This window comes from Rhipicephalus microplus, chromosome 3 (assembly GCF_043290135.1).
Source record: "Rhipicephalus microplus isolate Deutch F79 chromosome 3, USDA_Rmic, whole genome shotgun sequence".
Classification (NCBI taxonomy): Eukaryota; Metazoa; Arthropoda; class Arachnida; order Ixodida; family Ixodidae; genus Rhipicephalus; species Rhipicephalus microplus.
In genome coordinates this window covers 173104218-174125046 of record NC_134702.1, presented here as the reverse complement: position 1 = coordinate 174125046, position 1020829 = coordinate 173104218, and the positions used below count along the sequence as shown (strand labels likewise).

The window sequence follows — 1020829 nt, the reverse complement described above, 5'->3', positions numbered from 1 at the left end:
GGCACTGTGGAATTACAATAGGTATGATGTTGTGAGAGGAATATGGAAAGGGGTCATGGTTCCTGGGCTGACGTTCGGCAATGCGGTCTTGTGCATGAGATCAGAAGTTCAAGCAAGATTAGAAATTAAGCAACGTGGAATAGGTAGGCTTGCTTTGGGAGCTCACGGGAATACACCAAATCAGGGAGTACAAGGTGATATGGGATGGACATCATTTGAGGGCAGGGAAGCTAGCAGCAAGATAAAATTTGAGAAGCGATTGAGAGAAATGGGGGAAGAGCGTTGGGCTAGGAAGGTTTTCAGCTACTTGTACATGAAGAATGTCGATAGAAGATGGAGGAAGCGAACCAGGAAGTCGACTGGTTAATACTTAGAAAACAGCAGGTGGCCAAACCAAAAAGAACTATCGGTTAAGAAGAAAGTGAAGGAAACGGAGACTGACATGTGGAGAATTGGCATGATTAAGAAGTCCGCACTAGAGATCTATCGAACTTTCAAGCAGGAAATTGCCAAGGAAAGGATCTATGATAATACTCGGTGTAGTTCTCTGAGGCCAGGACGGGAGTGCTACGAACCAAGACATATCGGGCCAAATACGAAGGGGTAGACACAGTATGCAGTGCGTGTGGAGAGGAAGAAGAAACTGCCGAACACTTGATAATGTTCTGTAAAGGGCTTCACCCTATAGTTCAGGATGATGGCGCAGAGTTTTTCAAAGCGCTGGGGTTTAGGGACCGGGAGGACAAAATAACCTTTAAGCGGGTAGACTTAACTAGAAGGAGGTTATCTGATTGGTGGCTAAAGTCAAGGCACGAGTGAAAATGAACTCTTCACTGCAAAGTACGAATCCTCAAACTCACGTTTTAAGGGGAAAAAATATATTTTTTTTGGTTCATTATGTATTACGGCTTGGTGGCGCTAGCCACCGCCCGATCTAAAGGGTACAGCCATATCCATCCATCCATCCAACGTCGCTCGTTCGGCGGCTCGCTGCAGCGAAGCTGCCATGTCAATTTAGAAGTGTGGCAGCTTGGGCTAGTTGGTATGGCATGACGATGGTTATAGCGCGAGAACAAAACGACGACACACAGACAAGAAGGACACGAAAGACGTGAGCGCTCGTGTCTTTCGTGTCCTTCTTGTCTGTGTGTCGTCGTTTTGTTCTCGCGCTATAAGCATCGTCATGCCATGTCAAGGCTGATTTGTGGCTGATATGGTTTTGTTTGTACCGTAAATTTTATGTGCCTCCACTATATTGCAGGGCGTAAGTGCATCATATATAAATGAACTTTGCGGCAGATATTATCAAAACATTATCACCGTATGGTGTGACCATACCCATAGCATCATAAGTGAAGCTTTACATCAATCGCAAACATCGCGGCCAGCTAAGCTTGCCACTGCTAGCGATCGTTACTTGGTGCTAGGAAATGTAACCAATTAACATTTTGGGATTGCCATTTCGCGAGGTTATAAGCAAGCTCAAGAAGCACAAAATGCTACTGCAACATTGATATCAATTTTTTTAATGTCGTTATACTTAACATTTTGCATGAGATAGTTTTTAAGGACTTAATTATTCTTGCGTATTCACAGTGGAAATATTTTTGATTAACAACTGCACAAAAAATCGGACAGCGTTTTACTTTTCTTACAAATTTTATTTGAAGTTGGGGGCATCATAGTAGGGAACAAAGCTAGCACACTACAGTGTGATGCACATCACATCGTTCTTCGAAGCTTGAGGTGCTTTGATCTTTCTCTTGTAAAACTCTGTTTTTTTAGAGATTTCGTGAAGAGGTGAAGCCGTGTGAGAACATAAAACTTGATTATGTTGCTCGTCACATCTTGCTTGTGTGAGTCACACCCTACGGATGGTACGGTCTGCATTGAATTAAGAAGTTCAACTATAGTGTCCCTTTGGTGCCTATTATAACTGAACCACAATGTAAATGTGTCCTCCAGTGCCTCCACAAAGGAAAATTGCTCAGGTGACGGGTACAAGAGCCCTCCAACATCACAGAATGCTGTGAATGACGCAAGGTCCTTATCTGCGTTCTCAAGGGATGAGAGCAGCTGCTCAAAACAGCCCCGACATTTCGTTGCAATAACTTTCATCCGCACCATATAGCCAGCCAAATAGCACACCAGTCTTGCGTCACTGACGTGCACAGGATACACATCGTCAGAAAGGACAGTCGATGTCTGTAGTACACTTGAAGCTTCGTCCATATTTCCAGTACTCAGTAAATTGTCGACATGGTTGGCCACTTCATCAGTTCCAACTAATGACGTAAGTGTGCGACCTGCACAGTTGCCCGTGTCTGGGGCTTTTACCAAATTGTAAAAGATAAGGGTATTCATGGCAGTAAGGAACTGGGTCGATGTGGGATGATCGTTGCATCCGGATAACTGACGAATTATCTCAAATAGCTTTTCGATTGGATCTTGGCTGAGGCGTGAAGTCAACAAATATTTGTACTGCACTTCCTCTGACAGGTATGTTAAAAGTTCCAAAGTGCCTTGCAGAGTTACTCTTAGACCATCTGCAGTGCTAGCAGACAAAAAGCCTGCCTTCGTATGTCCGGTGCAGGCTTCCCAATGGTCTAAGTATGCTAGAACACCCTGCAGTACTCTTTTCTGTTCAGTATTTTTTCTCAGTGCCATTGAAGGCACTCTGGATGTCATCACAACAATGAGCTTTTCCATGAAGCGAACAAATTGTTCTGTCACTTCTCTATATGAACATGACTTTGAGATTGCTCCTTTGTATAAGAAAAGCCCGCGTGTAACCTCAAGGCTGAAGAGATGAAATGCATAATTAACTTTCATTTTTTCGAAGTTGTTGGGGTTCAAGTGCACTTCTGTAATCTTCGGCATAGCTTTCAACGTTGTAGCACACTTGTCCAAGTCGTGAGCTATCCTGATTGGCCTAACACCAAGGTGCCCATCCGGTGTTTTATAGCCATTTTTGATGAAGCCGTTCCTGATTCACTTTACTAAATGCTGAAAGTCAGACAGAAAGAAAAGCCGCCTCGTGACGTCAGTTGGATGAGGTGCTGAAGGCTTGATAGCTGATGCTGAACCAGATATGCCAAATCGATGCCACATTTCACCGTTCCAAGATGCTCTATCCGATGTCACATAGTCTGCCCTGAGGCCAGCATTATCTGCCAGGATAACTGCTTCTAAAATGAATTTGTAAAGCAGTGGGGATTTCACATTGTCTCTAGATGCAAATACACCCAAGATTTGGTGCCATAAACCTGACAAAGGTTGAAACATTATCACAAGGCCATGATCACATGGAACACTTTTGTCAGCCTCGGGAGTGAAAGAACCAAGGTCTACAAATCCATCAACTTTTCCACTTCCCCGCTGAACACCAAAGTTTTCTGCAAGTTTCATTTCGTCAATGATCAGTCCACCATGACGTTCAAAGTCTCCCATATTAGCAGTCTTCATAGAAATGCTTGAGAGGGCACATTTATTAAAACCAAAGCACGTGTCGTACTTCTTCATGAATGCTCTGAGGCATGTACGACTGGGTAGCACAAGAATTTTCTCCCTACGCACATGCTCATAAAGTCGTGGGCTCTTCATGTGCATGATGACACACTCCAACATCCACTCCGGGTTGTAGCGCATGCCATTTCGGGACTTGCGCCTTGCAGCTTCAAAACACTGCATTATAGCGTTTTTCTGTTTGGATGGGAGCTTGTCTATTTTGCTCAAGAGTGCGCTTTCTTCAATTTCTTCATTCTCTAGTTTTAGCTGTGCAATGGTCTGGTCGAAAGTCTTCACCTTGTTTCCAAGGCGGCGTACTGTTTGAGCTTTAGCTTTAAGCTTTGTTGCATGGGTCAGTTTGCCTGCTGTTTACTTTTTCCGGTATCTCTGATTGACAAGGGGCTTTCTCAAGTACTTGCAACTCATGCAACGTCTTTCATCTTGACGTGAGATACCTTTACACTTGTGATGGTAGAGCTTCCCATTCCGGACCTTCAAGTTCTTACCAGATGATGCAAAAGTAAACTCGCACAACAAGCTTCCCCCTGAACACAGTGGCATGGCATCAACAGTCTCCAGAAGAGAAGCTGGTTCATGTGGCCCATTCATCGAAATCTTCACACCACGCACAAATACTTCATGTGTTATGGCACTTCCACTAGCACAAAATTCAACAAGTTTCTCTGCGTGTTGAAGGCTTATGCCTGAGCTAGGCGTGCACAAGCTGTAGGTGACATTTAGCGGTTCCTCACTGAATGCGTGCCTTCCCCACCGATTTGAAGGAAGTGGAACGGGCCTGTAGTCGTAAACGGGTGCAGCTGGAAGGTCGGGTGGCTCCGGTTCATCCTGCGGCTCCTCTTGCGGCTCCCGGTCGTCGTCTTTTCTGAGGAATAACAAGCGGCGGGTGTGATCTCTCCTTGGGGTTTCTTTTTTGCGCCACACGTTTCGAGAGGTAGAGAGGAGCATTTGGAAAGATCGTTGGGACGGCATGCGGCAATAGTACAGGTCTAGCTCTGTCCAAACGCACTACCTCACCGTTAATAACGTGCTCGAAGTGGCGCGAGATGAACTGCTGATGGAAGTGGAGCTCGCAAACGGCAGCGTTCTTTTCCAAAGGCTTGTCTGCTCTTGGTATATTACGCTGCCACTGCTGGAACAAATGGTCGTCTTTCGGGACTCCAAACAATGAAAGCTTCTGCTTGCACGATTTGTACCCAGTTGAGCATCTGGGCACAAAACAGTGGCTCTGACGTCTGCTCATGGCACACACTCCGCAAAAGACATAACGTAGACACGAGAAGGATGTCCGAACAGCAAATGGAGCACGAAAGAACAGCTTAAACAGGCAAAAGAATCACGTTGGACCGGTGAGTTGCAGCGTTGAACAACGTGCGCAACTTGAGAGCCTGACGTGTATACGATATCGCGCGTCACCTAGCAGAAACATTGCAAAGCGGCGTCACTACCTCCCATTGCAGCCGCTTGGCGGTGATCACACTTCTAGTATTCTAGCCACTGTAGCGGTGTTATGGTATGGTGGCTAGAAGGGGCAGTGTGACAGGCAGGGGCCAGACGGTGCACATACGTTCAATGAAACATAGCGGCACGTCTAGGTGGCGCTGCGCACGTCGAGAGCGCGTGCAGCGGTGTTGGTAGAGCGTGGCTGAGGGTCAAGTATGTATATGTGACGTATGAAGCGATGATTGGTAGAAGCCGAGAAGGAAGAAGTGACAGTGGAATAAACATGCGGTATGAGCCAAGCCACGTCTCCCACTCATCGTAGCGTCACACAAGTCGACAGGATGGAGACCTGCCTGCCCCTTCATCAGTCGCTCAGCATCGACGCAGTTCTACGCAAGACACCCTGACCACACATGGACAACCGTGCAAGCGCCTAGCATTACGCATCGACCAGCATCATGTCAGAAGCATCTACTGACCTTCCCATCCCCAAGTACACCGGAGCAGCGGACGATGGACCCGTAAAAGACTGGTTCGACCTGTTCGAGCTCCACGCTACCGCTGCATCATGGTCAGAACGGGAGATGGTCATCAACTTTACTGACTACATCTCAGGTGAGGCATTCAAATTTTACCTCACCCATATCTTTGAGAACGATGAATCTTGGAAAAAGACCAAAGAAGAAATGATCATTCGTTTCAAAGAATACGATGAAGACATGTTCATACCACATCAGCGGAAGGCTTTTCAACTGACCCATCACAGTTACGCGAAGTCTTCCCGCAGTAAGCCTATTTTCCAAACGAGACCTCAGAGAAAATACACCACAATAGTACCTTCATATGACTCTTCCGAATTCGAACTCATATGACTCTTACGCATTCGAACTCCGACTGGTAACTTGCACGTCGCAACAGACAAGGTAAAGCCTCCGTATACCGAAAGGAATTTAGACCATTTCGTCAAAAGACTAAACCTAAAGCCGGCTTTCCCAATAACAATGAAATCGGTATTTTCAACGTGTTCACTGCACCACAACACTTCACATTTTACTGAACCACCCAAATTCCTTGATGCTTCGTGTCACACACAAGGCCCAGACGGTTTCGAGCGTGCGACGGAATTCACGCGTGACGAGCTATTGAATCCTCACAATACCAGCCCCTACCCTGACGTTCCGGACCAGGGTCGTTCGACAGGCATTGTCAGCCTAACTACGCTACAAAAAGAAAAACATACGCCATCAGAACCACCTGAAGCCATGTCTGTTGTGCTCTCATCGTCAAGTGACAACACACATGTGAGTCAAAGCACTGCAGGAATTTCGAATCCACCAACGCCGGCGCGTTGTCAACTGACAGAAGCATTTACAATCAAGGGTGACTCACAACCATCTTGGGAGCGTTCTCATCAGCCTGTCACGCTGCTTTCATCGCAGAACGAGCCTAGCAGTACAGTGTCGACTACCGACAATCTACTGATCACATCAACATCTAAAGAAAAGCAGACTCATGTTCCTGAAAGAGGCCCATCTGACGAACTTTCACAAGAAGACGAGCAATTTCAACAAAGGCAACTCCACGAACTCCAAGAACTGCAACGGCTACTCGAACAAGAACAACGATCAAGTGAAACCTCCTCACGAGTACACTTGTGGCTGAAAGATCATCAGATACAATATCAATTAAAGAAGCAAAGACGAAGTCGATGCCTAAGCCATCTTCGCAGAAAGCAACGTCTACAAAGTTTTCTGCACCAGTTCTCAACGCCGTGTCTACGATTCAACAAACTGAGAGAAGACCACAGAAAGCTACGAAAGAGACGTGCAGCTACCACGTGCACAATGAAGGAACAAAGGCATCATACCATCAGCTTCGGTTCTCGCACATGCAGGCTGGAAGCACTCGTTCTGTCTCAGCAACGACACAGAAAGCAGCGTCTACGACGGAGAACTTCGTGCCTACGACATCCGACTCTCAAATGCTACAAGTACTTCGACCCTTGTTCATTCATGACGAGAATCGCTGTGTCATCAGTAATTTCTACGTTCAAGGCGTGCTTCAGTGTGCCAGAACGCAACAGTCAACCTCGCCCACCAGAGTTGTCATAAAATTCATCGGACTGCTTAATCAGCCTTGAAGATTTCGTGAGATTGTGGAACTCCGTCTGCACGTGAAACTGTGAATTTGGGCATTGTTTTGTTCATTCACTTCTTTAATTTGTTATAGTTTGTAACCAGTGCCATCTTCCGGGGGGAGGGGGAATCGTGTGACGTATGAAGCGATGATTGGTAGAAGCCGAGAAGGAAGAAGTGACAGTGGAATAAACATGGGGTATGAGCCAGGCCACGTCTCCCACTCATCGTACCGTCACATATATATATGTTTCTTGTCATATTTGTTCCTTTAGCGGCATGCATTTGTTGCAGGCTAAACTTCCCACGTATGCTGCAAATGAGCAATTTTATTGAGTTGCCAGTCTGCACGAGATATGCGATACATACGGCGCGAATGGGTAGTTGGCAGTCGCCCGTGTTATGTAAATTTGTGTTAGACGTTCGTCCCGGATACGACGTGCTTCTCAAAATATTTTATTCTTGTTGCTCCCTAGTTACGTCCCGCACTCAATAAAAAAAACAAGCTTCGGTTCGCGCGGAAATCACACTAACTGCGCAGCTGCAACTTGAATGTTTTGAAGAGGGGCATTGCATTTCCTTAACATTTACAACTTGTGCGTGTCACAAGGCTACCACTGGTCAGTCTACTACCACTAAGTATATTGAACAAGTGTTTCCGGAAATGTAAAAAGTTTGTACGGTGCATCCAGCTGGTTCTTCAGAAACATTTTATTTTTGACATGCTCATGCATCAGTTCCAACACAGTGCGAAAAAATGCACTAAAACAAATCAATCAGCACAGCAGGGAATTCTAAGTGAGAGTACCTACAAAATTTGCTGGCACCTTCGCAACTTGAGGTGTTTCTGTTTTTGCCGCTGGACAGATCGGTCTTTATTAAGCGACTTAGTATAAAAGTGCAGGCGCGTGAGCACAAAAAACTGCACAATTTTTGCAGTTACTTCTTTGCCATGATTGGCACAGCTAACTTGATGAAGCTTAATGGTATCAGAAACGACATGAAATCATGAATACTGAATGCCTGCAGCTTCTCAGTCGAGAAAAAAAGTAAATGCTTCTTCTAATGTTGCCACGAGGATGGCCAAGTCACCCCAGGATGTACGAACCCCTTCAATCAAAATGTTTGGTGAATTCATTGTCTGCACTTTCTTCTACATCCTGTTTTTCATGGCTATCTTTGGTGCACATGTGCCACAAAAAGTTTTGGTCCTGAACTTTCTAGCTACATAACCAGACAGGTAGTAAACCAAACGGCTGTCACTTTTCTCTACCACATAGCTGCTGTGGTCGCTTCTAAAAGCAGACTGAATGGCATCGCTAGCACCATCTATATCTCCAGCCTCGAGCATGTCCTCAATAATCTCTCTTAGTCCGAAAACGGCACTGTTACTTGCACCTGCTGAAGACGTCGTGTTCAGTAGAGCGTTCACAACCTGTGCCTGGGAGTTTTCAGACTTTAGTGGTCGCGCGAGATTGTAGAAACCGAGACAATTTACAGTTATAAGAAACTGCCCCAGCCTTGGGTTTTCATTTGTACCTGAATACTGTCTTATTATACCGAAAAAGTTTTCCAACTTGTCTTGACTTAATCTTGATGTCAGCAAGTATTCAAACGCCACTGACGACGGTAAATACTGCAGAAGTGAGAGTGTACTCCGTATTGTAACTCTCATACCCTCAGCAGTACCTTTGCTCATGAAGCCACCTCCACATTTTTTGGAAGCTTCTTCCCATGCGTCTAAGAAGTCAAGAAAAGCTTCAAGCTCAGCAACGTCTTGTGATGACGGTCTAAGTCCTCGCTTTGGACACCTTGACGTCATGATCGATATTAGCCGACTGAAGCGGCTCACATGTTGTTCAGTCGCGGACACTGAGCTGGAGAACCCTAGTAGATCCGATCTGTACAGAAACATACCTTTCAGAACTTCCTCACTGAAAAGCGTGAAAGCTAAATTTACTTTCATCTTTTCGTAGGAGTTTGGTCGGATATGTGCTTTTGTTACATGGGGCATCACTTTAAGTGTTAAAGAGCTGTTGTCTTTGGCCCATGCTACCTCTATATCTTAAATTCGTGCACGCCCATCCGGAGTCGTGAACCCAGTGCTGACAAACGTGTTGCGGATGCGCTTCACTAGATGAGGAAAATCGGAACAGAAGGGCAGCTCTCTTGAAGAGTCTACAGGATGTGACACATTGCACGTGATGTCACCCGAGTGTGCTGAAAAAAAAGTACGTATGTATGAGATTGTTGAAATTCCTAAGCACAAGGACCAGCAAATGTTATTTCAATACAGTTAGCCCTGCAATACTGCTGACTTCAGTGCTCCAAATTACAGGTTCAACAAAGTAACGTATCACCGATTCCAAATGACTTCCACATGCTGCGATTCCAAGTAGCCCCGTCACAGGACACGAAGTCCACGAAGAGACCGGCTTTTTCTGCCAAAAGAATCGCCTCAAGAAGCAGCTTGGAAAGCATGTCTGCCTTGATATTTTCTTTTGAGGAAAGCACACCTAGTATCTGTGTCCAGTCCCCTGCAGAACAAACAAATAAAAGCAGAGCCAACAAGCGTGAATAAATACGATACATTGAACCCCTTAGGGGCGCATGTGAAAAATTCAAAAATTTAAACTTCTGCACAATTTCTAGAAAAAAACAATAATTTTTTGAGAAGTTGAGGCAGAATACAATAAAAAGGTGATAATCAGATAATATTTGAGCTTTATGTTGCGAAAAATAACAATAAGGAATTCTCATTTTCCAGAATATGCCACACTTTTGCTCACTAACTTGAAAACAAAAATGACAAGCCGTACAGTTGCTCTGTTTGACGTGGTTGTACAGAAAAGTACGCACTTCACAGATGCACTTGTTTTAATCTCTTCATATCTTTTAGTTAGTGCGAAGACATGTTTTGTACTACGGTTTCCAACTTGGTTAAACTGGTGCTTCATACGTCATATTGAATGCGCAGGAAAAATACTACACCGAACTACCCACCCTGAAAGGGTTGAAAAAGCATCACCATTGCATGGTCTGCTGGCGTGGATCTTTGCTCATCTGCTGTGAAGCTGCCCAGGTCCACAAATCCTTCAACAAACCCTAAAAAAAATGACAAAAACCTGTAGTTAACACGATAACAGACTTATTTGGCATATGCGCTGTTACTGAAAATAGGGAGTGTGATTTTGGCATCAAATAATTATTTTCATATTTAAACCGTGTAGGGTGTAGAGAAACGTAGGCACTACATACCTGCTTAGTTGACACCAAACTGCTCAGACAGCTTCAATTCATCGAAAATGATGTCACCATGTCGGCTGCAGACATCCATGTTTTCAGTCTTCGCACTAAGTGCCTTAACCACAGTGTCATTAAATCCGAAGCCACTCTTGAAATTGCGCACATAACGCTGTAGACAAGTTCGGCTTGGCAGGACAAGAAATTTCTGCTTCCGAAGGTGCTCACAGAGCTTCGGACTCCTCATGCGAAGCATCACACACTCTAGGATCCAATTCTTCTCATACAGCATGCCACATGTCGATTTTCTTTTAGCTGCACTGAGGCATGCCATAATTGCCATCTGTTGTTTCTGAGGCAACTTTTAATTGCGTTCATTCAGTGCCTCATCTCCAATTAGCTCATTGGCAAACTTCATCATGTCGAGTTCCCTCTGCACGTTCAGCAGCTTTCGTTGAGCAGCTACCAGACGGCGGCGAGTGTTGGCGTGCCTTGTTGACGCCGGCGAGTGTTGGGTGGGTGGGTGGGTGGACGGACGGACGGACGGATAAAAATTTTCCTGTAGTTGCTCATCTTGCCTCCTTCCCACTTTCACTGCTCTTCCAAAACTTAGCTTGATACGTTTGTGATCACTACCCAGACTTCTGCAGCCACCTTCATCTATGTGCCTTCATCTATTCCCCTGAGCTTATCATAGATCCTATGTCACATCAGTGCGTAGTCTATTGTGGACTGCAGCCTTCCTACCTCCCATGTTATTTGCCCCTCACACTTCTCGGTACTGTTGCAAATGATCAAATAAAGCCTTTCACACATATCCGTGATCATTTTGCCTGTCGGGTCGGTATACCCATCTATATCTTCTATGTGCGCATTCATATCTCCTAGTATAATTATCTCGCACTCTCCTCCTAACTCCTGAATGTCATTTGATATACACTGTACTATTGCCTGGTTTTCCTTTCTGGCCTTTGCTCCTGTCCACAAGTACACGAAACCAAGGAGTGTCATTTGCCCCACCACTCTCCCTTTCAGCCATAAATGTTCTTTGCACTCCTGTTTGACTCTTTGCCAGTCTCTACTTTTATGAATGAATCCCCCAATACCACCCCCCTTTCTGCTGCCTTCTGTTCTATTACAATATTCCCATGCGTAGTCTGCATTGTTAGGAGGTTGTTCCATGTCCCTGAGATGTGTTTCTACAAAACCGTATACCATCGGCCCCTCTTCCCTTAGCTATTCTTCTATCTCTCCCCACTTCAGCCTGTTCCTACCACCCTGCGTGTTAATATACCCTATGTCTGAATTGGCTTGGCGCTCGTGGCACCAAGCCAATTTCTGCCCCGGACTCTACCTATCTTAGATACTGGTGCCACTTTGGAATCGTATCTGTCCGTACCACCTGTAAAAAGTCTCCCTGGTTGTTTTCCTTGTTACAAGCTATCCTGCACACGGAAGGGCCCGCTTGCCCCCCAAGAAAGCTACGGCGCGTCCTGCAAGTCGCCAACCCACCTCATGACCTAGCCGCCCATCGAAGTGAATTCTGTCTCGTTGAAAACCACTGCACCTATGCACCTCTCTGTTTATTTCCACCACCTCAAAGCCTTTTTCTCGGCTCATCCGCCATATATCTTGGTTTGCGTTGACAACTGCTCTTTGCATGTTGCTATCACGCACCGGAACCTTCGGTATCGTGCATATCACTACCAGTACCTGAGGAGAAATGGAGCGCATGTTATCGACGCCTTTCGCCAGTGTAGTTGCTAGTCCTGCTGTATCTTCATTTAAGACATTGTTTAAACCACCTGAAATCATCACGAGGTTTCGTCTATCAGCTGTAGTTTTGAGTTTTGCGCTCGCTTGCCTCATGACTGCTTCCAGCTTGCGTCCTGGAAACGCCACTACTGCAACCCTCTTGGCACCTCTTTCCCTCTCTTTGATGGCTCCTGTGCATCGATTTAAATTCGAGTCCCCGGCGATTATCACAAGATGTGGCTTTTCAGCTGGAGCGTCCTGCACCCGGGGGTTACTTGCAGCTGTGACGCCGGCTGCTTTGTCCCCTCCCAGCCCCACCACTACTTCGCTTAAGCTGGGCCCTGCGACAATTGAACCGGCTGAACCTGTTTTTTCCGAACTTGCTTGATCTTTCTTCACCGCAGTTCTGGTTGCCGGTTCCCTACTGTTCTCTCCGTAGGCTGCTCCTCTGTTCCCTTTGGCTAGTGCTTCCTCGGCGGTCTTCAGCCTTTCTCCCATAGCCCTCGTTTTCTCTTGCTCTATCGCCAACGCAATCACGAGTTTGGTGATTCTCATTAGCAGGTCACTCTGGGCAACCATCATTTTCTCTATTTTTTCTCGACCTCACATTGCTTACACTTCGCGTCAGCCTCTTCTCCTTCCGCTTCTACACTTGGGTCCACTTGCAAATCCACCCCACATACTGAACACTTTACAGTCTTTTTAACATTGTCTTTCCGACACCAATTGTCCTTATGACCTGTCTCACTCGATAATTACAAAACTCGAGCCCTGCCCTACGAAAAAGAGAAAGTCTAAGCTCTCCTACAAAATTTGCGTGTTCAATGCACGTGCACCTCCCCCGCGATGTAGCAAAAAACAACAAAAAAACAAAAATCAAACACACACACACACGCACAAACTAATAAATACCTGGTGACTCACCCCCAAAAAATCCGTACAATAAAATAAGTGCTACAGGGATTTTAACTGCTGCCTTATAATTATAAAGACAAGCTCAAAACATGCAAAACAACTTATCCGCACAGTCGATTGGGAGCGCTAAAAAAACACGTCCATCCACCGTGACCATGGGCAACGCCTCCTAGATTTCTTGTGCCTGCCGGATTATCGGCAGTCACTTGGAAAGCGGCTGTTGTCGGAACTACGGTGGTGGCGCCACTCAAGTAGGGGTGCCTTCAAATAGGTTTTTACGTTTCTGGAGTTTATATGCAACAAAAATAGCATAAAAAGTTTTAAAAAGGCGTAAACAAAATGTTAATTAATCATACGTAAGTGACGCCATCATTCAGCTAGCAACTTTTTTAATACAAGCCATCCTCTGAAATTAGTAACGAACGCTAAAATTGCTCATCTCAAAGGCCAAGTACAAAATTCTTACTCCTACGTAGGCAGCGCCGCTATAGATGACCGGTGTTTTGCTCTCACCCGGCAGGCACGGGAAATTTAGGAGGCGTTGCCATGGGAGTACCATGACCGTGAGCACCATGGGTAGGGACAGTAGGGTAGCTAGAATGGGGAGGTGTGATGAGCGGGGCGGTTTTCGCTTGTCGGAGAGGGTCACTCGGCGCGCAGATGCCGCAAGGGACGCTGATGACAGTGGCGCGGGTAGGGAGCGGCGCACTTCCCTGTGTTTGCTGCAGGTGCGCTGGGATTTTCTTCGCAAGCAGTCGCTACATTGCAAGTATGCCATCAATCAGTGTTTGCGCTAGGTCCCTCTGAAATGCTCGAGGATGTCAACGGTAAAAAAGAAGACCCAGCGTTGGTGCTTTGTGCCTGGGTGCAACACTGGATATTATAAATCGTCAGCAGAGAAGGTTTCCCTTTTTCGGGCTCCCACGTGCAAGGAGATGTTCGAAAAATAGACGCGTGCCGTTCCAAAAGCAGACAAGTCACTTGACGAGAACTGCGCGCCGTGTGCGAGAAGCACTTCGACCCAAGATATGTCATCATCATCATCATCATCATCAGCCTGACTACGTCCACTGCAGGACAAAGGCCTCTCCCATATTCCGCCAGTTAACCCGGTCCTGTGCTTGCTGCTTCCAATTTATACCCGCAAACTTCTTAATCTCATCTGCCCACCTAACCTTCTGTCTCCCCCTAACCCGCTTCCCTTCTCTGGGAATCCAGTCAGTTACCCTTAATGACCAGCGGTTATCCTGTCTACGCGCTACATGCCCTGCCCATGTCCATTTCTTCTTCTTGATTTCAGCTATGATATCCTTAACCCCCGTTTGTTCCCTAATCCACTCTGCTCTCTTCTTGTCTCTTAAGGTTACACCTACCATTTTTCTTTCCATTGCTCGCTGTGTCGTCCCAAGATATGTGTAAAACATTGAATGCTTAGTGTTCGCATTCTTGAACATAGGACCAATTTTGATTACTTGCGTCCCTCGTGTTGCATGCTGCATTGCAACATAACCAATTTGTTGTCTTTTTTTGATAGGTTCATTGTGTGGACGTTCAAACATGAGATAAACGGGGAACACGTATGCGTGCCACGCGCTCTACCGATCTTAACAAATGACGCCGTGCCGACGATTTTTCCGAATTTGCCCGAATACTTGACGAAAGCCCTGCCCAAGGAGAGAAAGAGACGGAAAAGCATGACTGAAAGTACTGTTCCAGATAAACGAATGAACGTGAACCACGACACTGCAGAAGCAAATGACGTGATCATTTCAGAACAGAGCATCATGTTGCGGGGATATCATCACTGCGGGGTTATCGCTACAATAAAGAATGGCTGCTTGAGTGTATCATCCTCAGAATGAAAAGTGCACGACTGTATGAACATCTCAGAGCCCACAAAATCTTTTACTGCCAAGTCGTGCTTGCCTCCAAAAATAAATCAAGGTATGTGACTGTATATGGTGTGCAATAGAGATTGTTCCTAATGTTATTTTGTTCACAGGGATTCACTGCTGCTTATGGGTTTAATACTAAACTCCTCAGCTGTCTGAAGGCCAAAGTTAAAGACCTAGACGAAATGAAGATACATGGTGGCATAATAGTGGACGAGATAAAGCTCTCCGTGCATCTGGACATGAAGTCGTCCACCTATATTGAAGATTTCGTAGACCTTTGCAAGTTCACCGATGCCGCTGAAAGACAGAAAAAGGCTGACCATGTGCTGGTCATAATGTTTCAGCCATTTGTGGGGAAAGGGACCCAGATCATTGGTAATAATTTCTAGTACTGCCGAAGCACATTTGTCAAAACATCTTGTAATGTTGTGTTTCTCTTCAGGTGTATTTTCGTCCAGCGGGAACGTGAAAGCCAGGCTACTAACAAAAATTTTAATATAGGCAACAATTCTATGCGAGCAAGTCGGCCTCTACTTGGATTACATTTGCTGTGACGGTGCACCCTGGAACAGATCCATGTGGAACATCCTTAGAATACGCGCCACCCTAAATGGCATTCAGTGCAGAGTCGTTCATCCGTGCGACAAACACAGATTTTTGTACTTTATTTCGAATTTCCCTCACCTGATGAAATGTGTGAGAAACACAATGTTAAAGCACGGCTTCAACACCCACAACGGACGGGTAGGCTTGCTCTGATAATTCTGTGGAATTTTTATACGTGATACGTACTGCTCACCGCTAATGTTATTGCTTAACAGTTCCTGATGCAACGTGCAAATTTTGCAGGCTCGCTGGGAGCATGTGTCAACCATGTGGAAGCTTGACAACAGTGCCATCACCTTGAAAGTGACACCAAAGCTGACTCGATCGCATATCTTCCCAAATGGATTTCAGAAAATGCAAATGGACTTGACATTTCATGTTTTCAGTCCGCAAGTTACTCGATGTATGGATTTCTACAGAGATCAAATCGAGGCTCGATACGCAAATGTTGGGCCAACAAGACTCTTCATTGGTCTCATGGCGGAATCGATCTAGGTTATGACGACCAGGTTCCCAGCAGAAGCTTTACGGTATGAGTGAAATACTTGCCCTGTCAATAATTTGGCCAGGCATCAATTTTTCTACGCTTCGTGCACTTTGTTTCAGACTTCACAGCCGAAAGAAAGCTGTGCTAGACCACACACTCAAGTTCCTTGATTTGTGGGAAGCTCATGCAAAAGGGCTTGGCTTTCTAAGCAAAAGTACCGCGGTGGGATTGCGTGGGACCTTGTAAAATACGAAGCACCTCCTGAAGTACCTGACTGAGGAAGTTCATTTCAAATACATTATGACTGCTCGCCTAAGCCAAGACTGCCTTGAGCGCTGTTTTGGAAGTGTGTGGCAGGCAGGCGGTGGCAATGATCACCCCATCCCTGCACAGTTTGTTGTCATCATGAGGCATATTAATATCAATTTTCACACGTAATGTTGCCTGTCGTATTAACATGTTACATATCTCGCTACATTTTTTTATGAATACTGCAATCCCTACTAGGGATTTTCGCAGAGTGGGTTACATGAATTACATGAATGCTCAATATCCAGACAAACAAAATTTCAAAACAGGAAGATAAAAACACACAGAAACAAAAGTACGCACAAAGCAACCTAAATATGCAAAAATTCGAATGTTTATGGGGACAGAGCTTAATTGGCGTGCTATATTAAACACTGTTATCGAGTCTAGAAGAAAACAATGTTAAGGATGGCTGTAAAACTTCGGCGTTGGTTAGTTTGTTCCAGTCGTTTATAGTTCGTGGAAAGAATGAATATTTAAAGCAGTTGTTACGGGTTGCATATGGTGTTATTGTGCGCTCATGCCTTTGTCGAGTTGCATATCCAGACGAAAATGAAAGAATTTCAGAAATGTCTATCTTGTAATGTCCCTTTATTAGTTGATATAGAAATTTTAGTCTAGATACGCGGTTTCTTTCTGTTAGTGTTGGTAGATTAGCTCGAGCTGAAAGTTCCGTGATTGAAGTGCGCCCGAGGCTGTTATAAATAAAACTAATGGCCTTTTTTGTACTCTTTCTAGCTTGTTGATATTAGTTCTGGTAAAAGGGTGCCATATAATGGAAGCATAATACAAAGTCGGTATAACTATTGTTTTATAAGCCAGAAGGCGGACGGAGGGGGTTGAGAGTTTCAATGCCCTTCTGAGGAAAACAGCTTACGCATCGCAGTGTTAGTTACTGTATTAATGTGTTTCGTCCAATTCCGGTCATCTGTGATCCAAATGCCAAGATACTTGTAATGTGGGACTTGGAAAAGTTTGGTATGGGTAGTAGAGTACTCGTATTCTAAAGGGTTCTTTTTATTAGTTATTTGCATAAATACTGTTTTTTCGAAGTTAATAGCCATTTGCCATTCATCACACCAGGAGGACACTTTTTGTAGAGCATCAATTAACACGTGTTGGTCTGCGGGACAGCATATTCCGTTATGAAGTACACAGTCATCAGCGTAGAGTTTGATTTTAACTGGGATGCCATCAACAATATCATTAATAAACAGGAGAAAAAGAAGTGGTCCTACCACTGAGCCCTGAGGAACGCCAGAGTCAACAAGCTGTCTATGTGAGCAGGAATCAGCAAAAACAACAAATTGTTCGCGTTTTTTTTTTTAGATATGCAGAAATCCAGTTAACTACTTGGGAATTATTGATTATTCTACCTATCCTATATATCAGTTTAGTGTGGGATACTTGATCAAAGGCTTTCGAAAAGTCCATAAAAATAACGTCAGTCTGTGTTCTACTATTTATTGATTTGGCAAAGTCATGTATTGTTTCAACTAACTGAGTGTTTGTCGAATAACCTTTCCTAAAACCATGCTGGAATTTGGTAAGAACGTTATAGTTGTCTAGAAATTCGCAGACGTGATTGTAAATTATATGTTCCAGAATCTTGCATACCGTACATGTTAATGAAATGGGACGATAATTTTTAACGGAGTTCTTATTTCCGGTCTCGTGAACTGGTTTAATTCTAGCGGTTCCCCAGTCTCTTGGTATTTCTCCACTTTTGTAAAGACTTGCAAAAAATGACATGAAGGTATTTTGACACCCACTCAGCGTACCTTTTCAAGAAGCTATTAGGAATATTATCAGGCCGTGGTGATTTTTTGGCATCAAGCCTTAGCAGAAGATTAAATATACCACTTTCAGAAACAATGACATCAGACATCAGTGGTAGGGATGCATGAAACACAGGGGACATACCATTATCTTGGGTGAACACCGATTTAAAATGGTTGTTAAAGGCATGGTAAATTTTTGCGCTATCGTGAGTTAGGCAGCCATCAACTTCAAATGTATCACATTCAGCGGAGTGTGGAGAAATCGAACGCCATAATTTCTCGGGAGACGTGGTGATAAAGCTTAGTAATGATTCACCGTAATAGCGCATTTTATCAGCAGCTACTTGGTCTTTAATTTGTAAAGAAAGTTTCGATATTTCTTGCATTATAAATGATGTTCTGTTGTTTGTTAACCTTTTCTTTAAGCGCTTCAGTCGCCTTTTAGATTGCAATGTCTCCCTCGAAATCCATGGGTTCTTACCCTTACATTTTTTGTGATCTTGGGTACAAAACAATCGATACATTCATTCACAATCTGTTTAAATCTGTCCCAAAGGTGGTGTACATCACAAGTGCTATTGCAGAAATCATCAAAATTAAAGGAAAGCAGGTCACTTATTGACACATCATCAGCAAGAGAGAAATTCGGAAATGACAAAATTGTACGATTATTGTTTATATAAGTATTGGCTAGGGTAAACAACACTGCCTTGTGGTCTGAAATTCCCGGAACTACTTCGCAGTAACTATTGGCACTAATGGATTCACTTACTAGAAAGAGATCTAGTACTGATTTGCAATTTTCTTGGATTCTAGTGAAGTCTGTTACAATTTGAAATAGGTCAAAAGTGAAAGCAATGCTTAGCATTGCTTCTCCCAAGTGATCATTGTGATTATTGAGCGAGAAATTCGGCCAGTCTATATTCGGCAAGTTGAAATGTCCAGCCAGAATAACTTTGTCACCAGGCTTTATATTCGAATGTAGATACTCTTTTAACGATTCCAACATGTCAATAGACGAGTTAGGGGGTCTATACATGACTGCTATTACATATTTAACCTTACCGTGGTACGCTTTGCAGAATATGCACTCAACGTCAGTCAAGTCAGACATTCTCACTATACGCAAACGTTTTTTAAAAAGAATGCAAACACCTCCTCCTTTGCTGCTTCGGTCTTTTCGAATTATAGTATATCCGGCAGGAACAAATTCGCTGTCGTATATTGATTCATGTGGCCAAGTCTCAGTGAGAACTGCGATGTCGGCATCGTGTACTAGTAATATACTTTCGAGTTCGGTAGCTTTATTGATTACACTTCTGCAGTTGATGTTTAATATTTTTAATGGCTGATTTTTAGTACTATGTTGTCATGTTGTTTTCTTATTCAGCCTAAACCGTGTCGCCTTTTCCTCGTTCCAACCAAAAAGCACACCGTCTACGCTTAACTTGTCAAAGAGTAATTTGACCTTAGCGCCTTGTTCGTTTTCTTGAGCTGCACTCCTCCATAACTGCTTCCGGATTTCCCGAATTCTTTCCGAAAAATCATCAGAGAGTGGAAAATTGGTGTTCTTAAGTTCAGGAGAAGCTTTTAGTACCTCCATTTTCTCACGGTAGTCGACAAACTTTTCGATAACAGGTCGAGGTTTCTCAGACGTTTTTCGTCCAAGCCTGTGACACCTCTCAATACCATTCACGGTTATACCCAATATTTCACGGAAAATGTTATTTTTGACTGTCGCCTCCAGTTCCTCGTACGTCTCTTTGTTAGGCTCCTTTAAACCATAAATGATGAGGTTGTTCCGACATCCCCTATTTTCCAAATCATCAACCTTAAGCATCAGCTGTGAAATCTGTTCATCAAACTTAGACACTGAGGTTTCCAGAACCTTCACTTGATTAGTAACAGCATTTAGGTCAGTCAACTGTTTTTCAAATCTATCCAGACGTTCCGTTAAGGTTGAGAGCTTATCTTCGATTTTGTTTTGCGCCGCGAGTACGGCTTCAACTGTTGCAGTCATTTTACTCTGTCCCTCTACCTGTTCTAACAGTATATCTCTATCTGTTTTCGAAGGCCCTGGATTAGCCTCTATGTCGCCGCAAGACAATAAGTCATTACGGAGACTAAGAACGCAGCGAAAAATGCACTTAACACAAAGTGGGCATGGCAGCAGAGTCAAAAAACGGTCATGACTTCGGTAACATTTCGTATACTGATAATAACTAACCTGCAGCACGAAGCAAAAAGGGGTTGCTGAGCGTGGTGCCGGTCTGGCTGCTGCCATGCCCACTGGCGATGCCCGGTGTTCGTCCCTACTTTATAGTGCTTTGGTTCGTCACGTGATGGCATATCACCGACGTGGTCATCCATGTCGGCGCAAGCGCAGCTCTGCAGTGCAGCGATGAGTCAGCGATGATGCAGAGTGTAAATTCCTCGCTATCGGTAGACAAGGTCCCGTCAGGCACGCCGATGCCGTTCACACATGCCACCCCAGGATGGATAGCGGATAACATCAGCCGCGCCGTAAAAAGGACCTGCAGCACGAAGCAAAAGGGGTTGCTGAGCATGGTGCCGGTTTCGCTGCTGCCATGCCCATTTGACTGCTGTTGTGGGTAAGTTATGCATTGTTTATTTATAGATGCCTAAGCTTCTGTAGCCTGGTGAAGAGTCCCAAGGGCGGCAACGTGGCTAAAGGAGTGGTGGAGTCTCCCTTGTCCGTAGAAGAAATGATGCATGAAACGGAAGATGGCGAAGAAGACAACGAAAGACTTCCATCTGATGCTGTAGAAGTGTCGATAGATCATGCATCGTAGACTGCTGAGCAAAGTGACTCCCGCCTTGTATATTATGTCGCAGACTACGTTGCGAGAAAGCGTATACTTAGCAATAATTGTGATGAGTGCAAGAACGCCTGTCTTGTCTCGAGAAAAAATGTGCCAGGAAATCTCCCAGCCCAGGCAAGCAAGCTGTGGGATCTCGGCGGACTTTTGTATCTGTCGAATTCCCTTTATACCTTCATCCTGAACCTTGAGGACAAAATCGCTCTTTTCTTGAGCTCAGCACGTCTTCACGCCAAGTCGGCCATAGAGATGCTGAAGGGGATTGGCAAGACACAACAAATTGGCTGCCCAAAGCATGGTTCCTCTTGACCAAAAGTTTGGTGCGATTTTATTGCCTCACTCGTGTACACTTTTTTTTTTGAAAGGCATGAACCAAAAAGAAGACGAAAAGAAAGGCCAGAGAGTTAAGCCATGTGTACTCTAGTGGCAGAGCATGAATACCTTGGCATGCATGAACATAAAGTCATGTTTTTGTTAAAAAAGTCTCTCCTCTATTTCTGCTGCTGGGGACAATTCTCGAGTCACAGGCTTCGCGGCATACGTAAGCTTTAGCGCTCTTATAGCGTCACTTGTCTAAGTTAATGAGCAATTGTAGGCTGCTAAAACTTCTACGTTCGGGAACCGATAATTGAATGCCAAGTGAGAATTTAAGCTGCGACTCGCACGAGAATATGCGTTCGTGTGCGAGCAGCAAAACGAGGCTCTTGTACCGACTTTTCTGCTCGTGGATGAAGGAACTTAACAGGCTCTAAGTAATATGAAGCCTTCCAGTAATCGCAACGTTTCGTAACACCCCTGCAGTTCTGCCGTGAGTAACCGCAATATTACGAAATCCACAAAAGTTGGTGTCGGGTCTCGCTCGTATGCCTTCTTGACAATTGTTTTCAGAGGCGACAAAATATAGAGATACTTAAGCCACGGAAGACATTACGTGGCTTAAGCTCCATGTATTGTCGTACATTGGCTCAATAAAAAAGGTTTTCACCGAAAATAGGCGACCGCCATATAGCGTGTGAGCAGGCACGTAGCCAGAAATTTTTTTCGGGGGGGGGGGGGGCACTTGCTGAAAACTAGGGGGGAAGGGGCCCCTAGCCCCTTCAGTGCAGCGCTCCTAGCGGCATAGGCGCGCTTTGGGGATCGGTTTCAGTGGCCGCTTTTCACACCTCCTCATTCTAGCCACCATGGCAGGATGGATGGATATGGCTGTACCCTTTAGATCGGGCGGTGGCTAGCGCCACCAAGCCGTAATACCTAATGAACCAAAAACTATATTTTTTTTTCCTTAAAAAGTGAGTTTGAGGATTCGTACTTTGCAGTGAAGAGTTTAATTTTCCTTCCTGCCTTAACTTTAGCCACCAATCAGATAACCTCCTTCTGGTTAAGTCTACCCGCTTAAAGTTTATTTTGCCCTCACGGTCCCTAAACCCCAGTGCTTTGAAAAACTCTGCGCCATCATCCTGAACTATAGAGTGAAGCCCTTTACAGAACATTATCAAGTGTTCAGCAGTTTCTTCTTCCTCTCCACACGCACTGCATACTGTGTCTACCTCTTCGTATTTGGCCCGATATGTCTTAGTTCGCTGTACTCCCGTCCTGGCCTCAAACAGTAGAGAACTACCCCGAGTATTATCATAGATCCTTTCCTTGGCAATTTCCTGCTTAAAAGTTTGATAGCTCTCTAATGCGGACTTCTTAATCATGCCCATTCTCCACATGTCAGTCTCCGTTTCCTTCACTTTCTTCTTAACCGATAGTTCATTTTGGTTTGGCCACCTGCTGTTTTCTAAGTATTTACCAGTCAACTTCCTGGTTCGCTTCCTCCATTTTGTATCGACATTCTTCATGTACAAGTAGCTGAAAACCTTCCTAGCTTAACGCTCTTCCCCCATTTCTCTCAATCGCTTCTCAAATTTTATCTTGCTGCTAGCTTCCCTGCTTTCAAATGATGTCCATCCCATATCACCTTGTACTCCCTGATTTGGTGTATTCCCGTGAGCTCCTAAAGCAAGCCTACCTATTCCACGTTGCTTAATTTCTAATATTGCTTGAACTTCTGATCTCATGCACAAGACCGCATTGCCGAACGTCAGCCCAGGAACCATGACCCCTTTCCATATTCTTCTCACAACATCATACCTATTGTAATTCCACAGTGCCCTATTTTTCATGACTGCTGCATTCCTGTTACCTTTAGTCGTCACGTATATTTCGTGTTCCCTCAGATACTCGGTCCCATTGCTTATCCATACGCCCAGATATTTGTATTTATCTGTTATCTCTAGCGTGACCTCCTGTATTCTAAGCTCACTACCTTCGTTGTCATTGAAAATCATGACTGCTGATTTTTCCTTACTGAATCTAAAATCTAACCTATCTCCCTCATTACCGCAGATGTCCATCAATCTCTGCAAATCTTCTTTGTTGTTGGCCATTAGCACTATATCATCTGCGTACAGTAATGCTGGTAGTGCCTGATCAATAAGTTTTCCTTGTTTGACTAAGGAGAGGTTGAAGCCCAGTGCACTTCCCTCTAATTTTGCCTCTAATCCTTGTAGGTACATCAGGAATAATAAGGGTGACAGGGGGCACCCCTGCCTAAGCCCCCGTTTTATCTCTGCAGGCTTGGATACCTGTTTTTCCCACTTTATAACTACCTTGTTACCTTTATAGATACCCTTTAAAAGATTAGTGACTACATGTTCCACGCCTAGTGTGTCCAGTATTCCCCACAATTCCACTTCAACCACGCTATCGTACGCTCCCTTGATATCCAAAAATGCTAGCCACAGGGGCCTGTGTTCCTTTTCTGCTATTTCGATGCACTGCGTCAGTGAGAACAGATTGTCTTCCAACCTCCTGTGTTTCTGAAACCCATTCTGCAGTTCCCCCAGCACCCCCTCATCCTCTATCCACGCCTGCAGTCTTTCCTTTATAATCTGCATCGCCAGCCTGTAGACCACTGATGTCACTGTTATAGGACGGTAGTTGTTTATGTCAGCTTTGTCCACCTTTCCTTTATAGATCATGCTCATCCTGCTAAGTTTCCATCCATCGGGAACTTCACCATCGATTATTATTGTGCTCACTGCCTCTCTCAAAGCCTGCTTAGACTTCGGACCTAATGTCTTTATCAGCCTAATTGGAATGCCATCTTGGCCGGTTGATGTACTACTAGGAACCCTTTTCTCAGCCCTTTCCCACTCTTGTTGTGAAAATGGAGCCATTGCACCACTTGATTCGTCCTTGTCTATTGTGGTGTATAAAGTACTTCTTTGTTGAAATTTTTCTGTCACCCTTGTTCTTATATATTCAATAGCTTCGTCCCCTTCTAGCCTAGCACCTTGGGCTGTAGTTATAAAACTCTGCTCTAGGCTCGTCTCATTCCTTAGGGAGTTTAGATGGTTACGAAATTTCGCAGCTGCCTTTCTATCTTTTTTATGTACTTCTGCCAGCCACTGAGCTCCCTTCCTTCTAATCTTTTCATTGATCAGAAGGGATGCATCCCTTCTACAGCTTAGAAAGGTTGCCCATTTTCTTTCAACATCATCTGTCGGTTCACCTCGCTGCTTAGCATGTCTGTGTTCCCTAGAGGCTTTCTGACGTTTTGCTATGGCTCTCTTAACTTCCTCATCCCACCAACTTTTGGGTTTGTGTCTTCTTTTCCGGGTGACTTGTCACGCGTCTTAGCAAGCTCTAGCTCAAAGAGTCTAATTAGATTCGTGTATGTCCACACTGTCTTATTATCCTCCGTGATTACTTTCTCAATTTGTTTAGTGGCTATTTCAATTTGCCTTTATGGATAAAAATTTTCCTGTAGTTGCTCATCTTGTCTCCTTCCCACTTTCACTGCTCTTCCAAAACTTAGCTTGATACGTTTGTGATCGCTACCCAGACTTCTGGAGCCACCTTAATCTATGTGCATTCCCCTGAGCTTATCATACATCCTATGTGACATCAGTGCATAATCTATCATCGACTGAAGCCTTCCTACCTCCCATGTTATTTGCCCTTCACACTCCGTGATTACTTTCTCAATTTGTTTAGTGGCTATTTCAATTTGCCTTTCTGGATAAAAATTTTTCCTGTAGTTGCTCATCTTGTCTCCTTCCCACTTTCACTGCTCTTCCAAAACTTAGCTTGATACGTTTGTGATCGCTACCCAGACTTCTGGAGCCACCTTAATCTATGTGCATTCCCCTGAGCTTATCATACATCCTATGTGACATCAGTGCATAATCTATCGTCGACTGAAGCCTTCCTACCTCCCATGTTATTTGCCCTTCACACTTCTCGGTACTGTTGCAAATGATCAAATCAAGCCTTTCACACATATCCATGATCATTTTACCTGTCGGGTTGGTATACCCATCTATATCTTCTATGTGCGCATTCATGTCTCCTAGTATAATTATCTCGCACTCTCTTCCTAACTCCTGAATGTCCTTTGATATACACTCTACCATTGCCTGGTTTTCCTCTCTGGCCTTTGCTCCCGTCCACAAGTACACGAAACCAAGGAGTGTAATTTGACCTGCCACTTTCCCTTTTAGCCATAAATGTTCCTTGCACTCCTGCTTGACCCTTTGCCAGTCTGTACTTTTATGAATTAATGCCCCAATACCACCCCCCTTTCTGCTGCCTTCTGTTCTATTACAATATTCCCACGCGTAGTCCGGATTGTTCGGAGGTTGTTCCATGTCCCTGAGATGTGTTTCTACAAAACCGTATACCATCGGCCTCTCTTCCCTTAGCTGTTCTTCTATCTCTTCCCACTTCAGCCTGTTTCTACCACCCTGCATGTTAATATACCCTATGTCTGAATTGGCTCGGCGCTCGTGGCTACGTCTATTTATGCCCCGGACTCTACCTATCTTAGATATTGGTGCCACTTTGGAATCGTATCTGTCCATACCACCTGTCGAAGAGTCTCCCTGGTTGTTTTCCTCGTTACTAGCTATCCTGCACACCGAAGGGCTCGCTTGCCCCCCAAAAAGCTACTGCGCGCCCTGCAAGTCGCCAACCCACCTCATGACCTAGCCGCCCATCGAAGTGAATTCTGTCTCGTTGAAAGCCCCCCCACCTATGGGGATTGGCCGCTAGGGGTCTTGGAGTGCAGCAGCACTTCGCTTCGGCTCCGTACCGTGACAGCGAAAATTGCCAATCGCTGGTATCTTGAGTGCTCTCGACAACACGAACGCCTTCATACAGGTGAGCGCTCTCCACTAACCCCTCTTGAGGTTTTGTCGAGCCCCAGGAGGGCCACCAGGCCCAAAAACCAGGCCCCGTCGCGCCACCGCCGTGCTAGGCCTTGCGACGCGTCGCGCCGCAGCCTCCTAACCTTAGGCCAGCATGGAGGTTCGAGTACAAGGCACGGACATGGACTCAAGCCAGTATGACCCTCGGAACTGGACCCAAGTCCTCAGAGCCCAGGCAAACCTCCGGGAAACACGAAACGCGACCCACGGTACGAACGCCGATCCTTCTGTGCGAGAGACGCCTAGCCAGTCACGCGAGACTCCGCAGACTGCCACAACTCCCGGGCTACAGAGCTCTTCGACGCAGCTGCGCGTTCTCCATATAACCGCCCAAAAGATCAAGCAACTACCACCCCTTCCACTCGACGGATTTAAAGTGGTGTTCCGCTCCCAGGGAGGCCTTGACCTTACGACGCTCCAGCCACGCTACCTCCTCACCGCTCTCATGCAGGCCGCTGCGCTGACCGACCCATCTACGCTGACCCTCCGGATTCACCCTGTCAATAACACTTGCACAGTGTCTGCGGTGAATGAAAAGGACGCGCTCAAGCTTGTGCAGCTACAGCACATCACCTACGACAAGCATGAGTATGCCATGACGGCATACACTTGCTGCGCTCGACGGACCCGGCCAAGCAGAAAATCGCCACTGACCGGGCCGCCCACGTCATGGAACTGCATGAACTCATGAACGCATAGCGCAGTGCGGTCGTGCGGGGACCCTGGGACGTAAGTGCCCAAATCCCTTGGTCTAATAAAGTTTTACCTCCTCCTCCTCGCACCCCCCGATGGCTCAGACAGGGGTGTTATTACAAACGCCTACTGGAAGGAATCACCACAAGAACTACTCGCGGACTTGATCTCCCGCAACCCACACGAAACTATACTAGACGCTCGACGAATGGGACTCACGTGATCGATTCTCATTACCTTTGGACAAGCCACCGTCCCACGAAAGATTGTTTATGGTGGAGGACTGCATCTGTGCACGCCCTATACACCAAGGGTCGAGACGTGCAGTAACTGCCGGACCATAGGCCACCGCACGGATGTATGCATACAACCTAGGACGCACAGGTGACCAGATGTGGCCAATTACACCCGAAGGAGGCAAATCCAACGTGTACTCCAGTCTGCATCATCTGCGAAGGCCCACATCTGTCGGGGACCTGGGAGTGTAAGCACTGGCACCTACCTAAAGTAACCAGGCCCAAGTCACCACGTGAACCACGATCACAGGAAGGAGTAGACTACTCACTACGCGGTGCAAGCACCAAACGCTCTGAGCCACATGCCGGCCAACGAAAAGGGCAGTCGAAGAGTTCCGACCAACCTACATGGGCGGACAAGCTGAAGACGCCCAATGGGACCAGACCACCGGCAACCAACACTCCGCCTGCCCCGGACCCCCGTGACCAGGAGCTCCGGGCCCTGCGTGTGGAGGTAAGCCGTCTCACGACCCTTTTAACACAAAGCCCTACTCCACCCTCACCTCCTTCGCAACAGCCGTCCCCAGAACAAGTCACCCCACCCACTGCGCAGTCACCCAACAGCCCCGCCACACACTCCTCACCCCCCCCCCCTTTAAAAAGAAACGCAGTTCAGACTCAGTCGATGATTATCAGGCTGACCTAAGAAACTTGGAAGCCGAATTTGACGCCAAATTGGTAGCGTTGGAGGCGCGCATCAAAGCTAAATTTTCAACGATAGTCGAGCAGCTGTCTACTCGTTTTGAGCAACAGATGGATGCACTATTCACACGCCTAACCCAAACTGTAGAAACTAGGTTTACGCAATTTGAGACCCGCCTTCAGAGGCTCGAAACTACCAGCTCATCACATTAGGGGTCTTCTACCTACATCTCACACACACCTGCTCCTTCTATTTCACTTCCACTACAGCAACAAAAACCAATCCTAGCTCCGCCCACGCTCCAATATGGCGGGTCGTGATACTTCTACCCACCTATCACTAATCCAATGGAACTGCCGCGGCTTTCGGGGCAAGCGCGCACCGCTGCAGCTCTTAATACCTGCCCTCCCTGCCATACCCAAACTTCTTTTGTTACAGGACACGCAACACCAAGCCAAACTTCCAAGTTACCATGCAGTACACTCAGACCCCACTGACACTCCCGAGTGTCCACACTTATTCATCGCACCCTTACCTACCAAGAACACACAATCACCTCCTCCACTCCGTGCGTCCTCATAGAACTCATCCCCACGAAACTTAACACACCTCCGATTTTTATAGCCAATATCTACCACACCCCACGCCATGGCCACTCTCGATGCGTTATTGCAGAGAATTCACCGCATCGCGGGCCGAAACCCCCTACTCATAGGCGGCGATTTTAACTCTCAGCATACAGACTGGGGTTACCGGTACACCACAGCACGGGGTCGCAGGCTTTGGACTACCATTCAAGACTTGCGCCTCACTACACAAAACAACTTTCTCACACCAACCCGAATCGGCAATAGCGTAACAATGGACACTAGTCCAGACCTCACACTCAGCCGTTCTCTCAAAAATATCTCATGGTCTCGTACACAACACACACTTGGAAGCGACCTTTATATTATCGCCATACAAATACCTCACACACCACACAGACCTCGACTCCTCACCCACAATCTGATTCACTGGGACGCTATCCGATCCGCTCGTCGGGAACTCCCCAATACCCCGATACAAGACATTGATCATTGGGTCTCATTTCTCCTAGATGATATAACCGCACACACACACAAAAGATTACCACACAACCCAACACCCCTACATTGGACACTCGCTTAGCCCACCTCTGGGAGGCGCACCACAGCATACTTGAGAGATGGAAACGACAGAAACATAACCGAACGTTAAGACGCCGACTGGCTATGCTACAGACACAAATAACTGCGCACGCCGAGGAGTTGTGTCGTTCCAACTGGGGTCAGGTGTGCAACAGCATAGCTGGCAACCTCTCTACCAAGTACGCATGGCACCTCCTACGGCACCTTATCGACCCTACACACTCACGCACAACGTCACAACACCACATTACACGCCTACTTCACAACTCCACGCTTCCCCCTGACACCCTTCTGGACCAACTACGCACAACACACACGGCACCCGGCACCTCCTCCCCTCTCCCGCCCTACACGGGAGCCCCGAATGAAGCCCTGGACAACGACATATCAGAGCAAGAGGTCCGTATGGCCCTCCAGAACATCCGAACAAGCTCTGCACCGGGGAAAGACGGGATAACTAACTCCATGCTCCGTAATCTGGATGATCAATCGATTGCACAGATTACAGATTACTTTAATAAATGCTGGAAGGAAGGCACCTTGCCGCAATCCTGGCGCCATGCCAAGATTGCATTCATCCCTAAACCTAACAAACCCCTTACCATATCAAACCTCCGCCCCATTTCACTCACATCGTGTCTCGGGAAGCTTCTCGAGCACGTTGCTTTAAACAGACTGACTCAACACTTGCACGACCACAACCTATACCCGCACAGCATGGTGGGCTTCCGCCCGTGTCTCTCCGCCCAAGATGCCATGCTTCAACCGATGCACGGCATTCTTGATCCTCTCATCCCCGCTCATACTAAAGCCGTCTTGGCCCTGGACTTAACCAAGGCCTTTGATCGAGTAGAACACCGAGTGATCATGGCGGCTCTCTCCCCCCTCAATGTGGGCGTTCGTATGTACGCCTACATACAAGCCTTCCTATCAGGACGCACGGCCGAGGTTCATATGGGCCCCCATGCGTCCCCTCCATATACCCTCAGTGGTGTAGGCACTCCGCAAGGTTCGGTCCTTTCCCCTTTTCTCTTCAATGCCACACTCATTCCCTTAGCCCGCGCTCTTCACAATATCCCTCACCTTCACCACACCCTCTATGCAGACGACATCACACTGTGGACCACCCACGGTAGTGATGGCGACATAGAGGAAACCTTACAAACCGCCGCAAACATTACACAACAACACGCACAAAGCATTGGTCTCTCCTGTTCCCCGAAAAATCTGAGCTGCTTCTCATACGCCCTTCACCACGTATTCTTCCCACTGCCCCCATCACCGTTACTCTGGACGGGCGCCCTATCCCAGAGGTCGACACAATCCGAATCTTGGACCTTCACATCCAAAATAACGGCCGTAACACTTTCACTATCCGGAAACTCAAGCGGGTGACGGATGCGCTCTCGCACCTCGTCCGCAGAGTTTCTGGAAAACACTATGACATGAAGGAACACGATTTGTGTCGTCTCATTCATGCCTTCATACTGAGCCGCTTCCTTTATACAATCCCGTATCTCCGACTTCGGCAAGAAGAAATAGCCACCCTGGATGCCATGCTTCGCAAAGCCTACAAGGTGGCCTTACACCTCCCCCCCTAACACACAGACCACTAAACTTCTTCAGCTTGGGCTCCATAACACCACACACGAACTCACTGAGGCCCACAGACGAGCGCAATACACTCGTTTAGCTCAGACTTTCACCGGACGCTACATACTTAACACCCTCAATATTCACATACCAGCAGCCGACCCCACACTTCTACCAATCCCCCGACCTATACACACACAGATAATAGTTAACCCTCTCCCAAGAAACACCCACGTTACCTACCATTCGGCCCGCCGCAAGGCCCGTGCAAAAGCTCTCCACAAATACTACGGTTCTGAAGAGGACGCCGTATGGGTGGATGCAGCTTGCACGGGCGACGACGCGGCAGTTGCAGTCGTTGATCGCACACTCCAACCCATTGCAACTCTCCACCTTCCTCCTGCATCCACCCCGGAATCCTCGGAAGAAGCGGCGATCGCGCTTGCCCTCGCACACACTGATGCCCGGTACGTCCTTTCCGACTCGAAAACCGCGATCCTAAATTTCGCACGAGGACGAGTCCACGAGAGCGCTTTCAGAATTCTCAGCTCGCCCACCAAAAACCCGGCCCGCCATGTGGAGCTGATCTGGGTGCCTGCGCACTCTGGAAATCCCGGCAACGAAGCCGCCAATGACCACGCCCGAGGTCTCATCAACCGGGCGGCGGCGGAATCGGAGTCGGGCTCTTCCAGGGAGCGCATGCATTCGTTCAACGAGATGACCCAGTCATATCGCGCCGAACGCCAGCTATACCCACCACCCCACCAATCCCTCAAAAATTTTCACCAAATATTATGGCGTCGCCTTCAGACCCGCACCCTTCCCTCCCCCTATTTTCTTTCCCGCATTTACCCGGGAGCGTACGCCCCGTCCTGTGCTCAATGCACTCACCCCCACGCTACCCTTACCCACATTCTCATGGAATGCCCGGCGGACCCTCCCCCGCGGGGCCCGGAGCCACTGACCACATGGGAGGAATGGGAGACCTTGCTGCGCTCGACGGACCCGGCCAAGCAGAAAATCGCCACTGACCGGGCCGCCCACGTCATGGAACTGCATGAACTCATGAACGCATAGCGCAGTGGGGTCGTGCGGGGACCCTGGGACGTAAGTGCCCAAATCCCTTGGTCTAATAAAGTTTTACCTCCTCCCCCCACCTATGCACCTCTCTGTTTATTTCCACCACCTCAAAGCCTTTCTCTCGACTCATCCGCCATATCTCTTGGTTTGCGTTGACCACCGCTTTTTGCAGGTTGCTATCACGCACCGGTACCTCCGGTATCGTGCATATCACTACCTGTACCTTCGCGTCAGCCCTTCGTACCCTACACTTCGCGTCAGCCTCTTCTCCATCCGCTTCTACGCTTGGGTCCACTTTCAAACCCACTCCACATCCTGAACACTTTACAGACTCTTTAACCATGCCTTTCTGACACCAATTGTCCCTATACTCGATAATTACTAAACTCGAGCCCTGCACTATGAAAAAAAAAAAGAACGTCTAAGCTCTACTACAAAAATTTGCGTGTTCAATGTACGCGCACCTCCCCCAAGGGGTGACAAAAGAAAAAAAAACAACAAAAAATTTCAAACACACACACCCGCACTAACTAACAAATACCTGGTGACTGGCCCCCGAAAAAGCCGTACCATAAAATAAGTGCTACGAAGATTTCAACCGTTTCCTTATAATTATAAAGACAAGCTCAAAACATGCAAAAACACTTATCTGCGCAGTCAATCCGGAGCGCTCAAAAAACACGTCCATCCACCTTGACAGCCCCAACTAGCTCCCACCCTACCATGGGACACCCTACCATGGGATAACAGCGCCGCCGCTACTGTCACCCACCGGAGAATCAGCCGAGATGCGGCTAAGCCTTCTCGTTCACTCCACTGCCTCCTTTCTAGTACGCTGTACCTCCATGCTACAGTGTATCCACGCTGCAAACTGATGCAGGAGAGGCCCTGACGTCACTCGTTGTGAAGCCGGAGGTCGGCCATATTGACTAGGTAAATTCTCGTTTGTTTACGTCCGAATGTAAAGCAGAAGGCACGACTCTCTCTCCGACTCGGAAAGCACGTGAGCTGCGCAGCGCGTGTGTCGTGATGATCTGAAACTAATGGAACGGGGCTCATCACTCTGAGCCTGCAGGACACCTTCAGCGAAATCACTTCGTCCGAGTAATAATAGGGAGTAACAGCTCGCCGACAACAAAGCAACTACGAGAGAACGCGCGCTAGATGCACTGACAACGGCAAGTGCTTTCACGTCATTAATTCAGCAACTGTACTGACAACACGATCGGTCGTGCGCCTTCTACGGTTGCATTCCGCCACGCGGCCGACGCAGCGTCCTGCCACTGTGTCCGTGTTCCGATTGAAACTCACCGGCGTCAGCATTCTGCGACCGTGGTGACTTTGAGCACGGAGCTAGTGACAGTTGAACGCGGTTGCTGTTACGTCGAGATTACATGCAATGCTGGTGGAGAGTGCACCAAGCGGAACAGAAAAGGTGTTTTAATACGCACATGCATGTTGTTACTGTACACACACAACACGAAACTACGTATGTGCACATGGTCCTCATGGCGTCTTGCGGTGCTCAACAGCGTCGTCCGTTGTCACAAGCAGGAGCACTGCTCAACCGTCACTGACCTGCAAGGCGTTCGTCGTCATTCAGCTTCGTCATGGCGCCCAACGCAATTTCGCTGAACACTAACTGCTTCATCCGCCGCACGACACATAAATATGCACTTGTTCTACGCACTGTTGAACCCCGTGACGGACAAAGGGATTTGTAAACGTTGCTAAGAGTAATGTAACTGCCAGTAGAACACTGCGTAACCAATAACGCGGCACAGAGCACAGATATTGTCCGCCACGGCTCAGCACGAGACCTGGGGAGGCACACATTCCGCCGCCAGCCGCGGCCGCTCACTGCTAGAAGAGCTCCACTGCGCAACACGTAACCATAGCAACGCCGATTCTGTGCCTAGTGAATATGGCCGCCATGATGTCATTTTTGCCACACTTTTCACGCCCCGCGCCGGCTGAGCATGCCCTCTCCTATTTTTCCTTTCTCCGTGCTACAAACGAACAATTTTCGCGTTTTGTCGTCAAGATGGCACCTTCCAAGAAACTCGAATTGGGGTAGTTTGTTGACGCTGAACCGCTGTGAAGAAGTCGCGTCGGAACGCTCGCATCGTCACTGTGTGCTGCTTTTCCGCTTCAGTTGCCCTTCTTGGCCTGGGTTATATAACTGCCCACCCTACGTTTACAGTTCATGCTTCGAAGAGCTGCTACTGGATGGAGAACGTACCCTTATCACCATGCCGCCCATTTGTACATCGTACGGCTGAAGAAGCACTTGCAACCAAAATGATGTGCCTCATGACAGCCTCCAAAGGGAGAAAAAACAAGCTGCTCAGTGTATCGCGACGATGAAAAGGAGGAATTTCAAGTCTTCGAGAACCACTGTTCTCTGCTCGAAGCAGTTTCGTGACAGTAACTACCATCGGCGTTTATCGTTAAGGGCCAAACCTCATAAGCGCGAAAATGCATGCGACAGCGACGAAATAGGGCGTTCGCGCGACGTGTCGCGTGCTCGTTTTCGCGCGATCGCTCGGTTCTTTAGATTTGGAAACCGTCGCTCATCGCCCGGAAGTGCGGGGCTCAAGCAGCCAAGAGCGAAATATCGAAAAAGACAAAGACTACATAGGTGCACGTGACCCTGCCCGAGTCACTTATGCGCAACAAGAAATAACGCAATGTTTATTACGCATGTGCATACAAAAAAGTACTGCAAGGCAATAATAAACACTTTCCGTTTCGTTACACAACAATATATCTTATTTTTAAATTGCATATCGCTCACTACGCGGTTTTCTTGGTGCGAGTAGACGGCCTCATGCCAGAAACAGTGGAATTCGCTCGCCAAAGCCGTCGCGTGAATGACATAGAGAAATAAAAAAAAGGTTAAGAGTGGACACTCCCGTAGACCACAGCGACCCAATCGACCCTAGCACACCTGGTGGTTTGTGAGAACAAGTGGCGTGCGCTTCCTGTTTTGATTTCACTGGCGCAAATTTTGAATTACTTTGCGTAACCGACGTTTGGCTTTGACGAAAGTTCATGATTTAAGACCACTTTTCATCGCCTAAATGGATAGTTTTTGTAGGTCGTTTTGATTTTTCGATTCCCTGTTTTGTTTTGTTCACTGGTTCGTGCGAATTGGTCGTGACGAAATTTTTATTTCGATTAAGTTATAATAAAAAGAGATGCAGGTAATGATAATGCACTACGGTTTTATTCATCGCGCTTGTGTTTTTCTTTTTGAACAAGTGATCAATGTATATATCAGTCAAAGAGACAGAGTATCCGCAATGTTTTATTCAAAGACAAGGTAGAGTCTGAGAATATAAAAAGCACAATATGACAGAGGTAGACAACAAATGCATGTCGCCTTACAAATAAATTGTAACAAGTATTGTAACAAATACAGAGAGAACACAGGCAACGCACACATCGCTAGAGTTGGCAGAAACCGAACAGCTGGTGAAGCAGGACACACCGGGCCAGTGGGTAAGCAAGGATCTATGGCAAAAACACAACGCACAATGGTGATGAAGAATGAAGAAGTGACATATACACAGCAATGAAGTCGCGAATCACGCCTGGGGTTAAGCGAAATAATGCATAGAAAAAAGAGCGCACAGAAACCACACGACACAATGTAGCAGAAAGGCAAAGGTGCAGTGTGCTGGCTGTGCTTAAGAACAGCTAGCCCAAAATGAAAATATAGTAGACTTGACGCCTGTTTGTCCTCAGAAAGGTAGAGCTTTGCAGCTTGCTCACTATGTGAAAGACAAACTTTATGCTAGAACACTGGCAGGTCTTGTGGCTCTTCTTATGCGTCGCCTTTATCAAAAACTTAAGATCCCAAGTAATTTGCGTCTGAGTGTTGTTGTGACGCTTGCGAGCTAAAATAGATTGTAGTCATCACTTATCCAGAATTGTGGACCTTAATTGGTGCTACGAGAGCGGTATTACAGGGCTAATAAATAGCAGAAGGAAACCACTTTGTCTCAATATTTTTCACAAAGGCTTTTTCACATCGTACGTTATCACTCACAAGCTATACAAAAATAAAATGGCAGCGTCCGCAGCCCCATCAAACGCTACAAGTTTGGGTATTCTTTTGAAAATTTTGATGGGCGAGATGAGGAGGCTGACGAGAAGCTAAAATACGAAAAGCGTGATAACGTGAACCGTGCCCACTTCATTCTGTGTTCCTTACCCGCTCGAAGACATTTCAACAAGCGGTTTTGTTATCGATATATTACTTGAGCTGGAGAGATAAAGCATACACAGTGACCAAGTGACCCACAGTAAAATGTACAGTTCGCCCACATTTGCTACAAAAATAGAGACAGGATACGCAACGTTTTTTTTAAGGTTATGCAAATCACTTCGAGCGAATACACAGTGTCTCTATTCCTCATAGCGGGTAACCAAAACAATGTATGCAACGAAGGAGTGGTTAGTCCAGTTGAACTGAATATAAGCATATAAGACTATAATGAAGTCTGCTGTAACGAAGTAATAACATAACAAAGCTATTGCAGAATTCGGCTCAACTCGAATACTTTAGTGTAAACCCGCCGCTAATTGCTAACCTTTGAACTTGTCAAGCTGTATGCCTGAGATTGAAGACTGGAACCTAACCCTATCTGAGTTTTGGTTCACAAAACGCACATGCCTACATAAACGAACCTGGCAAAACATTTTCAGAAACTTCACGCTACACCCAGCAGAGCAGAAATGAAAATCGCCAACACTTGACAGATGGTGATACAAAACATCGCACACTTTCAGGTGATGTGCAGTGGCCTCAATCATGGCAAGAAAGTGAGATTCAAGTTGTTGTACGTATGCAAAAGCTGCTTCTGATGGCACAGTGAGATTCCCAAAAAGTTTGCTGGGGACGTGCTTTGCTTTGAGAATTGTGAAATACTGGTGGGTACCCTTAAGCGTCTCAGTGTCGTCTTTCAGTAACTGTGGGCAACTGAAACCGTCACATGCATTCCGAAGGAAGTGTTTGATGAGAAAACCACTTACATAATATGCAGCGGAGTCATCGATAATATGGGAGTGAACGTTTGTCGCAAGTTCAGAGAGATCGTCTAGAGCGGGAAAGTCGTCAGGCTGTGGCTGTGCACACTCCTCATTATCCACAAGAGACGCACTGGTGAGGGAGAATGGCGAGAGCTGCTCCTGCAGGAGGTCACATTCATCATCCTCGACATTTCTCTATTCTGACAGCTTGAAGAATTTTCTTATGCAGATGTGCTTCAGGCCACAAATAAATTGTGCTACATTGGAGTTGGTGTTGCAACCCTGTTTTTGCCTAATGTGGCCAAATATGTTTTCCAGAGAATCCTGTTGAAGCCTGCGTGTTAACAGGTATTCAAAATTGTAATTTTTGGAGAGGTCGTCCCATAGTTTACAAATAGCCTGAATGGTAATTTGCAATTGTAATTGATGGAGTGAGCAGCTGCTCACTCCATCGGCTATGAAGATCTTCGCGGTTAACTGTCACCATTGATTCAACACAAGTGGCTGTTATTGCACATATTTGAGTTTCAGTCAATCACTTACATGGTGCAGCTGGTTGCACACTGGGAACAGGCATTCTTGTAAGCCTTGTGTACCCAGGGTCCATGTAACTTTGAGCAGTAAAATGGTCGCTACAAACCCTGTACGTTGCGTACAATAGCCTGGCCGGCTTACTTAGGAGATCATCGCGTCCAGCATACTGCATCCATGCTTTCATCCTGCATTGGCAATGAACTATCAGATGAAAGGGGAAGTGCTTGAATAGTGATTTTTTATTGTTACCCTCACTGAGCAAGTACGAACAGTAAGCCTAAAGACATGCAAACCAGACAAAAGCTTTGACACACCTGCCGTCCTGTGGTATGCGGAAGAAACTCGTCCCAGGCTTTTTGTGGGTTCTGCCATTGTTGAAGCACCTTGATACACAGCAGTAGCTGCCGTAGCTTGGACCGCCGGACGGCATGGCATCAGTGCAGTCTGAAAATGTTAGTAAGTGGATGCTTCGCTGTCGAATTACGAAAAAGACATGTGCACGTCATAAGTGTACCAGAAAACCTCTTTGAATGATTAGCTAATCGATGCACAATATAAAACCAGTGATACATCTCTGACCCATAAAACTCTGACTTACAAAGATAGACAGACGTCAAGACCACGTACAAAGGTCTTCAGAAGTTTCCAGGCCGATATCTCTTGTAATGCAATGGTATCGCGGCCTGGGAACTTTAGAACAACTTCGTGCGTACACAGTATGAGCAGTACATTGGGAAGAAAAATCGTAGTTGAAATTTGTGCGGTAAAATTATATTGAAAACGTGAAAAAAATTTGTGGGCAGCTTGCACTAGTGGCACAAGGCTAGCGAAGAAACGAAAATGATGGCCACTTGGCTAGTCCAGATTTGCCTCCGGCACACCAAGAATTATTCGTGTTCCGAGCCGTCGGGAAACGCGTCGTGAAGCATGCGAGGCCCAGCAAATGCTTCTCAATGTTTTGCAACGAGCCACCTAGCTGCCCAGCTATGCTCAGCGCACAGACGCTCGCGTCCGTGGCAGACGCAGCACGCGTCGCCTCGGCTTGACGCCGTACCGCCTTTGCTATACTGCATACGTTGCACAATGTTCCCGTCTAGCCGCCGCATAGAGCCACAAACTTTCTTTTTAGCGAACCTCCCAGTGCTTACAAGCTTCAGAAAAAGGTTACAACTGCGTGAATGAGACGCCACGTAAGAAAAACTCGCACACTCGAAGCGCAACGTGTGTGTGTGTGCATCTTTCTATGTTTGTTGCATGGTGTCTTATTCGCGCAAGTGTAACCGTTTTCTGAAAAAATGACCCAACAAGACCAACAACATGTCATTCAACAAGCTTCGCTTGAAAACGGGCAAGGTTCCATTTGGCGTTGCATAAGTCTGTTGCCAGACTTTGGGGTGGTTGTTGCCAGACTGCCGCTAAATTTGGCAGAAAATTTTTTTTCTGTAGTTGTGGCTTCTTCGTAAGAGTTTGGTGCTAGCCGCGGTGCACTTTTTGGCTGAAAATTTTTCTCCTGTAGTTGTGGCTTCGCCGCAAGAGTTTGGTGCTATCCGCGGAAGCGTAGCGTCCCCCGTTGTAGCGCGCGGTCGACGCGACACGATCAGCTGAGAGAGAGAAAAAAAGAAAAGTAAGGGGAAGGGGGGCAGCGCATCCCCTCCTGCGACTCTAATCAGTTTTCCCCGTAATCCCTAATACTGAGACGCGATATCTTGATCACACAGCTGCGCACACAGCAAGAGAACGCGCCTTGACTTCTGTAATGGGAGGTTCATTCCGTTATTAAAACGGCCTCTTAATTGCGCAGCAGCGCCGCGCTCGACTTCTGCTAGGCTCGGTTCCTTCCGTTAATTAAAACGGAATTGAAACGGCCTCTTAATTGCACGGCAGCACCGCGCTCGACTTCTGCTAGGCTCCGCACCGAAGAAGTGCACCGCGGATAGCACCAAACTCTTACGGAGAAGCAACAACTAAAGGAGAAAAATTTTCAGTCAAGAAGTGCACCGCGGATAGCACCAAACTCTTGCAAAAAAACCACAACTACAAAAAAAATTTCTGCCAAATTTAGCGGCAGTCTGGCAACAATCACTCTGCCAGTCTGGCAACCACTTATGCAACGCCAAATGGAACCTTGCCTGAAAACGTGCCTCACCTGTTATCTCACGCACGAAAACGCCGACGCAGCCGACGTTGACGAAAGCGACGAAAGCTTTCCGCTGTCAGTCATGCATTGGCTTGTCGCAACGTTACTAGAATAGCTTGTCGCTGGGTGGATGGTGTTTATGACAGTACGGCTGAAGAAAAATAATCGCGTAAGGTGTGTTGAATAAACTATTTTTATGTATAAAAAACATACCGAATTTGGGCGTATAATTGTTATTTTGTAAAAACAATTTTGTTCACATTAGTTATAACTGTTTGTTTTTTGCGCTTGCGTCCTCTGACGTTTGGTGAGAGCACCAGTTTGTTACGTAGTCGTGACGCACTTCCTGAAGCCAGGTTTTCCGGAGGGTCCTGTCTTGTTTTTTTCTTTCTCGATGTGAATGAGGTTTGCCTGCGCTAGCAACTGATCGCGCGAAGCCGATCTACGTCGCGTCGCTTGTCGCTGTCGCGTGCATTTTCGCGCTTATGAGGTTTGGCCTAGACTCTCGTCCACCCTACGCTAGTTCACGCTTCGAAGAGCTGCTACTGGATGAAGAACCTACCCTAAGAAGCACATGCAACCGAACTGATGTGCCGCATCACAACCTCCAACGGGAAAAAGAACGAGCTGTTCAGAGGATCGCGACGGTGAAAACAAGGAACTTCAAGTCTTCGAGAACCACTGTTCTCTGCTGGAAGCAGTTTCATGATAGTAACTACCATCGGTGTTTATCGTTAATGCGTGTGATGGGAAGTCCGATAAAGTCTGCTCAATTAAGGGCTGCCGTGGCGCCATCGATCTTCGTTAATGAACAGAATGCATCGGAGGCACCGAAAGCACATTTGTTGAAGAGGCCAAAAGATCAGGTAAGATTTCGAATGTTGAAGCTTTGTGGGGGACCTGTGTTCTTAAAAAAAAAAAAAAGTGAGTTCATCTCAATAATAAAAAAAAGGTGCTAGGTAGAAACTCATCATCACCCTAACGCTATTCACCGCGTGCTTACACGAAGTTTTCAGGGCCTTAGTTTGGCAAAAGTTATGGGTATGAGGTAATCGAGAGTATACATTCGTAACCTGCGATTCTGTGATGACATTTCATCAATGAGTAACTCGGGGGAGGAATAACTACTCATGATTACTTTATTGGACAAGAAAAGCTGGAGGGTTGGTCTGAATACTAGGGAGCGTAAAGGTATTATGCAACAATCACGGCAGAGAACAGCGCTTTGCAACGAGCCGAATGGCGAGACTCTAGAGGTTGTAAAGGAGTACTAGGAAAATAAGGATGGGTTGGATCATGTTCGACGAGCATTCTAAAATCATGAATGCTATTTTATCCTATTCTTGAACAGGAAAGATGAAACAGCTGCATCATCCGTGTACTTACCTACGGAGCAGAATGCTTGAAGCTTACAAGCTTACAAAAGCGGGTTCCTCTTAAATTGTGGATGCACTGATGAGTGAAAAAAAAAGATAGATAGAAAAAGAGTAGAGTGGGACAGGAAACAAAGGGGTGTTAACGACATTATTGTTGAAATTATCAAGAAGAAATGGGCAGGGCACAAAGTGCATAGGCAGGATAACCTCTAAATATTAATGGTATTTGCATGGATTCTAAATGAAGGCAAGCATTTCAGAAACTGACAGAAAATTAGAGGGGCAGATGAGATTAAAAAGTGTGAGAGTACAACGGGGTAGCAGCAAGCACAGGGCTGTGTTGAATGGAAGAACATGCCAAAAGTCTTTGCTATGCAGTGGGCGTAGTGAGGCTGATGATGATCATAAAGTGGCAAATATAAGAAGTATTCGACCAGTACGATACTGCAGCTATTTAGGTTTTTCAATATTATGTTGAGCTAAAGTGGGGGGCGGGGGAGGCGACTTCCTCGCTAACCGGGAGACTGCAGAAGGCGCTGCGTGGCCGATTCCACAACAGCTGCTTCATACAGGCCTTCGTTCATGCAGCACTTAATTTCCACATATGGCATCAATCGGTACCATTGCCATATGTCTTAGTGGTGGTGTCATCAGTGACTGCGCGATAGTGTTGCGTTATATACACCAAGTGTCCCTAAGACCTATGCAGGTCTTTGTCCCCCAAGCCTCGCAGTTTAACTCACTTTCTCGTGCCTGTGTGCAAGTGGCATGCGTTGCACTCCCACAAGAAAAAAGAGCAGGCTCGAGGCATTCAAGACACTGTCACAGATGCTCGCTGCACTCTGCTTAAATTCTATATTGTACTCGTTTGCTGTATCGGTTATGCCAGCAGCTGCGCAACGCACGAATAGGCCGCTAAAAGCTGTACTCCAAAATTGTTGTCAGGCGATTTCATTGTGTGAAACTACTTCATTAGCGAAGCTGTATTACACATGACAGGAATTTGACAGCACGCATATACTGGAAGGAAAGTTCATAGAGTAACATTCAATGTGAGACATTTCTTGGTGAGTCAAAGGCGCTTCAATTGTTTCTCTCTATTCGCCTTTGTCCGGGTGCTATAGTGGTCACTTTTTGTACAGGGTATTTATCAAAATTGGCATATGACGTGAAGTCTGACGAACACAATTCACCGGCCAAGACATGGCTAACGTGAAAAATCGGGGTACCTTAGCGATGAGATGACACTTAGAGAAACATTGTGGGCGATTTCTAGACATTATAGAATGTCAGTCCTTTTATGCATGCAACTGTTCCTTTGCTTTGTATGTTTTGCTGTGTTCTCTTTTGTATGACCATTTTTGATTTTTCTTCAGTAGCTGGTAGAATGTCTCTGGTACTGTCCATGTGTTCTTGGAAAAACTTTTAACTAAAAGTTCTACCTTCCCAAATTTGGGTAGAGCTCGATAACTGTTGTGGGCTCAAGGGCTTGGAAGATGGCCCTCTTTTACGTGTTTGCAGGGTCAATGTCTTCGTCAATGACCTTGCAACTGAGATATGTCACAGATTTGTGAAATAATAGGCACTTACCCAAATTAAGCTTTAGATTTCCTCAATTCGTGCAAGATGTATTCCGATGCTTGCTGGCAATCACCGCTGTGAGAGACTGTCATAGTCAAGTCACATTGCCGATGTATCTTTTGTGTCAAAATGCTGTGAAGCACCTCATCTGTCATCGCCTGAAATATCGGGGCAATGACTGGAGCTTGCAGTAAGCATCTCAGAGTGGTGCTTACTGTAAACGATGGTTGCTTCTTTGGTGTAACTAGGAGTGTTTGTTGACATGGCAAAAATGAGCTCAGTGTTGAAAGCACTTTTCTTCCTGCTCGGGCTGTGTACGAGTTCTTTCATCCTAGAGGTGGGTAACGATATGTGTTCAGCAAAGGGTACTGTTGTTTTGTCCTCCTCAGATCAACATATGCTCTCATTTTCCTTAGCGATGGTGATTAGTGGTGTAGCCTAATTGCTGCTCAACTTTCTCCGGCAGTGCAAAGAAATATTTCCTTGCGGAGCAAAACACGGGAGTGGGGCCCGAATTTTCGAGAATATGTACTTAAAATTTTTGTACTGTTCTAACTTTTGTTGAGAACATGCCCAGGTACTTTTGTATTAGAGCCACAGCTCGTGCTTCGGCCGCAATCTGGCCAAGTTTAAACCATTCAAGTTTTAGGCATTCCATCAAATCTTTTCCAATCAGAACTGGTTACTTCCTGCCAGTGTCCTTTACAACAATGCCATGTAAGATCATGCTCTGGTTTTTGTACTTAACCACCACACCACACTGACCTTTCAGCAGTATTCACTCGTCTGTATATGGGCGAGGTTACATTTCGCACGATTCACATTTTACATGTGAAAATTTGGATTGGGACTCTCGCTCCTCAGTAATACTGACTACGGCTCCTGTGTTTGCATATTCAGTGTCTGCTCTTGAACTTCTATGCTCTTCGTAGCATGATTGTGTTGCATTAACCAAATTCGAGTCCTCGTCAGAAGACACAGGCGCATGCATGCTTTATCCCCCGCTAGCATTTAGTACATGGTTTTTCAAAGCCCACTCCTAACATTTTCTACATAGAATTTTCTGAACCAAGACATTTCTTATGAGTGTCCTATGCTACATACTTCACATTTTTGCTCCTTCTGACTCCTTCGTTTGAATTAGGTGGTGTGTGGTCTTGACGCAGTGAGCCCGTGGTTGTGTGCACTGATGCCTCTCAACTTCTTTCCCACATTTGCTTAGTGTCTGTCACCACTAGTGCCCTGCCCAGGGAAATTTTGTAAGTGGAAGCAAACCAGTTTGCTGCTGTTGTACCATTAGACATTAAGAAATGCTCAAAACGCTTTAGGTATTACTAAACACCTTTTAAGTACACAGTCTTAGTGTAGAGCTTTGTCATCTTCCGAAGCAGGACCTTTTCGAGAGAAGTAGATATGTTTTCTACACCATAGGGATACATTTTCTTACCTGTACTTGTTACAAGTTTGACGTCCTAATGCCATTGTTCATAGGCTTTTTTGTAATGCAACAAAGGCTTGCCTTTAAGGCATATTTTTTGTTAATTGTGTGCTGTTAGGCCGGTGTTGTGTATGAAGTAAAGTAGTGTCTTGTGAAATCTGTTTTCATGTATCCAGTGGTTATAACTGTCTGTGTCGCTGTTGCAAAAGCTGGCTTGAAGGAGGTCATAGGAGCGTACTGGCTGCAACCCTTTACATGTTTTGATTGATTGATATGTGGGGTTTAACGTCCCAAAATCACCATATGATTATGAGAGACGCCATAGTGGAGGGCTCCGGAAATTTCGACCACCTGTGGTTCTGTTACGTGCACCCAAACGTGAGCACATGGGCCTACAACATTTCCGCCTCCATCGCAAATGCAGCCGCTGCAGCCGGGATTCGATCCCACGACCTGCGCGTCAGTAGCCGAGTACCTTAGCCACTAGACCACTGCAGCGGAGCCACTCTTTACATGTCCATAAAAAGGTAGTATATATCTGCTTGCATCGCTGGAGTGGGACAATACGGACACGTATCACCAACTCGTAAATGTGACCAGTTCGATGATCATATAAATGCCGGTGTAAGAGCCACCCCTGCCTGAAGCCCCCTAAGCACAACTTCCTCCGCCCTAGTAAGGTGGGGGGGAGAGAGCAGACACACGGTGGAATGAGAGCTGGTGTATCGTGCCGGAGAACATTTTTACGGGTATGGAGTAAGTTTAGGAACTGAGGTGGAAGGAGAGTGGCTGGGAGGTCTACGTCTGGAGGTCAGTGCGCCTGCTGGTCAGCAGCAGTGTTGTGTGGGTTCGCAGCATGGCCTTGAATCCAATGCACTTTTATGCAAGTATTATGGTTCAGCTTATAAATCGCCTGGCAGATCTACATCGCCTTGTGTACTTTCTTGAAGGAAGGAAAAAAAGAGGAGGAAAAGAACGGGACGGAGGTTAACCAGCCTCTGGGCAGCCGGTTTTCTACCCTGCAAATGGGAGGGAGATGGGGGAGATGAAAGATAGAGAGCAGAGAGGGAAAAGAGATAAACACAGCACATTCGGCAGCACACGCACGCACACTCAGTCATTGTCCAGTCTTGTCTTTCACGGTGTGTGACATTGCTTTTACAGCCCTTTGTTCAAGTCCGTGTCATGTAGAAATTTCAAGAGAGCTTTTGTCGCCTTCTGTTGCAATGTCTTCTCTCGGGCACTTTACAGAATGGTGTCCACAGACATTTGGCTGTTGTCGATACGCGCAAGAACAGACGCCAGTGACTGTCTCTGGATGTCATACAACGGACGGTTGCACAGGATGTGGTGTAGCATCTCTTCGCAATGACAGGCATCGCAGAGAGCGTTGTCGGCCATTCCTATGACAAATGAAAAATTTTGTAAATGCCACTCCTAGCCATAAGCGATGAAGAATGGTGGCTTCTCTTCGGTCGAGCCCAGTGGGCATGCGGAGAGCCATCAAAGAGGACAGGTGGTGTTGACGATTCGTTTCGTTGCTTGGTGGGCACCATAGTGGAAACGTGATTTCACGCGCAAGTCGTCGAAGATTATTGGCAGCATCGGTCCGCGAAAGTGGTGTGGCTTCTTCTTGTGTTCCTTCAAGAGCTGCCCGCGTGGCAGTATCGGCCTGTTCGTTCCCTATGATGCCGCAGTGACCCTGTAGCCACTGAAATGTCACATGATGTCCTTTCTCGTGCGAAGTGTGGAGAAGGCATCTAATTTAAAAAACAAGCTGTTCGTACGGCTCACGACGCAGTGCTGAGAGCACAGATTGTAGGGCAGCCCTTGAGTCGCTGAAAATCGACCATTGTTGCGGTGGTTCCCGATTGACCACACAAAGTGCAGCGCGCAAAGCAGCTAGTTCCACTGCTGTAGATGCCGTGGAGTGGTCAGTCCAGAGCTGATGGTAACACCTCTGGGACAAATACTGCACCTGACGAACACTGGCGGTTCGGGGAGCCATCGTTATATATATATGTACACTGTCTGAATATTTCTCGTGCAAAAGAAGAAGAGACAGTTGTTTCAGCACGGGCGATGAAAGGTCAGATTTCCTTCAGATCCCTGGTACACTAATATGCACTGTGGGTCGAATAAGGCACCAAGGGGGTATCGATGGTTTAGATGCAGGAGTGAAGCCCGAGAGAAGTTTCTCGTTGTACTTCACAATCATTTTAGCGAACAATGCTTGGCTTCTTTCTGAAGGCAACAGTGCAAGGTGATGACAGGGGGCACGTGCAAAGTGTCTGATGTGTGTTCTCAGGACTTCTACAACAATGTGAGTTTGTATCGGATAGTCACCAGCAATTGCAATTGTTGCTTCCGTTGACGTACATCTGGGCAGACCGAGGCACACTCTCAGTGCTTGGGCTTGTATTGCCTGTAGAACACGAACATTGGTATTGCAGGTATTGCTAAGCACGGGTAAGCTATATCTCAGGAAACCGAGAAACAGGGCTTTGTAGAGTGCCATCATTGTGTCTACTGACATCCCCCATGTCTTTCCTGCCAGGAACTTCAACAATTGGGAAATAGCGGTCAGGCGCTTTTCCATACAGGCCACATGCGGACTCCAACAAAGGTCCCTGTCAATAATGATGCCCAGAAACCAGTGAGTTCTGGAGAAAGAAATGGGTCGCCCGCAGATTGAGATAACATAAGGAGTCATTGCTTTGCGAGTGAAGGCCACCAGCGCGCATTTTTTTTGGTGATATGCTGAGACCTTGCTTTAACAAGTAGTGGCAATCATAGTTGCTGCTCTTTAAAGCCGGGAACGTATCTGAGGACTAAATCAACAACTAAATCAACAACATCGTCAATGGAAGAGTGGTCTCGTCGGAAACCAGCCATGGAATTCTGATAAATCTTGTAGTATTCAAGATTCCACTCCAGGCGGCCTAGTATCATTCTTTCTATTCTTTCCTATGGCCAGTGCTACTGGAGGTTATGAGGCGAGTTCAAGTGGGGATTTGCCCTGCTTCAAGGTGGGTACCAAGGGGCTTACTTTCCAGTGGTCAGTAACATTGCCATCCTGCCACAAGATCTTGTGAAGACTCAACAGTTCTCTCCTTGTACAAGGCTCGGTACGGAATACCATCTGGACCCGGAGAAGTTGAACGCCTACAGAGAGCTAGTGCCGCCTCGAGCTCCTCCATTGTAAAAGAGAGGTCCATCTGGTAGTCACGGTAAGGGGGACGTCACCTTTCACTGGAGAATCTGGACTAGTGACTTGGTTGGCGATCTGCGCACAGAAATATTCTGCGACATCAATGTCTTGCCGCCCTTGAAAGATCGCGAGTGCCTTGAATGGAAAACGCTGTTCTGTAGGGTGACGCAGACCCTGCACTGTTTTCCAAATTTGTGAGAGTGGCTTGCGAGAGTCTAGTGACTGGCAAAACGTTGTTCATCGTTCTGACGCTCATTTATTCATGCGACGCTGAATCTTCTTTTGCATCCTCCTGGCTGTCCTAAGATCGTGAATTGATTTTGTGTGCTGATACCGACGCTCCGCCCGGCGTCAAAGTGCTCGGGGTCGCTCCAACTCATGTCAAAGTCGTTTCGTGCGGAAGATATCATCACCGTGCGAGTGGCGTTTTGCATTGTGCTCTTAATTGTTTGCTCTAACCCAGATCGTAGGGCATCGCTGCAAGCATCTTTCATGTCAGATTTGAAGTTGGTCCATTGGACTGTTCAAATGGTAGTCCGTGGACCACAATTAGACAAGCGTCTGATGTTTAGGTGTGTTTCACACCTTAACATCACCTCGTGACAACACCTCGTGTTGTCACGAAGTGATGTCACCTTAACCTGTGATGTGATGTCACCTTAACAACACCTCGTGTTTCAACATCTGGAAACCACTTGACGTATCTTGCGAGGGAGTTGGAGACAAAAGCAAGGTTGAGACAGCTGCCGTATGTCACCCCTCGTAGAAAAGTGGGGCTACTGTCGTTCAGAAGAGTAAGGCCATAGTTGTAGGCGATGTTTGCTAACCTGCATCCTCTTGCATTTGTCCACGTACTTCCCCATGCGTGACGGTGTGTATTGAAATCACCCATGATGACCCATGGTGCAGGACACCCTCTTAAAATATCTACTAATCTCCAGGAATTGAGATTATTCGAAAGCGACATATAAACGCCTATGAGAGTAAACATGAGTTTGTTCTTTTTCACAGTGATGCAGACATACTGATTGTCATCGTGAGGTGCAATTGGTTGCATAACATACGTCAGTTCACGACGAACAAAGATGATGATTTTGCTGCACGCACCGTTTGTTGAAGACATGACAGCTTCGTACCCCAAAAGTCTTATTGGTTTCGACAAATTGGGTTCACAAATTACGAGTGGAAACACGTTGATGTACACAAACTGATAAAAATCTGAAAGGTGTGATTTTAGTCCTCTGGTGTTTAATTGGATGACGGATACAGCCTTAACTTCTTTACTAAATGATGAAGTTTGTGTGGCCATCTTTCTAGCTGATAGATTCAAACACTGGGCTTATGGCGTCCAATATTCCAAGTGCGCTTCAAGCAGATGGTGTCTTCATGTCAACTAATATCGCTCGGATGGCTCCAACGAGGGAACGTAGCACCGAGATCACTTGGCGATCTGTTTCAGGCAAAACTTCCATGGCTAGAGACGGCTCTGGCGTGGCTGCAACGTGGAGAAATTCCTTGGCGGAAGAGCAGGTCGGGTGCGTGGGCCATTCCTCCTGAGAAAGAGGCTTCTCCGCTTCTTTCGTAGAAGTGGTGGGTCCTTTGGCGGCGCTACTGAGTGGAACCGCTAAAGAGTGGGAACTAGCATTTTGGGAATGTGCCTTCTTTGAAGATTTTCGATGACACCGACGCAGGGCGACTTCGGCTGCCTCCCTGTGTGTCGAGTTGTCTTGGGCCATTTGTTTGAGAACCGCGTGCTCCTTTTGGATTCGAGGACAGTCTTTCAACGAGGCAGCATGAGGACCGCTGCAGTTGGCACACTTCAGAGTAGTTGCCCGACAGGTGTCTTCGGCATGAGGTTCTGCGCAACGGGGACACTGTCGTGAGTTGGCACATACGCCCTTGACATGTCCTAGCCTGAAGCACTGATGACATTGAAGTGGCTTTTGAATGAATGGTCGAACCGGATGTCGGAAATGTCCAACTTTAACGTGGGACGGTATGCAATCTCCCTGGAAAAACACTTTTATGCAGCGTGTATTTCCAAGGCGCCGCACTTGCGTAATGACAGTTCGCTCGTTTGCAGGCTTGATGAGGGTAGGCACGTCAACATTAGGAATGGCAATGTCGATGTCATAAGTTACACCGTCAATTGATTTATCATCTATCGGAATAAAGGGGCACATTTTAATGTCGCCTAGCTCAGTCATTTGCTGCAGCTGTCCTAGCGCACTCACATCGTGCACGTCTATGGCAAGAATATTCTTCCTTGGGTTTACTCTTAAGTCCCTAATTTGATCTAGCACCGCACATTCCAGAGCAACGGAAAGGGCTTGCCTGTTCAGCAGTCGCAGGTTGCTTGAAGGATCTTCCGGCATGAAGATGATGACGTGCAGCCAGCGCACAAGCCTTGACTGTACAGTCGCTGTACTTGCAGGAGCTGATGCTGTTTATTGGCAGCCCTTCTCTTCGCCCTTTTACCCCGGACAGGTACAAAGCTGTCATCGGATCTGTCGTCTTCCGACATAGAATACAGATCGGTGTCTTCAGTATCACTGGGGGAGCCAGCTCACTTTCTTGTGGTTGACGGGTGTGAGGACCTCTCACCAAGCGGGCCTCTGGCATGCTCCACGGCCATCACCGCAAAGCGGGGAGGCGAGGAACCTCGAAAAACTGATGGTTTAACTAAAAAATACAGAGCGCAGAAACAAGCGTTCTTCAAAAGAGACACTTCTTTCTTTCTTGAGCTCCTTCGTAGCTCCTAAGGAATCAGTGTATAAGTCACTCTGTTTAATTGTGGGCAGCTTAGAGGTAGCATTCTGGATTGCTTTATGAATGGCTTGGAGATCCATCACAAGAGGAGTGGCTTCCGTAGATAGATAACGCTGGTGGCCACTGACAAATTTATGCGTAGTACTCAAGAATGATGTCTTTCCGCCGTCTTGTAGGATAGCAGCATCTGTATATAGTTTGCAAGTATTACCGCATGAAGCTTCGATGATGGAGCGTTCGTCAATTGTAGAGGCTGTATCTGAGGGCCGTAACTTTGTTGTTTCATTAGATGTGATGATGGTGCATTCCCAGGGAGGCATAGACTTGGGCTGGTTGTCAATGTGAGAGCCGCGTTGAAAGTCTGCATGCAATGCAGCAACAACAGGCCCAAGTTGTTGTTTGATTTCACCAGCTTTTTCTCTTTGCAAAATCAGCTCTGCAATTGTGTTAAGCTGGGCGTGCTCCTGTAAAGTTGGTATGGGAGTGATGCGAGATAACGCTGTTATTGTGCGCATAGAGCATCACTGTTAATAGTCTCCAACTGTGCCAGAGTTAACCGTTGAAATTGCACCTGGTATAAAATTCTTGGCTGAAGAACTGTGTGGACGAGCTGTCTAGCTACATGTGTATGAGCTCCAGCTGCTTTCGATGCAATTCAGCGAATCAGATGAAGTGTTCTTGTGGAACTATGTCCAAATTTGCGAAACCACTGCACTCCACTGCCGGACTGGTGAGTATCAAGACCTAGTATGCGGACCTCCAAAGCCTCAGGAATGGTCACTGCTCCTAGTGTAAATGTAAAGGGGCACTGCTTGATTTTTCTGCGTCCTGCCTTGTTAGCCACCTGAACATAGAGCTTGATTTTTGAGCGGACATGCCTAACTCTGCGTTCCGAGTGTAGCTCTGAAGAACATCAAGGGCTTTCTGAAGCTGTTGTGCTTGTCTTGAGACGTCTTAATGCACAGACCATAAAGTCACATCATCAGCGTATATCAGAAATCTCACGTCTGCAATTCGGTGTAGTTGCCATGCCAGAGGTATTAGAGCAATGTAGAACAGGAGAGGAGCCAAAGCGGATCCTTGCGGGACACCTCTTTTGGACACGAAGCAACCTTCAGGCTTTCCATCTACTTTTATCGCCAATGTGGGGGTGTGAAGAAAAGAGTAAATTAATCTTGCTACCCCCAGTGGAAATCAGAGCTCCATGAGGTTTGATAAAATGACATCATTGTTTATGTTCATGTAAGCTTTCGTTATGTCCGTTGCTACTACAGTGCGTACTGCGTGGCTGTGCGGAGATCCTTGTAAAATGTCATACGACAAGATAGAAAGACCGACTTCAGTTCCCAATTGAGAACGGAACCTGATTTGAGCCGGATGGTACTTGTTGTGTCGTTCAAGCCACCAGGAAACACGTGTGGCCAGCATCTTTTCAGCAAGCTTGCAGACAGTAGCAGTCAACAAAATTGGGCATAAGGATTGCAGGTTATTTGAAGATTTTCCGGGTTTTGGAATCGGGATGACAGCTGAGTGTTTCCCGTCAGATGGGACATCCCCAGTCTCCCATACTTTATTAATAGCCTGTAGAAGTGCATCGACAGCTTCACCTTCCTTGTTCTTGAAAACATCAGAAGAAATACCGTCGGCACCAGGTGTTGTTCCTTGGTGAGAAGTTTCAATCGCTGCTATTAGTTCGACTATGCCGGAAGGACTAGATATATTGGATTTGGGACTTGGGTCAAGCTCGTCGATTTCGGGACAGGTTATAGAAGATGCACTATCATACTTTGGAAAAAATGCTCTTGCAGCCTGCTCTGCGAATTCTTGTGGCGTACTTTGCATTGATAACCTATTGCTCGCTGCAGGGTCAGGTTGCTTGTGACGGCATTTCATAGACCGCAACGAACGCCGAAGGGCTCTGTTTCCCATGCCAGATCCAAGTTTTTCACTCCACTCATGGCACCGCTGTCGGGAAAGCTGCTTTTCGTGCCGACATGCCTTTGCTGCTGCTATATGGTTGGCATGTGCACAGCTACCTGGTGCATCTGGATTCCTCGATGCATACAGCTGCGCCTGACGTCGCTTCACCCAGAGTCTCAAAAGAGCAAGGTCCGGTTGAAGTTGTTCTTCGTCAACGGTGGTCATGACTGTGTTACTGCGGAGCAGTTCTTGCAAAGCGGGAAGAATTTCTGTGAACACTGTGGGAACTTTAGCAATCGATTGCTGAAATTTATCCCAATGCATGATCGCTACACGTCGAATATTCCTTATGCATCTTCTTTGTATACCAATAATGATTGGCATATGGCCACTGCCCCAGGTATCGGCCTCCACTCGCAATTGCGGTTTCCCAGGACCCAACCACCATGTGAGATCCGGAGCGTGCGTTTCTGATATTGTACGTACAGAGCAGGTAGACGCAGTGTGATGGTTCAACAGTGTGAACGTGGCATCAGTCATGATGTTTTTAACCTGGCATCCTCGCTGGGAGCTGTGCTTGTAAACTCAATCTGTATGTAGAGCATATAAATCTCCACTTACGAGGATAGGAATCCCCGGATATGTAGAACGCAAATGTGCTATCCATCCCAAGTTAAGACGTGTACGCTGTGGTCTGGCATAAAAAGACACTAGTATGACAGAAGTCCTCAATAGTCGTGTCAGAACAGTGACAACTTCTTGTTTCCCACTTTACCATGGCGCAATAGTAATCATTGTATGAAAAATCCGCGATGACACATACACTGCGGCTTTTCCTGGAGTTTGACCCATAGTCGTAGCACGCCTATCTGTAATGAACAGGTTATGATACCCATTAAAATTGTACAGAGAGCAAAGCTTATTATGCTCTTGAATAAATAGTGCCCATATATGTAGCTTATTGTATTCAAGCTTAGTTTTAATTTCTCCTAATTTGGAGCTTAAGCCTGGACAATTCCATTGAAGAATTCCGTCACGTGGCAGCTGGTCCAGAGAAATAGCCATGATGCAAGCAATTCTGTATGAGTGCCGTCAGTTGAGCAGGCTGATCCAAAACTGCTGTCCGAACAGGTTTGTTGACACGTTGTGTCGTGTGGGCTGCAGGTGTAACTGGCGAATGCGCACTCAGTGATTCGTTGTGCGTAGGTCCTGTTTTCTGGCGCCTCAGAATTACCAAATTGTTTACTTTTGTGTGGCCCCTCAATTTCTTTGGCCAGTGCTTCTATCCGAGCGTCAATATCATCATGGCCATTATTCAATTCATGCAGTGGTTCAGCTAATTTTGGTTTCATTGTCTGGGTTTGTCTGCCTTGTTTAACCACAGAATACAGTTGTGTCTCCGAGCCTTGTGTGTATTCTGCCGTGATTGCCTCCGGCTCTTTAATAGGAAGTTTGAAGCGATTGTTAGTTCTTACTATATTTTTTTTTTGGTGTAGCCTTTCATGATCTCGCTGTGGCCTTCTGTTTAGTCAGACAGTTTATGCTTGTCATTATGTGCTCATCGGATTCACATAGGCCATATCGATGTCGTGGTTAGCCCTCAGGTAGGAGGCTGTTTGGGTCAATAGTACGCTCAGGGCAAAATGCCTGCATGTGTCCCCGTTGAAAGCAACGGTAACAGAAAATTTCTCGAGGAAGGTAGGGTTCGGGGCGCAACAAACACCCATAGTAGTAAAATTTGTTTGGAATACATTGGGGGCCCTGCACCGTTACTAAGCAAGTACGACTTTTGCCCATGAATCTGGCCGCAAGAACCCTGTGCATTGGGAAGTACAATTCGTTGCATATTATCTCAGGAGAGTCTTCAGGGTCAATGCCATAGACAACACACTTTTGTATGTCAGGGCCCAATGCAAAGTAGCACTACACAGGCAGCTCTCGATCTTTTGACAGCGGTATAGATGTTAAAGAGCATAGTTTCTGCACATTGTTGAGAGATGCCAAGTGCACAGTAATCATGTTGGTCGATCTGTATGCTACGAACCCTCTGTACCTTTTTGTTTCAAGGGCATGGTCAATGACGCTTTGAACATGTGTGGCGCGCACTGAATTTATGTCGTAGCATGAGATGGGGCGTAGGTTAACTCGAAAAGATTGGGAAGGGTGGGTGTTGGGTAAGACTGAGAAGCGGAGAGCGTGGAGGCATTGTCAGGAGTGGTCATTACTTTTTTCGGTGGTTGTTCGATACAATGGCATCTTATTGATGCACAATTACAAGAAAACCTCGCTTTGCTGGAATGACGGGACCGCCAGAAGCCTGCACGTCCGTGGGGTCTCCACTATCCACTAGCACGACCTCTCGTTAGTTCGTACTCTCATCATGAAGTATACACTCCTTGGTCGTTGTGCTTTGAATCGTCAAACTGTCAGCTGCACATCGCTGCTGTAGTTGGTACGGAAGTGGTCATGCGCTATAGTCCAGTGATGGCTTAGATGAAACGCTCACATCTGCCACCAACACGTCTTCTTCTTCAGGCGAGTATGGCCGCTGGGCCATACTAGGCCTAAACGTTAGCCTTGCAGATTCAAGGTTGGCTAGTCGCACAGGATCAGCAGGACAGGGCAAAGGAGTGTCTTCACCGAAGTCCTCAGCTCCCCATTTGCTTCTGAGAAGCTTCTTATCTTGATACGGTCGAGATTTTCATAGTGTTGAGTAATTTCTAACGAAGCGAAAGAAACCACGCCTGCGTTGAAACATCTTCGTCTTCCTTTTCTGTTCATAGTCCAGTACTTCTGCAGGCAGTTTGACAGGCAGCGCAGGGGTAAAACAGCTGCACCAATTGAACCAATTTGATAGAATTCCCCATTTTTGCACCTAGCTGTGCCAAAACCACGAAATTTGCTAAAATTGTGCTACGCTTCACCAAAACGCCCGACCAGCCGCATAAATATCTCACGTGCGTTACTCTAGCAAAAATTGAGGCTACATAGGCCGCCTGCACTTTGCGTCATTAATCAAACCAAGCTGCAGACCCTAACCTTACAACACGTTGTAAGGTGTGTGTGTGTGTGTGTGTGTGTGCGCGTGTGCGTGTGTGTGTATGTGTGTGTGTGTGTACTCATTACGCGTGAGGACACTTGCGAATGGCAATCCATCAGATGAAGTAAAAGATGAAAACACAACACCAAACGCTCATCGGTTCGCGGACCATAGCGGATACCTACTGGTGCATAATGAAACATCAAGCCCCCCCCCCCCCCCCCCCCAAAAAAAAAAAAAAGGGTTGCCGCAGCCACCCACAATTTGCCAAAAATATGAATTTCCCAGTCAGCAAATGCAGGTATAGTATAACGTACGCCGCATTTTTCGCTTGCGCTGAAAGTTTATGTTTTCGGAACGCCGTCATTGCCAGCCACCACGTTTGCCACACAAATCACTTCCGGGTTGAACACCGGTTGGTGTTGCGGGTTGAACGCACCTTGCAAGCAAGCCGAGAAGTTGGGCCCTAAACATAACCACACCTTCATGGGGGGGTAGTGGTTCGAAAATTTTTTGTCCTTGTTCTAACCTTAGGGGGCGCAGAATGCTGCTTAAGCCACCTTGGCCGTAGTGTACTGGGGTCCCGTGGAAAAGTGTCTTGTGATTTGGGAGGGGCTTTGTAGCTAGTAAGGGAACGCAGCACAGTTTTTAAATTACTCATGCGTGTATGCGCCGTGTAATTGTGAGCACTTGTGATTTCTGGTGTCTAAAAGATTTGCTGGCAATCATTTAGAACATCGAATAACACTTCTGCCGACCTCCCCCCAAAGAAAAGTTGTGCGCCAGTTTTTTTTTGTTTGCCATCCCTGCACCTCGGTTTCACGAATCTCCTTAATTTGAAGGTCACCAGCTTGGCAGAGCCATATTTGAATTCGTACAGTCTGTCAAAGGATTCCACAGGCATTGCAAATGCTAATGTGGGCTTCATTGTTTCTCAGTGGGGTAATTCAAAACACTACTTTTATTTAAATAGAAGTGCCCATGTTCACTATGCACGATTTAGGGGGTTGAATGTTTTGTAAATATATTTCTTTTAATGTAAACCTTCTTTTTCGTACTGCTGCAAGTTCGGTCTTTCATAAGAAAATTTTTTCCCGTAACGTGCTCTGAATTTGGATTTTAGTGCTCCAAAAGCAGCATTTTGCTGCTCTGAAAATTGCTCCAAATTCTATTTTAGCTGTTGCATCCCTGCGTGGTGCCCTGCTCCAGGGGGACATGTGGTACCGTCCAGTGGACGAAGGCGCAACCTGCTTCCTTTCATTCATGCCTAGCCACTAGGCATTCCCCTCTGTGGGTATGTACGCACTTTTTTGCGAGCTATAAAGATATTAGCCAGCCCCTCGCAGCAAAACAATACGCAAAGCTTTTATTTAGTGCCTATGTGCAGTATTTACTGATTGAAGTGCAGCATGAATTTTGGTCGTAGCACAACCTATGTAAAAATGCTCAAAATATTACATCATGTCGAAACGAATCTGGTGTCTAGAAATAATTTTTGCTTTGATGTACACACTTCGTTCTAAACTACACTGATATGGCCCTAACTGAAGACAGTCAAAACTGTAGTATTTGTGCTACGTAGCCCTGGTCAAAACCTAAGTATTTCTGCTACGTAGCCTTAAAAATGCCTGTTTCAATTTATGAGTGCTGTACTTATACCGTCATGATGAAGAGTGATACCTGGGTGGAGACACACAAGGAGCTGACACAAACTATGGGAAGAAGGGGCACATAACAACATAGTCAGCCCATGAACGAGTGCTGTCTAAGTGTCATTCATCATTATTAAATGCGAAGCATTTCATTGCACATTGCCAGCACTTTTGGCATCTATCTGCGTGTCTTCCTAATCTATCTGTCTAGCCGCCCACGTCTGGGTGCTGTCATGGTCACCTTTCTAATTAGTATGGTAAGGTAAGAGGGTTTGACCTACATGACACGCTGGTCATGACATGAATAATGTCACAATCTCATCGTGTACGTCATCGAACATTTTCCAAGAAACAGTGAAACATATCCCAAGGCTGGTATGTGCGGCAGGTGACAGACATTTTATGTCTAGACAGGAACAGCGAGAACACACAGGGGGAATTTTAATGCTTGAGCGTTAAGAAAAACCTGACATAAGCAGCGTTGACTGGACAAATGCAAAGAATAAATGTAAGTGTCTCAGCAGGAATCGAACCCTATCATTCAGCGTGGCAGTCGCGTATTCCACTACAGAGCCACACCAGGTCTCAGACATACCTTGCAAATGGACCCTAATGTTTGTGAAACGTGAATTGTTCGAGTACTGGCTATCAAGCTTTATAAACATTACATGCGTACTCCTATGATACAGTTGTCATGTCAGGTTAACGTTAACAGCAGTTGGGCGTCATCTGCTCAGGTTGACTTGTGTAGCACATTCTCGTGACCCCAGCACAAACACCAGCGCTTCACATCAGCTCACCGCTTCTACTGTTACTATTATCTATGCTGCTGTTTGCATTGTTACACTACTGTGAACACCATATAATCTAAAACATATACTGCTGTTTAACATATTGTTACGTCTCAAGTAAGGGTGCGGGGGTTTATTGAACAGAAGGCTGGGATGGCGAAGCCGCAGGGGACGAAGCTGCCGAGAGATCTTCTTTCAAAAGTCCACACTTCTATTCCCTCTTCTCAGTCCGGCACATAAACGTCGTAATATTTCCCTCTTCGCAGATGAAGCGCACCGCGCATTTCATGCATCGTCCCACAGTCTACAAACTTTGAGGCAAGCCGCATGGTAACCTCAGCCTTAGTGAATTGTCTCCCACTAACTGTCGGTTGTGCTGTTTTATAATCGACTGCACTGAGGCGCTTAAGGACAAGAAATGGTCCAGTGTAGTGGGCGAGGAGTTTTGTGGACAAGCCATGCTTGCGCATAGGCTTCCACATCAGGACAAGGTCTTCTAGTTCATATGTGACGTGGCGATGCTTGCTGTCGTAGCGGAGCTTTCAGCGGTCTTGTGATGCTATAGTACGCAGGCGGGCAAGACGACGAGTTTCTTCTGCAAGGCAAAGTGTTTCGGCTAAAGAAGGATCGTCATTGTCATAAAACAAAAAGATAGTGTCAAGGGTATAACAAGGGGGTCGAACCTAAAAAAAGGAAGAAAAGGCTGTGGCCGGTAATCTCGTTTTGGGCAGTGTTGAAGGCATACGTGATATGTCCTCGCAGTTTTTGTGATTGGATGCCATGTACATTGAGAGCATATTCACTAGCGTCCGATTTGTGCTTTCAGTAAGGCCATTCGTCTGTGAATGGTAAGGTGTCAAATGTCGAAGTTCCAAGCCACACATACGGAGCAGTTTCTTGACGTCTGCCGTGAACTGACAGCCACTGTCAGTTATTATGACGCCAGGAGGTCCGTGGCGCAGTATAATAGAGTGCAGGAGGAATGAGGTTACTTGGCCATCAGTCGCAGATGGCGGGGTGGCCGTCTCGTAGTAGCGGCTAAGATATTCGGCAACCTCCGAGGTCAATGCCAACTTGCTCAAATGGAGTGCTGGGACACGTCACAGGCTGTAGAAGTCCTGCCCAAGCAGTCGTGACTGATTTGTGCGTCTGGCATTGAGTACAACTGGCCACATACTGCTCAACTAACTGGCGCATGCGTGGCCAGTAAAATCGCTTCTGTGTACAAAGGAGTGTTTGCGTCATTCCTAGGTGACCCAAAGTTGCGCCGTCCTGCATGGCATGCAAAACAGAGGAACAGGGTGTGTCCGAAACTACGAGCAAGGGGGGGAACCTGTGGCCGAGAAGGTCTTCTTGTGAAGTAATCCTTGATGAGCGCGAAAGCCTCCTGCCAAAGTGGATGCTCGTGCGTCAGCAAATAACGGCTCCAAGCTGACGTCATTCCACTGCCCATTTTCCAAGGTGGTATTGTCCGGGAATATTGGAGTCACTGACGCAATTAGGTGATCGAAATTGTTGGCATCGCAAAGTGTTGTAGTAATCAGCATCCGCGAAAGGCATTCAGCGTCAGCGTGCTTCCTGCCACCCTTGTATAATACCGTGAGGTCATACTCTTGCAACCATAGGGCCCAGCGTACATGGCAGCCAGATGGGTCTTGAAGGCTTACAAGCCAGCACAAGGAATGATGGTCTGTGACCACTTGGAAGGGACGACCGTACAGGTATCAACGGAATTGCTGTACAGTGAAGACGAGCACCAAACATTCTTGCTCAGTCACTGTGTAATTTCGTTCCAGTTTACTTAAAGTTCTACTGGCATATGCAATGACATGTTTCGTTCCATCGCAGCGTTGTACTAGAAATGCACCTATGCCAATGCCGCTGGCGTCAGTATGAACTTCGGTCAGTGCAGAAGGGTCAAGGTGCCGTAGATTAGGCTGCGACGTAAGAACTTGAGTTGGTTGAAGGACATCTCAGAGTCATGTATCTATTAAAAACTAGCACCTTGACGTAGCAGGCGGGTCAAGGGGAAGGCAACGTCGACGAATGCGGGAGTTAATCGGCGAAAGTACGAGCACAAGCATAGGAAGCTACGAATCTCTTTCGTTGAGCAAGGTGGTTTGCACGCCTGCACAGTTGCTGTCTTGTTTGGGTCAGGCCTGATATCATCTTTGTTCACGAGGTGCCCAAGTACCAAAATTTGACGAGTCGCCGAAATCACACTTCGAATTAAGAACAACGCCAGCGTTTCTAATGCGTTCCAGAACAATGTCCACGCGTTCGTTGTGCTCACGAAATGTGCGCCCGAAGATCAGGATCTCATCTAGGTATCTCATATAGATGTTTTATTTTAGGTCATGCAGAACCGTATCCACGAACGTTTGGATTGTGGCAGGAGCATTACATAATCCAAATGGCATCACGTTCAATTGATAAAGTCTGTCCGGGTCTATGAAAGTAGTGTTTTCCTTGTCCACTAGATGCATATGGATCTGCCAGTGGCCTGAACGTAAATCGATAGGGGAGAAGTAGGACGCCGAATGGAGACAGTCCAAGGCGTCATCAATTCGTGGAAGAGGATAAACGTCTTTCTTCATGATGGAGTTCCAACCGTGATAGTCAACACAAAATCTCCAGGTACCATCTTTCTTTTTCACAAGAATCACAGGAGCTGCCCAAGTACTCTATGATTCTTGAATGACGCCCTTTTGGAGCATTTGACGCACTTGATCGTCAATTATCTTGGGCTCGGACAGGGATACTCGGCATGGTTTTTGTCGGATTGGCTGTGCCATTTCTGTATTTATCCTGTGGCGGGTACGACAGGGAGGAATCGAAGGCGTATGGTCACTCTGAAAGAAATTGAAAACTTGCAAGTACTTCAATAGAACGCCCACAAGCATAATGCGCGTGTCGGCAACCAATGACTTATCAACCGTAGGTAAAATTTTTGAACCGCCTGAACAGGCGGTCACTTGGTCGTCACGTCGGACGTCACTGAGGACAGCTACTGTTGTCGGCGAGTATTCTTTAAACAAGGCTAGCTTGAGTCCTCCTGGTAGCAGCATTGGTTCATTTGAACAATTTATTGTCTAAAGTTCTGAACGACCTTCCCTCACTAAGACTATGCTGTGGGGTACCAACGATTTCTTTTTTATACAACTTAGATGGAAAGGCTCCACTAGCGCCTCGAACCTGGTATTGTTGTGGTTAATATGCGAAGAAAATACTAGAATGCATACACCACAGGAGGCCGGGACAACAGTATCTTCATGGACTCAGAGCGCGCCGTTTTCCTTGCCCGAATTCTCGATAAGTCCATGAGGAAAAATGTCATTTATGATAACCTCGCCATTTCGACAATCTAAAGTTGCCCCACACATTTGCAGGAAATCTGTGCCTAGAACGATGTATGTCATGCTTACTCCGTGTAAGAACCATGAATTCTGTCACAAACACTTGGTCACTCAGTGACACTGCCGTGGTACAAACAATAATCAGACACAACGAGTTGCCACACACGCCACAGAACGTTAGCACTTTCTCCCTTAAAAACATAACTTTTAGTCCCAAACCAGCTTTGAACGCAGCTCTCATGATTGACACGGTGGCTCCAGTGTCCACCAAAGGCATCGTATCTACACCATCAACAAAAACTTGCCCTTTGTTTTTAAACATAAACAGCGGCGGAGGTATCTGTTCTTGCAGCGAGTCACCAGCGACCTAACCCCCAGTGGTCGTGCTGCCTAGTTTTCCTGATGTGGGGACGGGTAGTGGAGACGGTGCGACGGCGACCGGCACAGTCGAGATGCTAAAGGTGGTGTCACACTTTGGTCTGAGGCCAGAGAAGTGTTGCGGAAGTGTCCCTGCCGGAAGCTGCTTTTGGGTCGGAGTTGGCTGGTCCAGTGTTCTTCAAAAGGTGGGACACCGAGCTGCTGAATCCGGGGTGGCGACTGTTCGTAGCGGGGTAATCGCGAGCAATCGCAGTATTTTGATATGTGGCCAGTCACGCCGCAGTTGTAGCACACAAGAGCTGAGGGAAGTCATCGCTGCGACTCGACGTGATCTGGCATGTTGGCATGGTAATTTGCAGGAGTGCGACGCACAACATAATCGTTCGCTGGCCGGTGGTACGGTCGATCGTTTCGGTAGCGCGGAGGGTACGGCGGCCTCTGGTAGTAAGTCAAGCTTCAGCGATAGCTGTGCTGAGATTCTGCAAGCTTTGCTGCGTTGACGGATTAACTCTCGAAATTCTGAAGCTGTGAGGTAGCCACATCTTGCGGGAAATGGCGCCAAGAGGCGCAAGCCACTTCACGTGTCGTGCTTTTTTGTCTGCCTAGCTCTTCTCGAACGATCTGACGAGTGGTTGTAGCTAGGTCATTAGGTGGTGCAGTTTCCATGCTAGCCACCGCGGTGACATTGGCCAGATGGGCGAATTTCAGCGTTATTCTGCGCTGCTTCAATGTCTCAAACGTCTGACAGTGTCTGATGACATTTGACATGAAGGTCAGACTTTTTTTTCTTATTAGATAGTTATAGACATTCTCAGCAATACCTTTCAATAAATGTCCCACCTTGTCTTCTTCGGACATGCTGGAATCTACTAGCTTACAGAGCCTCAAAATGTCTTCTGTGTACATTGTACAAGTCTCACCAGGCAACTGAGCCCTTTGTGCAAAAGCCTGCTCAGCAGGCTTCTTTTGCGCAGCAGTGTTACTGAAACACTTCGTTATCTCAGCAACAAAGTGTTCCCACGTTGTCATTATTTCTTCATGGTTCTCGTACCAGACGAGTGCATCGTCAGTAAGATAAGAAAAAAAAAACACGATACAGCTGGGAGGCAGGATCCTATTTGTTGTATTGGCTTACCCGCTTTTAGTGCTTGAGCCATGTGTCCACGTCATCCTTGGCCTTTCCGGAAAACGTTCGTGGCTCTTTGTGATACGGCCAAGAACTGCTCGGGTTTGGTTCTCGAGCTCCTGCTTCGTCAGGCATACTGAACAAAAGAGGAGGCAGGCTGGCGAAGCGACGACTTTGGTGAAGTCCTAAGGGTAGCTGTCCCGTCGTTGGTTGTTATACTCAGCACCTCCCATCACTCTGCTACGTCTGAAGTAGGGGTGTGGGGTTCAACACTGTCGAAATTTGGGCTTGTTGGTGCATTGTGACGACTGAAAATAGCGCTAAGAAATGGGGACACAAGAAGAGGACACACGGCTCAGGCCGCCTGTGCCGTGTGTCCTCTTCTTGTGTCCCCGTTTCTTAGCGCTATTTTCAGTCGTCAGGGGTGTGGGGGTTTATTGAATACAAGGCTGAAAAAGTGAGGCCGCACGGGACAAAGCTGCCGAGAGATCTTCTTCGAAAGTTCACACTTCTATTCCCTCTTCTCACTTCGGCACATACACATCGTAACAATATCTCTGTGCATGGATTTGAACATTATTGAGGGCCATTTCATAACGCGTCGCTGAATAAAAAAATTAGAACTCATACACCTTCTATTCGCATGCTACGCATAAGATTGATTCCCAAGTTACGTTGGATCTGCCAAATTTTTTCCACAGCCTATGACAAAGACCAATGCTTAAGGCTGTAGCCACATGTCCTGGTGGGTCGTCAGTTTGTGTGTATCTATCACACGAAGGCTATTCACGTTTTCTTGGGCCTTCCAAGGTAGCTTGATAGCAACAAGCTATCCAGGAAGCACAGATGTCTATTTTACCTGCCTATTTTAGAGCCGACAATCTGCTCACAGTGCCTACTAGTCGTTGATCGTTGCAAGAAAAATTGCCACTGCACCTGATTGCATATCCACATGCTTTGGCTGTCAACATCTTTGTGCAGGAGGCATATCTTTGGATGTAGCTCAAGCACCAGAAGTGCTTTTATGAACAGAGAGGCTTCACTAAGTATAGCCATTTGGCAACAATGAGGGAACCAGCAAGACGCACTTTGTCTTCACATTTTAGGGCGAAGCTCCCTAAAGGGACTGTCCTCTGCACAAAAAGCTTTTTCTGGTCGTGGTGCAAACGAGAACATCGTTCATGTCACCGGTGGCAACAAGCACGCTGACGTCCTGTAAAAAAAAAGGGAATTATAATTTCAAGTTGATGCGGAAAGTCGACAAAAGTGACCTCTAGAATCATACAACAGCGATGTGGCCAATCTACTGTAGGACAAGAAATCCTCGCAGGGCAACCTATTTTGCTTAAAAACAAACATTTATAACCTGATATTGTATTTTCCGCATTTGAGGCAGCTTTAGGATGTGCAAGAGTTAAAGTTTTGCTTTTTTTTTTTTTTTTTTTTTTTTTTTGTCGCCCGTTTACAGAGGCGCCTGGTGGCACTGCCGGTGATCGCTTGTCTGCAAACTCTTGTATCGCTATCATACAGCTAATATTGCAGCCCGCCGTTCAACAGAGGCCCGCGCACAGCATTTGAAGGGGCGCCTCGAACATATGACCACAGCAGTCAGACGCCAATGAAAAAAGAGTGCGAGATCCTCTGCTTTTTTATTCTTCCTTTTCCAAAAACACAATGGTAGGGCCGAATGGCCTGTGTCACTACTTTTACAAATTCAGTTAGGGCATGTTTTGTGGATTGCCACTAGATGACGTCACTTGACATGATCACATCATTCCCTCCTTGAAAATAAGCTCCGAGTTAATGATATCGGATCAATGCCATTACGTTATAAGCAACAAACACATCAGAAACTTTGTGACATTCACACGGAAAAGTAGAGAAATCTTAATAAAAAACTAATAAATTTTTTAAGGCACTTATCACATTAGAACAGTAAAACAAAATAAAAACAACAAAACAGACAGATATATGCACAGCAATAGTTCACTACAAGACCTTGCATCGAGAAGCTGAAAACTGCAATTCGTAGTCCTTGGTTCGTCTTTGAGAGTGACGCTGCTTGGATACTGGACGCCCAGTTCCAATCATTCCAATTTGTCTGTTGACTGTTACTGTCAGCGGATCAGGGCATCGTGCTATCTTTCCCCTCCTTGTTGTAAATATCTGCAGTGGTGGACGAGAGGTATTCAGGCATTGGAACACACAGCTCGGGAAGAGCCTAAGAACCTTATTGTGCAAAGTATTTGTGACATTATCAGTGCCATCAGACTGTTTTTCTCCAAGTGAGGAGCCTAAATAGCGAGCTAGTCCAGCATACGAATAATAAGTGTGTGGAAAGCAATCATCCTTCCCTGAATGCTGTGGTATTTGAATTAATTTTGAAACATAAAAGTCTCACTGTTGCTAAGGAGAAATGAGTTGTGACTTTTCTTTTGCATGATTTGAAATGGGGTCCTAAGCACTTGCTTGTGCTTGTGCGGTATGACCAAACATCAACGAAATCTCCAACTTTTACTGACGGGTACTTTGTGCCTGTACGTTTATCAACAGAGGGTTTCATCTGCTGCTGTTTACTCTAGATTCTGTTGTGAGTTTGCGGTCTCTAAAATGAATTGCCCTCTGATCGCACTCTATAGTGTGATTGATTGGTATTTATGCTCAGCGGCAGGTTTGATTTTCCGAACTCTGTGTTACTGAAATTCAATTTTATTCGAGGTGTTCTGCCATGTAAAAGCACTGCAGGTGGAACCCCCGTTTTCGCATGCGGTAAAAATCCATACAAGGCTAGATACTCAAAAATGGTCTGTTTTACTAGTTTGCCCTCTAGGTGTGCGACCTGTTTTGCTTCCTTCAGTGTTCTAATTAACTGCTTGATTAGGCCACTGAATTACGGATAATAATTCCATGATTTACAAAGCTGATTGCCTCTTTCCTTTAGAAAAACCTGGAATAGTTTAGAAATGAATTGAGGGGCATTGTCCGTAACAATATCACTTGAAATTTCTCTCTGCTAAAGAGAAGTCAAAGAAAATTTGTGGCATCATGCATAGTGGCGGAGGAAGTAAAACACACTTGCGGCCATGCATGACAGTTATTGCATAAGTTGGGCTTGGTGTAATGTTTAAGGGTCTGGCTACAGTGGAACCGCGCTGTTACATTCTTCCCTGCTGCAGTTTCTTAGCTGTTACATTGTTTTTCATCGGTCCAAGCATAGCTCCTATAGAATTCCATGTATTGTGAGCCCCGCTGTTATGTCGCAACTGTTAGCCCATTCCTGCATAATGCGTCGCAACATAGCCCGCTGAACCCACCCAAGCACTGCCATTTTGATTTGACTTTTGACAGTTTTGACTTGGCTTGGCTACGGAACAGGCCGCAAAAGCCACTAGAGAGTTGGCAAGGCTGGCCGCTAAATGCCCACTCGTGAGAGGTGCTATCACCATCATCACTGTGCTTACAATGGAAGTTTCATTACGGAATGCCAAAAGTGCGTGACAGTCAACCTCCTCTACAGTTCTGTCACTCGTCTTCAATCATTGTTGTGTGCCCTAAGCCTGTTAATTCCGTTGAACTTGTCAACGCACTCTTTGTCAAGTCTTGATGGCATTGCTTAAGCGGAAAGCGTTTTCCCTTGAATAAATGCAGAACATACTTGGAGCAATCAACAAGCAACCAGCGTGAAGAAAATTCACAGCTTATACACTGAGAGAATGCTGATAAGTGGGGCGAAGCGTCTATCCATTTGCTGCGAGTCTGACTGTGCATCTGTCCGTCCGTCTGTCTGTCCGTCCATCCGTCAACAATACAAAAACAACGAACACCATCTATAAGTAATTTTGCCATGCGCTTTCTTATTTTCACTTTTGTTTGATTCGGTTTTTTCCCACAAAACCTGGGTCAGGAATGCTCAGCAAACTGCGCATTATTGTTCGAGAACGTTTGCGATCCTTCTAGATCATTCTTTTAGGTTGCCCACTTGACCCAAACACTCGAGATTATTCCAGAGCTTGCGGGATAACGAGTGATAAGGCTGGAATATTCAATGACAAATGTATAAATACCGCCGCGCTTTGCTGATTGTCAGTTGTTCGCCGGCCAACGCTCTGTTCGCCGCTGTCAGTGCTCATGTGTTGCTACAGTCAGACCTTCAGTTTCTGGCCGCAAGTTGTTCCGAATAAACAGTTTTCATCTGAACATCGAGTGTGCTCCCTTCGTCCACAGACAACCCCGTACCTTTATTTTCAAGGACCTATACATACAACGTCATCTATTGTAGGATAAAGGAGACGCTTCTAGGTATGCCGAAGGGACAACGGATTGCCCTATACCATAAGGAGCTTCGCTGCTAAAAGGGTCGAGATTGCCAAAAACCTAACGTGCCGCCGTCAACGCTCAACAGCATCGTCCCGAAGCGTGCCGAGATTGAAAATAATGCTGCTATCATCAGCCAAAAAGCCAAGCAAGCGCTTGCCCGAATTTCGGGAACCTTGACAAGGCTCTTCTCATTTGGTTCAAGCAATCTCGCGCTGCCGATATTAACTATGATGGCAGCATTTCACAGGAGAAGGTGATGAAAATAGCTGACAGATTGGGCAGCGCTCAATGGCTGGATTGATAGTTTCTGCAAGAGGCACGGCATCACTTACAAAACAGTAGGTAGAGAAGCGATAAGTGTGAACGTGGAAACAGTTGATGATTGGAAGTCCACACTACCTGCTTTAACTAAAAGGTACAAGTCTTGTGACAATTAAAATGCTGACCAAACAGGCGTCTTCTTCCGTGTGCAGCCATCGAAATCGTTAAGCCTGCAGGGTGAAACCTACTATGGAGGCAATTGCGGCAAAGACCAGCTGAGGGTGTCCCTATCCTGCAACATGGATGGCTCAGTTCGTTGCAAACTCGATGGCAAGTGAGTCCGGTGACTGCGATGATGACAACGAGCACGAGTAACACGATTCTGAAGAGTTGGCAGTGGAGTTAGTCCAACTCAGCTTTTGAGAAGCCATCACGGCTCTGGATCACCTTCGCAGGTACATTATACACAAAGGTGAGGTTTAAAGCAATGTGGCCTTCCAGTTTATTGAGATGCGAGTGGTGCTTACCAGCGAGCGAAAGAATCGGCAGTCAACTTTTCTTGAATATTTCAAGTCTGAGGCTCACCATGACAAAATAAATTATTTCTAGTCAAAATGCCTGTGATCTCATTAATTTTTGCAGCTTATCTCACTCTGGCATTTTCTCAGCTGTTTCGTTTTTCCTTCCCGATCCACTAAAAAACGCATGAACTGGGTTCCACTGTATATTTATGGCTAACCTTTATGAAGGCTGATCTAGCCGAGGAACAGGTTGTAAAGGCGCAAAGACCATTTTGGCTGACTTATCTGCTGATTGACACATGAGACAATTCTTTACATATTCCTAGACACCACTATCTAGGTGAGGCCACCAGTATCTCCCTCTTAGCAGTTCATTTGTGCAAAATATACGAACATGCAATTTTTGCGCCAACTGTGAAAAAGTTGAGCAAAGCACTTTGGCAATTACTGTGCAGTTTGTGTGCACAAGAAGACCACCCGCCAGCGACAATTTGTCTTGAATCTTAAAAATGAAATCAGGTCAGCTTATAATGCCTTCTTATGTAACCAGCTTTTACAGAGTTATTGAATTAGCTTAGTCAACGTAGGATCGTTGGCTGTTGTAGCCTGTACAGTAGCCTTGCCAACTGCTGAATTTACTAGTGGAACGATTTCTTCTTTCTCCGCAGTACTGGCTTAATGTTCATTGATGGGCAGTCCAGAAAATGCGTCTTCATTATTTTGCATGCCTCTGTGTTACTATATTTGAAAGTTGGAAAAAAGGGTAAACTTAAAGGCTTCTTTTGTTTGTTAGAAACAATATTAATGAGAACTGACAGACACTTATGCCAAGGAAAGTATATGGGATAATATTAGAAGTAATGGTAATGTAAATGTGAAAAAAAGTGTGGATGAAACGATAAATTGCAGGTGGGCAGGATCCGAACCTGCAACCTTTCAATAATGCATTCGATGCTCTATCCAATGAGCTACCACAGCGGCTATCCCCCCATTCAGTTTATTGGATATGTATGTGCATTAATTGTGAGAGCGTCAGTCAACGCCGTGGTAGCTCAGTTAGTAGAGAATCGGCTGCGTTTTTCGAAGGTCGCAAGTTCGGATCTTACCCATGGCAAGTCATCTTTTCATCCACTTTTCTTTCTTTACATTACAATTACTTCTAATAATATCCGCTATATTTTCTTTCGCCTAATTGCGTGTCAGTTTTCAATAATATTGTTTTCAACAAAGAAAACGAACCCGTAAGTTTAACCTTTTTTCTTTCATTCATAGAAAGGGTCTCATTCTGGAAGACTTATAGGCTTCACGTAGTTTGCGAAGAATTAATGTTCAGCCGCCGCTCGTAATAAGACCACGTGCTACGTCATGCCAGTATGCGAAAATTGAGTGTCCTACATTTGCCGCAATGGCAACAGACGGCGTTGACTGACGCTTCCACGTTTAATGCACATACATACCCAATAAAATGGGCAGGGGGATAGCCGCCCTGGTAGCTCAGTTGATAGAGCATCGAATGCGTTATTTGGAAGTTGCAGGTTCGGATCCTGCCAACGGCAAGTTATCTTTTCATCCACATTTATTTCTTCACAATTACATTACAATTACTTTTAATGATATTCCCTCTACTTTTGTTGGCATATTTGTCTGTCAGTTCTCATCAATATTTGAAAGTTGTAACACAGTAAATGAATTGTCAATCGAGAAACGCGTAATGGTCGACGACCTGAATCTCCAGTGGATAGCAAAGTAACTAATGCTGGGCGATCGCTTCCGAGTGTAAAGCACCTGCCCCACAGATAGATGTATCATTTTTCGCTAACGAATAAACAAGCGAGTGCTTCACATTCCCCTTCGAAATATTTCCGTTTAGCCAGTGAGAAGGCATGCTATGCAAAGGCCACTGTATGAAGATGTGATCCTTCCTTTTGCTGAGAAACTGCTCCTAACCGGACATGAGACGCTTTCGTAGTGACTATGACAGATAGCTCAGTGTCTAACATCTGCACAACAGCTTTGCAGGCCAATTGCTCCTTTAACTGATCAAAACTCTTCTGAGCTTTAGCCGTCCATTCAAATGACTAACCATTTTGCACAATGGTTACACTAAATCTGCATAGTGATGCAAGAACTTGACATAGTAGCTGGCGACTCTTAGAAATTACGAAAAGGATTTCATGTTCTGTGGTGTGGGTGCACGAACTATCGCTTTAATTTTTTATTCCATGCACGACAAACCTTCATCCAAAATGTTGAGCCCCAGAAACGTTAGTTCTTCTTTGCAAGAACACATTTATGATTCAATTTTATCCAATGTTTTGTAAATACATGGTAACCCTTCCTTCAATTTGTGGTTCCCCAAACCAAAAGTCATCTTTCCCCAAACCAAAAGTCATCTAAATAACACACTACATTAGCACAACCCTTCAAATCTTCTGACATAAGCTTTTGAAACATAGCTAGGGCCGAAGCTAGTCCGAAACACACTCTGTCAAATCGAAATATCCCTTCATGAGAAATGAATTTGGTCAACTCAGGACTGGGTTCTGCAAGTCGTGCCTAATAGTATGCCAAGGCCAAGTCCAGCTTTGAGAACCATGTGGTTCCAGCAAGCAGTTGCGATAGCTTTGTTGGGTTCCCGCTGGTCCTCACACAGTCACAGTGATTCATGTTTCTTTTTCACTACCACCAGTGAGACACCTACTTCGATCCATCGACACGTTCGAAGATGTCTTTGTGCTTCAAGCATGCTAGTTCGTCTGAGAGCCAGAGTAAGGCTTCTCAGTTTGGCGCTCTTGTGGGCTACATCCGTTTAGCGTTTAATCTGATGCGTGCGATCTTTGACAAACCCAAAGCCATCTGAATATAGTGCTTCAAATTCAGGGGGCGTGTTTTCAGAAGCTCATCAACTGATTTGTAGTGGTGTTAAGGCAAGTCAGGGTTAACCCTAGAGCTCTTCACGGGCCGATTTTCTGGCACGAGCTTGGCCTAGCCCGAAAACTTTATGCTCTGGCTTGCCCGAGCCCAACTCATTGTTTTTACATATTGTCCATTTTCGGACCGGCCCAAAAAGTTTGGTGCCAGCTCAGCTAGGCCCTTTACAGTCGGCTAAATCTTCAACGTAAACGAGGCACTGTCCACTTTTCAGTTACTTTGAATATACCTGTCTCACCCAAAATATATTCTAGTCAGTGTTTTAGAACTTCTTTCAGCGTCACTAATTTCAATGGTATACCCTGTATACTTTCAGATAATTACGTTGGTGACGTTTTTGTGAAATAAATGCAGCGTAATACAAAGTATAATTGTAGTCATAACTGGCTTCCTCATGTACACAGTGCCAACCACACTGTCTTATTTTTGCACTTCAAAGAACGACTACAAAATATACTACCTCCATAAAGTGGAAAAATGGCAGACAATAATAGTTTGAGTCTGCATAAATTGAATGTGAGCCGTGGTTGCTGAGTAAAATTAACTTGTCCCCTGGAAACGTCATTTATTATACCATGAAATGAAAAAATAACACTCTCCAGCTACTTCTGGGAGGAATAGACCAGGCTGGGTAGTGCTACGTAAATTAAAGTTGTCGTGTCGAGTTCACGGCTGTCTCCAACATACACTATGATTTTGCGCTCAGAACAACAAGGTTATTTTCCCTATCTTTCTTCCCAGAGTCGCTGCCAGCGCAGTTCCATAGATCTATCAAAGCGATCCATACTTGTTAGCAAGCGAGCCAGTGTGCTCGTTGTTCCCTGAAAATGCCTATCTTGTCTTCTTCTTGTGACGGGTTTCGATCTTTGAAAGTGTTACGTCTTTGTTGGAAAATCTCTCTGCAGCATTTATTGGCACTCAGTGCAGTGCCGTCCATGGGATGGCAGACATTTGAACAGTCCAAGAACAAGCTTTTGCCCTATTAACCTTCTTAGTCTCTTGAAAAATAAAAGGCGCATGATTTTCTACTTGTTCCACCTTTATAATTTCACTAAATTTTCCGTAATATTCTCCCTAGGGAGCCTCTTACAGACTATACCATTCTTCCACAAATATTCTTCTCAACGAATAATGCTTAGCTACAATTTTCATGTTATTTATTTGCACGAGTGTAGAGAAGTCCTAAAATGATGTGTCTCGAAAGCCTCGACTGCGTTTGACTATCTGTCTTTAGCGTTTCTTCCTTATTGGAAAATGAAACTCTGCGTGGAAAAAGGACGGAAAGCCCTCGGAGATGCGTTAGCCTCATTGCCGCTTCACATATGAGCACTGCTCTAACTGGCACATGTTTAACGATAATATGCGCTTTCAGGATAGACTCTACCTGCAGCAGCAGGCATAATACTGTCAATCCTGTTGACTTAAAGCAGCTTGGATCGAGACACACTGTCTTTTGGAATGGCATTGTAGCTGTTAAGGGGGCATCGAGTGAAAATCGCACCCATGCATCACAATTTCTGCACACTTGTTTAACACGTTGGTGTCGTCTTAGGTACCAGAATTCTTCACATAGCTCAACGAGAGTGCCATGAAGGCCACCATGACAATGGTGTCGATAAATGTCACTCGAATTGAGGGGTTTATAAAGCTAATATTGCAACATACATTCATGCCAGTTGCCGTCTTCTCAAGTTTCACCTTGACGAAGGAAGAGCTCACATCAAGGGTGCCTTTGTCTTTAACTGCCTCTTCAAGATGGACATAGAAGGCCACTCTTCTGCTCCCTTAGAAGACTTGTCCAGCACAACTGAGGGTTCTCGCTGAACCTGTTTCGCAGATTACTTCTGACATTTCATGAGCGGCGATCTTCTCCACTGCTCCCTTTTTCTTGCGTGGCCTCATACTTTTTACACAAGGTTCACTTGTTTCTTTCTTCAAAAAAAAAAATGCGAACACTGCCATGATTCTTTTCTAATGTCCTTGGTAGCGCAACTTCTTTGCGACCATTTTGGACATCGATGGCTTTGTTGAACCCTTTTATGTTGATATTTTTCTTTGCAAATGGCTTTTCTACAATACCACTGGTATCAAGCTCGAAACCCGTTGTGATGAGTATGAGAAATCCACCCCATCGTAGACATCTGTTCGCAGGATGCAGGTATGACTGCTTGCATACTGTGCACCTTGCTCCTCAACGGATGGTGGACCTTGTAAAGTTCATCCCATTTTCGTGTTAATGGCAATTAACGCTCTGTCATCCAATACCCAACTTATATTTAGCACTACTTTCCACAATTGATCCTACCCAATTAGAAGACCTACTGCAGCTTCACAGGTGATGCTTGGGGAAAACTCTGTATTCGCAAATGATTTATTTTCTGCATGACTGTGAAGTTCATTTGTATCAACATTCAATTATGTCACCACACATTTAAGGAATGACAACAGCTTCTATCTGCACTAAAGTGCTGTTGTGTTGACTTTGAAGCGTAACGCTCACAACCTTTGTGCGTCAAGTAAGTTGAGGTTTCCGATGACGAGAGGCACTTGTGACCAAATCCCTCTCTCGAATACAAGCGAGCTGTTGCTTCCTGTACACGTGTTCTCGTAGGAGTGTTCCTTGTCTCCCGTTGCCCTAATTATCAGATACGTAACAGCAACACGTCAGGGTCATTATCCAAGTGCAACAAGTCTGAAAGGTAATATCAGCAAAAAGTCTGAAGGATAATAATATGTGCGATGTGGGGCAGGTGCAAGTCCAGCAGGAACTGCTTGGCAGTCCGGGCAGTCCCACTTAAGACCATCTCCTAGATCAACGGCCACTTTTCAAGCTCTACTTGCCGACATCCTCAGAACAGAGCGGTCATGCTGTTTTTGTCGAGGTAGCGCTGCTCATTTCACATGTTTTTGCAGCTTGGCGTCCCAACACACAGTGCCAGCTCATATTCCAGGATTTTTCCTCCCGGCACTCGAGTCCGTGCCATGAGCCTCTCTCTGACCAATCTCTTGCATCTACATGGCTGGTGCGTGTGCGCTCAAATGACTCTCCTCTTCTCGTGCACCATCGCCGCATTTCCACGTTTGGTAGGCGCCTCATGCCTCTCCTTTACTCAAGACACTCGGTGGCGCTCCACAATGCCGTCATGAGGTTTTTTGCAAAGAGAGAGTTTTTAGGATTGCTTTGAATACGCTGCCATGCTCACGTTGTCATCCTCAATACGTTCTGAATGTCAGCCTGTAAAAGAATGCTATCACAAATTTCACTACAATCCACCAAGCTTATGTCAGTTGATGGGTTCTACGAAAACTCATGAAGCAGAAGTTGCATACTTAGTCCGGCACCTCCAGCTTTTGAGGCAATGGTTCAGCAATATGTGGCTGTGACAACACTGCTGGCAAGGCAGGTGGCAGTGCCTGCGATGAATTGGCTGCACCATAAGAAATATAACACACATTAGAACACTGGTGATCTTTTAATAATTGAATATACTTCCAGAAAATTATAATCGCTACAATTTACACTCTGTTCTTTATGCTCACGAAAGATTGCTTACCTTGCCTAGAATCCTTTGTGCCTATAAGCTTCTGGTGCAGATTCTTATTAAGAGCTTTGAGGTCTTTCAGCTCTACTTTCTGCTGCCTCACTATAGCGCTGAGGCGGGCCTCTATTTGCTGGGCAGAAGTCAGTGGGCTGCTTCGCTGCTCATGCCCTTTTTGCGTGAGCTTACTTTTTTTTGTATGCCAGTAGATCAAGCAGCACATTGTTGGGATCTTCCTGCTTTTCATTTTTTGGTGTCTGTAAGAGAAGGAAATGTCATCAAATACATATCACGTCACTTCCCCTTTAAGAAGTGCCAAAGAGACATCACTGCTATAAGAAAACAATGCTTACTTGAATGCTTTCGTCGCTGTCTTCACTGTTGCTTCCATCAAGGATTTTTTGGAATTTGCACTCGTCTTTGCCTCATTTTTACTTTGAGGTCATCTTCAGTCCCTGAAAAATACAAAAAAAAGTTATGCTGATACAATGCCAGCACCCTGCTGTGATACCCAAAACATGGAGCATTCTTTAGCTATGAGTTCTAGATTCAAATTTTACCTTTGGCCTTACAGCACAAAATTAGATAAGCATTTTGTTATGGTAGAATAAAGTTTCATGACTGGAAATATATTCATAGCAAACCACACAAAGTACAGCTAACGAGATGACATGTACGCCAACAATCCTTGTTTCCTTGTCTAACGTCTAGACAGACACAAATATTCATTCTCGGTGACTACATAGGCGCAATCGTTTTTAATTTTTCACTGATAGGGTGCGATATAGCATAGTAAAATGTTAAGCAAGACATAGCATTTCAAGGTTCTTTGAAACACTATCTGTGAGATTAATGAACAAGGAACATGTAGGCATGACGACAGCTGGGGTGCAGTCTGTCCACACATGCTCTATATCGTCACTCACTCATGCACGTACACACATATGCAAACACATAAATAAGTAAAATATAGCGGCTAATTTGAAGCAAGCTTACTTTCGAGGAGAATAATCCTGATGCGATAGAAATGAGGTTACCCATGTTGGACGCTGTGGAAGGCTGTCTTAAAATCGTCGTAAGGCTTGAAGCTTTTAACATTCCCAATGTTCACAACAGCACATATTCTGTCATCTTCTGAATGCACGTAAGCATCCATAATCATGATTTGGGCGGTCTGTGCTTCATGTTGTGCCACAAGACAAAAAAAACAAGTGGAGTGATTATCGAGTACATTAGCGAGTGACAGTGACTGCGTGACAACCTTGTGGACTTCGGCCGCAAATCGGCTCTGGCTAAGGCACTCACTCCGACTAAACGCGAAGCACTGTGAGCCAGAAAATTATCTTTTATTCTTTGCTTGACGATAACAAAAATTAGGCTACAGCTACAGTTAAAAAAAATAAAAATTGTTTATAATAATAACAAGCCATCCACGACACAGGGGCAACAATATCGGATGCAGGTGCATGCAACACGGTACAATGACAGAGAAGCTGTATAAAGCATCTCATTTTAAAGACTTGTTATTTTCAAAAAGAGTTTTAAAGCTCAGAATACATGTGGTTAAGCATAGTTACTGGAACTTTTGCGAAAGCAGAACAACAAAATGCACAAGTCGCCAGGAATGCTGAAAGGGCTCATCCGTGTTACGAGCCTCTCAGATAAAAAAATTACGGCATATTCACGGGGTGAATGATGATAAATGGGCGAAGCTCCGGAGGGATTCATCGGTAAACTGTGAATCTTCCGTGTAATTCGCCCAGTCGATCATCATGTAAAGACGTGAGAAACGCTGTGTGTGTATATACACAAATCAACTTTTATTTGTTCTTAGACGATGGATGGCTTGCGATGTCCCTTGCCTCGCGCGCTCGCACATCGGGATTCTGTCTGCGAGCGCGCGCTGCTGCCGCCTTGCGCTCTCTCAGCTGTGCAGCCGTATCCATCCGGCGACTCCGAGCGCGCGCCAACAGCGAACGGATTTTAATTAAACGCTCCCCCTAGCGTACGTCGCCGCACTAAATTTGTTTGTTCTTAGACGATGGATGGCTTGCGATGTACCTTGCCTCGCGCGCTCGCACATCGGGATTCTGTCTGCGAGCGCGCGCTGCTGCCGCCTTGCGCTCTCTCCGCTGTGCAGCCTTATCCATCCGGCGACTCCGAGCGCGCGCCAACAGCGAACGAATTTTATTACAACGCTCCCCCTAGCGTACGTCGCTGCACTAAATCGAACGATTGCCTTCAACCAATGACACGCGCCATATGTGACATCATTCCTATTTTATAAGATCTCGCGTCTTTCATCAACTACAAGTACCGCTTTCTAGTTTATAACATCTTGCATCTTTTCATCATCAGCTACAAGTACCACCATCTAGTAAACACTACAAGAACTAAACGAGAGGTGGCTACATACAGGAGACGGTACCGCCATCTAGTGAACACTGCAAGAACTAAACTAGAGGTGGCTACACACAGGGGACGGTACCGCCATCTAGTGAACACTGCAAGAACTAAACTAGAGGTGGCTACATACAGGCTACAGGGGACACACAGCCCACGCCCTAAGGAGCTTCGCCCCTAAAAAATACTGCCTTTAAAATCACTATGTGCTTTTGGAATTAACTGTGGCAGCTACAAACACTACAAAGGGTAACGTTTCTGTTGCGCCAGAACTAACTGGGTAGAGAAAAATTAGTTGTCAAGTGGTTGCGGCGTGTCCGGGGCCAAGGTCGCTTTCGGGACCCCATCCCTGATTGTGTGTGGATGCGCCGTTGAAGGGAGTGCAAGAACCTTGAGCAGCCTGTCCATGTGTATAGCAGGACCAAGGCACTGGCAGTAGTGTACTCATATTCCATGACAGAATCGTAGTCTTCTCCCTTTTCCTTATCTGTCAGGGGAAGGCTTCCAGCTCGGCATTCAGCGGAGCTAAGTCTTCAACCTACTTTGGAGGACGGGAAGCGTCAGGAGGCCAAACTGTGTAGACTGGAGTTGCTGGTTCACCTCAATGACAATCCTCATAGTTTGGGCTCGAGGAGATGCCTGCGTGATTTTGGCACGCCCCACGATGGTCTGGCAGCAAGAAGACATCCCATATTGGAAGCAACAGCCTGGGGAGATGAAGCCTGTGTTCCATAAGCCTCGTCACCAAAACGATGTCAAACAATTTTTCTGGACCCTTTATTGGCGCTCAGCGCAATGCCGCCCACACTATGGCATACATTCCAACAGTCCAAGAATAAACAAGCCTCTGCTTCACTACACTCTTAATCAGGTCGGAGTTTGAGTCCTAGAGATACCCCGCAGGGGCGCCTGTTAAAGCAGGCGTTTGGTGTGTAGCGACACCACGGACCCGAGCTAACGGGGGAGTTTCTACTCCCTCCCACGCCTAGCCGTGCATGGCTTTGCCGTGTCCGGGGAAAAGGGGATCCTGGGGGTTGAGCTGACGCTGGGTGATTGGACCTTTAAGGCCCCCCAGCAGAGGCAACACACCTCTTTGGCCCCGGCTTCACGTAGACGGCACCCCTGGGCTGACCCACCCAGGGGAAATCGGCAGTCGCCTTTTCCTATCTCTCTCTCCCTACATCTTCGTCTTTCTTACTTTTCTAGCTTTCCTGTCTACTTCTCTCTTCTGTTTACTTCCAATTTTCCTGGCGGCAAGGGTTAACCCTGTGCAAATAGCCTACCTTGGTCTAGGCGCATTGGGTTATGGCAGTGTTGTACGGCTGACGTCTGCAAGCTTTCAGCACCTGCAAACTTGCAGCGTCCCCTTGTTGGGCTCCGTGGTGGGTGGCCGCCAACGCTGCTGAACAAAAATAAGACCGGCATGCATGGAGCATTCCCTCAGCTGTCTGATCGTACCGGCCTAAAGCGGGTACGCACCGACGACATAAATTTCTTCAACCAGCCAATAGAAACTTTTCCCCACTACCACGTCATTCACTGTGAAAAAACCGGAAAGCAAGCCAGGACCGTATCTCCTTTCGTAGTTGCCAGGTGTCTTACTGAAACTCTCGGGGCTGGATACAAAGTAACGAAGATGGCTAGCGGAGATCTTCTCCTAGAAATTCGGGACAAAGCACAATTTATAAAGCTAGACAGCCTCTCAACGTTTGGTGACGTACCGATCACCGTAACACCACACAGATCCATGAACATCACTCGCGGAGTGGTATCTGATGCAGACTTACTTGAACTCACTGAAACTGAACTTTTGGAAGGGTGGAAGAGCCAAAACGTCACTAATGTACAGAGAATTATCATCAGAAGAGATAATAAGGAAATACCGACGAAACACTTAATACTCACGTTTGCATCCAGTAAACTACCAGATTCCATTCAAACAGGGTACACCAAGACATCTATCAGGCCGTATATACCAAACCCTCGTCGTTGCTTCCAATGCCAGAGGTATGGCCATGGCTCTAAAACCTGTCGTGGTCGCCAGACCTGTGCACAATGTGGAGTCCTAGGCCACGTGTCTGAGAACTGCAAACAACCGCCACACTGTGCAAACTGCGAAGGAAACCATGCCGCATATTCACGCTCCTGCACATATTGGAAAAAAGAAAAAGAAATAATTACATTAAAGGTAAAGGAGAACATAACGTTTAAGGAAGCACGGCGAAGAGTCGCTCCATTCTATGGACCTACATACGCTGATGCGGCGCGTCAGGGGGAACCGCCGCACCAGCCTTCGCCACTCCTTCGGCCCGCGCATACCGAGCCGACGGTTGTGGCCCCTGCCCCCAAGGCGCCTGTAGCCCAGGCTACACCGCCTACTCCCAAACAGAGACCGGAGACTCCAGAGTCCTCGGGTCTCAAGGCCTCCCCTCACCAGGCGAGGCCCGTAATCCGAACTAACAGCCCGCATGTGCGGGCATCCAGTGCCTCCGAGGAGGCAATGGATACGTCGGCACCCTTGGTGCCGAAAGAGCGGCGTGGCTCCTTGGAGCGCGCCAAGAAAACGAAAAAGCAAATAACAGGGCCCGGTGACGGCCCTGTTAAGTGAACTCAAATTCCCCGTCTAAACAGCCACTCGCTTTTCGTACACACAGCACTATTTTACATTCACCATGAACACTCAAATTATACAATGGAACGTCAGGGGCCTCCTCAGGAACCTTGACGACATCCAAGAACTTTTACATGAACACTCGCCAAAAGTGCTGTGTGTACAAGAAACACACCTTAATTCAAAACAGGCAAATTTTCTTCGTAAATACGTTATTTTTCGAAAGGACCGAGATGATGCCATGACATCATCCGGAGGTGTTGCCATCATAGTAAATCAAGGAATTGCGTGCGCACACTTACAACTCCAAACATCCCTTGAGGCAGTGGCTGTTCGAGCGGTTCTTTTTGATAAACTGATCACAATCTGCAGTATTTACATTCCTCCTAGCTATCAGCTGCAAAAACGTGATTTATACTCTTTAATTGATGAACTTCCAGAGCCCTATGTTCTCCTTGGAGACTTCAATGCGCATAGCAGGCTATGGGGTGATTCTCGGTATGACGCGCGAGGTCGACTGATCGAACAGTTCCTTCTCTCGTCGAGCGCGTGTCTCCTGAATCGAAAAGAACCAACCTATTATAATCTCGCTAATAACACCTACTCCTCCATAGACCTAAGCATAGCATCTCCATCTCTTGTGCCTCTACTCCAGTGGAAAGTCGTCAGTAATCTGTACGGAAGTGACCACTTTCCCGTAGTTTTGAGCACAACTGCAGCATTGAGTGTACACCCCGTGTTCCCAAATGGCTCATAAACAGAGCCGACTGGGAACGGTTTCTTACCCTCGCTCGTATAGATTGGAGTGACATATGTACTTTAAGCATTGATGTTGCTGTCGACTACTTCACAGCTTTTTTGATTGATGCTGCAACAAAATGCATCCCACAAACAAATGGGCACCCAGGAAAACGGCGTGTGCCATGGTGGAACTCTGAATGCCGAAACGCGCGCAAACAGCAAAACAGAGCTTGGAGGCTGCTTCGGAACTCACCGACAGCCGAAAATCTTGAAACCTTCAAGAAAATAAAGTCTCAAGGCAGGAGAACGCGTCGGCAGGCCAGAAGAGAAAGCTGGCAGAAGTTTTTGTCAGGGATCAATTCATACACACAGGAGGCTAAAGTCTGGAACATGGTCGGTAGGATAGCAGGAAAACAAGTACACACACTTCCACTCGTGGACACTCGGGGTGATACCTTGGAAGATCAGGCAAACTTCCTCGGTGCACACTTCGAACAGGTGTCCAGCTCATCCCACTATACTGACACTTTCCAAAAATACAGAACAAGAATAGAAAAGCAGAAACTTGAACACAAATGCACTAGATCCGAGGCATATAACCAAGCTTTCAGTCTAGCTGAGCTGCAAATGTCTCTAAACTCCTGCAGTACTTCTGCCCCAGGTTCTGACCGTGTGGTGTATGAAATGTTAAAAAACCTACCAATCGAAACACGAAAAACCTTACTTTGTTTGTACAATGCTATCTGGTTTTCTGGCGCTATCCCTACCTCCTGGAAAGAGGCTATTATTATTCCCATTTTGAAAGAGGGCAAAGACCCTTCTTTACCCTCGAGTTATAGGCCTATAGCACTTACAAGCTGCTTGTGCAAAGTCTTCGAAAAAATGATAAACTGCCGACTTGTACATTTTCTTGAAACAAATAATTTGCTCGACCCATTTCAGTGCGGGTTTCAAGAAGGTAGATCCACCACAGACCACCTTGTTCGTATCGAGGCACAGATCAGAGACGCCCTCGTCCATAAACAATATTTTCTCTCTGTGTTCCTCGATATCGAAAAGGCTTATGATACAACATGGCGTTTCGGCATTCTAAGAGACCTTTCCCACCTTGGCGTGCGCGGAAGAATGTTTCACATAATCAAAAGTTACCTGTCAAACCGGACATTCCGTGTCCGAGTGGGCACGGTTCTTTCCCAAACATTTGTTCAGGAAACAGGCGTGCCACAAGGTGGTGTACATAGCTGCACACTTTTTCTCATAAAAATGAATTCCTTGCGCTTGTCCATCCCTCGCAATATGTTTTATTGCACATATGTCGATGACGTCCAGCTTGGCTTTAGGTCTTGCAATCTGCCATTGTGTGAGCGGCAGGTTCAGTTAGGTTTAAACAAGCTCTCCAAATGGGCAGAGGAAAACGGATTCCGACTGAACCCACAAAAAAGCACGTGTGTTTTGTTCTCTCGAAAGAGAGGCATGCACTCGGAACCTGACATTCGACTGAACGGGCAACGTCTGTCCGTCAAAGCCGAGCATAAATTCTTAGGCCTAATCTTGGACAACAAGTTGTCCTTCGTGCCGTATATCAAGTATCTAAAAACAAAATGTTTAAAAGCCATGAATGTTTTAAAAGTGTTGTCACGTACTACTTGGGGTAGTGATAGGCAATGCCTCATGAACCTCTATAGAAGCCTCATTCGCACCCGCTTAAATTATGGGGCCGTTGTCTATCAGTCTGCTACTCAAAGTGCCTTGAAGATGCTGGACCCCGTGCACCATTTGGGCATCCGCCTTTCTACGGGTGCTTTTCGCACCAGCCCCGTAGAAAGCCTTTACGTTGAGTCAAATGAGTGGTCGCTTCATCTGCAAAGAACCTACATGTCCTTTGTTTACTTCCTTAAGGTGAAAGCAGACAAGGAGCACCCCTCATACTCTACAATTAATGATTTGTCGAGCTCAACTCTGTTTCAAAACAGGCCTTCGATGAGGCAGCCCTTCTCAGTTCGCCTGAAGTGTCTAGCTCAAGAAACTGCAGTGTCACTTGAACACAGTTTAATGGCTCCTGTAGCATACCCGCCACCGTGGCAGTGGCAGACTATAGACTGCGATGTGTCTTTCCTAGAAGTTACAAAACATGCACCTATTGCCCATATCCGAACATACTTTTTGGAACTTCAACACAAATACACACGTCCTGAGTTCTTCACAGATGCCTCCAAGACTAACTCCTCTGTGTCCTACGCTGCTGTCGGCCCATCCTTTTCGGATGCCGGCCCTCTACATCCACGCACAAGTATCTTCACAGCGGAAGCTTACGCGATACTTGTGGCAGCTAAACACATAAAACAATTACAAATACAAAAAGCAGTAATTTATACAGACTCCCTCAGTGTAGTAACGGCTCTGCACACTCTTAAAAAACACAAAAACCCAGTCCTTGTCTCACTTTACTCCATTTTATGCACACTCCACACACACAAACAACATGTTGTAGTGTGCTGGGTGCCAGGGCACCGTGACATTCAAGGCAACGTGAGGGCGGATCAGCTCGCTGCATCCGTCCATGAGAGCACCGCCATTACATCCATATCAATCCCGGCCCTTGATCTTAAGCCGTCTCTCAAGCGAAACCTCCGGGACTACTGGCAGAGCAAGTGGGATACACACACACAAAACAAACTACACGTTATCAAGCCACACCTTGGCCATTGGCCACCAGTATCAAAATCACGTCTAACAGAGGTAACACTAACAAGACTCAGGATAGGACACATATACACGACACATACACATCTTTTGTCCGGTGGTGATCCACCATTGTGTGATAAATGTGGTGAGACATTAACAGTTGTTCATGTTTTAATTCAATGTAAACATTTAGACACTCTAAGAAGACAACACTTCCCACTATCCTACCGACAACATTTACCTTTACACCCTTCAATGTTCGTCGGTAGGGAACCGCTTTTTAGTCACAAATCATTATTAGCGTTTTTAAAGAAAATTCATAATTTTCATATCATATACCCGGGCATACCGTAGCACGACCTCTCTAGAGAGGTTTTTGCTGCGGTGGCTACACAGGAAAGCACTTGCCTCACGGCCCTTGCACGCAAGGGTACGTGTGAGGTACTTGTGCTAATGCCATACATATCCACCATCGTCTTATTATCACCAACTTTTGTCATCATTCACACCACACACATCTTTCACGGCATGGTCATCATTTTATTACTTGTATGTTTTTACCCGCCTTATCGCGAGGAATTTTATGGCCCTTATACAGCCGCTTATCACAATCATTGTCCATATTTTCAGTAAGGTTAAATGGCGCTCTTTGGCCAACAAATGGCCCTTGCGCCAAAAACACCATACATCATCAGTCCTAGAGATATCCTGGAAATGATCAATTAGTGACCTTAGTTTCTTGCATATAGTCAACATTTAACCAGGATGTGATTAAGAATTGGCCCTTTTTCATCTCATCACCCCGTGTCACGCACATTTTTCAAGTCTTAAAGTAAGAGCGTAATCAGTGTCTCAAAAACTGTCAATTAAAACACTGAGGCAAACCATGCCGGCGGTTTCTTTAAACTCTCCATTCAACGTGGCGTATTGGGTGTCTGAGGTACGATCTCCCACAGGCACCAAAAGCACTAGAGTGGGTTGCCTAGTCACCGATGGTTGAAGGCCTCGGTGCGAACAGGGAAGAGAAGTGTGGCTGTGGTGGCAGGTTTTCATGTCGTGGCTTGGACAGTGTAGGAGAAGGAGATGTATGTCAAGAAAAGGTGAAGAGGGAACAAGACATCGCATACCCTCAAGAGATGATTCGACGAGCCAAGCGGCAGGCATTCTTGTGATTTCTAACAAATGTGCAGTGGTCAGTGCATGTGGCCCCCTCAGGTTCCTAATTGAGCAAATATGCAGCTCGCCAAACTATGCGATGCAAGAAGATTGGTCATCTTCAGACATCAAAGAAAGATAAGCTAAACACGTGCAACCTGTGTAGCTTGATTTTTTTACACGTGTAGGGGCTTGTGTCTCCAGTTTTGATCTGTGTTACTTAACCAACAATATCCAAGAACCTCGAAAGAAGTTATAAGAGGTGAAAAGTTTTTGAACTCAAGGCGCCACAGGAGCCGTCGGACTAGCATGCAGTAAAAGGTGCCAAAACACCTGTTCCTCTACACCCCCCTCCCCCTCATGTTTTAAAGGGTACAGCAGCACTTCAACATCATAATCATAACCTTTCTAATGTAGAGCTCTTACTTCCCCCACAGGAGTGCTTCCAGGTTGTTGAGTACCATTTCAACACTTGTGCTTCGAGAAATGAGGATGAGGAAACACGAAAAGCATGAAGGCGACTGTAAAAATACGCGAAAATTTATTTATACGATGTGCTTTCCAGTTAAATCCTGAACACTTCTGGGTAATTCCCAAGTACTAAATATTTGCAACTACCTTGTTAATACAAAAATTGGGAACATTTATCTTTTTTTCCTTATTTTGCACATAAAGTGCACCAACAGCAGCTCCAAAAGTTTGAATTACTTACGAGTCGCGTTGACAAGTCTACGGAGCTCACAGGTGGTAAAAGGCGTGGCGGGCATGCGAGTGCATCTGCAGACTGGAAAATTGTCCCTAGATACAAGCACGCTCATTTTATGAACACTATAAAACATTAGCAGTTGCTGCAGTACCACCTGGCAATCCTTTCCTTATGGCATTCAAGAGCATCTTTCACTCAATATAACGGTGGAAGCTTGCATTAAAAATTTTTTGAAATTACGTGTAGGTTATCAGCAAAGCAAAATGCTTGACGACCTGTGGTTTTGGGTTTCAGTGAATGACAATGCACCCAAGTTGTCCTGAATAAGCCGAAGCCCTCAACTACGGCATCTCGCATAATCTGGGTCGCTTCAGGATGTTCAACCCCACAAAACCACAAAACAAAACAGTGTATGGTAGACACGTCATTATATATATATACAGGGTGTTTCAAGAATTGCGACTATATTATCTCAAAATTACGGAAACAAGGCATTTGCTTCCTGGCTGCAACGTTTTCTTTACATTGGCAGAAGCAATCTTCTGATGCGAAGGAACATTAATTGCGGCAGAAATGTAGAAATTAAGACAATTAACTCTTTAATTAATGTAAATAGCTGGTTGAGTCAAGTGGGTGAATCAATGTTTTTCCTACAAATAGTCAATATCCACTTTAAAATTTCGGAGAGGCGGACGCTAGTAATCACCACACAGCAACGAAATCTTGCTAATTTAGCTGGCAATAGCGAAACCTGCACGCACCAAACAGCGCATTTGCGATTAACTTCAAAAATGCCCGCAATGAAAAGTCAATTGTTATGAATTGCATAAAAAGGTAATTTTTAAGCTTTTTTACTTACTTCTGTACTTGATGTCTGTACGCACCTGAAGATGCCCTATGCCAGAATATAGGGAATGGCGCAGGTAGCGTGCAGATGCCTCCTTTTGCTAATTTTTAATAATTATTGGACATATTTCTTGAAACACCCTGTATTTGAGACTTGGGCAAGCTCTCAGGTGGGTTTGTGGCCCGTGCAGTTCTCTGGTTGACCGAACCATATAAATATGTAGCTTCTTCATGGCGTCGAGGCTGAGCAGCAAGAAACCTTTCTCTGTGATGTAATGTGTCACTGTTGCCCGCATGGCACTGTATTCAATTTCCGTTTCGAAGGTGCCCAGACTAGGAATCAACTTGCCAGAATAGTTTGAAGACTCGGCGCTGAAAGAGACAAGGTGCAAAATTTTTCAAATTCTGAAAATCAGCGTTATTTACAAAGAATACTGTGGCACCAGTACCTATAAGAAGAGGAAGCATATTTTCTTTCAATGTTTTGTGAACTACAGGTTCTTCTTGCATAGTGGCTATCCTATGCCAAGAATGTGTGGTGAATTCAGGACGCTATGTTCTCCAGCGATGGAGACTAGGACTTGAGACACTGCAACTTCTGCAGATGGTTTTATGACAAACAACCGCGAACAATCCATGTTTCTGACACTTGCGACACTGTTGTCTTCATTCTGGGCAGTTTTTTGCATTTGCTTTGTGCTTCATGGAGCCACAACAGTAGCAAAACGATCGGTGACCGTTACCTTGGTTGCTTCTTGCACCTTCTTCTGCGGCACGGATGCCGTGGTGCGAGCCTGTTGCTGCATAGTTGTGTCGAACACTATCTGGCTCACGAACGGGTGCACAAAATCAGAAAGTTGCTTGGAGGACGCGCTGCTGATCTAGCATTCGATTTCACATTGCGTTTCTTCAATGCATTGCACTGGTGCTCCATCATAAACCGCGTTAAATTTGTGTGTTGCTTCCATAGCTTTGCCGATTTCTTTAGCCTTGGCCAACGTAAGTGTTCAGCTGGAATTTGAGAAGCGCTCGCGCAACACTAGGTTGGAGACTCCTTTAACTAGTTAATCCTGCATGCGTTCATAAATTGTCGATGCAAATTCCAAGTCGAAGCTAGTTGTTTGAGTTGAGCAACATACTAGGTGAAAGGTTCCAACGTCAACTGAAGCCTCATGCATAACTGATGTCTCTCAACGATCAAATTCATTGTATTCATGAAGAGCAAGTCCAAACCATTTATAACTTTGTGTACTCTCTCATTCAATACCCCGTGCGATGCACAGAGGTCTACATTGGTTCAGTAGAAACTTGAGGTTGTGGGGCGTCCGTAGCGACGCTGACTGCTGTTGTTTGTTTGACTGCTTTGTTGTTAAAGTACAGACGCAGTCCTTCCACTCAGAGTGATGTCAGAACAGGTGCTGCTTTTCGCTCTGCTAGCCAGTCACAGTCTCTGATCGACACAAGGTACGCTTTGAAAAGCTTCGACCATCGTTTCTGTGGTGTCAGAGCAGTACTAGGGGCCAATAAAAACGGTGTCACAGCTGTGACTGACATCCTTTTAGTAAATTTGCAAGTGACGCACTAGCAAACTGCAGTCAAGGCATAGATAAACATAACCGTAACATTCCTCTCATAAGCTTTTTCTCATTGCCATTTTGTTGTATCACGATCGTATAGCTATGATCGCACCCTGCCGTCCAACCGCGGCTTGTGCACAGCGTTTCATGGGAGTCTTCGAACACATGACCTTATCAGTCAGACACTGATGAACAAAGAGCACAAGGCTTTTTCTTCTTTTATTCCCTTCATTTTTCGAATACACAATATTGGTGACTAAATAGCTTGTTTCTTGCAGATTCAGTTATCAGATGTTTTGTGAACTGCTACTAAGTGTCCTCACTTGACGTAATCACCCACATGTCGGAGAAACTCGTAAGAACAAAAAAAAGTGGGTACGTGTCTTCAATGACCACTGAGGTATTTGTTTTATTAATAAACAGAACTTGATAAAGCTTAGTTTTCGACTTTCACCGGCAGTACAATTGCCATCGCCTACACGGACGAGCATTGTGGGCATTCATCCCACCGATGAAAGAAGGCTGAACGCAAATAAAAAATTTTGTTTTAAAAATTTCGACACACTTTCCAGAAAAACCGCTGCTGGGTTAAGCAGTTCAGATGGTACTTTTTTTTTTTTTTTTCGACACAAAACGGAAAAGCAGTGATGGAGAGTAGACAGTCCTTTTAAAGTCTGGGATTTTTCGTTGGTGGCATGTGTGGCACTGTAGCCGTGATAACAATGATTATCGTTGACTACGAGTAGTTTGTGTAGTATACGACGTCTCTATATGCTTTTTACAACGCATTTGATATGACTGGAAACAACCACCCAGGTAATGTTCAGGGACCTCGTCTTTGCCAAGTTCGGTCAAGATCTGGTACCACAAAGCAGTAATAATGAAGGCAAAATGAAATTCACTACTCAATACCATGTACGATTTATGACCAATAATCGTATGTAATTGCACACTGCTTTGGCACCCATTTAAATGCATGAGCGGTCAATGTCACAGCTGATTTACGGTAACACCAAATGATCCCACTGCTTCACCTACTCATCACCATTCACTTCGTGGATATGCTGTGGTTTCAGATGCTAAGTAGCTGAAACCCTTTGAGTACCCTGTGTAACGCTGTCCAGCTGTGTCTCCTTGCTAGCGCGCCGCACGCATTGCGTTCTCCACGCCGCAGTTGTTGCAACAATGCCAAGTAGGTCAAGTCGCAGCTTTGCGTTGATCTTCCTGTCTCCCTCACCTGCAGCAGCTGCCGGCTTCTCCCAATACGCCAAGGTGCTGTTGCTCCTCCACCCACTCAAAACACACTTCTCTCTCGCGTCACCTTCTCTAACGCCCGTAACGCTCGACCGCAGGTCGAGTGAATACACTCTTTCGACTCTTTTATCTGTGGTGAAACTTGCACGAAACTCAATTAGCATCCCATGTTTTTGCATTTCAAAGAAACGTTAACTCGAGTAAAGACCAAGTTTTTCTTTAAATTGTTCTTCCAGCACCCTCGTCGACGCTCTTTTCAGCCGAGTCAACGCCCACCGCTTTTGCTTCACATCCCGTCATGGTTTCCTTCGGAGACATGGTCCACTTTTTTTACGCGAGCTGGTTATTTGCGAAGATTTACTTAACCTTGGTCTACTTGACTTTTCACTTGCTTTGCTACTGCCAAGTGTCATTTATGTACTTTTTAGTGTGTTCTTATGATGTATCCTTGTGGTACAGTTGTCAGAAAAATAACTAGATGAAATTCAACTCAAGATTTGATTATGATGTGAAGTAGCAATCGAGCGACATTGAAAAAAAGTTTCAAAAAATTATTTCAACACAAGAGTGTCAAACAATATGTAGCAGAACGCTACTCTTGCTAAAAAAAATTGAGACACTAAAGTGTTCAGACAAAGCATAGACAGCTGACCATGAAAACGTATGAGAAAATCTTGAAGAATGGAAAACCAGGTTGACAACTAGCAGTCCTCTGTAGAGAATAATGTAGTTGATGAGAAAGAAAATAGAAATTCCAAAGAGGAGGTGCCATCAAATTTGTGGCTTGTGTTTTCTTTGTTGCAGACATTTCTTATGGCACTAGGGTTATGGTACCCACTTCACGATTTATGTAGTATTGCTAAATAATTTCATTTCACCTTATTTATTTATGCAACTTTCGGTTTAGGTTTCCGGACGCAGACTTGGACAGTCACGTCACTTTGCACGAAGCTTGAACACATGGGCCCACAGAATTCTGACACATGCAGTGCCGCATCCTATGCTTTTGTGCACACTCGTGACCGATTCTCCTGCTGCCTTTGTAACTTCCTTAGCTTCTTTCATGGAGGATATCCACATTCTTTTGTCAATTTTTGTTATCGCCCCATTACGCTGTTAGTAATTCTTAGCACAAAAAGTGCACTTGTTGTGTTAGAAAATCTTCAGGACCGCAGTAGATCATTTTGTTAAGATTAAGGGCACAACGTGAACATAACAGATGATTCTTGAACCTACGTGGCCACTAGTGATAGTATATTCAACGGCACTTGCGTAAATGCCTATGTGCGTGAGCGTTAGTATACCGACAGCCGACGCTTTCTTTGTTGGTACAAGTGCCAGTGCAAATTGCTGGAATCTGGCTTCCCGTGTACCGACCACGATTTCTGCCATATAAACAGTTTCAGTTTGGACACGCGGTCTCTGCGTTCGTCAGCATTGCGATTCCGTCACAATATTAGCAAGTACAGTATTCCTCTATGCGCAGAGATTCTTTCCAGAATACCTTTATAAAACAATGGTATCAAAATCTTCTGGCGTTGCTGCAATTATGAAAATAGGTGTATATCTTAGTTTTCGGTGTGTGGCCATAGTGGGAAAACAGAAAGTTTGAAATGGCTTCACTGTCGCAAGTATCGTTACCGAAAATTCGCAGCAGCAGAATAATAGAATCCCTCTGATTTCTGCAACAAGAAATCGGTGCTTCCCTGTTTCTTTGGCTACCGAGTCATGCTTCGGGAAGGTTTTCGGCTCGGTGTTCAGCCCTCCTGACTATGACCGCCTTTCATCAACTATAGAGGGCATGACGCTTCGAGAACTCTTCTGATTAGATGAGTTATTTAGCACCATTCACAATTTTTGTACTTTGAAATTAATGACAAGCCTGCTTGTTCTTTACGCGATTCGTGACGGTCTGGTTGCAGAACGACATGGCAGACCAGAAGCGATAGCTAGTGGAATGAAGGCCGGCTTTCAGAATCTTCAGCATAAAGAACAAACTATGTTTAAAATCTTTTTTGCAGACTGTATTGGCGCACTGCGCAACAGCCTCCCAACACGGCCTCCGTAGAACTGTCCAAGCTCATCAAGTTTCTGCTCCTCTACTCCACTTCGTCTTTCAATCCATGATACGCACAGGTTTCAACAAACATATTTTATTAAAAGTACGCACCGCTTCTTTGCTGCCACCTTGTTTCCAATTCGTTAACGAGAAAGAGCACCCTCTACAAATCATGTCCGATTATCTTTCACAGTAAGGGAAGGATGCGGTGAATCGAGATTTTACTGCATATATATAGATACAAAGATATTCTTTCAAATATTTTCAGGACTACAGAGGCCAATCAACCATTTTCATCTTTATCTTTAATTTCAAGGAAGTAGATTTACATGAGCTTCTTCCACTAGAGGTAATATTGTTACGACACCTTCAGTGAAACTCCACACAGAAGTATATAATTGGTTTTAGTTATGGCACCCAGTGCAAACAAAACATGGACAAGAGAAGGAAATGGTGACAGAAATGGTGACAGAAATGCTGTGTCAGTGCTTTGAACGATTCACTGCTTGTGTCATCGTTTTCTTATATTGTTTGTGTTTTGTTTACGCTGAACGTCATGGCCATTTTCCAACTCGCCTCATTTTTTACCGTCCTTTAGGTTTGAGTTCTTGACGAACATTGGCAGTACTTGGTGCGGCATTAGAAATTTGATTAGGCAATTTTACAGAAGTATAATTGGTTTCATTTTATCCTTTAAAAGATGTTTAAGAAGCAGGCATTCTAATGAATGCGATATGTTCCTATTTTTGTGTGTATACATCAGTAACTCGTCTTTTTGTGCTCTATTTCAGATTCTTGGATGTTTGCTCTTTGGAGGCACTACCATCCTACACACGTCAAAACCAAATCATAGTAGCGAAATAGATCAGGTAAAGCGGCTTTGATTTCTTTTCTCGGAATGATATTTTGCATTACCACATGTAACAAAACAAGCAAATTAATTTCAGGATGACGTTGTAACAGAGGAAGTTCTTAAAGTAGCGCCAGGTCTGGCTTGTGATTTGGGACAAGCTGTGGAAACATCACCAGAGCCAGCGTGTGAAACGAATAATAGTACAGAGAAATCGGTTCAAGTGCAGCTACTTATGCACCACGAAGGATCCCAAACGGACGAAAAGAAAATCGTATCTTCAACTGCTATGCAGACAGAACTATACACTTGTTTTTCAGGTATGTATTCGTGTTTCTCATCGGATTTATGAAAAATTCAGTTTGGCCGCAAAGGTGCCATAGCGGCATTTCAAACTGTTACATGAAATGAGGGTAGCAGCTCAATGCTTTTGCATTCGACCAGTCATCATCCTTCAAAATGCTGACGTAAAGGAATACGGTTGCCATAGTGAGATAGCAATTTTCGTGTTGTCTGTCTTTTTAGTGCGATGTAATTGGTGAGAGAGCGGCAAGTACAGTGCGTACAAAGGTATGAAACACCTGTTGATTTATTTTGAGACAGCAACCAACCGCGCCTGTTTATTAAGTATCTACAGTTTTACTCCAAGGAAGTCATCTCTGTATCACATCATGCACAAACTAGGTCATGTGCACATGGCGTGCCTGAGCGTACTCGTACACGTACACCACCAATGTTGTTTCGTTTAAACGTTCTCAGTAGTGTATTGCCTGTTTCTGAGGAGCGGATTCCTCAGCGCGTGTACATTTGGAGGAATTGGCACGAATCATGTGTCCTTACCACGATACCCCGCGTCGCACTGCTGGAACAGCTGTCGGAGACAATGCACCAAAAACAAGCTAAGCGCTCTCAAGGCAGCACTTTGTGGGAACGGCTAGAAGATGAATGCATGCAAAGTGGAAATCTGTTAATGTATAGCATCGCTGCAATTTGAATATAAGATTTTAGGAATGCTCTTACATTTCATTTGTGGGTGTTATTTCTCGTGGCTGTTACTCATCTGCTCAGCAACAGATCACTAAAATTACGCATGTCACCTCATGGAGTTCTCGCAATGTCACGTGCTATGCCCTCAACTGGGTTCTCCTTATCACGTGCTATGCCCTCAACTGGGTTCTTCTTATTGTGCTGGATATAACCAACTAATGGCACATTCTTCTTGATATCAGTGTTTTTAGCATGTTAATAACAATAGCCAGGATGGCCAGTATTTAACTAGAACCTTAGTAAGAGTGTTCGGTGAGTGACGGTAGAGGACCAATGTCTGCCAGGGGTGATGTAAGCGCAGGAACATTCCTTACTTAATAAGGAACTTGAGGCTGTAGAAATATTCGAAGCCCTGCACTATGGCATCTCTCATATTCTTACCGTAGTCTTTGAACATACTGCAAAAATTATTCATTACGCATTACTATCAGTTATCACTTGAAAATTACTTCCTCTGGATATTGCCATACAGGCATTGTAGTAGATTCTTCTTGAAACTTTTTTACCAGTTTACACCGTAAGTGGCAGCCTAATGCATTACGAAATCAAGCTTGTGATTGGTATGCGACCATGTCTGGACTGCGACTCCAGATTTCCGGAATCGAAACGAACGAGATTTACTAATTTACTAATCTTTCTTTTTTTCAACGTTTGTGCAAACAGTATTGAAATGGAAAAAGTAATGAATTTTATTGCAGTGTTAAATAAATTGTCGACACGAAGTTTCGCTTGTGTGGCAAATAACTGATTTAGACTGGAAGTTCGAACAAAAGGCAACAAGAAGATGAAAGCTTGTGGTTAAAAATTCGTAAACACAGTGTGGGTGTTGCAGTCGACTTTTCAACAAGAAGCCTTGAAAACGACAAGTCCACTTGTGTAACTTCGGCTACAACATACACGCCATGTTTACGAATGTCTCATGGTCCGGACTAAAAACTTAATAATGCATCCTTCTGTTTTTACATATCTGTGTATGCTGAGCAAAATTACTTATGGAGATAAAATGCGACAACTATCAGTAGTGGTTGTCACGTATTCAAGACCCGAGCCCTACACCAAGAACGTCCATGTTTATTTCTACCGCTCATGCACTCCCATTCTTATTTCTCCTCAGTTTTCTTGCTTGTTTTCGCGCGACCGCAATTATCTGCAACATACTCCCAAGGGGCCAAGACGATCACAAGGTAGTCTCGCTAGTCCAGATCACTTGTCTGGCTCACTTGCCTCCAGAATATATGCTAACTGAACCAGTGACTTTCCTTGCCTTTCCAGAAGCTAGTCACTCTAAAGCATGCGCCCAATATCTGCTGGGTGCGCTACCGTCAACACAGGAACACACTTCGCAGCTCCCAACAACGAGGCCTTCGGCGTTCAAGCTGTAGCACTAATGACCGTCTCAATGCATTTCCTGTCAAGCGGGTGATCCGGTATGACCGGTCTTCCCACCAAAGATCTCCCCCGAACTTACACTAGACGACTGGTTGGCTCTGGGAGACGAGCAGCTACTGCACAACATAAGCGTTGAGCTTTGAACCCTTCAGCAGGGCATCGTTGTGGCAGGCATGACCTAGCGTGTGCGTTGAGGTGTCAGACACAGCACAAAGCCTTGGTGTGACAGCATTTTCATGAATGACTGCATGATGAGGCGGATAATAGCCATCATCTTTTGGCTGTCGTTTTTCCAATCGCCTTTTCTGTTTTTTGCTAAATGCCTCTCTGATTGCCTTGCCACGGTGTCTATACAGTTCAGAACGTTCAATTGCACCAGTTCAATTGCACATGTGGATAGCCTTCTCCCAATCTTCGATGATCACTGCCTGAATGTCTACCCAAAACTGGTGGTTTTAGCGGAACCTTGTAGCAGCCATCCAACTTTATGAGGCCTTGTTCAGATGCCTCAAGTTTTGGTGGAGCCTTGTTTCTTTTCTCAGCAGGTGCCTTGGTCCCCATGACACTGAGACGCCTTATTGCAGAAAGATCATTGTAGGGACAAACTTCGTATAGTACAGGAACAGAGCGCTCATGTATGCTGAACTTCTCTCGCGTTCTATGGTGCCCTGAACAGTCCAGCCAAACTTGGTTTTCATGGCCGTAAGATCACTGGACAAGTGATCTATTCTTCCAGTTACAACCTTCCAGTAGACGTCGGAACAAAGTAAAATGCTTACTTCCTGTCGGTTCCAGCTGTCGGGATGAAAGTTGTCTGCAGCATGACAAGTTCATGTCCCACAAAAGCTGCGAAACATCAGTACTGAGCTGCGGACTTGTTACTGCACACACACACTTTGGGTACTTCCAAGGCCTCCACGGTTATCGCCATGTCCCTACGTTGGCCTCATAGAGTCAACGCTACCCGTCAACTGCGTGTTACTTCGCGGGGCTTCGAGTGGCCGAACGTAACCAAAGAAAGTTCTTTGGTTCCGATAACCGGGCACCTTAGGTCCTTTGAAGCATCCGCTGGGATGAATGTGCGCTGGCTGCCGCTGTCGAGAAGAATGCCCACGAGACGCTTTCAGGACCCATACTCTATCCAGACTCGTCCTGTTTGAAGAAGAACGGCGTTGATTCCGCTCGGGGCGCTTGGGGCCGATGTCACTGAAGGCGTGTTAGTGCCTCGCCCGGCGATGTGCAGTTTGTCCTGGTTTACTGTCGTCGCAATTATCCTGGTTGGGGCTGCCAGTGTGAACAATTCACAGAGGATAGTGAGGTGTCGTCGGTTGCACTTACCGGTGATGCTGCGTGCAGGCGGCGAAAATGCGCCATGTGGTTTTGCAAGCCGCAACGTAGCAGCAGCGTTTTCCCTCAGCCGAGAGTTGAACGTTGCAATTCGTGATGGTGTGCTGACAACTGCTGCATAGAGGGCACATCTCTTCCGTAACTGTAACAGATTCGGCAGCTAGTGCGGACACCGTAGGCAAATGTCCTATCGGTGCCGACAAAGGTTCGACCTCTTCAGGCTGCGACTTCGAGAAACCAGACGCTGTTTGTTCTGGCCTGCTTTTCTCGCCAACCTTAATCTGAATCTGAGCAATTCGGCAGTCTGGCGAGCTCTCTGTTCAAGTGTTGCGATGCTGGACGTTTCCTGCGGCGCTTCCTGTGCCTTCTGGCAGTAGAGAATCGCAAAACCATCTGGCAGACACTTCATCAAGACATGGTTGAGGACCACGTCGTACTGGTCCGGAGAGACGCCCACACCGGTCAACGTGAAGACTCGAAAGTTGACCTTGTCGTAGAGCAGGCGAAGTTTCTCCACGTCTGCCAACGACTTGACTGGCGGTAAGGCGAGCAGGTTGTCAACGTGCTTGTTGTCAAGCAGGTCGCATCGACCAAATCGCTCCGTCTAGGTCTTGATCGCGATTTTGTAATGGTCCTCGGTTAGTCGGATGCATTCGATTGCTCTCTTTGCTGCAACACTCAAATAGGACTGAAGGTACTTGAACTTCTCTATCTGTATAAGGTCTTCATCCAGATGAATTGTGGCACTGAAATGGTCCCAGAAGGACTGCCCATCGCAAAGTGCGCAGGAAAACATCGGGATCTGTAGTTTCGGCAGGGCCACCGTGTGATGATGCGGCATCGTTCCTAGACTGGGAATCTCATCGACTACTCGAGACGAGTCACTGACCTGACTCTGGGCTGCGGTGCTGGAGGTGATGTAGCTACCGACCTTGCAGCACTTGTTACTGTTGCCTTGTTTGCGGCCCCAGAAAGATGTCGCGTATTCAAGACCCGAGCCCTTGACCTAGAGCGTGCCTTTATTCCAACCTCTCATGCCTAACTATTCTTCTTTCTCCTCGGTTCTCCTGCTTGTTGTCGCGCGGCCGCAATCATCCGCAACAGTGGTAGTTTGCTTTGATACTGCAAGATGTAACTAATGGTTCGTAAATGACTTTGTCTCCCCTGCTTATCATTGTGCTCTCATTGAAACTGTAGAGAGACGTTAGTGAAAAATGTAACTGTGGCAATAATGTATTGTCACGTGCTACGAAAGGTCTTCAACTTAGAAAAATTAAGCCGGCGGGGAAACGCACCGAAAACTAGCAAGATGGCTGCTTCAATAAACAACAACTAGCCAGAGCACGCGCTGCCCCAAAACATTGTCTTCCATTCTCGCGGGCATTCATGGCTTGCGCTCGCCTAACTAGCGGCCAAGTGGCATTACACCCCCTGTAAAAAAAAAGGCATCGCTCTGATGCTCGTGAAGTTCAAAGGCAAAGTCGGGGTGACCCAAAAGAAAATACGCGCATACACAGAAACACCGATAAGGTTCATGCGCAGTCACACTATCGCGTGAAGTACAGCTTTAGTCACACTACGTGCACAATCTCTGAGGAGTGCCTTCGCCGCCGTGGCAAGAAGGCGCCGTCAGTGACCAACTCTTAGTTCACACCGCTTACACGTCGCAACACTTCGTATGGTTCGAAGTAGCGACTGAGCAGTTTTTCTGACAATCCCTTGCGTCGGACTGGAGTCCACACCCAAACTTGATCGCCTGGATGGTATTCAACTTGTCGATGGCGAGCGTTGTAGCGGCATGCGTCTGTACTCCCCTGCTGCATAATGTGTAGGCGTGCTAACTGGTGTGCTTCTTCGGCATACTGGGTGAGCTGGACAGCATCAGGAGTGATGAAAGCGTCGAAATTGTGTGAAAGTATCGCATCCAGCACGGTCTGGACCTCACGTTCATAGACAAGACGGAAAGGCGTGAATTGCGTAGTTTCCTGGACGGCAGTATTTTACGCGAGTATGACGTACGGTAGCACCTGGTCCCAGGTCTTATGCTGGACATCTACGTGCATAGATAACATGTCAGTGATGGTGTTGTTTAGTCGCTCTGTCAAGCCGTTGCTCTGCGGATGATATGTCGTGGTCTTGCGATGGCTCGTGTAGCTGAGCTTGAATACGTCATAAATGAGGTGGGCCATGAATGCTGTTCCTCTGTCTGTGATTACGCACGATGGAGCGCCATGTCGAAGAACGATCTGGTCCATAAAGAATTGGGCGACATCAGAAGCTGTAGCACGTTGTAGTGCCTTTGTTTCGGCATACTTCGTCAAATATTCGGCGGCCATCACGATCCTTTTGTTCCCGACAGATGATAGCAGAAAGGGCCCCAGTAAGTCCATTCCTATTTGATCAAATGGTGCTCTGGGTAGTTCTATTGGTTGAAGAAGCCCCGCGGGCTTCAGTGGCGGGGATTTGCGGCGTTGACATTCCCGGCAGCTTTTCACGAATCACTTAACGGATGCAGAAAGCTTAGGCCAGTAGTAGGCTTGTCGAACTCGAGCGAGATTTCGAGACGAGAGTTCGAGAGGAACCTAAGTGACCAGATGTGGGCTCATCGTGGCAGGCAAGAAGAATGCCGTCACGCATGGCAGTTGACAGAACTAGAAGATAGGTTCTCTCATTGCCGTTAGAGTTTTTCTTATACAGGACCCCATTTCGCAGACATAACGACAACATACTTTGAGAAATACATCAAGGTATGGAAGAGTTGCATCCTTCAAGGTTTTCGATAACTGCGCGAATTTCATCGTTTGGGTGCTGTCGTGTAATAAGATCTGTTGTAGGAAGGGCCCCAAGGAAACCACCGTCATCCTCGGTGTCGTGGTCACAAACTTTGACAGATGCACCGAATAATGAATCGGCATCTTCGTGCTTGCGGCCCGATTTGTAAGCGATCGTGAAATCGTATTTCTGCAGACGAAGACTCCATCGCGCCAGTTGCCCACACGGGTCCCGTACGTTGGCTAACCAGCGCAACGAATAATGGTCGGTCACTACCTTGAAGTGGCGTCCGTAAAGATAAGGCCTAAATTTCATCGTGGCCCATACAACAGCGAGGCACTCTTCCTCTGACTTCGAGTAGTTGACCTCGGCACGGGAAAGAGTGTGGCTAGCGTACGCTATCACTCGCTCTGTGCCCTCTTGTTGTTGTACGAGGACAGCACCAAGACCCACGTTGCTGACGTCATTATGAATTTCAGTATCAGCGTCATAGTCAAAGTGAGCGAGGAGTGGTGGTGTCTGCAAACGCTCCCGTAGTTCAGAGAAAGCTGCATCCTGTTCATCCTCCCAGACGAATGGAACATCTTCAAGAGTGAGTCGAGTGAGCGGTTGAGCAATCCTAGAAAAATTGGCTATAAAGCGGCGATAGTACGCGCAGAGCCCTAGCAAGCGATGTACTGCCTTCTTATCACGTGGAACAGGAAACGAGGCCACCGCGGTACTTTTGTCCGGGTCTGGTGGAATACCATCCGCACTGACAACATGGCCGAGAAACCTTAGTTCCTTGTAATGGAAGTGGCATTTTTCTGGCTTCAGTGTCGGGTTAGCAGAGCGGAGCGCTTCCAGCACATTCGGCAGACGCTTCAGGTGCTCCTCAAAGGTGGCAGAAAACACGCCAACATCATCCAGATAAACTAGGCACGTGTGCCACTTACGACCGGTAAGAACAGTGTCAATCATTCTCTGGAATATTGCAGGTGCAGAACAGAGGTCGAAGAGAAGCACTTTGAATTCATATAGGCCATCCGGTGTAACGAAGGCGGTTTTTTCACGATCTCGTTCATCAACTTCGATCTGCCAGTAGCCACTTTTCAAGTCTATCGATGAAAAATACTTGGCCCGTCGCAGTCTGTTGAGGGAATCGTCGATGCGGGGCAGCGGATAGATGTATTTTTTATTCACGCTGTTGAGTTTCCTGTAGTCCACGCAGAAGTGCAGTGATCCATCTTTTTTCTTCACGAGCACAACTGGAGATGACCAGGCAATCTTCGAAGGTTGGATAACGCCATCTTGCAACATCTCTTTGACTTCAGCATTTATCAGGTCAGGTTCCTTTGTCGAAACACGGTAAGGGTGTTGTTTCATGGCCGAGGTGTCGGTATACGTAATTATTCTGTGTTTGGCTATCGGTGTCTGACGAACCTTTGAGGTAGACGCGAAGCACTCTTTAAATTGATATAGCAGTTCACGTAGCTCGGTATGCTGTTGTTCCGAGAGGGTCGAGTTGACATCAACTTTTGCAAGTAGTGAAGTCACGTCGCTTGGTGTCGGTCGAAGCTTGTTGTCAGCTGATGTAGATGCGAAGCATTCAGAAACGTCTGCGGTGGGGTAGGCGAAACGATGGCGGTGTCACGAAACAGGTGCTGGTACTCGTTACTGAAATTAGTCACAAGTAGGGCAGAGTGTCCGTCATGAAGCGTGATGAGGCTGCGTGCAGCGCGAACAAAAGCGTCAAGTTTCCTTTGGCGACAACCTCACCATCCGGTAACTTGTCAGACACCAGATCAACTAGGACCCTTGAACGTAGGGGCAATAGGATGTTGTAGGGAGAAGCGCGAAGCATGCTGTCACGGATGTCGTCAAATTTGTCGTAGGATTCAGCTGTCGAAAACGTCGCATCATGCTCTTGAAGATCGATAATAGCGCTGTGCTCCCACGAAAAGTCGGCTCCCAGGATTTGGTCTCGGGAACAGTCACGAAGTACGAGGCAGCTGGCGAGAAACATACGTCCCCTAATGCTCACTCTGATAGTGCACATGCCGATTGGGGTGAATGCGTGCCCGCCGGCAGTACGAATTTGTGCTTCGTACCAAGGCGTAACAACTTTTTTTATGTGCGCTGCTAGTTTCCCACTTATGATCAAGTAGTCTGCACCTGTGTCCAATAATGCACTAACGTTGTGGTGACCGTCGACTACCACATGTATATTCTAAGAAAATCTGCTTCTGGCTTTCGTCGCTGTCGTCAAGGAATCGCTCCATGTAAGTGCTTGCGCCTGTGGGAGGCCTTGCTTGCGTCGAGTGTCAGCGGCCTCGCTCCCGTAGGCCGCTGTCGTTAGTTTTACCGCCTAGGGCTTGGCGAGCGCACCGCCGCCGCCCCTGGGAAGCTCCGAAAATTTGAAGATCGCCTTGGGGACGGGGGACCGCGACTGCCGCCGCAGTGGCATGCGCTGCTATGAGAGGTAATCTTCAATAGCTCTCGGTCTTTCGCCGAATCTCAGTCATGGTGCGTCAACAGCAAAGCCCTGCAGTTCGAGGCAACGATAGCGAGATTCCCGGTACACATGTACAGCTTAACCACAGTGATAACACAGTGGTCATCTGTCCGGTGTGCGCCATACGTTGAATTTTCTGGGAAGCGGCTGTCGATATTTAAGTGCTGAATTGGCTGCAGCGAAGGAAGTGCATCCTGAGGCATAGGATTAACGAAGCGCGGTGAAGCAGGAGTATATTGGCTGACAGCTTCTGCATATGATGCACTATCTGGCTCCATCGGAACAGGGGGGACATAGTTGGAAGGCGGCACTTGGAGAGCCTGTCGTACTTCGTTTCTGACAAGGCTGCAAATAGACCCTGTAGTAAGTTAGGACTGGCACTGAATCTTTTGTAGTTCATCACGCACCACCGATCGAATGAGGTCACTGAGAAAGTCGATGTTGATGTTGCTTGCCGCACCTCCGATATGACATATTGACGAAGCGGCACTCACTTGCCGGTCGTACACAGTAGAGCGCTGCTGCAGCATTTGCTTCATGGTTGTAGCTTCGGTCCGAAATTCCGCCACGGTCTTTGGGGACAGCGAACGAGGCCAGCGAAAAGCTGCTTCTTCACTCCTCGCATTAAATGACGGACCCTCTTTTCTTCCACCATGTCGGTGTCGGCTCGACGAAAGAGGCTCGTCTTGTCCTCCAAGTACATCGTGACACTTTCATTCGGCATTTGGAGGCGCGACTGAATCGCTTGCTCGGCTCGTTCACGGCGATCGGGATTGGCCCAACTTGCCAGCAAGTATCGACGAAAGACGCTTCACGAGGGAAAAGGCTCATGGTTTTCGTACCAAGTACGAGCGCCGTCCTCCGAGAAGTGGTAATAAGAAGTGGTAATTTGTGTGCAGTGTTTTGTGAATACTTCTCCGCAAACAGAACTTCAGTAAGCAGTTTAATGGGCTGGTTTTGATTTGTGCACATTCAGACACTTTCAACGTTTGCAATATACTTAGTAATAGAATGAGAACTAACTTGTATTCTAGTTTCTGGCACACTGTGTTCGCATGTGTTGACCATAGAATTTATCCGCAGCCAGATGGGAATTATTATAATACATGCTGTGATGGTGCCCTATTGGCACAATAGTAGCCTTAGTGAGATGAGGTGGACATCAATATATTTTGCATGCACAGCTGCCCATGTGTATTGCCTGCTGCTGTAGTGCAGTTCCATGTAGTGTGTCACACATAATTTGCATTGCTTTATGGGCTCTCAATGGCTTTTCAGGCTCCCTGTCCTGTGTCTCCTTGGAACGGTCTTCTTCACTGGCATCTGTACGAAGCCGACTTCATTCCTGCCAGCAGTGCACCTACGTGACGGTGGACAAATCAACTATGAACAGACACCTTCGTAAACACATGGGCGAGCCCCCCTTCCAGTGCCGCTTTTGTCCAGCTGCATTCATGTACAAGTCCGAGCTTGGGGCTCACTTGTGCACCCACACAGGGGATCGGCCCTTCCCCTGCGCCCTCTGCAGTGCATCTTTTTCGATAAAAAACCACCTCAATGAGCACATGCGCATTCACACAGGAGAGAGGCCATTTTCCTGTGTCAGCTGCAGTGCATCTTTTGTGACGAAATGCACCCTCGTTAGACACATCCGCACGCACACAGGAGAACGGCCCTTCTCCTGTGCCCACTGCAATGCTTCTTTTTCGCTGAAAGGCCACCTCACTGACCACATGCGCACTCACACAGGTGAGCGTCCATTTTCCTGTGTCCATTGCAATGCTTCTTTTGTACATAAAAGCACCCTCAGGAGACACATCCGCACGCACACAGGAGAGCGTCCATTTTCCTGTGTCCACTGCAATGTTTCTTTTGTACAGAAAAACTCCCTCATGAGGCACATCCGCAAGCACACTGGAGAGCGTCCATTTTCCTGTATCCACTGCCATGCTTCTTTTGTACACAAAACTTCCCTTATGAGACACATGCGAAAGCACACAGGAGAGCGTCCATTTTCTTGTGTCCACTGCAATGCGTCCTTTCTGCAGAAAAGCAATCTTGTAAGACACGTGCGAAAGCACACAGGAGAGCGTCCATTTTCCTGTGTCCACTGCAATGCATCTTTTGCAGAAAAAAAGAAGCTCACAAGACACATGCGAAAGCACACAGGAGAGCGTCCATTTTCCTGTGTCCACTGCAATGCATCTTTTGCAGAAAAAAAGGACCTCACAAGACACATGCGAAAGCACACAGGAGAGCGTCCATTTTCCTGTGTCCACTGCAATGCGTCCTTCGTGCAGAAGAGCCACCTCATAAGACACATGCAATATCACAATGGAGAGCGTCCATTTTCCTGTGTCCACTGCAATGCATCTTTTACAGAAAAAAAGGACCTCACAAGACACATGCGAAAGCACACAGGAGAGCGTCCATTTTCCTGTGTTCATTGCAATGCATCTTTTAGAGACAAAAAGAACCTCACAAGACACATGCGAAAGCACACATGAGAGCATCCATTTTCTTGCATTCTTTGTGTAGAAAGCCTCCTCGTAAGACATCTGCATACATATTTGATAGTGGCCCTGTTCCTGTTTCTACTGTAATGAATACTTTTTGGAAGAGATCCTCATGAGACACATCTGCCTGTACAGAGGAGTGAATCCATTTTCCTGTGTTCACTGCAATGCATCATGTTCAGTGATATGCGAACTCATTAGGGACATGTATACTCATGGAGGAAAGGGTCCCTCGTGTGTCCACAGTAATGTATTCTTTTCAATAAAAGGCCACCTCATTGGGCACACGCGCACCAATGAAGCAGAGCGGCTCTTATTCTATATTCACTGCTACTCACCCCTTTGCCATAGAAGGTCACCTGATCGAACACATGCATACTCACCATAGGTCAACGAACTCACTTGAGCAAACTCACAGACTCAGATCGAGCGGAGAGTCTGAGTGAATCTGCGTGAGTAATATTTTTGTGAGTTAGACTCCGAGTGAGTCTGGTTGAAAAAAATTTTGTCGAGGTGAGTCAGAATGACTTTAGCTCAGGAAAACTTTAGGTACTCTGAGTGTGAGCGAGTCCGAAGAGCAAGATGTATTTCTGCAGTGACACTAATGGAGTTCCGCTTCTCTTTGTTGACCTATGGTCATATATACTCATTTTCAATGCTAATCTCAGCCTTATCAAGATTCACGTTTATGCTGACCTCTACTTACTTGCATACGAAAACAGTTTCATTCATACACAATTTCAATATTTATTGAAAGGGAAGGCTCTGACCCCCCCCCCCCAACTTCCCACGTAAGGGAAGGCTCTGACCCCCCCCCCCCAACTCTTCCAAGGCAGTTTTTGATAAGTATATCTTGGATTGTTATCTCTTTCAAGAAAAGAACCTTACTGGTATATGAGCACTCATAACACTTATTTGAAGACACTATACCAAAAGTACCAAAAAGACAGCCTATTATGTGAGATATTGGTGTTATAGAGCATTGACATCGTGGTGAAAAAACATTATTCTACACTCTTGGTCAAATCCTGGCTAGAATACACGCCAGCTGGCAGGAAATTTGGTCAAATTATGGTTGCTCCTAGTCAGTTCGTTACCACAAGAAGCGGCCCTATTCCTAATGGCCTTCAGAATATGCGGGATTCAAGGTCAAATTTTCTGGGGCTAAGTACGGCCTGTGGTTACAGGTGACACTTCAATAAGCGGCCTGGCCTTGATGCGAAAAAAGTTTCTTTTAAATTTTCGTGTGCATTTTCTTGCTGTTATCGCGGTGAATCTTATGGCTACAGGTAATTCGACAGTATCCCTGTCGATCTACACCTGCAAAATTAACATGCAAAGCACCCGCAGCTCTGAAATCGAACTTGGGACCACATGCACGCGAACCAGATATCTTACCTATTATGGAGCCTACATGACCGTCATGTAGGCTCCCCATTACCTATTGCACCACAGCGCCACCATATGAAGGTGAGGTTTTTTTTTTTTTTTGGAGGGGGGGGTTTACCAAGTAGTTTGCAAATCATCGGGAAAATCTGTAGCTTTTTTTTTTTCAAATGCATTTTTTTGCATGTATATTTGGTCAGGGAATAGTTTGTACGGCCTTATGAATGCGAAACAACCATGGTGAGTGCTTTCGGCTCCCACTTTGGTTTGTGGTGGGCCGTTCCGCAAGAACAATTAACTTGTGTTTGTGCGTCGTTTCAGTGCTTACCCATAAAGCGTGGGTGTTTCACTCACCGAGAATTCGCAGACACCTGCACGTCGAGGCTATCTTGAGGTCTCGAAGCTGGGTATGTTTCTCGCACATGTGTTCGCTGTGGGCGATTTCGCCTATTTCTGTTGCGAGGTACACGTGTGTGAGTGTGACATCAGTAGTCTGTTCGAAGACAATGCGCTTTCGCACGTTAACTTTACATGGGTATTTTGGTGGGCCTACTCTAGCATTTGCGTTTCATGTACTCTAACTGCCACGAGATGAATGCTAGGCCAGCAGCGCTTTTTTAGCATTTTGAGGATTGTTTATTTCTGCAATTAGCATTTATGCACACTATTTCACGATATACAGTAGCTTTCACTCATTTTCAGTCTTTAATTAGCTTGTTTATAGGCAGTAGTTACTCTTACCTTTTTGCAGCATCAAACAGCTGTACGAGTGAATGCCAAAACGCATGGTCGAATGTGACGTCCACAAATTAGCAGTGATGGAAGCGCTGCTCCAATTGCTCCAAACTTCTCCACAAGAAAAATGTCGCTCCAAAGTGCAATATTCGCTAGTACTTGCTTCAAACCTGCTCCTAAATGGTGTTGGAAAACTAAAAGCAATGCATTTAAACCATGTGACTATCCAGTGGGCCTAAACAATACACAAAGCAGCTGTGTACATGCTCATCTGAGTATGCTACTCGGTGGTGTAAATACAGAAAAACCACAAGGCATCAGGCCATGGTGGCCATTTTTTTTAATAGCGGTTGTATCTTCATTTACATAAGAAATGAAAGGGTTGCAAAAAAGTTGCCCAAAATATAACAATGCGGAACTAGCCGTTGTCGGCGTAAGTAGACAAGGCCTGCATGGACGCTTTGCCTATCGAGGTACACGGAACCCCACTGTACTTGCCAGTGCACGCAATTGGAACACCGATTGCGTCCTTGCTGTACGCAATCGGTGCTAGCTTCAACTCTGCATCTGGCGTTATACTAGGGAGCGTTCTTGTGGGATGCAGATCGTGCGTAGCAAAGACGCCGATGTGCGTGCCTTGCATGTGCTAGCAGATGCTGTGCAGTTCCCCATTCCTTGAGAGGCAAAGTATTTACGCTGGTCTGCTCGGGCAGATGTCACCTACTTAGTGCGTATGGCTACGGATAGTGCGCCACTGTCGTGGAAAAGCAACGTTTTCATGTCCACTCTAAAAATCATGCTTTGAAATAAAATTTTTAAAAAATTGGCCCTATATCTGCTTGTTACACTGCGAATGTCGTTGAAAGACAACAGTCTTGCGTCTGGAGAGTGTGAACAAAACGTTTATTTGATGTTCTGGGCAAAAAAAAAATCAATGAATGGAGCGTGCAACAGAGGCGAAAAAGCGCGTCAAGTCACATCACACATGAGACATGAGCGCTATCTGGCAGTTATCCTGGAAAGTGAAGCGCGTGAAGTGCGCACCCGCCTCTGAGGTGATAAGGTTTAGAACGCAAGGTGATGGGTAAGTGCCACTGCCGTATCATTTTAGCAAAGTGTTGGAAACACTTGTTTTTTACTGCAAGTGTTGCATGCTCAGCGCGGTGTGATAATCGCTACGGTCCTTAGAATTACTTATGTATACCTTTTCTATAAGAAAGACACACATACAAAATATTGACGTGTTGTTATGGTGCCTCATATATGCGCAGTAATTGATTTTTAATTGACAATCAGACAAGTAAGAACGCTGAATCTTGAGCAATATTGGTGGGTGGTGCAGATGGAGTCGGCTGTTTGGAGTATGGTTTGGCCAATTTGGTGCTGTTTAGGGTACTGTTAAGAGGGGACAAACAAACAGATTTACAGACAGACAGATAGACGGACAGACCAAAATATTTGTATCAAAGGTCCCCAAGAAAGACTATCGTCTTTAATAACGAGCATGGGGTCCAAGCTCGAGCAAATGCATTGTTTTGTTCACTGTTTTTTAACCTTTTTCGCGTTTTCCATATTTCACATGGCTGAGGAACAGTTAACACAGATAAGCAGTAAAAGGCAGTCATTTAAAAAGTTCATTGCACTTTTTTGTAACTTTTAACTCAATTATACCATGTGCTAAATCTACGGTAAATCTCAAGGGGGACACTTGCAATTGAAGTCCTCCCCAATCTGAACAAAAGGAAAGTCCGAACCCCCTCCCTCTAACTAACTGTATACTAGTGCACTGCATATTTGATAATAAATATAAATATTTATGAAATACCTAAATGATGCTTCAGTCTTCAGTAGTTGTTAGGAACGTGTATCTGCTTCGAAAACACCAATAGCCACCCTAAACTAGCATTTCTTTCTGCTCCGAAGGCACTTAAGGCTGCTCCAAACCACCACTTTTTTATGCCCCAGAATCTGCTGCAAAAAGCAAAATGCTGCTTCCATCACTGAATTAGCGATGGACAGTTGGGTTCCGCTCCAAATAAATAGCTAATGCTCCTGCATCTCTTTTTCGCCACCGTCCGTGTGCAGTTGGGGGTCAAGAAATGGTCCAGAACGAACCTGAAAATGTTTATTGTTACTACATACAGTTGCTCTTTTGAAATTGGGGAATTTAATAGCTGGTGCATTATTCTACAGCAGAACACTGGTTGGCTTGATCGTAGTTGAGTATTACAAATGCATGCTGGAATATGAGAACCGTATTTAATAGTCAAAAGAGCCAACAAACGTTGATGTGCATAGGCTTTCCTGCTGACTTCTGCACCTGTACTTGATGTTGATGTTCGTCATGAAATTATGCAACCACAAATGAAACATCAACCCACTGATTTACAATACTGATTATTCTCTGTCTCACTGCCTGCAGTTTATTTCTTTTTGCAATGCTTTCCAAAAATTATCTGTTCAACTTGTTTTGTAAAACAAGAGCATTGCCACAGAAAGGCCAGTGTTTCAGTAAACCGTTGCGCATGGGCAAGTACTCGTTTATTTAGTGCATGGCAAATGTCATACCTCGACAACTGATAATGGAAAAAAATGTTTGTAGTCTTTCATTTAAATCAATCAAACGATTAACATTGGGACTACACATCCCAGTGCTCGCCCAAATGCAGAGGGATGCATGATAGTTTGAATAAAGTGTGCCATAAGGCACTGGAAAATGTTCCCGTTCTAGACCATCTTGTAGAAAAACAGGTATGTCGATGCTCGTGTTGCTTCGCCGAAGATCACCAAAGAGCTCCATTAGTCTTTCAGCATTCATCAGATTGAATGTTTTACTAAGAACTCGGGCTCGACTTATTTTACTACAAACTTTCTTTTTTTTTCGAGCTCACAAAATCAAATGTAAAATTCGCGTGTTGCTTGCTGAGATTTCATGCTGAGTTCTGCACTTATTGAGCAAAGTGTCGGCTGTCGTTCTTTGCAATATGTAGAAATACATGGCAAAGAAAAAAAACATGGCCGGTTTGCTAGTTGATGTTTTTTTTTCTTAACATGTTTGCTTAACTGAAGGTAAAAGAACAATAGATGATGATTAGTGTACACTGCTGATCGATTTTTTATGAAAGGTTTTCTTCTAATAAAAATAATTCATTGATCCTCAAAACATTCTGCAACTTCTGCCAAATAAAATAAACCTGGGGCTAGATGATACAAAACGGTTATGTTTAATCTATGAGCCATAACAAAGTGGACAGTTTGGATTTGTTACAGTGCATTTGTATTAGTACTCCACTCGGCTAAACGTGTGAAGGTGCTCTTAAAACTTGCTTGCGAGCCACATGCCACCCTGCTTCTGCCAGTTGTGAAAGGAGTTTGTCCTGCATACCTTTTATGCTGATTTGTATTTGATATCACTTAAATTGCACGTTTGCCAGCCCTTGCTGGATCTCCAATCAACATAGCTCGTTAAGTGTACATGATTGTATAAATTTTGCTACAGGAGGTATACATATCACAAGATGCATGTGGGAATAATAGTAATAATAATATTTTATTATAATATTGAAAAAGTACCTCAGAGATACAAAATTGCCCTGCCTGAGCCTCATTGCGCTTGAAGGGCAGAGCGGACAGACAGCAGACCTTAAGGCCTAATATACCTACTAAATATATTTGGCAATCATTGCAGAAGACAGAAAATTTTATAACGAATGTGTCACAACAAGAGGTGCAGGGCATTTTTTATTAGTTACATGGATAACCATGGGTATTGCAGAATTATATGAAAAGCTCAGTGCCTCAGAAAACTAAAAAAAACCTTGATAAGTGTCATATTCAGATCACGATATAACAGAACTGAACACTTTTTTCAAGAATTTTGAAAACTGCTCAATACCTACACTAAACCCATCTTGGAAAACTACTCGATACTTGCACTGAACCCAGCATTCACATAATTTTACTGGGTGATATCAATATTGCCACCAGCACGTAGTGGGTCGACAGCAAGAGCGGCTCTCAATCTGGAGGAAAAAAAGAAGATCGCGTGTCTTCTCTGCTCGAGAGCCAGCCACGACTGACGCATCGTCCTAGAGCTAGCTACCCGGTCGTTCAATAAATCCCCCCAGTACTTGTGACTCATCGTGACAAACTGGTGGAAGGTGCTGGGTAGCCTCACGGATGTTGCAGACCCCCCCAGGAAGCCGTAATACGAGTCCAGTGCCAGTCAACACTCCCGTGCATCGGACCAGCCGCCGAATCAGGGGATTGCCTCCGGAAGTCAACGATACTGCTCCCACCACGTCAACAAACATGACCAGCACTTCGGTACAAACCTTGGCAACCAGCACGGGAAGCACGTCGCCGAACCGCTATACGTTGGAAAGCCCACGAGCACCGCCGACGTTCCATGGTACGGAGCGCGAAGACGTTGAGGACTGGTTGGCGGACTTCGAGCGCGTAGCCAACTTGAATCAGTGGGATGACGCGGCGAAACTGGGTCGTGTCTACTTCTATCTCGAAGACGGAGCTCGCACGTGGTATCAAAATCGAGAGGAGCTGCTGACGACGTGGCCCGAATTCTGTCGTAGACTTCTGCAGGCATATGCCAGCGCCGACCGCCAAGAAAGAGCTGAACGAGCTATTCTTGCCCGCGTCCAGTCGCCAAACGAAACTGTGACCGCGTACGTCGAAGACATGACGCGTCTCTTCCGACGGGCAGATTCAAGAATGACGGAGGACAAGAAGTTGCGTCACTTGATGCGTGGTGTCAAGGACCAGCTTTTCGCCGGCCTCGTGCGAAGCCCTCCAAAGACGGTCGCGGAGTTCTTGTCTGAAGCCGTGACAATGGAAAAAATGCTACAACAGCGATCAAACCAATACGACAGGCAAGTTAGTGGCATGTCCACTGCTGACATTTTCGCCGCCGCTGGGACCAGCAATGACTCCTTACGTGAACTCATCCGTAATATCGTACGTAAAGAGTTGCAAAAGGCTGGTGTAACACCTCATCCTACGGTTAGCTCTATTGCAACTGTGATCAAGGATGAGCTGCAGCAGGCCCTCCGGGACACTTTGCCTCCTGATACAGCTGCATCAGCTCCTGCTGAATACCACCGTGGGACAACCTACGCGGAAGCCTTGAAGCGCCCTGCTGCATCGCCGCCATTGTTCGTTCATCCTGTCCCTGCAGTTTCACTCTAGTCAGCGCAGCACATACCATACTACGAAGGCACGTACACGCCACGGCCCCTGCCCTTTGTCCGTGGTGCTTCTGTCGCCCATCGTTCGGTGCAACCGGTCCAGTACATCGACGATCGCCACTCGTCTCCTCGGAAGTCTGATGTCTGGCGCACACCCGATCATCGGCCTCTATGCTTTCACTGCGGAGAAGCTGATCACTTGTACCGCCAGTGCCCTTACCGCCGTCTTGGGCTTCGCGGCATCTCTGCGTACGCGCCGCCACCCCGTTACGGTGAGAGACCACGCGACATCCAAAACTACCTCTCCCAGCAGCATGCACCACCGTCTGCCGGGCGCCAGTCGCGCTCGCCATCACCGAGGCGATTTTCATCAACGCCCCAGCGGTATTCTACCGCACGACCTCCCAGCCCCCGCCGGGAAAACTAGCCGAAGCGACCTCTGGGGGCGGGGTCGCTGAACGTCGAAGCGCTGAAGACCTACTATTGACGCAGAACCGTACAGAAACTGGTCCGACATCACCTGCTGCTGCAAAGAATAGCTGGCTTTCACTCGACATAGCAGTAACAATTGATGGTTGTGTAGTTAATGCGTTAGTGGACACCGGCGCAGACTATTCCATACTGAGCGGGAAACTGACAACGCAGCTGAAGAAAGTAATCACGCCGTGGCATAACTCGCAGATTCGGACAGCTGGTGGCCATGTCGTTACTCCAATGGGCGCCTGCACAACTAGAGTACAGATTCAAGGGTACACATTCGTAGCAAGCTGCCTTGTTCTACGTGAATGCTCCCGTGATGTCATTCTGGGAGTTGATTTTCTACAGGAAAATGGAGCTATCATTGATCTTCAAGAGCGCCGCGTCACGTTCTCAGCCCAGCGAGCAATCAACGTGCAGGATGACGGAATGCGTGTCGACGTACTCCGTATTTCTGAACAGAGCGTGACGCTTCCTCCCCGAGCCAGTGTTCTAGTCGACGTAACATGCTGTGGTTTGAGCGATGGCGATGTGGTGGCCGAGACAAATTTAGAACACCTCCTGCAGCAAGGCATATGTGTAGCGAGAAGTGTAATACACGTTCGTGACGGCCGATCTGAATTGCTCGTTACCAACTTTAGCAACGAGCATCGACACCTTTTTCGTGGCACTTCGATAGCGTTTGCCCACGAAGTAGCAAACGTAACCAACTGTCTCACGTCAGAAATAGTGGATAACGCAGACACATCAATGAGCAACATTGACATCAATCCTGATCTGTCCACCGATAACCAGACTGCGCTGCGAGCGCTCTTGTTCGAGTACAGGTCTTGCTTCGCAAGTTGCTCAAAGATCCGCCAGACGTCCATCGCTCAACACAGGATCATCACGTACGAGGACGCACGCCCAATACACCAGCACCCCTACCGCGTGTCGGCTAAAGAACGTGAAGCAATACGTACACAAGTTCGCGAGATGCTTGACGATGGCGTTATCGAACCATCCAACAGCCCGTGGTCATCTCCAGTCGTGCTTGTCAAAAAGAAGGACGGGTCGCTACGCTTCTGCGTCGATTACCGAAAGCTTAACAACGTGACCAAAAAGGATGTGTACCCGCTACCACGTATCGACGATTCGCTCGATAGACTTCGTCGTGCCCATTATTTCACTTCTCTCGATCTCAAAAGCGGGTACTGGCAAATCGAGGTAGATCAGCGAGACCGTGAAAAGACAGCCTTCGTGACTCCAGACGGCCTATACCAATTTCGAGTACTCCCTTTCGGCTTGTGTTCAGCGCCGGCAACTTTCCAGCGAATGATGGACACTGTCCTCACAGGGCTGAAGTGGCAGACTTGTCTTGTCTACGTTGATGATGTGGTGGTCTTCTCTACCACGTTCGAGCAGCACCTTCACCGCCTGCGCAGCGTGCTGGAGGCTATCCGATCGGCGGACCTCACATTAAAACCACAGAAATGCCACTTCGGCTATAAAGAACTAAAATTTCTTGGACATGTAGTTAGCGCCGAAGGAATCCGTCCCGATCCGGACAAGCTTGCCGCTGTTGCCGAATTACCAGCTCCTGTCGATAAGAAAGCCGTCCGGCGCTTCCTTGGTTTGTGCGCCTACTATCGCCGATTCATTCATGGCTTTTCACAAATAGCAGAACCTCTGACTCGTCTCACAAGGGACGACACGCCGTTTGTCTGGGAAAACGAGCAACAAGCAGCTTTTGATGAGCTGCGACAGCGCATGCAATCAGCGCCCGTTCTTGCTCATTTCGACGATGATGCTGACACGGAGGTCCATACCGACGCTAGTAACATTGGGCTCGGTGCAGTGCTCGTTCAGCGTCAAGAGGACATCGAAAGAGTGATAGCCTACGCCAGCCGCTCTCTATCCCGTGCCGAGGCGAATTATTCCACTACGGAGAAAGAGTGCCTCGCAGTCGTGTGGGCAATCACCAAGTTCCGCCCTTACCTTTATGGTCGTCCCTTCAAGATAGTGACGGACCACCACGCCCTCTGCTGGTTGGCAAGCCTGCGCGACCCTTCAGGACGGCTAGCACGGTGGAGCTTGCGGCTGCAGGAATTTGACGTCACCATCGTCCATAAGTCCGGCCGTAAGCATGAAGACGCTGACACACTGTCACGCGCACCCCTTCTTGTCGTCAGTCAGGATGCAGAGGAAGACGAAGGCTTTCTGGGCGCCATTAGCTCATCAGACTTGAGTAAACGGCAGCGGGATGACGCAGAGATTCGTCCGATCATCGATCATTTAGAGGGCCAGGACACAATCATACCACGTCATTTATTCCGCTCGTTGCCATCGTTCTGCCTTCGAGATGGTGTGCTGTACAAGAAGAACGCTCGTTCGAACAACCGTGCCTACCTCCTGGTGGTTCCTCGAGACATGCGAGACGACGTCCTCTTCGCTTGCCATGACGAACCCACATCCGGTCATCTGGGCTACTCACGGACACTTGCCAGAGTGAGTGAGAGGTACTATTGGCCAGGACTTTCGGCAAGCGTCAAGAAGTACGTCAAGAGCTGTCGGGAATGTCAGCGCCGAAAGCAACCATCTGTTAAGCCAGCTGGTTTGCTTCAGCCCATTGAAGCACCTTGCACGCCATTCGACCAAGTCGGCATGGACATTCTCGGGCCATTTCCCCTGTCTGCGGACAGCAACAAATGGGTGATCGTCGCGACCGACTATTTGACACGCTACGCTGAAACCCAAGCGATCCCACGAGCCACGGCTTCTGAGGTAGCACAATTTTTCATGCGCCACATCGTGTTACGACACGGTGCTCCTTCCAGTGTAATAACGGACAGAGGGACGGCATTCACGGCGCAGCTTACGGACGAAGTTTTCAAACTGAGCAACACCAGACACCGAAGGACAACTGCGTACCACCCGCAAACCAACGGACTTACCGAGCGACTGAATAAGACCCTCGCAGACATGATCTCAATGTACATCGACGTACAGCACAAAACATGGGACCGGATCTTACCTTACGTGACCTTCGCGTATAATACCGCCGTGCAAGAGACCACGCGATTCACGCCATTTCGGCTTCTCTACGGCCGCGAAGTACAGACCATGCTAGACTCCATGCTACCGTATCAAGACGAAGACGAGTTGGCAACTGACGCCGAAGAATTCGCAGAGCGTGCTGAGGAAGCCCGGCAGCTCGCGCGACTGCACATCGGCCAGCAACAGCAGGCAGACGCACGACGCTATAATACCCGCCACAGAGAAGTGTTTTACAGCCCCGGAGATCAAGTTTGGGTGTGGACGCCCGTCCGCCGCCGTGGCCTTAGTGAAAAGTTGCTGAGCCGGTACTTTGGCCCATATAAAGTGTTACGCCGCGTCAGTGACGTGAACTATGAAGTGGTTCCGGACTCAACACCCCATGCACGGAGTAGGACATGGCTGAGGCCGGACGTCGTTCATGTGTTGCGCATGAAACCATTTATTGCGCGTTGCTCGTAACTTTTCCTTTACCGTACAGCATCCTTTGTGTTTTTTTTTGTTTATTTGTGTGAACTTGCTTTCTCGTTCATTGACGTTTCTTATTTTGGCATGCTCTTCAATCTTTACTTTCACTTTATCCGAATTTCCAATTTCTTTTTCACGTGCCTATGTTGTACCATCGCGGTGATGCTATGTACTTTTCTTTCCTCTTTTTGGGACTTGTTTTTTTTTTCTTTTCGGAAGGGGGGATAATGCCACCAGCACGTAGTGGGTCGACAGCAAGAGCGGCTCTCAATAGGGAGGAAAAAAAGAAGATCGCGTGTCTTCTCTGCTCGAGAGCCAGCCACGACTGACGCATCGTCCTAGAGCTAGCTACCCGGTCGTTCAATAAATCCCCCCAGTACTTGTGACTCATCGTGACAATATTAATGTCGCTCAGGAGGACTCCTGTAATTATTCTTATGCTGGCTTACTCATTGGCAATCAATAACATCGACTGTTGAGAATGAAAACTTGAGCAAGTTGGTACGTATTCGCAGCGCATTGCGGGACGAGGAATAAGAAGAATGAATGTGGCATCCAGCGCGGTGTTTATCCATTTTGTCACAGCCGAGAGGACGCGGTTCACATCTTTCACGAGTGCGACCTTCCAAAAGCCCTACTCCGAAAGATAGCCGACTTATTTCAGCTCCCGGGAGTTCCATATCCCACGGTTCGATATTTAAATCCGCACTCACGCGGTCAACCAGTTCGTGCTTCTCGTCGAGTGCCTATACCACGTGGCAAGGTTCTGTTTGGCGTTCCATAAGTCAGTTGCCAGACTTCTGGTCGGTGCGATGCGAGGCCATTTACCAGGCGAGACTTCCGGGCCTTCACGAACTACTTGCAAAAGTGCGGAAGGGGGTCTGGTTCCATCTCTTTCGTGAGCGGTATCGCCTAGGCGAGAAGAAGTTTCTCGAAACCTGGCACCGACCGGCAGTGATCTATAGTGAGTCTAACGGGCAACAAACTATCCACCTATGATGGCGGAACATCTAGCAGCACGATTTGGCGAGGCATCACTCATCTGCATGCCTTGTTGCTTAAGTCCATCGGCGCATTCATTCCGCGCTCGGATAAACGACCACGCCCGGCGGTTTACATTTCGCTCGGTGGCGTCCTCCTCCTCTCTTCTCCGGGAGAAAGCGGTGGATGGATGGATTGATATATGGATATGGCTGTACCCTTTAGATCGGGCGGTGGGTAGCGCCACCAAGCCGTAATACTGAATGAACCAAAAACTAGATTTTTTTTTTTTCCTTTACATAGTGAGATTGAGGATTCGTATTTAGCAGTGAAGGTTCTAATTTTCACTCGTGCCTTGACTTTAGTCATCAATCAGATAACCTCCTTCTAGTTAATTCTGCCCGCTCAAAGTCTGTTTTTTCCACCCTGTCCCTAAACCCCAGTGCTTTGAAAAACTCTGCGCCGGTTTCTTTCAGGCGGCGCGCCCCTTGGTAGACGCTTCCTCCTCCTCACTCGCTCCTCTTAGAAAGCGAGAACGAATGCACTCTTTCCCCCTCTGAGCTAAACTCGTTTCTCTCACTAGCCCCGCCCTCGGCGTGTGTATACCGGTCTCTTGCGCGCGTGGCTGCTGCTGCGTCTTATTTCAAACCGCTCGCTGGCAGGTAGCCAGTGGGCACAAGCCTGCTACGTGTCTTCAGGGAACACCTACCAGTTTCTTTCGCGCGCCGATCGTCTTCGTCGCGCCGCGGGGGCGTAGCCCGACCACTCGCTTTGAGCGGGGACCACGGGGGTCTTCGACCTCCGGTCGCTATGCAAAGGCCACATCTCCGTGTGCTCTGACCTCGTCAGCTGCGCTAAAGAGTAGCCCCCTTGCCTGGTAAGGTACCGTCCATCTCGCGGTATGGGGCCGCGAGATATGTCGCGTTTGCTCGGTGCTTTGCGCGCCGAGTGGATACGGCACCCTTGCTTGGGAAGGGCCGTTCACCCCCCCTCCCCCCCCCCCCAAAAAAAAAAAAACAGGACCGCCCTTTAACCAGGGGCGGAGCCCCCTACTGGCGTGAACGTAACTGGATGATTAGGGTTTGATGAGTGACACGTACTGTGGGACGCGGCGCTTTCGGGTGCCAACTCTTCTTCCTTTCTGACAACGGTAGACAGACCAAAATTTTTCCGTCGAAGGTCCCCAAGAAAGACCCCAAGAAATGGTAGTGTATAGGTGTTCTGTGGAAAGACTATCGCCTTTAAAAAAAGCGCCCTGGCAACCGTGACGTTTTGGGGTCGTCAACGAATTTGTCACGTTGGCGAAACGGTTCGACCAGCAAAAAAAAAAAACGTCCCGTGTGACGAGGCTAGAGTGTACTAGAAGTGTACTGTACCTAGGCGGTTTCGACCGGCGTGGGCGTGGAGGTCGTTCTTAGTCGGCGACATCGTCGGCGCATACCGGGCAAAATCTACGTCAGGATCTAGTAACGTTTCGGCGGCGGCCGCGACGGCCACTTTTCGACGGCGGCGTAAAAACCGAAACTACAATTTAAAAAAGGCTACTTTACTGTGTTTTTTCTGCCTGTTTTGCTGAAAATCACTACTTTTAGCAGTAATGCCTGAGAGAACAGCATGAAGATGTAAGAAGACTGGCAAATGCTCGGAAAATTATTTGTTTTTCAGCATACATATTGAATATAAGTTCTTTCAGGGCACCCCGTTTGTTCACATAGCGAGCACTGTATCGCAAGAAATTTCGTTTCTTTTTACTTTCACAGTGATGCTGTTTTATCTGCTAGGTATTATTCCTTATTAACTTACCGTTTGTATTATTTTTACTCCCAAGTAACAGTTATTCTTTTATTTATTATCAAATGTGACACTTGCATCTGTAATGCCTTGAGGCTACTATTTAATAAATGAACAATGGAGGAGCCTCTTTTCAACGGGTAAGTAAAGGCAAGTGGAGCTCGCAGTCTTCATGCGTAATGTACTGCTTTTTTTTGGGGGGGGGGGGGGGGTAACAGACAGGTGGGCGATTTACGTAGGTCACAATAGCATATAGTGATTCAAGAAATTCACGAAAAGGGCGCAAATCCGCCTCCCGTGAGGAAACATTGCTCAGCGACTTATGATGCAAGTGCTACAACGAATACAAAAGAAGCGAAATGAGTATAAGACATGCGCTTTTTCTTTGTTTTCTACTTCAAAGACAACATTCTTGAAAGACCCAAGGAGGTGCGGGTGGGTGGTGGGGATGGAGAGCGGTTCTTGAATCTCGTTTGTTTGTGAGACCGCTCTTTATATTCATACCAGCCCATACTCCCTCTCCCTTTCTTTTCCTAGAAAGGAGTACTGAAACAAAATTTTGAAAGCGAGATTACCCGTCAAATAGATTTGGGTAGATACACACATCATCTATGAAATGTAAACAAATATTGTCACCTAGAACGTATTCAAAATTAATTTTGAATCGCGTGTCGCCCTACGGCATACTGTATATGCCTTCGTCATTCCGGTAAACAAGCAACCACCCCCCCGCGTCACGAATTTTGTGTTGGCTGCTCCTGGAGAACCATTTCAGCAGAAAGAGGGGCAGACTTGTACGGGATTACAAAGGCCAGTGTTTGAGCTTCAGCGGCGTTTTTTGAAGTGGTTACGCATATTTACAACGCTGGAAAGGAGATCACTGTAGCGTTCACGAAACCTCCTCGAAGAGACTTGTCGACGTGGTGCATGACAGCGTGCACGCGGTTTTGTGCGTCCACCTAGCCAGTTAGCTTTGCACGAAAACCCAGGATTCCTTTCCTCCATGCGAAAACCCCTCTGGGTCCCGCCTCACTCGGCGCTCTGTGGAACCAAGACTTCAACAGTTAACATCGCGCGCTCGATCAAACGAACTTTCTTGCCATGGGTTGCAAAAAAGTGTCATTTTTTTGTATAAGTGCTCCTTTGCTCATAGAGTCCAAAAAATAGGGGCTATTTATGGCGTGCACCAGTGTTATTTCTTATCACAGTGTGTTGTGTACGGGGGATAGGACGTAATGTACGACTGGAAGTGGGGATGGTCTTAAATAAATGGCTGATGAAGAGGCTTTAGCAACGCTCCATTGCGCAAAATATCCTCTCTTTACATATTACTGTGCTATCTGCATGCCTTCTCAAGACCCCCCCTCCCCCCATCGAGCTTTGTGGGTTAGGCGACTTTTAGCTAATCCCACCAGCCTCCCAGATCAGTTACTGCAAGCTTCCTCTGAACAGCAACCATATACGTACATATGTACGGCCATTCCCATGAGCAAAAACGTTCAAAATCAACCTTCTCGGGTAAGAATACAGAAATCTGAACGAACGTGAAAACTCCCATCGAAACAGCCATTCATCCAATCACCACTCGTCACCACAGCGGCGAAGGCAGAAAATAATCCGTGACCTCTGCACCAATGGTTATTTACAAAGGCGTTTATTCGCAGAGCCCTCCGCAAAAGAAAAGAAGAGGAAATTGTGACACCAACCGCACCGCAACAACGGCTGGTGTCGATCTCCTACATCGTGGGCGCCAGAGAAGTTAAAAAGGCAGAAGTCGACGTTGCCCAAGCCTCCCACCATCATCGGAAGTTTCATCCGCTGGTTCTAAGACCTTGCATCTGCGGGAATAGCGCAAGGTGCCGTGTGCAGGATCGTGTGTGCCGGCTAAACCAAGAACTTCCATGAAAAAATGTGGCAGCACAGGAAGGACTTCGGCCAAATGAACAGGGCGCAGAGGCAAAACATTGTAAGCGGGTTGGCGACCATACCTGTCCCTACAGCGCGGTGATTTTCTGAACAGAAAGCAACCTTCGCCAGCGGCTCTCCTTTGAGTCCTGGAACAGTGGGAGACAACTGCACCACTGGAAACACTGCCCTTCCTCTACTTCAAGGGCTTGCAGCGAGTCGTGGAAAACATCCCGGGCCTTCTCACCCCGAAGGAAAATGACGATCAGGCTTCAAAACATTGGGTTTCTTAATATAATTATTGGCTGGAGTTTTCTGCGTTTTTTTTTTATTTTCTGTTCCCCCAACCAAGCAGACTTCTGCCGAATGCTCGCATTTGAAATATAACAGGTATTAGAGCTGCATGTTCTAAACCCGGAGAGTAGAGCTTGTCGCTGCGTTTTGTAGCCTGTCCATGGGGCGTACAAAGAACGCAAAAGCTCAGGTATGACAAACTTGAGCCTGGGATAAAACCCGTGTCGTCAAGTTTTTCGCAGAAGGGACTGGGCGAACCCTATGACGGGCGAGCAACCGCCGAAATTAATTGCTTCCGTGTGTCAAAAATGACTATGAATAGAAAAAAGTTTGATTAAGAAAAAATACAAAAAGGGCACTTCTATGCCGTGTCGATACGGAATCCTAAACTGCAGGCGTGCTGGCAAAGCGTTTAGAAAATCCTCAAGTTCTCAGGAGTCACAAACATCTTTGACCGCATTACAGCTTTAAATAATTTGTTTTTGCCAGTGACTAAGTGTCGCACACAGCAGGAGCGGTGTGTTGATTCCTGCCCCCTTCCTCCTTGGAATCCACCCGAAAGCTTTCAACGTATCACATGGCAGGAAATACTATAAAAGCTGATAGCATGCGTTGTCACTACATTTACAAAACTGTAAGTTCGTCTAGATGTAAAATTGTTTAGCGCAAAACAATACATCGAAAAAGCAATCACACGCGCCCGTCCCATCGCTCTCGTTCTTGTGAATATTTTGTTTTGCGCTCCATAATTTTCCGATCGCCGCATTTCTTTATGCAAAAACAGAAGCGGCGTCTGAGGACAAGCAGTTCAATACAGGAGAGAGCATAGGGGTGGTCGATGCTCGCAAATCGTGCTGCTCTGTCGCCTTGGAAGCCGCATGATTTATGAAGGTGGAATACAGTGCTCATTCTCCGCTGATTTGGTACACAATTGTAGATCAGACTCAATGTAAATCACGATGTAATACTGCCGGGAGTTTTCAGAGTCTATCAGAGTCTTTCAATTTTTTCAGAGTCAATCAGAGTCTTTCAATTCCTCTGACTCATCAGCGAGTTTGCCGACTTGTAATCGGAACACATCTCTCGTTCATGTCACGCGTATGAAGACCTTTTCTATGCGTTCACGATGGTGAAATATGGGAGAATGAGGAAGGGTGGGTGCTATGCCCACATGACGATAATAGGGATGATCTTTACTGATCTACGTAAGAAGAAACCAACGAAAAACACGAATGCAGCGTAGGAACCAGGCAAGTCAAGTGCTGGACTTAAAACCGAATGTTATAAAAAAGCCACAAAAATAGCCAGAAGCACAAGTTTAAGAAACTATCTAAACCACAGTTGCACAATTAACTGTACATTTTTTTCCAACAAATGTTTCAAGGTGGTATGAAGCAGCCGATATCCATAAAACACCAAAGTATCAACGCCAAGTTTATCTGTGAGGAAAGCTGGGGGATCACTCACACATGACACTTCGCCCTGTTTTTATTTCGAAGGCTTCACGAGTTTCACGTTCAATATTTGTTTTTGTTTTTTTTTCCTTTGCCAATAACATTCAATGATTAGAGAGGAATTCTTTTGTCATGCGGCCCTCTCTACTGAGATCAGACGGGTCGAGGCCTAGTTACACCTACATATAGGCAGTATGAACACCCTTCTTCGGTAGTATCTGCGTCCCCAATATATCAGTGTCATCGGCAAAGGAAGATATACATGAGCGTGAAGATTTTTAAGCCTTAAAAATAAAAAAGGCAAAGTACAACGCATGCACAAGTGATCCTTCAGTTGTCCTTACAACTATATAAGGAATTCGGGTTGTTAGTTTAGGGTGCACGTGGCGTTGATCATACCATTTTGACCAAGGAGGATACATAAAACTTGCTGGAGTGGAAGCCGCTTATGCGCCGCTACGGGAGAGAGTGAAGCCGCGCCTAGCGTGCGGCGGCCATGTTGCCAGTGGCAGAAAAGAGCCGAGCGCTGCAAATTTATGCCTCATCCCGCTGCGGGTGAAGTGACTCGTGTGTTTATATAAAGCAACGAAAACAAGTAACTCTGGTTGTAAATGTTTATTGCGACTTGTACGCAGCCAAGTGGCATGTCGAGAACTCAATTAAATTGCATATGCATCAAATAGCGATGCCTAAAGCAAACACATCATCGAAAGCACAGGTGCCCTACTGGTGGTTGAAAATTATTGCCCTTGCCAAAAGTGATCCTACCTTACTTTTGACCGATTCTCGGTTTTTTTTTTCCTTCGTCATGTATTGTATCCTCACTTTTACGTATTGTCCGGCGATTTGCCTGCACAAACTTTAAACCTTATTATCAAGCGTATGAAAGTCTAGGACGTGCTGCTCTAGTTTATGTAACCAGTTTTTTCGGAGGAAGCTCATAGAACTTTCAGGATGAGGTGCTTTGCTTTTGACTTCACCGTTGTGATGGAATCACTTTCAGCCTGTAGCCGCCTCAGTCCTCGACTTCTTTACAGAGGCTAATGACATCTCGTGACGGTGAAACAAGACCACCTCGCCTCTTACATTTAATTAAAGGTGTCAGCTCATCTGAGTGCATGGCTGCTATCTGAGTGCATGGCTGCTATACACTCTTCACAGGTAGTTGCAGTTCGACCTTTCGAACAATGAAGCCTGCTATGTATGGCGCCACAGAACCGACAAAAACAAAAGCTTTCGGGCTAGTCAATGCGATGCGCATTTTCGTGATCATCGGGCTGCAGGACTGGGGCCTTGCGCATGTCAGTGAGATTGCTTCTTGGATCTACCATGGCTGCAGGAGTCGTTGCATTTAATACGGAGAGAACATCTTGGGAGCAGTGTCCAGAACTTGAAGACGTGACTTCTGTCTGAACCAATAGACGCTTGTATGCAGCCATAAACTGCGAAGCTGTTGGGTTGTGGTTATGGCCGCCTCATCCACGTATTGATTCAAAGAAGTTTTCTGCATAGTCTTGACTGAGTTTGTGTGTCAGTAAGTATTTCAGCTGACCCTAGCTGACAAGTCTGTCAAACATTCTTTCCGTGCTTGCCATGCGTATCCAAAAACCAATGAATCCGTTTTTTTTTTCAGTCCTTCTGTCACTGCCGGATCTCTCAGCCCGTTTATGTACGCTTGAGTCTCCGCAAAAAACAACTTCTTGAATGCTTCGTTCCCCTGCCGAAGGGGCGCTTTGTACGACCTTGCCAGCGGGTTCCTGGAGTTTTAAGATGTCAAACAAGCGATCAAAAGTTCTAATAAACGTAGATCTTGTGCTGGCACCCTTAAATTGCGGCAGCTTTAGCTTTTGTTCGCAGAAGTCCAAAGCATCGGCAACTGAGGCACTCGATCAGTTGTACAGCATATCATACCTTCACTTTCTTGCTTTTCCCATTGAACGTGGACTTTCGTAAGTTTATTTCCGAGCCACAACCCTTCGTCACGTTGAAGTGTCTTCAATGCAACTTCATAACCCTATTTCACATGATTCCCTTCAATGTCAAGGAGGTGGTCAAAGCACTCTGGCGCGAAGTGCACAGAGCGAAGTGATCTCAGTCTTTCACATTCGACTCCTCACAGCGAACGGCTCACTCCCAGAGGCTCCGCGTTACGGGATCTTTAAGAAACCTGTAAAACAAATCCGGACTGTTATGTTTTGCACGCTTAGATCGCGTCAGCTATAGCTCCCTTTAGTAACGAGCGCGGAATGGCTATGTCGAAGACGTTTTCGTGTACGTACAAGCGGAATGTGAGGCTGTCACGGACGGCCATTTTTGGCGACACCGCGTCACGGCAATTAACGGGCGCCGTACTCCCCGACTGACCGTAAGAAACGGCGGCGTATGAAAGGGAGCCGAGAAGTGCAAAATGGGGTGCTCTCCTTAGAACGTCGCCGCCGACGGTTAATCCTTTTGTAACTGTGGCGGCGTCTGCAAGGTCGTAGAAGGCCGCGGTATACCCCGAACAAGGATTAGACTACGAGACACACCGGCTGAGAGCCAAACGTTTGACCGTTCCCACGGGGAAAAGCGTGGGAAACGCTCTGGTGGCCAAGCCGTATGACAACAACCCGACAGGTTGTCACTATCGCTAGTTGAGGGCCCTCTCCCAATTAAAAAGGGGTGGGGTCAAAATATTTTTCGGGCGGAGTTTCCCATCAATTAAACGCGCATGATTGGACCCAGGTAGAGGTCTCTTGTCCCCAAGGAAGAGAGCGAGGAGACACAAGGGGGATTTAAGCGCAGGATTTTGCCCTGCTAGGCAGACTAGTCGCTGACCAAGATGGTGTAGAAACAGATCAACAAGCATCTCTTCTAGAAGTTTTTAGTGTGGCTCTGTATCGGCTGGCCACCTAAACTTAGCCGTTCGTCTAGTTGTGACGCGATATTAACGTCTGCAACGTAGACATCGGGACTTCGCCTCGAGTTAGCTCAACCTGCTCGAAGTCACCTGCAAGCACTAGCCTCCCGGAGCCACCAGCGTTGCAACACCGCCGACATCGCAGTCGTGCCAGAACACTCTTCGACTTCTCGCATCCGATCGTCGGGGACACAACGCTGCCGGTCATCACACGTATGCCTTCACCTGTTTATATCTTCGAACTTTCTCCTCCGTCGTTCTATTCTTGTTAGTTTGTGTAGTCTGTAATAGTTCTCTCTCGTAAGCTGATTTATTGTTTCTGTTATATATTTCTTTAGTTGTATCAAATGTCGATGTATTTTGTTAGTTGTATTGAAGTGTTGTATTAGATCCCGTGTGCTGCAATATCCCTAGAGTAAAGTTGTTTTGTTTTCCCACGTCTCTGATCTCTTCACTGTCTCTGCTTGCGTACGGAACGAACCAACCTGCTGTCATTCCCGTCGCCGACTTCGCGCTGGCGACGCTAGAGTGGCAGCTTGTAACAGAGGCCACAACCTTTTTTTCAACCTGTTGGCACATCCGTGAACGACGCAAGAGGCAACCAATGTAAACCATTTGTCTTTACATGCCGACAAGGTGAAAAGAAAACGGACGAAATCAGCAGCTCGCGATGGCACTGAGCACGCTTTTTGCCACTAGCAAGATGGCGGCGGCTGGCTTCACTCGCACAGCGTCCCTTCACTCCAGCAAGTCTTATGTATCCTCCTTGATTTTGACACGCTTCTTGCCTTTGTAGTGTTAGGTGTGCGGCTGTGAAACGTCTCTGCCTAGGTTTCATGAATGCGCTTCTGGTACATGGGTTTGTGGACTTTCCGCCATGAACATTTCGCTCGATGTCCTTTCAGGTTGAGCTCGTTAGTTTGCTCTTCCAAAAATATTATAAACCAACTTGCCGAGCAAACTACATATGTGGTGTCCTTTTGAAACACGGTCGTGACAAATCGGCATCTATAGTGAGTTGAATTAAGTCCGAGATAAAAACCTATTTACTTGAAATGGCAGGTGAACCCATTACGATGCGTTTTGCGAAATGGACAGAATGAAGGCCAGACTGGTGACAGAAGCTGCAAAATAAACGTAGGCTAGCTGAAAAAAAATTGGCCCCGTATCTGCATTTAGTCTGCAAATGTCGTCGAAAGACGATAGGCTTGCGTGTGGAGAGAGTGAACAAAAATTGATTTGATGTTCTGCTCAAGAAAATCGGTGAATGGTATTCTGGAGGCGCTGCGTTAGAGTGCCTCGAGCATGCAGTGGAGGCGAACGAGCGCATCAAGCCTCGTCACACGTGAGACATGAGCGCCATCTGGCAGTTTCTTTCAAAAACAAAGAGCGTGGCGCTAGACGGGTGCGCGCGCCCGCCTCAGAGGTGATAAGGTGTAGAACGCAAGGCGATGTGTAGGTGCCACCACCGTCTTGTTTTAGCAAAGCGTCCGTGCAAGCGTTGGATGGTCAGCGCAGCGTGATAAGCGCTGCGGTCCTTAAAGTTACTTATGTATACCTCTTCTGGTAAAAGGCGCACATGCAGAATGTATACGTGTTGTTATGGTGCCACAGACACGCGCAATAATTGATTTTTAATCGACAATTGGACAAGTACGAACGCTGAATCTTGAGCAATATAGGTGGGCGCTGCGGATGGGGTCGGCCGTTTCAAATACCCGATGCTGTTAAGAGTGGACAAACAGACAAATATACAGACATACAGACAGGCCAAAATATTTGCGTCGAAGGTCCCCAAGAAAGACTATCGTCTTTAAAAAAAGTCCTATTTACAAAACGCGCCAAAAGAACACGTTGGCGGCGGCGGCGCGCCAATCGGTAGCTAAAACCAACGGAAATGGCGCGCCGGTTCTTTGGCTCATACCTCTACCAGTCTCACCAAAAGTATCGTAAAAGTTGCCAAGGCATAAAGTTTTCTAAAAACGCGGTGCCTAAAAATAACTTTATGGCCTACGGCAGTTAGTCACGTGACTTAAAAAAGCCAATGGGAGGCGACCACCGGGAAAAAATTTTGGCAGCGTCTTCTGCGCCGCGCGGCGCAGCAGCCATTTCCACACAAAAGTGGCTTCTGCCCTGCACAAAAGTGACGTCACTTAAAAAATTATTATCTAAAGCTAGTTAAGTGTGTAAATTATTCGTGCGTGATGCGTTAAACCTACAAAACTTTTACTAAGCAGGTGTTTAACGAGTCAATTAGCCTAAGTTTGTTATTTAAATACATATTAGAAGTATTTTGAATACAGGGGGCGCCATGGCCGCTGCAGCTGCGAAAGGTAAACATTGCGAGATAGTAGCCGCCTGAGATGTGTTAGGTGGTGAAAACTCCTATGAAATCGTGGCCATGGCCTAGGCCACTCCCAAGGAGGACTGGAGTGTCGTCGCTGCTTCATGTGATTGCTGGATGCTTAGTTGAACCTGGTGGTTGGAGCTAGCGCGGCCGTCCACCGCACCGCAGCTTCATCAGAATGTGTGCGCCATAAAGTTTCTCAGGGCAAGGTTCCTTTTGGCGTTGCATAAATCTGTTGCCAGACTTTAGAGTGGTTGTTGCCAGACTGCCGCTAAATTTGGCGAAAATTTTTTTTTGTAGTTGTTGTTTTTTTGCAAGAGTTTGGTGCTATCCGCGGTGCACTTCTTGGCTGAAATTTTTTCTCTTGTAGTTGTGGCTTTTCCGTAAGAGTTTGGTGCTATCCGCGGTGCATTTCTTGGCAGAAAATTTTTCTCCTGTAGTTGTGGCTTCTCCGTAAGAATTTGGTGCTATCCGCGGTGCATTTCTTGGCTGAAAATTTTTCTCCTGTAGTTGTGGCTTCTCTGTAAGAATTTAGTGCTATCCGCTGTGCATTTCTTGGCTGAAAATTTTTCTCCTGTAGTTGTGGCTTCTCCGTAAGAATTTAGTGCTATCCGCTGTGCATTTCTTGGCTGAAAATTTTTCTCCTGTAGTTGTGGCTTCTCCGTAAAAGTTTGGTGCTATCAGCGGTGAATTTCGCGAGTGCATGAGCGACGCTGGCCGTTTTAATTAACGGAATAGACCGAGCCTAGCAGAAGTCGAGCGCGGTGCTGCCGTGCAATTAAGAGGCCGTTTTAATTAACGGAATGAACCGCGCATTACAGAATTCGTTTTATTTACGGAATGTACCGCGCCTAGCAGAAGTCGAGCGCGGCGCTGCTGCGCAATTGAGAGGCCGTTTTAATTAACGGAATGAACCTCCCATTACAGAAGTCGAGGGGCGTTCTCTTGCTGTGTGCGCAGCTGTGCGATTAAGATATCGCGTCTCAGTATTAGGGATTACGGGGAAAACTGAATAGAGTCGCAGGAGGTGATGCGCTGCCCCCCTCCCCCCTTACTTTTCTTTTTTTTTTTCTCTCAGCTGATCGTGTCGCGTCGACCGCGCGCTACGACGGGGGACGCTACGCTTCCCCTAGCTTTGTCAGCACAAGACATATCGTTCGGACTCGTATATACATGTGATGAATAAGCGTTCCAAGGCTGGTTAACCGGGGTACGTCGGATATGCTACAGCTATGTACGCCTGGAAAGCTGCTTTATCGAAGCAGAGGGAGCGAATTAAGCGCGACTTGCGCGTACCTGTAAATAAGACCCGGCCGACGAGCCGACATTGCTTACAGGGCCCCACCCACAATAAGCACAAATTGTTTCTGAGCTCAAGAGTGCAGTATAAAACAATAGGGTGGGTACATAAGAATAAAATGGCATAATATGTCTCCCTACACGCTCATCACTCACGATAGGGCAGGGTCCTTAAACGGGATATCGGCGAGCGATCACCTCCATTAATCGAAGGAAAGGGTCTTTCACGTTGAGACGTGCAAAGACCAAGTACGTCTCGAGAGGCAAAAAAAAAAAAAAGGAGCCTTGCCCCTGTCTACCCAGCATTGTGAGTGTCCCGCGGAGCTGGGACATCTAGCTGTTTCCTGCAATTATTGTACCTGAAGTGTGGGTCTGCTCGTTTTTTTTGCCGGGGCGATTGTACGTGACGACTTACTGCATCCTGGGTCACCATAATTAAGCCAAGGCCCTTGCGAATTTCCCATCACTCGGATGTCGGCGGCCGCTTCTGTGCTGTTCCCGACTGTCTGCAGGTCGAACTGCCGCTCGAAGCGATGGCGTCTTCGACAGTCCAATAACGCGACGGCTCCTGAAATGGTGACAATGTACTTTGCACAACTAACGTTACGGCATTTCATAAGGATCACGATCCTAAAGCTTAGGGATTGCGACCGAGATAGGGAGCACCAAATAAGGAAATTTAAGAGGTTTATGTGAGCAAGTTTGGCCATGTGTCGACGCCCAATGCACCGAGGTGGAGTACGTGCCCTGGGTGGTGTACTGTTTACGTGATACGTGAGTCACATCACGTAGCATCACGTAACGTCGTTCGCACTCCCGCTCAAGTCACCATTGCTGTGGAGAAGGAGGGGCACCGAAGTGGAGTACGTGACCTAGGTGTTGTACGATTCGAGGCGTCTTCGCCTATCCCGCATTTTCACACATATGCTCGCGTCGCGTCGGCGCCGTGACCCACCCCCTCCTTCTCCGCAGACGCTCGCGTCGCGTCGGGTCGGCGCCATGTCAACCAACATTCGAGGTACAAAAAGTTTTTTTATGTTTTTTTATTTCAGGTGTCTTTGCCCACCCCCTCTTTCTCCGTAGACGCTCGCGCCGCTTCGGGTCGGCGCCATGTCAACCAACGTTCGAGGTACAAAAAGGTTTTTTTATGTTTTTTTTATTCCAAGCATCTTTGCCCCCCCCCCCCCCCCTCTTTCTCCGCAGACACTCGCTTCGGGTCGGCGCCATGTCAACCAACGTTCGAGGTACAAAAAGGTTTTTTTTATGTTTTTTTATTCCAAGCATCTTTGCCCCCCCCCCTCTTTCTCCGCAGACACTCGCGTCGGGTCGGCGCCATGTCAGCCAACTTTCGAGGTCCGAAAAGGCTTTTTTATGTGTTTTTTTATGCCAGGCGTCTTTGCCCATCCCGTCTTTCTCCGCAGATGCTCGCGTGGCGTTAGGGCCGTGGTCCATCCACTGTTTCTCCGCAGATGCTCGTGCCACGTCGGCGCCGTGACCCAGCCCCTCTTTCCCCGCTGATGCTGCATCACGTAGGCGCCCTGTCAAGGTTAGAGCGCTCTATCCCCCTTTCACCTCATGACCCTTATAAAATGCCGTAGCGTTAGCCATGCTACACTGTTACCAAATCAGGAAGCGTCTCGTCATGGCCATGCCACGGATAGACCCCAGCATTGTCGAAATCGCCGACATCATAAGGGCGCAGAAGAGGCCTTCCTTCGTGAAATCGGACTGTCGCCTGCGCCATCGCTTCGACCGGCAGTTCGACCTCAGGCAGATGGAACAACAATGGGGCGGCCACCGACATCCGATTACTGGGGTATTTGCAAGGATCTCTGCTTTGATCCAGGTGAGCCAGGATGAGGTGGAGAAGTCGTGACGTACAATCGCCCGGGAAAGAAAGGAAGCAGACCCACATTCAGGTGCAATCGTTGCAGGAAACAGCTCTCCCAGCTCCGCAGGACGCAGGCTCTGCAGGGTAGGCAAGGCCAAGGTTCCTTTTTTGCCTGTCAAAACGTACTTGGTCGTCCTAACGTAAAACTCTCTCGACGCGAAATAATATGGCTCACGTACGCCATGGTGAAAGGGTTCTCGTCAAAGAACACGAGAGAGCTTACAGAGAAGGAGTTTAAATTTAGCAACTCCTTGCGGACCGACTGGAGAAATTATATAAGAGAAGTAGCACTTGAAGAGCTGCGCGCACAGCCGGCGATGGGTGGAGTGGGCGACGTCGTCCAAATCGACGAATGCTTGTTGAGGGGTCGGCGCAAGGCGAATCGAGGTCGCCTGCTGACTGGCGACAGTGTTCCTTCAAGGCGCCGCAACAATTACGGTGGCGTTTCTAACAAGGTCCCGTAGATTTTCGGCATGCTGCACGTGTCCACGAAGGAGTCGAGGCTGTTTCAAGTGGATAAAAGGGATGCTGCCACCCTTGGTTCACTGATAGCCAAGCACATACTTCCCGGGGCGACGGTGTATAGCGACGAGTGGGCCGCGTACCAGTGCATACCCAGACTTGTGGATGCAACGGAACACCGCTAAACTTGGACTGGCACACCGTGAACCACAGTGTCAACTTCGTTGATCCTACGACAGGCGCCAACACGCAAAGGATCGAAAGTGAATGGCAAAAGGCCAAGCGCCGTCTCGTGCGCAACAGCAACAAGACGACTACCTCACTTATGCCGTCTCACCTCGCCTGCCTTTGGTGGAAACCAATTAACGCACGTCCCAATGTGAAAGACCCTTTTCTTCGATTAATGGAGGTAATTGCTCGCCGGTATCCAGTTTAATTGTGATTAGTGCGTAGTGAGACATATTTTCATTTTATTCTTATGCTTATATTATTATGTTGTATTATTATAGCCATTATTATGTTAATTATGTCATTTTATTCTTATGTTTATGTTGTCATTATGTTGTATTATTATTATTGTCATTATTATGTTTATTATATCATTTTATTATTGTTGTATACTAAACTCTTGAGCTGAGAAACAATACACAATCATTATTTGGAATTTTGGTAGTTTGTGCTTATTGTGGGTGGGGCCCTGTAAGCAACGGCGGCTCGTCGGCCGGGTCTTTTTTACAGGTACGCGCAAGTCGCGCTTAATTCGCTCCATCTGCTTCGATAAAGCAGCCTTCCAGGCGTACATAGCTGTAGCATATCCGACGTACCCCGGTTAACCAGCCTTGGAACGCATATTCATCACATGTATATACGAGTCCGAACGATATGCCTTGTGCTGACAAAGCTAGGGGAAGCGTAGTGTCCCCCGTCGTAGCGCGTGGTCGACGCGACACGATCAGCTGAGAGAAAAAAAAAAGAAAAGTAAGAGGGGAGGGGGGCAGCGCATCACCTCCTGCGACTCTATTCAGTTTTCCCCGTAATCCCTAATACTGAGACGCGATATCTTAATCGCACAGCTGCGCACACAGCTAGAGAACGCGCCTCGACTTCTGTAATGGGAGGTTCATTCCGTTAATTAAAACGGCCTCATAATTGCGCAGCAGCGCCGCGCTCGACTTCTGCTAGGCGAGGTACATTCCGTAAATAAAACAAATTCTGTAATGCGCGGTTCAATCCGCTAATTAAAACGGCCTCTTAATTGCACGGCAGCACCACGCTTGAATTCTGCTAGGCTCGGTTCATTTCGTTAATTAAAACGGCCAGCGTCGCTCATGTACTCGCGAAATGCACCGCGGATAGCACCAAATTCTTACGGAGAAGCCACAACTACAGAAGAAAAGTTTTCAACCAAGAAATGCACCACGGATAGCACCAAACTCTTACGGAGAAGCCACAACTACAGAAGAAAAATTTTCAGCTAAGAAATGCACCGCGGATAGCACCAAACTCTTGCGAAAAAGCTACCTACAACTACACAAAAAAAACTTTTTTGCCAAATTTAGCGGCAATTTGGCAACAACCACCCTAAAGTCTGGCAACAGATTTATGCAACGCCAAAAGGAACCTTGCTATGGTGGCTAGAATTGGGAGGTGACGCCAACGGGAGCTCGGAGCCGCTCCTTCGTTTCGAGCAGCGCGGCGGTGGCGCTGTCGGCGGAATGGTGATGCTAGTTACGCGCGCGCGCCTTGAGCGCGCGGACCTTTCAAAGATGCTGTTGCTGAAGCATGATTCAGATAAATTGGCGATTCAGATAACTCACTGTGACGATGGCTGATAGAACGCCATTTCAAGCATTAAAAGAAATTGGCTGCCGCTGCAAGACTTCTGTGACGTTGAATCTGCGCAAATTAAAGCTTTCGTTCGCATATCCCTGCAGTGTTTTGGAGTGCAAGGCGACGGCGTTTTTTTTAAAAAAATATTACCAAAGTTCTGGGCGAGGAAAATAAAACAAATATTTATTGCACATCATATTATTAGGAAGATCTATTGAACATCATGGAATACAGGGTAAAATAAAATAAAATGAAAAAATACGCACATTTACATACGCTCGGGAGTAGTTAAAAACATTGAAACATTGCACACAGACAGCGCATCGCTTGGCACTAAGTAATAAGAGGCATACAATCACTTTCCACTAGGCAAAAAAAAAATCAATAGAGCTTGAAGTTACAATATCAAACTCAGAGCACGCGTCTAAGCTTCAGCAATTTCATTCTTTCCTGCTTAGCGTTTCGTTTGCTGTTCTGGGCTTTCACATGAAAGTGGAGCCTAGTAAGAACATAAAACTTGATAATTTTGTTTGTGAGGGACATACTGTGGTCAGGGCAGCCAACAAGTGTAAGCTTTCTTAACTGCAAGAAGGAAACCAAGTCCATGATGCTGTCAGGTTTGACTTCTGTAACACTGAAGCAGTGGGTAAAAGTGTTCTCGAGAGTGGTCACGAGTTCATTGAGCTTGACTGATGGGTACAGCAGGCCTCCTCGGTCAACAGCAGCCGTGAGGGATGCTGCAGCTGGAGATGGATCGTTCTCGCCTTGTAGGAGCTGCTGGCTGCACTCTGCACATTTGGTGCTTGCAACGCTTTTTCTTGCCACATATCCAGCCATGTAGAATATGAGTCTGGCATCGCTGCTTTGCACGACCATGTCTGCATGCTCGGTGCCGTGGCCGTATTCATTGAGCACTTCATGTGCTTCGGCAAGGTTTCCTACGTCAAGAAGCTCGTCTAATTTCCTCCGAGGAGTGAGGTCCTTTCCGTTGTCAGCTCCCAGCAGACTTCTCAGCAGTCCTGAGGACACATTGCTTCCTTTCGGTGGTTTTGCCAAATTCTGGAAGCTCAAAGTGTTGACCTAGATTAGGAACTGGGAGGCAGTCGGATGATCATTGCATCCAGACATTTGTCGGACGATTCCAAACAGCCTCTCCAGGGGGTCCTGACTCAAGCGGCATGTCATCATATAGCTGAAGTTCAACTTCATCGTCAGGTAGCGGAGAAGGTGTAGCGTGCTTGATAAGGTAACACGAAGCCCCTCGGCTGTACTGCGGCTTAGGAAACCTCCGGAGCCAGCAGCTGTTTCCCAATCGTCCAGGTAAGTCAAGAAGTTTTGAATGCACTTCTCGTGCATCCCTCCAGGCTTAAGTGCACCCGAACTGCCCCTTGAAGTCATGGCCTCAATGAGCCTTCTCATTCTTTCCACAAAGCTGACTGTCGCCGCTGTGCTCCCATGCTTTTCTTCGATGGTTGCATTGTACAAGAAAAGGCCTCTGAGGACTTCATCACTGTAAAGCCGCACTGCATAATTTACCCTCATTTTCTCAAAACCATTGGGATGCACAACCGATTTGCTAATACGAGGCATGGCTTTGAGAGTCGTGTCATGCTGTTCATCAAGCTTCCGGGCACAGTCAATAGGGTCAACACTGGCATGGCCTTCTGGCAGTTTCACGCCCGTTCGAACAAAGGTGTTCCTCACACATTTAAGAAGGTGTGGGAAGTCCGAGATGAAGTGCAGAAAACGTTCTGGGTCTGTAGGGGGCTGCCTTCTACATACTGTGTTTTCTTTCCTGCCGTGTATGCCGAATGAGTGCCACATGCTTCTGTTCCACGCAGCTCCATCAGTGGTGATAAAGTCTACGTGCAGACCGGCGTTTTCGCTCATGACTACTGCTTCGAGGATTATTTTGCCTAACGTCTCGGACTTCACATTGCTGCGTGATGCGAACACACCAATAATCTGGTGCCACGTGCCTGTAAAAGGCACGAACAATACTACAAGGCCATGGTCACATGCTACGGAGCGCTCACTCTCTGGTGTGAACTTCCCAAGGTCCACAAAACCTTCGATGGTGCCATCGGTTCCCAAGCTCAAGTGTTCAGATAGCTTAATCTCATCAATTAACAGCCCACCATGGCGCTGGAACAAGTCCATAGATTTTGTTTTTTCCGCCACAGCAGCAAACACTTTTTCGCTCAGGCCGAATCCACTCCTGTAACGCTTGAGATATCGACGTAGTGATGTTCGAGAAGGCAACGCCATGATGTTGTTTTTGCGTATATGCTCATAGAGGCGTGGGCTTTTCATGGACATAATAAGGCACTCTAGAGCCCATTCATTTTCATACTTCATCCCTTTCGTGGATTTTCTTTTAGCCGCAGCAAAGCACGCCTTGACTTGTTGCTGCTGCTTAATGGGTAGGGCCTTCACCGCTTCTTCAAATGCTGTAGAATCATTCCGTGCATTCTTTTCTTTCATTTGTTTGATGAGTGATTTAGCCTGCAGGACACTCAGGCGACTCCTTTTCGCTTGCGCTGTTCGCAGCTTAAGCCTGTATGAAAGCTTTTGGGACTGGGCCACATTTTTGCCTTTTCTTCGCCTGTAGGACTCACGATTCAGGAGTAGTCTTCTGAGGTGCTTGCATTGTGGGCAGGCTTTTTCTGGCGTTGGAGCAACCCCACGGCAAGATGGGCTGAAGGTTCTGCCATCAAAAGTCTTCTCCTTGTACTTTAAATTCACTCGAAATTCACCAGTTTTACCAAACCCTCTGCATGGTATCATGGAGTCGACGTCGCGAAGCAACTCTTCTGCCATTTCGATGTCGGTAATGTCAAGGGTCTTTATTTTTGTGGCTTGCACAAAAGCTGTCGCTTGAAGTTTGTTTTCATCTGATGTCATTAGCACATACTTGTCAATAGTCAACTTGTCACCATCTAGTGCGCAAACTGTAAACACCGTGGCGTTGTCGGCTCCAGCAATTAGATGTCGAGCCCAGTAAGCGCTGGGAAGACCACACTTGCGGACGTCGGGAATTGCGGGCACATTCGGAACAGGTATTTGGTTACTGTCGCTTTCTGTGCTGTACGAGCCAGCTGTCTCCTCGCAAGCAGACGTGCTTGGTTCCTGACGCCGAATTTTCGATGGTAGGCCGCAAGTGGATGTTCTTGACGTCCTTTTCTTCGGCACTTTCTTTGAAAGATACGCAGGAACATTTGGGAATATGGTTGGCACCGCGTCAGATTTCAGCACCGGTTTCCCTCGGAATCTGAACAGTTTCGCCGTTTATCACATGCGTGTAAAAACGCTCAATAAACTGCTCGTCGAAATGAAGCTCACATAGCGCCGACTTCACGTCCAACGACTTGTCGGCACGGGGTACGGCTCGTTGCCAGGCTTCGAAGAGGGCAGGGTCTTTGGGAACAGAGAAAAGAGAAGCACGCTGACCTTGCTCCCTCGATGACACATAGCCGCTCGTGCAGCCAGGAGCAAAGCAGTGGCGTTGCCTCGCTTTCGTAGTGCTGGAGTTCATCCTAAGGTCGGCACTCACACTGTCATGTCAGCAACTAAATACATTTTGCCATAAGCGAGACATCAACGCGGAAAACTGCACACACCCAGACACGCTTCCAGAGGCGAACCAGCGAACCCAGCGGCGAGTCGACGAGAGAGCGCGGAGCGCGCGCTTCGCCCGCATCACTATGCCGACAGGAGCGCCGTGGTGGCCGTCGCGGCGGCGCTTGAAAACGAGGATCGCGCGCGCTCGGCGAATATGCGGGCGCTGGCGTCACCTCCCAATTCTAGCCACCATAACCTTGCCCATCCTTTCCTTCCCCCGTGTTGCCCATGCATGAAACCCCAGTGGGTCGGCGAAGTGTTCATACGGTGGATGTAAACAACTTTATTGTAATGTTCTTACGAAGCCTGTGATCTACGAAGGCCAAAGCTACTGCATTGCCGTCTGTTTTGTCAAGTGCGAACACGTACGGCTGTTCTCAACCGTTGCTACGTGAATGCTCCCGTGCTGTCACAGGCCGCGCGTGTTATTGAGCAAGACAGACAAGTAGTTAGACGGGCTAACGCCGTCGGCACTTGCCCTTGGGCATTGTTTATCAAGTGCTGATCGCCGAGAACATTGCGGTGACACGTCAGTATTTTTAAAGAAAGCGGCCTGCCGGTTACCTCGTCGGGTGATGGTACACTGAGCGACACAAAAAAAAGTTGCCCGAGACTACGTTGCAGTGCACCTTTCTGTCATCAAAACTTTAATAAACCGTGGAAATCAACATTCCTGACACCTGTGCTGAAGAAACCAATGTAGCCAGCTGCATTCGAGTTTTTGTGTCTTTTTGCGTCTCGCCGATTAAGAGCACAAATTCGCAAAACACTTTATCATAATAAATATAGTCAATCCTGCAAGAGTCATCAAAGATCCAATAATAAAGGGTCTGTGGACGGGACCACCACCACCAGCAGAGTCGGGCTGATGAGGAGGCGCAAATGTTAAAACAATGCATGCGTTAACAAAAAAAAAAAAGAAAGTATCGATAACTGCAATGGGACTTCAACAACCAACCTCACCAATTCATGTGTTGCTTCAACCAACTACGCCACAGCTGCCAATCGGTTTGAGATGACAAACAAGCTGGTTTTGTATTGTTGTCACGCTAAACCTAACTAACATTTTTGTTCACTTTTTTGTTTGGACGTAATTTTAATGGCTTTTATCGTTATGTCTAGACGTACCGCAAGGCACTCCCGACTATTTAAACAAAGCGCCTAACCAAAAAATGCAACACGTCACTTCCGTGCGGCGCAGAAGCCGTTTTTGTGTGGGGGTGGCTTGTGCACCGCGCGGCGCAGCAGTCTCTGCCGAATTTTTTTTTTTTTTTAAGAATTATCCCGGTTGCCGGGAGAATAGACACTGCGTACGCTTATAATTCACGCTTCGAAGAGCTGCTACTGGATGGAGAACCAACCCTTATCACCATCGCGGCATTTTGCCCTCCGTACAGCTGAAGAAGCATTTGGGAACGAAATGATGTACCGCGTCACAACCTCCAACGGAAGAAAAAACGAGCTGTGTAGTGCATCGCGATGGTAAAAAGAAGGAATTCAGGAGTCTTCGAGAACCACTGTTCTCTGCTGGAAGCAGTTTCGTGATAGTAACTACCATCGGTGTTTATCGTTAATGCGTGTGATGGGAAGTCCGATAAAGTCTGCTCAATTAAGGGCTGCCGTGGCGCCATCGATCTTCGTTAATGAACAGAATGCATCGGAGGCACCGAAAGCACATTTGTTGAAGAGGCCAAAAGATCAGGTAAGATTTCGAATGTTGAAGCTTTGTGGAGGACCTGTGTTCTTAAAAAAAAAGTGAGTTAATCTCAATAAAAGAAAAGGTGCTAGGTAGAAACACATGATCTCCCTAATGCTATTCACCGCGTGCTTACACGAAGTTTTCAGGGCCCTAGATTGGCAAAAGTTGTGGGTATGAGGTAATCGAGAATATACATTCGTAACCTGCGATTCTGTGATGACAATTCATCAACGAGTAACTCGGGGGACGAATTGCAGCTCATGATTACTTTATTGGACTAGGAAAGCAGAAGAGTTGGTCTGAACACTAGGGAGCGTAAAAGTATTATGCAACAATGCACTGAGCAGAACAAAACAAAAAAAGACAGTAATTTTAACAGACAGGAAAAGTGTAGAGTGGGACTGGAAACGAAAAAGAAATGGGCATGGCACGTATTGCGTACGCAGGATAACCTCTTGTCATTAATGGTATTTGCATGGATTCTAAAAGAAAGCAAGCATTTCAGTGGCAGACAGAAAGAGGGGCAGCAGAAATTAAGAAGTGTGAGAGTATAATGGGGATAACTATAACTATCATGTCATACCAACTAGCCCAAAATGCCACACTTCTAAGTATAAAGGGGCAGCAGCAAGCACAGGACAGTATTGAATGGCAGAACATGACAAAAGGCTTTGCTATGCAGTGGGCATAGTGAGGCTAATGATGATCACAAAGTGGCAAGTATAAGAAGTATTCGACCAATTCGATAGTGCCTACTGTGAATTTCAAGTGTACTATTTAGGTGTTTTGATATTGCGTTAACCTAAAGTGGGGGGGGGGGGGGTAAGGGGTGGTGACTTTTTCACTAACCAGGAAACTAGAGAAGGCACTGCGTGGCCGATTCTACAACAGCTGTTTCATGCAAACCTTTGTTCATGCAGCACTCAATTTCTACTTAGGGCATCAATGGGTACCATTGCCATATGCCTTAAAGGTGGTGTCATCAGTGACTGCACGATAGTGTTGCGTTATATACACCAAGTGTCCCTAAGACCTATGCACGTCCTTGCCTCCCAAGCATCGCAGTTTAACTCACTTTCTCGTGCCTGTGTGCGCATGGCATGCGTTGCACTCCCACAAGAAAAACGAGCAGGCTCGAGGCATTGCAGACACTATCACAGAGGCTTGCTGCACTCTGCTTAAATTCTACGTTGTACTCGTATGCTCTATTGGCTATGCTGGCCGCTGCTCATTGCACGAATGGGCGGATAAGGGCTGTGCTCCGAAATTGTTGTGAGGCTGTTTCATTGTGTGAAATTGCTTCATCAGACAAGCTGTATTACACATGACAGGAATTTGACAGCACACATATACTGGAAGGAAAGTTCAGAGAGTAACTTTAAATGTGAAACGTTTCTTGGTGAGCCAAAAGCACTTCAATTTTCTCTCTCTATTCGTCTCTGTCCGGGTGCTATAGTGGTCACTTTTTGTACAGGGTATTTATCAAAATTGGCATAAGACATGAAGTCTGACGAACACAATTCAGCGGTCAAGGCATGGCTAACGTGAGAAATCGGGGTACCTTAGCGATAGGACGACACGTAGAAAAACATTATGGGTGATTTCTAGACATTATAGAATATCAGTCCTTTTCTGCATGCAACTGTTTCTTAGCTTTGTATGTTTTGCTGTGTTCTCTTTCCTATGACCATTTTTTATTTTTCTTCAGTAGCTGGTAGAATATCTCTGCTACTGTCCAAGTGTTCTTGAAAAACATTTAACTATAAGTTCTACCTTCCCAAATTTGGGTAGAGCTCGATAACTGTTGTGGGCTGAAGGGCTTGGAAGATTGACCTCATTTACGTGTTTTAGGGTGAATGTCTTCTTCAATGACCTTGCAACTGAAATATGTCACATATTTGTGAAAAAATTAAAACAATAGGCGCTTACCTAGAGCATTAGATTTCCTCAATCCCTGCAAGATGTATTCCGATGCGTGCTGGCAATCTCCGATGTCAAACTCTGTCATAGTGAGGTCACATTGCTGATGCATCTTTTGTGTCAAGATGCTGTGAAGCACCTCATCTGTTATCGCCTGAAATATCGGGGCAATGACTGGAGCTTGCAGTAAGCACCCGAGACTTGTGCTTACTGTAAACAAAGGTTGCTTCCCTGGTGTAAGTAGGAGTGGTTGTTGACATGGCAAAAATGGGCTCTGAGCAGAAAGCACTTTTCCGCCTGCTTGGGTCGTGTATAAGTTCTTTCATCCTAGAGATGGATAACGATATGTGTTCAACAAATGGGTATTGTTGTTTTGTCCTCCTCAGATCGACATACGCTCTCATTTTCCTTCGCAATGGTGATTAGTAGTGTAGCCTAGCTGCTGCTCAACTTTCTCCAGCAATGCAAACAAATATTTCCTTGCGGAGCAAAACACGACAGCGGGGCCGAGTTTTTCAGAATATGTACTTGAAATTTTCGTACTGTTCTAGCTTTTGTTGAGAACATGCCCAGGTACTTGTGTATTAGAGCCATAGCTCGTGCTTCAGCCGCAATATGGCCAAGTTCAAGCCATTCAAGTTTTAGGCATTCCATCAAATTTTTTCCATTCAGAGCTCGTTACTTCCTGCCATTGTCCTTTACAACAATGCCACATAACATCATGCTCTTGTCTTTGTACTTAAGCACCACACCACTCTATCCCCTGTCAACCAGGCAAAATTGCATTTGGCCTGGTTCACATTTTACATGTGAAAACCTAGACTGGTACTCTCTGCTTCTGAACTTCTACGCTCTTCGTAACACAATTGTGTTACATTAACCAAATTCGAGTCGTCATTCGAAGATTCAGGCGCACAAATGCTTGGTCTTGCTCTAGTTTTTGGGACATGCCTGTTCAAATAACTTACTTCTAAACATCACCAACAAATGGAATTTTTCTAAACCAAGACATTTCTTATGAGTGTCCCATGGTGCATATTTCACATTTTTGCTCCTGCTGACTCCTCTTTCGTTTGGATTAGTTGGTGCCTCGTCTTGACGCAGTGAGCCCTTGACTGTGTGCACTGATGCCTCTTGTTCTCTTTTCCACATTTGCTTAGTGTCTGTCATCACTAGTGCCCTGCCCAGGGCAATTTGGACAGTGGCAGCAAACCAGTTTGCCGCTGCTGTATCATTACACGTTAAGTAATGCTCCGAATGCTTCAAGTACTTCTAAACACCTTTGAAATACACAGCCTTAGGGTAGAGCTCTGTCTTCATCCCAAGCGGTGTCCTTTCGAGAGAACTAGATATGTAGTGAGGCATTTCCTTGCCTCTAGTGTTACAAGTTCGACGTCCCGTTGCCGTTCTTCGTAGTAGAGTACTTCTGCTGAGAGTTCGATAGACAGCAGTTGGTGATCTGCTTCCAGGTGTACATGTGGCACTGTCCAGTGGACGAAGGTGCAGCCTGCTTGTTTCCTTTTATGCCCAGCCGCTAGGCATTCCCCTCAGTCGGTATGTAGGGACGTGGTTGCGAGCTGTGAAATATCACCCGGCCCCGCAGGATTACAATAAGCAATGCCTTTATTTAGTGCCTATGTTCAGTACCTAACGATTGAAATGCAGCATAAATTTTTTTCGGATGACAACTTATATGTAAAATTGCTCAAAAGTGCCACATCTTGTCGAAACAAATCTGGTCTCTAGAAATAATATTGGCTTTGATGTACACATTTTGTTTGACATTACACTGATATGGGCAAACGAAGACAGTCGAAACATAAGTATTTGTGCTCCGTAGCCCTAAAGATGCCTGTTTCAATCTATGAGTGCTGTACTATGGCCTCCGATTGCGGGCGCGCGGCGGGTTTCTCTCAGGCTGTCCCAATCGTATGAAGAGCGCGTGTTTCGAGAGATGGGCGTGGTCCTCTCTTGTCTCCGCACGGCATCGCTCTTTCTGTCGGAAGGGCTGTCGCGCTGTTGGCAAAGCTTATATGTGGCGAGAAAAAAATGGTTTTGTGCTTTTATATAACTTTGTATTCATTTGGAAATGTCGAGCCAAGGTGTAAGAGAGGTGAAGTCAATCCTTGGGCGTATATATTCTCAAATTGACTTGTTTTGCTGTAGACTTGCGTTGCCCATAATATAGCGCTTATAACTGTGATACCTCTGCAAGAAATCCGGATGGGCTGGAAACTTACTGTACTTCGAAGTTTGCAGGCTGTATTGTAGGTACGGCACTGGCAAACAAAAAAAAATGATAGCGCAATCAACAAGTGAAGTCGGAATAGTGCCGCGCTCTGTTCTCATGGGTTACACTCCATTAAAAGGCTTGCTTTTTTTTTTCCCTTTCATGGAACCAGCGCTGCTTTTCATTATAACGCCGTTTGAAGAGTCTTCCCGTCGAGCCACAGAAGCAGGATGCAGGGAGGAGGGTGCAGGCGGTCTAAATGCGTCTAGACTATGTCCAGATTGAACGTCACTGGTTCCGCGACGACCACGGGCTGGTTACAGGCACGCTTTAGTCACTTACGGTCACCCATTTGCCCTGTCAATTTTACAGTGTTCAATGGATACGTTGGACAATCTAAGAACGAACATCAAAATGCTTCGCTTGTTTTCTCCTTGAGTGAATACTTGGTTTTCATTAGAAAGACGTCGTTATGCTACATGTTTGACCCTTGGATTTGGATGCAGTTGAGAGTACCGATATTGCTATTGTGCGATCAAAACATAATCAAAATTCAGATGATGAAAAAAAGACGATCACAACTCAGGCACCTTCACTGTTAAAACATGGGGAGCGAATGTAGGTGGGCTAATCAAAGCCTTCTACAATATTCCAGCAAAATTACTTTTCATATGCCTTACTTCAATGACATGAACAGGACACTCGGTTGCCTAGAGCGTAACTGCGCTTTGGTTGACCATCTCATAAATATTCATGCGAGATATAACAGTAAAATTATGAGGCAGGATTGGAGAGCAATAAAATCAACGACGACAATTAGACCAGTATCCCTTACAGAAGCTTCCGGAAAGGAGGTGTGCTAGAATGTCTCTATATTTCTCAAATCGAGGTGTTTAGCAGCGAGCTAAAACGGACCGTAAAAAAAATGAAATATTGCCTCAGGCGAATGTATACCTCCTTACAATTACCTATCAGGAAAATGCTGAAGTTGCCATGCTTTTCTTCGTAAATGGGACCAAAATAATTGCAGTAACAAAAAAAAAATACCTTCCTTCAGTTCAGCCAGAAGATTCTGGCGATGATTCTTGCTCGTACGTGGAGGAAAAAAAAAAACGTGCTCTCTCTGAAATTCCATCCGCTTTGTGGTCTGCTGTGGTGCCCGCCGAAAAATATATTCCTTCAGTTCAGTCAGAAGACTCTAGTGGTGATTCTTGCTGGTACGCAAAAAAAAAAAAAAGAACATGTGCACGCTGGAATCCCATGCGCTCCGCTGTGAGCCGTGGTGTTGCCGTTGCCAGAACTCGCGCCCTCTCATGGTAGCCGGACGGGCGAGGTGATACTCGTTCACTTTGCTGGGAAGCGCGGTGATTGGGACGGCCGGAGAGGGACACGCCGCACGCCTTCTATCTCGGAGGCCATGGCGGTACATCTCCTCTCATAATGAAGAGTGATACCTTGGTAAAGCTGCAACAGGAGCTGATGCAAAGTAAAGGAAGAAGAGGTGCATAACAAAATGGCTGACGCATGAACGATGGTTGTCTCTGTGTCAATAATCATTAATAAATGCAAAGCATTTCTTTGCGCACTGCAAGCACTTTTGGGATCTATCTACTCTACGTGTCTGTCTGTCTAGCCGCCCACGTCAGGGTGCTGTCATGGTCACGTTCTTCGTTAAATGGCGAGTATGTCCCTGAGGTGAGAGACATTTTATATCTGCCCAGGAATGGTGAGAACACAGATCGGCAATTTCAAAGCTTAACCGTTAAGAAAAAGTTCACATAGGCAGTGTTGTCCGAATGAATGCAAAGGATAAATGTGTCTCAGCAGGAATCGAACCCTATCATTCTGCGTGGCAATCGCTTATTCTACCTTAGGGTCATGCTAAGTCTTGGAAATACTTTACAAATAGACGCTGATGTTCGTGAAACATGTCGATTCTGGTTGCAATACTGGCTATCAAACTTCATGAACATCACTTATGTGCTCCCATGATACAGTCATCATGTTTGGTTAACATCAATTGTAGTTAGGCACCATGCGCTGAGGTTAACTTGTGTCGCAGTGTTGAGGGCTACAACCCTCGTGAGCCCCAGCACAAACACCAGCACTTCAGATCAGCTTATGCTTCTGGTGTTACTAATATCTATGTGTCTGTTTGCTGCCTGATGCAACTGCAAACAACTGCTAATATAAAATGTATGCGGCTGTTTAACATATCTATGTGCATGGATTTGTATGCATATGGAGCGTCTTTTCATTACGTCTAACTCAATAAAAAATTAAAACACATTCACCTTGCATCCACATGCTTCGCATAACATAGATTCGCAAAGTACATGGGATCTGCCAAATTTCTTCAGTAGTCTATGACAGAGACCAATGCTTGAGGCTGTAGCCACATGTCCTGGTGGGTTGTCAATTTGTGCGTATCTATCGCAGGAAGGCTATTCACGTTTTCTTGGGCTTTCCAAGCTAACTTGGTAGCAGCAAGACATCCAGGAAGCACAGACGTCTACTTCATCTGTCTATTTTAGAGCAAACAGCCTGCTCACAGTGCCTATTAGTCATCTATCATCGCAGAAAAAATTGCCACTGTGCCCTATGTGGATATCCAAATGCTTTGGCTGTCAACCTTCTTCATGCACAGCATTTGACAGGAGGCCTCGAACATGTGACCGCAGCAGTCAGATGCCGATGAACAAAGAGCGCAAGGCCACCTGTTCTTTTATTTTTCTTCCTTTTTGAATACAATATGTTGATGGCTGAATGGCCTGTTTCACAACCTTTACAAACTAAAATAACGGATGTTTTGTGGATTGCCATTAGATGACCTCACTTAACATCATCACATCAATGATGTCTGATCAACATTGTTACATTATAAACAACACGTCGGAAACTTTCACATTCATACTCAAGAAGTAGAGAAATCTTGATAAAAAGCCAAAAATAAATCTTGGTACGCACTTATCTCCTAACAACAAAATGAAATAAAAAGAACACAAAAGACATAGTAATGCACAACCGAACCAAACTACAAGACCTCTCATGAAGAGGCTAATAACAAATCGCCTTGTCCTTTGTCCGTCTTGGAGGGTGGCGCTTGCGTACTGGACACCCAGTTCCAGCGTTCTAACTCTTCTGGTAACTGCTACTGTTAGCTGATGAGGGCATCGTTTTATTTCCCCCTCTTCCTTGCATAGTCTGCAGTGGTAGCTGGGAGGTATTGAGGCGTTGGAACACCCACCTCGTTTAGAGCATTATTGTGCGATGTATTTGTGACATTTTCAGTGCCATCAGACTGTTCTTGTGTAAGCGAGGAGCCTAAAGAGCGAGCTAGTTCGGCATATGCATAGTCATTCTGTGGAAGGCATTCATCATTCCGTGATTGCAATGGTATTCTCCATGATTCTGAAACATGCCAAGCCTTAACATCACGCGCTGCCAGTATTAGCTTTCACGGCAGAATTTTACAACGAGGAGACGATAAAATTAGCCGACAGACTGGGCATCGTTGACTTTGGGGTGTCCAATGGCTGCTTAAAGAGTTTCCGCCCGAGGCACGGCATCGCTTACAAGACGGTAGGCAGAGAAGCCTCTCGCTATTGAAACACCTTGCGTAAGCAATAGCGTGTCTATTCGTTCCGCTATCACCTCGTTACGGCACGGTCGTTCACATAACACTGACACAAAGCAGCAAGATCTCGGCAGGAGCATCACATGATCGGCTACACGTAAATGTTGTAGTTGTTCTTCTGTGGGGGGTCGACGTATGGATGGGCGGAAAAGGTGACGATATTCCGCCCATCCATACGTCGGCAACGAAGCTCGAATCACCAATTATGAACCGAGCGGTGCATTTACCGATTGGCGCCATTAGCTGTCCACCAGCACTCCTTATGCTCGGCCCACTCCATGGCATCTTGACCTTCTTAAAGGAGCACTGACATCAAATTTACTCATGCCAAGATTTTTGCTTCAGCGAGTAGCTATAGACCCCGTAACTGCGATTCACGACTTAAAACGCAACTGAGGGATGAATAACTATCACTTTTATTAGTTTATATCACTGGGATCTAGCACTATTAAATAACAGCCGGCAATCCCGCCGTTTTCAGCGCCAGGAGAACCTGCAGTGGCGCTACCTCGCGGTCACCTCCAGATCACGCCACAGCTGATCACTTCTCCGCAGAAAAGAGTGACGTCAGGCTCACCTGCTCCACAAACGTTTCGTCTGCTACGCGGACCCATTCAGTCATGCCTTGTCACCTGCATTGCTGTGGTCTCCGTACAACGTGTCGACTCAGGTTCAATAAGATAGTCTGGAGCTTGGAATCCCCGCGATTCGCAACATCGCGAATTATTTTTGCTTCAATCGACCTTTTGCAGAACAGTGATTTCGAAACGGACACCGTTCCAAGCAGCACTGCAGAGGTGCCCGAGCATGAACGCTTCATCCATGTTCGCTCGTGTGTCTCAGTTAGCTATATTGGTGTGTTTTGGCGTGAAAAGCATTCAGGTATACCCTGAATGCAATGGATCAATGCAATATAGCTATCGCGAATGAGCATCAGTGGAGAACTAGAATACGTTTCCTGCTTGTCAGGTTCTTTTTCGCGCCTCCTGATGGCCCCACCTATCCAGCTTCTTGCAGTTAACATGGTATTAAGACTTTTACATGGATGCAAATTCTACAAATGAACTAAACTTTAAAGATACGTGTTACTTGTTAGCGATGATATCTGACTACACACTCTTGCACGTTTGATAGCTTGCGGTTTTGTTGATGTGTAACAGATATGTGATATGAAAAGACAACACGATAGCGCTTTTTTCCGTGCTTCAAGCTAGACACACTGCAACTCACCTGCAACTCACAACGATTCCCCGACATGCTGACCGGAAAGCACACGTTTAATCATGCTCTTTTCTTTCGATATTCTTTTAAAGGTGGTTTTTATCTTGATAATTTCACGTAATCATTCAAACCGGTGCGATGAAGATGAGACGCAACGAGCCACGGCTGGGCTAAAGTGCACCTGCGCGCGCTAGGCCGGCCGTAGACGAGCGAGTGCGTTTCTGCGCTTCGGCGCCAGTCGGCGCCACGATAAGAACACTCTGATTGTACACGTCATCGTTACTAGGGCATCGTCACTCAGGATGATATTTGTGGAATGTATCACACCGAACACGTAGCACTAAAGTCGGTGTCACAGGGCAGTCTATTTTCCGTTTTTTCTCCTTAGCTTTTCTATGCTGTTTGACATCAAATTAAAATAACTTCGACGCGACGGATGCCATTCAAATTTGGCCAAGAAGATCTATGCATACCAAGCTATCGAATGATGGGCACATCTCGATCTTGAAATTTGATGTCAGTTCTCCTTTAAGGCGGTGGTCAAGTTCTTGTCGCATAATAGAAAAGTCAGCACCAGTGTCAACCAGTGCTATTACGTAATGTCCGTCTATAATAACGCTGAGGTCGGCACGTACAAATTCATCGGCATTAGTACTCGTGGTTGTCGTCTTTGTCATCACCGTCGTCATGCCGTCTTTGTGTAGAGACAAGGGGGTCTTTTTGGCGTCTCGGTAATTGGCAACCTTGCCCCCGGAGATCGCGGCAGTTAGTTTCCCCGGCACGGGCTTGGGGAGCGGGTTTCCGACGACGTCAGCGTAACTTTGGCGATTCGGGAAAGTGTGACCTCAAGCAGGCGAGGGAGACCGCCAGCGACGACTTAGTGAAGACACTTGGTTGGTCGGCAGGTGATCAGCACCATGGTCACGAAAGTCTTCAAAATAAAATAAAGCGGGATGAGAAAAGTTTCCAAACCGGGCTTCCCGGTGATGGCAGTAGCACGAGATGTGGCCTGGTTTGCCGCAGTGGAAACAAAGTGTCGACGGTCGGCAGTGCGCCACAAGCCGGTCCGGCATACCGGTGGTCGCCGCACAGGTTCTCGCTGCCACCAAGGCAAGGTAACGGGTTGTGGCTGGAAGGGTGCCTCTTCTGGGGCTGGCAGAGAACGGCGGACGGCATCAGCATACGTCAATGGACGTGGTTCAGGTGGTGGCACCGGCGATGGAAAGGCTTGCTGTAGTTCGTGGCACACGATTTCCGCAACAGAAGCAACTCAAGGCTCGGTAGACGAAAAGCTGAGGGCCCCCAGTTCTTCCCGCAAGATTTGCCTAATCGTTTGCCGTAGAGAGAATTCGGAAATGACAACGTTTTGAGCAACGGCACCAACAGGCGTTTGGTCGGGCAGGCGGTCAAAGTGGCGGCATCGTTGCCGGAGCGCCGGCTCGATGACAGTCGCCTCTTTAATAAATTCATCCATTGCTGTTGGCGGCTTTCGTACAAGGCCGGCGAAAAGCGGTTCCTTAACTCCTCGCATCAGGTGACAAACTTTCCTAACCTCGGGCATGTCAGGGTCAGCGCGGCGAAATAGACGGGCCATATCCTCAGCGAACATGGCGACGCTTTCGTTCGGCTTTTGCACGTGGGCTTCAATCATCTGTTGTGCAAGATCCCGTCGGTCTGGACTCAGGAACGTCTCGAGAAGCTTTTGGCGGAATTTTCCCAGGTTTGTGAAGTAGGCTCCTTGCTCTCGTACCATGTGCGAGCGCTATTTCCCATTGCGAAGTAGGCACGGCCAAGTTTCTCTTGCGTGCTCCAGCGATTCACCACAACGGTCCGCTCGAACTGGTCGAGCCAATCCTCGTCATCTTCGTACGGTTCTCTTTGAAAGACTTCGGGAACACGAGGAGGCTCAAAAATTACTTGGGAAGGAAAAGTCGTCTGGCCCGGAGGAAAATTCGCAGACGTTGAAGGGGCTGCCATGTTGGTAAGAAGAGATGCAGTCAAGACTTCTGGACTTGGGCCTAGTAGGGCCTGACTGAATCCGTGTACTGGAGTCGTAACCAGATGTTGAGGCTCCGGACTGGGTGTACGGTCCCGAACAACGCTTTCCTGCATCAGGTTGGAGGCCCCAGCACCTCCACCATTGTCGCGACGTGAATACAGAGGTCGTATTTTAAGAAGCTGAGAAAGCAGCAGCGGGTCGGTCTTTTTATTTACCGCGCGCCAGAGAGTTCCTCGTCTTTCTCGTTGTTGAGTTCTGCATTAAAAGTGTGCAGAAGCACATATGCACTGCCGCCTTCGTCTTTCTCGCAGGACCCACGTGCTAATATACTACCCCTATATTTTGGAAAAATGGCAGACATTTATAGTTTGAGTCTGCATAAATTTTCTGTGAGCTGGGGCTGTTGAGTAAAATTAACATATCTCCTGGAATTGTAATTTGTTACGGCATGCAATAAAAAAATAACACTCTCTAGCTACTTCTTCAAGGAATACACCAGGCTGGGTAGCGTTCCATAAATGATAGCGGTCGTGTCGAGTCCTCGGCTGTTTCTACCGTACACTGTTTCTGTGCTCAAAACAAGAAAGTTGTTTGGCCCCACCCTTCTTCCTTGAGTCACCGCTAGCACAGTTCCATAGATCTGTCAGTGCGAGCTATACCTATGAGCAACAAGCCACCGTCCTCGTTGTTTCCTAAAAATGCCTATCTCGTCGTCTTTTTGTGACAGGCTTTGATTTTTGAAAGTGTTATGCCTTTGAGAGAAAATCTCTCTGCAACATTTATTGGCACTCGGCGCAGTGCCCTCCATGGGATGGTGTACATTTGAACAGTCCAAGAACAAACTTTCGCCCCATTTACCTTCTTAATCTCTTGAGTCCAAAAGGCGCACGATTTTCTACATGTCCCACCCTTATAATTTCACGAAATTTTCTTTAATATTCTCCGTAGGCACCCTTTTACAGACTGTATCATCCTTCCACAAATATTCCCATCAACGAATAACGCTCAGCTACAATTTTCAGGTTATCTGCACGAGTGTAGAAAAGTCCTAAATTAATATGTCTCGAAAGTCTCTACTGCGTACGACTATCTGTCTTTAGCGTGTCTTCCTTATTGTAAAATGAAACTCTGCGTAGTAAAAGGACAGAAAGTCTTCTGAAATGTGTTAGCCTCAAGCCCCGTCACATATGAGTACTGCTCTAACTGACACATGTTTAACGATAATATATGCTTTCACGATAGTCTCTACTAGCCGCAACAGGCATAATACTGTCGATCTTGTTGACTTAAAGCAGATTCGATCGGGACACACTGTCTTTTCGAATGGCATTGTAGCTGTTAAGGGGGCATCGAGTGAAAATCGCACCCATGCATCACAATTACTGCGCACTTGTTTAACACGTTGGTGTCATCTTAGGTACCAAAATTCTTCACATAGCTCAACGAGAGTGCCTTGAAGGCCACCATGACAACGGTGTTGATGTGTGTCACTCGAATTGAGGGGTTCATAATGCTCATATTGCAGCATAATTCAGGCCGGTTGTGTCTTTTCAAGTTTCACCTTGACGAAGGGAGAGCTGACTTCAAAGGTGACTTTCACACTTCTGACATTTCATGAGCGGCGATCTTCTCCACATCTCCCTTTTTCTTGCGTGGCCTCATACTTTTTACACAAGGTTCACTTGTTTCTTTCTTCAAAAAAATGCGAACACTGCCATAATTCTTCGCTGATGTCCTTGGTAGCACAACTTCTTTGTGACCATTTCGGACATCGATGGCTTGGTAAACCCTCTTATGTCGATATTTTTCTTTGCAAATGGCTTTTCTACAATACCACTGGTATCAAGCTCGAAACCCGTTGTGATGAGTATGAGAAATCCACCCCATCGTAGACATCTGTTCGCAGGATGCAGGTATGACTGCTCGCATACTGTGCACTTTGCTCCTCAACGGATGGTGGACCTTGTAAAGTTCATCCCATTTTCGTGTTAATGGCAATTAACGCTCTGTCATCCAATACCCAACTTATATTTAGCACTACTTTCCACAATTGATCCTACCCAATTGAAAGACCTACTGCAGCTTCACAGGTGATGCTTAGGGAAAACTCTGTATTCGCACATGATTTATTTTCTGCATGACTGTGAAGTTCATTTGTATCAAGATTCAATTACGTCACCACAGATGTAAGGAATGACAACAGCTTCTATCTGCACTAAAGTGCTGTTGTGTTGACTTTGAAGCGTAACGCTCACAACCTTTGTGCGTCGAGAAAGTTGAGGTTTCCGATGACGAGAGGCACTTGTGACCAAATCCCTCTCTCGAATACAAGCGAGCTGTTGCTTCCTGTAAACGTGTTCTCGTAGGAGTGTTCCTTGTCTCCCGTTGTCCTAATTATCAGGTACGTAACAGCAACACGTCAGGGTCATTATGCAAGTGCAAAAAGTCTGAAGGATAATATCAGAAGATAGCGCAGGAGTCATGTCATTCGTAGTGACATAGATAGCAGTGTCAGAAGCACATTCGGTTTCTGCACGTGTACTTTCAGTTGCCCCTGAGGTAAACATTGCGCATGCTTGACCGCGTTTGGATAACTTGCATTGTACGGTGCAGCGGCGGTCTCATGCTAGGTAGGTGCCTTCCCAGTAAAAAAAAAACAAAAAACAAAAAAACATTGACTTCAATTTGAATATTTTCAATTGGAAAGTTTCCAATTGTAAATTAGTACACAATTGGTCCTATTGGAAAGCGACCACTTGGTTATTGTAGGACAGGCCAATCGGGTACACAGTTGGTACCAATTGGTTAGAGTGACCTATTGTACCCATCGGCAGCAGTAATTGGCAATAAAACACAATTTAAAATACACAATAAAGGATTTTATCACGACTGATTAATGCTGTAAGCTCTCCGGGAAGATCTGCAAATATCACGGCAGCTCCTTGATTGCCCTGATAGAAACAGTGAAGACATAAAAGGTAAAATGAGTGTGCAAGCACAATAAATAGCAAAAGCTCTAAAACGAGGAAAGCGCAGACAATTTGCTGGTCTCCAAAATATTCCTGCTCTCTAAAATACTTGAAACGTAATTGCAGACACTTTCTGTGGGCTGTTGCACATGACTAATGTAGAGCATGCACTGTAAACTGCACGCACAGGCAAAATGATTAGTTTGCAAGTTTGTCTCACAAGCCTGAAACATTAGAATGCAATTAGCTGGCTAGCAAACCCTATAGTCCTTTTTTTCAATATCGCTCAGCTTCTTCACCAAGAATCGATTCATTTGCTTTAATGCTATTGGCTTGATCTCGGTCACCAGCCCTTTCTTTTTCTTATCGCTGCTTGCTGCATTCTGTCAAACAAAAGCAAAAATATACACACAATATGCTGATAACTCAATGTTTTGTAGGCAGGACCCAGTAAATAAGTACTAGACCTAATGAATAATCTTCACTCACCTCGTACTGCTGACAGTTCCCAGGGCAACAATGGTTCCTTCCTTGGACGGCTAGGGAAGCGTGGACAATGCTTCCCTACAATGTGGACAATAATGAAATGATGCAAACGTGCTTAGAGACCAGAATAAAACAAACCATAAAAGATTTCTTAGCAGGCAGTTACCTTATAGAAACCATCCAAGTAACTCAGTGTCACGGATTTATCTCTGGAGCACTTGCATCGGATGGAATTGAGAGAGAGACGACGGGAGAGGAGGGCTTGTGGCAAGGCAGACACACTTCATCACACGAAACAAAACGGCAAACAGTAATCTGACACTCAGAATTCACTCCTCAAAAGGAAATAAGTATGTATGCTATAATCGGCTATACAAGCAAAACTGGAAATAATACAAATCCAAGACAGGTTCAGTCTTAAACATAAACTGTCCCTAGCTAATATGGTGTCTCGATGACTTCTCTCATGCGCTCTCGCAATAATAGAACATTCTTACTCTTCATATGCCACCTATGGAGCTACGACGAAGTGGTACCACCTCGCCATCGTCGGTGTGTGCGCGCGTCTGTTTGACGATCCACTCGTCCGCATTGCTGGTGTCTTGGTGCTTGTCTACATTTCCGGCCTCACTAGGCCTCCCTCATCAAGGACTTACCCACTGACGCGGCCACTTGGCTGACCAGTGTGGGCTGCTCCCGTTCTTGTGCGATGTGGGGTAGGTGCAAGTCCAGCAGGAACTGCTTGGCAGTCCCACTTAAAACCATCTCCTAGATCAACGGCCACTTTTCAAGCTCTTCTTGCCGACATCCTCAGAACAGAGCGGTCATGCTGCTCTTGTCGAGGTAGCGCTGCTCATTTCACACGTTTTTGCAGCTTGGCGTCCCAACACACAGTGCCAGCTCATCTTCCGGGATTTTTCCTCCCGGCACTCGAGTCCGTGCCATGAGCCTCTCTCTGACCAATCTCTTGCGTCCACATGGCTGGTGCATGTGCGCTCGAGTGATTCTCCTCTTCTTGTGCACCGTCGCCGCAGTTCCACGTTTAGTAGGCGCCTCATGCCTCTCCTTTACTCAAGACACTCGGTGGCGCGCCACAATGCCGTCATGAGGTCTTTTGCAAAGAGAGAGTTTTTAGCATTGCTTTGAATACACCGCCATGCTCACGTTGTCATCCTCAATACGTTCTGAATGTCAGCCTGTAAAAGAATGCTATCACAAATTTTAATACAATTCACCAAGCTTATGCCAGTTGATGGGTTCTACGAAAACTCATGAAGCAGAAGTTGCATACTTAGTCCGGCACCTCCAGCTTTTGAGGCAATGGTTCAGCAATATGTGGCTGTGACAACACTGCTGGCAAGGCAGGTGGCAGTGCCTGCAATGAATTGGCTGCACCATGAGAAATATAAAACACATTAGAACACTGGGGATTTTTTAATAATTGAATATGCTTCTAGGAAAATATAATTGCTACTATTTATACTGTGTTCTTTGTGCTCATGAAAGATTGCTTACCTTGCCTGGAATCCTTCTTGCCTATAAGCTTCTGGTGCAGATTCTTATTAAGAGCTTTGAGGTCTTTCAGCTCTACTTTCTGCTGCCTCACTATAGCGCTGAGGCGGGCCTCTATTTGCTGGGCAGAAGTCAGTGGGCTGCTTCGCTGCTCATGCCCTTTTTGCATGAGCTTACTTTTTTTTGTATGCCAGTAGATCAAGCAGCACATTGTTGGGATCTTCCAGCTTTTCATTTTTTGGTGTCTGTAAGAGAAAGAAATGTCATCAAATACATATCACGTCACTTCCCCATTAAGAAGTACCAAAGAGACATCACTTCTATAAGAAAACAATGCTTACCTGAATGCTTTCGTCGCTGTCTTCACTGTTGCTTCCATCAAGGATTTTTTGGAATTTGCACTCGCCTTTGCCTCATTTTACTTTGAGGTCATCTTCAGTCCCTGAAAAATACAAAAAAAGTTATGCTGATACTATGCCAACACCCTGCTGTGATACCCAAAACATGGAGCATTCTTTAACTATGAGTTCTAGATTCAAATTTTACTTTTGGCCTTTCAGCACAAAATCAGATAAGCATTTTATTATGGTAGAATAAAATTTCATGACTGGAAATATATTCATAGCAAAACCACACAAAGTACAGCTAACGAGATGACATGTACGCCAACAATCCTTGTTTCCTTGTCTAATGTCTAGACAGAAACCAATATTTATTCTCGGTGACTACATAGGCGCAATCGTTTTTAATTTTTCACTGATAGGGTGTGATATAGCATTGTAAAATGTTAAGCAAGACATAGCATTTCAAGGTTCTTTGAAACACTATCTGTGAGATTAATGAACAAGGAACATGTAGGCATGACGACAGCTGGGGTGCAGTCAGTCCACACATGCTCTATATCGTCACTCACTCATGCACGTACACACATATGCAAACACATAAATAAGTAAAATATAGCGGCTAATTTGAAGCAAGCTTACTTTCGAGGAGAATAATCCTGATGCGATAGAAATGAGGTTACCCATGTTGGACGCTGTGGAAGGCTGTCTTAAAATCGTCGTAAGGCTTGAAGCTTTTAACACCCCCAATGTTCACAACAGCACATCTTTTGTCACCTTCATAATGCACGTAAGCATGCGTAATCATGATTTGGGCGGTCTGTGCTTCATGTTGTGCCACAAGACAAAAAAACCAAGTGGAGTGATTATCGAGTACATTAGCGAGTGACAGTGACTGCGTGACAACCTTGTGGACTTCGGCCGCAAATCGGCTCTGGCTAAGGCACTCACTCCGACTAAACGCGAAGCACTGTGAGCCAGAAAATTATCTTTTATTCTTTGCTTGACGATAACAAAAATTAGGCTACAGCTACAGTTAAAAAAAAAAATAAAAATTGTTGATAATAGTAACAAGCCATCCCCCGCAGGGGCGCCTGCGCAAGTAGGCGTTTGGTGTGTAGCGACACCACGGACCCGAGCTAACGGGGGAGTTTTGACTCCCTCCAACGCCTAGCCATGGGTGGCTTTGCCACGTCCGTGCAAAAGGGGATCCTGGGCGTTGAGCCGACGCTGGCTGATTGGACCTTTAAGGCCCCCGGCAGAGGCAACACACCCCTTTGGCCCCGGCTTCATATAAACGGCACACCCGGATTGACCCGCCCAGGGGGAATCGGCAGTTGCCTTTTCCTGTCTCCGCCTCACATCTTCGTCTTTTCTCTCACTTTAAATCTTTCCTGTCCTCTACTCACTTCCATTGACTTCCGTGTTTCCTGGCGGCAAGGGTTAACCCTGTGTGGCTATCCTACCTTGGATACACCATATTCGTTTATAGTGGTGGTGTACAGGTGGTGTCTGCAGGTCCTGTGCTTACAGACCCTGCAGCGTCCCCTTGTAGGACTCCATGGTGGGTGGCTGGCGCCGCTGCCGAAAGTAAACATTTACATATGGCTTGTTCTTTCCCCCCGCTCCCTGATCGCCCTCAGAAAACAGGGCGCACCGATGAAGTATTCCAGTTTTTTGGTAACCAGAAAGTATTCTTTCCCCGATTCCATGTTATCCACGCTGATGCACCCGGCAAATCAGTGCGAACACTTTCACCTTTTCTGTATCAGTCTTTGACGGAAATCTTTGGCCCAGGATATAAAGCATCAAGAATGGCAAGTGGTGACCTCCTGTTGGAGCTCCGCGACCAGAAACAATATGAGAGACTGCCTAATCAAGTGAAATTTGGAGATACCAAAATAATAGTAACCACACACGGAACCATGAACACCAGCCGTGGCGTTGTTTAAGATGATGACCTGTTAGGGCTGACGGAGGCTGAACTCCTGGAGGGTTTCAGCGAACAGAATGTCATCAACGTGAAAAGAATTAAGATGAGGCGTGATGGCAAAGAAGTCCAGACTAAGCACCTGATACTCACCTTCAATTCAAGTGTACTGCCCGACTCCGTTGAGGCTGGGTATATCAGGCTTCAAGTGAGGCGATATATACCAAACCCTCTCCGATGTTTCAAATGCCAGCGGTTCGGCCACAGTTCACAGAACTGCCGAGGCCGCCTAACTTGCGCGAAATGCAGTGCTGAAGAACACGCATCAGATGCCTGTGAAAACTCTCTTCACTGTGCGAACTGTAATGGGGAGCAGGCCGCATACTCACGGTCATGCCCATGCTGGAAAAAAGAAAAGGAAATTGTCACAATTAAAGTAAAACAAAACATTTCTTTTAGAGAGGCACGAAGGCAGGTGTCCGGCCTACCAGAAACCAGCTTTGCCGAAGTGGCGCGTCAGGGGGCAGCGCCACAACGGCCTTCGGCGCCTGTCTGGCACACGCACAGTGAGCCAGCGGGGACGCCATCCGCCCCCTCGGCGGTTGCAGCCAGTGCTGCTCCGCCATCCAAGAAAGACCCACCAACCTCCGGGCTGGGGGCCGCGAAGGTCTCGTCTTTTGAGGCGAGGCCCTCAAAACAAATGCAGCGCTCGCAAGAGCGCGTGTCCAGCGCGTCGCAAGAGGCAATGGACACGGCACCGAGGGTGAGGGTGCAGCCAGCACCTAAGGATTGGCGCGACTCCGTCGACCGATCCAAAAAAGAAAAATCTCGTGTCATGGCCCCCGGAAAGGGTCCGTGAGCTAACATTCCATCCTTGAGCCCACAGCACAAAACACATCTAAAATGGATACACAGATCTTACAGTGGAATGTGAGAGGACTTCTCCATAACCTCGATGATATTAGAGAACTTTTTAATAAACATACTCCAAAGGTGCTGTGTGTTCAGGAAACACATCTCAAGTCCGCACAAACAAACATTCTAAAGCATTATGGCATCTTCCGCAAAGACAGTGACGACGCTGCCGCTTCGTCGGGCGGTGTCGCTATAATAGTTAATAAAGGTGTTGCCTGTAAGCAATTAAACCTCCGAACTTCTCTTGAGGCAGTTGCTGTCCGAGCAGTGCTGTTCGGGAAGCTACTAACAATTACCTCTATTTACATTCCCCCGTGCTATCAACTTTCAAAGACACAATTTCAAAGCTTCATTGATGAACTTCCTCCGCCATATATAGTCGTTGGTGATCTAAATGCACATAATCCGCTATGGGGCGACTCCCGTTTAGATGCGCGAGGACGCCTAATAGAACACTTTCTTTTTTCGTCAGGTGCATGTCTACTAAACAAAAAAGAACCAACGTATTATAGCACTACACACAACACATACTCTTCTATAGACCTGAGTATTGTCTCGAGTGCTATAATTTCATATCTGGAGTGGTTCGTTCTCAAGAATCCTTCTGGGAGTGACCACTTCCCGATTATGTTAAAGTTAACAAAAGAAGATACGTGCTCGCCTGACTTTCCTTGCTGGAACACCAAGTCAGCCAACTGGGAACTGTTTCGAGAAATTACATTTTTAAACGGAGATGAGATTGCTGATTTTAATATAGACGATGCTGTAGCATACCTAACAGGTTTCCTTATTGACGCTGCAGTGAAATGTATCAAGCAAACCAACGGAATGACCAATAAACGTCGCATCTCATGGTGGAGCGACGATTGTCGGAAAGCGCGCAATAGACAAAATAAAGCTTGGAGACTACTCCGAAATTACCCAACGGCTGAAAACCTCAACAATTTCAAACAGGTTAAGTCCCAAGCCAGAAGAACGTGTCGTCTTGCAAAAAAGAAAGTTGGAATAGGTACATCTTCGGTATAAATTCTTACACCGACGACACGAACGTTTGGAATAGGGTAAACAAGTTAATGGGTCGGGAGTCACACCCCCTACCTTTGGTAAGTAGCCGAGGGGAGAGCCTGGAGGAGCAGGCGGACTGCCTAGGCGAACACTTTGAATACGTCTCAAGTGCAATGCACTACACAGAAACGTTCTTAAGATTCAAAGAACGCGAAGAGCGGCAACCCCTTAAATCTAAACGTCCATCCAGGGAGGCTTACAACTGCCCATTTTCATTAGCTGAACTTAAGGCATCTCTTGCGTACTGCAACAACTCGACGCCAAGTGGCGATCGTATAACGTACGAAATGATCAAGTATCTTCACCCAGAAGCACTAAAAACGCTCCTAATTCTCTTCAATACCACGTGGGAAGCAGGATATATTCCATTGTCATGGAAATAAGCGATAGTCATCCCGGTACTTAAACAAGGCAAAGATCCGTCCTTGACCGCCACCTACAGGCCAATAGCGTTAACAAGCTGTTTATGCCAACTATATGAGAAAATGTTAAACCGGCGCTTAACCCACTTCCTAGAAAGTAACAGTATACTAGACCCCCTTCAGTGTGGTTTCAGAGAGGGAAGTTAGCCAATAGACCACCTTGTCCGCATAGAGACATACATCAGAGATGCATTTATTCATAGGCAGTTTGTACTTTCGGTATTCTGAGACCTGGAGAAAGCGTACGATACCACATGGCGATTCGGGATTCTACGCGATCTTGCCATCATGGGCATCCATGGGAACATGCTAAACACAATTAAAAGCTATTTGTCTAACCGAACCTTTCGCGTAAAAGTGGGAAATGCTCTCTCTAAAACTTTTACCTAAGAGACTGGTGTTCCGCAAGGGGGTGTGCTTAGTTGCACACTCTTTCTTGTAAAAATGAACTTCCTGCTGTCAGTCATTCCAAGCGCGATGTTTTATTCTGTGTATGTTGATGATGTGCAGATGAGTTTCAAATCATGCAATATGTCTATCTGCGAACGACAAGTGCAGCTTGGAATGAATAAACTCTCTAAATGGGAGAATGAGAATGGTTTTAAAATAAACACCCAGAAAAGTACTTGCGTACTCTTCTTCAACAAACGAGGGGTAATGCCACTACCAAATATTGCGATGAAGGGAGACCTCTGTGAGCAGCGAGCATAAATTCCTAGGAACCACTTCAGATTCTAAGCTCACATTTATTCCCCATATTAAACATGTAAAAATGAAATGTCTGAAAGCGATGAACCTCCTAAAGCTCCTATCACGTACAACATGGGGTAGTGATCGGAGGTGTCTCTTGAACTTGTACAAAAGCCTTGTTTGGTCGCGCCTTGATTTTGCCTCTATAATTTATCATTCCGCAACGCCAAGGGCTTTGAAAATCCTAGACCCTGTTCACCATCTGGGTATCCGACTGGCAACCGGTGCTTTCAGGACAAGTCCGATCCAGAGTCTCTATGTAGAGTCCAATCAGTGGTCACTTCACCTACAGCAATCCTATAGCAGTTTCACTTATTTTATAAAGGTACGCGCAAACATAAAGCATCCTTCTTATTCAGCTATAAACGATATGACCGCTGCCACCCTCTACCATAATCGACCCGCAGCGAGAAAGCCGTTCTCTTTGCGTGTGAAAAGCTTTAGTGAGGAAATGGGTGTTCCGCTGCTAGAACTTTGTCCTATGCTTACAACAAAACATTTACCGCCGTGGCATTGGCAGCTCATACATTGTGACACTTCCTTTGCCGAGATCACTAAACATGCACCAGAAGCACATATTAAAATGCATTTCCGACAACTCCAGTCCAACTACTCATGCGTAGAGTTTTATACTGACGCATCTAAGTCGCATGCAGGAGTGGCTTATGCAGCCGTCGGACCATCCTTCTCGGAATCCGGTGTGCTGCACCCGGAAACAAGTATATTTACGGCTGAGGGTTATGCACTATTGTCGGCTGTGAAGCATATGCGGAAATCAAACATACAAAAATCTATTATATTCACAGACTCGTTAAGCGTCGTAAATGCATTAAGATCCTTTTTCGGATTCAGAAATCCGGTAATAATTGAGCTGTATTCCGTTCTGTGTACAGCGTATATGTCCAACCAGCATGTTACTATTCGCTTGGTTCCTGGCCATAGAAGCATCGAGGGCAATGTGTTAGCTGACGAAACGGCCACGTCAATTATATTGCGCGCTATTAACCCCACCGCTACTGGCCCTGCAACAGACCTAAAACCCTTCCTACGTAAGAAACTGCGAAACCACTGGCAACGCTTGTGGGACACAGAAATAAATAATAAGCTTCATTTGATTAAGCCGCGGTTGGGTTACTGGTCCTCCGCTACAAGAACATGGCGAACTGATGTCCTATTCTGTCGCCTCAGAATAGGACACACTTATGGTACTCATAACTTTCTTCTGACTGGCGATGAGCCTCCTACTTGTGGTAGATGTGGTGAGAGGCTAACCGTCCTCCACGTCCTCCTGGAGTGTCCGGAAGCTGAAAGTGAGAGAAAAAAATATTTTGCTTTAGCGTACCGCTATAATCTTCCTTTACATCCGACAATGTTCCTCGGCGAAGAGCCGCTTTTCGATGCAAAATCTGTTTTAAGCTTTTTAAAGGATGTAGTATTGAATGTTTTTAGCCCAACATTGAATGTTTTTAGCCAAACAGGTTCATAGCGTATCCTCTGTTCAGAGGATACCGCTGTGATAGCAGCCTTTAATGAGCCCAGGCCTCCATGCTCTTGTTTTAAGGGCTCTGTCGAGGCACTGTTTCTCCATGCCAAGTTTTTATTTCACATACATATCACTTTAAAATCATTTTTATGCCTCCATAGCACACAACATTTATCATTGCCATAATTTTACTATATGTATATTTTTACGCACCTACAGCGACTGCTTTTTAGGCCCATTTACAGCCACGTCACATCTGTTTTATCCGCACTGCACATCGCACAGTTCATTATCTTCGCTCTGGCGCTCTTTGGCCACATCTGGCCCTTGCGCCAATAAACTCCACTAATCATCAACAAGCCATCCACGACACAGGGGCAACAATGTCGGATGCAGGTGCATGCAACACGGTACAGTGACAGAGAAGCTGTATAAGGCATCTCATTTTAAAGACTTGTTATTTTCAAAAAGAGTTTTAAAGCTCAGAATAAATGTGGTTAAGCATAGTTACTGGAACTTCTGCAAAAGCAGGACAACAGGATGCACAAGTCGCCAGGAATGCTGAAAGGGCTCATGCGTGTTACGAGCCTCTCAGATAGAAAAATACTGCCTGTAAAGTCACTATGTGCTTTTGGAATTAACTGTGGCAGCTACAAACACTACAAAGGGTAACATTTCTGTTGCGCCAGAACTAACTGGGTAGAGAAAAATTAGTTGTCAAGTGTCAAGTGGTTGCGGCGTGTCCGGGGCCAAGGTCGCTTCTGGGACCCCATCCCTGATTGTGTGTGGATGCGGCGTTGAAGGGAGTGCAAAAACCTTGAGCAGCCTGTCCACAAAGGGGAACGTTTCTGTTGCGCCAGAACTAACTGGGTAGAGAAAAATTAGTTGTCAAGTGTCAAGTGGTTGCGGCGTGTCCGGGGCCAAGGTCGCTTCTGGGACCCCATCCCTGATTGTGTGTGGATGCGGCGTTGAAGGGAGTGCAAAAACATTGAGCACCCTGTCCATGTGTATAGCAGGGCCAAGGCACTGGCAGTAGTGTACTCATATTCCATGACAGAATCGTAGTCTTCTCCCTTTTCCTTATCTGTCAGGAGAAGGCTTCCAGCTCGGCATTCAGCGGAGCTAAGTGTTCAACCTGCTTTGGAGGACGGGAAGCGTCAGGAGGCCAAACTGTGTAGACTGGAGCAGCTGGTTCACCTCAATGACAATCCTCATAGTTCGGGCTCGAGGAGATGCCTGCTCGATTTAGGCACGCCCCACGATGGTCTGGCGGCAAGAAGACGTCCCATATTGGAAGCAACAGCTTGGGGAGATGAAGCCTGTGTTCCATAAGCCTCGTCACCAAAACGATGTCAAACGATTTTTCTAGACCCTTTATTGGCGCTCAGTGCTATGCCGCCCACACTATGGCATACATTCCAACAGTCCAAGAACAAACAAGCCTCTGCTTCACACTACACTCTTAATCAGGTCCGAGTTTGCGTCCTAGAGATATCCTGGAAACGATCAATTAGTCACCTTAGTTTCTTGCATATAGTCAACATTTAACCAGGATGTGATTAAGAATTGGTCCTTTTTCATCTCATCAGCCCGTGTTGCGCACATTTTTCAAGTCTTAAAGTAAGAGCGTAATCAGTGTCTCAAAAACTGTCAATTAAAACACTGAGGCAAACCATGCCGGCGGTTTCTTTAAACTCTGCATTGAACGTGGCGTATTGGGTGTCTGAAGCACGATCCCCCACAGGCACCAAAAGCACTAGAGTGCGTTGCCTAGTCACCGATGGTTGAAGGCCTCAGTGCGAACAGCGGAGAGAAGTGTGGCTGTGGTGGCGGGCTTTCATGTTGTGGCTGGGACAATGTAGGAGAAGGAGATGTATGGCAAGAAAAGGTGAAGAGTGAACAAGAAGTCGCATACCCTAAAGAGATGGTTCGACGAGCCAAGCGGCAGGCATTCTTGTGAATTCTAACAAATGTGCAGTGGTCAGTGCATGTGGCTCCCTCAGGTTCCTAATTAAGCAAATATGCAGCTCGCCAAACTATGCAATGCAAGAAGATTGGTCATCTTCAGACATCAAAGAAGGATAAGCTAAACACGTGCAACCTGTGTAGCTTGATTTTTTTACACGTATAGGAGCTTGTGTCTCCAGTTTTGATGTGTGTTACTCAACCAACAATATCCAAGAACCTCGAAAGAAGTTATAAGGGGTGAAAAGTTTTTGAACTCAAGGCGCCACAGGAGCCGTCAGACTAACATGCAGTAAAAGGTGCCAAAACACTTGTTTCTCTACACCCCCCTCCCCCTCATGTTTTAAAGGGTACAGCAGCACTTCAACATCATAATCATAACCTTTCTAATGTAGAGCTGTTACTTCCCCCACAGGAGTGCTTCCAAGTTTTTGAGTACCATTTCAACACTTGTGCTTCGAGAAATGAGGATGAGGAAACACGAAAAGCATGAAGGCGACTGTAAAAATACGCGAAAATTTATTTCATACGATGTGCTTTCCAGTTAAATCCTGAACAGTTCTGGGTAATTCCCAAGTACTAAATATTTGCAACTACCTTGTTAATACAAAAATTGGGAACATTTATCTTTTTTTTTCCTTATTTTGCACATAAAGTGCACCAACAGCAGCTCCAAAAGTTGGAATTACTTACGAGTCGCGTTGACAAGTCTACGGAGCTCACAGGTGGTAAAAGGCGTGGCGGGCATGCGAGTGCATCTGCAGACTGGAAAATTGTCCCTAGATACAAGCACGCTCATTTTATGAACACTATAAAACATTAGCAGTTGCTGCAGTACCACCTGGCAATCCTTTCCTTATGGCATTCAAGAGCATCTTTCACTCAATATAACGGTGGAAACTCGCATTAAAAATTTTTTGAAGTTACGTGTAGGTTATCAGCAAAGCAAAATGCTTGACGACCTGTGGTTTTGAGTTTCAGTGAATGACAATGCACCCAAGTTGTCCTGAATAAGCCGAAGCCCTCAACTACGGCATCTCGCATAATCTGGGTCGCTTCAGGATGTTCAACCCCACAAAACCACAAAACAAAACAGTGTATGGTAGACACGTCATTATATATATATACAGGGTGTTTCAAGAATTGCGACTATATTATTTCAAAATTACGGAAACAAGGCATTTGCTTCTTGGCTGCAACGTTTTCTTCACATCGGCAGAAGGAATCTTCAGATGCGAAAGAACAATAATTGCGGCAGAAATGTAGAAATTAAAACAATTAACTCTTTAACCAATGTAAATAGCTGGTTGAGTCAAGTGGGTGAATCAATGTTCTTCCTACAAATAGTCAATATCCACTTTAAAATTTCGGAGAGGCGGACGCTAGTAATCACCACACAGCAACGAAATCTTGCTAATTTAGCTGGCAATAGCGAAACCTGCACGCACCAAACAGCGCATTTGCGATTAACTTCAAAAATGCCCGCAATGAAAAGTCAATTGTTATGAATTGCATAAAAAGGTAATTTTTAAGCTTTTTTACTTACTTCTGTATTTGATGTCTGTACGCACCTGAAGATGCCCTATGCCAGAATATAGGGAACGGCGCAGGTAGCGCGCAGATGCCTCCTTTTGCTAATTTTGAATAATTATTGGACATATTTCTTGAAACACCCTGTATTTTAGACTTGGGCATAGGATGGGCCAGACTCAAGCAAGCTCTCAGGTGGGTTTCTGCCCGTGCAGTTCTCTGGTTGGCCCAACCATATAAGTATGTAGCTTCTTCATGGCGTCGAGGCTGAGTAGTAAGAAACCTTTCTCTTGATGTAATGTGTCAATGTTGCCCGCATGCCACTGTATTCAATTTCCGTTTCGAAGGCGCCCAGACTAGGAATCAACTTGCCAGAATAGTTTTGAAGAATTGGCGCTGACAGAGACAAGGTGCAAAATTTTTCAAATTCTGAAAATCAGCGTTATCTACAAAGAATACTGTGGCACCAGTACCTATAAGAAGAGGAAGCATATTTTCTTTAAATGTTTTGTGAACTACAGGTCCCTTCTTGCATAGCGGCAATCCTATGCCAAGAATGTGTGGTGAATTCAGGACGCTATGTTCTCCAGCGATGGAGACTAGGACTTGAGACACTGCAACTTCTGCAGATGGTTTTATGACAAACAACCGCGAACAATCCATGTTTCTGACACTTGCGACACTGTTATCTTCATTCTGGGCAGTTTTTTGCATTTGCTTTGTGCTTCATGGAGCCACAACAGTGGCAAAACCATCAATGACCGTTACCTTGGTTGCTTCTTGCACCTTCTTCTGCGGCACGGATGCCGTGGTGCGAGCCTGTTGCTGCATAGTTGTGTCGAACACTATCTGGCTCACGAACGGGTGCACAAAATCAGAAAGTTGCTTGGAGGACGCGCTGCTGATCTAGCATTCGATTTCACATTGCGATTCGTCAATGCATTGCACTGGTGCTCCATCATAAACCGCGTTAACTTTGTGTATTGCTTCCATAGCTTTGCCGATTTCTTTAGCCTTGGCCAACGTAAGTGTTCAGCTGGAATTTGAGAAGCGCTCGCACAACACTAGGTTGGAGACTCCTTTAACTAGTTAATCCTGCATGCGTTCATAAATTGTCGATGCAAATTCCAAGTCGAAGCTAGTTGTTTGAGCTGAGCAACATACTAGGTGAAAGGTTCAAACGTCAACTGAAGCCTCATGCATAACTGATGTCTTTCAACGATAAAATTCATTGTATTCATGAAGAGCAAGTCCAAACCATTTATTAACTTTGCGTACTCACTCATCCAATACCCCGTGCGATGCACAGAGGTCTACACTGGTTCAGTAGAAACTTGAGGTTGTGGGGCGTGTATAGCGACGCTGACTGCTGTTGTTTGTTTGACTGCTTTGTTGTTAAAGTACAGACGCAGTCCTTCCACTCAGAGTGGTGTTAGAACAGGTGCTGCCTTTCGCTCTGCTAGCCAGTCACAGTCCCTGACCGACACAAGGTACGCTTTGAAAACCTTCGGCCATCGTTTCTGTGGCGTTAGAGCAGTACTAGGGGCAAATAAAAACGGTGTCACAGCTGTGACTGACATCCTTTTAGTAAATTTGCAAGTGACGCACTAGCAAACTGCAGTCAAGGCATAGATAAACATAACCGTAACATTCCTCTCATAAGCTTTTTCTCATTGCCATTTTGTTGTATCACGATCGTATAGCTATGATCGCACCCTGCCGTCCAACCGCGGCTTGTGCACAGCGTTTCATGGGAGTCTTCGAACACATGACCTTATCAGTCAGACACTGATGAACAAAGAGCACAAGGCTTTTTCTTCTTTTATTCCCTTCATTTTTCGAATACACAATATTGGTGACTAAATAGCTTGTTTCTTGCAGATTCAGTTATCAGATGTTTTGTGAACTGCTACTAAGTGTCCTCACTTGACGTAATCACCCACATGTCGGAGAAACTCGTAAGAACAAAAAAAAGTGGGTACGTGTCTTCAATGACCACTGAGGTATTTGTTTTATTAATAAACAGAACTTGATAAAGCTTAGTTTTCGACTTTCACCGGCAGTACAATTGCCATCGCCTACACGGACGAGCATTGTGGGCATTCATCCCACCGATGAAAGAAGGCTGAACGCAAATAAAAAATTTTGTTTTAAAAATTTCGACACACTTTCCAGAAAAACCGCTGCTGGGTTAAGCAGTTCAGATGGTACTTTTTTTTTTTTTTTTTCGACACAAAACGGAAAAGCAGTGATGGAGAGTAGACAGTCCTTTTAAAGTCTGGGATTTTTCGTTGGTGGCATGTGTGGCACTGTAGCCGTGATAACAATGATTATCGTTGACTACGAGTAGTTTGTGTAGTATACGACGTCTCTATATGCTTTTTACAACGCATTTGATATGACTGGAAACAACCACCCAGGTAATGTTCAGGGACCTCGTCTTTGCCAAGTTCGGTCAAGATCTGGTACCACAAAGCAGTAATAATGAAGGCAAAATGAAATTCACTACTCAATACCATGTACGATTTATGACCAATAATCGTATGTAATTGCACACTGCTTTGGCACCCATTTAAATGCATGAGCGGTCAATGTCACAGCTGATTTACGGTAACACCAAATGATCCCACTGCTTCACCTACTCATCACCATTCACTTCGTGGATATGCCGTGGTTTCAGATGCTAAGCAGCTTTTTGAGTAGCCTGTGTAACACTGTCCACCTGTGTTTCCTTGCTAGCGCACCGCAAACATTGTGTTCTCCATGCCGGAGTTGTTAGAACAATGCCAAGTAGGTCAAGTCGCAGCTTTGCGTTGATCTTCCTCTCTCTCCCTCACTTGCAGCAGCTGCCAGCTAGTACGCCAAGGTGCTGTTGCTCCTCCACCCACTCAAAACACACTTCTCTCTCGCGTCACCTTCTCTAACGCCCGTAACGCTCGACCGCAGGTCGAGTGAATACACTCTTTCGACTCTTTTATCTGTGGTGAAACTTGCACGAAACTCAATTAGCATCCCATGTTTTTGCATTTCAAAGAAACGTTAACTCGAGTAAAGACCAAGTTTTTCTTTAAATTGTCCTTCCAGCACCCTCGTCGACGCTCTTTTCAGCCGGGTCAACGCCGTGCGCACCGCTTTTGCTTCACATCCCGTCATGGTTTCCTTCGGAGACATGGTCCACTTTTTTTTACGCGAGCTGGTTATTTGCGAAGATTTACTTAACCTTGGTCTACTTGACTTTTCACTTGCTTTGCTACTGCCAAGTGTCATTTATGTACTTTTTAGTGTGTTCTTATGATGTATCCTTGTGGTACAGTTGTCAGAAAAATAACTAGATGAAATTCAACTCAAGATTTGATTATGATGTGAAGTAGCAATCGAGCGACATTGAAAAAAAGTTTCAAAAAATTATTTCAACACAAGAGTGTCAAACAATATGTAGCAGAACGCTACTCTTGCTAAAAAAAATTGAGACACTAAAGTGTTCAGACAAAGCATAGACAGCTGACCATGAAAACGTATGAGAAAATCTTGAAGAATGGAAAACCAGGTTGACAACTAGCAGTCCTCTGTAGAGAATAATGTAGTTGATGAGAAAGAAAATAGAAATTCCAAAGAGGAGGTGCCATCAAATTTGTGGCTTGTGTTTTCTTTGTTGCAGACATTTCTTATGGCACTAGGGTTATGGTACCCACTTCACGATTTATGTAGTATTGCTAAATAATTTGATTTCACCTTATTTATTTATACAACTTTCGGTTTATGTTTCTGGACGCAGACTTGGACAGTCACGTCACTTTGCACGAAGCTTGAACACATGGGCTCACAGAATTTTGACACATGCAGTGCCGCATCCTATGCTTTTGTGCACACTCGTGAGCGATTCTCCTGCTGCCTTTGTAACTTCCTTAGCTTCTTTCATTGAGGATATCCACAGTCTTTTGTCAATTTTTGTTATTGCCCCATTACGCTGTTAGTAATTCTTAGCGCAAAAAGTGCGCTTGTTGTGTTTGGAAAGCTTCAGGACTGCAGTAGATCATTTTGTTAAGATTGAGGGCACAACGTGAACATAACAGATGACTCTTGAACCTACGTAGCCACTAGTGGTAGCACTGGCATTTTTGACGGCACTTGCGTAAATACCGATGTGCGTGAGCGTTAGTTAGTATACCGACAGCCGACGCTTTCTTTGTTGGTACAAGTGCTAGTGCAAATTGCTGGAATCTGGCTTCCCGTGTACCGACCACAATTTCTGCCATATAAACAGTTTCAGTTTGGACACGCGGTCTCTGCGTTCATCAGCATTGCGATTCCGTCACAATATTAGCAAGTACAGTATTCCTTTATGCGCAGAGATTCTTTCCAGAATACCTTTATAAAACAATGGTATCAAAATCTTCTGGCATTGCTGCAATCAGGAAAATAGGTGTATACCTTGGTTTTCAGTGTGTGGCCATAGTGGGAAAAAAGAAAGTCTGAAATGGCTTTACTGTCGCAAGTATCGTTACCGAAAATTCGCACCAGCAGAATAATAGAATCCCTCAGATTTCTGCAACAAGAATTAGGTGCTTCCCTGTTTATTTGGCTATCGAGTCGTGCTTCGGGAAGGTTTTCGGCTCGGTGTTCAGCCCTCCTGACTATGACCGCCTTTCATCAACTATAGAGGGCATGACGATTTGAGAACTCTTAATTTTCAGGATTGGATGAGTTATTTTGCACCATTCACAATTTTTGTACTTTGGAAATAATGACAAGCCTGCTTGTTCTTTACGCGCTTCGTGACGGTCTGGTTGCAGAACGACATGGCAAACCAGAAGCGATAGCTAGAGGAATGAAGGCCGGCTTCCAGAATCTTCAGCATAATGAACAAACTATGTTTAAAATCTTTTTTTGCAGACTGTATTGTCGCACTGCGCAACAGCCTCCCAACACGGCCTCCATAGAACTGTCCAAGCTCATCAAGTTTCTGCTCCAGTACTCCTCTTCGTCTTTCAATCCATGCTACGCACAGGTTTCAACAAACATATTTTATTAAAAGCACGCACCGCTCCTTTGCTGCCACCTTGTTTCCAATTCGTTAACGAGGAAGAGCGCCCTCTACAAATCATGCCCGATTATCTTTCACAGTAAGGGAAGGATGCGCTAGATCGAGATTTTACAGCATATATATAGATACAAAGATATTCTTTCAAATATTTTCAGGACTACAGAGGCCAATCGACCATTTTCATCTTTATCTTTAATTTCAAGGAAGTAGATTTTCATGAGCTTCTTCCACTAGAGGTAATATTGTTACGACATCTTTAGTGAAACTCCACACAGAAGTATATAATTGGTTTTAGTTATGGCACCCAGTGCAAACAAAACATGGACAAGAGAAGGAAACGGTGACAAAAATGCTATGTCAGTGCTTTCAACGATTCAGCGCTTGTGTCGTCGTTTTCTTATTTTGTTTGTGTTTTGTTTACGCTGAACGTCATGGCCATTTTCCAACTCACCTATTTTTTTACCGTCCTTTAGGTTTAAGTTCTTGACGAACATTGGCAGTGCTTGGTGCGGCATTAGAAATTTGATTAGGCAATTTTACAGAACTATAATTAGTTTTATTTTATCCTTTAAAAGATGTTTAAGAAGCGGGCATTCTTATGAATGCGTTATGTTCCTATTTTTGTGTGTATACATCAGTAACTCGTCTTTTTGTGCTCTATTTCAGATTCTTGGATGTTTGCTCCTTGGAGGCACAACCATCCTACACACGCCAAAACCAAATCATAGTAGCGAAATAGATCAGGTAAAGCGGCTTTGATTTCTTTTCTCGGAATGATATTTTGCACTACCACATGTAACAAAACAAGCAAATTAATTTCAGGATGACGTTGTAACAGAGGAAGTTCTTAAAGTAGCGCCAGGTCTGGCTTGTGATTTGGGACAAGCTGTGAAAACATCACCAGAGCCAGCGTGTGAAACGAATAATAGTACAGAGAAATCGGTTCAAGTGCAGCTACTTATGCACCACGAAGGATCCCAAACGGACGAAAAGAAAATCGTATCTTCAACTGCTATGCAAACAGAACCATACACTTGTTTTTCAGGTATGTATTCGCGTTTCTCATCGGATTTATGAAAAATTCAGTTTGGCCGCAAAGGTGCCATAGCGGCATTTCAAACTGTTACATGAAATGAGGGTAGCAACTCAATGCTTTTGCGTTCGACCAGTCATCATCCTTCAAAATGCTGATGTAAAGGAATACGGTTGCCATAGTGAGATAGTAATTTTCGTGTTGTTTGTCTCTTTAGTGCGATGTAATTGGTGAGAGAGCGGCCAGTACAGTGCGTACAAAGGTATGAAACACCTGTTGATTTATTTTGAGACAGCAACCAACCGTGCCTGTTTATTAAGTATCTACTGTTTTACTCCAAGGGAGTCATCCCTGTATCACATCACACATGTGCATTGACACGTCATGCACAAACTAGGTCATGTGCACATGGCGTGCCTGAGCGTACTCGTACACGTACACCATCAATGTTGTTTCGTTTGGACCTTCTCAGTAGTGTATTGCCTGTTTCTGAGGAGCGGATTCCTCAGCGGGTGTACATTTGGAGGGGTTGGAATGGATTATGTGTCCTTACCACAATACCCCGCGTCGCACCGCTGGAATAGCTGTCGGAAACGATGCACCAAAAACAAGCTAAGCGATCTCAGGGCAGCACGTTGCGGGAACGGCTAGAAGATGAATGCATGCAAAGTGGATATCTGTTAATGTATAGCATCGCTGCAATTTGAATATAAGATTTTAGGAATGCTCTTACATTTCATTTGTGGGTGTTATTTCTCGTGGCTGTTACTCATATGCTCAGCAACAGATCACTAAAATTATGCATGTCACTTCAAAAAGTTCTCGCAATGTCACGTGCTATGCCCTCAACTGGGTTCTTCTTGTTGTGCTGGATTTAGCCAACAAATGGCACATTCTTTTTGATATCAGTGTTTTTAGCATCTTAATAACCATAGCCAGGACGGCCAGTATTTAACCAGAACCTGAGTAAGAGTGTTCGGTGAGTGACGGTAGAGGACCAATGTCTGCCAGGGGTGATGTAAGCGCAGGGACATTCCTTACTTAATAAGGAACTCGAGGCTGTAGATATATTCGGAGCCCTGCACTATGGCATCTCTCACATTCTTACCGTAGTGTTCGGACATACTGCAAAAATTATTCATTACGCATTACTATCAGTTATCACACTAAAATTACTTCCTTTGGATATTGCCATACAGGCATTGTAGTAGATGCTTCTTAAAACTTTTTTACCAGTTTACACCGTAAGTGGCAGCCTAATGCATTACGAAATCAAGCTTGTGATTGGTATGCGACCATGTCTGGACTGCGACTCCAGATTTCCGGAATCGAAACGAACGAGATTTACTAATTTACTAATCTTTCTTTTTTTCAACGTTTGTGCAAACAGTATTGAAATGGAAAAAGTAATGAATTTTATTGCAGTGTTAAATTAAATTGTCGACACGAAGTTTCGCTTGTGTGGCAAATAACTGATTTAGATTGGAAGTTCGAACAAAAGGCAACAAGAAGATGAAAGCTTGTGGTTAAAAATTCGTAAACACAGTGTGGGTGTTGCAGTCGACTTTTCAACAAGAAGCCTTGAAAACGACAAGTCCACTTGTGTAACTTCGGCTACAACATACACGCCATGTTTACGAATGTCTCATGGTCCGGACTAAAAACTTAATAATGCATCCTTCTGTTTTTACATATCTGTGTATGCTGAGCAAAATTACTTATGCAGATAAAACGCGACAACTATCAGTAGTGGTTGTCACGTATTCAAGACCCGAGCCCTACACCAAGAACGTCCATGTTTATTTCTACCGCTCGTGCCCTCCCATCCTTCTTTCTCCTCAGTTTTCCTGCTTGTTGTCGCGCGGCTGTAATTATCTGCAACATACTCCCAAGGGGCCAAGACGATCACGAGGTAGTCTCGCTAGTCCAGATCACTTGTCTGGCTGGCTTGCCTCCAGATTATATGCTAACTAAACCAGTCACTTTTCTTGCCAATCCAGAAGCTAGTCACTCTAAAGCATGCGCCCAATATCATTCTCTGCTGGGTGCGCTGACCGCCCCATTCAGATATTGTAGCACTGAACATGCGCTACCGTCAACACAGGAACACACTTCGCAGATCCCAACAACGAGGCCTTCGGCGTTCAAGCTGTAGCACTAATGACCGTCTCAATGCATTTCCTGTCAAGCGGGTGATCCGGTATGACCGGTCTTCCCACCAAAGATCTCCTCCGAACTTACGCTAGACGACTGGTTGGCTCTGGGAGACGAGCAGTTACTGCACAACATCAGCGCTGAGCTTTGAACCCTTCAGCAGGGCATCGTTGTGGCAGGCATGACCTAGCGTGTGCGTTGAGGTGTCAGACACAGCACAAAGCCTTGGTGTGACAGCATTTTCATGAATGACTGCATGATGAGGCGCATAATAGCCATCATCTTTTGGCTGTCATATTTCCAATCGCCTTTTCTGTCTTTTGCTAAATGCCTCTCTGATTGCCTTGCCACGGTGTCTATACAGTTCAGAACGTTCAATTGCACCAGTTCAATTGCACATGTGGATAGCCTTCTCCCAATCTTCGATGATCACTGCCTGAATGTCTACCCAAAACTGGTGGTTTTAGCGGAACCTTGTAGCAGCCATCCAACTTTATGATTCCCTGTTCAGATGCCTCAAGTTCTGGTGGAGCCTTGTTTCTTTTCTCAGCCGGTCCCCGCAGGGGTGCCTGTGCATGTAGGCGTTTGGTGTGTAGCGACACCACGGACTCGAGTTAACGGAAGGTTTCGGCTCCCTCCTACGCCTAGTCGTGCGTGGCTTTGCCGTGTCCGGGGAAAAGGGGATCCTGGGGGTGCAGCCGACGCTGGGTGATTGGACCTTTAAGGCCCCCCGGCAGAGGCAACACACCCCTTTGACCCTGGCTTCACGTAGACGGCACCCCCGGATTGACCCGCCTGGGGGGAATCGTCAGTCGCCTTTTCCTGTCTCCCCCTCACATCTTCGTCTTTTCTCTTACTTCAAATCTTTCCTGTCCTCTACTCTTTTCTATTGACTTCCGTGTTTCCTGGCGGCAAGGGTTAACCCTGTGTGGCTATCCTATCTTGGATACACCATATTCGGTTATAGTGGTGGTGTATAGCTGGCGTCTGCAGGTCCTGTGCTTACAGACCCTGCAGCGTCCCCTTGTAGGACTCCATGGTGGGTGGCTGGTGCCGCTGCCGAAAATAAACCTTTTCTTATGGCTAGTTCCTTCCCCCCACTCCCTGATCGCCCTCAAAAAAGAGGGCGCACCAATGAAGTATTCCAGTTTTTTGGTCACCAGAGAGTATCCTTTCCCCGATTCCACGTTATCCACGCTGACACACCCGGCAAACCGGTGAGAACAATTTCACCTTTTCTTGTTTTGAAGTCTTTGACAGAAATCTTTGGCCCAGGATATTAAGCATCGAGAATGGCAAGTGGTGACCTCCTGTTGGAGCTCCACGACCAGAAACAGTATGAAAAATTGTCTAATCTAGTGAAATTTGGAGATGCCAAATTAATAGTAACCCCACACCGAACCATGAACACCACCCGTGACGTTGTTTCAGATGATGATCTGTTAGGGCTTACGGAGGCTGAACTCCTGGAGGTTTTCAGCGAACAGAATGTCATCAACGTGAAGCAAATTAGGATAAGGCGTGATGGAAAAGAAGTCCACACTAAGCACCTGATACTTACCTTCAATTCAAGTGTACTGCCTGACTCCGTTGAGGCTGGGTATATCAAGCTTCAAGTGATGCCATATATACCAAACCCTCTCCGATGTTTCAAGTGCCAGCGGTTCGGCCACAGTTCACAGAACTGCCGAGGCCGCCTAACTTGCGCCAAATGTAGTGCTGAAGAACACACATCTGAAGCCTGTGAAAACTCTCTTCACTGTGCGAACTGTAATGGGGAGCATGCCGCATACTCACGGTCATGCCCATGCTGGAAAAAAGAAAAGGAAATTGTCACAATTAAAGTAAAACAAAACATTTCCTTTAAGGAGGCACGAAGGCAGGTGTCCTGCCTACTAGAAACCAGCTTTGCCGAAGTGGCCCTCAGGGGGCAGCGCCACGACGGCCTCCGGCGGCTGCCTGGCACATGTGTAGTGAGCCGGCGGTGATGCCATCCGCCCCCTCGGCGGTTGCAGCCAGTGCTGCTCCGCCATCGAAGAAGGACCCACCAACCTCCGGGCTGGGGGCCGCGAAGGCCTTGTCTTTAGAGGCAAGGTCTCAAAACAACTGCAGCGCTCGCAAGAGTGCTTGTCCAGTGCCTCGCTAGAGACAATGGACACAACTCCGAGCGTGAGGGCGCAGCAAGCGCCTAAGGATCTGCGCGACTCCGTCGACCGATCCAAAAAAGAAAAATCTCGTGTCACGGCCCCTGGAAAGGGTCCGTGAGCTAATTTTCCATCCTTGAGCATACAGCACAAAACACATCTAAAATGGACACGCAGATCTTACAGTGGAATGTGAGAGGACTTCTCTATAACCTCGATGATATTAGAGAACTCCTTAATAAGCATACTCCAAAGGTGCTGTGTGTTCAGGAAACACATCTCAAGTCCACACAATTAAACTTTCTAAAGCAATATGCCGTCTTCCGCAAAGACCGTGACGACGCTGCCGCCTCGTCGGGCGGTGTCGCTATAATAGTAGATAAAGGTGTTGCCTGTAAGCAATTAAACCTCCGAACTCTCTTGAGGCAGTTGCTGTCCGAGCAGTGCTGTTCGGGAAGCTACTAACAATTACTTCTATTTACATTCCTCCGTGCTATCAACTTTCGAAGACAGAATTTCAAAGCTTCATTGATGAACTTCCTCCGCCATATATAGTCGTTGGTGATCTAAATTCACATAATCCTCTATGGGGCGACTCCCGTTTGGATGCCCGAGGACGCCTAATAGAACACTTTCTTTTTTCGTCAGGTGCATGTTTACTTAACAAAAAAGAATCAACATATTATAGCACTACGCACAACACATACTCTTGCATGGATCTGAGTATTGTCTCGAGTACACTAATTCCTTATCTGGAGTGGTCTGTTCTCAAGAACCCCTTTGGGAGTGACCACTTCCCGATAATGTTGAAGCTAACTAAAGAAGATAACATGCTCGCCTGACTTTTTTCGCTGGAACACCAAGTCAGCCAACTGGGAACTGTTTCGAGAAATTACATTTTTAAACGGAGATGAGATTGCTGATTTTAATATAGACGATGCTGTAGCATACCTAACAGGTTTTATTATTGACGCTGCAGTGAAATGTATCAAGCAAACCAACGGAATGACCAATAAACTTTGCATCTCATGGTGAAGCGACGATTGTCGGAAAGCGCGCAATAGACAAAATAAAGCTTGGAGACTACTCCGAAATTACCCAACGGCTGAAAACCTCAACAATTTCAAACAGGTTAAGTTCCAAGCCAGAAGAACGTGTCGTCTTGCAAAAAAGAAAGTTGGAATAGGTACATCTCCGGTATAAATTCTTACACCGACGAAACGAAGGTTTGGAATAGGGTAAACAAGTTAATGGGTCGGGAGTCACACCCCCTACCTTTGGTAAGTAGCCGAGGGGAGAGCCTGGAGGAGCAGGCGGACTGCCTAGGCGAACACTTTGAATACGTCTAAGTGCATCAAACTATACAGAAACATTCTTAAAGTTCAAAGAACGCGAAGAGCGGCAGCCCCTTAAATGTAAACGTCCATCCAGTGAGACTTACAACTGCCCATTCACATTAGCTGAACTTAAGGCATCTCTTGCGTGCTGCAACAACTCGGCGCCAGGTGTCTATCGTATAACATACGAAATGGTCAAGTACCTTTTCCCCGAAGCACTAAAAACACTCCTAACTCTCTTTAATATCATGTGGGCAGCTGGGTATATTCCATTGTCACGGAAAGAAGCTATAGTCATCCCGGTACTTAAACAAGGCAAAGATCCGTCCTTGGCCGCCAGCTACAGGCCAATAGCGCTAACAAGCTGTCTATGCAAACTATAAGAGAAAATGATAAACCTGCACTTAATCCACTTTTTAGAAAATAACAGTATACTAGACCCCCTTCAGTGTGGTTTCAGAGATGGGAGGTCGACAACAGACCACCTTGTTCGCATATAGACATACATCAGAGATGTATTTATTCATAGGCAGTTTGTACTTTCGGTATTCCGGGACTTAGAGAAGGCGTACGACACCACATGGCGATTCGGGATTCTCCGCGATCTTGTCACCATGGGCATCCGTGGGAACATGCTAAACATAGTTAAAAGTTATCAGTCTAACCGAACCTTTCGCGTAAAAGTGGGAAATGCTCTCTCTAAAACTTTTACTCAAGAGACTGGTGTTCCGCTAGGAGGCGTGCTTAGTTGCACACTCTTTCTTGTAAAAATGAACTCCCTGCAGTCAGTCATTCCAAGCGCGATGTTTTATTTCGTGTATGTTGATGATTTGCAGATGAGTTTCAAATCATGCAATATGTCTATCTGCGAACGACAAGTGCAGCTTGGAATGAATAAATTCTCTAAATGGGCGGGTGAAAATGGTTTTAAAATAAACACCAAGAAAAGTACTTGCATACTTTACTCCAACAAACGAGGGGTAATGCCACTACCAAATGTTACGATCAAGGGAGACCAACTCTCTGTGAGCAGCGAGCGTAAATTCCTGGGAACCACTTTAGATTCTAAGCTGACGTTTATTCCTCATATTAAATATGACAAAATGAAATGTTTGAAAGCGATGAACGTCCAAAAACTCCTGTCACGTACAACATGGGGTAGTGATCGAATGTGCCTCTTGAAGTTATACAAAATCCTTGTCGGGTCGCGCCTTGATTATGCCTCTATAATTTATCATTCCGCAATGCCAAGTGCATTAAAAATCCTAGACCCCGTTCACCATTTGGGTATCCGACTTGCATCTGGTGCTGTCAGGACAAGTCCGATTCAGAGCCTCTGTGTAGAATCAAATCAGTGGTCACTTCACCTGCAGTGATCCTATAGCAGTTTCACATATTTTATAAAGGTACGCGCAAACATCAAGCATCCATCTTATTCAACTATAAACGATATGACCGCTGCCACCCTATTCCATAATCGACTTACAATGAGAAAGGCGTTCTCTTTGCGTGTGAGAAACTTAAGTGAGGAAATGGGTGTTCTGCTGCTAGAACTTTGTCCTACGCCCACAGCGATACTTTTATCGCTGTGGCATTGGCAGCTCATACATTGTGACACTTCCTTTGTCGCGATCACTAAACATGCACCAGAATCACATATTAAAATGCATTTCCGACAACTCCAGTCCAACTACTCATGCGTAGAGTTTTTTACTGACGCATCTAAGTCGCATGCAGGAATGGCTTATGCAGCCGTCGGACCATCCTTCTCGGAATCCGGTGTGCTGCACCCGGAAACAAGTATATTTACGGAGGAGGGTTATGCACTATTGTCGGCTGTGAAGCATATACGGAATTCAAACATAAAAAAATCTATTATATTCACAGACTCATTAAGCATTGTAAATGCATTAAGATCGCTTTTCAGAATCAGAAATCCGGTTATAATTGAGTTGTATTCCGTCCTATGTACTGCGTACATGTCCAACCAGCATGTTACTATTTGCTGGGTTCCTGGCCATAGAAGCATCGAGGGCAATGTGTTAGCTGACCAAATGGCTACGTCAATTATATTGCGTGCTATTAACCCCACCGATACTGTCCCTGCAACGGATCTAAAACCCTTCCTACGTAAGAAACTGCGAAGCCACCGGCAAAGCTTGTGGGACACAGAAATAAATAATAAGCTCCACTTGATTAAGCCGCGGTTGGGTTACTGGCCCTCCGCTACAAGAACACGGCGAACTGATGTCCTATTTTGTCGCCTCAGAATAGGACACACTTATGGTACCCATAGCTTTCTGCTGACTGGCGATGAACCTCCTACTTGTGGTAGATGTGGTAATAGGCTAACCGTCCTCCACGTCCTCCTGGAGTGTTCGGAAGCTGAAAGTGAGAGAAATATTTTGCTTTAGCATACCGCTATAATCTTCCTTTACATCCAAATATGTTTCTCGGTGAAGAGCCGCTTTTTGTTGCAAATCAGTTTTAAGCTTTTTAAAGGATGTAGTATTGAATGTTTTTAGCCCAACACTGAATGTTTTTAGCCCAACAAGTTCATAGCGCATTTTCTGTTCAGAGGATGCCGCTGTGATAGCAGCTTTCAATGAGCCCAGGCCTCCATGCTCTTGTTTTAAGGGCTCTGTCGAGGCACTGTTGCTCCATGCCAAGTTTTTATTTCACATACATATCACTTTAAAACCATTTTTATGCCTCCATAGCACACAACATTTATCATTGCCATAATTTCACTATATGTATATTTTTACGCATCTACAGCGACTGTTTTTTAGGCCAATTTACAGCCACGTCACATCTGTTTTATCCACACTGCACATCGCACAGTTCATTATCAACGCTATGGCACTCTTTGGCCATATCTGGCCCTTGCGCCAATAAACTCCACTAATCATCATCTTTTCTCAGCAGGTGCCTTGGTCCCCATGACACCGAGACGCCTTATTGCAGAAAGATCGGCGTTAGGGACAAACTTCGTGGTAGAGTACAGGAATAGAGCGTTCATGTATGCTGAACTTCTCTCGCGTTCTATGGTGCCCTGAACAGTCCAGCCGAACTTGGTTTTCATGGCCGTAAGATCACTGGACAAGCGACCTATTCTTCCAGTTACTACCTTCCAGTAGACGTCGGAACCAAGTAAAATGCTTACTTCCTGTGGGTTCCAGGTGTCGGGATGAAATTTGTCTGCAGCATGATAAGTTCATGTCCCACAAAAGCTGCAAAACACCAGTACTGAGCGGCAGACTTGTTATTGCACACACTTTGGGTACTTCTAAGGCCTCCACGGTTATCGCCATGTCCCTACGTTGGCCTCATAGAGTCAACGCTACCCGTCAACTGCGTGTTACTTCGCGGGGATTCGGGTGGCCGAACGTAACCAAAGAAAGTTCTTTGGTTCCGATAACCGGGCACCTTAGGTCCTTTGAAACATCCGCTGGGATGAATGCGCGCTGGCTGCCGCTGTCGAGAAGAATGCACACGAGACGCTTTCGGGACCCGTACCCCATCCAGACTCGTCCTGTTTGAAGAAAAACGGCATTGATTTAGCTCAGGGCGCTTGGGGCCGATGTCACCGAAGGCATGTTAGTGTCTCGCCCGGTGATGTGCAGTTTGTCCTGGTTCACTGTCGTCACGCTTCTCCTGGTTGAGGCTGCCAGTGTGAACAATTCACAGAGGATAGTGAGATGTCGTCGCTTGCACTTGCCGTTCATGCTGCGTGCAGGCGGTAAAAACGCGCCATGTGGTTTTGCAAGCCACATCGTAGCAGCAGCGAGCAGTGCGGAACTAAGCTCATTTTTCTTCAGCCGAGAGTTGAACGTTGCAGTTCGTGATAGTGTGCTGACAACTGCTGCATAAAGGGCACATCTCTTCCGTAACTGTAACAGATTCGGCAGCAAGTGCGGACACCGTAGGCAAATGTCCCATCGGTGCCGACAAAGGTTCGACCTCTTCAGGCTGCGACTGCGAGAAACCAGACGCTGTTTGTTCTGGCCTGGTTTTCTCGCGAACCTTTATCTGAATGCGCAGAAAACTGAGCAATTCGGCAGTCTGGCGAGCTCTCTGTTCAAGTGTTACGATGACGGACGTTTCCTGCGCCTTCTGGCAGTAGAGAATCGCAAAATCATCTGGCAGACACTTCATCAGGACGTGGTTGAGGATCACGTCGTACTGGTACAGAGAGACGCCCAAACTGGTCATCGTGAAGACTCGAAAGTTGACTTTGTCATAGAGCAGGTGAAGTTTCTCTATGTCTGCCAACGACTTGACTGGCACTAAGGCGAGCAGGTGGTCTACGTGCTTCTTGACAAGCAAGTCGTATCGACCAAATCGCTCCGTCTAGGTCTTTATCGCGATGTTGTAATGGTCCTCGGTTAGCCGGCTGCCTTCCATTGCTCTGTTTGCTGCACCACTCAAATAGGACTGGAGGTACTCGAACTTCTTTATCTGTAAAAGGTCTTCATCCAGATGAATTGTGGCACTGAAATGGTCCCAGAAGGACTGTCAATCGCGAAGTGCGCCGGAAAACATCGGGATCTGTAGTTTCGGCAGGGCCACCGTGTGATGATGCGGCATCGTTCCTAGGCTGGGAATCTCATCAGCTATTCGAGAAGAGTCACTGACCTGACTCGGACTACGGTGCTGGCACCACCGGCGTCGAGGTTAGGTGATGTAGCTACCGACCTTCCAGCACTTGTTACTGTCTCCTTGTTTGCGGCCTCTCGGAGGAAGAAACGCGCTCAGGGCACGGTGCAAGAGACCCTTCGGTCGTATTTTTCCACGACCTGGAGCTCTTCCTCATAGTCGTCGTCGTCAGTCGCATCGAAGATTTCTTTGTTTAAGGTGACAAGTTTGGCATTCTTTTGAGGGAGGTAGGCAACGTGGGAGTCGATCTGACTGGCATCGGAAACGGAAGCCTGCACCTCGTCGGTCAGCAGCGTCATAGTTCGTGTGACGCTGGCCCAGACGACGCCACGTTTCTGACGCCGCCGCTCCGGCGACGCCATCGGAAGTAGAAGTCTTGGAAGGGCGTGACCGGGGGGGTTTCGGCACCAGAAGGATGTCGCGTATTCAAATCTCGAGCCCTAGACCTAGAGCGTGCCTTTATTCCAACCGCTCATGCCTAACTATTCTTCTTTCTCCTCGGTTCTCCTGCTTGTTGTCGTGCGGTCGCAATCATCCGCAACAGTGGTAGTTTGCTTTGATACTGCAAGATGTAACTAATGGTTCGTAAATGACTTTGTCTCCCCTGCTTATCATAGTGCTCTCATTGAAACTGTAGAGAGACGTTAGTGAAAAATGTAACTGTGGCAATAATGTATTGTCACGTGCTACGAAAGGTCTTCAACTTGGAAGAATTGAGCCGGCGAGGAAACGCACCGAAAACTGGCAAGATGGCTGCTTCAATAAACAACAACTAGCCAGAGCATGCGCTGCCCCAGAACATCGTCTTCCATTCTCGCGGGCATCCATGGCTTGCGCTCGCCGTAACTAGCGGCCAAGTGGCATTACTCCCCCTCTAAAAAAAAGGCATCGCTCTGATGCTCGTGAAGTTCAAAGGCAAAGTCGGGGTGACCCAAGAGAAAATACGCGCATACACAGAAACACCGATAAGGTTCATGCGCAGTCACACTATCGCGTGAAGTACAGCTTTAGTCACACTACGTGCACAATCTCTGAGGAGTGCCTTTGCCGCCGTGGCAAGAAGGCGCCGTTAGTGACCAACTCTTAGTTCACATCGCTCATGCATTGCAACAATTTGTATGGTTCGCAGTAGCGACTGAGCAGTTTTTCTGACAATCCCTTGCGTCGTACTAGAGTCCACACCCAAAATTGATCGCCTGGATGGGATTCAACTTGTCGATGGTGAGCGTTGTAGCGGCATGCGTTTGTACTCTGCTGGTGCGTAATGTGTAGGCGTGCTAACTGGTGTGCTTCTTCGGCGTACTGGGTAAGCTGGACAGCATCAGGAGTGATCAAAGCTTCGGAATTGTGTGGAAGCATCGCATCCAGCATGGTCTGGACCTCACGTCCATAGACAAGACGGAAAGGCGTGAATTGCGTAGTTTCCTGGACGGCACTATTGTACGCGAGTATGACATACAGTAGCACCTGGTCCCAGATATTATGCTGGACATCTACGTACATAGATAAAATGTCAGTGATGGTCTTGTTTAGTCCCTCTGTCAAGCCGTTGCTCTGCGGATGATATGCCGTGGTCTTGCGATGGCTCGTGTAGCTGAGCTTTAATACGTCATGAATGAGGTGGGCCATGAATGCTGTCACTCTGTCTGTGATTACGCACGACGGTGCGCCATGTCGAAGAACGATCTGGTCCATAAAGAATTGGGCGACGTCAGAAGCCGTAGCACGTTGTAGTGCCTTTGTTTTGGCATACTTCGTCAAATAGTCGGCGGCCATTACGATCCTTTTGTTGCCGGCACTTGATAGCAGAAAGGGCCCCAGTAAGTCCATTCCTATTTGATCAAATGGCGCTCTGGGTAGTTATATTGGTTGAAGAAGCCCCGAGGGCTTCAGTGGCAGGGACTTGCGGCGTTGCTATTCCCGGCAGCTTTTCACAAATCACTTAGCGGATGCAGAAAGCTTAGGCCAGTAGTATGCTTGTCGAACTCGAGCGAGATTTCGAGACGAGAGTTCGAGAGGAACCTAAGTGACCAGATGTGGGCTCATCGTGGCAGGCAAGAAGAATGTCGTCACGCATGGCAGTTGACAGAACTAGAAGATAGGTTCTCTCATTGCCGTTGGAGTTTTTCTTATACAGGACCCCATTTCGCAGACATAACGACGACATACCTGGAGAAATAGATTGAGGTATGGAAGAGTTGCGTGCTTCAAAGTTTTCGATAACTGCGCGAATTGCATCGTCCGGGTGCTGTAGTGTAATCAGATCTGTTGTAGTAAGGGCCCCAAGGAAACCACCGTCATCCTCGGTGTCGTGGCCACAAACTTCGACAGATGCACAGAATAATGAATCAGCATCTTCATGCTTGCGGCCCGATTTGTAAGCGATCGTGAAATGGTATTCCTGCAGACAAAGACTCCATAGCGCCAGTTGCCCACACGGGTCCCGTAGGTTGGCTAACCAGCGCAACGAATGATGGTCGGTCACTACCTTGAAGTGGCGTCCGTAAAGGTAAGGCCTAAATTTCATCGTGGCCCATACAACAGCGAGGCACTCTTTCTCTGACGTGGAGTAGTTGACCTCGGCACGGGAAAGAGTGCGGCTAGCGTACGCTGTCACTCGCTCTGTGCCTCCTTGTTGTTGTACGAGGACAGCACCAAGACCCACGTTGCTGGCGTCAGTATGAATTTCAGTATCAGCGTCATGGTCAAAGTGAGCGAGGAGTGGTGGTGTCTGCAAACGCTCCCGTAGTTCAGAGAAAGCTGCGTCCTGTTCATCCTCCCAGACGAATGGAACATCTTCACGAGTGAGTCAAGTGAGCGGTTCAGCAATCATAGAAAAATTGGCTATAAAGCGGCGATAGTACGCGCAGAGCCCTAGCAAGTGATGTACTGCCTTCTTATCACGTGGAACAGGAAACAAGGCCACCGCGGTACTTTTGTCTGGGTCTGGTCGAATACCATCCGCACTGACAACATGGCCGAGAAACCTTACTAACGATGGCGACAACCTCACCATCTGGTAACTTGTCAGACACCAGATCAACTAGGACCTTTGAATGTAGGGGCAATAGGATGCTGTAGGGAGAAGCGCGAAGCATGCTGTCACGGATGTCGTCATATTTGTTGCAGGATTCAGCTGTCGAAAACTTCGCATCACGCTCTTGAAGATCGATAATAGCGCTGTGCTCCCACAAAAAGTCAGCTCCCAGGATTTGGTCTCGGGAACAGTCACGAAGTACGAGGCAGCTGGCGAGAAACATACGTCCCCTAATGCTCACTCTGATAGTGCACATGCCGATTGGGGTGACTACGTGCCCGCCGGCAGTACGAATTTGTGCTTCGTACCAAGGCGTAACAACTTTTTTTATGTGCGCTGCTAGTTTCCCGCTTATGATCAAGTAGTCTGCACCTGTGTCCAATAATGCACTAACGTTGTGGTGACCGTCGACTACCACATGTATATTCTAAGAAAATCTGCTTCTGGCTTTCGTAGCTGTCGTCGGGGAATCGCTCCGTGTAAGTGCTTGCGCCTGTGGGAGGCCTTGCTTGCGTCGAGTGTCAGCGGCCTCGCTCCCGTAGACCGCTGTCGTTAGTTTTACCGCCTAGGGCTTGGCGAGCGCACCGCCGCCGCCCCTGGGAAGCTCCGAAAATTTGAAGATCGCCTTGGGGACGGGGACCGCGACTGCCGCCGCAGTGGCATGCGCTGCTATGAGAGGTAATCTTCAATAGCTCTCGGTCTTTCGTCGAATCTCAGTCATCGTGCGTCGACAGCAAAGCCCTGCAGTTCGAGGCGACGATAGCGAGATTCCCGGTACACATGTACAGCTTCACCACAGTGATAACACAGTGGTCATCTGTCCGGTGTGCGCCATACGTGGAATTTTCTGGGAAGCGGCTGTCGATTTTTAAGTGCTGAATTGGCTGCAGCGAAGGAAGTGCATCCTGAGGCGTAGGATTAACGAAGCGCAGTGAAGCAGGAGTATATCGGCTGACAGCTTCTGCGTATGATGCACGATGTGGCTCCGTCGGGACAGGGGGGACATAGTTGGAAGGCGGCACTTGAAGAGCCTGTCGTACTTCGTTTCTGACAAGGCTGCAAATAAACCCTGTAGTAGGTTAGGACTGGCACTGAATCTTTTGTACTTCATCACGCACCACCGATCGAATGAGGTCATCAAGAAAGTCGATGTTGATGTTGCTTGCCGCACCTCCGATCTGACCTATTGACAAAGCGGCACTCACTTGCCAATCGTACACAGTAGAGCGCTGCTGCAGCACTTGCTCCATGGTTGTAGCTTCGGTTCAAAATCCCGCCACGGTCTTTGGGGGACAGCGAACGAGGCCAGCGAAAAGCTGCTGCTTCACTCCTCGCATTAAATGGCGGACCCTCTTTTCTTCTGCCATGTCGGGGTCGGCTCGACGAAAGAGGCTCGTCTTGTCCTCAACGTACATCATGACACTCTCATTCGGCTTTTGGAGGCGCGACTGAATCTTTGCTCGGCTCGTTCACGGCGATCGGGATTGGCCCAACTTGCCAGCAAGTATCGACGAAAGACGCTTCACGAGGGAAAAGGCTCATGATTTTCGTACCAAGTACGAGCGCCGTCCTCCGAGCTGAAATACACGTTCCTCATTTTGTCGAAGTCGTTCCAACCATTGTAATCCGAGACCCGTTCGAACTGAGCCAGCCAGTATTCGACATCCTCCAAGACAGACCTGTGGAACACCCTCAGCACATGTGGCTTTCACAGCGTATGAGGCATGGCTGCAGCGCTTTCCTGTGCGTTGGAGGCTGCAGCGTCTTCCATAGCGTACGAGGGTGTGACAGACGTCATCTCGGGAAGAGGTCCACGCTCAGGTGGTAGTCCTCGGAGTCTTCGACTTGAGCAGCGAACAGGTGTTGTCACTGCAGGTACAGGGCTGGCTGGAGGCGTTTGGAACATCGGCTGGGGGTTACCCAGCAGCTCCATCAGTGTTCACGTGCTACAAAAGGTCTTCAACTTGAAAGAACTGAGCCGGCAGGGAAACGCACCGAAAACTGGCAAGATGGCTGCTTCAATAAACAACAACTTGCCAGAGCAGGCGCTGCCCCAGGACATCGTCTTCCATTCTCGCAGGCAGCCATGGCTTGCGCTCGCCGTAACTAGCGGCCAAGTGGCAATATAAACAGTTACTGCGGTAGTGCATAAATGTGTGTTGTTTGTTTTTAATTTTACACATGGCATCACATAAATATAATTCACTCATATTTTTTTATTATGCTTAATGTGTTGTGATAGGAAGTGGTAATTTCTGTGCAGTGTTTTGTGAATACTTCTCCGCAAACAGAACTTCAGTAAGCAGTTTAATTGTCTAGTTTTATTTGTGCACATTCAGACACTTTCGAAGTTTGCAATATCCTTAGCAATGGAATGAGAACTAAATTGTATTCTAGTATCTGGCACACTGTGTTCGCATGTGTTGACCATAGAATTTATCTGCAGCCAGATGGGAATTATTATAATACATGCTGTGATGGTGCCCTATTGGCACAATAGTAGCCTTAGTGAGATGAGGTGGACATCAATATATTTTGCATGCACAGCTGCCCATGTGTATTGCCTGCTGCTGTAGTGCAGTTCCATGTAGTGTGTCACACATAATTTGCATTGCTTTATGGGCTCTCAATGGCTTTTCAGGCTCATTGTCCTGTCTCTCCTTGGAACGGTCTTCTTCACTGGCATCTGTACGAAGCCGACTTCATTCCTGCCAGCAGTGCACCTACGTGACGGTGGACAAATCAACTATGAACAGACACCTTTGTAAACACATGGGCGAGCCCCCCTTCCAGTGCCGCTTTTGTCCAGCTGCATTCATGTACAAGTCCAAGCTTGGGGCTCACTTGTGCACCCACACAGGGGATCGGCCCTTCCCCTGCGCCCTCTGCAGTGCATCTTTTTCGATAAAAAACCACCTCAATGAGCACATGCGCATTCACACAGGAGAAGGGCCATTTTCCTGTGTCAGCTGCAGTGCATGTTTTGTGACGAAATGCACCCTCGTTAGACACATCTGCACGCACACAAGAGAACGGCCCTTCTCTTGTGCCCACTGCAATGCTTCTTTTTTGCTGAAAGACCACCTCACTGACCACATGCGCACTCACACAGGTGAGCGTCCATTTTCCTGTGTTTATTGCAAGGCTTCTTATGTACATAAAAGAACCCTCGTTATACACGTCCGCACGCACACAGGAGAGCGTCCATTTTCCTGTGTCCACTGCAATGCTTCTTTTGTACGGAAAAACTCCCTCATGAGCCACATCCGCAAGCACACTGGAGAGCGTCCATTTTCCTGTATCCACTGCAATGCTTCTTTTATGTACAGAGCTTCCCTTTCGAAGCACATTCTCAAACACACTGGAGAGCGACCATTTTCCTGTGTCCACTGCAATGCGTCCTTTCGGCAGAAAAGCCATCTTGTAAGACACGTGCGAAAGCACACAGGAGAGTATCCATTTTCCTGTGTCCACTGCAATGCATCTTTTGCAGAAAAAAACTACCTCACAAGACACATGCGAAAGCACACAAAAGAGCGTCCATTTTCCTGTGTCCATTGCAATGCATCTTTTATAGACAAAAGGAACCTTACAAGACACATGCGAAAGCACACATGAGAGCATCCATTTTCTTGCATTCTTTGTGTAGAAAACCTCCTCGTAAGACATCTGCATACATATTTGATAGTGGCCCTGTTCCTGTTTCTACTGTAATGAATACTTTTTGGAAGAGATCCTCATGAGACACATCTGCCGGTACAGAGGAGTGAATCCATTTTCCTGTGTTCACTACAATGCATCATGTTCAGTGAAATGCGAACTCATTAGGGACATGTACACTCGTGGAGGAAAGGGTCCCTCGTGTTTCCACAGCAATGTATTCTTTTCAATAAAAGGCCACCTCATTGGGCACACGTGGACCAATGAAGCAGAACGGCCCTTTTTCTATATTCACTGCTACTCACCCCTTTTCCATAGAAGGTCACCTGATCGAACACATGCATACTCACCATAGGTCAACGAACCCGCTTGAGAGAACTCACAGACTCAGAACGAGCGGCGAGTCTGAGTGAATCTGCGTGAGTAATATTTTTGTCAGTTTGACTCCGAGTGAGTCTGGCTGAAAAAAATTTTGTCGAGGTGACTCAGAATGAGTTTAGCTAAGGAAAATTTTAGGTACTTGGAGTGTGAGCGAGTCCGAAGAGCAAGATGTATTTCTGCAGTGACACTGATGGAGTTCCACTTCTCTTTGTTGACCTATGGTCATATATACTCATTTTCAATACTAATCTCAGCCTTATCAAGATTCCTGTTTATGCTGACCTCTACTTACTTGCATACGAAAACAGTTTCATTCATACAAAATTTCAATATTTATTGATTAGAGGCACGAATTACGTAAGGGAAAGCTCTGACTCCCCCCCCCCCCCCCCCCAACTTTTCCAAGGCAGTTTTTGATAAGTATATTTTGGATTGTTATCTCTGTCAAGAAAAAAGACCTTACTGGTATATGAGCACTCATAACACTTATTTGAAGACCTTATACCAAAAGCACCAAAAAGAAAGCCTATTATGTGAGATATTGGTGTTATAGAGCATTGACATCGTGGTGAAAAAACATTATTCTACACTCTTGGTCAAATCCTGGCTAGAATACACGCCAGCTGGCAGGAAATTTGGTCAAATTATGGTTGCTCCTAGTCAGTTCGTTACACGGCTCCCTAGCAGTGTCCCACAGGCTTTCGACTCGGACTTTGATTTGTGGTGCGCCGTTCCGCAAGAACAATTAACTTGTGTTTGTGCGTCGTTTCAGTGCTTCCCCATAAAGCGTGGGTGTTTCACTCACCGAGAATTCGCAGACACCTGCACGTCGAGGCTATCTTGAGATCTCGAAACTTGCGTATGTTTCTCGCACATGTGTTCGCTGTGGGCGATTTCGCCTATTTCTGTTGCGAGGTACACGTGTGTGAATGTGACATCAGCCTGTTTGAAGACAATGCGCTTTCGCACGTTAACTTTACATGGGTATTTTGGTGGGCCTACTCTAGCATTTGCATTTCATGTACTCTAACTGCCGCGAGCTGCATGCTAGGCCAGCAGCGCTTATTTAGCATTTTGAGGATTGTTTATTTCTGTAATTAGTATTTATGCTCACTATCTCACGATATACAGTAGCTTTTACTCGTTTTCAGTCTTTAATTAGCTTGTTTATAGGCAGTAGTTACTCTTACCTTTTTGCAGCATCAAACCGCTGTACGAGTGAATGCCAGAACGCATGGTCAAATGTGACGTCCACAAATTAGCAGTGATGAAAGTGCTGCTCGAATTGCTCCAAACTTCTCCACAAGAAAAATGTCGCTCGAAAGTGCAATATTCGCTAGTACTTGCTTTAAACCTGCTCCCAAATGGTGTTGGGAAACTAAAAGCAATGAATTCGAACCGTGGGCCTAAACAATACACCAAGCAGCTGTGTACATGCTCATCTGAGTATGCTACTCGGTGGTGTAAATCCAGAAAAACCACAAGGCATCAGGCCATGGTTGCCATTTTTTTAATAGCGGTTGTATCTTCATTTACATAAGAAATGAAAGTGTTGCAAAAATGTTCCCCAAAAAATAACAATGCGGAACTAGCCGTCGTTGGCGTAAGTAGACTAGGCCTGCATGGACGCTTTGCCTATCGAGGTACACGGAACCCCACTGTACTTGCCAGTGCACGCAATTGGAACACCGATTGCGTCCTTGCTGTACGCAATCGGTGCTAGCTTCAACTCTGCATCTGGCGTCATACTAGGGAGCGTTCCTGTGGAATGCAGATCGTGCATAGCAAAGACGCCGATGTGCGTGCCCTGCATGTGCTAGCAGATGCCGTGCAGCTCCCCATTCCTCAAAAGGCAAAGTGTTTACGCTGGTCTGCTCGGGCAGATGTCACCTACTTAGTGCGTATGGCTAAGGATAGTGCGCAAGCAACGTTTTAACGGCCACTCTAAAAATCATGCTTTGAAATAAAATTTTTAAAAAATTTGCCCCATATCTGCTTGTTACACTGCAAATGTCGTCGAAAGATGACAGTCTTGCATCTGGAGAGTGTGAACAAAACGTTTATTTGATGTTCTGGGCAAAAAAAAATCAATGAATGGTATTCTGGAGGCACTGCTTTAGAGTTCCTCGAGTGTGCAACGGAGGCGAACGAGCGCGTCAAGTCACATCACACGTGAGACATGAGCGCTATCTGGCAGTTATCCTGGAAAGTGAAGCGCGTGAAGTGCGCACCCGCCTCTGAGGTGATAAGGTTTAGAACGCAAGGTGATGGGTAAGTGCCACTGCCGTATCATTTTAGCAAAGTGTTGGAAACACTTGTTTTTTACTGCAAGTGTTGCATGCTCAGCACGGTGCGGTAATCGCTACGGTCCTTAGAATTACTTATGTATACCTTTTCTATAAGAAAGACACACATACAAAATATTGACGTGTTGTTATGGTGCCTCATTGTATGCGCAGTAATTGATTTTTAATTGACAATCAGACAAGTATGAACGCTGAATCTTGAGCAATATTGGTGGGCGCTGCGGATGGGGTCGGCTGTTTGGAGTATCGTTTGGCCAATTTGGTGCCGTTTAGGGTACTGTTAAGAGCAGACAAACGAACAGATTTACAGACAGACAGATAGATGGACAGACCAAAATTTTTGTATCAAAGGTCCCCAAGAAAGACTATCGTCTTTAATAACAAGCATGGGGTCTAAGCTCGAGCAAATGCATTGTTCTGTTCACTGTTTTTTAACCTTTTTCGCGATTGCCATATTTCACATGGCTGAGGAACAGTTAACACAGGTACGCAGTAAAAGGCAGTCGTTTAAAAAGTTCATTGCACTTTTTGTAACTTTTAACTCAATTATACTATGTGCTAAATCTACGGTAAATCTCAAGAAGGACACTTGCAATTGAAGTCCTCCCCAATCTGAACAAAAGAAAAGTCCGAACCCCCCTCCCTCTAACTGTATACTAGTGCACTGCATGTTTGATAATAAATATAAATATTTATGAAGTACTTAAGTGATGCTTCAGTCTTCAGGAGTTGTTAGGAAGATGTATCTGCTTCAAAAACACCAATAGCCACCCTAACTAGCATTTCTTTCTGCTCCGAAGGCACATAAGGCTGCTCCAAACCACCACTTTTTTATGCCCCAGAATCTGCTACAAAAAGCAAAATGCTGCTTCCATCACTGAATTAGAGATGGACAGTTGGGTTCCGCTTCCAATAAATAGCTAATGTTCCTGCACCTCTTTTTCGCCACCGTCCGTGTGCAGTTGGGGGTCAAGAAATGAACCAGAACGAACCTGAAAATGTTTATTGTTACTACATACAGTTGCTCTTTTGAAATTGGGGAATTTAATAGCTGGTGCATTATTCTACAGCAGAACACTGGTTGGCTTGATCGTAGTTGAGTATTACAAATGCATGCTGGAATATTAGAACCGTATTTAAATGTCAAAAGAGCCAACAAACGTTGATGTGCATAGGCTTTCCTACTGACTTCTGCACCTGTACTTGATGTTGATGTTCGTCATGAAATTATGCAACCACAAATGAAACATCAACCCACTGATTTACAATACTGATTATTCTCTGTCTCACTGCCTGCAGTTTATTTCTTTTTGCAATGCTTTCCAAAAATTATCTGTTCAACTTGTTTTGTAAAACAAGAGCATTGCCACAGAAAGGCCAGTGTTTCAGTAAACCGTTGCGCATGGGCAAGTACTCGTTTATTTAGTGCATGGCAAATGTCATACCTCGACAACTGATAATGGAAAAAAATGTTTGTAGTCTTTCATTTAAATCAATCAAACGATTAACATTGGGACTACACATCCCAGTGCTCGCCCAAATGCAGAGGGATGCATGATACTTTGAATAAAGTGTGCCATAAGGCACTGGAAAATGTTCCCGTTCTAGACCATCTTGTAGAAAAACAGGTATGCCAATGACAGGCCAATGCTCGTGTTGCTTCGCCAAAGATCACACAAAGAACTCCATGAGTCTTTCAGCATTCATCAGATTGAATGTTTTACTAAGAACTCGGGCTCGACTTCTTTTACTACTAACTTTCTTTTTTTTTCGAGCTCACAAAATGAAATGAAAAATTCGGATATTGCTTGCTGAGATTTTATGCTAAGTTCTGCACTTATTGAGCAAAGCGTCGACTGTCGTTTTTTGCAATATGTAGAAATACATGGCAAAGAAAAAAAACATGGCCGGTTTGCTAGTTGATGTTTTTTTTTCTTAACATGTTTGCTTAACTCAAGGTAAAAGAACAATAAATGATGATTAGTGTGCACTGCTGATCATTTCTTTATGAAAGGTGTTCTTCTAAGAAAAATAATTCATTGATCCTCAAAACATTCTGCAACTTCTGCCAAATAAAATAAACCTGGGGCTAGATGATACAAAACGGTTATGTTTAATCTATGAGCCATAACAAAGTGGACAGTTTGGATTTGTTACAGTGCATTTGTATTAGTACTCCACTCGGCTAAACGTGTGAAGGTGCTCTTAAAACTTGCTTGCGAGCCACATGCCACCCTGCTTCTGCCAGTTGTGAAAGGAGTTTGTCCTGCATACCTTTTATGCTGATTGGTATTTGATATCACTTAAATTGCACGTTTGCCAGCACTTGCTGGATCTCCAATCAACATAGCTCGTTAAGTGTACATGATTGTATAAATTTTGCTACAGGAGGTATACATATCACAAGATGCATGTGGGAATAATAGTAATAATATTATTTTATCATAATTTTGAAAAAGTAGCTCAGAGATACAAAATTGGCCTGCCTGAGCCTCATTGGGCTTGAAGGGCAGAGCGGACAGACAGCAGACCTTAACGCCTAATATACCTACTAAATATATTTGGCAATCATTGCAGAAGACAGAAAATTTTATAACCAATGTGTCACAACAAGAGGTGCAGGGCATTTTTTATTAGTTACATGGATAACCATGGGTATTGCAGAATTATATGAAAAGCTCAGTGCCTCAGAAAACTAAAAAAAACCTTGATAAGTGTCGTATTCAGATCACGATATAACAGAACTGAACACTTTTTTCAAGAATTTTGAAAACTGCTCAATACCTACACTAAACCCATCTTGGAAAACTACTCGATACTTGCACTGAACCCAGCATTCACATCATTTTACTGGGTGATATCAATATTAATGTCGCTCAGGAGGACTCCAGTAATTATTCTTATGCTGGCTTACTCATTGGCAATCAATAACATCGACTAGATGAGAATTAAAACTTGAGCAAGTTGGTGTGTATTCGCAGCGCATTGCGGGACGAGGATTAAGAAGAATGAATGTGGCATCCAGCGCGGTGTTTATCCATTTTGTCACAGTCGAGAGGACGCGGTTCACATCTTTCACGAGTGCGACCTTCCAAAAGCCCTACTCCGAAAGATAGCCGACTTATTTCAGCTCCCGGGAGTTCCATATCCCACGGTTCGATATTCAAATCCGCACTCACGCGGTCAACCAGTTCGTGCTTCTCGTCGAGTGCCTATACCACATGGCAAGGTTCTGTTTGGCGTTCCATAAGTCAGTTGCGAGACTTCTGGTCGGTGCGATGCGAGGCCATTTACCAGGCAAGACTTCCGGGCCTTCACGAACTACTTGCAAAAGTGCGGAAGGGGGTCTGGTTCCATCTCTTTCGTGAGCGGTATCGCCTAGCCGCGAAGAAGTTTCTCGATACCCGGCACTGACCGGCAGTGATCTAGAGTGTGTCTAACGGGCAACTAACCATCCGGCTATGATAGCGGAACATCTAGCAGCACCACGGAGGAAGGTAAGCAGCAGGATTTGGCGAGGCATCACTCGCCTGCATGCCTGGATGGATGGATGGATGCTATGAGCGTCCCCTTTATAACGGGGTGGTGACAAGTTTGCCACCAGGCTCGACAAAAAAAAAAAAAAAAACCTTTTTTTCTTTTTTTTTATGTTGGCCTAATGCCTCTATTTCGATAAATTCTATCTTAATTGAAAAAAGGTAAATTTTCAGCTTAAGTTCTCTGCCATTTACGGCACACTGTCCATATTTTATTTTTCCAATATTTATTTTTGTCCTTTCTTTCTAATTTTCTGCCACCAATACTCTAACCGTCTCTTACTTATTTCAATCGCGGGTGTGTTCAGCTTTCCATTGTTGTCCCTAAAACCCAAGGCTTCCTGTAGGCTCGTGCCCAAACGTACACCTGGGTGGATATCTCCACATTCAATCAGAACATGCTCCGCCGTTTCCTTATCTTTCCCGCAGCATGTGCATTGTTCTTCTTCTTTACTGAATCTTGCTTTATAACTACGCGTTCTAAGGCAACCCGATCTCGCTTCAAACAGTAAAGCGCTTCCCCTTGAATTATCGTAAAATGCCTCCCTCCTTATTTCATTTTTGCCCTTTCGGTAGTTACTCAAAGCCGGTTTTTTCTCCATAGCTGCCATCCAGTAAATCCTCTCCGCCTCCCTGACTTTTCCCTTAACGCTCTTTGTTGACATATGGCTCACAATACCAGCCGTATATTTACTAGTGAGTCTTCTAGTTCTTTTTCTCCACTGTGTGTCCACGCTCTTCCTATACAAATAACGGAACACCTTCTCTGCCCATCTACTCTCCTTCATATTTCTTAGCCTTTCTTCGAACCTTATTTTGCTCTGCGCTTCCCTCGCCTCAAAACCTGCCCACCCCATATCGCCCTTTACAGCCTCGTTTGTCGTCTTCCCGTGAGCACCCAACGCGAGGCGTCCCACAGTCCTTTGATTTACATCCATTCCCGATTGCAGCTCTGCCCTCATGCACACCACTGAGTTCCCAAAAGTAAGCCCTGGAACCATTACACCCTTCCACAGACCTCGAAGCACCTCATACCTATTGTATCCCCACAACGCTCTGTGCTTCATTATTGCCGCATTCCTCTTTCCTTTTGCTGCCGAGGCTTTTTCCTGTACCTCCATGTATCTATCACTCTCATTTACCCATACTCCAAGGTACTTGTATTCACTTACCCTCGGTATTTCTTCGCCTTGTATGGACACCGTCTGATCACAGGGATCATTGAATACCATCAAACCACACTTCGTTACACTGAATCCTAGTCCAAGAGCTTCACCTTCCCTTCCGCATATATTCGCCAGCTGCTGTATATCATCTCGACTGTCCGCAAATAAGACTATATCGTCCGCATAAAATAAACCTGGAAGCTTCTGCTCAATCATCATGCCGCCCTGTTTGTGTGACAGATTAAAACCAATGTTGCTACCTGCTAGCGCTTTTTCCATACTCACCATGTACAGCATGAATAACAGTGGGGACAAAGGACATCCCTGTCTCAGACCCCTGCTAACCTCAACGTTCTCTTTGCTACGCATTCCTTCCCACTCTATGCAAACTGTATTTTCTCGGTATATCTCCCTCAAAAGCTGTATACAGTCGTCGCCCATGCCCATTCCTTTCAATATATCCCACAAAATTTCCTGATTAACGTTGTCGTATGCCCCAGTGATGTCTAGAAAAGCCACGTACAAGGGCCTATTCTCTATTTTAGATATTTCTATACACTGAGTCAGAACAAACAGGTTATCGTCTAACCGCCTGTCGACTCGAAATCCGTTCTGAAGTTCTCCCAAAATATCGTTATGTTCGGCCCATGTTTCTATTTTCATTTTTACTGCTTGCATCGCCAACCTGTATAGTACCGATGTAATGGTTAGTGGTCTATACGAGCGAATCTTGTCCTTTTCTCTCTTGCCTTTATAGATTAAGTTCATTCTACTTTGTCGCCAACTGTTCGGTATTTGTCCGTCCTTTAAGCTTTTTTCTACTGCTTTTAACAATGCTTCTTTAGTGTTATGTCCTAGTTCGTTAATGAGGCTAACGGGAATCCCATCTAAACCCGCGGCAGTGCGCTTCGGAATTTTTCCTTCGGCCTTTTTCCAGTTGAAATTATCTAGTACTAGCTCTTCCTCTGTTGCTTTCTCCGCCACACTTTTACTCACCGGGGAGATCCCCTGGACGCTCTTTTGAAACGAATCGGCTGTTATCTTTTGGATGTAACCTAGCGCTTCGTACCCTTCCAATTGATTTCCTCCTTCATCTAGAATATGTTGTTGCGTTGTGACAGACTTCCTACCTAGCGCCTTTATGTGGCTCCAAAAAATCCTAGGCGCGGCCTCCTTTTTTTCGTGTATCTCTGTCATCCAGCGTTCACTTTCACCTTTAATTTTTGCCTCTACCAATTTCTGTACAAGGGATTTTTTCTCCAAATATATTTCCCATATTTTTTTGACTTCGTCCTGCGGCCGCTTCTCCTTTTTTGCCTTTCTATGCTCCCGTGATGCTTCGCGTCGCTTCTCGATCGCCTCCCGGATTTCCTTGTTCCACCAACTTTTTGGCTTCCTTTTTCCTTTCCAGCAAACGGTTTTCTTCTCTTTCCCTATCTCCTTCGTCATTAGATGTAACAGCTCCCTATACTCCCAGTCCTTGCCTGGTATTTCGCCTACTTCTTCCTCGACTCTTGCGGCTATATTTATTATTTGTTTGTCATTTAAATACGAGCTGCCAGACTTTGATTCCATGCTCATATTTTTAGTTTCGTATCCCATTTGTAATGTTATTCGTTTATGATCACTACCCAAGCTGTTAATGCCTTCCTCGTCTATCCTCATTTCTGTCAGTTTGTGGTAAATTCCTTCAGTCATGAGACAATAATCAATACTTGATTGCTTGTTTCCGACTTCCCATGTGATCTGGCCGTCACATTTAGGCCCCGTGTTAACTATCTCCAGACTATGTTGCTCGCAAAGATCTAGTAATAACTTCCCATTGGTGTCTGAATATCCGTCAAGGTCATGTATGTGGGCATTCATGTCCCCTAGAAGGATGATTTCGGCCCCATTACCAAATTCCTTAATATCCGCACTCATGCAATCCACTATCTCCTGATTCTTTTCTCTGCAGTTATTCCCCGTCCACAAGTAGGCTACCCCTAGCCACGTTTCCTTTCCACCTACTGTGCCCAGAACCCAGAGGTGCTCTGAACACGTCTGTTTCACTCTAACCCATTTGGCTCCGCGGTAAATTAGCATTCCTACACCCCCACCTTTCCTTTCCGATATGGTCCTGTTACACCCTTCCCAAACATAATTTTTAATATGTGGTGGCTCTTCCAAGTCTCTAAGGTGTGTTTCTGTAACCGCATACACGCCTATCTGTTCTTTGTTTAACTGCTCCTCAATCTCTAACCATTTTGCCTTCTTTCTGCCACCCTGCATGTTTATGTAACTAATTGCAACACGCGCCTTTTTCCTTTTTCTTTTACCTTTTTTCTGGTTTTTCGCAATTCTACCTGTCAAAGCGTCCTCCTGATTGTTTTCCCTGTTACGAGCTACCCCGGACTCCGAAGGGCCCGTGAGCCCCCCAAAAAAGCTACTGCGCGTCCTGCCAGTCGCCAGCCCACCTCGTGTCCAAGCCTCTTATCGAAATGAATCTTGTCTCTTTGGAATCCACCCCACCTGTGCACTTCCCTGTTTAAATCCACTACCTCGAAACCCTTCTCTCGACTAATTCGCCATATCTCTTTGTTTGCGTCGACTACCGCTCTTTGCAGGTTGACGTTGCGTACTGGTACTTCCGGTACTGTGCATACTACAATTTGCACCTGGGGGGACACGGTGCGCATGTCATCCACCCCTTTCGCCAAGGTCGTCGCTAGTCCTGACGATTCTTTTTTCAGGACGTCATTTAACCCTCCCGCAATTACAACGAGGTTGCCTTGTTGCTTAAGTCAACGCCTCCTCTAGGAAGATGCCTGCAACATGAGAAACAAAACAGCTGCCACACCCTTTCTCTCTTTCATTTTTAAAATGTTCTCGGTCGCTAGCGTCACCTGTGGCAGACGATGCAACAACGCAACCCTTTGCATAGCCTCCGAAACAGTGGTGCACAGTTGCAGGTCTTTAACAACTCTCGACTGACGCGCCCCTATGGGCCGCAGATGAAAAACGCTTAGCTGGCTGGTACCGCCCGTCGCCGTGATGATGGATGGATGGATGGATGGATGGATGGATGGATGGATGGGTATGGCTGTACCCTTTAGATCGGGCGGTGGCTAGCGCCACCAAACCGTAATATATAATGAACCAAAACTATATTTATTTTTTTTTCTTTAAAAAAGAGTTTGAGGATTCGTACTTTGCAGTGAAGAGTTTAATTTTCACTCGCGCCTTGACTTTAGCCACCAATCAGACAACCTCCTTCTAGTGAAGTCTACCCGCTTAAAGTTTATTTTGCCCTCCCGGTCCCTAAACCCCAGTGCTTTGAAAAACTCTGCGCCATCATCCTGAACTATAGGGTGAAGCCCTTTACAGAACATTATCAAGTGTTCGGCAGTTTCTTCTTCCTCTCCACACGCACTGCATACTGTGTCTACCCCTTCGTATTTGGCCCGATATGTCTTGGTTCGCAGTACTCCCGTTCTGGCCTCAAACAGTAGAGAACTACCCCGAGTATTATCATAGACCCTTTCCTTGGCAATTTCCTGCTTAAAGGTTCGATAGGTCTCTAGTGCGGACTTCTTAATCATGCCCATTCTCCACATGTCAATCTCCGTTTCCTTCACTTTCTTCTTAACCGATAGTTCTTTTTGGTTTAGCCACCTGCTGTTTTCTAAGTATTTACCAGTCAACTTCCTGGTTCGCTTCCTCCATTTTGTATCGACATTCTTCATGTACAAGTAGCTGAAAACCTTCCTAGCCCAACGCTCTTCCCCCATTTCTCTCAATCGCTTCTCAAATTTTATCTTGCTGCTAGCTTCCCTGCCCTCAAATGATGTCCATCCCATATCACCTTGTACTCCCTGATTTGGTGTATTCCCGTGAGCTCCTAAAGCAAGCCTACCTATTCCACGTTGCTTAATTTCTAATCTTGCTTGAACTTCTGATCTCATGCACAAGACCGCATTGCCGAACGTCAGCCCAGGAACCATGACCCCTTTCCATATTCCCCTCACAACATCATACCTATTGTAATTCCACAGTGCCCTATTTTTCATGACTGCTGCATTCCTGTTACCTTTAGTCGTCACGTATATTTCGTGTTCCCTCAGATACTCGGTCCCATTGCTTATCCATACGCCCAGATATTTGTATTTATCTGTTATCTCTAGCGTGACCTCCTGTATTCTAAGCTCACTACCTTCGTTGTCATTGAAAATCATGACTGCTGATTTTTCCTTACTGAAGCTGAAATCTAACCTATCTCCCTCATTACCGCAGATGTCCATCAATCTCTGCAAATCTTTCTTGTTGTTGGCCATTAGCACTATATCATCTGCGTACATTAATGCTGGTAGTGCCTGATCAATAAGTTTTCCTTGTTTGACTAAAGAGAGGTTGAAGCCCAATCCACTTCCCTCTAATTTTGCCTCTAATCCTTGTAGGTACATCATGAATAATAAGGGTGACAGGGGGCACCCCTGCCTAAGCCCCCGTTTTACCTCTGCAGGCTTCGATACCTGTTTTTCCCACTTTATAACTACCTTGTTACCTTTATAGATACCCTTTAAAAGATTAGTGACTACATGTTCCACGCCTAGTGTGTCCAGTATTCCCCACAATTCCTCTTGAACCACGCTATCGTACGCTCCCTTGATATCCAAAAATGCTAGCCACAGGGGCCTGTGTTCCTTTTCTGCTATTTCGATGCACTGCGTCAGTGAGAACAGATTGTCTTCCAACCTCCTGTGTTTCCGAAACCCACTCTGCAGTTCTCTCGGCACCTCCTCATCCTCTATCCATGCCTGCAGTCTTTCCTTTATAATCTGCATCGCCAGCCTGTAGACCACTGATGTCACTGTTATAGGACGATAGTTGTTTATGTCAGCTTTGTCCCCCTTTCTTTTATAGATCATGCTCATCCTGCTAAGTTTCCATCCATCGGGAATTTCACCATCGATTATTATTGTGCTCACTGCCTCTCTCAAAGCCTGCTTAGACTTCGGACCTAATGTCTTTATCAGCCTAATTGGAATGCCATCTGGGCCGGTTGATGTACTACTAGGAACCCTTTTCTCAGCCCTTTCCCACTCTTGTTGTGAAAATGGAGCCATTGCACCACTTGATTCGTCCTTGTCTATTGTGGTGTATAAAGTACTTCTTTGTTGAAATTTTTCTGTCACCCTTGTTCTTGTATATTATATGTTCTTATAATTGCCGCGGACTGCCTGTTTTCCTCTGGAGATATGCAAGTTCGGGGTACGGGACATGCTAGAGTGAAAATTTTTATGTAGCATTGCTATTTAGCAAGATGAAGCGCCTCTGAATAGTTTGATCGCAGCAGTATGGGTTGGCCGACTGCGGTCAAATCGGAAAAGAAAAAACTTGGCCACAATTACAAACCCACAGCTTCACCAATCCCATTCATTTTCAGAGGATATACCCAGATGTCTATCCAGATGGCTCTTGCAAATTGTGCGGCTGGACTCGCACGTCACTTACGCACATTTTTTTGGGAATGTGCAGTTTCAGCAGAACAAAATGCAGTCTCCCCAGGTGGTTATGCGGTGCATAGAGAAATAAAAAAAAAGGTTAAGAGGGGACACTCCCGTAGACCCCAGCGGCCCAATCGACCCTAGCACACCTAGTGGTTGGTGAGAGCAAGTGGCGTGCGCTTCCTGTTTCGGTTTCACTGGCGCAAATTTTGAATTACTTTGCATAACCGACGTTTGGCTATGACGAAAGTTCATGTTTTCAGACCACTATTCATTGCCCAAATGGATAGTTTTTGTAGGTCGTTTTGATTTAGTGATTCCCTGTTTTGTTTTGTTCAGTGGTTCGTGCGAATCGGTCGTGACGTAATTTTTATTTCGATTAAGTTATAATAAAAAGAGATGCAGGTAATGATAATTCACTACGGTTTTATTCATCGCGCTTGTGTTTTTCTTTTGGAACGAGTGATCAATGTATATATCAGTCAAAGAGACAGAGTATCCGTAATGTTTTATTCAAAGGCAAGGTAGAGTCTGAGAATATAAAAAGCACAATATGACAAAGGTAGACAACAAATGCATCTCGCCTTACAATTGTGACAAATACAGAGAGAACACAGACAACGCACACATCGCTAGAGTTGGCAGAAGCCGAGAAGCTGGTGAAGTATGACACACCGGGCCAGTCGGTAAGTAAGGATCTATGGCAAAAACACAGCGCACAATGCTGATGAAGAAGGAAGAAGTGACATATACACAGCAATGAAGTCGCGAATCACGCCTGGGGTTAACCGAAATAATGCATATAAAAAAGAGCACACAGAAACCACACGACACAATAAAGCAGAAAGGCAAAGGTGCAGTGTGCTGGCTGTGCTTAAGAACAGCTAGTCCAAAATGAAAAAAAGCAGACTTGATGCCTGCTTGTCCTCAGAAAGGTAGGGCTTTGCAGCTTGCTCACTACGTGAAAGACAAACTTTATGCTACAACACTGGCAGGTTTTGTGGCTTTTGTTATGCGTCGCCTTCATCAAAAACTTAAGATCCCAAGTGATTTGCGTCTGGGTGTTGCTGTGACGCTTGCGAGCTAAAATAGATTGTAGTCATCACTTATCCAGAATTGTGGACCTTAATTGGTGCTACGAGAGCGGTATTACAGGGCTAATAAATAGCAGAAGGAAACCACTTTGGCTCATTATTTTTCACAAAGGCTCTACATCGTACGTTATCACTCAAAAGCTATATAAAAATAAAATGGCAGCGTCCGCAGCCCCATCAAACGCTACAAGTTTGGGTATTCTTTTGAAAATTTTGATGGGCGAGATGAGGAGGTTGATGAGAAGCTAAAATACGAAAAGCGTGATAACGTGAACCGTGCCCACTTCATACTGTGTTCCTTACCCGCTCGAAGACATTTCAACAAGCGGTTTTGTTATCGATATATTACTTGAGCTGGAGAGATAAAGCATACACAGTGACCAAGCGAGCCACAGCAAAGTGCACAGTTCGCCCGCATTTGCTACAAAAAACACAGACAGGATACCCAACATTCTTTTTAAGGTTATGCAAATCACTTCGAGCGAATACACAGTGTCCCTACTCCTCATAGCGGGTAACCTAAACAATGTATGCAACGAAGGAGTGGCTAGTCCAGTTGAGCTGAATATAAGCATATAAGACCATAATGAAGTCTGCTGTAACGAAGTAATAACATAACAAAGCTATTGCAGGATTCGGCTCAACTCGAATACTTTAGTGTAAACCCGCTGCTAATTGCTAACCTTTGAACTTGTCAAGCTGTATGCCTGAGATTGAAGACTGGAACCTAACCCTATCTAAGTTTCGGTTCACAAAACGCACATGCCAACATAAACGAACCCGGCAAAACATTTTCAGAAACTTCGCGCGACACCCAGCAGAGCAAAAATGAAAATCGCCAACACTTGACAGATGGTGATACAAAACATCGCACACTTTCAGGTGATGTGCAGTGGCCTCAATTATGGCAAGAAAGTAAGATTCAAGTTGTTGTACGTATGCAAAAGCTGCTTCTGATGGCACAGTGAGATTCCCAAAAAGTTTGCTGGGGACGTGGTATGCTTTGAGCATTGTGAAATACTGGTGGGTACCCTTAAGCGTCTCACTGTCGTCTTTCAGTAACTGTGGGCAACTGCAACCGTCACATGCATTCCGAAGGAAGTGTTTGATGAGAAAACCAGCTACATAATATGCAGCGGAGTCATCGATAATAAGGGAGTGAACGTTTGTCGCAAGTTCAGAGAGATCGTCTAGAGCGGGAAAGTCGTCAGGCTGTGGCTGTGCACAGTCCTCATTATCCACAAGAGACGCACTGGTGAGGGAGAATGGGGAGAGCTGCTCCTGGAGGAGGTCACATTCATCATCCTCGACATTTCCGTATTCTGACAGCTTGAAGAGTTTTCTTATACAGATGTGCTTCAGGCCACAAATAAATTGTGCTACATTGGGGTTGGTGTTGCAACCCTGTTTTTGCCTAATGTGGCCAAATATGTTCTCCAGAGGATCCTGTTGAAGCCTGCGTGTTAACAGGTATTCAAAATTGTAATCTTTGGAGAGGTCGTCCCATAGTTGACAAATTGCCTGAATTGTAATTTGCCAACCTACGATGGTTTGTGGTTGACGTCTGCCAACAAACTGCCATGATGCAATCCAGGGGAGCTGGCCTCGGAGGAAGTCAATCAGCTCTGAATCATTTTTCATGATTGCATGCCGCAGCTTTTGCGAAGTTCTTTTTTTACTCGAGCTGTTCAAGGCATCGAAAATCCTGTCCATACGATCACAAAATTGAGCTGTAGTGATGGCCGAGGCAGGCAGCACCTTCGCATACACCGATGCCGTGATAGCAATCGAAACTGATGCACTGAGGACCTGAGTTGGTCTGCTGACCTTCATATTAGAAAAAGGTTTCTGATGAATGTGCCGTTCAGTCAACTTTGGAGCCAATCGCAACCGCATCTCATGTGAGGATTGGTAAATGCTTACAATGTGCGACCAGTTAACGATGTCATCCCCAATGTATAACTTGTGTGCTTGGACATTATTGCGCGTTGTTTTAATTAAATGCAGGACATCAAAAATGTAATATACCCGCTCACCATTAACTTCAAAAAAAGGCTTTGCTACAGTCACTCTTAGTTGGTTAGCGAGACCTACATTTGAACTGCCCTGGTCACAAATGACTGCTTTCACTGCAATATTAATGCTCCTAAGCTCCAAAATGAGTGACACCAGCAAGTTATGCATAACAGATGATGGTGTTCATGTGTGCCCTATAGTAAAAGCAACCGGTTGAACCCACTTTCTCGAAACGCCAACAAGAAGAAAAACCAGTGCTCGATCAGCGATGGTTGAAGTGCGATGAGTGCCATCATCTGTAAAACCCTGGACAACGTCTCTTGCAGCATCATAGTACAAATTCTTTTTGAGTGCTATTTCGTCGAAAACTAAAGCGCACACTCGGTCCCGTTCATTCCAAGCTTGAGTATTTGTTGCAATGGAAGAAAGGATTCCTGGAATTATGTCTGGAGTCATCTTTACATTATCTAGCCACCTCCTTAATGAACGCCGGGAGGGCAAAGAAAAATATGGAGCCAGAAATCAGTATGCTCGCGGACCTCGGAAGTTTAAGTGAAGAGCAAATTTCTTGAACCACACGGGAAACCGCTTGCCCTTGCATTTGGGCCTCAAGTGAACATGTGCAGAAAGAAGTTTAAGAACCTCCTCGGTGACGTGCGGTCGGATAACTTCAAGGGCCTTTGAAGTCGATGACGGTGCTTGGTGAGGCTGTCTCCGCAGTCTTTTGATAGTTTTCCGCTGTGCTGCTACTTTGGCTTGCAGATGTTCAATGATTTGCTTGTACTTCATTGATGGAGACATTGTCGCTGGCACACAGGAACGCACTGCAATAAACAAAAAATAGATTTAAAAGCGAAGAACAACTAATCCCATACGAGCACTTTCCTCGCTCTTTCAGACCCAAGGTGCACAACTTTCTGTGGTGCAAAGTTTTCGATTCCACTACCTAAAAACAAACCATTCACAATGTTGACAATGCACAAAAAAAAATAAAAATCACTGAGAGCCCACCCTTACATTTTGTAAGTGCACACGTAGTGTCCTTTTGAGGATAGTTTCCTCAGAATGTCCTAAACATAAAATAGCACATTAAAAACAGCTGCAATAAAAGCATAGTCACCATTTTCTCTAGGGCACTCAGGCGTGGAGCTGTTGGCGGAGACGTCTTCTGGAGGGTTTTGTGAAGCTTGTTCAGTGCCTCGGACAGTGCTGTCGCAACAATCTTGCGAGCGGCCTGCGGAAGTCTCTATATCAATCCACTCTGGTGTTGAAGTGAACATACAACTTACCGGTCACACAAGTTCCTTTTGTGACAGCTGAATGACTGGTTAAGGTTTTCTCCGGCAAGACGAAGTCAGCGGAAATTCTTTCACCAGCTACAAGGGAGCTGCCACCTACAGAGGTTTGGTCAACAGTCAATTTCGGTAAAAAAAAGAAATCGCGACACTGAACGCACCCTGTTCATCAGGGCACCTCAATGTGTGGGAGCCGCTTTTTGAAGCCTCTACCGCAGGTCCTGAAGAAATGAAATTACGACAATGTATCAGTAAGAGGCTTAAAATAACACAAACTGAAGCTCATCCGCACCTTGCAGTGCAGCTTCTGCAGCCATGTCACAGTCACTACTTGAAGCGACGCTCAGAGAACCTGCATATATGTGCAGTTGGTACAAGTTACAAAGCTTGTAGCATGGGGAAACTTAAACAGCTCTTTCAAACGCATAAATTGGTCGAACGTGGAAGAAAAGAGAAGGCACCAACTAGGAAACAAGTAATTTGTGATTTTTGGAATTGTCAACAGTAGCAGCTTTCACTGATGAAAGGTATACGTACATGTGCACTCAGGCTTGAAGATAACGTGAAATAGCCCTTTAAAGTCTTTTAAAACAAGTTGCGCAGGTCAAGAGCATCGAAAAACGACAGAAATGTAAAGCTGCTGTTAGGAAGGTAATAGCCCACAATTCACAAAATTTAAGACTTTCCAAGTGTTACTTCTATAGTGAGGCTTCTCCATCGGCTACAAAGATCTTCACGGTTAACTGTCGCCACTGATTCAATACAAGTGGCTGCTATTGCACATATTTGAGTTTCAGTCAATCACTTACATGGTGCAGCTGGTTGCACACTGGGAACAGCCATTCTTGTAAGCCTTGTGTGCCCAGGGTCCATGAAACTTTGAGCAGTAAAATGGTCGCTACAAACCCTGTACGTTGCGTACAATAGGCTGGCCGGCTTACTAAGGAGATCATCGCGTCCAGCATACTGCATCCATGCTTTCATCCTGCATTGGCAATGAACTATCAGCTGAAAGGGGAAGTGCTTGAATAGTGATTTTTTATTGTTACCCTCACTGAGCAAGTACGAACAGTAAGCCTAAAGACATGCAAACCATACAAAAGCTTTAACACACTGCCGTCCCGTGGTATGCGGAAGAAACTCGTCCCAGGCTTCTTGTGGGTTCTGCCATTGTTGAAGCACCACGATACACAACAGTAGCTGCCGTAGCTTGGACCGCCGGACGGCATGGCGTCAGCGCGGTTTGAAAATGTTAGTAAGTGGATGCTTCGCTGTCAAATTACGAAAAAGATATGTGCATGTCATAAGTGTACCAACAAACCCCTTTGAATGATTAGCTAATCGATGCACAATACAAAACCAGTGATACATCTCTGACCCATAAAACTCTGACTTGCAAAGATATACGTCAAGACCACGTACAAAGATCTTCAGAAGTTTCCAGGCCGCTATCCCTTGTAATGCAATGGTATCGCGGCCTGGGAACTTTAGAACACCTTCGTACGTACGCAGTATCAGCAGTACCTTGGGAAGAAAAGTCGTAGTTGAAATTTATGCGGTAAAATTATATTGGAAACGTGAAAAAAATTTGTGAGCAGCTTGCACTAGTGGCACAAGGCTAGCGAAAAAACGAAGATTATGGCCACTTGGCTAGTCCAGATTTGCCTCCGGCACACCAAGAATTATTCGTGTTCCGAGCCTTCGGGAAACGCGTCGTGAAGCATGCGAGGCCCAGCGAATGCTTCTCAATATTTTGCACCGAGCCTATGACCTAGCTGCCCAGCTACGCTCAGCGCACAGACGCTCGCGTCCGTGGCAGACGCAGCACGCGTCGCCTAGGCTTGACGCCGTGCCGCCTTTGCTATACTGCATACGTTGCACAATGTTCCCGTCTAACCGCCGCATAGAGCCACAAACTTTCTTCTTAGCGAACCTCCCAGTCCTTACAAGCTTCAGAAAAAGGTTACAACTGCGTGAATGAGACGCCACGTAAGAAACAAACTCGCACACTCGAAGCGCAACGTGTGTGTGTGCATCTTTCTATGTTTGTTGCATGGTGTCTTATTCGCGCAAGTGTAACCGTTTTCTGAAAAAATGACCCAACAAGACAAACAACATGTCATTCAACAAGCTTCGCTTGAAAACGTGCCTCACCTGTTATCTCACGCACGAAAACGCCGAAGCAGCCGACGTTGACGAAAGCGACGAAAGCTTCTCGCTGTCAGTCATGCTGTTGTTGTTGTTGTCGTTGTTCTCCTATCGTTAGTGGCGCATACCCACTGTGGGGGATTGGCCAAGAATCGAGTGGCTTTAAAATTTACTGTTCAGATTTAGAATGATGGAGGTATAACAGAAAGATTACCGATAGCCTATAGGCAAGTGTGGTGCTTAATGTAATGCATAGAAATATTTACATAAACAAATTTATTCTTAGAATAGAGCAATAGTCTGATTTTATACGTATATAATTAGGTGAACATGTTAAGATAATGAAACTGGTTAATTAGTCAACCTATTAGTTTCATCAATATAGTCCCGGACGGCCGCGCATACTGTGCCATTAGAGAAACCAGAAATGGAAGCTCCAAAAGACAAAATGACAGGCAGAGATAAGTCCATACCAATGCCACGCAAAGGTATTTCTAATAGGGTTTTTCGTAATGTGTTAAACCGCCTGCAGGTCAAAAAGAAATGGTCTATTGTTTCCAGTTCATCACAGAATGCACACAGTGGCGAAGGTGCCTGAGCAGACCTGTGTTTATAGAAATTTAGATTTGGTACCCGGCAGCGCAGCCTTGTGATAGCTACTTCTTGTTTTCGAGTGCGGCAAAAGTCTCTTCGCCAGGGATATAATAAATGGCGATATTCTGTAGAGTTTGTTATTGCTGAACCTTTAAAGACTTGCATAAGCGTACGTCTGCGGAATCGAGCAGCAGTCACATAAGCGGATGATGGACAGAGCGGTAGAATTGGTTCGCTGATTGACGACTTAGCTAAGGAATCTGCTATTTCATTAAGAAACAAACCTTTATGTCCAGGCACCCAAACTAATCGCACTTTTCTTAAATGCGCAGGTACTAATGCACGGAACGCCTTTGTTACGTGATTATCAGCACCAACAGAAAGTGCCGCACAAAGAGATAGGGAATCTGTTATTATGACAGCTGATGTAATTGCTGTATCTAACTTGCGTAAGGCGAGCACTACTGCCAGAAACTCAGCCACAAAAACGGGTATGAAATCGGGTAGTCGAAGGGAATAAATCCAATTTAAAATAGGGCTGAAAATACCAACCCCTGACTTTTCGTCGTATTGCGATGCGTCTGTAGCAATAATAACGTTCGTTGTAATACGGCGCAGGTGATCTTGGAGTAAACCATCCAAAATATTATGGGGAAGTAATTTGGCATTATTAGGAAAAATGTCGTCGAATTGAATTTCTACCGGGGCTGAATTATAACGACTCGGCATGATGTCGCATATACGTACGTTTAGAGGCTCCAGTAAATTTTGCACAAATATAATTTGTGGCGTGTGAAATCGCGGCCATCTGGCAGCAAAAAATGATTCCGGGGTGGAAATAAAGGCTGTTTCTGAATGTCGTAATGGTGATTCATAAATTCTTAAGAATGTCTGAACAGTCAGAAGGCGAATTCGACAAGAAAGCGGAGGGACCCTCGATTCGAGATATAACACATTGTTGGCGACTGTTTTGGGAAGGCCAAGGCATAAGCGTAAAGCTTCTCTTTCCAGAAGAATTAGAGGCCGCTACTTGTAAGCTGGAACTCCAGAGAAAAGCACACAACCAAATTCCAAAATGGGACGAACATACATGCGATATATCATTAATAATGTGTCTCTTCTCATACCTATGCGGTAGTTACTTAGCCTACGTAATATGCCAATGGCCCGCACACCTTTTCCGGCGATATATTCGATATGAGATCGCCAGTTGAGCGATGTGTGATGAATTACTCCAAGGTATTTAACAGATTCCACCTGTGGTATATCCTCATGATGGTAAGACAGAGAGATGTTCACAGGGTATTGCAGCGGGAAAACAAGGAGGGCACATTTACTTGGATTAAGTAAAAAGCTGTTGCCATCGAGCCAGCTCTCCAATATATTAAGGTAAGTCTGCAGCCGTTCATATAAGGTCTGAATGTTATCTGCCATTGCAAAAAATGCGATATCGTCTGCATAAACATAAGTTGTTATATCCTGTTTACGTGGGATGGTGCTCATTAGTAAATTAAATAGCACCGGGGAAAGCACCGAGCCTTGCGGTACTCCCCTCGTTTGGGTATGAGTAGATGATGAAAACCCATCTTTAAAACAATAAAATTTCCTGTCTGCGAGAAAATTGTGAACCCACGCTACTATGTATGATGGAAAATCAAGGTATTCTAATCGATCTATCAAAATACAGTGCTCCACGGTATCATATGCTTTAGCGATGTCTAAGGTAACTAAAGCAGCATATTTTTTTTATGTAGCCGAGCTAATTGAAGCCTACTTTCTAAGTCAACGTGGGCATCCCAAATTGAACAACCAGCCCTGAACCCAATTTGACAGGGACTTAGAATAGACCTCATGGTAATAAGTTCATTAATTCGTATATTGATGATTCTCTCAACCAATTTCACTAAGTTTGATGTCAGTGCGATCGGCCTTATGTTATCCAACGTGTATGCATCATTTTCATTTTTTAGCAACAATACAATTTTGGCAAGTTTCCATTCTGGAGGTATCCATGCATTCCCCAAAGAGTAATTCACTAGTTCTAGCAAAAGATTAGGCGATTCCTGGAGTAAACATTTCAACATAGAGTTCGTAATCCCATCTGGTCCGGGAGCCGTCCTCGGTAAGCATAATACTGTCTGATTCAATTCAGCTAAAGAAACTTCTGGAAATTCATGCAAGTTTACCAGAACGGACTGAATAGCCGAAAAATTCGTAGTGAAGCGGCGTTCTAAACCTTGCGCTATGTCTTCTAGAGAAGTGTTCATTTCTACCGGCGTCAAGACACATGACTGCAACGTTAAAGGTGCTGGTAGTACTTTTCTTGTCCGAAGATAAGCGAACAAAGCACGCTTATTCTTTGATTTAGAAAGATAATCAAAATGTCTACTCTCGTATTCTTCTTTCGCGCGGTTCACTGTACGCTTAAATACGCCAGCAAGGAATTGATAGTCTTTCCAGTTTGTTGGGCTCTGATTAAGAAGAAGTTTTTTCCAAGCGGCTTTTCGTCTTCTATAATCGCGCGTACACTCATCGTTCCACCAACGAGAGGAGGATCGTTTATTGGATGGAATAGAAAATTCAGAATTTTTTCTAGATCCCTCCAGCATTGAACCTATCGTAGATGCAATCTCCTTAGTACTGGCATTTCCAAGCTTGGAAATGGCAGAACGGAGGCAGGCTTGAAATTTGCTTTGGTTGATGTATGTGCGTTTTGGCTGATCTAAAGTTATTGTTGGACAAGTAATGTCAAAAACTACAGGAAGATGGTCACTGTTAGTTGCCGAATCCAGAACAGCCCATGACAAAATCTTGATTGCATTGGAGCAAAACGTTAAATCCAATACTGAGCTAGTTTGTCCTCGGACAAATGTTACATGACCTTTATTCAGACAGGAGAGGTTGTGATCAATAGTCCATTCCCACAGTCGCCTACCACAAGAATCTGTCCTTATACCCCAAGACAAATGGTGTGAATTAAAGTCTCCTGTGAGTACAATTTCCTTTCTACATGCTACCAAAACGCTGTCAAGATAACGCGTGCTTTGCACACCGGAGGGGAAGTAGCAATTTACGATTGAAAAAGGGTGGTATCCGGGGAGACACAAGTCTAATGCTAATAATTCGCAATCGAAGTCTAACATTCTGAAAGAAATTTTCGCTTTATGGCATAATTTACTTGATACAAGGATCATTAAACCACCACCACGTGATGGGCGATCTAATCGAAAAGAACGAAAACCTGCAAGATGGAAATTTTTATCTGGTGTAAGCCAAGTTTCTTGGAGAATTATAATATCAAGATTAAAATTATTGCAAAAGTAATGTAAGTCGGTTGAGGCTAAGAATATAGAACGGCAGTTCCACTGCAGTACCCTCAACTGACCTATGGTGTTGAGCGCACCGCAGAGGCGCATGTCGCACCCTTGTTAGCATCTTCACGCGAAATAGCTGATTCATTCCGTTTAGATTTGGACTTGAGATCGGTGAAGATAGGGGATCTGGTACGTTTATTAGTTCTTATATCGAGTTCCATATCTGTATCAGTACTTGTACTCGGCCGAGGCGAATGTCGGTCCAAGTGCACCTGTGTTCCTGGCTGCTTAGCCTTGCCTGCAGATGCAGAAAGTTCGTCCATCACTACATTGCGTAGCTGTGTGGCGTCACTAGTAATGTGTAATACTGCAGGTTCTGTACCAGTCTGTACTGTTTGTCCAATCTGGCTTGAAAGAATTTGCACTAAACAGTCGGAAAGGTTAGATATTAGTTTATCCATTGCCTTACTCACTGCCTTTTCCACAGCAGTTTCAATAGCCTGCGATAGGGTTGAGTCCATACTGGAAGTGCAGCGCGCTGTTATACCAGAGTATCCAAAAGCCCTGTCTCTAACTATGTCAATGGCTTCCCTTCGTGAACAGCGGCGGCGGTCAATAACTTCCAGGATTTGAACCTCCCGGGAACGAGCGGAACAGTCAGAGTTGTCGGCGCAGTGACTGCCCCCACAGAGACAACACTTTTCCACTGTTGCAGTACAATTGCTTGAAGGATAACTCTCTCCACAGGTGCGACAACGAACGTTAGATTTACATCCTCCCGCACTGTGGCCGAATCTCCAGCAGTTCTTGCACTGAATCGGACGAGAAGCGAGGGGTTCTACTCGGAAGATCAGTGGCCATAATTTTATTTCTGATGGGCATTTTGTGCCCACAAATGTCGCGATAACAGATTCGGTTGGCACCCTCTGGTTGTCGACTAGGCGATTACACCGGTAAATTGAAATTACGCCTGCTCCAGAGAGCCTGTCTAGGGTCTCAGCTGGACTCAGCTTGGAGTCGACTCCCCGTACAAGGCCTTTGGTACATGCAAGGTGAGGCGGAATGAAAGCACTCACCGGGGTAGCAGCAAAGGAGGTGCATTTGAGAAGATCCTGCACGCAGGTCTGATCAGGCGACCTACACACGATACCTCCTCGCCCAAATGGGCGCACATCTGTGATGGTCTGGAAATGATTTGAAGTTGTCTTGAGTTCCTTTTGAACCACCTGAGGGTTTGAAAGTCTGATGAAGCCTTCATTTATAGGTACCAGTGCTACGGGAATGCTGTCGATACCACTGCGGAAAAAGGAGTCTAGTGGTAATTCATTAGACGGCAAGGACGCTGACCAGGCGGATCGCGCCTGGCCAGGAGAAGTAGTCGACATGAGCACTAGAGATATGGTTAGACTCAGAACAAACTAGAGTCGGACTCTAAGACAGAAATTTAAAACCACTCAATCCTCAGCCAAGAACACCCCAGTAGGTTGAGCGCGGCACCAGCTACTGCAGGAACGGTCGTGGTTCCAGATGCGGGCGTCGAATCCTGGTAGCCAGGAAGAACAAGTTCCACGCGAAACAGGTCCCGTGGAGCTGCGAACAAACCGATCAGTGCGACTGATCATGCATGGGCTTGTCGCTGGGTAGATGGTGTTTATGACAGTACGGCTGAAGAAAAATAATCGCGTAAGATGTGTTGCATAAATTGTTTTTATGTATAAAGAACATACCAAATTTGGGCGTATAATTATTATTTTGTAAAAACAATTCTGTTGCATTGATTATAACTGTTTTTTTTTTGCGCTTGCGCCTTCTGCCGTTTGGTGAGAGCACTAGTTCGTTACGTAGTCGTGACGCACTTCCTGAGGCCAGGTTTCGCGGAGTGTCCGCTCTTGTCTTCTTCTTTCTCCATGGGCAGGTAGCCAGTGGGCACAAGCCTGCTACGTGTTTCCAGAGAACACCTACCAGTTTTTTGCGCGCGCCGATCGTCTTCGTCGCGCCGCGGGGGCGTAGCCCGACCACTCGCTTTGAGCGGGGACCACGGGGGTCTTCGACCTCCGGTCGCTATGCAAAGGCCACATCTCCGTGTGCTCTGACCTCGTCTGCTGCGCTAAAGAGTAGCCCCCTTGCCTTGGTAAGGTAGCGTCCATCTCGCGGTATGGGGCCGCGAGATATGTCGCGTTTGCTCGGTGCTTTGCGCGCCGAGTGGATGCGGCACCCTTGTCCGGGAAGGGCCGTTCAGCCCCCCCCCCCCCAAAAAAAAAAACAGAACTGCCCTCTAACCATGGGCGGAGCCCCCTACAGGGGTGAACGTAACTGTATGATTAGGGTTTGATGTGTGACACGTACTCTGGGACGCGGCGCTTTCGGGTGCCAACTCCCCTTCCTTTCTGACAACGGTAGACAGACCAAAATTTTTCCGTCGAAGGTCCCCAAAAAAGACCCAAGAAATGGTAGTGTATGGGTGTTCTGTGGTAAGACTATCGCCTTTAAAAAAAAGCGCCCTGGCAGCCTTGACGTCTTGGGAACGTCAACGAATTTGTCCCGTTGGCGAAACGGTTCGACCAGCAAAAAACCGTCCCGTGTGACGAGGCTAGAGTGTACTAGAAGTGTACTGTACCTAGGCGGTTTCGACCGGCGTGGGCGTGGAGGTCGTTCTTAGTCGGCGACATCGTCGGCGCATACCGGGCAAAATCTACGTCAGGATCTAGTAACGTTTCGGCGGCGGCCGCGACGGCCACTTTTCGACGGCGGCGTAAAAACCGAAACTACAATTTTAAAAAGGCTACTTTACTGTGTTTTTTCTGCCTCCTTTGCTGAAAATTACTAATTTAGCAGTAATGCCTGAGATAACAGCATGGAGATGTAAGAGGACTGGCAAACGCTCTGTAAATTATTTGTTTTTCAGCATACATATTGAATATAAGTTCTTTCAGGGCACTCCGTTTGTTCACATAGCGAGCACTGTATCGCAAGAAATTTTGTTTCTTTTTACTTTCACAGTGATGCTGTTTTATCTTCTAGGTATTATTCCTTATTAACTTACCCTTTGTATTATTTTTACTTCCAAGTAACAGTTATTCTTTTCGCTGTGTTGGGGGCTGGCTGGTCCCGACAAAGCAGAAGAAGAACGCGGCCGGCGGGGACGCCGACCAGCCCGAACACGCGGGTTGGCGCAAAGCGCCGACGAGAAGAACAACAACCACACTCAGCTGTTACCCAACACACACTCGTTTTATTGTACAGTCGCCTTGAAATCCTAGATGCCAGAGTGGCGCCCCCTGGCATCCTCACATGTCATTTCGAAACCGAATACCCAGAACACAACAATCATCTCCTCCTCGAAAAAAGTTCACATATACACTGTTTATATTTATACATGATCGATACCAACATATTTTACAAGGTTTGTACATTAGAACACATGAAAATTCAGAGCACGGCACACCGAACTCACACACTAGGAGTCCCGAAAATGCACTGAAAAAATGTACATTGGAAGTCCTGAAAATGCACTAAAAGATTGTATACAACTCAGTACAAAATAGATTTGGATGCATTGGACCTTTGCACAGAACAATAATATTCACGAACAATAATGAACAAGAGTTCTACGTCACGTAGTCTTCGAACCGACGCGGCTTCTGCCGCTTCCACTTAGGGCGGGCCCTTTTGGGTGTAGAATCAAGTGTCTCTGCACCTTGGTCACTTGTGCTCTGATGTGACACATCAAGAACAGTAGAAGATTGTGAAGGCTCTGAACGAGCGTTAAAATTCACGGTCTCATCAGAGCTCGCAGCATGAGCTTCGGAAGAATTTTGCGGACCGGAGTACGGTTCAACGGTCTCAGCCGAATTTGAAGGTTCGAAGTGAACCGTAAGACTTGGTGTACATGAACCAGCGACACCGACTGGTAACTCCTTCCCCTTGAAGAAGAAATGCCTGTACATGGAGGCCACATGTAATATTCTGATGGACAGTTGAAAGGCACGGACGGAACGTGATGAGGAAGATTTTTAGGTGTTGAAGGCGAATCCGTATGAAAAATAACAAGGCGCGAAGCATTCCAGATGTTACCATCACTTAAGCGAAAAGAAGTGGGGCTAACCTGGCCCAAGACTTTGTAAGGACCCCGATACTTGGGGCGCTTGCCTGGCACACGAACCTTGACTAGATCGCCAGTGCGAACTTTGGACTGCTTTGCACCTCGACGGGTGTCGACATACTTTTTCATTGCTTGTTGACGAGAAAAATTCTGGTACGGATTTGATCAGAAGAAGACACTGCTATGTTACGAGGCAAAGAGACACGATCGAGAGCAACTGGCGGTTGCCTACCGTGGAGAAGTTGAGCAGGAAACACTCCAGTGGTGCCTTGTGGTGTGAACCTGTACGAAGCTAAACATTCAGTCAAGACTTGCTTGAGGGGACGGTGGTCTAATTGGGCGATCTGGATATGTTCCTTCAGAACGCGATTAAAGCGCTCGATTTGGCCATTTGAATGGGGATAGAAAACTGATGACCTCAAGGGCTGAATTTTTCGTTGTGAAAGAAAAGCCTCGAAATGTTGGGACTGAAACTGTGGACCATTGTCCGTAACTATGGCATCAGGAAAACCTTCCCGGCTGAAGATTGAAGACAGAAACTCAATGATGACCTCAGAAGTAACCGTATGTGTGAAACAAAGCTCTGGCCATTTGGAATGGTAGTCATTGAGAGAAGCAATGAACCGGGCATTTTGCGGAACATTATGCAAAGGACCGATGATGTCCATGCCGAGTTTCTGCCAATGCCGATCAGGCCACTGGACTGGCTGTAACGGAGAAAATGCAGGTTTGGCAGACTTGTCGGCTGCCTGACATATATGGCAGTTGTAAACTGCATGCTAGACCTGCTTGTCTAAGGCTGGCCACCAGTACCTGTCTCGGAGATTCTGTTTGATGCGGACAATGCCTGGATGGGCCTCATGGGCAAGCTGTATTAGCTTGTTACGGAAAGAAGCAGGGGGAATCACGCGTTCATCGCGGAAAAGCAAGTCCTCGACACAAGACAGTTCCTGTCGGACTGCGAAGTAAGACAAGAATTCAGAAGCAAGAGCACATTTGGAAGGCCATCCTTCACGTAAATATTTGAGAACTTGAGACAAAGTGTAATCTGCAGTTGTAGCTGCCTGAAGCTCAGCTTTAGTAATGCAGGAAGTAACTAATGAAACAACTTCCTCATCCCGCTCTTCAGTAACCGGTATCTGAAGAGGAAGGCGCGAAAGTGCATCAGCAACCACGTTATTAGAACCTTCACAATATTGAACACTGAAATTATAATACATGAGTTTGGCACACCAACGGGAAATGCGAATGGGGCGGCGGCCTTCGGATCTTGCAGAAAGGAGAGCAACTAGTGCTTGGTGATCTGTACGAAATGTGAAGTTCCGGCCCCACAAGTGAACATGCCATTTCTCACAGGCAAAAAGACACGCGAGAGCTTCACGCTCTCCTACTGAATATCTGCGTTCAGCAGGGGTCAATGTACGAGATGCAAAAGCGATAGTGATCAGCTGATCACCTCTGAGTTGTTGAAACAGTGCTCCCAGTCCAACATCGAACGCATCCGTCGTGGCGACGATGGGAAGCTTCTCATTGAAAATACTAACAGCTGGCTTTGAGGCCAGTATTGGCTTAACTCGAATGAAGCTCTGCTCAGCTTCAGCTGACCAGTTAAAAGGCTGTGCTTGACGAAGTAGAGTACGCAGTGGTTCAACAACATCAGCATAGTGAGGAACAAACTTGGCATAATAACCAACAAGACCTAAAAAAGATTGCAAGGTTTTGGCATCAGTAGGTCGTGGGGCATTGACAATGGCCTGAACTTTAGATTCAACAGGTGTCAAACCGCGGGAACTCACATTATGTCCTAGAAATTGTAACTCATTCACAGAAAAAGTGCACTTGTTATTAATTTTCATACCACATTCACTGATGCGGTTGAGAACAGTATGCAAGTTAGCATCGTGCTCTTCGCGAGTACGTCCCCACACCAAAATTTCATCCAAGTAACAAAGGGTGCCATTACAACCCTTAAGAATAATTGACATCATTTCCTGAAACACTGCAGGGGCAGATGCAAGCCCGAAACACACGCGGCGAAACCTAAACAAGCCTTCGTGTGATACAAATGTGGTTAAGTCTCTACTGCACTCAGAAAGTTCAACTTGGTGATAAGCGGACGCGAGGTCCAGCTTGGAGAAACATACCGCTCCGGAGAGCTGATGAAGCAGTTCTTCAATGTAAGGAAGTGGAAAACCATCTACGACGATCGCCTTGTTCGGTTCTCGTAAGTCGACGCATAGTCGAAGGGATCCATCTTTTTTCTTGACGACGACCAGTGGAAAAACCCAGTTGGAAGCAGAGACAGGCTCGATGATTCCGCTGGCTTGAAGGCGAGACAGTTCCGCAGAGACTTGCTCACGGAGAAGAAGAGGAATGCGGCGCAGCTTGGCACGCACAGGGCACACACCTGGTCGACGCGTCACTTTATGCACAAAACCGCGCATACAACCCAGTTCACGGGTGAACAGGTGGTGGAATTCAGAAGGCGCGTTGGCCGGAAGATCATCTTGGACGTCGACTTGAGCACACGTCATAGACGCACCGACGATGTTGATGAACAAAGCCCTGATGGCATCACGTGCCAAAAGCGAGCTGCCATTGGCAGTTACATAAAAAGTAATGGAAGCAGTGCGACTGCGATAGGAGACCTGAGCTGTAAATTGACCTAAATTATCAATCGTTTCCTTGGAATATGTTTGTAGAACGACGTGTGAAGGCGAAAGTCGAATGTTGGAAAAATGACTATGAAAGTCAGCGGCACTAATTAAAGAGACTGAGGCACCAGTGTCCACGAGAAATGACAAGGGCACATGGCCCACTGAAGCTACGATGCTGGGCTCGGACGTAGTGTGGAGGCCATCCACATTTAAAACAGTGACCGTATTGGTCTGTGCAGTGCTCGAAGGAGCGGACGAAGAAACTGATTCAGGGAGATTTGCTGGACGGGCATTACACACGGACTGAAAGTGTCCGATTTTTCCGCACGCAAGACAAGTGCGGTTTCTCGCGGGACACTGCGCAAAGTTGGCTAAATGCCGAGCCGATCCGCAACGAAAGCAATGCGCGGTCGCGCTTGGAGAAGAAAATTGCGAACGCGAGTTAGGAGCTCGGTGTTGTTCCTGAAAACCAGAATTTGGCGGAATGTGGTCGCCATATTGCCGGCTTCCTCGCCCTCGCGACGCAGAGATGCCGCCACGGAGGGACTGTGCAGGCGGGCGTCCATGTTGGCCGCCGCGCCGAGACGAAGATGAAGGGCTGCCATATTGACGCGTCCCGTGAAACAAAGAGCCGCCGCCTTGGCCCCCCGCAGCAGAAAGTTGCTGCACTGAATGCGGAGTGAATTGCTCCAACTGTGAGCGAATAAGCTCGTCCTCTCGCGCAATTGAGAGGGCTTCGGATAATGAAATCGAGGAGCCCTTTTGAAGCATGCGGCAGCGGACGTTTTGCGAGGCTACCCCGGTGAAAAACTGATGACGGATCATATCGTCCTCGAGCGCGCCGAAGCCGCATGACGCGGCGAGCGTTCGAAAAGAAGTATGAACTCGGCGACTGGCTCGCCAGGCAATTGTCGCCTTTCTTGGAATTTTACGCGTGCGAGATAATCGCACGAGACATCTTTAAAATGCTCATCGAAAAGAGCAACAGCATTTTTGAAGGCATCGCCCGTCGCTGGCGTCGGCGACGCGTTGGTGGCTTCCAAAGTATAGAAGAGCTTTAACCCGGCAGGGCCCAACACGTTGAGCAGCAGGGCCTTGCGACGCTCGGGCTTGCTGGCGTCCTCCCCGGCCGCGTCTGCGTAGGCCTGAAACACCAATTTCCAGTCCGCCCACGGAAGTGGCGGGTCTCCGGGCGAATGAAGAAATAGGAGAGGTGGAATAGGAGACGCCATTTCAAACAAGACGAATGGAGAGGTGCAGGAGAGAAGAAAATGACGCCAGTTCACTGTTTGAAGAAGACGACAGAGGCGGCGTAGCTGAATGAAGAAATGAAGCGACGCAGCATGCAGCTGCCACCTTGCTGGGAACAAAGAGCGTCTAGGGTTAGCAGGGTAGGTCCGTTAGAAGCACGAAAAAGACGAACAGGGAAAACGAAATGGGTAATTCTATCCCATCCTCGTCGCCATTGCTGTGTTGGGGGCTGGCTGGTCCCAACGAAGCAGAAGAAGAACACGGCCGGCGGAGACGTACGCGGCCGGCGGGGACGCCGACCAGCCCGAACACGCGGGTTGGCGCAAAGCGCCGACGAGAAGAACAACAACCGCACTCCACGGTTACCCAACACACACTCGTTTTATTGTACAGTCGCCTTGAAATCCTAGAATAGAGTGCCTCGATGCGCGCGCGCGCGGGCATCAAGGCGCCCTATCCTAGATGCCAGAGCGGCGCCCCCTGGCGTCCTCACATTTCATTTCGAAACCGAAACCGAAAACCCAGTACACAACACTTTTATTTATGGTCAAATGTGCCACTTGCATCTATAATGCCTTCCGGCCTTGAGGCTACTATTCAATGAATGAACAATGGAGGAGCCTCTTTTCAACGGGTAAGTAAAGGCAAGTGGAGCTCGCAGTCTTCATGCGTAATGTACTGCTTTTTTTGGGGGGTAACAGACAGGTGGGTGATTTGTGTAGGTCACAATAGCATATAGTGATTCAAGAAATGCACGAAAAAGGCGCTAATCCGCCTCCCATGAGGAAACATTGCTCAGCGACTTATGATGCAAGTGCTACAACGAATACAAAAGAAGCGGAATGAGTATAGGACATGCGCTTTTTCTTTGTTTCCTACTTCAAAGGCTACATTCTTGAAAGACGCAAGGAGGTGCGGGTGATTGGTGGAGATGGAGAGCAGTTCTTGAATCTCATTTGTTTGTGAGATCGCTCTTTATAATCATACCAGCCCATACTCCCTCTCCCTTTCTTTTCCTTGAAAGGAGTACTGAAACAAAATATTGAAAGCGAGATAACCCGTCAAATAGATTTGTGTAGATACACACATCATCTATGAAATGTAAACAAATATTGTCACCTAGAACGTATTCAAAATTAATTTTAAATCGCGTGTCGCCCTACGCATACTGTATATGCCTTCGTCATTCCGGTAAACAAACAACCACCCCCCGCGTCACGAATTTTGTGTTGGCTGCTCCTGGAGAACCATTTCAACGGAAAGAAAGGCAGACTTGTACGGGAATACAAAAGGCCAGTGTTCGAGCTTCAGTGGCGTTTTTTGAAGTGGTTACGCATATTTACAACACTGGAAAGAAGATCACAGTAGGCCCGTTTACATTGACCCGTCGAGGGCGCGTTGAGTCGAAATAAACAGGTTTTCTGGACTCGCCCTCCCCATGTATAAGGGGACGCGTCGGGGCGGAGAGTCGTCGCGGCGAGTCCCGTCGACCCGGAGACAGGGGGTAGGTTCACCGAACTCGCAGCGCTCAGAAAGGGCATGTATAACCGGTCGCGCTGAGTTGACGGCTCGTGACCTCTCCCGCCCGTCGCGGTCTCCGCTTCCCCTGTCCCCATCACTCCGATGTTGCTTTCTCTGTCGGCCGGTACGCGCGCGCTAGGTACGATGACATCCTCGCGGGCTCCACGCACCATGTGGACCCATGAATTAAATTATTTAAATCAGAAACTTCCCAAAAATCAAGAAACCTTTATATAAGCCTAAAGGCAACAGCGGGGGAGAGCCAAAAAAAACTTAAATTGAGAAATTCAAATAAGGTTTCACAAAATGGAGCCTCAACCGTAGAAGGCGAAAATTGCCTCAAAGTTTTTTTTTGTGCTTGAAATAGCCTAAAGCGTAAATTTATTGCACCATTCAGACGAAACTATATTTGAAATTTTTTATTTGCATACAAAATTGAAATCACAACTTTGACACACTGGAAGACAACATTGGAAAAGAAAAAAGCGTCAACATTTAGTGCTAACAACAGGAGCCATAGAAATATAGCGTCAGCTTGAAGGGACCAGGGAATATACAGCACCACAGGGGAAAAAATGACATTACAAGTTTCAGAAATAAATACAATTAGACACACTCAGGAACTGCGGTTTAAAATTCAAAAAGGAAAGGATGGCTACAATGAAATTACATTTACATAGCAAAAAACTACATAAATGTTGAAAGTAAGGGTATTGGCAATAGAAAGTAATCAAAAAACCATGTAGCTCAAAACAAGCATACGCCAGCTGTACGCAGGCATTATCCACTTTAAACAGTTGACACTATAACAGTGCTGAAACAAACAAATTGCTTGTCTACAGCTGCCATGTTGCCTTTGTGAGTACAGCCAATGCTGAGGCACAGAAATTTTTCATGAAAAAAAAAATTCTGTGACAGTGATGGACGAAGCTTAACAAAAATCCCCAGCGACCAATACCCTGCACTTGAGCAGTCAAAATGCCATTTCTCACAAGCCTAAACTGGCTTCTTAGATAGCTTTGCGAGCATTGGTACTGTATCGTCATAGTGTATCCAGTGCAAGGAAATATAAAAAAATAGCAAATTACTTTCATTTTTAAGCATAAACGAGGCACAATAGAAATAGAGGTGTAAAATTACGGCAAAATGGTACGCGGCCGTATGAATTTTTACGTAAGCCGATAGAAATTTTACTCAAAAATGTATATTGCATTCCAATTGAAATTACAGGCCCTCAGATTAAAAATTCATCGTGTAAGGATCTCACTGTCCAGTCCAAAAGCCACAGAAATCAGATTAGCCAAACAGGGTGAGCGTATGCGGAGAGGAACACGGTGCACTTAATTGTGGTGGAACTGTACACTTTGTTCCAACAATTGATGAGGGTCTTTAGTCATTTTCATTTAAAAACTGCTTATTGTTTTCAATTTAAAATTTTCAACGAGGTTCAGGGCGCCGCTTAATTCGTATTAGCGACAAGCCACTACTATTGCAAAAAATGACTCGCGTGTAGGGCTTCGAAGGATTTTCCACAGCATAAGGTACACAAATGAAAGGCGTTACAAACCATGAATCACGGCGAATTCCTGGAGAGACCAGCAAGGGGTGAACAGGGGACGGTGCGTCAGGCTGCAGATACGCCTGCGCCGAGCGCTGTGCCGCAACAGAACCACTGCTGCCATCGCGTTGTGCAGTGTTAGCCAAGACACCAACACAACCGTAAAGTACAGCTGTTGCAAACTGAGAAAAAATACCAAGACAGCCATCGCGGTGGCGGACCGACAACTGCGTAAACAACCGCAGCCCACAGCGGCGAGAGGCGAGAGCACAGGCTTGGAGGAGCGGAAACCGGTACCGGAAGACGGGCTTTCGGCTCGCCTCGACGCAAAGCATCGCTGCGATCACCGCTCACCTCGACTCGTCCGTGCGAGTTCATATAAACTCGGGCGCGTCGAGGTAAGCTGAACCCGCCACTCAACTCAGCCCGCCCCCGTCGCGTCCATGTACACGTGCCTAGTAGCGCCCACGAAACCTCCTTGAAGAGATTTGTCGACATGGTGCATGACAGCGTGCACGCGGTTTTGTGCGTCCACCTAGCCAGTTAGCTTTGCACAAAAACGCAGGAATTCCTTTCCTCCATGCGAAAACCCCTCTGAGTCCCGCGTCACTCGGCGCTCTGTGGAACCAAGACTTCAACAACTAACATCGCGCGCTCGATCAAACGAACTTTCTTGCCATGGGTTGCAAAAAAAGTGTCATTTTATGCGTAAGTGCTCCTTTGCTCATAGAGTCCAAAAAATAGGGGCTATTTATCGCGTGCACCAGTGTTATCTCTTATCACAGTGTGTTGGGGACGGCATGACGGGGGGGGGGGGATAGGACGTAATGTACGACTGGAAGTGGGGATGGTCTTAAATAAATGGCTGATGAAAAGGCTTTAGCAATGCTCCATTGCGCAAAAGATCCTCTCTTTACATATTGCTGTGCTATCTGCATGCCTACTCAAGACCCCCCCCCCCCCCCCCCCCCCCCGAGCTTTGTGGGTTAGGCGACTTTTAGCTAATCCCACCAGCCTTCCCAGATCAGTTACTGCAAGCTTCCTCTGAAAAGCAACCATATACGTAAATATGTACGGCCATTCCCATGAGCAAACACGTTCAAAATCAACTTTCTCGGGTAAGAATACAGAAATCTGAACAAACGTGAAAACTCCCATCGAAACAGCCATTCATCCAATCACCACTCGTCACCACAGCGGCGAAGGCAGAAAATAATCCGTGACCTCTGCACCAATGGTTATTTACAAAGGCGTTTATTCGCAGAGCCCTCCGCAAAAGAAAAGAAGAGGAAATTGTGACACCAACCGCACCGCAACAACGGCTGGTGTCGATCTCCTACATCGTGGGCGCCAGAGAAGTTAAAAAGGCAGAAGTCGACGTTGCCCAAGCCTCCCACCATCATCGGAAGTTTCATCCGCTGGTTCTAAGACCTTGCATCTGCGGGAATAGCGCAAGGTGCCGTGTGCAGGATCGTGTGTGCCGGCTAAACCAAGAACTTCCATGAAAAAATGTGGCAGCACAAGAAGGACTTCGGTCAAATGAACAGGGCGCAGAGGCAAAACATTGTAAGCGGGTTGGCCACCATACCTGTCCCTACAGCGCGGTGATTTTCTGAACAGAAAGCAACCTTCGCCAGCGGCTCTCCTTTGAGTCCTGGAACAGTGGGAGACAACAACTGCACCACTGGAAACACTGCCCTCCCTCTACTTCAAGGGCTTGCAGCGAGTCGTGGCAAACATCCCGGGCCTTCTCACCCCGAAGGAAAATGACGATCAGGCTTCAAAACATTGGGTTTCTTAATATAATTATTGGCTGGAGTTTTCTGGGTTTTTTTTATTTTCTTTTCCCCCAACCAAGCAGACGTCTGCCGAATGCTCACATTTGAAATATGACAGATATTAGTGCTGCATGTTCTAAACCCGGAGAGTAGAGCTTGTCGCTGCGTTTTGTAGCCTGTCCATGGGGCGTACAAAGAACGCAAAAGCTCAGGTATGACAAACTTGAGCCTGGGATAAAACCCGTGTCGTCAAGTTTTTCGCAGAAGGGACTGGGCGAAGCCAATGACGGGCGAGCAACCGCCGAAATTAATTGCTTCCGTGTGTCAAAAATGACTATGAATAGAAAATAGTTTGATTAAGAAAAAATACAAAAAGGTCACTTCTATGCCGTGTCGATACGGAGTCCTAAACTGCAGGCGTGCTGGCAAAGCGTTTAGAAGATCCTCAAGTTCTCAGGAGTCACAAACATCTTTGACCGCATTACAGCTTGAAATAATTTGTTTTTGCCAGTGACTAAGCGTCGCACACAGCAGGAGCGGTGTGTTGATTCCTGCCCCCTTCCTCCTTGGAATCCACTCGAAAGCTTTCAACGTATCACATGGCAGGAAATGCTATTAGAGCTAGTAGCATGCGTTGTCACTACATTTACAAAACTGTAAGTTCGTCTAGATATAAACTTGTTTAGCGCAAAACAATACATCGAAAGGGCAATCACAAGCGCCCGTCCCATCGCTCTCGTTCTTGTGAATATTTTGTTTTGCGCTCCATAATTTTCCGATCGCCGCATTTCTTCATGCAAAAACAGAAGCGGCGTCTGAGGGCAAGCAGCTCAATACGGGAGAGAGCATAGGGGTGGTCGATGCTCGCAAATCGTGCTGCTCTGTCGCCTCGGAAGCCGCATGATTTATGAAGGTGGAATACAGTGCTCATTCTCCGCTGATTTGGTACACAATTGTAGATCAGACTCAATGTAAATCACGATGTCACGTACTAATACTGCCGGGAGTTGCACATGTGCAAGAACATGCTGCGCAATCTACATCCATGCCCTCCTAAAGCCATGTTCATTGATTTTGTACAATTGTGAATTACACTAGATACACAATAATTGAGTTACGAATAATTATTCAGATTTTCCTCTCGTTATTATCGTAATCCGATATGCGTTCTTCTCTCGTCTTGAAAAAGATCGTACGAGTTTTGCAGCATGCTGGGCATAATTTGCTCATTCTACTTTGTCAGAGTATGCGAACGGTGTAGTCTATAAACGAATTACCTATTAGCATTAAAGTTGCAGCCAGTGTGGTGCAAAAAGTCCCTATAACATCACCAAAAATTACGGGTTTTTAAAGAGAAACTGCTAACGACTTGTTGGAAATTCTAACTTCAAATTGTGAAATCACGCCGGCGCAAACGGCATTAGCTCCGTGACTCTGCAAACAAATTTACAAATAGATGTGCTCCTTGGAAGTAGGCAATATACATTAGCTTTTTATTCATGTCAGCATTTTAATGTTGATATCTCAACTCAGTGGTGCATTTTATGTCGCCATTTCATTCCGTGCTTTTAAGGTGAGGTGATCATTTTTATTCGAAGATATGAGCAAGTGGTTTTTATCAAGGACCTTCAATGAAACGAGTTCCAGGGATAGGGGAAGTTAGACAGATTAGCAATTTGGAAAATAAATGCTGTGGCTTAAGTATAACGTAGCTGGACTCATTCAGACTCTGACTCACGCCTCAATAAGAGTCTTTCAATTTCTCTGATAGACTCATCAGCGAGTTTGCCGACTTATAATCGGAACACATCTCTCGTTCTTGTCACGAGTTGATGAAGACCTTTTCTGTGCGGTCACGATGGTGAAATATGGGAGAATGAGGAAGGGTGGGTGCTATGCCCACATGACGATAATAGGGATGATCTTTACTCATCTACGTAAGAAGAAACCAACGAAAAACACGAATGCAGCGTAGGAACCAGGCAAGTCAAGTGCTGGACTTAAAACCAAATGTTATAAAAAAACCACAAAAATAACCAGAAGCACATGTTTAAGAAACTATCTAAACCACAGTTGCACAATTAACTGTACATTTTTTTTCCAACAAATGTTTCAAGGTGGTATGAAGCAGCCGATATCCATAAAACACCAAAGTATCAACGCCAAGTTTATCTGTGAGGAAAGCTGGGGGATCACTCACACATGACACTTCGCCCTGTTTTTATTTCGAAGGCTTCACGAGTTTCACGTTCAATATTTGTTTTTGTTTTTTTCCTTTGCCAATAACATTCAATGATTAGAAAGGAATTCTTTTGTCATGCGGCCCTGCCTACTGAGATCAGACGGGTCGAGGCCTAGTTACACCTACATATAGGCAGTATGAACACCCTTCAGGCACAAAACTAACATCTTCGCTAGTATCTGCGTCCCCAATATATCAGTGTCATCGGCAAAGGAAGATATACATTGAACGTGAAGATTTTAAAGCCTTAAAAACAAAAAAGGCAAAGTACAACGCATGTATAAGTGATCCTTCCGTTGTCCTTACAACTATATAAGGAATTCAGGTTGTCAGTTTAGGGTGCACGTGGCGTTGATCATACCATTTTGACACGCTTCTTGCCTTTGTAGTGTTAGGTGTGCGGCTGTGAAACGCCTCTGCCTAGGTTTCATGAATGCGCTTCTGGTACATGGGTTTGTGGACTTTCCGCCATAAACATTTTGCTCGATGTCCTGTCAGGTTGAGCTCGTTAGTTTGCTCTTCCAAAAATATTATAAACCAACTTGCCGAGCAAACTACATATGTGGTGTCCTTTTTGAAACACGGTCGTGACAAATCGGCATCTATAGTGAGTTGAATTAGGTCCGAGATAAAAACCTATTTACTTGAAATGGCAGGTGAACCCATTACGATGCGTTTTGCGAAGTGAACAGAATGAAGGCCAGACTGGTGACAGAAGCTGCAAAATAAACGTAGGCTAGCTGAAAAAAAATTGGCCCCGTATCTGCATTTAGTCTGCAAATGTCATCGAAAGACGATAGGCTTGCGTGTGGAGAGAGTGAACAAAAAATTGATTTGATGTTCTGCTTAAAAAAATCGGTGAATGGTATTCTGGAGGCGCTGCGTTAGAGTGCCTTGAGCGTGCAGTGGAGGCGAACGAGCGCATCAAGTCACGTCACACGTGTGACATGAGCGCCATCTGGCAGTTTCTTTCAAAAACAAAGAGCATCGCGCTGAGACGGGTGTGCGCGCCCGCCTCAGAGGTGAGTGTGTAAGTGAAACAACTTTATTGACGATCCGGCATAAAGGGGGAAGGGGTAGGGGGATTAAGGCGAGACACTAGCGCGCTCGGACGTCCCAGAACAGCAACCTACTCGCGTCAAACCCGTGTGGGCGCCGCTTTCGGCCACTGGCGTTCCAGGATGCTAAGCACGTGCTGGACCACGTCTCTGTGGTTGCCTGGCTCTCGGCTGATGATTTTGCTGCTTATGGCAGTTCGCATTACTTCTTGGTTACCCGGCCGCCTCGGAGGTGATAAGGTGTAGAACGCAAGGCGATGGGTAGGTGTTACCACCGTCTTGTTTTAGCAAAGCGTTGGAAACACTCGCCTTTCCGAGCAAGCGTTGGATGGTCAGCGACCCGTGATAAGCGCTGCTGTCCTTAAAGTTACTTATGTATGCCTCTTCTGGTAAAAGGCGCACATGCAGAATATATACGTGTTGTTATGGTGCCACAGACACGCGCAATAATTGATTTTTAATCGACAATTGGACAAGTATGAATGCTGAATCTTGAGCAAGATAGGTGGGCGCTGCGGATGGGGTCGGCCGTTTCAAATACCCGATGCTGTTAAAAGTGGATAAACAGACAAATGTACAGACATGCAGACAGACCAAAATATTTGTGTCGAAGGTCCCCAAGAAAGACTATCGTCTTTAAAAAAGTCCTATTTAAAAAACGCGCTAAAAAACACGTTGGGGGCGGCGACGCGCCAATCGGTAGCGAAAACTAACAGCGGCGGCGCGCCGGCTCTTTGGCTCACACCTCTACTAGTCCCGCCAAAAATATCGTAAAAGTTGCCACGGCGTAGAGTTTCCTAAAAACGCGGTGCCTAAAAATAACTCTATGGCTCATGGCAGTTAGTCACGTGACATAAGAGAGCCAATGGAAGGCGACCGCCAGGAGAAAAATTTTTTGAACAATTATCCCGGTTGCCGGGAGAATAGACACTGTGTACGCTTATAATTCACGCTTCGAAGAGCTGCTACTGGATGGAGAACCAACCCTTATCACCACCGCGGCATTTTGCCCTCCGTACGGCTGAAGAAGCATTTGCGAACGAAATGATGTACCGCGTCACAACCTCCAACGGAAGAAAAAATGAGCTGTGCAGTGCATCGCGATGGTGAAAAGAAGGAATTGAGGAGTCTTCGAGAACCAGTGTTCTCTGCTGGAAGCAGTTTCGTGATAGTAACTACCATCGGTGTTTATCGTTAATGCGTGTGATGGGAAGTCCGATAAAGTCTGCTCAATTAAGGGCTGCCGTGGCGCCATCGATCTTCGTTAATGAACAGAATGCATCGGAGGCACCGAAAGCACATTTGTTGAAGAGGCCAAAAGATCAGGTAAGATTTCGAATGTTGAAGCTTTGTGGGGGACCTGTGTTCTTAAAAAAAAAAGTGAGTGAATCTCAATAAAAAAAAAAAAAGGTGCTAGGTAGAAACACATGATCTCCCTAATGCTATTCACCGCGTGCTTACACGAAGTTTTCAGGGCCCTAGATTGGCAAAAGTTATGGGTATGAGGTAATCGAGAGTATACATTCGTAACCTGTGATTCTGTGATGACAATTCATCAACGAGTAACTCGGGGGACGAATTGCAGCTCATGATTATTTTATTGGACTAGGAAAGCAGAAGAGTTGGTCTGAACACTAGGGAGCGTAAAAGTATTATGCAGCAATCAAGGCAGAGAACAGCACTTTGAAGAGAGACGAGTGGCGAGACTCGGAAGTTGTAAAGGAATACTAGGTTAATAAGGATGGATTGGAGCACGTTCGAAGAGCAGTCTAAAATCGTGAATGGTATTTTATCCTATTCCAGAACAGGGAAGGTATAAAACAGCTGCATCGTCCTTGTACTTACGGAGCAGAAAGCTTGGTGCTTACAAAGCGGGCTCAGCTTAAATTGTGGATGCACTGAGCAGTGCAAAACAAACCAAAAAAAAAAACAGTAATTTTAACAGACAGGAAAAGTGTGGAGTGGGGCTGGAAACGGAAAAGAAATGGGCATGGCACGTAGTGCGTACGCAGGATAACCTCTGGTCATTAATGGTATTCGCATGGATTCTAAAAGAAAGCAAGCATTTTAGTGGCAGACAGAAAGAGGGGCAGCTGAAATTAAGAAACGTGAGAGTATAATGGGGATAACTATAACTATCATGTCATACCAACTAGCCCAAACTGCCACACTTCTAAGTATAATGGGGCAGCAGCAAGCACAGGACAGTATTGAATGGCAGAACATGACAAAAGGCTTCGCTATGCAGTGGGCATAGTGAGGCTGATGATGATCACAAAGTGGCAAGTATAAGAAGTATTCGACCAATTCGATACTGCCTACTGTGAATTTCAAGTGTATCTATTTAGGTGTTTTGATATTGCGTTGACCTAAAGTGAGAGGGGGGTTAGGGGGGGGGTGACTTCCTTGCTAACCAGGAAACTAGAGAAGGCACTGCGTGGCCGATTCTACAACAGCTGTTTCATACAAACCTTTGTTCATGCAGCCCTTAATTTCTACTTATGGCATCAATGGGTACCATTGCCATGCACGATAGTGTTGCTTTATATACACCAAGTGTCCCTAAGACCTATGCACGTCCTTGCCTCCCAAGCATCGCAGTTTAACTCACTTTCTCGTGCCTGTGTGCGCATGGCATGCGTTGCACTCCCACAAGAAAAAAGAGCAGGCTCGAGGCATTGAAGACACTATCACAGAGGCTTGCTGCATTCTGCTTAAATTCTACGTTGTACTCGTATGCTCTATTGGCTATGCTGGCCGCTGCTCATTGCACGAATGGGCGGCTAAGGGCTGTGCTCCGAAATTGTTGTGAGGCTGTTTCATTGTGTGAAACTGCTTCATCAGACAAGCTGTATTACACATGACAGGAATTTGACAGCACACATATACTGGAAGGAAAGTTCAGAGAGTAACTTTAAATGTGAAACGTTTCTTGGTGAGCCAAAAGCACTTCAATTTTCTCTCTCTATTCGTCTCTGTCCGGGTGCTATAGTGGTCACTTTTTGTACAGGGTATTTATCAAAATTGGCATAAGACATGAAGTCTGACGAACACAGTTCACCAGTCAAGGCATGGCTAACGTGAAAAATCAGGGTACCTTAGCGATAGGACGACACATAAAAAAACGTTATGGGCGATTTCTAGACATTATAGAATATCAGTCCTTTTCTGCATGCAACTGTTTCTTAGTTTTGTATGTTTTGCTGTGTTCTTTTTCCTATGACCATTTTTTATTGTTCTTCAGCAGCTGGTAGAATATCTCTGCTACTGTCCAAGTGTTCTTGAAAAACATTTAACTATAAATTCTACCTTCCGAAATTTGGGTAGAGCTCGATAACTGTTGTGGGCTGAAGGGCTTGGAAGATTGACCTCATTTACGTGTTTTAGGGTGAATGTCTTCTTCAATGACCTTGCAACTGAAATATGTCACATATTTGTGAAAAAATTAAAACAATAGGCGCTTACCTAGAGCATTAGATTTCCTCAATCCCTGCAAGATGTATTCCGATGCGTGCTGGCAATCTCCGATGTCAAACTCTGTCATAGTGAGGTCACATTGCTGATGCATCTTTTGTGTCAAGATGCTGTGAAGCACCTCATCTGTTATCGCCTGAAATATCGGGGCAATGACTGGAGCTTGCAGTAAGCACCCGAGACTTGTGCTTACTGTAAACAAAGGTTGCTTCCCTGGTGTAAGTAGGAGTGGTTGTTGACATGGCAAAAATGGGCTCTGAGCAGAAAGCACTTTTCCGCCTGCTTGGGTCGTGTATAAGTTCTTTCATCCTAGAGATGGATAACGATATGTGTTCAACAAATGGGTATTGTTGTTTTGTCCTCCTCAGATCGACATACGCTCTCATTTTCCTTCGCAATGGTGATTAGTAGTGTAGCCTAGCTGCTGCTCAACTTTCTCCAGCAATGCAAACAAATATTTCCTTGCGGAGCAAAACACGACAGCGGGGCCGAGTTTTTCAGAATATGTACTTGAAATTTTCGTACTGTTCTAGCTTTTGTTGAGAACATGCCCAGGTACTTGTGTATTAGAGCCATAGCTCGTGCTTCAGCCGCAATATGGCCAAGTTCAAGCCATTCAAGTTTTAGGCATTCCATCAAATTTTTTCCATTCAGAGCTCGTTACTTCCTGCCATTGTCCTTTACAACAATGCCACATAACATCATGCTCTTGTCTTTGTACTTAAGCACCACACCACTCTATCCCCTGTCAACCAGGCAAAATTGCATTTGGCCTGGTTCACATTTTACATGTGAAAACCTAGACTGGTACTCTCTGCTTCTGAACTTCTACGCTCTTCGTAACACAATTGTGTTACATTAACCAAATTCGAGTCGTCATTCGAAGATTCAGGCGCACAAATGCTTGGTCTTGCTCTAGTTTTTGGGACATGCCTGTTCAAATAACTTACTTCTAAACATCACCAACAAATGGAATTTTTCTAAACCAAGACATTTCTTATGAGTGTCCCATGGTGCATATTTCACATTTTTGCTCCTGCTGACTCCTCTTTCGTTTGGATTAGTTGGTGCCTCGTCTTGACGCAGTGAGCCCTTGACTGTGTGCACTGATGCCTCTTGTTCTCTTTTCCACATTTGCTTAGTGTCTGTCATCACTAGTGCCCTGCCCAGGGCAATTTGGACAGTGGCAGCAAACCAGTTTGCCGCTGCTGTATCATTACACGTTAAGTAATGCTCCGAATGCTTCAAGTACTTCTAAACACCTTTGAAATACACAGCCTTAGGGTAGAGCTCTGTCTTCATCCCAAGCGGTGTCCTTTCGAGAGAACTAGATATGTAGTGAGGCATTTCCTTGCCTGTAGTGTTACAAGTTTGACATCCCGTTGCCGTTCTTCGTATTTGAGTACTTCTGCAGAGAGTTCGATAGGCAGCAGTTGGTGATCTGCTTCCAGGTGTACATGTGGCGCTGTCCAGTGGACGAAGGTGCAGCCTTCTTGCTTCCTTTTATGCCCAGCCGCTAGGCATTCCCCTCAGTCGGTATGTAGGGACGTGGTTGCGAGCTGTGAAATATCACCCCGCCCCGCAGGAATACAATAAGCAATGCCTTTATTTAGTGCCTATGTACAGTGCCTAACGATTGAAATGCAGCATGAATTTTTTTCGAATGACAACTTATATGTAAAATTGCTCAAAAGTGCCACATCTTGTCGAAACAAATCTGGTCTCTAGAAATAATATTGGCTTTGATGTACACATTCTGTTTGACATTACACTGATATGGGCAAACGAAGACAGTCGAAACATAAGTATTTGTGCTCCGTAGCTTTAAAGATGCCTGTTTCAATCTATGAGTGCTGTACTATGGCCTCCGATTGCGGGCGCGCGGCGAGTTTCTCTCCGGCTGTCCCAATCGTATGAAGAGCGCGTGTTTCGAGAGATGGGCGTGGTCCTCTCTTGTCTCCGCACGGCATCGCTCTTTCTTTCGGTCGAAAGGGCTGTCGCGCTGTTGGCAAAGCTTATATGTGGCGAGAAAAAAATGGTTCTGTGCTTTTATATAACTTTGTATTCATTCGGAAATGTCGAGCCAAGGTGTAAGAGAGGTGAAGTCAATCCTTGGGCGTATATATTCTCAAATTGACTTGTTTTGCTGTAGACTTGCGTTGCCCAAATTATAGCGCTTATAACTGTGATATCTCTGCAAGAGATCAGGATGGGCTGAAAACTTACTGTACTTCGAAGTTTGCAGGATGTATTGTAGGGACGGCACTGGCAAAGAAAAAAAATAACAGCGCTATCAACAAGTGAAGTCGGAATAGTGCCACGCTCTATTCTCACGGGTTACACTCAATTAAAAGGCTTGCTTTTTTTTTCTTTTTATGGAACCGGCGCTGCTTTTCATTATAACGTCGTTTGAAGAATCTTCCCGTCGAGCCGCGGAAGCAGGATGCAGGGTGCAGGCGGTCTAAATGCGTCTAGACTATGTCTAGATTGAACGTCACTGGTTCCACGACGACCACGGGCTGGTTACAGGCACGCTCTAGTCTTTTATGGTCACCCATTTGCCCTGTGAATTTTACAGTGTTCAATGGATACGTTGGACAATCTAAGAACGAACATCAAAATGCTTTGCTTGTTTTCTCCTTGAGTGAATACTTGGTTTTCATTAGAAAGACGTCGTTATGCTACATGTTTGACCCTTGGATTTGGATGCAGTTGAGAGTACTGATATTGCTATTGTGCGATCAAAACATAATCAAAATTCAGATGATGAAAAAAAGACGATCACAACTCAGGCACCTTCATTGTTAAAACGTGGGGAGCGAGTGTAGGTGGGCTAATCGAAGCCTTCTACAATATTCCAGCAAAATTACTTTTCATAGGCCTTAGTTCAATGACATGAACAGGGCACTCAGTTGCCTAGAGCGTAACTGCGCTTTGGCTGACCATCTCATAAATATTTGTGCGAGATATAACAGTAAAATTATGAGGCAGGATTGGAGAGCAATAAAATCAACGACGACAATTAGCCCAGTTTCTCTTACAGAAGCTTCCGGAAAGGAGGGATGCTAGAATGTCTCTATATTTCTCAAATCGAGGTGTTTAGCAGCGAGCTAAAACGGACCGTAAAAAAAAATGAAATATTGCCACAGTCGAATGTATACCTCCTTACTTATCAGGAAAATTACCTATCAGGAAAATGCTGAAGTTGCCATGCTTTTCTTCGTAAATGGGACCAAAATAAATGCAGTAACAAAAAAAAAGTACCTTCCTTCAGTTCAGCGAGAAGATTCTGGCGATGATTCTTGCTCGTACGTGGAGGAAAAACAAAATGTGCTCTCGCTGAAATCCTATCCACTTTGTGGTCTGCTGTGGTGCCTGTCGAAAAATACATTCCTTCAGTTCAGTCAGAAGACTCTAGTGGTGATTCTTGCTGGTATGCGAAAAAAAAACAAAGAACATGTGCACGCTGGAATCCCACGCGCTCTGCTGTCAGCCGTGGTGTTGCCGTTGCCAGAACTCGCGCCCTCTCATGGTAGCCGGGCGGGCGAGGTGATACTCGTTCACTTTGCTGGGGAGCGCGGTGATTGGGACAGCCGGAGAGTGACACGCCGCACGCCCGCTATTTCGGAGGCCATGGCTTTATATACTGTCATAATGAAGCGTGATACCTTGGTGGAGCTGCAAAAGGATCTGATCCAAAGTAAAGGAAGAAGAGGCCCATAACAAAATGGCTGGCACATGAACGATGGTTGTCTCTGTGTCAATAATCACTAATGAATGCGAAGCATTTCTTTGCACACTGCAAGCACTTTTGGGATCTATCTGCGTGTCTGTCTGTCTAGCCGCCCACGTCAGGGTGCTGTCATGGTCACGTTCTTCGTTAAATGGCGGGTATGTCCCTCAGGTGAGAGACATTTTATATCTGCCCAGGAATGGTGAGAACACATATCGGCAATTTCAACGCTTAACCGTTAAGAAAAAGTTCACATAGGCAGTGTTGCCCGGATGAATGCAAAAGATAAATGTGTCTCAGCAGCAATCGAACCTTATCATTCTGCGTGGCAATCGCTTATTCTACCTTAGGGTCATGCTAAGTCTTTGAAATACTTTACAAATGGACGCTGATGTTTGTGAAACATGTCGATTCTGGTTGCAATACTGGCTATCAAATTTCATGAACATCACTTATGTGCTCCCATGATATAGTCATCATGTTTGGTTAACATCGATTATAGTTAGGCGCCATGCACTGAGGTTAATTTGTGTCGCAGTGTTGAGGGCTACCACCTTCGTGAGCCCCAGCACAAACACCAGCACTTCAGATCAGCTTACGCTTCTGGTGTTACTTATATCTATGTGTCTGTTTGCTGCCTGATGCAACTGCAAACAACTGCTAAAATAAAATGTATGCGGCTGTTTAACATATCTATGTGCACGGATTTGTACGTATATGGAGCTTCTCTTCATTACGTCTCACTCAATAAAAAATTAAAACACATTCACCTTGCATCCACATGCTTCACATAACATAGATTCGCAATGTACATGGGATCTGCCAAATTTCTTTAGTAGTCTATGACAGAAACCAATGCTTGAGGCTGTAGCCACATGTCCTGGTGGGTTGTGAGTTTGTGTGTATCTATTGAAGGAAGGCTATTCACGTTTTCTTGGGCTTTCCAAGCTAACTTGGTAGCAGCAAGACATCCAGAAAGCACAGACGTCTACTTCATCTGTCTATTTTAGAGCAAAAAGCCTGCTCACAGTGCCTATTAGTCATCTATCATCGCAGAAAAAATTGCCGCTGTGTCCTATGTGGGTATCCAAATGCTTTGGCTGTCAACCTTCTTCGTGCAGGGGGCGTCTCTTTGGATATAGCTTGGGCACCAGAACTGCCTTTGTAAACACCGAGGCTTCACCAACCGAAGCCACTTGACAACAACGAGGCAACCAGGAAGACGCACTTAGTTTGTCTTCACATTTTAGGGCGAAGCTCCCTAAAGAAACTGTATACCAGGCAAAAAATTTTTTTTGATCTTGGTGAAAATGAGAAGATCGTTTATGACATTGGTGGCAACAAGAATGCTGACGTCCTGAAAAAAAATTACGGCATATTCACGGAGTGAATGATGATGAATGGGCGAAGCTCCGGAGGGATTCATCGGTAAACTGTGAATCTTCTGTGTGATTCGCCCAGTCGATCATCATGTAAAGACGTGAGAAACGCTGTGTGTGTATATACACAAATCAACTTTTATTTGTTCTTAGACGATGGATGGCTTGCGATGTCCCTTGCCTCGCGCGCTCGCACATCGGGATTCTGTCTGCGAGCGCGCGCTGCTGCCGCCTTGCGCTCTCTCCGCTGTGCAGCCTTATCCATCCGGCGACTCCGAGCGCGCGCCAACAGCGAACGGATTTTATTACAACGCTCCCCCTAGCGTACGTCGCCGCACTAAATCGAACGATTGCCTTCAACCAATGACACGCGCCATATGTGACTATTTTATAAGATCTCGCGTCTTTCATCAACTACAAGTACCGCTTTCTAGTTTATAACATCTTGCATCTTTTCATCATCAGCTACAAGTACCACCATCTAGTAGACACTACAAGAACTAAACGAGAGGTGGCTACATACAGGAGACGGTACCGCCATCTAGTGAACACTGCAAGAACTAAACTAGAGGTGGCTACATACAGGCTACAGGGGACGCACAGCCCACGCCCTAAGGAGCTTCGCCCCTAAAAAAAAAACGGGGGAATTATAATATTAAGTTGATGCTAAATGTGGACAAAAAATGACCGCTAGAATCACCCAACAGCGATGTTGCCAGTCTCTTGGTAGGACAAGAAATCCTCGCAGGGCAACTTATCTTGCTTGAAAACAAATGTTTATAACCTGATATTGTATTTTACGCACTTGAGGCAACTTTAGGATGCGCAAGAGTTCAAGTTTTGCTTTTTTTTTTGTCACGCGTTTACAGGTGGCACTGCCGGCGATCGCTTGCCTGCAAAATCTCGCGTCGCGATCATACAGCTAATATTGCAGCTCCCCGTTCAACCGAAGCTTGCGCACAGCATTTGACAGGAGGCCTCGCACATATGACCGCAGAAGTCAGATGCTGATGAACAAAGAGCGCAAGGCCACCTGTTCTTTTATTTTTCTTCCTTTTTGAATACAATATGTCGATGGCCAAATGGCCTATTTCACAACCTTTACAAACTAAGTTAACGGATGTTTTGTGGATTGCCATTAGATGACCTCACTTAACATCATCACATCAATGATGTCTGATCAACATTGTTACATTATAAACAACACGTCGGAAACTTTCACATTCATACTCAAGAAGTAGAGAAATATTGATGAAAAGCCAAAACTAAATCTTGGTACGTAATTATCTCCTAACAACAAAATGAAATAAATATAACACAAAAGACATAGTAATGCACAACCGAACCAAACTACGAGACCGCGTAGTCCTTTGTCCGTCTTGGAGGGTGGCGCTTGCGTACTGGACACCCAGTTCCAGCGTTCTAACTCGTCTGGTAGTTGCTCCTGTTAGATGATAAGGGCATCGTGCTATTTCTCCCCTTTTTGTTGCATAGTCTGCAGTGGTAGCTGGGAGGTATTGAGGCATTGGAACACCCACCTCGTTTAGAGCATTATTGTGCGATGTATTTGTGACATTTTCAGTGCCATCAGACTGTTCTTCTGTAAGCGAGGAGCCTAAAGAGTGAGGTAGTTCGGCATATGCATAGTCATTGTGTGGAAGGCATTCATCATTCCGTGATTGCAATGGTATTCCCGATGATTTTGAAACATGCCAAGCCTTAACATCACGGGCATGCCAGTATTACATTTCACGGCAGCATTTTACAACGAGGAGACGATAAAAATAGCCCACAGACTGGGCATCGTTGACTTTGCGATGTCCAATGGCTGCTTAAAGAGTTTCCGCCCGAGGCACGGCATCGCTTACAAGAGGGTAGGCAGAGAAACCTCTCGCTATTGAAACACCTTGCGTAAGCAATAGCGTGTCTATTCGTTCCGCTATCACCTTGTTACGGCACGGCCGTTCACATAACACTGACACAAGGCAGCAAGATCTCGGCAGGAGCATCACATCATCGGCTACGCGTAAATGTTGCAGTTGTTCTTCAGTGGTGGGGTCGACGTATGGATGGGCGGAAAAAGTGACGATACGTTCTGGAATGTTCATGACAGCACCGTACTCTCGCAAAAATTCCATACCCCAAATTAGCTCTTTACAACAGTCCGGTAAAAGGACAAAAGTGGCGACGAAGCTCAAATCACCAATTATGAGCCGAGCGGTGCATTTACCGGTTGGTGTCATTAGCTGTCCACCAGCACTCCTTATGCTCGGCCCACTCCATGGCATCTTGACCTTCTTAAAGGAGCACTGACATCAAATTTACTCGTGCCAAAATTTTGCTTCAGCAAGTAGCTATAGATCCCGTAGCTGCAATTCACGACCTAAAACGCAACTGAGGGATGAATTACTATCACTTTTATTAGTTTATATCACTGGGATCTAGCACTATTAAATAACAGTCGGCAATCCTGCCGTTTTTAGCGCTGGGAGCACCAGCAGTGGCGCTACCTCGCGGTCACCTCGAGGTCACGCCACAGCTGATCACTTCTCCACAGAAAAGAGTGACGTCAGGCTCAGCTGCTCCACAAATGTTTCGTCTGCTACGCGGACCCATTAAGTCATGCCTTGTCAGCTGCATTGCTGTGGTCGCCGTACAACGTGTCGACTCAGGTTCAATAAGATAGTCTGGAGCTTGGAATCCCTGCGATTCGCGACATCGCGAATTATTTTTGCTTCAATCGACCTTTTACAGAACAGTGATTTCGAAACGGACGCCGTTCCAAGCAGCACCGCAGAGGTGCCCGAAGGTGCACGTTTCATCCATGTTCGCTCGTGTGTCTCAATTAGCTATATTGGTGTGTTTTGGCGTGAAAAGCATTCAGGTATACCCTGAATGCAATGGATCAATGCATTATAGCTATCGCGAATGAGCATCAGCGGAGAAATACAATACGTTTCCTGCTTGTCAGGTTCTTTTTCGCGCCTCCAGATAGCCCCACCTATCCATCTTCTTGCGGTTAACATGGTATTACGACTTTACGTGGACGCAAATTCTACAGATGAACTAAACTTCAACGATACTTACGTGTTACTTGTTAGCGATGATATCTGACTACACGCTTTTCCATGTTTGATAGCTTGCGGTTGTGTTGATGTGTAACACATACGTGATATGAAAAGACAACGGGATAGCGCTTTTTTCCGTGCTTCAAGCTAGACACACTGCAACTCACCTGCAACTCACGATTCCCCTACATGCTGACCGACAAGCACACGTTTAATCATGCTCTCTTCTTTTGATATTCTTTTAAAGGTGGTTTTTATCTTGATAATTTCACGTAATCATTCAAACCGGTGCGATGAAGTTCAGACGCAACAAGCCACGGCTGGGCTAGAGTGCACCTGCGCGCGCTAGCCCGGCCAGGACGAGCGAGTGCATTTCTGTGCTTCGGCGCCAGTCGGCGCCACGATAAGAACACTCAGATCGTACACGGCATCGTTACTAGGGCATCGTCACTCAGGATGATATTTGTGGAATGTATCACACCGAACGCGCAGCACTAGTGTCGATGTCACAGGGCAGTCTATTTTTCGTTTTTTCTCCTTAGCTTTTCTATGCTGTTTGACATCAAATTAAAATAACTTCGACGCGACGAATGTCGTTCAAATTTGGTCAAGAAGACCTATGCATACCAAGCTATCGAATGATGGGCACATTTCGATCTTGAAATTTGATGTCAGTTCTCCTTTGAGGCGGTCGTCGAGCTCTTGTCGCATAATAGAAAAGGCAGCACCAGTGTCAACCACTGCTATTACGTAGTATCCGTCTATAATAATGCTGACGTCGGAACGTACAAATTTATCGGCATTAGTACTCAAACCCCAGGTGGTCGAAATTTCCGGAGCCCTCCACTACGGCGTCTCTCATAATCATATGGTGGTTTTGGAACGGTAAACCCCACAAATCAATCAATCAATCGGCATTAGTACTCGTGGTTGTCGTCTTTGTCATCACCGTCGTCATGTCGTCTTTGTGTAGAGGCAAGGGGGTCTTTTTGGCGTCTCGGTAATTGGCAACCTTGCCCCCGAAGGTCGCGCAGTTAGTTTTCCCGGCACGGGCTTGGGAAGCGGTTTATGACATCAGCGTAACTTTGGCGATTCGGGAAAGTGTGACCTCAAGCAGGCGAGGGAGACCGCCAGCGACGACTTAGTGAAGACACTTGGTTGGTCGGCAGGTGATCAGCACCATGGTCAAGAAAGTCTTCAAAATAAAATGAAGTGGGACGAGAAAAGTTTCCAAACCGGGCTTCTCTATGATGGGAGTAGCACGAGAGCTGGCCTGGTTCGCCGCAGTAGAAACAAAGCAGTCGACGGTCGGCAGTGCGCCACAAGTCGGTCCGGCATACTGGTGGTCGCCGCACAGGTTCTCGCTGCCACTAAGGCAAGGTAACGGGGCCGTGGCTGGAAGGGTGCCTCTTCTGGGGCTGGCAGAGAACGGCGGACGGCATCAGCATAGGTCAATGGACGTGCTTCAGGTGGTGGCACCGGTGATGGAAAGGCTTGCGGCGAAATATACGAGCCATATTCTCAGCGAACATGGCGACGCTTTCGTTCGGCTTTTGCACGTGGGCTTCAATCATCTGTTGTGCAAGATCCCGTCGGTCTGCACTCAGGAACGTCTCGAGAAGCTTTTGGCGGAATTTTCCCAGGTTTGTGAAGTAAGCTCCCTGCTCTCGTACCATGTGCGAGCGCTATTTTCCATTGCGAAGTAGGCACGGCCGAATTTCTCTTGCGTGCTCCAGCGATTCACCACAGCGGGCCGCTCGAACTGGTCGAGCCAGTCCTCGACATTTGTACGGTTCTCTTCGAAAGACTTCGGGAACACAAGGAGGCTCAAAAGTTACCTGGGAAGGAAAAGTCGTCTGGGCCGGAGGAAAATTCGCAGACGTTGAAGGGGCTGGCATGTTGGTAAGATGAGATGCAGTCAAGAGTTCTGGACTTGGGCCTAGTAGGGCCCGGCTGAATCTGTGTACTGGAGTCGTAACAAGATGTTGAGGCTTCGGACTGGGTGTACGGTCCCGAACAACGCTTTCCTGCATCAGGTTGGAGGCCCCAGCACCTCCACCAGTGTCGCAGCGTGAAGACACAGGTGGTATTTTAAGAAGCTGAGAAAGCAGCAGCGGGTCGGTCTTTTTATTTACCACGTGCCAGAGAGTTCCTCGTCTTTCTCGTTGTTGAGGTCTGCATTAAAAGTGTGCAGATGCCCGTATGCACTGTCGCCTTCGTCTTTCTTTCAGGACCCACGTGCTATTATACTACCCCTATAAAGCGGATAAATGGCAGACATTTATAGTTTGAGTCTGCATAAATTTTATGTGAGCTGGGGCTGTTGAGTGAAATTAACATTTCTCCTGGAACTGTCATTTGTTACGCCATGCAATAAAAAAAATAACACTCTCTAGCTACTTCTTCAAGGAATACACCAGGCTGGGTAGCGTTCCATAAATGATAGCTGTCGTGTCGAGTCCTCGGCTGTTTCTACGGTACACTGTTTCTGTGCTCAAAACAAGAAAGTTATTTGGCCCCACCCTTCTTCCCTGAGTCACCGCTAGCACAGTTCCATAGATCTGTCAATGCGAGCTATACCTATGAGCAACAAGACACCGTCCTCGTTGTTCCCTGAAAATGCCTATCTCCTCGTCTTTTTGTGACAGGCTTTGATCTTTAAAAGTGTTATGCCTTTGAGGGAAAATTTCTCTGCAACATTTATTGGCACTCGGCGCAGTGCCCTCCAAGGGATGGTGTACATTTGAACAGTCCAAGAACAAACTTTTGCCCCATTGACCTTCTTAATCTCTTGAGTCCAAAAGACGCACGATTTTCTACATGTCCCACCCTCATAATTTCACAAAATTTTCTTTAATATTCTCCGTAGGCACCCTTTTACAGACTGTATCATCCTTCCACAAATATTCCCATCAACGAATAACGCTCAGCTACAATTTTCAGGTTATTTGCACGAGTGTAGAGAAGTCCTAAATTATTATGTCTCGAAAGTCTCGACTGCGTACGACTATCTGTCTTTAGCGTGTCTTCCTTATTGTAAAATGAAAATCTGCGTAGTAAAAGGACAGAAAGTCTTCCGAAATGTGTTAGCCTCTAGCCCCTTCAAATATGAGTACTGCTCTAACTGGCACATGTTTAACGTTAATATACGCTTTCACGATAGTCTCTACTAGCACCAACAGGCATAATACTATCGATCTTGTTAATTTAAAGCAGCTTCGATGTTAAGGGGGCGTCGAGTGAAAATCGCACCCATGCATCACAATTACTGCGCACTTGTTTAACACGTTGGTGTCGTCTTAGGTACCAAAATCCTTCACATAGCTCAACGAGAGTGCCTTGAAGGCCACCATGACAACGGTGTTAATGCGTGTCACTTGAATTTAGGGGTTCATAATGCTGATATTGCAGCATACATTCAGGCCAGTTGCCGTCTTCTCAAGTTTCACCTTGACGAAGGGGGAGCTGACTTCAAGGGTGACTTTGACACTTCTGACATTTCATGAGTTGCAATCTTCTCCACATGTCCCTTTTTCTTGCGTGGCCTCATACTTTTTACACAAGGTTCACTTGTTTCTTTCTTCAAAAAAATGCGAACACTGCCATAATTCTTCGCTGATGTCCTTCGTAGCACAACTTCTTTGCGACTATTTCGGACATCGATGGCTTTGTTAAACCCTCTTATGTCGATATTTTTCTTTGCAAATGGCTTTTCTACAATACCACTGGTATCAAGCTCGAAACCCGTTGTGATGAGTATGAGAGATCCATGCCATCGTAGACATCTGTTCGCAGGGTGCAGGTATGACTGCTCGCATACTGTGCACCTTGCTCCTCAACGGATGGTGGACCTTGTAAAGTTCATCCCATTTTCGTGTTAATGGCAATTAACGCTCTGTCATCCTACACCCAACTTATATTTAGCACTACTTTCCACAATTGATCCTACCCAATTAGAAGTTCTACTGCAGCTTCACAGGTGATGCTTGGGGAAAACTCTGTATTCGCAAATGATTTATTTTCTGCATGACTGTGAAGTTCATTTGTATCAAGAATCAATTATGTCACCACAGATGTAAGGAATGACAACAGCTTCTATCTGCACTAAAGTGCTGTTGTGTTGACTTCGAAGGGTAACGCGCACAACCTTTGTGCGTCGAGTAAGTTGAGGTTTCTGATGACGAAAGGCACTTGTGACCAAATCCCTCTCTCGAACACGAGCGAGCTGTTACTTCCTGTAAACGTGTTCCCGTAGGAGTGTTCCTTGTCTCGCTGTTCCTAATTATCAGGTATGTAACAGCAACACGTCAGGGTCATTATCCAAGTGCAAAAAGTCTGAAGGATAATATCAGAGATAGCGCAGGAGTCATGTAATTCGTAGTGACATAGATAGCAGTGTCAGAAGCACATTCGGTTTCTGCACGTGTATTTTCAGTTGCCCCTTAGGTGAACATTGTGCATGCTTGACCGCGTTTGGATAACTTTCATTGTACTGTGCAGCGGCGGTCTCGAGCCAGGTAGGTGCCTTCCCAGTAAAAAAAACAAAAAAACATTGGCGTCAATTTCAATATTTCTCATTGGAAAGTTTCCAATTGTAAATTAGTACACAATTGCTCCTATTGGAAAGCGACCACTTGGTTATTGTAGGACAGGCCAATTGGGTACCCAGTTGGTACCAATTGGTTAAAGTGACCTATTGTACTCATCGGCAGCAGTAATTGGCAACAAAACATAATTTAAAATACACAATAAAGGACTTTATCACGACTGATTAATGCTGTAAGTTTTCGGGAAGTTGTGCAAATATCACGGCAGCTCCTTGATTGCCTTGATAGAAACAGTGAAGACATAAAAGGTAAAATGAGTGTGCAAGCACAATAAATAGCAAAAGCTCTGAAACCAGGCAAGCGCAGACAATTTGCTGGTCTCCAAAATACTCCTAGTCTCTAAAATACTGGACACGTAATTGCAGACAATTTCTGTGTGCTGTTGCACATGAGTAATGTAGGGCATGCACTGTAAACTGCACGCACAGGCAAAATGATTAGTTTGCAAGTTTGTCTCACAAGCCTAAAACATTAGAATGCAATTAGCTGACTAGCAAACCTTATAGTCCTTTTTTTCAATATCGCTCAGCTTCTTCACCAAGAATCGATTCACTTGCTTTAACGCTATTGGCTTGATCTTGGTCACCAGCCCTTTCTTTTTTTATTGCTGCTTGCTGCATTCTGTCAAACAAAAGCAAAAATATACACACAATATGCTGATAACTCCTTGTTTCGTAGGCAGGACCCAGTAAATAAGTACTAGACCTAATGAATAATCTTCACTCACCTCGTACTGCTGACACTTCCCAGAGCAACAGTGGTTCCTTCCTTGGGCGGCCAGGGAAGCGTGGACAATGCTTCCCTACAATGTGGACAATAACGAAATGATGCAAAGGTGCTTTGAGACCAGAATAAAACAAACCATAAAAGATTTATTAGCAGGCACTTACCTTGTAGAAACCATCCAAGTAACTCAGTGTCACGGATTTATCTCTGGAGCGCTTGCATCGGATGGAACTGAGAGAGAGGCGACGGAAGAGGAGGGCTCGTGGCAAGGCAAACACACTTCATCACAGGAAACAAAACGGCAAACAGTAATCTGACACTCGGAATTCACTCCCCAAAATGAAATAAGTATGTATGCAATAATTGGCTATACAAGCAAAACTGGAATTGATACAAATCCAAGACAGGTTCAGTTTTAAACATAAACTGTCCCTAGCCAAGATGGTGTCTCGATGACTTCTCTCATGGGCTCTCGCAATAATAGAACATTCTTACTCTTCATATGCCACCTATGGAGCTACGACGAAGTGGTACCACCTCGCCATCGTCAGTGTGTGCGCGCGTCTGTTTGACGATCCACTCTTCCGCATTGCCGGTGTCTCGGTGCTTGTCTACATTTTCGGCCTCGCTAGGTCCCCCCCATCAAGGACTTCCCCGCTGACGCGGCCACTTGGCTGACCAGTGTGGGCTGCTCCCGTTCTTGTGCGTGGTGGGGCAGGTGCAAGTCCAGCAGCAACTGCTTGGCAGTTCGGGCAGTCCCACTTAAGACCATCTCCTAGATCAACGGCCACTTTTCAAGCTCTTCTTGCCGACATCCTATGAACAGAGCGGTCATGCTGCTCTTGTCGAGGTAGCGCTGCTCATTTCACACGTTTTTGCAGCTTGGCGTCCCAACACACAGTGCCAGCTCATCTTCCGGGATTTTTCCTCCCGGCGCTCGAGTCCGTGCCACGAGCCTCTCTCTGACCAATCTCTTGCGTCTACATGGCTGGTGCGTGTCCGCTCGAATGACTCTCCTCTTCTCGTGCACCGTCGCCGCAGTTCCACGTTTGGTAGGCGCCTCATGCCTCTCCTTTACTCAAGATACTCAGTGGCGCTCCACAATGCCGTCATGAGGTCTTTTGCAAAGAGAGAGTATTTAGGATTGCTTTGAATACGCTGCCATGCTCATGTTGTCATCCTAAATACATTCTGAATGTCAGCCTGTTAAAGAATGCTATCACAAATTTCAATACAATCCACCAAGCTTATGCCAGTTGATGGGTTCTACGAAAACTCATGAAGCAGATGTTGCATACTTAGTCCGGCTCCTCCAGCTTTTGAGGCAGTGGTTCAGCAATATGTGGCTGTGACAATACTGCTGGCAAGGCAGGTGGCAGTGCCTGCGATTAATTGGCTGCACCATGAGAAGTATAAAACACATTAGAACACTGGTGATCTTTTAATAATTGAATATACTTCTAGAAAAATATAATTGCTACTATCTATACTGTGTTCTTTATGCTCATGAAAGATTCCTTACCTTGCCTGGAATCCTTTGTGCCTATAAGCTTCTGTTGCAGATTCTTATTAAGAGCTTTAAGGTCTTTCGGCTCTACTTCCTGCTGCCTCACTATAGCGCTGAGGCGGGCCTCTATTTCCTGGGCAGAAGTCAGTGGGCTGCTTCGCTGCTCATGCCCTTTTTGCGTGAGCTTACTTTTTTTTGTATGCCAGTAGGTCAAGCAGCACATTGTTGGGATCTTCCTGCTTTTCATTTTTTGGTGTCTGTAAGAGAAGGAAATGTCATCAAATACATATCACGTCACTTCCCCATTAAGAAGTACCAAAGAGACATCACTTCTATAAGAAAACAATGCTTACCTGAATGCTTTCGTCGCTGTCTTCACTGTTGCTTCCATCAAGGATTTTTTGGAATTTGCACTCGCCTTTGCCTCATTTTACTTTGAGGTCATCTTCAGTCCCTGAAAAATACAAAAAAAGTTATGCTGATACTATGCCAACACCCTGCTGTGATACCCAAAACATGGAGCATTCTTTAACTATGAGTTCTAGATTCAAATTTTACTTTTGGCCTTTCAGCACAAAATCAGATAAGCATTTTATTATGGTAGAATAAAATTTCATGACTGGAAATATATTCATAGCAAAACCACACAAAGTACAGCTAACGAGATGACATGTACGCCAACAATCCTTGTTTCCTTGTCTAACGTCTAGACAGACACCAATATTTATTCTCGGTGACCACATAGGCGCAATTGTTATTAATTTTTCACTGATAGGGTGCGATATAGCATTGTAAAATGTTAAGCAAGACATAGCATTTCAAGGTTCTTTGAAACACTATCTGTGAGATTAATGAACAAGGAACATGTAGGCATGACGACAGCTGGAGTGCAGTCTGTCGCACACATGCTCTATATCGTCACTCACTCATTCACGTACACACATATGCAAACACATAAATAAGTAAAATATAGCGGCTAATTTGAAGCAAGCTTACTTTCGAGGAGAATAATCCTGATGCAATGGAAATGAGGTTCCCCATGTTGGTCGGTCTATCTGACGCTGTAGAAGGCTGTCTTAATATCGTCGTAAGGCTTGAAGCTTTTAACATCCCCAATGTTCACTACAGCACATCTTCTGTCATCTTCATAATGCACGTAAGCATGCGTAATCGTGATTTGGGCGGTCTGTGCTTCATGGGGTGCCACAAGACAAAAAAAACAAGTGGAGTGATTATCGAGTACATTAGCGAGTGACAGTGACTGCGTGACAACCTTTTGGACTTCGGCCGCAAATCGGCTCTGGCTAAGGCACTCACTCCGATTAATCGCGAAGTACTGTGAGCCAAAAAATTATCTTTTATTCTTTGCTTGACGATAACAAAAATTAGGCTACAGCTACAGTTAAAAAAAAATAAAATTTGTTGATATTAATAACAAGCCATCCACGACACAGGGGCAACAATGTCGGATGCAGGTGCATGCAACACGGTACAATGACAGAGAAGCTGTATAAAGCATCTCATTTTAAAGACTTGTTATTTTCAAAAAGAGTTTTAAAGCTCAGAATAAATGTGGTTAAGCATAGTTACTGGAACTTCTGCAAAAGCAGGACAACAACAGGATGCATAAGTCGCCAGGAATGCTGAAAGGGGTCATCCGTGTTACGAGCCTCTCAGATAAAAAAAATACTGCCTGTAGTATCACTATGTGCTTTTGGAATTAACTGTGGCAGCTACAAACACTACAAAGGGTAACGTTTCTGTTGCGCCAGAACTAACTGGGTAGAGAAAAATTAGTTGTCAAGTGTCAAGTGGTTGCAGCATGTCCAGGGCCAAGGTCGCTTCCAGGACCCCATCCCTGATTGTGTGTGGATGCGCCGTTGAAGCGAGTGCAAAAACCTTGAGCAGCCTGTCCATGTGTATAGCAGGGCCAAGGCACTGGCAGTAGTGTACTCATATTCCATGACAGAATCGTAGTCTTCTCCCTTTTCCTTATCTGTCAGGAGAATGCTTCCAGCTCGGCATTCAGCGGAGCTAAGTGTTCAACCTGCTTTGGAGGACGGGAAGCGTCAGGAGGCCAAACTGTGTAGACTGGAGTAGATGGTTCACCTCAATGACAATCCTCATAGTTTGGGCTCGAGGAGATGCCTGCTTGATTTTTGCACTCCCCACGATGGTCTGGCAGCAAGAAGACGTCAGATGCTGGAAGCAACAGCTTGGGGAGATGAAGGCTGTGTTCTATAAGCCTTGTCACCAAAACGATGTCAAACGATTTTTCTGGACCCTTTATTGGCGCTCAGCGCAATGCCGCCCACACTATGGCACACATTCCAACAGTCCAAGTACAAACAAGCCTCTGCTTCACTACACTCTTAATCAGGTCCGAGTTTGAGTCCTAGAGATATCCTGGAAACGATCAATTAGTAACCTTAGTTTCTTGCATATAGTCAACATTTAACCAGGATGTGATTAAGAATGGGCCCTTTTTCATCTCATCAGCCTGTGTCACGCACATTTTTCAAGTCTTAAAGTAAGAGCGTAATCAGTGTCTCAAAAACTGCCAATGAAAACACTGAGGCAAACCATGCCGGCAGTTTCTTTAAACTCTCCATTGAACGTGGCGTATCGGGTGTCTGAGGTACGATCTCCCACAGGCACCAAAAGCACTAGAGTGGGTTGCCTAGTCACCGATGGTTGAAGGCCTCGGTGCGAACAGGGAAGAGAAGTGTGGCTGTGGTGGCAGGTTTTCATGTCGTGGCTTGGACAGTGTAGGAGAAGGAGATGTATGTCAAGAAAAGGTGAAGAGTGAACAAGAAGTCGCATACCCTCAAGAGATGATTCGACGAGCCAAGCGCCAGGCATTCTTGTGAATTCTAAAAAATGTGCAGTGGTCAGTGCATGTGGCCCCCTCAGGTTCCTAATTAAGCAAATATGCAGCTCGCCAAACTATGCGATGCAAGAAGATTGGTCATCTTCAGACATCAAAGAAAGATAAGCTAAACACGTGCAACCTGTGTAGCTTGATTTTTTTACACGTGTAGGGACTTGTGTCTCCAGTTTTGATGTGTGTTACTTAACCGAGACCCCGCAGGGGCGCCTGCGCAAGTAGGCGTTTGGTGTGTGGCGACACCACGGACCCGAGCTAACGGGGGAGTTTTGACTCCCTCCCACGCCTAGCCGTGCGTGGCTTTGCCGTGCCCGGGAAAAGGGGATCCTGGGGGTTGAGCTGACGCTGGGTGATCGGACCTTTAAGGCCACCCAGCAGAGGCAACACACCCCTTTGGCCCCGGCTTCACGTAGACGGCACCCCTGGGCTGACCCACCCAGGGGAAATCGGCAGTCGCCTTTTCCTATCTCTCTCTGCCTACATCTTCGTCTTTCTTACTTTTTAGCTTTCCTGTCTACTTCTCTCTTCTGTTTACTTCCAATTTTCCTGGCGGCAAGGGTTAACCCTGTGCAAATAGCCTACCTTGGTCTAGGCGCATTGGGTTATGGCAGTGTTGTACGGCTGACGTCTGCAAGCTCTCAGCACCTGCAAACTTGCAGCGTCCCCTTGTTGGGCTCCGTGGTGGGTGGCCGCCAACGCTGATGAACAAAAATAAGACCGGCATGCATGGAGCATTCCCTCAACTATCTGATCGTACCGGCCTAAAGCGGGTACGCACCGACGACATGAATTTCTTCAACCAGCCAATAGAAACTTCTCCCCACTTCCACGTCATTCACTGTGAAAAAACCGGAAAGCAAGCCAGGACCGTATCTCCTTTCGTAGTTGCCAGGTGTCTTACTGAAACTCTCGGGGCTGGACACAAAGTAACCAAAATGGCTAGCGGAGACCTTCTTCTCGAAATTCGGGACAAAGCACACTTTGTAAAGCTAGACAGCCTCTCAACGTTTGGTGACGTACCGCTCACCGTAACACCACACAGATCCATGAACATCACTCGCGGAGTGGTATCTGATGCAAACTTACTTGAACTCACCGAAACTGAACTTTTGGAAGAGTGGAAGAGCCGAAATGTCAATAATGTACAGAGAATTATCATCAGAAGAGATAATAAGGAAATACCAACGAAACACTTGATACTCACATTTGCATCCAGTAAACTACCAGATTCCATTCAAACAGGGTACACAAAGACATCTATCAGGCCGTATATACCAAACCCTCGTCGTTGCTTCCAATGCCAGAGGTATGGCCATGGCTCTAAAACCTGTCGTGGTCGCCAGACTTGTGCACAATGTGGAGTCCTAGGCCACGTGTCTGAGAACTGCAAACAACCGCCACACTGTGTAAACTGCGAAGGAAACCATGCCGCATATTCACGCTCCTGCACATACTGGAAAAAAAAAAAAGAAATAATTACATTGAAGGTGAAGGAGAACATTACGTTTAAGGATGCACGGCGAAGAGTCGCTCCATTCTATGGGCCTACATGCGGCGCGTCAGGGGGCACCGCCGCACCAGCCCTCGCCACTCTTTCGGCCCGCTCATAACGAGCCGGCGGTTGTGGCACCTGCCCCCAAGGCGGCTGTAGCCCAGGCTACACCGCCTACTCCCAAACAGAGACCGGAGACTCCAGAGTCTTCGGGTCTCAAGGCCTCCCCTCACCAGGCGAGGCCCGAAATCCAAACTAACAGCCCGCACGTGCGGGCATCCAGTGCCTCCGAGGAGGCAATGGATACGTCGGCACCCTTGGTGCCGAAAGAGCGGCGTGGCTCCTTGGAGCGCGCCAAGAAAACAAAAAAGCAAATAACAGGGCCTGGTGATGGCCCTGTTAAGTGAAATCAAACTCCCCGTCTAAACAGCCACTCGCTTTTCGTACACACAGCATTATCTTACATTCACCATGAACACTCAAATTATACAATTGAACGTCAGGGGCCTTCTCAGAAACCTTGATGACATTCAAGAACTGTTACACGAACACTCACCAAAAGTGCTGTGTGTACAAGAAACACACCTTAATTCAAAACACAAATTTTCTTCGTAAATACGTTATTTTTCAAAAGGACCGTGATGATGCCATGACATCATCTGGAGGTGTTGCCATCATAGTGAATCAAGGAATTGCATGCACACACTTACAACTCCAAACATCCCTTGAGGCAGTGGCTGTTCGAGCGGTTCTTTTTGATAAACTGATCGCAATCTGCACTATTTACATTCCTCCTAGCTATCAGCTGCAAAAACGTGATTTACACTCTTTAATTGATGAACTTCCGGAACCTTATGTTCTCCTTGGAGACTTTAATGCGCATAGCAGGCTATGGGGTGACTCTCGGTATGACGCGCGAGGTTGACTGATCGAACAGTTCCTTCTCTCGTCGAGCGCGTGTCTCCTAAATCGAAAAGAACCAACATATTTTAATCTCGCCAATAACACCTACTCCTCCATAGACCTAAGCATAGTATCTCCATCCCTTGTGTCTCTACTCCAGTGGAAGGTCTTCAGTAATCTGCACGGAAGTGACCACTTCCCCGTAGTTTTGAGCACAAATACAGTAACTGAGTGTCCACCACGTGTTCCCAAGTGGCTCATAAACAGAGCCGACTGGGAACAGTTTTGTACCATCGCTCGTCTAGGTTGGAATGACACATGTACTTTGAACATTGATGTTGCTGTCAACTTCTTCACAGCGTTTTTGATTGATGCTGCAACAAAATGCATCCCACAAACAAATGGACACCCTGGAAAACGGCGTGTGTCATGGTGGAACTCTGAATGCCAGAACGTGCGCAAACAGCAAAACAGAGCTTGGAGGCTGCTTCGGTACTCACCGACAGCCGAAAATCTTGACACCTTCAAGAAAATAAAGTCTCAAACTAGGAGAACGCATCGGCAGGCCAGAAGAGAAAGCTGACAGAAGTTTTTGTCAGGGATCAATTTATACACACAAGAGGCCAAAGTCTGGAACATGGTCGGTAGGATAGCAGGGAAACAAGTACACACACTTCCACTCGTAAACACTCAAGGTGATACCTTGGAAGATCAGGCAAACTTCCTCGGGGCACATTTTGAACGGGTATCCAGCTCGTCCCACTATACTGACACTTTCCAAAAATACAGAACAAGAATAGAAAAGCAGAAACTCGAACACAAATCCACTAGATACGAGGCATATAACCAAGCTTTCAGTCTAGCGGAGCTCCGAACATCCCTAAACTCCTGCAGTTCTTCTGCCCCAGGTTCTGACCGTGTGGTGTATGAAATGTTAAAAAACCTACCAGCCGAAACACGAAAAACCCTACTTTGCTTGTACAATGCTATCTGGTTTTCTGGCACTATTCCTACCTCCTGGAAAGAGGCTATTATTATTCCCATTTTGAAAGAGGGCAAGGACCCTTCTTTAGCTTCAAGTTATAGGCCTATTGCACTTACAAGCTGCTTGTGCAAAGTATTCGAAAAAATGATAAACTGCCGACTTGTACATATCCTTGAAACAAACAATTTGCTCGACACATTTCAGTGCGGGTTTCGAGAAAGTCGATCCACCACAGACCACCTTGTTTGTATCGAGGCACAGATCAGAGACGCCTTCGTCCATAAACAATATTTTCTCTCTGTGTTCCTCGATATCGAAAAGGCGTATGATACAACATGGCGTTTCGGAATTCTAAGAGACCTGTCCCACCTTTGTGTGCGCGGAAGAATGTTTCATATAATCGAAAATTACCTGTCAAACCGGACATTCCGTGTCCGTCTGGGCAGTGTGCTCTCCCAAACATTTGTCCAGGAAACAGATGTGCCACAAGGTGGCGTGCTTAGTTGCACACTTTTTATTATCAAAATGAATTCTTTGCACTTGTCCATTCCCCGCAATATGTTCTATTGTACATATGTCGACGACGTTCAGCTTGGCTTCAAGTCATGCTACTTAGCCATGTGTGAGTGGCAGGTTCAGCTGGGTTTAAATAAGGTCTCCAAATGGGCAGATGAAAACGGATTTCGACTTAACCCACAAAAAAGCACGTGTGTCTTGTTCTCTCGAAAGAGAGGCATGCACTCGGAACCTGACATTCGACTGAACGGGCAACGTCTGTCCGTCAAAGCCGAGCATAAATTCTTAGGCTTAATCTTAGACAACAAGTTGACCTTTGTACCGTACATCAAGTATTTAAAAACAAAATGTTTAAAAGCCATGAATGTTATAAAAGTGTTGTCACGTACTACAAGGGTAGTGATAGGCAATGCCTCATGAACCTCTATAGAAGCCTCATTCGCACCCGCTTAGATTATGGGGCCGTTGTCTATCAGTCTGCTACTCAAAGTGCCTTGAAGATGCTGGACCCCGTGAATCATTTGGGCATCCGCCTTTCTACGGGTGCTTTTCGCACCAGCCCTGTAGAAAGCCTTTATGTTGAGTCAAATGAGTGGTCGCTTCATCTGCAGAGAACTTACATGTCCTTTGTTTATTTCCTTAAGGTGAAAGCAGACAAGAAGCACCCCTCATACTCTACAATTAATGATTTGTCGAGCTCAACTCTGTTTTAAAACAGGCCTTCGATGAGGCAGCCCTTCTCAGTTCGCCTGAAGTGTCTAGCTGAAGAAACTGCAGTGTCACTTGAACACAGTTTAATGGCTCCTGTAGCATACCCGCCACCGTGGCAGTGGCAGACTATAGACTGCGATGTATCTTTCCTAGAAGTTACAAAACATGCACCTATTGCCCATATCCGAACATACTTTTTGAAACTTCAACACAAATACACACGTCCTGAGTTCTTCACAGATGCCTCCAAGTCTAACTCCTCTGTGTCCTACGCTGCTGTCGGCCCATCCTTTTCGGATGCTGGCCCTCTACATCCACGCACAAGTATCTTCACAGCGGAAGCTTACGCGATACTTGTGGCAGCTAAACACATCAAACAATTACAAATACAAAAAGCAGTAATTTATACAGACTCTCTCAGTGTGGTAACGGCTCTTCACAGTCTTAAAAAACAAAAAAACCCGGTCCTTGTCTCACTTTACTCCATTTTGTGCACACTCTACACACTCAAACAACATGTTCTAGTGTGCTGGGTGCCAGGGCACCGTGAGATCCAAGGCAACGTGAGGGCGGATCAGCTCGCTGCGTCCGTCCATGAGAGCACCGCCATTACATCCATATTAATCCCGGCCCTTGATCTTAAGCCGTCTCTCAAACGAAACCTCAGGGACTACTGGCAGAGCAAGTGGGATACACACACACAAAACAAACTACACATTATCAAGCCACACCTTGGCCATTGGCCACCAGTATCAAAATCACGTCTAACAGAGATAACACTAACAAAACTCAGGATAGGACACACATACACGACACACACACATCTTTTGTCCGGTGGTGATCCACCATTGTGTGATAAATGTGGTGAGGCATTAACAGTTCTTCACGTTTTAATTCAATGTAAACAGTTAGACACTCTGATTGATTTGTGAGGTTTAACGTCCCAAAACCACCATATGATTATGAGAGACGCCGTAGTGGAGGGCTCCGGAAATTTTGACCACCTGGGGTTCTTTGACGTGCACCCAAATCTGAGCACACGGGCCTCGACATTTCCGCCTCCATCTGAAATGCAGCCGCCGCAGCCAGGATTCGATCCCGCGACCTGCGGGTCAGCAGCCGAGTACCTTAGCCACTAGACCACCGCGGCGGGGCAACAGTTAGACACTCTAAGAAGACAACACTTTCCATTATCCTACCGACAACATATACCTCTACACCCTGCAATGTTCGTTGGCAGGGAACCGCTTTTTAGTAATAAATCATTGTTAGCGTTTTTAAAAGAAATTCATAATTTTCATATCATATACCCGGGCATTCCGTAGCACAACCTCTCCAGAGAGGTTTTTGCTGCGGTGGCTACACAGGAAAGCACTTGCCTCACGGCCCTTGGACGCAAGGGTACTAACGTGTGAGGTACTTGTGCTAATGCCATACATGTCCACCATCGTTTTTCATTATCACCAACTTTTGTCACCTATTCACACCACACACACCTTTCACGGCATGGTCATGATTTTATTACTTGTATGTTTTTACCCGCCTTACTGCGAGAAATTTTATGGCCCTTATACAGCCGCTAATCACAATCATTGTCCGCATTCCTTGTCCCATGAACTGGCGCTCTTTGGCCACCAAATGGCCCTTGCGCCAAAAAAAAAAAAAACACCTTATATCATCATACTTAACCGAGAATATCCAAGAACCTCGAAAGAAGTTATAAGGGGTGAAAAGTTTTTGAACTCAAGGCGCCACAGGAGCCGTCGGACTAACATGCAGTAAAAGGTGCCAAAACACTTGTTCCTCTACACCCCCCTCCCCCTCATGTTTTAAAGGGTACAGCAGCACTTTAACATCATAATCATAACCTTTCTAATGTAGAGCTCTTACTTCCCCCGCAGGAGTGCTTCTAGGTTTTTGAGTACCATTTCAACACTTGTGCTCCGACAAATGAGGACGCTTATCTGTTACTGTCGAAACACGAAAAGCATGAAGGCGACTGTAAAAATACGCAAAAATTTGTTTCATACGATGTGCTTTCCAGTTAAATGCTGAACACTTCTGGGTAATTCCCAAGTACAAAATATTTGCAACTACCTTGTTAACACGAAAATTGGGAACATTTCTCTTTTTTTTCCTTATTTTGTACATAAAGTGTACCAACAGCAGCTCCGAAGGTTTGAATGACTTACGAGTCACGTTGACAAGTCTACGGAGCTCACAGGCGGTAAAAGGCGTGGCGGGCATGCGAGTGCATCTGCCGACTGGAAAATTGTCCCTAGATACAAGCGCGCTCATTTTATGAACACTACAAAACATTAGCAGTTGCTGCAGTACCACCTGGCAATCCTTTCCTTACGGCATTCAAGAGCATCTTTCACTCAATATAACGGTGGAAACTTGTATTAAAAAATTTTTGAAATTACGTGTAGGTTATCAGCAAAGCAAAATACTTGACGACCTGTGGTTCTGGGTTTTAGTGAATGTCAATGCACCCCAGTTGTCCTGAATTTCTATGCATAGCGTTGTTGTCATATATATAGTATTTTGTATTCTGTCATATTTTGCATTGTACGTCGGAATTTGTACCGAAAGAAACTACTTACGAATATTAGTCTCTGTACATAGCATTAATGTACGTGCATCTTCCGACTTGTACTGCGCCAAACATCTCATGGCCTATGTTCATTCCCTTCATGTTCATTACCTATGTTTCTTTACCCATGTCCACGTTGCTTGCCATGTATTAGGGAGGCTCGAATTCTCCTCAAGTGACAAAACGTCATTTTTCTCCCGAGCCTGCCCTCATCCTTGGGATGAAATAAAATAAAATTGAAAAATTGAATAAGCCGAAGCCCTCAACTATGGCATCTCGCGTAATCTGGGTTGCTTCAGGATGTTCAACCCCACAAAACCACAAAACAAAACAGTGTATGGTAGACACGTCATTATATCTATATACAGGGTGTTTCAAGAATTGCGACTATATTATTTCGAAATTACGGAAACAAGGCATTTGCTTCCTGGCTGCAACGTTTTCTTTACATTGGCAGAAGGAATCTTCAGATGCGAAGGAACATTAATTGCGGCAGAAATGTAGCAATTAAAACAATTAACTCTTTAACCAATGTAAATAGCTGGTTGAGTCAAGTGGGTGAGTCAATGTTCTTCCTACAAATAGTCGATATCCACTTTAAAATTTCGGAGAGGTAGACGCTGGTAATCACCACACAGCAACGAAATCTTGCTAATTTAGCTGGCAATAGTGAAACCTGCACGCACCAAACAGCTCATTTGCGATTAACTTCAAAAATGCCCGCAATGAAAAGTGAATTGTTATGAATTTTTTAAAAAGCTAATTTTTAAGCTTTTTTTATTACTTCTGTATTTGAAGTCTGTACGCACCTGAAGATGCCCTATGCCAGAATATAGGGAACGGCGCAAGTAACGCGCAGATGCCTCCTTTTGCTAATTTTGAATAATTATTGGACATATTTCTTGGAACACCCTGTATTTCAGACCTGGGCATAGGACGGGCCAGACTCGGGCCCAGGCCCGAGCCCTGCCTGGGCTTTATCCAACAATGCCTTACCTAGGCCAAGCTCTCAGGTCGGTTTGCAGCCCGTGCAGTTCTCTGGTTGACCCAACCATATAAATATGTAGCTTCTTCAGGGCGTCGAGGCTGAGCAGCGAGAAACCTTTCTCTGTGATGTAATGTGTCACTGTTGCCCGCATGCCACTGTATTCAATTTCCGTTTTGAAGGTGCCCAGACTAGGAATCAACTTGCCAGAATAGTTTTGAAATTTCGGCGCTGAAAGAGACAAGGTGCAAAATTTTTCAGGTTCTGAAAATCAGCGTTATTTACAAAGAATACTGTGGCACCAGTACCTATAAGAAGAGAAAGCATATTTTCTTTAAATGTTTTGTGAACTACAGGTCCCTTCTTGCATAGTGGCAATCCTATGCCAAGAATGTGTGGTGAATTCAGGACGCTATGTTCTGCAGCAGTGGAGACTAGGGCTTGGGACACTTCAACTTCTGCAGACGGTTTTATGACAAACAACCGCGAACAATCCATGTTTCTGACTCTTGCGACACTGTTGTCTTCATTCTGGGCAGTTTTTTGCATTTGCTTTGTGCTTCATGGAGCCACAACAGTAGCAAAACGATCGGTACCGTTACCTTGGTTGCTTCTTGCACCTTCTTCTGCGGCACGAATGCCGTGGTGCGAGCCTCTTGCTTCATAGTTGTGTCGAACGCTATCTGGCGCACGAACGGGTGCACAAAATCAGAAAGTTGCTTGGAAGACGCGCTGCTGATCTAGCGTTCGATTTCACATAGCGATTCGTCAATGCATTGCACTGGTGCTCCATCATAAACCGCGTTAACTTTCTGTGTTGCTTCCATAGCTTTGCCGATTTCTTTAGCCTTGGCCAACATAAGTGTTCAGCTGGAATTCGAGAAGCGCTCGCGCAACGCTAGGTTGGAGACTCCGTCAATAAGTTAATCCTGCATGCGTTCATAAATTGTCGATGCAAATTACAAGTCAAAGCTTGTTCTTTGAGTTGAGCAACATACTAGGTGAAAGGTTCAAACGTCAACTGAAGCCTCGTGCATAACTGATGTCTCTCAACGATGAAATTCATAGTATTCATGAAGAGCAAGTCCAAACCATTTATTAGCTTTGTGTACTCACTGATCCAATACTCCGTGCGATGCACAGAGGTCTACACTGGTTCAGTAGAAACTTGAGGTTGTGGGGCGTCCGTAGCGACGCTGACTGCTGTTGTTTGTTTCACTGCTTTGTTGTTAAAGTACAGACGCAGTCCTTCCACTCAGAGTGATGTCAGAACAGGTGCTGCCTTTTGCTCTGCTAGCCAGTCACAGTCTCTGATCGACACAAGGTACGCTTTGAAAAGCTTCGGCCATCTTTTCTGTGGCCTTAGAGCAGTACTAGGGGCAAATAAAAATGTTGTCACAGCTGTGACTGACATCCTTTCAGTAAATTTGCAAGTGACGCACACAGTAAACTGCAGTCAAGGCGTAGATAAACATAACCGTAACATTCCTCTCACAAGCTTTTTCTCATTGCTATTTTGTTGTATCACGATCGTATAGCTATGATCGCACCCTGCCGTCCAACCGCGGCTTGTGCACAGCGTTTGATGGGAGTCTTCGAACACATGACCTTATCAGTCAGCCGCTGATGAACAAAGAGCACAAGGCTTTTTCTTCATTTATTCTCTTCGTTTTTTGCATACACAATATTGGTGACCGAATAGCTTGTTTCTTACAGATACAGTTATCAGATGTTTTGTAAATTGCTACTAAGTGTCCTCACTCTACGTAATCACTCAGATGTCGGAGAAACTCACAAGAACAAAAAAAGTGGGTGCGTGCCTTCAATGACCACTGAGGTATTTATTTTATTAATAAACAGAACTTGATAAAGCTCAGTTTTCGACTTTCACCGGCATACAATTGTCATCGCCTACACGGACGAGCATTGTGGACATTTATCCCATCGATGAAAGCTGGCTGAACGCAAATAAAAAATTCTGTTTTAAAAATTTTTACACACTTTCCAGAAAAACCGCTGCTGGGTTAGGCAGTTCAGATGGTACGTTTTTTTATTGCGACACGAAACGGAAAAGCAGTGATGGAGAGTAGACAGTCCTTTTAAAGTCTGGGATTTTTCGTTGGTGGGATGTGCATGCACTGTAGCCGTGATAACAATGATGATCGTGGACTACGAGTAGATTGTGTAGTATACGACGTCTCTATATGCTTTTTACAATGCATTTGATGTGACTGGAAACAACCACCGAGGTAATGTTCAGAGACCTCGTCTTTGCTAAGTTCGGTCAAGATCTGGTACCACAAAGCAGTAATAATGAAGGCAAAATGAAATTCACTACTCAACACCATGCACGATTTATGACCAATAATCGTATGTAATTGCACACCGCTTTGGCATCAATTTAAATGCATGAGCGGTCAATGTCACGGCTGATTTACGGTAACACCAAATGATCCCACTGCTTCACCTACTCATCACCATTCACTTCGTGGATATGCTGTGGTTTCAGACGCTAAGCAGCTTTTTGAGTAGCCTGTGTAACGCTGTCCACCTGTGTCTCCTTGCTAGCGCGCCGCACGCATTGCGTTCTCCACGCCGCAGTTGTTGGAACAGTGCCAAGTAGGTCAAGTCGCAGCTTTGCGTTGATGTTCCTCTCTCCCTCACCTGCAGCAGCTGCCGGCTCCTCCCAATACACCAAGGTGCTGTTGCTCCTCCACCCACTCAAAACTCATTTCTCTCTCGCTTCACCTTCTCTAACGCCCGTAACGCTCGACCGCATGTTGAGTGAATCCACTCTTTCGACTCTTTCATCTGTGGTGAAACTTGCACGAAACTCAACCAGCATCCCGTGTTTTTGCATTTCAAAGAAACATTAACTCGAGTAAAGACCAAGTTTTTCTTTAAATTTTTCTTCCAGCACCCGCGTCGACGCCCTTTTCAGCCAGGTCAACGCCGTGCACACCGCTTTTGCTTCACATCCCGCCATGACATGGTCCATTTTTTTTGCGCGAGCTGGTTATTTGCGAAGATTTACTTAACCTTGGTCTACTTGACTTTTCACTTGCTTTGCTACTGCTAAGTGTCATTTATGTACTTTTTAGTATGTTCTTATGATGTATCCTTGTGGTGCAGTTGTCAGAAAATAACTAGATGAAATCCAACTCAAGATTTGAGCATGATGTGAAGTAGCAATCAAGCAACATTGAAAAAAGTATTTTGAAACTGAAAACTTTTTTGAAACTTAAAAAAGTTTCAAAAAATTATTTCAACACAAGAGTGTCAAACAATATGTAGCAGAACGCTACTCTTGCTAAAAAAAATTGAGACACTAAAGTGTTCAGACAAAGCATAGACAGCTGACCATGAAAACATATGAGAAAATCTTGAAGAATGGAAAACCAGGTTGACAACTAGCAGTCCACTGTAGAGAATAATGTAGTTGATGAGAAAGAAAATAGAAATTCCAACGAGGAGGTGCCATCAAATTTGTGGCTTGTGTTTTCTTTCTTGCAAACATTTCTTATGGCTCTAGGATTATGATACCCACTTCACGATTTATGTAGTATTGCTAAATAATTTCATTTCACCTTATTTATTTATGCAACTTTCGGTTTAGGTTTCCGGACGCAGACTTGGACAGTCACGTCACTTTGCACGAAGCTTGAACACATGGGCTCACAGAATTCTGACACATGCAGTGCCGCATCCTATGCTTTTGTGCACACTCGTGAGCGATTGTCCTGCTGCCTTTGTAACTTCCTTAGCTTCTTTCATGGAGGATATCCACATTCTTTTGTCAATTTTTGTTATCGCCCCATTACGCTGTTAGTAATTCTTAGCACAAAAAGTGCACTTGTTGTGTTAGAAAATCTTCAGGACCGCAGTAGATCAATTTGTTAAGATTAAGGGCACAACGTGAACATAACAGATGATTCTTGAACCTACGTGGCTACTAGTGATAGCATATTCAACGGCACTTGCGTAAATGCCGATGTGCGTGAGCGTTAGTGTACCGACAGCCGTCGCTTTCTTTGTTGGTACAAGTGCCAGTGCACATCGCTGTAATCTGACTTCCCGTAGAGTGACCACAATTTCTGCCATATAAACAGTTTCAGTTTGGACACGTGGTCTCTGCGTTCGTCAGCATTGTGATTCCGTCACAATATTAGCAAGTACAGCATTACTCTATGCGCAGAGATTCTTTCCAGAATACCTTTATAAATCAATGGTATCAAAATCTTCTGGCATTGCTGCAAGAAAATAGGTGTATATCTTAGTTTTCAGTGTGTGGCCATAGTGGGAAAAAAGAAAGTTTGAAATGGCTTCACTGTCGCAAGTATCGTTACCGAAAATTCGCACCAGCAGAATATTAGAATCCCTCACATGTCTGCAACAAGAAATCGATGCTTCCCTGTTTATTTGGCTACCGAGTCGGGCTTCGGGAAGGTTTTCGGCTCGGTGTTCAGTCCTCCAGACTATGACCGCCTTTCATCAACTATAGAGGGCATGACGCTTCGAGAACTCTTAATTTTCGGGATTGGATAAGTTATTTTGCACCATTCACAATTTTTGTACTTTGGAAATAATGACAAGCCTCTTGTTTTTTACGCACTTCATGAAGGTTTGGTTGCAGAACGACATGGCAGACCAGAAGCGATAGCTAGAGGAATGAAGGCCGGCTTCCAGAATCTTCAGCATAAAGAACAAACTATGTTTAAAATCTTTTTTGCAGACTGTATCGGCGCACTGCACAACAGCCTCCCGACACGGCCTCCGTAGAACTGTCCAAGCTCATCAAGTTTCTGCTTCACTACTCCTCTTCGTCTTTCAATCCATGCTACGCACAACTTTCAACAAACATATTTTATTAAAAGCACGCACCGCTCCTTTGCCGCCACCTTGTTTCCAATTCGTTAACGAAGAAGAGCGCCCTCTACAAATTGTGGTGTACAGGTATCCCGAAGGAGTACGGCCACCAGCGTGGGTCCGGTCTTAGCGAGCCGCAGGGCACGCGTTAACCGTCGCCGTGGCGGGAAACACGATACTGCTCAAGTCGCAACACTTTATTGTGGCAACACCAAACGCAGTACAGCCCGTTGCAAAAAGGTGCGGCGGGAAAGCAAGTAGGCTTATCCACGCCACGGGCACAAAGTACTACACAGGGGTGCCACGAGCATGTCTCCGCGGTAAAGGTGATCCACGGAGACACCGGGGCAAAGGCCCGGTTGCTCGAGCGAGGGCAAAGGCGCTCGCGTTGGCTTCGAAGGGAGACGGGTCGGCGTAGCGAGGCCACGCACTAGGACACCGTACCGCCCTTCGGCCGTGCGTACGCAGCGGGGCAACAGCGGGTGAGCGTTCGCCTTGGGCGCGAGGCGCCGTCAGCGAAGTCCGACGAGCCCCCGACTGACGGGAGTCGACGGACGAAAAGATAGCGTGGCTCACCGTTTGCTGTCCCGGAGAGTATCTGACCGCTCCCGACGCAGCGCGCGAAAACCTCTCTTGGGAGTCCCCGCGCGCGGCGCCACCGTCAACATCCGCTACCGGGTGAGGGAGTTAAACGTCACTCCGCTCTCGCACCACGGCAGACAGCGAAGGAGGGCAGACATGTCGGGACTTGAGAACGGCAGAAAAGGCGGCAAAGCCCGCGCAAAGGCAGCGGGCTAGCCTCAATTCCCACAAAATCAAGTCCGATTATCTTTCACAGTAAGGGAAGGATGCGCTGGATCGAAATTTTAGAGCATAGATATAGATACAAAGATATTATTTCAAATATTTTCAGGACTACAGAGGCCAATCAACCATTTTCATCTTCATCTTTAATTCAAGGAAGTAGATTTACATGAGCTTCTTCCACTAGAGGTAATATTGTAACGACACCTTCAGTGAAACTCCACACAGAAGTATATAATTGGTTTTAGTTATGGCACCCAGTGCACACAAAACATGGACAAGAGAAGGAAATGGTGACAGAAATGCTCTGTCAGTGCTTTCAACGATTCAACGCTTGTGTGGTCGTTTTCTTATTTCGTTTGTGTTTTGTTTACGCTGAACATCATGGCCATTTTCCAACTCGCCTAATTTTTTACCGTTCTTTAGGTTTGAGTTCTTCACGAACATTGGCAGTGCTTGGTGCAGCATTAGAAATTTGATTAGGCAATTTTACAGAAGTATAATTGGTTTTATATTATCCTTTAAAAGATGTTTAAGAAGCGGGCATTCTAATGAATGCGATATGTTCCTATTTTTGTGTGCATACATCAGTAACTCGTCTTTTTATGCTCTCTTTCAGATTCTTGGATGTTTGCTCCTTGGGGGCACAATCATCCTACACACGTCAAAACCAAATCATCGTAGCAAAATAGATCAGGTAAAGCGGCTTTGATTTCTTTTCTCGGAATGATATTTTGCATTACCACTTGTAACAAAACAAGCAATATAATTTCAGGATGACGTAACAGAGGAAGTTCTTAAAGTAGCACCAGGTTTGGCTTGTGATTTGGGACAAGCTGTGGAAACATCACCAGAGCCAGCGTGTGAAACGAATGATAGTACAGAGAAATCGGTTCAAGTGCAGCTACTTATGTGCCACGAAGGATCCCAAACGGACGAAAAGAAAATCCTATCATCAACTGCTATGCAAACAGAACCATACGCTTTTTCTTCAGGTATGTATTCGCGTTTCTCATCGGATTTATGAAAAATTCAGTTTGGCCACAAATGTGCCATAGCGGCATTTCACACTGTTACATGAAATGAGGGTAGCAACTCAGTGATTTTGCGTTCGACCAGTCATCATCCGTAAACGGTGACGTAAAGGAATACGGTTGCCATAGTTAGCAAAGTAATTTTCGTGTTGTCTGTCTCTATAAGGCGATGTAATTGGTGAGAGAGCGGCAAGTACAGTGCGTACAAAGGTATGAAACACCTGTTGATTTATTTTGAGACAGCAACCAACCGCACCTGTTTATTAAGTATCTACAGTTTTACTCCAAGGAAGTCATCCCTGTATCACATCACACATGTGCATTGACACGTCATGCACAAACTAGGTCATGTGCACATGGCGTGCCTGAGCGTACTCGTACATGTACACCATCAATGTTGTTTCGTTTGGACATTCTCAGTAGTGTATTGCCTGTTTCTGAGGAATGGATTCCTCAGCAGGTGTACATTTGGAGGAATTGGCACGGATCATGTTTTGTTACCACGATACCCCGCGTCACACCGCTGGAACAACTGTCGGAGACGATGCACCAAAAACAAGCTAAGCGCTCTCAGGGCAGCACGTTGCGGGAACGGCTAGAAGATGAATGCATGCAAAGTGGAAATCTGTTAATGTATAGCATCAGTGCAATTTGAAAATAAGATTTTAGGAATGCTCTTACATTTTATTTGTGGGTGTTGTTTCCCGTGGCGGTTACTCATCTGCTCAGCAACAGATCACTAAAATTACGCATGTCACCTCATAGAGTTCTCGCAATGTCACGTGCTATGCCCTCAACTGGGTTCTTCTTATTGTGCTGGATATAGCCAACAAATGGCACATTCTTCTTGATATCTTGGTTTTTAGCATGTTAATAACCATAGCCAGGATGGCCAGTATTTAACCAGAACCTGAGAAAGAGTGTTTGATGAGTGACGGTAGAAGACCAATGTCTGCCAGGAGTGATGTAAGCGCAGGAACATTCCTTACTTAATAAGGAACTCGAGGCTGTAGAAATATTCGGAGCCCTGCACTATGGCATCTCTCATATTCTTACCGTAGTCTTTGAACATACTACAAAAATTATTCATTACGCATTACTATCAGTTATCACTTGAAAATTACTTCCTCTGGATATTGCCATACAGGCATTGTAGTAGATTCTTGTTGAAACTTTTTTACCAGTTTACACCGTAAGTGGCAGCCTAATGCATTACGAACTCAAACTTGTGATTGGTATGAGACCATGTCTGGACTGCGACTCCAGATTGCCGGAATCGAAACAAACGATATTTACTAATCTTTCTTTTTTTTTTTCGGGGTTTGTGCAAACACTATTGAAATGGAAAAAGTAATGAATTTTATTGCAGTGTTAATTTAAATTGTCGACATGAAGTTTCACTTGTGTGGCAAATAACTGATTTAGACCGGAAGTTCGAACAAAAGGCAAGAAGGAGAAGATGAAAGCTCGTGGTTAAAAATTTGTAAACACAATAAGGGTGTTGCAGAGTACTTTTCAACAAGAAGCCTTGAAAACAACAAGTCCACTTGTCGTAACTTCGGCTACAGCACACACACCATGTTTACGAATGTCTCATGGTCCGGACTAAAAACTTAATAATGCATCCTTTTGTTTTTAGATATCTGTGTATGCTGAGCAAAATACTTATGCAGATAAGACGCGACAACTATCAGTAGTGGTTGTCACGTATTCAAGACCCGAGCCCTACACCAAGAATGTCCATGTTTATTTCTACCGCTCATGCACTTCCATTCTTCTTTCTCCTCAGTTTTCCTGCTTGTTGTCGCGCGACCGCAATTATCTGCAACATACTCCCAAGGGGCCAAGGCGATCACAAGGTAGTCTCGCTAGTCCAGATCACTTGTCTGGCTGACTTGCCTCCAGAATATATGCTAACTGAACCAGTGACTTTCCTTGCCTTTTCAGAAGCTAGTCACTCTAAAGCATGCGCCCAATATCGTTCTCTGCTGGGTGCGCTGACCGCCTCATTCAGCTATTGTAGCACTGAACATGCGCTACCGTCAACACAGGAACACACTTCGCAGCTCCCAACAACGAGGCCTTCGGCGTTCAAGCTGTAACACTAATGACCGTCTCAATGCATTTCCTGTCAAGCGGGTGATCCGGTATGACCGGTCTTCCCACCGAAGATCTCCCCCGAACTTACACTAGACGACTGGTTGGCTCTGGGAGACGAGCAGCTACTGCACAACATTAGCGTTGAGCTTTGAACCAGCAGGGCATCGTTGTGGCAGGCATGACCTAGCGTGTGCGTTGAGGTGTCAGACACAGCACAAAGCCTTGGTGTGACAGCATTTTCATGAATGACTGCATGATGAGGCGGATAATAGCCATCATCTTTTGGCTGTCGTTTTTCCAATCGCCTTTTCTGTTTTTTGCTAAACGCCTCTCTGATTGCCTTGCCACGGTGTCTATACAGTTCAGAACGTTCAATTGCACCAGTTCAATTGCACATGTGGATAGCCTTCTCCCAATCTTCGATGATCACTGCCTGAATGTCTACCCAAACCTGGTGGTTTTAGCGGAACCTTGTAGCAGCCATCCAACTTTATGATGCCCTGTTCAGATGCCTCAAGTTCTGGTGGAGCCTTGTTTCTTTTCTCAGCAGGTGCCTTGGTCCCCATGACCCCGAGACGCCTTATTGCAGAAAGATCACCGTTAGGGACAAACTTCGTATAGTACAGGAATAGAGCGCTCATGTATGCTGAACTTCTCTCGCGTTCTATGGTGCCCTGAACAGTCCAGCCAAACTTGGTTTTCATGGCCGTAAGATCACTGGACAAGCGATCTATTCTTCCAGTTACTACCTTCCAGTAGACGTCGGAACCGAGTAAAATGCCTACTTCCTGTGGGTTCCAGGTGTCGGAACGAAAGGTGTCTGCCGCTTGACAAGTTCATGTCCCACAAAAGCTGCGAAACATCAGTACTGAGCGGCGGACTTGTTACTGCACACACTTTGGGTACTTCCAAGGCCTCCATGATTACCGCCATGTCCCTACGTTGGCCTCATAGAGTCAACGCTACCCGTCAACTGCGTGTTACTTCGCGGGGCTTCGAGTGGTCGAACGTAACCAAAGAAAGTTCTTTGGTTCCGATAACCGGGCACCTTAGGTCCTTTGAAACGTCCGCTGGGATGAATGCGCGCTGGCTGCCTCTGTCGAAAAGAATGCGCACGAGACGCTTATGGGACCCGTACCCTATCCAGACTCGTCCTGTTTGAAGAAGAACGGCGTTGATTCCGCTCAGGGCGTTTGGGGCCGATGTCTCTGAAGGCGTGTTAGTGCCTCGCCCGGCGATGTGCAGTTTGTCCTGGTTCACTGTCGTCACGTTTATCCTGGTTGGGGCTGCCAGTGTAAACAATTCACAGAGGATAGTGAGGTGTCTTCGGTTGCACTTACCGGTGATGCTGCGTGCAGGCAGCAAAAACGTGCCATGTGGTTTTGCAAGCCGCAACGTAGCAGCAGCGAGAAGTGCGGAACTGAGCTCGTTTTTCCTCAGCCGAGAGTTGAACGTTGCAGTTCGTGATAGTGTGCTGACAACTGCTGCATATAGGGCACATCTCTTCCGTAACTGTAACAGATTCGGCAGCAAGTGCGGACACCGTAGGCAAATGTCCCATCGGTGCCAACAAAGGTTCGACCTCTTCAGGCTGCGACTGCGAGAAACCAGACGCTGTTTGTTCTGGCCTGCTTTTCTCTGGAACCTTAATCTGAATGTGCAGAAAACTGAGCAATTCGGCAGTCTGGCGAGCTCTCTGTTCAAGTGTTGCGATGCTGGACGTTTCCTGCGGCGCTTCCTGTGCCTTCTGGCAGTAGAGAATCGCAAAACCATCTGGCAGACACTTCATCAAGACATGGTTGAGGACCATGTCGTACTGGTCCGGAGAGACGCCCACACCGGTCAACGTGAAGACTCGAAAGTTGACCTTGTGGTAGAGCAGGCGAAGTTTCTCCACGCCTACCGACGACTTGACTGGCGCTAAGGCGAGCAGGTGGTCAACGTGCTTGTTGACAAGCAAGTCGTATCGACCAAATCGCTCCGTCTAGGTCTTGATCGCGATGTTGTAATGGTCCTCGGTTAGTCGGATGCCTTCGATTGCTCTCTTTGCTGCACCACTCAAATAGGACTGAAGGTACTTGAACTTCTCTATCTGTAAAAGGTCTTCATCCAGATGAATCATGGCACTGAAATGGTCCCAGAAGGACTGCCAATCGCGAAGTGCGCCGGAAAACATCAAGATCTGTAGTTCCGGCAGGGCCATCGTGTGATGATGCGGCATCGTTCCTAGACCGGGAATCTCATCGGCTACTCGAGAAGAGTCACTGACCTGACTCTGGACTACGGTGCTGGCACCACCGGCGTCGGCGTTAGGTGATGTAGCTACCGACCTTGCAGCACTTGTTACTGTCGCCTTGTTTCCGGCCTCTCAGAGGAAGAAACGCGCTCAGGGCACGGCGCAAGAGACCCTTCGGTCGTATTCTTCCACGACTTCGAGTTCTTCCTCATAGTCGTCGTCGTCAATCGCATCGAAGATTTCTTTGTTTAAGGTGACAAGTTTGGCATTCCTTTGAGGGAGGTAGGAAATGTGGGAGTCGACCTGACTGGCATCGGAAACGGAAGCCTGCACCTCGTCGGTCAGCAGCGTGATAGTTCGTGTGACGCTGGCCCAGACGACGCCACGCTTCTTACGCAGCCGCTCCGGCGACGCCATCAGAAGAAGAAGTCTTGGAAGGGCGTGACAGGGTGGCGGGGGGGGCGGGGGGGGGGGTCGGCACCAGAAGGATGTCGCGTATTCAAGACCCGAGCCCAAGACCTAGAGCATGCCTTTATTCCAACCGCTCATGCCTAACTATTCTTCTTTCTCCTCGGTTCTCCTGCTTGTTGTCGCGCGGTCGCAATCATCCGCAACAGTGGTAGTTTGCTTTGATACTGCAAGATGTAAGTAATGGTTCGTAAATGACTTTGTCTCCCCTGCTTATCATTGTGCTCTCATTTAAACTGTAGAGAGACGTTAGTGAAAAATGTAACTGTGGCAATAATGTATTGTCACGTGCTATGAAAGGTCTTCAACTTAGAAGAATTGAGCCAGCGGGGAAACGCACCGAAAACTAGCAAGATGGCTGCTTCAATAAACAACAACTAGCCAGAGCACGCGCTGCCCCAGAACATCGTCTTCCATTCTCGCGGGCATCCATGGCTTGCGCTCGCCGTAACTAGCGGCCAAGTGGCATTACTCCTCCTCTAAAAAAAAAAAAGCATCGCTCTGATGCTCGTGAAGTTCAAAGGCAAAGTCGGGGTGACCCAAGAGAAAATACGCGCATGCACAGAAACACCGATAAGGTTCACGCACAGTCACACTATCGCGTGAAGTACAGCTTTAGTCACACTACGTGCACAATCTCTGAGGAGTGCCTTCACCGCCGTGGCAAGAAGGCGCCGTCAGTGACCAACTCTTAGTTCACACCGCTCACGCGTCGCAACATTTTGTATGGTTCGAAGTAGCGACTGAGCAGTTTTTCTGACAATCCCTTGCGTCGGAGTGGAGTCCACACCCAAACTTGATCGCCTGGATGGTATTCAACTTGTCGATGGCGAGCGTTGTAGCGGCATGCGTCTGTACTCCGCTGCTGCGTAATGTGTAGGCGTGCTAACTGGTGTGCTTCTTCGGCATACTGGGTAAGCTGGACGGCTTCAGGAGTGATGAAAGCGTCGGAATTGTGTGGAAGTATCGCATTCAGTATGGTCTGGACCTCACGTCCATAGACAAGACGGAAAGGCGTGAATTGCGTAGTTTCCTGGACGGCAGTATTTTACGCGAGTATGACGTACGGTAGCACCTGGTCTCAGGTCTTGTGCTGGACATCTACGTGCATAGATGACATGTCAGTGATGGTCTTGTTTAGTCGCTCTGTCAAGCCGTTGCTCTGCGGATTATATGTTGTGGTCTTGCGATGGCTCGTGTAGCTGAGCTTTAATACGTCATGAATGAGGTGGGCCATGAATGCTGTTCCTTTGTGTGTGATTACGCACGATGGAACGCCATGTCGAAGAACGATCTGGTCCATAAAGAATTTGGCGACATCAGAAGTCGTAGCACGTTGTAGTGCCTTTGTTTCGGCATACTTCGTCAAATATTCGGCGGCCATTACGATCCTTTTTTTGCCGGCAGATGATAGCAGAAAGGGCCCAGTAAGTCCATTCCTATTTGATCAAATGGCGCTCTGGGTAGTTCTATTGGTTGAAGAAGCCCCGCGTTCTTCAGTGGCGGGGATTTGTGGCGTTGACATTCCCGGCAGCTTTTCACGAATCACTTAATGGATGCAGAAAGCATAGGCCAGTAGTAGGCTTGTCGAACTCGAGCGACATTTCGGGACGAGAGTTTGAGAGGAACCTAAATGACCAGATGTGGGCTCATCGTGGCAGGCAAGAAGGATGTCGTCACGCATGGCAGTTGACACAACTAGAAGATAGGTTCTCTCATTGCCGTTGGGGTTTTTCGTATAGAGGACCCCATTTCGCAGACATAACGACGACATACTTTGAGAAATACGTCGAGGTATGGAACATGTTGCGTCCTTCAAGGTTTTTGATAATTGCGCGAATTTCATCGTTCGGGCGCTGTCGTGTAATGAGATCTGTTGTAGTAAGGGCCCCAAGGAAACCACCGTCATCCTCGGTGTTGTGGCCACAAACTTCGACAGATGCACAAAATAATGAATCAGCGTCTTCGTGCTTGCGGCCCGATTTGTAAGCGATCGTGAAATCGTATTCTCTCAGACAAAGACTTCATCGTGCCAGTCGCCCACACGGGTCCCATAGGTTGGCTTACCAGCACAACGAATAATGATCCGTCACTACCTTAAAGTGGCGTCCGTAAAGGTAAGGTCTAAATTTCATCGTGGCCCATACAACAGCGAGGCACTCTTTCTCTGACGGGGAGTAGTTGACCTCGGCACGGGAAAGAGTGCGGCTAGCGTACGCTATCACTCGCTCTGTGCTCTCTTGTTGTTGTACGAGGACAGCACCAACACCCACGTTGCTGGCGTTATTATGAATTTCAGTATCAGCGTCATGGTCAAAGTGAGAGAGAAGTGTGGTGTCTGCAAACACTCCCGCAGTTCAGAGAAAGCTGCATCCTGTTCATCCTCCCAGATGAATGGAACATCTTCAAGAGTGAGTTGAGTGAGCGGTTCAGCAATCATAGAAAAATTGGCTATAAAGTGGCGATAGTACGCGCAGAGCCCTAGGAAGCGATGTACTGCCTTCTTATCACGTGGAACCGGAAACGAGGCCACGGCAGTACTTTTGTCTGGGTCTGGTCGAATACCATCCGCACTGACAACATGGCCGAGAAACCTTAGTTCCTTGTAACGGAAGTGGCATTTTTCTGGCTTCAGTGTCGGGTTAGCAGAGCGGAGCGCTTCCAGCACATTCGGCAGACGCTTCAGGTGCTCCTCAAAGCTGGCAGAAAACACAACAACATCATCCAGATAAACTAGGCACGTGTGCCACTTACGACCGGTAAGAACAGTGTCCATCATTCTCTGGAATGTTGCAGGTGCAGAACAGAGGCCGAAGGGAAGCACTTTGGATTCATATAGGCCATCCAGTGTAACGAATGCGGTTATTCACGATCTCGTTCATCAACTTCGATCTGCCAGTAGCCACTTTTCAAGTCTATCGATAAAAATTACTTGGCCCGCTGCAGTCTGTTTAGGGAATCGTCGATGCGGGGCAGCGGATAGATGTCTTTTTTAGTCACGCTGTTGAGTTTCCTGTAGTCCACGCAGAAGTGCAGTGATCCATCTTTTTTCTTCACGAGCACGACTGGAGATGACCAGGCACTCTTCGAAGGTTGGATAACGCCATCTTGCAACATCTCTTCGGCTTCAGCATTTATCACGTCACGTTCCTTTGTCGAAACGCGGTAAGGGTGTTGTTTTATGGGCGAGGTGTCGGTATACGTAATCATTCTGTGTTTGGCGATCGGTGTCTGACGAACCTTTGAGGTGGACGCGAAGCACTTTTAATTGATATAGCAGTTCACGTAACCCGGTATGTTGTTGTTCCAAGAGGATCGAGTTGACATCAACTTTTGCAAGTAGTTAAGTCACGTCGCTTGGTGTCGGTCGAAGCTCGTTGTCGGCTGATGTAGATGCGAAGCATTCAGGAACGTCTGCGATGGGGTAGGCGAAAGCGATGGCGGTGTCACGAAACAGGTGCTAGTACTCGTTACTGAAATTAGTCACAAGTAGGGCAGAGTGTCCGTCATGAAGCGTGATGAGGCTGCGTGCAGCGCGAACAAGAGCGTCAAGTTTACTTTGGCAACAACCTCACCATCCGGTAACTTGTCAGACACTATATCAACTCGGACGCTTGAACGCAGAGGCAATAGGATACTGTCGGCAGAAACGCGAAGCATGCTGTCACGGATGTCGTCATATTTGTCGGAGGATTCAGCTGTGGAAAACGTCACAGTGCGCTCTTCAAGATCTAGCTGTGCTCCCACAAAAAGTCGACTCCCAGGGTGAGGTCTCGGGAACAGTCACGAAGTACGAGGCAGCTGGGGAGAAACATACGTCCCCGAATGCTCACTCTGATAGTGCACATGCCGATTGGGGTGACTACGTGCCCGCCGGCAGTACGAATTTGTGCTTCGTACCAAGGCGTAACAACTTTCTTTATGTGCGCTGCTAGTTTCCTGCTTATGATCGAGTAGTCTGCACCTATGTCCAATAAGGCACTAACGTTGTGGTGACCATCGACTACCACATGTATATTCTAAGAAAATTTGCTTCTGGCTTTGTCACTGTCGTCGGGGAATCGCTCCATGTCTGTGCTTGTGTCGGTGGGAGGCCTTGCTTGTGTCGAGTGTCAGTGGCCTTGCTCCCGTAGGCCGCTGTAGTTAGTTTTCCCGCCTAGGGCTTGGCGAGCGCACCGGTGCCGCCCCTGGGAAGCTCCGAAAATTTGAAGATCGCCTTGGGGATGGGGACCGTGACTGCCGCCGCAGTGGCATGCGCTGATATGAGAGGTAATCTTCAATAGCTCTCTGTCTTTCGCCGAATCTCGGCCGTGGTGCGTCGACAGCAAAGCCCTGTAGTTCGAGGCGATGATAGCGATATTCCCGGTACACATGTACAGCTTCATCACAGGGATAGCACTGTGGTCATCTGTCCGGTGTGCACCATACGTCGGATTTTCTGGGAAGCGGCTGTAGATATTTAAGTGCTGAATTGGCTGCAGCGAAGGAAGTGCATCCTGTGGCATAGGATTAACGAAGCGCGGTGAAGCAGGAGTATATCGGCTGACAGCTTCTGCGTATGATGCACGATGTGGCTCCGTCGGGACATGGGGGACTTAGTTGGAAGGCGGCACTTGGAGAGCCTGTCGTACTTCGTTTCTGACAACGCTGCATATAGACCCTGTAGTAGGTTAGGACTGGCACTGGATCTTCCTAGTTCATCACGTACCACCGATCGAATGAAATCACCGAGAGAGTCGATGTTGATGTTGCTTGCCGCACCTACGATCTGACCTATTGACGAAGCGGCACTCACTTGCCGGTCGTACACAGTAGAGCACTGCTGCAGCACTTGCTCCATGGTTGTAGCTTCGCTCCGAAATTCCGCCACGGTCTTTGTGGGACAGCGAACGAGGCCAGCGAAAAGCTGCTTCTTCACTCCTCGCATTAAATGACGGACCCTCTTCTGCCATGTTGGGGTCGGCTCGACGAAACAGGCTCGTCTTGTCCTCGACGTACATCCTGACACTTTCGTTCGGCATTTGGAGGCGCGACTGAATCGCTCGCTCGGCTCGTTCACGGCGATCGGGATTGGCCCAACTTGCCAGCAAGTATCCACGAAAGAGGCTTCACGAGGGAAAAGGCTCACGATTTTCGTACCAAGTACGAGCGCCGTCCTCCGAGCTGAAATACACGTTCCTCATTTTGTCGAAGTCGGTCCAACCATTGTAATCCGAGACCCGTTCAAACTGAGTCAGCCAGTCTTCGACATCCTCTAAGATAGAACCGTGGAACACCCTCGGCACATGTGGCTTTCACAGCGTATGAGGCATGGCTGCAGCGCTTTCCTGTGCGTTGGAGACTGCAGCGCCTTCCATAACGTTCGAGGGTGTGACAGACGTCATCTCGGGAAGAGGTCCACGCTCAGGTGGTAGTCCTCGGAGTCTTCGGCTTGAGCAGCGTACAGGTGTTGTCACTGCAGGTACAGGGCTACCTGGAGGTGTTTGGAACATCGGCTGGGGGTTACCCAGCAGCCCCATCAGTGTTCACGTACTACAAAAGGTCTTTAACTTGAAAGAACTGAGCCGGCAGGGAGACGCACCGAAAACTGGCAAGATGGCTGCTTCAATTAACAACAACTAGCCAGAGCAGGTGCTGCCTCAGGACATCGTCTTCCATTCTCGCGGGCAGCCGTGGCTTGCGCTCGCCGTAACTAGCGGCCAAGTGGCAATATAAACAGTTGCTGCGGTAGTGCATAAATGTGTATTGTTTGTTTTTAATTTTACACATTGCAATACATAAATATAATTCACTCATATTTTTTTATTATGCTTTATGTGTTGTAATAGGAAGTGGTAATTTCCGTGCAGTGTTTTGTGAATACTTCTCCGCAACCAGAACTTCAGTAAGCAGTTTAATGGGCTAGTTTTGTTTGTGCACAATGAGACACTTTCGACGTTTGCAATATACTTAACAATTGAATGAGAACTAAATTCTATTTTAGTTTCTAGCACACTGTGTTCGTATGTGTTGACCATAGAATTTATCCGCAGCCAGATGGGAAATATTGTAATTCATGCTGTGATGGTGCCCTATTGGCACAGTAGTAGCCTTAGTGAGATGAGGTGGACATCAATATATTTTGCATGCACAGCTGCCCATGTGTATTGCCTGCTGCTGTAGTGCAGTTCCATGTAGTGTGTCACACATAATTTGCATTGCTTTATGGGCTCTCAATGGCTTTTCAGGCTCATTGTCCTGTCTCTCCTTGGAACGGTCTTCTTCACTGGCATCTGTACGAAGCCGACTTCATTCCTGCCAGCAGTGCACCTATGTGACCGTGGACAAATCAACTATGAACAGACACCTTCCGAAACACATGGGCGAGCCCCCCTTCCAGTGCCGCTTTTGTCCAGCTGCATTCATGTACAGGTCCAAGCTTGGGGCTCACTTGTGCACCCACACAGGGGATCGGCCCTTCCCCTGCGCACTCTGTAGTGCATCTTTTTCGACAAAAAACCACCTCGATGAGCACATGCGCATTCACACAGGAGAAGGGCCATTTTCCTGTGTCAGCTGCAGTGCATCTTTTGTGACGAAATGCACCCTCGTTAGACACATCTGCACGCACACAAGAGAACGGCCCTTCTCTTGTGCCCACTGCAATGCTTCTTTTTTGCTGAAAGACCACCTCACTGACCACATGCGCACTCACACAGGTGAGCGTCCATTTTCCTGTGTTTATTGCAAGGCTTCTTATGTACATAAAAGAACCCTCGTTGTACACATCCGCACGCACACAGGAGAGCGTCCATTTTCCTGTGTCCACTGCAATGCTTCTTTTGTACGGAAAAACTCCCTCATGAGGCACATCCGCAAGCACACTGGAGAGCGTCCATTTTCCTGTATCCACTGCAATGCTTCTTTTATGTACAGAACTTCCCTTTCGAAGCACATCCTCAAACACACTGGAGAGCGACCATTTTCCTGTGTCCATTGCAATGCGTCCTTTCTGCAGAAAAGCCATCTTGTAAGACACGTGCGAAAGCACACAGGAGAGTATCCATTTTCCTGTATCCACTGTAATGCATCTTTTGCAGAAAAAAAGGACCTCACAAGACACATGCGAAAGCACACAGGAGAGCGTCCATTTTCCTGTGTCTACTGCAATGCATCTTTTGCAGAAAAAAAGGACCTCACAAGACACATGCCAAAGCACACAGGAGAGCGTCCATTTTCCTGTGTCCACTGCAATGCGTCCTTTCTGCAGAAAGGCAATCTTGTAAGACACATGCGAAAGCACACAGGAGAGCGTCCATTTTCCTGTGTCCACTGCAATGCATCTTTTGCAGAAAAAAAGAACCTCACAAGACACATGCGAAAGCACACATGAGAGCATCCATTTTCTTGCATTCTTTTTGTGTAGAAAGCCTCCTCGTAAGACATCTGCATACGTATTTGATAGTGGCCCTGTTTTTGTTTCTACTGTAATAAATACTTTTTGGAAGAGATCCTCATGAGACACATCTGCCTGTACAGATGAGTGAATCCATTTTCCTGTGTTCACTGCAATGCATCATGTTCAGTGAAATGCGAACTCATTAGGGACATGTACACTCGTGGAGGAAAGGGTCCCTCGTGTTTCCACAGCAATGTATTCTTTTCAATAAAAGGCCACCTCATTGGGCACACGTGGACCAATGAAGCAGAACGGCCCTTTTTCTATTTTCACTGCTACTCACCCCTTTTCCATAGAAGGTCACCTGATCGAACACATGCATACTCACCATAGGTCAACGAACCCGCTTGAGAGAACTCACAGACTCAGATCGAGCGGCGAGTCTGAGTGAATCTGCGTGAGTAATATTTTTGTCAGTTTGACTCCGAGTGAGTCTGGCTGAAAAAAATTTTGTCGAGGTGAGTCAGAATGAGTTTAGCTAAGGAAAATTTTAGGTACTTGGAGTGTGAGCGAGTCCGAAGAGCAAGATGTATTTCTGCAGTGACACTGATGGAGTTCCACTTCTCTTTGTTGACCTATGGTAATATATACTCATTTTCAATACTAATCTCAGCCTTATCAAGATTCATGTTTATGCTGACCTCTACTTACTTGCATACGAAAACAGTTTCATTCATACACAATTTCAATATTTATTGATTAGTTGATTAGAGGCACGAATTACGTTAGGGAAAGCTCTGACTCCCCCCCCCCCCCCAACTTTTCCAAGGCAGTTTTTGATAAGTATATTTTGGATTGTTATCTCTGTCAAGAAAAAAGACCTTACTGGTATATGAGCACTCATAACACTTATTTGAAGACACTATACCAAAAGCACCAAAAGGACAGCATATTATGTGAGGTATTGGTGTTATAGAGCATTGACATCGTGGTGAGAAAACATTATTCTACACTCTTGGTCAAATCCTGGCTAGAATACACGCCAGCTGGCAGGAAATTTGGTCAATTATGGTGTCTCCTTGTCAGTTCGATACACGGCTCCCTAGCAGTGTCCCACAGGAAGCGGCCCTATTCCTAATGGCCTTCAGAATATGCGAGATTCTAGGTCAAATTTTCTGGGGCTAAGTACGGCCTGTGGTTACAGGTGACACTTCAATAAGCGGCCTGGCCTTGATGTGAAAAAAGTTTCTTTTAAATTTTCGTGTGCATTTTTTTGCTGATATCGCGGCGAATCTTATGGCTACAGGTAATTGGACAGTATCACGTCAATCTACTCCTGCAAAATTAACATGCAAAGCACCCGCAGCTCTGAAATCGAACTTGGGACCACATGCACGCGAACCAGATATCTTACCTATTAGGGAGCCTACATGACCGTCATGTAGGCTCCCCATTACCTATTGCACCACAGCGCCACCACATGAAGGTGAGGTCTTTTTTTTTTTTTTTTGGTGTTGGGAGGTTTACAAAGTACTTTGCGAATCGTCGGGAAAAGCCGTAACTTTTTTTTTTTTCAAATGCATTTTTTTGCGTGTGTATTTGGTCAGGGAATAGTTTGTACAACTTTATGAATGCGAGACAACCACGGTGAGCGCTTACGGCTCGGACTTCGGTTTGTGGTGCGCCGTTCCACAAGAACAATTAACTTGTGTTTGTGTGTCGTTTTAGTGCTTCCCTATAAAGCGTGGGTGTTTCACTCACCGAGAATTCGCAGACACCTGCACGTCGAGGCTATCTTGAGGTCTCGAAACCTGCGTATGTTTCTCGCACATGTGTTCTCTGTGGGCGATTTCGCCTATTTCTGTTGCGAGGTACACGTGTGTGAGTGTGACATCAGCCTGTTTGAAGACAATCCGCTTTCGCACGTTAACTTTACATGGGTATTTTGGTGGGCCTACTCTAGCATTTCCATTTCATGTACTCTAACTGCGGCGAGCTGCATGCTAGCTAGGCCAGCAGCGCTTTTTTAGCATTTTAGGATTGTTTATTTCTGCAATTAGCATTTATGCACACTATCTCACGATATACAGTAGCTTTCATTCATTTTCAGTCTTTAATTAGCTTGTTTATAGGCAGTAGTTACTCTTACCTTTTTGCAGCATCAAACCGCTGTACGAGTGAATGCCAGAACGCAGGGTCGAATGTGACGTCCACAAATTAGCAGTGATGAAAGTGCTGCTCCAATTGCTCCAAACTTCTCCACAAGAAAAATGTCGCTCCAAAGTGCAATATTCGCTAGTACTTGCTTCAAACCTGCTCCCAAATGTTGTTGGGAAACTAAAAGCAATAAATTTGAACCATGTGACTATCCAGTGGGCCTAAACAATACACAAAGCAGCTGTGTACACGCTCATCTGAGTATGCTACTTGGTGGTGTAAATCCAGAAAAACCACAAGGCATCAGGCCATGGTGGCCATTTTTTTTAATAGCGGTTGTATCTTCATTTACATAAGAAATGAAAGGGTTGCAAAAAGGTTGCCCAAAAAATAACAATGCGGAACTAGCCGTCGTTGGCGTAAGTAGACTAGGCCTGCATGGACGCTTTGCCTATCGAGGTACACGGAACCCCACTGTACTTGCCAGTGCACGCAATTGGAACACCGATTGCGTCCTTGCTGTACGCAATCGGTGCTAGCTTCAACTCTGCATCTGGCGTCATACTAGGGAGCGTTCCTGTGTAATGCAGATCGTGCATAGCAAAGACGCCGATGTGCGTGCCTTGCATGTGCTAGCAGATGCCCTGCAGTTCCCCATTCCTCGAGAGGCAAAGTGTTTACGCTGGTCTGCATGGGCAGATTCACCTACTTAGTGCGTATGGCTACGGATAGTGTGCCACTGTCGTGGAAAAGCAACGTTTTCACGTCCACTCTAAAAATCTTGCTTTGAAATAAAATTTTTTAAAAATTGGCCCCATATCTGCTTGTTACACTGCAAATGTCGTTGAAAGACGACAGTCTTGCGCCTGGAGAGAGTGAACAAAACGTTTATTTGATGTTCTGGGCAAAAAAAATCAATGAATGGTATTCTGGAGGCACTGCGTTAGAGTTCCTCGAGCGTGCGACGGAGGCGAACGAGCGCGTCAAGTCACATCACACGTGAGACATGAGCGCTATCTGGCAGTTATCCTGGAAAACGAAGTGCATGACGTGCGCACCCGCCTCTGAGGTGATAAGGTTCAGAACGCAAGTTGATGGGCAGGTGCCACTGCCGTATCATTTTAGCAAAGCGTTAGAAACACTTGTTTTTTACTGCAAGTGTTGCATGCTCAGCGCGGTGCGGTAAACGCTAAGGTCCTTAGAATTACTTATGTATACCTTTTCTATAAAAAAGACACACATACAAAATATTGATGTGTTGTTATGGTGTCTCATATATGTGCTGTAATTGTTTTTTAATTGTCAATCAGACAAGTATGAACGCTGAATCTTGAGCAATACTGGTGGGCGCTGCGGATGGGATCGGCGTTTTGGAGTATTGTTTGGCCAATTAGGTGCCGTTTAGGGTACTGTTAAGAGCGGACAAACGAACAAATTTACAGACAGACAGATAGACGGACAGACAAAAATTTTTTTATCAAAGGTCTGCAAGAAAGACTATCGTCTTTAATCACGAGCATGGGGTCCAAGCCTGAGCAAATGCATTGTTCTGTTCACTGTTTTTTAACATCTTTTGCGATTTCCATATTTCACATGGCTGAGGAACAGTTAACACAGGTACGCAGTGAAAAGGCAGTCGTTTAAAAAGTTCATTGCACTTTTTTGTATTTTTTAACTCAATTATACCATGTGCTAAATCTACGGTAAATCTCAAGGGGGACACTTGCAATTGAAGTCCTCCCCAATATGAACAAAAGAAAAGTCCGAACCCCCTCCCTCTAACTAACTGTATACTAGTGCACTGCATGTTTGATAATAAATATAAATATTTACGAAATACCTAAATGATGCTTCAGTCTTCAGGAGTTGTTAGGAACATGTGTCTGCTTCGAAAACACCAATAGCCACCCTAAACTAGCATTTCTTTCTGCTCCGAAGGCACTTAAGGCTGCTCCAAACCACCACTTTTTTATGCCCCAGAATCTGCTGCAAAAAGCAAAATGCTGCTTCCATCACTGAATTAGCGATGGACCACATGGCAAGGTTCTGTTTGGCGTTCCATAAGTCAGTTGCCAGACTTCTGGTCGGTGCGATGCGAGGCCATTTACCAGGCGAGACTTCCGGGCCTTCACGAAGTGCTTGCAAAAGTGCGGAAGGGGGTCTGGTTCCACCTCTTTCGTGAGCGGTATCGCCTAGGCGCGAAGAAGTTTCTCGAAACCTGGCACCGGCCGGCGGTGATCTATAGTGAGTCTAACGGGCAACTAACTATCCGGCTATGATTGCGGAACATCTAGCAGCACGATTTGGCGAGGCATCACTCGCCTGCATGCCTTGTTGCTTAAGTCAACGCGTCCTGTAGGAAGATGCCTGCCGCATGAGAAAAAAAACTGCTGCCACACCCTTTCTTTCCTTCATTTTGAAAATGTTCTCTGTTCTCAGTCGCTAGCGTAACCTGTGGCGGACGGTGCAACAACGCAACATTTTGCATAGCCTTTGAAACACTGGTGCACAGTTGCAGGTCTTGAACAACACTCGACTGACGCGCCCCTATGGGCCTCAGATAAAAAACGCCCGTCGCCGTGATAGTGTCGGTCGCGAGTGCCACCGCGCGGAGCTTGTTTAAAACTGAAGGCAGGCCAACTCCACTGGGAGCGCGAGCCATTCCTCAGGCATCTTTCTAGAGGAGGCGTTGCTTAAGTCCATCGGCGCGTTCATTCCGCGCTCGGACAAACGACCACACCCGGTGGTTTACAGTCTGCTCGGCGGCGTACTCCTCCTCTCTTCTCCGGGAGAAAGCTGTGGATGGATGGATTGATAGATGGATATGGCTGTACCCTTTAGATCGGGCGGTGGCTAGCGCCACCAAGCCGTAATACTGAATGAACCAAAATGTAGATTTATTTTTTTTTTCCTTCGCATAGAGAGAATGAGGATTCGTACTTAGCAGGGAAGGTTCTAATTTTCACTCATGCCTTGACTTTAGTCATCAATCAGATAACCTCCTTCTAGTTAATTCTACCCGCTCAAAGTCCGTTTTTCCTCGCTGTCCCTAAACCCCAGTGCTTTGAAGAACTCTGCGCCGGTTTCTTTGAGGCGGCGCGCCCCTTGGTGGACGCTTCCTCCTCCTCATTCGCTCCTCTTAGAGGGCGAGAACGATTGCACTCTTTCCCCGTCCGAGCTAAACTCGTTTCTCTCACTAGCCCCGCCCTCGGCGTGTGTATACCTTAGAAGTGTGGCAGCTTGGGCTAGTTGGTATGGCATGACGATAGTTACAGCGCGAGAACAAAACGACGACACAAAGACAAGAAGGACACGAAAGACACGAGCGCTAACTTCCAACTGAGTTTATTGCGCAGAGCACGAAAATATATAGAGGAGACAGTGACCATGTGATAAAAACCATATGGCACAAGAGCAGAACATGAGTAAGAAAACCAAAAACAAACAACACAAATACAAAGGCACTGAAAACAGTAAAGAAAAAACCTAGAAGAAACCGAAACAGAAAGGTAAAGCTACCTGCCCGCACCGAATCCTTCGAGGAACCGGCGTTCCTTCTCGGACAAAGCCACGGAGGGCTTGCTAACACAAGGCACCTGTTCGCGTGCCATCTGCGCAGCCTCGACAATGACCCGGGTGCTTACATCTCTGTGTTTGTACAACGTCGCTGTTTCCTCGAAGAGGAGAACACACTTGCACTCAGTGCAGTGCTGGGCAAGAAAACCATCTTTCCCGTTTTTAACATTGTTCGCGTGCTCTCTCCGGTCTCTTACCGGTCTCTTGCGCGCGTGGCTGCTGCTGCGTCTTATTTCAAACCGCTCGCTGGCAGGTAGCCAGTGGGCACAAGCCTGCTATGTGTTTCCAGAGAACACCTACCAGTTTCTTGCGCGCGCCGATCGTCTTCGTCGTGCTTCGGGGGCGTAGCCCGACCACTCGCTTTGAGCGGGGACCACGGGGGTCTTCGACCTCCGGTCGCTATGGAAAGGCCACATCTCCGTGAGCTCTGACCTCGTCAGCTGCGCTAAAGAGTAGCCCCCTCGCCTGGGTAAGGTACCGTCCATCTCGCGGTATGGGGCCGCGAGATATGTCGCGTTTGCTCGGTGCTTTGCGCTCCGAGTGAATGGGCACCCTTGTCCGGGAAGGGCCGTTCACCAAAAAAAAAAAAAAAAACAGTACCACCCTCTAACCAGGGGCCGAGCCCCCTACTGGAGTGAACGTAACTGTATGATGAGGGTTTGATGAGTGACACGTACTGTGGGACGCGGCGCTTTCGGGTGCCAACTCCCTTTCCTTTCTGACAACGGTAGAGAGACCAAAATTTTTCTGTCGAAGGTCCCCAAGAAAGACCCCAAGAAATGGTAGTGTATAGGTGTTCTGTGGAAAGACTATCGCCTTTTAAAAAAAGCGCCCCAGCAGCCGTGACGTTTTGCGGTCGTCAACGAATTTGTCACGTTGGCGAAACGGTTCGACCAGCAAAAAAACCGTCCCGTGTGATGAGGCTAGAGTGTACTAGAAGTGTACTGTACCTAGGTGGTTTCGACCGGCGTGGACGTGGAGGTCGTTCTTAGTCGGCGGCATCGTCGGCGCCTGCCGGGCAAAATCAACGTCAGGATCTAGTAACGTTTTGGCGGCGGCCGCGGCGGCCACTTCTCGTCGGCGGCGCTGGCAGCGTGGAAACCGAAACTACAATTTAAAAAAGGCTACCTTACTGTGTTTTTTTCTGCCTGTTTTGCTGAAAATCACTACATTTAGCAGTAATGCCTGAGAGAACAGCATGGAGATGTAAAAGGACTGGCAAACGGTCGGTAAATTATTTGTTTTTCAGCATACATATTGAATATAAGTTCTTTCAGGGCACTCCGTTTGTTCACATAGCGAGCACTGTATCGCAAGAAATTTCGTTTCTTTTTACTCTCACAGTGATGCTGTTTTATCTGCTAGGTATTATTCCCTATTAACTTACCCTTTGTATTATTTTTACTTCCAAGTAACAGTTATTCTTTTATTTATTATCAAATGTGCCACTTACATCTGTAATGCCTTCCGTTCTTGAGGCTACTATTAAATGAATGAACAATGGAGGAGCCTCTTTTCATTGGGTAAGTAAAGGCAAGTGGAGCTCGCAGTCTTCATGCATAATGTACTGCTTTTTATTTGGGGCGGGGGAGGGGGTAACAGACAGCTGGGCGATTTACGTAGGTCACAATAGCATATAGTGATTCAAGAATTGCACGAAAAAGGTGCTAATCCGCCTCCCATGAGGAAACATTGCTCAGCGACTTATGATGCAAGTGCTACAACGAATAGAAAAGAAGCGGAATGAGTATAGGACATGCGCTTTTTCTTTGTTTCCTACTTCAAAGACTACATTCTTGAAAGACGCAAGGAGGTGCGGGTGATTGGTGGAGATGGAGAGCAGTTCTTGAATCTCATTTGTTTGTGAGATCGCTCTTTATAATCATACCAGCCCATACTCCCTCTCCCTTTCTTTTCCTTGAAAGGAGTACTGAAACAAAATATTGAAAGCGAGATAACCCGTCAAATAGATTTGTGTAGATACACACATCATCTATGAAATGTAAACAAATATTGTCACCTAGAACGTATTCAAAATTAATTTTGAATCGCGTGTCGCCCTACGCATACTGTATATGCCTTCGTCATTCCGGTAAAAAAACAACCACCCCCCGCGTCACGAATTTTGTGTTGGCTGCTCCTGGAGAACCATTTCAGCAGAAAGAGGGGCAGACTTGTACGGGATTACAAAGGCCAGTGTTTGAGCTTCAGCGGCGTTTTTTGAAGTGGTTACGCATATTTACAACGCTGGAAAGGAGATCACTGTAGCGTTCACGAAACCTCCTCGAAGAGACTTGTCGACGTGGTGCATGACAGCGTGCACGCGGTTTTGTGCGTCCACCTAGCCAGTTAGCTTTGCACGAAAACCCAGGATTCCTTTCCTCCATGCGAAAACCCCTCTGGGTCCCGCCTCACTCGGCGCTCTGTGGAACCAAGACTTCAACAGTTAACATCGCGCGCTCGATCAAACGAACTTTCTTGCCATGGGTTGCAAAAAAGTGTCATTTTTTTGTATAAGTGCTCCTTTGCTCATAGAGTCCAAAAAATAGGGGCTATTTATGGCGTGCACCAGTGTTATTTCTTATCTTAGTGTGTTGTGTACGGGGGATAGGACGTAATGTACGACTGGAAGTGGGGATGGTCTTAAATAAATGGCTGATGAAGAGGCTTTAGCAACGCTCCATTGCGCAAAATATCCTCTCTTTACATATTACTGTGCTATCTGCATGCCTTCTCAAGACCCCCCCCCCCCCCCCCCATCGAGCTTTGTGGGTTAGGCGACTTTTAGCTAATCCCACCAGCCTCCCAGATCAGTTACTGCAAGCTTCCTCTGAACAGCAACCATATACGTACATATGTACGGCCATTCCCATGAGCAAAAACGTTCAAAATCAACCTTCTCGGGTAAGAATACAGAAATCTGAACGAACGTGAAAACTCCCATCGAAACAGCCATTCATTCAATCACCACTCGTCACCACAGCGGCGAAGGCAGAAAATAATCCGTGACCTCTGCACCAATGGTTATTTACAAAGGCGTTTATTCGCAGAGCCCTCCGCAAAAGAAAAGAAGAGGAAATTGTGACACCAACCGCACCGCAACAACGGCTGGTGTCGATCTCCTACATCGTGGGCGCCAGAGAAGTTAAAAAGGCAGAAGTCGACGTTGCCCAAGCCTCCCACCATCATCGGAAGTTTCATCCGCTGGTTCTAAGACCTTGCATCTGCGGGAATAGCGCAAGGTGCCGTGTGCAGGATCGTGTGTGCCGGCTAAACCAAGAACTTCCATGAAAAAATGTGGCAGCACAAGAAGGACTTCGGTCAAATGAACAGGGCGCAGAGGCAAAACATTGTAAGCGGGTTGGCCACCATACCTGTCCCTACAGCGCGGTGATTTTCTGAACAGAAAGCAACCTTCGCCAGCGGCTCTCCTTTGAGTCCTGGAACAGTGGGAGACAACTGCACCACTGGAAACACTGCCCTTCCTCTACTTCAAGGGCTTGCAGCGAGTCGTGGAAAACATCCCGGGCCTTCTCACCCCGAAGGAAAATGACGATCAGGCTTCAAAACATTGGGTTTCTTAATATAATTATTGGCTGGAGTTTTCTGCGTTTTTTTTTTATTTTCTGTTCCCCCAACCAAGCAGACTTCTGCCGAATGCTCGCATTTGAAATATAACAGGTATTAGAGCTGCATGTTCTAAACCCGGAGAGTAGAGCTTGTCGCTGCGTTTTGTAGCCTGTCCATGGGGCGTACAAAGAACGCAAAAGCTCAGGTATGACAAACTTGAGCCTGGGATAAAACCCGTGTCGTCAAGTTTTTCGCAGAAGGGACTGGGCGAACCCTATGACGGGCGAGCAACCGCCGAAATTAATTGCTTCCGTGTGTCAAAAATGACTATGAATAGAAAAAAGTTTGATTAAGAAAAAATACAAAAAGGGCACTTCTATGCCGTGTCGATACGGAATCCTAAACTGCAGGCGTGCTGGCAAAGCGTTTAGAAAATCCTCAAGTTCTCAGGAGTCACAAACATCTTTGACCGCATTACAGCTTTAAATAATTTGTTTTTGCCAGTGACTAAGCGTCGCACACAGCAGGAGCGGTGTGTTGATTCCTGCCCCCTTCCTCCTTGGAATCCACCCGAAAGCTTTCAACGTATCACATGGCAGGAAATACTATAAAAGCTGATAGCATGCGTTGTCACTACATTTACAAAACTGTAAGTTCGTCTAGATGTAAAATTGTTTAGCGCAAAACAATACATCGAAAAAGCAATCACACGCGCCCGTCCCATCGCTCTCGTTCTTGTGAATATTTTGTTTTGCGCTCCATAATTTTCCGATCGCCGCATTTCTTTATGCAAAAACAGAAGCGGCGTCTGAGGACAAGCAGTTCAATACAGGAGAGAGCATAGGGGTGGTCGATGCTCGCAAATCGTGCTGCTCTGTCGCCTTGGAAGCCGCATGATTTATGAAGGTGGAATACAGTGCTCATTCTCCGCTGATTTGGTACACAATTGTAGATCAGACTCAATGTAAATCACGATGTAATACTGCCGGGAGTTTTCAGAGTCTATCAGAGTCTTTCAATTTTTTCAGAGTCAATCAGAGTCTTTCAATTCCTCTGATAGACTCATCAGCGAGTTTGCCGACTTGTAATCGGAACACATCTCTCGTTCATGTCACGCGTATGAAGACCTTTTCTATGCGTTCACGATGGTGAAATATGGGAGAATGAGGAAGGGTGGGTGCTATGCCCACATGACGATAATAGGGATGATCTTTACTGATCTACGTAAGAAGAAACCAACGAAAAACACGAATGCAGCGTAGGAACCAGGCAAGTCAAGTGCTGGACTTAAAACCGAATGTTATAAAAAAGCCACAAAAATAGCCAGAAGCACAAGTTTAAGAAACTATCTAAACCACAGTTGCACAATTAACTGTACATTTTTTTCCAACAAATGTTTCAAGGTGGTATGAAGCAGCCGATATCCATAAAACACCAAAGTATCAACGCCAAGTTTATCTGTGAGGAAAGCTGGGGGATCACTCACACATGACACTTCGCCCTGTTTTTATTTCGAAGGCTTCACGAGTTTCACGTTCAATATTTGTTTTTGTTTTTTTCCTTTGCCAATAACATTCAATGATTAGAAAGGAATTATTTTGTCATGCGGCCCTGCCTACTGAGATCAGACGGGTCGAGGCCTAGTTACACCTACATATAGGCAGTATGAACACCCTTCAGGCACAAAACTAACATCTTCGCTAGTATCTGCGTCCCCAATATATCAGTGTCATCGGCAAAGGAAGATATACATTGAACGTGAAGATTTTAAAGCCTTAAAAACAAAAAAGGCAAAGTACAACGCATGTATAAGTGATCCTTCCGTTGTCCTTACAACTATATAAGGAATTCAGGTTGTCAGTTTAGGGTGCACGTGGCGTTGATCATACCATTTTGACACGCTTCTTGCCTTTGTAGTGTTAGGTGTGCGGCTGTGAAACGCCTCTGCCTAGGTTTCATGAATGCGCTTCTGGTACATGGGTTTGTGGACTTTCCGCCATAAACATTTTGCTCGATGTCCTGTCAGGTTGAGCTCGTTAGTTTGCTCTTCCAAAAATATTATAAACCAACTTGCCGAGCAAACTACATATGTGGTGTCCTTTTTGAAACACGGTCGTGACAAATCGGCATCTATAGTGAGTTGAATTAGGTCCGAGATAAAAACCTATTTACTTGAAATGGCAGGTGAACCCATTACGATGCGTTTTGCGAAGTGAACAGAATGAAGGCCAGACTGGTGACAGAAGCTGCAAAATAAACGTAGGCTAGCTGAAAAAAAATTGGCCCCGTATCTGCATTTAGTCTGCAAATGTCATCGAAAGACGATAGGCTTGCGTGTGGAGAGAGTGAACAAAAAATTGATTTGATGTTCTGCTTAAAAAAATCGGTGAATGGTATTCTGGAGGCGCTGCGTTAGAGTGCCTTGAGCGTGCAGTGGAGGCGAACGAGCGCATCAAGTCACGTCACACGTGTGACATGAGCGCCATCTGGCAGTTTCTTTCAAAAACAAAGAGCATCGCGCTGAGACGGGTGTGCGCGCCCGCCTCAGAGGTGAGTGTGTAAGTGAAACAACTTTATTGACGATCCGGCATAAAGGGGGAAGGGGTAGGGGGATTAAGGCGAGACACTAGCGCGCTCGGACGTCCCAGAACAGCAACCTACTCGCGTCAAACCCGTGTGGGCGCCGCTTTCGGCCACTGGCGTTCCAGGATGCTAAGCACGTGCTGGACCACGTCTCTGTGGTTGCCTGGCTCTCGGCTGATGATTTTGCTGCTTATGGCAGTTCGCATTACTTCTTGGTTACCCGGCCGCCTCGGAGGTGATAAGGTGTAGAACGCAAGGCGATGGGTAGGTGTTACCACCGTCTTGTTTTAGCAAAGCGTTGGAAACACTCGCCTTTCCGAGCAAGCGTTGGATGGTCAGCGACCCGTGATAAGCGCTGCTGTCCTTAAAGTTACTTATGTATGCCTCTTCTGGTAAAAGGCGCACATGCAGAATATATACGTGTTGTTATGGTGCCACAGACACGCGCAATAATTGATTTTTAATCGACAATTGGACAAGTATGAATGCTGAATCTTGAGCAAGATAGGTGGGCGCTGCGGATGGGGTCGGCCGTTTCAAATACCCGATGCTGTTAAAAGTGGATAAACAGACAAATGTACAGACATGCAGACAGACCAAAATATTTGTGTCGAAGGTCCCCAAGAAAGACTATCGTCTTTAAAAAAGTCCTATTTAAAAAACGCGCTAAAAAACACGTTGGGGGCGGCGACGCGCCAATCGGTAGCGAAAACTAACAGCGGCGGCGCGCCGGCTCTTTGGCTCACACCTCTACTAGTCCCGCCAAAAATATCGTAAAAGTTGCCACGGCGTAGAGTTTCCTAAAAACGCGGTGCCTAAAAATAACTCTATGGCTCATGGCAGTTAGTCACGTGACATAAGAGAGCCAATGGAAGGCGACCGCCAGGAGAAAAATTTTTTGAACAATTATCCCGGTTGCCGGGAGAATAGACACTGTGTACGCTTATAATTCACGCTTCGAAGAGCTGCTACTGGATGGAGAACCAACCCTTATCACCACCGCGGCATTTTGCCCTCCGTACGGCTGAAGAAGCATTTGCGAACGAAATGATGTACCGCGTCACAACCTCCAACGGAAGAAAAAATGAGCTGTGCAGTGCGTCGCGATGGTGAAAAGAAGGAATTGAGGAGTCTTCGAGAACCAGTGTTCTCTGCTGGAAGCAGTTTCGTGATAGTAACTACCATCGGTGTTTATCGTTAATGCGTGTGATGGGAAGTCCGATAAAGTCTGCTCAATTAAGGGCTGCCGTGGCGCCATCGATCTTCGTTAATGAACAGAATGCATCGGAGGCACCGAAAGCACATTTGTTGAAGAGGCCAAAAGATCAGGTAAGATTTCGAATGTTGAAGCTTTGTGGGGGACCTGTGTTCTTAAAAAAAATGTGAGTGAATCTCAATAAAAAAAAAAAAAGGTGCTAGGTAGAAACACATGATCTCCCTAATGCTATTCACCGCGTGCTTACACGAAGTTTTCAGGGCCCTAGATTGGCAAAAGTTATGGGTATGAGGTAATCGAGAGTATACATTCGTAACCTGTGATTCTGTGATGACAATTCATCAACGAGTAACTCGGGGGACGAATTGCAGCTCATGATTATTTTATTGGACTAGGAAAGCAGAAGAGTTGGTCTGAACACTAGGAAGCGTAAAAGTATTATGCAACAATCACGGCAGAGAACAGCACTTTGCAAAGAGGCGAGTGGCGAGACTCTGGAAGTTGTAAAGGAATACTAGGTTAATAAGGATGGATTGTGTTACGTCTGTACAGCCGCTTGTGACTGTAGACGATTTATTAAAGGACAGGAAACGTGAACAAGTTCAAAAGCGTAGCCCAGGCGTTGGAGTCACTCCTGGCCAGCGTTCGACGCCAGGCTCGCGCTCGTGCCACAGCGCCAGTGCCCCGCGCGCACTTCGTTAATGTCGTCTTCTAAGGCGACATGTCACTCTTCCTCCCTTAGACGAAGTCTCCATAGCGGTCTGGAGGTCGCCTAACCTCTGGTGGTCGCAGTTGCCGAGTGGCCACTGCCTGTGACGTCGACGGTTGCGAGGGAGTGTGATCTTGCATCTCGGGCGATTCAGGCGGTTGAGCAGCTGAGCTCGATGGCGTCTCTTCTGGCGTTGCGTCCAAGAGATCGTCAGCTGCGCTCCAATCTGTCCGCGATTGGGTTGTTTGTCTGGTCTGACTCGTTTTCCTCATGTGATTGAGGTGACGCCGAACCTTTCCTTGGTCGCTTTTTACAAGCCAGGATCGTGGTCCGACGCGGCGCAGTATTTCGCCTTCAATCCAATCTGGCTTTTTCAAAAACTGCCGGATAAGCACTCTATCCCCTATAGCGAAGCGGCGTGATTTTTGCAATGCCTCCTGGCTCTCAGGACTTCGCTTATCCGTCTCCCGCTTAAGAAGATCGAGAGGGCAGAGCAATTCTCGTCCGAACATCGCTCTCGCCGGTGTCATACCTGTGGTAGTGTGTATTGTCGTGTGCTGCCGATACAGAAATCTTGCAAGTCGGCACTGTATGGACTTGTCTGCATCTTTCAACAGCGCTCTTTTCAGCTCCGCCACATAGCGTTCTGCCTGGCCGTTTGTTGCCGGATGATATGCTGGTGAGGTTGCAGCCTGTATGCCGTTCGACGCATAGAACTGCTTGATCTCGTTGGAGATGAATGCTTTTCCGTTGTCGGAGATGACCTTTCGGGGAATGCCGAACGTTGCAAAGAGGCTTCGGAGCACGTCGATTACAGCCGCGGATGTTGCTTGTGTCACGTGCCGGACTTCCACCCACTTTGTGTATGCGTCCACAACAACTAAGTAGGTGCGTCCGAGTAGTGGCCCCGCGAAGTCAACGTGCACCGTGTTCCATGCTGTCTGGGGACGGTCCCACGTAGGAATAGGAGCTTTGGGTGGGCTCTTTTGCGTTGCTTGGCATTCACGGCACTGTCGCACCGTTTCCTCGATCACCTTGTCCATTCCGGGCCACCATACGTAGCTCCTTGCGCACTTCTTCATGGCTACCATGCCTCTGTGACCCGCATGCAGAAGTGCCAGAACACGGGATCGTGCTGAGCTCGGTATGATCACTCGGGATCCAAGTGTGATGCACTCGCGCTGTAGTGCTAGTGCGGTCGCTCGTCGTCGGTAAGGAGCAAACTCATCTCCAGTGAGTTTCTCCACTGTACCATCCTGCACTGCCTTGTACAACCTCTGCATGATGCTGTCTTGTTGTGTCAGGCGTGCTATCTCGGCAGCAGTCAACGGAGGTCTCGATAACGCTTCGAACAATAGTACGTCACCTGGAGGCCAGGGTTCATCGAGACGTTCTTGTAATGGCAAACGGCTCAACGCATCCGCGTTTTGTTTCCGTGCGTAACAATCACCGTTGCACATCCGAGAACTCGAAGAGACTGTCCTGACCATGTGCGTAGGAGCATGTTGTCGGTCTGAAGCCGTGGTCGATCATCTGTCCACGTAGCTTTGAACGTGACCTCACTGATGAGTGTGCAGGCTGCACCCGAGTCGACTTCAAAATCCAAGAACTTGCCATGTACGCGTAGCCGAGTCATGACCTTCTGTGTGCTGAACGCGTTGGTTACGGTGTTGAGCTCGTAAAGGGCCACGTCTGATGAGTCCTGCTGAGTCGACACTGGTGCTGAGGCAGCTGTCGAAGTTCCTTGTTGGGGATATTCGATGCTGTTGCTCGTTTTTGCTTCTTTCCGCTTTTTCAGACAGGCTTTTTCAATGTGTCCGCGTTTCTTGCAGTAGTTGCAGGAGACTGTCTGGAACTTGCAAGTGTCCGGATTATGTAGCGCGTTACAACGCCAACAGCGTTGTTTCTTCTTTTGGGCAGAGGCAGAGCTCAGCTGCTCAACCGCCTGAATCGCCCGAGATGCAAGATCACACTCCCTCGCAACCGTCGACGTCACAGGCAGTGGCCACTCGGCAACTGCGACCACCAGAGGTTAGGCGACCTCCAGACCGCTATGGAGACTTCGTCTAAGGGAGGAAGAGTGACATGTCGCCTTAGAAGACGACATTAACGAAGTGCGCGCGGGGCACTGGCGCTGTGGCACGAGCGCGAGCCTGGCGTCGAACGCTGGCCAGGAGTGACTCCAACGCCTGGGCTACGCTTTTGAACTTGTTCACGTTTCCTGTCCTTTAATAAATCGTCTACAGTCACAAGCGGCTGTACAGACGTAACAGTTGGCGACGAGGAAGACTGGATCGACTCATCGGCACTCCACCGACGTCAAGGAAATAACATGGCGACGCCCGACTTCGGTCGGCTACCCGAATTCAGCGGCAGCCCCAGCTCCTGGAGATCCTGGTATGGGAGGCTACAGTTCTTCTTCGAGGCTAACGAGATTACGGACGCATCGAAGAAACGTGCTCATCTGCTAACGCTGTGCGGGGAACAGACTTATGACATCGTCTGCGCCCTCGTTCAACCCAAGCAGCCCAACCAAGTGAGCTACGAGGACATAGTCAAGATGCTCAAGGCTCACTTCGATCCACAACCGTCTGAGGTCTTCTGCAGGGCACGATTCCAGCGACGTGACCAAAAGCACGACGAAACGGTCAGTGATTACGTCACGGCGCTCAAGAAGCTAGCAGCAGATTGCAATTTCGGGACAAGCGCAGACACTGCAGCGAATCCGACAATGCTGCCTATGGACGTCATGCTGCGTGATCGTTTCGTTTGCGGTCTTCGGAACGAGCAGGTCCAGCAACGGCTCTTCGCAGAAAAGGACTTGACGTTCAAGAAAGCTTTCGACCTTGCACTGCGAGCTGAAAACGCCATCGAAGACCAGAAACGCGTGAAAACCGAATTTAAAGAGTTTCACGAATCCTGCATAAGCACATGCAAGATAGACAACCATGTCAGATTGGAGCACGTTCGAAGAGCAGTCTAAAATCGTGAATGGTATTTTATCCTATTCCTGAACAGGGAAGGTATAAAACAGCTGCATCGTCCTTGTACTTACGGAGCAGAAAGCTTGGTGCTTACAAAGCGGGCTCAGCTTAAATTGTGGATGCACTGAGCAGTGCAAAACAAACCAAAAAAAAAAACAGTAATTTTAACAGACAGGAAAAGTGTGGAGTGGGGCTGGAAACGGAAAAGAAATGGGCATGGCACGTAGTGCGTACGCAGGATAACCTCTGGTCATTAATGGTATTCGCATGGATTCTAAAAGAAAGCAAGCATTTTAGTGGCAGACAGAAAGAGGGGCAGCTGAAATTAAGAAACGTGAGAGTATAATGGGGATAACTATAACTATCATGTCATACCAACTAGCCCAAACTGCCACACTTCTAAGTATAATGGGGCAGCAGCAAGCACAGGACAGTATTGAATGGCAGAACATGACAAAAGGCTTCGCTATGCAGTGGGCATAGTGAGGCTGATGATGATCACAAAGTGGCAAGTATAAGAAGTATTCGACCAATTCGATACTGCCTACTGTGAATTTCAAGTGTATCTATTTAGGTGTTTTGATATTGCGTTGACCTAAAGTGAGAGGGGGGTTAGGGGGGGGGTGACTTCCTTGCTAACCAGGAAACTAGAGAAGGCACTGCGTGGCCGATTCTACAACAGCTGTTTCATACAAACCTTTGTTCATGCAGCCCTTAATTTCTACTTATGGCATCAATGGGTACCACTGCCATGCACGATAGTGTTGCTTTATATACACCAAGTGTCCCTAAGACCTATGCACGTCCTTGCCTCCCAAGCATCGCAGTTTAACTCACTTTCTCGTGCCTGTGTGCGCATGGCATGCATTGCACTCCCACAAGAAAAAAGAGCAGGCTCGAGGCATTGAAGACACTGTCACAGAGGCTTGCTGCACTCTGCTTAAATTCTACGTTGTACTCGTATGCTCTATTGGCTATGCTGGCCGCTGCTCATTGCACGAATGGGCGGCTAAGGGCTGTGCTCCGGAATTGTTGTGAGGCTGTTTCATTGTGTGAAACTGCTTCATCAGACAAGCTGTATTACACATGACAGGAATTTGACAGCACACATATACTGGAAGGAAAGTTCAGAGAGTAACTTTAAATGTGAAACGTTTCTTGGTGAGCTAAAAGCGCTTCAATTTTTTCTCTCTATTCGCCTCTGTCCGGGTGCTATAGTGGTCACTTTTTGTACAGGGTATTTATCAAAATTGGCATAAGTTATGAAGTCTGACGAACACAATTCACCGGTCAAGGCATGGCTAACGTCAAAAATCAGGGTACCTTAGCGATAGGACGACACATAGAAAAACATTATGGGCGATTTTTAGACATTATAGAATATCAGTCCTTTTCTGCATGCAACTGTTTCTTAGTTTTGTATGTTTTGCTGTGTTCTCTTTCCTATGACCATTTTTTATTGTTCTTCAGCAGCTGGTAGAATATCTCTGCTACTGTCCAAGTGTTCTTGAAAAACATTTAACTATAAGTTCTACCTTCCCAAATTTGGGTAGAGCTCGATAAGTGTTGTTGGTTGAAGAGCTTGGAAGATTGCCCTCTTTTACGTGTTTGTAGGGTGAATGTCTTCTTCAATGACCTTGCAACTGAAATATGCCACATATTTGTGAAAAAATTAAAACAATAGGCGCTTACCTAGAGCATTAGATTTCCTCAATCCCTGCAAGATGTATTCCGATGCTTGCTGGCAGTCATGGATGTCAAACTCTGTCATAGTGAGGTCACATTGGTGATGCATCTTTTGTGTCAAGATGCTGTGAAGCACCTCATCTGTTATCGCCTGGAATATCAGGGCAATGACTGGAGCTTGCAGTAAGCACCCGAGACTTGTGCTTACTGTAAACAAAGGTTGCTTCCCTGGTGTAAATAGGAGTGGTTGTTGACATGGCAAAAATGAGCTCTGTGCAGAAAGCACTTTTCCACCTGCTTGGGCCGTGTGCAAGTTCTTTCATCCTAGAGGTGGGTAACGATATGTGTTCAACAAATGGGTATTGTTGTTTTGTCCTCCTCAGATCGACATACGCTCTCATTTTCCTTGGCAATGGTGATTAGTGGTGTAGCCTAGTTGCTGCTCAACTTTCTCCTGCGATGCAAACAAATATGCAAACAAAAGGGCTGTCGCGCTGTTGGCAAAGCTTATATGTGGCGAGAAAAAAACGGTTTTGTGCTTTTATATAACTTTGCATTCATTTGGAAATGTCGAGCCATGGTGTAAGAGAAGTGAAGTCAATGCTTGGGCGTATATATTCTCAAATTGACTTGTTTTGCTATAGACTTGCGTTGCCCATATTATAGTGCTTATGACTGCGATACCTCTGCAAGGGATCCGGATGGGCTGGAAACTTACTGTACTTCGAAGTTTGCAGGCTGTATTGTAGGGACGGCACTGGCAAAGAAAAAAAATGACAGCGCAATCAACAAGAAAAGTCGGAATAGTGCTACGCTCTATTCTCACGGGTTACACTCCATTGAAAGGCTTGCTTTCTTTTTTTCCTTTCATGGAACCAGCGCTGTTTTTCATTATAACGCCGTTTGAAGAATCTTCCCGTCGAGCCGCAGAAGTAGGATGCAGGGAGGAGGGTGCAGGCGATGTAAGTGCGTCTAGACTATGTCTAGATTAATTGTCACTGGTTCAGCGATGACCGCGGGCTGGTTACAGGCACGCATTAGTCACTTACGGTCGCCCATTTGCCCTGTGAATTTTACAGGGTTCAATGGATACGTTGGACAATCTAAGAACGAACATCAAAATGCTTTGCTTGTTTTCTCCTTCAGTGAATACTTGGTTTTCATTAGAAAGACGCCGCTATGCTACATGTTTGACCCTTTGATTTGGATTCAGTTGAGAGTACTGATATATCTATTGTGCGATCAAAACATAATCAAAGTTCAGACGATGAAAAAAAGACGATCACAACTCAGGCACCTGCACTGTTGAAACGTGGGGAGCGAATGTAGGTGGGCTAATCGAAGCCTTCTACAATATTCCAGCAAAATTACTTTTCATATGCCTTACTTCAATGACATGAATAGGGCACTCAGTTGCCTAGAGCGTAACTGCGCTTTGGTTGACCATCTCATAAATATTCATGCGAGATATAACAGTAAAATTATGAGGCAGGATTGGAGAGCAATAAAATCAACGACGACAATTAGACCAGTATCCCTTACAGAAGCTTCCTGAAAGGAGGGATGCTAGAATGTCTCTATATTTCTCAAATCGAGGTGTTTAGCAGCGAGCTAAAACGAACCGTAAAAAAAAAAAGAGATATTGCCACAGGCGAATGTATACCTCCTTACAATTACCTATCAGGAAAATGCTGAAGTTGCCATGCTTTTCTTCGTAAATGGAACCAAAATAAATGCAGTAACAAAAAAAATACCTTCCTTCAGTTCAGCCAGAAGATTCTGGCGATGATTCTTGCTCGTACGTGGAGGAAAAAAAAAAAAACGTGCTCTTGCTGAAATCCCATCCGCTTTGTGGTCTGCTGTAACGCCCGCCGGCAAATACATTCCTTCAGTTCAGTCAGAAGACTCTAGTGGTGATTCTTGCTGGTACGCGAAAAAAAAAAAAAAACATGTGCACGCCGGAATCCCATGCGCTCTGCGATCAGCCGTGGTGTTGCCGTTGCCAGAACTCGCGCCCTCTGATGGTAGCCGGGCGGGCGAGGTGATACTCGTTCTCTTTGCTGGGGAGCTCGGTGATTGGGATGGCCGTAGAGGGACACGTCGCACTTCGCTATCTCGGAGGCCGTGGCTGTACATATACTGTCATAATGAAGAGTGATACCTTGGTGGAGCTGCAAAAGGAGGTGATGCAAAGTAAAGGAAGAAGAGGCGCATAACAAAATGGCTGGCCCATGAACGATGGTTGTCTCTGTGTCAATAATCATTAATAAATGCGAAGCATTTCTTTGCACACTGCAAGCACTTTTGAGATCTATCTGCGTGTCTGTCTCTCTAGCCGCCCTCGTCAGGGTGCTGTCATGGTCACGTTCTTCGTTAAATGGCGGGTAGGTCCCTCAGGTGAGAGACATTTTATATCTGCCCAGGAATGGTGAGAACACACATCGGCAATTTCAACGCTTAACCGTTAAGAAAAAGTTCACATAGGCAGTGTTGTCCGGATGAATGCAAAGGATAAATGTGTGTCAGCAGGAATCGAACCCTATCATTCTGCGTGGCAATCGCTTATTCTACCTTAGGGTCATGCTAAGTCTTGGAAATACTTTACAAATGGACGCTGATGTTCGTGAAACATGTCAATTCTGGTTGCAATACTGGCTATCAAATTTCATGAACATCACTTATGTGCTCCCATGATACAGTCATCATGTTTGGTTAACATCAATTGTAGTTAGGCACCATGCGCTGAGGTTAATTTGTGTCGCAGTGTTGAGGGCTACCACCTTCGTGAGCCCCAGCACAAACACCAGCACTTCAGATCAGCTTATGCTTCTGGTGTTACTAATATCTATGTGTCTGTTTGCTGCCTGATGCAACTGCAAACAACTGCTAATATGAAATGTATGCGGCTGTTTAACATATCTATGTGCATGGATTTGTATGTATATGGAGCGTCTCTTCATTACGTCTCATTCAATAAAAAATTAAAACACATTCACCTTGCATCCACATGCTTCGCATAACATAGATTCGCAATGTACATGGGATCTGCCAAATTTCTTCAGTAGTCTATGACAGAGACCAATGCTTGAGGCTGTAGCCACAGGTCCTGGTGGTTTGTCAGTTTGTGTGTATCTATCGCAGGAAGGCTATTCACATTTTCTTTGGCTTTCCAAGCTAACTTGGTAGCAGCAAGACATCCAGGAAGCACAGACGTCTACTTCATCTGTCTATTTTAGAGCAGACAGCCTGCTCACAGTGCCTACTAGTCATCTATCATCGCAGAAAAAATTGCCGCTGTGCCCTATGTGGGTATCCAAATGCTTTGGCTGTCAACTTTCTTCGTGCAGGGGGCGTCTCTTTGGATATAGCCTGAGCACCAGAATTGCTTTTGTAAACACCGAGGCTTCACCTACCGAAGCCACTTGGCAACAAGAAGGCAACCAGGAAGACACCCTTAGTTTGTCTTCACATTTTAGGGCGAAGCTCTCTAAAGAAACTGTCTACCACACAACAAAATTTTTTTGATCGTGGTGAAAATGAGAAGATCGTTTATGACATTGGTGGCAACAAGCATGCTGACGTCCTGTAACAAAAGGGGGGCATTATAATATTAAGTTGATGCTAAATGTCGACAAAAAATGACCGCTAGAATCACCCAACAGCGATGTTGCAAGTCTCTTGGTAGGACAAGAAATCCTCGCAGGGCAACTTATCTTGCTTGAAAACAAGTGTTTATAACCTGATATTGTATTTTACGCACTTGAGGCAACTTTAGGATGCGCAAGAGTTGAAGTTTTGCTTTTTTTTTATCACGCGTTTACAGGTGGCACTGCCGGCGATCGCTTGCCTGCAAAATCTTGCGTCGCGATCATACAGCTGATATTGCAGCTCCCCGTTCAACCGAGGCTTGCGCACAGCATTTGACAGGAGGCCTCGAACATGTTACCGCAGCAGTCAGATGCCGATGACTAAAGAGCGCAAGGCCACCTGTTCTTTTATTTTTCTTCCTTTTTGAATACAATATGTTGATGGCCAAATGGCCTGTTTCACAACCTTTACAAACTAAGTTAACGGATGTTTTGTGGATTGCCATTAGATGACCTCACTTGACATCATCACATCAATGATGTCTGATCAACATTGTTACATTATAAACAACACGTCGGAAACTTTCACATTCATACTCAAGAAGTAGAGAAATCTTGATAAAAAGCCAAAAATAAATCTTGGTACGTACTTATCTCCTAACAACAAAATGAAATAAAAAGAACACAAAAGACATAGTAATGCACAACCGAACCAAACTACAAGACCTCTCATCAAGAGGCTAATAACAAATCGCGCAGTCCTTTGTCCATCTTGGAGGGGGGCGCTTGCGTACTGGACACCCAGTTCCAGCGTTCTAACTCGTCTGGTAACTGCTACTGTTAGCTGATGAGGGCATCGTGCTATTTCCCCCCTCTTCGTTGCATAGTCTGCAGTGGTAGCTGGGAGGTATTGAGGCATTGGAACACCCACCTCGTTTAGAGCGTTATTTTACGATGTATTTGTGACATTTTCAGTGCCATCAGACTGTTCTTATGCAAGCGAGGAGTCTAAAGAGCGAGCTAGTTCGGCATATGCATAGTCATTGTGTGGAAGGCATTCATCATTCCGTGATTGCAATGGTATTCTCGATGATTCTGAAACATGCCAAGCCTTAACATCACGCGCTGCCAGTATTAGCTTTCACGGCAGAATTTTACAACGAGGAGACGATAAAAATAGCCCACAGAATGGGCATCGTTGACTTTGGGGTGTCCAATGGCTGCTTAAAGAGTTTCCGCCCGAGGCACGGCATCGCTTACAGGACGGTAGGCAGAGAAGCCTCTCGCTATTGAAACACCTTGCGTAAGCAATAGCGTGTCTATTCGTTCCGCTATCACCTTGTTACGGCACGGCCGTTCACATAACACTGACACAAGGCAGCAAGATCTCGGCAGGAGCATCACATCATCGGCTACGCGTAAATGTTGTAGTTGTTCTTCTGTGGTGAGGTCGACGTATGGATGGGCGGAAAAGGTGACGATATGTTCTGGAATGTTGATGACAGCACCGTACTCTCTCAAAAATTCCATACCTCAAATCAGCTCTTTACAAGAGTCCGTTAAAATGACAAAAGTGGCAACGAAGCTCGAATCACCAATTATGAGCCGAGCGGTGCATTTACCGATTGGCGTCATTAGCTGTCCACCAGCACTCCTTATGCTCGGCCCACTCCATGGCATCTTGACCTTCTTAAAGGAGCACTGACATCAAATTTACTCATGCTAAGATTTTTGCTTCAGCGAGTAGCTATAGACCCCGTAGCTGCGATTCACGACCTAAAACGCAACTGAGGGATGAATAACTATCACTTTTATTAGTTTATATCACTGGGATCTAGCACTATTAAATAACAGCCGGCAATCCCGCCGTTTTTAGCGGTGGGAGAACCAGCAGTGGCGCTACCTCGCGGTAACTTCCAGATCACGCCACAGCTGATCACTTCTCCGCAGAAAAGAGTGACATCAGGCTCAGCTGCTCCACAAACGTTTCGTCTGCTATGCGGACCCATTCAGTCATGCCTTGTCACCTGCATTGCTGTGGTCGCCGTACAACGTGTCGACTCGGGTTCAATAAGATAGTCTGGAGCTTGGAATCCCCGCGATTCGCGACATCGAGAAATATTTTTGCTTCGATCGACCTTTTGCAGAATAGTGATTTCGAAACGGACGCTGTTCCAAGCAGCACTGCAGAGGTTCCCGAAGATGCACGTTTCATCCATGTTCGCTCGTGTGTCTCAGTTAGCTATATTGGTGTGTTTTGGCGTGAAAAGCATTCAGGTATACCCTGAATGCAATGGATCAATGCAATATAGCTATCGCGAATGAGCATCAGTGGAGAACCAGAATACGTTTCCTGCTTGTCAGGTTCTTTTTCGCGCCTCCTGATGGCCCCACCTATCCAGCTTCTTGCGGTTAACATGGTATGAAGACTTTTACATGGATGCAAATTCTACAGATGAACTAATCTTTAACGATACGTGTTACTTGTTAGCGATGATATCTGACTACACGCTCTTCCACGTTTGATAGCTTGCGGTTTTGTTGATGTGTAACAGATATGTAATATGAAAAGACAACACAATTGCGCTTTTTTCCGTGCTTCAAGCTAGACACACTGCAACTCACCTGCAACTCACAACGATTCCCCGACATGCTGACAGGAAAGCACACGTTTAATCATGCTCTTCTCTTTCGATATTCTTTTAAAGGTGGTTTTTATCTTGATAATTTCACATAATCATTTAAACCGGTGCGATGAAGATCAGACGCAACGAGCCACGGCTGGGCTAAATTGCACCTGCGCGCGCTAACCCGGCGAGCGAGTGCGTTTCTGCGCTTCGGCGCCAGTCGGCGCCACGATAAGAACACTCGGATCGTACACGTCATCGTTACTAGAGCATCGTCACTCAGGATGATATTTGTGGATTGTATCACACCGAACACGTAGCACTAGTGTCGATGTCACAGGGCAGTCTATTTTCCGTTTTTCCTCCTTAGCTTTTCTATGCTGTTTGACATCAATGAAAATAACTTCGAAGTGACGGATGCTGTTCAAATTTGGCCAAAAAGACGTATGCATACCAAGCTATCGATTGATGGGCACATCTTGATCTTGAAATTTGATGTCAGTTCTCTTTTGAGGCGGTCGTCGAGCTCTTGTCGCATAATAGAAAAGGCAGCACCAGTGTCAACCAATGCTATTACGTAGTGTCCGTCTATAATAACGCTGAGGTCAGCACGTACAAATTCATCGGCTTTAGTACTCGTGGTTGTCGTCTTTGTCATCACCGTCGTCATGTCGTCTTTGTGTAGAGGCAAGGGGGTCTTTTTGGCGTCTCGGTAATTGGCAACCTTGCCCCCGGAGGTCGCGGCAGTTAGTTTCCCCGACACGGGCTTGGGGAGCGGTTTCCGACGACGTCAGCGTAACTTTGGCGATTCGGGAAAGTGTGACCTCAAGCAGGCGAGGGAGACCGCCAGCGACGACTTAGTGAAGACACTTGGTTGGTCGGCAGGTGATCAGCACCATGGTCACGAAAGTCTTCAAAATAAAATGAAGCGGGACGAGAAAAGTTTCCAAACCGGGCTTCTCGATGATGGCAGTAGCACGAGATGTGGCCTGGTTCGCCGCAGTGGAAACAAAGCGGTCGACGGTCGGCAGTGCGCCACAAGTCGGTCCGGCATACTGGTGTCGCCGCACAGGTTCTCGCTGCCACCAAGGCAAGGTAACGGGTTGTGGCTGGAAGAATGCCTCTTCTGGGGCTGGCAGAGAACGGCAGACGGCATCAGCATAGGTGAATGGACGTGGTTCAGGTGGTGGTACCGGCGATGGAAAGGCTTGCTGTAGTTTGTGGCGCACGATTTCCGCAACAGAAGCAACTGAAGGCTCGGTAGACGAAAGGCCGAGGGCCCCCAGCTCTTCCCGCAGGATTTGCCTAATCGTTTGCCGTAGAGAGCTTTCGGAAATCGCAGCGTTTTGAGGGGCGGCACCAACAGGCATTTGGTCGGGCAGACGGTCAAAGTGGCGGCATCGTTGCCGGAGCGCCGGCTCGATGACAGTCGCCTATTTAAAAAATTCATCCATTGCTGTTGGTGGCTTTCGCACAAGGCCGGCGAAAAGCGGTTCCTTAACTCCCTGCATCAGGTGACGAACTTTCCTACCCTCGGGCATGTCAGGGTCAGCACGGCGAAATAGACAGCCATATCCTCAGCGAACATGGCGACGCTTTCGTTCGGCTTTTGCACGTGGGCTTCAATCATCTGTTGTGCAAGATCCCGTCGGTCTGGACTCAGGAATGTTTCGAGAAGCTTTTGGCGGAATTTTCTCAGGTTTGTGAAGTAGGCTCCTTGCTCTCGTACCATGTGCGAGCGCTATTTCCCATTGCAAAGTAGGCACGGCCAAGTTTCTCTTGCGTGCTCCAGCGATTCACCACAACGGTCCGCTCGAACTGGTCGAGCCAGTCCTCGACATCTTCGTACGGTTCTCTTCGAAAGACTTCGGGAACACGAGGAGGCTCAAAAATTACTTGGGAAGGAAAAGTCGTCTGGCCCGGAGGAAAATTCGCAGACGTTGAAGGGGCTGCCATGTTGGTAAGAAGAGATGCAGTCAAGAGTTCTGGACTTGGGCCTAGTAGGGCCCGACTGAATCCATGTACTGGAGTCGTAACCAGATGTTGAGGCTCCGGACTGGGTGTAGGGTCGCGAGCAACGCTTTCCTGCATCAGGTTGGAGGCCCCAGCACCTCCACCAGTGTCGCAGCGTGAAGACACAGGTGGTATTTTAAGAAGCTGAGAAAGCAGCAGCGGGTCGGTCTTTTTATTTACCGCGCGCCAGAGAGTTCCTCGTCTTTCTCGTTGTTGAGGTCTGCAATAAAAGTGTGCAGATGCCCGTATGCACTGTCGCCTTCATCTTTCTTGCAGGACCCACGGGCTTATATAGTACCTCTATAATGTGGAAAAATAACAGACATTTATAGTTTGAGTCTGCATAAATTTTATGTGAGCTGGGGCTGTTGAGAGAAATTAACGTATCTCCTGGAAATGTCATTTGTTACGCCATGCAATAAAAAAATAACACTCTCTAGCTACTTCTTCAAGGAATACACCAAGCTGGGTAGCGTTCCATAAATGATAACGGTCGTGTCGAGTCCTCGGCTGTTTCTACCGTACACTGTTTCTGTGCTCAAAACAAGAAAGTTATTTGGCCCCAGCCTTCTTCCCTGAGTCACCGCTAGAACAGTTCCATAGATCTGTCAATGCGAGCTATACCTATGAGCAACAAGCCACCGTCCTCGTTGTTCCCTGAAAATGCCTATCTCGTCGTCTTTTTGTGACAGGCTTTGATCTTTGAAAGCTTTATGCCTTTGAGGGAAAATCTCTCTGCAACATTTATTGGCACTCTACGCAGTGCCCTCCATGGGATGGTGTACATTTGAACAGTCCATGAACAAACTTTTGCCCCATTTACCTTCTTAATCTCTTGAGTCCAAAAGGCGCACGATTTTCTACATGTCCCACCCTTATAATTTCAGAAAATTTTCTTTAATATTCTCCGTAGGCACCCTTTTACAGACTGTATCATCCTTCCACAAATATTCCCATCAAGGAATAACGCTCAGCTACAATTTTCAGGTTATTTGCACGAGTGTAGAGAAGTCCTAAATTAATATGTCTCAAAAGTCTCGACTGCGTACGACTATCTGTCTTTAGCGTGTCTTCCTTATTGTAAAATGAAACCCTGCGTAGTAAAAGGACAGAAAGTCTTCCGAAATGTGTTAGCCTCACGCCCCTTCACATATGAGTACTGCTCTAACTGGCACATGTTTTACGATAATATACGCTTTCACGATAGTCTCTACTAGCAGCAACAGGCATAATACTGTCGATCTTGTTGACTTAAAGCAGATTCGATCGGGACACACTGTCTTTACGAATGGCATTGTAGCTGTTAAGGGGGCATCAAGTGAAAATCGCACCCATGCATCACAATTACTGCGCACTTGTTTAACATGTTGGTGTCGTCTTAGGTACCAAAATCCTTCACATAGCTCAACGAGAGTGCCTTGAAGGCCACCATCACAACGGTGTTGATGCGTGTCACTCGAATTGAGAGGTTCATAATGCTCATATTGCAGCATAATTCAGGCCGGTTGCGTCTTTTCAAGTTTCACCTTGACGAAGGGAGAGCTGACTTCAAAGGGGACTTTTACACTTCTGACATTTCATGAGCGGCGATCTTCTCCACATCTCCCTTTTTCTTGCGTGGCCTCATACTTTTTACACAAGGTTCACTTGTTTCTTTCTTCAAAAAAATGCGAACACTGCCATAATTCTTCGCTTATGTCCTTGGTAGCACAACTTCTTTGCGACCATTTCGGACATCGATGGCTTGGTAAACCCTTTTATGTCGATATTTTTCTTTGCAAATGGCTTTTCTACAATACCACTGGTATCAAGCTCGAAACCCGTTGTGATGAGTATGAGAAATCCACCCCATCGTAGACATCTGTTCGCAGGATGCAGGTATGACTGCTCGCATACTGTGCACCTTGCTCCTCAACGGATGGTGGACCTTGTAAAGTTCATCCCATTTTCGTGTTAATGGCAATTAACGCTCTGTCATCCAATACCCAACTTATATTTAGCACTACTTTCCACAATTGATCCTACCCAATTAGAAGACCTACTGCAGCTTCACAGGTGATGCTTGGGGAAAAACTCTGTATTCGCAAATGATTTATTTTCTGCATGGCTGTGAAGTTTATTTGTATCAAGATTCAATTACGTCACCACAGATGTAAGGAATGACAACAGCTTCTATCTGCACTAAAGTGCTATTGTGTTGACTTTGAAGCGTAACGCTCACAACCTTTGTGCGTCGAGTAAGTTGAGGTTTCTGATGATGAAAGGCACTTGTGACGAAATCCCTCTCTCGGATACGAGCGAGCAGTTGCTTCCTGTAAACGTGTTCTCGTAGGAGTGTTCCTTGTCTCCCGTTGTCCTAATTATCAGGTACGTAACAGCAACACGTCAGGGTCATTATCCGAGTGCATAAAGTCAAAAGGATAATATCAGAAGATAGCGCAGAAGTCATGTCATTCGTAGTGACATAGATAGCAGTGTCAGAAGCACATTCGATTTCTGCACGTGTACTTTCAGTTGCCCCTGAAGTAAACATTGCGCATGCTTGACCGCGTTTGGATAACTTGCATTGTACTGTGCAGCGGCGGTCTCGTGCCAGGTAGGTGCATTCCCAGTAAAAAAAAAAATATATACTTCAATTTGAACTTTTCTAATTGGAAAGTTTCCAATTGTAAATTAGTACACAATTAGTCCTATTGGAAAGCGACCACTTGGTTATTGTAGGACAGGCATCGGGTACCAAGTTGGTACCAATTGGTTAGAGGTTAGGTCATGGTGCTCTTGTCGAGGTAGCGCTGCTCATTTCACACGTTTTTGCAGCTTGGCGTCCTAACACACAGTGCCAGCTCATCTTCCAGGATTTTTTCTCCCGGCGCTCGAGTCCGTGCCACGAGCCTCTCTCTGACCAAAATCTTGCGTCTACATGGCTGGTGCGTGTCCGCTCGAATGACTCTCCTCTTCTCGTGCACCGTCGCCGCAGTTCCACGTTTGGTAGGCGCCTCATGCCTCTCCTTTACTCAAGACACTCAGTGGCGCTCCTCAATGCCGTCATGAGGTCTTTTCCAAAGAGAGAGTTTTTAGGATTGCTTTGAATACGCTGCCATGCTCACGGTGTCATCCTCAATACATTCTGAATGTCAGCCATTTAAAGAATGCTATCACAAATTTCAATACAATCCACCAAGCTTATGCCAGTTGATGGGTTGTACGAAAACTCATGAAGCAGAAGTTGCATACTTAGTCCGGCACCTCCAGCTGTTGAGGCAATGGTGCAGCAATGTGTGGCTGTGACAACACTGCTGGCAAGGCAGGTTGCAGTGCCTGCGATGAGTTGGCTGCACCATGAGAAATATAAAAAACATTAGAACACCGGTAATTTTTAATAATTGAATATACTTCTAGAAAAATATAATCGCTACTATTTATACTGTGTTCTTTATGCTCATGAAAGATTGCTTACCTTGCCTGGAATCCTTTGCGCCTTAAGCTTCTTTTGCAGATTCCTATTAAGAGCTTTGAGGTCTTTCAGCTCTGCTTCCTGCTGCCTCACTATAGCGCTGAGGCGGGCCTCTTTTTCCTGAGCAGAAGTCAGTGGGCTGCTTCGCTGCTCATGCCCTTTTTGCGTGAGCTTATTTTTTTTTGTATGCCAGTAGGTCAAGCAGCACATTGTTGGGATCTTCCTGCTTTTCTTTTTCGGTGATGATATGTTTAGAAGAGGGATAGGTGAGAGCCAGAGCGATGGCAATCTCCTCCGCATGTGTTGCGCTGTAGGCTTTGAAACTGAGCCCGTTTACGGTGTTTGCGTTGTGTATGACTGCGGCAGTATACCATCCCCCTTGGTGCGGGCCGGCAACGTTCATGTAGCACACGTGTTCCTCGTGACCAAAGTGTCGCTGCAACGCTATCGCGCGCGCCTGGTGGCGACCACTGTGGTTTTCTTTGGACATGTTGCGGGGAAGGGGTCGGACCCGGAGGGCGCGTCTCCAAGGTTTGCACTCTCACCCTTTCCTCAATATAGTAATCGTGTTTGATGTGTATTCGGTCTAAAAGGCGGCGACCGGAATGGGTCTGTGCAAGGCACATGTATTGGTTAACGAGGTGTCCTTCTCGAAGTTCCCGGTAGGTATTCACCATGCCTAGGGCCAGAAGTCTCTGGTTGGACGTGGTGATATGGAGGTCAAGAGCCCGCTTGATAACTTTACGGAGGATGACCTCGAGTTGATCATCCTTGTGTTTGCGCAGGTGCAAGTAGGGAGTCAAGTAGAGTATTCTACTCGTCACGAAAGCATGGGCAAGCCGCATTGCATCCCTGCTTCGTAATCCGCCCCGCTTGTTGGAGACTCGGCAGACCATACGCCCCACCGGGTCTCCCATCGTGCGAAGTTTGGCTATTGTGGTGTCGGCCTTGCGTTGGTGGTTTATGAAGAGGCCAAGGAGGCGAATCTCCTTGGCCTCATGAATCAGTCCCGAGGGAAGACTGATATGGAGCCGAGTTGTGTCCTGAGGGGAGGGACGTACGTGCACAAATTCTGACAGCCGGGGCACACTGGAGTCCGCAGGAGGTTGCGTAGTCGTCGACTACAGTCGCTGCTGCTTGCAGGCATGACTCCATGTGACCCAGGTTACCTTGCGTGGCCCAGATCGTGATATCATCCGCGTAAAGAGCTTGATGTATCCCTGGTAGAGAAGCCAATTTGGGGGGAAGATGAAGCATGGCTATATTAAATAGGAGGGGAGAGAGGACCATGCCTTGAGGAGTTCCCCTCGAGCCGATGACGTAAGGCCCATGTTCTTTATCTTGTATGCTTATGTAGGCTTGACGGTCTGTAAGAAACTGTCTAACATAATTGGATGTTTTGTAACCACAGTTGGTCTGACTGAGGTGGTCAAGGATTATCTCATGCTTCACGTTGTCGAATGCCCCTTTAAGATCCAAGGCCAGGACTACCTTGTCATTGGGGGGGCATTCAACAGGATATAATATTTCATCGTGGAGCTATAGAAGTATATCCTAGGCTGACTTCTGAGGGGGGAAATCAAACATGGTGTCCGCAAAAGTGTGCTGTGTTTCTTGAAACTCGGAGAGTCTGTCGCGCACCATCGTTTCCATCAGCTTGCCGACACAAGACGTGAGGGAGATGGGGGAAGGTTTCCACGTCAATAGGTTTACCTGCCTTCGGGATGAAGGTCACGAGAGCTGATTTCCATTCAAGAGGGAGAGGAGTTTCTCCGTCCCAAATGCTATTGATGTGTTTGAGGAGCGTGGCGTAGGTTGCGTCGGGAAGATTGGCCAACAGTTTGACCGTAACCTGGTCACGCCCTGGTGCATTGCCATGCTTCATCTTACGTAAGGCCGCCTGAAGGTCGTGGAGCTGGAACGGGGTGTCCAACTGCGTGTTCTTTTTGCCTGCGTAAGAGTATGCGGCCGTCCGGGGGTCCTTGGTGGTGCACAGGTATCGGTCCCTGAGCGTGTTTGCCAGCTGTGTTGTCGACATAATAGCACTGTGGCGGTGTCATCAGCCAAGTGTGAAAAGTCTGAAGGATACCATCAGAGGAGAGCACAGGAGTCTCCTAATTCGTAGCTACATACATATAAGCATCAGAAGCACATTCGGTTTCTGCACGTGTACTTTCAGTTGCCCTTGAAGTACACATTGTACATTCATGATGACATTTGCATTGTACTGTGCGGCAGCAGTCTTGTGCCAAGCACCTTGGTTAGTACACTGCTAGCAACGACCATTCACTGTAAGTAAATTACGCTTCTTTGCTATGCTTAGGTGGCTAGTGTACTCCAAAATAGTATGGTCAGTTGCCACAGAGAAATTACAGGACGTGGAAGAAACGTGTGTCCTGTTGTGAAGAACCTTGGCAGACGGAGGCGACAGTGGCTTGCAGAAGCTCTGAGTAGTATCGCTATAATTCTTCATCAGACTTGGAATCGAGATCTTTTCACTTCTCTCGTGACATCCCACTTCGATTCAAAGAAATTCAGGTCACCATGTTTTGGGCAACCGTGCGCCTAACTCACGCGTTTGATGTCCGCAGGACGTTTCAGGTACCCATCAGTGGCTGTGGATGGATGCGCCATTGAAGAGAGTGCGGAAGCCTTGAGCCTGTCCATGTAATGCTCAAGCAGGGTGGAAGCTCTAGTACCAGCTTAGTCATATTTCATGACGAAATCGGAGCCTTGTGCCACTTGCCCGTCTGTCAGGAAGGCTTCCAGCTTGGCGTTCCATGTGGCTAACTCCTTAATCAGCTTTGAAGGACGGGAAACGTCCAGAGGTCAAACTGTGTAGACTGAACTAGCTTGTTCATCTGATTGACAATACTCATAGTCTGGGCTCGACGAGGCACCCACTTGTTCTTGGCACACATCGGGATCGTCTGGCAGTAGTAAGACGTCCCACATCTGAAGCAACAGTTCCCGGGACATGAAGGCAGTGTTCCCAAGTCTTCGGCACCAAAACGATGTGGGAAAATCTTGCAAAGTAATTTTGATGATCTGGGTTATTTAAATGGATTACAGCGGCACCAGTATCCACAATAAGAGGAAGCATATTTCCTTTAAATGTTATTTGGACTACAGGCTTCTTATGCATTGTGGCAATTGTACGCCAAGAATATGTGGTGAATTCAGGACGATATGTTCTCCAGCGGTGGAGACTTGAGTTTGGGACGCTCCAACTTCTGCGAATAGTTTTCGATGACAAACAACCACAAAAGTACAAATATCCCACGTTTGTGACACTGTTGTCTGCGAGTGTGGTAGTTTCTTGCATTTGGTTTGTGCTTCATGGAGCCAAAACAATAGCAAAACGATCAGCGACCGTTACCTTGGTTGCTTCCTGCACCTTCTTCTGCTGCACGGACGCAGTGGCCCGAGCCCGCCACTGCATAGTTGTGTAGAACACTATCTGGCTTACGAACGGGCGCACAAAATCCGGAAGTTGCTTGAAGAAAGCACTGCTGATCTAGCGTTCAATTTCACATTGCGGAATGGTTAATGCATTGGATTGTGCTCCATCATAAACTGTATTAGCTTGCTGTGTTGCTTCCATAGCTTTGCCGATTTCTTCAGCCTTGGCCAACGTAAATCTTCGGCCGGCATTCAAGAAGTGCTCATGCAACGTTGTGTTGGAGACTCCTTCAACGAGTTGATCACAAATGTGCTCATGGAAAGTTGAAGCAACTTCAAAGTGAATAGCTAGTGTTATCAGTTGAATCACATACTTGGTTAAAAGATCACCTGGCAGTTGAAGCCTCTTGCTCAATGATGAAATTCGTTGTATCCATGAAAAGCAAGTCTAAGCCATTCAGTAACTCTGTACTCATCTGAGTCTCCATGCGATGCACAGAGGTCTAAACTGGTTCAGTAGAAACTTGAGGTTGTGGGGCGTCCCTAGCGATGCTGACTACTGTTGTTTGTTTGACTTCTTCGTTGTTGAGGTACAGACGCAGTCTCTCCCCTCCAAGTGATTTCAGGAGAGGAGTTGCCTTTGGATCTGCTGACCTGTGCATCCTCGGACCGACACAAGGTACACCTTGAAAAGCTTCGGTCAACATTAATATGGCCTTGGAGGAGTACCAGGTGCAGATGAAAATGGTGCCACAGCTGTGACTGACATCCTTTTGGAAGATTTGCAAGTGGCGCACACAGTAAACTGCAATCATGGCATATGCAAACATAACTGTAACATTCCTCTCACAAGCTTTTTCCCGAAGCCATTTTCTTGTATCACGATCATGTGGCTATGATCGCACCCGGTCGTCATGAGGCTCGCGCACAATGTTTGATGGGAGCCCTCGAACACGTGACCACATCAGTCAGACGCCGATGAACAAAGAGCGCGAGGCCCTTTTTCTTTTTATTCTTCTTCGTTTTTAGAATACACGTTGTTGGCTGAATAGCTTGTTTCTTACAGATACAGTTGTCAGACGTTGGGTATAGATACAATTACCAGAGAAGGCCAGATTCTAGAGTCTTCAACATAAAGAACAAACAATGTTTAAATATTTTTTTGCTGTCTGTATTGGTGCACTGCTCAATAGCGTCCCAACATGGCGTCTGTAGAACTGTCCAAACCCGTCAAGTTTCTGCTCCACTACTCCTCTTCGTCTTTCAGTCCATGCTAGGCACAATTCCAACAAACACACTTCATTGGAAGCATGCACTTCTCCTTCTCTGCTGCCTTGCATTTCATTCGTGACCGAAGAAGGGTGCCCTGTACAAATTATGTCCGGTTATCTTTCACCGTAAAGGAAGAGTGTGCTGAATCGAGATTTTACAGCATACATAATTACAAAGATATTCTTGCAAATATTTTCAGTACTACAACGGCCGCTCAACCATTTTAATCTTTATCTTCAATTTAAACGAAGTAGATTCACATGAATGTATTTTAGAAGGACTGAAAGCTGGGCTAGTTGGTGGCAGTACTTGAATATATTTTAAGAAAGTGCACGATTACGAGCGCAAAATAGAAGAAAGGACAAACCGCAGCACTCAGATGAGCTTTTTTCAATATGGCACACTATTCTGAAAGGCATCTTCAGTGAAACTCCATGCAGAGGTATGTAATTGGCTTGAGTTGTGACATCCGGTGCAAACAAGACGGTCATGAAAAAAGAGAGGCACGAGGGGTGTGCCAAACGTGGAAGCGCGGAGATCGTGTGCGAGGACAAAAAGAGTCACCTGAGAGCATGCGCACCAGCCACGTAAACGCAAGAGGTTTGTTGAAAAAAGGCTCATGGCACGCTACCTGGGCCTTGAGGAAAAGTCCCGGAGGATGAGCTGGCACTGTGCGTTGAAGCGCCAAGCTGCGAAGACATGGGAAACGAGCGTCGCTACCACATTGGAAGCAGTATAGGCCTCGTAGGCAGTGCCACTGCGGCAGCTGCTAATGAAATGTCCCTGTTCGCTCCGCACAATTCCGCTTGGCCGCACCAGATTGGCTATGATCCCTACCAGTGAATTCGTCTGTATGCGGCGAAACAAGAAAAGTTGACTTCTATCTGCTGTTATTGCATATTGCCGCGCACGAAACAAAGAACGAAGACGATGTGCGCGCCAACAGTCTCGTGAAAAGGGGGACTGAAGAAGACGACGTGCTTTTGTTTTTGCTCGCCTGCTCTTGGCTCCTGCATAAAAACACACGCCGTCGGTTCTTGGACTCAGCGTCTCGGTGCACTGCTTACGTTGAACCGCGACACTGGTGTAGGCACTGGGTTGCAAGCCTGCCAATGCTCAACACCCCATCTGGGAGCCATTCATCAAGTCCCGACACGCAGCCATCTGTTACGACACCAGTGCACCGCTTCAGTCGGCGGTTGCTAGGCCTATCTCCTGAGCTGACCTCCTTCGACGAACATTCTACCAGGCATTACGTACCTCTACCAATGGCCTCCGCTAGCCAGCCACAGTTGGTCCAAGGGATACAAGGCAGCCCCGTTTCCAATCCAACCCAGGTAACACTTATTCAGCCACTTGTGCCTGATCGCTTCAGTGGTGCCCCACACGAAGATGTTGAAGATTGGTTTGGGCATTACGAACGCGTTGCCGACATCAACCAGTGGAATGCTCAACAGAAGCTCGCCCGCACGTATTTCACTCTCGATGACGGCGCTCACACGTGGCTTCAGAATCGAGAAGGCCGTATATCCATATGGGATGACTTTCGTCAGCAGCTGATTGACACCTTTGCTAGCGTCGACCGTCGTGAGCGGGCTCAGCAGTTGCTCGAGTTAAGGCTTCAAAAACCTAACGAAACTGTGGCAATGTTTGCTGAAGACGTGACGCGCCTCTGTCGTCGGGCTGATCCCAACATGTCCGAGGAGAAGAAGTTGCGCTACCTTATGCGTGGCGTGAAAGAACAACTGTTCGCTGGACTTGTGCGCAATGCCCCAACTACCGTGGCCGATTTTATAAGAGAAGCCACTGCCATTGAGCGTGCTCTGCACCAAAGATCGAGGCAATATGATCGCTCGTCCACTACCACCCCAATCAACGCCGCTTCAGTGACTCTGGACAATCAGGGCTCCCTACGTGACCTTATCAGAGATATTGTCCGCGAAGAAATGCAGAAGCTTTGGAATCCTCCAGTGGATACACCAGTGACCGCCGTTGCCGCAGTCGTTCGTGATGAACTTAGGCACGCTTTTTCAGCAGCTGATCTCGATCGTGATCAGCGTCAACTGAGTTACGCCGACGCTGTCCGCCGACCACCACCCGTCCAGCCCATTACATCATACTACCAGCCACCTACAGCCGCACCTTCGTCGCAACCATTGCAGGAGGCTTTCAGACATCAGCCCATGTCTCCGATGTCTCCATGCCACCAGCCACCACTTGCCGCGCCTTACTCACCACCACGAGAGGACATAAGACGCCCACAATTTCGCAGAACGGACGCTTGGCGCACCGTCGATCGGCGCCCTCTCTGCTTCAACTGTGGTGGTGCCGGCCATATAGCTCGCTATTGTTGGTACCGCGACACATCGCTTCGCCCGTCTCGGCCAGGGTACGACGGTCGCCGTGCCAATGACGACTACATTGTTCACCATGACGACCCTGCTTTTCGAGGATCTTCAACAACGTGGTCTCCCTATCACGAGTCGCCTCCTCATCGCCAGCCCAATTCCGCCCACAGGTCACGCTCTCCATCCCCTGCTCAGACATCATCACCGAATCGACGTACTTTTGCTGACCTTTGGGCAACAAGGTCGCCCAGCCCTTACCGGGGAAACTAAAGGCGGCGACCTCTCGGGGTAAGGTCGCAGCCCGACCACAAGACGATAAAAAGCCCCCAGTACTGCCGCGAGAGAACGACTTGACGCCAACGAATATTAACAACGACGAAATGGTGAGCGCCGACCTCAATGTAATTATTGACGGAGAGCAAGTGACGGCCTTAGTCGATACGGGTGCTGATTTTTCCATAATAAGTCGGAAGCTGGCTGATTATCTTAGAAAAGTAAGAACGCCATGGAAAGGACCACATATAAGAACAGCGGGTGGTCAATTGCTGCTCCCCACAGAAAGATGCACAGCAAGAATTAGCATAGGAGATTCTTCTTTCGTCGCGACTTTCATTGTTCTCCCAGAGTGCTGCAAAGATTTAATTATAGGAATGGACTTTCTCAGGGAGCATGGCGCAATAATCAACATCCCGGACCGCGTGGTTTCATTTTACGAGAGTGCTCATCTGACTGATCATACATCACCAGAGCACAAATCCTTTCGTCTCAAAGACCACAATATAGTCGTGCCGCCTCGATCTTGTATCCTCGTTTCAGTAGCATGTGACGTACCGTTCGATGGTGAAGGAGTCGCCGACCAACTAACCTCGCTGCTTTTCACTCACGGGATTTCCGTAGCACGAGGAATAGTCAACGTCACCGACGGCCGAACGAACTTGCTGTTGACCAATTTCACCTCCGAGCGACGGCACCTTTCAAAAGGCACAACGTTGGCACATTTCGACGAGATCGCAGATGCTCATGACTGCTTTTCAGCACTCGAAGCAACACCTGCACAAGACCCACGTGACCTAGCACCTAACCTTGACGTCAGCCCTACTTTAACCCAGCAACAGCGGGAACGCCTGCTTGTGCTGCTAGATGAGTTCCACGACTGTTTTGCGTCGACCTCGAAAGTTGGCCGAACGTCCTTGACCAAGCACCGAATCATCACAGAGGACACGGCTAGACCAATCCATCAAAATCCGTACTGTGTGGCTTCAAAAGAGCGAGAAGCGATAGAACAGCAGGTAACAAAAATGCTTGAAGACGACGTCATTCAACCGTCGAAAAGCCCCTAGGCATCACCTGTTGTTCTAGTGAAAAAGAAGGACGGCAGCCTGCGTTTCTGTGTGGACTATCGAAAGCTAAATCAGGTCACAAAAAAGGACGTGTACCCGCTTCCTCGCATAGATGATTCAATTGACAGGCTTCGAAACGCACGTTACTTCTCTTCCATGGACTTAAAGAGCGGATATTGGCAAATTGAAGTAGACCCCAGGGATCTGAAAAAACCGCTTTCGTGACGCCAGACGGACTGTTTGAATTTAAGGTTTTACCATTTGGCTTGTGCTTCGCTCCTGCTACTTTCCAGCGTCTCATGGATACCGTTCTCTCTGGCCTTAAATGGAGAACCTGTTTAGTATACCTTGACGACGTCATTCTGTTTTCTACAACGTTTGACGAACACCTTGAACGATTGCAAATGGTCTTGCAGGCCATACGGGCCGCAGGCCTGACGCTCAAGCCGGAGAAATGTCACTTCTGCTTTGAGGAACTGCAGTTTCTTGGCCATGTCGTCAGTTACGCAGGAGTTCGTCCAGACCCCGAAAAAGTTGCCGCCGTCGCACAGTTTCCAACACCATCAGATAAAAAGGCAGTGAGGCGTTTTCTGGGTCTCTGTGCATATTATCGGCGATTTATTCCAGATTTTGCGCGCATTGCGTCACCTTTAACTCGTGTCACGAGGGATAACGTTGCATTTGTTTGGGGCGACGAACAGAAAGATGCTTTCAATGACTTGCAGCAACGTCTACAGACGACCCCCGTGCTTGCCCATTTTGATGACACAGCCCCTACAGTGCTCCATACTGACGCCAGCAATGTTGGCCTCGGAGCTGTGCTTGTACAGCGCCAGGATGACGAGGAAAGAGTGATCGCTTACGCAAGCAAAACTCTGTCACGCACAGAAGCAAATTACTCGACCACTGAAAAGGAATGCCTCGCCGTGGTGTGGGCAGTTATGAAATTTCGCCCATACCTGTACGGCCGCCCATTCAAGGTTATCAGTGGCCACCATTCGTTGTGTTGGTTAACAAGTCTGAAAGATCCTTCCGGGCGATTGGCACGCTGGAGCTTTAGACTACAGGAGTTTGATATAACGGTGGTGTATAAGTCGGGAAAACGACACATGGACGCCGACTGCCTATCTCGATCACCAATAGAGTCAGCTGCTGCTTTTGATGAAGAGACAGCGTTCCTCGGAATCCTCGACACGTCAACCATCGCAGATCACCAGCATGACGATCCTGAGCTACTTGGCTTGATTAATTATTTAGAAGGACGAAGCCAGAATGCACCCAAAGCCTTTACAAGAGGACTATCGTCGTTCTGTCTGCGAAACAATGTCCTTTACAAAATGAACTTCTCGTCAGACGGGTCCACCTACCTGCTTGTCGTCCCTACCACTCTTCGTTCTGAGGTGTTGCAAGCGTGCCACAACGAGGTAACATCTGGACATTTAGGCTACACGCGCACACTGAGCAGAGTTCGAGGGAGATATTACTGGCCTAAACTCACCGCTACCGTAAAGCATCATGTTCGGACCTGCCTCGATTGCCAGCGGCGCAAGTCACCTCCAACGAAACGAGCCGGTTTGCTACACCCTGTCCACATCCCGACAACGCCGTTTGACCAGATCGGAATGGACCTTTCGGGCCCACTTCCCACCTCTAGTGTTGGCAACCGTTGGGTTATAGTGGCGACCGACTACCTTACTCGCTACGCCAAGACAAAAGCCATCCAGAGAGGCACAGCAGAGGAGGTAGCCCGGTTCTTCATAGAGAACATTGTGTGAGACACGGTGCGCCATCGATCGTTATAACAGATCGCGGAATCGCATTCACGGCCGCGCTTTTAGATCATGTGTTGGTGCTCAGTGGTACTATTCATCGCAAGTCGACAGCTTACCATCCACAAACCAACGGGTTGACCGAGCGACTTAACAAAACTCTGGAAGACATGCTTTCAATGTATGTGGACTTCGAACACAAAAACTGGGACGAGATTCTCCCTTACATAACGTTCGCATACAATACTGCGAAACAAGAAACCACACGGATGACCCCATTCAGCCTTGTTTACGGACGAGAAGTAAGAACGATGTTAGACGCGATGCTGCCACACGATTGCGATGACAACGAAACAAGTGCTGACGCGTTTACTCAATGCGCAGAGGAAGCCAGGCAGCTCGCACGTCTGCGAATATACAAACAGCAAGAGTACGATGCAGGCCGCTATAACCAACGTCATACACCTGTAGCGTACGAAACCGGGGACAGGGTATGGGTGTGGACGCCTGTACGAAGACGGGGACTATCCGAAAAATTGCTCAGAAGGTACTTCGGACCTTATCGAGTGCTGCGACGACTAAGTGACGTTACCTATGAAGTCGTCCCGGATAGCCCGAACTGTTCAAGGCGTCGCCAGCACCGACCTTAGCTTGTGCACGTAGTGCGCATTAAGCCATACGTCAGCGAGTGACTCTGCGAGGCACCGTCGCTTCTACAAAGTGACTTCTTGCGCAAATTACTGTCTCAGCTATAGCATCGGGGCGATGCTCTTTTAAGGGGAGGCAAATGCCGCGCACGAAACAAAGAACGAAGACGATGTGCGCGCCAACAGTCTCGTGAAAAGGGGGACTGAAGAAGATGACGTGCTTTTGTTTTTGCTCGCCTGCTCTTGGCTCCTGCATAAAAACACACGCCGTCAGTTCTTGGACTCAGCGTCTCGGTGCACTGCTTACGTTGAACCGCGACAATATTTAGATGTCTTAATAGCTATAAGTAAGAACACGTAACTGTGGAACGAGCAATTTTATCATTACTCCCTAGAAATAGCACAGGGCCGATAGGCGAAAATGTCGAATAGCAGCTGTCAGGAGAAAACGCTGCCTGTTGCCACAGTTTCGTCCACATTTCCTCGTGTCACTGTGGCGAAGCCAGGGGTGATCACAACCCATTCACGCCTCCCTCCCCCCATAATCTAAAATTGTGCATGCGCAATAATACAAAAGCATGCACGGGCGCGCATGAGTACGGCTGAACCTCCACTGAAAAAATATTCTGCCTGTGCTACTGTTTGAGGTAGTATTAACACATTCTTGGCTCCTCTGTTTGTTTTATTATTGTTGGCCCCAATGGAGATTGGTGGCAGCCAGTGCGATGTAAAATAGTACCCATTTTGTCGGCTGCACACATCGGTTGGGCTCCTTAAGATCGGCTTTATGATGGTTTGACCTAAACGAAAAACACAGTGTATATTGAGAAATATATTTTTGCTAGACGTTAACCGACACTCACAACTTTTTTCTCTGTCGAGCGTTGGTCGGCGGTTTCTGCTAAGCACACGGCTGGTCACTAGAGGATGTGTGTTGGCGGTGCGCTGATAACTACAGGTTTTCCTGCTCAATTTAATCCAAGCACCAGCTAAATTAATCTAGGCACCAGTCAATTTAATCCAGCCGTCACTCAAATTAATCCAGGTGCCATTCATTTTAATCGAAGTGCCACTGAAATTAATCCAACCGCCAGCCGATTTTTATTTGTTTTATTATTTTTTTATTTATTTCCAGGTACTGTTGGCCGGTTGGGCCGTTACAGGGGTGGGGTAGAAAACTGACATAACAACCGTCATGTCATGCGTAAAAAAGAAATGCATAGCCGATACAAAAGGAATACATCACTATACTACGTTCTACGACTTACATGCTACATCACATACATCACAAAATACACTTCCCAATATTACATCCTACAACGTACATGAGACAAGTTACAGCAAATAGATTCATAATCAAAAGATGACAGGCACACACACCAAAAACAGCAATCACCGTTTATGCAGATTCACCTAGAAAATATTTCGTAACATTGTTTTCAAAATGTTCTGCAGTTGGAGAATCACTTATAGCATTCCAGTCTTTTATTGTTCTAGGGAAAAAAGAGTATGCATATGTGTTCACACGACATTGAGAAACTAGATATTTTCTGAGGTGGTCACTTCGTAGGCTCCGCACTTGACAGGGAATTAGGTACTGCTCTGCATCAAAGTTAAATGTATTTTGGGAAAGCAGAAACAAGAATTTAAGTCTGGCTATGCGACGGCGGTCCACTAGGGGCTGTAAATTTAATTCTTGCAGCATCTGTGTTACAGAATCTTTACGAGAATATTTTGAAAGAATAAATCTAGCTGCCCTTCTTTGTACCTGCTCGATGTGTTTAATTAATCCTTTTTGATAAGGGTCCCATATCATGCTTGCGTATTCCAGTGTAGGCCTTACTATTGTTAAGTATGCTGTTAACTTTATGGGGGCTGGCGCCAGTTTTAATTTGCGACGTAAGAACCATAACTTCTTTTCAGCAGTAGAGCAAATATTACTGATATGTTGGGTCCAGTTCAGGTCTTCAGATATTGTTACTCCTAAGTATTTACATCTGTTAACGGTAGCTAACGCAGTGGAACTTAGTTGATACTCGAAATTTTTGACGTGCTTTACTTTGTAACTCCCAAAACAACCGTTTTTTCTTATTTGCATTTTCTATGTTTCGCACCATTTCTCGATAGATGCCAAGGCATCGCTGAGTATTTTTTTATCATTATGGTTGCATATTTCTCAATAAAGTAAACAATCATCGGTGAACAGTCTAACAGTAATATTTTGAATAATGTCGGAACAAATATCGTTAATATAAACGAGAAATAACACCGGTCCGTGTACGGACCCTTGAGGGACTCCAGATGTTACGTGTAAACGATCAGACTTGTAGCCGTTTATGTCCGCATACTGCGTCCTACATGTCAGATATGACCTGACCCATTCTACTACATTGTTATTTATGCCAATCTGCTTCAATTCCTAATTAATTCGTTATGAGGAACCCTATCGAAGGCTTTTGCGAAATCAAGGCATATTGCATCAACCTGTCTTTCGTTATCTATTGCTTTTGAAAAGTCTTGGATGGTCTCAAGAAGCTGCGTTACGGTTGATAGCTTTTGTCGGAAGCCGTGTTGGTTAGGATGTAGTAGTCTTGTATTTTCTAGGTACTGATATATAGCTTTGGATATGACATGTTCGAGGAGTTTGCAGCAAACGCAGGATAATGAGATTGGCCGATAATTTTCGATATTCTGCTTGTCTCCGGTTTTGTGTACCGGGACCACTTTTGCTACAAGCCAGTCGTCTGGGACCCGTTTTGTTGCAAGGAGGCATTAAGAATTATTTCCAAGTATCGGGCAACCCATTCAGCGTATCTACGCAAGAAAGCATTTGGAACTCCATCCGGACCAACAGATTTATGTTCTTTAATGTTTAGTAGGAGCGATAGTATTCCTTCATAGCTAATGCGTACTTCTGGCATGTCAGACATATGGGAGAATGATGTTGCTGTAGTTGAAGCACTACATTCGGAATCATTTGAAAAGACAGACTGGAAGAACTTATTATGGTAAGACGCAATTTTCGAACGTCAACAACGTCGTCAACAACAATGCTGTATTGGCTTTGAGGGGTTTGTGACAAATGACGCCAAAACTTTTGCGGGGAAGACACCATGAAGTTTGTAAGTGTTTCCTCGTAATATTTCTGTTTTTCTTGCCTCAGCGTTGTACGCAACTGTGAAGATAAGTTTGATATCTTTTCACGATTTTTTACTTTCCTTTGCCGTCCTATTTTTCGCTTCAGACGAACTATCTCTCGCGTTATCCAGGGATTACGTCTATTCTTTCTCTTTTTTCTTAATGGTACGAATTAATTTACACAGTGAAAGATAATGGTTTTGAATCTTGTCCACAAAGAATTGGCATCATCATCAGGGCTCAGACTGTCTAGACGAAACGATAAGTAGTCAAATGCTCGTCATCAGCTTTATCAAAATGGGGACATGCGCAATACATTCTTTAACATTTGATGCAGGAACGTCGGCTTTAATTTGTACAAATACTAGTTGATGGTCCGATATGCCATTTTCTACTGCTACCTGATAATCTTCAAACCGTCCATCAAGAAATACTAGATCCAATGTAGACTGCGCTGTTCCCGTTTTACGACTGCCTTCCTGTACCAACTGCGTTAAATCGTTAGCGAAAGCAATGTCAAGCAGCACCTCACAGTCAGCTCGTTCCCTTGACTCTATGGTAAGTGAATTCCAATCAACCCCAGGCAAGTTAAAATCACCGGCAAGTATTAACCGCTGGTTTCGAGTCTTCTGTTGTTCTACATAGTGCTGAATCGCCTCTAAGTATTCAATCGATGCGTTAGGGGATCTATAGATTGCTCCTATTACGACTAAATTGGTTCCTAATTTTACTTGGCACCAAGCGCTCTCGTGATTAGGTATACCATTCATGGTTACGAATTCAATATTTTCCTTTATTATGATTGCAACTCCTCCTCCTCTATTTTCTCTATCATTACATATTATCATTACGTATTAGCTGGCGTCCGGATTTAATCCGGATGCCAGCTAATTTAACCCTGATGACATCGTGACTTCAAAACGACCCAGAATTTTTGGGAATGCGTGGAGTGAATAGCTTTGGAGGGAATTTAACAGGGAAAAACCATGAATGAGTCACTAGTGACTCAATGTGACTCGCGCGACTTTATCACGCCTATCACCCGTGTAAGCTCTATTCACACCTTCAACATGCATATCAAAGGAAACGCCGTCCACACAGTAATAACTTGATACTTATTAACCAGGCCAATGATCTCATCACGAGTGACTTAGGTGACATCATCACGCATAATATCACCCACGCTCGCACTGTCTTAACCTTCCGTCATGCGTATCAAATGAAACGTCTCTGAAAGGGCAGGAGCTTGATACCTAAAACTCGGCCAAGCCACCGGATCACTATTGACTCAGGGGACGTCATCACCCATATCACCCGCGCACGTAATTTAATCGCCTGCTGACATGCATACCAAATGAAACGTCTTTGAGAGAGCAATAACGTGTTACCTATGACTCGGCCAACTGACTTGATCACTAGGGACTCAGGTGACGTCATCACGCCTATCACCCACGCACGCAATGTCTAACCTGCCATCATGTATACCAGCCGAAACCTCTTTGAGAGAGTAATAACTTGAACGGTGTCAATCGGCCCAGTGACGTGATCACTAGTGACTCGGGTGACGTCATCGTGCCTGACAGCCACGCACGCAGTGTCTAACCTGACTTCATATATATCAAACAAAACGTCTTTGAGAGAGTAATAACTTGAACGCTGTCACTAGGCCCAGTGACGTCATCTCGCCTAAAACTCACACAAGCGCTCTCTAATGTGCCTTCATGCATATCAAACAAAATGTCTTTGAAAGGGTAATAGCTTGGACGCTGTCACTAGGCCTAGTGACGTCATCACTAGTGACTCACGTCACGTCAACACGCCTATCACGCACGCACGTAGTGTCGTAACCTGTCTTCATGCATATCAAACGGAACGTCTTCGAGAGTGTAATAATTCGAACGCTGTCACTTGGCCTAGTGACGTGATCACTAGTGACTCGCGTGACGCCATCGCACCTATCACCCACGCAAGCACTCTGTAACCTGCCGTCATGCATATCAAACGAAACGTCTTTGAGAGAGTAATGACTCGAATGCTCTCACTAGGCATAGCGACGTGATTACTAGTGACTGGTGTGACGTCATCACGTCTGTCACACAGGCACGCGCTGTCCAAACCTGTCTTCATGCATATCAAACAAAACGTCTGTGAGAGAGCAATAATGTCATATTTATGACTTGGTCAACCGACTTGATGCAGTCAAAGGCGTCTTTATACGACTTTTGTTTGACTTGACGCTTTTCTTGACTCGAGTAGATGTGATGGAAGCAACAGTACCTTCAAGCAGCAGTGGGGTACAACCCAACATCAGCGTCCCACCACTCATTGAGGGCAACAGTTCTCCTTCATTCAATAAATAGGAATAATAAAGGCGAAATGACAATTAAGCATTTTCCAAACAATACTCAATTACGCAACATTCAACCGATACCCTGACCTCTCTGCGACGCATTTACTCCAGCTCGTCGTATGGGAAGATGTAGGCGGCTTTTTTGTTGCTTCTCGTGTTTCGAAGTATGCCTTGAAAATGCGGGCAGCCAGGCCGCACTACTGTGAACAGATAGGCGTTCTACACTAAACAGGCACGCTTATTCCAAGCACACTAACCTATAAGAAACGGCGTGGTGTAGAATGTAGAAAGGAAGGTACGAGTCAGGCACAGCATTCAATGGCTCATCAGCAAATGGTCACTTGCAAATAGCAATAGTATGTATCTCAAGTATGGGGAATGCCCTCTATTACAACAGATTTGTTTTAATAGATAACCAGATGAGATATCAGTTGGGCCGAAGGAGTGGTAGACAAATTTTTTTTTAGCAAGTTTTGGAGCAGGCAGACCATGCGTCTTATGTTTGATTACGGATATACAGTATTATGACTAGAGGCTGGAATATATGCAAATGTCTGTTTCGTTTCTTGCATTCCTATCGTGTCATTTTGACACATGAGCACAACTTAGAGGGCAAGGAGAGCTTTTATAGTGCTTTTATAGTGCCTATATACTCCTATTCTAAACGTTGTAGCCTCAATTCATATAGGTGCCTGTAAATGCCTGTTTTCAAAATCGATGCCTACATAAACACTATTTAACCTGAAATTTCGGTATCAAGTACTGCTGGAGCCCGGTATTTATGTTACCCGTCAAAATATAGATTTCGGGACACTGTGGGGTGCAAACTACACTTTATTTCACGAGTTACTTTTAGAACCGTCAAGCCCAGAAGGCATTTTAGCCAAAAGGAAGGTCGGTTAGCCTCTACACATGTATACCATTCATGTGGCGTTGTCTGCTCAGCCTCTTTCCACCGTCCACTCTGGGTCTGCTCAGCCTCCACCACCGTCCACTCTTCTGGGTCTTTTTTTGTGCGGCATAGCTGAGAAGGGCTACACATGCACAAATAGCCAGCGTACAAAGCGCCAGAAGGTTTTTTTTTTTGCGGCATATTAACTTGGCCTAACCACACAGGCTCAATTTTTCTTCTGTCTGGGAACACATCAAGGGTCGTTACACAAATTTAAGAGTTTTGAGAAGTGAAAAGGAATGCATGCACTGGGCGCTCAAAATCTCATTCACCAAGATTTGCAGTACTACGCGCGTCATAAAGAGGTGATATGCCAAACTGAACACGGCTTGACCTTCATCTCATGGGCGTGCGCCCCAACATGGTGAAGGTGATAGAATGGTCCTGCATATGTCAAAGTAGTACGTGACACTGCGAGAACTATTGGAGACAACGTGTGCAATTTGTGCAAGCAGTCGCCTAAATAGAAGCATGAATGTTGATAAAAATGCTAGAACACACAGACAAAATCTATTTGCCTTATTTATTTAATTTCATATCGAGAGAGATGCGAGACCAAGGTGCCTTCATTTTGTTTGCGTTGGTGTTCTCGCAGTTCTCGCATCGTGTCGGTGCCAGCATTCACAACGCTGGGCGTGGTTTTGGTGCGTCGTCCCTTACAGAAGTTCCAGCGGTGTGACACTGTGTATTGGGGTAAGGATACGTTATCCAAGCCAGCCTCTCAAAACGTGCACGCAGATAGGGATCTATCCCCCAAAAACTCGCAGTACAGTACGAAAGAACATCGAGACGGCATAACACCGCTTGCGCGCACGGGCTGACATGGACATCTCATGCGAGTGTAGTTTACGCGCGCATGACGTGCTCATGCACGTCGTGTGATGCTCCAGCTCCGAGTGACTCTGATACCAATACCACTAGTGACGTGAGTCACTAGTGATGACGTCACTAAGCCTAGTGACATCGTTCAAGTTATTACCCTCTCAAAGACGTTTTGTTTTATATGCATGAAGCCACATTAGAGAGTGCTTGCGTGAGTCTTAAGTGAGATGAAGTCACACTAGTCACTAGTGATGACGTCACTGGGCCTAGTGACAGCGTTCAAGTTATTACTCTCTAAAAGGCGTTTCATTTGATATGTACGAAGACAGGTTAGGACACCACGTGCATGTGTGGTAGGCCTTGATTGATTGATTGATTTGTGGTGTTTAACGTACCAAAACCACTATATGATTATGAGAGACGCCGTAGTGGAGGGCTCCGGAAATTTCGACCACCTGGGGTTCTTTAACGTGCACCCAAATCTGAGCACATAGGCCTACAACATTTCCGCCTCCATGGGAAATGCAGCCGCCGCAGCCGGGATGACCTGCGGTTTAGCAGTCGAGTACCTTAGCCACTAGACCACCGGGAACGTCTGGGCAGGATGCGGCAAGTTTGGGCAGCCTCACTCAGGACCATCTTCAAGGTCGACGGCCACTTCCTGGGCCCCTTCACGCCGACATCCTAAGAATCGGGCGGTCATGCTGCTCCTGTTGCTGTAGCGACGCTCGTTTTGCCGTCTTCGCATCTCGGCATCCCAACACAGAGTGCCAGGTCATCCTCCAGGATTTTTTCTTCACGGCCCGCGTCGCGTGCCAGGAGCCTTTTTCTGACCAATCTCTTGCATTTACGTCGCTGGTGCGCGAGCTCTCCAGTGACTCTTCTCTCCTCGTGCACCGTCGCCGCGCTTCCACGTTCGGCACGTGCCTTGTGCTCTCCTTTACTCATGGCAAAAACACGGACAAGAGAAAAAAACGATGACAGAAGCACTGTGTCAGTGCTTTCAACGATTCAGCGCTTTTGTTGTCATCTTCATATTCCCTCCGTGTTTTGTTTACGCTGGACGTCACGACCATTTTTCAACTCACCTAATTCATGACTGGTTTGACTTTTGGAATGACATTGACAGTGCTGGCTGTGGCATTGGAAATAGATTAGGCAAATATAAAGGAGTATAATTGGTTTCATTTCATCTTTTAAGAGATATTTAAGAAGAATTCATTTTGAAAAGTTACAATAAGTTCCTATATTTATGTGTATACATCAGTAACTCGTTTTTTTGTGCGCTATTTCAGAATCTTGGATGGTTGTTTTCTGGAGGCACAACTATCCTATACACGTCAAAACCAAATCATAGTAGCGAAAGAGATCAGGTAAGGTGCTTTCATTTTTTTTCTTGGAATAATATTTTGCACAACCACTTATAAAAGACAAGCAAATTTATTTCAGGACGACTTTGTAGCAGAGGAAGTTCTTAAAGTAGCACCAGGTCTGGCTTGTGATTTGGGACAAGCTGTCGAAACATCACCAGAGCCAGCGTGTGAAACAAACGATGGTACAGAGAAATCAGTTCAAGTGCAGCTACTTATGCACCATGAAGGATCCCAAACGGACGAAAAGATAATTCCATCGTCAACAGCTATGCAAACAGAACCATACACTTGTTCTTCAGGTATGTATGCGCGTTTCTCATTAGATTTTATGAAAAATTCAGTTTGGCCGCAAAGGTGCCATAGCGGCATTTCAAATTGTTGCATGAAGTGAGGGTAGCAACTCAATGCTTTTGCGTCCGACCAGTCACTGTCGTTCAGAAGGCTGACGTAACGGAATACCGTTGTTACAGCGAGCAAAGGAATTTTCGTGTTGCCTGTCACTTCACTGCATTATAATTGGTGAGATCGCACCAAGCACTCTGCGTACATAGCTATGAAATGCCTCTTGATTTATTTGGAGACAGCACGCAACCCAGCGTTGCCGTCATTCAGTAACAGGGGTCCAACAGCTGTGCGAATTGCACCAATTTGATACAATTTTCTATTGTTGTGCCAAGCTGCACCAAACCATGAAATTTGCTGAAATTTCACCACACTGTGCCCAAATGCCCTGACAGCCTCAAAATTTTCTTAGGTGCACTAGTCTCGGCGAGGAATTAAGGTCATGTCGACTACATGCAGTTTGCACCATCCATAAAAGCACGCAGACTTCAACTGGAGTGCCGAAAATGTACTTGTAATATGATGAGATAAAGTAACAACGCTGTGCGCCCATTAGTGTGTTGACTGCAGCGGATACCTATCAGTGGTGTGATGGAACTTGAAGGCAAAAATGCATTGCTGTAGCCAGACATGCTTTGCTGCAAATATGAATTTTCTAGCCTGGAAATGCTGTTATGGTTTGTTAAAAACTAAAGCTGGAAACGTATGCTGCTTTTCCTGCGCGCGAACTAGCTCTACGAGCTGCGAATGCCGACATTGCCAGTGACGACGTCAATTACCTTAGCAGTGGCACATTAAACCTATTTTTTTGTTTTAAAGTTGCGTCGTACGGCCGTGGTACTCGTGATAGATATCCGGTACCATCGCTGGGCCAACGAGTGTGGGCCGTAACTACTTTACCTGGTCAAATTCGCTTCGCAAGGGAACGAAGCGGCACTTAACCACCTGTTGAAAGAATAAAAAAGGTGAAAGGTGGGGAGGAGGTGTAGCGGTTAGAAAATTTCTTGACTTTGGTTCTTACCCGTGCAGAGATTGCGGCTTAAGCCCCTTTCGCCGCAGTACACTGGTGCCCTGTGGAAAAGCGAATTGAGATTTGAAAAGCGCTGTTAGCACTTGTCACGAGGCGCTGCACATTTTTAAAGGTTACTCATGCGTTAGTATCGACGTTTTTAGATACTGTCTGTGGGGTAAGCGTGCGCGGTCGCAGCGACGAGGAGCGGTCTCTTCTTATATCTCACGGAGCAGCGGCACTGCTGTCACTTTGGTATTGGTGAAGGAGCGTCGTCTGCTACCTCTGCATGCGAAACAGCGGGAAATTACTTTTCGAATACAGCGTTTAGCTAAAGTAGCTAGATGAGGCCCGAATGAATACTACTTAGTGATAAATAAGGTCTGCGCCTGTACCTTAGAATTGTATGATTCTTTCTTTGCCTGAATGACAGAGTGGTGTGGCCAGCGGGTGGCACATTGGGCCTGCACCATTCTTCTCCTCCTCCCCACCACCCAATTTCCCCCTATTGCTTACAGAGCAAAAAGTGACACTTGACTCTTTTGTCTGTCCGGCACCCTCTTCAGGTCAAAGTGGTGTCCCCCGACAAAAAATTCTGCCTTGCCCTCTGCAATAAATAGGCCATATATGTGCCTTCAGGTAATGGACGATTCTAGGTGAACGAGCCTGTTCTAATTACGCATCGTATAAATTGCTCATAAGAACCTATGAAGAAATAGCTGTGTTCCTTTTTGAACAGCTAAGGAAAAACAGACAGGCCACGTGCATAGTCTTGTGCGAATTCGCACTGCAATCCTGCTGTGCTTTAATGGGTGAGCTTGCAAGCCTCACATCTGGTGCAGCTGACATAAAAGGTATAATTTTTATGTGAAGTTGCGTTTCATACACAAACTCCTTGGACTGTAGCTGAAATTATTCGAGGAGTTCGGAGAAGGGCTTTCAAAGTGATGGAAAAATAATTTTAAAAAGAAATAGAATGCAGTGTAATAGATGACATGCAGCCATTATTTAAAATAACTTTTATTTAAAAAAGCTCTTCGCAATTTGTATTTCACACGTGACACGACGATCAAGCATGCTTGAGTGAATTAGAAGTAGGATAACAAACATGCCGACCTGTAGTGCACAGGGCTGTCGGAAGTATAGCTATGCCTCCGAGGAAAACACTTGCGATCAGCGGCACTTCTTCAAACTCCAAATAACCGTGCAGTTCTCAAGGCTTGGGCAGCAACTATTTCATGAGAAGCCTTCTAGGTGACAGTCAAGACCTACATTTCGAATCTGAAGACCTAATCTCTTGCTGCGAACACAAAGTAGGTGGAAACGTTGTCCAATTTCCACATGTTAGATTGGCACTTGAGCCCAGTACTATTTCTAGAATTTTTTAAAAAATTCTTGCACACTAGTCCAAATCAGCGGCATTAAAGCGTAGAAGGGAACCCCCAAAACTACAGGAAACCTCGAATTCCCAGGGCCATGCGTCGGTAACTGGTTTCAATGTGCCTGACATTAACATGGAGTACAGTGATGTTGACGAAGCTACTGGCATCCACTCCGATCTAAAGTTATGTCCAGAGGTAGCAGCTCAGTTGCCTACAGTACACGACCAGGGAAAGTTCCAATCCAGGAATGTTGAGCTTATCCAGGAAGAAGTTCCTTTTTTTCAAAGTTATTTAAAACAAAGGTGTTGTCGAAATCGACAAGGCAGTGGTGGTAACAAAAGACTTCACCTTTGTCCTCAGTTGTAGAGGGAAGCTTGTTCCCTCGTGTGCATACAACAAACGTGGTTTGGGAAGTCAGCTGAAACTCATGAGCTTGCACATTGTATCAAATTTTCTCAGTTATTTTGATCACCTGAAGATATGCACGGGCTGTCTGATCACCTGAAGATATGCACGGGCTGTCTGATCACCAGAAGATATGCACGGGCTGTCATAGCAGCTTATTCTCTCGGATTTCGGCCGCAACATCAGCCCTGAAGATCCGGGACATGTGGAGGAGCACTTTCTGGCTGATGCGAAAAAACTTATGCCCACCATGCAAGAGCACAAGGAAAAATCAGCAAGCTCAGTAGAAAAAAGAATGGAGAAATCTACGAAATCGGTGAAGCTTCACCAAAAATTACGCTCGACTACTGAAAAATTAACAAATACGGTTATTAAGGCCAATGTTTTTAAAAAAAAAATTGACTTATGTCATTCAAAAAATAAAAACACAGCTTTCAAAAGGTTCTACCAGTGAAGTGGACTAACTCATGACCGGCTTTCCTCCAGCACAACAACCGATGCTGCTGAGTGAAAGCTTTTTGAATCCCAATATGCTAGGCATTCCCTTAATAATTTATTTGTTTAAGTCATGATGTCGCATAGGCAGTATGTTCACCTTTGACATGGACCTATCAGCAGCAGCAGGGTTCCATATTTTAAGGAGCAGCCAAGTAATCAGCCTCTTGGTTTTGTAGCGCCACCCTCTGGCTGACTTCGCTTTGAAGCTTTCAGCGCAGCACAAAGAGCAAATACGAAAAAAAAAAACAGGAAATTTTCTTGTATAAGCTCAGCATTCCAGGATTGGAGCATTGTTCGATCTTGTAGTGCATGGAACCAAGTTGCTATGTCTGGACAGTACTCAGGATCGGAGGGGACGCCAGTAGCTTTGTGAACATCGCTGTTCTCCTCCATGTTAACGTCCAACACATCATTATCACTTGCCGACACACGGCCGTCGAAATTCGCAGGTTCTCTAAGTTTCGGGGGTTTCCTTTTGCACTTTAACAATATTCAGGAAATTTCGATGAACAGCAGGAGGCTTAGGTGTCCTCTTACCACATAGAATTTTCACGTTTCACCTTACAATGTGCTCGTAGCAAGTGATTAGGTCTTTGAATTCAAAATGTTGCCCCACCGCGGTGGTCTAGTGGCTAAGGTACTCGGCTGCTGACCCGCAGGTCGCAGGTTCAAATCCCGGCTGCGGCGGCTGCATTTCCGATGGAGGCGGAAATGTTGTAGACCCGTGTGCTCAGATTTGGGTGCACGTTAAAGAACCCCAGGTGGTCGAAATTTCCGGAGCCCTCCACTACGGCATCTCTCATAATCATATGGTGGTTTTGGGACGTTAAACCCCACAAATAAAATCATTTGAATTCAAAATGTAAGTCGGAAATGTATGTCTTGACCGTCACCTAGGAGGCTTTTCGTGGAATAGCAGCTGTTCAGGCCTTGAGAACTGCAGGGTGATTGGGGGGTTTGAAAAAGTACTGTCGATTGCAAGTGTTTTCCTCAAAGGCATAGTCACTGTGACAGCTTGGCGCTCCGCAGGTCGGCATGTTTACTATGCTAAACTGCTAATTAGCGTGCTTGATTGTTGTGTACCATTTAAATACTATTTGCGATGACAGAAATCTAACCTTCCAGCTCCCGCCGCTGTGGTCTCAGCAAGCGAACTACAAAAAAGAAAAAAAAAAGAAAAAGAATTCAACGTTGCCGCGGGAAGCCGGTGGCGGCGGCGACTCGATTTCAATGCTACGCCAGAGCCGCCCCTCGGAGCGGATAGGAGTTGGTGCCACATTCTAAGAATGTTGGTTTGTACACCGCATAATTCTGAATACCAGTATAATCACTGACGTCTAAATAAGCTACTGGCAATCATTTAGAGCAGTCTATGAAATTTCTGCTCCCCTAAAAGAATTGTGCGCCAGTTTTTTTTTCGCCACCCCTACTCCTCGATTTTACGAATCTCCCAAATTTCAAGGTCGCAAGATTCGCAGGTTTATATCTAAATTTGCAGAGTCTGTGAAATGATTTGACAGGTGCAGCAAATGCTTATGTGGACTTCATCATTGTTTGTTTGCTCAGTGGGATGGTTAAAAATACTACTTTCATTAAAATAGCAGTGCTCATGTTCACGTTACCCGGTTTAGGTGATGTTGAATGGTTTATGCATATTTTATTGTTCAAAATGTAATCTTTCTCATTTATACTGCTCCAAATGCGGTATTTCATGACAAAAAAAGTATGATTTTAGTATTTCAAAAGTAACATTTTGCTGCTCTGAAAATTACTCAAAATTGTATTTCGGTTGTTACACCCGTGTAGTAGGAATTCATGGTGAGCCTTATCTCACTTCTGCCTCGAGTTGTTGGGCCCGGTGGTTGCAGTGTTTTCCCACTCATACCAGCCTATGGGAGCCTTGGTCTGGTGGGTCTTGACGTTGGTAGCGGGCCCCCTTGTTGAACTCGTTGCCTAACTTTGCACAGAGAAGAGGCGCTTGTGCAAAATGACAGAAGTTTATTTTCAAAGTAGAGATGAATGCTGGACCATTCCGCCAAACTGTACAAGGACTTCTTTTCCTTTTATTGACATTCAAAGGAAATGCACCTTTCACTCAAACTTTCACCTCTGCTTTTAAGTTGAAACAGCGGCACACAAAACCTGAAAAACCTGAAAGGAGCGTCTTCAGACAAGTGTAAACAAACCCTAGAAGTGTTTTTTAAAAAATAATCAGTAGCCCTTTCCCAGGTCATGAAGGTCATGAAACAAAAGGTGGCAGAACTCTTGAAGCTGCCTCTTGCATTAGGGGCGTTGTCTCAAACTATCAGTCTGCCATGGACTATCCCTTTTCTTACTGCACATCAAGTGGAAGTTCTAAAGTGAGGCTTCAGTGAGGAGCGGGCATTCTTAGAGAACAACATCAGTAGCCCTGTAAGAAGTCAACGCTCTCTCTCTACAATAAGCTCACTTGCTAATCTAGCAAGCCAGTTTTCTGAACAGCCCTCACTGGGCTTTCCCTACCACCCCTTACACACAGTACGTAACATAAAGCCACAATAAACCCAAAACAAGGAACTCCTCCATGAGTTTCACTTACCTGCCTTCAGTATTCGTCCTTATTTTTCATCTGCTGAAATCGAAGTTCAAAGGTTACCATTTTCCACCTGCTAGTGGGACACACCCTGACAGATTTGCACGCTTTAACAATAGATTGAGCTGAATCCTATAATTGTCCAAAAAGTGTCTCTAACCTCATCCTTCGAAAAAGTGTACACAATCCATAAGAATTCTATAAGATTGAAATCAAAGTAATAATTGTCTCATTTGGTTAAGGGTATTTCTTTATGTTAGCCCGTCTGAGAAAGAGCACACTGGGTTTTGGTGGGTGCTTTAGCTGTACACTACTCGAATGTAAGAGCACTCTAACATCTACACTCACTATTAACTGCATGCCATATCTCTAGAAGCTTAGGTCTAATAAACACATGTCTGAACCTTAATGTTTACGAAAAACACGCTATTAAGATAACACTCAATGCTGTACGCATCAGGAGCACCTGACAAAATCTACTTGTCCCTTCAATTATCAGTTCATAAAAAGAATGTTATGGGTTTATCATGAACCCCTAAAACCACTTTGATTTTAAGCTGAGACCTTCTTTACCAAAGAACACTATTTCAAATCTCTCAAAACTAAAGGAATCTTACAAAACTTTCTTTAAAAAATTTTGGGTTTGTTTCTCAAAAAGCTTACTAATGACCTCCACATTTTAGTTGTACACATAATGGTTTTATTTACTGTTGTTTTCGAGATCGCCTCAAGCTACAGTGAGCGTGAACTCTACAGTGAGCTTAACGTAAGAGCCTCGCCTGATTCATGATTTCGGCCAGCCTTCTTCGTAACAGCGAAGGGGATGCCAGAAGTGCAAAGGGAAGACTTGCCTTTAGCGTTTGTTCCTGCTCAGAATTTCGGACATGTAACATGTCCTTTCAACTGGGATCACTTTGACATGCATGTCTCCAATAAGCTGTCCTTCTCAACTGCACACGTCATCATGGAGTGTGCGTTTAAAGCGCTTAGTCTTGCCGTTGGTGTGGGGATTGTGTGCACTAATCGTTCAATGCACAATGTTGCATTCATGCAAAAGGGCTTGTACATCTTCCGAGAGGAACGTACGTCTGCGGTCGCCGAGTAGCTCGTGAGGCACGCTATGGCGAGGAACAAGTTTGTGAAACATAAATAAGCTGACTTCACGTGACGTGACCTCTGCCAGCATGGTCGTCTCAGCATTCCGTGTCAAATGATCAATAGTGATAATCATCCAGTGATTCCCATCATGTGTATACAGAAGAGGGCCGTACTGGTCGATTCCCATGCAGTCGAAAGGTCATGAGGAACAGGGAAGCAGCTGGAGTAGTCCAGTGATTAGAACAGGGCAGCAGCTGGAGTAGTCCAGTGATTGACACGGTGGACTCTTCCGGCGTTGATGCTTGGAGCATAAAAGCATGCATTGGCAAACAAACCGGTAGATTCCATGCCAGTAGTACCGCAGCCGCAGGCGTGCATAAACTATTACACCAGCGTGACTGCATCGGGTGTCTGCATGGAAAGTGGCGCAGATATCGGCACATAGATGGCGAGGGATCACTAACCGCTTGTGATCGTCAGTTAGGTAGCTGCGGCGGTAAAGGAGCTCATCGTGCATGTTGAAATGACGAGCTTTGTGCTGGAGCGAGCGACTGGCGGTACTCGGCGATGGCTCGGATGAGAACTGCTTAAAGAGACTATTCAAGTGTCTTGACGCTGCTCACATGGCATGTCAGTGTGTGTGAGGGACGCAGAATCGTAGCTGGAAAGAGGTGTTTTTGCACAGTGCTGGGGAAAATGAGAGTGAGGGAGAACGTCAGCGTCTGAATGTCTGCGTCCTGACCTGTAGACGACGCGGATCTCATAATTTTTTAGACGTAATGCGCAACGAGCTAGACTACCAGATGGATCTTTTAGAGACAACAATCAGCAAAGGCGTGGTAATCAGTCACGACATCTAATAAGCGGCTATGTACGTAATGTCTAAATTTTGTGATTGCCCAAACAATGGTGAGGCACTCTTGCTTCGTGACCTAACAATTCTCTTCAGCTCTTCAGACTTTTGCTGAGCAAGGATAGCACTAAGGCCAAATCCACTGCATCTAGTGGATTTCGGTTGAGGCGTATGAGTCAAAGTGACGTAGAATCTGCAGAAATGTCAGTAGATGACTTACTTTCGCGAATGCATCGTCACAGGCGGACGACCCTGTCTAGATATTTTGACTGTCTGCAAGTAGACATGTTAAAGAGGCCATTATGAATGTGAAATTACGAATGAATCGTTGAAAATAAGGGCATTGTCCTATAAAGCTCTGGAATTCTTTGTTGTTAATGACATGGGAAACTTGGTGACGGGGCGGTAGCTTGCCTGGGTCGGGCACAATGTCATCCTTGCTGACAACTTGCCCTGAGATGGTGAGTTTCGGGCATGGAAGTGACATTTCTGGAAATGTAGTTGTTGTTCAGCCCGTGTGAGGCATTTCAGGACACTTGCAAAGTGCTGGAGGTGGGTCTCAAAGTTCTTTGAAAAAACCACGACGTTGTCCATATAGCAAAGGCACATGGGCCACTTGATACCTCGAAGTATGTGGTTCATAAAACATTCGAAGGCGGCTGGGGCATTGCAAAGGGCGAACGGCATCACGTTGAACTTGTAGAGGCCATCAAAAGTTACAAACGCAGTTTTGGGGCAGTCAACTTCATCCTTAGGTACCTGCCAGTACCCTGACCGAAGATCCAGGAAGAGAACTCGGCACCTTGCACGCAATCGACCGCATTATCGACTTTAAGGAACGGATGGACATTTTTGCTGGTGATCTTGTAAAGGCACCTATAATCAACACAGTAGCCGATGCTACCGTCCCTCTTGTTTACAGGCACCCCAGGGGATGCCGAAGGGCTGCGGGATGGCTGTATGACTCCCCAACTAAGCATATCGGCCACCTGGTCGTCAAAAACCTGGCGTTCAGCATGAGAGACACGGTATGGACCCTGGTGCATAGCTGTTGGTGTCTATATGATGAATGAAAAAATAAAGATGTTCTACCCAAACTGGTTTATTTGTTATCGAAAGATATCCGAAAGGGGCTGAGAAGCTTCAAGAGTTAGTCCGATGAGCACTTGGAAGGTCCGAAGCAATTGATGGAAGGAAGACTAATGCTGGCGGCATGGAGACTTGCTGTGGGACCAGGTGATTGGTTCGAGCCGACTGAATCAATGTCTTCAAGTCACCCTATACACTCTTTGTCGAACATTGTGGTTGCGACCAAAAGCAGGTTCGGGACATAAATGGTTGCGCCAGAGTTTTGGGTCTTGATAAGAACAAAGTGGAGAAGAACGTCCTTACGGGAAGGGAATTTTTCTGAGAGAATTACAGGATGGTAGAGAAAGCATAGTTGCAGGAGATCGGCATAAGGAAAAACAACATAGGTGGAATGTTTTTGTCCTCGGCAATGACAACACAAGAAAAATATGGCTTGGCAGAATAGATGTCAAAGATCGCTGATAATTCTAGCTTGGCATGGCACAATCAACAGTGGCATGATGCATGAAAAGAAAGTCCCAGCCCAATATAACGCTGAGCGAGCAGTGTCGAAAGACAACGAGTTCGACCACAGACAAAACGTCCTAAATAGTTAGACGAGCTGTGCACATCACGGAAGGTGGTGTGTGATGCGCGGTCGCCGAGCCGAGAGAAACACCAGAAAGAGGAATCGTAATCTTTTTCTACTTGCAGCATGTGTCTTAGCTCAACACAGACACAGCAGCACCACTATGGACTAATGCGCATGGAGCAACACTTTCAGGGAAGACTGTGATTTCGTTTGCAGGTTGGGAATGAGGCCTTGTAGATTTCGGCAGTGGCGGAGTTCTTGCCTCGGGAACTGCTATGGTCAGTCTTCTGTTTGAATGGGCAGGGAACGACGAAGCACTGGCAATAGCGAGCGCTGGCACAAGGAGGATGATCGAGGCGAGTTGGAGGTGCAGCGTTGAAACCACGAGATGATCGAAAATGTGTGGGAGGGCATCGGCTGTTGGAACTCTGTATGGTCATAGCTGTAATTTGCATCAACGATAGCTGGACGAGGAATGCGGCCGAAGCAAGAACGCTCGACATCCTCTGGTAAATCACAGTAATAGCATATTGGTTGCTTGTTCAGTGTGTGCCGATAGTGATTGGGAAGAGTGGCAGGGTGGCATTAATGCGGAATGCGGGCTTGCAAGCATCTGCGTTGGGTAGAAGACGTGTGGGCGGGGAGGAGAGCCAATGCCATAAGTTAGTGCTTGCGAAGGCCTTCTGGTGATGTCAGCATAGGTCAACTGAGCCTATACAGGTGATCGCTGGTGCGTGGGCAGAAGAGCTTCAGATATTAGCTTATCAGCGGTTTGTCGCAGTGACGAGGGAAGTCCATGACTATTACTGGGAGAAAGGGCACAATAGACAATTGTTCTGCAACATTGTCACGCATGAATTGTTGAATTTGGTGCATCAGTACCACTGTCAGGGGTGCAACAGCTGCCGCAATTGTGCCAATTTGATACAATTCCCGATTGTTGTGCCGACCTGCGCCAAAATTGTGAAATTTTCTTAAATTGTGCCACGCTGTGCAAAATGCCCAGCAAGCGTCAAAATGTTCTCGGGTACGCTAGTTTCGGCGAGAAATGCAGGCCACGTTGGCCACCTGCAGTTTGCGCCATCAGTCAATATACTTGAAATATTCTAGGCACCCGTCCTAGGTTTGAGACGTGATTGACCAAATTAAATAACGACGCTCTGAACCCATCGGTCTACTGAATGCAGCAGATGCCTATCGGTGGCATGACGGAACTTCAAGACAAAGTTGCATTTTTTAGCCACCAACGCTTCGCTAGAAATGTAAATTTCATAACCTGAAAACGCGGCTATGACTTGTTAGGAAGTTGGAAGCGTATGCCCCATTTTTTTTTTTTCGCGAACAAGCTCGATGTGCTGCGAACGCTGGGGTTGCAAAGCGACCAGGTTGATTGCCTGAGTAGTGACACATAAAACATTTTATTTGTCTTGAAGTTGCGTCGTGCTGGCCACATTCTTGGCAATACATATCCAGTACCGTCGCCGGGCCAATAGGCAGGCGCCCTTGTTACTTTACTTCGTCGAACGTGCCTTGGAAGGGCACCTAAGCAGCACCTAACCCCATCAGTGAAAGGAGAAAAAGGTGGCACGGGTGGGGGGAGTGTAGATTTTACAAAGTTTTTTGACATTGGTTCAAACCCGTGCAGAGAATGCTGCTTAAGCCACCTTCGCAGCAATGCACCCTTGCCCTGCGGAAAAGCGTATTGAGAATTGGAAAGCACTGTTAGATCTTGTCACGGAGCACTGCACATTTTGTTCAGTTACTCATGCGTTTGTACGCCACATAATTCAGAGTACCAGTATGATCACTGGCATCTAAATAAGCAACTGGCAAATATTTGGAGCAGTGTATGACATTTGTGCTTTTCTAAAAACAGAAAATAAATTGTGTGCCAGTTTTTTTTTTGCCACCCATATTTCTCGGTTTTATGAATCTCCCCAAGGTCGCCAACTTGGCAGATCCATATTTAAATTTGTAGAGTCTGTCAAACAATGTGACAGGCACAGCAAATGCTAATATGGAATTTATCATTGTTTGCTCAGTGGGGTGGTTCAAAATACTACTTTCATTGAAACAGCAGTGGTCGTGTTCACACTGCACAATTTAGGCGATGTTGAATGGTTTATACATACCTTTTTTTCTAAATGTAAGCCTTTTTTTATACTGCTCCTAATTTAGTATTTCATGCTAACAATGCATGTAGTTTCTCCGTACCGTGCTCCGAAATTGGATTTCAGTGCTCTAAAAGTAAAATTTTGCTGCTCTGGAAATCGCTTCAAACTGCATTTCAGGTGTTGCACACCTAACCACTGGATCCAGACACATGGTGTCTACAGTCAGTGCTGACATCGAAACTACGATATCGCGTGGAAATGCACTGCGCTCGCAACTCGCTGTAGCTTTGGCAGTGCTGAATGACGTCTGTGACGGTCTGAGGATCTTTGATGCCTTTCATGATATGCTTGAATTTGTCGACTTCGGACATGGCAGGATTGAAGCGACAACAAATGCGTACGACAATAAATGATAATAAAAGTTTATCCAATAAATAAAAGTTTATCCAATAAATAAAAGTTTATCCAATCCAAATGCGTACGACGTCCTCAATATATGAAGTGAAACATCTCACGGCAGCTGAGTGTAATCGCTCAGGGGCTACACTGTGCGGATATAGGGCACAGGACATTCGAATATGTTCGGGAAGGTTGTTATGAAAGAAGCCCGGCTGTTAATCTGAGCCCTGATGTTCTTAAACCAGAGCTGTGCAACTTCCCTTTGGTAGAAGTAAACACGACCGAGTTTGTCATTATAGTCTTACTTGTCATCGACACTCACTCGTTCATACGAAGCGAGTCATCCTCAACGTCCTGCTAATCAGTACCATTGAAAGGGACGGGTTTGCACTCTCTTGGAATACCGGGACAACGGAGAGTTGGGGATATGGTAGCATTCTGCTGTGCAACGGCATTTTTTATGGCAAAGATTGAGTCTGGCTACAGAGTTCCAGGGTGCAAAAGAGAACCAGCACTGTCCGCCACTTTATAGTGCACGGTTAGCGTTGAGTCCCTGACAAATATATTAATGAACTTGCACAGGTCGAGCTATCAGCAGTTCGAATTGAAACAATCACTCGGAGTGTCTTTAATTGGCACTGCTGTTTGGGTCTTATCCATTGTGCACTTGGAATGATTGTCTACCACACTTGCCCCCGCTTTTACACCTGGGACAGCCTTGCACTCTCTCTTCTCACTATCTGTGGCCTTGCCTACACTATCAATAGGAAACTATATTGACTGTCCGTCCCTTACCCTCTCAGGTAGTACTGTCTGGTTTCAGTCTCGTCCTTGCTACATTTAGGACCAGCTTTCTCCTCTTTTCTCAACAAGTCATTCCTGTTTTGAAGCTCATCCATCCTTTGAATGACCCTATTAGTTATGGTGTGTACCTTCATTGGGCCTAATGTCAGTTGCAGAGACTTGTGGCTCATTTTTTTCTGCAGAACGGACCGTGTGCGTAACTTACTTGTAGTGACGTGTAGCTTTCTCAGACGGGACCTCACAAACAGCGGCTTTTGCTATACTGTGAGTGCACCTTACTCGCTACTTCATTGGACCTTTTGTGCTCTTCACATATTAATGATTCACATCTACAGAAACACCTCGTTTTATTGTGACAGTTCCACAGCTTTACAATGTATACCCTATTCATCTCCTCATCCCAGGCTTTCATCTTCCTCCTACATTCCTTCTGCCTCTGCTTCCTTTCGATCTGTGCCTTCCTCTTTGCTTCTGCCTTTTTTGTGCTTTCCACCTCTTCCTTCTCCCGAATCGATTTGACACATTCTAAAAGCTCGTTATCCTTTATTTCCAATGTGAGAATTACCTCTATCAGACGTGGGCTCCTTAGGGATTCTGACAAAGCCAGACTTATCTCCCTTGCAAGCAGCAACATATTGTTTCAAAGGGATTTCAAATACACGACTGGGTCTAGCACCACTTTCTCTTTTCCATCAAAATTCTTGTCTTCTAACTAAGTAACCTTCACAACAACTACAGCTAAGCAATACAATGCTGCCATGTATATTTCTGTGTTACTGCTAGTTACTCCATCAACTTCACAATGCTATTTCGCAGAAATTTGCTCTGTCATTGTAAACCTTGACACCACCAACAAAAAAAAGCTCTATGAAACCACAACACAGGTTTCTGTCTTGATACAAGTTACCTGTTAACCTATTGACCAAGACGGCCACAACTCTACCAGATTTCATTTAACACACAGAGTAAATGCCTGGTAAAATTCGACAGCTGAAGTCGGCACCCTCCTAGTATGAAGTTATGTATCCAATGCAGTGCATCTCAGGCCACTTAGGTAACTCCTGACGTCTATAAGCTTGAGTCGTCCCTCCGCTGTCGTCCAGTTATTGCATCTCTCTTTTTTGGCTGCATTTTACTACTGCCACCGGTGAGTAGGAATTAATGGTTAGTCGCATCATGCTCTACGAACTGGGCTACCATGGTCCCCCCGTCCAATTTATGGGGCATATGTGTGCAATAATATTGGGATCATAAGTTAGCGCCACCAGCAGCCATGACGGGGAGTGTGGAACACTCATTATTTGCACATATGGGGTCACATATGAACTTATTATGTGTTGGCAGCTGACCAGTAATCCCCTGTATACTATTTGAAGACACCATGTTTGCCAGAACAGGACCCTCCCCATGAATGAAGGAAAGAAGTGTACATTTAAAGGGCTTGTTTTGCTTTGTTAGACACAAGAGCAATTAGATTTAACAGATAATCATGCTAAGAAAAGTATAGGTGATGTTATTAAAAGTAATTGTAATGAAATTGTGCAGAAAGAAAAGTTGACGTGGACAGGGACCAAACTTGCGACCTTTAAATAGCGTGTCCAGCACTCTACCTAGTTTGTATGTGCACGATTGGTTTTTCGGTGAATTTCCACTGGAGAACTTTTTTCCCCAACCTCCTAAATTTGTGCTGGCCATTGCAGCACCTGCTGCTGAGAATGGCCCTGCCGAAGCTACGGCGCCTGCCAGTTTATTTCTTGAGGATTCCTCAGCCTGTCTTTTTCCCGACTCGGACGGCAATGAGGAAATGGGAAGCACAACCTTATAGAAGCGCATCTGATATGCCAGTGATGACAACAGACCAACAGGCCCATAAAAACAGGCTCTGATCGACCCTCTCGCGTCACTCTCACCTGAAAACATCACACTGGCAATTCCATGGCTGACAACGCCACAGTTTCCTGCTCCTCGCAAGTGACACTGGTGGTTATGCACACGGCTTCTCCACTTATGAGTAGGGAGTGGAAGAAATGCAGGCCAAGAAGAAAGAAGCAGCAATTGCCCCCCTTTACGGCTTGGACATCCAAGGCCTCAGCAGTACCAAAGCCTCTCATCACCTTGCTTTACTGCCTATGTCCTTGCCCAAGCTACCCACCTGCCACCAACATCTTTAATTTCGTCATTTCCAAGGCATGCAGACGGAGATCAAGGGCCATGGAAGGTGCCGCCATCCCGACTGACCCGGCAGTTGTCGGTCCCATCATCTATCGGCCCTTAGCTCCCAGTGCTGCATTTTAAGGTTCGCTGAGTCTGGCACTCACAGCACTTTTTGCTACATGGCCCAGAGTTGCAGCGGCGCACAAACCAAAAACTGCACATGCAAGTGAAGAAAACGAAGACCGAGCTTTGCTGTGGGTGAAGCCACGGCTCATGTTATCTGCTGGCGTCGGTTGTGATTCAAGGGTCTCTTTTCTTCAATCGTGTTGCATAAGTACACAGATTGAGTATGGGCTTCCCTTCGATGTGTATGGCAACCTGACTGAGGTGAAGCTTCTGGAGCCATTGGCTTAGTCACACGAATGACTGAAGAGACGAGGAAGGAACGCACCGTAAATGCCCATTTCGCAAGCCCTCCAGACCGCATCACCATCTACAGCTTGAAGCTGTGTGTACAACACGTCAGACCATGGCCAAGCCAGTACCAGCATGTCCATCGCTTTGGCTACGTCACTGAGGCTTTCAAGCGCGCTGGGGAGGGCACTTGCTGTGAGCGCCAACACCCGGTAGCTGAAAACTTCTTGTGCCGCTGCATCTGCTGCTTTGGGCTCATGCAGTGAACAACCTCTCTTGTCCCAAGTGGCAGAAAAAGCAACAGCTGACCACACTCGTGACCATTTCAACCACTTCAAGCGGGAGACTTCGTGGCCACTTCAACCACATCGTGAATGATGCAAAGAGCATTGATAAACATTTTTTGGTACAAGTGATCGTTGAATCTAGGCTGTTCGCTTGGCGAGCAGGTGTTCTACCACAGTGATTCCTCCACATAAAAATACAGTGAAGAGAGCTTTCGCTTCTTGGAAGGGCAGTTAAAATGATATTCATGCTTTATGAAGACATGCATCTTGCATAAGCACTTCACACTACAATTTGTAGTAGCGCTGTAGTATAGCGTGGTACAAATTTTCATTTCAATCAAGCGTCAGAACATGTGATAATCATAATGACTTCGTGATTTAAAGCCTGCCACTCATTACAAGAGGTCTGGACGTTACAACATGTATTCCCTTAAGACCGCCTAGTAGATGTATAGCAAGTTCAAAAAGATTTAAGATACGTAATTGATCATGGTTTAAAGCATGCTACTTGTTACACTGAAAGTCGTCATATGGGTAAGCTTCAGTAACACAAGGCACTCTCAACTTTATCATTTATTGCGATAACAATTATATAAACACTCTCGGCTGGATTTTTCCGTCAGCATCGCCGTCACACACCGTATATGTATATGTATGTATATACAGTCGAATCTGGTCAATTCGAACACGCTTAATTTGAACTTCTGGTTAATTTGAACTCACGCTGTCCCGTCAAAGCTATAGGTATACCAATGGGAGAAAACGCCCTGTAATTCGAACGTGCAATTACTTGCAATGGTCAATTCGAACATACCGCGCTTCGAAAATGCTCTCAGCACCATGCCCAATTCCGCGGCGGTACTTCCGACACTTCAACGCTGTGCGCGAAGGAGGGAAAAAAGAAAAGGAAAGATAGGGGTTGCGGGGAAATGTTTCTCTCTCTCAAATGCCGATTTGCGACGTGTCTGTGCCACTCTTCTCAGTTTTTCGTCCCTGTGACGTAGAGACCCTTCTCCTTTAATGCCCTGCGAGAAAAGAGAGGGGAAAATGCTGCCGCAGAGTGTTGGCTCTCTCTCTCTAATGCCGATCAGCGACGTGTCAGTGCCACGCTTCCCCCTTTCCTGTCCCTGCCGCGTAGAGACCCCTGTCCTTTCAATGTAGCGGGCGAAGAGAGCAATAAAAAAAAAAGCAGCTGCCGCGAAGTGTTGATTTTCTCTCAAATGCAAATCTCCTTCTCTCTGTGTGGAGACGCTCCTCCTTTCTCGTCATGTGCTGGCTACGCTCCTGCTGCGGTGCAGAGAGTAGCAGTGGAGACGCAGTCGTTGCTGTCGTCTTTAAATAGTGTTGGGGCCGGACATTGACGCGCGCAATTTCTCTTGCCAGGAGAATGCTGAAGCCGAAGTACAAATGCTTTGCCAACTGCATGTGAAATTGATTGACTCGCTGCAAGGCAAACGTGTGCAACAGGCATCGCCAATTACTTCAAATAATGACGAATGTCCTGTGATTTGTGAAATAATGTATGTATTCTAAAACATTCCCCTTGTGTGTTAGCTCAATGCACATGTGCCACTGCATGGTGAGCCCTCCGTTCATTTAGCTTTCATTAATTCGAACAAATTTTTGGGCCCCTTTGAGTTCGAGTTATCGAGATTCAACTGTATATGAAAATGCAAGAAAGCAAAAAATTCAGAACAAGACACCTGTGCGCTGAGTCGATCTTGGATCCTCTGAATCATAAGTGCGAGGCGTTAACCACTGAACTACTGAGGGGCTCGTCTTTCAACTTTCAAATGGCAAGCTATTTATATCTACCACTTACCGCTGTGACCGGCATCTCGGAAAGGAACTATCGTGTTTTCACCATTACCAGCAAGATGGCGCAATGAGCGCGTGTAGCAACATTGTCACGACGCGGCGGCTGTGCTCTCAGCTCCCAAGCACACTTTGCCTCGCAAAGAGCAGGAGATCGACGCTCCTCGTGCGTCCTTATCTCTTAGTAGGGGGAATCTGTTGCTTGGCTGCTGTTCGGCTTTTACCGGAACGATTCTGTTTTAGTTACCGGGTGTACAAAGGTCACTCCAGTCGTCGCACAGGCCCTGTTTGCAAAAAGAGCATGCTTTTCATGCATAGTGAAGTAACAACTGAGACGCTTATTCGTGTTTCTCTGTACCTAATAGTATGTTTCGTGCCTCATTTGTGGGTGAGAATTGTGGGACACGTTTCGATCTGCTGGCCATTCTGCGTGTGACCTTCGAATCTGTTGCTATCGCGTTCACTGACTGGCCTTTACGGTAAAGTTGCAACCTTTCATTATAGTAATCTACTATTTAAACTTATCGATTAACATTATATATAAAGGGTGTTCACAATGTGGTGTAACTGCACACCAGAGGCAGGATATCGCTATACCGTTCAACTCTTATCGGAATCAACAACCATGTTTCAGTGTGCCTGTTTTTCTTAGCGCCAAATAAATCTTACCCATGAGTTAGCCCGATCCCGAAACGGTTAAAGGGAAATCGCTGCGAAGCATTTCTAATCACAGTTTTTCTATCTGCAGCGAATATGAACTCTTATGCTCACATGCTGCAAAAAACAGTGAGCGTTTCGGTAGTTCACGTTCGAGCTGCATGTTTCACTGTGCATGCGCCAGGGCTCGATTATGTTCACTGGCAGCCGTGATGGCAGTGCCGCTTTTCACTGTGTTACTTCTTATACACAAAATTGAGCTGGGCTAGACAATAATATACATACTCTAATTTTGAGGACTGGCACTGCGGCAGCATCTGACTACGCAATCGCGTTCAGCAAAGTGATCGACTCTATAATCCATAGTATACTTTAAAGGCTCTTCTGCTAGGCTGCGCAACGAGATGGTTTTCGATCATTTTAAGCATGGTATAGAAATATAAATCATTGTAGGGTGTCTACCAACTGGGAAATTTCAGGGATTTTGGGTAGTCTGGAAAATCTCAGGGAAAACTAAGGTAATTTGGGCTTATCTCAGGGGAAATCAGCTGAAACTTTATTGAAGGAATGAAAGTCGTGGTAATGCTGGGTCTAACTATGCACCTTGTAAACGAAACCCATCTAAGCGCCACTAAAATCCGCTTCGGGTCGTTACTATATGTCACAAAACGAGTGCTCCATAAGGCGCCCGTGCCGCGTTGGAACTAGGAAAGGCAGCTGCGCCGCCAGCAGGTTTCCCTTCAAAGTGCGCACAACGAAAAAACAACCTATAAAGACTGTGTGACAACGCATCAGACACTGAGCGACGGCGTGTGAACCTCCTTACCACCTGAAAACAGCCACCACTATTGCCTAGAAAGACAGAGAAGGATCGAGAGAGAAGGAATGACGCCGCGGCTTGTGACGCCACTGTCGGCAGAAAGTACCTGAGAAAACTGGAAACGTCTGTAGCCTCCGCTGTGCTGCACCCAAGCGAAGACCCCAGAACCTTCTGCAATCCGGGTGGAGGCGATTAAAGCATGTAGTGGCGGAAAACAGTCAGTCTCAGTCGGATGCTTCCTTTGCATGCAGTGCAGCGCAAGCTACGGATGTTCCCGTCTTCTTTGGAACATCCCGCGGACGGTGGCATCGCAAGCCGCGGCGTCATTCTTTCACTGTAGATCTTTCTCCTTCTTTCTAGGAGATGCTGGCAGCTGTTTCAAGGTGCTAAGTGTTACGTTGGTTGGGATCGTATAGACCGTGTTATTGGCGTACGTTGCGAGAGTATGGAGCCGTGAATAAAAACACGGCCATGCTAGCGAGGGACGACTGACTAAGCCTGGCTTACCTAGTCTTTTTTTATTAATCTTAATTGAGTACGGGGGCACTAGCAACTATACATAACATGCCCCCTCCCCTTTTTTTTTTAGTAATATGAGAGACACCAACACAACGAGTGTTCAGCTTTGGTATCTGGCCGGTAGGCGTACGTGCCTTAAAGTACGTGTCATATAGGTTGACCTTGGCTGGCATTCCCTTGGCTGGCTGGCAGTTGAAGGATCACCGACACTTGGAACTGGTAAGGGTTCAGTGGTCGGTCCACATTCATCCAGGGTGTAGTTTTCTGCTCAGGAGGTGGCATCACTCAACCTTTGAAGTCGTGGCCTTAGATGAACACGGTTATGCACAAGTATTGCTCCATTTGTGGTCTGCACAGTGCAGCGCCTTGGTTGGGGACCAACTCGTGTGATGACTGCCTTTTGCCTGGTGTTCTTGTGTTTCACCCATACTGGTTGATGCATCTCTAATGTTGGCAGTAAACGAGTACCGCTGTCTTCATGCTTGTGCTGTGCTTTCTGTCTGCATTTGAGCAGTTGGTGATATGACTCAGTGGAGTAGTGGGGTGTCAGGTTTCCTGTTAATCTTGGTATAAACGTTCTTAATTTCTTGTCCATTAATAACTAGGCAGGGGAGCGTGTTCCAATAGTGTGGGTGGCTCGGTAATTTAGAAGAACCAGAGACAAATTCTTGACATCACTGCAGGCTTTGATCAGCATGGTCTGTATTGTTCTCTCCACCTGCCCATCGAACCTGGGATAAAGTGGTGATGATGGCTCATGCACAATATCCCATTGTTGCAAAAATGACTTGAATGCTTTCGAGTCAAGTGGTGGTCCATGATCTGAAATCAGCACATTGGGGATTCCAAAACGTCCAAAAATGTTCTTCATGACCGTAGTAGTTGAGGATGCCGTCATCGTTTCTATACGTTTTCAACATATTTTGAAAAGTAGTCAACATCGACGATGTATGTGTTGCCTTGACAGTGAAAGAAATCAATGGCCAAATGTTGCCATGGTCGTACTGGCACCTCTCTGTCAAGGAAAGGTTGTTGAGGGTTAGACTTCTGGTTTGATTGGCATATATCACGGCTTGAAACAAGGTTACAATGTCCTTATTGAGCAAAGGCCAATAGACACTCTGGCTTGCCAATCCCTTACAAACCGCAATGCCATGATGTGCCAGGTGGGGTTTTTCTAGAACGTCAGCTTGAAATGCTGCCGGAATCACAAGGCGTTGCCCACAGCAAATAAAACCTTCTGTGATGTAAAGTTCGCTCCTTGTGTGAAAATATGGTTTTGCCACTAGGTGGACATCAGAAAGGTGTTCTGGCCACCCATGTTAAAAGTACTTGCTTAGTTGCTGCAAAGTTGGATTTCGATCTGTCGCATCTTGAATCTGCTTCAGTATGATAGGCGACGCTTGAACCAGGGTTGACACCATGAGTCCTAGGTCACTGTATGCAGTTTCAATCTTGGATTGAGGATCCGGGGATCTTGACAGTGCATCAGCTACAGACAGTAGTTTCCCTAGTACATACACGCGTTTGATGCTGTAGCACTGAAGCCGGAGCATGAGCCTTAGAAGTCTAGGTGACATGTTGGCAAGATCCTTATTCTGCAGTCCTAGCAGTGGCTTGTGGTCAGTTTCTACTGTCACGGATTAGCCAAAAGTGTAGTAAAAGTGCTGATTTGCAAACACCACTGCCAGAAGTTGTTTTTCAATTTGCGCATAACGCTGCTGTGGCGCTCTGAGTGCAGCTGAGGCATATACAACTGGTCTGCCTTCCTGCAACAGAACTGATTCCTTGCCATATGAGCTGGCATCTGTAGAAGTAGTAATGGGCTTATGCTAATCATTATAACACAACACGAGTGGGGTTGAGATTTTCTGTTTGATGAGATTGAAGGTCTCAGTATACTGACTTTTCCAGTGCCACGCTATGTCTGTCTTCAGCAGCTCACGTAAAGGACTGGTGTTTGCTAAAATAGTTAGGAATGAACTTCGTCAAATATGTAATCATTCCTAAAAATCTTTGTAGCTGTGACTTGTCGGTTGGTACAGCCATGGTTTTGATGGATTTGACTTTTTCAGGATCTGGAGCTAGCCCCTCTGAGCAAAGCTCATGTCCCAGATATGTGATGGCAGAAAGTCCCAACTTGAGTTTTCCTTTGTTGAACTTCAAATTGTTATTTCTTTTAACTGTCAGTATGTTTGAAGGTGGGCTATGTGTTCAGGTGGAGTGCTAGAGGCGACCAGTATGTCGTCGAAATATGGCGTCACTATGACTTGGCCTTGAAACACTTGTTCAATGGCCTGTTGAAAAATCTCGGGAGCTGTGGCAAGCCCAAAGGGTACTCTGAGGAAATGGTATCTGCCCCAGGGTGTTGTGAAAGTGCACAGTCTTGAACTGGCCTCATCTAAGGTCAGTTGTCAGAATGAACTTTTGCCATCAAGAATGGTGAACATCGTAGAGCTATTTAGGCTTGCAAAGAGCTCCTCTGGTCGTGGTATTGGGTAGCGGTGCCTCTTGAGAGCTGCATTTAAGTTGCGAGGATCCAGGCATACACGCATAGTCCCATCTTTTTTTTGTTACCACCACAATCTGGTGAACCCACTCGCTATGCTCAGTCACTGGAACAATCACGCCATTCTGCTCCATTCGTTTGAGCTCCCTTTTCACCTCGTCCTCGAGTGCACATGGTATTCTGCAAGGAGCACAAACTCTTGGGGTGGCACCATCACGAAGGTCAATGCTGTACAGTCCTGGCAGTTGGCCAATACCGTCAAAGATATCTGGAAACTCATGCAGCACTTGTTGGTGCTGCTTTTGAGGCAGAGTCCTGGGTGAGCTCATTGCTGCATCAAGAATCTTCACACAGGAGAGCAATCCCAAAGCCGTACATGCATTGACCCCCAGTATTAGCTTTAGTGGCCAACAGAAATCTGAGCTGGCACACCTTGTTGTTTACTGCACATGTGAGTTCATAATCATAGTCTATCAGAAGCTGTTGCCCACTGTAGGTAGTGACTTTTGCTGCTGTTGACTTTGTTGCCGGTCTGCACGGCCACTAAGTGAAGATCTGTTGTGAAATTATGTTGACATCCGATCCTGTGTCTAACTTGAATGTCACTTCATGCCCATTCGCATTGACAGTCTCGCTCCAGTCAGCTGGGTGGACATCAACACTGCATACAGTCAAGCAGCCCAAGTGTAATTCCTTCTGCGAGTCTTGCTGTGGATGCTCGTCAAGCAACCCAATTCGCGGTCTGCGCGCTACTGGCTGCTCATGCGGCTGTTTGCACAGAGCACGAAATGGCCCAGTTTTCCGTAGTTGTAGCAAGTTTTGCCATAAGCTGTGCACTGCCGAGGAATAAGCGAGGTTCCAGAGCGAGAACACTTACGATTAGAATTGTTAGACGAACGATGTGGCTGTGCCGGCTTTTTGGCACTTATCGGGCGATGCTTTGGCTTAGTTCGTGGAGAGCCGAGTCCCGTATGCCAACCGATGCCAATGAGTCTCTCGCACTTGTCACCCAAGTCAGATTTTTCTGCCTGTTGACAAAGGTCAGTAACAAATTCATCTATGGATTTACCTGTTTTTTGAACGAATGAATTGGACAGGGCTGCTGCCTGTATTACGTTCTTGTACCGGCAATACATGTCGTCAAACTTGCCTAGGATGTACATAACTGGGTCTGCATCGTCGGAGTCCATAGCAGGGTCCACCGGAAATGTCTGTGCGATGCGCCATGCTTCCGGTCCCAGAACGTGAAGCAGCAGTGCCTTCCTCGCTGGCTTAGGCTTAGAATCGTATTCGCACGCTCCTTCGTATATGGTGTAAGCTTACCGTCATTCTTCCCATGCGGTTGACGGGTCGTCTCCCGGTTGGAAATGCAGAGGTGGCTTAATGAAGGCGGTGGCCATGCTTGATGGTTGAGGGCGATGATTTAATTTAAACTTCTGACACCATGTTATGTTGGTTGGGGTCGTATAGGCCATGTTACTGCTGTACGTAACGACGGCATGAAGCCGTGAATAAAAACACCGCCATGCGAGCGAGGGACAACTGAGTAGGCCTGGCTTACCTAGCCTTTTTTATTAATCTTAAACGAGTGTAGGGGCGCTAGCAACTATACACAACAGTAAGGAGGCTGATGTGCCGCCGCTTGATGTCTGACACGTTGTCGTGCTGTCTTTAATAGTTGTTTTGTTTTTTAGTTGCACGTGGCGCGTGCTTTCAAGGGGAACCTGCTGGCGGCGTGGCAGCTTTCCGTCGTTCAAAGGTGGCGCTCGTGCCTAATGGAGCACTCATTTTGTTACAATGATAGAGCTGCAAAGTTACAAACTCTCTCTTGTTTTTGTGTCATCAATCTAAGCTGACTTTTTCAAACACGGCAGCGGTGCCGCAGGCAACTTTCGTTTCAGAAGTATGATGGCATTCAAGTGTACTTTCGTTCAGGACTAGACGAATCCCGAACATTCCGAGTGTGCAGCTTGGATTAGGCCAGTTGAAAAATAAGGTGAGTGCGGCATACTGTGTGCTGTGCAGAAAACAGTTTTCACTAAGTAACATGGGAAAAAGAACTGTGACGAGCTACGCCAATAGTAAAAAGCGTCGACTTGTGATTGGAACTAGGACACCCTCCTAGCATGATTTCTGATGCCGCTGCAAGTGGATGATTGGTTGCCGGTGTGACTCAGACTGGGTGTCAGGATCTGCGCAGCCTTCACGTGCTACAACTCTGCCTACAGTCTTCCAGCTCCCAAGTACATCAAAAAATCACAGCATATCAATGGAGTGAATGATGGTGAGGGGAGCGAAGCGCTGGAGGATTTCATCGCTAACCGCGAACCATCCATGAATATCATCTAATTCATTATCAAAGGTGTGACAAACAGTGTATATATTTATACAAAAAATTTTATTATTCGTAAGTGGTAGCTATACGTCCCTTCTGTTCCCCAGTCATTATAACGACGTTATGGTCGGTGAAGTGGTGGAACGGTGACGGGGCGTAGTGGGATGTTTGCAAAGACAAAGTAGTTGGTCATTTGCAAAGGTGGAATTATAGGCGGTGATGTAAAAACAAGGGATGGACAGAGTGGGACAATCTATGGTTCTTTAACGCGCACCTGAATACAAGTACACGATTGTCTTGCATTTTATATTGGCTACATCTCAACAGTATTTGCTTTGTGGTCGGTGAAGTGATGGATTGTTGATAGGGCGTAGTGGGATGTTTGCAAGGACGTAGTAGTGTGCAGTTGGCAAAGGTGGAACTATGGGCAGTAACGTACATACATACAAGGGATAGACAGACCCACGCCTTTAGGAGCTTTGCCCCTAAAACTTTGTTTCAATGTGACAAAGAGGTCATTGTTGTTAAAGTCATTTGGTATCACATTTCATAAATGGGGGTTCCTTTATTTTAACGGATGAAAAGCGAGATAATGCTCCAACTCCTGATAAGTCTCCTTCGCCGTATTCTATTTTTCTCGCACCCACAGATCCGATTGAAGTAGAAAGATTAATCAGAAAACTTAAAAACAATGTTGCATCAGGGATTGATGAGATGGGTTCTGTTGAGTTAAAAATGGTGTCACCATTGATATCTAATGTCTTGGCCTATATTATCAACCTCACCCTCACTAACGGTGTATTTCCAGAGCAGTTAAATGTGGCAAAAGTCACTGCAGTACATAAAGGTGGTGATATCAATACTTTAGCGAACTATCGACCTATATCTGTGCTTCCAACAATATCAAAAATATTTGAAGGGGTTATTTATGATAGACTTGCATCCTTATTTGATAAGCATCAAATAATAACACAAAGTCAATATGGTTTTCAAAAAAATAAATCAACAGAACAAGCTCTACTGTATATCAAAGATAAGATAATCGAAAATATGGAAAACAAAAAATATACTCTTGGGCTCTTCCTCGATCTTCAAAAGGCATTTGACTCCATACAATTCAAATCATTGATTCATAAATTATCAGGTTATGGGGTGCGTGGAGTTGCATTACAACTGTTTAAAAGTTACCTTGAAGATCGTTATCAATATGTACAACTGAATAACACTATTTCTGCAAAGATGAAAATAAACCAAGGAGTCCCCCAAGGGTCTATACTGGGGCCATTATTGTTCCTTGCCTATATAAATGATATTGTCGATATACCTCATTCTCCTGAACTTATAATGTACGCTGACGATACGAATGTTTTCTTTTCATCAGACAATCTAATATCACTTGAGGTCAGTGTAAATAATTATCTAAGCAATCTTTCAAATTGGTTGAGGCAAAATGGACTGCGCTTGAATGCAAAAAAAACAACCTATATGATATTCCGACCTATAAACAAACCTATTAGTAAAATAGCTGTTAAATTCGAAGTAAATTGTATCGCACATGTTAGGGAACAAAAGTTTCTTGGTGTATGGTTTCAGGAGGAATTAAACTGGAGCACACATGCAAATCATCTGAACACCGCATTAGCGCGAATAGTTGGTTGTTTTTTTAGAACAATGCACTTAATCCCATTGAGGTTAAAAATAAGTATGTACTATGCACTCTTCCATTCTAAAGTAACTTATGGGATGTTAGTCTGGGGAACGACATCACAAGGGAATTACCATAAGTTAATAACTATACAAAAGAAAATATTGCGCTGCTTTGAAAAATACAAGAGGAATCTACAAGACTTGCGGACTGGTCCACTATTCATTAAACATTCCATACTCAGAATTGACCAATTATATCATTTTAAATTGCTTCAGTTAATACAAAAGACTAAGCTATATGAAGAAAGTTGCACCGAAAGACCACACTACAGTCTGCGAGAACAAAAGAAACGAGCTCCTAGAACAAGAACCAAGTATAGAAAACAAAGTGTTGCTTACCAGGTACCTCAGGTTTTAAATACCCTTGCAGATCAATTGAACTTTAGGGCTAGTAGTGCGACTTTCAAGAAACAAATAAAGAACTTATTCATAACCACCGGTCTACACTATCGAAATTACGTAATGGAGTATCATGCCTCTGCAAATGCTTAAATTGTTCATAAATTTCTATGTCATTATACGAGTGTATACAGCGCTATTCACTGTATCCGCATGCATTTTGTGTCTGTTTTTGAGTTGTTTTATTGATATCGTTTAGTTGTGAATTTTTACGAGAGTGACCTCTAATTCTTGAAATGTGTTATGTAAACTTCTTATGCTATTTATGTTTGAATTTTGTGTGTACAATTGCAGGTTGCTTGAAATAAATGTATTGAATATATATATTGTTTTGCCAGTGCTGATGTTTAAGCTTTGCACTGTCACGGACTGCGGAGGGACAAGGGCCTTTGTCAGGCTGTTCGCCTTTAGCCCTTTGCACCTGCAGTGAGCTCTGTATCCGGCTTACTGTAAATAAAGTACTACTACTACTACAATGCTGTCATGACGTGCTCATCATTACGTGCTGCTGCAACGTCGGCTTCTCTGTTTTTGCTGATGTTTTTGTCTGCAGCTACAGCCCAGGAAATGCAACTTGGCAAAGACCAAGTGGGTTATATCATTGTCTTCGGTCTCGCACCTTTATTTTTCGAAAAGAACCTTGTGGTGTAAGTGAGTAAAGCGTGTTACCTCGTCATAGCATTTGATGCATCGTTGAATAAAGTTGCGCAAAAAGAGCAAATGGACGTGTTAGTTCGATTCTGGTCAGATGCAGAAGCATGCGTGAAAACTCGCTTCTGACATCGTGATTTCTCAGGCGCACTCGAGCTGGAGACTTGGTGTCCTCATTTATAAGAGCCACAGGAAGACCCTCACGGCCGAAAATAAGACAGATATCAAGGGTGGGCCAAATGTCAACTTGGAGTTTCTACGCGTGATCAAGGAAGAGCTTTATGAAGCGAATGACGGCCACCGAATCCTTGACATTAGAGTAGTGCCTGTGGTCTTCATGTTGCAAAAGGTGCATTGAAAATCATACATCCCGTAACAAGGTGGCAATTCGTGAAATTTCTGCGGGCTATGTGCTATTTGTTCAATTGTGTACCTGCCCGACGGGTTGAATATGCACGCATCACTGGGAGCATTTATCCGCTGAACTTTTACGCCGTCCGGTGGATTGAAAATGTTCGTGCGCTTTGGAGGGCCCTTGAGGTACTACCGTACATGAAGACCTTCGTCGAGTTGTGTCAAAACCAGAAGAAGCGGCCGACCAGTGTCAGTTACGCCATGACAGAGAAAGCCATCCGCGACCCTCTGCTGTGCCCGAAGTTAAGCTTCATGTTAAGTGTCACGGAAGAATGGCAGTCATTCCTGGTCCAGTTCTAGAGCGATACCTTAATGGTTCCATTTTTCGGAACATCGCTGGAAACGTTTCTACGATTTCGAATTAGCAGTATTGTAAAGAAAGAGGTGATGATGACAGCGAACAATTCATTGAAGTAATTGAGGATAGATATGAAGCAGCCTGAAAACATTTTTCTGGCACCCATGAAAGACCTTAGTTTCACTACAAAAATGCACTCAGAAAGGCCTCGAGATTTTCTGACTTGATTATCTTTCAGTTCAGAAGTGACGGCACCTTATTTTTGCAGAATTGTGGCAAAAAAATTGTGGAAAGATCACCGCTGAAGTTCCTGCTGATGAGCGGGTCTTCATCTCTCATTCTAGAGAGATCAAGCCCAATGTGCTGTTTGTCTTCATCGCCGGTGTTCCCACTGTCATTTTCGGCCTGTTTGGTCAAACCCAACTTGTCAATGGCCTCATTGATGGCTCCCTCTTGTGGCTGGTGAGGGCCGCATTCCTTATGGCTCGAAGTGGAAGAGCTGTAGTCCCCCCAAGAACTGCTCTCCAAGATTGTGGAAAGTCTGCGCACCCTCTCTCGGTACCACCGAGGTAGACGGCCACTTTCCGGGCCACATTTACGAAAAAAAAAGCATAAACACAAGTTAGCGATTCCGTATGCCAAGCGTGAACCCACTGGATAACGGGGATGAGTGTCACCTATAGACATAACAAAACAAGCTAGAAAAAAAAATACTTCCTTTGTCTCGCTGAAAAAAAAGCTTGTACCACTTCTAAAGAGGCCCCAAGCAATAAGTATGATTATTTCCAAGCGCATTGATAGTTGCTTTGTTCCACAGACATTTGGTTCAGATCTTTAAAGCCATTTTTCTCGAAACGTAATTTCTTTCATCCTAATATTACACGTACAACGATAACTCTGCTTCTAACCAATGTTACCCCATAAAATTTTGCGTGCTGTTTCTTTGTAGATGGAGCTGTGCATTGAGGCACTATGATAACAAGCAGTAACTTTTTGTAATATGGCGAACTGCGTGTAAAACAAGCTTGAAAATTTATCAACTTTTTTTTATATAGATAATGTGCCTAGGCTTCAAGTTATGATGGTCATGGAGATTAGATGCACAGGCTGTTTTCCTCACTACATAGCTGCCAAGCCATGTTTGAGTTGCACCAAAAGTTTTTTAGTTATCATTATTGGCATAACATACATATTTTGGCCCTTTTTGATTTTTATAAATTGATTTTTTTCATTTTTTGGTAGTTCATCATCCTAATCTTAAAATTTTCGAGGTCCTGCAAACTTAAACTATAATTGTAAATTTTGGACAAAAACTGTAAATTTTTTTCTCGAAGATGTTGACCCACATTTCCGAATATATACTTAGGAATGCAAGGTGTCCCACATGGGACGCCGCGCATTTTGTCTTGTAATTACTAGAGACCGGATTTCAGGCAAATGCCTATTTGGTTCCTTGCATTCCTATTGTTCCACTTCAATATATAAGCGTGAATGATAGGCTAATAAGGGCTTCTATAGTGTTTTCATCGTGCTTATACACTTCTATTTTTGGCATTCATGCCTATATGTCTATAAATGACTATAAATGGCTATTTTCAACATCGGCACATATATGAACACTATTTAAGCTCAAATATTGTTTTCGAGCATGAATTGAGACCGTTATTCATGTTGCAGGGCAACATTCACTTTTCCGAACTCTATGAAGTTGAGTTAAGTCTTTTCATTGTTCAGACAACTTCGAAAAAAAAAAAAAAAACCGTCATCTCAGGTTATGGAGGGGAATGTGGAGGGAGAAGTAAATTTAGGAGAAGGAGATGAGAGAGTTGCGTCCATGGACGAGAAAGCGGTCATTAGCTTAGAAAGACGGATGTCTAGTGTCCTGAAAAAATTTAGGAGTTGAAGACTTGGATGAATGTGGTGGGGAGAAGAAAACAGGAGGTCCCCCCGTGTAGCCGCGGCCAAGTGGAGATTAAATACAAAATCATGCAAAACTGTCAGGAAAGGAGAGTGTGGATTTAAACAAAAGGCAGACGTACACGGCTTTTTGTGTGTGTGTGTGTGTGATCACATCACATAAGAGATTGTACGTAGACAATGGAAGTTGTCGCAGCCGCATTCTGTTCCTGCCTTCTTCGTTATCGGAGCTGTAGCATCCAATCACACATGCGCATCAGCACGTCATGCGCAAGTTAGGTCACATGCGCATCGCGTGCTCGAGAGTACTCGTGTACGTACACCGTTAAAGGGGTACTGACACAAAAACCTTGTCCTCGCGTTTTTCTGCTGCAATGCGTTGCTGGGGGCCTGTTAGTCATGACACGACATATTGTTTGCAGCAGCAGGCGACAAATAATTAATTACAGGCACCTCATTATCAATCAGTTTCGGTTTGAGAGAGTTCCAAAAACTGGGTGCAACTGTTGCCATTTAGCGTGTGCAGCTTTTGGCCACGTCAGCACACAAAATTGTGACGCACTTCCGCACGGTCCGCATAAAGAATTACGACGTTTGAATAGGAAACGGGACTTGAACGTCACCAAACACATAACTTTTAAGCGTGCGCCACGGCCGCGCACTCTCAACCAGCTGCCGAGAAACAGAGACTGCGAGAACTAACGCGGCAAAAAAAAAAAAAAATGGCGGGTATGACTTTATCATAACTTGTTCTGTTGACCGTAGCATGGTGACATGAGGGAAGTCGAGGGTCACCTCGGGGTCCCGTCTGATGGTGCCTATAGCGCTATGGAGTCAGTCGCTCATGCAAACTTCAAAATTAAACTTCAAAATAATTTAAAATACCTTCCAAGCTATATTCACTGTTGATATCTTGCAGATGATATACGAATGATCGCGAGAATCAACCCCGCAGGCTATCTCGGCCCCAAAATTTTGTGTCAGTACCTCTTTAATCATGTCTCATTTGGAAGTTCTCAGTAGTGTCTTGGCTGTTTCTGTGGGATGGATCCCTCAGCGCGAGTACTTCAAAGAGGCTGGCACGGATTATGTATCCTTACCGCCATACACTGCGCCGCACCGCTGGAACGTTGTCGGAGACGCTGCACCAAAAACAAGCGCTCTCAGGGCGGCTTGTTGTGGGAGCGGCGAGATGAACGCTTGCTAAGCGCTGTCAGGGTGGGTTGTTGCGGGAACGACGGGATGAACTCTATCAAAGTGGAAGCCTTTTAATATATAGCATCTTGCTACGATTCGGACGTAAAATGAAAAACAAAAAATGCTTTCACATTCTCTTTGTGGGTTTTATTTCCCACAGCTGTCATTCATCTGCTCAGCAACAGATCACTCACATTACGCATGTCACCTCAAAAAATTTTGCAATGTCATGTTCTATGCTCTTAGTCCGGTTACACTTAAAGTTTTGGATATAGACAGGAAACGGGACATTTTGTGTGTGATTTTCTGGATATCAGTATTTACTGTCCATATTTAATCATAGACAGGACCGCCAGTAATTAACCAGGACCTGAGTACCGTAACTCGCGTAATGAACGCACTCTTTTTCTTGAAAAATCTGAGAAAAGTTGAGCGGGGGTGCTTTTATTTCGCGGAGTAAATTTTATAAAAACTCTTTCAGGAGGAGCAAAAAATGCGATAATGCAAAAAAGTTAGGTCGCTTAGCATTTCGCAATTTACATACATGTACACTGTTTGGAAACAGCTTCTTTGTTTACTCATCTTCAGTGGTTGATGGCGCTATCTTCTACAAGCTGTCACCAGGCCGCCCGCGCACGTCATAGAAACTTTTTGCGGCTATCTTTTTTCGCAATCATTTAACTGCAACAATGGTATCTATCGTGATCTCGAGGGACGCCCAAAAGCGTTCGCTGCGACGCATTTTGCCAACTTCTCGGCAACCTCGCACAACGACCGTGATGCCACTGTCGACTTTGTAGCGAGCACGACAAGGTCGTGGTAGCAAGCACAGTGGCTAGAACAGGAAAGTCTGATGAGCGGCAAGCGGCGCCTACGGATAACACTGAAGCGTCTGGGGAGGAGCCACGGGGGGGCACGCGCAGTCATTTATATGTTGTTTGCACGTGTCCGACAGTTTCGTCAAGTGCGTTCGACCTCAGTTTTTTTATTGCGATGGCACTCTGACACCAATGCTTCGGTGAGCACTCTCATGGCGCGAAAACAGTCATTTCTTCGTCCCAAAGTGCAATACAGGCTACAAGTCAGCTTAAAAGACGCATGCGTTGTTCGACGTTCCAAAGGACGAATTCCTATTAGTGCAGTGGCGGAAAACGATCCCGCGCACTGACGAGCTGCTTCAAGAAAACTCGGCTGTATGCGGGCTGCACTTCGACGCGAGGTACATCTCCTGGCACTTCGAGCACACGGGGGATGGCGAAATTGTCTGCATTGAAAGGGGTAGGCCCATAGGCATGCTTGTCGTTCGGGAGGGGGGGGGGGGGGGAGGAATCGAAGCTTCAATGCAGGGTGCTTCTTCCCTATTAAATCCGTGACTGAGGCACATTTTGCCCCCACCTTTAAGATGACTGAAATGGCGCCCCGCTGCTTAGTCACTGCCAAAGCAGATTTAGCGCCCCCTCCCAGGTGACTACAGCGGGGCGTCCCCGTTTGCCTCCCTCGTGCGAACGCCTAATGGTAGGCCTTTCGTAGCAGCTCATCGCATTTGTAGACGCCCTTGAAATCACTTTCTTTAAAATTAGTCTAACTACAGCGAGCTTCACAGAGACAGCTTAAATAAACTCGTGTCCTGCTTGAAAAAAAAAAAAAAGTCACACTCCGCACACAACATGGTTCGAGCTTCACCAATCAAGTGACCAAGTTTTTTTCTGCTCATCCATTTGTGTTTTTACACAAAGTCACTCCACAAAGAGCGAGCATCTTGCCGTGAAAAGAAGAATTTTATCGGAAGCTCAGGTGGGTCACCTAGGCTTGCAGCCCAATGTTCTGTAGGGCGCTTGTGAACTATAAAACTTTTTAGGGACCAAGCTTCTTATAGCCGCACCTGTTCGTCCCTCGTAGTCGTAGTAGCAATCGTAGAGTGTAATTAGTCTTACATTTTGACCTCCTAGGTGGTGCTGGTGAGAAATTTCTTCTGTACGTTGTTGAACAATAAAAAATTCGCAGCGTGCGCGTTAACTAAAAGCCGAATTTTCCTGTCTCTCATTTCCCCTTAGCAGCCATTGACATGTACATTGAGCACTATCTGACAAGAAAGGGTTGCTATGTTATACTCGCTGGGCATAACCTCCTTGAGTTTACAAAGGTTTAGCGAGCGTTGGACCGCAGTGCCATGAATTCAGTAAACTAGTATATACCATGAACTCGAGGTGGTTAAAGGTGAGAAGTAGACACGAAGCGCAAGCCGTAAGAAAGTGTGCGTGCGCCACTTCTCGTTTATTTAGTCCTTGGAATGTCCGCTGGATGGCGATGCATATGCGGAATATATGATGAAAAGATACGAGATGGTGGTACTTGGAGTGTTGCATAGATAGACGAACGGATACACAGACAGATGCATGGACGGACTCACGGATGGCTGCACCGACGGATGGGCGCATGGACGGATGCAGGGGCGGATGCATGGACGAATACAAGGACAGAGGCACATATGGACGTGCGGATGTACGAACAGATGCATGCACGGACAGGCGAATGGACGCACGGACGGTCACACAGACGGACACATGGACGAACAGAAGCATGAACGAATGGATGGACGGATGCTTCGCCCCACTTTCCATCATTGATTCCGTGGATATGCTAGCATTTTTTTTTTCTTCGAGATAAAAAAGGCGCACGACCAATTATTAAGAATGCGTTGTTGTAAACAAATGAGTCACTACTCGGAAATCTGTTGTATGACCTGTGTGCAGAAAATAAAATATCTTCATCCAGATACCGCTCATGATTCTCGTCTCTGAGTTTAGCATTACAAATGATGGGGCTTTATTTCTAGATAAGTGCTTGAGAAAATGATTGTTCACCGTGGAAGGTGTTGTAAGCAATGGCTCACAACTGAGTTTTTCGTTCCACTCTTCTACCACTTCACATCGATAAAATGTTTCAATGCTGTCACGCACTCACTTTCTGCACCCTGTCGATATTTCAGTTTAGTCGCGCGCATCTGTGTAGGCATCCTGTAATTCCAGAAGCTAATTATCATATTTTCTTGGTAGTAATTTGAGGCCATGCATGAGCAACAAAATATATTTTAAATGTTTCACATTGCCCACGCGCGTGGTTGATTCCCGTCTCTGCGCAGCGCCTCTCCGCTAGGGTGGCTAGAATGAGGAGGTGTGAAAAGCGGCCGCCGAAACCAGTCCCCAAAACGCGCCGATGCCGCTTGGGGCGCTGCATGCACCGGCCCGGGTAACATTGCGGAGGAGACAAACGAGACAGCATGCGCCGCTCTCCACAAAAATTGCTCCCACGCTGTGTGGTGGTGACATGTTTTCGGTAAAATCATTTTGATCGAGCAAGTGTAGGGCAGTACATGGCACCTAAGCTCTTTAAAGTCTCATCTCTGAAAACCATTCTTGAAAAGGCCTTGATATGTTTAGTTTAACGTCTCAAAATCCCCATATGATTATGAGAGACGCCGTAGTGGAGGGCTCCGGAAATTTTGTCCACCTGGAGTTCTTTATCGATTATACTCCGAGATCAGAAGTTTGAATCAATGTGCCCGCGCTGCGGGAGCCAGAATATTATTTTAATAAACCTCGTATTTATAAGTGACGTGTCATAAAGCATTCATTAAACATGGTTGTAGTACCACAATTTATCTTGCTAAGATAAACGTAAACCCAAGTGTTTGTCTCGCTAGGCACGAAGAAGTAAATGTGGAATTTACCTATTCCTAGAAGCATTTAGGATGAACATTGTCCTACAGGCTACCTTACCTCTTAACCACCTTAAACTACGAAGACATTGGCACTTTGTCCTTTCTTGTGCCATTTTGAAATTCCGATGAATATATTTAAATATTGCAAGAAACGTCACCACATTTGGCTGTCTTGCGCATTTTTAAAATAATTCTTATTACTGTATTGTATCTTTTACTGTGATGTCTTTGTGTATCAGTGTATAGTTTTGATCCTGATGATTTCTGACACTTCATTATAATAGTATGTGTAATTAATTTCTTACGTATAATTTTTAACTATAGCACTGTAGATATATGTATTTTTAAATAATCAAAATCATCACATTAGATACTTTGCCTAGCTAATTCACTTTCCCGAATAGTAGATCTCCCGGAATTTCGGTCGCTCTAATTATTGATTTTTGCTTTTCATGTTCTTGCCAAGTCATCATACATATGTATTCCCTCGCTCTCTATTTGTGGAGCTTCGCTGCATAACTTTTGTATTCGTACTTGGTGTCATTTTGTACTTGTAAAATTTATTTTTTATTCTTCATGTATGAATGTCTGTCGGTATTGCTGCTTTGCCAACTTTTGACTGGATCGGTACTTTGCCAATCCTTCGAGCTTTTAGTCCCGTGCTCCTCGACCTATTGAAAGGAAAGAAATGAAGTCTCTCACCAAAAAACAACTATAGCGAATTTAGGTGAACTAAACTAGCAAATTTTGCACAAGATACCGGACGCAGAACACAGTGGCCTAATGTGCACCGGAGAGTTGCATGTGATGGCTTATACCAACGTGGCACATGTTAAATCCATTTCTCATTGTCATAGGAAGCAGAAACATTATTTCACCGTCAACCCTCTCTGCAAAGATATGGTCACTGACTTTAAAAAAAATTACAGTAATTCTGGCAGCTTGCATCTGCTTGCGGACCATAATCGCAGGTATTTGCAGTGTAAAATCTTTGCAGTGTAAATAATTTTTGCCCCTTTAACCTACACAGGACCCGCTAGAATTTCAACTGTTCATGGAAACGTGAGCATTGCTTTTGCAGGTACTGCAAACCTAATGCTCCGCGACCTGTACTATCAGCAGAAGCAAATTTTATTTTGGAAACATACCTGATAAATAGCGCTACCGTGTTGCAGGAACGACTTGCTGACAACTACAACTCGCACAATTTAAGCAGCAGCTCTATTTTTACATGTATAACGAGTGCATCAAGTACTAATTCTATTTTGCTATTTTTAGCTGCAACATCTACGCCATCGCAAGGAGAACCAAGCACATCAGGAACACACCGTGGAAACCTGACCCCTGATGCAACACCCCCCCCGAAGCGCCGCAAGACAACCACGTTTGAAAAGGTGTTGGATAAGATGTATGAAAAGAACATTGAGCAGCAAGAGAAGCAAAATACCATTTGCTTCGAAATGGAAAATCAGCTTCTCCATAGAGAGCATGAAAATATGAAGGAGCTCCTGGTAGGATTCACAAACTCCTTCTTGCAGGGAACACAAGCCCTTATGGAACAGTTTCTTGCCCATCAGGCCAACCTTCTAAGCGGTCTTCAAGGCATGCACACCCCTCCTCCTGCCCAAATGCCACCGTTCATGTCCTACCTGCCAGGGCACAGTCGCGCTCCGAGGCAATAGGCCAACTTTTCTTTGTGTGTGCAATGTATGCGTGCAGTTGTGTGTGGTTAACAAAATAAAAACCCCTAAACATCTACCCATTTGTCGCCTACTGCCACTGAGTTCAGCCCAGTATTTCACCTCCAGGTTTACGCGTTTGCCCTTTCTTCTGATTTTTCAGATATGCCACAGTGTAATGTCTCGCCTCCCTGCCTCTTTGGATAACGAACAAGGCACAGTAGTGAGAGACTAGTGCTGTGCATCTTAGGAAACTCTAGGGCCTGAGTGGAAGATGGTCACATCACACCCATTTTGTTGTCTGGAATTCCACTTGGTTTCTACTTCTTCACACAAGTACGATGCGTACACACAACGGCAGTGGGACACGACTACCGTAAAACCGCGATTGAAAAGTCGCCCGGGACCCATGAATTAAATTATTTAAATCAGAAACTTCCCAAAATCAAGAAACCTTTATATAAGGCTAAAGGCAACAGCGGGGGAGAGCAAAAAAAAAACTTAAATTGAGAAATTCAAATAAGGTTTCACAAAATGGAGCCTCAACCGTAGAAGGCAAAAATTGCCTCAAAGTTTTTTTTTTGTTCGAAATAGCCTAAAGCATAAATTTATTGCACCATTCAGACGAAACTATATTTGAAATTTTTTATTTGCATACAAAATTGAAATCACAACTTTGACACACTGGAAGACAACATTGAAAAAGAAGAAAGCGTCAACTTTTAGTGCTAACAACAGGAGCCATAGAAATATAGCGTCAGCTTGAAGGGACCAGGGAATATACAGCACCACTGGGGAAAAAAATGACATTACAAGTTTGAGCAATAAATACAATTAGACACACTCAGGGGCTGCGGTTTAAAATTCACAAAGGAAAGGATGGCTACAATGAAAGTACATTTACATAGCAAAAAACTTCATAAATTCTCTGATACTGGAACCAAGTGAGCCGTATTCTAACAGCTGGACTTCCACTGCTGTCTGTCATTGCTGATTGCACGTAAAATTGTAACAGTGAAACTCGAACAACTGCTGCAGTTGCAGAGCGACACGAAATCCATAAATGAGTAGCACATGGGGCATCGAATAATGTTAAAGTGAAGATCTTTGAAAATAATCTGTCTTTGGCAAAGAAATATCAATGCAGTTTTTTTTTCTTTTTCGGTAATACACCTGTTCATCAATAAAGCTCGATAAAACAGTAATTACTTAAAGGAGGGTAATATTCAGGTTAAAATGATTAAACGTACAGTGTTATTAGCATTTCTTGTGGTATGCACTTTTATGTTTGTTATAAAACCCAGGGGATTTATTTTATAGGGAGGAGACAAGGGAGGGTCAAGCCATAATGCTAATTTAAATGTGAGCCAAATACTGTGGCACCTGTACCCAAGTGGAGACGTGGAGTGCTGCTCCTAAATGAATTTATAATGCCAAAACTTCCTCTAATCCATGTATGATTGCCATTATTTGTTGCATACTGATGTTCCATATCTCATTTCATGCAATAGGAGAAGCATGCTGACTGGTCAGCAGCTACCTTCCAGCGAAAAAAGGTGAAGCTACAGGGGACAAAGAAGAAGGGGTGCACTGCAACGATGCATGTGAAACAAGTGGAGTTGTATCCGCAATTCAGGGTAAACAGAAAAACGAATGCATATAGCCTGATATATTACTTGTTGGCTTTAATCAATACTGAAGTTAAAATTGGAGACATCCACAAAGTAGTAGTAGTTTGCGTTAAATTAGTGAAAGCAATCTGTGGCTTGAATCTGCAGCGCTGTGTGTGTGTGTGTCTCTTCCTTTGTCCTTGTGGTTGTGCGCTACACCAGTTTCATGGATCAAAACCAACTAGCCCAACAATGCGCCTTAGAGCTTGAAACATGCACCATGATATACATGTTTTTGATAATGCATGTGCATTGCACAGGTAATACTGAATACACTTTTTGCTCCTCATTCTGTGCAGAAATGTGTCTTTTATTGATTGTGGCCAAAATGACTGAATAAAGTCTACGAGTATGAGCACCTTGAAATTTTATGTACACCTGTTTCGATGATGCATACGTAATTTTGAAACTTAGAATAATAGAGAGATGAGCTAGTTGGTAAGCATTCATTATAGTGGTAAGTATTCATTATATTATTGATAAGTTTGCGGTGTCCTGACTTTTTTCTTGTGTCCGTGTTTGCATGCCCTGTATTTTTGAAAGCGCTGTGTGGACAATTATTCAACCTACAAGTTTTACAGCTTGAACTGTTAAGTATTTTTTAAATCACTGCATGAAACGTTATTTAGTTTGTGAATTTAAGTACTTATTTTATAAATCATTCTTTATGCCATGAAAATCACTCTATAATTCCAAGAATGGTCGTTGAAGTGGGTTATATCTTTAACTACACTTGTTTTGACACACTAGGTCTGTACAAGAGTTACATTTTGCACCACAATTGCTTGCGCATGCTACTAGGACCAAGAAGCAACAAGAGTGTTGCACACACATCTTGCGATACTTCTTGACAAACAGGTTTGTTGGTTTCGTGGGCAGTCATCACTTTATAATTCACTCGATTGATGCGTGAATGTGCAAAATTTTTCTTGTTACTGTTGTTTGGTGTGTTTTACTTGGATATCTTTATGTATTGATACTGCAATCATTGCTGCAAGGTTTTAGCACTTCATGCTACCTATGAAAGTGTCAGTCGAGCGTTATTGAAAAGTTTAACTGCTCTTTAGTGTTTATAGCACCGAAGTGCAGTATTCATGGGTAAAGAATGCATAGCAGCACATATATTTCTGACAAATGCAGCTAAAGCTGAAAAAAGGTTGTGTATTTAAAATCATTTTAGTAATATTGTATTGAAGGTATTGTGTAATGTCACCGTTATAAAACACAGCTTTCTAATGCCTACGTGCTTCAATTGTCATGTCTTCTCTGCTTTCATATGTCAAATGCACCTCCATTTTCTACCACTGAAAGAGGTTCCCATTTTTGCAGCCAATTTTGGGAACAATCTAATTTCTTTTACGCTGTTTATCATTTGCTCTTTTCTTTTATTTTTAGATCAACATCCCACAACCATGTACCAAATGGGAGCACAAAACAGCTTCAAAGGAAATTATCTCGCGACTGAGGTTGGCATTGCAAGAAGAAGCTAGTGGTAAACCTGTTCTGCACCAGTATCGCTTCTATGCTGTATGTCCGACAGGGAAAGCCACTCTAATCATGACATTGATGCTCGCTGGGCAGGCTACGCACAGCCGATAAATTCAGAAGCTCACAAAAATATTTGTGAGCTTGTACAACAAGGTGTGACATCTGTAAAAACTGTTGAGAGCTGCCTAAGACTTTTTTGTCCGAGATGTACTGTTCTCAAACAAGCAGTGCCCCCCATCTACTTGCAGAGACTTTTACCCTACGAAGACAGACATAAAAAATCATATTCAGAAGGCACTTCGTAAGGACAGATTTAGCTCACTTGATCAAGAGAATGTGGCAGTGTATGTAGAACAAATGAAAGAGAAAGCACCTGGAACAAGATGTTTGTTCCGAGCCTATCATGCCATGTCTCTGGAAAATGATCCTGATGGGCAAAAGGAACCGCAGGCCGAGTTACTTGATTGTGACGCTTTAGAAACTGTGGCAAAAGAATGCGAGCAGACACTGCTGCTTTGCATTCAGACTGAGTTCATGAAGGAGTTGATACTTAAGTACAGTGATGTGTCATATGTCTTGATGCTACATACAAAACAACGGATTATGCACTTCCACTCTTCCTTATTGTGGTGAAAACTTCAAGTTGTTATGCTGTTGCAGGTGCTTTTATTGTACAATTTGAAACAGCTCTCTGCATCGAAGAGGCACTAAACATCTTTAAGGCCTGGAATCCAACCCTAAGTCCTAAGTTTTGGATGGTGGACTATAGCCCGGCAGAGATCAGTGCACTTTCTGTTGCCTTCCCGAAGAGTAGGCCAGTCCTATGTCACTTTCACCGAGAGCTGGCTTGGCACAGGTGGCTTTCGAAAAAAGAAAATGAAGTACAAGATGTTGACGATATTAAGAAAATGCTGAGGCAAGTATTAGCCAGTACAAACGAGGGTGACGACCAAAGCAATTAAAGCTTTGAAGGAGTCACAACTATGGAAGGGAAACGAGAAGCTGCAAGCCTATCTAAGTAATAAGTGGCTTTCAGTAAAAGAAATGTGGGTGAAAAAGTACAGGTTGGACCTCCCTTTTGGCACAAACAACGGAACAGAATAAAAAAAACAAGGAGCTCAAGGCATACTTGGCTGGAAACAGTGGTCGCTGTAGCCTGCAAGGGTTTTTGAAAGTCTTAGTTGAAAACTTTTTTCTGGAAAAAGAGGTGAAGTCCTTGCAAGCAAATCTGAGTTTTTCAACTTCATACCGCCTTTATCATCATGATGTGCCCGATTTCCTCCATGGGAGGCCCCCTGTTGTAGCTAAGCATATTATGGAGCGGCTCACAAGAGCATCTGATTACAGGTCGGAGTACGTGGAAGTCGGCAGTGAACAAAGAACATTTCGCATTCGTTCTGTCACTCAGGGTGGTGGCTTTCATGAAGTTAATTTTAGTGATCCAAGCTGTACATGCTTCGACTTCAAGAAGTCAAAATTGCCATGCAAACACTTTGCTGCCATTTTTTTTTACTTGTTGATGGGTGGGGCTTTTCACGTCTACCTGTGGAATACAGGGAAGGGCCTAACATGACTGCCCATTCTGTCACAAGCTGCACATCTGCTGACACAGAAGATCCTGAAGTGCTAGCTGATCCGGTCACTGAAGAGTTTCAGTGTGGTTTGCAGAAAACATCTGAACAAAGTAGGCGCCACTTAAGTCAAAAATAAGGGCCGAAACCGATCGTCTGCTCTCTTCTCTACACTACATTCACAATGACACAGTGTTGTAACACTTGTTTGGCGCACTACATGAGGCGAGAATCTTCGCTGAAGAAAATGTTACCACAAGCAGTGGAATCGCTGTACGAGGCTCACCAACAAAAGGGTGCTCAGGAGTGGCAGCAAAAAAAAAAAAAAAGAGCACCAGCATCACCAGCAACTGGAGTTGTAGTGAAGAAACTGCAGCTACATAAGGACCATCTGCCTCAGAAGGAGCACTGGGTCTCAAGGGGAAGGGTAGGCCGAAAGGCTGAAGTTATGAGGGAATGTTACAAGTCACCGTTCTGATTTGGAAGCCAGCAGGTAATGTTTGGTGCTTTGGGGCAAGGATACTAAAATAAAAACTGTATTTTCAATATGCACACCCCAAAGCTTGTATGTCAATGAACCCTTTCTTTTAGATAGACTGATCCAATATTCTTTGCTCCTATCAGGTTGTGTAATATCTTATCTGGTTCATACTGCCAGAGTTTGTGAAAGGCTGCGTGCTGTCAGACTATGGTCCTTTGTATTAGCGAGACACTTTGCATGACATCTTTTTTTTAGTCGCACTCTGTAATGACTACTATTCATTTTTATGCCACCAATGTGTATTTACCTTGTGTATAACACTCATTGCTTTCAAGTTTTATTTTTATAGTGTTTGTGCAGTATTGTTTTATGACACATATTCATTTCTGTACCACCAATGCGTATTTACCTCATGTATGTGACTCATTCCTTTTAAATGTTATTTTTATGCTGATTGAACAATCGACATGCATTCGTAATATTGAATATGATGTATATTCTGCCTCTGATGCGTCTCTTGTGGCAGCATTAGTCTTGCTGTTTGGTACAGCAAGCCCTCAAACATCAGACCTTCTGTGTACCGTGTTTTTTAGTAAATAATTAAGCGCTAACAAAAATAAACTGTATTCTGATTTTGATGCACCGTAGTCAGCAGTTTACATTTTCTCATTCTTGCATGCCTATTACTACGACAAACAACGAGCGAAACAGTTGAAGTGTTCGTGGATTTCGTAAGAAAACAGGCGAGTCTGTCTTGGGTCTGCCAACGTTCATAAAATGGTCAGCACGGCTGCTAATGGTGCTTTTTTTCTAAGATATTTTGCTTCTACACGCGTGGCCGTCTTGCATGCTTAGCATTCAGTGCCCATCTACATGCCACGCAGTACATGCGCTCTTTAGTGAACCCGCAACCATAGGTCGGCGTACTCACTCGTGAGTTGACTCACTCAGGCTCGGATCGAGCCACCAGTCTGAGTCTGTGTGAGTCCAGGTGAGTGATATTTTGGTGAGTTTGAGTCCGAGCGAGTCCGGTCGAAGAAAATTTTCGCGAGTGTGAGTCTGAGTGAGCCCTGCTCAGAAAAATTTTGGTGAGTGTTAGTCTGAGTGAGCTCCACAATTTTTGCCGACCTATGCCCGCAGCCGCCCCAGCATCGCACTGCAGCTGAAACCCAGTATCAGCCCAGCCGGACAGCCATGCGGTAAGTATCGTTATAGAGGTGTGTGCAGGGTTCCCCATCATTCAACGCAGCGCCCCCCCCCCCCCCCTCCCTCTCTTGTGTGACTTGGGGGTCAATGTATGGAGCAGATTTTGCGCCCTCCCCTCCTGGGTGACTAGGTGAGGCGCCCCCCCCCCCCCCCCCCCCATGCGCACGCCTATGAGTACCGTAACGTGTCGCCTTTCCTACTGCATAGACAGGCGACCGACATTTGCGTGCGGTAGATGCCGTATTTTCGGCGTTTAGCGTACGGAGGTGCTAAGATGCTCCAATGAAATGGCCTGTACTGAAGTACAATAAAAACTCGGGCTCCCTTATGCATTTGCCTGAGACGACTGGAAGGTAAAAGCCACGAAGACGATGTTCTAGATGAATTACCCGTTCAAACGCTCACCGTTAATGGGCCTAGTTGCTGCATAACTTTGCAGGTAAGAACTTCAGCACAAACGAGGACTAATTACAGAGAGATGAGACGAGCCCTGGCGCAGTGCGCGTGTTCCGTCCTGATTAGCGCTAAAGTTTTCACCTTCAAAATGTACTGAAGAAACATTTGTATCGGATGGAGAGAAGTAGCACAAGCACAGACCAGGAGCGTAGACAGGGGGGGGGGGGGTCACCCCCCTTCGAAATTTTTCAATTTTGCAGATGTATATATACACGCACACATACAAACGCACGCACGAACATACACGGAGTACGGTCAACCCCCCCCCCCCCCCAAAAAAAAAAAAAAAAAAAATCTGGCTACGCCTCTGGCACATGCCGGCGTGCAGCGCATATAATCGCCCATCGTAGCAGCTGCACGCCCACTACTTCTTTCAAATGTGCCCGCGTGGGGGCCTTCGTCTGTTTTTCCTATTCTTCTAAGCTTGATTTGGCCTGTTGTAGAGCGACATTTTTAGTTCGGTCCTCATAGGCATCTGCTAGTGACGCGAACGAACGCTGCCCATGGTTGCCAGGCGTGGCCACGCATGCGCAAAGGAAACCCATGTGGAACGTACTGCAAAGAACTCCGTTCTGTATGAGGCTGCCTGCTGCGCTACAGTGTACTAGAAGAGGGCAGTGGGCTTACTCCACAGCTACTCTGACGCTTTTGACGTCACATAAGAGATATGGCGCCACAGGCATCTTCAATGGAAGCTTCACCTGCAGAAGCTGCTCGCCGATGGCCGCTCGTAAAAGTTGCAACGTGCATTTATTTGATATTTGTAATAAACTTGCATGCTTTGACTGCCCTCTGATAATATTAAGAGCTTCTGGTGCTCTCGCTTCACAGTGTTTTCCTTATCTTTTGCGATACAGCTTCCCGAAAATTAGTCCGATCACTCCGATGGCAGCCGTCGCAGTCTCTGCATTCTACTTTCTAGTGCGACGCAGCTAACGCTTTGTGTGTGTGTGGGGGGGGGGGGGGGTCGGAGGGTGTGTGCTTGAGTTAGTAGAGTATTCCTGATAAGCACTATATTTGTTGAGGCCACATCGTGTTTGCTCGAATATAACACCTCGTCGAAAAGGATGATGTATCCCACAAATTATATGTTTGATACAGTGACCAAACGTGCGGTTCATGCTGTGTAGACCGAACCTAAAGAGAATTCGCAACAAGATTATGCCCGCCCTTTCACGACATAATTAGAAAACAGTGCACGTTCACTTCCTAGAAAAGCTTTAACATGCAGGCGTGCTGGCTGGGTTTGCGCATTTATTATAAAGTGAAATTGTAGTGCTTAAATAATTTTTGTTCTGCTTCAGTTGTAGACCATGGCACAACAGTTTTCTGGGGGTTATTAATAATCATAATTATGCAAATACACGTATGTTAGACATATGTAGAGCCACGTAGTGAAGAACTAAATAAAGATACACACGAAGCTTCTGCTCCTGACATGATAACTTTTATTTGGAAGAACTGTAGTGCACCATCTAGCCGCTGATTTACACACCTTATTCACTTCATGTGTGACGGCTCATCTTCAGCTGCTTGGCCCTCTGCCGCTTCCCTGCCTATTGGTCAGTGTTCAGTCCTTTCAAATTAAATGAAGACGTGTGACAACGTAAAAAGAAATTACTTTTGCTTTGAGGGTAGCTGCGTGCACACTGCAACCAACTTCAATCGAGAGTCTGCGCTGAACTATTGCATGTATGTCCATAATGCTGTCAGAGTGCAGCTTACTCTGGCAAAAATATTCGGTGGAAATATTTTTGAGCTTTTTCATGAAGCTGTACAGCTGGCTTGAGGGATGAAGGAGGCCTCCTCGGTCACAAAAGTTGGTCAGCCGAACAAGCTGAAAACAGCCTCGGCATGGATAGTGGGTGAGGTATGCGCACTTTTTTTCCATCGATAATATGCACAGACGCGGTTGCAAGCGGAGTTCGCAAACTGCGTTGGTGTCTTCCAGAAGCTTGTCTGCTCTGTGTTGGTTCTTCTCGCATTCTTTCAGCCTGTTGTCATCCTTCAAGACGCCAAACAATGACAAGTCTTGCTTACTCTTCACGAACACGTTGCCTGTTAGACGCCCAAGCGCCTAACAGTGGTTTTGCCGTTGTCGCGGCATGGTTACAGTATGCAATGTAAAGCATACTGTCATCTTGTGTGGTGCGTAACGCTCAAAGCTGACGGCAAAAACTCGGTGCACCAATGTCCACAGCCACACAACCTGGCTCAAACTCAGTTGCTCTGCAGGACTTGACCGGCTCACAAACGGCTCAGCTGCAACGTCCCTCCCAAAATTCTTCCACGAATGGATGGATGGATGGATGGATGGATGTGGCTGAACCCTTTAGATCGGGCGGCGGCTAACGCCACCTAGCCGTAATACTTAGTGAAGTAACTATTAGATTTATCTTTTTTTTCCTTTAAATAGTGAGGTTGAGGATTCGTACTATGAAGTGAAGGGTTTAATTTTCACTCGTGCCTTGATTTTAGCCACCAATCAGATAACCTCTTTCTAGTTAAGTCTACCTGCTTAAACTCTATTTTGCCCTCCCTGTCCCTAAACCCCAGGGCTTTGAAAAACTCTGCGTAATCATCCTGAACTATAGGGTGAAGCCCTTTACAGAACATTATCAGGTGTTCGGCAGTTTCTTCTTCCTCTCCACACGCACTGAATACTGTATCTACCCCTTCGTATTTGGACCGATATGTCTTGGTTCGCAATACTCCCGTCCTGGCCTCAAACAGTAGAGAACTACCCCGAGTATTATCATAGATCCTTTATTTGGATATTTCCTGTTTAAAAGTTCGATAGATCTCTAGTGCGGACTTCTTAATCGTGCCAATTCTCCACACGTCAGTCTCCGTTTCCTTCACTTTCTTCTTAACCGATAGTTCTTTTTGGTTTGGCCACCTGCTGTTTTCTAAGTATTTACCGGTCAAGTTCCTGGCTCGCTTCCTCCTATTTGTATAGACATTCTTTATGTACAAGTAGTCGAAAACCTTCCTAGCCCAACGCTCTTCCCCCAGTTCTATCAATCGCTTCTCAAACTTTATCTTGCTGCTAGCTTCCCTGCCCTCAAATGATGTCCATCCCATATCACCTTGTACTCCCTGATTTGGTGTATTCCCGTGAGCTCCTAAAGCAAGCTTACCTATTCCACGTTGCTTAATTTCTAATCTTGAACTTCTGATCTCATGCACAAGACCGAATTGCCGAAAGACAGCCCAGGAACCATGACCCCTTTTCATATTTCTCTCGCAGCATCATATCTATTGTAATTCCACAGTGCCCTATTTTTCATGACTGCTGCATTCCTGTTACCTTTAGTCGTCATGTATACTTCGTGTTACCTTAGGTACTCGGTCCCATTGCTTATCCATACGGCCAGATATTTGTATTTATCTGTTATCTCTAGCGTGACCTCCTGTATTCTAAGCTCAATACCTTTGTTGTCATTGAAAATCATGACTGCTGATTTTTCCTTACTGAATCTAAACTCTAACCTATCTCCCTCATTTCCGCAGATGTCCATCGATCTCTGCAAATTTTCCTTGTTGTCGGCCATTATTACTATATCATCTGCGTACATTAATGCTGGTAGTGCCTGATCAATGAGTTTTTCTTGTTTGACTAAAGAGATGTTGAAGCCAAGTCCACATCCCTCTAATTTGGCCTCTATCCTTGTAGGTACATCATGAATAACAAGGGTGACAGTAGACACCCCTGCCTAAGTCCCCGTTTCACCTCTGTGGGCTTGGATACCTGTTTTTCGCACTTTATAACTACCTTGCTACTTTTAGAGATTTCCTTTAAAAGATTAGTGACTCCATCTTCCACAACCAGTGTGTCTAGTATTCCCCACAAGTCCTCTTGAACCACGCTATCATACGCTCCCTTGATATAAAAAAAAATGCTAGCCACAGGGGCCTGAGTTCCTTTTCTGCTAATTCGATGCACTGCGTCAGTGAGGGCAGGTTGTCTTCCAACCTCCTGTGTTTCTGAAACCCATTCTGCAGTTCCCCCAGCACCCCGTCATCCTATATCCATGCCTGCAGTCTTTCCTTTATAATCTGCATCGCCAGCCTGTAGACCACTGATGTCCATGTTATAGGACGGTAGTTGCTTATGTCATCTTCGTCCCCCTTTCCTTTATAGATCATGCTCATCCTGCTAAGTTTCCATCCGCCAGGGACTTCACCATCGATTATTGTTCTACTCACTGCCTCTCTCAAAGTCTGTTTAGACTTCGGACCCAATGTCTTTATCAGCATAATTAGTATGGTATCTGGGCCTGTTGATGTACTATTTGGAACCTTCTTCTCAGCCCTTTCTTACTCTCGTTGTGAAAATGGAGCCATTGTGCCACTTGATCCATCTCTGTCTATTGTGGTGCATAAGGCACTTCTTTGTTGAAATATTTCTGTCACCCTTGTTCTTATATATTCAATAGCTTCGTCCCCTTCTAGCCTAGCACCTTGAGCTGTAGTTATAAACATCTGCTCTAGGTTTGTTTCATTTCTTAGGGAGTTTAGATGGTTCCGAAACTTTGCAGCTGCCTTTCTATATTTAATGTATTTCGGCCAGCCACGGAGCTCCCTTTCTTCTAATATTTTTATTGATTTTAAGGAATGCGTCCCTTCTACAGCTTAGAAAGCTTTGCCATTTTCTTTCAACATCATCTGTCGGTTCACACCGCTGTTTAGCATGTCTGTGTTCCCTAGAGGCTTCCTGGCGTTTCGCTATGGCTCTCTTAACTTCCTCATCCCACCAACTCTTGGGTTCGTGCCTTCTTTTCAGAAGGCACAAACCTGCTATGCTGCTATTTTTTGTGCCTTAGCAAGCTCTAGCTCAAACAGTCTAATTAAATTCGTGAATGTCCACACTGTTTTATTATCCTCAGTGATTACTTTCTCAGTTTGTTTAGTAGCTATTTCTTTTTGCCTTTATGAATAAAAAGTTTCCTGTAGTTGCTCATCTTGTCTCATTCCCACTTTCCCTGCTCTTCCCATCCTTAGCTTTATATGTTTGTGATCACTTCTGGAGCCACCTTCACCTATGTGCATTCCCCTGAGCTTATAATACATACTATGTGACATCAGTGCGTAATCTATTGTTGACTGCAGCCTTCCTACCTCCCATGTTATTTGTCCTTGACACTTCTCGGTACTGTTTCAAATGATCAAATCATGCCTTTCACACATATCCATGACCATTTTGCCTGTTGAGTCAGTTTACCCATCTATATCTTCTATGTGTGCATTCATATCTCCTAGTTTAATTATCTCGCACTCTATTCCTAAATTCTGAATGTAATTTGATACACACTCTACCATTGCCTGGTTTTCTTCTCTGGGCTCTGCTCCGTCCACAAGTACACGAAACCAAGGAGTTTCATTTGCCCTGCCACTTTCCCTTTTAGCCATAAATGTTCCTTGTATCCCTGCTTGACTCTTCGCCAACCGTTCTCTTATGTATAAATGCACCAATCAGGGGCGGCGCCAGGATGTTTTTACTGGGGGGGCAACCACGAAAAGTGAGTTCTTCCGGGGGGGCAAGCTAGCTCTGCTCCTACTAGGTTTTCAATATATGCTTCCGGGCACTTGGGTGGGCATAGGGGGGGGGGGGCAGGCGAGAATTTTGGGGGGGCTCCAGCTCACCCTTGCCCCCCTCCTGGCGCCGCCCCTGGCACCAATTCCACCCCCTTTTTGCTGCCTTCTATTCTATTGCAAAATTCCTATACGTAGTCCGGATTGCAGTGTGGTTGCTTCAGGTCCCGCAGATGTGTCTCCACAACCCCACATACTATCAGCTCCTCCTGCCTCAACTTCTCTTCTATCTCTTCCCACTTTAACGTATTCCTGCCACCCTGCATGTTAATATAGCCTACGTCTGACTTAGCTCGGCTCTTGTGCTTACGTCGATTTCTTATTTCACGGACTTCGTGTGGCTTGAATATTTGTGCCCATTTAGGTCCGTCTTTGGCTACACTGTTGGCCTCAGGGCTCTGGGTCCCCCTAAAAAAGCTATGGCTTGGTGACCCATTCTGTTACCAACCCTCCTGCCCGTCGCACCACTGTAGTGAATGCCAGCCTATGCAAAGTGGCGAGCGCCGGGCTCGTACACGTCTTGGTTAACTTCCATTACGCTGTATCCGAGTTGCCGGCTCAAAACCTTGATCACACAGTTGGCCTCCACTGCCCTCCTTTTAATCCCAAGAGGCTGCCCCCAGACATCTGGGACTGTGCATATAGTCACATGCACACTCCCAGAGGCTTTTCAGAGCTTACGCATCCCATCCTGTAGCTTTCTCTGAAGGTTTTAATCCTTGCCCCTCAAGACATCATTGAGTTTAGCTTGAATAATGACTAGATTTTCGCCCTTCATGCTGTTTTCTACAACCTCCTGAGCTTTGGCCAGTGAATCCACCATGCTCTTCCATGACTGTGCCTCCACCCTGACTCTCCCATCTTCCTTCACTGTCTTGAAGACACCATCCCTAACCCTGGCCACGTTAGAGTCCCCCACCACTAGGACCCTTCTACGCTCCAATCGCTGGCTTCCTGTTTGTGATGGCGCCCCTGTTTGCTTCACCTGTTTCTCTCTCTGCCGTCTGTCCTGTGTTACTGCCCTGCTTGAAGACTGCTGCGACACCGAGCTGTATGTTCTCGGAGCCTCCATGCTGTGGCCAGACACTGCGGCCCCCTGACCTCCCTTCTCGCCTGTTCCTTCCCGCCTGTCGCCTTCTCCGCTACCCACGCTTTCCGTCTCACACCACTCGGGGTTGGGGCAAAGCGCCATTAGCTCCTTTACCCGCTGCTCTAGCTCGGTCAGCCCTTCCCGTTCTTTTCGAAGGTCGCCCTTCATTTGCTTTAATAGGCTGGCGGTAGCCTCCTCCCGTTCACGCGACGCTCCGAACTCTTTTTGGAGTTCTATCCTCTTCTCTTGTTCCACCTTAAGCTCCCCCTGAAGCCCCTTGATGCTAGCCTCCATGCGTTGCACGGCAGCTTTCAGTGCATCGCACAGCCTGCACACGAAGCTCGCCTTCTGCGCGTTGGCCAAACTCGTGAATGCTGTCTCATCTAAGTAGAACCAGCGCTTGCATTCTTCGCATTCCAACAGCTTACTCTCGCTCGTGGTTTTCCTAGCCTCCTTAGCCATCGCCCGCCGGACCATCGGACCGAGTGCCCGACAGGCCTATGTTCAACACTAATCCCGCTATTCAGCCGCCTCCGTTAACTCTCCTACCTCAACAACTGTTTGAAGTTACCACCTACATCGCACACATACGTGTTCAATTTCGTTAGTAGCCTCTCACTAGGTCCCCTTCGTGTTCCGCTCTAGCTCTTTAACAACTAACCGGGCGCCCCGACCTTCTTCAAAACAGCCGCCTAGCCCGTTCACGTGGTCAATGTCACTACAACGTTGCCCGTGTCCCACACCTACAGTACTCGCAACGATAATTGATGATTAGGGGCGAAAAAAAATAATAATGTGGTCACAAATACAAAGAAATAAAAAGAAACTTTTTTCACGTTGCGCGCTGCTTCTGCACCAACCGACCTTGCACGACCTTGAATTTGCCGAACAGGTGGAGCGCGCGAAAACCGCTCGTGCGACCAGAGATTCAGAGAACCACAAACGTGCGACATTTCTGGAGCCACCCCTATGCATACCTTCCGCCGGAGAGTGAGCCCACTGCCCCCTTCTAGTCCACTGTAGCTGCGCTGCGCGGCGCAGAAGACGCTGCAAAAAAAAAAAAAAAAAAAAAAATAGGCCGAGAAGACTGCGCCGCGAACGAGCCACCCCCACAGAGAAACGACTGCTGCGCCGCACAGAAGTGACGCCATGAATTTTTCGGTTAGGCGCTTCGTTTGAATAGTCGGGAGTGTCCAGCAGTACGTCTAGACGTTACAATAAAAGTTAAAGTTACGTCCAAACGTAAAAGTAAACAAAACTTATTAGTTTGACCCAGCGTGACAACAATACAAAACCGGCTTGTTTGCTACCCGAAATCAATCAGCAGCTGTGGCGTAGTTCTACACATGAAGGAATTTTAAAAAGCCTATTAAATAGGACGCTTTTTATTTCTTTTCTTTGTTTCATGTTTCTCCTTTGTTTGATGTATATTTGTTTGTGAATGTTGTATGTACACAGGCAATAAAGGAAGAAAAAAAAGCAGCTGTGGCGTAGTTGGTTAAAGCAGTACATCAAAAGCTGGTGAGGTGGTTCAAGTCTTATTGCATTTAGCGTTACTTTCTCATTTTTTTTGTTCACGCATGTATTGTTATAACATTTTTGCCTGCTCATCAGCCTGGCTTGCTGCTGCTGGCCCCGTCCAGAGACCCTTTAATATTGGATCTTTGATGCATCGCACAATAAAGTGTTTTGCGAATTAGTGCGCTTAATCGACGTGACACAAAAATACACGAAAAACGCAAATACAGCTGGCTGCATTGGTTTCTTCGGCACGGGTGTCAGGAATGTTGAGTTCCACGGTTTATCAAAGTTTTGATGACAGAAAGGTGCACTGCACGTAGTCTCGGGCAACTTTTTTTATGTCGCTCAGTGTACCATCACCTGACGAGGTAACCGGCAGGCCGCTTTCTTTAAAAATACTGACGTGCCACCGCAATGTTCTAGGCGATCAGCACTTGATAAACAATGCCCAAGGGCAAGTGACGACGGCGTTAGCCCATCTAACTGCAAAACAGCTTGTCTACCTTGCTGAATAACACGCACGGCCTGTGACAGTACGGGAGCATTTACGTAGCAACGGATGAGAACGGCCGCACGTGTTAGCACTTAACAAAACAGCCGGCTATGCAGTAGCTCTGGCCTTCGGAGATCACAGACTTCTTAAGAACACTACAATAAAGTTGTTTCCATCCATCGTATGAACACTTCGTCGACGCACTGGGGTTTCCTGCATGTGCGTCCGGTCAGTCACACGTGAACTGTGCGAAAGCATTTATTTCATCGTCAGCCTTGCATTTCGCGACAAGCAAAACTCGGCAGCAAGAACACTTTCACCTTTGACAACACCACACTTGGCATTGAAATCTAGAAAATGCAGTACGTTCAATAACTGTAATCCGCACATCATACTGAGAAACTTTATGGCGCACACACTCAGATGAAGCTGCGGCGCGGTGGACGGCCGCGCTAGCTCCAACCACCAGGTTCAACTAAGCATCCAGCAATCACATGAAGCAGTGGCGACACAGGGCCTCCGGTCCTCCTTGGAAGCAGCCTAGGCTATGGCCGCGATTTTATCGGAGTTTTTAACGACCTACACACATCGCGGGCAGCTACCATCTCGCAATGTTGTTGTTGTTCTCCTATTGTCAGTGGTGCATACCCACTGTGGGGGATGGGCCAAGAATCAAGTGGTTTTAAAATTTACTGCTTAGATTTGGAAGGATGGAGGTTTAACAGAAAGATTACCAATAGCCTAGAAAAGCGTGGTGCTTAATGCAATGCATACCAATATTTACATAAACGAATTTATTCTTAAAATAGAGCAATAATCTGATTTTATACGTATATAATTAAGTGGACATGTTAGGATAATAAAACTGGTTAATCAGTCAACCTATTAGTTTCATCAATATAGTCCGGGACGGCCGCGCATACTGTCGCATTAGAGAAACCAGAAATGGAAGCGCCAAAAGACAAAATGACAGGTATAGATAAGTCCATACCAATAACACGTAAAGGTATTTCTAATAGGGTTTTTCGTAATGTGTTAAACCGCCTGCAGGTCAAAAATAAATGGTCTATTGCTTCCAGTTCATCACAGATTGCACAAAGTGGCGAAGATGCCTGAGCAGACCTGTGTTTATAGAAATTTAGATTTGGTACCCGGCAACGCAGCCTTGTGATAGCTACTTCTTGTTTTCTAGTGCGGCAAAAGTCTCTTCGCCAGGGATATAATAAATGGCGATATTCTGTAGAGTTTGTTAGTGCTGAACCTTTAATGACTTGCATAAGCGTACGTTTGCGGATTCGAGCAATGTTTACCTTTCGCAGCCACAGCGCCCATGGCGCCCCCTGTGTTTAAAGTACTTGTAATATGTGTTTAGTTAACAAACCTAGGTTGATTTACTCGTTAAACACCTGTTTAGTAAAATTTTTGTAGGTTTAACGTATTACACATGAATAATTTACATGTTTGACCAGCTTTAGGTAATAATATTTAATTTGACGTCACTTTCGTGAGGCGCAAGAGCCACTTCTGTGTAGGGATGGCTGCTGCGCCGCGCGGCGCAGGAGACGCTGCCTTGAAGAAACTCTATGGCTTTGGAAACGCTGGCTTGGACGCGGTAGAGTAGATGAGCACAATGAGTGCGCGGACGCGTAGGAGCGTTCCGCGGCGGTCAAATGCACTGACCGCGGGTACACGAACGCATGGGAAATGCTGGCACATTAGCCCCGCATTTCACGGGGAAAAAATGAAAGAAAAACGCGCGCAATTTTTTATTGCATCTCAATTTTTATTTCATGTTTTATTAATCTCTTAAAAGGCGCACAATTTTTCATTGCGTATTATTTATTTCAAGTTTTATTAATCTCTCAAAGCAACAAATACATAAACTACAGATGTTGTGTTAAATAACTTTTGCCATGTCACGTGGTATACTGTTGTCAACGTCAGAGAAGAGTCGTCTACGTAGAGGACCAACATCATTGCATTGCCGTGTACGTAGGGCCATTCATACGCCCATGTTATGCCCTCATTCTCTAGGCGTGCGCCGGCAGAGGAGAGGGGGAGCAGCGTTCACCTTGAAATTTGACCCATTTCTGCTGCGCGTAGCGTTGCAAATTTTGGCAAACGTGATCATGATTGCCTCGTCTACGCATTGCGCTTGTCAGCTCAAAATTGTCAAACCTGGTGAGTGGCCCTTTAACAGGCCGAGGAATGGCACCCTTAGCCCAATATCTGTGTTCAATATGCGATGCTCATCTTGCTATCACGCCTCTTTCTCTGATTATGCTTTGGCGGTTAACATCTACAAATACCACAGGAGGAGGAGGAAGAAACTTTATTATAAGAAACCAACAGGTTTAGGTGGCCGGACGTAGGCCTCCAATGAGGAGACGTCAAGGGCTTGCCTCGACGCCGCCTCACGGGCGTGCTGGGTCGCCCAGGTTTGGTCGTCAAGAGCGGGGCTCCACAGAGCCTCATAGAACTTCGACGAAAGGGTTGTGGCGTTAGTGTGTCTGTACTGTGCCGGGCACTCCCACAGCATGTGCGGAAGCGTAGCCCGGTGAGTGCCGTAGCACCGGCAGGGCGGTTGTGTACACGTCCGGGATTATGAGGTGAAAGCGGGCAGGTGAGAGATACGTGTTCGTTTGAAGTAGACGGAAAGTGGTGGCCTGTGCCCGGTTGAGCTTGGGGTGAGGTGGGGAAAAGGCGTTTTGTAGCTGTCGCCACACGCAATGGAGTCCTACACCATGCAACCAGCGTCACTACTTCCTCTGCCGAGATGGCTGAAGAGGTGGCCATCGCCCTGGCCACTTAATATCCCACCTGTGACACCATCGTATGCGACTCTCGCTCAGCCGTCACTAACTCAAATACAAATAACTCAAACTCAAATAACAAGCAACAAAACAAACAAAGCCCAAATTCCAAAAAACAACACTAATAACAATACAGCAACTGGAGAGATATGTTAAACATGTGTAATTCACACAATTGCGCTGGGTGCAGTGTAAAGAGACTTCTACCACAGAACACAGTCACTTACGAATCATTGTTTACATCTTGCAATATCAAAGCAAACTACCACTACTGGTCACTGCGGTATGTTATCTGCATAGCTCTTTTTCTTAGCATAGACAGATACGTTAGAACAAAGGGGTGCGTAAATAAATGCCTAGTCTGAACCTTGAGTAATTAGTGAATACGGTGTGCGTGCACTAGCTGACATTCCTTGGCAATACTGGTAAAGCGACCACAAACAACCAAGTACACGCAATCATACTTTTACCTTCAGCATCAATCAGGGTTGAGCATTATAAATTCCGTAACCAGTTACACTTTTATAGTATTATTCCTTAGTACCCACTTTTACAATAAGCAATTTCACAAAGCTAGACACCTTTTGAAAAAGAAAATGTTTGCAGTATATACACAGAAAGAAATAAAGAGGAACACTGTAATTAAGCAGGAAGATTAGAATAAAAAATTGTGTGGAAGTGTGATGCAGTGGCTTATATAGGACACAAATGTCTGGAAAACCGAAGCGATACTCTAAGTACACGTTTCCTCACATTAGCACACCACATGCAGGTAGACTATGGTAGAATCTCAACGTTATAAATATCTAGGAGTAGCATAAGTATTCATAAAAGCAGTAATTCGTAAACATGTACATCTAGCATGCTACATTGGTGTGCTGCTAGTATGCATGACATTTGAAACAAAAATGCGAAAACAAATAAAACTGGGACATGTTTTCATTTATTGTTTTACAGGGCCACACAATGTTAGAGGTCATTCTGAACGGTTGCCAGTAGTTTTCAGATGTCCGTGATTACAGTGTTGCTCTTATTTATACAGCACACGCACATGTGTGCAATTAAAGGATAAAATGCACGGTGTCCCACGAGACCTGAAATCTCTTTCATCATTTTGGCGTTCTCTGTAAGATTTCAGTAAACTGTTGCGAATGGGACTCAAATGTCCAGTGAGACTCTAGCTCTTAGTTATTTCAACACCTCAAAAACAAGTTCGATTATCCACACAGAAGGCCGCAGTGATCAGATATTACAAGTGTCACGGTGCCACGGAACCAACAAATCAGCAACACTATTCTCACGCTTCACTTTTGTGCTTCAACGACTCGTCCCAGACTCTTCTGCTGCTTAGTGGTGTCGTGTCGCCAAAAGACAAGATTCCCCCCGCTGCTGGTTCTCTGCTTTAAAACCCTGTCTTGGCCATGCAATAATGCGATTTAGGCCATGTAGTTGTCATACTTGCCGCTTGTCTCTCTAGCTCGATATTTTCCACAAAGCTTCCACATTGAAGCATCTGCGAGAAGTTGGCACGACCAACAAGTGGAGAAAGCCTTGCTCAGTTATTGGTTGTGCACCAATGAGGTTGTAGCTGGTGTAATGTTTTGTTGCTGACGTATGCGTAGACACAATGAGAACCGATGCCACCCTTCAATGTGGACGAGATGGTTGGTAAGGAGGTGGAAGAGACAAAGAGAAGCTGAAATGATTGTTTTATCCCTTTTAGCTGCCTTGTTAATGGACCGATTCGCAAGACTTTAGCAACGGTATGGTTGCATTGGCCAGGTTTACAGTTACCTTAGGACAATGGTGTTGTTTAGTCGTCCTTTAGGGTAACCCCAAACCGGCTTCTGGAAGAATTGAGTTAGAATGCCCTGAACATGATAATCGAAGAATTTCACATCGCTCAATCAAAAAGGATACCCCCACACTGGAGTGCATTCAGTTTCGTTGTTTTGGAGGCAGGTTGCTCGCAGCAGCTGATGCTCTGGCAGGTACTGTGCTAATTTCTGGCTGCAGTGATCCTCATGAGTTGCCTCACGCACCGTGGTTGCCGGTCTCACTAGTCGCATCACTGAAGTGGCCATGAGGGTTGCCAGCCGTCGCACCTCCTGCCACCTGGTTGGGACAAGAGGGGTTGTTTACTGCATGAGCCCCACCGCAGTGGACACCGTGAGGCTTGCAGCTCCAGTGGCATAACTAAGAGGGGGCACGGGAGTACAAGTACTCCAAGTACCACTTGGGAGAGGGCGCCGAGTCGAGTCCACTCAACATGTGCTCGGGGACTTCCTGAGGACCCAAACGGCGTGCTAGCACCCCACGCCTTTGGATTGGTCACCTCTACAGGCTCAAAACAAGTGAGGGCATGCCACCACACTGTTGCAACCCTCCCTTCCTCATTTTCTACCTTCCTGCCATCCGTGAAGCTACAGGCTATTTTGACTATAAATGGTGCTTCTTTCCTTCCGCAAATGAAACACAATCATCAGGGAGCCTGTGGCTTCCGGGAACCTGTCGTTCATATGAACAAGAAGCCTGTGGCTCCTTCTCATATACAAGCCCATGAAAGGCAATAAGATAAATAGGTTGGTGTAAGCCTATTTCCACATAAGCAATATTTTAGTCATGAACGTGGGTATCCTGGGATGTAGACAGAAACTTTTTTCCTTAGTGATGACCTCTATATTGGTGATTCAGCATATGTTTGTACGTGTGCACATGTATATACATATACAAGGACGAGGAAAGAATTTTATTAAGAGTCCGGTGAGTAGATGGGGTGGGCGATTGGCCCCGCCTAGGTTATGGCCAGGAGTCCTCGAATCCTGGCGGCTTCCTCGGCCCACTGGACGGCCCACATTTTGTCTTCGAGGACGGAACTGAGCATTGCGGCTTCCCAGTGCGCGCGAAGGCCGTCAGCCGAGGCCGCATACTTGTTATGAGTACTAATCCCTCTACATTCCCATAACATATGCTCCAGAGTGGCTCTGGAGTCGCAACGCTTGCACCTGTCTGTTTTGTATATATCAGGATAGATAATGTGCGATAGCACAGGATTCGTATATGTCCTAGTTTGTAACTGCCGCCATTCGACAGACTGTCTTTTTGTTAATTTTGGGTGAGAGGGCGGGAATATGCCCCTCAGTAATCTATAATGTTTTCTAATTTCATTGTATCTGGTCATTCCGTCTTCCCACTCCCACTCGTCTGCCACGCCGTAATCACCGGAGCAGGCTGGGGCGGCACTTGAGAGGGCAGCTCGGTCGGTGAGCCCTCGAGCTGCATCATGTACAGCCCCGTTGTTGCTGTCCCCCGCGCGATGGCATGAGCAGGTGTCCATATAATATATGTATTTCTGGGGCTTGTTCGACACCCTGCTTGTAGAATACGTAGTGCCTCCGGGGAGATGCGACCGTTGGCAAAGTTTCTCACTGCCGTTTGAGAGTCACTGACTATCACGGTTGCGTTTGTCTGAGCTACAGCGAGCGCTATGGCTACCTCTTCTGCTGTCTCGGTACTTGTGCGTATCGTCGCGCATGTCGTACAGCGTTTGTTGCTATCGATTATGGCTGCAGTAAACCCCCGTTTGCGCTTGTATCGAGCAGCGTCTACGAAAACTCCGACCTTGTCATTACCGAATTTTTTTGTATTTGTTTTGCTCTTGTCTCTCGTCTGGCCTTATTGTGTTCGGAGTGCATGTTTTTTGGCAAGAGTGGTATCATCATTGTTTCCCTGATCTCTTTCGGGATGTCCACCTTAACTCCGTGTTGCGTGTGATACGTTATGCCTAGTCGCTCTAGAATATGTCTTCCTGCTCGTGTCTTAGAGAGACGTTCATATTGCGCCGTACGCTGCGCCTCAATAAGCTCATCTATAGTATTGTGCAGGCCTAGCTGTAACAGTTTGTCGGTGCTTGTGCTAATCGGTAGCCCTATAGCTAGTTTGAATATTTTTCGAATGAGGCAGCCTAGCTTGATCTTTTCCGCGACTTGCCATTTTAAGTACGGCGCTACGTGTACTATTCTGCTTATCACGAATGTCTGTATCAACCTTATCATCTTTTCCTCCCTCATGCCACTGTGCTTAGTTGCTATCCTTTTTATGAGTCTCATTATTTGGGCTACAGTTGCATCCAGTCACCTGAGGATTTCTCCATTGTTGCCCTTGGCTTCGATAAGCAGACCCAGTACCCTGATCCTGTCGACTATGGGTATGGTTTTTCCATCGGCTGTTCTTAACAGTATTTCTTCTATATGAGCGTGATCTTGCAGGCAGTTGCCTGGTTTGCGACCTCTACGAGTAGGTCTGTACAGCAACGGCTCCGATTTTTCCACAGAGCAGGCTAGCCCAGTACCTTCCAGATACCGCTCGACCGTTTCGACTGCTGTTTGAAGCGTTTCCTCTATTTCGCCATCACTACCACTTCTCACCCATAAGGTGATGTCGTCTGCATATATAGTATGATGCAGTCGTTTGATTGCTTGGAGTTTGGTTGGCAGTGCAATTAGAGCCAGATTGAATCATATAGGTGATAATACTGATTTTTGCGGCGTACCTACACTCAATTTCCTCCGAAACTAGGTCACCATCATGATCTTTGCCTTCCTTCCTGTCAGGAAATTACGCACGTAATTGTACGTCCGTTGTCCCAGATCTAGATCGTTTACCCTTTTTAGCACCGTTGCATGGGTTACATTATCAAAGGCCTTCTTGAGGTCTTACCCTAAAATGGCCTTTGTCGCTGTTCCCGGATTATCTATAATCTGATGTTTTAACTGTAGCATTGCGTCTTGCGTTGAGAGATTCCTCCTGAACCCTATCATTGTGGGTGGAAGCGCATCCCGGTCCTCGAGATAGGTAGTTATCCTCTCCAGAATCACGTGGTCCATGAGTTTCCCCACGCAAGATGTGAGAGATATGGGTCTCAAGTCCGCAATCTGCAGTCGCTTGCCTGGCTTGGGTATTAACAAAATTTTTGCCGTCTTTCATTGTTGTGGAATCTGTCCTGTCTTCCATGGTTCGTTAATGATTTCAGTTAACTTAGTTATGGACTAGTCATCCAAATTGCGTAGCGTTTTGTTAGTTATGCCATCTGGTCCAGGTGCTGATCTAGTATTGAGTTTTTGCAAGACGGCCCTCACTTCTGCCTCCCCGATCTCGTTGTCTAAATCATCATTTGTCAGCCCTGTGTAATCAGGGTGTGTAACGGGAAGCGCTAGCGAGATGTATGTTTTCTTGATTTCATTCAGAAAATCCTGCTCTGTACCTTGATATCTTTGTATTAACCGATTAATATTGTGCCTTCCTGCCAACTTGTTTTCGTCCGGGTTTAACAAATGTCTAAGGATGGTCCACGTTTTCGCCACTCCTATCTGGTTGTCCATGTCATTGCACTTTTCCTCCCACTGTTGTCTGCACAGCTGCTGGGCGTATTGCTCTATATCCCTGTTCAATTTAGCTATCCCTCTACGAAGTGTCCGGTTGTGCCTTTGGTTTTTCCACCTCCGTTGTGAACCTTCCTTAGCTTCCCACATGTGGAGAAGCTTATTGTCTACATACTCTAGCCGCGCCTCAGGTGGCACCGTTTGCGTAGTGGCCTCCACGTCTCGTTTTAACTTTTCGGTCCATTCCTCAATACCCTGTATCATTTCGTCGGGCTCCTCTCTGATGTTCCGGAACTTGTCCCAATCGACAAGTTTAAGTTGTCTGCCTTTTGCCTTCCGCGGCCCTGCCCTCACCGTTATTTCAAGTATAAAATGATCACTTCTTAAGTCATGTTGCGTATTGGTCCTTTGCGTGTCCAGCATGTTTTTGGTGAACGTCAAATCTGGCGTAGTATCCGCGCAAACGCTAGTACCTGTTATTGTAGGAATGGATGGATCGGTCACGAGCGTCAGGTCCTCCTCCTGTGCGTCCAACCACAAGTTCCTGCCTTTCTGGGTTTCGATCCTGTATCCCCATGCACCGTGTGGGGCGTTAAAATCTCCTCCAATCAATAGCCCCCGGTTGCCCGTTATAGCGAGGGTTTTTCGAAACAGCGTGCGGAATTTGTGCTTTCTGCATTTAGGACTGCTGTAAATATTCAATACAAAAAGACTGTCCTCTGTTTTCCGCGTCGTCGACTGCTGACCCGCAGGTCGCGGGTTCGAATCCCGGCTGCGGCAGCTGCATTTCCGATGGAGGCGGAAATGTTGTAGGCCCGTGTACTCAGATTTGGGTGCACGTTAAAGAACCCCAGGTGGTCTAAGTTTCCGGAGCCCTCCACTACGGCGTCTCTCATAATCATATGGTTGTTTTGGGACGTTAAACTCCACAAATCAATCTGTTTTCCGTGTCGGTATGAGTTCGAGGAGAATGTGATTTATTGCCTTGATTTCCGTGTCATGTTGCACCACCGCGTGATTTCGCTTAACCAACGTTGCTAATACCTTTGTCTCCCCATCAGCACTGCCGAATGACTTCTATCCCGACAATTTGGCCAGCCCGTGCGTTTCTCTCACCATTATGTTATCCGTGGTGCTAGAGTCTTTAAGATGTTGTTGCAAAATGTATCGTTTTCGATTATATCCTCGACAATTCCATTGCCAAATCGTGTAGCTATTTTGTCTGTCCATGGCGGCATTACAGGCTCTCTAATCCCTCGGTGGGCACCGAGGTCCTAGCGTACGGTTTGAAAGAAGTCTTAACCGGGCCCCCACCACTTGACTGCGATCCCCATATTGCTAGCTTGGCGTCAAAATCAGCCACCATTTGCTGCACTTTCTGATATATCGTCTAGCCTAGCTCCTCGATTTTGGCCTCTATGTTTGCCTCAAATCTAACTTCTTGTTGTTCGAGCTTAGTTTGCAATTTTCTTTCAATTTGTTCCATTTTGGCTTTTGATGGTGTTTGCGAATTCCTCCTGTCTTTCTTTTGGCATCGCCACTGCTTTTGGTTTCTTTACCACGGTTTTAATCGGAGCGTTCTCTGGTTTTCGTTTAACAGGGGTGAGGGCTGCTACCTCTTCGTCCATTGCTGCGCTTTTTTCCTCCATTATAACTTGTGAGGTTTCCTCGTTGCGTGTAACCCCTCCGTTTTTCAGAAAATCATTTTCTTCCCTGACTTTTTTAATCTCATTCATAAATGCAACATTGTTCTGCCTGATCTGCGCCAATTCGTTCTCTAGCGCCTTAATCCTACACTGAAGAGCAGCCTCTGCCTCCGCGCGCGCCCCGGAAGCTACATCAGCCCAGCTCACCTGGAAGGGTCCCGCGGTGCCACGGGCGCCGCTCGTTCCTTTTGGGCTTTGGGATCCTCCTCCCTTTTGTGATCGGGGAGACCCGGAATTGCCGGTCTTGGGTCTAGACTTCGATATGGACCTCGATCTGGACCTCGATCTGGATCTCGACATAGATGTGGTGGTAGCAAACGTAGAGCGGTTTTTGTTTTGTGCTTGAAGCTTGGTTAAGGCTTCTGGTCCGGATGCGCCCGGCGTCCGAGGTTCCGATCGTTGACCTGGATCGCCTCATCTTTGCCTGTGAAGTGCTTTCGCTTCCGTCTCGTAGTAAAGTGCTTCTTCTTCCTCCCGTCGGGCTCGTTCCCAGCGTCGTCGTTTTACCAGGTATGGTACCTTGAATCTGGCCTTGCAATGGCGATCTGCCGTCGGGTGGTTTTTGCCACACAGCTGGCACTTCACTTCGCACTCGTGCTCCTGCGGTGGGTTCTCAGTGCCACACTCTCTGCATTTTTGGCTATTCGGGCTCGGGCAGACGTCAGCTCTGTAACCAAGGCGTCCACACTGGTAGCACACGTCTATTTTCTTGCAGTATAGTGAGCACTTGACCAGTGCTCTTCCATAGCTCACATAACTTGGAACGTGATGCCAACCGAAGAGGACGATGACGTTCGTAGTGTTTCCCATCCTTTTGGCCATGAGGACTGTCGGATTTCTCGGGGTTACCAGCATTTCCACGATCTCTCTTGGAGACACGTCCTGCGTTAATCCTCGGATCACCCCTTTAAGATGTATCTTCCGGAGCTGACTCGTACGCATTGGCTTCGAATTCCTTGTCCCCAATCTTCAGTTGAGCGATGGTTCTGTATTTTGCGGCGCGCTCCTCTGATGGTGTGCTGACCACTAGAATGTTCTGTTTATAGTTGGCACATACCGTGTCTCCTTCCGATTCATTCCTGGGTATTTTAGCGGCGTTGGCGACGCAGCATTCTAGACGATTGATCCCGTATTCAGTGACCTTGAAGCCGTCACGTGGGCGCACAATTATCTTGTAATCTTCCTTCTGCAGACGGGGTATCCTGCTCGCAGCCACAATTTGTCTTGCTCTCTGTCCCTTGCTACACCTTATTACTGACCGCGTTCTCGCTTGAGAAGTGCGTTTCTTGGTCCTTGGCTTCATGCGCTGTGGTTTCTTTGTTGGCTTGTCCTCTTCTGTTCACAAGGCGCCAACCTGCTTCGTTCTCATAATCTTATTGCGTGATATCCTCGCCGTCCACACTCATCGTAGCCATCCTGTGGCATTAACCCTAGAAGACACCGCCTTGAGGAGGCTCAAGACGCCAGCGTCCATGGGCTAGGCCAAGCGCATTATGCCCAGCAGTAGGAGGCAACGGCGTCGTGCGTTCGTCGGCGTTACAGAAATGTGGTCGATGTGCCGAAAATTAACCGTCCACCTACTTGAGAGCGGTATTGCGGGGTTCCGTGGAACTTCCACTTTCTTCACTGTAAAAAGGCGTCCATCAATTCTTCGATTTCACGCTGAGAATCACTGAGAATCTGCGGAGCCGACGTGGCCAAAGTAATTATTGTTTAGAAGACATCGAGGAGTTTGAGTCTTCTGATGGAAACAAAGGTGTCACGTGTCAAGTCAATGTCACTCACTAAATTAATGTTTGTGTACCCAGTCCACACACAAAGTCGCCTTCATGCAAGTGCTTGCAGCAAACGCATGCGCGGGACTTCGGCTCAATGCTCCTCTTAAGCTAACTTTATCAGGCATGCATCGTGATGTTCGTTATCCTTGAAGCGAAACCGTAAATGTGAAAAACACCCTGCTCTTTTCGATGCGCAATACAAAAATAGTGGCTTACTGCACACTTGAAAACATTGGTCACACCTTCCAAGCTCTTGCTGTTTCTAGATGCCAGTGCACATGAACCGGTTGTGAAACGGCTAATTGAAAGAGTAAACTCTGAGAAAAAACACGCTCGGGCATCTGGATACCTGTTTTTACAGCAAGGTTCTATGAAGCGAGGTGGCGTCATGTGATAGCAATGTTATAGCATGTCGACTGCTGCACCCTTGCTTGCAGTTGTGGACCTTGTGCAGAATAGCACCAAAGAGATACATGAAGTAGAGCTGCAATGGCAAATTATCCTATTATGAATGCATTCATGTGAATATTGCAGTGCGCTGAGCTTCAACAAGCAAAAAAATGCCAGAAATTGAAGAATATGTGCATAAACCATCGACATAAACTGCAATACGTACAGCGGCAACTATTAGAAATCGTATAGTGCACTACATCAAGTCATAAGCATTGATAGGCGCGCATCAGTTTTATTTGATAGCACTGCGCATGTCCGCGGTGATGAGTGAACGGGGCGCACTAGACAATCCTTATTACTTGCTACTGTCCCTGTTTCATTTGATGCTGATAATCTTAAGGCTTATTCCCATTTGTCACAATAATCACAAACTCAGTTCAGCCGTAATTGTCGGGAGCTATTTATTTCGATACCTTACTAAGTCCTTTTGCTTTGATTTCTTGGTTCTACCGGTGAGCGTGTTGGTGATAACAGCATCCAGGTGTAGTCTGACTCCAGTAATGTCGGTGTCGTTTAAACATGCAAGCCTCGAAGCGATTCGGCACCGGATTTCACCATGTTCTGTCAATGCCCCGCAAACAACTATCAGGCTTCGATGGTTTTCATATCATGGTGCATTTCTTCTCATTAGTACCCTCCTACTCGCTCTTTCGACGCGTGCCTCATTCCAGGGGCGGATTGAGCTGCTTTGCATAGCTTTGCTCTCACTGCTCTGCCGCAACTCTCTTCGTGGCATGGTTTCTCTACTCGAGTTTTTCAAAACAAAAACGCCACTAATAAGAACAAGAAATTAAACACGCCCATACACTAACAGTTTGCGGCAACAGGGCACTGTCAACGAAACGACTCTTTGCAAATGCAAAGCGTCCTTTTGTCGGTTGGAGCCAGGCTTCTTTTGCAGAAAGCTGCTGCAGCTATGAGAGCATGAGGTACTCTTGCAGACGCAATGAAATGCAAACTTGCTTTCATGTTGAGATCTTCTCTGCAATGTTCAAAATCTGTAACCACATTCATCATGGCAATCATGAAAGCCACGGCATCGCTCTACCGTGGCCAAGCAGCGGCAGATTGCTTGCATGGTGTCTTTTAATGGCACTCTCTAATTGGCTGAGACAGCGCCTCCTCTATTTTTAGATGCCTGTCAGGAGGGGTGTCGCTGGCCCCGCGAGCCCTCTTCTGTTACCCTCTCTCATTCACCTCATTTCGCCGCTGGTGGCGCTGCCAGCTGACACAAGGCTCAGCTGCTGAGCTCAGCCGCACATTCCATCTCCATGCTTATTGTGCACGTGTAGCGTGGTCCGCCGTGTCACTGCTCTTTGTTGACGGTTGCCCTGCTTCCCACCAATACCCCAGAGAACACTTTTTTCCCAGTGGAAGCCATAATTAGGCTGGAAAAGGTTTGCACAAGGTCCAACCAATGGCTTCCCAAACCGGAAATTGTAACCCTTGCTTTGATTGGAGGCCACCTAGCTCGAGTTATGGCAGAAAAATGAAACTGCCAGGGTGGCATACCATTAGTTGAGAAACCGAAAGGAAACACGCCTGTTGATAGATTGACCACATATCAGGACAAGGGAGGACTCGAGTATCTCAAAAAGAACTCATAACACTATTAAAAAGCCTCGGCAATTGAATTTGTAAACATCGTTCTTGACTACAGGAAACAAATCGTAAGGCCACCGGAGACCAGTGTGGAGAAAACTGTAAACCTTTTGATAGACCTCCCTGTCCTGAAGTGCGAGAATGAAGACCGTGCCTACAGGAAAGAATTCATTGAAGTTCTCAGCAGGAAGTTCATCAAGCCACTCCTAAGTAATCATGCGATGGATATTACTGACAAGAACTTTGTAATCAAAATGTATGCTAAAAAGCCATTGTCGCGAAAAATTCTCCAATTGTAGTGTGGAGTGTTGTGTGTATTTTTTGTCACTGTAAATTTTTTGTGAAGAAAATATATGAAATCATTTGGTTGACTATACATATTTTTTGTCTATAACAAAGTAGAGAAATAGAGAGGCATTAGTTACGGGAAACTGCATGGAGGTTTGCCTCCAGCCACACACGTGCGTTGGGTGGTAGTACAGTATTCGTGATAATAAAGCGCCAGTTTTTAAAATAGGCATCTAGGTTGATTGCAATGTTAACTTTTGAAGGGCATCTTCAGCACCTAAAATGAAACATAAACAAAATAGTATGAGGAAAAATGGTAGGGCATGCCCGTCCCAACTATTTTTTGAGCTCTTAGGTACTGCTGAAATAAAACATGCCTTAGCCTTCTTCCAAAGCATGATCACAACAACAACACTATTTCTTGCGTCAGAAGGGCGATAGCTTGGTTGTAGTTCCTCACGCTGTTTCTGAAGGGGCGAATGAAACATGCCTTAGCAATCTCCCGAAGCATGATCACAACGACACTATTTCTTGCGTCAGGAGGGCAATAGCTTGGTTATAGTTCCTCACACTGTTTCCAAACGCGCGCTACAACAAATCGCAGAATGACCACAATCAAACACATGAAAGATATACACAGCTTCACAGGTGCAGTCTCATGCAATCCCAAAGTCGTAGTCGTAAAATCTGCTGGCGAGACACAAAATAACGTAGTTTCTGCAACTCGAGCACATTAACAGTATCCAGTAAAAACTGTGCGTTGTTCAAAAATTTCAAATCTATAATAGGCACAGCCAGAGCATCACCGCACCTTCGTCCAGAACAGACGACAGGCCGGCGATAGTGTCGGCCGGTGGCACCACACCACGGAAGGATGCAAAGCGCGGCGTCCCGCGAGCTCTTATTGTTCGGCATATGAACTGACTGGCATCTAAAAATGGAGGAGGCGCTGGCTGAGAGCGATCCGATTCGTGACAAAATACCTTGAGCACTGAATCTCTACTAGTGATTTATCTTTTCACGCCCACCTAAAACTGAACACATTCTTCATAGCCCCTACTCGTTGTACCTCAACTTATATTTCTTGTTCGTGTACCCTTAAAGGAACACTAAAACACTTAAAAAAACGAAATTATGGTGTCATGATACGTAATTTCGTGTGCCGAACTCGAAAATCAAAACGAATTTGCATAAGCCAATGCAAGTAACTTTATTTCGCCAAAAACAAGAACTGGTGCCACGGCCAACATCACGAATCTCGCCGCGACTGTGATTGGTCGAAGCTCCATGACATCACTGTCAGGAAGAGAAGGTCAGCTGACTGCGCTCACCGGTAGTCAATCCCATGTTATCTGTTGAAATCGGGTAGTTGCTGTAAGTATGGCGAGCTGTGACAGTCGAACCGAGTTATCAGTTCATTCGTAAATGTTCGAGCCGGTCGCCACTTTAAGGGCGACGACTGAAGCGGCACAGAAAAGCGAGTTCCAACCAGCCACCCTCACCCTTTTCGGAAACTTACACTGGCACGTATAACATGCATGCCAGTGCTTAATTTTGCTTTAGTAAAGTGTTACAAACGATACCATTATCGGTGGATATCAAATTCGATAAGAAACAGCAGCATCGGAACTCGCTTTTAGACGCATATTGGCACGGCCTGCGCTAGGCGTGAGCAGAAATATCAGCTGATCATGGATTTCACAGGTCAGACTGCAACATTGTTATTGCAGTCAGTATCTTATTTCGTAGTGGGTAAGGTGGACATGGTGCGTCGGAATGCTACCACAAGGATAAAAAACAAAACAAAACAAAGTCAGACGAGGACCCACTCTTGCCACAGTGGTGATATGTGCTCTTACTGCTCTGAAATTTGCGCGAGAATAGTTTGGCTCATATATTACAGTTCTGTTTTTTTTATATTAACATCGCTATATCTAAATTCTGCCCAGTACTATAGTGATGATGTGTTAAAATGCAAAGGGTATATGAGCTGCGCCAGAATCATGCAACTGTCGTGTAGAATAGCTTACTTGGATTATGCGTACTGATATTTTTGTACTAGTGTTTTCACAATACGTGCTCATGCACGCGCTGCGTGCCAAGAGAGAAAGAAAAGGAGGGCGTCTACTGCCTCCAGCAGATTTGTGACCGCCATAGCGCGCTTCATCTCGTAAGTTTGAAGTTTTTTTTTTTTAGTTGCAGCGGCCTATTTTGCAGCCATTATCTGATCCTGAGCCAATGTCTGATCCCGAGGAAACTTGTGAAAAGTGATCTCATCGCCACCGCAAGTGCTGCGGCAGCCATATGCTGCGCAGTAACTCGGCATCGCGAGTCCACATCAACCTTGCATAAACACAACTAGTGAATGTCAGATGGCGAAAATCTCTAATTAGAAAAAGAGAACCGTGCAACGGCAAGAAATCCCAACGAACTGACAAAACTGATGCTTTGCCAGGCAGCAGATCGCAGCAGAAACACGGTCAACCGCCAAGAAAACAAGCTAAGCTGACTGAGCGACGCAGGCGGCCCGGCGTAAAGTTGCCCGCTGGGTGGTGGCTCGACCCCGACAGTGACGTCCCCTCCCCACGTCTCTATCTCTCTTGTGCTTCGCCCTGTGCGCGCGCATGCTGAAGGGGTGTTTTTTTGGCCCGAGTTTCCTAGGTTATAGCGCCGTTGTTTATTCGAACCTTGCAAAAATAGCTTCTGTAGATATGTTGTAAGAAGTGTCGGATACTGAATTGATGATGATGATATATGTTGTTTAATGGCGCAAGGGCAATTGATGGCCAAAGAGCGCCAGGAAATGATATCGGATGAGAGCAATGGTTATGGTAAATGGCTGTAAAAGGGCCTAAAATTCTGCGCTCTAAAGATGCGTAAGACATATATTTATTAAAATCATGAAAGTGAAGTTAAGCATGCCTGGTGAGAATGAGTCTTTAGTTATCATGACATCATAAAATAGGAGCGTTATATTAGCACCAATTTCTCGCCAGCGCCCTTGGTCCCAAGGGCCGGGAGACAGGTGCTCTTTTGGATGTAGCATCCGCAGCAGCAGCCTCTTTTCAGAGGCCGTGCTACCGATCACTTGAGTAAATAACATGGAAAGTATTTACTTCCTTTAAAAATGCATTCAATGCATTATGTTTAAAAAGAGGTTCGCGACCAATAAACATAGCTGGGTGACGGGGTATCTGTTCCTTGTACGTTAGTGGAAAATGTTTTTTTCCTGTAAGCCTCTAGCTCAGAGCATTCAAGGAGTATGTGAAGTACGGTAAGTGGACGGCCACATCTTTGACAGCTGGGTGGGTCACCACCGGACAAAAGGTGTGTGTGCGTGCTGTGTGTGTGTCCTATTCTAAGCCGACAGAGACTGACCTCTATACGGCGTGTTTTCGACGTGGGTGGCCAGTTACCGAGGTATGGTGTAATCAAGTGTAACTTGTTATGAGTTTGTTGATCCCATAACTTCTGCCAGTAAGCCCTGAGCTTTTTCCGTATGTTTGGTTTTAGGTCCATTATAGGGACAGCAACTGAAGAGTTGGCAGAGCTTCCGTTAAGTGACCTGGCGAGCTGGTCGGCCAACACATTTCCTTCGATCTCGTGATGTCCTGGCCCCAAGCACACGACATGTTGCTTGGAAGTATAGGCCGCACAGAGTATTAAATAAAGGGATATAATTATAGGGTTTCTGTGTTTTTTAAGATTTTCAATGCTTTTACGACACTCAGGGAGTCTGTGTATATAACTACCCTTGGCGTATTCAATTCTTTGATGTGTTTAACGGCTACGAATAACGCGTAAGCCTCGGCTGTAAAAATGCTTGTGCTGGTGGACAGAACGCCGGCATCCTAAAAGGATGGGCCGACCGCCGCATAGGACACGCCAGTATGGGACTTGGATGCATCAGTATAATATTCTGGACAGTCATATTTATGTTGCAGCTCTAAGAAGTACATCCGAATGTGTATGGGGGAGGCATGCTTTGTGACAGCTACGAAAGAAGTGTCACAGTCTATAACCTGCCACTGCCATGGCGGGAGCCGCAGAGCGGGGGGGCTGAGGTGGTATTCAAGCAGTGGGACATCTGTTTTTTCAGCTAGGTCTCTAACACGCAGCGAGAAAGGGCGTGCCATTGCGGGTCGATTGTAAAAAAGTTGAGAGTTGGACAGGTCGTAATGGTGGAATATGCAGGTTGCTCACTGTTCGCATTTACTTTAAGGAAATATATGAAGGAAGAATATGTTCTCTGCAGATGGAGTGACCACTCGCCCATTCTACATAAAGGCTTTCAACTGGGCTTGTTCTAAAGGCGCCTGTGGACAGGCGGATGCCTTGATGATGAACAGGGTCCAACATTTTCAGAGCGCTTGGCGTGGCAGAGTGATAGACTATTGCCCCATACTCAAGACGTGAGCGTATGAGGCTTCTATACAGATTCTTGAGGCACTTTCTGTCGCTGCCCCACGTTGTTCGTGACAGCACCTTCAGGATATTTATTATTTTCAAGCATTTATTTTTAAGATGTTTTATGTGCGGTACAAAGGTTAACTTCGCGTCTAAAATTATACCTAGGAACTTATGTTCTGTGTTTACGGGTAACGCTCACCCTTAAGGACCAGTTCACGTTCAGGGTGCAAGCCTCTTTTTCGTGAAAAAAGGACACAGGTGCTTTTCTGTGGGTTCAGTTTGAACCCGTTTTCATCAGCCCATTTGGATACCTTGATAAGGGCAAGCTGAACCTGTCGCTCACAGATCCCAAGAGAACACGATTGAAAACCTATCTGCACATCGTCGACATATGTTGAATAAAAGATATTACGTGGAATGTACAGACGGAGAGAATTCATTTTTATAATAAAGAGCGTACAGCTGAGCACCCCAACCTGTGGCACTCCGGTTTTCTGTACAAATGTTCGGGACAGAACATTGCTCACTCTAACGCGGAAGGTACGATCAAACAGATAGCTTTCAATGACACTGAACATATTACCGTGTATACCTAGGTGTGAGGGGTCTCTCAATATTCCAAACCTCCACGTAGTATCGTAGGCCTTCTCCACGTCGAGGAACACAGATAAGAAAAACTGATTATGAACAAAAGCCTCACGTATGCGTGCCTCGATACGTATAAGATGGTCGGTGGTGGATCGGCCCTCTCTAAACCCGCACTGGTATGAGTCGAGCAATTTGTTTGTTTCTAAGTAGTGAAGTAAGCGGCAATTAATCATTTTTTCAAATATTTTCCATAGGCAGCTTGTTAACGCTATAGGTCTGTAACTTGATACAGTAGAGGGATCCTTTCCCTGCTTCAAAACTGGAATTATAACAGCCTCCTTCCAGGAGGAGGGGATCACACCTGAAGACCATATGCGATTAAAAAGAAAGAGAAGGGTTTCTTTAGTTTCGGAGGGTAGTTCCTTCAGCATCGCGTACATTACGTTGTCAGAACCTGGGGTAGATGTATTACAGCAACTAAGTGCTGTTCGCAGTTCTGCTAAGCAGAATGGTGCATTATATGTCTCATTTCTTGCGCATTTTCTTTCTAACTTTTGTTTTTATATTCGTGCCTTGTAATTCTGGAAGGATTCGGAGTAGTGTGATGAGCTCGATATATGTTCGAAATGTGTGCCAAGAGAGTTGGCTTGATCTTCCAAGCTTTCCCCGAGGCTATTTACTAGTGGAAGGGAATACGTTTGTTGGCCTTTAATTTTCTTTACCTTATTCCACACTTTTCCCTCATCTGTGTACGAGTTGATACTCGATATAAACTTTGTCCAGCTCTCTCGTCTAGCTTGTCGACGCGTTCTCCTTGCCTGCGATTTGACCCGCTTGAAATTTTCCAGGTTTTCAGCTGTAGGGAAATCGCGAAGCAACGCCCATGCTTTGTTCTGAGTGGTCCGTGCTTTCCTGCATGCGTCGTTCCACCACGGGACTCGCCGTTTAGAAGACACGGCGCTCGTTTTGGCAATACATTTAGATGCGGCACCAAGTATAAAAGCTGTAAAATACGTGACAGCGTCATCTATGGTAAGGCAGACAGCTCAGTCCATGTTATGTGTGTAAGAGTTCTATACCCTTCCCAATCAGCTGAGTCAATCTTCCATCGAGGAACCTGCGGGGGTAGTTGATCTTTGTTCGGCGCACTCAGGATGATTGGGAAGTGGTCACTCCCATAAGAGTTTTTAAGAACGTTCCACTTAAAAACAGGTAAAAGGGATGGTGATGAAATGCTAAGATCTATGGAGGAGTACGTGTTGTTTGCAAGGCTAAAATACGTAGGCTCCTTTATATTTAAAAGACATAAACTAGAATAGAAAAGAAGCTGCTCAATGAGACGTCCTCGCGCATCACAGTGAGCATCGCCCCACAGGACATTGTGTGCATTAAAATCACCTAGAACCAGAAACGGCTCTGGCAGTTCATCTATTAATGATTCTAGATCACGTCTGTGTAGCTGTTGATGCGGTGGTATGTACACAGAACATATGGTAATGAGTTTGTTAAAAAGTTCAGCTCGAATGGCCACAGCCTCAAGGGCCGTTTGGAGCTTCAAATGTTGGCATGCTATACTACGATCAGGTATAATGACTACACCGCCAGATGGTACGACAGCATCCTCCCGGTCTTTTCGGAAAATAATATATTGTCATAGGAAGTCCTTGTGCTTAGGAGTTAAGTGCGTTTCTTGCACACACAGCACTTTCGCGTTGAACTTACTCAGAAGTTCTTGGGCGTCATCTAAATTTCTAAGTATTCCCTTTACGTTCCACTGTATGATGTTGTTCATAGTGGACAAAAAAGGGAAACGTGCTGTGTGCAGAGAGGACGGAGATTAGCTCATTTTACAGGGCCTTTGTCAGGCTCTGTAATCGGCGTTCTGTCCTTTTTGGGGCGGTCGAGAGAAGCTCGCCGCTCCTTCGGCGCTTCCTGCGCCCTTTGACTTGGACTGGTGTCCATAGCCTCTTGCGAGGCACTGGACGCCCGCTCTAAAGAGCGATCTGTGCGTCGCTTAGACTTCGCCTCAATCGACGAAGTCTTTGTCCCCACCGAGCTGGGAGTCGATAAAGCCCCCTTGGCCTCTTGATTGCCCTGGCTGCTGCCAGAGCTTGTAGAGGTCACTGGTGTGGACAGGCTGGATGTGGGCAGGGCAGCGCTGGCTGCTCCCACCGTAGGGGCTTGTGACATTGGCCTCGGCTCGCTAGGCGAGGTCCGGGCAAATGCCAAGGGCCTTTATGGTGCCGCCCCTCGTTGCACCACTTCGGCGAAGGGTGTTTTAGTGCCAATGTTAACGACATCCATTGTCTTGCTTCCCTGAATGTGATATTTTCCTTTACTTTTATAGTTATTATTTCTTTTTCTTTTTTCCAGGCTGGGCACGCTCTGGAGTATGTGGGCTGACTACCTTCGCAGTTAGCACAGAGGACCTCATCATGACTATATTCATCAGCACTGTGGCCGGTTGTGCCACACTTAGCACAGATCAGCTGCCCTCGGCAGCTCTGGGATGCATGACCAAATCGCTGGCATTCGAAACAACGCCTCGGGTTAGGAATGAAAGGTCGGACATGGAGTTTTATATAGCCAGTTTTGAGAGTCTCAGGTAAAGTGGTTGAGTTGAAGGTGAGTATTAAGTGCTTTTTTTGCTATTTCGTTGTTGTTGCGTCTGATTTTGATTCGCTGGACATGTATTACACCTTGGTCCTTCCATCCATCAAGAAGCTCTTCTTCACTCAGTGTCATGAAATCTTCGTCCGATACCACGCCCTTCACTGTATTCATGGTACGATGTGCACTCACAGATACGGAGATTTTACCAAAGGCTACAAGATGCGAGTGTTTATTGTACTGTTCCTTGTCTTTTAATTCGAGAAGCAGATCTCCACTTGCCATCTTCGTGCCCTTATAACCGGTTCCAATGGTCTGTCTAAAGCACTTGGCCCCAAGGAAGGGTGAGATTGCTCTAGCTTTCGTAGATGATTGTTCGCATTGGAGGACATGGCATTTTGGGAAAGTTGCTCTGTTTTTGGGCCAAAGTAGTGAAGTTGCGTCGGTGCGTACCCTTTTCGAGGCACGATCAGTTCGAGAGGGGGTCGGGGATCCCATGAGAAATTGTGTATTTTTCGGTAACGGCGCCTACCACCCACCACGGAGTCCAACGAGGGGACGTGGCAGAGCATGTGGGCATGTCTGCGCAACGCCAGCAGTACGCAGTTACTATAACCCAATATGGTTTACCCTAGTTTGGATAGCCACACAAGGTTAACCCTTGCCGCCAGGAAAAACAGAAGTAAACGGAAGAGAGTAGAAGACAGGAAAGATTGAAAGTAAGAGGGAAAGACGAAGATGAAGAGAGGGAGAGACAGAAAAAGGCGACTGCCGGTTTCCCCTGGGTGGGTCAGCCCAGGGGTGCCGTCTACGTGAAGCCGGGGCCAAAGGGGTGTGTTGCCTCCGCCGGGGGGCCTTAAAGGTCCAATCACCCGGCGTCGGCTCAACCCCCAGGATCCCCTTTTCCCCGGACACGGCAAAGCCACGCACGGCTAGGCGTGGGAGGGAGCAGAAACTCCCCAGTTAGCTCGGGTCCGTGGTGTCGCTACACACCAAACGCCTACTTGCGCAGGCGCCCCTGCGGGGATTCTGAATTCAAGACCTCTTTAGTATCCCTTCAAAGGGACACTAAAGGCAACTATTAGGTCGATGTGGATTGTTGAAATAGGAGTCCAGAAACCTCGTAGGGCTACTTTAGTGCCAAGAAAGTGCTTTTTTTAAATGAAATCATGTTTTAGTCGTCTGCACTGAGTTACTATCATTATTAGTATTATTTATTAGGTACCCACAGCACCTGAGTCAGTGGCAAGAAAAGCACCAAAGGTAACGCATAGTGACGATGTCCAGATGATGGTCGTAGAGGCGTTTGAATATGTCCGTCATGTTCTTGACCACGTTGTGGTTTTTGTGATAGAAGTTTTGGTCACCAGCAGCGTTAGTCAGGTAGAGGTTATGATTGTTGCTGCGCCTGCTTAAGGCGACTTAGACGAGTTTATGCGGGTGCTGTTCACCACCTTCCCGTTGCTTCGCATCCACACATGGTTCCCTCTAGCGGTATATGATGTGACTTTTGCACACAACTAATAATATATGATTAATAAAAAGTCAGCTTAGCCACAACAGCAAAGCAGTGAATGCGATAGCATGGAATAGTAAAGTAGATAGATATGTGCGGTTTAACGTCCCAAAACCACCATATGATTATGAGAGACGCCGTAGTGGAGGGCTCCGGAAATTTCTACCACCTGGGGTTTTTTAACATGCACCCGAATCTGAGCACACGGGCCTAAAACATTTCCGCCACCAAAAAATTGTAAAGTCACGAAAAGAATGGCAAGCAGATCGAAATGAGCACCGCGTTTATCCTGCACAAATTAGGTAGAGATTGAGATAAAGACGCTTGTCTCAGTAACAACGGAGATAAGCGTCTCAGTTGTTACTTTGCTGTGTCTGAAAAGCGCGGCTTTTTCGCAAACGAAGACTGTGTAACGATTGAAGTGACCTTTGTGCGCCTGGTCTCTATAACAGAATCGTTCCAGTGAAAGCCCAACGCCAGCCAAGACGTATGGTCTTACACACTGTGAGATAAAGGCGTGCGAGTGAGCGTCCACTCTCCTCCGCATCGCAAGGCAAAGTACGCGTGGGAATTGAGAGCACTCGTGGCCGCATCGTGACGGTGGGGCAACGCATACTCATTGCGCCATCTTGCTGGTAATGCTGCAAACATGATAGTCCTCCCCCCCCCCCCGAGATGCCTGTGAACAGCGCTAAGGGGCAAATAATATAAATAGCTTGCTGTTTGAACGTTGAGGAAGTTGTTCATCAATGGCTCAGTGATTAACGCCTCGGATTCACGAGGCAGAGGTCTCACGTTTGATTCCGTCCGCCGCAGTTTTTTACTCATTTTTCTTTCTTGCATTTACATATATATAAATAGGTATACATATACGGTGAAAGACGCCGGTGCCAGCGGTATAACCAGTGAAGAGTGTCCATATAATTGCTATTGCAATAATAAAACAATCAAAATATTATTAACTTATTATCATTATCTAAATTACCATTGCAAGGTGTGTGGAAATCTATTTGCCAAGGACGCCGCCCTATCTAGTTACGTTACTGTGCAGCTCTCGGCCTATGGGTGTCGGCGGCCACGCAAGAGGCATCGCTCAGCACACTGGCAAATCTCAGTGACGTGGCCAAAGTTACTGAACTGCCGGCACTTGGCTAAAGCCTCACGTGGCGTCCATGCAGCTGCAGGCTGTAGAGTGTGATGCAGTCAGGAGAGACAGGGCGTGCGAATTGGACCTTTACGGTGCTATCCACCCTGCATTACAGTGGCTGGAGCGGTTGAGCCGAGGCCTTCGAGTAACTCAGCCTACGTCAGGTCGCTGTCCCACACCGTAGACGAAGCCCATACTCGATGTGTAGGCTTATGCCAAAAAAGCCAAGGAAAGAAATAGCTGAACCATAATTGATGCCAGGAGGAAACGGAAGCCGTGGCTTCCCATGGCACAGACAAGTGCCATGATTATTTTCTTCACTTCCAGGCGCACACTCTCCGGTTTGCGCACCACCCAAATGAGGGCCCGACAGATCAATGGCCGGCAGGTTCCCTGAATGTAACAGCGATGCCATTGAGCTCCGAGATGGTCAGGATCTCTGATAAACGTCGCATCAGTGACCACCGACGTGGCACGCCGCCGTCGCTGGCCACTGGTGAGATGAAATGCCACTGACGCGATCGCGGACAATCATATTTCGTATTTGATGAACCATCTAAGGCTATCTAAGGCCTTCGCTTTAACAAGGTTGTTGTGTAGTAAGTAGCGTGGTCGGAAGTGTTCCTGCAATGTCGCAAGATGATGACAAAGTGCCAGAGACATCCAAAAACGAGAAAATCTGGCCAGATGACGTCAAGTTTGGCTAGCTAATTATAATCACGTGAATACAGTGAACGTAAAAAAACACAGCGGGCTCACAGAAATAGTAAGCACAATGATTTCTGTTTAACATTTCATTTTTCTTGGTCCAAATAGGCACAGATGATTGACATGTAGCGAGCTATAAGGTCCCAAAACCACCATATGATTCTAAGAGACGCTGTAGTGGAGGGTTCCGGAAATTTCGACAACCTGGGCTTCTTTAACATGCACCCAAATCTGAGCACACGGGCCTACAGCGTTTTCGCCTCTATAGAAAAAGCAGCCGCCACAAGCAAGATTTGATCCCACACACTGCGGGTCAGCACCCGAGTATCTTAGCCACCAGACCACCGTGGCTGGTTATATAGGCACAGATGAGGCAACTCAAAAAATGGCATCCAAACTTGAAATGAGAAATTACTTTTCTGGTGCGATGAGGAACTGACTCAATAGCGCATAGGCCCACACTATCAGTGTCGTGTTGAGAAACAGCCTACTTTTCAGAGGAGGAGGAGGCCTGCCACTGCTGAAGTCACTGCCTTTTGCATGCGTGCCTGTTGGTTCATCATCGCCGTGCTGTGGAGTCCCTCTTTCCACGAGCAATAGATTTAGTGTACTCTTAGCAATCAGGTCAGGCACTTGAGATGCAGTTGGACATTTTGGCCCCAATCGCTTAAGAGAAGGCGGCAGTAGAGCCAGACGTTTTCAGATAGCTTTCTTGGTTTTACACTGTATCGTCAGGTATTTAGCCCTGGTAAAATGGCAGGCACAGCAGCCGCGGTGAGCGAAGGTTTTTTTGGTGTATGTAACAGATCGTTTCCCCTGTATTCTGCACATGTGGCAGAGATCGCTTCTTCCAGGAAATGCCTTGCGCACACATCATCAGTAAGCTACAAAGCTTTTTCAGCTCTGGCAATAGCTCGCCGCCACTTATCCGAGCGATCTTACTAACGCGGAACCTCGAAAATCAACACACGCTCTGGTCAAGCTTTCGATACCCCAGCTTGCAATTTGGGACAAAACACTGCTCATTTCGAGGTACAACCAGCAACGAGGCCGCTCACGTGTAATCGTAGTCATATGCAGCGTCGAGGTATACACACACTGATCCACAAAGTGCGAACCAACTAAATAAATGCACTGGCAGTGCTCACAGGCACAGGGCAATGTGTTTCTAAATCACAAAATCCCATGCCCACAAAGCTTCTAGGAAGATGTTCTATCATGCAAATTTCACAATGACTGCCACATGAATACCTGGCACACTATAGAGTAGCGCCATCTCAACTCGCACGACCGAAACTACTCATAGCTCAAGGTCATAGGCGAACACAATCTGCCTGTGTCCTCTCCTTATGCTGAGCGCGAGTGTCAGCATCCAACTTATTCTTATACGTGGCCCCGACCCGCAAAAGCCTACCGCCATCGCTGCATTTTCTCCACCCGCCAACCAGAAGGCCTCTCATCGATTTCTCGGTCTCCACGCCTATTACAGAGGGTTCGTCAAAAACTTCGCCCGGATCGCCGAGCCACGCACTGATTTTACAAGGTTCAACACGTGTTAGCAGGCAAACTTGAAAAACCTTTCAGGTTTCCGAAAGGAACCGCAAACGCTGACGACTCGCTGAATGACAAGGAGCTGATCTAGAACTCGGGGGGCCTTAAGAAATATCTCGAGGGCAGAGTTGCCATTATCCCAAAGGTATTCAAGCGAGCACCGACTTCGTCTATCTTGAAAAACGGGGTTCTCCAAAAAACTTCTCGGCACGTCGAGCAAAGTATCCCCCCTTCTCGTCGTTCCTTTCACCTAGCGACCAGAAATACTCCAGGCCCTGCACGATGACCCCACCACAGCTGGACACCTGGGGGTTTCCCGCACGCTCGCGAGAATACAAGAAAATTATTACCGGTCCCTCCTTGCGGCCAACATTGCTCTTTATGTGAAGACTTGCTGAGAGTGTCAGCGATGAATGATACCACCAATTAGGCCAGCTGGACTTCTACAGCCTATCGAGCCACCATGCCAACCATTCCAGCAAATCGATATAGACCTACTGGAGCCGTTTCCTACCTCGACTACAGGAAACAAATGGATCATCGTCCATACCGACTGCCTCACATGATATGCCATGTCAAGAGTCCTGCTTAAAGGCAGTGCATCCTAGGTTAAGGTGGCCAAATTTTTTGCTGAAAACATCGTTCTATGTCACAGTGCGCTCGAAGCCCTCGTCACTGACAGCGGTATGGCCTTTACAATGGACCTAATTCAGGCGATCTTCAGGTACAGCTAGACTAATCATCCAAGACTACCGCCAACCACCGCCTACCATCCACGGACCAATGGCCTCACTGTGTGGCTAAACAAGACCATCGCCGACATGCTGGCCATGTACGCAGACGCCGAACACAAAACGTGGGACCTCATCCTTCTGTACGTGACCTTTGCATACAACATGGCAGGGCAAGAGACAATGCAGATGTTGCCATAAAAGTTGGTCAACGGAAGGACCCCACCATCGATGCTCGACGCCCTGCTGCCAAACGTGGCTGATGAAGGAAGAAAACCTTGACGTCACTGTCTACTTTCAGTGCACGGAAGAGGCTCATCAATTCGCCCGCCTGTGTATCAAAAATTAGCAGACGTTTGCCAGCCGCTGTTACAATCTTCAACAACGCTTTGTCGAGTACCAGCCCTGTGATTGTGTCTAAAATGAACGCCGGTAAGCTGACGTTGCCTCAGTGAAAAACTTCTGCGATGGTACTCTGGACTGTACAGAAAAGTTCGACGTCTTGGCCCACTCGACTAAGGCTGTATCCCACGGCGTTACGAACTCTCAATGGCACCATGCTCACTCTGAAGCCGTCCATGTCATGCTCCACAAGTGATTTCATGCGCAAACCTGAGGCCTCTATTTTGATGTTGTTGCTGTGGTTTATTGCTTGTACTTGTTTATTTTCATTATTATTGAACTTTAATTTTTTTCTTAAGCATCGGGACGATGCGTTTTTCAGATGGGGGCAACGCCACATTCCCTCCTCAAGTTTTGTTATCGCCCCATTTCACTGTCAGGAATTCTCAGCGCTAACTTTTATTTATTTATTTATTTATTTATTTATTTATTTATTTATTATACCATCAGGGTTTTCATATTACAGAGGGGAGGGTTATGTTACATGTAGAAAATGGGAAGCAACACTTGATAAATAAATACAAAAACGAAATTTCAATAATGGGCAGAATAATACAGAGCTACGTAATATACAAACTATGTCAACAAAGACAACGTAGCAGTAGCGATAATGCAGCTAGTACATGTTCAAGCACTAAGCAAAGAACAACAATCAATCTCAAAAACAACAAGGGGAAAAAACGAAAAGAACATGACACACAAACACACACACACACACACATATATATATATATATATATATATATATATATATATATATATATATATATATATATATATATATATATATATATATATATATATTGTCGGCATTCATTAAGCACATCTACTCTCTTTACAGATATTCATCATCATGAGTGGTCGTCATCTTCATCTGCTGTGGGGACTTGGCTTGTCTGAGTTCTGTGCCTTGGGCATGGTCGCTTCATCGTATCTTCTGGGCCTAATAAAGGTTGCCTTCACCGTTACATGACAAGTGGTGGAGTGTGCTCTACAATCTTCCGTCCTCTCCCAGCGCAATCTGCCTCCTGGAGCTCCGCTCAGGTTGTTGTTTGTGCCAGGTGTCCGGTAACATGCCTCTGGACGAGCCAACCGGCGCTTCTGCGTCTACCTCCACGGCCCCGGCTACCGCGGCCTATCCATCGTGGATTGTCACCACGCACCAGCGTGAGCCGCCCACGTTCGCCGGACTTCGAGGTGAAGATGTGGAGGATTGGTTGGACCAGTTCAATCGAGCGAGTTCCACTAACAACTGGGATGATCCTACCAAGCTTCGCCGTGTTTCTTTCTATCTGACAGGCGTAGCGAAAACATGGTTTTTCAATCATGAAACGGACATTACGGACTGGACACGTTTCAAGCAACAGCTTTGTCAAATTTTCGGCACCCCGGGGGTTCGTTCAGCTCTCGCGAAGAAGACACTGGATGCTCGCAAGCAACAATGCGGTGAGTCTTACACATCCTACATAGAGGATGTGCTTGCTCTCTGTCACCGTTTCAACAGGTCCATGTCTGAATCAGAGAGAGTTCGTCATCTATTGAAAGGGATCGGCACGGTCGCGTTCAATGCCTTGGTCATTCGAAACCCGACTACAGTGGTTGACGTTGTTGCCACGTGCCAACGCCTAGAGGAACTTGAATCCCAACGGTTATCGCCGGACAGCGCTGAAAACACCACCACGACAGATGCCTCATTGCGTGCCATCATCCGGGCGATTATACGGGAAGAGCTGCAATCTTTCGGCCTCTCAATGACATCGAGTCCACCTCCCCCCTCCAACACTGTTTTGCGCGACGTCATCAAAGAGGAGTTGGCGTCCATGACTGGGCCAGCGTATGTAGACTCTCCTGTAATTCGACCCCAGCCGACGTACGCACAAGTCCTCGCTGGATCACCACCCGTCGTACAACCGATGCCCACACACACGACGCCTGTCCCGCTGGCTTCGTTGACTCCGAGTGCGTCTACCCAGCACCTTCACCATTTATGATGTAATGGTGAAGGCAACCTTTATTAGGCCCAGAAGACACGATGAAGCGACCACGCCCAAGCCACAGAACTCAGACAAGCCAAGTCCCCACAGCAGATGAAGATGACGACCACTCATGATGATAAATATGTGTAAAAAGAGTAGATGTGCTTAATAAATGCCTACACTGCGAGAAGTTTCAATTACGTTTTATTGGCCCCTGCACTGTCTTGGACCAAACGTCTCCTGTGAATTATCGCGTGGCACCCGTTCTTCTACCGACGGACCGCCGCTACAGGGCAGCAGAAATAGATAGTCCACGTATCCCGCATGAAGCCTTTCGTACGACGTTCATCTTCGCTTTAAACTGCGGCCAAGAACTGTGGTCAGTATGACCGCTTTCACGTGGGGGAGGGTAAGTTAGTGTAGCCATCTCAGGTTATTTGAAATATGAACACCTCGATATTTGTAAGATGAACCAGCCTCAAGGTTGGTATCGCTAAGATGAGACTGTGGACAAATAAGTGAAGTGCGGCACAAAACGCATTGCTTTGCATTTTGAAATGTTCAGTTCCATGTTCCATAATTGGCAACAGGTAAATATGTTATTTAGATCCGCCTGAAGCGAGGTAACATCGTATTCGTTACTTATTTTTCGATAAAGCACGCAATCATCAGCGAATAGGCATAATTTTGATGAGACTTTAGTTGACAAATCATTCATAAAAATTAAGAACAGCAAGGGTCACAACACAGAGCCTTGGGGAACGCGCGAGAGCACCGGTTGGATGAGGGAACAAACATATTTAGCAGAAACAAATTGTGTTCGGTTAGAAAGAAAGGCTCGAATCCAGTTAAGCACGTTAGGATCTAGATTTAAATGTTTCAGCTTAAGAAGTATTAGCTCATGACTAACCTTATCAAATGCCTTCGAATAATCTAAAAAAAGACAGTCAATGGTAAATCCAGAGTCCAGCAGGACATGCAGGTCGTTAGTAAAGACTAAGAGCTGCGTGTCACAAGGAGTTTTTTACAGAAGCCATGCTGGGAGGGTGTGAAAAACTGGTTAGACTCAAGAAATTTAACAAGGTGAGTGAAAATGATATGCTCTTGCACGGGACAGATGTGAGCGATATCGGATGGAAATTTATTGGATTGTGTGTCACCCCTGATTTGTGAACTGGCACTATCTTACCAGTCAGTCTTCCGGAAGGCTAGAGGGCTACAAGGACTGTGAAAAAATGCATGAGAGGATAGTAGAGTAATATTCAACGGCGGTTTTCAGGAATTTATTATTGATTCCATCAACTCTACATGATGACGAGGTTTTAAGTTTTTTAATGACCGCACGAATACCTTTGGAGGTAAGGAAAATAGTGTCCATGGGTAGGTAATGGGATGAAGGCAAAGTGATTTGGTTGTTGTACGTCACCTGGTGTGAGAAAGCTTTTATGAATGTGTCGTTTAGTAGAGATGTGCATTCTACATCGGGCACGGGATGCCCATCAGCCGTCAGCAAGGCTATAGTGAGATTCTCGCTGCCACGCACGAAATTCCAAAACTGTCTAGGGTTATTTTTCAGCATAGTTAGCAGAATTTCATTGAAAAAAGAAAACTTTGCATGTTTTAGTGCAAATAAATAAGTTGCAGCAGCAGATTTTTAAGTTGACCAACGTTGATCAGACGGGGATTTGGTAGCAGCACGATGAAACCTTTTCTTACGGTTAGAAAGACGGTTAACGTATCTGTTGTACCATGGAGCACCAGTATTACGGAAGACTTTTTTGATGGGGATATATTTAAGAGTTAGCTCGGATACTTTAGCCTTGAATAGGTCCCAGTTGCTCTGCACCAATCTTTCGGTGTAGTAGGGTAAGAACTTATCTCAAAAAGTGCCCAAATCAATGTTTATTGAGTTAAAGTCAGCCCTTTTGTAATTGCGTGTTGTTTTAAGCTGTTTACGCATGCGTGAGAATGACAGTAAAATATGCGCTTGAATACTTTTGTGATCACTGATACCAGGAACATTAGTCACCGAAGATACGATATCTGGTTCTGATGTCAAAATAAGGTCGAGAATGGATGATGTAGTATTCGTAACGCGAGTTGGAAAATTAACAAGTTGCATAAGACCAAAAGGTAAGGAGAGGGCATGCCCAGCCGGCGCAGGGCGTGAAAAGTGCGGCAGAAATGACATCATGGCGGCCACATTCACTAGGCACAATGGCGGCGTTGCTATGGTTACGTGTTGCGCAGTGGAGCTGGTCTCGCAGTGAGCGGCCGCGGCTGGCGGCGGAATGTGTGCCTCCACAGGTCTCGTGCTGAGCCGTGGCAGACAATATCTGTGCTCTGCGCTGCGTTATTGGTTACGCAGTGTTCTCCTGGCAGTTACATTACTCTTAGCAACGTTTACAAATCCCTTTCTCCATCACGGGGTTTCAACAGTGCGTAGAACAAGTGCATATCCATGTGTCGTGCGGCGGATGGCGCGGATGAAGCAGTTAGTGTTCAGCGAAATTGCGTTGGGCACCATGACGAAGCTGAATGACGAGGAACGCCTTGCAGGTCAGTGACGGTTGAGCAGTGTTCCTGCTTGTGGCAACGGACGACGCTGTTGAGCCCAGCAAGACGCCGTGAGGACCATGTACACATACGTAGTTTCGTGCTGTGTGTGTACAGTAACAACTTGCATGTGCGTATTCAAACACGTTTTCTGTTCCGCTTGGTACACTCTCCACCGGCATTGCATGTAATCTCAACGTAACAGCAACCGCGTTCAACTGTCACTAGCACCGTGCTCAAAGTCACCACGGTCGCAGAATGCTGACGCCGGTGAGTTTCACGCGGAACACGGACACAGTGGCAGGACGCTGCGTCGGCCGCGTGGCGGAATGCAACCGCAGAAGGCGCACGACCGATCGTGTTGCCTGTACAGTTGCTGAATTAATGACGTGAAAGCACTCGCCGTTGTCAGTGCATCTAGCGCGCGTTCTCTTGTAGTTGCTTCGTTGTCGGCGAGCTGTTACTCCCTGTTATTACTCGGACGAAGCGATTTCGCTAAAGGTGTCCCGCGGGCTCAGAATAATGAGCCCCGTTCCATTAGTTTCGGATCGTCACGACACACGCGCAGCGCAGCCCACGTGCTTTCCGAGCCGGAGAGAGAGTCGTGCCTTCTGCTTTACATTCGGATGTAAACAAGCGAGGAGACTTTACCTAGTCAATATAGCCGACTTCCGGCTTCATCCCGGCTTCACAACGAGTGACGTCAGGGCCTCTCTAGAGTGCCTAGAATATTCTCCTAGTGTCATGAACAGGCGCCTTCCCCATCGGCGACTGGGAAATTGATTTGGATTCAGCGTTAGGGGGCGCTACTTGCAACTGGCGCGTCAGTTTGCGTGCCGGCCGGGCCTTTCAACGTTGTGTCGGGTGGCGACTTGTCTGTGTGGTGAAGCGTGTTCTCGCTACGTTTCAAATATGTGCCGTGAATTCTCGTGCAGCGATTGTGTGTGACTATGCCTGAAAAAAAAAAGGAAGAACGTGCTTTGTGCGTTTGTGCAAAGGCGGGTACAAGTCTTTCAAGGAGAAGGTGTCTCTGTTGAGGGCTCCGGCAGACCCTGTTCGTCTTCAAGAATGGGCGCGAAACATCAAAAGAGGTGACAAAGTTTTAGACGAAACTTGTGTAGTGTGTTCTCGTCATTTTGATGATCGCTACATCCAAAGAACTTTCAAGCATGTCATCAACGGCGAGGACGTCGAATTCGACCGTGAACGACCATCGCTAACGCCGGACGCCGTTCCTACCATTTTCCCGGATGGCCCCGCTTACCTGACTAAACCAGTGCCTCGAAAAAGAAAAGAGAGGAATGTTGCTGACTGCACAGCTCCGCCTGCTAAGCGTAAAGCGCCGAATGAACCCACGACTCCCCAGGCCTGTGACGATGCTGCCGCTGGCGAGGAAACAGCACAGGCGCCGCACCCGTTTCACAGCATAACGCCGCCGTCGGCATTTTGCAGCAAAATTTGCTTGCCCAGTAACCCAGAAGCATTGTGCTTCGCATGGCACTACAATACAGTGCCGGGTGACGTGTGCGTGTTGAAACACGTAGTGTTTTCGTCAAGCAAGGAAGTAGGTGCTGCAGATGGGTACCTTTGCAGTACTTACTGCCGCGGCATACATGTGGAAGAGCACTATGTCAGCACCGAAACTGACGCACTCGCTTCGCTGAAAAGGGCCGACGATCTGCTTCTTTGTTGCGGCTGCGAAATTGAGCCTGCCGCTGGCACTAAGTGCGTCCGTTTCGGAAGCGGATGTTTTTCGCCCAAGTGCTTGGTTACTACGCAGGATGGGAAAGCTTGCTTGAGGTGCAAGTACCTGAGGAGACTGATTCAAAATCAGCGGAACAGACTGAAGAAGAAACGCAGATGCACATTCAAGCAGCGCATTTCTAGGAAGTCTGTGCAGTTGTTCCGGGCCAAGAAGAAGCTGGCTAAGGTGCAAAGGAGCATTGAAGAGCTACGGGCAGTCAACAATGGAATTGCCAGGGCTGCTTTAGAAAAAAAGTTGAGTGGTCTGCCAGTGAAGCAGCGTATTTCTGTCAAAACCTGCTTTCAGGCAGCCACTCGAAAGTCGACCAGAGGCATGTCGTATGACAAACTGTGGATATTGGAGTGCATTCTTATGCGAATGAAAAGTCCACAGCTTTACGAGCATGTCCGCAGGCACGAAATAATGGCTCTGCCATTATTTGTACAGTGCATTATTTGTACAGGGTTTGTACAGTGCCTGCGATTCTGCACATCACAACAAAGTTGCGACAGCAGCCTACGGGAGGGAATGGTGGTCGCGGATGAGGAGAGAAATATGTGATTTTTTGTGTTGAACAGTCGTACCGCTGGGAGCCCCCGGTTGGCCACCCCTTAATTACCGCAATTTAAAAAGTAGTGTAGCGGCGAGGGAAGAGAGACGTGAGACGGCGTCGAAGGCGGCTGATGGGGCCGTGCCGATCTCGCCACTTTATTCCACGCCTGAAGCGGAGCCGCGGTCGGCTGTCCACGTCCGAACCGCCAGGTGCGCTAGCTTGTTCTAATCCTCGCGTAGCTCGAGCCAGCCTCAGCTGCACGAGAGGCGCGGCGCAGCGATCCAGAAATGATGATGATAACGATGGCAATACAGTAGCATTGGTAACGCGCGAGCGGCCAATCTATGAAGCGGCGGCACGGCAGGAGGACACAAAATCTCAACAAGGCAGAGAGCTCGCATACATTTCGTTCAAATTCACACGCTTTATTTACAGTCTGCATGGAAAACGCAGGATAACAAGGCAATCGCGTGCTAAGCCATGAAACCACCACTGCGATTTCAACGCAAAGCGTCTGCTCCGGCTTGCTGCTTCCCCAGCTTGCCGAAAAAGCAGTGCGCCAGAGAGCGGTACTGTCACCTGGCGTCTCTATCGCATACCATTTCCCCTCGGCCGGCCCGTTCACAACACTAAGAGAAATATTCTAGGCACTCTAGCCTCTCCTTACCTTTTTCCTTCCTCCGTGTAGTGGGCTGACTGGAGGCCGTGCACTGACGCACTTTATGTCTCACCCGGTAGATGGCGCCACCTCTACCTGCAATGGAAGCGACGCGTCGTTGCTCTCGGCCAACGCAGCGCGAAGGTTAGTTTGCCAGCGCTTCAAGCACAAACTACTCTTATGCAACCCCTGTTCATAGCCATTTTCGTTGCTTTTCTTCTTTTGCCTGAGCATATTCTTGCTTTGGCCGTCGTTATGGCGCATGAAGTATCGCTAAACATGAGCGCGTCATCAGCGGGATGCAATATACGCTGTAAACAGCCAGTTTTGTATGGCGCTCTCGCAGTTTTATTGCCTTTAGATAATTGATTTATGAAACCACTTTCTGCTTATGAAGCACGCCGTAGTGGAGGACTCCGGAAATTTCAACGTGCACTGACATCGATTGCCTTTAAATAAAAGAGACTAATGTTTTCATGATCACTAATTTAATAAGTCGCAGAGTGGCATATAAGCGGCTCACATTTCTCCACCAATATGCTAGCGTTTGTACTCAATAGTAACTTTAGTGAAGTCGTACTCTCACTAAATAAAACAATATTACTACAAACTTAAGCACCTTACGCGCTCTCAGCTGATATATTCTCCTGAAAAGTGCAAGAAAATGTGTGGTAGTGCACAGAAGGAAAGACCTATCCTAATCATGCCCAAGAAATAAAAGTGAATTTGTAATGAAAGTGTGAAAAAAAATATAGACAACAATCGTTCACGGGAATAAGTTAAAAGTTTATTTGGTGGGGCAGCACAATGACCGTACTCCACAAAAGCCACGCATATCAATCACTTTCATTTTTTTTCTCAAAGTGAAAGCAGATGGGAAAAGCTGAAATAGCTTGAAGAGGGCCTTGCCCCATTATGTACTTATCAGGAAGCCCAAATGTCGGTGCTAATGATGCATTCTATTAAGATATAATTTTCATTTACAAGTTGGTTATATCAGACATTTCACTACCTAATTTTAACCAGGATATGACAAGAGACGACTCACCTGAAGAACTCTTGTGTTACATCCATCCTTCCAAGTGTTGCTTCCAACTTGTCTTTGTATAGGTGGAAAGCTTGGAGGACTTTTGTCCCAAAAAGCTGGAAGGCATAGCTGACCGTCATCTTCTCAAATCCATTAGCATCCAGGTGACACCGTGTTATGCCGGGCATCACTTTAAGGGTCACGTTGGAGGAGTCTATTTTGTGAGCTTTCCTTACATGTTGCATATCAACCTGCAATGAAATTAAGTGGACCATATTGAAATGCACCTGGTTAAGCTTGGAGATAATGTAAGCATATATTAAATCCAATGTGTGATATGCGTAAAAAACATCAGACTTACATGACCTGCAGGGGTGTTGAATCCAGACTTCAGCAGTGAGTTCCGTAGGCATTTGATGAGATGTGGGAAGTCAGATATAAAATATAGGTGCCGTGATGCATCACTGGGGGTGTTCAATTTTCGAAGTAGTAGAGTCAGCTGTCGCTTGGATCACAAAAACTTTCCACATATTTCTATTCCAACTTGCACCATCGCAAGTAATAAAATCCACAAAGAGCCCCCTCTTTTCAGCTAGTATGGTTGCTTCAATGACAACATTGGCGAGTGTGTCACCTTTCATGTTTCCATGTGTAGCAAAGTAACCAATAATTTGACTCCATTTGCCTTGAAATGGGACGAAAAGGATAACCATACCGTGGTCACATGGTACACCTTTGTCCTTGGAAGTTGTAAATGGACCTAAGTCCACAAAACCCTCAATTGCACCTGACTTCTTCACTGAAAAGTGTTCTGACAGTTTCAGTTCGTCGATGACCAATCCACCGCGTTTCTTCCAAACATCAAGCTCCGCTGTCATTTCCTTTAGCTGCTTTAGAACTCTCTCACTAAAGCCAAACACAGTGCGGTATGCATGTACATAGCGCTTCAGGGTTGATTTACATGGAAGGGATAGGATGTTATTGCGACGAAGGTGTTCATACAGGCGAGGGCTCTTCATCTTCATGATTAAACAATCTAAAACCCAGCTTTTCGTATAGCGCAACCCATTGGGTTTTACTCTTGAAGCTGCAAAGCACTGTCGTACAGCTTCCTGCTGTCTTGGTGGAAGCCTTGCAATCTGTGCTTCTAAAGTTTCTGTTTTTATAGCAGCATTCCTAATTTGCATTTGTTCCAGCTTATTTTTCACACTTTTCAAGCGAGAAAATAATCTAGTGTTTCTTCTGGCCACAACACGCAACTTCAGCGCTGCATATTGGCAATTTCTTGTTGCTGTTCGCTTCACCCGGGCTCGTCGGATTTGCAGTGCTCGTTTCAAATAGCGGCAAGACACACATTGTGCACCTGAAAGAAAGGTGCAGTGAATTAGGTTGCAATAACTGGCAAGAAATCTTTCGTAGCGACAAGTGTTATAGCTGTCATACTAGTAAAAATGCACATTATAAATACCTTTTTTTATCAACCTGGCCAAGACACTTAATGCTGAAGTACATTTCGTTGCATGTAACCCCATGGTCCTTTAGCTTCTTCGTAAAAAATCGTTCTTCATAGTCTTCGTGAGATATTGCTCCAACGCAAATGCACATACGATCACTTGTTTTCAGCACTTCTGCTGCTGCCTCTGTTTCCACGGTGCCTCCTTTCAACAGGGTACCTCTGATGAACACTTTGCAGTAGCTCGCAATGCGCGACTCAAAAAACATGACCACTTTTTCCGATCGTACTTCATTCTTCGGTGTCCACACGGACGTGCAGTACACAATGCCTTTGTGATCTGGAAAGATGTGCTTAGTCCAGTGCGGCGATGGTACCTCAAGACAGCTAAATAACGACATAGACTTGCGGTCTTCCTGCCAATTTTCTGAAGAAGAAACTTCTACATCGATGTCCAGCTGTTCGTCTTCTGGCCTCAATGCTGCAGCGTCTGGATCCGGAGTACTTACGGCGTTTGTGTGCAATACCGTCGAGTTGCCACTCGTGCACAGCCGGTGCTTCACTGGCGAAGCATGACTCTCAGACTTCCTTTTTCCAGGCGGCCTTTCTTTCACTGCTTTTTTGGTGAGATACGATGGCAAATTTGGCAAAATAGTGGGAACAGCGTCACTGCTCAACATAGGCCTCCCGCGTGGGGTCCGCACTTCTTTACCGCCGATGGTGTATACATAATCGCGAATTACGTACCGAGGCTCGAAGTGGAGTTCACAAACCGCACTTGTGTCTTCGAGTGGCTTGTCCGCACGGTGTAAATTATTCTCCCATAGTCTTCCGAGTCTCTCATCCCTGGGGACGACGAACAGTGACGGTTTTGGAGCACCTTTCGCGTGAACGTAGCCCGTCTGACATCCGGGCACATAACAATGGCTCTGGCGACGTGGTGCCATTCCGCACTAAGTGTCGATGACCGCGAGATGTTCACTACCAATCTACATTATTCACAACTATAAGAACTGAAAAATGGAACGTATTGACAAAGCACTGCTCGGCCGTAAACCTGCAGCGGCGACGACACACAGCCAACACAGAAGCGGAGTGAAATGGTGAAAACTTCCATTGCTGACGATGGTAGCGCCGCCACGCGGGCACTCAAGAAAACGAAAACTCGTTGACATTTTTTGCGCCACGGCAACGTACCCTCCCCCGTAGACGCGTAGAGGGGGCTCACTACCCATTATTCTAGAACACCATAGTGGGGCTGCCTGCTACGAAACAGTGTACTAGAAGAGGACAGTGGGCATACTCCACAGCTACTCTGACGCTTTTGGTGTCACATAAGAGAGATGGCGCCACAGCCATCTTCAATGGAAGCTTCACCTGCAGAAGCTGCTCGCCGATGGCCGCTCGTAAAAGTTGGAACGTGCATTTATTCGATATTTGTAATAAACTTGCATGCTTTGACTGCCCTCTGATTATATTAAGAGCTTCTGGTGCTCTCGCTTCACAGTGTTTTTATTTTCTTTTGCGATACAGCTTCCCGAAAATTAGTCCGATGGCAGCCATTGCAGTCTGTGCATTCTCTTTTCTAGTGCGACGCAGCTAACGCTTTGTGTGTGTGTGTGGGGGGGGGGGGGGGTCGGAGGGTGTGTGCTTGAGTTAGTAGAGTATTCCTGATAAGCACTATATTTGTTGAGGCCACATCGTGTTTGCTCGAATATAACACCTCGTCGAAAAGGATGATGTATCCCACAAATTATATGTTTTGATACAGTGACCAAACGTGCGGTTCATGCTGTGTAGACCGAACCTAAAGAGAATTCGCAACAAGATTATGCCCGCCCTTTTACGACATAATTAGAAAACAGTGCACGTTCACTTCCTAGAAAAGCTTTAACATGCAGGCGTGCTGGCTGGGTTTGCGCATTTATTATAAAGTGAAATTGTAGTGCTTAAATAATTTTTGTTCTGCTTCAGTTGTAGACCATGGCACAACAGTTTTCTGGGGGTTATTAATAATCATAATTATGCAGATACACGTATGTTAGACATATGTAGAGCCACGTAGTGAAGAACTAAATAAAGATACACACGGAGCTTCTGCTCCTGACATGATAACTTTTATTTGGAAGAACTGAAGTACACCATCTAGCCGCTAATTTACACACCTTATTCACTTCATGTGTGACGGCTCATCTTCAGCTGCTTGGCCCTCTACCGCTTCCCTGCCTATTTGTCAGTGTTCAGTCTTTTCAAATTGAATGAAGACGAGTGACAACGTAAAAAGAAATTACTTTTGCTTTGAGGGTAGCTGCGTGCACACTGCAACCAACTTCAATCGAGAGTCTGCGCTGAACTATTGCCAGTATGTCCATAATGCTGTCAGAGTGCAGCTTACTCTGGCAAAAACATTCGATGGAAATAACTTTGAGCTTTTTCATGAAGCTGTACAGCTGGCTTGAGGGATGAAGGAGGCTTCCTCGGTCACAAAAGTTGGTCAGCCGAACAAGTTGAAAACAGCCTCAGCATGGATAGTGGGTGAGGTATGCGCACTTTTTTTCCATCGATAATATGCACAGACGCGGTTGCAAGTGGAGTTCGCAAACTGCGTTGGTGTCTTCCAGAAGCTTGTCTGCTCTGTGTTGGTTCTTCTCGCATTCTTTCAGCCTGTTGTCATCCTTCAGGACGCCAAACAATGACAGGTCTTGCTTACTCTTCACGAACACGTTGCCTGTTACACACCCAAGTGCCTAACAGTGGTTTTGCCGTTGTCGCGGTATGGTTACAGTATGCAATGTAAAGCATACTGTCATCTTGCGTGGTGCGTAACGTTCAAAGCTGACGGCAAAAACTCGGCGCAACAATGTCCACAGCCACACAACGTGGCTCAAACTCTGTTGCTCTGCAGGACTTGACCGGCTCACAAACGGCTCAGCTGCAACGTCCCTTCCAAAATTCTTCCATGAATGGATGGATGGATGGATGGATGTGGCTGTACCCTTTAGATCGGGCGGCGGCTAACGCCACCTAGCCGTAATACTTAGTGAACTAACTATTAGATTTATCTTTTTTTTCTTTAAATATTGAGGTTGAGGATTCGTACTTTGCAGTGAAGGGTTTAATTTTCACTCGTGCCTTGACTTTAGCCACCAATCAGATAACCTTCTTCTAGTTAAGTCTACCCGCTTAAACTCTATTTTGCCCTCCCTGTCCCTAAACCCCAGTGCTTTGAAAAACTCTGCGTAATCATCCTGAACTATAGCGTGAAGCCCTTCACAGAACATTATCGGGTGTTCGGCAGTTTCTTCTTCCTCTCCACACGCACTGAATACTGTGTCTACCCTTTCGTATTTGGCCCGATATGTTTTGGTTCGCAATACTCCCGTCCTGGCCTCAAACAGTAGAGAACTACCCCGAGTATTATCATAGATCCTTTATTTGGCAATTTTCTGCTTAAAAGTTCGATAGATCTCTAGTGCGGACTTCTTAATCATGCCAATTTTCCACATGTCAGTCTCTGGTTCCTTCACTTTCTTCTTAACCGATAGTTCTTTTTGGTTTGGCCACCTGCTGTTTTCTAAGTATTTACCAGTCAAGGTCCTGGTTCGCTTCCTCCATTTTGTATAGACATTCTACATGTACAAGTAGCCGAAAACCTTCCTAGCCCAACGCTCCTCCCCCACTTCTATCAATCACTTCTAAATTTTATCTTGCTGCTAGCTTCCCTGCCCTCAAATTATGTCCATCCCATATCACCTTGTACTCCCTGATTTGGTGTATTCCCGTGAGCTCCTAAATCAAGCCTACCTATTCCACGTTGCTTAATTTCTAATCTTGAACTTCTGATCTCATGCACAAGAGCGAATTGCCGAACAACAGCCCAGGAACCATGATTCTTTTGATATTCCTCTCGCATTACTATACCTATTGTAATTCTACGGTGCCCTATTTTTCATCACTGCTGCATTCGTGTTACCTTTAGTCGTCATGTATATTTCGTGTTACCTTAGGTACTCGGTCCCATTGCTTATTCATACGCCCAGATATTTGTATTTATCTGTTATCTCTAGCGTGACATCCTGTATTCTAAGCTCACTACTGTCGTTATCATTGAACATCATGACTGCTGATTTTTCCTTACTGAATCTAAAATCTAACCAATCTCCCTCATTACCGCAGATGTCCATCTATCTCTGCAAATTTTTCCTTGTTGTTGGCCATTAGCACTATGTCATCTGCGTACATTAATGCTGGTAGTGCCTGATCAATGAGTTTTTCTTGTTTGACTGAAGAGAGGTTGAAGCCAAGTCCACTTCCCTCTAATTTGGCCTCTAATCCTTGTAGGTACATCATGAATAACAAGGGTGACAGTGGACACCACTGCCTAAGTCCCCGAATCACCTCTGTGGGCTTGGATACCTGTTTTCCGCACTTTATAACTACCTTGTTACTTTAAAGATTTCCTTTAAAAGATTAGTGACTCCATCTTCCACACCCAGTGTGTCTAGTATTACCCACAAGTACTCTTGAACCACGCTATCATACGCTCCCTTGATATCCAAAAATGCTAGCCACAGGGGCCTGAGTTTTTTTCTGTTATTTCGATGCACTGCGTCAGTGAGAGCAGGTTGTCTTCCAACCTCCTGTGTTTCCGAAACCCATTCTGCAGTTCACCCAGCACCCCCTCATTCTCTATACATGCCTGCAGTCTTTCCTTTATAATCTGCATCGCCAGCCTGTAGACCACTGATGTCACTGTTATAGGACGGTAGTTGCTTATGTCATATTCGTCCCGCTTTCCTTTATAGATCATGCTCATCCTGCTAAGTTTCCATCCGTCAGGGACTTCACCATCGATTATTGTTCTGCTCACTGCCTCTCTCAAAGTCTGTTTAGACTTCGGACCCAATGTCTTTCTCAGCATAATTTGTATGGCATCTGGGCCTGTTGATGTTCTATTTGGAACCGTCTTCTCAGCTCTTTCCCACTCTCGATGTGAAAACGGAGCCATTGTGCCACTTGATCCATCCCTGTCCATTGTGGCGCATAAGACACTTCTTTGTTGAAATATTTCTGTCACCCTTGTTCTTATATATTCAATAGCTTCATCCCCTTCTAGCCTAGCACCTTGAGCTGTAGTTATAAACATCTGCTCTAGGTTTGTTTCATTTCTTAGGGAGTTTAGATGGTTCCGAAATTTCGCAGCTGCCTTTTTATTTTTAATGTACATCGGCCAGCCACGGAGCTCCCTTTCTTCTAATATTTTCATTGATCATAAGGAATGCGTCCCTTCTACAGCCTAGAAAGTTTTCCCATTTTCTTTCAACATCATCTGTCGGTTCAACCCGCTGCTTAGCATGTCTTTGTTCCCTAGAGGCTTCCTGACGTTTTGCTATGGCTCTCTTAACTTCCTCATCCCACCAACTCTTGGGTTTGTGTCTTCTTTTCAGGGGTGACTTGTCACGTGCCTTAGCAAGCTCTAGCTCAAACAGTCTAATTAAATTCGTGAATGTCCACACTGTTTTATTATCCTCAGTGATTACTTTCTCAGTTTGTTTAGTAGCTATTCCTTTTGCCTTTATGAATAAAAAGTTTCCTGTAGTTGCTCATCTTGTCTCGTTCCCACTTTCCCTGCTCTTCCCATCCTTAGCTTGATATGTTTGTGATCACTTCTGGAGCCACCTTCATCTATGTGCATTCCCCTGAGCTTATCATAGATACTATGTGACATCAGTGCGTAATCTATCGTTGACTGCAGCCTTCCTACCTCCCATGTTATTTGTCTTTCACACGTCTCGGTACTGTTGCAAATGATCAAATCATGCCTTTCACACATATCCATGATCATTTTGCCTGTTGAGTCAGTATACTTGTGTATACCATCTATGTGTGCATTCATATCTCCTAGTTTAGTTATCTCGCACTCTCCCCCTACTCCTGAATGTCATTTGATATACACTCTACCATTGCCTGGTTTTCCTCTCTAGCCTTTGCTCCCGTCCACAAGTACACGAAACCAAGGAGTGTCATTTGCCCTGCCACTTTCCCTTTTAGCCATAAATGTTCCTTGTATCCCTGCTTGACTCTTTGCCAACCCATGCTCTTATGTATAAATGCACCAATTCCACCTCCCTTTTTGCTGCCTTCTGTTCTATTGGGAAATTCCCATACGTAGTCGGAATTGCAGGGTGGTTGCTCCAGGTCCCGCAGATGTGTCTCCACAACCCCATATACCATCAGCTCCTCCTGCCTCAACTGCTCTTCTATCTCTTCCCACTTTAACCTATTCCAGCCACCCTGCATGTTAATATAGCCTACGTCTGACTTAGCTCGGCCCTTGTGCTTACGTCGATTTCTTCTTTCACGGACTTCGTGTGGCTTGAATATTTGTGCCCCTTTAGGTCCGTCTTTGGCTACACTGTTGGCCTCAGGGCTCTGTGTCCCCCTAAAAGAGCTATGGCTTGGCGACCAATTCTGTTACCGACCCTCCTGGCCGTCGCACCCCTGCAGTGAATGCTATCCTGTGAAAAGGGGCGAGCGCCGGGCTCGTACACGTCTTGGTTAACTTCCATTACGCTGTATCCGAGTTGCCGGCTCAAACCCCTTATCACACAATTGGCCTCCACTGCCCTCCTTTTAATCCCAAGAGGCTTCCCCCAGACCTCTGGGACTGTGCATATGGTCACATGCACTTTCCCAGAGGCTTTTCAGAGCTTACGCATCCCATCCTCTAGCTTTCTCTGAAGGTTCTGATCCTTGCCCCTCAACACATCATTGAGCCCAGCTTGAATAATGACTAGATTTTCGCCCTCCGTGCTGTTTTCTACAACCTCCCGAGCTTTGGCCAGTACATCCATTATGCTCTTCCCTGACTGTGCCTCCACCCTGACTCTCCCATCTTCCTTCACTGTCTTGAAGACACCATCCCTAACCCTGGCCACGTTAGAGTCCCCCACCACTAGGACCCTTCTACGCTCCAATCGCTGGCTTCCTGTTTGTGATGGCGCCCCTGTTTGCTTCACCTGTTTCTCTCTCTGCCGTCTGTCCTGTGTTACTGCCTTGCTTGAAGACTGCTGCGCCACCGAGCTGTATGTTCTCGGAGCCTCCATGCTGTGGCCAGACACTGCGGCCCCCTGACCTCCCTTCTCGCCTGTTCCTTCCCGCCTGTCACCTTCTCCGCTACCCACGCCTTCCGTCTCACACCGCTCGGGGTTGGGGCAAAGTGCCATTAGCTCCTTTACCCGCTGCTCTAGCTCGGTCAACCCTTCCCATTCTTTTCGAAGGTCGCCCTTCATTTGCTCTAATAGGCTGGCGGTAGCCCCCTCCCGCTCACGCGACGCTCCGAGCTCTTTTTGGAGTTCTATCCTCTGCTCTTGTGCCACCTTAAGTTACCCCTGAAGCCCCTTGATGCTAGCCTCCATGCGTTGCACGGCCGCTTTCAGTGCATCGCACAGCCTGCACACGAAGCTCGCCTTCTGCGCATTGGCCAAACTCGTGAATGCTGTCTCATCTAAGTAGAACCAGCGCTTGCATTCTTCGCATTGCAACAGCTTACTCTCACTCGTGGTTTTCCTAGCCTCCTTAGCCATCGCCCGCCGGACCATCGGACCGAGTGCCCGACAGGCCTATGTTGAACCCTAATCCCGCTATTCAGCCGCCTCCGTTAACTCTCCTACCTCAACAACTGTTTGAAGTTGCCGCCTACATCGCACACATACGTGCTCAATTTCGCTAGTAGCCTCTCACTAGGTCCCCTTCGTGTTCGGCTCTAGCTCTTTAACAACTAACCGGGCGCCCCGACCTTCTTCAAAACAGCCACCTAGCCCGTTCACGTGGTCAACGTCACTACAACGTTGCCCGTGTCCCACACCTACAGTACTCGCAACGCTAATTGATGATTAGGAGCGAAAAAAATAATAATGTGCTCACAAACACAAAGAAATGAAAATAAACTTATTTCTCGTTGCGCGCTGCTTCTGCACCAACCGACCTTGCACGACCTTGAAATTGCCGAACAGGTGGAGCGCGCGAAAACCGCTCGTGCGACCAGAGAACCACAAACGTGCGACATTTCTGGAGCCACCCTTCTGCGTACCCTCCACCGGAGAGTGAGCCCACTGCCCCCTTCTAGTCCACTGTAGCTGCGCTGCGCGGTGCAAAAGACGCTGCCAAAAAAAAAAAATGGCAGAGACTGCTGCGCCGCGCACGAGCCAGTCGGAGCCACCCCTACACAGAAACGGCTGCTGCGCCGCACGGAAGTGACGTCATGCATTTTTTTGTTAGGCGCTTTGTTTGAATAGTCAGGAGTGTCTAGCAGTACGTCTAGGCGTTACGATAAAAGTCGTTAAAGTTACGTCCAAACGTAAAAGCAAACAAAACATATTAGTTCGATCCAGCGTGGCAACAATACAAAACCGGCTTGTTTGCTACCCGAAATCAATCAGCAGCTGTGGCGTAGTTCTACACATGAAGGAATTTTAAAAATCCTCTTAAATATGATGCTTTTTATTTCTTTTCTTTGTTTCATGTTTCTCCTTTGTTTGATGTATATTTGTTTGTGAATTTTGTATGTACACAGGCAATAAAGGAAGAAAAAGAAAGCAGCTGTGGCGTAGTTGCTTAAAGCAGTACAAATTTCCGGCCACGCGCCCAGCTAGGCAATGCTAGCTAGAACAACGCTTTTCGACTGTGAGGCTCGATTGTGAAGAAGCTGCCCGGGCTCGGGATCGGGCGGCACTATCCTTATTGTTCTTTGAGAGTTCTTTATTTTCCGGTAACTGTATTGGTCTTTCTCAGCTGAAGCGAGTCATTCCATTTTGATGTCATTTTCTTCCCCCGGCCAAGGGCACTCCCCTTGGTTAGCGTCCACTCCCGCCAAGGATTGGCCGATAGACTATTTGTTACGCAGTGGAGCGAGAAGTGTCCCTGTGGCACTGGTACCTACAGATGGAGGCAGTATTCCGATGAAGAACCCAAAGGTGATTCAAGTGGAGCTTCGAAAAGCCACTTCGCATCCCCAGGAGATCACTGAGGTCCGCCAGTTTGGTCGCGGAGGCATCCTGTGCTGTTCCGCAGATCAGGAATGCATTCGTGAGCTCCTGCAATGTTCCGAATTCGCAGCGCATCCGGTAAGCCCATTTATTCCGGCACACCTCGCATGCTCGAAAGGATTAGTCCGCGGTGTAGACACAAGCCTGACACCTGCAGATGTGCTCGATTTGTTTTCGGTGGTGTATGTAATTTCAGTGTACAGGTGCACCCGTGCAATTGACAACATAAAATCACCAACGGAATCAGTGATAGTGACCTTTTTAGGAACAGTCCGACCTTCCGAAATTAAGGCATGGCCACTGATCTATAAGGTAGAGCCACTTTCCCCCAAACCCCTGCAGTGTTTGAAATGTTGGCGATATGGACATAGAGTCACAGGGTGCCGATCAGTTCTTAGATGCCGTCTGTGTGGTGAAAATCATGACAGCCGTGAGTGCAGCTCTGAGAAAGGGAGGTGCTGCTTATGTAATGGAGCACACCCTGCAGACTCCGCAGACTGTGCAGCAAAAGAAAGGGAGCTTGCCATATTGGATATTGTAGAACGCAAGAGGTGCTCTCAGAGAGAAGCCGTTGCAGAAATGCAGGAGAGATCCAAAGGATATGCCAGTGTTGCAGCACGTAATACCACCGCCATGGATGCATCTCTCGCAACATCTATCGCAGAGGCCGTAGAGAAGGCTATGGAAAAGGCAATGGAACGCCTCGCAAACAACCTTTTTGAAAGCTTGGCACAATTGGTTTCCAATCAACTATCTCACATTCTAGGTGTAGCATCTACGAACGATTGGGCTCCTCAGACATCATTGGTATCGCAGCGTACGGAAATAGAAAGTGCGACAACACGTCAGCGAACGGTTTCTCCTGAGGTAGGGACTTCCAAAACAACGGAAGACGGTGATCTTACGGATGATTCGGAAGCATGTGCAGATATGGATATGGACTCTCATAAGGCTCTGAAGCGAACCCGATCTCCCCAATCAAAAAACTCTTCGCATTATTCGAAATCTAAAAAGTATCTATCCAAAAAAGAATTCTTTGAGAACATGTCTAAGAAAGACTTTTTGCGAAAGGACATTTTGGACTAAGCAGTTTCTGCGACGGTTCTGTCGTCAAAATAGGTTCACTAACCATATTACAGTGGAATTGCAGATCTATATTTTCCGCAGCCACAGACCTATCATACCTTTCTTCACAACTTTCCCCTGATATTATATCACTGCAAGAAACCTGGCTTTCAACCAGCCAGAAGTTTCACCTAAAAAATTATCGGCTATTTCGATTGGACCGACCTAGCAGAGGTGGTGGGCTTGCTGTCTTGATAGCAACTAAGTTTAGTCACAAAGCTACGATCTCTTATCGTTGTGTGACTCCAGATTGTGAAATTTTGATAGTAGACATAATATTACCAGACGCTTCTCCCTTGTCGTTTGTAAATGCGTATTTCCCAGCCGGGGTGCAAGACACACGAAGTCTAGACGATATGTTCTCTGCCTGCAGAAAGGATATATTAATCACTGGAGACTTCAATTCACATCATGTGGCCTGGGGTTTTAAAACAGATTTAAGCGGAAAACGATTGTGGGAATGGGCTATTGACAAGAATTTATCTTGTTTAAATTCGCAATCTGCTACTTTTGTCCGAGGTCTCTCTAAATCTGTAATTGACTTGACTTTTTCAAGCTCATCTCTAAATATATGTTCGTGGCAAACTTTAGACTGTGCTACTAACAGTGACCACTTGCCTATTAGTTTTGTACTGAACTTTCCAAGAATACATGTCGACGAAGAGGCCCGCTCATTCCTCAACTATAGAAAATTAGAAAAAAGACTTGAGGGCTACTTTTGATCGCCGCAAGGACATACAAGGTGACATTAGGGCTATGAGGCTGTGTGCAGTGTGAAAAAGATTAGTAAAAGAAGCAACTTTTAAATTATACTCGGCCACAAGAGGTTATTTTAGTCCATGGTGGACTGAAGAGTGCATGAGGAGCTATAGAAAACGGAAAGCTGCATGGAAACAGCTGCTGGTCAACCAATGTCCAGAAAATTGGTGCGATTATAAATTCGCAGCAGCAGACTTCAAACGCACAGTAAGTACAGCAAAAGATGGTTATAATATGAAACGACATGAGTATCTTTCTAGGGCTAAAAACAAAAAAGCGCTCTTCAGGTTTTTAAGATCTCAAAAGATGTTACCACCCGCTGAAAATATTGACTCTTCTGTTCTTTCCCCCCGTAAGCTCTCTGATTTAGTAGAAAATATTGCGTAGGGCTCCAAGATAGATTTATGTCAACTCTACCACTGCACATTGTGAACTCAATGGCAGGCGAGGATTTCGAGGAGGTTACTTTAGATGAGCTGGCAGAGATAATAAGGCACTTATCTCCTTCGGCACCTGGACCAGACGGGGTAACAAATTCAATGATAAAAGTAATATTCGAGATTTGTCCAACTGAAGTACTTAATCTGGTGAATTTTTCTTTGACAAAAGCTTGGATACCTGCGGAATGGAAGCTGTCTAAAGTGATTCCACTTCTTAAAAAGCAGGAAAAAGGATTCGCCTTGGAAAATGTAAGGCCGATATCAATCACGTCAAATCTGGTTAAGCTAATTGAAAGAGTTTTGAATGCCCGGGTAATGAAATATATTAATAATAACGCAATATTAAACCCCAGTCAAATTGGTTTTAGATCCGGTTGCTCAATATGGTGTGCGCATGTTGATTTAGAGAGCCGAATACAACTGGCTTGGCGTCGGCGCCAATACTGTGCTTTAGTTACTTTAGATTTGGCTAAAGCGTACGATAGGGTTGAGCATTCAATTTTATTAAAATAGATGGCATATCACCACTTTCCCAACTACATCACTGCGTGGGTGTCGGAGTTTTTAAAAGGGAGAGAATATTACTGCTTTAAATATGGGTACTCATCAAATAGATATAAGCAGACACGTGGCGTACCACAGGGGGCTGTCCTGTCGCCAGTTTTATTTAACATTTTCTTAAGCTCCATTCCATCAACTAAGGATATTCAGTTATATGTGTACGCGGACGATATTGCTTTCTTCGCAAGTAATACCGACCTTCAATCATTATACGAGAGTCTACAAAATTATCTCAATATGATAGAAAGATGGCTTAAAAATATTCATATCACCCTGAACGTAAAGAAAAGTGTGCTCCTTGCATTCTCTTTTCTGCAGCCTATCAACATCTCGTTAATGTACAGTAATGAGCTCATTCCGCAGGCGAATTCCCTTAAATATTTGGGCATCATATATAATGACACATTAAATTGGAGAAGTCACATTGATGATGTGTACTCCAAGGCAACACGGGCCATGGGGTGGCTACGGAAGCTTGCAAACCGTAAAGCGGGTTTAGGAAGAGATGTGCTAATAATGATATATAAACTTTATGTGCGGCCCATCATGGAATTCGGATGTGTACTATTTTCTGGCAGCGCAGCCTATAAAATGAGACCCCTAATACTGCTGGAAAGAGAAGCGTTGCGTTTGTGTCTGGGTCTACCAAAGTTTGTTGCAAATAACGTGTTGTATATGGAAGCTCGCCTACCTTCTCTGCTAAATAGGTTTAAAATTCTTACTGTGCAAGCATTCTTAAAGATATACAGTTCACACCAAAGACTCTCATTTTACGCTTTCATTCAAGAACCGACTTTATTTTTCGAAACCCATTGGTCGCGACTACACACCCCGCAAATAGTATTTGCACAAGCGCTACTAAAGCAACTTAATGTAAAAATTAGACATATTGGTCCAATACACAACCTAAAGTCAATGCTTAGCATACAATTCGATGATATATTTCCTCATAACGCGAAACAATTGGCTTATAGGTATTTAAATGACCAGTTAGCAGATTATCTAGCCCACCTAGAGATAAGAAATATCATAGCGACTGATGCATCTGTGTCAAAAGAAAAGGCTGGGGTTGGCATCTTCTCTCCTTCTTTGGACTGGTCTTTTTCAATTCGACTCCCAGATTATACCCCGGTATTCATGGCAGAATTATTGGCCATTGTTCTTGCCCTACGCAAATTACCCTCAAGCGAATCATCAGCAGTTATCATTACAGATTCGTTATCAGTTTGTAATGCACTTTCTACGGCAGTAAATTCAGAGCTGATGAATACGTTTCGGCATTTAGTACCGAATAACGTAAAAAAACTGCATTTGCTATGGGTACCAGGCCACCGCGGATTATATTTGAACAAAATGGCGGACTCTTTAGCTGCAGTATCCCTGGGTGGGCCCACCATCCCAGTTTTGCCAGATACGGCTTACGTAACCACGCTAAGGTTCCGAAATGCTTGCCTGCAATGGGGAAAAGGTAATTTAGATAAATTTAAAGGTTTCGAGCATTTGAGCTATTGCTGGAATAAACAGTGGTGTGTATCTCGCCAGTTAGAGGTCACTTATACCAGATTGCGCTGTGCAGTTCCACAACTAAATTATTACCTTAATAAAGCTCAGCTCAAGGCGTCACCGCTATGCATTTGGTGCAACGAAATTGAAACAATTGAACATTTCTTTTTATTCTGTCATCATTATTCTTATCAGAGAAAAAGATTTTTAGTAGCCACATTACAAAAGCTAGGAATACAAGTAAATTTACCAGTAATTTTATCACTTGGCGGAACTTCATTTGGTTACTGCCACAGGGATGTATGCTCCGCTGTGTTTGATTACATCAACGCAACTAAAAGATTACCATGCTAGTGAACCACTACCTTTTCAGATCTTTAGTTTATAATTCGTAGTTAAGTCTTTCAAAAACAAAAGATGGTTTGACCGCTTGCTCAGCACACATTTTTGTTTTTTGGTAGTATTATTTTAAGCTACTTTTTCAGATTGGCTTCATTTTCAGTTTAGTTTCATTTAAGTATCCTGCCGCCCGGTTCTTGGCCCATCCCCCTTTGTGGGTAAGCGCCATCCATCAAAGGTCATCAGCATCAGCATCAGCAGTACATCAAAAGCTGGTGAGGTCGGTGGTTCAAGTCTTATTGCAGTCAGCGTTACTTTCTCTTTTTTTTTGTTCGCGCATGTATTGTTATAACAATTGTGCCTGCTCATCAGCCTGACTTGCTGCTGCTGGCCCCGTCCAGAGACCCTTTAATATTGGATCTTTGATGCATCGCACGATAAAGTGTTTTGCGAATTAGTGCTCTTAATCGGCGTGACGCAAAAATACACGAAAAACGCAAATGCAGCTGGCTGCATTGGTTTCTTCGGCACGGGTGTCAGGAATGTTGATTTCCACGGTTTATCAAAGTTTTGATGACAGAAAGGTGCACTGCACGTAGTATCGGTCAACTTTTTATCTGTCGCTCAGTGTACCATCACCTGACGAGGTAACCGGCAGGCCGCTTCAAAATATTGACGTGCCACCGCAATGTTCTAGGCGATCAGCACTTGATAAACAATGCCCAAGGGCAAGTGCCGACGGCGTTAGCCCATCTAACTACAAAACAGCTTGTCTACCTTGCTGAATAACACGCACGGCCTGTGACAGTATGGGAGCATTTACGTAGCAACGGATGAGAACGGCCGCACGTGTTCGCACTTAACAAAACTGCCGGCAATGCAGTAGCTCTGGCCTTCGGAGATCACAGACTTCGTAAGAACACTACAATAAAGTTGTTTCCATCCATCGTATGAACACTTCGCTGACGCACTGGGGTTTCATGCATGTGCGTCCGGTCAGTCACACGTGATCCCTGCGAAAGCATTTATTTCATCGTCGACCTTGTCCTTCGCGACAAGCAAAACTCGGCAGCAAGAACACTTTCACCTTTGACAACACCACGCTTGGCATTGCAATCTAGAAAATGAAGTACGTCCAATAACCGTAATCCGCAAATCATACTGAGAAACTTTATGGCGCACACACTCAGATGAAGCTGCGGCGCGGTGGACGGCCGCGCTAGCTCCAACCACCAGGTTCAACTAAGCATCCAGCAATCACATGAAGCAGTGGCGACACAGGGCCTCCGGTCCTCCTTGGAAGCAGCCTAGGCTATGGCCGCGATTTTATCGGAGTTTTTAACGACCTACACACATCGCGGGCAGCTACCATCTCGCAATGTTGTTGTTGTTCTCCTATTGTCAGTGGTGCATACCCACTGTGGGGGATGGGCCAAGAATCAAGTGGTTTTAAAATTTACTGCTCAGATTTGGAATGATGGAGGTTTAACAGAAAGATTACCAATAGCCTAGAAAAGTGTGGTGCTTAATGCAATGCATACAAATATTTACATAAATGAATTTATTCTTAGAACAGAGCAATAATCTGATTTTATACGTATATAATTAAGTGGACATGTTAGGATAATAAAACTGGTTAATCAGTCAACCTATTAGTTTCATCAATATAGTCCGGGACGGCCGCGCATACTGTCGCATTAGAGAAACCAGAAATGGAAGCGAAAAAGACAAAATGACAGGCAGAGATAAGTCCATACCAATACCACGTAAAGGTATTTCTAATAGGATTTTTCGTAATGTGTTAAACCGCCTGCAGGTCAAAAAGAAATGGTCTATTGCTTCCACTTCATCACAGAATGCACAAAGTGGCGAAGATGCCTGAACAGACCTGTGTTTATAGAAATTTAGATTTGGTACCCGGCAACGCAGCCTTGTGATAGCTACTTCTTGTTTTCGAGTGCGGCAAAAGTCTCTTCGCCAGGGATATAATAAATGGCGATATTCTGTAGAGTTTGTTAGTGCCGAACCTTTAAAGACTTGCATAAGCGTACGTCTGCGGATTCGAGCAATGTTTACCTTTCGCAGCCGCAGCGCCCATGGCGCCCCCTGTATTTAAAGTACTTGTAATACGTGTTTAGTGAACAAACCTAGGCTGATTGACTCGGTAAACACCTGTTTAGTAAAATTTTTGTAGGTTTAACGCATTGCACATGAATAATTTACACATTTAACCAGCTTTAGGAAATAATATTTAATTCGACGTCACTTTTGTGCGGCGCAGAAGCCACTTCTGTGTAGGGATGGCTGCTGCGCCGCGCGGCGCAGGAGACGCTGCCTTGAAGAAACTCTATGGCTTTGGAAACGCTGGCTTAGACGCGGTAGAGTAGATGAGCACAATGAGTGCGCGGTCGCGTAGGAGCGTTCCGCGGCGGTCAAAGGCACTGACCGCGGGGACACGAACGATTGGGAAATGCTGGCACATTAGCCCCGCATATCACGAGAAAAAAATGAAAGAAAAAAGCGCACAATTTTTTATTGTATCTCATTATAATTTCATGTTTTATTAATCTCTAAAAAGGCGCATAATATTTTATTGCGTATTATTTATTTCACGTTTTATTCATCTCTTAAACCAACAAATACTTAAACTACGCATGTTGTGTTAAACAATTTTCGCCATGTCACGTGGTATACTGTTGACAACGTCAGAGAAGAGTCGTCTACGTAGAGGACCAACATCATTGCATTGCCGTGTACGTAGGGCCATTCATACGACCATGTCATGCCATAATTCTCTAGGCGTGCGCCGGCAGAGGAGAGGGGGAGCAGCGTTCACCTTGAAATTTGACCCATTTCTGCTGCGCGTAGCGTTGCAAATTTTGGCAAACGTGATCATGAACGCCTCGTCTACGCATTGCGCTTGTCAGCTCAAAATTGTCAAACCTGGTGAGTGGCCCTTTAACAGGCCGAGGAATGGCACCCTTAGCCCAATATCTGTGTTCAATATGCGATGCTCAGCTTGCTATCACGCCTCTTTCTCTGATTATGCTTTGGCGGTTAACATCTACAAATACCACAGGAGGAGGAGGAAGAAACTTTATTATAAGAAACCAACAGGTTTAGGTGGCCGGACGTAGGCCTCCAATGAGGAGACGTCAAGGGCTTGCCTCGACGCCGCCTCACGGGCGTGCTGGGTCGCCCAGGTTTGGTCGTCAAGAGCGGGGCTCCACAGAGCCTCATAGAACTTCGACGAAAGGGTTGTGGCGTTAGTGTGTCTGTACTGTGCCGGGCACTCCCACAGCATGTGCGGAAGCGTAGCCCGGTGAGTGCTGTAGCACCGGCAGGGAGGTTGTGTACACGTCCGGGATTATGAGGTGAAAGCGGGCAGGTGAGGGATACGTGTTTGTTTGAAGTAGACGGAAAGTGGTGGCCTGTGCCCGGTTGAGCTTGGGGTGAGGTGGGGCTGCTTTAAAACCCTGTCTTGGCCATGCAATAAAGTGATTTAATCCATGTAGTTGTCATACTTGCTGCTTGTCTCTTTAGCTCGATATTTTCCACAAAGCTTCCACATTGAAGCATCTGCGAGAAGTTGGCACGACCAACAAGTGAAGAAAGCCTTGCTCAGTTATTGGTTGTGCACCAATGTGGTTGTGGCTGGTGTAATGTTTTGTTGCTGACGTCTGCGTAGACACAATGACAACCGATGTCACCCTTCAAAGTGGACGAGATGGTTGGTAAGACGGTGGAAGAGACAAAGAGAAGCTGAAATGATTGTTTTATCCCTTTTAGCTGCCTTGTTAATGGACCGATTTGCAAGACTTTGGCAATGGTATAGTTGCATTGACCAGGTTTACAGTTACCTTTGGACAATGGTGTTGTTTAGTCGTCCTTTAGGGTAACCCCAAACCGGCTTCTGGAAGAATTGAGTTAGAATGCCCTGAACATCATAATAAAATAATTTCACATCACTCAATCAAAAAGGATACCCCCACACTGGAGTGCATTCAGTTTCGTTGTTTTGGAGGCAGGTTGCTCGCAGCAGCTGATGCTCTGGCAGGTACTGTGCTAATTTCTGGCTGCAGCGATCCTCATGAGTTGCCTCACGCACCGTGGTTGCCGGTCTCAATAGTCGCATCGCTGAAGTGGCCATGAGGGTGTCCACCCGTCGAACCTCCTGCCACCTGGTTGGGACAAGAGGGGTTGTTTACTGCATGAGCCCCACCGCAGTGGACACCGTGAGGCTTGCAGCTCCAGTGGCATAACTAAGGGGGGGGGGGGGCACGGGAGTACAAGTGCTCCAGGTACCACTTGGGAGAGGGCACTGAGTCGAGTCCACTCAACATGTGCTCGGGGACTTCCTGAGGACCCAAACGGCGTGATAGCACCCCACGCCCTCTGGAATGGTCACCTCTACAATGTCAAAACAAGTGAGGGCATGCCACCACACTGTTTCAACCCTCTCTTCTTCATTTTCTACCTTCCTGCCATCCGTGAAGCTAGAGGCTATTTTGACTATAAATGGTGCTCCTTTCCTTCCGCAAATGAAACACAATCATCAGGGAGCCTGTGGTTTCCGGGAACCTGTGGTTCATATGAACAAGAAGCCTGTGGCTCCTTCTCATATACAAGACCATGAAAGGCAATAAGATGAATAGGTTGGTGTAAGCCTGTTTCCACATGATCAATATTTTAGTCATGAACGTGGGTATCCTGGGATGTAGACAGAAACTTTTTTCCTTAGTTCTGACCTCTATATTGATGATTTGGCATATGTTTGCACGTGTGCACATGTAAATACATATACAAGTGTAAAATAATATTAGTGCGGTGGGAAGTAGAACGTACCTAACCTCCGAGCTTTGCCACTGAAGTGATATCTTTAAATGTTCACTTTCTTCTACTTTGGCCCAAACAACCTTGGCTCTTCACACATACATAACCCTAGAGATAATCGGAAAGACAAAACGCAGCCCACGGTATTGCTGAAGAGTTGCGATCAAAATGCTCTTTATAAACTCATCAAATGAGTCAGCCTCCAAGCTTACAAGAGCTTTCGCGGGCAGATGTCGGGATGAAAGAACGAAAGGATAAAACCAAGTACGAGCTTTCCGGCAAGGCTTCATTCCTAACCTTTCCAAATCACAAACTGGTTCACAAACTTCTTTCTTCTATCTTGTTGCGTCGTCCCTCTTCGTTTTTCTTTGTGTATCGGTAGTATCTCCACGACATTTCCCTCGATCAGTGTGCATAGGTTGGGGTTGACTATGAGGGATGACGTGGCGTAAGTAATTATTTTTTAGAAGACATCGAGGAGTTTGAGTCTTCTGATGGAAACAAAGGTGTCACGTGTCAAGTCAATGTCACTCACTAAATTAATGTTTGTGTACCCAGTCCACACACAAAGTCGCCTTCTTGCAAGTGCTTGCAGCAAACGCATGCGCGGGACTTCGGCTCAATGCTCCTCCTAAGCTAGCTTTATCAGGCATGCATCGGGATGTTCATTATCCTTGAAGCGAAACCGTGAACGTGAAAAACACCCTGCTTTTTTGAATTCGCAATACAAAAATAGTAGCACACTGCACACTTGAAAACATTGGTCACACTTTCCAAGCTCTTGCTGTTTCTAGATGCCAGTGCACATGAACCGGTCGTGAAACGGCTAATTGAAAGAGTAAACTCTGAGAAAAAACACGCTCGGGCCTCTGGATACCTGTTTTTACAGCAAAGTTCCGTGAAGCGAGGTGGCGTCATGTGATAGCAATGTTATAGCATGTCGACTGCTGCACCCTTGCCTGCAGTTGTGGGCCTTGTGCAGAATAGCACTAAAGAAATACATGAAGTAGAGCTGCAATGGCAAATTATCCTATTATGAATGCATTCATGTGATTATTGCAGTGCGCTGAGCTTCAACAAGCAAAAAAATGCCAGAAACTGAAGAATATATGCATAAACCATCGACATAAACTGAAATACCTACAGCGGCAACTATTAGAAATCGTATAGTGCACTACATCAAGTCATAAGCATTGATAGGCGCGCATCAGTTTTATTTGGTAGCACTGCGCATGTCCGCGGTGATGAGTGAACGGGGCGCACTAGACAATCCTTATTACTTGCTACTGTCCCTGTTTCATTTGATGCTGATAAACTTAGGGCTTCTTCCCATTTGTCACAATAATCACAAACTCAGTTCAGCCATAATTGTCGGGAGCTATTTATTTTGATACCTTACTAAGTCCTTTTGCTTTGATTTCTTGGTTTACCGGTGAGCGTGTTGGTGAGAACAGCATCCAGGTGTAGTCTGACTCCAGTAATGTCGGTGTCGTTTAAACATGCAAGCCTCGAAGCGATTCGGCACCGGATTTCACCATGTTCTGTCAATGCCCCGCAAACAACTATCAGGCTTCGATGGTTTTCATCTCATGGTGCATTTCTTCTCATTAGTACCCTCCTACTCGCTTTTTCGACCCGTGCCTCATTCCAGGGGCGGATTGAGCGGCTTTGCATAGCTTTGCTCTCACTGCTCTGCCGCAACTCTCTTCGTGGCATGGTTTCTCTGCTCGAGTTTTTCAAAACGAAAACGCCACTAATAAGAACAAGAAATTAAACACGCCCATACACTAACAGTTTGCGGCAACAGGGCACTGTCAACGAAACGACGCTTTGCAAATGCAAAGCGTCCTTTTGTCGGTTGGAGCCAGGCTTCTTTTGCAGAAAGCTGCTGCAGCTATGAGAGCATGAGGTACTCTTGCAGACGCAATGAAATGCAAACTTGCTTTCATGTTGAGATCTTCTCTGCACTGTTCAAAATCTGTAACCACATTCATCATGACAATCATGAAAGCCACGGCATCGCTCTACCGTGGCCAAGCAGCGGCAGATTGCTTGCATGGTGTCTTTTAATGGCACTCTCTGATTGGCTGTGACAGCGCCTCCTCTATTTTTAGATGCCTGTCAGGAGGGGTGTCGCTGGCCCCGCGAGCCCTCTTCTGTTCCCCTCTCTCATTCACCTCATTTCGCCGCTGGTGGCTCTGCCAGCTGACACAAGGCTCAGCTGCTGAGCTCAGCCGCACATTCCATCTCCATGCTTATTGTGCTCATGTAGCGTGGTTCGCCGTGTCACTGCTCTCTGTTGACGGTTTCCCTGCTTCCCACCAATACCCCAGAGAACACTTTTTTCCCAGTGGAAGCCATACATAGGCTGGAAAAGGTTTTCACAAGGTCCAACCAATGGTTTCCCAAACCGGAAATTGTAACCCTTGCTTTGATTGGAAGCCACCTAGCTCGAGTTATGGCAGAAAAATGAGACTGCCAGGGCTGCATACCATTAGTTGAGAAACCGAAAAGAAACGCGCCTGTTGATAGATTGACCACAAGTAAGGACAAGGAAGGACTCGAGTATCTCACAAAAGAACTCGTAACACTATTAAAAAGTCTCGGCAATTGAATTTGTAAACATCGTTCTTGACTACGGGAAACAAATCGTAAGGCCACCGGAGACCAGTGTGGAGAAAACTGTAAACCTTTTGATAGACCTCCCTGTCCTGAAGTGCGAGAATGAAGACCGTGCCTACAGGAAAGAATTCATTGAAGTTCTCAGCAGGAAGTTCATCAAGCCACTCCTAAGTAATCATGCGATGGATATTACTGACAAGAACTTTGTAATCAAAATGTATGCTAAAAAGCCATTGTCGCGAAAAATTCTCCAATTGTAGTGTGGAGTGTTGTGTGTATTTTTTGTCACTGTAAATTTTTTGTGAAGAAAATATATGAAATCATTTGGTTGACTATACATATTTTTTGTCTATAACAAAGTAGAGAAATAGAGAGGCATTAGTTACGGGAAACTGCATGGAGGTTTGCCTCCAGCCACACACGTGCGTTGGGTGCTAGTACAGTATTCGTGATAATAAAGCGCCAGTTTTTAAAATTGGCATCTAGGTTGATTGCAATGTTAACTTTTGAAGGGCATCTTCAGCACCTAAAATGAAACATAAAGAAAATCGTGTGAGGAAAAATGGTAGGACATGCCTGTCCCAACTATTTTTTGAGCTCTTAGGTACTGCTGAAATAAAACATGTCTTAGCATTCTTCCAAAGCCTGATCACAACAACAACACTATTTCTTGCGTCAGGAGAGCAATAGCTTCGTTGTAGTTCCTCACGCTGTTTCTGAAGGCGCGAATGAAGCATGCCTTAGCAATCTCCCGAAGCATGATCACAACAACGACACTATTTCTTGCGTCAGGGGGGCAATAGCTTGGTTATAGTTCCTCACACTGTTTCCAAACGCACGCTACAACAAATCGCAGAATGACCACAATCGAATGCATGAAAGATATACACAGCTTCACAGGTGCAGTCTCATGCAATCCCAAAGTCGTAGTCGTAAAATCTGCTTGCGAGACACAAAATAACGTAGTTTCTGCTACTCGAGCACATTAACAGTATCCAGTAAAACCTGTGCGTTGTTCAAAAATTTCAAATCTATAACAGACACGGCCAGAGTATCACCGCACCTTCGTCCAGAACAGACGACAGGCCGGTGATAGTGTCGGCCGGTGGCACCACACCACGGAAGGATGCAAAGCGCGGCGTCCCGCGAGCTCTTATTGTTCGGCATATGAACTGACTGGCATCTAAAAATAGAGGAGGCGCTGGCTGAGAGCAATCCGATTTGTGACAAAATACCTTGAGCACTGAATCTCTACTAGTGAATTATCTTCTCACGCCCACCTAAAACTGAACACATTCTTCATAGCCCCTACTCGTTGTACCTCAACTTACATTTCTCGTTCGTGTACCCTTAAAGGAACACTAAAACACTTTAAAAAACGAGATTATGGTGTCATGATACGTAATTTCGTGCGCCGAACTCGAAAATCAAGAAGATAAGCCCATGCAAGTAACTTTATTTCGCCAAAAACAAGAACTGGTGCAACGGCCACCATCACGAGTCTCGCCGCGACTGTGATTGGTCGAAGCTCCATGACATCACTGTCAGGAAGGTGAGGTCAGCTGACTGCGCTCACCGGCAGTCAATCCCATGTTATCTGTTGAAATCGGGTAGTTGCTGTAAGTATGGCGAGCTGTGAAAGTCGAACCGAGTTATCTGTTCATTCGTAAATGTTCGAGCCGGTCGCCACTTTAAGGGCGACGACTGAAGCGGCACAGAAAAGCGAGTTCCAACCAGCCACCCTCACCCTTTTCGGAAACATACTGGCACGTATAACATGCATGCCAGTGCCTAATTTTGCTTTAGTAAAGTGTTACAAACGATACCATTATCGGTGGATATCAAATTCGATAAGAAACAGCAGCATCAGAACTCGCTTTTAGACGCATATTGGCACGGCCTGCGCTAGGCGTGAGCAGAAATATCAGCTGATCGTGGATTTCACAGGTCAGAGTGCAACATTGTTACTGCAGTCAGTATCTTATTTCGTAGAGGGTAAGGCGGACATGGTGCGTCGGTATGCTACCACGAGGATAAAAAACAAAACGAAACAGAGTCAGACGAGGGCCCACTCTTGCCACAGTGGTAATATGTGCTCTTACTGCTCTGAAATTTGCGCGATAATAGTTTGGCTCATATATTACAGTTCTGTTTTTTTTATATTAACATCGCTATATCTAAATTCTGCCCAGTACTATAGTGATGATGTGTTAAAATGCAAAGGGTATATGAGCTGCGCCAGAATCATGCAACTGTCGTGTAGAATAGCTTACTTGGATTATGCGTACTGATATTTTTGTACTAGTGTTTTCACAATACGTGCTCATGCACGCACTGCGTGCCAAGAGAGAAAGAAAAGGAGGGCGTCTACTGCCTCCAGCAGATTTGTGACCGCCATAGCGCGCTTCATCTCGTAAGTTTAAAGTTTTTTTAGGGGCGAAGCTCCTTAGGGCGTGGGCTGTGCGTCCCCTGTAGCCTGTATGTAGCCACCTCTAGTTTAGTTCTTGCAGTGTTCACTAGATGTCGGTACCGTCCCCTCTATGTAGCCACCTTTAGTTTAGTTCTCTCAGTGTTCACTAGATGGCGGTACCGTCTCCTGTATGTAGCCACCTTTCGTTTAGTTCTTGTAGTGTTTACTAGATGGTGGTACTTGTAGCTGATGATGAAAATATGCAAGATGTTATAAACTAGAAAGCGGTACTTGTAGTTGATGAAAGACGCGAGATCTTATAAAATAGGAATGATGTCACATATGGCGCGTGTCATTGGTTGAAGGCAATCGTTCGATTTAGTGCGGCGACGTACGCTAGGGGGAGCGTTGTAATAAAATCCGTTCGCTGTTGGCGCGCGCTCGGAGTCGCCGGATGGATAAGGCTGCACAGCGGAGAGAGCGCAAGGCGGCAGCAGCGCGCGCTCGCAGACAGAATCCCGATGTGCGAGCGCGCGAGGCAAGAGACATCGCAAGCCATCCATCGTCTAAGAACAAATAAAAGTTGATTTGTGTATATACACACACAGCGTTTCTCACGTCTTTACATGATGATCGACTGGGCGAATTACACGGAAGATTCACAGTTTACCGATGAATCCCTCCGGAGCTTCACCCATTCATCTTCATTCACCCCGTGAATATGCCGTAATTTTTTTTTAGTTGCAGCGGCCTATTTTGCAGCCATTATCTGATCCTGAGCCATTATCTTATCCCGAGGAAACTTGTGAAAAGCGACCTCATCGCCACCGCAAGTGCTGCGGCAGCCATATGCCGCGCAGTAACTCGGCATCGCGAGTCCACATCAACCTTGCATAAACACAACTAGTGAATGTCAGATGGCGAAAATCTCTAATTAGAAAAAGAGAACCGTGCAATGGCAAGAAATCCCAACGAACTGACAAAACTGATGCTTTGCCAGGCAGCAGATCGCAGCAGAAACACGGTCAACCGCCAAGAAAACAAGCTAAGCTGACTGAGCGACGTAGGCGGCCCGGCGTAAAGTTGCCCGCTGGGTGGTGGCTCGACCCCGACAGTGACGTCCCCTCGCCACGTCTCTATCTCTCTTGTGCTTCGCCCTGTGCGCGCGCATGCTGAAGGGGTGTTTTTTTGGCCCGAGTCTCCTAGGTTATAGCGCCGTTGTTTATTCGAACCTTGCAAAAATAGCTTCTGTAGATGTGTTGTAAGAAGTGTCGGATACTGAATTCAAAACCTAGTATCCCTTCAAAGGGACACTAAAGGCAACTATTAAGTCGATGTGGATTGTTGAAATAGGAGTTCAGAAACCTCGTAGTGCTACTTTAGTGCCAAGAAAGTGCTTTTTTTTTAAATGAAATCATGTTTTAGTGATCTGCACTGAGTTACTATCATTATTAGTATTATTTATTAGGTACCCACAGCGCCTGAGTCAGTGGCAAGAAAAGCACCAAAGGTAATGCATAGTGACGATGTCCAGATGATGGTTGTAGAGGCAATTGAATATGTCCGTCATGTTCTTGACCACGTTGTGGTTTTTGTGATAGAAGTTTTGGTCACCAGCAGCGTCAGTCAGGTAGAGGTTATGATTATTGGTGCGCCTGCTTAAGGCGACTTAGACGAGTTTATGCGGGTGCTGTTCACCACCTTCCCGTTGCTTCGCATCCACACATGGTTCTCTCTAGCGGTATGTGATGTGATTTTTGCACACAACTAATTATATATGATTAATAAAAAGTCAGCTTAGCCACAACAGCAAAGCAGTGAACGCGATAGCATGGAATAGGAAAGTGTATAGATATGTGCGGTTTAACGTCCCAAAACCACCATATGATTATGAGAGACGTCGTAGTGGAGGGCTCCGGAAATTTCTACTACTTGGGGTTCTTTAACATGCACCCAAATCTGAGCACACGAGCCTAAAACATTTCCGCCTCCAAGAAATCGGAAAGTCACGAACAGAATGCCAAGCAGATCGAAATGAGCCCCGCGTTTATCCTGCACAAATGAGGTAGAGATTGAGATAAAGACGCTTGTCTCAGTAACAACTGAGATAAGCGTTTCAGTTGTTACTTTGCTGTGTCTGAAAAGCGCGGCTTTTTTCGCCAACGAAGACTATGCAACGATTGAAGTGACCTTTGTGCGCCTGGTCTCTATAACAGAATCGTTCCAGTGAAAGCCCAACGCCAGCCAAGACGTATGATCCTACACACTGTGAGATAAGGGCGTGCGAGTGAGCGTCCACTCTCTTCCGCATCGCAAGGCAAAGTACGCGTGGGAATTGAGAGCACTCGTGGCCGCATCGTGACGGTGCGGCAACGCACACTCATTGCGCCATCTTGCTGGTAATGCTGCAAACATGATAGTCCTCCCCCCCCCCCCCGAGATGCCTGTGAACAGCGCCAAGGGGCAAATAATATAAATAGCTTGTTGTTTGAACGTTGAAGAAGTTGCTCATCAATGGCTCAGTGATTGACGCCTCGGATTCACGAGGCAGAGGTCCCCCGTTGGATTCCGTCCGCCGCAGTTTCTCCCTCAATTATTTTTTCTTTCTTGCATTTACATATATATAAATAGGTATACATATACGGTGAGTGACGCTGATGCCGACGGTAAAAACCAGTGAAGAGTGTTCATATAATTGCTATTGCAATAATAAAACAATCAAAATATTATTAACTTATTATCGTTATCTAAATTACCATTGCAAGGTGTGTGGAAATATATTTGCCATGGGCGCCGCCCTATCTAGTTACGTTACTGTGCAGCTCTCGGCCTATGGGTGTCGGCGGCCACACAAGAGTCATCGCTCAGCACGCTGGCAAATCTCAGTGACGTGGCCAAAGTGACTGAACTGCCGGCACTGGCTTGGCTAAAGTCTCACGTGGCGTACATGCAGCTGCAGGCTGTAGAGTGTGATGCAGTCAGGAGAGACAGGGCGTGCGAATTGGACCTTTACGGTGCTATCCACCCTGCATTACAGTCACTGGAGCGGTTGAGCCAATGCCTTCGAGTAGCTCAGCCTACGTCAGGTCGCTGTCCCACACCGTAGACGAAGCCCATACTCGATGTGTAGGCTTATGCCAAAAAAGCCAAGCAAAGAAATAGCTGAACCATAATTGATGCCAGGAGGAAACGCAAGCCGTCGCTTCCCATGCCACAGACAAGTGCCATGATTATTTTCTTCACTTCCAGGCGCGCACTCTCCGGTTTGCGCACCACCCAAATGAGGGCCCTACAGATCAATGACCGGCAGGTTCCCTGAAAGTAACAGCGATGCCTATGAGCTCCGAGATGGTCAGGATCTCTGATAAACGTCGCATCAGTGACCACCGACGTGGCACGCCGCCGTCGCTGGCCACTGATGAGATGAAATGCCACTGACGCGATCACGGACAATCATATTTCGTATTTGATGAACCATCTAAGGCTATCTAAGGCCTTCGCTTTAACAAGGCTGTTGTGTAGTAAGTAGCGTGGTCGGAAGTGTTCCTGTAATGTCGCAAGATGATGACGAAGTGCCAGAGACATCCAAAAACGAGAAAATCTGGCCTGATGACGTCAAGTTTGGCTAGCTCATTATAATCACGTGAATACAGTGAACGTAAAAAAACACAGCGGGCTCACAGAAATAGTAAGCACATTGATTTCTGTTTAACATTTCATTTTTCTTGGTCCAAATAGGCACAGATGATTGACATGTAGCGAGCTATAAGGTCCCAAAACCACCATATGATTATAAGAGACGCTGTAGAGCAGGGTTCCGTATATTTCGACCACCTGGGGTTTTTTAAAGTGCACCCAAATCTGAGCACACGGGCCTACAGCGTTTTTGCCTCTATAGAAAAAGCAGCCGCCACAACCAAGATTTGAGCCCACGAACTGCGGGTCAGCAGCCGAGTACCTTAGCCACCAGACCACCGTGGCTGGTTATATAGGCACAGATGAGGCAACTCGTAAAATGGCATCCAAACTTGAAATGAGAAATTACTTTTCCGGTGCGATGAGGAACTGACTCAATAGCGCATAGGCCCACACTATCAGTGTCGTGTTGAGAAACAGCCTACTTTTTAGAGGAGGAGGAGGCCTGCCACTGCTGAAGTCCCTGCCTTTTGCACGCGTGCCTGTTGATTCATCATCGCCGTGCTGTGGAGTCCCTCTTTCCACGCGCAATAAACTGCCTACAATGCGAGAAGTTTCAATTACGTTTTATTGGCCCCTACACTGTCTTGGACCAAACGTCTCCTTTGAATTATCGCGTGGCACCCGTTCTTCTACCGACCGACCGCCGCTACAGGGCAGCAGAAATAATCCACGTATCCCGCATGAAGCCTTTCATACGGCGTTCATCTTCGGCTTAAACTGCGGTCAGGATGACCGCTTTCACGTGGGGGGAGGGAAAGTTAGTGTAGGCATTCATTAACCACATCTACTCTCTTTACACATGTTCATCATCATGAGTGGTCGTCATCTTCATCTGCTGTGGGGACTTGGCTTGTCTGAGTTCTGTGCCTTGGGCGTGGTCGCTTCATCTGTCTTCTGGGCCTAATAAAGGTTGCCTTCACCGTTACATCGCAATATGTATATATATGCATACACACACACACACACACACACACACACACACACATATATATATATATATATATATATATATATATATATATATATATATATATATATATATATATATATATATATATATATATATATATTTACAATACTGCTACTCTCCTTCGAGAGCGTGGCCGTTGGGCAATACAGTAATTTTTCACACACAAAAAAAGGATGTAGACGTAAAAACATGCAAGCATAATAACAGGACATGAGGATCATATAACCATTGAGCACTACAGAAGTTAAACGTAAATATGTTATTAATACACAATGTATGCAATAATCACAAGATACAAAGCAAGCTATAGCCATTATACAGAGCTGAAACCATGCCGAAAGGCGATAGAAATAAAATACATGATTGAAGAAAGGAACTTATGTTAGCATTGGTATCGTGAGGGAAAACATAAATGGAACAGTCGTGACAGGAATAGCAAGCACTGAAAGCATACTTCAAAAATAGCTATACTACTGTGAAAGAAACATTGAAAAATGCGTTGCTTTAACTAATGAACAACAGATCTGGACCGGTGCGCCTGCATGCGTATAAACTGTTATGCGCACCCAGTTTTTTCTATCTGCAATAAATTCTGATAGCGATTGGGAGTTTGTGATAGTGGCGTCAAGTTGGTTCCATTCCGCTATCGCGCGCGGGAAGAATGAGTACCTAAACGTGTCGTTCCTACATTCGTATTCTGACGACGTGCGCGCATGTTTATTGCGAGTTTGCCGAGCCTGTGAAGATGAAAGGTATTTGGATGAATCTATCTTGTAGTTATTTTTGACTAGCTGGAAAAGGAATTTTAAGCGAGCGTGTTTCGCTCTTGTGGACAGCGTTTGTAAACCTGACTGAGTTAAAAGATGTGTTGGAGAATCTGTGCGTCTATATTTGTTGTAAATAAATCTTACAGCTTTCCTTTGTATTGCTTCTAGTTTGGTTATATTAGTCAGCGAATACGGAAACCAGACAGTGTTTCATATTCTAAAACTGGATCGTACGAATGATGTGTAAGCTAGCAGCTTCGTTGGCGTTGTTGAGAGCGCTAGAGTTCGTTTTAAGAAGAATAGTTTGCGTAGCACCTTCGAAGTTATATTAGCGATGTGTTTGTCCCATTTGAGATCAGAAGGCAGTGTAACTCCTAGATATTTATGTTCCTCAACTTTATTAAGAAGTGCGTTATTAATCGTGTATGGGAAGTTGGATGGTTTTGTTTTTCTGCTTACGGTCATTATCCCTGATTTTTGTGTGTTTATTTTCATCTGCCATTTAGAGCACCAATTAGCCACGACAGCTAGAGAATCATTAAGCATAATGTGATCGTTGTAATGATTAATTTCTCTATAGATCACACAGTCGTCCGCAAATAGCTTGATGTTGCAAGTGATGTTAGCAGTGATATCATTAATATAGAGCAAGAAAAGCAATGGCTCAAGTACCGAGCCTTGGGGAACGCCGGATGTTACTGCTACTGTGTTAGAAGACATCTGTTCATAGAGTACAAATTGTGACCTGTTAAATAAGAAAGCTTTTATCCAAGCGGAAAGTTCTCCTATTCCGAAAACATTTTCTACTTTAGCTATTAGTTTGCTGTGGCATACACAGTCAAAAGCCTTAGATAGGTCAAGTATAATTAAGTCAGTTTGACCACGGTTATTAACTGTAATGGCAAGGTCGTGAACTAGTTCAGTAAGTTGAGTTACCGTCGATAAACCACTTCGAAAACCACGTTGGTTAGGGGAGAAAAAATTTATGTGCTCTAGAAATACTGTCCTGTGTTTTAAGATAATGTGTTCGAGTAGTTTACATGATGTGCTGGTCAATGAAATATGTCTGAAATTTGAAAATTGTGCTGCGTCTCCTCCTTTATGGATCGGTATCACCTTTGCAATCTTCCAGTCGTTAGGTAGTTGTGAAGTCGTGAGTGATTTTCGAAAAATGAGACCAAGATATTTGCTACACCATTCTGCATATCTTTTCAGGAAACTGTTCGGTATATCGTCTGGTCGACTACTTTTTTTGGTGTCGAGCTTAAGTAGCAGGTTGAAAATCCCAGCATCAGCGATGTCTAATTGGCCGACTTTCGTACGATGTTGCTCTTCTATTGGCGGAATAACGTTATCATCAACGGTAAACACCGATGGAAAAAATCATTATATACGTTAGCCTTAACAGTTTTTTCTTCTGGAAGGAAATGCGATGCCGTTGTTTTAGTGTCGCGAAAGTGATTCCAGAACCTGCAGGGATTATTTAGAAGGAACGTAGGTAGTGTCTCGTCAAAATAGCGTTGTTTAGCAAGTTTAGCTTTGTGCTTAAATTCCGCGATAGCATCCGGTAGCTTTCGAATTCTGGATTCTCCCCCGCCTTATGTTTTTATTGCTCTACGTAACCTTTTCAAACGTCACTTCGCCTGAATAACTTCGCGCGTGATCCATGGATTATTTTTTGGCGGGCGTTTGACTTTTGTAGGTATGTAGTGAGCGATACAAAAACGTACGACAGATTTGAAGTGAAGCCAAAGGGAATCGACATCTACTGATGTATTCAACCCCATTTCTGAGAAATACAGGAATTCATGAGCGAGATGAGTTAGTATGCTATCGTCATCAGCGTTTTCGAAGTTTGTTACAACGGATACAGAAGAATGAGTGGTCATGGTGCCACCAAGAGGAACTACACCCACTGGTACGTCGTGGTCAGATATTCTGCGGGTTACATCAATTCTTATGCGGTTTATGTCAAAATGGTCGCTGAAAAATATTAGATCAAGTATGTTCTCAGTTACTCCCTGCGAGCGAGTAGGCTGCGAAACGACCTGATGAAGACTGAAGATTAGCATGAGGTCAAATAACACATCCGAAGCTGATGACGTATAGCACATACTACCCCAGTTAATGTCTGGAAGATTGAAATCACCCATGAGTACAACACGTGAACCGTAAGCATGACGTTGCATGTAATCATGAATTGCACTGATAGAATCGTCACCCGAGTTTGGGCTTCGATAAACACAACCTAACAACATGCTGGTACCGTCACAAAGTAGTTTACAAAAAACCGCTTCAGCATTTTGTACCTCTGGAAGGGCACCGAAAGAGAGGCCTTTTCTTATCAATATTGCCACCCCACCACCACGTGTGGGGCGATCTTTTCGGATCACGGAATAGTTGGGTGGTGTAAATTCATGATCTAAAACATCAGGCGTGAGCCACGTTTCTGTGACGGCTGCTAAGTGAGGCTCATAATCGATGATCAAATTTTGAAGAGGTTCAGGCTTATTAATTACGCTTCTAGCATTCACTGTGAGAAGTGTTAGTTCGCCTATTTTGCAGCACGACGAGTAGTGGCTCCCAGTTTTGTTTGGTCGCCGGGTACGTTCGTCGTTCTCGTTACACGTGCTGTTTCTGAGGCAGCTTCCGCGTGTTTTTTCTTAAGCGGAACCTTGTCATCCTTTTCGTTGCTCCAGACATAGGCATGATTATTAATATACAGCTTGTCAAAAACTAAGGAAACCTTTTCGTTATTTTCTCGATTTGCCTTCGCACTATTCCAAAGTTTTCTCCGAATTTCACGTACTCGTTTCGGAAAGTCTTCTCCGATAGATAGGCTTGTGCCACGAAGTTTATGTCCCCGTTTCAATATTGAAAATTTCTCTCTTGAGTCTAGCAGCTTGAGAATTACGGGCCTAGTTTTGTTTGGTTGGGCTCTACCGATGCGATGTTCAATTGCTGCAGGTTTTAATTCTAGGGTGTCTTCAATTATGCTTTTGTTCACTGCACATTCAAGTGTCAAGGGAGTCTCGCCTTCTACCTCAAATTTTCGTTTTTCCCGCGCACAATCTGTGAGTGGAACAATTTACCGTTTGCCGCCCTGCTGTCGACAGATTCTATTGACACACATGTTTTCCTGAGGATGTAAAAATGTTTTGCAGTTTTTTTTTATCCACTAATCCTTTTTGTTGATTGCTTACTTTCAGTGCCATGTTGTTTCCCTTTGCGATTCACGCAAATGCGATTCTCGCAATCCCACTTAAATCATTATTGTTATGATAAGCTTGGTTGCATTATTGTTGTATGTGTGTGATGATTGGATTATTGTATGCTGTGTGATGCTTGGCTTGATTGCCTTACTGCCTGTACCATTCCTCCTTGGGCTCCATGCCTGCAGTATCTTGTAAATAAATAAATAAATAAATAAATAAATAAATAAATAAATAAATAAATAAATAAATAAATAAATAAATAAATAAATAAATAAATGGGTTGTGGTTCTGCATTGAGGGACATGAACTTTTTGTGGATGATCCATTCTGGGTGATTATGAATGAGGGAGATTTAACGAAATGTTCGCGAAGGCTATTGTTATGATAATAAAGCTTATGAAAGAAGCTTAGTCGGGCTATTTTACGCCGAATGGCGAGTTCAGGAAGGTTGAGCTGAGATTTCATTAGTGTGACACTGGCCGTGTGGGTATAATTGGACAAGATAAAGCGAACTGAACGATTCCGGACTGCTTCCAATTCATGTGTTAGTGAAGTGCCACCAGGATGCCAGATAGATGATGCGTATTCAAGCGATGGACAAATGTAGGTACTGTAAAGAAGCTTCTTAAGGGATGAAGGTGCCATGTAAAAGTTTCTGCGAAAATACCCGAGTTTATGGTCAGCTTTGGCAATGATGTACTTCAGATGATGGTTCCATCTCAGGTTATTTGAAATATGAACACCTCGATATTTGTAAGATGAAACAGCCTCAAGGTAGGTATCGCTCAGATGATATTGTGGACAAACAAGTGAAGTGTGGCACACACGCATTGCTTTGCATTTAGAAAAGTTCAGTTCCATGTTCCATAATTGGCACCAGGTAAATATGTTATTTAGATCCGCCTGAAGCGAGGTAGCATCGTCTTCGTTACTTTTTTTCGATAAAGCACGCAATCATCAGCGAATAGGCATACCTTTGATGAGACGTTAGTTGGCAAGTCATTCATGAAAATTAAGAACAGCAAGGGTCACAACACAGAGCCTTGGGGAACGCCCGAGAGCACCGGTTGTATGAGGGAGCAAACATTGTTAGCAGAAACAAATTGTGTTCGGTTAGAAAGAAAGGCTCGAATCCAGTTAAGCACGTTAGGATCTAGATTTCAATGTTTCAGCTTAAGAAGTATTAGCTCATGACTAACCTTATCAAATGCCTTCGAATAATCTAAAAAGAGACAGTCAATGGTAAATCCAAAGTCCAGCAGGACATGCAGGTCGTTAGTAAAGACTAAGAGCTGCGTGTCACAGGAGTTTTTTACAAAATCCATGCTGGGAGGGTGTGAAAAACTGGTTAGACTCGAGAAAGTTAACAAGGTGAGTGAAAATGATATGCTCTTGCACGGGACAGATGTGAGCGATATCGGATGAAAATTTATTGGATTGTGTGTCACCCCTGATTTGCGAACTGGCACTATCTTACCAACCAGCCAGTCGTCTGGAAGGCTAGAGTGCTACAAGGACTGTGAAAAAATGCATGAGAGGATAATAGAGTAATATTCAACGGTAGTTTTCAGGAATTTAGTATTGATTCCATCAACTCTACATGATGACAAGGTTTTAAGTTTTTTAGTGACCGCACGAATACCTTTGGAGGTAACGAAAATTGTGTCCATGGGTAGGTAATGGGATGAAGGCAAAGTGATTTGGTTGTTGTATGTCACCTGGTGTGAGAAAGCTTTTATGAATGTGTCGTTTAGTAGAGATGTGCATTCTACATCGGGCACGGGATGCCCATCAGCCGTCAGCAAGGCTATAGCGAGATTCTCGCTGCCACGCACGAAATTCCAAAACTGTCTAGGGTTATTTTTCAGCATAGTTAGCAGAATTTCATTGAAAAGGGAAAACTTTGCATGTTTTAGTGCAAATAAATAAGTTGCAGCAGCAGATTTGTAAGTTGACCAACGTTGATCAGACGGGGATTTGGTAGCAGCACGATGAAACCTTTTCTTACGGTTAGAAAGACGGTTAACGTATCTGTTGTACCATGGAGCACCAGTATTACGGAAGACTTTTTTGATGGGGATATATTTAAGAGTTAGCTCGGATACTTTAGCCTTGAATAGGTCCCAGTTGCTCTGCACCAATCTTTCGGTGTAGTAGGGTAAGAACTTATCTCAAAAAGTGCCCAAATCAATGTTTATTGAGTTAAAGTCAGCCCTTTTGTAATTGCGTATTGTTTTAAGCTGTTTACGCATGCGTGAGAATGACAGTAAGATATGCGCTTGAATAATTTTGTGATCACTTATACCAGGAACATTGGTCACCGAAGATACGATATCTGGTTCTGATGTCAAAATAAGGTCGAGAATGGATGACGTAGTATTCGTAACGCGAGTTGGAAAATTAACAAGTTGCATAAGACCAAAATCAGAACACATGCGAATAAAATTCTGTGCTTCAGCTTAGTTAGGCAACGAATATAAGTAAGAATTAGACGACACAATATTAGCAAAATTGAAATCGCCGAGTAGAATTACATCTGCGCGGGGAAACCAAATTTTCAGGTGACTCAGCCAATCAAGCAAGCCGTCGCAAAAACTTGAACAACCGGATGGTTGGCGGTAACATACGCCAATGACAACTTTTTTTAAAAGCCACGGTGAGGATATACCAAGTTGCCTCTGATACCGAGCCCATTGCAACAGCACAGTTTTCAATTCTCTCATTCAGTAGAAGGAGAACACCACCACCACCACATCTATCACGTCTGTCACAACGAGATATATTTTGTATTTTTTTTTCGCAGCACAGCAATTCTTCGTTCCGAATTTTGTCGGAAAGCCAGTTTCAGTTAACGCAATAATATCGGCATTACAATCATTAACTGCTGCACAAATTTCATCCTTCTTGGACAGTAGGCCGCGAACGTTGGTAGAAAGCATGATCGAATGGCAGAAAGCATGAACACTGCACCTACAGTGTTCGAGAATCTTCGGGACTGTAGTAGATCATTTTGCTAATATTACGCCCGCTTCGTAAACACAAAAAATAATTCTGGAATCTACGCCGCCACTAGCGTAGACGCTAGAATATTCAATGACAATCAATCAATCAATCAATCAATCAATCAAAGAACTTTATTTTCACCAAGAAACATCTATAGTAAAGGAAAAGGTCAAGCTGTCATTTGACAGCTTGACAAAACCCCAACCACCCATCGGTGGTGAAACGAGGGGGTACAGAACTTGATCTCAGAGAAGATAAAAAAGGAAAAAAAGAAAAAAAGGTACACAAAGAAAAATGTTCAACACTTCAAGTATGTGTTACAATGTAGAATGCGAAAATCTATACAAATATGCATGCACATATTATAGATATGTGTAGAGTATAGAAAAAGTAAATGAGAAAGGAAGTAATCTGACTTTCCTTTTACGTGGCCACAAGTTCAGCCCAAATAAACTGTTTATTATTCGGCCTGCACTCTGCTCTCTTTGTCCACATCACGACCCCGAGACAATAGGAGAAGGGCCACTCTCCTTCGTTGGTGCAGATCTGCTCAATAAGGTGGCCCTTTCATTTAAAAGAATGCTTGCATTGAACACATAAGAAATGGCTTCCTGTGTGAGTATACATGTCCATAATGAGTTCGCATTTTATTGAACATGAAGCATTGCAGTGAGCACAGGGAAATGGACCCTCTCCTGTGTGCAAGCAGATGTGTCTCACGAGGCCCTCCCAAATAAGTTCCCATTACAAAGACAGGAACAGGGCGGCTATTGAGTGTGCATGCGGATGTGTCTTACAAGCTGGGTTTTTCACACAAAGGACGCATCGCAGTGGACGCAAGAAAATGGACGCTCTCCTGTGTGTTTTCGCGTGGGTCTCACAAGGTTTTTTTTTTCTCTGCAAAGGTTGCATTGTAGTGAACACAGGAAAATGGACGCTCTCCAGTGTGCTTTCGCATGTGTCTTCTGAGGTTGCTTTTGTTTGAAAAACACGCATTACAGTGGACACAGGAATATGGACGCTCCCCTGCGTGCTGTCGCACGTGTAATACGAGAGTGCTTTTCACTACAAAAGACCCATTGCAGTGAATACAGGAAAATGGACGCTCTCCTGTGTGCTTTCGCATGTGTCTTATGAGGTGGCTTTTCCGCACAAAGGCCACATCGCAATGGACGCAAGAAAATGGACGCTCTCCTGTGTGCTTTCGCATGTGTGTTACGAGGTTGCTTTTGTCTGAAAAACTTGCATCGCAGTGGACGCAAGAAAATGGACGCTCTCCTGTGTGCTTTCGCATGTGTGTTACGAGGTTGCTTTTGTCTGAAAAACTTGCATCGCAGTGGACGCAAGAAAATGGACGCTCTCCTGTGTGCTTTCGCATGTGTGTTACGAGGTTGCTTTTGTCTGAAAAACTTGCATCGCAGTGGACGCAAGAAAATGGACGCTCTCCTGTGTGCTTTCGCATGTGTGTTACGAGGTTGCTTTTGTCTGAAAAACTTGCATCGCAGTGGACGCAAGAAAATGGACGCTCTCCTGTGTGCTTTCGCATGTGTGTTACGAGGTTGCTTTTGTCTGAAAAACTTGCATCGCAGTGGACGCAAGAAAATGGACGCTCTCCTGTGTGCTTTCGCATGTGTGTTACGAGGTTGCTTTTGTCTGAAAAACTTGCATCGCAGTGGACGCAAGAAAATGGACGCTCTCCTGTGTGCTTTCGCATGTGTGTTACGAGGTTGCTTTTGTCTGAAAAACTTGCATCGCAGTGGACGCAAGAAAATGGACGCTCTCCTGTGTGCTTTCGCATGTGTGTTACGAGGTTGATTTTGTCTGAAAAACTTGCATCGCAGTGGACGCAAGAAAATGGACGCTCTCCTGTGTGCTTTCGCATGTGTGTTACGAGGTTGCTTTTGTCTGAAAAACTTGCATCGCAGTGGACGCAAGAAAATGGACGCTCTCCTGTGTGCTTTCGCATGTGTGTTACGAGGTTGCTTTTGTCTGAAAAACTTGCATCGCAGTGGACGCAAGAAAATGGACGCTCTCCTGTGTGCTTTCGCATGTGTGTTACGAGGTTGCTTTTGTCTGAAAAACTTGCATCGCAGTGGACGCAAGAAAATGGACGCTCTCCTGTGTGCTTTCGCATGTGTGTTACGAGGTTGCTTTTGTCTGAAAAACTTGCATCGCAGTGGACGCAAGAAAATGGACGCTCTCCTGTGTGCTTTCGCATGTGTGTTACGAGGTTGCTTTTGTCTGAAAAACTTGCATCGCAGTGGACGCAAGAAAATGGACGCTCTCCTGTGTGCTTTCGCATGTGTGTTACGAGGTTGCTTTTGTCTGAAAAACTTGCATCGCAGTGGACGCAAGAAAATGGACGCTCTCCTGTGTGCTTTCGCATGTGTGTTACGAGGTTGCTTTTGTCTGAAAAACTTGCATCGCAGTGGACGCAAGAAAATGGACGCTCTCCTGTGTGCTTTCGCATGTGTGTTACGAGGTTGCTTTTGTCTGAAAAACACGCATAACAGTGTACACAGGAAAATGGACGCTCTCCTGTGTGCTTTCGCATATGTTTTATGCGGACGCTTTTCTCTGCAAAAGATGCATGGCAGTGGACACAAGAAAATTGACTCTCTCCAGTGTGCTTTCGCATGTGCCTTGTGAGGTGGCTTTTCACTGCAAACGATGCGTTGCAGTGGATACAGGAGAATGGACGGTCGCCTGTATGAGTGCCCACGTGCTCAGTGAGGTGGCCTTTCATCGAAAAGGAAGCATTGCAGTGGGCACAAGAAAAGGGTCGATCCCCTTTATGGGTGTACAAGTGAGACCCAAGCTTGGACTTGCAAATGAATGCAGCTGGACAAAAGTGACACTGGAAGGGGGGCTTGCCCTTGTGTTTCCGAATGTGAGTAACCATAGTTGACTTGTCCAGGGTCACGTAGGAGCACTGCTGGCAGGAATGAAGACTGCTTCGTACAGATGCCAGTCAAGAAGACCGCTCCAAGGAGACACAGGATAAGGAGCCTGAAAAGCCATTGAGAGCCCACAAAGGCATTGCAAATTGTAATTCACATACTACATGGAACTGTACTACAGCAGCAGGCAATACAGATGGGCAGCTGTGCATTCAAAATATATTGATGTTCACACCTCATCTCACACATACCAAGGCTACTGTTATGGCAACAGGGCACGGACAAAGCAAAGGTTATGAAAGTTTCCATCTTGCTGCACCTAAATTATATGGTCAACACATGCAAACACCAGTTGCCAAAAACTAGAATAAAATTTAGTTCCAATTCCATTGCTATGTATATCGTAAATGTCGAAAGTGTCTGAATGTGTACGAATAAAAACTAGCCCATCAAACTGCTTACTGTAGTTCTGTTTGCAGAGAAGTGTTCAAAAAACACTGCGCAGAAATCACCACTTCCTATCAAAACATATCAAGCATAATAAAAAATATGAGTGAATTGTGCTTATGTGGTGCAGTGTGTAAAAGCAAAAAAAAACATATTTATGCACTACTGCCGCAACCACTGTTTATAAACTACTGTCAAAGTTTCCACATTTTCCACTAACGCCTTTGTACACTTTCAATGAGAGCCCAATGATAAGCAGGGAACACAGTCATTCACAAATATATAGTTACATCTTGCAGTATCAAAGCAAGCTACCCCTACTTAACATTGCGGCAACTTATCTGCATAACTATTTTCCTCACCATGGACAGATATGTAAAAACAACAGGATGCATTATTAAATGTTTTGTCTGACCCATGAGACAATCGTAAACATAATGTGTGTGCTGCAGCCAAAGCAACGACAAGTGGACTTGTCGTTTTCAAGGCTTGTTGTCAAAAAGTCGACTGCAACACCCACACCATGTTTACAAATTTTTAACCACAAGTTTCTATCTTACCCTTTTTGCTCTTCATTGGTCTTCTAGTCGAAACCATTAATTTGTACTACAAGCAAAATTTTTTTATCTAAACAATTTAAATGTAAAAACTGCAATAAATTTATTACTTTCAAAATTTCGATTTGATTATAGACAGACACTGAAAAAATAGACTAGTAAATCTCGTATGTTTCGATTCCGGCAATCTGGAGTAGCAGTCTAGACATGGTCGCATAACAATCACAAGTTTGAGTTCGTAATGCATTAGGCTGCCACTTACACTGTAAAATGGTAGATAAGTTTTAAGAAGCATCTACTACAAAGCCTGTATTGCAATATCCAGAGGATGTACTTCTTGGACAGTAACCGATAGTAATGAATAGTGAAATAAAAATTTCTTGAGTATATACACGGGAAAATACAAACAGGAACACTTGAATTACGGAGCAAGTATAGAATGGAAAAGCTGTGGTAGTGTGATGCAGCGGCATATGGGACACAAAATCATGATGTTTGATGTTTTGTGGCACAAGGGCCATTTCACGGCCAAAGAGCGCCAGTTCATCTTACTAAAAATATGGACGATGATTGTGATTAGTGGCTGTATAAGAGCCATAAAATTCCTCGCAGTAAGGCGGGTAAAAACATACAAGTAATAAAATTATGACCATGCCGTGAAAGGTGTGTGTGGTGTGAATAGGTGACAAAAGTTGGTGATAATGAAAACGATGGTGGACATGTATGGCATAAGCAAAACTGCCTCCCTCGTTCATACCCTTGTGTCCAAGGGCCGTGAGGCAAGTGCTTTGTTGTGTAGTCACTGCAGTAAAAACCTCTCTGGAGGGGTCGTGCTACGGAATGCCCGAGTCTATGATATGAACACTATGAATTTCTTTTAAAAACGCTAACAATGATTTATGACTGAAAAGTGGTTCCCTACCGACGAACATTGCAGGGTGTAAAGGTATAAGTTGTCGGTAGGGTAATGGGAAGTGTTGTTTTCATAGAGTTTCTAACTGTTTGCACTGGATTAACATGTAAAGAACTGTTAATGCTTCACCACATCTGTCACACAATGGTGGATCATCACCGGACAAAAGATATGTGTAGGTCGTGTATGTGTGTCCTATCCTGAGCCTCGTTAGTATTACCTCTGTATGACGCGATTTTGATACTGGCAGCCAATGGCCAAGGTGTGGCTTAATAACGTGTAGTTTGTTGTGTGTGTCTATCCCACTTGCTCTGCCAGTAGTCCCTGAGGTTTCGTATGAGAGAGGGCTTAAGATCAAGCGCAGGGATTGATATTGGTGTAGTGGAAGTGCTTTCGTGGACGGATGCAGCAAGCTGATCCGCCCTCACGTTGCCTTGGATCTCACGGTGCCCTGGCACCCAGCACACTACAACATGTTGTTTGAGTGTGCAGAGTATGCATAAAATGGAGTAAAGTGAGACGAGGACAGGGTTTTTTTTCTTTTTAAAGAGTGTGCAGAGCCGTTACCAGGAGTCCGTATAAATATTATTGCTTTTTGTATTTGTAATTGCTTGATGTGTTTGGCCGCCACAAGTATTGCATAAGCTTCCGCTGTGAATATACTTGTGCCTGGATGTAGAGGGCCAGCATCCGAAAAGGATGGGTCGACAGCAGTGTAGGACACAGAGGAGTTAGACTTGGAGGCATCTGTAAAGAACTCAGGACGTGTGTGTGTTGAAGTTCCAGGAAGTATGTTCGGATATGGGCAATAGGCGCATGTTTTGTAACTTCTAGAAAAGACACATTGCAGTCTATAATCTGCCACTGCCACGGTGGCGGGTATGCTACAGGAGCCACTAAAATGTGTTCAAGTGACACTCCAGTTCCCTCAGCTAGACCCTTCAGGCGAACTGAGAAGGGCTGCCTCATCGAAGGCCTGTTTTGAAACAGAATGGAGCTCGACAAATCCTTAATAGTAGAATATGCGGGGTGCTTCTTGTCTGCTTTCACCTTAAAGAAATATACAAAGGACATGTAAGTTCTCTGCAGATGAAGCGACCACTCATTTGACTTAACGTAAAGGCTTTCTACGAAGCTGGTGCGAAAAGCACTTGTAGACAGGCGGATGCCCAAATGGTGCACAGGGTCCAGCATCTTCAAAGCACTTCGAGTCGCAGACTGATAAACAACGGCCCCATAATCTAAGTGGGTGCGAATGAGGCTTCTATACAGATTAATGAGGCATTGCCTGTCACTACCCCACATAGTACGTGACAACACTTTTAAAACATTCATGGCTTTTTAACATTTAGTTCTTAAATACTTGATGTGCGGTACGAAGGTCAACTTGTTGTCCAAGAATAAGCCTAAGAATTTATGTTCTGCATTAACAGACAGACGTTGACCGTTCCAGTCAATCTCGGGCTCTGAGTGCATGCCTCTCTTTCGGGAGAACAAGACACACGTGCTTTTTTGTGGGTTCAGTCGGAATTCGTTTTCTTCTGCCCATTTGGAGGCCTTGTTTAAACCTAACTGAACCTGCCGCTCACACATTGCCAAATTGCAAGATCTAAAGCCAAGCTGGACGTCATCGACATATGTACAATAAAACATATTGCGAGGAATGGACAAGCGCAAGGAATTCATTTTGATGAGAAAAAGTGTGCAGCTAAGTCCACCACCTTGCGGCAAACCTGTTTCCTGGACAAATGTTTGGGAAAAGAATGCTGCCCACTCTGACACGGAATGCCCGGTTTAACAGGTAACTTTCGATTATGTGAAACATTCTTCCGTGCACGCCAAGGTGGGATAGGTCTCTTGGAATTCGAAAGCGCCATGTTGTGTCATAAGCCTTTTCGATATCGAGGAACACAGAGAGAAAATATTGTTTATGGACGAAAGCGTCTCTGATCTGTGCCTCGATACGAACAAGGTAATCTGTGGTGGATCTATATACTCTCTCGAAACCCGCATTGAAATGGGTCTAGCAAATTGTTTGTTTCAAGGAAATGTACAAGTCGGCAGTTTATCATTTTTTCGAAGACTTTGCACAAGCAGCTTGTAAGTGCAATAGGCCTATCACTCGAAGCTGAGGAAGGGTCCTTGCCCTCTTTTAAGATGGGAATAATAATAGCCTCTTTCCAGGAGGTAGGGATAGTGCCAGAAAACCAGATGGCATTGTACAAACAAAGTAAGGTTTTTCGCGTTTCGATTGGTAGGTTTTTTTTAACATTTCATACACCACACGGTCAGAACCTGGGGCAGAAGTACTGCAAGAGTTTAGAGATGTTCGGAGCTTAGCTAGACTGAAAGCTTTGTTATATGCCTCGTATCTAGTGAATTTGTGTTCGAATTTCTGCTTTTCTATTCTTGTTCTGTATTTTTGGAAAGTGTCATTATAGTGGGACGAGCTGGACACCCATTTGAAGTGTGCACCGAGGAAGTTTGCCTGATCTTCCAAGGTATCCCCTTCAGTGTTTACGAGTGGAAGTGTGTGTACTTGTTTTCCTGCTATGCTACCGACCATGTTCGAGACTTTAGCCTCCTGTGTGTATGAATTGATCCCCGACAAAAACTTCTGCCAGCTTTCTCTTCTGGCCTGCCGACGCGTTCTCCTGCCTTGAGACTTTTTTTTTTTTTGAAGGTGTTAAGATTTTCGGCTGTCGGTGAGTTTCGAAGACACCTTCATGCTCTGTTTTGCTGTTTGCGCGCGTTTCGGCATTCAGAGTTCCACCATGGCACACGCCGGTTTCCAGGGTGTCCATTTGTTGTGGGATGCATTTTGTTGCAGCATCAATCAAAAACGCTGCGAAGTAGTTGACAGCAACATCAATATTCAAAGTACATACGTCACTCCAACATAGACGAGCGATGGTATAAAATTGTTCCCTGTCGGCTCTGTTTATGAGCCATTTGGGAACATGTGGTGGACACTCAGTTGCTGTAGTTGTGCTCAAAACTACGGGGAAGTGGTCACTTCTGTACAGATTACTGAGGACTTTCCACTGGAGTAGAGGCACTAGAGATATGCTTAGGTCGATGGAGAAGTAGGTGTTAATAGCGAGATTATAATAGGTTGGTTCTTTTCCATTTAGGAGACACGCGCTCGACGAGAGAAGGAACTGTTCAATCAGTCGACCTCACGCGTCGCACCGAGAATCACCCCATAGCCTGCTATGCGCATTAAAGTCTCCAAGGAGAACATAGGGCTCCGGAAGTTTATCGATTAAAAAGTGTAAATCACGTTTTTGCAGCTGATAGCTAGGAGGAATGTAAATAGTGCAGATTGTAATCAGTTTATCAAAAAGAACCGCTCGAACAGCCACTGCCTCAAGAGATGTTTGGAGTTGTAAGTGTGTGCATGCAATTTCTTGATTCATTATGATGGCAACACCTCCGGATGATGTCATGTCACCACGGTCCTTTCGGAAAATAACGAACTTACTAAGAAAATTTGTGTGTTTTGAATTAAGGTGTGTTTCTTGTACACACAGCACTTTTGGTGAGTGTTCATGTAAAAGTTCTTGAATGTCATCAAGGTTTATGAGAAGGCCCCTGACGTTCCATTACATAATTTGAGTGTTCATGATGCATATAAAATAGTGCTGTGTGTACAAAAAGCGAGTGGCTGTTTAGACAGGGAGTTTGAGTTCACGTAACAGGGCCGTCACCAGGCCCTGTTATCTGCTTTTTTGTTTTCTTGGCGCGCTCCAAGGAGCCACACCGCTCTTTCGGCACCAAGGGTACCGACGTATCCATTGCCTCCTCAGAGGCACTGGATGCCCGCACACGCGGGCTGTTAGTTCGAATATTGGGCCTCGCCTGGTGAGGTGAGGCCTTGAGACCTGAGGAATCTGGAGTCTCCGGTCTCTGTTTGGGAGTAGGTGGTGTAGCCTGGACTACAGCCGCCTTGGGGGCAGGTGCCACAGCCAACTGCTCGGTATGCGCGGTCCGAAGGAGTGGAGAGGGCTGGTGCGACGCTGCCCCCCGACGCGCCGCATCAGCCTAAGATGTGTTGTAGAAAGTAGAGACCCTCTTCCGGGCTTCCTTCAATGATATATTTTTCTTGACTTTAAGATTGATTATTTCTTTTTCTTTCTTCCAGTTAGGACACGAACCCGAATACGCGGCGTGTTCCCCATCACAATTCACGCATTGAGCCGTAATAACACAGTTATCAGATGGGTGGCCGTGGCTACCATATCTTGCACAAGTTTTCCGACCCCGGCACTTCTGCGAGCCATAACCAAATCGTTGACATTTATAACACCGTCTTGGATGGGGAATGTAGGGACGGACAGAGAGTTTGATGTAGCCTGTCTCTATAGATGAAAGCAATGTGCAAGATGCGAAAGTGAGTTTTGGTAGGTATCTCTTTGTTGTCGCGTCCGATGACGATTCATTTCACATCCGTGACATTTTGCTCTTTCCACCCTTCAAGCAGTTCCTGTTCAGACATTTCAAGAAGGTCTGCTTCTGAAACAACTCCGCGTGAGGTGTTCATTGATCTATGAGGTGAAACAGATACTGGGATATTACCAAATGCTACGAGACTGCCAAGTTTTTCATAGTGATGTTTTTAGGCAGCTCAAGGAGAAGGTCTCCGCTAGCCATCTTTGTAACCTTGTATCCTGGGCCAAAGACCTCAGTCAGAGATTTGGCAACAAAAAATGGAGATATGGCTCTGGCTTGTTTTAATAGATTTTCGCTGTGCACAACACGGAATTTAGGAAAGCATTGTCTGGGTTGGCTGAAAACTGATATTTCATCGGTGCGTCCCCTCTTAAGCGGAAGAGAATCAAGGAGACGGGGAAATGCAGGTGTTCCTATAGTAGTGTACTTTTTTTCGGCAGCAATGGCGACCACCCACCATGGAGTCCAACCAGAGGACGATGAAGCATTTAATAGCATAAGGCTGCAGATGCCAGCCGTACATTGCCACTATAACCAAATATAACTAACCAAGATTGAGTAACTACACAAGGTTAACCCTAGCCACCAGGAAAATGGGAAGTAAACAGAAGAGATAAGTAGACAGGACAGACTAAAAGTAAGAGATAAAGACGAAGTTGTAGGGGAGATATAGAAAAAGCTGACTGCCGAATTCTCCTGGGTGGGTCAGCCCAGGGGTGCCGTCTACGTGAAGCCGGGGCCAAAGGGTTGTGTTGCCTCTGCCGGGGGGCCTTAAAGGTCCAATCAGCCAGCGTCGGCTCAACCCCCAGGATCCGCTTTTCCCCGGACACGGCTCAGCCACGCACGGCTAGGCGTGGGAGGGAGAAAAAACTCCCCCATTAGCTCGGGTCCGTGGTGTCGCTACACACCAAACGCCTACTTGTGCAGGTGCCCCTGCGGGGATGACACACGAAAGTCCAGTGAACCAGAGCAACACCAGAGTCATTCTATACTGGCAATGCTCTCAGTACATGTTAGCTCATTGTAGCTCACAATATGTGGATGGACTATGTAGGATCTTATTACAAATATCTTAGGGGTCACAAAAAATATTTGCGCAAGCAAAAATTTTTTAAATATGTAAAGCTGGTATGCAAAACAAGTGTGCCACTAGTGTGTCCAACATTTGACAACGAAAATAAATAAAATTGCACATTTTTTAATTCATTGTTTTACAAGGCCACACACAGCAATGTCACAAGTCATTCTGAACGACTGCCAGTACTTTTCAGATGTCGACAATCATAATAATTACTAGAGGCCGGGTTTTTAAGCACTAAAAAATACCTTTGATACGCCAAAATCAGGTATGCAGAACACCAATTTAGGCCCCGAAAGTCGTAAATATAGTACATAAAAATTTGTACATAAATTCAAATAATGTCAAAGAAGGATGTGCCTCACATTAATTTACTAAAAGAAGCAACAATTGTTACTGTCTATAACAGCAGAAACGCGCAAACAGTTGAACATAGCCATGAATATCCTGCACGGTTCACAGAACACAGTCTCTCCTTTTATTGTCTAGCATGGTCTGGGTCTCTTTCTTCGTGATTCAGAAGTGCAGCACAGGAGCAAATAGCTAGAGCGCTAAATGACCAGAGAAGATGGATTCCTCCGCATTAGCTAGGTCTAACCATGCAGCGTAAATTTCTCTCTAGTCTGTGAAGACCTTGAAGGGCCCCTCAGCAGGTTGGCGCATTTAGAGCCGACGAGTGTAATGGATGCACTGGGCTCTTACGACCAGGTCAATAGTTTTAACGCTATGCGTCTCGAAAAGACTTGAAAATTAAAAGTAAATGCCGCTTGCCTTTCTCCTTGCCGGTGCGCCCCATGAAGGAGGTGGTGAAAAGCAAGTAAGGAATGTTTCTGTGCTTACATCACTTTTGACAGACACTGGCACTCTGCCTTCCCTCACTGAATACTCTTATTTAGGTCCTGGTTAAATATAGGACGTTCTGGCTGTGGTTAATAACACCCTGAAAATACCGATATCAAGAAGAATGTGCTGTTTCTTGGCTATATACAGCACAATAAAAAGAATCCAGTTGAAGCCATAGCGTGAACATTGCGAAGATTATTTGAGGTGACATGCGTAACTGGTGTAATCTGTTGTTGAGCAGATGAATAAAAGCTGTGAGAAATAAAACCCACACATTGAATGTGAGAGCACTTTTTGAAAATTTCATTTAGAATTGCAGCAAGATGCTCTACACTAAAAGACTTCTGCCTTGCATGCATTACTCTTCTCGCCGTTCTTGCAACGTGCCGCCCTGACAGCGCTTCGCTTGTTTTTGGTTCAGCTGTTCCTGTGGTGTGACGCAGTCTATCGCGGTAAGGATGCATACTTTGTGCCAGCATCTCCAAATGTACACGCTCTGATGGATACGTCCCTTAGAAACAGGCAATAAACTACTCAGAACATCCACACGAAACAACATTAACGATCTACGTGCACGAGTACTCCCGGGCAAGTCATGTGCACGTGACCTAGCTTGCGGATGGGGTGTTGATGCACATGTGTGATGTGATACTACAGCTCCTATAACAAAAAAGGTAGTGAAAAAATTGGGCTTGTTGGCTACACAGGGCAAGCGGCAAATTCTTCAAGTTAGCCTCCTCGCATAATGGTTTAGTGGGTCATAAGGAACCAATTTTAAAATATCACCATAGTGCAAAGCTCTTCATTCTGCCCGCAACAACATCCATTGTCTACGCACAATCTCTCAGGTGACCTGGCGAGGGGCCCATCAAGAAATAAATTACAAAGCAAAAGCCGTGTATGCCTTGCTTTTTTAAAAGTCCACACTCCTTTCCCATGACGACTTGCCATGGTTCCATATTCGTTCTCCACATGGCCGTGTCTACACAGGGAGACCTTCTGCTACTTTCTCTACATCACATCCATCCACGTCTTCAGGGCAGCTCTTCAAATTCTTAACATATGCCCTACATATGCTAAAACGGCGCCCATTCAGGGCTACAAAAATAGCACCTTTTCCTCTGTGGAACCTCTCTAGCTTCCTCCTGAGGAGCGCTTTGTAAGCAATATATTTGGAAAACTGCTCTTACACCTCACTGTTGTGTTTCAAAGTCTTGTCTGTGAATTTTTGGTGCAACTCAAACATGGATTGGAAGCTATGTAGTGAGGAAAACAGCTAATGAATCTAACCTCCACGACCATCATATTTTGAAGCCTAGGCACGTTATCATTAAATATTGGAAAAGTTGATATTTTTAAGCATCTTTTGCACGCAGTTGGCCCTATTACCAAAAGGTACTGCTTGTTATCAATAATACTTCCTCAATCTATAGCTTCACTTATAATGAAACAGCACGCAAAATTTTATGGGGTAACATTGGTTAGAAGCAGAGGTATCATTGTATGTAATACTAGGATGAAAGAAATTACGTTTCGAGAAAAATGGCTTTAATGATTTGAACCGAGTGTCTGTGTAACTAAGCAACGATCAATGCACTTGGAAATCACCAGGCTTATTGCTTGGGGCCCCTTTAGAAGTGGCACAAGTTTTTTTTTTCCAGCAAGACAAAAGAAGTAGTTTTTTTCCTAGCTTGTTTTGTGTCTATAGGTGACTCTCATCCCCGTTATCCACAGTAAGTTAACCTTTGCCATATTGAATTGCTGACTTGCTTTTACGCTTCTTTTTCGTCCTATACTTCGCTATGTTTCAGGAAATATTATAATTTTCTCCTTAAAAAGCCAGAATTAAATGCAAGAACTAGAAATAGCACAGGAAACAACACTGACTGCAGAACAAAAATGCACACAATTTGACTAGTGGAGTGCTGCAAACAAGTAGTTAAGCTTTCATATATATATATATATATATATATATATATATATATATATATATATATATATATATATATATATATATATATATATATATATATATATATATATATATATATATATATATATATATATATATGAAAAATACTTGTGAAGAGGTACTTGGAATTATGGAAGCAGACAATTCAATTTCAGTTTTGAATGCACTCACCAGGAGTCAAAAAAATGATGCAACCTTTCCAGTGACTCAGGATAGGTACATAATTTCTTTCTCCAAGTATTCTTGAATGGTAAGAGAACTCAAAAGTATCAAATCACCATAAAACATTTTTAATTGTGTTTTCAAAGGTGGTGACTGACCTTCAAGGTTTAATAAGAAATCCTACTTTACCTAAAATTTTTTTTGTTGACACCTCCCTAAGAAGTTCGCTTGTGCATGCAGAGGGCAACAGCGATCATATATTGCAAATGTCAGAGCGCTCTGTAAGCAATATATTTGGAAAACTGCTCTCACACCTCACTACTGTGTTTCAAGGGCTTGTCTTTGACTTCTTGTCTTCTACTGCCAAGTGACCGCACGTCGCCCAAAAACAGGCTTCCGTAACACTGGCTGCCACAGCTGTTCTCTGCACGACTGCGTCATGAGTAAGAGCGCGCGAGACACACACCAGGTGCTAGAATGCGGCGTTTGTGTGTGAGAACCCCCTATGGTGTGCTTAAGCGCCATGTTACGGTATGAGATTGGACAAGAAGGCTTGTAGCACGCGGCCCAAGCTGTAATGAGAAATCCCGGGGGATGAACTGTCACTACCGTGGCGAAAGCAACAGAAGCTGCCCGGTTCTGAAAGATGTTGGCATAAGGGGCCTGGGAAGTGGCCGTCTTCCTTGCAAGAACAGAGTGAGGCTGCCCGGACTTTCCACAGCTTTACTCAGCAGTTCTTAGGGAACTACAGCTCTTCCACTTTGAGCCAGAATGAATGCAGCCCACACCAGTCCTCAAAAGGAGTCATCAATGAGGCCACCGACGAGTTGCGTTAGACTAAACGGGCCAAAAATGATGGATAAGACCAGAACACCGGCATTAAAAACAAACAGCACATTGGGCGGAAACCACCGTAAGAGCTTGGGGAGGAAGTCGACGCAACAGCTGGATAAACTGTAAGATTTCGTTTACGAAACATCAATTGAGCTAGAGAAATAAGGCCTGAGGATTGAACTTGACTCGCATTTAAGTTACACCTGGTTTCATTGTATAGGCCGTCATTGTGTTTTTTTTTTTGGTGGCTTGAGTGTTTGTCCAGATTTTTGCCCTCTTGTGTAATATTGAATTGGTTTGCCGTGTAACCTTCGACTCGCGTCTCTTTCACAATCCAACTCTTCGCAAGCGCTCCCGAGATAAATCATGACATAAATTGCCAAATAATGTGACCAATTTATCTCGGGAGCACTTGCAAAGAATTAGATTGAGAGAGACGGGGGACGGGCATTTGAAAACAAACACACTATATACAGAACAAGGATGAAGGAAATACACAAAGTTCATGCTAAAGAATTCAAAATTAACTAACCCTATATGTACGCACCACACTACAACAGACTGAAAACAGAAGTAACCACTGTCTGCGATACAGCCAACTCTAGCCCTAACCGGTAGCTATTCGAGATGACATTTCAGCACCAAAACATTCTTAGAGTTTGTCGCTTTGCCACGGCGATGGTCATTCGGTTGTGTCGTCGACCTTCCCAAAGTTCCTACCATCATGAATCGTTTCCGCTGAAGGAGCCGATTACTAAAATGGTGCCGGTCTTTGTCGTCGTCGTCTCCGGCTCAGTTAGGTTATACACCTAACTTGTCAATGGCGTCTTCACTGTGATGCAGGCCGCATCCACTCTGGCTTGAAGCGGTAGAGCTGTGCTCCACCCAGGAACTGCTGTGACAGGTTGCGGCAAGTCCGGGCAGCCTCAATCGAGTCCTCACAGATTGATGGCCACTCCCCGACTCTCTTTGTAGACAGCTTGAAAACCGGGCAGCTGCTATTGCTTCCACCGCGGTAGCGAAGCTGATCTTCCTGATCTTCGCAGTTCGAAGTCCCAACGCACAGTGACAGCTGCTCCTCCGGTATTTCCCATTAAGACTTGGGTCCCATGCCACAAGCCTTCTTGTCCAATCTCGTATGTGAACGTGGCACTTAAGCACACATCTGGAATCTCGCACACGGACGCCGCACTCTAGACCCCGGCACGTGCCTCGTGCCTTCTTACTCATGACAAGCTGCGTTTTGGTATTGTAGTGATGTTACTTAGGTCGCGTAGTTGTCACACCTGCTATTTGTCCATTTATTATGGTGATATTTTGCACAGCGCTTCCACATCGAAATTTCTGCTAGCGAGTGGCACGACAGACATGAGGAGAAAGCTTTGCTCGGTTAATAGCTGTGCATGGATGAGGTAATGTATGGTGTAATGCTACATTACTGGCGTCGGTACAGACACGATGACAATCGATACCACGCACCCTTCTGAGTGGAGAAGGTTGGGGATGCAGAGAGAGAAACAGAAAGAAGCCGAAATGATTGCTTTATCCCCTGTAAATACTTTGATATTGAACTTATTAAAGAAATTTTGGCAACAGCACGGCTGCATTGGACAAGTCCAAAGTTACCTCTGCAGCATCACAAAGTTCTGACCAGGGTTTTATTTCCTGGTCCTTCAAGGTGACACCAAACTGGCTTCGAGATAGATTGAGTTAGCACTTTTTCATACTTCTTTACACCCTGAACACAAAACCAAGCAATTTTACATTAATCACCCCAAAAAAATTAGGGACCCTTAAGCTTCACCTTTAAAGGCACCTACAACTGGCCAGAACCTGTGGTTAAATCATAGTAGAAATGAAAAGAGCATAATATATAGTGACACACTCCTGCATTCTTTTTGCACTGTGAGTAGGACATATATTTCTGAATCATGCTTAAAATGATCAAATACCGTCTCGTTGCACAGCCTAGTGGAAGAGCCTTGAATGTAGACAATGGAATATGAAGTCGATCACTTTGCTGAACGTGGTCGTGTAGTCAGAGGCTATCGTAGAGCCAGTCCTCAAAATTAAAGTATGTGTATATCATTATCCAGCCTCGCTCAATTTTGTGCTGCTTACGACGTAAAAAGGGTAAGGCTTACGATGGAAAAGCGGCGCTGCCGTCACGGCTGCCAGTAGACCGGATTGAGCCCTGGCGCATACGCAGTAAACCATCGAGCTCGAACATGAACTACCTACACAGTCACCCTTTTTTGCAGAGTGAGCGTACGACTTAAGATTCGCTGCAGGTAGAAAAACTCTTATCGGAAGTGTTTTGCAGCGCTTTCTACTTTATTGTTCCGAATCGAACTAACTCGTGGGTGAGATTTCGTTCGCGCTAAGAAAGGCAGGCACCCTGAAACATGGTTGCTGGTCCTTTTAAGAGTTGCGATAGTGATATCCTGCCGCTGGTGCACAGTTACACATTATAATGCATATTCATTATTGTATGATGTTAATTGAAAAGTTTTAATAGGGGATTACTACTATGCAATTGATAAAGTTGAAAGCGGCTTGTGTTACTCAAGCTTCCACATAAGGCTCTAATTAGTAGGTACCATGTTTTAAACCATGATCAATTATATACGTTGAACCTTTTCGAACTTGCTATGCATCCACTAGGTGGTCTTAAGGGAATACATGCGACGTTCAGACCTGTTGCATTGAATGGTGCGCTTTAAACCACGAAGTCGTTACGATTATCACATCTTCTGATCCTTGATGGCAATTTACGCTTGTACCATGCAATATTACGGCGATATTACAAGTTGTAGTGTGAAGTCCGTATACAGGATGCGTGTTTTCATAAAGCATGAATATCATTTTCACTGCCATTCCAAGAAATGAAAGCTCTCTTCACTGTATGTTTAAGCGGCGGAATGGCTGTGGCAGAACACCTGCTTGCAGAGCAAACAGCCTAGATTCAAGCATCTCTCGGACCGAAAAATTTTTATCTGTGCTTTTTGCATCATTCTCGATTTTCTGATGACGCACAGGAAGATTTTTTCACCCAACCCATAGGGCTGATACCGATGCAGACGACGGAATATTTGTGAATTGTTCTCATGTTGAAAGGCATCACACCCACACTGGAGTTTGTTTGGTCAAGATGCAAAAGACCACGCTACGAGCTGACTGCTTTGGGGACACAAAGCTGCAGCGGATGATCATATATATGTACATGTGTGATGCTGGATGTGGGAGACGTCGCCTGGATCGTACCCCATGTTTATTTCTTTTTTCACTTCTTCTTCATCTGCCTCTACCATCAGTGACTGCCTTCTTACGTCACAGGATTCCCCCTCCCCCCGAAAGTATGCGAGTGTTACAAGCAACAAAACACAAAGAATCCAAGTCTTTAAGGGCAAACACGAAGTAGTTTCTTGTGACAAGGCAGTTCAGCAAACTGGCACACACAAATAAGTTCAGAGGAGATGGTAGCAGTTCAGTCACATCAGTGAGAACTCTGGTGAGCGAGGTTGGCTGTTGCGTTCGGGGCAGCATAAGTATGCCCTGAGCCTAGAAACTGATGAAATCTGTCTTTGTAGGCGTCGCTCTCTTTCCTTTTCGGGGCTACATCGTTTGTGGTCATCAACGCAGTCATTGCCCGAGTGTGCTAACGCTTGTCTTTTGCAGAGTACCATCTAGTTAAGAGATTTCAAAGTGGCTATAGTGCCTGAGGATATTATCAGGGAAGACATGCTGGTACAAACCACAGCTGCACCTGACTGTAGACCTTCTGACCTAGACCACTTGACTGCACACCACACCTTGTCAGCAGCCACCAGCAGTACAACATCAGCAATTCTGCCAGGTCAAGACCTGCCTCACGAGCCAATACATCAACTTTGCCTTGCGACGCCGCACATGTCAAATGGGACACCTCGTAACCCCTGGACCCACGAAGGATGGTGCAGAAGTATCCGCTCAGTGTGTGCCCCATACTCTATACGTGACAACATTCTTTCACATAATGAACGAGGCCTGCACCGACTACCCCGACACAGTCACCCGCCAGAATGTTTGACAGTACAACAGGGCAAGTCCCGGTGTATGCACAACTGACCGCCACGGCTTAGTCAAGGAGGCCTGCCAAAGACCATTTCCACGACTCTTCCTGCAATGTCGCAGCGTGCCCGAGACCTGCGCCCACAACGAGGCAGCCAAGCTCGGTCGCCTGATTCTTCGGCACTTCTGGAAGACACATCGTGGCCTCCAAAAGAAGAACCACCCAGGTACAGCCACTGTCGCCCCCCAGAGACAATCTGGAAGCTCGCCACGCTACGTTGAGTCATGGCCGAGTGTACGGATTACATCCCCACATGGGTGCGGGCTAGAGGCTAGGCTGCGCAGACGAGAAAGACGAGGCAGATAAAAAACAGTCGGCGTGCAGCAAAGGTGCTGTTTTTAAGTCCCATTCCTCACTCTCTCTCTCTCTCTCACGCACACACACACACACACACACACACACACACACACACACACACACACACACACACACACACACGTCCTCCGCCAAATCACCATCCCCCTCCGACTCACTCGATTCGGACTTTTCAACATGCGTCAAGCAGGGGATCAAACCGGCCTTGTGAAAGCCCCCCAACACGGTCTTATCAGTTATGGAATTCCATACTTCACTCACCCATTTCACCACTTTTACTCAGCGTGTCTCATACGCTCCGTTTAAGTGTAGCTGTAACCACCCTCCGACATCCATGATTCCCACAAACGTCGCAGGACGGTCTTAAAGCAGCAATTAACAGAAATATTGAGTGGCTGAAGAATCTTGGTCATGCCACCGGGTATGATCACAGACATACAATTCTTCACACAGATACTTTTTTTGACAATGTCGGTGAAATGCGCTTGTATGCTGTCCATGACCAGCATGCCTGGCTTCACGCGGAAGAATCCATCAGGTCGACGTGAGAAACAGTGCTCAAGCTACACCCATCATTTCTTCATCCATCCAACCCTTAGTGTTGGGCTGAACCACCACTGTAGAAGGGACAATACCTCTTGGCAAGGTTTTTCGCTTAAAAAGACGCTTGCCCTACTGAAACGTTCCGTAAGATGCGGAGACCTCACATACGGAATTATTGGAATATGGAAGACGTATGATGCGGACTCCGCATAAGACGTATGATGCGGGCTCCGCATAAGACATATGATGCGGACTCCGCATCTTATGGAAAGACGTATCATGCGGAAATTACTGAAATGTGTGCATGTTACGTCTGAATCTAGTGCAAAGCAATATAATGTGTAAATTGAATAGACGTCCACATCTTGAGTACATGCAATACTGTGTACAAATCACAATATTTCTTAAATGTGCATGATGAGGGATTGAATCATCGGCATCTTACTAATTGTTGTGATGCAGAAGCAAAATTACCTTTTAAATGAAATACATTACAAAACTACTAAATTAACATGCTAGCGATCATAAATGGTGGTTACATTGCAACACATTAATGCAGTGTTCTATGCAAGACTTAAAGAACTTATAAAGTTATTATTATCAATAGAGAAGCATTAATATACACATCAGCCATGCTACAATCAATACGTTTTTTATTTGTCTGTATGCTCCAGCTGTGAATAGTGACATTGCAGTTTGATCGTACACAAATGAGGTGACTGCACCGCAATTTCACGAGCTCCACCTAAGCCACAGGATGGTGGCACAATGTAACTGCAATTTTAGAACGAAATGTTTAAACATAAATAATAATCATAGCACTGTGAAAGTGTGGCGCTGTGTTTATCTCATGAATGCCTTGTGGAGATCGGCGAAATGCTGCTTGAGGCTCCGGCACCACTGTAAATTTCGAAGGTCACTGCGATAGAACTTATGTGTCCTTCATAGGCACCTGGAAATGAAAATAATTGGCACAAATAATGTCAGAGACACATGTTAGCACAATAGTTTACATGCACAAAAATATAACACACAGAATGAAACTGAAAATTTAAAGCACACAATCCTTCATGTTATGCATATGTGAATAATAGAAGGAATTAGTGTATAAATTAGTTCTGCCACATAAAAAAAAAACAGCATGCTTATCACAGTGAAAATAACTAAGTTGTCACGATTTTCAATGGTAGAGATAATCGATTATTATGTCCTTATGAAATTATGATTTAAACGCTTCCTGCACAGTAAAACTTTAGGAACTGCAAGTGAAAGCTCTCAGTGTTCATTTAATAGTGTGTGCATGTACATCTGCTGCCTTTATACTATACAGTTTGTGCACAAAATTGGCATCTTGAACGATTTTGAGAGTTAAACCTAAGCAACTTATGAAGGTTAAAATCACCATGAAAGCAAGCAGGACCAGGCAGGTGCCATTAAAAATCTGTGCAAGCCAGATAACTATAACCGAACTGCACACATATAGGGGAGCAAGAGTAACAGTAATTCGGCTGCTGACCCGCATGTCGCGGTATCAAACCCCGGCTCCATTTCCGATGGAGGCAGAAATGCTGTAGGCACGTGTGCTCAGATTTGGGTGTACGTTAAAGAACCCCAAGTGGTCGAAGTTTCCAGTGCCCTCTACTACGGCGTCTCTCATAATCATATAGTGGTTTTCGGACGTGAAACCCCACATATAAATCAAGAATAACAAATAAACTGCCAACAGAAAAGTTGGTTGCATGTGCTATCTGTAAGTGCTTACACCTTACTACATACAGCATGCTCATTCCATTTTAAATACCGATATTGAAAATAACTGCTCTATTAGGAATGTAAAAGGTAAGGTAGAACTGAACGACTCTACAAAAAGTGACCCTATTATGACATCACGTTTTCTTATAACAAAATTGACTAAGACTCTCAAATATCATTATGCAAGGAAAAAATCTTCAAAAGAACAATCAAGTTTGAAGTCATATTTATTTATATGTCTCCTATGACTATAACCAAGAAATCGACCTCAACATGGCTAATGTTAGTTTTTAAGGCCTATGTTCACTAGACAATGAACTATACCACAAAAAGCACAGCGTTCAGGCAAAGCACCACACAAAAAAGGAAAGCAGTCCTTTTTGTTATTACCTACAATGCCTTTAAAATGGTATTTTTACCTCTACTTTCCGCTTTTTATCTAAGTAACTGGTGTGAAACAAGTTAGCTGAAAATGCACTGTGCCTCCAAAAGCTGTTGGTTGAATCTGAATTTTAAAGAAATGGTGAAGCTTGCACTAAATTAGGCTCCACAAGCCTTGGAACAGTGAGACTACATGACTCTTAGGACTACATTGGTTACTTGTGTTTTGTTTCTGGGCCTAAGCATAAAGACAAGGGCTTAACTGAATTGCTGCTAACAAACAAATGCTTTCGAAATCGCCCGAGCGTCAAAGAATGCTCAGCCATTTGTTGTTTTTTGCACTGGGCTATTCTACACCAAACATACAAACCATACTGCCTGGCGACCATCACAGATGTATAGTTTAAAAAATGATGGTAATTTACTCTTCTGAAAATAGTTATTTGCAGAAATGTTTTGAAGAGAGAAGAGTAGTGGTCACGTGGGTACCTTCAGAATTTCGCAGAATGTCGTGCGAGTGTTATTTGTGAGAAATATTTCAAAGTACCGCTTTTTCTTGCCACATCAAATTTGATCTACATATTAAGTAAAGATGCTTCTTAAAGTATTTGAAGTCAAGTAACATTAGTGCAATTTTTCTGCTACATAGGCTTTGAAGAATTCCGCCAAACTGTTTATCGTTTGTATTTCTTGTATGGCAATACTGCATTTTGTATGAATATTTGAGCCACAAATACTCACTGCATAGAAGTTACACTTTACGAAAAAAAATAATGTTAGGTCCAGATTACAAATATCACTATATAATCGTTTTTGTCCACATTGAGATGCAATTTGAGCTGTGTGTTTGTCTAATTGAAAATTACTTTTATATGTAAGTTGAAAGCAAATAAACAGTTCTTGTTACATGGCAAGTGTTATCATTACAAATTTTGTTTAAATGAGGAAAATGATTTTTGAAGTCTCCTATTGAGGGCCATGGGGAACTTCGGAACGAAAGCTGTCGTACATCAAATGCAGAAAACAGCCATCATAAGAAAACTTCAAAAATTCATTTCTACTTTAAGACAAAGTGTAATCATATAACTTGCCATATAAAGAGAACTGCTTCCTTGCTTTTGATGTGGCGAAAAAATTGCACTAAAATTACTGAGCTTCATGCACTACACACAAGCACCTTTACTTAATACCAAGACCGAATTTGGTGTAGAAGAGGCAGTATTTTTGAAACGCTTTACTTTTTACAAACAACACTCAGACGACATCCTGGGAAGTCCAGAAGGCACTAACGTGGCCTAATATTTTGTTCTCTGCGATATACTTTAGCATTTTGCTGTTTTCAGAAAAATACAGTAAACGAGCACAATATTTTTTTTTTTTTTCAAAACACATTTAGGACGGTTGGCAAAATGGCTGGGATGTTTGATGCGTAATTGCCTCACTGCCAGCATTTATTCTTCCGAAGCTCAAGCTATCACCTCTCTGTTACTGCCTCCCTCACATACAATGCCTGCATAGGAAAGAAAAAGAAAGGCAGGTCCGACAAAGTTCACAAGGCAAGATATTTTCATGTTGGATGAATTCATTACCATAAACAGCAGCAAAATAACATTCATTTTGAGTAGTCCAAGACACAAGCTATATACCAGCATACTAAGAGCCAAGCACAAACTTTTCAATTGAACATGTGTGGTGATAGACAGGAAGCACTTATTGCAAGACTGATCAGTCTGTAATTAACTAAATGAAGTACAATGCACTGTTCAATCCAACACCACATAGGCATCTTTGCTATAGCAAAGCCATATGCCATTGATTCATGCACTAGATGGGACAATGCAAATGTAACAAAAAAGGTGAAAAAAGAAAACAAGGGAAAAAAAAAAGAAAAGGGGGGATGCAAAGTAGGAGCAGTGTAGCACTACTTTTACTTTGCATTCCCCTTTTCTTTCTTCTTTTTTCTTCTTTTCTATCATTTATCTTTTTTTGCCTCCCTTACCCCCAACCTCCGACAGGAGAACACTTTGTATCAGCGCAACCTAACTTGAAAAGAAGCAAGGGCTGCACTCTTCTGCGTTATAGGTTTTCTTTTTTTTTTTTCAGACAAACACTTCCAACAGGCACACACGCCTATACCAATAGATGATGTCATTACTGACCCCATTTAAACTAACACGCAAAGGATGACAAGGTGACTTCTAAAAATAGGTCCTCCTATCGCAACATCGGCCAGCCTGTCTGAAGCACTTCTACTGTTCACCCTGATTACACCACTAGATGTTTCCATCTGTCGACTCACATCTTCATTTTGGATAACACTAAGACGAGCTTACATTGATGAATACGCACGAAAGTTTAGTGATGTATCATGTATCAGATTAAGCAACTCTGTTAAAAAATTATTGATAGCTTGCTTCCAGGCTTTTTATACTGTAGCCTGAAACTTCGTAATGTCTTCTATGCACATGAACCAGATTGACAACGTAATGCACAACATGCTTAAGAATACTGCAAGGAACAAGATAACGACAAAACGACCAGCCACCCAAAATTTTCGCTGTACATGTTTATAAAATGTTCATGTACCCCAAACGAGGTGCTTATGATACAAGCCGAAAAAACCTACAAGTAGGGCCTTGGAGTCTTCTGGAAGTAGACGTGTTGCATTTTTTCTGTAGATGGCTTTACACCCATAAGTGAGGAACAAAACTCCTGTATAATGAAGAATGTTGGCAGCTATCAGTTATAGAAAAACCTAATGCAGCTAATCTTCCCCGACACATCTGTACATTTAGAGAGGTGACGTAGCTTCTGTGATTCTGGCAGTAACTCCAACAGGACCAGTGCGAAAATTGGCACTACTTGGCTAGACAAATGTCCAAACATGCCTGCCCGACTCCCTCTAGCCATCCTGGCTGAATCTGACACATGATTTCTTAACTGCTGGCTGGACAAAAACAAAACCACTGAAGCACTCACAATACACAGCGTGAAGTTCCTCTGGAGTGGTCAACTTCGTCTTCTGAGATGAAAGAGCAGCACAGTGTACTGATAAGGCACTCCTTGCAATGGTTTTCAATGCCACACAGTGACCTTGCTGTTCCTGTCGAAGAGAGCTTCGGGAGCTTGGAGGGTGCTTGCTCTTTTCTGGGGGCTGCTGCCGCTCCTCGTTTTCTGCTCAAGGTCAACCTGCATAAAGTTGTAGACGAGGCTTTAAGAGTTGTATATAATGATATACAAATTTTCGCTGAACACACATTTCCGCGTGGCACACTGAGGAATTTCTTATAAAACTTAAGGCCTCGCATATGCAAACATTTACAATCGATCCGAAGATGCACTCGACACTAAAGAAGCAAGTTTGTTATGTAGTGTATATAAAGAAAGGTCATTCAGCACAACCACAACTACAGTTGCACACGAAAACGACATTTTACACGATCCTGTTTATTTACATGGTCCATTTTATTTTATTTACACGGTCCATTTTACACGGTCCTGTTTTACATGATCTGGTCTGCATGAACTCTTGAACCGGGCATCATATAGGTTGAAAGACACACACAGACTTTGAGACAAACCTAGTTTCCCGTGGAGCATCCTCTTGCACTATAACAACACATCTCAATCTAGTTAGTTGGTCAGAACGAGGTGAAAGCAGCTCGCACTTGAAAAGCACAGGCAGAAGGAATGACGCCTGCACCCTGTGCTTTCTGTACATTCTCGTAAAGGGTGCAGTTTTCACCTTACCCTTATGCGATTTCGCATTTATAACATTGTTCACTGTATAATCTTTGTGGCGTTAAAGTGTGTGATACCGTCATGTGTATCCCATGTAATTTATAAAAATAGAATACAAAATAGCTTGATTCAAAAATAACAAAGTGCATCCAGCGCCATGTCCTGTAGCCATTCTTTAGGCAAGTGGCAGAATGATTTATTCTTCAAAACATATCTTACTTGTAACCACTACAAGAGCTAACTCGTACACTGGCACATTCTGTTTGCCTCTTCAGATTATAAGGAACCTTTTTTACACCAGAAAATCTTGAAGAAGAATAGAAGTGTTGTAATTGTGAAGAAAGAAAAGTAGAAGGAAAAAAAGATATTGATTGATTTGTGGGGTTTAACGTCCCAAAACCACCATATGATTATGAGAGACGCCGTAGTGGAGGGCTCCGGAAATTTTGACCACCTGGGGTTCTTTAACGTGCACCCAAATCTGAGTACACGGGCCTACAACATTTCCGCCTCCATCGGAAATGCAGCCGCCACAGCCGGGATTCGAACCCACAACCTGCGGGTCAGCAGCCGAGTACCTTAGCCACTAGACCACCATGGCGGGGCAGGAAAAAAAAAAGATAACCTGCCCTGTACAGGGACCGAGCCTGCGAACTTCGAATAACATGTCCGATGCTCTATCAACTGAGCTACCATGGCGGCTATCCCTCTTCCATTTTGTACGGTATATATGTGCATTTATACATGGAAGAGTCAGTCAGCGCTGCCTGTTGCCATTATGGCGAGTGTGGGACACCTTTTTTTTGCCTACTGGCAATTACATTACGATTGCAACTACGTTACGATTACTTCCAATATCCCTATACTTCTTTGGCAGCATTATGCATCTGTCCGTTCTCAGAAAATCTGCTAGTCACAGGAGGAGGCAATAGTTCGCCCTCCCACCTAAATGCATGTACTTGAATACATGCACAACTGATCAAAAAAAAAAAAAAAAAAAACAAGTCACACACCGCTAAGATTACTGAGATTCACTGTTTCAGATTCATGAGTAAAGAAAAGAACTATAAATTTAAGGGTTTGTTGTCTTTGATGAACACATTATAATGAGAACTAGCAGACAATGATGCCAAACAAACTATAGGTGATGTTATCAAAAATAACTTTAACAAAATTGTGAAAAGAAAAGTGAACGAAAACGTAACTTGGCGGCAAGTTACTAATGGGTTGACATTTTTTGACAATTGAATTGACATTACTTTTTATAACATCCCTATATTTTCCTGAGTAATGTTGTCGGGTAATTCTCATTATTAGAGTGGTGAGTAGGCTGACAAAGAAAGTATATGGCATTGATAGTTCTTTTGAACACCTAAAAGTTTGAGGAACTTAAAAGAGTGGAAGCTACTTTGAGTAGACCCGAATATTTAGTTGGAGCGAAAAAAAAATGTACACACATTTTTACCAGGCTTTTTAACCTATTTTGAGACATAAAAGTGTATGCCGCCAGTAATGTTAAGTACCATTACTTTTGTCACACTATGCACTGTAGCAGGTGTAGTTAGAGTGGTGATAGTGAAGGATTAATCAAGCACGCCACCAACTGCGTTCACATCAATGGTCGCGTATTTTAAAAATAAACCTGCTGTATAGTAAAAAAAATTTTAGAGCATTTATGATTTTATCCAGATCAAGTTAAACCGACTGGGTAAGCAAACCATTTGCATAAAATCAAAAGGCATAAAGTGATTCATGTATTATAACTATGTGAACAATTTCAGCAATGCAGGGCAAAGTGACAACAGTTCTATTAAAAACCCCTCTCATTATAACATGCATGAAAAGCACCACACCAGAATATTTTATAGTGCATGTAATATCGAGACTACTAGACTGTCTATTGACCTTTTAGAAGAAGGGTATCTCCTTCACATTCAAGGGGCAACCACTTAGCTTTTTCCTGAGCTTTTCTGTGAATATTTCCTGAATTTCAGATATCATTAGGATTGATTTAGAGTAAACAGATTTTGCTTACGCATGGAAACCTAGTTCTGTATGTAACTGCAATTATGGGTGCCAAACCATCTCCAATTAATTTTTAACATTTCACTTATTTTTTAACTGCAGCAGCACAACTAGCTATGGGTGCCCAAAAAGTAGCAAGAAACAATACCTTTACCTCTTTCAGCCTTTTGGAAGTGTTCAGCTTCTCAGTGCTCACCTTACAACATTTTTTTTTAAATACGTGTTTGTATGCCCACTGCTCTTGCTCCTTGTACAGTAAGGAGGAGCACATGGCAAGAAGAGACAAGAAAGAAGCATAGCGAAAAAAAGCGAAATAAGCGAGGACCTCTTTTGTATCGTACAATGTGTGTAACATTACTATTGCGACCACATATAGACAAATTATTACGGCTATGTATCTATTGTAGAGTCATACACAGCTGCAACACCACGACTAAATTTCAACCTTGTGTTGGTTTAGAATCCCTTTATAGTGGCAAGCTAATGATATCTGCATTTGTTTGGCACATACTAAGATGCAGTGAAATGTGATATGGTAATCTCATTTAGAATGCACGTCATGTGGCTTCATTGTATATGTGGCCACAAGTAACTCTGGTTGCAAAGCAATATGGCGGAGCCTGAACAGACGTCACCGACCACTCCAATCTGAACTTGCCTTTGCTACTTGCCCATTATCATCCCAGCAAAAAATGAATAATTGAATCTGCTACAGATAAGTGCTAGCTTATGCTAAGGACCAAGTATGAAGGGTGTTTTGTCATTATTGAGATCAGTTATTTGTTCAAGAACACTTGCTGTCAAACACAAATACATTGCTGTCGAAGCATCAAGACTCAAATATAAAGCATAAATATAAAGTGTCTCTTTAAAAATTACAGGCCACAAGGCAAGATAAATATTTGATATACTTGGGATGTAAGGCACGCACAAGAGGTGCTGCCATATTATACTTTTCCTTGTGTTGAAACCTGCTTGCTTTACTCACCCAACACATCTGTAAAGATGCCGTGAAAACACCAAGGAGCTGATGCAGCAAGGTTGAACACATGTCCAGGAATTCCACCATTCCTAAGCAGCCTCCACAGTCCTGCAACCATTTGTAAGATAAATATAGTTCTACCCAAAGTTCTTGGTTTACAGACACACATGCAAGACGCATAACCACTCTATAGGAAGTTTGCATGATAATGCGCTGGGTAGCAAAACGGATGCCAATATCAAGTATCCCGGCCTGCCGCTTTCTTTCCGTTCTTAATTAATCAATCCATGGTTATTAAATGTTCCCCCAATGTGAAGTGTGCTGGCAGTCCGGTGAAGAATTGCAATGTATTTAGAACACAGTCCAATTCATGGCAAGTAAGCATGCAATAGCGTTTTGTCAGCTCTTTGAGAAAAGAGCATGAAGTTTAGCTAAAACCCATGTTTTTTATAAACACCATTCAATTTGGTATAAAAGTTGTGAGCATTATGTAAAGGAACACGGATTCATGTTTAATCAATGATTTCTTATAATGTACTGATATGAATGCAACTAACTGAATATGAAACGATCAATTTTGCTCGAGAATTTAGAGTTATGAACATTATCGCACTTGCCTGCTGCATCTTGTCCAAAACAGCGGCAAGATAGGCTAGTTTGTGTAGGTGAGTAGTAATGAGCAGTGCAAAGTAACAACAAGAAACACCAGTAACAACAGTATGGGGCAAGCACAGACTGCCAACTGTATAATTTATTACACAAAAGTTCGCCTGACTATCAGTCAGACAACTTGTGCAAATGAAGGTCCAGTTGGGCATGAACAAGTTACGAAATCAACAATGCCTGCTTTCACTAACAGGACCCTCATTCACATAAAGTATGCAGCGATAGGCCCCTACCGAGGTACGTCACAGCATGATGTCACAGGCACATGCAAAAAGGTGTGGCTGGAAAAACACTCCCGCTGGTGGCTCAGCCCGGTACAGTCGTGCGGTGTTTGGGGCAAGTTTTAATTTTTCAAAGCTTACACTTCACGTTACAATGTCGACATTAGCTGTAGTATGTGTCAGCAAACATCCAGCTGTGTGGTAAACTGTGTGTTAAAATATTTGCCACGCTGTCTGTTCATCTTGAAGAAGTGAACACACGTGGTGGCCTGTGCGAGCAACAGCGGCATAGTCTTCAAAAATGTGCACTGTTGATTGCGGCATGTAGTGTGCATTGAAAGGTATTGAGAATATCGGTTCAACTGAGAATACTGAGTGTGGTGTGTGCAGTGTCAATAACAATGTGTCTTGTTTACGAAGACTAGCACTCATGGCAGGGACCGGTCGATGAAAAAACTTGATTCGACATTTTAGTCAAGGTAAATATGCACTTGACGTGACCATCTGCGAGTGGGTACATCTCGGTGTTTGCGCTGTGTGCAGAAAAAAATTGCAAGGTCACCGGGCTGGAAGATACCATTTGCTGAAGCTGCATGTATGAATCGCCCCGACGAGTACGCAAGCTCAATAAAGGCATAACTCGTTTTATCGAAGGCCTCATATTTCTTCATGTAATAAGCAGAGATTCTTGTTTCACATATACTCAGTACCTTTACCGCTCGATATTCATGAAGTGACAATGCAAACAACAAGTTTGTGTGTTAGATCCTAAGGGAGCAATGTAAATATGCAAATAAGTTGTAGGTGTCAGATGCAGCGATGTAACTGTACAAAAGATTACGTATATATTAGGCTACAGGTTTAGAATCGCATACATCTCGGTGGTCTATCAGGAACGTCACAAACAACTTCCTTTCCAACCAGCCCTTGCACAGAGGGAGGGAATGGCTGGCACGGTGCTCGAAGTGACGTCACACTATTTGCAAACATAGAGAGGTTTCTTACTTAGGCAACATTTTGCACAATATATTTTTTAGATGCAAGACTGTACTCATCCACATTGATCATACTGATGTCTTTTGTTGTTACTTTGTGCTGTGAGTTACTAGGCATTTAGTCACCATGATCTTTAAAAGCTAATTTCAGTGTTCTCTCTCATATTGCTGACAACTTTGTTGTTGCATAAATTGGGCAAAAAAGCAACACAGAAAGGCTGTCACAATAAATACACCAACATGGGTATTCTCCTGCAAACAAAAGTCGGCACTGGTCCTGTCATTACCCGTCTTCCTTCTCTCTGCCTTGTTTGTGCTGAAACAGCCAAACACCTGATGAGTTAGATGAGAAATATTAACGCATCAAAACTATAAGTGCTTGCATCAGCAACTACACAACAGCGTGATAACCGCACCCCTGCCACACAGCAGCGAAACATATTTTGAACATGCTGGCAGTGTATTATTTTATAAAAAGCAACTCTGGCAGATTACAAAATCTCACATTGTGCATGCAAGTTTTCTTCAAAGTCAGGCGTACAATGTAGGTGCTGGCCGGTACATTATTAGTTACAAGCAAAGGCGTCTTGCAGGTACACATGCAGATTGCACGAACACCTCTCCCTCTCTCTCTACACTAGGCACACACATTATATCTTTCAACAAGCACACGCCACTGTTTAGGGGCATAATAACGCTCTACCGTGAACGTATGCTAATCAACCCACTTAGGCGGTTGGCTAGGTGAATCGAGCCAAGTTACAAATTGTATCGCCCGCGAACGTAAACAAAATGCTGCTTTGCATGAAATGGCACTGCAGGCTTCGTTTAATCAACAACGTAGCAAGCGCCGTGTGCGTCTTCCTCACTACATTGCACATATGAAAAAATCGATCACCATACACATGCACGTTGCCGCAGTTGTCTCGAATTAGCTCCAGTAAGGCCGCGCCGATGCGCCATGGCTCTGCTGGCGCTAGCGTTGTCAAAGCGAATCGGCAACCGCACTCGCAAAGGCGCGTAAGGTTGCCGTTTCGCGACGCCTGGTTCGAGTGCAGCAACACACACTTGCACTGAGTGGCATACTTGGTCTACATAAAAAAGTGTCCCCCTTACCTTTAGTTTCTTTCACACTGTCCTGAGGGAAGCGACCACAGGCGTCAGCCGTCACCTCGGAGTGCTTCGAGCGCCCGCCCAACCCGCCGATTCCTTGGACGACTCGCACTTGATCCGCACTCGAACAACCGCGGGAATAGGGCGCAATCTTAGCACATCACACGAACGAGGAACGGCGCTTCCTTGCGTACATTTAACATTTCGTGCTCTCGTGTATAGCAGCGCGAACACATGAGACACGCACCGAAACGGCATGCTCACAGAAACAAAGAAGACAAACAACATGTGGCTTTAGCTGTGAATGGATTTGACTTGGATAGCAGTGTGAGAAAAATAAAAAAAAACATCTGTCGCTGCTATAAACTGAAAAAAAAATGTATGTTATCTGGCAAAATAACTTTAAAAGTGATAAACGGTTATTCAAAAAACAAGTTACAACTTATGAATATTTTCGCAGGTCTTTGTTTTGTTTTTGTTCTAGCAGACGACAGCCTCCTACTGCTTCTACGACAGACGTAGTGCGGTTTCACGTTCGGTGCGTGTCGCCGACGCAAAGCTCTACAGTAGTGATATCAGAGTTATCAATTCTCAATGAATCATAGGATGGCTACAAAGCAGTAACATTTTGACATAGTGCAGTACGCAATCTTTCAAGGTATGACATTTCTTTGCTCTGAAGCAAATCGAAGCAAGCCGGCCGGCGCAATCAGCTGATGTCGCCGCTACGCGAGGCATGGTCGTGCGCAATAGCGTCGCGCCCCGCGCTCGATTTGTCATCAAGCGATATAGCTACTAAGTGGAATACAGCTAGATGCAGGGATTAATGGCGTATCACTCTAATTCCATGTGGTGGCCGACTCAATCGCAGAAGAGCCCCGGGAAACAACCTTCAACTGCTCAAGCTTGTGTGTGGGTGTAAAAATACTTGTTTTCATCCGCGGCGGTGCAGCAATCTATAGTTGAAAGACATGCGAAAAGCATGTGACGTATATACAATCCCAAAACATATGCACACAACAATAGATACGATCGCATATCGTACATAAATATACCAACACATAGCGTGTAAAAAGCATATTTATATACATAACTTAAACGCCAAGCCACCTTCAGCGCGAATAGCTTAGCAAGCTAACGCACTCAGTTCACGTACGCGAGCACAACTAAGTGGCGCAGGTTCGAGTCCCGCCAAGTTCAATTTTTTTTTTGTTTTTTTTAACGTTTTTATTGTACTGCTATCTTTTCTAATGCCTTAGGTTCTAAAACAAAATAAAAGCAATATTGCGTTCAAGTACGTATGTGGGACTGTGTTTTTTGCGCAACAGTTATTATGATTTTTATTTTCATTATTAATTTTTTTATTTATTTCATAATATAACAAAATTAAGGACTAAGGGGAACAATGGGTCTGATTGATTGTGAAGGGACTCGAGAAGTGAGAAAACTCAAACCAAAAAATTTATTTGAGAAAAAACAGAGCATTTCACAGCCGGACCAGTTTCTTCAAGGGTAGGCCCTAGGTATGCGCGAGACTTGCTATATGACTCATCTCAAGCTGTGGCAGTTGAGGGAAGGCAATATCACCGAGAAGCAGTTCCAAAATATATTTTGGTTGATGTTTTTTGATTCTTCCAAAATAAGGGCTGCACAATTGTGATCGAGCCAAACCAAGAATTGCGGGCACGAAGTCATCAGACAGAAAATGAATAATGTTGATTGTTTGAAAAATTGCCCTTAATAAAAGGAAGAGTTATGGAGTGCTACGTAGCTTAACTCGCAGTAGGAATTTTATGTATACATATAGATAGTTTAAAAGGGACAATGTTGCACACACAGACATTGGTTAAATTTCTTTGCAGCACAGTTGAAGCATCTATGTAGAACTGAAGCATCAAGAGAAGCTCATGCGTCCTCACTTTATTGCGCTTTAAATAGCTTGTATGCGTCCATGCAGCCATGATATGATATATATTAAAGCATTTGTTTAACCTCTAATCTTCTTATTCATTAAAGCTGGCCCATAAGTTGTGTCTTATGTAGCACTACAATTGAAGCGTAATCTGCATGGTGGTCTGAAACAATGCTTTTGACAATCTCAAAACGACCCAGCTCTATACACGACCATCCGTGCATCAGTGGTAAGCACCATTATGTGTTTGTACATATCAGTTGTGCTCTCATACTTAATTATTTTTCTGACCACTTCCTCTGCCCCTACCTCGTTTCTGTCGTCAAGCTGTGGCAAGTTGTGTATAGCTGTATTTATATTGTATGAGCATATACTATCAATAAAAAATTATTTTTAGGCTACATGCAATTAGTTTTCATAGATTTTCATTTCTTTTGTGGGTGCTCAGGAGAGCTAAGCTCATGGCCGATATTTTAAAATGACATTTCTCTTTGCCAATGTTAATGAGAACAGTTTCATTAATATTGACAAGTTCATTCACATTGAATTTAGTTCTCATTATTATTGTTTCTACCGAAAAACGAGCCCTTGAAGTTATGCTTTTTTTGCTTGATTTATTTTTTTGTGACAGCATGCAAGTAAAATGACAGTTATTGTCATTCCTTGTGAATCACACATTTTCCGTGTGACAGACTTTAGCACCTGGTCATCTGCAGAAGTGTTATTCATTCTGGAAAAGGGCGAACAGCGGTGACTGACAACACAGACTAGGCTGCGTTATTCTTTTGTACTATATATGTCACTGTGCATTCATTTATAACTTTATAGAGCTCGGATTTCCTGCTTAAAATGTGACAACAACTGTAGAGTTTCCACATTTTTGCAACAATCCACATGCCTTTCATACACTATTGCACATTTTCATAAGCACCTTACAAAATCTGTATATTTCCGTAAGACCTTACATTCTGCATTTTCCTTATGAAAGCTCCTGTACACTCCATACACTTTCCTTATCCTTCCATCATGAACTCTCCGTATGCTCCATAGGTTCCTTATCTTTCCTTATCCTTCAATATACTCCATAAAAAGCTTTCCATATATGCCATACATTTTCCGTATCTTTCCGTATACTCCATAAAAAGCTTTCCGTATACGCCATACAATTTCCTTATCCTTCCTTATACTCCATAAGAAGCTTTCCGTAAATGCCATACAACTTCCGTATATTTCCATAAAACTCCATATTTTTTCCGTATGTAGCATAAGGAAATGTTACGGAGTCCATATATTTTCCGTAAGATTTCATACGGAACGTTTCAGTAGGGTGGGAGGCAACTTAGTGCCGTCTGCGCAACAGGCGAGCACAACGGTAAAGTGCGTTTTTTTTTGGCCTGTTGTCCTCACCATGACAGTTTTTTGACCTTTCTCAGTGATGCTTCTCCCAAGCGGGATGTCGAAGGTCAACGGCACTTTATCCATGTTGACGATGTGGCTTGCGCTGATGTTGTGCTTCGCTACCTCCTCCCACACGAATGAGCTTAAGCGCTCCAGCTGCGCCTGAAACTCATGAGGAAGCTTCTGACACACTGAAGTGCAGTCTCTCATGAGAAACTGATTCCGCCACATAAAGCATAAACACCATGACGGACCACCATTGAACCCCCCAGTGTTAGTCTCCGCTGCCAAAGCCTTCCCCTTAAGGCGTAGCTGCACCATTGACAAGCCTCTCCCCCCGGCTCGCTGTTGCAGCACCCACGTTCACAGGCTACGCTCGAGGTCCGGCCAGCGTGCCTTCTTGTTGCGGTTGGCCCTCTTTGTCAATTTCATTGTCCGGAGGATGCTGTGGGCTTAGCGCCAGTCCCGGATCATTTTTTCGGAGACATTAAATTCACTCCCTGCAGCACGAGTTCCGGGTTCTTAGGCAAATTCAACAGCGCACAGCTTGAACTTGGCATCGAGAATTCACTTACTTTGTTTTCTATGGGGCGCTATGGTGCCGTTGTAACATTAGCGAGGCTGCTGAACTTACGCCACTACGCTACGATGCTGTAGCGACACACAACACACGCGATGCGCAGCAGCCGCAAGTGCTATGGCGTACGAAAGTGACGGCAAATAGCGCACAATAGCCTCGTGCCATCTCTTAAGCATGACGCGTACTATTAACGCACAAGCACGACCTTTGAAATGACGGCACGGGCCACCTATTTCAGAGGTCATGGCATGAGCCTCAGCCTAATTTAAGCCGAGCCAAAGTGGCAAGTACACGGTGCTGTGTGTATTCGCAATGTTCATAAACTGCCATGCCGCCTAGCGGAATTCAGGAGCGTCCTCTCAAGGATGATCAGTAGGCAGACACTCCCAATGCTGCCTTGTTCGGCAGTGCAAGCCGCAGTGTTAACACGTTAACAAGAAACCAACACAAACCATTGTATGTTTCGAACATCAGTGAATATTACGGACCGTCTGTGACACGCTAAATCTGCTTCAATCTTGAGAGACGCGAAGTTTTCGTGAAAATACGTGGCAAGTCGCGCTTTCGATTATAGCCCGCACAGTAAATATATCAGCTTCCAAGATTTTATGCAGTAACTTTGGGTCGTTAAATGTTACTGTCTGACCATTTAAGTTAAAACTTGCCTTGTTTAACATGCGTATAGCATTCGTGAGTGCTTTCGTAGTGCATGAATCCCATAAAATTTATTGTGCGCGGAAAGTAGCGCAGGGTCGCGATTAGCGCTTTGCACCTTGGCCTACGTCGCGCTGCCAATTTTTAACGGTCGTTGATAGATGGCAGCGCACTGCAAGCGATTCCTTTCTTGCCGGGTATTGGATCGAAATGATCTCCACACCCCCAGATAAACGTGGTGAGGGACGCCGTGTGGGTATTGTGCATAGTGCACGGCGCGTTGTTGGTGCTATCGAAGTCGTTTGGGAGGATAATTTTTCAGATTACTTTCAGCAGTGATGTTAAAAGAAAACCTCTTTACGTCGAGAATTTTTCTTTGGACTTGGGAGGTTGTCAGCACGCTGAGAGTGACAGCAACGATGAACGATCAGCTGCTAGCTCACGAACAGCGCGTTGCACGTCCTGTCCCATCGTGCGTTAATGTTTTCACGCTTGTAAGTCACTTTGTTTATATTTATTGTATAATATCCTTTAGGCAGCTCAAAATAAAAAGAATCCATATTTTTGTGTATTGCATGTAGCCCAATTACAGGGAGTATTTCAAAATGCCGCATGCCGCCAATGCGCTCGAACTTGACCAGTGTAGCGAAATGGTTAGAGCAATAAAATATGCAGTTACGACTACAGTCAACGCTAACTTCTTCTGCACTTCACTGGTGTCCTCTGAACGATATTGTTGTCTGACAAATTTTTGCAATTTTGACATTGCGGAAAGCGTACGCGTGTATTCGTTTTGATATCCTTGTTTCGATTGCACTGATGAAACCTGCAACATGCAAGTTCAGGGAATTGCGCACTGCTAGAGTCTGATCATGGCTGTGAGACAACTGCTACTTAATGGGAAGTCAAGTGCTTGTGTTCCGTTGAAGAATCAGCTACATGATGCTTACAGTGCAAGCAATGACGGCGTAATATGTTTGCAATCCTGTACAGCTGCGACGACGTACTATTCCCTAGTGACCTACTAGTGCAACAAATCCGCCAGACAGGCTCAACACAAATGATCTCGAAGTGCTGTTCAATTAGTACGTGGATTCTGGTTCGTGCAGTTTTCTGTAGCACGAACAGGATTATGCAAAGCATCGTTGATACATGGTCGATCAGCTGACACCACCACCCTTTGCACTGCAGCGAGAAATGAGGCAGCGAATATTCCGCAGCTCCTATTGGTTGAGAAAGTACTTTGGTTCGATATACATTCATTTGATGATCAGGAGTTCATCCGGTGAAAGCGGCCCGGGGAGTACATCCTTGCGTTTTATCTTTTATTATGCGAGTTCACGGGTTGATCATCCTTCCACAGCCATCTTGGATTACACGGCGCACCACTTATAGGCCATGGGCATTGCGAATTGTACGTTGTGTCCATTCTGTAGTTACACTATGATAATGACACGAAAGTTATTAACCATGCAATAAACAATGGCAACAGGGCCGCCTCTGTAAGCACCTCGGAGTCGATGAGTTTTGTGTTCACTGCTGGCGACGGCAGCACGAGCAGCTGAAAACCACCAAGATGCATTGCGCCTTTCACAGGCTTAAGAGTGAGATGGATGGTAAAACTTTATTTCGTCACAAGTCGAACGCGGACTATTCCGTGTTAGATGGCCATCAGCCCAAGGTTGATGTTGCTCCATTTGCTGGCTCCAGTTGAGTGACGAACACTAACACTACGGCCGCAGCGCCCGCGAGCTTTGCGTGCGGTATTTCTTAACTATTTGCCTGGGTCTTTTGTGTTTCCAATAAATCTTGCCTTGTGTTAAACCTGTGGTTTCATTGTTAAGGTAAATCTTAAGTAGTACTGCTCGAAGCTTGTATAGTTTGTTGCAGGTGTTAGAATCCTGATTTGCGACCACTTCGTTTTTTTTATTGTTCCGCACAACGTGCAGGTTCGATTGGGGAGGTCCGAGGAGGCGCCTCAGAACACTTCCCGCAGGACAAGTCCGTTTGACGCGAACATTTAATGGCGAAAGCTTCAGACCACTTAACCCAAAATATAACGAGTCCCAGCTCTCGAATACAGTTCCCAAGAGATGCACAAACTGAATATTATTGCCTAGACAAAAGACAAATTTCATTGTATCTGTTCATTCCGTCTTCCCACTCCCACTTGTCTGCCACGCCGTAATCACCGGAGCAGGCTGGGGCGGCACTTGAGAGGGCAGCTCGGTCGGTGAGTCCTCGAGCTGCGTCATGTACAGCCCCGTTGTTGCTGTCCCCCGCGCGATAGCATGAGCAGGTGTCCATATAATATGTGTATTTCTGGGGCTTGTTCGACACCCTCCTTGTAGAATACGTAGTGCCTCCGGGGAGATGCGACCGTTGGCAAAGTTTCTCACTGCCGTTTGAGAGTCACTGACTATCACGGTTGCGTTTGTCTGAGCTACAGCAAGCGCTATGGCTACCTCTTCTGCTGTCTCGGTACTTGTGCGTATCGTCGCGCATGTCGTACAGCGTTTGTTGCTATCGATTATGGCTGCAGTAAACCCCCGTTTGTGCTTGTATCGAGCAGCGTCTACGAAAACTGCGTCCTTGTCATTACCGAACTTTTTTTGTATTTGTTTTGCTCTTGTCTCTCGTCTAGCCTTATTGTGTTCGGGGTGCATGTTTTTTGGCAAGGGTGGTATCATCATTGTTTCCCTGTTCTCTTTTGGGATTTCCAGCTTGACGCCGTGTTGCAAGTGATACGTTATGTATAGACGCTCTAGAATATGTCTTCCTGCTCACGTCTTAGAGAGACATTCATATTGCGCCGTACGCTGCGCCTCAATAAGCTCATCTATAGTATTGTGCAGGCCTAGCTGTAACAGTTTGTCGGTGCTTTTGCTATTCAGTAGCCATAAAGCTAGTTTGAATATTTTTCGAATGAGGCAGTCTAGCTTGATCTTTTCCGCGACTTGCCATTTTAAGTACGGCGCTACATATACTATTCTGCTTATCACGAATGCCTGTATCAACCCTATCGTGTTTTCCTCCGTCATGCCACTGTGCTTAGTAGCTATCCCTTTTATGAGTCTCATTATTTGGGCTACAGTTGCATCCAGTCAACTGAGGATTTCTCCATTGTTGCCCTTGGCTTCGATGAGCAGACCCAGTACCCTGTTCCTGTCGACTATGGGTATGGTTTTTCCATCGGCTCTTCTTAACTGTATTTCTTCTCTATGAGCGAGATCTTGCAGGCGGTTGCCTGGTTTGCGACCTCTACGAGCAGGTCTGTACAGCAACAGCTCCGATTTTCCCGCAAAGCAGGCTAGCCCAGTACCTTCCAGATACCGCTTGACCGTTTCGACTGCTGTTTGAAGCGTTTCCTCTATTTCACCATCACTACCACTTCTCACCCATAGGGTGATGTCTGCATATATAGTATGATTCAGTCCTTCAATTGCTCGGAGTTTGGTTGGCAGTCCAATAAGAGCTAGATTGAATAACTTAGGCGATAATACCAAGCCTTGCGGCGTACCTGCACTGCCCATCTCAATTTCCTCCGAAACTAGGTCCTCTATCAGGGTCTTTGCCTTCCTTCCCGTCAGGAAATTACGCACGTAATTGTACGTCCATTGTCCCAGATCTAGATCGTTTACCCTTTTTGGCACCTTTGCATGGGATACATTATCAAAGGCCTTCTTGAGGTCTAACACTAGAATGGCCTTTGTCGCTGTTCCCGGATTATCTATAATCTGATGTTTTAACTGTAGCATTGCGTCTTGCGTTGAGAGGTTCCTCCTGAACCCTATTATTGTGGGTGGAAGCGCATCCCGGTCCTAGAGATAGGTAGTTATCCTCTCCAGAATCACGTACTCCATGAGTTTCCCCACGCAATATGTGAGAGATATGGGTCTCAAGTCCGCAATCTGCCGTCGACTGCCTGGCTTGGGTATTAACACGATCTTTGCCATTGTTGCGGAATCTCTCCTGCCTTCCATGATTTGTTAATGAATTCAGTTAACTTAGTTATGGACTCGTCATCCAAATTGCATAGCCCCCGCCGCGGTGGTCTAGTGGCTAAGGTACTCGGCTGCTGACCCGCAGGTCCCGGCTGCGGCGGCTGCATTTCCGATGGAGGCGGAAATGTTGTAGGCCCGTGTACTCAGATTTGGGTGCACGTTAAAGAACCCCAGGTGGTCGAAATTTCCGGAGCCCTCCACTACGGCGTCTCTCATAATCAAATGGTGGTTTTGGGACGTTAAACCCCACAAATCAATCAAATCATCAAATTGCATAGCGTTTTGTTAGTTATGCCATCTGGTCCAGCTGCTGATCTAGTATTGAGATTTTGCAAGACGGCCCTCACTTTTTCCTCCCCGATGTCCTTGTCTAAATCATCATTTGCCAGCCCTGTGTAATCAGGGTGTGTAACGGGAAGAGCTTGAGAGATGTATGTTTTCTTGATTTCATTCAGGAAATGCAGCTCTGTACCTTGATATTTTTGTATTAACCGATTAATATTGTGCCTTTCTGCCAACTTGTTTCCGTCCAGGTTTAACAAATGTCTAAGGATGTTCCACGTTTTCGCCATTCCTATCTGGTTGTCCATGTCATTGCACTTTTTTTCCCACTGTTGTCTGCACAGCCGCTGGGCGTATTGCTCTATATCCCTGTTCAATTTAGCTATCCTTCTAAGAAGTGTCCGGTTGTGCCTTTGGTTTTTCCACCTCCGTTGTAAACCTTCCTTAGTTTCCCACATGTAGAAAAGCTTATTGTCTACATACTCTAGCTGCGCCTCCGGTGGCACCATTTGCGTAGCGGCCTCCACGTCTCGTGTTAACTTTTCGGTCCATTCCTCAATACTCTGTATCATTTCGTCGGGCTCCTCTCTGATGTTCCGGAACTTGTCCCAATCGACAAATTTAAGTTGTCTGCCATTTGCCTTCTGCGGCCCTGCCCTCACCGTTATTTCAAGTATAAAATGATCGCTTCCCAAGTCATGTTGCGTATTGGTCCATTGCGTGTCCAGTATGTTTTTGGTGAACGTGAAATCTGGCGTGACATACGCGCAAACGCTAGTACCTGTTCTTGTAGGAATGCCTGGATCGGTTACGAGCGTCAGGCCCTCCTCCTGTGCGTCCAACCACAAGTTCCTGCATTTCTGGGTATCGATCCTGTATCGCTATGCACCGTGTGGTGTGTTGAAATCTCCTCCAATCACCAGCGTCCGGTTGCCCGTTATAGAGAGGGTTTTTCGAAACAGCGTGCGGAATATGTGCTTTCTGCATTTAGGACTGCTGTATATATTCAATGCAAAAAGACTTTCCTCTGTTTTCCGTGTGGTATGAGTTTGAGGAGAATGTGATTTATTGCTTGATTTCCGTGTCATGTTGCACCATCGCGTGATTTCGCTTAATCAACATCGCTAATTCCTTTGTCTCCCCATCAGCACTGCCGAATGACTTCTATCCCGGCAATTTGGCCAGCCCGTGCGTTTCTTGCACCATTATAACATCCGATGTGCTGGTGTCTTTAAGATGTTGTTGCACAATGTATCGTTTTCGATTATATCCTCGACAATTCCATTGCCAAATCGTGTAGCTATTTTGTCAGTCCATGGCGGCCTTACAGGCTCTCTGATCCCTCAGTGGGCACCGAGGTCCTAGTGTACAGTTTGAAAGAAGTCTTAACCGGGCCCCAGATTGCTAGCTTGGCGCCAAAATCAGCCACCATTTGCTGCACTTTCTGCAATATCGTCTTGCCTAGCTCCTCGATTTTGGCCTCTATGTTTGCCTCAAATCTCACTTCTTGTTGTTCTAGCTTAGTTTGCAATTTTCTTTCAATTTGTTCCATTTTGGCTTCCATGGTGTTTGCTAATTCCTCCTGTCTTTCTGGTGGCGCCGCCACTGCTTTTGGTTTCTTTTCCTTGCTTTTAATCGGAGCGTTCTCTGGCTTACGTTCAACGGGGGTAAGGGCTGATACCTCTTCGTCCATTGCTGCGCCTTTTTCCTCCATTATAACTTGTGAGGTTTCCTCGTTGCGTGTAACTCCTCCGTTTTTCAGAAAGTCATTTTCTTTTCAGAGTTTTTTCTGGGGCGGACAAAACAACAATACCCATTTGCTGAGCACATATTGTTACCCACCTCTATGATGAGAAAACTTGTAGGCGGTCTGAGCGGGAAGAAAATTGCGTAGTGCACTAAGCCTATTTTTGACATGTCAACCACTCCTACTTGCACCATAGTAGTGACCATTGTTTATAGTAAGCAGCAGTCTCCAGTGCTTACTGCAAGCACCAGTCATCGCATCTATATTTCAGGCGATGACAAATAAGGTGCTGCACAGCAGTCGACACAAACGATACATCAACAATGTGATTGACCAGACTATGAAAGTCTGACATCGGTGATTGCCAGCAAGCATCGGAATACATCTGGCACAGATTGAGAAAATCTAACGCTCAACTTGAATAAGTGCCCATTCTCTGACTTTTTTCGCAAATATGTGACACATTTCGGTCGCAAGGTCACTGAATAAGACATTCATCTTACACACGCGTAAAAGAGGCCAATCATGAAAGCACCTGAGCCCACAACAGTTATCGAGCTCTACACAAATTTGGGAAGGTAGAACTTTTAGTTAAAAGTTTCTCAAGAACACTTGGACAGTAGCAGAGGTATTCTACCAGCTATCGAAAAAAATAAGAAATGATCATGGGAAAGAGAACGCAGCAAAACATGTAAGGCTAAGAAAGATTTGCCAACAGGAAACGAGGTCCTGACTTTGTATGATGTCCAGAAATAGCTCACAATGCTTTCTGATGTAACGTCTTATCTCTTGAGTATTGTGATTTTTCACGTTAGTCATGTCATGACCTGTGAATTGTGTTCATCAGACGTCATGTCCTATGCCAATTTTGATAAATACTCTGTAGAAAAGGTGACTACTAAAGCATCAGGACAAAGGTGACTAGAAAGAGACAATCGAAGCAACTTTGGTTTGCCAAGAAAATTAATCTCTGAACTTTCCTTCCAGCATGTGTGTGCGGTAAATTTCGTGTCGTGCGTAGTACAGCTTCTCTGATGAAGCCGTTTCACACAATGACATCGCCTCACAAATATTTGGAGCACAGCTCATAGCTGCCCGTTCGTGCATGGAGAGCTGCCTGCATAACCTAAAGAGTGAACGAGTACAAAAGAGAATTAAAGCAGGGGACCTCTATGATAATGTCTGCAATGCCTCGTGCATGCTCGCTGTTCTTGTGACAGTGCAACACATGCCACTCGCACAATTGAGTTAACCTGCGAGGCTTGGGAGACAAGGACATGCATAGGTTTTAAGGACACTTTGTGTATAACGCTCTAACACCATCATGCAGTCACCAATGACACCATCACTAAGGCATGTGTGGAAATCAAGTGCTACAAGAACAAAGGCCTGTGTGCAGCAGCTATTGTGGACTGCAGCCACGCAGTGCCTTCTGCAGTCTCCTGGTTAGCGAGGAAGTCTCAATACTTTTCCTGTCTGTTAAAATTACTATTCCCCCCCCTTTCTTTATGCACTGCTCGGTGCATCCACAATTTAAAGTGAGCCCTCTTGTAAGCTTCAAGCTTTCTGCTCGGTGGGTAAGTACAGGAACGATGCAGCTATTTTATATCTTTCTGTTAAAAAATAGGGCAAAGTTACATTCATGACTTGAGAATGCTTGACGAACGCGCTACAACCCATTCTTATTCTCCTAGTATTGCTTTACAACTTCCAGAGTCTCGCCACTCTACTCGTTGCAAAGTGCTCTTCTCTGCCGTGATTGTTGCATAATACTGTTACGCTCCCTAGTGTTCAGACCAACTCTTCTGCTTTTCTTGTCCAATAAAGTAATCATGAGCGGCAATTCGTCCCCTGAGTAACTATCGATGAAATGTCATCAGTGAATCGCAGGTTACATATGTATACTCTCCATTAACTCATACCCATAACTTTTGCCAATCTAGGGCCCTGAAAACTTCGTGTAAGTACGCGGTGAATAGCATTAGGGAGATCATGTTTTTCTGCCTTGAACCTTTTTTTTAATTAGGATTCTCTCGCTTTTTCTTTTTTTAAAGAACACAGGTCACCCACAAAGCTTCAACATTCAAAATCTTACCTGATCTTTTGGCCTCTTCAACAAATGTGCTGTCGGTGCCTTCGATGCATCCTGTTTATTAACGAAGATCGATGGCGCCTCGGCAGCCCTTAATTGAGCAGACTTTATCGGACTTCCCATCACACGCATTACCGATAAACACCGATCGTAGTTACTATCATGAAACTGCTTCGAGCAGAGAACAGTGGTTCTCGAAGACAAGGAAGTGGTTCCTTGTTTTCACCGTCACGATCCACTGAACAGCTCATTCTTATTCCCGTTGGAGGTTGTGATGCGGCACATCAGTTCGCTTGCATGTGCTTCTTAGGGTAGGTTCTTCATCCAGTAGCAGCTCTTCGAAGCGTGAACTATACACGTAGGGTGGACGAGAGTCTAGGATAAGAAGGGCAACTTACGAGGAAAACCAGCACACAGTGACGGTGCGAGCATTCTGACGCGACTTCTTTTCAGCAGCTCAGCGTTAACAAACTACCCTGATTGGAGTTTCGTGGGCGCTGCCATCTTGACGACAAAACGCAAAATTTTTCCGTTTGTATCGGTTGCATGTTTTCTCATAGAGTTCTCATGGCACCTTCAACTGAGCTGCACTGCACTGGCACCGTGAGGGTAGAAGCACGGCAAGCAACGACAAACACCGCCACTGTTTATACTTCTGTAGTTTCACGACCCGCTATGCGCCATCCGAACGTGTGAACCACAAGACACAATGTGCGTCAAAACGTCGCCTGCGCCGCCAACTGATCGGCGCGCCGCCGCTACCGATGTGTTTTCTGGGCGTGCCATTGATCTACAATTGAATTATTTTTGTAAACCTGTTCTTTCGAAGTTAATTGTATCACCAATAAATTCTCGGTCCTTGCTTAATTATGCCCTCTAGTAAATGCATCGCAATCAATTAGCCTGCCGGTTAGAGTTAGATAAATAGAAATCCAACACCTTTATTCAACTCATAGAGCTTCATACAATTATTGTATGAAACTGTATAATTCAACCCTTCCTTTCAAGAAGTAAATTAAGTGGAAAAGCAGGACACCGTCCCATTCAAGGCCTATCCCTCTAAGTGGCGATAATTATAGTACAGTGCCTAGAATATACTTACTCTAGGCACTATAGTTATAGCGCGAGAACCACGGAGGAAGGAAAGGTTCTTTCCGCGACGAGAACCATAGAGGTTCATACAATAATACGGCGAGAAAAGAACGACGACACAGATACAAGAAGGACACGGTCTCTGTGTCGTCATTCTGCTCTCGCGCTATAACTATTGTCATGTCAAACCAACTATATAGCCCAAGCTTCCCCTCCCCCCTAGATGGGTTGCGCCATAGAGTTAATATACACTAGAGGGAACTCTGGCGCTAGTGTCTATGGGAGCTGCAACACACGGCGCTTCAGCGAGCATGGGAATGCTGGGTAGTACACACATTTGTCTAATATTTGTACTTGTGGCATGCTTTTGCTTCTTGGCTCCGTGCATGTTCGTGTGGCTTGGAGCTGTTCTCTTACGAAACAAATACTAGCAAATGTTCACCGTTTGCACTTCACAACCTTATTTTTTTTAGGCTTACCATTTCGAATCTAGTCATTAAGTTCAAAAGGGTTCGTTCTTTCTTTCAAAACAAAACCGTAACCAGCATTAAACGAAACCCAAAGTACGATTCGCCGTCAAATGACACTCCTTGGTTTCGTGTACTTGTGGACGGGAGCAAAGGCCAGAGAGGAAAACCAGGCAATGGTAGAGTGTATATCAAAGGACATTCTGGAGATAGGAGGAGAGTGCGAGATAATTATACTAGGAGACATGAATGCGCACATAGAAGATATAGATCGGTATACCGACCTGACAGGCAAAATGATCATGGATATGTGTGAAAGGCTTGATTTGATCATTAGCAACAGTGCAGAGAAGTGTGAAGGGCAAATAACATGGGAGGTAGGAAGGCTGCAGTCGACGATAGATTATGCACTGATGTCACATTGGACGTATGATAAGCTCAGGGGAATGCACATAGATGAAGGTGGCTCCAGAAGTCTGGGTAGTGATCACAAACGTATCAAGCTAAGTTTTGGAAGAGCAGTGAAAGTGGAAAGGAGACAAGATGGGCAACTACAGGAAAATTTTTATCCAGAAAGGCAAATTGAAATAGCAACTAAAGAAATTGAGAAAGTAATCACGGAGGATAATAACACAGTGTCAACATACACGAATCTAATTAGACTCTTTGAGCTAGAGCTTGCTAAGATGCGTGACAAGTCACCCCGGAAAAGAAGACACAAACCCAAAAGTTGGTGGGATGAGGAAGTTAAGGGAGCCATAGCAAAACATCAGGAAGCCTCTAGAGAACACAGACATGCTAAGCAGCGGGGTGAATCAACAGATAATGTTGAAAGAAAATGGGAAACCCTTATAACCTGTAGAAGGGATGCATCCCTTCTGATCAATGAAAAGATTAGAAGAAAGGGAGCTCAGTGGCTGGCAGAAGTACATAAAAAAGATAAAAAGGCAGCTGCGAAATTTTGAAACCATCTAAACTCCCTAAGAAATGAGACAAGCCTAGAGAAGAGTTTTATAACTACAGCCCAAGGTGCTAGGCTAGAAGGGGACAAAGCTCTTGAATATATAAGAACGAGGGTGACAGAAAAATTTCAATAAAGAAGTACTTTATGCACCACAATAGACAAGTACGAATCAAGTGGTGCAATGGCTTCATTTTCACAACGAGAGTGGGAAAGGGCTGAGAAAAGGGTTCCTAGTAGTACATCAAAAGGCCCAGATGGCATTCCAATTATGCTGATAAAGACATTAGGTCCGAAGTCTAAACAGACTTTGAGAGAGGCAGTGAGCAGAACAATAATCGATGGTTAAGTCCCTGACGAATGGAAACTTAGCAGGATGAGCATGATCTATAAAGGAAAGGGGGACGAAGATGACATAAGCAACTACCGTCCTATAACAGTGACATCAGTGGTCTACAGGCTGGCGATGCAGATTATAGTGGAAAGACTGCAGGCATAGATAGAGGATGAGGGGGTGCTGGAGGAACTGCAGAATGGGTTTCGGAAACACAGGAGATTGGAAGACAATCTGTTCTCACAGACTCAGTGCATCGAAATAGCAGAAAAGGAACTCGGGCCCCTGTGGCTAGCATTTTTGGATATCAAGGGAGCATATGATAGCGTGCTTCAAGAGGACTTGTGGGGAATACTAGACACACTGGGTGTGGAAGACGGAGTCATTAATCTTTTAAAGGGTATCTATAAAGGTAACAAGGTATTTAAAAAGTGTAAAAACAGGTATCCAAGCCTGCAGAGGTAAAACGAGGGCTTAGGCAGGGGTGCCCCCTGTCACCCTTATTATTCATGATGTACCTACAAGGATTAGAGGCAAAATTAGAGGGAAGTGGACTGGGCTTCAACCTCTCTTTAGTCAAACAAGGAAAACTCATTGATAAGGCACTACCAGCATTAATGTACGCAGATGATATAGTGCTAATGGCCAACAACAAGGAAGATTTGCAGAGATTGATGGACATCTGCGGTAATGAGGGAGATAAGTTAGATTTTAGATTCAGTAAAGAAAATTCAGCAGTCATGATTTTCAATGACAACGAAGGTAGTGAGCTTAGGATACAGGACGCCACGCTAGAGATAACAGACAAATACAAATATCTGGGCGTATGGATAAGCAATGGGATTGAGTACCTGAGGGAACGCGAAATATACGTGACGACTAAAGGTAACAGGAATGCAGCAGTGATCAAAAATAGGGCACTGTGGAATTACAATAGGTATTATGTTGTGAGAGGAATATGGAAAGCGGTCATGGTTCCTGGGCTGACGTTCGGCAATGCAGTCTTGTGCATGAGATCAGAAGTTCAAGCAAGATTAGAAATTAAGCAACGTGGAATAGGTAGGCTTGCTTTAGGAGCTCACGGGAATACACCAAATCAGGGAGTACAAGGTGATATGGGATGGACATCATTTGAGGGTAGGGAAGCTAGCAGCAAGATAAAATTTGAGAAGCGATTGAGAGAAATGGGGAAGGAGCATTGGGCTAGGAAGGTTTTCAGTTACATGTACATGAAGAATGTCGATACAAAATGGAGGAAGCGAACCACGAAGTTGACTGGTAAATACTTAGAAAACAGCAGGTGGCCAAACCAAAAAGAACTATCGGTTAAGAAGAAAGTGAAGGAAACGGAGACTGACATGCGGAGAATGGGCATGATTAAGAAGTCCGCACTAGAGATCTATTGAACTTTCAAGCAGGAAATTGCCAAAGAAAGGATCTATGATAATACTCGGGGTAGTTCTCTACTGTTTGAGGCCAGGACGGGAGTACTGTGAACCAAGACATATCGGGCCAAATACGAAGGGCTAGACACAGTATGCAGTGCGTGTGGAGAGGAAGAAGAAACTGCCGAACACTTGATAATGTTCTGTAAAGGGCTTCACACTATAGTTCAGGATGATGGTGCAGAGTTTTTCGAAGCACTGGGGTTTAGGAACAGGGAGGGTAAAATAGACTTTAAGCGGGTAGAATTAACTAGAAGAAGGATATCTTAGACAAGAAGGACAGGAGCGCTTACTTCCAAATCAGTTTATTGCGCAGATCTGAAAATATATAAAAGAGACAGTAACTATGTGACAAAAGCATAAGGCACAAAAACTTGCAGGCACTGATAAAATTTTACAGACAGTCAAATCAGTCTAATATTTTCGGTTTTTCAATTTACGTAAAGGACCTATACCGCATGTATTATGTATCCATACGATACCCAGCGTCGCACTGCTAGAACTGCTCTAAGGAACAATGCACCAAAACGGCACGAAGTGCTGTGAATGCTAGCACTGGCATGGTGGGAGAACGATGAGAACAGCAACCCAAACAAAATGAAGAAAGCTTGGTCTCACATCTTGCTCGATACAAGGTTAAAAAGTGTAATATGCATAGATTTTGTTTGCATGTTTTAATATTACTGGCAACCTTCATACTTCTATTAAGGCAACAGATTGCACTAATTACACACTTCGCCTCGAATTATTCTCGCCGTGCCACATACTACCTTGACAAGCGCAAGACCATTCTTTGTTTTATACGTCACTTCCACCATAATGGGGTGCATGCCGGCGAAGTGAAGGTCAGGCGGCGTTCAGTGTGAAATTTCACAGCTTCCCGAGGCGTATAGCATAGCAATTCTTGGCAGATGAGATCGTGAGCGCCTAGTGCATGCGTCCTCTTGCCTGCTCGAAATTTTCAAACCTGCTGAAGGGCCCTTTAATGTTTTCACAGAGAGAAGAGAAATTGACCCTGTGTGGTTAAACCAAGTCATTACGAGGCAAAAAGACTCTTCTGACCTTTTAGCGCTCAGGCTATTTGTTCCTGTGTTGCTATTCTCAGCCATGCCAAAAATAAAGACACCCAGGAACATGTTTATTCGACGGTGCATACGTATCTCACCATGCTGGACTGTAAAATGTGAGGCTCTTATCTGCTAACAATGCGAGAAAAAGAAATTGAATGGCTGTGCTAAACCACAAGCGCTTTTGTACATAATAAAGTAAAACATTTCTGTTAGCATCCCTCTTGTACACACAGCTCCCACATGTGGTTCTTCGAAAACGAATTTTATCAAAGTTTATTGTGCCGATGTTTACAATTTCGGAGAACTAAAGTGTCTTGCCCGCCTATTTTTGGTGCCCGAAAACCCAGTCTCCAGTGCCTAAAAATCCAGCCACTAGTTATGAGTGCTCATAAAAGAGGAGTAAGGTCATTTATTCAAGAAAACAACACAAAATATATTCATCAATAGGTACCTTGGATGAGTTGGCGGTGAAAGGGGGTCAAAGCCTTACCATACGTAATTCGTGCCTCTAATCAATATATATTGAAATGGCATATGAATGACGCTGCTTTGGAATGCGAGTAAGTAGAGGTGAGAAAAAGGGAATCTAGATAAGGCTGAGAGTATTAAAAATGAGTAGATACAGTATAACCTCATTATAACAGACGTCCATAGTGAAGAGAATTTTGGTGCCTTGTAAAAGGAGTATGTAAAATCCAAGTACTGTTAAAATAGACCTTTATTAAATGCTGAATGGGTCTGTTATAACAGGAGAGAATCACGAGTCATGTCGAATTTTCTCGGTGGTGCATAACAAAGTTGACTTTTCGGAAATCCTTCTTCAGTGTCTGCAGCCTTTTCTCTATTCGATTTTAAAATACGTTTACTGAAAATTACATAGAATTGCTGTAAAAAGCTTTTTTGCGCTTGCCGAGGTGTTAAAAATCATCCTGGAAGTCGCAAAAAAAAAAACGGCGTTATTCAAAAATTAATAGCTTCGCGATGGCACAACTGCCCACCACCGTTTTGGGCCAGTCGTAAAAGCATTTTGTATTCCGTGTTCAAAAAGCAGACGTGTGAAATTCATTTGGAGGATTCCTAATGACTGCTTCTCCTGTATTGCTTCATGGAGTATGCCTCACTAGTGCGATGCTTGTTCTGAAGACGTCCCTGGGATAACGTCCCTGGGACAGCCGCGCGTGAATCGCGCGGCTGTCTAAAAGCCCACAACTTAGTGACATTTTTGCGCTCGTTCTGTATTCACGGGTTGTTAAGGCAGCTGCAAGGGGAAGTTCAGACTTCAGGTTACGATCGCGCGCCGTACTCGTCGCGAACATCGCACGTGCAAGTCTCAATCCGATTGTGATAGCGCTGACTCGTTGGCGAGAAGATTCTGCTTATCAGCGCTTCAGACCCTGCTATGAAGACCACCACGGGACAGATCTTTGTACTCGCAATCGACCATGTGGTACTTTGAAACATCGGGCACCGCAGTCATATACATCGCAGCCGCGCTTTCTGCTCAAAGTCATGGCCAGGCCTAACTACGCCCTGAACTTGGCAGGCAAGGCCGTCGCGCTAGCGGATATGTCAAAAGCGAATAAGCCGTAATGTGTTTCGTCACAAGGCACAAATCACTAGAATTATAAATCTTGCGCATCGGTAGCGGACCCAAGCCGTGCTCGCCACGCACCGACTGCCCGGAACAGCGGTGGCAACGGCCAGCAGTTTTCCGCGTCAGCGCGCCAACTTGCAAAAACAAGCACGATGCACCCCAATTTCCGGCGACGAAGCTTGGCGTAATTAATCATTGTCAGACTGGACGGATATCGGTGGGCTTCGTCCTTAAATTGGTACGCCAATATCAGCGGTGCTATCACCGTCCCGAAAATATGCCACACAATGCTACACGAAAAGTTACAAAATTTAGGATGTACATGGCAGAAAAGTCTGCTGTAAAGAAGCCCTGACTGCCTTGCAGGTCTCAGTGACATTTTAGTCAAATATATTCGAATGTCTGTTGTACCAGAATCCCTGGTAAACGAAGTTCAACCAATAAAACAATTAGAGAGGTCGACACAATGCGACCAATCAGTATGTATTAACCCAATGTCTGTTGTAAGCGGATCTGCTGTAACGAGGTTATACTGTATGACCATAGGTCGACAAAGAACAGTGGAACTCGCTCAGTCTCACTGAAGAAATATATCTTGCTTTTTGGACTCACTCACGCTCCAAGTCAGAAAATTTTCCTGACTTGAACTCACTCCGATTCACCTTCACAAATTTTTTTTCAGCCGGACTCACTTGGAGTCAAACTCACCAAAATATTACTCAGGCGTACTCACTCAGACTCGCGGCTCAATCTGAGTTTTTGTGAGTCGGCTCAAAAGTTAGTTCCCCGACCTGTGGCGAGTATGCCTATGCTCGATCAGGTGGTGAAAAGGGTGAGTAGCAATGAGTATAAACTTCGTGCGGGGCACCTTCAAAGGCGCGCGCAGCACAACTTGTGGTGTTGCGGGTGCGCAACATTGGGAGTCTTAGCAGACAGCAACGCCTGATTGCTTTGATAGCTATGGTGGCACAAGCGGCCGTAGCCGGCGTATTAGTGCGTGCTTCGAGCAGAATTTAAAGATATCGCAGGGAGACAATCTTCCGCGATGCTACCATAAATAAATAGAAAAACCTGCACGAAAGCGGCCACGTTTTCCGCTTTAGTGAGCGCCTCGTTCCCATCGCCAGGAATGAGAACTAAACGCCTGCGTCAGGTGTGCGTACTGCATGAGGCTTGCTGCATAACTATCACGGCAAGCTGTCATTCTTTTGAACTTAAATTATCATTGGTGCTTGCCCACTACCCGCGCACTTGCGAAATACTCGGAGCGTTTAGAAATATCGAAGGCTCCACGGCCACTCGCCGTGAAAATTGGCGCGCTCGTTTGTTGTGGCGTCATGTACGGCGATTTTCAGCCACTGAGTCTCGTGAAGTGCTTTGCTTGAAATTGTCGCGGCATCCTTGTCGCTCATCATGACCATAGTTTTACCTCACCGCTCGCGCAGCTCATGCTAAACTTGAGGCGCGGTCGAGAAAGAGAACACGAGAAGATTTATTCCAGAGAGGACGGCGCATGCTCCATTATGTCTCTCGCTTCACCTGTTTAAGAATCAAAGAAAAAGGCTTTTGATTGAACCAAATTTGAAGGATAGGATTCATCACTCCCGGCGGATATTTACTATGGAGCTACAGCACTTGGTTTTAGACACAGGAGTGTTTGCGATGCCATATGTGATTTCCTACTCCACATGACACGACTTGAATTGTGGGGTTATGTAAGTGAATATTATTCTTCAATGACATTACGATTTTTTTCATGAAATAAGCTAATTAGTTATTTAGAAAATGATTGATTGCTAAATATCTTTAGACTTATGAACAAAATAATTTATATAACAAGGCACTGCCCATTTCATGGCCGATTCCCCATGGTGCCTTCCACCAGTTTAATAAGGACCAACCATTTAACTGACATCCTAGCTTGATCCTACCGAGTGCGCATACACTGCTGGGTGGCTACTTGTGCTTACGGTAAAATGGTATGTAACTCAGTTTGCCCCTTCACTGATCCACCCATCAACTCAGGAAAGCACTAATTGACCTCACATTGCATTCCTCAAAACTGCGAATGATACACAGCAAGGAAGTAATTATTAAGGTCCATTAAAACGTCACATCAGCCTTGATATGAAGTAAAATTTTTTAAAGTATTTCTTTTCTCACCAGCTCTATGACAGCAGGAACATCACGCATCGGCGGAATGCGAGACGGCAGAGGGAATGGGAACTAAACACTTTTTATGTGTTCCACAGCCGTGATCCACTTATTTTGCTGCCAAATAAAGCAGCGACAAGTCGAGAAACTATGAAACTTCCTTCCCACAGGACACGACATGTATCTTTTGATACAATCGACTATGCAGCAGTTCACCATTCAGATAAACTACATGCTAGCGAACATTGGGGGAGTGTTTTGTCTGCTCGGGCTCTCAACGTTTGTCTTCTCTGATGGCTGCCTGGCGGCGCACCAGTCTCAAAGCACGGAGTCTATAAAAAAAGAGCCACTCTTCTTTGTTCATGTGCATGTGCCCAATGAGGTGGCCTTTTATTGAAAAGAGAATACATTGCTGTTGACACACAAGGGACCCTTTCCTGCCTGAGTATGTCTGTCTCTAATGAGTTCGCATTTCACTGAATATAATGCATTGCAGTGAACACAGGAAAATGGACCCACTCTTCTGAGCAGGCAGATGTGTCTCATGAGGATCTCTTCCAAAAAGTATGCTTCAGAGAAGAGGGAGGAATAGGGCAGCTACCGAGTGTGCATGCGGATGTGTTTTACAAGCTGGATTTTCCACACAAAGGACGCATCGCAGTGGACGCAAGAAAATGGACGCTCTCCTGTGTGTTTTCGCATGTGTAGAGCAAGGGTGTCTTTCTTTACAAAAGATGCATTGCAACATATACAAGAAAATGGTCGCTCTCCAGTGTGCTTGCGGATGTGCCTCATGAGGGAATCTTTATGTACAAAAGAAGCATTGCAGTGGATACAGGAAAATGGACGCTCTCCAGTGTGCTTGCGAATGTGCCTCATGAGAGAATTTTTCCGGAAAAAAGAAGCATTGCAGTGGACACAGAAAAATGGACGCTCTCCTGTGTGTGTGCGGATGTGTCTTTTGAGCGAGCTTTTATGTACAAATGAAGCATTGCAGTGGACACAGGAAAATGGACGCTCACCTGTGTGAGTGCGAATGTGCTCAGTGAGGTGGCCTTTTAGGGAAAAGGAAGCATTGCAGTGGGCACAGGAAAATGGCCTCTCTCCTGTGTGAATGCGCATGTGCTCATTGAGGCGGATTTTTATGGAAAAAGATGCACTGCAGAGGGTGCAGGGGAAGGGCCGATCTCCTGTGTGGGTGCACAAGTGAGCCCCAAGCTTGGACTTGTACATGAATGCAGCTGGACAAAAGCAGCACTGGAAGGGGGGCTCGCCCATGTGTTTCCGAAGGTGTCTGTTCATAGTTGATTTGTCCACGGTCACATAGGTGCACCGCTGGCAGAAATGAAGTCGGCTTCGTACAGATGCCAGTGAAGAAGACCGTTCCAAGGAGACACAGGACAGGGAGCCTGAAAAGCCATTGAGAGCCCACAAAGCAATGCAAATTATGTGTGACACACTACATGGAACTGCACTACAGCAGCAGGCAATACACATGGGCAGCTGTGCATGCAAAATATATTGATGTCCACCTCATCTCGCTAAGGCTACTATTGTGCCAATAGGGCACCATCACAGCATGTATTACAATAATTCCCATCTGGCTGCGGATAAATTCTATGGTCAACACATACGAACACAGTGTGCCACAAACTAGAATACAATTTAGTTCTCATTCCATTGCTAAGTATATTGCAAACGTCGAAAGTGTCTGAATGTGCACAAATCAAAACTAGCACATTAATCTGCTTACTGAAGTTCTGTTTGCGGAGAAGTACTCACAAAACACTGCACAGAAATTACCACTTCCTATCACAACACATCAAGCATAATAAAAAAATATGAGTGAATTGTATTTATGTGATGCAATGTGTAAAATTATAAGCAAACAACCCACATTTATGCACTACCGCAGCAACTGTTTATATATTACTGCCACAGTTGACACATTTTCCACTAACGACTCTGTACAGTTTTAATAAGAGCACTATGATAAGCAGAGGACACAAAGTCATTTACGAACCATTAGTTACATCATGCAGTATTATATCAAACTACCACTACTCAGCACTGTCACATTTTATCTGCATAACTATTTTCCTTAGTATGGACAGATATGTAAAAACAAAAGGATGTATTGTTAAGTGTTAAGCCTGGACCATGAGACATTTGTAAACATGGTGTGTGTCCTGTAGCCGAAGTTATGGCAAGTGGACTTGTCGTTTTCAAGGCTGCAACACCCACACTGTGTTTACGAATTTTTTACCACGAGCTTCTATCTTACCCTTTTCGCTCTTCATTGGACTTCTCGGCCAAATCATTGATTTGTTGTACAAGCAAAATTTCTTCATCTTAACAATTTAAATTTAAACACTAGTAAAATTTTTTACTTGTTCAATTTAAATTGCATTATACACAAACATTGAAAAAAGAATATTACTAGTAAATCGCATACGTTTTGATTTCGAAAATCTGGAGTAGCAGTCCAGACATGGTCACATGAGAATCACAAGTTCGAGTTCATAATGAATTAGGCTGTAATTTAAGGTGGAAAATGGTAAAAAAGTTTTAAGAAGCATCTACTGCAATGCCCGTATGGCAATATCCAGATGATGTATTTATTGGGTGATAACTTATAGTAATGATAGTGAATAATTTTTGTGGTATGTACAAAGACTACGATAAGATTATGAGAGATGCCATAGTGGAGAACTCCAAATATTTCTACAACCTCGAGTTCTTTATTGTGCACCTAAATTTAAGCACACCAGCCACAAGAATTTTCGCCTAAATTAAAAGTGTGGGCACCATAACCGGGAATTGATACCAGGGCTTGCGGATAAGCAGCCCAGCACGAAGACCACTAGGCCACGCAGGTGGGTGAGGAAGAGTGCAGGCATTAGCAACAGCCAAATGACTGCTGTTAGAGTGATCACGAACAACAACAACAGCTTCAGCGAAGTAGTGGTGGGACTAAGAGGGGACAAAGCAGCCGGCGTCACAGGTGCAAGTAACCCCCAAGTGTAGGACGCTCAAGCTGAAAAGTCACAGCATGTGATAATCGCCGGGGGACTCGAATTTAAATTGATGCACAGAAGCCATCAAAGAGAGGGTAAGAGGTGACAAGAGGGTTAAAGTAGGGGCGTTCCCAGGACGCAAGTTGGAAGCAGTCACGAGGCAAGCGAGCGCAAAACTCAAAACTACAGCTGATAGACGAAACCTCGTGATAATTTCAGGCGGTTTAAACGATGTCTTAAATGAAGATACAGCAGGACTAGCAACTACACTGGCGAAAGGCGTCGATGACATGCGCTCCACTTCTCCTCAGCTACAGGTAGCGATATGCACGATACCTGAGGTACCGGTGCGTGATAGCAACCTGCAAAGAGCGGTTGTCAATGCAAACCAAGAGATATGGCGGATAAGTCGAGAGGAAGGCTTTGAGGTGGTGGAAATAAACAGAGAGGTGCATAGGTGGGGTACTTTTCAACGAGACAGAATTCACTTCGATTAGCGGCTAGGTCATGAGGAGGGTTGGCGACTTGCAGGACGCGCAGTAGCTTTTTGGGGGGCAAGCGGGCCATTTGGGGTGCAGGATAGCTAGTAACGAGAAAAACAACGAGGGAGACTTTTTGACAGGTGGTATGGACAGATACGATTCCAAAGTGGCACCAGTATCTAGGACAGGTGGAGTCTGGGGCAGAAATGGACGTAGCCACGAGCCAATTCAGACATAGGGTATATTAACATGCAGGGTGGTAAAAACAGGCTGCAGTGGAAATACATAGAAGAACAGCTGAGGGAGGAGAGGCCGATGGTATACAGTTTTGTAGAAACACATCTCAGGGACATGGAACAACCTCCTAACGATGCGGACTACGCGTGGGAATATTGTAATTGAACAGAAGGCAGCAGAAAGGGGGTTGGTATTGGGGCATTCATTCAAAAAAGTACAGACTGTCAAAGGATCAAGCAGGAATGCAAGGAACATTTATGGCTGAAAGGAAAAGTGGCAGGGCGAATTAAACTCTTTCGTTTCGTGTACTTGTAAACGGGAGCAAAGGCCAGAGAGGGAAACCAGGCAATGGTAGAGTGTAAATCAAAGGACATTCAGGAGTTAGGAAGAGAGTGCGAGATAATTATACTAGGAGACATGAATGCGCACGTAGAAGATATAGATGGGTATACTGACCCGACAGGCAAAAAGATCATGGATATATGTGAAAGGCTTGATTTGATCATTTGCAACAGTACAGAGAAGTGTGAAGGGCAAATAACATGGGAGGTAGGAAGGCTGCAGTCGACGATAGATTATGTACTGATGTCACATAGGATGTATGATAAGCTCAGGGGAATGCACATAGATGAAGGTGGCTCCAGAAATCTGGGTAGTGATCACAGACGTATCAACCTAAGTTTTGGAAGAGCAGCAAAAGTGGAAAGGAGACAAGATAAGCAACTACAGGAAAATTTTTATCCAGAAAGGCAAATTGAAATAGCCACTAAAGAAATTGAGAAAGTAATCACGGAGGATAATAAGACAGTGTGGACATACACGAATCTAATTAGACTCTTTGAGCTAGACCTTGCTCAGACACGTGACAAGTCACCCCGGAAAAGAAGACACAAACCCAAAAGTAGGTGGGATGAGGAAGTTAAGAGAGCCATAGCAAAACCTCAGGAAGCCTCTAGGGAACACAAACGTGTTAAGCAGCGAGGTGAACCGACAGATGATTTTGAAAGAAAATGGGGAAACCTTTCTAAGCTGTAGAAGGAATGCATCCCTTCTGATCAATGAAAAGATTAAAAGAAAGGGGGCTTAGTGGCTGGCAGAAGTACATAAAAAAAGATAGAAAGGCAGCTGCGAAATTTTGGAACCATCTAAACTCCCTAAGAAATGAGACGAGCCTAGAGCAGAGTTTTATAACTACAGCCCAAGGTGCTAGGCTAGAAGGGGACGAAGCTATTGAATATATAAGAACAAGGGTGACAGAAAAATTTCAACAAAGAAGTACTTTATGCACCACAATAGACAAGTACGAATCAAGTGGTGCAATGGCTCCATTTTCACAACGAGAGTGGGTAAGGGCTGAGAAAAGGGTTCCTAGCAGTACATCAACAGGCCCAGATGGCATTCCAATTATGCTGATAAAGACATTAGGTCCGAAGTCTAAACAGACTTTGAGAGAGGCAGTGAGCAGAACAATAATTGATGGTGAAGTCCCTGACGGATGGAAACTTAGCAGGATGAGCATGATCTATAAAGGAAAGGGGGACGAAGATGACATAAGCAACTACCGTCCTATAACAGTGACATCAGTGGTCTACAGGCTGGCGATGCAGATTATAGAGGAAAGACTGCAGGCATGAATAGAGGATGAGGGGGTGCTGGAGGAACTGCAGAATGGGTTTCGGAAACACAGGAGGTTGGAAGACAACCTGTTTTCACTGACTAAGTGCATCGAAATAGCAGAAAAGGTACTCAGGCCCCTGTGGCTAGCATTTTCGGATATCAAGGGAGCGTATGATAGCGTGGTTCAAGAGGACTTGTGGGGAATACTAGACACACTGGGTGTGGAAGATGGAGTCACTAATCTTTTAAAGAATATCTATAAAAGTAACAAGGTAGTTATAAAGTGCAAAAAACAGGTATCCAAGCCCACAGAGGTGAAACGGGGACTTAGGCAGTGGTGTCCACTGTCATTCTTGTTATTCATGATGTACCTACAAGGATTAGAGGCCAAATTAGAGGGAAGTGAATTTGGCTTCAACCTCTCTTTAGTCAAACAAGGAAAACTCATTGATCAGGCACCAGCAGCATTAATGTATGCAGATGATATAGTGCTAATGGCCGACAACAAGGAAGATTTGCAGAGATTGATGGACATCTGCGGTAATGAGGGAGATAGGTTAGATTTTAGATTCAGTAAGGAAACATCAGCAGTCATGATTTTTATTGATAACGAAGGGGTTTGAGCTTAGAATACAGGAAGTCACGCTAGAGATAAGAGATAAATACAAACATCTGGGCGTATGGATATGCGATGGAGCTGAGTACCTAAGGGAACACGAAATATATGTGACGACTAAAGGTAACAGGAATGCAGGATAATGAAAAATAGGCCACTGTGGAATTACAATAGGTATGATGTTGTGAGAGGAATATGGAAAGGGGTCATGTTTCCTGGTCTGACGTTCGGCAATGCGGTCTTGTGCATGAGATCAGAAGTTCAATCAAGATTAGAAATTAAACAACGTGGAATAGGTAGGCTTGCCTTAGGAGCTCATGGGAATACACAAAATCAGGGAGTACAAGGTGATATGGGATGGACATCATTTGAAGGCAGGGAAGCTAGCAGCAAGATGAAATTTGAGAAGCGATTGAGAAAAAAGGGGGAGGAGCGCTGGGCTAGGAAGGTATTCAGCTACTTGTACATGAAGAATGTCGATACAAAATGGAGGAAGCGAACCAGAAAATTGACAGGTAAATACCTAAAAAAGAGCAGGGGGCCAAACCAAAAAGAATTACTGGTTTAGAAGAAGGTGAAGGAAGCTGAGACCGATATGTGGAGAATTGGCTTGATTAAGAAGTCCGCACTAGAGGTCTATCGAACTTTTAAGCAGGAAATCGTGAAGGAAAGGATCTATGATAATACTCGGGGTAGTTCTCTCCTGTTTGAGGCTAGGACGGGAGTATTGCGAACCAAGACATATCGGGCCAAATACGAACGGGTAGATTTGGTATGCAGTGCGTGTGGAGAGGAAGAAGAAACTGCCGAACACTTGATAATGTTCTGTATAGGGCTTCGCCCTATAGTTCAGGATGATGGTGCAGAGTTTTTCAAAGCACTTGGGTTTAGGGACAGGGAGGGCAAAATAGACTTTAAGCGGGTAGAATTAACTAGAAGGAGGTTATCTGATTGGTGGCTAAAGTCAAGGCAAGAGTGAAATTTAAACCCTTCACTGCAAAGTACGAATCCTCGACCTCACTTTTTAAAAGGAAAAAAAAATAAATCTAGTTTTTGGTTCATTAAGTTTACGGCTTGGTGGCACTAGTCACCGCCCGATCTGAAGGGTACAGCCATAGCCATCCATCCATCCATTCATTCATCCAGAGAAGTCAATGCACGGGTGAAAATCAAATCCTTCACTTCAAAGTACCAGTCCTCAACGTCACTATATAAAGGAAAAAAAAAAGATAAATTTAGTGGCTAGTTCACAAAGTATTGCGGCAAGGTAGCGTCAGCCGCAACCCGGTCTAAAAAATAAAAATCGCCCGCCAGCGTTTAAGCGGCGCGTTTCTAGCCGCTAGGGGCGCTGATGACAGTGGCGTGGGTAGTGAGCGGCGCACTTCGCAGAGCTTTCCTCAAGTGCGCATTTTTTTTTTTTTTTCAGAGGCGGTAGCTTTTTTACAAGTGCTTCGTCAATCCGTGATTGCGCTGGGTTACGCTGAAATGCCTGAAATTGTTAACGACAAAAACAAAAAGTAGGTCCAGCGTCGCTGCATTATGCTTTAGTTAAGCCTCTTGAAGAGTCCCAAGGGTGGCAACTTGTATCACTTAGTGGAGGAGTCGCTCTGTCTGTAGAAAAATGCTGCATGAGATGGAATAAAATGAGGAAGACTACGAAAGACTTCCATATGATGCCCTAGCAGTGTCTGTCGCCCATGAATCATACACCGCTGAGCGGCAAATGTTCACCCTGTATATTATGTGGCAAGCTACGCTGTGAGAAATCTGGTACTTTGTAATAGTCGTGATGAGTGCAAGAACACCCGCCTTGTTTCGCAGTGTTGGTAGTTGGGCATTATAAGTAACACTGTTGCTGGTATAGCACGTCACTTCAGCAATTAGTACTTGATGCACTCGTTATACATGTAAAAATAGAGCTGCTGCTTAAATTGTACGAGTTGTAGTTGTTAGCAAGTCGTTCCTGCAACACGATATCGCTATTTATCAGGTATGTTTCCAAAATAAAATTTGCTTCTGCTGATAGTACAGGTCGCGGAGCATTAGGTTTGCAGTACCTGCAAAAGCAATGCTCACGTTTCCATAAACAGTTGAAATTCTAGCGGGTCCTGTGTAGGTTTTAAAGGGGCAAAAATTATTTACACTGCAAAGATTTTACACTGCAAATACCTGCGATTATGGTCCGCAAGCAGATGCAAGCTGCCAGAATTACTGTAATTTTTTTTTAAAGTCAGTGATCATACCTTTGCAGAGAGGGTTGACGGTGAAATAATGTTTCTGCTTTCTATGACAAAGAGAAATGGATTTAACATGCGCCACGTTGTTATAAGCCATCACATGCAACTCTCCGGTGCACATTAGGCCACTGTGTTCTGCATTCGGTATCTTGTGCAAAATTTGCTAGTTTAGTTCACCTAAATTCGCTATAGTTGTTTTTTGGTGAGAGACTTCATTTCTTTTCTTTCAATAGGTCGAGGAGCACGGGACCAAAAGCTCCAAGGATTGACAAAGTACCGATCCAGTCAAAAGTTGGTAAAGCAGCAATATCGACAGACATTCATACATGTAGAATACAAAATAAATTTTACAAGTACAAAATGACACCAAGTACGAATACAAAAGTTATGCAGCGAAGCTACACAAATAGAGAGCGAGGGAATACACATGTATGATCACTTGGCAAGAACATGAAAAGCAAAAATCAATAAGCAGAGCGACTGAAATTCCGGGAGATCTACTATTCGGGAAAGTGAATTAGCTAGGCGAAGTATCTGATGTGAAGATTTTGATTATTTAAAAATACATATATCTACAGCGCTATAGTTAAAAATAATTGTAAGAAATTAATTACACATTGTTATGGCATTTATTAGCAGGCACACAGCGAGTATAGACAATGGCGACAGTAACGGCCAAGCACGGACTCCCAGTGCGAGCGGCGTCCTTTTTTGGGTAGACCCACTAGAGAACACTTGAGAGTTTGACCCACTTCAGTGTTCGGCGGCTTCTCTACAATCACCCCGGGGTCGAAGAGGGAGCCGCCTGGCGACCTAGCAGCTTGTCACTACGAGTGGGTCATAGTAAGCCTCCAGGCGCTCCACGTTGACTATGTCGCGCCCGCGGCGGCGCATGTCCGAAGATTGTTCAATTGGCTCGATATGATAGTTGACCGGAGATGTGTGCTCGATCACACGGTAGGGACCTTGATATTTCGGGAGTAGTTTGGAAGAAAGGCCAGCTACAGAGGTCGGGATTGAGAGCCATACAAGGGAACCAGGAAGGAACGTGGGTTCAGAAGTGGCGGAGCCATCACGAATACTCTTCTGCTGCTCTTGCTCATGCGTCGTAAATGTCTTGGCCAGCTCGCGACACTCTTCAGCAAGCCTGGCTGTCTCGGAAACAGGTGCACACTCAGATGGATCCGGCGTGTACGGGAGTATAGTGTCGATGGTGTGTGACGGGTGCCTTCTGTACAGCAAGAAGAAAGGTGAAAAACCGGTCGTGCTCTGAGGGGCGGTGTTGTAGGCGTGGGTGACGAAGGGCAGTATAGTATCCCAATTCGTATGGTTGGCGGCGACGTACATCGAAAGCATGTCGCCGAGGGTGCGGTTAAAGCGTTCGGTCAGGCCATTCGTCTGCGGGTGGTAAGCAGTTGTTTTGCGGTGGACAGAATGGCACTCCATGAGAATGGCTTCGACGACTTCTGACAAGAAGACACGGCCTCGATCGCTGAGAAGCTCCTGAGGTGGACCATGGCGCAGTATAAATCGGTGCAGTAGGAAGGACGCAACATCACGCGCAGTAGCCGCAGGGATAGCGGCGGTTTCGGCGTATCGCGTTAAATGATCTACAGCGACAATGGCCCAGCGGTTACCAGCCGACGTCAGAGGAAGCGGCCCATACAAATCGATACCTATGCGCCCAAACGGACACTCAGGGCAAGGTAACGGTTGAAGACTGGCTGGCGACGTGTGCTGACGGTTTGCGGCGTTGGCAAGCGAGGCAGGAGCGAACGAACTGCTGCACGTAGCGGTACATCCCGCGCCAGAAGTAGCGTTGTCGAATGCGACGGTAGGTTTTGAATACCCCAGAGTGCGCGCATTGCGGATCAGAGTGGAAGGATTCACAGATCTCTGACCGCAGACTGCGGGGTATCACGAGTAACCACTGCCGGCCATCGGCGTCGTAATTGCGTCGGTGTAGAAGGCCGTCACGGATGGCGAAATGGCGAGCTTGACGACGCAAGGCACGCGTGGATGGCGTTGCGGATGGATCAGCGAGCAAGTCGATGAGCGGGCCGATCGAATTATCCTTTCGCTGTTCGGTAGCGATGATGTCAACATCAATGGCAGAAACTGCAGTCGAGAATACTGAGCAGAGCACATCACCTTCAGGCAGAGGGGAGCGCGAGAGGGCGTCGGCGTCAGCATGCTGGCGTCCGTTGCGGTAAAGCACGCGGATGTCGTAGTCTTGTAAGCGAAGAGCCCAACGGGCGAGACGGCCTGAGGGATCCTTCAATGATGAAAGCCAGCATAGTGCATGATGGTCGGTGACGACATCGAATGGGTGACCATACAAATAAGGTCGAAACTTTGTAAGGACCCAGACGATCGCCAGGCACTCTTTCTCCGTGACGGTGTAGTTTGTCTCGGCTCTCGTGAGCGTACGGCTTGCATATGCTACGACATATTCAGGGAATCCGGGTTTGCGCTGCGCCAGGACAGCGCCGAGGCCTACACCACTGGCGTCTGTGTGCACCTCCGTCGGGGCCGTAGGGTCGTAGTGGCATAGAATGGGAGGAGACGTCAGCAAATGGCGGAGCTTCGCGAACGCGTCGTCGCACTCAGACGACCACGAATTGAAGGGCCCGTTACTTCCAAGGAGCTTCGTCAGCGGTCATATAATCGTAGCAAAGTTTCGTATGAAGCGTCGGAAGTATGAGCACAGGCCCACGAAACTACGCAGTTCTTTGACGGACGCAGGTTTGGGGAATTCAGCCACGGCCCGAAGCTTGGCTGGGTCAGGAAGAATGCCATCCTTAGACACGACGTACCCTAGGATGGTGAGTTGCCGTGCTGCAAAGCGGCACTTCTGCAGATTTAGTTGCAAGCCGGCATTGCTCACACGTGCGAAAACTTCTTTCAGACGTTGGAGATGCGTGGAGAAATCTGGGGCGACCACAACAACGTCATCGAGGTAACAAAAGCACGTGTGCCATTTCAAGTTGCGCAGAACGGTGTCCATCATGCGCTCAAAGGTCCCAGGAGCATTACATAGACCACACGGCATGACGTTGAATTCGTACAAGCCGTCGGGTGTGATGAACGCAGTCTTCGGTCGAGCGTCATCAGCCATGGGTACTTGCCAGTACCCCGAGCGCAGATCGAGAGATGAAAAAAATTCGGCTCCGTGAAGGCTGTCAATTGCGTCATCGATGCGCGGCAGTGGGTAAGCATCCTTGCGCGTGATCTTATTGAGCCGTCTGTAGTCCACACAGAACCGCACAGAACCATCTTTCTTCGCGACAAGAACAACAAGAGACGCCCATGGACTGTCCGAGGGCCGAATAACATCGCGTCTGAGCATATAATCAACCTGCTCGTTAATTTCCCGACGTTCAGCAGGCGACACGCGGTAGGGACGTTGCCGTAATGATGGATGGGCACCAGTGTCGATACGATGTGTAACAGCGGACGCGCGACCGAGAGAACTTCGCCCGACATCGAAAGAAGAATGATATTCTCGCAGCAGGTCCAGAAGCTGGAAACGCTGTACCGACGTAAGATTGTCATCAATGTAGGGGCCAAATACATCAGGAGATGATGAATCATAAGTGGAAACAGCGCTGACGGTACACGAACTGGGACAACGCGAGTCATCAGGTACGTCCAGGACTTGTGCGTTATCCACTGGTTCCACTCTGCCGAGACATTCCCCTCGAACCAAGGTAACAGTGTACGGGGATGGGTTGGTCACAAAAATAGCGGCGTTGCTCTGGGTGATCTGCACGGTCGCGAAAGGTACTAGCAACCCTTTCCTTCGGCAAGCACGGTCGGATGGCGAAACGAGCGCAATTGTGACGGAGAGTCCAGCGCAGTAGACAGGTACACCCATTGCCGAGCTTGGAGGCACTAAGGTGTCGTCTTTCACGAGAATCTTACTCAGTTTTGAGGGACTGTCTTCCAGCATCAAATGCGAGAAGGGTGAGAGTTCAATTTCGGCATTGGCACAATGGATGACGGCGTCGTTGCAGGAAAGAAAATCCCAGCGCAGGATGACGTCATGAGAGCATGCAGGAATGATGATGAATTGGCCGACATACAGAACGTCCTGAACGACAACGCGAGCTGTGCACTCTGCTGAAGGATAGATACGATGTGAACCGGCAGTACGAAGGGACAACCCAGAAATCGGCATCGTCACTTTTCGAAGCAAGCGGCAAAAGTTTTCGTCCATAACGAATACTGCAGCTCCAGTGTCAATAAGAGCAGACGCATGAACACCGTCCACAAGCACGTCGATGACATTAGATGGGCGGCTCTGAGGGCTTTCACATCGCAATAGCATCGCAGTCCTTGCCTCGGGGACTGCGACGACTAGTTTTCCCGCTCATGAGTAGCCGAACTTGGCCTCATGGGGGACAGGGAACGACGTCGTGGAGACGGCGACCTTCGAGGAGATGGACCTGGGCGAGACGGCGGTGGCATAGACGGTGGTTCGTCGTGATAGGGACGGCTGAGGTGGCCAGCACTAGGCGAAGAAATTCGAGCCGGCTGTACACGATGGCAATAACGGGCTACGTGACCAGCGTAACCACAGGCAAAGCAGATGGGCCGGTTGTCGGGTGTGCGCCATCGGTTCGCTGGGGTAGGTGTTGTCCATGACGCAAGAGCCGATGGACGGAACGGTGGCTGGAAAGGCTGCAGGGGGTGCTGGAGCTGAGTCTGAGAGGTCACGTCAACATACGTAGCCGGCATAGCCGCTGCAAAGGATGGAGGTCGTGCGGCAGCTTCGGCTTAAGTCAGTGGGGCGGGCGGTTGAAGGACTGGAGGCGGCCTGGCGACCACTTGGGCATAACTTGGGGGCGCAGGGGCCGGAAGCTGTTGTGGTTGGTACGCAGGCATGACCTCCGCTATTTCCTGCTCAATTGCTCGGCGGATGGGTGTAAGAATAGTAGTGGCCGATTGTTGAGCAGCCGGTGGGTGGGCAAAGTGCAGGAGAGAGAAATGCCGCGCGATTTCCTCACGTATGAAGGACTTGAGGTCTGCCAGCAGTGCCACCTGATCACAGCTCGCCTCGCTTCCAAGCCTGCAAGCCCTGCATCTCGTGGGGTGGAGCGACGGGTCATTGAACGCTGCCGGCGGAGCTCCTCATAGCTCTGGCACAGCGTGATGACCTCAGGTACTGTGCCTGGGTTTTTGGCAAGCAGCATCGTGAAGGCATCATCGTCAATGCCCTTCATGACGTTCCGGATCTTGTCTGATTCGGACATGCTGTCGTTGGATTTCTTGCACAGGTCCAGGACATCTTCTATGTAACTGGTGAATGACTCACCGGCCTGCTGAGCGCGTTCGCGTAAGCGCTGCTCGGCTTGCAGCTTACGAACGGCAGGGCGGCCAAAAACGTTGGTGATAGCGGTCTTGAAATTGGACCAGGTTGCGATATCGGACGCGTGGTGGTTGTACCACAAGCTCACAACGCCCGCAAGGTAGAACACCAAGTTTGTCAACTTGCCGTCCTCGTCCCATTTGTTGGGGACGCTCACGCGCTCGTAAATAGCGAGCCAGTCCTCCACGTCAGTGCCATCGGCGCCCGTGAAGATGGGTGGATCTCGGATCCTGGGGACACTGGGACAAGGGGGTGGCATGGTAGGAGGCATTTGCTGAGAGGCGTCGTGGGACATGGTAGATTGCAGGGTACGTTAGCGCAGTTCCCAGGGCATCAAAGGGGATCGTAGCACTCTCCACGAATTTATTATGGCGTTTATTAGCAGGCACACAGCGAGTATAGACAATGGCGACAGTAACTGCCAAGCATGGACTCCCAGCGCGAGCAGCGTCCTTTTTTGCGTAGACCCACTAGAGAACACTTGAGAGTTTGACCCACTTCAGTGTTCGGCGGCTTCTCTACAACATAATATTATAATGAAGTGTCAGAAATCATCACGATCAAAACTATACACTGATACACAGAGACATCACAGTAAAAGATACAATACAGTAATAAGAATTATTTTAAAAATGCCCAAGACAGCCAAACGTGGCGACGTTTCTTGCAATATTTAAATATATTCATCGGAATTTCAAAATGGCACAAGAAAGGACAAAGTGCCAATACCTTCGTGGTTTAAGGTGGTTAAGAGGTAAGGTAGCCTGTAGGACGATGTTCATCCTAAATGCTTCTAGGAATAGGTAAATTCCACATTTATTTCTTCGTGCCTAGTGAGACAAACACTTGGGTTTACGTTTATCTTAGCAAGATAAATTATGGTACTACAACCATGTTTAACAAATGCTTTGTGACATGTCAATTATAAATACGAGGTTTATTAAAATGATATTCTGGCTCCCGCAGCGTGGCCACATTGATTCAAACTTCTGATCGTGGAGTATAATCGATAAAGAACCCCAGGTGGACGAAATTTCTGGAGCCCTCCACTATGGCATCTCTCAAAATCATATGGTGGTTTTGGGACATTAAACTACACATATCAAGGCCTTTTCAAGAATGGTTTTCATAGATGAGACTTTAAAGAACTTAGTTGCCCTGTACTGCCCTAAACTTGCTCGATCAAAATAATTTTACCGAAAACGTGTCACCACCACACAGCGTGGGAGCAATTTTTGTGGAGTACGGCATGTGCTGTCTCGTTTGTTTCCTCCGCAAAGTTACCCGGGCCGGTGCACGCAGCGTCCCAAGCGGCATCGGCGCGTTTTGGGGACTGGTTTCGGCGGCCGCTTTTTACACCTCCTCATTCTAGCCACCCTAGCGGAGAGGCGCTGCGCAAAGACAGGAATCAACCACGCGCGTGGGCAATGTAAAACATTTAAAATATATTTTGTTGCTCGTGCATGGCCTCAAATTACGACCGAGAAAATATGATAATTAGCTTCTGGAATTACAGGATGCCTACACACATGCGCGACTAAACTGAAATATCGACAGGGTGCAGAAAGTGAGTGCGTGACAGCATTGAAACATTTTATCGATGTGAAGTGGTAGAAGAGTGGAACGGAAAACTCAGTTGTGAGCCGTTGCTTACAACACCTTCCACGGTGAACAATCATTTCCTCAAGCACTAATCTAGAAATAAAGCCCCATCATTTGTATTGATAAACTCAGAGACGAGAATCATGAGCGGTATCTGGATGAAGATATTTTATTTTCTGCACACAGGTCATACAACAGATTTTCGAGTAGTGACTCATTTGTTTACCACAACGCATTCTTAATAATTGGTCCCGCGCCTTTTTTATCTCGAAGAAAAAAAAATTCTAGCACATCCACGGAATGAATGATGGAAAGGGGTGAAGCATCCGTCCGTCCATTCGTTCTTGCTTCCGTTCGTCCATGCGTCCGTCTGTGTGACCGTCCGTGCGTCCACTCGCCTGTCCGTGCGTGCGTCTCTTCGTGCATCCGCACGTCCATCTGTGCCTCCATCCTTGTATTCGTCCATGCATTTGCCCCTGCATCTGTCCATGCGCCCATCCGTCGGTGCAACCATCCGTGAGTCCGTCCATGCATCTGTCTGTGTGCCCGTTCCGATAAAATTCTTCTTTTCACGACAAGACGCTCGCTCTTTGTGGAGTGACTTTGGGTAAAAACGCAAATAGATGAGGAGAAAAAACTTGGTCACTTGATTGGTGAGGCTCGGACCATGCTGTGCGCGGAGTGTGACTTTCTTTTTTTTCAAGCAGGAAACGAGTTTATCCAAGCTGTCTCTGTGAAGCTCGCTGTAGCTAGACCAATATTAAAGAAAGTGATTTCAAGGGCGTCTACAAATGCGATGAGCTGCTACGAAAGGCCTACCTACCTTTAGGCGTCCGCACGAGGGAGGGAGGCGAACGGGGACGCCCCGCTGTAGTCACCTGGGAGGGGGCGCTAAATCTGCTTTGACAGTGACTAAGCAGCGGGGCACCCTTTCAGTCATCTTAAAGGTGGGGGCAAAATGTGCCTCAGTCACGGATTTGATAGGAAGGAGGCACCCTGCATTGAACCTTCGATTCCCCCCCCCCCCTCCTGAACGACAAGCATGCCTATGGGCCTACCCCTTTCAATGCAGACAATTTCGCCATCCCCCGTGTGCTCGAAGTGCCGGGAGATGTACCTCGCGTCGAAGTGCAGCCCGCATACAGCCGAGTTTTCTTGAAGCAGCTCGTGAGCGCACGGGATCGTTTTCCGCCACTGCACTAATAGGAATTCGTCCCTTGGAATGTCGAACAACGCATGCTTCTTTTAAGCTGACTTGTAGCCTGTATTGCACTTTGGGACGAAGAAATGACTTTGTTTTCGCGCCATGAAAGTGCTGACCGAACCATTGGTGTCAGAGTGCCACCGCAATAAAAAAACTGAGGGCGAACGCACTTGCCGAAACTGTCGGACACGTGCAAACAACGTATGAATGACTGCGCGTGCCTCCCCGTGGCTCCTCCCCAGAGGCTTCAGTGCGCTCCGTAGGCACCGCTTGCCGCTCGTCAGACTTTCCTATTCTAGCCACTGTGCTTGCTACCACGACCTTGTCGTGCTCGCTACAAACTTAACAGTGGCATCATGGTCGTCGTGCGAGGTTGCCGAGAAGTTGGCAAAATGCGTCGTAGCGAACGCTTTTGGGCGTCCCTCGAGATCACAGCAGATACCACTGTTGCAGTTAAATGATTGCGAAAAAAGATAGCCACAAAAGTTTTTATGGCGAGCGCGGGCGGCCCGGTGACAGCTTGCAGAAGATAGCGCCATCAACCACTGAAGATGAGTAAGCAAAGAAGCTGTTCCAGACAGTGTTAGCATTTCGCATGTAAATTGCGAAATGCTAAGCGACCTAACTTTTTTGCATTATCGCATTTTTTGCTCCTCCCGATAGAGTTTTTATAAAATTTACTCCGCAAAATAAATGCACCCCCCCCCCACCAACTTTGCTCAGATTTTTCAAGAAAAAGAGTGCGTTCAATACGCGAGTTACGGTACTCAGGTCCTGGTTAAATACTGGCTGTCCTGCCTATGATTAAATATGAGCAGTAAATACTGATATCCAGAAAATCACACACAAAATGTCCTGTTCCCTGTCTATATCCAGAACTTTAAGTGTAACTGGACTAAGAGCATAGAACATGACACTGCAAAATTATTTGAGATGACATGCGTAATATGAGTGATCTGTTGCTGAGCAGATGAATGACAGCTGTGGGAAATAAAACCCACAAAGAGAATGTGAAAGCATTTTTTGTTTTTCATTTTACGTCCGAATCGTAGCAAGATGCTATATATTAATAGGCTTCCACTTAGAAAGAGTTCATCCCGTCGTTCCCGCAACAAGCCACCCTGACAGCGCTTAGCAAGCGTTCCATCTCGCCGCTCCCACAACAAGCCGCCCTGAGAGCGCTTGTTTTTGGTGCAGCGTCTCCGATAACGTTCCAGCGGTGCGACGCAGCGTATGGCGGTAAGGATACATAATCCGTGCCAGCCTCTTTCAAGTACTCGCGCTGAGGGATCCATCCCTCAGAAACAGCCAAGACACTACTGAGAACTTCCAAATGACACATAGTTAAAGGGGTACTGACACAAAATTTTGGGGCCGAGATAGCCTGCGGGGTCGATTCTCGTGAACATTCGTATATCATCTGCAAGATATCAACAGTGAATATAGCTTGGAAGGTATTCTAAGTTCATTTTGAAGTTTGCATGAGCGACCGACTCCATAGCGCTATAGGCACCATCAGAGGGGACCCCGAGGTGACCCCCTACTTCCCTCATGTCACCATGCCACGGTCAACAAAACAAGTTATGATGAAGTCATACCCGCCATTTTTTTGCCCCGTTAGTTCTCGCAGTCTATATTTCTCGGCAGCTGGTTGAGAGTGCGCGGCCGTGGCGCACGCTTAGAAAGTTATGTGTTTGGTGACGTTCCATTCCCGTTTCCTATTCAAACGTAATTCTTTATGCGGACCGTGCGGAAACGGGTCACAGTTTTGTGTGCTGACGTGGCCAAAAGCTGCACACGCTAAATGGCAACAGTTGCACCCAGTTTTTGGAACTCTCTCAAACCGAAACTGATTGATAATGAGGTGCCTGTAATTAATTATTTGTCGCCTACTGTAGCAAACAATATGTCGTGTCATGACTAACAGGCCCCCAGCAACTCATTGCAGCAGAAAAACGCGAGACCAAGGTTTTTGGGTCAGTACCCCTTTAACGGTGTACGTACACGAGTACTCTCGAGCTCGTGATGCGCACGTGACCTAACTTGTGCATGACGTGCTGATGCGCATGTGTGATTGGATGCTACAGCTCAGATAACGAAGGAGGCAGCAACAGAATTCGGCAGCGACCACTTCCATTGTCTACGTACCATCTCTTATGTGATGTGATCACACACACACACACACACACACACACACACACACACACACACACACACACACACACACACACACACACACACACACACACACACACACACACACACACACACACACACACACACACAAAAAGCCGTGTACGTCTGCCTTTTGTTTAAATCCACACTCTCCTCTCCTGACAGTTTTGCATGGTTTCGTATTGAATCTCCACTTGGCCGCGGCTACACGGGGAGACCTCCCGTTTTCTTCTCCCCAACACATTCATCCAAGTCTTCAGCTCCTAAATTTTTTCAGGACACTGGACATCCGTCTTTTTAAGCTAATGACCGCTTTCTCGTCCATGGACGCAACTCTCTCATCTCCATCTCCTGAATTTACTTCTCCCTCCCCATTCCCCGGCATAACTTGAGACGACGTTTTTTTTTTTCGGAAGTTATCTGAACAACGAAAAGACTTAACTCAACTTCATAGAGTTCGGAAAAGTGAATGTTGCCCTGCAACATGAATAACGGTCTCAAACCATGCTCGAAAACAATATTTGAGCTTAAATAGTGTTCATATAAGTGCGGATGTTGAAAATAGCCATTTATAGGCATTTATAGACATATAGGCATGAATGCCAAAAAAAGGAGTTTATAAGCACCATGAAAACACTATAGAAGCCCTTATTAGCCTATCATTCACGCTTATATATTGAAGTGGCACATTAGGAATGCAAGGAACCATATAGGCACTTGCCTAAAATCCAGTCTCTAGTAATTACAAGACAAAATGTGCAGCGTCCCATGTGGGACACCTTGCATTTCTAAGTCTACATTCGGAAATGTGTGTCAACATCTTCGAGAAAAAAATTTACAGTTTTTGTCCAAAATTTACAATTATAGTTTTAGTTTGCAGGACCTTGAAAATTTTAAGATTAGGATGATGAAATACAAAAAAATGAAAAAATCAGTTTATAAAAATCAAAAAGTCCCAAAATATGTATGTTATGCCAATAATGATAACTAAAAAACTTTTGGTGCAACTCAAACATGGCTTGGCAGCTATGTAGTGAGGAAAACAGCCTGTGCATCTAATCTCCATGACCATCATATCTTGAAGCCTAGGTGCATTATCTATATAAAAAAAAGTTGATATATTTTCGAGCTTGTTTTACACGCAGTTGGCTATATTACAAAAAGTTACTGCTTGTTATCGTAATAGTGCCTCAATGCACAGCTCCACCTATAAAAATCGGCACGCAAAATTTTATGGGGTAACATTAGTTAGAAGCAGAGGTATCGTACGTGTAATATTAGGGTGAAAGAAATTACGTTTCGAGAAAAATGGCTTTAAAGATTTGAACCAAATGTCTGTGGAACAAAGCAACTATCAATGCGCTTGGAAATCATTAGACTTATCGCTTGGGGCCTCTTTAGAAGTGGTACAAGCTTTTTTTCAGCGAGACAAAGGAAGAATTTTTTTTTCTAGCTCGTTTTGTTGTGTCTATAGGTGACACTCATCCCCGCTATCCAGTGGGTTCACGCTTGGCATACTGAATCGCTAATTTGTGTTTATGCTTTTTTTTTCGTGAAAGTGGCCCGGAAAGTGACCATCTACTTCGGTGGTACCGAGAGAGAGTGCGCAGACTTTCCACAATCTTGGAGAGCAGTTCTTGGGGTGACTACAGCTCTTCCACTTCGAGCCAGAAGAAATGCGGCACACACCAGCCACAAGAGGGAGCCATCAATGAGGCCATTGACAAGTTGGGTTTTACCAAACGGGCCGAAAATGACAAAGGGAACACCGGCAATGAAGGCAAACAGCACATTGGGCTTCATCTCTCTAGAATGAGAGATGAAGACCCGCTCATCAGCAGGAACTTCAGCGGTGATCTTTCCACAATTTTTTTGCCACAATTCTGCAAAAATAAGGTGCCTGAACTGAAAGATTATCAAGTCAGAAAATCTCGAGGCCTTTCTGAGTGCATTTTTTGTAGTGAAACTAAGGTCTTTCATGGGTGCTAGAAAAATGTTTTCAGGCTGCTTCATATCTATCCTCAATTACTTCAATGAATTGTTCGCTGTCATCATCACCTCTTTCTTTACAATACTGCTCATTCGAAATCGTAAAAACGTTTCCAGCGATGTTCCGAAAAATGGAACCATTAAGGTATCGCTCTAGAACTGGACCAGGAATGACTGCCATTCTTCCGTGACACTAAACACGAAGCTTAACTTCTCGCACAGCAGAGGGTCGCGGATGGCTTTCTCTGTCATGGCGTAACTGACACTGGTCGGCCGCTTCTTCTGGTTTTGACACAACTCGACGAAGGTCTTCATGTACGGTAGTACCTCAAGGGCCCTCCAAAGCGCACGAACATTTTCAATCCACCGGACGGCGTAAAAGTTCAGCGGATAAATGCTCCCAGTGTCCGTATAAATATTATTATATAAATAAATAAATGAGTCCGTATAAATATTATTGCTTTTTGTATTTGTAATTGCTTGATGTGTTTGGCCGCCACAAGTATTGCATAAGCTTCCGCTGTGAATATACTTGTGCCTGGATGTAGAGGGCCAGCATCCGAAAAGGATGGGTCGACAGCAGTGTAGGACACAGAGGAGTTAGACTTGGAGGCATCTGTAAAGAACTCAGGACGTGTGTGTGTTGAAGTTCCAGGAAGTATGTTCGGATATGGGCAATAGGCGCATGTTTTGTAACTTCTAGAAAAGACACATTGCAGTCTATAATCTGCCACTGCCACGGTGGCGGGTATGCTACAGGAGCCACTAAAATGTGTTCAAGTGACACTCCAGTTCCCTCAGCTAGACCCTTCAGGCGAACTGAGAAGGGCTGCCTCATCGAAGGCCTGTTTTGAAACAGAATGGAGCTCGACAAATCCTTAATAGTAGAATATGCGGGGTGCTTCTTGTCTGCTTTCACCTTAAAGAAATATACAAAGGACATGTAAGTTCTCTGCAGATGAAGCGACCACTCATTTGACTTAACGTAAAGGCTTTCTACGAAGCTGGTGCGAAAAGCACTTGTAGACAGGCGGATGCCCAAATGGTGCACAGGGTCCAGCATCTTCAAAGCACTTCGAGTCGCAGACTGATAAACAACGGCCCCATAATCTAAGTGGGTGCGAATGAGGCTTCTATACAGATTAATGAGGCATTGCCTGTCACTACCCCACATAGTACGTGACAACACTTTTAAAACATTCATGGCTTTTTAACATTTAGTTCTTAAATACTTGATGTGCGGTACGAAGGTCAACTTGTTGTCCAAGAATAAGCCTAAGAATTTATGTTCTGCATTAACAGACAGACGTTGACCGTTCCAGTCAATCTCGGGCTCTGAGTGCATGCCTCTCTTTCGGGAGAACAAGACACACGTGCTTTTTTGTGGGTTCAGTCGGAATTCGTTTTCTTCTGCCCATTTGGAGGCCTTGTTTAAACCTAACTGAACCTGCCGCTCACACATTGCCAAATTGCAAGATCTAAAGCCAAGCTGGACGTCATCGACATATGTACAATAAAACATATTGCGAGGAATGGACAAGCGCAAGGAATTCATTTTGATGAGAAAAAGTGTGCAGCTAAGTCCACCACCTTGCGGCAAACCTGTTTCCTGGACAAATGTTTGGGAAAAGAATGCTGCCCACTCTGACACGGAATGCCCGGTTTAACAGGTAACTTTCGATTATGTGAAACATTCTTCCGTGCACGCCAAGGTGGGATAGGTCTCTTGGAATTCGAAAGCGCCATGTTGTGTCATAAGCCTTTTCGATATCGAGGAACACAGAGAGAAAATATTGTTTATGGACGAAAGCGTCTCTGATCTGTGCCTCGATACGAACAAGGTAATCTGTGGTGGATCTATATACTCTCTCGAAACCCGCATTGAAATGGGTCTAGCAAATTGTTTGTTTCAAGGAAATGTACAAGTCGGCAGTTTATCATTTTTTCGAAGACTTTGCACAAGCAGCTTGTAAGTGCAATAGGCCTATCACTCGAAGCTGAGGAAGGGTCCTTGCCCTCTTTTAAGATGGGAATAATAATAGCCTCTTTCCAGGAGGTAGGGATAGTGCCAGAAAACCAGATGGCATTGTACAAACAAAGTAAGGTTTTTCGCGTTTCGATTGGTAGGTTTTTTTTAACATTTCATACACCACACGGTCAGAACCTGGGGCAGAAGTACTGCAAGAGTTTAGAGATGTTCGGAGCTTAGCTAGACTGAAAGCTTTGTTATATGCCTCGTATCTAGTGAATTTGTGTTCGAATTTCTGCTTTTCTATTCTTGTTCTGTATTTTTGGAAAGTGTCATTATAGTGGGACGAGCTGGACACCCATTTGAAGTGTGCACCGAGGAAGTTTGCCTGATCTTCCAAGGTATCCCCTTCAGTGTTTACGAGTGGAAGTGTGTGTACTTGTTTTCCTGCTATGCTACCGACCATGTTCGAGACTTTAGCCTCCTGTGTGTATGAATTGATCCCCGACAAAAACTTCTGCCAGCTTTCTCTTCTGGCCTGCCGACGCGTTCTCCTGCCTTGAGACTTTTTTTTTTTTTGAAGGTGTTAAGATTTTCGGCTGTCGGTGAGTTTCGAAGACACCTTCATGCTCTGTTTTGCTGTTTGCGCGCGTTTCGGCATTCAGAGTTCCACCATGGCACACGCCGGTTTCCAGGGTGTCCATTTGTTGTGGGATGCATTTTGTTGCAGCATCAATCAAAAACGCTGCGAAGTAGTTGACAGCAACATCAATATTCAAAGTACATACGTCACTCCAACATAGACGAGCGATGGTATAAAATTGTTCCCTGTCGGCTCTGTTTATGAGCCATTTGGGAACATGTGGTGGACACTCAGTTGCTGTAGTTGTGCTCAAAACTACGGGGAAGTGGTCACTTCTGTACAGATTACTGAGGACTTTCCACTGGAGTAGAGGCACTAGAGATATGCTTAGGTCGATGGAGAAGTAGGTGTTAATAGCGAGATTATAATAGGTTGGTTCTTTTCCATTTAGGAGACACGCGCTCGACGAGAGAAGGAACTGTTCAATCAGTCGACCTCACGCGTCGCACCGAGAATCACCCCATAGCCTGCTATGCGCATTAAAGTCTCCAAGGAGAACATAGGGCTCCGGAAGTTTATCGATTAAAAAGTGTAAATCACGTTTTTGCAGCTGATAGCTAGGAGGAATGTAAATAGTGCAGATTGTAATCAGTTTATCAAAAAGAACCGCTCGAACAGCCACTGCCTCAAGAGATGTTTGGAGTTGTAAGTGTGTGCATGCAATTTCTTGATTCATTATGATGGCAACACCTCCGGATGATGTCATGTCACCACGGTCCTTTCGGAAAATAACGAACTTACTAAGAAAATTTGTGTGTTTTGAATTAAGGTGTGTTTCTTGTACACACAGCACTTTTGGTGAGTGTTCATGTAAAAGTTCTTGAATGTCATCAAGGTTTATGAGAAGGCCCCTGACGTTCCATTACATAATTTGAGTGTTCATGATGCATATAAAATAGTGCTGTGTGTACAAAAAGCGAGTGGCTGTTTAGACAGGGAGTTTGAGTTCACGTAACAGGGCCGTCACCAGGCCCTGTTATCTGCTTTTTTGTTTTCTTGGCGCGCTCCAAGGAGCCACACCGCTCTTTCGGCACCAAGGGTACCGACGTATCCATTGCCTCCTCAGAGGCACTGGATGCCCGCACACGCGGGCTGTTAGTTCGAATATTGGGCCTCGCCTGGTGAGGTGAGGCCTTGAGACCTGAGGAATCTGGAGTCTCCGGTCTCTGTTTGGGAGTAGGTGGTGTAGCCTGGACTACAGCCGCCTTGGGGGCAGGTGCCACAGCCAACTGCTCGGTATGCGCGGTCCGAAGGAGTGGAGAGGGCTGGTGCGACGCTGCCCCCCGACGCGCCGCATCAGCCTAAGATGTGTTGTAGAAAGTAGAGACCCTCTTCCGGGCTTCCTTCAATGATATATTTTTCTTGACTTTAAGATTGATTATTTCTTTTTCTTTCTTCCAGTTAGGACACGAACCCGAATACGCGGCGTGTTCCCCATCACAATTCACGCATTGAGCCGTAATAACACAGTTATCAGATGGGTGGCCGTGGCTACCATATCTTGCACAAGTTTTCCGACCCCGGCACTTCTGCGAGCCATAACCAAATCGTTGACATTTATAACACCGTCTTGGATGGGGAATGTAGGGACGGACAGAGAGTTTGATGTAGCCTGTCTCTATAGATGAAAGCAATGTGCAAGATGCGAAAGTGAGTTTTGGTAGGTATCTCTTTGTTGTCGCGTCTGATGACGATTCATTTCACATCCGTGACATTTTGCTCTTTCCACCCTTCAAGCAGTTCCTGTTCAGACATTTCAAGAAGGTCTGCTTCTGAAACAACTCCGCGTGAGGTGTTCATTGATCTATGAGGTGAAACAGATACTGGGATATTACCAAATGCTACGAGACTGCCAAGTTTTTCATAGTGATGTTTTTAGGCAGCTCAAGGAGAAGGTCTCCGCTAGCCATCTTTGTAACCTTGTATCCTGGGCCAAAGACCTCAGTCAGAGATTTGGCAACAAAAAATGGAGATATGGCTCTGGCTTGTTTTAATAGATTTTCGCTGTGCACAACACGGAATTTAGGAAAGCATTGTCTGGGTTGGCTGAAAACTGATATTTCATCGGTGCGTCCCCTCTTAAGCGGAAGAGAATCAAGGAGACGGGGAAATGCAGGTGTTCCTATAGTAGTGTACTTTTTTTCGGCAGCAATGGCGACCACCCACCATGGAGTCCAACCAGAGGACGATGAAGCATTTAATAGCATAAGGCTGCAGATGCCAGCCGTACATTGCCACTATAACCAAATATAACTAACCAAGATTGAGTAACTACACAAGGTTAACCCTAGCCACCAGGAAAATGGGAAGTAAACAGAAGAGATAAGTAGACAGGACAGACTAAAAGTAAGAGATAAAGACGAAGTTGTAGGGGAGATATAGAAAAAGCTGACTGCCGAATTCTCCTGGGTGGGTCAGCCCAGGGGTGCCGTCTACGTGAAGCCGGGGCCAAAGGGTTGTGTTGCCTCTGCCGGGGGGCCTTAAAGGTCCAATCAGCCAGCGTCGGCTCAACCCCCAGGATCCGCTTTTCCCCGGACACGGCTCAGCCACGCACGGCTAGGCGTGGGAGGGAGAAAAAACTCCCCCATTAGCTCGGGTCCGTGGTGTCGCTACACACCAAACGCCTACTTGTGCAGGTGCCCCTGCGGGGATGACACACGAAAGTCCAGTGAACCAGAGCAACACCAGAGTCATTCTATACTGGCAATGCTCTCAGTACATGTTAGCTCATTGTAGCTCACAATATGTGGATGGACTATGTAGGATCTTATTACAAATATCTTAGGGGTCACAAAAAATATTTGCGCAAGCAAAAATTTTTTAAATATGTAAAGCTGGTATGCAAAACAAGTGTGCCACTAGTGTGTCCAACATTTGACAACGAAAATAAATAAAATTGCACATTTTTTAATTCATTGTTTTACAAGGCCACACACAGCAATGTCACAAGTCATTCTGAACGACTGCCAGTACTTTTCAGATGTCGACAATCATAATAATTACTAGAGGCCGGGTTTTTAAGCACTAAAAAAATACCTTTGATACGCCAAAATCAGGTATGCAGAACACCAATTTAGGCCCCGAAAGTCGTAAATATAGTACATAAAAATTTGTACATAAATTCAAATAATGTCAAAGAAGGATGTGCCTCACATTAATTTACTAAAAGAAGCAACAATTGTTACTGTCTATAACAGCAGAAACGCGCAAACAGTTGAACATAGCCATGAATATCCTGCACGGTTCACAGAACACAGTCTCTCCTTTTATTGTCTAGCATGGTCTGGGTCTCTTTCTTCGTGATTCAGAAGTGCAGCACAGGAGCAAATAGCTAGAGCGCTAAAAGACCAGAGAAGATGGATTCCTCCGCATTAGCTAGGTCTAACCATGCAGCGTAAATTTCTCTCTAGTCTGTGAAGACCTTGAAGGGCCCCTCAGCAGGTTGGCGCATTTAGAGCCGACGAGTGTAATGGATGCACTGGGCTCTTACGACCAGGTCAATAGTTTTAACGCTATGCGTCTCGAAAAGACTTGAAAATTAAAAGTAAATGCCGCTTGCCTTTCTCCTTGCCGGTGCGCCCCATGAAGGAGGTGGTGAAAAGCAAGTAAGGAATGTTTCTGTGCTTACATCACTTTTGACAGACACTGGCACTCTGCCTTCCCTCACTGAATACTCTTATTTAGGTCCTGGTTAAATATAGGACGTTCTGGCTGTGGTTAATAACACCCTGAAAATACCGATATCAAGAAGAATGTGCTGTTTCTTGGCTATATACAGCACAATAAAAAGAATCCAGTTGAAGCCATAGCGTGAACATTGCGAAGATTATTTGAGGTGACATGCGTAACTGGTGTAATCTGTTGTTGAGCAGATGAATAAAAGCTGTGAGAAATAAAACCCACACATTGAATGTGAGAGCACTTTTTGAAAATTTCATTTAGAATTGCAGCAAGATGCTCTACACTAAAAGACTTCTGCCTTGCATGCATTACTCTTCTCGCCGTTCTTGCAACGTGCCGCCCTGACAGCGCTTCGCTTGTTTTTGGTTCAGCTGTTCCTGTGGTGTGACGCAGTCTATCGCGGTAAGGATGCATACTTTGTGCCAGCATCTCCAAATGTACACGCTCTGATGGATACGTCCCTTAGAAACAGGCAATAAACTACTCAGAACATCCACACGAAACAACATTAACGATCTACGTGCACGAGTACTCCCGGGCAAGTCATGTGCACGTGACCTAGCTTGCGGATGGGGTGTTGATGCACATGTGTGATGTGATACTACAGCTCCTATAACAAAAAAGGTAGTGAAAAAATTGGGCTTGTTGGCTACACAGGGCAAGCGGCAAATTCTTCAAGTTAGCCTCCTCGCATAATGGTTTAGTGGGTCATAAGGAACCAATTTTAAAATATCACCATAGTGCAAAGCTCTTCATTCTGCCCGCAACAACATCCATTGTCTACGCACAATCTCTCAGGTGACCTGGCGAGGGGCCCATCAAGAAATAAATTACAAAGCAAAAGCCGTGTATGCCTTGCTTTTTTAAAAGTCCACACTCCTTTCCCATGACGACTTGCCATGGTTCCATATTCGTTCTCCACATGGCCGTGTCTACACAGGGAGACCTTCTGCTACTTTCTCTACATCACATCCATCCACGTCTTCAGGGCAGCTCTTCAAATTCTTAACATATGCCCTACATATGCTAAAACGGCGCCCATTCAGGGCTACAAAAATAGCACCTTTTCCTCTGTGGAACCTCTCTAGCTTCCTCCTGAGGAGCGCTTTGTAAGCAATATATTTGGAAAACTGCTCTTACACCTCACTGTTGTGTTTCAAAGTCTTGTCTGTGAATTTTTGGTGCAACTCAAACATGGATTGGAAGCTATGTAGTGAGGAAAACAGCTAATGAATCTAACCTCCACGACCATCATATTTTGAAGCCTAGGCACGTTATCATTAAATATTGGAAAAGTTGATATTTTTAAGCATCTTTTGCACGCAGTTGGCCCTATTACCAAAAGGTACTGCTTGTTATCAATAATACTTCCTCAATCTATAGCTTCACTTATAATGAAACAGCACGCAAAATTTTATGGGGTAACATTGGTTAGAAGCAGAGGTATCATTGTATGTAATACTAGGATGAAAGAAATTACGTTTCGAGAAAAATGGCTTTAATGATTTGAACCGAGTGTCTGTGTAACTAAGCAACGATCAATGCACTTGGAAATCACCAGGCTTATTGCTTGGGGCCCCTTTAGAAGTGGCACAAGTTTTTTTTTTCCAGCAAGACAAAAGAAGTAGTTTTTTTCCTAGCTTGTTTTGTGTCTATAGGTGACTCTCATCCCCGTTATCCACAGTAAGTTAACCTTTGCCATATTGAATTGCTGACTTGCTTTTACGCTTCTTTTTCGTCCTATACTTCGCTATGTTTCAGGAAATATTATAATTTTCTCCTTAAAAAGCCAGAATTAAATCCAAGAACTAGAAATAGCACAGGAAACAACACTGACTGCAGAACAAAAATGCACACAATTTGACTAGTGGAGTGCTGCAAACAAGTAGTTAAGCTTTCATATATATATATATATATATATATATATATATATATATATATATATATATATATATATATATATATATATATATATATATGAAAAATACTTGTGAAGAGGTACTTGGAATTATGGAAGCAGACAATTCAATTTCAGTTTTGAATGCACTCACCAGGAGTCAAAAAAATGATGCAACCTTTCCAGTGACTCAGGATAGGTACATAATTTCTTTCTCCAAGTATTCTTGAATGGTAAGAGAACTCAAAAGTATCAAATCACCATAAAACATTTTTAATTGTGTTTTCAAAGGTGGTGACTGACCTTCAAGGTTTAATAAGAAATCCTACTTTACCTAAATTTTTTTTTGTTGACACCTCCCTAAGAAGTTCGCTTGTGCATGCAGAGGGCAACAGCGATCATATATTGCAAATGTCAGAGCGCTCTGTAAGCAATATATTTGGAAAACTGCTCTCACACCTCACTACTGTGTTTCAAGGGCTTGTCTTTGACTTCTTGTCTTCTACTGCCAAGTGACCGCACGTCGCCCAAAAACAGGCTTCCGTAACACTGGCTGCCACAGCTGTTCTCTGCACGACTGCGTCATGAGTAAGAGCGCGCGAGACACACACCAGGTGCTAGAATGCGGCGTTTGTGTGTGAGAACCCCCTATGGTGTGCTTAAGCGCCATGTTACGGTATGAGATTGGACAAGAAGGCTTGTAGCACGCGGCCCAAGCTGTAATGAGAAATCCCGGGGGATGAACTGTCACTACCGTGGCGAAAGCAACAGAAGCTGCCCGGTTCTGAAAGATGTTGGCATAAGGGGCCTGGGAAGTGGCCGTCTTCCTTGCAAGAACAGAGTGAGGCTGCCCGGACTTTCCACAGCTTTACTCAGCAGTTCTTAGGGAACTACAGCTCTTCCACTTTGAGCCAGAATGAATGCAGCCCACACCAGTCCTCAAAAGGAGTCATCAATGAGGCCACCGACGAGTTGCGTTAGACTAAACGGGCCAAAAATGATGGATAAGACCAGAACACCGGCATTAAAAACAAACAGCACATTGGGCGGAAACCACCGTAAGAGCTTGGGGAGGAAGTCGACGCAACAGCTGGATAAACTGTAAGATTTCGTTTACGAAACATCAATTGAGCTAGAGAAATAAGGCCTGAGGATTGAACTTGACTCGCATTTAAGTTACACCTGGTTTCATTGTATAGGCCGTCATTGTGTTTTTTTTTTTGGTGGCTTGAGTGTTTGTCCAGATTTTTGCCCTCTTGTGTAATATTGAATTGGTTTGCCGTGTAACCTTCGACTCGCGTCTCTTTCACAATCCAACTCTTCGCAAGCGCTCCCGAGATAAATCATGACATAAATTGCCAAATAATGTGACCAATTTATCTCGGGAGCACTTGCAAAGAATTAGATTGAGAGAGACGGGGGACGGGCATTTGAAAACAAACACACTATATACAGAACAAGGATGAAGGAAATACACAAAGTTCATGCTAAAGAATTCAAAATTAACTAACCCTATATGTACGCACCACACTACAACAGACTGAAAACAGAAGTAACCACTGTCTGCGATACAGCCAACTCTAGCCCTTACCGGTAGCTATTCGAGATGACATTTCAGCACCAAAACATTCTTAGAGTTTGTCGCTTTGCCACGGCGATGGTCATTCGGTTGTGTCGTCGACCTTCCCAAAGTTCCTACCATCATGAATCGTTTCCGCTGAAGGAGCCGATTACTAAAATGGTGCCGGTCTTTGTCGTCGTCGTCTCCGGCTCAGTTAGGTTATACACCTAACTTGTCAATGGCGTCTTCACTGTGATGCAGGCCGCATCCACTCTGGCTTGAAGCGGTAGAGCTGTGCTCCACCCAGGAACTGCTGTGACAGGTTGCGGCAAGTCCGGGCAGCCTCAATCGAGTCCTCACAGATTGATGGCCACTCCCCGACTCTCTTTGTAGACAGCTTGAAAACCGGGCAGCTGCTATTGCTTCCACCGCGGTAGCGAAGCTGATCTTCCTGATCTTCGCAGTTCGAAGTCCCAACGCACAGTGACAGCTGCTCCTCCGGTATTTCCCATTAAGACTTGGGTCCCATGCCACAAGCCTTCTTGTCCAATCTCGTATGTGAACGTGGCACTTAAGCACACATCTGGAATCTCGCACACGGACGCCGCACTCTAGACCCCGGCACGTGCCTCGTGCCTTCTTACTCATGACAAGCTGCGTTTTGGTATTGTAGTGATGTTACTTAGGTCGCGTAGTTGTCACACCTGCTATTTGTCCATTTATTATGGTGATATTTTGCACAGCGCTTCCACATCGAAATTTCTGCTAGCGAGTGGCACGACAGACATGAGGAGAAAGCTTTGCTCGGTTAATAGCTGTGCATGGATGAGGTAATGTATGGTGTAATGCTACATTACTGGCGTCGGTACAGACACGATGACAATCGATACCACGCACCCTTCTGAGTGGAGAAGGTTGGGGATGCAGAGAGAGAAACAGAAAGAAGCCGAAATGATTGCTTTATCCCCTGTAAATACTTTGATATTGAACTTATTAAAGAAATTTTGGCAACAGCACGGCTGCATTGGACAAGTCCAAAGTTACCTCTGCAGCATCACAAAGTTCTGACCAGGGTTTTATTTCCTGGTCCTTCAAGGTGACACCAAACTGGCTTCGAGATAGATTGAGTTAGCACTTTTTCATACTTCTTTACACCCTGAACACAAAACCAAGCAATTTTACATTAATCACCCCAAAAAAATTAGGGACCCTTAAGCTTCACCTTTAAAGGCACCTACAACTGGCCAGAACCTGTGGTTAAATCATAGTAGAAATGAAAAGAGCATAATATATAGTGACACACTCCTGCATTCTTTTTGCACTGTGAGTAGGACATATATTTCTGAATCATGCTTAAAATGATCAAATACCGTCTCGTTGCACAGCCTAGTGGAAGAGCCTTGAATGTAGACAATGGAATATGAAGTCGATCACTTTGCTGAACGTGGTCGTGTAGTCAGAGGCTATCGTAGAGCCAGTCCTCAAAATTAAAGTATGTGTATATCATTATCCAGCCTCGCTCAATTTTGTGCTGCTTACGACGTAAAAAGGGTAAGGCTTACGATGGAAAAGCGGCGCTGCCGTCACGGCTGCCAGTAGACCGGATTGAGCCCTGGCGCATACGCAGTAAACCATCGAGCTCGAACATGAACTACCTACACAGTCACCCTTTTTTGCAGAGTGAGCGTACGACTTAAGATTCGCTGCAGGTAGAAAAACTCTTATCGGAAGTGTTTTGCAGCGCTTTCTACTTTATTGTTCCGAATCGAACTAACTCGTGGGTGAGATTTCGTTCGCGCTAAGAAAGGCAGGCACCCTGAAACATGGTTGCTGGTCCTTTTAAGAGTTGCGATAGTGATATCCTGCCGCTGGTGCACAGTTACACATTATAATGCATATTCATTATTGTATGATGTTAATTGAAAAGTTTTAATAGGGGATTACTACTATGCAATTGATAAAGTTGAAAGCGGCTTGTGTTACTCAAGCTTCCACATAAGGCTCTAATTAGTAGGTACCATGTTTTAAACCATGATCAATTATATACGTTGAACCTTTTCGAACTTGCTATGCATCCACTAGGTGGTCTTAAGGGAATACATGCGACGTTCAGACCTGTTGCATTGAATGGTGCGCTTTAAACCACGAAGTCGTTACGATTATCACATCTTCTGATCCTTGATGGCAATTTACGCTTGTACCATGCAATATTACGGCGATATTACAAGTTGTAGTGTGAAGTCCGTATACAGGATGCGTGTTTTCATAAAGCATGAATATCATTTTCACTGCCATTCCAAGAAATGAAAGCTCTCTTCACTGTATGTTTAAGCGGCGGAATGGCTGTGGCAGAACACCTGCTTGCAGAGCAAACAGCCTAGATTCAAGCATCTCTCGGACCGAAAAATTTTTATCTGTGCTTTTTGCATCATTCTCGATTTTCTGATGACGCACAGGAAGATTTTTTCACCCAACCCATAGGGCTGATACCGATGCAGACGACGGAATATTTGTGAATTGTTCTCATGTTGAAAGGCATCACACCCACACTGGAGTTTGTTTGGTCAAGATGCAAAAGACCACGCTACGAGCTGACTGCTTTGGGGACACAAAGCTGCAGCGGATGATCATATATATGTACATGTGTGATGCTGGATGTGGGAGACGTCGCCTGGATCGTACCCCATGTTTATTTCTTTTTTCACTTCTTCTTCATCTGCCTCTACCATCAGTGACTGCCTTCTTACGTCACAGGATTCCCCCTCCCCCCGAAAGTATGCGAGTGTTACAAGCAACAAAACACAAAGAATCCAAGTCTTTAAGGGCAAACACGAAGTAGTTTCTTGTGACAAGGCAGTTCAGCAAACTGGCACACACAAATAAGTTCAGAGGAGATGGTAGCAGTTCAGTCACATCAGTGAGAACTCTGGTGAGCGAGGTTGGCTGTTGCGTTCGGGGCAGCATAAGTATGCCCTGAGCCTAGAAACTGATGAAATCTGTCTTTGTAGGCGTCGCTCTCTTTCCTTTTCGGGGCTACATCGTTTGTGGTCATCAACGCAGTCATTGCCCGAGTGTGCTAACGCTTGTCTTTTGCAGAGTACCATCTAGTTAAGAGATTTCAAAGTGGCTATAGTGCCTGAGGATATTATCAGGGAAGACATGCTGGTACAAACCACAGCTGCACCTGACTGTAGACCTTCTGACCTAGACCACTTGACTGCACACCACACCTTGTCAGCAGCCACCAGCAGTACAACATCAGCAATTCTGCCAGGTCAAGACCTGCCTCACGAGCCAATACATCAACTTTGCCTTGCGACGCCGCACATGTCAAATGGGACACCTCGTAACCCCTGGACCCACGAAGGATGGTGCAGAAGTATCCGCTCAGTGTGTGCCCCATACTCTATACGTGACAACATTCTTTCACATAATGAACGAGGCCTGCACCGACTACCCCGACACAGTCACCCGCCAGAATGTTTGACAGTACAACAGGGCAAGTCCCGGTGTATGCACAACTGACCGCCACGGCTTAGTCAAGGAGGCCTGCCAAAGACCATTTCCACGACTCTTCCTGCAATGTCGCAGCATGCCCGAGACCTGCGCCCACAACGAGGCAGCCAAGCTCGGTCGCCTGATTCTTCGGCACTTCTGGAAGACACATCGTGGCCTCCAAAAGAAGAACCACCCAGGTACAGCCACTGTCGCCCCCCAGAGACAATCTGGAAGCTCGCCACGCTACGTTGAGTCATGGCCGAGTGTACGGATTACATCCCCACATGGGTGCGGGCTAGAGGCTAGGCTGCGCAGACGAGAAAGACGAGGCAGATAAAAAACAGTCGGCGTGCAGCAAAGGTGCTGTTTTTAAGTCCCATTCCTCACTCTCTCTCTCTCTCTCACGCACACACACACACACACACACACACATACACACACACACACACACACACACACACACACACGTCCTCCGCCAAATCACCATCCCCCTCCGACTCACTCGATTCGGACTTTTCAACATGCGTCAAGCAGGGGATCAAACCGGCCTTGTGAAAGCCCCCCAACACGGTCTTATCAGTTATGGAATTCCATACTTCACTCACCCATTTCACCACTTTTACTCAGCGTGTCTCATACGCTCCGTTTAAGTGTAGCTGTAACCACCCTCCGACATCCATGATTCCCACAAACGTCGCAGGACGGTCTTAAAGCAGCAATTAACAGAAATATTGAGTGGCTGAAGAATCTTGGTCATGCCACCGGGTATGATCACAGACATACAATTCTTCACACAGATACTTTTTTTGACAATGTCGGTGAAATGCGCTTGTATGCTGTCCATGACCAGCATGCCTGGCTTCACGCGGAAGAATCCATCAGGTCGACGTGAGAAACAGTGCTCAAGCTACACCCATCATTTCTTCATCCATCCAACCCTTAGTGTTGGGCTGAACCACCACTGTAGAAGGGACAATACCTCTTGGCAAGGTTTTTCGCTTAAAAAGACGCTTGCCCTACTGAAACGTTCCGTAAGATGCGGAGACCTCACATACGGAATTATTGGAATATGGAAGACGTATGATGCGGACTCCGCATAAGACGTATGATGCGGGCTCCGCATAAGACATATGATGCGGACTCCGCATCTTATGGAAAGACGTATCATGCGGAAATTACTGAAATGTGTGCATGTTACGTCTGAATCTAGTGCAAAGCAATATAATGTGTAAATTGAATAGACGTCCACATCTTGAGTACATGCAATACTGTGTACAAATCACAATATTTCTTAAATGTGCATGATGAGGGATTGAATCATCGGCATCTTACTAATTGTTGTGATGCAGAAGCAAAATTACCTTTTAGATGAAATACATTACAAAACTACTAAATTAACATGCTAGCGATCATAAATGGTGGTTACATTGCAACACATTAATGCAGTGTTCTATGCAAGACTTAAAGAACTTATAAAGTTATTATTATCAATAGAGAAGCATTAATATACACATCAGCCATGCTACAATCAATACGTTTTTTATTTGTCTGTATGCTCCAGCTGTGAATAGTGACATTGCAGTTTGATCGTACACAAATGAGGTGACTGCACCGCAATTTCACGAGCTCCACCTAAGCCACAGGATGGTGGCACAATGTAACTGCAATTTTAGAACGAAATGTTTAAACATAAATAATAATCATAGCACTGTGAAAGTGTGGCGCTGTGTTTATCTCATGAATGCCTTGTGGAGATCGGCGAAATGCTGCTTGAGGCTCCGGCACCACTGTAAATTTCGAAGGTCACTGCGATAGAACTTATGTGTCCTTCATAGGCACCTGGAAATGAAAATAATTGGCACAAATAATGTCAGAGACACATGTTAGCACAATAGTTTACATGCACAAAAATATAACACACAGAATGAAACTGAAAATTTAAAGCACACAATCCTTCATGTTATGCATATGTGAATAATAGAAGGAATTAGTGTATAAATTAGTTCTGCCACATAAAAAAAAAACAGCATGCTTATCACAGTGAAAATAACTAAGTTGTCACGATTTTCAATGGTAGAGATAATCGATTATTATGTCCTTATGAAATTATGATTTAAACGCTTCCTGCACAGTAAAACTTTAGGAACTGCAAGTGAAAGCTCTCAGTGTTCATTTAATAGTGTGTGCATGTACATCTGCTGCCTTTATACTATACAGTTTGTGCACAAAATTGGCATCTTGAACGATTTTGAGAGTTAAACCTAAGCAACTTATGAAGGTTAAAATCACCATGAAAGCAAGCAGGACCAGGCAGGTGCCATTAAAAATCTGTGCAAGCCAGATAACTATAACCGAACTGCACACATATAGGGGAGCAAGAGTAACAGTAATTCGGCTGCTGACCCGCATGTCGCGGTATCAAACCCCGGCTCCATTTCCGATGGAGGCAGAAATGCTGTAGGCACGTGTGCTCAGATTTGGGTGTACGTTAAAGAACCCCAAGTGGTCGAAGTTTCCAGTGCCCTCTACTACGGCGTCTCTCATAATCATATAGTGGTTTTCGGACGTGAAACCCCACATATAAATCAAGAATAACAAATAAACTGCCAACAGAAAAGTTGGTTGCATGTGCTATCTGTAAGTGCTTACACCTTACTACATACAGCATGCTCATTCCATTTTAAATACCGATATTGAAAATAACTGCTCTATTAGGAATGTAAAAGGTAAGGTAGAACTGAACGACTCTACAAAAAGTGACCCTATTATGACATCACGTTTTCTTATAACAAAATTGACTAAGACTCTCAAATATCATTATGCAAGGAAAAAATCTTCAAAAGAACAATCAAGTTTGAAGTCATATTTATTTATATGTCTCCTATGACTATAACCAAGAAATCGACCTCAACATGGCTAATGTTAGTTTTTAAGGCCTATGTTCACTAGACAATGAACTATACCACAAAAAGCACAGCGTTCAGGCAAAGCACCACACAAAAAAGGAAAGCAGTCCTTTTTGTTATTACCTACAATGCCTTTAAAATGGTATTTTTACCTCTACTTTCCGCTTTTTATCTAAGTAACTGGTGTGAAACAAGTTAGCTGAAAATGCACTGTGCCTCCAAAAGCTGTTGGTTGAATCTGAATTTTAAAGAAATGGTGAAGCTTGCACTAAATTAGGCTCCACAAGCCTTGGAACAGTGAGACTACATGACTCTTAGGACTACATTGGTTACTTGTGTTTTGTTTCTGGGCCTAAGCATAAAGACAAGGGCTTAACTGAATTGCTGCTAACAAACAAATGCTTTCGAAATCGCCCGAGCGTCAAAGAATGCTCAGCCATTTGTTGTTTTTTGCACTGGGCTATTCTACACCAAACATACAAACCATACTGCCTGGCGACCATCACAGATGTATAGTTTAAAAAATGATGGTAATTTACTCTTCTGAAAATAGTTATTTCCAGAAATGTTTTGAAGAGAGAAGAGTAGTGGTCACGTGGGTACCTTCAGAATTTCGCAGAATGTCGTGCGGGTGTTATTTGTGAGAAATATTTCAAAGTACCGCTTTTTCTTGCCACATCAAATTTGATCTACATATTAAGTAAAGATGCTTCTTAAAGTATTTGAAGTCAAGTAACATTAGTGCAATTTTTCTGCTACATAGGCTTTGAAGAATTCCGCCAAACTGTTTATCGTTTGCATTTCTTGTATGGCAATACTGCATTTTGTATGAATATTTGAGCCACAAATACTCACTGCATAGAAGTTACACTTTACGAAAAAAAATAATGTTAGGTCCAGATTACAAATATCACTATATAATCGTTTTTGTCCACATTGAGATGCAATTTGAGCTGTGTGTTTGTCTAATTGAAAATTACTTTTATATGTAAGTTGAAAGCAAATAAACAGTTCTTGTTACATGGCAAGTGTTATCATTACAAATTTTGTTTAAATGAGGAAAATGATTTTTGAAGTCTCCTATTGAGGGCCATGGGGAACTTCGGAACGAAAGCTGTCGTACATCAAATGCAGAAAACAGCCATCATAAGAAAACTTCAAAAATTCATTTCTACTTTAAGACAAAGTGTAATCATATAACTTGCCATATAAAGAGAACTGCTTCCTTGCTTTTGATGTGGCGAAAAAATTGCACTAAAATTACTGAGCTTCATGCACTACACACAAGCACCTTTACTTAATACCAAGACCGAATTTGGTGTAGAAGAGGCAGTATTTTTGAAACGCTTTACTTTTTACAAACAACACTCAGACGACATCCTGGGAAGTCCAGAAGGCACTAACGTGGCCTAATATTTTGTTCTCTGCGATATACTTTAGCATTTTGCTGTTTTCAGAAAAATACAGTAAACGAGCACAATATTTTTTTTTTTTTTCAAAACACATTTAGGACGGTTGGCAAAATGGCTGGGATGTTTGATGCGTAATTGCCTCACTGCCAGCATTTATTCTTCCGAAGCTCAAGCTATCACCTCTCTGTTACTGCCTCCCTCACATACAATGCCTGCATAGGAAAGAAAAAGAAAGGCAGGTCCGACAAAGTTCACAAGGCAAGATATTTTCATGTTGGATGAATTCATTACCATAAACAGCAGCAAAATAACATTCATTTTGAGTAGTCCAAGACACAAGCTATATACCAGCATACTAAGAGCCAAGCACAAACTTTTCAATTGAACATGTGTGGTGATAGACAGGAAGCACTTATTGCAAGACTGATCAGTCTGTAATTAACTAAATGAAGTACAATGCACTGTTCAATCCAACACCACATAGGCATCTTTGCTATAGCAAAGCCATATGCCATTGATTCATGCACTAGATGGGACAATGCAAATGTAACAAAAAAGGTGAAAAAAGAAAACAAGGGAAAAAAAAAGAAAAGGGGGGATGCAAAGTAGGAGCAGTGTAGCACTACTTTTACTTTGCATTCCCCTTTTCTTTCTTCTTTTTTCTTCTTTTCTATCATTTATCTTTTTTTGCCTCCCTTACCCCCAACCTCCGACAGGAGAACACTTTGTATCAGCGCAACCTAACTTGAAAAGAAGCAAGGGCTGCACTCTTCTGCGTTATAGGTTTTCTTTTTTTTTTTTCAGACAAACACTTCCAACAGGCACACACGCCTATACCAATAGATGATGTCATTACTGACCCCATTTAAACTAACACGCAAAGGATGACAAGGTGACTTCTAAAAATAGGTCCTCCTATCGCAACATCGGCCAGCCTGTCTGAAGCACTTCTACTGTTCACCCTGATTACACCACTAGATGTTTCCATCTGTCGACTCACATCTTCATTTTGGATAACACTAAGACGAGCTTACATTGATGAATACGCACGAAAGTTTAGTGATGTATCATGTATCAGATTAAGCAACTCTGTTAAAAAATTATTGATAGCTTGCTTCCAGGCTTTTTATACTGTAGCCTGAAACTTCGTAATGTCTTCTATGCACATGAACCAGATTGACAACGTAATGCACAACATGCTTAAGAATACTGCAAGGAACAAGATAACGACAAAACGACCAGCCACCCAAAATTTTCGCTGTACATGTTTATAAAATGTTCATGTACCCCAAACGAGGTGCTTATGATACAAGCCGAAAAAACCTACAAGTAGGGCCTTGGAGTCTTCTGGAAGTAGACGTGTTGCATTTTTTCTGTAGATGGCTTTACACCCATAAGTGAGGAACAAAACTCCTGTATAATGAAGAATGTTGGCAGCTATCAGTTATAGAAAAACCTAATGCAGCTAATCTTCCCCGACACATCTGTACATTTAGAGAGGTGACGTAGCTTCTGTGATTCTGGCAGTAACTCCAACAGGACCAGTGCGAAAATTGGCACTACTTGGCTAGACAAATGTCCAAACATGCCTGCCCGACTCCCTCTAGCCATCCTGGCTGAATCTGACACATGATTTCTTAACTGCTGGCTGGACAAAAACAAAACCACTGAAGCACTCACAATACACAGCGTGAAGTTCCTCTGGAGTGGTCAACTTCGTCTTCTGAGATGAAAGAGCAGCACAGTGTACTGATAAGGCACTCCTTGCAATGGTTTTCAATGCCACACAGTGACCTTGCTGTTCCTGTCGAAGAGAGCTTCGGGAGCTTGGAGGGTGCTTGCTCTTTTCTGGGGGCTGCTGCCGCTCCTCGTTTTCTGCTCAAGGTCAACCTGCATAAAGTTGTAGACGAGGCTTTAAGAGTTGTATATAATGATATACAAATTTTCGCTGAACACACATTTCCGCGTGGCACACTGAGGAATTTCTTATAAAACTTAAGGCCTCGCATATGCAAACATTTACAATCGATCCGAAGATGCACTCGACACTAAAGAAGCAAGTTTGTTATGTAGTGTATATAAAGAAAGGTCATTCAGCACAACCACAACTACAGTTGCACACGAAAACGACATTTTACACGATCCTGTTTATTTACATGGTCCATTTTATTTTATTTACACGGTCCATTTTACACGGTCCTGTTTTACATGATCTGGTCTGCATGAACTCTTGAACCGGGCATCATATAGGTTGAAAGACACACACAGACTTTGAGACAAACCTAGTTTCCCGTGGAGCATCCTCTTGCACTATAACAACACTTCTCAATCTAGTTAGTTGGTCAGAACGAGGTGAAAGCAGCTCGCACTTGAAAAGCACAGGCAGAAGGAATGACGCCTGCACCCTGTGCTTTCTGTACATTCTCGTAAAGGGTGCAGTTTTCACCTTACCCTTATGCGATTTCGCATTTATAACATTGTTCACTGTATAATCTTTGTGGCGTTAAAGTGTGTGATACCGTCATGTGTATCCCATGTAATTTATAAAAATAGAATACAAAATAGCTTGATTCAAAAATAACAAAGTGCATCCAGCGCCATGTCCTGTAGCCATTCTTTAGGCAAGTGGCAGAATGATTTATTCTTCAAAACATATCTTACTTGTAACCACTACAAGAGCTAACTCGTACACTGGCACATTCTGTTTGCCTCTTCAGATTATAAGGAACCTTTTTTACACCAGAAAATCTTGAAGAAGAATAGAAGTGTTGTAATTGTGAAGAAAGAAAAGTAGAAGGAAAAAAAGATATTGATTGATTTGTGGGGTTTAACGTCCCAAAACCACCATATGATTATGAGAGACGCCGTAGTGGAGGGCTCCGGAAATTTTGACCACCTGGGGTTCTTTAACGTGCACCCAAATCTGAGTACACGGGCCTACAACATTTCCGCCTCCATCGGAAATGCAGCCGCCACAGCCGGGATTCGAACCCACAACCTGCGGGTCAGCAGCCGAGTACCTTAGCCACTAGACCACCATGGCGGGGCAGGAAAAAAAAAAGATAACCTGCCCTGTACAGGGACCGAGCCTGCGAACTTCGAATAACATGTCCGATGCTCTATCAACTGAGCTACCATGGCGGCTATCCCTCTTCCATTTTGTACGGTATATATGTGCATTTATACATGGAAGAGTCAGTCAGCGCTGCCTGTTGCCATTATGGCGAGTGTGGGACACCTTTTTTTTGCCTACTGGCAATTACATTACGATTGCAACTACGTTACGATTACTTCCAATATCCCTATACTTCTTTGGCAGCATTATGCATCTGTCCGTTCTCAGAAAATCTGCTAGTCACAGGAGGAGGCAATAGTTCGCCCTCCCACCTAAATGCATGTACTTGAATACATGCACAACTGATCCAAAAAAAAAAAAAAAAAACAAGTCACACACCGCTAAGATTACTGAGATTCACTGTTTCAGATTCATGAGTAAAGAAAAGAACTATAAATTTAAGGGTTTGTTGTCTTTGATGAACACATTATAATGAGAACTAGCAGACAATGATGCCAAACAAACTATAGGTGATGTTATCAAAAATAACTTTAACAAAATTGTGAAAAGAAAAGTGAACGAAAACGTAACTTGGCGGCAAGTTACTAATGGGTTGACATTTTTTGACAATTGAATTGACATTACTTTTTATAACATCCCTATATTTTCCTGAGTAATGTTGTCGGGTAATTCTCATTATTAGAGTGGTGAGTAGGCTGACAAAGAAAGTATATGGCATTGATAGTTCTTTTGAACACCTAAAAGTTTGAGGAACTTAAAAGAGTGGAAGCTACTTTGAGTAGACCCGAATATTTAGTTGGAGCGAAAAAAAAATGTACACACATTTTTACCAGGCTTTTTAACCTATTTTGAGACATAAAAGTGTATGCCGCCAGTAATGTTAAGTACCATTACTTTTGTCACACTATGCACTGTAGCAGGTGTAGTTAGAGTGGTGATAGTGAAGGATTAATCAAGCACGCCACCAACTGCGTTCACATCAATGGTCGCGTATTTTAAAAATAAACCTGCTGTATAGTAAAAAAAATTTTAGAGCATTTATGATTTTATCCAGATCAAGTTAAACCGACTGGGTAAGCAAACCATTTGCATAAAATCAAAAGGCATAAAGTGATTCATGTATTATAACTATGTGAACAATTTCAGCAATGCAGGGCAAAGTGACAACAGTTCTATTAAAAACCCCTCTCATTATAACATGCATGAAAAGCACCACACCAGAATATTTTATAGTGCATGTAATATCGAGACTACTAGACTGTCTATTGACCTTTTAGAAGAAGGGTATCTCCTTCACATTCAAGGGGCAACCACTTAGCTTTTTCCTGAGCTTTTCTGTGAATATTTCCTGAATTTCAGATATCATTAGGATTGATTTAGAGTAAACAGATTTTGCTTACGCATGGAAACCTAGTTCTGTATGTAACTGCAATTATGGGTGCCAAACCATCTCCAATTAATTTTTAACATTTCACTTATTTTTTAACTGCAGCAGCACAACTAGCTATGGGTGCCCAAAAAGTAGCAAGAAACAATACCTTTACCTCTTTCAGCCTTTTGGAAGTGTTCAGCTTCTCAGTGCTCACCTTACAACATTTTTTTTTAAATACGTGTTTGTATGCCCACTGCTCTTGCTCCTTGTACAGTAAGGAGGAGCACATGGCAAGAAGAGACAAGAAAGAAGCATAGCGAAAAAAAGCGAAATAAGCGAGGACCTCTTTTGTATCGTACAATGTGTGTAACATTACTATTGCGACCACATATAGACAAATTATTACGGCTATGTATCTATTGTAGAGTCATACACAGCTGCAACACCACGACTAAATTTCAACCTTGTGTTGGTTTAGAATCCCTTTATAGTGGCAAGCTAATGATATCTGCATTTGTTTGGCACATACTAAGATGCAGTGAAATGTGATATGGTAATCTCATTTAGAATGCACGTCATGTGGCTTCATTGTATATGTGGCCACAAGTAACTCTGGTTGCAAAGCAATATGGCAGAGCCTGAACAGACGTCACCGACCACTCCAATCTGAACTTGCCTTTGCTACTTGCCCATTATCATCCCAGCAAAAAATGAATAATTGAATCTGCTACAGATAAGTGCTAGCTTATGCTAAGGACCAAGTATGAAGGGTGTTTTGTCATTATTGAGATCAGTTATTTGTTCAAGAACACTTGCTGTCAAACACAAATACATTGCTGTCGAAGCATCAAGACTCAAATATAAAGCATAAATATAAAGTGTCTCTTTAAAAATTACAGGCCACAAGGCAAGATAAATATTTGATATACTTGGGATGTAAGGCACACACAAGAGGTGCTGCCATATTATACTTTTCCTTGTGTTGAAACCTGCTTGCTTTACTCACCCAACACATCTGTAAAGATGCCGTGAAAACACCAAGGAGCTGATGCAGCAAGGTTGAACACATGTCCAGGAATTCCACCATTCCTAAGCAGCCTCCACAGTCCTGCAACCATTTGTAAGATAAATATAGTTCTACCCAAAGTTCTTGGTTTACAGACACACATGCAAGACGCATAACCACTCTATAGGAAGTTTGCATGATAATGCGCTGGGTAGCAAAACGGATGCCAATATCAAGTATCCCGGCCTGCCGCTTTCTTTCCGTTCTTAATTAATCAATCCATGGTTATTAAATGTTCCCCCAATGTGAAGTGTGCTGGCAGTCCGGTGAAGAATTGCAATGTATTTAGAACACAGTCCAATTCATGGCAAGTAAGCATGCAATAGCGTTTTGTCAGCTCTTTGAGAAAAGAGCATGAAGTTTAGCTAAAACCCATGTTTTTTATAAACACCATTCAATTTGGTATAAAAGTTGTGAGCATTATGTAAAGGAACACGGATTCATGTTTAATCAATGATTTCTTATAATGTACTGATATGAATGCAACTAACTGAATATGAAACGATCAATTTTGCTCGAGAATTTAGAGTTATGAACATTATCGCACTTGCCTGCTGCATCTTGTCCAAAACAGCGGCAAGATAGGCTAGTTTGTGTAGGTGAGTAGTAATGAGCAGTGCAAAGTAACAACAAGAAACACCAGTAACAACAGTATGGGGCAAGCACAGACTGCCAACTGTATAATTTATTACACAAAAGTTCGCCTGACTATCAGTCAGACAACTTGTGCAAATGAAGGTCCAGTTGGGCATGAACAAGTTACGAAATCAACAATGCCTGCTTTCACTAACAGGACCCTCATTCACATAAAGTATGCAGCGATAGGCCCCTACCGAGGTACGTCACAGCATGATGTCACAGGCACATGCAAAAAGGTGTGGCTGGAAAAACACTCCCGCTGGTGGCTCAGCCCGGTACAGTCGTGCGGTGTTTGGGGCAAGTTTTAATTTTTCAAAGCTTACACTTCACGTTACAATGTCGACATTAGCTGTAGTATGTGTCAGCAAACATCCAGCTGTGTGGTAAACTGTGTGTTAAAATATTTGCCACGCTGTCTGTTTATCTTGAAGAAGTGAACACACGTGGTGGCCTGTGCGAGCAACAGCGGCATAGTCTTCAAAAATGTGCACTGTTGATTGCGGCATGTAGTGTGCATTGAAAGGTATTGAGAATATCGGTTCAACTGAGAATACTGAGTGTGGTGTGTGCAGTGTCAATAACAATGTGTCTTGTTTACGAAGACTAGCACTCATGGCAGGGACCGGTCGATGAAAAAACTTGATTCGACATTTTAGTCAAGGTAAATATGCACTTGACGTGACCATCTGCGAGTGGGTACATCTCGGTGTTTGCGCTGTGTGCAGAAAAAAATTGCAAGGTCACCGGGCTGGAAGATACCATTTGCTGAAGCTGCATGTATGAATCGCCCCGACGAGTACGCAAGCTCAATAAAGGCATAACTCGTTTTATCGAAGGCCTCATATTTCTTCATGTAATAAGCAGAGATTCTTGTTTCACATATACTCAGTACCTTTACCGCTCGATATTCATGAAGTGACAATGCAAACAACAAGTTTGTGTGTTAGATCCTAAGGGAGCAATGTAAATATGCAAATAAGTTGTAGGTGTCAGATGCAGCGATGTAACTGTACAAAAGATTACGTATATATTAGGCTACAGGTTTAGAATCGCATACATCTCGGTGGTCTATCAGGAACGTCACAAACAACTTCCTTTCCAACCAGCCCTTGCACAGAGGGAGGGAATGGCTGGCACGGTGCTCGAAGTGACGTCACACTATTTGCAAACATAGAGAGGTTTCTTACTTAGGCAACATTTTGCACAATATATTTTTTAGATGCAAGACTGTACTCATCCACATTGATCATACTGATGTCTTTTGTTGTTACTTTGTGCTGTGAGTTACTAGGCATTTAGTCACCATGATCTTTAAAAGCTAATTTCAGTGTTCTCTCTCATATTGCTGACAACTTTGTTGTTGCATAAATTGGGCAAAAAAGCAACACAGAAAGGCTGTCACAATAAATACACCAACATGGGTATTCTCCTGCAAACAAAAGTCGGCACTGGTCCTGTCATTACCCGTCTTCCTTCTCTCTGCCTTGTTTGTGCTGAAACAGCCAAACACCTGATGAGTTAGATGAGAAATATTAACGCATCAAAACTATAAGTGCTTGCATCAGCAACTACACAACAGCGTGATAACCGCACCCCTGCCACACAGCAGCGAAACATATTTTGAACATGCTGGCAGTGTATTATTTTATAAAAAGCAACTCTGGCAGATTACAAAATCTCACATTGTGCATGCAAGTTTTCTTCAAAGTCAGGCGTACAATGTAGGTGCTGGCCGGTACATTATTAGTTACAAGCAAAGGCGTCTTGCAGGTACACATGCAGATTGCACGAACACCTCTCCCTCTCTCTCTACACTAGGCACACACATTATATCTTTCAACAAGCACACGCCACTGTTTAGGGGCATAATAACGCTCTACCGTGAACGTATGCTAATCAACCCACTTAGGCGGTTGGCTAGGTGAATCGAGCCAAGTTACAAATTGTATCGCCCGCGAACGTAAACAAAATGCTGCTTTGCATGAAATGGCACTGCAGGCTTCGTTTAATCAACAACGTAGCAAGCGCCGTGTGCGTCTTCCTCACTACATTGCACATATGAAAAAATCGATCACCATACACATGCACGTTGCCGCAGTTGTCTCGAATTAGCTCCAGTAAGGCCGCGCCGATGCGCCATGGCTCTGCTGGCGCTAGCGTTGTCAAAGCGAATCGGCAACCGCACTCGCAAAGGCGCGTAAGGTTGCCGTTTCGCGACGCCTGGTTCGAGTGCAGCAACACACACTTGCACTGAGTGGCATACTTGGTCTACATAAAAAAGTGTCCCCCTTACCTTTAGTTTCTTTCACACTGTCCTGAGGGAAGCGACCACAGGCGTCAGCCGTCACCTCGGAGTGCTTCGAGCGCCCGCCCAACCCGCCGATTCCTTGGACGACTCGCACTTGATCCGCACTCGAACAACCGCGGGAATAGGGCGCAATCTTAGCACATCACACGAACGAGGAACGGCGCTTCCTTGCGTACATTTAACATTTCGTGCTCTCGTGTATAGCAGCGCGAACACATGAGACACGCACCGAAACGGCATGCTCACAGAAACAAAGAAGACAAACAACATGTGGCTTTAGCTGTGAATGGATTTGACTTGGATAGCAGTGTGAGAAAAATAAAAAAAAAACATCTGTCGCTGCTATAAACTGAAAAAAAAATGTATGTTATCTGGCAAAATAACTTTAAAAGTGATAAACGGTTATTCAAAAAACAAGTTACAACTTATGAATATTTTCGCAGGTCTTTGTTTTGTTTTTGTTCTAGCAGACGACAGCCTCCTACTGCTTCTACGACAGACGTAGTGCGGTTTCACGTTCGGTGCGTGTCGCCGACGCAAAGCTCTACAGTAGTGATATCAGAGTTATCAATTCTCAATGAATCATAGGATGGCTACAAAGCAGTAACATTTTGACATAGTGCAGTACGCAATCTTTCAAGGTATGACATTTCTTTGCTCTGAAGCAAATCGAAGCAAGCCGGCCGGCGCAATCAGCTGATGTCGCCGCTACGCGAGGCATGGTCGTGCGCAATAGCGTCGCGCCCCGCGCTCGATTTGTCATCAAGCGATATAGCTACTAAGTGGAATACAGCTAGATGCAGGGATTAATGGCGTATCACTCTAATTCCATGTGGTGGCCGACTCAATCGCAGAAGAGCCCCGGGAAACAACCTTCAACTGCTCAAGCTTGTGTGTGGGTGTAAAAATACTTGTTTTCATCCGCGGCGGTGCAGCAATCTATAGTTGAAAGACATGCGAAAAGCATGTGACGTATATACAATCCCAAAACATATGCACACAACAATAGATACGATCGCATATCGTACATAAATATACCAACACATAGCGTGTAAAAAGCATATTTATATACATAACTTAAACGCCAAGCCACCTTCAGCGCGAATAGCTTAGCAAGCTAACGCACTCAGTTCACGTACGCGAGCACAACTAAGTGGCGCAGGTTCGAGTCCCGCCAAGTTCAATTTTTTTTTGTTTTTTTTAACGTTTTTATTGTACTGCTATCTTTTCTAATGCCTTAGGTTCTAAAACAAAATAAAAGCAATATTGCGTTCAAGTACGTATGTGGGACTGTGTTTTTTGCGCAACAGTTATTATGATTTTTATTTTCATTATTAATTTTTTTATTTATTTCATAATATAACAAAATTAAGGACTAAGGGGAACAATGGGTCTGATTGATTGTGAAGGGACTCGAGAAGTGAGAAAACTCAAACCAAAAAATTTATTTGAGAAAAAACAGAGCATTTCACAGCCGGACCAGTTTCTTCAAGGGTAGGCCCTAGGTATGCGCGAGACTTGCTATATGACTCATCTCAAGCTGTGGCAGTTGAGGGAAGGCAATATCACCGAGAAGCAGTTCCAAAATATATTTTGGTTGATGTTTTTTGATTCTTCCAAAATAAGGGCTGCACAATTGTGATCGAGCCAAACCAAGAATTGCGGGCACGAAGTCATCAGACAGAAAATGAATAATGTTGATTGTTTGAAAAATTGCCCTTAATAAAAGGAAGAGTTATGGAGTGCTACGTAGCTTAACTCGCAGTAGGAATTTTATGTATACATATAGATAGTTTAAAAGGGACAATGTTGCACACACAGACATTGGTTAAATTTCTTTGCAGCACAGTTGAAGCATCTATGTAGAACTGAAGCATCAAGAGAAGCTCATGCGTCCTCACTTTATTGCGCTTTAAATAGCTTGTATGCGTCCATGCAGCCATGATATGATATATATTAAAGCATTTGTTTAACCTCTAATCTTCTTATTCATTAAAGCTGGCCCATAAGTTGTGTCTTATGTAGCACTACAATTGAAGCGTAATCTGCATGGTGGTCTGAAACAATGCTTTTGACAATCTCAAAACGACCCAGCTCTATACACGACCATCCGTGCATCAGTGGTAAGCACCATTATGTGTTTGTACATATCAGTTGTGCTCTCATACTTAATTATTTTTCTGACCACTTCCTCTGCCCCTACCTCGTTTCTGTCGTCAAGCTGTGGCAAGTTGTGTATAGCTGTATTTATATTGTATGAGCATATACTATCAATAAAAAATTATTTTTAGGCTACATGCAATTAGTTTTCATAGATTTTCATTTCTTTTGTGGGTGCTCAGGAGAGCTAAGCTCATGGCCGATATTTTAAAATGACATTTCTCTTTGCCAATGTTAATGAGAACAGTTTCATTAATATTGACAAGTTCATTCACATTGAATTTAGTTCTCATTATTATTGTTTCTACCGAAAAACGAGCCCTTGAAGTTATGCTTTTTTTGCTTGATTTATTTTTTTGTGACAGCATGCAAGTAAAATGACAGTTATTGTCATTCCTTGTGAATCACACATTTTCCGTGTGACAGACTTTAGCACCTGGTCATCTGCAGAAGTGTTATTCATTCTGGAAAAGGGCGAACAGCGGTGACTGACAACACAGACTAGGCTGCGTTATTCTTTTGTACTATATATGTCACTGTGCATTCATTTATAACTTTATAGAGCTCGGATTTCCTGCTTAAAATGTGACAACAACTGTAGAGTTTCCACATTTTTGCAACAATCCACATGCCTTTCATACACTATTGCACATTTTCATAAGCACCTTACAAAATCTGTATATTTCCGTAAGACCTTACATTCTGCATTTTCCTTATGAAAGCTCCTGTACACTCCATACACTTTCCTTATCCTTCCATCATGAACTCTCCGTATGCTCCATAGGTTCCTTATCTTTCCTTATCCTTCAATATACTCCATAAAAAGCTTTCCATATATGCCATACATTTTCCGTATCTTTCCGTATACTCCATAAAAAGCTTTCCGTATACGCCATACAATTTCCTTATCCTTCCTTATACTCCATAAGAAGCTTTCCGTAAATGCCATACAACTTCCGTATATTTCCATAAAACTCCATATTTTTTCCGTATGTAGCATAAGGAAATGTTACGGAGTCCATATATTTTCCGTAAGATTTCATACGGAACGTTTCAGTAGGGTGGGAGGCAACTTAGTGCCGTCTGCGCAACAGGCGAGCACAACGGTAAAGTGCGTTTTTTTTTGGCCTGTTGTCCTCACCATGACAGTTTTTTGACCTTTCTCAGTGATGCTTCTCCCAAGCGGGATGTCGAAGGTCAACGGCACTTTATCCATGTTGACGATGTGGCTTGCGCTGATGTTGTGCTTCGCTACCTCCTCCCACACGAATGAGCTTAAGCGCTCCAGCTGCGCCTGAAACTCATGAGGAAGCTTCTGACACACTGAAGTGCAGTCTCTCATGAGAAACTGATTCCGCCACATAAAGCATAAACACCATGACGGACCACCATTGAACCCCCCAGTGTTAGTCTCCGCTGCCAAAGCCTTCCCCTTAAGGCGTAGCTGCACCATTGACAAGCCTCTCCCCCCGGCTCGCTGTTGCAGCACCCACGTTCACAGGCTACGCTCGAGGTCCGGCCAGCGTGCCTTCTTGTTGCGGTTGGCCCTCTTTGTCAATTTCATTGTCCGGAGGATGCTGTGGGCTTAGCGCCAGTCCCGGATCATTTTTTCGGAGACATTAAATTCACTCCCTGCAGCACGAGTTCCGGGTTCTTAGGCAAATTCAACAGCGCACAGCTTGAACTTGGCATCGAGAATTCACTTACTTTGTTTTCTATGGGGCGCTATGGTGCCGTTGTAACATTAGCGAGGCTGCTGAACTTACGCCACTACGCTACGATGCTGTAGCGACACACAACACACGCGATGCGCAGCAGCCGCAAGTGCTATGGCGTACGAAAGTGACGGCAAATAGCGCACAATAGCCTCGTGCCATCTCTTAAGCATGACGCGTACTATTAACGCACAAGCACGACCTTTGAAATGACGGCACGGGCCACCTATTTCAGAGGTCATGGCATGAGCCTCAGCCTAATTTAAGCCGAGCCAAAGTGGCAAGTACACGGTGCTGTGTGTATTCGCAATGTTCATAAACTGCCATGCCGCCTAGCGGAGTTCAGGAGCGTCCTCTCAAGGATGATCAGTAGGCAGACACTCCCAATGCTGCCTTGTTCGGCAGTGCAAGCCGCAGTGTTAACACGTTAACAAGAAACCAACACAAACCATTGTATGTTTCGAACATCAGTGAATATTACGGACCGTCTGTGACACGCTAAATCTGCTTCAATCTTGAGAGACGCGAAGTTTTCGTGAAAATACGTGGCAAGTCGCGCTTTCGATTATAGCCCGCACAGTACATATATCAGCTTCCAAGATTTTATGCAGTAACTTTGGGTCGTTAAATGTTACTGTCTGACCATTTAAGTTAAAACTTGCCTTGTTTAACATGCGTATAGCATTCGTGAGTGCTTTCGTAGTGCATGAATCCCATAAAATTTATTGTGCGCGGAAAGTAGCGCAGGGTCGCGATTAGCGCTTTGCACCTTGGCCTACGTCGCGCTGCCAATTTTTAACGGTCGTTGATAGATGGCAGCGCACTGCAAGCGATTCCTTTCTTGCCGGGTATTGGATCGAAATGATCTCCACACCCCCAGATAAACGTGGTGAGGGACGCCGTGTGGGTATTGTGCATAGTGCACGGCGCGTTGTTGGTGCTATCGAAGTCGTTTGGGAGGATAATTTTTCAGATTACTTTCAGCAGTGATGTTAAAAGAAAACCTCTTTACGTCGAGAATTTTTCTTTGGACTTGGGAGGTTGTCAGCACGCTGAGAGTGACAGCAACGATGAACGATCAGCTGCTAGCTCACGAACAGCGCGTTGCACGTCCTGTCCCATCGTGCGTTAATGTTTTCACGCTTGTAAGTCACTTTGTTTATATTTATTGTATAATATCCTTTAGGCAGCTCAAAATAAAAAGAATCCATATTTTTGTGTATTGCATGTAGCCCAATTACAGGGAGTATTTCAAAATGCCGCATGCCGCCAATGCGCTCGAACTTGACCAGTGTAGCGAAATGGTTAGAGCAATAAAATATGCAGTTACGACTACAGTCAACGCTAACTTCTTCTGCACTTCACTGGTGTCCTCTGAACGATATTGTTGTCTGACAAATTTTTGCAATTTTGACATTGCGGAAAGCGTACGCGTGTATTCGTTTTGATATCCTTGTTTCGATTGCACTGATGAAACCTGCAACATGCAAGTTCAGGGAATTGCGCACTGCTAGAGTCTGATCATGGCTGTGAGACAACTGCTACTTAATGGGAAGTCAAGTGCTTGTGTTCCGTTGAAGAATCAGCTACATGATGCTTACAGTGCAAGCAATGACGGCGTAATATGTTTGCAATCCTGTACAGCTGCGACGACGTACTATTCCCTAGTGACCTACTAGTGCAACAAATCCGCCAGACAGGCTCAACACAAATGATCTCGAAGTGCTGTTCAATTAGTACGTGGATTCTGGTTCGTGCAGTTTTCTGTAGCACGAACAGGATTATGCAAAGCATCGTTGATACATGGTCGATCAGCTGACACCACCACCCTTTGCACTGCAGCGAGAAATGAGGCAGCGAATATTCCGCAGCTCCTATTGGTTGAGAAAGTACTTTGGTTCGATATACATTCATTTGATGATCAGGAGTTCATCCGGTGAAAGCGGCCCGGGGAGTACATCCTTGCGTTTTATCTTTTATTATGCGAGTTCACGGGTTGATCATCCTTCCACAGCCATCTTGGATTGCACGGCGCACCACTTATAGGCCATGGGCATTGCGAATTGTACGTTGTGTCCATTCTGTAGTTACACTATGATAATGACACGAAAGTTATTAACCATGCAATAAACAATGGCAACAGGGCCGCCTCTGTAAGCACCTCGGAGTCGATGAGTTTTGTGTTCACTGCTGGCGACGGCAGCACGAGCAGCTGAAAACCACCAAGATGCATTGCGCCTTTCACAGGCTTAAGAGTGAGATGGATGGTAAAACTTTATTTCGTCACAAGTCGAACGCGGACTATTCCGTGTTAGATGGCCATCAGCCCAAGGTTGATGTTGCTCCATTTGCTGGCTCCAGTTGAGTGACGAACACTAACACTACGGCCGCAGCGCCCGCGAGCTTTGCGTGCGGTATTTCTTAACTATTTGCCTGGGTCTTTTGTGTTTCCAATAAATCTTGCCTTGTGTTAAACCTGTGGTTTCATTGTTAAGGTAAATCTTAAGTAGTACTGCTCGAAGCTTGTATAGTTTGTTGCAGGTGTTAGAATCCTGATTTGCGACCACTTCGTTTTTTTTATTGTTCCGCACAACGTGCAGGTTCGATTGGGGAGGTCCGAGGAGGCGCCTCAGAACACTTCCCGCAGGACAAGTCCGTTTGACGCGAACATTTAATGGCGAAAGCTTCAGACCACTTAACCCAAAATATAACGAGTCCCAGCTCTCGAATACAGTTCCCAAGAGATGCACAAACTGAATATTATTGCCTAGACAAAAGACAAATTTCATTGTATCTGTTCATTCCGTCTTCCCACTCCCACTTGTCTGCCACGCCGTAATCACCGGAGCAGGCTGGGGCGGCACTTGAGAGGGCAGCTCGGTCGGTGAGTCCTCGAGCTGCGTCATGTACAGCCCCGTTGTTGCTGTCCCCCGCGCGATAGCATGAGCAGGTGTCCATATAATATATGTATTTCTGGGGCTTGTTCGACACCCTCCTTGTAGAATACGTAGTGCCTCCGGGGAGATGCGACCGTTGGCAAAGTTTCTCACTGCCGTTTGAGAGTCACTGACTATCACGGTTGCGTTTGTCTGAGCTACAGCAAGCGCTATGGCTACCTCTTCTGCTGTCTCGGTACTTGTGCGTATCGTCGCGCATGTCGTACAGCGTTTGTTGCTATCGATTATGGCTGCAGTAAACCCCCGTTTGTGCTTGTATCGAGCAGCGTCTACGAAAACTGCGTCCTTGTCATTACCGAACTTTTTTTGTATTTGTTTTGCTCTTGTCTCTCGTCTAGCCTTATTGTGTTCGGGGTGCATGTTTTTTGGCAAGGGTGGTATCATCATTGTTTCCCTGTTCTCTTTTGGGATTTCCAGCTTGACGCCGTGTTGCAAGTGATACGTTATGTATAGACGCTCTAGAATATGTCTTCCTGCTCACGTCTTAGAGAGACATTCATATTGCGCCGTACGCTGCGCCTCAATAAGCTCATCTATAGTATTGTGCAGGCCTAGCTGTAACAGTTTGTCGGTGCTTTTGCTATTCAGTAGCCATAAAGCTAGTTTGAATATTTTTCGAATGAGGCAGTCTAGCTTGATCTTTTCCGCGACTTGCCATTTTAAGTACGGCGCTACATATACTATTCTGCTTATCACGAATGCCTGTATCAACCCTATCGTGTTTTCCTCCGTCATGCCACTGTGCTTAGTAGCTATCCCTTTTATGAGTCTCATTATTTGGGCTACAGTTGCATCCAGTCAACTGAGGATTTCTCCATTGTTGCCCTTGGCTTCGATGAGCAGACCCAGTACCCTGTTCCTGTCGACTATGGGTATGGTTTTTCCATCGGCTCTTCTTAACTGTATTTCTTCTCTATGAGCGAGATCTTGCAGGCGGTTGCCTGGTTTGCGACCTCTACGAGCAGGTCTGTACAGCAACAGCTCCGATTTTCCCGCAAAGCAGGCTAGCCCAGTACCTTCCAGATACCGCTTGACCGTTTCGACTGCTGTTTGAAGCGTTTCCTCTATTTCACCATCACTACCACTTCTCACCCATAGGGTGATGTCTGCATATATAGTATGATTCAGTCCTTCAATTGCTCGGAGTTTGGTTGGCAGTCCAATAAGAGCTAGATTGAATAACTTAGGCGATAATACCAAGCCTTGCGGCGTACCTGCACTGCCCATCTCAATTTCCTCCGAAACTAGGTCCTCTATCAGGGTCTTTGCCTTCCTTCCCGTCAGGAAATTACGCACGTAATTGTACGTCCATTGTCCCAGATCTAGATCGTTTACCCTTTTTGGCACCTTTGCATGGGATACATTATCAAAGGCCTTCTTGAGGTCTAACACTAGAATGGCCTTTGTCGCTGTTCCCGGATTATCTATAATCTGATGTTTTAACTGTAGCATTGCGTCTTGCGTTGAGAGGTTCCTCCTGAACCCTATTATTGTGGGTGGAAGCGCATCCCGGTCCTAGAGATAGGTAGTTATCCTCTCCAGAATCACGTACTCCATGAGTTTCCCCACGCAATATGTGAGAGATATGGGTCTCAAGTCCGCAATCTGCCGTCGACTGCCTGGCTTGGGTATTAACACGATCTTTGCCATTGTTGCGGAATCTCTCCTGCCTTCCATGATTTGTTAATGAATTCAGTTAACTTAGTTATGGACTCGTCATCCAAATTGCATAGCCCCCGCCGCGGTGGTCTAGTGGCTAAGGTACTCGGCTGCTGACCCGCAGGTCCCGGCTGCGGCGGCTGCATTTCCGATGGAGGCGGAAATGTTGTAGGCCCGTGTACTCAGATTTGGGTGCACGTTAAAGAACCCCAGGTGGTCGAAATTTCCGGAGCCCTCCACTACGGCGTCTCTCATAATCAAATGGTGGTTTTGGGACGTTAAACCCCACAAATCAATCAAATCATCAAATTGCATAGCGTTTTGTTAGTTATGCCATCTGGTCCAGCTGCTGATCTAGTATTGAGATTTTGCAAGACGGCCCTCACTTTTTCCTCCCCGATGTCCTTGTCTAAATCATCATTTGCCAGCCCTGTGTAATCAGGGTGTGTAACGGGAAGAGCTTGAGAGATGTATGTTTTCTTGATTTCATTCAGGAAATGCAGCTCTGTACCTTGATATTTTTGTATTAACCGATTAATATTGTGCCTTTCTGCCAACTTGTTTCCGTCCAGGTTTAACAAATGTCTAAGGATGTTCCACGTTTTCGCCATTCCTATCTGGTTGTCCATGTCATTGCACTTTTTTTCCCACTGTTGTCTGCACAGCCGCTGGGCGTATTGCTCTATATCCCTGTTCAATTTAGCTATCCTTCTAAGAAGTGTCCGGTTGTGCCTTTGGTTTTTCCACCTCCGTTGTAAACCTTCCTTAGTTTCCCACATGTAGAAAAGCTTATTGTCTACATACTCTAGCTGCGCCTCCGGTGGCACCATTTGCGTAGCGGCCTCCACGTCTCGTGCTAACTTTTCGGTCCATTCCTCAATACTCTGTATCATTTCGTCGGGCTCCTCTCTGATGTTCCGGAACTTGTCCCAATCGACAAATTTAAGTTGTCTGCCATTTGCCTTCTGCGGCCCTGCCCTCACCGTTATTTCAAGTATAAAATGATCGCTTCCCAAGTCATGTTGCGTATTGGTCCATTGCGTGTCCAGTATGTTTTTGGTGAACGTGAAATCTGGCGTGACATACGCGCAAACGCTAGTACCTGTTCTTGTAGGAATGCCTGGATCGGTTACGAGCGTCAGGCCCTCCTCCTGTGCGTCCAACCACAAGTTCCTGCCTTTCTGGGTATCGATCCTGTATCGCTATGCACCGTGTGGTGTGTTGAAATCTCCTCCAATTACCAGCGTCCGGTTGCCCGTTATAGCGAGGGTTTTTCGAAACAGCGTGCGGAATATGTGCTTTCTGCATTTAGGACTGCTGTATATATTCAATGCAAAAAGACTTTCCTCTGTTTTCCGTGTGGTATGAGTTTGAGGAGAATGTGATTTATTGCTTGATTTCCGTGTCATGTTGCACCATCGCGTGATTTCGCTTAATCAACATCGCTAATTCCTTTGTCTCCCCATCAGCACTGCCGAATGACTTCTATCCCGGCAATTTGGCCAGCCCGTGCGTTTCTTGCACCATTATAACATCCGATGTGCTGGTGTCTTTAAGATGTTGTTGCACAATGTATCGTTTTCGATTATATCCTCGACAATTCCATTGCCAAATCGTGTAGCTATTTTGTCAGTCCATGGCGGCCTTACAGGCTCTCTGATCCCTCAGTGGGCACCGAGGTCCTAGTGTACAGTTTGAAAGAAGTCTTAACCGGGCCCCAGATTGCTAGCTTGGCGCCAAAATCAGCCACCATTTGCTGCACTTTCTGCAATATCGTCTTGCCTAGCTCCTCGATTTTGGCCTCTATGTTTGCCTCAAATCTCACTTCTTGTTGTTCTAGCTTAGTTTGCAATTTTCTTTCAATTTGTTCCATTTTGGCTTCCATGGTGTTTGCTAATTCCTCCTGTCTTTCTGGTGGCGCCGCCACTGCTTTTGGTTTCTTTTCCTTGCTTTTAATCGGAGCGTTCTCTGGCTTACGTTCAACGGGGGTAAGGGCTGATACCTCTTCGTCCATTGCTGCGCCTTTTTCCTCCATTATAACTTGTGAGGTTTCCTCGTTGCGTGTAACTCCTCCGTTTTTCAGAAAGTCATTTTCTTTTCAGAGTTTTTTCTGGGGCGGACAAAACAACAATACCCATTTGCTGAGCACATAGTGTTACCCACCTCTATGATGAGAAAACTTGTAGGCGGTCTGAGCGGGAAGAAAATTGCGTAGTGCACTAAGCCTATTTTTGACATGTCAACCACTCCTACTTGCACCATAGTAGTGACCATTGTTTATAGTAAGCAGCAGTCTCCAGTGCTTACTGCAAGCACCAGTCATCGCATCTATATTTCAGGCGATGACAAATAAGGTGCTGCACAGCAGTCGACACAAACGATACATCAACAATGTGATTGACCAGACTATGAAAGTCTGACATCGGTGATTGCCAGCAAGCATCGGAATACATCTGGCACAGATTGAGAAAATCTAACGCTCAACTTGAATAAGTGCCCATTCTCTGACTTTTTTCGCAAATATGTGACACATTTCGGTCGCAAGGTCACTGAATAAGACATTCATCTTACACACGCGTAAAAGAGGCCAATCATGAAAGCACCTGAGCCCACAACAGTTATCGAGCTCTACACAAATTTGGGAAGGTAGAACTTTTAGTTAAAAGTTTCTCAAGAACACTTGGACAGTAGCAGAGGTATTCTACCAGCTATCGAAAAAAATAAGAAATGATCATGGGAAAGAGAACGCAGCAAAACATGTAAGGCTAAGAAAGATTTGCCAACAGGAAACGAGGTCCTGACTTTGTATGATGTCCAGAAATAGCTCACAATGCTTTCTGATGTAACGTCTTATCTCTTGAGTATTGTGATTTTTCACGTTAGTCATGTCATGACCTGTGAATTGTGTTCATCAGACGTCATGTCCTATGCCAATTTCGATAAATACTCTGTAGAAAAGGTGACTACTAAAGCATCAGGACAAAGGTGACTAGAAAGAGACAATCGAAGCAACTTTGGTTTGCCAAGAAAATTAATCTCTGAACTTTCCTTCCAGCATGTGTGTGCGGTAAATTTCGTGTCGTGCGTAGTACAGCTTCTCTGATGAAGCCGTTTCACACAATGACATCGCCTCACAAATATTTGGAGCACAGCTCATAGCTGCCCGTTCGTGCATGGAGAGCTGCCTGCATAACCTAAAGAGTGAACGAGTACAAAAGAGAATTAAAGCAGGGGACCTCTATGATAATGTCTGCAATGCCTCGTGCATGCTCGCTGTTCTTGTGACAGTGCAACACATGCCACTCGCACAATTGAGTTAACCTGCGAGGCTTGGGAGACAAGGACATGCATAGGTTTTAAGGACACTTTGTGTATAACGCTCTAACACCATCATGCAGTCACCAATGACACCATCACTAAGGCATGTGTGGAAATCAAGTGCTACAAGAACAAAGGCCTGTGTGCAGCAGCTATTGTGGACTGCAGCCACGCAGTGCCTTCTGCAGTCTCCTGGTTAGCGAGGAAGTCTCAATACTTTTCCTGTCTGTTAAAATTACTATTCCCCCCCCCTTTCTTTATGCACTGCTCGGTGCATCCACAATTTAAAGTGAGCCCTCTTGTAAGCTTCAAGCTTTCTGCTCGGTGGGTAAGTACAGGAACGATGCAGCTATTTTATATCTTCCTGTTAAAAAATAGGGCAAAGTTACATTCATGACTTGAGAATGCTTGACGAACGCGCTACAACCCATTCTTATTCTCCTAGTATTGCTTTACAACTTCCAGAGTCTCGCCACTCTACTCGTTGCAAAGTGCTCTTCTCTGCCGTGATTGTTGCATAATACTGTTACGCTCCCTAGTGTTCAGACCAACTCTTCTGCTTTTCTTGTCCAATAAAGTAATCATGAGCGGCAATTCGTCCCCTGAGTAACTATCGATGAAATGTCATCAGTGAATCGCAGGTTACATATGTATACTCTCCATTAACTCATACCCATAACTTTTGCCAATCTAGGGCCCTGAAAACTTCGTGTAAGTACGCGGTGAATAGCATTAGGGAGATCATGTTTTTCTGCCTTGAACCTTTTTTTTAATTAGGATTCTCTCGCTTTTTCTTTTTTTAAAGAACACAGGTCACCCACAAAGCTTCAACATTCAAAATCTTACCTGATCTTTTGGCCTCTTCAACAAATGTGCTGTCGGTGCCTTCGATGCATCCTGTTTATTAACGAAGATCGATGGCGCCTCGGCAGCCCTTAATTGAGCAGACTTTATCGGACTTCCCATCACACGCATTACCGATAAACACCGATCGTAGTTACTATCATGAAACTGCTTCGAGCAGAGAACAGTGGTTCTCGAAGACAAGGAAGTGGTTCCTTGTTTTCACCGTCACGATCCACTGAACAGCTCATTCTTATTCCCGTTGGAGGTTGTGATGCGGCACATCAGTTCGCTTGCATGTGCTTCTTAGGGTAGGTTCTTCATCCAGTAGCAGCTCTTCGAAGCGTGAACTATACACGTAGGGTGGACGAGAGTCTAGGATAAGAAGGGCAACTTACGAGGAAAACCAGCACACAGTGACGGTGCGAGCATTCTGACGCGACTTCTTTTCAGCAGCTCAGCGTTAACAAACTACCCTGATTGGAGTTTCGTGGGCGCTGCCATCTTGACGACAAAACGCAAAATTTTTCCGTTTGTATCGGTTGCATGTTTTCTCATAGAGTTCTCATGGCACCTTCAACTGAGCTGCACTGCACTGGCACCGTGAGGGTAGAAGCACGGCAAGCAACGACAAACACCGCCACTGTTTATACTTCTGTAGTTTCACGACCCGCTATGCGCCATCCGAACGTGTGAACCACAAGACACAATGTGCGTCAAAACGTCGCCTGCGCCGCCAACTGATCGGCGCGCCGCCGCTACCGATGTGTTTTCTGGGCGTGCCATTGATCTACAATTGAATTATTTTTGTAAACCTGTTCTTTCGAAGTTAATTGTATCACCAATAAATTCTCGGTCCTTGCTTAATTATGCCCTCTAGTAAATGCATCGCAATCAATTAGCCTGCCGGTTAGAGTTAGATAAATAGAAACCCAACACCTTTATTCAACTCATAGAGCTTCATACAATTATTGTATGAAACTGTATAATTCAACCCTTCCTTTCAAGAAGTAAATTAAGTGGAAAAGCAGGACACCGTCCCATTCAAGGCCTATCCCTCTAAGTGGCGATAATTATAGTACAGTGCCTAGAATATACTTACTCTAGGCACTATAGTTATAGCGCGAGAACCACGGAGGAAGGAAAGGTTCTTTCCGCGACGAGAACCATAGAGGTTCATACAATAATACGGCGAGAAAAGAACGACGACACAGATACAAGAAGGACACGGTCTCTGTGTCGTCATTCTGCTCTCGCGCTATAACTATTGTCATGTCAAACCAACTATATAGCCCAAGCTTCCCCTCCCCCCTAGATGGGTTGCGCCATAGAGTTAATATACACTAGAGGGAACTCTGGCGCTAGTGTCTATGGGAGCTGCAACACACGGCGCTTCAGCGAGCATGGGAATGCTGGGTAGTACACACATTTGTCTAATATTTGTACTTGTGGCATGCTTTTGCTTCTTGGCTCCGTGCATGTTCGTGTGGCTTGGAGCTGTTCTCTTACGAAACAAATACTAGCAAATGTTCACCGTTTGCACTTCACAACCTTATTTTTTTTAGGCTTACCATTTCGAATCTAGTCATTAAGTTCAAAAGGGTTCGTTCTTTCTTTCAAAACAAAACCGTAACCAGCATTAAACGAAACCCAAAGTACGATTCGCCGTCAAATGACACTCCTTGGTTTCGTGTACTTGTGGACGGGAGCAAAGGCCAGAGAGGAAAACCAGGCAATGGTAGAGTGTATATCAAAGGACATTCTGGAGATAGGAGGAGAGTGCGAGATAATTATACTAGGAGACATGAATGCGCACATAGAAGATATAGATCGGTATACCGACCTGACAGGCAAAATGATCATGGATATGTGTGAAAGGCTTGATTTGATCATTAGCAACAGTGCAGAGAAGTGTGAAGGGCAAATAACATGGGAGGTAGGAAGGCTGCAGTCGACGATAGATTATGCACTGATGTCACATTGGACGTATGATAAGCTCAGGGGAATGCACATAGATGAAGGTGGCTCCAGAAGTCTGGGTAGTGATCACAAACGTATCAAGCTAAGTTTTGGAAGAGCAGTGAAAGTGGAAAGGAGACAAGATGGGCAACTACAGGAAAATTTTTATCCAGAAAGGCAAATTGAAATAGCAACTAAAGAAATTGAGAAAGTAATCACGGAGGATAATAACACAGTGTCAACATACACGAATCTAATTAGACTCTTTGAGCTAGAGCTTGCTAAGATGCGTGACAAGTCACCCCGGAAAAGAAGACACAAACCCAAAAGTTGGTGGGATGAGGAAGTTAAGGGAGCCATAGCAAAACATCAGGAAGCCTCTAGAGAACACAGACATGCTAAGCAGCGGGGTGAATCAACAGATAATGTTGAAAGAAAATGGGAAACCCTTATAACCTGTAGAAGGGATGCATCCCTTCTGATCAATGAAAAGATTAGAAGAAAGGGAGCTCAGTGGCTGGCAGAAGTACATAAAAAAGATAAAAAGGCAGCTGCGAAATTTTGAAACCATCTAAACTCCCTAAGAAATGAGACAAGCCTAGAGAAGAGTTTTATAACTACAGCCCAAGGTGCTAGGCTAGAAGGGGACAAAGCTCTTGAATATATAAGAACGAGGGTGACAGAAAAATTTCAATAAAGAAGTACTTTATGCACCACAATAGACAAGTACGAATCAAGTGGTGCAATGGCTTCATTTTCACAACGAGAGTGGGAAAGGGCTGAGAAAAGGGTTCCTAGTAGTACATCAAAAGGCCCAGATGGCATTCCAATTATGCTGATAAAGACATTAGGTCCGAAGTCTAAACAGACTTTGAGAGAGGCAGTGAGCAGAACAATAATCGATGGTTAAGTCCCTGACGAATGGAAACTTAGCAGGATGAGCATGATCTATAAAGGAAAGGGGGACGAAGATGACATAAGCAACTACCGTCCTATAACAGTGACATCAGTGGTCTACAGGCTGGCGATGCAGATTATAGTGGAAAGACTGCAGGCATAGATAGAGGATGAGGGGGTGCTGGAGGAACTGCAGAATGGGTTTCGGAAACACAGGAGATTGGAAGACAATCTGTTCTCACAGACTCAGTGCATCGAAATAGCAGAAAAGGAACTCGGGCCCCTGTGGCTAGCATTTTTGGATATCAAGGGAGCATATGATAGCGTGCTTCAAGAGGACTTGTGGGGAATACTAGACACACTGGGTGTGGAAGACGGAGTCATTAATCTTTTAAAGGGTATCTATAAAGGTAACAAGGTATTTAAAAAGTGTAAAAACAGGTATCCAAGCCTGCAGAGGTAAAACGAGGGCTTAGGCAGGGGTGCCCCCTGTCACCCTTATTATTCATGATGTACCTACAAGGATTAGAGGCAAAATTAGAGGGAAGTGGACTGGGCTTCAACCTCTCTTTAGTCAAACAAGGAAAACTCATTGATAAGGCACTACCAGCATTAATGTACGCAGATGATATAGTGCTAATGGCCAACAACAAGGAAGATTTGCAGAGATTGATGGACATCTGCGGTAATGAGGGAGATAAGTTAGATTTTAGATTCAGTAAAGAAAATTCAGCAGTCATGATTTTCAATGACAACGAAGGTAGTGAGCTTAGGATACAGGACGCCACGCTAGAGATAACAGACAAATACAAATATCTGGGCGTATGGATAAGCAATGGGATTGAGTACCTGAGGGAACGCGAAATATACGTGACGACTAAAGGTAACAGGAATGCAGCAGTGATCAAAAATAGGGCACTGTGGAATTACAATAGGTATTATGTTGTGAGAGGAATATGGAAAGCGGTCATGGTTCCTGGGCTGACGTTCGGCAATGCAGTCTTGTGCATGAGATCAGAAGTTCAAGCAAGATTAGAAATTAAGCAACGTGGAATAGGTAGGCTTGCTTTAGGAGCTCACGGGAATACACCAAATCAGGGAGTACAAGGTGATATGGGATGGACATCATTTGAGGGTAGGGAAGCTAGCAGCAAGATAAAATTTGAGAAGCGATTGAGAGAAATGGGGAAGGAGCATTGGGCTAGGAAGGTTTTCAGTTACATGTACATGAAGAATGTCGATACAAAATGGAGGAAGCGAACCACGAAGTTGACTGGTAAATACTTAGAAAACAGCAGGTGGCCAAACCAAAAAGAACTATCGGTTAAGAAGAAAGTGAAGGAAACGGAGACTGACATGCGGAGAATGGGCATGATTAAGAAGTCCGCACTAGAGATCTATTGAACTTTCAAGCAGGAAATTGCCAAAGAAAGGATCTATGATAATACTCGGGGTAGTTCTCTACTGTTTGAGGCCAGGACGGGAGTACTGTGAACCAAGACATATCGGGCCAAATACGAAGGGCTAGACACAGTATGCAGTGCGTGTGGAGAGGAAGAAGAAACTGCCGAACACTTGATAATGTTCTGTAAAGGGCTTCACACTATAGTTCAGGATGATGGTGCAGAGTTTTTCGAAGCACTGGGGTTTAGGAACAGGGAGGGTAAAATAGACTTTAAGCGGGTAGAATTAACTAGAAGAAGGATATCTTAGACAAGAAGGACAGGAGCGCTTACTTCCAAATCAGTTTATTGCGCAGATCTGAAAATATATAAAAGAGACAGTAACTATGTGACAAAAGCATAAGGCACAAAAACTTGCAGGCACTGATAAAATTTTACAGACAGTCAAATCAGTCTAATATTTTCGGTTTTTCAATTTACGTAAAGGACCTATACCGCATGTATTATGTATCCATACGATACCCAGCGTCGCACTGCTAGAACTGCTCTAAGGAACAATGCACCAAAACGGCACGAAGTGCTGTGAATGCTAGCACTGGCATGGTGGGAGAACGATGAGAACAGCAACCCAAACAAAATGAAGAAAGCTTGGTCTCACATCTTGCTCGATACAAGGTTAAAAAGTGTAATATGCATAGATTTTGTTTGCATGTTTTAATATTACTGGCAACCTTCATACTTCTATTAAGGCAACAGATTGCACTAATTACACACTTCGCCTCGAATTATTCTCGCCGTGCCACATACTACCTTGACAAGCGCAAGACCATTCTTTGTTTTATACGTCACTTCCACCATAATGGGGTGCATGCCGGCGAAGTGAAGGTCAGGCGGCGTTCAGTGTGAAATTTCACAGCTTCCCGAGGCGTATAGCATAGCAATTCTTGGCAGATGAGATCGTGAGCGCCTAGTGCATGCGTCCTCTTGCCTGCTCGAAATTTTCAAACCTGCTGAAGGGCCCTTTAATGTTTTCACAGAGAGAAGAGAAATTGACCCTGTGTGGTTAAACCAAGTCATTACGAGGCAAAAAGACTCTTCTGACCTTTTAGCGCTCAGGCTATTTGTTCCTGTGTTGCTATTCTCAGCCATGCCAAAAATAAAGACACCCAGGAACATGTTTATTCGACGGTGCATACGTATCTCACCATGCTGGACTGTAAAATGTGAGGCTCTTATCTGCTAACAATGCGAGAAAAAGAAATTGAATGGCTGTGCTAAACCACAAGCGCTTTTGTACATAATAAAGTAAAACATTTCTGTTAGCATCCCTCTTGTACACACAGCTCCCACATGTGGTTCTTCGAAAACGAATTTTATCAAAGTTTATTGTGCCGATGTTTACAATTTCGGAGAACTAAAGTGTCTTGCCCGCCTATTTTTGGTGCCCGAAAACCCAGTCTCCAGTGCCTAAAAATCCAGCCACTAGTTATGAGTGCTCATAAAAGAGGAGTAAGGTCATTTATTCAAGAAAACAACACAAAATATATTCATCAATAGGTACCTTGGATGAGTTGGCGGTGAAAGGGGGTCAAAGCCTTACCATACGTAATTCGTGCCTCTAATCAATATATATTAAAATGGCATATGAATGACGCTGCTTTGGAATGCGAGTAAGTAGAGGTGAGAAAAAGGGAATCTAGATAAGGCTGAGAGTATTAAAAATGAGTAGATACAGTATAACCTCATTATAACAGACGTCCATAGTGAAGAGAATTTTGGTGCCTTGTAAAAGGAGTATGTAAAATCCAAGTACTGTTAAAATAGACCTTTATTAAATGCTGAATGGGTCTGTTATAACAGGAGAGAATCACGAGTCATGTCGAATTTTCTCGGTGGTGCATAACAAAGTTGACTTTTCGGAAATCCTTCTTCAGTGTCTGCAGCCTTTTCTCTATTCGATTTTAAAATACGTTTACTGAAAATTACATAGAATTGCTGTAAAAAGCTTTTTTGCGCTTGCCGAGGTGTTAAAAATCATCCTGGAAGTCGCAAAAAAAAAAAAACGGCGTTATTCAAAAATTAATAGCTTCGCGATGGCACAACTGCCCACCACCGTTTTGGGCCAGTCGTAAAAGCATTTTGTATTCCGTGTTCAAAAAGCAGACGTGTGAAATTCATTTGGAGGATTCCTAATGACTGCTTCTCCTGTATTGCTTCATGGAGTATGCCTCACTAGTGCGATGCTTGTTCTGAAGACGTCCCTGGGATAACGTCCCTGGGACAGCCGCGCGTGAATCGCGCGGCTGTCTAAAAGCCCACAACTTAGTGACATTTTTGCGCTCGTTCTGTATTCACGGGTTGTTAAGGCAGCTGCAAGGGGAAGTTCAGACTTCAGGTTACGATCGCGCGCCGTACTCGTCGCGAACATCGCACGTGCAAGTCTCAATCCGATTGTGATAGCGCTGACTCGTTGGCGAGAAGATTCTGCTTATCAGCGCTTCAGACCCTGCTATGAAGACCACCACGGGACAGATCTTTGTACTCGCAATCGACCATGTGGTACTTTGAAACATCGGGCACCGCAGTCATATACATCGCAGCCGCGCTTTCTGCTCAAAGTCATGGCCAGGCCTAACTACGCCCTGAACTTGGCAGGCAAGGCCGTCGCGCTAGCGGATATGTCAAAAGCGAATAAGCCGTAATGTGTTTCGTCACAAGGCACAAATCACTAGAATTATAAATCTTGCGCATCGGTAGCGGACCCAAGCCGTGCTCGCCACGCACCGACTGCCCGGAACAGCGGTGGCAACGGCCAGCAGTTTTCCGCGTCAGCGCGCCAACTTGCAAAAACAAGCACGATGCACCCCAATTTCCGGCGACGAAGCTTGGCGTAATTAATCATTGTCAGACTGGACGGATATCGGTGGGCTTCGTCCTTAAATTGGTACGCCAATATCAGCGGTGCTATCACCGTCCCGAAAATATGCCACACAATGCTACACGAAAAGTTACAAAATTTAGGATGTACATGGCAGAAAAGTCTGCTGTAAAGAAGCCCTGACTGCCTTGCAGGTCTCAGTGACATTTTAGTCAAATATATTCGAATGTCCGTTGTACCAGAATCCCTCGTAAACGAAGTTCAACCAATAAAACAATTAGAGAGGTCGACACAATGCGACCAATCAGTATGTATTAACCCAATGTCTGTTGTAAGCGGATCTGCTGTAACGAGGTTATACTGTATGACCATAGGTCGACAAAGAACAGTGGAACTCGCTCAGTCTCACTGAAGAAATATATCTTGCTTTTTGGACTCACTCACGCTCCAAGTCAGAAAATTTTCCTGACTTGAACTCACTCCGATTCACCTTCACAAATTTTTTTTCAGCCGGACTCACTTGGAGTCAAACTCACCAAAATATTACTCAGGCGTACTCACTCAGACTCGCGGCTCAATCTGAGTTTTTGTGAGTCGGCTCAAAAGTTAGTTCCCCGACCTGTGGCGAGTATGCCTATGCTCGATCAGGTGGTGAAAAGGGTGAGTAGCAATGAGTATAAACTTCGTGCGGGGCACCTTCAAAGGCGCGCGCAGCACAACTTGTGGTGTTGCGGGTGCGCAACATTGGGAGTCTTAGCAGACAGCAACGCCTGATTGCTTTGATAGCTATGGTGGCACAAGCGGCCGTAGCCGGCGTATTAGTGCGTGCTTCGAGCAGAATTTAAAGATATCGCAGGGAGACAATCTTCCGCGATGCTACCATAAATAAATAGAAAAACCTGCACGAAAGCGGCCACGTTTTCCGCTTTAGTGAGCGCCTCGTTCCCATCGCCAGGAATGAGAACTAAACGCCTGCGTCAGGTGTGCGTACTGCATGAGGCTTGCTGCATAACTATCACGGCAAGCTGTCATTCTTTTGAACTTAAATTATCATTGGTGCTTGCCCACTACCCGCGCACTTGCGAAATACTCGGAGCGTTTAGAAATATCGAAGGCTCCACGGCCACTCGCCGTGAAAATTGGCGCGCTCGTTTGTTGTGGCGTCATGTACGGCGATTTTCAGCCACTGAGTCTCGTGAAGTGCTTTGCTTGAAATTGTCGCGGCATCCTTGTCGCTCATCATGACCATAGTTTTACCTCACCGCTCGCGCAGCTCATGCTAAACTTGAGGCGCGGTCGAGAAAGAGAACACGAGAAGATTTATTCCAGAGAGGACGGCGCATGCTCCATTATGTCTCTCGCTTCACCTGTTTAAGAATCAAAGAAAAAGGCTTTTGATTGAACCAAATTTGAAGGATAGGATTCATCACTCCCGGCGGATATTTACTATGGAGCTACAGCACTTGGTTTTAGACACAGGAGTGTTTGCGATGCCATATGTGATTTCCTACTCCACATGACACGACTTGAATTGTGGGGTTATGTAAGTGAATATTATTCTTCAATGACATTACGATTTTTTTCATGAAATAAGCTAATTAGTTATTTAGAAAATGATTGATTGCTAAATATCTTTAGACTTATGAACAAAATAATTTATATAACAAGGCACTGCCCATTTCATGGCCGATTCCCCATGGTGCCTTCCACCAGTTTAATAAGGACCAACCATTTAACTGACATCCTAGCTTGATCCTACCGAGTGCGCATACACTGCTGGGTGGCTACTTGTGCTTACGGTAAAATGGTATGTAACTCAGTTTGCCCCTTCACTGATCCACCCATCAACTCAGGAAAGCACTAATTGACCTCACATTGCATTCCTCAAAACTGCGAATGATACACAGCAAGGAAGTAATTATTAAGGTCCATTAAAACGTCACATCAGCCTTGATATGAAGTAAAATTTTTTAAAGTATTTCTTTTCTCACCAGCTCTATGACAGCAGGAACATCACGCATCGGCGGAATGCGAGACGGCAGAGGGAATGGGAACTAAACACTTTTTATGTGTTCCACAGCCGTGATCCACTTATTTTGCTGCCAAATAAAGCAGCGACAAGTCGAGAAACTATGAAACTTCCTTCCCACAGGACACGACATGTATCTTTTGATACAATCGACTATGCAGCAGTTCACCATTCAGATAAACTACATGCTAGCGAACATTGGGGGAGTGTTTTGTCTGCTCGGGCTCTCAACGTTTGTCTTCTCTGATGGCTGCCTGGCGGCGCACCAGTCTCAAAGCACGGAGTCTATAAAAAAAGAGCCACTCTTCTTTGTTCATGTGCATGTGCCCAATGAGGTGGCCTTTTATTGAAAAGAGAATACATTGCTGTTGACACACAAGGGACCCTTTCCTGCCTGAGTATGTCTGTCTCTAATGAGTTCGCATTTCACTGAATATAATGCATTGCAGTGAACACAGGAAAATGGACCCACTCTTCTGAGCAGGCAGATGTGTCTCATGAGGATCTCTTCCAAAAAGTATGCTTCAGAGAAGAGGGAGGAATAGGGCAGCTACCGAGTGTGCATGCGGATGTGTTTTACAAGCTGGATTTTCCACACAAAGGACGCATCGCAGTGGACGCAAGAAAATGGACGCTCTCCTGTGTGTTTTCGCATGTGTAGAGCAAGGGTGTCTTTCTTTACAAAAGATGCATTGCAACATATACAAGAAAATGGTCGCTCTCCAGTGTGCTTGCGGATGTGCCTCATGAGGGAATCTTTATGTACAAAAGAAGCATTGCAGTGGATACAGGAAAATGGACGCTCTCCAGTGTGCTTGCGAATGTGCCTCATGAGAGAATTTTTCCGGAAAAAAGAAGCATTGCAGTGGACACAGAAAAATGGACGCTCTCCTGTGTGTGTGCGGATGTGTCTTTTGAGCGAGCTTTTATGTACAAATGAAGCATTGCAGTGGACACAGGAAAATGGACGCTCACCTGTGTGAGTGCGAATGTGCTCAGTGAGGTGGCCTTTTAGGGAAAAGGAAGCATTGCAGTGGGCACAGGAAAATGGCCTCTCTCCTGTGTGAATGCGCATGTGCTCATTGAGGCGGATTTTTATAGAAAAAGATGCACTGCAGAGGGTGCAGGGGAAGGGCCGATCTCCTGTGTGGGTGCACAAGTGAGCCCCAAGCTTGGACTTGTACATGAATGCAGCTGGACAAAAGCAGCACTGGAAGGGGGGCTCGCCCATGTGTTTCCGAAGGTGTCTGTTCATAGTTGATTTGTCCACGGTCACATAGGTGCACCGCTGGCAGAAATGAAGTCGGCTTCGTACAGATGCCAGTGAAGAAGACCGTTCCAAGGAGACACAGGACAGGGAGCCTGAAAAGCCATTGAGAGCCCACAAAGCAATGCAAATTATGTGTGACACACTACATGGAACTGCACTACAGCAGCAGGCAATACACATGGGCAGCTGTGCATGCAAAATATATTGATGTCCACCTCATCTCGCTAAGGCTACTATTGTGCCAATAGGGCACCATCACAGCATGTATTACAATAATTCCCATCTGGCTGCGGATAAATTCTATGGTCAACACATACGAACACAGTGTGCCACAAACTAGAATACAATTTAGTTCTCATTCCATTGCTAAGTATATTGCAAACGTCGAAAGTGTCTGAATGTGCACAAATCAAAACTAGCACATTAATCTGCTTACTGAAGTTCTGTTTGCGGAGAAGTACTCACAAAACACTGCACAGAAATTACCACTTCCTATCACAACACATCAAGCATAATAAAAAAATATGAGTGAATTGTATTTATGTGATGCAATGTGTAAAATTATAAGCAAACAACCCACATTTATGCACTACCGCAGCAACTGTTTATATATTACTGCCACAGTTGACACATTTTCCACTAACGACTCTGTACAGTTTCAATAAGAGCACTATGATAAGCAGAGGACACAAAGTCATTTACGAACCATTAGTTACATCATGCAGTATTATATCAAACTACCACTACTCAGCACTGTCACATTTTATCTGCATAACTATTTTCCTTAGTATGGACAGATATGTAAAAACAAAAGGATGTATTGTTAAGTGTTAAGCCTGGACCATGAGACATTTGTAAACATGGTGTGTGTCCTGTAGCCGAAGTTATGGCAAGTGGACTTGTCGTTTTCAAGGCTGCAACACCCACACTGTGTTTACGAATTTTTTACCACGAGCTTCTATCTTACCCTTTTCGCTCTTCATTGGACTTCTCGGCCAAATCATTGATTTGTTGTACAAGCAAAATTTCTTCATCTTAACAATTTAAATTTAAACACTAGTAAAATTTTTTACTTGTTCAATTTAAATTGCATTATACACAAACATTGAAAAAAGAATATTACTAGTAAATCGCATACGTTTTGATTTCGAAAATCTGGAGTAGCAGTCCAGACATGGTCACATGAGAATCACAAGTTCGAGTTCATAATGAATTAGGCTGTAATTTAAGGTGGAAAATGGTAAAAAAGTTTTAAGAAGCATCTACTGCAATGCCCGTATGGCAATATCCAGATGATGTATTTATTGGGTGATAACTTATAGTAATGATAGTGAATAATTTTTGTGGTATGTACAAAGACTACGATAAGATTATGAGAGATGCCATAGTGGAGAACTCCAAATATTTCTACAACCTCGAGTTCTTTATTGTGCACCTAAATTTAAGCACACCAGCCACAAGAATTTTCGCCTAAATTAAAAGTGTGGACACCATAACCGGGAATTGATACCAGGGCTTGCGGATAAGCAGCCCAGCACGAAGACCACTAGGCCACGCAGGTGGGTGAGGAAGAGTGCAGGCATTAGCAACAGCCAAATGACTGCTGTTAGAGTGATCACGAACAACAACAACAGCTTCAGCGAAGTAGTGGTGGGACTAAGAGGGGACAAAGCAGCCGGCGTCACAGGTGCAAGTAACCCCCAAGTGTAGGACGCTCAAGCTGAAAAGTCACAGCATGTGATAATCGCCGGGGGACTCGAATTTAAATTGATGCACAGAAGCCATCAAAGAGAGGGTAAGAGGTGACAAGAGGGTTAAAGTAGGGGCGTTCCCAGGACGCAAGTTGGAAGCAGTCACGAGGCAAGCGAGCGCAAAACTCAAAACTACAGCTGATAGACGAAACCTCGTGATAATTTCAGGCGGTTTAAACGATGTCTTAAATGAAGATACAGCAGGACTAGCAACTACACTGGCGAAAGGCGTCGATGACATGCGCTCCACTTCTCCTCAGCTACAGGTAGCGATATGCACGATACCTGAGGTACCGGTGCGTGATAGCAACCTGCAAAGAGCGGTTGTCAATGCAAACCAAGAGATATGGCGGATAAGTCGAGAGGAAGGCTTTGAGGTGGTGGAAATAAACAGAGAGGTGCATAGGTGGGGTACTTTTCAACGAGACAGAATTCACTTCGATTAGCGGCTAGGTCATGAGGAGGGTTGGCGACTTGCAGGACGCGCAGTAGCTTTTTGGGGGGCAAGCGGGCCATTTGGGGTGCAGGATAGCTAGTAACGAGAAAAAACAACGAGGGAGACTTTTTGACAGGTGGTATGGACAGATACGATTCCAAAGTGGCACCAGTATCTAGGACAGGTGGAGTCTGGGGCAGAAATGGACGTAGCCACGAGCCAATTCAGACATAGGGTATATTAACATGCAGGGTGGTAAAAACAGGCTGCAGTGGAAATACATAGAAGAACAGCTGAGGGAGGAGAGGCCGATGGTATACAGTTTTGTAGAAACACATCTCAGGGACATGGAACAACCTCCTAACGATGCGGACTACGCGTGGGAATATTGTAATTGAACAGAAGGCAGCAGAAAGGGGGTTGGTATTGGGGCATTCATTCAAAAAAGTACAGACTGTCAAAGGATCAAGCAGGAATGCAAGGAACATTTATGGCTGAAAGGAAAAGTGGCAGGGCGAATTAAACTCCTTCGTTTCGTGTACTTGTAAACGGGAGCAAAGGCCAGAGAGGGAAACCAGGCAATGGTAGAGTGTAAATCAAAGGACATTCAGGAGTTAGGAAGAGAGTGCGAGATAATTATACTAGGAGACATGAATGCGCACGTAGAAGACATAGATGGGTATACTGACCCGACAGGCAAAAAGATCATGGATATATGTGAAAGGCTTGATTTGATCATTTGCAACAGTACAGAGAAGTGTGAAGGGCAAATAACATGGGAGGTAGGAAGGCTGCAGTCGACGATAGATTATGTACTGATGTCACATAGGATGTATGATAAGCTCAGGGGAATGCACATAGATGAAGGTGGCTCCAGAAGTCTGGGTAGTGATCACAGACGTATCAACCTAAGTTTTGGAAGAGCAGCAAAAGTGGAAAAGAGACAAGATAAGCAACTACAGGAAAATTTTTATCCAGAAAGGCAAATTGAAATAGCCACTAAAGAAATTGAGAAAGTAATCACGGAGGATAATAAGACAGTGTGGACATACACGAATCTAATTAGACTCTTTGAGCTAGACCTTGCTCAGACACGTGACAAGTCACCCCGGAAAAGAAGACACAAACCCAAAAGTAGGTGGGATGAGGAAGTTAAGAGAGCCATAGCAAAACCTCAGGAAGCCTCTAGGGAACACAAACATGTTAAGCAGCGAGGTGAACCGACAGATGATTTTGAAAGAAAATGGGGAAACCTTTCTAAGCTGTAGAAGGAATGCATCCCTTCTGATCAATGAAAAGATTAGAAGAAAGGGGGCTTAGTGGCTGGCAGAAGTACATAAAAAAAGATAGAAAGGCAGCTGCGAAATTTTGGAACCATCTAAACTCCCTAAGAAATGAGACGAGCCTAGAGCAGAGTTTTATAACTACAGCCCAAGGTGCTAGGCTAGAAGGGGACGAAGCTATTGAATATATAAGAACAAGGGTGACAGAAAAATTTCAACAAAGAAGTACTTTATGCACCACAATAGACAAGTACGAATCAAGTGGTGCAATGGCTCCATTTTCACAACGAGAGTGGGTAAGGGCTGAGAAAAGGGTTCCTAGCAGTACATCAACAGGCCCAGATGGCATTCCAATTATGCTGATAAAGACATTAGGTCCGAAGTCTAAACAGACTTTGAGAGAGGCAGTGAGCAGAACAATAATTGATGGTGAAGTCCCTGACGGATGGAAACTTAGCAGGATGAGCATGATCTATAAAGGAAAGGGGGACGAAGATGACATAAGCAACTACCGTCCTATAACAGTGACATCAGTGGTCTACAGGCTGGCGATGCAGATTATAGAGGAAAGACTGCAGGCATGGATAGAGGATGAGGGGGTGCTGGAGGAACTGCAGAATGGGTTTCGGAAACACAGGAGGTTGGAAGACAACCTGTTTTCACTGACTAAGTGCATCGAAATAGCAGAAAAGGTACTCAGGCCCCTGTGGCTAGCATTTTCGGATATCAAGGGAGCGTATGATAGCGTGGTTCAAGAGGACTTGTGGGGAATACTAGACACACTGGGTGTGGAAGATGGAGTCACTAATCTTTTAAAGAATATCTATAAAAGTAACAAGGTAGTTATAAAGTGCAAAAAACAGGTATCCAAGCCCACAGAGGTGAAACGGGGACTTAGGCAGTGGTGTCCACTGTCATTCTTGTTATTCATGATGTACCTACAAGGATTAGAGGCCAAATTAGAGGGAAGTGAATTTGGCTTCAACCTCTCTTTAGTCAAACAAGGAAAACTCATTGATCAGGCACCAGCAGCATTAATGTATGCAGATGATATAGTGCTAATGGCCGACAACAAGGAAGATTTGCAGAGATTGATGGACATCTGCGGTAATGAGGGAGATAGGTTAGATTTTAGATTCAGTAAGGAAACATCAGCAGTCATGATTTTTATTGATAACGAAGGGGTTTGAGCTTAGAATACAGGAAGTCACGCTAGAGATAAGAGATAAATACAAACATCTGGGCGTATGGATATGCGATGGAGCTGAGTACCTAAGGGAACACGAAATATATGTGACGACTAAAGGTAACAGGAATGCAGGATAATGAAAAATAGGCCACTGTGGAATTACAATAGGTATGATGTTGTGAGAGGAATATGGAAAGGGGTCATGTTTCCTGGTCTGACGTTCGGCAATGCGGTCTTGTGCATGAGATCAGAAGTTCAATCAAGATTAGAAATTAAACAACGTGGAATAGGTAGGCTTGCCTTAGGAGCTCATGGGAATACACAAAATCAGGGAGTACAAGGTGATATGGGATGGACATCATTTGAAGGCAGGGAAGCTAGCAGCAAGATGAAATTTGAGAAGCGATTGAGAAAAAAGGGGGAGGAGCGCTGGGCTAGGAAGGTATTCAGCTACTTGTACATGAAGAATGTCGATACAAAATGGAGGAAGCGAACCAGAAAATTGACAGGTAAATACCTAAAAAAGAGCAGGGGGCCAAACCAAAAAGAATTACTGGTTTAGAAGAAGGTGAAGGAAGCTGAGACCGATATGTGGAGAATTGGCTTGATTAAGAAGTCCGCACTAGAGGTCTATCGAACTTTTAAGCAGGAAATCGTGAAGGAAAGGATCTATGATAATACTCGGGGTAGTTCTCTCCTGTTTGAGGCTAGGACGGGAGTATTGCGAACCAAGACATATCGGGCCAAATACGAACGGGTAGATTTGGTATGCAGTGCGTGTGGAGAGGAAGAAGAAACTGCCGAACACTTGATAATGTTCTGTATAGGGCTTCGCCCTATAGTTCAGGATGATGGTGCAGAGTTTTTCAAAGCACTTGGGTTTAGGGACAGGGAGGGCAAAATAGACTTTAAGCGGGTAGAATTAACTAGAAGGAGGTTATCTGATTGGTGGCTAAAGTCAAGGCAAGAGTGAAATTTAAACCCTTCACTGCAAAGTACGAATCCTCGACCTCACTTTTTAAAAGGAAAAAAAAATAAATCTAGTTTTTGGTTCATTAAGTTTACGGCTTGGTGGCACTAGTCACCGCCCGATCTGAAGGGTACAGCCATAGCCATCCATCCATCCATTCATTCATCCAGAGAAGTCAATGCACGGGTGAAAATCAAATCCTTCACTTCAAAGTACCAGTCCTCAACGTCACTATATAAAGGAAAAAAAAAAAAGATAAATTTAGTGGCTAGTTCACAAAGTATTGCGGCAAGGTAGCGTCAGCCGCAACCCGGTCTAAAAAATAAAAATCGCCCGCCAGCGTTTAAGCGGCGCGTTTCTAGCCGCTAGGGGCGCTGATGACAGTGGCGTGGGTAGTGAGCGGCGCACTTCGCAGAGCTTTCCTCAAGTGCGCATTTTTTTTTTTTTCAGAGGCGGTAGCTTTTTTACAAGTACTTCGTCAATCCGTGATTGCGCTGGGTTACGCTGAAATGCCTGAAATTGTTAACGACAAAAACAAAAAGTAGGTCCAGCGTCGCTGCATTATGCTTTAGTTAAGCCTCTTGAAGAGTCCCAAGGGTGGCAACTTGTATCACTTAGTGGAGGAGTCGCTCTGTCTGTAGAAAAATGCTGCATGAGATGGAATAAAATGAGGAAGACTACGAAAGACTTCCATATGATGCCCTAGCAGTGTCTGTCGCCCATGAATCATACACCGCTGAGCGGCAAATGTTCACCCTGTATATTATGTGGCAAGCTACGCTGTGAGAAATCTGGTACTTTGTAATAGTCGTGATGAGTGCAAGAACACCCGCCTTGTTTCGCAGTGTTGGTAGTTGGGCATTATAAGTAACACTGTTGCTGGTATAGCACGTCACTTCAGCAATTAGTACTTGATGCACTCGTTATACATGTAAAAATAGAGCTGCTGCTTAAATTGTACGAGTTGTAGTTGTTAGCAAGTCGTTCCTGCAACACGATATCGCTATTTATCAGGTATGTTTCCAAAATAAAATTTGCTTCTGCTGATAGTACAGGTCGCGGAGCATTAGGTTTGCAGTACCTGCAAAAGCAATGCTCACGTTTCCATAAACAGTTGAAATTCTAGCGGGTCCTGTGTAGGTTTTAAAGGGGCAAAAATTATTTACACTGCAAAGATTTTACACTGCAAATACCTGCGATTATGGTCCGCAAGCAGATGCAAGCTGCCAGAATTACTGTAATTTTTTTTTAAAGTCAGTGATCATACCTTTGCAGAGAGGGTTGACGGTGAAATAATGTTTCTGCTTTCTATGACAAAGAGAAATGGATTTAACATGCGCCACGTTGTTATAAGCCATCACATGCAACTCTCCGGTGCACATTAGGCCACTGTGTTCTGCATTCGGTATCTTGTGCAAAATTTGCTAGTTTAGTTCACCTAAATTCGCTATAGTTGTTTTTTGGTGAGAGACTTCATTTCTTTTCTTTCAATAGGTCGAGGAGCACGGGACCAAAAGCTCCAAGGATTGACAAAGTACCGATCCAGTCAAAAGTTGGTAAAGCAGCAATATCGACAGACATTCATACATGTAGAATACAAAATAAATTTTACAAGTACAAAATGACACCAAGTACGAATACAAAAGTTATGCAGCGAAGCTACACAAATAGAGAGCGAGGGAATACACATGTATGATCACTTGGCAAGAACATGAAAAGCAAAAATCAATAAGCAGAGCGACTGAAATTCCGGGAGATCTACTATTCGGGAAAGTGAATTAGCTAGGCGAAGTATCTGATGTGAAGATTTTGATTATTTAAAAATACATATATCTACAGCGCTATAGTTAAAAATAATTGTAAGAAATTAATTACACATTGTTATGGCATTTATTAGCAGGCACACAGCGAGTATAGACAATGGCGACAGTAACGGCCAAGCACGGACTCCCAGTGCGAGCGGCGTCCTTTTTTGGGTAGACCCACTAGAGAACACTTGAGAGTTTGACCCACTTCAGTGTTCGGCGGCTTCTCTACAATCACCCCGGGGTCGAAGAGGGAGCCGCCTGGCGACCTAGCAGCTTGTCACTACGAGTGGGTCATAGTAAGCCTCCAGGCGCTCCACGTTGACTATGTCGCGCCCGCGGCGGCGCATGTCCGAAGATTGTTCAATTGGCTCGATATGATAGTTGACCGGAGATGTGTGCTCGATCACACGGTAGGGACCTTGATATTTCGGGAGTAGTTTGGAAGAAAGGCCAGCTACAGAGGTCGGGATTGAGAGCCATACAAGGGAACCAGGAAGGAACGTGGGTTCAGAAGTGGCGGAGCCATCACGAATACTCTTCTGCTGCTCTTGCTCATGCGTCGTAAATGTCTTGGCCAGCTCGCGACACTCTTCAGCAAGCCTGGCTGTCTCGGAAACAGGTGCACACTCAGATGGATCCGGCGTGTACGGGAGTATAGTGTCGATGGTGTGTGACGGGTGCCTTCTGTACAGCAAGAAGAAAGGTGAAAAACCGGTCGTGCTCTGAGGGGCGGTGTTGTAGGCGTGGGTGACGAAGGGCAGTATAGTATCCCAATTCGTATGGTTGGCGGCGACGTACATCGAAAGCATGTCGCCGAGGGTGCGGTTAAAGCGTTCGGTCAGGCCATTCGTCTGCGGGTGGTAAGCAGTTGTTTTGCGGTGGACAGAATGGCACTCCATGAGAATGGCTTCGACGACTTCTGACAAGAAGACACGGCCTCGATCGCTGAGAAGCTCCTGAGGTGGACCATGGCGCAGTATAAATCGGTGCAGTAGGAAGGACGCAACATCACGCGCAGTAGCCGCAGGGATAGCGGCGGTTTCGGCGTATCGCGTTAAATGATCTACAGCGACAATGGCCCAGCGGTTACCAGCCGACGTCAGAGGAAGCGGCCCATACAAATCGATACCTATGCGCCCAAACGGACACTCAGGGCAAGGTAACGGTTGAAGACTGGCTGGCGACGTGTGCTGACGGTTTGCGGCGTTGGCAAGCGAGGCAGGAGCGAACGAACTGCTGCACGTAGCGGTACATCCCGCGCCAGAAGTAGCGTTGTCGAATGCGACGGTAGGTTTTGAATACCCCAGAGTGCGCGCATTGCGGATCAGAGTGGAAGGATTCACAGATCTCTGACCGCAGACTGCGGGGTATCACGAGTAACCACTGCCGGCCATCGGCGTCGTAATTGCGTCGGTGTAGAAGGCCGTCACGGATGGCGAAATGGCGAGCTTGACGACGCAAGGCACGCGTGGATGGCGTTGCGGATGGATCAGCAAGCAAGTCGATGAGCGGGCCGATCGAATTATCCTTTCGCTGTTCGGTAGCGATGATGTCAACATCAATGGCAGAAACTGCAGTCGAGAATACTGAGCAGAGCACATCACCTTCAGGCAGAGGGGAGCGCGAGAGGGCGTCGGCGTCAGCATGCTGGCGTCCGTTGCGGTAAAGCACGCGGATGTCGTAGTCTTGTAAGCGAAGAGCCCAACGGGCGAGACGGCCTGAGGGATCCTTCAATGATGAAAGCCAGCATAGTGCATGATGGTCGGTGACGACATCGAATGGGTGACCATACAAATAAGGTCGAAACTTTGTAAGGACCCAGACGATCGCCAGGCACTCTTTCTCCGTGACGGTGTAGTTTGTCTCGGCTCTCGTGAGCGTACGGCTTGCATATGCTACGACATATTCAGGGAATCCGGGTTTGCGCTGCGCCAGGACAGCGCCGAGGCCTACACCACTGGCGTCTGTGTGCACCTCCGTCGGGGCCGTAGGGTCGTAGTGGCATAGAATGGGAGGAGACGTCAGCAAATGGCGGAGCTTCGCGAACGCGTCGTCGCACTCAGACGACCACGAATTGAAGGGCCCGTTACTTCCAAGGAGCTTCGTCAGCGGTCATATAATCGTAGCAAAGTTTCGTATGAAGCGTCGGAAGTATGAGCACAGGCCCACGAAACTACGCAGTTCTTTGACGGACGCAGGTTTGGGGAATTCAGCCACGGCCCGAAGCTTGGCTGGGTCAGGAAGAATGCCATCCTTAGACACGACGTACCCTAGGATGGTGAGTTGCCGTGCTGCAAAGCGGCACTTCTGCAGATTTAGTTGCAAGCCGGCATTGCTCACACGTGCGAAAACTTCTTTCAGACGTTGGAGATGCGTGGAGAAATCTGGGGCGACCACAACAACGTCATCGAGGTAACAAAAGCACGTGTGCCATTTCAAGTTGCGCAGAACGGTGTCCATCATGCGCTCAAAGGTCCCAGGAGCATTACATAGACCACACGGCATGACGTTGAATTCGTACAAGCCGTCGGGTGTGATGAACGCAGTCTTCGGTCGAGCGTCATCAGCCATGGGTACTTGCCAGTACCCCGAGCGCAGATCGAGAGATGAAAAAAATTCGGCTCCGTGAAGGCTGTCAATTGCGTCATCGATGCGCGGCAGTGGGTAAGCATCCTTGCGCGTGATCTTATTGAGCCGTCTGTAGTCCACACAGAACCGCACAGAACCATCTTTCTTCGCGACAAGAACAACAAGAGACGCCCATGGACTGTCCGAGGGCCGAATAACATCGCGTCTGAGCATATAATCAACCTGCTCGTTAATTTCCCGACGTTCAGCAGGCGACACGCGGTAGGGACGTTGCCGTAATGATGGATGGGCACCAGTGTCGATACGATGTGTAACAGCGGACGCGCGACCGAGAGAACTTCGCCCGACATCGAAAGAAGAATGATATTCTCGCAGCAGGTCCAGAAGCTGGGAACGCTGTACCGACGTAAGATTGTCATCAATGTAGGGGCCAAATACATCAGGAGATGATGAATCATAAGTGGAAACAGCGCTGACGGTACACGAACTGGGACAACGCGAGTCATCAGGTACGTCCAGGACTTGTGCGTTATCCACTGGTTCCATTCTGCCGAGACATTCCCCTCGAACCAAGGTAACAGTGTACGGGGATGGGTTGGTCACAAAAATAGCGGCGTTGCTCTGGGTGATCTGCACGGTCGCGAAAGGTACTAGCAACCCTTTCCTTCGGCAAGCACGGTCGGATGGCGAAACGAGCGCAATTGTGACGGAGAGTCCAGCGCAGTAGACAGGTACACCCATTGCCGAGCTTGGAGGCACTAAGGTGTCGTCTTTCACGAGAATCTTACTCAGTTTTGAGGGACTGTCTTCCAGCATCAAATGCGAGAAGGGTGAGAGTTCAATTTCGGCATTGGCACAATGGATGACGGCGTCGTTGCAGGAAAGAAAATCCCAGCCCAGGATGACGTCATGAGAGCATGCAGGAATGATGATGAATTGGCCGACATACAGAACGTCCTGAACGACAACGCGAGCTGTGCACTCTGCTGAAGGATAGATACGATGTGAACCGGCAGTACGAAGGGACAACCCAGAAATCGGCATCGTCACTTTTCGAAGCAAGCGGCAAAAGTTTTCGTCCATAACGAATACTGCAGCTCCAGTGTCAATAAGAGCAGACGCATGAACACCGTCCACAAGCACGTCGATGACATTAGATGGGCGGCTCTGAGGGCTTTCACATCGCAATAGCATCGCAGTCCTTGCCTCGGGGACTGCGACGACTAGTTTTCCCGCTCATGAGTAGCCGAACTTGGCCTCATGGGGGACAGGGAACGACGTCGTGGAGACGGCGACCTTCGAGGAGATGGACCTGGGCGAGACGGCGGTGGCATAGACGGTGGTTCGTCGTGATAGGGACGGCTGAGGTGGCCAGCACTAGGCGAAGAAATTCGAGCCGGCTGTACACGATGGCAATAACGGGCTACGTGACCAGCGTAACCACAGGCAAAGCAGATGGGCCGGTTGTCGGGTGTGCGCCATCGGTTCGCTGGGGTAGGTGTTGTCCATGACGCAAGAGCCGATGGACAGAACGGTGGCTGGAAAGGCTGCAGGGGGTGCTGGAGCTGAGTCTGAGAGGTCACGTCAACATACGTAGCCGGCATAGCCGCTGCAAAGGATGGAGGTCGTGCGGCAGCTTCGGCTTAAGTCAGTGGGGCGGGCGGTTGAAGGACTGGAGGCGGCCTGGCGACCACTTGGGCATAACTTGGGGGCGCAGGGGCCGGAAGCTGTTGTGGTTGGTACGCAGGCATGACCTCCGCTATTTCCTGCTCAATTGCTCGGCGGATGGGTGTAAGAATAGTAGTGGCCGATTGTTGAGCAGCCGGTGGGTGGGCAAAGTGCAGGAGAGAGAAATGCCGCGCGATTTCCTCACGTATGAAGGACTTGAGGTCTGCCAGCAGTGCCACCTGATCACAGCTCGCCTCGCTTCCAAGCCTGCAAGCCCTGCATCTCGTGGGGTGGAGCGACGGGTCATTGAACGCTGCCGGCGGAGCTCCTCATAGCTCTGGCACAGCGTGATGACCTCAGGTACTGTGCCTGGGTTTTTGGCAAGCAGCATCGTGAAGGCATCATCGTCAATGCCCTTCATGACGTTCCGGATCTTGTCTGATTCGGACATGCTGTCGTTGGATTTCTTGCACAGGTCCAGGACATCTTCTATGTAACTGGTGAATGACTCACCGGCCTGCTGAGCGCGTTCGCGTAAGCGCTGCTCGGCTTGCAGCTTACGAACGGCAGGGCGGCCAAAAACGTTGGTGATAGCGGTCTTGAAATTGGACCAGGTTGCGATATCGGACGCGTGGTTGTTGTACCACAAGCTCACAACGCCCGCAAGGTAGAACACCAAGTTTGTCAACTTGCCGTCCTCGTCCCATTTGTTGGGGACGCTCACGCGCTCGTAAATAGCGAGCCAGTCCTCCACGTCAGTGCCATCGGCGCCCGTGAAGATGGGTGGATCTCGGATCCTGGGGACACTGGGACAAGGGGGTGGCATGGTAGGAGGCATTTGCTGAGAGGCGTCGTGGGACATGGTAGATTGCAGGGTACGTTAGCGCAGTTCCCAGGGCATCAAAGGGGATCGTAGCACTCTCCACGAATTTATTATGGCGTTTATTAGCAGGCACACAGCGAGTATAGACAATGGCGACAGTAACTGCCAAGCATGGACTCCCAGCGCGAGCAGCGTCCTTTTTTGCGTAGACCCACTAGAGAACACTTGAGAGTTTGACCCACTTCAGTGTTCGGCGGCTTCTCTACAACATAATATTATAATGAAGTGTCAGAAATCATCACGATCAAAACTATACACTGATACACAGAGACATCACAGTAAAAGATACAATACAGTAATAAGAATTATTTTAAAAATGCCCAAGACAGCCAAACGTGGCGACGTTTCTTGCAATATTTAAATATATTCATCGGAATTTCAAAATGGCACAAGAAAGGACAAAGTGCCAATACCTTCGTGGTTTAAGGTGGTTAAGAGGTAAGGTAGCCTGTAGGACGATGTTCATCCTAAATGCTTCTAGGAATAGGTAAATTCCACATTTATTTCTTCGTGCCTAGTGAGACAAACACTTGGGTTTACGTTTATCTTAGCAAGATAAATTATGGTACTACAACCATGTTTAACAAATGCTTTGTGACATGTCAATTATAAATACGAGGTTTATTAAAATGATATTCTGGCTCCCGCAGCGTGGCCACATTGATTCAAACTTCTGATCGTGGAGTATAATCGATAAAGAACCCCAGGTGGACGAAATTTCTGGAGCCCTCCACTATGGCATCTCTCAAAATCATATGGTGGTTTTGGGACATTAAACTACACATATCAAGGCCTTTTCAAGAATGGTTTTCATAGATGAGACTTTAAAGAACTTAGTTACCCTGTACTGCCCTAAACTTGCTCGATCAAAATAATTTTACCGAAAACGTGTCACCACCACACAGCGTGGGAGCAATTTTTGTGGAGTACGGCATGTGCTGTCTCGTTTGTTTCCTCCGCAAAGTTACCCGGGCCGGTGCACGCAGCGTCCCAAGCGGCATCGGCGCGTTTTGGGGACTGGTTTCGGCGGCCGCTTTTTACACCTCCTCATTCTAGCCACCCTAGCGGAGAGGCGCTGCGCAAAGACAGGAATCAACCACGCGCGTGGGCAATGTAAAACATTTAAAATAAATTTTGTTGCTCGTGCATGGCCTCAAATTACGACTGAGAAAATATGATAATTAGCTTCTGGAATTACAGGATGCCTACACACATGCGCGACTAAACTGAAATATCGACAGGGTGCAGAAAGTGAGTGCGTGACAGCATTGAAACATTTTATCGATGTGAAGTGGTAGAAGAGTGGAACGGAAAACTCAGTTGTGAGCCGTTGCTTACAACACCTTCCACGGTGAACAATCATTTCCTCAAGCACTAATCTAGAAATAAAGCCCCATTATTTGTATTGATAAACTCAGAGACGAGAATCATGAGCGGTATCTGGATGAAGATATTTTATTTTCTGCACACAGGTCATACAACAGATTTTCGAGTAGTGACTCATTTGTTTACCACAACGCATTCTTAATAATTGGTCCCGCGCCTTTTTTATCTCGAAGAAAAAAAAATTCTAGCACATCCACGGAATGAATGATGGAAAGGGGTGAAGCATCCGTCCGTCCATTCGTTCTTGCTTCCGTTCGTCCATGCGTCCGTCTGTGTGACCGTCCGTGCGTCCACTCGCCTGTCCGTGCGTGCGTCTCTTCGTGCATCCGCACGTCCATCTGTGCCTCCATCCTTGTATTCGTCCATGCATTTGCCCCTGCATCTGTCCATGCGCCCATCCGTCGGTGCAACCATCCGTGAGTCCGTCCATGCATCTGTCTGTGTGCCCGTTCCGATAAAATTCTTCTTTTCAAGACAAGACGCTCGCTCTTTGTGGAGTGACTTTGGGTAAAAACGCAAATAGATGAGGAGAAAAAACTTGGTCACTTGATTGGTGAGGCTCGGACCATGCTGTGCGCGGAGTGTGACTTTCTTTTTTTTCAAGCAGGAAACGAGTTTATCCAAGCTGTCTCTGTGAAGCTCGCTGTAGCTAGACCAATATTAAAGAAAGTGATTTCAAGGGCGTCTACAAATGCGATGAGCTGCTACGAAAGGCCTACCTACCTTTAGGCGTCCGCACGAGGGAGGGAGGCGAACGGGGACGCCCCGCTGTAGTCACCTGGGAGGGGGCGCTAAATCTGCTTTGACAGTGACTAAGCAGCGGGGCACCCTTTCAGTCATCTTAAAGGTGGGGGCAAAATGTGCCTCAGTCACGGATTTGATAGGAAGGAGGCACCCTGCATTGAACCTTCGATTCCCCCCCCCCCCCTCCTGAACGACAAGCATGCCTATGGGCCTACCCCTTTCAATGCAGACAATTTCGCCATCCCCCGTGTGCTCGAAGTGCCGGGAGATGTACCTCGCGTCGAAGTGCAGCCCGCATACAGCCGAGTTTTCTTGAAGCAGCTCGTGAGCGCACGGGATCGTTTTCCGCCACTGCACTAATAGGAATTCGTCCCTTGGAATGTCGAACAACGCATGCTTCTTTTAAGCTGACTTGTAGCCTGTATTGCACTTTGGGACGAAGAAATGACTTTGTTTTCGCGCCATGAAAGTGCTGACCGAACCATTGGTGTCAGAGTGCCACCGCAATAAAAAAACTGAGGGCGAACGCACTTGCCGAAACTGTCGGACACGTGCAAACAACGTATGAATGACTGCGCGTGCCTCCCCGTGGCTCCTCCCCAGAGGCTTCAGTGCGCTCCGTAGGCACCGCTTGCCGCTCGTCAGACTTTCCTATTCTAGCCACTGTGCTTGCTACCACGACCTTGTCGTGCTTGCTACAAACTTAACAGTGGCATCATGGTCGTCGTGCGAGGTTGCCGAGAAGTTGGCAAAATGCGTCGTAGCGAACGCTTTTGGGCGTCCCTCGAGATCACAGCAGATACCACTGTTGCAGTTAAATGATTGCGAAAAAAGATAGCCACAAAAGTTTTTATGGCGAGCGCGGGCGGCCCGGTGACAGCTTGCAGAAGATAGCGCCATCAACCACTGAAGATGAGTAAGCAAAGAAGCTGTTCCAGACAGTGTTAGCATTTCGCATGTAAATTGCGAAATGCTAAGCGACCTAACTTTTTTGCATTATCGCATTTTTTGCTCCTCCCGATAGAGTTTTTATAAAATTTACTCCGCAAAATAAATGCACCCCCCCCCACCAACTTTGCTCAGATTTTTCAAGAAAAAGAGTGCGTTCAATACGCGAGTTACGGTACTCAGGTCCTGGTTAAATACTGGCTGTCCTGCCTATGATTAAATATGAGCAGTAAATACTGATATCCAGAAAATCACACACAAAATGTCCTGTTCCCTGTCTATATCCAGAACTTTAAGTGTAACTGGACTAAGAGCATAGAACATGACACTGCAAAATTATTTGAGATGACATGCGTAATATGAGTGATCTGTTGCTGAGCAGATGAATGACAGCTGTGGGAAATAAAACCCACAAAGAGAATGTGAAAGCATTTTTTGTTTTTCATTTTACGTCCGAATCGTAGCAAGATGCTATATATTAATAGGCTTCCACTTAGAAAGAGTTCATCCCGTCGTTCCCGCAACAAGCCACCCTGACAGCGCTTAGCAAGCGTTCCATCTCGCCGCTCCCACAACAAGCCGCCCTGAGAGCGCTTGTTTTTGGTGCAGCGTCTCCGATAACGTTCCAGCGGTGCGACGCAGCGTATGGCGGTAAGGATACATAATCCGTGCCAGCCTCTTTCAAGTACTCGCGCTGAGGGATCCATCCCTCAGAAACAGCCAAGACACTACTGAGAACTTCCAAATGACACATAGTTAAAGGGGTACTGACACAAAATTTTGGGGCCGAGATAGCCTGCGGGGTCGATTCTCGTGAACATTCGTATATCATCTGCAAGATATCAACAGTGAATATAGCTTGGAAGGTATTCTAAGTTCATTTTGAAGTTTGCATGAGCGACCGACTCCATAGCGCTATAGGCACCATCAGAGGGGACCCCGAGGTGACCCCCTACTTCCCTCATGTCACCATGCCACGGTCAACAAAACAAGTTATGATGAAGTCATACCCGCCATTTTTTTGCCCCGTTAGTTCTCGCAGTCTATATTTCTCGGCAGCTGGTTGAGAGTGCGCGGCCGTGGCGCACGCTTAGAAAGTTATGTGTTTGGTGACGTTCCATTCCCGTTTCCTATTCAAACGTAATTCTTTATGCGGACCGTGCGGAAACGGGTCACAGTTTTGTGTGCTGACGTGGCCAAAAGCTGCACACGCTAAATGGCAACAGTTGCACCCAGTTTTTGGAACTCTCTCAAACCGAAACTGATTGATAATGAGGTGCCTGTAATTAATTATTTGTCGCCTACTGTAGCAAACAATATGTCGTGTCATGACTAACAGGCCCCCAGCAACTCATTGCAGCAGAAAAACGCGAGACCAAGGTTTTTGGGTCAGTACCCCTTTAACGGTGTACGTACACGAGTACTCTCGAGCTCGTGATGCGCACGTGACCTAACTTGTGCATGACGTGCTGATGCGCATGTGTGATTGGATGCTACAGCTCAGATAACGAAGGAGGCAGCAACAGAATTCGGCTGCGACCACTTCCATTGTCTACGTACCATCTCTTATGTGATGTGATCACACACACACACACACACACACACACACACACACACACACACAAAAAGCCGTGTACGTCTGCCTTTTGTTTAAATCCACACTCTCCTCTCCTGACAGTTTTGCATGGTTTCGTATTGAATCTCCACTTGGCCGCGGCTACACGGGGAGACCTCCCGTTTTCTTCTCCCCAACACATTCATCCAAGTCTTCAGCTCCTAAATTTTTTCAGGACACTGGACATCCGTCTTTTTAAGCTAATGACCGCTTTCTCGTCCATGGACGCAACTCTCTCATCTCCATCTCCTGAATTTACTTCTCCCTCCCCATTTCCCGGCATAACTTGAGACGACGTTTTTTTTTTTTCGGAAGTTATCTGAACAACGAAAAGACTTAACTCAACTTCATAGAGTTCGGAAAAGTGAATGTTGCCCTGCAACATGAATAACGGTCTCAAACCATGCTCGAAAACAATATTTGAGCTTAAATAGTGTTCATATAAGTGCGGATGTTGAAAATAGCCATTTATAGGCATTTATAGACATATAGGCATGAATGCCAAAAAAAGGAGTTTATAAGCACCATGAAAACACTATAGAAGCCCTTATTAGCCTATCATTCACGCTTATATATTGAAGTGGCACATTAGGAATGCAAGGAACCATATAGGCACTTGCCTAAAATCCAGTCTCTAGTAATTACAAGACAAAATGTGCAGCGTCCCATGTGGGACACCTTGCATTTCTAAGTCTACATTCGGAAATGTGTGTCAACATCTTCGAGAAAAAAATTTACAGTTTTTGTCCAAAATTTACAATTATAGTTTTAGTTTGCAGGACCTTGAAAATTTTAAGATTAGGATTATGAAATACAAAAAAATGAAAAAGTCAGTTTATAAAAATCAAAAAGTCCCAAAATATGTATGTTATGCCAATAATGATAACTAAAAAACTTTTGGTGCAACTCAAACATGGCTTGGCAGCTATGTAGTGAGGAAAACAGCCTGTGCATCTAATCTCCATGACCATCATATCTTGAAGCCTAGGTGCATTATCTATATAAAAAAAAGTTGATATATTTTCGAGCTTGTTTTACACGCAGTTGGCTATATTACAAAAAGTTACTGCTTGTTATCGTAATAGTGCCTCAATGCACAGCTCCACCTATAAAAATCGGCACGCAAAATTTTATGGGGTAACATTAGTTAGAAGCAGAGGTATCGTACGTGTAATATTAGGGTGAAAGAAATTACGTTTCGAGAAAAATGGCTTTAAAGATTTGAACCAAATGTCTGTGGAACAAAGCAACTATCAATGCGCTTGGAAATCATTAGACTTATCGCTTGGGGCCTCTTTAGAAGTGGTACAAGCTTTTTTTCAGCGAGACAAAGGAAGAATTTTTTTTTCTAGCTCGTTTTGTTGTGTCTATAGGTGACACTCATCCCCGCTATCCAGTGGGTTCACGCTTGGCATACTGAATCGCTAATTTGTGTTTATGCTTTTTTTTTCGTGAAAGTGGCCCGGAAAGTGACCATCTACTTCGGTGGTACCGAGAGAGAGTGCGCAGACTTTCCACAATCTTGGAGAGCAGTTCTTGGGGTGACTACAGCTCTTCCACTTCGAGCCAGAAGAAATGCGGCACACACCAGCCACAAGAGGGAGCCATCAATGAGGCCATTGACAAGTTGGGTTTTACCAAACGGGCCGAAAATGACAAAGGGAACACCGGCAATGAAGGCAAACAGCACATTGGGCTTCATCTCTCTAGAATGAGAGATGAAGACCCGCTCATCAGCAGGAACTTCAGCGGTGATCTTTCCACAATTTTTTTGCCACAATTCTGCAAAAATAAGGTGCCTGAACTGAAAGATTATCAAGTCAGAAAATCTCGAGGCCTTTCTGAGTGCATTTTTTGTAGTGAAACTAAGGTCTTTCATGGGTGCTAGAAAAATGTTTTCAGGCTGCTTCATATCTATCCTCAATTACTTCAATGAATTGTTCGCTGTCATCATCACCTCTTTCTTTACAATACTGCTCATTCGAAATCGTAAAAACGTTTCCAGCGATGTTCCGAAAAATGGAACCATTAAGGTATCGCTCTAGAACTGGACCAGGAATGACTGCCATTCTTCCGTGACACTAAACACGAAGCTTAACTTCTCGCACAGCAGAGGGTCGCGGATGGCTTTCTCGCTCATCGCGTAACTGACGCTGGTCGGCTGCTTCTTCTGGTTTTGACACAACTCGACGAAGGTCTTCACGTACGGTAGTACCTCAAGGGCCCTCCAAAGCGCACAAACATTTTCAATCCACCGGACAGTGTAAAACTTCAGCGAATAAATGCTCCCAGTGATGCGTGCATAATCCACCCGTCGGGCAGGTACACAATTGAACAAATAGCACATAGCCCGCAGAAATTTCACGAATTGCCACCTTGTTACGGGATTTATGATTTTCAATGCACCTTTTGCAATGTGAAGACCACAGGCACTAATGTCAAAAATTCGGTGGCCGTCATTCGCTTCATAAAGCTCTTCCTTGATCACGCGTAGAAACTCCAAGTTGACATTTGGCCCACCCTTGATATCTGTCTTATTTTCGGACGTGAGGGTCTTCCTGCGGCCCTTTTAAATGAGGACACCAATTCTCCAGCTCGAGTGCGCCCGAGAAATCACGATGCCAGAAGCGAGTTTTCACGCATGCTTCTGCATCTGACCGAAATCGAACTAACACGTCCATTTGCTCTTTTTGCGCAACTTTGTTGAACGATGCATCAAATGCTGTGACGAGGTAACACGCTTCACTCACTTACAACATAAGGATCTCTTCGAAAAATAAAGGTGCGAGACTGAAGATAATAATATAACCCATTTGGTCTTTGCCAAGTTGCATTTCCTGGGCTGTTGCAGCAGCACGTAATGCTGAGCACGTCATGACAGCATTGAGGTACCAAATGACTTTAACAACAATGACCTCTTTGTCACATTGAAACAAAGTTTTAGGGGCAAAGCTCCTAAAGGCGTGGGTCTGTCTATCCCTTATAAGTATGTACGTTACTGCCCAGAGTTCCACCTTTGCCAACTGCACACTACTTCATCCTTGCAAACATCCCACTACGCCCTATCAACAATCCATCACTTCACCGACCATAAAGCAAATACTGTTGAGATGTAGCCAATATAAAATGCAAGACAATCGTGTACTTGTATTCAGGTGCGCGTTAAAGAACCATAGATTGTCCCACTCTGTCCATCCCTTGTTTTTACATCACCGCCTATAATTCCACCTTTGCAAATGACCAACTACTTTGTCTTTGCAAACACCCCACTACGCCCCGTCACCGATCCACCACTTCACCGACCATAACGTCGTTATAATGACTGGGGAACAGAAGGGACGTATAGCTACCACTTACGAATAATAAAATTTTTTGTATAAATATATACACTGTTTGTCACACCTTTGATAATGAATTAGATGATATTCATGGATGGTTCGCAGTTAGCGATGAAATCCTCCAGCGCTTCGCTCCCCTCACCATCATTCACTCCATTGATATGCTGTGATTTTTTGATGTACTTGGGAGCTGGAAGACTGTAGGCAGAGTTGTAGCACGTGAAGGCTTCCTGACATCCCTGGCCCAGTCTGAGTCACACCGGCAACCAATCATCCACTTGCAGCGGCATCAGAAATCATGCTAGGAGGGTGTCCTGGTTCCAATCCCAAGTCGACGCTTTTTACTATTGGCGTAGCTTGTCACAGCTCTTTTTCCCATGTTACTTAGTGAAAACTGTTTTCTGCACAGCGCACAGTATGCTGCACTCACCTTATTTTCAACTGGCCTAATCCAAGCTGCACACTCAAAATGTTCGGGATTTGTCTAGTCCTGAACGAAAGTACACTTGAATGCCATCATACTTCTGAAACGAAAGTTGCCTGCGGCACCGCTGCCGTGTTTGAAAAAGTCAGCTTAGATTGATGACACAAAAACAAGAGAGAGTTTGTAACTTTGCAGCTCTATCATTGTAACAAAATGAGAGCTCCATTAGGCACGAGCGCCACCTTTGAACGACGGAAAGCTGCCACGCCGCCAGCAGGTTCCCCTTGAAAGCACGCGCCACGTGCAACGAAAAAACAAAACAACTATTAAAGACAGCACGACAACGCGTCAGACATCAAGCGGTGGCACATCAGCCTCCTTACTGTTGTGTATAGTTGCTAGCGCCCCTACACTCGTTTAAGATTAATAAAAAAGGCTAGGTAAGCCAGGCCTACTCAGTTGTCCCTCGCTCGCATGGCGGTGTTTTTATTCACGGCTTCATGCTGTCGCAACGTACAGCAGTAACATGGCCTATACGACCCCAACCAACATAACATGGTGTCAGAAGTTTAAATTAAATCATCGCCCTCAACCATCAAGCATGGCCACTGCCTTCATTAAGCCACCTCTGCATTTCCAACCGGGAGACGACCTGTCAACCGCATGCGAAGAATGACGGTAAGCTTACACCATATACTAAGGAGCGTGCGAATACGATTCTAAGCCTAAGCCAGCAAGGAAGGCACTGCTGCTTCACGTTCTGGGACCGGAAGCATGGCGCATCGCACAGACATTTCCGGTGGACCCTGCTATGGACTCCGACGATGCAGACCCGGTTATGTACATTCTAGGCAAGTTTGACGACATGTATTGCCGGTACAAGAACGTAATACAGGCAGCAGCCCTGTCCAATTCATTCGTTCAAAAAACAGGTAAATCCATAGATGAATTTGTCACTGACCTTTGTCAACAGGCAGAAAAATCTGACTTGGGTGACAAGTGCGAGAGACTCATTGGGATCGGTTGGCATACGGGACTCGGCTCTCCACGAACTAAGCCAAAGCATCGCCCGATAAGTGCCAAAAAGCCGGCACAGCCACATCGTTCATCTAAGAATTCTAATCGTAAGTGTTCTCGCTCTGGAACCTCGCATATTCCTCGGCAGTGCACAGCTTATGGCAAGACTTGCTACAACTACGGAAAACTGGGCCATTTCGTGCTCTGTGCAAACAGACGCATGAGCAGCCAGTAGCGCGCAGACCGCGAATTGGGTTGCTTGACGAGCATCCACAGCAAGACTCGCAGAAGGAATTACACTTGGGCTGCTTGACTGTATGCAGTGTTGATGTCCACCCAGCTGACTGGAGCGAGACTGTCAATGCGAATGGGCATGAAGTGACATTCAAGTTAGACACAGGACCAGATGTCAACATAATTTCACAACAGATCTTCACTTAGTGGCCGTGCAGACCGGCAACAAAGTCAACAGCAGCAAAAGTCACTACCTACAGTGGGCAACAGCTTCTGATAGACTATGATTATGAACTCACATGTGCAGTAAACAACAAGGTGTGCCAGCTCAAATTTCTGTTGGCGAAAGAGCCACTAAAGCTAATACTGGGGGTCAATGCATGTACGGCTTTGGGATTGCTCTCCTGTGTGAAGATTCTTGATGCAGCAATGAGCTCACCCAGGACTCTGCCTCAAAAGCAGCACCAGCAAGTGCTGGATGAGTTTCCACATATCTTTGACGGTATTGGCCAACTGCCAGGACTGTACAGCATTGACCTTCGTGATGGTGCCACCACAAGAGTTTGTGCTCCTTGCAGAATACCATGTGCACTCGAGGACGAGGTGAAAAGGGAGCTCAAACGAATGGAGCAGAATGGCGTGATTGTTCCAGTGTTTGAGCATAGCGAGTGGGTTCACCAGATTGTGGTGGTAACAAAAAAAAGATGAGACTATGCGTGTATGCCTGGATCCTCGCAACTTAAATGCAGCTCTCAAGAGGCACCGCGACCCAATACCACGACCAGAGGAGCTCTTTGCAAGCCTAAATGGCTCTACGATGTTCTCCATTCTTGATGGCAAAAGTGCATTCTGGCAACTGACCTTAGATGAGGCGAGTTCAAGACTGTGCACTTTTACAACAACCTGGGGCAGATACCATTTCCTTAGAGTACCCTTTGGGCTTGCCACAGCTCCCGAGATTTTTAGACAGGCCATTGAACAAGTGTTTCAAGGCCAAGTCATAGTGACGCCATATTTCGACGACATGCTGGTCGCCTCTAGCACTCCACCTGAACACATAGCCCACCTTCAAACAGTACTGACAGTTAAAAGAAATAACAATTTGAAGTTCAACAAAGGAAAACTCAAGTTGGGACTTTCTGCCATCACATATCTGGGACATGAGCTTTGCTCAGAGGGGCTAGCTCCAGATCCTGAAAAAGTCAAATCCATCAAAACCATGGCTGTATTAACCGACAAGTCACAGCTACAAAGATTTTTAGGAATGATTACATATTTGACGAAGTTCATTCCTAACTTTTTTAGCAACAACCAGTCCTTTACGTGAGCTGCTGAAGACAGACATAGCGTGGCACTGGAAAAGTCAGTATACTGAGACCTTCAATCTCATCAAACAGAAACTCTCAACACAACTCGTGTTGTGTTATAATGATTAGCATAAGCCCATTACTACTTCTACAGATGCCAGCTCATATGGCAAGGAATAAGTTCTATTGCAGGAAGGCAGACCAGTTGTATATGCCTCAGCTGCACTCAGAGCGCCACAGCAGCGTTATGCGCAAATTGAAAAACAACTTCTGGCAGTGGTGTTTGCAAATCAGCACTTTTACTACACTTTTGGCTAATCCGTGACAGTAGAAACTGACCACAAGCCACTGCTACGACTGCAGAATAAGGATCTTGCCAACATGTCACCTAGACTTCAAAGGCTCATGCTCCGGCTTCAGTGCTACAGCATCAAACTCGTGTATGTACTAGGGAAACTACTGTCTGTAGCTGATGCACTGTCAAGATCCCCGGATCCTCAATCCAAGATTGAAACTGCATACAGTGACCTAGGACTCATGGTGTCAACCCTGGTTCAAGCGTCGCCTATCATATGGAAGCAGATTCAAGATGCGACAGATCGAGATCCAACTTTGCAGCAACTAAGCAAGTACTTTCAACATGGGTGGCCAGAACACCTTTCTGATGTCCACCTAGTGGCAAAACCATATTTTCACACAAGGAGCGAACTCTACATCACAGAAGGTTTTATTTGCTGTGGGCAACGCCTTGTGATTCCGGCAGCTTTTCAAGCTGACGTTCTAGAAAAACCCCACCTGGCACATCATGGCATTGCGGTTTGTAAGGAATTGGCAAGCCAGAGTGTCTATTGGCTTTTGCTCAACAAGGACATTGTAACCTTGTTTCAAGCCGTGATATATGCCAATCAAACCAGAAGTCTAACCCTCAACAACCTTTGCTTGACAGAGAGGTGCCAGTACGACCATGGCAACATTTGGCCATTGATTTCTTTCACTGTCAAGGCAACACATACATCGTCGATGTTGACTACTTTTCAAAATATGTTGAAAACGTATAGAAACGATGATGGCATCCTCAACTACTACGGTCATGAAGAACATTTTTGGACGTTTTGGAATCCCCAATGTGCTGATTTCAGATCATGGACCACCATTTGACTCGAAAGCATTCAAGTCATTTTTGCAACAATGGGATATTGTGCATGAGCCATCATCACCACTTTATCCCAGGTTCGATGGGCAGGTGGAGAAAACAATACAGACCATGCTGATCAAAGCCTGCAGCGATATCAAGAATTTGTCTCTGGTTCTTCTAAATTACCGAGCCACCCACACTATTGGAACATGCTCCCCTGCCTAGTTATTAATGGACAAGAAATTAAGAACGTTTATACCAAGATTACCAGGAAACCTGACACCCCACTACTCCACTGAGTCATATCACCAACTGCTAAAATGCAGACAGAAAGCACAGTACAAGCATGAAGACAGCGGTACTCGTTTACTGCCAACATTAGAGATGCATCAACCAGTATGGGTGAAACACAAGAACACCAGGCAAAAGGCAGTCATCACACGAGTTGGTCCCCAACCAAGGCGCTGCACTGTGCAGACCACAAATGGAGCAATACTTGTGCATAACCGTGTTCATCTAAGGCCACGACTTCAAAGGTTGAGTGATGCCACCTCCTGAGCAGAAAACTACACCCTGGATGAATGTGGACCGACCACTGAACCCTTACCAGTTCCAAGTGTCGGTGATCCTTCAACTGCCAGCCAGCCAAGGGAATGCCAGCCAAGGGAATGCCAGCCAAGGTCAACCTATATGACACGTACTTTAAGGCACGTACGCCTACCGGCCAGATGCCAAAGCTGAACACTTGTTGTGTTGGTGTCTCTCATATTACCAAAAAAAAAGGGGGGGGGGGGGGGGGGGGCATGTTATGTATAGTTGCTAGTGCCCCCGTACTCAATTAAGATTAATAAAAAAAGACTAGGTAAGCCAGGCTTAGTCAGTCGTCCCTCGCTAGCATGGCGGTGTTTTTATTCACGGCTCCATACTCTCGCAACGTACGCCAATAACACGGTCTATACGATCCCAACCAACGTAACACTTAGCACCTTGAAACAGCTGCCAGCATCTCCTAGAAAGAAGGAGAAAGATCTACAGTGAAAGAATGACACCGCGGCTTGCGATGCCACCGTCCGCGGGATGTTCCAAAGAAGACGGGAACATCCGTAGCTTGCGCTGCACTGCATGCAAAGGAAGCATCCAACTGAGACTGACTGTTTTCTGCCACAACATGCTTTAATCGCCTCCACCTGGATTGCAGAAGGTTCTAGGGTCTTCGCTAGGGTGCAGCACAGCGGAGGCTACAGATGTTTCTATTTTTCTCAGGTACTTTCTGCCGACAGTGGCGTAACAAGCCGCGGCGTCATTCCTTCTCTCTCGATCCTTCTCTGTCTTTCTAGGCAATAGTGGTGGCTGTTTTCAGGTGGTAAGGAGGTTCACACGCCGTCGCTCAGTGTCTGATGCGTTGTCACACAGTCTTTATAGGTTGTTTTTTCGTTGTGCGCACTTTGAAGGGAAACCTGCTGGCGGCGCAGCTGCCTTCCGTAGTTCCAACGCGGCACGGGCGCCTTATAGAGCACTCGTTTTGTGACATATGGTAACAACCCGAAGCGGATGTTAGTGGCGCTTAGGTGGCTTTCGTTTACAAGGTGCATAGTTAGACCCAGCATTACCACGACTTTTATTCCTTCAATAAATTTCAGCTGATTTCCCTTGAGATAAGCCCAAACTACCTTAGTTTTACCTGAAATTTTCCAGACTAACCGAAAACCCTGAAATTTCCCAGTTAGTAGACACCCTACAATGATTTATATTTCTATACCATGCTTAAAATGATCGAAAACCATCTCGTTGCGCAGCCTAGCAGAAGAGCCTTTAAAGTATACTATGGATTATAGAGTCGATCACTTTGCTGAACGCGATTGCGTAGTCAGATGCTGCCGCAGTGCCAGTCCTCAAAATTAGAGTATGTATATTATTGTCTAGCCCAGCTCAATTTTGTGTATAAGAAGTAACACAGTGAAAAGCGGCGCTGCCATCACGGCTGCCAGTGGACCAAATCGAGCCCTGGCGCGTGCACAGTGAAACATGCAGCTCGAACGTGAACTACCGAAACGCTCACTGTTTTTTGCAGCATGTGAGCAAAAGAGTTCATATTCGCTGCAGATAGAAAAACAGTGATTAGAAATGCTTCGCAGCGCTTTCCCTTTAACCTATTTGGGATCGGACTAACTCATGGGTAAGATTTATTTGGCGCTAAGAAAAACAGGCACACTGAAACATGGTTGTTGATTCCGATAAGAGTTGAACGGTATAGCGATATCCTGCCCCTGGTGCGCAGTTACACCACATTGTGAACACCCTTTATGTATAATGTTAATCGATAAGTTTAAATAGTAGATTACTGTAAAAAAAGGACAAAACTTTACCGCAAAGGCCAATCAGTGATCGCGATAGCAACAGATTGGAAGGTCACGCGCAGAATGGCCAGCAGATCGAAATGTGTCCCAGAATTCTCACCCACAAATGAGGCACGAAACATACTATTAAGTACAGAGAAACACGTATAAGCGTCTCTGTTGTTACTTCACTATGCATGAAAAGCATGCTCTTTTTGCAAACAGGGCCTGTGCGACGACTGGAGTGACCTTTGTACACCCGGTAACTAAAACAGAATCGTTCCGGTAAAAGCCGAACAGCAGCCAAGCAACAGATTCCCCCTACTACGAGATAAGGACGCGCGAGGGGCGTCGATCTCCTGCTCTTTGCGAGGCAAAGTGTGCTTGAGAGCTGAGAGCACAGCCGCCGCGTCGTGACAATGTTGCTACACGCGCTCATTGCGCCATCTTGCTGGTAATGCTGAAAACACAATAGTTCCTTCCCGAGATGCCGGTCACAGCGGTAAGTGGTAGATATAAATAGCTTGCCATTTGAACGTTGAAGGACGAGCTCCTCAGTGGTTCAGTGGTTAACGCCTCGCACTTAGGATTCAGAGGATCCAAGATCGACTCAGCGCACAGGTGTCTTGTTCTGAATTTTTTCCTTTCTTGCATTTTCATATACAGTGGAATCTCCATAACTCGAACTCGAAGGGGCCCAAAAATTTGTTCGAATTAATGAAAGCTAAATGAACGGAGGGCTCACCATGCAGTGGCGCATGTGCATTGAGCTAACACACAAGGAGAATGTTTTAGAATACATACATTATTTCACAAATCACAGGACATTCGTCATTAATTGAAGTAATCGGCGATGCCTGTCTGCACACGTTTGCCTTGCAGCGAGTCAATCAATTTAACATGCAGTTTGCAAAGCATTTGTACTTCGGCTTCAGCATTCTCCTGGCAAAAGAAATTGCGCGCGGCAATGTCCGGCACCAACACTCTCTAAAGACGACAGCAACGACTGCGTCTCCACTGCTACTCTCTGCACCGCAGCCGGAGCGTAGCCAGCACATGACGAGAAAGGAGGAGCGTTTCCACACGGAGAGAAGGAGATTTGCATTTGAGAGAAAATCAACACTTCACGGCAGCTGCTTTTTTTTTTGCTCTCTTCGCCCGCTATAATGAAAGGACAGGGGTCTCTACGCGGCAGGGACAGGAAAGGGGGAAGCGTGGCACTGGCACGTCGCTGATCGGCATTAGAGAGAGCAAACACTCCACGGCAGCATTTTTTCCCCTCTCTTTTCCCGCAGGGCATTAAAGGAGAAGGGTCTCTACGTCACAGGGACGAAAAAGTGAGAAGACTGGCACAGACGCGTCGCAAATCGGCATTTGAGAGAGAGCAAACATTTCCCCGCAACCCCTATCTTTCCTTTTCTTTTTTCCCTCCTTCGCGCACAGCGTTGAAGTGTCGGAAGTACCGCCGCGGAATTGGGCATGGTGTTGAGAGCATTTTCGAAGCGCGGTATGTTCGAATTACCCGTTGCAAGTAATTGCACGTTCGAATTACAGGGCGTTTTCTCCCAGTGGTATACACATAGCTTTGACGGGACAGCGTGAGTTCAAATTAACCAGAAGTTCAAATTAAGCGTGTTCGAATTAACCAGATTCGACTGTATATACATACATATACATATACGGTGTGTGACGGCGATGCTGACGGAAAAATCCAGCCGAGAGTGTTTATATAATTGTTATCGCAATAAATGATAAAGTTGAGAGTGCCTTGTGTTACTGAAGCTTACCCATATGACGACTTTCAGTGTAACAAGTAGCATGCTTTAAACTATGATAAATTACGTATCTTAAATCTTTTTGAACTTGCTATATATCTACTAGGCGGTCTTAAGGGAATACATGTTGTAACGTCCAGACCTCTTGTAATGAGTGGCAGGCTTTAAATCACGAAGTCATTATGATTATCACATGTTCTGACGCTTGATGGAAATGAAAATTTGTACCACGCTATACTACAGCGCTATTACAAATTGTAGTGTGAAGTGCCTATGCAGGATGCATGTCTTCATAAAGCATGAATATCATTTTAACTGCCCTTCCAAGAAGCGAAAGCTCTCTTCACTGTATTTTTAAGTGGAGGAATCAATGTGGTAGAACACCTGCTCGCCAAGCGAACAGCCTAGATTCAACGATCAATTGTACAAAAAATTTTTTATCAAAGCTCTTTGCATCATTCACGATCTGGTTGAAGTGGCCACGAAGTCTCCCGCTTGAAGTGGTTGAAATGGCCACGAGGGTCGCCAGCTGTTGCTTTTTCTGCCACTTGGGACAAGAGAGGTTGTTGACTGCATGGGCCAAAGCAGCAGATGCAGCGGCATAAGAAGTTTTCAGCTACCGGGTGTTGGCGCTCACAGCAAGTGCCCTCCCCAGCGCGCTTGAAAGCCTCAGTGACGTAGCCAAAGCGATGGACATGCTGGTACTGGCTTGGCCATGGTCTGACGTGTTGTACACACAGCTTCAGGCTGTAGATGGTGATGCGGTCTGGAGGGCTTGCGAAATGGGCATTTACGGTGCGTTCCTTCCTCGTCTCTTCAGTCATTCGTGTGACTAAGCCAATGGCTCCAGAAGCTTCACCTCAGTCAGGTTGCCATACACATCGAAGGGAAGCCCATACTCAATCTGTGTACTTATGCAACACGATTGAAGAAAAGAGACCCTTGGACCACAACCGACGCCAGCAGATAACATGAGCCGTGGCTTCACCCACAGCAAAGCTCGGTCTTCGTTTTCTTCACTTGCATGTGCACTTTTTGGTTTGTGCGCCGCTGCAACTGTGGGCCATGTAGCAAAAAGTGCTGTGAGTGCCAGACTCAGCGAACCTTAAAATGCAGCACTGGGAGCTAAGGGCCGATAGATGATGGGACCGACAACTGCCGGGTCAGTCGAGATGGCTGCACCTTCCATGGCCCTTGATCTCCGTCTGCATGCCTTGGAAATGACGAAATTAAAGATGTTGGTGGCAGGTGGGTAGCTTGGGCAAGGACATAGGCAGTAAAGCAAGGTGATGAGAGGCTTTGGTACTGCTGAGGCCTTGGATGTTCAAGCCGCAAAGGGGGGCAATTGCTGCTTCTTTCTTCTTGGCCTGCATTTCTTCCACTCCCTACTCATAAGTGGAGAAGCCGTGTGCATAACCACCAGGGTCACTTGCGAGGAGCAGGAAACTGTGGCGTTGTCAGCCATGGAATTGCCAGTGTGATGTTTTCAGGTGAGAGTGACGCGAGAGGGTCGATCAGAGCCTGTTTTTATGGGCCTGTTGGTCTCTTGTCATCACTGGCATATCAGATGCGCTTCTATAAGGTTGTGCTTCTCATCTCCTCATTGCCGTCCGAGTCGGGAAAAGGACAGGCTGAGGAATCCTCAAGAAATAAACTGGCAGGCGATGTAGCTTCGGCAGGGCCATTCTCAGCAGCAGGTGCTGCAATGGCCAGCACAAATTTAGGAGGTTGGGGAAAAAAGTTCTCCAGTGGAAATTCACCGAAAAACCAATCGTGCACATATAAACTAAGTAGAGTGCTGGACACGCTATTTAAAGGTCGCAAGTTTGGTCCCTGTCCACGTGAACTTATCTTTTCGTCAACTTTTCTTTCTGCACAATTTCATTACAATTACTTTTAATAACATCACCTATACTTTTCTTAGCATGATTATCTGTTAAATCTTATTGCTCTTGTGTCTAACAAAGCAAAACAAGCCCTTTAAATGTACACTTCTTTCCTTCATTCATGGGGAGGGTCCTGTTCTGGCAAACATGATGTCTTCAAATAGTATACAGGGGATTACTGGTCAGCTGCCAACACATAATAAGTTCATATGTGACCCCATATGTGCAAATAATGAGTGTTCCACACTCCCCGTCATGGCTGCTGGTGGCGCTAACTTATGATCCCAATATTATTGCACACATATGCCCCATAAATTGGACGGGGGGACAGCTGCCATGGTAGCCCAGTTCGTAGAGCATGATGCGACTAACCATTAATTCCTACTAACCGGTGGCAGTAGTGAAATGCAGCCAAAAAAGAGAGATGCAATAACTGGACGACAGCGGAGGGACGACTCAAGCTTATAGACGTCAGGAGTTACCTAAGTGGCCTGAGATGCACTGCATTGGATACATAACTTCATACTAGGAGGGTGCCGACTTCAGCTGTCGAATTTTACCAGGCATTTACTCTGTGTGTTAAACGAAATCTGGTAGAGTTATGGCCGTCTTGGTCAATAGGTTAACAGGTAACTTGTATCAAGACAGAAACCTGTGTTGTGGTTTCATAGAGCTTTTTTTTGTTGGTGGTGTCAAGGTTTACAATGACAGAGCAAATTTCTGCGAAGTAGCATTGTGAAGTTGATGGAGTAACTAGCAGTAACACAGAAATATACATGGCAGCATTGTATTGCTTAGCTGTAGTTGTTGTGAAGGTTACTTAGAAGACAAGAATTTTGATGGAAAAGAGAAAGTGGTGCTAGAACCAGTCGTGTATTTGAAATCCCTTTGAAACAATATGTTGCTGCTTGCAAGGGAGATAAGTCTGGCTTTGTCAGAATCCCTAAGGAGCCCACGTCTGATAGAGGTAATTCTCACATTGGAAATAAAGGATAACGAGCTTTTAGAATGTGTCAAATCGATTCGGGAGAAGGAAGAGGTGGAAAGCACAAAAAAGGCAGAAGCAAAGAGGAAGGCACAGATCGAAAGGAAGCAGAGGCAGAAGGAATGTAGGAGGAAGATGAAAGCCTGGGATGAGGAGATGAATAGGGTATACATTGTAAAGCTGTGGAACTGTCACAATAAAACGAGGTGTTTCTGTAGATGTGAATCATTAATATGTGAAGAGCACAAAAGGTCCAATGAAGTAGCGAGTAAGGTGCACTCACAGTATAGCAAAAGCCGCTGTTTGTGAGGTCCCGTCTGAGAAAGCTACACGTCACTACAAGTAAGTTATGCACACGGTCCGTTCTGCAGAAAAAAAATGAGCCACAATTCTCTGCAACTGATATTAGGCCCAATGAAGGTACACACCATAACTAATAGGGTCATTCAAAAGATGGACGAGCTTCAAAACAGGAATGACTTGTTGAGAAAAGAGGAGAAAGCTGGTCCTAAATGTAGCAAGGACGAGACTGAAACCAGACAGTACTACCTGAGAGGGTAAGAGACGGACAGTCAATATAGTTTCCTATTGATAGTGTAGGCAAGGCCACAGATAGTGAGAAGAGAGAGTGCAAGGCTGTCCCAGGTGTAAAAGCGGGGGCAAGTGTGGTAGACAATCATTCCAAGTGCACAATGGATAAGACCCAAACAGCAGTGCCAATTAAAGACACTCCGAGTGATTGTTTCAATTCGAACTGCTGATAGCTCGACCTGTGCAAGTTCATTAATAAATTTGTCAGGGACTCAACGCTAAGCGTGCACTATAAAGTGGCGGACAGTGCTGGTTCTCTTTTGCACCCTGGAACTCTGTAGCCAGACTCAATCTTTGCCATAAAAAATGCCGTTGCACAGCAGAATGCTACCATATCCCCAACTCTCCGTTGTCCCGGTATTCCAAGAGAGTGCGAACCCCTCCCTTTCAATGGTACTGATTAGCAGGACGTTGAGGATGACTCGCTTCGTATGAACGAGTGAGTGTCGATGACAAGTAAGACTATAATGACAAACTCGGTCGTGTTTACTTCTACCAAAGGGAAGTTGCAGAGCTCTGGTTTAAGAACATCAGGGCTCAGATTAACAGCCGGGCTTCTTTCATAAAAACCTTCCCGAACATATTCAAATGTCCTGTACCCTATATTCGCACAGTGTAGCCCCTGAGCGATTACACTCAGCTGCCGTGAGATGTTTCACTTCATATATTGAGGACGTCGTACGCATTTGTTGTCGCTTCAATCCTGCCATGTCCGATGTCGACAAATTCAAGCATATCATGAAAGGCATCAAAGATCCTCAGACCGTCACAGACGACATTCAGCACTGCCAAAGCTACAGCGAGTTGCGAGCGCAGTGCATTTCCACGCGATATCGTAGTTTCGATGTCAGCACTGACTGTAGACATCATGTGTCTTGATCCGGTGGTCAGGTGTGCAACACCTGAAATGCAGTTTGAAGCGGTTTCCAAAGCAGCAAAATTTTACTTTTAGAGCACTAAAATCCAATTTCGGAGCACGGTATGAAGAAACAACATGCATTGTTATCAAGAAATACTAAATTAGGAGCAGTATTAAAAAAGGCTTACATTTAGAAAAAAAGGCATGTATAAACCATTCAACATCGCCTAAATTGTGCAGTGTGAACACGACCACTGCTGTTTCAATGAAAGTAGTATGTTGAACCACCCCACTGAGCAAACAATGATAAATTCCATATTAGCATTTGATGTGCCTGTCACATTGTTTGACAGACTCTACAAATTTAAATATGGATCTGCCAAGTTGGCGACCTTGGGGAGATTCGTAAAACCGAGAAGTATGGGTGGCAAAAAAAAAAAAACTGGCACACGATTTATTTTGTGTTTTTTGAAAAACAGAAATGTCATACACTGCTTCAAATATTTGCCAGTTGCTTATTTAGATGCCAGTGATCATACTGGTACTCTTAATTATGTGGCGTACAAACGCATGAGTAACTGAACCAAATGTGCAGTGCTCCGTGACAAGTGCTAACAGTGCTTTCCAATTCTCAATACGCTTTTCCGCAGGGCAAGGGTGCACTGCTGCGAAGGTGGCTTAAGCAGCATTCTTTGCACGGGTTTGAACCAATGTCAAGAAACTTTGTAACATCTACGCTCCCCCCCCCCCCCATGCTACCTTTTTCTCCTTTCACCGATGGGGTTAGGAGCTGCTTAGGTGCCCTTCCAAGGCACGTTCGACCAAGTAATGTAACAACGGCGCCTGCCTATTGGCCCGGCGACGGTACTGGACATGTATTGCCAAGAATGTGGCCAGGACGATGCAACTTCAAGGCAAATAAAATGTTTTATGTGTCACTACTAAGCCAATCAACGTGGTCGCTTTGCAACCCCAGCGTTCGCAGCACATCGAGCTTGTTTGTTCGTGAAAAAAAAAAAAAATACGGCAAAAGCTTCCAACTTTAGTTCCTAACAAGTCATAGCCGCGTTTTCAGGTTATGAAATTTACATTTCTAGCGAAGCGTTGGTGGCTAAAAAACGCAATTTTGTCTTGAAGTTCTGTCATGCCACCGATAGGTATCTGCTGCATTCAGTAGACCGATGGGTTCACAGCGTCGTTATTTAATTTGGTCAATCACGTCTCAAACCTAGGACGGGTGCCTAGAATATTTCAAGTATATTGACTGCTGGCGCAAACTGCAGGTGGCCAACGTGGCCTTCATTTCTCATCGAAACTAGCGCACCCGAGAACATTTTGACGCTTGCTGGGCATTTTGCACAGCGTGGCACATTTTAAGAAAATTTCACAATTTTGGCGCAGGTCGGCACAACAATCGGGAATTGTATCAAATTGGTACAATTGCGGCAGCTGTTGCACCCCTGACAGTGGTACTGATGCACCAAATTCAACAATTCATGCGTGACAATGTTGCAGAACAATTGTCTATTGTGCCCTTTCTCCCAGTAATAGTCATGGACTTCCCTCGTCACTGCGACAAACCACTGATAAGCTAATATCTGAAGCTCTTCTGCCCACGCACCAGCCATCACCTGTATAGGCTCAGTTGACCTATGCTGACATCGCCAGAAGGCCTTCGCAAGCACTAACTTATGGCATTGGCTTTCCTCCCCGCCCACACGTCTTCTACCCAACGCAGGTGCTGGCAGGCCCGCATTCCTACCCAACGCAGGTGCTGGCAGGCCCGCATTCCGCTTTAATGCCGCCCTGCCACTCTTCCCAATCACTATCGGCACACACTGAACAAGCAACCTATTACTGTGATTTACCAGGGGATGTCGAGCGTTCTTGCTTCGGCCGCATTCCTCGTCCAGCTATCGTTGATGCAAATTACAGCTATGACCATACAGAGTTCCAACAGCCGATGCCCTCCCACACATTTTCGATCATCTCGTGGTTTAAACGCTGCACCTCCAACTCGCCTCGATCATCCTCCTTGTGCCAGCGCTCGCTATTGCCAGTGCTTCGTCGTTCCCTGCCCATTCAAACAGAAGACTGACCATAGCAGTTCCCGAGGCAAGAACTCCGCCACTGCCGAAATCTACAAGGCCTCATTCCCAACCTGCAAACGAAATCACAGTCTTCCCTGAAAGTGTTGCTGCATGCGCATTAGTCCATAGTGGTGCTGCTGTGTCTGTGTTGAGCTAAGCAACATGCTGCAAGTAGAAAAAGATTACGATTCCTCTTTCTGGTGTTTCTCTCGGCTCGGCGACCGCGCATCACACACCACCTTCCGTGATGTGCACAGCTCGTCTGACTATTTAGGACGTTTTGTCTGTGGTCGAATTTGTTGTCTTTCGACACTGCTCGCACTGTATATTGGGCTGGGACTTTCTTTTCATGCATCATGCCACTGTTGATTGTGCCATGCCAAGCTAGAATTATCAGCGATCTTTGACATCTATTCTGCCAAGCCATATTTTTTTTGTGTCTTGATTGCCAAGGACACAAACATTCCACCTATGTTGTTTTTCCTTATGCCGATCTCCTGCAACTATGCTTTCTCTACCACCTTGTAATTTTCTCAGAAAAATTTTCTTCCTGTAAGGACATTCTTCTCCACTTTGTTCTTATCAAGACCGAAAACTCTCGCGCAACCATTTATGTCCCGAACCTGCTTTTGGTCACAACCACAATGTTCGACAAAGAGTGTATAGGGTGACTTGAATACATTGATTCAGTCGGCTCGAACCAATCACCTGGTCCCACAGCAAGTCTCCATGCCGCCAGCATTAGTCTTCCTTCCATCAATTGCTTCGGACCTTCCAAGTGCTCATCGGACTAACTCTTGAAGCTTCTCGGCCACTTTCGGATATCTTTCGATAACAAATAAACCAGTTTGGGCAGAACATCTTTATTTTTTCATTCATCATATAGACACCAACAGCTATGCACCAGCGTCCATACCGTGTCTCTCATGCTGAATGCCAGGTTTTTGACGACCAGGTGGCCGATATGCTTAGTTGGGGAGTCATACAGCCATCCCGCAGCCCTTCGGCATCCCCTGGGGTGCCTGTAAACAAGAGGGACGGTAGCATCCGCTACTGTGTTGATTATAGGTGCCTTTACAAGATCACCAGCAAAAATGTCCATCCGTTCCTTAAAGTCGATAATGCGGTCGATTGCGTGCAAGGTGCCGAGTTCTCTTCCTGGATCTTCGGTCAGGGTACTGGCAGGTACCTAAGGATGAAGTTGACTGCCCCAAAACTGCGTTTGTAACTCCTGATGGCCTGTACAAGTTCAACGTGATGCCGTTCGGCCTTTGCAATGCCCCAGCCGCCTTCGAATGTTTTATGAACCACATACTTCGAGGTCTCAAGTGGCCCATGTGCCTTTGCTATATGGACTACGTCGTGGTTTTTTCAAAGAACTTTGAGACCCACCTCCAGCACTTTGCAAGTGTCCTGAAATGCCTCACATGGGCTGAACAACAACTACATTTCAAGAAATGTCACTTCCCTGCCCGAAACTCACCATCTTAGGGCAAGTTGTCAGCAAGGACGACATTGTGCCCGACCCAGGCAAGCTACCGCGCCGTCACCAAGTTTCCCACGTCATTAACAACAAAGAATTCCGGAGCTTTATAGGACAATGCCCTTATTTTCAACGATTCATTCGTAATTTCACATTCATAATGGCCTCTTTAACATGTCTACTTGCAGACAGTCAAGATATCTAGACAGGGTCATCCGCCTGTGACGATGCATTCACGAAATTAAGTCATCTACTGACATTGCTGCAGATTCTACGTCACTTTGACTCATACGCCTCAACCGAAATCCACTAGATGCAGTGGAGTTGGCCTTAGTGCTATCCTTGCTCAGCAAAAGTCTGAAGAACTGAAGAGAATTGTTAGGTCACGAAGCAAGAGTGCCTCACCATTGTTTGGGAAATCACAAAATTTAGACATTACGTACATAGCCGCTTATTAGATGTCGTGACTGATTACCACGCCTTTGCTGATTGTTGTCTCTAAAAGATCCATCTGGTCGTCTAGCTCGTTGCGCATTACGTCTAAAAAATTATGAGATCCACGTCGTCTACAGGTTCGGACGCAGACATTCAGACGCTGACGTTCTCCCTCACTCTCATTTTCCCCAGCACTGTGCAAAAACACCTCTTTCCAGCTACGATTCTGCGTCCCTCACACACACTGACATGCCATGTGAGCAGCGTCAAGACACTTGGATAGTCTCTTTTAACAGTTCTTATCCGAGCCATCACCGAGTACCACCAGTCACTCGCTCCAGAACAAAGCTCATCATTTCAACATGCACGATGAGCTCCTTTACCGCCGCAACTACCTAACTGATGATCACAAGTGGTTAGTGATCCCTCGCCATCTACGTGCTGATATCTGCGCCACTTTCCATGCAGACACCCGATGCAGTCACGCTGGTGTAATAGTTGTATGCACGCCTGCGGCTGCGGTACTACTGGCATGGAATCTACCGGTTTGTTTGCCAATGCATGCTTTCATGCTTCAAGCATCAACGCCGGAAGAGTCCACCGTGTCAATCACTGGACTACTCCAGCTGCTGCCCTGTTCTAATCACTGGACTACTCCAGCTGCTGCCCTGTTCCTCACGACCTTTCGATTGCATGGGAATCGACCAGTACGACCCTCTTTTGTATACACATGATGGGAATCACTGGATGATTATCACTATTGATCATTTGACACCGAATGCTGAGCCGACCGTGCTGGCAGAGGCCACGTCACGTGAAGTCGGCTTATTTATGTTTCACAAACTTGTTCCTTGCCATAGCGTGCCTCACGAGCTACTCGGCGACTGCAGACGAACGTTCCTCTCGGAAGCTGTACAAGCCCTGTTGCATGAATGCAACATTGTGCATTGAACGATTAGTGCACACAATTCCCACACCAACGGCATGACTAAGCGCTTTAAACGCACACTCCATGATGACGTGTGCAGTTGAGAAGGACAGCTTATTGGAGACATGCAGGTCAAAGTGATCCCAGTTGAAAGGACATGTTACATGTCCGAAATTCTGAGCAGGAACAAACGCTAAAGGCAAGTCTTCCCTTTGCACTTCTGGCATCCCCTTCGCTGTTACGAAGAAGGCTGGCCGAATTCATGAATCAGGCGAGGCTCTTACGTTAAGCTAAGAGTTCACGCTCACTGTAGCTTGTGGCGATCTCATAAACAGCAGTAAATAAAACCATTATGTGCACAACTAAAATGTGGAGGTCATTAGTAAGCTTTTTGAGAAACAAACCCAAAATTTTTTAAAGAAAGTTTTGTAAGATTCCTTTAGTTTTGAGAGATTTGAAAGAGTGTTCTTTGGTAAAGAAGGTCTCACCTTAAAATCAATGTGGTTTTAGGGGTTCATGATAAACCGATAACATTCTTTTTATGAACTGATAATTGAAGGGACAAGTAGATTTTGTCAGGTGCTCCTGGTGCGTACATCATTGAGTGTTATCTTAATAGCGTGTTTTTCATAAACATTAAGGTTCAGACGTGCGTTTAGTAGACTTAAGCTTCTAGAGATATGGCATGCAGTTAATAGTGTGTGTAGATGTTAGAGTGCTCTTCCATGGGAGTAGTGTACAGCTAAAGCACCCACCAAAACCCAGTGTGCTCTTTCTCAGACGGGCTAACATAAGGAAATACCCTTAACCAAATGAGACAATTATTACTTTGATTTCAATCTTATAGAATGCTTATGGATTGTGTACACTTTTTCGAAGGATGAGGTGAGAGACACTTTTCGGACAGTTATAGGATTCAGCTCAATTTATTGTTAAAGCGTGCGAATCTGTTAGGGTGTGTCCCACTAGCAGGTGGAAAATGGTAACCTTTGAACTTCGATTTCAGCAGATGAAAAAATAAGGACGAATACTGAAGGCAGGTAAGTCAAACTCATGCAGGAGTTCCTTGTTTTGGGTTTATTGTGGCTTTATGTTACGTACCCTGTGTAAGGGGTAGTAGGGAAAGCCCAGTGAGGGCTGTTCAGAAAACTAGCTTGCTAGATTAGCAAGTGAGCTTATTGTAGAGAGAGAGCGTTGACTTTTTACAGGGCTACTGACATTGTTCTCTAAGAATGCCCGCTCCTCACTGAAGCCTGACTTTAGAACTTCCACTTGAGGTGCAGTAAGAAAAGGAATAGTCCATGGCAGACTGATAGCTTGAGACAACGCCCCTAATGCAAGAGGCAGCTTCAAGAGTTCTGCCACCTTTTGTTTCATGACCTTCATGACCTGGGAAAGGGCTACTGATTATTTTTTAAAAAACACTTCTAGGGTTTGTTTACACTTGTCTGAAGACGCTCCTTTCAGGTTTTTCAGGTTTTGTGCGCCGCTGTTTCAACTTAAAAGCAGAGGTGAAAGTTTGAGTGAAAGGTGTATTTCCTTTGAATGTCAATAAAAGGAAAAGAAGTCCTTGTACAGTTTGGCAGAATGGTCCAGCATTCATCTCTACTTTGAAAATAAACTTCTGTCATTTTGCACGAGCGCCTCTTCTCTGTGCAAAGTAAGGCAACGAGCTCAACAAGGGGGCCCGCTGCCAACGTCAAGACCCACCAGACCAAAGCTCCCATAGGCTGGTATGAGTGGGAAAACACTGCAACCACCAGGCTTAACAACTCGAGGCAGAAGTGAGATAGGGCTCACCATGAATTCCTACTACAGGGGTGTAACAGCCGAAATACAATTTGGAGTAATTTTCAGAGCAGCAAAATGTCACTTTTGAAATACTAAAATCATACATTTTTTGTCATGAAATACCACATTTGGAGCAGTATAAATAAGAAAGATTACATTTTGAACAATAAAATATGTATAAACCATTCAACATCACCTAAATGGTGTAACGTGAACATGAGCACTGCTATTTTATTGAAAGTAGTATTTTTAACTATCCCATTGAGCAAACAATGATGAAGTTCATATAAGCATTTGCTGCGCCTGTCAAATCATTTGACAGACTCTGCAAATTTAGATATGAACCTGCGAATATTGCTACCTTGAAACTTGGGAGATCGGTAAAATCGAGGAGTAGGGGTGGCGAAAAAAAAAAACTGGCGCGCAATTCTTTTAGAGGAGCAGAAATGTCATACACTGCTCTAAATGATTGCCAGTAGCTTATTTAGACGTCAGTGATTATACTGGTATTCAGAACTATGCGGTGTACAAACCAGCATTCTTAGAATGTGGCACCAACTCGTATCCGCTCCGAGGGGCGGCTCTGGCGTAGCATTGAAATCGAGCCGCCGCCGCCGCCGGCTTTCCGCGACAACGTGGAATTCTTTTTTTTTTCTTTTTTTTTCTTTTTTTGGAGTTCGCTTGCTGAGACCACAGTGGCGGGGGCTGGAAGGTTAGATTTCTGTCATCGCAAATAGTATTTACCATGGTACACATCAATCAAGCGCGCTAATTAGCAGTTTAGCATAGTAAACATGTCGACCTGCGGAGCGCCAAGCTGTCACAATGACTATGCCTTTGAGGAAAACACTTGCGATCGACAGTACTTTTTCAAACCCCCATCTCACCTTGCAGTTTTTAAGGCCTGAACAGCTGCTATTCTACGAAAAGCCTTCTAGGTGACGGTCAATACATACATTTCCGACTTACATTTTGAATTCAAAGACTTAATCACTTGCTACAAGCACATCGTAAGGGGAAACGTGAAAATTCTATGTGGTAAGACCTATGAGCACATCGTAAGGGGAAACGTGAAAATTCTATGTGGTAAGAGGACACCTAAGCCTCCTGCTGTTCATCGAAATTTCCTGAATGTTGTTAAAGTGCAAAAGGAAACCCCCGAAACTTAGAGAACCTGCGAATTTCGACGGCCGTGTGTCGGCAAGTGGTAATGATGTGTTGGACGTTAACATAGAGGAGAACAGCGATGTTCACAGAGCTACTGGCATCCCCTCCGATCCTGAGTAGTGTCCAGAGATAGCAACTTGGTTCCATACACTACAAGATCGAACAATGCTCCAATCCCGGAATGCTGAGCTTATACAGGAAGTTTTCCTGTTTTTTTTTTTTCGTATTTGCTCTTTGTGCTGCGCTGAAAGCTTGAAAGCTTCAAAGCGAAGTCAGCCAGAGGGTGGCGCTACAAAACCAAGAGGCTGATTACTTGCCTGCTCCTTAAAATATGGAACCCTGCTGCTGCTGATAGGTCCATGTCAAAGGTGAACATACTGCCTATGCCGACATCATGACTTAAACAAATAAATTATTAAGGGAATGCCTAGCATATTGGGATTCAAAAAGGTTTCACTCAGCAGCATCGGTTGTTGTGCTGGAGGAAGGCCGGTCATCAGTTAGTCCACTTCACTGGTAGAACCTTTTGAAAGCTGTGTTTTTATTTTTTGAATGTCGTTAGTCAATTTTTTTGGAAAAACATAGGCCTTAATAACCGTATTTGTTAACTTTTCAGTAGTCGAGCGTAATTTTTGGTGAAGCTTCACTGATTTCGTAGATTTCTCCATTCTTTTTTCTACTGAGCTTGCTGATTTTTCCTTGTGCTCTTGCATGGTGGGCATAAGTGTTTCCGCGTCAGCCCGAAAGTGCTCCTCCACGTGTCCCGGATCTTCAGGGCTGATGTTGCGGCCGAAATCCAAGGGAATAAGCTGCTATGACAGCCCGTGCATATCTTCAGGTGATCAGACAGCCCGTGCATATCTTCAGGTGATCAACAAAACTGAGAAAATTTGATACAATGTGCAAGCTCGTGCGTTTCAGCTGACTTCCCAAACCACGTTTGTTGTATGCACACGAGGGAACAAGCTTCCCTCTACAACTGAGGACAAAGGTGAAGTTTTTTGTTACCACCACTGCTTTGTCGATTTCGACAACAGCTTTGTTTTAAATAACTTTGAAAAAAAGGAACTTCTTCCTGGATAAGCTCAACATTCCTAGATTGGAACTTTCCCTGGTCGTGTACTGTAGGCAACTGAGCTGCTACCTCTGGACATAACTTTAGATCGGAGTGGATGCCAGTAGCTTCGTCAACATCACTGTACTCCATGTTAATGTCAGGCACATTGAAACCAGTTACCGACGCATGGCCCTGGAAATTCGAGGTTTCTTGTAGTTTTGGGGGTTCCCTTCTACGCTTTAATGTCACTGATTTGGACTAGTGTGCAGGAATTTTCAAAAAAATTCTAGGAATAGTACTGGGCTCAAGTGCCAATCTAACATGTGGAAATTGGACAACGTTTCCACCTACTTTGTGCTCGCAGCAAGAGATTAGGTCTTCAGATTCGAAATGTAGGTCTTGACTGTCACCTAGAAGGCTTCTCATGAAATAGTTGCTGTCAAGCCTTGAGAACTGCACGGTTATTTGGAGTTTGAAGAAGTGCCGCTTATCGCAAGTGTTTTCCTCGGAGGCATAGCTATACTTCCGACAGCCCTGTGCACTACAGGTCGGCATGTTTGTTATCCTACTTCTAATTCACTCAAGCATGCTTGATCGTCGTGTCACGTGGGAAATACGAATTGCGAAGAGCTTTTTTAAATAAAAGTTATTTTAAATACTGGCTGTATGTCATCTATTACACTGCATTCTATTTCTTTTTAAAATTATTTTTTCATCACTTTGAAAGCCCTTCTCCAAACTCCTCGAATAATTTCAGCTACAGTCAAAGGAGTTTGTGTATGAAACGCAACTTCACTTAAAAGTTATAACTTTTATGTCAACTGCACCAGATGTGAGGCTTGCAAGCTCACCCATTAAACCACAGCAGGATTGCAGTGCGAATTCGCACAAGACTATGCATGTGGCTTGTCTATTTTTCCTTAGCTGTTCGAAAAGGACCACAGCTCCATATGTTCTTATGCGCAATTTATACGATGCGTAATTAGAACAGGCTCGTTCACCTAGAATCGTCCATAACCTGAAGGCGCATATATGGCCTATTTATTGCAGAGGGCAAGGCAGAATTTTTGTCGGGGGACACCACTTTGACCTGAAGAGGGTGCCGGAAAGACAAAAGAGTCAAGTGTCACTTTTTGCTCTGTAAACAATAGGGGGAATTGGGGGGGGGTGGGGAGGAGGAGAAGAATGGTGCAGGCCCAGTGTGCCACCCGCTGGCCACACCACTCTGTCATTGCAGGCAAAGAAAGAATCATACGATTCTTAGGTACAGGCGCAGACCTTATTTATCACTAAGTAGTATTCATTCGGCCCTCATCTAGCTACTTTAGCTAAACCGCGTATTCGGAAACTAATTTCCCGCTGTTTCGCATGTAGAGGTAGCAGACGACGCTCCTTCACCAATACCAAAGTAACAGCAGTGCCACTGCTCCGTGAGATACAAGAGGAGATCGCTCCTCGCCGCTGAGACCGCGCACGCTTACCCAACAGACAGTATCTAAAAACGTTGGTACTAACCCATGAGTAACCTTTAAAAATGTGCAGCGCCCCGTGACAAGTGCTAACAGCGCTTTTCAAATCTCAATTCGCTTTTCCACAGGGCACCAGTGTACTGCGGCAAAAGTGGCTTAATCCGCATTCTCTGCATGGGTAAGAACCAAAGTCAAGAAATTTTCTATCCGCTACACCTCCTCCCCACCTTTCACCTTTTTTTATTCTTTCGACAGGTGGTTAAGTGCCGCTTCGTTCCCTTGCGAAGCGCATTCGACCAGGTAAAGTAATTACGGCCCGCACTCGTTGGCCCAGCGACGGTACCGGATATCTACCACGAGTACCGCGGCCGTACGACGCAACTTTAAAACAAAAAAAAAAATAGGTTTAATGTGCCACTGCTAAGGCAATTGACGTCGTCGCTGGCAATGTCGGCGTTCGCAGCACGTAGAGCTAGTTCACGCGCAGGAAAAGCAGCATACGTTTCCAGCTTTAGTTTTTAACAAACCATAGCAGCGTTTCTAGGCTAGGAAATTCATATTTGCAGCGAAGCGTGTCTGGCTACAGCAATGCATTTTTGCCTTCAAGTTCCATTACACCACTGATAGGTATCCGCTGCAGTCAACACACTAATGGGCGCACAGCGTTGTTACTTTATCTCATCATATTACAAGTACATTTTCGGCACTCCAGTTGAAGTCTGCGTGCTTTGATGAATGGTGCAAACTGCATGTGGTCGACATGGCCTTAATTCCTCGCCGAGATTAGCGCACCTAAGAAAATTTTGAGGCTGTCAGGGCATTTGGGCACAGTGTGGTGAAATTTCAGCAAATTTCATGGTTTTGGCGCAGCTCGGCACAACAATCGAAAATTGTATCAAATTGGTGCAATTGGCACAGCTGTTGGACCCTTGTTACTAAATGACGGCAACGCTGGGTTGCGTGCTGTCTCCAAATAAATCAAGAGGCATTTTATAGCTTTGTACGCAGAGTACTTGCTGCGATCTCACTAATTACAATGCAGTGAAGTGACAGGCAACACGAAAATTCCTTTGCTCGCTGTAACAATGGTATTCCGTTACGTCAGCCTTCTGAACGACAGTGACTGGTCGGACGCAAAAGCATTGAGTTGCTACCCTCACTTCATGTAACAATTTGAAATGCCGCTATGGCACCTTTGCGGCCAAACTGAATTTTTCATAAAATCTGAGGAGAAACACGCATACATACCTGAAGAACAAGTGTATGGTTCTGTTTGCATAGCAGTTGACGATAGAATTATCTTTTCGTCCGTTTGGGATCCTTCATGGTGCATAAGTAGCTGCACTTGAACCGATTTCTCTGTACCATCGTTTGCTTCACACGCTGGCTCTGGTGATGTTTCGACCGCTTGTCCCAAATCACAAGCCAGACCTGGTGCTACTTTAAGAACTTCCTCTGCTACAAAGTCGTCCTGAAATAAATTTGCTTGTCTTTTACAAGTGGTAATGCAAAATATTATTCCAAGAAAAAAAATGGAAGCACCTTACCTGATCTCTTTCGCTACTATGATTTGGTTTTGACGTGTATAGGATAGTTGTGCCTCCAGAAAACAACCATCCAAGAATCTGAAATAGTGCACAAAAAAACGAGTTACTGATGTATACACATAAATATAGGAACTTATTGTAACTTTTGAAAATGAATTCTTCTTAAATATCTCTTAAAAGATGAAATGAAACCAATTATACTCTTTTATGTTTGCCTAATCTATTTCCAATGCCACAGCCAGCACTGTCAATGTCATTCCAAAAGTCAAACCAGTCATGAATTAGATGAGTTGAAAAATGGTCGTGACATCCAGCGTAAACAAAACACGGAGGGAATATGAAGACGACAACAAAAGCGCTGAATCGTTGAAAGCACTGACACAGTGCTTCTGTCATCGTTTTTTTCTCTCGTCCGTGTTTTTGCCATGAGTAAAGGAGAACACAAGGCATGTGCCGAACGTGGAAGCGTGGCGACGGTGCACGAGGAGAGAAGAGTCATTGGAGAGCTCGCGCACCAGAGACGCAAGATATTGGTCAGAAAAAGGCTCCTGGCACGCGACGCGGGCCGTCAAGAAAAAAATCCTGGAGGATGAGCTGGCACTCTGTGTTGGGATGCCGAGATGCGAAGACGGAAAAACGAGCGTCGCTACAGCGACAGGAGCAGCATGACCGCCTGATTCTTAGGTTGTCGGCGTGAAGGGGCCCAGGAAGTGGTCGTCGACCTTGGAGATGGTCCAGAGTGAGGCTGCCCAAACTTGCCGCATCCTGACCAGCCGTTCCCGGTGGTCTAGTGGCTAAGGTACTCGACTGCTAACCCGCAGGTTCGGCTGCGGCGGCTGCATTTCCGATGGAGGCGGAAATGTTGTAGGCCTGTGTGCTCAGATTTGGGTGCACGTTAAAGAACCCCAGATGGTTGAAATTTCCGGAGCCCTTCAGTACGGCGTCTCTCATAATCATATAGTGATTTTGGGACGTTAAACACCACAAATTAATCAATCAATCAACGCCTATCACACACGCACGTGGTGTCCTAACCTGTCTTCCCACATATCAAACGAAATGCCTTTTAGAGAGTAAGAACTTGAACTCTCTCACTAGGCCCAGTGACGTCACCACTAGTGACTAGTGTGACTTCATCTCACTTAAGACTCACGCAAGCACTCTATAATGTGCCTTCATGCTTAGCAAACAAAACGTCTTTGAGAGGTTAATAACTTGAACGATGTCACCACGCCTAGTGACGTCATCACTAGTTACTCACGTTCAGTCATCATGCCTATCACACACGCACGTGGTGTCCTAACCTGTCTTCATGCAAGTCAAACGAATCGTCTTTGAGAGTGTAATAACTCGAACGCTGTCACTCGGCCTAGTCACGCGATAACTAGTGACTCGCGTGACGCCATTACACCTGACACCCACGCAAGAACTCTGTAACCTGCTTTCATGTATATCAAACGAAACACCTTTGAGAGAGTAATAACTCGAATGCTCTCACTAGGCCTAGCGACGTGATTACTAGTGACTCATGTGATGTCATCATGTCTATCACACGCGCACGTCCTGTCCTAACCTGTCTTCATGCATATCAAACAAAACTTATGTGAGAGAGCAATAATGTCATACTTATGACTCGGCCAACCGACTTGATCACTAGTGACTTACGTGACGTCATCACGACTAACACTCATGCAAGCACTCTCTAACGTGCCTTCATGAATATCAAACGAAACGTCATTGAGAGAACATTAACTTGAAGGCCGTTGCAGGCAGCGTCTGCTAGTAAAAAACTGACTTCTCGCGCTGCACAGCCGTTCACCGGCTAACCAGTATATGTAGGCACCAGATCGTGCGTTTCGAATTCAGTCAAAGGCGTCTTTACATGGCTTTTGTTTGACTTGACGCTTTTCTAAACTTGAGTAGATGCGATGGAAGCAACAGTACCTTCAAGCAGCAGTGGGGTACAACCCAACATAGGCGTCCCACCACTCGTTGAGGGCAACAGTTCTCCTTCATTCAATAAATAGGAATAATAAAGGCGAAATGACAATTGAGCATTTTCCAAACAATACTCAATTATGCAACATTCAACCGATACCCTGACCTCTTTGCGACGCACTTACTCCAGCTCGTCGTGCGGGAAGATGTAGGCGGCTTTTTTGTTGCTTCTCGTGTTTCGAAGTATGCCTTGAAAATGCGGGCAGCCAGGCCGCACTACTGTGAACGGATAGGCGTTCTACACTAAACAGGCACGCTTATTCCAAGCACACTAACCTATAAGAAACGGCGTGGCGTACAATGTAGAAAGGAAGGCACGAGTCAGGCACAGCATTCAATGGCGCATCAGCAAATGGTCACTTGCAAATAGCAATAGTATCTCAAGTATGGGGAATGCCCTCTATTACAACAGATTTGTTTTAATGGATAACCAGATGAAATATTACTTGGGCAGAAGGAGTGGTAGACAAATCTTTTTTTAGCAAGTTTTCGAGCAGGCAGACCATGCGTCTTATGTTTGATTACGGATATACAGTGTTATGACTAGAGGTCGGATAATATGCAAATGTCTGTTTCGTTTCTTGCGTTCCTATCGTGCACACATGAGCACAAATTAGAGGGCAAGGAGGGCTTTTATAGTGCTTTTATAGTGCCTATATATGCCTATTTCGGAGGTTATAGCCTCAATTCGTATAGGTGCCTGTAAAGGCCTGTTTTCAAAATCGATGTGTACATAAACGCTATTTAACCTGAAATTTCGGTATCAAGTACTGCTCGAGCACGGTATTCATGTTACCCATCAGAATATAGATTTGGGGACACTGTGGGGTGCAAACTACACTTTATTTCACGAGTTACTTTTAGAACTGTCAAGCCCACAAGGCATTTTAGCCAAAAGGAAGGTCAATTAGCCTCTACACATGTATACCATCCATGTCGCGTCATTTGCTCAGTCTCTTTCCAGAGTCCGCTCGGATGCGTAGGACGCAGGAGGTGCTTCTGTGCAGCGGCAGGAAGATGAAGAATAAATGCGAAACTGTGTAGAGTTATCAGGGTAAGTAAAGTGCAGATAAAAAAAGCAGTATCTATGCAGTTTTTATTTTATTTGTCATTTAGATGTGGTGCTTCACTAGGTCACCTGAAATTTTTTACTTAGGCAGTGGAAAATGTTGCGTGCCCAATGAAAAGCTTTGTATCCCTAGAATTATTTATTTCATCATTAGAAGCTGCGAAAGCATGATCTGAAGAGGTGAGCTTTAAACCTTCGCCACTAACTCTATGTAGACTTCGCAAGTCCAATTCCTTCCCCGCTATTGGTATCAGAGTCACTCGGAGCTGGAGCATCACACGACATGCATGAGCACGTACGCGTAAGCTACACTCGCACGATATGCCCATGTCAGCAAGCGGTGTTCTGCCGTCTCGATGTTCTTTTGTATTGTACTGCGAGTTTTGGGGGGATAGATCCCTATCTGCGCGCACATTTTGAGAGGCTGGCTTGGATAACGTATCCTTACCCCAATACACAGTGTCACATTGCTGCAACTTCTGTAAGGGACGATGCACCAAAACCACGCCCAGCGTTGTGAATGCTGGCACCGACACAACGCGAGAACTGCGAGAACACCAACGCAAACAAAATGAAGGCACCTTAGTCTCGCAGCTCTCTCGATATGAAATTAAATAAATAAGACGAATAGACTTCGTCTGCGTGTTCTAGCATTTTTATCAACATTCATGCTTATGTTTAGGCAACCGTTTGCACAAATTACACACGTTGTTTCCAATAGTTCTCGCAGTGTCACGTACTACTTTGACATATGCAGGACCATTCTATCACCTTCACCATGTTGGGGCGCACGCCCATGAGATGAAAGTCAAGCCGTGTTCAGTTTGGCATATCACCTCTTTATGACGCGCGTAGCACTGCAAATCTTGGTGAATGAGATTTTGAGCGCCCAGTGCATGCATTCCTTTTCGCTTTTCAAAACTCTATGCAGCATATCCAGCATGTGGACTGTGCTGCTTATGATAGGCACAATTACACTTTCGTACAAGCTGCCCTCGACTGCCTTGATATGTAGAACACTGCTCAGCAGCACAACTATAGGTTCGTGTTCATGAAAACAGCTTTGCCTGTAAAATAATAAATTTTGTTTTTCACGGACTTGCCCCGGTTCTCTTTCATGACCCATTTCATAACTGATTTAACCAGCTCGATGTTATTAGAACAATTTTTTCTTGAGGTACGGTGGATGTTTTAACCGGGCATCATCTTTGCTTCAGCATTGCGAAAACATGTCCGGTAGGTCGTAACGATAGAGGCCGGCTCTATAGGCACTAAAAAACCGGTACTCAGCCACCAAAAATAGGTGGCCAAAACACTGTTTTAGGCTTCCAAAATTGTGAATTTAGGCACAATAAACTTTGACAAAACTCAAATTTTCGAATAAACAGGTGCGGGATCAGTCTCTACGACATGAAAGCAAGCAAAACTGCTTTAATTTATAATGGTACAAACGGGCAATGGTTTAGCATAAACATGCGTTATTCAACTGAGTTCGCAGAATACGGTCTCTCTATTTCTAGTTCAGCATGGTCAGTTAAGTGTGCACCGTCGAATAAACATGCTTCTGGGTCTCTTTTTGTGCGGCATAGCTGAGAAGGGCTACACATGCACAAATAGCCAGCGTGCAAAGCGCCAGAAGGTTTTTTTTTTTTTTTTTGCGGCATATTAACTTAGCCCAACCACACAGGCTTAATTTTTCTTCTGAATGGGAACACCTCAAGGGTCGATACACAAATTTAAGAGTTTTGAGAAGCGAAAAAGAATGCATGCACTGGGCGCTCAAAATCTCATTCACCAAGATTTGCAGTACTACGCGCGTCATAAAGAGGTGATATGCCAAACTGAACACGGCTTGACTTTCATCTCATGGGCGTGCGCCCCAACATGATGAAGGTGATAGAATGGTCCTGCATATGTCAAAGTAGTACGTGACACTGCGAGAACTATTGGAAACAACGTGTGTAATTTGTGCAAACGGTTGCCTAAACATAAGCATGAATGTTGATAAAAATGCTAGAACACGCAGACGAAGTCTATTCGTCTTATTTATTTAATTTCATATCGAGAGAGATGCGAGACTAAGGTGCCTCCATTTTGTTTGCGTTGGTGTTCTCGCAGTTCTCGCATCGTGTCAGTGCCAGCAATCACAACGCTGGGCGTGGTTTTGGTGCATCGTTTCTTACAGAAGTTCCAGCGGTGTGACACTGTGTATTGGGGTAAGGATACGTTATCCAAGCCAGCCTCTCAAAACGTGCGCGCAGATAGGGATCGATCCCCCAAAAACTCGCAGTACAGTACGAAAGAACATCGAGACGGCAGAACACCGCTTGGGCGCACGGGCTGACATGGACATCTCATGCGAGTGTAGTTTACGCGCGCATGACGTGCTCATGCACGTCGTGTGATGCTCCAGCTCCGAGTGACTCTGATACCAATAGCAGGGAAGGAATTGGACTTGCGAAGTCTACATAGAGTTAGTGGGGAAGGTTTCAAGCTCACCTCCTCAGATCATGCTTTCGTAGCTTCTAATGATGAAATAAATAATTCTAGTGATACAAAGCTTTTCATTGGGCACGCAACATTTTCCACTGCCTAAGTAAAAATTTTCAGGTGACCTAGTGAAGCACCACATCTAAATGACAAATAAAATAAAAACTGCATAGATACTGCTTTCTTTATCTGCACTGTACTTCCCCCAATGACTCTCCACAGTTTCGTATTCATTCTTCATCTTCCTGCCGCTGCACAGAAGCACCTCCTGCTCCCTACGCATATGAGTGGATGGTGGAAAGAGGCTGAGCAGACGACGCGACATGGATGGTATACATGTGTAGAGGCTTATCGACCTTCCTTTTGGCTAAAATGCCTTCTGGGCTTGACGGTTCTAAAAGTAACTCGTGAAATAAAGTGTAGTTTGCACCCCACAGAGTCCCGAAATCTATATTTTGACGGGTAACATGAATACCGGGCTCCAGCAGTACTTGATACCAAAATTTCAGGTTAAATAGTGTTTATGTAGGCATCACTTTTGAAAACAGGCATTTACAGGCACCTATAAGAATTGAGGCTACAACGTCCAGAATAGGAATATATAGGCACTATAAAAGCACTATAAAAGCTCTCCTTGCCCTCTAATTTGTGCTCATGTGTCAAAATGACACGATAGGAATGCAAGAAACGAAACAGACATTTGCATATATTCCAGCCTCTAGTCATAACACCGTATATCCGTAATCAAACATAAGACGCATGGTCTGCCTGCTCCAAAACTTGTTAAAAAAAAGATTTGTCTACCACTCCTTCGGCCCAACTGATATCTCATCTGGTTATCTATTAAAACAAATCCGTTGTAATAGAGGGCATTCCCCATACTTGAGATACATACTATTGCTATTTGCAAGTGACCATTTGCTGATGCGCCATTGAATGCTGTGCCTGACACGTACCTTCCTTTCTACACTCTACACCACGCCGTTTCTTATAGGTCAGTGTGCTTGTAATAAGCGTGCCTGTTTAGTGTAGAACGCCTATCCGTTCACAGTAGCGCGGCCTGGCAGCCCGCATTTTCAAGGCATACTTCGAAACACGAGAAGCAACAAAAGAAGCCGCCTACATCTTCCCACACGACGAGCTGGAGTAAATGCGTCGCAGAGAGGTCAGGGTATCGGTTGAATGTTGCGTAATTGAGTATTGTTTGGAAAATGCTTAATTGTCATTTCGCCTTTATTATTCCTATTTATTGAATGAAGGAGAACTGTTGCCCTCAGCGAGTGGTGGGACGCTGATGTTGGGTTGTACCCCACTGCTGCTTGAAGGTACTGTTGCTTCCATCACATCTACTCGAGTCAAGAAAAGCGTCAAGTCAAACAAAAGCCATGTAAAGACGCCTTTGACTGAATCAAGTCGGTTGACCAAGTCATAAATATGACATTATTGCTCTCTCACAGACGTTTTCTTTGATATGCATGAAGACAGGTTTGGACAGCGCGTGCCTGTGTGACAGACGTGATGACGTCACACGAGTCACTAGTAATCACGTCGCTAGGCCTAGTGAGAGCATTCGAGTTATTACTCTCTCAAAGACGTTTCGTTTGATATGCATGACGGCAGGTTACAGAGTGCTTGCGTGGGTGATAGGTGCGATGGCGTCACGCGAGTCACTAGTGATCACGTCACTAGGCCAAGTGACAGCGTTCGAATTATTACACTCTCGAAGACGTTCCGTTTGATATGCATGAAGACAGGTTACGACACTACGTGCGTGCGTGATAGGCGTGTTGACGTCACGTGAGTCACTAGTGATGACGTCACTAGGCCTAGTGACAGCGTCCAAGCTATTACCCTTTCAAAGACATTTTGTTTGATATGCATGAAGGCACATTAGAGAGCGCTTGTGTGAGTTTTAGGCGAGATGACGTCACTGGGCCTAGGGACAGCGTTGAAGTTATTACTCTCTCAAAGACGTTTTGTTTGATATATATGAAGTCAGGTTAGACACTGCGTGCGTGGCTGTCAGGCACGATGACGTCACCCTAGTCACTAGTGATCACGTCACTGGGCCGATTGACACCGTTCAAGTTATTACCCTCTCAAAGAGGTTTCGGCTGGTATACATGATGGCAGGTTAGACATTGCGTGCATGGGTGATAGGCGTGATGGCGTCACCTGAGTCCCTAGTGATCAAGTCAGTTGGCCGAGTCATAGGTAACACGTTATTGCTCTCTCAAAGACGTTTCATTTGGTATGCAGGTTGGCAGGCGAGTAAATTACGTGCGCGGGTGATATCGGTGATGACGTCCCCTGAGTCAATGGTGATCCGGTGGCTTGGCCGAGTTTTAGGTATCAAGCTCCTGCCCTTTCAAAGACGTTTTATTTGATATGCATGACGGAAGGTTAAGACTGTGCGAGCGTGGGTGATATTATGCGTGATGATGTCACCTAAGTCACTCGTGATGAAATCATTGGCCTGGTTAATAAGTATCAAGTTATTACTGTGTGGACGGCGTTTCCTTTGATATGCATGTCGAAGGTGTGAATAGAGCTTACGCGGGTGATAGGCGTGATAAAGTGGCGCGAGTCACATTGAGTCACTAGTGACTCATTCATGGTTTTTCCCTGTTGAATTCACTCCAAAGCTATTCACTCCACGCATTCCCGAAAATTCTGGGTCGTTTTCAAGTCACAATGTCATCAGGGTTAAATTTGCTGGCGTCCGGATTAAATCGGCTGGCGGTTGGATTAATTTCAGTGGCACATGGATTAAAATGAATGGCACCTGGATTAATTTGAGTGGCGGCTGGATTAAGTTGACTGACGGCTAGTTTAATTTAGCTGGCGCTTGGATTAAATTAAACGGGAAAACCTGTAGTTATCAGCGCACCGCCAACACACATCCTCTAGTGACCAGTCGTGTGCTTAGCAGAAACCGCCGACCAACGCTCGACAGAAAAAAAAGTTGTGAGTGTCGGTTAACGTCTAGCAAAAATATATTAGTCAATATACACTGTGTTCTTCGTTTAGGTCAAACCATCATAAAGCCGATCCCAAGGAGCCCAACCGATGTGTGCAGCCGACAAAATGGGTACTATTTTACATCGCACTGGCTGCCACCAATCTCCATTGGGGCCAACAATAATAAAACAAACAGAGGAGCCAAGAATGTGTTAATACTACCTCGAACAGTAGCACAGGCAGAATATTTTTTCAGTGGAGGTTCAGCCCTACTCATGTCCGCCCGTGCATGCTTTTGTATTATTGCGCATGCACAATTTTATATTATGGGGGGGGGGGAGGCGTGAATGGGTTGTGATCACCCCTGGCTTTGCCACAGTGACACGAGGAAATGTGGACGAAACTGTGCCAACAGGCAGCGTTTTCTCCTGACAGCTGCTATTCAACATTTTCGCCTATCGGCCCTGTGCTATTTCTAGGGAGTAATGATAAAATTGCTCGTTCCACAGTTACGTGTTCTTACTTATAGCTATTATGACATCTAAATATGCAATAACAGCAGATAGAAGTCAACTTTTTTTGTTTCGCCGCATACAGGCGAATTCACTGGTAGGGATCATTGCCAATCTGGTGCGGCAAAGCAGGATTGTGCAGAGCGAACAGGGACATTTCATTAGCAGCTTCCGCAGTGGCACTGCCTACGAGGCCTATACTGCTTCCATTGTGGTAGCGACGCTCGTTTCCCATGTCTTTGCAGCTTGGCGCTTCAACGCACAGTGCCAGCTCATCCTCCGGGACTTTTCCTCACGGCCCTGGTAGCCTGCCATGAGCCTTTTTTCAACAAACCTCTTGCATTTACGTGGCTGGTGCGCATGCTCTCAGGTGGCTCTTTTTGTGCTCACACACGATCTCCGCGCTTCCACGTTCGGCACACCCCTCGTGCCTCTCTTTTATTCATGACCGTCTTGTTTGCACTGGATGTCACAACTCAAGCCAATTACATACCTCCGCATGGAATTTCACTGAAGATGCCTTTCAGAATAGTATGCCATATTGAAAAAAGCTCCTCTGAGTGCTGAAGTTTGTCCTTTCTTCTATTTTGCACTCGTAATCGTGCACTGTCTTAAAATATATTCAACCACTGCCACCAACTAGCCCAGCTTTCAGTCCTTCTAAAATACGTTCATGTGAATCTACTTCGTTGAAACTGAAGATAAAGATTAAAATGGTTAAGCGGCCGTTGTAGTACTGAAAATATTTGCAAGAATATCTTTGTAATTATGTATGCCGTAAAATCTCGATTCAGCACACTCTTCCTTTACGGTGAAAGATAACCTGACATAATTTGTACAGGGCACCCTTCTTCGGTCACGAATGAAATGCAAGGCAGCAGAGAAGGAGAGGTGCATGCTTCCAATGAAGTGTGTTAGTTGGAATTGTGCCTAGCATGGACTGAAAGACGAAGAGGAGTAGTGGAGCAGAAACTTGACGGGTTTGGACAGTTATACAGACGCCATGTTGGGACGCTATTGAGCAGTGCACCAATACAGACGGCAAAAAAATATTTAAACATTGTTTGTTTTTTATGTTGAAGAGTCTAGAAGCTGGCCTTCTCTCATAATTGTATCTGTACCCAACGTCTGACAACTGTATCTGTAAGAAACAAGCTATTCAGCCAACAACATTGTGTATTCTAAAAACGAAGAAGAATAAAAAGAAAAAGGGCCTCGCGCTCTTTGTTCATCGGCGTCTGACTGATGTGGTCACGTGTTCGAGGGCTCCCATCAAACATTGTGCGCGAGCCTCATGACGACCGGGTGCGATCATAGCTACATGATCGTGATACAAGAAAATGGCTTCGAGAAAAAGCTTGTGAGAGGAATGTTACAGTTATGTTTGCATATGCCATGATTGCAGTTTACTGTGTGCGCCACTTGCGAATCTTCCAAAAGGATCTCAGTCACAGCTGTGGCACCATTTTAATCTGCACCTGGTACTCATCCAAGGCCATATAAATAATGACCGAAGCTTTTCTAGGTGTACCTTGTGTCGGTCCGAGGATACGCAGGTCAGCAGAGCCAAAGGCTCTCCAGAAATCACTCGGAGGGGAGAGACAGCGTCTGTACCTCAACAACGAAGAAGTCAAACAAACAACAGTAGTCAGCATCGCTAGGGACGCCCCACAACCTCAAGTTTCTACTGAACCAGTTTAGACCTCTGTGCATCGCATGGAGACTCAGATGAGTACACAGAGATACTGAATGGCTTAGACTTGCTTTTCATGGATACAACGAATTTCATCATTGAGCAAGAAGTTTCAACTGCCGGGTGATCCTTTAACCAAGTATGTGATTCAACTGATAACACTAGCTATTGACTTCGAAGTTGCTTCAACTTTCCATGAACACATTTGTGATCAACTCGTTGAAGGAGTCTCAAACACAACGTTGCGTGAGCACTTCTTGAATGCCAGCCGAAGACTTACGTTGGCCAAGGCTGAAGAAATCGGCAAAGCTATGGAAGCAACACAGCAAGCTAACACAGTTTATGATGGAGCACCAGTCCAATGCATTGACCAATCCGCAATGTGAAATTGAACGCTAGATCAGCAGTGCTCTCTTCAAGCAACTTCCGGATTTTGTGTGCCCGTTCGTAAGCCAGATAGTGTTCTACACAACTATGCAGCAGCGGGCTGGGCAACTGCGTCCGTGCAGCAGAAGAAGGTGCAGGAAGCAACCAAGGTAACGGTCGCTGATCGTTTTGCTATTGTTTTGGCTCCATGAAGCACAAACCAAATGCAAGAAACTACCACACCCGCCGACAACAGTGTCACAAACGTGGGATATTTGTACTTTTGCGGTTGTTTGTCATCGAAAACTATTCGCAGAAGTTGGAGCTTCCCAAACCCAAGTCTCCACCGCTGGAGAACATATCGTCCTGAATTCACCACATATTCTTGGCGTACGATTGCCACAATGCATAAGGAGCCTGTAGTCCAAATAACATTTAAAGGAAATATGCTTCCTCTTATTGTGGATACTAGTGGCGCTGTAATCTTCTTAAATAACCCAGATCATCAAAATTACTTTGCAAGATTTTCCCACATCGTTTTGGTGCCGAGGACTTGGGAACACTGCCTTCATGTCCCGGGAACTGTTGCTTCAGATGTGGGACGTCTTACTACTGCCAGACGATCCCGAAGTGTGCCAAGAACAAGCGGGTGCCTCGTCGAGCCCAGACTATGAGGATTGTCAATCAGATGAACAAGCTATTCTAGCCTACACAGTTTGACCTCTGGACGTTTCACGTCCTTCACAGCTGGTTAAAGAGTTAGCCACATGGAACGCCAAGCTGGAAGCCTTCCTGACAGACGGGCAAGTGGCACAAGGCTCCGATTTCGTCATGAAATATGACTAAGCTGCTACCAGAGCTTCCACCCTGCTTGAGCATTACATGGACAGGCTCAAGGCTTCCGCACTCTCTTCAATGGCATATCCATCCACAGCCACTGATGGGTACCTGAAACGACCTGCGGACATCAAACACGTGGGTTAGGCGCACGGTTGCCCAAAACATGGTGACCTGAATTTTTTTGAATCGAAGTGGGATGTCACGAGAGAAGCGAAAAGATCTCGATTCCAAGTCTGATGAAGAATAAAAGCGATACTACTCAGAGCTTCTGCAAGCCACTGTCGCCTCCGGCTGCCAAGGTTCTTCACAACAGGACACACATTTCTTCTACGTCCTGTAATTTCTCTGTGGCAACTGACCATACTATTTTGGAGTACACTAGCCACCTAAGCATAGCAAAGAAGTGTAATTTACTTACAGTGGATGGTCGTTGCTAGCAGTGTACTAACCAAGGTGCTTGGCACAAGACTGCTGCCGCACAGTACAATGCAAATGTCATCATGAATGTACAATGTGTACTTCAAGGGCAACTGAAAGTACACGTGCAGAAACCGAATGTGCTTCTGATGCTTATATGTATGTAGCTACGAACTACAAGACTCCTGTGCTCCCCTCTGATGGTATCCTTCAGACTTTTCACACTTGGCTGATGACATCGCCACAGTGCTATTATGTCGACAACACAGCTGGCACTTACGCTCAGGGACCGATACCTGTGCACCACCAAGGACCCCCGGACGGCCCCATACTCTTACGCAGGCAAAAAGAACACGCAGTTGGACACCCCGTGCCAGCTCCACGACCTTCAGGTGGCCTTACGCAAGATGAAGCGTGGCACTGCACTAGGGCGTGACCAGGTTACGGTCAAACTGTTGGCCAATCTTCCCGACGCAGCCTACGCCACGCTCCTCAAATACATCAAAAGCATTTGGGATGGAGAAACTCCTCTTTCTCTTGAATAGAAATGAGCTCTCGTGACCTTCATCCCGAAGGCAGGTAAACCTATCGACGTGGAGAACCTTCGCCCCATCTCCCTCACGTCTTGTGTCGGCAAGCTGATGGAAACAATGGTGCGCGACAGACTCTCCGAGATTCTAGAAACACAGCACACTTTTGCGGACACCATGTTTGGTTTCCCCCCTCAGAAGTCAGCGCAGAAATTACTTCTACAGCTCCACCATGAAATATTATATCCTGTTGAATGCCCCCACAATGACAACGTAGTCCTGGCCTTAAATCTTAAAGGGGCATTCAACAACGTGAAGCATGAGATAATCCTTGACCACCTCAGTCCGACCAACTGTGGTTAGACAACATTCAATTATGTTAGACAGTTTCTTACAGACCGTCAAGCCTACATAAGCATACAAGATGAGGAGCATGGGCCTTACGTCATCGGCTCGAGGGGAACTCCTCAAGGCACGGTCCTCTCTCCCCTCCTATTTAATATAGCCATGCTTCATCTTCCCCTTAAATTGACTTCTCTACCAGGGATACATCACGCTCCTTACGCGGATGATATCACGATCTGGGCCACGCAAGGTAACCTGGGTCACATGGAGTCATGCCTGCAAGCAGCAGCGAGTGTAGTCGACGACTACACAACCTACTACGGACTCCAGTGTGCCCCGGCTAAGTCAGAATTTGTGCACGTACGTCCCTCCCCTCAGGACACAACTCAGCTCCATATCAGTCTTCCCTCGGGACCGAACCGTGAGGCCAAGGAGGTTTGCGTCCTTGGCCTCTTCATAAACCACCAGCGCAAGGCCGACACCACAATAGCCAAACTTCGCACGATGGGAGACCAGGTGGGGCGTATGATCCGCCGAGTCTCCAACAAGCGGGGCGGATTACGAAGCAGGGCTGCAATGCGGCTTGCCCATGCTTTCCTGACGAGTAGAATACTCTACTTGACTCCCTACTTGCACCTACGAAAACACGAGGATGATCAACTCGAGGTCATCCTCCGTAAAGTTATCAAGCGGGCTCTCGACCTCCATATCACCACGTCTAACCAGAGACTTCTGGCCCTAGGCGTGGTGAATACCTACCGGGAACTTCGAGAAGCACACCTCGTTAACCATTACACGTGCCTTGCACAGACCCATTCCGGTTGCCACCTTTTGGACCGAATACACATCAAACACGATTACTATATTGAGGAAAGGGTGAGAGTGCCAGAACCTTGGAGACGCGCCCTCCGGGTCCGACCCCTTCCCCGCAACATGTCCAAAGAAAACCACAGTGGTCTCCACCAGGCGCACGCGAAAGCGTTGCAGCGGCACTTTGGTGAAAAGGAACACGTGTGCTACGTGAACGTTGCCGGCCCGCACCATGGGGTGTGGTATACGGCCGCAGTCATACACAACGCAAACACCGTAAACGGGCTCACTTTCAAAGCCTAAAGCGCAACACACGCGGAGGAGATTGCCATCGCTCTGGTTCTCACCTATCCCTCTTCTAAACATATCATCACAGAAAAAGAAAAGCAGGAAGATCCCAACAATGTGCTGTTTGACCTACTGGCATACAAAAAAAAGTAAGCTCACGCAAAAAGCGCATGAGCAGCGAAGCAGCCCCCTGACTTCTGCCCAGGAAAAAGAGGCCCGCCTAAGCGCTATAGTGAGCCAGCAGGAATTAGAGCTGAAAGACCTCAAAGCTCTTAATAAGAATTTGCAACAGAAGCTTATAGGCACAAAGGATTCCAGGCAAGGTAAGCAATCTTTCATGAGCATAAAGAACACAGTATAAATAGTAGCGATTATATTTTTTTAGAAGTATATTCAAATATTAAAAGATTACCAGTGTTCTAATGTGTTTTATATTTCTCATGGTGCAGCCAATCAATCGCAGGCACTGCCACCTGCCTTGCCAGATGTGTTGTCACAGCCACATATTGCTGAACCACTGCCTCAAAAGCTGGAGGTGCCGGACTAAGTATGCAACTTCTGTTTCATGAGTTTTCGTAGAACCCATCAACTGGCATAAGCTTGGTGGATTGTATTGAAATTTGAGATAGCATTCTTTAACAGGCTGACATTCAGAATGTATTTAGGATGACAACATGAACATGGCAGCGTATTCAAAGCAATCCTAAAAACTCTCTTTTTGCAAAAGACCTCATGTTGGCATTGCGGAGCGCCACTGAGTGTCTTGAGTAAAGGAGAGGCATGAGGCGCCTAACAAACGTGGAACTGCGGTGACGGTGCACGAGAAGAGGAGAGTCATTCGAGCGCACACGCACCAGCCATGTAGACGCAAGAGATTGGTCAGAGAGAGGCTCGTGGCACGGACTCGAGCGCCGGGAGGAAAAATCCCGGAAGATGAGCTGGCACTGTGTGTTGCGACGCCGAGCTGCAAAAACGTGTGAAATGAGCAGCGCTACCTCGACAAGAGCAGCATGACCGCTCTGTTCTGAGGATGTCGGCAAGAAGAGCTTGAAAAGTGGCCGTTGATCTAGGAGATGGTCTTAAGTGGGACTGCCCGGACTGCCAAGCAGTTCCTGCTGGACTTCCACCTGCCCCACATCGCACAAGAACGGGAGCAGCCCACACTGGTCCCCCAAGTGGCCGCGTCAGCGGGGAAGTCCTTGATGAGGGAGGCCTAGCGAGGCCGGAAATGTAGACAAGCACCGAGACACCGGCAATGCGGACGAGTGGATCGTCAAACAAACGCGCGCATACACCGACGATGGCGAGGTGGTACCACTTCGTCGTAGCTCCATAGGTGGCATATGAAGAGTAAGAATGTTCTATTATTGCGAGAGCGCATGAGAGAAGTCATCGAGACACCATCTTGGCTAGGGACAGTTTATGTTTAAGACTGAACCTGTCTTGGATTTGTATTAATTCCAGTTTTGCTTGTATAGCCGATTATTGCATACATACTTGTTTCATTTTGGGGAGTGAATTCCGAGTGTCAGATTACTGTTTGCCGTTTTGTTTCGTGTGATGAAGTGTGTTTGCCTTGCCACGAGCCCTCCTCTCCCGTCGTCTCTCTCTCAATTCCGTCCGATGCAAGCGTTCCAGAGATAAATCCGTGACACTGAGTTACTTGGATGGTTTCTATAAGGTAACTGCCTGCTAAGAAATCTTTTATTGTTTGTTTTATTCTGCTGTCTAAGCACCTTTGCATCATTTCATTAATGTCCACATTGTATGGAAGCATTGTCCACGCTTCCCTGGCCGTCCAAGGAAGGAACCACTGTTGCCCTGGGAAGTGTCAGCAGTACGAGGTGAGTGAAGATTATTCCTTAGGTCTACTACTTATTTACTGGGTGCTGCCTACGAAACATTGAGTTATCAGCATATTGTGTGTATATTTTTGCTTTTGTTTGACTGAATGCAGCAAGCAGCGATAAGAAAAGAAAGGGCTGGTGCCCGAGATCAAGCCAATAGCATTGAAGCAAATGAATCGATTCTTGGTGAAGAAGCTGAGCAATATTGAAAAAAAGGACTATAAGGTTTGCTAGCCAGCTGATTGCATTCTAATGTTTCAGGCTTGTGAGACAAACTTGCAAACTAATCATTTTGCCTGTGGGTGCAGTTTACAGTGCATACCCTACATTACTCATGTGCAACAGCCCACAAAAATTCTCTGCAATTACGTTTCCAGTATTTTAGAGACCAGAAGTATTTTGGAGACCAGCAAATTGTCTGCGCTTTCCTCGTTTTAGAGCTTTTGCTATTTATTGTGTTTGCACTCTCATTTTACCTTTTATGTCTTCACTGTTTTTATAAGGGCGATCAAGGAGCTGCCGTGATATTTGCAGAACTTCCCGGAGAACTTACAGCATTCATCAGTCGTGATAAAATCCTTTATTGTGTATTTTAAATTGTGTTTTGTTGCCAATTACTGCTGGCGATGGGTACAATAGGTCACTCTAACCAATTGGTACCAACTGGGTACCCGATTGGCCTGTCCTACAATAACCAAGTGGTCCCTTTCCAATAGGACTAATTGTGTACTAATTTACAATTGGAAACTTTCCAATTAGAAATATTCAAATTGAAGTATATATTTTTTTTTTTACTGGGAATGCACCTACCTGGCACGAGACCGCCGCTGCACAGTACAATGCAAGTTATCCAAACGCGGTCAAGCATGCGCAATGTTTACTTCAGGGGCAACTGAAAGTACACGTGCAGAAATCGAATGTGCTTCTGACACTGCTATCTATGTCACTACGAATGACATGACTTCTGCGCTATCTTCTGATATTATCCTTCCGACTTTTTGCACTCGGATAATGACCCTGACGTGTTGCTGTTACGTACCTGATAATTAGGAACAGCGAGACAAGGAACACTCCTACGAGAACACGTTTACAGGAAGCAACAGCTCGCTTGTATTCGAGAGAGGGATTTGGTCACAAGTGCCTTTCGTCATCAGAAACCTCAACTTACTCGACGCACAAATGTTGTGAGCGTTACGCTTCAACGTCAACACAACAGCACTTTAGTGCAGATAGAAGCTGTTGTCATTCCTTACATCTGTGGTGACATAATTGAATCTTGATACAAATGAACTTCACAGTCATGCAGAAAATAAATCATTTGCGAATACAGAGTTTTCCCCAAGCATCACCTGTGAAGCTGTAGTAGGTCTTCTAAATGGGTAGGATCAATTGTGGAAAGTAGTGCTAAATATAAGTTGGGTGTTGGATGACAGAGCGTTAATTGCCATTAACACGAAAATGGGATGAACTTTACAAGGTCCACCATCCGTTGAGGAGCAAGGTGCACAGTATGCGAGCAGTCATACCTGCATCCTGCGAACAGATGTCTACAATGAGGTGGATTTCTCATACTCATCACAACGGGTTTCGAGCTTGATACCAGTGGTATTGTAGTAAAGCCATTTGCAAAGAAAAATATCTACATAAGAGGGTTTACCAAGCCATCGATGTCCCAAATGGTCGCAAAGAAATTGTGCTACCAAGGACATCAGCGAAGAATTATGGCAGTGTTCGCATTTTTTTGAAGAAAGAAACAAGTGAACCTTGTGTAAAAAGTATGAGGCCCTGCAAGAAAAAGGGAAATGTGGAGAAGATCGCCACTCATGAAATGTCAGAAGTGTCAAAGTCACCCTTGAAGTCAGCTCTCCCTTCGTCAAGATGAAACTTGAGAAAACGGCAACTGGCCTGAATGTATGCTGCAATATCAGCATTATGAACCCCTCAATTCGAGTGACACGCATCAACACCATTGTCATGGTGGCCTTCAAGGCACTCTCGCTGAGCTATGTGAAAGATTTTGGTACCTAAGACGACACCAACGTGTTAAACAAGTGCGCAGTACTTATGATGCATGGGTGCGATTTTCACTCGATGCCCCCTTAACAGCTACAATGCCATTCCAAAAGACAGTGTGTCCCGATCGAATCTGCTTTAAGTCAACAAGATTGACAGTATTATGCCTGTTGCTGCTAGTAGAGACTATCGTGAAAGCATAGATTATCGTTAAACATGTGCCAGTTAGATATGTGAAGGGGCTTGAGGCTAACACATTTCGGAAGACTTTCTGTCCTTTTACTATGCAGAGTTTCATTTTACAATAAGGAAGACACACTAAAGACAGATAGTCCTACGCAGTCGAGACTTTCAAGACATATTAATTTAGGACTTCTCTACACTCGTGCAAATAACCTGAAAATTGTAGCTGAGCATTATTCGTTGATAGGAATATTCGTGGAAGGATGATATAGTCTGTAAAAGGGTGCCTACGGAGAATATTAAAGAACATTTTTTGAAATTATAAGGGTGGGACATGTAGAAAATCGTGCGCCTTTTGGACTCAAGAGATTAAGAAGGTAAATGGGGCAAAAGTTTGTTCTTGGACTGTTCAAATGTACACAATCCCATGGAGGGCACTGCGCCGAGTGCCAATAAATGTTGCAGAGAGATTTTCTCTCAAAGGCATAACACTTTCAAAGATCAAAGCCTGTCACAAAAAGACGACGAGATAAGCATTTTCAGGGAACAACGAGGACGGTGGCTTGTTGCTCACAGGTATAGCTCGCATTGACAGATCTATGGAACTGTGCTAGCGGTTACTCAAGGAAGAAGGGTGGGGCCAAACAACTTTCTTGTTTTGAGCACAGAAATAGTGTACGGTAGATACAGCCGAGGACTCAACACGACTGCTATCATTTATGGAACGCTACCCAGCCTGGTGTATTCCTTAAAGAAGTAGCTAGAGAGTGTTATTTTTTTATTGCATGGCGTAACAAATGACAATTCCAGGAGATATGTTAATTTCACTCAACAGCCCCAGCTCACAGAAAATTTATGCAGACTCAAACTATAAATGTCTGCCATTTTTCCGCTTTATAGGGGTACTATATAAGCACGTGGGTCCTGCAAGAAAGACGAAGGCGACAGTGCATACGAGCTTCTGCACACTTTTAATGCAGAACTCGACGAGAAAGATGAGGAACTCTCTGGCGCGCGGTAAATAAAAAGACCGAGCCGCTGCAGCTTTCTCAGCTTCTTAAAATACGACCTCTGTCTTCACATCGCGACACATGTGGATGTGCTGGGGCCTCCAACCTGATGCAGGAAAGCGTTGTTCGGGACCGTACACCCAGTCCGGAGCCTCAACATCTTGTTACGACTCCAGTACACGGATTCAGCCGGGCCCTACTAGGCCCAAGTCCAGAACTCTTGACTGCATCTCTTCTTACCAACATGGCAGCCCCTTCATCGTCTGCGAATTTTCTTCTCGCCCAGATGACTTTTTCTTCCCAAGTAACTTTTGAGCCTGCTCGTGTTCCCGAAGTCCTTCGAAGAGAACCCTTTGAAGATGTCGAGGACTGGCTCGACCAGTTCGAGCGGACCGCTGTGGCGAATGGCTGGAGCACGCAAGAGAAACTTGGCCGTGCCTACTTCGCAATAGAAAATAGCGCTCGCACACGGTTCGAGAGCAGAGAGCCTACTTCACAAACCTGGGGAAATTCCGCCAAAAGCTTCTCGAGACGTTCCTGATTCCTGACCGACGGGATCTTGCTCAACAGATGATTGAAGCCCACGTGCAAAAGTCCAACGAAAGCGTCGCCATGTTTGCTGAGGATATGGCCCGTCTATTTCGTCGCGCTGATCCTGACATGCCCGAGGTTAGGAAAGTTTGTCACCTGATGCAGGGAGTTAAGGAACCGCTTTTAGCTGGCCTTGTACGAAAGCCGCCAACAGCAATGGATGAATTTATTAAATAGACGACTGTCATCGAGCCGGCGCTCCGGCAACGATGCCGCCACTTTGACCGCCTGCCCGACCAAATGCCTGTTGGTGCCGCCCCTCAAAACGCTGCGATTTCCGAAAGCTCTCTACGGCAAACGATTAGGCAAATCCTGCGGGAAGAGCTGGGGGCCCTTGGCCTTTCGTCTACCAAGCCTTCAGTTGCTTCTGTTGCGGAAATCGTGCGCCACGAACTACAGCAAGCCTTCCCATCGCCGGTGCCACCACCTGAACCACGTCCTTGACCTATGCTGATGCCGTCTGCCGTTCTCTGCCAGCACCAGAAGAGGCACCCTTCCAGCCACAACCCGTTACCTTGCCTTGGTGACAGCAAGAACCTGTGCGGCGACCACCAGTATGCCGGACCGACTTGTGGCGCACTGCCGACCGTCGACCGCTTTGTTTCCACTGCGGCGAACCAGGCCACATCTCGTGCTACTGCCATCATCGAGAAGCCCGGTTGGGAAACTTTTCTCGTCCCGCTTCATTTCATTTAGAAGACTTTCGTGACCATGGTGCTGATCACCTGCCGACCAACCAAGTGTCTTCACTAAGTCGTCGCTGGCGGTCTCCCTCGCCTGCTTGAGGTCACACTTTCCCGAATCGCTAAAGTTACGCTGACGTCGTCGGAAACCGCTCCCAAGCCCGTGTCGGGGAAACTAACTGCCGCGACCTCCGGGGGCAAGGTTGCCAATTACCGAGACGCCAAAAAGACCCCCTTGTCTCTACACAAAGACGGCATGACGACGGTGATGATAAAGACGACAACCACGAGTACTAATGCCGATGAATTTGTACGTGCCGACCTCAGCGTTATTATAGACGGACACCACGTAATAGCACTGGTTGACACTGGTGCTGACTTTTCTATTATGCGACAAGAGCTTGACCACCGCCTTAAAGGAGAACTGACATCAAATTTCAAGATCGAGATGTGCCCATCATTCGATAGCTTGGTATGCATAGGTCTTCTTGGCCAAATTTGAATGGCATCCGTCATGTCGAAGTTATTTTAATTTGATGTCAAACAGCATAGAAAAGCTAAGGAGAAAAAACGGAAAATAGACTGCCCTGTGACACCGACTTTAGTACATTCCACAAATATCATCCTGAGTGAAGATGCCCTAGTAACGATGACGTGTACGATCAGAGTGTTCTTATCGTGGCGCCGAAGCGCAGAAACGCACTCGCTCGTCTACGGCCGGCCTAGAGCGCGCAGGTGCACTTTAGCCCAGCCGTGGCTCGTTGCGTCTGATCTTCATTGCACCGGTTTGAATGATCACGTGAAATTATCCAGATAAAAACCACCTTTAAAAGAATATCGAAAGAAAAGAGCATGATTAAACGTGTGCTTGTCGGTCAGCATGTCGGGGAATCGTTGTGAGTTGCAGGTGAGTTGCAGTGTGTCTAGCTTAAAGCACGGAAAAAAGCGCTATCGTGTTGTATTTTCATATCACGTAGGTGTTACACATCAACACAACTGCAAGCTATCAAACTTGGAACAGCGTGTAGTCAGATATCATCCCTAAAGAGTAACACGTAAGTATTGTTGAAGTTTAGTTCATCTGTAGAATTTGCGTCCACGTAAAAGTCGTAATACCATGTTAACGACAAGAAGCTGGATAGGTGGGGCCATCTGGAGGCGCGAAAAAGAACCTGACAAGCAGGAAACGTACTCTATTTCTCCGCTGATGCTCATTCGCGATAGCTATATTGCATTGATCCATTGCATTCAGGGTATTCCTGAATGCTTTTCACGCCAAAACACACCAATATAGCTAATTGAGACACACGAACGAACATGGATGAAACGTGCATCTTCGGGCACCTCTGCAGTGCTGCTTGGAACGGCGTCCGTTTCGAAATCACTGTTCTGCAAAAGGTCGATTGAAGCAAAAATAATTCGCGATGTCACGAATCGTGGGGATTCCAAGCTCCAGACTATCTTATTGAACCCGAGTCGACACGTTGTACGGCGACCACAGCAATGCAGGTGACAAGGCATGACTGAAAGGGTCTGCGTAGCAGACGAAACAATTGTGGAGCAGCTGAGCCTGACGTCACTCTTTTCTGTGGACAAGTGATCAGCTGTGGCTGATCACTTGTCCACAGAATAGTGCTAGATCTCAGTGATATAATTTAATAGTGCTAGATCCCAGTGATATAAACTAATAAAAGTGATAGTTATTACCCTCACTTGCGTTTTAGGTCGTGAATCGCAGCTACGGGGTCTATAGCTACTCGCTGAAGCAAAAATCTTGGCATGAGCAAATTCAATGTCAGTGCTCCTTTAAGAAGGTCAAGATGCCATGGAGTGGGCCGAGCATAGGGAGTGCTGGTGGACAGCTAATGACGCCAACCGGTAAATGCACCGCTCGGCTCATAATCGGTGATTCGAGCTTCGTCGCCACTTTTGTCATTTTAACGAACCGTTGTAAAGAGCTGATTTGGGGTATGGAATTTTTGCTAAAATACGGTGCTGTCATCAGCATTCCAGAACGTATCGTCACCTTTTCCGCCCATCCATATGTCGACCCCACCACTGAAGAGCAACTACAACATTTACGTGTAGCCGATGATGTGATGCTCCTGCTGAGATCTTGCTGCCTTGGGTCAGTGTTATGTGAACGGCCGTGCCGTAACGAGGTGATAGCGGAACGAATAGGCACGCTATTGCTTACGCAAGGTGTTTCAATAGCGAGAGGCTTCTCTGCCTACCGTCTTGTAAGCCATGCCGTGCCTCGGGCGGAAACTCTTTAAGCAGCCATTGCACACCACAAAGTCAACGATTCCCAGTCTGTGGGCTATTTTTATCGTCTCCTCGTTGTAAAATGCTGCCGTGAAAGCTAATACTGGCAGCGCGTGATGTTAAGGCTTGGCATGTTTCAGAAGCACCGAGAATACCATTGCAATCACGGAATGATGAATGCCTTCCACACAATGACTATGCATATGTCGAACTATCTCGCTCTTTAGGCTCCTCGCTTGCAGAAGAACAGTCTGATGGCACTGAAAAGTCACAAATACATCGCACAATAATGCTCTAAACGAGGTGGGTGTTCCAATGCCTCAATACCTCCAAGCTACCACTGCAGACTATGCAACGAAGAGGGGGAAATAAAACGATGCCCTCATCAGCTAACAGTAGCAGTTACCAGACGAGTTAGAACGCTGGAACTGGGCGTCCAGTACGCAAGCGCCACCCTCCAAGACGGACAAAGGACTACGCGATTTGTTATTAGCCTCTTGATGAGAGGTCTTGTAGTTTGGTTCGGTTGTGCATTACTATGTCTTTTGTGTTCTTTTTATTTCATTTTGTTGTTAGGAGATAAGTACGTACCAAGATTTATTTTTGGCTTTTTATCAAGATTTCTCTACTTCTTGAGTATAAATGTGAAAGTTTCCGACGTGTTGTTTATAATGTAACAATGTTGATCAGACATCATTGATGTGATGATGTCAAGTGAGGTCATCTAATGGCAATCCACAAAACATCCGTTAACTTAGTTTGTAAAGGTTGTGAAACAGGCCATTTGGCCATCAACATATTGTATTCAAAAAGGAAGAAAAATAAAAGAACAAGTGGCCTTGCGCTCTTTGTTCATCAGCATCTGACTGCTGCGGTCATATGTTCGAGGCCTCCTGTCAAATGCTGTGCGCAAGCCTCGGTTGAACGGGGAGCTGCAATATGAGCTGCATGATCGCGACGCAAGATTTTGCAGGCAAGCGATCGCCGGCAGTGCCACCTGTAAACGTGTGACGAAAAAAAGCAAAACTTGAACTCTTGCGCATCCTAAAGTTGCCTCAAGTGTGTAAAATACAATATCATGTTATAAACATTTGTTTTCAAGCAAGATAAGTTGCCATAAGAGGATTTCTTGTCCTACCGAGAGACTGGCAACATCGCTGTTGGGTGATTCTAGGGGTCATTTTTTGTCGACATTTAGCATCAACTTAATATTATCATCCCCCCCCCCTTTTCTTTTTTTCAGGACGTCAGCATTCTTGTTGCCACCAATGTCATAAACGATCTTCTCATTTTCACCAAGATCAAAAGAAATTTTTTGCGTGGTATACAGTTTCTTTAGGGAGCTTCGCCTTAAAATGTGACGACAAACTAAGTGCATCTTCCTGGTTGCCTCGTTGTTGCCAAGTGGCTTCAATGGGTGAAGCCTCGGTGTTTACAAAGGCAGTTCTGGTGCCCAGGCTATACACAAAGAGACGCCCCCTGCACGAAGAAGGTTGACAGCCAAAGCATCTGGATATCCACATAGGCCACAGTGGCAATTTTTTCTGCGATGATAGATGACTAATAGGCACTGTGAACAGGCTGTTTGCTCTAAAATAGACAGATGAAGTAGACGTCTGTGCTTCCTGAATGTCTTGCTGCTACCAAGTTAGCTTGAAAAGCCCAAGAAAACGTGAATAGCCTTCCTGCCATAGATACGCACAAACTGACAACCCACCAGGGCATGTAGCTACAGCCTCAAGCATTGGTCTCTGTCATAGACTACTGAAGAAATTTGGTAGATCCCATGTACATTGCGAATCTATGTTATGCGAAGCATGTGGATACAAGGTGAATGTGTTTTAATTTTTTATTGAGTGAGACGTAATGAAGAGACGCTCCATATACGTACAAATCCATGCACATAGGTATGTTAAACAGCCGCATACATTTTATATTAGCAGTTGTTTGCAGTTGCATCAGGCAGCAAACAGACACATAGATATTAGTAACACCAGAAGCGTAAGCTGATCTGAAGTGCTGGTGTTTGTGCTGGGGCTCACGAAGGTGGTAGCCCTCAACACTGCGACACAATTACACTTCAGCGCATGGCGCCTAACTACAATTGATGTTAACCAAACATGATGACTGTATCATGGGAGCACATAAGTGATGTTCATGAAATTTGATAGCCAGTATTGCAACCAGAATTGACATGTTTCACGAACATCAGCGTCCATTTGTAAAGTATTTCCAAGACTTAGCATGACCCTAAGGTAGAATAAGCGATTGCCATGCAGAATAATAGGGTTCGATTCCTGCTGAGACACATTTATCCTTTGCATTCATCCGGACAACACTGCCTATGTGAACTTTTTTTTAACGGTTAAGCGTTGAAATTGCCGATGTGTGTTCTCACCATTCCTGGGCAGATATAAAATGTCTCTCACCTGAGGGACATTCCCGCCATTTAACGAAGAAGGTGACCATGACAGCACCCTGACGTGGGCGTCTAGACAGACAGACACGCAGATAGATCCCACAAGTGCTTGCAGTGTGCAAAGAAATGCTTCGCATTTATTAATGATTATTGACACAGTCATGAACCATCGTTCATGAGCCAGCCATTTTGTTATGCACCTCTTCTTCCTTTACTTTGCATCAACTCCTTTTGCAGCTCCACCAAGGTATCACTTTTCATTGTGACAGTATATAAAGCCATGGCCTCCGAGGTAGCGGGCGTGCGGCGTGTCCCTCTACGGCCGTCCCAATCACCGGGCTCCCCAGCAAAGTGAATGAATATCACCTCGCCCGCCCGGCTACCATGTGAGGGCGCGAGTTCTGGCAACGGCAACACCACGGCTAATCGCAGAGCGCATGGGATTCCAGCGTGCACATGTTCTTCTTTTTTTTTTCGCGTACCAGCAAGAATCACCACTAAAGTCTTCTGACTGAACTGAAGGAATGCATTTTTCGGCGGGCATTGCAGCAGACCACAAAGCGGATGGGATTTCAGCGAGAGCACGTTTTTTTTTTTCCTCCACGTACGAGCAAGAATCATCGCCAGAATCTTCTGGCTGAACTGAAGGAAGGTTTTTTTTTGTTACTGCATTTATTTTGGTCCCATTTACGAAGAAAAGCATGGCAACTTCAGCTTTTCCTGATAGGTAATTGTAAGGAGGTATAAATTCGCCAGTGGCAATATCTCTTTTTTTTTTTACGGTCCGTTTTAGCTCGCTGCTAAACACCTCGATTTGAGAAATATAGAGACATTCTAGCATCCCTCCTTTCCGGAAGCTTCTGTAAGGGAAACTGGGCTAATTGTCGTCATTGATTTTATTGCTCTCCAATCCTGCCTCATAATTTTACTGCTATATCTCGCACGAATATTTATGAGATTGTCAACCAAAGCGCAGTTACGCTCTAGGCAACTGAGTGCCCTGTTCATGTCATTGAAGTAAGGCATATGAAAAGTAATTTTGCTGGAATATTGTAGAAGGCTTCGATTAGCCCACCTACGTTCGCTCCCCACGTTTCAACAGTGAAGGTGCCTGAGTTGTGATCGTCTTTTTTTCATCATCTGAACTTTGATTATGTTTTGATCGCACAATAGCAATATCAGTACTCTCAACTGCATCCAAATCCAAGGGTCAAACATGTAGCATAACGGTGTCTTTCTAATGAAAACCAAGTATTCACTCAAGGAGAAAACAAGCAAAGCATTTTGATGTTCGTTCTTAGATTGTCCAACGTACCCATTGGACACTGTAAATTTCACAGGGCAAATGGGTGACCATAAAAAACTAGAGCGTGCCTGTAACCAGCCCGTGGTCGTCGCGAAACCAGTGACGTTCAATCTAGACATAGTCTAGACGCATTTAGACCGCCTGCACCCTCCTCCCTGCATCCTGCTTCCGCGGCTCGACGGGAAGATTCTTAAAACGACGTTATAATGAAAAGTAGCGCTGGTTCCATGAAAAGAAACAAAAAAGCAAGCCTTTTAATTGAGTGTAACCCGTGAGAATAGAGCGTGGCACTATTCCAACTTCACTTCTTGATTGCGCTGTCATTTTTTTTCTTTGCCAGTGCCATCCCTACAATACAGCCTGCAAACTTCGAAGTACAGTAAGTTTCCAGCCCATCCGGATCTCTTGCAGAGGTATCACAGTTATAAGCGCTATAATATGGGCAACGCAAGTCTACAGCAAAACATGTCAATTCGAGAATATATACGCCCAAGCATTGACTTCACCTCTCTTACACCTTGGCTCGACATTTCCAAATGAATACAAAGTTATATAAAAGCACAAAACCATTCTTCTCTCACCACATATAAGCTTTGCCAACAGCGCGACAGCCCTTTTGACCGAAAGAGCGATGCCGTGCGGAGACAAGAGAGGACCACGCCCACCACTCGAAACACGCGCTCTTTATACGATTGGGACAGCCCGGAAGAAACCCGCCGCGCCCCCGCAATCGGAGGCCATAGTACAGCACTCATAGATTGAAACAGGCATCTTTAAAGCTACGGAGCACAAATACTTATGTTTCGACTGTCTTCGTTTGCCCATATCAGTGTAATGTCAAACAGAATGTGTACATAAAAGCCAATATTATTTCTAGAGACCAGATTTGTTTCGACAAGATGTGGCACTTTTGAGCAATTTTACATATAAGTTGTCATTCGAAAAAAATTCATGCTGCATTTCAATCGTTAGGTACTGTACATAGGCACTAAATAAAGGCATTGCTTATTGTATTCCTGCGGGGCCGGGTGATATTTCACAGCTCGCAACCACGTCCCTACATACCCACTGAGGGGAATGCCTAGCGGCTGGGCATAAAAGGAAACAAGCAGGCTGCACCTTCGTCCACTGGACAGTGCCACATGTACACCTGGAAGCAGATCACCAACTGCTGCCTATCGAACTCTCTGCAGAAGTACTCAAATACGAAGAACGGCAACGGGATGTCAAACTTGTAACACTACAGGCAAGGAAATGCCTCACTCCATATCTAGATCTCTCGAAATGGCACTGCTTGGGATGAAGACAGAGCTCAACCCTAAGGCTGTGTATTTCAAAGGTGTTTAGAAGTACTTGAAGCATTTGGAGCATTACTTAACGTGTAATGATATAGCAGCGGCAAACTGGTTTGCTGCCACTCACAAAATTGCCCTGGGCAGGGTACTAGTGATGACAGACACTAAGCAAATGTGGAAAAGAGAACAAGAGGCATCAGTGCACACAGTCAAGGGCTCGTTGCGTCAAGACCAGGCACCAACTAATCCAAACGAAAGAGGAGTCAGCAGGAGCAAAAATGCGAAGTATGCAGCATGGGACACTCATAAGAAATGTCTTGGTTTAGAAAAATTCCATTTGTTGGTGATGTTTAGAAGTAAGTTATTTGAAAAAGCATGTCCCAAAAACTAGAGCAAGACCAAGCATTTGTGCGCCTGAATCTTTGAATGAGGACTCGAATTTGGTTAATGTAACACAATCCTGTTACGAACAGCGTAGAAGTTCAGAAGCAGAGAGTACCAGTCTAGGTTTTCACATGTAAAATGTTACCAGGCCAAATGCAACTTTGCCCATACACGTAAAAGGACAGAATGGTGTGGTGCTTAAGTACAAAGACAAGAGCATGATGTTATGTGGCATTGTTGTAAAGGACATTGGCAGGAAGTAACCAGTTCTGAATGGAAAAAATTTGATGGAATGCTTAAAACTTGAATGGCTTGAACTTGGCCATATTGTGGCCGAAGCACGAGCTATGGCTCTAATACACAAGTACCTAGGCATGTTCTCAACAAAAGCTAGAACAGTACAAAAACTTCAAGTACATATTCTCAAAAACTCGGGCCCGCTGTCGCGTTTCGCTCCGCAAGAAAATATTTGTTTGCATTGCAGGAGAAAGTTGAGCAGCAACTAGGCTACACCACTAATCACCATTGCGAAGGAAAATGAGAGCATATGTTAATCTGAGGAGGACAAAACAACAATACCCACTTGTTGAACACATATCGTTACCAACCTCTAGGATAAAAGAACTGGTACACGGCCCAAGCAGGCGGAAAAATGCTTTCTGCGCAGAGCTCATTTTTGCCATGTCAACAACCACTTCTACTTACACCAGGGAAGCAACCTTTGTTTACAGTAAGCACAAGTCTCGGGTGCTTACTGCAAGTGCCAGTAATTGCCCCGATATTTCAGGCCATAACAGATGAGGTGCTTCACAGCATCTTGATACAAAAGATGCATCAGCAATGTGACCTCACTATGACAGAGTTTGACATCGGTGACTGCCAGCAAGCATCGGAATACATCTTGCAGGGATTGAGGAAATCTAATGCTCTAGGTAAGGCCTATTGTTTTAATTTTTTCACAAATATGTGACATATTTCAGTTGCAAGGTCATTGAAGAAGACATTCACCCTACAAACACGTAAAAGAGGGCAATCTTCCAAGCCCTTCAGCCCACAACAGTTATCGAGCTCTACCCGAATTTGGGAAGGAAAAACTTATAGTTGAATGTTTTTCAACAACACTTGGACAGTAGCAGAGATAATCTACCAGCTACTGAAGAAAAATAAAAAATGGTCATAAGAAAGAGAACACAGCAAAACATACAAAGCTAAGAAACAGTTGCATGCAGAAAAGGACTGATATTCTATAATGTCTAGAAATCGCCCATAATGTTTTTCTATGTGTCGTCCTATCGCTAAGGTACCCTGATATTTCACGTTAGCCATGCCTTGACCGGTAAATTGTGTTCGTCAGACTTCATGTCTTATGCCAATTTCGATAAGTACCCTGTACAAAAAGTGACCACTAAAGCACCCGGACAGACAGAGGCAAACGGAGAGAAAAAATTGAAGTGCTTTTGGCTCACCAAGAAACGTTACACATTTAAAGCTACTCTCTAAGCTTTCCTTCCAGTATATGTGTGCTGTCAAATTCCTGTCATGTGTAATACAGCTTGGCAGATGAAGCAGTTTCACACAATGAAACAGCCTCACAACAATTTCGGAGCACAGCCCTTAGCCGCCCATTCAAGCAATGAGGAGCGGCCAGCATAGCCAATACAGCATACGAGTACAACGTAGAATTTAAGCAGAGTGCAGCAAGCCTCTGTGATAGTGTCTGCAATGCCTCGAGCCTGCTCGTTTTTTTTGTGGGAGTGAAACGCATGCCATGCGCACACAGGCACGAGAAAGCGACTTAAACTGCGATGCTTGGGAGGCAAGGACGTGCATAGGTCTTATGGACACTTGGTGTATATAATGCAACGCTATCGTGCAGTCACCGATGACACCACCTTTAAGGCATATGGCAATGATACACATTGATGTCATAAGTAGATATTAAGTGCTGCATGAACAAAGGTTTGTATGAAACAGCTGTTGTAGAATCGGCCACGCAGTGCCTTCTCTAGTTTCCTGGTTAGCAAGGAAGTCAACCCCCCTTACCCCCCACTTTAGGTCAACGCAATATCAAAACACCTAAATAGCTACACTTGAAATTCACAGTAGGCAGTATCGAATTGGTCGAATACTTCTTATACTTGCCACTTTGTGATCATCATCAGCCTCACTATGCCCACTGCATAGCAAAGCCTTTTGTCATGTTTTGCCATTCAACACTGTCCTGTGCTTGCTGCTGCCCCATTATACTTAGAAGTGTGGCAGTTTGGGCTAGTTGGTATGACATGATAGTTATAGTTATCCCCATTACACTCTCACACTTCTTAATTTCTGTTGCCCCTCTTTCTGTCTGCCACTGAAATGCTTGCTTTCTTTTAGAATCCATTCAAATACCATTAATGACCAGGGGTTATCCTGCGTACGCACTACGTGCCATGCCCATTTCTTTTTCGTTTCCAGTCCCACTGTACACGCCCCTTTGATTCCAGTCCCACTCTACACTTTTCCTGTCTGTTAAAATTACTGTCTTTTTTGTTTTGTTTTTCACTGCTCAGTGCATCTACAATTTAAGGTGAGCCCGCTTTGTAAGCACCAAGCTTTCTGCTCCGCAAGTACAAGGACGATGCAGCTGTTTTATACCTTCCCTGTTCAGGAATAGGATAAAATACCATTCACGATTTTAGACTGCTCTTCGAACGTGCTCCAATCCATCCTTATTAACCTAGTATTCCTTTACAACTTCCAGAGTCTCGCCACTCGACTCTTTGCAAAGTGCTGTTCTCTGTCGTGATTGTTGCATAATACTTTTACGCTCCCTAGTGTTAAGACCAACTCTTGTGCTTTCCTAGTCCAATAAAGTAATCAAGAGCTGCATTTCGTCCCCCGAGTTACTCGTTGATGAATTGTCATCACAGAATCGCAGGTTACGAATGTATACTCTCGATTACCTCATACCCATAACTTTTGCCAATCTAGGGCCCTGAAAAGTTCGTGTAAGCACGCGGTGAATAGCATTAGGGAGATCATGTGTTTCTACCTAGCACCTTTTTTTTTTTTTGATTGAGATGAATTCACTTTTTTTTTAAGAACACAGGTCACCCACAAAGCTTCAACATTCGAAATCTTACCTGATCTTTTGGCCTCTTCAACAAATGTGCTTTCGGTGCCTCCGATGCATTCTGTTCATTAACGAAGATCGATGGCACCACGGCAGCCCTTAATTGAGCAGACTTTATCGGACTTTCCATCACACGCATTAATGATAAACACCGCTGGTAGTTACTATCACGAAACTGCTTCCAGCAGAGAACAGTGGTTCTCGAAGACTCCTGAATTCCTTCTTTTCACCATCGCGATGCACTACACAGCTCGTTTTTTCTTCCGTTGGAGGTTGTGACGCGGTACATCATTTCGTTCGCAAATGCTTCTTCAGCCGTACGGAGGGCAAAATGCCGCGATGGTGATAAGGGTTGGTTCTCCATCCAGTAGCAGCTCTTCGAAGCGTGAATTATAAGCGTACGCAGTGTCTATTCTCCCGGCAACCGGGATAATTGTTCAAAAAAATCTTTCTCCCGGCGGTCGCCTCCCATTGGCTCTCTTTTGTCACGTGACTAACTGCCGTGGGTCATAGAGTTGTTTTTAGGCACCGCGTTTTTAGAAAACACAATGCCGTGGCAACTTTTACGATACTTTTGGCGGGACTGGTAGAGGTGTGAGCCAAAGAGCCGGCGGGCCACCGCCGTTAGTTTTTGCTACCGATTGGCGCGCCGCCGCCGCGAACATGTTCTTTGAGCGCGTTTTTTAAATAGGACTTTTTTTAAAGACGATAGTCTTTCTTGGGGACCTTCGACGCAATAATTTTGGTATGTCTGTCTGTATATTTGTCTGTTTGTCCACTCCTAATGGCATCGGGTATTTGAAACGGCCGACCCCGTTCGACACGCCCACCTATGTTGCTCAAGATTCAGAGTTCATACTTGTTAAATCAATTATTGCACGTGTCTGTGGCACCATAACAACACGTATATATTCTGCATGTGTGCCTTTTACCAGAACAGGCATACATAGGTAATTTCAAGGACCGCAGCGCTTATCACGCTGCGTTGACCATATAACGCTTGCTCGGAAAGGCGAGTGTTTCCAACGCTTTGCTAAAACAAGACGGTGGTGGCACCTACCCATCGCCTTGCGTTCTACACCTTATCACCTCTGAGGCGGGCCCGCACATTCGTCTAGCGCCACGCTCTTTGTTTTTGCAAGAAACTGCCAGATGGCGCTCATGTCTGACGTGTGACGTGCCTTGATGCGCTCGTTCGCCTCCACTGCACGCTCGAGGCACTCTAATGCAGTGCCTCCAGAATACCATTCACCGATTTTCATGAGCAGAACATCAAATCAATTTTTGTTCACTCTCTCCACACGCAAGCCTATCGTCTTTCGACGACTTTTGCAGACTAAATGCAGATACGGGGCCATTTTTTTTTTCAGCTAGCCTACGTTTATTTTGCAGCTTCTGTCACCAGTCTGGCCTTCATTCTGTCCATTTCGCAAACGCATCGTAATGGGTTCGCTTGCCATTTCAAGTAAATAGGTTTTTATCTCAGACCTAATTCAACTCACTATAGATGCCGATTTGTCACGACTGTGTTTCAAAAAGGACACCACATATGTAGTTTGCGGGCAAGTTGGTTTATAATATTTTTGGAAGAGCAAACTAACGAGCTCAACCTGACAGGACATCGAGCAAAATGTTTATGGCGGAAAGTCCACAAACCCATGTACCAGAAGCGCATTCATGAAACCTAGGCAGAGGCGTTTCACAGCCGCACACCTAACACTACAAAGGCAAGAAGCGTGTCAAAATGGTATGATCAACGCCACGTGCACCCTAAACTGACAACCCGAATTCCTTATATAGTTGTAAGGACAACGGAAGGATCACTTATACATGCGTTGTACTTTGCCTTTTTTGTTTTTAAGGCTTTAAAATCTTCACGTTCAATGTATATCTTCCTTTGCCGATGACACTGATATATTGGGGACGCAGATACTAGCGAAGATGCTAATTTTGGGCCTGAAGGTTGTTCATACTGCCTATATATAGGTGTAACTAGGCCTCGACCCTGCCCGTGTACTCAGATTTGGGTGCACGTTAAAGAACCCCAGGTGGTCAAAATTTCCGGAGCCCTCCACTACGGCGTCTCTCATAATCAAATGGTGGTTTTGGGATGTTAAACCCCACAAATCAATCAATCAAATCTAGGCCTCGACCCGTCTGATCTCAGTAGACAGGGCCGCATGACAAAAGAATTCCTTTCTAATCATTGGATGTTATTGGTAAAGGGAAAAAACAAAAACAAATATTGATTGTGAAACTAGTGAAGCCTTCGAAATAAAAACAGGGCGAAGTGTCATGTGTGAGTGATCCCCCAGCTTTCCTCACAGATGAACTTGGCGTTGATACTTTGGTGTTTCATGGATATCGGCTGCTTCATACCACCTTGAAACATTTGTTGGAAAAAAATGTACGATTAATTGTGCAACTGTGGTTTGGATAGTTTTTTAAACATGTGCTTCTGGTTATTTTGGTGGCTTTTTTATAACATTCGGTTTTAAGTCCAGCACTTGACTTGCCTGGTTCCTACGCTGCATTCGTGTTTTTCGTTGGTTTCTTCTTACGTAGATGAGTAAAGATCATCCCTATTATCGTCATGTGGGCATAGCGCCCACCCTTCCTCATTCTCCCATATTTCACTATCGTGAACGCATAGAAAGGGTCTTCATCAACGCGTGACATGAACGAGAGATGTGTTCCGATTATAAGTCGGCAAACTCGCTGATGAGTCTATCAGAGGAATTGAAAGACTCTGATTGACTCTGAAAAAATTGAAAGACTCTGATAGACTCTGAAAACTCCCGGCAGTATTTCATCGTGATTTACATTGAGTCTGATCTACAATTGTGTACCAAATCCGCGGAGAATGAGCACTGTATTCCACCTTCATAAATCATGCGGCTTCCAAGGCGACAGAGCAGCACGATTTGCGAGCATCGACCACCCCTATGCTCTCTCCTGCATTGAACTGCTTGTCCTCAGACGCCGCTTCTGATTTTGCATGAAGAAATGCGGCGATCGGAAAATTATGGAGCGCAAAACAAAATATTCACAAGAACGAGAGCGATGGGGACGGGCGCTTGTGATTGCCCTTTCGATGTATTGTTTTGCGCTAAACAAGTTTACATTTCGACGATCTTCAACTTTTGTAAATGTAGTGACAACGCATGCTATCAGCTTTTATAGCATTTCTTGCCATGTGATACGTTGAAAGCTTTCGAGTGGATTCCAAGGAGGAAGGGGGCAGGAATCAACACACCGCTCCTGCTGTGTGCGACGCTTAGTCACTGGCAAAAACAAATTATTTCAAGCTGTAATGCGGTCAAAGATGTTTGTGACTCCTGAGAACTTGAGGATTTTCTAAACGCTTTGCCAGCACGCCTGCCGTTTAGGACTCCGTATCGACACGGCATAGAAGTGCCCTTTTTTGTATTTTTTCTTAATCAAACTTTTTTCTATTCATAGTCAGTTTCGACACACGGAAGCAATTAATTTGGGCAGTTGCTCGCCCGTCATTGGGTTCGCCCAGTGTCCCTTCTGCGAAAAACTTGACGACACGGGTTTTATCCCAGGCTCAAGTTTGTCATACCTGAGCTTTTGCGTTCTTTGTACGCCCCATGGACAGGCTACAAAACGCAGCGACAAGCTCTACTCTCCGGGTTTAGAACATGCAGCACTGATACCTGTTATATTTCAAATGCGAGCCTTCGGCAGAAGTCTGCTTGGTTGGGGGAACAGATAATGAAAAAAAAAACCAGAAAACTCCAGCCAATAATCATATTAAGAAACCCAACGTTTTGAAGGCTGATCGTCTTTTTCCTTCGGGGTGAGAAGGCCCGGGATGTTTGCCACGACTCGCTCCAAGCCCTTGAAGTAGAGGGAGGGCAGTGTTTCCAGTGGTGCAGTTGTTGTCTCCCACTGTTCCAGGACTCAAAGGAGAGCCGCTGGCGAAAGTTTCTTTCTGTTTAGAAGATCACCGCGCTGTAGGGACAGGTATGGTGGCCAAACCGCTTACACTGTTTTGCCTCTGCGCCCTGTTCATTTGACCGAAGTCCTTCCTGTGCTGCCACATTTTTTCATGGAAGTTCTTGGTTTAGCCGGCACACACGATCCTGCACACGGCACCTTGCGCTATTCCCGCAGATGCAAGGTCTTAGAACCAGCGGATGAAACTTCCGATGATGGTGGGAGGCTTGGGCAACGTCAACTTCGGCCTTTTTATCTTCTCTGGCGCCCACGGTGTAGGAGATCGACACCAGCCGTTGTTGCGGTGCGGTTGGTGTCACAATTTTCCCTTCTTTTCTTTTGCGGAGGGCTCTGCGAATAAACGCCTTTGTAAATAATCATTGGTGCCGAGGTCACGGATTATTTTCTGCCTTCGCCGCTGTGGTGACGAGTGGTGATTGGATGAATGGCTGTTTCGATGGGAGTTTTCACGTTTGTTCAGATTTCTGTATTCTTACCCGATAAAGTTGATTTTGAACGTTTTTGCTCAAGGGAATGGCCATACATATGTACGTATAAGGTTGCTTTTCAGAGGAAGCTTGCAGTAACTGATCTGAGAGGCTGGTGGTATTAGCATAGAGAAATAAAGGTTAAGAGTGGACACTCCCGTAGACACCAGCGGCCCAATCGACCATAGCACACCTAGTGGTTGGTGAGAGCAAGTGGCGTGCGCTTCCTGTTTCGGTTTCACTGGCGCAAATTTTGAATTACTTTGCATAACCGACGTTTGGCTATGACGAAAGTTCATGATTTCAGACCACTATTCATCGCCCAAATGGATAGTTTTTGTAGGTCGTTTTGATTTAGCGATTCCCTGTTTTGTTTTGTTCAGTGGTTCGTGCGAATTGGTCGTGACGTAATTTTTATTTCGATTAAGTTATAATAAAAAGAGATGCAGGTAATGATAATTCACTACGGTTTTATTCATCGCGCTTGTGTTTTTCTTTTGGAACGAGTGATCAATGTATATATCAGTCAAAGAGACAGAGTATCCGTAATGTTTTATTCAAAGGCAAGGTAGAGTCTGAGAATATAAAAAGCACAATATGACAAAGGTAGACAACAAATGCATCTCGCCTTACAATTGTGACAAATACAGAGAGAACACACACAACGCACACATCGCTAGAGTTGGCAGAAGCCGAGAAGCTGGTGAAGTATGACACACCGGGCCAGTCGGTAAGTAAGGATCTATGGCAAAAACACAGCGCACAATGCTGATGAAGAAGGAAGAAGTGACATATACACAGCAATGAAGTCGCGAATCACGCCTGGGGTTAACCGAAATAATGCATATAAAAAAAGAGCACACAGAAACCACACGACACAATAAAGCAGAAAGGCAAAGGTGCAGTGTGCTGGCTGTGCTTAAGAACAGCTAGTCCAAAATGAAAAAAAGCAGACTTGATGCCTGCTTGTCCTCAGAAAGGTAGGGCTTTGCAGCTTGCTCACTACGTGAAAGACAAACTTTATGCTACAACACTGGCAGGTCTTGTGGCTTTTGTTATGCGTCGCCTTCATCAAAAACTTAAGATCCCAAGCGATTTGCGTCTGGGTGTTGCTGTGACGCTTGCGAGCTAAAATATGTTGTAGTCATCACTTATCCAGAATTGTGGACCTTAATTGGTGCTACGAGAGCGGTATTACAGGGCTAATAAATAGCAGAAGGAAACCACTTTGGCTCATTATTTTTCACAAAGGCTCTACATCGTACGTTATCACTCAAAAGCTATATAAAAATAAAATGGCAGCGTCCGCAGCCCCATCAAACGCTACAAGTTTGGGTATTCTTTTGAAAATTTTGATGGGCGAGATGAGGAGGTTGATGAGAAGCTAAAATACGAAAAGCGTGATAACGTGAACCGTGCCCACTTCATACTGTGTTCCTTACCCGCTCGAAGACATTTCAACAAGCGGTTTTGTTATCGATATATTACTTGAGCTGGAGAGATAAAGCATACACAGTGACCAAGCGAGCCACAGCAAAGTGCACAGTTCGCCCGCATTTGCTACAAAAAACACAGACAGGATACCCAACATTCTTTTTAAGGTTATGCAAATCACTTCGAGCGAATACACAGTGTCCCTACTCCTCATAGCGGGTAACCTAAACAATGTATGCAACGAAGGAGTGGCTAGTCCAGTTGAGCTGAATATAAGCATATAAGACCATAATGAAGTCTGCTGTAACGAAGTAATAACATAACAAAGCTATTGCAGGATTCGGCTCAACTCAAATACTTTAGTGTAAACCCGCTGCTAATTGCTAACCTTTGAACTTGTCAAGCTGTATGCCTGAGATTGAAGACTGGAACCTAACCCTATCTAAGTTTTGGTTCACAAAACGCACATGCCAACATAAACGAACCCGGCAAAACATTTTCAGAAACTTCGCGCGACACCCAGCAGAGCAAAAATGAAAATCGCCAACACTTGACAGATGGTGATACAAAACATCGCACACTTTCAGGTGATGTGCAGTGGCCTCAATTATGGCAAGAAAGTGAGATTCAAGTTGTTGTACGTATGCAAAAGCTGCTTCTGATGGCACAGTGAGATTCCCAAAAAGTTTGCTGGGGACGTGGTATGCTTTGAGCATTGTGAAATACTGGTGGGTACCCTTAAGCGTCTCACTGTCGTCTTTCAGTAACTGTGGGCAACTGCAACCGTCACATGCATTCCGAAGGAAGTGTTTGATGAGAAAACCAGCTACATAATATGCAGCGGAGTCATCGATAATAAGGGAGTGAACGTTTGTCGCAAGTTCAGAGAGATCGTCTAGAGCGGGAAAGTCGTCAGGCTGTGGCTGTGCACAGTCCTCATTATCCACAAGAGACGCACTGGTGAGGGAGAATGGGGAGAGCTGCTCCTGGAGGAGGTCACATTCATCATCCTCGACATTTCCGTATTCTGACAGCTTGAAGAGTTTTCTTATACAGATGTGCTTCAGGCCACAAATAAATTGTGCTACATTGGGGTTGGTGTTGCAACCCTGTTTTTGCCTAATGTGGCCAAATATGTTCTCCAGAGGATCCTGTTGAAGCCTGCGTGTTAACAGGTATTCAAAATTGTAATCTTTGGAGAGGTCGTCCCATAGTTGACAAATTGCCTGAATTGTAATTTGCCAACCTACGATGGTTTGTGGTTGACGTCTGCCAACAAACTGCTATGATGCAATCCAGGGAAGCTGGCCTCGGAGGAAGTCAATCAGCTCTGAATCATTTTTCATGATTGCATGCCGCAGCTTTTGCGAAGTTCTTTTTTTACTCGAGCTGTTCAAGGCATCGAAAATCCTGTCCATACGATCACAAAATTGAGCTGTAGTGATGGCCGAGGCAGGCAGCACCTTCGCATACACCGATGCCGTGATAGCAATCGAAACTGATGCACTGAGGACCTGAGTTGCTCTGCTGACCTTCATATTAGAAAAAGGTTTCTGATGAACGTGCCGTTCAGTCAACTTTGGAGCCAATCGCAACCGCAACTCATGTGAGGATTGGTAAAGGCTTACAATGTGCGACCAGTTAACGATGTCATCCCCAATGTATAACTTGTGTGCTTGGACATTATTGCGCGTTGTTTTAATTAAATGGGGAACATCAAAAATGTAATATACCCGCTCACCATTAACTTCAAAAAAAGGCTTTGCTACAGTCACTCTTATTTGGTTAGCGAGACTTACATTTGAACTGCCCTGGTCACAAATGACTGCTTTCACTGCAATATTAATGCTCCTAAGCTCCAAAATGAGTGACACCAGCAAGTTATGCATAACAGATGATGGTGTTGATGTGTGCCCTATAGTAAAAGCAACCGGTTGAACCCACTTTCTCGAAACGCCAACAAGAAGAAAAAGCAGTGCTCGATCAGCGATGGTTGAAGTGCGATGAGTGCCATCATCTGTAAAACCCTGGACAACGTCTCTTGCAGCATCATAGTACAAATTCTTTTTGAGTGCTATTTCGTCGAAAACTAAAGCGCACACTCGGTCCCGTTCATTCCAAGCTTGAGTATTTGTTGCAATGGAAGAAAGGATTCCTGGAATTATGCCTGGAGTCATCTTTACATTAGCTAACCACATCCTTAATGAACGCCGGGAGGGCAAAGAAAAATATGGAGCCAGAAATCGGTATGCTCGCGGACCTCGGAAGTTTAAGTGAAGAGCCAATTTCTTGAACCACACGGGAAACCACTTGCCCTTGCGTTTGGGCCTCAAGCGAACATGTGCAGAAAGAAGTTTAAAAACCTCCTCGGTGACGTGCGGTCGGATAACTTCAAGGGCCTTTGAAGTCGATGACGGTGCTTGGTGAGGCTGTCTCCGCAGTCTTTTGATAGTTTTCCGCTGTGCTGCTACTTTGGCTTGCAGATGTTCAATGATTTGCTTGTACTTCATTGATAGAGACATTGTCGCTGGCACACAGGAACGCACTGCAATAAACAAAAAATAGATTTAAAAGCGAAGAACAACTAATCCCATACGAGCACTTTCCTCGCTCTTTCAGACCCAAGGTGCACAACTTTCTGTGGTGCAAAGTTTTCGATTCCACTACCTAAAAACAAACCATTCACAATGTTGACAATGCACAAAAAAAAAATAAAAATCACTGAGAGCCCACCCTTACATTTTGTAAGTGCACACGTAGTGTCCTTTTGAGGATAGTTTTCTCAGAATGTCCTAAACATAAAATAGCACATTAAAAACAGCTGCAATAAAAGCATAGTCACCATTTTCTCTAGGGCACTCAGGCGTGGAGCTGTTGGCGGAGACGTCTTCTGGAGGGTTTTGTGAAGCTTGTTCAGTGCCTCGGACAGTGCTGTCGCAACAATCTTGCGAGCGGCCTGCGGAAGTCTCTATATCAATCCACTCTGGTGTTGAAGTGAACATACAACTTACCGGTCACACAAGTTCCTTTTGTGACAGCTGAATGACTGGTTAAGGTTTTCTCCGGCAAGACGAAGTCAGCGGAAATTCTTTCACCAGCTACAAGGGAGCTGCCACCTACAGAGGTTTGGTCAACAGTCAATTTCGGTAAAAAAAAGAAATCGCGACACTGAACGCACCCTGTTCATCAGGGCACCTCAATGTGTGGGAGCCGCTTTTTGAAGCCTCTACCGCAGGTCCTGAAGAAATGAAATTACGACAATGTATCAGTAAGAGGCTTAAAATAACACAAACTGAAGCTCATCCGCACCTTGCAGTGCAGCTTCTGCAGCCATGTCACAGTCACTACTTGAAGCGACGCTCAGAGAACCTGCATATATGTGCAGTTGGTACAAGTTACAAAGCTTGTAGCATGGGGAAACTTAAACAGCTCTTTCAAACGCATAAATTGGTCTAACGTGGAAGAAAAGAGAAGGCACCAACTAGGAAACAAGTAATTTGTGATTTTTGGAATTATCAACAGTAGCAGCTTTCACTGATGAAAGGTATACGTACATGTGCACTCAGGCTTGAAGATAACGTGAAATAGCCCTTTAAAGTCTTTTAAAACAAGTTGCGCAGGTCAAGAGCATCGAAAAACGACAGAAATGTAAAGCTGCTGTTAGGAAGGTAATAGCCCACAATTAACAAAATTTAAGACTTTCCAAGTGTTACTTCTATAGTGAGGCTTCTCCATCGGCTACAAAGATCTTCACGGTTAACTGTCGCCACTGATTCAATACAAGTGGCTGCTATTGCACATATTTGAGTTTCAGTCAATCACTTACATGGTGCAGCTGGTTGCACACTGGGAACAGCCATTCTTGTAAGCCTTGTGTGCCCAGGGTCCATGAAACTTTGAGCAGTAAAATGGTCGCTACAAACCCTGTACGTTGCGTACAATAGGCTGGCCGGCTTACTAAGGAGATCATCGCGTCCAGCATACTGCATCCATGCTTTCATCCTGCATTGGCAATGAACTACCAGCTGAAAGGGGAAGTGCTTGAATAGTGATTTTTTATTGTTACCCCCCACTGAGCAAGTACGAACAGTAAGCCTAAAGACATGCAAACCATACAAAAGCTGTAACACACTGCCGTCCCGTGGTATGCGGAAGAAACTCGTCCCAGGCTTCTTGTGGGTTCTGCCATTCTTGAAGCACCACGATACACAGCAGTAGCTGCCGTAGCATGGACCGCCGGACGGCATGGCGTCAGCGCGGTCTGAAAATGTTAGTAAGTGGATGCTTCGCTGTCAAATTACGAAAAAGATACGTGCACGTCATAAGTGTACCAACAAACCCCTTTGAATGATTAGCTAATCGATGCACAATACAAAAACAGTGATACATCTCTGACCCATAAAACTCTGACTTGCAAAGATATACGTCAAGACCACGTACAAACATCTTCAGTAGTTTCCAGGCCGCTATCCCTTGTAATGCAATGGTATCGCGGCCTGGCAACTTTAGAACACCTTCGTACGTACGCAGTATCAGCAGTACCTTGGGAAGAAAAATCGTAGTTGAAATTCATGCGGTAAAATTATATTGGAAACGTCAAAAAAATTTGTGAGCAGCTTGCACTAGTGGCACAAGGCTAGCGAAAAAACGAAGATGATGGCCACTTGGCTAGTCCAGATTTGCCTTCGGCACACCAAGAATTATTCGTGTTCCGAGCCTTCGGGAAACGCGTCGTGAAGCATGCGAGGCCCAGCGAATGCTTCTCAATATTTTGCACCGAGCCTATGACCTAGCTGCCCAGCTACGCTCAGCGGACAGACGCTCGCGTCCGTGGCAGACGCAGCACGCGTCGCCTAGGCTTGACGCCGTGCCGCCTTTGCTATACTGCATACGTTGCACAATGTTCCCGTCTAGCCGCCGCATAGAGCCACAAACTTTCTTCTTAGCGAACCTCCCAGTCCTTACAAGCTTCAGAAAAAGGTTACAACTGCGTGAATGAGACGCCACGTAAGAAACAAACTCGCACACTCGAAGCGCAACGTGTGTGTGTGCATCTTTCTATGTTTGTTGCATGGTGTCTTATTCGCGCAAGTGTAACCGTTTTCTGAAAAAATGACCCAACAAGAAAAACAACATGTCATTCAACAAGCTTCGCTTGAAAACGTGCCTCACCTGTTATCTCACGCACGAAAACGCCGAAGCAGCCGACGTTGACGAAAGCGACGAAAGCTTCTCGCTGTCAGTCATGCATGGGCTTGTCGCTGGGTAGATGGTGTTTATGACAGTACGGCTGAAGAAAAATAATCGCGTAAGATGTGTTGCATAAATTGTTTTTATGTATAAAGAACATACCAAATTTGGGCGTATAATTATTATTTTGTAAAAACAATTCTGTTGCATTGATTATAACTGTTTTTTTTTGCGCTTGCGCCTTCTGCCGTTTGGTGAGAGCACTAGTTCGTTACGTAGTCGTGACGCACTTCCTGAGGCCAGGTTTCGCGGAGTGTCCGCTCTTGTCTTCTTCTTTCTCTATGGTATTAGCTAAAAGTCGCCTAACCCACAAAGCTCGGGAGGGGGGGGGGGGGTCTTGAGAAGGCATGCAGATAGCACAGCAATATGTAAAGAGAGGATATTTTGCGCAATGGTGCGTTGCTAAAGCCTCTTCGTCAGCCATTTATTTAAGACCATCCCCACTTCCAGTCGTACATTACGTCCTATCCCCCGTCCCGCCGTCCCCAACACACAGTGATTGGAATAACACTGGTGCACGCCATAAATAGCCCCTATTTTTTGGACTCTATGAGCAAAGGAGCACTTACGCAAAAAATGACACTTTTTTTTGTAACCCATGGCAGGAAAGTTCGTTTGATCGAGCACGCGATGTTAATTGTTGAAGTCTTGGTTCCACAGCGCGCCGAGTGAGGCGGGACCCAGAGGGGTTTTCGCATGGAGGAAAGGAATTCCTGGGTTTTCGTGCAAAGCTAACTGGCTAGGTGGACGCACAAAACCGCGTGCACGCTGTCATGCACCATGTCGACAAATCTCTTCAAGGAGGTCTCGTGGGCGCTACTGTGATCTCCTTTCTAGCGTTGTAAATATGCGTAACCGCTTCGAAAAACGCCGCTGAAGCTCGAACACTGGCCTTTGTATTCCCGTACAAGTCTGCTCCTCTTTCCGTTGAAATGGTTCTCCAGGAGCAGCCAACACAAAATTCGTGACGCGGGGGGTGGTTGTTTGTTTACCGGAATGACGAAGGCATATATAGTATGCCGCAGGGCGACACGCAATTCAAAATTAATTTTGAATACGTTCTAGGTGACAATATTTGTTTACATTTCATAGATGATGTGTGTATCTACACAAATCTATTTGACGGGTTATCTCGCTTTCAAAATTTTGTTTCAGTACTCCTTTTTAAGGAAAAGAAAGGGAGAGGGAGTATGGGCTGGTATGAATATAAAGAGCGGTTGGATTGGATTGGATAAACTTTTATTTGGTCCTCCAAAACACAGATCACTGTGTTGCGGGCAGCTCCCACGTGGGGACTGAGATGCCGAGCTGCTCAGCCGCCTCGCGGGCTTGGTGGACAGCCCAGAGCTGATCTGCCAAGGTCGAGCTGCGGATTGCCGCCGCCCATCTGGCAGAGGTGATGTGCGATAAATGAGCGAATTTGGTGCACTGTCAGAGCATGTGTTCTAATGAAGCTATTTCCCCACAATGTGGACAAAGATTACTTGGGTATAGGTCAGGGTACATGATGTGTAACATTTTCAAAGTAGGGTACATCCGCGTTTGCAAAAGCCTTAATGTAAGTGCTTGGGGCCGGGTTAGATTTTTGTGAGGTGGAGGGAAAATCCTTCTAGACAGGTAGAAATGTTTAGTGAGCTCGTTATATGTTGTAAGAATTTCCCGGTTATCCCCTTCACCAGTAGAACGCATCCCCGGGGAGGCGCGGTTGGAGAGTTCTCGCGCCGCCTCGTGTGCTGCTTCGTTGAGATTGGGAGGGGAATCGTTGATTTGTCCAAGGTGAGCTGGGAACCAACTCAGAAGATGATGTGTTATGTTCTTGCCTTGCAGTATTTTCAGCGTTTGTTCACAGACCGTCCCCTTGGCAAACGCCCGTAGTGCTGCCATGGAATCACTGTAGGCGACTTCAATGTTATCCATCTTGAGTGCTAAGGCGATGGCCACTTGTTCCGCAATGATTGGGTCTTTCATCCTGACCGCCGCTGAGTTGACGACATGGCCAGCCCCATCGACTACCACTGCCACAAACGCTTTCCCATTGGCGTAGGAAGCCGCGTCAACAAATACGACCCCTCGTTCCTCGTTTGAGACTTGACGAAGTATAGTCCTGGCCCTCGCTACTCTTCTTCCGACGTTGTGTTCTGGATGCATGTTTCTCGGTATAGGAGATACCGTGATAGTCTCCCTGATGTTGTATAAGCTGCTTGTCATTGTAATTGCGTATGATTGCTATTGGGTGTTGGCCCAGCTCCTGTAGGATCATTTTCCCCGACCTTGTAGTAGATAACCTTGCAAACTGTGCTCTCTCTTGGGCTTCTGCTATTTCTTCGAGCGTGTTGTGTATGCCAAGCTCAAGCAGACGCTCGGTGCTGGTATGTATGGGTAGGCCCAGGACCTTCTTGATAACTTTCCTGAGGAGCACATTCAGTGTCTCGGACTCTGCTCTTGACCAGTTGTGCATTGCTGCCTCATATGTGAAGTGACTTAGAACAAACGCATGCATCAACCTGATGAGGTTGTCTTCCTTGATCTCATTTCTTTTGTTGGCCACTCTGCGAATGAGGTGCACCGCACTGTCAGTTTTCAGAGTTAACTTGGCTATAGATTTGCTGTTGGCGCCGGTAGACTCTATCAGCATTCCCAGGACTTTGATGGAGTCGACCCTCTGGATGGCATCCCCTTGATTTGTACGGAGATGGATGTCTATCTGGTTTAACGGCTTCCATCCCCTGGGCTTCGGTCCCCGGCGTGCAGTCCGATAAAGCAAAAGTTCTGACTTACTCGAGGAGCACTTGAGCCCGGAAGGGCGAAGGTAGTCTTCTACGGTGTCAATCGCCTCTTGCAGAGCGCTCTCAATCTGCCCTTCACTTCCACCTGTGCACCAGATGGTAATGTCATCTGCGTAGATGCTGTGCTTCAATCCTTCAATGCTCGATAATTTCTTTGACAGTCCAATCATGGCAATGTTGAACAGCATTGGTGAAATCACTGCCCCTTGTGGCGTGCCCCTTGCTTCTAGTTCGATTGCTGTGGTCTCGATATCTGCAATCTTCATCACGGCTTTCCGATCTGTAAGAAAGGACCATACGTAGTCATAGAAGGCTTTCCCTAGACCAAGCTTGGAAATTGCTTCGAGTATGAATGAGTGGTGGATGTTGTCAAACGCTTTTTCTAGATCTAGGCACAGAATGGCTCTCACGTCTCTGGTTTCATTGTCAATGACCTGGTGTTTGATAAGCTTCAATGCATCTTGTGTGGATAGCCCTGCCCTGAATCCAACCATATTGTGTGTATATATGTTGTTATCTTCCAAGTACTTGTTTATCCTGTGCAGTATGGCATGTTCTGCGACCTTGCCGATACATGATGTCAAGGATATTGGCCTCATGTTGTCCAAGTTAGGGGGCTTTCCTGGCTTAGGAATAAGGATCGTGCTGGCCAGCTTCCACTGCTCTGGCACCCTGCCTTCTTTCCATGCTGAATTGATTATATCTCTCAGGGTTTCAATTGAATCGTCATCAAGGTTACGCAGGGCCTTGTTTGATATACCATCCGGGCCAGGGGCCGACCTGCCGTTGAGATCATGCAAGGCTCTTCTGATCTCCTCGATGTTAAAGTCGCCCTCAAGACCTGGATTTGGCGTGCCCTGGTACTGTCTACTTGGTGGTGCCAATCCTCTTTTGATTGGGAGGTACTTATGCACGAGCTGCTGGACAACTTGCTGTTCTGTAGTGCGCCCTATCTCTTTATGCAAAATTCGAGCGATAAAATGCTTTTGATTTGTTTTGGTGGTGTTTTCGTTGAGGAGATGCTTTAACATATTCCGTGTCTTGCCATTGCGCATCTGACTATCGACGGAGTTGCAGATTTCGTCCCATTGCTGCCTCGATAGTGCGCGACAATGTTCCTCGACTGATCTGTTTACCTCAGCTATCTTCTTCCTCAGTCTTCGGTTCAGGCGCTGACTCTTCCAACGGTTCAGTAGTGCTTGCTTTGCCTCAAGAAGATGTGCGAGCCGGCTATCCATTCTTTCAACCGGAAAATCTGTGGTAATGGTGGAGGAGACTGATTTGATGTCATCTTTAATCTGTTTGACCCACTGCTCCAAGCCTTGTTTGTGGCCATCTTGTTCCCTTTCCATCCTTATCTTCCTGAACTTATCCCAGTCTGTGAAGTGAAATTCTCTCTGCTTTTTACGCTCCACGGAAAAGGTAGTGGCAAGAATGCAGTGGTCACTCCCTAGGTCTACAGCAAGGTTCATCCACTGGGCCTTCTTGATGTTCCTTACAAATGTAAGGTCCGGGGTGGAATCCCTGCAGCAAGATGTACCAAGCCTTGTTGGTAGGCTGGGGTCTGTGATTAGGGTGAGATCAAGTTCACTGGCACTTTGCCAAGGTCGATTTCCTTTCCCAGTGTTGTACTTGTAACCCCATGCATGATGAGGGGCGTTGAAATCACCTGCTATGACGAGTGGACATTCCCCGGCGATATTAACAGCTTTCTTTAGAACCGTCTTTAACCCTTGCTTTTGTTCCTTTGGACTGCTGTATATATTCAGAATGAAAATGCTCTGACGGTTGCTGGTACCCGGCACGATCTCTACCAAGACGTGTTCCATCCGGCCTGCTTCTATCTTGAGGTCGTGGGTTACGTGCGTTAGTTTGTTGCATACGAAGGTGCAGACTCCCCTCCCTTCAGTATCCCCTATTACAAGCCGGAATCCAGGCAACGTTGCTTGCGGTGAAAGGGTCTCTTGTAATAATATAATATGAGGCTTTTCTTCGCTGCTCCTGATATACTGCTGCAGGGTTGCCTTCTTTTTAAGGTAACCTCTACAGTTCCATTGCCATATACGAAATGCTTCACGTATCGCTGCCATCATGGTTATTACATGGGCGGCCAGAGCCTGATGCTGCACCTGTCGACAGGTTTGGTACCACAAGTATTGGTGGCCGAAGGGGTGAGCTTGGTGCATGAGGAGGCCTTGCTGTGTTGTGCAGATCTGCTTCGAGCTTTGTAATGCGCAAAGTCATGTGCTCTTCCAGTGCCGCCACGCTTAATTGTAGCCTACCCATCTGCTCGCTAAGATTGGCTACTACTTTGCTGAGCGTGTCAAACACCTCTTTCATATCTGACATGGTCGTTTGGTTGGCTTCCACGTGTTCTGCCATGACTGCCCTCTTTTTCGCGGTTCTCGAGTCCCCCACGTTTTCAGCCACAGGGACATCAACTGGCTGAGGCATTGGTTGTGAAGATTGCGCGCTGGTTAGCTTAGTGAGAAGAATTTTTATTTCCTTTAACTCAGCTGATAGCCTCTCATTCGATTTTGTAAGTCTCGCGTTTTCTTGCTCTAGCTGTGCAATTCTATCATGCTCTGGCAGCTTACCTGTCATCACCTCTGCCCCGCCGTTGCGCACTCGCTCAGCCCAGCTGCCTTTCGAAGAAACTGCAGGCGTCCTCTCCGGGTGTGAAGCCGTGATCTCGAACTGAACGCCAGGCAGCTGGCAATTCGGGTGTCGCCCAGGCTGATCCCGACCCTGATGGTGACCTTGAGAACTCGAGCGCCCCCGTGATTGGGAGCGGGCCTTGGGTCTAGAACCTCTTCTGGAACGCGACCTCCCCCTGGAGTGGGGCCGCCTTTCCTGTTCTTGTGTAGTCGGGATGCTCTGGGTCCCGTAGGCTGGAATAAGCTGCTTGTCATTGATGTCTGGACTCGATGTGATTGATGCGTTCCGGGCTTCTGCGGCTGCTCGCGATCTTTCCCAACGTCTGCGTCTGACGACGTATGGCACTAAGAACCTGTTCTTGCACTCCTTGTCTGCCGTGGGATGGTGACCGTCGCACAGCCTGCATCTTGGATTGCACTGGTGCAGGCTATCTGGGTTCTTGATCTCGCAGCCTCTGCAGATTGTTTCAGCTGGGTTCGGACAGACGGCAGACCGATGTCCCAGCTTTCCACAGACGTAACAAATATCGATGTTCTTGCGGTAAAGGGAGCACTGCAAAAGTGAAGGTCCATATCTCACGAATCTGGGCACCTTGTGTCCTTCGAACGCTATGATGATTGTACCGGTGTCCTTGATTCTCTTCGCCTGCAGCGCGAGCGGGTTGTTCGCGTTCACAATCTTTCGGGTCAAAATGTCCTGAGTATCGCTTACGGGGATCCCGCGAATCACTCCTTTACAAGTGTCGTGGGGTGCCGCGGCGTACGCGCTAACCTCGAAAACTTTGCCTCCAATGTCAATTTGCTTGACCTTGAGGTATCTTGAAGCTCTGTCTTGGTCCGGAGTGCTTGCCACCATAATGTTCTGCTGCAAGTTGGAACAGATGATGTCCTGCATGGCCTCTTCCTCTTTGACGCCGGCCGCCAGTACTATCGCGTCTCCAACGGCTCCAGTGCCAATTATCGAGATATTTAATCCTCCACGTGGTCGTAGCACGATTTTGCTGAAGTCCTTAGGTAGTGGCGGCATGTGTCCAGCTCGCACGATTGTATGCTTGGTGTCATACCTACTACGACTGGCTCGAGCGTCTCCCGCAACGCCGGCCTCGGTCGAACCCTTGGCAGCAGGAACGCTAACCGCGGCTTGCTTATTCCTTGAGCGTCTCGTTTCGGCTTCCTTCCAACCCATTTCTTTCGTGCAATCCTCTGGAGAGATGTCCTCTCCATCTACTTGGTATTCCATTCTCAGTTGCAGATACTGGAACGCGCAGAGCGTTGAGTCGCGTTGGCGCCGGGCCGGTGCATCGGCGACAATCGCCTCTTTGGTTAGGCCTAAATCCCCCGGTGGCGTTGCCGTGTAAAAATGTCCCAAAAAACGGTTTAAAAGTCCACTCACCGGCACAAAGGTGGTATCTGCTGACCTCTTGAGAACTTAGGCACACGATGAGAGTAAAAACTCGGCGACAAATTCGTGAATACCACAGGAAAGCATTCTTGAAAGCAGGAGCCGATCTTCGCGCGTCCGCACTGGTCGGCACCTCGAGCGTCTTCCCATAAAGAGCGGTCTCACAAACAAACCAGATTCAAGAACTGCTGTCCATCCCCACCACCCACCCGCACCTCCTTGCGTCTTTCAAGAATGTATTCTTTGAAGTAGGAAACAAAGAAAAAGCGCATGTATTATACTCATTCCGCTTCTTTTGTATTCGTTGTAGCACTTGCATCATAAGTCACTGAGCAATGTTTCCTCATGGGAGGCGGATTAGCACCTTTTTCGTGCAATTCTTGGATCACTATATGCTATTGTGACCTACGTAAATCGCCCACCTGTCTGTTACCCCCCCCCCAACCAAAAAAAAGCAGTACATTACGCATGAAGACTACGAGCTCCACTTGCCTTTACTTACCCGATGAAAAGAGGCTCCTCCATTGTTCACTTATTAAATAGTAGCCTCAAGGCCGGAAGGCATTACAGACCCACGCCGGTCGAAACCGCCTAGGTACAGTACACTTCTAGTACACTCTAGCCTCGTCACACGGGACGGGTTTTTTTGCTGGTGAACCGTTTCGCCAACGTGACAAATTCTTTGACGTCCCCAAGACGTCGCGGCTGCCGGGGCGCTTTTTTTAAAGGCGATAGTCTTTCCACAGAACACCTATACACTATCATTTCTTGGGGTCTTTCTTGGGGACCTTCGAGAGAAAAATTTTGATCTGTCTACCGTTGTCAGAAAGGAAGGGGAGTTGGCACCCGAAAGCGCCGCGTCCCACAGTACGTGTCACTCATCAAAGCCTCATCATACAGTTACGTTCACCCCAGTAGGGGGCTCCGCCCCTAGTTAAAGGGCGGTACTGTTTTTTTTTTTTTTGGAGTGAACGGCCTTTCCCGGACAAGGGCTCCCATCCACTCGACATATCTCGCGGCCCCATACTGAGAGATGGACGGTACCTTACCCGGGCAAGGGGGCTACTCTTTAGCGCAGCTGATGAGGTCAGAGCACACGGAGATGTGGCCTTTCCATAGCGACCGGAGGTCGAAGACCCCCGTGGTCCCCGCTCAAAGCGAGTGGTCGGGCTACGCCCCTGCGGCGCGACGAAGACGATCGGCGCGCGCAAGAAACTGGTAGGTCTTCTCTGGAAACACGTAGCAGGCTTGTGCCCACTGGCTACCTGCCAGCGAGCGGTTTGAAATAAGACGCAGCAGCAGCCACGCGCGCAAGAGACCGGTGTACACACGCCGAGAGCGGGGCTAGTGAGAGAAACGAGTTTAGCTCGGAGGGAGAAAGAGTGCATTCGTTCTCGCCCTCTAAGAGGAGCGAGTGAGGAGGAGGAACCGTCCACCAAGGGGCACGCCGCCTGGAAGAAACCGGCGCAGAGTTTTTCAAATAACTGGGGTTTAGGGACAGCGAGGAAAAACGGACTTTGAGCGGGTAGAATTAACTAGAAGGAGGTTATCTGATTGATGACTAAAGTCAAGGCACGAGTGAAAATTAGAACCTTCACTGCTAAGTACGAATCCTCAATCTCTCTATGCGAAGGAAAAAAAAATAAATCTACATTTTGGTTCATTCAGTATTACGGCTTGGTGGCGCTAGCCACCGCCCGATCTAAAGGGTACAGCCATATCCATCTATCAATCCATCCATCCACAGCTTTCTCCCGGAGAAGAGAGGAGGAGGACGCCACCGAGCAAAATGTAAACCGCCGGGCGTGGTCGTTTATCCGAGCGCGGAATGAACGCGCCGATGGACTTAAGCAACAAGGCATGCAGACGAGTGACGCCTCGCCAGATCGTGCTGCTAGATGTTCCGCCATCATAGCCGGATAGTTAGTTGCCCGTTAGACTCACTATAGATCACTGCCGGTCGGTGCCAGGTTTCGAGAAACTTCTTCGCGCCTAGGCGATACCGCTCACGAAAGAGATGGAGCCAGACCCCCTTCCGCACTTTTGCAAGCAGTTCGTGAAGGCCCAGAAGTCTCGCCTGGTAAATGGCCTCGCATCGCGTCTGACATGTGACTTATGCAACGCCAAACAGAACCTTGCCATTTGGTATAGGCACTCGATGAGAAGCACGAACTGGTTGACCGCGTGAGGGCGGATTTAAATATCTAACCGTGGGATATGGGACTACCGGGAGCTGAAATAAGTCGGCTATCTTTCGGAGTAGGGCTTTTGGAAGGGCGCACTCGTGAAAGATGTGAACCGCGTCCTCTCGACTGTGACAAAATGGATAAACACCGCGCTGGATGCCACATTCATTCTTCTTATTCCTCGTCCCGCAGTGCTCTGCGAATACGTACCAACTTGCTCAAGTTTTAATTCTCATCTAGTCGATGTTATTGATTGCCCCAGATGTTATTGATTGCCAATGAGTAAGCCAGTATAATGAAAAAAGGTTTATTGGCGACTGTTGCGACAGTGGTCCTACGATGAAACACGATCGGGCAAGAGCAACGGTCAAGCAGATGCCAGCGATGATCAGCACGAGCCGAGCGAGAGAAGCCCAGCACCCAGTACCCAAGCGGTGGCGATGTTGCTTGACAACGATGCGTTTTCGTCTTCACAATTTGCCCCCGCCGAAAAAGAGCCATCCTGGCGACCTTAGAGTCTGGAGGCAGAGGGCTATGATATGGCTTAAGGCGGGCGCCGTGGACGATGTCACGTCCACGCCGGCGCATGTCGTCAGATGGGGAAAGTGGCTCAATGAGAAAATTCACCGGCGAGGTTTGCTCTAAGACGCGGTATGAGCCCTCGTACTTTGGAACGAGTTTCGAGGAAATGCCGGGGGTTTGGTAAGGAACAGCCAGCCATACAAGTGATCCCGGGGAATAGCTGGGGCTTTGTGAAGAGTCGGCGCTGTTGTTCTTGTGACGTAAAGGTGCGTGCGAGTTCACGGCATTCTTCCGCATTTCGGGCAGCTTCGGACACAGATGGGCATTCGGATGCGTCAGGACGGTATGGAAGGAGAGTGTCGATGGTGTGGGACGGTTCGCGTCCATAAAGAAGAAAGAAAGGTGAAAATCCAGTGGTAGACTGTGCCGCGGTGTTATATGCGAACGTGATGAATGGAAGAATGCGATCCCAGTTAGTATGATCGGATGTCACATACATGGCGAGCATATCGCCAAGGGTGCGGTTAAATCTTTCCGTGAGCCCGTTAGTCTGCGGGTGGTATGCCGTGGTCTTGCGATGAACAACATGGCATTCAGAAAGCAGAGACGTGACGACTTCTGATAGAAAGGCTCGACCTCGGTCGCTTAGTAGTTTGCGAGGTGCACCATGTCGTAGTATGAAGCGATGAAGGATGAAGAATGCTACGTCCCGCGCAGTGGCACTTGGAAGGGCGGCGGTCTCAGCGTAGCGTGTTAAATGGTCCACAGTGACTATGATCATCCGATTTTCATCTGATGTTGTCGGTAGAGGGCCATAGAGATCATTTCCAAGCCGATCGAAAGGTTTGGCAGGGCACGGAAGCGGTTGAAGCGCACCGGATGAGTGGAAAGGCGGTGATTTGCGGCGTTGACAGTCAGGGCAGCCCATAACGAATTTTCTAACGAAATTATACATTCCGCGCCAGTAGAAGCGATGGCGAATGCATTCGTAAGTTTTGAAAACTGCAACATGACCACATTGGGGATCGTCGTGAAAGGAGGCGCAGATTTGTGATCGCAAGATGCGCGGGACAACCAAGAGCCACTTACGACATTCGGGGCGTAGTTGCGTCGGTGTAGCAGCCGATCCCGAATGGCGAAATGAGCAGCTTGACGTCGGAGAGATCGTGGTACCGCAGTGGTTGAGGATACAGAGAGACAGTTAAAAAGGGAAGCGATCCACTGGTCCTTGTGTTGTTCACTGGTAAAGGAGTCGAGGTCGAGAGCTGCGACGGAGTCCGTACCAGTGGTTCCGCAGGCCGAGTCGGGAGGTAAAGGCGAACGCGACAGGGCGTCGGCATCAGAATGCTTGCGTCCGCTGCGATAGATGACACGAATGTCGTACTCCTGGATTTGCAGTGCCCACCGAGCTAGGCGGCCAGAAGGATCTTTCAATGTGGCGAGCCAACAAAGTGCATGGTGGTCCGTTACCAGGTCGAATGGGCGACCGTACAAATAAGGGCGGAACTTGTGAAGCGCCCACACTAGCGCCAAGCACTCTTTTTCAGTGACACTGTAATTGGCCTCAGCTTTAGTAAATGTGCGACTCGCATAAGCGACGACGTATTCGGAGTAGCCCGGCTTGCTTTGGGCGAGGACGGTGCCTCGACCAACCCCACTAGCGTCTGTGTGATTTTCCGTTGCAGCTGTTGGGTCGAAATGCCGAAGAATTCGAGGAGATGTTAGAGACTACGGAGCGTGGCAAACGCGACGACGCAGTCAGAAGACCAGGATGAAAGGTCTGCGTCACCGCGTGGGAGGTTGGTCAGTGGTGACATGATCGACGCAACATTTCGAACGAAGCGCCGGAAGTACGAGCATAGTCCGACAAAACTGCGTAATTCTTTCAGTGTAGTAGGTTTCGGGAACTCAGCGACTGCTCGCAGTTTTGCAGGGTCGGGTCAAACACCATGCTTGGACACGATGTGCCCTAAGATGGACAGCTCTCGCACGGCGAAGCGGCACTTTTTAAGGTTCAGTTGGAGCCCAGCGTTGGTTAAACACGTAAGAACCAGTTGGAGCCGAAGCAGATGTGTAGGAAAATCGGGATGGAAAACGACAATGTAGTCGAGGTAGCATAGACACACAGACCACTTCAGTCCATGCAGTGTGTTGTCCATGAGTTGTTCAAACGTGGTAGGAGCATTACAAAGCCCAAATGGCACTACGTTAAATTCGTAGAGACCATCTGGTGTAATGAACGCAGTTTTCTGGCGATCAGCTTCTGCCATAGGAACCTGCCAGTATCCAGTTCGTAAGCCTAAGGAGGAGAGGAATTCGGCTCCTTGGAGGCTGTCAAGGGCGTCGTCGATGCGCGGTAATGGATAGAGGTCTTTCCGCGTCACCTTGTTTAATCGCCGGTAGTCGACACAAAATCGAATTGATCCATCCTTCTTTCGAACTAGAACGACAGGAGATACCCAAGGACTGTGCGATGTTTGAATAACGCGACGGCGTAGCATCTCTTTGACCTGGTCGTTGATGACGTGACGTTCTGCAGCAGAGACACGGTACGGTCTTTGACGCAATGGCTGGTGCGAACAGGTGTCAATGCAGTGGTGCACTGCGGAAGTCCGACCCAATTGCGGCTGAGAAACGTCGAATGAATTCGCGAAGTGCTGGAGGAGATTAAGAGGCTCGGCGCGTTCATGGGCACTTGAGGTGCCGGCGATGGAACTCGAGAAGGTGTCACTCGATGAGCATTCCTGTCAAAGGGCATGAAGTTCGATCGAGGCGCTACTGCACGATTCGTCTGGCATGTTAAGGAATAAAGAGGAATCGAGGTACTCCACTCGAAGAGACATTCGCCGGCAAGTAGCGTAAGCGGTGCAGAAAAGGGGTTGTGGACGAAAATATTGCTTCGGCCCACAGTGACGTCGAGTGTAGCGATAGGCAAAAAAACGGCTCTGCGGCTCATGAAAATGTCGGAAGGTGTAAACATTACTGTGGCGTCGTTATGGTCATCGCAGCAAACAGGAACAACGGCAAGAGAGGCTGGCGGAATTTCAGTGTCTTCACGTACGACGAGTTTTGGGGACCGCTCAAGAGTTTCGTGCAAAGGTTCGTCAGACAGGTGCGAAAATTGAACTTCAGCGCGTGTTCAGTCGATGACGGCATGATGATGTGACAGGAAGTCCCACCCGAGGACAACGTCATGCGAGCACACCGAAAGGACGATGAGCTCGACAACGTACATAGAGCCTTGGATGAAAATGCGGGCTATACAGGTGCCGAGAGGTCGAACTGGTTGTGCGCTAGCCGTACGAAGCGATAGTCCAGAGAGCAGCGTGGTCACTTTGCGTAGGGAGCGGCAGAGCTGGGCGGCTCTAACAGAAATGGCATCACCTGTGTTGATGAGGGCAAAGGCAGAAACACCATCGACAGATATGGCGAAAACGTTAGCAGGTGAAGTGCGAGGACTTGGGCATTTCGTGACGGCGCAGTTCTTGCCTCTGGAACTGCGGCGTTGAGTTTTCCCGGTTGGAGGAAGCGGGTCGGGGACGCATTGGGGACAGAGATCACCTGCGAGGAGACGGCGAGCGGTGAGAGTGAGTTGGAGCTGGGGGCTGGGGTGACTTAGACTCGGGAAGATTAGTGTAGCCATACTGCGGTGAAGGATAGGGAGCAGGTAGGTGCGTGGGCTGCGGGTAATATGGTAACGGCCAAGTAGCCACGTGTCCTGGAGTACCACAGGCGTAGCAGATCGGTCGATTGTCAGCAGTGCGCCAGGAATTCCTGACTCGCGGTGTGGCCCAAGGTGTCGAAAGAGGGGTAGAGTGGGGAGCAGCTGCAGGCATGGGTGGCAAAAGCTGCTGACAGGGTCTGCTGCGTACCACCAAGGCATAAGTAAGAAGCGCGGCCACGGGCTGCATAGCCGGCGCATGTTGAACAGGCATGGCCACAGGCTGCTGGTGGGCAGTGACAGGAACAGCCTGAGCTATCTCTTCGGCAATAACGTTGTGGAGTGGTGAGGGCAGACGAGAGGACGGCGGCTGCTGCGTGAAGGGAATCAACGACAGCTGCCGAGCTACTTCTTCACGCACAAAGTCTTTGATCTCTTGCAGGCTTGTTGAGTAATCAGGAACAGAAGTAAGACTAGATAGTGAGTCAGCGTGTGAGGAAAATGGCCGAGTCAGGGCGCGCTGCTTCCTCAACTCGTCGAAACTTTGACATAAAGTCACAAGTTCCGCAACGGTGGCAGGATTGCGCGCCACGAGCATCTGAAAAGCGCTGTCATTTATCCCTTTTAGAATGTGTTGAATCTTCTCCGACTCGAGCATGGCGTTGTTCACACGGTTGCAAAGACCAATAATGTCTTCGATGTAACTGGTGAACGATTCTGATGGCTTCGGTGCGCGAGTCCGCAAGCGTTGTTCGGCTCTGGACTTGCGGACAGCGGGTCGGCCGAAAACGTCAGCAAACGACGTTTTGAAGATGGACCACGTCGTAATGTTGTTTTGTGGTTGTTATACCACATTTCGGCCACGTCAGTGAGGTAAAAGATGACGTTAGTTAGTTTGTCCGCGTCATCCCACTTGTTGTTTGCGCTCACCAGTTCGTAGTTAGCGAACCAGTCTTTCACGTCGGCTTCATCAGCTCCGCTAAAGACTTTGGGCTCTCACAAACGAAGAACGCCGGGGTTGCTCGGGGATGGAGTGGAAGAGCCAGGTTGCGCGTTGTTGGTAACCATGATGGGAGGTAGCGTTCGGTTGCGCCACTCCAGGTTTAGGCGACGGCAAATGGCAGCACCCAGGTTCAGGGGACGGGGAAAGTCAGCACCCTTCACCAATTGAAAAAGGGTGTATTGGCGACTGTTGCGACGGTGGTCCTAGGATGAAACACGATCGGGCAAGAGCAACGGTCAAGCAGATGCCGGCGATGATCAGCACGAGCCGAGCGAGAGAAGCCCAGCACCCAGTACCCAAGCGGTGGCGATGTTGCTTGACAACGATGCGTTTTCTCCTTCACACTAAGAATAATTACTGGAGTCCTCCTGACCGACATTAATATTGATATCACCCAGCAAAATGATGTGAATGCTGGATTCAGTGCAAGTATCGAGTAGTTTTCCAAGATGGGTTTAGTGTAGGTATTGAGCAGTTTTCAAAATTCTTGAAAAAAGTGTTAAGTTCTGTTATATCGTGATCTGAATACGACACTTAATCAAGGTTTTTTAGTTTTCTGAGGCACTGAGCTTTTCATATAATTCTGCAATATGCATAGTTATCCATGTAACTAATAAAAAATGCCTTGCACATCTTGTTATGACACATTGGTTATAAAATTTTCTGTCTTCTGCAATGATTGCCAAAGATATTTAGTAGGTATATTAGGCCTTAAGGTCTGCTGTCTGTCCGCTCTGCCCTTCAAGCCCAATGAGGCTCAGGCAGGCCAATTTTGTATCTCTGAGCTACTTTTTCAAAATTATGATAAAATAATATTATTACTATTATTCCCACATGCATGTTGTGATATGTATACCTCCTATAGCAAAATTTATACAATCATGTACACTTAACGAGCTATGTTGATTGGACATCCAGCAAGTGCTGGCAAACGTGCAATTTAAGTGATATCAAATACCAATCAGCATAAAAGGTATGCAGGACAAACTCCTTTCACAACTGGCAGAAGCAGGGTGGCATGTGGCTCGCAAGCAAGTTTTAAGAGCACCTTCATACGTTTAGCCAAGTACTAATATAAATGCACTGTAACAAATCCAAACTGTCCACTTTGTTATGCCTCATAGATTAAACATAACCATTTTGTATCATCTAGCCCCAGGTTTATTTTATTGGGCAGAAGTTGCAGAATGTTTTGAGGATCAATGAATTATTTTTCTTAGAACGCTTTTCATAAAGAAATGATCAGCAGTGCACACTACTCATCATCGATTGCTCTTTTACCTTCAGTTAAGCACACATGTTAAGAAAAAAAACATCAAGTAGCAAACCGGCCATGTTTTTTTTCTTTGCCATGTATTTCTTCATATTGCAAAGAACGACAGTCGACGCTTTGCTCAATAAGTGCAGAACTTAGCATAAAATCTCAGCAAGCAATATCCGAATTTTTCATTTCATTTTGTGAGCTCGAAAAAAAAAAGTTTGTAGTAAAAGAAGTCGAGCCCGAGTTCTTAGTAAAACATTCAATCTGATGAATGCTGAAAGACTAAGGGATTTCTTTGTTTAATCTTCGGCGAAGCAACACGAGCATTGGCCTGTCATTGGCATGCCTCTTTTTCTACAAGATGGTCTAGAACGGGAACATTTTCCAGTGCCTTATGGCACACTTTATTCAAGGTATCATGCATCTCTCTGCATTTGGGCGAGCACTGGGATGTGTAGTCCCAATGTTAATCGTTTGGTTGATTTCAATGAAAGACTACAAACATTTTTTTCTATTATCAGTTGTTGAGGTATGACATTTGCCATGCACTAAAGAAACGAGTACTTGCCCATGCACAACGGTTTACTGAAACACTAACATTTCTGTGGTGATGCTCTTGTTTTACAAAACAGAAAATTTTTGGAAAGCATTGCAAAAAGAAATAAACTGACGGCAGTGAGACAGAGAATAATCAGTATTGTAAATCAGTGGGTTGATGTTTCATTTGTGGTTGCATAATTTCATGACGAACATCAACATCAAGTACAGGTGCAGAAGTCAGCAGGAAAGCCTATGCACATCAACGTTTGTTGGCTCTTTTGACTATTAAATACGGTTCTCATATTCCAGCATGCATTTGTAATACTCAACTACGATCAAGCCAACCAGTGTTCTGCTGTAGAATAATGCACCAGCTATTAAATTCCCCAATTTCAAAAGAGCAACTGTATGTAGTAACAATAAACATTTTCAGGTTCGTTCTGGACCATTTCTTGACCCCCAACTGCACACGGATGGTGGCGAAAAAGAGATGCAGGAGCATTAGCTATTTATTTGGAGCGGAACCCAACTGTCCATCGCTAATTCAGTGATGGAAGCAGCATTTTGCTTTTTGCAGCAGATTCTGGGGCATAAAAAAGTGGTGGTTTGGAGCAGCCTTAAGTGCCTTCGGAGCAGAAAGAAATGCTAGTTTAGGGTGGCTATTGGTGTTTTTGAAGCAGATACACGTTCCTAACAACTCCTGAAGACTGAAGCATCATTTAGGTATTTCGTAAATATTTATATTTATTATCAAACATGCAGTGCACTAGTATACAGTTAGTTAGAGGGAGGGGGTTCGGACTTTCCTTTTGTTCATATTGGGGAGGACTTCAATTGCAAGTGTCCCCCTTGAGATTTACCGTAGATTTAGCACATGGTATAATTGAGTTAAAAGTTACAAAAAAGTGCAATGAACTTTTTAAACGACTGCCTTTCACTGCGTACCTGTGTTAACTGTTCCTCAGCCATGTGAAATATGGAAATCGCGAAAGATGTTAAAAAACAGTGAACAGAACAATGCATTTGCTCAGGCTTGGACCCCATGCTCGTGATTAAAGACGATAGTCTTTCTTGCAGACCTTTGATAAAAAAATTTTTGTCTGTCCGTCTATCTGTCTGTCTGTTCGTTTGTCCGCTCTTAACAGTACCCTAAACGCCACCAAATTGGCCAAACGATACTACAAACAGCCGACCCCATCCGCAGCGCCCACCAATATTGCTCAAGATTCAGCGTTTATACTTGTCTGATTGTCAATTAAAAATCGATCTGCTAGCACATGCAAGGCACGCACATCGGCGTCTTTGCTATGCACGATCTGCATCCCACAGGAACGCTCCCTAGTATGACGCCAGATGCAGAGTTGAAGCTAGCACCGATTGCGTACAGCAAGGACGCAATCGGTGTTCCAATTGCGTGCACTGGCAAGTACAGTGGGGTTCGGTGTACCTCGATAGGCAAAGTGTTCATGCAGGCCTTGTCTACTTACACCGACGACGGCTAGTTCCGCATTGTTAATTTTTGGGCAACCTTTTTGCAACCCTTTCATTTCTTATGTAAATGAAGATACAACCGCTATTAAAAAAAATGGCCACCATGGCCTGATGCCTTGTGGTTTCTCTGGATTTACACCACCGAGTAGCATACTCAGATGAGCGTGTACACAGCTGCTTTGTGTATTGTTTAGGCCGACTGGATAGTCACATGTTTCAAATTCATTGCTTTTAGTTTCCCAGCACCATTTGGGAGCAGGTTTGATGCAAGTACTAGCGAATATTGCACTTTGGAGCAACATTTTTCTTGTGGAGAAGTTTGGAGCAATTGGAGCAGCACTTCCATCACTGCTAATTTGTGGACGTCACATTCGACCATGCGTTCTGGCATTCACTCGTACAGCGGTTTGATGCTGCAAAGAGGTAAGAGTAACTACTGCCTATAAACAACCTAATTAAAGACTGAAAAGGAGTGAAAGCTACAGTATATCGTGAGATAGTGTGCATAAATACTAATTGCAGAAATAAACAATCCTCAAAATGCTAAAAAAGCGCTGCTGACCTAGCATGCAGCTCGCCGCAGTTAGAGTACATGAAACGCAAATGCTAGAGTAGGCCCGCCAAAATACCCATGTAAAGTTAACGTGCGAAAGCGGATTGTCTTCAAACAGGCTGATGTCACACTCACACACGTGTACCTCGCAACAGAAATAGGCGAAATCGCCCACAGCGAACACATGTGCGAGAAACACACGCAGGTTTCGAGACCTCAAGATAGCCTCGACGTGCAGGTGTCTGCAAATTCTCGGTGAGTGAAACACCCACGCTTTATAGGGAAGCACTAAAACGACGCACAAACACAAGTTAATTGTTCTTGGGGAACGGCGCACCACAAACCGAAGTCCGAGCCGAAAGCGCTTACCATGGTTGTCTCGCATTCATAAATCCGTACAAACTATTTCCTGACCAAATACACACGCAAAAGAATGCATTTGAAAAAAAAAAGTTACTGCTTTTCCCGACGATTCGCAAACTACTTGGTAACCCCCCCCCCCCCCCCCTCAAAAAAAAAACACCTCACCTTCATGTGGTGGCGCTGTGGTGCAATAGGTAATCGGGAGCCTACATGACGGTCATGTAGGCTCCCTAATAGGTAAGATATCTGGTTCGCGTGCATGTGGTCCCAAGTTCGATTCCAGAGCTGCGGGTGCTTTGTATGTTAATTTTGCAGGTGTAGATTGACGTGATACTGTCCAATTACCTGTAGCCATAAGATTCGCCGCGATATCAGCAAGAAAATGCACACTAAAATTTAAAAGAAACTTTTTTCGCATCAGAACCAGGCTGCTTATTGAAGTGTTACCTGTAACCACAGGCCGTACTTAGCCCCAGAAAATTTGACCTAGAATCCCGCATATTCCGAAGGCCATTAGGAATAGGGCCGCTTCCTGTGGGACACTGCTAGGGAGCCGTGTAGTGAAATGACTAGAAATTAATGAATGAATGAAAAACCTTTATTTAATGAAAAAACTTTATTTAATGAAAAAACTAGGAGCAACCATATTTGACCAATTTCCTGCCAGCTGGCGTGTATTCTAGCCAGGGTTTGACCAAGAGTGTAGAATAATGTTTTTTCACCACGATGTCAATGCTCTATAACACCAATATCTCATATAATAGGCTGTCTTTTGGTGCTTTTGGTATAGTGTCTTCAAATAAGTGTTATGAGTGCTCATACACCAGTAAGGTCTTTTTTCTTGAAAGAGATAACAATCCAAGATATACTTATGAAAAACTGCCTTGGAAGAGTTGGGGGGGGGGGGGGGGTCAGAGCCTTCCCTTACGTAATTCGTGCCTCTAATCAATAAATATTGAAATTGTGTATGAATGAAACTGTTTTCGTATGCAAGTAAGTAGAGGTCAGCATAAACGTGAATATTGATAAGCCGGAGATTAGTATTGAAACTGAGTATATATGACCATAGGTCAACAAAGAGAAGTGGAACTCCATCAGTGTCACTGCAGAAATACATCTTGCTCTTCGGACTCGCTCACACTCAGAGTACCTAAAGTTTTCCTGAGCTAAAGTCATTCTGACTCACCTCGACAAAATTTTTTTCAACCAGACTCACTCGGAGTCTAACTCACAAAAATATTACTCACGCAGATTCACTCAGACTCGCCGCTCGATCTGAGTCTGTGAGTTTGCTCAAGTGAGTTTGTTGACCTATGGTGAGTATGCATGTGTTCGATCAGGTGACCTTTTATGGAAAAGGGGTGAGTAGCAGTGAATATAGAAAAAGGGCCCCTCTGCTTCATTGGTGCGCGTGTGCCCAATGAGATGGCCTTTTATTGAAAAGAATACATTGCTGTGGACACACGAGGGACCCTTTCCTCCATGAGTATACATGTCCCTAATGAGTTCGCATTTCAATGAACATGATGCATTGCAGTGAACACAGGAAAATGGATTCACTCCTCTGTACAGGGAGATGTGTCTCATGAGGATCTCTTCCAAAAAGTATTCATTAAAGTAGAAACAGGAACAGGGCCACTATCAAATATGTATGCAGATGTCTTACGAGGAGGCTTTCTACACAAAGAATGCAAGAAAATGGATGCTCTCACGTGTGCTTTCGCATGTGTCTTGTAAGGTTCTTTTTGTCGATAAAAGATGCATTGCAATGGACACAAGAAAATGGACGCTCTCCTGTGTGCTTTCGCACGTGTATTGTGAGGTTCTTTTTTTCTGTAAAAGATGCATTGCAGTGGACACAGGAAAATGGACGCTCTCCTGTGTGCTTTCGCACGTGTCTTACAAGATTGCTTTTCTGCAGAAAGGACGCACTGCAGTGGACACAGAAAAATGGACGCTCTCTTGTGTGCTTTTGCATGTGTCTCATAAGGGAAGTTTTGTGTACAAAAGAAGCATTGCAGTGGATACAGGAAAATGGATACTCTCCTATGTGCTTTCGCGCGTGTCTTGTGAGGTCCCTTTTTTCTGCAAAAGATGCACTGCAGTGGACACAGGAAAATGGACGCTCTCCTGTGTGCTTTCGCACGTGTCTTACAAGATGGCTTTTCTGCAGAAAGGACGCATTGCAGTGGACACAGGAAAATGGACGCTCTCCTGTGTGCTTTAGCATGTGTCTTGTGAGGTCCTTTTTTTCTGCAAAAGATGCATTGCAGCGGACACAGGAAAATGGACGCTCTCCTGTGTGCTTTCGCATGTGTCTTACAAGATGGCTTTTCTGCAGAAAGGACGCATTGCAGTGGACACAGAAAAATGGTCGCTCTCCAGTGTGCTTGAGGATGTGCTTCGAAAGGGAAGTTCTGTACATAAAAGAAGCATTGCAGTGGATACAGGAAAATGGACGCTCTCCAGTGTGCTTGCGGATGTGCCTCATGAGGGAGTTTTTCTGCACAAAAGAAGCATTGCAGTGGACACAGGAAAATGGACGCTCTCCTGTGTGCTTTTGCATGTGTCTCATAAGGGAAGTTTTGTGTACAAAAGAAGCATTGCAGTGGATACAGGAAAATGGATACTCTCCTATGTGCTTTCGCGCGTGTCTTGTGAGGTCCCTTTTTTCTGCAAAAGATGCACTGCAGTGGACACAGGAAAATGGACGCTCTCCTGTGTGCTTTCGCATGTGTCTTACAAGATGGCTTTTCTGCAGAAAGGACGCATTGCAGTGGACACAGAAAAATGGTCGCTCTCCAGTGTGCTTGAGGATGTGCTTCGAAAGGGAAGTTCTGTACATAAAAGAAGCATTGCAGTGGATACAGGAAAATGGACGCTCTCCAGTGTGCTTGCGGATGTGCCTCATGAGGGAGTTTTTCTGCACAAAAGAAGCATTGCAGTGGACACAGGAAAATGGACGCTCTCCTGTGTGCTTTTGCATGTGTCTCATAAGGGAAGTTTTGTGTACAAAAGAAGCATTGCAGTGGATACAGGAAAATGGATACTCTCCTATGTGCTTTCGCGCGTGTCTTGTGAGGTCCCTTTTTTCTGCAAAAGATGCACTGCAGCGGACACAGGAAAATGGACGCTCTCCTGTGTGCTTTCGCATGTGTCTTACAAGATGGCTTTTCTGCAGAAAGGACGCATTGCAGTGGACACAGAAAAATGGTCGCTCTCCAGTGTGCTTGAGGATGTGCTTCGAAAGGGAAGTTCTGTACATAAAAGAAGCATTGCAGTGGATACAGGAAAATGGACGCTCTCCAGTGTGCTTGCGGATGTGCCTCATGAGGGAGTTTTTCTGCACAAAAGAAGCATTGCAGTGGACACAGAAAAATGGACGCTCTCTTGTGTGCTTTTGCATGTGTCTCATAAGGGAAGTTTTGTGTACAAAAGAAGCATTGCAGTGGATACAGGAAAATGGATACTCTCCTATGTGCTTTCGCGCGTGTCTTGTGAGGTCCCTTTTTTCTGCAAAAGATGCACTGCAGTGGACACAGGAAAATGGACGCTCTCCTGTGTGCTTTCGCACGTGTCTTACAAGATGGCTTTTCTGCAGAAAGGACGCATTGCAGTGGACACAGGAAAATGGACGCTCTCCTGTGTGCTTTAGCATGTGTCTTGTGAGGTCCTTTTTTTCTGCAAAAGATGCATTGCAGCGGACACAGGAAAATGGACGCTCTCCTGTGTGCTTTCGCATGTGTCTTACAAGATGGCTTTTCTGCAGAAAGGACGCATTGCAGTGGACACAGAAAAATGGTCGCTCTCCAGTGTGCTTGAGGATGTGCTTCGAAAGGGAAGTTCTGTACATAAAAGAAGCATTGCAGTGGATACAGGAAAATGGACGCTCTCCAGTGTGCTTGCGGATGTGCCTCATGAGGGAGTTTTTCTGCACAAAAGAAGCATTGCAGTGGACACAGGAAAATGGACGCTCTCCTGTGTGCGTGCGGATGTGCTTCGAAACGGAAGTTCTGTACATAAAAGAAGCATTGCAGTGGATGCAGGAAAATGGACGCTCTCCAGTGTGCTTGCGGATGTGCCTCATGAGGGAGTTTTTCTGTACAAAAGAAGCATTGCAGTGGACACAGGAAAATGGACGCTCTCCTGTGTGCGTGCGGATGTGCTTCGAAACGGAAGTTCTGTACATAAAAGAAGCATTGCAGTGGATGCAGGAAAATGGACGCTCTCCAGTGTGCTTGCGGATGTGCCTCATGAGGGAGTTTTTCTGCACAAAAGAAGCATTGCAGTGGACACAGGAAAATGGACGCTCTCCTGTGTGCGTGCGGATGTGCTTCGAAACGGAAGTTCTGTACATAAAAGAAGCATTGCAGTGGATGCAGGAAAATGGACGCTCTCCAGTGTGCTTGCGGATGTGCCTCATGAGGGAGTTTTTCTGTACAAAAGAAGCATTGCAGTGGACACAGGAAAATGGACGCTCTCCTGTGTGCGTGCGGATGTGCTTCGAAACGGAAGTTCTGTACATAAAAGAAGCATTGCAGTGGATGCAGGAAAATGGACGCTCTCCAGTGTGCTTGCGGATGTGCCTCATGAGGGAGTTTTTCTGCACAAAAGAAGCATTGCAGTGGACACAGGAAAATGGACGCTCTCCTGTGTGCGTGCGGATGTGCTTCGAAACGGAAGTTCTGTACATAAAAGAAGCATTGCAGTGGATGCAGGAAAATGGACGCTCTCCAGTGTGCTTGCGGATGTGCCTCATGAGGGAGTTTTTCTGTACAAAAGAAGCATTGCAGTGGACACAGGAAAATGGACGCTCTCCTGTGTGCGTGCGGATGTGCTTCGAAACGGAAGTTCTGTACATAAAAGAAGCATTGCAGTGGATGCAGGAAAATGGACGCTCTCCAGTGTGCTTGCGGATGTGCCTCATGAGGGAGTTTTTCTGCACAAAAGAAGCATTGCAGTGGACACAGGAAAATGGACGCTCTCCTGTGTGCGTGCGGATGTGCTTCGAAACGGAAGTTCTGTACATAAAAGAAGCATTGCAGTGGATGCAGGAAAATGGACGCTCTCCAGTGTGCTTGCGGATGTGCCTCATGAGGGAGTTTTTCTGTACAAAAGAAGCATTGCAGTGGACACAGGAAAATGGACGCTCTCCTGTGTGCGTGCGGATGTGCTTCGAAACGGAAGTTCTGTACATAAAAGAAGCATTGCAGTGGATGCAGGAAAATGGACGCTCTCCAGTGTGCTTGCGGATGTGCCTCATGAGGGAGTTTTTCTGCACAAAAGAAGCATTGCAGTGGACACAGGAAAATGGACGCTCTCCTGTGTGCGTGCGGATGTGCTTCGAAACGGAAGTTCTGTACATAAAAGAAGCATTGCAGTGGATGCAGGAAAATGGACGCTCTCCAGTGTGCTTGCGGATGTGCCTCATGAGGGAGTTTTTCTGTACAAAAGAAGCATTGCAGTGGACACAGGAAAATGGACGCTCTCCTGTGTGCGTGCGGATGTGTATCCTGAGGGTGCTTTTATGTACATAAGAAGCATTGCAATGGACACAGGAAAATGGACGCTCACCTGTGTGAGTGCGCATGTGGTCAGTGAGGTGGCCTTTCAGCGAAAAAGAAGCATTGCAGTGGGCACAGGAAAAGGGCCGTTCTCCTGTATGTGTGCGAATGTGTCTAATGAGGGTACATTTCGTCACAAAAGATGCGCTGCAGCTAACACAGGAAAATGGCCCCTCTCCTGTGTGAATGCGCATGTGCTCATTGAGGTGGTTTTTTATCGAAAAAGATGCACTGCAGAGGGCGCAGGAGAAGGGCCGATCCCCTGTGTGGGTGCACAAGTGAGCCCCAAGCTTGGACTTGTACATGAATGCAGCTGGACAAAAGCGGCACTGGAAGGGGGGCTCGCCCATGTGTTTCGGAAGGTGTCTGTTCATAGTTGATTTGTCCACGGTCACATAGGTGCACTGCTGGCAGGAATGAAGTCGGCTTCGTACAGATGCCAGTGAAGAAGACCGTTCCAAGGAGACACAGGACAGGGAGCCTGAAAAGCCATTGAGAGCCCACAAAGCAATGCAAATTATGTGTGACACACTACATGAAACTGCACTAAAGCAGCAGGCAACACACATGGGCAGCTGTGCATGCAAAATATATTGATGTCCACCTCATCTCACTAAGGCTACTATTGTGCAAATAGGGCACCATCACAGCATGTATTACAATAATTCCCATTTGGCTGCGGATAAATTCTATGGTCAACACATGTGAACACAGTGTGCCAGGAACTAGAATGCAATTATTGTTCTCATTCCATTGCTAAGTATATTCCAAACGTCGAATGTGCCTGAATGTGCCCAAATCAAAACTAGCCCATTAAACTGCTTACTGAAGTTCTGTTTGCGGAGAAGTATTCACAAAACACTGCACAGAAATTACCCCTTCCTATCACAACACATCAAGCATAATAAAAAAATACGAGTGAATTATAATAATGTGATGCAATGTGTAAAATTAAAAACAAACAACACACATTTAAGCACCATCGCAGAAACTGTTTATATTTCCACTTGGCTGCTAGTTATGGCGAGCACAAGCCATGGCTGCCCGCGAGAATGGAAGGCGATGTTCTGGGGCAGCGCCTGCTCTGGCTAGTTGTTGTTTATTGAAGCAGCCATCTTGCCAGTTTTCAGTGCGTCTCCCTGCCGGCTCAGTTCTTTCAAGTAGAAGACCTTTTGTAGCACGTGAAGACTGGTGGAGCTGCTGGGTAACCCCCAACCGATGTTCCAAACGCCTCCAGGTAGCCCTGTACCTGCAGTGACAACACCTGTTCGCTGCTCAAGCCGAAGACTCTGAGGACTACCACCTGAGCGTGGACCTCTTCCCGAGATGACGTCTGTCACACCCTCGAACGTTATGAAAGGCGCTGCAGCCTCCAACGCACAGGAAAGCGCTGCAGCCATGCCTCATACGCTGTGAAAGCCACATGTGCCGAGGGCGTTCCACGGTTCTGTCTTGGAGGATGTCGAAGACTGGCTGGCTCAGTTCGAACGGGTCTCGGATTACAATGGTTGGACCGACTTCGACAAAATGAGGAACGTGTATTTCAGCTCGGAGGATGGCGCTCATACTTGGTACGAAAACCATGAGCCTTTTTCCCTCGTGAAGCGTCCTCCGTCCATACTTGCTGGCAAGTTGAACCAATCCCGATCGCCGTGAACGAGCCGAGCGAGCGATTCAGTCGCGCCTTCAAATGCCGAATGAAAGTGTCAGGATGTACGTCGAGGACAAGACGAGCCTCTTTCGTCGAGCCGACCCCGACATGGCAGAAAAAAGGGTCCGTCATTTAATGCGAGGAGTGAAGAAGCAGCTTTTCGCTGGCCTCGTTCGCTGTCCCCCAAAGACCGTGGCGGAACTTTGGACCGAAGCTACAACCATGGAGCAAGTGCTGCAGCAGCGCTCTACTGTGTACGACCGGCAAGTGAGTGCCGCTTCGTCAATAGGTCAGATCGGAGGTGCGGCAAGCAACATCATCATCGACTCTTTCGGTGATCTCATTTGAGCGGTGGTGCGTGATGAACTACAAAAGATTCAGTGCCAGTCCTATCTTACTACAAGGTCTATATGCAGCCTTGTCAGAATCGAAGTACGACAGGCTCTCCAAGTGCCACCTTCCAACTATGTCCCCCCAGTTCCGAGGGAGCCACATCGTGCATCATACGCAAAAGCTGTCAGCCGATATACTCCTGCTTCACCGGGCTTCGTTAATCCTATGCCACAGGATGCACTTCCTTCGATGCAGCCAATTCAGCACTTAATAATCGACAGCCGCTTCCCAGAAAATCCGACGTATGGTGCACACCGGAGAGATGACCACTGTGCTATTACTGTGGTGAAGCTGTACATGTGTACCGGGAATGTCGCTATCGTCGCCTCGAACTAAAGGGCTTTGCTGTCGACGCTACACGGCCGAGATTCGGCGAAAGACCGAGAGCTATTAAAGATTACCTCTCATAGCAGCGCATGCCACTGCGGCGGCAGTCGCGGTCCCCATCTCCAAGGCGATCTTCAAATTTTCGCAGCTTCCCAGGGGCGGCACCGGTGCGCTCGCCAAGCATTAGGCAGGAAATCTAACTACAGCGGCCTACGGGAGCAAGGCCACTGACACTCGACGCAAGCAAGGCCTCCCACCGACACAAGCACCGACACGGAGCGATTCCCCGACGACAGCGACGAAAGCCAGAAGCAGATTTTCTTAGAATATACATGTGGTAGTCGATGGTCACCACAACGTTAGTGCAATATTGGACATAGGTGCAGACTACTCGATCATAAGCAGAAAACTAGCAGCGCACATAAAGAAAGTTGTTACGCCTTGGTACGAAGCACAAATTCGTACTGCCGGCGGGCACGTAGTCACCCCAATCGGCATGTGCACTATCAGAGTGAGCCTTCGGGGACGTATGTTTCTCGCCAGCTGCCTCGTACTTCGTGACTGTTCCTGAGACCTAATCCTGGGAGTCGACTTTTTGAGGGAGCACAGTGCTATTATCGGTCTTGAAGAGCGTACCAAGACGTTTTCCACAGCTGAATCCTCCGACAAATATGACGAAATCCGTGACAGCATGCTTCGCGTTTCTGCCGACAGCATCCTATTGCCTCTGCGTTCAAGCATCCTAGTTGATGTAGTGCCTGACAAGTTACCGGATGGTGAGGTTGTCGCCAAAGGAAACTTGACGCTTTTGTTCGCGCTGCACGTAGCCTCATCATGCTTCATGACGGACACTCTGCCCTACTTGTGACTAATTTCAGTAACGAGTACCAGCACCTGTTTCGTGACACCGCCATCGCTTTCCCCTACCCCACCGCAGACGTTTCTGAATGCTTCGCATCTACATCAGCCGACAACGGGCTTCGACCGACACCAAGCGACGTGACTTCACTACTTGCAGAAGTTGATGTCAACTCGACCCTCTCGGAACAACAGCATACCGAGCTACATGAACTGCTATATCAATTTAAAAAGTGCTTCGCGTCCACCTCAAAGGTTCATCAGACACCGATCGCCAAACACAGAATAATTACGTATACCGACACCTCGCCCATAAAACAACACCCTTACCGCGTTTCGACAAAGGAACGTGACGTGATAAATGCTGAAGTCGAAGAGATGTTGCAAGATGGCGTTATCCAATCTTCGAAGAGTGCCTGGTCATCTCCAGTCGTGCTCGTGAAGAAAAAAGATGGATCACTGCGCTTCAGCGTGGACTACAGGAAACTCAACAGCGTGACTAAAAAAGACATCTATCCGCTGCCCCGCATCGACAATTCCCTCAACAGACTGCGGCGGGCGAAGTATGTTTCATCAATAGACTTGAAAAGTGTCTACTGGCAGATCGAAGTTGATGAACGAGATCGTGAAAAAACCACCTTCGTTACACCGGATTGCCGATATGAATTCAAAGTGCTTCCCTTCGGCCTCTGCTCTGCACCTGCAACATTCCAGAAAATGATGGACACTGTTCTTACCGGTCTAAAGTGACACACGTGCCTAGTTTATCTGGATGATGTTGTCGTGTTTTCTGCCACCTTTGAGGAGCACCTGAAGCGTCTGCCGAATGTGCTGGAAGCGCTCCGCTCTGCTAACCCGACACTGAAGCCAAAAAAATGCCACTTCAGTTACAAGGAACTAAGGTTTCTCGGCCATGTTGTCAGTGCAGATGGTATTCGACCAGACCCAGACAAAAGTACCGCGGTGGCCTCGTTTCCTGTTCCACGTGATAAGAAGGCAGTACATCGTTTGCTAGGGCTCTGCGCGTACTATCGCCACTTTATAGCCAATTTTTCTAGGATTGCTGAACCGCTCACTCGACTCACTCTTGAAGATGTTCTATTCAACTGGGAGGATGAACAGGATGCAGCTTTCTCTGAACTACGGGAGCGTTTGCAGACACCACACTTCTCGCTCACTTTGACCATGACGCTGATAGTGAAATTCATACTGACGCCAGCAACGTGAATCTTGGTGCTGTCCTCGTACAACAACAAGGGGGCACAGAGCGAGTGACAGCATACGCTAGCCGCACTCTTTCCCGTGCCGAAGTCAACTACTCCACGTCAGAGAAAGAGTGCCTCGCTGTTGTATGGGCCACGATGAAATTTAGGCCTTACCTTTACGGACGCCACTTCAAGGTAGTGACCGACCATCATTCGTTGTGCTGGTTAGCCAACCTACGGGACCCGTGTGGGCAACTGGCGCTATGGAGTCTTTGTCTGCAGGATTACGATTTCACGATCGCTCACAAATCGGGCCGCAAGCACGAAGATGCTGATTCATTATTCCGTGCATCTGTCGAAGTTTGTGGCCACGACACCGAGGATGACGGTGGTTTCCTTGGGGCCCTTACTACAACAGATCTGATTACACGACAGCACCCAAAGGATGAAATTCGCGCAGTTATCGAAAACCTTGAAGGACGCAACTCTTCCATACCTCGATGTATTTCTCAAAGTATGTCGTCGTTATGTCTGCGAAACGGGGTCCTGTATAAGAAAAACTCCAACGGCAATGAGAGAACCTATCTTCTAGTTGTGTCAACTGCCATGCGTGACCATATCCTTCTTGCCTGCAACGATGAGCCCACATCTGGCCACTTAGGTTCCTCTCGAACTCTCGTCTCGAAATCTCGCTCGAGTTCGACAAGCCTACTACTGGCCTAAGCTTTCTGCATCCGTTAAGTGATTCGTGAAAAGCTGCCGGGAATGTCAACGCCGCAAATCCCCGCCACTGAAGCCCGCGGGGCTTCTTCAACCAATAGAACTACCCAGAGCGCCATTTGATCAAATAGGAATGGACTTACTGGGGCCCTTTCTGCTATCATCTGCCGGCAACAAAAGGTTCGTAATGGCCGCCGAATATTTGACGAAGTATGCCGAAACAAAGGCACTACAACGTGCTATGGCTTCTGATGTCGCCCAATTCTTTATGGACCAGATCGTTCTTCAACATGGCGCTCCATCATGCGTAATCACAGACAGAGGAACAGCATTCATGGCCCACCTCATTCATGACGTATTCAAGCTTAGCTTAACGAGCCATCACAAGACCACGACATATCATCCGCAGAGCAACGGCTTGACAGAGCGACTAAACAAGACCATCACTGACATGTTATCTATGCACGTAGATGTCCAGCATAAGACCTGGGACCAGGTGCTACCGTACGTCATACTCGTGTACAATACTCCCGTCCAGGAAACTACGCAATTCCCGCCTTTCCGTCTTGTCTATGGAGGTGAGGTCCAGACCATGCTGGATGCGATACTTCCACACAATTCTGACGCTTTGATCACTCCTGATGCTGTCCAGCTTACCCAGCACGCCTGAGAAGCACACCAGTTAGCACGCCTACACGTTACGCACCAGCAGAGTACAAACGCATGCCGCTACAACGCTCACCATCGACAAGTTGAATACCATCCAGGCGATCAATTTTGGGCGTGGACTCCAGTCCGACGCAAGAGATTGTCAGAAAAACTGCTCAGTCACTACTTCGAACCATACAAAGTGTTGCAATGCGTGAGCGATGTGAACTAAGAGTTGGTCACTAACGGCGCCTTCTTGCCACGGCGGCGAAGGCACTCCTCAGAGATTGTGCATGTAGTGTGACTAAAGCTGTACTTCACGCGATAGTGTGACTGTGCGTGAACCTCATCGGTGTTTCTGTGTATGCGCGTATTTTCTCTTGGGTCACCCCGACTTTGCCTTTGAACTTCACGAGCATCAGAGCGATGCCTTTTTTTTAGAGGGGGAGTAATGCCACTTGGCCGCTAGTTACGGCGAGCGCAAGCCATGGATGCCCGCGAAAATGGAAGACGATGTTCTGGGGCAGCGCGTGCTCTGGCTAGTTGTTTATTGAAGCAGCCATCTTGCCAGTTTTCGGTGCGTTTCCCCGCCGGCTCAATCCTTCCAAGTTGAAGACCTTTCGTAGCACGTGACAATACATTATTGCCACAGTTACATTTTTTACTAACGTCTCTCTACAGTTTCAATGAGAGCACAATGATAAGCAGGGGAGACAAAGTCATTTACGAACCATTAGTTACATCTTGCAGTATCAAAGCAAACTACCACTGTTGCGGATGATTGCGACCGCACGACAACAAGCAGGAGAACCGAGGAGAAAGAAGAATAGTTAGGCATGAGCAGTTGGAATAAAGGCACACTGTAGGTCTATGGCTCGAGTCTTGAATACGCGACATCCTTCTGGTGCCGAAACTCCCCCGGTCACGCCCTTCCAAGACTTCTACTTCCGATGGCGTCGCCGAAGCGGCTGCGTCAGAACCGTGGCGTCGTCTGGGCCAGCGTCACGCGAACTATTACGCTGCTGACCGACGAGGTGCAGGCTTCCGTTTCCGATGCCAGTCAGGTCGACTCCCACGTTGCCTACCTCCCTCAAAAAAATGCCAAACTTGTCAACTTAATGAAATCTTCGATGCGACTGACGACGACGACTATGAGGAAGAGCTCCAGGTCGTGGAAGAATACGACCGAAGGGTCTCTTGCGCCGTGCCCTGAGCGCGTTTCTTCCTCCGAGAGGCCGCAAACAAGGCGACAGTAACAAGTGCTGCAAGGTCGGTAGCTACATCACCTAACGCCGACGCCGGTGGTGCCAGCACCGTAGTCCAGAGTCAGGTCAGTGACTCTTCTCGAGTAGCCGATGAGATTCCCAGCCTAGGAACGATGTTGCATCATCACACGGTGGCCCTGCCGAAACTACAGATCCCGCCCAGGCAGCACGCCGCCGTTGGACCAATCTTGGACCAACATCGGCTAACATCGGCACCGACGTCGGGCCGACGTCGGAAGTGCAACTTCTTCCAATGTCGGGCCGACGTTCAAGCCAATGATGGGCCGACGTTTTGCCGATGTTTTAGCCAGTATGCAACCAACATTGGGCCGACGAAGGCCCATCGTATTGCCGACAAAGCTGCCAATGTTCGGCCAACATTGGGCCATATTTCAGCCAATCACATGCCATTTTTACGCCGATGTTTGCTGCACGACGAATATTGGCTACGGATGTACGACCGACATTGGACCAATCCAGGGCCACATTGCAGCCAATCAAATGCCGTTATTACACCGATGTTTCCTGCACGACGAATATTGGCTACTGATTGGCTTGCCCTTATGTAACCATCATTAGTAGGGAATTTTTCTTACCGGAAGATTTAAACAATATGCCTCGATGACCCGCTCTTGTAGCTTTGCAGCCCTGTATACTTGGGGCAACAGAAAATTGAACGCTGAGAACTGAAAGCAGTTACTCGATCTATTTCATCTTTTATACCTCATTCCCTTTGCTAACACTAGAAGTGTAGTTTATTTTTTTACCAATCCATCTTTTGCAATAGCGAGTGCTTTATTTGGTACTGGTATTTGGTACAGCAGATCGAAAAAAGTCGTTAGGAAGTAAATGCTGAAAGCGTATGTCCCCCACTTGCAATCCCCACATATGTCCCCCACATGATAATCGAGAATATTCATACAGTTTAGAGCATTTTTTTGTAACTAAAACATGGTGATGGTGCTTCCGAATCAGCATAAGCTAGCCGAACAGTGCACCACAGACAGCTTGCAGACCATTTCTTCTTTGTTTTTTTTTATTTGGTACAACAAAAAATGTATACATTGAAAAATATATATACACAACTAAAAAAGGCCCGCTCTACTGCAGGTCAGGTTGCGTTGGGGGCACAGTGGCAGTGGTGCTGTCAAGGCCCTGGCTGCTGTGGCTGGGCAGGAAGCCAGCTGCCGCGAGCAGCCGATAATCTGCACTCTGAGAATGGGGATCATCGGGCTGCTCCACAACAAATGCTTCTCTGAAGCGCCGCTTCCTGCCTCCACAGCGATCACCAGACCCTGGCAGCCACCTCTTGATAAAGTTGAGGGCCTCCGCCTGGTCGCACCCTGCTTTTTGGCAGATGACATCTGCATACAAGAACAGAAATACCATAGTACACATGAAGCACTGCAGTACAGAGAATACACAAGGGTACACACACATAAAACAATGAACAAGTCTAACCTGTCACTAATCTACAGAGCCTCAGGTTCACAAAGGCCCTTTTCCCTTTTCTGCCATGAAGGCTGTACAGCACTTGCTCGTCATGTGCCAATACAGCCTTCATGGCATTCACAGCAATTTCTCGGAGGCCACGTCCCCCAATCTGCAGGAGGTGCTTGCGCTGTAAAAAAATGCAAGAAGCATAGATGGGGTAAACGCAACAGCACATCGAAATGTTTTCATGATAAAAATCTGCAAGAAGAGGACACAAACAACAACTTGAATTTTTGGGCATCACAACATTTCATTGTTTTTTTACGCTAACTTCAACTCACTTAACCTAAAATGGTTTCCACATCAGCCCTCTCACACTCAGTGTGAGAACCTTTCAGAGTCCTTCTCTGATATGCAGTTTCGCTGTTATGAAATCAAATACAACACTGTTATAACCCTTAATAAATATTGATTCTACCTATGAAATAGTATAATTACTTTGTACAGTGCTCAAATTCCAATACACGTTTCTTCGAGGTTACAATGTCTTTGCCTGAATGTTGACCAGGAGTAGCTTCTACAGGTGAAAAACGATAAAATATGTGGAATTCAAAAAGAAGCTTGGACATGTTTTTAATCAATGCATTGTAAGCAGAGCACAACAAGATAAATGAACATGATCAAGGCGTACTAAGAGGCAACCTTAGAGAGACCAAATCTTCGTCATAGATGAAACTGATAGAAAAATAAAGGTCGCACTAGATGGTCGCACCATTTGCTGTTTATATTTTTCTGTGATAGCCAACAAAGAGGCATGTCGCTATAGAAATCTCATCACAATAAACAAAGGTGCATTTTTCTTAACCCTGCGAAATTGGGTGCATGTTAGATTTTTAAAAAAGTAAGAAATCGGCTAACACAAGGCAGGGTGAACTGTAGCTCAAAGTAGAGAGAGCCGCAGCGGACACGAAATAGGGTGATAAATGAACAAAATTACTGAATGTCTGTTTTAAGCAGGCTATTGCTAGTCACTGCCCATCAAACACACGATGCCGCCTACATCGTCTGCTAGCTTAGGACAGTTCACTCGGACTTCACAGACTATAGTAAATACAGTCGAATCTCATTAATTCCAACACACTTAATTCGAACTGACGCTGTGGTCCTATCAAAGCTATACCGCGCTCCGAAAATGCTCTCAGCACCCCGCCCAATCCTGCGGTGGCACTTCAGACACCTCATCGCTGTGCTTGAAGAAGAAAATGAAGAAAAGGAAAGAAAAGACTGCGGTGGAATGTTTGCCAAATGCCAATCTGCGACATTCCTGTGCCACGCTTCGGCTTTTTCCGTCCCTGCCACGTAGAGACCCTTCTCCTCTTGACACTGCGCACGAAGAGAAAGAGGGGAAAAAAAGCTGTCGCAGAGAGTTGGCTCTCTCATGCCGATCTGCAACGCGCCGGTGTCACGCTTCCCTGTTTTTCGTTCCTGCTATGTAGAGACTTCTCCTTTCAACACCGCGCATGAAAAGAGAGAAAAAAAAAAAGCTGCCGCGGAGTGTTTCTCTCTCGAATGCCGATCTGCTTTTCTCCAGGTGGAGACGCTCTTTCTCTCTCATCATGCGCTGGCCACGCTCCGGCTGCAGCGCAGATGGTAACAGTGGAAACACAGTTGCCTTCGAAGAGTGTCAGCACTGGACATTGCCGCGCGCAACTTCTTTTGCCAGGAGAATACTGAAGCTGAAGTACAAATGCTTTGCAAACTGCACGCAAAACTTGTTGACTCGTTGCAAGGCCAACGTGTACAGACATGTATTGACTACTTTAATTAATGACGGATGTCCTGCAATTTGTGAATAAAACTTCTCCATGCACATGCATCACTGCATGGTGAGCCCTCCGCTCGTTTACCGTATTTACTCTATTCTACCGCGCCCTCGATTGTAACGCGCGCCCGGTTTCCACGACAAAAAAAAACAAAAAAAAAACAAAAACAAGACATCGGTTGCAACGCGCACCCTTTTTTCTCGTTGGCCCGCTTGATCACACCACTCGGGAAAACAACTCTTTTTGAGAGCGTCTTCCGTTTATATATGAAGTACGGGGGAAGCTTATGCCTATCTGACGTGCAACGGAGCATTGCTGTCACTCTAGTTTTACCGTGGCCCGATGTCAGTACACGAACTTGCTTCGCCCCCTTCTCCTAGACGGTTGTGGTGCCAGGCATGTCGAAGTAAAGAGGCGTGTGATCGGCATTCCCGATTTGCTCAAGCAGGTAGCCGTTGTTGTGCCGCAAGTTTAGGAGGAACCTCTGAAGCTTTTCTTCGTACTCCTCCGGCAACTTCCGGCATATGCCCGTTCGCCTTCGAAGGGAAAAGCCTTTTCTCTTCATAAAGTTCGTTAGCCAGCACCTGCTCGCTTTAAAATGGCTCTGCATTAGCCCTTTTTCTAAGGCTAACTGCATAGCCTGCACTTGGAGCAGTTCTGTCGTGATGGGCCGCTGTGCCGCTCTCTGCTTAATCACATACTCGCCGAGCAGCTCTTCAATTTGTGGAAACCGACCCTGCTGTGGTCCACTGAAGCCTTTGCGGGAATCTTTGCTGTCGACAATATTCTGCTTTTGTTTCCGCCAGTCCCACACGCACGTTTCGGGAACTCCGAATGACCGCGATGCGGCCCGATTTCTGTCCGTTCCGGCACACGCGACGACTTTTCTTTTAGAAGCAGCATTGTGGTGCACTCGTCGAGTTTTTGGAGTCGGCCCTACCATGCCGTCGATGCTAATGAACTACAAGATGACGAACTCCTCAGCACACGTATGAAGTGCCGCGCATGGGAAACACATAGGCAGAAATGACCGACGCGCCATGCCGACGCACGTAGGGGGCGGCCATTTTGTAAGTGGCGATGACAATAGAATGACCATATTCATTTTTTTTCGTACTCGATTCTAACGCACATGCGATTTATGAACTCTCTTAACCGGAAAAAAGGTGTGTGTTAGATTCAAGTAATTACGGTAACTTTCATTATTTTGAACTTCTTTTAATTTGAACAAATTTTCTGGCCTTTTTGAATTCGAATTATTCATATTCGACTGTAGTACAGTGGCTCATGAGATAACCTGACTAGTTTGTTTCCCGAAACACAGTATCTTAAAGCAGTACTAAATTTCTGCATGTTACATAGGCATATTAAAAATCAAGAAATATACACCAAAGCCACAGCTTTACTCTGCACAGCTGCCTCTGCTGCCTCCACTTCTCCAATTGTACCAGCAGGCAGCTGGGGAAGGTCAGAAGGGCGCTGTGCTGGCTGGGCGTGCTGAGGCACGGACAAGAGCCGTACCTAGTGCTTCAGCGGTCGCACCTCCTGCAGAACCTCTCTTTGTTGCTGCCGGATGCCAAGTTGGATCCGCACGATCCGTAGCAACAGAGCTGAAACATACAAGAGTACATACCATATTTACTCGCACAATTTGTATCCTCACATAATTTGCTCACCAGTATAATTAGCCAGCCTGCTTTACAACAAGAAACTTTTTGCTCGCATACTTTGCCCTCCCCAACCAGCCCGAGCCACCTTGCCAGCACACACACAGACACATTTGACTTCATGATGCTCTGGTCAGGCACATCTCTTGTCGAGCAGGCGAGTGCAGTCTTACACAAAATGGACTGAGTGCAAGGTCCCTTCTTCCATGAACTTTTATGCTTTCCCTAGAATATCGAACTTGAAAACCGAAACCTGTTTATGTGTAGTCCGAAATGCCTAAAGGTTTGCCTCCTATCTTCCCACCTCTTCCACGGCAAGAATGTATTCCCGAGACACAGCACAGATGTTGAACGTGTGCAAGGACCTGTCACATCAACTATATGAGGCAGGTTTTCGCACTCAGTTTCTTTTTTTTTTCGGTTTCGCCATTTGGCCATTGCGTTTTTACTGTTCCTTGTGATAGGCTACAATAATTATATACGAGGCAGATTGCTGTTATAAAGCTTACCGAAGAAAACTGAAACCGTGCTACCGCTAAGCACATCAGCGTGGAGTTCTTCGACATGCAATATTCAGTATGGGAGCCAGCAGAAGAGTGCGTTGAATAAGACTTAGCATAGAAGCTTGGGTGTGTTGGTTAGATATCGGAGGGAACACAACGCAATGAAGACTGGGACAAGGAATGGACACACACACACATGAAGGGCGACACACACAGCACTGTGTTGGCATCGCGCTTCCTTGTCTGCATCTTACTTTGCGTTGGGTTCCCGACAATTATAGGAGAGTACTTATGTTCTCTGGTATAACCCTGTCGTGAGAACTGGTTTTTGTGAGCAATGTTCGGAAGAACTTCAAGAAAATGGGGGCATTTGAACAAGCTTAGCAAACAAATGACAATCCGCTTTGAGACAGCTGTGACAGTGCCTGCAACATATATTCTCAGTTGGTCTTTTAGGCCAGCGATTCCTACTAGCTTCGCACATAACCGGATCGACAAAAAAAGTACACATAATACGCGAGTATATACCGCATTTGACTCTGTAGCTTTGATGAACCAGGCAGATACACAAATTTATCCAAAACTCCATTGATTTTGTTGCAAAATTATTCAACAAACAAATTGCGATTATATCCATGTTACTATACGATTGTGGCACTTTACCATTGCAGCTTTCCAGGAGGCACACATAGTGCAGCGTTAGTTCACCACTCGCAGTTAATTGTATGCAGTAGGTTGCTCACAGCAACTGACTGCATGCAATGGTGAACATCTTGCATGCTTGCACCGCTGTTTCAGCATGCTGGCTGCTTCCCATGAAGAAAGACTACACAGTGCCTGCCCTCTGGCCTCCCTATACTCCAAACCTCCAGCCAACAAACAAACAAAAGAAACAGAAGTATGCAAATGATTATTATTCCTAATGCAGCTGGAATGGAGTGTAGTTTTCACTAATTCTGTGTGTTAAGTCAATATGGAGTGAGTTAACTTCATAAAGTAGCTTTTCTCATAACAGTGTTCACTCGATTGTAACACAAGGAGTGACTTCATAGCATCTAGAAGGAAAAATAGAATCTTCAGTATTTGACTGAAATGTGAGGCTCTACCTTAAAACAACAATAATCTGGAAAAAGAACTCATTACATTCGAAAAAAAAAGGTAGCACAATTGACCCCCTTTACAAGAGACACTGATGTAACAGACAAACGGGGTTAAGAGGCACCAGTGTGCAGGCTGACATTTGGCCCATCATGCATCAGGCACTCCGTAGATGCGCCTGTGCAGCCGGGAGCCCTGCAGTCAAGCATGCTGAGCAAGACTGTTGACCACTGTACAATGACACATTGCCACAAATTTTCAAAACTTCATTTCACAGACTTCTGCAAAAGCTTCTTACACTCTTGCATAATTTTTGCACAAGCTTCTCTCATTCTTGCGTGATTTTCGTCAGAACATATAAGTGTTGGAAGTTGTATGTCCCCAAATACTTGCACAATACAAATAGCATACATTAAAGTCTATCACTTAATACGTGCATAGAGTAACAATGAAAAGAAACTCACGCATGGTTTGCTCCGAGCCTTCCCCCTGCGGTGCCTCCTTGTGCCTTGGAGAGCACTGTACAGCTAGAGCAAAGTAGCATCAATACAGTGTTAATGGCAGGTTAACAAGACAACAAAACTAAACCCCATATTCATAAATGCTCCCCCGACTCGACTTTCACCCTTCACTTGACAGAGTTGAGCACTGTGCCGCTGCTCGTTTGAAAGCGACGCTGCGCTACTCGAGAATCACAGCAGATTATTGCTGACATGCAGCGACTTTCTCTGCTTAGAGACAGCGCTCCCATCAGCCATCTCAAGTGAAGGTGAAGTGTTGAGTGGAGGGACGTTCTAGAATACGGGGGTAAGATTGGTTGCAAGAACACTACAATAGACACACTTAATTTTTACTTTCATCTATATTGTACAGCCACACACATTCTGCATCCTTATAATGCAACATATACATACAGGCTTATAAAGTAAACACTGTAGGCTGCTCAAATAACACCTACACAAAAAATTACCCAAACGTGGCCATGCGCAAAGTAGTTTTATTTGAAACTCACAAAACTTTTGCGCTGATGGAGAATAAATAAGACAGGTTACGCTTGGAGGCACATGAGACCTTTACAGCTTTCATAAAGTACAAAAAACAATATGGTGTGTGTGTGTGTGTGTATGTACGCATGAAGCTTCAGCCTTTACATACGGTTTCTTGAAAGAATTCACTATGAATTTTATGGCACGTGTGTCCTTCAGCGCAATTGAAAGCCTGCTGATCAGTGTGTGTAATTGTGGAATAGTTACATGGAAAATGGCGTTAAACACCTAAAATCAAATTTTTCTAGCTAGGAAATATGCAGCTGTGTATACACAACACATGCTGCAAACAGTGGGAGGTGACCACAACAGTGATTTGAGTGTAAGCGGCAGTATTCCGCATTCATGCACCCCGCCATTTTCAACTGTTGCCCAAAAGCAGCACCACTTCAGCGTGCTACTTTTTTTTTACATCATAAACAGCACGGAATACAGCCAGGATGAAAAGAACATATGCAATTAAATTTTGAGCACTATTTATGGTGCGCATGATTGATTGATTGATATGTGGGGTTTAACGTCCCAAAACCACTATATGATTATGAGAGACGCCGTAGTGGAGAGCTCCGGAAATTTAGACCACCTGGGGTACTTTAACGTGCCCCTAAATCTGAGCACACGGGCCTACAACATTTCCGTCTCCATCGGAAGTGCAGCCGCCGCAGCCGGGATTCGAACCCGCGCCCTGCGGGTCAGCAGCCGAGTACCTTAGCCACTAGACCATCGCGGCGAGGATGGTGCGCATGAAAAAAAAAATAGGCCTTTGTACAATGACGAATTCATAATTTGCCTTCACGGACCTTCTGTTAGGCTGCACCACATACAGATTTTTCGTGGCTTTCAAAAGAGATTTGAAAAAAAAATATAATAACCGTGTTTACTCTCGTCATGAGCGCACTCACTAAGTCACCTTCATTTCAGTCGCCAAAATTTTGAATTTTTTTTTCTTCCACTTATTAAACACGCACCTTACGTTCATCCGCTGAAGTCCCACAGGCTCCCCCCCCCCCTTGCCGCCTTCGCTCGCTGCCACGTGCCATTTTATTTTTGTTTCTATTTGTTCACGGCACGTCCCCTGTCTTTTTTTAATTATCTGTTGTAACATATGTGGCATTATCTTGTTCCCGAGGTGCCACAGGTGCTCTGCTATGTAGATGCACCATTAAACTAGTATTTTTGATCAACTGTGCATTTCTGATGTTTACCTTGCAATTACGTAAAACTGGCATGCTTCTTGATCTACGACACACATGTGGCTTGTCTCACTTTGAAGGAAAAGTTAGCATACAATGGTGTAAATGCTTAGAATTTGAAATATTAAGGCAGCAGCACACCGGAGATGATCATATGGTAAAGAAACAAGTGCTGCCTTATCCGTCAATAAATTTTGCGAGCTAAAAAAAGTACAAAAGCACAGCGAGGCTATGATGTGGTTCAACCTGTGGATTCGCTTCATTTATCACGCCATATGATGAAGCTTCCTTTGGTTGAACTGCTCAGATAAGAAAAAAAGTTTGCTGTCCAATACAGCAACTATACAAAGTGTGCACGTGCATCTCGCAGCGCCTTTTCGTCACTTCCGAAATGCGCCACCAACATGCCCGGGCACCAACCGAATCTATCGCCTACAACTGCCATGTTGTCTCCTCGTGCTTGCACCCGTTTAGTTTTGCCTCACGATGCAAGTTTGAGAAATTATGAGCTGCTAGTGAGGCAAGTTGATTTAGTAGTCCACGCAGAGGGAGCAGGGCTTAGGGTGTTTCTTCGCTGAAAGTTATAACCTGAAATTGAGAACGCACATTCCGATTTTCCTAAAAGAACCAGCGTACTTGGCTGGTGCAGATTAACAAAAGCTACTTGAAGAAACTTTGCAATATTTGCATCTTCAGGTGCAACTTCATTACGGGTAAGTGCCATAGCCAAGTATTTACCTGCAAACAGATATAGCTTACCAAGATACTGTACATACAAACTTGTCCGCAGTTAAAATCATGATGGCGAGAAAGGCGGTTAAAATCGTGATGGCGATCGCGGAGATTTGGTATTGCATTGAAACAAACTATAAAGAATGGGAAACAATATTTGTTCACTTTGAAGTATAGCCGATTGGTTCAAGTTGGGCGTCAGCATTTTTTTTAATTAGTCAATTAATTCTATACACGGTCTCTATCATGTTCAGTGACTCCACTGTACATTAGCGTACAACAAAAGCAAAATACAAAGTGAAAAGTGTGTTAAAGCATACGCGAAAAATAAAGTGATGACTGGCATTACCGCGGCACACACCACGCAAAGTCGCTATCTGCCTTGTATAATATTTTCCTCGACTATTTCCACAAATCGCAATCAAAGAGGCTCAAGCTCAACATCAGCATTGTTTAAAACTCTTGGGGGGGGGGAGGGGTGGCATTGCTACTTTGGTGGCGTAGGCCGTGACAATATATTTATAATATTATATCTCTTGTAAACTTGCCTAGCTCTGCACGACTAGTTTTCGATCGGAGCTGCTGCGCTTCGCACATCCACTCTTAAAATTGCGGCTCGAGAGATTTTGAGCTTTCACTTGTTTTTGGGCCAGGCAATTTGTAGTGAAAGCAAGATAATAGGCCCTCATAGGTTGTGGCGGGCAGCCGGTGTACGCCGTGGCTGGTGTATGTGTCGCACATCTTGATTATCTGGTCTTGTATCGAGTGAACGAGCGAGGCCTTCCTAATCCAATGAGCTCGTTAAAGTAAGACAACAAAAAACCACAATCCTTCCACATCGTTCACAGCAACAGATGACGAGCCCCCAACAAACCGCACTGCAGCACGTGAACTGCCGTAGGTACCCAGGGAGTTACCTGGGCATGGCGGGAGAGGGCGACAACGGCAGAAGTGACATCACAAGAACACTATGTATAAAGGGGACATTTAAATACTTTTTTCCCATTTTTAAACTTCGTGCACTGTTCTGTCACAATTTATTGCTCAGAATAGTTGTATTTTGAAAAAGGCACTAATTCATAAGCCCAATGATTTAAGGATGGGTGCATTTAGGGGGCCCATTCTACGTTTTACTTATGCCCTTCAAGAACTTGCTTACAGGGTCAAAGTCCTGTTTCAGAAAGAACACGCTAGTGCGTGGCCAGCAGTCCGTAAGCATTAGTGCTGGTGAGATTTGGAAATGCAGCGCATGAGCATCCTCATCTGCTACTTCTCTGCTCATGCTCTCGGGGCTTACTTGCGAGGCACGGTCCTTCGCACTTTTCATTTTCACACTGTAAATCAACTGATACCAACTCTGCCTTCCATTATTTAATGAACCAAGATTTCATGGTCTTGAGGACGAGCTTAAAATGTTTGCTACATCAGACCTGAACAGCATTTTGAGTCATCGAAACTTGTTAGTTGCAGCGAGCATTATGCAAAAAATATGATGTGCTTTACAGTGACAACTTGCAAAACACTGCAGCGATTAAAATCATGCATTTTTTGTGCTCACAGGAAATCCCTGAAGCAGGAGGCACTGGGCTAGATAAATTGCGCAGCTAAAATACGGATGTGCTTTCCAATGCTGTCATGCGTACAGGCGGAGAAATGGCAGACAAAACTGGGCGCACCCCGATTCTATGCGCATGCGTCCCATTCACAAGCCTTGCTGCCAGTTAGCACCACATGGCTCACTGTTTATGAGCTCGCTTGTTTCCTGTAACAGTGGACCATACGGTACACCTATTTAAAAACGAGGATAGAATGTATATAATGCAGCATCTGATGAAGCCATGATGATATGTTGCTGATGAAATCTGGAACTCTAGTTAGTACCCTTATTGTTAACCAGCCGACCGACTAGCAAAAAGATTTGCGACTGAAATGATGGCATCTACACCTGCCCTTAAAGGGACACTGAACAATGTTTTTGCCGCCGAGATTTTCAGCCAAAGTGAAAGATTGGGCCATGAAATTCATAGACAATAATAATTTCAAGCAGAAACTACGAAAAAATACTGAATTTAATGAGCCTTTTACAAAATGCCGCGTCTAGCTCTTAGACACGGCGTTTTCTAAAAGGCCGCGACATTTATTTTTCAAGTTTTTTTTTTTTTGTTATTCAAGACAAATCTACGGTGCATTGTTCACAGAAAACAAAATTGCCTCGGTAAGATTTTTTTGCGAGCAGCTTACTAATTTTAAGGCAGGCGCGTTGATTCGTGAACTGAAGGATGCGAGTGATCGATCTTGCCTGCTAGTGGCTAGGCGACAAAGGTTTACCTCATGTCCTGGTGTAGCTAAGTCACGCAAATGGAGCAGAAAATGTGCATTATCATTTATTTCACCTAAATATCACACGTATGTGACTTATTGCCGGTGACAGGTGATCAGGGTGAAGTCGACAAGTTGCAAATCTGAACAAGAATTCACTCGAATGAAAAACCAACCTATACTCACGTGCACGGTGAAGTCGAACACGTCGTCCGTCAATGTTGTCGCTGATGCCCGAAGAAAAAGAGAAGAGCACAAGCGACGGGGTCGTCTCTTTCTATAAAGTCGGCGGAACTGCCAGAACGGCCAACACAAAAGGCATCGGGTTGACATTCCTCAATCTGGGCATCAGTCGCTCCACCCGGGCATGCAGCTGCTACTGGTTCTACTACTATCCTCTTCCCGACATTGCAGTGTTGCTGTCATACTCGCGAACATTTTTAAATTAAAGCACGCAATCATGTATCATCGTGCGCCATACTAAACTTAAAAACAGTGCGCCGGTACATGAGATCACGAAGCGCGGTCCACGCCATCACAAGAGCAATTAGAGAAATGAAACAAAGAAGACAAAAATGTATAAAATATTTTGTCTCAATACGATCCGCAACCAGTTTCCTGCAGCGGCTTTTGGCTCTGTATGAACGGCCAAGCCAGTGCCAAGCCAAGCTTGCGTCCCTGATCAGCTGTTTGTTTCTATCGAGAATTCAACAGTAAACTGGCGATTTGTTTAGATGATATTGCTAAAGGGCTTGAAATTGAATATTTCTCTACGTACTACTGCTGTACTTTTCCTCTCTGTTTCCTGATCACAGTGATGAGATTGCGAAGGTTACAGTTTAGAAAACAGCAAGTGCAGCTCAAGCATTGCTAGTATCGCTGTTTCGGTAATAAAATGTTACAAAGATTTTGCCCCGCGACCTGCTTGCCGTGTTCGAGCACCCAGTAGAAATTTACGGTGCCGCGTTTGAAAGAGTTGAATAAAATTGCAATATTACGAAAGGTAGGCTCTGAAGCAACATCGCATTTTATCAGGCCTACACCTCCCACACCTAGACGAGTAAAACTCGTCGATATTATCTTGCAAAGCTGTGTATAATATTTAAAACACATTCTTTAGCCCACGATGAATTGTTCTCTCGTGTGGCTTCTCCATTTGGTACTGTCATGTTAACTCACAAAGGCAACTTTCCATATTTAGTCTCTTTAGATGTTGCAAAAGCTTGACACGTGGTGTGTATGCCATACTGATAATTCTCCTCGTAACCTGGGTCCGCCTCTTTAAACAGCGTCGCATTTTATTGTTCGCAATTGTGTTTGTTTTATACTGTAAGCCAGCTGTGTGATTTCATCAATATTCACGAGTGTTCCCTGACTATACAAACACGTGCGTCTTATTTGGTGCGGTGCACGTTTGTATATAGCAAAAAATGTCATTTCGTCAGCGTATGTCTGCATACACTTGCATGCCCTGCAGTACGTGTACATAATTAATGCAGTAAGAACTGCAATGCATAGCCTTGCATGGGACATATATTCCATGCACCCTCAGAGAAATGTTGTTTGTTATGAGCCTACTGTTTATCATTACATTTTTTTTTCGTTAAAGTTTCATCTCCATATAAAGCAGCTGTATACGGGCACGGGCTTCAGCAGCTTCCTCGTTGTTCCATAATAAATAAAAACACCAAGCCTACCCGAATCAATGATCTGTTTGCTATCATTACTGTTATGTGTTCTACGATGTACACAAGGACAGTAGTATACAAAAAATAGGGAGGGGATTGAATGCCCTGCCTGCATGGCTGCGCCATTTCACAAGATCAGGCGCTGCGCTGTGAAGCTTCCTACCGGCCTGCAGAAATTCAAGGGAGCGTACGATAGCGTGGTTCAAGAGGACTTGTGGGGAATACTAGACACACTGGGTGTAAAAGATGGAGTCACTAATCGTTTAAAGGAAATCTATAAAACTAACAAGGTAGTTAAAAAGTGGGAAAAACAGGTATCTAAGCCCACAGTGGTGAAACGTGGACTTAGGCAGGCGTGCCCACTGTCACCCTTCTTATTCATGATGTACCTACAAGGATTAGAGGCCAAATTAGAGGCAAGTGGACTTGGCTTCAACCTCTCTTTAGTCAAACAAGGAAAACTCATTGATCAGGCACTACCAGCATTAATCTACGCAGATGATATATTGCTAATGGCCGACAACAAGAAAGATTTGCAGAGGTTGATGGACATCTGCGGTAATGAGGGAGATAGGTTAGATTTTAGATTCAGCTAGGAAAAATCAGTAGTCATGATTTTTAATGATAACAAAGGTAGTGAGCTTAGAATACAGGAAGTCACGCTAGAGATAACAAATAAATACAAATAACTGGGCATATGGATAAGCAATGGGACCGAGTACCTGAGGGAACACGAAATATGCGTGACGACTAAAGATAACAGGAATGCAGCAGTGATGAAAAATAGGGTACTGTGGAATTACAATAGGTATAATGTTGTGAGAGGACTATGGAAAGGGGTCATGATTCCTGGGCTGAAGTTCGGCAACGCGGTCTTGTGCATGAGGTCAGAAGTTCAAGCAAGATTAGAAATTAGGCAACGTGAAATATGTAGGCTTGCTTTAGGAGCTCACGGGAATACACCAAACCAGGGAGTAGAAGGTGATATGGGATGGACATCATTTGATGGCAGGGAAGCTAACAGCAAGATAAAATTTGAGAAGCGATTGAGAGAAATGGGGGAGGAGCGTTGGGCTATGAAGGTTTTCAGCTACTTGTACATGAAGAATGTTGATACAAAATGGAGGAAGCGAACCAGGAAATTGACTGGTAAATACTTAGAAAACAGCAGGTGGCCAAACCAGAAAGAACTATCGGTTAAAAAGGAACTGCAGGAAACGGAGACTGACATGTGGAGAATTGGCATGATTAAGAAGTCCGCACTAGAGATCTATCGAACTTTTAAGCAGGAAATTGCCAAAGAAAGGATCTATGATAATACTCGGGGTAGTTCTCTACTGTTTGAGGCCAGGACGGGAGTATTGCGAACCAAGACATATCGGGCCAAATACGAAGAGGTAGACACAGTATGCAGTGCGTGTGAAGAGGAAGAAGAAACTGCCGAACACTTGACAATGCTCTGTAAAGGGCTTCACCTTATAGTTTAAGATGATGGCGCAGAGTTTTTCAAAGCACTGGTGTTTAGGGACAGGGAGGGCAAAATAGACTTTAAGCGGGTAGACTTAACTAGGAGGAGGTTATCTGATTGGTGGCTAAAGTCAAGGCACGATTGAAAATTAAACCCTTCACTTCAAAGTACCCGTCCAACTTTACTATTTAAAGGGGGAAAAAAATCTAGTGGTTAGTTCACTAAGCATTACGGCTAGGTGGCGTTTGCCGCCGCCCGATCTAAAGGCTACAGCCACATCTATCCAGCCAAGAATATGCTCTCTGGCCTCTGGTTTGTTGCTCCAGGCCTGGTCAGGTAGATTTTCTGGCCTCACCGTTGAATTGTATGCTCGGGTTGTGGCTTGCAAACATTGCGGTTTTGGGCTTCGTATCATCATGTTCCGTCATCATGTCCTCCAAGTGGAGGACATGTCGCAGTGTAAGGAGGGAGTACGACAAGGCGCTGATAGAATGAGCTATCAGTCTTACCAGGCAGGCGGTTGAGAGCGCACCGAGGCAGCTGACGCACACCAGCACTATCCGCTTCCTGTATAATACAGGCTAGAGAATTATAGAAACACAGAGCAGAAATCAACTCTTGTGCCTCTCTCAGGCACTCACAAGGCGGAACCTGCTTCGAACACTGAGGACTGAGCTAAGCAACACCATGCGTGACGATAAATCATGGTCTCCTATTGCAGTAATGGTTAAGGCAGGCGTGCAACTTAAACCATTTTCACGCAAGATGAATTCACAACACCATCGAAGTGAACCCAAGGCACGTGCTGATTATTATGTACGGTACTAGTGCTAAATTCATGCAGACATTTAGTTGGCGCTGCAGTAGGCCTAGTTGAAGGAATGGCCACAGCTACTGCTGTGATGGAGAAGGGGCTCATTAACATCTTCATGTAGATTAAAACGGCTTACCCCGAAATGGCTGGGAGTGTCACGCTATCCCTAGCAGTGGCACATGCAGTTGCATATTTTACGATTACAGAAATGGCGTACCGGTTTCCAAAGCACCTATCAATACTTCCGTCAAGGCGTAGCACCAAACACTTTATCGCACATTTTGGGAAACATTCCTTTTTCTCCCCATCTGGTGGCTAGGCATGACTACGCCCAAGAATAAACATGTTAGTATGTATGTCGGAGGTATTTCCATCTGATCCCTGAAAAATTATTTCCCTAAACCCATGGAAAAAAAAGAAAATGGAATTCGCACCTGTCATCACATTGCACCCCATCACAGGAATGGGATCAGATTGGCCTGGCGCTCAATACTCCCTTACGCTTAATCAGAGGTCGGTCTGGCACCAGCTCCAGACAAAACCATTTATAATCTCCTGTCTGGCACATCTGTTTTACTCTGCTCTCTCTCAACCAGAGTGCACCATGTACCTGTGGTTCACCACTGGTGGATCTTTTTCACTGTTTGTGAATTGCACACAAAGCCCTTACTGGTAGATCCTATTCCCAATTCTTCACTATTCTCACGGGAGGCCACTCTTTGGGCAGCTTACATCACGACATGTGCGTGTTATGATGTCAGTGCCGTCTTTTTCAGAGTCGGCGCCGTCTTTTCTTTCTCTTTTGCTCCTTCCCTGTCCTGTGTTTCTGGTGTTGCGCTGCAAACAAGTGAAGATAGTAAAGAACACCAGATGTTCAAAATTTGCTTCTCATTAATATATCGTGGTTTTGGGAATTAAAACCCCAGATATATTGAAAGAAGATGCATGAAAATGTAAGGATGATATTGGAAACTGGCAAAAAAGGGATGACAGACTTCTTAAGCTATGCTGCCATTGAGATTTTCAGCTGTTCACGCAATTCTCACACGTGGCTTTGATGCAGCTATGCACATATCACACAAGCATGCTGACTGTACAGTTAGTATAACTGCAACCTTCATGTACCCTCTATGACATTTCAGAACGTCTGAGTCAGTGTTAGCATCAAGTTATGTTCTTCATGCTGGGGAACCAGTGTGATGAGTTACCATTTCTACAGAATGAAGCCCTGTCTACCTGGAACAAGCTGCAGGATATATAACTAAACGGCCCTTTTCAGGGCCAGTCAATCTCTGTCCGGCTTGGATGCACCAACTGATTCCCTTTATCATCAACGCTCAGTAAAACTAGCAAATGTTTGTACATGTGCAAGCAGTGTCATTCAATATCTTAGGAAATGCTTGTGAAGCAATTTCAAGGAGAATCGTATTTCTGATCTCATAGTGAGGCATTAAGAACACCTTAGTCACACCGAATGCCATTATTCAATGAGAGGAACAAGAGAAATATTTCACTGGGACCTATGAAGTAAACAAACAAACAAATGTTTTCAGATACTGCGAGATCATTTCATAAAAAAGCTCAGAAGTTGCTATGTGTGGCCACATTTAATCTGTACAAGCATCGTGTGGTTACAAAATTCTGTATCAAACATAGGTTCAGCTTTCTGGAATAGACCGCGCTGCACAAGCTAGCTCAGTGCATGCACTTCTGTACACTCCAGAGAATATATTTACCACCAGTATGTTGTAACGTGAAGTGAAATGGTGATTGCATACTAGGGCGCGTCCTGCAGGGCCCCAATAAATTTGTTTCACTTGATCGGTTGGTGTGCTGTAAGCAGAACATTTCCAAGAAAAATAGTATAGTTTGGAGGAAGACTTAAGCAAGGAAAGGTGTAGATAAAACACTGGATTCACTGGCATTATCCTCACCAAGTATAACATTGTTTTTCTGGTGAAGCTTTGTGTCTGAACAGCGAGCAGGATAAGCTGGTAAAAACATGCAAAATGGGAAGTCTAGCACAGAAATCTGTGCAGTACTGCTCATTTCATGGAGCATTAATTTCACAGGTTTTGCTCATTGTTAGCATTAAGCCTATATTATCTCCACAGCAGGGTGGAAGCCCAATCAATGTTCCCTGTCCTGTATGAGCCAGTTTCATATTATGGCTGATAATTTCTAGATCTGATTGGAACTAATCACCTGCCAGCCTCTGCTACATTTCATGTGTCCTAATATAAATTAATTGATATTACTGACCTGTCATCCATCTTTTTTTCTCATTCCCAACTAATGCATTCATTTTTTGATAAACTCTGCTTTCTTCCCATGTCTTAATATTATGCTAGCCTTTTTTCATTTTTCTGAAACATCATCGTTGCTCAGAAGCTAGAAGTTATCAGAAAGAACATAATGACATTCTACTTCCTGAGCATATGGCATCATCATTACAAAAATGTAATAAAAGTGAGAAAACATCCTATATATATAAGAGGCCCTAAAATACTGCAGGAGGCAACAAATAAACTGGTATTTGTATAAAGGCAGTGACAAAAACTTTGACTACTGTCACTTATTCTGATTCTTGGGACATCTTTTTTAGTACATCATAACACACAATTACACAATTTACACAGAGGAATTGCCACCACGTGCATTGAGGCCACCCTTCAGAAGTCATGTGAGCACAAGGATGAGGTAAGCCTTAAAAACCAGATTAAAAGACTAAAGGATGCTGGATATCCCAACAGCACCATCACACCCGTGTGCTAAACCCTCCTGCAGAAAGTCAAGTTAAACAAAACGGGACCATAATAAAAACAGGATGACCAAAGATGTTTGCATGCTATACCGTACGTACATAAGGTATTTCACAATATAAAAAAAACAGCGAGCCGACATAATTTTATCTCGTTATTTGCCATCCCTTGCAAGTTTTGAAAAGTGTGTGTACTAAAAAGCAACAGGAATAGCCATTATTTCACCATTCATCACGAGAATAGGTATACTGAATGCCAATATAATGTTGTGTATGAGATACTATTGACATGTGGAAACGTAAACATAAGAGAAACTGGGCAATGTCCCAATGTTCGAGCAAGACAGCATGCTTAAAATGTTAAGAATGGCTATGGTAGTCGCATGGCCATACACTGTAAAGAATGTAAGTGCAGTTCTATGTTTCATAAAACACTGTTTTTGAAAAAAGCAAGAACAAGAAATGAAAGAGAGGAATGTGAAAGCATTTTCTTGTCAGGAAGGCCATGGATCAGTGCATCAGTATACCTTCACTCATCCATTCGGAGAGAGAGTATTCTTTTCTCAGTTAAGATTATATTATCATAATCTCACATGTGTCGTTGTACATGAGCACTGTTCTTGTACTCTGTATAAAAGTGGGCGTAGTACCTTCAATAAAATTTAGTTGGCAGTCAGCGCTCTTTCCTGTCCTTTTTGTCTCTTCCTGAACTTCTCTCACTGTTACTAGAACACAACCACGATGAACCAACTTGCCCAGATTAAGCTATTGTTGACGAAAAGTCAGAGCATGAAAATACTTGAGGGGCTCAGAACCTCCTCACTACCCGTCTAGTTACGGCCCTGGTCTATGTGTTCTGAGAGTGAAGCACTAGTGGAGCTATTTAACTACCTAACGGTGAGGAGGGTTTGTGTATACTCGAGCTTGTTTCATGACATGGTGAGAGGTGGCAGTTTGTTGAAATAATATGCTGTGTGGGAGGTAAAGATTTTGATTGAGAACGCTGAGTATGAGTCAGTGACATTAGGCGTTCAAGATTTTTTGCGATATTCACTCTAGCATAGGACCTTGGTTGGTGGTTGACGTGTGCATTTGATCACATTGTAGTCTTCCACCATAATTTTTTTGCCACTTGGCGTCGGCGCTCTTGAGTTGTACCAAAGTAATTAAGCATCCAGGTACAAGTATCTTCTGTCAGTGTTTCAATGAAGAGCTGAATATGAGTAATAGCTTCCATCCATACTTCTGGCATTGGTGTATATACATTTCTTTTGAAGTTCTCTTGCAAAAAAGGCATTAAAGGTATGTTTTTGTGACTTTTTAGTGTTGGCCAGAACTGCTGGTGTGTCCGAACAGCTCTTCGATTGGTTGTGGTGTTGTCTTGTTCAGAGCCACAGAGCTTTCAGTCTTTTTTTATATTTGCCTTCACAGGAATGCTCTTTGCATGCTTCTTCAGTACTTTGTATTATTCCTAAAGCATTGACTTCCAGATGTTGATTGTGGTGCTTTAATCTAGTGTTCAACTTCACGCTAGCTTCATTTGCACGCAAAGCAAGAACTCAGGAGTATGGTAACTTTTGCTATGGGTTTTCCCTTCTTCAGTCTACTGTATTTTTGCCTGTGTTGTCTAAGCGCTGACAGCCTCGTGCGACAGCTTTTTTTTTTGTGCACTTATTGTGTGCGAATGACTTATTTGCCTCCTCAGCTAAAGACTTTTTGTATTATAAGAGAAAGCTCTGTCTGTTTTGGTTTTGTCATTTGCTGATGGCGTATCTTCAGTATCTTTTCTCAGTGTACACTATACTTGAATGGAAGGGCAGCATGACTACCTTCAGCTGTTAGCAGGCTTTTAGCTGCTGTAATACTGATTGATGCTCCTTTCTCGGGCGTTCTATTTTGGATGGTTGGCTTGTCATTGCTTCTTTTAAACTTTAAAACTGCAGGTGCGCCTTTTTCTGGTTACACCTGGTATATTTTTCCAGTGGTGATGTGCTCTCTCTCTCTCTCTCTCTCTCTCTCTCTCTCTCTCTCTCTCTCTCTCTCTCTCTCTCTCTCTCTCTCTCTCTCTCTCCCCTCTCTCTCTCTCTCTCTCTCTCTCTCTCTCTCTCTATATATATATATATATATATATATATATATATATATATATATATATATATATATATATATATATATATATATATATATATATATATATATATATATATATTGCTAACTTGAGAAACAAGGCCTCTTTACGTTAGGTGCACATCAGGTGGGAAGAGTACTTCTCTTACTTGCCAAGATTGTGGCCCCTTATGGTGGGAATCATAATGCACTGTTGATGTGTCAAATTCACATATCATAATTCCAAGGCACTCGATCAATATCCAAGGAAGAAAATTATGTTCTTTTGCGTGAGTTTCAGCAACTCATAGTAATTTGTATGTAAATGAATACTTCATCATTCTTGGCTGTCATGTTTTATTGAAGCACATGTGCTTCGTTAATAACAAAAAAAACACGCACGCTCACGCCACTGTAGGGGCGTGAGCGTGCGTTTTTTTTTTTTTTGTTATTAACGATTTGCCCTATGCATTCACGTTTCTTTTTTTGTGTGTGTCGTACTGCTCGTATCGTGCAGCAAACCGTTTTGGGCACACGTAAAAAAAGTACATAAAGAAGTGTTCCACGCCGAAATTCGCGTTCGCAACGAGCTGGGCACCGACAGGGTGCCCTACGACGCCCACACACTCCGCAACACATTACCAACCGTTCGCTGCGATGTTGTTGGGAATTCGTGTGGTCGTTGCATGAATATAGCGCGTGCGTGCGTGCGCACGCGCGTCTGTGTGTTAGATCACGGCAACTGCATATGTTGTATGATTCAGTCACCATAACGCAACTGACGACCCCCGCTCTTCCCACACGTCAAGCAGCAGGAAGTGCCGTTAACACGTACTGTGCTGTGAACGCAAAACAGATTCGAATAGGTCGCGTAGATAGCGAGCCCGACACATGATACGATAAGATTTGCGTCAGACATTCGACGTCTACATGCACGCGTAAGACAGCGGTATCCGCAGCAGCTTCGTCATACGTACGGATAGCACCGCATCGGACGTCACGTCTGACAGAGAAACTTGATCGATAATTTTTTCTCACTTAAAAAGTCTACCTTGCACAACTTCACCCAACGATTATGCATTTCAACGAGCTGTGCATGGTTTAATGATTGATTGATTAATATGTGGGGTTTAAGGTCCCAAAACCACCATATGATTATGAGAAACGCCGTAGTGGAGGGCTCCGGAAATTTCGACCACTGGGGTTCTTTAACGTGCACCCAAATCTGAGCACACGGGCCTACAACATTTCCGCCGCCATCGGAAATGCAGCCGCCGCAGCCGGGATTCGAACCCGCGACCTGCGGGTCAGCAGCCGAGTACCTTAGCCACTAGACCACCGCGGCGGGGCATGGTTTAATGACGGATAGTTCTAATATCATGCCCGGCACATATATTACTCTCTCTCTAGCTTGAAAAATCGGCGCGTGAATTGGGGCCAGAACAGCTCCAAAAAGCAGCAGACGCAGAAATTGGCTCATATTCTAATATTATGACATCGTGATGTTGACTTTTCAGCTGACGCCGGCAATAACGGTCAAACGGCGGGCCAATAATGCCGGTCTTATTGGATGGCTCCGCCCATATTAGCTGCTACTTGTACAACCTGGCCCGATGTGTCCGTTCTAATAGGCCGGCACAGCCTATATGGGCGGAAAGTTCTGAAAGCTGGCCCAATATAACCAATCTAATAGACTGGCACAGCCATCATTGGCGGAATGTTGTTAATGCTGGTCCAACATAGCCGTTCTATTCGGCTGGCAGAACCAATATTGGGGGTACGTTGTCAACGCTGGTCCAACGTCGCCGTTCTATTTGGCTGGCACAGCCAATCTTGGCGGTACGTTGTGAAAACTGGGCCGTTCATGGACCAGGCAATGCCGATCTATCCCCAATATTGGGCCAACCTTCTGTGCTGCCTGGGTAATGTGCAACAGTCAAGAATTACGCCTGCTGCTCCGCCGCTGTCACCGCTGCCAAATGATGCGTCCGTGCAACAGCGGTAGTTTTATAGCCGGGCGGTGGTCACGTGCTCTGTCGTTCAGCCTGCGCAGTCAGAACGAAGCCTGTGCGCTGCCGTCCTCTTTTGTACACTTGCGCTGTCTTGCGGCGCAGTCCCACGTGTCCGTTGAATATCGCTGTCAGCACGGTTGCATTGACGCCTGTAATGTGCAACATTCAAGAATTACGCCTGCTGCTCCGCCGCTGTCACCGCTGCCAAATGATGCGTCCGTGCAACAGCGGTAGTTTTATAGCCGGGCGGTGGTCACGTGCTCTGTCGTTCAGCCTGCGCAGTCAGAACGAAGCCTGTGCGCTGCCGTCCTCTTTTGTACACTTGCACTGTCTCGCGGCGCAGTCCCACGTGTCCGTTGAATATCGCTGTCAGCACGGTTGCATTGACGCCTGTAATGTGCAACATTCAAGAATTACGCCTGCTGCTCCGCCGCTGTCACCGCTGCCAAATGATGCGTCCGTGCAACAGCGGTAGCTTTATAGCCGGGCGGTGGTCACGTGCTCTGTCGTTCAGCCTGCGCAGTCAGGACCCGATGAACGAAGCCTGTGCGCTGCCGTTCTCTTTTGTACACTTGCGCTGTCTTGCGGCGCAGTCCCACGTGTCCGTTGAATATCGCTGTTAGCACGGTTGCATTGACGCCTGTAATGTGCAACAGTCAAGAATTACGCCTGCTGCTCCGCCGCTGTCACCGCTGCCAAATGATGCGTCCGTGCAACAGTGGTAGTTTTATAGCCGGGCTGTGGTCACGTGCTCTGTCATTCAGCCTGCGCAGTCAGGACCCGATGAACGAAGCCTGTGCGCTGCCGTCCTCTTTTGTACCTTTGCGCTGTCTTGCGGCGCAGTCCCACGTGTCCGTTGAATATCGCTGTCAGCACGGTTGCATTGACGCCTGTAATGTGCAACAGTCAAGAATTACGCCTGCTGCTCCGCTGCTGTCAACGCTGCCAAATGATGCGTCCGTGCAACAGCGGTAGTTTTATAGCCGGGCGGTGGTCACGTGCTCTGTCGTTCAGCCTGCGCAGTCAGGACCCGATGAACGAAGCCTGTGCGCTGCCGTTCTCTTTTGTACACTTGCGCTGTCTTGCGGCGCAGTCCCACGTGTCCGTTGAATATCGCTGTTAGCACGGTTGCATTGACGCCTGTAATGTGCAACATTCAAGAATTACGCCTGCTGCTCCGCCGCTGTCACCGCTGCCAAATGATGCGTCCGTGCAACAGCGGTAGTTTTATAGCCGGGCAGTGGTCACGTGCTCTGTCGTTCAGCCTGCGCCGTCAGGACCCGATGAACGAAGCCTGTGTGCTGCCGTCCTCTTTTGTACACTTGCGCTGTCTTGCGGCGCAGTCCCACGTGTCCGCCGAATATCGCTGTCAGCACGGCTGCATTGACGCCTGTAATGTGCAACAGTCAAGAATTACGCCTGCTGCTCCGCCGCTGTCACCGCTGCCAAATGATGCGTCCGTGCAACAGCGGTAGTTTTATAGCCGGGCGGTGGTCACGTGCTCTGTCGTTCAGCCTGCGCAGTCAGGACCCGATGAACGAAGCCTGTGCGCTGCCGTCCTCTTTTGTACACTTGCGCTGTCTTGCGGCGCAGTCCCACGTGTCCGTCGAATATCGCTGTTAGCACGGTTGAATTGACGCCTGTAATGTGCAACAGTCAAGAATTACGCCTGCTGCTCCGCCGCTGTCACCGCTGCCAAATGATGCGTCCGTGCAACAGCGGTAGTTTTATAGCCGGGCGGTGGTCACGTGCTCTGTCGTTCAGCCTGCGCAGTCAGAACAAAGCCTGTGCGCTGCCGTCCTCTTTTGTACACTTGCGCTGTCTTGCGGCGCAGTCCCACGTGTCCTTTGAATATCGCTGTCAGCACGGTTGCATTGACGCCTGTAATGTGCAACATTCAAGAATTACGCCTGCTGCTCCGCCGCTGTCACCACTGCCAAATGATGCGTCCGTGCAACAGCGGTAGCTTTATAGCCGGGCGGTGGTCACGTGCTCTGTCGTTCAGCCTGCGCAGTCAGGACCCGATGAACGAAGCCTGTGCGCTGCCGTTCTCTTTTCTACACTTGCGCTGTCTTGCGGCGCAGTCCCACGTGTCCGTTGAATATCGCTGTTAGCACGGTTGCATTGACGCCTGTAATGTGCAACAGTCAAGAATTACGCCTGCTGCTCCGCCGCTGTCACCGCTGCCAAATGATGCGTCCGTGCAACAGCGGTAGTTTTAAAGCCGGGCGGTGGTCACGTGCTCTGTCGTTCAGCCTGCACAGTCAGGACCCGATGAACGAAGCCTTTGCGCTGCCGTCCTCTTTTGTACACTTGCGCTGTCTTGCGGCGCCGTCCCACGTGTCCGTCGATATCGCTGTCAGCACGGTTGCATTGACGCCTGTAATGTGCAACATTCAAGATTTACGCCTGCTGCTCCGCCACTGTCACCGCTGCCAAATGATGCGTCCGTGCAACAGCGGTAATTTATAGCCGGGCGGTGGTCACGTGCTCTGTCGTTCAGCCTGCACAGTCAGGACCCGATGAACGAAGCCTTTGCGCTGCCGTCCTCTTTTGTACCTTTGCGCTGTCTTGCGGCGCCGTCCCACGTGTCCGTCGATATCGCTGTCAGCACGGTTGCATTGACGCCTGTAATGTGCAACATTCAAGAATTACGCCTGCTGCTCCGCCACTGTCACCGCTGCCAAATGATGCGTCCGTGCAACAGCGGTAATTTATAGCCGGGCGGTGGTCACGTGCTCTGTCGTTCAGCCTGCACAGTCAGGACCCCATGAACGAAGCCTTTGCGCTGCCGTCCTCTTTTGTACCTTTGCGCTGTCTTGCGGCGCCGTCCCACGTGTCCGTCGATATCGCTGTCAGCACGGTTGCATTGACGCCTGTAATGTGCAACATTCAAGAATTACGCCTGCTGCTCCGCCACTGTCACCGCTGCCAAATGATGCGTCCGTGCAACAGCGGTAATTTATAGCCGGGCGGTGGTCACGTGCTCTGTCGTTCAGCCTGCACAGTCAGGACCCGATGAACGAAGCCTTTGCGCTGCCGTCCTCTTTTGTACCTTTGCGCTGTCTTGCGGCGCAGTCCCACGTGTCCGTCGATATCGCTGTCAGCACGGTTGCATTGACGCCTGTAATGTGCAACATTCAAGAATTACGCCTGCTGCTCCGCCACTGTCACCGCTGCCAAATGATGCGTCCGTGCAACAGCGGTAATTTATAGCCGGGCGGTGGTCACGTCCTCTGTCGTTCAGCCTGCACAGTCAGGACCCGATGAACGAAGCCTTTGCGCTGCCGTCCTCTTTTGTACCTTTGCGCTGTCTTGCGGCGCCGTCCCACGTGTCCGTCGATATCGCTGTCAGCACGGTTGCATTGACGCCTGTAATGTGCAACATTCAAGAATTACGCCTGCTGCTCCGCCGCTGTCACCGCTGCCAAATGATGCGTCCGTGCAACAGCGGTAGTTTTATAGCCGGGCGGTGGTCACGTGCTCTGTCGTTCAGCCTGCACAGTCAGGACCCGATGAACGAAGCCTGTGCGCTGCCGTCCTCTTTTGTACACTTGCGCTGTCTTGCGGCGCAGTCCCACGTGTCCGTCGAATATCGCTGTTAGCACGGTTGAATTGACGCCTGTAATGTGCAACAGTCAAGAATTACGCCTGCTGCTCCGCCGCTGTCACCGCTGCCAAATGATGCGTCCGTGCAACAGCGGTAAATTTATACCCGGGCGGTGGTCACGTGCTCTGTCATTCAGCCTGCGCAGTCAGGACCCGATGAACGAAGCCTGTGCGCTGCCGTCCTCTTTTGTACCTTTGCGCTGTCTTGCGGCGCAGTCCCACGTGTCCGTTGAATATCGCTGTCAGCACGGTTGCATTGACGCCTGTAATGTGCAGCAGTCAAGAATTACGCCTGCTGCTCCGCCGCTGTCAACGCTGCCAAATGATGCGTCCGTGCAACAGCGGTAATTTATAGCCGGGCGGTGGTCACGTGCTCTGTCGTTCAGCCTGCGCAGTCAGGACCCGATGAACGAAGCCTGTGCGCTGCCGTCCTCTTTTGTACCTTTGCGCTGTCTTGCGGCGCAGTCCCACGTGTCCGTTGAATATCGCTGTCAGCACGGTTGCATTGACGCCTGTAATGTGCAACAGTCAAGAATTACGCCTGCTGCTCCGCCGCTGTCACCGCTGCCAAATGATGCGTCCGTGCAACAGCGGTAGTTTTATAGCCGGGCGGTGGTCACGTGCTCTGTCGTTCAGCCTGCACAGTCAGGACCCGATGAACGAAGCCTTTGCGCTGCCGTCCTCTTTTGTACACTTGCGCTGTCTTGCGGCGCCGTCCCACGTGTCCGTCGATATCGCTGTCAGCACGGTTGCATTGACGCCTGTAATGTGCAACATTCAAGAATTACGCCTGCTGCTCCGCCACTGTCACCGCTGCCAAATGATGCGTCCGTGCAACAGCGGTAATTTATAGCCGGGCGGTGGTCACGTGCTCTGTCGTTCAGCCTGCACAGTCAGGACCCGATGAACGAAGCCTTTGCGCTGCCGTCCTCTTTTGTACCTTTGCGCTGTCTTGCGGCGCCGTCCCACGTGTCCGTCGATATCGCTGTCAGCACGGTTGCATTGACGCCTGTAATGTGCAACATTCAAGAATTACGCCTGCTGCTCCGCCGCTGTCACCGCTGCCAAATGATGCGTCCGTGCAACAGCGGTAGTTTTATAGCCGGGCGGTGGTCACGTGCTCTGTCGTTCAGCCTGCACAGTCAGGACCCGATGAACGAAGCCTTTGCGCTGCCGTCCTCTTTTGTACCTTTGCGCTGTCTTGCGGCGCCGTCCCACGTGTCCGTCGATATCGCTGTCAGCACGGTTGCATTGACGCCTGTAATGTGCAACATTCAAGAATTACGCCTGCTGCTCCGCCACTGTCACCGCTGCCAAATGATGCGTCCGTGCAACAGCGGTAATTTATAGCCGGGCGGTGGTCACGTGCTCTGTCATTCAGCCTGCGCAGTCAGGACCCGATGAACGAAGCCTGTGCGCTGCCGTCCTCTTTTGTACCTTTGCGCTGTCTTGCGGCGCAGTCCCACGTGTCCGTTGAATATCGCTGTCAGCACGGTTGCATTGACGCCTGTAATGTGCAACATTCAAGAATTACGCCTGCTGCTCCGCCACTGTCACCGCTGCCAAATGATGCGTCCGTGCAACAGCGGTAATTTATAGCCGGGCGGTGGTCACGTGCTCTGTCGTTCAGCCTGCACAGTCAGAACGAAGCCTGTGCGCTGCCGTCCTCTTTTGTACACTTGCGCTGTCTTGCGGCGCAGTCCCACGTGTCCGTTGAATATCGCTGGCAGCACGGTTGCATTGACGCCTGTAATGTGCAACATTCAAGAATTACGCCTGCTGCTCCGCCGCTGTCACCGCTGCCAAATGATGCGTCCGTGCAACAGCGGTAGTTTTATAGCCGGGCGGTGGTCACGTGCTCTGTCGTTCAGCCTGCGCAGTCAGAACGAAGCCTGTGCGCTGCCGTCCTCTTTTGTACACTTGCACTGTCTCGCGGCGCAGTCCCACGTGTCCGTTGAATATCGCTGTCAGCACGGTTGCATTGACGCCTGTAATGTGCAACATTCAAGAATTACGCCTGCTGCTCCGCCGCTGTCACCGCTGCCAAATGATGCGTCCGTGCAACAGCGGTAGCTTTATAGCCGGGCGGTGGTCACGTGCTCTGTCGTTCAGCCTGCGCAGTCAGGACCCGATGAACGAAGCCTGTGCGCTGCCGTTCTCTTTTGTACACTTGCGCTGTCTTGCGGCGCAGTCCCACGTGTCCGTTGAGTATCGCTGTTAGCACGGTTGCATTGACGCCTGTAATGTGCAACAGTCAAGAATTACGCCTGCTGCTCCGCCGCTGTCACCGCTGCCAAATGATGCGTCCGTGCAACAGCGGTAGTTTTATAGCCGGGCTGTGGTCACGTGCTCTGTCATTCAGCCTGCGCAGTCAGGACCCGATGAACGAAGCCTGTGCGCTGCCGTCCTCTTTTGTACCTTTGCGCTGTCTTGCGGCGCAGTCCCACGTGTCCGTTGAATATCGCTGTCAGCACGGTTGCATTGACGCCTGTAATGTGCAACAGTCAAGAATTACGCCTGCTGCTCCGCCGCTGTCAACGCTGCCAAATGATGCGTCCGTGCAACAGCGGTAGTTTTATAGCCGGGCGGTGGTCACGTGCTCTGTCGTTCAGCCTGCGCAGTCAGGACCCGATGAACGAAGCCTGTGCGCTGCCGTTCTCTTTTGTACACTTGCGCTGTCTTGCGGCGCAGTCCCACGTGTCCGTTGAATATCGCTGTTAGCACGGTTGCATTGACGCCTGTAATGTGCAACATTCAAGAATTACGCCTGCTGCTCCGCCGCTGTCACCGCTGCCAAATGATGCGTCCGTGCAACAGCGGTAGTTATATAGCCGGGCAGTGGTCACGTGCTCTGTCGTTCAGCCTGCGCCGTCAGGACCCGATGAACGAAGCCTGTGTGCTGCCGTCCTCTTTTGTACACTTGCGCTGTCTTGCGGCGCAGTCCCACGTGTCCGCCGAATATCGCTGTCAGCACGGCTGCATTGACGCCTGTAATGTGCAACAGTCAAGAATTACGCCTGCTGCTCCGCCGCTGTCACCGCTGCCAAATGATGCGTCCGTGCAACAGCGGTAGTTTTATAGCCGGGCGGTGGTCACGTGCTCTGTCGTTCAGCCTGCGCAGTCAGGACCCGATGAACGAAGCCTGTGCGCTGCCGTCCTCTTTTGTACACTTGCGCTGTCTTGCGGCGCAGTCCCACGTGTCCGTCGAATATCGCTGTTAGCACGGTTGAATTGACGCCTGTAATGTGCAACAGTCAAGAATTACGCCTGCTGTTCCGCCGCTGTCACCGCTGCCAAATGATGCGTCCGTGCAACAGCGGTAGTTTTATAGCCGGGCGGTGGTCACGTGCTCTGTCGTTCAGCCTGCGCAGTCAGGACCCGATGAACGAAGCCTGTGCGCTGCCGTCCTCTTTTGTACACTTGCGCTGTCTTGCGGCGCAGTCCCACGTGTCCGTCGAATATCGCTGTTAGCACGGTTGAATTGACGCCTGTAATGTGCAACAGTCAAGAATTACGCCTGCTGCTCCGCCGCTGTCACCGCTGCCAAATGATGCGTCCGTGCAACAGCGGTAGTTTTATAGCCGGGTGGTGGTCACGTGCTCTGTCGTTCAGCCTGCACAGTCAGGACCCGATGAACGAAGCCTTTGCGCTGCCGTCCTCTTTTGTACACTTGCGCTGTCTTGCGGCGCCGTCCCACGTGTCCGTCGATATCGCTGTCAGCACGGTTGCATTGACGCCTGTAATGTGCAACATTTAAGAATTACGCCTGCTGCTCCGCCACTGTCACCGCTGCCAAATGATGCGTCCGTGCAACAGCGGTAATTTATAGCCGGGCGGTGGTCACGTGCTCTGTCGTTCAGCCTGCACAGTCAGGACCCGATGAACCAAGCCTTTGCGCTGCCGTCCTCTTTTGTACCTTTGCGCTGTCTTGCGGCGCCGTCCCACGTGTCCGTCGATATCGCTGTCAGCACGGTTGCATTGACGCCTGTAATGTGCAACATTCAAGAATTACGCCTGCTGCTCCGCCACTGTCACCGCTGCCAAATGATGCGTCCGTGCAACAGCGGTAATTTATAGCCGGGCGGTGGTCACGTGCTCTGTCGTTCAGCCTGCACAGTCAGGACCCGATGAACGAAGCCTTTGCGCTGCCGTCCTCTTTTGTACCTTTGCGCTGTCTTGCGGCGCCGTCCCACGTGTCCGTCGATATCGCTGTCAGCACGGTTGCATTGACGCCTGTAATGTGCAACATTCAAGAATTACGCCTGCTGCTCCGCCACTGTCACCGCTGCCAAATGATGCGTCCGTGCAACAGCGGTAATTTATAGCCGGGCGGTGGTCACGTGCTCTGTCGTTCAGCCTGCACAGTCAGGACCCGATGAACGAAGCCTTTGCGCTGCCGTCCTCTTTTGTACCTTTGCGCTGTCTTGCGGCGCAGTCCCACGTGTCCGTCGATATCGCTGTCAGCACGGTTGCATTGACGCCTGTAATGTGCAACATTCAAGAATTACGCCTGCTGCTCCGCCACTGTCACCGCTGCCAAATGATGCGTCCGTGCAACAGCGGTAATTTATAGCCGGGCGGTGGTCACGTGCTCTGTCGTTCAGCCTGCACAGTCAGAACGAAGCCTTTGCGCTGCCGTCCTCTTTTGTACCTTTGCGCTGTCTTGCGGCGCCGTCCCACGTGTCCGTCGATATCGCTGTCAGCACGGTTGCATTGACGCCTGTAATGTGCAACATTCAAGAATTACGCCTGCTGCTCCGCCACTGTCACCGCTGCCAAATGATGCGTCCGTGCAACAGCGGTAATTTATAGCCGGGCGGTGGTCACGTGCTCTGTCGTTCAGCCTGCGCAGTCAGGACCCGATGAACGAAGCTTGTGCGCTGCCGTCCTCTTTTGTACGCTTGCGCTCTCTTGCGGCGCAGTCCCACGTGTCCGTCGATATCGCTGTCAGCACGGTTGCATTGACGCCTGTAATGTGCAACATTCAAGAATTACGCCTGCTGCTCCGCCACTGTCACCGCTGCCAAATGATGCGTCCGTGCAACAGCGGTAATTTATAGCCGGGCGGTGGTCACGTGCTCTGTCATTCAGCCTGCGCAGTCAGGACCCGATGAACGAAGCCTGTGCGCTGCCGTCCTCTTTTGTACCTTTGCGCTGTCTTGCGGCGCAGTCCCACGTGTCCGTTGAATATCGCTGTCAGCACGGTTGCATTGACGCCTGTAATGTGCAACATTCAAGAATTACGCCTGCTGCTCCGCCACTGTCACCGCTGCCAAATGATGCGTCCGTGCAACAGCGGTAATTTATAGCCGGGCGGTGGTCACGTGCTCTGTCGTTCAGCCTGCACAGTCAGAACGAAGCCTGTGCGCTGCCGTCCTCTTTTGTACACTTGCGCTGTCTTGCGGCGCAGTCCCACGTGTCCGTTGAATATCGCTGGCAGCACGGTTGCATTGACGCCTGTAATGTGCAACATTCAAGAATTACGCCTGCTGCTCCGCCGCTGTCACCGCTGCCAAATGATGCGTCCGTGCAACAGCGGTAGTTTTATAGCCGGGCGGTGGTCACGTGCTCTGTCGTTCAGCCTGCGCAGTCAGAACGAAGCCTGTGCGCTGCCGTCCTCTTTTGTACACTTGCACTGTCTCGCGGCGCAGTCCCACGTGTCCGTTGAATATCGCTGTCAGCACGGTTGCATTGACGCCTGTAATGTGCAACATTCAAGAATTACGCCTGCTGCTCCGCCGCTGTCACCGCTGCCAAATGATGCGTCCGTGCAACAGCGGTAGCTTTATAGCCGGGCGGTGGTCACGTGCTCTGTCGTTCAGCCTGCGCAGTCAGGACCCGATGAACGAAGCCTGTGCGCTGCCGTTCTCTTTTGTACACTTGCGCTGTCTTGCGGCGCAGTCCCACGTGTCCGTTGAATATCGCTGTTAGCACGGTTGCATTGACGCCTGTAATGTGCAACAGTCAAGAATTACGCCTGCTGCTCCGCCGCTGTCACCGCTGCCAAATGATGCGTCCGTGCAACAGCGGTAGTTTTATAGCCGGGCTGTGGTCACGTGCTCTGTCATTCAGCCTGCGCAGTCAGGACCCGATGAACGAAGCCTGTGCGCTGCCGTCCTCTTTTGTACCTTTGCGCTGTCTTGCGGCGCAGTCCCACGTGTCCGTTGAATATCGCTGTCAGCACGGTTGCATTGACGCCTGTAATGTGCAACAGTCAAGAATTACGCCTGCTGCTCCGCCGCTGTCAACGCTGCCAAATGATGCGTCCGTGCAACAGCGGTAGTTTTATAGCCGGGCGGTGGTCACGTGCTCTGTCGTTCAGCCTGCGCAGTCAGGACCCGATGAACGAAGCCTGTGCGCTGCCGTTCTCTTTTGTACACTTGCGCTGTCTTGCGGCGCAGTCCCACGTGTCCGTTGAATATCGCTGTTAGCACGGTTGCATTGACGCCTGTAATGTGCAACATTCAAGAATTACGCCTGCTGCTCCGCCGCTGTCACCGCTGCCAAATGATGCGTCCGTGCAACAGCGGTAGTTATATAGCCGGGCAGTGGTCACGTGCTCTGTCGTTCAGCCTGCGCCGTCAGGACCCGATGAACGAAGCCTGTGTGCTGCCGTCCTCTTTTGTACACTTGCGCTGTCTTGCGGCGCAGTCCCACGTGTCCGCCGAATATCGCTGTCAGCACGGCTGCATTGACGCCTGTAATGTGCAACAGTCAAGAATTACGCCTGCTGCTCCGCCGCTGTCACCGCTGCCAAATGATGCGTCCGTGCAACAGCGGTAGTTTTATAGCCGGGCGGTGGTCACGTGCTCTGTCGTTCAGCCTGCGCAGTCAGGACCCGATGAACGAAGCCTGTGCGCTGCCGTCCTCTTTTGTACACTTGCGCTGTCTTGCGGCGCAGTCCCACGTGTCCGTCGAATATCGCTGTTAGCACGGTTGAATTGACGCCTGTAATGTGCAACAGTCAAGAATTACGCCTGCTGCTCCGCCGCTGTCACCGCTGCCAAATGATGCGTCCGTGCAACAGCGGTAGTTTTATAGCCGGGCGGTGGTCACGTGCTCTGTCGTTCAGCCTGCGCAGTCAGAACAAAGCCTGTGCGCTGCCGTCCTCTTTTGTACACTTGCGCTGTCTTGCGGCGCAGTCCCACGTGTCCTTTGAATATCGCTGTCAGCACGGTTGCATTGACGCCTGTAATGTGCAACATTCAAGAATTACGCCTGCTGCTCCGCCGCTGTCACCACTGCCAAATGATGCGTCCGTGCAACAGCGGTAGCTTTATAGCCGGGCGGTGGTCACGTGCTCTGTCGTTCAGCCTGCGCAGTCAGGACCCGATGAACGAAGCCTGTGCGCTGCCGTTCTCTTTTGTACACTTGCGCTGTCTTGCGGCGCAGTCCCACGTGTCCGTTGAATATCGCTGTTAGCACGGTTGCATTGACGCCTGTAATGTGCAACAGTCAAGAATTACGCCTGCTGCTCCGCCGCTGTCACCGCTGCCAAATGATGCGTCCGTGCAACAGCGGTAGTTTTATAGCCGGGTGGTGGTCACGTGCTCTGTCGTTCAGCCTGCACAGTCAGGACCCGATGAACGAAGCCTTTGCGCTGCCGTCCTCTTTTGTACACTTGCGCTGTCTTGCGGCGCCGTCCCACGTGTCCGTCGATATCGCTGTCAGCACGGTTGCATTGACGCCTGTAATGTGCAACATTTAAGAATTACGCCTGCTGCTCCGCCACTGTCACCGCTGCCAAATGATGCGTCCGTGCAACAGCGGTAATTTATAGCCGGGCGGTGGTCACGTGCTCTGTCGTTCAGCCTGCACAGTCAGGACCCGATGAACCAAGCCTTTGCGCTGCCGTCCTCTTTTGTACCTTTGCGCTGTCTTGCGGCGCCGTCCCACGTGTCCGTCGATATCGCTGTCAGCACGGTTGCATTGACGCCTGTAATGTGCAACATTCAAGAATTACGCCTGCTGCTCCGCCACTGTCACCGCTGCCAAATGATGCGTCCGTGCAACAGCGGTAATTTATAGCCGGGCGGTGGTCACGTGCTCTGTCGTTCAGCCTGCACAGTCAGGACCCGATGAACGAAGCCTTTGCGCTGCCGTCCTCTTTTGTACCTTTGCGCTGTCTTGCGGCGCCGTCCCACGTGTCCGTCGATATCGCTGTCAGCACGGTTGCATTGACGCCTGTAATGTGCAACATTCAAGAATTACGCCTGCTGCTCCGCCACTGTCACCGCTGCCAAATGATGCGTCCGTGCAACAGCGGTAATTTATAGCCGGGCGGTGGTCACGTGCTCTGTCGTTCAGCCTGCACAGTCAGGACCCGATGAACGAAGCCTTTGCGCTGCCGTCCTCTTTTGTACCTTTGCGCTGTCTTGCGGCGCAGTCCCACGTGTCCGTCGATATCGCTGTCAGCACGGTTGCATTGACGCCTGTAATGTGCAACATTCAAGAATTACGCCTGCTGCTCCGCCACTGTCACCGCTGCCAAATGATGCGTCCGTGCAACAGCGGTAATTTATAGCCGGGCGGTGGTCACGTGCTCTGTCGTTCAGCCTGCACAGTCAGGACCCGATGAACGAAGCCTTTGCGCTGCCGTCCTCTTTTGTACCTTTGCGCTGTCTTGCGGCGCCGTCCCACGTGTCCGTCGATATCGCTGTCAGCACGGTTGCATTGACGCCTGTAATGTGCAACATTCAAGAATTACGCCTGCTGCTCCGCCGCTGTCACCGCTGCCAAATGATGCGTCCGTGCAACAGCGGTAGTTTTATAGCCGGGCGGTGGTCACGTGCTCTGTCGTTCAGCCTGCACAGTCAGGACCCGATGAACGAAGCCTTTCCGCTGCCGTCCTCTTTTGTACCTTTGCGCTGTCTTGCGGCGCCGTCCCACGTGTCCGTCGATATCGCTGTCAGCACGGTTGCATTGACGCCTGTAATGTGCAACATTCAAGAATTACGCCTGCTGCTCCGCCACTGTCACCGCTGCCAAATGATGCGTCCGTGCAACAGCGGTAATTTATAGCCGGGCGGTGGTCACGTGCTCTGTCATTCAGCCTGCGCAGTCAGGACCCGATGAACGAAGCCTGTGCGCTGCCGTCCTCTTATGTACCTTTGCGCTGTCTTGCGGCGCAGTCCCACGTGTTCGTTGAATATCGCTGTCAGCACGGTTGCATTGACGCCTGTAATGTGCAGCAGTCAAGAATTACGCCTGCTGCTCCGCCGCTGTCAACGCTGCCAAATGATGCGTCCGTGCAACAGCGGTAATTTATAGCCGGGCGGTGGTCACGTGCTCTGTCGTTCAGCCTGCGCAGTCAGGACCCGATGAACGAAGCCTGTGCGCTGCCGTCCTCTTTTGTACCTTTGCGCTGTCTTGCGGCGCAGTCCCACGTGTCCGTTGAATATCGCTGTCAGCACGGTTGCATTGACGCCTGTAATGTGCAACAGTCAAGAATTACGCCTGCTGCTCCGCCGCTGTCACCGCTGCCAAATGATGCGTCCGTGCAACAGCGGTAGTTTTATAGCCGGGCGGTGGTCACGTGCTCTGTCGTTCAGCCTGCACAGTCAGGACCCGATGAACGAAGCCTTTGCGCTGCCGTCCTCTTTTGTACACTTGCGCTGTCTTGCGGCGCCGTCCCACGTGTCCGTCGATATCGCTGTCAGCACGGTTGCATTGACGCCTGTAATGTGCAACATTCAAGAATTACGCCTGCTGCTCCGCCACTGTCACCGCTGCCAAATGATGCGTCCGTGCAACAGCGGTAATTTATAGCCGGGCGGTGGTCACGTGCTCTGTCGTTCAGCCTGCACAGTCAGGACCCGATGAACGAAGCCTTTGCGCTGCCGTCCTCTTTTGTACCTTTGCGCTGTCTTGCGGCGCCGTCCCACGTGTCCGTCGATATCGCTGTCAGCACGGTTGCATTGACGCCTGTAATGTGCAACATTCAAGAATTACGCCTGCTGCTCCGCCGCTGTCACCGCTGCCAAATGATGCGTCCGTGCAACAGCGGTAGTTTTATAGCCGGGCGGTGGTCACGTGCTCTGTCGTTCAGCCTGCACAGTCAGGACCCGATGAACGAAGCCTTTGCGCTGCCGTCCTCTTTTGTACCTTTGCGCTGTCTTGCGGCGCCGTCCCACGTGTCCGTCGATATCGCTGTCAGCACGGTTGCATTGACGCCTGTAATGTGCAACATTCAAGAATTACGCCTGCTGCTCCGCCACTGTCACCGCTGCCAAATGATGCGTCCGTGCAACAGCGGTAATTTATAGCCGGGCGGTGGTCACGTGCTCTGTCATTCAGCCTGCGCAGTCAGGACCCGATGAACGAAGCCTGTGCGCTGCCGTCCTCTTTTGTACCTTTGCGCTGTCTTGCGGCGCAGTCCCACGTGTCCGTTGAATATCGCTGTCAGCACGGTTGCATTGACGCCTGTAATGTGCAGCAGTCAAGAATTACGCCTGCTGCTCCGCCGCTGTCAACGCTGCCAAATGATGCGTCCGTGCAACAGCGGTAGTTTTATAGCCGGGCGGTGGTCACGTGCTCTGTCGTTCAGCCTGCGCAGTCAGGACCCGATGAACGAAGCCTGTGCGCTGCCGTTCTCTTTTGTACACTTGCGCTGTCTTGCGGCGCAGTCCCACGTGTCCGTTGAATATCGCTGTTAGAACGGTTGCATTGACGCCTGTAATGTGCAACAGTCAAGAATTACGCCTGCTGCTCCGCCGCTGTCACCGCTGCCAAACGATGCGTCCGTGCAAACGCGGTAGTTTTATAGCCGGGCGGTGGTCACGTGCTCTGTCATTCAGCCTGCGCAGTCAGGACCCGATGAACGAAGCCTGTGCGCTGCCGTCCTCTTTTGTACCTTTGCGCTGTCTTGCGGCGCCGTCCCACGTGTCCGTTGAATATCGCTGTTAGCACGGTTGCATTGACGCCTGTAATGTGCAGCAGTCAAGAATTACGCCTGCTGCTCCGCCGCTGTCAACGCTGCCAAATGATGCGTCCGTGCAACAGCGGTAGTTTTATAGCCGGGCGGTGGTCACGTGCTCTGTCGTTCAGCCTGCGCAGTCAGGACCCGATGAACGAAGCCTGTGCGCTGCCGTTCTTTTTTGTACACTTGCGCTGTCTTGCGGCGCAGTCCGACGTGTCCGTTGAATATCGCTGTTAGCACGGTTGCATTGACGCCTGTAATGTGCAACAGTCAAGAATTACGCCTGCTGCTCCGCCGCTGTCACCGCTGCCAAACGATGCGTCCGTGCAAACGCGGTAGTTTTATAGCCGGGCGGTGGTCACGTGCTCTGTCATTCAGCCTGCGCAGTCAGGACCCGATGAACGAAGCCTGTGCGCTGCCGTCCTCTTTTGTACCTTTGCGCTGTCTTGCGGCGCCGTCCCACGTGTCCGTTGAATATCGCTGTTAGCACGGTTGCATTGACGCCTGTAATGTGCAGCAGTCAAGAATTACGCCTGCTGCTCCGCCGCTGTCAACGCTGCCAAATGATGCGTCCGTGCAACAGCGGTAGTTTTATAGCCGGGCGGTGGTCACGTGCTCTGTCGTTCAGCCTGCGCAGTCAGGACCCGATGAACGAAGCCTGTGCGCTGCCGTTCTCTTTTGTACACTTGCGCTGTCTTGCGGCGCAGTCCCACGTGTCCGTTGAATATCGCTGTTAGCGCGGTTGCATTGACGCCTGTAATGTGCAACAGTCAAGAATTACGCCTGCTGCTCCGCCGCTGTCACCGCTGCCAAACGATGCGTCCGTGCAAACGCGGTAGTTTTATAGCCGGGCGGTGGTCACGTGCTCTGTCATTCAGCCTGCGCAGTCAGGACCCGATGAACGAAGCCTGTGCGCTGCCGTCCTCTTTTGTACCTTTGCGCTGTCTTGCGGCGCCGTCCCACGTGTCCGTCGAATATCGCTGTTAGCACGGTTGCATTGACGCCTGTAATGTGCAACAGTCAAGAATTACGCCTGCTGCTGCGCCGCTGTCACCGCTGCCAAATGATGCGTCCGTGCAACAGCGGTAGTTTTATAGCCGGGCGGTGGTCACGTGCTCTGTCGTTCAGCCTGCGCAGTCAGGACCCGATGAACGAAGCCTGTGCGCTGCCGTCCTCTTTTGTACACTTGCGCTGTCTTGCGGCGCAGTCCCACGTGTCCGTCGAATATCGCTGTTAGCACGGTTGAATTGACGCCTGTAATGTGCAACAGTCAAGAATTACGCCTGCTGCTCCGCCGCTGTCACCGCTGCCAAATGATGCGTCCGTTCAACAGCGGTAAATTTATACCCGGGCGGTGGTCACGTGCTCTGTCGTTGCGCCTGCGCAGTCAGAACGAAGCCTGTGCGCTGCCGTCCTCTTTTGTACACTTGCGCTGTCTTGCGGCGCAGTCCCACGTGTCCTTTCAATATTGCTGTCAGCACGGTTGCATTCACGCCTGTAATGTGCAACATTCAAGAATTACGCCTGCTGCTCCGCCGCTGTCACCACTGCCAAATGATGCGTCCGTGCAACAGCGGTAGTTTTATAGCCGGGCAGTGGTCACGTGCTCTGTCGTTCAGCCTGCGCCGTCAGGACCCGATGAACGAAGCCTGTGTGCTGCCGTCCTCTTTTGTACACTTGCGCTGTCTTGCGGCGCAGTCCCACGTGTCCGCCGAATATCGCTGTTAGCACGGTTGCATTGACGCCTGTAATGTGCAACAGTCAAGAATTACGCCTGCTGCTCCGCCGCTGTCACCGCTGCCAAATGATGCGTCCGTGCAACAGCGGTAGTTTTATAGCCGGGCGGTGGTCACGTGCTCTGTCGTTCAGCCTGCGCAGTCAGGACCCGATGAACGAAGCCTGTGCGCTGCCGTCCTCTTTTGTACACTTGCGCTGTCTTGCGGCGCAGTCCCACGTGTCCGTCGAATATCGCTGTTAGCACGGTTGAATTGACGCCTGTAATGTGCAACAGTCAAGAATTGCGCCTGCTGCTCCACCGCTGTCACCGCTGCCAAATGATGCGTCCTTGCAACAGCGGTAGTTTTATAGCCGGGCGGTGGTCACGTGCTCTGTCGTTCAGCCTGCGCAGTCAGAACGAAGCCTGTGCGCTGCCGTCCTCTTTTGTACACTTGCGCTGTCTTGCGGCGCAGTCCCACGTGTCCTTTGAATATCGCTGTCAGCACGGTTGCATTGACGCCTGTAATGTGCAACATTCAAGAATTACGCCTGCTGCTCCGCGGCTGTCACCGCTGCCAAATGATGCGTCCGTGCAACAGCGGTAGCTTTATAGCCGGGCGGTGGTCACGTGCTCTGTCGTTCAGCCTGCGCAGTCAGGACCCGATGAACGAAGCCTGTGCGCTGCCGTTCTCTTTTGTACACTTGCGCTGTCTTGCGGCGCAGTCCCACGTGTCCGTTGAATATCGCTGTTAGCACGGTTGCATTGACGCCTGTAATGTGCAACAGTCAAGAATTACGCCTGCTGCTCCGCCGCTGTCACCGCTGCCAAATGATGCGTCCGTGCAACAGCGGTACACTCTAAGCCAAAACGGAGCAACAGGGGTATAGGGGTTGCTCCTTTCAGGGAGCAATTGCATTGCCACTCCCATTACTCTCCTAAAAGGAGTAACTGCAGAGGGAGGAACCGTTGCTCTCCTTTCAGTTCCTCCTTCGAGGGATGAACAGTTACTCTCTCCAGTTCCTCCCTGCCGACCAACAGTTACTCCCACCAGTTGCTCCCTGCCGACCAACCCTTACTCCCACCAGTTGCTCGTCTAAGAGCAACAGTTACTCTTTACCGTTCCTCCCACGTGTTTGCAGTTACTCTCTGAAAACCAACTGCACATGCTTCCAGTTACTCCTTGGGGAAATGAGTATTTATCTCGAGTAAAAGACATAAAGCGCGTGTAAAAGACATGCATCAAATATTGTTTCATTTGGTAGCAGTGAAGTCAGGTTAAGAACAGCCAAGTGGGAATCAGCCGAATTATGTGCATGCGGCAAATCCCAAACGACGTTATTGAGGTTGTCGAAATTTTCGTCGATTGGTATTAACGTCGATATGTGACTTCAACGGCATGCCAAGTTTTCACAGCGCATAAAGATTTCATGATGCAGAATAATGACAGCGCTCACGAGAACATACAGCATTTATGATTGTCTTTTACAATATTCAGTTTTGCTAAGGTTTTACATCACTAAAGAAATCTGAAAGATTTGGGTCATTCCTCCTCCAATTGTTCTGTCAATATGTAAACTGCTCGCTTGATGGTGCGCTTATAAAATAGTACGTTCAGCGCAGAGGTGAAGCAAGTGACGCAGTGATGTGGGCAGATTTTTTTTTTTTTAGGCGTGCGGGGAGGGGGGGGGTCGGCTTATTTGAATAGGCCGGGCAAGCGAATATGGTCGTCAATTTGGGCTCCCTACGCCCGGCCTAAAAAAATTCTGTGCGCAACCGCCTGGCTATGCCAGTGAAGTGATGCGACAATGATTTGTTCACTTACTGATTTACATACACTTTACATCTCTAAAAAATGCGGCCCAAGGCCCCAACACTCAGCCGTTAACATTACATAAAGCCAATGGTAGAAAAGTGCCAGTATGAATGCAGCTACAACCCCGCCCCAATGTTTTTTCAAGCGAGGTAGTGTTGCGGAAATGAACTTTTAACTGCAAAAGTACACTGGCACTGCAGTGGTGACAGGGGAAGCAAGAGGGTATGCAGGCGGTAATAGAGGTAATTTAGTCCGATACGGCTAGCAATGGATACGGTGAATAAGAGCAAATCATTTCTCTTTCAATAGCGCAACCACTCAACAATGTATTGTAAGAGCATTAAATGTTGCTGGAAATGCCACTCACCTGCACGCTGATGCATGCTCGGTCCTTTGTCCGACGAGCGAACAGGCTTGCAGATAGCTGAAGACGTGTTTACGATGTGTTTGTTCCACCCAGCAGCAAAATCCACAACTACTTCGCGCTCCATAAAGATAAATATACACTAACCTTCATCACGAATAAGCAGAAACGCAAATCTGCGGCACACACACACGATGAAAACATAGCTCACAAGCTCGCCCGTCCATGTGCTCGCCAACCACAGACCATATGAAAATGAGTAAGTAGTGCGAACGGGAACCTAGTTGCGCCGAAAAAAAAAAAAACGTCCAGCAGTGGCAGCACAGGCGTCAGCGCAATAATTTCAGTGTGTTCTCCTAATACAATTATAAAAAAAACTGAGGTACACTAAAATTCATAAATAAATATAAAAAGTTGAGTGTAATTTTTATTTAGTGCTAGTCAACATAAACACTAAATAAAAATTACTTTGTAACTTACATCGTTTGCTACATCAGCGCCACTTATGTCGTGCGGGCGCAGATGGCGCAGATTTGTCATTCTGCCCTCAAACTACACGGTGAAGCGTGCTACTAAATGAATGGCTGATGAGAAGCGCGTCTGGGTCCGCTTTTTTTTTTTTCTCCGATATATCTGGGCGGGGGGGGAGGGGGGGCTCCTTATGCACGTGTTTCGGTGCTTGATCGACTTTGACGCCCTTACTTCGCGGACGAACGGCATGTCTAGGCTTTTTTTTTTTATCGTTGTTTTGCACGTGTTTCGGCATTCGGTCCGCTTTGACGTGCGAACTCTCCATTCTGCTGCTGCGTGTGTTAGTGTTAGGTATTTGCCGTACTGTATTCTCAGGCCTTCTGTGTTCAGCCAGCGCTGCTATCTTATTATCTACGGATGCTAAAATAAATCACTGTTTTGGCTTGGTGAAGTTTGGCACACAGAACAAACAATAATCTGGCCCATAAATATCAATGTGGGCGGCATGCATATTTGTGTGCGGTGTCCTGCCGGGGAGTAACCGTTGCGTGACGAGAGCATTTACAGCGGTTCCTCCTTCCGTTGCTCCCTAACAAACTTAAGATGAATACAGTTGCTCCCCCATTCTCGAACAAGTCGGCCATCTTGTTCCGCTTGGTCTTTTCGGAGAGTAACAGTCGGTCTGAAGGAGTAAAAACAGCCGTTGCACCCATTTTGGCCATTTTTGGCTTAGAGTGTAGTTTTATAGCCGGGCGGTGGTCACGTGCTCTGTCGTTCAGCCTGCGCAGTCAGGACCCGATGAACGAAGCCTTTGCGCTGCCGTCCTCTTTTGTACACTTGCGCTGTCTTGCGGCGCCGTCCCAGGTGTCCGTCGAATATCGCTGTCAGCACGGTTGCATTGACGCCTGTAATGTGCAACATTCAAGAATTACGCCTGCTGCTCCGCCGCTGTCACCGCTGCCAAATGATGCGTCCGTGCAACAGCGGTAGTTTTATAGCCGGGCGGTGGTCACGTGCTCTGTCGTTCAGCCTGCGCAGTCAGGACCCGATGAACGAAGCCTGTGCGCTGCCGTCCTCTTTTGTACACTTGCGCTGTCTTGCGGCGCAGTCCCACGTGTCCTTTGAATATCGCTGTCAGCACGGTTGCATTGACGCCTGTAATGTGCAACATTCAAGAATTACGCCTGCTGCTCCGCCGCTGTCACTGCTGCCAAATGATGCGTCCGTGCAACAGCGGTAGTTTTATAGCCGGACGGTGGTCACGTGCTCTGTCGTTCAGCCTGCCCAGTCAGGACCCGATGAACGAAGCCTGTGCGCTGCCGTTCTTTTTTGTACACTTGCGCTGTCTTGCGGCGCCGTCGCACGTGTCCGTCGATATCGCTGTCAGCACGGTTGCATTGACGCCTGTAATGTGCAACATTCAAGAATTACGCCTGCTGCTCCGCCACTGTCACCGCTGCCAAATGATGCGTCCGTGCAACAGCGGTAATTTATAGCCGGGCGGTGGTCACGTGCTCTGTCGTTCAGCCTGCGCAGTCAGGACCCGATGAACGAAGCCTGTGCGCTGCCGTCCTCTTTTGTACCTTTGCGCTGTCTTGCGGCGCAGTCCCACGTGTCGTTGAATATCGCTGTCAGCACGGTTGCATTGACGCCTGTAATGTGCAGCAGTCAAGAATTACGCCTGCTGCTCCGCCGCTGTCAACGCTGCCAAATGATGCGTCCGTGCAACAGCGGTAGTTTTATAGCCGGGCGGTGGTCACGTGCTCTGTCGTTCAGCCTGCGCAGTCAGGACCCGATGAACGAAGCCTGTGCGCTGCCGTTCTCTTTTGTACACTTGCGCTGTCTTGCGGCGCAGTCCCACGTGTCCGTTGAATATCGCTGTTAGCACGGTTGCATTGACGCCTGTAATGTGCAACAGTCAAGAATTACGCCTGCTGCTCCGCCGCTGTCACCGCTGCCAAACGATGCGTCCGTGCAACAGCGGTAGTTTTATAGCCGGGCGGTGGTCACGTGCTCTGTCATTCAGCCTGCGCAGTCAGGACCCGATGAACGAAGCCTGTGCGCTGCCGTCCTCTTTTGTACCTTTGCGCTGTCTTGCGGCGCCGTCCCACGTGTCCGTCGAATATCGCTGTTAGCACGGTTGCATTGACGCCTGTAATGTGCAACAGTCAAGAATTACGCCTGCTGCTCCGCCGCTGTCACCGCTGCCAAATGATGCGTCCGTGCAACAGCGGTAGTTTTATAGCCGGGCGGTGGTCACGTGCTCTGTCGTTCAGCCTGCGCAGTCAGGACACGATGAACGAAGCCTGTGCGCTGCCGTCCTCTTTTGTACTCTTGCGCTGTCTTGCGGCGCAGTCCCACGTGTCCGTCGAATATCGCTGTTAGCACGGTTGAATTGACGCCTGTAATGTGCAACAGTCAAGAATTACGCCTTCTGCTCCGCCGCTGTCACCGCTGCCAAATGATGCGTCCGTGCAACAGCGGTAAATTTATACCCGGGCGGTGGTCACGTGCTCTGTCGTTCAGCCTGCGCAGTCAGAACGAAGCCTGTGCGCTGCCGTCCTCTTTTGTACACTTGCGCTGTCTTGCGGCGCAGTCCCACGTGTCCTTTGAATATCGCTGTCAGCACGGTTGCATTCACGCCTGTAATGTGCAACATTCAAGAATTACGCCTGCTGCTCCGCCGCTGTCACCACTGCCAAATGATGCGTCCGTGCAACAGCGGTAGTTTTATAGCCGGGCAGTGGTCACGTGCTCTGTCGTTCAGCCTGCGCCGTCAGGACCCGATGAACGAAGCCTGTGTGCTGCCGTCCTCTTTTGTACACTTGCGCTGTCTTGCGGCGCAGTCCCACGTGTCCGCCGAATATCGCTGTTAGCACGGTTGCATTGACGCCTGTAATGTGCAACAGTCAAGAATTACGCCTGCTGCTCCGCCGCTGTCACCGCTGCCAAATGATGCGTCCGTGCAACAGCGGTAGTTTTATAGCCGGGCGGTGGTCACGTGCTCTGTCGTTCAGCCTGCGCAGTCAGGACCCGATGAACGAAGCCTGTGCGCTGCCGTCCTCTTTTGTACACTTGCGCTGTCTTGCGGCGCAGTCCCACGTGTCCTTTGAATATCGCTGTCAGCACGGTTGCATTGACGCCTGTAATGTGCAACATTCAAGAATTACGCCTGCTGCTCCGCCGCTGTCACCGCTGCCAAATGATGCGTCCGTGCAACAGCGGTAGCTTTATAGCCGGGCGGTGGTCACGTGCTCTGTCGTTCAGCCTGCGCAGTCAGGACCCGATGAACGAAGCCTGTGCGCTGCCGTTCTCTTTTGTACACTTGCGCTGTCTTGCGGCGCAGTCCCACGTGTCCGTTGAATATCGCTGTTAGCACGGTTGCATTGACGCCTGTAATGTGCAACAGTCAAGAATTACGCCTGCTGCTCCGCCGCTGTCACCGCTGCCAAATGATGCGTCCGTGCAACAGCGGTAGTTTTATAGCCGGGCGGTGGTCACGTGCTCTGTCGTTCAGCCTGCGCAGTCAGGACCCGATGAACGAAGCCTTTGCGCTGCCGTCCTCTTTTGTACACTTGCGCTGTCTTGCGGCGCCGTCCCACGTGTCCGTCGAATATCGCTGTCAGCACGGTTGCATTGACGCCTGTAATGTGCAACATTCAAGAATTACGCCTGCTGCTCCGCCGCTGTCACCGCTGCCAAATGATGCGTCCGTGCAACAGCGGTAGTTTTATAGCCGGGCGGTGGTCACGTGCTCTGTCATTCAGCCTGCGCAGTCAGGACCCGATGAACGAAGCCTGTGCGCTGCCGTCCTCTTTTGTACCTTTGCGCTGTCTTGCGGCGCCGTCCCACGTGTCCGTCGAATATCGCTGTTAGCACGGTTGCATTGACGCCTGTAATGTGCAACAGTCAAGAATTACGCCTGCTGCTGCGCCGCTGTCACCGCTGCCAAATGATGCGTCCGTGCAACAGCGGTAGTTTTATAGCCGGGCGGTGGTCACGTGCTCTGTCGTTCAGCCTGCGCAGTCAGGACCCGATGAACGAAGCCTGTGCGCTGCCGTCCTCTTTTGTACACTTGCGCTGTCTTGCGGCGCAGTCCCACGTGTCCGTCGAATATCGCTGTTAGCACGGTTGAATTGACGCCTGTAATGTGCAACAGTCAAGAATTACGCCTGCTGCTCCGCCGCTGTCACCGCTGCCAAATGATGCGTCCGTTCAACAGCGGTAAATTTATACCCGGGCGGTGGTCACGTGCTCTGTCGTTGCGCCTGCGCAGTCAGAACGAAGCCTGTGCGCTGCCGTCCTCTTTTGTACACTTGCGCTGTCTTGCGGCGCAGTCCCACGTGTCCTTTCAATATTGCTGTCAGCACGGTTGCATTCACGCCTGTAATGTGCAACATTCAAGAATTACGCCTGCTGCTCCGCCGCTGTCACCACTGCCAAATGATGCGTCCGTGCAACAGCGGTAGTTTTATAGCCGGGCAGTGGTCACGTGCTCTGTCGTTCAGCCTGCGCCGTCAGGACCCGATGAACGAAGCCTGTGTGCTGCCGTCCTCTTTTGTACACTTGCGCTGTCTTGCGGCGCAGTCCCACGTGTCCGCCGAATATCGCTGTTAGCACGGTTGCATTGACGCCTGTAATGTGCAACAGTCAAGAATTACGCCTGCTGCTCCGCCGCTGTCACCGCTGCCAAATGATGCGTCCGTGCAACAGCGGTAGTTTTATAGCCGGGCGGTGGTCACGTGCTCTGTCGTTCAGCCTGCGCAGTCAGGACCCGATGAACGAAGCCTGTGCGCTGCCGTCCTCTTTTGTACACTTGCGCTGTCTTGCGGCGCAGTCCCACGTGTCCGTCGAATATCGCTGTTAGCACGGTTGAATTGACGCCTGTAATGTGCAACAGTCAAGAATTGCGCCTGCTGCTCCACCGCTGTCACCGCTGCCAAATGATGCGTCCTTGCAACAGCGGTAGTTTTATAGCCGGGCGGTGGTCACGTGCTCTGTCGTTCAGCCTGCGCAGTCAGAACGAAGCCTGTGCGCTGCCGTCCTCTTTTGTACACTTGCGCTGTCTTGCGGCGCAGTCCCACGTGTCCTTTGAATATCGCTGTCAGCACGGTTGCATTGACGCCTGTAATGTGCAACATTCAAGAATTACGCCTGCTGCTCCGCGGCTGTCACCGCTGCCAAATGATGCGTCCGTGCAACAGCGGTAGCTTTATAGCCGGGCGGTGGTCACGTGCTCTGTCGTTCAGCCTGCGCAGTCAGGACCCGATGAACGAAGCCTGTGCGCTGCCGTTCTCTTTTGTACACTTGCGCTGTCTTGCGGCGCAGTCCCACGTGTCCGTTGAATATCGCTGTTAGCACGGTTGCATTGACGCCTGTAATGTGCAACAGTCAAGAATTACGCCTGCTGCTCCGCCGCTGTCACCGCTGCCAAATGATGCGTCCGTGCAACAGCGGTACACTCTAAGCCAAAACGGAGCAACAGGGGTATAGGGGTTGCTCCTTTCAGGGAGCAATTGCATTGCCACTCCCATTACTCTCCTAAAAGGAGTAACTGCAGAGGGAGGAACCGTTGCTCTCCTTTCAGTTCCTCCTTCGAGGGATGAACAGTTACTCTCTCCAGTTCCTCCCTGCCGACCAACAGTTACTCCCACCAGTTGCTCCCTGCCGACCAACCCTTACTCCCACCAGTTGCTCGTCTAAGAGCAACAGTTACTCTTTACCGTTCCTCCCACGTGTTTGCAGTTACTCTCTGAAAACCAACTGCACATGCTTCCAGTTACTCCTTGGGGAAATGAGTATTTATCTCGAGTAAAAGACATAAAGCGCGTGTAAAAGACATGCATCAAATATTGTTTCATTTGGTAGCAGTGAAGTCAGGTTAAGAACAGCCAAGTGGGAATCAGCCGAATTATGTGCATGCGGCAAATCCCAAACGACGTTATTGAGGTTGTCGAAATTTTCGTCGATTGGTATTAACGTCGATATGTGACTTCAACGGCATGCCAAGTTTTCACAGCGCATAAAGATTTCATGATGCAGAATAATGACAGCGCTCACGAGAACATACAGCATTTATGATTGTCTTTTACAATATTCAGTTTTGCTAAGGTTTTACATCACTAAAGAAATCTGAAAGATTTGGGTCATTCCTCCTCCAATTGTTCTGTCAATATGTAAACTGCTCGCTTGATGGTGCGCTTATAAAATAGTACGTTCAGCGCAGAGGTGAAGCAAGTGACGCAGTGATGTGGGCAGATTTTTTTTTTTTTTTAGGCGTGCGGGGAGGGGGGGGGTCGGCTTATTTGAATAGGCCGGGCAAGCGAATATGGTCGTCAATTTGGGCTCCCTACGCCCGGCCTAAAAAAATTCTGTGCGCAACCGCCTGGCTATGCCAGTGAAGTGATGCGACAATGATTTGTTCACTTACTGATTTACATACACTTTACATCTCTAAAAAATGCGGCCCAAGGCCCCAACACTCAGCCGTTAACATTACATAAAGCCAATGGTAGAAAAGTGCCAGTATGAATGCAGCTACAACCCCGCCCCAATGTTTTTTCAAGCGAGGTAGTGTTGCGGAAATGAACTTTTAACTGCAAAAGTACACTGGCACTGCAGTGGTGACAGGGGAAGCAAGAGGGTATGCAGGCGGTAATAGAGGTAATTTAGTCCGATACGGCTAGCAATGGATACGGTGAATAAGAGCAAATCATTTCTCTTTCAATAGCGCAACCACTCAACAATGTATTGTAAGAGCATTAAATGTTGCTGGAAATGCCACTCACCTGCACGCTGATGCATGCTCGGTCCTTTGTCCGACGAGCGAACAGGCTTGCAGATAGCTGAAGACGTGTTTACGATGTGTTTGTTCCACCCAGCAGCAAAATCCACAACTACTTCGCGCTCCATAAAGATAAATATACACTAACCTTCATCACGAATAAGCAGAAACGCAAATCTGCGGCACACACACACGATGAAAACATAGCTCACAAGCTCGCCCGTCCATGTGCTCGCCAACCACAGACCATATGAAAATGAGTAAGTAGTGCGAACGGGAACCTAGTTGCGCCGAAAAAAAAAAAACGTCCAGCAGTGGCAGCACAGGCGTCAGCGCAATAATTTCAGTGTGTTCTCCTAATACAATTATAAAAAAAACTGAGGTACACTAAAATTCATAAATAAATATAAAAAGTTGAGTGTAATTTTTATTTAGTGCTAGTCAACATAAACACTAAATAAAAATTACTTTGTAACTTACATCGTTTGCTACATCAGCGCCACTTATGTCGTGCGGGCGCAGATGGCGCAGATTTGTCATTCTGCCCTCAAACTACACGGTGAAGCGTGCTACTAAATGAATGGCTGATGAGAAGCGCGTCTGGGTCCGCTTTTTTTTTTTCTCCGATATATCTGGGCGGGGGGGGAGGGGGGGCTCCTTATGCACGTGTTTCGGTGCTTGATCGACTTTGACGCCCTTACTTCGCGGACGAACGGCATGTCTAGGCTTTTTTTTTATCGTTGTTTTGCACGTGTTTCGGCATTCGGTCCGCTTTGACGTGCGAACTCTCCATTCTGCTGCTGCGTGTGTTAGTGTTAGGTATTTGCCGTACTGTATTCTCAGGCCTTCTGTGTTCAGCCAGCGCTGCTATCTTATTATCTACGGATGCTAAAATAAATCACTGTTTTGGCTTGGTGAAGTTTGGCACACAGAACAAACAATAATCTGGCCCATAAATATCAATGTGGGCGGCATGCATATTTGTGTGCGGTGTCCTGCCGGGGAGTAACCGTTGCGTGACGAGAGCATTTACAGCGGTTCCTCCTTCCGTTGCTCCCTAACAAACTTAAGATGAATACAGTTGCTCCCCCATTCTCGAACAAGTCGGCCATCTTGTTCCGCTTGGTCTTTTCGGAGAGTAACAGTCGGTCTGAAGGAGTAAAAACAGCCGTTGCACCCATTTTGGCCATTTTTGGCTTAGAGTGTAGTTTTATAGCCGGGCGGTGGTCACGTGCTCTGTCGTTCAGCCTGCGCAGTCAGGACCCGATGAACGAAGCCTTTGCGCTGCCGTCCTCTTTTGTACACTTGCGCTGTCTTGCGGCGCCGTCCCACGTGTCCGTCGAATATCGCTGTCAGCACGGTTGCATTGACGCCTGTAATGTGCAACATTCAAGAATTACGCCTGCTGCTCCGCCGCTGTCACCGCTGCCAAATGATGCGTCCGTGCAACAGCGGTAGTTTTATAGCCGGGCGGTGGTCACGTGCTCTGTCGTTCAGCCTGCGCAGTCAGGACCCGATGAACGAAGCCTGTGCGCTGCCGTCCTCTTTTGTACACTTGCGCTGTCTTGCGGCGCAGTCCCACGTGTCCTTTGAATATCGCTGTCAGCACGGTTGCATTGACGCCTGTAATGTGCAACATTCAAGAATTACGCCTGCTGCTCCGCCGCTGTCACTGCTGCCAAATGATGCGTCCGTGCAACAGCGGTAGTTTTATAGCCGGACGGTGGTCACGTGCTCTGTCGTTCAGCCTGCCCAGTCAGGACCCGATGAACGAAGCCTGTGCGCTGCCGTTCTTTTTTGTACACTTGCGCTGTCTTGCGGCGCCGTCGCACGTGTCCGTCGATATCGCTGTCAGCACGGTTGCATTGACGCCTGTAATGTGCAACATTCAAGAATTACGCCTGCTGCTCCGCCACTGTCACCGCTGCCAAATGATGCGTCCGTGCAACAGCGGTAATTTATAGCCGGGCGGTGGTCACGTGCTCTGTCGTTCAGCCTGCGCAGTCAGGACCCGATGAACGAAGCCTGTGCGCTGCCGTCCTCTTTTGTACCTTTGCGCTGTCTTGCGGCGCAGTCCCACGTGTCGTTGAATATCGCTGTCAGCACGGTTGCATTGACGCCTGTAATGTGCAGCAGTCAAGAATTACGCCTGCTGCTCCGCCGCTGTCAACGCTGCCAAATGATGCGTCCGTGCAACAGCGGTAGTTTTATAGCCGGGCGGTGGTCACGTGCTCTGTCGTTCAGCCTGCGCAGTCAGGACCCGATGAACGAAGCCTGTGCGCTGCCGTTCTCTTTTGTACACTTGCGCTGTCTTGCGGCGCAGTCCCACGTGTCCGTTGAATATCGCTGTTAGCACGGTTGCATTGACGCCTGTAATGTGCAACAGTCAAGAATTACGCCTGCTGCTCCGCCGCTGTCACCGCTGCCAAACGATGCGTCCGTGCAACAGCGGTAGTTTTATAGCCGGGCGGTGGTCACGTGCTCTGTCATTCAGCCTGCGCAGTCAGGACCCGATGAACGAAGCCTGTGCGCTGCCGTCCTCTTTTGTACCTTTGCGCTGTCTTGCGGCGCCGTCCCACGTGTCCGTCGAATATCGCTGTTAGCACGGTTGCATTGACGCCTGTAATGTGCAACAGTCAAGAATTACGCCTGCTGCTCCGCCGCTGTCACCGCTGCCAAATGATGCGTCCGTGCAACAGCGGTAGTTTTATAGCCGGGCGGTGGTCACGTGCTCTGTCGTTCAGCCTGCGCAGTCAGGACACGATGAACGAAGCCTGTGCGCTGCCGTCCTCTTTTGTACTCTTGCGCTGTCTTGCGGCGCAGTCCCACGTGTCCGTCGAATATCGCTGTTAGCACGGTTGAATTGACGCCTGTAATGTGCAACAGTCAAGAATTACGCCTTCTGCTCCGCCGCTGTCACCGCTGCCAAATGATGCGTCCGTGCAACAGCGGTAAATTTATACCCGGGCGGTGGTCACGTGCTCTGTCGTTCAGCCTGCGCAGTCAGAACGAAGCCTGTGCGCTGCCGTCCTCTTTTGTACACTTGCGCTGTCTTGCGGCGCAGTCCCACGTGTCCTTTGAATATCGCTGTCAGCACGGTTGCATTCACGCCTGTAATGTGCAACATTCAAGAATTACGCCTGCTGCTCCGCCGCTGTCACCACTGCCAAATGATGCGTCCGTGCAACAGCGGTAGTTTTATAGCCGGGCAGTGGTCACGTGCTCTGTCGTTCAGCCTGCGCCGTCAGGACCCGATGAACGAAGCCTGTGTGCTGCCGTCCTCTTTTGTACACTTGCGCTGTCTTGCGGCGCAGTCCCACGTGTCCGCCGAATATCGCTGTTAGCACGGTTGCATTGACGCCTGTAATGTGCAACAGTCAAGAATTACGCCTGCTGCTCCGCCGCTGTCACCGCTGCCAAATGATGCGTCCGTGCAACAGCGGTAGTTTTATAGCCGGGCGGTGGTCACGTGCTCTGTCGTTCAGCCTGCGCAGTCAGGACCCGATGAACGAAGCCTGTGCGCTGCCGTCCTCTTTTGTACACTTGCGCTGTCTTGCGGCGCAGTCCCACGTGTCCTTTGAATATCGCTGTCAGCACGGTTGCATTGACGCCTGTAATGTGCAACATTCAAGAATTACGCCTGCTGCTCCGCCGCTGTCACCGCTGCCAAATGATGCGTCCGTGCAACAGCGGTAGCTTTATAGCCGGGCGGTGGTCACGTGCTCTGTCGTTCAGCCTGCGCAGTCAGGACCCGATGAACGAAGCCTGTGCGCTGCCGTTCTCTTTTGTACACTTGCGCTGTCTTGCGGCGCAGTCCCACGTGTCCGTTGAATATCGCTGTTAGCACGGTTGCATTGACGCCTGTAATGTGCAACAGTCAAGAATTACGCCTGCTGCTCCGCCGCTGTCACCGCTGCCAAATGATGCGTCCGTGCAACAGCGGTAGTTTTATAGCCGGGCGGTGGTCACGTGCTCTGTCGTTCAGCCTGCGCAGTCAGGACCCGATGAACGAAGCCTTTGCGCTGCCGTCCTCTTTTGTACACTTGCGCTGTCTTGCGGCGCCGTCCCACGTGTCCGTCGAATATCGCTGTCAGCACGGTTGCATTGACGCCTGTAATGTGCAACATTCAAGAATTACGCCTGCTGCTCCGCCGCTGTCACCGCTGCCAAATGATGCGTCCGTGCAACAGCGGTAGTTTTATAGCCGGGCGGTGGTCACGTGCTCTGTCGTTCAGCCTGCGCAGTCGGGACCCGATGAACGAAGCCTGTGCGCTGCCGTCCTCTTTTGTACACTTGCGCTGTCTTGCGGCGCAGTCCCACGTGTCCTTTGAATATCGCTGTCAGCACGGTTGCATTGACGCCTGTAATGTGCAACATTCAAGAATTACGCCTGCTGCTGCGCCGCTGTCACCGCTGCCAAATGATGCGTCCGTGCAACAGCGGTAGTTTTATAGCCGGGCGGTGGTCACGTGCTCTGTCGTTCAGCCTGCGCAGTCAGGACCCGATGAACGAAGCCTGTGCGCTGCCGTTCTTTTTTGTACACTTGCGCTGTCTTGCGGCGCCATCCCACGTGTCCGTCGAATATCGCTGTCAGCACGGTTGCATTGACGCCTGTAATGTGCAACAGTCAAGAATTACGCCTGCTGCTCCGCCGCTATCACCGCTGCCAAAATCTGTCCGCCTCTGCCGAAGATATGATCAAGTGGTTTTTATCAAGGACCTTCAATGAAACGAGTTCCAGGGATAGAGGGAGTTAGACAGATTAACAATTCGGAAAATCAATGCTGTGGCCTAAGTATAACCTATCCGGACTCATTCAGACTCTGACTCACGCCTCAATCAGAGTCTTTCCATTCCTCTGATACTCATCGGCGAGTTCGCCGACTTATAATCGGAACACATCTCTCGTTCTTGTCACGTGTTGATGAAGACCTTTTCTATGCGTTCACGATGGTGAAATATGGGAGAATGAGGAAAAGTGGGTGCTTCGCCCACATGACGATAATAGGGATGATCTCTACTGATCTACGTAAGAATAAACTAACGAAAAACACGAATGCAGCGTAGGAACCAGGCAAGTCAAGTGCTGGACTTAAAACCAAATGTTATAAAAAAGCCACAAAAATAACCAGAAGCACTATCTGAACCACAACTATTTGAACCACAGTTGCACAATTACCCGTACATTTTTTTTCCAACAAATGTTTCAAGGTGGTATGAAGCAGCCGATATCCATGAAACACCAAAGTATCAACGCAGTTTATCTGTGAGGAAAGCTGGAGGATCACACACACATGACACTTCGCCCTGATTTTATTTCGAAGGCTTCACCAGTTTTACGTTCAATATTGCCCCGCCGCGGTGGTCTAGTGGCTAAGGTACTCGGCTGCTGACCCGCAGGGCGCGGGTTCGAATCCCGGCTGCGGCGGCTGCATTTCCGATGGAGGCGGAAATGTTGTAGGCCCGTGTACTCAGATTTGGGTGCACGTTAAAGAACCCCAGGTGGTCTAAATTTCCGGAGCCCTCCACTACGGCGTCTCTCATAATCATATAGTGGTTTTGGGACCTTAAACCCCACATATCAATCAATCAATCACGTTCAATATTTGTTTTTGTTTTTTTCCTTTGCCAATAACATTCAATGATTAGAAAGGAATTCGTTTGTCATGCGGCCCTGTCTACTGAGATCAGACGGGTCGAGGCCTAGTTACACCTACATATAGGCAGTATGAACACCCTTCAGGCACAAAACTAACATCTTCGCTAGTATCTGCGTCCCCAATATATCAGTGTCATCGGCAAAGGAATATATACATTGAACGTGAAGATTTTTAAGCCTTAAAAACAAAAAAAGGCAAAGTACAACGCATGTATATGTGATCCTTCAGTTGTCCTTACAAATATATAAGAAATTCGGGTTGTCAGTTTAAGGTGCACGTTGCATTGATCATACCATTTTGACACGCTTCTTGCCTTTGTAGTGTTAGGTGTGCAGCTGTGAAACGCCTCTGCCTAAGTTTCATGAATGCGCTTCTGGTACATGGGTTTGTGGACTTTCCGCCATAAACATTTCGCTCGATGTACTGTCAGGTTGAGCTCGTTAGTTTGATCTTCCAAAAATATTATAAACCAACTTTCCGATCAAACTACATATGTAATGTCCTTTTTGGAACACGGTCGTGACAAATCGGCATCTATAGTGAGGTGAATTAAGTCCGAGAAAAAACCCATTTACTTGAAATGGCAGGTGCACCCATTACGATGCCTTTGCGAAGTGGACAGAATGAAGGCCAGGCTGGTGACAGAAGCTGCAAAATAAACGTATGCTAGCTGAAAAAAAAAATTGGCCCCGTATCTGCATTTAGTCTGCAAATGTCGTCGAAAGACGATAGGCTTGCGTGTGGAGAGAGTGAAGAAAAATTGATTTGATGTTCTGCTCAAGAAAATCGGCGAATGGTATTCTGGAGGCGCTGCGTTAGAGTGCCTCGAGCGTGCAGTGGAGGCGAACGAGCGCATCAAGCCACGTCACACGTGAGACATGAGCGCCATCTGGCAGTTTCTTTCAAAAACAAAGAGCATGGCGCTGAGACGGGTGTGCGCGCCCGCCTCAGAGGTGATAAGGTGTAGAACGCAAGGCGATGGGTAGGTGTTACCACGGTCTTGTTTTAGCAAAGCGTTGGAAACACTCGCCTTTCCGTGCAAGCGTTGGGTGGTCAGCACAGCGTGATAAGCGCTGCGGTCCTTAAAGTTACTTATGTATGCCTCTTCTGGTAAAAGGTGCACATGCAGAATATATACGTGTTGTTATGGTGCCACAGACACGCGCAATAATTGATTTTAATCGACAATTGGACAAGTATGAATGCTGAATCTCGAGCAACATAGGTGGGCGCTGCGGATGGGGTCGGCCGTTTCAAATACCCGATGCTGTTAAAAGTGGACAAACAGACAAATGTACAGACATACAAACAGACCAAAATATTTGCGTCGAAGGTCCCCAAGAAAGACTATCGTCTTTAAAAAAAGTCCCATTTACAAAACGCGCCAAAAGAACACGTTGGTGGCGGCGGCGCGCCAATCGGTAGCGAAAACTAACGGTGGTAGCGCGCCGGCCCTTTGGCTCACACCTCTACTAGTCCCGCCAAAAATATCGTAAAAGTTGCCACGGCGTAGAGTTTCCTAAAAACGCGGTGCCTAAAAATAACTCTATGACCCATGGCAGTTAGTCACTTGACATAAGAGAGCCAATGGGAGGCCACCGCCGGGAGAAAACTTTTTTTGAACAATTATCCCGGTTGCCGGGAGAATAGACACTGCGTACGCTTATAATTCATGCTTCGAAGAGCTGCTACAGGATGGAGAACCAACCCTTATCACCATCGCGGCATTTTGCCCTCCGTACGGCTGAAGAAGCATTTGCGAATGGAATGATGTACCGCGTCACAACCTCCAACGGAAGAAAAAACGAGCTGTGCAGTGCATCGCGATGGTGGAAAGATGGAATTCAGGAGTCTTCGAGAACCACTGTTCTCTGCTGGAAGCAGTTTCGTGATAGTAACTACCATCGGTGTTTATCGTTATTGTGTGTGATGGAAAGTCCGATAAAGTCTGCTCAATTAAGGGCTGCCGTGGTGCCATCGATCTTCATTAATGAACAGAATCCATCGGAGGCACCGAAAGCACATTTGTTGAAGAGGCCAAAAGATCAGGTAAGATTTCGAATGTTGAGGCTTTGTGGGTGACCTGTGTTCTTGAAAAAATGTGAGTGAATCTTAATAGAAAAAAAAGGTGCTAGATAGAAACACATGATCTCCCTAATGCTATTCACCGCGTGCTTACACGAAGTTTTCAGGGCCCTAGATTGGCAAAAGTTATGGGTATGGGGTAATCGAGAGTATACATTCGTAACCTGCGATTCTGTGATGACATTTCATCGACGAAAAACTCGGGGGACGAATTGCAGCTCATGATTATTTTATTGGACTAGGAAAGCAGAAGAGTTGGTCTGAACACTAGGGAGCGTAAAAGTATTATGCAACAATCACGGCAGAGAACAGCACTTTGCAAAGAGGCGAGTGGCGAGACTTTGGAAGTTGTAAAGGAATACTAGGTTAATAAGGATGGGTTGGAGCACGTTCGAAGAGCAGTCTAAAATCGTGAATGGTATTTTATCCTATTCCTGAACAGGGAAGGTATAAAATAGCTGCATCGTCCTTGTACTTACGGAGCAGAAAGCTTGGTGCTTACAAAGCGGGCTCACCTTAAATTGTAGATGCACTGAGCAGTGAAAAACAAAACAAAAAAGACAGTAATTTTAACAGACAGGAAAAGTGTAGAGTGGGACTGGAATCAAAGGGGCGTGTACAGTGGGACTGGAAACGAAAAAGAAATGGGCATGGCACGTAGTGCGTACGCAGGATAACCCCTGGTCATTAATGGTATTTGAATGGATTCTAAAAGAAAGCAAGCATTTCAGTGGCAGACAGAAAGAGGGGCAACAGAAATTAAGAAGTGTGAGAGTGTAATGGGGATAACTATAACTATCATGTCATACCAACTAGCCCAAACTGCCACACTTCTAAGTATAATGGGGCAGCAGCAAGCACAGGACAGTGTTGAATGGCAAAACATGACAAAAGGCTTTGCTATGCACTGGGCATAGTGAGGCTGATGATGATCACAAAGTGGCAAGTATAAGAAGTATTCTTCCAATTCGATACTGCCTACTGTGAATTTAGAGTGTAGCTATTTAGGTGTTTTTATAATGCGTTGACCTAAAGTGGGGGGGGGGGGGTAAAGGGGGGTGACTTCCTTGCTAACCAGGAAACTAGAGAAGGCACTGCGTGGCCGATTCTACAACAGCTGTTTCATACAAACCTTTGTTCATGCAGCACTTAATTTCTACTTATGGCATCAATGGGTACCAATGCCATATGCCTTAAAGGTGGTTGATTGGTTGATTTGTGCGGTTTAACGTCCCAGAACCACCATTTGGTTATGAGAGACGCCGTAATGGAGGGCTCCGGAAATTTTGACCACCTGGGGTTCTTTAACGTGCACCCAAATCTGAGTACACGGGCCTCCAACATTTCCGCCTCCATCGGAAATGCAGCCGCCACAGCCGGGATTTGATCCCGCAACCTGCGGGTCAGCAGCCGAGTACCTTAGTCACTAGACCACCGTGGCGGGTCTTAAATGTGGTGTCATCAATGACTGCACGATAGTGTTGCGTTATATACACCAAGTGTCCCTAAGACCTATGCACGTCCTTGCCTCCCAAGCATCGCAGTTTAACTCACTTTCTCGTGCCTGTGTGCGAATGGCATGCGTTGCACTCCCACAAGAAAAACGAGCAGGCTCGAGGCAATGCAGACACTATCACAGAGGCTTGCTGCACTCTGCTTAATGTCTACGTTGTACTCGTATGCTGTATTGGCTATGCTGGCCGCTCCTCATTGCACGAATGGGCGGCTAAGGGCTGTGCTCCGAAATTGTTGTGAGGCTGTTTCACTGTGTGAAACCGCTTCATCAGCCAAGCTGTATTACACGTGACAGGAATTTGACAGCACACATATGCTGGAAGGAAAGTTCAGAGAGTAACTTCAAATGTGAAACGTTTCTTGGTGAGCCAAAAGCACTTCAATTTTTTTCTCTCTATTCGCCTCTGTCCGGGTCCTATGGTGGTCACTTTTTGTACAGGGTATCTATAAAAATTGGCATAAGACATGAAGTCTGACGAACACAACTAAACGGTCAAGGCATTGCTAACTTAGCGATAGGACGCCACATAGAAAAACATTATGGGCGATTTCTAGACATTATAGAATATCAGTCCTTTTCTGCATTCCACTGTTTCTTAGCTTTGTATGTTTTGCTGTGTTCTCTTTCCTATGACCATTTTTTATATTTTCTTCAGTAGTTGGTAGAATATCTCTGCTACTGTCCAAGTGTTCTTGAAAAACATTTAACTATAAGTTCTACCATCCCAAACGTGGGTAGAGCTCGATAACTGTTGTGGGCTGAAGGGCTTGGAAGATTGCCCTCTTTTACGTGTTTTAGGGCGAATGTCTTCTTCAATGACCTTGCAACTGAAATATGTCACATATTTGTGAAAAAATTAAAACAATAGGCCTTACCTAGAGCATTAGATTTCCTCAATCCCTGCAAGATGTATTCCGATGCGTGCTGGCAATCACCGATGTCAAACTCATAGTGAGGTCACATTGCTGATGCATCTTCTGTGTCAAGATGCTGTGAAGCACCTCATCTGTTATCGCCTGAAATAGCGGGGCAATGACTGGAGCTTGCAGTAAGCACCCGAGACTTGTGCTTACTGTAAACAAAGGTTGCTTCCCTGGTGTAAGTAGGAGTGGTTGTTGACATGGCAAAAATAAGCTCTGAGCAGAAAGCACTTTTCCGCCTGCTTGGGTCGTGTACAAGTTCTTTCATCTTAGAGGTGGGTAACAATATGTGCTCAACAAATGGGTATTGTTGTTTTCCTCAGATCCTCCTCAGATCAACATACGCTCTCATTTTCTTTCGCAATGGTGATTAGTGGTGTAGCCTAGTTGCTGCTCAACTTTCTCCAGCAATGCAAACAAATATTTCCTTGCGGAGCAAAACACGACAGCGGGGCCGAGTTTTTGAGAATACGTACTTGAAGTTTTTGTACTGTTCTAGCTTTTGTTGAGAACATGCCCAGGTACTTGTGTATTAGAGCCATAGCTCGTGCTTCAGCCGCAATATGGCCAAGTTCAAGCCATTCAAGTTCTAGGCATTCCATCAAATTTTTTTGCATTGAGAACTGGTTACTTTCTGCCATTGTCCTTTACAACAATGCCACATAACATCATGCTCTTGTCTTTGTACTTAAGCACCACACCACTCTAACCTTTTACGTATATGGGCAAAGTTGCCTTTGGCCTGGTTCACATTTTACATGTGAAAACCTAGACTGGTACTCTCTGCTTCTGAACTTCTACGCTCTTCGTAACACGATTGTGTTACATTAACCGAATTCGAGTCCTCATTCGAAGATTCAGGCACACAATTGCTTGGTCTTGCTCTAGTTTTTGGGACATGCTTTTTCAAATAACTTACTTCTAAACATTACCAACAAATGGAATTTTTCTAAACCAAGACATTTGTTATGAGTGCCCATGGTGCATATTTCACATTTTTGCCCCTGCTGACTCCTCTTTCGTTTGGGTTAGTTAGTGCTTCGTCTTGACGCAGTGAGCCCTTGACTGTGTGCACTGATGCCTCTTGTTCTCTTTTCCACATTTGCTTAGTGTCTGTCATCACTAGTGCCCTGCCCAGGGCAATTTTGTGAGTGGCAGCAAACCAGTTTGCCGCTGCTATATCATTACATGTTAAGTAATGCTCCAAATGCTTCAAGTACTTCTAAACACCTTTGAAATACACAGCCTTAGGGTTCAGCTCTGTCTTCATCCCAAGCAGTGCCATTTCGAGAGATCTAGATATGTAGTGAGGCATTTCCTTGCCTCTAGTGTTACAAGTTCGACGTCCCGTTGCCGTTCTTCGTAGTAGAGTACTTCTGCAGAGAGTTCGATAGGCAGCAGTTGGTGATCTGCTTCCAGGTGTACATGTGGCACTGTCCAGTGGACGAAGGTGCAGCCTGCTTGTTTCCTTTTATGCCCAGCCGCTAGGCATTCCCCTCAGTGGGTATGTAGGGACGTGGTTGCGAGCTGTGAAATATCACCCGGCCCCGCAGGAATACAATAAGCAATGCCTTTATTTAGTGCCTATGTACAGTACCTAACGATTGAAATGCAGCATGAATTTTTTTCGAATGACAACTTATATGTAAAATTGCTCAAAAGTGCCACATCTTGTCGAAACAAATCTGGTCTCTAGAAATAATATTGGCTTTGATGTACACATTCTGTTTGACATTACACTGATATGGGCAAACGAAGACAGACGAAGCATAAGTATTTGTGCTACGTAGCCCTAAAGATGCCTGTTTCAATCTATGAGTGCTGTACTATGGCTTCCGATTGCGGGCGCGCGGCGGATTTTTTTCGGGCTGTCCCAATCGTATGAAGAGCGCGTGTTTCGAGTGGTGGGCATGGTCCTCTCTTGTCTCCGCACGGCATCGCTCTTTCTGTCGAAAGAGCTGTCGCGCTGTTGGCAAAGCTTATATGTGGCGAGAAAAAAATGGTTTTGTGCTTTAATATAACTTAGTATTCATTCGGAAATGTCAACCCAAGGTGTAAGAGAGGTGAAGTCAATCCTTGGGCGTATATATTCTCAAATTGACTTGTTTCGCTGTAGACTTGCGTTGCCCATATTATGGCGCTTATAACTGCGATACCTCTGCAAGGGATCCGGATGGGCTGGAAACTTACTGTACTTCAAAGTTTGCAGGCTGTATTGTAGGGACGGCACTGGCAAAGAAAAAAAAAAATGACAGCGCAATCAACAAGTGAAGTCGGAATAGTGCCACGCTCTATTCTCACGGGTTACACTCCAGTAAAAGGCATGCTTGCTTTTTTTTGTCTTTCATGGAACCAGCGCTGCTTTTAATTATAACGCCATTTGAAAAATCTTCCCGTCGAGCCGCAGAAGCAGGATGCAGGGAGGAGAATGCAGGCAGTCTAAATGCGTCTAGACTATGTCTAGATTGAACGACGATAATTCCGCGACAACCACGGGCTGGTTACAGGCACGCTCTAGTCTTTTATGGTCACCCATTTGCCCTGTGAATTTTACAGTGTTCAATGGATACGTTGGACAATCTAAGAACGAACATCAAAATGCTTTGCTTGTTTTCTCCTTGAGCGAATACTTGGTTTTCATTAGAAAGATGCCGTTATGCTACATATTTAACCCTTGGATTTGGATGCAGTTGAGAGTACTGATATTGCCATTGTGCGATCAAAACATAATCGAAGTTCAGATGATGAAAAAAAGACGATCACAACTCAAGCACCTTCACTGTTAAAACGTGTGGAGCGAATGTAGGTGGGCTAACCGAAGCCTTCTACAATATTCCAGCAAAATTACTTTTCATATGCCTTACTTCAATGACATGAACAGGACACTCGGTTGCCTAGAGCGTAACTGCGCTTTGGTTGACCATCTCATAAATATTCATGCGAAATATAACAGTAAAATTATGAGGCAGGATCGGAGAGCAATAAAATCAACGACAACAATTAGCCCACGCGGTTTGCGAGGAGACGCTCTAGGTGCCGACCAGTGCGGACGCGCGAAGATCGGCTCCGGCTTTCAAGAATCCTTTCCTGTGGTATTCACGAATTTGTCGCCGAGTTTTTACTCTCATCGTGTGCCTAAGCTCTTAAGAAATCAGCAGATACCACCTTTGTGCCGGTGAGTGGACTTTAAATTCGTTTTTGGGACATTTTTACACGGCAACGCCACCGGGGGATTTAGGCCTAACCAAGGAGGCGATTGTCGCCGATGCGCCGGCCCGGCGCCAACGCGACTCAACGCTCTGCGCGTTCCAGTATCTGCAACTGAGAATGGAATACCAAGTAGATAGAGAGGACATCTCTCTAGAGGATTGCACGGAAGAAATCGGTTGGAAGGAAGCCGAAACGAGACGCTCATGGAATAAGCAAGCCGCGGTTAGCGTTCCTGCTGCCAAGGGTTCGACCGAGGCCGGCGATGCGGGAGACGCTCGAGCCAGTCGTAGTAGGTATGACACCAAGCATACAATCGTGCGAGCTGGACGCATGCCGCCACTACCTAAGGACTTCAGCAAAATTGTGCTACGACCACGTGGAGGATTAAATATCTCGAGAATTGGCACTGGAGCCGTGGCAGACGCGATAGTACTGGCGGCCGGCGTCAAAAAGGAAGAGGCCATGCAGGACATCATCTGTTCAACTTGCAGCAGAACATTATGGTGGCAAGCACTCCGGACCAAGACAGAGCTTCAAGGTACCTCAAGGTCAAGCAAATTGACATTGGAGGCAAAGTTTTCGAGGTTAGCGCGTACGCCGCGGCACCCCAACGACACTTGTAAAGGAGTGATTCGCGGGATCCCCGTAAGCGATACTCAGGACATTTTGACCCGAAAGATTGTGAACGCGAACAACCCGCTCGCGCTGCAGGCCAAGAGAATCAAGGACACCGGGACAATCATCATAGCGTTCAAAGGACACAAGGTGCCCAGATTCGTGAGATATGGACCTTTACTTTTGCAGTGCTCCCTTTACCGCAAGAACATCGATATTTGTTACGTCTTCGGAAAGCTGGGACATCGGTCTGACGTCTGTCCGAACCCAGCTGAAACAATCTGCATAGGCTGCGAAATCAAGAACCCAGACAGCCTGCACCAGTGCAATCCAAGATGCAGGCTGTGCGACGGTCACCATCCCACGGCAGACAAGGAGTGCAAGAACAGGTTCTTAGTGCCATACGTCGTCAGACGCAGACATTGGGAAAGATTGCGAGCAGCCGCAGAAGCCCGGGACGCATCAATCGCATCGAGTCCAGACATCAATGACAAGCAGCTTATTCCAGCCTACGGGACCCAGAGCATCCAGACTACACAAGAAAAGGAAAGGCGGCCCCACTCCAGGGGGAGGTCGCGTTCCAGAAGAGGTTCTAGACCCAAGGCCCGCTCCCAATCACGGGGGCGCTCGAGTTCTCAAGGTCACCATCAGGGTCGGGATCAGCCTGGGCGGCACCCGAATGGCCAGCTACCTGGCGTTCAGTTCGAGATCACGGCTTCACAACCGGGGAGGACGCCTGCAGTTACTTCGAAAGGCAGCTGGGCTGAGCGAGTGCGCAACGGCGGGGCAGAGGTGATGACAGGTAAGCTGCCAGAGCATGATAGAATTGCACAGCTAGAGCAAGAAAACGCGAGACTTACAAAATCGAATGAGAGGCTATCACCTGAGTTAAAGGAAATAAAAATTCCTCTCACTAAGCTAACCAGCGCGCAATCTTCACAACCAATGCCTCAGCCAGTTGATGTCCCTGTGCTGAAAACGTGGGGGACTCGAGAACCGCGAAAAAGAGGGCAGTCATGGCAGAACACGTGGAAGCCAACCAAACGACCATGTCAGATATGAAAGAGGTGTTTGACACGTTCAGCAAAGTAGTAGCCAATCTTAGCGAGCAGATGGGTAGGCTACAATCAAGCGTGGCGGCACTGGAAGAGCACATGACTTTGCGCATTACAAAGGTCGAAGCATATCTGCACAACACAGCAAGGCCTCCTCATGCACCAAGCTCACCCCTTCGGCCACCAATACTAGTGGTACCAAACCTGTCGACAGGTGCAGCATCAGGCTCTGGCCGCCCATGTAATAACCATGATGGCAGCGCTACGTGAAGCATTTCGTATCTGGATATGGAACTGTAGAGGTTACCTTAAAAAGAAGGCAACCCTGCAGCAGTATATCAGGAGCAGCCAAGAAAAGCCTCATATTATATTATTACAAGAGACCCTTTCACCGCAAGCAACGTTGCCTGGATTCCGGCCTGTAATAGGGGATACTGAAGGGAGGGGAGTCTGCACCTTCGTATGCAACAAACGCACGTAACCCATGACCTCAAGATAGAATCAGGCCGATTGGAACACGTCTTGGTAGAGATCGTGCCGGGTACCAGCAACCGTCAGAGCATTTTCATTCTTAATATATACAGCAGTCCAAAGGAACAAAAGCAAGGGTTAAAGACGGTTCTAAAGAAAGCTGTTAATATCGCCTGGGAATGTCCACTCGTCATAGCAGGTGATTTCAACGCCCCTCATCATACATGGGGTTACAAGTACAACACTGGGAAAGGAAATCAACTTTGGCAAAGTGCGAGTGAACTTGATCTCACCCTAATCACAGACCCCAGCCTACCAACAAGGCTTGGTACATCTTGCTGCAGGGATTCCACCCCGGACCTTACATTTGTAAGGAGCATCAAGAAGGCCCAGTGGATGGAGCGTAAAAAGCAGAGAGAATTGCACTTCACAGACTGGGAAAAGTTCAGGAAGATAAGGATGGAAAGGGAACAAGATGGCCACAGACAAGGCTTGGAGAAGTGGGTCAAACAGATTAAAGATGACATCAAATCCGTCTCCTCCACCATTACCACAGATCTTCCGGTTGAAAGAATGGATAGCCGGCTTGCTCATCTTCTTGAGGCAAAGCAAGCACTACTGAACCGTTGGAAGGGTCAGCGCCTGAACCGAAGACTGAGGAAGAAGATAGCTGAGGTAAACAGATCAGTCGAGGAACATTGTCGCGCACTATCGAGGCAGCAATGGGACGAAATCTGCAACTCCGTCGATGGTCAGATGCGCAATGGCAAGACATGGAATATTTTAAAGCATCTCCTCAACGAAAACACCACCAAAACAAATCAAAAGCCTGTTATCGCTCGAATTTTGCATAGAGAGATAGGGCGCACCACAGAACAGCAAGTTGTCCAGCAGTTCGTGCATAAGTACCTCCCAATCAAAAGAGGATTGGCACCACCAAGTAGACAGTACCAAGGCACGCCAAACTCAGGTCTTGAGGGCGACTTTAACATCGAGGAGATCAGAAGAGCCTTGCATGATCTCAACGGCAGGTCGGCCCCTGGCCCGGACGGTATATCAAACAAGGCCCTGCGTAACCTTGATGACGATTCAATTGAAACCCTGAGGGATATGATCAATTCAGCATGGAAAGAAGGCAGGGTGCCAGAGCAGTGGAAGCTGGCCAGCACGATCCTTATTCCTAAGCCAGGAAAGCCCCCTAACTTGGACAACACGAGGCCAATATCCTTGACATCATGTATCGGCAAGGTCGCAGAACATGCCATACTGCGCAGGATAAACAAGTACTTGGAAGATAACAACATATATACACACAATATGGTTGGATTCAGGGCAGGGCTATCCACACAAGATGCATTGAAGCTTATCAAACACCAGGTCATTGACAATGAAACCAGAGACGTGAGAGCCATTCTGTGCCTAGATCTAGAAAAAGCGTTTGACAACATCCACCACTCATTCATACTCGAAGCAATTTCCAAGCTTGGTCTAGGGAAAGCCTTCTATGACTACGTATGGTCCTTTCTTACAGATCGGAAAGCCGTGATGAAGATTGCAGATATCGAGACCGCAGCAATCGAACTAGAAGCAAGGGGCACGCCACAAGGGGCAGTGATTTCACCAATGCTGTACAACATTCCCATGATTGGACTGTCAAAGAAAATATCGAGCATTGAAGGATTGAAGCACAGCATCTACGCAGATGACATTACCATCTGGTGCACAGGTGGAAGCGAGAGGCAGATTGAGAGCGCTCTGCAAGAGGCGATTGACACCGTAGAAGACTACCTTCGCCCTTCCGGGCTCAAGTGCTCCTCGAGTAAGTCAGAACTTTTGCTTTATCGGACTGCACGCCGGGGACCGAAGCCCAGGGGATGGAAGCCGTTAAACCAGATAGACATCCATCTCCGTACAAATCAAGGGGATGCCATCCAGAGGGTCGACTCCATCAAAGTCCTGGGAATGCTGATAGAGTCTACCGGCGCCATCAGCAAATCTATAGCCAAGTTAACTCGGAAAACAGACAGTGCGGTGCACCTCATACGCAGAGTGGCCAACAAAAGAAATGGGATCAAGGAAGACAACCTCATCAAGTTGATGCATGCGTTTGTTCTAAGTCACTTCACATACGAGGCAGCAATGCACAACTGGTCAAAAGCAGAGTCCGAGGCACTGAATGTGCTCCTCAGGAAAGTTATCAAGAAGGTCCTGGGCCTACTCATACATACCAGCACCGAGCGTCTGCTTGAGCTTGGCATACACAACACGCTTGAAGGAATAGCAGAAGCCCAAGAGAGAGCACAGTTTGCAAGCTTATCTACTACAAGGTCGGGGAGAATGATCCTGCAGGAGCTGGGCCAACACCCAATAGCAATCAGACGCAATTACAATGATATCCCTGACAACATCAGGGAGACTATCACGGTATCTCCTATACCGAGAAACATGAATCCAGAACACAACGTCGGAAGAAGAGTAGCGAGGGCCAGGACTATACTTCGTCAAGTCTCAAACGAGGAACGAGGGGTCGTATTTGTTGACGCGGCTTCCTACGCCAATGGGAAAGCGTTTGTGGCAGTGGTAGTCGATGGGGCTGGCCATGTCGTCAACTCAGCGACGGTCAGGACGAAAGACACTATCATTGCGGAACAAGTGGCCATCGCCTTAGCACTCAAGATGGATAACATTGAAGTCGTCTACAGTGATTCCATGGCAGCACTACGGGCGTTCGCCAAGGGGACGGTCTGTGAACAAACGCTGAAAATACTGCAAGGCAAGAACATAACACATCATCTTCTGAGTTGGTTCCCAGCTCACCTTGGACAAATCAACGACTACCCTCCCAATCTCAACGAAGCAGCACACGAGGCGGCGCGAGAACTCTCCAACCGCGCCTCCCCGGGGATGCGTTCTACCGGTGAAGGGGATAACCGGGAAATTCTTACAACATATAACGAGCTCACTAAACATTTCTACCTGTCTTGATGGATTTTCCCTCCACCTCACAAAAATCTAACCCGGCCCCAAGCACTTACATTAAGGCTTTTGCAAACGCGGATGTACCCTACTTTGAAAATGTTACACATCATGTACCCTGACCTATACCCAAGTAATCTTTGTCCACATTGTGGGGAAATAGCTTCATTAGAACACATGCTCTGGCAGTGCCCCAAATTCGCTCATTTATCGCACATCACCTCTGTCAGATGGGGGGCGGCAATCCGCAGCTCGTCCTTGGCAGATCAGCGCTAGGCTGTCCACCAAGCCCGCGAGGCGGCTGAGGAGCTTGGCATCTCAGTCCCCACGTGGGAGCTGCCCGCAACACAGTGATCTGTGTTTTGGAGGACCAAATAAAAGTTTATCCAATCCAATCCAACAATTAGCCCAGTTTCCCTTACAGAAGCTTCCAGAAAGGAGGGATGCTAGAATGTCTCTATATTCCTCAAATCGAGGTGTTTAGCAGTGAGCTGAAACGGACCGTAAAAAAAAAAGAAATATTGCCACAGGCGAATGTGTACCTCCTTACAAATACCTATCAGGAAAATGCTGAAGTTGACATGCTTTTCTTCGTAAATGGGACCAAAATAAATGCAGTAACAAAAAAAATGCCTTCTTCAATTCAGCCAGAAGATTCTGGCGATGATTCTTGCTCGTACGTGGAGGAAAAAAAATGTGCTCTCGCTGAAATCCCATCCGCTTTGTGGTCTGCTGTGGTGCCCGCCGAAAAATACATTCCATCAGTTCAGTCAGAAGACTCTAGTGGTGATTCTTGCTGGTACGTGAAAAAAAAAGAACATGTGCACGCTGGAATCTCATGCGCTCTGCTGTCAGCCGTGGTGTTGCCGTTGCCAAAACTCGCGCCCTCTCATGGTAGCCGGGCGGGCGAGGTGATACTCGTTCACTTTGCTGGGGAGCGCGGTGATTCGGACGGCCGGAGAGGGACACGCCGCACGCCCGCTATCTCGGAGGCCATGGCTATACATATACTGTCGTAATGAAGAGTGATACCTTGGTTGAGCTGCAAAAGGAGCTGATGCAAAGTAAAGGAAGAAGAGGCGCATAACAAAATGGCTGGCCCATGAACGATGGTTGTCTCTGTGTCAATAATCATTAATAAATGCAAAGCATTTCTTTGCACACTGCAAGCACTTTTGGGATCTATCTGCGTGTCTGTCTGTCTGACCGCCCACGTCAGGTTGCTGTCATGGTCACGTTCTTCGTTAAATGGCGGATATGTCCCTCAGGTGAGAGACATCTTACATCTGTCCAGGAATGGTGAGAACACACATCGGCAATTTCAGCGCTTAACCGTTAAGAAAAAGTTCACATAGGCAGTGTTGTCCGGATGAATGCAAAGGATAAATGTGTCTCAGCCGGAATCGAACCCCATCATTCTGCGTGGCAATCGCGTATTTTACCTTAGGGTCATGCTAAGTCTTGGAAATACTTTACAAATGGACGCTGATGTTCGTGAAACATGTCAATTCTGGTTGCAATACTGGCTATCAAATTTCATGAACATCACTTATGTGTTCCCATGATACAGTCATCATGTTTCGTTAACATCAATTGTAGTTAGGCACCATGCGCTGAGGTTCATTTGTGTCGCAGTGTTGAGGGCTACCACCTTCGTGAGCCCCAGCACAAACACCAGCACTTCAAATCAGCTTACGCTTCTGGTGTTACTAATATCTATGTGTCTGTTTGCTTCCTGATGCAACTGCAAACAACTGCTAATATAAAATGTATGCGGCTGTTTAACATATCTATGTGCATGGATTTGTACGTATATGGAGCGTCTCTTCATTACGTCTTACTCAATAAAAAATTACAACACGTTCACCTTGCATCCACATGCTTCGCATAACATAGATTCGCAATGTACAAGGGATCTGCCAAATTTCTTCAGTAGTCTATGACAGAGACCAATGCTTGAGGCTGTAGCCACATGCCCTGGTGGGTTGTCAGTTTGTGCGTATCTATCGCAGGAAGGCTATTCACGTTTTCTTGGGCTTTCCAAGCTAACTTGGTAGCAGCAAGACATCCAGGAAGCACAGACGTCTACTTCATCTGTCTATTTTAGAGCAAACAGCCTGCTCACAGTGCCTAAGTGCCTACTAGTCATCTATCATCGCAGAAAAAATTGCCACTGTGCCCTATGTGGACATCCAAACGCTTTGGCTGTCAACCTTCTTCGTGCAGGGGCGTCTCTTTAGATATAGCCTGGGCACGAGAACTGCTTTTGTAAACACCGAGGCTTCACCTACCGAAGCCACTCGGCAACAACGTGGCAACCAGGAAGACGCACTTAGTTTGTCTTCACATTTTAGGGCGAAGCTCCCTAAAGAAACTGTCTAACATGCAAAAATTTTTTTTTGATCGTCGTGAATATGAGAAGATCGTTTATGACATTGGTCAACAAGCATGCTGACGTCCTGTAAAAAAAAGGGGGAATTATAATATTAAGTTGATGCTAATTGTCGACAAAAAATGACCGCTAGAATCACCCAACAGCGATGTTCCCAGTCTCTTGGTAGGACAAGAAATCCTCGCAGGGCAACTTATCTTGCTTGAAAACAAATGTTTATAACCTGATATTGTATTTTATGCACTTGAGGCAACTTGAGGATGCGCAAGAGTTCAAGTTTTGCTTTTTTTTTTTGTCACACGTTTACAGGTGGCACTGCCGGCGATCGCTTGCCTGCAAAATCTTGCGTCGCGATCATACGACTGATATTGCAGCTCCCCATTCAACCAAGGCTTGCGCACAGCATTTGACAGGAGGCCTCGAATATATGACCGCAGTAGTCAGATGCCGATGAACAAAGAGCGAAAGGCCACCTGTTCTTTTATTTTTCTTCCTTATTGAATACAATATGTTGATGGCCAAATGGCCTGTTTCACAACCTTTACAAACTACTCTAACGGATGTTTTGTGAATTGCCATTAGATGACCTCACTTGACATCATCACATCAATAATGTCTGATAAACATTGTTACATTATAAACAACACCTCGGAAACTTTCACATTCATACTCAAGAAGTAGAGAAATATTGATAAAAAGCCAAAAATAAATCTTTGTACGTACTTATCTCCTAACAACAAAATGAAATAAAAAGAACACAAAAGACATAGTAATGCACAACCGAAGCAAACTTCAAGACCTCTCATCAAGAGGCTAATAACAAATCGCGTAGTCCTTTGTCCGTCTTGGAGGGTGGCGCTTGCGTACTGGACACCCAGTTCCAGCGTTCTAACTCGTCTGGTAACTGCTACTGTTAGCTGATGAAGGCACCGTGCTGTTTCCCCCTTCTTTGTTGCATAGTCTTCAGTGGTAGCTGGGAGGTATTGAGGCATTGGAACACCCACCTCGTTTAGAGCATTATTGTGCGATGTATTTGTGACATTTTCAGTGCCACCAGACTGTTCTTGTGTAAGCGAGGAGCCTAAAGAGCGAGCTAGTTCGGCATATGCATAGTCATTGTGTGGAAGGCATTCATCATTCCGTGATTGCAATGGTATTCTCGATGATTCTGAAACATGTCAAGCCTTAACATCACGCGCTGCCAGTATTAGCTTTCACGGCAGCATTTTACAACGAGGAGACGATAAAAATAGCGCACAGACTGGGCATCGTTGACTTTGCGGTGTCCAATGGCTGCTTAAAGAGTTTACGCCCGAGGCACGGCATCGCTTACAAGAGGGTAGGCAGAGAAACCTCACGCTATTGAAACACCTTGCGTAAGCAATAGCGTGTCTATTCGTTCCGCTATCACCTCGTTACGGCACGGCCGTTCACATAACACTGACACAAGGCAGCAAGATCTCGGCAGGAGCATCACATCATCGGCTACACGTAAATGTTGTAGTTGTTCTTCAGTGGTGGGGTCAACGTATGGATGGGCGGAAAAGATGACGATACGTTCTGGAATGTTCATGACAGCACCGTACTCTTGCAAAAATTCCATACCCCAAATCAGCTCTTTACAGCAGTCCGGTAAAATGACAAAAGTGGCGACGAAGCTCAAATCACCGATTATGAGCCGAGCGGTGCATTTACCGGTTGGCGTCATTAGCTGTCCACCAGCACTCCTTATGCTCGGCCCACTCCATGGCATCTTGACCTTCTTAAAGGAGCACTGACATCAAATTTACTCATGCCAAGATTTTTGCTTCAGCGAGTAGCTATAGACCCCGTAGCTGGGATTCACGACCTTACACGCAACTGAGGGATGAATTACTATCACTTTTAATAGTTTATATTACTGGGATCTAGCACTAATAAATAACAGTCGGCAATCCCTTCGTTTTTAGCGCTGGGAGCACCAGCACTGGCGCTACCTCGCGGTCACCTCCAGGCCACGCCACAGCTGATCACTTCTCCACAGAAAAGAGTGACGTCAGACTCAGCTGCTTCACAAACGTTTCGTCTGCTATGCGGACCCATTCAGTCATGCTTTGTCACCTGCATTGCTGTGGTCGCCGTACAACGTGTCGACTCGGGTTCAATAAGATAGCCTGGAGCTTGGAATCCCCGCGATTCGCGACATTGCGAATTATTTTTGCTTCAATCGACCTTTTGCAGAACAGTGATTTCGAAACGGACACCGTTCCAAGCAGCACTGCAGAGGTGCCCGAGCATGAACGCTTCATCCATGTTCGCTCGTGTGTCTCAGTTAGCTATATTGGTGTGTTTTGGCGTGAAAAGCATTCAGGTATACCCTGAATGCAATGGATCAATGCAATATAGCTATCGCGAATGAGCATCAGTGGAGAACTAGAATAAGTTTCCTGCATGTCAGGTTCTTTTTCGCGCCTCCAGATGGCCCCACCTATCCAGCTTCTTGTCGTTAACATGGTATTACGACTTTTACATGGACGCAAATTCTACAGATGAACTAAACTTCAACAATACTTACGTGTTACTCTTTAGGGATGATATCTGACTACACGCTGTTCCAAGTTTGATAGCTTGCAGTTGTGTTGATGTGTAACACCTACGTGATATGAAAATACAACACGATAGCGCTTTTTTCCGTGCTTTAAGCTAGACACACTGCAACTCACCTGCAACTCGCAACGATTCCCCGACATGCTGACGAACAAGCACACGTTTAATCATGCTCTTTTCTTTCGATATTCTTTTAAAGGTGGCTTTTATCTTGATAATTTCACGTAATCATTCAAACCGGTGCGATGAAGATCAGACGCAACGAGCCACGGCTGGGCTAAAGTGCACCTGCGTGCGGTATTCGGCCGTGGATGAGCGAGTGCGTTTCTGCGCTTCGGCGCCAGTCGGCGCCACGATAAGAACACTCGGATCGGACACGTCATCAATACTAGGGCATCGTCACTCAGGATGATATTTGTGGAATGTATCACACCGAACACGTAGCACTAGTGTCGATGTCACAGGGCAGTCTATTTTCCGTTTTTTCTCCTTAGCTTTTCTATGCTGTTTGACATCAAATAAAAATAACTTCGACGTGACGGATGCCAATCAAATTTGGCCAAGAAGACCTATGCATACCAAGCTATCGAATGATGGGCACATCTCGATCTTGAAATTTGATGTCAGTTCTCGTTTAAGGCGGCCGTCAAGCTCTTGTCGTATAATAGAAAAGTCAGCACCAGTGTCAACCACTGCTATTACGTAGTGTCCGTCTATAATAACGCTGAGGTCGGCACATACATATTCATCGGCATTAGCACTCAGGTTGTCCTCTTTGTCATCACTGTCGTCATATCGTCTTTGTGTAGAGGCAAGAGGGTCTTTTGGCGTCTCGGTAATTGGCAACCTTGCGCCCGGAGGTCGCGGCAGTTAGTTTCCCCGGAACGGGCTTGGGGAGCGCTTTCCGGCGACGTCAGCGTAACTTTGGCGATTCGGAAAAGTGTGACCTCGAGCAGGCGATGGAGACCGCCAGCGACGACTTAGTGAAGACACTTGGTTGGTCGGCAGGTGATCAGCACCATGGTCACGAAAGTGTTCAAAATAAAATGAAACGGGACGAGAAAAGTTTCTGAGCCGGGCTTCTCGATGATGGCAGTAGCACGAGATGCGGCCTGGTTCGCCGCCGTGGAAACAAAGCGGTCGGCAGTATTCCGATGCTTGCTGGCAATCACCGATGTCAAACTCTGTCATATTGAGGTCACATTGCTGATGCATCTTCTGTGTCAAGATGCTGTGAAGCACCTCATCTGTTATCGCCTGAAATGTCGGGGCAATGACTGGAGCTTGCAGTAAGCACCCGAGACTTGTGCTTACTGTAAACAAAGGTTGCTTCCGTGGTGTAAGTAGGAGTGGTTGTTGACATGGCGAAAATGAGCTCTGAGCAGAAAGCACTTTTCCGCATGCTTGGGCCGTGTACAAGTTCTTTCATCCTAGAGGTAGGTAACGATATGTGTTCAAAAAAAGGGTATTGTTGTTTTGTCCTCCCCATATCAACATACGCTCTCATTGTCTTTCGCAATGGTGATTAGTGGTGTAGCCTAGTTGCTGCTCAACTTTCTCCTGCAATGCAAACAAATATTTCCATGCGGAGCAAAACACGAGAGCGGGGCCGAGTTTTTAAGAATATGTACTTGAAATTTTTGTACTGTTCTAGCTTTTGTTGAGAACATGCCCAGGTACTTGTGTATTAGAGCCACAGCTAGTGCTTCGGCCTCAATATGGCCAAGTTCAAGCCATTCAAGTTTTAGGCATTCCATCAAATTTTTTCCATTCAGAACTGGTTACTTCCTGCCATTGTCCTTTACAACAATGCCACATAATATCATGCTCTTGTCTTTGTACTTAAGCACCACACCACTCTGTCCTTTTACGTATATGGGCAAAGTTGCATTTGGCCTGGTTCACATTTTACATGTGAAAACCTAGACTGGTACTCTCTGCTTCTGAACTTCTACGCTCTTCGTAACACGATTGTGTTACATTAACCAAATTCGAGTCCTCATTCGAAGATTCAGGCACACAAATGCTTGGTCTTGCTCTAGTGTTTGGGACATGCTTTTTCAAATAACTTACTTTTAAAGATTACCAACAAATGAAATTTTTCTAAACCGAGACATTTCTTATGAGTGTCCCATGCTGCATACTTCAGATTTTGCTCCTGCTGACTCCTCTTTCATTTGGATTAGTTGGTGCCTCGTCTTGACGCAGTGAGTATTTCATATCCTCAGCCAACGTGGCGACGCTTTTGTTCGGCTTTTGCACGTGGGCTTCAATCATCTGTTGTGCAAGATCCCGTCGGTCTGGACTCAGGAACGTCTCGAGAAGCTTTTTGCGGAATTTTCCTAGGTTTGTGAAGTAGGCTCCCTGCTCTCGTACCATGTGCGAGTGCTATTTCCCATTGCGAAGTAGGCACGGCAAAGTTTCTCTTGCGTGCTCCAGCAATTCACCACAGCGGTCCGCTCGAACTGGTCGAGCCAATCCTCGTCATCTTCGTACGGTTCTCTTCGAAAGACTTCGGGAACACGAGGAGGCTCAAAAATTACTTGGGAAGGAAAAGTCGTCTGGCTCGGAGGAAAATTTGCAGACGTTGAAGGGGCTGCCATGTTGGTAAGAAGAGATGCAGTCAAGAGTTCTGGACTTGGGCCTAGTAGGGCCTGGCTGAATCCGTGTTTTGGAGTCGTAACAAGATGTTGAGGCTCCGGACTGGGTTTACGGTCCCGAACAACGCTTTCCTGCATCAGGTTGGAGGCCCCAGCACCTCCACCAGTGTCGCGACGTGAAGACAGAGGTGGTATTTTAAGAAGCTGAGAAAGCAGCAGCGGGTCGGTCTTTTTATTTACTGCGCACCAGAGAGTTCCTCGTCTTTCTCGTTGTTGAGGTCTGCAATAAAAGTGTGCAGATGCCCGTATGCACTGTCGCCTTCATCTTTCTTGCAGGACCCACGGGCTTATATAGTACCCCTATAAAGTGGAAAAATGGCAGACAATTATAGTTTGAGTCTGCATGAATTTTATGTGAGCTGGGGCTGTTAAGTGAAATTAACATATCTCCTGGAATTGTCATTTGTTACGCCATGCAATAAAAAAAATAACACTCTCTAAATACTTCTTCAAGGAATACACCAGGCCGGGTAGTGTTCCATAAATGATAGCTGTCGTGTCGAGTCCTCGGCTGTTTCTACCGTACACTGTTTCTGTGTTCAAAACAAGAAACTTATGTGGCCCCACCCTTCTTCCCCGAGTCACCGCTAGCACAGTTCCATAGATCTGTCAATGCGAGCTACACCTATGAGCAACAAGCCACCGTCCTCGTTGTTCCCTGAAAATGCCTATCCCATCGTCTTTTTGTGACAGGCTTTGATCTTTGAAAGTGTTATGCCTTTGAGGGAAAATCTCTCTGCAACATTTATTGGCACTCGGCGCAGTGCCCTCCATGGGATGGTGTACATTTGAACAGTCCAAGAACAAACTTTTGCGCATTTACCTTCTTAATCTCTTGAGTCCAAAAGGCGCACGATTTTCTACATGTCGCACCCTTATAATTTCACAAAATTTTCTTTAATATTCTCTGTAAGCACCCTTTTACAGACTGTATCATCCTTCCACAAATATTCCCATCAACGAATAACGCTCAGCTACAATTTTCAGGTTATTTGCACGAGTGTAGAGAAGTCCTAAATTAATATGTCTCGAAAGTCTCGACTGCGTACGAATATCTGTCTTTAGCGTGTCTTCCTTATCGTAAAATGAAACTCTGCGTAGTAAAAGGACAGAAAGTCTTCCGAAGCGTGTTAGCCTCAAGCCCCTTCACATATGAGTACTGCTCTAACTGGCACATGTTTAACGATAATATATGCTTTCACGATAGTCTCTACTAGCCGCAACAGGCATAATACTGTCGATCTTGTTGACTTAAAGCAGCTTCGATCGGGACACACGGTCTTTTGGAATGGCATTGTAGCTGTTAAGGGGACATAGAGTGATAATCGCACCCAGGCATCACAATTACTGCGCACTTGTTTAACATGTTGGTGTACCAAAATCCTTCAGATAGCTCAACGAGAGTGCTTTGAAGGCCCCCATGACAACGGTGTTGATGCGTGTCACTCGAATTGAGGGGTTCATAATGCTGATATTGCAGCATACATTCAGGCCAGTTGCCGTCTACTCAAGTTTCACCTTGACGAAGGGAGAGCTGACTTCAAGGGTGACTTTGACGCTTCTGATATTTCATGAGTTGCGATCTTCTCCACATCTCCCTTTTTCTTGCGTGGCCTCATACTTTTTACACAAGGTTCACTTCTTTCTTTCTTCAAAAAAATGCGAACACTGCCATAATTCTTCGCTGATGTTCTTGGTAGCACAACTTCTTTGCGACTATTTCGGACATCGATGGCTTTGTTAAACCCTCTTATGTCGATATTTTTCTTTGCAAATGGCTTTTATACAATACCACTGGTATCAAGCTCGAAACCCGTTGTGATGAGTATGAGAGATCCACGCCATCGTAGACATCTGTTCGCAGGGTGCAGGTATGACTGCTCGCATACTGTGCACCTTGCTCCTCAACGGATGGTGGACCTTGTAAAGTTCATCCCATTTTCATGTTAATGGCAATTAACGCTCTGTCATCCTACACCCAACTTATATTTAGCACTACTTTCCACAATTGATCCTACCCAATTAGAAGTTCTACTGCAGCTTCACAGGTGATGCTTGGGGAAAACTTTGTATTCGCAAATGATTTATTTTCTGCATGACTGTGAAGTTCATTTGTATCAAGATTCAATTACGTCACCACAGATGTAAGGAATGACGACAGCTTCTATCTGCACTAAAATGCTGTTGTGTTGACTTGGAAGCGTAACGCTCACAACCTTTGTGCGTCGAGTAAGTTGAGGTTTCCGATGACGAAAGGCACTTGTGACCAAATCCCTCTCTCGAATACGAGCGAGCTGTTGCTTCCTGTAAACGTGTTCTCGTAGGAGTGTTCCTTCTCTCCCGTTGTCCTAATTATCAGATACATAACAGCAACACGTCAGGGTCATTGTCCAAGTGCGTAAAGTCTGAAGGATAATATCAGAAGATAGCGCAGGAGTCATGTCATTCGTAGTGACATAAATAGCAGTGTCAGAAGCACATTCGGTTTCTGCACGTCTACTTTCAGTTGCCCCTGAGGTAAACATTGGGCATGCTTGACCGCGTTTGGATAACTTGCATTGTACGGTGCAGCGGCGGTCTCGTGCTAGGTAGGTGCCTTCCCAGTAAAAAAAAGAAACAAAAAAACATTGACTTCAATTTGAATATTTTCAATTGGAAAGTTTCCAATTGTAAATTAGTACACAATGGGTCCTATTGGAAAGCAACCACTTGGTTATTGTAGGACAGGCCAATCGGGTACACAGTTGGTACCAATTGGTTAGAGTGACCTATTGTACCCATCGGCAGCAGTAATTGGCAATAAAACACAATTTAAAATACACAATAAAGGATTTTATCACGACTGATTAATGCTGTAAGTTCTCCGGGAAGATCTGCAAATATCACGGCAGCTCCTTGATTGCCCTGATAGAAACAGTGAAGACATAAAAGGTAAAATGAGTGTGCAAGCACAATAAATAGCAAAAGCTCTAAAACCAGGAAAGCGCAGACAATTTGCTGGTCTCCAAAATACTCCTAGTCTCTAAAATACTGGAAAGGTAATTGCAGACAATTTCTGTGTGCTGTTGCACACGAGTAATGTAGGGCATGCATTGTAAACTGCACGAATAGGCAAAATGATTATTTTGCAAGTTTGTCTCACAAGCCTGAAACATTAGAATGCAATTAGCTGGCTAGCAAACCTTATAGTCCTTTTTTTTCCAATATTGCTCAGCTTCTTCACCAAGAATCGATTCACTTGCTTTAACGCTATTGGCTTGATCTCGGTCACCAGCCCTTTTTTTTCTTATCGCTGCTTGCTTCATTCTGTCAAACAAAAGCAAAAATATACACACAATATGCTGATAACTCAATTATTCGTAGGCAGCACCCAGTAAATAAGTACTAGACTTAATGAATAATCTTCACTCACCTCGTACTGATGACACTTCCCAGGGCAACAGTGGTTCCTTCCTTGGACGGCCACGGAAGCGTGGACAATAATTAAATGATGCAAAGGTGCTTAGAGACCAAAATAAAACAAACCATAAAAGATTTCTTAGCAGGCAGTTACCCTATAGAAACCATCCAAGTAACTCAGTGTCACGGATTTATCTCTGGAGCGCTTGCATCGGATAGAATTGAGAGAGAGGCAACGGGAGAGGAGGGCTCGTGGCAAAGCAAACACACTTCATCACAGGAAACAAAACGGCAAACAGTAATCTGACACTCGGAATTCACTCCCCAAAATGAAACAAGTATGTATGCAATAATCGGCTATACAAGCAAAACTGGAATTGATGCAAATCCAGGACAGGTTCAGTTTTAAACATAAACTGTCCCTAGCCAAGATGGTGTCTCGATGACTTCTCTCATGCGCTCTCGCAATAATAGAACATTCTTACTCTTCATATGCCACCTATGGAGCTACGACGAAGTGGTACCACCTCGCCATCGTCGGTGTGTACGCGCGTCTGTTTGACGATCCACTCTTCCGCATTGCCGGTGTCTCGGTGCTTGTCTACATTTTCGGCCTCGCTAGGCCCCCTCACCAAGGACTTCCCCGCTGACGCGGCCACTTGGCTGACCAGTGTGGGCTGCTCCTAATCTTGTGCGATATGGGGCAGGTGCAAGTCCAACAGGAACTGCTTGGCAGTCCGGGCATTCCCACTTAAGACCATCTCCTAGATCAACGGCCACTTTTCAAGCTCTTCTTGCCGACATCCTCAGAACAGAGCGGTCATGCTGCTCTTGTCGAGGTAGCGCTGCTCATTTCACACGTTTTTGCAGCTTGGCGTCCGAACACAGAGTGTCAGCTCATATTCAGGGATTTTTCCTCCCGGCGCTTGAGTCCGTGCCACGAGCCTCTCTCTTATCAATCTCTTGCATCTACATGGCTGGTGCGTGTGCGCTCGACTGACTTTCTTCTTCTCGTGCACCGTCACCGCCGTTCCACGTTTGGTAGGCGCCTCATGCCTCTCCATTACTCAAGACACTCAGTGGCGCTCCACAATGCCGTCATGAGGTCTTTTGCAAAGAGAGAGTTTTTAGGATTGCTTTGAATACGCTGCCGTGCTCACGTTGTCATCCTCAATACGTTCTGAATGTCAGCCTGTAAAAGAATGCTATCACAACTTTCAATACAATACACCAAGCTTATGCCAGTTGATGGGTTCTAGAAAACTCATGAAGCAGAAGTTGCATACTTAGTCCGGCACCTCCAGCTTTTTAGGCAATGGTTCAGCAGTATGTGGCTGTGACAACACTGCTGGCAAGGCAGGTGGCAGTGCCTGCGACGAATTGGCTGCACCATGAGAAATATAAAACACATTAGAACACTGGTGACCTTTTAATAATTGAATATACTTTTAGAAAAATATAATCGCTACTATTTACACTCTGTTCTTTATGCTCACGAAAGATTGCTTACCTTGCCTAGAATCCTTTGTGCCTATAAGCTTCTGTTGCAGATTCTTATTAAGAGCTTTGACGTCTTTCAGCTCTACTTCCTGCTGCCTCACTATAGCGCTGAGACGGGCCTCTTTTTCCTGGGCAGAAGTCAGTGGGCTGCTTCGCTGCTCATGCCCTTTTTGCGTGAGCCCACTTGTTTTTTGTATGCCAGTAGGTCAAGCAGCACATTATTGGGATCTTCCTGCTTTTCATTTTTTGGTGTCTGTAAGAGAAGGAAATGTCATCACATACATATCACGTCACTTCCCCTTTAAGAAGTGCCAAAGAGACATCACTGCTATAAGAAAACTATGCTTACCTGAATGCTTTCGTGGCTGTCTTCACTGTTGCTTCCATCAAAGATTTTTTGGAATTTGCACTCGCCTGTGCCTCATTTTTATTTTGAGGTCATCTTCAGTACCTGAAAAATACAAAAAAAGTTATGCTGATACTATGCCAGCACCCTGCTGTGATACCCAAAACATGGAGCATTCTTTAGCTATGAGTTCTAGTTTCAAATTTTAATTTTGGCCTTTCAGCACAAAATTAGATAAGTATTTTATTATGGTAGAAAAAAATTTCATGACTGGAAATATATTCATAGCAAAACCACACAAAGTACAGCTAACGAGATGACATGTACGCCAACAATCCTTGTTTCCTTGTCTGACGTCTAGACAGACACCAATATTTATTCTCGGTGACTACATAGGCGCAATCGTTTTTAATTTTTCACTGATAGGGTGCGATATAGCATTGTAAAATGTTAAGCAAGACATAGCATTTCAAGGTTCTTTGAAACACTATCTGTGAGATTAATGAACAAGGAACATCTAGGTATGACGACAGCTGGGGTGCAGTCTGTCGCACACATGCTCTATATCGTCACTCACTCATGCACGTACACACATATGCAAACACACAAAATAGTAAAATATAGCGGCTAATTTGAAGCAAGCTTACTTTCGAGGAGAATAATCCTGATGCGATAGAAATGAGGTTCCCCATGTTGGACGCTGTGGAAGGCTGTCTTAAAATCGTCGTAAGGCTTGAAGCTTTTAACATCCCCAATGTTCACAACAGCACATCTTTTGTCATCTTCATAATGCACGTAAGCATGCGTAATCATGATTTGGGCGGTCTGTGCTTCATGTTGTGCCACAAGACAAAAAAAACCAAGTGGAGTGATTATCGAGTACATTAGCGAGTGACAGTGACTGCGTGACAACCTTGTGGACTTCGGCCGAAAATCGGCTCTGGCTAAGGCACTCACTCCGACTAACGCGAAGCACTGTGAGCCAGAAAATTATCTTTTATTCTTTGCTTGATGATAACAAAAATTAGGCTACAGCTACAGTTAAAAAAAATAAAAATTGTTGATAATAGTAACAAGCCATCCCCCGCAGGGGCGCCTGCGCAAGTAGGCGTTTGGTGTGTAGCGACACCACGGACCCGAGCTAACGGGGGAGTTTTGACTCCCTCCAACGCCTAGCCGTGGGTGGCTTTGCCACGTCCGTGGAAAAGGGGATCCTGGGCGTTGAGCCGACGCTGGCTTATTGGACCTTTAAGGCCCCCGGCAGAGGCAACACACCCCTTTGGCCCCGGCTTCATGTAAACGGCACACCCGGATTGACCCGCCCAGGGGGAATCGGCAGTTGCCTTTTCCTGTCTCCACCTCACATCTTCGTCTTTTCTCTCACTTTAAATCTTTCCTGTCCTCTACTCACTTCCATTGACTTCCGTGTTTCCTGGCGGCAAGGGTTAACCCTGTGTGGCTATCCTAGCTTGGATACACCATATTCGTTTATAGTGGTGGTGTACAGGTGGTGTCTGCAGGTCCTGTGCTTACAGACCCTGCAGCGTCCCCTTGTAGGACTCCATGGTGGGTGGCTGGCGCCGCTGCCGAAAGTAAACATTTACATATGGCTTGTTCTTTCCCCCCGCTCCCTGATCGCCCTCAGAAAAGAGGGCGCACCGATGAAGTCTTCCAGCTTTTTGGTAACCAGGGAGTATTCTTTCCCCGATTCCATGTTATCCACGCTGATGCACCTGGCAAATCAGTGCGAACACTTTCACCTTTTCTAGTATCAGTCTTTGACGGAAATCTTTGGCCCAGGATATAAAGCATCAAGAATGGCAAGTGGTGACCTCCTGTTGGAGCTCCGCGACCAGAAACAATATGAGAGACTGCCTAATCTAGTGAAATTTGGAGATACCATAATAATAGTAACCACACACGGAACCATGAACACCAGCCGTGGCGTTGTTTAAGATGATGACCTGTTAGGGCTGGCGGAGACTGAACTCCTGGAGGGTTTCAGCGAACAGAATGTCATCAACGTGAAAAGAATTAGGATGAGGCGTGATGGCAAAGAAGTCCAGACTAAGCACCTGATACTCACCTTCAATTCAAGTGTACTGCCCGACTACGTTGAGGCTGGGTATATCAGGCTTCAAGTGAGGCGATATATACCAAACCCTCTCCGGTGTTTCAAATGCCAGCGGTTCGGCCACAGTTCACAGAACTGCCGAGGCCGCCTAACTTGCGCGAAATGCAGTGCTGAAGAACACGCATCAGATGCCTGTGAAAACTCTCTTCACTGTGCGAACTGTAATGGGGAGCAGGCCGCATACTCACGGTCATGCCCATGCTGGAAAAAAGAAAAGGAAATTGTCACAATTAAAGTAAAACAAAACATTTCTTTTAGAGAGGCACGAAGGCAGGTGTCCGGCCTACCAGAAACCAGCTTTGCCGAAGTGGCGCGTCAGGGGGCAGCGCCACGACGGCCTCCGGCACCTGTCTGGCACACGCGTAGTGAGCCGGCGGTGACGCCATCCGCCCCCTCGGCGGTTGCAGCCAGTGCTGCTCCACCATCCAAGAAAGACCCACCGACCTCCGGGCTTGGGGCCGCGAAGGTCTCGTCTTTTGAGGCGAGGCCCTCAAAACAAATGCAGCGCTCGCAAGAGCGCGTGTCCAGCGCCTCGCAAGAGGCAATGGACACGACACCGAGGGTGAGGGTGCAGCCAGCACCTAAGGATTGGCGCGACTCCGTCGACCGATCCAAAAAATAAAAATCTCGTGTCATGGCCCCCGGAAAGGGTCCGTGAGCTAATTTTCCATCCTTGAGCCCACAGCACAAAACACATCTAAAATGGATACACAGATCTTACAGTGGAATGTGAGAGGACTTCTCCATAACCTCGATGATATTAGAGAACTTTTTAATAAACATACTCCAAAGGTGCTGTGTGTTCAGGAAACACATCTCAAGTCCGCACAAACAAACATTCTAAAGCATTATGGCATCTTCCGCAAAGACAGTGACGACGCTGCCGCTTCGTCGGGCGGTGTCGCTATAATAGTTAATAAAGGTGTTGCCTGTAAGCAATTAAACCTCTGAACTTCTCTTGAGGCAGTTGCTGTCCGAGCAGTGCTGTTCGGGAAGCTACTAACAGTTACCTCTATTTACATTCCCCCGTGCTATCAACTTTCAAAGACACAATTTCAAAGCTTCATTGATGAACTTCCTCCGCCATATATAGTCGTTGGTGATCTAAATGCACATAATCCGCTATGGGGCAACTCCCGTTTAGATGCGCGAGGACGCCTAATAGAACACTTTCTGTTTTCGTCAAGTGCATGTCTACTAAACAAAAAAGAACCAACGTATTATAGCATTACACACAACACATACTCTTCTATAGACCTGAGTATTGTCTCGAGTGCTATAATTTCATATCTGGAGTGGTTCGTTCTCAAGAATCCTTCTGGGAGTGACCACTTCCCGATTATGTTAAAGTTAACAAAAGAAGATACGTGCTCGCCTGACTTTCCTTGCTGGAACACCAAGTCAGCCAACTGGGAACTGTTTCGAGAAATTACATTTTTAAACGGAGATGAGATTGCTGATTTTAATATAGACGATGCTGTAGCATACCTAACAGGTTTCCTTATTGACGCTGCAGTGAAATGTATCAAGCAAACCAACGGAATGACCAATAAACGTCGCATCTCATGGTGGAGCGACGATTGTCGGAAAGCGCGCAATAGACAAAATAAAGCTTGGAGACTACTCCGAAATTACCCAACGGCTGAAAACCTCAACAATTTCAAACAGGTTAAGTTCCAAGCCAGAAGAACGTGTCGTCTTGCAAAAAAGAAAGTTGGAATAGGTACATCTCCGGTATAAATTCTTACACCGACGACACGAACGTTTGGAATAGGGTAAACAAGTTAATGGGTCGGGAGTCACACCCCCTACCTTTGGTAAGTAGCCGAGGGGAGAGCCTGGAGGAGCAGGCGGACTGCCTAGGCGAACACTTTGAATACGTCTCAAGTGCAATGCACTACACAGAAACGTTCTTAAGATTCAAAGAACGCGAAGAGCGGCAACCCCTTAAATCTAAACGTCCATCCAGTGAGGCTTACAACTGCCCATTTTCATTAGCTGAACTTAAGGCATCTCTTGCGTACTGCAACAACTCGACGCCAAGTGGCGATCGTATGACGTACGAAATGATCAAGTATCTTCACCCAGAAGCACTAAAAACGCTCCTAATTCTCTTCAATACCACGTGGGAAGCAGGATATATTCCATTGTTATGGAAAGAAGCGATAGTCATCCCGGTACTTAAACAAGGCAAAGATCCGTCCTTGACCGCCACCTACAGGCCAATAGCGTTAACAAGCTGTTTATGCAAACTATATGAGAAAATGTTAAACCGGCGCTTAACCCACTTCCTAGAAAGTAACAGTATACTAGACCCCCTTCAGTGTGGTTTCAGAGAGGGAAGGTTGACAATAGACCACCTTGTGCGCATAGAGACATACATCAGAGATGCATTTATTCATAGGCAGTTTGTACTTTCGGTATTCTGAGACCTGGAGAAAGCGTACGATACCACATGGCGATTCGGGATTCTACGCGATCTTGCCACCATGGGCATCCATGGGAACATGCTAAACACAATTAAAAGCTATTTGTCTAACCGAACCTTTCGCGTAAAAGTGGGAAATGCTCTCTCTAAAACTTTTACCCAAGAGACTGGTGTTCCGCAAGGGGGTGTGCTTAGTTGCACACTCTTTTTTGTAAAAATGAACTTCCTGCTGTCAGTCATTCCAAGCGCGATGTTTTATTCTGTGTATGTTGATGATGTGCAGATGAGTTTCAAATCATGCAATATGTCTATCTGCGAACGACAAGTGCAGCTTGGAATGAATAAATTCTCTAAATGGGAAAATGAGAATGGTTTTAAAATAAACACCCAGAAAAGTACTTGCGTACTCTTCTTCAACAAACGAGGGGTAATGCCACTACCAAATATTGCGATGAAGGGAGACCTCTGTGAGCAGCGAGCATAAATTCCTAGGAACCACTTCAGATTCTAAGCTCACGTTTATTCCCCATATTAAACATGTAAAAATGATATGTCTGAAAGCGATGAACCTCCTAAAGCTCCTATCACGTACAACATGGGGTAGTGATCGGAAGTGTCTCTTGAACTTGTACAAAAGCCTTGTTTGGTCGCGCCTTGATTTTGCCTCTATAATTTATCATTCCGCAACGCCAAGTGCTTTGAAAATCCTAGACCCTGTTCACCATCTGGGTATCCGACTGGCAACCGGTGCTTTCAGGACAAGTCCGATCCAGAGTCTCCATGTAGAGTCCAATCAGTGGTCACTTCACCTACAGCGATCCTATAGCAGTTTCACTTATTTTATAAAGGTACGCGCAAACATAAAGCATCCTTCTTATTCAGCTATAAACGATATGACCGCTGCCACCCTCTACCATAATCGACCCGCAGCGAGAAAGCCGTTCTCTTTGCGTGTGAAAAGCTTTAGTGAGGAAATGGGTGTTCCGCTGCTAGAACTTTGTCCTATGCTTACAACAAAACATTTACCGCCGTGGCATTGGCAGCTCATACATTGTGACACTTCCTTTGCCGAGATCACTAAACATGCACCAGAAGCACATATTAAAATGCATTTCCGACAACTCCAGTCCAACTACTCATGCGTAGAGTTTTATACTGACGCATCTAAGTCGCATGCAGGAGTGGCTTATGCAGCCGTCGGACCATCCTTCTCGGAATCCGGTGGGCTGCACCCGGAAACAAGTATATTTACGGCTGAGGGTTATGCACTATTGTCGGCTGTGAAGCATATATGGAAATCAAACATACAAAAATCTATTATATTCACAGACTCGTTAAGCGTCGTAAATGCATTAAGATCCCTTTTCGGATTCAGAAATCCGGTAATAATTGAGCTGTATTCCGTTCTGTGTACAGCGTATATGTCCAACCAGCATGTTACTATTTGCTGGGTTCCTGGCCATAGAAGCATCGAGGGCAATGTGTTAGCTGACCAAACGGCCACGTCAATTATATTGCGCGCTATTAACCCCACCGCTACTGTCCCTGCAACAGACCTAAAACCCTTCCTACGTAAGAAACTGGGAAACCACTGGCAACGCTTGTGGGACACAGAAATAAATAATAAGCTTCACTTGATTAAGCCGCGGTTGGGTTACTGGCCCTCCGCTACAAGAACACGGCGAACTGATTTCCTATTCTGTCGCCTCAGAATAGGACACACTTATGGTACCCATAGCTTTCTGCTGACTGGCGATGAACCTCCTACTTGTGGTAGATGTGGTAATAAGCTAACCGTCCTCCACGTCCTCCTGGAGTGTCCGGAAGCTGAAAGTGAGAGAAATATTTTGCTTTAGCATACCGCTATAATCTTCCTTTACATCCAAATATGTTTCTCGGTGAAGAGCCGCTTTTTGATGCAAAATCAGTTTTAAGCTTTTTAAAGGATGTAGTATTGATCGAATGTTTTAAGCCCAACACTGAATGTTTTTAGCCCAACAAGTTCATAGCGCATTTTCTGTTCAGAGGATGCCGCTGTGATAGCAGCTTTCAATGAGCGCTGGCCTCCATGCTCTTAATTTAAGGGCTCTGTCGAGGCACTGTTGCTCCATGCCAAGTTTTTATTTCACATACATATCACTTTAAAATCATTTTTATGCCTCCATAGCACACAACATTTATCATTGCCATAATTTTACTATATGTATATTTTTACGCACTTACAGCGACTGCTTTTTAGGCCAATTTACAGCCACGTCACATCTGTTTTATCCGCACTGCACATCGCACAGTTCATTATCATCGCTCTGGCGCTCTTTGGCCACATCTGGCCCTTGCGCCAATAAACTCCACTAATCATCAACAAGCCATCCACGACACAGGGGCAACAATGTCGGATGCAGGTGCATGCAACACGGTACAGTGACAGAGAAGCTGTATAAGGCATCTCATTTTAAAGACTTGTTATTTTCAAAAAGAGTTTTAAAGCTCAGAATAAATGTGGTTAAGCATAGTTACTGGAACTTCTGCAAAAGCAGGACAACAATAGGATGCACAAGTCGCCAGGAATGCTGAAAGGGCTCATCCGTGTTACGAGCCTCTCAGATAACAAAATACTGCCTGTAAAATCACTATGTGCTTTTGGAATTAACTGTGGCATCTACAAACACTACAAAAATATTTCTGTTGTGCCAGAACTAACTGGGTAGAGAAAAATTAGTTGTCAAGTGTCAAGTGGTTGCGGCGTGTCCAGGGCCAAGGTCGCTTCCGGGACCCCATCCCTGATTGTGTGTGGATGCGCCGTTGAAGAGAGTGCAAAAACCTTGAGCAGCCTGTCCATGTGTATAGCAGGGCCAAGGCACTGGCAGTAGTGTACTCATATTCTATGACAGAATCGTAGTCTTCTCCCTTTTCCTTATCTGTCAGGAGAAGGCTTCCAGCTCGGCATTCAGCGGAGCTAAGTTATCAACCTGCTTTGGAGGACGGGAAGCGTCCGGAGGCCAAACTGTGTAGACTGGAGTAGCTAGTTCACTTCAATGACAATTCTCGTAGTTTGGGCTCGAGGAGATGCCTGCTCGATTTTGGCACGCCCCACGATGGCCTCGCAGCAAGAAGATGTCCCAGATTGGAAGCAACAGCTTGGGGAGATGAAGGCTGTGTTCCATAAGCCTCGTCACCAAAACGATGTCAAACGATTTTTCTGGACCCTTTATTGGCGCTCAGCGCAATGCCGCCCACACTATGGCATACATTCCAACAGTCCAAGTACAAACACGCCTCTGCTTCACTACACTCTTAATCAGGTCCGAATTTGAGTCCTAGAGATACCCTGGAAAAGATCAATTAGTCACCTTAGTTTCTTGCATATAGTCAACATTTAACCAGGATGTGATTAAGAATGGGCCCTTTTTCATCTCATCAGCCCGTGTCGCGCACATTTTTCAAGTCTTAAAGTAAAAGCGTAATCAGGGTTTCAAAAACTGTCAATTAAAACACTGAGGCAAATCATGCCGGCGGTTTGTTTAAACTCTTCATTGAACGTGGCGTATTGGTTGTCTGAAGCACGATCCCCCATAGGCACCAAAAGCACTAGAGTGGGTTGCCTAGTCACCGATGGTTGAAGGCCTCGGTGCGAACAGGGAAGAGAAGTGTGGCTGTGGTGGCGGGCTTTCATGTCATGGCTGGGACAATGTAGGAGAAGGAGATGTATGGCAAGAAAAGGTGAAGAGTGAACAAGAAGTACCCTCAAGAGATGCTTCGACGAGCCAAGCGGCAGGCATTCTTGTGAATTCTAACAAATGTGCAGTGGTCAGTGCATGTGGCCCCCTCAGGTTCCTAATTAAGCAAATACGCAAAAATTTGTTTCATACGATGTGCTTTCCAGTTAAGTGCTGAACACTTCTGGGTGATTCCCAAGTACTAAATATTTGCAACTACCTTGTTAACAGAAAAATTGGGAACATTTATCTTTTTTTTTCCTTATTTTGCATATAAAGTGCACCAACAGCAGCTCCGAAGGTTTGAATGACTTACGAGTCACGTTGACGAGTCTACGAAGCTCACAGGCGGTAAAAGGCGTGGCAGCCATGCGAGTGCATCTGCAGACTGGAAAATTGTCCCTAGATACAAGCGCGCTCATTTTATGAGCACATAAAACATTAGCAGTTGCTGCAGTACCACTTGGTTATCCTGTCCTTATGGCATTCAAGAGCATCTTTCACTGAATATCACGGTGGGAACTTGCATTAAAAATTTTTTGAAATTACGTGTAGGTTATCAGCAAAGCACAATACTTGACGACCTGTGGTTCTGTGTTTTAGTGAATGACAATGCACCCCACTTGTCCTGAATTTCTATGCATAGCATTGTTGTCATATATATAGTATTTTGTATTCTGTCATATTTTGCATTGTACTTCGGAATTTGTACCGAAAGAAACTACTTACGCATATTAGTCTCTGTACATAGCATTAATGTACGTGCATCTTCCGACTTGTACTGCGCCAAACATCTCATGGCCTATGTTCATTCCCTTTATGTTCATGACCTATGTTTCTTTACCCATGTCCACGTTGCTTGCCATGTATTAGGGAGGCTCGGGTTCTCCTCACGTGACAAAACGTCACTTTTCTCCCGAGCCTGCCCTCATCCTCTGGATGAAATAAAATAAAATTGAAAAATTGAAGTTGAATTGAAAAATCGAATAAGTCGAAGCCCTCAACTACGGCATCTCGCGTAATCTGGGTCGTTTCAGGATGTTCAACCCCACAAAACCAGAAAACAAAACAGTGTGTGGTAGACACGTCATTATATCTATATCAAGGTGTTTCAAGAATTGCGACTAGATTATTTCGAAATTACGGAAACAAGGCATTTGCTTCCTGGCTGCAACGTTTTCTTTACATTGGCAGAAGGAATCTTCAGATGCGAAGGAACATTAATTGCGGCAGAAATGTAGCAATTAAAACATTTAACTCTTTAACTAATGTAAATAGCTGGTTGAGTCAAGTGGGTGAATCAATGTTCTTCCTACAATTAGTCGATATCCACTTTAAAATTTCGGAGAGGCGGGCGCTGGTAATCACCACACAGCAACGAAATCTTGCTAATTTAGCTGGCAATAGTGAAACCTGCACGCACCAAACAGCGCATTTGCGATTAACTTCAAAAATGCCCGCAATGAAAAGTCAATTGTTATGAATTGCATAAAAAGCTAATTTTTAAGCTTTTTTTATTACTTCTGTATTTGAAGTCTTTACGCACCTGAAGACGCCCTATGCCTGAATATAGGGAACGGCGGAGGTAGCGCGCAGATGCCTCCTTTTGCTAATTTTGAATAATTATTGGACATATTTCTTGGAACACCCTGTATTTGAGACCTGGCCATAGGACGGGCCAGACTCGGGCCCAGGCCCTAGCCCTGCCTGGGCTTTATGCAACAATGCCTTACCTAGGCCAAGCTCTCAGGTCGGTTTGCAGCCCGTGCAGTTCTCAGGTTGACCCAACCATATAAATATGTAGCTTCTTCATGGCGTCGAGGCTGAGCAGCGAGAAACCTTTCTCTGTGATGTAATGTGTCACTGTTACCCGGATGCCACTGTATTCAATTTCCATTTCGAAGGTGCCCATACTAGGAATCAACTTGCCAGAATAGTTTTGAAGACTCGGCGCTGAAAAAGACAAGGTGCAAAATTTTTCAAGTTCTCAAAGTCAGCGTTATTTACAAAGAATACTGTGGCACCAGTACCTATAAGAAGAGGAAGCATATTTTCTTTAAATGTTTTGTGAACTACAGGTCCCTTCTTGCATAGTGGCAATCCTATGCCAAGAATGTGTGGTGAATTCAGGACGCTATGTTCTCCAGTGGTGGAGACTAGGGCTTGGGACACTGCAACTTCTGCAGACGGTTTTATGACAAACAACCGTGAAAAATCCATGTTTCTGACACTTGCGACACTGTTGTCTTCATTCTGGGCAGTTTTTTGCATTTGCTTTGTGCTTCATGGAGCCACAACAGTAGCAAACCCATCGGTGACCGTTACCTTGGTTGCTTCTTGCACCTTCTTCTGCGGCACGGATGCCGTAGTGCGAGCCTGTTGCTGCATAGTTGTGTCGAACACTATCTGGCTCACGAACAGGTGCACAAAATCAGAAAGTTGCTTGGAGGACGCGCTGCTGATCTAGCGTTCGATTTCACATTGCAATTCGTCAATGCATTGCACTGGTGCTCCATCATAAACCGCGTTAACTTTGTGTGTTGCTTCCTAGCTTTGCCAACTTCTTTAGCCTTGGCCAACGTATGTGTTCAGCTGGAATTTGAGAAGCGCTCGCGCAACGCTAGGTTGGAGACTCCGTCAACAAGTTAATCCTGCTTGCGTTCTTAAATTGTCGATGCAAATTACAAGTCAAAGCTAGTTGTTTGAGTTGAACAACATACTAGGTGAAAGGTTCAAACGTCAACTGAAGCCTCGTGCATAACTGATGTCTCTCAACAATGAAATTCATTGTATTCATGAAGAGCAAGTCCAAACCATTTATTAACTTTGTGTACTCACTTATCCGATACCCCGTGCGATGCACAGAGGTCTACACTGGTTCAGTAGAAACTTGAGGTTGTGGGGCGTCCGTAGCGACACTGACTGCTGTTGTTTGTTTCACTGCTTTTTTGTTAAAGTACAGACGCAGTCCTTCCACTCAGAGTGATGTCAGAATAGGTGCTGCCTTTCGCTCTGCTAGCCAGTCACAGTCTCTGATCGACACAAGGTACGCTTTGAAAAGCTTCGACCATCGTTTGTGTGGCGTCAGAGCAGTACTACGGGCAAAAACGGTGTCACAACTGTGACTAACATCCTTTCAGTAAATTTGCAAGTGACGCACACAGTAAACTGCAGTCAAGGCGTAGATAAACATAACCGTAAAATTCCTCTCACAAGCTTTTTCTCATTGCCATTTTGTTGTATCACGATCGTATAGCTATGATCGCACCCCGCCGTCTAACTGCGGCTTGTGCACAGCGTTTGTTGGGAGTCTTCGAACACATGACCTTATCAGTCAGACGCTGATGAACAAAGAGTGCGAGGCTTTTTCTTCTTTTATTCTCTTCGTTTTTTGAATACACAATATTGGTGACCGAATAGCTTGTTTCTTGCAGATACAGTTATCAAATGTTTTGTGAATTGCTACTAAGTGTCCTCACTTGACGTAATCACTCAGATGTCGGAGAAACTCACAAGAACAAAAAAGTGGGTGCGTGCCTTCAATGACCACTAAGGTATTTGTTTTATTAATAAACAGAACTCAATAAAGCTCAGTTTTCGACTTTCACCGGCAGTACAATTGTCATCGCCTACGCGGACGAGCATTGTGGGCATTCATCCCATCGATGAAAGCTGGCTGAACGCAAATAAAAAATTCTGTTTTAAAAATTTTTACACACTTTCCAGAAAAACCGCTGCTGGGTTAGGCAGTTCAGATGGTATGTTTTTTTTTTATTGCGACACAAAACGGAAAAGCAGTGATGGAGAGTAGACAGTCCTTTTAAAGTCTGGGATTTTTCGTTGGTGGCTTGTGCGTGCACTGTAGCCGTGATAACAATGATGATCGTGGACTACGAGTAGTTTGTGTAGTATACGACATCTCTATATGCTTTTTAAAACGCATTTGATATGACTGGAAACAACCAGCGAGGTAATGTTCAGAGACCTCGTCTTTGCCAAGTTCGGTCAAGATCTGGTACCACAAAGCAGTAATAATGAAGGCAAAATGAAATTCACTACTCAACACCATGTACAATTTATGACCAATAATCGTATGTAATCGCACACTGCTTTGGCACCGATTTAAATGCGTGAGCGGTCAATGTCACGGCTGATTTACGGTAACACCAAATGATCCCACTGCTTCACCTACTCATCCCCATTCACTTCGTGGATATGCTGTGGTTTCAGATGCTAAGTAGCTTTTTGAGTAGCCTGTGTAACGCTGTCCACCTGTGTCTCCTTGCTAGCGCACTGCACGCATTGTGTTCTCCACGCCGCAGTTGTTGGAACGATGCCAAGTAGGTCAAGTCGCAGCTTTGAGTTGATGTTCCTCTCTCCCTCACCTGCAGCAGCTGCCGGCTCTTCCCAATACACCAAGGTGCTGTTGCTCCTCCACCCACTCGAAACACACTTCTCTCTCGCTTCACCTTCTCTAACGCCCGTAAAGCTCGACTGCAGGTCGAGTGAATACACTCTTTCGACTCTTTTATCTGTGGTGAAACTTGCACGAAAGTCAACCGGCATCCCGTGTTTGTGCATTTCAAAGAAACGTTAACTCGAGTAAAGACCAAGTTTTTCTTTAAATTGTTCTTCCAGCACCCTCGTCGACGCTCTTTTCAGCCGGGTCAACGCCGTGCGCACCGCTTTTGCTTCACATCCCGTCATGGTTTCCTTCGGAGACATGGTCCTTTTTTTTTCGCAAGCTGGTTATTTGCGAAGATTTACTTAACCTTGGTTTACTTGACTTTTCACTTGCTTTGCTACTGCCAAGTGTCATTTATGTACTTTTTAGTGTGTTCTTATGATGTATCCTTGTGGTACAGTTGTCAGAAAATAACTAGATGAAATTCAACCCAAGATTTAAACATAATGTGAAGTAGCAATCGAGCGACATTGAAAAAAGTTTCAAAAAAATATTTCAACACAAGTGTGTCAAACAATATGTAGCAGAACGCTACTCTTGCTAAAAAAAATTGAGACACTAAAGTGTTCAGACAAAGCATAGACAGCTGACCATGAAAACGTATGAGAAAATCTTGAAGAATGGAAAACCAGGTTGACAACTAGCAGTCCTCTGTAGAGAATAATGTAGTTGATGAGAAAGAAAATAGAAATTCCAAAGAGGAGGCGCCATCAAATTTGTGGCTTGTGTTTTCTTTGTTGCAAACATTTCTTATGACACTAGGATTATGATACCCACTTCAAAATTTATGTAGTATTGCTAAATAATTTGATTTCACCTTATTGATTTATGCAACTTTTGGTTTAAGTTTCCGGACGCAGACTTGGACAGTCACGTCACTTTGCACGAAGCATGAACACATGGGCCCACAGAATTCTGACACATGCAGTGCCGCATCCTATGCTTTTGTGCACACTCGTGAGCGAATGTCCTGCTGCCTTTGTAACTTCCTTAGCTTCTTTCATGGAGGATATCCACATTCTTTTGTCAATTTTTGTTATCGCCCCATTACGCTGTTAGTGATTATTAGCGCAAAAAGTGCACTTGTTGTGTTTGGAAAGCTTCAGGACTGCAGTAGATCATTTTGTTAAGATTAAGGGCACAACGTGAACATAACAGATGACTCTTGAACCTACGTGGCCTCCAGTGATAGCATATTCAACAGCACTTGCGTAAATGCCGATGTGCGTGAGCGTTAGTTAGAGTACCGACAGCCGACGCTTTCTTTGCTGGTACCAGTGTCAGTACACATCGCTGCAATCTGACTTCCCGTGTACCAACCACAATTTCTGCCATATAAACAGTTTCAGTTTGGACACGCGGTCTCTGCGTTCGTCAGCATTGCGATTCCGTCACAATATTAGCAAGTACAGTATTCCTCTATGCGCAGAGATTCTTTCCAGAATACCTTTATAAAACAATGGTATCAAAATCTTCTGGCGTTGCTACAATCATGAAAATAGGTGTATATTTTGGTTTTCAGTGTGTGGCCATAGTTTGAAAAAAGAAAGTTTGAAATGGCTTCACTGTCGCAAGTATCGTTACCGAAAATTCGCACCAGCAGAATATTAGAATCCCTCACATTTCTGCAACAAGAAATCTATGCTTCCCTGTTTATTTGGCTACCGAGTCGGGCTTCGGGAAGGTTTTCGGCTCGGTGTTCAGCCCTCCTGACTATGACCGCCTTTCATCAACTATAGAGGCCATGACGCTTCGAGAACTCTTAATTTTCGGGATTGAATGAGTTATTTTGCACCATTCACAATTTTTGTACTTTGGAAATAATGACAAGCCTGTTGTTTTTTACGCACTTCATGACGGTCTGGTTGCAGAACGACATGGCAGACCAAAAACGATAGCTAATTGAATGAAGGCCGGCTTCCAGAATCTTCAGCATAAAGAACAAACTATGTTTAAAATCTTTTTTGCAGACTGTATTGGCGCACTGCACAACAGCCTCCCGACACGGCCTCCGTAGAACTGTCCAAGCTCATCAAGTTTCTGTTTCACTACTCCTCTTCGTCTTTCAATCCATGCTACGCACAGGTTTCAACAAACATATTTTATTAAAAGCACGCACCGCTCCTTTGCTGCCATCTTAATTCCAATTCGTTAACGAGGAAGAGCGCCCTCTACAAATCAAGTCCGATTATCTTTCACATTAAGGGAAGGATGCGCTGGATAGAAATTTTACAGCATATATATAGATACAAAGACATTCTTTCAAATATTTTCAGGACTACAGAGGCCAATCAACCATTTTAATCTTTATCTTTAATTTTAAGGAAGTAGATTTACATGAGCTTCTTCCACTAGAGGTAATATTGTTACGACACCTTCAGTGAAACTCCACACAAAAGTATATAACTGGTTTTAGTTATGGGACCCAGTGCAAACAAAACATGGACAAGAGAAGGAAATGGTGATAGAAATGCTGTGTCAGTGCTTTCAACGATTCAGCGCTTGTGTCGTCGTTTTCTTATTTTGTTTGTGTTTTGTTTGCGCTTAACATCATGGCCATTTTCCAACTCGCCTAATTTTTTACAGTCCTTTAGGTTTGAGTTCTTGACAAACATTGGTAGTGCTTGGTGCGGCATGAGAAATTTGATTAGGCAATTTTTACAGAAGTATAATTGGTTTTATTTTATTCTTTAAAAGATGTTTAAGAAGCGGGCATTCTAATGAATGCGATATGTTCCTATTTTTGTGTGTATACATCAGTAACTCGTCTTTTCGTGCTCTATTTCAGATTCTTTGATGGTTGCTCCTTGGAGGCACAACCATCCTACACACGTCAAAACCAAATCATAGTAGCGAAATAGATCAGATAAAGCGGCTTTGATTTCTTTTGTCGGAATGATATTTTGCATTACTACGTGTAACACAACAAGCAAATTCATTTCAGGATGACGTTGTAACAGAGGAAGTTCTTAAAGTAGCACCAGGTCTGGCTTGCGATTTGGGACAAGCTGTGGAAACATCACCAGAGCCAGCGTGTGAAACGAATGATAGTACAGAGAAATCTGTTCAAGTGCAGCTACTTATGCACCACGAAGGATCCCAAATGGACGAAAAGAAATTGTATCTTCAACTGCTATGCAAACAGAACGATACAATTGTTTTTCAGGTATGTATTCGCGTTTCTCATCGGATTTATGAAAAATTCAGTTTTGCCACAAAGGTGCCATAGCGGCATTTCAAACTGTTTCATGAATTGAGGGTAGCAACTCAATGCTTTTGCGTTCGACCAGTCATCATCCTTCAAAATGCTGACATAAAGGAATACGGTTGCCATAGTGAGCATAGTAATTTTCATGTTGTCTGTTTCTTTAGTGCGTTGTGATTGGTGAGAGAGCGGCAAGTACAGTGCGTACAAAGGTATGAAACACCTGTTGATTTATTTTGAGACAGCAACCAACCGCGCCTGTTTAATAAGTATCTACAGTTTTACTCCAAGGAAGTCATCCCTGTATCACATCACACATGTGCATTGACACATCATGCACCAACTAGGTCATGTGCACATGGCGTGCCTGAGCGTACACGTACACCGTCAATGTTGTTTCGTTTGGACGTTCTCAGTAGTGTGTTGCTTGTTTCTGAGGAGTGGATTCCTCAGCGGGTGTACATTTGGAGGGGTTGGCATGGATTATGTGTCCTTACCACGATACCCCGCGTCGCACCGCTGGAACAGCTGTCGGAGACGATGCACCAAAAACAATCTTAGCGCTCTTAGGGCAGCACGTTGCGGGAATGGCTAGAAGATGAATGCATGCAAAGTGGAAATCTGTTAATGTATAGCATCGCTGCAATTTGAAAATAGGATTTTAGGAATGCTCTTACATTTCATTTGTGGGTGTTCTTTCTCGTGGCTGTTACTCATCTGCTCAGCAACAGATCACTAAAATTACGCATGTCACCTCAAAGAGTTCTCGCAATGTCACGTGCTATGCCCTCAACTGGGTTCTTCTTATTGTGCTGGATATAGCCAACAAATGGCACATTCTTCTTGATATCAGTGTTTTTAGCATGTTAATAACCATAGCCAGGACGGCCAGTATTTAACCAGAACCTGAGTATGAGTGTTCGGTGAGTGACGGTAGAGAACCAATGTCTGCCAGGAGTGATGTAAGCGCAGGAACATTCCTTACTTAATAAGGAACTCGAGGCTGTAGAAAGATTCGGAGCCCTGCACTATGGCATCTCTCACATTCTTACCGTTGTCTTTGGACATAATGCAAAAATTATTCATTACGCATTACTATCAGTTATCACCCGAAAATTACTTCCTCTGGATATTGCCATACAGGCATTGTAGTAGATGCTTCTTAAAACTTTTTTACCAGTTTACACCGTAAGTGGCAGCCTAATGCATTACGAACTCAAACTTGTGATTGGTGTGCGACCATGTCTGGACTGCGACTCCAAAATGCCGGAATCGAAACAAACGAGATTTACTAAACTTTCTTTTTTTTCAGGGTTTGTGCAAACACTATTCAAAATGGAAAAAGTAATGAATTTTAAAGCCGTGTTAATTTAAATTGTCGACATGAAGTTTCGCTTGTGTGGCAAATAACTGATTTAGACTGGAAGTTCCAACAAAGGCAAGAAGGAGAAGATGAAAGGTTGTGGTTAAAAATTCGTAAACACAGTGTGGGTGTTGCAGTCGACTTTTCAACAAGAAGCCATGAAAACGACAAGTCCACTTGTCGTAACTTCGGCTACAGCACACACATCATGTTTACGAAAGTCTCATGGTCCGGACTAAAAACTTAATAATGCATCCTTTTGTTTTTTTTCATATCTGTGTATGCTGAGCAAAATACTTGTGCAGATAAGACGCGACAACGTTCAGTAGTGGTTGTCGCGTATTCAAGACCCGAGCCCTACACCAAGAACGTCCATGTTTATTTCTACCGCTCGTGCCCTCCCATCCTTCTTTCTCTTCAGTTTTCCTGCTTCTTGTCACGCGGCCGCAATTATCTGCAACATACTCCCAAGGGGCCAAGATGGTCACGAGGTAGTCTCGCTATTCCAGATCACTTGTCTGGCTGTCTTGCCTCCAGAATATATGCTAACTGAACCAGTCACTTTCCTTGCCTTTCCAGAAGCTAGTCACTCTAAAGCACACGCCCAATATTATTCTCTGCTGGGTGCGCTGACCGCCCCATTCAGCTATTGTAGCACTAAACATGCGCTACCGTCAACACAGGAACACACTTCCGAGCTCCCAACAACGAGGCCCTCGGCGTTCAAGCTGTAGCACTAATGACCGTCTCAATGCATTTCCTGTCAAGCGGGTGATCCGGTATGACCGGTCTTCCCACCAAAGATCTCCCCCGAACTTACACTTGACGACTGGTTGGCTCTGGAAGACGAGCAGCTACTGCACAACATCGGCGTTGAGCTTTGAACCCTTCAGCAGGGCATCGTTGTGGCAGGCATGACCTAGCGTTTGCGTTGAGGTGTCAGACACAGCACAAAGCCTTGGTGTGACAGCATTTTCATGAATGACTGCATGATGAGGTGCATAATAGCCATCATCTTTTGGCTGTCGTATTTCCAATCGCCTTTTCTGTTTTTTGCTAAATGCCTCTCTGATTGCCTTGCCGCGGTGTCTGTACAGTTCAGAACGTTTGTTGAACCAGTTCAATTGCACATGTGGATAGTCTTCTCCCAATCTTCGATGATCACTGCCTGAATGTCTACCCAAAACTGGTAGTTTTAGCGGAACCTTGTAGCAGCCATCCAACTTTATGATGCCCTGTTCAGATGCCTCAAGTTCTGGTGGAGCCTTGTTTCTGTTCTCTGCGGGTGCCTTGGTCCCCATGACACCGAGACGCCTTATTGCAGAAAGATCACCGTTAGGGACAAACTTCGTGGTATAGTACAGGAATAGAGCGCTCGTGTATGCTGAACTTCTCTCGCGTTCTATGGTGCCCTGAACAGTCCAGCCAAAGTTGGTTTTCATGGCCGTAAGATCACTGGACAAGCGATCTATTCTTCCAGTTACTACCTTCCAGTAGACGTAAGAACCAAGTAAAATGCTTGATTCTTGTGGGTTCCAGGTGTTGGGATGAAATTTGTCTGCAGCATGACAAGTTCATGTCCCACAAAAGCTGTGAAACATTGGTACTTCATGTCCCACAAAAGCTGCGAAACATCGGTACTGAGCGGCGGACTTGTTACTGCACACACTTTGGGTACTTCCAAGGCCTCTACGGTTATCGCCATGTCCCTACGTTGGCCTCATAGAGTCAACACTACCCGTCAACTGCGTGTTACTTCGCGAGGCTTCAAGTGGCCGAACGTAACCAAAGAAAGTTCTTTGGTTCCGATAACCGGGCACCTTATGTCCTTTGAAACATCCGCTGGGATGAATGCGCGCTGGCTGCCGCTGTCGAGAAGAATGGCGACGAGACACTTTTGGGACCCGTACTCTATCCAGACTCGTCCTGTTTGAAGAAGAACGGCGTTGATTCCGCTCAGGGCGCTTGGGGCCAATGTCACTGAAGGCGTGTTAGTGCCTCGCCCGGCAATGTGCAGTTTGTCCTGGTTCACTGTAGTCGCGCTTATCCTGGTTGGGGCTGCCAGTGTGAACAATTCACAGAGAATAGTGAGGTGTCGTCAATTGCACTTACCGTTGATGCTGCGTGCAGGCGGCAAAAACGCGCCATGTGGTTTTGTAAGCCGCAACGTAGCAGCAGCGAGCAGTGCGGAACTGAGCTTGTTTTTCCTCAGCCGAGAGTTGAACATTGCAGTTCGTGATGGTGTGCTGACGACTGCTGCATAAAGGGCACATGTCTTCTGTAACTGTAACAGATTCGGCACCAAGTGCGGACACCGTAGGCAAATGTCCCATCGGTGCCGACAAACGTTTGACCTCTTCAGGCTGCGACTGCGAGAAACCAGACGCTGTTTGTCCTGGCCTGCTTTTCTCGCGAACCTTAATCTGAATGCGCAGAAAACTGAGCAATTCGGCAGTCTGGCGAGCCCTCTGTTCAAGTGTTGCAATGCCGGACGTTTCCTGCGGCGCTTCCTGCACCTTCTGGCAGTAGAGAATCGCAAAATCATCTGGCAGACACTTCATCAGGACGTGGTTGAGGACCACGTCGTACTGGTCCGGAGAGACGCCCAAACCGGTCAACGTCAAGACTCGAAAGTTGACCTTGTCGTAGAGCAGGCGAACTTTCTCCACGTCTGCCGACGACTTGACTGGCGCTAAGGCGAGCAGGTGGTCTACGTGCTTGTTGACAAGCTAGTCGTATCGGCCAAATCGCTTCGTCTAGGTCTTGATCGCGATGTTGTAATGGTCCTCGGTTAGTCGGATGCCTTCGATTGCTCTCTTTGCTGCACCACTCAAATACGACTGAAGGTACTGGAACTTCTCTATCTGTAAAAGGTCTTCATCCAGATGAATTGTGGCACCAAAATGGTCCCAGAAGGACTGCCAATCGTGAAGTGCGCCGGAAAACATCGGGATCTGTAGTTTCCGCAGGGCCACCGTGTAATGATGCGGCATCGTTCCTAGACTGGGAATCTCATCGGCTACTCGAGAAGAGTCGCTGACCTGACTCTAGACTACGGTGCTGGCACCACCGGCGTTGGCGTTAGGTGATGTAGCTACCGACCTTGCAGCACTTGTTACTGTCGCCTTGTTTCCGGCCTCTCGGAGGAAGAAACGCGCTCAGGGCACGGCGCAAGAGACCCTTCGGTCGTATTCTTCAACGACTTCGAGCTCTTCCTCATAGTCGTCGTCGTCAGTCGCATCGAAGATTTGTTTGTTTAAGGTGACAAGTTTGGCATTCCTTTGAGGGAGGTAGGCAACGTGAGAGTCGACCTGACTGGCATCTGAAACGGAAGCCTGCACCTCGTCGGTAAGCAGCGTGATAGTTCGTGGGACGCTGGCCCAGACGACGCCACGCTTCTTAAGCAGCCGCTCCGGCGACGCCATCGGAAGTAGAAGTCTTGGAAGGGCGTGACTGGAGGGGGGGGGGTGTTTGGCACCAGAAGATTGTCGCGTATTCAAGACCCGAGCCCTAGACCTAGAACGTGCCTTTATTCCAACCGCTCATGCCTAACTATTCTTCTTTCTCCTCGGTTCTCCTGCTTGTTGTCGCGCGGTGGCAATCATCCGCAACAGTGGTAGTTTGCTTTGATACTGCAAGATGTAACTAATGGTTCGTAAATGACTTTGTCTCCCCTGCTTATCATTGTGCTCTCATTGAAACTGTAGAGAGACGTTAGTGAAAAATGTAACTGTGGCAATAATGTATTGTCACGTGCTACGAAAGGTCTTCAACTTGGAAGAATTGAGCCGGCGGGGAAACGCACCGAGAACTGGCAAGATGGCTGCTTCAATAAACAACAACTAGCCAGAGCACGCGCTGCCCCAGAACATCGTCTTCCATTCTCGCGGGCATCCATGGCTAGCGCTCCCCGTAACTAGCGGCCAAGTGGCATTACTCCCCCTCTAAAAAAAAGGCATCGCTCTGTTCCTCGTGAAGTTCAAAGGCAAATTTTCTCTTGGGTCGGGGTGACCCAAGAGAAATACGCGCATACACAGAAACACCGATAAGGTTCATGCACAGTGACACTATCGCGTGAAGTACAGCTTTAGTCACACTACGTGCACAAACTCTGAGGAGTGCCTTCGCCGCCGTGGCAAGAAGGCGCCGTCAGTGACCAACCCTTAGTTTACATCGCTCATGCGTCGCAACACTTTGCATGGTTCGAAGTAGTGACTGAGCAGTTTTTCTGACAATCTCTTGCGTCGGACTGGAGTACACATTCAAACTTGATCGCCTAGATGGTATTCAACTTGTCGATGGCGAGCGTTGTAGCGCCATGCGTCTGTACTCTGCTGGCGCGTAATGTGTAGGCGTGCTAACTGGTGTGCTTCTTCGGCGTACTGGCTAAGCTGGACAGCATCAGGAGTGATCAAAGCGTCGGAATTGTGTGGAAGCATTGCACCCAGCATGGTCTGGACCTCACGTCCATAGACGAGACGGAAAGGCGTGAATTGCGTAGTTTCTGGACGGCAGTATTGTACGCGACTATGACGTATGGTAGCACCTGGTCCCAGGTCTTATGCTGGACATCTACGTACATAGATAACATGTCAGTGATGGTCTTGTTTAGTCGCTCTGTCAAACCGTTGCTCTGCGGATTATATGTCGTGGTCTTGCGATGGCTCGCGTAGCTGAGCTTGAATACGTCATGAATGAGGTGGGTCATGAATGCTGTTCCTCTGTGATTCCGCACGACGGAGCGCCATGTCGAAGAACGATCTGGTCCATAACGAATTGGGCGACGTCAGAAGCCGTAGCACGTTGTAGTGCCTTTGTTTCAGCATACTTCGTCAAATAGTCGGCGGCCATTACGATCCTTTTGTTCCGGCAGATGATAGCAGAAAGGGCCCCAGTAAGTCCATTACTATTTGATCAAATGGCGCTCTGGGTGGTTCTATTGGTTGAAGAAGCCCCGCGGGCTTCAGTGGCGGGGACTTGCGGCGTTGACATTCCCGGCAGCTTTTCACGAATCACTTAACGTATGCAGAAAGCTTAGGCCAGTAGTAGGCTTGTCGAACTCGAGCGAGATTTCGAAACGAGAGTTCGAGAGGAACCTAAGTGACCAGATGTGGGCTCATCGTGGCAGGCAAGAAGAATGTCACGCATGGCAGTTGACACAACTAGAAGATAGGTTCTCTCATCGCCGTTGGAGTTTTTTATACAGGACCCCATTTCGCAGACATAAGGACGACATACTTTGAAAAATACATCGAGGTATGGAAGAGTTGCGTCCTTCAAGGTTTTCGATAACTGCTCGAATTTCAATGTTTGGGCGCTGTCGTGTAATCAGATCTGTTGTAGTAAGGGCCCCAAGGAAACCACCGTCATCCTCGGTGTCGTGGCCACAAACTTCGACAGATGCACAAAATAATGAATCAGCATCTTCATGCTTGCCGCCCGATTTGTAAGCGATCGTGAAATCGTATTCCTGCAGACGAAGACTCTATCGCTCCAGTCGCCCACACGGGTCTCATACGTTGGCTAACCAGCGCAAGGAATGATGGTCAATAACTACCTTAAAGTGGCGTCCGTAAAGGTAAGGCCTAAATTTCATCGTGGCCCATACAACAGCGAGGCACTCTTTCTCTGACGTGGAGTAGTTGACCTCGGCACGGGAAAGAGTGCGGCTAGCGTACGCTGTCACTCGCTGTGTGCCCTCTTGTTGTTGTACGAGGACAGCACCAAGACCCACGTTGCTGGCGTCAGTTTGAATTTCAGTATCAGCGTCATGATCAAAGTAAGCGAGAAGTGGTGGTGTCTGGAAACGCTCCTGTAGTTCAGAGAAAGCTGCGTCCTCTTCATCTTCCCAGACGAATGGAACATCTTCACGAGTGAGTCCAGTGAGTGGTTCAGCAATCCTAGAAAAATTGGCTATGAAGTGGCGATAGTACGCGCAGAGCCCTAGCGAACGATCTACTGCCTTTTTATCACGTGGAACAGGAAACCAGGCCACCGCGGTACTTTTGTCTGGGTCTGGTCGAATACCATCCGCACTGACAACATGGCCGAGAAACCTTCGTTCCTTGTAACCGAAGTGGCATTTTTTACGCTTCAGTGTCGGGTTAGCAGAGCGGAGCGCTTCCAGCACATTCGGCAGACGCTTCAGGTGCTCCTCAAAGGTGGCAGAAAACACGACATCATCATCCAGATAAACTAGGCACGTGTGCCACTTACGACCGGTAAGAACAGTGTCCATCATTCTCTGGAATGTTGCAGGTGCAGAACAGAGGTCGAAGGGAAGCACTTTGGATTCATATAGGCCATCCAGTGTAACGAATGCGGTTATTCACGATCTCGTTCATCAACTTCGATCTGCCAGTAGCCACTTTTCAAGTCTATCGATGAAAATTACTTGGCCCGTCGCAGTCTGTTTAGGGAATCGTCGATGCGGGGCAGCGGATAGATGTCTTTTTTAGTCACGCTGTTGAGTTTCCTGTAGTCCACGCAGAAGTGCAGTGATCCATCTTTTTTCTTCACGAGCACGACTGGAGATGACCAGGCACTCTTCGAAGGTTGGATAACGCCATATTGCAACATCTCTTTGACTTCAGCATTTATCACGTCACATTCCTTCGTCGAAACGTGGTAAGGGTGTTGTTTTATGGGCGAGGTGTCGGTATACGTAATTATTCTGTGTTTGGCAATCGGTGTCTGACGAACCTTTGAGGTGGGCGCGAAGCACTTTTAATTGATATAGCAGTTCACGTAGCTCGGTATGCTGTTGTTCCGAGAGGGTCGAGTTGACATCAACTTTCGCAAGTAGTGAAGTCACGTCGCTTGGTGTCGGTCGAAGCCCGTTGTCGGCTGATGTAGATGCGAAGCATTCAGAAACGTCTGCGGTGGGGTAGGCGAAAGCGATGGCGGTGTCACGAAACAGGTGCTGGTACTCGTTACTGAAATTAGTCACAAGTAGGGCAGAGTGTCCATCATGAAGCATGATGGGGCTGCGTGCAGCACGAACAAAAGCGTCAAGTTTCCTTTGGCGACAACATCACCATTCGGTAACTTGCTAGACACTACATCAACTAGGACGCTTGAACGCAGAGGCAATGGGATGCTGTCGGCAGAAACGCGAAGTATGCTGTCACGGATGTCGTCATATTTCTCGGAGGATTCAGCTGTGGAAAACGTCACGGTACGCTCTTCAAGACCAATAATAGCGCTGTGCTCCCTCAAAAAGTCGACTCCCAGGATTAGGTCTGGGGAACAGTCACGAAGTACGTGGCAGCTGGCGAGAAACATGCGTCCCCGAACGCTCGCTCTGATAGTGCACATGCCGATTGGGGTGACTACGTGCCCGCCGGCAGTACGAATTTGTGCTTCGTACCAAGGCGTAACAACTTTCTTTATGTGCGCTGCTAGTTTCCTGCTTATGATCGAGTAGTCTGCACCTATGTCCAATAATGCACTAACGTTGTGTTGACCATCGACTACCACATGTATATTCTAAGAAAATCTGCTTCTGGCTATCGTCGCTGTCGTCGGGGAATCGCTCCGTGTCTGTGCTTGCGTCGGTGGGAGGCCTTGCTTGCGTCGAGTGTCAGTGGCCTCGCTCCCGTTGGCCGCTGTAGTTAGTTTTCCCGCCTAGGGCTTGGCGAGCGCACGGGCGCCGCCCTGGGAAGCTCCGAAAATTTGAAGATCGCCTTGGGGATGCGGACCGCGACCGCCGCCGCAGTGGCATGCGCTGCTGTGAGAGGTAATCTTCAATAGCTCTCGGTCTTTCGCCGAATCTCGGCCGTGGTGCGTCGACAGCAAAACCCTGTAGTTCGAGGCGACGATAGCGACATTCCCGGTACACATGTACAGCTTCACCACAGGGATAGCACAGTGGTCATCTGTCCGGTGTGCACCATACGTCGGATTTTCTGGGAAGCGGCTGTCGATTTTTAAGTGCTGAATTGGCTGCATCGAAGGAAGTGCATCCTGTGGCATAGGATTAACGAAGCCCGGTGAAGCAGGAGTATATCGGCTGACAGCTTCTGCGTATGATGCACGATTTGGCTCCGTCGGGACAGGGGGGACATAGTTGGAAGGTGGCACTTGGAGAGCCTGTCGTACTTCGTTTCTGACAAGGCTGCATATAGACCCTGTAGCAGGTTAGGACTGGCACTGAATCTTTTGTAGTTCATCACGCACCACCGATCGAATGAGATCACCGAGAGAGTCGATGTTGATGTTGCTTGCTGCACCTCCGATCTGACCTATACGAAGCAGCACTCACTTGCCGGTCGTACATAATAGAGCGCTGCTGCAGCACTTGCTCCATGGTTGTAGCTTCGGTCCAAAGTTCCGCCACGGTCTTTGGGGGACAGCGAACGAGGCCAGCGAAAAGCTTCTTCTTCACTCCTCGCATTAAATGACGGACCCTCTTTTCTTCTGCCATGTCGAGGTCGGCTCGACGAAAGAGGCTCGTCTTGTCCTCGACGTACATCCTGACACTTTCGTTCGGCATTTGGAGGCGCGACTGAATCGCTCGCTCGGCTCGTTCACGGAGATCGGGATTGGCCCAACTTGCCAGCAAGTATCGACGAAAGACGCTTCACGAGGGAAAAGGCTCATGATTTTCGTACAAAGTACGAGCGTCGTCCTCCGAGCTGAAATACACGTTCCTCATTTTGTCGAAGTTGGTCCAACCATTGTAATCCGAGACCCGTTCGAACTGAGCCAGCCAGTCTTCGACATCCTCCAAGACAGAACCGTGGAACACTCTCGGCACATGTGGCTTTCACAGCGTATGAGGCATGGCTGCAGCGCTTTCCTGTGCGTTGGAGGCTGCAGCGCCTTCCATAGCGTTCGAGGGTGTGACAGACGTCATCTCGTGAAGAGGTCCACTCTCAGGTGGTAGTCCTCGGAGTCTTCGGCTTGAGCAGCGAACAGGGGTTGTCACTGCATGTACAGGGCTACCTGGAGGCGTTTGGAACATCGGTTGGGGGTTACCCAGCAGCTCCACCAGTCTTCACGTGCTACAAAAGGTCTTCAACTTGAAAGAACTGAGCCGGCAGGGAGACGCACTGAAAACTGGCAAGATGGCTGCTTCAATAAACAACAACTAACCAGAGCAGGCGCTGCTCAGAACATCGTCTTCCATTCTCGCGGGCAGCCATGGCTTGTGCTCGCCATAACTAGCGGCCAAGTGGCAATATAAACAGTTGCTGCGAAAGTGCATAAATGTGTATTGTATGTTTTTAATTTTACTCATTGCATCACATAAATACAATTCACTCATATTTTTTTATTATGCTTGATGTGTTGTGATAGGAAGTGGTAATTTGTGTGAAGTGTTTTGTGAATACTTCTCCGCAAACAGAACTTCAGTAAGCAGTTTAATGGGCTAGTTTTGATTTGTGCATATTCAGACACTTTCAACGTTTGCAATATACTTAGTAATAGAATGAGAACTAACTTGTAGTCGATTCTAGGACACTGTGTTCGCATGTGTTGACCATAGAATTTATCCGCAGCCAGATGGGAATTATTATAATACATGTTGTGATGGTGCCCTATTGGCACAATAGTAGCCTTAGTGAGATGAGGTGGACATCAATATATTTTGCATGCACAGCTGCCCATGTGTATTGCCTGCTGTTGTAGTGCAGTTCCATGTAGTGTGTCACACATAATTTGCATTGCTTTATGGGCTCTCAATGGCTTTTCAGGCTCCCTGTCCTGTGTCTCCTTGGAACGGTCTTCTTCACTGGCATCTGTACGAAGCCGACTTCATTTCTGCCAGCAGTGCACCTACGTGACCGTGGACAAATCAACTATGAACAGACACCTTCCGAAACACATGGGCGAGCCCCCCTTCCAGTGCCGCTTTTGTCCAGCTGCATTCATGTACAAGTCCAAGCTTGGGGCTCACTTGTGCACCCACACAGGGGATCGGTCCTTCCCCTGCACCCTCTGCAGGGCATCTTTTTCGATAAAAAACCACCTCAATGAGCACATGCGCGTTCACACAAGAGAGGGGCCATTTTCCTGTGTCAGCTGCAGTGCATCTTTTGTGACAAAATGTACCCTCATTAGACACATTCGCACACACACAGGAGAACGGCCCTTCTCTTGTGCCCACTGCAATGCTTCTTTTTCGCTTAAAGGCCTCCTCACTGACCACATGCGCACTCACACAGGTGAGCATCCATTTTCCTGTGTCTATTGCAATGCTTCTTATATACAGAAAAACTCCCTCATGAGGCACATCCGCAAGCACACTGGAGAGCGTCCATTTTCCTGTATCCACTGCAATGCTTCTTTTATGTACAGAACTTCCATTTTGAAGCACATCCTCAAGCACACAGGAGAGCGACCATTTTCCTGTGTCCACTGCAATGCGTCCTTTCTGCAGAAAAGCCATCTTGTAAGACACGTGCGAAAGCACACAGGAGAGCGTCCATTTTCCTGTGTCCATTGCAATGCATCTTTTGCAGAATAAAAGAACCTTACAAGACACATGCGAAAGCACACAGGAGAGCGTCCATTTTCCTGTGTCAAGTGCAATGCATCTTTTGCAGAAAAAAAGGACCTCACAAGACACATGCGAAAGCACACAGGAGAGCGTCCATTTTGCTGTGTCCACTGCAATGCATCTTTTGCAGAAAAAAAGGACCTCACAAGACACATGCGAAAGCACACAGGAGAGCGTCCATTTTCCTGTGTCCATTGCAATGCATCTTTTATAGACAAAAAGAACCTCACAAGACACATGCGAAAGCACACGTGAGAGCATCTATTTTCTTGCATTCTTTGTGTAGAAAGCCTCCTCGAAAGACATCTGCATGCATATTTTATAGAGGCCCTGTTCCTGTTTCTACTGTAATAAATACTTTTTAGAAGAGATCCTCATGAGACAAATCTGCCTGTACAGATGAGTGAATCCATTTTCCTGTGTTCACTGCAATGCATCATGTTCAGTGAAATGCAAACTCATTAGGGACATGTATACTCAAGGAAGAAACTGTCCCTCGTCTGTCCACAGCAATGTATTCTTTTCAATAAAAGGCCACCTCATTGGGCACACGCGCACCAATGAAGCAGAGGGGCCCTTTTCCTATATTCACTGCTACTCACCCCTTTTCCATAGAAGGTCACCTGATCGAACACATGCATACACTCACCATAGGTCAACGAAACCACTCTTGAGTCGACTCACAGACTCAGATCAAGCGGCGAGTCTCAGTGAATCTGCGTGAGTAATATTTTTGTGAGTTTGACTCCGAGTGAGTCTGGAATGTGACGTCCACAAATTAGCAGTGATGGAAGTGCTGCTCCAATTGCTCCAAACTTCTCCACAAGAAAAATGTCGCTCCAAAGTGCAATATTCGCTAGTACTTGCTTCAAACCTGCTCCCAAATGGTGTTGTGAAACTAAAAGTAATGAATTTTAACCGTGTGACTATCCAGTGGGCCTAAAAAATACACAAAGCAGCTATGTACACGCTCATCTAAGTATGCTACTCAATGGTGTAAATCCAGAAAAACCACAAGTCACCAGGCCATGGTGGCCGTTTTTTTTTTTTTAATAGCGGTTGTATCTTCATTTACATAAGAAATGAAAGGGTTGCAAAAAAGTTGCCCAAAATATAACAATGCAGAACTAGCCGTCGTTGGCGTAAGTAGACAAGGCCTGCATGGACGCTTTGCCTATCGAAGTACACGGAACCCCACTGTACTTGCCAGTGCACGCAATTGGAACACCGATTGCGTCCTTGCTGTACGCAATCGGTACTAACTTCAACTCTGCATCTGGCGTCATACTAGGGAGCATTCCTGTAAGATGCAGATCGTGCATAGCAAAGACGCCGATGTGCGTGCCTTGCATGTGCTAGCAGATGCCGTGCAGTTCCCAATTCCTCGAGAGGCAAAGTGTTTACGCTGGTCTGCATGGGCAGATGTCACCTACTTAGTGCGTATGGCTACGGATAGTGTGCCACTGTCGTGGAAAAGCAACGTTTTCACGTCCACTCTGAAAATCATGCTTTGAAATAATTTTTTTTTTAAATTGGCCCCATATCTGCTTGTTACACTGCAAATGTCGTCGAAAGACGACAGTCTTGCGTCTGGAGAGAGTGAACAAAACGTTTATTTGATGTTCTGGGCAAAAAAAATCAGTGAATGGTATTCTGGAGGCCCTGCGTTAGAGTTCCTCGAGCGTGCAACGGAGGCGAATGAGCGCGTCAAGTCACATCACACGTGAGACATGAGCGCTATCTGGCAGTTATCCTGGAAAACGAAGCGCGTGACGTGCGCACCCGCCTCTGAGGTGATAAGGTTTAGAACGCAAGGTGATGGGTAAGTGCCACTGCCGTATCATTATAGCAAATTGTTGGAAACACTTGTTTTTTACTGCAAGTGTTGCATGCTCAGCGCGGTGCGGTAAACGCTAAGGTCCTTAGAATTACTTATGTATACCTTTTCTATAAAAAAGACACACATACAGAATATTAATGTGTTGTTATGGTGCCTCATGTATGTGCTGTAATTGTTTTTTAATTGTCAATCAGACAAGTATGAACGCTGAATCTTGAGCAATATTGGTGGGCGCTGCGGATGGGATCGGCTGTTTGGAGTATTGTTTGGCCAATTAGGTGCCGTTTAGGGTAGTGTGAAGAGCGGACAAACGAACAAATTTACAGACAGACAGATAGACGGACAGACCAAAATTTTTTTATCAAAGGTCTCCAAGAAAGACTATCGTCTTTAATCACGAGCATGGGGTCCAAGCCTGAGCAAATGCATTGTTCTGTTCACTGTTTTTTAACACTTTTCGCGATTTCCATATTTCACATGGCTGAGGAACAGTTAACACAGGTACGCAGTGAAAAGGCAGTCGTTTAAAAAGTTCATTGCACTTTTTTGTAACTTTTAACTCAATTATACTATGTGCTAAATCTACGGTAAATCTCAAGGGGGACACTTGCAATTGAAGTCCTCCCCAATCTGAACAAAAGGAAAGTCCGAACCCCCTCCCTCTAACTAACTGTATACTAGTGCACTGCATATTTGATAATAAATATAAATATTTATGAAATACCTAAATGATGCTTCTGTCTTCAGGAGTTTTTTTTTTTTTTTATTGGCGCTAGTATGCCCGTCTTCAGGAGTTGTTAGGAACGTGTATCTGCTTTGAAAACACCAATAGCCACCCTAAACTAGCATTTCTTTCTGCTCCGAAGGCACTTAAGGCTGCTCCAAACCACCACTTTTTTATGCCCCAGAATCTGCTGCAAAAAGCAAAATGCTGCTTCCATCACTGAATTAGCGATGGACCACATGGCAGGTTCTGTTTGGCGTTCCATAAGTCAGTTGCCAGACTTTTGGTCGACTCGATGCGAGGCCAATTACTAGGCGAGACTTCCGGGCCTTCACGAAGTGCTTGCAAAAGTGCGGAAGGGGGTCTGGTTCCACCTCTTTCGTGAGCGGTATCGCCTAGGCGCGAAGAAGTTTCTCGAAACCTGGCACCGACCGGCAGTGATCTATAGTGAGTCTAATGGGCAACTAACTATCCGGCTATGATGGCGGAACATCTAGCAGCACGATTTGGCGAGGCATCACTCGCCTGCATGCCTTGTTGCTTAAGTCAACGCGTCCTCTAGGAAGATGCCTGCCGCATGAGAAAAAAAACTGCTGCCACACCCTTTCTCTCCTTCATTTTGAAAATGTTCTCGGTCGCTAGCGTAACCTGTGGCGGACGGTGCAACAACGCAACATTTTGCATAGCCTTTGAAACACTGGTGCACAGTTGCAGGTCTTGAACAACTCTCGACTGACGCGCCCCTATGGGCCTCAGATAAAAAACGCCGTGATTATGGATGGAATGGATGGATGCTATGAGCGTCCCCTTTATAACGGGGTGGTGACAAGTATGCCACCAGGCTCGACAAAAAAAAACCACCCTTTTTTCTTTTTTTTTTATGTTGGCCTAATGCCTCTACTTCGATAAATTCTATCTTAATGGAAAAAAAGGTAAATTTTCAGCTTAAGTTCTCTGTCATTTACGGCACACTGTCCATATTTTATTTTTCCAATATTTATTTTTGTCCTTTCTCTCCAATTTTCTGCCACCAATACTCTAACCGTCTCTTACTTATTTCAATCGCGGGTGTGTTCTGCTTTCCATTGTTGTCCCTAAAACCCAAGGCTTCCTGTAGGCTCGTGCCCAAACGTACACCTGGGTGGATATCTCCACATTCAATCAGAACATGCTCCGCCGTTTCCTTATCTTTCCCGCAGCATGTGCATTGTTCTTCTTCTTTACTGAATCTTGCTTTATAACTACGCGTTCTAAGGCAACCCGATCTCGCTTCAAACAGTAAAGCGCTTCCCCTTGAATTATCGTAAAATGCCTCCCTCCTTATTTCATTTTTGCCCTTTCGGTAGTTACTCAGAGCCGGTTTTTTCTCCATAGCTGCCATCCAGTAAATCCTCTCCGCCTCCCTGACCTTTCCCTTAACGCTCTTTGTTGACATATGGCTCACAATACCAGCCGTATATTTACTAGTGAGTCTTCTAGTTCTTTTTCTCCACTGTGTGTCCACGCTCTTCCTATACAAATAACGGAACACCTTCTCTGCCCATCTACTCTCCTTCATATTTCTTAGCCTTTCTTCGAACCTTATTTTGCTCTGCGCTTCCCTCGCCTCAAAACCTGCCCACCCCATATCGCCCTTTACAGCCTCGTTTGTCGTCTTCCCGTGAGCACCCAACGCGAGGCGTCCCACAGTCCTTTGATTTACATCCATTCCCGATCGCACCTCTGCCCTCATGCACACCACTGAGTTCCCAAAAGTAAGCCCTGGAACCATTACACCCTTCCACAGACCTCGAAGCACCTCATACCTATTGTATCCCCACAACGCTCTGTGCTTCATTATTGCCGCATTCCTCTTTCCTTTTGCTGCCGAGGCTTTTTCCTGTACCTCCATGTATCTATCACTCTCATTTACCCATACTCCAAGGTACTTGTATTCACTTACCCTCGGTATTTCTTGGCCTTGTATGGACACCGTCTGATCACAGGGATCATTGAATACCATCAATCCACACTTCGTTACACTGAATCCCAGTCCAAGAGCTTCACCTTCCCTTCCGCATATATTCGCCAGCTGCTGTATATCATCTCGACTGTCCGCAAATAAGACGATATCGTCCGCATAAAATAAACCTGGAAGCTTCTGCTCAATCATCATGCCGCCCTGTTTGTGTGACAGATTAAAACCAATGTTGCTACCTTCTAGCGCTTTTTCCATACTCACCATGTACAGCATGAATAACAGTGGGGACAAAGGACATCCCTGTCTCAGACCCCTGCTAACCTCAAGGTTCTCTTTGCTACGCATTCCTTCCCACTCTACGCTGTAACTGTATTTTCTCGGTATATCTCCCTCAAAAGCTGTATACAGTCGTCGCCCATGCCCATTCCTTTCAATATATCCCACAAAATTTCCTGATTAACGTTGTCGTATGCCCCAGTGATGTCTAGAAAAGCCACGTACAAGGGCCTATTCTCTATTTTAGATATTTCTATACACTGAGTCAGAACAAACAGGTTATCGTCTAACCGCCTGTCGACTCGAAATCCGTTCTGAAGTTCTCCCAAAATATCGTAATGTTCGGCCCATGTTTCTATTTTCGTTTTTACTGCTTGCATCGCCAACCTGTATAGTACCGATGTAATGGTTAGTGGTCTATACGAGCGAATCTTGTCCCTTTCTCCCTTGCCTTTATAGATTAAGTTCATTCTACTTTGTCGCCAACTGTCCGGTATTTGTCCGTCCTTTAAGCTTTTTTCTACTGCTTTTAACAATGCTTCTTTAGTGTTATGTCCTAGTTCGTTAATGAGGCTAACGGGAATCCCATCTAAACCCGCGGCAGTGCGCTTTGGAATTTTTCCTTCGGCCTTTTTCCAGTTGAAATTATCAAGTACTAGCTCTTCCTCTGTTGCTTTCTCCACCACACTTTTACTCACCGGGGAGATCCCCTGGACGCTCTTTTGAAACGAATCGGCTGTTACCTTTTGGATGTAACCTAGCGCTTCGTACCCTTCCAATTGATTTCCTCCTTCATCTAGAATATGTTGTTGCGTTGTGACAGACTTCCTACCTAGCGCCTTTATGTGGCTCCAAAAAATCCTAGGCGCGGCCTCCTTTTTTTCGTGTATCTCTGTCATCCAGCGTTCACTTTCACCTTTAATTTTTGCCTCTACCAATTTCTGTACAAGGGATTTTTTCTCCAAATATATTTCCCATATTTTTTTGACTTCGTCCTGCGGCCGCTTCTCTTTTTTTGCCTTTCTATGCTCCCGTGATGCTTCGCGTCGCTTCTCGATCGCCTCCCGGATTTCCTTGTTCCACCAACTTTTTGGCTTCCTTTTTCTCTTCCAGCAAACAGTTTTCTTCTCTTTCCCTATCTCCTTCGTCATTAGATGTAACAGCTCACTATACTCCCAATCCTTGCCTGGTATTTCGCCTACTTCTTCCTCGACTCTTGCGGCTATATTTATTATTTGTTTGTCATTTAAATACGAGCTGCCAGACTTTGATTCCATGCTCATATTTTAGTTTCGTATCCAATTTGTAATGTTATTCGTTTATGATCACTACCCAAGCTGTTAATGCCTTCCTCGTCTATCCTCATTTCTGTCAGTTTGTGGTAAATTCCTTCAGTCACGAGACAATAATCAATACTTGATTGCTTGTTTCCGACTTCCCATGTGATCTGGCCGTCACATTTAGGCCCCGTGTTAACTATCTCCAGACTACGTTGCTCGCAAAGATCTAGTAATAACTTCCCATTGGTGTCTGAATATCCGTCAAGGTCATGTATGTGGGCATTCATGTCCCCTAGAAGGATGATTTCGGCCCCATTACTAAATTCCTTAATATCCGCACTCATGCAATCCACTATCTCCTGATTCTTTTCTCTGCAGTTATTCCCCGTCCACAAGTAGGCTACCCCTAGCCACGTTTTCTTTCCACCTACTGTGCCCAGAACCCAGAGGTGCTCTGAACACGTCTGTTTCACTCTAACCCATTTGGCTCCGCGGTGAATTAGCATTCCTACACCCCCACCTTTCCTTTCCGATATGTTCCTGTTACACCCTTCCCAAACATAATTTTTAATATGTGGTGGCTCTTCCAAGTCTCTAAGGTGTGTTTCTGTAACCGCATACACGCCTATCTGTTCTTTGTTTAACTGCTCCTCAATCTCTAACCATTTTGCCTTCTTTCTGCCACCCTGCATGTTTATGTAACTAATTGCAACACGCGCCTTTTTCTTTTACCTTTTTTCTGGTTTTTCGCAATTCTACCTGTCAAAGCGTCCTCCAGGTTGTTTTCCCTGTTACGAGCTACCCCGGACTCCGAAGGGCCCGTGAGCCCCCCAAAAAAGCTACTGCGCGTCCTGCCAGTCGCCAGCCCACCTCGTGTCCAAGCCTCTTATCGAAATGAATCTTGTCTCTTTGGAATCCACCCCACCTGTGCACTTCCCTGTTTAAATCCACTACCTCGAAACCCTTCTCTCGACTAATTCGCCATATCTCTTTGTGTGCGTCGACAACCGCTCTTTGCAGGTTGACGTTACGTACTGGTACTTCCGGTACTGTGCATACTACAATTTGCACCTGGGGGGACACGGTGCGCATGTCATCCACCCCTTTCGCCAAGGTCGTCGCTAGTCCTGACGATTCTTTTTTCAGGACGTCATTTAGCCCTCCCGCAATTACAACGAGGTTACGATTGTTAGCTTTAGCTGCGAGTTGTTCACCCGCTTGCCTCATTACTGTCCCCAGCGTTTGTCCTGGGAACGTCCCTATCGCAACCCTCTTGTCGCCTTTCACCCTTTCTTTGATTGCCACTGCGCATCGGACTAAATTTGAGTCACCGGCGATGATGACCTGTTCAGACATTCCTTCTGAAACCTGCACCTGGCTGCTGACTAGGTGACTAGCGTGAGCCACGGCTGCTGGTTTGCTCCCTCCCTCCCTCAAAACTACTTCCCGGTAGCTGGGCCCTGTGGCCAATGTATCTGCCTTTGTCATGCCTGTTTCCCTCATCTCTCCCGCACGGGGGGTCGTCGCCATAATGCTTCCGCCGTCACCTGCGTCTTCGTTCCCCTTCACGACCTTCGATAGGCCCTTCTCGGCTGCCCGGAGCCTTTCCTCCATGGCTGACGTTTTCTCTCGCTCCTTCGCCAATGCATTCTCCAGCTCTGCGATTTTCTCCATGAGCCCACTCTGGACCGCCATCATATTTTTCATTTTCTCCTCGAACTCGCACTGTCTACACTTGGCGTCATCTTCTGCTTTCTCTTCCGCACTAATTTCCACCTTCCACCCTACCCCGCACTCTGGACACTTTACGGTCTTTTTGACCATGGCTAGCTCAGTTTATCGATGCCCACGTGTTAGAAAACTGTACTAAAATACACTGGTCTAAGCCAAAAAGAACCACAATACTACATAAATTCGCTACACTTCACAGCACCTGCGCATGCACGTGGTCGGTCTACGCGCAGGCCTCAGCCACGTGGTGGCTGGAGCAAAAAAAAGACACAGTACAGAATACTAAAAAAAAAACGTACACCGTACTAGACCTAATCAAGCTTTACGCTAGCGCCTTACGAGTATAGTGTCGGTCGCGATTGCCGATTATAGTGTCGATGACGATTATAGTGTCGGTCGCGAGTGCCACCACGCGGAGCTTGTTTAAAACTGAAGGCAGGCCAACTCCACCGGGAGCGCGAGCCATTCCTCAGGCATCTTTCTAGAGGAGGCGTTGCTTAAGTCCATCGACGCGCTCATTCCGCGCTCGGACAAACGACCACACCCGGTGGTTTACAGTCTGCTCGGCGGCGCCCTCCTCCTCTCTTCTCCGGGAAAAAGCGGTGGGTGGATGAATTGATAGATAAATATGGCTGTACCCTATAGATCGGGCGGTGGCTAGCGCCACCAAGCCGTAATACCTAATGAACCAAAAACTAAATTTATTTTTTTTCCCTTTACATAGTGAGATTGAGAATTCGTACTTAGCAGTGAAGGTTCTAATTTTCACTCGTGCCTTGACTTTAGTCATCAATCAGATAACCTCCTTCTAGTTAATTCTACCCGCTCAAAGTCTGTTTTTTCCTCCCTATCCCTAAACCACAGTGCTTTGAAGAACTCTGCGCTGGTTTCTTTGAGGCGGCGCGCCCCTTGGTGGACGCTTCCTCCTCCTCACTCGCTCCTCTTAGAGGGCGAGAACTAATGCACTCTTTCCCCCTCCGAGCTAAACTCGTTTCTCTCACTAGCCCCGCCCTCGGCGTGTGTATACCTTAGAAGTGTGGCAGCTTGGGCTAGTTGGTATGGCATGACGATAGTTATAGCGCGAGAACAAAACGACGACACAGAGACAAGAAGGACACGAAAGACACGAGCGCTAACTTCCAACTGAGTTTATTGCGCAGAGCACGAAAATATATAGAGGAGACAGTGACCATGTGATAAAAACCATATGGCACAAGAGCAGAACATGAGTAAGAAAACCAAAAACAAACAACACAAATACAAAGGCACTGAAAAACAGTAAAGAAAAACCCTAGAAGAAACCGAAACAGAAAGGTAAAGCTACCTGCCCGCACCGAATCCTTCGAGGAACCTGCGTTCCTTCTCGGACAAAGCCACGGAGGGCTTGCTAATACAAGGCACCTGTTCGCGTTACCTGCCCGCACCGAATCCTTCGAGGAACCGGCGTTCCTTCTCGGACAAAGCCGCGGAGGGCTTGCTAACACAAGGCACCTGTTCGCGTGCCATCTGCGCAGCCTCGACAATGACCCGGGTGCTTACATCTCTGTGTTTGTACAACGTCGCTGTTTCCTCGAAGAGGAGAACACACTTGCACTCAGTGCAGTGCTGGGCAAGAAAACCATCTTTCCCGTTTTTAACATTGTTCGCGTGCTCTCTCCGGTCTCTTACCGGTCTCTTGCGCGCGTGGCTGCTGCTGCGTCTTATTTCAAACCGCTCGCTGGCAGGTAGCCAGTGGGCACAAGCCTGCTATGTGTTTCCAGAGAACACCTACCAGTTTCTTGCGCGCGCCGATCGTCTTCGTCGCGCCGCGGGGGCGTAGCCCGACCACTCGCTTTGAGCGGGGACCACGGGGGTCTTCGACCTCCGGTCGCTATGGAAAGGCCACATCTCCGTGTGCTCTGACCTCGTCAGCTGCGCTAAAGAGTAGCCCCCTCGCCTGGGTAAGGTACCGTCCATCTCGCACTATGGGGCCGCGAGATATGTCGCGTTTGCTCGGTGCTTTGCGCTCCGAGTGGATGGGCACCCTTGTCCGGGAAGGGCCGTTCACCAAAAAAAAAAAAAAACAGTACCACCCTCTAACCAGGGGCGGAGCCCCTACTGGAGTGAACGTAACTGTATGATGAGGGTTTGATGAGTGACACGTACTGTGGGACGCGGCGCTATCGGGTGCCAACTCCCTTTCCTTTTTAACAACGGTAGACAGACCAAAATTTTTCCGTCGAAGGTCCCCAAGAAAGACCCCAAGAAATGGTAGTGTATAGGTGTTCTGTGGAAAGACTATCGCCTTTTAAAAAAAGCGCCCCGGCAGCCATGACGTTTTGGGGTCGTCAACGAATTTGTCACGTTGGCGAAACGGTTCGACCAGCAAAAAAACCGTCCCGTGTGATGAGGCTAGAGTGTACTAGAAGTGTACTGTACCTAGGTGGTTTCGACCGGCGTGGACGTGGAGGTCGTTCTTAGTCGGCGGCATCGTCGGCGCCTGCCGGGCAAAATCAACGTCAGGATCTAGTAACGTTTTGGCGGCGGCCGCGGCGGCCACTTCTCGTCGGCGGCGCTGGCAGCGTGGAAACCGAAACTACAATTTAAAAAAGGCTACCTTACTGTGTTTTTTTCTGCCTGTTTTGCTGAAAATCACTACATTTAGCAGTAATGCCTGAGAGAACAGCATGGAGATGTAAAAGGACTGGCAAACGGTCGGTAAATTATTTGTTTTTCAGCATACATATTGAATATAAGTTCTTTCAGGGCACTCCGTTTGTTCACATAGCGAGCACTTTATCGCAAGAAATTTCGTTTCTTTTTACTTTCACAGTGATGCTGTTATATCTGCTAGGTATTATTCCTTATTAACTTACCCTTTGTATTATTTTTAGTTCCAAGTAACAGTTGTTCTTTTATTTATTATCAAATGTGCCACTTGCATCTGTTGTTCGGCAGCTAGCTTATCAGACCTTCGTTCGCCCACAACTTGAATTCGCCGCATCGATCTGGTCCCCATACAAAAATTACTTAATCAACATGCTTGAAGCTATCCACAATAGGGCAGCCCGGTTTATTTCACGAAATTACGACTACCATAGCAGCATAACGGAAATTAAACTTTGCCTTTCTCTTCAACTGTTGAGTACTCGGCGGGATATTTCTCTCCTATGCCTCTTCCATAAGTATGTTTACAGTAACAAACCATTCCCATTTCAACTCTATAAACCTTGCGTTACATCTCGTAGGCTGCATAATAACTTAAGTTTCACGCGATTCTATGGGTCAACGGACGCCTTTAAGGTGGCGGTTCTACTGTCGCCATTATGCGAGTAGTTCTGGAAAAAACACCAGACGGCGCCACCAAGTCAGGACAGGAAGGCCAACATTTCGGAGGTGAACTGCCACACGTGTGCCGGCGCGCCACACTGCATGACGAGGGGTTGCAAATCGCGCTGACACGGTTCGAAGAAATGCACTGAGCAGGGGCTTTTTTTTTTCTCCCCTTCAACGACACCTCCATCTCTCTCCATGCTCACTAGCCCCTGACCCCTGCGGTCGCTGCTTTTCAAGAGATCCCTCATGTAGGCTGTGTAGCCTGCTTGGCCAGCTGATCTACGTTCCATACAGTGCCGGAATGCGGGGTTGAGTGAAAAACTCTATCGCGGAGGTCACAACAATGTATACAACGGAGATCAAAACTTGGACTATGAGTATTCATGCGAGGTTTAACGGAACAGTTCGTTCTACAAATAATTGGGGTTGCTGGAGCATGATGCGGTTCGGTGGGACAGGAGAAGACAAATTATATTTGACTATAAATACTTCCTTCCCAGTATGACCTAAGCTTCCGAATTTTCAAAAAAAAAACGAGTAGTTAGGCAAATCGCGTGCTAAGAAGTGCGGCCGCTGTGACTCATGGTGCCCAACACGTGCCGACTGCATAATCATTAGTCTTCCCCACTATACGTAGCGTAATTTATTTCATTAGAATTGAAACTTCAGCAGGCTAGTATGAATTCATGTTTTGGTTGATGCAGCATTTATTTATCACGTTGCCGTACGCAAAGCATCGGACTAGTCGACAAACTATTTTTATGACGAAAATGAAGCAATTACCTCTTGTGTGTCATATGAGCGAGACTCGCACATGCGTGGCCTGAATGGTCCAGGTGTGTTATTCTCTTGTCCAAGGAACGACTTCTCTATTCACGTACTCTATTTCAACATCATTTTTTTTCCTGTAAAGGTCGTGGCAATAACATGAAGAGTGATCGTTTCGCCAAAATCAGTTATTGACTGCCAGCTCGTAAATTCGAGGCCGTTACCTCAAGCTCTATAAACATCTCATGATAAAAACTGGGGCGGATTCACACAAACCTCCCAGGAGTGCAACAAGGGAGGGGAAGAATTATGGTACAGTGCATCTCCCATGCATCTTTCTACACAGCCGCTGCTTGTATTACTTCTATGTTGTACCCATTTCGAGTTCGTAAAGCGCATGCAAGGCAAAAACATGAGTGCACAAATACAATAGTTGCAAAGGAGTTGAAGAAAAGGTCTTGTCGATCTGGATAAGGCTTTTGGATGCATGATCGGTCAATTCAAATAACTATATCAGCTAACATATCTTCAAGCAACGAGTCTTAGTGTTGTGTAAATGCTATGCAATGAAGGGCTGTCATGCAGTAAGCAAGATTGAGTCAATACACGTTGTTGTGACAATTTATTTAGTGCGAAACGAGCGTCGGCAGCACTTGGTTAGAGCCACGAAGACACCTGAACATCACACACACAAAAAAGCTCATACAACTACAACGCATAGGAAGCACATGGCGGCAGACACCGGCTGTGTATGAGAGAGGGTCGGGAGAGGAGGCAGTTGTCGTTACTAAGGTAAAAGAGAAAAAATTTAGCGGACTTTAGTCCCGAGAAGCTCTTGCTTTCTGTCCTCGCAGCTGTCTGGTAGTGTGCGAGAAGTGCACAAAAGGCCAACACGACGAGCGGTCGGCGTTCCTTTGTCGTGAAAAGTACTCTGGGTCGACTTACCCCTCGAAATCCAGACCTGCCTGGCGCATTTGTGCGATACGTCTTTCTAGCGCATTACCCCCGTTTACATGGTCTTGATGCGCCAGTTGTCGCATTCGTATAAACGCTGTGCGTGCCATGCCGGCTTACGGTAAACTGTCGACGCCCGGCTATACGCAAACGTGCTTTCTTATCGAGGAAAGACGAACTGGACCCCACTCCCAACAACCGTGGAGACGGCGTGCCGGCCTCTTGTTGAATGAAGTTAGTCGCCCCAGCTGGCAGCCGACTGACTGGCAGTCGCCTCGAGCTGTCAGGCTGTAATAAATTTTACACGAATGCCAGAGTAGCCCATCGACTTTGCAAACGCATTTCGGAAAGGTGATGCGACGCCGTTTGCAGGACCTCTCGTCTTCTGTACGCCGCAGCTACCATGTGGTGTCGGATTACAGCGAGCGAGTATCGGATTACAGCGACTTGTAGCTGGGCGAGTTGGTTTATGTAAAAGAATTTTTAAAAAATAACTGATTAGCTTAGTGGTGCCTCGAGCATGGGAAACAGAAATTCGCACAATTTTCTGCGTCATCAACCACTATATAAATAGGTACATATTAGCGCGAGCAAAATAACAATGACTTGAGAAAGGAGTGGCAGGAGGCAGGAATATCTCAGCTCCCGACATTTCTGCTTCGTCCCACTTCTTTCTCGAGTGTTTTTGTTTTCTTGAGCTAATATTAATTCCTTATAGCGAAAGAGGGACGCACGAAGTTCGCACAACAGGGGGCCACCATTCCCCTCATCGTGATTTACGGCTCGTGAATCGACCGGCACTCGCAAAACTGCCCATTTCCTACGCATTAGTGCAATGCGCCTTCCATTGCTTACATGAATGCGAAGCGCATGTTTCGCACTCATGTAAACGGGTTTTATGCACACCGATGTCACCACACTTTCTTATAAACTTATCCTTTTCAGAAACGTTTCCGTTCTTTTCGAGCTACTAGGCGTAAGTCCAAGATCGGCTATTTCTACTCGTCAGCCTTATGACTCACGCTAACGAGTCAAGGAGCTGCTATCTTGACGCATTGACAGTTCTCCGCACGGCAGATTTCCCAATGACGAATTGTCAGCAGGTGCCGCATGGCCTTGACATTTTTCTCTATTCTTTTTCTCCCCTTCCCCCTCCCCGTGTAGGGTAGCATATAAGCCTTTCCTTTGCCTTTCTGTCTCTCTCCTTCAGGCGAAAGCGTCGGCAAGGTGCCTTGTCGCATGGTGTTGTACACTGGCACTGAAGAAAACCAACAAGTTCCCTACTCGACGTTGCAATCCTTAGATTGAGTGGCATAAACCCTCAGTGCATAGGAAATATAGATGGGCTTCACCACTGCCGCTCCCCCACCAGACCTGCTCAGTGGGAGCATAGTCAAAAGTTATCCGCCTTTCTGCCTCCCTGAAGGACCTCACTTGTCGCGGGTGCTTCAAAGCAGAAAAAAAAAAGATCCCTGGTGCCTCATTGCTGTCCCCGCACCGAAGTACTTTCTTACACCACGCCGTGCATTCAGCAAATTTCATGCCACTTCGCTTCGTTGTTACTGGCTGAAAAATCTGCAAGATTTTCAGGCAGTAACATGATTTTAGCCAGTTTATGCAGTGAGCAACGGAATAAATATTGCTCGGTTTTGTGGTTTATTGAAACCAATGACGGATATTCACAGCCGACTCCGAGAGAAGAGTTTGCAAGCGCCCGCGTCCCCTTAGAGTGAGTTTGCAGTGATTATGAGGAACGCCGTCATGGGGTACTCAGAACATTGGTGTTCGCGCATTTCGGCGCTATGGAAATGTGCGCTTGTCGTATATAAAGGCGGAAAGTGAACACGCGTCCTCAACTCCTGCCGCAGCATAGTTTTCCCCAGAGTAAATAAATGAAATAAACACGCAGAAAGTACAAAACAGACTTCATCTCATTCCTGTAGGTTTGCCTCGTTTCGTGTTTGTTGTGATGGGTTCATACCAACAAGCGCAGCACGTCTGAAGCTCCGCAACGCTGGAAGCTCCGTATATTTCACGGAAAAAAATATATTCAAAAATACCTTACCGTTGTCAGAAAGGAAGAGGAGTTGGCTCTCGAAAGCGCCTCGTCCCAGAGTACATGTCACTCATCAACCCTTCATCATCCAATTACGTTCAACCCGGTAAGGGTCCCGCCCCTGGGAGGGGGACGGGTCTTATGTTGTTTCGGTTGAACGGCCCTACCCGGACAAGGGTGCCGCCTCCGCACGACGCCCAGAGCACCGCGCGGACGCGACGTATCTCGCGGCCCTGCGCCGCGAGATTGACGGTGCCTTTCCCAGACAAGGGGGCCACTCTTTAGTGCCGCTGACGAGGTCAGGGCCCACGGAGCTGTGGCCTCTCCATCGTGACCGGAGGTCGAAGACCTCCATGGTCCCCGCTCAAAGCGAGCGGTTGTGCCACGCCCCCGCGGCGCGCCGAAGACGATCGGCGCGCGCGAGGAACACGTGGCGGGCGTGTGCCCGCTGGCTGCCTGCCAGCGAGCGGTTTGAATTGCGCGCGCGTCGCAGCAGTCGCGCGCGCAGCAGACCGGAATAGCCACGCTGGCGGCGGGGCTAGCGAAGGAAACGAGTTTAGCTCGGAGGGGGAAAGGGTGCATGCTTTCTCTCCCTCGAAGAGAGGCGGGGAGAGCGCCTGCGGAAGGGCGCGCTCTTTGAACGAAAACGCGTTCCCCTGGAGAAAAGAGGAGGAAGGCGCCGCCGAGCATAATGTAAACAAATCCCCAGGCGTGGTGGCTTGTCCTAGCGCAGAATGAGCGCGCTGTTGGACTTAAACAAAGCATGCAGGCGAGTGATGCCTCGCCAAATCCTGCTGCTAGATGTTCCGCCATCATAGTTGGATGGTTAGTTGCCCTCTAGACTCACTATAGACCACTGCCGGTCGGTGCCAGGTTTCGAGAAACTTCTTCGCGTCTAGGCGATACCGCTCACGAAAGAGATGAAACCAGACCTCCTTCCGCACTTTTGCAAGCACTTCGTGGAGGCCCGGCAGTCTCCCCTGGTAAACGGCCTCGCATCGCGCCAACCAAACTTGGTATAGGCACTCAACGAGAAGAAGCACGAACTGGTTGACCGCGTGAGACGGGAGCGGACTTAAATAACGGACCGTGGGATAAGGAACTCCCGGGAGCTGAAAGAGGTCGGCTATCTTTCGGAGTAGGGCTTTTGGAAGGGCGCACTCGTAAAAGACGTGAACCAGGGCCTCTCGACTATGACAGAATGGACAAACACCTCGCTGGATGTTTGGTGTGTTGGGTCTGTACGTTATAGGCAGACAGCCCCTTGCCAGGCGGTACATAAAAGTAGCACGCCTGGCGTCGAGAAAACTGGCAGTGATGAGATGCCAGTTCGGCTTGTGCCGGCACAGGTCCAACATCTTGTAGCGCTCGGGTGGAGGCGGGGTTATGAGGCCGACTAGATCTTGGAGTTGAACCTCGACTACGTCACACTCTGGATCGACGCGCTGAATCTCCGCGAGTGTCCTAGCCGCGCCCGCGTAAAAAGCTGACGGGGTTCCCGCACGAGGCACGCTGTGAGAGAGGGCGCCCGCCGAGAACTGCCGTAAGCGCGTGCTAAGGAAGAACGACGCGAAGCTTCGAGTGAGTGTCATGTCCGAGTCTAACGCTACTCAGGTCCATCTAACGTGAAGCACCCGGGCCATGAGCGCCAGGTCAGGGACTCCGAGTCCTCCCTGATCTCTGGGCAGCTTCAGGACAGGGCGCCCCACGTAAATACATGAACCGCTCCATAGAAATTCGAAGAGAGTCTTTTCCAAGCGATTCTTGGTTTGACTCGCGACCGGCATAACGCTAGCCACGTACGTTAAAACCGAAAAGAGCAACCATCGTGTGATCGTTACCCTTGCAGTCAGTGGACAAGAGAGTTTGCCGAACTCCTCGATTCTGGCTTCAAGCTTTTCTTCTGCTATCCGCCAGTTTTCGGGGGTCAGGCCTCCCGGCTCGAAGTGGAAACCTAGAATGCGCAGCCTCGCCTTCACGGGTAAGCCGTGTACGGGCTGCGCGCTACTTGGAGCTGAGTTTAAGTACATTACTGCACTTTTCGACCAAATAACGCGTGCGCCACTCACCTTGCAGTACTCGTCTAAAACTTCCAAGACGGTGCAAAAGGTTGCCTCGTCTTACCCACGCACGTCTGCTCAGTTCGCTCGTTTGTCGTTCGTTTTTCTGCTTTCTTCTGACTGTCGTCGCATAGCCCTCGCTTTTCGCTATAGTCCGTGGGGGGTGAGGAGGGCGACAAAGACGTGCACACATAAAAGAGGGACTTTCCAAGACTTCGGCCTTTCTTTTCCCGTGAAGACGCTCACCCCATCCTCTCGGAGGATACTGCCCACCTGTTTTCACGCTCTCCCGCGGTACCGCGCAGCCTTATGAGACTCTGAGGGGAGGAAGGCTTACAGATGACGGTGCATGGTTTGAAGTTAGAAAAGACGTTTCCTCCTGAGGCAAAATGTTTTTGCACGCCGCATTCGGGGAGACAGAGAACCTTCAAATTCAGCGCTTTTCTTATTTCTGTTTAGGTGGCGCTAGGGAAAGATTTTCGTTGTAGTGATAAGAATAATGTAGATTTCTCAATATTCCTGCAGTTCTTGTGTGCGATTCGTGTGCATAAGTATACCAGGAGACCGTAACTGTTATATTTTAGGCTATGCATGCATAGATTTCAGCGCTATTTCAAGATAACAACGATTTTGTTGATGTTTACGGCACGATAAATTAAGACAATTTGCGAGCTTTGTTTCGAATTTCTGCTTGCTTTATTGAAAAACGCTACGTTGAGGAAATAGATCAGGGGTTCTAGTTTATCCACGTGCAAATTCAGCTAACGAACCTCCGCAGTTCTCCGCAAAAATGGGCCACGGTAGGTCTATCTAATGAGAATATTGCCCAATTTAGATCAATAAAATTAAAAAGCGAGAGGGCGTACATAAATAAAATTGAGCACTCAAACGGAAAATGCCACCCTCTATATACACTCAGAAAATGAATTTTCTCTAGCGAATAGGTGCCGGATAGTCTGCATCGACATTTACTAAATTTGGCTCTTTTCAAAAGCTAATCAGCAATACAGTAAAAGTGCTAGAATAATTTGCTACGTTGAGGAAATAGATAAATATGTCTTAAATGTTCTGCGCAAAGAACAGTGCTGTAACTGCTGCAGACTTTTCATAAAATGGTCACTGCTGACACACAGTCAGACCAAACCATGTAACTAGCGCTTATTCTCGGCTCTCCCTACCCAAGTGCTAAAAGCTCACTTATTTTTAATAGATATGTTCAAAATGTACAAAAATTAAGCTTTTCAATGACACATAAACCAACTATATAAGACAAGAAGAACAGCCGCCACGTCAGTTGGAAAAGTGACAAAAACGATGGTTTCGTGCCGCCGGAGTGAGACCGCCGCCTTAACTCATCGGCTCTTCCTCGCGTCATCCGCTTGTGGAATGATCTCTCGAATGACATTGCATATCAATCATACCCCGAAAAATTCAGACAACTTCTTCACTCTTTCTTTCAGTCATAGACACTTCGATTGGTTCCTTTTTACAAGTATTTGTTGCACCTCCTGTATCGTTCCAGTGTAAATATATTCATTCGTTTTTTTCCATTTCCTCCCGCTTACAGCTTAGGGCCTTGTGTTCATTCAGTAAAGAGCACGCGCTCTTCTTTTTTTTTTTCGCTTCACACTTTGTGACCGCCTGCATTTTCCTACTTTATAATGTTCTTATACACACGAGAAAAGCTCTGATTGATTTGTGGGGTTTAACGTCCCAAAACCACGATATGATTATGAGAGACGCCGTAGTGGAGGGCTCCGGAAATTTTGACCACCTGGGGTTCTTTAACGTGCACCCAAATCTGAGCACACGGGCCTACAACATTTCCGCCTCCATCGGAAATGCAGCCGCCGCAGCCGGGATTCGAACCCGCGCCCTGCGGGTCAGCAGCCGAGTACCTTAGCCACTAGACCACCGCGGCGGGGCCACGAGAAAAACTATCTTATCGCCCTTTATTATCCTGTATTTCTTAAACAAGAACAAATTGCTTTCTGCGCGCTGCTCTAAAATATTTTTGGCTACGTGTGTGCTAGGTGTTTTTTTAGTAAGTGTATTGCGGATATTTGTTCTCCTCCTACCAGCAATGTTCCGATGTGTAACTTCAAATGACTTTTTGTACATTCTCTCTTTAGTGACATATAACGCGTTATTTTTTGTTGAGTTCTTTCAAAGTTTGATGTTTCCTTATGGTTTTGTCGCGACACTCACCCTTTGTAACGCCCCTTACACAATGCCCTGCAACAAAGGCCTGTAAGGTATCTTTATATAAATAAATAAATAAATAAATAAATAAATAAATAAATAAATAAATAAATAAATAATGCCTTCCGTCCTTGAGGCTACTATTAAATAAATGAACAATGGAGGAGCCTCTTTTCAACGGGTAAGTAAAGGCAAGTGGAGCTCGCAGTCTTCATGCGTAATGTACTGGTTTTTTTTATTTTTGGGTAACAGACAGGTGGGCGATTTATGTTGGTCACAATAGCATATAGTGATTCAAGAAATGCACGAAAAAGGCGCTAATCCGCCTCCCATGAGGAAACAGCGACTTATGATGCAAGTGCTTCAACGAATACAAAAGAAGCGAAATGAGTATAGGACATGCGCTTTTTCTTTGTTTCCTACTTCAAAGACTACATTCTTGAAAGACGCAAGGAGGTGCGGGTGATTGGTGGAGATGGAGAGCAGTTCTTGAATCTGGTTTGTTTGTGAGACCGCTCTTTATAATCATACCAGGCCATACTCCCTCTCCCTTTCTTTTCCTTAAAAGGAGTACTGAAACAAAATTTTGAAAGCGAGATAACCCGTCAAATAGATTTGTGTAGATACACACATCATCTATGAAATGTAAACAAATATTGTCACCTAGAACGTATTCAAAATTAATTTTGAATCGCGTGTCGCCCATCGGCATACTGTATATGCCTTCGTCATTCCGGTAAACAAACAACCACCCCCCGCGTCACGAATTTGGTGTTGGCTGCTCCTGGAGAACTATTTCAACGGAAAGAGGAGCAGACTTGTACGGGAATACAAAGGCCAGTGTTCGAGCTTCAGCGGCGTTTTCGAAGCAGTTACGCATATTTACAACGCTGGAAAGGAGATCACAGTAGCGCCCACGAAACCTCCTCGAAGAGATTTGTCGACATGGTGCATGACAGCGTGCACGCGGTTTTGTGCGTCCACCTAGCCAGTTAGCTTTGCACGAAAACCCAGGAATTCCTTTCCTCCATGCGAAAACCCCTCTGGCTCCCGCCTCACTCGGCGCGCTGTGCAACCAAGACTTGAACAATTAACATCGCGCGCTCGATCAAACGAACTTTCCTGCCATGGGTTAAAAAAAAAGTGTCATTTTTTTGCGTAAGTGCTCCTTTGCTCATACAGTCCAAAAAATAGGGGCTATTTATGGCGTGCACCAGTGTTATTCCGATCACAGTGTGTTGGGGACGGCGGGACGGGGGATAGGACGTAATGTACGACTGGAAGTGGCGATGGTCTTGAATAAATGACTGATGAAGAGGCTTTAGCAATGCTCCATTGCGCAAAATATCCTCTCTTTACATATTGCTGTGCTATATATCTGCATGCCTTCTCAAGACCCCCCCCCTGGGCTTTGTGGGTTAGGCGACTTTTAGCTAATCCCACCAGCCTCCCAGATCAGGTGCTGCAAGCTTTCTCTGAAAAGCAACCCTATACGTACATATCTACGGCCATTCCAATGAGCAAAAGCGTTCAAAATCAACTTTCTCGGGGAAGAATACAGAAATCTGAACAAACGTGAAAACTCCCATCGAAACAGCCATTCATCCAATCACCACTCGTCACCACAGCGGCGAAGGCAGAAAATAATCCGTGACCTCGGCACCAATGGTTATTCACAAAGGCGTTTATTCGCAGAGCCCTCCGCAAAAGAAAAGAAGAGGAAATTGTGACACCAACCGCACCGCAACAACGGCTGCTGTCGATCTTCTACATCGTGGGCGCCAGAGAAGTTAAAAAGGCAGAAGTCGACGTTGCCCAAGCCTCCCACCATCATCGGAAGTTTCATCCGCTGGTTCTAAGACCTTGCATCTGCGGGAATAGCGCAAGGTGCCGTGTGCAGGATCGTGTGCGCCGGCTAAACCAAGAACTTGCATGAAAAAATGTGGCAGCACAGGAAGGACTTCGGTCAAATGAACAGGGGTAGAGGCAAAACATTGTAAGCGGGTTGGCCACCATACCTGTCCCTACAGCACGGTGATCTTCTAAACAGAAAGCAACCTTCGCCAGCGGCTCTCCTTTGAGTCCTGGAACAGTGGGAGACAACATGCAACTGCACCACTGGAAACACTGCCCTCCCTCTACTTCAAGGGCTTGCAGCGAGTCGTGGAAAACATCCCGGGCCTTCTCACCCCGAAGAAAAAAGACGATCAGCCTTCAAAACATTTGTTTCTTAATATAATTATTGGCTGGAGTTTTCTGGGTTTTTTTTTTTTTCATTTTCTGTTCTCCCAACCAAGCAGACTTCTGCCGAATGCTCGCATTTGAAATATAACAGGTATTAGAGCTGCATGTTCTAAACCCGGAGAGTAGAGCTTGTCGCTGCGTTTTGTAGCCTGTCTGCATTCCATGGGGCGTACAAAGAACGCAAAAGCTCAGGTATGACAAACTTGAGCCTGGGATAAAACCCGTGTCGTCAAGTTTTTCGCAGAAGGGACTGGGCGAACCCAATGACGGGCGAGAAACCGCCGAAATTTATTGCTTCCATGTGTCAAAACTGACTATAAATAGAAAAAAGTTTGATTAAGAAAAAATACAAAAAAGGGCACTTCTATGCCGTGTCGATACGGAGTCCTAAACTGCAGGCGTGCTGGCAAAGCGTTTAGAAGATCCTCAAGTTCTCAGGAGTCACAAACATCTTTGACCGAGTTACAGCTTGAAATAATTTGTTTTTGCCAGTGACTAAGCGTCGCACACAGCAGGAGCAGTGTGTTGATTCCTGCCCCCTTCCACCTTGGAATCCACTCGAAAGCTTTCAACGTATCACATGACAGGAAATGCTACAAGAGCTGATAGCATGCGTTGTCACTACATTTACAAAACTGTAAGTTCGTCTATAGATGTAAACTTGTTTAGTGCAAAACAATACATCGAAAGGCCAATCAGAAGCGCCCGTCCCATCGCTCTCGTTCTTGTGAATATTTTGTTTTGCGCTCCATAATTTTCCGATCGCCGCATTTCTTCATGCAAAAACAGAAGCGGCGTCTGAGGGCAAGCAGCTCAATACGGGAGAGAGCATAGGGGTGGTCGATGCTCGCAAATCGTGCTGCGCTGTCGCCTTGGAAGCCGCATGATTTATGAAGGTGGAATACAGTGCTCATTCTCCGCTGATTTGGTACACAATTGTAGATCAGGCTCAATGTAAATCACGATGTAATACTGCCTGGAGTTGCACATGTGCCAGAACATGCTGCGCAATCCACTTCCATGCCCTCTTAAAGCCATGTTCATTGATTTTGTACAATTGTGAATTACACTAGATACATAATAATTGAGTTACGATTAATTATTCAGATTTTCCTCTCGTTATTATCGTAATCCGATATGCATTCTTCTCTCGTCTTGGAAAAGATCGTACGAGTTTTGCAGCATGCTGGGCATAATTTGCTCATTCTACTTTGTCAGAGTATGCGAACGGTGTAGTCTATAAACGAATTACCTATTAGCATTAAAGTTGCAGCCAGTGTTGTGCAAAAAGTCCCTATAACATCACCAAAAATTACGGGTTTTTAAGAGAAACTGCTAACGACTTGTTGGAAATTCTAACTTCAAATTGTGAAATCACGCCGGCGCAAACGGCATCAGCTCCGTGACTCTGCAAACAAATTTACAAATAGATGTGCTCCTTGGAAGTAGGCAGTATACATTAGCTCCTTATTCACGTTAGCATTTTAATGTTGCTATCTCAACTCAGTGGTGCATTTTATGTCGCAATTTCATTCCGTGCTTTTAAGTTAAGGTGATCATTTTTATTCGAAGATATGAGCAAGTGGTTTTTATCAAGGACCTTCAATGAAACGAGTTCCAGGGATAGGGGGAGTTAGACAGATTAACAATTTGGAAAATCAATGTTGTGGCTTAAGTATAACGTAGCCGGACTCATTCAGACTCTGACTCACGCCTCAATCAGAGTCTTTCAATTCCTCTGATAGACTCATCAGCGAGTTGGCCGACTTATAATCGGAACACATCTCTCGTTCTTGTCACGTGTTGATGAAGACCTTTTCTATGAGTTCACGATGGTGAAATATGGGAGAATGAGGAAAAGTGGGAGCTTCGCCCACATGACGATAATAGGGATGCTCTTTACTGATCAACGTAAGAATAAACTAACGAAAAACACGAATGCAGCGTAGGAACCAGGCAAGTCAAGTGCTGGACTTAAAACCAAATGTTATAAAAAGCCACAAAAATAACCAGAAGCACATGTTTAAGAAACTATCTAAACCACAGTTGCGCAATTAACCGTACATTTTTTTCCAACAAATGTTTCAAGGTGGTATGAAGCAGCCGATATCCATGAAACACCAAAGTATCAACGCCAAGTTTATCTGTGAGGAAAGCTGGGGGATCACTCACACATGACACTTCGCCCTGTTTTTATTTCGAAGGCTTGAGGAGTTTCACAATCAATATTTGTTTTTGTTTTTTTCCTTTGCCAATAACATTCAATGATTAGAAAGGAATTCTTTTGTCATGCGGTCCTGCCTACTGAGATCAGACGGGTCGAGGCCTAGTTACACCTACATATAGGCAGTATGAACACCCTTCAGGCACAAAACTAACATCTTCGCTAGTATCTGCGTCCCCAATATATCAGTGTCATCGGCAAAGGAAGATATACATTGAACGTGAAGATTTTTAAGCCTTAAAAACAAAAAAGGCAAAGTACAACGCATGTATAAGTGATCCTTCAGTTGTCCTTACAACTATATAAGGAATTCAGGTTGTCAGTTTAGGGTGCACGTGGCGTTGATCATACCATTTTGACACGCTTCTTGCCTTTGTAGTGTTTGGTGTGCGGCTGTGAAACGCCTCCGCCTAGGTTTCATGAATGCGCTTCTGGTACATGGGTTTGTGGACTTTCCGCCGTAAACATTTTGCTCGATGTCCTGTCAGGTTGAGCTCGTTAGTTTGCTCTTCCAAAAATATTATAAACCAACTTGCCGAGCAAACTACATATGTGGTGTCCTTTTTGAAACACGGTCGTGACAAATCGGCATCTATAGTGAGTTCAATTAGGTCCGAGATAAAAACCTATTTACTTGAAATGGTAGGTGAACCCATTACGATGCGTTTTGCGAAGTGGACAGAATGAAGGCCAGACTGGTGACAGAAGCTGCAAAATAAACGTAGGCTAGCTGAAAAAAAAATTGGCCCCGTGTCTGCATTTAGTCTGCAAATGTCGTCGAAAGACGATAGGCTTGCGTGTGGAGAGAGGGAACAAAAATTGATTTGATGTTCTGCTTAAGAAAATCGGTGAATGGTATTCTGGAGGCGCTGCGTTAGAGTGCCTCGAGCGTGCAGTGGAGGCGAACGAGCGCATCAAGCCTCGTCACACGTGATACATGAGCGCCATCTGGCAGCTTCTTTCAAAAACAAAGAGCGTGGCGCTAGACGGGTGTGCGCGCCCGCCTCAGAGGTGATAAGGTGTAGAATGCAAGGCGATGGGTAGGTGCCACCACCGTCTTGTTTTAGCAAAGCGTTGGAAACACTCGCCTTTCCGTGCAAGCGTTGGGTGGTCAGCACAGCGTGATAAGCGCTGCGGTCCTTAAAGTTACTTACGTATGCCTCTTCTGGTAAAAGGTGCACATGCAGAATATATACGTGTTGTTATGGTGCCACAGACACGTGCAATAATTGATTTTTAATCGACAATTGGACAAGTATGAATGCTGAATCTCGAGCAACATAGGTGGGCGCTTCGGATGGGGTCGGCCGTTTCAAATACCCGATGCTGTTAAGAGTGGACCAACAGACAAATCTACAGACATACAGACAGACCAAAATATTTGTGTCGAAGGTCCCCAAAAAAGACTATCGTCTTTAAAAAAAGTCCTATTTAAAAAACGCGCCAAAAGAACACGTTGGCGGCGGCGGCGCGCCATTCGGTAGCGAAAACTAACGGCGGTGGCGTGTCGGCCCTTTGGCTCACACCTCTACCAGTCCCGCCAAAAATATCGTAAAAGTTGCCACGGCAAAGAGTTTCCTAAAAACGCTGTGCCTAAAAACAACTCTATGACCCACGGCAGTTAGTCACTTGACATAAGAGAGCCAATGGGAGGCCACCGCCGGGAGAAAACTTTTTTTGAACAATTATCCCGGTTGCCGGGACAATAGACACTGCGTACGCTTATAATTCACGGTTCGAAGAGCTGCTACTGGATGGAGAACCAACCCTTATCACCATCGCGGCATTTTGCCCTCCGTACGGCTGAAGAAGCATTTGCGAACGAAATGATGTACCGCGTAACAACCTCCAACGGAAGAAAAAACGAGCTGTGTAGTGCATCGCGATGGTGAAAAGAAGGAATTCAGGAGTCTTCGAGAACCACTGTTCTCTGCTGGAAGCAGTTTCGTGATAGTAACTACCATTGGTGTTTATCGTTAATGCGTGTGATGGGAAGTCCGATAAAGTCTGCTCTATTAAGGGCTGCCGTGGTGCCATCGATCTTCGTTAATGAACAGAATGCATCGGAGGCACCGAAAGCACATTTGTTGAAGAGGCCAAAAGATCAGGTAAGATTTCGAATGTTGAAGCTTTGTGGGTGACCCGTGTTCTTAAAAAAAAATGTGAGTGAATCTCAATAAAAGAAAAAAAAGGTGCTGGTAGAAACACATGATCTCCCTAATGCTATTCACCGCGTGCTTACACGAAGTTTTCAGGGCCCTAGATTGGCAAAAGTTATGGGTATGAGGTAATCGAGAGTATACATTCGTAACCTGCGATTCTGTGATGACAATTCATCAACGAGTAACTCGGGGGACGAATTGCAGCTCATGATTATTTTATTGGACTAGGAAAGCAGAAGAGTTGGTCTGAACACTAGGGAGCGTAAAAGTATTATGCAGCAATCAAGGCAGAGAACAGCACTTTGAAGAGAGACGAGTGGCGAGACTCTGGAAGTTGTAAAGGAATACTAGGTTAATAAGGATGGATTGGAGCACGTTCGAAGAGCAGTCTAAAATCGTGAATGGTATTTTATCCTATTCCTGAACAGGGAAGGTATAAAATAGCTGCATCCTCCCTGTACACACCTACGGAGCAGAAGGCTTGAAATTGTGGATGCACTGAGCAGTGCAAAACAAAACAAAAAAAGACAGTAATTTTAACAGACAGGAAAAGTGTAGAGTGGGACTGGAAACAAAGGGGTGTGTACAGTGGGACTGGAAACGAAAAAGAAATGAGCATGGCACGTAGTGCGTACGCAGGATAACCTCTGGTCATTAATGGTATTCGCATGGATTCTAAAAGAAAGCAAGCATTTCAGTGGCAGACAGAAAGAGGGGCAGCTGAAATGAAGAAGTGTGAGAGTATAATGGGGATAACTATAACTATCATGTCACACCAACTAGCCCAAACTGCCACACTTCTAAGTATAATGGGGCAGCAGCAAGCACAGGACAGTATTGAATGGCAGAACATGACAAAAGGCTTCGCTATGCAGTGGGCATAGTGAGGCTGATGATGATCACAAAGTGGCAAGTATAAGAAGTATTCGACCAATTCGATACTGCCTACTGTGAATTTCAAGTGTATCTATTTAGGTGTTTTGATATTGCGTTGACCTAAAGTGAGAGGGGGGTTAGGGGGGGGGGTGACTTCCTTGCTAACCAGGAAACTAGAGAAGGCACTGCGTGGCCGATTCTACAACAGCTGTTTCATACAAACCTTTGTTCATGCAGCCCTTAATTTCTACTAATGGCATCAATGGGTACCACTGCCATGCACGATAGTGTTGCTTTATATACACCAAGTGTCCCTAAGACCTATGCACGTCCTTGCCTCCCAAGCATCGCAGTTTTAACTCACTTTCTCGTGCCTGTGTGCGCATGGCATGCGTTGCACTCCCACAAGAAAAAAGAGCAGGCTCGAGGCATTCAAGACACTGTCACAGAGGCTTGCTGCGCTCTGCTTAAATTCTACGTTGTACACGTATGCTGTATTGGCTATGCTGGCCGCTGCTCATTGCACGAATGGGCGACTAAGGGATGTGCTCCGAAATTGTTGTGAGGCTGTTTCATTGTGTGAAACTGCTTCATCAGACAAGCTGTATTACACATGACAGGAATTTGACAGCACACATATACTGGAAGGAAAGTTCAGAGAGTAACTTTAAATGTGAAACGTTTCTTGGTGAGCAAAAAGCACTTCAATTTTTTCTCTCTATTCGCCTCTGTCCGGGTGCTATAGTGGTCACTTTTTGTACAGGCTATTTATCAAAATTGGCATAAGACATGAAGTCTGATGAACACAATTCACCGGTCAAGGCATGGCTAACGTGAAAAATCAGGGTACCTTAGCGATAGGACGACACATAGAAAAACATTATGGGCGATTTCTAGACATTATAAAATATCAGTCCTTTTCTGCATGCAACTGTTTCTTAGCTTTGTATGTTTTGCTGTGTTCTCTTTCCTATGACCATTTTTTATTTTTCTTCAGTAGCTGGTAGATTATCTCTGCTACTGTCCAAGTGTTGTTGAAAAACATTCAACTATAAGTTTTTCCTTCCCAAATTCGGGTAGAGCTCGATAACTGTTGTGGGCTGAAGGGCTTGGAAGATTGCCCTCATTTACGTGTTTTAGGGTGAATGTCTTCTTCAATGACCTTGCAACTGAAATATGTCACATATTTGTGAAAAAATTAAAACAATAGGCGCTTACCTAGAGCATTAGATTTCCTCAATCCCTGCAAGATGTATTCCGATGCGTGCTGGCAATTTCCGATGTCAAACTCTGTCATAGTGAGGTCACATTGCTGATGCATCTTTTGTGTCAAGATGCTGTGAAGCACCTCATCTGTTATCGCCTGAAATATCGGGGCAATGACTGGAGCTTGCAGTAAGCACCCGAGACTTGTGCTTACTGTAAACAAAGGTTGCTTCCCTGGTGTAAGTAGGAGTGGTTGTTGACATGGCAAAAATGAGCTCTGAGCAGAAAGCACTTTTCCGCCTGCTTGGGCCGTGTATAAGTTCTTTCATCCTAGAGATGGGTAACGATATGTGTTCAACAAATGGGTATTGTTGTTTTGTCCTCCTCAGATCGACATATGCTCTCATTTTCTTTCGCAATGGTGATTAGTGGTGTAGCCTAGCTGCTGCTCAACTTTCTCCTGCAATGCAAACAAATATTTCCTTGTGGAGCAAAACACGAGAGCGGGGCCGAGTTTTTCAGAATATGTACTTGAAATTTTCGTACTGTTCTAGCTTTTGTTGAGAACATGCCCAGGTACTTGTGTATTAGAGCCATAGCTCGTGCTTCAGCCGCAATATGGCCAAGTTCAAGCCATTCAAGTTTTAGGCATTCCATCAAATTTTTTCCATTCAGAACTGGTTACTTCCTGCCATTGTCCTTTACAACAATGCCACATAACATCATGCTCTTGTCTTTGTACTTAAGCACCACACCACTCTGTCCCCTGTCAACCAGGCAAAGTTGCCTTTGGCCTGGTTCACATTTTACATGTGAAAACCTAGACTGGTACTCTCTGCTTCTGAACTTCTACGCTCTTCGTAACACGATTGTGTTGCATTAACCGAATTCGAGTCCTCATTCGAAGATTCAGGCACACAATTGCTTGGTCTTGCTCTAGTTTTTGGGACATGCTTTTTCAAATAACTTACTTCTAAACATTACCAACAAATGGAATTTTTCTAAACCAAGACATTTGTTATGAGTGCCCATGGTGCATATTTCACATTTTTGCCCCTGCTGACTCCTCTTTCGTTTGGGTTAGTTAGTGCTTCGTCTTGACGCAGTGAGCCCTTGACTGTGTGCACTGATGCCTCTTGTTCTCTTTTCCACATTTGCTTAGTGTCTGTCATCACTAGTGCCCTGCCCAGGGCAATTTTGTGAGTGGCAGCAAACCAGTTTGCCGCTGCTATATCATTACATGTTAAGTAATGCTCCAAATGCTTCAAGTACTTCTAAACACCTTTGAAATACACAGCCTTAGGGTTGAGCTCTGTCTTCATCCCAAGCAGTGCCATTTCGAGAGATCTAGATATGTAGTGAGGCATTTCCTTGCCTCTAGTGTTACAAGTTCGACGTCCCGTTGCCGTTCTTCGTAGTAGAGTACTTCTGCAGAGAGTTCGATAGGCAGCAGTTGGTGATCTGCTTCCAGGTGTACATGTGGCACTGTCCAGTGGACGAAGGTGCAGCCTGCTTGTTTCCTTTTATGCCCAGCCGCTAGGCATTCCCCTCAGTGGGTATGTAGGGACGTGGTTGCGAGCTGTGAAATATCATCCGGCCCCGCAGGAATACAATAAGCAATGCCTTTATTTAGTGCCGATGTACAGTACCTAACGATTGAAATGCAGCATGAATTTTTTTCGAATGACAACTTATATGTAAAATTGCTCAAAAGTGCCACATCTTGTCGAAACAAATCTGGTCTCTAGAAATAATATTGGCTTTGATGTACACATTCTGTTTGACATTACACTGATATGGGCAAATGAAGACAGTCGAAACATAAGTATTTGTGCTCCGTAGCCCTAAAGATGCCTCTTTCAATCTATGAGTGCTGTACTATGGCCTCCGATTGCGGGCGCGCGGCGGGTTTCTCTCGGGCTGTCCCAATCGTATGAAGAGCGCGTGTTTCGAGAGGTGGGCGTGGTCCTCTCTTGTCTCCGCACGACATCGCTCTTTCTTTCGGTCGAAAGGGCTGTTGCGCTGTTGGCAAAGCTTATATGTGGCGTGAAAAAAATGGTTCTGTGCTTTTATATAACTTTGTATTCATTCGGAAATGTCGAGCCAAGGTGTAAGAGAGGTGAAGTCAACCCTTGGGTGTATATATTCTCAAATCGACTTGTTTTGCTGTAGACTTGCGTTGCCCATAATATAGCGCTTATAACTGTGATACCTCTGCAAGAGATCCGGATGGGCTGGAAACTTACTGTACTTCGAAGTTTGCAGGCTGTATTGTAGGGACGGCACTGGCAAAGAAAAAAAATGACAGCGCAATCAAGAAGTGAAGTCGGAATAGTGCCACGCTCTATTCTCACGGGTTACACTCAATTAAAAAGCTTGCTTTTTTTTTTCTTTTCATGGAACCAGCGCTACTTTTCATTATACTGTCGTTTGAAGAATCTTCCCGTCGAGCCGCGGAAGCAGGATGCAGGGAGGAGGGTGCAGGCGGTCTAAATGCGTCTAGACTATGTCTAGATTGAACGTCACTGGTTCCACGACGACCACGGGCTGGTTACAGGCACGCTCTAGTCTTTTATGGTCACCCATTTGCCCTGTGAATTTTACAGTGTTCAATGGATTCGTTGGACAATCTAAGAACGAACATCAAAATGCTTTGCTTGTTTTTTCCTTGAGTGAATACTTGGTTTTCATTAGAAAGACGTCGTTATGCTACATGTTTGACCCTTGGATTTGGATGCAGTTGAGAGTACTGATATTGCTATTGTGCGATCAAAACATAATCAAAATTCAGATGATGAAAAAAAGACGATCACAACTCAGGCACCTTCATTGTTAAAACGTGGGGAGCGAATGTAGGTGGGCTAATCGAAGTCTTCTACAATATTCCAGCAAAATTACTTTTCATATGCCTTAGTTCAATGACATGAACAGGGCACTCAGTTGCCTAGAGCGTAACTGCGCTTTGGTTGACCATCTCATAAATATTCGTGCGAGATATAACTGTAAAACTATGAGGCAGGATTGGAGAGCAATAAAATCAACGACGACAATTAGCCCAGTTTCCCTTACAGAAGCTTCCGGAAAGGAGGGATGCTAGAATGTCTCTATATTTCTCAAATCGAGGTGTTTAGCAGCGAGCTAAAACGGACCGTAAAAAAAAATGAAATATTGCCACAGTCGAATGTATACCTTCTTACTTATCAGGAAAATTACCTATCAGGAAAATGCTGAAGTTGCCATGCTTTTCTTCGTAAATGGGGCCAAAATAAATGCAGTAACAAAAAAAAATACCTTCCTTCAGTTCAGCCAGAAAATTATGGCGATGATTCTTGCTCGTACATGGAGGAAAAACAAAATGTGCTCTCGCTGAAATCCTATCCGCTTTGTGGTCTGCTGTGGTGCCTGTCGAAAAATACATTCCTTCAGTTCAGTCAGAAGACTCTAGGGGTGATTCTTGCTGGTATGCGAAAAAAAAAAAAAGAACATGTGCACGCTGGAATACCATGCGCTCTGCTGTCAGCCGTGGTGTTGCCGTTGCCAGAACTCGCGCCCTCTCATGGTAGCCGGGCGGGCGAGGTGATACTCGTTCACTTTGCTGGGGAGCGCGGTGATTGGGACAGCCGGAGAGTGACACGCCGCACGCCCGCTATTTCGGAGGCCATGGCTTTATATACTGTCATAATGAAGAGTGATACCTTGGTGGAGCTGCAAAAGGAGCTGATGCAAAGTAAAGGAAGAAGAGGCGCATAACAAAATGGCTGGCCCATGAACACTGCAAGCACTTTTGCACACTGCAAGCACTTTTGGGATCTATCTGCGTGTCTGTCTGTCTAGCCGCCCATGTCAGGGTGCTGTCATGGTCACGTTCTTCGTTAAATGGCGGGTATGTCCCTGAGGTGAGAGACATTTTATATCTGCCCAGGAATGGTGAGAACACATATCGGCAATTTCAATGCTTAACCGTTAAGAAAAAGTTCACATAGGCAGTGTTGCCCGGATGAATGCAAAAGATAAATGTGTCTCAGCAGCAATCGAACCTTATCATTCTGCGTGGCAATCGCTTATTCTACCTTAGGGTCATGCTAAGTCTTGGAAATACTTTACAAATGGACGCTGATGTTCGTGAAACATGTCGATTCTGGTTGCAATACTGGCTATCAAATTTCATGAACATCACTTATGTGCTCCCATGATACAGTCATCATGTTTGGTTAACATCAATTATAGTTAGGCGCCATGCAGTGAGGTTAATTTGTGTCGCAGTGTTGAGGGCTACCACCTTCGTGAGCCCCAGCACAAACACCAGCACTTCAGATCAGCTTACGCTTCTGGTGTTAGTTATATCTATGTGTCTGTTTGCTGCCTGATGCAACTGCAAACAACTGCTAAAATAAAATGTATGCGGCTGTTTAACATATCTATGTGCACGGATTTGTACGTATATGGAGCGTCTCTTCATTACGTCTCACTCAATAAAAAATTAAAACACATTCACCTTGCATCCACATGCTTCACATAACATAGATTCGCAATGTACATGGGATCTGCCAAATTTCTTCACTAGTCTATGACAGAAACCAATGCTTGAGGCTGTAGCCACATGTCCTAGTGGGTTGTCAGTTTGTGTGTATCTATTGCAGGAAGGCTATTCACGTTTTCTTGGGCTTTCCAAGCTAACTTGGTAGCAGCAAGACATTCAGGAAGCGGAAGCACAGATGTCTACTTCATCTGTCTATTTTAGAGCAAACAGCCTGCTCACAGTGCCTATTAGTCATCTATCATCGCAGAAAAAATTGCCACTGTGTCCTATGTGGGTATCCAAATGCTTTGGCTGTCAACCTTCTTCGTGCAAGTTGCGTCTCTTTGGATATAGCCTGGGCACCAGAACTGCCTTTGTAAACACCGAGGCTTCACTAACCGAAGCCACTTGACAACAACGAGGCAACCAGGAAGACGCACTTAGTTTGTCTTCACATTTTAGGGCGAAGCTCCCTAAAGAAACTGTATACCACGCAAAAAAATTTTTTTGATCTTGGTGAAAATGAGAAGAGCGTTTATGACATTGGTGGCAACAAGAATGCTGACGTCCTGAAAAAAAAAAAACAAAAAACGGGGCAATTATAATATTAAGTTGATGCTAAATGTGGACAAAGAATGACTGCTAGAATCACCCAACAGCGATGTTGCCAGTCTCTTGGTAGGACAAGAAATCCTCGCAGGGCAACTTATTTTGCTTGAAAAAAAATGTTTATAACCTGATATTGTATTTTACGCACTTGAGGCAACTTTAGGATGCGCAAGAGTTCAAGTTTTGCTTTTTTTTTGTCATGCGTTTACAGGTGGCACTGCCGGCGATCGCTTCCCTGCAAAATCTCGCGTCGCGATCATACAGCTAATATTGCAGCTCCCCGTTCAACCGAAGCTTGCGCACAGCATTTGACAGGAGGCCTCGAACATATGACCGCAGCAGTCAGATGCCGATGAACAAAGAGCGCAAGGCCACCTGTTCTTTTATTTTTCTTCCTTTTTGAATACAATATGTCGATGGCCAAATGGCCTATTTCACAACCTTTACAAACTAAGTTAACGGATGTTTTGTGGATTGCCATTAGATGACCTCACTTGACGTCATCACATCAATGATGTCTGATCAACATTGTTACATTATAAACAACACGTCGGAAACTTTCACATTCATACTCAAGAAGTAGAAAAATATTGATAAAAAGCCAAAACTAAATCTTGGTACGTACTTATCTCCTAACAACAAAATGAAATAAATATAACACAAAAGACATAGTAATGCACAACCGAACCAAACTACGAGACCTCTCATCAAGAGGCTAATAACAAATCGCGTAGTCCTTTGTCCGTCTTGGAGGGTGGCGCTTGCGTACTGGACACCCAGTTCCAGTGTTCTAACTCCTCTGGTAATTGCTACTGTTAGATGATGAGGGCATCGTGCTATTTCCCCCCTCTTTGTTGCATAGTCTGCAGTGGTAGCTGGGAGGTATTGAGGCATTGGAACACCCACCTCGTTTAGAGCATTATTGTGTGATGTATTTGTGACATTTTCAGTGCCATCAGACTGTTCTTCTGTAAGCGAGGAGCCTAAAGAGTGAGCTAGTTCGGCATATGCATAGTCATTGTGTGGAAGGCATTCATCATTCCGTGATTGCAATGGTATTCTCGGTGATTTTGAAACATGCCAAGCCTTAACATCACGCGCTGCCAGTATTACATTTCACGGCAGCATTTTACAACGAGGAGACGATAAAAATAGCCCACAGACTGGGCATCGTTGACTTTGCGGTGTCCAATGGCTGCTTAAAGAGTTTCCGCCCGAGGCACGGCATCGCTTACAAGAGGGTAGGCAGAGAAACCTCTCGCTATTGAAACACCTTGCGTAAGCAATAGCGTGTCTATTCGTTCCGCTATCACCCTGTTACGGCATGGCCGTTCACATAACACTGACACAAGGCAGCAAGATCTCGGCAGGAGCATCACATCATCGGCTACACGTAAATGTTGTAGTTGTTCTTCAGTGGTGGGGTCGACATATGGATGGGCGGAAGAAGTGACGATACGTCCTGGAATGTTCATGACAGCACCGTATTCTCGCAAAATTTCCATACCCCAAATCAGCTCTTTACAACAGTCCGGTAAAATGACAAAAGTGGCGACGAAGCTCAAATCACCGATTATGAGCCGAGCGGTGCATTTACCGGTTGGTGTCATTAGCTGTCCACCAGCACTCCTTATGCTCAGCCCACTCCATGGCATCTTGACCTTCTTAAAGGAGCACTGACATCAAATTTACTCGTGCCAAAATTTTGCTTCAGCAAGTAGCTATAGACCCCGTAGCTGCAATTCACGACCTAAAACGCAACTGAGGGATGAATTACTATCACTTTTATTGGTTTAAATCACTGGGATCTAGCACTAATAAATAACAGTCGGCAATCCCGCCGTTTTTAGCGCTGGGAGCACCAGCAGTGGCGCTACCTCGCGGTCACCTCGAGGTCACGCCACAGCTGATCACTTCTCCACAGAAAAGAGCGACGTCAGGCTCAGCTGCTCCACAAATGTTTCGTCTGCTACGCGGACCCATTAAGTCATGCCTTGTCACCTGCATTGCTGTGGTCGCCGTACAACGTGTCGACTCGGGTTCAATAAGATAGTCTGGAGCTTGGAATCCCCGCGATTCGCGACATCGCGAATTATTTTTGCTTCAATCGACCTTTTACAGAACAGTGATTTCGAAACGGACGCCGTTCCAAGCAGCACTGCAGAGGTGCCCGAAGGTGCACGTTTCATCCATGTTCGCTCGTGTGTCTCAATTAGCTATATTGGTGTGTTTTGGCGTGAAAAGCATTCAGGTATACCCTGAATGCAAGTTCAGACGCAACGAGCCACGGCTGGGCTAGAGTGCACCTGCGCGTACTAGCCCGGCCAGGACGAGCGAGTGCATTTCTGCGCTTCGGCGCCAGTCGGCGCCACGATAAGAACACTTGGATCGTACACGGCATCGTTACTAGGGCATCGTCACTCAGGATGATATTTGTGGAATGTATCCCACCGAACGCGCAGCACTAGTGTCGATGTCACAGGGCAGTGTATTTTCCGTTTTTTCTCCTTAGCTTTTCTATGCTGTTTGACATCAAATTAAAATAACTTCGACGCGACGAATGCCGTTCAAATTTGGCCAAGAAGACCTATGCATACCAAGCTATCGAATGATGGGCACATTTCTATCTTGAAATTTGATGTCAGTTCTCCTTTGAGGCGGTCGTCGAGCTCTTGTCGCATAATAAAAAAGGCAGCACCAGTGTCAACCACTGCTATTACGTAGTATCCGTCTATAATAATGCTGACGTCGGAACGTACAAATTCATCGGCATTAGTACTCAAACCCCAGGTGGTCGAAATTTCCGGAGCCCTCCACTACGGCGTCTCTCATAATCATATGGTGGTTTTGGGACGTTAAACCCCACAAATCAATCAATCAATCGGCATTAGTACTCGTGGTTGTCGTCTTTGTCATCACCGTCATCATGTCGTCTTTGTGTAGAGGCAAGGGGGTCTTTTTGGCGTCTCGGTGATTGGCAACCTTGCCCCCGGAGGTCGCGCAGTTAGTTTCCCTGGCACGGGCTTGGGGAGCGGTTTATGACATCAGCGTAACTTTGGCGATTCGGGAAAGTGTGACCTCAAGCAGGCGAGGGAGACCGCCAGCGACGACTTAGTGAAGACACTTGGTTGGTCGGCAGGTGATCAGCACCATGGTCAAGAAAGTCTTCAAAATAAAATGAAGTGGGACGAGAAAAGTTTCCAAACCGGGCTTCTCGATGATGGCAGTAGCACGAGATGTGGCCTGGTTCGCCGCAGTGGAAACAAAGCGGTCGACGGTCGGCAGTGCGCCACAAGTCGGTCCGGCATGCTGGTGGTCGCCGCACAGGTTCTCGCTGCCACCAAGGCAAGGTAACGAGCCGCGGCTGAAAGGGTGCCTCTTCTGGGGCTGGCAGAAAACGGCGGACGCCATCAGCATAGGTCAATGGACGTGCTTCAGGTGGTGGCACCGGTGATGGAAAGGCTTGCTGTAGTTCGTGGCGCACGATTTCCGCAACAGAAGCAACTGAAGGCTCGGTAGACGAAAGGCCGAGGGCCTGCAGCTCTTCCCGCAGGATTTGCCTAATCGTTTGCTGTAGAGAGCTTTCGGAAATGGCAGCGTTTTGAGCGGCGGCACCAACAGGCGTTTGGTCGGGCAGGCGGTCAAAGTGGCGGCATCGTTGCCGGAGCGCCGGCTCGATGACAGTCGCCTCTTTAATAAATTCATCCATTGCTGTTGGCGGCTTTCGTACAAGGCCGGCGAAAAGCGGTTCCTTAACTCCCCGCATCAGGTGACAAACTTTCCTAACCTCGGGCATGTCAGGGTCAGCGCTGCGAAATATACGAGCCATATTCTCAGCGAACATGGCGACGCTTTCGTTCGGCTTTTGCACGTGGGCTTCAATCATCTGTTGTGCAAGATCCCGTCGGTCTGCACTCAGGAACGTCTCGAGAAGCTTTTGGCGGAATTTTCCCAGGCTTGTGAAGTAAGCTCCCTGCTCTCGTACCATGTGCGAGCGCTATTTTCCATTGCGAAGTAGGCACGGCCGAATTTCTCTTGCGTGCTCCAGCGATTCACCACAGCGGGCCGCTCGAACTGGTCGAGCCAGTCCTCGACATTTGTATGGTTCTCTTCGAAAGACTTCGGGAACACAAGGAGGCTCAAAAGTTATCTGGAAAGGAAAAGTCGTCTGGGCCGGAGGAAAATTCGCAGACGTTGAAGGGGCTGCCATGTTGGTAAGATGAGATGCAGTTAAGAGTTCTGGACTTGGGCCTAGTAGGGCCCGGCTGAATCCGTGTACTGGAGTCGTAACAAGATGTTGAGGCTTCGGGCTGGGTGTACGGTCCCGAACAACGCTTTCCTGCATCAGGTTGGAGGCCCCAGCACCTCCACCAGTGTCGCGACGTGAAGACAGAGGTGGTATTTTAAGAAGCTGAGAAAGCAGCAGCGGGTCGGTCTTTTTATTTACCATGTGCCAGAGAGTTCCTCGTCTTTCTCGTTGTTGAGGTCTGCATTAAAAGTGTGCAGATGCCCGTATGCACTGTCGCCTTCATCTTTCTTTCAAGACCCACGTGCTATTATACTACCCCTATAATGTGGAAAAATGGCAGACATTTATAGTTTGAGTCTGCATAAATTTTCTGTGAGCTAGGGCTGTTGAGTGAAATTAACATATCTCCTGGAACTGTCATTTGTTACGCCATGTTATAAAAAAAATGACACTCTCTAGCTACTTCTTCAAGGAATACACCAGGCTGGGTAGCGTTCCATAAATAATTGCTGTCGTGTCGAGTCCTCGGCTGTTTCTACGGTACACTCTTTCTGTGCTCAAAACAAGATAGTTATTTGGCCCCACCCTTCTTCCCTGAGTCACCGCTAGCACAGTTCCATAGATCTGTCAATGCGAGCTATACCTATGAGCAACAAGCCACCGTCCACGTTGTTCCCTGAAAATGCCTATCTCCTCGTATTTTTGTGACAGGCTTTGATCTTTAAAAGTGTTATGCCTTTGAGGGAAAATCTCTCTGCAACATTTATTGGCACTCAGCGCAGTGCCCTCCAAGGGATGGTGTACATTTGAACAGTCCAAGAACAAACTTTTGCCCCATTGACCTTCTTAATCTCTTGAGTCCAAAAGACGGACGATTTTCTACATGTCCCACCCTCATAATTTCACAAAGTTTTCTTTAATATTCTCCGTAGGCACCCTTTTACAGACTGTATTATCCTTCCACAAATGTTCCCATCAACGAATAAGGCTCAGCTACAGTTTTCAGGTTATTTGTACGAGTGTAGAGAAGTCCTAAATTATTATGTCTCGAAAGTCTCGACTGCGTACGACTATCTGTCTTTAGCGTGTCTTCCTTATTGCAAAATGAAACTCTGCGTAGTAAAAGGACAGAAAGTCTTCCGAAATGTGTTAGCCTCTAGCCCCTTCACATATGAGTACTGCTCTAACTGGCACATGTTTAACGTTAATATACGCTTTCACGATAGTCTCTACTAGCATAATACTATCGATCTTGTTAATTTAAAGCAGCTTCGATGTTAAGGGGGCGTCGAGTGAAAATCGCACCCATGCATCACAATTATTGCGCACTTGTTTAACACGTTGGTGTCGTCTTAGGTACCAAAATCCTTCACATAGCTCAACGAGAGTGCCTTGAAGGCCACCATGACAACGGTGTTGATGCGTGTCACTTGAATGGAGGGGTTCATAATGCTGATATTGCAGCATACATTCAGGCCAGTTGCCGTCTTCTCAAGTTTCACCTTGACGAAGGGAGAGCTGACTTCAAAGGTGACTTTTACACTTCTGACATTTCATGAGCGGCGATCTTCTCCACATCTCCCTTTTTCTTGCGTGGCCTCATACTTTTTAAAACACAAGGTTCACTTGTTTCTTTCTTCAAAAAAATTTGAACACTGCCATGATTCTTCGCTGACGTCCTTGGTAGCACAACTTCTTTGCGACTATTTCGGACATCGATGGCTTTGTTAAACCCTCTTATGTCGATATTTTTTTTTGCAAATGGCTTTTATACAATACCACTGGTATCAAGCTCGAAACCCGTTGTGATGAGTATGAGAGATCCACGCCATCGTAGACATCTGTTCGCAGGGTGCAGGTATGACTGCTCGCATACTGTGCACCTTGCTCCTCAACGGATGGTGGACCTTGTAAAGTTCATCCCATTTTCGTGTTAATGGCAATTAACGCTCTGTCATCCTACACCCAACTTATATTTAGCACTACTTTCCACAATTGATCCTACCCAATTAGAAGTTCTACTGCAGCTTCACAGGTGATGCTTGGGGAAAACTCTGTATTCGCAAATGATTTATTTTCTGCATGACTGTGAAGTTCATTTGTATCAAGATTCAATTACGTCACCACAGATGTAAGGAATGACAACAGCTTCTATCTGCACTAAAGTGCTGTTGTGTTGACTTTGAAGCGTAACGCTCACAACCTTTGTGCGTCGAGCAAGTTGAGGTTTCTGATGACGAAAGGCACTTTGACCAATTCGAATACGAGCGAGCTGTTGCTTCCTGTAAACGTGTTCTCGTAGGAGTGTTCCTTGTCTCCCGTTGTCCTAATTATCAGGTACGTAACAGCAACACGTCAGGGTCATTATCCAAGTGCAAAAAGTCTGAAGGATAATATCAGAGATAGCGCAGGAGTCATGTCATTCGTAGTGACATAGATAGCAGTGTCAGAAGCACATTCGGTTTCTGCATGTGTATTTTCAGAGTCCCCTTAGGTAAACATTGCGCATGCTTGACCGCGTTTGGATAACTTTCATTGTACTGTGCAGCTGCGGTCTCGAGCCAGGTAGATGCCTTCCCAGTAAAAAAAAAAAAAAAAAAAAAAAAAAAAAAACATTGACCTCAATTTCAATATTTCTCATTGGAAAGTTTCCAATTGTAAATTAGTACACAATTGCTCCTATTGGAAAGCGACCACTTGGTTATTGTAGGACAGGCCAATTGGGTACCCAGTTGGTACCAATTGGTTAAAGTGACCTATTGTACCCATCGGCAGCAGTAATTGGCAACAAAACATAATTTAAAATACACAATAAAGGACTTTATCACGACTGATTAATGCTGTAAGTTTTCGGGAAGTTCTGCAAATATCACGGCAGCTCCTTCATTGCCCTGATAGAAACAGTGAAGACATAAAATGTTAAATGAGTGTGCAAGCACAATAAATAGCAAAAGCTCTGAAACCAGGAAAGCACAGACAATTTGCTGGTCTCCAAAATACTCCTAGTCTCTAAAATACTGGACACTTAATTGCAGACAATTTCAGTGTGCTGTTGCACATGAGTAATGTAGGGCATGCACTGTAAACTGCTCGCACAGGCAAAATGATTAGTTTGCAAGTTTGTCTCACAAGCCTAAAACATTAGAATGCAATTAGCTGACTAGCAAACCTTATAGTCCTTTTTTTCAATATCGCTCGGCTTCTTCACCAAGAATCGATTCACTTGCTTTAACGCTATTGGCTTGATCTTGGTCACCAGCCCTTTCTTTTCTTATCGCTGCTTGTTGCTTTCTGTCAAACAAAAGCAAAAATATACACACAATATGCTTATAACTCAATGTTTCGTATGCAGCACCCAGTAAATAAGTACTAGACCTAATGAATAATCTTCACTCACCTCGTACTGCTGACACTTCCCAGGGCAACAGTGGTTCCTTCCTTGGACGGCCAGGGAAGCGTGGACAATGCTTCCCTACAATGTGGACAATAACGAAATGATGCAAAGGTGCTTCGAGACCAGAATAAAACAAACCATAAAAGATTTATTAACAGGCACTTACCTTGTAGAAACCATCCAAGTAACTCAGTGTCACGGATTTATCTCTGGAGCGCTTGCATCGGATGGAACTGAGAGAGAGGCGACGGAAGAGGAGGGCTCGTGGCAAGGCAAACACACTTCATCACAGGAAACAAAACGGCAAACAGTAATCTGACACTCGGAATTCACTCCCCAAAATGAAATAAGTATGTATGCAATAATTGGCTATACAAGCAAAACTGGAATTGATACAAATCCAAAACAGGTTCAGTTTTAAACATAAACTGTCCTTAGCCAAGATGGTGTCTCGATGACTTCTCTCATGCGCTCTCGCAATAATAGAACATTCTTACTCTTCATATGCCACCTATGGAGCTACGACGAAGTGGTACCACCTCGCCATCGTCGGTGTGTGCGCGCGTCTGTTTGACGATCCACTCTTCCGCATTGCCGGTGTCTCGGTGCTTGTCTACATTTTCGGCCTCGCTAGGTCCCCCTCATCAAGGACTTCCCCGCTGACGCGGCCACTTGGCTGACCAGTGTGGACTTCTCCCGTTCTTGTGCATGGTGGGGCAGGTGCAAGTCCAGCAGCAACTGCTTGGCAGTCCGGGCAGTCCCACTTAAGACCATCTCCTAGATCAACGGCCACTTTTCAAGCTCTTCTTGCCGACATCCTCAGAACAGAGCGGTCATGCTGCTCTTGTCGAGGTAGCGCTGCTCATTTCACACGTTTTTGCAGCTTGGCGTCCCAACACACAGTGCCAGCTCATCTTCCGGGATTTTTCCTCCCGGCGCTCGAGTCCGTGCCACGAGCCTCTCTCTGACCAATCTCTTGCGTCTACATGGCTGGTGCGTGTGCGCTCGAATGACTCTCCTCTTCTCGTGCACCGTCGCCGCAGTTCCACGTTTGCTGGGCGCCTCATGCCTCTCCTTTACTCAAGACACTCAGTGGCGCTCCACAATGCCGTCATGAGGTCTTTTGCAAAGAGAGAGTTTTTAGGATTGCTTTGAATACGCTGCCATGCTCATGTTGTCATCCTAAATACATTCTGAATGTCAGCCTGTTAAAGAATGCTATCACAAATTTCAATACAATCCACCAAGCTTATGCCAGTTGATGGGTTCTACGAAAACTCATGAAGCAGAAGTTGCATACTTAGTCCGGCACCTCCAGCTTTTGAGGCAGTGGTTCAGCAATATGTGGCTGTGACAACACTGCTGGCAAGGCAGGTGGCAGTGCCTGCGATTAATTGGCTGTACCATGAGAAATATAAAACACATTAGAACACTGGTAATCTTTTAATATTTGAATATACTTCTAAAAAAATATAATCGCTACTATTTATACTGTGTTCTTTATGCTCACGAAAGATTGCTTACCTTGCCTGGAATCCTTTGTGCCTATAAGCTTCTGTTGCAGATTCTTATTAAGAGCTTTAAGGTCTTTCAGCTCTACTTCCTGCTGCCTCACTATAGCGCTGAGGCGGGCCTCTTTTTCCTGGGCAGAAGTCAGTGGGCTGCTTCGCTGCTCATGCGCTTTTTGCGTGAGCTTACTTTTTTTTTGTATGCCAGTAGGTCAAGCAGCACATTGTTGGGATCTTCCTGCTTTTCATTTTTTGGTGTCTGTAAGAGAAGGAAATGTCATCAAATACATATCACGTCACTTCCCCTTTAAGAAGTGCCAAAGAGACATCACTGCTATAAGAAAACTATGCTTACCTGAATGCTTTCGTGGCTGTCTTCACTGTTGCTTCCTTCAAAGATTTTTTTGAATTTGCACTCGCCTTTGCCTCATTTTTACTTTGATGTCATCTTCAGTCCCTGAAAAATACAAAAAAAGTTATGCTGATACTATGCCAGCACCCTGCTGTGATACCCAAAACATGGAGCATTCTTTACCTATGAGTTCTAGATTCAAATTTTACTTTTGGCCTTTCAGCACAAAATTAAATAAGCATTTTATTTTGGTAGAACAAAATTTCATGACTGGAAATATATTCATAGCAAAACCACACAAAGTACAGCTAACGAGATGACATGTACGCCAACAATCCTTGTTTCCTTGTCTAACGTCTAGACAGACACCAATGTTTATTCTCGGTGACCACATAGGCGCAATTGTTATTAATTTTTCACTGATAGGGTGCGATATAGCATTGTAAAATGTTAAGCAAGACATAGCATTTCAAGGTTCTTTGAAACACTATCTGTGAGATTAATGAACAAGGAACATGTAGGCATGACGACAGCTGGAGTGCAGTCTGTCGCACACATGCTCTATATCGTCACTCACTCATTCACGTACACACATATGCAAACACATAAATAAGTAAAATATAGCGGCTAATTTGAAGCAAGCTTACTTTCGAGGAGAATAATCCTGATGCAATGGAAATGAGGTTCCCCATGTTGGTCGGTCTATCTGACGCTGTAGAAGGCTGTCTTAATATCGTCGTAAGGCTTGAAGCTTTTAACATCCCCAATGTTCACTACAGCACATCTTCTGTCATCTTCATAATGCACGTAAGCATGCGTAATCATGATTTGGGCGGTCTGTGCTTCATGTGGTGCCACAAGACAAAAAAAACAAGTGGAGTGATCATCGAGTACATTAGCTAGTGACAGTGACTGCGTGACAACCTTGTGGACTTCGGCCGCAAATCGGCTCTGGCTAAGGCACTCATTCCGATTAAGCGCGATGTACTGTGAGCCAAAAAATTATCTTTTATTCTTTGTTTGACGATAACAAAAATTAGGCTACAGCTACAGTTAAAAAAAATAAAAATTGTTGATATTAATAACAAGCCATCCACGACACAGGGGCAACAATGTCGGATGCAGGTGCATGCAACACGGTACAATGACAGAGAAGCTGTATAAAGCGTCTCATTTTAAAGACTTGTCATTTTCAAAAAGAGTTTCAAAGCTCAGAATACATGTGGTTAAGCATAGTAGTTACTGGAACTTCTGCAAAAGCAGGACAACAACAGGATGCATAAGTCGCCAGGAATGCTGAAAGGGGTCATCCGTGTTACGAGCCTCTCAGATAAAAAAATACTGCATGTAGTATCACTATGTGCTTTTGGAATTAACTGTGACAGCTACAAACACTACAAAGGGTAACGTTTCTGTTGCGCCAGAACTAACTGGGTAGAGAAAAATTAGTTGTCAAGTGTCAAGTGGTTGCGGCGTGTCCAGGGCCAAGGTCGCTTCCGGGACCCCATCCCTGATTGTGTGTGGATGCGCCGTTGAAGGGAGTGCGAAAACCTTGAGCAGCCTGTCCATGTGTATAGCAGGGCCAAGGCACTGGCAGTAGTTTACTCATATTCCATGACAGAATCGTAGTCTTCTCCCTTTTCCTTATCTGTCAGGAGAATGCATCCAGCTCGGCATTCAGCAGAGCTAAGTGTTCAACCTGCTTTGGAGGACGGGAAGCGTCAGGAGGCCAAACTGTGTAGACTGGAGCAGCTGGTTCACCTCAATGACAATCCTCATAGTTCGGGCTCGAGGAGATGCCTGCTCGATTTAGGCACGCCCCACGATGGTCTGGCGGCAAGAAGACGTCCCATATTGGAAGCAACAGCTTGGGGAGATAAAGGCTGTGTTCCATAAGCCTCGTCACCAAAACGATGTCAAACGATTTTTCTGGACCCTTTATTGGCGCTCAGCGCAATGCCGCCCACACTATGGCACACATTCCAACAGTCCAAGTACAAACAAGCCTCTGCTTCACTACACTCTTAATCTGGTCCGAGTTTGAGTCCTAGAGATATCCTGGAAACGATCAATTAGTAACCTTAGTTTCTTGCATATAGTCAACATTTAACCAGGATGTGATTAAGAATGGGCCCTTTTTCATCTAATCAGCCCGTGTCACGCAAATTTTTCAAGTCTTAAAGTAAGAGCGTAATCAGTGTCTCAAAAACTGCCAATTAAAACACTGAGGCAAACCATGCCGGCAGTTTCTTTAAACTCTCCATTGAACGTGGCGTATTGGGTGTCTGAGGTACGATCTCCCACAGGCACCAAAAGCACTAGAGTGGGTTGCCTAGTCACCGATGGTTGAAGGCCTCGGTGCGAACAGGGAAGAGAAGTGTGGCTGTGGTGGCAGGTTTTCATGTCGTGGCTTGGACAATGTAGGAGAAGGAGATGTATGTCAAGAAAAGGTGAAGAGTGAACAAGAAGTCGCATACCCTCAAGAGATGATTCGACGAGCCAAGCGGCAGGCATTCTTGTGAATTCTAAAGAATGTGCAGTGGTCAGTGCATGTGGCCCCCTCAGGTTCCTAATTAAGCAAATATGCAGCTCGCCAAACTATGCGATGCAAGAAGATTGGTCATCTTTAGACATCCAAGAAAGATAAGCTAAACACGTGCAACCTGTGTAGCTTGATTTTTTTACACGTGTAGGGGCTTGTATCTCCAGTTTTGATGTGTGTTACTTAACCGAGACCCCGCAGGGGCGCCTGCGCAAGTAGGCGTTTGGTGTGTAGCGACACCACGGACCCGAGCTAACGGGGGAGTTTTGACTCCCTCCCACGCCTAGCCGTGCGTGGCTTTGCCGTAGCCGGGGAAAAGGGGATCCTGGGGGTTGAGCTGACGCTGGGTGATTGGACCTTTAAGGCCCCCCGGCAGAGGCAACACACCCCTTTGGCCCCGGCTTCACGTAGACGGCACCCCTGGGCTGACCCACCCAGGGGAAATCGGCAGTCGCCTTTTCCTATCTCTCTCTCCCTACATCTTCGTCTTTCTTACTTTTTAGCTTTCCTGTCGACTTCTCTCTTCTGTTTACTTCCAATTTTCTTGGCGGCAAGGGTTAACCCTGTGCAAATAGCCTACCTTGGTCTAGGCGCATTGGGTTATGGCAGTGTTGTACGGCTGACGTCTGTAAGCTTTCAGCACCTGCAAACTTGCAGCGTCCCCTTGTTGGGCTCCGTGGTAGGTGGCCGCCAACGCTTATGAACAAAAATAAGACCGGCATGCATGGAGCATTCCCTCAACTATCTGATCGTACCGGCCTACAGCGGGTACGCACCGACGACATGAATTTCTTCAACCAGCCAATAGAAACTTTTCCCTACTTCCACGTCATTCGCTGTGAAAAAACCGGAAAGCAAGCCAGGACCGTATCTCCTTTCGTAGTTGCCAGGTGTCTTACTGAAACTCTCGGGGCTGGATACAAAGTAACCAAAATGGCTAGCGGAGACCTTCTTCTCGAAATTCGGGACAAAGCACACTTTGTAAAGCTAGACAGCCTCTCAACGTTTGGTGACGTACCGCTCACCGTAACACCACACAGATCCATGAACATCACTCGCGGAGTGGTATCTGATGCAGACTTACTTGAACTCACCGAAACTAAACTTTTGGAAGGGTGGAAGAGCCAAAATGTCAATAATGTACAGAGAATTATCATCAGAAGAGATAATAAGGAAATACCAACGAAACACTTGATACTCACGTTTGCATCCAGTAAACTACCAGATTCCATTCAAACAGGGTACACAAAGACATCTATCAGGCCGTATATACCAAACCCTCGTCGTTGCTTCCAATGCCAGAGGTATGGCCATGGCTCTAAAACCTGTCGTGGTCGCCAGACTTGTGCACAATGTGGAGTCCTAGGCCACGTGTCTGAGAACTGCAAACAACCGCCACACTGTGTAAACTGCGAAGGAAACCATGCCGCATATTCACGCTCCTGCACATACTGGAAAAAAGAAAAAGAAATAATTACATTGAAGGTGAAGGAGAACATTACGTTTAAGGAAGCACGGCGAAGAGTCGCTCCATTCTATGGGCCTACATGCGGCGCGTCAGGGGGCACTGCCGCACCAGCCCTCGCCACTCCTTCGGCCCGCGCATACCGAGCCGGCGGTTGTGGCACCGGCCCCCAAGGCGGCTGTAGCCCAGGCTACACCGCCTACTCCCAAACAGAGACCGGAGACTCCAGAGTCTTCGTGTCTCAAGGCCTCCCCTCACCAGGCGAGGCCCAAAATCCAAACTAACAGCCCGCACGTGCGGGCATCCAGTGCCTCCGAGGAGGCAATGGATACGTTGGCACCCTTGGTGCCGAAAGAGCGGCGTGGCTCCTTGGAGCGCGCCAAGAAAACAAAAAAGCAAATAACAGGGCCTGGTGATGGCCCTGTTAAGTGAACTCAAACTCCCCGTCTAAACAGCCACTCGCTTTTCGTACACACAGCATTATTTTACATTCACCATGAACACTCAAATTATACAATTGAACGTCAGGGGCCTTCTCAGAAACCTTGATGACATTCAAGAACTCTTACACGAACACTCACCAAAAGTGCTGTGTGTACAAGAAACACACCTTAATTCAAAACACACAAATTTTCTTCGTAAATACGTTATTTTTCGAAAGGACCGTGATGATGCCATGACATCATCCGGAGGTGTTGCCATCATAGTGAATCAAGGAATTGCATGCACACACTTACAACTCCAAACATCCCTTGAGGCAGTGGCTGTTCGAGCGGTTCTTTTTGATAAACTGATCACAATCTGCACTATTTACATTCCTCCTAGCTATCAGCTGCAAAAACGTGATTTACACTCTTTAATTGATGAACTTCCGGAACCTTATGTTCTCCTTGGAGACTTTAATGCGCATAGCAGGCTATGGGGTGACTCTCAGTATGACGCGCGAGGTCGACTGATCGAACAGTTCCTTCTCTCGTCGAGCGCGTGTCTCCTAAATCGAAAAGAACCAACATATTTTAATCTCGCCAATAACACCTACTCCTCCATAGACCTAAGCATAGTATCTCCATCCCTTGTGTCTCTACTCCAGTGGAAGGTCGTCAGTAATCTGTACAGAAGTGACCACTTCCCCGTAGTTTGGAGAACAAATACAGTAACTGAGTGTCCACCAGGTGTTCCCAAGTGGCTCATAAACAGAGCCGACTGGGAACAGTTTTGTACCATCGCTCGTCTAGGTTGGAATGACACATGTACTTTGAACATTGATGTTGCTGTCAACTTCTTCACAGCGTTTTTGATTGATGCTGCAACAAAATGCATCCCACAAACAAATGGACACCCTGGAAAACGGCGTGTGCCATGGTGGAACTCTGAATGCCGAAACACGCGCAAACAGCAAAACAGAGCTTAGAGGCTGCTTCGGAACTCACCGACAGCCGAAAATCTTGACACCTTCAAGAAAATAAAGTCTCAAACTAGGAGAACGCGTCGGCAGGCCACAAGAGAAAGCTGGCAGAAGTTTTTGTCAGGGATCAATTTATACACACAAGAGGCCAAAGTCTGGAACATGGTCGGTAGGATAGCAGGGAAACAAGTACACACACTTCCACTCGTAAACACTCAAGGTGATACCTTGGAAGATCAGGCAAACTTCCTCGGGGCACATTTTGAACGGGTATCCAGCTCGTCCCACTATACTGACACTTTCCAAAAATACAGAACAAGAATAGAAAAGCAGAAACTCGAACACAAATCCACTAGATACGAGGCATATAACCAAGCTTTCAGTCTAGCGGAGCTCCGAACATCCCTAAACTCCTGCAGTTCTTCTGTCCCAGGTTCTGACCGTGTGGTGTATGAAATGTTAAAAAACCTACCAGCCGAAACACGAAAAACCCTACTTTGCTTGTACAATGCTATCTGGTTTTCTGGCACTATCCCTACCTCCTGGAAAGAGGCTATTATTATTCCCATTTTGAAAGAGGACAAGGACCCTTCTTTAGCTTCAAGTTATAGGCCTATTGCACTTACAAGCTGCTTGTGCAAAGTATTCGAACAAATGATAAACTGCCGACTTGTACATATCCTTGAAACAAACAATTTGCTCGACCCATTTCAGTGCGGGTTTCGAGAAAGTAGATCCACCACAGACCACCTTGTTCGTATCGAGGCACAGATCAGAGACGCCTTCGTCCATAAACAATATTTTCTCTCTGTGTTCCTCGATATCGAAAAGGCGTATGATACAACATGGCGTTTCGGAATTCTAAGAGACCTGTCCCACCTTGGTGTGCGTGGAAGAATGTTTCATATAATCGGAAGTTACCTGTCAAACCGGACATTCCGTGTCCGTCTGGGCAGTGTGCTCTCCCAAACATTTGTCCAGGAAACAGGTGTGCCACAAGGTGGCGCGCTTAGTTGCACACTTTTTATTCTCAAAATGAATTCTTTGCACTTGTCCATTCCCCGCAATATGTTCTATTGTACATATGGCGACGACGTTCAGCTTGGCTTCAAGTCATGCAACTTGGCCTTGTGTGAGTGGCAGGTTCAGCTGGGTTTAAATAAGGTCTCCAAATGGGCAGATGAAAATGGATTTCGACTTAACGCACAAAAAAGCATGTGTGTCTTGTTCTCTCGAAAGAGAGGCATGCACTCGGAACCTGACATTCGACTGAACGGGCAACGTCTGTCCGTCAAAGCCGAGCATAAATTCTTAGGCTTAATCTTGGACAACAAGTTGACCTTCGTACCGTACATCAAGTATTTAAAAACAAAATGTTTAAAAGCCATGAATGTTATAAAAGTGTTGTCACGTACTACGTGGGGTAGTGATAGGCAATGCCTCATGAACCCCTATAGAAGCCTCATTCGCACCCGCTTAGATTATGGGGCCGTTGTCTATCAGTCTGCTACTCAAAGAGCTTTGAAGATGCTGGACCCCGTGCACCATTTGGGCATCCGCCTTTCTACGGGTGCTTTTCGCACCAGCCCCGTGGAAAGCCTTTATGTTGAGTCAAATGAGTGGTCGCTTCATCTGCAGAGAACTTACATGTCCTTTGTTTATTTCCTTAAGGTGAAAGCAGACAAGAAGCACCCTTCATACTCTACAATTAATGATTTGTCGAGCTCAACTCTGTTTTAAAACAGGCCTTCGATGAGGCAGCCCTTCTCAGTTCGCCTGAAGTGTCTAGCTGAAGAAACTGCAGTGTCACTTGAACACAGTTTAATGGCTCCTGTAGCATACCCGCCACCGTGACTGTGGCAGACTATAGACTGCGATGTATCTTTCCTAGAAGTTAGAAAACATGCACCTATTGCCCATATCCGAACATACTTTTTGGAACTTCAACACAAATACACACGTCCTGAGTTCTTCACAGATGCCTCCAAGACTAACTCCTCTGTGTCCTACGCTGCTGTCGGCCCATTCTTTTCGGATGCTGGCCCTCTACATCCACGCACAAGTATCTTCACAGCGGAAGCTTACGCGATACTTGTGGCAGCTAAACACATCAAACAATTACAAATACAAAAAGCAGTAATTTATACAGACTCCCTCAGTGTGGTAACGGCTCTGCACAGTCTTAAAAAACAAAAAAACCCGGTCCTTGTCTCACTTTACTCCATTTTGTGCACACTCTACACACTCAAACAACATGTTCTAGTGTGCTGGGTGCCAGGGCACCGTGAGATCCAAGGCAACGTGAGGGCGGATCAGCTCGCTGCGTCCGTCCATGAGAGCACCGCCATTACATCCATATCAATCCCGGCCCTTGATCTTAAGCCGTCTCTCAAACGAAACCTCAGGGACTACTGGCAGAGCAAGTGAGACACACACACACAAAACAAACTACACATTATCAAGCCACACCTTGGCCATTGGCCACCAGTATCAAAATCGCGTCTAACAGAGGTAACACTAACAAAACTCAGGATAGGACACACATACACGACACACACACATCTTTTGTCCGGTGGTGATCCACCATTGTGTGATAAATGGTGTGAGGCATTAACAGTTCTTCACGTTTTAATTCAATGTAAACAGTTAGACACTCTGATTGATTTGTGAGTTTTAACGTCCCAAAACCACTATATGATTATGAGAGACGCCGTAGTGGAGGGCTCCGGAAATTTTGACCACCTGGGGTTCTTTAACGTGCACCCAGATCTGCGCACACGGGCCTCGACATTTCCGCCTCCATCGGAAATGCAGCCGCCGCAGCCAGGATTCGATCCCGCGACCTGCGGGTCAGCAGCCGAGTACCTTAGCCACTAGACCACCGCGGCGGGGCAACAGTTAGACACTCTAAGAAGACAACACTTTCCATTATCCTACCGACAACATATACCTCTACACCCTGCAATGTTCGTTGGCAGGGAACCGCTTTTTAGTAATAAATCATTGTTATTGTTTTTAAAAGAAATTCATAATTTTCATATCATATACCCGGGCATTCCGTAGCACAACCTCTCCAGAGAGGTTTTTGCTGCGGTGGCTACACAGGAAAGCACTTGCCTCACGGCCCTTGGACGCAAGGGTACTAACGTGTGAGGTACTTGTGCTAATGCCATACATGTCCACCATCGTTTTTCATTATCACCAACTTTTGTCACCTATTCACACCACACACACCTTTCACGGCATGGTCATGATTTTATTACTTGTATGTTTTTACCCGCCTTACTGCGAGAAATTTTATGGCCCTTATACAGCCGCTAATCACAATCATTGTCCGCATTCCGTGTCCCATGAACTGGCGCTCTTTGGCCATCAAATGGCCCTTGCGCCAAAAAAAAAAAAAAAAACACCTTATATCATCATACTTAACCGAGAATATCCAAGAACCTCGAAAGAAGTTATAAGGGGTGAAAAGTTTTTGAACTCAAGGCGCCACAGGAGCCGTCGGACTAACATGCAGTAAAAGGTGCCAAAACAATTGTTCCTCTACACCCCCCTCCCCCTCATGTTTTAAAGGGTACAGCAGCACTTCAACATCATAATCATAACCTTTCTGATGTAGAGCTCTTACTTCCCCCGCAGGAGTGCTTCTAGGTTTTTGAGTACCATTTCAACACTTGTGCTTCGACAAATGAGGACGCTTATCAGTTACTGTCGAAACACGAAAAGCATGAAGGCGACTGTAAAAATACGCAAAAATTTGTTTCATACGATGTGCTTTCCAGTTAAATGCTGAACACTTCTGGGTAATTCCCAAATACTAAATATTTGCAACTACCTTGTTAACACGAAAATTGGAAACATTTCTCTTTTTTTCCTTATTTTGTACATAAAGTGTACCAACAGCAGCTCCGAAGGTTTGAATGACTTACGAGTCACGTTGACAAGTCTACGGAGCTCACAGGCGGTAAAAGGCGTGGCGGGCATGCGAGTGCATCTGCCGACTGGAAAATTGTCCCTAGATACAAGCGCGCTCATTTTATGAACACTACAAAACATTAGCAGTTGCTGCAGTACCACCTGGCAATCCTTTCCTTATGGCATTCAAGAGCATCTTTCACTCAATATAACGGTGGAAACTTGTATTGAAAAATTTTTGAAATTACGTGTTGGTTATCAGCAAAGCAAAATACTTGACGACCTGTGGTTCTGGGTTTTAGTGAATGTCAATGCACCCCAGTTGTCCTGAATTTCTATGCATAGCGTTGTTGTCATATATATAGTATTTTGTATTCTGTCATATTTTGCATTGTACTTCCGAATTTGTACCGAAAGAAACTACTTACGCATATTAGTCTCTGTACATAGCATTAATGTACGTGCATCTTCCGACTTGTATTGTGCCAAACATCTCATGGCCTATGTTCATTCCCTTTATGTTCATGACCTATGTTTCTTTACCCATGTCCACGTTGCTTGCCATGTATTAGGGAGGCTCGAATTCTCCTCAAGTGACAAAACGTAATTTTTCTCCCGAGCCTGCCCTCATCCTTGGGATGAAATAAAATAAAATTGTAAAATTGAAATTGAATTGAAAAATTGAATAAGCCGAAGCCCTCAACTACGGCATCTCGCGTAATCTGGGTTGCTTCAGGATGTTCAACCCCACAAAACCACAAAACAAAACAGTGTATGGTAGACACGTCATTATATCTATATACAGGGTGTTTCAAGAATTGAGACTATATTATTTCAAAATTACTGAAACAAGGAATTTGCTTCCTGGCTGCAACATTTTCTTTACATTGGCAGAAGGAATCTTCAGATGCGAAGGAACATTAATTGCAGCAGAAATGTAGCAATTAAAACAATTAACTCTTTAACACATGTAAATAGCTGGTTGAGTCAAGTGGGTGAGTCAATGTTCTTCCTACAAATAGTCGATATCCACTTTAAAATTTCGGAGAGGTGGACGCTGGTAATCACCAAGCAGCGCATTTGCGATTAACTTCAAAAATGCCCGCAATGAAAAGTCAATTGTTATGAATTGTATAAAAAGCTAAGTTTAAGCTTTCTTTATTACTTCTGTATTTGAAGTCTGTACGCACCTGAAGATGCCCTATGCCAGAATATAGGGAACGGCGCAAGTAACGCGCAGATGCCTCCTTTTGCTAATTTTGAATAATTATTGGACATATTTCTTGAAACACCCTGTATTTGAGACCTGGGCATAGGACGGGCCAGACTCGGGCCCAGGCCCGAGCCCTGCCTGGGCTTTATCCAACAATGCCTTACCTAGGCCAAGCTCTCGGGTCGGTTTGCAGCCCGTGCAGTTCTCTGGTTGACCCAACCATATAAATATGTAGCTTCTTCATGGCGTCGAGGCTGGGCAGCAAGAAACCTTTCTCTGTGATGTAAAGTGTCACTGTTGCCCGCATGCCACTGTATTCAATTTCCGTTTCGAAGGTGCCCAGACTAGGAATCAACTTGCCAAAATAGTTTTGAAAGAGACAAGGTGCAAAATTTTGCAAATTCCGAAAATCAGCGTTATTTACAAAGAATACTGTGGCACCAGTATCTATAAGAAAAGGAAGCATATTTTTTTTAATGTTTTGTGAACTACAGGTCCTTACTTGCACAGTGGCAATCCTATGCCAAGAATGCGTGGTGAATTCAGGACGCTATGTTCTCCAGCGGTGGAGACTAGGGCTTGGGACACTGCAACTTCTGCAGACGGTTTTATGACAAACAACCGTGAACAGTCCATGTTTCTGACACTTGCGACACTGTTGTCTTCATTCTGGGCAGTTTTTTGCATTTGCTTTGTGCTTCATGGAGCCACAACAGTAGCAAACCGATCGGTGACCGTTACCTTGGTTGCTTCTTGCACCTTCTTCTGCAACACGGATGCCGTGGTGCGAGCCTGTTGCTGCATAGTTGTGTCGAACACTATCTGGCTCACGAACGGGTGCACAAAATCAGAAAGTTGCTTGGAGGACGCGCTGCTGATCTAGCGTTCGATTTCACATAGCGATTCGTCAATGCATTGCACTGGTGCTCCATCATAAACCGTGTTAACTTTGTGTGTTGCTTCCATTGCTTTGCCGATTTCTTTAGCCTTGGCCAACGTAAGTGTTCAGCTGGAATTCGAGAAGCACTCGCGCAACGCTAGGTTGGAGACTCCGTGAACAAGTTGATCCTGCGTGCGTTCATAAGTTGTCGATGCAAATTACAAGTCAAAGCTTGTTCTTTGAGTTGAGCAACATACTAGGTGAAAGGTTCAAACGTCAACTGAAGCCTCGTGCATAACTAATGTCTCTCAACGATGAAATTCATAGTATTCATGAAGAGCAAGTCCAAACCATTTATTAACTTTGTGTACTCACTGATCCAATACTCCGTGCGATGCACAGAGGTCTACACTGGTTCAGTAGAAACTTGAGGTTGTGGGGCGTTCGTAGCGACGCTGACTGCTGTTGTTTGTTTCACTGCTTTGTTGTTAAAGTACAGACGCAGTCCTTCCACTCAGAGTGATGTCAGAACAGGTGCTGCCTTTTGCTCTTCTAGCCAGTCACAGTCTCTGATCGACACAAGGTACGCTTTGAAAAGCTTCGGCCATCGTTTCTGTGGCCTTAGAGCAGTACTAGGGGCAAATAAAAATGTTGTCACAGCTGTGACTGACATCCTTTCAGTAAATTTGCAAGTGACGCACACAGTAAACTGCAGTCAAGGCGTAGATAAACATAACCGTAACATTCCTCTCACAAGCTTTTTCTCATTGCCATTTTGTTGTATCACGATCGTATAGCTATGATCGCACCCCGCCGTCTAACTGCGGCTTGTGCACAGCGTTTGATGGGAGTCTTCGAACACATGACCTTATCAGTCAGCCGCTGATGAACAAAGAGCACAAGGCTTTTTCTTTATTTATTCTCTTCGTTTTTCGAATACACAATATTGGTGACCGAATAGCTTGTTTCTTACAGATACAGTTATCAGATGTTTTGTGAATTGCTACTAAGTGTCCTCACTCTACGTAATCACTCAGATGTCGGAGAAACTCACAAGAACAAAAAAAGTGGGTGCGTGCCTTCAATGACCACTTAAGTATTTATTTTATTAATAAACATAACTTGATAAAGCTCAGTTTTCGACTTTCACCGGCATGCAATTGTCATCGCCTACACGGACGAGCATTGTGGGCATTCATCCCATCGATGAAAGCTGGCTGAACGCAAATAAAAAATTCTGTTTTAAAAATTTTTACACACTTTCCAGAAAAACCGCTGCTGGGTTAGACAGTTCAGATGGTACGTTTTTTTATTGCGACACGAAACGGAAAAGCAGTGATGGAGAGTAGACAGTCCTTTTAAAGTCTGGGATTTTTCGTTGGTGGGATGTGCATGCACTGTAGCCGTGATAACAATGATGATCGTGGACTACGAGTAGATTGCGTACTATACGACGTCTCTATATGCTTTTTACAATGCATTTGATGTGACTGGAAACAACCACCGAGGTAATGTTCAGAGACCTCGTCTTTGCTAAGTTCGGTCAAGATCTGGTACCACAAAGCAGTAATAATGAAGGCAAAATGAAATTCACTACTCAACACCATGCACGATTTATGACCAATAATCGTATGTAATTGCACACCGCTTTGGCACCGATTTAACTGCATGAGCGGTCAATGTCACGGCTGATTTACGGTAACACCAAATGATCCCACTGCTTCACCTACTCATCACCATTCACTTCGTGGATATGCTGTGGTTTCAGACGCTAAGCAGCTTTTTGAGTAGCCTGTGTAACGCTGTCCACCTGTGTCTCCTTGCTAGCGCGCCGCACGCATTGCGTTCTCCACGCCGCAGTTGTTGGAACAGTGCCAAGTAGGTCAAGTCGCAGCTTTGCGTTGATGTTCCTCTCTCCCTCACCTGCAGCAGCTGCCGGCTCCTCCCAATACACCAAGGTGCTGTTGCTCCTCCACCCACTCAAAACTCACTTCTCTCTCGCTTCACCTTCTCTAACGCCCGTAACGCTCGACCGCAGGTTGAGTGAATCCACTCTTTCGACTCTTTCATCTGTGGTGAAACTTGCACGAAACTCAACCAGCATCCCGTGTTTTTGCATTTCAAAGAAACGTTAACTCGAGTAAGGACCAAGTTTTTCTTTAAATTTTTCTTCCAGCACCCGCGTCGACGCCCTTTTCAGCCAGGTCAACGCCGTGCACACCGCTTTTGCTTCACATCCCGCCATGACATGGTCCATTTTTTTTTGCGCGAGCTGGTTATTTGCGAAGATTTACTAAACCTTGGTCTACTTGACTTTTCACTTGCTTTGCTACTGCTAAGTGTCATTTATGTAGTTTTTAGTATTTTCCTATGATGTATCCTTGTGGTACAGTTGTCAGAAAATAACTAGATGAAATTCAACTCAAGATTTGAGCATGATGTGAAGTAGCAATCAAGCGACATTGAAAAAAGTATTTTGACACTTAAAACTTTTTTGAAACTTAAAAAAGTTCCAAAAAATTATTTCAACACAAGAGTGTCAAACAATATGTAGCAGAACGCTACTCTTGCTAAAAAAAATTGAGACACTAAAGTGTTCAGACAAAGCATAGACAGCTGACCATGAAAACATATGAGAAAATCTTGAAGAATGGAAAACCACGTTGACAACTAGCAGTCCACTGTAGAGAATAATGTAGTTGATGAGAAAGAAAATAGAAATTCCAACGAGGAGGTGCCATCAAATTTGTGGCTTGTGTTTTCTTTGTTGCAAAGATTTCTTATGGCACTAGGGTTATGATACCCACTTCACGATTTATGTAGTATTGCTAAATAATTTCATTTCACCTTATTTATTTATGCAACTTTCGGTTTAGGTTTCCGGACGCAGACTTGGACAGTCACGTCACTTTGCACGAAGCATGAACACATGGGCTCACAAAATTCTGACACATGCAGTGCCGCATCGTATGCTTTTGTGCACACTCGTGAGCGAATGTCCTGCTGCCTTTGTAACTTCCTTAGCTTCTTTCATGGAGGATATCCACATTCTTTTGTCAATTTTTGTTATCGCCCCATTACGCTGTTAGTGATTATTAGCGCAAAAAGTGCACTTGTTGTGTTAGAAAATCTTCAGGACCGCAGTAGATCATTTTGTTAAGATTAAGGGCACAACGTGAACATAACAGATGATTCTTGAACCTACGTGGCCACTAGTGATAGCATATTCAACGGAACTTGCGTAAATGCCGATGTGCGTGAGCGTTAGTGTACCTACAGCCGATGCTTTCTTTGTTGGTACAAGTGCCAGTGCACATCGCTGTAATCTGACTTCCCGTGTAGTGACCACAATTTCTGCCATATAAACAGTTTCAGTTTGGACATGTGGTCTCTGCGTTCGTCAGCATTGTGATTCCGTCACAATATTAGCAAGTACAGCATTACTCTATGCGCAGAGATTCTTTCCAGAATACCTTTATAAATCAATGGTATCAAAATCTTCTGGCATTGCTGCAATCATGAAAATAGGTGTATATCTTAGTTTTCAGTGAGTGGCTATAGTGGGAAAAAAGAAAGTTTGAAATGGCTTCACTGTCGCAAGTATCGTTACCGAAAATTCGCACCAGCAGAATATTAGAATCCCTCACATTTCTGCAACAAGAAATCGATGCTTCCCTGTTTATTTGGCTACCGAGTCGGGCTTCGGGAAGGTTTTCGGCTCGGTGTTCAGCCCTCCTGACTATGACCGCCTTTCATCAACTATAGAGGGCATGACGCTTCGAGAACTCTTAATTTTCGGGATTGGATAAGTTATTTTGCACCATTCACAATTTTTGTACTTTGGAAATAATGACAAGCCTGTTGTTTTTTACGCACTTCATGACGGTTTGGTTGCAGAACGACATGGCAGACCAGAAGCGATAGCTAGTGGAATGAAGGCCGGCTTCCAGAATCTTCAGCATAAAGAACAAACTATGTTTAAATTCTTTTTTGCAGACTGTATTGGCGCACTGCACAACAGCCTCCCGACACGGCCTCCGTCGAACTGTCCAAGCTCATCAAGTTTCTGTTTCACTACTCCTCTTCGTCTTTCAATCCATGCTACGCACAAGTTTCAACAAACATATTTTATTAAAACCACGCACCGCTCCTTTGCCGCCACCTTGTTTCCAATTCGTTAACGAAGAAGAGCGCCCTCTACAAATCAAGTCCGATTATCTTTCACAGTAAGGGAAGGATGCGCTGGATCGAAATTTTAGAGCATATATATAGATACAAAGATATTCTTTCAAATATTTTCAGGACTACAGAGGCCAATAAACCATTTTCATCTTCATCTTTAATTCAAGGAAGTAGATTTACATGAGCTTCTTCCACTAGAGGTAGTATTGTTACGACACCTTCAGTGAAACTCCACACAGAAGTATATAATTGGTTTTAGTTATGGCACCCAGTGCAAACAAAACATGGACAAGAGAAGGAAATGGTGACAGAAATGCTCTGTCAGTGCTTTCAACAATTCAACGCTTGTGTGGTCGTTTTCTTATTTCGTTTGTGTTTTGTTTACGCTGAACATCATGGCCATTTTCCAACTCGCCTAATTTTTTTACCGTCCTTTAGGTTTGAGTTCTTCACGAACATTGGCAGTGCTTGGTGCAGCATTAGAAATTTGATTAGGCAATTTTACAGAAGTATAATTGGTTTTATATTATCCTTTAAAAGATGTTTAAGAAGCGGGCATTCTAATGAATGCGATATGTTCCTATTTTTGTGTGCATACATCAGTAACTCGTCTTTTTATGCTCTATTTCAGATTCTTGGATGTTTGCTCCTTGGAGGCACAACCATCCTACACACGTCAAAACCAAATCATCGTAGCAAAATAGATCAGGTAAAGCGGCTTTGATTTCTTTTCTCGGAATGATATTTTGCATTACCACTTGTAACAAAACAAGCAATATAATTTCAGGATGACGTAACAGAGGAAGTTCTTAAAGTAGCACCAGGTCTGGCTTGTGATTTGGGACAAGCTGTGGAAACATCACCAGAGCCAGCGTGTGAAACGAATGATAGTACAGAGAAATCGGTTCAAGTGCAGCTACTTATGTGCCACGAAGGATCCCAAACGGACGAAAAGAAAATCCTATCATCAACTGCTATGCAAACAGAACCATACGCTTTTTCTTCAGGTATGTATTCGCGTTTCTCATCGGATTTATGAAAAATTCAGTTTGGCCACAAAGGTGCCATAGCGGTATTTCACACTGTTACATGAAATGAGGGTAACAACTCAGTGCTTTTGCGTTCGACCAGTCATCATCCGTAAACAGTGACGTAAAGGAATACGGTTGCCATAGTTAGCAAAGTAATTTTCGTGTTGTCTGTCTCTTCAGTGCGATGTAATTGGTGAGAGAGCGGCAAGTACAGTGCTTACAAAGGTATGAAACACCTGTTGATTTATTTTGAGACAGCAACCAACCGCACCTGTTTATTAAGTATCTACAGTTTTACTCCAAGGAAGTCATCCCTGTATCACATCACACATGTGCATTGACACGTCATGCACAAACTAGGTCATGTGCACATGGCACGCCTGAGCGTACTCGTACATGTACACCATCAATGTTGTTTCGTTTGGACGTTCTCAGTAGTGTATTGCCTGTTTCTGAGAAACGGATTCCTCAGCAGGTGTACATTTGGAGGAATTGGCACGGATCATGTGTCGTTACCACGATACCCCGCGTCACACCGCTGGAACAACTGTCAGAGACGATGCACCAAAAACAATCTAAGCGCTCTCAGGGCAGCACGTTGCGGGAACGGCTAGAAGATGAATGTATGCAAAGTGGAAATCTGTTAATGTATAGCATCAGTGCAATTTGAAAATAAGATTTTAGGAATGCTCTTACATTTCATTTGTGGGTGTTGTTTCTTGTGGCGGTTACTCATCTGCTCAGCAACAGATCACTAAAATTACGCATGTCACCTCATAAAGTTCTTGCAATGTCACGTGCTATGCCCTCAACTGGGTTCTTCTTATTGTGCTGGATATAGCCAACAAATGGCACATTCTTCTTGATATCTTGGTTTTTAGCATGTTAATAACCATAGCCAGGATGGCCAGTATTTAACCAGAACCTGAGAAAGAGTGTTCGATGAGTGACGGTAGAGGACCAATGTCTGCCAGGAGTGATGTAAGCGCAGGAACATTCCTTACTTAATAAGGAACTCGAGGCTGTAGAAATATTCGGAGCCCTGCACTATGGCATCTCTCATATTCTTACCGTAGTCTTTGAACATACTACAAAAATTATTCATTACGCATTACTATCAGTTATCACCCGAAAATTACTTCCTCTGGATATTGCCATACAGGCATTGTAGTAGATTCTTCTTGAAACTTTTTTACCAGTTTACACCGTAAGTGGCAGCCTAATGCATTACGAACTCAAACTTGTGATTGGTATGAGACCGTGTCTGGACTGCGACTCCAGATTGCCGGAATCGAAACAAACGAGATTTACTAATCTTTCTTTTTTTTCGGGGTTTGTGCAAACACTATTGAAATGGAAAAAGTAATGAATTTTATTGCAGTGTTAATTTAAATTGTCGACATGAAGTTTCACTTGTGTGGCAAATAATGTTGCAGTCGACTTTTCAACAAGAAGCCTTGAAAACGACAAGTCCACTTGTCGTAACTTCGGCTACAGCACGCACACCATGTTTACGAATGTCTCATGGTCCGGACTAAAAACTTAATAATGCATCTTTTTGTTTTTAGATATCTGTGTAGGCTGAGCAAAATACTTATGCAGATAAGACGCGACGATGTTCAGTAGTGGTTGTCGTGTATTCAAGACCCGAGCCCTACACCAAGAACGTCCATGTTTATTTCAACCGCTCGTGCCCTCCCATCCTTCTTTCTCCTTAGTTTTCCTGCTTGTTGTCGCGCGGCCGCAATTATCTGCAACATACTCCAAGGGGCCAAGACGATCACAAGGTAGTCTCGCTAGTCCAGATCACTTGTCAGGCTGACTTGCCTCCAGAATATATGCTAACTGAACCAGTCACTTTCCTTGCCTTTCCAGAAGCTGGTCACTCTAAAGCATGCGCCCAATATCATTCTCTGCTGGGTGCGCTGACCACCCCATTCAGCTATTGTAGCACTGAACATGCACTACCGTCAACACAGGAACACACTTCGCAGCTCCCAACAACAAGGTCTTCGGCGTTCAAGCTGTAGCACTAATGACCATCTCAATGCATTTCCTGTCAAGCGGGTGATCCGGTATGACCTGTCTTCCCACCAAAGATCTCCCCCGAACTTACACTAGACGACTGGTTGGCTCTGGGAGACGAGCAGCTACTGCACAACATCAGCGTTGAGCTTTGAACCCTTTAGCAGGGCAACGATGTGGCAGGCATGACCTAGCGTGTGCGTTGAGGTGCCAGACACAGCACAAAGCCTTGGTATGACAGCATTTTCATGAATTACTGCATGATGAGGCGGATAATAGCCATCATCTTTTGGCTGTCGTATTTCCAATTGCCTTTTCTGTTTTTTTGCTAAATGCCTCTCTGATTGCCTTGCCACGGTGTCTATACAGTTCAGAACGTTTCTTGAACCAGTTCAATTGCACATGTGGATAGCCTTCTCCCAATCTTTGATGATCACTGCCTGAATGTCTACCCAAACCTGGTGGTTTTAGCGGAACCTTGTAGCAGCCATCCAACTTTATGATGCCCTGTTCAGATGCCTCAAGTTCTGGTGGAGCCTTGTTTCTTTTCTCAGCAGGCTCCTTGGTCCCCATGACCCCGAGACGCCTTATTGCAGAAAGATCACCTTTAGGGACAAACTTCGTGGTATAGTACAGGAATAGAGCGCTCATGTATGCTGAACTTCTCTCGCGTTCTATGGTGCCCTGAACAGTCCAGCCAAACTTGGTTTTCATGGCCGTAAGATCACTGGACAAGCGATCTATTCTTCCAGTTACTACCTTCCCGTAGACGTCGAAACCGAGTAAAATGCTTACTTCCTGTGGGTTCCAGGTGTCGGGATGAAAGTTGTCTGCAGCACGACAAGTTCATGTCCCACAAAAGCTGCGAAACATTAGTACTGAGCGGCGGACTTGTTACTGCACACACTTTGGGTACTTCCAAGGCCTCCATGATTACCGCCATGTCCCTACGCTGGCCTCATAGAGTCAACGCTACCCGTCAACTGCGTGTTACTTCGCGAGGCTTCGAGTGGCTGACCATAACCAAAGAAAGTACTTTGGTTCCGATAACCGGGCACCTTAGGTCCTTTGAAACATCCGCTGGGATGAATGCGCGCTGGCTGCCGCTGTCGAAAAGAATGCGCACGAGACGCTTATGGGATCCGTACCCTATCCAGACTCGTCCTGTTTGAAGAAGAACGGCGTTGATTCCGCTCAGGGCGCTTGGGGCCGATGTCACTGAAGGCGTGTTAGTGCCTCGCCCGGCGATGTGCAGTTTGTCCTGGTTCACTGTCGTCGCGTTTATCCTGGTTGGGGCTGCCAGTGTGAACAATTCACAGAGGATAGCGAGGTGTCTTCGGTTGCACTTACCGGTGATGCTGCGTGCAGGCAGCAAAAACGTGCCATGTGGTTTTGCAAGCCGCAACGTAGCAGCAGCGAGAAGTGCGGAACTGAGCTCGTTTTTCCTCAGCCGAGAGTTGAACGTTGCAGTTCGTGATAGTGTGCTGACAACTGCTGCATATAGGGCACATCTCTTCCGTAACGGTAACAGATTCGGCAGCAAGTGCGGACACCGTAGGCAAATGTCCCATCGGTGCCAACAAAGGTTCGACCTCTTCAGGCTGCGACTGCGAGAAACCAGACGCTGTTTGTTCTGGCCTGCTTTTCTCGGGAACCTTAATCTGAATGCACAGAAAACTGAGCAATTCGGCAGTCTGGCGAGCTCTCTGTTCAAGTGTTGCGATGCCGGACGTTTCCTGCGACGCTTCCTGCGCCTTCTGGCAGTAGAGAATCGCAAAATCATCCGGAAGACACTTCATCAGGACGTGGTTGAGGACCACGTCGTACTGGTCCGGAGAGACGCCCAGACCGGTCAACGTGAAGACTCGAAAGTTGACCTTGTGGTAGAGCAGGCGAAGTTTCTCCACGCCTACCGACGACTTGACTGGCGCTAAGGCGAGCAGGTGGTCAACGTGCTTGTTGACAAGCAAGTCGTATCGACCAAATCGCTCCGTCTAGGTCTTGATCGCGATATTGTAATGGTCCTCGGTTAGTCGGATGCCTTCGATTGCTCTCTTTGCTGCACCACTCAAATAGGACTGAAGGTACTTGAACTTCTCTATCTGTAAAAGTCTTCATCCAGATGAATCATGGCACTGAAATGGTCCCAGAAGGACTGCGAATCGCGAAGTGCGCCGGAAAACATCGGGATCTGTAGTTTCGGCAGGGCCACCGTGTGATGATGCGGCATCGTTCCTAGACTGGGAATCTCATCGGCTACTCGAGAAGAGTCACTGACCTGACTCTGGACTACGGTGCTGGCACCACCGGCGTCGGCGTTAGGTGATGTAGCTACCAACCTTGCAGCACTTGTTACTGTCGCCTTGTTTCCGGCCTCTCGGAGGAAGAAACGCGCTCAGGGCACGGCGCAAGAGACCCTTCGGTCGTATTCTTCTACGACTTCGAGCTCTTCCTCATAGTCGTCGTCGTCAATCGCATCGAAGATTTCTTTGTTTAAGGTGACAAGTTTGGCATTCCTTTGAAGGAGGTAGGCAATGTGGGAGTCGACCTGACAAGGCATCGGAAATGGAAGCCTGCACCTCGTCGGTCAGCAGTGTGATAGTTCGTGTGACGCTAGCCCAGCCGACGCCACGCTTCTTACGCAGCCGCTCCGGCGACGCCATCAGAAGTAGAAGTCTTGGAAGGGCGTGACAGGGGGGGGGGGGGTCGGCACCAGAAGGATGTCGCGTATTCAAGACCTGAGCCCAAGACCTAGAGCGTGCCTTTATTCCAACCGCTCATGCCTAACTATTCTTCTTTCTCCTCGGTTCTCCTGCTTGTTGTCGTGCGGTCGCAATCATCCGCAACAGTGGTAGTTTGCTTTGACACTGCAAGATGTAAGTAATGATTCGTAAAAGACTTTGTCTCCCCTGCTTATCATTGTGCTCTCATTTAAACTGCAGAGAGACGTTAGTGAAAAATGTAACTGTGGCAATACTGTATTGTCACGTGCTATGAAAGGTCTTCAACTTGGAAGAATTGAGCCGGCGGGGAAATACACCGAGAACTGGCAAGATGGCTGCTTCAATAAACAACAACTAGCCAGAGCACGCGCTGCCCCAGAACATCGTCTTCCATTCTCGCGGGCATCCATGGCTTGCGCTCGCCGTAACTAGCGGCCAAGTGGCATTACTCCTCCTCTAAAAAAAAAAAAGCATCGCTCTGATGCTCGTGAAGTTCAAAGGCAAAGTCGGGGTGACCCAAGAGAAAATACGCGCATACACAGAAACACCGATAAGGTTCATGCACAGTGACACTATCGCGTGAAGTACAGCTTTAGTCACACTACGTGCACAATCTCTGAGGAGTGCCTTCGCCGCCGTGGCAAGAAGGCGCCGTCAGTGACCAACTCTTAGTTCACACCGCTCACGCGTCGCAACATTTTGTATGGTTCGAAGTAGCGACTGAGCAGTTTTTCTGACAATCCCTTGCGTCGGACTGGAGTCCACACCCAAACTTGATCGCCTGGATGGTATTCAACTTGTCGATGGCGAGCGTTGTAGCGGCATGCGTTTGTACTCCGCTGCTGCGTAATGTGTAGGCGTGCTAACTGGTGTGCTTCTTCGGCATACTGGGTAAGCTGGACGGCATCAGGAGTGATGAAAGCGTCGGAATTGTGTGGAAGTATCGCATCCAGCATGGTCTGGACCTCACGTTCATAGACAAGACAGAAAGGCGTGAATTGCGTAGTTTCCTGGACGGCAGTATTTTACGCGAGTATGACGTACGGTAGCACCTGGTCCCAGGTCTTATGCTGGACATCTACGTGCATAGATGACATGTCAGTGATGGTCTTGTTTAGTCGCTTTGTCAAGCCGTTGCTCTGCGGATTATATGTTGTGGTCTTGCGATGGCTCGTGTAGCTGAGCTTGAATACGTCATGAAAGAGGTGGGATATGAATGCTGTTCTTCTGTGTGTGATTACGCACGATGGAGCGCCATGTCGAAGAACGATCTGGTCCATAAAGAATTTGGCGACATCAGAAGTCGTAGCACGTTGTAGTGCCTTTGTTTCGGCATACTTCGTCAAATATTCGGCGGCCATTACGATCCTTTTTTTGCCGGCAGATGATAGCAGAAAGGGCCCAGTAAGTCCATTCCTATTTGATCAAATGGCGCTCTGGGTAGTTCTATTGGTTGAAGAAGCCCCGTGGGCTTCAGTGGCGGGGATTTGCGGCGTTAACATTCCCGGCAGCTTTTCACAAATCACTTAATGGATGCAGAAAGCATAGGCCAGTAGTAAACTTGTCGAACTCGAGCGACATTTCGGGGCGAGAGTTTGAGAGGAACCTAAGTGACCAGATGTGGGCTCATCGTGGCAGGCAAGAAGGATGTCGTCACGCATGGCAGTTGACACAACTAGAAGATAGGTTTTCTCATTGCTGTTGGGGTTTTTCGTATACAGGACCCCATTTCGCAGACATAACGACGACATACTTTGAGAAATACGTCGAGGTATGGAACATGTTGCGTCCTTCAAGGTTTTTGATAACTGCGCGAATTTCATCGTTCGGGCGCTGTCGTGTAATGAGATCTGTTGTAGTAAGGGCCCCAAGGAAACCACCGTCATCCTCGGTGTCGTGGCCACAAACTTTGACAGATGCACAAAATAATGAATCAGCATCTTCGTGCTTGCGGCCCAATTTGTAAGCGATCGTGAAATCGTATTCCTGCAGACAAAGACTTCATCGTGCCAGTCGCTCACACGGGTCCCGTAGGTTGGCTTACCAGCGCAACGAATAATGGTCGGTCACTACCTTGAAGTGGCGTCCGTAAAGGTAAGGTCTGAATTTCATCGTGGCCCATACAACAGCGAGGCACTCTTTCTCTGACGTGGAGTAGTTGACCTTGGCACGGGAAAGAGTGCGGCTAGCGTACGCTATCACTCGCTCTGTGCTCTCTTGTTGTTGTACGAGGACAGCACCAACACCCACGTTGCTGGGGTCATTATGAATTTCAGTATCAACGTCATGGTCAAAGTGAGCGAGAAGTGTGGTGTCTGCAAACGCTCCCACAGTTCAGAGAAAGCTGCATCCTGTTCATCCTCCCAGACGAATGGAACATCTTCAAGAGTGAGTCGAGTGAGCGGTTCAGCAATCATAGAAAAATTGGCTATAAAGTGGCGATAGTACGCGCAGAGCCCTAGGAAGCGATGTACTGCCTTCTTATCACGTGGAACCGGAAACGAGGCCACGGCGGTACTTTTGTCTGGGTCTGGTCGAATACCATCCGCACTGACAACATGGCCGAGAAACCTTAGTTCCTTGTAAGGGAAGTGGCATTTTTCTGGCTTCAGTGTCGGGTTAGCAGAGCGGAGCGCTTCCAGCACATTCGGCAGACGCTTCAGGTGCTCCTCAAAGGTGGCAGAAAACACAACAACATCATCCAGATAAACTAGGCACGTGTGCCACTTACGACCGGTAAGAACAGTGTCCATCATTCTCTGGAATGTTGCAGGTGCAGAACAGAGGCCGAAGGGAAGCACTTTGGATTCATATAGGCCATCCAGTGTAACGAATGCGGTTATTCACGATCTCGTTCATCAACTTCGATCTGCCAGTAGCCACTTTTCAAGTCTATCGATAAAAATTACTTGGCCCGCTGCAGTCTGTTTAGGGAATCGTCGATGCGGGGCAGCGGATAGATGTCTTTTTTAGTCACGCTGTTGAGTTTCCTGTAGTCCACGCAGAAGTGCAGTGATCCATCTTTTTTCTTCACGAGCACGACTGGAGATGACCAGGCACTCTTCGAAGGTTGGATAACGCCATCTTGCAACATCTCTTCGACTTCAGCATTTATCACGTCACGTTTCTTTGTCGAAACGCGGTAAGGGTGTTGTTTTATGGGCGAGGTGTCGGTATACGTAATCATTCTGTGTTTAGCGATCGGTGTCTGACGAACCTTTGAGGTGGACGCGAAGCACTTTTAATTGATATAGCAGTTCACGTAGCTCCGTATGCTCTTGTTCCAAGAGGGTCGAGTTGACATCAACTTTTGCAAGTAGTTAAGTCACGTCGCTTGGTGTCGGTCGAAGCTCGTTGTCGGCTGATGTAGATGCGAAGCATTCAGGAACGTCTGCGGTGGGGTAGGTGAAAGCGATGGCGGTGTCACGAAACAGGTGCTGGTACTCGTTACTGAAATTAGTCACAAGTAGGGCAGAGTGTCCGTCATGAAGCATGATGACGCTGCGTGCAGCGCGAACAAAAGCGTAAAGTTTACTTTGGCAACAACCTCACGATCCGGTAACTTGTCACACACTACATCAACTTGGACGCTTGAACGCAGAGGCAATAGGATGCTGTCGGCAGAAACGCGAAGCATGCTGTCACGGATGTCGTCATATTTGTCGGAGGATTCAGCTGTGGAAAACGTCACGGTGCGCTCTTCAAGATCGATAGTAGCGCTGTGCTCCCACAAAAAGTCGACTCCCAGGGTGAGGTCTCGGGAACAGTCACGAAGTACGAGGCAGCTGGCGAGAAACATACGTCCCCGAATGCTCACTCTCACTCTGATAGTGCACATGCCGATTGGGGTGACTACGTGCCCGCCGGCAGTACGAATTTGTTGATCCCCATAGCGCGTTTAGAAACATAGGACAAGGGAAGGGACAGAAGGGAGCGCTTACTTCCAACAAAATCTTTATTTCGAAGAGCGTACATATATATGCTCAAGAAGTTCGAAGACAACAGATGAACAGATGAAAACCCTCTATCGCCATGCGCTAAAAACTTATGATCTCAAAAACGACAATTCTTTTTCACAGAGACCGAGAGAGGAAGTGCTGATGCAGTTCAGCCCTAATCTACTAATCTTTTCTGCTTCAATAATCTCCCTTGTCACTTTATTTCTGTTTTTTCCTATGATTACCGTACCATGAAAAAGTGGTTTGCAGCCACACGTGCTGCAATGTAGTGCCAAAAAACCATCTCAACCATTTCTTACGTTGCAAGCGTGTTCGCGGAGCCGGTCATTAATGCACCTGCCAGTTTGTCCTATGTAGTATTTACCGCATGAAAGAGGTATCTGATAGATTACAAATTGCGCGCATGTGACAAACAGTGTTAAGTGCTCTTTAGAGCATCCCGGTTTTGCATGTGAAACAACTTTCATACACAAGTACGAGAGCTTTTTGGGGGCAGAAAACACCACTTTTACATTGGCCCGCTCCCCAACCTTTTTCAAGTTGTGGGAGATTCCATGCAGATAAGGCACTACGGCAAGCTTCTGGCGTCTTACTGGCTCATCATGAGGGAGAGCTTGCTGCAAGGACTGAAGCTTCTTGACCAGAATACCCGCGACGGAAACCTGTACGTGAGAGGGGTAGCCAGCGTCCAGAAGTCGTTCTGCTTGTTCCTCCTTGAAACTAGCTGCCATCAGATGTGGACAAGATCTCTGTAAGGCGTTACTAAAGCACATGTTTACAATGCCTCGTTTTACGAGCTTAGTATGGGCGGAGTGGTACGGAAGCAAGGGTTTGTTACTCCTCGGCTTGTACATTCAACAAATGTGGTCTAGGTGAAAAATGAGAGCGATATCTAAAAATCTGAGAGTGTTATTAACAGGCAACTCATGGGTTAAAATAAGGGGACTAAACCGCTCCTTGATGAAGTTGAAGATATCTAGGGCACAAAAAGTGGGGTCACAGTCAAGAAGAATGAGAAAGTCGTCAACAAATCTAAAGATGCGCATGATTCGGTTGTCACTAAGGTCACCGGAAACGGTTTTGTCGAGCTTGGCTAAAAACAAATCACTTAAAATTGGAGCAATACGTGATCCAATACAAACGCCCTCCTTTTGAAGGTGGGGCTTCCCGTTCCATTGAATAAAAGTAGATTTCAAATAAAAGGATAAAAGTTCTAAAAAGCTACTAGATGATATACCAGCACTATTTTTAAATGTTATGCTACCAAGCTTGTCAATACACTCTTCTACACAGCTAAGAATCGATTTGTGAGGCAACGAATAATACAGATCTTTTACATCAATGGAAAAACCACACATGTGCTGATTCGAACGGGATCGGATGAAATCAAGAACTTGATGGGAATTTTTCACGAGAAATGGGTCATCTACTGCTAATAGACCAAGCTTACTTTGTAAAAACAACGCAACATTTTTTTGCCACCTGCCATTTTCTGAAACGATAACACGAAATGGTTTTTCAAGCTTATGTGTTTTCGCATTGAAGAATACCTCAAGACAATCTTTTTTGCTAATTGCTATGTCACTAACAAGTTTACTGAGGTCAAGCTTTTCACACATCTTTTTTGCCTGAGACTTGAATTTAGAAAGAACAACATTGTCGTAACTTTTGAAAACAGATGAAACAGCTTCATTTGCTTTAGAACTGAAAAGCTTGTAAGAAAGAACAGCAAACCCTCCTTCATTGTCGGCTGGAAGTACGGCGAGGGCGTTGTTCCTAAGGTAGGCCTCCACTTTTCTCAGCGGCAATTTGGAAGAGTGTTGCTTCGAACGAAGGAGCACATCAACACCTGCTGACACACACCGGTCATGTTCTGAGTCAGTTGCCTTTCCAGAAATTTGGCGGACCAAGGAGAGCCTTTCAGGTGCGGAAAGCCTTGGCTCTACCGCAAACTTCGGTCCTAGTGACAGGGTTTTCGACACTTGCGGGGGCAGCTGTAACGGCTCGTGCCTGTGAACGCTACTCTTGCCTTTATCGTCCCGTCTTGGTGCCGATCTAGCCTGACAAAAAGGAGGGTTTGCTGTTCTTTCTTACAAGCTTTTGAGTTCTAAAGTAAGTGAAGCTGTTTCATCTGTTTTCAAAAGTTACGACAATGTTCTTTCTAAAGTCAAGTCTCAGGCAAAAAAGATGTGTGAAAAGCTCGACCTCAGTAAACTTGTTAGTGACATAGCAATTAGCAAAAAAGATTGTCTTGAGTTATTCTTCAGTGCGAAAACACATAAGCCTGAAAAACCATTTCGTGTTATCGTTTCAGAAAATGGCATGTGGCAAAAAAATGTTGCGTTGTTTTTACAAAGTAAGCTTGGTCTATTAACAGTAAATGACCCATTTCTCGTGAAAAATTCCCATCAAGTTCTTGATTTCATCCGACCCCGTTCGAATCAGCACATAAGTGGTTTTCCCATTAATGTAAAAGATCTGTATTATTCGTTGCCTCACAAATCGATTCTTAGTTGTGTAGAAGAGTGCATTAACAAGCTTGGTAGCATAACATTTCAGAATAGTGCTGGTATATCGTCTAGTAGCTTTTTAGAACTTTTATCCTTTTATTTGAAATCTACTTTTATTCAATGGAACGGGAAGCCCCACCTTCAAAAGGAGGGCGTTTGTATTGGATCATGTATTGCTCCAATCTTAAGTGATTTGTTTTTAGCCAAGCTCGACAAAACCGTTTCCGGTGACCTTAGTGACAACCGAATCATGCGCATCTTTAGATTTGTTGACGACTTTCTCATTCTTCTTGACTGTGACCCCACTTTTTGTGCCCTAGATATCTTCAACTTCATCAAGGAGCGGTTTAGTCCCCTTATTTTAACCCATGAGTTGCCTGTTAATAACACTCTCAGATTTTTAGATATCGCTCTCATTTTTCACCTAGACCACATTTGTTGGATGTACAAGCCGAGGAGTAACAAACCCTTGCTTCCGTACCACTCCGCCCATACTAAGCTCGTAAAACGAGGCATTGCAAACATGTCCTTTAGTAACGCCTTACAGAGATCTTGTCCACATCTGATGGCAGCTAGTTTCAAGGAACAAGCAGAACGACTTCTGGATGCTGGCTACCCCTCTCACGTACACGTTTCCGTCGCGGGTATTCTGGTCAAGAAGCTTCAGTCCTTGCAGCAAGCTCTCCCTCATGATGAGCCAGTAAGACGTCAGAAGCTTGCCGTAGTGCCTTATCTGCATGGAATCTCCCACAACTTGAAAAAGGTTGGGGAGCGGGCCAATGTAAAAGTGGTGTTTTCTGCCCCCAAAAAGCTCTCGTACTTGTGTATGAAAGTTGTTTCACATGCAAAACCGGGATGCTCTAAAAAGCACTTAACACTGTTTGTCACATGCGCGCAATTTGTAATCTATCAGATACCTCTTTCATGTGGTAAATACTACATAGAACAAACTGGCAGGTGCATTAATGACCGGCTCCGCGAACACGCTTGCAATGTAAGAAATGGTTGAGATGGTTTTTTAGCACTACATTGCAGTACGTGTGGCTGCAAACCACTTTTTCATGGTACGGTAATCATAGGAAAAAACAGAAATTAAGTGACAAGGGAGATTATTGAAGCAGAAAAGATTAGTAGATTAGGGCTGAACTGCGTCAGCACTCCTTCTCTCGGTCTTTGTGAAAAAGAATTGTCGTTTTTGAGATCATAAGTTTTTAGCGCATGGCAATGGAGGGTTTTTCTTTCATCTGTTTATCTGTTGTCTTCGAAGTTCATGAGCATATATATGTACGCTCCTCGAAATAAAGATTTTGTTGGAAGTAAGCGCTCCCTTCTGTCCCTTTCCTTGTCCTATGTTTCTAAACGCGCTACGTCGATCAACTATGTCTTACCAACATGCCCAACTTTATACTCTACAAATTTGTGCTTCGTACCAAGGCGTAACAACTTTCTTTATGTGCGCTGCTAGTTTTCTGCTTATGATCGAGTAGTCTGCACCTATGTCCAATATTGCACTAACGTTGTGGTGACCATCGACTACCACATGTATATTCTAAGAAAATCTGCTTCTGGCTTTCGTCGCTGTCGTCGGGGAATCGCTCCGTGTCTGTGCTTGTGTCGGTGGGAGGCCTTGCTTGCGTCGAGTGTCAGTGGCCTTGCTCCCGTAGGCCGCTGTAGTTAGTTTTCCCGCCTAATGCTTGGCGAGCGCACCGGTGCCGCCCCTGGGAAGCTCCGAAAATTTGAAGATCGCCTTGGGGATGGGGACCGCGACTGCCGCCGCAGTGGCATGCGCTGCTATCAGAGGTAATCTTCAATAGCTCTCGGTCTTTCGCCGAATCTCGGCCGTGGTGCGTCGACAGCAAAACCGTGTAGTTCGAGGCGACGATAGCGACATTCCCGGTACACATGTACAGCTTCACCACAGTGATAGCACAGTGGTCATCTGTCCAGTGTGCACCATACGTCGGATTTTCTGGGAAGCGGCTGTCGATTTTTAAGTGCTGAATTGGCTGCAGCGAAGGAAGGGCATCCTGTGGCATAGGATTAACGAAGCCCGGTGAAGCAGGAGTATATCGGCTGACAGCTTCTGCGTATGATGCACGATGTGGCTCCGTCGGGACAGGGGGGACATAGTTGGAAGGCGGCACTTGGAGAGCCTGTCGTACTTCGTTTCTGGCAAGGCTGCATATAGACCCTGTAGTAGGTTAGGACTGGCACTGAATCTTTTGTTAGTTCATCACGCACCCCCGATCGAATTAGATCACCGAGAGAGTCGATGTTGATGTTGCTTGCCGCACCTCCGATCTGACCTATTGACAAAGCGGCACTCACTTGCCTGTCGTACACAGTAGAGCGCTGCTGTAGCACTTCCTCCATTGGGATAGCTTCGGTCCGAAATTCCGCCACGGTCTTTGGGGGACAGCGAACGAGGCCAGCGAAAAGCTGCTTCTTTACTCCTCGCATTAAATGACGGACCCTCTTTTCTTCTGCCATGTCGGGGTCAGCTCGACGAAAGAGGCTCGTCTTGTCCTCGACGTACATCCTGACACTTTCGTTCGGCATTTGGAGGCGCGACTGAATTGCTCGCTCGGCTTGTTCACGGCGATCGGGATTGGCCCAACTTGCCAGCAAGTATCGACGAAAGACGCTTCACGAGGGAAAAGGCTCATGATTTTCGTACCAAGTACGAGCGTCGTCCTCCGAGCTGAAATACACGTTCCTCATTTTGTCGAAGTTGGTCCAACCATTGTAATCCGAGACCCGTCCGAACTGAGCCAGCCAGTCTTCGACATCCTCCAAGACAGAACTGTGGAACACTCTCGGCACATGTGGCTTTCACAGCGTATGAGGCATGGCTGCAGCGCTTTCCTGTGCGTTGGAGGCTGCAGCGCCTTCCATAGCGTTCGAGGGTGTGACAGACGTCATCTCGGGAAGAGGTCCACTCTCAGGTGGCAGTCCTCGGAGTCTTCGGCTTGAGCAGCGAACAGGTGTTGTCACTGCATGTACAGGGCTACCTGGAGGCGTTTGGAACATCGGTTGGGGGTTACCCAGCAGCTTCACCAGTCTTCACGTGCTACAAAAGGTCTTCTACTTGAAAGAACTGAGCCGGCAGGGAGACGCACTGAAAACTGGCAAGATGGCTGCTTCAATAAACAACAACTAGCCAGAGCAGGCGCTGCCCCAGAACATCGTCTTCCATTCTCGCGGGCAGCCATGGCTTGTGCTCGCCATAACTAGCAGCCAAGTGGAAATATAAACAGTTGCTGCGAAAGTGCACAAATTTGTATTGTTTGTTTTTAATTTCACTCATTGCATCACATAAATATAATTCACTCATATTTTTTTATTATGCTTGATGTGTTGTGATAGGAAGTGGTAATTTGTGTGCAGTGTTTTGTGAATACTTCCCCGCAAACAGAACTTCAGTAAGCAGTTTAATGGGCTAGTTTTGATTTGTGCACATTCAGACACTTTCAACGTTTGCAATATACTTAGTAATCGAATGAGAACTAACTTGTATTCTAGTTTCTGGCACACTATGTTCGCATGTGTTGACCATAGAATTTATCCGCAGCCAGATGGGAATTATTGTAATACATGCTGTGATGGTGCCCTATTGGCACAATAGTAGCCTTAGTGAGATGAGGTGGACATCAATATATTTTGCATGCACAGCTGCCCATGTGTATTGCCTGCTGCTGTAGTGCAGTTCCATGTAGTGTGTCACACATAATTTGCATTGCTTTGTGGGCTCTCAATGGCTTTTCAGGCTCCCTGACCTGTGTCTCCTTGGAACGGTCTTCTTCACTGGCATCTGTACGAAGCCGACTTCATTTCTGCCAGCAGTGCACCTATGTGACCGTGGACAAATCAACTATGAACAGACACCTTGCGAAACACATGGGCGAGCCCCCCTTCCAGTGCCGCTTTTGTCCAGCTGCATTCATGTACAAGTCCAAGCTCGGGGCTCACTTGTGCACCCACACAGGGGATCGGCCCTTCCCCTGCGCCCTCTGCAGTGCATCTTTTTCGATAAAAAACCACCTCAATGAGCACATGCGCGTTCACACAGGAGAGGGGCCATTTTCCTGTGTCAGCTGCAGTGCATCTTTTGTGACAAAATGTACCCTCATTAGACACATTCGCACACACACAGGAGAACGGCCCTTCTCCTGTGCCCACTGCAATGCTTCTTTTTCGCTGAAAGGCCACCTCACTGACCACATGCGCACTCACACAGGTGAGCGTCCATTTTCCTGTGCCCATTGCAATGCTTCTTATGTACATAAAAGCACCCTCAGGATACACATCCGCACGCACACAGGAGAGCGTCCATTTTCCTGTGTCCACTGCAATGCTTCTTTTGTACAAAAAAACTCCCTCATGAGGCACATCCGCAAGCACACTGGAGAGCGTCCATTTTCCTGTATCCACTGCAATGCGTCCTTTCTGCAGAAAAGCCATCTTGTAAGACACGTGCGAAAGCACACTGGAGAGCGTCCATTTTCCTGTATCCACTGCAATGCTTCTTTTATGTACAGAACTTCCCTTTCGAAGCACATCCTCAAGCACACTGGAGAGCGACCATTTTCCTGTGTCCACTGCAATGCGTCCTTTCTGCAGAAAAGCCATCTTGTAAGACACGTGCGAAAGCACACAGGAGAGCGTCCATTTTCCTGTGTCCACTGCAATGCATCTTTTGCAGAAAAAAAGGACCTCACAAGACACATGCGAAAGCACACAGGAGAGCGTCCATTTTCCTGTGTCCACTGCAATGCGTCCTTTCTGCAAAAAAGCCATCTTGTAAGACACGTGCGAAAGCACACAGAAGTGCGTCCATTTTCCTGTGTCCACTGCAATGCATCTTTTGCAGAAAAAAAGAACCTTACAAGACACATGCGAAAGCACACGTGAGAGCATCCATTTTCTTGCATCCTTTGTGTAGAAAGCCTCCTCGAAAGACATCTGCATGCATATTTGATAGTGGCCCTGTTCCTGTTTCTACTGTAATGAATACTTTTTGGAAGAGATCCTCATGAGACACATCTGCCTGTACAGAGGAGTGAATCCATTTTCCTGTGTTCACTGCAATGCATCATGTTCATTGAAATGCGAACTCATTAGGGACATTTATACTCATGAAGGAAAAGGTTCCTCGTGTGTCCACAGCAATATATTCTTTTCAATAAAAGGCCATCTCATTGGGCACACGCGCACCAATGAAGCAGAGGGGCCCTTTTTCTATATTCACTGCTACTCACCCCTTTTCCATAAAAGGTCACCTGATCGAACACATGCATACTCACCATAGGTCAACGAACTCACTTGAGCAAACTCACAGACTCAGATCGAGCGGCGAGTCTGAGTGAATCTGCGTGAGTAATATTTTTGTGAGTTAGACTCCGAGTGAGTCTGGTTGAAAAAAATTTTGTCGAGGTGAGTCAGAATGACTTTAGCTCAGGAAAACTTTAGGTACTCTGAGTGTGAGCGAGTCCGAAGAGCAAGATGTATTTCTGCAGTGACACTGATGGAGTTCCACTTCTCTTTGTTGACCTATGGTCATATATACTCAGTTTCAATACTAATCTCCGGCTTATCAATATTCACGTTTATGCTGACCTCTACTTACTTGCATACGAAAACAGTTTCATTCATACACAATTTCAATATTTATTGATTAGAGGCACGAATTACGTAAGGGAAGGCTCTGACCCCCCCCCCCCCCCAACTCTTCCATGGCAGTTTTTCATAAGTATATCTTGGATTGTTATCTCTTTCAAGAAAAAAGACCTTACTGGTGTATGAGCACTCATAACACTTATTTGAAGACACTATACCAAAAGCACCAAAAAGACAGCCTATTATGTGAGATATTGGTGTTATAGAGCATTGACATCGTGGTGAAAAAACATTATTCTACACTCTTGGTCAAATCCTGGCTAGAATACACGCCAGCTGGCAGGAAATTTGGTCAAATTATGGTTGCTCCTAGTCAGTTCGTTACACGGCTCCCTAGCAGTGTCCCACAGGAAGCGGCCCTATTCCTAATGGCCTTCAGAATATGCGGGAATCTAGGTCAAATTTTCTGGGGCTAAGTACGGCCTGTGGTTACAGGTGACACTTCAATAAGCGGCCTGGCCCTGGTGCGAAAAAAGTTTCTTTTAAATTTTCGTGTGCATTTTCTTGCTGATATCGCGGCGAATCTTATGGCTACAGGTAATTGGACAGTATCACGTCAATCTACACCTGCGAAATTAACATGCAAAGCACCCGCAGCTCTGGAATCGAACTTGCGACCACATGCACGCGAACCAGATAATTTACCTATTAGGGAGCCTACATGACCGTCATGTAGGCTCCGCATTACCTATTGCACCACAGCGCCACCACATAAAGGTGAGGTTTTTTTTTTTTGGAGGGGGGGGGGGGGCTTTACCAAGTAGTTTGCAAATCGTCGGGAAAAGCTGTAACTTTTTTTTTCAAATGCATTTTTTTGCGTTTATATTTAGTCAGGGAATAGTTTGTACGGATTTATGAATGCGAGACAACCATGGTGATGGCTTTCGGCTCGGACTTCGGTTTGTCGTGTGCCGTTCCACAAGAACAATTAACTTGTGTTTGTGCGTCGTTTCAGTGCTTCCCCATAAAGCGTGGGTGTTTCACTCACCGAGAATTCGCAGACACCTGCACGTCGAAGCTATCTTGAGGTCTCGAAACCTGGGTATGTTTCTCGCACATGTGTTCGCTGTGGGCGATGTTGCCTATTTCTGTTGCGAGGTACAAGTGTGTGAGTGTGACATCAGCTTGTTTGAAGACAATGCGCTTTCGCACGTTAACATTACATGGGTATTTTGGAAAACACCAATTACATGGGTATTACAAAATACCCATTACATGGGTATTTTGGAAAACACCAAAAGCCACCCTAAACTAGCATTTCTTTCTGCTCCGAAGGCACTTAACCACCACTTTTTTATTCCCTAGAATCTGCTGCAAAAAGCAAAATTCTGCTTCCATCACTGAATTAGTGATGGACAGTTGGGTTCCGCTCCAAATAAATAGCTAATGCTCCTGCATCTCTTTTTCGCCACCGTCCGTGTGCAGTTGGGGGTCAAGAAATGTTCCATAACGAACCTGAAAATCTTTATTGTTACTACGTACAGTTGCTCTTTAGAAAATGGGGAATTTAATAGCTGGTGCATTATTCGACAGCTGAACACTGGTTGGCTTGATCGTAGTTGAGTATTACAAATGCATGCTGGAATATGAGAACCGTAGAGCCAACAAATGTTGATGTGCATAGGCTTTCCTGCCGACTTCTGCACCTGTACTTGATGTTGATGTTCGTCATGGAATTATGCAACCACTAATAAAATATCAACCCACTGATTTACGATACTGATCATTCTCTGTCTCACTGCCATCAGTTTATTTCTTTTTGCAATGCTTTCAAATATTATCTGTTCAACTTGTTTTGTAAAACAAGAGCATCACCACAGAAATTCCAGTGTTTCAGTAAACCGGTGCGCATGGGCAAGTACTCGTTTCTTTAGTGCATGGCAAATGTCATACCTCGACAACTGATAATAGAAAAAAATGTTTGTAGTCTTTCATTGAAATCAACCAAACGATTAACATTGGGACTACACATCCCTGTGCTTGCCCAAATGCAGAGAGATGCATGATACCTTGAATAAAGTGTGCCATAAGGCACTGGAAAATGTTCCCGTTCTAGACCATCTTGTAGGAAAAGCAGGTATGCCAATGACAGGCCAATGGTCGTGTTGCTTCGCCGAAGATTAAACAAAGAACTCCCTTAGTCTTTCAGCATTCATCAGATTGAATGTTTTACTAAGAACTCGGGCTCGACTTCTTTTACTACAAATTTTTTTTTTTTTCGAGCTCACAAAATGAAATGAAAAATTCGGATATTGCTTGCTGAGATTTTATGCTAAGTTCTGCACTTATTGAGCAAAGCGTCGACTGTCGTTCTTTGCAATATGTAGAAATACATGGCAAAGAAAAAAAACATGGCCGGTTTGCTAGTTGATGTTTTTTTTCTTAACATGTTTGCTTAACTGAAGGTAAAAGAGCAATCGATGATGAGTAGTGTGCACTGCTTATCATTTCTTTATGAAAGGCGTTCTTCTAAGAAAAATAATTCATTGATCCTGAAAACATTCTGCAACTTCTGCCAAATAAAATAAACCTGGGGCTAGATGATTCAAAACGGTTATGTTTAATCTATGAGCCATAACAAAGTGGACAGTTTGGATTTGTTACAGTGCATTTATATTAGTACTTCACTCGGCTAAACGTATGAAGGTGCTCTTAAAACTTGCTTGCGAGCCACTCCACCCTGCTTCTGCCAGTTGTGAAAGGAGTTTGTCCTGCATACCTTTTATGCTGATTGGTATTTGATATCACTTAAATTGCACGTTTGCCAGCACTTGCTGGATGTCTAATCAACATAGCTCGTTAAGTGTACATGATTGTATAAATTTTGCTATAGGAGGTATACATATCACAAGATGCATGTAGGAATAATAGTAATAATAATATTTTATTATAATTTTGAAAAAGTAGCTCAGAGATACAAAATTGGCCTGCCTAAGCCTCATTGGGCTTGAAGGGCAGAGCGGACAGACAGCAGACCTTAAGGCCTAATATACCTACTCAATATATTTGGCGATCATTGCAGAAGACAGAAAATTTTATAACCAATGTGTCATAACAAGAGGTGCAAGGCATTTTTTATTAGTTACATGGATAACTATGCATATTGCAGAATTATATGAAAAGCTCAGTGCCTCAGCAAACTAAAAAAAACCTTGATAAGTGTCCTATTCAGATCACGATATAACAGAACTTAACACTTTTTTCAAGAATTTTGAAAACTGCTCAATACCTACACTAAACCCATCTTGGAAAACTACTCGATACTTGCACTGAATCCAGCATTCACATCATTTTGCTGGGTGATATCAATATTAATGTCGCTCAGGAGGACTCCAGTAATTATTCTTATTGTGAAGAAGAAAACGCATTGTTGTTAAGCAACATCGCCACCGCTTGGGTACTGGGTGCTGGGCTTCTCTCGCTCGGCTCGTGCTGATCATCGCCGGCATCTGCTTGACCGTTGCTCTTGCCCGATCGTGTTTCATCGTAGGACCACCGTCGCAACAGTCGCCAATAAACCCTTTTTCAATTGGTGGAGGGTGCTGACTTTCCCCGTCGCCTGAACCTGGGTGCTGCCATTCGCCGTCGCCTAAAGCTGGAGCTGCGCAACCGAACGCTACCTCCCATCATGGCTACCAACAACGCGCAACCTGGCTCTTCAACTCCATGCCCCAGCAACCCCAGCGTTCTTCATTTGCAAGAGCCCAAAGTCTTTAGCGGAGATGATGAAACCGACGTGGAAGACTGGTTCGCTAACTACGAACTGGTGAGCACAAACAACAAGTGGAATGACGCGGACAAACTAACTAACGTCATCTGTTACCTCACTGGTGTGGCCAAATGTGGTATAACAACCACAAAAACGACATTACGACGTCGTCCATCTTCAAAACGTCGTTTGCTGACGTTTTCGGCCGACCCGCTGTCCGCAAGTCCAGAGCCGAACAACGCTTGCGGATTCGCGCACAGAAGCCATCAGAATCGTTCACCAGTTACATCGCAGACATTATTGGTCTTTGCAACCATGTGAACAACGCCATGCCCGAGTCGGAGAAGATTCAACACATCCTCAAAGGGATAAATGACGGCGCATTTCAGATGCTCGTGGCGCGCAATCCTGCCACCGTTGCGGAACTTGTGACTTTATGTCAAAGTTTCGACGAGTGTAGGAAGCAGCGCGCCCTGACTCGGCCATTTTCCTCACACGCTGACTCACTATCTAGCCTTACTTCTGTTCCTGATTACTCAACAACCCCGCAAGAGATCAAAGACTTTGTGCATGAAGAAGTAGCTCGGCAGCTGTCGTTGATTCCCTTCACGCAGCAGCCGTCGTCCTCTCGTCTGCCCTGACCACTCCGCGATGTTATTGCCGAAGAGGTAGCTCAGGCTGTTCCCGTCGCTGCCCACCAGCAGCCTGTGGCCATGCCTGTTCAACATGCGCCGGCTATGCAGCCCGTGGCCGCGCCTCTTACTTATGCCCAGGTGGTACGCAGCAGACCCTGCCAGCAGCTTTTGCCACCCATGCCTGCAGTTGCTCCCCACTCTACCCCTCTTTCGACCGCGTGTCAGCAATTCCTGGCGCACTGCTGACAATCGACCGATCTGCTACGCCAGCGGTACTCCAGGACACGTGGCGCGATATTGTCGTCGTCGCTTTCAATCGCAACACAACGCTACTTGGCAGTTACCGTATGACCAGCAGCCCACGCACCTACCTGCTCCCTATCTTTCACTGCAGTATGGCTACACTAATCTTCCCGAGTCTAAGTCACCCCAGCCCCCAGCTCCGACTCACTCTCCCCGCTCGCCGTCTCCTCGCAGGCGATCTCTGTCCCCAATGCGTCCCCGACCCGCTTCTTCCAATTGGGAAAACTGAACGCCGCAGTTCCAGAGGCAAGAACTGCCCCGTCATCGAAATGCTCAAGTCCTCGCACTTCACCTGCTAACGTCGTCGCCATATCTGTCGATGGTGTTTCTACCTTTGCCCTCATCGACACAGGTGCTGCCGTTTCTGTTATAGCCACCCAGCTCTGCCGCTCCCTACGCAAAGTGACCACGCCGCTCTCTGTACTATCGCTTCGTTCGGCTAGCGCACAACCAGTTCGACTTCTCGGCACCTGTACAGCCCGCATTTTCATCCAAGGCTCTATGTACGTGTTCGAGTTCATCGTCCTTTCGGTGTGCTCGCATGACGTTATCCTCGGGTGGGACTTCCTGTCACATCATCATGCCGTCATCGACTGCGCACGCGCTGAAGTTCAATTTTCGCACCTGCCTGACGAACCTTTGCACGAAACTCTTGAGCGGTCCCCAAAACTCGTCGTACGTGAAGACACAGAAATTCCGCCAGCCTCTCTTGCCGTTGTCCCTGTCTGCTGCGATGACCATAACGACACTACAGTAATGTTTACACCTTCCGACATTTTCATGAGCCGCAGAGCCGTTTCCTTGCTTTTCGCAACACTCGACGTCACTGCGGGCCGAAGCAATATTTTCGTCCACAACCCCCTTTCTGCACCGCTTACGCTACTTGCCGGCGAATGTCTCGGTCGAGTGGAGTACCTCGATTCCTCTTTATTCCTTAACATGCCAGACGAATCGTGCAGTAGCGCCTCGACGGAACTTCATGCCCTTTCCCCACTGGAATGCTCATCGAGTGACACCTTCTCGAGTTCCATCGCCGACACCTTAAGTGCCCATGAACGCGCCGAGCTTCTTAATCTCCTCCAGCACTTCGCGAATTCATTCGACGTTTCTCAGCCGCAATTGTGTCGGACTTCCGCAGTGCACCACTACATTGACACCGGTTCGCACCAGCCATTGCGTCAAAGACAGTACCGTGTCTCTGCTGCAGAACGTCACGTCATCAACGACCAGGTCAAAGAGATGCTACGTCGTCGCGTTATTAAAATATCGCACAGTCCTTGGGCATCTCCTGTCGTTCTAGTTCGAAAGAAGGATGGATCAATTCGATTTTGCGTCGACTACCGGCGATTAAACAAGGTTACGCGGAAAGACGTCTATCCATTACCGCGCATCGACGACGCCCTTGACAGCCTCCAAGAAGCCGAATTCTTCTCCTCCTTAGACTTACGATCTGGATACTGGCAGGTTCCTATGGCAGAAGCTGATCGCCAGAAAACTGCGTTCGTTACATCAGATGGCCTGTACGAATTTAACGTAATGCCATTTGGGCTTTGTAATGCTCCTGCCACGTTTGAACGACTCATGGACAACACACTGCATGGACTGAAGTGGTCTGTGTGTCTATGCTATCTCGACGACATTGTTGTTTTCTCTCCCGATTTTCCTACACATCCGCTTCGGCTTCAAATGTTTCTTACGTGTTTAACCAACGCTGGGCTCCAACTGAACCTTAAAAAGTGCCGCTTCGCCGTGCGAGAGCTGTCCATCTTAGGGCACATCGTGTCCAAGCATGTTGTTCGACCCGACCCTGCAAAACTGCAAGCAGTCGCTGAGTTCCCGAAACCTACTACACTAAAAGAATTACGCAGTTTTGTCAGACTATGCTCGTACTTCCGGCGCTTCGTGCGAAATTTCGCATCGATCATGTCACCACTGACCAACCTTCTACGCGGTAATGCAGACCTTTCATCCTGGTCTTCTGACTGCGGCGTCGCATTTGCCACGCTCCGTAGTCTGCTAACATCTCCTCCAATTCTTCGGCATTTCGACCCAACAGCTGCAACGGAAGTTCGCACAGACGCTAGTGGGGTTGGTCAAGGCGCCGTTCTCGCCCAACGCAAGCCGGGCTACTCCGTATACGTCGTCGCTTATGCGAGTTGCGCATTTACTAAAGCTGAAGCCAATTACAGCGTCACTGAAAAAGAGTGCTTGGCGCTAGTGTGGGCGCTTCGCAAGTTCCGCCCTTATTTGTACGGTCGCCCATTCGACCTGGTAACGGACCACCATGCACTTTGTTGGCTCGCCACATTGAAAGCTCCTTCTGGCCGCCTAGCTCGGTGGGCACTGCAAATGCAGGAGTACGACATTCGTGTCATCTATCGCAGCGGACGCAAGCATTCTGATGCCGACGCCCTGTCGCGTTCGCCTTTACCTACCGACTCGGCCTGCAGAACCACTGGTACCGACTCCGTCGCATCTCTCGACCTCGACTCCTTTACCAGTGAACAACACAAGGGCCCGTGGATCGCTTCCTTTTTTAACTGTCTCTCTGGATCGTCAACCACTGCAGTACCACGATCTCTGCGACGTCAAGCTGCTCATTTCGCCATTCGGGATCGGCTGCTACACCGACGCAACTACGCCCCTGAAGGTCATAAGTGGCTCTTGGTTGTCCCGCGCAGCTTGCGATCACAAATCTGCGCCTCCTTTCACGACGATCCCCAATGTGGTCATGTTGCAGTTTTAAAACTTACGAACGCATTCGCCATCGCTTCTACTGGCGCGGAATGTATAATTTCGTTCGAAAATTCGTTATGGGCTGCCCTGACTGTCAACGCCGCAAATCACCACCTTTCCACTCGTCCGGTGCGCTTCAACCGCTTCCGTGCCCTGCCAAACCTTTCGATCGGATCGGAATTGATCTCTATGGCCCTCTATTGACAACATCAGATGAAAGTAGGTGGATCATAGTCGCTGTGGACCATTTAACATGCTACGCTGAGACCGCCGCCCTTCCAAGTGCCACTGCACGGGACGTAGCATCCTTCATCGCCTCATACTACGGCATGGTGCACCTCAAGAACTACTAAGCGACCGAGGTCGAGCCTTCCTATCAGAAGTGGTCACGTCTCTGCTTTCTGAATGCCATGTTGCTCATCGCAAGACCACGGCATACCACCCGCAGGCTAAGGGGCTCACGGAAAGATTTAACCGCACCCTTGGCGATATGCTCGCCATGTATGTGACATCCGATCATACTAACTGGAATCGCATTCTTCCATTCATCACGTTCGCATATAACACCGTGGCACAGTCTACCACTGGATTTTCACCTTTCTTTCTTCTTTATGGACGCGAACCATCCCACACCATCGACACTCTCCTTACATACCGTCCTGACGCATCCGAATGCCCATCTGTGTCCAAAGCTGCCCGAAATGCGGAAGAGTGCCGTGAACTCGCACGCACCTGCACGTCATAAGAACAACAGCGCCAGAAAGCAAACAATGCCGACTCTTCACAAAGGCCCAGCTATTCCCTGGGATCACTTGTATGGCTTGCTGTTCCTTACCAAACCCCCGGCATTTCCTCAAAACTCGTTCCAAAGTACGAGGGCCCATACCGTGTCTTGGAGCAAACCTCGCCGGTGAATTTTCTCATCGAGCCACTCTCCCCATCTGACAACATGCGCTGGCGTGGACGTGACATCGTCCAGGTCGCCCGCCTTAAGCCGTATCTTAGCCCTCTACCTCCAGACTCTTAGGTCGCCAGGATGGCTCTTTTTCGGCGGGGGCAAATTCTGAAGACGAAAACACATCGTTGTCAAGCAACATCGCCACCGCTTGGGTACTGGGTGCTGGGCTTCTCTCGCTCGGCTCGTGCTGATCATCGCCGGCATCTGCTTGACCGTCTTGCCCGATCGTGTTTCATCGTAGGACCACCGTCGCAACAGTCGCCAATTAACCCTTTTTCATTATACTGGCTTACTCATTGGCAATCAATAACATCAACAAGATGAGAATTCAAACTTGAGCAAGTTGGTACGTATTCGCAGCGCACTGCGGGACGAGGAATAAGAATAAAAATGAATGTGGCATCCAGCGCGGTGTTTATCCATTTTGTCACAGTCGAGAGGACGCGGTTCACATCTTTCACGAGTGCGCCCTTCCAAAAGCCCTACTCCGAAAGATAGCCGACTTATTTCAGCTCCCGGTAGTTTCATATCCCACGGTTAGATATTTAAATCCGCACTCACGCGGTAAACCAGTTCGTGCTTCTCGTCGAGTGCCTATACCACATGGCAAGGTTCTGTTTGGCGTTCCATTAGTCACATGTCAGACTTTTGGTCGGTGCGATGCCAGGCCAATTACCAGGCAAGACTTCCGGGCCTTCATGAACTGCTTGCAAAAGTGCGGAAAGGGGTCTGGTTCCATCTCTTTCGTGAGCGGTACCGCCTTGGTGCGAAGAAGTTTCTCGAAACTTGCTCCGACCGGCAGTGATCTATAGTGAGTCTAACAGGCAACTAACTATCTGGCTATGATGGCGGAACATCTGGCAGCACGATTTGGCGAGGCATCACTCGTCTGCATGCCTTGTTGCTTAAGTCCTTCGGCGCGTTCATTCCGCACTCGGACAAACGACCACGCCCGGCTGTTTACATTCTGCTCGGCGGCGTCCACCTCCTCTCTTATCCGGGAGAAAGTGGTAGATGGATGGATTGATAGAAGGATATGGCTGTACCCTTTAGATCGGGTGGTGGCTAGCGCTACCAAGCCGTAATACTGAATGAACCAAAAACTAGATTTTTTTTTTTTTCCTTTACATAGAGAGATTGAGGATTCGTACTTAGCAGTGAAGGTTCTAATTTTCCTCGTGCCTTGACTTTTGTCATCAATCAGATAACCTCCTTCTAGTTAATTCTACCCGTTCAAAGTGTGTTTTTTCCTACCTGTCCCTAAACCCCAGTGCTTTGAAAAACTCTGTGCCGATTTCTTTCAGGCGGCGCGCCCCTTGGTGGACGGTTCCTCCTCCTCACTCGCTCCTCTTAGAGGGCGAGAATGAATGCACTCTTTCCCCCTCCGAGCTAAACTCATTTCTCTCACTAGCCCCGCCCTCGGTGTGTGTATACCGGTCTCTTGCGCGCGTGGCTGCTGCTGCGTCTTATTTCAAACCGCTCGCTGGCAGGTAGCCAGTGGGCACAAGCCTGCTACGTGTTTCCAGAGAACACCTACCAGTTTCTTGGGCGCGCCGATCGTCTTCGTCGTGCCGCGGGGGCGTAGCCCGACCACTTGCTTTGAGCGGGGACCACGGGGGTCTTCGACCTCTGGTCGCTATGGAAAGGCCACATCTCTGTGTGCTCTGACCTCGTCAGCTGCGCTAAAGAGTAGCCCCCTTGCCTGGGTAAGGTACCGTCCATCTCGCAGTATGGGGCCGCGAGATATGTCGCGTTTGCTCAGTGCTTTGCGCGCCATGTGGATGGGCACCCTTGTCCGGGAAGGGCCGTTCAACGCCCCCTAAAATAAAAAAACAGGACCGCCCTCTAACCAGGGGCGGAGGCCCCTACCGGGGTGAATGTAACTGGATGATGAGGGTTTGATGAGTGACACGTACTCTGGGACGCGGCGCTTTCGGGTGCCAACTCCCCTTTCTTTCTGACAACGGTAGACAGACCAAAATTTTTCCGTTGAAGGTCCCCAAAAAAGACCCCAAGAAATGGTAGTGTATAGGTGTTCTGTGGTAAGACTATCGCCTTTAAAAAAAAGCGCCCCGGCAGCCTTGACGTCTTGGGAACGTCAACGAATTTGTCACGTTGGCGAAACGGTTCGAGCAGCAAAAAACCGTCCCGTGTGACGAGGCTAGAGTGTACTAGAAGTGTACTGTACCTAGGCGGTTTCGACCGGCGTGGGCGTGGAGGTCGTTCTTAGTCGGCGGCATCGTCGGCGCATACCGGGCAAAATCAACGTCAGGATCTAGTAGCGTTTCGGCGGCAGCCGCGGCGGCCACTTCTCGTCGGCGGCGCTGGCGGCGTGGAAACCGAAACTACAATTTAAAAAAGGCTACTTTACTGTGTTTTTTTTTTTGCCTGATTTGCTGAAAATCACTACTTTTAGCAGTAAAGCCTGAGAGAACAGTATGGAGATGTAAAAGGACTGGCAAACGCTCGGTAAGTTATTTGTTTTTCAGCATACATATTGAATATAAGTTCTTTCAGGGCACTCCGTTTGTTCACATAGCGAGCACTGTATCGCAAGAAATTTCGTTTCTTTTTACTCTCACAGTGATGCTGTTTTATCTGCTAGGTATTATTCCCTATTAACTTACCCTTTGTATTATTTTTACTTCCAAGTAACAGTTATTCTTTTATTTATTATCAAATGTGCCACTTACATCTGTAATGCCTTCCGTTCTTGAGGCTACTATTAAATGAATGAACAATGGAGGAGCCTCTTTTCATTGGGTAAGTAAAGGCAAGTGGAGCTCGCAGTCTTCATGCATAATGTACTGCTTTTTATTTGGGGCGGGGGAGGGGGTAACAGACAGCTGGGCGATTTACGTAGGTCACAATAGCATATAGTGATTCAAGAATTGCACGAAAAAGGTGCTAATCCGCCTCCCATGAGGAAACATTGCTCAGCGACTTATGATGCAAGTGCTACAACGAATAGAAAAGAAGCGAAATGAGTATAGGACATGCGCTTTTTCTTTGTTTCCTACTTCAAAGAATACATTCTTGAAAGACGCAAGGAGGTGCGGGTGGGTGGTGGGGATGGAGAGCAGTTCTTGAATCTCGTTTGTTTGTGAGACCGCTCTTTATATTCATGCCAGCCCATACTCCCTCTCCTTTTCTTTTCCTTGAAAGGAGTACTGAAACAAAATTTTGAAAGTGAGATAACCCGTCAAATAGATTTGTGTAGATACACACATCATCTATGAAATCTAAACAAATATTGTCACCTAGAACGTATTCAAAATTAATTTTGAATCGCGTGTCGCCCTACGGCATACTGTATATGCCTTCGTCATTCCGGTAAACAAACAACCACCCCCGCGTCACGAATTTGGTGTTGGCTTCTCCTGGAGAACCATTTCAACGGAAAGAGGGGCAGACTTGTACGGGAATACAAAGGCCAGTGTTCGAGCTTCAGCGGCGTTTTCGAAGCAGTTACGCATATGTACAACGCTGGAAAGGAGATCACTGTAGCGTTCACGAAACCTCCTCGAAGAGACTTGTCGACATAGTGCATCACAGCGTGCACGTCGTTTTGTGCGTCCACCTAGCCAGTTAGCTTTGCACGAAAACGCAGGATTCCTTTCCTCCATGCGAAAACCCCTCTGGGTCCCGCCTCACTCGGCGCGCTGTGGAACCAAGACTTCAACAATTAACATCGCGCGCTCGATCAAACAAACTTTCCTGCCATGGGTTACAAAAAAAAGTGTCATTTTTTTGTGTAAGTGCTCCTTTGCTCATAGAGTCCAAAAAATAGGGGCTATTTATGGCGTGCACCAGTGTTATCTCTTATCACAGTGTGTCTGGGACGGGGGTATAGGACGTAATGTACGACTGGAAGTGGGGATGGTCTTGAATAAATGGCTGATGAAGAGGCTTTAGCAATGCTCCATTGCGCAAAATATCCTCTCTTTACATATTGCTGTGCTATCTGCATGCCTTCTCAGGACCCCCCCCCCCCCCCCCCCCCCCCCCCGAGCTTTGTGGGTTAGGCGACTTTTAGCTAATCCCACCAGCCTCCCGGATCAGTTACTGCAAGCTTCCTCTGAAAAGCAACCATATACGTACATATGTACGGCCATTCCCATGAGCAAAAGCGTTCAAAATCAACTTTCTCGGGTAAGAATACAGAAATCTGAACAAACGTAAAAACTCCCATCGAAACAGCCATTCATGCAATCACCACTCGTCACCACAGCGGCGAAGGCAGAAAATAATCCGTGACCTCGGCACCAATGGTTATTCACAAAGGCGTTTATTCGCAGAGCCCTCCGCAAAAGAAAAGAAGGGGAAATCTTTGTGACACCAACCGCAACGCAACAACGGCTGGTGTCGATCTCCTACATCGTGGGCGCCAGAGAAGTTAAAAAGGCAGAAGTCGACGTTGCCCAAGCCTCCCACCATCATCGGAAGTTTCATCCGCTGGTTCTAAGACCTTGCATCTGCGGGAATAGCGCAAGGTGCCGTGTGCAGGATCGTGTGCGCCGGCTAAACCAAGAACTTCCATGAAAAAATGTGGCAGCACAGGAAGGACTTCGGCCAAATGAACAGGGCGCAGGGTCAAAACATTGTAAGCGGGTTGGCCACCATACCTGTCCCTACAGCGCGGTGATTTTCTGAACAGAAATCAACCTTTGCCAGCGGCTCTCCTTTGAGTCCTGGAACAGTGGGAGACAACACGCAACTGCACCACTGGAAACACTGCCCTCCCTCTACTTCCAGGGCTTGCAGCGAGTCGTGGCAAACATCCCGGGCCTTCTCACCCCGAAGGAAAAAAACGATCAGGCTTCAAAACATTGGGTTTCTTAATATAATTATTGGCTGGAGTTTTCTGGGTTTTTTATTTTCTTTTCCCCCAACCAAGCAGACGTCTGCCGAATGCTCACATTTGAAATATAACAGATATTAGAGCTGCATGTTATAAACCAGGAGAGTAGAGCTCGTCGCTGCGTTTTGTAGCCTGTCTGCATTCCATGGGGCGTACAAAGAACGCAAAAGCTCAGGTATGAAAAACTTGGGCCTGGGATAAAACCCGTGTCGCCAAGTTTTTCGCAGAAGGGACACTGGGCGAACCCAATGACGGGCGAGCAACTGCCGAAATTAATTGCTTCCGTGTGTCGAAACTGACTATCAATAGAAAAAAGTTTGATTAAGAAAAAATACAAAAAAGGGCACTTCTATGCCGTGTCGATACGGAATCCTAAACTGCAGGCGTGCTGGCAAAGCGTTTAGAAGATCCTCAAGTTCTCAGGAGTCACAAACATCTTTGACCGCATTACAGCTTGAAATAATTTGTTTTTGCCAGTGACTAAGCGTCGCACACAGCAGAAGCGGTGTGTTGATTCCTGCCCCCTTCCTCCTTGGAATCCACTCGAAAGCTTTCAACGTATCACATGGCAGGAAATGCTATTAGAGCTGATAGCATGCGTTGTCACTACATTTACAGAACCTGAAGTTCGTTGAGATGTAAACTTGTTTAGCGCAAAAATACATCGAAAGGGCAATCACAAGCGCCCGTCCCATCGCTCTCGTTCTTGTGAATATTTTCTTTCGCGCTCCATAATTTTCCAATCGCCGCATTTATTCATGCGAAAACAGAAGCGGCGTCTGAGGACAAGCAGTTCAATACAGGAGAGAGCATAGGTGTGGTCGATGCTTACAAATCGTGCTGCTCTGTCGCCTTGGAAGCCGCATGATTTATGAAGGTGGAATACAGTGCTCATTCTCCGCTGATTTGGTACACAATTGTAGATCAGACTCAATGTAAATCACGATGTCGCGTACTAATACTCTCGGGAGTTGCACATGTGCCAGAACATGCTGCGCAATCCACTTCCATGCCCTCTTAAAGCCATGTTCATTAATTTTTAACAATTGTGAATTACACTAGATACACAATAATTGAGTTACAAATAATTATTCAGATTTTCCTCTCATTATTTTAATCTGATATGCGTTCTTCTCTCGTCTTGGAAAAAATCATACGAGTTTTGCAGCATGCTGGGCATAATTTGCTCATTCTACTTTGTCAGAGTATGCGAACGGTGTAGTCTATAAACGCATTACCTATTAGCATTAAAGTTGCAGCCAGTGTGATGTCAAAAATCACTATAACATCACCAAAAATTACGGGTGTTTTAAGAGAAACTGCTAACGACTTGTTGGGAATTCTAACTTCAAATTGTGAAATCACGCCGGCGCAAACGGCATTAGCTCCGTGACTCTGCAAACAAATTTACAAATAGATGTGCTCCTTGGAAGTAGGCAGTATACATTATGTCCTTATTCACGTTAGCATTTTAATCTTGATATCTCATCTCAGTGGTGCATTTTATGTCGCAATTTCATTCCGTGCTTTTAAGTTAAGGTGATCATTTTTATTCGAATCATCATCAAATCAATCAAATCAAATCAAATTTTATTTTCGCTTCAGACAATACAGCGCGTTGTCACTGCGAAAATAGGGGACCAGAGAAAAAAGCTGCGCTTGCGCAGCTTGACTAAGCTCTGGTCACCCGTACAGCAGTAGTGACAGGGCAAAACATCTAACAAGTCTATATAGCTACAGTATATACAATTCGATTACCAAAAGTAGTTATGTAGACTACGGTGTTCTAATGAAAAAAAAAAAACATCAATGCATGTTTTAAGTTACGATCACTTTAGTAAAACCAGCTACTGTAATTATACAGACATGAGTAGTTCTAATACATTTACATAAAGAGATCTAGTAAGGTTTTGTTATTAAAGTTAAGAACGTCAACATTTCTTTGTTCTAGTTCATTTAGTTGGTTGTGGGTACATAATCAAGTTTTTCTTTCCCATAATGGGTACGCGAGAAAGGAACGTGGTATGGTGGGTGATACCTGAAAGGATAGGAAATTGTATTTGCTCGAAGATTTGCAATTTCTTCGAATAGCTGTGTTCTTCCTAATGTGACATTTTTGTATGTTCTCAGTAGTTTATGCTTGTATATGTTGTGAATCTTCATAATTTTATGTTTGTGGAATAAAGGTTCTGTGTGTTCTAGAAACGACACGTTTTCTATTGAACGAAGTGCTTTTTTCTGGACCAAGAATATTTGCTGTAAGTTTGATAATGTTGTGTTTCCCCATATTAGCGTGAAATAATATAAGTGAGAGTTGAAGAGCGCGAAATATAACATTCTTTTAATGCTAACAGGAAAAGTATGACGGTTTCGGCTTAATACACCGGCTGCTCTGCTTAATTTTGGCAATAAGGTTCTCACATGTTCATTCCAGAACATATTTTCTGAAAAAATTACACCAAGAATCTTAATATGTTTCTCGATTTTGATTTGAAATGGCCCAAGAGTTATGTAATCGTCGATGCTTCTTAAAATGCCTGGGGCACGGAACAACACACATATAGTTTTCGATTAGTTTAAAGTAAGCCTATAGAACTTGCACCAGATCTGTAAGTTATGACAGAATGTATCACCCTTTCGTGTTATGGTCTCCAAGTCTCTTCCCTCAAGAAGTACCGAGCAATCGTCGGCATATATAACATATTTACACTCCTCATAGATTCTTACAATATCATTAATATAGAAAAGGAAGAGAATCGGTCCTAGTATGCTACCCTGAGGAACCGCATATTCAATAGGCCTAAGATGTGATTTACATTTATTTAGTTTAACATATTGGTAGCGCATTTTCAAATAAGATTTAATAAGTTGTAACACTGTCCTACGTAACCCATAACGTTCTAACATTTGAAATAAAATTGAGTGGTTTACCCGATCGAAAGCTTTACTAAAATCTAGAAATATACCCAGTGTCATGACCTTATTTTCAAAGTTCTGTAATATTGCCTCTTTTTGAACAAGAAGTGCTGTCTCAGTGCAACGTCTCTTTCTGAAGCCAAATTGGTGATCTGTTAATAGGTTGTATTTTGTAATAAATTTCTCAATACGACAATTTATTACTTTCTCAAGTCCCTTTGAAAAGATAGGCAATATTGACACAGGACGAGAGTTGCTTAAGCTATTTTTGTCTCCATTCTTGTAAATCACTGAAACTCTAGCCACCTGCATGCTGTCTGAAAAAATCCCTGTAGAAATAGCGACGTTATATATGTGTGTAAGCACTGGTAATATTAAGTCTATAACGTATTTGATTGGTTTTATTTCTAAGTCATCCACATCGCGGCTACGACTGTTCCTAAGCTTCTGATACAGCATTGTCACTTCAGGGACAGATGTTGGCTGCAAGTACATTGTGTGGGATAGTCTCGGGATACGATTAGCAGCTTCGCGACAGTAGGTGCTACTTCCGATTTGAACAAAGAAATTGTTGAAAAGGTTGGCGAGTTCGGTCCCGCCAATCGTTTTGTCTTCTATGACGAGGTTGGCGATCGTATAATCCTTAGTATTCTGGTTTAGTACCTCGTTTATTTTTTTCCACTCTTTGTTACCACTACGCAAGCAATCGTTGTCAAATACACGCTTATAATATTAGTTTTTTTTATTTTTATAGGCTTTATTCAACTTATTTCGAAATTTCCTAAACTCTTTTAATTCTTCCGTTTTACGAGACTTAAGAAAGTTGGCAAAAAGCTTATTCTTATGTTCAATAAGCTTGATGTATTCATGTGTGATCCACGGTTTGCGCACCTTTTTTTGTTTGCGGTATGTCCGTGATGGGAACGACTCTAAATAATGTTTTTTGAAAATTTTTATAAATAAGTCAGAACACTTATTGCTGTCTTCAAGAAGAAATACTTCCCTCTAATCTGTTTTAGAAATCTTATCCCGAAACACCTCTAGCGCTTGAGACGATATATCCCTGTACACGAGCTGAGGCCAATCCCTTTGTTGCAATGAACTGTTACGGTTAAGCATGCAAAGTGTAGGTAGGTGATCACTGACGTCACTGTTGATAACGCCAGAGAGAATGCCATCAGTGTTTCGGTTAGTAATGAACAAGTCTAGCACAGATGCTGATGAAAGAGTAACGCGTGTATGTGTTGATATAAGATTTTGAAAACCGTTGCTTTGTAATACAAGCAAAAAATCATTCGCCGCACTGAAGCCTTTTGCAATGTCAATGTTCATATCACCGCGTATTGTTAGTAACCATCTGTTTTCACTGGCACATGAAAGCAAAGAATCGAGAAACTTCAAGAACGCCGAGATGTTGCCACTTGGTGGTCTGTACAGAACAGCGAACACATTGCTATTTTTCTTAATACAAATGGCTTCGATATCACAAGTAACAGTGCTAAACTCTGGTAGAATTTTAAAACATGGTATAGACACTTGAATAGAAACTCCACCACCCCTACAATTTTTTCTGTTTAGAAAGAAATGATCGTAAGACGGTAAAACAAAGTGATCCGAATTTTCATTGTACCAAGTCTCAGTGAACATAAGTGCATCGAAACTAATATTGAAGGATTCTAAAAGGGCGTAGATTTCATCAAATTTACATTGGATGGATCTAACATTTAGATGGAAAACCTTAAAGCTTCTCCGAGTTGTCAGATATCATACCACGCATGTCCTCAGGTAGCACGAAGTTAGCATCCATGTTTCTACAATCTTGACAATCGAAGTGTTCGCGCAGGGGGCGCGCATCCTTATCCTCTGGCGGTAATCTTGTCCAAATCGCTCTCGCGTTTTATTGCCACGATGGATGAAGTCTCATCGCGACGGGCAAAAATGGCACCGTTTTTTATCCAGACAAACTTCCAGCCATGTTCGCGCTTCCGCGCTATTGCCATACCAAGTAGTCTCTTTAGATACTGACAAAGGTGATCATTTACAAAGATAGGATGATTTGCCTCACTTCTAGAAGCTTCCAGTGATAGACCCAGGCTTCCGCTCGTAAGTTTTGTTTTCTTAGCCTTCTCTAGAACCTTGTCTCTCTTTTCGCGCTTCACGAACTGAACAATAATGTTCTTCTTTATCTTGTCTTTCGTTGCCACTCTCTGAATTACGTCTATATCGTTCGCGCAGATAGGTTCACTGATGGCAGTTCTAATTTGAGCAAGAACATCTCCCAAACACTCATTCGGTGTTTCCGTAACACCTTTGATCTCAAGGTTTTTGTTGCGCGAGTACTGCTCAGTTTTCACAAGACTGGTTTGACATTCCATTACTTCCCTCTCTAATGAGCGAACTTTATGCTGGAGCGCTTCATTTTCTTTTTTAAGATAGTTGTTCTCCATCAAAGTAGCACCAAGCCGCAAGTTAGCATCATCGAGATTTTTACTAATGAAATCCATGCTGCGCTTCATGTCGTCCATCTCAGTCCGGAGTTTTCTCTCTTCTGCACGCATGCTTCTTTCGAGAGATTCTTTCAAGTTCTTAAATTCATTCCGGAGTTCATCTTTGAACTGTTCAACCTGTTTTGAAACATCCTTTGTCATTTCTAATGGTCACAACAACGAACAGAAAGTGTCACTCTTTGTGGCAGCGGTGACAGCGATAATGTCCTAATTGACTTTTAGAAATATTTGAAAATTTTCTAACCTGTAATGTGCAACAGTAAAGAATTACGCCTGCTGCTCCGCCGCTGTCACCGCTGCCAAATGATGCGTCCGTGCAACAGCGGTAATTTTATAGCCGGGCGGTGGTCACGTGCTCTGTCGTTCAGCCTGCGCAGTCAGGACCCGATGAACGAAGCCTGTGCGCTGCCGTCCTCTTTTGTACACTTGCGCTGTCTTGCGGCGCAGTCCCACGTGTCCGTCGAATATCGCTGTCAGCACGGTTGCATTGACGCCTGTAATGTGCAACAGTCAAGAATTACGCCTGCTGCTCCGCCGCTGTCACCGCTGCCAAATGATGCGTCCGTGCAACAGCGGTAGTTTTATAGCCGGGCGGTGGTCACGTGCTCTGTCGTTCAGCCTGCGCAGTCAGGACCCGATGAACGAAGCCTGTGCGCTGCCGTCCTCTTTTGTACACTTGCGCTGTCTTGCGGCGCAGTCCCACGTGTCCGTCGAATATCGCTGTCAGCATGGTTGCATTGACGCCTGTAATCTGCAACAGTCAAGAATTACGCCTGCTGCTCCGCCGCTGTCACCGCTGCCAAATGATGCGTCCGTGCAACAGCGGTAGTTTTATAGCCGGGCGGTGGTCACGTGCTCTGTCGTTCAGCCTGCGCAGTCAGAACCCGATGAACGAAGCCTGTGCGCTGCCGTCCTCTTTTGTACACTTGCGCTGTCTTGCGGCGCAGTCCCACGTGTCCGTCGAATATCGCTGTCAGCATGGTTGCATTGACGCCTGTAATCTGCAACAGTCAAGAATTACGCCTGCTGCTCCGCCGCTGTCACCGCTGCCAAATGATGCGTCCGTGCAACAGCGGTAGTTTTATAGCCGGGCGGTGGTCACGTGCTCTGTCGTTCAGCCTGCGCAGTCAGGACCCGATGAACGAAGCCTGTGCGCTGCCGTCCTCTTTTGTACACTTGCGCTGTCTTGCGGCGCAGCCCCACGTGTCCGTCGAATATCGCTGTCAGCATGGTTGCATTGACGCCTGTAATCTGCAACAGTCAAGAATTACGCCTGCTGCTCCGCCGCTGTCACCGCTGCCAAATGATGCGTCCGTGCAACAGCGGTAGTTTTATAGCCGGGCGGTGGTCACGTGCTCTGTCGTTCAGCCTGCGCAGTCAGGACCCGATGAACGAAGCCTGTGCGCTGCCGTCCTCTTTTGTACACTTGCGCTGTCTTGCGGCGCAGTCCCACGTGTCCGTCGAATATCGCTGTCAGCATGGTTGCATTGACGCCTGTAATCTGCAACAGTCAAGAATTACGCCTGCTGCTCCGCCGCTGTCACCGCTGCCAAATGATGCGTCCGTGCAACAGCGGTAATTTTATAGCCGGGCGGTGGTCACGTGCTCTGTCGTTCAGCCTGCGCAGTCAGAACCCGATGAACGAAGCCTGTGCGCTGCCGTCCTCTTTTGTACACTTGCGCTGTCTTGCGGCGCAGTCCCACGTGTACGTCGAATATCGCTGTCAGCATGGTTGCATTGACGCCTGTAATCTGCAACAGTCAAGAATTACGCCTGCTGCTCCGCCGCTGCCAAATGATGCGTCCGTGCAACAGCGGTAGTTTTATAGCCGGGTGGTGGTCACGTGCTCTGTCGTTCAGCCTGCGCAGTCAGGACCCGATGAACGAAGCCTGTGTGCTGCCGTCCTTTTTTGTACACTTGCGCTGTCTTGCGGCGCAGTCCCACGTGTCCGTTGAATATCGCTGTCAGCACGGTTGCATTGACACCTGTAATGTGCAACATTCAAGAATTACGCCTGCTGCTCCGCCGCTGTCACCGCTGTCAAATGATGCGTCCGTGCAACAGCTGTAGTTTTATAGCCGGGCGGTGGTCACGTGCTCTGTCGTTCAGCCTGCGCAGTCAGGACCCGATGAACGAAGCCTGTGCGCTGCCGTCCTCTTTTGTACACTTGCGCTGTCTTGCGGCGCAGTCCCACGTGTCCGTCGAATATCGCTGTCAGCATGGTTGCGTTGACGCCTGTAATCTGCAACAGTCAAGAATTACGCCTGCTGCTCCGCCGCTGTCACCGCTGCCAAATGATGCGTCCGTGCAACAGCGGTAGTTTTATAGCCGGGCGGTGGTCACGTGCTCTGTCGTTCAGCCTGCGCAGTCAGGACCCGATGAACGAAGCCTGTGCGCTGCCGTCCTCTTTTGTACACTTGCGCTGTCTTGCGGCGCAGTCCCACGTGTCCGTCGAATATCGCTGTCAGCATGGTTGCATTGACGCCTGTAATCTGCAACAGTCAAGAATTACGCCTGCTGCTCCGCCGCTGTCACCGCTGCCAAATGATGCGTCCGTGCAACAGCGGTAATTTTATAGCCGGGCGGTGGTCACGTGCTCTGTCGTTCAGCCTGCGCAGTCAGGACCCGATGAACGAAGCCTGTGCGCTGCCGTCCTCTTTTGTACACTTGCGCTGTCTTGCGGCGCAGTCCCACGTGTACGTCGAATATCGCTGTCAGCATGGTTGCATTGACGCCTGTAATCTGCAACAGTCAAGAATTACGCCTGCTGCTCCGCCGCTGCCAAATGATGCGTCCGTGCAACAGCGGTAGTTTTATAGCCGGGTGGTGGTCACGTGCTCTGTCGTTCAGCCTGCGCAGTCAGGACCCGATGAACGAAGCCTGTGCGCTGCCGTCCTTTTTTGTACACTTGCGCTGTCTTGCGGCGCAGTCCCACGTGTCCGTTGAATATCGCTGTCAGCACGGTTGCATTGACACCTGTAATGTGCAACATTCAAGAATTACGCCTGCTGCTCCGCCGCTGTCACCGCTGCCAAATGATGCGTCCGTGCAACAGCGGTAGTTTTATAGCCGGGCGGTGGTCACGTGCTCTGTCGTTCAGCCTGCGCAGTCAGGACCCGATGAACGAAGCCTGTGCGCTGCCGTCCTCTTTTGTACACTTGCGCTGTCTTGCGGCGCAGTCCCACGTGTCCGTCGAATATCGCTGTCAGCATGGTTGCATTGACGCCTGTAATGTGCAACAGTCAAGAATTACGCCTGCTGCTCCGCCGCTGCCAAATGATGCGTCCGTGCAACAGCGGTAGTTTTATAGCCGGGCGGTGGTCACGTGCTCTGTCGTTCAGCCTGCGCAGTCAGGACCCGATTAACGAAGCCTGTGCGCTGCCGTCCTCTTTTGTACACTTGCGCTGTCTTGCGGCGCAGTCCCACGTGTCCGTCGAATATCGCTGTCAGCATGGTTGCATTGACGCCTGTAATGTGCAACAGTCAAGAATTACGCCTGCTGCTCCGCCGCTGCCAAATGATGCGTCCGTGCAACAGCGGTAGTTTTATAGCCGGGCGGTGGTCACGTGCTCTGTCGTTCAGCCTGCGCAGTCAGGACCCGATGAACGAAGCCCGTGCGCTGCCGTCCTCTTTTGTACACTTGCCCTGTCTTGCGGCGCAGTCCCACGTGTCCGTCGAATATCGCTGTCAGCGTGGTTGCATTGACGCCTGTAATGTGCAACAATCAAGAATTACGCCTGCTGCTCCGCCACTGCCAAATGATGCGTCCGTGCAACAGCGGCAGTTTTATAGCCGGGCGGTGGTCACGTGCTCTGTCGTTCAGCTTGCGAAGTCAGGACCCGATGAACGAAGCCCGTGCGCTGCCGTCCTCTTGTACACTTGCGCTGTCTTGCGGCGCAGTCCCACGTGTCCGTCGAATCTCGCTGTCAGCACGGTTGCATTGACGCCTGTAATGTGCAACTGTCAAGAATTACGCCTGCTGCTCCGCCGCTGTCACCGCTGCCAAATGATGCGTCCGTGCAACAGCGGTAGTTTTATAGCCGGGCGGTGGTCACGTGCTCTGTCGTTCAGCCTGCGCAGTCAGGACCCGATGAACGAAGCCTGTGCGCTGCCGTCCTCTTTTGTACACCTGCGCTGTCTTGCGGCGCAGTCCCACGTGTCCGTCGAATATCGCTGTGAGCGTGGTTGCATTGACGCCTGTAATGTGCAACAGTCAAGAATTACGCCTGCTGCTCCGCCGCTGCCAAATGATGCGTCCGTGCAACAGCGGTAGTTTTATAGCCGGGCGGTGGTCACGTGCTCTGTCGTTCAGCCTGCGCAGTCAGGACCCGATGAACGAAGCCTGTGCGCTGCCGTCCTCTTTTGTACACTTGCGCTGTCTTGCGGCGCAGTCCCACGTGTCCGTCGAATATCGCTGTCAGCATGGTTGCATTGACGCCTGTAATGTGCAACTGTCAAGAATTACGCCTGCTGCTCCGCCGCTGTCACCGCTGCCAACTGATGCGTCCGTGCAACAGCGGTAGTTTTATAGCCGGGCGGTGGTCACGTGCTCTGTCGTTCAGCCTGCGCAGTCAGGACCCGATGAACGAAGCCTGTGCGCTGCCGTCCTCTTTTGTACACTTGCGCTGTCTTGCGGCGCAGTCCCACGTGTCCGTCGAATATCGCTGTCAGCATGGTTGCATTGACGCCTGTAATCTGCAACAGTCAAGAATTACGCCTGCTGCTCCGCCGCTGCCAAATGATGCGTCCGTGCAACAGCGGTAGTTTTATAGCCGGGCGGTGGTCACGTGCTCTGTCGTTCAGCCTGCGCAGTCAGGACCCGATGAACGAAGCCTGTGCGCTGCCGTCCTTTTTTCTACACTTGCGCTGTCTTGCGGCGCAGTCCCACGTGTCCGTCGAATATCGCTGTCAGCGTGGTTGCATTCACGCCTGTAATGTGCAACAGTCAAGAATTACGCCTGCTGCTCCGCCGCTGTCACCGCTGCCAAATGATGCGTCCGTGCAACAGCGGTAGTTTTATAGCCGGGCGGTGGTCACGTGCTCTGTCGTTCAGCCTGCGCAGTCAGGACCCGATGAACGAAGCCTTTGCGCTGCCGTCCTCTTTTGTACACTTGCGCTGTCTTGCGGCGCAGTCCCACGTGTCCGTCGAATATCGCTGTCAGCACGGTTGCATTGACGCCTGTAATGTGCAACTGTCAAGAATTACGCCTGCTGCTCCGCCGCTGTCACCGCTGCCAAATGATGCGTCCGTGCAACAGCGGTAGTTTTATAGCCGGGCGGTGGTCACGTGCTCTGTCGTTCAGCCTGCGCAGTCAGGACCCGGTGAACGAAGCCTTTGCGCTGCCGTCCTCTTTTGTACACTTGCGCTGTCTTGCGGCGCAGTCCCACGTGTCCGTCGAATATCGCTCTCAGCATGGTTGCATTGACGCCTGTAATGTGCAACAGTCAAGAATTACGCCTGCTGCTCCGCCGCTGTCACCGCTGCCAAAATCTGTCCGCCGCTGCCGAAGATATGAGCAAGTGGTTTTTATCAAGGACCTTCAATGAAAGGAGTTCCAGGGATAGGGGGAGTTAGACAGATTAACAATTTGGAAAATCAATGTTGTGGCTTAAGTATAACCTAGCCGGACTCATTCAGGCTCTGACTCACGCCTCAGAGTCTTTCCATTCCTCTGATAGACTCATCGGCGAGTTGGCCGACTTATAATCGGAACACATCTCTCGTTCTTGTCACGTGTTGATGAAGACCTTTTCTATGAGTTCACGATGGTGAAATATGGGAGAATGAGGAAAAATGGCAGCTTCGCCCACATGACGATAATAGGGATGCTCTTTACTGATCAACGTAAGAATAAACTAACGAAAAACACGAATGCAGCGTAGGAACCAGGCAAGTCAAGTGCTGGACTTAAAACCAAATGTTATAAAAAAAAGCCACAAAAATAACCAGAAGCACATGTTTAAGAAACTATCTAAACCACAGTTGCGCAATTAACCGTACATTTTTTTCCAACAAATGTTTCAAGGTGGTATGAAGCAGCCGATATCCATGAAACACCAAAGTATCAACGCCAAGTTTATCTGTGAGGAAGGCTGGGGGATCACTCACACATGACACTTCGCCCTATTTTTATTTCGAAGGCTTCACGAGTTTCACAAGCAATATTTGTTTTTGTTTTTTCCCTTTGCCAATAACATTCAATGATTAGAAAGGAATTCTTTTGTCATGCGGCCCTGCCTACTGAGATCAGACGGGTCGAGGCCTAGTTACACCTACAAATAGGCAGTATGAACACCCTTCAGGCACAAAACTAACATCTTCGCTAGTATCTGCGTCCCCAATATATCAGTGTCATCGGCAAAGGAAGATATACATTGAACGTGAAGATTTTCAAGCCTTAAAAACAAAAAAGGCAAAGTACAACGCATGTATAAGTGATCCTTCAGTTGTCCTTACAACTATATAAGGAATTCAGGTTGTCAGTTTAGGGTGCACGTGGCATTGATCATACCATTTTGACACGCTTCTTGCCTTTGTAGTGTTAGGTGTGCGGCTGTGAAACGCCTCTGCCTAGATTTCATGAATGCGCTTCTGGTACATGGGTTTGTGGACTTTCCGCCATAAACATTTTGCTCGATGTCCTGTCAGGTTGAGCTCGTTAGTTTGCTCTTCCAAAAATATTATAAACCAACCTCCGAGCAAACTACATATGTGGTGTCCTTTTTGAAACACGGTCGTGACAAATCGGCATCTATATTGAGTTGAATTAGGTCCGAGATAAAAACCTATTTACTTGAAATGGTAGGTGAACCCATTACGATGCGTTTTGCGAAGTGGACAGAATGAAGGCCAGACTGGTGACAGAAGCTGCAAAATAAACGTAGGCTAGCTGAAAAAAAATTGGCCCCGTATCTGCATTTAATCTGCAAATGTCGTCGAAAGACGATAGGCTTGCGTGTGGAGAGAGTGAACAAAAATTGATTTGATGTTCTGCTTAAGAAAATTGGTGAATGGTATTCTGGAGGCGCTGCGTTAGAGTGCCTCGAGCGTGCAGTGGAGGCGAACGAGCGCATCAAGCCTCGTCACACGTGATACATGAGCGCCATCTGGCAGCTTCTTTCAAAAACAAAGAGCGTGGTGCTAGACGGGTGTGCGCGCCCGCCTCAGAGGTGATAAGGTGTAGAACGCAAGGCGATGGGTAGGTGCCACCACCGTCTTGTTTTAGCAAAGCGTTGGAAACACTCGCCTTTCCGTGCAAGCGTTGGGTGGTCAGCACAGCGTGATAAGCGCTGCGGTCCTTAAAGTTACTTATGTATGCCTCTTCTGGTAAAAGGTGCACATGCAGAATATATACGTGTTGTTATGGTGCCACAGACTCGCGCAATAATTGATTTTTAATCGACAATTGGACAAGTATGAATGCTGAATCTCAAAAAAACATAGGTGGGCGCTGCGGATGGGGTCGGCCGTTTCAAATACCCGATGCTGTTAAGAGTGGACAAACAGACAAATATACAGACAGACCAAAATATTTGTGTCGAAGGTCCCCAAGAAAGACTATCGTCTTTAAAAAAAAAAAAAAGTCCTATTTAAAAAACGCGCCAAAAGAACACGTTGGCGGCGGCGGCGCGCCAATCGGTAGCGAAAACTAACGGCGGTGGCGTGTCGGCCCTTTGGCTCTTCACCTCTACCAGTCCCGCCAAAAGTATCGTAAAAGTTGCCACGGCAAAGAGTTTCCTAAAAACGCGGTGCCTAAAAACAACTCTATGACCCACGGCAGTTAGTCACGTGACATAAGAGAGCCAATGGGAGGCCACCGCCGGGAGAAAACTTTTTTTGAACAATTATCCCGGTTGCCGGGAGAATAGACACTGCGTACGCTTATAATTCACGCTTCGAAGAGCTGCTACTGGATGGAGAACCAACCCTTATCACCACCGCGGCATTTTGCCCTCCGTACGGCTGAAGAAGCATTTGCGAACGAAATGATGTACCGCGTCACAACCTCCAACGGAAGAAAAAACGAGCTGTGTAGTGCATCGCGATGGTGAAAAGAAGGAATTCAGGAGTCTTCGAGAACCAGTGTTCTCTGCTGGAAGCAGTTTCGTGATAGTAACTACCATCGGTGTTTATCGTTAATGCGTGTGATGGAAAGTCCGGTAAAGTCTGCTCAATTAAGGGCTGCCGTGGTGCCATCGATCTTCGTTAATGAACAGAATGCATCGGAGGCACCGAAAGCACATTTGTTGAAGAGGCCAAAAGATCAGGTAAGATTTCGAATGTTGAAGCTTTGTGGGTGACCCGTGTTCTTAAAAAAAAATGTGAGTGAATCTCAATAAAAGAAAAAAAAGGTGCTGGTAGAAACACATGATCTCCCTAATGCTATTCACCGCGTGCTTACACGAACTTTTCAGGGCCCTAGATTGGCAAAAGTTATGGGTATGAGGTAATCGAGAGTATACATTCGTAACCTGCGATTCTGTGATGACAATTCATCAACGAGTAACTCGGGGGACGAATTGCAGCTCATGATTATTTTATTGGACTAGGAAAGCAGAAGAGTTGGTCTGAACACTAGGGAGCGTAAAAGTATTATGCAGCAATCAAGGCAGAGAACAGCACTTTGAAGAGAGACGAGTGGCGAGACTCTGGAAGTTGTAAAGGAATACTAGGTTAATAAGGATGGATTGGAGCACGTTCGAAGAGCAGTCTAAAATCGTGAATGGTATTTTATCCTATTCCTGAACAGGGAAGGTATAAAACAGCTGCATCGTCCTTGTACTTACCTACGGAGCAGAAGGCTTGAAATTGTGGATGCACTGAGCAGTGCAAAACAAAACAAAAAAAGACAGTAATTTTAACAGACAGGAAAAGTGTAGAGTGGGACTGGAAACAAAGGGGTGTGTACAGTGGGACTGGAAACGAAAAAGAAATGAGCATGGCACGTAGTGCGTACGCAGGATAACCTCTGGTCATTAATGGTATTCGCATGGATTCTAAAAGAAAGCAAGCATTTCAGTGGCAGACAGAAAGAGGGGCAGCTGAAATGAAGAAGTGTGGATGTATAATGGGGATAACTATAACTATCATGTCATACCAACTAGCCCAAACTGCCACACTTCTAAGTATAATGGGGCAGCAGCAAGCACAGGACAGTGTTGAATGGCAAAACATGACAAAAGGCTTTGCTATGCAGTAATCATAGTGAGGCTGATGATGATCACAAAGGGGCAAGTATAAGAAGTATTCCACCAATTTGATACTGCCTACTGTGAATTTCAAGTGTAGCTATTTAGGTGTTTTGATATTGCGCTGACTTAAAGTGGGGGGGGGGGGTAAGGGGGGGTGCCCTACTTGTTAACCAGGAAACTAGAGAAGGCACTGCGTGGCCGATTCTACAACAGCTGTTTCATACAAACCTTTGTTCATGCAGCCCTTAATTTCTACTTATGGCATCAATGGGTGCCATTGCCATGCACGATAGTGTTGCTTTATATACACCAAGTGTCCCTAAGACCTATGCACGTCCTTGCCTCCCAAGCGTCGCAGGTTAACTCACTTTCTCGTGCCTGTGTGCGCATGGCATGCGTTGCACTCCCACAAGAAAAACGAGCAGGCTCGAGGCATTGCAGACACTATCACAGAGGCTTGCTGCACTCTGCTTAAATACTACGTTGTACTCGTATGGAGTATTGGCTATGCTGGCCGCTCCTCATTGCACGAATGGGCGGCTAAGGGCTGTGCTCCGAAATTGTTGTACACATATGCTGGAAGGAAAGTTCAGAGAGTAACTTCAAATGTGAAACGTTTCTTGGCGAGCCGAAAGCACTTCAATTTTTTTCTCTCTATTCGCCTCTGTCCGGGTGCTATGGTGGTCACTTTTTGTACAGGGTATTTATCAAAATTGGCATAAGACATGAAGTCTGACGAACACAATTAAACGGTCAAGGCATGGCTAACTTAGCGATAGGACGCCACATAGAAAAACATTATGGGCGATTTCTAGACATTATAGAATATCAGTCCTTTTCTGCATTCCACTGTTTCTTAGCTTTGTATGTTTTGCTGTGTTCTCTTTCCTATGACCATTTTTTATTTTTTTTCTTCAGTAGTTGGTAGAATATCTCTCCTACTGTCCAAGTGTTCTTGAAAAACATTTAACTATAAGTTCTACCTTCCCAAACTTGGGTAGAGCTCGATAACTGTTGTGGGCTGAAGGGCTTGGAAGATTGTTCTCTTTTACGTGTTTTAGGGTGAATGTCTTCTTCAATGACCTTGCAACTGAAATATGTCACATATTTGTGAAAAAATTAAAACAATAGGCCTTACCTAGAGCATTAGATTTTCTCAATCCCTGCAAGATGTATTCCGATGCGTGCTGGCAATCACCGATCTCAAACTCTGTCATAGTGAGGTCACATTGCTGATGCATCTTTTGTGTCAAGATGCTGTGAAGCACCTCATCTGTTATCGCCTGAAATATCGGGGCAATGACTGGAGCTTGCAGTAAGCACCCGAGACTTGTGCTTACTGTAAACAAAGGTTGCTTCCCTGGTGTAAGTAGGAGTGGTTGTTGACATGGCAAAAATAAGCTCTGAGCAGAAAGCACTTTTCCGCCTGCTTGGGCCGTGTACAAGTTCTTTCATCTTAGAGGTGGGTAACGATATGTGTTCAACAAATGGGTATTGTTGTTTTGTCCTCCTCAGATCAACATACGCTCTCATTTTCTTTTGCAATGGTGATTAGTGGTGTAGCCTAGTTGCTGCTCAACTTTCTCCAGCAATGCAAACAAATATTTCCTTGCGGAGCAAAACACGACAGCGGGGCCGAGTTTTTGAGAATACGTACTTGAAGTTTTTGTACTGTTCTAGCTTTTGTTGAGAACATGCCCAGGTACTTGTGTATTAGAGCCACAGCGCGTGCTTCGGCCACAATATGGCCAAGTTCAAGCCATTCAAGTTCTAGGCATTCCATCAAATTTTTTGCATTCAGAACTGGTTACTTCCTGCCATTGTCCTTTACAACAATGCCACATAACATCATGCTCTTGTCTTTGTACTTAAGCACCACACCACTCTGTCCTTTTACGTATATGGGCAAAGTTGCCTTTGGCCTGGTTCACATTTTACATGTGAAAGCGTGGACTGGTACTCTCTGCTTCTGAACTTCTACGCTCTTCGTAACAGGATTGTGTTACATTACCCAAATTCGAGTCCTCATTCGAAGATTCAGGCACACAATTGCTTGGTCTTGCTCTAGTTTTTGGGATATGCTTTTTCAAATAACTTACTTCTAAACATTACCAACAAATGGAATTTTTCTAAACCAAGACATTTCTTATGAGTGTCCTATGGTGCATACTTCACATTTTTGCTCCTGCTGACTCCTCTTTCGTTTGGGTTAGTTGGTGTCTGGTCTTGACACAGCGAGCCCTTGACTGTGTGCACTGATGCCTCTTGTTCTCTTTTCCACATTTGCTTAGTGTCTGTCATCACTAGTGCCCTGCCCAGGGCAATTTTGTGAGTGGCAGCAAACCAGTTTGCCGCTGCTATATCATTACACGTTAAGTAATGCTCCAAATGCTTCAAGTACTTCTAAACACCTTTGAAATACACAGCCTTAGGGTAGAGCTCTGTCTTCATCCCAAGCGGTGTCCTTTCGAGAGAACTAGATATGTAGTGAGGCATTTCCTTGCCTGTAGTGTTACAAGTTCGACGTACCGTTGCCGTTCTTCGTAGTAGAGTACTTCTGCAGAGAGTTCGATAAGCAGCAGTTGGTGATCTGCTTTCAGGTGTACATGTGGCACTGTCTAGTGGACGAAGGTGTAGCCTGCTTGTTTCCTTTTATGCCCAGCCGCTAGGCGTTCCCCTAAGTGGGTATGTAGGGACGTGGTTGCGAGCTGTGAAATATCACCCGGCCCCGCAGGAATACAATAAGCAATGCCTTTATTTAGTGCCTATGTACAGTACCTAACGATTGAAATGCAGCATGAATTTTTTTCGAATGACAACTTATATGTAAAATTGCTCAAAAGTGCCACATCTTGTCGAAACAAATCTGGTCTCTAGAAATAATATTGGCTTTGATGTACACATTCTGTTTGACATTACACTGATATGGGTAAACGAAGACAGTCGAAACATAAGTATTTGTGCTACGTAGCCCTAAAGATGCCTGTTTCAATCTATGAGTGCTGTACTATGGCCTCCGATTGCGGAGGCGCGGCGGGTTTCTTTCGGGCTGTCCCAATCGTATAAAGAGCGCGTGTTTCGAGTGGTGGGCGTGGTCCTCTCTTGTCTCCGCACGGCATCGCTCTTTCTTTCGGTCGAAAGGGCTGTCGCGCTGTTGGCAAAGCTTATATGTGGCGAGAAAAGAATGGTTTTGTGCTTTTATATAACTTTGTATTCATTTGGAAATGTCGAGCCAAGGTGTAAGAGAGGTGAAGTCAATGCTTGGGCGTATATATTCTCAAATTGACATGTTTTGCTGTAGACTTGCGTTGCCCATATTATAGCGCTTATAACTGTGATACCTCTGCAAGAGATCCGGATGGGCTGAAAACTTACTGTACTTCAAAGTTTGCAGGCTGTTTTGTAGGGACGGCACTGGCAAAGAAAAAAAATGACAGCGCAATCAACAAGTGAAGTCGGAATAGTGCCACGCTCTATTCTCACGGTTTACACTCCAGTAAAAGGCTTGCTTTTTTTTTTTCCTTCATGGAACCAGCGCTGCTTTTCATTATAACGCCATTTGAAAAATCTTCCCGTCGAGCCGCAGAAGCAGGATGCAGGGAGGAGAGTGCAGGCGGTCTAAATGCGTCTAGACTATGTCTAGATTGAACGTCACTGGTTCTGCGACGACCACGGGCTGGTTACAGGCACGCTCTAGTCTTTTATGGTCACCCATTTGCCCTGTGAATTGTACAGTTTTCAATGGATACGTTGGACAATCTAAGAACGAACATCAAAATGCTTTGCTTGTTTTCTCCTTGAGCGAATACTTGGTTTTCATTAGAAAGATGCCGTTATGCTACATGTTTCACCCTTGGATTTGGATGCAGTTGAGAGTACTGATATTGCTATTGTGCGATCAAAACATAATCGAAGTTCAGATGATGAAAAAAAGACGATCACAACTCAAGCACCTTCACTGTTAAAACGTGGGGAGCGAATGTAGGTGGGCTAATCGAAGTCTTCTACAATATTCCAGCAAAATTACTTTTCATATGCCTTACTTCAATGACATGAACAGGGCACTCAGTTGCCTAGAGCGTAACTGCGCTTTGGTTGACCATCTCATAAATATTCGTGCGAGATATAACAGTAAAATTATGAGGCAGGATCGGAGAGCAATAAAATCAACGACAACAATTAGCCCAGTTTCCCTTACAGAAGCTTCCAGAAAGGAAAGATGCTAGAATGTCTCTATATTCCTCAAATCGAGGTGTTTAGCAGTGAGCTAAAACGGACCGTAAAAAAAAAGAAAATATTGCCATAGGCGAATGTGTACCTCCTTACAATTACCTATCAGGAAAATGCTGAAGTTGCCATGCTTTTCTTCGTAAATGGGATCAAAATAAATGCAGTAACAAAAAAAAATGCCTTCCTTCAGTTCAGCCAGAAGATTCTGGTGATGATTCTTGCTCGTACGTGGAGGAAAAAAAAAAAAAAAGTGCTCTCGCTGAAATCCCATCCGCTTTGTGGTCCGCTGTGGTGCCCGCCGAAAAATACATTCCATCAGTTCAGTCAGAAGACTCTAGTGGTGATTCTTGCTGGTACGTGAAAAAAAAAAAAAAAAAGAACATGTGCACGCTGGAATCTCATGCGCTCTGCTGTCAGCCGTGGTGTTGCCGTTGCCAAAACTCGCGCCCTCTCATGGTAGCCGGGCGGGCGAGGTGATACTCGTTCACTTTGCTGGGGAGCGCGGTGATTCGGACGGCCGGAGAGGGACACGCCGCACGCCCGCTATCTCGGAGGCCATGGCTGTACATATACTGTCGTAATGAAGAGTGATACCTTGGTGGAGCTGCAAAAGGAGCTGATGCAAAGTAAAAAAAGAAGAGGCGCATAACAAAATGCCTGGCCCATGAATGATGGTTGTCTCTGTGTCAATAATCATTAATAAATGCGAAGCATTTCTTTTCACACTGCAAGCACTTTTGGGATTTATCTGCGTGTCTGCGTGTCTAGCCGCCCACGTCAGGGTGCTGTCATGGTCACGTTCTTCGTTAAATGGCGGATATGTCTCTCATGTGAGAGACATTTTACATCTGTCCAGGAATGGTGAGAACACACATCGGCAATTTCAACGCTTAACCGTTAAGAAAAAGTTCACATAGGCAGTGTTGTCCGGATGAATGCAAAGGATAAATGTGTCTCAGCAGGAATCGAACCCTATCATTCTGCGTGGCAATCGCTTATTTTACCTTAGGGTCATGCTAAGTCTTGGAAATACTTTACAAATGGACGCTGATGTTCGTGAAACATGTCAATTCTGGTTGCAATACTGGCTATCAAATTTCATGAACATCACTTATGTGTTCCCATGATACAGTCATCATGTTTCGTTAACATCAATTGTAGTTAGGCACTATGCGCTGAGGTTCATTTGTGTCGCAGTGTTGAGGGCTACCACCTTCGTGAGCCCCAGCACAAACACCAGCACTTCAGATCAGCTTACGCTTCTGGTATTACTAATATCAATGTGTCTGTTTGCTTCCTGATGCAACTGCAAACAACTGCTAATATAAAATGTATGCGGCTGTTTTACATATCTATGTGCATGGATTTGTACGTATATGGAGCGTCTCTTCATTACGTCTTACTCAATAAAAAATTAAAACACGTTCACCTTGCATCCACATGCTTCACATAACATAGATTCGCAATGTACATGGGATCTGCCAAATTTCTTCAGTAGTCTATGACAGAAACCAATGCTTGAGGCTGTAGCCACATGTCCTGGTGGGTTGTCAGTTTGTGTGTATCTATTGCAGGAAGGCTATTCACGTTTTCTTGGGCTTTCCAAGCTAACTTGGTAGCAGCAAGACATCCAGGAAGCACAGACGTCTACTTCATCTGTCTATTTTAGAGCAAACAGCCTGCTCACAGTGCCTAAGTGCCTACTAGTCATCTATCATCGCAGAAAAAATTGCCACTGTGCCCTATGTGGACATCCAAACGCTTTGGCTGTCAACCTTCTTCGTGCAGGGGCGTCTCTTTAGATATATAGCCTGGGCACGAGAACTGCCTTTGTAAACACCGAGGCTTCACCTACCGAAGCCACTTGGCAACAACGTGGCAAACAGGAAGACGCACTTAGTTTGTCTTCACATTTTAGGGCGAAGCTCCCTAAAGAAACTGTCTACCATGCAAAAATTTTTTTTTGACCGTGGTGAATATGAGAAGATCGTTTATGACATTGGTGGCAACAAGCATGCTGACGTCCTGTATAAAAAAGGGGGAATTATAATATTAAGTTGATGCTAAATGTCGACAAAAAATGACCGCTAGAATCACCCAACAGCGATATTGCCAGTCTCTTGGTAGGACAAGAAATCCTCGCAGGGCAACTTATCTTGCTTGAAAACAAATGTTTATAACCTGATATTGTATTTTACGCACTTGAGGCAAGTTGAGGATGCGCAAGAGTTCTAGTTTTGCTTTTTTTTTTTTTGTCACACGTTTACAAGTGGCACTGCCGGCGATCGCTTGCCTGCAAAATCTTGCGTCGCGATCATACGACTGATATTGCAGCTCCCCATTCAACCAAGGCTTGCGCACAGAATTTGACAGGAGGCCTCGAATATATGACCGCAGTAGTCAAATGCCAATGAACAAAGAGCGGAAGGCCACCTGTTTTTTTATTTTTCTTCCTTATTGAATACAATATGTTGATGGCCAAATGGCCTGTTTCACAACCTTTACAAACTAATCTAACGGATGTTTTGTGAATTGCCATTAGATGACCCCACTTGACATCATCACATCAATGATGTCTGATCAACATTGTTACATTATAAACAGCACCTCGGAAACTTTCACATTCATACTCAAGAAGTAGAGAAATATTGATAAAAAGCCAAAAATAAATCTTGGTACGTACTTATCTCCTAACAACAAAATGAAATAAAAAGAACACAAAAGACATAGTAATGCACAACCGAACCAAACTACAAGACCTTTCATCAAGAGGCTAATAACAAATTGCGTAGTCCTTGGTCCGTCTTGGAGGGTGGCGCTTGCGTACTGGACACCCAGTTCCAGCGTTCTAACACGTCTGGTAACTGCTACTGTTAGCTGATGAAGGCATCGTGCTATTTCCCCCCTCTTTTTTGCATAGTCTGCAGTGGTAGCTGGGAGGTATTGAGGCATTGGAACACCCACCTCGTTTAGAGCATTATTGTGCGATGTATTTGTGACATTTTCAGTGCCATCAGACTGTTCTTCTGTAAGCGAGGAGCCTAAAGAGTGAGCTAGTTCGGCATACGCATAGTCATTGTGTGGAAGGCATTCATCATTCCGTGATTGCAATGGTATTCTCGATGATTCTGAAACATGCCAAGCCTTAACATCACGCGCTGCCAGTATTACATTTCACGGCAGCATTTTACAACGAGGAGACGATAAAAATGGCCCACAGACTGGGCATCGTTGACTTTGCGGTGTCCAATGGCTGCTTAAAGAGTTTCCGCCCGAGGCATGGCATCGCTTACAAGAGGGTAGGCAGAGAAACCTCTCGCTATTGGAACACCTTGCGTAAGCAATAGTGTGTCTATTCGTTCCGCTATCACCTCGTTACGGCACGGCCGTTCACATAACACTGACACAAAGCAGCAAGATCTCGACAGGAGCATCACATCATCGGCTACACGTATATGTTGTAGTTGTTCTTCAGTGGTGGGGTCGACGTATGGATGGGCGGAAAAGGTGACGATACGTTCTGGAATGTTCATGACAGCACCGTACTCTCGCAAAAATTCCATACCCCAAATCAGCTCTTTACAACAGTCCAGTAAAATGACAAAAGTGGCGACGAAGCTCGAATCACCGATTATGAGCCGAGCGGTGCATTTACCGGTTGGCGTCATTAGCTGTCCACCAACACTCCTTATGCTCGGCCCACTCCATGGCATCTTGACCTTCTTAAAGGAGCACTGACATCAAATTTACTCATGCCAAGATTTTTGCTTCAGCGAGTAGCTATAGACCCCGTAGCTGGGATTCACGACCTAAAACGCAACTGAGGGATGAATTACTATCACTTTTATTAGTTTATATTACTGGGATCTAGCACTATTAAATAACAGTGGGCAATCCCTTCGTTTTTAGCGCTGGGAGCACCAGCAGTGGCGCTACCTCGCGGTCACCTCCAGGTCACGCCACAGCTGATCACTTCTCCACAGAAAGGAGTGACGTCAGGCTCAGCTGCTCCACAAACGTTTCGTCTGCTATGCGGACCCATTCAGTCATGCTTTGTCACCTGCATTGCAGTGGTCGCCGTACAACGTGTCGACTCGGGTTCAATAAGAAAGTCTGGAGCTTGGAATCCCCGCGATTCGCGACATCGCGAATTATTTTTGCTTCAATCGACCTTTTGCAGAACAGTGATTTCGAATCGGACGCCGTTCCAAGCAGCACTGCAGAGATGCCCGAAGATGCACGTTTCATCCATGTTCGCTCGTGTTTCTGAGTTAGCTATATTGGTGTGTTTTTGCGTGAAAAGCATTCAGGTATACCCTGAATGCAATGGATCAATGCAATATAGCTATCGCGAATGAGCATCAGCGGAGAAATAGAATACGTTTCCTGCTTGTCAGGTTCTTTTTGCGCCTCCAGATGGCCCCACCTATCCAGCTTCTTGTGGTTAACATGGTATTACGACTTTTACATGGACGCAAATTCTACAGATGAACTAAACTTCAACAATACTTACGTGTTATTCTTTAGGGATGATATCTGACTACACGCTCTTCCAAGTTTAATAGCTTGCAGTTGTGTTGATGTGTAACACCTACGTGATATGGAAAGACAACACGATAGCGCTTTTTTCCGTGCTTTAAGCTAGACACACTGCAACTCACCTGCAACTCGCAACGATTCCCCGACATGCTGACGGACAAGCACACGTTTAATCATGCTCTTTTCTTTCGGTATTCTTCTAAAGGTGGTTTTTATCTTGATAATTTCACGTAATCATTCAAACCGGTGCGATGAAGATCAGACGCAACGAGTCACGGCTGGGCTAAAGTGCACCTGCGTGCGGTATTCGGCCGTGGATGAGCGAGTGCGTTTCTGCGCTTCGGCGCCAGTCGGCGCCACGATAACAACACTCGGATCGTACACGTCATCAATACTAGGGCATCGTCACTCAGGATGATATTTGTGGAATGTATCACACCGAACACGTAGCACCAGTGTCGATGTCACAGGGCAGTCTGTTTTCCGTTTTTTCTCCTTAGCTTTTCTATGCTGTTTGACATCAAATTAAAATAACTTCGTCGTGACGGATGCCGTTCAAATTTGGCCAAGAAGACCTATGCATACCAAGCTATCGAATGATGGGCACATTTCTATCTTGAAATTTGATGTCAGTTCTCCTTAGAGGCGGTCGTCGAGCTCTTGTCGTATAATAGAAAAGTCAGCACCAGTGTCAACCACTGCTATTACGTAGTGTCCGTCTATAATAACGCTGAGGTCGGCACATACATATTCATCGGCATTAGTACTCGTGGTTGTCGTCTTTGTCATCACTGTCGTCATATCGTCTTTGTGTAGAGGCAAGGGGGTCTTTTGGCGTCTCGGTAATTGGCAACCTTGCCCCCGGAGGTCGCGGCAGTTAGTTTCCCCGGAACGGGCCTGAGGAGCGCTTTCCGACGACGTCAGCGTAACTTTGGCGATTCGGGAAAGTGTGACCTCAAGCAGGCGAGGGAAACCGCCAGCGACGACTTAGTGAAGACACTTGGTTGGTCGGCAGGTAATCAGCACTATGGTCACGAAAGTGTTCAAAATAAACTGAAGCGGGACGAGAAAAGTTTCCAAACCGGGCTTCTCGATGATGGCAGTAGCACGAGATGTGGCCTGGTTCGCCGCCGTGGAAACAAAGCGGTCGGCAGTATTCCGATGCTTGCTGGCAATCATCGATGTCAAACTCTGTCATAGTGAGGTCACATTGCTGATGCATCTTCTGTGTCAAGATGCTGTGAAGCACCTCATCTGTTATTGCCTGAAATATCGGGGCAATGACTGGAGCTTGCAGTAAGCACCCGAGACTTGTGCTTACTGTAAACAAAGGTTGCTTCCCTGGTGTAAGTAGGAGTGGTTGTCGACATGGCAAAAATGAGCTCTGAGCAGAAAGCACTTTTCCGCATGCTTGGGCCGTGTACAAGTTCTTTCATCCTAGAGGTAGGTAACGATATGTGTTCAAAAAAAGGGTATTGTTGTTTTGTCCTCCCCAGATCAACATACGCTCTCATTGTCTTTCGCAATGGTGATTAGTGGTGTAGCCTAGTTGCTGCTCAACTTTCTCCTGCTATGCAAACAAATATTTCCTCTCGGAGCAAAACACGAGAGCGGGGCTGAGTTTTTGAGAATATGTACTTGAAGTTTTTGTACTGTTCTAGCTTTTGTTGAGAACATGCCCAGGTACTTGTGTATTAGAGCCACAGCTAGTGTTTCGGCCACAATATGGCCAAGTTCAAGCCATTCAAGTTTTAGGCATTCCATCAAATTTTTTCCATTCAGAACTGGTTACTTTCGTTTCCTCTTTCGTTTGGATTAGTTGGTGCCTCGTCTTGACGCAGTGAGTATTTCATATCCTCAGCGAACATGGCGACGCTTTTGTTCGGCTTTTGCACGTGGGCTTCAATCATCTGTTGTGCAAGATCCCGTCGGTCTGGACTCAGGAACGTCTCGAGAAGCTTTTGGCAGAATTTTCCCAGGTTTGTGAAGTAGGCTCCCTGCTCTCGTACCATGTGCGAGTGCTATTTCCCATTGCGAAGTAGGCACGGCCAAGTTTCTCTTGCGTGCTCCAGCGATTCACCACAGCGGTCCGCTCGAACTGGTCGAGCCGATCCTCGTCATCTTCGTACGGTTCTCTTCGAAAGACTTCGGGAACACGAGGAGGCTCAAAAATTACTTGGGAAGGAAAAGCCGTCTGGGCCGGAGGAAAATTCGCAGACGTTTAAGGGGCTGCCATGTTGGTAAGAAGAGATGCAGTCAAGAGTTCTGGACTTGGGCCTAGTAGGGCCCGGCTGAATCCGTGTACTGGAGTCGTAACAAGATGTTGAGGCTCTGGACTGGGTGTACGGTCCCGAACAACGCTTTCCTGCATCTGGTTGGAGGCGGCGGGTCGGTCTTTTTATTTACCGCGCGCCAGAGAGTTCCTGATCTTTCTCGTTGTTGAGGTCTGCATTAAAAGTGTGCAGATGCCCGTATGCACTGTCGCCTTCATCTTTCTTGCAGGACCCACTTGCTACTATACTACCCCTATAAAGTGGAAAAATGGCAGACATTTATAGTTTGAGTCTGCATAAATTTTATGTGAGCTGGGGCTGTTAAGTGAAATTAACATATCTCCTGGAATTGTCATTTGTTACGCCATGCAATAAAAAAAATAACACTCTCTAGCTACTTCTTCAAGGAATACACCAGGCCGGGTAGCGTTCCATAAATGATTGCTGTCGTGTCGAGTCCTCGGCTGTTTCTACCGTACACTGTTTCTGTGTTCAAAACAAGAAACTTATGTGGCTCCACCCTTCTTCCCTGAGTCACCGCTAGCACAGTTCCATAGATCTGTCAATGCGAGCTACACCTATGAGCAACAAGCCACCGTCCTCGTTGTTCCCTGAAAATGCCTATCTCGTCGTCTTTTTGTGACAGGTTTTGATCTTTGAAAGTGTTATGCCTTTGAGGGAAAACCTCTCTGCAACATTTATTGGCACTCGGCGCAGTGCCCTCCATGGGATGGTGTTTATTGAACAGTCCAAGAACAAAGTTTTGCCCCATTTACCTTCTTAATCTCTTGAGTCCAAAAGGCGCACGATTTTCTACATGTCGCACCCTTATAATTTCACAAAATTTTCTTTAATATTCTCTGTAAGCACCCTTTTACAGACTGTATCATCCTTCCACAAATATTCCCATCAACGAATAACGCTCAGCTACAATTTTCAGGTTATTTGCACGAGTGTAGAGAAGTCCTAAATTAATATGTCTCGAAAGTCACGACTGCGTACGAATATCTGTCTTTAGCGTGTCTTCCTTATCGTAAAATGAAACTCTGTGTAGTAAAAAAACAGAAAGTCTTCCGAAGTGTGTTAACCTCAAGCCCCTTCACATATGAGTACTGCTCTAACTGGCACATGTTTAATGATAATATACGCTTTCACGATAGTTTCTACTAGCAGCAACAGGCATAATACTGTCGATCTTGTTGACTTAAAGCAGCTTCGATCGGGACACACTGTCTTTTGGAATGGCATTGTAGCTGTTAAGGGAGCATCGAGTGATAATCGCACCCAGGCATCACAATTACTGCGCACTTGTTTAACACGTTGGTGTCGTCTTAGGTACCAAAATCCTTCACATAGCTCAACGAGAGTGCCTTGAAGGCCACCATGACAACGGTGTTGATGCGTGTCACTCGAATTGAGGGGTTCATAATGCTGATATTGCAGCATAATTCAGGCCGGTTGCGTCTTTTCAAGTTTCACCTTGACGAAGGGAGAGCTGACTTTAAAGGTGACTTTCACACTTCTGACATTTCATGAGTTGCGATCTTCTCCACATCTCCCTTTTTCTTGCGTGGCCTCATACTTTTTACACAAGGTTCACTTGTTTCTTTCTTCAAAAAAATGCGAACACTGCCATAATTCTTCGCTGACGTCCTTGGTAGCACAACTTCTTTGCGACTATTTCGGACATCGATGGCTTTGTTAAACCCTCTTATGTCGATATTTTTCTTTGCAAATGGCTTTTCTACAATACCACTGGTATCAAGCTCGAAACCCGTTGTGATGAGTATGAAACATCCACCCCATCGTAGACATCTGTTCGCAGGGTGCAGGTATGACCTCTCGCATACTGTGCACCTTGCTCCTCAACGGATGGTGGACCTTGTAAAGTTCATCCCATTTTCGTGTTAATGGCAATTAACGCTCTGTCATCCTACACCCAACTTCTATTTAGCACTACTTTCCACAATTGATCCTACCCAATTAGAAGTTCTACTGCAGCTTCACAGGTGATGCTTGGGGAAAACTCTGTATTCGCAAATGATTTATTTTCTGCATGACTGTGAAGTTCATTTGTATCAAGATTCAATTACGTCACCACAGATGTAAGGAATGACAACAGCTTCTATCTGCACTAAAGTGCTGTTGTGTTGACTTCGAAGCGTAACGCTCACAACCTTTGTGCGTCGAGTAAGTTGAGGTTTCCGATGACGAAAGGCACTTGTGACCAAATCCCTCTGAATACGAGCGAGCTGTTGCTTCCTGTAAACGTGTTCTCGTAGGAGTGTTCCTTGTCTCCCGTTGTCCTAATTATCAGATACATAACAGCAACACGTCAGGGTCATTGTCCAAGTGCATAAAGTCTGAAGGATAATATCAGAAGATAGCGCAGGAGTCATGTCATTCGTAGTGACATAAATAGCAGTGTCAGAAGCACATTCGGTTTCTGCACGTCTTCTTTCAGTTGCCCCTGAGGTAAACATTGCGCATGCTTGACCGCGTTTGGATAACTTGCATTGTACTGTGCAGCGGCGGTCTCGTGCCAGGTAGGTGCCTTCCCAGTAAAAACAAAAAAACATTGACTTCAATTTGAATATTTCTCATTGGAAAGTTTCCAATTGTAAATTAGTACACAATTGGTCCTATTGGAAAGCGACCACTTGGTTATTGTAGGACAGGCCAATTTGGTACCCAGTGGGTACCAATTGATTAGAGTGACCTATTGTACCCATCGACAGCAGTAATTGGCAACAAAACACAATTTAATATACACAATAAAGGACTTTATCACGACTGATTAATGCTGTAAGCTCTTTGGGAAGTTCTGCAAATACCACGGCAACTCCTTGATTGCCCTGATAGAAACAGTGAAGACATAAATGGTAAAATGAGTGTGCAAGCACAATAAATAGCAAAAGCTCTAAAACCAGGAAAGCGCAGACAATTTGCTGGTCTCCAAAATACTCCTAGTCTCTAAAATACTGGAAACGTAATTGCAGACAATTTCTGTGTGCTGTTGCACATGAGTAATGTAGGGCATGCACTGTAAACTGCACGCATAGGCAAAATGATTAGTTTGCAAGTTTGTCTCACAAGCCTGAAACATTAGAATGCAATTAGCTGGCTAGCAAACCTTATAGTCCTTTTTTTCAATATCGCTCAGCTTCTTCACCAAGAATCGATTCACTTGCTTTAACGCTATTGGCTTGATCTCGGTCACCAGCCCTGCCCCGCCGCGGTGGTCTAGTGGCTAAGGTACTCGGCTGCTGACCCGCAGGGCGCGGGTTCGAATCCCGGCTGCGGCGGCTGCATTTCCGATGGAGGCGGAAATTTTGTAGGCCCGTGTGCTCAGATTTGGGTGCACGTTAAAGAACCCCAGGTGGTCAAAATTTCCGGAGCCCTCCACTACGGCGTCTCTCATAATCATATCGTGGTTTTAGGACGTTAAACCCCACAAATCAATCAATCGGTCACCAGCCCTTTCTTTTCTTATCACTGCTTGTTGCTTTCTGACAAACAAAAGCAAAAATATACACACAATATGCTGATAACTCAATGTTTCATAGGCAGCACCCAGTAAATAAGTACTAGACCTAATGAATAATCTTCACTCACCTCGTACTGCTGACACTTCCCAGGGCAACAGTGGTTCTTTCCTTGGACGGCCACGGAAGCGTGGACAATGCTTCCCTACAATGTGGACAATAATGAAATGATGCAAAGGTGCTTAGAGACCAGAATAAAACAAACCATAAGAGATAAGATTTCTTAGCAGGCAGTTACCTTATAGAAACCATCCAAGTAACTCAGTGTCACGGATTTATCTCTGGAGCGCTTGCATCGGATAGAATTGAGAGAGAGGCGACGGGAGAGGAGGGCTCGTGGCAAAGCAAACACACTTCATCACAGGAAACAAAACGGCAAACAGTAATCTGACACTCGGAATTCACTCCCCAAAATGAAACAAGTATGTATGCAATAATCGGCTATACAAGCAAAACTGGAATTGATGCAAATCCAGGACAGGTTCAGTTTTAAACATAAACTGTTCCTAGCCAAGATGGTGTCTCGATGACTTCTCTCATGCGCTCTCGCAATAATAGAACATTCTTACTCTTCATATGCCACCTATGGAGCTACGACGAAGTGGTACCACCTCGCCATCGTCGGTGTGTGCCCGCGTCTGTTTGACGATCCACTCTTCCGCATTGCTGGTGTCTCGGTGCTTGTCTACATTTTCGGCCTCGCTAGGCCCCCCTCATCAAGGACTTCCCCGCTGACGCGGCCACTTGGGTGACCAGTGTGGGCTGCTCCCAATCTTGTGCGATATGGGGCAGGTGCAAGTCCAACAGGAACTGCTTGGCAGTCCGGGCATTCCCACTTAAGACCATCTCCTAGATCAACGGCCACTTTCAAGCTCTTCTTGCCGACATCCTCAGAACAGAGCGTTCATGCTGCTCTTGTCGAGGTAGCGCTGCTCATTTCACACGTTTTTGCAGCTTGGCGTCCGAACACAGAGTGCCAGCTCATATGCAGGGATTTTTCCTCCCGGCATTCGAGTCCGTGCCATGAGCCTCTCTCTGACCAATCTCCTGCGTCCACATGGCTGGTGCATGTGCGCTCGAATGACTTTCTTCTTCTCAGGCACCGTCGCCGCAGTTCCACGTTTGGTAGGCGCCTCATGCCTCTCCATTACTCAAGACACTCAGTGGCGCTCCACAATGCCGTCATGAGGTCTTTTGCAAAGAGAGAGTTTTTAGGATTGATTTGAATACGCTGCCGTGCTCACGTTGTCATCCTCAATACGTTCTGAATGTCAGCCTGTAAAAGAATGCTATCACAAATTTCAATACAATCCACCAAGCTTATGCCAGTTGATGGGTTCTAGAAAACTCATGAAGCAGAAGTTGCATACTTAGTCCGGCACCTCCAGCTTTTGAGGCAATGGTTCAGCAGTATGTGGCTGTGACAACACTGCTGGCAAGGCTGGTGGCAGTGCCTGCGATGAATTGGCTGCACCATGAGAAATATAAAACACATTAGAACACTGGTGATCTTTTAATAATTGAATATACTTCTAGAAAAATATAATCGCTACTATTTATACTGTGTTCTTTATGCTCACGAAAGATTGCTTACCTTGCCTAGAATTCTTTGTGCCTATAAGCTTCTGTTGCAGATTCTTATTAAGAGCTTTAAGGTCTTTCAGCTCTACTTCCTGCTGCCTCACTATAGCGCTGAGGCGGGCCTCTTTTTCCTGGGCAGAAGTCAGGGGGCTGCTTCGCTGCTCATGCCCTTTTTGCGTGAGCTTACTTTTTTTTGTATGCCAGTAGGTCAAGCAGCACATTGTTGCGATCTTCCTGCTTTTCATTTTTTGGTGTCTGTAAGAGAAGGAAATGTCATCAAATACATATCACGTCACTTCCCCATTAAAAAGCGCCAAAGAGACATCACTGCTATAAGAAAACTATGCTTACCTGAATGCTTTCGTCGCTGTCTTCACTGTTGCTTCCATCAAGGATTTTTTGGAATTTGCACTCGCCTTTGCCTCATTTTTACTTTGAGGTCATCTTCAGTCCCTGAAAAATACAAAAAAAGTTATGCTGATACTATGCCAGCACCCTGCTGTGATACCCAAAACATGGAGCATTCTTTAGCTATGAGATTCAGATTCAAATTTTAATTTTGGCCTTTCAGCACAAAATTAGATAAACATTTTATTATGGTAGAATAAAATTTCATGACTGGAATTATATTCATAGCAAAACCTCTAAAGTACAGCTAACGAGAGGACATGTACGCCAACAATCCTTGTTTCCTTGTCTAACGTCTAGACAGACACCAATATTTATTCTCGGTGACTACATAGGCGCAATCGTTTGTAATTTTTCACTGATAGGGTGCGATATAGCATTGTAAATTGTTAAGCAAGACATAGCATTTCAAGGTTCTTTGAAACACTATCTGCGAGAATAATGAACAAGGAACATGTAGGCATGACGACGGCTGGGGTGCAGTCTGTCGCACACATGCTCTATATCGTCACTCACTCATGCACGTACACACATATGCAAACACATAAATAAGTAAAATATAGCGGCTAATTTGAAGCAAGCTTACTTTCGAGGAGAATAATCCTGATGCGATAGAAGTGAGGTTCCCCATGTTGGTCCGTCTATCTGACGCCGTAGAAGGCTGTCTTAAAATCGTCGTAAGGCTTGAAGCTTTTAACATCCCCAATGTTCACAACAGCACATCTTCTGTCATCTTCATAATGCACGTAAGCATGCGTAATCATGATTTGGGCAGTCTGTGCTTCATGTGGTGCCACAAGACAAAAAAACCAAGAGAAGTGATTATCGAGTACATTAGCAACTGACAGTGACTGCGTGACAACCTTGTGGACTTCGGCTGCAAATCGGCTCTGGCTAAGGCACTCACTCCGACTAAACGCAAAGCACTGTGAGCCAAAAAATTATCTTTTATTCTTTGCTTGACGATAAAAAAAATTAGGCTATAGCTACAGTTAAAAAAAAATAAAAATATTTGATAATAATAACAAGCCATCCACGACACAGGGGCAACAATGTCGGATGCAGGTGCATGCAACACGGTACAATGACAGAGAAGCTATTTAAAGCATCTCATTTTAAAGTCTTGTTATTTTCAAAAAGAGTTTTAAAGCTCAGAATAAATGTGGTTAAGCATAGTTACTGGAACTTCTGCAAAAGCAGGACAACAACAGGATGCACAAGTTGCCAGGAATGCTGGAAGGGCTCATCCGTGTTACGAGCCTCTCAGATAAAAAAATACAGCCTGTAAAATCACTAAGTGCTTTTGGAATTAACTGTGGCAGCTACAAACACTACAAAGGGCAACATTTCTGTTGCGCCAGAACCAACTGGGTAGAGAAAAATTAGTTGTCAAGTGGTTGCGGCGTGTCCGGGGCCAAGGTCGCTTCTGGGACCCCATCCCTGATTGTGTGTGGATGCGCCGTTGAAGGGAGTGCGAAACCTTTGAGCAGCCTGTCCATGTATGTAGCATGACCAAGGCACTGGCAGTAGTGTACTCATATTCTATGACAGAATCGTAGTCTTCTCCCTTTTCCTTATCTGTCAGGAGAAGGCTTCCAGCTCGGCATTCAGTGGAGCTAAGTGTTCAACCTGCTTTGGAGGACGGGAAGCGTCCGGAGGCCAAACTGTGTAGACTGGAGTAGCTAGTTCACTTCAATGACAATTCTCGTAGTTTGGGCTCGAGGAGATGCCTGCTCGATTTTGGCACGCGCCACGATGGCCTGGCAGCAAGAAGACGTCCCAGATCGGAAGCAACAGCTTGGGGAGATGAAGGCTGTGTTCCATAAGCCTCGTCACCAAAACGATGTCAAACGATTTTTCTGGACCCTTTATTGGCGCTCAGCGCAATGCCGCCCACACACACTATGGCATACATTCCAACAGTCCAAGTACAAACAAGCCTCTGCTTCACTACACTCTTAATCAGGTCCGAGTTTGAGTCCTAGAGATATCCTGGAAAAGATCAATTAGTCACCTTAGTTTCTTGCATATAGTCAACATTTAACCAGGATGTGATTAAGAATGGGCCCTTTTTCATCTCATCAGCCCGTGCGGGACATTTAACCAGGATGTGATTAAGAATGGGCCCTTTTTCATCTCATCAGCCCGTGTCACGCACATTTTTCAAGTCTTAAAGTAAGAGCGTAATCAGGGTTTCAAAAACTGTCAATTAAAACACTGAGGCAAATCATGCCGGCGGTTTCTTTAAACTCTTCATTGAACGTGGCGTATTGGGTGTCTGAAGCACGATCCCCCACAGGCACCAAAAGCACTAGAGTGGGTTGCCTAGTCACCGATGGTTGAAGGTCTCGGTGCGAACAGGGAAGAGAAGTGTGGCTGTGGTGGCGGGCTTTCATGTCATGGCTGGGACAATGTAGGAGAAGGAGATGTATGGCAAGAAAATGTGAAGAGTGAACAAGAAGTTGCATACCCTCAAGAGATGCTTCGACGAGCCAAGCGGCAAGCATTCTTGTGAATTCTAACAAATGTGCAGTGGTCAGTGCATGTGGCCCCCTCAGGTTCCTAATTAAGCAAATATGCAAAAATTTGTTTCATACGATGTGCTTTCCAGTTAAGTGCTGAACACTTCTGGGTGATTCCAGAGTACTAATTATTTGCAACTACCTTGTTAACAGAAAAATTGGGAACATTTATCTTTTTTTTTTCTTATTTTGCATATAAAGTGCACCAACAGCAGCTCCGAAGGTTTGAATGACTTACGAGTCACGTTGACGAGTCTACGAAGCTCACAGGCGGTAAAAGGCGTGGCAGGCATGCGAGTGCATCTGCAGACTGGAAAATTGTCCCTAGATACAAGCGCGCTCATTTTATGAGCACTATAAAACATTAGCAGTGTCTGCAGTACCACTTGGCAATCCTTTCCTTATGGCATTCAAGAGCATCTTTCACTGAATATCACGGTGGAAACTTGTATTAAAAATTTTTTGAAATTACGTGTAGGTTATCAGCAAAGCAAAATACTTGACGACCTGTGGTTCTGTGTTTTAGTGAATGACAATGCACCCCACTTGTCTTGAATTTCTATGCATAGCATTGTTGTCATATATATAGTATTTTGTATTCTGTCATATTTTGCATTGTACTTCGGAATTTGTGCCGAAAGAAACTACTTACGCATATTAGTCTCTGTACATAGCATTACTGTACGTGCATGTTCCGACTTGTACTGCGCCAAACATCTCATGGCCTATGTTCATTCCCTCCCTATATGTTCATGACCTATGTTTCTTTACCCGTGTCCACGTTGCTTGCCATGTATTAGGGAGGCTCGGGTTCTCCTCAAGTGACAAAACGTCACTTTTCTCCCGAGCCTGCCCTCATCCTCTGTATGAAATAAAATAAAATTGAAAAATTCAAGTTGAATTGAAAAATCGAATAAGTCGAAGCCCTCAACTACGGCATCTCGCGTAATCTGGGTCGTTTCAGGATGTTCAACCCCACAAAACCACAAAACAAAACAGTGTGTGGTAGACCATCATTATATCTATATACAGGGTGTTTCAAGAATTGCGACTATATTATTTCGAAATTACGGAAACAAGGCATTTGCTTCCTGGCTGCAACGTTTTCTTTACATTGGCAGAAGGAATCTTCAGATGCGAAGGAACATTAATTGCGGCAGAAATGTAGCAATTAAAACATTTAACTCTTTAACTAATGTAAATAGCTGGTTGAGTCAAGTGGGTGAATCAATGTTCTTCCTCCAAATAGTCGATATCCACTTTAAAATTTCGGAGAGGCGGGCGCTGGTAATCACCACACAGCAACGAAATCTTGCTAATTTAGCTGGCAATAGTGAAACCTGCACGCACCAAACAGCTCATTTGCGATTAACTTCAAAAATGCCCGCAATGAAAAGTCAATTGTTATGAATTGTATAAAAAGCTAATTTTTAAGCTTTTTTTATTACTTCTGTATTTGAAGTCTTTACGCACCTGAAGACGCCCTATGCCAGAATATAGGGAACGGCGCAAGTAACGCGCAGATGCCTCCTTTTGCTAATTTTGAATAATTATTGGACATATTTCTTGAAACACCCTGTATTTGAGACCTGGGCATAGGACGGGCCAGACTCGGGCCCAGGCCCGAGCCCTGCCTGGGCTTTATCCAACAATACCTTACCTAGGCCAAGCTCTCAGGTCGGTTTGCAGCCCGTGCAGTTCTCTGGTTGACCCAACCATATAAATATGTAGCTTCTTCATGGCGTCGAGGCTGAGCAGCGAGAAACCTTTCTCTCTGATGTAATGTGTCACTGTTGCCCGCATGCCACTGTATTCAATTTCCGTTTCGAAGGTGCCCAGACTAGGAATCAACTTGCCAGAATAGTTTTGAAGACTCGGCGCTGAAAGAGACAAGGTGCAAAATTTTTCTAGTTCTGAAAGTCAGCGTTATTTACAAAGAATACTGTGACTGTGGCACCAGTACCTATAAGACGAGGAAGCATATTTTCTTTAAATGTTTTGTGAACTACAGGTCCCTTCTTGCATAGTGGCAATCCTATGCCAAGAATGTGTGGTGAATTCAGGACGCTATGTTCTCCAGCGGTGGAGACTAGGGCTTGGGACACTGCAACTTCTGCAGACGGTTTTATGACAAACAACCGTGAACAATCCATGTTTCTGACACTTGCGACACTGTTGTCTTCATTCTGGGCAGTTTTTTGCATTTGCTTTGTGCTTCATGGAGCCACAACAGTAGCAAACCGATCGGTGACCGTTACCTTGGTTGCTTCTTGCACCTTCTTCTGCGGCACGGATGCCGTGGTGCGAGCCTGTTGCTGCATAGTTGTGTCGAACACTATCTGGCTCACGAACAGGTGCACAAAATCAGAAAGTTGCTTGGAGGACGCGCTGCTGATCTAGCGTTCGATTTCACATTGCAATTCGTCAATGCATTGCACTGGTGCTCCATCATAAACCGCGTTAACTTTGTGTGTTGCTTCCTAGCTTTGCCAACTTCTTTAGCCTTGGCCAACGTAAGTGTTCAGCTGGAATTTGAGAAGCGCTCGCGCAATGCTAGGTTGAAGACTCCGTCAACAAGTTAATCCTGCATGCGTTCATAAATTGTCCATGCAAATTACAAGTCAGAGCTAGTTGTTTGAGTTGAGCAACATAAACATAGTAGGTGAAAGGTTCAAACGTCAACTGAAGCCTCGTGCATAACTGATGTCTCTCAACGATGAAATTCATTGTATTCATGCAGAGCAAGTCCAAACCATTTATTAACTTTGTGTACTCACTTATCCAATACCCCGTGCGATGCACAGAGGTCTACACTGGTTCAGTAGAAACTTGAGGTTGTGGGGCGTCCGTAGCGACGCTGACTGCTGTTGTTTGTTTGACTGCTTTGTTCTTAAAGTACAGACGCAGTCCTTCCACTCAGAGTGGTGTCAGAACAGGTGCTGCCTTTCGCTCTGCTAGCCAGTCACAGTCCCTGACCGACACAAGGTACGCTTTGAAAAGCTTCGGCCATGGTTTCTGTGGCGTTAGAGCAGTACTAGGGGCAAATAAATAAAAAGGGTGTCACAGCTGTTACTGACATCCTTTCAGTAAATTTGCAAGTGACGCACTAGCAAACTGCAGTCAAGGCGTAGATAAACATAACCGTAACATTCCTCTCACAAGCTTTTTCTCATTGCCATTTTGTTGTATCACGATCGTATAGCTATGATCGCACCCCGCCGTCTAACTGCGGCTTGTGCACAGCGTTTGATGGGAGTCTTCGAACACATGACCTTATCAGTCAGACGCTGATGAACAAAGAGCGCAAGGCTTTTTCTTCTTTTATTCTCTTCGTTTTTCGAATACACAATATTGGTGACCGAATAGCTTGTTTCTTACAGATACAGTTATCAAATGTTTTGTGAATTGCTACTAGGTGTCCTCACTTGAAGTAATCACTCAGATGTCGGAGAAACTCACAAGAACAAAAAAAGTGGGTGCGTGCCTTCAATGACCACTGAGGTATTTGTTTTATTAATAAACAGAACTTGATAAAGCTCAGTTTTCGACTTTCACCGGCAGTACAATTGTCGTCGCCTACGCGGACGAGCATTGTGGGCATTCATCCCATCAATGAAAGCTGGCTGAACGCAAATAAAAAATTCTGTTTTGAAAATTTTTACACACTTTCCAGAAAAACCGCTGCTGGGTTAGGCAGTTCAGATGGTATGTTTTTTTATTGCGACACAAAACGGAAAAGCAGTGATGGAGAGTAGACAGTCCTTTTAAAGTCTGGGATTTTTCGTTGGTGGCTTGTGCGTGCACTGTAGCCGTAATAACAATGATGATCGTGGACTTTGAGTAGTTTATGTAGTATACGACGTCTCTATATGCTTTTTACAACGCATTTGATATGACTGGAAACAACCACCGAGGTAATGTTCGAAGACCTCGTCTTTGCCAAGTTCGGTCAAGATCTGGTACCACAAAGCAGTAATAATGAAGGCAAAATGAAATTCACTACTAAACACCATGTACAATTTATGACCAATAATCGTATGTAATTGCACACTGCTTTGGTACCGATTTAAATGCATGAGCGGTCAATGTCACAGCTGATTTATGGTAACACCAAATGATCCCACTGCTTCACCTACTCATCACCATTCACTTCGCGGATATGCTGTGGTTTCAGATGCTAAGTAGCTGAAACCCTTGGAGTACCCTGTGTAACGCTATCCAGCTGTGTCTCCTTGCTAGCGCGCCGCACGCATTGCGTTCTCCACGCCGCAGTTGTTGGAACAATGCCAAGTAGGTCAAGTCGCAGCTTTGAGTTGATGTTCCTATCTCCCTCACCTGCAGCAGCTGCCGGCTCCTCCCAATACACCAAGGTGCTGTTGCTCCTCCACCCACTCGAAACACACTTCTCTCTCGCTTCACCTTCTCTAACGCCCGTAACGCTCGACTGCAGGTCGAGTGAATACACTCTTTCGACTCTTTTATCTGTGGTGAAACTTGCACGAAACTCAACCAGCATCCCGTGTTCTTGCATTTCAAAGAAACGTTAACTCGAGTAAAGACCAAGTTTTTTTTTCAATTTTTCTTCCAGCACCTGCGTCGACGCCCTTTTCCGCCAGGTCAACGCCGTGCGCACCGCTTTGGCTTCACATCCCGTCATGGTTTCCTTCGGAGACATGGTCCTTTTTTTTTTACGCGAGTGTGTTCTTATGATGTATCCTTGTGGTACAGTTGTCAAAAAATAACTAGATGAAATTCAACTCAAGATTTGTACATGATGTGAAGTAGCAATCGAGCGACATTGAAAAAAGTTTCAAAAAAGTATTTCAACACAAGAGTGTCAAACAATATGTAGCAGAACGCTACTCTTGCTAAAAAAAATTGAGACACTAAAGTGTTCAGACAAAGCATAGACAGCTGACCATGAAAACGTATGAGAAAATCTTGAAGAATGGAAAACCAGGTTGACAACTAGCAGTCCACTGTAGAGAATAATGTAGTTGATGAGAAAGAAAATAGAAATTCCAAAGAGGAGGTGCCATCAAATTTGTGGCTTGTGTTTTTTTTTTTGTTGCAAACATTTCTTATGGCACTAGGATTATGATACCCGTTTCACGATTTATGTAGTATTGCTAAATAATTTCATTTCACCTTATTTATTTATGCAACTTTCGGTTTAGGTTTCCGGACGCAGACTTGGACAGTCACGTCACTTTTCCCGAAGCTTGAACACATGGGCTCACAGAATTCTGACACATGCAGTGCCGCATCCTATGCTTTTGTGCACACTCGTGAGTGATTGTCCTGCTGCCTTTGTAACTTCGTTAGCTTCTTTCATGGAGGATATCCACATTCTTTTGTCCATTTTTGTTATCGCCCCATTACGCTGTTAGTAATTCTTAGCGCAAAAAGTGCACTTGTTGTGTTTGGAAAGCTTCAGGACCGCAGTAGATCATTTTGTTAAGACTAAGAACACAACGTGAACATAAATGATGACTCTTGAACCTACGTGGCTACTAGTAATAGCATATTGAAGGGCACTTGCACAAATGCCGATGTGCATTAGCGTTAGTTAGTGTACCGACAGCCGACGCTTTCTTTGTTGGTACAAGTGCCAGTGCACATCGCTGTAATCTGAGTTCCCGTACACCAACCACAATTTCTGCCATATAAACAGTTTCAGTTTGGACACGCGGTCTCTGCGTTCGTCAGCATTGCGATTCCGTCACAATATTAGCAAGTACAGTATTCCTCTATGCGCAGAGATTCTTTCCAGAATACCTTTATAAAACAATGGTATCAAAATCTTCTGGCGTTGCTGCAATCATGAAAATAGGTGTATGTCTTAGTTTTCAGTGTGTGGCCATAGTTTGAAAAAAGAAAGTTTGAAATGGCTTCACTGTCGCAAGTATCGTTACCGAAGATTCGCACCAGCAGAATAAAAGAATCCCTCAGATTTCTGCAACAAGAAATCGGTGCTTCCCTGTTTATTTGGCTACCGAGTCGTGCTTCGGGAAGGTTTTCGGCTCGGTGTTCAGCCCTCCTGACTATGACCGCCTTTCATCAACTATAGAGGGCATGACGCTTCGAAAACTCTTGATTTTCAAGATTGGATGAGTTATTTTGCACCATTCACAATTTTTGTACTTTGGAATTAATGACAAGCCTGCTTGTTCTTTACGCGCTTCGTGACGGTCTGGTTGCAGAACGACATGGCAGACCAGAAGCGATAGCTAGAGGAATGAAGGCCGGCTTCCTGAATCTTCAGCATAAAGAACAAACTATGTTTAAAATCTTTTTTGCAGACTGTATTGGCGCACTGCGCAACATCCTCCCGACACGGCCTCCATAGAACTGTCCAAGCTCATCAAGTTTCTGCTCCACTACTCCTCTTTGTTTTTGGCAGTGCTTGGTGCGGCATTATAAATTTGATTAGGCAATTTTACAGAAGTATAATTGGTTTTATTTTATCATTTAAAAAATGTTTAAGAAGCGTGCATTCTAATGAATGCGATATGTTCCTATTTTTGTGTGTACACATCAGTAACTCGTCTTTTTGTGCTCTATTTCAGATTCTTGGATGGTTGCTCCTTGGAGGCACAACCATCGTACACACGTCAAAACCAAATCATCATAGCGAAATAGATCAGGTAAAGCGGCTTTGACTTCTTTTCTCGGAATGATATTTTGCATTACCACTTGTAACAAAACAAGCAATATAATTTCAGGATGACGTAACAGAGGAAGTTCTTAAAGTAGCACCAGGTCTGGCTTGTGATTTGGGACAAGCTGTGGAAACATCACCAGAGCCAGCGTGTGAAACGAATAATAGTACAGAGAAATCGGTTCAAGTGCAGGTACTTATGCACCACGAAGGATCCCAAACGGACGAAAAGAAAATCGTATCTTCAACTTCTATGCAAACAGAACCATACACTTGTTTTTCAGGTATGTATTCGCGTTTCTCATCGGATTTATGAAAAATTCAGCTTTGCCACATAGGTGCCATAGTGGCATTTCAAATTGTTTCATGAAATGAGGGTAGCAACTCAATGCTTTTGCGTTCGACCAGTCATCATCCTTCAAAATGCTGACATAAAGGAATACGGTTGCCATAGTGAGCATAGTAATTTTCATGTTGTCTGTCTCTTTAGTGCGTTGTAATTGGTGAGAGAGCGGCAAGTACAGTGCGTACAAAGGTATGAAACACCTGTTGATTTATTTTGAGACAGCAACCAACCGCGCCTGTTTATTAAGTATCTACAGTTTTATTCCAAAGAAGTCATCCCTGTATCACATCACACATGTGCATTGACACATCATGCACAAACTAGGTCATGTGCACATGGCGTGCCTGAGCGTACACGTACACCATCAATGTTGTTTCGTTTGGACATTCTCAGTAGTGTATTGCCTGTTTCTGAGGAGCGGATTCCTTAGCGGGTGTACATTTGGAGGGGTTGGCATGGATTATGTGTCCTTACCACGATACCCCACGTCGCACCACTGGAACAGCTGTCGGAGACGATGCACCAAAAACAATCTAAGCGCTCTCAGGGCAGCACGTTGCGGGATCGGCTAGAAGATGAATGCATGCAAAGTGGAAATTTGTTAATGTATAGCATCGCTGCAATTTGAAAATAAGATTTTAGGAATGCTCTTACATTTCATTTGTGGGTGTTATTTCTCGTGGCTGTTACTCATCTGCTCAGCAACAGATCACTAAAATTACGCATGTCACCTCAAAGAGTTCTCGCAATGTCACGTGCTATGCCCTCAACTGGGTTCTTCTTATTGTGCTAGATATAGCCAACAAATGGCACATTCTTCTTGATATCAGTGTTTTTAGCATGTTAATAACCATAGCCAGGACGGGCAGTATTTACCCAGAACCTGAGTAAGAGTGTTCGGTGAGTGACGGTTTAGGACCATTGTCTGCCAGGAGTGAAGTAAGCGCTGGAACATTCCTTACTGAATAAGGAACTCGAGGCTGTAGAAATATTCGGAGCCCTGCACTATGGCATCTCTCACATTCTTACCGTTGTCTCTGGACATAATGCAAAAATTATTCATTACGCATTACTATCAGTTATCATCCGAAAATTACTTCCTCTGGATATTGCCATACAGGCATTGTAGTAGATGCTTCTTAAAACTTTTTTACCAGTTTACACCGTAAGTGGCAGCCTAATGCATTACGAACTCAAACTTGTGATTGGTATGAGACCATGTCTGGACTGCGACTCCAAAATGCCGGAATCGAAACAAACGAGATTTACTAATCTTTCTTCTTTTTCAGGGTTTGTGCAAACACTATTGAAATAGAAAAAGTAATGAATTTTAAAGCAGTGTCAATTTAAATTGTTGACATGAAGTTTCGCTTGTGTGGCAAATAACTGATTTAGACTGGAAGTTCGAACAAAAGGCAAGAAGGAGAAGATGAAAGCTTGTGGTTAAAAATTCGTAAACACAGTGTGGGTGTTGCAATCGACTTTTCAACAAGAAGCCATGAAAACGACAAGGCCACTTGTCGTAACTTTGGCTACAGCACACACATCATGTTTACGAAAGTCTCATGGTCCGGACTAAAAACTCTATAATGCATCCTTTTGTTTTTACATATCTGTGTATGCTGAGCAAAATATTTATGCAGATAAGACGCGACAACGTTCAGTAGCGATTGCCACGTATTCAAGACCTGAGCCCTACACCAATAACGTCCATGTTTAGTTCTGCCGCTCGTGCACTCCCATCCTTCTTTCTCCTCAGTTTTCCTGCTTCTTGTCACGCGGCCGCAATTATCTGCAACATACTCCCAAGGGGCCAAGACGATCACGAGGTAGTCTCGCTATTCCAGATTACTTGTCTGGCTGGCTTCCCTCCAGAATATATGCTAACTGAACCAGTCACTTTTCTTGCCTTTCCAGAAGCTAGTCACTCTAAAGCATGCGCCCAATATCATTCTCTGCTGGGTGCGCTGACCGCCCCATTCAGCTATTGTAGCACTGAACATGCGCTACCGTCAACACAGGAACACACTTCGCAGCTCCCAACAACGAGGCCTTCGGTGTTCAAGCTGTAGCACTAATGACCGTCTCAATGCATTTCCTGTCAAGCGGGTGATCCGGTATGACCTGTCTTCCCACCAAAGATCTTCCCCGAACTTACACTAGACAACTGGTTGCCTCTGGGAGACGAGCAGCTACTGCACAACATCAGCGTTGAGCTTTGAACCCTTCAGCAGGGCATCGTTGTGGCAGGCATGACCTAGCGTGTGCGTTGAGGTGCCAGACACAGCACAAAGCCTTGGTGTGACAGCATTTTCATGAATGACTGCATGATGAGGCGGATAATAGCCATCATCTTTTGGCTGTCGTATTTCCAATCGCCTTTTCTGTTTCTTGCTATATGCCTCTCTGATTGCCTTGCCACGGTGTCTATACAGTCAGAACGTTTCTTGAACCAGTTCAGTTGCACATGTGGATAGCCTTCTCCCAATCTTCGATGATCACTGCCTGAATGTCTACCCAAAACTGGTAGTTTTAGCGGAACCTTGTAGCAGCCATCCAACTTTATGATGCCCTGTTCAGATGCCTCAAGTTCTGTTGGAGGCTTGTTTCTTTCTCGGCAGGTGCCTTGGTCCCCATGACACCGAGACGACTTATTGCAGAAAGATCACCGTTAGGGACAAACTTCGTGGTATAGTACAGGAATAGAGCGCTCATGTATGCTGAACTTCTCTCGCGTTCTATGGTGCCCTGAACAGTCCAGCCAAACTTGGTTTTCATGGCCGTAAGATCACTGGACAAGCGATCTATTCTTCCAGTTACTACCTTCCAGTAGACGTCAAAACCAAGTAAAATGCTTAATTCTTGTGGGTTCCAGGTGTTGGGATGAAAGTTCTCTGCAGCTTGACAAGTTCATGTCCCACAAAAGCTGCGAAACATCAGTACTGAGCGGCGGACTTGTTACTGCACACACTTTGGGTACTTCCAAGGCCTCCACGGTTCGGCAGCAAGTGCGAACACTGTAGGCAAATGTCCCATTGGTGCCGACAAAGGTTTGACCTCTTCAGGCTGTGACTGCGAGAAACCAGACGCTGTTTGTTCTGGCCTGCTTTTCTCGCGAACCTTAATCTGAATGCGCAGAAAACTGAGCGATTCGGCACTCTGGCGAGCTCTCTGTTCAAGTGTTGCGATGCCGGACGTTTCCTGCGGCGCTTCCTGCGCTTTCTGGCAGTAGAGAATCGCAAAATCATCTGGCAGACACTTCATCAGGACGTGATGAGGACCACGTCGTACTGGTCCGGAGAGACGCCCAAACCGGTCAACATGAAAGACTCGAAAGTTGACCTTGTCGTAGAGCAGGCGAAGTTTCTCCACGTCTGCCGACGACTTGACTGGCGCTAAGGCGAGCAGGTGGTCTATGTGCTTGTTGACAAGCTAGTCGTATCGACCAAATCGCTCCGTCTAGGTCTTGATCGCGATGTTGTAATGGTCCTCGCTTAGTCGGATGCCTTCGATTGCTCTCTTTGCTGCACCACTCAAATTGGACTGAAGGTACTGGAACTTCTCTATCTGTAAAAGGTCTTCATCCAGAGGAATCGTGGCACTGAAATGGTCCCAGAAGGACTCCCATTCGCAAAGTGCGCCGGAAAACATTGGGATCTGTAGTTTCGGCAGGGCCACCGTGTGATGATGCGGCATCGTTCCTAGACTGGGAATTTCATCGGCTACTCGAGAAGAGTCACTGACCTGACTCTGGACTGCGGTGCTGGCACCACCGGCCTCGGCGTCAGGTGATGTAGCTGCCGACCTTGCAGCACTTGTTACTGTCGCCTTGTTTGCGGCCTCTAGGAGGAAGAAACGCGCTCAGGGCACGGCGCAAGAGACCCTTCGGTCGTATTCTTCCACGACTTCGAGCTCTTCCTCATAGTCGTCGTCGTCAGTCGCATCGAAGATTTCTTTGTTTAAGGTGACAAGTTTGGCATTCCTTTGAGGGAGGTAGGCAACGTGGGAGTCGACCTGACTGGCATCGGAAACGGAATCCTGCACCTCGTCGGTCAGCAGCGTGATAGTTTGTGTGACGCTGGCCCAGACGACGCCACGCTTCTTACGCAGCCGCTCCGGCGACGCCATCGGAAGTAGAAGTCTTCGAAGGGCGTGACCGGGGGGGGGGGGGGGTTCGACACCATACGGATGTCGCGTATTCAAGACCCGAGCCCTACACCTAGAGCGTGCCTTTATTCCAACCGCTCATGCCTAACTATTCTTCTTTCTCCTCGGTTTTACTGCATGTTGTCGCGCGGTCACAATCATCCGCAACAGTGGTAGTTTGCTTTGATACTGCAAGATGTAACTAATCGTTCGTAAATGACTTTGTCTCCCCTGCTTATCATTGTGCTCTCATTGAAACTGTAGAGAGACGTTAGTGAAAAATGTAACTGTGGCAATAATGTATTGTCACGTGCTACGAAAGGTCTTCAATTTGGAAGAATTGAGCCGGCGGAGAAACGCACCGAGAACTGGCAAGATGGCTGCTTCAATAAACAACAACTAGCCAGAGCTTGCGCTGCCCCAGAACATCGTCTTCCATTCTTGCGGGCATCCATGGCTTGCGCTCGCCGTAACTAGCGGCCAAGTGGCATTACTCCTTACTCATTACTCTAAGTGGCATTACTCCATTACTCCAAGCGTTACTCCAAGCATTACTCCAAGTGGCATTACTCCATTACTAAAAAAAGGCATCGCTTTGATGCTCGTGAAGTTCAAAGGCAAAGTCGAGGTGACCCAAGAGAAAATAGGCGCATACACAGAAACACCAATAAGAATCATGCACAGTCACACTATCGCGTGAAGTACAGCTTTAGTCACACTACGTGCACAATCTCTGAGGAGTGCCTTTGCCGCCGTGGCAAGAAGGCGCCGTCAGTGACCAACTCTTAGTTCACATCGCTCACGCGTCGCAACACTTTCTATGGTTCGAAGTAGCGACTGAGCAGTTTTTCTGACAATCCCTTGCGTCGGACTAGAGTCCACATTCAAACTTGATCGCCTGGATGGTATTCAACTTGTCGATGGCGAGCGTTGTAGCGGCATGCGTCTGTACTCTGCTGGCGCGTAATGTGTAGGCGTGCTAACTGGTGTGCTTCTTCGGCGTACTGGGTAAGCTGGACAGCATCAGGAGTGATCAAAGCGTCGGAATTATGTGGAAGCATCGCATCTAGCATGGTCTGGACCTCACGTCCATAGACAAGACGGAAAGGCGTGAATTGCGTAGTTTCCGGACGGCAGTATTGTACGCGAGTATGACGTACAGTAGCACCTGGTCCCAGGTCTTATGCTGGACATCTACGTACATAGATAACATGTCAGTGATGGTCTTGTTTAGCCGCTCTGTCAAGCCGTTGCTCTGCAGATGATATGTCATGGTCTTGCGATGGCTCGTGTAGCTTAGCTTGAATACGTCATGACTGAGGTGGGTCATGAATGCTGTTCCTCTGTGATTACGCACGACGGAGCGCCATGTCGAAGAACGATCTGGTCCATAACAAATTGGGCGACGTCAGAAGCCGTAGCACGTGTTAGTGCCTTTGTTTCAGCATACTTCGTCAAACAGTCGGCGGCCATTACGATCCTTTTGTCCGGCAGATGATAGCAGAAAGGGCCCCAGTAAGTCCATTCCTATTTGATCAAATGGCGCTCTGGGTAGTTCTATTGGTTGAAGAAGCCCCGCGGGCTTCAGTGGCGGGGATTTGCGGCGTTGACATTCCCGGCAGCTTTTCACGAATCACTTAACGGATGCAGAGAGCTTAGCCCAGTAGTAGGCTTGTCGAACTCGAGCGAGATTTCGAGACGAGAGTTCGAGAGGAACCTAAGTGACCAGATGTGGGCTCATCGTGGCAGGCAAGAAGAATGTCGTCACGCATTGCAGTTGACACAACTAGAAGATAGGTTCTCTCATTGTCGTTGGAGTTTTTTTATACAGGACCCCATTTCGCAGACATAACGACGACATATTTTGAGAAATACATCGAGGTATGGAAGAGTTGCGTCCTTCAAGGTTTTCGATAACTGCTCGAATTTCATTGTTCGGGCACTGTTGTGTAATCAGATCTGTTGTAGTAAGGGCCCCAAGGAAACCACCGTCATCCTCAGTGTCGTGGCCACAAACTTCGACAGATGCACGGAATGATGAATCAGCATCTTGGTGCTTGCGGCCCGATTTGTAAGCGATCGTGAAATCGTATTCCTGCAGACGAAGACTCCATCGCGCCAGTCGCCCACACGGGTCTCATAGGTTGGCTAACCAGCGCAACGAATGATGGTCAATAACTACCTTAAAGTGGCGTCCGTAAAGGTAAGGCCTAAATTTCATCATGGCCCATACAACAGCGAGGCACTCTTTCTCTGTTGTGGAGTAGTTGACCTCGGTACGGGAAAGAGTGCGGCTAGCGTACGCTGTCACTCGCTCTGTGCCCTCTTGTTGTTGTACGAGGACAGCACCAAGACCCACGTTGCTGGCGTCAGTATGAATTTCAGTATCAGCGTCATGGTCAAAGTAAGCGAGGAGTGGTGGTGTCTGCAAACGCTCCTGTAGTTCAGAGAAAGCTGCATCCTGTTCATCCTCCCAGACGAATGGAACATCTTCACGAGTGAGTCGAGTGAGTGGTTCAGCAATCCTAGAAAAATTGGCTATAAAGTGGCGATAGTACGCGCAGAGCCCTAGCAAACGATGGACTGCCTTTTTATCACGTGGAACAGGAAACGAGGCCACCGTGGTACTTTTGTCTGGGTCTAGTCGAATACCATCCGCACTGACAACATGGCCGAGAAACCTTAGTTCCTTGTAACCGAAGTGGCATTTTTTTTGGCTTCAGTGTCGGGTTAGCAGAGCGGAGCTTCCAGCACATTCGGCAGACGCTTCAGGTGCTCCTCAAAGGTGGCAGAAAACACGACATCATCATCCAGATAAACTAGGCACGTGTGCCACTTACGACCGGTAAGAACAGTGTCCATCATTCTCTGGAATGTTGCAGGTGTAGAACAGAGGCCGAAGGGAAGCACTTTGGATTCATATAGGCCATCCAGTGTAACGAATGCGGTTATTCACGATCTCGTTCATCAACTTCGATCTGCCAGTAGCCACTTTTCAAGTCTATCGATGAAAATTACTTGGCCCGCTGCAGTCTGTTTAGGGAATCGTCGATGCGGGGCAGCGGATAGATGTCTTTTTTAGTCACGCTGTTGAGTTTTCTGTAGTCCACGCAGAAGTGCGATGATCCATCTTTTTTCTTCACGAGCACGACTGGAGATGACCAGGCACTCTTCGAAGGTTGGATAACGCCATCTTGCAACATCTCTTTGACTTCAGCATTTATCACGTCACATTCCTTCGTGAAAATGTGGTAAGGGTGTTGTTTTATGGGCGAGGTGTCGGTGTACGGAATTATTCTGTGTTGGCGATCGGTGTCTGACGAACCTTTGAGGTGGACGCGAAGCACTTTAAAACGATATAGCAGTTCAAGTAGCTCGCTATACTGTTGTTCCAAGAGGGTCGAGTTGACATCAACTTTTGCAAGTAGTGAAGTCACGTCGCTTGGTGTCGGTCGAAGCCCGTTGTCGGCTGATGTAGATGCGAAGCATTCAGAAACGTCTGCGGTGGGGTAGGCGAAAGCGATGGCGGTGTCACGAAACAGGTGCTGGTAGTCGTTACTGAAATTAGTCACAAGTAGGGCAGAGTGTCCGTCATGAAGCGTGATGAGGCTGCGTGCAGCGCGAACAGAAGCGTCAAGTTTCCTTTGGCGACAACCTCACCATCCGGTAACTTGTCAGACACTACATCAACTAGGACGCTTGAACGCAGAGGCAATAGGATGCTGTCGGCAGAAACGGGAAGCATGCTGTCACGGATGTCGTCATATTTGTCGGAGGATTCTGCTGTGGAAAACGTCACGGTACGCTCTTCAAGATCGATAATAGCGCTGTGCTCCCTCAAAAAGTCGACTCCCAGGATTAGGTCTCCGGAACAGTCACGAAGTACGAGGCAGCTGGCGAGAAACATACGTCCCCGAATGCTCACTGTGATAGTGCACATGCTGATATGGGTGACTACGTGCCCGCCGGCAGTACGAATTTGTGCTTTGTACCAAGGCGTAACAACTTTCTTTATGTGCGCTGCTAGTTTCCTGCTTATTATCGAGTAGTCTGCACCTATGTCCAATAATGCAATAACGTTGTGGTGACCATTGACTACCACATGGATATTCTAAGAAAATCTGCTTCTGGCTTTCGTCGCTGTCGTCGGGGAATCGCTCCGTGTCTGTGCTTGCGTCGGTGGGAGGCCTTGCTTGCGTCGAGTGTCAGTGGCCTCGCTCCCGTAGGCAGCTGTAGTTAGTTTTCCCGCCTAGGGCTTGGCAAGCGCACCGGCGCCGCCCCTGGGAAGCTCCGAAAATTCGAAGATCGCCTTGGGGATGGGGACCGTGACTGCCGCCGCAGTGGCATGCGCTGATATGAGAGGTAATCTTCAATAGCGCTCGGTCTTTCGCCGAATCTCGGCCGTGGTGCGTTGACAGCAAAGCCCTATAGTTCGAGGTGAAGATAGCGACATTCCCGGTACACATGTACAGCTTCACCACAGTGATAGCACAGTGGTCATCTGTCCGGTGTGCACCATACGTCGGAAAAATCTGGGAAGCGGCTGTCGATTTTTAAGTGCTGAATTGGCTGCAGCGAAGGAAGTGCATCCTGTGGCATAGGATTAACGAAGCCCGGTGAAGCATGAAGCAAGAGTATATCGGCTGACAGCTTCTGCGTATGATGCACGATGTGGCTCCGTCGGGACATGGAGGACATAGTTGGAAGGCGGCACTTGGAGAGCCTGTCGTATTTCGTTTCTGACAAGGCTGCATATAGACCCTGTAGTAGGTTAGGACTGGCACTGGATCTTCCTAGTTCATCACGCACCACCGATCGAATGAAATCACCGAGAGAGTCGATGTTGATGTTGCTTGCCGCACCTACGATCTGACCTATTGACGAAGCGGCACTCACTTGCCGGTCGTACACAGTAGAGCACTGCTGCAGCACTTGCACCATGGTTGTAGCTTCGCTCCGAAATTCCGCCACGGTCCTTGGGGGAGAGCGAACGAGGCCAGCGAAAAGCTGCTTCTTCACTCCTCGCATTAAATGACGGACCCTCTTTTCTTCTGCCATGTCGGGGTCGGCTCGACGAAAGAGGCTCGTCTTGTCCTCGACCTACATCGTGACACTTTCGTTCGGCATTTGGAGGCGCGACTGAATCGCTCGCTCGGCTCGTTCACGGCGATCTGGATTGGCCCAACTTGCCAGCAAGTATCCACGAAAGAGGCTTCACGAGGGAAAAGGCTCATGTTTTTCGTACCAAGTACGAGCGCCGTCCTCCGAGCTGAAATACACGTTCCTCATTTTGTCGAAGTCGGTCCAACCATTGTAATCCGAGACCCGTTCGAACTGAGCCAGCCAGTCTTCGACATCCTCTAAGACAGAACCGTGGAACACCCTCGGCACATGTGGCTTTCACAGCGTATGAGGCATGGCTGCAGTGCTTTCCTGTGCGTTGGAGACTGCAGCGCCTTCCATAGCGTTCGAGGGTGTGACAGACGTCATCTCGGGAAGAGGTCCACGCTCAGGTGGTGTTCTTCGGAGTCTTCGGCTTGAGCAGCGTACAGGTGTTGTCACTGCAGGTACAGGGCTACCTGGAGGTGTTTGGAACATCGGCTGGGGGTTACCCATCAGCCCCATCAGTGTTCACGTGCTACAAAAGGTCTTTAACTTGAAAGAACTGAGCCGGCAGGGAGATGCACCGAAAACTGGCAAGATGGCTGCTTCAATAAACAACAACTAGCCAGAGCAGGCGCTGCCTCAGGACATCGTCTTTCATTCTCGCGGGCAGCCATGGCTTGCGCTCGCCGTAAGTAGCGGCCAAGTGGCAATATAAACAGTGGCTGCGGTAGTGCATAAATGTGTATTGTTTGTTTTTAATTTTACACATTGCATTACATAAATATAATTCACTCATATTTTTTTATTATGCTTTATGTGTTGTAATAGAAAGTGGTAATTTCTGTGCAGTGTTTTGTGAATACTTCTCCGCAAACAGAACTTCAGTAAGCAGTTTAATGGGCTAGTTTTGTTTGTGCACAATGAGACACTTTCGACGTTTGCAATATACTTAGCAATTGAATGAGAACTAAATTCTATTCTACTTTCTGGCACACTGTGTTCGTATGTGTTGACCATAGAATTTATCCGCAGCCAGATGGCAAATATTGTAATACATGCTGTGACGGTGCCCTATTGGCACAGTAGTAGCCTTAGTGAGATGAGGTGGACATCAATATATTTTGCATGCACAGCTGCCCATGTGTATTGCCTGCTGCTGTAGTGCGGTTCCATGTAGTGTGTCACACATAATTTGCATTGCTTTGTGGGCTCTCAATGGCTTTTCAGGCTCCCTGTCCTGTGTCTCCTTCGAACGGTCTTCTCCACTGGCATCTGTACGAAGCCGACTTCATTCCTGCCAGCAGTGCACCTATGTGACCGTGGACAAATCAACTATGAACAGACACCTTCTGAAACACATGGGCGAGCCCCCCTTCCATTGCCGCTTTTGTCCAGCTGCATTCATGTACAAGTCCAAGCTTGGGGCTCACTTGTGCACTCACACAGGGGATCGGCCCTTCCCCTGCGCCTTCTGCAGTGCATCTTTTTCGATAAAAAACCACCTCGATGAGCACATGCGCATTCACACAGGAGAGAGGCCATTTTCCTGTGTCTATTGCAATGCATCTTTTGTAGAGAAAACCACCCTCGTATGCCACCTGCAAAAACACACAGGAGAGCGTTCATTTTCTTGCATCCACTGTGGTGCGTCCTTTGTGCAGAAGAGCAACCTCATAAGACACATCCGCACGCACACAGGAGAGCGTCCATTTTCCTGTGTCCACTGCAATGCTTCTTTTGTACAGAAAATCCTTCTCAAGAGGCACATCCGCAAGCACACTGGAGAGCGTCCATTTTCCTGTATCCACTGCAATTCTTCTTTTATGTACAGAAGTTCCCTTTCGAACCACATCCTCAAGCATACTGGAGAGCGACCATTTTCCTGTGTCCACTGCAATGCGTCCTTTCTGCAGAAAAGCCATCTTGTAAGACACGTGCGAAAGCACACAGGAGAGTATCCATTTTCCTGTGTCCACTGTAATGCATCTTTTGCAGAAAAAAAGGACCTCACAAGACACATGCGAAAGCACACAGGAGAGCGTCCATTTTCCTGTATCCACTGCAATGCATCTTTTGCAGAAAAAAAGGACCTCACAAGACACATGCGAAAGCACACAGGAGAGCGTCCATTTTCCTGTGTCCACTGTAATGTGTCCTTTCTGCAGAAAGGAAATCTTGTAAGACACGTGCGAACGCACACAGGAGAGCGTCCATTTTCTTGTGTCCACTGCAAAGCATCCTTTATAGAAAAAAAGAACCTCACAATACACGTGCGAAAGCACACAGGAGAACGTCCATTTTCCTGTGTCCATTGCAATGCATCTTTTGCAGAAAAAAAGAACCTTACAAGACACATGCGAAAGCACACGTGAGAGCATCCATTTTCTTGCATCCTTTGTGTAGAAAGCCTCCTCGTAAGACATCTGCATACATATTTAATGGTGGCCCTGTTTTTGTTTCTACTGTAATAAATACTTTTTGGAAGAGATCCTCATGAGACACATCTGCCTGTACAGATGAGTGAATCCATTTTCCTGTGTTCACTGCAATGCATCATGTTCAGTGAAATGCGAACTCATTAGAGACATGTATACTCAAGGAAGAAACTGTCCCTCGTCTGTCCACAGCAATGTATTCTTTTCAATAAAAGGCCACCTCATATGGCACTCGCGCACCAATGAAGCAGAGCGGCCCTTTTCTTATATTCACTGCTACTCACCCCTTTTCCATAGAAGGTCACCTGATCGAACACATGCATACTCACCATAGGTCAACGAACCCTCTTGAGCCAACTCACAGACTCAGATCGAGCGGCGAGTCTGAGTGAATCTGCATGAGTAATATTTTTGTCAGTTTGACTCCGAGTGCGTCTGGCTGAAAAAAATTTTGTCGAGGTGAGTCAGAATGACTTTAGCTCAATAAAATTTCAGGTACTTGGAGTGTGAGCGAGTCCGAAGAGCAAGATGTATTTTTGAAGTGACACTGATGGAGTTCCACTTCTCATTTTTGACCTATGGTCATATATACCATTTTCAATACTAATCTCAGCCTTATCAAGATTCACGTTTATGCTGACCTCTACTTGCATACGAAAACAGTTTCATTCATACACAATTTCAATATTTATTGATTAGAGGCACGAATTACGTAAGGGAAGGCTCTGACCCCCTCCCAACTCTTCCAAGGCAGTTTTTGATTTTTGATAAGTATATCTTGGATTGTTATCTCTTTCAAGAAAAAAGACCTTACTGGTGTATGAGCACTCATAACACTTATTTGAAGACACTATACCAAAAGCACAAAAAAGATAGCCTATTATGTGAGATATTGGTGTTATAGAGCATTGACATCGTGGTGAAAAAACATTATTCTACACTCTTGGTCAAATCCTGGCTAGAATACACGCCAGCTGGCAGAAAATTTGGTCAAATTATGGTTGCTCCTAGTCAGTTCGTTACACGGCTCCCTAGCAGTGTCCCACAGGAAGCGGCCCTATTCCTAATGGCCTTCAGAATATGGGGGATTCTAGGTCAAATTTTCTGGGGCTAAGTACGGCCTGTGGTTACAGGTGACACTTCAATAAGCGGCCTGGCCTTGATGCGAAAAAAGTTTCTTTTAAATTTTCGTGTGCATTTTCTTGCTGATATCGCGGCGAATCTTATGGCTACAGGTAATTGGACAGTATCACGTCAATCTACACCTGCGAAATTAACATGCGAAGCACCCGCAGCTCTGAAATCGAACTTGGGACCACATGCACGCGAACCAGATATCTTACCTATTAGGGAGCCTACATGACCGTCATGTAGGCTCCGCATTACCTATTGCACCACAGCGCCACCACATGAAAGTGAGGTTTCTTTTTTTTTTGGAGGAGGGGGGGGGGGGGGGTTACCAAGTAGTTTGCAAATCGTCGGGAAAAGCTGTAACTTTTTTTTTCAAATGCATTTTTTTGCGTGTGTATTTGGTCAGGGAATAGTTTGTACAACTTTATGAATGCGAGACAACCACGGTGAGCGCTTACGGCTCGGACTTCGGTTTGTGGTGCGCCGTTCCGCAAGAACATTTAACTTGTGTTTGTGCGTCGTTTTAGTGCTTCCCTATAAAGCGTGGGTGTTTCACTCACCGAGAATTCGCAGACACCTGCACGTCGAGGCTATCTTGAGGTCTCGAAACCTGCATATGTTTCTCGCACATGTGTTCTCTGTGGGCGATTTCGCCTATTTCTGTTGCGAGGTACACGTGTGTGAGTGTGACATCAGCCTGTTTGAAGACAATCCGCTTTCGCACGTTAACTTTACATGGGTATTTTGGTGGGCCTACTCTAGCATTTCCATTTCATGTACTCTAACTGCGGCGAGCTGCATGCTAGGCCAGCAGTGCTTTTTTAGCATTTTAGGATTGTTTATTTCTGCAATTTCATTTATGCACACTATCTCATGATATACAGTAGCTTTCATTCGTTTTCAGTCTTTAATTAGCTTGTTTATAGGCAGTAGTTACTCTTACCTTTTTGCAGCATCAAACCGCTGTACGAGTGAATGCCAGAACGCAGGGTCGAATGTGACGTCCACAAATTAGCAGTGATGGAAGTGCTGCTCCAATTGCTACAAACTTCTTCACAAGAAAAATGTCGCTCCGATATGCAATATTCGCTAGTACTTGCTTTAAACCTGCTCGCAAATGGTGTTGGGAAACTAAAAGCAATGAACTTGAACCATGTGACTATCCAGTGGGCCTAAACAATACACAAAGTAGCTGTGTACACGCTCATCTGAGTATGCTACTTGGTGATGTAAATCCAGAAAAACCACAAGGCATCAGGCCATGGTGGCCGTTTTATTTAATAGGGGTTGTATCTTCATTTACATAAGAAATGAAAGGGTTGCAAAAAGGTTGCCCAAAAAATAACAATGCGGAACTAGCCGTCGTCGGTGTAAGTAGACAAGGCCTGCATGAACGCTTTGCCTATCGAGGTACACGGAACCCCACTGTACTTGCCAGAGCATGCAATCGGAACACCGATCGCGTCCTTGCTGCACCCAATCGGTGCTAGCTTCAGCTCTGCATCTGGCGTCATACTAGGGAGCGTTCCGTTGGGATGCAGATCGTGCATAGCAAAGACGCCGATGTGCGTGCCTTGCATGTGCTAGCAGATGCCCTGCAGTTCCCCATTCCTCGAGAGGCAAAGTGTTTACGCTGGTCTGCATGGGCAGATGTCACCTACTTAGTGCATATGGCTACGGATAGTGTGCCACTGTCGTGGAAAAGCAACGTTTTCACGGCCACTCTGAAAATCATGCTTTGAAATAAAATTTTTTAAAAATTGGCCCCATATCTGCTTGTTACACTGCAAATGTCGTCGAAAGACGACAGTCTTGCGTCTGGAGAGAGTGAACAAAACGTTTATTTGATGTTCTGGGCAAAAAAAATCAGTGAATGGTATTCTGGAGGCACTGCGTTAGAGTTCCTCGAGCGTGCAACGGAGGCGAACGAGCGCGTCAAGTCACATCACACGTGAGACATGAGCGCTATCTGGCAGTTATCCTGGAAAACGAAGCGCGTGATGTGCGCACCCGCCTCTGAGGTGATAAGGTTTAGAACGCAAGGTGATGGGTAAGTGCCACTGCCGTATCATTTTAGCAAAGTGTTGGAAACACTTGTTTTTTACTGCAAGTGTTGCATGCTCAGCGCGGTGCGGTAAACGCTAAGGTCCTTAGAAGTACTTATGTATACCTTTTCTATAAAAAAGACACACATACAGAATATTTATGTGTTGTTATGGTGCCTCATGTATGTGCTGTAATTGTTTTTTAATTGTCAATCAGACAAGTATGAACGCTGAATCTTGAGCAATATTGGTGGGCGCTGCGGATGGGATCGGCTGTTTGGAGTATTGTTTGGCCAATTAGGTGCCGTTTAGGGTAGTGTTAAGAGCGGACAAACGAACAAATTTACAGACAGACAGATAGACGGACAGACCAAAATTTTTTTATCAAAGGTCTCCAAGAAAGACTATCGTCTTTAATCACGAGCATGGGGTCCAAGCCTGAGCAAATGCATTGTTCTGTTCACTGTTTTTTAACACTTTTCGCGATTTTCATATTTCACATGGCTGAGGAACAGTTAACACAGGTACGCAGTGAAAAGGCAGTCGTTTAAAAAGTTCATTGCACTTTTTTGTAACTTTTAACTCAATTATACTATGTGCTAAATCTACGGTAAATCTCAAGGGGGACACTTGCAATTGAAGTCCTCCCCAATCTGAACAAAAGGAAAGTCCGAACCCCCTCCCTCTAACTAACTGTATACTAGTGCACTGCATATTTGATAATAAATATAAATATTTATGAAATACCTAAATGATGCTTCTGTCTTCAGGAGTTGTTAGGAACGTGTATCTGCTTTGAAAACACCAATAGCCACCCTAAACTAGCATTTCTTTCTGCTCCGAAGGCACTTAAGGCTGCTCCAAACCACCACTTTTTTATGCCCCAGAATCTGCTGCAAAAAGCAAAATGCTGCTTCCATCACTGAATTAGCGATGGACCACATGGCAGGTTCTGTTTGGCGTTCCATAAGTCAGTTGCCAGACTTTTGGTCGACTCGATGCGAGGCCAATTACTAGGCGAGACTTCCGGGCCTTCACGAAGTGCTTGCAAAAGTGCGGAAGGGGGTCTGGTTCCACCTCTTTCGTGAGCGGTATCGCCTAGGCGCGAAGAAGTTTCTCGAAACCTGGCACCGACCGGCAGTGATCTATAGTGAGTCTAATGGGCAACTAACTATCCGGCTATGATGGCGGAACATCTAGCAGCACGATTTGGCGAGGCATCACTCGCCTGCATGCCTTGTTGCTTAAGTCAACGCGTCCTCTAGGAAGATGCCTGCCGCATGAGAAAAAAAACTGCTGCCACACCCTTTCTCTCCTTCATTTTGAAAATGTTCTCGGTCGCTAGCGTAACCTGTGGCGGACGGTGCAACAACGCAACATTTTGCATAGCCTTTGAAACACTGGTGCACAGTTGCAGGTCTTGAATAACTCTCGACTGACGCGCCCCTATGGGCCTCAGATAAAAAACGCCCGTCGCCGTGATTATGGATGGAATGGATGGATGCTATGAGCGTCCCCTTTATAACGGGGTGGTGACAAGTATGCCACCAGGCTCGACAAAAAAAAAACCTTTTTTCTTTTTTTTTTTATGTTGGCCTAATGCCTCTACTTCGATAAATTCTATCTTAATGGAAAAAAAGGTAAATTTTCAGCTTAAGTTCTCTGTCATTTACGGCACACTGTCCATATTTTATTTTTCCAATATTTATTTTTGTCCTTTCTCTCTAATTTTCTGCCACCAATACTCTAACCGTCTCTTACTTATTTCAATCGCGGGTGTGTTCTGCTTTCCATTGTTGTCCCTAAAACCCAAGGCTTCCTGTAGGCTCGTGCCCAAACGTACACCTGGGTGGATATCTCCACATTCAATCAGAACATGCTCCGCCGTTTCCTTATCTTTCCCGCAGCATGTGTATTGTTCTTCTTCTTTACTGAATCTTGCTTTATAACTACGCGTTCTAAAGCAACCCGATCTCGCTTCAAACAGTAAAGCGCTTCCCCTTGAATTATCGTAAAATGCCTCCCTCCTTATTTCATTTTTGCCCTTTCGGTAGTTACTCAGAGCCGGTTTTTTCTCCATAGCTGCCATCCAGTAAATCCTCTCCGCCTCCCTGACCTTTCCCTTAACGCTCTTTGTTGACATATGGCTCACAATACCAGCCGTATATTTACTAGTGAGTCTTCTAGTTCTTTTTCTCCACTGTGTGTCCACGCTCTTCCTATACAAATAACGGAACACCTTCTCTGCCCATCTACTCTCCTTCATATTTCTTAGCCTTTCTTCGAACCTTATTTTGCTCTGCGCTTCCCTCGCCTCAAAACCTGCCCACCCCATATCGCCCTTTACAGCCTCGTTTGTCGTCTTCCCGTGAGCACCCAACGCGAGGCGTCCCACAGTCCTTTGATTTACATCCATTCCCGATCGCACCTCTGCCCTCATGCACACCACTGAGTTCCCAAAAGTAAGCCCTGGAACCATTACACCCTTCCACAGACCTCGAAGCACCTCATACCTATTGTATCCCCACAACGCTCTGTGCTTCATTATTGCCGCATTCCTCTTTCCTTTTGCGTCCGAGGCTTTTTCCTGTACCTCCATGTATCTATCACTCTCATTTACCCATACTCCAAGGTACTTGTATTCACTTACCCTCGGTATTTCTTGGCCTTGTATGGACACCGTCTGATCACAGGGATCATTGAATACCATCAATCCACACTTCGTTACACTGAATCCCAGTCCAAGAGCTTCACCTTCCCTTCCGCATATATTCGCCAGCTGCTGTATATCATCTCGACTGTCCGCAAATAAGACGATATCGTCCGCATAAAATAAACCTGGAAGCTTCTGCTCAATCATCATGCCGCCCTGTTTGTGTGACAGATTAAAACCAATGTTGCTACCTTCTAGCGCTTTTTCCATACTCACCATGTACAGCATGAATAACAGTGGGGACAAAGGACATCCCTGTCTCAGACCCCTGCTAACCTCAAGGTTCTCTTTGCTACGCATTCCTTCCCACTCTATGCTGTAACTGTATTTTCTCGGTATATCTCCCTCAAAAGCTGTATACAGTCGTCGCCCATGCCCATTCCTTTCAATATATCCCACAAAATTTCCTGATTAACGTTGTCGTATGCCCCAGTGATGTCTAGAAAAGCCACGTACAAGGGCCTATTCTCTATTTTAGATATTTCTATACACTGAGTCAGAACAAACAGGTTATCGTCTAACCGCCTGTCGACTCGAAATCCGTTCTGAAGTTCTCCCAAAATATCGTTATGTTCGGCCCATGTTTCTATTTTCGTTTTTACTGCTTGCATCGCCAACCTGTATAGTACCGATGTAATGGTTAGTGGTCTATACGAGCGAATCTTGTCCCTTTCTCCCTTGCCTTTATAGATTAAGTTCATTCTACTTTGTCGCCAACTGTCCGGTATTTGTCCGTCCTTTAAGCTTTTTTCTACTGCTTTTAACAATGCTTCTTTAGTGTTATGTCCTAGTTCGTTAATGAGGCTAACGGGAATCCCATCTAAACCCGCGGCAGTGCGCTTTGGAATTTTTCCTTCGGCCTTTTTCCAGTTGAAATTATCAAGTACTAGCTCTTCCTCTGTTGCTTTCTCCGCCACACTTTTACTCACCGGGGAGATCCCCTGGACGCTCTTTTGAAACGAATCGGCTGTTACCTTTTGGATGTAACCTAGCGCTTCGTACCCTTCCAATTGATTTCCTCCTTCATCTAGAATATGTTGTTGCGTTGTGACAGACTTCCTACCTAGCGCCTTTATGTGGCTCCAAAAAATCCTAGGCGCGGCCTCCTTTTTTTCGTGTATCTCTGTCATCCAGCGTTCACTTTCACCTTTAATTTTTGCCTCTACCAATTTCTGTACAAGGGATTTTTTCTCCAAATATATTTCCCATATTTTTTTGACTTCGTCCTGCGGCCGCTTCTCTTTTTTTGCCTTTCTATGCTCCCGTGATGCTTCGCGTCGCTTCTCGATCGCCTCCCGGATTTCCTTGTTCCACCAACTTTTTGGCTTCCTTTTTCCCTTCCAGCAAACAGTTTTCTTCTCTTTCCCTATCTCCTTCGTCATTAGATGTAACAGCTCACTATACTCCCAATCCTTGCCTGGTATTTCGCCTACTTCTTCCTCGACTCTTGCGGCTATATTTATTATTTGTTTGTCATTTAAATACGAGCTGCCAGACTTTGATTCCATGCTCATATTTTAGTTTCGTATCCCATTTGTAATGTTATTCGTTTATGATCACTACCCAAGCTGTTAATGCCTTCCTCGTCTATCCTCATTTCTGTCAGTTTGTGGTAAATTCCTTCAGTCATGAGACAATAATCAATACTTGATTGCTTGTTTCCGACTTCCCATGTGATCTGGCCGTCACATTTAGGCCCCGTGTTAACTATCTCCAGACTATGTTGCTCGCAAAGATCTAGTAATAACTTCCCATTGGTGTCTGAATATCCGTCAAGGTCATGTATGTGGGCATTCATGTCCCCTAGAAGGATGATTTCGGCCCCATTACCAAATTCCTTAATATCCGCACTCATGCAATCCACTATCTCCTGATTCCTTTCTCTGCAGTTATTCCCCGTCCACAAGTAGGCTACCCCTAGCCACGTTTCCTTTCCACCTACTGTGCCCAGAACCCAGAGGTGCTCTGAACACGTCTGTTTCACTCTAACCCATTTGGCTCCGCGGTGAATTAGCATTCCTACACCCCCACCTTTCCTTTCCGATATGTTCCTGTTACACCCTTCCCAAACATAATTTTTAATATGTGGTGGCTCTTCCAAGTCTCTAAGGTGTGTTTCTGTAACCGCATACACGCCTATCTGTTCTTTGTTTAACTGCTCCTCAATCTCTAACCATTTTGCCTTCTTTCTGCCACCCTGCATGTTTATGTAACTAATTGCAACACGCGCCTTTTTCTTTTACCTTTTTTCTGGTTTTTCGCAATTCTACCTGTCAAAGCGTCCTCCAGGTTGTTTTCCCTGTTACGAGCTACCCCGGACTCCGAAGGGCCCGTGAGCCCCCCAAAAAAGCTACTGCGCGTCCTGCCAGTCGCCAGCCCACCTCGTGTCCAAGCCTCTTATCGAAATGAATCTTGTCTCTTTGGAATCCACCCCACCTGTGCACTTCCCTGTTTAAATCCACTACCTCGAAACCCTTCTCTCGACTAATTCGCCATATCTCTTTGTGTGCGTCGACAACCGCTCTTTGCAGGTTGACGTTACGTACTGGTACTTCCGGTACTGTGCATACTACAATTTGCACCTGGGGGGGACACGGTGCGCATGTCATCCACCCCTTTCGCCAAGGTCGTCGCTAGTCCTGACGATTCTTTTTTCAGGACGTCATTTAGCCCTCCCGCAATTACAACGAGGTTACGATTGTTAGCTTTAGCTGCGAGTTGTTCACCCGCTTGCCTCATTACTGTCCCCAGCGTTTGTCCTGGGAACGTCCCTATCGCAACCCTCTTGTCGCCTTTCACCCTTTCTTTGATTGCCGCTGCGCATCGGACTAAATTTGAGTCACCGGCGATGATGACCTGTTCAGACATTCCTTCTGAAACCTGCACCTGGCTGCTGACTAGGTGACTAGCGTGAGTCACGGCTGCTGGTTTGCTCCCTCCCTCCCTCAAAACTACTTCCCGGTAGCTGGGCCCTGTGGCCAATGTATCTGCCTTTGTCATGCCTGTTTCCCTCATCTCTCCCGCACGGGGGGTCGTCGCCATAATGCTTCCGCCATCACCTGCGTCTTCGTTCCCCTTCACGACCTTCGATAGGCCCTTCTCGGCTGCCCCGAGCCTTTCCTCCATGGCTGACGTTTTCTCTCGCTCCTTCGCCAATGCATTCTCCAGCTCTGCGATTTTCTCCATGAGCCCACTCTGGACCGCCATCATATTTTTCATTTTCTCCTCGAACTCGCACTGTCTACACTTGGCGTCATCTTCTGCTTTCTCTTCCGCACTAATTTCCACCTTCCACCCTACCCCGCACTCTGGACACTTTACGGTCTTTTTGACCATGGCTAGCTCAGTTTATCGATGCCCACGTGTTAGAAAACTGTACTAAAATACACTGGTCTAAGCCAAAAAGAACCACAATACTACATAAATTCGCTACACTTCACAGCACCTGCGCATGCACGTGGTCGGTCTACGCGCAGACCTCAGCCACGTGGTGGCTGGAGCAAAAAAAGACACAGTACAGAATACTAAAAAAAAACGTACACCGTACTAGACCTAATCAAGCTTTACGCTAGCGCCTTACGATTATAGTGTCGGTCGCGATTGCCGATTATAGTGTCGATGACGATTATAGTGTCGGTCGCGAGTGCCACCACGCGGAGCTTGTTTAAAACTGAAGGCAGGCCAACTCCACCGGGAGCGCGAGCCATTCCTCAGGCATCTTTCTAGAGGAGGCGTTGCTTAAGTCCATCGGCGCGTTCATTCCGCGCTCGGACAAACGACCACACCCGGTGGTTTAGTCTGCTCGGCGGCGCCCTCCTCCTCTCTTCTCCGGGAAAAAGCGGTGGGTGGATGAATTGATAGATAAATATGGCTGTACCCTATAGATCGGGCGGTGGCTAGCGCTACCAAGCCGTAATACCTAATGAACCAAAAACTAAATTTATTTTTTTCCCTTTACATAGTGAGATTGAGAATTCGTACTTAGCAGTGAAGGTTCTAATTTTCACTCGTGCCTTGACTTTAGTCATCAATCAGATAACCTCCTTCTAGTTAATTCTACCCGCTCAAAGTCTGTTTTTTCCTCCCTGTCCCTAAACCACAGTGCTTTGAAGAACTCTGCGCTGGTTTCTTTGAGGCGGCGCGCCCCTTGGTGGACGCTTCCTCCTCCTCACTCGCTCCTCTTAGAGGGCGAGAACGAATGCACTCTTTCCCCCTCCGAGCTAAACTCGTTTCTCTCACTAGCCCCGCCCTCGGCGTGTGTATACCTTAGAAGTGTGGCAGCTTGGGCTAGTTGGTGTGGCATGACGATAGTTATAGCGCGAGAACAAAACGACGACAGAGACAAGAAGGACACGACAGACACGAGCGCTAACTTCCAACTGAGTTTATTGCGCAGAGCACGAAAATATATAGAGGAGGCAGTGACCATGTGATAAAAACCATATGGCACAAGAGTAAGAAAACCAAAAACAAACAACACAAATACAAAGGCACTGAAAAACAGTAAAGAAAAAACCTAGAAGAAACCGAAACAGAAAGGTAAAGCTACCTGCCCGCACCGAATCCTTCGAGGAACCTGCGTTCCTTCTCGGACAAAGCCACGGAGGGCTTGCTAATACAAGGCACCTGTTCGCGTTACCTAACCGCACCGAATCCTTCGAGGAACCGGCGTTCCTTCTCGGACAAAGCCACGGAGAGCTTGCTAACACAAGGCAACTGTTCGCGTGCCATCTGCGCAGCCTCGACAATGACCCGGGTGCTTACATCTCTGTGTTTGTACAACGTCGCTGTTTCCTCGAAGAGGGGACACACTTGCACTCAGTGCAGTGCTGGGCAAGAAAACCATCTTTCCCGTTTTTAACATTGTTCGCGTGCTCTCTCTGGTCTCTTGCGCGTGTGGCTGCTGCTGCGTCTTATTTCAAACCGCTCGCTGGCAGGTAGCCAGTGGGCACAAGCCTGCTATGTGTTTCCAGAGAACACCTACCAGTTTCTTGCGCGCGCCGATCGTCTTCGTCGCGCCGCGGGGGCGTAGCCCGACCACTCGCTTTGAGCGGGGACCACGGGGGTCTTCGACCTCCGGTCGCTATGGAAAGGCCACATCTCCGTGTGCTCTGACCTCGTCTGCTGCGCTAAAGAGTAGCCCCCTTGCCTTGGTAAGGTACCGTCCATCTCGCACTATGGGGCCGCGAGATATGTCGCGTTTGCTCGGTGCTTTGCGCTCCGAGTGGATGGGCACCCTTGTCCGGGAAGGGCCGTTCACCAAAAAAAAAAAAAAAACAGGACCACCCTCTAACCAGAGGCGGAGCACCCTACTGGGTTGAACGTAACTGGTTGATGAGGGTTTGATGAGTGACACGTACTGTGGGACGCGGCGCTTTCGGGTGCCAACTCCCTTTCCTTTCTGACAACGGTAGACAGACCAAAATTTTTCCGTCGAAGGTCCCCAAAAAAAGACCCCAAGAAATGGTAGTGTATAGGTGTTCTGTGGTAAGACTATCGCCTTTAAAAAAAAGCGCCCCGGCAGCCGTGACGTCTTGGGGACGTCAACGAATTTGTCACTTTGGCGAAACGGTTCGACCAGCAAAAAAACCGTCCCGTGTGATGAGGCTAGAGTGTACTAGAAGTGTACTGTACCTAGGCGGTTTCGACCGGCGTGGGCGTGGAGGTCGTTCTTAGTCGGCGGCATCGTCGGCGCCTGCCGGGCAAAATCAACGTCAGGATCTAGTAACGTTTTGGCGGCAGCCGCGGCGGCCACTTCTCGTCGGCGGCGCTGGCGGCGTGGAAACCGAAACCACAATTTTAAAAAGGCTACTTTACTGTGTTTTTTTCTGCCTGTTTTGCTGAAAATCACTACATTTAGCAGTAATGCCTGAGAGAACAGCATGGAGATGTAAAAGAACTGGCAAACGGTCGGTAAAGTATTTGTTTTTCAGCATACATATTGAATATAAGTTCTTTCAGGGCACTCTGTTCACATAGCGAGCACTTTATCGCAAGAAATTTCGTTTCTTTTTACTTTCACAGTGATGCTGTTATATCTGCTAGGTATTATTCTTTATTAACTTACCCTTTGTATTATTTTTACTTCAAGTAACAGTTGTTCTTTTATTTATTATCAAATGTGCCACTTGCATCTGTTGTTCGGCAGCTAGCTTATCAGACCTTCGTTCGCCCACAACTTGAATTCGCCGCATCGATCTGGTCCCCATACCAAAATTACCTAATCAACATGCTTGAAGCTATCCAAAATAGGGCAGCCCGATTTATCTCACGAAATTATGACTACCATAGCAGCATAACGGAAATTAAACTTTGCCTTTCTCTTCAACTGTTGAGTACTCGGCGGGATATTTCTCTCCTATGCCTCTTCCATAAGTATGTTTACAGTAACAAACCATTCCCATTTCAACTCGATAAACCTTGCGTTACATCTCGTAGGCTGCATAATAACTTAAGTTTCACGCGATTATATGGGTCAACGGACGCCTTTAACTCATCGGCTCTTCCTCGCGTCATCCGCTTGTGGAATGATCTCTCGAATGACATTGCATATCAATCATACCCCGAAAAATTCAGACAACTTCTTCACTCTTTCTTTCAATCATAGACACTTCGATTGGTTCCTTTTTACAAGTATTTGTTGCACCTCCTGTATCGTTCCAGTGTAATTATATTCATTCGTTTTTTTCCATTTCCTCCCGCTTACAGCTTAGGGCCTTGTGTTCATTCAGTAAAGAGCACGCGCTCTTCGTTTTTTTTTCGCTTCACACTTTGTGACCGCCTGCATTTTCCTACTTTATAATGTTCTTATACCCCTGTCACACGGGCACTTAAATGTCTTTTAAGTAAGCGGTCTTTTTCCGAAAAGGAGTTCCTGACAGCAGACACACGGCACAGAGCGAACTCCTTTTCAGAAGCGGTCTTTTTCGTAAGCGGCGTTCGTCGATCTTTTTTACGGATCCGAATGAGTAGCCTCGAAACCAGTGGGCGCCAGCAATTTTCGAGTGGTGGGAAAAAAAAAGAGCGAATGCTTATCTTTCTAACACCAAAACTCTTTGTAAAAACAAATTTTATATCCTGCAGAAGGTGTAATGAACTCTTTTAATGGTTATTTCCTTTTCTACTCTCGTAAGCAGCTACAACGCGTCGGCAATATCACGTGGTGTAGGTGTTCTGTGGTGACGCTCGGTCTCGCGCCGCGCCATTTTGCACAAGCGAGGAAAGCGTGGCAGTTGTGTGTTTGCCCGTCATTCATGTGGTCCGAGTCCGAGCGTCTATGGCCAACTCCGCAGATCAAGCAGCCGGCGCCCCACGGAAAAGGCAGCGTCTGCAATGGTTGGAAGCAGACACGTTATCCTCTCCTTGGCGGCTTTTGCAGCGTCTGCCTCGCTTTCCTTAGCGAGAAGGCAGGCCGTGAGGCTTGCGATCCTCGCTTTTTCTCCCGTACGGTCGCCCATAACGTGTCGAGAGCAGTCAAGAGCAGCGAAAAACAAATACGGTAAATAAAAGCCCAGTGGTGCCAGACGGACTTGTGCACGTCACTAGTTATGGGAATGCTTCCTTAACTAGTGCAACAAACTTTCACATTGGTGTTTCTTCATCTCTTATTCTTAAATTTATTTGAAGAAACGAGCAGTGCAACAAGTCTTTAATTTGTACATCGTGATACATCGTTTAATTTTCATTGCTTTGTTTTTACTGCAAGCGCCACGCTTTCGCTAGCGTCTTCGAACGAAAACACTAAAAGGAGATCGTTGCTGCCGTGTGTGTGCGCCGCAAACACCTCTTTGTTAAAAGTCTTTCAACTTCGTAAAAGACTGCTTACTCAAAAGACTTTTTGTGCGCCCGTGTGACACAGGTATTATACACACGACAAAAACTCTCTTATCGCCCTTTATTATCCTGTATTTATTAAACAAGAACAAATTGCTTTCTGCGCGCTGCTCTAAAATATTTTTGGCTACGTGTGTGCTAGGTGTTTTTTAGTAAGTGTATTGCGGATATTTGTTCTCCTCCCACCAGCAATGTTCCGATGTGTAACTTCAAATGACTTTTGTACATTCTCTCTTTAGTGACATATAACGCGTTATTTTTTGTTGAGTTCTTTCAAAGTTTGATGTTTGCTTACGGTTTTGTCGCGACACTCACCCTTTGTAACGCCCCTTACACAATGCCCTGCAACAAGGGCCTGTAAGGTATCTTTAAATAAATAAATAAATAAATAAATAAATAAATAAATAAATAAATAAATAAATAAATAAATAAATAAATAAATAATGCCTTCCGTCCTTGAGGCTACTATTCAATGAATGAACAATGGAGGAGCCTCTTTTCAACGGGTAAGTAAAGGCAAGTGGAGCTCGCAGTCTTCATGCGTAATGTACTGGTTTTTTTTATTTTTGGGTAACAGACAGGTGGGCGATTTATGTTGGTCACAATAGCATATAGTGATTCAAGAAATGCACGAAAAAGGCGCTAATCCGCCTCCCATGAGGAAACAGCGACTTATGATGCAAGTGCTTCAACGAATACAAAAGAAGCGAAATGAGTATAGGACATGCGCTTTTTCTTTGTTTTCTACTTCAAAGACTACATTCTTGAAAGACGCAAGGAGGTGCGGGTGATTGGTGGAGATGGAGAGCAGTTCTTGAATCTGGTTTGTTTGTGAGACCGCTCTTTATATTCATACCAGGCCATACTCCCTCTCCCTTTCTTTTCCTTAAAAGGAGTACTGAAACAAAATTTTGAAAGCGAGATAACCCGTCAAATAGATTTGTGTAGATACACACATCATCTATGAAATGTAAACAAATATTGTCACCTAGAACGTATTCAAAATTAATTTTGAATCGCGTGTCGCCCTACGGCATACTGTATATGCCTTCGTCATTCCGGTAAACAAGCAACCACCCCCCCGCGTCACGAATTTTGTGTTGGCTGCTCCTGGAGAACCATTTCAGCAGAAAGAGGGGCAGACTTGTACGGGATTACAAAGGCCAGTGTTCGAGCTTCAGCGGCGTTTTCGAAGCAGTTACGCATATTTACAACGCTGGAAAGTAGATCACAGTAGCGCCCACGAAACCTCCTCGAAGAGTCTTGTCGACGTGGTGCATGACAGCGTGCACGCGGTTTTGTGCGTCCACCTAGCCAGTTAGCTTTGCACGAAAACCCAGGAATTCCTTTCCTCCATGCGAAAACCCCTCTGGGTCCCGCCTCACTCGGCGCTCTGTGGAACCAAGACTTCAACAGTTAACATCGCGCGCTCGATCAAACGAACTTTCCTGCCATGGGTTAGAAAAAAAAGTGTCATTTTTTTGCGTAAGTGCTCCTTTGCTTATAGAGTCCAAAAAAATAGGGGCTATTTATGGCGTACACCAGTGTTATCTCTTATCACAGTGTGTTGTGGACGGGGGATAGGACGTAATGTACGACTGGACGTGGGGATGGTCTTAAATAAATGGCTGATGAAGAGGCTTTAGCAACGCTCCATTGCGCAAAATATCCTCTCTTTACATATTGCTGTGCTATCTGCATGCCTTCTCAAGACCCCCCCCCCCCCCCCCCCCCCCCGAGCTTTGTGAGTTAGGCGACTTTTAGCTAATCCCACCAGCCTCCCAGATGAGTTTCTGCAAGCTTCCTCTGAAAAGCAACCCTATACGTACATATGTACGGCCATTCCCATGAGCAAAAACGTTCAAAATCAACCTTCTCGGGTAAGAATACAGAAATCTGAACGAACGTGAAAACTCCCATCGAAACAGCCATTCATCCAATCACCACTCGTCACCACAGCGGCGAAGGCAGAAAATAATCCGTGACCTCGGCACCAATGGTTATTCACAAAGGCGTTTATTCGCAGAGCCCTCCGCAAAAGAAAAGAAGGGGAAATTGTGACACCAACCGCACTGAACAACGGCTGGTGTCGATCTCCTACATCGTGGGCGCCAGAGAAGTTAAAAAGGCAGAAGTCCACGTTGCCCAAGCCTCCCACCATCATCGGAAGTTTGATCCGCTGGTTCTAAGACCTTGCATCTGCGGGAATAGCGCAAGGTGCCGTGTGCAGGATCGTGTGTGCCGGCTAAACCAAGAACTTGCATGAAAAAATGTGGCAGCACAAGAAGGACTTCGGTCAAATGAACAGGGGTAGAGGCAAAACATTGTAAGCGGGTTGGCCACCATACCTGTCCCTACAGCACGGTGATCTTCTAAACAGAAAGAAATCTTCGCCAGCGGCTCTCCCTTGAGTCCTGGAACAGTGGGAGACAACTGCACCACTGGAAACACTGCCCTCCCTCTACTTCCAGGGCTTGCAGCGAGTCGTGGCAAACATCCCGGGCCTTCTCACCCCGAAGGAAAAAGACGATCAGCCTTCAAAACATTGGGTTTCTTAATGTAATTATTGGCTGGAGTTTTCTGCGTTTTTTCATTTTCTGTTCCCCCAACCAAGCAGACTTCTGCCGAATGCTCACATATGAAATATAACAGATACTAGTGCTGCATGTTATAAACCAGGAGAGTAGAGCTCGTCGCTGCGTTTTGTAGCCTGTCTGCATTCCATGGGGCGTACAAAGAACGCAAAAGCTCAGATATGACAAACTTGAGCCTGGGATAAAACCCGTGTCGTCAAGTTTTTCGCGGAAGGGACTAGGCGAACCCAATGACGGGCGAGCAACCGCCGAAATTAATTGCTTCCATGTGTCGAAACTGACTATGAATAGAAAAAAGTTTGATTAAGAAAAAATACAAAAAAGGGCACTTCTATGCCGTGTCGATACGGAGTCCTTAACTGCAGGCGTGCTGGCAAAGCGTTTAGAGGATCCTCAAGTCCTCAGAAGTCACAAACTTCTTTGACCGCATTACAGCTTGAAATAATTTGTTTTTGCCAGTGACTAAGCGTCGCACACAGCAGGAGCGGTGTGTTGATTCCTACCCCCTTCCTCCTTGGAATGCACTCGAAAGCTTTCAACGTATCACATGGCAGGAAATGCTATTAGAGCTGATAGCATGCGTTGTCACTACATTTACAAAACTTGAAGTTCGTCGAGATGTAAACTTGTTTAGCGCAAAACAATACATCGAAAGGGCAATCACAAGCGCCCGTCCCATCGCTCTCGTTCTTCTGAATATTTGGTTTGCGTTCCATAATTTTCCAATCACCGCATTTATTCATGCAAAAACAGAAGCGGCGTCTGGGGGCAAGCAGTTCAATACAGGAGAGAGCATAGGGGTGGTCGATGCTTGCAAATCGTGCTGCGCTGTCGCCTTGGAAGCCGCATGATTTATGAAGGTGGAATACAGTGCTCATTTTCCGTTCATTTGGTACACAATTGTAGATCAGACTCAATGTAAATCACGATGTCACGATGCAATACTCCCGGGAGTTGCAAGTGTGCCAGAATATGCTGCGCAATCCACTTCCATGCCCTCTTAAAGCCATGTTCATTAATTTTCAACAATTGTGAATTACACTAGATACACAATAGTTTAGTTACGAATAATTATTCAGATTTTCCTCTCGTTATTATCGTAATCCGATATGCGTTCTTCTCTCGTCTTGGAAAAGATCATACGAGTTTTGCAGCATGCTGGGCATAATTTGCTCATTCTACTTTGTCAGAGCATGCGAACGGTGTAGTCTATAAGCGCATTACCTATTAGCATTAAAGTTGCAGCCAGTGTGATGCAAAAAATCTCTTTAACATCACCAAAAATTACGAGTGTTTTTAGAGAAACTGCTAACGACTTGTTGGGAATTCTAACTTCAAATTGTGAAATCACGCCGGCGCAAACGGCATTAGCTCCGTGACTCTGCAAAAAAATTTACAAATAGGTGTGCTCCTTGGAAGTAGGGAGTATACATTATGTCCTTATTCACGTTGGCATTTTAATCTTGATATCTCAACTCATGGTGCATTTTATGTCGCAATTTCATACCGTGCTTTTAAGTTAAGGTGATCATTTTTATTCGAAGATATGAGCAAGTGGTTTTTATCAAGGACCTTCAATGAAACGAGTTCCAGGGATAGGGGAAGTTAGACAGATTAACAATTTGGAAAATCAATGCTGTGGCTTAAGTGTAACCTAGCCGAACTCATTCAGACTCTGACTCACGCCGCAATCAGAGTGTTTCAATTCCTCTGATAGACTCATCGGCGAGTTTGCCGACTTATAATCGGAACACATCTCTCGTTCATGTCACGTGTTGATGAAGACCTTTTCTATGCGTTCACGATGGTGAAATATGGGAGAATGAGGAAGGGTGGGTGCTATGCCCACATGACGATAATAGGGATGATCTTTACTGATCTACGTAAGAAGAAACCAACGAAAAACACGAATGCAGCTTAGGAACCAGGCAAGTCGAGTGCTGGACTTAAAACCGAATGTTATAAAAAAGCCACAAAAATAACCAGGAGCGCATGTTTGGGAAACTATCTAAACCACGGTTGCACAATTAACCGTACATTTTTTTTCCAACAAATGTTTCCAGGTGGTATGAAGCAGCCGATATCCATCAAACACCAAAGTATCAACGCCAAGTTTATCTGTGAGGAAAGCTGGAGGATCACTCCCACGTGACACTTCGCCCTGATTTTATTTCGAAGGCTTCACGAGTTTCACATTCAATATTTCTTTTTGTTTTTTTTTCCTTTGCCAATAACATTCAATGATTAGAAAGGAATTCTTTTGTCATGCGGCCCTGCCTACTGAGATCAGATGGGTCGAGGCCTAGTTACACCTATATATAGGCAGTATGAACACCCTTCAGGCACAAAACTAACATCTTCGCTAGTATCTGCGTCCCAATATATCAGTGTCATCGGCAAAGGAAGATATACATTGAACGTGAAGATTTTTAAGCCTTAAAAACAAAAAAAGGCAAAGCACGACGCATGTATAAGTGATCCTTCAGTTGTCCTTACAAATATGTAAGGAATTCGGGTTGTCAGTTTATGGTGCACGTGGCGTTGATCATACCATTTTGACACGCTTCTTGCCTTTGTAGTGTTAGGTGTGCAGCTGTGAAACGCCTCTGCCTAGGTTTCATGAATGCGCTTCTGGTACATGGGTTTGTGGACTTTCCGCCATAAACATTTCGCTCGATGTACTGTCAGGTTGAGCTCGTTAGTTTGCTCTTCCAAAAATATTATAAACCAACTTGCCGAGCAAACTACATATGTGATGTTCTTTTTGGAACACGGTCGTGACAAATCGGCATCTATAATGAGTTGAATTAAGTCCGAGATAAAAACCTATTTACCTGAAATGGCAGGTGCACCCATTACGATGCGTTTGCGAAGTGGACAGAATGAAGGCCAGGCTGGTGACAGAAGCTGCAAAATAAACGTAGGCTAGCTGAAAAAAAAATTGGCCCCGTATCTGCATTTAGTCTGCAAATGTCGTCGAAAGACGATAGGCTTGCGTGTGGAGAGAGTGAACAAAAATTGATTTGATGTTCTGCTAGAAAATCGGCGAATGGTAATCTGGAGGCGCTGCGTTAGAGTGCCTCGAGCGTGCAGTGGAGGCGAACGAGCGCATCAAGTCACGTCACACGTGAGACATGAGCGCCATCTGACAGTTTCTTTAAAAAACAAAGAGCGTGGCGCTAGACGGGTGTGCGTGCCCGCCTCAGAGGTGATAAGGTGTAGAACGCAAGGCGATGGGTAGGTGCCACCACCGTCTTGTTTTAGCAAAGCGTTGGAAACACTCGCCTTTCCGTGTAAGCGTTGGATGGTCAGCGCAGCGTGACAAGCGCTGCGGTCCTTAAAGTTACTTATGTATTGCTCTTCTGGGAAAAGGCGCACATGCAGAATATATACGTGTTGTTATGGTACCACACACACGCGCAATAATTAATTCTTATACGACAATTGCACAAGTATGAACGCTGAATCTTGAGCAACGTAGGTGGGCGCTGCGAATGGGGTCGACCGTTTCAAATACCCAATGCTGTTAAGAGTGGACAAACAGACAAATGTACAGACATACAGACAGACCAAAACATTTGCGTCGAAGGTCCCCAAGAAAGACTATCGTCTTTAAAAAAGTCCTATTTAAAAAACGCGCTAAAAAACACGTTGGGGGCGGCGACGCGCCAATCGGTAGCGAAAACTAACGGTGGTAGCGCGCCGGCTCTTTGGCTCACACCTCTACTAGTCCCGCCAAAAATATCGTAAAAGTTGCCACGGCGTAGAGTTTCCTAAAAACGCGGTGCCTAAAAATAACTCTATGGCTCATGGCAGTTAGTCACGTGACATAAGAGAGCCAATGGAAGGCGACCGCCAGGAGAAAAATTTTTTGAACAATTATCCCGGTTGCCGGGAGAATAGACACTGCGTACGCTTATAATTCACGCTTCGAAGAGCTGCTACTGGATGGAGAACCAACCCTTATCACCACCGCGGCATTTTGCCCTCCGTACGGCTGAAGAAGCATTTGCGAACGAAATGATGTACCGCGTCACAACCTCCAACGGAAGAAAAAATGAGCTGTGCAGTGCATCGCGATGGTGAAAAGAAGGAATTGAGGAGTCTTCGAAAACCAGTGTTCTCTGCTGGAAGCAGTTTCGTGATAGTAACTACCATCGGTGTTTATCGTTCATGCGTGTGATGGGAAGTCCGATAAAGTCTGCTCAATTAAGGGCTGCCGTGGCGCCATCGATCTTCGTTAATGAACAGAATGCATCGGAGGCACCGAAAGCACATTTGTTGAAGAGGCCAAAAGATCAGGTAAGATTTTGAATGTTGAAGCTTTGTGGGTGACCTGTGTTCTTAAAAAAATGTGAGTGAATCTCAATAGAAAAAAAAAGGTGCTAGATAGAAACACATGATCTCCCTAATGCTATTCACCGCGTGCTTACACGAAGTTTTCAGGGCCCTAGATTGGCAAAAGTTATTGGTATGAGGTAATCGAGAGTATACATTCGTAACCTGTGATTCTGTGATGACAATTCATCAACGAGTAACTCGGGGGACGAATTGCAGCTCATGATTACTTTATTGGACTAGGAAAGCAGAAGAGTTGGTCTGAACACTAGGGAGCGTAAAAGTATTATGCAGCAATCAAGGCAGAGAACAGCACTTTGAAGAGAGACGAGTGGCGAGACTGAAAGTTGTAAAGGAATACTAAGTTAATAAGGATGGGTTGGAGCACGTTCGAAGAGCAGTCTAAAATCGTGAATGGTATTTTATCCTATTCCTGAACAGGGAAGGTATAAAACAGCTGCATCGTCCTTGTACTTACCTACGGAGCAGAAGGCTTGATATTGTGGATGCACTGAGCAGTGCAAAACAAAACAAAAAAAATACAGTAATTTTAACAGACAGGAAAAGTGTAGAGTGGGACTGGAAACAAAGGGGTGTGTACAGTGACTGGAAACGAAAAAGAAATGGGCGTGGCACGTAGTGCGTACGCAGGATAACCTCTGGTCATTAATGGTATTCGCATGGATTCTAAAAGAAAGCAAGCATTTCAGTGGCAGACAGATAGAGGGGCAGCTGAAATTAAGAAGTGTGATAGTATAATGGGGATAACTATAACTATCATGTCACACCAACTAGCCCAAACTGCCACACTTCTAAGTATAATGGGGCAGCAGCAAGCACAGGACAGTGTTGAATGGCAGAACATGACAAAAGGCTTTGCTATGCAATGGGCATAGTGAGGCTGATGATGATCACAAAGTGGCAAGTATAAGAAGTATTCGACCAATTCGATACTGCCTACTGTGAATTTCAAGTGTAGCTATTTAGGTGTTTCGATGTTGCATTGACCTCAAGTGGGGAGGAAGGGGGTGACTTCCTTGCTAACCAGGAAACTAGAGAAGGCACTGCGTGGCCGATTCTACAACAGCTGTTTCATACAAACCTTTGTTCATGCAGCACTTAATTTCTACTTATGTCATCAATGGGTACCATTGCCCTATGCCTTAAAGGTGGTGTCATCGGTGACTGCACGTTAGTGTTGCGTTATATACACCAAGTGTCCCTAAGACCTATGCATGTCCTTGCCTCCCAAGCATCGCAGTTGAACTCACTTTCTCGTGCCTGTGTGCACATGGCATGCGTTGCACTCCCACAAGAAAAACGAGCAGGCTCAAGGCATTGCAGACACTATCACAGAGGCTTGCTGCACTCTGCTTAAATTCTATGTTGTATTCGTATGCTGTATTGGCTATGCTGGCCGCTGCTCATTGCACGAATGGGCGGCTTAGGGCTGTGCTCCGAAATTGTTGTGAGGCTTTTTCATTGTGTGAAATTGCTTCATCAGCCAAGCTGTATTACACATTGCAGGAATTTGACAGCACACATATACTGGAAGGAAAGTTCAGAGAGTAACTTTAAATGTGAAACGTTTCTTGGTGAGCCAAAAGCGCTTCAATTTTTTCTCTCTATTTGCCTCTGTCCGGGTGCTATTGTGGTCACTTTTTGTACAGTGTATTCATCAAAATTGGCATAAGACATGAAGTCTGATGAACACAATTCACCGGTCAAGGCATGGCTAACATGAAAAATCAGGGTACCTTAGCGATAGGACAACACATAGAAAAACATTATGGGCGATTTCTAGACATTATAGAATGTCAGTCCTTTTCTGCATGCAACTGTTTCTTAGCTTTGTATGTTTTGCTGTGTTCTCTTTCCTATGACCATTTTTTATTTTTCTTCCGTAGCTGGTAGAATATCTCTGCTACTGTCCAAGTGTTTTTGAAAAACATTTAACTATAAGTTCTACCTTCCCAAATTTAGGTAGAGCTCGATAACTGTTGTGGGCTGAAAGGCTTGGAAGATTGCCCTCTTTTATGTGTTTGTAGGGTGAATGTCTTCTTCAATGACCTTGCAACTGAAATATGCCATATATTTGTGAAAAAATTAAAACAATAGGCACTTACCTAGAGCATTAAATTTCCTCAATCCCTGCAAGATGTATTCCGATGCTTACTGCAATCACCGATGTCAAACTCTGTCATAGTGAGGTCACATTGCTGATGCATCTTTTGTGTCAAGATGCTGTGAAGCACCTCATCTGTTATCGCCTGAAATATGGGGGCAATGACTGGAGCTTGCAGTAAGCACCCGAGACTTGTGCTTACCGTAAACAAAGGTTGCTTCCCTGGTGTAAGTAGGAGTGGTTGTTGACATGGCAAAAATAAGCTCTGTGCAGAAAGCACTTTTCCGCCTGCTTAGGCCATGTACAAGTTCTTTCATCCTAGAGGTGGGTAACGATATGTGTTCAACAAATGGGTATTGTTGTTTTATCCTCCTCAGATCAACATACGCTTGCATTTCCCTTCGCAATGGTGATTAGTGGTGTAGCCTAGTTGCTGCTCAACTTTCTCCTGCAATGCAAACAAATATTTCCTCTCGGAGCAAAACACGAGAGCGGGGCTGAGTGTTTGAGAATATGTACTTGAAATTTTTGTACTGTTCTAGCTTTTGTATAGAACATGCCCAGGTACTTGTGTATTATAGCCACAGCTCGTGCTCCGGCCGCACTATGGCCAAGTTCAAGTCATTCAAGTTTTAGGCATTTCATCAAATTTTTTTCATTCAGAACTGGTTACTTCCTGCCATTGTCCTTCACAACAATGCCACATAACATCATGCTTTTGTCTTTGTACTTAAGCACCACACCACTCTGTCCTTTTACGTATATGGGAAAAGTTGCATTTGGCCTGTTTCACATATTACATGTGAAAACCTAGACTGGTACTCTCCACTTCAGAACTTCTACGCTGTTCGTAACAGGATTGTGTTGCATTAACCAATTTCGAGTCCTCATTCAGAGATTCAGGCGCACAAATGCTTGGTCTTGCTCTAGTTTTTGGGACATGCTTTTTCAAATAACTTACTTCTCAAAATCACCAACAAATGGAATTTTTCTAAACCAAGACATTTCTTATGAGTATTCCATGCTGCATACTTCGCATTTTTGCTCCTGCTTACTCCTCTTTCGTTTAGATTAGTTGGTGTCTGGTCTTGACGCAGTGAGTCCTTGACTGTGTGTACTAATGGCTCTTGTTCTCCTTTCCACATTTGCTTAGTGTCTGTCATCACTAGTGCCCTGCCCAGGGCAATTTTGTGAGTGGCAGCAAACCAGTTTGCCTCTGCTATATCATTACACGTTAAGTAATGCTCCAAATGCTGCAAGTACTTCTAAACACCTTTGAAATACACAGCCTTACGGTACAGCTCTCTCTTCATCCCAAGCGGTGCCATTTCGTGAGATCTAGATATGTAGTGAGTCATTTCCTTATCTGTAATGTCTACAAGTTCGACGTACCGTTGCTGTTCTTCATAGTAGAGTGCTTCTGCAGAGAGTTCGATAGGCAGCAGTTGGTGATCTGCTTCCAGGTGTACATGTGGCACTGTCCAGTGGACGAAGGTGCAGCCTGCTTGCTTCCTTTTATGCCCAGCCGCTAGGCATTCCCCTCAGTTGGTATGTAGAGACGTGGTTGCGAGCTGCGAAATATCACCCGGCCCCGCAGGAATACAATAAGCAATGCCTTTATTTAGTGCCTATGTACAGTACCTAACGATTGAAATGCACCATGAATTTTTTTCAGATGACAACTTATATGTAAAATTGCTCAAACTTGCCACATCTTGTCGAAACAAATCTGGTCTCTAGAAATAATATTGGCTTTGATGTACACATTCTGTTTAACATTACACTGATATGGGCAAACGAAGACAGTCGAAACATAAGTATTTGTGCTTCGTAGCCCTAAGGATGCCTGTTTCAATCTATGAGTGCTGTACTATGGCCTCCGATTGCAGGCGCGCGGCGGGTTTCTCTCGGGCTGTCCCAATCGTATGAAGAGCGCGTTTCGAGAGGTGGGCGTGGTCCTCTCTTGTCTCCGCACGGCATCGCTCTTTCTTTCGGTCGAAAGGGCTGTCGCGCTGTTGGCAAAGCTTATATGTGGCGAGAAAAAAATGGAGAAAATAAAGGCGAGAAAAAAATTGACCTTTTGCAGAACAGTGATTTCGAAATAGACGCCGTTCCAAGCAGCACTGCAGAGGTGCCCGAAGATGCACGTTTGTTCGCTCTTGTGCCTCAGTTAGCTATATTGGTGTGTTTTGGCGTGAAAAGCATTCAGGTATCCCCTGAATACAATGGATCAATGCAATATAGCTATCGCGAATGAGCATCAGCGGAGAAATAGAATACGTTTCCTGCTTGTCAGGTTCTTTTTCACGCCTCCAGATGGCCTCATCTATCCAGCTTCATGTGGTTAACATGGTATTACGACTTTTACATGGACGCAAATTCTACAGATGAACTAAACTTCAACAATACTTACGTGTTACTTGTTAGGCATGATATCTGACTACACGCTCTTCCAAGTTTGATAGCTTGCAGTTGTGTTGATGTGTAACACCTACGTGATATGAAAATACAACACGATAGCGCTTTTTTCCGTGCTTCAAGCTAGACACACTGCAACTCGCAACGATTCCCCGACATGCTGACGGACAAGCACACGTTTAATCATGCTCTTTTCTTTCGATATTCTTTTAAAGGTGGTTTTTATCTTGATAATTTCACGTAATCATTCAAACCAGTGCGATGAAGATCAGACGCAACAAGCCACGGCTGGGCTAAAGTGCACCTGCGCGTGCTAGCCTGGCCGTAGACGAGCGAGTGCGTTTCTGCGCTTCGGCGCCACGATAAGAACACTCGGATCGTACACGTCATCAATACTAGGGCATCGTCACTCAGGATGATATTTGTGGAATGTATCACACCGAACCCGTAGCACTTGTGTCGATGTCACAGGGCAGTCTATTTTTCATTTTTTCTTCTTAGCTTTTCTATGCTGTTTGACATCAAATTAAAATAACTCAACGCGACGAATGCCGTTCAAATTTGGCCAAGAAGACCTATGCATACCAAGCTATCGAATGATGGGCACATCTCGATCTTGAAATTTGATGTCAGTTCTCCTTTAAGGCGCTCGTCAAGCTCTTGTCGCATAATAGAAAAGTCAGCACCAGTGTCAACCACTGCTATTACGTAGTGTCCTTCTATAATAACTCCGAGGTCAGCACATACAATTTCATCGGCATTAGTACACGCACCCCAGGTGGTAGAAATTTCCGGAGCCCTCCACTACGGCGTCTCTCATAGTCATATGGTGGTTTTGGGATGTCAAACCCCACAAATCAATCAATCATCAATCAATCGGCATTAGTACTCGTGGTTGTCGTCTTTGTCATCACCGCCGTCATGTCGTCTTTGTGTAGAGGCAAGGGGGTCTTTTTGGCGTCTCGGAAATTGGCAACCTTGCCCCCGGAGGTCGCGGCAGTTAGTTTCGACGGCACGGGCTTGGGGAGCGGTTTCCGACGACGTCAGCGTAACTTTGGCGATTCGGGAAAGTGTGACCTCAAGCAGGCGAGGGAGACCGCCAGCGACGACTTAGTGAAGACACTTGGTTGGTTGGCAGGTGATCAGCACCATGGTCACGAAAGTCTTCAAAATAAAATGAAGTGGGACGAGAAAAGTTTCCAAACCGGGCTTCTCTATGATGGCAGTAACACGAGATGTGGCCTGGTTCGCTGCAGTGGAAACAAAGCGGTCGACGATCGGCAGTGCGCCACAAGTCGATCCGGCATACTGGTGGTCGCCGCACAGGTTCTCGCTGCCACCAAGGCAAGGTAACGGGCCGTGGCTGAAAGGGTGCCTCTTCTGGGGCTGGCAGAGAACGGCGGACGGCATCAGCATAGGTCAATGGACGTGGTTCAGGTGGTGGCACCGGTGATGGAAAGGCTTGCTGTAGTTCGTGGCGCACGATTTCCGCAACAGAAGCAACTGAAGGCTCGGTAGACGAAAGGCCGAGGGCCCGCAGCTCTTCCCGCAGGATTTGCCTAATCATTTGCCGTAGAGAGCTTTCGGAAATGGCAGCGTTTTGAGCGGCGGCACCAACAGGCGTTTGGACGGGCAGGCGGTCAAAGTAACGGCATCGTTGCCCGAGCGCCGGCTTGATGACAGTCGCCTCTCTAATAAATTCATCCACTGCTGATGGCGGCTTTCGTACAAGGCCGGCGAAAAGCGGTTCCTTAACTTCCCGCATCAGGTGACTAACTTTCCTAACCTCGGGCATGTCAGGGTCAGCGCGGCGAAATAGATGCGCCATATCCTCATCGAACATGGCGTCGCTTTCGTTCGGCTTTTGCACGTTGGCTTCAATCATCTGTTGTGCAAGATCCCGTCGGCCTGCACTCAGGAACGTCTCGAGAAGCTTTTGGCGGAATTTTTCCAGGTTTGTGAAGTAGGCTCCCTGCTTTCGTAGCATGTGCCAGCGCTATTTTCCATTGCGAAGTAGGCACGGCCAAGTTTCTTTTGCGTGCTGCAGCGATTCACCACAGCGGTCCGCTCGAACTGGTCGAGCCAGTCCTCGACATCTTAGTACGGTTCTCTTCGAAAGACTTCGGGAACAGGAGGAGGCTGAAAAGTTACTTGGGAAGGAAAAGTCGTCTGGGCCGGAGGAAAATTCGCAGACGTTGAAGGGGCTGCCATGTTGGTAAAAAAAGATGCAGTCAAGAGTTCTGGACTTGGGCCTAGTAGGGCCCGGCTGAATCCGTGTACTGGAGTCGTAACAAGATGTTGAGGCTCCGGACTGGGTTTACGGTCCCGAACAACGCTTTCCTGCATCAGGTTGGAGGCCCCAGCACCTCCACTAGTGTCGCGACGTGAAGACAGAGGTGGTATTTTAAGAAGCTGAGAAAGCAGCAGCGGGTCGGTCTTTTTATTTACCGCGCGCCAGAGAGTTCCTCGTCTTTCTCGTTGTTGAGGTCTGCAATAAAAGTTTGCAGATGCCGGTATGCACTGTCGACTTCGTCTTTCTTGCAGGACCCGCGGGCTTATATAGTACCCCTATAAAGTGGAAAAATGGCAGACATTTATAGTTTGAGTCTGCATAAATTTTATGTGAGCTGGGGCTGTCAAGTGAAATTAACATATCTCCTGGAATTGTCATTTGTTACGCCATGCAATAAAAAAAATAACACTCTCTAGCTACTTCTTCAAGGAATACACCACGCTGGGTAGCGTTCCATAAATGATAGCTGTCGTGTCGAGTCCTCGGCTGTTTCTACCGTACACTGTTTCTGTGCTCAAAACAAGAAAGTTATTTGGCCCCACCCTTCTTCCCTGAGTCACCGCTAGCACAGTTCCATATATCTGTCAATGCGAGCTATACCTATGAGCAACAAGCCACCGTCCTCGTTGTTCCCTGAAAATGCCTATCTCATCGTCTTTTATGACAGGCTTTGATCTTTGAAAGTGTTATGCCTTTGAGAGAAAATCTCTCGGCAACATTTATTGGCACTCGGGGCAGTGCCCTCCATGGGATGGTGTACATTTGAACAGTCCAAGAACAAACTTTTGCGCATTTACTTTCTTAATCTCTTGAGTCCAAAAGGCGCATGTATTTCTACATGTCTCACCCTTATAATTTCACAAAATTATCTTTAATATTCTCTCTAGGCACCCTTTTACAGACTGTATCATCCTTCCACAAATATTCCCATCAACGAATAACGCTCAGCTACAATTTTCAGGTTATTTGCACGAGTGTAGAGAAGTCGTAAATTAATATGTCTCGAAAGTCTCGACTGCATACGACTATCTGTCTTTAACGTGTCATCCTTATTGTAAAATGAAACTGCGTAGTAAAAGGACAGAAAGTCTTCTGAATTGTGTTAGCCTCAAGCCCCTTCACATATGAGTACTGCTCTAACTGGCACATGTTTAACGATAATATACGCTTTCACGATAGTTTCTACTCGCAGCAACAGGCATAATACTGTCGATCTTGTCGACTCAAAGCAGCTTCGATCGGGACAAACTGTCTTTTGGAATGGCATTGTAGCTGCTAAGGGGGCATCGAGTGATAATCGCACCCAGGCATCACAATTATTGCGCACTTGTTTAACACGTTGGTGTCATCTTAGGTACCAAAATCCTTCAGATAGCTAAACGAGAGTGCCTTGAAGGCCACCATGACAACGGTGTTGATGCGTGTCACTCGAATTGAGGGGTTCATAATGCTGATATTGCAGCATACATTCAGGCCAGTTGCCGTCTTCTCAAGTTTCACCTTGACGAAGGGAGAGCTGACTTCAAGGGTGACTTTGACACTTCTGACATTTCATGAGTGGCGATCTTCTCCACATCTCTCTTTTTCTTGCATGGCCTCATACTTTTTACACAAGGTTCACTTGTTTCGTTCTTAAAAAAAAATTGCGAACACTTCCATGATTCCTCGCTGATGTCCTTGGTAGCACAACTTCTTTGCGACTATTTTGGACATCGATGGCTCTGTTAAACCCTCTTATGTCGATATTTTTCTTTGCGAATGGCTTTTCTACACTACCACTGGTATCAAGCTCGAAACCCGTTGTGATGAGTATGAGAAATCCACCTCATCGTAGACATCTGTTCGCAGGATGCAGGTATGACTGCTCGCATACTGTGCACCTTGATCCTCAACGGATGGTGGACCATGTAAAGTTCATCCCATTTTCGTGTTAATGGCAAATAACGCTCTATCATCCAACACCCAACTTATATTTAGCACTACTTTCCACAATTGATCCTACTCAATTAGAAGACCTACTGCAGCTTCACAGGTGATGCTTGGGGAAAACTCTGTATTCACAAATGATTTATTTTCTGCATGACTGTGAAGTTCATTTGTATCAAGATTCAATTAGGGTACCACAGATGTAAGGAATGACAACAGCTTCTATCTGCACTAAAGTGCTGTTGCGTTGACTTCGAAGCGTAACGCTCACAACCTTTGTGCGTCGAGCAAGTTGAGGTTTCTGATGACGAAAGGCACTTTGACCAATTCGAATACGAGCGAGCTGTTGCTTCCTGTAAACGTGTTCTCGTAGGAGTGTTCCTTGTCTCCCGTTGTCCTAATTATCAGGTACGTAACAGCAACACGTCAGGGTCATTATCCAAGTGCAAAAAGTCTGAAGGATAATATCAGAAGATAGCGCAGGAGTCATGTCATTCGTAGTAACATAGATAGCAGTGTCAGAAGCACATTCGGTTTCTGCACGTGTATTTTCAGTTGCCCCTGAGGTAAACATTGGGCATGCCTGACCGGGTTTGGATAACTTGCATTGTACTGTGCAGCGGCACTCTCGTGCCAGGTAGGTGCCTTCCAAGTAAAAAAAAAACATGGACTTCAATTTGAATGTTTCTAATTGAAAAGTTTTTAATTGTAAATTAGTACACAATTGCTTCTACTGGAAAGCGACCACTTTGTTATTGTAGGACAGGCCAATTGGGTACCCAGTTGGTACCAATTGGTTAGAGTGACCTATTGTACCCATCGGCAGCAGTAATTGGCAACAAAACACAATTTAAAATACACAATAAAAGAGTTTATCACGACTGAATAATGCTGTAAGTTTTAGGTATGTTTTTATCACGGCAGCTCCTTCATTGCCCTGATAGAAACAGTGAAGACATAAATGGTAAAATGAGTGTGCAAGCACAATAAATAGCAAAAGCTCTAAAACCAGGAAAGCGCAGACAATTTGCTGGTCTCCAAAATACTCCTAGTCTCTAAAATACTGGAAACGTAATTGCAGACAATTTCTGTGTGCTGTTGCACATGAGTAATGTAGGGCATGCACTGTAAACTGCACACACAGGCAAAATGATTAGTTTTCAAGTTTGTCTCACAAGCCTGAAACATTAGAATGCAATTAGCTGGCTAGCAAACCTTATAGTCCTTTTTTTCAATATTGCTCAGCTTCTTCACCAAGAATCGATTCACTTGCTTTAACGCTATTGGCTTGATCTCGGTCACCAGCCCTTTCTTTTCTTATGGCTGCTTGCTGCATTCTGTCAAAGAAAAGCAAAAATATACACACAATATGCTGATAACTCAATGTTTCGTAGGCAGCACCCAGTAAATAAGTACTAGACCTAATGAATAGTCTTCACTCACCTCGTACTGCTGACACTTACCAGGGCAACAGTGATTCCTTCCTTGGACGGCCACGGAAGCGTGGACAATGCTTCCCTACAATGTGGACAATAATGAAATGATGCAAAGGTGCTTAGACAGCAGAATAAAACAAACCATAAAAGATTTCTCAACGGGCAGTTATCTTATAGAAACCATCCAAGTAACTCAGTGTCACGGATTTATCTCTGGAGCGCTTGCATCGGATGGAATTGAGAGAGAGGCGACGGGAGAGGAGGGCTCGTGGCAAAGCAAACACACTTCATCACAGGAAACAAAACGGCAAACAGTAATCTGACACTCCGAATTCACTCCCCAAAATGAAACAGGTATGTATGCAATAATCGGCTATACAAGCAAAACTGGAATTAATACGAATCCAAGACAGGTTCAGTCTTAAACATAAACTGTCCCTAGCCAAGGTGGTGTCTCGATGACTTCTCTAATGCGCTCTCGCAATAATAGAACATTCTTACTCTTCATATGCCACCTATGGAGCTACGACGAAGTGGTACCACCTCGCCATCAACGGTGTGTGCGCGCGTCTGTTTGACGATTCACTCTTCCGCATTGCCGGTGTCTCGGTGCTTGTCTACATTTTCGGCCTCGCTAGGCCCCCCTCATCAAGGACTTCCCCGCTGACGCGGCCACTTGGCTGACCAGTGTGGGCTGCTCCCGTTCTTGTGCGATGTGGGGCAGGTGCAAGTCTAGCAGGAACTGCTTGGCAGTCCGGGCAGTCCCACTTAAGACCATCTCCTAGATCAACGGCCACTTTTCAAGCTCTACTTGCTGACATCCTCAGAACAGAGCGGTCATGCTGCTCTTGTCGAGGTAGCGCTGCTTATTTCATACGTTTTTACAGCTTGGGGCCCGAACACACAGTGCCCGCTCATCTTCCGGGATTTTTCCTCCCGGCGCTCGAGTCCATGCCACGAGCCTCTCTCTGACCAATCTCTTGTGTCTACATGGCTAATGCGTGTGCGCTCGAATGACTCTCCTCTTCTCGTGCACCGTCGCCGCAGTTCCACGTTTGGTAGGCGCCTCATGCCTCTACATTACTCAAGACACTCAGTGGCGCTCCACAATGCCGTCATGAGGTCTTTTGCAAAGAGAGAGTTTTTAGGATGGCTTTGAATACGTTTCCATGCTCATGTTGTCATCCTCAATACGTTCTGAATGTCAGCCTGTAAAAGAATGCTATCACAAATTTCAATACAATCCATCAAGCTTATGTCACTTGATGGGTTTTACGAAAACTCATGAAGCAGAAGTTGCAGTCCGGCACCTCCAGCTTTTGAGGCAATGGTTCAGCAATATGTGGCTATGACAACACTGCTGGCAAGGCAGGTGGCAGTGCCTGCGATAAACTGGTTGCACCATGAGAAATATAAAACACATTAGAACACTGGTGATCTTTTAATAATTGAATATACTTCTAGAAAAAAATAATTGGTACTTTTTATACTGTGTTCCTTATGCTCACGAAACATTGCTTACCTTGCCTAGAACCCTTTGTGTCTATAAGCTTCTGTTGCAGATTCTTATTAAGAGCTTTGAAGTCTTTCAGCTCTACTTCCTTCTGCCTCACTATAGCGCTGAGGCGGGCCTATTTTTCCTGGGCAGAAGTCAGTTGGCTGCTTCGCTGCTGATGCCCTTTTTGCATGAGCTTACTTTTTCTTGTATGCCAGTAGGTCAAGTAGCACGTTGTTGGGATCTTCCTGCTTTTCTTTTTTTGGTGTCTGTAAGAGAAAGAAATGTCATCAAATACATATCACGTCACTTCCCCATTGAGAAGTGCCAAAGAGACATCACTGCTATAAGAAAACTATGCTTACCTTAATGCTTTTGTCGCTGTCTTCACTGTTGCTTCTATCAAGGATTTTTTAGAATTTGCACTCGTCTTTGCCTCATTTTTACTTTGAGGTCATCTTCAGTCCCTGAAAAATACAAAAAAAGTATTGCTGATACTATGCCAGCACCCTGCTGTGATACCCAAAACATGGAGCATTCTTTAGCTATGAGTTCTAGATTCAAATTTTACTTTTGGCCTTTCAGCACAAAATTAGATAAGCATTTTATTATGGTAGAATAAAATTTCATGACTGGAAATATATTCATAGCAAAACCACACAAAGCACAGCTAACGACATCTACGCCAACAATCCTTCTTTCCTTGCCTAACGTCTAGACAGACACCAATATTTATTCTCGGTGACTACATAGGCGCAATCGTTTTTAATTTTTAACTGATAGGGTGCGACATAGCATTGTAAAATGTTAAGCAAGACATAGCATTTCAAGGTTCTTTGAAACACTATCTGCGAGAATAATGAACAAGGAACATGTAGGCATGACGACAGCTGGGGTGCAGTCTGTCGCACACATGCTCTATATCGTCACTCACACATGCACGTACACACATATGCAAACTCATAAATAAGTAAAATATAGCGGCTAATTTGAAGCAAGCTTACTTTCGAGGAGAATAATCCTGATGCGATAAAAGTGAAGTTCCCCATGTTGGTTCGTCTATCTGACGCTGTAGAAGGCTGTCTTAAAATCGTCGTAAGGCTTGAAGCTTTTAACATTCCTAATGTTCACAACAGCACATCTTCTGTCATCTTCTGAATGCACGTAAGCATGCATAATCATGATTTGGGCGGTCTGTGCTTCATGTGGTGCCACAAGACAAAAAAAAATAACCAAGTGGAGTGATTTTCGAGTACATTAGCGAGTGACAGTGACTGCCTGATAACCTTGTGGACTTCGGCCGCAAATCGGCTCTGGCTAAGGCACTCACTCTGACTAAACGCAAAGCACTGTTGGACAAAAAATTATCTTTATTCTTTGCTTGACGATAACAAAAATTAGGCTACAGCTACAGTTAAAAAAAATAAAAATTGTTGATAATAATAACAAGCCATCCATGACACAGGGACAACAATGTCGGATGCAGGTGCATGCAACACGGTACAATGACAGAAAAGCTATATAAAGCATCTCATTTTAAAGACTTGTTCTTTTCAAAAAGAGTTTTAAAGCTCAGAATAAATGTGGGTAAGCATAGTTACTGGAACTTCTGCAAAAGCAGGACAACAATAGGATGCACAAGTCGCCAGGAATGCTGACAGGGCTCATCCGTGTTACGAGCCTTTCAGATAAACAAATACTGCCTGTAAAATCACTATGTGCTTTTGGAATTAACTGTGGCAGCTACAAACACTACAAAGGGTAACATTTCTGTTGCGCCAGAACTAACTGGGTAGAGAAAAATTAGTTGTGAAGTGTCAAGTGGTTGCGGCGTGTCCGGGGCCAAGGTCGCTTCCGGGACCCCATCCCTGATTGTGTGTGGATGCGCCGTTGAAGGGAGTGCAAAAACCTTGAGCAGCCTGTCCATGTGTATAGCAGGGCCAAGGCACTGGCAGTAGTTTACTCATATTCCATGACAGAGTCGTAGTCTTCTCCCTTTTCCTTATCTGTCAGGAGAAGGCTTCCAGCTCGGCATTCAGCGTAGCTATGTCTTCAACCTGCTTTGGAGGACAGGAAGCGTCAGGAGGCCAAACTGTGTAGACTGGAGCAGGTGGCTCGCCTCAATGACAATCCTCATAGTTTGGGCTCGAGGAGATGCCTGCTCGATTTTGGCACGCCCCACGATGGTCTGGCAGCAAGAAGACATCCCATATTAGAAGCGACAGCTTGGGGAGATGAAGGCTGTGTTCCATAAGCCTCGTCACCAAAACGATGTCAAACGATTTTTCTGGGCCCTTTATTGGCGCTCACTGCAATGCCGCCCACACTATGGCATACATTCCAACAGTCCAAGAACAAACAAGCCTCTGCTTCACTACACTCCTAATCAGATCCGAGTTTGAGTCCTAGAGATATCCTGGAAACGATCAATTAGTCACTTTAGTTTCTTGCATATAGTCAACATTTAACCAGGATGTGATTAAGAATGGGCCCTTTTTCATCTCATCAGCCCGTGTCGCGCACATTTTTCAAGTCTTAAAGTAAGAGCGTAATCAGTGTCTCAAACTGTCAATTAAAACACTGAGGCAAACCATGCCTGCGGTTTCTTTAAACTCTCCATTGAACGTGGCGTATTGGATGTCTGAAGCACGATCCCCCACAGGCACCAAAAGCACTAGAGTGGGTTGCCTAGTCACCGATGGTTGAAGGCCTCGGTACGAACAGGGGAGAGAAGTGTGGCTGTGGTGGCAGGCTTTCATCTCGCGGCAGCGACAGTGTAGTACAAGGAGATGTATGGCAAGAAAAGGTGAAGAGTGAACAAGAAGTCGCATACCCTCAAGAGATGCTTCGACGAGCCAAGCGGCTGGCATTCTTGTGAATTTTAACAAATGTGCAGTGGTCAGTGCATGTGGCCCCCTCAGGTTCCTAATAAGGAAATATGCAGCTCGCCAAACTATGCGATGCAAGAAGATTGGTCATCTTCAGACATCAAAGAAAGATAAGCAAAACACGTGCAACCTGTGTAGCTTGATTTTTTTACACGTGTAGGGGCTTGTGTCTCCAGTTTTGATGTGTGTTATTTAACCAACAATATCCAAGAACCTTGAAAGAAGTTATAAGGGGTGAAAAGTTTTTGAACTCAAGGCGCCACAGGAGCCGTCGGACTAACATGCAGTAAAAGGTGCCAAAACAATTGTTCCTCTACACCCCCCTCCCCCTCATGTTTTAAAGGGTACAGCAGCACTTCAACATCATAATCATAACCTTTCTAATGTAGAGCTCTTACTTCCCCCGCAGGAGTGCTTGCAGGTTTTTGAGTACCATTTCAACACTTGTGCTTCGACAAATGAGGACGCTTATCACTTACTGTCGAAACACGAAAAGGATGAAGGCGACTGTAAAAATACGCAAACATTTGTTTCATACAAGTGCTTTCCAGTTAAATGCTGAACACTTCTGGGTGATTCCCAAGTACTAAATATTTGCAACTACCTTGTTAACACAAAAATTGGGAACATTTATCTTTTTTTCCTTATTTTGCATATAAAGTGCACCAACAGCAGCTCCGAAGGTTTGAATGACTTACGAGTCACGTTGACCCCATCCCTGATTGTGTGTGGATGCGCCGTTGAAAGGAGTGCAAAAACCTTGAGCTGCCTGTCCATGTGTATAGCAGGGCCAAGGCACTGGCAAGGGTGTACACATATTCCATGACAGAATCGTAGTCTTCTCCCTTTTCCTTATCTCTCAGGAGAAGGCTTCCAGCTCGGCATTCAGCGCAGCTAAGTCTTTAACCTGTTTTGGAAGAGGGGAAGTGTCAGGAGGCCAAACTGTGTAGACTGGAGTTGCTGGTTCACCTCCATGACAATCCTCATAGTTTGGGCTCGAGGAGATGCTTGCTCAATTTTGGCACGCCCCACGATGGTCTGGCAGCAAGAAGACGTCCCATATTGGAAGCAACAGCTTGGGGAGATGAAGGCTGTGTTCCATAAGCCTCGTCACCAAAACGATGTCAAACGATTTTTCTGGACCTTTTATTGGCGCTCAGCGCAATGCCGCCCACACTATGGCATACATTCCAACAGTCCAAGAACAAACAAGCCTCTGCTTCACTACACTCTTGTTTTAATTGCGGCAGAAATGTAGCAATTAAAACAATTAACCCTTTAACCAATGTAAATAGCTGGTTGAGTCAAGTGGGTGAATCAATGTTCTTCCTACAAATAGTCGATATCCACTTTAAAATTTCGGAGAGGCGGATGCTGGTAATCACCACGCAGCAACGAAATCTTGCTAATTTAGCTGGCAATAGTGAAACCTGCACGCACCAAACAGCGCATTTGCGATTAACTTCAAAAATGCCCGTAATGAAAAGTCAATTGGTATGAATTGCATAAAAAGCTAATTTTTAAGCTTTTTTATTACTTCTGTATTTGATGTCTGTACGCACCTGAAGATGCCCAATGCCATAATATAGGGAACGGCGCAGGTAGCACGCAGATGCCTTCTTTTGCTAATTTTTAATAATTATTGGACATATTTCTTGATACACCCTGTATTTGAGACCTGGGCATAGGACGGGCCAGACTCGGGCTCAGGCCCGAGCCTTGCCTGGGCTTTATCAAACAATGCCTTACCTAGGCCAAGCTCTCAGGTCGGTTTGCAGCCCGTGCAGTTCTCTGGTTGACCCAACCATATAAATATGTAGCTTCTTCATGGCGTCAAGGCTGAGCAGCAAGAAACCTTTCTCTGTGATGTAATGTGTCATTGTTGCCCGCATGCCACTGTATTCAAATTCCGTTTCGAAGGTGCCCAGACTAGGAATCAACTTGCCAGAATAGTTTTGAAGACTCGGCGCTGAAAGAGACAAGGTGCAAAATTTTTCAAGTTCTGAAAATCAGCGTTATTTACAAAGAATATTGTGGCACCAGTACCTATAAGAAGAGGAAGCATATTTTCCTTAAATGTTTTGTGAACTTTAGGTCCCTTCTTGCATAGTGGCAATCCTATGCCAAGAATGTGTGGTGAATTCAGGACGCCATGCTCTCCAGCGGTGGAGACTAGGGCTTGGGACACTGCAACTTCTGCAGATGGTTTCATGACAAACGACCGCGAACAATCCATGTTTTTGACACTTGCGACACTGTTGTCTTTATTCTGGGCAGTTTTTCGCATTTGCTTTGTGCTTTATTGAGCCACAACAGTAGCACAACGATCGGTGATTGTTACCTTGGTTGCTTCTTGCACCTTCTTCTGCGGTACGGATGCCGTGGTGCGAGCCTGTTGCTGCATAGTTGTGTCGAACACTATCTGGCTCACGAACGGGTGCGCAAAATCAGAAAGTTGCTTGGAGGATGCGCTGCTGATCTAGCGTTCGATTTCACATTTCAATTCGTCGATGCATTGCATTGGTGCTCTACCATAAACCGCATTAACTTTGTGTGTTGCTTCCATAGCTTTGCCGATTTCTTTAGCCTTGGCCAAAGTAACTGTTCAGCTGGAATTCGAGAAGCGCTCGCGCAACGCTAGGTTGAAGACTACGTCAACAAGTTAATCCTGCATGCGTTCATAAATTGTCGATGCAAATTCCAAGTCAAAGCTAGTTGTTTGAGTTGAGCAACATACTAGGTGAAAGGTTCAAACGTCAATTGAAGCCTCATGCATAACTGATGTCTCTCAACGTTGAAATTCATTGTATTCATGAAGAGCAAGTCCAAACCATTTATTAACTTTGTGTACTCACTCTCCAATACCCCGTGCGATGCACAGAGGTCTACACTGGTTCAGTAGAAACTTGAGGTTGTGGGGCGTCCGTAGCGACGCTTACTGCTGTTGTTTGTTTGACTGCTTTGTTGTTAAAGTACAGACGCAGTCCGTCCACTCAGAGTGATGTCAGAACAGGTGCTGCCTTTCGCTCTGCTAGCCAGTCACAGTCTCTGACCGACACAAGGTACGCTTTGAAAAGTTTTGACCATCGTTTCTGTGGCCTAAGTGCAGTACTAGAGGCAAATAAAAACGGGGTCACACCTGTGACTGACATCTTTTCAGTAAATTTGCAAGCGACGCACACAGTAAACTGCAGTCAAAGCGTAGATAAACATAACCGTAACATTCCTCTCACAAGCTTTTTCTCATTGCCGTTTTGTTGTATCACGATCTTGTAGCTATGATCGCACCCCGCCGTCTAACTGCCGCTTGTGCACAGCGTTTGATGGGAGTCTTCGAACACATGACCTTATCAGTCAGATGCTGATGAACAAAGAGCACAAGGCTTTTTCTTCTTTTATTCTCTTCCTTTTTCGAATACACAATATTGGTGACCGAATAGCTTGTTTCTCACAGATACAGTTATCAGATGTTTTGTGAATTGCTATTAAGTGTCCTCACTTGACGTAATTACTCAGATGTCGGAGAAACTCACAAGAACAAAAAAAGTGGGTGCGTGTCTTCAAAGACCACTGAGGTATTTGTTTTATTAATTAACAGAACTTGATAAAGCTTAGTTTTCGACTTTCACTGGCAGTACAATTGTCATCGCCTACACGGACGAGCATTGTGGGCATTCCTCCCACCGATGAAACGAGGCTGAACGCAAATAAAAAATTCTGTTTTAAAAATTTCTACACACTTTCCAGAAAAACCGCTGCTGGGTTAGGCAGTTCAGATGGTACGTTTTTTTATTGCGACACAAAATAGAAAAGCAGTGATGGAGGGTAGACACTCTTTTAAAGTCTGGAATTTTTCGTTGGTGGCATGTGCGTGCACTGTAGCCGTGATAACAATGATGATCGTGCACTACAAGTAGTTTGTGTAGCATACGACGTCTCTATATGCCTTTTACAACGCATTTGCTATGACTGGAAACAACCACCCAGGTAATGTTCAAAGACCTTGTCTTTGCCAAGTTCAGTCAAGATCTGGTACCACAAAGCAGTAATAATGAAGGCAAAATGAAATTCACTACTGAACACCATGTATAATTTATGACCAATAATCGTATTAAATTGTACACTGCTTTGGCACCGATTTAAATGCATGAGCGGTCAATGTCACGGCTGATTTACGGTAACACCAAATGATCCCACTGCTTCACCTACTCATCACCATTCACTTCGTGGATATGTTGTGGTTTCAGATGCTAAGCAGCTTTTTGAGTAGCCTGTGTAACGCTGTCCACCTGTGTCTCCTTGCTAGCGCGCCACACGCATTGCGTTCTCCACGCCGCAGTTGTTGGAACAATGCCAAGTAGGTCAAGTCGTAGCTTTGCGTTGATGTTCCTCTCTCTCTCTCACCTGCAGCAGCTGCCGGCTTCTCCCAATACGCCAAGGTGCTGTTGCTCCTCCACCCACTCAAAACACACTTCTCTCTCGCTTCACCTTCTCTAACGCCCGTAACGCTCGACCGCAGGTCGAGTGAATACACTCTTTCGGCTCTTTTATCTGTGGTGAAACATTCAAGAAACTCAACCAGCATCCCATTTTTTTGCATTTCAAAGAAACGTTAACTCAAGTAAAGACCAAGTTTTTCTTTAAATTGTTCTTCCAGCACCCGTGTCGACGCCCTTTTTAGACAGGTCAACGCCGTGCGCAGCGCGTTTGCTTCACATCCCGTCATGGTTTCCTTCGGAGACATGGTCCATTTTTTTTTTTACGCGAGCTGGTTATTTGCGAAGATTTACTTAACCTTGGTCTACTTGACTTTTCACTTGCTTCGCTACTGCCAAGTGTCATTTATGTACTTTTAAGTGTGTTCTTATGATGTATCCTTGTGGTACAGTTGTCAGAAAATAACTAGATGAAATTCAACTCAAGATTTGAACATGATGTGAAGTAGCAATCGAGCGACATTGAAGAAAGTTTCAAAAAAGTATTTCAACACAAGAGTGTCAAACAATATGTAGAAGAACGCTACTCTTGCTAAAAAAAATTGAGACACTAAAGTGTTCAGACAAAACATAGACAGCTGACCATGAAAACGTATGAGAAAATCTTGAAGAATGGAAAACCAGGTTGACAACTAGCAGTTCACTGTAGAGAATAATGTAGTTGATGAGAAAGAAAATAGAAATTCCAAAGAGGAGGTGCCACAAATTTGTGGCTTGTTTTTTCTTTGTTGCAAACATTTCTTATGGCACTAGGATTATGATACCCACTTCACGATTTATGTAGTATTGCTAAATAATTTGATTTCACCTTATTTATTTATGCAACTTTCGGTTTAGGTTTCCGGATGCAGACTTGGACAGTCACGTCACTTTGCACGAAGCTTGAACACATGGGCCCACAGAATTCTGACACATGCAGTGCCGCATCCTATGCTTTTGTGCACACTCGTGAGCGAATGTACTGCTGCCTTTGTAACTTCCTTAGCTTCTTTCATGGAGGATATCCACATTCTTTTGTCAATTTTTGTTATCGCCTCATTACGCTGTTAGTAATTCTTAGCACAAAAAGTGCACTTGTTGTGTTAGAAAATCTTCAGGACCGCAGTAGATCATTTTGTTAAGATTAAGGGCACAACGTGAACATAACAGATGACTCTTGAACCTACGTGGCCTCCAGTGATAGCATATTCAACAGCACTTGCGTAAATGCCGATGTGCGTGAGCGTTAGTTAGAGTACCGACAGCCGACGCTTTCTTTGCTGGTACCAGTGTCAGTACACATCGCTGCAATCTGACTTCCCGTGTACCGACCACGATTTCTGCCATATAAACAGTTTCAGTTTGGACACGCGGTCTCTGCGTTCATCAGCATTGCGATTCCGTCACAATATTAGCAAGTACAGTATTTCTCTATGCGCAGAGATTTCCAGAATACCTTTATAAAACAATGGTATCAAAATCTTCTGGCATTGCTGCAATCATGAAAATAGGTGTATATCTTAGTTTTCAGTGTGTGGCCATAGTGGGAAAAAAGAAAGTTTGAAATGGCTTCACTGTCGCAAGTATCGTTACCGAAAATTCGCACCAGCAGTATAGTAGAATCTCTCATATTTCTGCAACAAGAAATGGGTGCTTCCCTGTTTATTTGGCTACCGAGTCGTGCTTCGGAAAGGTTTTCGGCTCGGTGTTCAGCCCTCCTGACTTTTACCGCCTTTCAGCAACTATAGAGGGCATGACGCTTCGAAAACTCTTGATTTTCGGGATTGGATGAGTTATTTTGCACCATTCACAATTTTTGTACTTTGGAATTAATGACAAGCCTGCTTGTTCTTCACGCGCTTCGTGACGGTCTGGTTGCAGAACGACATGGCAGACCAGAAGCGATAGCTAGTGGAATGAAGGCCGGCTTACAGAATCTTCAGCATAAAGAACAAACTATGTTTAAAATCTTTTTTTGCAGACTGTATTGGCGCACTGCGCAACAGCCTCCCAACTTGGCCTCTGTAGAGCTGTCCAAGCTCATCAAGTTTCTGCTCCACTACTCCTCTCCGTGTTTCTATCCATGCTACGCACAGGTTTCAACAAACATATTTTATTAAAAGCACGCACCGCTCCTTTGCCGCCATCTTAATTCCAATTCGTTAACGAAGAAATGCGCCCTCTACAAATCATGTCCGATTATCTTTCACAGTAAGGGAAGAATGCGCTGGATCGAAATTTTACAGCATATATATAGATACAAAGATATTCTTTCAAATATTTTCAGGAATAGAGATGCCAAACAACCATTTTCATCTTTATATTTAACTTCAAGGAATTAGATTTACATGAGCTTGTTTCACTAGTGGTAATATTGTTACGACACCTTCAGTGAAACTCCACACAAATGTATATAACTGGTTTTACTTATGAGACCCAGTGCAAACAAAACATGGACAAAAGAAGGAAATGGTGACAGAAATGCTGTGTCAGTGCTTTCAACGATTCAACGTTTGTGTCGTCGTTTCCTTATTTTGTTTGTGTTTTGTTTACGCTGAACATCATGGCCATTTTCCAACTCGCCTAAATTTTTACCGTCCTTTAGGTTTGAGTTCTTGACGAACATTGGCAGTACTTGGTGCGGCATTAGAAATTTATTAGGCAATTGTACAGAAGTATAATTGGTTTTATTTTACCCTTTAAAAGATGTTTAAGAAGCGAGCGTTTTAATGAATGCGATATGTTCCTATTTTTGTGTGTATACATCAGTAACTCGTCTTTTCGTGCTCTATTTCAGATTCTTGGATGGTTGCTTCTTGGAGGCAAAACCATCCTACACACGTCAAAACCAAATCATCGTAGCGAAATGGATCAGGTAAAGCGGCTTTGATTTCTTTTTTCGGAATGATATTTTGCATTACCACTTGTAACAAAAGAAGCAAATTAATTTCAGGATGACGTTGTAACAGAGGAAGTTCTTAAAGTAGCACCAGGTCTGGCTTGTGATTTGGAACAAGCTGTGGAAACATCACCAGAGCCAGCGTGTGAAACGAATGATAGTACAGAGAAATCGGTTCAAGTGCAGCTACTTATGCACCACGAAGGATCCCAAACGGACGAAAAGAAAATCGTATCTTCAACTGCTATGCAAACAGAACCATACACTTGTTTTTCAGGTATGTATTCACGTTTCTCATCGGATTTATGAAAAATTCAGTTTGGACGAAAAGGTGCCATAGCGACATTTCAAACTGTTACATGAAATGAGGGTAGCAACTGAATGCTTTAGCGTTCGACCAGTCATCATCCTTCAAAATGCTGACGTAAAGGAATACGGTTGCCTTAGTGAGCATAGTAATTTTCGTGTTGTCTGTCTCTTTAGTGCGATGTAATCGGTGAGAGAGCGGCAAGTACAGTGCGTAGAAAGGTATGAAACACCTGTTGATTTATTTTGAGACAGCAACCAACCGTGCCTGTTTATTAAGTATCTACAGTTTTACTCCAAAGAAGTAATCCCTGTATCACATCACACATGTGCATTGACACGTCATGCACAAACTAGGTCATGTGCACATGGCGTGCCTGAGAGTACTCGTACAGGTACACGATCAATGTTGTTTCGTTTGGACGTTCTCAGTAGTGTATTGCCTGTTTCTGAGGAGCGGATTCCTCAGCGGGTGTACATTTGGAGGGGTTGGCATGGATTATGTGTCCTTACCACGATACCCCGCGTTGCACCGCTGGAACAACTGTCGGAAACGATGCACCAAAAACAAGCTAAGCGCTCTAAGGGCAGCACGTTGCGGGAACGGCTAGAAGATGAATGCATGCAAAGTGGAAATCTGTTAATGTATAGCATCGCTGCAATTTGAAAATAAGGTTTTAGGAATGCTCTTACATTTCATTTGTGGATGTTATTTCTCGTGGCTGTTACTCATCTGCTCAGCAACAGATCACTAAAATTACGCATGTCACCTCAAAGAGTTCTCGCAATGTCACGTGCTATGCCCTCAACTGGGTTTTTCTTATTGTGGTGGATATAACCAACAAATGGCACATTCTTCTTGATATCAGTGTTTTTAGCATGTTAATAACCATAGCCAGGACGGCCAGTATTTAACCAGAACCTGAGTAAGAGTGTTCGGTGAGTGATGCTAGAGAACCAATGTCTGCCAGGAGTGATGTAAGCGCAGGAACATTCCTTACTTAATAAGGAACTCGAGGCTGTAGAAATATTCGGAGCCCGGCACTATGGAATCCCTCGCATTCTTACCGTAGTCTGTGGACATACTGCAAAAATTATTCATTACGCATTACTATCAGTTATCACCCGAAAATTACTTCCTCCGGATATTGCCATACAGGCATTGTAGTAGATGCTTCTTAACACTTTTTTACCAGTTTCCACCGTAAGTGGCAGCCTAATGCATTACGAACTCAAACTTGTGATTGGTATGCGACCATGTCTGGACTGCTACTCCAGATTGCCGGAATCGAAACAAACGAGATTTACCAATCTTTCTTTTTTTTTCTTGGTTTGTGCAAACACTATTAAATGGAAAAAAAGTAATGAATTTTATTGCAGTGTTAATTTAAATTGACGACATAAAGTTTCGCTTGTGTGGCAAATAACTGATTTAGACTGGAAGTTTGAACAGAAGGCAAGAACGAGAAGATGAAAGCTTGTGGTTAAAAATTCGTAAACACAGTGTGGGTGTTGCAGTCATCTTTTCAACAAGAAGCCTGGAAAACGACAAGTCCACTTGTCGTAACTTCGGCTACATCACACACACCATGTTTACGAATGTCTCATGGTCAGGACTGAAAACTTAATAATGCATCCTTTTGTTTTGACATATTTGTGTATGGAGAGCAAAATACTTATGCAGATAAGACGCGACAACGTTCAGTAGTGGTTGTCGCGTATTCAAGACCCGAGCCCTACACCAAGAACGTCCATGTTTATTTCTACCGCTCGTGCCCTCCCATCCTTCTTTGTCCTCAGTTTTCCTGCTTGTTGTCGCGTGGCCGCAGTTATCTGCAACATACTCCCAAGGGGCCAAGACAATCACGAGGTAGTCTCGCTAGTCCAGATCACTTGTCTGGCTGACTTGCCTCCAGATTATATGCTAACTGAACCAGTCACTTTCCTTGCCTTTTCAGAAGCTAGTCACTCTAAAGCATGCGCCCAATATCATTCTCTGCTGGGTGCGCTGACCGCCCCATTCAGCTATTGTAGCACTGAACATGCGCTACCGTCAACACAGGAACACACTTCGCAGCTCCCAACAACAAGGCCTTCGGCGTTCAAGCTGTAGCACTAATGACCGTCTCAATGCATTTCCTCTCAAGCGGGTGATCCGGTATGACCGGTCTTCCCACCAAAGATCTCCCCCGAACTTACGCTAGACGACTGGTTGGCTCTGGGACACGAGCAGCTACTGCACAACATCAGCATTGAGCTTTGAACCCTTCTGCAGGGCATTGTTGTGACAGGCATGACCTAGCGTGTGCATTGAGGTGTCAGACACAGCACAAAGCCTTGGCGTGACAGCATTTTCATGAATGACTGCATGATGAGGCGCATACTAGCCATCATCTTTTGGCTGTCGTATTTCCAAACGCCTTTTCTGTTTTTTGCTAAATGCCTCTCTGATTGCCTTGCCACGGTGTTTATACAGTTCAGAAAGTTTCTTTAACCAGTTCAATTGCACATGTGGATAGCCTTCTCCCAATCTTCGATGCTCACTGCCTGAATGTCTACCCAAAACTGGTGGTTTTAGCGGAACCTTATAGCAGCCATCCAACTTTATGATGCCCTGTTCAGATGCCTCAAGTTCTGGTGGAGCCTTGTTTCTTTTCTCAGCAGGTGCCTTGGTCCCCATGACGCCGAGACGCCTTATTGCAGAAAGATCACCGTTAGGGACAAACTTCGTGGTGTAGTACAGGAATAGAGCGCTCATGTATGCTGAACTTCTCTCGCGTTCTATGGTGCGCTGAACAGTCCAGCCAACCTTGGTTTTCATGGCCGTGAGATCAGTGGACAAGCGATCTATTCTTCCAGTCACTACCTTGCATTAGACGTCGGAACCAAGTAAAATGCTTACTTCCTGTGGGTTCCAGGTGTCGGGATGAAATTTGTCTGCAGCATGACAAGTTCATGTCCCACAAAAGCTGCGAAATTTCAGTACTGAGCGGCGGACTTGCTACTGCACACACTTTGGGTACTTCCAAAGCCTCCACGGTTATCGCCATGTCCCTACGTTTGCCTTATAGAGTCAACGCTACCCGTCAACTGCGTGTTACTTCGCGGGGCTTCGAGTGGCCGAACGTAACCAAAGAAAGTTCTTTGTTTCCGATAACCGGGCACCTTAGTTCCTTTGAAACATCCGCTGGGATGAATGCGCGCTGGCTGCTGCTGCCAAGAAGAATGCGCACGAGACGCTTTTGGGACCCGTACTCTATCCAGACTCGTCCTGTTTGAAGAAGAACGGCGTTGATTCCGCTCAGGGCGCTTGGGGCCGATGCCACTGAAGGCGTGTTAGTGCCTCGCGCGGCGATGTGCAGTTTGTCCTGGTTCACTGTCGACGCGCTTATCCTGGTTGGGGCTGCCAGTGTGAACAATTCACAGAGGATAGTGAGGTGTCGTCGGTTGCATTTACCGTTGATGCTGGTGCAGGCGGCAAAAACGCGCCATGTGGTTTTGCAAGCTGCAACGTAGCAGCAGCGAGCAGTGCGGAACTGAGCTCGTTTTTTCTCAGCCGAGAGTTGAACGTTGCAGTTCGTGATGGTGTGCTGACAACTGCTGCATAAAGGGCACATCTTTCCGTAAATGTAACTGATTCGGCAGCAAGTGCGGACAGCGTAGACAAATGTCCCATCGGTGCCAACAAATGTTTGACCTCTTCAGGCTGCGACTTCGAGAAACCAGACGCTGTTTGTTCTGGCCTGCTTTTGTCGCGAACCTTAATCTGAATGTGCAGAAAACTGAGCAATTCGGCAGTCTGGCGAGCTCTCCGTTCAAGTGTTGCGATGTCGGACGTTTCCAGCGGCGCTTCCTGCGCCTTCTGGCAGTAAAGAATCGCAAAATCATCTGGCAGACACTTCATCAGGACGTGATGAGAACCACGTCGTACTGCTCCGGAGAGACGCCCAAACCGGTCAACATGAAAGACTCGAAAGTTGACCTTGTCGTAGAGCAGGCGAAGTTTCTCCACGTCTGCCGACGACTTGACTGGCGCTAAGGCGAGCAGGTGGTCTACGTGCTTGTTGACAAGCTACTCGTATCGACCAAATCGCTCCGTCTAGGTCTTGATCGCGATGTTGTAATGGTCCTCGGTTAGTCGGATGCCTTCGATTGCTCTCTTTGCTGCACCACTCAAATAGGACTGAAGGTACTTGAACTTTTCTATCTGTAAAAGGTTTTCATCCAGATGAATCGTGGCACTGAAATGGTTCCAGAAGGACTCCTAATCGCGGAGTGCGCCGGAAAACATCGGGATCTGTAGTTTCGGCAGGGCCACCGTGTGATAATGCGGCATCGTTTTTAGGCTTAGAATCTCATCGGCTAATCGAGAAGAGTCACTGACCTGACTCTGGACTACGGTGCTGGCACCACCGGCATCGGCATTAGGTGATGTAGCTACCGACCTTGCAGCACTTGTTACTGACGCCTTGTTTGCGGCCTCTCGGAGAAAGAAACGCGCTCAGGGCACGGTGCAAGAGACCCTTCGGTCGTATTCTTCCACGACTTCGAGCTCTTCCTCATAGTCGTCGTCGTCAGTTGCATCGAAGATTTCTTTGTTTAAGGTGACAAGTTCGGCATTCCTTTGAGGGAGGTAGGCAACGTGGGAGTCGACCTGACTGGCATCGGAAACGGAAGCCTGCACATCGTCGGTCAGCAGCGTGATAGTTCGTGTGACGCTGGCCCAGACGACGCCACGGTTCTTACGCAGCCGCTGTGGCGACGCCATCGGAAGTAGAAGTCTTGAAAGGGCGTGACCGGGGGGGGGGGGGGTTTCGGCACCAGAAGGATGTCGCGTATTCAAGACCCAAGCCCTAGACCTAAAGCGTGCCTTTATTCCAACCGCTCATGCCTAACTATTCTTCTTTCTCCTCGGTTCTCCTGCTTGTTGTTGCGCGGCCGCAATCATCCGTGACAGTGGTAGTTTGGTTTGATACTGCAAGATGTAACTAATATTAATGGTTCGTAAATGACTTTGTCTCCCCTGCTTATCATTTTGCTCTCATTGAAACTGTAGAGAGACGTTAGTGAAAATTGTAACTGTGGCAATAATGTATTGTCACGTGCTACGAAAGGTCTTCAACTTGGAAGAATTGAGCCGGCGGGGAAATGCACCGAAAACTGGCAAGATGGCTGCTTCAACAAATAACAACTAGCCAGAGCACGCGCCCCAGAACATCGTCGTCCATTCTCGCAGGCATCCATGGCTTGCGCTCGTCGTAACTAGCGGCCAAGTGGCATTACTCCCCCTCTAAAAAAAAGGCATCGCTCTGATGCTCGTGAAGTTCAAAGGCAAAGTCGGGGTGACCCAAGAGAAATTACGCGCATACACAGAAACGGCGATAAGGTTCATGCGCAGTCACACTATCGCGTGAAGTACAGCTTTAGTCACACTACGTGCACAATCTCAGAGGGGTGCCTTCGCCGCCGTGGCAAGAAGGCGCCGTCAGTGACCAACTCTTAGTTCACATCGCTCACGCGTCGCAACACTTTGTATGGTTCGAAGTAGCGAATGAGCAGTTTTTCAGACAATCCCTTGCGTCGGACTGGAGTCCACACCCAAACTTGATCGCCTGGATGGTATTCAACTTGTCGATGGCAAGCGTTGTAGCGGCATGCGTCTGTACTCTGCTGGTGCGTAACGTGTAGGCGTGCTAACTGGTGTGCTTCTTCGGCGTACTGGGTAAGCTGGACAGCATCAGGAGTAATCAAAGCGTCGGAATCGTGTGGAAGCATCACATCCAGCATGGTCTGGACCTCACGTCCGTAGACAAGACAGAAAGGGGTGAATTGCGTAGTTTCCTGGACGGCAGTATTGTACGCGAGTATAACGTACGGTAGCACCTGGTCACAGGTCTTATGCTGGGCATCTATGTACATAGATAACATGTCAGTGATGGTCTTGTTTAGTCGCTCTGTCAAGCCATTGCTCTGCGGATGATATGCCGTGGTCTTGCGATGGCTCGTGTAGCTGAGCTTTTATACGTCATGAATGAGGTGGGCCATGAATGCTGTTACTCTGCCTGTGATTACGCACGACGGTGCACCGTGTCGAAGAACGATCTGGTCTATAAAGAATTGGGCGACGTCAGAAGCCGTAGCACGTTGTAGTGCCTTTGTTTTGGCGGACTTCGTCAAATAGTCAGCGGCCATTACGATCCTTTTGTTGCCGACACATGATAGCAGAAAGGGCCCCAGTAAGTCCATTCCTATTTGATCAAATGGCGCTCTGGGTAGTTCTATTGGTTGAAGGAGCCCCGCGAGCTTCAGTTGCAGGGATTTGCGGCAGTGACATTTCCGGCAGCTTTTCACGAATCACTTAGCGGATGCAGAAAGCTTAGGCCAATAGTATGCTTGTCGAACTCGAGCGAGATTCCGAGACGAGAGTTCGAGAGGAACCTCAGTGACCAAATGTGGGCTCATTGTGGCAGGCAAGAAGAATGTCGTCACGCATTGCAGTTGACACAACTAGAAGACAGGTTCTCTCATTGCCGTTGGAGTTTTTCTTATACCGGACCTCATTTCGCAGACATAACGAGGACATACTTTGAGATATACATCAAGGTATAGAAGAGTTGCGTCCTTCAAGGTTTTTGATAACTGCGCGAGTTTCATCGTCCGGGCGCTGTCGTATAATCAGATCTGTTGTAGTAAGGGCCCCAAGGAAACTACCGTCATTCTCGGTGTCGTTGCCACAAACTTCGACAGATGCACGGAATAATGAATCAGCATCTTTGTGCTTGCGGCCCGATTTGTAAGCGATCGTGAAATCGTATTCCTGCGGACGAAGACTCCATAGCACCAGTTGCCCACACGGGTCCCGTAGGTTGGCTAACCAGCTCAACGAATGATGGTCGGTCACTATCTTCAAGTGGCGTCCGTAAAGGTAAGGCCTAAATTTCATCGTGGCCCATACAACAGCGAGGCACTCTTTCTCTGACGTGGAGTAGTTGACCTCGGCACGAGAAAGAGTGCGGCTAGCGTACTCTGTCACTCGCTCTGCACCCTCTTGTTGTTGTACGAGGACAGCACCAAGACCCACGTTGCTGGCGTCAGTATGAATTTCAGTATCAGCGTCATGGTCAAAGTGAGCGAGGAGTGGTGGTGTCTGCAAACGCTCCCGTAGTTCAGAGAAAGCTGCGTCCTGTTCATCCTCCGAGACCAATGGAACATATTCACGAATGAGTCAAGTGAGCGGTTCAGCAATCATAGAAAAATTGGCTATAAAGCGGCGATAGTACGCGCAGAACCCTAGCAAGCGATGTACTGCCTTCTTATCACGTGGAACAGGAAACGAGGCCACCGCGGTACTTTTGTCTGGGTCTGGTCGAATACCAACCGCACTGACAACATGGCCGAGAAACCTTATTTCCTTGTAACCGAAGTGGCATTTTTTTGGCTTCAGTGTCGGGTTAGCAGAGCGTAGCGCTACCAGCACATTCGGCAGACGCTTCAGGTGCTCCTCAAAGGTGGCAGAAAACACGACAACATCATCCAGATAAACTAGGCACGTGTGCCACTTTAGACCGGTAAGAACATGGTCCATCATACTCTGGAATGTTGCAGGTGCAGAACAGAGGCCGAAAGGAAGCACTTCGAATTCATATAGGCCATCCGGTGTAACAAAGGCGGTTTTTTCACGATCTCGTTCATCAACTTCGATCCGCCAGTAGCCACTTTTCAAGTCTATCGATGAAAAATACTTGGCCCGCCACAGTCTGTTGAGGGAATCGTCGATGCGGGGCAGCGGATAGATGTCTTTTTTAGTCAGGCGCTTGAGTTTTCTGTAGTCCACACAGAAGCGCAGTGATCCATCTTTTTTCTTCACGAGCACGACTGGAGATGACCAGGCACTCTTCAAAGGTTGGATAACGCCATCTTGCAACATCTCTTCGACTTCAGCATTTATCACGTCACGTTCCTTTGTCGAAACGCGGTAAGGGTGTTGTTTTATGGGCGAGGTGGCGGTATACGTAATTATTCTGTGTTTGGCGATCGGTGTCTGAGAAACCTTTGAGGTGGGCGCGAAGCACTTTTAATTGATATAGCAGTTCACGTAGCTCGGTATGCTGTTGTTCCGAGAGGGTCGAGTTGACATCATTTTTTGCAAGTAGTGAAGTCACGTCGCTTCGTGTCGGTCGAAGCCCGTTGTCGGCTGATGTAGATGCGAAGCATTCAGAAACGTCTGCGGTGGGGTAGGCGAAAGCGATGGCGGTGTTACGAAACAGGTGCTGGTACTCGTTACTGAAATTAGTCACAAGTAGGGCAGAGTGTCCATCATGAAGCATGATGTGGCTATGTGCAGCGCGAACAAAAGCGTCAAGTTTCCTTTGGCGACAACCTCACCATCCGGTAACTTGTCAGACACTACATCAACTAGGACGCTTGAAGGCAGAGGCAATAGGATGCTGTCGGCAGAAACGCGAAGCATGCTGTCACGGATGTCGTCATATTTATCGGAGGAATCAGCTGTCGAAAACGTCACGGTGCGCTCTTGAAGATCGATAATAGCACTGTGCTCCTACAAAAAGTCGACTCCCAGGAATAGGTCTCGGGAACAGTCACGAAGTACGAGGCAGCTGGCGAGAAACATACGTCCCCGAATGCTCACACTGATAGTGCACATGCCGATTGGGGTGACTACGCACCCGCCGGCAGTACGAATTTGTGCTTCGTACCAAGGCGTAACAACTTTCTTTGTGTGCGCTGCTAGTTTCCCGCTTATGATCGAGTAGTCTGCACCTGGGTCTAATAATGCACTAACGTTGTGGTGACTGTCGACTACCACATGTATATTCTAAGAAAATCTGCTACTGGCTTTCGTCGCTGTCGTCGGGGAATCGCTCCGTGTCTGTGCTTGCGTCGGTGGAAGGCCTTGCTTGCGTCGAGTGTCAGTGGCCTCGCTCCCGTAGGCCGCTGTAGTTAATTTTCCCGCCTAGGGCTTGGCGAGCGCACCGGTACCGCCCCTTGGAAGCTCCGAAAATTTGAAGATCGCCTTGGGGATGGGGACCGCGATTGCCGCCGCAGTGGCATGCGCTGATATGAGAGGTAATCTTCAATAGCTCTCGGTCTTTCGCCGAATCTCGGCCGTGGTGCGTCGACAGCAAAGCCCTGCAGTTCGAGGCGACGATAGCGACATTCCCGGTACACATGTACAGCTTCACTACAGTGATAACGCAGTGGTCATCTGTCCGGTGTGCGCAATACGTCGGATTTTCCGGGAAGCGGCTGTCGATTTTTAAGTGCTGAATTGGCTGCAGCGAAGGAAGTGCATCCTGAGGCATAGGATTAACGAAGCGCTGTGAAGCAGGAGTATATTGGCTGACAGCTTCTGCATATGATGCACGATGTGGCTCCGTCGGGACAGGGGGGACATAGTTGGAAGGCGGCACTTGGAGAGCCTGTCGTACTTCGTTTCTGACAAGGCTGCAAATAGACCCTGTGGTAGGTTAGGACTCGCACTGAATCTTTTGTAGTTCATCACGCACCACTGATCGAATGAGGTCACCGAAAGAGTCGATGTTGATGTTGCTTGCCGCACCTCCGATCTGACCTATTGACGAAGCGGCACTCACTTGCCGGTCGTACACAGTAGAGCGCTGCTGCAGCACTTTCTCCATGGTTGTAGCTTCGGTCCGAAATTCCGCCACGGTCTTTGGGGGACAGCGAACGAGGCCAGCGAAAAGCTGCTTCTTCACTCCTCGCATTAAATGACGGACCCTCTTTTCTTCTGCCATGTCGGGGTCGGCTCGACGAAAGAGGCTCGTCTTGTCCTTGAAGTACATCGTGACACTTTTATTCGGCTTTTGGAGGCGTGACTGAATCGCTCGCTCGGCTCGTTCACGGCGATCGGGATCGGCCCAACTTGCCAGCAAGTATCGACGAAAGACGCTTCACGAGGGAAAAGGTTCATGATTTTTGTACCAAGTACGAGCGCCGTCCTCCGAGCTGAAATACACCTTCCTCACTTTGTCGAAGTCGGTCCAACCATTGTAATCCGAGACCCGTTCGAACTGAGCCAGCCAGTCTTCGACATCCTCCAAGACAGAACCGTGGAACACCCTCGGCACATGTGGCTTTCACAGCGTATGAGGCATGGCTGAAGCGCTTTCCTGTGCGTTGGAGGCTGCAGCGCCTTCCATAGCGTTCGAGGGTGTGACAAACGTCATCTCGGGAAAAGGTCCACGCTCAGGTGGTAGTCCTCGGAGTCTTCGGCTTGAGCAGCGAACACGTGTTGTCACTGCAGGTACAGGGTTACCTGGAGGCGTTTGGAACATCGGCTGGGGGTTACTTAGCAGCTACACCAGTGTTGAAGTGCTACAAAAGGTCTTCAACTTGAAAGAACTGAGCCGGCAGGGAGATGCACCGAAAACTGGCAAGATGGCTGCTTCAATAAAAAACAACGAGCCAGAGCAGGCGCTGCCCCAGGACATCGTCTTCGATTCTCGTGGGCAGCCATGGCTTGCGCTCACCGTAACTAGCAGCCAAGTGGCAATATAAACAGTTGCTGCGGTAGTGCATAAATGTGTGTTATTTGTTTTTAATTTTACACATTGCATCACATAAATATAATTCACTCATATTTTTTTATTATGCTTGATGTGTTGTGATAGGAAGTGGTAATTTCTGTGCAGTGTTTTGTAAATACTCCTCCGCAAACAGAACTTCAGTAAGCAGTTTAATGGGCTAGTTTTGATTTGTTCACATTCAGACAGATTCGACGTTTGCAATATACTTAGCAATGGTATGAGAACTAAATTGTATTCTAGTTTTTGGCGCACTGTGTTCGCATGTGTTGACCATAGAATTTATCCGCAGCCAGATGGGAATTATTGTAATACATGATGTGATGGTGCCCTATTGGCACAATAGTAGCCTTAGTGAGATGAGGTGGACATCAATGTATTTTGCATGCACAGCTGCCCATGTGTATTGCCTGCTGCTGTAGTGCAGTTCCATGTAGTGTGTCACACGTAATTTGCATTGCTTTGTGGGCTCTCAATGTCTTTTCAGGCTCCTTGTCGTGTGTCTCCTTGGAACGGTCTTCTTCACTGGCATCTGTACGAAGCCGACTTCATTCCTGCCAGCAGTGCACTTATGTGACCGTGGACAAATCATTTATGAACAGACACCTTCTGAAACACATGGGCGAGCCCCCCTTCCAGTGCCGCTTTTGTCCAGCTGCATTCATGTACAAGTCCAAGCTTGGGGCTCACTTGTGCACCCACACAGGGGATCGGCCCTTCCCCTGCGTCCTCTGCAGTGCATCTTTTTCGATAAAAAACCACCTCAATGAGCACATGCGCATTCACACAGGAGAGAGGCCATTTTCCTGTGTCAGCTGCAGTGCATCTTTTGTGACGAAATGCACCCTCGTTAGACATATCCGTACGCACACAGGAGAACGGCCCTTCTCTTGTGCCCTCTGCAATGCTTCTTTTTTGCTGAAAGGCCACCTCACTGACCACATCCGCTCTCACCCAGGTGAGCGTCCATTTTCCTGTGTTCATTGCAATGCTTCTTTTGTACATAAAAGCACCCTCAGGAGACACATCCGCACGCACACAGGAGAGCGTCCATTTTCCTGTGTCCACTGCAATGCTTCTTTTGTACTGAAAAACTCCCTCATGAGGCACATCCGCAAGCACACTGGAGAGCGTCCATTTTCCTGTATCCACTGCAATGCTTCTTTTATGTACAGAACTTCCCTTTCGAAGCACATCCTCAAGCACACTGGAGAGCGTCCATTTTCCTGTGTCCACTGCAATGCGTCCTTTCTGCAGAAAAGCCATCTTGTAAGACACATGCGAAAGCACACAGGAGAGCGTCCATTTTCCTGTGTCCACTGCAATGCATCTTTTGCAGAAAAAAAGGACCTCACAAGACACATCCTCAAGCACACTGGAGAGCGACCATTTTCCTGTGTCCACTGCAATGCGTCCTTTCTGCAGAAAAGCCATCTTGTAAGACACATTCGAAAGCACACAGGAGAGCGTCCATTTTCCTGTGTCCACTGCAATGCACCTTTTGCAGAAAAAAGGGACCTCACAAGACACATGCGAAAGCACACAGGAGAGCGTCCATTTTCCTGTATCCACTGCAATGCTTCATTTGTACACAAAACTTCCCTTATGAGACACATGCGAAAGCACACAGGAGAGCGTCCATTTTCCTGTGTCCACTGCAATGCGTCCTTTCTGCAGAAAAGCAATCTTGTAAGACACGTGCGAAAGCACGCAGGAGAGCGTCCATTTTCCTGTGTCCACTGCAATGCATCTTTTGCAGAAAAAAAGAACCTTACAATACACGTGCGAAAGCACACAGGAGAGCGTCCATTTTCCTGTGTCCACTGCAATGCTTCATTTGTACACAAAACTTCCCTTATGAGACACATGCGAAAGCACACAGGAGAGCGTTCATTTTCCTGTGTCCACTGCAATGCGTCCTTTCTGCAGAAAAGCAATCTTGTAAGACACGTGCGAAAGCACACAGGAGAGCGTCCATTTTCCTGTGTCCACTGCAATGCATCTTTTGCAGAAAAAAAGAACCTCACAGTACACATGCGAAAGCACACAGGAGAGCGTCCATTTTCCTGTGTCCATTGCAATGCATCTTTTATCGACAAAAAGAACCTTACGAGACACATGCGAAAGCACACGTGAGAGCATCCATTTTCTTGTATTCTTTGTGTAGAAAGCCTCTTCGAAAGACATCTGCATGCATATTTGATAGTGGCCCTGTTCCTGTTTCTACTGTAATGAATACTTTTTGGAAGAGATCCTCATGAGACACATCTCCCTGTACAGAGGAGTGAATCCATTTCCCTGTGTTCACTGCAATGCATCATGTTTATTGAAATGCGAACTCATTAGGGACATGTATACTCATGGAGGAAAGGGTCCCTCGTGTGTCCACAGCAATGTATTCTTTTCAATAAAATTCCACCTCATTGGGCACACGCGCACCAATGAAGCAGAGGGGCCCTTTTCCTATATTCACTGCTACTCGCCCCTTTTCCATAGAAGGTCACCTGATCGAACACATGCATACACTCACCATAGGTCAACGAACCCGCTTGAGAGAACTCACAGACTCAGATCAAGCAGCGAGTCTCAGTGAATCTGCGTGAGTAATATTTGCGTGAGTTTGACTCCGAGTGAGTCTGGTTGAAAAAAATTTTGTCGAGGATAGTCAGAATGACTTTAGCTCAGGATAATGTTAGGTACTTGGAGTGTGAGCGAGTCCGAAGAGCAAGATGTATTTCTGCAGTGACACTGATGGAGTTCCACTTCTCTTTTCTGACCTATGGTCATATATACTCATTTTCAATACTAATCTCAGCCTTATCAAGATTCACGTTTATGCTGACCTCTACTTACTTGCATACGAAAACAGTTTCATTCATACACAATTTCAATATTTATTGATTAGAGGCACGAATTACGTAAGGGAAGGCTCTGACCCCCCCCCCCCCAACTCTTCCAAGGCAGTTTTTGATTTTTGATAAGTATATCTTGGATTGTTATCTCTTTCAAGAAAAAAGACCTTACTGGTGTATGAGCACTCATAACACTTATTTGAAGACACTATACCAAAAGCACAAAAAAGATAGCCTATTATGTGAGATATTGGTGTTATAGAGCATTGACATCGTGGTGAAAAAACATTATTCTACACTCTTGGTCAAATCCTGGCAAGAATACACGCCAGCTGGCAGGAAATTTGGTCAAATTTTGGTTGCTCCTAGTCAGTTCGTTACACGGCTCCCTAGCAGTGTCCTACAGGAAGCGGCCCTATTCCTAATGGCCTTCAGAATATGCGGGATTCTAGGTCAAATTTTCTGGGGCTAAGTACGGCCTGTGGTTACAGGTGACACTTCAATAAGCGGCCTGGCCCTGACGCGAAAAAAAGTTTGTTTTAGATTTTTTGTGCATTTTTTTGCTGATATCGCGGCGAATCTTATGGCTACAGGTAATTGGACAGTATCACGTCAATCTACACCTGCGAAATTAACATGCAAAGCACCCGCAGCTCCGAAATCGAACTTGGGACCACATGCACACGAACCAGATATCTTACGTATCAGGTAGCCTACATGACCATCATGTAGGCTCCCCATTACCTATTGCACCACAGCGCCACCATATGAAGGTGAGGTTTTATTTTATTTTTTTTTTGGAGGGGGGGTTTACCAAGTAGTTTGCGAATCGTCAGGAAAATCTGTAACTTTTTTTTTTCAAATGCAATTTTTTGCGTGTGTATTTGGTCAGGGAATAGTTTGTACGGATTTATGAATGTGAGACAGCCACGGTGAGCGCTTTCGGCTCGGACTTTGGTTTGTGGTGCGCCGTTTAGCAAGAACAATTAACTTGTGTTTGTGCGTCGTTTCAGTGCTTACCCATAAAGCGCGGGTGTTTCACTCACCGAGAATTCGCAGACACCTGCATGTTGAGGCTATCTTGAGGTCTCGAAACCTGCGTATGTTTCTCGCACAATTGTTCGCTGTGGGCGATTTCGCCTATTTCTGTTGCGAGGTACACGTGTGTGAGTGTGACATCAGCCTGTTTGAAGACAATCCGCTTTCGCACGTTAACTTTACATGGGTATTTTTGTGGGCCTACTCTAGCATTTGCGTTTCATGTACTCTAACTGCCGCAAGCTGCATGCTAGGCTAGCAGCGCTTCTTTTAGCATTTTGAGGATTGTTTATTTCTGCAATTAGCATTTATGCCCACTATCTCACGATATACTGTAGCTTTCACTCGTTTTCAGTCTTTAATTAGCTTGTTTATAGGCAGTAGTTACTCTTACCTTTTTGCAGCATAAACCGCTGTACGAGTGAATGCCAGAACGCATGGTCGAATGTGACGTCCACAAATTAGCAGTGATGGAAGTGCTGCTCCAATTGCTCCAAACTTCTCCACAAGAAAAATGTCGCTCCAAAGTGCAATATTCGCTAGTACTTGCTTCAAACCTGCTCCCAAAAGGTGTTGGGAAACTAAAAGCAATGAATTTGAACCATGTGACTATCCAGTGGGCCTAAACAATACACAAAGCAGCTGTGTACACGCTCATCTGAGTATGCTACTCGGTGGTGTAAATCCAGAAAAACCACAAGTCATCAGGCCATGTTGACCATTTTTTTAATAGCGGTGGTATCTTCATTTACATAAGTAATGAAAGGGTCGAAAAAAAGTTGCCCAAGAATAACAAAGCGGAACTAGCCGTCCTCGGCGTTAGTAGACAAGGCCTGCGTGGACGCTTTGCCTATCGAGGTACACGGAACCCCACTGTACTTGCCAGTGCACGCAATTGGAACACCGATTGCGTCCTTGCTGTACGCAATCGGTGCTAGCTTCAACTCTGCATCTGGCGTCATACTAGGGAGCGTTCCTGTGGGATGCAGATCGTGCATAGCAACGACGCCAATGTGCGTGCCTTGCGTGTGCTAGCAGATTGATTTTTAATTGACAATCAGACAAGTATGAACGCTGAATCTTGAGCAATATTGGTGGGCGCTGCGAATGGGGTCGGCTGTTTGGAGTATCGTTTGGCCAATTTTGTGCCGTTTAGGGTTCTGTTAAGAGCGGACAAACGAACAGATTTACAGACAGACAGATAGACGGACAGACCAAAATTTTTGTATCAAAGGCCCCCAAAAAAAACTATCCTCTTTAATAACGAGCATGGGGTCCAAGCTCGAGCAAATGCATTGTTCTGTTCACTGTTTTTTAACCTGTTTCGCGATTTACATATTTCAGATAGCTGAGGAACAGTTAACACAGGTACGCAGTGAAAGGCAGTTGTTTAAAAAGTTCATTGCACTTTTTTGTAACTTTTAACTCTATTATACTATATGTTAAATCTACAGTAAATCTCAAGGGGGACACTTGCAATTGAAGTTTTCCCCAGTCTGAACAAAAGGAAAGTCCGAACCCCCCTCCCTCTAACTAACTGTATACTAGTGCACTGTATATCTGATAATAAATATATATAATTATGAAATACTTAAATGATGCTTCAGTCTTCAGGAGTTGTTAGGAACATGTATCTGCTTCGAAAACACCAATAGCCACCCTAAACTAGCATTTTTTTCTGCTCCGAAGGCACTTAAGGCTGTTCCAAACCACCACTTTTTTATGCCCCAGCATCTGCTGCAAAAAACAAAATGCTGCTTCCATCACTGAATTAGCGATAGACAGTTGGGTTCCGCTCCAAATAAATCGCTAATGCTCCTACACCTCTTTTTCGCCACCGTCCGTGTGCAGTTGGTGGTCAAGAAATGGTCCAGAACGATTCTGAAAATCTTTACTGTTACTACATGCAGTTGCTCTTTAGAAAATGGGGAATTTAATAGCTGGTGCATTATTCGGCAGCAGAACACTGGTTGGCTTGATCGTAGTTGAGTATTACAAATGCATGCTGGAATATGAGAACCGTAGAGCCAACAAATGTTGATGTGCATAGGCTTTTCTGCCGACTTCTGCACCTGTACTTGATGTTGATGTTCGTCATAAAACTATGCAATCACTAATGAAACATCAACCCACTGATTTACAATACTGATCATTCTCTGTCTCACTGCCATCAGTTTATTTCTTTTTGCAATGCTTTTCAAAAATTATCTGTTCAACTTGTTTTGTAAAACAAGACCATCACCACAGAAAGGCCAGTGTTTCAGTGAACCGTTACGCATGGGCAAGTACTCATTTCTTTAGTGCATGGCAAATGTCATACGTCGACAACTGATAATAGAAAAAAATGTTTGTAGTCTTCATTGAAATCAACCAAACGATTAACATTGGGACTACACATCCCAGTGCTCGCCCAAATGCAGAGGGATGCATGATACTTAAATAAAGTGTGCCATAAGGCACTGGAAAATGTTCCCGTTCTAGACCATCTTGTAGAAAAAGAGGCATGCCAATGACAGGCCAATGCTCGTGTTGCTTCGCCGAAGATTAAACAAAGAACTCCCTTAGTCTTTCAGCATTCATCAGATTGAATGTTTTACTAAGAACTCGGGCTCGACTTCTTTTACTACAAACTTTCTTTTTTTTTTTCGAGCTCACAAAAGGAAATGAAAAATTCGGATATTGCTTGCTGAAATTTCATGCTGAGTTCTGCACTTATTGAGCAAAGTGTCGACTGTCGTTCTTTGCAATATGTAGAAATACATGGCAAAGAAAAAAAACATGGCCGGTTTGCTAGTTGATGTTTTTTTTCTTAACATGTTTGCTTAACTAATGGTAAAGGAACAATAGATGATGATTAGTGTGCACTGCTGATCATTTCTTTATCAAAGGCGTTATTCTAAGAAAAATAATTCATTGATCCTCAAACATTCTGCAACTTCTGCCAAATAAAATAAACCTGAGGCTAGATGATACAAAACGGTTCTCTTTAATTTATGATCCATAACAAAGTGGACAGTTTGGATTTGTTACAGTGCATTTATATTAGTACTCCACTCGGCTAAACGTATGAAGGTGCTCTTAAAACTTGCTTGCGAGCCACATGCCACCCTGCTTCTGCCAGTTGTGAAAGGAGTATGTCCTGCATACCTTTTACGCTGATTGGTATTTGATATCACTTAAATTGCATGTTTGCCAGCACTTGCTGGATGTCCAATCAACATAGCTCGTTAAGTGAACATGATTGTATAAATTTTGCTATAGGAGGTAAACATATCACAAGATGCATGCCGGAATAACAGTAATAATAATATTTTATTATAATTTTAAAAAAGTGGCTCAGAGATGCAAAATTGGCCTGCCATTTTATTATAATTTTGAAAAAGTGGCTCAGAGATACAAAACTGGCCTGCCTACGCCTCATTGGGCTTGAAGGGCAGAGCGGACAGACAGCAGACCTTAACGCCTAATATACCTTCTAAATATATTTGGCAATCATTGCAGAAGACAGAAAATTTTATAACCAATGTGTCACAACAAGAGGTGCAGGGCATTTTTTATTAGTTACATGGATAACCATGGGTATTGCAGAATTATATGAAAAGCTCAGTGCCTCAGAAAACTAAAAAAAACCTTGATAAGTGTCGTATTCAGATCACGATATAACAGAACTGAACACTTTTTTCAAGAATTTTGAAAACTGCTCAATACCAACACTAAACCCATCTTAGAAAACTATTTGATACTTGCACTGAATCCAGCATTCACATCATTTTGCTGGGTGATATCAATATTAATGTCGCTCAGGAGAACTCCACTAGTTATTCTTATGCTGGCTTACTCATTGGCAATCAATAACATCTGGGGCAATCAATAACATCGACTGTTGAGAATGAAAACTTGAGCAAGTTGGTACGTATTCGCAGCGCACTGCGGGACGAGGAATAAGAAGAATGAATGTGGCATCCAGTGCGGTGTTTATCCATTTTGTCACAGTCGAGAGGACGCGGTTCACATCTTTTACGAGGGCTTCCTTCCAAAAGCCCTACTCCGAAAGATAGCCGACTTATTTCAGCTCCCGGTAGTTTCATATCCCACGGTTGGATATTTAAATCCGCACTCACGCGGGCAACCAGTTCGTGCTTCTCGTCGAGTGCCTATACCACATGGCAAGGTTCTGTTTGGCGTTGCATAAGTCAGTTGCTAAACTTTTGGTTGGCGCGATGCGAGGCCATTTACCAGGCGAGACTTCCGGGCCTTCACGGACTGCTTGCAAAAGTGCGGAAGGTGGTCTGGTTCCATCTCTTTCGTCAGTGGTATCGCCTAGGCGCGAAGAAGTTTCTCGAAACCTGGCACCGACCGCCAGTGATATATAGTTAGTCTAACGGGCAACTAACCATCCGGCTATGATGGCGAAACATCTAGCAGCATGATTTGGCGAGGCATCACTCGTCTGCATGCCTTGTTGCTTAAGTCCATGGGCGCGTTCATTCCGCGCTCGGACAAACGACCACGTCCGGTGGTTTACATTCTGCTCGGCGGCGCCCTCCTCCTCTTTTATCCGGGAGAAAGCGGTAGGTGGGTGGATTGATAGATGGATATGGCTGTACCCTTTAGATCGGGCGGTGGCTAGTGCCACCAAGCCGTAATACCTAATAAACAAAAAACTAGATTTATTTTTTTTTCCTTTGCATAGTGAGATTGAGGATTCGTACTTAGCAGTGAAGGTTCTTATTTTCACTCATGCCTTGACTTTAGTCATCAATCAGATAACCTCCTTCTAGTTAATTCTACCCGCTCATAGTCTGTTTTTTCCCCCCTGTCCCCAAACCCCAGTGATTTGAAAAACTCTGCGCCGGTTTCTTTGAGGCGGCGCGCTCTTGGTGGACCCTTCCTCCTCCTCCTCTCTCGCTCTTCTTAGAGGGCGAGAACGAATGCACTCTTTCTTGCTTTGAGCTAAACTCGTTTCTCTCACTAGCCCCGCCCTCGGCGTGTGTATACCTTAGAAGTGTGGCAGCTTGGGCTAGTTGGTATGGCATGACAATAGTTATAGCGCGAGAACAAAACGACGACACAGAGACAAGAAGGACACTGTGTAGTCGGCTTGGTCTCTGTGTCGTCGTTCTGTTCTCGCGCTATAACTATCGTCGTGTGTATACCGGTCTCTTGCGCGCGTGGCTGCTGCTGCGTCTTATTTCAAACCGCTCGCTGGCAGGTAGCCAGTGGGCACAAGCCTGCTACGTGTTTCCAGAGAATACCACGGCCGGACTCGACGCTCCTTCCGCACGCTCATTACGGCCTTCTCAATACCGGCGCCACGCATATATTTTTTTCTGACGCGTAGTGCGGCGGCTAACCGCACGAGGGCAGCACCACCTCACTGTAAGCTCCGCCGGCTCCCCGCGTCGCCGACTGCGACTTTTCATGACTGCGTGCGATGACCTCGGGTAAACAACGCATCAGACACGCTCAGGCACGCTAACTGCACTAGCGTAGCCGTGGTTTATTGTTACGTGCCGCTGTGTAAGTCACAGCAAGGGAAAACACCGGGTGTGGCGTACCACCAATTTCCTAGTGATGAGGAACTGTGTTCGAAGTGGAGGAAAAATGTTTCGCGTGAAAACCTCGTCATCAATGACAAGTCCGCATCGACTGTAGTGTGCAGCAATACTTCACGGAAAATGACTATGTTCCCGGATATCGTATCCGGAAACTGCGTCCAGGAGCCGTGCCCACGGTCTCCGATCAGTATCCTTCGTATATGGTCCCGGCTACGAAGAGGCCGCGTAAAGAACCTGCAGCGCGTGGCCCCTCGGCCACCTCGGCTCCTCAACAGCCGACGAAACGGAAAGCGGAGTCATCGCCGTCTACCTACGGGGAGTGGATACATCGTGAAGCTCGTCAGTGAGTTTGGGTGTGATGCTTGTGTTACGATGCAGACGACTACGAACAAACCTGATCCTTTGTATGTTCTGTTGCACAGCCAGGACAAAAGTGCACTCCACTACCCAAACCGTATGCTTTTGACACTGTTGGACAACATTGTTACTTTCTTTGAAAAAGCTGCTAGCAAACTTCCGCGTACAAAAGTGCATGAAGTGCTGCAACTTCTGGTTACCCCACACCTCAAACAATCACCCGTCCTCCTCTGCCCATAGTGTGTAGACAGCAGCCACGCAAGGCGCACAGCTCGTTTAATTGCGGACAAATTCATCAGACTTCTTCTCGTTAACTACACCAAGATGGTGAGCGTTAGAAATGAAAAACCACTTGCGTATGTGCACAAACCGTCTAGAAAATATTTCAGACTGTGATAAGTATGTCATGGAGGTTCGCTTTATTTGTACCATGCATTTGTGTTTGTGTTAATTTGTATTGCTAGCGTGGGTTTGAAAGAAAAAGGTATTTGTGCTCACCTCGCACAGAAATTGTTTTTTTATTTAAGTTCTAGTCCACCTTACGACAAAATAAATATTGCTTTTTCTCTCTGAATTTTGTGCGCTGTAATGGATTACTGTTGCTTGTGACAACACGCGTGTGCGAAAATCCGGGAAAGCGGGCGGAATGGTTGCGACTGGGTAAGCGGTGCTCTCAGAGGTCGACTATACCATTTTAACCTAATCACATGCAACGACCGAGCTGCATTGTGTGGATAAAACGTTCATCTTCAAGAATTCAGGCGCCGCAGTTGGTTCTGTTCCTCGTACTCAGCGCTGTTATGATGGTCATAGCGCTGTGGCGCGCACACTGCGCCCGTGAACGCGAATTGGAGGCGGCGGAGCAACAGTTGTCTAGCAACGCCACCCCGAACTTGCGGCGGCAGGCAGCAAAACGCCCCAGTGCGAAGGCCGTAAGGGGAGCGCCGGAGAAGGAGTCGAGTCCGGCCGTGAGAACACCTACCAGTTTCTTGCGCGCGCCGCTCGTCTTCGTCGCGCCGCGGGGGCGTAGCCCGACCACTCGCTTAGAGCGGGGACCACGGGGGTCTTCGACCTCCGGTCGCTATGGAAAGGCCACATCTCCGTGTGCTCTGACCTCGTCAGCTACGCTAAAGAGTAGCCCCTTGCCTGGGTAAGGTACCGTCCATCTCGCACTATGGGGCCGCGAGATATGTCGCGTTTGCTCGGTGCTTTGCGCGTCGAGTGGATGGGCACCCTTGTCCGGGAAGGGCCGTTCACCAAAAAAAAAAAAGACAGGACCACCCTCTAACCAGGGGCGGAGCCCCCTACTGGAGTGAACGTAACTGGATGATGAGGGTTTGATGAGTGACACGTACTGTGGGACGCGGCGCTTTCGGGTGCCAACTCCCTTTCCTTTCTGACACCGGTAGAGAGACCAAAATTTTTTCGTCGAAGGTCCCCAAGAAATGGTCGTGTATAGGTGTTCTGTGGAAAGACTATCGCCTTTAAAAAAAAAGCGCCCCTACAGCCGTGACGTTTTGGGGTCGTCAACGAATTTGTCACGTTGGCGAAACGGTTCGACCAGCAAAAAAGATTGCCCGCAGCTTCCCTCGGGGGAACACTGAGGAGGATGCGGAGCATATAATTGGTTAACGGGGTGTTAAAGTGCGACTTACTTGGGTCGATGGCTAAATTGGTTAACGTGGTTGTGAAATGGGGTGTTAAATTCTGACTTACTTGGGTCGATGGCTAAATTGGTTAACGTGGTTGTAGGAGGGGGTGTTAAATGAGTGAAAACGTACACACGTATGCGAAAGGGCGGCGCTGGTCGAAGGGACGTCGATCATTGTGTTTGTGGATTCGTTGGCATTCATTTCACCGCGACCTTGGACGTCGACGCGCCGTACAAACCAACCGACGAGCGGCAACTGAGCGAGCGAGCGCCGACCTTGAGTATATATACAGCGCGACGGCGCATGCACTGTCAGCTGTTCAATGTTCTCGAAGCGCGACGGCGCATGCGCGTCCACTGGAGAATCAGGAGAATTGTAGAATGTTCTCGAAGGGGAGAAGCGCGCGCGGCACAGATGGTGGGTGACGGTGCATGCGCACGTCAGCTGTCGAATGTTCGAGAAGGGGGAGAAGCGCAACGGCGCATGCGCGCGCGTCAGCTGCCGATGTTCTCGAAGCGCGACGGCGCATGCGCGCGCGTCAGCTGCCGATGTTCTCGAAGCGTGACGGCGCATGCGCGCTACATTATACACCTAGCGAATGTTCGTGAAGAGGAGAAGCACACGCGGTGTGTAGAGGAGGAAGGGTGCACAGATGGTGGAGGAGTGAAGCGCGCGCGGTGTGTAGAGGAGGAAGGAATGCACAGATGGTGGAAGGAGGAGGAGGAAGCTTGCGGACGGCGCCGCACTACAAGCCTCGAGTATTAGATGCTCCGCATCTAAAAACCGTCCCGTGTGATGAGGCTAGAGTGTACTAGAAGTGTACTGTACCTAGGCGGTTTCGACCGGCGTGGGCGTGGAGGTCGTTCTTAGTCGTCGGCATCGTCGGCGCACGCAGGGCAAAATCAACGTCAGGATCTAGTAACGTTTTGGCGGCGGCCGCGGCGGCAACTTCTCGACGGCGGCCCTGGCGGCGTGGAAACCGAAACCACAATTTTAAAAAGGCTACTTTACTGTGTTTTTTTCTGCCTGTATTGCTGAAAATCACTACATTTAGCAGTAATGCCTGAGAGAACAGCATGGAGATGTAAAAGGACTGGCAAACGGTCGGTAAATTATTTGTTTTTCAGCATACATATTGAATATAAGTTCTTTCAGGGCACCCCGTTTGTTCACATAGCGAGCACTGTATCGCAAGAAATTTCGTTTCTTTTTACTTTCACAGTGATGCTGTTTTATCTGCTAGGTATTATTCCTTATTAACATACCCTTTGTATTATTTTTACTTCCAAGTAACAGTTATTCTTTCATTTATTATCAAATGTGCCACTTGCATCTGTAATGCCTTCCGTCCTTGAGGCTACATAAATCGCCCACAGACAGGTGGGCGATTTATGTAGGTCACAATAGCATATAGTGATTCAAAAAATGCACGAAAAAGGCGCTAATCTGCCTCCCATGAGGAAACAGCGACTTATGATGCAAGTGCTTCAACGAATACAAAAGAAGCGAAATGAGTATAGGACATGCGCTTTTTCTTTGTTTCCTACTTCAAAGACTACATTCTTGAAAGACGCAAGGAGGTGCGGGTGATTGGTGGAGATGGAGAGCAGTTCTTGAATCTGGTTTGTTTGTGAGACCGCTCTTTATAATCATACCAGGCCATACTCCCTCTCCCTTTCTTTTCCTTAAAAGGAGTACTGAAACAAAATTTTGAAAGCGAGATAACCCGTCAAATAGATTTGTGTAGATACACACATCATCTATGAAATGTAAACAAATATTGTCACCTAGAACGTATTCAAAACTAATTTTGAATCGCGTGTCGCCCATCGGCATACTGTATATGCCTTCGTCATTCCGGTAAACAAACAACCACCCCCCGCGTCACGAATTTGGTGTTGGCTGCTCCTGGAGAACTATTTCAACGGAAAGAGGAGCAGACTTGTACGGGAATACAAAGGCCAGTGTTCGAGCTTCAGCGGCGTTTTCGAAGCAGTTACGCATATTTACAACGCTGGAAAGTAGATCACAGTAGCGCCCACGAAACCTCCTCGAAGAGACTTGTCGACGTGGTGCATGACAGCGTGCACGCGGTTTTGTGCGTCCACCTAGCCAGTTAGCTTTGCACGAAAACCCAGGATTCCTTTCCTCCATGCGAAAACTCCTCTGGGTCCCGCCTCACTCGGTGCTCTGTGGAACCAAGACTTCAACAATTAACATCGCGCGCTCGATCAAACGAACTTTCTTGCCATGGGTTGCAAAAAAGTGTCATTTTTTGTATAAGTGCTCCTTTGCTCATAGAGTCCAAAAAATAGGGGCTATTTATGGCGTGCACCAGTGTTATTTCTTATCACAGTGTGTTGTGTACGGGGGATAGGACGTAATGTACGACTGGAAGTGGGGATGGGGTCTTAAATAAATGGCTGATAAAAAGGCTTTAGCAACGCTTTATTGCGCAAAATATCCTCTCTTTACATATTGCTGTGCTATCTGCATGCCTTCTCAAGACCCCCCCCCCCCCCGAGCTTTGTGAGTTAGGCGACTTTTAGCTAATCCCACCAGCCTCCCAGATGAGTTTCTGCAAGCTTCCTCTGAAAAGCAACCCTATACGTACATATGTACAGCCATTCCCAAGAGCAAAAACGTTCAAAATCAACTTTCTCGGGTAAGAATAGAGAAATCTGAACGAACGTGAAAACTCCCATCGAAACAGCCATTCATCCAATCACCACTCGTCACCACAGCGGCGAAGGCAGAAAATAATCCGTGACCTCGGCACCAATGGTTATTCACAAAGGCGTTTATTCGCAGAGCCCTCCGCAAAAGAAAAGAAGGGGAAATTGTGACACCAACCGCACCGCAACAACGGCTGGTGTCGATCTCCTACATCGTGGGCGCCAGAGAAGTTAAAAAGGCAGAAGTCCACGTTGCCCAAGCCTCCCACCATCATCGGAAGTTTCATCCGCTTGTTCTAAGACCTTGCATCTGCGGGAATAGCGCAAGGTGCCGTGTGCAGGATCGTGTGCGCCGGCTAAACCAAGAACTTGCATGAAAAAATGTGGCAGCACAAGAAGGACTTCGGTCAAATGAACAGGGGTAGAGGCAAAACATTGTAAGCGGGTTGGCCACCATACCTGTCCCTACAGTGCGGTGATCTTCTAAACAGAAAGCAACCTTCGCCAGCGGCTCTCCTTTGAGTCCTGGAACAGTGGGAGACAACAACTGCACCACTGTAAACACTGCCCTCCCTCTACTTCAAGGGCTTGGAGCGAGTCGTGGAAAACATCCCGGGCCTTCTCACCCCGAAGGAAAAAGACGATCAGCCTTCAAAACGTTGGGTTTCTTAATATGATTATTGGCTAGATTTTTCTGTTTTTTTTTTTTCATTTTCTGTTCCCCCAACCAAGCAGACTTCTGCCGAATGCTCACATATGAAATATAACAGATACTAGTGCTGCATGTTCTAAACCCGGAGAGTAGAGCTTGTCGCTGCGTTTTGTAGCCTGTCTGCATTCCATGGGGCGTACAAAGAACGCAAAAGCTCAGGTATGACAAACTTGAGCCTGGGATAAAACCCGTGTCGTCAAGTTTTTCGCAGAAGGGACTGGGCGAACCCAATGACGGGCGAGCAACCGCCGAAATTAATTGCTTCCATGTGTCGAAACTGACTATGAATAGAAAAAAGGTTGATTAAGAAAAAATACAAAAAAGGCACTTCTATGCCGTGTCGATACGGAGTCCTAAACTGCAGGCGTGCTGGCAAAGCGTTTAGAAGATCCTCAAGTTCTCAGGAGTCACAAACATCTTTGACCGCATTACAGCTTGAAATAATTTGTTTTTGCCAGTGACTGAGCGTCGCACACAGCAGGAGCGGTGTGTCGATTCCTGCCCCCTTCCTCCTTGGAATGCACTCGAAAGCTTTCAACGTATCACATGGCAGGAAATGCTACAAGAGCTGATAGCATGCGTTGTCACTACATTTACAAAACTGTAAGTTCGTCGAGATCTAAACTTGTTTAGCGCGAAACAATACATCTAAAGGGCAATCACAAGCGCCCGTCCCATCGCTCTCGTTCTTGTGAATATTTTGTTTTGCGCTCCATAATTTTCCAATCGCCGCATTTATTCATGCAAAAACAGAAGCGGCGTCTGAGGACAAGCAGTTCAATACAGGAGAGAGCATAGGGGTGGTCGATGCTCGCAAATCGTGCTGCTCTGTCGCCTTGGAAGCCGCATGATTTATGAAGGTGGAATACAGTGCTCATTCTCCACTGATTTGGTACACAATTGTAGATCAGACTCAATGTAAATCACGATGTAATACTGCCGGGAGAGTCACATGTGCCAGAACATGCTGCGCAATCCACTTCCATGCCCTCTTAAAGCCATGTTCATTAATTTTGAACAATTGTGAATTACACTAGATACACAATAGTTTAGTTACGAATAATTATTCAGATTTTCCTCTCGTTATTATCGTAGTCTGATATGCGTTCTTCTCTCGTCTTTGAAAAGATCATACGAGTTTTGCAGCATGCTGGGCATATTTTGATCATTCTACTTTGTCAGAGTATGCGAACGGTGTAGTCTATAAACGCATTACCTATTAGCATCAAAGTTGCAGCCAGTGTGATGCAAAAAATTACTTTAACATCACCAAAAATTACGGGTGTTTTTAGAGAAACTGCTAACGACTTGTTGGGAATTCCAACTTCAAATTGTGAAATCACGCCCGCGCAAACGGCATTAGCTCCGTGACTCTGCAAACAAATTTACAAATAAATGTGCTCCTTGGAAGTAGGCAGTATACATTATGTCCTTATTCACGTTAGCATTAATGTTGATACCTCAACTCAGTGGTGCATTTTATGTCGCAATTTCATTCCGTGCTTTTAAGTTAAGGTGATCATTTTTATTCGAATCATCATCAAATCAATCAAATCAAATTTTATTTTCACTTCAGACAATACAGCGCGTTGTCACAGCGAAAATAGGGGACCAGAGAAAAAAGCTGCGCTTGCGCAGCTTGACTAAGCTCTGCTCACCCGTACAGCAGTAGTGACAGGGCAAAACATGTAACAAGTCTATATAGCCACAGTATATACAATGCGATTACCAAAAGTAGTTATGTAGACTACGGTGTTCTAATGAAAAAAAAAAAAACAATGTATGTTCTAAGTTACAATCACTTTATTAAAACCAGCTACTGTAAATATACAGACATGAGTAGTTCTAATACATTTACGTAAAATGATCTTGTAAGGTTTTGTTAGCAAAGTTAAGAACGTCAACATTTCTTTGTTCTAGTTCATTTAGTTGGTTGTGGGTACATAATCAAGTTTTTCTTTCCCATAATGGGTACGCGAGAAAGGAACGTGGTATGGTGGGTGATACCTGAAAGGATAGGAAATTGTATTTGCTCGAAGATTTGCAATTTCTTCGAATAGCTGTGTTCTTCCTAATGTGACATTTTTGTATGTTCTCAGTAGTTTATGCTTGTATATGTTGTGAATCTTCATTATTTTATGTTTGTGGAATAAAGGTTCTGTGTGTTCTAGAAACGACACGTTTTCTATTGAACGAAGTGCTTTTTTCTGGACCAAGAATATTTGCTGTAAGTTTGATAATGTTGTGTTTCCCCATATTAGCGTGCAATAATATAAGCGAGAGTTGAAGAGCGCGAAATATAACATTCTTTTAATGCAAACAGGAAAAGTATGACGGTTTCGGCTTAATACACCGGCTGCTCTGCTTAATTTTGGCAATAAGGTTCTCACATGTTCATTCCAGGACATATTTTCTGAAAAAATTACACCAAGAATCCTAATATGTTTCTCGATTTTAATTTGAAATGGCCCAAGAGTTATGTAATCGTCGATGCTTCTTAAAATGCCCGGGGCACGGAACAACACACATTTAGTTATCGATTCGTTTAAAGTAAGCCTATTGAACTTGCACTAGATCTGTAAGTTATGACAGAATGCATCACCTTTTCGTGTTATGGTCTCCAAGTCTCTTATCTCAAGAAGTACCGAGCAATCGTCGGCATATATGATATATTTACAATCCTCATAGATTCTTACAATATCACTAATATAGAAAAGGAAGAGAATCGGTCCTAGTATGCAACCCTGAGGAACCCCATATTCAATAGGCCTAAGATGTGATTTACATTTATTTAGTTCAACATATTGGTAGCGCCTTTTCAAATAAGATTTAACAAGTTGTAACACTGTCCCACGTAACCCATAATGCTCTAACTTTTCAAATAAAATTGAGTGGTTTACCCGATCGAAAGCTTTACTGAAATCTAGAAATATACCCAGTGTCATGACCTTATTTTCAAAGTTGTGTAATATTTCCTCTTTTTGAACAAGAAGTGCTGTCTCAGTGCAACGTCCCTTTCTGAAGCCAAATATGTGATCTGTTAATAGGTTGTATTTTGTAATAAATTTCTCAATACGACAATTTATTACTTTCTCAAGTCCCTTTGAAAAGATAGGCAATATTGACACAGGACGACAGTTGCTCAAGCTATTTTTGTCTCCATTCTTGTAAATCACTGAAACTCTAGCCACCTGCATGCTGTCTGGAAAAAGCCCAGTAGAAATAGCGACGTTATATATGTGTGTAAGCACTGGTAATATTAAGTCTATAACGTATTTGATTGGTTTTATTTCTAAGTCATCCACATCGCGGCTACGACTGTTCCTAAGCTTCTGATACAGCATTGTCATTTCAGGGACATATGTTGGCTGCAAGTATATTGTGTGGGATAGTCTCGGGATACGCTTAGCAGCTTCGTGACAGTAGGTGCTACTTCCGATTTCAACAAAGAAATTGTTGAAAAGGTTGGCTAGTTCGGTCCCGCCAATCGTTTTGTCATTTATGACGACGTTGTCGATTGTATAATCCTTGGTATTCTGGTTTAGTACCTCGTTTATTTTTTTCCACTCTTTGTTACCACTACGCAAGCAATCGTTGTCAAATACACGCTTATAATATTAGTTTTTTTATTTTTATAGGCTTTATTCAACTTATTTCGAAATTTCCTAAACTCTTTTAATTCTTCCGTTTTACGAGACTTAAGAAAGTTGGCAAAAAGCTTATTCTTATGTTCAATAAGCTTTATGTATTCATGTGTGATCCATGGTTTGCGCAGCCTTTTTTATTTACGGTATGTCCGTGATGGGAACGACTCTAAATAATGTTTTTTGAAAATTTTTATAAATAAGTCATAACACTTATTGCTGTCTTCAAGAAGAAATACTTCCCTCCAATCTGTTTTAGAAATCTTATCCCGAAACACCTCTAGCGCTTGAGACGATATATCCCTGTACACGAGCTGAGGCCAATCCCTTTGTTGCAATGAACTGTTACGGTTAAGCATGCAAAATGTAGGTAGGTGATCACTGACGTCACTGTTGATAACGCCAGAGAGAATGCCATCAGTGTTTCGGTTAGTAATGAACAAGTCTAGCACAGATGCTGATGAAAGAGTAACGCGTGTATGTGGAAATATAAGATTTTGAAAACCGTTGCTTTGTAATACAAGCAAAAAATCATTCGCCGCACTGAAGCCTTTTGCAATGTCAATGTTCATATCACCGTCTATTGTTAGTAACCATCTGTTTTCACTGGCACATGAAAGCAAAGAATCGAGAAACTTCAAGAACGCCGAGATGTTGCCACTTGGTGGTCTGTACAGAACAGCGAACACATTGCTATTTGTCTTAATACAAATGGCTTCGATATCACAAGTAACAGTGCTAAACTCTGGTAGAATTTCAAAACATAGTATAGACACTTGAATATAAACTCCACCGCCCCTACACTTTTTTCTGTTTAGAAAGCAATGATCGTAAGACGATAAAACAAAGTGATCCGAGTTTTCATTGTACCAAGTCTCGGTGAACATAAGTGCATCGAAACTAACAATGCAGGATTCTAAAAGGGTGTGGATTTCATCAAATTTACATTGCATGGATCTAACATTTAGATGGAAAACCTTAAACAGCTTCTCTGAGTTCTCAGATATCATACCACGCATGTCCTCAGGTAGCACGAAGTTAGCATCCATGTTTCTACAATCTGAACAATCGAAGTGTTCGCGCAGGGGGCGCGCATCCTTATCCTCTGGCGGTAATCTTGTCCAAATCGCTCTCGCGTTTTATTGCCACGATGGATGAAGTGTCATCGCGACGGGCAAAAATGGCACTGTGTTTTATCCAGACAAACTTCCAGCCATGTTCGCGCTTGCGCGCTATTGCCATACCAAGTAGTCTCTTTAGATACTGACAAAGGTGTTCATTTACAAAGATAGGATGATTTGCCTCACTTCTAGAAGCTTCCAGTGATAGACCCAGGCTTCCGCTCGTAAGTTTTGTTTTCTTAGCCTTCTCTAGAACCTTGTCTCTCTTTTCGCGCTTCAAGAACTGAACAATAATGTTCTTCTTTGTCTTGTCTTTCGTTGCCACTCTGTGAATTACGTCTGTATCGTTCGTGCAGATGGGTTCACTGATGGCCGTTCCAATTTGAGCAAGAACATCTCCCAAACACTCATTCGGTGTTTCCGTAACACCTTTGATCTCAAGGTTTTTGTTGCGCGAGTACTGCTCAGTTTTCACAAGACAGGTTTGACATTCCATTACTTCCCTCTCTAATGAGCGAACTTTATGCTGGAGCACTTCATTTTCTTCTTTAAGAGAGCTGTTCTCCGTCAAAGTAGCATCAAGCCGCAAGGTAGCATCATCGAGATTTTTACTAATGAAATCCATGCTGCGCTTCATGTCGTCGATCTCAGTCCGGAGTTTTCTCTCTTCTGCACGCATGCTTCTTTCGAGAGATTCTTTCAAGTTCTTAAATTCATTCCGGAGTTCATCTTTGAACTGTTCAACCTGTTTTTAAACATCCTTTGTCATTTGTAATGGTCACAACAACCAACAGAAAGTGTCACTCTTTGTGGCAGCGGTGACAGCGATAATGTCCTAATTGACTTTTAGAAATATTCGAAATTTTGCAAACCTGTAATGTTCAACAGTCAAGAATTACGCCTGCTGCTCCGCCGCTGTCACCGCTGCCAAACGATGCGTCCGTGCAAACGCGGTAGTTTTAAAGCCGGGCGGGGGTAACGTGCACTGTCGTTCGGCCTGCGCAGTCAGGACCCGATGAACGAAGCCTGTGCGCTGCCGTCCTCTTTTGTACGCTTGCGCTGTCTTGCGGCGCAGTCCCACGTGTCCGTTGAATATCGCTGTCAGCACGGTTGCATTGACACCTGTAATTTGCAACAGTCAAGAATCACGCCTGGTGCTCCGCTGCTGTCACCGCTGCCAAATGATGCGTCCGTGCAACAGCGGTAGTTTTATAGCCGGGCGGTGGTCACGTGCTCTGTCGTTCAGCCTGCGCAGTCAGGACCCGATGAACGAAGCCTTTGCGCTGCCGTCCTCTTTTGTACACTTGCGCTGTCTTGCGGCGAAGTCCCACGTGTCCGTCGAATATCGCTGTCAGCACGGTTGCATTGACGCCTGTAATGTGCAACAGTCAAGAATTACGCCTCCTGCTCCGCCGCTGCCACCGCTGCCAAATGACGCGTCCGTGCAACAGCGGTAGTTTTATAGCCGGACGGTGGTCACGTTCTCTGTCGTTCAGCCTGCGCATTCGGGACCCGATGAACGAAGCCTGTGCGCTGCCGTCCTCTTTTGTACACTTGCGCTGTCTTGCGGCGCAGTCCCACGTGTCCGTCGAATATCGCTGTCAGCACGGTTGCATTGACGCCTGTAATGTGCAACAGTCAAGAATTACGCCTCCTGCTCCGCCGCTGCCACCGCTGCCAAATGACGCGTCCGTGCAACAGCGGTAGTTTTATAGCCGGACGGTGGTCACGTTCTCTGTCGTTCAGCCTGCGCATTCGGGACCCGATGAACGAAGCCTGGGTGCTGCCGTCCTCTTTTGTACACTTGCGCTGTCTTGCGGCGCAGTCCCACGTGTCCGTCGAATATCGCTGTCAGCACGGTTGCATTGACGCCTGTAATGTGCAACAGTCAAGAATTACGCCTCCTGCTCCGCCGCTGCCACCGCTGCCAAATGACGCGTCCGTGCAACAGCGGTAGTTTTATAGCCGGACGGTGGTCACGTTCTCTGTCGTTCAGCCTGCGCATTCGGGACCCGATGAACGAAGCCTGGGTGCTGCCGTCCTCTTTTGTACACTTGCGCTGTCTTGCGGCGCAGTCCCACGTGTCCGTCGAATATCGCTGTCAGCACGGTTGCATTGACGCCTGTAATGTGCAAAAGTCAAGAATTACGCCTCCTGCTCCGCCGCTGCCACCGCTGCCAAATGACGCGTCCGTGCAACAGCGGTAGTTTTATAGCCGGACGGTGGTCACGTTCTCTGTCGTTCAGCCTGCGCATTCGGGACCCGATGAACGAAGCCTGTGCGCTGCCGTCCTCTTTTGTACACTTGCGCTGTCTTGCGGCGAAGTCCCACGTGTCCGTCGAATATCGCTGTCAGCACGGTTGCATTGACGCCTGTAATGTGCAACAGTCAAGAATTACGCCTGCTGCTCCGCCGCTGCCACCGCTGCCAAATGACGCGTCCGTGCAACAGCGGTAGTTTTATAGCCGGACGGTGGTCACGTTCTCTGTCGTTCAGCCTGCGCATTCGGGACCCGATGAACGAAGCCTGGGTGCTGCCGTCCTCTTTTGTACACTTGCGCTGTCTTGCGGCGAAGTCCCACGTGTCCGTCGAATATCGCTGTCAGCACGGTTGCATTGACGCCTGTAATGTGCAACAGTCAAGAATTACGCCTCCTGCTCCGCCGCTGCCACCGCTGCCAAATGACGCGTCCGTGCAACAGCGGTAGTTTTATAGCCGGACGGTGGTCACGTTCTCTGTCGTTCAGCCTGCGCATTCGGGACCCGATGAACGAAGCCTGGGTGCTGCCGTCCTCTTTTGTACACTTGCGCTGTCTTGCGGCGCAGTCCCACGTGTCCGTCGAATATCGCTGTCAGCACGGTTGCATTGACGCCTGTAATGTGCAACAGTCAAGAATTACGCCTGCTGCTCCGCCGCTGCCACCGCTGCCAAATGACGCGTCCGTGCAACAGCGGTAGTTTTATAGCCGGGCGGTGGTCACGTTCTCTGTCGTTCAGCCTGCGCAGTAAAGACCCGATGAACGAAGCCTGGGTGCTGCCGTCCTCTTTTGTACACTTGCGCTGTCTTGCGGCGAAGTCCCACGTGTCCGTCGAATATCGCTGTCAGCACGGTTGCATTGACGCCTGTAATGTGCAACAGTCAAGAATTACGCCTGCTGCTCCGCCGCTGCCACCGCTGCCAAATGACGCGTCCGTGCAACAGCGGTAGTTTTATAGCCGGACGGTGGTCACGTTCTCTGTCGTTCAGCCTGCGCATTCGGGACCCGATGAACGAAGCCTGGGTGCTGCCGTCCTCTTTTGTACACTTGCGCTGTCTTGCGGCGAAGTCCCACGTGTCCGTCGAATATCGCGGTCAGCACGGTTGCATTGACGCCTGTAATGTGCAACAGTCAAGAATTACGCCTGCTGCTCCGCCGCTGCCACCGCTGCCAAATGACGCGTCCGTGCAACAGCGGTAGTTTTATAGCCGGGCGGTGGTCACGTGCTCTGTCGTTCAGCCTGCGCAGTCAGGACCCGATGAACGAAGCCTGTGCGCTGCCGTCCTCTTTTGTACACTTGCGCTGTCTTGCGGCGCAGTCCCACGTGTCCGTCGAATATCGCGGTCAGCATGGTTGCATTGACGCCTGTAATGTGCAACAGTCAAGAATTACGCCTGCTGCTCCGCCGCTGTCACCGCTGCCAAAATCTGTCCGCCGCTGTCACCGCTGCCGAAGATATGAGCAAGTGGTTTTTATTAAGGACCTTCAATGAAACGAGTTCCAGGGATAGGGGGAGTTAGACAGATTAACAATTTGGAAAATCAATGCTGTGGCTTAAGTATAACCTAGCCGGACTCATTCAGACTCTGACTCACGCCTCAATCAGAGTCTTTCCATTCCTCTGATAGACTCATCGGCGAGTTGGCCGACTTATAATCGGAACACATCTCTCGTTCTTGTCACGCGTTGATGAAGACCTTTTCTGATGATGATGTTTGATGTTTTGTGGCGCAAGGGCCATTTCACGGCCAAAGGGCGCCAGTTCATCTTACTAAAAATATGGACAATGATTGTGATAAGCGGCTGTATAAGGCGCATAAAATTCCTCGCGGTAAGGCGGGTAAAAACATACAAGTAAAAAAATCATGATCATGCCGTGAAAGGTGTGTGTGGTGTGAATAGATTACAAAAGTTGGTGATAATAAATGACGATGGTGGATATGTATGGCATTAGCACAAGTGCCTCACTCGTTCATACCCTTGCGTCCAAGGGCCGTGAGGCAAGTGCTTTCTTGTGTAACTACCGCAGCAAAAACCTCTCTGGAGAGGTCATGCTACGGGTTGCCCGGGTATATGATATGAAAACTATGAATTTCTTTTAAAAACGCTAACAATGATTTATGACTAAAAAGTGGTTCCCTACCGACGAACATTGCAGGGTGTAAAGGTAAGTGTTGTCGGTAGGGTAATGGAAAATGTTGTTTTCTTAGAGTTTCTAAGTGTTTGCACTGAATTAACATGTGAAGGACTGTTAATGCTTCACCACATCTGTCACACAATGGTGGATCGTCACCAGACAAAATATATGTGTGTGTCGCGTAAGTGTGTCCTATCCTGAGTCTCGTTAGTATTACCTCTGTATGACGCGATTTCGATACGGGCAGCAAATGACCAAGGTGTGGCTTAATAACGTGTAGTTTGTTTTGTGTGTGTGTATCCCACTTGCTCTGCCAGTATACTCTGAGGTTTCGTTTGAGAGACGGCTTAAGATCAAGGGCCGGGACTGATATGGGTGTAGGCGCAGTGCTTTTGTGGATGGATGCAGCGAGCTGATCCGCCCTCACGTTGCCTTGAATCTCACGGTGCCCTGGCACCCAGCACACTACAACATGTTGATTGAGTGTGTAGAGTGTGCATAAAATGGAGTAAAGTGAGACAAGGACTGGGTTTTTGTGTTTTTAAGAGTGTGCAGAGCTGTTACTACACTGAGGGAGTCTGTATAAACTACTGCTTTTTGTATTTGTAATTGCTTGATGTATTTAGCCGCCACAAGTATCGCATAGGCTTCCGCTGTGAAGATACTTGTGCCTGGATGTAGAGGGCCAGCATCCGAAAAGGATGGACCGACAGCAGCGTAGGACACAGAAGAGTTAGACTTTGAGGCATCTGTAAAGAACTCAGGACGTGTGTATTTGTGTTGAAGTTCCAGGAAGTATGTTCGGATATGGGCAATAGGCGCATGTTCTGTAACTTCTAGAAAAGACACATCGCAGTCTATAGTCTGCCATTGCCACGGTGGCGGGTATGCTACAGGAGCCATTAAACTGTGTTTTAGTGAGACTCGAGTTTCCTCAGCTAGACTCTTCAGGCGAATTGAGAAGGGCTGCCTCATCGAAGGCCTGTTTTGAAACAAAATTGAGCTTGACAAATCATTAATAGTAGAGTATGAGGGGTACTTCTTGTCTGCTTTCACCTTAAGGAAATAAACAAAGGACATGTAAGTTCTCTGCAGATAAAGCGCCCACTCATTTGACTCAACATAAAGGCTTTCTACGGGGCTGGTGCGAAAAGCACCCGTAGAAAGGCGGATGCCCAAATGGTGCACGGGGTCCAACATCTTCAAAGCACTTTGAGTAGGAGACTGATAGACAACGGCCCCGTAATCTAAGCGGGTGCGAATGAGGCTTCTATATAGGTTCATGAGACATTGCCTGTCACTACCCCACCTAGTACGTGACAACACTTTTAAAACATTCACGGCTTTTAAACATTTTGTTTTTAGATACTTGATGTGTGGTACGAAGGTCAACTTGTTGTCCAAGATTAATCCTAAGAATTTATGCTCCGTATTAACAGACGTTGACCGTTCAGTTCAATGTCGGGTTCTGAGTGCATGCCTCTCTTTCTGGAGAACAAGACACACGTGCTTTTTTGTGGGTTCAGTCGGAATCCGTTTTCCTCTGCCCATTTGGAGACCTTGTTTAAACCTAACTGAACCTGCCGCTTACACATTGCCAGATTGCAAGACCTAAAGCCAAGCTGGACGTCATCGACATATGTACAATAAAACATATTGCGAGGGATGGTCAAGCGCAAGGAATTCATTTTTATGAGAAAAAGTGTGCAGCTAAGTACACCACCTTGTGGCACGCCTGTTTCCTGGACAAATGTTTGGGAAAGAACCGTGCCCACTCGGACACGGAATGTCCGGTTTGACAGGTAACTTTTGACTATGTGGAACATTCTTCCGCGCACGCCAAGGTGGGACAGGTCTCTTAGAATTCCAAAACGCCATGTTGTATCCTTTTCGATATCGAGGAAAACAGAGAGAAAATATTGTTTATGGACGAAGGCGTCTCTGATCTGTCCCTCTATACGAACAAGGTGGTCTGTGGTGGATCTACTCTCTCGAAACCCGCATTGAAATGGGTCGAGCAAATTGTTTGTTTCAAGGAAATGTACAAGTCGGCAGTTTATCAATTTTTCGAAGGCTTTGCACAAGCAGCTTGTAAGTGCAATAGGCCTATAACTCGAAGCTAAAGAAGGGTCCTTGTTCTCTTTCAAAATGGGAATAACAATAGCCTCTTTCCAGGAGGTAGGAATAGTGCCAGAAGACCGAATAGCATTGTACAAACAAAGTAAGGTTTTTCGGGTTTCGTTTGGTAGGTTTTTTAACATTTCTTACATCACACGCTCAGAACCTGGAGCAGAAGTACTACAGGAGTTTAGAGATGTTCGGAGCTCAGCTAGACTGAAAGCTTGGTTATATGCCTCGTATCTAGTGGATTTGTGTTCGAGTTTCTGCTTTTCTATTCTCTTTCTGTATTTTTGGAAAGTGTCAATATAGTGGGACGAGCTGGATACCTGTTCGAAGTGTGCACCGAGGAAGTTTGCCTGATTTTCCAAGGTATCACCCTGAGTGTTTACGAGTGGAAGTGTGTGTACTTGTTTTCCTGCTATCCTACTGACCATGTTCCAGACTTTAGCCTCCTGTGTGTATGAATTAACCCTTGATAAAAACTTCTGCCAGCTTTTTCTTCTGGCCTGCCGACGCGTTCTCCTAGCTTGAGACTTTATTTTCTTGAAGGTTTCAAGATTTGCGGCTGTTGGTGAGTTCCGAAGCAGCCTCCAAGCTCTGTTTTGCTGTTTGCGCGCGTTTCGGCATTCAGAGTTCCACCATGGCACACGTCGTTTTCCAGGGTGTCCATTTGTTTGTGGGATGCATTTTGTTGCAGCATCAATCAAAAACGCTGTGAAGTAGTTCACAGCAACATCAATGTTCAAAGCACAGATGTCATTCCAACCTAGACAAGCGATAGTATAAAACTGTTTCCAGTCGGCTCTGTTTATGAGCCACTTGGGAACACGTGGTGGACACTCAGTTATTGTCGTTGTGCTCAAAACTACGGGGAAGTGGTCACTTCCGTACAGATTACTGACGACTTTCCACTGGAGTAGGGGCACAAGAGATGGAGATACTATGCTCAGGTCTATGGAGGAGTAGGTGTTATTAGCGAGGTTATAATAGGTTGGTTCTTTTTGGAGACACGCGCTCGACGAGATAAGGAACTGTTCGATCAGTCGACCTCGCGCGTCATACCGAGAGTAACACCATAGCCTGCTATGCGCATTAAAGTCTCCAAGGAGAACATAAGGCTCCGGAAGTTCATCAATTAGAGAGTGTAAATCGCGTTTTTGCAGCTGATAGCTAGGGGGAATGTAAATAGTGCAGATTGTGATCAGTTTATCAAAAAGAACCGCTTGAACAGCCACTGCCTCAAGGGATGTTTGGAGTTGTAAGTGTGTGCATGCTATTCCTTGATTCACTATGATGGCAACACCTCCGGATGATGTCATGGCATCAACACGGTCTTTTCGGAAAATAACGTATTTACGAAGAAAATTTGTGTTTTAAATTAAGGTGTGTTTCTTGTACACACAGCACTTTTGGTGAGTGCTCATGTAAGAAATCTTGGATGTCGTCAAGGTTTTTGAGAAGGCCCCTGACGTTCCGTTGTATAATTTGAGTGTTCATGGTGAATGTGAAATAGTGCTGTGTGTACGAAAAGCGAGTGGCTGTTTAGACAGGGAGTTTGAGTTCACTTAACAGGGCCATCAGCAGGCCCTGTTATCTACTTTTTTGTTTTTTTGGCGCGCTCCAGGGAGCCACGCCGCTCTTACGGCACCAAGGGTGCCGACGTATCCCTTGCCTCCTCGGAGGCACTGGATGCCCGCACGTGCGGGCTGTTAGTTCAAATTTCGGGCCTCGCCTGGTGAGGTGAGGCCTTGAGACCGGAGGATTCTGGAGTCTCCGGTCTATGTTTGGGAGTAAGCGGTGTAGCCTGGGCTACAGCCGCCTTGGGGGCAGGTGCCACAACCACCGGCTCGGTATGCGCGGGCCGAAGGAGTGGCGAGGGCTGGTGCGGCGGTGTTCCCTGACACGCCGCATCAGCGTATGTAGGTCCATAGAATGGAACGACTCTTCGCCGTGCTTCCTTAAATGATATGTTCTCCTTCACCTTTAATGTAATTATTTCTTTTTCTTTTTTCCAGTATGTGCAGGAGCGTGAATATGCGGCATGGTTTCCTTTGCAGTTTACACAGTGTGGCGGTTGTTTGCAGTTCTCAGACACGTGGCCTAGGACTCCACATTGTGCACAAGTCTGGCGACCACGACAGGTTTTAGAGCCATGGCCATACCTCTGGCATTGGAAGCAACGACGAGGGTTTGGTATGTACGGCCTGATAGATGTCTTTGTGTACTCTGAATAGATTCCGGTAGATGCAAATATGAGTATTAAGTGTTTTGTCGGTGTTTCCTTATTATCTCTTCTAATGATGATTCTCTGTACATTAGTGACATTTCGGCTCTTCCACCCCTCCAAAAGTTCAGTCTCAGTCAAGTAAGTCCATGTCAGATACCACTCCGCGAGTTGTGTTCATTGATCTATGTGATGTTATGGTTATTGGTATGCCACCGAAATCTGAAAGACGGTCTAGCTTTTCAAATTGTTCTTTGTCACGGATTTCGAGGAGAAGGTCTCCACTAGCCATTTTGGTTACCTTGTATCCTGTGCCAAGAGTTTCGGTAAGACATCTAGAAACCAGGAAAGGAGAGACGGTTCTGGCTTGATTTTCAGTTTTTTCACAGTGGATAACATGATAGTGAGGATATGTTTCTTTGGGGTGGGTAAAAAGTTTATATCATCGGTGCGTACCCGCTTTAAGCCGGTACGATCAGACAGTAAGGGGAATGCTCTGTGCATGCCTGTCTTATTTTTGTTCAGCAGCGTTGGCGGCCACCCACCACGGAGCCCAACGAGGGGACGCTACAAGTTTGCGGATGCTGAAACCTGCAGACGCCAGCCGTACAACGCCACTATAACCCAATGCGCCTAGACCAAGGTAGGCTATTTGCACAGGGTTAACCCTAGCCGCCAGGAAGTTTGG

General features: G+C 46.1%; 13 protein-coding genes, 2 long non-coding RNA genes and 2 pseudogenes across 35 annotated transcripts; 7 read left to right on the top strand and 10 right to left on the bottom strand.

The window, feature by feature from the left end:
- The first annotated feature begins 39735 nt into the window (after positions 1–39735).
- LOC142802718 (uncharacterized) lies at positions 39736–104977 on the top strand. Of its 5 annotated transcripts, XM_075887730.1 has the most exons (5): positions 39736–40237; positions 55884–56000; positions 90407–90484; positions 90563–90785; positions 100793–104977. In XM_075887730.1, exons 1-5 carry the CDS (start codon positions 39857–39859, stop codon positions 102019–102021), a joined length of 2028 nt encoding a protein of 675 aa, XP_075743845.1. In that variant the 5' UTR covers positions 39736–39856; the 3' UTR covers positions 102022–104977. The 5 variants fall into 5 exon arrangements, with proteins under 5 accessions (XP_075743845.1, XP_075743846.1, XP_075743848.1 ...); XM_075887731.1 differs by lacking the exon at positions 55884–56000; XM_075887733.1 differs by lacking the exon at positions 90563–90785 and having other exon boundaries at positions 100793–100943.
- A 93232-nt stretch (positions 104978–198209) lies between these two features.
- Positions 198210–204754, bottom strand: LOC142802721 (uncharacterized). Of its 3 annotated transcripts, XM_075887739.1 has the most exons (7): positions 204681–204754; positions 203336–203511; positions 202819–202878; positions 202688–202747; positions 202521–202625; positions 202352–202465; positions 198210–202055 (listed from the first exon to the last, which is right to left on the bottom strand). In XM_075887739.1, the coding sequence occupies exons 2-7, from the start codon at positions 203508–203510 to the stop codon at positions 201754–201756; spliced, it is 816 nt and encodes a 271-aa protein (XP_075743854.1). In that variant the 5' UTR covers position 203511; positions 204681–204754; the 3' UTR covers positions 198210–201753. The 3 variants fall into 3 exon arrangements, 2 of the variants coding, with proteins under 2 accessions (XP_075743854.1, XP_075743855.1); XM_075887740.1 differs by lacking the exons at positions 202688–202747; positions 202819–202878; positions 204681–204754 and having other exon boundaries at positions 203336–204634; XR_012893955.1 differs by lacking the exons at positions 198210–202055; positions 202819–202878; positions 204681–204754 and having other exon boundaries at positions 202331–202625; positions 203336–204634.
- Positions 204755–225514: 20760 nt separating this feature from the next.
- LOC142802719 (uncharacterized) lies at positions 225515–273516 on the top strand. Its single transcript, XM_075887735.1, has 4 exons — positions 225515–226075; positions 260608–260685; positions 260764–260983; positions 272054–273516. The coding sequence occupies exons 1-4, from the start codon at positions 225947–225949 to the stop codon at positions 273196–273198; spliced, it is 1572 nt and encodes a 523-aa protein (XP_075743850.1). The 5' UTR covers positions 225515–225946; the 3' UTR covers positions 273199–273516.
- Positions 273517–285857: 12341 nt separating this feature from the next.
- On the top strand, positions 285858–796949 carry LOC119162311 (uncharacterized). 4 transcript variants are annotated; one of them, XM_075887724.1, is made up of 4 exons: positions 285858–286419; positions 322702–322779; positions 322856–323078; positions 795861–796648. In XM_075887724.1, exons 1-4 carry the CDS (start codon positions 286291–286293, stop codon positions 796631–796633), a joined length of 1203 nt encoding a protein of 400 aa, XP_075743839.1. In that variant the 5' UTR covers positions 285858–286290; the 3' UTR covers positions 796634–796648. The 4 variants fall into 4 exon arrangements, with proteins under 4 accessions (XP_075743839.1, XP_075743837.1, XP_075743841.1 ...); XM_075887722.1 differs by lacking the exon at positions 285858–286419 and adding an exon at positions 291915–292647 and having other exon boundaries at positions 795861–796949; XM_075887726.1 differs by lacking the exons at positions 285858–286419; positions 795861–796648 and adding exons at positions 292442–292647; positions 334890–335187.
- On the top strand, positions 361058–365265 carry LOC142802717 (uncharacterized). The gene is made up of 2 exons (XR_012893954.1): positions 361058–361936; positions 362474–365265. It is a non-coding gene; the product is annotated as an uncharacterized LOC142802717 (long non-coding RNA).
- LOC142802657 (uncharacterized) lies at positions 372252–372947 on the bottom strand (annotated as a pseudogene).
- LOC142803436 (uncharacterized) lies at positions 378716–388195 on the bottom strand. The gene is made up of 2 exons (XR_012894116.1): positions 388074–388195; positions 378716–379907 (listed from the first exon to the last, which is right to left on the bottom strand). It is a non-coding gene; the product is annotated as an uncharacterized LOC142803436 (long non-coding RNA).
- LOC142802656 (uncharacterized) lies at positions 418925–419922 on the bottom strand (annotated as a pseudogene).
- On the bottom strand, positions 448037–492305 carry LOC142802714 (uncharacterized). The gene is made up of 2 exons (XM_075887717.1): positions 491599–492305; positions 448037–450932 (listed from the first exon to the last, which is right to left on the bottom strand). Exon 2 carries the CDS (start codon positions 450823–450825, stop codon positions 448801–448803), a length of 2025 nt encoding a protein of 674 aa, XP_075743832.1. The 5' UTR covers positions 450826–450932; positions 491599–492305; the 3' UTR covers positions 448037–448800.
- On the bottom strand, positions 569411–647514 carry LOC142802716 (uncharacterized). Of its 2 annotated transcripts, none has more exons than XM_075887727.1 (4): positions 646940–647503; positions 615500–615577; positions 615201–615423; positions 569411–570467 (listed from the first exon to the last, which is right to left on the bottom strand). In XM_075887727.1, the coding sequence occupies exons 1-4, from the start codon at positions 647066–647068 to the stop codon at positions 569656–569658; spliced, it is 1242 nt and encodes a 413-aa protein (XP_075743842.1). In that variant the 5' UTR covers positions 647069–647503; the 3' UTR covers positions 569411–569655. The 2 variants fall into 2 exon arrangements, with proteins under 2 accessions (XP_075743842.1, XP_075743843.1); XM_075887728.1 differs by lacking the exon at positions 569411–570467 and adding an exon at positions 606345–606644 and having other exon boundaries at positions 646940–647514.
- Positions 650741–658095, bottom strand: LOC142802715 (uncharacterized). Of its 6 annotated transcripts, XM_075887718.1 has the most exons (8): positions 657987–658094; positions 656947–657075; positions 656641–656816; positions 656124–656183; positions 655993–656052; positions 655826–655930; positions 655657–655770; positions 650741–655359 (listed from the first exon to the last, which is right to left on the bottom strand). In XM_075887718.1, the coding sequence occupies exons 2-8, from the start codon at positions 657042–657044 to the stop codon at positions 654098–654100; spliced, it is 1875 nt and encodes a 624-aa protein (XP_075743833.1). In that variant the 5' UTR covers positions 657045–657075; positions 657987–658094; the 3' UTR covers positions 650741–654097. The 6 variants fall into 6 exon arrangements, 4 of the variants coding, with proteins under 4 accessions (XP_075743833.1, XP_075743835.1, XP_075743834.1 ...); XM_075887720.1 differs by lacking the exon at positions 656947–657075 and having other exon boundaries at positions 657987–658095; XM_075887719.1 differs by lacking the exon at positions 657987–658094 and having other exon boundaries at positions 656947–657930.
- LOC142802655 (uncharacterized) lies at positions 678809–680475 on the bottom strand. The gene is made up of 3 exons (XM_075887636.1): positions 679923–680475; positions 679540–679832; positions 678809–678824 (listed from the first exon to the last, which is right to left on the bottom strand). Exons 1-3 carry the CDS (start codon positions 680406–680408, stop codon positions 678809–678811), a joined length of 795 nt encoding a protein of 264 aa, XP_075743751.1. The 5' UTR covers positions 680409–680475.
- LOC142802654 (uncharacterized) lies at positions 681077–684608 on the bottom strand. Its single transcript, XM_075887635.1, has 4 exons — positions 684499–684608; positions 681517–681678; positions 681181–681342; positions 681077–681092 (listed from the first exon to the last, which is right to left on the bottom strand). The coding sequence occupies exons 1-4, from the start codon at positions 684606–684608 to the stop codon at positions 681077–681079; spliced, it is 450 nt and encodes a 149-aa protein (XP_075743750.1).
- Positions 690158–690821, bottom strand: LOC142803435 (uncharacterized). Its single transcript, XM_075888559.1, has 2 exons — positions 690582–690821; positions 690158–690484 (listed from the first exon to the last, which is right to left on the bottom strand). The coding sequence occupies exons 1-2, from the start codon at positions 690787–690789 to the stop codon at positions 690222–690224; spliced, it is 471 nt and encodes a 156-aa protein (XP_075744674.1). The 5' UTR covers positions 690790–690821; the 3' UTR covers positions 690158–690221.
- A 24880-nt stretch (positions 796950–821829) lies between the features above and the next one.
- Positions 821830–874414, top strand: LOC142802713 (uncharacterized). Of its 2 annotated transcripts, none has more exons than XM_075887716.1 (4): positions 821830–822408; positions 855412–855489; positions 855568–855787; positions 862552–864358. In XM_075887716.1, exons 1-4 carry the CDS (start codon positions 822280–822282, stop codon positions 862635–862637), a joined length of 513 nt encoding a protein of 170 aa, XP_075743831.1. In that variant the 5' UTR covers positions 821830–822279; the 3' UTR covers positions 862638–864358. The 2 variants fall into 2 exon arrangements, with proteins under 2 accessions (XP_075743831.1, XP_075743830.1); XM_075887715.1 differs by lacking the exon at positions 862552–864358 and adding an exon at positions 870795–874414 and having other exon boundaries at positions 821833–822408.
- Positions 874415–899023: 24609 nt separating this feature from the next.
- Positions 899024–941209, top strand: LOC119167547 (uncharacterized). 5 transcript variants are annotated; one of them, XM_075887713.1, is made up of 6 exons: positions 899024–899597; positions 924208–924315; positions 924797–924907; positions 926189–926266; positions 926345–926564; positions 940398–941209. In XM_075887713.1, the coding sequence occupies exons 1-6, from the start codon at positions 899469–899471 to the stop codon at positions 940457–940459; spliced, it is 708 nt and encodes a 235-aa protein (XP_075743828.1). In that variant the 5' UTR covers positions 899024–899468; the 3' UTR covers positions 940460–941209. The 5 variants fall into 5 exon arrangements, with proteins under 5 accessions (XP_075743828.1, XP_075743824.1, XP_075743825.1 ...); XM_075887709.1 differs by lacking the exon at positions 940398–941209 and adding an exon at positions 937106–938560 and having other exon boundaries at positions 899056–899597; XM_075887711.1 differs by lacking the exon at positions 940398–941209 and adding an exon at positions 937106–938560 and having other exon boundaries at positions 899061–899597; positions 924208–924295.
- Positions 941210–958368: 17159 nt separating this feature from the next.
- Positions 958369–994239, top strand: LOC142802712 (uncharacterized). The gene is made up of 4 exons (XM_075887708.1): positions 958369–958931; positions 980821–980898; positions 980977–981199; positions 992281–994239. The coding sequence occupies exons 1-4, from the start codon at positions 958803–958805 to the stop codon at positions 993927–993929; spliced, it is 2079 nt and encodes a 692-aa protein (XP_075743823.1). The 5' UTR covers positions 958369–958802; the 3' UTR covers positions 993930–994239.
- Positions 994240–1020829: the final 26590 nt, after the last annotated feature.

Excerpts from the sequence above, each read along its gene's own strand:
- LOC142802718 (XM_075887730.1), top strand. The coding sequence starts at position 39,857 with ATGAGGTTTGGCCTAGACTCTCGTCCACCCTACGCTAGTTCACGCTTC. Across the intron at positions 40,238-55,883 it reads TGAAGAGGCCAAAAGATCAG|CTGTTGCATCCCTGCGTGGT; the intron begins GTAAGATTTCGA and ends ATTCTATTTTAG. Across the intron at positions 90,786-100,792 it reads ACTATACACTTGTTTTTCAG|GCTCCCTGTCCTGTGTCTCC; the intron begins GTATGTATTCGT and ends ATGGCTTTTCAG.
- LOC142802721 (XM_075887739.1), bottom strand. The coding sequence starts at position 203,510 with ATGAAAGCATGGATGCAGTATGCTGGACGCGATGATCTCCTTAGTAAG. Across the intron at positions 202,748-202,818 it reads TGCAGAAGCTGCACTGCAAG|GACCTGCGGTAGAGGCTTCA; the intron begins GTGCGGATGAGC and ends TCATTTCTTCAG. Across the intron at positions 202,056-202,351 it reads TGAGTGCCCTAGAGAAAATG|TGCGTTCCTGTGTGCCAGCG; the intron begins GTGACTATGCTT and ends TGTTTATTGCAG.
- LOC142802719 (XM_075887735.1), top strand. The coding sequence starts at position 225,947 with ATGCGTGTGATGGGAAGTCCGATAAAGTCTGCTCAATTAAGGGCTGCC. Across the intron at positions 226,076-260,607 it reads TGAAGAGGCCAAAAGATCAG|ATTCTTGGATGTTTGCTCCT; the intron begins GTAAGATTTCGA and ends GCTCTCTTTCAG. Across the intron at positions 260,686-260,763 it reads ATCGTAGCAAAATAGATCAG|GATGACGTAACAGAGGAAGT; the intron begins GTAAAGCGGCTT and ends ATATAATTTCAG.
- LOC119162311 (XM_075887722.1), top strand. The coding sequence starts at position 292,459 with ATGACAGCGCAATCAACAAGAAAAGTCGGAATAGTGCTACGCTCTATT. Across the intron at positions 322,780-322,855 it reads ATAGTAGCGAAAGAGATCAG|GACGACTTTGTAGCAGAGGA; the intron begins GTAAGGTGCTTT and ends AATTTATTTCAG. Across the intron at positions 323,079-795,860 it reads ACCATACACTTGTTCTTCAG|GCTCCCTGTCCTGTGTCTCC; the intron begins GTATGTATGCGC and ends ATGGCTTTTCAG.
- LOC142802714 (XM_075887717.1), bottom strand. The coding sequence starts at position 450,825 with ATGGTTACTCACATTCGGAAACACAAGGGCAAGCCCCCCTTCCAGTGT.
- LOC142802716 (XM_075887727.1), bottom strand. The coding sequence starts at position 647,068 with ATGCGTGTGATGGAAAGTCCGATAAAGTCTGCTCAATTAAGGGCTGCC. Across the intron at positions 615,424-615,499 it reads ATAGTAGCGAAAGAGATCAG|GACGACTTTGTAGCAGAGGA; the intron begins GTAAGGTGCTTC and ends AATTTATTTCAG. Across the intron at positions 570,468-615,200 it reads ACCATACACTTGTTCTTCAG|GCTCCCTGTCCTGTGTCTCC; the intron begins GTATGTATGCGT and ends ATGGCTTTTCAG.
- LOC142802715 (XM_075887718.1), bottom strand. The coding sequence starts at position 657,044 with ATGCTACGGCAGCTACTGCTGTGTATCGTGGTGCTTCAAGAATGGCAG. Across the intron at positions 656,053-656,123 it reads TGCAGAAGCTGCACTGCAAG|GACCTGCGGTAGAGGCTTCA; the intron begins GTGCGGATGAGC and ends TCATTTCTTCAG. Across the intron at positions 655,771-655,825 it reads AAAAGGAACTTGTGTGACCG|GCCGCTCGCAAGATTGTTGC; the intron begins GTAAGTTGTATG and ends AGACTTCCGCAG.
- LOC142802655 (XM_075887636.1), bottom strand. The coding sequence starts at position 680,408 with ATGAGGCACATCCGCAAGCACACTGGAGAGCGTCCATTTTCCTGTATC. Across the intron at positions 679,833-679,922 it reads TCCACTGCAATGCTTCTTTT|AAAAACTCCCTCATGAGGCA; the intron begins GTACACAAAACT and ends TCTTTTGTGCAG.
- LOC142802654 (XM_075887635.1), bottom strand. The coding sequence starts at position 684,608 with ATGCTTGGCGAGCGCACCGGTGCCGCCCCTGGGAAGCTGCGAAAATTT. Across the intron at positions 681,679-684,498 it reads GGCATGCGCTGCTATGAGAG|AACTTCCGTTTCGAAGCACA; the intron begins GTAATCTTTAAT and ends TTTTATGTACAG. Across the intron at positions 681,343-681,516 it reads CACTGCAATGCTTCTTTTAT|AACTTCCGTTTCGAAGCACA; the intron begins GTACAGAACTTC and ends TTTTATGTACAG.
- LOC142803435 (XM_075888559.1), bottom strand. The coding sequence starts at position 690,789 with ATGTGCTGTTGCGTTTACCCCATCTATGCTTCTTGCATTTTTTTACAG. Across the intron at positions 690,485-690,581 it reads GCTCTGTAGATTAGTGACAG|ATGTCATCTGCCAAAAAGCA; the intron begins GTTAGACTTGTT and ends TCTTGTATGCAG.
- LOC142802713 (XM_075887715.1), top strand. The coding sequence starts at position 822,280 with ATGCGTGTGATGGGAAGTCCGATAAAGTCTGCTCTATTAAGGGCTGCC. Across the intron at positions 822,409-855,411 it reads TGAAGAGGCCAAAAGATCAG|ATTCTTGGATGTTTGCTCCT; the intron begins GTAAGATTTCGA and ends GCTCTATTTCAG. Across the intron at positions 855,490-855,567 it reads ATCGTAGCAAAATAGATCAG|GATGACGTAACAGAGGAAGT; the intron begins GTAAAGCGGCTT and ends ATATAATTTCAG.
- LOC119167547 (XM_075887709.1), top strand. The coding sequence starts at position 899,469 with ATGCGTGTGATGGAAAGTCCGGTAAAGTCTGCTCAATTAAGGGCTGCC. Across the intron at positions 899,598-924,207 it reads TGAAGAGGCCAAAAGATCAG|CACCTGCGTCGACGCCCTTT; the intron begins GTAAGATTTCGA and ends TTTTTCTTCCAG. Across the intron at positions 926,565-937,105 it reads ACCATACACTTGTTTTTCAG|GCTCCCTGTCCTGTGTCTCC; the intron begins GTATGTATTCGC and ends ATGGCTTTTCAG.
- LOC142802712 (XM_075887708.1), top strand. The coding sequence starts at position 958,803 with ATGCGTGTGATGGGAAGTCCGATAAAGTCTGCTCAATTAAGGGCTGCC. Across the intron at positions 980,899-980,976 it reads ATCGTAGCGAAATGGATCAG|GATGACGTTGTAACAGAGGA; the intron begins GTAAAGCGGCTT and ends AATTAATTTCAG. Across the intron at positions 981,200-992,280 it reads ACCATACACTTGTTTTTCAG|GCTCCTTGTCGTGTGTCTCC; the intron begins GTATGTATTCAC and ends ATGTCTTTTCAG.